Source organism: Topomyia yanbarensis, chromosome 2, assembly GCF_030247195.1.
Source record: "Topomyia yanbarensis strain Yona2022 chromosome 2, ASM3024719v1, whole genome shotgun sequence".
NCBI lineage: Eukaryota > Metazoa > Arthropoda > Insecta > Diptera > Culicidae > Topomyia > Topomyia yanbarensis.
The window spans coordinates 144575021-145711312 of NC_080671.1; the positions used below are offsets into that span (position 1 = coordinate 144575021).

The 1136292-nt window shown below is 37.8% G+C and overlaps 6 protein-coding genes and 1 long non-coding RNA gene across 15 annotated transcripts; 3 read left to right on the forward strand and 4 right to left on the reverse strand.

Moving 5' to 3' along the window:
• Positions 1-251: 251 nt before the first annotated feature.
• Positions 252-1522, forward strand: LOC131681633 (endonuclease G, mitochondrial). 2 transcript variants are annotated; one of them, XM_058962545.1, is made up of 3 exons: positions 252-922; positions 981-1107; positions 1177-1522. In XM_058962545.1, the coding sequence occupies exons 1-3, from the start codon at positions 338-340 to the stop codon at positions 1368-1370; spliced, it is 906 nt and encodes a 301-aa protein (XP_058818528.1). In that variant the 5' UTR covers positions 252-337; the 3' UTR covers positions 1371-1522. The 2 variants fall into 2 exon arrangements, with proteins under 2 accessions (XP_058818528.1, XP_058818527.1); XM_058962544.1 differs by having other exon boundaries at positions 981-1522.
• Positions 1523-1609: 87 nt separating this feature from the next.
• On the reverse strand, positions 1610-115477 carry LOC131681632 (uncharacterized). The gene is made up of 12 exons (XM_058962543.1): positions 115102-115477; positions 99625-100654; positions 78693-78825; positions 78461-78630; positions 77510-78400; positions 18111-18249; positions 16560-17863; positions 16180-16500; positions 15973-16120; positions 15686-15906; positions 14939-15122; positions 1610-2231 (listed from the first exon to the last, which is right to left on the reverse strand). Exons 2-12 carry the CDS (start codon positions 99737-99739, stop codon positions 1913-1915), a joined length of 3945 nt encoding a protein of 1314 aa, XP_058818526.1. The 5' UTR covers positions 99740-100654; positions 115102-115477; the 3' UTR covers positions 1610-1912.
• On the reverse strand, positions 51509-52149 carry LOC131681635 (uncharacterized). The gene is made up of 3 exons (XR_009303961.1): positions 51929-52149; positions 51775-51862; positions 51509-51719 (listed from the first exon to the last, which is right to left on the reverse strand). It is a non-coding gene; the product is annotated as an uncharacterized LOC131681635 (long non-coding RNA).
• A 30923-nt stretch (positions 115478-146400) lies between the features above and the next one.
• LOC131681636 (probable nuclear hormone receptor HR3) lies at positions 146401-257504 on the reverse strand. Of its 3 annotated transcripts, none has more exons than XM_058962547.1 (11): positions 256413-257504; positions 223584-223811; positions 163781-163946; positions 163548-163714; positions 163001-163432; positions 162704-162889; positions 162467-162570; positions 162255-162401; positions 161953-162196; positions 161734-161884; positions 146401-151218 (listed from the first exon to the last, which is right to left on the reverse strand). In XM_058962547.1, exons 1-11 carry the CDS (start codon positions 257365-257367, stop codon positions 151095-151097), a joined length of 2904 nt encoding a protein of 967 aa, XP_058818530.1. In that variant the 5' UTR covers positions 257368-257504; the 3' UTR covers positions 146401-151094. The 3 variants fall into 3 exon arrangements, with proteins under 3 accessions (XP_058818530.1, XP_058818529.1, XP_058818532.1); XM_058962546.1 differs by having other exon boundaries at positions 162704-162892; XM_058962549.1 differs by lacking the exons at positions 162704-162889; positions 163001-163432.
• A 346-nt stretch (positions 257505-257850) lies between these two features.
• LOC131679830 (probable serine/threonine-protein kinase roco5) lies at positions 257851-825259 on the reverse strand. Its single transcript, XM_058960578.1, has 9 exons — positions 825224-825259; positions 823832-824345; positions 687695-687751; positions 548737-548967; positions 499742-499923; positions 453642-453746; positions 385005-385175; positions 333841-333890; positions 257851-257902 (listed from the first exon to the last, which is right to left on the reverse strand). The coding sequence occupies exons 1-4, from the start codon at positions 825257-825259 to the stop codon at positions 548786-548788; spliced, it is 789 nt and encodes a 262-aa protein (XP_058816561.1). The 3' UTR covers positions 257851-257902; positions 333841-333890; positions 385005-385175; positions 453642-453746; positions 499742-499923; positions 548737-548785.
• A 116583-nt stretch (positions 825260-941842) lies between these two features.
• LOC131681640 (histidine decarboxylase) lies at positions 941843-1017361 on the forward strand. 6 transcript variants are annotated; one of them, XM_058962557.1, is made up of 11 exons: positions 941843-941904; positions 967548-967641; positions 982420-982706; positions 982811-983212; positions 999537-999766; positions 999823-999913; positions 999980-1000412; positions 1000512-1000657; positions 1000719-1000890; positions 1001120-1001149; positions 1015628-1017361. In XM_058962557.1, exons 2-11 carry the CDS (start codon positions 967614-967616, stop codon positions 1016542-1016544), a joined length of 2736 nt encoding a protein of 911 aa, XP_058818540.1. In that variant the 5' UTR covers positions 941843-941904; positions 967548-967613; the 3' UTR covers positions 1016545-1017361. The 6 variants fall into 6 exon arrangements, with proteins under 6 accessions (XP_058818540.1, XP_058818542.1, XP_058818543.1 ...); XM_058962560.1 differs by lacking the exon at positions 941843-941904 and adding an exon at positions 967047-967457 and having other exon boundaries at positions 1000719-1000903; positions 1015628-1015735; XM_058962558.1 differs by lacking the exon at positions 941843-941904 and adding an exon at positions 967049-967470 and having other exon boundaries at positions 967535-967641.
• An 11491-nt stretch (positions 1017362-1028852) lies between these two features.
• LOC131679831 (uncharacterized) lies at positions 1028853-1029725 on the forward strand. Its single transcript, XM_058960579.1, has one exon. It carries the CDS (start codon positions 1028853-1028855, stop codon positions 1029723-1029725), a length of 873 nt encoding a protein of 290 aa, XP_058816562.1.
• Positions 1029726-1136292: the final 106567 nt, after the last annotated feature.

Genomic DNA, 1136292 nt, shown 5'->3' on the forward strand with positions numbered 1-1136292 from the left:
TGAAGAGGCGTGAAGATATTTTTCGTAATGTCCAACAACGAATATATATTATTTTGTTTTGCTGTATTCCGATGAAAAAAAACGTTATGATCGTTTCAATGCGGATATAAATATAGAATAATATAGAATATTTTAATCAGAACAAATATACGACCGAAACAAAACAAATATTTTGGCAACATTGGTCGAGTGGGGGTATGTCGTTTTCAACAGGGATTAGTAAAATATAAGAAGAAGCCAGCTGGCGGATCCTATCCTAGGGCTGTGCTAAGTTTTGTTTCGTTTCGTGAGATTCGATTTTGTAATATTATTAGATAAAAGTAGTTTTTATTCTATCATGTCTTCCATTAAAATGTCACGGCTTCTGCTGTTGTCCTCTGTTGGATTAGGCGGTTATTTGGCTGGATCTTACGTGGAACGATGGAAAATATTGGACAATCACAGCCATAACAAGGAAGATTATGTAAACGATCGAATAGATAGTTTGGTAAAGAAAGTACAGTCAAAACCAGGTCTTCCTATTTTCGGAACCGTTTCAGCAGCATCTCCCATACCATTAGCAGAAAAGCCTTTAGTGGCAAGCAACGTTAACCGTGTTGGTCAAATAATGAAGTTTGGATTTCCCGGGCTGGATAATGTTAGATCGTATGACGACTATATTCTATCTTATGACCGAAGGACTCGGGTGGCTCATTGGGTGTTCGAACATCTTACTGCTGATAGGGTGAAACACAATGATGCCGTGGATCGCTCAAAGTGTGATTTCAAGCCAGACGAGAGTGTGCACCCGTTTTTTAGATCCTTAAATTCAGATTACAAAGGATCAGGATTTGATCGAGGACACCTTGCAGCAGCTGGTAATCATAAGGCTGAGCAGAAGCACTGTGAACAAACGTTCTTTCTGACCAACATGGCACCTCAGGTATGTTTTGATTATCGATTTTCGTTTTGCGTGCTTTTTAAAGCAATTTTGTTTGAAGGTCGGTGTTGGATTCAACAGAGACAAATGGAACCACCTGGAACGCCATGTGCGAAAACTTACCAAAGAATATCCAAACGTGTACTGCTGTACTGGGCCACTGTACTTACCACGAAAGGAATCGGATGGTAAGTTGTATGTAAAATATCAGGTCATTGGCTCCAACAACGTAGCCGTACCCACGCATTTTTATAAAGTGGTAGTAATGGAGGCCCCTGACAACCGTTTGGAGATGGAAGCTTACGTGCTGCCGAATCAGAAAATCGACGAGCAAACACCGCTGTCGATGTTCCAAGTCCCACCGGAAACGATTGAACGTGCGGCAGGTTTACTGTTTTTTGACAAAATTAGCCGAAGCCAACTTTTTAAGATTAACGGGAAAAAAGTATAGCTAAATAGAACAAATTGTTGGGCAAATTTACGGTAAGATTAGATCACTAATTGTTTTTTTTATAACATAATTTGAGGTGTTCAATTGATGTTGATATAGGATCAGTCATCTCGTGCTAATAATAGAGATATTTCATTGCTCGTTTAGTACGAAATATAATTATTGTCATATTTTATCGATATTTTAAAATAAAACTTAAATTATTATAGTTCTATGATTATCTTAAAAAATAAATAGATCTTTTATTGAATTTTGTCACCTACTTTCTTTATGGTCTTCGGTTAAAAAGACACAAACTGAGAAGAACCGTTTGTTTAATAAAGAAAGCGGCAAGAGCTCACGATATCCTTGTTGAAATTCGTTTATAAATAGTTCAGAAGGTATTAATTTTGGCAGTATTTTTATAGAATTACAGTTAGATGCCATGTAATGAGATGCTTGCTATAGTCTTACATCGTCTAAATGCTACCGCTACTAGAACGATTTAAAGCTAATCGGCTGTCCATCGTCCATCTGAAACTCAAATCATACTGTTTACTTCACTAGCACTTGTCTTTCTTACAATCGATCACGTTGCTGCTGAGGTCGGTCGCGTTGGAGGCCATCGGTTTCGAAGCCGTCCCAGGTGGTCCTTTGTCATACAGGAACGTTACAGGCCATAGTTCGGCCGGGGCCGTTACATCGTCCATGTGCCTTAGTCCGCCTGGTTTCGGTGGTGGTTGATAGATTTCACCCTTTTTATTCTTGTCTTGATAACGCGAACCATCGGTGAGACCATTGGGGTGCTGCTGGTGGTGTTTCGCTGGGAAGTATTTATCGCTGCATTTTCGCCACTGGTCGGGAGCATCGCCCACATAGCACCTGCGAAGGAAATGGAAATTGTTTTGTTTTTTTGCTTTCAGCAGATAGTACCTACGTATCATCTCCAATGGAAAAGCTGGGACTGGGAAAATTCATTCACTCAGATAACCTGATTCTATTTACAAAGCATATTGGTTACTCGTGTTAGTATTGAAATGTAGTTAGATCCTTGTCAGGATTTAAGAATTATCCAAAGCAAAAGTACGGTACATAAAGGGTGTTTGCTTCACGGTTCAGAATCTCTTGAGGGGTGATAGAAGATCATATTGGTGGAAAAAACATACACATACCATCGAAGCTTAACCCTTATAGAGTTATTGAATTTTGTCGGGACTAGCGACTTACCTTTCAATATAGCGACTCTTTTCAAAACTTCTAAAGAAAACTAGGGAGACCATATCAGGCGAGTGAAAACCCAGGACAATTTAAGGGGAAGCCCACCCCCCCCCCTCCCCCTTCTTCCGTTAGGTTTCGCTCGAACGTGTATGACGATATTTTCACCAGGGGTCTGTTAGAATGTCTTTCGTGAGATTTTGTAACCCGTGAACTTCTTCCAATTTATAAATATGCAGTTCCTGCTACACCATAACCAGGAAAGATTTCAAGCTATTGTTAGACAAATCTGCAATTCTCAATTAAGCGAGTGGATGTGATGAAATATTTTTAAATTGTCTACGAAGAAGCTCCGAGGAGTCTTTAGCACTAAATACAAGTCATTGAAGTAGAAACATCAATGGTCCCTAGTCGCCTTCCTGGTATGTTCATGACGTAAAAGTAAATGTCTGGCAATATGCCACCATTTTCAAATATCTCCATTTTAGTAATTGTTATATCGTGGTTCGCTCTATCAAAAGCGGCAGATAGGTGGATATAAGTAATATCAGTTTAAGTGTAACGTTCCATATTACCTGTTATGTAGGATATTTAACCCTAGAACGTTACACGAAACCCACGCGATTGATCGCAATTTTCCCAGGTAAAAATGCAAACAAAAGAAATGTATAATATACTATTTTCTTCGTTTTTCAATGGCAAAAACAGCTGTGTAGGTGATAGTACGGAATTTATTGAATTAATGATACATAACCTGGCTTGAACAAAACAAGTGAAAAAATCGCGGAAACTCAACGGAGGTGTTAGATATTTTTTTTACATAGAATGTGTATGCAAAGTTTGAAATAAATCGGTTAAGTAAAGACCGCAAATCATGTTTCCTCCATAGATGCTCTACAAAAAGCTTCGTCACCAAGTAGCTTGTCGATATTTTTGTATGAAAAAATTACAGAACGATTGAAATGATGCATTATAATATACAAAAGTTTTGATCAATTCGCTTCACCCCAATTTCTAAAAAATCGCTAAACAGTGTTTTTTTTTTAAGATGAAACCCTTAATATCCTCCTTACCCCGTTAACACCTAAACGCTCGGGTAGGGATTCATGATTTTTTTTGAAATTCATAACTCCTGATAGAGTTGACTAATTTGACTTTATATGTAAAAAGAACCGGATATTCTTCTAGTTCACACTAGTGGAGACTGGACGTCCATGGCTCAAAAACACCGGAGTTATTCCGGATTGCGTTGGGGTAGGTCGGTTTTGCCATTTTGTTTTTTTTTTATGAATAACATAGAAGTTTTCTGTGGAACTAATCAAACTGTTTTAAGACTTGTAAGATTTACTAAAGGACGTCATGATAAAATAATTTGAGATTCGGCCAAGTGTTCCCGAATGCCGGTTACAATCCATTAAAAACCTGTTTTAATCTACCTAGCGGTGCAATTGTGCCTTTCTCAATCATGAACACGAGCATTTTTGCGTTGTTTATATTCATTAAAAGCTTTCAAGTGTATATATTACATTTTTATTATTTTATCTAAAATTTTGTAAAGGAAAAAACAGCCACGGTAATATTGAATTGAAAAAAGTGCGAAATCGTCCCAAAAAGTCGATTTTAATAAAAAAAAATTTTCGAGATAACATAAAATCTCGACGTTTCATGCATTTTAAAGATGTTTGGCATCAAAAATATGAATTCGATTTCTGAAATTTCATGGGGTCCCCATGAAATATAGACTCCATCGTCCGGTCAAATGTGACCGGACGGTGGAGTCTATATTTCCGGACCCGTATAAGCGATCCGTACGAAATTTTATAGACATCTGTGGGATAGTTATCATGTGGGACTAAGTTTGTGAAAATCAGCCCAACCATTTCCGGGAACCTGAGGTGAGTTCTCGGGCGCTTCCGGTTGGCCGTCGGTGATCTAGAACTGCAAATTTAAGTTGTTTGAGAGACATTTTAGCGAAATTTTTACCTTTTTTGCTTTCATCGGAGTATCGGTTTGAATTTGCTATGTGATCGCACGCCACAATCCGTAACTCCGGAACCGGAAGTCGGATCGGGATGAAGTTTAATAGCCATTTACGGGGGCGCAAAACCTTTCATTTGAAACTAAGTTTGGTTGAATCGGTCTAGCCATCTCCGAGAAACCGATGTGACTGTTATTCTGAATTTAGATACTTTCGCCGGGGCTTCCGGAACCGATGATGGTGGCCAATGTGGCCAAAGAGATTTTGATTGGCTGTTAGTGACTTAATATTACAAATCGAAGTAGTTGTGGTTACATTTTGGAAAAATTTTCATTTTTATACATTCATTGCAGAATTTATTAAAATCGACATTTTCTGCGTGATCGTACTCAGCACCCTGTAATTCCGGAACCGGAAGTCGGATCCATTAGAAATTAAATAGCTGCCTATGGGAACGTTGTACCTTTCATTTCATACTAAGTTTGTCAAAATCGGCTCAGCCATCTCTGAGAAAAATGAGTGACATTTTTGGTCACATGCACACACAGACGCACATACATACACACACATACATACACACAGACATTTGCCGAACTCGACGAACTGAATCGAATGGTATATGGCACTCGGTCCTCCGGGCCTCCATTAAAAAGTCGGTTTTCAGAGCAATTGCAATACCTTTCTATTGAGAAAGGCAAAAAATGACTCCAAGAACAACTAATTTAGTGGTGGTAGTAGACTATGTGTATGAACCATTCTAACCATTTTCAAACTAGGTACGAGGATACTACCCAAGCAACCAAAAGTCCGTATAAGGGAGTTGCACAAACTTCACGTTTTAATAAATTTTGCGATACGTTTTATCTTCTAATAACGGCAGCGTTTAAGTTCCATCAAAGCTTAAGCAGCTTGAAAGCTCGCTAAGAACTTTATGTGAACTTTAAAGTGTGCTTGTTTAAATATTATCCGAACTTCTGGTTGCTTGGGTAGACCTGTTCACCGGTGAATTCGGAATATGATCCCAGGGGGTAATTTTCATCATATCGCAAACCTTTATCGTGCGACATATCAAAAAAACATCTACTGAGCTACACAAGATGGACAAAGGCATTCAAAACAAGTTTGGAGGCCATTTGGCTGCGATGGTCAGTTACGGTGAATCTGAAATACGGTCCCAGACGGTGCCCTTTACGAAATCGCAAACCTTCATAATGCGATGTAGCGAAAACATCTACTGAGCTTCAGAAGATGGTCGAATGCATTAAAAACATATTTGGAGGCCATTTGGCCGCCATGGTCACTATCGGTGCATCTGAAATATGGTCCCAGAGGGTGCTTTTCATCAAATCGGACATCTTCATCATGGGACATATCAAAAACATCTACAGGTCGGACTCTGTTATCCGGGAATTAAAAAAAAATCTTACCCCGGATAATTGAATCACCCGGATAATCGAGATAATCGAGTCAAACTTTTTTGTGTGTTATTTATGAATTTAAGCTTCATTCGTGATGAAATTGCAAATAAAATGGTAAGGGTAAATTTTCCAAATTGTCAGTTGATCACTACGCATGCAGTCTCCGCAAATTCTCCTACTCATGTTTGTCAGCAGCGAAGGACATGTAGATGATGGGTTTCCGGCCGCCTCAGCGAGAAGTACTGATGGTGACCCCTTTACATAGCCTAACATCAATTTTTTTTCGAGTTTCCCAAGAATTGGAAGCGTCTCCAGTGACTATCGGATCACTTATCAGAATCTTGTTAACGATTTCTTGATAATCGTTTTTCTACCGCATTTATGGTTCTAATAATATTTTTCCTTAGATCTGTTGGCGTCATGAAACACGAAAAATCTGGTTTAATAAAGACAGGTGCTTCTTTCGCAGCGCTAGAAGCTGCTCAATATTTACCTTCCAATCTAGTCCAATTGCATGAAAAAGGTAGTTAAAGGCAGTCCAAAGTAGAAAATTCTATCAGTTTTTAATAATATTGCTAGGCTATGAAAATATTCCAAAATTTCATTTTCACCATCAACAGAAACTAGCACTTCTTCAGCGGAACCCAATCAGATTAGTTGTAATAACTTCTGTTCTACTGATAATACAGAGTGCGCCAGCTGGATGTATCCTTTTTCAACATTTAACAACTCCGCCATTTTCAACCGATTTTCACAAGTAAACAATTTTTTTAAGATAGTTTATGCCATTTATTATAAACCAGGTTTAGAATACAACGTATCTCTCTCTTTGAAAAAATAAGGACGGATGATTGTTTTGGAGAACACTCCGGCCCAAACAGTCACTTTTTCGTCGTGCAGTGGTGTTTGATGTATAACGTGTGGGTTCTGTGTCCCCAAAATTCGACAATTTTGTTTATTTACGTCTTGTTTGTAGGCGCCGGCTGCCTGTCATATTTTTAATGCCCCCCCTGAAATATTTTGAAGAAATTTGAAAAATATTGAATATGTTCAACAAAAATATGTGTAACATTTTAAATGGAATTCTCAAAGTTTCATTTGCAAAAGTTATCTTGTGAGACCTTGACACCTACCGACTCTTTGTGGAGGCTAGGTCTACCGCCGAGGACAACAACGAGTAGATCGCGGCGAAGCTGGGAGCTAAATGGCTCCTGGTATCGTGACAAAACTGGGAGCTATTGGTTCACGAAACGGACATCGGTACCGAGAGAAATTCAGCCACATTCTGTAGTTCTTGGCTGACGGTGAACATGGACTGGAGAGTGTGCGAGAAGTATCCCCATAGCGACCACCAGGCGATTCGCTACCGCATTGGCCAATGGAGCCCTGCTGCAGCACGGAGAAGGACGACCGGCAAGCTAAAGTGGAAGACGAATGTCTTTAACAAAGACCTCTTCGTAGAGTCACTTTGACGAACAGCGGAATCAAGTACGTTGAAGCGGGTGTTCTAACAAGAAGGATTGTGACGGCTTGTAACGTTACAAAGCCACGAAAACTGGAGCGATGCAGTAGAGGGAGTGCGGCTTACTGATTCAATGAGTAGCTCAGTACGCTACACGCTGCTTGTCTTAGAGGCAGAAGCCGGGCTCAGAGAGCAAGATCGAAGAGTGAGAGAGGAGCGCAAGCGACATTTCGAAAAGGGACGCTTTAAAAACTTAGCAAGCCAGTTTGCTATAAGTAGCTGTGCTGAGAAGTAGACGCATTACGTCATTACGAACATGAGGGCCCGTTGACTCCAGCTGAAATATACCCCGGTAAACTAAACAGTAGAGTACTGCTGCACGAGACGAACGAAGGGCAGAAGTCAACGCGAGTCACAGCGGGCGTTCCTCACGGTTTCTTTCTCGGTCCAACTCTTTGGAACGGTATGTACGATGGTGTCTTAACACTGCGGCTACCCGGGAAAGTGAAAATCGTGCGTTTCGCTGACGACGTGTCACTAACGGTTATAAGTGAGACACTTGGAGAAGTGGAGGTGTCGGTGACGGAGACAATAGAGCTGGATGAACGGGGTTAAACTGCAAATGGCTTATCACAAGTCGAATGTTTTGTTGGTCAGCAACTGCAAAGCGGTTCATCGGACACAGATAACCGCCGAAGGGCACGTGATTGCATCGAAGCGTGCACTGAAGCAATTAGGAGCAGTGGTGCAAATTTTCATTTTCAAATGCCATCTTTCAGCTCAATCAATCCCAACCATGATTCAAATTCAAAGCCTCCCTTAATCATTCACTTTCAAGTTGGCGGGATTTTCATAACCGAAGCGTACGTCTTCATTTCAAATTGATGCTTTTTCATTCACCAACACAAGTTGTCATCTGCTCTGTAGAGGCCAGTTTAAGTTAAATGTTGACATATTTTGCGTTTTCAAGCTTACATGAACAGCAAGAAGTATGTTCAGAGTAGTTTTGCTTGTAAAACCTAGTCAATATCCCAGTACAGAGATATTCACAAGGTAAATGAAATCGAAAATGAATGGAAAATGATTGAACAGCTCGGTTGCTTGAATGAATGATGTAAACGAATAACTGCGAATTGAACATAGTAGGGCATGATTTGAGATTTGTTCTTCCTTCAAGTTCAAAACAACCTGGTGAAAATTTGCAGCTCTGATTAGGAGTGATAATTGATAACCGGTTGAGCTTTAACAACCATGTTGATTACACCTGCGAAAAGTCGGTCTGTTATCTAGTGTTTCGTCATCGATACTGCGATATGGGGTTCCAACCTAGAGTGCGGCGATGAAAACCAAACGGAACCCCGAAAAGCTGAGCGTTCCGGCTGGTGGTCGTACGATTGCGGACAGAATAATATCTGCGGAGGCAGTATGCGTTATCATCGAGATAATCCCCATCTGCATTACCCAAGCCGAGGATATCAAGTGCTACAATCAATGAAATGTCAGAATGATGAGAATGGACTCGATGGTGACGTGTTAGCAGGAATTAGACAATACGGAAAAAGGAAAGGGGACATATCGGCTCATCTCAAACCTGTCGACGTGGGACAATAGAAAGCACTGAGAAATGACCTTCCACCTGAAACAGCTCCTATCGAGCCAAGGCTGCTTCAGGAAGTATCTTCATAGGTACGGGTAGGCAACGTCACCATTGTGCCCGAAGTGTGGAAATGTCGAGGAGACACCGGAGCATGTGGTCTTCGAATGTCCGAGGTTTGAAGCGACGTGCAGGGAGCTACGTAAGACGGGAGGACCGGGCATCAACCCGGATAATGTTGCCTACAGAATGAACTCTTTTCGAAATTATGCTAAAACGCCAATACGTACTTTCAACGTTTATATTCTCTCTAATAGTATTCGAGAAAAATAAAATGAACTGAGTCCATTATTGAAAATGGAACTATGATATAAAATTGCTTCAAATATGTGTAACATTGCTGAATTTTGGATTTTGTCTCATTTTATCTTAAACAATCATTTTTTAAAGTACAAGTCACTGAATCGATCAAACGAGTCGATTCATTTTAGTGAGTGAATCGGATATGGTTCACTCACCAAACTGAATCGGTTTGCTCATGTCTAATCCAAACAGAATCCAGAGAAGGGGAGTGGGCGTAGCGTATTGGTAAATCGATTGCCTTGTACGCAGCGCACCTGGGTTCGGGTCCCGACCCCGCACATAGGGTTAGAAATTTTTCCTAAGAGATTTTTCTAACCCGAAGAGGCGAATGACCTTAAGGTTAAAACCTCTATAATTGAAATAAAAAAAAAAAAAAAAAAAAAAAAAAGAATCCAGAGAAGTATTGTCGCTGTTGTGCTATCTTATGACAAGCGTTATTTGGCACATTTCGAGAAAAGCGATTTTTAAAGTTTGAGATTGAATATTTTGAAACTTATCAATAGTAGAAACAATTCAGAGAAGATGCTTCTATCTATTCTGTGTTGATCTCTCAAATATTACGCAGATCGGTTGACTAAATTGCAAGTTTTTACTAAAACTGTAAACAAAAGTTGTACTCACACGTGTCATAGGCATGTATTGATGACAAAATTTGTATGGCGTGTCATAATCGTTCATGGAAAATTTTCCATGCAAATAAAGCATCAATTATATACTATTATGCATATCTTTGGCTTAATTTGGTCTACAAATAATCGGTGAGATGTATTTTGAAGGAAAAAAGTCAGGGAATCTAGAAAAAATAGTTATTATTGGTTACAGTTTTGCCAAGTATGCTATATCCTTTTAAAACTTAAACCGCATTTTTCTCTCAATTCGCGTATTTTTATTTTGAAAATGATTATTGTGTTTCCCAAATAGTTTTACCCAGAAAAACATCTAATACATCAAGATAACTTGAGCCGATCCCCAGACACAGTCATTTCTAATCTAGTCTAGTCTACACATTAGACTGGTTCAATTTTTGACTTTTAGCTCCACCAGGCTCCACTGATTCCTTTTATGGCCCTTAGTAATTGTGCAAATTTTGATACCGATCGGTTGTGTCTACAGACCCTCCAAAAATTTCAAAGTTTATATGAAAGTTTGTATGGAAAATCGGTTAACATTGAAAATAAATTCTTAAAAAATCACCTCATCAATCAATTAATCAGAACACTATATATTTCTAAAGGTAATCTTCTACTGAACACATTCGTGGAACATTAAAAGTTTATGAAAATTCGCTGAGAAAAGCTATTTACTAAAGAAGCAGTATGACTTCAAAGCAAGTGGATTTTATTATTAATCATAGCAACCCTGTTTGAATAGCTGTATCTGCCATACGCGAGCGGTGGGTGGCAAGTCTAGTTTACACTGGTATAACGATGTAGCTATTCACATAGGGTTGCTATGGTTATTAATAAAATCCACTTGTTTTGAAGTTATACTGCTTCTTTTGTTAATAACTTTTCTCAACCAATTTTCATAAACTTGCAATGGTTCCCGAATGTGTTCAGTAGAAGAATACCTTTAGAAATATATAGTGTTTGATTAATTGAATGATGAGGTAATGTTTTAAGAATTTATTTTCAATGTTAACCGATTTTCCATACAAACTTCCATATAAACTTTGAAATTTTTGGAGGGTCCGTAGACACAACCAATCGGTACCAAAATTTGCACAATTACTAAGGACCATAAAAGGAATCAGAAAAGCCTGGTGGAGCTAAACGTCAAAAATTGAACCAGTCTACTACATATACACAGCCAATACATGTAGGGATCCTGGAAAATTGCAGACGCCTACAATTTTTCTTATTAGTATTAATGTTTGTGGTACATATGATATATGACACAATCATTAAAGCGGCCAGGCCAACTGTACAGCGTACAAAGTGAAGATGCTTCAAAATTATACGGCAATTAAATTATTCATTTAATGAAGAATTTAATCAACGAACTATTTCAAACCTTAAATAAGGAAGAAATGTGGACAACCGTACCGACCGTTTCAATTTGATGGTGATTTGATAAATCGTTTGGAGTGACTTGGCTAAGAGGATTAATGTCACTTCTTTGGTCCTAGGTTCCTGGGATGGGATGGGGTGAGCCGATCCTAAAACACAGTCATTTGAAGCAAAAAACTCACAATTTCTCAGCACGTTTCTCGCTATATCTCAGAAACCAAGCAGAATGCCAAAATTCTGAATACAACACCTTGTAGAGATTTTTTAGACAAGTAATGTGGCATATCTCCCAAGTAACCATTAGCATTAAGCCATTGCACTATATTGGCTATACATTTGCACTAATGTTGCATTGAAACTCCATTACAGCATTAACAACGCAATAAAGCTCTATATTAGCATTAATAATGCATAACTGCACAGCCGACATATAGCATTATCGCTTGCTCTATATGCGTATATAAAGCTGATATAACGCGTACATGCTTCAAGGATCTTTAAAGCATGTAAGCTTTACAAGTGCATTTAATGCCATTATAGAGCAAATAAAAAGCTGATATAATGCTATTGTAATGCTGTGGGTTTATTTGTTATGCAACTCTTCTTGAAGATTATATTCGGCATATTTCATTTCAATCGAACATATGCAATATAGTCCAGGAAGCAAACGCAGCGCACTTACCGTGAAGGACAAGGCAAGGTATCTCAGTTCGAGGCCTACTAAAGGTAATTTTCGTAAAACATTGATATCATGTGAGAACGAAAACCCATTAAAGATATTCATTTACAATGCATTAGAAGAGAAGTTAATTACGGTTTTAAGCAGAACATTTTATTTCAAAATTTTTCCTTTTTGCCTGTCATACGGAAAGGAAACATAAGAAATAGTTTTAAAACCATCATGGCGGATAATGACAGCCAACTGAAGCTTTTTAATAGCATTAGTGGTGCTATATAATAGCATTATTAATGCAGAAACGAGCTGTCAATCTCTGCACAGTAATAGCACTATATTTCGCCTTTTCTGGCATAATACTAGCATTATATCAGTATTTAGGGCTTCACGGCTCTATAACACTGCTTTATATGTGGATTTAAAGCAAATGTTAGTCTACGTTATAATGCTTATTGGTTACTTGGGCAAACTCAGTTTACTCTAAAGTGGCGTTCGTCATAAGATAGCATAACAGCGATGTTATCATTATCCTAAGAGAGTGCAAGAAACCGATCGAGTAAGGTAGGTATGATGACATTTTTTGTGTCAAAAAGGCCCGCAGTAACCGATATGTGTATTAGGAGAAAAACGTATTTTTAGTTTAAAACGAAAATGTGAACATTTCGCAAAACTGCCGCTAAAAGCTGGTATTTTTTTCTAGAACAAATCCTTCAAAAATCATCTCACTGATTGATTCTAGTGCAAACAGTCCAGGGATATAAACCGAAGAAAAACTATTTTTATAAACAATTTGTTTACATTAAGAGTGTTCCCATGGACCGGGGTGGTTCAAACAACACAATAATTTAGGTTATTATACAGGGTGTTTGGTTCATGGTTAAGAACCTCTCGAGGGGTGATTGACTGTCTTATTGGAGAAAAAATCATTCTACACATACCATCAAATCTCAACCGTTACAAAGTTATTGAACTTTTTGTGTTAAAAACTTAGTTGCCTTCGTATTTCAAATTTTTTAGGTCGATTGAACAGATGATAAAATTTTCCGTTGATTGATGTCCTCACATATTTCAGCTAATGAAGTTAAGTAACCTTTTCAAAGTAATTTATTTAAAATTTAATAATTTTGATCGAAACATATGTCGGAAATTGGAATAGTTAACATCATCATTTTAATAACTCAAATTGTTAGTCTTGAAGAGCTGCATAATTTGTTCTATGACATGGTATACTTATCTTTTATTGTTTTCATGTGTCTGGGTGATTGAACTTTATCGTTTTTGATATTTTTATCTTATTTTCACTATTACTAGCTCTAATTGAAAAAATTTGGCGCTTACTGTACCTTTTTTCTTTTCATTCGAAAGCCAGGAAAATTTAACAGAGGCAAATGTATTGATACCTTTCAGTTAAGTGAATTTAGAATTCTTTTAGAAGTAAATTAGTTTAAAGTTAGTGGTATTTGCGTAAATTTTCTTAAAATAGAAAATAATAAACTTTACCATTATTATCTTAGAATTAATGCATCTAAGCAAGTTCTACAATTCTTTCTTTGACTCCATTCAATTATCTCTTTTTGTTTCGACGCAAAATAATTTTTATCACACCATTTGATATGCAAAAACAACGAATTCGAATCCACTACATTTGTGGTGACATCATGCTGTGTTAACTATTAAATTGCAGCCAAATAAAAAGCGATAGGGATAAAGTGTCCATTAACAAGTTATAGAGAATATTAAGGGGCATCAAATGAACAATAGAAACGATAAATTTTGTTGATTAATAATTAAAATAATTACAAAAAAATGTAAAAATGTAAAACGCAAATTTTAGGTTATTTTACTAATAAAACGTTATTCAGTACACTTAACTAAAAGATATTTGTACATACATCGATAGGAAATTTTCTCAGTTTTCCAATGAAACCTTAGAAATAACGGTATAAAGTATAATTTTTAGATAAGAGTCTTTTAAGCACTTGCAAGTCGATTACAGAAAAAGTTTAGTATTGAAATTACAAAGAAACGAGAAGAGATAGGATTATGATGTTTAAGAACAAATTATGAATCGTCTTAAAACCTAACTTTTGGATAATAGATATTGCTATAATCATAACTCATTATTTTGAGAAAATTAGCAAAAACCTCATCAAAAACACTAATTTTTAACTTCTTTACAACTTAAGGGCAATTAAAAATAATTAACTGATAGATACGAGACCACCAATCAATAGAAAATTTTCTCACCTTTCCAGTGGAACTAAAAGATTTAAAATACGACGTATACTTTTCGACTTAGAGGTATTTGAGGAAAAATAATTTTTTTACACAAGAAGTTCAATAACTCTGTCATGGTTGAGATTTGGTGGTATATGTAGAACGATTTTTTCTCCAAATATGACAGTCAATCACCCCTGTATATTGGTTCTTGATGGACAATTTGTTCAAAACTAGTTCCAATTCGTGAAGGTCGATTCCAAGTTTTGGTTTTTTGGCCACTTTTCTTGGATCAACCCATATATAAGCTATTTTTAGGTAGGCCACAATTTGAGAGGTGGTTAACCCTAGACCCCCCGAAAAAAGATCTATTGATGGCAATGATCGAATTAGCACTATATTCAGACTTTTTTTCACCCTCTATTCATACGATTGCAGTTTACAGGATAAGGTTATTTGACTGGGCTTCAGACGTATTATTTATTTATATTTCGGACAAACAGCGACTATCTGAGCGAATGAGTTTTACTATTTTCTACACATTGAACATATTGCTAATGACAAACACGATATTCTATAGAAGCAATGCTAAATGGACAGTAGAATGAAGACATTAAAACAAAGAAATTATCATACACTGAAACAGGGTCATCTTACCATGGGTACTCGAACCCTTGCGAGTATCCGCAAGGGTGATCGGTCTTACAGCAATAGTCCCACGCACCAACCTCACCACCATCTATTTCACACGAGTAAAACCCTGTGATCTTGTTGCGCTCGCACTTGGTACCGAGACGGCAGGGTTTCCCCGATACGGTATACTGGCGCCAACTTCCATCACCTGTCGTTTAGCGGATGTTGGTTTGGTTTTGCAGGTTTTTTTTTATTTGGTTTGGTTTGGCGGATGTTGGGTTGGATGGGTCGGGCAGGGGTTGGTTTGAATAACAGAGAACCATAACGCAGAACGTAGTTACGATCACACGAGGAACACATAGGTAATAAAAAGACACAAATATATGTAGACGATGGTTACTCAAAGGAAACGACTAAATAATGAAGCTAAGATGATTGTGATGTTCTAGGTTTTTTGGCAGAAGAGAATATCTAGCGTGTTCTTAAACGAGTTGGTTGCGCAGAGATGAGTGAAACCTTGATTATTATTTAATTATGAGTCTGTTTTCTTGGAAGTGGATTTTGGTTCTTGTGATTGTTCTGTTTGTTGCTGTTGTGGGTGATCGTGAGCTTGATCTTGCCGTTGAGCTTGAGCGTGCGTGTCAAAATTGCTATTACTGTGATTGGAATAAGCATTTGAATTATGGTGATTACTATTTCTATTGGCTTGATTCGGTAGCAAAATTATGAAGTTAGGAGGAGTGTCCAAATCAGAGGAGGTGTTGTTTTTACCCGGTTCTCGGAATATGTCCATCCGACGGTCGTGATTTTCTCTGTTCCCACTATTACTGCCACTGCTGATGGTGATGATTTTATCGCGGCAGGTGTAGTCAAAGGGATTCCATGCAAACAACCAGTAGTCCCGATTGTTTGTGTGAGCATAATGAACACCCATTTTTAATTCACTTTGATCCAAATCAGACATTTCGCAGTTGTAGGTTGACGCCTGTGAACTGTAAATGGAATGTGGCACATTGTAAAATTTTCAGTCAGATTGTATTAATCCGGACGGAACTTACCCGAAACTGAACGACAAACATTTGAACGGTGTGGTTTCTCTAAGCCTGATGCATTCATTCTTACAGTCAAGTTCAGTATTTACAGAAATTACCTTCTTGATAGCCGATGAAAGCAGTTTTGCAGGGGATCCATACCCTAGGTAACAGACTGAAATTTGGAAGACCATTAATTTATGGATCAAATTGCATTCCAACAACTGACGCTACATTTTTTCTGATGTTTATCATCGATAATTGGTTGAATTTCACAACCCTGACCATAGCTTGCTCGTTCAAATACGTCGAATCCTTCGTCAAGCACCAGGTGTCGATCGCGATCCATGTCCCGCACCGGCCAGTCCGATAGTAGACAATTGTCGATCACGGAATTGATCGTGTGTGGACCAAAACTATACGTGAACGCTCGACACGTGAATTTCAAGGCCTTAATACACTCCAATTCACACTCGCCGACCGATCGTACGGTAAGCGAATCGCGAATAATCGCTTTGTAGAAACGGGACGAGTCAATTGTTCGGATGAAGCATTCTGAAAAAATATATAATTAAAATAGTGCTTGGCTAAAATTTGATTCGGTGCAGTTTTACGAGCGGTAACATCTCGGATTGGAGGATGCGACTCCGGGTGACATGCCTTGGGGTCATCGGTCATAGAATAGATGTCGTAGTCACGATCCGGCTCCAAGTCGGCATAAAAATCTAGCAGATTGTATGGTCGATCGCACAGCAGACAGTTTTCGCGTGAGATCGTCGAGTAACGATAGCTGAAGGTATGACATCGGAATCGAGCTTCCGAGAAGCACATACGTTCACATTCGATTACAGTCGGAGTGTTCAAGGCGTACTTTACGACTCCTTTGTTTAGTCGGAATCCTTCGCTGGATTTTACCGAGCAGTCATCAAGACTAGGCCGTCTGCTCCACTGTTGTCCAAAGTTGCCACGATCTGGCCGATGATCTGGAATGCTTAACGCATGCGGATCATCGAGACCATATTTTCTACCGCCATAGTTCCAGATGGCATTATCATCAGGAGGGTGATCGTTTCGCAGTTCAAAATAGTTGAACGATGGTCCGTCGTATCGTTTGATCTCGTTTCTAATTCCCCAGTAATCGGATATTGATTTGTAAGAATCAGCTCCACTGTGGCCGTACGAGCCGCCGTATACACCCCAATTCTTCTGAGCATCCTGTCCGATTAGGTATGGAACAAAATTATTTGATTTGTCACCGTGGGATGGATATTGAGTTTGTTGCGATGGTGGTGGCTCACGATCTTCGTATGGATGACGTGGTCGATGCATTATCGGTCGATGATCTTCTTGATATGGTATCGATGGTCGGAAAAAATCATGGCGTTCATAGCTACCACTGCCATATGGCCCTTGAGGAAGAGGTTTGTAGCGATCGTGATCTATCGATCCGTAGCGATCAATTTCTCCCATGAAATGTGGTTTGTATGACAGTAATGGCCTATAGGAATCACTTGGTGGTGGAGGCTGGGGAATAGGGTAGAAATTGGAACCATACCGATCAAAATCTCTATCGAACAACGACGGCCGATATTTGTCGATTGCCGTCATTGGTTTGTAATGATCGTCCTCGTACGGTGATCGTTCTGGAGGAAAAGGTTTATAACTTTCGGCATGAGGACGGTAGGTCGTTGGTCGGATGTAGTCAAACGGTGGACGATACGGCTTCACTATGCAATCCTTGCAGCCGTAATTGGTACGACACGATGGAGATGCACCGCGATCACGCTCATAGTAGTCGTAGTCAGGATCTCGAATCAGGTTAGAATCTCTTTGATGTGGACTAGAATACAGATCGATCTGGGACAAGGGTTGATCGATAAGCTCGCAGTCTCCCTGGCCTCGGCCGGTCGGATCAAGCCTGCGAATAAATAATGCGATTTGTAAACACATGATTAGTTGACCGCCCGATTTCTTCACCCACGCCTAACTTTTAAACCAGATTTACCGGTGTATTAAACCTGGTTTAAAAATTAAGCCTGGGTGAAGAAACAGTCCTTTAGATATGTAATTTTCAAACTATATTTTATAATAACTATAACGGACTACAATATGAGCTTTCATTTCGATTTCAAGCTTTTCTAGAATGATCAGAACGTGCCACTTACCGATAGTTGAATCCTTCACAGGGGAACCGACGCTCATCGCCACATTCGCGTTGGCAATCTTCCACTCGTTCGCAAATCAGTGTCCTTCGTACCCATTGCGGGGCGACACGTTTCCCGGCCAGAACCCGGCGGTAGCATGCTGAATAAACGAGATATACAATGTTAGATATTTAAATAATTGCATTTATCATAATTATCTTCACGGTAAGCGAAATTGTGTGAACGAGAACTATAAGTTGTGAGGGCATGATGAGCATTTCATCAATTTTGCTTTGCACCCATCGGAGTTGCACATGCGCATCCAACAATTCACGGTTAAGATCGCGAGACAAATTATTTTATGTGTGTTGCCGGCTAACCACCACAATCGGCTAGATCATAGTATCTGATTAACCCTCCACAGACCAGGTGGGGTCGGATACGACCGTATGTTTATTGGTTGTAGGCTAGCGCATGCGTGTGGATCTCATCTGGTCTGCGAAGGGTTAAGTTTAAAGGAATAAACCACTCAACGCAGCTGATTGTTTTAACTTTATGTTTAGGTGTGTGACCTGGTAAGATTTTTCAAACATGATTGCACTCATAGTGCCAGTTGTTCAACCCACTATGAATTTGGGCGCTTGCTTCACATCGATCTGAATTAATTTGTCAGATGAATGCGGCTTGACGTTACGTGCATACTAACGGAAATGTCTGCGAATTTATAATCAGAGGTGACTTCTGGACTTCTAGGTACCAGGAAGGAAGATGACGAGGGCAACGTCGATTACGTTTTTTGCAGACATTGTTATTTTTTTTGTTGGAGACGAACCACTGCGACCAGTATTTAGATATATTGTGGTAATGACATTGTTATTGTGACTTTAATTGTCTATGTCGTGGTGGTTTTATTTAGTATTTATTTAGTTATCTAATACACCCAGGTTTTTTTACGCGGTTTTATCGCGCGGTTTTTTTACGAGGTTTTTTTACGCGGATTTTCCAATTGACGCGATTTTTTACCGGGAAAAAATATTAGTACTCGATTACCACCAATCAAACATTTTTGTGAAATAATGGTTAGGTTTAGCTCAATAGTATGTTTAGAAGAATTTTAGTTGTAGTTCTACCTGTGACCGCATAGAGGGCACCAATACCAACTTTTCATAGAAGAGGAATAGAATATTGTGATGCAGAATTACTGAAAAATGCCTGTTCTACAACTTTGTAGAAGACGCCTAATTTCTATCTCTCTCCGTTGAAAAGTTAGTTCTTGGCGCCCTCTATGCGGTAACAGGTGGAACTACAATTTTCTAACATGGCTCGTATTATTTACTATAATTTTTCTGAATATGCTATTGAGCTAAACCTATACAATATTTCACAAAAATGTTTAGTTCGTGGGAATCAAGTACTGATACACAACCATGTACTGATAGGCCCCATGCAACTGTCTCAGACATCACTTCGCTAAAACTTTAATCCCTTCTTTTAACAAAGCCGGATTGACTAGCAGTCACCAACAAAGCTGTAGACAATTATATTACCTTTCTTATTTTCACTTACAGTGAGAATACGATGCATACAGTGCCACCTAATTGTGAAAATGCGGGCTAGTGGGTTTTCTCCATGTGAATTGTCGAAAAATACCATACTAACTTCACAACCGTTGGTCCGGTAGCTAGACTTGTCCGATTTACTTCAAATTTGGAGCAAGGGATCAGGAATCGACTAAGGGTTGGGCCGATAGAGGTTATTTTTTTCTTGTCACTCTACTGTAGATGTTAATAACCCAATAAAACAATTAAAATTGTTCAAAAATGCTTATTTCTGTCAATTTATACTTGAAATGGGAAATACAAACAAATAGTAAATAATACTACAACACTATTGATTTAAAATGTCTTTATATAAATATATAGGTATAAATAAAGGAGTCTCACAAATCTTACTGTCATCTATTGTCAAAAACTTCTAAACGTACAGAATACTTTAAATCAACTTTGCACCTATACTTCCTTGAAGACCTGCCTAGATTATAAATCTCAATTAGATTATCAACACACTTGCTATAGGTTCGAAAACCCAACATATGTATTGGCAAAAAACACACTCCACAAATGCCGTTTTTGCTTGACCCCGAGACTGAGTCAGGTTCCATCCCTAGCTGCTGTCAGTTCATACATTTGGACACCAGTTGGGGTCAGTTTTGTATCAAACAAAACGACATAAGATGACTGGTTCCTTGTCCGCGGCTCACCTGTGTTCGATTACCCCAACAATAGAGGTTATAACCTTAAAAATCGAAACAACAAAAAAAGACTGGTTCGTGTATTCTGCACTAATTTATCGATGGAGCGAAAATCGTTTGTGAGTGATTTCATGAGATGCCCATCGCCGATTTGAACAAAACTTTGCAACTGTGTTTGGGTTATGAATCTCCATGATTTTCTCTGGCAATTGCAACATTTTGATACAAGAACAATTTTTCAGAAGGGCATAGACGTTTTCGCGTGCATTACATTCAAAAAAATTTTGTTCGATTACCATATTTTATACAGGAAAACTATCTGAGAACGAGTTACAGGGAATGAATACTTCTGCATGAAAAAATATGCACCGAAAAAAATGTTGTGTCATTTTTTGCAATAACAGAAGCTTATGACGAATTTAGCGCCAACTCGAACAAATGTTGGCAGCACCCTCTCAGATTTTAATGAAACTTTCTGTACATGAGAACTTTGTCGCAAAAAACCACTTTTCATACTTTACCTTATACTTTTTTCCAAAAATGATCTATACTGTCTTTTGAAAAGGGCCAAACTTTTTTTACCATTTTTTTTTTCAAATGGCTATAGTCTAAAAATGACAAATCCTACAAAAAATGTTGTAGGAGTGATTTTTACAAAATTAGTCAAATTTTTGAATAAAAATATTGAAAAAATTCTTCATTGACTCCTACACTGAAAAAAATCGATTTTGATAATTTAAAGTCGATTTACGAAAAAAAAAAACCATTTTTGATTTGGATGAAATTTTGTTGCAAGATAGGTAATTACCTATGTTCCTTACCTACCGTCAAAAATTCAAGTTGGGTACTTTCAAAGAAAAAAAGTTATTCGAAAAAAACTTTTCCTTGTCCAAAATGAATATTTTTTCAGTATATTTTTATCGAAAACTAAATCAATGAAAGTCATAATCATCTCAGAATCCATTTTCCCAGCTGCTAGTTGCCTGATACATGCAAAAATTATCAGTAACGAATTTGGTATATATTCATAACAAACTTGAATGAAGACTAAAAGACTGGAAGACAAGAAGAATGGAAGACTTGAAGACTGCAGTTCATTTGTTCCTCTCAAAACTGATAAATTTTATGAAACAATTGACAAACTTTTCTAAAATTGATTTTATTTCTGATGGAGCAGCAGCACAATACAAAAATAAGAAAAACTTTGCCAACTTGTGTAGATTCCAGTCGAAATATGAGTTAAGCGCAGAATGGCGTTTCGTTGCAGCATCCCATGGAAAGAACCCTGTGATGCTATTGGTGGCACTCTCAAGCGAATGGCAAAAAGAGCCAGTCTTGCTCGCGACTATGGAAATACCATAACAACTCCCGAGAGTTATATAACTGGGCAGTTGAACAAATTGATAAAAATATCACATAATTAATTTTCTGCTCAAATTCCTTTAACAGTACAACAAAATGTCAGAGGAACTCTAAGAGCTGTATAATAACGCCAAAACAATATCTGGAACTCAAAAATTCCACAGTTTTATGCCTATTCATGGGGGCAAGGTAGAGACGAAAAAATATTCTAATTCAGAAGATGAACCAAAAATATTTTCCTTGTATAGAAATAATACAAAATAGCATGCATGAAGATAGTTTTAAGACAAATGTGATATACATAAATAAATAAATAATTATGTACAATTCAATACATAATGTTGTGGTGATTATTTCTTTCTCTGAATCTTTCTCAGCACTAAACAAGAAAATATAAAAGTAATAATGGAATATTTGTTTAACGACATAAACTCTTTTCAATGGGATTCTTGATTAAGGAGTTACATACCTTTAGTGATAAAAATGTCAAGAAAGTTTGAATTTGCGTAAAGAAATAAAGCAATGATTTAAATTTAACAGTTATGTGTCCAACAAAAAAAACACCTTTAACAGGCCAACGAGGGTACCCGGGTACCCACAAATTGAAATGCTCATAACTATGGCCTCCCTCAACCGATTTGGACACTTTTAGATATTTTGGATTCAGAAACTCTATAATTCTATAATTTATAATTCTGTACAATAGAACCGGAATAATGGATCTGGTTTTTGGCAGTCCGGATTTTCCGGAGTAATGTTCCAGTACTAGGATATGATTTGTAAATTTTAATAATGTACTAGCAATATGAGTATCAAAACTCTTCAAATTGTCTCGGAACTCTGTTTTTTATTGTTACGGGACCCTATGGCAATTTGAAAAATGGAATTGGAATGGAATGGCCACTCACGGCCCCACGGGAACCTGCTCCGGAATGTCTGTTCCGGGGTCAAATGACCAAATGGTTCCAAAACCACGAGATACAGCCTACTGATGCAATTCCAAGAATTTTGATACCCATATTGCTAGTATTCCATTGAAGTTCACAAATAGTACCCCAGCACTGGTACCTGCTTCCGGAAACCCGGATTCCCGGGAACCGAATGAAGTAACCCGATTCATTTTTACCATGTCCAAAAGTGGATGAGTTCCTGAATCCAAAACGGCCAAAAGTATCGAAATCGGTTAGATATTCCCTTAGTTACGGGCATTTTAGTTTTTTGGGTACCCGGGTACCTACGTCGGCCTGTTACGTAGTAAAAAAATTCAGGAGCCCCTCCTCACTCCCACCCTTACTATATCAACAATATTATTAACCCAAAAGCTTGACTTAGTGAAGTTCTAAGATGTCACAAAGTTTCAATTTCCAGCGATGGATAAAACATAGGAATTTAATTAATTGAAACTTAAAAAGGTACCCAGGTACCGCGTCGGACACACAACGGTTAAAGAAATAAAGCAATATAATATTATATAACTATGCGCTGCTAGGCTCCATGCAAAACTACCTCAGACATCACTTCGCTAAAAGTTTAATAACTTGCGTTGCGTTGCGAAGCACGGTGCTATTCGTAGATTGCATAATAACGATCATCATGTTGCCTATAGGTAGCTCAACTCATCTTGCTTGTGAGATAAATGATCGGGAATGAACTTTATCTCTTATGAGTTCAGTAAACCAATAGCATGAGAATCGTTATTGTCGGCCACGACCATCTACACCGATAGGGTAGGAAATGTTGATGTAATACCAACTTAAGGAAGGCCCCCGACTCAGCGACGCTTCCGTAGGTATTACGGAGTTGGATTGAACGACAGGTACAGGTCTAGGATTCGCCACAAGCAGACAATGCGACCACAAGATGAATTTGTTTTATGCGGTGGGATGGTTAAGCTCCGAGTACACGTATACTCAGAGCAAAAAGATATTTAGTTATGATTTTTCTTGTATTTCAACTCTGGATAGCCGGCCATCAATAGTGATTTAGTTTTTCCGTAAACTACAGCAATTTGAACTCCAAACAGCCGGCCGTAGGAGTATTGCTAAAAGCGCGAGCTAGCCTGATATCAATATTCGTTTGTGAATTGGGTAGTAGGAACACATGTAAAGAGTATTTTTAATATGCACTTTCAAATAAAGCCATAACTTAGTCTATCCTCATATCGAGTCATAGCCACCGCGGGCTGCACCTACCTCCAACCTCTAAGGCAAAGTTTTGCCGGACCACCGATCGCGATCTACTTTCAAGTATCCAGTGTATGCACATATATACACACATGCACACTTGTATGCATGCCTGTATACATACATATGAAAAGACGCATGTATACATGCATGCATACACACTCATGCACACATGCACACACATATATATTCACACACACATATTTGCACATATACATATATACCCATACGCGTTAAACAGCGCCAGCTGAAAGGCACAGAATTAGGGTCCTTGATCTATGCCCGATCCTGAAGAGCTATTAATTGTATAACGGCACGTGAACTTTCACCTTGTTTCTATACACGACATTCAAAGAACTGTAGAATACAACGAAAAGCGACTACTTTTTCTGTCTCATGAGTTTTTTTATGGTAGGATCCATGTAGTTAAAGTCTTCGTAATATAGGTAATATAACAATAACGCACGCGTCGTTATGCTAACCGGAGTGTATCCTGCGAGGTATAAAATAAGTATAACCGATATGTCTGAACCGAGCGACCCTGTATGTCGGACACAGAACCGACGACACACGCGTGTTTTATTTCTCAGCCTACCACTAGAAATAGAAACAAAACTAGAGACAAGAAAAAGGACAAGGAACCAATTTGCCAATTAAAAGTGAGTATAAAGGGACCGCCCGTGCCGTGCCACTCCGCTACTCACCAGTGTTTGGTACTTCTAAAATGATGCGTCAAAAACTTGTATGCATGTATATAAAAAACTATAGAAATCCTCCGAACTATTTTCCAACAATAACTCCGAACTATCTTCCAACTCCGAACTAACAAAGCATGAATTGTTGAGAAATATTTAAGAGAAGCTTGCTGCGTGGAGAACATAGTAATATTGGCTGAAAAAGTTTAATAACTTCTAACAAAGTCGGATTGACTAGCAGTATTCGACAAAGTTGTAGATAGTTAAATTATCTTTCTTATTTTCACTTACAGTGATAATACGTTATTTTTATATTGTAACGACATATAATTAGCAAGGGACTGGAAGGTGAAGTATTTTTCAAATATTAAGAGCCATAGTACTCAAGGAAGAGCAGGAGCGGATCCAGAAAAATTTTTTCGGGAGGGGTCCGAAATTTTGATTTTGGAATGAACATTGTACAATAAATTATACGTCAAAAGCTAATTTAATGAAAATCAGTTTTGGTGGTAAAATTTCGTTTCAAATGATTTTATGTTTGAAACTAGTATAAAATTAAAACTAATTTAAAATTTCTCAAAAGGTTAAAAAAATTCGGAGGGGGTCCGGACCCCCAGGACCCTCCCCCTGGATCCGCCACTGAGGAAGAGCAAGGATTTGAAGCAAGAAAGTTTAGAAAAGCGTGTAGTAAGGTCAATGAACAAGCTTAGAGTTTCCCGGCTACTTAACTCTTTGTCTTCTGGAAAAATATTGACTCAATAAAATAAAAAAATAATAATAAATAATAAATAAAATAAAAAAAAGGAAAAAAAAGTGATAATACGATGCATACAGCGCCACCTAGTGGTGAAAATGCGAGCTATTGGGTTTTCTCCATATAAATTGTCGAAAAATCCCATACAAACTTCCGGACCGTTGGTCTGGTAGCTAGACTTGTCCGATTTACTTCAAATTTGGAGCAAGTACTCTTGGTGGGACTAGGTATCGACTCAGGGGTGGGCGATTGAGTAGGGTAAAAGGGTATATACGCCCCACCTGGGCTAAATGCCCCTATTCGATTCCCAGGATTAGTTTGTTATTTTAAATATGTTGCAAAACAACAATATACACAAAAGTTTCAAAAGAGCTACTTTTATGTAAGGCTCCACTTTTTCCCAAAGCATTACAACCAATTAGAAATAGTCGGATTCGATAGAACTATTTCAAGTAGCTTACTAGAATGTTATAGTTACTATCTTAGTTTATAGCTTGGCTTAAAACTATGTGTGTGTTGAATTATTCATGTATTCACAATAGCTCATCACCGGCCAAAACGCCCCACCCATTCGTTTTCGAGCTCTCCATCGAGACAGAGGTTGTTTTTTCTAGTCCGTAGTGCTGTGTGAGGCGATAAAGAATAGTTTTAATCCGCATTCAAGGTTATTTTGCCAGTTCGGTTCGGTCCTCAGTCTTTTGTTCGCGTGTGAGGATTAAACAATAGCCAGCTGTATAAGCTGGATCGGTTCGTCGTTGGACACCAGTTTAAAGCTAAGTGGTTTTTGTCTTTTGTAACACATTTATTGCTTTCTTCCGTCTGCGCGGGCGCTGACCCCGTGCGTTGACGTTTTCTATGGTTCCCTCTCCGGATGGTCAAATGGAAGTTGAATCGGGTTCAACTTCTAAGGCTCCCCCCCGGCCCAAATGCTATCCAGAACTCTCAACTGGTCCATTTGTGGTCTTCTTTCGGCCCAAGACTAAATCACTGAATCTTCTTCAGATTTCTAGAGACCTGACGGAACGGTTCTCGGCTGTGACCGAAATTTCAAAGGTCCGCTCGGACAAGATAAGAGTGTTGCTAGCCAACTCAAAGCAGGCAAACGATATTGCTTGCTGTGAGCACTTTACGCGGGATTATAACGTGTATATTCCGGCTGTAAGAGTACAATCCGAAGGCGTCGTAACCGATGAGAGTTTGACGTGCGAGGATCTGCTGAAGTACGGGGTTGGCCGATTCAGAGACCGCTTACTTCAGCCAGTTAAAATACTTGAGTGCAAACGTTTGCACTCAGTAGTAGTTGCGGGGGATGGTTCAAAAACGTACCCCCAATCAAACTCTTATCGGGTGACCTTCGCTGGTACCGCTTTGCCAAATTTCGTCCTCTTGCACAAGGTTCGTCTGCCTGTGCGTCTGTTTGTGCCGCGGGTCATGAATTGCACAAAGTGTAAACAACTGGGTCACACAGCCACCCATTGTAGCAATAAGGCCCGCTGTGGAAAATGCGGGGAGAATCATCTAGATGATTCGTGCAGTAGGCAAGCCGAAAAGTGTCCTTACTGTGGAGAGTCTGCATGATATCTCGGCATGTCCCGCGTACAAACTACGCGGGGATAAACTGAAACGTTCCCTTGCGGGACGATCCAAACATTCTTTCGCAGAAATGTTAAAGAATGCTACGCCACCATCCTCAGCAAACATCTATACTCACTTGCCTCCTGACGAGGGCGAGGCTGGTAACCCACAAGAGGGAACATCTACTAGGGTGCCTAGAATTTATAGGAAGAGGAGGAACACTTCCTCTCGTAAAGTTCCTTGTAAAGGCCAGAAGGTGTCCCTTGAGGGGGCTCCGAAAGTCACATCTATTGGAAGTGTTGCAACCAAACCGAAGCAATTAGCTCCTGGTCTCGGAGGATTAAGCTCAGAGAAGGAGTTCCCAGCACTTCCAGGAACATCAAAAATCCCAAGTGTTCCTTTGTTTCAGTTCGAGAGTAATCACAGCACTGGAATTATAAAACTCTCGGACATAGTGGACTGGATAATAAAAACTTTCAATATTACTGATCCTATTAAAAGTCTTATGTTAGCTTTTCTCCCTACAGTGAGAACATTTTTGAAGCAGTTGACTGCTAAATGGCCCCTCCTCTCAGCGATTGTATCCTTCGATGGCTAACTCATCGAACGAGGTCACGGATTTGATCACTGTTCTACAGTGGAATTGCAGAAGTATCATCCCGAAAATCGATTCCTTCAAAATTTTAATAAATAATTTGAGTTGCGATGCATTTGCATTATGTGAAACTTGGTTAACTTCCGACATAGAACTCAACTTCCACGACTTTAATATTATTCGCCTGGATCGAGACACCCCCTATGGAGGAGTGCTTTTGGGGATCAAAAAGTGCTATTCCTTCTACAGAATTAACCTTCCCTCGATAACAGGTATTGAAGTTGTCGCTTGTCAAGTAACAACCAAAGGCAAAAGCCTTTGCATAGCTTCCATATATATTCCCCCCAACACCGCGGTTGGGCACCGACGGCTACAAGACATCTTAGAATCCCTGCCAGCACCGCGACTAGTTTTAGGAGACTTTAACTCTCACGGTACAGCATGGGGTTGCCTCTATGATGATAACCGGTCTTCCTTAATTCAGGATCTTTGCGATAACTTCAATTTGACAATTTTAAACACGGGTGAAATGACACGGATTCCTGCTCCTCCAGCGCGCCCGAGCGCCTTAGACTTGTCCCTTTGCTCAACATCGCTGCGGTTAAATTGCACGTGGAAGGTAATTCCTGATCCCCACGGCAGCGACCATCTGCCGATTGTAGTCTCAATCAATAACGGTTCAAGGCCATTGAAATCAATCAATATTTCGTATGACCTCACACGAAATATCGATTGGAAGAGCTATGCTGCCGCGATATCCGACAACATCGAATCTACCCAAGAACTTCCTCCGGAGGAAGAGTACAGCTTTTTGGCTGGCTTGATTCTCGACAGCGCGAATCAAGCTCAGACTAGGCCAGTACCCGGCGCGAACATACAAAAACGTTCTCCCAATCCCTGGTGGGATAAAGAGTGCTCAGACGTGTACGCAGAGAAGGCCGCCGCGTTTAAGACCTTCCGGAACGACGGGTTACCCGCCAGTTTTCGACAGTACGCGACGTTAGACAAGCGAATGAAGAGTTTGATGAAAGCCAAAAAACGCGATTATTGGCGCCGGTTCGTCGACGGATTAACGAGAGAAACATCGATGAGCACTCTTTGGGGAACAGCCCGACGTATGCGAAATCGAAACAGTACTAATGAGAGCGTGGAATATTCAAACCGTTGGATATTCGATTTCGCCAAGAAGGTTTGTCCGGATTCCGCCCCGGCACAGAAGATCTACCGCGCCGCGTCTCCTCACGATAGCGCGAACGAAACACCTTTTTCGATGGTGGAGTTCTCACTTGCTCTCTTGTCGTGTAACAATAAAGCTCCGGGGCCAGACAGAATCAAATTCAACTTGTTGAAGAATCTGCCTGACTCTGCCAAGAGACGCTTGTTGAACTTATTTAATAAGTTTCTCGAGGCTAACATTGTCCCACTCGATTGGAGACAAGTGAAGGTCATCGCCATCCAAAAACCAGGAAAACCAGCCTCCGACCACAATTCGTACCGTCCGATCGCAATGCTATCCTGTATCCGGAAGTTGTTCGAGAAAATGATCCTATCCCGCCTCGACAATTGGGTCGAAGCAAATGGCTTACTGTCAGATACACAATTTGGCTTTCGCAAAGGCAAAGGGACGAACGATTGTCTTGCGTTGCTCTCAACTGAAATTCAAATGGCCTATGCTAGCAAAGAGCAGATGGCATCAGTGTTCCTAGATATTAAGGGGGCTTTTGATTCAGTTTCGATCAACATTCTTTCAGAGAAGCTGCACCAGCATGGTCTTTCAGCGACTTTAAACAACTTTTTACTAAACTTGTTGTCGGAAAAGCACATGCATTTTTCGCATGGTGACTTATCGACATCACGATTTAGCTACATGGGCCTTCCCCAGGGCTCATGTCTAAGCCCCCTTTTATACAATTTCTATGTCAACGACATTGATGAATGTCTTGACAATTCCTGCACGTTAAGGCAACTTGCAGACGATGGCGTGGTGTCTGTTACGGGACCCAAAGCTGTCGATCTACAAGGACCATTACAGAATACCCTGGACAATTTGTCTGCTTGGGCTATTAAGCTGGGTATCGAATTCTCCACGGAGAAAACTGAGCTAGTTGTATTTTCAAGGAAGCGTGAACCAGCACAACTACAGCTTCTATTAATGGGTCAAACTATCGCTCAGGTCTTCACAGTAAAATATCTAGGGGTCTGGTTCGACTCGAAAGGTACTTGGGGATGCCATGTTCGGTATCTGAAACAGAAATGCCAACAAAGGATCAACTTTCTTCGTACAATAACCGGAACATGGTGGGGTGCCCACCCAGGAGACCTAATTAGGTTGTATCAAACAACGATACTGTCGGTAATGGAATACGGATGCTTCTGCTTTCGCTCCGCCGCGAACATACATTTCATCAAACTCGAAAGAATTCAGTATCGTTGTTTGCGTATCGCCTTAGGGTGCATGCAGTCGACCCATACGATGAGTCTCGAAGTGCTGTCGGGCGTTCTCCCGTTGAAAAATCGATTTTGGGAACTCTCATATCGATTGCTCATTCGATGCGATATCTTGAACCCGGTCGTGATTGAAAATTTCGAAAGGCTTGTTGAGCTCAATTCTCAGACCCGTTTCATGTCCCTGTACTTTGACTACATGGCGCAGAATATTAACCCTTCTTCTTACAATCCCAACCGTGTGCATTTCATAAATACTTCTGAATCTACTGTTTTCTTCGACACATCCATGAAAGACGAGATTAGTGGAATTCCGGACCACATACGCCCACAAGTGGTTCCAAACATTTTTTATAATAAATTCCGAGAAGTCGACTGTTCTAAGATGTTTTATACTGACGGATCAAACCTCGAAGGATCCACTGGCTTCGGTATTTTCAATCAAAAGTTCACCGCCTCCTACAAACTCAGTGACCCTGCTTCAGTTTACGCCGCAGAACTAGCTGCCATTCAGTATACCCTTGGAGTCATTGAAACATTACCCGCAGACCATTACTTCATCGTTTCGGATAGCCTCAGTTCCATTGACGCTATTCGCTCGATGAAACAAGGCAAGCACTCCTCGTATTTTTTGGGGAAAATACGGGAGCTACTGAGTGCTTTATCTGACAACTCTTTCCAGATTACCTTGGTATGGGTCCCTTCTCATTGCTCCATTCCGGGCAATGAGAAGGCAGACTCCTTAGCTAAGGTGGGTGCCTTAGAAGGAGACGTTTACGAAAGACCAATTTGCTTCAGCGAATTTTTCAGTATTACTCATCAGAGAACCCTCGAAAGTTGGCAAACTTCGTGGAGCAGTGGAGAGCTGGGAAGGTGGCTACATTCGATAATCCCTAAGGTATCGACGAAACCTTGGTTCAAGGGGATGGATGTGGGTCGTGACTTCATTCGTGTGATGTCCCGACTCATGGCAAACCATTACACGCTGGATGCACATCTCCGGCGTATTGGGCTCGTGGATAGTGGTATCTGCGCTTGTGGCGACGGCTATCACGACATCGAGCACATTGTCTGGGCGTGCACCGAGTACAGTTCCGCTAGGTCTCGGCTAATGGATACCCTACGGGCCCGAGGAAGACCAACCAACGTCCCGGTTCGAGATGTGCTGGCAAGCCGCGACGTTCTCTATATGTCCCTTATATACACCTTTGTGAAAACCATCAATATACAAGTCTAACTGCCCCTTGTTATCTCCTTATCATTCTCAGAACGCTCTTCCACCTGTATCAAACCATCTGTATCGAATGAGCCAACAAACACGGGACCTACGGCACGAACATAACACGCTTAACTCGAAATGTAGCCGATCCACATCTGAGCCGTACTACGAAATCGTCTGGAAAAACCCCTGCCATCTTGAGGAGGACCACCCGGCGTCCCAGTACATGATTCCCCTGATGAAGGCCACCCGAGTTTGTAATCCATCCGTTGATCTCACGATGCCTGAAACTGAAATAATTTTCTCTCCCTGCCATCTTTGTCTACCCTCCCTCCCCTGACTCTTATACCCAGAAGTAACACCCCTACCCCCCCCCCCCCCAATATCATCACGAAGCATTTAGCTCTTCTTGTCTCTTCTAGTTTTAACTATTATATTATATAATCTCGTTGAAATTGCCCAACTCTACTACCCACAAAAATAACTATAATTACGAATCTTTACAAAATTCAATCATGCCCTCTAGTTATTCCTAGTTTTAAGTTAGTCGTAAAAAATTGTCCCCCTTAATTAAACATTATTTGCTCCAATAATCTCACTGATAAAAATGTCAAACCATATTGCCACAAAAACTAAATGACCCCCCTAATCTTACGAAAACAATATTATCCCCTTGTGTAGATATATAAGATAGCTATAAAATCGCATTAGTTTCATTTTAAAAAAAATCAATATGTAATCCCCTAGTTTTGAGCAAATTAAAATGTAAAACAAAACAAAATTGGCACCTTTAAGCTAACGCAACGTGCCTTATCAAATAAACGATTTGAATAAAAAAAAAACGCCCCACCCATTGTTGTGGGGCATACTCACCGATTGCTGTTGGGCATACCGTCCTCTTGTTGTGGGGCATATTACACTTTCACCGGGGGCATTTTGCCCTGGGTGAAAGAAAAAACTAGAATTTAGGCATCTTTGAAAAATGTTTAATTGTACTTGTATCAGGATGTTTTTAATAAAAAATGAAACGGGTACTAATTTCTAACTAATATAACAATAAATTAGAGTAGTTAGTGAGAAGATCATAGCGTCGAATGGTGAAATATAGCTATTTTTGCTTAAGGGGGGCGTATTAGACCTGTTTACCCTACAGTCGTGATTCGCTGGTTGGGCCACAGCCTTGTCCAACTAACGAATTTGATTCGCTGGTTGGACCGACTGACAAATGTCAAAAACTCTGCAAAGGAGATGTTGGCAGTGTAAATGCATCTGTTCACATCTCTAAATATTGTCAGATTGATTGTCAAAGTAAATTTGATACGAGACTTTGACGTTCAGATGCTTTTTAGTTGGGCAATTGTCCAATTGGAGGAGGTCCAACTAAAAAGCGGTCCAGTTGAAAAGTGTCCAACCAGCGAATCACGACTGTATTCAAAAATTCATTATTTTTCTGTGCAATCAAATCTACAGTCAATATATTGATCTTTAGAACCAGATTGGCAGATAGATGTTTTCTTTTCTATTTTTTGTTTATACTTTTTTTTGGTAAATATTAATCACATAATGTCTCATTCTAGGTCAGATATTGCTTACATGTTCTCTCATTCCGACTCACTGACTGGTTTAATCTGAATTACCAGCGTTGGATCAATTCGACACTGGCTTTTTCTATTCGTATGTACCGTCTCAGACGGAATTCAATTAATGCACCTGAGGACACCACCCCATCCACACTCACTGCTACATTTTAAGAAATTTGGAATATGGATTACCTTTGTAAATTTTCATTTGGGTTTCTCACAAATGATCGAAGACCCGATGGATTGCAGTAGTCACGCATCGATGGGTGCGCCGCAAATCTTTTTATCTTAATCTATTCTTCTCATCATGCATGTTAGTGCATCTCTTTTCCTCATTTTCTTGCACTATAATGCACTTCGAGGGCTTCATTCTCCTACTGCATTGGTTCATGATCAAGAATGATGCCGAAAAAAGATTTAGACACTTAGTTACTGGTTCAGTGGTATTGTGTCGGTAGTGCATGTAAGATTTCTTTTATTTTTACGACAGCTTCGCTTGTGTGTTCCTGCTGTATGCATGCCCTGGGGCATTAGGCATACAATGGAAGAATAGATCAACTTGAAGTTAGAATGATGGTTAGCGATGTTTTCTCAACGCGTTTTTTCGATTCGGTACGTTTTTGTTTATTGGTAGGTCAACTGGTTATTGCCTAGTAAACTGAGAATAGGAACTTTTATTTGTTTTCGCCAAAGAGATGTAGACTACATAGATTTTTTTTTTTTTTTTTTTCAATTCGTTTATTTGGCACGGCTCGCTGCGGTAGCTTTACGGAGCCGGAGTTTCTTAATTATAATACATTTTATTTATTATGGAGAAATAATCAGTCCTAACAAAGGTATTTTAAGAATAATTTGTTGCCAAAGTTGAGCAAGTAGTGGTTGTAACGCTACAATGATTACTTTCAAATTTGGATTAACGTTTAGTGCGTCGCATATTTTGGTTATTGCTTCACTGAGTGTAATTAAGGATGGTGAATTCCTTACAGCGCCAGATTGGTCCTGCGGAGGCTGTTGTGTTGAGCTGACTTGTTGACATTTTACATCCTTCCTATTATTTGGCGATGGTTTTCTATGTAGACTCCTTTTGAGGCGTGGTTCGATTTTGTGTTGATTGATGTTCAAATCTTTTGGGTATGGTTCCGCTTCAACCACGGAAGGTTTTTGAATAGATGTATAAGATTTTTTATATCTTTGTTTCAGTTTAGCTTTTAGTTGCTTGGTTTTTTTCTGGTATACTGGGCAGTCTTTATCGTTTGTGTGTGATTTTGCACACCAACGACAAATATTCTGATTAATTTCGGAATTAATTATTGGATGATCCTTGTTGTTACAGTGCTTTGCTGTATGGCCAAATCGTTTGCATCGTGTGCATACCATAGGTTTATGGTAGAAGATGCGTACGGGTAATAAGACTCTATGAACTCGTAGAAAATCTGGTAGCACGGTGCCACTAAAGGTTATTCTAATATTGGACGACGGTACAAACTGCTTCTTCTCGTTACAATATTGAGCCAGGCGACGGGCAGCCAATACGGCAACAGGGCATATCTTTGGGTTTTTGAACACTCCGACGCCGAAACGTATAACATCGGCTATACCGATGTATGGGTCGGCGATGACACCATCAGATTCGATTAGATCGGTTGGAATACTTAGATGGAACATTGAACGTAAATCACTTCTTTTAACCAGGTCATTCACTTCATTTCGATTGCTCAGTGTGATCTTGAGCTTTTCTGAGGTCATCTTTCTCACTTCGAGTACTGAATTGTATTTACTATGAAGGGCAGCTGAAATCTGCATTACGTTTATGGGGGATTCTCGTTGTCTTATAAAAACAACAAAAGGAGCTGTGGCACTTTTTGGATAAAGTCTTATCCGATTCACCATTTGAAGGTCGTTTTCGAAAGAGAAGTTCATTTGATGCTTATTTACATCCAGCACACACTTCGCCATCTTATTGTAAATGGAACAATCACTATTGTTTGTTCACAACACAGAGGGCACCGATTAAACGAACCAGCCGCTTCGGCTGTTGAGGATCGACTGGACTACATAGATTCATACTATTTAGTTCAGTTAGTTGTAGATTTTATGGACATGTTATCAAAATTAGTAACACTCAGTTCAGCTATATCGTTCAATTAAACCAACTTAAATAAGACCATTTCAAGTTAAATTATAATACTGATCGCAATAGTACAAAAAATTTTTTTTCGAATCCAGGTGGAACAGTTATAGGTAAGTCAGTCCTGGTACGGTCATGTGGATAGTTTGAGTAATTGCTGAGCTAGTCCATGTGGACGATATGCACTCCATTGGAAAAGAAGATGGACCGGCGGGGGAGGGTTTGAAAGGTTATTCGATCGTAGTGTCAAATCATCTAGTATCTATGAAGCATCCGTATGGTAACGTGTTTGTCGTGGGTCGAATGTAATTTCGCGTGTATAAGTTCGATTTTGTAACCGAGTGACCAATTACAAATTTATGTGTGTTCTAGAATTATCGCGCGGCCTGTGAATATCATACCCAATTTTCGGTAGGCGGTTTAGATGCTAGAAGATGTCATGTTGTCCAGTGGATACGAGTGTTACTTTTTATTGGTCCAACTGAAGGCATTAATATAGGCTGCTAATAAGCAGGGACTGCCGGTTGTGACCTATTCATGAACGCGCGAGCGGTTTATTAATGCTTGAAATCGCTTAAATTTTAAATTTAATATATTGTGCAATTGAATGATGTTTTCTTTAGATTTGGATTTAAATTGGTATGGTTCCAATGCTTTGGCTAATTCGCTTAAGCTTAAGTATATGTAATGAACCAACAACCGTACTGCGTCGGTCTTTGCTTCTATTTACCACGCGCCGTGTTGCTACTAGATTCTAGGGACCACCAGAATCCAAGGTCTCCGAGCTACAAATCTCTAAGCATAAGCTCTAAGCATAAAAAAAATTAAAGTCTGTAGTCCACCGCCAAATTCACGGACTTATCGCAATAGCACAGAACATCGCTAATTTTAACAATGGGCTTAAAAGGCCATGATAGCCCTAAAATGGATTAATTGGAGAACACCCTATTTATAATCCCTGTAGTTCTGTTACGGATTATTTTAATTGTAAGCTACCTGTAGTATAAATCAATTTCATGTGTAAGCTTACATTAAGGGGTTACATACCTTTTTGCGAAAAAAAAAATTGAAGGAATCCATTTTTGGTTCTGTAACTCCTTAAACGTACTCAATGTTGTAAAAAATATCAACGACGAATACTATTTTTTAACAGTTAATTTTTTTATTGATGAATTGGTTTTACATTTCTCTATGGTTTACATTACAAATGATTCAGCTTTGCTTTTCATCTATTGTTTTAGATTCTGTATTTTTAACGTTTCCTTTTGTTATGGTAGAGGGTCAACTTTTTACAGTTGTGTTATTACGACGAATAGTATGGTCGACCATACTATTACTGGTCACACTGTACTATGAAATTACAATATAACCTGCACGAATGGAGGATCGCGTCTTCCCACATATGTCGGAAAGTAGGTGCCGTGGACCATCAAATGCCTTCAAAACAATTTGTCGTAAATCAAAATGCTGCCAGTAGGACAACATAATTGTCCATTGAAATTAATTTCGTTGGTTTCCAATTTGGTTATAAGGCTAAATGGAAACTATGCTTTACATACCAAGCTGAATAAGCAATTTTGACATTTTCAAGTTATACGTAGTTGCCATCAATTTTCACGTGTGGTTTCGAATTACCTTTTGCGTCCTCTACGATGATTATAGTCGATTGCACTCCTATTAACAATAAAAACAACATATGCACAACAGTCGGTAACATTTTCCGTTTAGTATACATTATCACAGTTTCAGGATGACTTGACTCTCAGCAGCACAAGACACGCACTAACAAGACGATTTTCATTTAATCATATTTCATAACCTATTTCAACCTATCAGGGACAGTATTTTTTCCGATCGGTGACACCTCGTCGATCGTCGATGCGTTTCTCAACTGAATGGCTAGTACAAATATAAGCTGATTGGGTGATGCAATTTAGCAATCTTTACGAACATCATAGTTAATGCATATGAATGGACACTTAATTTCCTGGGCGCACTATATCACATTATCTGACAAAATTCTGCATTTACAATAACATGCCCGTGTATGTGAACACTGCTATATCATTGTTGGGAGGCTTCTAATCCGATTACACACATCTCGTTGAAAGCTTGCTTCGCACTCAATTACTACACGTGGTTCGCATATTGAAGCTATCGGAATTGTTCATAATCCTTCGATAGCCATCTTGTCTCACAGATGTATCTAACAAACTGCCTCACGACTCGACCGATCACTACTGGAAGTAGTAGTACGCAAAGAGATGACTTTTATATACGTCTTATACCTAGAGTATCCTATTCGGTTAGATGAACACCTATTACAGGTGTCTTTCGTTTAGCTGGACATTCGATTGGACACCGACCGTTAACTCCTGGAGTTGATCGTAAACTGTGACCGAACACAACACCCGGCCCGCGTTCGGCACACCGAACTCATTGCTGCATGCAAACGAAAAACTAGCACGAATCGAACACGAACTAAAACTTCAACATGTGGCACCGCTGAAATATCTGGGGGTTGGAGGAGCCGCTTGGTGGTTTAAGTGGTGATGTTTTCGCGGTAGTTGATTTTCCCACCAATCATCGTTCGGTGTGTAGGTATGTCAGCGTTAGAGCTTCAGAACGGGGATTAGTGATGCTTTTGTGCATGACGGGTTTCCGTTTGTGCGTTTTTTATATTGTTTGTTTAGTCCAGCAGATCAAGGTTTTCGATTTGAGACGTTTCTTAGGCGTGCGACCATTCAAACAATTGTTGGATGATCCATGATTATTTTATATATTATACTAATTTCTTCCTAGTCTGTTCACACTATAATATTTTCTTTCTTTCATCTGCTTAGCTTTTTATCTGGTTTTACTTTATTATTGTAAGAATGATCTAGGAAATTTTGAAACATTAAATTCAGAAATAAGATTGATGGATATTCAACGTTTTGTTTTTGTTTGAATTTTGTGCTTTATTTTCAATTCGATCTGCGGTAACAAGTGAAGGAATTATTGAAGTGGCACAAAAATTCAATATTAAGTAAGAAATAAGAAAGCAAATACTCAGCATTCAATTATACTTCAACAATATTTCAGTTAGGATAATTTTTAATAAATTAAGCACATCTGATCAGGTCAGTACCAACACATTGTTACCTTCATCACAAATAGCAGCGAAGTGTAGACGGTATAATTTTCGTGTTTCAACTCATATGGTCATGCCACGGCTGCACTGGTGTCAATTTGACCTGCTAATGAGCATGCAAAAGAATGAGTTCACTATCGGAACTGGTGGAGGTCGACGAATAGTCTGCTATGTTTTACCAGTAGGGTACGGTCAATGTCAACTACGGCGGTAGAATTTTCCGCCCGTTCAAGGTTTCAGCCATTCTGGATGTTTTCACATTTTGATGGTTTTGTTTATATTTATATGCGTCATGAAGTAACTCAAATAATTTCATTTATACGTGTACCTCGATCGTTCCGGGGATATGGGCAATTAGTATTTTTGTTGTTGCGAAAGATATGCATGTGGTTTGGCAGTACTCTGAAACATGCCACCAAAGATGAGAATAATTATTTCTTATCAGAAAAACACACTGAACGGCATCTTTTCTAGATAATTTGCGACATGTTTAATGAGCGTTAACGTCGGTGAAATCAACTCACGTGACGAAGAAGCTTTTGGCTTAGCAATTGCTCAGAAATAATAATGGCAAACGTTGAGTTATAACCGTGTACTTTGGAATTGACATAAGGAAGTTGTAGTTTCGTAGCGATTAGGTACAATGACAACATCTGCTTGCGAGTGTTGTTCACATGGAATAGGAATGCAAACAACGCCTATAAAGAGAATCTGTCTGTCATGTTTCTAATTCGGAAACATTGCTGTTTTTAATGGTTTTATACAATATGTATATAATAAATCGAATAAGGATCGATTAATTTAAAGTTTTGAGCGCAATATTTTTCTCCGCTGGTTTTAAACCACATTTGCGCGTTAAGGGCATGTAGCTAAATTGAGCTCGTCATTCGCGTTTCTAACATCACGTACTGTCGCTAGTTAGCGGTTAACCCGTCGTCTCGAAAGGATTTATACGCGGCGGCCTGCTCCTCGTATTCGTCTGAGCACTCTTTGTCCTACTAAAGGTTGGGAGAGCGCACTGGGTACTCGTGTCGATTAAAAAATAATTCAATTCTTTTTTACTTTTAGTCACATTCAATTAGCTAGAGAACATGAAAATTTGGAGCCAGAGTACTCAAGTTAGAGCAAGGATTTGAAATATACAGATCGGAAAACTAGAAGAGGTAAGATCATTAGAAACAGGGATCAAATCATACGGACTAATCTTTTGTCTTCTTCTGGCAATAGTGGAGTTTAGGCAGAGTTACTACGAATCGCTCAAATCTGCCACATGTCACACGGCAAAGGCAGACTTGTCCCTCTTTACCATGCGAACCGAATTTCAAATTAAATTAGATGGAATTGGCACTTCGACTTCATCTCATCAGAATCCGACACCAACGCACTAACTGCCAGGATTAAAGTGAGCTACGATCAAAAATTGGTCAAAAAAGAATGTGTGTGGATAAGTCAAACTTTTTATTAAAAAAATCAAATCATGTTTCTTTTGCAGGTAAATTCAATTCGATTTCCCCCTGATCCAGGCTTCCTGACTGTCGAGAAACGTTTTTAGAATACTTTTATTACATTGGTGACACTTAAATTGTCAACATCCGACAATTTCGACAACTTGGCGTGCGAATAGTTCGGATTTTCGCTATGCTCGAGCAACATCTGGCTCCGTTGGTTGCTCCTCTTACTTCAATACTATCTTCACAACTGAAGAGCTAATGTTAAGCCAACCTGATTAGCCATTAGCTTGTTGGCAACAAAATCTGGACACCTAAAAATACATCGATCTCTTGAAATATTCAACCAAGACATGATATATTTCTTGCGGATATGGAAATATTTCTGTTCTATCTAAAAGTACATAATTCAATGATATATCGAATACTTCTAAAAAAGCTTGGCTAATCTGCAAGTTCTGTTCACAGTGTTTCGGAGTCGTCTGATACTCAATTGGCAACAGTTACAAATAAAAAATATGCAAAAACAATCTTAAGAAACAACCAAAGACGAACATTTTTAACACCTATTGCGCTGTTGCTGGAAAAATAAAAATTTCAGAAGCGTTTGTGCATAATTCGAAGCGTCATTAAGGAATCAAGTCAATCAAAGTACTCACGGTTCCGTACCATATTGTGACAGACAGAATATGAGGGGTTAACACATGTTCGAAAAAAAATTTGTTGCACATTTGACCAAATTATCCTGCGTGGTAATGGATGACAAAACTTAGGACGTAGAAAACTTCAACCAGCTTCATGGCATATTTCACTGTATAGCAGTGAAATATATGCAATGAAAAAAGGTAACCAAGTGATTTTGAACGATAGAGAAGCCTAAGTTTCCCATAAGTTTTTTTTATGTTGTAGCTACTTTTAATTGGCAAGGGACCAGAAAGTATGAATTTGAAAAAGCGCAAGACAGTTCGTTGATAGCACTATCGAAGATAGAAAAAACAAGTTGAATTAAAAAATATATTTAAGGTTGTCGGAGTTATGACCCATCCCCCGAAGCGAATTCTTTTGGCAGAGGATTCCGGTGAACGCTCTTCAAGCCGAACCACTCAATTGAAATCCAAAAGCTAAAAATATTATTGAAAAAAATGTATTGTGGTGTACATGAACGGATCGGCTTCCAATAAAAAAAAATTTCTTACAAAAAACATTGAGTTTTGCGGTGTTCAAAATTTTAAACAAAAATTCATTGCAAAGAATTGAAAATATTTTGATGAAAAAGGTTCAAGTACACGAGAATGTAGATAGAAACAATTAAAACAAAAATTTTGCAAATCAGATGAGATTTTGAGATATCACGTTCACCGCAACGGTACATTCCAAAAAACTTCATTTCGAGATAATTGCGTTTAAAGTTTTGTGTCCACTTCATTCGAACCATCGCGTTGCAAACGGCTGTAATTTAAAATCTAGTGCTCCGATCTGGATGAAATTTCGCATAGATATTTTCAAAAGTATTTACTTTCGGAATGCTTAAAATTTGTTTTCGATTTTTTCAGTTCCAGTTTGTAAATAACTAAGAGCTATAGTACTCAAGGAACAGTAAAGATTTGAAGGAAGAAAGAAGGACCGCAGGAGTAAGGAAGTTTTGGCATTTAAAAGCGAATCACCTAAGTCTGCTACTTGCCCGGACAAATATTTGGGATGGTAGGTCATCTGTAACAGTGGAGGAATCAGTCAAAGCTTTGTACCAATAGGAAGGTACCCCAGGATATCTACCAGGAAGATTGTTTACAGAAACGATTTTAGCTACTTATGTTCAGTTATAATGTACTCTTTCTGTTCAGATAATGTTTGTATTGCAACGATAATAATGATAATGTCTATATTGCACTGAAAGAACTAAATTCACTGAACTGTCCGGAGCTATGTGGAGTTGGGCTCTCGTGATGAGAAAGCAGTCTAAATGCCAACAGCAGGTAGCAATCAAAGTAAAATATCAAAAATTGTGAAACTAAGCAGAAAAATTTGATATCACCGATTTTTGTTTCGACCGCACAAAATGATTGCTCTAACACGCACTTCTTTCGATGCTACTTTTGAAAGCGCTTTTTACATAGGAGCTGGGGACCATTCATAAATTACGTAACGCAAAAATTGCCCAAAATTGACCCCCCCCTCTCCCTATGTAACAAATTGTCACAAATTTTTCCATCCCCCCTCCCCTGTTACGTAACAAATTCCAAGAAATTTTTTTTTATTCGATGAAAACATGTTACGTAACGATCTAGTTAACACCCCCTCCCCCCTATGTCACAACTTGTCACAACTTGTCGTACCTCCCCCCCCCCCCTAGAAGCGTTACGTAATTTATGAATGGTCCCCTGTACACAAATGACTTTTTTCAACGAATTTCGACCCTTCCCTCCCCCTCGTAGCATTTTGTCACAAAATTCTAGCCTCCCCCTTGTAAATAACGTAGCAACTACCAATCCCCCTCCATAAAGCGGCCGAAATGTGAAAAAAAATTAAATATGTTTTACAATTCTTTCAAATACAAAATTTTGTACAAAATAAGCCCACTTCATGACGAATATAGTGTTGGTAGTTTTGTTTTGAATTTTATATGTCATGGAGTATGAAGAGAAGTTCTCTCAGTTCACAATCCTGCAGCTGCCAATGATTCCAGGAAGCATACGTTCAACTAAATTATTAAATTTTGTTTGGTTGAATCCAAAGAGAAAATTTAATTCTAATAAACTAAGTCTACTGGTTAGCAAGCTTACCTAACTAATGTAGCATGTTCAATTCACATACATTTTTCCCGTTTTTTGCTAGTCACACAGTCACCCAATGTAGCAATAGGGCCCGCTGTGGAAAATGCGGTGAGAATCATCTAGATCAGGTTTTTTCCGCAGAAATGCTAAAGAAAGCTACGCCACCGTCCTCAATAAACTTCTATATTCTCTTGCATTCTAGCGAGTGCGAGACTGATGACCCACAAGATGGAACATCTACTAGGGTGCCTAGAGGTTATAAGAATAGGAGGAACATTTCCTCTCCTGAACAGCCTTGTAAAGGCCAGAATGTGCCCCTTGACGGGGCTGTGACATCTCTTGGAAGTGTTGCAACCAAATCGAAGCAAGTAGCTCCTGGTCTCGGAGGATTAAGCTCAGAGAAGGAGTTCCCACAAGTGTTCCTTTGTTTCAGTTTTAAGTAATCGCAGTACTGGAGTTATAAAATATTCGGACATGGTGGACTGGATAATAAAAACTTTCAATATTACTGATCGGATTAAAAGTCTATTGTTAGCTTTTATGCCTACAATAAGAACATTTTTCAAGCAGTTAACTGCTAAATGGCCCCTCCTTTCAGCGATTGTATCCTTCGATGGCACACGGATTTGATCACTGTTCTACAGTGGAAGTTTCATCCCGAAAATCGATTCCTTCAAAATTTTCATAAATAGTTTGAGTTGCGATGCACTTGCATTACGTGAAACTTGGTTAACTTCCGATATAGATCTCATCTTCCACGATTTTAATATTACCCGCCAGGATCGAGATAGCCCCTATGGAAAAGTGTTTTTGGGGATCAAAAAGTGCTATTCCTTTTACAGAATTAACCTTCCCTCGATAACAGGTATTGAAGTTGTCGCTTGTCAAGTAAAAAGCAAAGGCAAAAACCTTTGCAGCGGTTGGGCACCGATGGCTTCACGGCATCGTATAATCCTTACCTGCCTCGTGTCTAGTTTTAGAATACTTTAATTCTCACGGTGCAGCATGGGGTTGCCTCTATGATGATAACCGGCCTTCCCTAACTCACGATCTTTGTGATAACTTCAGTTTGACAATTTTAAATACAGCTCAAATAATCCGGATTCCTCCTCCCTCTGCGCGCCCGAGCGCCTTAGGCTTGTCCATCTGCTCAACATCGCTGCGGTTAAATTACACGTTGGAGGTAATCCTTGATCCCCACGGTAGCGACCATCTGCCGATCGCAGTCTCAATCACCAATGGTTCAAGGCCATTGGAATCAATTAATATTTCGTATGACCTCACACGAAATATTTTTTTTTTTTTTATTCAAATCGTTTATTTGATAAGGCACGTTGCGTTAGCTTAAAGGTGCCAATTTTATTTTGTTTTACATTTTAAATTGCTTAAAACTAGGGGATTACATATTGATTTTTTTAAAAATGAAACTAATGCGATTTTATAGCTATCTTATATATCTACACAAGGGGATAATATTGTTTTCGTAAGATTAGGGGGGTCATTTAGTTTTTGTGGCAATATGGTTTGACATTTTTATCAGTGAGATTATTGGAGCAAATAATGTTTAATTAAGGGGGACAATTTTTTACGACTAACTTAAAACTAGGCATAACTAGAGGGCATGATTGAATTTTGTAAAGATTCGTAATTATAGTTATTTTTGTGGGTAGTAGAGTTGGGCAATTTCAACGAGATTATATAATATAATAGTTAAAACTAGAAGAGACAAGAAGAGCTAAATGCTTCGTGATGATATTAGGGGGGGGGGGGTTAGGGGTGTTACTTCTGGGTATAAGAGTCAGGGGAGGGAGGGTAGACAAAGATGGCAGGGAGAGAAAATTATTTCAGTTTCAGGCATCGTGAGATCAACGGATGGATTACAAACTCGGGTGGCCTCCATCAGGGGAATCATGTACTGGGACGCCGGGTGGTCCTCCTCAAGATGGCAGGGGTTTTTCCAGACGATTTCGTAGTACGGCTCAGATGTGGATCGGCTACATTTCGAGTTAAGCGTGTTATGTTCGTGCCGTAGGTCCCGTGTTTGTTGGCTCATTCGATACAGATGGTTTGATACAGGTGGAAGAGCGTTCTGAGAATGATAAGAAGATAACAAGGGGCAGTTAGACTTGTATATTGATGGTTTTCACAAAGGTGTATATAAGGGACATATAGAGAACATCGCGGCTTGCCAGCACATCTCGAACCGGGACGTTGGTTGGTCTTCCTCGGGCCCGCAGGGTATCCATTAGCCGAGACCTAGCGGAACTGTACTCGGTGCACGCCCAGACAATGTGCTCGATGTCGTGATAGCCGTCGCCACAAGCGCAGATACCACTATCCACGAGCCCAATACGCCGGAGATGTGCATCCAGCGTGTAATGGTTTGCCATGAGTCGGGACATCACACGAATGAAGTCACGACCCACATCCATCCCCTTGAACCAAGGTTTCGTCGATACCTTAGGGATTATCGAATGTAGCCACCTTCCCAGCTCTCCACTGCTCCACGAAGTTTGCCAACTTTCGAGGGTTCTCTAATGAGTAATACTGAAAAATTCGCTGAAGCAAATTGGTCTTTCGTAAACGTCTCCTTCTAAGGCACCCACCTTAGCTAAGGAGTCTGCCTTCTCATTGCCCGGAATGGAGCAATGAGAAGGGACCCATACCAAGGTAATCTGGAAAGAGTTGTCAGTTAAAGCACTCAGTAGCTCCCGTATTTTCCCCAAAAAATACGAGGAGTGCTTGCCTTGTTTCATCGAGCGAATAGCGTCAATGGAACTGAGGCTATCCGAAACGATGAAGTAATGGTCTGCGGGTAATGTTTCAATGACTCCAAGGGTATACTGAATGGCAGCTAGTTCTGCGGCGTAAACTGAAGCAGGGTCACTGAGTTTGTAGGAGGCGGTGAACTTTTGATTGAAAATACCGAAGCCAGTGGATCCATCGAGGTTTGATCCGTCAGTATAAAACATCTTAGAACAGCCGACTTCTCGGAATTTATTATAAAAAATGTTTGGAACCACTTGTGGGCGTATGTGGTCCGGAATTCCACTAATCTCGTCTTTCATGGATGTGTCGAAGAAAACAGTAGATTCAGAAGTATTTATGAAATGCACACGGTTGGGATTGTAAGAAGAAGGGTTAATATTCTGCGCCATGTAGTCAAAGTACAGGGACATGAAACGGGTCTGAGAATTGAGCTCAACAAGCCTTTCGAAATTTTCAATCACGACCGGGTTCAAGATATCGCATCGAATGAGCAATCGATATGAGAGTTCCCAAAATCGATTTTTCAACGGGAGAACGCCCGACAGCACTTCGAGACTCATCGTATGGGTCGACTGCATGCACCCTAAGGCGATACGCAAACAACGATACTGAATTCTTTCGAGTTTGATGAAATGTATGTTCGCGGCGGAGCGAAAGCAGAAGCATCCGTATTCCATTACCGACAGTATCGTTGTTTGATACAACCTAATTAGGTCTCCTGGGTGGGCACCCCACCATGTTCCGGTTATTGTACGAAGAAAGTTGATCCTTTGTTGGCATTTCTGTTTCAGATACCGAACATGGCATCCCCAAGTACCTTTCGAGTCGAACCAGACCCCTAGATATTTTACTGTGAAGACCTGAGCGATAGTTTGACCCATTAATAGAAGCTGTAGTTGTGCTGGTTCACGCTTCCTTGAAAATACAACTAGCTCAGTTTTCTCCGTGGAGAATTCGATACCCAGCTTAATAGCCCAAGCAGACAAATTGTCCAGGGTATTCTGTAATGGTCCTTGTAGATCGACAGCTTTGGGTCCCGTAACAGACACCACGCCATCGTCTGCAAGTTGCCTTAACGTGCAGGAATTGTCAAGACATTCATCAATGTCGTTGACATAGAAATTGTATAAAAGGGGGCTTAGACATGAGCCCTGGGGAAGGCCCATGTAGCTAAATCGTGATGTCGATAAGTCACCATGCGAAAAATGCATGTGCTTTTCCGACAACAAGTTTAGTAAAAAGTTGTTTAAAGTCGCTGAAAGACCATGCTGGTGCAGCTTCTCTGAAAGAATGTTGATCGAAACTGAATCAAAAGCCCCCTTAATATCTAGGAACACTGATGCCATCTGCTCTTTGCTAGCATAGGCCATTTGAATTTCAGTTGAGAGCAACGCAAGACAATCGTTCGTCCCTTTGCCTTTGCGAAAGCCAAATTGTGTATCTGACAGTAAGCCATTTGCTTCGACCCAATTGTCGAGGCGGGATAGGATCATTTTCTCGAACAACTTCCGGATACAGGATAGCATTGCGATCGGACGGTACGAATTGTGGTCGGAGGCTGGTTTTCCTGGTTTTTGGATGGCGATGACCTTCACTTGTCTCCAATCGAGTGGGACAATGTTAGCCTCGATAAACTTATTAAATAAGTTCAACAAGCGTCTCTTGGCAGAGTCAGGCAGATTCTTCAACAAGTTGAATTTGATTCTGTCTGGCCCCGGAGCTTTATTGTTACACGACAAGAGAGCAAGTGAGAACTCCACCATCGAAAAAGGTGTTTCGTTCGCGCTATCGTGAGGAGACGCGGCGCGGTAGATCTTCTGTGCCGGGGCGGAATCCGGACAAACCTTCTTGGCGAAATCGAATATCCAACGGTTTGAATATTCCACGCTCTCATTAGTACTGTTTCGATTTCGCATACGTCGGGCTGTTCCCCAAAGAGTGCTCATCGATGTTTCTCTCGTTAATCCGTCGACGAACCGGCGCCAATAATCGCGTTTTTTGGCTTTCATCAAACTCTTCATTCGCTTGTCTAACGTCGCGTACTGTCGAAAACTGGCGGGTAACCCGTCGTTCCGGAAGGTCTTAAACGCGGCGGCCTTCTCTGCGTACACGTCTGAGCACTCTTTATCCCACCAGGGATTGGGAGAACGTTTTTGTATGTTCGCGCCGGGTACTGGCCTAGTCTGAGCTTGATTCGCGCTGTCGAGAATCAAGCCAGCCAAAAAGCTGTACTCTTCCTCCGGAGGAAGTTCTTGGGTAGATTCGATGTTGTCGGATATCGCGGCAGCATAGCTCTTCCAATCGATATTTCGTGTGAGGTCATACGAAATATTGATTGATTTCAATGGCCTTGAACCGTTATTGATTGAGACTACAATCGGCAGATGGTCGCTGCCGTGGGGATCAGGCATCGGATCACTTAGGGAAGTATTTTTAAATAAAGTGTCGTTTGATTGTTTAGCTTATTAGAGCTTTTGTTCCGCCGGAAACGGCGGTTTTCGTTTATTTGCAGGTGCCAGGTGACGAATGAAAACAGTCCTCGCGATTGATGGGAGATTGCTTACGAAAGCAGATTAACGCAAAATTACAACAAAAGATATTGATTTGGATGAACTAAGAAGGCGACAAAATAACTGTGGATAACCAAAACTATGTATATTCTACGAAAGGGAAAAAAATTAGAAGCAAATGAAAATGGAAATTACTAAAATGAACTGAATGTTTTGGATAGAAAATAAGAAGGAAAAACAAAGGGTTAATCGTAAGTTTTTGAACAAACTAACAATAACAAAACATATACTAGCAATAGAAATAACGTAGGGCGTTAGGCGCGTACTAATCACTAATATGTACAATATTTACAAAGGGATGAAAGTCCTCTTCCCTGTTTATTGTTTATTCCTTCCCCGTTTGGGTTTTTTGATGGATTTTTTTTTAATTTCTTGGTTGCTTCTTATGAAGTTAACATAGCTCGAAATCCATCGTATATTTTCTCGTGAGGTCTGATCACGTTTTACTGTGATCGAAGAAGATCAGGTTTTCTAGACAATGACTCCAAGAATCGACGTATGAGAGCTTCAGAGTCGTGCTCATTCTCACTCTTATAGGAAACATTTACTTTTTTGTTTTTCGAAGTCATCGCCAGGCTCACTTTAAACATTCGTTTGTTAACTACTGTTGACAGGTCATCGCTTTGGCTCGTTCTTACTCTTCATGAATCCTACTACTTTCTTGAAATCAACGCACAGATTCCTCTTTGGCTATCTCAAAGCAAATGATTCAAGAAGTATTCGTGGGTTTACTTTCTTGAAGTGTTTTTTGAAGTTCTTGTCTCTCACGATACATAGCTTGGAAATTAATGGGTGGTGTTGTTCTGTAATGTTCAAAAATGACCCCGGAGGTGTTTTATTATGACATGCATGTAGTTACTCCGTAGAGCTTCATAGCTGGAAGAAGTGGGTCTTATTTTAAAACACGATTTCAATACTGACCCGAAGGTGTTTTCTTTGAAAGTGTAATGTGGTTACTCCGTAGAGCTACATAGCTGGAAATCGTTGGATGTTGTTATTGTACAACACAGTTTCAGTATTGACCCTGAGGTATTTTGTTATGAAACGGATTCATTTTGTCACTCCGAAGAGTTTCATAGCTGAGAATCGGGTGTTGTTACTTCATAACAATGTTTCAGTATTGACCCGAAGGTGTTTTATTATGAAACGAGTTCATTTTGTCACTCCGAAGAGTTTCATAGCTGAGAATCTTTTTTACTTGGGCAAATGCATCTTCTTCAGGTGGTTCCCGTAGAAGACGCCAAGTCGCTTCCCAGTAGAATCTTCAAGCTCGTAGCAGTGTTTTGTATATTTAATTTCCTGACTACGGCGAGATCTTAATTTACGGGAAAGGTTTATATTTATTGGTTTTCCTCTATCAAGCGGACGGTACAACAACCGTGTTAGATTTCGGAAATAATTGTCCCAATTGTAGTTAAGGTGCAACTTTTGCATTTCCTCATAATATTCACCATTTTTTCCAAAATCACTTTTGACCTTAAGGGAATCGTTCAGCTTTTTGACTTTGAGTAACTCTATTACATTATTAGACAATCCTCTGGACAAGTTTATTGACTCGCTGTTATTTTTCAAAAGCTTTTGATCGAAACTATTAATTCCATGTCCGATTTCATTCAGAATTAACATGCCTTCTGCAGTGTCGTGGTTAGGTTGCTCGCATCTGATAATATGCAGTTCTAGTTGGCTTTCAACTTGATTAGTATCTTCTAATGTTTCCATACCCGAATTTATAGTATCATAATTGTCGCAGAAACTTTGGGTTTGTTCATCTACTTTGTGTGCATTAGGAAGATTACATGGCGAGTTTCCCGTAATGACTGGGATGTCAGGCCGAACTTCTAGCTCGACCTCACGACTACCTTCTAGCTCGACACTACAATTAGCTTCTAGCTCGACCTCTATACTATTAATTTGTACTTGGTTTATCAAAGCTTTGAGTTCTATAATCCTCTGCAGCAAATCTTCATATGAAGGTTCCACTGCCTCTACTTTATCGACGTAGCCAGATAATCTAGTTAATTGAGCATTGTCTACCTCTTCGTCTGCTGAAGACTGGGATTCCTCCTCTGACGTAGTTTGCAGTTCATAGGAAGCTTTTCTAAGAATTTTGCAGATTCTCGTCAAAAGTTCCCTACGCGATTTCTCAGTTTCAAAATATCTTGGTTCTCCCCTAAGGGTTCTAAGATAATAATGCCTTAACCGCGATATCAATTCCGCGTTCGCTCCTGCCAGCAATTCTATCTCAATTAGATAAACTTGATCAAGGATATCATCTATTTCATATTCAAATCTGTAAGGAGGCATATACGTTTTGCTTTCCTTCTGATCTTGCAAAAATAGTCGGCGTAAAAGTCTTAATTTCGACTGTCTTGTCTTCTGTCTGTCTGTCGTACGATTTCGCAGAAGTAGCTCATAGTCCACTTCGACATTTAGTAAATGGTTTGGATTTGGAAATTTCATTGTTCTTTGTCAAATTCAAAAGTTAAATTCAACCAATTTGCAATTCAGATTAGGTTCACTCACTTAGTTCAATGCCTTGTTTATATTAAGTTTAAAAAATTAACTGTGTACCCATAAATCTAAGCTTAACATAGAATGGAGGAATATATGTACAGAAACTAGAGAAAATGAATTTTTATAGACCAACAATATTCAAGACGTATGTACAAATATAAAAAAAACAGAAGAATAAACGTTATAAAAATGCCCAATTTTGCTTTTGATTTCAACAAATCCGAAAAAAAATTACCCGAAATCGTTATGTATTTTTTTTTAGAAATGCAGTTCCCAAAAACACAACAAAAAAAAAAAATTCCAGCACTAGATCAGCTCAAGATGCAAATTGCATTACATGAGTTCGCAAAATTCGCAAAGCCTTTTTCAAAGTTGGATGCCAAAATGTGATGCGCGCAACAGGAAAAAAATCACCCCAAAATTTACGTTGGGCGCCAAAATGTAGCGGGCCAAATGGCCGTTTACGGTTTCCGTCTACCAAAACGCTCCTCAGGACGTTTTAAACGAGTAGCTTTAGCGCCACCCCCGAAGAGGACCACTCGTCAGGTTAGAATTGCCCAGCATGAAACCTAACCTCAGGGCAGGTTATAGAAATTGATCCCGAAATGGCGCAAAGGAACGGTAGGTAAACACAAAATGTGAAAAGATGCACTCCGTTTCGCGTATAGATGGAGCCACTACTATGTTTAGCAAAGACGCAAGAGAAATGATCGTTATACCAACTCGAAAGCTCATGCACTAAAAAAACGATCAGTTATCATCACAGGCAGAACTCAGTCGAACACTCTTTCCCTCTCGCTTTGTAAGTAGTAGTGGGGACTAATTCCCGATAGCCCATCGGAGTAAAACAAACACAAAGAAAATTCAAATCTACGGAAACGACGCGAAACGTGAGAAATCTTCTCGAACCAAATTCACTACACGGGAAAGCTAATTAACATAAAAAATACAAACATTTCAGGTAACACTAACAGGAAAACATTTTATTGGGCGGATTAAAATACGGCATTTTATTCTTAACTTAGGTTTTATATATTCATTAAGCTTTACATTTTTCGTGTTCCTTCCCTTTCTAGCTTTCCCCTTTCCTGTCTACCTATGTGCGGTCAAAATTTCCTGCTAGCGGATAAAGCTGCGCTGAGCAGTACAAATGCGCGCTCGGCTTTAGCTTTCGAGCGGCAAAGAAAGCTTTCGAAGGTTTGAGTGTTGTGTGTGTATAGATCTACGTGCACGGATCAATGATCTATTTTTACTCACATGTGTTATTTCTGGAACAGCGTCGATCTAGTAGAGCTGCATCTCAGCTGGGTGCCGACTGGTATTGCGGCTTCGGCACCGACTTCCTATCGCAAACCTATTCAGCGATGGTGACGAACGGCGTCTAAAATGGCGTTGCAATGATGACGCTATTTAGGCCTTTCCGACGATGAAGATGGCCGTCGCTCTAACGAAGCGCGTTGATGATTTTGCAGCTTCCTTCCGACCTTTTGCCAAAAGCGTCGGGAACTTTCGAAGCCGGAACGTGGGGTCAGCAGGGTGGTAAACGAGACGGGCGGCGTGCCGAGCGTATGCGTCGCTAGAACACGGATGGCGAAAAATCTCCAAACTTTCAATAAAAGAGAAGAAGCCGTCGATCGGCTATTCGACGCTTTGAAGCTTTTTATCACACAACTCAATAATTATTTAATCTTACCTTCTTTTCACACACAAGTTCGCACGAAATGTAGCGAATTCAAATTTGTATTTCTGACCGCACAATTCACTGACCGCACTAGCTATGCCTATCGGAAAGGAACTTTTTTAAATAAATTTAATCCTAAAATACTTCTCACATTTTTAACAACTACCTTTTAAAACACACCGCGATACTAAAAAAAGAACTTCACACTGCTGCCTCTTCCACGATCAGGATCGAAATGGACGAGTTGCAGTTCTGTAGATCCTCAGATAGGCGTCAAGTGATTCGAGTATTCGTAGTCGGAAGTACGTATTTTTACAAATACTACTCTTTCGACAACCATTTCTCTCGCTTGAATTTTAGGAATACTCTTTCCTCTTAACACATTCGTATCTATCCATTTCATTCTAATGCGCATTTCGGTTTCGGTGAGACGGAATATTTTGAAAGTTCATCCGAAATAGGCTAAAATTGCATGCAAGGGAATATTTGTACACAAGCGTCTGAATATTTCTTGATGTGATGCGTTTTGGCATAGTGAGCGTAGTGAACGAATAATGACAAAAACTACGAAAAAGGTGAACATGCTACAACCTTCCACGTGCAATTTAACCGCAGCGATGTTGAGCAAAGGGACAAGTCTAAGGCGCTCGGGCGTGCTGGAGGAGCAGGAATCCGTGTCATTTCACCCGTGTTTAAAATTGTCAAATTGAAGTTATCGCAAAGATCCTGAATTAAGGAAGACCGGTTATCATCATAAAGGCAACCCCATGCTGTACCGTGAGAGTTAAAGTCTCCTAAAACTAGTCGCGGTGCTGGCAGGGATTCTAAGATGTCTTGTAGCCGTCGGTGCCCAACCGCGGTGTTGGGGGGAATATATATGGAAGCTATGCAAAGGCTTTTGCCTTTGGTTGTTACTTGACAAGCGACAACTTCAATACCTGTTATCGAGGGAAGGTTAATTCTGTAGAAGGAATAGCACTTTTTGATCCCCAAAAGCACTCCTCCATAGGGGGTGTCTCGATCCAGGCGAATAATATTAAAGTCGTGGAAGTTGAGTTCTATGTCGGAAGTTAACCAAGTTTCACATAATGCAAATGCATCGCAACTCAAATTATTTATTAAAATTTTGAAGGAATCGATTTTCGGGATGATACTTCTGCAATTCCACTGTAGAACAGTGATCAAATCCGTGACCTCGTTCGATGAGTTAGCCATCGAAGGATACAATCGCTGAGAGGAGGGGCCATTTAGCAGTCAACTGCTTCAAAAATGTTCTCACTGTAGGGAGAAAAGCTAACATAAGACTTTTAATAGGATCAGTAATATTGAAAGTTTTTATTATCCAGTCCACTATGTCCGAGAGTTTTATAATTCCAGTGCTGCGATTACTCTCGAACTGAAACAAAGGAACACTTGGGATTTTTGATGTTCCTGGAAGTGCTGGGAACTCCTTCTCTGAGCTTAATCCTCCGAGACCAGGAGCTAATTGCTTCGGTTTGGTTGCAACACTTCCAATAGATGTGACTTTCGGAGCCCCCTCAAGGGACACCTTCTGGCCTTTACAAGGAACTTTACGAGAGGAAGTGTTCCTCCTCTTCCTATAAATTCTAGGCACCCTAGTAGATGTTCCCTCTTGTGGGTTACCAGCCTCGCCCTCGTCAGGAGGCAAGTGAGTATAGATGTTTGCTGAGGATGGTGGCGTAGCATTCTTTAACATTTCTGCGAAAGAATGTTTGGATCGTCCCGCAAGGGAACGTTTCAGTTTATCCCCGCGTAGTTTGTACGCGGGACATGCCGAGATATCATGCAGACTCTCCGCACAGTAAGGACACTTTTCGGCTTGCCTACTGCACGAATCATCTAGATGATTCTCCCCGCATTTTCCACAGCGGGCCTTGTTGCTACAATGGGTGGCTGTGTGACCCAGTTGTTTACACTTTGTGCAATTCATGACCCGCGGCACAAACAGACGCACAGGCAGACGAACCTTGTGCAAGAGGACGAAATTTGGCAAAGCGGTACCAGCGAAGGTCACCCGATAAGAGTTTGATTGGGGGTACGTTTTTGAACCATCCCCCGCAACTACTACTGAGTGCAAACGTTTGCACTCAAGTATTTTAACTGGCTGAAGTAAGCGGTCTCTGAATCGGCCGACCCCGTACTTCAGCAGATCCTCGCACGTCAAACTCTCATCGGTTACGACGCCTTCGGATTGTACTCTTACAGCCGGAATATACACGTTATAATCCCGCGTAAAGTGCTCACAGCAAGCAATATCGTTTGCCTGCTTTGAGTTGGCTAGCAACACCCTTATCTTGTCCGAGCGGACCTTTGAAATTTCGGTCACAGCCGAGAACCGTTCCGTCAGGTCTCTAGAAATCTGAAGAAGATTCAGTGATTTAGTCTTGGGCCGAAAGAAGACCACAAATGGACCAGTTGAGAGTTCTGGATAGCATTTGGGCCGGGGGGGAGCCTTAGAAGTTGAACCCGATTCAACTTCCATTTGACCATCCGGAGAGGGAACCATAGAAAACGTCAACGCACGGGGTCAGCGCCCGCGCAGACGGAAGAAAGCAATAAATGTGTTACAAAAGACAAAAACCACTTAGCTTTAAACTGGTGTCCAACGACGAACCGATCCAGCTTATACAGCTGGCTATTGTTTAATCCTCACACGCGAACAAAAGACTGAGGACCGAACCGAACTGGCAAAATAACCTTGAATGCGGATTAAAACTATTCTTTATCGCCTCACACAGCACTACGGACTAGAAAAAACAACCTCTGTCTCGATGGAGAGCTCGACACACGAAATATTTATTGGAAGACCTATGCTGCCCCGATATACGATTACATCGAATCCCGCGTATACGATCTTTCGGGACGACGGGTTACCCGCTAGCTATCGACAGTGCGCGATGTTGGAAACGCGAATTGAGAGTTTGATGAAAGCTAAGAAACGTAGTTATTGGCGCCGGTTCGTTAACGGACTAACGAGAGAATCATCGGTGAGCACTTTTTGGGGCACGGCCCGTCGTATGCGAAGCCGAAACAGTACTAACGAGTTTTCTCGGATATTATTTTTTAGGAAGCGTGACCAGCACAATTACAGCTTCTATTAATGGATCAAACTATAGCTCAGGTCTTCACAGTAAAATATCTAGGGGTCTGGTTCGACTAGAAAGCTACCTGAAGATGTCACATTAGGTTTCTGGAACAGACGCGCAAACAAAGGATCAATTTTCTCCGTACTATAACAGGAACATTGAGGGGTGCCCACCCAGGAGACCTTATTAGACCAACAACGATACTATAGGTAATGAAACTTGAATTCTTCTGCTTTCGCTCTACTGCGAACATACATTTTATCAAACGTGAAAGAATTCAATATCGTGGTTTGCATATAGCCTTATGGTGCATACAGTCGACCAATGCGATGAGTCTCGTAGTCTTGCCGGGCGTTTTCCTGCTAAAAAATCGGTTTTGGGAACTCTCATATTGATTGCTCATTCGATGCGATATTTTGAACCCTTTGGTGATTGAAAATTTGAAGAAGCTTGCCAAGCTAAATTCTCAAACCCGTTTCATGTTCCTGTACTTTGAGTACATGGCGCAGAACACTAACCCTTCTTCTTATCATCCCAACCGTGCTGATTTAGCTTCTTCTGAATAAGTTATTTTCCTCGACACATCCATGAATGATGAGATTTGTGGCATACCGGACTGTTCGATAGCTCGGTGGGGTCCCCGGATCTGGTCAACTGCCTTCCGATCGGATGATGGGAAAACCGAGATGATGGTGGTCCGATAGGTATGCGCAATATTCCAAGTGCGCTGGGATTAGGTGTAATTCGGCCAAAGTACGTATAACACCTCACTTGGACTCAAACGACACTTTAATAATAACTATTTATTTTACAAAACTAAACTAGTAAGTTACATTTAAACATAAATTCTTCCGCACTCGACGCTTGTTTAATCAATGCCAGATTCGTTCTGCCGCAGGTAAAGCTGTGTAGTGAAGCCAATTAATTTTCCCGCGCTGTTGAGCCGTTGGTAGCAGAAGCTCCGCTGGGTAGCAATCCAATTTGCATTACTCAGCACAAGGGGATGACAATGTTAATAGGGTTGGTTACCAACATCCTCGCCCCCCTGAAATGACCGGAGTTTCAGCCGATCACAAATCAGTCGTCTCGGTCGGTTTCTCCTTCTTCCGTCGAAGTTGCAACCGGTAGGATGCAGATTTTATCTACCGGTCTTTCCACCTTCCCGTTCGCCGTCCGTAGAGACACCACTCGTACCACACCATCCGGACCTGGGTGTGTTTCGATGATTCGGGCCATCCTCCAGCGTGTGGGTGGTAGGTTATCGTCTCGTATCACCACCAAACTGCCTTCCTTCACGCTAACAGGAGGTTTCCACCACTTGGTTCTTCCTTGTAGTTGGACCAGATATTCGGTCCTCCATCGTTTCCAAAAGTCTTGAAGTCTCCGTTGTACTGTCTCCCACAGATTTAGCCTTCCTATCGCTGTTTGAGTGTAGTCCGCCGATGGTACTGCTTGCATGGCCGTTCCGACCAGGAAGTGTCCTGGAGTCAGTGGTTGAAGATCGTTGGGATCATCCGAAAGTTAGGTTAGTGGCCGCGAATTCAAACAACACTCCACTTGGGTAAGTAGTGTTGCCATATCCTCGTAAGAAGCCGCAGAATCTCCTAACACCTTCAGCAGATGTGTTTTCGCCGATCGTACTGCAGCCTCCCAGAGGCCCCCAAAATGTGGAGCACCGGGTGGGATGAAGTTCCATTGCATTCCGACGTCTGCACACTCTTTCGCAACCGCATCATGATGCTCCTTGTTTTTCAGATTCTGTAGAAGCTCCTTCATCTGGTTCCTCGCTCCCACAAAGTTGGTGCCATTGTCAGACCACAGATTAGCACATTTGCCCCTTCGTGATATGAACCTCCGTAATGCCTGGATGAAACGTGCTGTCGACAAGTCCGTGACCAACTCCAGATGTGTCGCCTTTGTGGAGAAACAAACGAACACGGCCACATACGCCTTCACTGCTGTTCGTCGGTATCCTGGTCGCACATAAACGGGCCCGAAATAGTCGACGCCTGTCGTCGAAAAGGGTCTCGCTGCCGCTACTCTGGGTGCTGGTAATTCCGCCATAAATTGCTGTATCGCCTTTGGTTTCATGCGGTAGCACCGCATGCACTGATGACATACCGCTTTCGCTACGTTCCTTCCCCCAAGAGGCCAATACCGCAGCCGAATGGTACTCAACATTAATTGTGGCCCGGCATGCATCAATTTAGCATGGTAGTGACGCATGAGAAGTTTAGTTAGCATGTTTCTTGCAGGAAGCACGATAGGGTGTTTTGTATCCTCAGACTCTCTCGATTGCCCTAACCTCCCCCCTACCCGCAAGATACCGTTGGGTGCAATGAATGGATTATACCAACGTAACGGTGATGATCGTGGCATACTCTCTCCGTTGGTTAGCGCCTTGAGTTCGCTGCTGAATGATTCTGCCTGAACCTTCTGTAGAATTCTAAATTCTGCCTTTTGCAGTTCCGTTGTCGTTAGAGGACCGAACTGTCGCCTTTCCTTCTCCGTTATCCGTAGGTTGCTCAAAAAACGAAGCCAGTATGCCGTTCGTCGCACCATTGCTGTATAGTTAGAAAATCGTAATATGTACCAATCGATGAAGCTGGTATTCACGGTAGTTGTCACGAGTACGAAACGCTTCCTCTCTTCCTCAACACCTTCCGATGACCAAACTTGTTGTCTGGGCCAATTCTCAGAGCTCGTAGATAGCCAACTTGAGCCTTTCCACCAAAGATGATTGTCTAGGATATCTTCAGGGGAAATTCCTCTCGAAATTAGATCAGCAGGATTGTGCTCGCCGGGCACATGGTTCCACTGGCAGTTCTCCGTGAGTGATTGTATCTTGGACACCCGATTCGCCACAAAGGTTGTCCAAGTCGAGGGCGATGCAAGCAGCCAACGTAGAACCGTGGAAGAATCAGTCCAAAAGAAAACGTCAGCCGGGCATCTGATGGATTTCCTCACTTTCGAATATAACTCCGCAGCCAACAAAGCACCACATAGCTCTAATCTAGGAATAGATTGTGTTTTTAACGGTGAGACTCGGGATTTCGATGATAATAAGGCAACCTTAATCCTTCCTAACGAGTCTTCGGTCCTGACGTAAGCACAAGCTCCGTAGGCCTTTTCCGACGCATCCGAAAATATGTGTATTTGAGTTGATTTTGGTTTCTCCAACATCACGAGCCGCTCAATATAAAGGTTATTGAGTAATGGTATCTGTTGGTGGAATCGTATCCATTCATCGCTAACGTTTGTAGGCAGTGGTGAGTCCCAGGACAGTTGGGCCCCTTTCTCATCCTCCAATCGCCAGAGCAGTTGCATGAAAATTTTGGCACGAGTAATAACTGCTCCGATGAGCCCGAGAGGGTCAAATAGGGTGGCAATTATTGATAAAACCTTCCTTTTTGTCAGCTGGTCATCCGGCACAAGTGGTGTTGTCTGGAATTTGAACCGAAAAACATCCATATGGGGCATCCAAATTAATCCCAATGCCTTAACCATAGGGTCAGTATCCAAACTGATTCCATCTGCTGCTTGAATCGATAGTTCCTTTTCGGCAAGTCCTTCTAATACTGTTTTACAGTTGGATGCGAATTTTCGTAATCTAAAACCACCACAGTTTAGCATCTCTTGCAGCTGAATCCTCAACTCCCTTGCTGTGTCAGGATCGTCGGTACCGGTAATGGCATCATCCATATAAAAGTCCCCTTGAATAGCAACCGAAGCCAACGGGAACCGAACCGCCTCATCCTTAGCCAGTTGCACCAAAGTTCTCGTCGCAAGAAACGGTGCGGGTTTGGTACCATAAGTAATCGTCGAAAGCTCATACGTCGACAACAGAGCGTCGGGTGAGGTGCGCCATAGAATAGATTGAAGGTGTCTGTCTTGAGGGCAAATGACAACCTGCCGAAACATTTTCTCTATGTCGGCAACTAACATTACTTGGCGAGTACGACAGCGTAAAATAATCGAACGAAGATCCTCTTGAATGACCGGGCCAACACATAAACTATCGTTCAGAGAAATGCCGGAGGTAGTTTTGGCCGAGGCGTCAAATACCACCCTCACCTTGGTTGTGGTACTTTCGTCCTTCACAACTGGATGGTGTGGAAGAAAACAGCGAGCGACGTCCTTACCTTCTTCCTGGGAAACCAATTTCATATGACCCAACGTCTCGTACTCTTGCATAAACAATACATACTGCTCTCGCAGACCTATATCCCGAGTTAACCGCCTTTCTAACTGCAAGAATCTTCTTTCTGCAGTGACTCTAGACTCGCCCAACCTGGCTACCATTTCGTCATCTTTGGGGTAAGACACTATATACCGACCTGAGGATTCTCTCTGGGTTGTTTGTATGAAATAATCCTCGCATCTTGCCTCTTCCGGAGAGTAGTTACTTCCAAAGTCAACCTCCTCGCATTCCCAGAACTTCTCCAACATATCGTCTAATCGACTCGTAAGCGCAACATCACACAAGACAGATTTAATAGGGCCATCCACTGAATATCGTCCTGTCACCACCCATCCAAAGACTGAGTCGACCAATGATGGTAAGTTCTCCCCCAATCGTATACGTCGGTCGCTCGAAAAGAATTCAAAAAATGATTCTGCTCCTAGCACTAAATCGACGGTTTCATCCTGCAGAATATTTGGATCTGCTAACTCTATTGCGCTAGGTATATTCCATTTGCTTGCGTCTATCGATGCTGTACACATTTGGGCTGCTATTTTGGGTAGCACCAACATTTCCATAGGCTGTTTGAAATCCGTGACCCGGGAGTGTACAAGCACAGTAATCTTTCCATGCACTCTTGTAGTCAAACCTTGGATCCCAATAACGTCGACCATACTGCTCTCCTCCTTGACCGTCAAAAGCCTTCTGACCCGCTTGCTGATCAGATTGCATTCAGCTGCGCTATCCAATAGTGCCCTTGCACGAACCTTGTGACCTTGACCGTCTTCCAAAACAACGATCGCTGTGAGCAGTAAAACACCCGTCCATGAAGTAGTAGTAGTGTTGCAGGATACAGTAGTAGTGGTCGCTAGGTTCACAACTCTTGAATCGGTTGACTCTTCACTTGTAACTGTTGGCTTCGGGTCAGTGTTGTTATTTGGCTTGCTTTCGGTCAATTTCCCCTTAAAACAAACGAGTGTGTGGTGTTTCGCCTTGCATTGCCGACAAGTGAACTTGGAATTGCACTCTCTTGCGTGGTGCCCTCGGCGAAAACAATTTCGGCACAGTGAGTTACTTCGTAAAAGAGCATCCCTTTCCGAAACCGGCATTTTTTGGAACGATTGGCATTGGTAAAGCAGGTGGCTATCCGAGCAAGCCACACACTTTCCAGACGTCGATGGTTGCTGAACCGTAGCATTGAAGGCTTTCACTGTGAGTGCCTTCTTTGGGTATTTTGATGGGGTTGGATCAATCTTCTGTTCAGCAGGCTTGTTGGGCATGGATTCCAAGATTCTAATCCGCCGCTGTAGAAAATCTGTGAGATCCTTTACGGTGTCGCTTTCCTTGGTGGAAGAAAATTCCTCCCAACTCCTCCTAGTAGTGTTGTCCAATCGTGAGCACAGCAGGTGTAATAGTAGCATATCCTTGTAGTCGGCTTGTTGCGGAGTGACCTGGTCCAAGGTCTTCACGATCCTCTCGAAGGCATCCAACAATGAATGAAGATCAGCTGCACATTCTCTTTTGGCGACAGGTAGCTCAAACAATGCTTGCACCTGACGTTTGCGAAGAACCTTCGTGTTCGAGTATCGCTTTGTTAACAGTTCCCATGCTACAGCATAATTTGCTTTGGTAAGGGGTAGAGAGTCGATGATGGCTAATGCTTCTCCCTCTAATTGACTGCGTAGGTAGTGAAATTTTTCTACTTCGGGAAGGTCTGCCTGCCAGTGTATAAGTGATGTGTAAAGATCCCGAAACGTAAGCCATTCATCAATTTTACCACTAAATTTAGGCAGAGTTATTTGGGGCAATCGTACATGGTGAGTGGAACCGGGGGGGTTATTATCGAGAGAGCGAGTAGTCTGATTGAGTGCACTTGTGTCACACTCTTCCTTAATTTTATCGACTAGAAACGATTTCAATTCGTAGAACCGATTTTCAAAGTCGATCCGATCTTTAACGAAACCTTCCGTATCATCGGGTGCTTCATCGTGAGACTCTACATCGTCGATAGCCTCGTTCATCTTGTCCCACAATCGATCCAGTTGCTCTAGTCGAACGTTGACCTCCACTGCCTTAGTATCGACGCGGTATTGTTGCATAAACCGGTACATGTTGTTGAACGACGTTTGTAGTCCGCGAAGTTTAGTCTGCAGTGACTTCAGTGGTGGCAGCTTCTGTTTCGACGCAGCAGGCATATCGTGTTCCTCGAAAAATGAGACCAAAGTAGCAATGTTTGGTGAAGGTAAAGTGTTTGGAGAGCCAATTACCTGGTGGCTCATGAATCGAGCCTTGTATAATAAATAAAGATGCTCCTCGAACAAAATGTGTTGTGATCAGACCGTGCAAAGTGGTGAATTTGTCAGCAGCCTTATGCCACCGTCCGAGCACCAGTGAGTCCACTACAGGTGAGCGATGCTTTCAACTGCCCTGAAGCTGAGTGTGAGGGATTTTGAGTTGGGTTGATGTGGGTATCCCCGATGTTGGGTGACTCGCGTGATAGTAAATCCAAGCGTCGAGATACGGTAACCTGTTTGTCCGTAGAACAAAAGACCACGAGCAGTACTGGGATTTTACGGATAAACCTTTGGAATCGCACTCACCGATTTTTCCAGAGGAATGAAGCCTTGTATTGTTGGATATTCCGCTGAAATTCCTTCGGTGATGCTACTGACGCCTTCAAACAAAATGGCGTATCTGTGCTCTGGTATGATGAATAGGCCCGCGAGTATACGATACGAACGTTCCCCTTGGTGTTCTTCGGATTGGTTTCCTTGGCCAAATCCGGTTCGAAGGACCAGTTGTTCGATAGCTCGGTGGGGTCCCCGGATCTGGTCAACTGCCTTCTGATCGGATGATGGGAAAACCGAGATGATGGTGGTCCGATAGGTATGCGCAATATTCCAAGTGCGCTGGGATTAGGTGTAATTCGGCCAAAGTACGTATAACACCTCACTTGGACTCAAACGACACTTTAATAATAACTATTTATTTTACAAAACTAAACTAGTAAGTTACATTTAAACATAAATTCTTCCGCACTCGACGCTTGTTTAATCAATGCCAGATTCGTTCTGCCGCAGGTAAAGCTGTGTAGTGAAGCCAATTAATTTTCCCGCGCTGTTGAGCCGTTGGTAGCAGAAGCTCCGCTGGGTAGCAATCCAATTTGCATTACTCAGCACAAGGGGATGACAATGTTAATAGGGTTGGTTACCAACACCGGACCTTACACACCCGCAAGTGGTTCCTAACATGTTTACATTTCTTATATTTACAATAAATTGCGACTTCACTGCTTGACTGTTGTAAAATGTTTTCTACTGACGGATCGAACCTCGAAGGGTCCACTGGCTTCGGTATTTTCAATAAAAAGTTCACTCAGTGGGCCTGCTTCAGTTTAAGCCGCAGAAGTAGCTGCTACTCAGTATACCTTTGGAGTCATTGACACATTACCCGCAGATCATTACTTCATCGTTTCGGATAGCCTCAGTTCCATTGATGCTGTTGCCTCGATGAAACATGCAAAGCAATCCTCGTATTTTTTGGGGAAATTATGGGAGCTACTGAGTGCTTTAACTGACAAATCTTTCCAGATAACCTTGGTTTGGGTCCCTTAGCTAGGATGGGTATTTTAGAAGGTGACATTTATAAAAACCAATTTGCTTCAATGATTTTTTCATGATTATTCATCAGAGATTCCTCGAAAGTTGGAAACTTCGTGGAATAAACGTGGAGTAATGGTGGTATCGTCGAAACCTTAGTTCAAGGGGATGTATGTGGATGGTGACTTTATTCGTGTGATGTTCCGACTCATGACAATCCATTACACGCTGGATGCACATCTTCGGCGTATAGATAATGGTGTCTGCGCTATCATGACATCGAACGCATTGTCTGGGCATGCATCGAGTATAGTTCCACTAGGTCTCAGCTAACGGATACTCTTCAAGCCCGAGAAAGATCACCCAACGTCCCAGTTCGAGATGTTCTGGCAAGCCGCGATCTCCATTATATATCTCGCATCTATCTCTTCCCAAAACCAATCAATATACGAATTTAGCTCCTCTCTTTCTCTTGTTCTCATTCTCAGAAGTCTCCCCTCTACTGCTTTTGGGATGCCAACTCGCACCAGAGCGCTACTACGTGATCGTCTTCACTCACCAATTTGCTTACATAAATCAAAATTGGAGCCGAACACGGCTCGAAGTTCTGAGCCATGTTGAGGCTCTCTACGGGTCCTACGAGAGCCACCCAACGCCCACTGCCTGCTGATCTGATGTCATTATCGTTTTGGCACAAACTGCAAGCAGGATTCTCTTCTTTTCTCTGTCACCGTGGTCATCTCCCCCTGTATTTGATGTTGCTGTTATTCCGATGCTGAAATCAACCCTACCCCCCCCCCCCCTGCCATAAAAATGTCTTTCTGAAGCAGGTCTTTGTCATAAATAAACTGAATTTGAATCCTTTAAACTACAAGCGAATTTGAATCTGTTTCACTTTTCTCAAAGCAAAAGTTAAAGTGTATATATAGTATTTTTTATGCAATTACCCATTCCCTAGTCTTAACAATTGTTCCCCCATGTACTTTGAACTGTATTCCTAGTTTAAGGTAATCTAAAATTGTCACTCATCTGAACCCATTTTAACCCAGAGTTTTCTAAAAGGGAGCCAAATGAAGTGATACTTTAATTTCATTGAAAATTGTATCAAAGATTATAAGAAACAGTTTCACTTGAAATGGTATTGAAAATGAAAATATCTCATGTAAAAAATTTAGTACGCTCAAATATACACAACTAATTTTAAGTTGTTTCACATATTTCGTGAGATTGTCTGATAGACAACATTTCTTTTACAGCTGTTTATCACATTATGGGGTTATTAGGATTATGTCTAACAATTAAATTCAATTTAATATATTGATCACGTTTCAGCCGCCCTCTACCCCAATATACACGGTTCAAAAATGTAAATAAAATGACAAAAATTGACAACTGTCTTGTTTCACAAAGTAATACGAAGTGTAATGTATCCATTAGTGCAATAATAAAGCAGTTGTATGTCGAAATTCTACAGTAGATACGCGTTAAACGATGGTATGAAATTTCATACGTTAGTATATAATGGGTTAAGATAGTCTAAAAATTACACTTTAGTTTTTAAATGTAGTTTTAAAAATCCCTTATAGTAATCCCCAAGTTTCGAAAAATTTAAAATGTTAAAAGCAAAAATTGGCACCTTCAAGCTGTAATGGTACCGTGTTTTTTCAAATAAACAGACTAAATAAAAAAAATCAACAAAGCATGTATTTTTAGATAGAACAGACATACGTTCATATATGTGAGAAATATATCATTTTTGTTTAAATATGTTAAGAGATGTAGGTGTTTCTAAATGTCCAGATTTTGCGCGAACAAGCCTTATTATGACTTCTTCTTCTTCTTCGATGGTAAAAGTGTATTCACAACTGTTATGTTGCTTAATTGTCAATACTTGTGTTACATGATAACACAGCTGGTGATATTTCTATAAGCAATTTTCAGGTTGTCATTTTCGTACATTGTGTCGTTCATTGTGTACTAGGCCTATAGGCACACTCCCGTTTTGCTTCACGTACGGATGCACTTTTCTTTGTCGAAGACGCCGGGATGCATGTGTAAAGTTTCGCAACCTGTACGTTAGATGACCGGCACTATGCACCACAGCCGATGCGTTTCGTTTCAGAATGCGCCTTTGATGGTACAAAGAAGCTAAATTTATGTGCATCTAGATGCTATAAATTTATTTTTTTCGCTCAGCTTGTGTTCTCATCGGCTAGGCTACTGCATGTAAGCTCTGATCCATTTTCGGCTACCAACGGCACAACAGACAACACGTGAATGTTACCTGGATCAAATTAAAAATATGCCAAAATCATTAGTGTACATTTCGTTGAATGCTGTGACACTGTAACCCAGTGATTCGAGATATTTCAGTCATATCTGACTAGCTGTTGGCCTACAGCATATAGTGTTTAACTTCTGTGCAAAATAATAGAATATCTTGCATGATTCATGCCTAAGAAATTTTACGCCATTTTAACCATACATGGTCGGTGTTAAGTCAGACCGGACTAAGTGACAAAATATTGATTTCGAGAAAAACGGGTTTAAAGTTTGAATCGTAGCATCCTCTACGTTATAATTGAAAATTAATTTTGCAATAATTTTTGCAATAATTTGCATATTTCAAATCTGGCAAAACTCGAATGTACCTGAAGAAATTCTTTATCCGGTGTTATCGTTATCTCATTTTTTGATGTTTTGCGACTTAGTCCGGTCTGACTTAACACCGACCACATATTCATGTCATTTGATGCCGTTGTTTAGAGGAAACATCTTTGTTCAACATAGTAGCCACACATTTGATATTATTCATATTGTTTTTTTCGGAATAAAACATACAATGTTATTGTATAAATTGCACAGATTAAAGGCCGAGTAATTAACGATATATTACAGCATCCTTCACAATAAACGTAAAACAGGGTCATTATCCTGTATTGTTGAGGCCATTCAGGCTAGAAGAAGTTTGTGCTCAACACTGATTATAATGGATAACAGGTTAGATATTTATATGGTTAAAACACTGTTCTTGGATAAGCAATAATTATTTATGACGTGTAGATAGTAAAATCAGAATAATAAAAAACTTTTAGTATGAAAAGATGGTTCGTTCGACCACTGTGAAGTAATCACCGTGAATTCATACATCGAGCCTCACAGAACGCATGAATGTTTCATCCAAGGAATGGGACTAAAGCATAATCGTAGAGGAAGTGGAACTATTTCATTGTCATTACCCATTATAATTGGTACCTCTGATGCACCGTCATGGCTCAAATACTCACCACTGCAATGAATAGCGATGGAAGGTGTGAACTCACCTGTTGTCACTTTTCAATGCACATTTGGTTAGAGTTTTCATGCTGTCGTTTCTTTTCAATTGGATGGAACGAGTGAGTGTGCGTGGAAAAGATAGCTATCTTTAGTTTATCTGTCCCACAAAGTTCTTACGTAGTAAGTACAAACCGAAGATACTTTTGGTCGACATTTTTTAATTTGTGGGGTAATGTAGTGCACAATTTTCTGCAAATTTGGTTTTATTGGTGTCCATAATATAAACGAAGAAATGTATAATAAAGTCGGTTCTGGTTAAAGTTTGATTGCTTCATTTAAATTATTATAACGCATTTAGTTGTCTTCCGGGGAAAATATTGGAAGTATTTTGATCCGGAACGATTGTTTATTTAGTGGTGGAAACATTTTCAGTATTCATAAACATGTTCAGAAGGTGTCAAAGATGGAACGCGAAATGACAAAATTCTGCACGTGAATACGTTGTTTTCAAATTTCCAAAATAATTGTATTGGTTGTTTTGTCACATTTGCTCAGTTTACAATTAGCCTAATCTTCCAAAATTTTATGATGTTACCAAATCGTGGCAAATTTTGTGCTATGGTATTTTTTTTTCTCAACAAAATCGACTTAATTCTGCTTATACAATTCCATTACAACTAAGTGGTGACAGAACATTACGGAATCTTCGTGTGAATGAATTAATCACGCATTTATCTTAATTGGATTGCAAGCACAATTTATCTGTAAACAGAAATTCGAAATTACATGGAGCATTTTCAAAGTAATATGTTTGCGCCCGGATTTGTTCAGTCCATTTTACATGATTTTTTTATCGTCGATCAAAATATGTCCGTTATAACTACTTGATCAGAATATGCTCGCGCATCTTTCTTGTACGCTTTTTTGGCGTTCAGATTTGGTCATTGGCGTGCGCAAGGGGGGACCTATTGTTTTTAGATTTAAAAGAAAATTGATAAGTATGATTATAATGTTGAAGACATATGAGAAATATAAGAAACTTACTGCAAATCTCATTTTCTTTAAGCAAGCTTCGATAAAAGCAAAATTTGACGCAAGTTCGTAGGATCAGGAATCTTTATCGATAACAAGATAAGGTTGCTGAGAGAAAGCGGTAACTCCAGCAAAGATTCGGTTACTGACTTAAAAATACAAATGTGCTGGTGATCAATTTCATTTTTTGCTTTGACTAAAATTTATATACTTTTTATTGCAAATGATTAATGCTGTCAGTAAAGGCAAATATGGCGATTTCTGGAGGCATTACATGGAAAGCGATAACAAGTGAATCTTTCAACTTTCTTCTAAAACTTAAAAGTAATATTATCATAGGAACACTTTTGGAATTATATAGATGTTATTTGTTTGGATAACAACCTATTCTAGCTGTAACTTTTTTTATTTTAACTACATTAAATAAGGTAGAGATTACTAAGTAGGAAAAGTTATAAAAATTTTAGTCATGAAAGGATTTGGAATGTACAGATAGCAAAGCTGTCGGTTCTCATGGAACAGAGGGACGACTCTGCTGTTGCCGCGATACATGTTGGTAGATTTGAGCAATTCATAGTAACTCTGTCTAGCTCGACTCCTATCAGCAGAAGATAAATGATTAGTCCGGAAGATTTTAAGCCTATTCTTGATGTCCGTATCACTTCTAAATTTTCCGATCTGTATATTGTAAATCGTTGCTTTCACTTTAGTACTACACACTTAATTTGGCTCGGCAATTTTCCAACAGCCGTGTAATCAGCAAATTTAGAAACTAATACCTCAGTTAAGTGAAAATTGTTAGCTGACTTTCGGTGAAATATTTTCCGAGTATCAGCTTTGAAACGTCACTTTTACTGAGATCTCAGCCAAAAAATTGTTTACTGAGATTTCAGCTGTTGAGATTTCGGCAAAAGATGCGAAAAAAGCTGAGACTCGGCAGAAAAAATTAAGTGTGTATGGCTCTAAATTTTCATAATTTTCCCTACTAAGTAATCCTCTAATTGGGTCATTAAGCTATATATAGTTTTCCGTTCCATTCGATAAATTGTTGGTCCAATATACATAATATAACATTATTTTTTTTAAAAAAAGTCGTTGTAATACGTAAAAACGATTTTTTTTGTTTTTTTAAATAAATCTTATGTAAACTAGGCAACCATACATAGGAAAACTGCGGTTGTTTACATCTGGCCTTTCAAGACAACACCCAAAATGAAAAAAAACTATATGCTTTATTTTAAATTTTAATATTATTCTCACGTTTCCTGAGTTGGAAAAAGACATTATTGCAATCACGAAAATCAGCTTTATTGATTTATGTAATAAAAAAAGATTTTTTTCTCATTTAATTACACAATTTAATGTCGTTAAAAGGAAAACAGAAAATGTGCAAGAACTCTTCATTATACGATTAAGAAATATGAAAATAGGTTTTTGAGGCGGATCTTTGAAAAAGCGATTTTATTCAGGTCATAGTTTTTATGTTATTATTATGTTTTTATTGTTATATTTTTATTTGTATTTCATTTACAGAAAAAATATTGCTTCTGAAACTTCTGAAAAGATTCCGGTGAATACTTTAGGAAACTGATTTTTTTTAATGAACATGGTTTAATATTAAATACCAAAAAAATATATATTTAAATTTCTTATTTCATGGAAAGCATGAGATATATAATTCCGTCTTTAGGACAAAAAGTTTCGAGCAGCGACCAACAAGAGATTGCCTGATCACAACGTAACAGCATGTTCATAAGACGATCAGTGCAACAGTCGCATGACTATCGGATAACAGACGGATAACTGGTTCGATGTGGAGTGCCAACGTGCAATATATGAGAAAAATCAGATTAGGAACTTACTGCTCGCACTGGTTATGTGTTGGAACAATGTAGTGAGCTGAGAGCCGATGAAGAAGATAATCATGACAGGGGTGTATAAGGCTTGAGAATTATGAACTAGCATGTTAGAGTCAGTGAAAAATGATATTATGGAGTTTAAAAACGTCACGAATGGTTGGATGGCCTCATATGGTTTATCTACAGGCTCGACTGAGATAATTATTGTGACATAATGCGCCTCAATATAGCTCTTTTAAGCTACTCTTCCATGTTCTGTTTAGCAAACAACGCCCATTGACTGAATATTTTGTCAGTGATTACCACAGCGTGCTGCGAGAAGACAAACGACGGACCATTGCCTTATGACAATACAACTTGCGGGCTTTTCAGATTAAAAGATAAATTGAAGCATGGAGATGTACTCAAAAATACGATACGATACAGAGTACTAAGAAACGAAACCATAATCACATGCTTCTTGGCTTCATGAAAGACTTCGGAATTGGCATCGATCACAGATCAGTCGAAGATGACTAACTATAAATTCTTCAAAACTACTACTAAATATTTACTACTAAATACTAAGATGGAAAATGGCACTGAAGCATGAACAATAAGTTGTTTGTCTTCATTTTGCTTATAAATCTATTAGAGATTCTCCCAATACTATGTATAGAGATTCTTTTATAAATTGAAAAAAAAATTTTTTATTGGTGAAGGTCTAGGTCTTCAATGGAAAAAATATATATTACAAATAATAGAAATCCATCGACCGATAGCAAAGGCCATCCAGGTGTTTTAATGCACTATAAATTGCGTCATCAGTTGCCGTAAGCCATTACCAAATCTTGGCGAGATAGAAAGAGAAATAATGATTTCGTAAATATTTTGATCTGATTACGCAAATTCAGAAGAAAAACTAATTTTTGTTTTTACAATGAATTTTTATGGATTTTTCCACCTTTCGAGTTCATTTCATAGTATTTTTTATTGATTTTATTTATTTTCATTAAAACATTCTGGAAATTTGGAAAAACTTAATTGGTCTTATAACAACTGAAGCATGGTAACTTTATAGCAGGCGGCCGGTTAAAATTGAAATAGTTCGCATGTTGAGATCCAATCAGATTTTTTTACCAAATTTTCTCAACATAATTCTAAAATTTTACAAAAAAAAGTCCAAGTTAGAAACATTTGAAGCTCTGCGAATATGGACTCGTAATGCTTCCTCTTTTTGGTACAGTGCTCTTTGTGGTCTGGAATAAATTCTGCACAAAAGAAATGAAAATCCGAGAATTGTGATCACAATGGCCAAATCTCCATCTGTGCAGCTCAGATTTCATGTAATGTTTGTCTGCTGTCAAGAAGGTACCATAGTGTCGTCGAAGCGGTGCCAGAAACTAGGTCTGGACTTCATGAAGGCTTTGAAATCTAATCCAGGACTTTCGGGCATGGACGTGGAAAGTTTTCTTCAAGTATCAAGCAATCAAATTGGACCGTAAAAGAAAACATTGCGGCTAAAATCTGAACAAATTCAATGAATGCATCCAAAAAGGATGATGAAAAGTGTGTCAAATTTGAATTTAAACAGCTTCCGGAATAGAAGCTTTATGTTGCCAAAGATCACAGAGATGTTCCCAAGAAGTACAAAATTATTGTTGCAGACAAGTTTGCCGGAAAAAGTGTATGATCTGGCAGTAAATTTGCGGTTATGACCGTAAGACTCCGATTTTCATCACAACCAACAATATGAACCAAGTTATACATCAACAATTGCTTGAAAAGCGTCCAGTGGTTAATTAGGTCTCACTGGGACTCTCTCGAGTTTTGCCAGCTTTGGCGAAAAACCATTGTATTAAGAATGGGACCGTAGGTTGATAAAATCGGGGATGCATAACATCGGGAGTTTATAAAAACGGGTCAAAACTGCATTCGTAAAAAATACAAGTTCACGAGTTATCTGGGATTAAAAATTAATTTATTTTTCATAAATTAAAAAAAAATCATATTGCAAAAAACGTAAGGATTAAAAAATCACGAGAAATATTTTTCGAGGATGTTGAAAATGTTTAATGTTAATTTTAAGGTCTTATTAAAATGGGATGATAATAAGATACAGAAATACTTTGGTTGCTTTTTTACATTTCTTATAAAAGAAATGTATTGAATTCGCTCAAACTTTCAAGATTTTTTTCCGAGGGCCGAGTTTTATATACCAATCGACTTAGCTCGACGATTTAGAACAATGTCTGTGTGTGTATGTAACGGATAAACTCTCATTCGTTTTTCTCAGCAATGGCTAAACCGATCTTATCCAAACCAATTTTAAATGAAAGGCCTATCACCCAGACAGAACGCTATTAAATGGTTTTTGATTCTTATGTTTAGTTTCCAAGATATGAATGTTTGAAGGTGCAAAAATGGCGTTTCTCGCAGTTTCTTTAAGTTAACTGCCGAAATTGACGATGTAACTAAACAATTTATATATTTTAAGAAAGCTTATATGAATACATATATAACCCCTTTAGGAAAATTCAGTTTTCCATACACAATGCATTGATTGAAGGAATTTGATATTTTATTAACGGATCATTAGCAACAATTCGTTCGTATGTCTATTTTATGGGCCATTTTTTCCGTTTTTCTATTAAATTGGTTTAGCCTTTAAGATTTCTTGCACTGATATTATCCTATGCTAATTTGAGCGATTCTCTGAGTCCTACCACTATCCCATGTAGTGTGTGTTATCAAAAACATCGCGAAGCATCAAGTTCTAAATCGATATAATATAATTACCTTGAAACAACTTCAAAATTTCAATAACAAAATAAAATAACTGTTTTACAATCGAACCTCTACCATAAATCAAACTGATAATGAAAGCTTAACATAACTGAAAGTTTTCGAGCTGTTAGCCCCCCTCCCCCTAATGGAAAAGGCTGCGCACGCCTATGGATTTGGTTATCATCTCATGAAGTTTGGTAAGCAAAACAAGCTTCATAAAAACTTGTTTTAAATATATTAAAATGTGAAAAACGGATACAAACTTCAAGTATAAAAATTGGACTGGGATTCGTCGATGTACAAGTCGGTTAAAAAGACATAAAAACCGAACAAAAATAGCCGGTTCTTACAAAGTTTTAATCTTGAATGTTACAATATACGAAATTTCTTGCGCACGATTTTTTTGTTTTATCCGGTGCTGTCGGAACCGACGAATGAAGCATGAAGTACAAAGCTACTTAACGCTTATCCGGATATGCCGCAGACTCAGGTGATTCGCATTTCTAATGCCAAAAGATCCTGACTCCTGCGGTATCAGACAAAGGGTTAAGTTTCTGGGAAACTCTAAACTTGCTCATATAGCCCTTTCCACGCTTTTCTAAACTTTCTTCCTTCAACTCCTTGCTCTCCCTTAAGTACTATGGCTCTTAATATTGCAAAATATATTTCACCTTCCAGTCCCTTGCTAATTAGATGCCGTAACAACAGTTGACAAATTGACTCAATAGGTCGTTAACAAAAAAATGGGGAAAAAATAAAAGCAAAAAAGTTTGTTATTAAATTTTTCAAGCAATATTTATTCCCAATGGAAAAAATGGATTACACCAATTTGTACATTAAGAGCACGCGACTTAACTTAAATTAAGTTGGATTTTTGTATCTCGTCAGTAACTAGCACCAACTTGGGGACAAGTTCCCAAATAAGTTAGTACTAGTTAGGCACTATATACTAACAGTCACTCGCCATATAGGTCGCCTAAAGCAACTGGCAATTCCCGAGGTATGTCCCTGGAAACAAAGGCAGAAGCTCTGGCTTGCTCACGAGAAAGCGAAAACGAACGTTTGTTTTTTGGCTAGAGAACCGTAGATACATGGAGGCAATAATGTGAAAAAGAAATGTGTGAAATTTCAATCGATTGGTCCACCAGATTTTGAGTTAAGATGTACATCAAGTTTATTTTCAAGATCCCTCCGGAGATTCATTGTTATTCGCCCAATTTTAACCCTCCGGAAGTCGCGCTTACGGCCCACTGAACGAGCAGCCGCGGGTGCCCCAAGACGATTTCGTTATATTTTCAGAGCAGCGTGGACTCAGTGCACTAGCGCGACTGCCGGAAGGTTAAACATGTAGGAAAATATTATTCAAATGTTGAATTGTTATACGGAAATCGACTGAATGTACTAACGCTCTCTGTATTACTAAAATGATTTTCACATTTCTTATATTTTCAATATAGAGGCCGCTTTTCAAAATTTCGGTAGAAAAGTCATCTAAGCTTTGAAAAGTTTATCTTTTGTTGTACTGAATGGAATCAATCATTTTCTTCGGCATTTTGTCGAAAATATGTGTAGCTATGTTGTATTAAATTTTGGAATAAGTAGGACATGCATTAACAACGGAAAAATAGAGTTTTGCAAAATCTTCCGAAAACGACTCGGAAAAGTGAAAATTTCCAGCCCATTTCGCTCAGTGTCGTCAATACGGTGCACCAAATGAACAATAAACTGATGAACAAAAGTGTAATTTGTTTGCTGATTTTCAGCGAAATATTTCCCGAGTCTCAGTAAACAATTGTAACTTTTACTGAAATCTCGGCGAAATATGGACTTGCCGAGTGCTCGGCTGTTCACATCTCGGCCAAAGTTGCAAAAACTACTGAGATTCGACAGAAAAATAATAAGTGTGAAGGTTTGCGATCAGTGATAAAATGAACTATACAGTACCGGACATAAAAAATGCTCCAAACCATGAAATTAAACTTTTTCTAAATAAATTAACTATTAATAGCTTTTTTTGCTACTCGTCTGAATGTTGTCCTTCAATAATATAACCAATGATATGGGGTATTATCAACAAACATTTGGTTTATTGATTTTAACGTGTATCTAAACTGCTCCAAAGTATTTATTGTCTAATTTCAGGTAGCTTATTCTCTCAACACTATTTTCCCTCTGCTGACCAAATTTTTGTATTGCTTAAAAAAGCTATTGTAGATTGTTTTATAAGGAGAAAACCGAAAAATATATTGCCAGCTCACGAAAGCTACGAATTTTTAATTAAACCCTAAAAATGCACAACACTGTCATTTGACGAGTCGAGATTTTATTGCTAATAACTTTTATTTTTGCATCGTTCACAACGAAGTTTAACAGCTACAATTTAAAAATGTTTGTTTATTTTATCCAAAAAATTAAAAAAAAACATGAACATTTTTCAACTAAATTACACTGACTGTCATAGACAAAATAGCTTTCTTTTTCTCATTTTCTTCCAATTTTCAGCTTTCAACGTTGAATGCATTCAAAATAGTGATTTCAAAATGCAAACAACGTATTTGTATGACTGGTGGGAAAATTGTAAAAATGTTTTCATAGTGATGGCAACATACAGTCGTGTTTTGAAGATATTCCCGCAACCTGCCAAAAGGCGGGATTGGGCAGCAGAGGGTTAATATTCGAAACAACTAGTTATGCCATCCTTCAGGGTAAATATTCTTGAAAAACAAATCGTGTATTCGCTGAAAAGTTTGGTATCTGTCACACAATGGTAGGATGCTGCCAGCAACGAATATTGACGGAAGGCAATGCTTTGAATTGCTAAATATAGTCTCCAAAAATTGCAACTGATGCTACCCATTATGCTGCACAATGCTTGCAGCTCAATCTGAGTTCACGAACTATTCGACGTCGTCTCTGTGGAGCAAAAACGAATTCCAAACAATCAGCGAAGAAGTGACTAATATCAACAAAAAAACGGAAAGCAAGACGATACTAACATTGGTGGAAATTTGACTAGCTGAATGTTCTTTAGTTTGATGAAAGTAAACTCAATTTATTTTCGACATGTGGCACCAGATACCTGCGAAAACCACAGAGGCATCGATAGAACCTAGATATTCCGATGATTAAACTTGGCGGGGAATGTTTCATGGTTTGGGGTAAATCCATAAAATATTTTAATAGCATAACATAATAATATAATGATATAATAATATAATAATATAATAATATAATAATATAATAATATAATAATATAATAATATAATAATATAATAATATAATAATATAATAATATAATAATATAATAATATAATAATATAATAATATAATAATATAACAATATAATAATATAATAAATATGTTCTAATATGTAACAAGATACTTCAGTCTACACGCCGCGGCGTTGCGTTGTTGCGTGTCTACGCAACTAAATGCGAAGTTTCAATTATGGAATTCTTGAATATAAAGAACTTACGATTAAATTCTTAATTTTTTAATTCAATTTTGCAGTTTGGTGCATTTTTTGACTGTAACTTACACAGATATTACAATCAGATGGATTATTGCAATTATTGGGAAATTTCTGTTAAGAGTGCTGACCCGTAACTCAGGAATCTGAATTTAGGTCGACACAAAATTTAATAGCAGCCGATGGGACTAAGTTTGGGCAAATCGGTTCAGCCATCTCTGAGAAAAATGAGTGACATTTTTGACACAAATGCAAATACATACGCATACACACACATACAGACTTTTTCCGATTTCGATGAACTGAGTTGAATGGGATATGAAACTAGGATATGAGATGAGGTTGACGATTTTCAGAGTGATTGCATAACCTTTCTATATGAGAAAGGCAAAACAAAATAATTGTGTTGTTAAAACAAAATTAAAAAATATCTCGAGAACTACGAGCCTTTAGATTTGAAACGGCGTTTTATTACGAGCCTTTAGATTTGAAACGGCGTTTAGAATCATATTCAAAAAGAAATTTGTATTTGACTGCAAATAGTAAAATCATAAAATTATGTCAAAAGCTATTAGGATTTTTTTTATTGAAAGCTTCTGCATGATCCAAATTCGCTGAAAAACTTTTGTTTACGTCGATAAACGAGAAACATTAGATTGTTGACATTTTATAATGGGCAAAAGCGAAATTTTTTTTAAAAAGCATTATCACACAATTTAATTGTCTTTATTATCACAATTCCAAATATCTTAACAAATATCGCATTTTGGAAGATTTTTGTTAAATGCATTTGGATTGGAAAAGATACTTAACGTCATATTCTGTAATAAAACTACAGTTTTATATGTCAGTTGAAATGAAACTTAAAAACATGTATCGTTAGAAAAACTTTTCTACCTATTAGTTCTTCATCATGCACATTCTATATATTTCTCTTCTCTTAGGTTTTTTTTGACAAAATTTTAATTTTTAACAAAAATTTCTGTTTTTGTGAAAAATGACATAACATTTTTTTCAATGTATATATTTTTCGGGCAGAAGTATTCTTTCTCTGTAACTCGGATAGTTTTATTGTATCAAATACGGTAATCGAGCAATTGTTTTTCGAAAATGCTACGCGGAGAAATTTTCACGCGCTTTTAAAAAAATGCTCGTGAGTCAAAATAATCTTATTGGCTGCGAACATGTTTAGTCTTCTATTCCGGTGAAACGTGTTCATCGGAATCTATGGTCACGGCTTTAAAAAAAATTGGACGGATATTCGTGGAATCTATTCTATAGAGGTATTATTAAATTCATGAAAAATCTAATTTTTATTATAACGAAAGAAGGTCTCCGCTCGCAATAAAAAGTTGCGTGCATGAACTCCAATGTTTGTACAATAATATTTTTTGTATTTTTATTTTTACATATTGTAAACAAATAAGGTCCAAGGCTCCGTTAAGTCGTGTCAAATAAACGAATTAAAAAAAATATTTCTGAATTTAATCAAAGTGTTTGTTGCATTGTCTTTGTTTTTATAGACAAAAATTGTATGTGACGCGGAAAACCCGCCAACTTACTCCGGCCTCGGCCAATTTGTGCGATTATTTCATCGATTAATAGAATAGTGCGGCACTGGCCCCATTTTGACATTTACGAGTAATAGCAAGATTATGGCAAAAACCTACCGTGTTTTGTGGTGTTTTGCTTTCATTTTGCTAAGTTCCCCAATGTAACAATTTCTCAAAAACTCACGATAACTATCGTCCATTTGCATTCTGAAGTATTATTTGAGCAGATATTCAAATAGGGTAAACTGCTAAATACATCGTCAATAATGTTCAATTGTTTGCTAGGCGTAGCATCGTAAATGCATACTCCAAAATGTGCTGCATCATAAGTTTTCCAACACCTGTTTAGCACAGTTTAGCACTGCATTTTAAACCAAACTACAATGACGCATCGCCAATGACCTGGTCAAGTAGTCAACACCCAGAACGGTTCTTTAAAATTTGAATGAGTACGCGGCGTGGCAGTGGTAGCACTGTAGTCGGTACAACACCATCGAGACCAGCGTACATCTGACATTGAAATCGACAGCTATGTAATCAAAAACAAAAGCCTAACACCGGGGAGGCAGCTTTTTTTCTGTTCCAAATAGAACGTACTAGCAGTGTTGTGTTGAAATGTGTATATAAATGTCATTTAACAGCTTTGTAGGTAGGCGTGCATTTGAATCGCCATTAGTGATGCGTGCGGCGATCACACTTTTCACCAGTTGGTTACAGTAGAAAGAATTTAATTATCCACTGGAACGACCACAACGCGGGATTCGTTTCAATTGATGTTGTGTAATAAAACTACTGCGAGGTGTGTAAATTCGATTATAAATACCGTCATTAGCGGCACACCGATTGAATGGGATGTTGGAATGAATGGTCTACATGTAACTATGGACAACGAATGCTACTCACGTCTGAATATCGATGGCTGCAGATCAGGTTTATCTTCTGTTACTTTGTATCCACCTATACTGGTTGGTCCACTTTGTGGTACGGATGGTCGTGTGTTTCCGGATCCTGACGGGCCGGAAGCCGATCCCGAACCAGATGGCCGGAGAGGTCCGCCATAGTCGGTAGGTTTGTTGTCTATCGGGCGTTGAGGTCCACTGCCGCCATAGCCAGAAAGTGCATTATCTTCTGGTTTCATGATACCCGTTGGACCTGAAGGACCAGATGGTCGTCCAAAATAGCCTGAGTATTCTGGTCGTAGATAGTTGTTATCTACAGATGGGATGTTAGGTGCATAAACGCCTGGTAGTCGTTCGTTTTTATTTGGCAGAGGATAGTTTGTTTCGTAGAGCATTGGATACTGGTAAGGGTAGTTTCCAGGTCGCGATGGACCAGATTCTGCCGGGTATTGTGGTCTGAGATCTAGTGGATATTTCATGGACGGTTCTCTCGGTGGTGGTTGATTCGGAGGAATCCGGTCTGTTCCAGTACTGCTAGGCTGACCGGAGGCAGTACTGGTCGAAGGAGAATAATGACCGGATACAGTGGAGGAGGGCTGCTCCTTTGTGGTGTAATATTCTTCTCCTGGAGCAGTTGTTTCCGGAAATGTTTCACCTGTCGCCTGATTGTAGGTAGATCCTACACTTGATGAAAATGTGCCCGGATATTCACTGGTGGGTCTAGGGTCAGTAAAACCGTTGTTGGTATTTGATATTGGTTCCCCTGTGGCAGTGGTTCCAGTTGGTGAAAATACAGGTGGGTTAGGCCGGTCTGCTGTTCCCGGGGGAGGAAAGGCTGAAGTGGGACGTTGCGTTCCTCCGGGTGGTAATTCACTCGCTGGGAAACTAGTGAATCCTAAAAAGCATAAAAACGTTTATTGCGTTTGTTAATATATCCTATCTTCATGGTACTTACCCCCAGGCCGTGGAGGAGGGTTGGACGGTCCGCCTGAATCTAAAAAACAATTGTACTTCCTGGCATAGAGATCAAAATCTGGATCGAATACCGTGCCGACAGGACGTGAATTAGTGGCGTCGATTACATTAGCCGATAACTGGCAAGTACCATTACCCCGGCCGGAGATGCTGTAGTAAAAAAGGTCACTTAAAATTTGGTCAGATTAAATTTTCAGCGCAATAATATTTACCCGAATGCAAAGGTTTGACATTCTTTATCGTTTAAACAGAGTGTTTCGCAGATTTTCAATGAGTTTGTATCCGAGTTTCGAAACGTCTTCTCAAATGGTAGCATTGCGCCTAGTGCTATCCGCTCGAAACAGTCTGGAATGCAAAAAAAAATACTCAGAAGGTTTTTAAAAAGATTTTTTTCAATATATGATACACACCTAGAAAAAATAGTGTAAATTTACGTATCCTGACCCTGACATATACGAGCATCAAAAATGGCTTAGTTTTACGTTTGATTTTAATTTTATATGACGTTTAATTTCGTAAATCATGTAATTTTACTCCACATACAGCATTTGTTCTCAATGGTAGGAAGTGTAATTTTATGTCATTGCGCATGTAAAGTATATGTTTCATGTAAAATTATACAGAACACGGTAATGTTCCGTCATTTCGCAAATTACGGTTTGTTGAATTGTGTCACGTTTGCAATTACGTCAACGATAAAATTCAGATTTTTTGGTGTGTATACTTTTGGAAGCGATGGATGTGATGTTGTTTTCCCAGCTACTGTTGAATAGCTATAATGGTTTATATTTAAATTATAAGTGGTGTACGGTAAGATGCAAGAATCAAACAACTTTGTGATCTGAATGATCTGAAAAAACCGATTTAATCCACTTAACAGTAAAATGAGACATTTTTTACGAACATCAGAATAAATTATAGAAAATCAATAAAACAAATGAAATTAAATAAATGATAAAGCAAAAAAGAATGAAAACTTTATCAGATTCATGGAATGGGGGGATGTAGTAGAATATAAACCAAATTAATAAATAAATAAATGAAATTTGTAGACATTCCCAGAAAATTTTCTTTAATTTTTTATTTTCCTGAAGCAGAATATATTTTGTATATTTTATTCGTGTAATAACAATACAATTTATCAAGCTACTGGAACGACCCAAAATTTGGGGGGTTAAAAAACTTAAGTAGCCGTTTCTTCTATTTTATTCCTTTCACTTTCTAATGAACTTTAAAAATCCCGACAACCGATATTTAAATATATTTGCAAAGTTGATATGATTTTGAATTTAAATTATACTGGCATGTGAACTAAAAGGTATATAAACCATAGTTTTTGACTACACAAGATAGGTCTTACTGAGCTAGGAAGCTATGAGTACTACCAGCCTCTATCGAAGTTGGTAGTCGTGCAAATTTCGCCCTGTCCAGTCTAAACATTGTATCTACTAGAATGTATGGGACTCAGCACTAAAATTTTATGTACATAATGTTTGAAGATCGATCATCAAAGCCGTTTTGTTATCGTTCTAGATATTAACCTACAAAATTGCCTGAAATCTTCTTTGATGTTCGAAAAATATCTCGAAATTTTACAATTTTCCATAACGTTGGTAAGACTTCTCAGAAGCTTGTGGGACATGTGTTACCTAAAGTTTGAAGAGGTTTTTTGGAATTCGTCACTTTTCTAATTTTGTAAGTTCTTTCTCGAAATACTTCGTGAAATCAATTGCGAATTTCATGAAATGCACTCACTTGTCATTTTTTTAAGTTTGATAAAATTTTATAAAATTTGCACCTGATGTTTAAAAGATTTTCCATAAGTCCTTAGAAAATTCTTGAAACTTCGCGAAATTTCCAGAGATTCTTAAGATTTTACGTAATATTGTGGGATTTTCTTGAAGTTCAGTACAGCTAGGAAATTTTATTCTGGATCCTCCCAGCTTGGGACAAAAATATACCTTCCGGTAGTCGCGCTAGTGTACTGAGTGCACGCTGCTCTGAAAATCTAGCGAAGTCGTCTTAGAGCAGCTGCGGCTGCTCGTTCATTGAGCCATTTGCACGACTGCCGGAGGGTTAATCAGCATTAGCTCAATGTTTTTTCTCGAATAACTTATATTATCATGCACGGGTGTGTGTGTGAAGAGGATAAATAACCCATAATCGAACCACCTCCCAGCCTATCTTGGTATGCCTACTGGGTGAAGGTGTTTGTGATGAGGGGTGAGTCTGAAGAGGGTGGATGAGGTGGTCGTTTGAGGGGGATCTGTTGAAGAACTTTGAGGGAGGGACTTGAGGTTTAGGGCATACCCCTAGCTATGCTCCTTTTAAAATACAGAAAATCAACATAAGGTAAAAAAATGGCCGGGAGTAGGTTGTTGATGTTAAGAGTGATAGCGTAACCTTTCTATATGAGAAAGGCAAAAATGTGTCAAAGTCCAAAAAAGTTAATTCTCGTTAATTTTTTTTTCGAGATTACATCAAATCTCGACGTTCCATGCACTTGAAAGACATTGGACATCAAAAATACAAAATGGATTTTGAAATTTTCCGTTACTCCTCCCTTTGAGCACTTTTCAGTTCCTGCTTTTAGGGAATCAAGAATCGTCGTAGGTGACCAATGTGATCAAAACGACTTTGGTTAGTCATTATTGATCAAACCAAAGTAATTTTGCACCCATTTTAATAAGTTTTGCATCATTTTGTTATCATGGTGGTATTAGTTTATGTGGGATCGCACTCAACCCGTATTTCCGGTACCGGAAATCCGATCAATAAAAAAAATCAATAGCGACCGATGGGAAGGTTATACCTCCCATTTGAGGTTAAGTCGCAAATCGGTTCAGCCATCTCTGAGAAAAATGGGTGAGATTGTTTGACACATACACACAGACTCGCTCGGTGTAAAGAGTGAAAGACATACCGGGGGAGCAAGAGGACCCGAAAAAGCAGAAGAGCGAGTTGGAGGGCTCCAGTGACCAGAGCAACGTTAGGAAAGACCGTGGTTGGCGCATCGGGGGAAGCCAGTAGGTGAAGCGAAGAGAACGGAAACAACGGGACGAAAATAAGAAGGAACAAGAGAAGAAAGAGAAACGGAAGCCTTCTTGGGAGGTACAAGGGCGATGTACTGATCACTGCAGCGAACGATACGAGGTCCTACGCTGTTCTTCTCAAGAAAGTGAGAGAGGACCCAGAGTTGAAGAAGCTGGGAAAAAACGTCGTTAAAACGTGACGCATTCAGAACGGCGAGATGATCTTAGGATCCTTCCGTCAAGAGCTCGACCTACCGCGAGCTCGTTACTAAATCCTTGGCCAGCGAAGCGAACATGAGAGCTCTGTCTCAGGAAGTCGTAGTCGAATGCAAGGGTCTAGACGAGATAATCAATAACGGGTGGTGTGTTCGTTGAGAGTCGCTCCGCGAGCTACCAAGCACATGGAGTGATGCTTCAGGTCCTTGGACCTCGGATATCAGGCGAGGAACTGCAAGAACCCGGACAGGTCTGCACTATGTAGAAAATGCGGAGGAAAGGGACACGAATGGACGAAGCAACCAAGGTGTATGATCTGCAAACCGGTGGACGGAAATGACCACACGACGGGCGGCTTCAAATGCCCTGCGTACAAAAAGGCGACGGCAGGCCAACAATGATGGAGATAACCCAGCTTAATCTCAATCATTGCGACATTGCACAGCAACTGTTGTGACAGTCAACAACAGAAACGAAGTGCGACATTGCAATTATTACATATCGTGTTCCTCCTGATAACGATAAGTGAGTGGTGGATAGTGCAGGGATGGCTGCAATGCAAGAAATGGGGTGGATGCAAGAGGTGGTGGATGACACACACGAAGGCATCGTGATCGACAGGATCAACGGCATTTGTACTGTAACGCGGAGAGTGAGGACTGGCGAGCGAAAATGGAAAATAAAGGACTTCGACAAGGACCTTTTTGTGGAAGCACTTCGTGCTGATAGCGTCATTCCAATTCCGAGCGCCGATGAGCTGTCGGAAACAGTAGCGAAAGCATGTGTAACAATGCCGAAGAAAATGCAGCCAAGGAACTAGCGGCGTTCAGCGTATTGGTGGAACGAAAGGCTCAGCATACCCCACGCTGCCTGCCTAAAAGTTAGAAGACGCGTTCAGAAAGCAAGATCTGAGGTAGTCAGAGAAGAGTGTAAGGTAACATTCCGGGCGACCAGGGCCGCTTTTAAACGCGAGATAGTGCTAAGTAAGTCCAGCTGCTACAAGGAGCTGTGCAGAGGAGAAGTAAACGCTAACACCTGGGGCAATGCTTACCGTGTCGTTATGGCCAGGATCAAGGGCCCAATGACGCCAGTCGAAATGTGCGCTGAAAAACTGAAAATTATCGCGGAGGGTCTTTTTCCGAAGCACGACCCAACCTCCTGGCCGCCTAGCCCGTGCGTTGATGCAGACGGTGGAAATGCTGGTGACAATCAAGTCTCCAACGATTAGTTTCTTATAGTGGCAAAAGGGCTGAAAGCGAAGAAAGATTCCGGATCGGATGGTATCCCCAACGTGACACTCAAGACCGCGATCCTGGAGTTTCCGGACATGTTCAGAATAGTTCTACAGAAATGTCTGGACGATGGCTACTTCCCGGATACATGGAAGATCCAGAAGCTGGTGTTGCTGCTAAAAGCAGGGAAACCACCAGGAGATCCAGCATCATATCGGCATATATGCCTGCTGGATACTCTTGGTAAACTTCTGGAAGGGGTCATCCTCGACAGGCTGACGGCCTATGCTGAATGTGAGAACGGATTATCGCATAGGCAGTTCGGGGTCCGCAAAGGGATATCGACGGTGAAGCATCGAAGAAAAAGAGAAGGGGTAATCGCTACTGCGCCGTGGTAACGATAGACGTAAAGAACTCGTTCAACAGTGCCAACGTAGCGCTGCAATGAATGCGGGTTTCGCACTATCTGTGCAAAGTTCTGAAAAGTTACTTCCAGAACCGAGTACTGGTCTACGAAACGAACATGGGGCAGAGCTCGTCACGGCGAGAGTACATGAAGGCTCTATACTCGGCTCAACGCTCTGGAATATAATGTACAACGGAGTGTTAACACTGGAACTGCCCAGGGGAGTTGAGATCGTCGGCTTTGCAGAAGATGTTGTCCTGACGATAACCGACGAGACCATTGAGGAGATGGAGATGTTGGCGGCAAGGACAATAGGCATCGTGGAAACCCGGATGGTTGAAGTCAAGGTGTAGCTGGCTCATCAGAAGACCGAGGTAGTGCTGGTCAGCAACCGTAAATAAAATCCAGCGTGTCGAGATCAGCGTCGGGGGACAATCCATCCCATCTACTCGTGCGCTGAAGCACTTGGGTGTGATGGTCGACGATCGGTTAAATTACAACAGCCATGTCGGCTACGTATGTGGGAAGGCTGCGAGGACAACTAACGCGTTGGCAAGGATCATGCCAAATCACGGAGGAGCAAGAGGCAGCACGAGACGTCTCCTGGCGGGAGTCTCAACCTCAATATTGAGGTATGGCGTACCGGCCTGGGCTGCTGCGCTGAACTCAAAGCGGGACCGGACGAAGTTAACAAGCAAGTTTTGCCTAATGGCTGTTCGTATCGCGAGTGCGTACAGAATGATATCGTCGGAGTCGGTATCGTTATCACTCTGGCTGAGGACGTGGAATGCTACCAGCGGAGAAATGCACGTAATGCAAGAAGACTGGTCCGATAGGACTCGTTAGCTCAGTGGCAGCAAGAGTGGGACAACGCGGAGAAAGGAAGGTGGACCCACCTACTCATCCCAAATGTATCTACTTGGGTACATAGGAAACATGGAGAGGTGAGCTTCAATTTGACGTAGTTTTTGTCCGGGCACGGATGCTTCTGGAAGTACCTGCATCGGTTTGGACACGCTTCGTCACCCCTTCGCCCGGAGTGTGTGAACGTGCAAGAGACAACGGAAGTCCGTAGGGGTATGCCTGATGTGGCAGTGGCGCTATCAATAGAGTGGTTGCGAGTATATACTCCGAGCTACAGAGGAAGTGGCGAAGAGACCAACAAAGTAGCGCCATTGGCTAGAAAGCCGCCGTGAAACCACAAATCAGGTTTCGGGAGAAATTCCGCCGCCGGGGAGCTCTCCGACGGTGTAGACTAGGTCAACCGCCGGGGACCAGTTGAGTAGCACGCGACTAGAGCTTCCATTTCCCGAGGGTTTTCAGCTTCCCGGGATTCGGGAAATAAATAATAAATTTCCCGGGAAATCCCGGGATCCCGGGAATACAGAAGAAAAATAAAAAGGTGAATGATTTTCTTGAAAACAAAAGAATAAATTGAAAAGTTTTCAAACCCGTTTGATTGCATGTATATCGGTCCTAAAGCAATTGTCAGAAGATGGCGATTTGGTGGCCTACACATCATTCAATCATTTGATAACTCGTCAATAAGTTTACGCAACATCAATTTTTTCTTGGCTATATGTATAACTTAAATTTTGGTAATTACGATTACGATTGGGACGATATACTAAACGCAGCTACTGGAGTTACTGTCCAAAATTGGATTTCGTTGTTCTGATACGATGGAATGTGATCAATTTAATGCAAAACACCTTATTTGGTAATTTGGAATGAAAAGATTGAGCTGCTTCAGGGTAGTGTGCAGTTACTTCCGATCAAAATCATTTCCGTCACAGTAGGATCAGCATCATTTTGAATTAAGTGTGAATCAAAATCAAGCAGATAATGGACGAACTGTGCAGCGATGGATGAAGCCTACCAACGATTTCCTGTTACGGGCAAGTATTTGGATTGCTTGATCGTATCCCTTCAAAAATCCTGCCTGCATCCTTGAAAACGACATTCAAAGAGTTTGGATGCGCATGATATTGGACAGATACAACGTTATGTGTTTCCTTTCATACATCTAAAAATTTACAGATATTACAGTCATGGTATAACAAATAAGACGAAATATACATTCATTGAACCGACCAAATATTGCTGCAGATGTTCTAGAAACATTCCTTATTTTAAATAGCGTTTGCGTTAAGCATGATATCACTACAATCCACCCAAGTTTTGAAACAAACACACATCGATTTTTTAGGAAAGTAACGCAATTTTCATTACTAATTTGATTGCAAGACCTTTCATTCAAGATCTAACTATTAAAATAAATTATAAAAAGAACTGTTAAAAAATCTGATCAATCGGCTCATCGGTTGCAGAGATATCGTGCGCATCACTAACGCTTCTGTAAGGAAATGCTTCAGTACAACGGTCAGCAAATTAATCCATTTTTGAATGAAAAAATCAACATTCTTTAGCAGTGTTTTGAGTATGGACTATATACCTAAAAAAATCACGACAACATATCAGTGAGCCTAAAAAGCCATTGATCTGCACATCAGTTGAAAAAGCACAATCTGCATTCACTACTCACTCCAAATGTTTGCCGGAAAAGATATTTCCTACAGAATTTCATCCGCAGAACCTAAGTCTTTTGGAATAAATTAAAAATCTTTTTCCCGGGATTCCCGAATCCCGGGAATGAGAAAACACAATTTCCCGGGAATCGGGAATCCCGGGAAATCCAAAAATCCCGGGATTCTCGGGAAATAAATTCCCGGGATGGAAGCTCTACACGCGACATAGCATCGGGTTCGGGGCGCCAGCGAACCGGACGTCAGGCTTCACCGGAATCGCCGGACCGACCTAGACACCCTACCAAGCAGCTCGTGAGTAGGCTAGATCCACCACTGAGGATTATACCGAGTAGACCGCGTCGAATAGCTAGTAGTAGGTCGTTGGAGCGCCAATGAACCGGAAGCTACGCTCCACCTCGAATCGCTGGGTGGAGCTCAGCACCTATTGGTTAGCCTGTTGAGTAGGCTAGGTCCACCGCCGGGGACTAAAACGAGTAGATCGGGACGAAGCGGGTGGCTGAATGGCTCACGGAAACAAACAATCGGTAGTAATCTACCGATAAAGCTATCTGGATTTGATTTTGCAACGCCAAATGCTATCAAAAACATGGGATCTTCCATCGAAACTGTAATTTCACCTAATTTTGGTGACCCATTTGAGAAATTTTGACTTTATTCAAACTTCGCTTCCCATTCAAAAACATTTTGCCCGATTCATTCTGAACATCCCTTCAGAAAAGAGCACATTGATTTATTTGATATTGATATTATTTGACAATTATTGAATCTCGACTCAGACATCAGTTACAGGATCCCATCCCCACAATTTTACAAAAGTTTCCATGATGCTTAAGGTTGCACAGAGAATGCGCAAAATTCGCAAACGAAAAAAGCAGTTTTTTTCCACACCGTATGTCAGATCTTCATAAAAATCAATCAGCAGTTCTGTAACAACATTCTACACACGCTGATTGATTTTTATGAAGAACTGACATACGGTGTGGAAAAAAACTGCTTTTTTCGTTTGCGAATTTTGCGCATTCTCCGTGCAACCTTAAAACTATACGTTCTAAATTCAGTTATCAGAAAGCACAGTTTCAAAATTATTGGTGTACAATAATCGATCAATCTTCTATCTATCTATCTTTCTATCTATCTATCTATCTATCTATCTATCTATCTATCTATCTATCTATCTATCTATCTATCTATCTATCTATCTATCTATCTATCTATCTATCTATCTATCTATCTATCTATCTATCTATCTATCTATCTATCTATCTATCTATCTATCTATCTATCTATCTATCTATCTATCTATCTATCTATCTATCTATCTATCTATCTATCTATCTATCTATCTATCTATCTATCTATCTATCTATCTATCTATCTATCTATCTATCTATCTATCTATCTATCTATCTATCTATCTATCTATAAATATAAAAGTCAAAGTTTGTATGTATATGATTTATAGACTCCCAAACGGCTTAACCGATTTCCGTAAAAATTTGCACACAGTAGGTATTTGGTATGGGGCGTGTTTGTGTGCTATTAGTTGGAGATTATCTGCCCGCCAGATGGCGCTTTGGAATAAATTGTGTTTTCCTCCTATTTCGCAGAGTGTCGCAGCAACGCGCGATGGGTATTAGCTAGTATATATATAAAAGTCAATGTTTGTATGTATATGATTTATAGACTCCCAAACGGCTTAACCGATTGTCGTCAAAATTTATACATAGTGGGCATTTGTTATGGAGCGTGTTTGTGTGCCATTGGTTGGAGATGATCTGCCCGCTTGATGACGCTTCGGAACAAATTATGTTTTCCTCCTATTTCGTTGAAAGTCGCAGCAACGCGCGATGGGAATTAGCTAGTATATAAATAAAAGTCAATGTTTCTATGTATATGATTTATGGACTCCCAAACGCCTTAACCGATTGCCCTAAAAATTATACATGGTGAACATTTGTTATGGAGCGTGTTTGTGTACTATTGGTTGGGGATTATCTGCTCGCTAGATGACGCTTCGGAACAAATTGTGTTTTACTCCTATTGTGTTGAAAGTCGCAGCAACGCGCGACGGGGATTACCTAGTTAATTATATTAATCAGCATCGATAAATTATTTTTTCTGTTACATTATATTCGGTTTGAGGGGTGGGGGGAACTAAACCCAAAAACTACCTCCTGATTACGTCACAACTTGAACATTATATTTGAAGAATTTGTTTTTTCTCTTATCTAGAAAATCTAACGGATGCTAGATTCAGAACAGAAAATCGTTGAAATACGAATTAGAATTCCATCATAATGCTGAGATAGATTCCATCGGAATGCCAAAAAGGGTTCTATCAGAATCTTGAGATATATTCAAACAGAGTTCTGGTTTTGTTCGGGGAACAAATCATGATTAAAAAAGAGTCCAAAATAATTTTATTTTCAGAAATTGCATTGTTTAGCGAAACCGCGAATGAGCTGAGTCACAACTAAAACCATCACTCAAAAATAAGTGTTGGGTATACCGACAGATAGATGTTTATAGGCATTGATTGTGACACCTGAATAGCTACTTCTTGATGACTTCGCTTTCACACTGCCCTGCTAACACAGAAAAGCAGTAGACGGTATCATGCTTCGCGCTTTGGCTCGCGTGCAAGAATTTTACCAATTTTCCTAAAAGACGCTTCGTCTTCACTCATGTTGCACCTATATTTCACACCAGTATCCATAGCTCAGCATTTCCCGGCACGTAAATATTATGCAATTTTCGCCGCGATGGAATTGTTTGCCTATATAAACGCGGATCGAACGATTGTTCTGCCGCTGTTAAATCATCTACGGTAAAGAGTGGAAAAAACGGGCGGCTAGCTAGCAACGAGCGGATGTTCGCTATTATTTGCATATTGGAGATGCTTTTCTGCAGCCGGCAGCAACTGCAGGCTATCGATCGCTATTTTGCTATATGGATGTTGCAATCGTGCTGTTGGGCCCGGGTCTGCTCGGTAGTTGGTAGGTAGGTATATAGGTTGAATCGTCATGCGTATAAACACGGTGGATTAAGAACTATCATATTCAGGTTAATGAAACAGAACCGAGAGCGGATGGTGCCGAATGGTGCGAAAGTGAGAGTGGTTGGGCTGTCTGTATTCGGTCTGATGTTTTGGCGAATGAGTCGACAATTCCATCTCTCGATCCGCGTCTGCTGCTGTGGTAAATTATGATGATTAATTGAAAGATGCTTGGTTGGAAATGTGAACGTCTATCAGATGAAAGTTCAACTGATGGGGTGTTTTGCATGTCTGTTTTGTCTCGTAAAGTTACCTGTTTCCGACTTTATTTTCTTGTATGAAACTCAGCGTTGGATGGTTTTGGTGTTTTGCCAAAATTTCAGATCCGGATTTTACGGAAGTTTGCGGATTGGGTAGATGAATGAATATGAAAACACTTGTTACATTCGTTTTCGAGCTCTCCATCGAGACAGAGGTTGTTTTTTCTAGTCCGTAGTGCTGTGTGAGGCGATAAAGAATAGTTTTAATCCGCATTCAAGGTTATTTTGCCAGTTCGGTTCGGTCCTCAGTCTTTTGTTCGCGTGTGAGGATTAAACAATAGCCAGCTGTATAAGCTGGATCGGTTCGTCGTTGGACACCAGTTTAAAGCTAAGTGGTTTTTGTCTTTTGTAACACATTTATTGCTTTCTTCCGTCTGCGCGGGCGCTGACGTTTTCTATGGTTCCCTCTCCGGATGGTCAAATGGAAGTTGAATCGGGTTCAACTTCTAAGGCTCCCCCCCGGCCCAAATGCTATCCAGAACTCTCAACTGGTCCATTTGTGGTCTTCTTTCGGCCCAAGACTAAATCACTGAATCTTCTTCAGATTTCTAGAGACCTGACGGAACGGTTCTCGGCTGTGACCGAAATTTCAAAGGTCCGCTCGGACAAGATAAGGGTGTTGCTAGCCAACTCAAAGCAGGCAAACGATATTGCTTGCTGTGAGCACTTTACGCGGGATTATAACGTGTATATTCCGGCTGTAAGAGTACAATCCGAAGGCGTCGTAACCGATGAGAGTTTGACGTGCGAGGATCTGCTGAAGTACGGGGTCGGCCGATTCAGAGACCGCTTACTTCAGCCAGTTAAAATACTTGAGTGCAAACGTTTGCACTCAGTAGTAGTTGCGGGGGATGGTTCAAAAACGTACCCCCAATCAAACTCTTATCGGGTGACCTTCGCTGGTACCGCTTTGCCAAATTTCGTCCTCTTGCACAAGGTTCGTCTGCCTGTGCGTCTGTTTGTGCCGCGGGTCATGAATTGCACAAAGTGTAAACAACTGGGTCACACAGCCACCCATTGTAGCAATAAGGCCCGCTGTGGAAAATGCGGGGAGAATCATCTAGATGATTCGTGCAGTAGGCAAGCCGAAAAGTGTCCTTACTGTGCGGAGAGTCTGCATGATATCTCGGCATGTCCCGCGTACAAACTACGCGGGGATAAACTGAAACGTTCCCTTGCGGGACGATCCAAACATTCTTTCGCAGAAATGTTAAAGAATGCTACGCCACCATCCTCAGCAAACATCTATACTCACTTGCCTCCTGACGAGGGCGAGGCTGGTAACCCACAAGAGGGAACATCGTCTAGGGTGCCTAGAATTTATAGGAAGAGGAGGAACACTTCCTCTCGTAAAGTTCCTTGTAAAGGCCAGAAGGTGTCCCTTGAGGGGGCTCCGAAAGTCACATCTATTGGAAGTGTTGCAACCAAACCGAAGCAATTAGCTCCTGGTCTCGGAGGATTAAGTTCAGAGAAGGAGTTCCCAGCACTTCCAGGAACATCAAAAATCCCAAGTGTTCCTTTGTTTCAGTTCGAGAGTAATCACAGCACTGGAATTATAAAACTCTCGGACATAGTGGACTGGATAATAAAAACTTTCAATATTACTGATCCTATTAAAAGTCTTATGTTAGCTTTTCTCCCTACAGTGAGAACATTTTTGAAGCAGTTGACTGCTAAATGGCCCCTCCTCTCAGCGATTGTATCCTTCGATGGCTAACTCATCGAACGAGGTCACGGATTTGATCACTGTTCTACAGTGGAATTGCAGAAGTATCATCCCGAAAATCGATTCCTTCAAAATTTTAATAAATAATTTGAGTTGCGATGCATTTGCATTATGTGAAACTTGGTTAACTTCCGACATAGAACTCAACTTCCACGACTTTAATATTATTCGCCTGGATCGAGACACCCCCTATGGAGGAGTGCTTTTGGGGATCAAAAAGTGCTATTCCTTCTACAGAATTAACCTTCCCTCGATAACAGGTATTGAAGTTGTCGCTTGTCAAGTAACAACCAAAGGCAAAAGCCTTTGCATAGCTTCCATATATATTCCCCCCAACACCGCGGTTGGGCACCGACGGCTACAAGACATCTTAGAATCCCTGCCAGTACCGCGACTAGTTTTAGGAGACTTTAACTCTCACGGTACAGCATGGGGTTGCCTCTATGATGATAACCGGTCTTCCTTAATTCAGGATCTTTGCGATAACTTCAATTTGACAATTTTAAACACGGGTGAAATGACACGGATTCCTGCTCCTCCAGCGCGCCCGAGCGCCTTAGACTTGTCCCTTTGCTCAACATCGCTGCGGTTAAATTGCACGTGGAAGGTAATTCCTGATCCCCACGGCAGCGACCATCTGCCGATTGTAGTCTCAATCAATAACGGTTCAAGGCCATTGAAATCAATCAATATTTCGTATGACCTCACACGAAATATCGATTGGAAGAGCTATGCTGCCGCGATATCCGACAACATCGAATCTACCCAAGAACTTCCTCCGGAGGAAGAGTACAGCTTTTTGGCTGGCTTGATTCTCGACAGCGCGAAAAAAGCTCAGACTAGGCCAGTACCCGGCGCGAACATACAAAAACGTTCTCCCAATCCCTGGTGGGATAAAGAGTGCTCAGACGTGTACGCAGAGAAGGCCGCCGCGTTTAAGACCTTCCGGAACGACGGGTTACCCGCCAGTTTTCGACAGTACGCGACGTTAGACAAGCGAATGAAGAGTTTGATGAAAGCCAAAAAACGCGATTATTGGCGCCGGTTCGTCGACGGATTAACGAGAGAAACATCGATGAGCACTCTTTGGGGAACAGCCCGTCGTATGCGAAATCGAAACAGTACTAATGAGAGCGTGGAATATTCAAACCGTTGGATATTCGATTTCGCCAAGAAGGTTTGTCCGGATTCCGCCCTGGCACAGAAGATCTACCGCGCCGCGTCTCCTCACGATAGCGCGAACGAAACACCTTTTTCGATGGTGGAGTTCTCACTTGCTCTCTTGTCGTGTAACAATAAAGCTCCGGGGCCAGACAGAATCAAATTCAACTTGTTGAAGAATCTGCCTGACTGCCAAGAGACGCTTGTTGAACTTATTTAATAAGTTTCTCGAGGCTAACATTGTCGCCATCCAAAAACCAGGAAAACCAGCCTCCGACCACAATTCGTACCGTCCGATCGCAATGCTATCCTGTATCCGGAAGTTGTTCGAGAAAATGATCCTATCCCGCCTCGACAATTGGGTCGAAGCAAATGGCTTACTGTCAGATACACAATTTGGCTTTCGCAAAGGCAAAGGGACGAACGATTGTCTTGCGTTGCTCTCAACTGAAATTCAAATGGCCTATGCTAGCAAAGAGCAGATGGCATCAGTGTTCCTAGGTATTAAGGGGGCTTTTGATTCAGTTTCGATCAACATTCTTTCAGAGAAGCTGCACCAGCATGGTCTTTCAGCGACTTTAAACAACTTTTTACTAAACTTGTTGTCGGAAAAGCACATGCATTTTTCGCATGGTGACTTATCGACATCACGATTTAGCTACATGGGCCTTCCCCAGGGCTCATGTCTAAGCCCCCTTTTATACAATTTCTATGTCAACGACATTGATGAATGTCTTGACAATTCCTGCACGTTAAGGCAACTTGCAGACGATGGCGTGGTGTCTGTTACGGGACCCAAAGCTGTCGATCTACAAGGACCATTACAGAATACCCTGGACAATTTGTCTGCTTGGGCTATTAAGCTGGGTATCGAATTCTCCACGGAGAAAACTGAGCTAGTTGTATTTTCAAGGAAGCGTGAACCAGCACAACTACAGCTTCTATTAATGGGTCAAACTATCGCTCAGGTCTTCACAGTAAAATATCTAGGGGTCTGGTTCGACTCGAAAGGTACTTGGGGATGCCATATTCGGTATCTGAAACAGAAATGCCAACAAAGGATCAACTTTCTTCGTACAATAACCGGAACATGGTGGGGTGCCCACCCAGGAGACCTAATTAGGTTGTATCAAACAACGATACTGTCGGTAATGGAATACGGATGCTTCTGCTTTCGCTCCGCCGCGAACATACATTTCATCAAACTCGAAAGAATTCAGTATCGTTGTTTGCGTATCGCCTTAGGGTGCATGCAGTCGACCCATACGATGAGTCTCGAAGTGCTGTCGGGCGTTCTCCCGTTGAAAAATCGATTTTGGGAACTCTCATATCGATTGCTCATTCGATGCGATATCTTGAACCCGGTCGTGATTGAAAATTTCGAAAGGCTTGTTGAGCTCAATTCTCAGACCCGTTTCATGTCCCTGTACTTTGACTACATGGCGCAGAATATTAACCCTTCTTCTTACAATCCCAACCGTGTGCATTTCATAAATACTTCTGAATCTACTGTTTTCTTCGACACATCCATGAAAGACGAGATTAGTGGAATTCCGGATCACATACGCCCACAAGTGGTTCCAAACATTTTTTATAATAAATTCCGAGAAGTCGACTGTTCTAAGATGTTTTATACTGACGGATCAAACCTCGAAGGATCCACTGGCTTCGGTATTTTCAATCAAAACCTCACCGCCTCCTACAAACTCAGTGACCCTGCTTCAGTTTACGCCGCAGAACTAGCTGCCATTCAGTATACCCTTGGAGTCATTGAAACATTACCCGCAGACCATTACTTCATCGTTTCGGATAGCCTCAGTTCCATTGACGCTATTCGCTCGATGAAACAAGGCAAGCACTCCTCGTATTTTTTGGGGAAAATACGGGAGCTACTGAGTGCTTTATCTGACAACTCTTTCCAGATTACCTTGGTATGGGTCCCTTCTCATTGCTCCATTCCGGGCAATGAGAAGGCAGACTCCTTAGCTAAGGTGGGTGCCTTAGAAGGAGACGTTTACGAAAGACCAATTTGCTTCAGCGAATTTTTCAGTATTACTCATCAGAGAACCCTCGAAAGTTGGCAAACTTCGTGGAGCAGTGGAGAGCTGGGAAGGTGGCTACATTCGATAATCCCTAAGGTATCGACGAAACCTTGGTTCAAGGGGATGGATGTGGGTCGTGACTTCATTCGTGTGATGTCCCGACTCATGGCAAACCATTACACGCTGGATGCACATCTCCGGCGTATTGGGCTCGTGGATAGTGGTATCTGCGCTTGTGGCGACGGCTATCACGACATCGAGCACGTTGTCTGGGCGTGCTCCGAGTACAGTTCCGCTAGGTCTCGGCTAATGGATACCCTGCGGGCCCGAGGAAGACCAACCAACGTCCCGGTTCGAGATGTGCTGGCAAGCCGCGATGTTCTCTATATGTCCCTTATATACACCTTTGTGAAAACCATCAATATACAAGTCTAACTGCCCCTTGTTATCTTCTTATCATTCTCAGAACGCTCTTCCACCTGTATCAAACCATCTGTATCGAATGAGCCAACAAACACGGGACCTACGGCACGAACATAACACGCTTAACTCGAAATGTAGCCGATCCACATCTGAGCCGTACTACGAAATCGTCTGGAAAAACCCCTGCCATCTTGAGGAGGACCACCCGGCGTCCCAGTACATGATTCCCCTGATGAAGGCCACCCGAGTTTGTAATCCATCCGTTGATCTCACGATGCCTGAAACTGAAATAATTTTCTCTCCCTGCCATCTTTGTCTACCCTCCCTCCCCTGACTCTTATACCCAGAAGTAACACCCCTACCCCCCCCCCCCCCCAATATCATCACGAAGCATTTAGCTCTTCTTGTCTCTTCTAGTTTTAACTATTATATTATATAATCTCGTTGAAATTGCCCAACTCTACTACCCACAAAAATAACTATAATTACGAATCTTTACAAAATTCAATCATGCCCTCTAGTTATGCCTAGTTTTAAGTTAGTCGTAAAAAATTGTCCCCCTTAATTAAACATTATTTGCTCCAATAATCTCACTGATAAAAATGTCAAACCATATTGCCACAAAAACTAAATGACCCCCCTAATCTTACGAAAACAATATTATCCCCTTGTGTAGATATATAAGATAGCTATAAAATCGCATTAGTTTCATTTAAAAAAAATCAATATGTAATCCCCTAGTTTTAAGCAATTTAAAATGTAAAACAAAACAAAATTGGCACCTTTAAGCTAACGCAACGTGCCTTATCAAATAAACGATTTGAATAAAAAAAAAAAAAAACACTTGTTACAAATTTGAAAAGGCTGATGTTAGTATGTCAATCGTAAGTTTTTAGTCTACATATAATTAAAATACTACCGAAACTTTGTTCAAGAGCCATTCCACAGAGGTACGCAAATCAGTATTGGTCGATCTTTTCTAGTGCTTAAGTCAGCAATCAACGTTTTGACATCGTTTCATCAGTATTTAGCAACCGACTCGGTCAAACAGATAGACGTTAATTTCAAAAAGGATCACTACTATGTTCACAAGCAAACTATTGGTCACGAATGATGTTACGCTAGCGCACAAGTTAGATGTACACTTTCGTAGAAAGATGAGCTCCACATGCTTTGCTACCGAAACTCAGTTGTTCAGTATAACAGCTCGCTCCTAATAATTATATTTCCTATATAATTATATTTTGAAATAACTCAGCAAATCTTAAAAATTTAATCAATAATATACCGAACAATCAGTAATTTTTAAAACGTTGGCAAAAAGCACATTAAAATATCTTCCCAACCAAGTTTTAAACTATGTAAATTGTAAATTGTAACCATGTATGTAAATTGTAACCATGCTTTCGATACTTTGCTTGACTATCCCCGGCAGTTCGTCGTATTTCTCAGAAAATGTTCAAAAATGCCACAAACCAGAACGAAGAGTAAATCCAGAACGCTCTTGATATTACTGTATTTTTCCAGTAAATGGTATTTTACAGTCTTCCATGTTGTCAATATTTTAAACAATCGGCACTCTACAGAAAACTCTACGATACCAATGACAAAAACATACACCACAAGGAAAACAATTTTAGAAACTCCAGAACAAATTTTTGCCCACCTAGTAGCAATTTTCAAAATTTCAACACGATATCATTTTTTTCGTAAAGTGACCTCGTTCTAAGCAACTAATTTGAATATCATTGAACCAATCAATCTGAAATTTTATAGTATTATTATTTCTCACAGTAGCTAGTGATTTAATAAAGGAATTGTGATTTGAATCATTAAATAAAACCTCGAATAAACTTAATAAATTAAAGAGAATCAATAAAACAAATGGAATTAAAAAAATTAAAGCGAAAAGAAAAAAACATTAATTAATATAAATAATAATAATAAAATTAATAAATTAAACCGCTCATCGAATAGAAAATTGGAAAATTTCCAAAAAGTTTCAAATTTTATATAATAAATTGAATTGAGTCAAATTACCAAATTGGAAAAATGACTGAACATAATTGATGGTATTAATAAAAACTAAAATTGTATGAACTGGCATATAATGAATAAAACGAATAAAAATAATATAAATAAAACGAATAAAATAAATAAAATAAACAAAATAAATAAAATAAATGAAATAAATAAAATAAATAAAATAAATAAAATAAATAAAATAAATAAAATAAATAAAATAAATAAAATAAATAAAATGAATAAAATGAATGAAGTGAATGAAATAAATAAAATGAATAAATGAATAAAATGAATAAAATCAAAAAATGAAAAAAAAAATGAATAAAATGAATAAAATGAATAAAATAAATAAAATGAATAAAATGAATAAAACGAATAAAATGAATAAAACGAATAAAATAAATAAAATAAATAAAACAAATATGATGAATAAAATGAATAAAATGAATAGAGGGAATAAAATGAAAAAAAAATGAATAAAATGAATAATATAATTAAAATAAATAAAATGTATAAAATGAATACAACAAAATTAATAAAATTTAATAAAATGAATGAAATGAATAAAATGAACAAAATGAATAAAATTTAATAAATTGAATAAAATGAATGAAATAAATAAAATGAATGAAATGAATAAATTATTAAATTTAATAAATTAATTAAATGAATAAAATGAATTCAAGTAATTAAATAAATAAAACAAATAAAACGAATAAAATGAAATAGATAAATGAAAGTAATTTCGTATATTAATGAATAAAATAAATGAAATGAAAAATAAACTAGATGAATAAAATGTATAAAATAATTACCTCTTCCCCTACTGCCCAAATTTTTATTTTGCTTAAAAAAGCTATTGTAGATTGTTTTTGTAATTAGAAAGCAGAAAAGTATATTGCCAGCTCACGAAAGCTACGGATTTTTTACTTAACCCTCAAAAATGTCCATCATGGCCATTTTACGAATCAAGATTTTATTGCTAATAACTTTTATTTCCGCATCGTTCACAACATAGTTTTACAGCTACAGAGGAGTACTACAAACTAGCAACTTAAAAATATTTTTTTTCTTCAATAATTTAAAAGATCATAAACATTTTTTAACTAAATTAAACTGCCATGCACAAAATAGTTTTTTTCTCGTTTTTCTCAAATTTTCAACTTTTAACGTTTAATGTATTCAACATAGTGATTTCAAAATGCAAACAATGTATTTATATGATTAATGGGGATGTTGTGAACAGGTTTTCATAATGGCGACAACATAAAATCGTGTTTTGAATATTCTATAGCGATTTTCCGGTAACCCGCTAAAAGGGGGGGTTGAACAGCAGACGTTATTATAAATAAATAGCATAATTTGGATACATATATAAGATATATTAATAAAATGAATAAAATAAACAAAATGAATAGTTGGGTTATAGAGAGTTGATAAAATTAAAAAAATAATCAACAGAATAAAATGATTTAAGGGATTTAAATAAAAAAAACCTAACAATTTTTAAAAATCTATAAATATAATAGAATATTTCAAAAATTGTGTCAAATTAAAAATTTGTATGAATTGATTAAAATAAAGGAATGAAATAAAGTAGTATGAAAAAAGGAAGTATGAAAATGAAGAAACTGATCTGAAAAAATGCATAACACGGTAACACTGAATAAAATAAATTAATTGTTGGAAACGACGAAACTGATCAGATTGAATCCAAAGAATAAAACGAATAAAATTGATTAAATGAATAAAATGAACCCAAATGGACAAAATGAACAAAAAGAATTCTGAATGACATAAATGATTCAAATGAAATGATCATAAATTTAAAAATAGTCTATTGAATATTTGAATATAATTATTAGAATGAATAAAATAAACAAATCGAATAAAATTAATTAAATTTATAAACTGAGTTAAACTTATAAAAGAGTTCATGGAATGAAATTTCAAATAGGAATGAATTAAATAAAGTAAATGAATAAAACGAATTAGACGAATTTGAAATGTAAAAAAATGAATGCACTTTTAAAGTGGTCTTTTAAAGGTTAAAGATCTCATTAAATACAACACAAAACCATATTCGATCAATTTAATATGCTCTCAAAATCTCGATTTATAGCAAAAAAAACTATTTTTCAGGACTCTCTACATGAAAAAAAATTTCATTAAGGGGGTTGGGGGTAAGGGTTTCAGCGTGAACAAAAAACATTTCTTACGTAATTTTTTAGAACTTTGCGTAAAGCGAATTGATCAAAACTTTCGTGCATTATACAAACGACTCGGTGACAAAGCTTTTTGTAGAACGTCTCTGAAAAAAAAACATGATTTGCGGTGTTACCTGCCATTCAGAAACTACTTAACCGATTTCTTCAAACTTCGCATACACATTCTATGTAAAAAATACCTAACCTTTACGTTGAGTTTTTGAGATAATTTGTCAATAAAGGGTTTTTTTTACTTATTTTGAATAAAAAATATTTATCACGAAAAAATCTACCTTTTTGTGAGCAAAAACCTACACAATTGAAAAATTAAGACCCAAAAAGTAAACAAGGATTAGATATTTTTTACATTGAATGTGTATGCAAAGTTTGTAGAAATCGGTTAAGTAGTTTTGGAATGGCAACCGCAAATCATGTTTTTTTTCCAGAGACGTTCTACAAAAAGCTTTGTCATCGAGTCGTTTGTCGATATTTTTGCATTGAAAATTTACAGAATGTTATTGAAATGATACACTGTAATTCACGAAAATTTTAATCAATTCGCTTCACACATTCTGCCAACAGTTGAAACACTTTAGGAATCCTGGGCTGGACACAACTAATGAAAACATAACTGGTGCTGTTTGCAATCGGACATATGTCACAAGCAGCATTTTCAGGTAAACAATTAAATTATTACTCGCAAAAAACAACATCTAATATTAAACAACAAATACAGAACAACCTTCACAGATTTCATATAAACCGCATAATTTATTATATTGTCCCTGTTTTCATTTGCGCTTTACTTACCATGCTGGGGCTGTACGAGTCTGTTGTCAATTTGTATGGATCCAGCGACTGCGACATTTATCAACAGAACTAAGCTAACGGATGAGAGGTGGCTAATGCATCTGGCTGTCTTCATTTTGAGAGAATTACTTTCGCAATACGCACTAATAAAATAAACCACTAATACTTGGTTTTGGAATTTCGGTTCACGTTGAACTATTTTTTAATTTACTATTTTGTTATGTGTTTCGTGCGACGTTTTTATCGCTACACCTAAAATGTTAATTATTTCCGATGTTCCGTTTCTTTCACTGTCTCGTTCGGTAGAGTTTCGTTATCTTCTATCAATCATATATTTCAGGGGACGGGCTGGTAAGAAGAGCGCTTTGTGATCGTTTCACTGTTAACCAAAAAAACTTTCTTCTATCTCACTCGCGGGCACGGATGCTTCTGGCATAAAAGGTCAGAGCAACACGAAATCAGCGACAAGCGACGAGCCGCTGAATTTTGCATTGTTATTGGGCATGTAGAGAAAGCACGACTAGATTCGCCAAAAGTTGCGCTGGACACTGTTAAATCGTTTTTATCTGGCTTCGGCAACCCATACGGACGAGTTTTTTTTCTGTTAGGATCAACACGTTCGTTTGGCTCAATTATTTCAGTTGACAGGTTTATTGAACCTTCTTGATTATCTAGAAAGTACCACAGTTGCTAATTGAGACAATCTTCTCTATCACATATCCGTTGTCATTTCCTTTAGCAAAAAAAATCCCACCAGACATAATCACCCGCCTGCCCCATACATTTGCCGATCTTTTCTCAGACTGTAGAGATACTCTTGGATGGTGTCACGAGAATGTGAGATTTCAGTTTTGTATCTCCCACGAGACATCCGTTAACAGGTTGTAGAACATTTCTGAGCTGGTTGCACTGTTAGATCTGGAAGTTTTAGGTCATTGCGCCGAAGTTTCATTACAGCAGTAGAATGTCAATATATACACCTTATGACATTGATTGATGTTTGCAGCACCTCAGTGTACTTGTAGGATATCTGGAAAAAGTGCAAAAGAGTAGAGTTTCATTAGTTTTTGTTATCTCGAAACAGATTTTATTAAATATCTTAATTGCATTATAGTGTATTAATAGTGATGTTAAGTTACTGCAACTTTAAATTTCCGAATTCGGGTGTTCATGTTTCAATCTATTCCTAGTGAGTCATTGTTTTGGTTAATACATTTATTATGTGGATAGGGCCCCCTTCGGCTATCAGAACCGTTGGCTAGTAGCTATGCATGTCTTGATTTTTGAATGAGTTAGCACAAAAACCTGCAAACAGCAAAATCATTAAACTTTAGCGAAACACGAAACAAACAAGTTGATTTACATGTCAATATGAGCAATTTGACCTCTACTCATTTCCCCATGGCATCTGTGATCATTGTTCACTACAATGGCCAGCGCGATCATTGGACTGTGCTTAGTTCTCGTATATATTGGTGCGGTATCGTTGATGGTGATCGTTGTTCTAACTATACGTACCAACTGACTATTTTCGCATCATTCTCATCAGTACACCGTCAAAAAACGCAAGCAAAAATTGCGCGTTATGCGACCAATAAAATTCTCAACCCATAGACCGTTCAAATGAGATCAATATCATGTCGAAACCTCAGTTGTTCTGATTGTCTCATGGAAGTAGTAATGAATACTAGTTTGATAATGGTAGAATCAAAAACCTTGCCTTCAAAAGCGACAATAACTCGACCAGAAATAATGCTATCAGATTATGAATCAAGGGTGAAGTAGCTGGGTTGCTCCCAGTATGCGGCTTCAGGGCTCACGATGGGGTCGACAACATCAACACGTTTTGCATTTGAAGAATCCACGCAACTCTTCTGTAGCTCTATCCAAGCGAGTAATGAGTAATGATGGTCCTGGTCCCACGGTTCAGAGGTCTCATAAGCCACTCTTCATATCAGGCCCGTGCACAGAAAATTCTGTAAATGTTTCTTTTTAAAATAAAGGTATAGAAGTCTTCAAACTAGATTTTTTTTTGCGAGGGCCGAATCTTGTGTACCAATCGACTCAGCTGAACAAATTGGGTAAATGTCTGTAATCGAGAAGGAATCTTCAACAAACGCCGCTGTCTGGTGACTCTTGGTAGTGTCGGATTGGTTCGTACTAAACAAGCCTACCGACTAAACCTACACTTCTTGTTACTTGCAATCAACATCTATCCGGTGCAACCGTTAGGTACTATTTCAGTAAGGGTTGTGCTCTTACTATTTTTATTTTGAGTTAATCATTTATGTTTTTATCCTTTTGCTGATTTTGCTTGCTTGCTATCCAACTTTCGCAGCTTATAGTTATCTGACCTGCTCAGATCCGCTGCAAATGTCAACTGTTGAGACATGGACCGATCCGGAGGTACCGACCATAATGATTTACATCTCTTTACAACCACTTTTGCAGGGTTTCATATCCTTCTCGGCGCTACTGGTTCCTATTGATCTACTAGCTGGCGCTGAGAGCTCGTCGGCGGCGATATTTCTCTCGATACCAATGCCCATTTTCGTGAAACATGTAGCTGTCAGCTACTGAGATTTCTCCAGACAACTATATCCCTATTTTCTCAGACTCCGAGCTTTTCCTCCGTAGCTCCCGTTGTACTACGGTCCCAAAGCTGAATTTAGGAAGACAAAACTGTGCACCCAAACCGTTGGTTTTAGTTATATGTACACCTCCCTTCACGAACTCTTTTTGTACGTAATATTTGATATACGTAACTTTTTTACGAACTAAATTCAAAATAACCAAGTTCGTAAAAAAGTTTGAGTAAGAAGTTGTATATAATTTAACCTCAACAATATGGGTATTTTTGGAATGAGGTTGACGAGTGCATGACGGGAATCGATGTCTTGAGCCATTTTGTAATCTAAAATGGCGACTTCCGGTTTCGATAATATGGGTATTTTCGGAATGGAGTAGACGAGTGCATGACGAGAATTGATGGCTTGAACCATTTTGTAATCCAAGATGGCGACTTCCGGTTTTGAAAAATTCTCTATAACCTCAAAAAATGGGTATTTTTGGAATGAGGTTGACGAGTGCATGACGAAAAACGATGTCTTGAGCCATTTTGTAATTCAAGATGGTGAATTCCGGTTTAGAAAATTTTTCTTTAACCTTAAAAAAATGGGTATCTTTGTAATAGGATTTACGAGTGCATGACGAGAATCGATGTCTAGAGCCATTTTGTAATCCGAGATAGCGACTTTCGGTTTAGATAAATTCTCTAAAACTTCAACAATATGGGTATTTTCGGCACGGGGTTGACTACTACATGACGGAAATCGATATCTGGAGTTATTTTGAAATCCAAGATGGTGAATTCCGGTTTAAATTTATATATTGTTAGGGTTCTGGTGAATACAGTGAAGACTCGTTTTTATCAACCCTGAATTTTAGACTGATAAAACGGGGACATTGACAAAATTGGGACATAGATTTTTCTTGCTTTTTAAGAAACCGAAGCTCTTAAAATATTCTTCTTTAGTCCCTAGATATAGCCTCATAACCTTTACTGATTATTTAGCTTAAATTTTTTTAAGGGGGTTTGACAGCGTAAAATAAATAAAAAATTTCGCATGTCTAGGATCTCTAAGATAAGAAAAATATTCTTAAGCAAAGATTTACTCGAATTCAACTTCGTCTGCTAGAGCTCATCCAAGTACCAACTATCAATTTTCATATGAAGCTGATAAAATCGGCTCAAAAAGCTGATAAAATCGGGTCTTAACTGTATTGCTCAACCGGAAGTCGCCATTTTAAATTTCAAAATGGTTCCAATTGTCCATTATTATTATCTACACGTCAAGCCTGTTCTAAAATACTCATATTGTTAGGGTTATCGTGAATATTGCTCAACCGGAAGTCGCCATCTTGGATTTCAAAAAGGTTCCAATTGTCCATTGTTATCATCTACACGTCAAGCCCGTTCCAAAAATATCCATATAGTTAGGGTTATCGTGGATGTTGCTCAACCGGAAGTCGCCATCCTGGATTTCAAAAAGGTTCCGATTGTCCATTTTCATCAACTAATTATCAAGCCCGTCGCAAAAATACCCATATTGTTAGGGTTATCGAGAATATTGCTCAACTAACGAATTTTAATATGAATGTGAAGCAAACCTTTTTTACGAGCTAAATCCCAAATAACGAACACTTTTTTACGAACTAATTCAATTTACGAATCCCCGGTTTGGTTCGTAAATGGAGGTTACAGTGTTTAGTATCTTCGGCAAACTTTCCTAGCACTTTCTTGCCGATTTTTTATATTAGTTGAATTAGGGTGGTCCTTGTCGTTATGGTAGATGCTTTGAAATCTACTTTTTCGATATGTAAAATTCTGCTGCATAATGTTCTATAAAGTTATAAATCAATTAAATTGAAACAACTTTGCTGAAGAAAAGATTTGGCTATCTCTGATCAGTAATCGCTCATGTGTTGTGATTTTTAAAATATTTAAGGTAGGATGGCTCTTGAACAATTAATTTTCTATTAATATCTTTTTATGTGTTAATTTTTCGCAAATAATTTGGTCTAGAAGTTTTTAGAACATTTGTAAATGCACATTTTTGCCGAAGCAATAAAGTTTCTATCCCTTTTATTTGTATAGTTACAGGCGATTTTGAGAACAAAAATGGTTTTTTTCAAAGCTATTTATCTTCCAACATCGCAAATGGATTTTCAATCTGTTAATTTCATTTGAAAGATCGGAACTTTTCTAGTGCTTTCACTAAGACTGCGAGAGCGTTATTTCTGTAAAAAATTTCAAAATTTGTAATTTTTTTCAAAATGGTATATTTTTCAACAAAAATCATTCATAACTTTTCAAATCTAGACGAGATAATAACTTTGTTACTTCAGCAACAATATGTACCATACAAAGTTCTAAAAGTGCTGCAAATAAAGTATTTACGATCAATCAATGTATGAAATGACAAATGGAAAATAGTGATTTTTAGGGGTCAACTTTCCATTGTTCATTCTCTTATGCATAAATCAGCTGAGAAATAACCAATTTAAGTGACAATGCGAAAATGCATGTGTTTTTCAGAAAACAAGTTTAGCGAAAAGTTGTTTAAACTCAGTGAAAGACGATGCTGGTGCAGCTTCTCAGAAAGAATGTTCAAAGAAACTGAAATCAAAAGCTACCTTGATATCCATGAAAATGGATGCCATCTCTATGCTAGCATAGGCCATTTGAATTTCTGTTGTGAGCAACGTAAGACAATCTTTCGTCTCTTTGCCTTTGCGAAAGCCAAATTGTGTATCGATCCAATAGTCGAAATTCGAACAATTTCTGGATACACAACAGCATTGTAATCGGCCGGTACGAGTTGCGAAGGGAGGCTGGTTTTTGGGTGGCCTCCAGTTATGAAGGACAATGTCACCATCAAGAATCTTATTAAATAAATTTAACAAGCGTCTCTTGGCAGAGTCTGTCAGATTTTTCAACAAGTTGTATTGGATTTTGTATGACTTTGGGGTTTTATTGTTACATGATAAAAGAGCAAGTGGGAACTTCAGCTTCGAAAAAGGTATTTCATTCGCAGTATCTTGAGGAGACGCGGCGCGGTAGATCTTCTTTGCGAAATCGGTATACAACGGTTTGAATATTCCGCATATGCTAGGATGGATGAATTATCCATCGAAGGGTACAATCGTTGAAAGGAGGGGCCATTTTGCAGTCAACTGCATCAAGAATGCAGGGAGAAAATTTATTAGGATGCTTTTAAGAGGGTCAGAAATATTTAAGGCTGTGAAAATACGGTTCACCATATCAGAGAATTTTATTAAGTCAGCGTTGGTTTCTTTCTCTGGCTGAGACATTTTTTGTTAGGGGACTGAAGTCAAGACATGGTTTAATTTCAGTTTCTTTATTATACTCAGGTGACCATTAAAATCCCCATCATATAGTGGTATACCCTTTAGCATTCTAAGAGAGCCACTCCTTTTCTGAACTCAAATTTCTGAGACCAGGAGCTGTTTGCTTCGCTTTTGCACCAGTATTTATTAGAGTGACCATTTTGCAACATCACACGTTCTCGAAGAGCGCCGGGCTGAAAAAGTTTCATTTCAATCTATCCAAAAACACCTGTAAAATTTGAAGCCGATCCAAGAAGTATTAATGGACCCGAAAATGGTCTTAAGTTAACCAAATGCAATTGTTGAAAGTTTGCATTTTTTCACTTTTTTCCTTATATAAACTATTTAAAACCACTAAAATTGATATGAAATTGCATATAATATTTTTATTGATGCGAGAAATAAATTATAAAATTTAAATTTTGCGCGGGGTCGATTATTCGATAACCAGGAGGTTTGTACTGACGTTGACAGTAGTCAACATATGGTAGGCCAAGCCGCTTCTAGTCCCATGCCCCGGTTTTAATTTTAACAAATGTTTATTGAAGTTTATTGTTTATTTGTTATACCTTCACCAACAGACCCCTTGACTCCAATGGTGGTTGCTTAAGCTAATTACATTTCAGAATAGATAATATTTCAGCTTTAATCGAAATCCTCGTCCGGTTGAAGTCAAAGGCCGTCACTACACTGTTAAAAATACGCTGGAGTCCGCTAACAGTGCTCTGGCGATCATAGTTGGTTCGCCTAAATGCAACTCGCAGAAGAGAGTTATTGTGTAGAGCTCGAACGCGGGCGTGAAGAACCAGATGTCCGAAGATTGTAAGGCAATCCAGACAGTAAGTCCATGACGAACAGGGCTCGAGATCAGTCAATTCGGATGCCCAGAGTATCGACCTGTATTAACTGACAACGGTTTTTGTAACTCGGCAGCTCAAATCTGTTTTGCCAAGGAAGATGTCGGAGTGCAAAGCGTATGAACCGGCTTTTGGCGGCCTCGATTCTGTCAACGCCGTTCTGGTATTACGGATTCCAAACAGCAGGACAATACTCCAGTGTTGAGAAAATTATCGCGCAATAGAGTGATTTTAAACAGTATGCGTCCCTAAAGTCGGAAAATTAACCCAGTATGTGGTTTGAACGTAAGTGTTGAATCCACGATGACTCCAAGATCCTTAACGTGAGAGTGTTTTGGAATGCTCGATTCGAATTAATAGTAGTTAAAGTGAATCGGATAGCATTTCCTCGTGAACATAACGATTGACCAAGTAGGGTTTAAAACCAAGCTGTTTAGGTCACACCACGTACTAAAGCTCTCCAGTTCACTCTGAAGAAACTCGACATAGGTTTTATCTCGTATTTGTCGAAAAAATTGTATGTAGTCGGCCAAAGAAAGGCGGGGTCCTTGTAATTTGATATTGACGTCTTTAAAATAGAGGAGGAGTATTATTGGACTGAGATGGCTTCCTTGTGGGATGCCGGATGTAGCGAAGAATAGTGGAGATAGGCAGTCTTTCATGCTGATTATGAGTTGCTTTCCATCGAGGTAGGAACGAAACCAGCGCAGAGGTTGTGCATGAATACCAAGTTTGCTTAACTATTGCGTTATCATGGCTAATTTTGTTGAAGACTGCAGATAGATCCATGTATATATCATCGATTTGCAATCTGTCAACGAATCCATCGAGTATATAAGTTGTGAACGAGAGCAGGTTGGTCGTTGTCGATCGTTTAGGCGTAAAACTGTGTTGGTCGTCTGCAATGTAGTGTTTGCAGTGAAAGAAAACAGGATCTAAAACAGCCAGCTCGAATAGTTTTGATACGAGATTCCCCGATAATTGTCAATGTTCGATTTGTTTCCTTTTTATGAACTGAAAACATGTGCGCTGCTTTCCAACAGGAAGGGAATGTTCCAGTAGTGAGTGATAGCACGTAGACAACAAAAATCGAGGAAACGCCCTAAGGGTCTGGGAACTAGCAGCTTTCAGCTTGCTGTGTTGCAAGAATAGCAGCATTATGGACGTAATTTCGGTTGATGGTTCGTCCTAGAGAAGCTCGAGCTGGATTCAGGCTCATGGGAGGCATGACCATAGAAGCGGCTTGGTCTACTATATATGTTAACTACTGTCAACATCTGTACATCAACATAGGGATGCCACCCCCTGGCATGATCGACTCCGCGAAATTTGAATTTCGTAATTTGTTTCTCGCATCAATAAAACATTATATATGCAACTTCATATTAAATTTAATGGTTTTAACCCTCCAGCACTCGCGCGCATGGCTCCCCGATTGAGCAGCCGCTGGTGCTGAAAGAAGATTTTGCTAGAGTTTCGGAAGCTGTTGCACAAAATACAACGGCGCGAGTGCCGGAGGGTTAACATAATTCAAATAAGGAAAAAAAGCGAAAAATGCTAAATTTCAATGAAATTGCTATTGGCTCACTTCAGTTCATTTTCGGGTCCATTAATTTTTCTTGGTTCGGATTCAAATTTTACAGGTTTTTTTGTTAAGTTAAAAGGAAACTTTTTCAGCCCGGCGCTTGTTGATACGGCTATTTTGAAATTTTTCCTCGCAAATCGCGGCCAGGCTAGTATTTACTCGACTTCTTATTTTTGGAGGATCTTGGTGGGGCACCTTCTGGCCTTTACAATGAAGCTTACGAAAGGAAATGTCCTTTTTCTATTGCTTCTAGGAGCAGCAGAAGATGTACCCTCCTGGGGTTCATCATAGTCGCCTTCGTCGGTAGACAATTCTTAGCGACCGGTGGCGTAGCTATCTATAGCATTTCTGCAAGAGTTCGCTTAAAGCGTCCCTGGAATGCCTCAGTTTTCCCTCGAGCTGTTTGTACGCGGGACATGTCGGGAAATCATGTGGATTTCCTCCGAGACATTTTTCGACATCCCTTCCACAGGAGTTATCCACATGATTCCCACTGCTATTCCCACATCAAATCTTATTGCTGCAATGGGTGGCTATGTGATCCAGTTGTTTGCAGTTAGTAAGTCTCTGACCCACGGCACAATGAGCCGAACAGGTAGACGAACATTGTTAAAGTAAGGTAGTAAGCTAGAGCACTCCCGGCGAAGGTCACCCGATAAGAGTCTGAGTTGACATATGTTTTATGCAGTCTAGCACTGACTGAAGAATGGAATCTTAAAACAGCCAACTCCATGTGTCGGTAGATTCGCGTATTTCAAACACGAATCGGAGACGACGCCGTCAGTTTCAACCCGATTAGCTGGTACATATAAACTGTACTCCTTCGTAAAATGCCCCTAGTCAGCAATATGATTTGCCTGCTTCAAAGTATTTACCACCACCCGAAGCTTATCAGGGCGAATTTTTGATATTTCTGTTACTGCCGAATATCGTCCCCTCAGAACTCTTGAAATCTGCAATAAATTCAAACACTTTATCTTTGAATGGGTATAATTTTAGTCAGGTAAGATGGTCGGGATTCAATTTTTTCGAACCCGACCCGAGTCCGAGAGCTTGAAAATTGAAAAACCCGAATCCGACCCGAGCCCGAAATTTTAAAATTTAAAAACCCGAACCCGACCCGAGCCCGAGAATGATTTTTTTTGTAAAACCCGAGCCCGATCCGAACCCGATAATTTCAAAATTGAAAAATCCGAACCAGAAAATTTATAATTTGAGATAACCGATCTGAACCGGACTTGTTGATATGCAGAATCAACCGGAGATTTTTAATTTTATGCATCCGAGCTGGATCCAAGGCTCATCTGAGAATTATAGAATCACTCGAATCTGAAGTAGCAGCATACGCGTCCAGTTATACCTGCCTATGGCAAAACGATTTACTGGCGGCAGGAATTCGTATTTATATGTACTGTTATTGAACATCAAATTTGTATTCTTCTCAAAAACTTATAAATCGTCGATGTCTTAACCGGAAAGTAGGATAAAGTGGCGGCTAACGCATGGGGAAACAAAAGACGTAATGATGAAAGATTCAAACATTGCCCGTCGTACTTAACCAAAGTTTTTATTTTTTTATTGAGAACTATTCCTGCAGCAGTAGTTTTGTATAATTTATTACATGTATGTATTAAATTAAGTTATATCAATTGGCAATTCGTATTCGATAGTTTACACGACGTCACCCGCGTTATTGGTTGGTATGATCAAACTTGTGTCGAAGGGTGCCCATCAAGATTTTCTGATGCGTTCTTGGTGTCACATCATTAGCTAGTATGGTATCCGCGCTAGTAGAGATGCTTCGACATCTCCAATGGAGTTCTTGGAACGACTCCAATCTTCTACAAATCCGCTATTAGCTTGAACAGAACACACAATATTTTTACGATCAATTCCTTAAGATCGTGTAAATTCATGTATTTTCAAAAACGGAATCTGGATCATGCAACGGCTCAGCCCGGGGAAAATCTAACCGCTTGTTTCATATATGAACCACTGATTTGATAGTAGGGCTAGTATACCATTACCATAAGAGTGCATTGTTGTTCATAATCTTAAAAAAATTGTGTGTTCAGTTCAAGCCATTAGCAGATTTCGTATTGCCTTTTTCAAATGTTACTCAATTTGATGCCATCTAAGAAGCACCAACTTTGTGAGTTCAATATATGGGAATTGTCGATTGTCTCCGGGCTGCAACGGCGTTTGCAGTCAATGAATCGCAACTATGCTAAGAATATACAAATCATGTTGCATTTAAATTTAATTGTCATTTTAAATCATGTTTTCGTCAACAATATACATAGTTAAATTTTAATGTACGATTGTAATTCACTGTGTAGCAAAAAGCACTGCTATTCAGCGCACTCGTGACACTTTTGAAAACTTTTCGAATGCTTGCGACTGTCAAAATGACCAATCGAGACCGGATCAATGGATAGTTTTACAATGTCTCTATACTTCCCGTAGATTTATACTCGCTTGAACCAATATTTTCCGACAAATTTTCTTGTACTTGGTTTATTGATGATTAACATGAAAAACAAATCGCATAGAGATTTTAGATGCGAAACACTTATTGTTGAATGCTCTCTCATGAGTGCTCGTTCAAAAAATAAATTAATTCGGACCGTTTGCAAATCTGAAGAGAAGAAATTTTATATATGAATTAAAAATACAATATTTGACTATCAGAAATAATGACGGATTCTAGCGATTCAGATGTGGTAAAATTTAGTACGGTTATATGTGACATTCATTTCTATCACGAAGTAAAGTTAGCTACTACAAAAAGAGACTGGATGTTGTGTATAGACGTAAACAGCGTCAAGAGATGGTTGGATGTGATCTGTTCTAAACCCGAACCCGATAACACTTGATAAAATTGTTTGACACAGGAAATTCAATAAGATTTGTAAAGCTTAGACTTGTAGTTACTCGATGGACCAAAACAATGTAAAAAATGAGTTTCGAAAAAAGGCTTCATGAAAACCGAAAACCCTAATATTTTACTGTAAAATTCGCTCACTTTTTTCAAAAATGATAGGGGAAATTTTTTTCCGATATTTTGTGGTTCATTGGCAGGCTACACATATTGTGCATTCTCATAAAAATTAAGTCAATTCGTTGATTCGTTCTAGACCAACATGTGAAAAGGGCGTAAGTGCAAATGTTTACTTTCTCTTCCGTCAATTACTCGGCTGCTTTTACCTTTGATGCTTAACTCTTAGCATAATACGCTAGACGAAATCAGAGTCTTTCGTTATATACTGAGAAAAAGTTGGGAAATTTCATGATGAAGCCATAATAATCGAAAGAGAAACTAAACTCAGAGAGGCTCTCATTTGCACTTACGCCCTTTTCACGTTTCTTGTCCACTACACCGGACGCACCCCTTAACATAACATAACATAACATATGATATTATTAACTCTCAAAAATAACACATATCGCTTACGCTGACTGTCAAAATGCGGCAGTTCTATCAAGCAAGGTTCTGATAATTTTGTCGTTTGTTAAAAAACTAGGTAGCAAAGCAGTATTCTCACAAGATGGAGCAGGTGCCAGTATCGAGGAGTGACGGTTCTTCTTTTTAATTTTTTAATTTTTTATTATAGAGGTTTTATCTTTAGGGTCATTCACCTCTTTTTCCGGGTTAGAGAAATCTCTTTAGAAAAATCTCTAACCGTATTTATGGAGTTGGGAATCGAACCCAGGTGAGTACAAGGCAATCGCTACGCTATGCCCTACTCCCAGTGACGGATCTTCTGTTTTCAAATATCAGTGGAAAAACTATCTTGCTAAGAAAATACAAACAGGACACAGATTGAATTGACTCCATTGGAACGTTCTTCGTGTTGCTCGAAGACCTATTGCTTACCATGTTGTCATTCGGCCCACCCCTGAGTCGATTTCTAGTCTCACCAGGAGTACTTGCACCAAATTTGAAGCAAATCGGTCAAGTCTAGCTACCGGACCAACATGCCTGAAGTTTGTGTGGGATTTTTCCACAATTTACATGGAGAAAACCCACTAGCTCACATTTTTGTCGCTAGGTGTCACTGTATGCATCGTATTATCACTATAAGTGAAAATAAGAAAGATAATTTAATTTTCTACAACTTTGCCGAAGACTGCTAGTCAATCCGGTTTTGGTAAAAGAAGTTATTAAACTTTTAGCGAAGTGATGTCTGAGTCAGTTTTGCATAGGGCCTAGCAGTGCATGGTTGTGTATCAGTACTCGATTCGAATGAACTAAACATTTTTGTGAAATAATGGTTGAGTTTAGCTCAATGGTATGTTCAGAAGAATTATAGTACATATAGTACATGTTTTAGTTAGAAAATTTTAGTTCTTCCTATGGCCGCATAGAGGACGCCAACACTAACTTTTCATAGAAGAGAGATAGAATATCAAGATGTTCGGAAGAATTATTGAGAAATACTTGTTCTACAACTTTGTAGAAGATACCTAATTTCTATCTCTCTCCGTTGAAAAGTTAGTGTTGGCGCCCTCTATGCGGCCACTTGTGGAACTAAAATGTTCTAACCAAAACATAACTGGTTTTATGTACTACAATTTTTCTGAAGTACAATAGTGATACACAACCATGCACTGCTAGGCCCCATGCAAAACTGACTCAGACATCACTTCGCTAAAAATTTAATAACTTCTTTTACCAAAGCCGGATTGACTAGCAGTCTTCGGCAAAGTTGTAGAAAAGTAAATTATCTTTCTTTTTTTCACTTATAGTGATATTAAGATGCATACAGTGCCACCTAGCGACAAAAATGCGAGTTAGTGGGTTTTCTCCAAGTAAATTGTCGAAAAATCTCATACAAACTTCAGGCATGTTGGTCCGGTAGCTAGACTTGTCCGATTTGCTTCAAATTTGGTGCAAGTACTCCTGGTGGGACTAGGAATCGACTTACGGGTGGGCTGATAGGGGTCATTTTTTTCTTGTCACTCTAGTGAATAGCCTGCATTCTTCAATCCCGAATAAATAATGAAACATGTTGATTAAGCCTGTTGCTCTTTACCACCCTGTAAATAGGCTGGTGTAAATATTGTGGCGAATGTAGAGGGTGAATTAAATATATCTCGAATGTAGTGGTCAAGTAAACTTTTCACTGATTTGAGAAGAAATCCTTGTTGACGATCCCTCTTCCATTGAAAATGATTCGTTTCAAGCCACACATACATGTAGCCTGCCAAACTAGATATATTTTAGAAAACTTCGTCAGTGGTTTAATCTTGAAAAATCTGTCACCTTTCCCTATCTCATTGCCGTATGAAAATCCTGCCCAGGAAGCTGTTTGAAGTCCTTCTTGACGTAGGTGACGTCGTCCTTTACTACGCAATAGAATTTCGTCAGCGTCGTTGAGTACAGCTTCAGACCGCCTTGTTTTGTTTATCGCCGCGAGTCACTACCTTCTTGTAAGTCGACCGTTCGGCTCGATTTTTATCTTGATGTACGTAGATGGTACTCCCAGTTTGTTTGCCACATCCTTAATAGTGAGTTTGAGGTTTCCGTTGAAACCGCCGGCCGCTTTTTTGTCATCATTGCGGCTTTTATAACGATTTTATAACGATCCAGCCTTGTTAGCTGTCGACAAACGTTTCATTCTCCGGACAAAAACATTTCTTTCTCCGGACAAAATCAGCCTAGAGATCATGCGGCATCCGGCATATCGAAGTATCTCAGCCAAGAAATGATCCACTGGATCCACTGAATTCGGAAAATTCAATTTGATGTATTGCTACTATTGCCAAAATTAACAAATAAAAAGCTCTTAGAAATCTCTTTTTTTGGGAAATCGTAATTATTCCTGAACATTTTTTTGGTTTCAATTATTGAAGACTGCTATAAAATAACGGTTTTTGTAATCCCATTATTTTAAGTTGAGCGATTCGCGAGATATTATGTTCATCGCAAGCGATGAAAAACAGCGTTCTATATAGAGAAGTCCATATTTCCGTTAACTACGGTTATCTTTTTTTATTTTTTATATAAAAATATGATAATTATTTAATTGAAAATGATGCCTCCTCAACAATACGCAAGATGGAACTCCCAACGCGAGGTATCGCACCACAAGGTAAACTGTATCTTACAAGTACAACAACCTCAAAAAATGTAAATGGCTTTTCCGGTTAATTTAAAGTTCGACTGATTTATATTTGGCATTCCCAAAACAGCAATATTTTTGTGAACGTCATATATAATTTTTTATCACTGTCAAACATAATATTTAACAAATTGCTTCATTTGAAAATTATACCGATACCGGCTGAATTTATCTATTCACATTCGTCTGACATGGACACCAATAGCAATGTTCAAAAACAGTTTAAAACCCGAAATTTATATCAAAATCACCCAAAGCTAGTGTCACTGTCAAAATATTACGAAACCCAGCCATAAATTAAAAGTTAGTACTTTTTACACTCGAACACGATCGCATTGAAGTGACATGAAACAAAAATCGCCAAACATGTCATCGTTTTGGTCCAACACTAAAACACTGATGTTTTTTTGCTAATTACCATTTGAATAATCTACCACATTGGGATGACAATATCACACTCGAAGCAAGGGAAGCACTCGTTAGAACGACATGCGATGCACTCGTAGCATCAACGCAGGCAAGGTCAATAAAACTTTAGTCACCCACACACAGCACTCTGCGCGCTGTTGTTCTAATGTCCATACCGCGGACTCGAACCAGCTCGCAAAAGGCTTTGCTCGCAGTTTGTCGTGTCGAGCCGTTCGTTTTGTTTTCGGTTTCTGAACTGGGTTTTTCTTCTAATTTGAATTTTTTCCAACGAATAGTTTTGCATTTGAATTAAAATATGTTCAATTAGAATTCCTCGACTGCCGATGACTTGTTGATGATGCTTTGGTCTAGCGATCGCTCCCGAATCGGGTTCCGTCGCCCGGATGAAGAGTTCGTTGCTATCAATTTCTTGAGTTTACCGAGCATGGTTTTGATTGATAGCCGGGATATGCAGAAGGTGAGCGTTAAATTGTTTATTGGTGTAATTTTCAGAGTGCATCTGTTCGTTGATATTGTTATCCTTGATATTCAAATTATGACTTATCACTATTTTCTTTAAATTGACTCTCACCTAGCTAACTGAGCTAATTTCACCTACAGGTCACCATCTTCCGGTGCACTTTTGTTTGCGTTTTTTTCTACACATCATACATTTGTTTCTAATAACTGATTTGCATTTGTCGGAATCGCTAATCCAGATTGAGTGTAATTCCGAAAATTCTCACGGTCAGCTACACACGGTGGCTAGTTTTATATTTATCTACCGTTCAATGTTCACGAAAATGCCAAAAAAAACAAACTGATCTAATTTAAGCAGGGCCTCAGGCAATGAACGGGGTTTTGACAAACGCGGGTTCGTTTCCTACCGTGCGGTAACGTAAAACCAAATCACCAACTCTACTGGTATCGATAGTAGAGGTGCTGCGAAAAACGTGCGAACGCGAACAAACGCCGGAACCGACTGAATTATTTGGCTTTGACTAGAGTGAATTTATTTTTATTATATTATACCTATGGGTGCTCTCCGTGAGGGGACGCTGTCTGGTTTTATGTCTTTCTGCTCTGCTCTGCGCGGATCAGATAGTTGGTGGCATCGCATAGCTACTGTATCTATACTGTTTTTGATGTTTGTTTGTTTGTTCGGGTTCCTGGAGATGGACTACGAAATTGGATTCATACTTTTGCTCTGCTTCAGCAGTTGTAAAGTTTCCTCTAACAGCAGAGAAACTCTCACATACCCATTGCATTTTTTTAGATCCTCTATTGTAACAAATGTCAAAGTAAGCTCAGATGCCAAATTTCACCTGTAGCCTGCTTTACAAGATCGAGGCAATCGAGTTTCGCACGGACAAACTTGGGCGTGGGCAATTGCCATTACCGTCTTTACGCACGAGCACACTAGGCCTGGGCCAGGGCCAGGGATTTTTTCGGGGCCCGCACTGAGGATGGATATAAATTCGTACTAAAACCTGTAGAGGAACATGGGGATACTTAACCAGGCGCAGAATTCTATTATTGGCTATGACGTAAGCTATTAGGTTCTTAAAAAAAATTCAAACATTTTTTATGCTTGTTTCGGTACTTTAAGATAATTTTAAGAGTTTGGAATGAAAAATCCTTTCCTTATAGAATATATTCCGTAATTAAAAACTTACGTTAAATGATGTATTTTTTATCAATTGTATGGACATATCTACTCGACTAATAATTACTTTTAAAGTACTCATACATTGTTTTATTCTTTATGAACTAGTGAGAACATTTGACATAAATCGGAGCATTTAAATAATTATTACTAAAATTTTCACGATATTGAACACAATAACTAATGTTGGGGAGACTGGACCAAGTGGCAATAAGCTGAAGAAAGATAACATTTATCTGATATTTACTACGCTGTGGTGTCTACTATTAATGTTAATCACGTCACAAAAAAATCACGCATAAAATATTAGTCTGTATATTTTAGTACTCGTAAATTAAGTAGGCAGTAATATGGCTAATTTCGTGACGTGCGAACATGCAATGTAAGCAGTACTCGTCGCTGTTGTGCTATCTTTCGATAAGCGCCATTTCATCAATTATTATCTTTTGTTCATATTTTTGGTTTCATTTGTTCTGTCAACAATCCGTGATATACATTTTGAGGGAAATGAGTCAGGGAATTTAGAGAAAATAGTTATTTTTGGTTACAGTGTTGCCAAATTTGCTATATTTCCAGTTTAATACTTAAGCTGCATTTTTCTTACAATTCGTGTATTTTTTTGAAAATGATTATGCCATTGTGTTTCTCAGATAGTTTTACACATAAAAACATCTTATGCATCAAGATAAGTTGCGCCAATTCACAGACACAGCCATTTGAAGAAAAAAAAATTAAAAATTTCTCAGAACGTTTCTCGCTATATCTCAGTAACCAAGCAGAATGTAAAAATTCTGAAAACGCTACTTTGTAGAGATTTTTTGACAAGTGATGTGGCATATCTGACTCAGTTTACCCCAAAATGGCGTTTGTCATAAGATAGCACAATAGCGACGTACTGTTGATCCTTAAAAGGAAATGCATTAAAAACAGTCGAAATTTATGAAATGCAACCCCTTTATATTTTAACACTATGTTTTCTGTCATTATTTTTTGTTATAATTTTACGAAATTCTCTTGGTCAAGTTTCCCCATGCCTTGGTCAAGTCTCCCCATATACGGATAGTGGGGGAGACTTGAAAACAAAAAAGCGATAACAGAAATTTTTTTATACATTTTGAAAAAGTGAATTAAAAATTATGCGAAAAATCATGAACACATTTGCACATTATATCTCAATGGCTTTGGAAGGATTGAAAACTTTTTTAGAGATTTATGCAGGTTTAGCTGAAAACCTGGTCAAGTCTCCTCATGTTCCCCTATTTGAAAAAAGGTTATCTCGATTATTTATGCGCTGCTGAAATTTTAATTGAGAGTCGTTTATTGCTCAATGTTTATATTGCCATGAATATCTCAATGTCTCTTATCGATGAATCGGTAGCATAGTAGTTCGGAGTCACACATTGACTCGTATCCCATGTGATAAAAACGTTTAACCTTCCGGCAGTCGCGCTAGTGCATTGAGTGCACGCTGCTCTGAAAATCTAACGAATTCGCCTTAGAGCACCAGCGGCTGCTCGTTCAGTTGGACATAAGCGCGATTTCCGGAGGGTTAAAGAGTAGAAGAATGTGTTCGGTTGTCGGCACACTTTTGTTTTTGGCTCACAGCATTACTCCAATTAAACAATATGTGGGAATAAGCATACCAATGGAAAGTTAGAGGCCTTAGCTACTAACTTATGAAAGAATTTACTTTATTCTGTCAATATGAAAAAAATTATTAACAATTCAGTAAAATGATATTTGTTTTACCATTTTGAAAAATGTGCTCGGTTGTCGGCACCCCAAGTAACTTTAAATGGAAAATATGAATGATAATTACCAAGATTCAAAGGGAAAAAGAAATTTATTTATTTTAACAACCCTCAAAGGCATTATGAACTTCATCAGAAGCACAATATGTGTATGTGAAAAACTAGTGCGAATTTTACGCACTGCTATTGCACTGACGGATCGCATTCACTGCAATTGAGTAAGTTTCAGGCAGTCCATTTTTTACCAAAGCTGCAGACAGATTAGATAGAAGTCAGCCAAAGGGGGAGGGGGGCTACAGGGTAATACGCATATTGATTAGGTTATTGAGAGCATTTGCCACAAAAAATGGGGTGTCGACAATCGATTTTAGTAACCTTTTTGAAAACTGAACAAAAAAAATTAAAGGGTTGTGTACAGGACACGACCACGGTGACATTAAAAATATAGCTTTTTTATCTATCACACATATCGACACACGTTCTTGTTCACTCGCCTGTTTTCATATGTTACAATTTGCTATATACCCTCCCCATTAAAACATAATTTATTGAAGGTCTTTTAACGGTAATCTATTAATTAATCAAGTATCTCACTAGGTGATTGGCATTATTTGGCTGATCCATCTAGTAAAAATAGGCTGGTCTGTCCAGAAAATATATTCAAAAGAAAAGTTCCATATTGAGAGCTGTGATGAGGAAACCCACGCCCGCCAACGGAAATATACAGATTCTCCATAAAATATGAAATTTCATTTTCCATTTAAATTTTCAATAATGTACTAATGAACTTAAGTAAACAATCTTAAGTGTAAGTATTTCTTGATCGATTAGTGGTGGAAAAATGAAATTATTTGATAAATTACATTGTTATGCAACGTTCGCACTACCAGTTAAAACGGGTTTTTATGCTATCTTGGTGACATTTTTCTTGTTGCTAATTATTAAAACGTGTTATAACTCTGTAGTGTAAACATTGTATTATTAAACCAATTCTGCAGCGTTTTATGTTATATAGGTGTTTTATGTTGTAATAGGACTGACATAATTATATCTTCAGTACAGCGGTTTGTTTCATAATTTAAAACAGATTTATTTTAAAATTTAAATTAGTATACCCAACCGTATTTGTTGTATACCTTAAAACGCAATTAGAACTGTGTTTTAAATACATAGGGTAGGACAGATATTCTGACTGGTTAAACTGGGAAAACAATTTTAAGTCCAGTAACGCTTAAGACATGGCTTGAATTTGAATCGAAAAAGAACACGCGCTTCAACTGCTACTGGGAGGGTAAGTTCTGTTTTAAAATTTTCCGTTGTTTGCAGTACGAAACAAAAGTGTTTGAAATTAGAAAACAAAAAGTTCTGCTGGGAATGTGATTGTTTCCGATGCAATTACACTCAGATTTTTCACGCAGGGGATACAGGCCGTGTAAATGAAAACCGCGTAAATTTAAAAAAAAAACGCGTTAATGAAAACCGCGTAAATTTCAAAATCCGCGTAAAAAAACCTGAGTGTACTCTCCTATATAAAATACTACGCTGCTGAACAGTGCAATAACTACAGAAGCACGTTGTCAGATGCCTTACTGATAAAAAACATATAACCAAAATATGAAACATGAAAACCAATTGGCTCTTTACCCTACGCAGCTACAAAGCGCCGTAAACATGGATTAACAAGTTACAACGCACACGCATGCATAAAAATAAATCATTCTGTGACACCATGCTGGTACCCGACAAATACCGCACACGGCCACCGCTGCCGAAAATGCATAGCGTCTACCGCTTATTGTAGTGCCCAGACCAGCGTCCCAGCCATGATCTTACCCGTTCGACATAAGAACAAAAACTGATTCAAACGGGTACGCGTCACCTCTATTTATAAACTAACCGTATATGGTTTAGTCACTTAGGTGCGAGTGTGTGCAAATGCCAACGTTACCGAAAATCGATAGCGCTTATTGCATCGCCCGGAGACGACGTTGCTCGTGTGGGATAAGAGCAACAACTGATTTAAACGGACATGCGTTGCTTCTATTTATGACTTTTCGTGTTTCATTGAGCAACTAAGCTGCCCTCTTTTGACGGCTGTGTCTGAGAAATCTGCCTCACGAATGGTATTTTTCCCGTTTTTTGTGAACTTTTTAATTTTACCAATTTCCAAAAGTCTACTTTTATTGGGGAGATATTAAATGATTACCAATATTTAAGTTAGGTGTTTCTGAATCGGTTGGTGTATGAATGATTAAAATCCATCTAGTAATATCGGAGTTATAAGCGTGCAAACCTTACATAGTTTCGTTACATGGGAGATAGTTTAGATTTTAGAATGACACCTAGCCCCAGATAGTGGAGTAAGACATTTTTAATGTCAAAAAATGTGGCGAACATATTGGCACCATTCAATGTTGAATCGCAAAAAAGAATAAACTCACATCGTAAATATTCAATGCGCATATTTTTTCGTACGATTTACTTCTTTCTATAACACTAAGAAAATCATAAAAAAACTTTTAAGTAGAGTTTCACATGTTCAAAAAATATATTGGATGTAGAACAGAACATTCAAGTCTGTTTGCTTCAGCAATCGGCAAAAAAGATCGTGCTAATATAACACACAAATAATATTTATCAGAATGTCTATGTCTGATTTCTGTCAAAAGCTACATTGGGGTGCCGAGAACCGACTAGTGCCGGCAGACGACCACTTTCCCCTACCAAAAATGGGTCCGCATTCCTGGGATTTTTGGTACCGGTATCACACGTGCCCCAAAACGAGTAAAGTTTTATATACACGTATTTTTATACGCTTGATATGAACAACCATAAGTTTTTTCAAAGTAATCAAAGAAAATTAAACTTAGTCCAGTTCGAGCATAGTATGAAACGTTTAAACAAAATTATTCGAATAGAAAAAACATTTAGAGAAGAATCTGAAATCTTAGAAAACTTTCACCCATACTCAAACTCGTCCGATTCAAACTATCGACCAGCTAAGTGGCATCAATAACTCCCGTTGCGCTGAAAGTATTATTTTAAACTATTTGGTCATTTAACACGAGCAAAAAGCAGATAGCATAGAATGTTTGGAAACTGTATGTAATCAAAATAAACAATGTTCAGATTAGTTACCCTTAGGTACATCTGTGTTGCTTTTCAATTTTCATCTATAAAAGAACGAACACCCCCTTTCAAATCCAGAAGTTATAGGTACTAAACCTATAACCTTTGGATTTGAAAGGTGCATGAATCGTTTCAAATGGCGTAATTTGTGATTTGCTGGCGGGCGTAGGTAGTGGGGGACTTATGGGTAAAACCGACACCCCACAGCTTTCCCTAGAAATCAAATTTTTATTGATTTCATAATGACAGTTTATGATTAGTTTGTACTATGTTCGTTTATGTAGACCATTTGAAGACAAATTGGATTTACATTAGTACGTCGAGTATTATAAAAATAAACAAAATATACGACAGCACTCCTATGGATGTTAGATTTTGTTGGTAGGTAGATTTTAAAGTTTTAATCGAACAAAAGTTTTGCAACTCAGAACTTATTTCAGTACCCATTATCATCGGCCTTTCCTCTGATCAACTGGGTGCAATGAAGACGAATTTGAGGTATTCAATATTATTTTGTTTTTTTTTTGGAAAAAATGTTCGCTGTTGGGGTAAAACCGTCACCCTTTTGTTAGGGTAAGATCGACACGCTGTTAAGATGGTTGTGTTTATTTGTGGCCCATTACACAAGGCTGGGGACCTTTGTGACACTTCCTTTACACTATTATCACACTGTAGTAATAGCAGAAATACTCTGCGTGTTTCATTGTGTTTATTTCTTATAAGCCTCTTTCTATAGTATAAAATACTCTTGTTTATCATACTATGCTTTCGAGCTCTTTTTTGCTTACTACATGATAAAGCTACAAAAGCGCGTGTTTGCATCATACGTAGTTATATACACTAGAGTCTGTGGTATTATAGAGTTCCGTATAGGGGAATGCGCAACATGCCTGAAATGATGTCCTCTTCATTGTTCCTGCACTCACAGTTTTTGCTGTAACTTTGAGTGGCTTCAACCGAGTTACACAGTGGAGTGAATTGAAAACCTTCTATTTCGTGCCTTATAGCACTTTATTCATAATACTATTCCATGTAATTTATTTTACATTGTTACAAAAAAGTATAATAAACTGAATAAATGTCTTGTTTAGGCGATTGAAATATTTCGCCATGATATTATTTTTCTCGACACTAACACTTTTCCTGCATGTTCTCCGAAAGATGAATGTCTGTTTACTGTTTACACGATAGGTAGCCATCTGACTGTTCGATAGGTATATTTGGATTCACTTTGAGCGAGACTTTATAACATAAACAACGCCTTTGATATACACCTACTAGCACTTTATAACACACGCACATATGACATTTTTCATTAAAAAGTGGAGAAAAAAGAAATTAAAAGGGATGTCGATCTTACCCCTATAAGGTGTCGGTTTTACCCGTAGTGACTGGAAGAAGTCCCTTTGTTTTCCTAGTTTTGCAACTAATAATTTTTAATGAAATTAAATTTTTGAATCGTAGACAAAATTAGGCCTTGCTAAGGGGATCCTCTTATATAATTGTGGCAAAAAGTACCTAATGTTTATTAATTTTTTTTAAGCAGTAAAATGACAGACATGTGCGGGCATTCACGTTTTTGAACCATTCAGCCAATAAACGTCGGGTTTTGCCCGCCTAAAAGAAGACAACATTCTTGGGCGCTGTAACCTACAAAATCGCAATATTTTGATCATAACCCGATTTTTTACAGCCGGCCAAAGTGGAAAACCATGCGAAAAAACGATACTTTATTTTCAAGTGGCCGCCATTTTGTTTCTATAACGAATTTTTTCATGTTTTTTAGGTTAGGACACCTCTACGGAATGTAGTCTTCAAGATCATTTTGGTTTGCTGCTTGTAGAGGATGAATTGCGACCTGTATCGTGCCCACAGATAAGGTCGGTTTTCAAAACACCTTTTGCTGGAGCCGCCATTTTTGACACCTTGCATTCGAAAATTTTTATTTTATAGATGAAACCTTAATAAATAATTTACAGAATATTGCACATGTCTAAGTCATTTTACTTCTTAAAAAAAATATCAGACATTAGGTACTTTTTGCACAATTATATAAGAGGATCCCCTTAACAATGTTCTAAACAAGAATTCTGCGCAGAAATTATAATTTTATTGGTTTTGTGGTAACCCAGAAAAACGGTTAAGCTTAACTGGCAATAAGAGCAGGTGTACAAAAGAGGAAATAGCCGTGGTATTCAAAGGAGAGGAGCAGACATACCATACTGTTGCATTAGGACATTGTGCAATGAATTGTGCTCTAGAGTTTATAGAAGAATGAATCCTTGTTTCTCACATCTACCAGCTATCCAATCTAAAAAAACTGTGCTGCTGAAAATAATTGATTTCACAAGCAATCTCGGAATCAAAGGTAATCGCATTTGCAAAAAATCTATTGCTAAAATGTGAAATATTGTTCCAAGTAGCAAGCTTTGTTGGTGTGAATAATTTTTTTAATTTGGATTATAGAGGTTTTAACCTTATGGTCATTTGCCTCTTTTCAGGTTAGCAAAATTTCTAATCCTATGTGCGGGGTTGGGAATCGAACCCAGGTGTGCTGCGTACAAGGCAATCGATTTACAAACTACGCTATGCCCGTCCCCATGTGAATACTTGTTAAGATTGTTAACTTGATTTATGAAATCATGATTTGGAACGGCTAATTTTACTCTGGGATTCGATTTTTTTTAAAAAAAAAGTTTGAGTACCAGTATTTTACCGGTACTACTGGTACTAAGGGCATCAGCATCGCAGAACCGGTTCTCACCAGAATGCGTCGGTACTAGGAACCCTACACACAGACATACACACAAATTTTCCGATCTCAACGAACTGAATCGAATGGTATATAAGCCTCGGTCCTACGAACCTCGGCTAGAAAGTGGGTTTTTGGAGTAATTGCATAACCTTTCTATATGAGAAAGAAAAATTTAGGTAATTGATCTCTTAAAAATCACGAGGATTTGATATCTGAAACAATACGAGGATTAGGTATCTGTTTAGTACTCTGCTTCGTATACGGTACGAACATATACTTCAGTAAACTGGAATGAATTGAGTATCATTGTATTGTCTTGTATTGCATGCAGTAGATGCATACGATGAGGCTCGAAATTTTCCTTACGCTGAAAAACCAATTTTTGGGTCGTTCATATCGTGTTCTTTTCCGGTGGGTTTTGAATACTTTATGATAGAAAATTTTATTCTATGACCCAAATTATGCCCTTGAACTTCGACTACATCACGCAGAACATTAATACTTGCTAATCGCAAACATGTTCGTTTCTATGATCATTCTGATTCAACTGTAAATGTAGTAAATGCAGTTAGTAAACCTTATGGGCCAACGGACAACTTTAACGATAACGTCATGGTATTACATCAACTAAAAAATTAATTCTGTAAACTAGTATATTCAATGCATTCAGTGTAATAACACTGCAAGGTGGATGAAATATATTTTTCTAGCAACTTCACGATTCGAGAATTTTGGAGTTGCCCTAATCTATCTCAACACCTTCCAATGCAGCTAACGATCGGCGATGCCACCGTAGACATTGTGCACTCTGTTCCATCTGAACGATATTTTTCTGCTAACAGAAACGTTTGAGGAAACTGCACTTATTGTAGATTTTATGATTATGATCACGTTGGATTTTCAATGTGGGTGTCCGAAATTAATTTTCTTCTTTAGGCTTTCACGAAGCACCACTTGCTTGGAGCTGTGCGTATCGTGACTAAAATACACTTGAATATACACGCTTGACCCCGATGAAAGCGCCCAGTCATCTAGTAATTTGCAGAAACTGCTTATTTTTGTACTATTTCGAAAGTAGATAAACTTATTTCCTTGGTGGTAGAGCTGTTTTCGTAAAGTTGTTTGTTTTCAATGAATGTGATACTCTCCGGTTTCCGTCTTGCCAATATATACTTGTGCTAAAAGACACGCAAAATAAAAACGACTTAATTATGGCTTGTATAGATTTTCTTGCATTGTGCGTGTCTCCTTTGAATTGGTATGCTTAAACTGGCTGGTACATGTTCAGTAGAATGTTGAGTTTTAACTATGCATCGTTTAACTGTTTGGACAAGAAGCAATGAATAATATAACTAACAGGCAATCGGTTTCTTGATTGTTTTTGATAAAGGTGCTTTCAACATTGCTAATTAGACGTTCGAGAGTAATGACTTACTCCTTCGTCCTAAGTAAACTGGTTTTCAAAGTATTGCCGCATCATCTTCTTGCTCGTTAATGTGTTTTCGTATTATACTTTGAATAAAGGACCACAAAAACTTGACCGTTGACCGTCTACATTAAGTTGAATTTTTCTCGTTTTTTTGATCATCGGTGAGTCTCTAATTAGGATCTTGCGCTGCTTCGAAAAAATAGTGCAAAGAACACAATATGTAAAATACATATATCTTTAGTTTGCAGTCAAGAAACGACCTTCGAGATTTCTTTGCTCGAAAACAAACTTATTAGTGAAATAAATATCTTAATTGTTGTTGTTTACTTGTTTAAGGGGGGATTATTATATAAACCAGCGGTTCTCGACCTTTTTCATACTACGGACCACTCCTAAATTTCTCTGGGTTGTTGCGGACCCAATGGTCTGTTACGAAAAAATACTTGAAATTCCAGAATTCACCTGAAAAAAAAAATCTTCGCGAACCTGCAGCAACTACTTCGCGGCTCCAATAAACGGTCAAAATCATACTGAATCTTTGCGCGTGGTCCAAGGAAAAATTTCCATTTTAAAGAATTAAACTTTTTTTTTAATATTTTGAAGACATCATTATAAATATGTAACTTTTATTTGTTGAAAAATATTAGTTGGAAGATATTTAAAGGCAAAGTCTATATGTTTTTTCAGTTGGGGTCCCGGATCGCAAGAGGACGACTTGATCGATTTTCATAATATTGTTATATAATTGAAGGTCATTTCAGGTACTTTAATGTCAACCTAAAAAAAATAAATTTGCTTTGTTTACTAGTTTTTGCTGAAAAATAATAGAAAAATAATTTTTTATTGCTTTTTAGCCAAAGATAGTAAAAGAAATTATTTTAGATATTATTTAGGTTCCCATTTAATGTTTAACGTATCTACACACCAAAAAAATCTGAATTTTATCGTTGACGTAATTGCAAACATGACACAATTCAACAAACCGTAATTTACGAAATGACGGAACATTACCGTGTTCCGTTTAATTTAACATGAAACATATACTTTACATGCGCAATAACATAAAATTACACTTCCTACCATTCAGAACAAACTCTGTATGTGGAGTAAAATTATATGATTTACGAAATTAAACGTCATGCAAAATTACAATCAAACGTAAAACTAAGTCATTTTTGATGCTCGTATATGTCAGGGTCAGGAGACGTAAATTTACACTATTTTTTCTAGGTGTGTATAATAAAATTTGCTAAATAAAAAAATATTAAGTTTTAATATGAATTTTTTTTTGAACCGCGCGCAGTATGATTTTGACCATTTATATTATAATCCCCCCTTAATTGGCTTTATCACAGATTTTATTTGCTTGTACCTAAGTTATATACGTATTAGCCGTACAAACAGAGAAGTGATTGAAGTACCGTGTCTTCTTTCTTGTCGACTTTCGTCGCTCATTTCCATGATTCAACAATCCTTAGATTTTTTTGCGAGATTTCGCTAGTTAAATTTTTCAAACGAGTTCGTTGTTTGGCTAAGCAATCTTAGGAGTTACATTCTTAAAAGTTTAAGTGGTTTGTCGATCCTCTACTGCCTGACTTGAAAGCGTGTAAAAATACAAACAAAAATCTTTCATTAGAATTATAGATGAGCAGTGGTACGGTTCGTCGCGGTGCGGATGTGGGCGGTAAATGGATTGTTTGCAGCGCAACCGCAAAAAAATAGTAAAACCGCACCGCTTACCGCAACCGCGCTGCATTTACCGCACCGCGCGGTAATGCGGTAAAATTAATATATTTAAAAATTGTGTTTAAAAATATATTAATAAAATGGTAATCACATTGAAATGAAATTCAACTTTGACGGACTCCTCAGAATGTAACGTTTATAAAAAAAATCAACTTTTGCAATATTTAATAATGAAATGCTATACATTTTGAGACAAATACTCTCGAAACAAGGTAAAATATTACCATTCCTGTAAAAATTAGCATAGCCCTAAACTACGAAATGTAACTGTATTTTATCATACATACAAACACGTTCTTCCGCAACAATTAAAATTAAAACTTTTATTTAATCTATTCTTCAGTTAATTGGAAAAAATGTAATAACAATGTAATTTTTTTTGTATTATCAAAGATTTCGATAAATAAAAAAGAAGTGGATATTTCACGCATTTGCATAGTAAAATCACCTAGCATTAGCAATTAAAGTTGAAACACCGGTTCTCTATAATCCAGCTCATATATTCCAATACAGTGATATAAACATATTGAATTTCATCAATAAGAACGACGCCATATTTGACGGGAAAAAAATCGTTTTACATCTAACATCTAATCAGGAATCCATCCAATCTCAACCGGTACAGAGTTCTTGAACAACTGCAAAAATGCATGATTTTCAGACTAGATCAGAAAAATTATTGAAACAAAGGGATTTTTAAGAACAAAATATCCCTAAACCCTAGCGTATTTTTTAAGTAACGGATGTATTCTCATATTGAATTACTAAGATTCTTCCCTGTGAAAAATGTATGAACTTAAATTTTCTAAAGGCTAGTTCGAAAATTCTCGCGTAATGTAATTTTACAAGTTATTTTCCCATAGTGCCAAAACCTTCAATTGAAGGGGACTGGGGTCAAAAATTGTTAAAACTATGTGAAATTTGGCATCTGATCTGATTTTGACACTTGTAACGGTATGAAGAGGGCCTTTGAGAATAACAAAAAATGGCAATACCCTACACTATAAAAATATTATCTTCGAAAAGTTATGTAGTTATGCTTTTTGACAAAGAGTCTTATAAAATGGACTGCAGATAAATTCACAATGAATTTACACAGAAATCAAAAGAGATAGAAATACAATGTTGAAGAACGAATGATAGGCCTAATTTGGACCCCTCCATATTTTGGACACTTTTCAGACATTTATCTCCTTTACTGCCAATTAGATTACTTTCTTTGTGTTGCTTTTACATCTTAGCATCAATAGTTCAATTGCTTCAAATTTATCAAAATTTTACAGTTGAAAGAATGACACTTAAACGATTCATTATTCCACGATTGCCAAGTGGAATCAAAGTGATGCATTTTTAAATTGGATTTAAGATAAAATTTAATTGTTCCTCAATGATTTAATAATTTTGTATCTATTTGGGTTATGCATTTTACCTATTTGAAATTATTCGTTTGTAAAATTTTACTTAGAAGTAGAAGAAAAGTAGTGCACAAAACGTAAAAATAACAGTGTTAAATTATTTTGGACATAGCTATATTCTCATAATAGCAATCTGTAATATTAAGTTAAGTTAGAATAACCAAAATGTAAAAAAAATCATGTAGCAATAGGTCGAATGCGGATTATTTTAGGAATATTTTCAAATCATTAGCAATCTAATAGAAACTATGACAATTTTTATGTTTCTCTATTGTAAGGTTAAAAGTAAAACTCGAACATTCTGACAGATGGATTTTTCTAATAATGCCGTTGCTAAGCAGTCATCAAGAAAATAAATCTGTTTGCGTCCTTCTCAAATGGTAAAAGTTCTAGTTTTCATCTAATTTTTAATGCAGACGTGAGACTTTATTGATTATTGTTTAGAAAGTATGGTAATACCGCGCGGTAATTACCGCAACCGCGACGAAACCTAAGCAGCGGGAATGATTATTACATGCACATGCCTTTCATGCACATGTTTCTTATAACCTACAATGCACTATAAAGTCTATAGAAAAATTGACTTTCAAAGGAACACCATTGGATGGAATGGTAATTGGTTCCGTAAGCCTCCAGTAAAATATAAATTTTTTCTATTGCTTCTGGTTTACTCACAAGAATGTTTAGTTTTGCATGTCGAATATATGAAAAATCGATAATGAAAACAATATATTCAGTCAAAATTTCCATTGTCATCTTACACATCCCCAAATACTCAAATCTATAGTTTAAGGAAAAAGGATTAATACTACCGATGACTGTTGAGCTAAAAAATTTCAATAACTTTGTCCGACAGCCTTCAATCAATATGAAACCTTCTACAAAGCTATTCTGAAGTTAAACGGCTTCAAATTTTGAGGTATCCTGAGTTTTCATTGCAGATTTTCCATATACACATCCTTCAGTTAAAATTGTATTGTATATTGTATTAAGTAAGACTTTTCAATGGTATGTCAATAATAAAAATTGAATCATCCGATCAAAAGTTAGGGACAGAAAACAAAACCAGTTTCACAACCGTAGACACTGGTTTATATTTTAAAACTACTAGCCACAGCGATGTAACGGTATCTATGTTTTTGTATGCATGAAATTTAATGTTCCATTATATGCTCCCACAACTAACAATACTACTTCAGCAATCCCGGGTTTACCATCTTACGCGTCCTACTTTGTAATTAATCTCATTTCTTTAACGCAACATCATTGTTCCAGCAAAATTAACCCCAAATTTAGGAGGTCAACGTATCGCAAAAAGCGCGAAATAATTCCCGCCAAGAAGGGAGAAGGGAATCTTTTTTGTCCAACCATCAGACCATCACGTGTCTCTCCGGTCTACCGACCGATCGGCGCACAGTGGTCCCAAATTGAAAAAAGACGGTCATAACTATTTTCTGGCTCCCAGTTACGTTTTTGTGCTTCGGTGTCTTCAGAAAAGTTTCATAAAATTTGTTTGCGCATATTTTGAGATAGGCACCTTAATTCTCATTAAGGTGGTATAACAAGTTTTGAGTATCTTTTTTTTATTAAATAATCAAAAAAAAAAATTTTCTTCTTTTAACTTATACAGTAATTCATTTGGAGTAACTTTGCTGAAGAAATTGTTTATCGATATATTTTTCAATGCAAGATATAACTGTGTGATTAAAATTGTACTCTAAAATCAAGTTTTTTAAGTTTTCTTCACAGGATCAGATTTAATCACTTAGGTATGTTCTAGAAAGTTTTAGATATCATCAAAACACACAACTTTTGTGAACACACCAATGGTCTTTGGCGTAAAATTTAGGATTTAAAAACATATTTCAGTTAAAAAAGAGGGTTTTTCTGCATCATTTTGTGTTTGAACCGGCAACTTCCGGCAGCCAATTTTTGGATATGTTTTACAATATAGTACAATCTTACATTTGAAAAAAAAACTGGAGTCCTATCTTGAAAGATTTGTATCTGAGCTCAATCAACATTCACACGAAAAACGCATTGTCTTCTATCTCGCCATCTTAGATTAATCCCTGAAACAGAGAAAACGCGTACACTAAGTCGATAGCATGCAAATCAATGCATACCCCCAGCACCATGTCGACAATTAGCTTAAATTTAAATGGTTTTTTCTTTTGATTATGTATTCCTGTTAAAAAAAATACACGAATGTTTGAAAGTTTCATAAGGAACATTATATTATTAGTACCGCAAATTATTCTACACAGCAGAAATAATAAGTCAATTACTCTCATAATCGTCACTGCACTCCACTTCATCTATCGATAAATCTGGTTCGTTACTGATCTCCAACGCAGTTTCTTTCAATAACTCCTTTGCTTCAGCAGGTAACGCTTTTATTTTTTTTGAAGACGCTTTACGCATGCTAGAAATAAGGGGGTCGGACGAAACTAGCAATCTAAAAAAAACGTCTTCCATTGTTTTGGACCTGCTACATTTTCGGCTAAAATCTCGACGGAACTTCTTGATATATTTGTTGCAAGCCTCCTGGGCCTCTTCAGACATTTGTCCTATCGGCAACAAGGAAGACTCTATGATTTGGGCTCTATGTATCAAGATTTTGTGTACACTAGTGGGCATGTAGTACCATGGATAAAGTTCGACAAATCTTCGTGCAGTTTCCAGAGCATACGCCTCAAACTTCACAATGTGTATATCCAAACCACATGCAATTACCCGCAGAATCACATAAAACATGTCGATTAAATTCTGGTCTATTCCCGTGATGGATGCAGAAACTTGCGCGTTTTCGAAAAATCGGCGCGCTGTGTTACCGTCATTTGTGCTTCCATACCCCTGCTTTGGTATATCCACTAGAAGTCCCAATTGCTGCTTAAAATGAAATTGAATTTCCTTTTTGCGTTTCTCCATTCTAGCTTTTTCGTCCTTGCAGCGACATTGCCATTTCTTGACATCTAGCCTATAAGAAATATGCAATAAGCACTCAAAGAACCGAATCCAGGCATGTACCGACGAAATTCCAAATTCTAAGTTTTCGGAGACTACAGGCTTTTTCAACATTTGATCAATTCGATTAAACTGACTAGAAGTTGAACCACAGAGAAAACAACGTTGAGAAGAATTTGTGTTAGTCAATGAATTACAAACCTTGCCGTTTATCATTGTTAATGAAATTTTAAATGAAACGTTTATTCGTTTGCCATTTACAATCGTTTGAAAAGGCATCAATTTTTTCTCTTGATCTTTTATATCATTGACTTCTGTTCTTGTTGCTTCAGCTGTTTCATGCAAAAATTGTAATCTTATCGGCCTGCAGAATCGAGGAGATGAAGGGCTAGGATTTTTCCACAGTACTGTGTTCTTGCTAACAGATTTATCTGCGTAAATGAGCTGCAAAGGCACCAAGCTAGTGACAAACATGTTGGCATCAGTTTTAGATCCGTCATCGTCAGAAAATTTTTGTTTAAATGTACTTTGTCCAGAAGTACCATCACAACCCCATTTGCAGAGTAATTCAAGATTATTTACGCTATCTGATTGGAGACATTCGATAAAATTTACTCGCACTAACAACAAGCGTTCGACTGTATGATCCAGTAATGGTTGTAATTTAACTTCGGCGCTCGACTCATTGACAATAATTCCCGAAGGTGAAGGATAACATTTTTTTTTAGCTTCTAGGACTTGTTTATAAGGTGGATACAAAACACAATTTTTTCCAAGACTGACAGATCGTATGCTATTGTACTGGTTTTTGGAAAAATTATTGTCAATCATGAGGGCAACAGCTTCGTTACCAGAAAGAGTTGATTCAGGCTTCTGTTTGAGGTATTCTTTGTACTTAAGGACTTTTGATGGACTCCCGGTTGCAATATCTTTTATCAAATTGGCTGCATCCACCTTATTTTCGGCTCTTAGACTCATTTGCGCGGCATAACATAACTCTTCAGAATCGTAATGTTTCCGAAGACTTTCAGTCCGTCTCCGCTTAGTTCGATCACTCAATTCTTGGAAAGAAGATCCTGATAAGGGACGACCAGTACTTCCTGCCGAAGACCTTGCACAGGAGTCGTTAGTGCGCAAGTCGTCGTAGTTGGCGACACTGTCACTAGTAAAAACAACTTCTGATTTGAGCCATTCAGCATTTTGATTAAAGAAATTGCGTTCCGTTCTGTGACTATCATTCCACTTCTTTTTAAGATCAGAAATTAAAATTCGTAGATTTTTTTTACACTCTGCGGATAATGTGTATGGAATGCCGCCGAGCTGTTCGGAAAGCGAACGCTCGATAACCACAAAACAGCTATCAGTACCTTTACCGATACATTTTTTAATGAGCTGGAAAAATTCTTTCCGAGTGAAAAGATCTCGTTGTCTGGTACCATGCTTAGCATCTGAAAATAAAGTTACCGGTATCTATCTTGTCGAGAAAAAGTGATGTATGTTAAACAAAGCAAAAAATTCACAACATAATCCTTATAATAACAATCACTGTACCATGAGCATTTTTGAATGTGTTTACACATTACAAACAAAAATATCTCTCATTTTCCAATTGGCGGCAATTGGTGACTAGTTTTCAGATATGTTTTACATATTATAATTTTGTATGAGAAACCGAAAACCGGGCTAATGCATCAATTCATGTCAAACTTAATATGATTCGACAATTTAAAAAAACTGTTAATTGTCAATCAATATGATATACGTTTCGTATTTCATTCATACAATATATGAAAGTACTCACATTCGCTGGAATAATCCATATTCTTTCCGGTAGAAAAAAAGCAAAATCCTTTCGGTAAACTTTTTCTATTTTTTCGCAACGCGCTCACGTTTCGACCTGTTCGACGTTTGTGACTCTGGCAGGGTTGCGGGATGGCATGCACATATGTCATATTTATATTACACTGAGAAATAAATATATGCAGAGTTAGCGTTCCTTTTATTCCCGTCTCTTTTATTCTGCTGTGATTTTTATGCATCTTCTAGAATATACTTTTAGTAAGCATTCAATAAGAGGATAGACCGAATATGCACAATGCTTAAAATTTACAGCATAAGAAACGAAAAGCAGATATAAAAGTATGCTATCGTTGAATGAAAAAGTTCTGCATGTAAGTTAGCATGCTGGTGCCAGTATTCCACATGCTAGCAGCACCGTGTAAACCCTTTCCTAATACTAAAAAAATATGAAGTAGCCGAATTTTATATTGACAATAAGTGGTGGCTGATAAATCCAAGATGACGAGATAGAAGACAATGCGTTTTTCGTGTGAATGTTGATTGAGCTCAGATACAAATCTTTCAAGATAGGACTCCAGTTTTTTTTCAAATGCAAGGTTGTACTATATTGCAAAACATATCCAAAAATTGGCTGCCGGAAGTTGCCGGTTCAAACACAAAATGATGCAGAAAAACCCTCTTTTTTAACTGAAATATGTTTTTATATCCTAAATTTTACGCCAAAAACCATTGGTGGTTTCACAAAAGTTATGTGTTTTGATGATATCTAAAACTTTCTAGAACATACCTAAGTGATTAAATCTGATCCTGTGAAGAAAACTTAAAAAACTTGATTTTAGAGTACAATTTTAATCACACAGTTATATCTTGCATTGAAAAATATATCGATAAACAATTTCTTCAGCAAAGTTACTCCAAATGAATTACTGTATAAGTTAAAAGAAGAAAAAATTTTTTTGATTATTTAATAAAAAAAAAGATACTCAAAACTTGTTATACCACCTTAATGAGAATTAAGGTGCCTATCTCAAAATATGCGCAAACAAATTTTATGAAACTTTTCTGAAGACACCGAAGCACAAAAACGTAACTGGGAGCCAGAAAATAGTTATGACCGTATTTTTTCAATTTGGGACCACTGTGCGGCGAGGCCTGTAAGCAGGAAGGAGGATCCCATCTTTGTGTCAGTACTTTTTTCGGTGGCCGCAACTACATCGTTATTACTCATTATCATTAAATTAACACTTGGGTGAATAACTTTGCACAAATTTCCCAAACTGGCTTGAAGCTTGCCAAGCATTATTTTAACGCTTAAACTGGAATGCTTCGCGCTCGCCATTAAAAGGGTTCCAGCCACAGATGTCAAAATACACAGCACTGCAAAGTAGAACAAAGCGATGTTTGCGGAATTGATTCTTATTCTGAGGATGGTTCTGATTGTTCAAAACCTTGAACTTTGAATACATTTTCGCGCCGTTTGCTTCGCACGTTCTGGTGTGGAATAGAAATGCTGTCACGCTGCTACAGTAGCAGACCTGTGAAATCTACCATGCCTTTTCGGTACTGTTGATATGAAGCTTGATGATAAATGAAAATTCGCCGTCCAGAACCGTGGCTAATTCGTCAATGAAGAGTTATGGTTTTGCCCGGCGTTAAAACAATAGATGCTGAAGTCATAACTAATTCGTGCAGAACTATCGTGATTGCAACGACTGGTTGTGATGTTTGCGTTTGAGTTTTGGCTAGAGAAGCTACCCATTTTGAAATTCAAGTTTTGCAAAATTATAATTCTTACGTTCGGGTTCTTCCAATTTGAAATTACTGGGGTTTTCTATTTTTGTATTTTTATATTTTTGTTTTTCAGTTTTTGAAATTTTCTGGTTCAGGAATCTGTGTAAGGTTTGTATAATTTTATATTAGCAGATTCGACATGGATTGACGTTTTTCCATTTTAAAACACTCGTGTGACGAGAATGAAATTCTACTATTTTCAATGTTGATTAATAAATTGTTTTATTGATTTACCGCATCTAATGAATGTTCAAATAAGCAATCATTCCATTCAAACAAACAATTCGTAACGTCCTAATCGTTAGTTGGTAAAATTAATCTTATACAAATAAAGCAGACTTCGAGAGATATACGCATTCAGGAAGTTTAATTCAAACGATTTGTTTTTCAATTTCCTTGCAGAGAAATTAAAAAAACATCGTTTGTCTAAAAGTACTGGCCTAGAAATCCATAAAAATTAGTGAGACTTAGTAGTATTTAGTCGCTACAACACCTAAACAAAGTTTGTTTAGTCCAAAAATATACTAGTTCGGTTGGCTTCACTGGGCAGATACTTGTTCCCTTATAAGATGTTTACATTAGCGAGCATTTCTATTTGACATAAAATGTACAATTTTCATAAACAGTAAGATTACGATTGCAGCATATCACAAAAGAAAAATGTAATCACGTTACCTTCACAGATAATATTGCTGAAAAATAATTTATAATGGACCAGTGCGGAAAACGCACTGCCTTTAAATTCTGCAAAATTATGAATGAGCAAATAGTGGTATGAGAAAAGTCTCATCTCACTGCTGGGTGAATTTAGTGCAGAGTATTAGAATTGTAAATCTAATAAGCGTTAAAGCAGGGTCAAGGGTCAAGAGTCGCACCAAGCGTATATAATACTTTTGCAAAATGTCACTTTTCTGTGATAATACTAGCATATCTGCTACGGGTAGGAGTCTACGAATTATCTGCAGTCGACTGCAACGGAGCTTAAATATTTTCAATAAGTACCTTAAAAATTTATTTATACACAAATATTTAGACTATTTAGCCCCTCTCTTTTATTTCTCGTTTTTAGGAGAGCCTTGTGGAGCCGATCAGCATCAGAGTGACATTATGTGACCGCCGTCGCCCTTATCACGCAATTTAAAGCGAGAGCGACCCGATTTTCCGCAGGTCCGATGAATCCCTCCCATCAATCCGGGTCTTGTCATGTCGCTGATCTCCTGTTTGCCTGAAAGTGGCAAGTTTGGTCTTCATACCTGTCCCCATATCCGCCTACTCTCTTCTGTCGCTGATATAACTGCTACAACACCGATGATGGAAATAAACCATTTGCATTATGTATTCCTAGTTTTAAAATAACTGTGTTTTTGTCATAAATTCTTTCCCACTTTGTATATCGAATTTCATTCCTAGTTTTAAGATAGCTGTTAAATTTTTCATAAAAACTTATTCCCCATTCAAACTTTATTCTTAGTTTTAAGATAGCTGTAAAATTTTTCGTAAAAGAACTTATGTTCCCCCTTTTGTATATCACACTCGATTCCTAGTTTTAAGATAGTTGCAAAAAAATTCTAAAAAACTATTGTAAAGGGCGAACACGAAATTATTGCGACACATTCAACAGGGCATAACTTTTTTACCATTGGGTAAAAATCAACCAAATTTTGCACACTTTCTCATTGATGTGTATTGTTTACATGCTGTCAAACTCGAAGTCGTGTTTTTCGATTTAACAAATATGGAGGTGAACCAACGCGAGTCGAGAGAACAAATTCTTTCCAAACACCTGGAATTTCCTGACCTGTCGCACCGGCAGTTGGGAAAAATGTTGAACATTCACCATTCAACCGTCTCCAGAGTGTTGAAGCGGTTCCAAGAGCGGTTGACGTTGGACCACAGCAAAAGAGCTGGAAGAAAAGCGGGACCGGAGAACAAAAAGACGGAGGGAAAGGTGAAGCGGATGATTAAAGCAAATCCCAAAGTCTCAAGCCGTGATTTGGCTAAAAAGATCGGCATGTCGCAGAGCTACGCCCAGAATGCAAAGAAGAGAGCTGGACTACATACATACAAGATATAGAACTTCCCAAGCCGCGATGAGCGGCAACAATCGACGGCTAAAACTCGGGCACGGAAGCTCTACGAGAAGATGCTGAAAAAATATGGCTGCTGTGTAATGGACGACAAAACGTATATAAAAGCCGATTTTAAGCAAATTCCGGGGTTGGAGTCTTTAACCGACAAGAGCAAGTTCTATGTGGACGACAAATTTAAGAAGAAGAAAATGTCGAAGTTCGCCTCCAAATATCTCATTTGGCAGGCCTTCTGCTCTTGCGGACTGAGGAGTGAGCCTTTCGTGACAAAGGGCACAGTAAATGGCGAGATCTACAAATCTGGGTACCCCGAGAAGCGCCTTTTGCCGTTCTTGCAGCAGCACGACGAAGCTCCGCGATTTTGGCCAGATTTGGCATCATGCCACTATTCTAAAAGTGTCCTGGAGTGGTATGAGGCCAATTCTGTCCATTTTGTTCCAAAGGACATGAATCTGCCAAACTGTCCGGAGCTGCGCCCGGTGGAGCAGTACTGGGCAATGATGAAGCGGGAACTTCGGAAGAGCAAGAAGACAGTCAAAGACGAGAAGGACATGTTAAGAAAATGGAAAAAAACTGAGAAACTGGTACCGGATGACACTGTAAAGACTTTGATGGAGGGCATCAAGCGAAAATGCGTTCAATTTTACACTCAAGGCTCCATCGATTAACTTTTCTTTTGATTTTTGAAGTAAATATATGTATAAAACTACCCTAAAATTTTGGTTTGATTTTAAACATTATAAGAAAATTGGCATGACATTTTCGGTGTCGCAATAATTTCGTGTTCGCCCTTTATCCCACTGTTGTTTATAGCATAGCCTTTCTAGTGTTAAGATAGCTGTAAAAAACCCCCTTGTTGCAAAAAAATATTTCAAAATTGTAACTTGTAAGTTTTAAGATATCCAAAATGTAAAAAAATTAATTTGGCACCGCCAAGCTAACGCATTTATGCCTATCAAATAAACGAACTGAATAAAAAAATATTTGGACAGGCAATGCTAGGGCAAGTGAGCTAGTCGAGGAATTAGCACCAATTGTTCGCACTATTCGATCCAACTAGCCATTAGCGAAAATAGGAGTCAAACCAGAGTAGTTCCTAAACTAATATTAAAATATAAACTTGTTTCACATTGATTCCTAAAGTTCAACATTGAAACATTCATGTTGAACGATGCATAATTCATTTCAAATACACAAATTCACAAATCAGCAGTGTTCCTAACTGTGGAGCTAAAAACTATACATTTTGTTCACTTAATTTTAACGGAAATATGCATCCACTCAATGCATTAAATACAAATAGGTATATGAGGTATAATGCATAGATATTACGCTGAAATATTTTTTAAATGATTTTCATAGATTTTACTGTAGTTTTTCATAGGGCGATGAACTGGTGCACCAATTTATTGCGCACTTCGCACCAACCTGGACTCCGCACTTTCAAAGTGCGAGTGATCAAACTGCTACTGAAAATTTCGAGCTGTCACAACACATGTATTTCAGGTGATAGAGATGGTACTTTCATAGACAAACCAGTCGAATTAACCAGTCTGAGAAGAATTTAATAGAAGTGCGCAGTACGGTTAGAATCCAGTTTTAGTGTCACAAGCAATAGTATGTGCTTCATTTGGCCTTAGCTTGCGCGAATTGATTTTTCCGATGGCTTTCAATCTAGTGACCGTTGAAATTTTCGCTCTATAGTGCGGTGTCAAACTGATAAGCATTTACTTGTGTGTCAAAGTCGTAAAGTTATTTTCCCACATTTCTTTGTTGCGGAAACTGTTTAGCATCAAATTCCGTTGTAGATCGTCGAGGTAAGTACCTAAACCACTATGTATCATTCCGTGGATGGATCCTTATTTTACTTTTACAGCTAAATGGGGAAGATAAAAGCTGCGCGGTAGGTACCCAGAAGATGCGTTACAAATGTGCATAAAAGGAATACGCAATGGCATGACGAGGTATGCAGCATGCAAGAAATACGGCATTCCCGATTCTACAGACCGGTGCCGTCTCAGTGGCCGAAATGAATAGAAAAAAGTGGCAGAATTAAAAGGGCCAAGATCTGTGCTAACGATGGAGGAGGATTTATAAGATTTGCAAAGCTTAGACTTGTAGTTACTCGATGACCTAACAAAAAAGAAGTAGATTTTTTGCCCACTACACCAGACGCCACCTTTAAATGCACAATAGAACTTGGCAAAGATATTAAATCATTATAACGGAAAAATGTTTTATTATACATTAAATTCACTTCAAAGTCATCCAGACTAAGACATAATAATAGTGTCAACAAATGGAGCACTACTAGGGTCAACGAAGGAATACATGGTGCCATGACTGGAGCAAGAGACAAAGTTTTGACTTCACATTAAAAACTTCTTGGAGAAAAATCGATTGAATCCAAGACAGATTCTTGTTGAGAACTCTCAGATCTTTCGAAAATGATATAGATTGTGATTTTGCGTGGAATATTGACAAAAATGAAGGAACAAACTCTTTTGTTATGCTTAACTAGTGCATAACTGGTTCACCTATGTGCAGTGCCAATTTGGGTAAGTTATTGTGCTACTAGGAAGAAAAGGCTTCAAAGGATTAATTCCTCCCTGGTTTAGCACAAACGAATTGCACAGAGTCGCAAACATAGAAACATTAGAAATTATGGCGGACAGTACTCCTTACTCACATGACAAATTGGTTTAAAACTTCCTACTGCAAAAATCACATAACTGTGAAAGCATAATGTGTGTGTGTGTTAACCATCCTAACTCCCACTAGCTGGTAGTGATTTACAGAAAAAAGATGTTTGCATGTATTTTAACATATGCATGCAAATAACTTGGTTCAAGGATTTAGGTAGGTATTAGCTCAATTGACTTTCCGATGACCCATTTCGTGTACAGCGCCAGACATGTTCCGAGGTCATCGTTCCATCAACCAGCCCCGCCTTACTGTAAGGTTTGTATCAAATGGATTATAACATTACAATAAGACTTTCGATTCCTTACATGAGGTAAGAAATCGACGCGTATTTAGTGTATTTATTTGATTTTTGTATATATAAATTAGAATGTCTGTAGAAAAATATACCAGTTTTTCTATTTTCTTCCTCATCTCCTACTTACGCGAGTAACTGATACTTGCTTATCCATTTTTTGTCCCATTCCAAACCTCCAGATATCCTCAAAATCTCCAGCTTCTTTTTCACGCATCAAACAGCCCGAACAATCCTTTCTCTTTCTCACGTTTGCAAGCACAGCGCAATTTATCAACAACAGTATGCATGCAGCAGATACAGAAGACTCCACTGGCCACGCACGTGGTCCTGACCCGAAAAAGGTTTGGAAAATGTCGGAAGAAAAAGAAAAACTGACCTGCAGGTTTCCGAATGTGGAACTAAGAAATTGGTGCGACACCTATCGGGCGATAGCTACGGGTGACGCGCTGATAATTTGGAATCGCCACTTTTTTCACCAAGCGACGCCGAACATTTTTCACTTTTTGGGAAAGGTTTATCACTGGGGAAAAAATAACTGTGAAAGCATAATAATAACTAACTGAATCATGTAAACAATTGGGATTTAAAGTCACTTTGTCAACAGTTGTTACGGCATTTAATTAGCAAGGGACTGGAAGGTGAAGTATAGTTTTCAATATTAAGAGCCATAGTACTCAAGGGAGAGCAAGGAGTTGAAGGGAGAAAGTTTAGAAATGCGTGGAAGGATCATATATGCAAGCTTAGAGCTCACCGGCGACTTAACTTTTTGTCTGCTACCGTAGGAGTCAAGATCTTTTGGCATTAGAAATGCAAATCACCTGAGTCTACGGCATGTCCGGACAAGCGTAAAGTAACTTGTTACTTCATGCTGTCGGAACCGACTAAAAGTCACCACTTGTGACTGTACACCCAATATACTAAATTAGAAATGTAATGCAAACAAAATAATATAATCAAAGATAAACTAAAATATTTTAAAAAAAACTGTTTTAATCTACCTAGTGGTGCAATCGTGCCTTTCTCATTTATCATAGCCATGATTTAGTAGCTAGATACGTTCAATGTAACATTGTGGAAATGTCTATTACATTCTTTTTAAACTTTGTAAGTATATATAAGTGCACAACTACCACGAACATGACGAGCAACATGTCGACGCTGACACACTTGAAACAAACAAAAATATGATATTTATATAGCTAAATCAGTGTGAGTTCAATGTTGTCTTCATGTTAACATATTTTGAAATGTGGGTTGGTAAGTAAGTGAGGGATACATGGTGCGAGGGAGAGGATACGACGGGAACAACCTAATGTATTTTGTTATATAGGTGGATGAAGCGAATGCGGGTGTTAGGTTGGTCTGAGAGGGACGGGTGAGAGAGTTGGGGAGGGGTGTGAGCGGTAGGAGGGAGAGGGATGGATGGAGAGTGCAACAACTTCATATTATACCTTCCATTTGAGACTAGGTTAGTGATAATTGATTCATCACCAGAGTGGCTTTAGTACTGGAATATGCCCGGAACTCAGTAATTATTGATAGTGGACAATATATTCCAAGAATCTTTGATTCACCATCAGTGGTCTAGGTCAGTTTGCAAAAATCAGTTAAGAGTTCGGTGGAAAATAGGACAGTGGCTTAGGAACTTGTCGAGTTCCCCGGGGGCCAATGTGGTGAAAGCTGCTTTGATTGGTCATTAGTGATTTAGAACCGCTAATCCAAGTAATGTTGAATCCATTTATATATGTATTACATCATTCGGACACCATGGTGTTACCAGTTTATTTGGGGATTTGCTGTGTGACCGTCTTTTTCAACCCGTAACTCCGGAATCGGAAGTCGGAAAAGCTGCATGTGGGAGCGGTATACCGTAAAATATTTATTTTTGATCACCGGGGCAAGTTTGATCAAATCAAACTTTTTTCAGTAACGTACGATAGGATGATTCCCTCTAACAAAATCATCGAAACAAAAAACAAACCATATTCTAAACGTGTTCAGCATCTATCGGCAACGATTATTTCGTCATTTAATGTATCTTTTATGAACACAAATTCAAATTTAAAATGATGCACGCAACTCTCATGCATCGTTTCAATGTGTTCAAACAATCCCTTGCATATTAATGAAATTAATCAACTTCAATCGTACTGATCACTTTTTTAGAAAACGTAAATATTTTGGTCTAATAATTCATTTTAAAAATCCTATATTTTTTTTATTAACTATTTAATTTCGACTATTTTCCTGACAAAGTTCGATAAGTCAGCGGTTTCTTTCTGGGCAATTTTGTTCTCGTCCGAGACGTCACAATATCGGGCCTTGAAATTGCTTGCAGATATGCAATTTGCATAAGATTTCAAGCGTTATCTTTCATTTTGATACACATATTTTACTGATAAAAGTTACCCCGAAAACAAATAATTAAAATTTACAACAAAGTAATTTTTCTTTTTATAGTAAACCGAAATAAAATACGCAACAATTCGAATACTTTTAATTTATGGAAACCAGTACTTGTTTTAAAAATGCAAACAGTTACATCTACTTGAATTGAAGATAGTTATTCGAAAAACTGTTGAAAAAATCATCAATGTTCCCCCATTTTACTGTACCTTTCATTTGAAACTATGCAAATCGGTTCAGCCATATCTGAGAAAATTGAGTGACATTATTTGACACACGCATGCGCACACACATACATACATACATACACACACATTTTGCAATCTCGACGAAGTGAATCGAATGGTATAAGAGAATCGGCCTTGCGGGCCTCGGTTAATTCAAGTCGAAATTTCGACCGATTGCATAACCTTTCCAAAAAATCCCAAAAAGTCGATCTTTCTCAAATTATTTTTTTCGGGATAATAAAATCATAAATCTCGACGTTTCATGCATTTCAAAGAAATTTGTCATCAAAAATACGAATCCGATTTCTGCACATTCTCTTTTGGATATTTTAGTTCCGGATTATATGGGGATTTCTTATTCATTCTATATTTCCGGTACCATTTAACCTATGCGTACGAAATTTCATAGCAGTCTGTCGAGTTAATGTACATAATATAGATAACCTTTTGAGACTAAATTTGTGAAATCTGCCCAACCATCTCCGAGAATCTAATGCGAGTTTGTTAAGGGGGCGTCTGTACAGGGCTCAAACCGAAAGTAATTTTGTTTTAGGCAGGGCAAAGCTAAATACATTTGTCCCAGGAAAGGACTAAAGGAGTGACATTAACCCTCTTAGCCAAGTCACTTCCAACGATTTATCAAACGTCCATTAAATTGGAACGGTCGCTACGGTTGGCCACGTTTCTTCCTTATTCAAGGTTCAAAATAATTCGCTGATTGAATTCTTCATTAAATAAATAATTTGATTGCCGTATAATTTTGAATCATCTTCATTTTGTACGCTGCACAGTTGGCCGCTTTAACGATTGTATCACATAACACATGTGTCACAAACATTATTATTGACAAGAAAAATTGTAGGCGAACTTCTGCAATTTTCCAGTGTAGATTAGACTAGACTAGACAATGTAATTTTGTTTTACGTTTTCGAAAGTAAGGCAACAATGTACCTCTTGTGTAATGTCAGGATTTATTTCTACATTCAATATGTACGAAAAAATGTGTGTTTCAGTCACGCAGCGCGTGCCAAGAGTAGATGCCCGATCAGAATGAAATAACAAGATTATAACAGAACACAATTTTTGTAACATATTGTGTTATAAATTAGGTCTCGTTAGTAGTTAAAATAACAGAAATTTATAACAAGTAACAATGCAAGATATAGTTTTGAAATATTTCTGTTATGTGTTTCTGATCGGGTGTCCAACCATTTCCACGTCGAGGAGCGCCACGGCGAACATGATAACTCTTGATACAATTGTCTGAAATAAGAAATTCAGTAAGATTTTTAAAGCTTAGACTTGTAGTTGCTCGATGAACCAAAAAAAAAAAAAAATAGAAAAAAAGTCTGAATTTCGGAAAATGGCTTCATAAAAATCGAAAAATCTTATATGTTAGTGGCCACGCTCACTATAATGGGAAGAATTTTTTTTATTCAGTTTTCCGTGGTTTATCAGTTTTGCTAAAAAATCAATTCAATCCGTTGAATAATTTTTGAGTTATCGTATCCGACAAATTGAAAAATTCGGTTTCGAGAAAAACGCCAATAATGTTGCCGATAGATTGAAATCTGCATATGTTACAGTAAATACGCGCGAGGAATGCATGGTTGTTTGAAACAAAAGTTCAGCGTGGCAACAGAGATTGCGGAAGACTATTCTAGAGGTTCAATACTAACAATTAAGCGAATAAAAAAGAAATCATTTTTTTACGCACTACACCAGACGCCTCCCTTAATTTTGGTCACTTTTCCCGGACACGTCTATGGTGGTCAATGTTCGATGGGGCATCGGGGAATGGTTTTAGCAAAAAAATTCTTTTTGTATTTATCGCGGTATTGGTTTGTAAAAATCGGTAAATAATTCGCTGAGAAATAGGTATGACATTAACTAAAGGAGTTAGCAAGTTCCCCGGGGCATCAAGAACCGTCATAGGTGGCCAATGTGGTCAAGGTGACTTCGATGGATCATTAATGATCTAGACACGCAAAGCCAAGTAATGTTGTGCACATTTTAATATGTATTGCATCATTTGGACATCATGGTGATACCAGTTCATATGGGATTTTGCTGTGTGCTCGTACTCTTCAACCCGTAACTCCGGAACCAGAAGTCCGATCAAGAAAAAATTCAAATGCGACCTATGGGAAGGTTGTACCTTTCGTTTGATACATTTGTGCAAATCAGTGCAGCCATCTCTGAGAAAAATCGATGAGATTCGTTAACACATACATACATACACGCATACAGACTTTTTTCTGATCTCGACGAACTGAGTCGAATGGTATATGAGATTCGGCCCTGCGGGCCTCGGTTAACAATTTCTATATGAGAAAGGCAAAAACGTTTAAAAATATTAAAAGAAACTATAATAATATAGATCTCACCCAGTCTCGCAGCACATCACAGCATCAGCATCTTATAATACATTGTACTTCGACACGGTTCATTGTATTATTTTCTAGTCGCTTCATTTGTTTGAACCATAGATTCATCCATCCTCAATTGCAGCGTGAATATTTCGTTGCTCCCTTCTTCCAGAAGACTACAAGAATTCTACAAGGTAACTCTTTCCAGACATTCGACAATCTCAACAGAAATTGATGTCCTTTGTATCTCCTTCGATGCGTTTGCAGCTCGACGCATTTTTTTCTCGAAAAAATGAAGAAATATATACGTCTACACTCATCCATCGCCTACTCTTTATTATTTTAGAAAATATCGTGGTTATTAGAAAATCCGTGTAAATAGTAGCGTTAATTAGAAAATCCGCGGTAATAGGAAAATCTCCGGAAAATAGCCTGGTAAGAAAAATCGTATACAAATGCGTGGCTTACATAAGGACATGACAGGATGGCAGAGCGAGATCAAGTTGTACATAGAGCATTATTGTAGCACTTTGAACGGAGATAATGTTATCTGCAATTTTGATGTCAGGCTATGTATTTTGGATTGTTTCAGATTCAGCCAGTTCAGTACGGGACCCTTCATAAATTACGTAACGCTTTTAGGGAGGGCGGGGGAGGCGGTACGAAAAATTATGACATGTTGAGACATATGAGGGTGAGGAGTAAACTAGAACGTTACGTAACATGTATTTATTGAAGAAAAAAATTGTTTCGAGGGATTTGTTACGTAATAGGGTAGGGGGGATAGAGAAACTTGTGACAATTTGTTACATGGTGGAGGGGGAGTTAATTTTGGGCTTTTTTGCGTTACGTAATTTATGAAGGGCTAGTCTTCCCATGAACATCGACAAGTTTGCACCCGTGTACAAAATTGCGTGCACGCGTTCAACTTCAAACATGCTTTGCGTTTATGTACAGGTTCGCATCGAACACCGAACCCAAGCAAACGATGTGCAAACTTAAGTTTAAACACCGTGTACGTACACCGTGTGCGCACATAAGAAAGGACACACAAAACAGAATGAGTCAATGCTAGTGATGATGGATGAGAGAAAGAGAAAACTAGTATCAAGAACCTGTGTGTACGGACACACAGGTTCTTGATACTAGTTCGGTTGTGTCGACGAACATGTGCTCGTGTATTGGTACGCATTAACGTGTTCGAGTTTGCACACGAAATGGTGGTGTAGGATGAGCACAGAACTAGAGCAAACATGGTGTTCGATGTTCATTTGGGAAGACTGTGAAGGGCCCCTAAAGTAAAATCGGGATCAGCAGGGTGTGTCATCAGGGTAAAGATAAAACTACCCGAATTCATGAATTTCACTAATAAAGACATTTGCTCTATATTTCTCTGTCTTATTCATCTTCGAATGCGTATTTTGTGTTTTTTTGTCATTAGTTGTTAGTCGACGCCGGTTTTGTTTTGTTTGTTTCAAATCGAATGTTCCACCTTTGTCGATAAGTATAACACTCTTTCGATAAATTTTCTGTTTGTTAGTTAAACTTATGTCGATCTTCAGACAGTTGGATTAGCAAGAACATGTTTACTGTCTTTTCGTTAGAGAGTGTTTATTTGAACCTTAGTAGATTTGTTCAGCATTTGCTTTAGATTATTTTTCTTGTTTTAAGGTTTCGGTTAGTCTTTTTATTTGCAATCTTGACAGGAATGTTTCTTGTCGTCTTTCAAGTTTATTTTGTCAGCAACTCAATCCTCTCTATATCTTGGCTTGTTAAATTGGATTAGTTGATGCGCCAGGCTTGAATTTGTAGAACAGCCATACCTCGTGTTTTAGCTTATATAAATGCATCGTGTTCAGTTTTTTTTTGGATTAGTGTGCTGATTTGATTATCGAAATTAATTTGATGAATGCCGAAATTGAAATGAGTTTGCTAATTAATTTGACCAATTAAAAAAATTGAGTTCTTTCATGTGAAAGTTGTCAATACAACTGAATTGTAATCTAGGTATGAAAATCTAGTGGGTCCGAAAAACAATTTGTCAACAGAGACGGATGGAAAAGAAGATGTTAATAATATGTTTTCACGTGAATGCTCGATGCCGATCGGTATAAATTTGTGCGTATCGAGGATTGCTATATCAACGTTCGTCACAATCCAGTGTTGACAATGACTGTTTATTACGTTGGTGCGACAATGAGAGAATTGATTTTCATTTATGATTTTCAAGCTGGTAAACGAGTCGACCGATGCTGACAAATAACAAACAATTGAAATAAGGGACAATAATGAATGTTCTTCCGTTTAGTTGGTTAGTCTTTCAACATGCTTGGTTTTGGTTTGGTAGTAAATACATTTAAATTTGCACTAATTTCGATAGAACCGAAATCTACACAACTTACTGCTCCAATTATTATTGGATTAGTTTTGTAAATTTTACTAGAGTGAGTAAGAAACAAAACAAACAAAAGTTGGTTCACTTTTCAACTAATTTATTCAACAGTGTTATTCTTATTAATTTACCTACACAGTACCTCAATGAATCCAAAAAAGATTTATGTACTAGTATATGTATAATAGTGCTTCTGTATTCAGCTAGTGTATTCTTTGATAAAAAGATATACAACTACAATAAAGTTGATCTTGTAGAAAAAGAGCATAAAATAGAAAAAACAACAATAATAAGGATTAATCAGTTTATTAATCGACCAATATAATTATTATATATAATAGATTATAATATTCAGTGAAACTTAAAACCTACCCGAATTTCGCTATTTTTTCTATGTTGTTTTTTTTGTTTCTTTAAGATTTGCTTGTTTGCGTTCCATGAAATTCATACGAGGTGTGTGTTTTTCCTCGATCTAATTATTTATAACTTCTGCATAGAATCTGCAGATTAAATTAATTTAAATTATATTAGATTTTTTCTTGTATCCTCAGTTGTGTTCATTGGCCTAAAATTAAGGTGTTATATTTATGTATAGAATTTATATAACTATTCTTACTTTATCGTAATGACGAATTTACTCTTTTGAATTTATGATTAGAAAAAAGAATCAATTATTTCTACATGTTTCTTCCCTCTTGTTTCTGTTTACTTAATGTGTGTCTGTATGTGAGAGAGTTTTCATCCTACTTTCTCACCTTTTCATTAATTGTTGTTTTTGTTTTACGTTTGCATTTTAAATATAACTTGTATGTATTGTATATTATGTAATATATATCATTTAAGGCAATTAATTCTTACATTCATGAAAAGAAGACGGGGACAGACCAGCAGCTAGACTCGTGGCAGTCGAATTTTATGCGAAAATGTTACAGTCATTGTTTTGTTTTATTTGTTTGCTTATGTCCAGTGCGCCCAATTGCTGGCTCATCTCCCGTGCTAATATATATATTCGATTTACGTTTCAACATGTGTGTGTGTATTTTGTTTTTCATTTTTGTGGCTATCTCACCGTTTCAGAACTATGATTTTCTTTGTGTCTGTGTGTAATTTTGTGTATTTAAACGTTCTTCTGTAATTGGTTTAGTTTATACTTTTGTTTTAAATATATATAATTTTATCATTCTTTATATATAGAAGCACCCATACATTTATAAGTTCTCATTTTCTTAGCCGCAGTAGGATTACTGCAAACCGTGTAACTTTTTCGCGTCCCGCATCTTTCCCGCTGAATGGTTGCACTTGACACTCGACAAACAACTACCAAGGACTTGTTTCCTTGTTTCATCTTGTGTGTGTGTATGTGTAAATCTGTTTGGAAGTGTGCGATTTGCTTTCCTATTCAGCCTAACCTTCGCTTCGCTATAAAAGTCTTTGCCATTAACTTAAGAACAAAACATCTTACCGTTTCCTAGTAGTAAATCAGTGCGCGCGTCTCTCTGCCTGCTTCCTGCTCCGAAACGGCTTTTCCATGCTCTTATTTTCCAATAATTTATCGGGTTCGTCTTTTGAAATTTTGAAATGCCTTTGTGTTTCAAAATATTTAGAAAATCAACCTAACGCTAAATTCAGTACGGGTTTTTTTTGTTTCAGTTTCCTTACAATTTTCTATGGAGGGGTTATTTTTCTCTAATAATTATCAGTTTTCAGTTTTTGTTTTGTTTTCGATTTAGCTGATTTCTGGTTTTCCCTATATCTGGAGAGAAGGAGATAGTTAGAGAGAGTTTCATGGTTTCTATTTCATTTGTCTATTCAAAGAGTCGACATATTTTGTTTTGTTTTGTAGACGTTAGAGTTCTACACTAATACAGGGGAGATAGCAAATAAAAACCGTAAATGTTCGAAACTGCACAAAAACATTAAAATTCTACTCGAAAGGAACACATTCTCTGACAAACTGGAGTGTATGACTGGGCTGCTAAAAGTGGTTTGCTGTTCTGAATTTGAGTTTTTTTTACAAGCAATAAAGAATAAAACTAACCGGATCCTGTGAATCGCCTAACTGGAAAACTAATGATCTGAATCGTTTCAAAGTGTCGGTCTGCTGTTCTAGTCTTCGATTCTTTTTCCATTATATTTTGCCTTTTTGATAATACTGTATCGAACCCTTCCATGCATGTGCTGTGGTTTGGCTTATGCTTTTTCTATTATTTCGAAAAGTTAACGAAAAATAGTTATCATTTTTACAGTTTTCTAAAGATAAAATCAAAAAACTAACAGTGTCAAAAGTTGTGTTCATGTTAACGGAGAGAACAATGTAACTAGTACGGAAACTTTCAAAAATGTTTGCACTTTTTCCGCGTTAATTTTGTTTGTTTTTTACTTTTCCAACAAAAATGGAAAATTTAACCTACCTAAAAACAGAACGTTTCAGAGAGAGATTCTATTTTTGCATTTTATATCATTTTCTCTTCAAGTCATTACTCCTACCGTTGAAACCTAGGTCGAAACTGCCTTTTTGACCATGTTTTGGAAAGCAATTTAAAATTTTTGCCTGCTTCGGAACGCAATTTATAAGTTTGTCACAATTGAAGAAAAAATAAATAAAATCAAAACAGATAAAAACGATGCAACAAAACACAGACGTGAAAAGAAACGGAATTATCTTCTGCCACTTGCTTTTAAAAATATACAGAAAGATCCGCCATAAATAGGCCTTGCTGTGTATGTGTGTCCAATATTTGTTACGTACGGTAAAAGTAAACTTAACATGCTAGTATATATAAATTTTCCTACAAATTACATCATTCTGATCTTTTTTCATTCTTAAAAATAAAAAAATCTTTCAAGAAGACAATAAGAGAAAAAAAACAAAAAAGAGATAAATTAAAACTTTTAAAATAATATAACAATCATTAAATTCATTTACATCAACAATTACTATCGCTCTGTGTTTTCTTTCTGATTTTTATTATTCACTAATGTTTCGCTTACGGTAATTTTGCATATTTCCGCAAAACTGCCGGGCGGTAAAAAGGAAAATAGTGCTTTCAAAGGTTTCAGCAATCGACAGCTGCTTTTGTTTTAACAATGCTTGAATCGAACGCACGAAACATCAAACAAAACCGTTTCGATCGTTTTTTTTCTGCGAATCGCACTTTTCTCCATTCACAGAAAGTGGCCCACATTTGCCGTGGCTGGCTTGGATCATATTGCCTAAACATATGCAACCCGCTCAGCAGCGTCGAGCGCTTGTTAGTAGATACTCTGTTCAACTCAACCGATTCGATCTAGCGTTTGTGAAATAAGCGCCTGCCGTTATGTACTTGGGAAATTGTTGCCAGTCTACTTGGTTTGTGTGATGACTTCCCCGTCTTGCTGGATGATGATGATGAAGGTGTTGTTGTCGCTGACCGGAACGGATGTAGGAGCTGTAGAAGTGTTCATCTTTTGGTTGCCATCTTCCACCGCTTCGTTGGCTGTACGCTCTTCCAAATATTGCTCTTGTTGTTGCTGTTGCTGTGGATGTTGTTGATGGTGGTGATGGGATTGAAGCTGCTGAAGCTCCTGCTGAGGGCGATATTCTTCATTTGCTACAAGTAAGGGAACGTGATCCGAGTTCTGCTCCGGAAGTTGTGGCTGCTGCTGGTGATCCTGTTATGTCATCAGGTCTTGCTGCGAGTCGATCGAGAAGAGCTCCTTGTACAAAGCGGGGAACACATACTGCGGGTGATCTTGCTTGAACTTTTGCAGCGCTTCCATGTGCATGATGGAAAGCTCACTGGAAGGCAGAAAGGAAACGGATTAGTATCGTTGCAACCGAGTTTTATTTGCGGGGTTGGCGTATAGTCGCATATCAGTTCCTGGTGTATGTTACGCTTTTGATAGGCGATTTTATGCCGAACTCCAGAGCAATGTTCCTTAGAACTCATTTTTTGAACATTTTTTTTTATTTATGGACGTCTTATAAAGTATTCGATGCATTGGATATTCATTCATGAACACTTCCATTGAAAACGTATTGATTCTAAATTGAAAGGGTATTATTTTGGGAGATATTGTGCTTTTGCACTTCTTATTTTATGTTAACTGTTCAAAGTGGCGTAGTCAGAAATTTGGTTTGGGGATAGTTTTAATGAAAATCACTGATGTTTCGAAAATGCTTACATTTAAGGTAACATTGATAAAATATTATAAATTCAGAAACAAAAACGAGTGATGAAATCGATCATGAATCGACCAAAGCGCCGAAGTCGCAATGATATCGAATCGAGAAAGATAGCTTTGAAAATTCGGTTCAGAAAATTAAATCGTATTTTAACAGTGTTTGCATACTGCGCTTTCAAATGTATTGAAACACTTTGAAACAATACTAGTTTTCGGAAGCATAACTAAAATGTTTTATATAATAACGTTTTCGTTGATAAAATAAAAAAAAAAATATTTCGCCGAGTGTTGTTATGAAATGTTGATTAGGTCATTTTCGAGTCGCGCTCTTGTTTTGTAAAATGTGGCTTTCGCCGTGCTCGCTGGCGGGAAAAATTTGTTATTCCCCCGGGGCGTAACAAGCATATGGTTTTTATTTAGGGCGATTCTGTTTACGGATCTTGTAAACAATGATGCTGTCAATTTCGCCCGTATACACTACCTTAGAAATGCAGAGGCGTAACCCGCCTGGTATTTTGTTTACAGTTGAAAGTCGGATCCGCCGTTTTGTTTTTTATTGATTTTCATGAAGTGTGAAATATGTATAAATGAGTTTTTATATTTTTTATAAAGTATTTTTACTCCTCTTTCAGATATTAATCAAATCTCTGTTTGTGTATTTTTGTTAGTTAGGCCCATTTGTCGGTTCACGATCGAAATATCTCTAAACTACATTTCTTTACTATTCACACAAATTTGGAAACAATTTTTGTGAACCTATCAATTTTGCTACAATAATGTAAAAAACTGATTTAATCCACCTATCAGTGAGATGAGACATTTCTTACACACATCACTGTTGTATTATTCACTAATTTGCCGAACACACGCAAAGTTGGCAAGCAACTAGATATGAGATAAGCAAACTTAAAATAAATACGAAGCAAAAAAATAAAAAAAATGTTGTTCATAAAATAGATAGCATGATTAATATAAATCATTAAAAAAAATAAATCAAATTAGCTCAAATGAAAATTAGACAATATTAAAAAAGTTATGAAATTAAGAGCGTAAATTAAATTATTTCAAGCTAACAAACTGTCATCCAATAATAAAAAGAACTGACTAAACCGAATTACTAAAATGAAGAAACTGAATAAAATATATGAACTTGGAAAAATCAAGAATTTAATAAAATGATTAAAATAAATGAAATAAATAATATGAATAAAACCAAAATAAAATTATTGAATTAATAACATAAATAATATGAATAATATGGAAAAACTTATCCCTTCCATACCTAATATTTTTCTAGCACATAATAATTAGTAACAAAATTGTTATGAATATTCCCCAAAAGGAAGTGATACAACTAGTTATTTCATTAAGAGCAACAGATATTCCGACCACCAGACTTTGAAACGGGACCACTACATTGAAACGTGAGAAGTATTCTACTGCAAAAATATACGCAACAGATCAGGCTTTCATGAGAAAACATGTACTTGTATCGGTTGACACGTGACCAGTTCTGCATCTCATAATCCCTAACTAGGTCCAAATTGGTCCGGTTACCCATACATGATTTACATTTTACTTGTTTGTGTTTCTTAAATTAAAAGATAACAATTTCTGGAACTTAATTAAATGAGCTACATGTGAAATTGATCAACTTTTTAGTTCACTTAGGTCATGCGAATTTGGGCAGTGTTCCCTGGAACCGATGTAACTACGATGCTTCGAATTTCACACAAACATTAATGACATTTTAATTTCCCTAACGACAGAGCAAACAGAAAGGTGAATGTTTGTTTGACTTTCTCCTCCATGTGGTCCTTTCAGAAGTCTGTTTTCTTGCATTTCTTGTATTTGTAGTTGTTGGTATTCGAGTATTGGACGATTTTGAGATCTGTTAACAGATTAACCTAAATTCCTGATTTTCGTTTCAAACTAATATTAACGAATTTTGTATTTTTCGAAAGAACTTATAGACCTGTGAGAAATATTCAATTTTCGGTGAAATATTTCAACAGATGCACGAGTTTTTGAGGTATCCAGATTCTGCCGCGAGTAAGTTTTAGTTTTACTAGCATGTGCAATACGGTGACAATATAAACGACCATGTTTGAAATCACTATTCTACACCCCCTAGTTTATAGAAAAACCTTTCAAACGAGCTATAGATTGTTTAAGTTGGACTATTATCAAAAGAGATATTCACCATTAAATACAGACGATAGATTTTTAGCATTTCCCATAGCCATATATGAGACCAAAAACATGCAATCTATTACTAACGCCAAAACGGCTAGTTGTAGGTCAATAGAATCTTCGAAGAGTTAATGGATGAAATAATCCCTTTCTTGTGGTATTCTGCTTTTGCTGATTAATCCCCATACGAGTGAGATATTTTCATAAATTATCTCTGAAGATATTGTATTGAAATGATGCCTTCAGCAAATTTGTAGCTCTTTTTTGTGAATATCTTTACTGAAGACATCAAACATCTATTTTGAATATTTTAAAAGCTATTGCTTGTTGTTTGTGGATTACCCTTTAACGCCTATTTATTGCTCATTATAGTAATAATACATTTAAATAAGCCAAATAATTTTTCGATAAAACAAATCTCGTATTTCTTTTTTCTAGCTACAACAGCTAGAAATAACCACCGAACAATTCCAAGTTGTCTGATCACTTATCGATGCAAAAAAAATTCATTCCATCTGACTGCAAATTTTCTAACTTATAACTATCGGATCGAAAAGCGATATAGATAACTCTAAGCAACGGCGTAACCAAGAGGAGGCCCACAAACAAAAAAAAATCGGATGTAAGTTAAAAAATTTATATTTATAATACAGTGGAGATTTTAACAGCTTCATATGAAAATTGATAGTTTGTAGTTTGATGGGCTCTAGCAGACGAACTAAGTTGAATTTGAGTAAATCCTTTCTATTTCTTATCTTAGAAATCCGAAAAATGCAAAAATAAAAATTTGAATTTTGCACTGTCAGACCCCTTAAGGGGAACTTAAAGTAAATAATTAGAAAAGATTGCAAGGATACATGTAAGGAACAAAGAAGAATATTTTAAGAGCTTCGGTTTATTAAAAAGACAAAAAAATATATGTCACGATTTTATCAATGTCCATGTTTTATCAGCTTAAAATTCGCCAAGGGGCTGATAAAACGAGTCTTTACTGTAGTACAATTTCAACAATCTATAGCTCGTATGAAAGGATTTCGTGAAAGTTGTCTAGAGAAATATAAAGAGTTTATCTGGATACTTAATTTCAGCAACTAATTTAAAAACACTACAAAAACGCCATTTTCACACATTCAAACATTCATATCTTGGAAATTAAACATCAGAATGAAAAACCATTTAATAGCGTTCTGTCCGGGTGATAGGCCTTTCATTTAAAATTAGTTGGGATAAGATCGGTTCAGCCGTTGCTGAGAAACACGAGTGAGAGTTTGTCCGTTACATACACACACACACACACAGACATTGTCCCAAATCGTCGAGCTGAGTCGATTGGTATACAAGACTCGGCCCTCAAGGCGTCGGAAAACATCTTGAAAGTTTGAGCGATCTCAATACATTTCTTTTATAAGAAATATAAAAATATAACTTGACATTGAATACCACTGCTGTCATATGAAATGGCATGCTTTGTAGTATGGATCGCCAAAAAATGGCAAATGGGATATTTTTTTATATCTTGCAATATTTACTCAAATGGTTTATTTTTAGTAAAAAGTATATATAACGTTCTAACTAGATAAGCGTGAGGTTCGGTATGATAATCCTCCTGAAGTTGCGCAAATGGCTCGCTGAACGAGCAGCCACGGGTCCCCAAAACGATTTCACTAGATATTCAGAGCAGCGTGCACTTAGTGCACTAGCATGACTTCCGGAAGGTTCAGATAAATTGTCCTCCTTCAAAATATCTGAAAGTATTTCTAAAGTGATCTTAATGAAAAATTAAAACTGCAAAAGTTAACACAAAGAAAACCATTTTTTAAGAAACACGCTTTGTTTTGGTAAATTTCTTGTAAAATGAAAAGTACACGACATACAGTTTCAGTGTCTTCGACAAAGTTTTTTAAAATTCTTCAATTTTCCGGAAGACAGCGCAACTCTATCTCAAACCATTAAAATGTTAATTTCCTGATTTCAAAAAATTAAAGGGTTGTGTACAGGACACGACCACGGTGACATTAAAAATATAGCTTTTTTATCTATCACACATATCGACACACGTTCTTGTTCACTCGCCTGTTTTCATATGTTACAATTTGCTATATACCCCCCCCCCCATTAAAACATAATTTATTGAAGGTCTTTTAACGGTAATCTATTAATTAATCAAGTATCTCACTAGGTGATTGGCATTATTTGGCTGATCCATCTAGTAAAAATAGGCTGGTCTGTCCAGAAAATATATTCAAAAGAAAAGTTCCATATTGAGAGCTGTGAAGAAGAAACCCACGCCCGCCAACGGAAATATACAGATTCTCCATAAAATATGAAATTTCATTTTCCATTTAAATTTCCAATAATGTACTAATGAACTTAAGTAAACAATCTTAAGTGTAAGTATTTCTTGATCGATTAGTGGTGGAAAAATGAAATTATTTGATAAATTACATTGTTATGCAACGTTCGCACTACCAGTTAAAACGGGTTTTTATGCTATCTTGGTGACATTTTTCTTGTTGCTAATTATTAAAACGTGTTATAACTCTGTAGTGTAAACGTTGTATTATTAAACCAATTCTGCAGCGTTTTATGTTATATAGGTGTTTTATGTGGTAATAGGACTGACATAATTATATCTTCAGTACAGCGGTTTGTTTCATAATTTAAAACAGATTTATTTTAAAATTTAAATTAGTATACCCAACCGTATTTGTTGTATACCTTAAAACGCAATTAGAACTGTGTTTTAAATACATAGGGTAGGACAGATATTCTGACTGGTTAAACTGGGAAAACAATTTTAAGTCCAGTAACGCTTAAGACATGGCTTGAATTTGAATCGAAAAAGAACACGCGCTTCAACTGCTACTGGGAGGGTAAGTTCTGTTTTAAAATTTTCCGTTGTTTGCAGTACGAAACAAAAGTGTTTGAAATTAGAAAACAAAAAGTTCTGCTGGGAATGTGATTGTTTCCGATGCAATTACACTCAGATTTTTCACGCAGGGGATACAGGCCGTGTAAATGAAAACCGCGTAAATTTAAAAAAAAAACGCGTTAATGAAAACCGCGTAAATTTCAAAATCCGCGTAAAAAAACCTGAGTGTACTCTCCTATATAAAATACTACGCTGCTGAACAGTGCAATAACTACAGAAGCACGTTGTCAGATGCCTTACTGATAAAAAACATATAACCAAAATATGAAACATGAAAACCAATTGGCTCTTTACCCTACGCAGCTACAAAGCGCCGTAAACATGGATTAACAAGTTACAACGCACACGCATGCATAAAAATAAATATATTTTTTTCAAACGCAACACTCTTAAGCAGCACACGCCGTATTGAATTAAATCCAAACCACCCCGCCCACCCACTTTGCAAATCATTCTGTGACACCATGCTGGTACCCGACAAATACCGCACACGGCCACCGCTGCCGAAAATGCATAGCGTCTACCGCTTATTGTAGTGCCCAGACCAGCGTCCCAGCCATGATCTTACCCGTTCGACATAAGAACAAAAACTGATTCAAACGGGTACGCGTCACCTCTATTTATAAACTAACCGTATATGGTTTAGTCACTTAGGTGCGAGTGTGTGCAAATGCCAACGTTACCGAAAATCGATAGCGCTTATTGCATCGCCCGGAGACGACGTTGCTCGTGTGGGATAAGAGCAACAACTGATTTAAACGGACATGCGTTGCTTCTATTTATGACTTTTCGTGTTTCATTGAGCAACTAAGCTGCCCTCTTTTGACGGCTGTGTCTGAGAAATCTGCCTCACGAATGGTATTTTTCCCGTTTTTTGTGAACTTTTTAATTTTACCAATTTCCAAAAGTCTACTTTTATTGGGGAGATATTAAATGATTACCAATATTTAAGTTAGGTGTTTCTGAATCGGTTGGTGTATGAATGATTAAAATCCATCTAGTAATATCGGAGTTATAAGCGTGCAAACCTTACATAGTTTCGTTACATGGGAGATAGTTTAGATTTTAGAATGACACCTAGCCCCAGATAGTGGAGTAAGACATTTTTAATGTCAAAAATTAGAACCACCCTACCGACTATTTAAAATAATAATTGTTGTAAAGTGCAATATTTTATAATGAAAACGTAACTATATTTTTTATATTGCCCACCGTGAACGTAATTTAAACATATTACAAAGGGTCAATGCATGAAAAACGAAATTTTTAATATAACTTTTTCAGTTTTCATTTTTTCCAACCTATCCTTTAGATGTTTTTCGGAGTTTTGAAGACGAACATTTTCTTCTAATACACCAAAACTCTAGCTTCTATTATTTTGAAGATATGAGCACTTAACGTATCAAAAACAGATTTTTAAATCAATTTTATATATTTAAATATTGTTTTATAATTTTTTTTGCTCAATTATAAATCTTATCATGACTTTTTTATGGTCGAAAAAGAATTATCTTTTGTTTGCCTCAACGAGTGATATTGTTATAACAAAAAACCCATTTTTGGCGAACAAGTGCTCATAACTTTTCAACGAAAATAGTTAGACATGTGGTGCCATGAAACAAATTATTCGCCTTAAAACAATCTTAAAGTTGTCCGAATACTACCTCGGTTTTTAATCAATAAATGCAAAGATTATTTAAATAAACAGCTAGAATGAATTTTGGTACAATTAGAATCACCTAAACTGTTGTTTTAACAAAATGAAGGGGCTCACAAACTACGAAAACTTCTCCGAAGACTTAATAAGGCTAATTTGTTTAGATTTAGTAAAATCTCAAAATTGCTGCTTAATTTGCATTCTGGACCACTGTGCATTGTGCGGAAAAATAAGAAAACATTCAAAAGGTCTATCAAAATAGATTCTTTCTCAATAATATATGAATGTTATGCTGTTAGCACCACTATGCGATCTAAATTCTATTTTTACAACGAGACACGAAAGCCTTTGAAATACTGTATAACTTCGCAGAACATCAGATTGCACTATCTCTTACCATTGCATAGATAGGCGTATTACCTTCAATTAATTTTGCTTACTGGCGCCACCAGGTGGTAGAAGTTTGCATTTTTTAAATGAGAAAGTAAAGTATTTTTTGCTACTCTACAACTTTGTAGAACATCTAAATACTCCATCTCTTACCGTTGTACAGATAGGAGCACTCCCATTGAATTGCTTGGCTCACTACCGCCACCATGCGGAGAAATCCTGAAACTTTCCAGTGAAACCAAAAAGTCCTTTTATTCCTCGACAACGTTGTGGTACATCATAACTTTCTATCTCTCTTCGTTTCAGCGATATATGAGTTTTTCTTAACCTTACTACACTTTTACATGTGGTTCACATACATGAGATAAGCGGAGTACGCCCTTTGCGAATGTTAAGCAGCAGTATCCAACTTTAAACGTTAATAACCTTTTAACGGTTGGTTGGATTGTCTTGCAGTCTTCGACAAACTTGTTCGGCATATCTTAACTCCTTCTTAGGTCTGTGTTCGGAAGTTTACTGCGACCTCTAGTGACGATTTTGTGAACTGCGAGTGTTTCCCCATACATTTTGGCCAAAAATCCCATATAAACTTTAAGCTCTTTGGGGGAGGGGTTAGGGTTAACTGATTTCGATCAAATTTGGACAGTGTCATTTTTTCATGATTTGGAATGTAGGTTGTGAAATTTTTTTTTCATATGAATTATTGTCACCCTAATGTGCAACAAAACAAACAAATCGATGGCTTTAAACATGTACACTGAGCGGCCATTTTGGGAACTGGGATGGCACTCATTTTGGCCAAGAAAACCCGTTCAATTACCCTTAAAGCAGCATTACTTATAACGGGTGTCCAATAAAAAATGAGAATGAATTCAATACCTTTCTGTAATCAAAGTAAAGATCGTAATTTTTATTCTCTTCAAGAGAATTGTTCTCAGGACTCCTTAGAAATGGGTGGCATATTTCTTTTCACTCAGGTGCTGTTAGTTCAATCGAAGATGGCGTCGAAACAGCAAGTATTCCGTGAGCGTGTTGTAGGGGAGCCCTGGACTAGTTGGCGGTTGGGGAAAACTGGCGGAATCCCCTTTTCTCCGTTACCATTACACATATAGTGCTGTCTCTCGTAGTGTACCTCAAGTAATGTGAAACACATTATCCAAAGTGTTTTTGTTGCAAAACATTTTGTTTTGTAGAAGTTGTTGTTGAATTTTGAATTGAATTGAAAGTTGTTGTATTAATTTATTATATTTTCGACCATACTTTGTAATCCGTATAGATATTATACCTATCCACAATCAAAAGTTATTTCTTAACTCATTTTTTATAAAATATGCGGTTGGGGTAAGTTGGCGGTGACGCACGCGGGCAAGTTGGCGGTACTACTTGCAGTGCAAAAATAGTCATCAAATATTTTCATTTCTGGAATTCACTCCAAAGAACAATAATCATTTGTTATTGTCTCTCGTCAGTGCAGGGGACATTTTTTTCGGCCAATCGCCTGAAGAATTTCGAAAATTTGCTTTTGAATATGGAGTATGCGCCGAAGTCAAAATGCCGGGGTATTGAGACTGAAATATGTTGGCAAGTGTTGAATAATATATAGTTTTATTGAAAATACAATCAGCACATTTCACCACTGATGTAATCGAATTTTTATTCGATTGCTTATTTTCTGGCATTCCGCCAACCTACCCCGGGGCTAGGGTAAGTTGGTGGGTTTTCCGCGTCACATATTTTTGTCTCTAAAAATGGAGACAATGTATCAAACATTTCTACAAAATTCTGCCCCTTCATGCAAAGTGTACAATTTAAAAAAAATCTACATAAATCAAAGCGATAAAAATGAAAACTGAAAACACCGCCAATCATCCCCGGTTTCTTCTACGGTTTTACGAAACGCATGGTCATCGTGGAAAAAAGTTTACTGTAGACCAGTTTCGAGACGAAAACGTGCCCGTGAGTTCAGTTTTCTTGATTCACTGAACCCTCAAGACGGAGGACAACATCTGTCGGAAGAAGACTCGGTCCCCCGAGTACACGGACGAGTAGATAGCGTTCGTGAAATCGCAGTGCTGGTAGATGACGAAAAACTATCGCGGGACGTCGTTCGTGCTGGACGATGGAAGTTCTTTCCGCTCTCGAAGACCCACTTTCCAAGAAATGATAGCTACTATTCCAGTGACACATTCCAGGAAATGACAGCTACTATTCGGCCACACCCTCCGAAGTAAAATATGAGTTTAAGCATACATTTGAAAAAAATAGTTATGCTGTACATCGCCATATCGGACAGAGCGATTTCAAAGCCGCGGTTCAAGCCGAGCGGTCTGGCCATCAACCAACAAGTGTACCAGGAGGAGTATCTTGAGAAAATTCTTCTGCCGTTCTTAATGGAGCACATGCGGATGGAAAATACGTCTTCTGGTCGGACAAAGCGTCTTCTCTTTACGCCAAGAAGACGCTGGAGTATTTTGAGCAGAAAAAGATACCGTACGTGCCGAAAGAAAGGAGCCCGACCATTTTGCCCCAGTGCCGTCCCATTGAGGATTTTTTCGGCTCCAACAGTGCCCTAGTGTGTGTAGTCGGTGTTACACCGGCTAAATGTATCGTCGAAAGCGTTATAAAATAATATATTTATGAATTCTTTCTACTTCTGCTCTAATCAGAGATGCAAGTGAACAAAGTGAACGATAACTCGCCGCAGTGGCTGATCCAGGGGGAGGGTGGTGGGGGTCCGTGACCCCCTCCGAAATTATTTCACTTGTTGAGAAATTTTAAATGAGTTTCAATTTTATTTTAGTATATGGTTCTATGGTGGGTAACCTCTTAACTTCCGCTATATGTAGTGCCATATGAGTTATAGAAGCGATTGAAAAATTTAAGTCACCAATGTTTCGAAATAAATGAAATCTTTTACTCTAGTTACAGCTTCATAAACATTCTTGAATTCCACTCACCGGAAGGTTGGGATTTTGTTCAGCAGGATCTCAAGCACCGTCACGTCACCCTTGAGTGGTGCGTGGTTCGCTTCGATCTCCTGCCGTATGGCGGACATGCTCATCTCGAACAATCGCTGGATTTCCGTATTGCCTCGGACGCCATTACGTTCTGTTGAAAAAAAAAATGCATCGAAATTTAAAATGATCCGTCCATATCAGAGGAGATTTGCAACTAACCGGGCCACAGCAGGACAAGACTCTGGTAAAGCGCCAGCTCCGTTTCCGTCAGCTTCAACTCGGCGATACTTTTTGCAGTCTCAAATATGCACGCCACCAGCTTCATCTCGAACGAGTCAGACGTGTAGAACACCTCCTGCGGCAGCATGATGTCTCCGTACAGGACGGAGTTGGTTGAGAGATCCATCAGTCGAGACATGCGAACGATTGCCAGTTCGAACGAGCCGGTCTTTAGCAGGAGAATCTACGGCGGAAGTTAGTTAGTCTGTTTCTTGACATGGGTGACCAGTGTCAATACTTACCTGATCGTCTTGACTTAATCGCATGAAACCCGGTATCAGCTTGGCGAATTCGATGATCTGCTGAATCATTGCCGTCAGCTTCTCCGCACAATCCAGCCACAGCTCCTCCTGGCTCATGTTTTTGTAGTACAAAATGCGGGTAACGTCCTGTTGAACACGTGAAATATTCATAATTATAACAGGTTCAACTGATATTGCATGATTGCTTTTACCTGTGACTTTCGGAACATTTCATGCACTATCTCCAGCTTGTGGTTGGTATTCGCATGCGCTTCCGCCAAGGTCTTTATCAACACGTCATTGATGTCGCCTTCGGCTGAAAAAAATGCAATGAAGTGATCCGACGTTAGACTGGTTGCAAATGTTTGAAACAATCAAAGTAAGGTTAGTTTCCACCAGGTCAAACAAAAGACAACACAGAGAATACCCATCAACGAAAACCACATTACCCCATTTGGAATGCGAATCGCAGGAGCTATCATCCTCGCCAAACGAAACCGGTGTATTCTGGCTAGGGTGGAGTGAGGGAGGCATCCCAATACCATCCGCCCCGCCAGCACCGGTACCGTTTCCGACCGTAGATACTGGATTCTGTTGACAGCAATCGGTACGCCTTATGCTGTTACCTGTGACTTCTACTGTAGTGTTCATCCGTTCGGCAGCGGAAGGCATGTTCAATGGTTAGAAAGGGTATTCGTTAGTGTTAGAGTGGAGGGAGTGACGTTAGTTGAAGCAGTGCGATTCACCTGAGCCTGAAACTACGGTTTGTGCCATCCCCGGACCATTTGGAACGTTGGTTTGCACCATGTTCGGATTGACCATCTGCGGTTGACTATTCGGCGAGGGTAGGAAAGTCGTCGAATCCACGAAGCTTCCCACGATGTTGTCCACATTCGTTAGCTGCTCCTGCTTGATGGTGATAATTGTACTATGTGTGCTGTTGTTGTTGTTGTTATTGCCGGTGGTCGGACTAGGGAGTGTGCTTATTGCTGTTTGTTGGTTAGGATTCTGCTGCTGGGTCAATTGCTGTGTTTGCTGTTGGCTTGGTTGCTGCGATTGTTGTCCCCCACCTGCACCGGGTACTGTACTATTGGCAGGGGTCGTTGCAGTCTGTTGAACTCGTGCTAAACGAATATCGTTTAGCGTTATTGCTCGATGGTTTGGTGAGCTGTCTTTGTCTAGAAGGTGGGTTAGTAAGAGGAAACAAATGTACAATACAAGGATAGGAGTCCGCCACCGTGGATGGTTAGTAACATGCATAAAATTGAGTTAAAAAGCAAATGGCTAACTTACTGTGTCCACTTATGAAATCTGAGTCTATTATCGTACTTCGAGGTTCATAAGTTGTTGTACTATCCACGTAGTCTGCCGAGATGTCGTAGCCCATCGTCTGCTGCGGGGTAACCGATGTCGAGTAGCCGTAGGGACTGCCGTAACCAACCTCATTGTTGTACGCATACCTGAAAGATATCGTTGGAAAAATTCCACTACATAAAGGAGATCTTATCAGCCGATGTAATTCTTACCCGTTGTAGCCATGATGCAGCTGGTCACTACTCGAGGGCGTCTGGGTGTCAAACACTGAACTGTCGGGCGCTGCGTCGCTTTGGGCTCGCATCTGGGCTCGATGAAACCGTACCTCGTCCTCTACCTTTTCCCGCTGTTTCTTCGACATTCGACCGAATTTTACCGCTGGAAATGGGAAGTAAAGGGTACACAATTAAATGATGATGACAGTACAGTCGAATAGTGCAGTAGCTATCAGAGTAAAAATGCTTTCGATACATTTTTTCATGTTTAATGATTTCGATTTCTTCAACATATATTTTATCTTTATCAAGTGTTAACTCAATGAGAATATGTGTGCTTAAACGAATATAAAATCCCGATGAAACGATACAAATCAGGTTAATTGAAAATAGCCCTTCAGGGTAGCGGCGTAGGTGCAGTGCACCATTGCGTTTGGACGAATTGTGCGAATCATACAGCATTGATCTAGTATCATTCACTATAGCCCACCGACCGGAAGGAATTATGGGAGTCGAGATGATGGCTTATGTTAAGACTTGCTTGGGATAGGTTGGCAAATAGCCAAAGCGACCAGTGATTATTGATTAACGGATCGATTGAGATTGTATTTGGGGCCCGTTTTATGCAAATGTATTTAACAAAATCTTCTAAATATCGTTAATAGAGTTTTTAAAGACAGACGGCTCTATAGTTTTTATCATGCTATCTATAGTTTTTATCATTTATCCGGATACTAGGGTGGATGTACCAATAGTCGCATGCTTAAGGATTTTTTTTGATAAAAAATCGATTAATAGACCTATGGGCCATGTTAATACATTAAACGAAAGCTTTTAGTCCCTACTTCATAGGAAAAATATAAAGATGGCTTAATAAACAATTTATGTATTCAAAACCGCTTGTACCACTATAGGAACACATGTACTAATAGTGGTGCAATCGCTAATTTCGGTTCCTATTGTTGCAAATCCCATTGCTTTCTTATGGGACTTGCAACTATAGGTACACTACATCAACTATAGGTGCAAGGGAGCTCAAAATTCTACGAAAATCATTTTTTTCAATAGTTATTTGAGCAAATTTCAAGGATAACAGTTTTATTGTCGCATAATTTTAGTGCGATGAATCGATAAAAAAAATATTTGTTGATGGTTGGTACCTTAGGCGCATAACCCACTACTGCAACTATTGGTACACCTCAACTATAGGAGCACCCACCCTACCAACTGAAATATCCAAATATTTATTTGCAAACCTTAGAACAAGTAACTAATATTTTGCTTGCTGAACCACCACTTAATTAGTTGTTGAGTGCTATTCACCTCGAGTGATCAAATAACCGGGTAGTAGGCCAGAGAAAAATCATCATCCTGGTTACTAGCACATTTCTATTGTGCTCACAATTTTCGGTAAGTATTTCGATTTTTTCGAGATTCTCCAATTCTATTTATGCGTAGCAGTTTCTCGATGCGTTGAAATGATTGATAAATGGCTTAAATTTAACTGCAAATCATCTAAAGAAAATGTTGCACAAACTTAAGTGATCAGCAAACGAAGCATCAGTAAAACACTGTTCGCCAATGTATAACAACAGTATGCAATATTCTTCCCAAAGTATAAAAATCAGTTGAGAACCAAGTTGTGTGTAAAGGGCACAAAACCTAATTACATAAGTCCAGGGGCTTGCGTTTCGAATTCGTCTTTTCAGAACTGTGGTACTTGACTACAGTATCAGGCTGACGCTAGTCCAAAATTGAAAACACTACTTGTGATCACACTAAATAACTCTCAACTTACGTTATCGTCAGAGTCGAAACGTAAACCCCTGGATTTAAATAGATGAAATTTAGCGAAACCTTTATAAGTTTTTATTTAGAATTCCAACCGGAACCACTTGCACAAGTAATTTGAAAATATTTAGTGAATTTAAAAGATTTTATCAAATATATCGTAAACGGTGTACTTTCTGTTTATAGCGAGGAATATAATTTATTGCAACTTATCATGTTATCTAAGTTTGTAATAATTGGTACAGTGGTCAAAAAGAACCAAAAAATCATAATTTTTTGCTATTTTGAGCTTTTACTTTCAATTTTTTACTCTGAAATTTCAAAACACCCATCATGTTGTATAAAGATATGGATTTCGCATCGATAGCTACCTACATGAATCATTCTTCTCAATTTTTGAGTACACCTAAAAGATATCCATTTCCTAAGATTTTTTTTTACCCTAGGCGCTAAAGCTTGTAAACTCTTTTAAAGTTAGAGCAACTTGAAAGATCTCTAAGAACTTTATAATGTAGTTTTGAGGTATTATTGACCTTTAGGTTGCTTGGAAAATATTCGAAAACAGTTTTTACGGTCAAGATCACATAATTTCTAAAGAGTATTTTCGAAGACGTTTTAAAGCAGAAAATTGCGCATCCTCTGATACAATAATTTTGGTGGTCTTTTTAAACAAACTTTATTAGCTAATGGCTGTCTTCAGCAAAGATATTCTAAATACTAGTGCAAATAATTTTCTTGAAGACATCTACAAGCTTTTTTTATTTGTTTCGATTATAGGGGTTTAAGCTTGCCTTTTTTGGGCAACAAAAATTTCTTCAGAAAAATCTCTAACACTATAAGCGGGGTGGGAATCGAACCCAGGTAAGTTGTGTACAAGGCAATCGATTCACCAACTACGCAATGCCCGCCACGAAACATGTGAATTCTTTTTATTCAGCACGTGGAGATTAAGGTGGCAGTTAATTTTGCGATGTTGGATTTTTGTCCATCACTGGTCATAAAATCAATCAAGGCATTAAACGATTTTTTGTACGAAATTGGAGGGAAATTTAACCAAAACGATTGCAGTTTTAGATGAAAAATATATGTATTTTTTATCCGTTATAGAGTTCAAAAACATGATGCAAGGATTCAAACTTTTATTGTCGGATTTAAGAAAACTAACGAAAAATACCTGTTTCCTCACATAAAATTTCGCTTGGGATACCTGTTTATATGGTTTATATCGTTAAAATTTTACCCAAAATTTTTTGTCCATGCTTTGATTGATTTTATAACCGGCGATGGACGAAATGCCAGCATCTCAAAAATAACTGCTACTCTAATCGAGACATAATGCTCTATTTACGAAGAGCTATGAAATGGTATTGTACTTTTATGAAAGGTAAAAGCCTAATTTATGAGTCTTAAATGTTTTTTTTTAACTATTAATAAAGCTAATAACCTAAGCGTTCATAAACAATGTGTGGGTATGAAGGCGTTTATTATAAAAATAAGAATCTCTTGCAGTTTCTCGAGACAGTTTGGGGTTATGATTCTGATTCGTTTCTGGTTAACATCGCCATACCTATTTTCATGATAATATTGACCTGACCTGGATAGGTGAATAGCGTTGTCTGAGCATATCTATACAGGGTGTTTGGTCATGGTTAAGAATCTCTCGGGGGGTGATAGACTGCCATATTTGGAGAAAAAATTGTTCTACACATACCATCAAATCTCAACCGTTACAGAGTTATTGAACTTTTGTGTAAAAAACTTATTTGTCTTAAAATACCTCTAACTTTAAAAGTATACTTTGTATTTTAAATGTTTCAGTTCCATTCGAAAGATGAGAAAATTTCCTATTGAATGGTATTCTCATATTTTTTAAGTAATTAGTTTTAATTACCTTTTAGCTGTAAAGTAGTTAAAAGTTAGTGTTTTTGAGGAGGTTTTTGCTAATTTTCTCGAAATAATGAAGTATGATTATAGCAATATCCATTATCCAAAAGTTGTGTTTTAGGACGATTCATAATTTCTTCTTGGACGTCAGATTTCTATCTCTTCTCATTTCTTTGTAATTTCATTACTATACTTTTCCTGTAACCGACTTGCAAGTGCTTAAAAGACTCTAATCTAAAAAATATGATTTATATCGTTATTTACAAGATTTCATTGGAAAGCTGATAAAATATCCTATCAGTGTATGTACAAATATCTTTTAGTTAAGTGTACTAAATGATTTTTTACTAACGAAATAACTCAAAATTTGTGTTTTTTGGAGAGTTTTTTAATTATTCTAATTATTAATCAACAAAATTTATCGTTACTATTGTTCATTTGATGCCCCTTAATGTTCTCTATAACTTTTTATTAGACACTTTGACTATATCTCTTTTCATTTTGCTGCTATTTAATAGTTAACACAGCAAGAGCTCGCCACAAATGTAGTGGGTTCGAAATCGTTATTTTTGCATATGAAACGATGTGATAAAAACGATTTTGCGTCGAAACCAAAAGAGATAATTGAATGGAGTCAAAGAAAGAACTGTAGAACTTGCTGAGATGCATTATTTCCATGATAATAATGGTGATGTTTATTATTTACTATTTTAAGAAAATTAACGAAAATGCTAATAATAGCACTAATTTTAAACTAATTTACTTTTAAAAGAATACTAAATTCACTTAACTGACAGGTATTAATACATTTTTCACTGTAAAATTTTCCTGGCTTTCGAATACAAAGAAAAAAAGTACAATGAGTGCCATAATTTTTCAATTAGAGCTGGTACTAGTGAAAATGAGATAAAAATATCCAAGTTGAATAACCCAAAATCATGAAAATAATAAAAGGTAAGTGTATCATGTCAAAGAACAAATTAAGCAGCTCATCAAGACTAACAATCTGAATTATTAAAATGATAAGGTTAACTATTAGGATTTTCAAGAAATGAACGAAAAATCGTTTAAAATTGTTTAATTTTCAATAAATTACTTTGAAAATGCTACTTAAACTCATTAGCTGAAACATGTGAGGGCAGCACTCAATGCGAAATTAGAGGTATTTTAAGACAAATAAGTTTTTTACACAAAAAGTTCAATAACTCTGTAACGGTTGAGATTTGATGGTATGTGTAGAACTTTTTTTTTCTCCAAATATGGCAGTCTATCACTCCCCGAGAGATTCTTAACCATGAACCAAACACCCTGTATATAGCCATCATCTATTCATGGGATGGTCAGGTAGGCAGGAATAGGCACAAACTCCGCTGAAAACATCTTAAGGATTCCACGAGAAAGTGGCCGCCAATAAAATATGATAATCTCATATTTGAACAAAAGTTTGCACCCGTTAATTAAGTGAACGTTGTAGCACCTATAGACTTACAAACACTGTCTCAAGCATTAATCCACCGCTCGCGTGATCATGAATCGCTGACGTCCGGAAGCTTTTACCCCTCGGTCCTAGACTCCGCCTGCCTTTGGTTGAACCAATCAAAAATTGACGCTCATATTCACTAGACAACACGTTCCATGACGACATGACCGGGAACTCTAGTGATATGGGAAAACTGATTCTCTTCTAGCATCTGTACCATACACTAAAAATTAAGCATTAGATTTACAGTCCACGCGTGATCATTCGAGAATACATACGTACACGCTAGCGCAAGCGACAAACACGTTAATATACAACCGCTCGAGCCCTTTGCGATCATCCACGCACACCTATGCCCGCGGTCTCGCAAACATGAAAATACCTGGGTGACTAAGTGAACGGTTTGACGCAAGGGTGAACCTACAAACGCCCGTGTTCGCGCGATCATAAATCGGTTACGCCTGGAATACCCTATTCGGCTTTAGCAGTTCGCATGCAAATATGCGAATGGACACACGCTTATAAAATCGAATTTATACATGCGAAGTTCCATACAAGCTAGCCCATGTGACACACAAATGCCCACGCGATCGAACCGGTTAACGCACAAACGCTCAAGCCCATCGCGATGATACACGCGATCGTGAAGTTCTTGTGCCCGCACATACCTGACCCGTACAATAAATATAACATTCAGAATCACAACTCTCGAGAAAACAACCACACACTAAATTAGCGATCTCGCACGCCAGCTCGGATAGGTATGTACCCCTGGACTCGAACGCTAAAACTCACACCTTCCGCGCACACACCACTACAGTAGGGCTCACAATTAGACTTATGTATACGCACAAAGTCACACACAATAATTATAGGTATTTGTTTGGCAACCGACTAAGTACATCTCAAACGCAGAACTTATCATTTGAATGTTGGCCTTGGATCTGTGTTGCCTGTGTTCAAGACACCATAGCTTAAGCTTAGTTCGTCAGGTCAAGGATGTATGAAACCCGATAGCCACCACCATCGACCCTATCTTCCCATAAAGGGATAAACAAAAAATATGATTCAAGACGTCATTTCAATTCAAAATGCTTTTAACGAAAATCGTCCAAAACGCGATGATATTCGAGATATTCGAAATTTTGTTTCAACAAGAACAATTAAATCGTGACATTGTGCCATTTTTATAAGTTATTCGCATTTGTCCATCATGAACTATCAACAATCAAATGTTCATCGTTTTAAACAAGAAAAAAAAATCAGTGTATATGTATCATAGAGAACCTGTCGATATGAAATTTTTCATAATAAAAACTCTTAACATATTTTTGAAATTCATACTACACACAGTCAAAAATATTATTTGCCTATTGAATATAGTTCTAAGAACCATTTTGAATCGAAATGCTCATAGCAAAATATTTGGAAAATGCAGTAGTTAGATACTTGAAATTATTTTCCAATAAATAGAATTATTTTCATAAGTTATTCGCGTTTCTCCATCAAGAGCAAAACTGTCTCCATTATCGATTATTTTCTTTCAATCACTGAAAGCTGCTATAAACTAACGATTGTCCAAATGCCACAATTTTAAGTTAAGCGATTCGCGGGGTATTGTGGTCACTGGAAGCGTTGAAAAAACAACGTTTTGAGACGAAGTCCAAGTCCCAGTCCAAGTCCAAGTCCAAGTCCAAGTCCAAGTCCAAGTTCAAGTTCAAGTCCAAGTCCAAGTCCAAGTTCAAGTCCAAGTCCAAGTCCAAGTCCAAGTCCAAGTCCAAGTCCAAGTCCAAGTCCAAGTCCAAGTCCAAGTCCAAGTCCAAGTCCAAGTCCAAGTCCAAGTCCAAGTCCAAGTCCAAGTCCAAGTCCAAGTCCAAGTCCAAGTCCAAGTCCAAGTCCAAGTCCAAGTCCAAGTCCAAGTCCAAGTCCAAGTCCAAGTCCAAGTCCAAGTCCAAGTCCAAGTCCAAGTCCAAGTCCAAGTCCAAGTCCAAGTCCAAGTCCAAGTCCAAGTCCAAGTCCAAGTCCAAGTCCAAGTCCAAGTCCAAGTCCAAGTCCAAGTCCAAGTCCAAGTCCAAGTCCAAGTCCAAGTCCAAGTCCAAGTCCAAGTCCAAGTCCAAGTCCAAGTCCAAGTCCAAGTCCAAGTCCAAGTCCAAGTCCAAGTCCAAGTCCAAGTCCAAGTCCAAGTCCAAGTCCAAGTCCAAGTCCAAGTCCAAGTCCAAGTCCAAGTCCAAGTCCAAGTCCAAGTCCAAGTCCAAGTCCAAGTCCAAGTCCAAGTCCAAGTCCAAGTCCAAGTCCAAGTCCAAGTCCAAGTCCAAGTCCAAGTCCAAGTCCAAGTCCAAGTCCAAGTCCAAGTCCAAGTCCAAGTCCAAGTCCAAGTCCAAGTCCAAGTCCAAGTCCAAGTCCAAGTCCAAGTCCAAGTCCAAGTCCAAGTCCAAGTCCAAGTCCAAGTCCAAGTCCAAGTCCAAGTCCAAGTCCAAGTCCAAGTCCAAGTCCAAGTCCAAGTCCAAGTCCAAGTCCAAGTCCAAGTCCAAGTCCAAGTCCAAGTCCAAGTCCAAGTCCAAGTCCAAGTCCAAGTCCAAGTCCAAGTCCAAGTCCAAGTCCAAGTCCAAGTCCAAGTCCAAGTCCAAGTCCAAGTCCAAGTCCAAGTCCAAGTCCAAGTCCAAGTCCAAGTCCAAGTCCAAGTCCAAGTCCAAGTCCAAGTCCAAGTCCAAGTCCAAGTCCAAGTCCAAGTCCAAGTCCAAGTCCAAGTCCAAGTCCAAGTCCAAGTCCAAGTCCAAGTCCAAGTCCAAGTCCAAGTCCAAGTCCAAGTCCAAGTCCAAGTCCAAGTCCAAGTCCAAGTCCAAGTCCAAGTCCAAGTCCAAGTCCAAGTCCAAGTCCAAGTCCAAGTCCAAGTCCAAGTCCAAGTCCAAGTCCAAGTCCAAGTCCAAGTCCAAGTCCAAGTCCAAGTCCAAGTCCAAGTCCAAGTCCAAGTCCAAGTCCAAGTCCAAGTCCAAGTCCAAGTCCAAGTCCAAGTCCAAGTCCAAGTCCAAGTCCAAGTCCAAGTCCAAGTCCAAGTCCAAGTCCAAGTCCAAGTCCAAGTCCAAGTCCAAGTCCAAGTCCAAGTCCAAGTCCAAGTCCAAGTCCAAGTCCAAGTCCAAGTCCAAGTCCAAGTCCAAGTCCAAGTCCAAGTCCAAGTCCAAGTCCAAGTCCAAGTCCAAGTCCAAGTCCAAGTCCAAGTCCAAGTCCAAGTCCAAGTCCAAGTCCAAGTCCAAGTCCAAGTCCAAGTCCAAGTCCAAGTCCAAGTCCAAGTCCAAGTCCAAGTCCAAGTCCAAGTCCAAGTCCAAGTCCAAGTCCAAGTCCAAGTCCAAGTCCAAGTCCAAGTCCAAGTCCAAGTCCAAGTCCAAGTCCAAGTCCAAGTCCAAGTCCAAGTCCAAGTCCAAGTCCAAGTCCAAGTCCAAGTCCAAGTCCAAGTCCAAGTCCAAGTCCAAGTCCAAGTCCAAGTCCAAGTCCAAGTCCAAGTCCAAGTCCAAGTCCAAGTCCAAGTCCAAGTCCAAGTCCAAGTCCAAGTCCAAATCCAAATCCAAGTCCAAGTCCAAGTCCAAGTCCAAGTCCAAGTCCAAGTCCAAGTCCATGTCCAAGTCCAAGTCCAAGTCCAAGTCCAAGTCCAAGTCCAAGTGCAAGTCCAAGTCCAAATCCAAGTCCAAGTCCAAATCCAAGTCCAAATCCAAGTCCAAATCCAAATCCAAGTCCAAGTCCAAGTCCAAGTCCGAGTCCAAGTCCAAGTCCAAGTGCAAGTCCAAGTACAATTCCAAGCTCAAGCTCATATCGATCCATTCCTTCTATGCATTCACTGAGGCTAGTGTTTTTATACGAAACATCATATTTTCGTGAGGTAGACGAATTTCTCGCACATTCGATAAATAATTCGTAGATCATCAGATGCAGTATTTATTTTTAACAGGAAAAAACAGAAATTTTTTGTGGTTTTATAACTAATCTATTTAATCAAATACAATTATTCGTACGCGTATGTACGAAATTTGTCCAAAGAAATCCCACACTGTTTCAGTACAAAAATTGTACAAATGATGCAAAATCAGATGCAAGCAATCACCAAAGCAATTTATTGGTTATGATTTAAGATAATATGTAAAATAACCCATTTTTGTAATATGAAAGAAAAACCATATCCACACAACCATTGAATAAATTCAGCTAAACCAGGTGTTTTGAAGGTGTTTTGAACAGACGAAAAATAGCTTGTTGTTTTAGATAAATTCATATACTGTACAGATTTGTTTTTGTAAGTACGAAACATTCCGTTGTAGCGACGAAAATAAATTTTGTCTTAGACAATAATTTTCGTTCAACTTTCACTAAATAGTGCGAACTATTTTGTTCAATGAATGAAGAACAGATTTGTATAATGGCATAAGCCTAACTTTATAACATGCATGAAATTGCTTCATTGCATTGCATTTTCATTTTGCGTTCCATTACGAATTTATTTCTTCAGTGTACTAATCGACCAACCCTCTTATCTCCAGAACGACTAAAGCCTCACTGATAGAGTACCAGTAGACACAGGTGCGATCTCTATATAGCTAACGATAACATTCACCGTTCGTGGGCACGAGTCTACTTTAGCGGCAGGTAGGCAGCAGTCGAATGCAACCGAAAAGCACATGGACTGCACACAAGGTTTGCGTTAGGGTAGGTCGTAGTCGTATTCGCGTGCTAATACTTTGTCTGTGCTATGACAGGCTGTACATACTGTAAACGATGATAGGCGCGCAGCATTCGTTCACACAAACATAGTGCGTGCGAAAATGGGACGCTCTCCGAACATGGAGGCAAATTGCAACTGAATAAACAATGCCTTTGGAATTTATGCTTTCGTTGGTGTCAGTTGTTGGTTGAGTAAATGTGGAGGAGGAAGGGGTTTCTGCACCCGTTTGCAATTCTGTCGCATATACGGCACAATTCCGTACCGTCGGAATCCCGGTAAAGTTATGTAATGTATCTTCTGTTTGCTGTTGTGCGCGGTGCAATGCAAGTAGGTGCGATGTTCAAGCAAGCACGAATCACGCGTGTAAGGTGTGTGCGATGAGCAATGAATCATAATCAACGAGTGAGTGTGACATTCATACACATCCTGCTTGAGACTGCTAGATGATGAGTGGAGGTCGTGCCATACTACTAGTACAAGTGATGTAGTAATTTACCACTCAGAAGCTCAAACCAATTATGTTTCTTCTCTATTTCGTTCTTCATCCCAGACTTTTTCAGACTGTTTACCGCAAACGTGAGAAATTGTTTGGAACGGTTTTCTGGCTTGTTTCTCGGTTTTATTTATTAGAAAATGCAAGAGACGAGACTGGGATTTCACAAAGGAACACGTGTTCGACGAGATCGGAAAATGATTGATATAAGGGCGTTTCAAAATATGTCGTGGAATTTAGAAGCTTATCTTCTCAGTTTCAGTAAAAGATGTTACATGCCTAACGTCCATTATGCCTAACGTATTTATGCTTAATGGGGCACAGCCGTAATTTTCTGTGGAATGAAAAATTCTCAAATGCGTTATTTACAGTGTACTCAACAGCTAATCAACCTGTGCTAAAACCAGCTGGTCAAACAGAACCTATTATGTCGTTAATATTATTGTTTAGGGTACATCCTTCAATGATGTTGCATTATATGGGAGAAGAAGGATTTGGATATTTTGAGACAATACGTGAAACTGAAAATTCAACAGCTGTACGAAGGATCCATCATTGCGGAAGTCTGACCTCCAAAATCAACATTTATGATGTATATTGAAGAACGTTGATGTAAAGTTAATCTTTTTTAGCAAAATAACTGTTATTTTTATTTCTTTATGTTTTGAGAGAATACAAAACTAACATCTAAGCTAAAATTGATTATTTTGGGAGTCTGATCATTGTGTTAATTATTACAAACCAATGGTATCAGCATCAGTGTGGCCACTTTTGTGCGATATGCGATAGATCCTATATGCTTTCTGTGGCAATATGGAACTGAATACGAACTTTGGGGAGTTTTTCAGCAATTTGAGTTAATATCTATGAGTTTTACATCAGAAAATAGTTCATATTTTGTCTTCAGATGAGGAATCTGCTTTTCTGTTTTTGCTGAAATTGCCAATTAATGAAACAACACAATTATGACCAAGATCTTCTCCGATAAATTACCATTCTTATCATTATACATTATCATTATCGTTACCAGATCCGTTTCCAGATCCCACATTAGCATATTTATGATCATTAAAAATAATACATCAACGACATGTACCGTAGTTCCAGGCTGGCCAAGGTATCACGAATATGGACCTCAGACTGTTAAGGAATCTTTTGATCGGAACCTGGTACCTTGACATTCAGAATACGCCCAAATAACATGCTCGATGTCTTGGTAACCCTTGCCACACACGCATAGTCTACTATCAGTGTGTCCGATATGCAAAAAAGGGCATGAGGCTGGACATCACGCGATTTAATCCTCCAACCTTGCATTCGATTATACCTTAGGGATAATGGAATGAAACCGCTCGGGCTAGCTAATTCTGTGCCATAAACAGAACCAGGATCATTGAACCTATAGAAGACGGATAAAGGATACCGAGGCTAGTGGAATCTTCGATACGTGATTCGCGAAAAACATTTTCTCGTCGTCAATGTGTTTGTATTTATTTTCAAAAATGTTTCGGATCTCCCACGAACGCAAATGATGATCAAATCTCAATTTGCCTTTCCTTCGCGAAAGGCAAATTGAGATTTGATAACAGATCGTTTGCCTTAACCAAACTGTCTAGGAGTAGTAGAATAGTAAAATAATCGGCCAATACGAATTGTGGACGAAAGTTGGTTATTGAAGTTTATGAATAACAATCAGTGTAACTTGTGTCCAGTCCCGTTGACCAATGCCCTGCTGCTTGTATAATCTCAATTATTGACTCTATGCTGGATAAGGCAGATTCTTAAAAAAATGAGATAAATTCTGTCTGACTCAAGATCACTGTTTTTGTATGACACTAGTGCACCTGGGAACTTATCGATAAATGTGAGGGAATTGTTTAGTTCACCAGCAACAGGTAGTGCACAATTTTCTGCATGAAAACGGAGTTCGGATATATCTTTCTTTCAACATCGAAAATTCCTCGTTTGCTCGAAAAAAATCCATCATCGTTTCGGTTGCAGAACGATTTTTGTTTAAGGTTATGTTCCAATTTTACTCGAAGAAGATTCGCACGCGCCTATTTCTCGAGTGCGGGATCTTAGTTGTTCTTTCTTCCAGCATTCTAGTTACATGTCCAGTCAACTTTCGTGCTTTATAAGCATTGCAATGGTGGCATGTTTGTAGACACCAACAAGTCGATATTCTGTCTTCTTCTTTTTGTTAGGTTAAAGTTTTACGCGCGTCCTTAAGCTAAGGGATTGCAGTTGGATACGCAAACCGCAGAAGATCCCATATACAACCGCAAACTGCCTTTTATCTCACGGATATCTGATCACATGTCAATAATGTCACTTGTGTTTTACGATACATGAACTCGTCGACAACAATGTACCGCACCCATTTCTAAGGCGTTTGGCTGTGTTAGCCGACTGGTTTTTGTCGATTAGCTTACAGTCAGCCTGATTTTAGTAACCTCTCTTATAAAAGACACAAAAGCCTCTTCAACTGCTCTACCATCGACTCGAATAGTGTCTGTGCATGTGAGATCTCGTAATAATAGTGCCGTTCCTTTGCATACCAGCTTTTAGCATCGCACTTTTGAGTACTCTTCATCAACAAATCAGGAAGTGCAACGCTTTGCTTCAATATATCTAACGTCACAAACTAGTCGGATGTCTCTTTGACTATGCTGACGCTTGGTTTAAGCCATCCAGTGAATCAACCTATTCAGTTTGTTGGGAAGCCATGTTCAAGCATTGTTTGGTACTACTGTTTGTTACGTTTCTCAGAATTGTACACTTGAGAGCCGTGTAAATATAGTACAAAACCCAACACTGTTCAATTTTCAGTTAAGTACCTTTATTCGTACTAAGCATTCCAGAGTGTCAAACACCTGGTTTCGAAATGAAAATTCGACGTAATGGTCATAGTCAATTCAGTTATCAAAAAACGCAATTGAAAAACTACCTAAAACATTATTGAGTGGCCGTCAAATCTCTTGTACGCAACTTGCTATCGCGCGTGGAGATCTTCTTTCGCGGGTAACATTTGTTTGCCAGCGGCATCGTGAAGGTCAATCGAATATCTCATGTTGTCATTCACGTCAAAGTTATCATAGTTAAAACTGTCTTAGTACTGGCGATCAGTACGCTGTCACAGGCATTGGCTTTCTCGCGAATGGACTGGTTTTTGGTTTGGGGGTGCTGAATGCTGCTTTTGTAGTGATGCGTTCAACTTGGCATCTTCCGCGCAAGGTGTACACACAGGAAAAAAAATGTTGGTAAAAATAAGAGATTTTCACTCTTAGTAAAAAACAACCAACGCATACTCTTAGTTTAAAAATAAAACTTTTGTTTTGAGTACTATTCTTCATTTGCTTAAAAGAAAAATTACTATTCTTGATTAATTTAAAAGTTTTACTTTCAACCTAATAGTTGGCGTTGGTTGTTTTTTTGCTAAGAGCGGAACACTCTTACTTTTATCAATATTTTTTTTCTGTGTACCGTCTGATTATAGTGCTGACAGGTGTCCGTGATGGGTGCATAACGTGGTTTGTGCAACAATTATTGGGCGTACAATGTACATTATGGCAATTCTGTTGAAAAAATCGAATACGTTTTTTTACTAAACTTTCGTAGAATTCTTAATAAGTTACGAAAATTCCGCTGATTGCACGAGTCAATCCGTAGAAAGGACAAAAATCCGTAGATCGACGGAAAAATCCGTAAGGTTGGCCACCATGTGCTTCGTTCCAAAGAACTATTATAACAAAAATTGGCTGAAACGGGTAAAACAATTGTACTTGAGCACAACGAAAATTAGAATCGAATGACCCAATTATCGCACTACCGCTACTGCGTTGAACAAAGATGGCAGACGCTGCTCTAACCAACGGCTTCGAATGGGTAGGGTGATAACAGAAACAGGGTGAAATTGGCCTATTATCCTAACACTGTAGTTGTTCCATAGATGAGAATCGACTGGGGACTCTATCGAAATAGGTCAAGTATATGACTACTTTGCTACGCATTTCCTGGTTAAAGTTGCGAACTTTACCTAAACAATATAAAAAGATGATAACGAAAAACGTTAATATTTTCAAATCTATTCCAAAAATATAATTTTTGAACAAAATAAACCTACGCTAATTAGTAAGCGACAACAACGCATCACCTGAACCACTTCCGTAGATTCAAATAAAAAATAACATCCACCGTCTGATGACCTAATTTCGGCGATTCTTCGTTCCAGCCACTGCAACTGAATTTCGTCTACGCTTTTATCTCCAGACTTTGCACTAAGCTTATCAAATTTGCAATCCATGTACCGCCTGGGAGGGTGCAACTAAATTCGCTTTGTGTATGTGTTTTTTTTTGCGCGACCTGTTTGACATGGGCCAAAAATGATGTGCAATCTGCCGTATCGGTTCCCAAATAGCACCACAGTAAGTGCGACCAGGACCTAGGACACAAAGAACCTACCTCAACTCAAGCAATAATGCGATGTCGCGAAGGCTAGACTGATATCAATTTATCAGGCCCCAGCCGGGCGGTAATAAAATGGGGCCGTTCGGAGGGGTTATTTTGAAACTGCGATTTAACATGCTATTAAAATCCGAACGGATTGTGGGCATGTGATTAAAAAAATATGAATCGAAAGACTCGTTAATTGACGGTATCTAACTTATCAGACAAACATTTTCCTAATGGCTAATTGTACTACTGTTGACAGCTTTCAGCGCAGTAGCGACGCTATTTCGAATTGGTGATCCAAATAACAAAACGTCATCCGATAGACGGCGAGGCTGATGGTATCACTGTCGGCAGACTCGAATCTAGGTCACCACCACGACAGAATCAGTACTTTTCGTGCGCTGCCAATTGCAATGGTTCCCTCGGCTAACGCGACAATGTTTACGTAGGTGCTATAAATTAGCGAAAAATATTACCGTCTATCGAGGGTTATTGTTCGAATTGGTTGCATTTTTGGGCAGCGCGGTAATCAATATGTCAATATTAGCTAGGTGATGTAGGAAGGGGCATATTGCATTTGCTGAGACGCTTGGATTACGATAATTCGAAAAAAGAGACGAATAACCTTTAGATTGAAGCTTGTGTGTAACATGGGAATGTCACGCGGCTGGATGAAACTTTATTGTAGGGTAATAGTGATGCCGCGTTGGGTGGGATGCCGCACTCTCTATAAAATGATATAATCAAATATTGCATGGTTTACTTTGATGCAGGATTGATTTTTAGAAATGTGTTTTTATTATTGAACTATATTTGGCAATATATACAATGAGTTTTTTCATCTTGTTTGTTTGTTTCAGTATAGGTCAGATGAAACATAATAATAATCACGGTGTTCCTAAAACCGTTATTAACAAAAAAATGACCATAAATTTGTCATACGGCATTCGAAAGATACAGTATCCAAGCATCTTCTCAGTGAATTTCAAAATGATCCATCGAGGGATTCGAGAGAAATTGCAATTTGAATTTTTATGACACGTTTCATAAGGCTACCAGCAAACACCCACGGGTTTGGTCCTATCTACAAACAAAATTTTTTGTCTGCTTATTTAGTACATGGCATTCGAAAGATATAGTAATCAAGTATATCTCCTGCAAGTTTGAAAATATTTTATTGACGGAATCGAAATTTATAACGGTTTGGATGTGGTATGCGGTCATAGATGGGTTTTCTACCAGACTTCAAGCGTGAATCCATGTTTGTCCATTGACTATTTAGATCGTTTATACGTGTCGCGGTTTTTAAAGGAAAACCTTACCATTTAATTACATAAATATAATCTACAAAAGGTGCACTGAAAAAATATGAAAATAGGGTTGTCTACCAAACGTTAAATATAATGTGAAAACTAAAAAAATGAATAAAAGTTGGAATGTTTACTTCAAAAGGCCATATCTCAATGGTTTGTTGGCCGATTCTAATTATTCTAATGTTTCATTATTGAACAGGTAGACGTTTCATTGTTAATTTACATTACGAAGAATATAAAACAGACTCATCTACATCAATAAATAGGCCATATAGTTGATCTCAACTATATGTATTATCATTATTTAGTAAATATTTTTGTTTTAAAAATAGCTGCCTATCCATTTTTATATACTAGTTGATTGCAATTACTGTATAAACATCTGAATGTCAAATTCTCATGATAAGTTCAATTCGACAATAAAACTGACAATAGTTAGAGATATGAGCAGATGAACTTGTACTAATAACATACAATCGCTGGTTGGGTTGACCAGTTTTAACACTGTCAACCCAACCAGCGATTGTACAAAATTTCCAACAAAAACCGTATCATAACATAAATTGATCTGAATCAGCAATTTTTTGAATTTATAGTTTTATTTTTCCATCATTTGTAGTTTGCGTTCGTTGCATTCAACTAATGTATAGGTCATCGTTTTGAATACAAAAATATTCACTAAATAGTGATAATACATATAATTGAGGATAATTATGTTGTCTATTTTTTGAAGTAGGCAATTCTATTTTATATTCTTCTTAATGAAAATTAACAATGAAACGTCTACTTGTTCAATAATGAAAAAATAATTAAAATCGGTCAACAAACCATTGAAATATGGCCTTTAGAAGTAAACATTCCGACTTTTATCCATTTTTTTAATTTACACATTATATTCAACGTTTGGTAGTCAACCCTATTTTCATATTTTTTCAGTGTACCATATAAATAACACCTTTTGTACATTATATTTATGTAATTAAATTGTCAGGTTTTCCTTTAAAAACCGCGACACGTATAAACGATCTAAATAGTCAATGGACAAACATGGATTCACGCTTGAAGTCTGGTAGAAAACCCATCTATGACCGCATACCACATCCAAACCGTTATAAATTTCGATTCCGTCAATGCAATATTTTCAAACTTGCACGAGATATACTTGATTACTATATCTTTCAAATGCCATGTACTAAATAAGTAGACAAAAAACCTTTTGTTTGTAGAGATAGGACCAAACCCGTGGGTGTTTGCTGGTAGCCTTATGAAACGTGTCATAAAACTTCAAATTGCAATTTCTCTCGAATCCCTCGATGGATCATTTTGAAATTCACTGAGAAGATGCTTGGATACTGTATCTTTCGAATGCCGTATGACAAATTTATGGTCATTTCTTTTTGTTAATAACGGTTTTAGGAACACCGTGAGTAAGTTGTCATTTTGAATTATTACCAACGTTCCCGCTGCAATATTTTCCTTCCCCTTGCCCCATGGGGCCGTATCTGCATTTCTTGTAGATATTCTAGGAACCAGCGCTTCCAGGACTTCTCACGCAAACGATGAACATACTATCAGCTGGAAACAAGAAACACGAACATGAATTCTGCCGTACCTTTGCTTCGTAATAGCAATCGAAGGTCAGTCGATCATGGAATGGCCCGGAATTAATGGTTCAAGCGCGAAAGGATCAGCCGAGGCCGCATAGAATGGTCGAGAGTTGAGCTGATCCTCAATCTGGCAAAGCAATGTCAAAAATTCAGACATTGTAAGAAGGCTTGACTGTAAATGCCTCTTTAAGGTTGCCTTCGTGCTTTTCATTCGTTTTAACACCGTAGGGCTGATTTGAATGTCGAAGGAACCCACAGACGCGAATCATTCCATCGTCCAAAAAGGGTTAACGTACGAAATCTATTGCAGTACTCACGTGACTCAATGATGGCTAGCTCTTAAATAGTATTAGTACTGAAAAGCGGCAACTGAACGAGCCGAATGATCTTTATAGAATAGCGCGTTTCAAACATAATTGGGAACTGGTGTATGGTTCGCTTATTCCTTCGCATTCCAGCAAAAAACGTAAAACTTATCGTAATCGTTAACTGCTCCGATTTCATTGTCACATAAACGATAGTGGCTTGCCGTAACTCAGGAACGTTGTCATCGGACAGCGGTTCTGGAACCACTACCTGATATTCTTCATTGTACAGAATCGACAGGCCATCCCACCATCGGTCGTTCTTCTCAAGATCATCAACTGTTTGACTGTGTGATACTATGTTGTCCGGTTTATCCAACATGTGATCATATTTCCACTTGAATTGCAGTCCGGTGGTGGCAATTTCACTAATCCGTTTGTATACAAACACTTCTAAATGTTGCGGATTCTTGGCCATGCTAGCACCACTTCACTATCCGACCATAGTGTAATGCCACGAAAAGAGAATCCTGATACAGCCATCACTGCCTTCACCGAACCAAGCTGGAAGCATTTTTCTTAGAATGGTCGACACTGTCTTCGGAATAATCTTTGGTTTGGCACCCAGCAACCGTACAACCGTACCTTGACCAGGTATGATTGACCGCAAGTACCGTATGCCTCCATACTTGCCAGTGGCGTAGCAGCGGGAGGGGGGGGGGGGTTGGGGACACCCCCCCACCGAAGCATTTTGAAGAAATTTGAAAAATATCAATGTGTTCAACAAAAATTTGCTTAAAATTTTAAATGGAATTCTCAAAGCTTCATTTACAGAAGTTGTCTTGTGAGAATATTTCTTTATAGTGAAAAATGGCGACAGACCTCGACATCTACCGGTCGGCTCAATGTGGAGGCTAGGTCTACCGCCGAGGACTACAACGAGTAGATCGCGGCGATGCGGAGAGCTAAATGGCTCCTGGTATAGTGACAACACTGGGAGCTTATTGGTTCACGAAACGGATATCGGTACCGAGAGGAATTCCGCCACATTCTGTAGTCCTTGATTGACGGCGAACAAGGACTGGAGAGTGTGCGAGAAGTATCCCATAGCGAGCACCAGACGATTAGCTACCAATGGAACTCTGCTGCAGCACAGAGAAGGATGATCGACAAGCTAAAGTGGAAGACGAAAGTCTTTAAGAAAAACCTCTTTGTTGAGTCACTTCGGCCAACAGCGGAGTCAAGTACGGTGATGCGACTGATGTAATAAGAAGGATTGTGACTGCTTGTGATGTTACAATGCCACGAAAACTGGAGCCATGCAGTAGATGGCGTGCAGCTTACTGGTTAAATAAGTAGCTCAGTACGCTACACGCTGCTTGTCTTAGAGCCAGAAGGCGGGCTCAGAGAGCAGGAGCGGAGTATGAGAGAGGAGCGTAAGTGACCTTTCGAGAAGCTAGGGACGCTTTAAAATGGGAGATCAAGATTATCAAGCCAATTTACCATAAGTAGCTGTGCTGCGAAATAGTTGCCAATCCCTGGGGGACGCGTACAGAGTCGTCATGACGAAGGGCCCGTCGATACCAGCTGAAATATGCTCGGGTAAGAAAAAGATAATCGTTAAGGGTTTCTTCCCGAAGCACGATTCAAATACCTGGTCACCGAAGAAGAAGAAGGGGCGAACACAGCCGAGTGGCAAGCGACTAACGACGAGCTCAAAGAAGCGTCGATGCAACCAAAATCAAAGAAAGTCCCCGGTCCGGATGGAATACCAAACGTGGCGCTGAAAGCAGCGATCCTGGCATATCTGGAAATGTTCAGGATGCTACTGCAGAAGTGTTTAGATGACGGCAATTTCCCCGAAATGAGGATGGAACAGAAGCTGGTGTTGCTGCCAAAGGTAGGGAAGTCACTGGGCCATCCAGCCTCGTATATGTCGCAGCGCTGCACAGAAGAATGTGCTAGATCCTGAAGATCTTCCAGTGCTGCTATACGAGACGAACGAAGGGCAGAAATCAATGCTAGTCGCAGCGGGCGTTCCTCAGGGTTCCAGTCTCGGTCCAACTCTTTGGAACGGGATGTACTATGGGGTCCTAACACTGCGGCTGCCTGGGAAAGTGAAAATTGTGCGTTTCGCGGACGACGTGGCACCAACGGTTATGAGTGAGACACCTGGAGAAGTGGAGATGTCGGTGACGGAGACAATAGACGCGATCGAGAGCTGGATGAACGGGGTCAAGCTGCTGAGATATTTGACGGATGTGTTGTTGGCCAGCAACTGCAAAGCGGTTCAGCGGATACGATCACCGGGCACGTGATTGCATCGAAGCGTGCACTGAAGCAATTGGGAGTGATAATCGACGACCGGTTGAGCTTTAACAACCACCTGCGAAAAGTCGGTTTGTTATCTAGTGTTTCGTCAACGATACTGCGATATGGAATTCTTGCCTGAGGTGCCGCGCTGAACACCAAGCTGAACCGCGAAAAGCTGATCAGGACATTCCGGTTGGTGGTCGTACGAGTTGCGATTGCGTACAGAATGATATCTTTGGAGGCCGTGTTATCGCCGAAAGGATCCCCATCTGCAACGCTCTGGTGGAGGATATCAAGTGCTACAATCAATCAAACGCAAGAAACGTGAGGAAGATGATGAGAATCGATTCGATTGTGACGTGGCAGCAGGAATGGGACAATACAGCGACGTAAAGACGTGGAACGCAGTCAACAGAGTTATGATGTAGATCAATACCGTCTTACAGCGGAAACGGCGTGATGAACATCGAGCAGCATTTTCGGGAGAACAATCATTGCCAGGGAACTCCGCAGGAATAAGCTAGATTCACCGCCAAGGACTTGTCGAGTAGACTGCAACAGAGCATCGAGTATGGGTCGTCGAAACGCCAGCGAACCGAACGCCACCCTCCATCTGGAATTGCTAGGCCGACCACGGAACACCACCGGTTAGCCCGATAGAAATATAGCGAAAATCAAAGTAGAACCGGTATTGGGAGAACTTATTTCGCCAGGAAACTCTCCATCATCGCTAGTGACTAGACTGAGTAGACCGCGACGAGACACCACAAGTCGCGGGTATACGGGGCACCAGTGAACCAGACGCCCTACTCCACCGGAATCGTCGAACTGACCTCGGCACCTAGCTGATTGGCTCGGTTTCGGAAGAATTTCTCTTGCCGGGTAACTCTCTGTCGGAGTAGGTCAGGTCCATCGTTGGGGACTAGACTGAGAACTAAGTAGTTCGTGGGCAAATCGGGAAGCTAAATGGTTCATCAAGGAAGTAGTACTAAATGGCAAAAGAAGGCAACTAAAGGCCTAAAAGGAGTTTCGGTGCTAAATGGCAGCGGACACAGAGCCAAAGGACTCAAGAAGTTGTGGTAGTGAAACCAAAGATGAATTGGTATCGGGTGCTTCTTTCGCCGGGGAACTATCCGTCAGCGTACAGTTAGATTCACCGTCGGAAACTGGACTGAGAGGAAGCTCAACGAGGAAGGGGTACTAAATGACATAAGAAAACTGAAGGGCTCAGTAAATTAAACAGTCTGAAGTTTGCCGCCTAGTTTGTCCTGGTAGAACAAGAGCACTAATTCTCGAACCACAGCTAGCTTTCCTACTACCACACAGAAATTTCCACGTTGTGTGGATGATCGAAAACTTGTAGTGTGTCGAGGATGGGTGCTGTAACCCTACTGAAAGAACTAATTACTAAGTAGTTGGATAGCAGTGTGTGCTGTGCAGATAAAAAAACCTCTTCCCGAAGTAATGCCGTAAGATAATGCCGGGGAGGAATCAGATTCCGTGCACGAGTAGTTGTATTAGTGGGTCGAGTGGCTATCCAGACCCGTTCCTTGAGTTGTTGGTTTTTGTACATTTTTTTTCCTGCTCAGGTTGGTTTTGAACATTTTTCTACTCTCTAAAAACATATATTCATACATACATGTATTGTATATATACAAAAAAAAAATTATACCCCCCCCACAAATTTTCTTACTCCGCCACTGCTTACATCACCAAATCCATGAAGCTCGAACGCAGCAGCTCCAGTTACCATCACATGAGGGATGCGAAGGCATGTTGCGCTACGTACTGCACTCAGAAAATAATCAAATTTCTTCCTCAAATTACCTGTGAGCTCTTTATTGTTTTCCACTTCTTTTTCCAGATACTCTTCACTAGAATATTGCCGATAACGATAACTGGTGCCACAAGACCAAGTGGATCAAACATTTCTGATACAAGTGATAGCGCTTGAGGTTTGGTTACACCCTTTTCACTCACTACTGGAAGGGAGATGTACTAGAGAGCGTCTAAATCAGGGTTCACGCTCTAGCGTATTTATCACATCATTTGTTCCACTTTCTCCGAAGCTGACTGTTGATCGCTTTGGATGATAGCACCAATCTTCATACTTCGTTAAGCGATCTCTCAGAGACCTTACCAGATGCATCGAACACTGCACGACACTTAGTAGTGGTACGTACCACCTAATGATGTCTGTTTGATACTAGTTTACATCCACTTTTTCGCAGTGGCTAAAACTCTCGTACATTCATTCAATTTTCTTGTAATAATACCATAATTGAACAATATTTTGTCAAAACTTCATTGAAAAATACTTAAAATTGAACTAATGACAGTGAATCTCCAGAGGAGCCTAGTCGATATCATAAGTCAAAATGTGCTAGTCCAAACGTTTAGAAAGCTTACTCAGCTCTTCTTCAGATCATTCCCCAGGTAACTACAAGAGCTTTCTACACTCAGTTTTTGAATTTTTCGTAGCGCTTTGAATCCAAAATCGATTACAACATTATTGTAAAAATAATATTGCCAATTTTTTTTAAGTTTTTTATAATTGCCTGGGCAATGATGTGAAGAACTATATTAAAGTTCAGAACGATTGGTCCAAGAGATTATGAGTTATGTTGTAGATCGCATTTTTAGGTGTTTCCTGATGATTCACTGTCACTCACCCATTTTCCAATGTTGTTCAAATATTGAATAATTGTATGGGAATTGGCTGAACAGACTAACACATTCTGAATTGCCAAACATTTTTTTCAACCGAAAATAACTTACCCCTAACCCCCTTCAAACGGGTTTTACGAAGCCTGTCTTGTCCTACAGATTATTATTTTCGGTTGCTTCAATAACAAATTAAGATTTTGAGAATGTAGTAAACTTTTCAAATAATTGTAAGAATCGGCTTGGATTTTCTACTAAATATTGCCAAAATTCAATAATCACATTTAATAGGTCCTGCGACACGATCACAGCTCTGAATTAAATAGTTCAACATTTTGTAATGTCTTATCCAGAGTCATTTATGATATTTTTTTTTCCAGAATGCGACTCAAATTCAGGAACCAGATGGTATTATTTGCAGTATTTTCACGTAAAGTTTTCAATCTCTTACAAAAATGCTTAAACGTTTCATGTTTCCACGAAACGATGGCCATTATAAAATATTGAAATTTGAAGGTTGAGAACCAGCGCTGGTTGTTTTTGAGTAACTTAAAAGATAGTATGGTTTACTATAAGCTGACACACTATGTAGCTTATGGCCACAAGAATTAATGCCCATCAGCTTGCTTTCAACTTATAAACATAACAAGATCGTGTACACTCCAAGCAGACAGAACACCCAGCTATTACATCAAAGTAACCAAAATGTAAAATAAGTAGCACTATTTAATGTTTCCTAACAAACAACAAATTCTTGTACGAACAGAAGCTGCCAGTAAAAAATCTTCAGCACAAGTCGCTCGCCAAGATCGTCGCAGGGCCCTCTCTCTAGTTTGGATGCAATAAATCTCCTGGCCCGCTCGGGTGCAAAAGTTTCCCACTCCGTTCCAGCTTTGTTTGTTTGGATGGTTTCAAGCAGAATTCTAATAAATTCCAAAATAGATTTATCTCTCCCAGTGCAATGAATTACGATCGGGGCGATCGGTTGCAAAGAATACCTTCATCCCGCTAGCTTTAGTTCTAAACAAAATATAATTTAAACACTTTCCACTCAATTGCACCGAGTGCTTCTGTTATCGCTCTTCGCATTGAGGTAGGTTAGGAATCGGGTTGGCTTCTGCACAAATCTGCTCTTGGTCGCCGATGCCGCTCGTGTGCGCCACGCTTTGATGCATCTCTATAATTAAAACTATGAAAAGTGCATTTTATTTGCATAACAGTGCAATAAATTATTCGATCTGCTCACACAACCGAGTCGCTTTACTGCTGCTGCAACTACCACTGCCGCTGGTTTGGCGTATTTGTACTCCCGGCGAAAATCGCTAAACCAGCAGGAACGCCGTTGGTGAGTTGTGCCTCGTGGGACTTTCTTGCGACCGTCGGGCCGCGCCGGAGTGTGAAAAATGCAGCGCACACAGAGACAGGTCGTTAGCCTTTCGATTTTGCTTGCTGGCACACTGTTGATGGCGATGCCGTTGCTATCAACTTCTTTCTGGCAGTGGTTCTTTCTGGCGGGAGAATTCTACTTGCATTTTGTAGCATTTTTCGCGTGAAATTGAGAGTTAGAACGGGTGGTTTAAAGTAACCGCGTCAACGAGTTTCTGCGTTTATGCTAGAATGGTGTAAATACAATGTTGCTAGCGTGTTGTGTGTTCGACTCGTCTACAGTACTTACGTACACAAGATCTGATTGACCATCGAAATTATTAATCTGGAACAGTTTGCACTATGCGAGTTATTCCTGATTGATAATTGGGTCATTAAGCTATATTTAGTTTTCCGTTCCATTCGATAAATTTTAGGTCCAATATACATTATTTCAAATATAAATTTTAGGTCCAATATACATTATACATTATTTCAAAAAAAAAATTTCGTTGTAATACGTAAAAACGATTTTTTTGTTTTTTAAAATAAATCTTATTTAAACTTGGCAACCATACATAGGAAAACTGCGGTTGTTTACATCTGGCCTATCAGGACAACACCCAAAATGAAAAAAAACTATATGCAATGGATGGTGTTTATGTCAAATAAAAATAACCCTGCGGGAAAACCGAGAAAACATGCTTTAATTTTTTCTGACAGGGCATCATTTGTCGTGAAATTCGACATGTCAAATCCTTCCTATAGTGTCAAATCCAGACTGTCAACATATTTCTTTATTTTAAATTTTAATATTATTTTCACGTTTCCTGAGCTGGAAAAAAACATTGTTGCAATCACGAAAATCAGCTTTATCGATGTAAGTAATAAAAAACGACTTTTTTCTCTCATTCAATGACCCAATTTAGTAAAAACGATTTTTTTCCACTAAGGAGAAAATCTATTATTTAGTTATAGTTATGTGATTTGCGTTTCGGTTTCATCTCATCATTGATGGATTGACGCTAGCTTCAAAAACGAAAACACAACCCATAGCTGAGCAACCCATAGTGTTCCGAAAGAAAACGCAAGAAAATTCCATAACTAATTTAGTTATAAATTTGGTTCTCTTCTCGCGCAAATGAAGTTTTATCCAATTTACTCTTTAGTGTAGAAACATTGAATTCTATCTAAATTTTCCCCTAACTGAAATTTTTGCAATAGAAACCGAAAAACTTCCCATTGATAGATCGCTAAGAGGCCATATACCACGCCGACAATTTAGGGGAGGGTAGAGGTCACGAGAAAGTCCACGCTTCTCCACGTGGACTTTTCATTATATTTTTGTCTTTTATAAGAAAACGACATAAATTTGAATCGTCATTGGTGTGAGCGTTTACCTTCAAATTTTTTCAATATTTTGCAATCGTCAAAGTGCCGATAATAGCATAGTGTGTGAATGCAACTATCTTAAAAAAATCAGAGGAAATCGTGCGAAAGAAAATGCGAGAAAAAAATTCTGTCTGTTACAGCAAAACACAGTTTTTGTAAGGAACACCCTAAGTTCCCCCCCCCCCCCCTTTTGAGATACAACTATGGCGTTTTCGGCAAAGTTGATTGGCATAAATTCCTATACGATATTGCTGAAGACTGCAATATTCTATCTCCCCACATTCAGAAAATAATGTTTGAAACACTCTAACAATAAGAGCCACCCTAATACCTCTACATCTGGAGACGGCCTATTCGATACTAATTATTTGTCCTGATGAAATCGTAGCTCTAAAATATAAGGTTTAGCTACAAACATGTCATTGTGGATTCAGACCACTGTGCAATGCTGTTGCGATTTTGTGAACTAATTCACAACTACGAAAACTACTACGAAAACTAGATCATGATCAAGATGCAATAGATCGTGAATTAGTCCGCGCCGAACAGTAGAGCCGTTATGAATATTCCCAAATTAATGGATAAAATCTCGGTTTGGTTTATGGATAACTTTCGTAAAGTGTGAACTAGTTCATGGGTAGATATACGAGTTGGTAATGACATAGTGGAAACATGAATGAAGTTCACAAAAAATTCACAAATAAAAGCGATAAAAAAGCATGCGTTACTGAAGCAAAATTGAACACAATTTTAATGCCGTTCACGGTTCTGATTTCGTGGCATAAAAAGTGATTGATGCAGAATGTGGAATTTGGGAAGCAATTGCAATCGTTGGCAGATAATAGTGAATTGGTGGTACATTATTATTGAAACGCAGAAAACTTAAAGAAATCACAAATTTCATATTATAGATCAAATAAATGCTAAGTCCATCTAGTCTATCGTAAACATAACCAACAAAAGCTTACATACTTTTAATAGGTAATTGAAAATATTAGCTCAGTTTCAGCGCAATTTTTTTGCTTCAGAATAAGGGTCATGCGGCTCTTTTTTAGGGTTATATAAATTTAAAACCCTATGTGCAAAGTTGGGAATCGAATCCAGACGAGCTACGCATCAGACAATAGATTTACCAATAGAACTGGTTACAATTGAGCTTAGCAACTAAATACAACCTTCGAATCAGTTGACCGACTTCAAATGTCTACAGTTCGAGTTATTTCCTGCTGAATTCCTGTTGAAGATTTCTAAAGTATGAACAGGGAATGCCGAGAATAAGGCAATATAAATGCCCAGGATTAAGAAGTTTCTATAAATGTAAATGTGTAAATGTTTCTATAAATGTATTGGAAAATTACTTCCCGGTTTAGAAGCTCTAGTCTGATCCCACCATGGCCTAGAAAATTGTGTCAGAATTGTAACACCAACCAAGCAAGCGTTCTGTCCAGAATACGGATACGTTCTAGATTATAAGTTTGCAGAGGTGGCAATTCTTGGTGGTCATTACGAATACCTTTGCTTTTATGTGAATTGCATTGAATTATTCGTTTCAGTTCCGTGGTACAGGTTCTCTCGCCAATAAAGGGTTGGTGCTGGGATCCTTAGCTACAGCTCAATTTTCTAATCTCTGCTTACTCAAATAGTATAACAGAATGGTAATAGATTTTTCCCAGCGAATTTCATATTCCATGAAACGGATGCTCGCTCAAACTAACATTCCGGAAGTAGTGGTCAATTAAATATTCCACTGGTTTGAGAATAAAGAACTGCTTTCTAAAGCTTTTTGTCTCCCCTTAGGTAACAAAGTTTTCTTTGGGAATGAATTTTAGAATTTTCAGTAATACTAAAGGAATTCATCCTGTTTCTGGACTACAAGTGAGAATTTCTTTAAAAATACGCTTGAAGTATTGATGCTCGATAAAGTAGAACTGGAATATTTCCCGGATACTTATACGGAGCAAGACATTCAATCGCTATTGAATCGATTTGGTTGTCGGAGTTCAACGAGCAAATGCCAAAAAATAATAACTACCTGAAAAGAACTGAGGGCAGTCATTGGTGATGGCTCCGTACGGCCTGAAAAGTGAGTTTCAAAAAGACAATTGAGTACTACATCTTCTTCAGATGCCCCCCGTTACGAGCCCTTTTACCAACTAATGTGTAATACTGTCGGAACATAGAGTTACATCTAGCACTTCATACCATTATACACATGTTGGACGATTTCCTAGAATGAGTATATGCGGATTTGTGTTGCTTAAGCATTCCATCAATTCGGTGCCTCTCAAATTGATATCTGAGCTGTCGCTCTACTACGAATGTACAGAAAACTTTAAACGCGTTTTTCTCGAAACTTCATTTGCTACTCGTGAAAGTAACTCGTACAAATACTTTTCGATCTTTTTAAAATTTTCATGGTTTTCTCACTATTTTATTATCGCATATAATAGCATGTTGTACCCCATTCCATAAAAAATCTAAATATGGAAAAAATCTCACGTATGTCGCTTGATGTTGTTCAAAGGAATCTAAACAACTTTGGTTTAAGGCTCTACACACCAAAAAATATAAATTTGATCGTTGACGTAATTCCAAACATGACACTATTTAACAAAACGTAATTCACGAAATGACGAAATATAACCGTGTTCCGTTTAATTTTACGTGAAAGGTGCACTTTCCATGCGCATCCGGACGAAGTATCTTATCACCGTACCAGTGAGCACTTGGACAGCTATCAGAATCGACGAAGAAAAGAGTGGCTGCCACACATCACGGATGCCGATAGATTATGTTGGACCCTGTATTTTTCTGGTGAGCTCGTTCCGATTATGTTTTACTTTTCAGTTACTGTCATCGGGGCTACTTTGCGACAAAAATTAGGAAAAAAATTGTTAGACATTCCGCAGGTTTGTACACCAAAAGGACATTTTATTTCGTTTTATTTTGATATCATTTTTCTCGATTTAGTAGTTTAACGTTTGAAAAGTTGTGTAATACAACTCATGACATCTTAAAAATTTTTGAAAAATTTATAGGAAAATTCGTTGAATTTCGTGAAAAGAAGGTTTCTGAAGTATTGAGGGGCTGTGAAAAATGTTCGATCCCGTCAAGTAAATTTTCAATGAATTTCAAAAATACTTTTTTCCATAAATTGTGGCCTGCATTTAATGCATATTTTAATGTATGAATATGTTTTGTGGTATCACTTTGGATTTGGAGTTGTGGGTGAATAAGTGTTACCGCGCTGGCTTGCCACGCTTCCATTCATTATCGTTTGATGATGCGACGAAAACTAGTCCATTGGATGTAGCAGCAATACAGGTTGTTTATGCCTTCAATCCGTTGTTGGAGATCCCTAACTTTTTCTCGACGACATGTTGTTAGGTACTGAAAGTAATATATGTGTTTTTTCGGCCAAAAGGGAAGTCCAGAACGTCTTTTGTTTCATTTTGTTGCGGACGGTTGTGTCAAGGATATGCAAAATGGCAACTTTCTGGATAAGAAAGAATCCATTGCTGCTTAGTCCGTTAAAATCGATCTATGCAGTAATTTTTTAAAGGATGGCGCTAAAAGCTTTGGATGTCAATATTACGGCAAAGGGTTTTTTTTCGCAAAACCCATCTGGATGTTGTTTTGCAATACCGAATGCTACCGAAAAATTGAATACTCTACCGAAATTGTGATGCCTTCTAGTTTTCCGAACCGAGTTGGCTTAGATGTCATGTGGTATCGCTTGGGTTTTCAATAAATTATTGAATTCATTTTCTTTTTTCTTCGTTTTATTCATTTTACCAATTCTACTTGTTTTGTTTATTCAATTCATTTGTCAACAGTTGTTACGGCATTTAATTAACAAGGGACTGGAAGGTGAAGTATATTTTTCAATATTAAGAGCCGTAGTACTCAAGGGAGAGCAAGGAGTTGAAGGGATAAAGTTTAGAAAAGCGTGGAAGGATCATATATGCAAGCTTAGTCGGTTCCGACAGCATGAAGTAACAAGTTACTTTACGCTTTTTTCAGGCACACTAAAGGAATGGCAAAAAAATCAATCAATTTATTGATTTTATTCTTGATATATATATATATATATATATATATATATATATATATATATATATATATATATATATATATATATATATATATATATATATATATATATATACATATATATATATATATATATATATATATATATATATATATATATATATATATATATATATATATATATATATATATATATATATATATATATATATATATATATATATATATATATATATATATATATATATATATATATATATATATATATATATATGTATATATATATTTGATTTATTTTATTTATTCATGTTAGTCATTTAATCGAATTCGTTAGTTTGTAACAATTTAATTTATTCTAGTTATTTCCTTGGATTTCTTGGTCTCTAGCAGCGACATATATCGGACTAACATTTCTTTCTTTCCCAGAAGATATGCATTCGGACGTGGTCGGCGTCAGTATTGAGAGACATGCAGGAATCAATATAGATTGCACGATGTGGTTCATCGTGTTATTCCCAAACACGTTGTTCCAATGAACGTTTTACAATCTTAATTGGTTGTGGTCAGTAGAGAGAGCAAGGAAAGGCGCTTCAACCTAGGCTAATTAGCCAGGACAAGGTGGAAATACCTCTGTCCCATCCCAAACGACCAAAGGAATGACATTAACCTTCTTAGCCAAGTCACTTCCAACGATTTATTATATCCCCTTCAAACTGAAACGGTCGGTACGGTTGTCCTCGTTTCTTCTTCTTTTAAGATTCAAATCAATTCGTTAATACTTTAACAAAAGCACTGTTTTGAGCGACTTAGTGGAATGTTATATTAAACACTTTAACCGTTGTCTTCCGTTTCATCATAGTGGAATTAAAACGGAAGACAACGGTTAAAGTGTTTAAAATAACAATTCGTTAATATTCATAGAATGAATAGAATAGAATGGATAATTTAATTGCTGTCTAATTTTGAAACATCTTCAAACCCAACTCTGCATAGTAGGCCTGGCCGTTTTAATATTTGCTACATATGAAAATGTACTTCAAATATTAATATTGACAAGAAAAACTACAGAATAACTGCTGTATTTTCCAGGATGCTTTTCAATACTGGCTGTGTAAGGGTTAGAATGGAATAGTATAGAATGTAATAGAAACGGTACGTATCAATATACCCTATGTGGAGTAAAATTACCTGATTTACGAAATTTAACGTAATATAAAATTAAAATCAAACGTAAAGCTGTCATTTTTGATGCTCGTATATGTCAGAGTCAGGAGCCGTGAAGTTACACGAGTTTTTCTAGGTGTGTAGGTAAAAAAATCGTGGCCTTTCCAAAAATGCTCACTGGCGGGAAAATTCGTAGTCGCCGGCTTGTGTGTACTTAACAATCCAATATTAATTATTTAAAAGGGCTAAAGTGATTTTTGCAAACAAACTTGTTTTGCTCATTACTTCGCTGTTGCGTGGAATTTCCTTGAAAATACACATTAATCAATATATTTACCCTTTGTAGAGGCAATTCTACATGTTTTCTGCATTGAAATCATAGTCAACTTAGAAAAATCAGCAAAACAAAAGTTCATTTACAAATCTTATTAGCCCTTTTGAAAAGTTAATATGAAATTAGTATCATAAATCTCATTTTACAAGATCTCGATTCTTTATTGCCACTTAATTTTCTCTCTGATATGATGTAAACTAATTCAGAAGTGCATATTTCCTTGTCATCGAGTTTAAGTGTAGGAGAGACCGGGGCTAGTTGGTGGTGTTTTCAGTTTTCATGTTTTTAACGAACAACTAGTTAAAACCAAAATGAGGTAAGTTGAATTTCTGTTGTTTGTGTACTGGTTCAGGTAGTTGCGTCCAGGCTAAAACAAGCTTTCCATGCTGGGACAACTACCTACCTGCATAACCGCTTTCAGTGAATATCCCGGCATTTTGACTTTGGAGCGTACTCCATATTCAAAAGCAAATTTTTGAAATTCTTCAGGCTATTGGCCACAGTAAATATCGCCTGCATTGACGAGATATAGGGGAACATGGGGAGACTTGACCAGGTTTTCAGCTAAACCTGCATAGATCTCTAAAAAAGCCTTCAATGTCTCAAAAGTCATTGTGATATAATATGAATAGTTATTGTGCGTGTTCATGATTTTTTGCAGAATTTTTAATTTAATTTTTCAAAAGTTATAAAAGTTTTTCTGTAATGGTTTTTTGTCAAGTCTCCCCACTGGAGACTTGACCAAGGCCTGATGAGATTTGACCAAGAAAATTTTGAAAAATTAGAACAAAAAATAATTACACAAAACATACTGTAATTATTTATTCCTTATTGTTGAGATCCTTAGGTAGCAGTAAAAAATATAGAAGGGTTGCATTTAATAAATTTCGATTTTTAATGCATTTCTTTTTAAGGATTAACTGTACTACTTACATTGCATGTTCACACGCCAAGAAATCTGTCATATTACTGCTAGCTTTGTTGACTTATGCTATAATATATAGGCTGATGTTTGAGGTGGGATTTTTTGTGGCGTGATTAACATTAACAGTAGATACCAAAGCATAACAAAAATCAGGAATTTTGTATCTTTCTTCAGTTTATTACTACTTGGCCAAGTCTCCCCATAAAATTTTGGTCAAGTCTCCCCAACATTAGTTAGTGCGTTCAATGTCGTGCAAATTTTAGTAACAACTATTCCAAGATTCCGTTATATGTAAAATCATTTCACTGCTTCGTAAGGAATAAGATGATATAAGAGTACTTTAATAGTAATTAGTAGTCGAGTAGATATGTCCATACAAAGTTTGAAAAAAAAAAAATTACATCAAATTTATTAATTGCGGAATATTTTCTATAAGGAAAAGATTTTTCGTTCCAAGCTTTTAAAATTACCTTAAGGGATAGAAACAAGTATAAAAATATTTTTGAAATAATTTTAAGAACCGAATAGAAGACGTCAAAGCCAAAAATAGAATTTTGCGCTTGGTCAAGTCTCCCCATGTTCCCCTATAAGAAAAAGATTTTCTTAATTTGAAGTGAATTTATTTTATTTCGTGATTATTTTTGCACTGTAAATAGTACCGCTAACTTACCCTGTGTGCATCACCACCAACTTACCCTAACCGCATATCTAATAACAAACTATTTCAAAAATAACTTTTGTTCATGGATAGACGTAATATCAATACAGATACTGAAAGCTCTCTTCACACACTATCGAAAAATATAATCATTCGCGAAAAAGATTGAAAATCACCTTCAATAACACAAAATGTTTAAAATTAAGAAAATTTACTACGAAGCGAAAACACAGAATCACAATTTCCGCGTCCCATATTTTTACTATAAAAATAAAGACAATGTAACAAACTAACAAGCACTTTCATAAAATTCAAAGATGTTGTCCTTTTATGAAAAATATACTTTTTTATAAGATTCCTTAAATTAAAGTAGTAAAAATTTAAATTAAAAACAACGCAAACTAGCCCCGGTCTCCCCTATGCAACAATTAGGATAAACTGATGTTCTTTTACTTGCAGACCCCGATTTACAAATCCAAGAGGGAACAATGTGGATCAACTGATGAATTTACAGTTATCCAATCCAGGTTCTAAAATCAGAGAACATTAAAAACCAGCCAAAAGACAGCAGCTGTCACGTGAAACTACCCGACAATGGCAACTAATTTTGTCATCAAATGATAATTTTCGTTTCTTTTAATGGTAATGATAATTGCAAAATTATGCATAACCGACTGGCAGCAGCAGTGCCGCTTCTGTTCTGATATCCCCATACATTTACATATGCTGCGTGCACTCTTCATCAGACGCTTCAGCTCGACCCTCTGTTTCGTTTCGGTATCGGCAAAGCCCAACGGATTGCGGAATGGATTTGCGGCTTCTGGAGGGAGTTACAGAAGGGCATTAATTGAGTCTGATTTTGCATACGTGCGTTTTGGGAGCGGGTTTATCAGTGGCTCAGCATGTGCAATACAGTTGTTCAAAAGTGGTGTCAGAGGGAGATTGTCACCGTACTTTTTCTGTGATCTAAATTATTTGGAGATACAAACATTGAATTAAATGCTGCGAATTTAGTACCGCCACAGGTCGCATGTTTATTTCTTAAATTGATGTTTCGATTGAAAGATTCAATTACGATTATAACTTCCAAAAGTATGCAATTATCGATAATGGAAATATATTTTGGGAAGTGGAAAGCATGGATCACTGTCTGAGTACGTCAGCCATTCTATCGAATAGATTAATTAGAAAAAAATCTTAAATGTCGATCCAATTGGGCCATTTCGGTTGACATACTCCCATGTACCGTTCTAGCTTCAGTTCAACGCCTTTTTAAATACGGTAATAAATTACCAAAGGTTCACTTTTCTCCATAATAGCACTTGTAGTATAGGAAAATAGCCTAGGAAACACCGGTTTTATGATAAGCGCCACTCTTATACATGGTACAATAAAAGGAGAAAAAAAACGACAACTACAATCGCCTAGTGATTGAGATTGACGTGACCACAAACATTACCATAAATAACAAATTAACACACAATCTCTCCGGCCCGCGTCCGGTTACGCCGGTGACAGAGTTTTTCTCTCATTTATTGGCGTATGGGCAGCCCCCCGGCACTTGGCAGCCAGCTCATCGGCGACACTGTTATACAATACTGAGCTGTTGTCCACTTTCTTCGGTCGGTCGGTCGGTCGGTTGGTCGTTGCGGAGATGGAATGGAGCAACGACCTGCACGTGGTATCCTTTACCCGGTAGCACAAGTGACCGACTGAAGGGATGAAAATAACGGTGGTAATAGAAAATGGAAGTAAGACAGAAAGAAAGAAGTTTTAAGCAACCAGGGGGAGTGGAAACATTAAAATTCTAGTAATTGCATGTACAGCAGAATGCATAAGTGGTTCTTAGTGCAGTTTTTTTAATGGCAACAATCGTAATAACAATAGTGATGGTTGTGCTGTTTGCTAGTTATGTGAAAAAATCTACACGAGGAAAGGAAAATATTACCGAATAAAAATCATTTAGTGGTCACTCAAAGGTGAGTTGGATGGCAAATAAAATTTAAACCACAAAAATAGTAGTGTGGTATATAGAAAGCTATATAAAACCAATAAAAGGTATGGTTGTGCAATAGATCTTCCAATCGTTGAATAACACAAGAAATTGGTACTCCGTCCTAACATCGTTGGAAAGTTTTTTCAACAGTAATGTACATTGTCGAAGTCCATGTTCAATTTTCAAGGAAATTCTAACACAATAATGAAAAAATACTTGTACATCTGAAGGAAAGTTTATCAAACAAAGAGATCACAAATCGACATTTTTGAAATCTATTGTGCGTTCTTAAAGTCCACTGAGAATAAAGTTTCCGTTATTCATTCTACAGCAACGCAACCAGTGATCGGATTTAGAGTGTTTTGATAATGATGAGTTTTATTTTAAAAGACCATCTGTTTCTGTGGTGAAAGTTGTATCTCGGTACAGTATTAAAAAAGTTATGCTAGATGGAATACGACAAAAGAAAATTAATATTACACACCAACGGCGTCAATTCCAAATATCACTAGAAATTTTTGTAGGGGAAGGTGGAGTAAAACACACTTCACACAGTGCACAACGTGCGATAATGTCCTGAAAAGTATTCTTTTCTAAATATTTTTTTATTTTTCCTCCAAGTTTGAATACCATTTTATAAAAAATTTACCATAAATGGATAACAAAATAATTTTGAACGTGTCATTGAAATAACTGATGTCGAGGATTTCTGTTCAATGCAATTCACACAAATTTTAGTTACCTTCGAAATTCACATATCGAAATCTCAAAAACTGTAGTTTTGAGTTTTTGAGTTGAGTGGTTTTGGAAAGGAGAACAATTGTGTTAAACTATAGATTCAAGCGTTCTGGGCAGAAATCATTTTCGTTTGCAATGCGTCAAGATAAAGCTATTCAGAAATTGAATATAATATCAGTAATTTATATTTATTCACTTTTATAGTTTTTACAATGGCCTCCCGTGAACCTACTATAAATGGGACTCAAAATTTATTGTAGCTTCAAGGTATACAGGCCCAATCATGTTTTTGAAAATACCCTGTCCTCGAAGACATTTAAAAAATCGTTGACTTAATTTATTTTAGTTTCAAGCTTTGGTATATTTGAAATCTTTTAGATCAGGTTTATTCCAAGATAAGGAAACTTGCGCACAGTAAAAAGTAGTCATCGAAGGTATAATATTCCAGTCATCTTCGTGTATGCGCAGTTAACTCGAACGCCTGAACAAAAGCATCGAAACAAGAACGCGAACAAATTTTGTACAAAAGAGTGGAAAATTCTGGTATGTCGTACAATGACATTGCTAAATCGTTAAAAATTGCAACATCAATGTGCCTAGAAAATAGTAACAGCGCCAGGCGTCGAAAAGAATGTTTGTAATTCGTTTCGGAGCTTCGGAGTTTCGTTCAGGGAAATCTCAAATATCTTAGTCCGAGATGCAGCAAAAAAGTAAAAATGTCTCCATTGTTCGTGCAAACGGTGCAAAAAAGTAAGGGTCATTCACAGTAGGCATTACTCTAAATCATAACGATAAGCAAAACAAGAGGGCAGAAACGCGTGCGCGGAAGTTGTACGATACAACGTTGCCAAAATTCGAATGCTTGATAATAGACGATGAAACATACTGTAAAGCGCATTTAAAAAAATTAAAGAAATGCCGGGTTTCAAATTTTATTTTTAAGACCCAGTGTTACTAAATCATTCAGGAGAAAAAATTGTCAAAGCTTCCCAACAACTTTCTCGTTTGGCAGGCAATATGTGGTTGCGGTCTCTGAAGCGATAGTTTCATCACATAAGCACACAATTGTGCATTTCAGAGTGTTTGAATAAACGCTTTTTACCATTTATCCGCAATCATAAGAGTTCGGCTCTTTTTTAGCTTGACTTAGCGTCTTGCCATTTCCGAAAATTAGCTCAAGACTGGCACGCTGCGAATAACGTCAACATCGTCCCAAAAGAGTGCAACCCACTAAATTCACCAGAGGTTCGTTCGATTGAAACCTACTGGGCCGTCGTTAAAAGGTTAACTTCTGGGTTTTTCTTGTCGATCATACTTTTTCGATGACTACTTTATGCTGTGTTCATTCTTTAAACCTGAATCAACGTATACTTAATTTACACTCAACCTGTGCGGTTTCCTTACTGAAATTAAAAGCCACAACCTTCACAAAACTTCAGGATTGAGAATTCAATTCCAAAGCCCGAAACGATTCTTTTATTTTAAAAGAACTTTGAACTAAAAGTAATGTAGGTCCCGAATCGAATACTTCAATTCGCAAGCATTTTTTTTACTGAAAAGTCGATTTGATGAAATTTCTTAAATATTGTTCCATATATCGTTACCTTCAATACATAGATGATTTATGTCTTCAACAGAGTTGTTTTCAATATCATTCTTATTAGCTTTAATGAAGATATGAACTCTAAATATTGTTTTTCGAAGAGTTATATTTCCATAATTACTTCTAAGTGGATCGATCACCAAAATTATCTTTTTCAAAAAATACACTATGTTGTAAAACTTCTTCGAAGATACTAACTTTTCAAAGTGGGCTATTTGGAAATTATGTGATCTTGGCCGTAAGAAAACTGTTTAACATTTAATTCATTATACTTGAAACCATTCACCATTCGAAGTGCACGATAAATGGCCACTTACTTTCCGTTTTTAATTTAATTAATTTTCCATATCACTATTTTTATAGTTGCCAATACAAAAATAATCAAATAATTACAAAACCGATTCTGGCGTACTAGAGAGAAACGGAAAAACCCATTTTGCTGTATTTTCATTTCCGAAAAGTAATATGCGTTCTCAGCAGACCCAAGTTGTTACCAGTGTTACCAGCTTCGCTGGTTTGTATTCCATTTAACCAATGTGGTTATAACTGATTCCTCAGTTCATTATTATTGGAATGCTATTGAGCCATCTAAAATTTTTGGAAGCTGCCAGTTTGATTTTTAGTGATTCGGATTCTCCTCCTTAGTAACCAATACCAACTTAATACTAGTTAGACAAGTCCAAATTAGCAACAAATTCGTGGTAGTTAGGTACTAAAATCCAAAAAATCACACACAGTGATTTTTTGGACTATTTTTGAAAGACAACCTGGTTGTTCAACTAAATACTACAATGTGTAAAAAACCCGGACTGGTGAAGAAAAATCAAATTTTAGACAATATAACCACATTTCATATATAGACCAAGCTTTCTAGTTATATTTTGCCATTATTGTAACTTTCCTAAAGTACGCATACAAATGTAGCGAATGCAGTGGTCTTAATCATATATCGAAACTATAAATATACATTAATCGAAAACAATTTTATATATGGACTTAGATGCGTTTTTGCAACGGTTTTTCGAGTGGCAGTGTATTCATTAATTAATAGGCTTTGTAGTATGTACCTATTAGCAGAATCAAAATAGGATAAGCTGAGAGGAAATGAATCACGTAAGGTGGAAATGAGTCAATGAATTGATCGAACGTAAATAATAAACTTTCGTTGTATTTTCCATCGATCCGCGTAACTTTGTTGCTAAGAAAGTTTTCGTCTTTGCGCAACGAAAGCACAGATTGCTATCATGCAAGTTACGCATGCAACCACTAACAATTTGTAATTTAGTAACAAATTAGATATACCTACCTACACATTCGCCTCAAACATTGAACCCAAGCGCATGAGTCAACGCTGGTGATGATGGGTAGAGCGAAAGAGACAACTAGTACCACGACACTATGTTAATCGTGTTTGCAAATGGAGCTCGAATGTACAAGCGATTTTGTGTACGAATAATTGTATTCGAGATTGTACATAAAAGTGCGCTGGAAACGAGCACAGCACAAAGAAGCATAGTGTTTGAACGGACAAGCTCAGCCGAGTGTTGGACGGCACTGGGTAGCTTACCTCCACAGCCAGTGTAACGCACTTCTGAGCTTGTCCTGCCAAATCCATTCCTTGAATAGTCGATGATGACGTCATCCATAGAAGCGTAGCGCACTAAGTACACAAATCTGTCGTGCTGGACTTGGGAAGCGCTATCTTCTGTGTGTAAATGCGCGATATTTGGACTAGGTTGTACATTATTTAAATTTTTAATGCCATGATATCAAAAATCTTTGAGTTTAAATATTGGAATCTATTCTTAGAAGTATTTCGGGGCGATGTGAGCAAAAAAATTGAAAATTTATCGTGAGATGGCTGAATTAAAATTGGACCACTTTTCGTTACATGCCATTTTTGTAGAATTTGCAAAGTGCACCCCCATGTCGAAAACAAAGACGTAGTTTTACGTCAAAATATCTGGCAAAATCTGTCACTTAGCAGCGACTTCAAAGTCATCGAAAATTGGCATACATTTTGGTCTTCATAGATCCAGATTTCCAGAATTAGTTTAAAATTTAGAAAGCTGGTAGAATGAGAGATTTGTCTTTTGCTGGAAGCTTAAAAAACTCGGGTTGTGCCAGATAAATCCGGCAAAATTTCATCTCCGCTATGGTGTAAAGTAGAATTCTGAATATCCGGAAAAATCTGGCAAATATTTAATAATCTGACAAAGATAAATCTGGAACATTGGCAACGCTGGCCACACGTTTTGCGTGAACGCCAAACAACTGGCTTGTACCGAGTGATGTCTCGATATTAAGCCCAGAGGTTCTGTTTGCCGACTAGGAATGTGAACCGAAATTGTCTTTTGGTAAAAAAAACCAAACGCCTGGGACGCTATTTAGTGTCTAAGTAGCGCCAATTTGGACTTGTCAAACTAGCATTAACTTAATGCTGTTAGTGTTAGGTGTAAGTTACTGACGACGAGAATCCGAAGCACCAAAAACCATGCGATTTATTCACCTAGCAGAGAGTTGAGACATTTCTTATAGATACCAATGTTTGCTGATTCACTAATTAGCAGAACACCTAACTAGAGAGGGGGTGCGCATAGTTTCGAATCCTTCGCGATTAAAATCTCAAAAAATAAATATATTACACAAAATCATTAAAATAAATGAAATGAAATAATTGAAGAAAAATTTAAAAAAATGATTTAAAAAGGAAATTTTTGCATGCAATAAAAAAACAAATTCATAAAACGAGAAGAATTAATAATATAAATCAAATGATTAAAATAAATAAAAAAATACGATAAAAAATTAGAAAATAAATACAATGAATGAAACGGTAAAAATTAAAAAAAATAAAAATAAACAGAATAAGTCCAATAAAGTGAGAAAATGAACACAACAAACAAAATACATAAAGTACTTAAGCGTGTTATAAAAATTAAACGAATAAAAGGGATATAATGATTGAAATAAATAAATTGAACGTTGCGTAAAAATGTGTGTATGTAAAGTTAGGTAGATATGCACAAAATGAAAATAATGATTGAAACCACGGAAAGAATAATAATTTAATGAAAATGAATAAAACTAATGCGATTAATAAAAAGAAGTGAATGATTGAAATATAGAAAACAATAGAATACCAAACCTTAATCAAATATTTCAGTAATTAATAGAATAGAAATAATAAAATTAGCAAACAAATTAAATGAATGAAGGAAATGAAACGTATAAATTGAATACAGTGAAACCCCGTTTTTATCAGCCCCCAGCTTTTCGACTAGAATTCGTCAGCCAGCCAGGTTTACGAGGCTATGTCTACGGACTAATGTTGAATATTTTAACAGACTCGGTTCAGTAAATGTTTAATAATAAATATGTTTTGTTACTTCCTCCATTTTGTCAACCAAAAATACGCCCCTTTGGCTGATAAAAACGGGTCTTTGCTGTATAATAAACCAAGAGATTAAAGCGAGTAAGCTGAATAAAAAACTAATGTAGCGAGGAAGACCAGGAAAAATATTGAAATGCTTCAAATGAATAAAACGAAGAAAATGAATAAAATTAATGAAATAAATAATTTGGATAAAGAGAATAAAATAAATAAAATAATAAAATCAATAAAACTGATAAACTTGACGAATTTAATTAAATGAATGTATTTTATAGAGTCAATTTAGTTAATAATTGGGTCAAAATGAATAAAATTAATATATTCATTTATTAAAATTACAAAATACATAACATATAACATGAAAACAGTGAAAAAGATGAATTAAATCAATTAAATTAATAAAATACGTAGAATTCGTAAAATGAAATAAATCGTTTAAATGAATGATATGAACGAATATAACGGTTAAAATGCACAAAATGTATGAATTGGTATTATAAACCATTCTAGCAATTATCATGATCTGAAGAAGTGACTTGATAAGAGATGATACTTCTTGAAGTTTCAACTTCGTTGAAGGGCCTTAATTATCAGCATTTGTTTTAGAACGACAATATGCTATTTTATTCACAAAATCAGATCAAAAATATTTATATTGCGCAAATGACCAACGTTTCGAAGAAATATCCCTTCATCTTAAGGATTTGGACAGAAATTAGTAAGGGTTGTTGATTTGGAATGGCCAAGGCAATGGCGTGTAATATATGTCATGATTGGAATGAATAGAATTGTTTGAACATCTCCATTTGACAGCTCGGTGAAATCAAAACACAACATTGCCAGCAGCATAACTGCAGGAACAAATCAAAACAAAAACTTAAATTTTGTTACCAGATTGATTGGAAAATTCAAACATAAAATAAGCAGAGATGATTTTGAATATATTTTTTGTAATTTCTTCGAAAGTCATTAGGAATAACTAGATTTATTCGATCATTGCTTGATTGTCGTAAAATTACCGCAAAACATACGAATTCATGAAAACGAATATAACAATTATTCTGAAGTAACAGTCCCTTCGCATGTTGTACATTTTTTCATTAATTCTTCTGTACAGGAGAAATATTGAGTTTGCACAAAGAAATATTGAAGTTCTAGAAAGTTCTACACTAAAAAGCACAAAGTAATACAAAAAATAGTTTTGTCGCATCGGAAAATTAGATTGAACAATTAAATATTTGAGATTCGTAGCAAATAAAATAATACAACTAATAAATAAGATGAGATATTGCAAAATAGGAATGAGCCATGACAGTTCCCTCGAACACAAAGAGGAAAAGATAGACCAAAGTTTCGGTTGTATGCAGTGCATTCCTTTAATTGCCTGCGGTTCAAATTCAACTTTTTTGCAGTAGATTCTTATGCTTTCTCCGGGTGCGATTATTAAGCAAAATGCAGCAGACATACATCACTCAGTTGAATTATGCCGTGCTAGATTTATTCTAATGACTCACCTCTTTTTAACTATAAATGTGATATGAATAATTCTGGACAACCACGCTCGCTTCCTGTTTGCTACCTAATCACTAACACTAGTTCGACCCTCAACACTTCATTCACACCACAAACGTCCGATCTTGGCCCGAAAACCAACAAATCACATATCGAAACTAAACATTCATTCACGGTATACTATTGGAACGTTCGAGGATTCTGTACTAAAACAAACCAAATTTTCCGGCACTTTCAACTGCTAACTATGACGTTGTGGTGAAACATAGCTTAACGACAATGGACAAAACACAGAGCTGATCGATGAGTATGAAATATATCGTTGTTATCGAAATTCTTCCACATCAAAGCAATATTGTGGCTCTCGATGGGGTTGAGTGTCTAGAGCAGATCGCCACTTGTATCTATCGTTATTTGTATGATCTATCTACCACCAAATTCTGAGCTCACTTTATACGAACAACATGCCGCCTGGGTGAAAAAGCAGCTCAATCACATTACATCGCTTTTGTGCTATCTTATGACAAGCGTCCTTTTGCACATTTCGAGAAAAACGTATTATAAAGTTTGAGATTGAATATCATTAGAGGAATTCCACGAAGATCCGTCCGAAAATCTTTAAAATCGTGACCGACCATCTTAGATTCCAATGAAACTTTACACGTTTCACCGTCATGCAAGACTAAATATTTTCCACAGGTAATAAGATTATTTTGACTCAAGAGCAATTTTTCAAAAGGGCGAAAACGTTTCTACGTGTAAGAATTTAAAAATTTTTTTGTTCGATTACTGTATTTTATACAGCAAAACTATCCGAGAGCGAGTTACAGGGAATGAACACTTCTGTCTGAAAAAATATACACTGAAAAAAATGTGTCATTTTTCAAAAAAAAAAACAAAAATTTATGATAAAAATTTAAATTGCGAAAAAATCCGTTTTTTTTAATTTTTTATATTTTGTTACCAAAAACCTAAAGAGAAAAGAAACATTTTGAATGTGATTGCATGATGGTGAAAAAATCTGTAAAAAAGTTTTCCTAACAATAACTTCGTACATGTTTTTAAATTTCATACTAATAGACATACAAAATTGTAATTCTATTACAGAATATAATAAACCATTTAAAATCAAAATGCATTTAACAAAAATCTTCCAAAATGCGATAGTTTTCGAGATATTTGAACTTTTGCTCCTTCAAAAACAATTAATTCGTGTAATTATGCTCTTTTCAAAAGTTATTCGCGTTACCCCATCAAAAAATGTCAAAAATTTAATGTTTATCGTTTTAAAGACGTAAAAGAAACTTTTTTAGTGTATTTGGATCCTGGAGAAGCTTTCAATAAAAAAGTTTTCCTAACAACAACTATTGACATTTTTTTATAATTCTTACTATTTGCAGTCAAAAATACAATTTTCTTTTTGAATATGATTCTAAACGCCATTTTAAATCGAAATGCTCTTAACAAAAATTTTCTAAAATGTAGTAGTTCTCGAGATATTTTAACTTTTGTTTTAACAACACAATTATTTTGTTTTATTACGACCTTTTCATAAGTTAGTCGCGTTTCTTTATCAACAATAATAGGTTTTTCAAAAGGCCCGTAAACTTTCCTGCAAATTTCTCTTTGACATCAAGGTGATATTGTTAAACATTTTAAAGTTACATGAAAACAACCAACATATGATTCAGCTATATAGTTTAATCAACAGACCCTATGGTTGAAATATATTTTGGTTGCTTTGATGTAAAATATGTAAAAATGGGTTTTTTCGCAATTTAAATTTTTATCGTAAATTTTTGTTTTTTTTTGAAAAATGACAACATTTTTTTCAGTGTATATTTTTTCGGACAGAAATATTCATTCCCTGTAACTTGTTCTCAGATGCAGTATAAAATACAGTAATCGAACAAAAAAATTTTGAAATTCATACACGTAGAAACGTTTACGCCCTTTTGAAAAATTACTCTTGTATCAAAATATTCCAATTGCCAGAGAATATCATGGAGATTCATGCAGTGTACACACCTGCAAAGTTTCGTTCGAATCGACGATGGTCATATTTTGCGGTCGGCCGGTTTCTCATGGAATCCCTCATGAAACTTATAAATGGTAGATACAATTCAGAGAAGACAATTGATGCTTCTACCTATTCTATATTAATCTCTCAAATATTACGAAGATCGGTTGGCTATGTTGCGAGTTTTCACTAAAAATGTAACCAAAAGTCGCACTCACACGTGTTTTAGGTGTGTATTAATGAAAAATTTTGTATGAAGCGTCATAATCGTGCATGAAAAATTTTCCATAGAAAAAAATCACCAAATATGAACTTTTACTCATATCTTTGGTTTAATTTGGTCTATAAACAATCTGTTGGATGCATTTTGAAGAAAATGAGTCAAGAAATCTAGAAAAAATAGTTATTTTTGGTTACAGTGTTGCCAAATAGGCAATATTTTCAGTTTAAAGCTAAAACTCCGTTTTTCTCCAAATACATGTATTTTTCTTTTGAAAACTATTATGCCATTGTGTTCCTACGACATTTTTACACACAAAAACTTCATTATAAGTTGAGCCAATCCCAAGATATAATGATTTGAAGCAAAAAACTAACAATTTATAATCACTTTTCTCACTATATTTCAGTAACTAAGCAATATTTCAAAATTCTGGAAACGCCATCTTGTAGAGATTCGTTAGACGAGTAATGTGGCATATCTAACTCAGTTTACCCCAAAATGGCGTTTGTCATAAGATAGCACAACAGCGACGATTAATGATCGCACTAGAGTTGTTGTTTTGGATGATTATAATTTACCGTTGCTATACTGGAGTTGTGATCCGTTTGTATTGACCATTAAGACTCTGTAGGGTTTACCAGTGATTGGCGATGTGGATACGTGGTATGATTTTAATCAATGCGATTACGATGAGCTAAACGCGAGAAACTCACATATCAATTGAGTTAAAATATTATCCTGGACGAGACTGTAGACAGGTTTTTCGTGAATTAGACTTAACTTTTCAACAACACCTTTAAGATGGCGAATGCGCCGCCGTATAAATAAACGTCCTTGGTGGAATGATGTCTCGTAAATGATTTTTCCGGACAAGAGGTGGAAACGATAAATCGTTTGTGCGGGATTTAGAGCGACAATTTCAATTAATGAACGCATATTGCTTTCGATCATACTTTCTACGACTTGAGATCAATATGAAGGACGAGCTGAATCAATTTGGGGCTTATTTGAGGAACAAAACGTCCACCTGAGGAATTCCTGAAAAAGTGAACTACCATGATTGAATCTCATCGAACCCTAGGGAGTCAGTAAATCCATTCTCGTCATTCTTTCAAAGTGTGCTAAGTAATAATACACCACCTTTGCCTGAATCGTGACGTTCGGGTGTACACCAATCTACGTGATGTTGACGGTTCAAAGTGACTACACCCAAAACTCGGCCGTAATACCTTTACGGTAATAAGAAAAAAATGCTCTAATAGTAAGACGTTTCATGCTAAAACGGTCACAGCAAAAAATTCCTCAAACGGCAATACCAACACATTCAAATGTTCTCTTTTTATTCCACTATCTAACCCACCCAGTAAAAAATCCGTAATTCTGGATGGTTTCTGCCAATATTGGGGCAGATTCCAGCCTGAATTTGGTCAGAGATCCGCCAGGATTCCGGTTGGTTTGACTCGGTACTAATACTATCATAGCAATCGACCGAATTATCCTACATCCGAACAGAGCCGAGGTTGACACATACTGAAAAAGTGTTTGATTGTGTGATGCGCATACATGAACAGCAACCGAAATTCGTCATTCCACCGTTTACTACCTTTGCGGGAATATGAGTTTAATACCGCAATGCGCAATTGCGTGGTCTGTTACCGAAAACACAATAGAATCTTACCCAAAAGTAATAGAAACATACCCGTCGGATTTTGGGTGTAGGATCAGATTCAATCGTTCTCTCGGTGAAAGTTTTTTTCCTGTTAAATGGAAGGAAGCTTTAATAACACCAATCCCTAAAGCCAGTAACGTGCCTGATGTCATCAATTACAGGGGGATTTCAATCCTGAGTTGCCTACCAAAACAATAAGTCTAAGACTACGTATATTTGTTTATTTTAAATCATTCATATCCCGAGCAAACGTAAAGTCCATAATACCCCCATACTCATGGGGTTGGACATGGGTGTTTGAAATGGGTTCAATCCACAAAAACACCATCGTCATGGTCCGGTAGATCCTATAGAAAAACCATGCGTTGGTATTTTTATGGGTTATTGAGACCATTTAATGGTGTTTTAAAGGTCGTGAAAGTCGGCACGGACCATGTTCATGGTCTTTTCAAGGGGCTGTGTGGTGTTTGAACCCATGAGTATTTGCTCGGGATGACGTTCCGAAAAAACAAGAACCTAATAATCGCAGCAATATAACGGCCATCGAGCTCACTCATGGAAGCAGTTCAGAATTTTTAATATGAAACAACAATAAAAATTGAATGAAGAACAATATTTTGTGCAAACAATACTGTAAACTGTTTGTATCTCATGTAGTCGCGAAACGGGTTGGCCGTTCGTGCAAGGTATTATTCGTTCGTGAAAATTGCAACATTTTGAATGCTACCGTAGTCGGTCTTGCACACAATCCTCTAATGTGTTCTTTAATATGATTGAAAAATAACCTAGTTTTCATTTTCTACAACTTTAATAAAATTAAAATAAAAACCCAAAAATTCGGATGTGAAAGCTACTTTTAAACACAAAAGATCGCACGCGGCATACATAATTATTTCTGACGCACCATACCGCAAAGGTTATTGCCCTTCATTTCTACTGGAGGCATAGTTAATGTTGCGCCCAGCTAGGAATTCACCAGAACCCTGCTTAGCACGCAATTTGTGTTTTCCTGTTCTCACACGTGTTCGTTTTGTGTGTTAAGTCGAAAATCTACGCAATTCTTTTCGTAGCCATCTCTAATGATATGATAACTCAGCATGTCGTAATGGGTAAACCGAACTTGGGACAGCAGAAATAAAAACCACATTCCACTGGTTAAGGGATCATTACGCCACTGAAGCAGACTAATGCAAACATTACTCGAACCGATAGCTAAAAATTGGCTTTGTAGTTTGCTGGAAATCAAAGTGCTAATTTAAAATACTAATATGAATACCTAGAAGTTACAATAATAAAGTTGAAAGGTTTTCAAAGTGTGCTGACAAAAAAATGTCAACTTTGAAAAAAGTATAATTATCTTTTGGTATGGATACAATTTTGTCGGTTGCAATATTTTTAATCCCATATATCCAAAGATTTTCCATGATAATTCAAATCATCACAATTTTTAATTTTCGGCATTCCCGCAACAAACTTCGTTTGGCTTGGCATAGGACATTTCCTATGGATAGACCAGAGTATCCCCATTCCGGACTATGACACCGTGCCAGTGACGGAGTAATCCTTCCCTTTAGACATTAACGCGTTCGCACAAATCATCTGTCAGCGAAACAGCTTGTATTTTCCCAAGAAACACGATGGGTAAGCTGCGGGCGCGGGATGTCTATTTCAGGAAGTGCTGCGCTTCGTTATGATAGCACAAGATGGACGAAGAAAAACGATTGCGAATGGAAGACGACGGATCCAATTCCGCGCACAAAAAAGGGTACTAGCCAGAGGCTGAGGCGGGGCGTTGAAAGCTTTTCATTTGTTTAGCCGACAAACGACAAGTGACGAGATAGCAAGACGCTGCGTGAAGGCGGGTGGTTTTGTTTGTTTTTTGTCTTTGATTTTCGCGTTACAGCATCGGACTACGCCAGTGGCTGGGGAGCTGTGGGACGAAACTCCCCGTCGGGGCGAGAACCGTTTGTTATAATTTGATCGACATTTATCATTTTCCCACACTTATTGTGGGGCTGGGTGGTGACGGTAGGTGATGGAAAGCGGGGGAAATTACGCATCGCGTGGATAGAATGAAAGCAAAAGTCAATGGCCTTTGATGGAGGTTTTGTGGCCCGGGAAAAGTTTTTTGTCGGTATTATACTTGGTATAAGGACAATATTATACTGGGTGGATTTTTGTGGGTCGTGTAACGCGCAGAAAGATTTTGGGCGTATACAACAGTAATAGAAGAAATGTAGTTACATCGAATACAGCTTTTCAATACAGTTGCTGGTTCATCGTTCACTTCAAATAGAGTAAGCAGGTTGCTGATTTATTTTATGTGTACAGAGAAATATCAACATTTTTATCTCACCAAATATAAAATTAGATATATATTAAAATCAATAAGATTGGGGGGATATTTTAAACAGGAAATCGTTTTATGACTGTAATATATGGGTTAGTCATATGTACACTCTGTTATAGAAATTCAAGTTTCTGTGTACTAGAAATAGAGTACCACTATTATCGATTGAACAGTGAGAGTTGAATCCTTCAATATGACTTTCAGTGATACCGAGGAGATTTCTTTTCTTTCCGGAGTTGCATAATGTGAATTAAACTTCCCAATGTATTTATATTGCATAACATTTTGCTTTAGTAGAAGTTGTGGGCGATATTGTGTTTTTGAGCATACGAGGGACTATCGAACCCCCCAAACAATATTTATTGGATTGAAAAAAAAAAACTTGACGCTGAATATTTTTTTTAAAGATTGCATAGTAATAATTTTGGAAGTGTATTGTCTGATCACTACATTGAGAATCTACTGTTTTAAGCACTATAGGATACTTTTGGAAAATTGTGGGTAAGGGGTCTGATCTTTTAGCCGAGATCCCATCGTTATCAAATCATATCAACGTCAAATAAAATGCTCGAATGCTTCATTGTAAGCTCTTTTTCGAAAAGATGTTCCAAAATATGGATTAGGGAATTTTTTTTTTGCATTGGGAACGAAGTTTGAACAAGTTGATTGTCTATGAAACTTAGAATTGCTCACCAAAAAATCACACATATTTCAATATTTGCTGAAAATGTATTTTTTTTGAGAATGCGTAGAGTTGAAACAAAAACTCAGTATGATTTTTAATGAGAATAGTATTTCGGGAGGTAAGGAAAAATGATGAAATGAGTTTTGTTGTATTATTAATTATATGAATAGCCTCTAAGCAGATTGGAAACAATAAAAGTTTCAACTTATTTCAAGATATGGCAATTAATGGTGTAAATTTAATAAAGGGGACTCGTTCTCAAGTTGTGAACTTTAATAGTGAATAGAAGTAGAATGAATACTCAAAAACTTAAAGATCGCATCATATCGAAACTGTCAACTTTGGAAGTTTAGTATCTTTGGAGAATTCAATAACATGCATATCCGGTGTATTCAGGGTATCGGTATATATTAGACTCCCTTGCTGGTTATAATCAATAAAATTATATTCTAAATAAGGCACGAGTCTCTGTAACTTACAATAAAAAGTATATTGAAGAGAACTGGCCTTAATAATAATGTCCTAAATATTATTTATATTTCAATATGCGGCATGCATGTGGTAGGTGTTAAGTTAGATAGGACTAAATCGCAATATTTTAAAAACTTGTGAAAATGATAGCGCTGGATAAAGAGTTTCTTCAGCTACATTATCCATTTGCCAGATTTGAAATATGTTATAATAAACAAGAGTTATGGCATAAATTAATTTCGAATTAAAACGTAAAGGCTGCTGTGATTCAAACTTTAAACTCCTTTTTCACGAAATCAATACAATGTCACTTAGTCCGGTCTGAAAAAAAACAGACCATGTTGCAGTTGTTTAACAAAGTTTTTTTTTTTAAATGACGATATCGTCAACTTTGCTGCAGATACCAAGACTCTTGCTATTGTTTTGAAGAGTAAATGCTCCATAATTACTTCTAGAAGAAAACTAAAATTATTATACCAAAAGATGCACTATTTCATCTTGGAAAGCTTCTTTGAGGTTCATGGTTTTGACAATAATAAAAGTATTCGGAAATTTACTTCACTTTAAATGTGCACTTATACTTTATTAAAATATTATAAAAGAAAATAATCTATAGAGGTCTGAAAGATGTTTTATATTGATTATTCTTATTTGTGGACTGAAATGGCATCTGTTAGATTACTTTTATTTCTGAAATTTGAATAAGTTATCAAACTTACGTTAAATTTTGGCATTTTCCTAAAATTAACGATTAAATTCAAGCTTAGAACTTCGCAGTTTAATACAATTTAGGAATGTTACAATATGCAATCTAGAGAATTATATTATTTTAATCAATCATTTGTGGAATGAACGACTCCAGAACACATGTTGTTCATAGTAAAATATTCGCAATTCCAAAAAGATTTCAGGATTAAGAAATTACGCATAGGAAAAACAACTAACAAGGTGATTTAAAGTTTGAGACTGGCCAATGACTCGTACTTTTTCGTGCTCTGAGATCTTTAAAAGCATCCGATTCACCTTCAAATGGTACTTCTCGCCATAAAAAATAGTAAGCCTGTTACGTCATTTGATGATATTTTTGTCTGGATTAAATTTGAAACACTGTAATTTGTTAACATATTAAAAAATTGTAAAAATCTTTAACGAACATTTTATTGACATTGTGGCGAAAGGACAAATAATTTCTGTAAGATTCGTAGAATGAAAAGTGTAAATTTTGTCAGATATATACTGTCGCCTTTTCAGAGTTGAACCGAACTCCGGTTTGTTTTGGAGTTTTGGTAGATCAATCTTCTATCAACCAACTGAAGTTGAAGCTAAGCTAGATATCGCTTCTTCGAAAAAAACGATTAATCCTGTTTTCTTCGCAGAGGAATCGGTGCCCAGTTTCAAATCCTAAATTGATAGATCATCCAAGTTCCCTAGAAATGGTCTTTGCCAATTAATTGGTTTGGGTACCACATGGCGTTAAAAAATCCTTTCTGTTCGATTAACTTTATACACACCATCGGTCCTAATTCCAATTTTTATAACGAGACACGAAAGCCCTTTTAAATACTTTACAACTTCGTAGAACATAAGGAAAGTTGATTTTGATACTCTACAACTTCATAGAACATCAAACTATTCTATTTCTTACTGTTGTACGGGTTGGAGCCTTTCCTTTAAATTATTTGGCTTAGTGATTGATCCCACTTTTGGTTTTTTTCCCATAACTCTTCAATGAAATAAAAGTTTCAATTGAAAAATTCGCTATCTTGTAGTCAAATCGAATTGTAAGAACTATGAATAATGTGTAAATCCGAATACTATGTCCTGTCAGTAATATAAACAGTTTTGAAAATCATTCCAAAACGAGGATTTTGTAAAAACGTGTGGTAACTTGATCCCCCGTCTACTAGGGCTAAATAAACAAAGCACACTATGACCTATAGATATGAAAGTTAAGCTAATAACCTATCCTGACAAATTAATTCATAAAACGACCTTTTTAGATGCACGACAAACTTTAACCACAGTAGAAAGTCGAGACAAGTATTCGCGGTAAATCAATGCTGTTTAACTGGCTTTTTCAACCTTCAATAATTTATACCATCATTTGTTCACGGGAAAAACATTTTGGATCAACTAATAGTGTCAGGTACGTTATGAAAATGATGTTTTTCTATTTCTATACATTTTGAAAGTGCTTGAGAGAACTAATGATACGGATCAAGAATACCCAGTGTTACAGGGATCAAAGGTACCCGTTGTATGATGTGAAAAAAAAATTAGTTTTGTTTTGTATGTGTAGTGAACTTTTTTATTCGAAAAACGTGTTTTTATAAGCAAAAGCCCTTAGAAAGTAATCGTACTTGAAAATGTTCATAAATAATTAATTCGAAGATCTTATACAACCGTTCAAAAAATTTGTGGAAAGATCTTGAGATGGATGGATTTAAAGACATATTTTCTAAAATATTACACAACTTTTCCAAACCAAATATAATACATCATATTTGTTTTTAAAACATCATAAACGACCAAATACTTCATTTTCTTTTTATATTGTGATAACTTCATGCGTATAGATTAGAAGATAAGGCCAGGGAATCAAATAGCCCCAAGGATAAAGTGTCCTCACTCTCCCCTACTATTGCCACCATGCGGGGAGAACCAGAAACTTTCAAGTGAGCACTAAAAGCCAATTTATTCCGCTACAATTTTGTGGAACATCATTTTATCATTTTTTGTTTCAGAGATATATGAGTTTTTCCTAATTTTACCCGATCAGAATGAAATAACAAGATTATAACAGAACACAATTTTTGTAACATATTGTGTTATAAATTAGGTCTCGTTAGTAGTTAAAATAACAGAAATTTATAACAAGTAACAATGCGAGATATAGTTTTGAAATATTTCTGTTATGTGTTTCTGATCGGGTACTTTACCCTAACACGTGGTACACATACATGAGATAAGTACGAGTATGCCCTTTAGGAATATTTATCAGCAGTATCCATCTTTAACCGTTATAACTCTTTAACAATTGGTTGAATTGTCTTGCAGTCTTCGACAAACTTGTTCGCCATATCTTCAAAAGCTTAACCTCTTACTAGGTCCGTGTTTGGATGTTTACAGCGACTTCAAGCGGCAATTTCGTGAACTGCGAACATTTCCCCGTTCATCAATTCAGTTCAGTCTCGGATAGGAGATCAAAGACTTGCCTCATCTGCATGCTTTCAATGAATGGGTTTACGTGAAATAGCCCTGAGCGAAGGTCCGGGATTCTAGGAGGCATCTTAAAATTAAGTGATCTTTAAGGCGCTACGTACTGCATCTTTTTCTTTATGGGAATTTAATTGTCCTGGGTATAACATCGCTTTAGGTCAAACGTTGGGGTCGATTCCATTGTCCCACAAGCAACTCTTTGAATCGTTGATAGTTTCAAGCAAGATTTTTTGCATTTCATTTTGTTCACCGAACCATGAATAGTAGGCGGGGTCTGATTCGACACAGTTGTCTTTTCTCTCTCTCTGTGACATTTTGTTACAATTTTAGAAGTTTCCATGATACAAAGCAGTTTCATGATTCAAATTTTGAAAACGTTTAAGTGTTGATTCGCGAAAAAATTTGAAGAATTTCGAACCCCACATTTGTTGCCGGAACAATATTGTCTCAAGCGACGGATCATGAAGATTCGACAACGTTCATCCCTAAGAAGTGGCATCAAAACTCTTTAAGCAAGGACAAATTTCACATTTTGGATACCGGTGAGATCGTTTCCAATAGTTTCTTTGTGTTTTCTTTTTAAATAACACTACTAATTATACTAAATATATGCAGAATTATATAATCCCCAGCTCCCTTTTTTCGCCTTTTTATATCTCCGTCATCTATGACAACTGTTTCGGTTCCGAGCGTTTTTCATAAGTAGATGATAGGACTATGATGAAATAAAAACGCTTGTAAGGACGTAGCCAGGCGTGTGGAGTTGATCGGGTCTACGTCAGTGTAGATCGTTGCGAAGTATGATATGACAATGGATATGCTCAATTCTACGATTTGTGCAGGTGTTCGTGCTATGCTATGCTGTGCTATTTTGTGTCACCGAACCATTTAAAGCTTATGCAATCGACGCATTGGTCTGATAACTGTAGTGTTTTAGGCTTTGGCAATCCAAAGATTCTGCTGCTTAAAATTTGCTTTCGTGGCAAATTAGATAATGGCTCCTTCAATGATATATGCTTTCAGGCTGACTTTTATATTCATCGCAAATGAAATGGCTGTGATTGTTTGATGATTTAGGATAAGATTCCTTTACAGATCATCGTTGAGGAGCCCGTCCACCACCAAATACCTACAAAGGGGTGACAGCTATCCCGTTACCGTCTTTACGCATGGGCACACTGAGTCCGGACCAAGTGCCCCGGGATTTCAAAAGCCCTGGGGTTTTCAGGGACCCACAATGTGGATAGGCGCGTACAATAGTACTACCAGTCTGTACTGCTTGTACCAGAAAAAGCCCAATCGAAAAGAGCGGCCCAATCTTTATTTGTTTCGAAAAATATTTTGATGAGAATTTTTGGATTACTGTACCGATCAGAAATGGAACATTCTTTAGCTGCTGATTTCAGTTTTGGTTAAACCGTATTAATGTCAAACGCAAAGGTAAATTATGAGTCACTGCGACATGCACCGAATCAACGAATGAATCGTTATTCTTTATTCTGCAGCAAGGAACGCTAGGTTCAAAAATTAATCATCCTGATTCCAAATCATCTGAAAAGGCTTCGGAAACACAATATTGATTGTGGCTTTTCCGAAGTCACATTTATTCCAGTTTAATCATATCATGAACGTGATATTACTCACATTCGGTATGTTAAAAATAACACGTAAGCCCCGTAGTTCGAAAATAAAGATAATTTTTTGTGAAATATATTCGTTTAAAGGCATCTTCGTGTTGAAATTGTAGCCAGCGTATTTTTAAAAAGGATGAACGTGGCCAAAAATTGATTCACTATTCAAATTAAGAAAAGAAGAATGTCACTAATAAACTTTTACACAATAGCACCTGTAATTTCTCTCCAAGCTTCCTTCTACTTTCATTGCATTTTCATTTAATTTTCAGCAACATCCAATTTGTGTAGCTGCTGCTTCGTGATTGATTAGTATCATTCGCTTTACTGGAGCGTATTAAAGTCTTTGGGTACGAAATTTATATTTATGATTCTACAGAACTCTAGACCTAGTTTTGCATAACGACACGATGTAAATTTAGATCAAAACACCGGAAAAATCACAGTCAGTCAAAGTTTTTGAAAACACTCTTTGCGGTAAGTGCCCTGGCCTGGTTCATAATCGTGTTTGTCACATTAGTCTTACTTGGGTTGCCGCAACTGCGGATCGCATCCAAGCCCAAAAAACCTGGCCTATTTCGAATTTGTGTTTGTTTATATTTTTGGGCTACATGAAATTTATCTTTGGCACTAAATATGAGATATGTGCTTTCGAAACCGCCGCGTTCAATGCTCCTTGTCATTTCTTAGTTTGCGATGGGAGAATTTTGAGTTCTTCGGATGTGCGAGCTGAATTTTCTTACGTTTGCTTGGCTAAATTTTCTGGTTATATTAATTTATAGAAAGAAATTAAACTATACGAAGAAATTTCACCAAATTTACAGAACATGTAAACTACACGTTAAACTGTATTTCACAAAATTTGGTTATTCTGCGTTGTTCGGAGAAGGATAAATTTTTCGTGGGTAGGATTAAGAGTGAGAAATCCAAAAAAATGATAATAGTATGAGCCAACAAAAATTGAAATGGGCACTCATAAATTATTCTCTTATTTTGTCCGCATTTACTTCTAAACAAGTAATGCTCGCCTTTTTATCAATGAAGATTAGCATCTATTGATATATGATAGCATTCAAACTTTCCAAAATGGCTAATAAGATTTGTGAACAAACTTTTGTAATGCTGGAATCTCTTAATATACGATAATTTCAACGCAGAACACATTTGCAATTGCTTCTACACTTACGAAAACGCATCATGAAGTAGGGGAGACTGGGATTTTGATTACGGTATTAGATGGTCCATGCACCGACGTAATTTCAGGTGTTTTAGTGTTATCCTTTGTACAGGAACATGTTTTTTCGGCGCGGATGAGTAAATTTCTGTTTTTGTAAAGTAATGTATGTAAAGCGAAAGAAATTACATCCGAATTCCAAAACGTGGTACCGCTGAAAAGAGTATTCAAAACCCCGACACGGTGAACCGACACCGTCGGTTGTCACGGTAAAGATAGACACGTCTATCTCTGCCAAGACACATGCTAGTGAACTCGGGTGATTCGTAGTTATGCTGCCTAAGCTCGACTCTCATTAGCAGAAGACAAAGATTAAGCCCGTACGATATTAAGCCTGTTCTAATGACCCTGCCACTTCTAGTTTTCCGATCTGTTTATTTCACATCCTTGCTCTCATTTGAGTACTATGGCTTTAAGTTTCATAACTTTCCCTACCCTGTAATCTCTAGCTATTTGAATGTCGTTAAAATGTAAAAAAAGAAAATGTGACTAACATAGTCGAAATAAGAAAGGACAAAAACTATTGTTAATTCTGTCAGTATACTGCCAACTGTGCATTCAATTGTACGGATGCTATTAAGAGAAACGCAACGCATATTTCTAGCCTTCAATTGAATTCTTATCTTTAATTGCCATTAAAAATGTCTCATTTTGAAACCCTTGAAATAAACTACGATATACTGCTTTCATCCTTGTGATATCACGGCTCACCATATTCATCGAATGTTACACTCAATCTGTGTATGTTCAACTATAGGGGGACTCCTTTGTTAAATAGTGCCCAGGAACCCCGAGTGGTCTCAAGACGTCCCTGAGTAGTCTTTCATGAGGACAGCTTCTAGAGGTTCTCATAGTCAAACTTTCCCAACGATGCTGCCACAGTCCGACAACGCAACATTTTAGTAATCCATTCGACAGTGGACGGAATCTTCTATTCAGCCATTGGTCGAATCATTATTGATTTTGTAAGGCATTTTCTATCATTTAGCAAGATTATGCAATGCGGTATTATTTGTTATTACATGTTGCTAACCAAACTGTTCTATTCTATTCTATTCTAACCCTTACACAGCCAGTATTGAAAAGCATCCTGGAAAACACTGCCGTTATTCTTTAGTGTTTTTCTTGTCAACATTAATATTTGAAGCATATTATAATATGTCGCAAATATTAAAACGGCCAGGCCTACTGTGCAGAGTTGTGTTTGAAGATGTTTCAATATTATACGGCAATTGATTTATTCACTTAATGAACAATTCAACCAACGAATCGTTTTGAAACTTGAATGAGGAAGAAACGAGGACAACCGTACCGACCGTTTCAGATTATAGGGGGTTAGGCTAAAACGTTGGGAGTGACTTGGCTAAGAAGGTTAATGTCACTCCTTTGGTCCTTTGGGATGGGACAGAGGTATTTACACCTTGCCCTGGCTAAAGAGCCGAAGTTAAAGCGCCTTTACTCGCTCTGGGAATATTAGCAATAACTACATAATTTCTCAGAATTAGGAAGTCATTGTAAATATTATTATCTTCTGACTAGGGACACCAATCTACGTACCCTAATCTATGTGATATTTATTGCTTGCGACAATGCTACTGCTGCTGCTGAAAAACTGAATAGTGATCTAGGAAGTTTGAGTTCTTGGCTAAAATTTATTGATTGAGAAAAACCCAATGAACAGAGATTGGGTTAATTTTAAGTTGGATAATAATGTGTTAGAACGTGTCAGTGAAATTAAATAGGAGTAATGATAGATGAAAATCTAAATTTCAAAAAACACATCGACTACACTATCAAAAAGATCGCAAAAATATGGAGTTCTGTGTCGGTTAATTAAATTTACACGTTAATTCGAAAAACCTTTTGTTTTCCAACTTTGTCCCACTATGGCGGTGTAATGATCGAATGCGGTAATATAAACTCTTACAAAGGAATCAAGGGCAAATGAGGAAGGAGATATACGAAATACACCTGACTTCTAGGTGGACAAGTCTTTTGCTCTTTCCGGTGCCATAACGTACGCTATTTAAATATGGTATCAATATAAAAACTCATAAATAATAAAAACGGTACAGATACTTAGCAATATTAGTGGTCCATTTAGATACGAAAGTTTATTCGAAACAACTGTTTCCAGTCAAGCCGAGCGGACTGCGTTTCCCGTCCGCCATTAACGGGGTAATCGAAACACTGAAGTAATCCTACCGGATCTTTTGAAGTTCCTCTTCCAGCTTGAGTGAAATCTGTTACCTCTTCCAGAAAGATTAAACAAACAATCCTTCATCACGATGAAATATAGCACTCAACTTTTCGCAAATGAACCTTTTAAGAATTCTTTTTAAGCTACGGTTTAAAAATTCTTCTACAATTGTGACAGCCTCAAAATTTTCACACAAGTTGCTAACCAAACTGTTTATAATGAAGTAAACCTGTTGAGAAAAACAATTTTTATATACCTTTTCCATACCTTCCAGAAGGAAAGGTAGAAGACTGCTCGGACTGTACGCTTTAAGCGTACCGCCACTCCCTTTTCGTATACCGGTACGCGCAGCCTAAGGTATATAGGAAAAATTCCGTCCAAACCCGGGGATTTGCAGGGATTAAAGGTATGAAACATACATTACTTCTCAAAGGAAAAATGGATGAAACAATTTACGTATGAGCGCACAACACCCTCCTTAGAAAAGTTGAATTTGAATGTTTCGTGTTCCACTTGTCAGTGTAACTGGCATCAACTTGCTGTCAGTTAGACTATGTATTCAAACCAACACCAAATTGGCGCCAGTTAGACACTAAATCCCAACAGTTCACACAACACATGTGAACGCCTAAACCAACTGGCTGGTACCGAGTGATGTCTTGTTTAGACAAGCACAGAAGCTCTGAATCGCTGACGTGTATACGGAAACGAACTCTGTTGCCTGGTCTGAGAGCCAAACGCCTGTACGTATGCAACATATATTTTTCGCAAAGAAAAAATAATGATTTTGGCGTTAGTTGGATACATAGTCTAACTAGCAGCAAGTTGGTGTCAGTTTCTGACGAGTGAAACACGAAACATTCAAATCCAACTTTTCTATCGCGGATGAAAGGATTTCAGGCCGTAGCGTATTTGTTTGATAGAATTTCCCGATTCAGATTCATCGACACAATGAGACAAGTGGTAGTGAGCAGTCATAAGTTACTTGAGCATTTGCATTAGATCGTTATTTTAGGTGCCATTAATTCGATGACATCCTCATCGAAATGTCTTTTCTCTTTGCATAATTTTATTTTTCAGGTTACAAAGTAGGTAGTGCTCTTTCGCACATTAGTATTAGCCCCCTCTACTAGATGGAATTACATGAATTAGAAGTTGGTGGACTGATAACTTATTTTGTGGGACATTATCTCTATCACAGTTGTTTATCTTAATTTTATAATATTCGATATTTTGTAACACAATAATTTATTTTAGAAAAAGAAAACTTTTAGTCAGGTAAGTGTTTATGGGCGCTAAACATGGGTATCAAAGATATGCAACGTAAAAGTAATCAAGGATATACGTTGTCTGAAGCAAATATTCAAACATTTTGTTTAACAATACGTTGTTAGAGGAAAACCCATATTTTTAAACAAATATTTCCGAAAACCGTTGAAATTGGTTTTGTACGTTAAATGTTTTCAGCGCCCAAATATGCATTTTCCCTTATATATAGTGATAACGTGATATATTTAGTTTATAAACATTAGCCACTGAAACAAAAAATTTTGTTACTATTTATAATATATATGCTTTAGTATTGATTCATTTTAACATTGGAATTTTAGAACGATAAATCGTTTTTCGAGGGATTGCATCAGAAGACTTTTTCAAAGGATTTAAGTATTGCAAGTTTCCATGCTGATCAAAACAAATATCAGATGTATGTCTGGAAAACTCATAAGTTTTAATTTTAAATGTTGACAAGCTGTCTCTCATCGATAAACGAACTAAATAAATCAAATAAACGCTCCAAACACTGATATTTCTGAACACTATCAACGAATTGTGGTTAGAATCTCAGTTAAAACACAGTCTTTTTGTTGAAATCTTGGGGCTGGGCAGCATTTTACTCTTACAGTCGTACTAAAACAATAATAAAAATCTACTCTCCAAAAGTAGTTCTACTCACCGTCGCGGCTCATTCCAAGCTTTAGGCACTTTTGCAGTCGACAGTACTGGCAGCGATTCCGGTTGACCCGATCCACGACGCACTGCTTATTCCGGGGGCACTGATAGTTGACCACTGAGCTCTGGGAGCGACGAAAAAACCCTTTGCAGCCTTCGCACGTTATCACGCCGTAATGTACTCCGGACGATTTGTCGCCACATACTTTGCAGGGGATGATCTCGATTTGCGCTACGAGAGAGGGAGAGAGAGAAAAAATTAAAACGGAAATCATTAGCAATTCGTCCGATCAAACGCTAAAAGTAAATGAAGTGCCATAAAAAACATAAATCCACAGCGAGTGACAATTTCCAATTAGGATACCACCGTGAATCATTCTGGAATAACCGACCCCGAACATTATTCACAGTTAACAACTCATTAATTCGGGTGCGCGATGAAAGAACTGCCGGAGTTGCTCGGTTCACCGGTAGCCGGTAAAGCTTCTCTTCTACGTGAATCAAAACAAAATTCGCCAAAGTCAATGAACTCCGGTGAGTCGACAGTGCCGATCGCATGCGCATCCCTCCAACTAGTAACAAGTCGCGATACGGCAAGTCAAGAAAGAAAAATTTGGAAGCCAGTTTCGGCAGAACCGGTCACCATTTATCATCGACCGCCGCCGGGAGCAGTTTGTATTGTGTTTATGGAGAGCAATTCGAAACGATCGTCGGCTGTCAGACATCCCGTGAGAGCCGCCGGGCAAGTAATACTTGGAAGCGCGGAAAAAATGCGCCACGACACGTGATGACGCTTTCGGGTAGGGGTTGGGCAGCAAACGGAGGTGAGGAAAGGTGAAGAAGCGAAGCAAATTCGGCGAACAGCGGAAAAAGAGAACCTCCTAAAAATAAAATACAAGACAACGTTCTGAGTTGAACCCGCGTGACTGCCAGACGCGAAAAAATCGACGCGATCGGCTGCGCGAGTTCGTTGATCTCTGCTGGGCGATGGCCTGCTCGGTAAAGTTTTCGTAGGTCCGGGCCGTCGATGAACTTGGCTGGCTGACTTGGCGAAAATGATGATCGTTCGCGACAGTGATGATGATGGTGATGATGGACAAGGCGGCGGCGGTGGGGTAGTGAGGCGAAATGTTTCGGTTCTGCAATTTAAAGTATAATGTTGGCGATTCTTACGAACGCGACCGGACAGCTGTTGGAATTGTGATGAGTACTGCCTTTTTTTTCTTGGCACGATGATTATTGCTGAGTTGTCTGTTGCTTGGTGCTTGGTAGAATATTTCAAAAGGTTCAGCGGTGCAATTTGGTTGAGCGGTTTGTATGGAGCTGGAATTTTTTGACGTTCCTTTTGTGGTAGCGTTACTTGTTTTACGACAAATGAAATTGATACGATCGAACGGATTTTACTGATTGATACAAATAATGTATGAAGAATAATGATCATTTTCAAACAAGATTGGTTTACTGGAGTTTACAATGGCTATACGATGCTTTAGTGGAAGTATAGAGCTTCAATGACTTCACTTCAGAATGAATTGAGGAAGAAATAACATTTCATGAAAAGCGTTGGAATAGTCAGCATTAGGATTGGAGTTTTTGTATGAAAACATACTTGGGGGTTAACACAAAATATGAGTTATAATGAATGAAAGCTACTTTTTGAAAATGCATAACAACAGAAACAGCAAAATTGACAACAAATTCGCTAAGAAATGGGGCATTTAATAGCTGATCAACTCTGACGAAAAAATCCGTACACCATAATGCAACAAAGCATAAACGTTTACCACGCTCAGGCAAACAGTTCGCATAGTGTACGGATTTTTTCGTCAGAATTGGTCAGCTTATGCATATACCAGGATAAATTGAGTTATTTGGCACGGGATATCAAAGAAGATTCGTTCAGTAAAATATTTATATTGGCAGTTGACGTAGAACTTATTATCGAACAACATGGCGGACGGACAATTTCGAGAAAGGTGCACATTTCCCAAAAAAAACATTTTGGTTGTTGTGGCTTACGACTACCCTTACCTTTCGTTATAGGGACACCTATTTAAAGTTTCGGAAATACACGTGCGTAAAATTTTGAATGTTTTTAATTTTTGTTGCACTGAATGGAATTACATTTTGTTTTTGCATTTATAGATCGGAGAAACGTTTACCAATTTTGTTTCCAATTTCGTATGTATGACATCGCAAAAAACTGAAATCTTTCGAAAGCGACACGTCAAATCGAAATTCTCCAGTCTACTTCAGCCAGAGCTATCAATACGGAACATCAACCAAGCGCTAAATTTGTGTGAAATTTTTGGTTATAGGTTCCGTAATATCATTCGAAGCCAGGTGTTTGAGAGCGATGGATGGAACGTCTGCTCGGGAGACTCTACATAGAAGAAGGTTTACTGAAAAGGCAACTACTAGGAGTTGCATCCGACTGGAGAGCTGATGCTGCATTTAGTTTGTCTCGTTCTGTGCTAACAGCAGACGCCAGTTGAAAAACCATCTCCTGACGGAAAATTCGTTATTTACCTAACAACATGCACTTATCAGAGTTAGTATACAACAATCTGAAGAATTGATTTTAATATTTGTTCCTTTACCGGAGGTTATAAATATAATATCCAATGATGGAACAAATATTTATATACAATGAATGGTGGGAACCTTTAATAAATATCGAAGAAATTGATTTTGTAAACAGTCGACCGAAGCTTGATCGTGATTGAAGTCGCCCATTTCACGAAAAATCTATCCGCAAATCTCGAACTGAATATTTGTAAAATCATTCGAAGCTAGGTGTTTGAAGGCAACAGATGGAGCATATTTTCGGGAGAGTGTACATTAAGACTGGTTCGCTGAGATGGCTATTGTGTGTATTGTTTCGAGAACGAATGAAACATTGTATTTCCCTTTGGCCCGGTGCATTGGTCAAACGCCGTGGTTCTGAACAGTCGAAACGCAAACGCCTGGACTAAATATTTCTTTTTTGCCATCATGAGGAAAGTAGACGAAAATGCTCTGCTTCGGCCCAACGCTACGGTTGACTTTTAATTTCGAGTTTTCGTGAAGCAGAATACCTTCTGAAGTGCAAAATTAAGCTTAGGCTTGCAAAAGTCACGTACCTTCAATATCATTATCTCCGCAATGCAACACATATCATGTAACATGTTAGCGCAAGCTGAATGGTTCGTTTTGAAAAACAACTTAAAACATTTGGTTAGAAGTGACAACGTTTGAATTAAGATTCCATAGATATAGAGGGAATAGAGGTAAAGCTACATGACGTATCACGTATCCCTTCCTGAGCTAATGGCAAAATGTATGTCTTAATATGAAGAAATGGAATTCGTTACACTTTATACTTGAAGAAAAATTTTACCGAGTATTCCTAACGGTGTCTTGTGGTGAGGTCTTAACCGATTGCTAACTTATTGATGGAAAACCAGTTCAAAGCAGAATTTTCAATACCAATACATGAACCACAAACGGTGGCAAAATTTGTGGTTGTCAAGACCATAGTGACTACCGCAAAGGAAGCCTCCAGCACCCCAAAACCAACTGAAAGCAACATCGGCGAGGAAGTTAACAATGCCGATGGTTTACACTGCTCATTCATAAGTACAAGAATCAGGGTAGAACATCTAATGGCTGGTACCAGAACAGCTTCACACCTAGAAAAAAATAGTGTAAATTTACGTCTCCTGACCCTGACATATACGAGCATCAAAAATGACTTAGTTTTACGTTTGATTTTAATTTTACATGACGTTTAATTTCGTACATCATGTAATTTTACTTCACATACAGCGTTTGTTCTGAATGGTAGGAAGTATAATTTTATGTTATTGCGCATGTAAAGTATACGTTTCATGTAAAATTAAACGGAACACGGTAATGTTCCGTCATTTCGTAAATTACGGTTTGTTGAATTGTGTCATGTTTGCAATTACGTCAACGATAAAATTCAGATTTTTTTTGGTGTGTAGACATGAAAGACACAAGAGAATTGAATGACTCCCATGACACAGTACACACAATAAAATAATGAAATTTAAACGACATGTAAATCAATACGAATGTAAACATACAAAAATTGAATCAAAACTTTGATTCAAAATTACGTTAAAATCAATGCACTCAATTGGAGCATCAAAAAGCATACAATTTTACACTTTCATTCGTGTAATATTACATGTCGACAATGACTGGGCAGTGCGTAAGCCTCTTGTACCTGAAGGCATAAAATAGACCCCACTTGCGGTCCTTAGCTTCCTGCCCAGTAACTCCTAGCCCTGGCCTCCTCGTGGCGTCGACTGGGATACGAGTAACCTTAGTGAAGATCGGGTAACCAACCCCGGTGGGAACTTTGGTCGTATGCTGGCAGGGAAGGGGGGGTTACCCTTCTTTGGAAGGTGTAAACCTGTCCTGGTGCCCAGGTGGGACCTTAAGCAGTCCTGGCACGATGGCCCACCGGCGAGACAGGTGGTTGGCGTAGGCCCTATAAGCCGCCCCTTAAAAAACCCACATAACGAACAATACAGAAGAGAATACGACCCAGAACAATCGGCAACGACCCAGGCGACGAATAAAGGATCACGATTGGAAACTCGGGACATGGAACTGCAGATCGCTCGGCTTCGCAGGATGTGACAGGATAATCTACGACGAGCTACACCCCCGCAACTTCGATATCGGGGCGCTGCAGGAACTTTGCTGGACGGGACAGAAGGTGTGGAAAAGCGGGCATCGAGCGGCTACCTTCTACCAGAGCTGTGGTACAACCAACGAGCTGGGAACCGGCTTCATAGTGCTGGGCAAGATGCGCCAATGTGTGATCGGGTGGCAGCCGATCAACGCAAGGATGTGCAAGTTGAGGATCAAAGGCCGTTTCTTCAACTACAGCATCATCAACGTGCACTGCCCACACGAAGGGAGACCCGACGACGAGAAAGAAGCGTTCTACATGCAGCTGGAGCAGACATACGACGGTTGCCCTCTGCGAGACGTGAAAATTGTCATCGGCGACATGAACGCACAGGTAGGAAGGGAGGCAATGTACAGACCGGTGATCGGGCCTAACAGCCTGCATTCCGTATCAAATGACAACGGCCAACGATGTGTGAACTTTGCAGCCTCCCGTGGAATGGTAGTCCGAAGCACCTTCTTCCCTCGCAAGGATATCCACAAAGTCACCTGGAGATCACCGGACCAAGTAACAAAAAATCAAATCGACCACGTTCTAATCGACGGTAGATTCTTCTCGGACATCACAAACGTCCGCACTTATCGCAGTGCGAATATAGATTCGGACCATTACCTGGTTGCAGTATGCTTGCGCTCAAAACTTTCGACAGTGCATAGCTCTCGTCGAAGCCGAACGCCGCGGATAAACATCGAGCGGCTACAAGATGGCAGAGTGGCTCAAGAATACGCGCAGCAGTTGGAAGTGGCACTACCAACGGAAGAGCAGCTAGGCGCAGTTGCCCTTGAAGATGGCTGGAGAGATATCCGTTCCGCCATAGATAGCACCGCAGCCACTGCACTAGGTACGGTGGGCCCGGACCGAAGAAGCGACTGGTACGACGGCGAATGCGAGCAGTTAGTCGAAGAGAAGAATGCAGCATGGGCGAGAATGCTGCAACACCGCACGAGGGCGAACGAGGCGCGATATAAACAGGCACGGAACAGGCAGAACTCGGTTTTCCGGACCAAAAAGCGCCAGCAGGAAGACCGAGATCGCGAAGCGATGGAGCAGCTGTACCGCGCTAAAGACACACGGAAATTCTACGAGAAGTTGAACCGCTCGCGCAGGGGCCACGTACCACAGGCCGACATGTGCAGAGATACAAACGGGAATCTTCTCACGGACCAGTGTGAGGTGATCCAGAGGTGGCGGCAGCACTACGAAGAACACCTGAACGGCGATGCAGCAGACGACGAGGATGGCACGGTAACGCACCTGGGAGCACGCGCGGAAGACACTACACTACCGGCTCCGGATCTCCAAGAAATCCAGGAGGAGATTAGCCGGCTCAAAAATAATAAAGCCGCTGGGCTGACCAAATACCAAGCGAGCTACTAAAACACAGCGCTGCACTGGGTGATTACCAAGATTTGGGAGGAGGAGATTTTACCGGAGGAGTGGATGGAAGGTGTCGTGTGTCCTATCTACAAAAAGGGCGACAAGCTGGATTGCTGTAATTACCGAGCAATCACCCTGCTGAACGCCGCCTACAAGGTACTCTCCCAAATACTATGCCGTCGACTATCACCAATTGCAAGAGAGTTCGTGGGGCAGTACCAGGCGGGTTTCATGAGCGAACGATCTACCACGGACCAGGTGTTCGCTCTTCGTCAAGTACTGCAGAAATGCCGCGAGTACAATGTGCCCACACATCATTTGTTCATCGACTTCAAAGCCGCATACGACACTATCGATCGAGATCAGCTATGGCAGATTATGCACGAGTACGGATTCCCGGACAAACTGACGCGATTAGTGAAGGCGACGATGGATCGGGTGATGTGCGTAGTACGTGTCTCAGGGACGCTCTCGAGTCCCTTCGAATCACGCAGAGGGTTACGGCAAGGTGATGGTCTCTCGTGTCTGTTATTCAACATTGCGCTGGAAGGTGTAATAAGAAGAGCAGGGATCGACACGAGTGGTACGATTTTCACAAAGTCCGTTCAGCTACTTGGCTTCGCCGATGACGTTGATATTATTGCACGAAACTTTGAGAAGATGGAGGAAGCCTACATCAGACTGAAAAGAGAAGCCAAGCGCGTCGGACTTGCCATCAACACGTCGAAGACAAAGTACATGATAGGAAGAGGTTCACGAGAAGAGAATTAGAACCGCCCGCTTCGAGTTTGCATCGATGGCGACGAAATCGAGGTGGTTGAAGAGTTCGTGTACTTGGGCTCACTGGTGACCGCCGACAATGATACCAGCAGAGAGATTCGTAGACGCATCGTGGCAGGAAATCGTGCTTACTTTGGCCTCCGCAAGACACTTCGGTCGAACAGAGTTCGCCGTCGTACGAAGTTGACCATCTACAAGACGCTGATTAGACCGGTAGTTCTCTACGGGCACGAGACCTGGACCATGCTCGTGGAGGACCAACGCGCACTTGGTGTCTTCGAACGGAAAGTGCTGCGTACCATCTACGGTGGAGTGCAGATGGAAGACGGCACATGGAGACGGCGAATGAACCATGAGTTGCATCAGCTGTTGGGGGAGCCGCCCATCTGTCATACCGCGAAAATCGGACGACTACGGTGGGCCGGGCACGTAGCCAGAATGTCGGACAATAGCCCGGTGAAAACGGTTCTCAATTGCAATCCGACCGGTACAAGAAAACGTGGCGCGCAGCGAGCACGATGGATCGACCAGGTGGAAGACGATTTGCGGACCCTTCGCAGACTGCGTGGCTGGCGACGCGCGGCCATGGACCGAGTGGAATGGAGGAATCTTTTGTATACGGCACAGGCCACATCGGCCTTAATCTGTTAATAAATAAAAAAAATCATTTTATAGAAATAAACAAGTAAAAAATACATTGCAGTGAATTGGCTTTCCGTTTGAAGAAACTGTGATTTTCAATCCACGTGTAGAATTATAATAAAATCCGTTGAAGAAAGCACGACAAGTCGTGTGGATTTTTGGTGGAACTTAATTTTACATTTATATTCATGCTCCAAATATGTTCATGAAAATAAACTTAAAATTACAAAAAAAATTCTCTGTGTAGGTAAGCAGCGACGAACGTTTCTTCACCGCGAAACAAGGTCTCCTACACAATAGAACGTTGCATGCACGAGATCCAACGGATAATCAATAACATTTGTTTTATTTACCTATTTTACATATTGTTACATATCAAGGATCTACGGATCCTATGAGTCGTGTTAAATAAACGAATTAAAGAATGAAAAAGTAAATTTTTACATTGATGTATAGCCTTTTTTATATGAGCAAGGCAAAAAGGTTTGGTGTCAAGTATGCACGATTATGAATCCAGAGGTTATTAATTTTAACTGAAATTCAAAGCATGGACCAAAAATTGTAAGACCTGATAACTTATCGCGAGTACACAATTTGCTATTTAACGGCGAAAAAAATTTATTCCATGCCTGCTGCATCTTGGGATTCATATATTTCTCTCAAGTTGCCATACATACTGTGGTACTCGTGGTTGGATGTTCTTCCGTCTTCTTTGATATTTGCTGCCACGCTGATAGCGCTGACTGTTGCTTTGGAGATACTGGGCACAGTTTTTGCAGTTTGGCAGTTGTCGATATAACCTGAACAGTAACCGCACATTTAATTACAGCTTGCAGATCTGATGACGGTATTGAAGATTATGTGTCTTCAATATTATAGTGCCTACTGTTTTGTATTGTGGGACCGGGTAGGAAGCTATAAGTCGATCCAGCCACATTCTTACTGCATAATCATTCTTGAAATATTTGTAGCTAATCTCATTTTTATCGTTCTCTTTGATGGCTTGGAGAGAATTGGCAAATAGAGTTATATTGCATTCAGAACCGTCTTACAAAACCGAATAAACAAAAAAGCATTATTTATTAGAAATTGCATTGGAAATAACAACTTTAATACAAGTCTAACGCTACAGGAAACCACTAGACAGAATCTGCGTTACGCTTTCTAGTAGTACACCAACTCGAGATTAAAAAAAAAGATTTTTCTTTTGGCTTTTCTTGAATGCTCGTGTTTTGAATACTGTGTTAAACCGACTTCCTGATAGTTTACCAATTTTTGATTTTGCTCGTGTACCAATGCAGAAGACTTCTTTCAAATTCTTCTCTAAAACTATCGAGTTACATTGAATCTTTGGCGTTTTTCCTGCTTTCCGCCATGAGTCTTTAAAAGAGTGACAAAAAAAGAATTACCCCGACCAGGCCACCACTAAGTCGATTCCTAGTCCTACCAGTAGTGCCGGGACCAATTTTTAGACAAATCGGCCAAGTCTAGTTTGTATAAGATTTTTCGACAATTTACATGAAGAAAGCCCACTAAATTACATTTTCACCACTGGGTTACACTCTATGCATCAATTTATCACTGCATGTGAAAATAAGAAAGATAATTATACTGTCTAAAATTTCGTCGAAGACTGTAAATCAATCCAACTTCCTTGGGAGAAGTTATGAAACTTTTGATGAAGTGATGTCTGAGGCAGTTTTACACGTAGTTGATTCCCACGAACTACATTTTTGCGAAGTAATAGTTGGGTTTAGGCAAACAGCGTATTTGAAAGAATTTGAGAAAATGCTTTGTGTCATCTTTTAACGAGGAACATAGAGGGCGCCAACATTGTCTTCTCAACAATCAGAGAAGAGAAGAGATAGAAACTAGGTGTTTTTTACAGAGCTGTAGAACAAGCCTTTTCCAGTAATTTTTGTGAACATATCCATATTCTTTCTCTCTTCCTTTAAAAGCTAGTCTTAATGCAAAAAAAGTTAGTGGGATTCGACTACTGATTAACTATCATATGCTGTTAGGTTCCTCGCAAAATTGACTCAGACATAACCTCATTAATAATTTAATTACTTCTTCGCAAGAAGTTGGATTAATTGGTTGTCTTCGAGAAAGTTTTAGAAAATAAAATTTTAATTCTCAATTTCGTTTGCAGTGATACTCTGAGGTATATCGTGTCACCTAGGGGTGAAATGCAACGTAGTGCGCTTTATCCGTGTTAACTGTCGAAAAATACTATACAAACTTCGAATACATTAGTCCGATAGCTAAGCTTGCCCGATTTGGTTGAAATTTGGATCAGAGACTTCTGGTGGAACTAGGTATCGATTCAGTGGTGAGCGCATTTGAGTTTTCAAAAATTTGTATTTTTTCTGGGCAGTGTAATCTCCAATATTATACATTATCTTCCCAAATCAAGGCGTTTAGTCTACAGCCTAAACAGGCACAAAATACCAATGCACTTGGCTCACTTAACTGCACTTCTACTGAACTGTTATACTTAAATTGCATAGATGTTTGCAAACTGTCGCCAAGCTGGTTGGACGACTTAGTAAAAATAAATACTAGTAGTGTTCAGATAAATGAAATGCATTCTCTAAAAACGCTATTGTATCCAATATAGTACTAGAAACACCCACATTTATTTATTTTTGGGAACTGAAATAACAAATGAAATGACATAGGTGATTACTTAATTTCTATGTTAATGGCAAGTTATCCAAAAATGAATTTTGGCATGAAAAATACCAGCTCAGTTTGGTTTGGCTTAACGTAGGCCAACTGTCAACTGTATTTTTGTACTCAATTTGTCATAAACGTAAGCGAGCACCAAAATATATAGTGAAACAACTCGATAAAATACCAATTAGCTGCCAAGCACTTCACCGTGAACTTGTATTGTACATTTTCGCACCTAAAATTAATTGAAAAAAATGACTATTACACTAATAACATTGAAGCAAAATCAGACGATGTTGAATACGCCGGTAAATCTAAACTCGAGATGAAGTTGTGGAAAGGCATTTCTGAGAATTTTCTCCATCCTGACCATCTAAAGCCCGAGTGGTCGATGCAGATGTTTATATTAGCAAATGATTGTCGAAATTGAAGTAATTCATCAAAAAATATGACGCACGTGAAGAAATCGTTTTTTGGCCTGATCTTTGAAGCTTTCATCATGCGAAAAAACGCGGGCTGGTGAAATGCCATTTATGCTTAAAACGGACAATCCCCCAAACGTGCCACAAACATGCCACATCAAAAAATTTCGTATTATTACACTGAAACCTCCATTTACGAACTCTTGTTTTACGTAATATTCGATTTACGTAACTTTTTTACATTTCTTATAAAAGAAATGTATAGAATTCGCTCAAACTTTCAAGATTTTTTCCGAGGCCCGGAGGGCCGAGTCTTATATACCAATCGACTCAGCTCGACGATTTGGGACAATGTCTGTGTGTGTGTGTGTGTCTGTGTGTGTGTGTGTATGTAACGGACAAATTCTCATTCGTGTTTCTCAGCAATGGCTGAACCGATCTTATCCAAACCAATTTTAAATGAAAGAACTAAAAAACAGTATGAACGCTATTAATTTGTTTTTGATTCTGATGTTTAGTTTCCAAGATATGAATGTTTGAATGCGCAAAAATGGCGTTTCTTGCAGTTTTTTTAAATTATCTGCCGAAACTGACAATGTAGATTAACAAGTTATATGTTTTTAGACAGCTTTAACGAATACCTTTCGAACAAGCTATAGATTGTTGAAATCGGACTATTATCAAAAGAGATATTTAACATTAAATGCGGACGAAAGATTTTTATCATTTCCCATAGCCAGAAATATGACCAAAAACATGTAATCTATTATTAACGCAAAAACGGCTTATTTTAGGTCAATAGTATCTTCGGAGAATTTAATGGAGGCAATATGCCCTTTCTTTTGGTATTGTGCTTTTGCTGATTAATCCCCCTATGAGTGAGATATTTTCACAAATTTTTTTGGAAGTGATTTTATAGAAATGATGCCTTCAGCAAATTTGTAGCTCTTACTTTTGCGAATAACGTTACTGAAGACTTCAAATATCTATTTTGAATACTTTAAAAGTTATGGCTTGTTGTTTGTTGATTACTCTTTGTCGCCTATTTATTGTTCAATATAGTAATAATCCATTGAAATAAGCCAAACATTATTTCGATAAAACGAATTTTGTATTTCATTTTACTATCTACAACCGCTAGAAATAATCACCGAACACTTCCAAGTTATCTGGAAGGAACTTGATAACTTATCAGTACAAAAATGTTCATTTGTGCGAACATTCTGACTGCAATTTTGCTAACTTATAACCATCGGATCGATCTGAAACATATCGGAAAATGAAAAGCGAAATAAATAACTCCAAGCAACGGCGTAGCCAAGAGAAGGTTTTGGGGTTTAACACCATACAACCCCCCCCCCCCACAACACCAAAAAAAAATTGGATTGAAGTTGAAAATTTATTGATGCAGACTAATTTAATTCAATATTACAATAACAATTATCTGATCCGTAGATTGATAACCTGTTGTTGTAAACATCATGAGGACTTTTGATAAATTGTCGGAATGGGGTCCTGATATGTAACTGATCTCTTGGTCTTGATTTCACAGTTGTCTAATAGCATCAATATCAAATTCCTGCCTGAAAATATTCCAATAGAAAATTCCAGAGTTCTGTAATCAATCATAATCCTCAGATTTATTTTCAAATTGATCTCGTTTTTGTAGAGATGTACTGTAATAAGGGTCTTTATTTAATAGGAAGCGAAGTTAAAATTGATTTAATTCTATGAAACATAGAACTGCTCAACGAAAAATGCATAAATTTCAACAATTGCTTAAAATGTTTTTGCCTTTCTCATTCACTCTAAAATTCGTCGATCTAATCCCGACCGGGAGGACCGAGTGTCATATGCTAATCGACTCAGTTCGTCGAGATCGGAAAATGTCTGTGTGTGTATGTATGTCTGTATGTATGTGTGTGTGTATGTGTGTGTATGTGTGTATGTGGAAAAAATGTGACCTCTGTTAATCGGAGATGGCTGGATCGATTTGCACAAAGTTAGTCTCAAATGAAAGGTACAATCTTCCCATCGGCTGCTATTGAAATTTTTATTGATTGGACTTCCGGTTCCGAAGTTACGAGTTGAAGAGTGCAATCACACAACAAATTCCCATATAAACTGAAATGAAAAATTTTCAAAATCAAATTTGTATTTTTGATGCCAAATGACATTATAATGCATGAAACATTGAGATTTGATGTAAACTCGAAAAAATAACGTTTGACAAAAATTAATTTTTTTGGACTTTGGTACTTATTTGCTCTGTTACTATTTTCTGAAAAATTAATTCTGCATAATTTTAAAACTTCAAAAATTACGGTTTCGGAATTATGCCGTTTAGACATTAAGATCGATTTTCACCAAACCCCCACCAATTGTAAAATTGGTATTGTAAAAAAACGTAAGGGCGATACTTCAATGCTGATAGGTGGGAGCGAAAAAGTAAACAATCGCCAAAGGAACTATATACTATATATACAATCATTTTGTCAATTTCAATAGCAAACACAAATTTTAATTTAATAATTTCAAATACTTCATGAAGTTTTGGGTTTCGATCACTGAATCATGCAATCTAGGATGTAAAAAACACAATAGTTCTAAATTGGAAATAAAACCAAGTCTGGAAATATGCACTGTTGATTTTCTTTGAATGCACTATGAGTCACAAGGGCGATTTTTCGGTACAAAAATCAATAACTCCCAAACCGTTCTTTTTAGAGAAATTATGTCTGAGAGAATATTTTTGGGGATTAAATTCGCTTTCTTTTAAAGTAAAATGTAGCTAGGGTGGTCCCCTCAAACATTCTTTTCGAAAAATTATTTTTCGAACAAAATGGTATAGCAAGGTACTTACTTCAGCAAAGTTGTAGAAAAATGTTTTTCAGTTAACATTTTCAAATGAATTAAAGTTATAGCACTATCGGTTTTTATGTTATAATTATTTTTATTCTTTAACTTAGGGTGTTTCTGAAAAAGTCAGTTTTTTAACTATAACTTTTTAAATAGTTAGTCTATCTTCATACTCTCTATGAAGCAATTTTAGTACTTTTCATTGCGCATATTTCTGCTGAAGAATGTGAATCGATATCATTTTTCGTTATCGAATTACGATCATTTTTTTAAATAAAAATGATAGTTTTCAATGTCCTCTAACTCAGAAGGTTGCAAAAACTAGCAGCTAAATTTGTACTCTTTTGAAAGTGCATCAAAAATACTATAAAATATTTCAAAATCAAAGTCAGCATTTTTGCCCTTCGATGTCAAATATAAACAACAACACCACGAGTCGTGACAGTTTAATTGGTATCAATCTCATTCATGAATCGAATCGCAGTAGCCGACGACTGCTTTGATCAACGCGTGTAGTGCTTTGTATGATTAGTGCTGTTAAAATGCATAAAATAAAGTTGTTCGATCTCTGGAAAGTGGCCAAAAGTGAAAATAAAAATAAAATAAAAGTTATGTTTGAGGAAATAATGAGATAATTTGATGTGGGACAAAATGAAAAAAATAAGTTCACTCAGAATGCAAAAGCTGTAACAATTAAAACATGTAAAAGGTTTGATCAATTTTGGAAAGACAGTAATCGAATTGAGACGAAAGTGCTCGATAAAAATTCGAAATATTTTGAGAAGCCGTTAACAGTTCCTACAAAAGATTCAAACTGCACTTCCTCCCAAACCAGCATTCACAGAAATTCGTCGCTTACTTAGAACAGAATGAAGGGTAATCCTTAATTCATTTGCTTTTTAAGGCAAAATGCGCTACATTTTATATTATGTCAACACTTCCATTACCAACAAGTTTCATGAGCGAACAAGGAGCTGAGGCTCGGAACGATCGACTGAGTCACGGTAGAAATTGTTCAAGAGTCGCGAACATGGAAGATGTTTTCTTTAGAGCAATGGACTCGTCTAATCCGGTTCTTGCAGTTAGAAGATCCCGATACAGTAAACGCACTGAAATAAGTTCAATATTAAATGAGTTAGCACTTTGAGAAAAGAGACACGATTCAGATAACTATAACGACGACGATGCTGATGATGTTGATGATTGTGATTATAATAATTATGAGGATGACGATGATAATAAAGTAGTTACGTAGAATAGTAAAATAAATATCTGTCTGAGCCTAACGTTTTCAATATTTGTGTATATATATTTGACAAGCTCAAAAAATCATTTAACAACTCGACTTTTTGATCTAGTAAAGCAGGTTCTAAATGGCAATGACCAGACCCTTAAAAACAGCCGTATGCTGATGTCATTTAATCATAATGTTGATGTCAACATTTTTCGCTGAATGACAAAAAAGCAAAAGTTGATTTTGAGATATTTTACAGTATTTTTGATGCACTTTCGAAAGAGTACAAATTTAGCTGCTAGTTTTTGCAACCTTCTGAGTTAGAGGTCATTGAAAACTATCATTTTTATTTAAAAAAATGATCGTAATTCGATAACGAAAAATGATATCGATTCACATTCTTCAGCAGAAATATGCGCAATGAAAAGTACTAAAATTGCTTCATAGAGAGTATGAAGATAGACTAACTATTTAAAAAGTTATAGTTAAAAAACTGACTTTTTCAGAAACACTAAAATGACACCCTAAGATAAAGAAGAAAAATAATTATAACATGAAAACCGATAATGCTATAATGCTATAACTTTGATGCATTTGAAAATGTTACTTGAAAAACATTTTTCTACAACTTTGCTGAAGTAAGTACCTTGCTACACCATTTAGTTCTAAACATAATTTTTCGAAAATAATGTTTTAGAGGACCACCCTAGCTATATTTTGCTTTAAAAGTAAGAAAATTTAATTTCCAAAAATATTCTCTCAGACATAATTTCTCTAAAATGAACGGTTTGGAAGTTATTGATTTTTGTACCGAAAAACCGCCCTTGTGACCCATAGTGCAATGGTGGGTTTTTTCAAGAAAAAGCGTTGATTTCTTAATTCTCAGTCGCGTTGGAAATTTGAGTAAAGTATAAACTTCAAATCGATTAAAAAAAATCGATTTTTTTGGCTCAGTACAATATACATAACCCCTTTAGAAAAATCAGTTTTCCCACCACAATGCATTGATTGAGGAATTTAGATATTTTATTAACAGAGCATTAACAATAATTCGTTTGTATGTCTATTTTATGGGCCATTTTTTCGCCTTCTCATTGATTTGGTTTGAGATTTCTAGCACTGATGTTGTCCTATGCTGATTTGAGTGATTCTCTGAGTCCTGCCACTATCCCATGTAGTATGTGTTATCAAAAACATCGCGAAGCATCAAGTTCTAAATGTTCTCAAACGATATAATATCCGAAGAGAGTGATAAGAGTTATAAGAAATGTCTCATCACACTGTTAGGTGGATTAAAAGCGTTTTTACGAACTAAATTCGAAATAACGAACTCTTTTTTTGCGAACCAAGTTCGTAAAAAAAGGTTGAGTAAGAATTTGTTTTTACATATTCTTAGCTGACTGTAACCAATAAAGTCGGGTATTTTCGAAATGGGGTTAACGAGTTAATGGCGGAAATCGATGTCTGAAGTAATTTTAAAATCCATGATGGCGACTTCCGGTTTAAAAAAATTCTATATAACCTCAACAATATGGGTATTTTTGGAATGGGGTTCACGAGGGCATGACGGAAATCGATGTCTTAAACCATTTTGTAATAGCAAGATGCAAGATAGCGACTTCCGGTTTCGATTAATTCCCTATAAACTCAACAATATGGGAATTTTTGGAATGGGGTTGACGAGTGCTTTGCGGGAATCGATGTCTTGAGCCATTTTGTAATCCAAGATGGCGACTTCCGGTTTAGATAGATTTTCTAAAACCTCAACAATATGGGTATTTTCAGCACGGGGTTGAATAGTACACGACGAAAATCGATATCTGAAGCTATTTTTAAAATTAAGTTGGTGAATTCCCGTTTAAATTGTTAGGGCTGTCGTGAATATTGCTCAACCGGAAGTTGCCATCTTGGATTTCAAAACAGGTTCCAATTGTCCATTTTCATCATCTACTTGTCAAGCCCGTCTTATATTGTTAGGGCTAACGAGAATATTGCTCAATCGGAAGTCGCCATCTTGGATTTCAAAACAGGTTCCAATTATACATTTTCATTCATCATCTACTAAGCAAGCCCGTTCCAAAAATACCCATATTGTTAGGGTTATCGAGAATATTGCTCAACCAACGAATTTTAATAAGAATGTGGAGAAAACTTTTTTTACGAACTAAATCCCAAATAACGAACACTTTTTTTACGAACTAATTCAATTTACGAACCCCCGGTTTGGTTCGTAAATGGAGGTTGCAGTGTATCAACAGGGGCGAACTAAGAAAAAAAAATCGCGGCCGTCTGAAATTTCAATTCTGAAATGAACATTGTACAATTCGTAATACGTAATAACGTAATAATAACAATCAGGTTTGGTGATCAAGAACGGCTGGAAGTATCCAAACGATCAGCAATTTATTTTTCCAGCCAAGCGAAGATTAAAAAAAATCGACATCGTAATCGTCCAAAACTTTATCCGAGATGCTCATCGCACACTGCGTAAAATTGAAGGCAACGACCCATTAAGTGCGGTGTAAACTCATTTTTCGACAGTTTATACATAAAATGAAATACCATTTAATGGAATTTTTAATTCAATGTTTTACTTTCAAATGGCGTTTCTGACCCGAAGTTGACGACTTCTTCTAGGTTCTCTACTTAGCACAACTTTAGCTAGTCTCTTTGCCGTCATTCGAGCAGCATGTTTAGGTCACTGTAGTCTGTCGTATTTTAGCTGACTTGCGATGTTACAATTGGTACATCAGATTCATGTATCTGCGCCATTCTCCATTTTCTACTGTGCCGCCGAGTGTTGAACGTAGAATTCTTCTTCCAAACACACCGAGCATTCGAAAGTTTGCTGCCTTAAACGCCCCTGCTTCACAATCGTACCGAGCAACAGGGAGTATCGGCGACTTGTATAGAACAATTTTTGTGCGCGTCTGTAGATTACGGAACTTCAGCTGACTACTTAAACCATAGAAAGTAGAAATCACAGCCGTGCCACACATTTTTACCTCGCGGCTAATATCGTTATTACATGTTAGGGGAATTATGGTTAAAACCGACACCTTAAGCTCAATACTTTTTCTGGGTTGCCACAAAACCAATAAAATTATAATTTCTATGTAGAATTCTTCTTCAGAAAACTCTTAACAAGGCTTAATTTTGTCAGCGCTTCAAAAAATTAATTTCATTAAAAATTATTGGTTGTAAGACTTGCAAAACAAAGTGACTTTTTGTAGACACTGAGGGTAAAACCGACACCCTATATGGGTAAGATCGACACTCCCTTTAATTTATTTTCTTTCCACTTTATTAAAATCTTTATCTTTGTTTAAAATGAGATATATGCTTGATTAATAAGGTGTGACTGAGTATGTGTGATGCAAATATGTGCTTCTTACAGCATCATCATTACATCCATCATGTAGTGAGGGGAAGTAAGTTCGAAAGTGTAGTACTATAAATAAGAGTATTTTATGCTATAGGAGTATTTTTTGATATGGGTATTTCCAAATAATCCTTACGCACATCATTGCAAGTGTCATTTTATTCCGTAAAAGAAGGTTCTACGTTCTACTAATCGGATTCATTCACTTATAAGTAACACACAATTCTTTTTCAGATTTGATTTTTCGCACTCTGATCATCAACGATCTACCGGGGTATACATAAGATCATTGTCTCATTGTGATAAAATTCGTCTATGACAAACCAAGGGAACACTAGAAATTTGGTTTGATGAGCTTTTCGCAGAAATAGCCAAAAGCTTCGAAAGAATCAGATAAGCATAAATTCCATTTTTTGATTTTTAAAGAGACTTGCAAGAAATAAATTTCTGTGTATTCCTGCTATTACTATAGTGTACTAATAGTGTAATTGAAGTGTCACAAAGATCCACAGCATTTTGTAATGAATCGCAAGTAAACACAACCATCTTAACAGCGTGTCGGTTTTATCCTAACCATAGGGTGCCGGTTTTACCCCAACAGCGCACATTTTTAAAAAAATAGCAATTGAAAATATTGAATTCCTTAAACTCGTCTTAAATACACTTAGTTGATCATGGGAAAGGCCGATAATAGTAGGCACTGAAAAATGTGGTGATTTGAAAAGCTTTTGTTCGGTTAAAACCTTAAAATCTACCAACAAAATTTAACACCCAGACGAGTATGAACGCTACTGTCGTATGTTTTGTTTATTTTTATGACATTCGTCGTACTAACTTAAATCCAACTTTTCTTCAAATGCTCTACATAAACGTACTAATAATAACGTGTCATTATGAAATGAATAAAAATTTGATTTCTAGGAAAAGTTGTGGAGTGTCGGTTTTACCCACAGTGTCGGTTTTTCCCACAATTCCCCTACTAGTATTCTACGATATATGAATATCTTGTACCATGCTTCATCGATTCCCATCTCCGAACACCGTTTGGACTGCCTCGCTCTGTACTAGCTATTATAATGTACTCAGATCTTCCTATCACTTCTTTGAGTGATGTTGATCACTAGATTACAGAGTGCATCGCCCTGCGTCAATTGATCGAACGTCACAACCGAGTCGGATATCGCTATGGCTTTTTCAATGCTTGATTTTGACCCATCCAGTGCCATACCTGTCCGCTTAATTCGTTTTGACTGAAAGCCTTGTTCAAGTATTGGATGCCACAAGTTCGTTTCATTTCACTGAATCGTACGCCGCGTTGAAATCTTCAAATAGATGCGGACCATGTGGTATTTCCTAAATTTATGCAAAATTTGTTGCTGGGCAACCATTTTGTCCGTCATTGATTGTCCTTTTTCGAAACCCGTTTTGGTATTCTCTGACGAAGGATTCAGCCAACGGGAGCACTTTGCTAAACAGAACACGAGAGAGTATCTTGTAGGCGGCATTGAGTATCGTTGTGCCTCGAAAGTTATTACACTTGAATTTGTGATCCTACCCGAAGACAGAGCATCTGGCATCCGAAAGCATTTCTCCTTACACCCAGATCATCCCGATCACTTATTGGATTGCTTCGTATGGCTGATCAGTCTCGAATTTGAAGTTCGGGATTGTAAAAAATTGTACTGTATTTTGACCAAAATTATTATCAATTAACATAAAAAATCCGTTATGTATGTTAGCCATATTGAGGTTATGATTGGGTGTTTGTCGACTGATTACGGAATATTCACAGGTATTTAACGGCTTTCTCAGTCTTAATACTCTAGGCAAACGATTTGGTTTTCGATTGCCCGACGTTTCGGCCGTTTTTGGTGGCCTTTTTCAAGGGAAAACTGTATTTTAGACATAGAGAGGTGAAAGTTAGAATGGGATACAAAAACATGGACTTTTAACATTAATATACACATAAACGTTTAACTCGCTCTAGTCTTTTCATTTTTGTCGGAGTCGTTTATTACCAACGGTGGGAGGTTCGGTGGTTTTGCGTGGTTCCATGTACTGGATATTGTGGGGATTTTTCGCGATAAACATTCGTTAGCACTTTTGGTCACGGAGCTCGATGTTGTCATCAACCGGTTACTTAACAATTTTAGAAATTAGCATGATGCATTTTTTGTGAAATAACAAAATTTGTATCTCTTCTATTTTATAAGTTATGAATGACTTTTTTCCTTTTAGTTCATAGACTCGTGCAATTCGTAGTATTGCTGAATAGTTTTTGTGTGAAAATGCCTATGAGATATGATCAAAAGAAAGTCAATTTTTTTCAATCTTTCAAAACGAGGGTACGCCAATGGGCCGAGGGGAGGTTCAATCGAACAAAAAAATTGGTTTATTAAACCTCTGCTAACCAAATTTTTGCTTTGTCTGCAAACATTTTTATAGATTGTTTTTGTAATGAAATATTCTCATTATCTACACTTCACAAAAGCTACGATTTTTCGTTTATTGCCCAAAAATGCGCAACATTACCATTGGACGAGTCAACATTTTTATGATAAAAAATTTATTTCCACTTCGGTCATAACAAAATTTCACAGCTACAGAGGAGTACTACCAGTTAGAACTGAGAAATAAAATTCTTGGAAGTGATAAAAAGTTGTGATCATTTTTTTTAACTATATTGCACTACCCAGCATAAAATAGTTTTTTCTCTCGTTTTCCCTAATTTTTCAACTTTCAACCTTGCCTGTATTCATGAATTTTTCAACTTTCAACCTTACCTGGATTATGGTGATTTCAAAAAGCAACCTGATTTTTGCAGTAGTGCTAATATACAATCGTGTTTTGAATATTGTACTACGAACCCACCAAAAGGCAGGGTTGGGCAGCGAAGGATTATACATGCGTCCTAGATAAACAATTCTCCCAACAATGGTTCAAATTAATGAAAGTTGAATTCAAGTTTCCATTTGTTTCGGCCACTGCGTGAGGAATGGCCCGAATTAATTTATAATACTGGTATGAATGTTCCACCGGTTTTGTAACGCTGATGCAAATCACAATACAATATATCAAGTGTCTTTGAGACACATCACTTAGGTTTGAAGCCATTTTAATGGAAGCATCTGTTTTCGTCTTACTCTGAATTTATTAGATCCCGGGATGATCTATTTAAAAATCGATGAAAAATATCTGTGAGTCTCATAATCTACAAGAAATACCCTTATCAAAATCGAGCGGAAGCATCAGATCCCGAATCCCTATTGTATTGTATCTCATCGCAATAACAATAATTGAAACATAACCATTCCTTATGACACGATAATCTACCCGAAAAGACCTAAAACAATGGCTCTCCTAATCGCAAGTCACGAAGAACCAACTTCGATTGAGCTCCCACTCCCCTCCACCATTACACTGAGTAGAGTATGGATCGTTAATATCCCCTCCCCCGTCCCACGGTACTGGGCTCAATTTTCTACTTGTTATTCTCGTTCATACCAAATCCAATTTTATTACGTTGACACGTTACAAGTATTACCGCAATGCAAGGCATCAAGTCAAAGCGAATTGGCCGCTCTTTCCCCCAGCACGATGCAGCTCCTCGTACATATCGGGATGGATACGGGACACACGCCCAAGAGTGGCATCGGGCATAAAAAGAAATTACACTTTGTAGCTAAGCTGTTGCAGTTTGGCAGATTGGGTGATGTTCGTGCTTTTAAATTTATTGTACTATGTATGCAAATAATATGTTTATTGCAGCAAATAACACTCGGGTACAATGTTTACCTCCACCGGGGAGGGGGTCGATAACCTAAAGGCAGTGTGATGTGCAGGGCTTAAGTGTTCAAAATGGTGAAAAAGCTGATTGGTCAATTATCTTACATCCGAGAATGCAAAAACGGCCTAGATTGAAAAACTCCGACTGGAAAATCGGATTAGTCGACAAGCTTCTCCACCTCGGCATTTCATCCCTGAGCTCTTCTTTTCCAGTGGGAGTCTCTCTGTGCGGGCCTGATGTCATTCAATGCAACTAATAGCGTGCCTGCATAATGCACTTTGTGCATCGCGCAACAGCGAGTGGGAGCGGGTAGGGCAAGCGAATTCAACTAGCGATGCTTCAAAGTATAGTTCAGTCGCTACCGACTGCAAGCCCGTGTGAGCAATGAATGGTAGAGACGTGATTGAAACCGAAACTTTGTAGCTGACTGACGGGTAGCTGGTGCAGCAATCGTAGTGGTAGTAGTAGTAGTAATCGCAGCAGCAGTAGTACGAATTACTAGTTGAATGGATGAATCCGATCGACGGCGGGCATTCTTCGATTAGGAATCCATGTAGCTTTTATGTCTTCATTCGTCCAGCAGCTGTCATCGGAGAGATTATGCGTTCGGAATGCTGATTGTTCACTGACACGATTAGCAGACGAATGGGAAATGATTAGAATGTTATTCGAACTAAAGGGATTTGTTTAGGTTCTGACTGTAGTGAGGGGTGGGATGCAGCTGGATATGCAGGTCAATAAGTGGTTGCTTCAATTTGTTGCACAGATTATCTCAGGTCATGGAAAAGAAATATATTAGCAAGTTTTAGGTTAGGCTTGAGTTAAGCGAGGCTAAAGGCCGGTGAAAAATATACTCTTTTTGTAGACATGTGCTAAAATCTTTAGTCAAAATCAAATAACCGACTCTTCAATCAATAGTAGCCTATGGGAGCGTTATACTGTCCATTGGAAACTAAGTTTTTGTTAATCGGTTCAGCCATTTTTGTTTAAATTCACTGATTTTGGCACATACACTCATTAGGGTGGCACAAGGTTGTATGAAAAAATTGAATACCGCAGAACCAAATGAGAACAATTCGTATTTCTTCAACGAGCTCCTACGCCAAATCTGAATCATATCTGTTGGAGCATGTTTTAGCACAAATGATTCTAAGTTTGTATGGAGTTTACTGTGAGAAAATAATACATTTTCATTAAATTCATGAATATGCCGCCTGGTGCCCTGGAAAATATATTTTATGCTACATTCTATAGATTCAGTCATGTAGAACAACTTCTTCTAAAGATAGTTCATAGCTATGACAACTGGTTCACGAGTTAGTTATTGCAAAATAAAACTTTCGTTGTCCTAAAGGTTATGAAAATAGTGCTGTCTCTGGCTACCCGGCGAGCTGAACCTTCAATCAAGTGAACCTTGACGTATTTGTTGTGGTCACCAGTTATACCGTTGGTGTAAAGCGGAAATATAGTCCAGATGGTATCATCCGAAACATGTGATCTAAAGGACTTGGGATAAAAATGTAACAGAATTATTTTTATGTAATTTTTTTGATGTACAATAACATACGTTGAGCAAATTAAAATTGGAACGAGACTGAAGTGGGAAAGATTCCCATTATTTTGAAACTCAACTGATGTTCACCACATCCCTGTAGAGCTGGAACTGGAACTGTTATAGAGTGCCCCGTAAGGTAGGTTAATTGAGTAAGCCGGGCAATATCTGTCACTATACGCCAGCAAGAGTGTCTCCGGTCATGAAGCACGATTAGATTTTAACCAAAACTTTTCAACGAATCATCCAGGGATTAAGATTGGAGTAGCACCGTGAATATAATGTTAGAACATAAATTAGCTAAAATAAAATAACACGTCAAAAATAACGGTTATGATCTCCATTATTCTGCCGCTACACGCATAAATGTCCCATGTGCTATGGGTTTCCCTATACACATGGGACAATTATGCGTAGAGCGGCAGTATTACTTTATTTGAAACTAACAATTCTACATAATAACGTTCCCGCTTTACAGGCAGCAAAAAAATATTAAAAAATTAAGAACCGAACTCATGTCCTTCAGATTGTCTATTTATGACGCTCGCATCTGAACTATAAAATAACCTATGTTGATAGCTCCCAATTTCGGTTTATGGCTAGCATAGCACGGTTAACTTGTTTAAAGTATCAGCCAGATTATCCAGATAAATTCAATTTTCACCATATAAAAATAACTTTTGAACCAGAAGTCGCAAACTATTACACTTTTCAGGGAAGTTGTACATGGTACTCGTATCTACTGAAATTAGCATAGCATATATTTTTAGAATGCATAGGAACGTGTCTACGAAATATTAAATAATAAATATCCATGTTAAATCACATAAAACTTTAAACCATTTGTGCTAAAATATAGTGCAACCTATCAAATCAACATTTTGCATAGTTGAATGAGGTCGTATAGCGAATAGTTTTAGATCGGTTCTACTGAAATCTAAAATTTGAGCCACCCTAACGCTCATACGGACATTTTCCGATGCCAGCAAACCGAGCAAGTTCTTTGAAATTCCTAAAAAATATTCCAACAATATCATAGAAAGACGTAGAAATTAAGAATTTTTACTGTTGCAGCAAATATCTTTGAAATAAATTCAATGAATTTAAAAAAAAACTTTCCTCCATCAATTATTGCCTGTATTAATTGCAAATGATTAATGTATAGTTTTGTTTATGCCATCGCTTTAAATTTAATTTTAAATTTATAGGCTGGAGAAATATTTACCACGCTTGCTCGCCGCGCCTTCATTAATTATAATAATAATAATAATTATTATTATTATCGTTTGATAATGCGACAAAAATTGCCCATGGCCCATGCGGGTTCGCAGCAACGCAAGCTGTTTATGCCCTTAAGCAGTGGCTAAAAATCTTTTCGCAATGACATGTTATAAATGGCGGGCCAATGGCGGCATGTTGTTAAGGTAGTACATGAAAATGAGTTCCAGATCGTCTTCCATGTTATAACAATTCACTAAAAAAATAAAACGGGCTAAAAACTTTCAATGGTAATTTGAGTTTACAATGGAAAATACTACCTTTAAGTGGATCTTCCATTGAAATTTTAAGTTTACATATTTAGGGGCCGTACACAAATGACAATTTTTTTCGGCTATTTTCGACCCCTCCCCCTCGTAGCATTTTGCCACAAAATTCTAACTTCCACCTTGTAAATAATGTAGCATTTACCAAGCCCCTCCCCCCGCAACACGGCCGGGATGAAAAATCAAATATGTTACAATTATTTTAAATACATCTGATGATGATGATGGTATAGGAACCAACCATCAGTGAATGGAATACTCCGGTGGCTGCAGATGCTTTTAACAAAAAGGGTAAAATTATGTTCTCAAGTGACATTCACGTTATCGCTGTATGAAGGGCCAAAAAAGAATGGATCCATAAACAGAGTCATTTATGAGCAATCCGAAGGGGTAGAGAATCTCCTTCCAATGATAAGATCCAGCCGTTGGAATAACACGATTTACAGTACTTGTCAAGACACTGGCTGAAAACAATTCTTTTAAATACATATCTCTGCAAAATATTTGGCAGCTTTCAACAACATTTTTATTACAACAGCAAATTGCGTACAAAATAAGCCCATTTCATGACAAATATAGTGTTGATAGTTTTGTTATGAATTTTAAATGTCATACAGCGTGAAGAGAAGATCTCTCAGTTCACAATCCTGCAGCTGCCAATGATTCTTAGAAGCATACGTTCAACTGATTTACTAATTTTTGTTTGGTTGAATTCGAAGAGAAAATTTAATTCAGCTACCAAGTGCACCAGTTATTAAGAGTAGCTAACCAATGTAGAAATTTAAATCCACATTGTATCTTTTTGTAATCTTTTCGTTTTCTTGCTAGCTTGCAATTCCGCGATTCGTAAATCTTACCACATGAAAATTGCGTGAAAAGTAATTGATGTGGATTCAAATTTATTCCTCATAGGAATTAAGGAACATTAAATTGTTTTATCTAATCAATGGGTTTTGATGTCGGTTAAAAAACATTAAACTTAATGCTACGTCGCACAACTTCAGACTCTACCCTCCACCTCGTCTCACTTTGCCACTAGTTTGGTGTATTGATTCAGCTTTCCAACGGTATGTTTGATTTTTCAATTTTTTCATTCTGTAAAAGGTTACAGTTCAAAAACAAAACCCGGCTCACAACCCAGCCCTCTCATCTACATTTCACCAGTTGTTCATTATGGGTAACGTATTCTATACATAACGTAGATACGCCTAATGTATGAATGTCCAATTTAGTGCAAAAAGAACGTAACATACGACTTTTCTTCTTTTGACAGTTTGATTGTGGATTTCCGCCGGATTCTGGTTAGGCTCAGGTTCTCCAATTTGAAAAATTTTTCGGTCAAGTTCGGGCTATTACAAATTTAAAATTTACGAGATCAGGTCGGGTTCGAATTGTTCCACAATTCGAACCCGACCTGATCTCGTAAACCTAGGTCCAAACATGTGTTGCAGACTTTGTTCATTCGGTTTGTGTATAATTCACTTAGAAATATTGTCCTTACACAGTTTTATTAACAGTTGGCTTTGAGTTAAGAGAAAAAAGCGGTAAAATGGCAACGGATTTAATACAGCATTCAAATATAATTATTTGGAAAAATATGAAAAGACGAATAATGAAAGTGTATATTATATTGATGTTTTACGTACTATTTCCATATTTCACTTTATTTATAATTTCTAAATTCCGTGCAATATTCGAGTCAAAACAATTTCGCCATCAAATTGATCGGTAAAAGGAGGCCTATCGGTGGATGGGCTCTGCACGGTAGATGTTTTAGATCTTCTAAAAATAAATCAGATTCGTGCATCTGGTTCACGAGAATACGAATTTCCGTAGGTACTGTTATAGTGTTCAAGAATTTTAGTAGAATCTGAATTAATGGGTAACACAATTCTTAAATTTGCAACAGATCAAGCATACACACCTAGAAAAAATCGTGTAAATTTACGTCTCCTGACCATGACATATACGAGCATCAAAAATGACTTAGTTTTAAGTTTGATTTTAATTTTACATGTCGTTGAATTTTGCGAGTCACGTAATTTTACGCCACATATGGCGTTTGTTTAAAATGTCGAAAGGTGTAATTTTATGGCACTGCGGATGTAAAGTACATCTTCCATGTAAAATTAAACAGAACACGGTTATATTTCGTCATTTCGTCAATTACGGTTTGTCAAGTTTGGAATTACGTCAACGATAAAATTCAGATTTTTTTGGTGTGTAGGATAAATCGTAAACCGTTCCTCCGCCTTTCACAAGGAAGTTTTCTCCACCGATGAAGCATTCTTTCTGCCTAGAATATGAAGCAAAGCGACCAGGTGCCGCGAGATCATGCAACCCGATGCTGTAAGAACTAATGACGAAGCAAATCATTTGTTTTTGTGTTTTACGCCTTCCTAACGTGGATAGTTAGACTCGCGAAGCTCTGTTCGAGCGGCTCGCGATTTTCAGTGGAGTTTCATCAAACAATTCTTCTTTGATATTATTTTATAAAAAATATTAGCTGAGAAAATAACACATGAAAACATGAAACTACCATGTCTTCTGAGCTAGAAGAGATGGGAATTTAATATTTTCGACGATATTAATTCTTTTGAAACTTTGCCGAAGCAATCACGTTGTATGCTTCCAACTTCTTGTTCGCATGAAATTGTTCATAAATTTCAATGTTTAATAACACTTGTGAGTTTTAAGCACACAATAAAACCCTTACCAATAAATGCCTATTGGTCTGGGCGTTAGCGTGATTACCACAAAAACAATTTAACGGGGAGCCTTCAGAAAATGGCTGCCACAGCCGCCATTTAAAAAGATCTCAATCTAATATGACAGACCTTCTGGCAGTCGCGTCAGTGCACGCTGCTCTGAAAATCTAGCAAAATTGGCTTGAAGGCTTAAATTTTTATTTTGAAGACTTTTTATAAATATGCTTATTCTTTTTAAATTTTTTTGGCGGTGGTCAGCCATTTTCGTCCGCGTCCCTTATCACCTAATTTTATAAAGTGATTCATCAGCAGTGCTATCTTTGAAAATGAACCATCTCGGTTATGCAACTAATTTTTTCCGATCTTTTTAATGCAAATAATTAAGCAGTTTTCATTTCGTTATATTCTGAATTGCACATATTTTGTCGTATGTAATTTTAAATGTTTTTTGATTTTTTTATTAATAGCCCGCCTCTTACCCCCACACCAAAAAGCTCACAAATGGACCCCCCTGGTAGTGGACACATCAGTTCTCAGCGTACAAAAAAAGGTCAGCACAACAAAACAAAGTTACGAATCGCGGAAACGCTGAGAACAAAAAAAAACAATACGAGACCGACAAAACACACAATTTGACAAGAAGCTACGGCGAGTACCCAGCGGAAAAGAATCCTTTTAAGGGTCCCATCGTAGCTTTGCAGGTAGCTCATAATAATTTAAATTTATTTATTACTTATTGCTATAAAAATGCATTTATCAATTGTTTTTATTTAAAAAAATGTTAACCAATTATAGCTAAAGGAATAAGCTCGATTGGTGGTGAACGAAGTTTATATTAAAAATTCTCCTATTTTATTTTTTAAAATTAGTTTCAATGTTGCTTGGAAACGAGTGCGACATGTTATTTGCTTAAAATCAGTAGGAAGCTGGTTGAATAACTTAGGTCCGATGAAAGAAATGCGTCTTTGACCAAGGTTCGTGGATACTCTGGAGTATAATAAATGATTAGCTTGTCTGGTGCTGTGAGCTCGAATTCCTGTCGTAAATTCTAGATTATTATAAGCAATAGTATTATGCAAAGCATTGTGGATGTACATTATTGTTTGGTAGTTAGTCAACCCAAGCAAAGGTAAAATGTTATGGGCATTATTATTGTATAACAAAATAGTAGGGTACATAAATGGTTTTTCATAAATAATTTTAAGACATCTGTTTTGAAGCGTTTGTAGCTTTTTCAGATTCGAAATACTGGCACGGCCCCACACAGATACAAGGTAGTTCAGCAATGAGTGGATGTGCGCATAATAAAATTTTAGAAGTACATGCTGGGGAACAAAAGAGCATACTTTACGCATAGCCCCACATAACGATGCAACTTTTCTCTCTATAGATGTTATATGCTCAATCCAGGAGAGTGTGGGGTCTAAGTGAAGTCCTAAATATTTGAAGCAGTTAGTTTCCTGAATTACAGACTGTCCCATTCTTGGGTCTGGATGCACGCCTATAGCTCTTCTAGATGAACGAAACAGCATATATTTAGTTTTTGATAGGTTCAAGGAAAGAAGGTTTTCGTTGAAATACGTCGTTAGTGTTTTTAAATCCGATTCAATGTCGCGTACAATATCCAGGCAGTTGTTGTTCGGGTAGAACAACGCGGTGTCATCCGCGAAAAGACGAGGAGTCCCTTTTAACCCGAGTATACCTAGGTCATTGATATACAATAAAAATAACATTGGCCCAATATTACTGCCTTGGGGCACTCCTATTTCTATTGGTCTATAAGAGCTACACGAGTCTCCAATAGATACGAATTGGTTCCTATACGACAGATAGCTACGAATAATATGATTTGCTAATCCCCTGATACCATAGCATTCTAACTTCTTAAGCTGGATTGAGTGATGCAGAGTATCGAATGCTTTTTTTAGGTCCAGAAAAAGGGCACCAACAATTCTTTTGCTATCAATTTGCCTAATGATGGAGTCAATTAGTTCGGTCATTGCAATTAAAGTGCTGCAGCCCTGTCTGAACCCATACTGGTAGTTGTAAATTATGTTGTGTTTGTTCAAAAACTCGAGTAGTCGAGTGATGAGCAATTTCTCAAGTATTTTATTGAAAACGCACAATGTTGAAATTGGTCTATAGTTGGAAGGTTGGTTTGGCTCACCAGCTTTGAAAATTGGAATTACTCGGGCTATTTTTAAACAGTCTGGGTACCTGCCGGGGGGTCTTATCAGGACCACAACTGTTATTTTTTTCGAGGTCTTTAATCAAAAGGATCACTTCGTTTATGGTTGCAGGACGCAAAAGGGATTGTTTCTTGGACGTGTTGTATATTTGTAATAGGATTTGAGTTGGGACGCGTGGGAATATTGTCAGACAAATTTTTGCCAATACTAGAGAAATATTCGTTGAAAACATTACATACTTCTTTAGTCTCAGTGACTCTGATATCATTGGAAATTAGGCTGATGGGAACATCCGACTTTGAACGACCAAAAATGGTATTAATATTTTTCCAAAGTTTTGAATGAGTTGTGTTGGATAGAAGGTTTTCAAAGTAGGCCTTTTTGCACCGCTTTTTCATTACATTAACTTTTTTAGTTATGTGTTGCAGAAGAGCTTTGAGGTTTTTCATCATTGGGGTTATTTTTTACTCGTTTTGATGGCATTGTAAGGGAACACGTATCCTCCGGTTGATGCCAATCAGGCTGATATTTCTTTAGACTGAGCAAAATAATTAATTTGCTTGTTTAGTGTTTATTTGATCAACTAGGAAACGAATCCACTGAGTATTTAATGGGCATGGGGAATACGCATGGTCTTGTCTGAGTGAATGATGACTTTGGAATTGTGTGTGAGGGTTGAGAATTGACATTTCGCTAGAACAAATTAAAACCAATTACCAATTTGCGGCAATTATTTCAGCAAGAGGAACAAATCCTATTAAATAAACGAACTGAATAAAAAAAGAGTAACAAATGTTTTATTGTCATATTTAATGGTTTACTTTTAGTCCATTAAATGGTCAGTCAATTATACTGAGCTAAGAATAAGTACCTACTTTTGAAAGATGGGGTGTGTTTGATTTGTGTATGATATTAATATCGATTAAGAACGCAACATCGATATTTTTCTGTTTCGCGTCTTCACTGTAATATCGCAACGTTTACTTGAACGAGGTGGAAAATTTCAAGTTACGGGATCTCAATATGCCTGTGATAATACCTATAAAGGATCATTTAAAAATTCTGCCTCGCTATTAGGGGAACAGCTATGACAAATAGTGACATAAATGGGATGGGGAGCACGTCATGTGCTTTGGCGCAATCGGCTGTTTTACGCACGATTGTGCGATGTATATAGGAAATTTCATAGAGCATGTACACTTTTGCGTGCAGTGACAATATTGTGCTCCTTTAAAAAAAGGAAAACCCGAAATTATTTTGGAGGTTCTAATTTGGAAAGAAATTTTTATCTTTAGTATTATTCAATCGACTTTGACGATAATAAATCGTTAGACGCGTAATTAAATGCTCTTTCAAAATTCTCATTAAAATGAAAACAATCCTGTATAAAAATGTTGAGAAATTTGCGTATTTTTCATGCAAAACTCGCAAAATAATGATTATTTTCATATTGTCCTAAAACCGCATAATATTTTTTAACAAAAGGGCACAACATAGCATTCCGTTGCAAAAGTCTAGTCTTCTTATTTTCAATTATCATTAAAAAGTTGAAAATCGTTTGAAAAATAATAGCGTAGTTTATTTTTTTTAGAGTCGAAAGTCCCAAATAATTGAAAGCTTACTTCGGTTTTAAATCAATGCCATAAAAGTTGCATGAATAAAACCTTTTTTCCATGAAACACTTGGAAACACCCTATATTTTGATTTTTTTTTGTAAAATGAAAAGTATAACAGAGAAAAATTAGAGTCTTTTGCAAACTTTCTTAAAATTATTCGCTCTGCAATTTCACTGAAGGTAGTATGACTCTCTCTAGAATAATTAAAAAGTAAATTCTTTGATCTTGGTAAAATCAGAACCATCCTAACTGTTGTTTCAACGAAAAGAAAGGGCTAGCAAACTACGAAAACTTTCCCAAAGACATAATAGACATAATAAGACTAAGTTGTATAGTTTTAGCAAAACAGAACTTCTGCTCGAACGGGACATCACGTTTGATCAGTCGTTCGATTGAAACACAAAGTATGTTTTAGTTTTAAGGGATTTGCGTCAAACCGGCGCTAATCTATTCCGACAATAAGTTAGTGTCGGTTTCTGATGAGGCGAAGCCGAAACGCAACTAAGTATGAAAAGTTTCAAACTTCTGCTAAATTTGCATTCAGCACCACTGTGCAATGGTCTCAAATCCAAATAAGACGATTAAGATTATTTCCGTTGCTTTCGTGCTGCTGTCATTTCCGGTCCGGTTTAAGATCATACCATTATTCGAGCTGAATGGGATTTTATCGAATAAAGCTTGCAATCAAATATTTTGTGATTTCACGTTTATGTTGAAAGGAGAACATGATTTTTTTTATTAATTCTGATATAGCTGACATACCCTGTATATTCTGAAAACACATTCAGACTCCAGCGAATTACACTACTTTCCGGATCGTATTAATTTATTTTGATGTTCAGTTTTCAACCACACTCCAAGAAAATGATAAAGGATAAAGCTCCCACAAATTCCCCATCTTCATTACTCATCAACTTACGCAACCGCAAAAATGAGTTTAATTTCGTTTAATATCGTTTCACAAAAATAAACAATGTCTAAATAAAAGTATTGCTTTACTAAGAATTTCGTAAAAATGAACAAAATCGTATAATAAGTTTTTGATTCCGATCTGTTTTTCAGAGGGATTAAAATTTTCGGGCAAACGAAGATGGAATCAGTTACAGATTCAAAAATAGCCCCTAGCAGAGTAGTTTTTTTGTTTAGATGATCGGTTATCTTTATACATATGAATCATGTGATGGTCATTGTAAACAACATGCCATCCCGATAAAAGCACTCCAGGATAAAGCTAGCAGTCTGGAAAATGTTTATCATTTTTTCATAAATACCAGTCATCACACTTCACAACATTCAATTCCGTTAATTACACATAGTCATTTAGTTCGCTCTCATTCAACCCAATAAGATGCTAACTTACCTCGAATGGAGTTCGGCGGTTTCTTCTCATGCTGGTGCCCACCGAGTCCAAGCAGATCGCTCGTTCCCGTTCCCAGGTCGGCACCGGCCGCGGCAGCTGCAGCAGCAGCCGCCGCCAGCAGATTGCTAGTGTTGAGTGCCGATGATGAACCGGCGGAACCGGCCACTGACGGGGGCGGCGTTGTACTGTCGGCTAGATCACTGGTCGACGCGGCCGAAGCAGCCGCAGCTGCAGCCGCTGTCAGCGAGGAACAGAACGCATTGAAATCTTGCTGGTTCATCATTCCCGAGTGCCGACTACTGTTGCCGGTGCTGGCGGCGGACGATCCGCCGACACCGGAAGCGGACGCGTCGTTCAACGGCTGCATCAGTCTATGGCTGAGCTTGGGGAACTCTCTGGTATCACGAGTAAAGCTATGACTATTGTTGACACTATTACTACTGGTATTGTTGCTGTTACTGCTAGTGTTGGTACTACTACTGCTACTGGTATTTCTTAAAGGCCCTAAATTTGTATCACGTAATTCAGTCGTTGCGGCAGATGCAATGCCTGTTGTAAATAGGTTTCTACTGTTTTGATTATGTTGCTGTTGGAGCTGTTGTTGTTGTTGTTGTTGCTGACTTTTATGGCTATTGGCGATCTCGTTCAGAAAAAGGCGGGTGTCCGAGAGCAGGTTGTCATTCCGTATGGAACTGCTATTGGATAACGTTCCACCGGAAGAATTGCAGCCGCTCAATTGTTGCTGGTGGTGGTGCTGTTGCTGCTGCGATTGAGTCAGTCTCGAAGAAAGCTTCGGAGCAGCAGCCATAGCTGCTGCGGAAGCAGCCCCAAATAGCCCGAGGCCACTTCCGGAACTTCCGCCAACTCCATTTCCATCGTTCGTGAGCCCAGCTCGGTTGCCTTGAAATTTACTATTCCAGGTTTGGTTGAAAAACTCGGTGAATTCACTATCCATACTTCGGTCGCTTCCACGCAATTAATTACTCTCGCTCACGGTTACAGACACACAATGAGTTTAATCCTTAATTCTAGCAAATAATTGGGACTGAAACCACTTGCTCTTGTTTCCTTCCCTCCGTAAAACAACGGCAAAAAACGGATTCCTCCGTTCGGCAGGATTTAGGTAGGATACAAATCCTCAATACATTCAGCAGTCATCTTAACGAATCCTGTTCTGTTAGCCGGTGGATGAATGCTGCTGGAAGAACGCGAAACTCTCGAGCAGGGAGAACGGGTGGAAATGTACAGTAACACTTTTCTACTTTCTTCGTTTGCAGCCGGTTTGCTTGTCGCGCGGTGACGGTGGAGGTATGCTGCACTTACGATAATGGTGTTGATTTTTCGTCTTATCTGCGCCGAGGAAAGTGGCCACTTTTCAGTTTCCTTTCACTTATTACACCTCAGAGAATGTTTTAAATTACAATTATCTTTATTACGTGTAAAGTCTGTTCACTTATGAATCACAAACAAAGTCTCGGATCAGCAAGGGACTGGAAAAACAACAACAAAAAACGATGCAGTTCCATCCAAACAGTATCAGCAACGAGCACAGAAAGCCACTGAACTGGTTCCCGCTAAAGAAGATATATTGAAATAGGAACATTTTTGGGCTTTTTTTATAAGCGACAACAGGGAATTATATTTTGTCTCTTTCTCTCTCTCTCTCTCATTCTCGTGACCACCGTACAGGTGATAATGTAGCGTCAATTCTGCAATGATGACGGTTTCAGGGTGCGAAAAAAATAATAAACTGATAACAGTACATACATATTGCTGGTTTGCGTTACAAGCACCTTTCACCTGTTCGCAACAAACCACTGACGCTGCTTCTAGAGGATGTTGTATTTGTTTGTCGCGAAACCAAGCACAGCTTGCTACAGTAGCTTCTCGGCCGTTTGATATTTCATCGGTTTGAGTGTGGTGGTGGCAATTGAATCGAACTCTTATCAAAACAGAAAGTTCACGACAGGGATGCATTTGTTTTTGAGATAAGCCGTTTGCATTGTGTAGGGTTAGTCTGATGATTGTTATTGAATCATATTTTGTGTATGTATGTAAGTGTTTTCGTTCAGGTTGAGGCTAGTGCACAAAGTGAAAGTTGGTTTGTTGATTAAGTAAAATTTAACTATTGGATTCGCTTCATTCATTTTTTAGGTTTTGACGTTAGTGACATAAGATTTTCTGTAATCTCCTACAAAAAACAGATCGAAATGTGAATGACTTATACAGAAGAAATGCTGTGAAGTATTCGAGAGGGTATCGTGAGGGTTAGTCTCATAAAGCGTATGTTCGTGTCACAATTTGCAATGGATCTAGTTTCAAAGCTTGCATTTTTTTTGTTCCGTTTCCAAATATTTACATTCCAACCCCGTATTCTTCCACCGTGATTCTACAACTTGATTATACGTAGGCCAGGTCACGCTTTATACTATAACAAAAAGTTTTCTACGCACATTACAAAAAAATAGCGCTGAATTACACAGAAGAAAGCACCAACCGCAACTAAAACAAATACAGTAGGTACCGAGGTTTGCAGTTAAATTACAAGCTGTTGCAGTATGTTAGAAACTACAACCAGTACCACAAACGAAAAGGAGAATCACGACCGTAAAAACTAATAAAAGCAACTAGTAACTAGTAACAATTGAGATTTTACGGTACTCTTGAAGACCTTCTTAAAACTTAGAATGCACTTGTAGTGTGCTATAAAACTAGAATTGTTACTTGGGAATTGTTTATGTTTTATTACTTATAGGTTGTAAATAGTTAAAAGAGATGCGGGCAACTCCATCAAGATTGATCCAATTTTGTTAAAAATCGTCATGGATCATGTTCTACTAAGTATTTTCTGACAATTTTGATACAAGAACAATTTTGAAAATTGTTTATTTTATAGTTCTAGGCAGAGCCACCTTGCAGAACAATTTTTTTGAATAAATCATTGAAGATATACACTGCCCATAAAATCATAAGAGTCACAAATGGATTTTGGTCGAAAATGAGTTATCTGTTGGATTGTATTCTGTATCACCACTGAATCATAACGCACAAATAAGATTACCAGGTTTGTTTAGAAAATATAAAAAATACCAAAATATGGTTGTCCTATCCATTTGGTTCAATGGAAATGTAAATCTTTTCAATATAGGACTTTTATGGACAGGACGGCGCCGGTGGTTGAGTGGTAAGCATGACCGCCACTCATTCCAGTTGTCCTGGGTTCAATTCCAGCCGAGATCGTTGAGATTTTTCTGAGGTGAAAAAATCTGTGGTCACGTCTTCCTACGGAAGGGAAGTAAAGCTGTTGGTCCCCAGTCCATGAAATTGGTGGATCGATATTTAGTCCAGGTAGTGGAATCACCTCTCTGGCGTCGGTAAAGAAGAAGTATATCCAACTTCTATACTCTACTAACAAAAATATCCTTCTCCCGTGATACTTGTGGAGTGCGCAGTAGTATATACGGCCTCTAGCAAAAGCAAGTATCGGACTAACAATTCCTTCCCTTTCCTTCCGCGATCTACGTTCGGGCCTGGCCGGTGCCGGTATTGATCAGAAACACTTTAGGATTACCAGGAGTTGCACATTGAAAGATGTTTCGCTAATCCCAAGCATAATTATCTACTGATTCCCTATGCAACTTCAGCTGATCGATAACGGAGTAGCAGCCAGGGGTGGTCGCACAAGCTCAAGCTCAATATAGGACTTTTATGGACAGTACATAGTTAATTCTGTTCCGACCATTTTTAAACAGTAACTAAAATAATATGTTTAAATTACCTCTACGATGGGCAGTATGAATTATTGTAATCGTTTAAATTCGATTAAATGGTTGTTAGGGTGGTGCCAGTTTCAACGATTTTTGAAAAGGACATTTTAATGTTGGAGTATTACAGTATTGTAGAAAAACGTATTTTAAAAAACCTTCCCGAAGACACCGGAGCTCTATCACTCTTACTTTTTATTTTACAGCAAATTAAATGAATGTTTAAAAAAATGGTTTTATTATATAACTTTTAAAGTTTTTTATCATTTTTTAATTTGTCTCAAACACCTAGCCTATTTGATAAAGAAGTATGTTTACATTTTACACCTAATTGAATATTTTTTGAATAAATACAGTAAAATTTTAAAAAAAATAGCGTTACTAAAATGTATGATATTCTAATTTGCAAAAACGGTGTTTATTTTTATGCCCTAACTGAAGATAATGAGATTTGAAAAAATAAATTTCTGACTCATAACTCGACAGCGACTAGGAATAAGATATGATAGGATCTTGAAATAATATATGCATCTTCAATTTTGAAATTACCCAAGGGTTAATTTAAAGTAAAATGAATACTGCAAAAGTTATATGATTATTTAAACCATAAATTAATATGATCGTGTATCATGTATGAACGAAATTTTATGATTTTGTGAACTAGTTCACGAGCACGTATGGTCAGACGTCGTCTAGTATATCATTAACCAATTCATGCATACATGGATATTTTATGATTTCGTGAACCATTTCATGAGCACGAATGGCCAGTCGTGGTTATCATACCAGGAATCATGAATTAGTTAACGAATGTATGAATATTATTTTATGATTTCATGAGCTATTTCAGTAGCAGGAATATTCAGTCGTGGCTATTCGAATATACTAAAATTATGAAATCATGGATCATCATTTCACATGAATAATACATTACGATTTCGTGCACCATTTTTGAGCACGAATGATCAGTCGTGGCTATTAAACCAGGAGTCATGAATAAGTTACCGAATCTATGAACAATATTTTATGCTTACGTGAACTATTTTACAAGCACACATGGTCAATCGTAGCTATTAAACCAGAAATCGTAAGTCAATTCCCGAATACACGAATAAGATTTCATGATTTCGTGAACTACTTCACTAGTACGAATGGTTAGTCGTGGCTATTATACTAGGAATCATAAACTTGTTCACGAATACATGAATAATATTTAACGATTTTGTGAATTATTTCACGAGCACGAATGATTATGGTGACTAATACGCTAGGAATCATGGATCAGTTCATGTTTGCATTAATTTTGAAGTTGTGAACTATTCTACGAGCACTGATATTGCATTGTGACTAATATATCAGAAATCATAAATTAATTCACGAGGGCTGAAAGAGTTCATGCATAATATTCCGAGTTTCATGAAACAGCTCAGGAAAAATATCTAGTCTGCTTTCATTTTGTGAACTAATTCACAACAACGAAAACCCGATCATGATCAAGATGAAATAAATCATAAATCAGTTCACATTGTATAGTCGGATTCTGAATAATGTTCATAAATTTATGAATAAAATCACGGTTTATGAATAATTTTAATAAAGTCGTGAACTGCTTCCCGTACAGAAAATCGATTTGATAATGACACGGCGAAAACCGTAACTAATGTTCATAAAACCAAAACGTATATCTCCACTAATAAAAGCGGTAGGCAGGCGTTAGTGAAATGAAATTGAACATAATTATAAAACATGATTTTTGTTCATGGTTCCTGGTTTCGTGACGTATAGACGTGATTGTTTTAGAATTCTTGGCACTTTATCACCGAACAATTTTTCTCCACGTGGTTATTTTCCGTGATTTTGTCGATGACTGCGATTAGACTCAAGTAGATAACATGAATTTGCATACTGCCAGTGAATTAATCAAGTACAACATGAATTTGCAATCTGTCAGAGAACCCATTAAGTGCCATGTAGAGGAGAGCACATTGGTCTTATGCGATTATTTTGGCATGAAATAGTATTGTTTACGATAGGATAGTGCTTGCATCTATCAAAATGGGTCTAAAACGACCAGCTCAAGTAGTTTTGATGCGGCCCCCAGGAACGCAATTTCCCTGTCGCTGGCCCGTGCGCAAGGCGGGGGGGGGGGGTTGGGTGGTTCGAGGGTTCTGAATTTTTCTTTAAAAATTTATTAACTTCCTGTTCAGGAAAAAATATACTGCAAATTGTTTTGGTACATAAAATGTCATTTGAGTTCGGTCACTTTAGAAACAAGTCAATGAAGAAAGCAAGGACGAAACTTTGCGAGGGTGGCTGGAAAGGGATATATGTCAAGTTGGACGGCTTCTCTGAAGGATCGGTTCACGTTTCGACAAGCTTCGATATTAGCAACAGTAGTGAGTAGACAGCAGATGTCGGTCAGCGGGCTAGCAACGGCAGGTAAAAAGGAAAAACACGAATTTAGAAAAAATCGGGATATTGTGGTCTAGAAATTTTTTACCCCCGATGATCATTCCGTTGGAATGGCAGCGAAATGGATCGCGAAAATAGGCATTGGTATAGGGTGAAATACCGCAACCGAGAAGTTCTCAGCATCAGCTAGCAGATAAATAGGAACGACTAGTACCAAGAAGGATAAGAAGCCCGGCGAAGGTGGTTGTAAACAGATGTAAATCCTTATGGTCGACACCTCCGGATCGGTTCATGTCTCAATAGGTGACGATATTTACAGCAGACGTGAGCTGGTCAGATATATCGCGAAGGTTGGACAGTAAGCGAGTCAAAGTCCTAAAACTTTGTCGAAGACACCAACTTTCTACCTCGTCCGCATAAAAAGTTAATTTTTTAGTTCAATCGTAGTGAGCTATGCCTAATTTTAATTTTTATCGGGTTGTGGGGAATATTTTTACGAACGATTCGTCCAAAGATACCCTGTGAATATTTTTGATGGTTCGGCCTCTAGTGAATTAAGTTCACATTCTTGGGGTTTCTGACCACTATGCAGTGGTGTCTTTTGATGACTCTTTCTCGATAACAAACATTTACCCAATTTATTGAGCTAAGTCGTTTGGTTCACATAACTAGGTTCAGGCCTCTGAAAAAATCTTCAAAGTTTAAGGGTTCTGTACATTTCTTTTAAAATATACGTTAAAAATCAATGTAATGATTATGTAGGTCGGAGGAAGGAAATGTTTTAGTAGCGAGTCTTTTAGAAAGTCTGTTAATGCATATTTTAATAAATCATGAGGGTACATCACAGAAAAAAATATTCTGTTATTTTAAATTTATTTTTTTGCGCATATCTGGAGCATAAATATTAATGTAAAATTAAGTTCCACCATAAATACGCACAACTTGTCGTGCTTTCTTCAACGAATTTTATTATAATTTTACACGTTGATTGAAAATTATAGTTTCATTGAACCGGATACCATCGCACTTTAATGTATTTTTAAACCTACATTACTGTGAAATAAATGACATGTAATATCACACGAACAAAAGTGTAATATCATATGCTTTTTTATGATCCCAGTGAGTGCATCGAATTCAACTTAATCTTCAATCAAATGTTTGATTCAAGCTTTGTATGTTTACATTCGTATTGACGCACATGTCGTTTAAATTTATGTATTTTTGGTATGACCATCTGGACCGGCCTAGAATATATACAAAAACATTCAGATGTTGGTTTAAAAAAAATCAGTTCTTGTGTTTATCAGAACTACGTTATTTTTTACCTTTAAACCATGGAACTAGAGATCGAGGGAAAGGTAATGAAGACCCCATTTCGCAAACCGAGTATAATTGGAAAAGAGAAACAATTGAAAGCAAATGAGTGCGCGTCCCGCATCTAATAACGTGGACCCAAAAGCGGCAAACAAACTGATGGAAGATGTGAAATGTAAAGCCCTAACATTCGCACAATTATCTTTATCCAATTTTTAAACGTTCCACCCTTAAAGCTTTGAATACTAATAATTCAGCTACTTGCGATACATTTCGAATTTTTTGCATATGCCACTCAGAAATACTTCTATGAAATGATTCCATTGGATAAAACTACAGACATTCATATTATTCATTTGAGTTTCTTTTGTGGTTCCAAATGATTGCAAATTATGGAAGTGATTGATTACTCCGCGGATTTCCGCATTGCGTTCAAATTTTGTATGCGAATTAGTATGGGAAAATGCACTTTTTGCATCTCCACTTGAATTGAAAAAAAATGCAATAAAAGAATAATCCAACTTTACCAAAAACTGTAATTTATGTTATTTCGATTTTCAAATAGAATGGTTACATATTTAACAGAAATTTATTAAATCTGTCTGCGCTGCCAATATACCACCAACACCTACATTCTAATTTTAAATATCTTATAATATGTTCATCGCAGAGAATTATAATCTTCGAAAAAATTATTCAGAATATTTTTTGAAATACATAAAGGTAGTTGAGAAGTTTAAAAATCTGTTTTAATTCTCATTACAGTGTGATCGAACTATTCCGATACAATTCATCATATGGATCATTTGTATTTGCTCAATCAATTGGCAATATCTGGTAATACATGTCTTATAAATAAGCTGTTATTTTTACAAAATCTAATTCGAAAACATTTCTTGTATCAGCAGAAGCATTAACCTTGTAATAACCAAAAGATCGTTTGGAAACATACTGCGAAGTATAAATGCTATGCGATAAAAATATCCTTCAAACTATTTTTTTAAAGGAAACTGTGAAACAATTCACGGGCTAATAATTATAATGCAAACTTCATTTACTTATACTAACTTCTTTCTGAACGAGATTCAGCAATTGATTAGAAAAATGCAATAAAATGTTATAGATGATATCGGAATGGTTCTATTTCACTGTTAGGTGAATTAGATCGGTTTTCTGACTTCCCAACTAAATCCAAATGGTTCCGAGAATCACACAGAAATATTCTGCTGAAGCCACCAAGCCGTTACGATGAACATATTATGAGATATTTAGAATTTAATCGTAGGTGTTGATGGTATATTTCCAGTGTTGACAGAATTAATAAATTTCTGCGAATAATTTAACTCTTCTATCATAAAATCGTAATAACATTTATATAACAAAAATCTAGCTAGTTACAGTTTTTGGCAAAATTGTTAACCAGTGAGTTAATTGAGTTAAACAGCGGTGTGAACGTGCGGCGTTGCCAAAAAAGTGTTTCCCTTGCTGATTTTCGCAATACGCAAATCCGGGGAGTAACCAATCGCCCATAAAATTTTGGGACCTCAAAAAGAACTTCAAAGATGCTAAGGCATATGTCGAGCCACGCTAATGCGCATTTCAAACCCTGTATGATAGATCTAGGCCCTTTCGTACGATAAATGCTCGAGATGATTCCCTTACATGCTTCTAATTAGCTGAAATGTTTTTAAGAATCATAGTGTCCTCGGTAAAGAGTTGATGGACTGTTGAATCAGCCATGTCAGAAACTGTTCAGTTTGGACGTTGGAGACGGAAGCTTAAAACGGTGCTTGAAGGAACTGGGTGCGAAAAAAACCAGCGACGCAGTAAATCAGCCCGACAGAATATGACCAAACTATTGCCAAACGCTATAGATCTAAATATTGGTCGCACTGGTCCGTCTCCAACAAAAAAAATGCCAAACGCTGCCTACTACGTTCAAACTGCAAAAAATGTCACTCGAGCGGCAGCTCACTTGGCCAATCTCGATTTGATTTGCTGTGAAATTGGTTTTTCGAGTCTATCAACAAATGAAGCCGAAAGACGTCATCTCCACAAGAGGTAACTTTGAGGAGATGACGTAGCAGATACCATCGTAATATTAATTGATCAGCTGAATTATAAACTGAAAATGATATTTTAGCAACTTTAATTTGGCGTCAACAATTTTAAGCGTTATATGTGCGACAGGAGGTGGGGGGGGGGGTTTATGTGTCCCCCGTACCCTTTTACATTTCAATCCAATATATTCCAATGTTCTTTCTCATTCTCGATATTGACACTTAGTGGCATCTCAGAACATCACCAAGATTTTGAGAGTATACAATTGTTTATACAGCAAGAGCCTAGTAACAATTGTGGCTTTATGATAGTTTTATAGCCACTGATAAAACTTAGATTACACTTGTAGTGTGCTATAAAACTTCAATTGTTACTTGGGGAGGGGCCAGAGGAAGAGCTTCTGGAATTTTTATCCATTAAAACGCCGGGTACCCTTTCGGTATTCGCAAAACTGAATCATGAAATGTGTTAACCGATTCGGACACCTTTGGCTGTTGTGGATTTAGAAACTTATTTGGACTCTATAACATCACCTGATCTAATCTATCGAATTCTTGGAGATCTGGATTTCTAAAGGTACGTTCCAGTACTGGGATACTATTTGATAATTTCAGTATATTAAGGATGTCAAAATACTTCGAATTGCTTCAAAGACTGAATCTTATCGTTATGGGAGTATTGCAAGAGCTGATCCAGGGGGCCCTGTGGGTCGGACCCCCACCCCCTTCCAAAAATTTTGAACTTGTTGAGAAAATTTAAATTAGTTTTTAACTCAAAATTCGGAAGCAATCCCAAGAATTTGAATACCAGTATTCCTAGAATAGTATCAGCATCGTATCAACGGTTTTTCAGCATATGAACATACCTTCGCATATCCGAATACCCAGGGGTATCCGGGTATTTCAATCGGACACACAATGGTTAAGGAAAAATCGTCATAGAACCTCTGTATGACGACACAGACAAAAGTTGCTCAGGAAGGGTTAATGTCTAATCAAATTTCGAACAGTTCACCAACATCACAAATTCCAATTCTAGCAAGTGGTACTTAATTATCGAACTTCTTGCTTCGAATTGGTACTTCATACTTCAAAATGCCTGACAAGGGAACAAGTCTGCTCCAGTATCATATGCTAGCGAAATGTACGGGAGCCACTTTCCGTTTATATTACATTTTTCAAGCACTTGTCCGCATGGTGTTAATTTATTGCCACCGCACGGACGCACTCCGACCCGAATCGGGGCGACTAGAAGCGACGATGTGTAAGTGCAAAAAAAGTGCACTTGCTGCCACCAGCCGACGACTGCACACAAACCGTGCCAAAGTCGAGTGCCGGCTGCCAGTCCGCCGTCAATGCCGCCCCGCTGCTGCTGCTGCTCCTGCTTGGCACATACAAAAGTACAATCTCATTTTAAATAGATTTCCGTTTCTTGACCTACCACAATACGTTTCGATTTGCGAGCGACCACGGCTGCAGGCGACTGTTGTAGAACAGTAAACGGGCAGCCGCGGCGAACAGGAGAAGCGCACTCGTTCAATCCAACCCCAGCCTATCGACCGAGTAACGTGTGCGCCTGCTGCCAGCTAGATAGCAGCCATGAGTTTCCCTGTTCCATGATTGCCGAAATGGGAGGGAAAAGTTTTCGCATTTTACGAGCACTCTTTCTCGCTATAGGTACCTACTCTCTCGTATCAATTGCTCTCGATGGAAATGTATTATGCTCCTATGCAACTTTTTCGTCAGACTAGTGTCGCTGGATGCACACATTCTCGCAAATTTTCCCATTTCGCGTGAGAACCTCTCCGTATGTGTTTGTGTGTGAATGAGTGTGTTGTTTTGCGAAACGACGAAACAGTAGCACCGTCAAGCACTGATACGGTGCCATGTGATTACACTGAATAAACTACTGCAGAGTGGAATGTTTTGCGGTGGATTTTTTCATTATTAGCCCCTTGATGCAAACGATCCAGGCCGGTGTCAGTGGAGTGCAGGAATTTCGTTCACTTTGCAAGGCTAATGAAAAGCGTTTGGGAGTCGTCCTTTTTCAGATGGATGTGTTACTGGAAAGATTATGGTCGGACGTTTGGGAAAACCCAACTCAGCCCTACGGCCACGAAAGGATTTTTTTTGGATCTTGAGTTGAGTACTCTTTGGTTATATAAAAATTTGATAGAATCACAACTAGGAAGCTTCACATGGAATTGATATTCTTTTAACGCTCGATTAAAATTGAATGGGAACAGGCTGAATCAAAAATCGATAAGCACCATCGTAATAAAGCGCATAATGATAAAACATACATATTCCAGGCAGAGCCGTAGCGTGGTCTTCTGGCGCCCTTGGCGGAGTCTTAGTTCTGCGCCCCTTTGGTGTTTACTTTGGCTTTCTTTTTCAGTTCGACCTTCAAATAATAATTTGTGTACATGGAAATGGCCCACCTACTCCCTACTTAATTCCTATTTGACTGTCGTTCATTTCATGTAATTTCCAGTCACAAACCTTTTATCGTATATTTAGGAAATCAGTTGTTTGAAGGCGACGAAGGGAGCATCTATTCAGACGACTGTATATTAAAGTGCCAACGGCATGTATGGAAAACAGGTGATCATCGAATTCAATAACCGGACGCACCTCAACAAAAAAAAGCTTAGCTCAATCGGACGCGATTAAGGGTTTGCGCAAAACGGCCAAGGGCCAAAAATTTTCACCCGTGAAAAACACAAAAGGGCGCTTAGAATATTCAAAAATAGAATTAGAATTTTTATGCTATTGCTGTTTATTGCTTAGGATGTAATGAAACGTTGAGATCTACTGCTACCCTGAATTTTGTTTTAAGATAGCCTTTACGAAACTTGGAAAATTCTAGATTTAACTTGATACTGGAGTTTGAAAAGGTTGCTTTTAATTTATTTTCTATGCCAAATGTCTTAAAACTGCATTAAACAACGGATCTTGTATCTTTTTACAAAAAAACGATGAAAGTTGGCTCTCTGCTACTTTTAATTTTTAATCTGAAGTTTTCAAATAAAAATAAAAAAACTTGTTTTTTTTTTTCGAATTGACACCAGATTTCGACATTCCTTTGATTTCTAAAACATTTGACATACAAAAAAAAAAAATAAAAAACTGCATTTCCAAACTCAAGTCCCATCTCAATTCAAAAATATTTCTTGTACCACAAACACATTTTTTCAACATTACATCAGAGCCTTTTTCCGAGTTACCAATACTTTTGAGGTGTGTCCGGTTTGAAATTTCAAGAAGACCATAAATATTGGTACTCTACCGTATATTAAGTGTACTCCTGAATTGACCCAAATCATCCTAAAATGGATTTCTAACAAGATTCGTCGCCAAAGACCCGAGCTTCCATTTAAAATCAAACATATTGAACTGGGATCGACCTTATCTGTTCTTCTTTCGGATCAAAGTATTCTAATATTCCACAAGGCGCAGAAATATTCAGCTGTACCAGATATCTCAAACGTTCGCCTAGATAAACTCAGGAATGTGATATTTTGCCTAAAGCAAACAAATGACGTTACTGGTGACAAGACTAACGCGTGCCCGCTCACAAAGTTGAGATCGATGGTGTAGTTATCGATTCGAATTTGGCATGCTTGTATCTAGTGAAGGACGGGATTGTATGTTTCAATGATCCCAGTGAGCGAGGATTTTAGTGACCCTTAAACAAGTGTCGGGTGACCTTTTGGCGAGACTGATTTGCGTCTGCGTCGACAAGGATCGCCTGCATGATCGGTTGTTTGTGTCGCGCGTCATGCATGCAATATTGCACTAATTACAAGGAAGTGATTCTTCATGTCAATATTTTTTCTCTTTTGAAAGTCGGCTAAATATATCAGCAAGAAAAAGCTCTGCCACAAATCCGAAGTGAACAGCGCCTGGTCAATTCAGAAGAAACAAAGTGTTTCCAATGCTTCCAGGAACATCAAAAACCATTTGACATTTCAACCAGAGCTTCAACTTAGTGCAGGATTGGTTAGACCTAGGTTGGGAACCGGCAACTTTGAGATATTACGGAATTCCTACCGGTATCGCGGAGACTTCAATTTTCATGGTACGGCATGGAGTTATCCTCTCGATGATAATTGGTCTAGCTTACTCTACGATCATTGCTACAGCTTTAAAAACGCGACCTGCTTTACTGGCCATGACGACATTTCCGTTCCCCTTGTTCCTATGAAACTGAGAAAACGAGCGGAAAAAGTTATGAATATTTTTAGCTATTTTTGTTGAAATTTGAAGTCTTTGTCTTGTTTGTTGTTTATTCTGGACTAACAGGACCGTAGCGTACTCTTCTGTCGCCTTTGATAGAGTCTCAGTTATGCGTCTTTTTGCTGTCTGCTTTGGCTTACTTTGTCAGTTCGACTTTCAAACGATAATTTTCTGTGTACCTCCTATCCTGACTATTCAGACTAATTTCATGACTTAACCTCACTTAATTTAAAAAGCAGATCAAGATTCTCTCCTGACCTATTTCATGACTTAACCTCACTTATTTTAAAAAGCAGATCAAGATTTTAGCGCTCCGCAAAGGTTAGCGCCCTTGGAGGGGCTAACCTGGCCAACCGCAGGATACGGCTCTGATTCCAGGGTTTATGACTTTTCTTGCAAGGAACAGATATAACACGTCCTAAAAGCGATAAATGGTTAAATGTTGTAATTCCCTCTACCTTCTCATGTACTGACTCTCTGAAACTATTAAATTAGGTACCTTTAATAATATGATAGCCATATAGTAAATTTTTATTATTTTTATTCCAGCTGCGAGAGATATGCGGTGGGGGAGGAGGTGGTAAGACATGGCCGCACACCCCTAGCTAAGCCCATTCTAAAATCTGAACATTTTGGCCCCTAACCGACTAAGTTCAAAAAAGTCGATTTTCGTTAAAAAAAAGGTTTTCGTGGTTCTATCAAATCTCGACGTTTAATGCATTTTCAAGACATTTGGTATCAAAACTACAAATTTGATATTTAACTTTTCCTTGACTCCCACTTTCAACGTTTTCCTGTTCCAGCTGAGTCAAGAACTGTCATAGGTGGCCAATGTGGTCAAAGCGACTTTGGTTAATTACTTGATCTAGACTCGCAAATCCAAGTAATTTTGCACCAATTTTAATATGTTTTGCCTCCATTTGATATCATGGTGGTACCAATTAATATGAAAAATTGCTGGGTGGTCGCATTCTTCAACCCATAGCTCCGGAACCGGAACTCCGCCAGTCGACAAAAGATTTAATAGCAGCCGATGGGAAGGTTGTGCCGTTCATTTGAGGCTAAGTTTGCGCAAGTCGGTCCGGCCATCTCTGAGAAACAGAGGAGACATTTTTTGTCACATATACCTACACATACATAACACGGATGGCGTTACTGGAGTGAGCTGAAAATTCAGAAAAGACACTGAAGTCCACTGAGGTAGTGAAATCAGAAGCCTAGGAGACGTCGAAAGGTGACCGTTCCGTGGAAAGAGTAAGGGATACACAAGGAGAGGAGGAGGAACCGAAGAAGCCTAAGAATGTCGGCGAAGGACAGCGAAACAGCAGATAAATGGAGAGCAGATGGCGAACCGTAGAAACTGTGGAAGAGAGGAGGAAAAGGATGAAAAGAAGAAGAAAGAAGACTTTGGTCGCTTCAAGAGGGATATAGGGCAGACGCTCTAATCGTCAAAGCAAATGACGGCGTGAAGTATCGCAGAGGCAGTTCAGATTCTGGAAATAAATCTTGACGGTGCACACCATTCGCTGTTATCGTGAGCGCGGAGAAAGCATCTAAGTAAATGAAAAGAGGCTATCACTACTGCGCCGTGGTAACGATCGACGTGAAGAACGCGGTTAATAGCGCCAGCTGGGTGGCTATCACCGTAGCGCTGCACAGAATGCGGGTCCCGAGTTATTTGTGCAATGTTCTGAAAAGTTACTAAAGTTAATCGAGTACTGGTATACGAGACAAACATGGAGCAGAGGTCGATTAGGGTCACGGCGGGAGTACCTCAGGCCTCCATATTCCGTCCAACGTTCTGGAATAATAATGGTCAACGAAGTCTTAACACTGCAACTTCCCAGGGGAGTCGAGATTGTCGGTTTAACAGATAACGTTGTTTTAACGGCAACCGGCGAGGCTCTCGAGGAAGTGGAGATGCTGACAGCTAAGACAATAGGCATTGTGGTACCCTGGATGGCTGATGTCAAGTTGCAGCTGGCTCACCACAAGACGGAAGTAGTGCGGGTCAGCTATTGAAAAAAAAAAACAAACGTGTCGTGATCAGCGTCCGCGGACACTAAATTCCATCGATGCGTGCGCTGAAGCACGGGGTTGTGATGGTTGGTTAAATTACAATAGCCATGTCTATGTATGTGAGAAGGCTGCTAGGACAACTAACGTATTGGAAAAGATCATGCTGAACATCGAAGGGGCAAGATGCCGCACATAACGTATGGTGGTATGTGTCTCATCCTCAATACTGAAATATAGCGACCTGGCCTGGACTTCTGCGTTGAACTCAAAGCAAAACCGTACGAAGCACGTTTCGTCTAATGGTTCTTCGTGTTGCGAGCGTGTACAGAATGATATTGTCGGAGGCGGTTTGCGTCATTGCAGGGATGATTCACATCTGCATCACTCTGGCTGAGGACGTGGAATGCTACCAGCGAAGAAATGCACCAGAAACCTGTCAGAGCGGACTCGTTCGTTAAGCAGCAGCAATAGTGGGACAACGCGGAGGAAGGAAGGTGAACCCACCGACTCATCCCAATTGTGTATGTGTGGGTGCATAGGAAGCATGGCGAGAACTTCCATTCGATACAGATTTTGTCCGGGTACGGAAGCTTCCGGAAATACCTTCATCGGCATACTTTCTAACCCCTTTACCCGGAGTCGTCGAAGAGATGTGCCACGATGAGCTTATCTGGGACGTGGTCAATAGATTAGACGAGTATACTCTCCGAGCTGTAGAGGAAGTGGTGAAAACAAAGCAGCTCCCCGAATCATGAAACAACAAATCGGGCTCAGGGAAAACTTCGCCACATGGGAACTCGCCGCCGGAGTAGACTAGATGCACCGCCGGGGTTCAGTTGAGTAGTACGCGACGCAGCACCGGATTTTGGTCACCAGAGCGCCAGCGAACCGGATACCAGGCTAGATGAGTGTGCTAGATCCATCGCCGGAGACTAGTTCGAGTAGATCGCGTGGAACAGGCAGTGGGTCGTTAAAACGCCAGTGAGCCGGAAGCTACGTTTCGCCCGGAATCGCTGGGCAGACTTCGGCACCTGCTGGCTGGATCATTGAGTGGGCTATGTCCCCCGCGGGGACGAAGTGGGGCGCTAAATGGCTCACGAAAACAAGATTCAAATTGGCTGAGAGCTAATTGTCTCACGAAACAGACACCGTTGCCGAGAGAAATTCTGCCCTTGGGAAGCTCTCAGTCGGAGTAGGGTAGTTTCACAGCCGGATAGTAAATGGCTCAAGAAAGCGGGTAGCGGTGTAGGGAGAAACTCCACCACCGGGGAACTCTGAGTCGGAGTAGGATGAGTTCCCCGCCGAGGATTATCCGAGTAGATCAGGATAAGGCTGGAAGCTGAACACGAAAACAGGTGCTAAATGGCTCATGGAATCAGCATCTAAACGGCTTACTGAGATGAGAGCTGCAAATGTTAAATGCAAAACCACAAAAAATTGATTTTTACCGGGTTTAAGGGTAAAACGGATGAGATTTTTGGGTTAGTTTATTTTATGTATGAGCTAAGACGAACCGGAGAAAAACGTGAAATTGTAACGTTTCTTCAGATTAATCCTACTTAGCAACAAAAAAAAATATTGTATTCACATTTATTTACATTCAGTTATATGTAAAAATGTGAGTTGAAATAACTACAAAAATATTCAATTTTGAACTACAAGCGGCAATTCAACAAAACAACCTTTCTGCCAAAAGGCTATTCGGTAAAATTATTATACGGTTAGATGGGCTGGGCATACGACAAAAACACGCACTTGACCAAATGGCATTGAGCTAAACGATAACTTTGTCAAATAATCTTTCGGCTAAACGGCAGTGGCACAAACGGACTGGCACCATATTTTGACTATGATTGACTTACACAATATTTCTCAATTTGTTTTGGATAATACTGGGTTTCCACAGATAAACTGTGCTTAACATGTGATCCCACAGTGTCGTCAGTGGATAAAACTTTCATCTCTTGGATCTCTTTGGCACCAGTCGGAATAAGAGCAACCCCACCGAAGCGGGGGGGGGGGGCAAGCGACCCCTGCAAAATCACTATAGGGAAGAAAAAATTGAACTCATTTTCTTGCGGGACATCACGCTTGACTAGAGGTTTGCTCAGGAACACTATTAGTGTCTCCGTTTTTTGACCTAGCGTCAATCCGGCACTAGCTTAGTGCTGTCACTAAGTTAGTGTCAGAGTTAGTTTTAGAAAAAAATGTGGGGCGTTCCGTTTTCTATGGTAAGAGCGGCTAGAAACAGCATCTATTCTCTAGTGAGTAGATGCAAAAGAAAGGCAGTGTATTGCCAACTATTAACACATTGGCAATCCTATCGCGAGAAAAGTTATAGAAGCTCTGATAATACGGCAAGACCGACACTCCTGAAGATTGAATTGAAGATTTGACACACTTAAGACAGACATCTTCCGTTTAAATCTCCTATGTACATATATAATAAAGTATACACGGTGAAGAGGACTACAGATTTTTTTTTCACTAGAACGCATAATTCAGTGCGGCATCACTGCACAGTGGTTTTTTTCTGCCAAAATCGATAAATTTGGATCAATGACGTCTTCGGAGGAATTTGTCGACACTATAAGCCCTTTCCACTACATTCGTTATCGAGCACTCAGTCGAGATAGAAGTCTTTTGTCATCGGTCCGTACACTCTATAGCGACAAATAGTGTTAATCCGCGTTCAAGGTTATTTACACACTCTGCGCCTAGCTGAGGTTTCAGTATTTTTTCCCTTCTTTTGTGTTTCTGTTTCTGAGTACCGTTAGCCGGTCAGTGAAGTGAAACAGTGTTCTTCTAGTAAGCCGTCTGGATACCGTTACATACACAAGCTAAGTATTAGTTTTCGTTTCCCCTTCTTGGTTGTCTTAATAACGTGCACTGGGCAATAGGCCCGTGCAAAAATGACTTCCCCTGACGGCGGTTCATCTCAAGGTGAGATGGACGTCGAAATAAAATCGGCTCCCCGGCTCAAGGTATATCCGAGCTCGGCCACCGGGCCATTTGTGATCTTCTTTCGGACCAAAGAAAAAAAGTGTTTGAATCTGTTGCAGATTTCTCGAGTTCTGACGGATCGGTATTCGGCCGTGACAGAAATATCGAAAATTCGGCCTGATAAGCTTCGGGTGGTGGTTAACAGTTCAACTCAGGCAAACGATATTGCTGGATACGAGCCCTTTACGAGGGAGTACAGGGTGTATATTCCAGCTAGCAGGGTTGAAGTCAGTGGGGTCGTTTCCGATTCGAGTCTGAATTGCGAGGACCTGCTAAAATATGGGACTGGCTGTTTCAAAGACCCCATGCTTAAGCCAGTGAAGATACTGGAATGCAAACGTTTGCATTCAGCATCAGTCGCAGCTGACGGGAAGAAAACATACGTCAACTCAGACTCTTATCGGGTGACCTTCGCCGGCTCTGCCCTGCCTAATTACCTCCTTTTTGACAAGGTTCGTCTACCTGTTCGCCTCTTTGTGCCGCGGGTCATGAACTGTACTAATTGCAAACAATTGGGACACACAGCCTCCCATTGTAGCAATAAAGCCCGCTGTGGGAAATGCGGTGGGAATCATGCGGATGATTCCTGTGGTAGAGATGTCGAAAAGTGCCTCTACTGTGGGGGAAACCCACATGATCTCCCTTCATGTCCCGCGTACAAACAGCGCGAGGAAAATCTTAAGCGTTCCCTTCAGGGACGCTCTAAGCGATCTTTTGCAGAAATGCTTAAGATAGCTACGCCACCTGTCTCTACGAACATCTTTACCAACCTGTCTACTGACGAAGGCGACTGTGATGAACCCCAGGAGGGAACATCTTCTGCTGTGCCTAGAAGTAGTAGAAAAAGGAAGAACATTTCCTCTTCCAAGCTTCGTCGTAAAGGCCAGAAGGTGTCTCTTCATGGTCCCCCTAAAATAACTACTCAAGGAAGTACTGGTGCAAAACCGAAGCAAGTCGCTCCCGGTCTCAGTAACCTGAGCTCAGAAAAGGAGTTCCCAGCACTTCCAGGAACATCAAAAACCCCAAGTGTTCCCATATCACAGCCAGAGAAAGAAAACAGTGCTGGCTTAATAAATTTCTCTGACATTGTGGACCGTATTCTTACAGCGTTAAACATTTCTGACCCCCTTAAAAGTATCTTGATAAGCTTTCTCCCCGCAGTAAAAACATTCTTGATGCAGTTCACTGCGAAATGGCCCCTCCTTTCAGCGATTGTATCCTTCGATGGCTAATTCATCGAACGAGGTCAAGGATTTAATCACTGTTCTACAGTGGAATTGCAGAAGCATTATCCCGAAAATCGATTCGTTTAAAATCTTACTAAATAATTTGAAATGCGATGCATTTGCCCTATGCGAGACATGGCTCACTTCAGAAATAACCCTACACTTCCACGATTTTAATATTATTCGCTTGGATCGAGAAGACTCTTACGGAGGAGTACTTTTGGGGATCAAAAAGTGCTATTCTTTCAATCGGATCGACCTCCCCTCGACACCAGGCATTGAAGTTGTCGCTTGCCAAACCAGAATTAAAGGCAAAGAACTTTGCATTGCTTCCACCCACATCCCCCCTAGAGCCTCAGTTAGCCACCGACGGCTTTGCGATATTGCGGAACTCCTCCCCGCACCGAGGCTAGTTTTAGGTGACTTTAACTCCCACGGCACGGCATGGGGTTGCCTTCATGACGATAATCGATCTACCCTACTCCATGAGCTTTGCGACAACTTCAATATGACTATTTTGAATACGGGTGAAATGACACGGATTCCTGTCCCTCCAGCGCGACCGAGCGCCTTAGATCTGTCCCTCTGCTCGACATCGCTGCGGTTAGATTGCATGTGGAAGGTAGTCTCTGATCCCCACGGCAGCGACCATCTGCCAATCGTAATTAATATTGCTAACGGTTCAGGGCCACCGAATACAATCAATGTTTCGTATGACCTCACACGAAATATTGATTGGAAGAGCTACGCGTCCGCGATATCCGAAAAAGTAGAATCGACACAAGAGCTTCCTCCGGAGGAAGAGTACGGGTTCCTGGCTGGCTTGATTCTCGATACCGCGATTCAAGCTCAGACTAAACGCGTACCAGACGCGAATTCACGCGGGCGTCCTCCCAATCCATGGTGGGACAAAGAGTGCTCAGACGTGTACGCGGAGAAGGCCGCTGCGTATAAGACCTTCCGGGACGACGGGCTGCCAGCTAGCTACCGACAATACGCGATGGCGGAAACGCGCATGAAGAGTTTGATAAAAGCCAAAAAACGTAGCTACTGGCGCCGGTTCGTCGACGGACTAACGAGAGAAACAGCGATGAGCACTCTTTGGAGTACGGCCCGGCGCTTACGAAACCGAAACAGTACCAATGAGAGTGTGGAATATTCAAACCGTTGGATATTCGATTTTGCCAAGAAGGTTTGTCCGGATTCCGCCCCGGCACAGAAGATCTACCGCGCCGCGTCCCCTCACAATAACGCGAACGAAACACCGTTTTCGATGGTGGAGTTCTCACTTGCTCTCTTATCATGTAACAATAAAGCCCCAGGGCCAGACAGAATCAAATTTAACTTGTTAAAGAATCTGCCAGACTCTGCCAAGAGACGCTTGTTGAATTTATTTAATAAGTTTCTTGAGGGTAATATTGTCCCTCATGACTGGAGGCAAGTGAAGGTCATCGCCATTCAAAAACCAGGAAAACCAGCCTCCGACCACAACTCGTATCGACCGATTGCAATGCTGTCCTGTATCCGAAAGTTGTTCGAGAAAATGATCTTGTTTCGCCTCGATAATTGGGTTGAAGCAAATGGCTTACTGTCAGATACACAATTTGGTTTCCGCAAAGGCAAAGGGACGAACGATTGTCTTGCGTTGCTCTCAACAGAAATTCAAATGGCTTATGCTAGCAAAGAGCAGATGGCATCAGTTTTCCTAGATATAAAGGGGGCTTTTGACTCAGTTTCTATCAAAATTCTTTCTGAGAAGCTGCACCAGCATGGTCTTTCACCGACTCTAAACAACTTTTTGCTAAACTTGCTGTCTGAAAAACATATGCATTTTTCGCATGGTGATTTATCGACATCACGAATTAGCTACATGGGTCTTCCCCAGGGCTCATGTCTAAGCCCCCTTCTCTATAACTTTTACGTGAATGACATTGACGAATGTCTTGTCAATTCCTGCACGCTAAGGCAGCTTGCAGATGACGGTGTGGTCTCTATCACAGGTCCCAAAGCCGTCGATCTGCAAGGACCATTGCAAGATACCTTGGACAATTTGTCTGCTTGGGCCCTCCAGCTAGGTACCGAGTTCTCCACGGAGAAAACTGAGCTAGTCGTATTTTCAAGGAAGCGTGAACCAGCGCAACTACAGCTTCAATTAATGGGTCAAACTATTGCTCAGGTTTCAACTTTCAAATATCTCGGGGTCTGGTTCGACTCTAAAGGAACCTGGGGATGTCACATTAGGTATCTGAAACAGAAGTGCCAGCAAAGGATCAACTTTCTCCGTACAATAACCGGAACATGGTGGGGTGCCCACCCAGGAGACCTGATCAGGCTGTACCAAACAACAATATTGTCGGTGATGGAGTACGGGAGTTTCTGTTTCCGCTCCGCTGCGAACATACATTTCATCAAACTAGAGCGAATCCAATATTGTTGTTTGCGTATTGCTTTGGGTTGTATGCACTCGACACATACGATGAGTTTAGAAGTGCTGGCGGGCGTCCTTCCGCTGAAAAATCGATTTTGGGAACTCTCCTATCGATTGCTCATCCGATGCGATATCTTGAACCCGTTAGTAATTGCAAATTTCGAAAGGCTTATCGAGCTCAATTCTCAAACCCGATTTATGTCCTTGTACTTCGATTACATGGCACAAAATATCAATCCTTCTTCATACTATTCCAACCGTGTCAATCTCTTTCATGCTTCTGATTCAACTGTTTTCTTTGACACATCCATGAAAGACGAGATTCGTGGAATCCCGGATCACATACGCCCGCAAGTGATCCCAAGCATCTTTCATAGTAAATTTCGAGAAGTCGACTGCAACAAGATGTTTTACACCGACGGGTCAAGCCTCGACGGCTCCACTGGCTTCGGTATATTCAATCAAAACCTCACCGCCTCATTCAAACTCAATGATCCTGCTTCAGTTTACGTCGCAGAACTTGCTGCTATTCAGTATACCCTTGGGATCATTGATACTTTGCCCACCGATCATTACTTTATTGTCTCGGATAGCCTCAGCTCAATCGAGGCTCTCCGTTCAATGAAACCGAGAAAGCACATTCCATATTTTCTGGGGAAAATCTGGGAGCGCCTGCGTGCTTTGTCTGCAAGATCGTACAAGATTACCTTAGTTTGGGTTCCCTCGCATTGCTCCATTCCAGGTAATGAAGAAGCGGACTCTTTAGCTAAGGCGGGCGCTTTGCAAGGTGACATATATGAAAGACCAATTAGCTTCAGCGAATTTTTCAGTATTACTCATCAGAGAACCCTCGAAAGTTGGCAAACATCATGGAGCAATGGTGAACTGGGAAGGTGGCTACATTCGATAATCCCTAAGGTATCGACGAAACCTTGGTTCAGAGGGATGGATGTGGGTCGGGATTTCATTCGCGTGATGTCTCGGCTCATGTCCAATCACTACACGCTGGACGCACATCTCCGGCGTATTGGGCTCGTGGATAGCGGTGTCTGCGCTTGTGGCAACGGTTATCACGAAATCGAACATGTTGTCTGGGCATGTGCCGAGTACTGTTCTGCCAGGTCTCAACTATTCGATTCCCTTCGGGCCCGAGGAAGATCACCCAATGTCCCGGTTCGAGATGTACTAGCAAGCCGCGATATTCTCTACATGTCCCTTATATACACGTTCCTCAAAACCATCAATATCCAAATTTAAATGCCCCTATCTTTTCTCTTATCATTCCCAGAAGTGCCCTCTTCCGCCTACCGTACCCCAACGATGGTTTGATACGACTCCAAGACGAGACAAAACATCTGTCGAATGAACCAACAACACGAGATCTACAGTACAACATCACACGCGCAGCGCGGTGTGTTCCCGATCCGTATCTGAGCCGTACTACGAAATCGTCTGGAGGAACCCCTGCCGGCTCGAGGAAAACCGCCCGGCGTCCCAATACTTGATACATCCGTTCGAATCTGTAATCCTGGCCGTTGATTCCTGATGCCGGAAACTGAAGTTTATATCCCCCCCCCCCGTTCAGTCTTGTCCACCCTCTCTCCTATGTCTCTGATACACAGATGTATGTCTTCACCCCCTTCTCCCCTTGAATATCTTCCCAAAACTTATGTGCCCCCTATCTTCTAGTGTTAGTTGATCAATTCATTCGAATCTGTAATCCTGGCCGTTAATTCCTGATGCCGGAAACTGAAAGTTTATATCTCACCCCCCCCCCCCTTCAGCCTTGTCCACCCACCCTCCCATGTCTCTGATACACAGATGTATGACTTCACCCCCTTCTCCCCTTGAATATCTTCCCAAAATTTATGTGCCCCCCTATCTTCTAGTTTTAGTTGAACAATATTTAATCTCGTTAAGAAAATTAATTCCCCTTAATCTTGAACCACTCTTTCTAGTTATCTCTAGTTAATAAGCTTGTAAAATGTTCCGCTTAGTTAATAATTATTTTTTCTACAATCTCCCTTCTAAAAATCATAAAGTGAATTACTATACAAAGAACACACAAATGACCCGTCCCCCAAATCTTACGAATATTATATTATACCATCTTTTATATGTATAAGTTAGCTGTAGTTTTTTTTTTAGTTTTATTATATAAAACAAAATAATATTGAAATGTGTATCCCCCTAGTTTTAAGAAATTCAAAATGTAAAACAATGAAAAAATGGCACCTTTAAGCTAACGCATACGTGCCTTATCAAATAAACAAATTGAAAAAAAAAAAAAAAGCCCTTTCCAGTGGCGGCGCTAAGGGGAGGCGAAGGGGGCAACCGCCCCGAGCGGCAAAATCAAGGGGCGGCATTTCCTACTCAACAAACTTCTATTTCATTTTTAGTAATTGTTCAAGTTTCACTAATCACGGTAAAAATCAAGTGCGAAGGAAAAGCTTGAATTTATATTATTTTCGCATCTGTTGACAATTAAGGTAGGAAATCGGGACGACGGATGCGATCGAGCAAAACTATATACTTATTGATCAGTCTCAAAAGATTCAACGGAGATGAGTTTCCGAAGGCCCTTGTAGTAGTGTGAGTATTAGAACCGCAACAATTTTTTGTCTTTTTTCGAAACACTTAAATCAAGCGGTAATTGGCTTTACATACAATTTGTCAAATATGAGTTTTTTCGAAAACTCTAGCTCACTCACAAGAATTTTCATATTTGTATGTGAAAATATATGATGGGGCAACCGAAACAATAAATTCAGTACAAAATGCCAGCATCAACTTGTGCATCCCAAAATCTGCAGATATATAGCTTAAGGTGTAAAGATCAACATTACCGAAGACTGCAAATTTATACGAGTTTGCAGTAAAAAGATAAGTTATGTGTTGCCTCTCTTTCTCGCTCACGCTTAGAATAGGAAATTTCGAAAAAATTAGTTGGTCTTCAAAGTTAAAAAACTAACTTGAAGACCAACCATTTTTTTCGTGAACTTCTAAAAGTCTAAAAAGTGACCGGCTGTGAGAAGCAATCCACTCCGTGATCGGGATGATCTGCGTGGTAGAAAGAATACCTTTGGATTGGTTGACCTTGATTTAGAGCATAGAACTATTTCTCGGGTCTAAAAAATTAGTAGCGCGGTCATTTGTTATGTTCTTTTGTTAAAAGTATTATGCGCTATTTTTCGTAACAATCGGTTAATAAATGGCAGTATTATTATTAAATTTTCAAAAAATCGAATAAATGGTAGAAAATTGAACTCTTTTGAAAATTCATTATAAAAGGGGCGGTAAATTTAATTTTTGGCCTCTAGCGGCAAATCATCTCGCGCCGCAACTGGCCCTTTCGTATGGTGTTGTTATTTTAATAATTAATCCCTCTAACAGTGGGATATATTTACCAACTTCCTTGCAAGCGCGTTTATTAAAATTATGTCTTCGTCAAACCTTTGTCAAAAACTTTGCTGAAGACACAGAGTATTTTCGTTAACATCATCGACATTATTGCTGGTTGTTTGTGGATGATCCCTTTAAGTCAATTCAATAATATAACTGGCCTGTTCTGCATAAATTTTAAGACTGATGACACGTATATAACTGTTATATAACTGCCAAGTTTGAGATGTTCAGTGAAAAGCTTTGATTTATCAAAATGAAAAACTTTCTATATTGCAACATTGGCTTATCTCGCGTATTTTCGAAGTAATTTGGCATTTATTGAAAAAATAAAGTGTTTCAAATAGTGATTGGTTGTTAACGGGAAAACAGCTGAGTTTACGTCAATAGTGTTTTCGGACTACTCATCAAAAATAGCAAGGTTTAGCATTTTCCTGATTAATCCTCCTAAAAGTGATTTTCGTGATTAATCCTGCTATAAGTGAGATTTTTCAACTAATTTTTTTTTCTAATAGAAATGATCTAACGTGTTTAGAAAAGTTGTGTAGATTGCTTTTACGCATATCTTTGCTGAATACAAGAAGTATCTTTTTTAACTGCTTAAGAAGTTATTGCTCGTTATTTGGATGACCCCCAGACATATTTTTTTTAAAATATCTTTTCTAATATCAATCCTACGGGTTTCATATATTCTACGAAGTTATTTCTATCGTTAAAATACACAATTTTTATTAAAGCATAATTTTTCTTATCTCGAGTTTTTTCGAAGATATTTGGCATTTTTTAAAAAAACAATATTTTTTTCAAATCATCCATAACTCTGCTGGGGACACCGAGAGACAAGTGAACTCGATTGAATTTTATAGTGTTGATGTAGAATTTCTAATTGAAATTAGAGCTGGCTGCCAGTTTTGGCCCGTTCAAAATTTATTGCTTTTAAACTTTTGATAATTTTACCAAAAATTATCCTATAACTTCTAAGTCGCAATAGATTGGTCGATGATCTCTTCTGGAAAGATATGTATCTTGATAAGACGAACATGCTGAAGCTTTATCTACGGTACTTAAGAAGTTATGTTGAATAAATGCTTTTAAGAGGTCATTCATAAACAATGGTAAATAACTTCGAGTGTACTATAAATAGTAATTTTTGGTCTACAGTAAAGATGTTCGAAAAAATCAAGTTCTTTGACATTTCTGAATACTTTACCTTGTTTTACATACTTTAAAAAATGTGGCAAATATTTTACTTCAAGGGGGATTAATCACCATAACTTTATCGTCAAAATAAAGGCTTTGAATCATAAAACATCCCAGAAGACATCATTGCCGTACGCTTTACCGTTTTCGCGTGAATAATTTTTCGCACGTTTTTAGCGAAAAAACCGCTGTACACTGGTCAGAACACTCAACTGATAGAATTTAATCCCACCGTTGACTACCAGCGTGCATCGTTGTCTCCAGATCATAAACACCGTTCAACATCCCTGTACAAGCTTGATGCAAGATTGTGAAATATATATAGATTTCCTTCTCGAGAATCGGGTGGCGGTCAGCAGCAAAACACTCATAAAAAAATAACAGAAGCCGATTGCAAAACGACGCAATTTTTAGATTTATTTTTTTCGTTCATCGACTGCTTCTTTTTATTTGTTATTTTCCGATCGTCACCAGGTCCAAGTGCATTCACCTTTCAGGATGATGATGATTATGATGATGATAACGATGAGTCAAAGGCGAAAATTTTAAATTTCCTATTTTATTCTTACCATCACCAAACAAACTCAATCTGCAAACTGTGGGGTGGAAAGGCAAGGATGCAAACGGTTCGACAGTGCAATGGGCTTGATCTTGATGGTACCCCGTATGACGCTTCGTGACGACTACTGTTTCCGACGACGATTCAAAACAAACACGCGCACACCCGGCGGATCAAGTTATCAGCAAAATTGCCGAACAATCGTTGGAACGCTTAAACCGCCCAAGTGCAAATGAATAAGTAAACAGGTTTCGGAAGAATGTTTGTGTTATCGGGTGTGAAATTACCCGCTAGGGAACTTGGTGGGTGCTGTCATGTCATTGTAAAACGCAAAGCTCATCGATTCCGCCAAGTGTTTGTGTTGACTTGCACGGAGGTACGTCGAAATACATTGCTAGTGCTAACGATAAGGTACCGTTTTGGCGACAGGTCATTGAACTTGAAATCGAAATTATCCGATGACGTAGTTGTGGTTTGAGCGAAGAAAAGACGGAGTTTCCAGAAGGGTTTTCTGATATAATTTAGTACACTGTACGAAATTAAATGCCGAAATCATCGGACTGACAATATGCGAGAGAAAGAGAGTTTGAGTAAAATACAGCAAAATATGTACCGGATTCGGTTCTAGTAAATATTCGCTTTCGTTTTGAGACCAAGTTTTTTTTCGCTTTTATTAACGCTCATAACGAACAGTTTATAGCGATTTTGCTTTATTTTGAATTTATAAATGCCGACGCAGGCATTCGAAATTCAGAAATGTGAAAACTAAACTATTACACGAAGACTGAACGTGACTGTGACCGGAGAACAGTTTTATGACTTCCGAAATAGACGTTAAATTTCCGCTCATAAAAGTCGGCAAATCTCATAGAGGAAATAAATCTAATCGCGAAAATGGACGTTCCATCTAAGCCTACTTCGAAGCTGACTATTAATCAAAAGTCACACTCGCACTTCTTTTCCTGTTGGAAAATATGGGAAAATGCCGCGGTCAGTTTCTGAGCACTTATGGGATTTCAGAACTGCAAACATTGTCCAGCAGGGTGGAACTAATATTGCTTCTAGGAACACAGACACGTTCCGGATCTGTGCATTCAGCTTAACTGACTCAACTGTTTCGAGCGTCAGCACTCTCACGTATTTGCATTCGTCGATCCTAAAAAGCGCTTCCACTGAATTTAGGCGCGAAATCGTCAAATGATCTGGGTGGTCGAGGGGTGGGTTGACTGCAGGGTGGCAGCTGTCGCTAGCATCATCGGTAACTAAGGCAAAAACTGCGAAACGAGCGAAAAGACATGAAATCACGAACAATCGATAAACACCGGGCGGTGTGTGTGTGTTCTGTTGCAGTTTGCACTTTAGCGGTTCATCGGCTGGGCGCTGCTGGCTGGAAGGAGCGCGGGAGAGAGGACAGTGCAATGATCATTTTTCTAGGCTGGAGGGCTGACTGACCGGATGATGGAGAGTTCAAGGCTGAGATACTGGAACTATATGATTGTGAAGGTTTCCTACTCGGACACGTGTCAAACGCTAGATGGTAGGAATCATTTGGTTGCTTAGTGGTAAAATAACGCTCTGGTATTTTTTTGCAAAACTTTGTGTTACGAGGCTAGCGCTACTGAATTTTGAGATCTTCGTGGTTGGAGTTTAAACATTTAACGATAGACTTATAAGATTAGCACACCGCATCGCTTAGTTTAGGTGCATTGTCTAATTGCGTGGCAGTTCCGTGCTCAGGTTGGTCGAGGCACAATTCGGCATATACAGGGTGTTTGGTTCATGGTTAAGAACCTCTCGAGGGATGATTGACTGTCATATTTGGAGAAAAAAATTGTTCTGCACATACCATGAAATCTTAACCGTTACTAAGTTATTGAACTTTTTGTGTTAAAAACTTAGTTGTCTTAAAATAGCTCTAACTCAAAAAAATATACTTTGTTTTTCAAATCTTTTAGATCCATTGGATAGGTGAGAAAATTTTCCACTGAAAAATGTCCTCAAATGTTTCAGCTAATGAGGTTAAGTAATCTTTTCACAGTAATTTATGTAAAATTTAACAATTTTGATCGATTTTTCGTTCACTTCACGAAAATCTTAATAGTTAACATCACTATTTTAAAAATTCAAATTTTTAGTCTTGAAAAGTTGTATAATTTGTTCTTAGACATGATACACTTATTTTGTCTTGTTTTTATGTGTTTGGGTTATTGAACTTGGATATTTTTATTGCATATTCACTAATACTAGCTCTTATTGAAAAAGTATGGCACTTATTGTACCTTTTCTTATTTTTATTCAAAAGCCAGGAAAATTTTGCAGAGAAAAATGTATTAATACCTTTCAGTTAAGTGAATTTAGTATTCTTTTTGAAGTTAATTAGTTTAAAGTTAGTGTTATTATTAGCATTTTCGTTATTTTCTTAAATTAGTAAATAATAAACTTCACCATTATTATCATGGAATTAATGCATCTCAGCAAGTTGTACAATTCTTCCTTTGACTCCATTCAATTATCTCTTTTAGTTTCGAAGCGAATTCATTTTTATCTTCTCGTTTCATATGCAAAAACAACGATTTCGAACCCACTGCATTTGTGATAAGGCCATGCTGTGGTAACTATTAAATTGCAGCGAAATGAAAAGCGATAGGGATAAAGTGTCAAATAACAAGTTGTAGAAAATATAAGGGGCACCAGTTGATTAATAATTACAATAATTACAAAAATCACCAAAAAAACGCAACTTTTGAGTTATTTTACTAGTAAAAAGTCATATAGTACACTTAACTAAAAGATATCTGTACATACATCGAAAGGAATTTTTCTCAGCTTTCCAATGAAGCCCTGATAATAGCGATATAAAGCATATTTTTTAGATTAGATTCTTTTAAGAACTTGCAAGTCAATCACAGGAAAAGTTTAGAAGTCAAATTACAAGAAAACGAGAAGAGATATGAATATTATGTAGTAGAACCAATTATGAATCGTCCTCAAACCCAACTTTTGGATAATAGATATTGCTATAATCATAATTCATTATTTTGAGAAAATTAACAAAAACCTCATCAAAAACACTAACTTTTAACTACTTTACAACTAAAAGGTAATTAAAACCAATTATCTGAAAGATATGAGAACATTATTCAATAGAAAATTTTCTCACCTTTCCAATGGCATTAAAAGATTTAAAATACGAGGTATACTTTTTGAGTTAGAAGTGTTTTAAGATAAACAAGTTTTTTACACAAAAAGTTCAATAACTCTGTAACGATTGAGATTTGATGGTATGTGTAGAACGATTTTTTGCTCCAAATATGACAGTAAATCACCCCTCTAGAGATTCTAACTCATGATCCAAACACCCTGTATAATATAAGCAGTGCTTATATCACAAAATATAACTAACCACTGTTTCATATCCGTTGAACCATACTGAGTGGCCAAAATATAAAATATATTTATTTATTCTTAACACTCATATTGTTTCTCTCTGTATCATTTTAATTATTATTTTTTTTGCTTTGGAAAAGTGGACAAGTAATCGAAGTGGATTATCTAGAGTGAACAAAATATGATGATATTCAGTGTATCACTGATCGAATATCTACAACCATGCGCATACATAATACTGACACCTCAAGCAATATTCGATTCAACAAAGCTGAGAAAAAAGTTTCCAAATGTGTACTGTTGATGTCATACAATTCAGCGCATTCACCGGAAGGTTAAGTATGGAAGATCTTTTGAGTAAATGAATTTTATCATTTATGATAATTACATTACATATATGTATGTATTTATTTCAATACACTAAATACGCGTCGATTTCTTCCTTCAAGGAAGCAATTGAAAGTTTTACTGTACCGTAAACCGGGGTGACATTGATCACTTTTCGAAGTAATCATTACATATTTTTCAACGCAACACATTTTTTTTTAAGTTTTACATTTTTAAACCATGTACTGATGTATGGTGAAGAAGATTGGATGGTTTTACCTGAAATTGTTCGCTTATAACTATTTGTCCAAAAATGATATCTATTTCAAGTCCGATTTCGTATTCCGGGGTGACTTTGATAACCTGCATGTTCACCCACATTAAATTCTTTATGTCAATATTTTTCATTCAAATGTTTGTTTAGACTTATTCTGGAAAGATATTTAATTATTAAATATTAAAAATAGATGTTAATTGGTATTGTACAAAGTATTTTAATCTACTGTAAAATTCGAGTGACCAAAAATCGTATAATTCGAACCCAACTAGAATAAAAGAATCTGAAAACATTTTTAACTGCTATACTTGTTTTATTTCAGTAGTTTATGAATGTACAAAGAGTTTCATTTATTTTAGCACGTTGAAGTATTAAATATAAAAAAAATATTTCGAATTTTGGCTGAAAATAATCTGAAATTATTGCCAACTAGTTTTACAAAAAAATGTTTTTTAAATAAGCGAACTATTAAAAATAAATTTGGCGCACCCCACTCTAAAGAAAAATTAAAACTCACTTAGAATTTATTACTCTTGCTAAAATCTAAGATTTATTTGTTTTATAAAATATAGACACTATACGAAGCTTCGCAAAGTAAGGAAAAGATAAATTTCGGTTTTTGTGGTTTTTGTAACCAAAAACCGAACAATATACTAAAAAAATATAACAAATCAGTATTTAATAAGTTTGAGACCAAAACTCATTTCAAATTTTAAGGATTCGGTAGACTATTCTGGCCAAATAAGCAATCTACGAAAAAAGGTTGGAGTGATCAAAGTCACCCCGATGATCAAAGTCACCCCGGTTTACGGTACTGTTTGTAAGCAGCGGTAAGTCCACTACTCGGGGTTCTTATATAAATTTGCCCGGCGGACCCTTCTTTTCAGGGCGGCCTAAGTGCTTCTATCAGAAATTCGGATTTTCGTAACACAAACAAAAGGGTAAACAAACAAAATAAATTAATAAATTTATCGACTTTTATTTTCACCAACTCTCCCTTCATTGCGCACTGCTGTTGATGACTCACTGCTGCGGGCGAAAAAGGCGGGCAGTTTCCTCTGACCGGCCGGGACAACAACGCCCGAGTTCTCCCTATTTACGTTGGCTGCTCCTTAACAATTAGCTAGGGAGGTGAGCTTGGCTCTTTTGTTGGAACCTCCCTAGCGACGTTGGTGACGAATCACCGGATTCCCTTGCTCCCCACAAGGAATCCCGGAAGACACCGCAGTGTTCTTCCCAGGTGGAGCCGTCGTCCTACCTGCTTCCCTACTCCTTGACTATTAGCTGCAGAGGACAGCAAGGCTCGTTCGACTTATCCTCTGCAGCGAAAGGGCGGGTGCACCGGATCCTTAACGGTTAGCTGGGGAAGCGAAAGCTCCTTGGTAATTAGCTTCCCCCAATGGCGATCCAGCACCACTAAACAAACGAGCACCCGGACCACGGGCCGGCACTTTCGACGGAAATCGACCGTCGCACACGCGCATCGAACGTTGGTTTCGGTGGCGGGAAACTGTCTCGAAATAAAAACAACAATATTCTGGACGTCTTTTCGTGGCCGTGGTCCGTCACTTTCTGCCTTCCTCACAAACAAAACAAAATGTTCAACACCAAAAAAACTGCACCGCCGCATAGCTGTCATCGTTATCGTACAGCATAACCAGACCACTTTTTCAGCGAAAGGAGAGCGGTAACCTAACTAAACCCTATGTTACGTATACACAAATGTTTAACAAAATTTTCTACACTTATCTGGACGCACAAAAACCGTCCACAAACGCGAAACTATACAAAAATTTACAAACTAAATGTGAACGGTATCGAACAGCGGTGAGCATAACTTTACATAAACAATACACTCTACGGAATGTCATTTCACGACGTCAATTCGCTGCAAAGGTCAATAACGAAGAGCACGAAGAGGAGAGGTCCAAGGTGACTCCCTTGAGGTACAGGATGCAGTTCAAGTTCTAAAAGATGCACTGCGGTTTGTTTGTAACTTGATGGAGTTCTAGCACATGACCACATTAGTTCAAAGCTAAAATCATCATGCACATGAGAACGGAACGTTAGAACTCGTACGATGAGTACATCCGCAATACGATTGCAAGACGTATATGTTTTGGGCTGAGGGTCCACTAGGAGGTTGATAACAGTTTATTATCTTTCTTCGGACAAAACCAGCCTAAAGGCCGTGTGTCATCCGGCGGGTTGAAGTTTCTCAACTAAAAAAATAGTCACTAGGTTCTTGTTTCCATGTCATAAGATCCGATTTAAAACACGAGTCTTCATTTCTAGGTGTTTCTCTGTGCCGAGGACTGAATGGTTGGTAGGACTAAAATATGCTAGTCGCGTACGGAATGTCGTAGGTCTTACCCTTACTATGTTAAGCGAATCGCTGACACAGTGGACGTTAGTTTCTTCGCAAATCGTTGCATTCAAGTGGTGATCATGTCTCTAATACCCATTTCGGGGTTCGCTATTTGCGATTATAAGCCAACGTGTTTGGTATCTTCTGGCTGCTGTACAACAAGTGCTCATGATGAAATGTGTAGTGCTGTGATCGAGTATGGTTAGAGTAGCACAAAATAACTCCAGCATAAACATACAGCAACTATCTATCCCATCTTGTGCATTAAGGAAAAGCTTCTATAGCTTTGGTTCAAGAACCGTATTTCCGTAAAGGAAACCTCTATGTTGAGAAGCTACTTAACCCCGTTTTCAAAGTATTCAACAAAAATGGCATGACAAAACCACGTGAAATGCCTCGTGCATACTTGCAAATAGTGCTATTGACGCATATCTTATATTTGACCTCACAACCGGAGATATTTGTTCTATTATATTTATCAATATGACTGTTGATAACATAAACAAGAAATACGTCTATTGTTCGGCATATTTGCCACCTATAGAACCATCACCTTCTGATGATTTAAAAAGAGTAGTATCATACTGTGGCAGAAATTGGTTTCCCCTCATAATTGGTAGTGATACAAATGTCCACCACATAATTTGGGGCAGGTCAGATATTAATTTGAGATCGTAATCCCAAATCTATGAACTGGGACCTCTACGATGAGCGCTTGGCGATTAGGTTTCAGAGGTTTCAGGGGTTCCGATTGAATCTCCCATCGACTTGCATAAGGTAGTGGATAAAACAAACTCACTCATAGTAGCAGCATACCACGAGTCTTGTCCACTCCGAGTCATGCATGCTTCTAGAGGAACACCTTGGCGGAATACCGAACTTGTTCGACTCCAAAAATTATGAAGAAGAGCTTGGCATCGCAGACGCAGGAATGGGTCGGAGGCCTTTAATTTGGCTCACAAAGCTTACAGAAATGCTCTTCAGTCCTCTGAGCGAAGTGGTTGGAACAACCTCTGCATAAATGTCTCAAGTAGAGACTAGTTACATTAAATAAGTTACTTTCGAAATGGAAAGAATTTCATATCAGTTCGATTGGAACTGCTAATGTTGAATACTCGTTTGACGAAGATGTAGTACTCCACTGCCTTTTTGACACATACTTTCCAGGCTGTACGGCTGAGGACCAGAGTTACCATATTCACATATTTTTCTATAATGTCACAGATTTTTTTTCACTATTTTAGATCTTAGATTCTTTTGTACAGATGACAGATTTTTGGCATTTTGATTAAATTTTTTTCAGATTTTCACAGATTTTTGGCAATATGGCAATTTTTCACAGATTTTTTGGAAATTTAACACAGATTTTCACAGATTTTTTTCCGGTTCTAGTCATCACAGATGGAAAAAAAAATTATGACCGAAAAACAGATTTCAATGTGGCATCCCTGCTGACGACTGCCCCAGAGTTCTTCTCAGGTAGCTCTGATTCTTGGGCATTTGCTCGCAGAAGTGTGACAACCGAATCGATCAAATGAGCTACTTAGAGGATATGAACACATCAAGCATACTTTGAAAAAAGTTCTTACTTGTAATCTTGAAACAGGATATATTCCATTAGCATGGTGGGAAATAATTGTAAAGGAGGCAAAGAGCTTTAGACCGATAAGTTTGACCTCCTTCCTTCTCAAATCAGTGTAATCGACCACTACATTCGGTATGCTAGCTTGGGCGAGCACCCGCTGCATGCAATGCAACATGCATATCAGCAGGGAAAGTCCACTACCATCCAGTTATACAGTCTTATCTACAACATTTCACAAAAGCAATCAAGTTTAGGAGTTTTTCTTGATATTGAAGGTGCTTTTGACAATGTATCTTTCGAATCCATCTTGGAAGCAGCACGAGGTTATGAAGTACCTTCATATACCACGAACTGGATACACGCAATGCTTAGCAACCGACATCTGTATTCATCATTAAAACAAGTAGATAAGATAAGAGAACTGGATGTCTGCGGATGTCCTCAAGGTGGTATGCTATCACCACTTCTATGGAAACTTGTTGTCGATGGCTTGTTGAGGAAACTTAATGAGCTTATGTTTCCGACATTTGGTTTCGCCGACAGTTATTACCGGTATTTGCATTGACACACTTTTTGATATGCATTATGTACTGTTGAGCAATGATGTCTTCATGTCGGACGATCATTAAATCCAAATAAAATATCAATGGTGCTTTTCACGCAACGAAGGATTACAACGGGAGCTCGTCCACTGCAGTTCTGAAATTATTGTCGCAGATCAATTAAGCACGTTGGGGTAATGCTTGGCTCAAAACATAATTGTACAGCTCACATCGGTTTCAGAATGAAGAAAGCTTGCATGGCCTTCGGCCAATGTAGGCTTTCAGCAAATCTTGGGGACTCAAACCCAAGAACATTCAGTGGATCTACACAATAACTGTTGCACCAATACTGACCTACGGGTGCCTTGTTTTGTGGCAAAAGGGAGAAATTATAACATTCTAATGAAAGTTGAACCATCTTCAGAGGATGGTCTTGATAGCGATGACTGGTGCGTCATCTACTGCTGCTATAGAGGTACTATTGAACATTAAACCACTATATGTGTTTCTGAAACAAGAAGCACTGTCTTGTGCATTCCGTCTTAAAGTTACTCGGCTTTGGAACAGTAACCAATCGATCGGGCAACTAGCCACAAAATACTCTGACCCCAAATGGTTCCTTAGGATGAGTTTGCACTTGTTCCCAGTGACCTTACACTCACACGTAGTTTTCTTTTTAAAACATTCAATGTGAGAATTCTGGATGGCTAGCTAGACGGAGCGATAACTTCAAGATTATGTAGTTTGTTATACTGACGGTTCTTTGTTGGAGGGCCGAGTCTGTATCTACTGTCGTGAAATGAGATTAAACCAGTCTCATTTGCTTGGTAGATACTGTACCGTATTCCAAGCAGAAATCTTCGTTTTTCTATGTGGTGTACAATCGGCACTACAACAGGGAATTTGCGATGGAAGAATCTGAAAGCTGACAGATTCGATATCGAAATTAGTAATCGCATGTCGAACTCAAATCGAAGAACTTAGCATTCCAAATGCTATCTACCTTCTATGGGTACCCGGTCATTCTGGTATTACTGAAAATGAATGGGCGGACGAATAGGCTAAATCGGGCGCTGCTACTGAATTCGTCAGTCCAGAATCAGTTTTACCACTTTCGATAAGATGGATTAAGCATAAGATTCACTCTTGGGCTGCATCCGAACATGTCAACCAATGGCATAGCTTGCAAACTTGCGTTCAAACAAAAACATTTCCGACGGATGCAATTTCGAAAATGTTAATGAATTTGCTGCATTTTTTCAATCACAATTCTGGTCAGGGCACTGACTGGACATTGCAAATCCAATTATCACATGGCTACTGTTCAGTGTGTTGAGCATTGGACGTATGATCTTTGTGAATCCGATTACGGAACATCATACCATTTTATATGCAATTGTGCTGTAGTAACGCAATTACGTACCAGGATTTTTGGTTCTTCATATATAGAAGATTGCAAGAGATTTTTGTTGTGGGTGTACAAGTCCAGCGACATTGCAATTGTCTAAGAGTCTCAGAGAAGACATAGTTTTCTAAGAGCAGTTGGGATCTGGGTACAGATGATTAGCCAAATAGCGGGTCCATTTAATACCAGAAATATTACCCAAGAAAGTCACCCAAAATGATGATTTTGTACTTGTAATTAGTGTAAGTCATTAATGCGATCAGACAGAATATAAACACATAAATGTATAGCGCATAACTTTTGAGCGAGAGAGCGATCCAGAGTTGTTCGACGTTGTTATTCGAGAGAATAACCTAATGAAATCTGAATTTTGTACGGTAAGCTACCAGAACCCCACCGCCACTTTTTTGTAGCTATTCAGATCGTTACGACCGTGCCTATATACTAAGTAACAGATATCAAAAGGTTGTTTCGACAAAGTGTTGGAGTTTAACTGCCTGGTATCGGCATTTGCAGGCGTTTCATTGGGAAGCGAGCTTAGGGTTGACGGGACAAACGTGAAGCGATTGTAAATTAAGGTTTTTGTTTGTTTAGTGACCGAGGGTGATATGAAAATCACATGTCCGTCAGTGGAAATATGTGGCAAATGGCAAAACTTTGCCTTGAGAAGGTAATCATTCGCTCACTAAGTGTAGCAGGAAAGTTAGCATACATAAAATTAATCAGAGCGCACAAGCGATCTCAGCTCGCCGAGCAGTGGTTCATAATTTTACAGGTTAAAATATGGTGAATGTCTTCTTGACTGTCGAGCTTTTGCTGTAAGGAGTTATCCTATGAGGAGCCGTTTCAGTTGTTTCTTTTTCTTCTGAGAAATGTAAATTCAGTGCAACGCGCTATAAATGTGGAGTACGAATTATTTGTTAGCACTCTTTGCTGGATCGATGACTGAGAGAGTGAAAATCGCATAATTTATACACATTCTTGGGAATAGATTCAATGTATACCGCCGTTTAAAACTGAATTGTTCGTAGCCAAAATAGCGTCACTGCGTGTGGTACCAGACGTTCGTAAATACAACCACCAATGAAGTATGATTGGGAAAAGGCTCAACAAACAAATTAACTGATACTTTTACAAGTGTATTAACCGTAATGTAGTGTGCATGCTAATTCAATTTCTAAACCACAAAAGATAACCTGAATAGTGGTCGCAGTGGCAATGTTTCTTCTTACAGAAAAAAAATCAATTTGATTCATCGCATTCCATCTATTGTAGGCCGTGTAATTAAAGAAACAGTACGGCACGGTCTCTAAAAGGGCCAAAATAGGCTGTCTACTCTAGAAAATATTGAATGCATCTGTTACTGTGACGATCCACAACCTAACAAGATAATCATAATGACACAACCATTTAACGAACGATAAACCGATCCACTTTTTTAAAATTAATAAGTTTAACCACCGGTGTTACACCTTAACGATGATCGCCTGTTCGCCAAAATTAGAACTACTGGCAAAAAACAACCCAAACCCAAAAAAATGATAACAGTCCATCATGAAAGAAAAACCAAAAACCTTGTCGCTCATTCTCAGGCTCCCATCAGATCGATGATGTCGACGAGCCTCAGTTTAATATTTTATGCTGTCCGCTTTGATCTTCACCCGTCATCGCAATCCAACATTCTTCACGCGCCACCGCGACAAATTCTTCCGCGCACCGGCTCGATCGAACCCACCAACGTTCAACGGCGAATGTGTGCAAAGCAAGCGATTACGTCATATCAAAAACGCACACACAACTCTCCGGCCGACTCGACTCGGCTCAGGAACGACGTCGCAAGGATCATTAACCCCAAGGTGCACATCTGATTGCCTGACTGACTGACTGACTAACAGAATGAGGTAGAGAACACACACGCGCTCATACACACACGCGCTCATACACACACTCGAAGCAGGAATGACAACAATCTCCCGTCTCGAGAACAACAGCAGCAGCAGCTCACAGAGATGCTCGCGAGTTACCGGTTCAGTGTTTGTTGGGTGGATCATAAGAAAATCAACACACTTGTTTCGTGAGTACTCCCCGTATGGGATGCGAAACTGCGGGTGGAGAACTGGTGAGTGTCCGGTGGGATTCTCTATACGGGTGGGTGGGCGACTGTTTGGAAATGGGCACTGTTCATCACAACAAACATTGTTGGGGAACGGAACAGAGAGATGGAGGGAGAGAGAGAGAAAGATAGAATGCGTGGTTTTGGGCCACATTGCTCGTCACGGGAAGAAGTGGCGGAGAGTGAGTTCGAGCATGCTGCATGGGATGGCCGGTGTGAACGAACGACCGAGCGTGCGAGTGAAGGAGATGTTATTCCCGTTTTTGCCGACGGTCGAGAACGAGATGGAAAACGGCTGAACGAAGCGCAATAGGTTATTGAACTAAAGCAAAACAGAGATCAGAGAGTGGGAACGGTCGGTGTGTTGATTCTTGGGTAGCGTACTGTGAACGCTCAAGACGGTGCAAGACGTAACGTGGGAATTTTTGGCGATTCATGTTTTCGGTTAACGATTATTTTTTAGTTTGTGTATCATTAGAAGATTAGATATACTCGTCTATTTTTATTTATCATGAGAGGTCTTCTATGTCATATGTTTAGTTATGATCAGTCCAACGGTCTTTAACTAATGGCAGCCTATGGCTTTAGTCGGGACTTGTAGTCTATAAAAGTCAGTCGTGTTCGTCCTGATGTGTTTTCAAAGTGTTGCAACGTAACGTGGGAATTTTTGGCGGTGTTCACAAAATATCACACAGAATGAATAATTATATAGATAAATCATGTCTACAACAACGGTACTCAACATGAATCATTATATAAGGTCGCAAAAGGACTTCTTTAAATAGTTTTTTTGAAAACCTTCCAAAGTGGGAATTCAATCTTAAGAAAATTGAGGTACCTATCTCAAAAAGCGTAATATAGTTGGACAAAACTTTTCTGAACACATTCACTCATGAGAATGTAAGGTACAGTTCGAAAACATCTTTGCTCATTTTTTCCTATTTCATCGAAATTGTTCGAATGGTTACCGTAATGTTGTAACTCAGTTCGAAAATGTAAATGTCAGGATGGTGTTGAAGTAATACATGCGTTAACCACCCTTTCCGTTTGAGATATGGTAAAATTGTTCTGGCAAAACGATGGAATTCAGAAGAGTATGGTGACCAATAGTATACAGTGATAAAAACTCGCACAAAGAAACTGTACAGGAAGTGGTACACAAAATCGTTCAGCATTGCTATGATTATACATCAAGATCAATACAGTGAAAATCCGATTTTGTCAGCTCCCGATTTTATCGGACACCGATTTTGTCTACCCGTAATTTTGTAAGCCTCATATGAAAATTGATAACTGGTAGTTTGATGGGCTCTAGCAGACGAACCAAGTTAAATTCGTGTCAATGTTCCCGTTTTATCAGCCTAAAATTCACCAAAGGGCTAATAAAAACGGGTATTCACTGTACCACAATATAAATGTCGGGACAAAAATACTATGTCGCCATCGCTGAGTTGACCGCACACATCCTTGCCTGGCAAGCAATTAGCGCATGTGGCAAAATGAGTCAGTTAATCAAGGACGAATGCATACGATGATTAATCTCCCTAAAAGTAACAACTTTCTTGCAAATACATATGTTGAGACTATCAGTTCAGCAAAGTTGTAGAGCAAGCTTCGACCAATAACTTTGCTGAAGATATAAAGCCTTCATCTTTATTATCTTCTACATTATATCTTGTTGTTTTCGGTTGTCCCCTTGAAAGCCAATTTATTAACCCATTATTGCCCAAACTACTATATATAACTCCTATTTGTTGAAAAGTTCATCCGCGGCGATCACGATATCTCAGGAACCGATTAACCGATCAAACTTAAATTTTAAATTTTTGATTGTTCCTTATTATATCAGCTACTTTGAGTACAAAAATAATTTCACTGGAATGACCACATCATTTTTCTTCAATCGGAAAACACAATTTGTGTTGCGCGTGAAAAATAAGTTGGGCAATAATGGGTTAATATAACTTATTAAATATAATTCTGACCAGTTGTGTATGTTCCGTAAAAAGGTTTGAATTGTCAAAATGGACATCCTTCTTTATTACAACTTTGGCTGATCTCGTGTGTTTTCGAAGTAATTCGGCCATTTTGAAAAACATACTGTTTCAAATAGTGATTGGCTAAGCGACTGAGCTTATGTCAATAGTGTTTTCGTGATACTTATCAAAAATAGCATGGTCTGTCATTTGATGCTATTGCTTTATCGATTAACCCTCGTAATAGTGAGATTTTTTTTAAAATATTTTTTGTAAAACAAATGATCTGACGTCTTTGGAAAAGTTGTTGAGATTGCTTTTGCGAATATCTTTGCTGAATCAACAAAGTATACCTCGATAGTACGTACGAACGTTGCTTCGTTTATTGTACGTATTATCGAAACACAAAAATAAATTTAAAAATATTACTTTTTATGTTTGGTATTGAATGAAACCTTACAAAAATTATATTTATCTCTTAATTAATCCCCGTATTAGTGATAAACTGTTCTATAATTGGGTACCTAATTTTAGAAGAATGGTTTTCTACAACCAGAATAGTTGAAAATGGCATGTAAAAACATTTCCTCGGGTACGTACAATTTTTAATTTGTAATAAAACACCAAAAGCAATAAGACATTTCTGAATATTGTAGGATTTCCGAGAATTTCTGATAAATTCGTTGATTTTGGTAGCATTTCCTTGAGCGCGGTGTTATTATCAATTCTTCTCCCAACAGGATTACATTTTTTATTCCTTATATTTTTGGTCGAAAAACGGATAGTTGCATATATTTGCAAAGGCGATTTGATATTAATTGTATTAAATATGACAATATTTGAGCTAAAAGTTATATAAACCATAGATCCTTGTCATAGCTTAATCCTTGACCCACGACAATATGCTGAATACTTTTTTAATCACTTGCACAAAATTCACGTAAGAATATAGTAAGTATAGAAGAAAAACGTTCGTTTAGCTGCGTTTGTCCAGCTCTGTAAGTCATACGAGCCTCCATCGAAGCCGCTAGGCGTGCTTGATCTGAATCTTTCCCATTCCATTCAAAACATTGTATCTTCTAGAATGTAAGAAATTTAGCACTCACATTTTATGTACATAATATTTGAAAATCAAATCGTTTTATCATTGCTCTAGATAATTATATCTTCAAATTTGCTAAAATCTTGGTAGATATTCGGAAAAATTCTCTAAATTTTACAAGTAATTTTTCAAAACTTCTCTGATACTTGTGGGACATACCGCTTATAAAGCATGCAGAAGTTTTTGGTTGAACTTTTCTAAATTTTGAAAGTTTTTCTCGGAAGAATTTTGTAAAACTTGCTGGCACCGCTTGTTGTTTGAATTGTCCCGAGTGTGGTAAACAATGCGTGAACATCGTGAACGCTATTTACAGAAATTGTTTTAGTGCATGAAAATATTCTGAAGTTTGAAGTAATTTCCTAAATTTTATACAACTTTCCAAGTGTCATCACTAAAGTTCATTGAGATTCTCTGAAGTTTCTAGTCTAGTCTAGTCTACACATACACAACCAATACATGTAGGGATCCTGGATTGCAGACGTTCGTCCCCGATTTTTCTTATCATTATTAATGTTTGTGGCACATATTGAATATGATACAAGCATTAAAGAGGCCATATCATTGAGATTCTCTGAAGTTTGACAAAAAACTATGAATGATCAGAATTTCGTACAAATTGTCTGAAATTCTAAAGATCTCCTTGTAAGTTAGCAAGGTTTCGAAATTTATCAGACTATCAAGATACTTGTAGGACGTTCTTAAAACTAGAAGGATTTTTTTTCATACTTGATAGCTTTACTCGATGCATTTATGGCTTACTTTAATTTTGGCATACTTTGCTAGAATTCGTAGAACTATTCTGGGTAGCATAGAATCCCTGACATAACCTCTCTAAAGTATGTAGACGTTACTTAAAACCAGAAGAACTTCTATAAAATTTGTTGCATTTTGTTGAAGTTTACAAAATCAAATGAAAAAAAAAGTTGTTGGTAGCTGTACGTACTATCGAAGCAAATGTATGTACTATCGAGGGTACGTACTAGCGAGAGAGTGTACTATCGAGGTATACCTATTAGAGATGGTTTCAATTTTTTCGAACCCGAACCCGAGTGCTTGAAAATTGAAAAACCCGGACCCGACCCGAACCCGAAACATTAAAATGTGAAAAACCCGAACTCGACCCGAGCCCAAACATTTTAAAATTGCAAAACTCGAACCCGACCCAAACCCGAAAATGAAAATTTTGTAAAACCTCTGCCCGATCTGAACCGTTCTTGTTAGTTTTTAAATTTAGGCACCCGAGCTGGATCCAAGGCTTATATAAAAGAATCATCCAAAATTATTACAGAATCACTCGAACCTGAAGTCGCACCATACGTGTCCAATTACATCTGCCTATTAATTACTGGCGAGAGGAATTGGCATTTATATTTACTATTGTTAAACGTCGCATTTGTAATGTTCTGAAAAACTTATAAATCGTCGATATCTTAACCGGAAGGTAGGATAAATCGGCGGCTAACGTATGGTGAAACAAAAGACATAATGATTCAAACAACCTTGCCCGTCGTACTTAACCAAAATTTCTATTTTTTTTATCGAAATCCATTCCTGCAACAGTAGTTTTGTCTAATTTATTACATGTTTATTAAATTAAGCACTGTCTATTGGCAAGTGCTATTCGACAGTTCACACGACGTCACCCGCGTTGGTACGGTCAAACTTAAACTTGTTTCGGAGGGTGTCAATCAAGATTCTCTGACGCGTTCTTGGTGTCACATCATTGGCTAGTACGGTATGCGCGTCAGTAGAGATGCTTCGACATCTCCAATGGAGTTCTCGAAACGGCTACAAACTTATATATAGCTTGAACAAACCACACAATATTTTTAAGATTAATTCCTTAAAATAGGGGAAATTCATGTATTTTCATGAAGGAATCCGAATCATGTAATGACCTAACCTGGGTGGCAAAATATGACAGAAAGCACTTGTTTCATATATGTACCACTGATTTGATAGTGGCGCTAGTATACCATTACCATATGAGTGCCACCGTTAATTGTCGCTACTTCCCGTAGATTTCTACTTGCTTGAACCAATATATTTTCCGATAAATTTACTTTGACTTGGTTTATTGATGATTATAATGAAAAATAAATCGCACAGAGATTTTAGACGCAAAACACTTATTGTTAAATGCTCTCTCATGAGTACTCGTTTAAAAAATAAAATAATGCGGACAGTTTGCGAATCTGAAGAGAAGAAATGTTATACGTGAATAAAAAATACAATACTTCTTGAGCGTTTTTTTCAAAACGTCATGTCTGCAATGAGTTACTCTCTTTGTTTACTTTCTCTTTCGATTTTTACGGCGTCGCTATAACACTTTTCACTTATTTTACAGTACAGATCGAAAGACGGTGGTTTTAACTAGCATATTATGCAAAGAGTTGAGGGATAAATGTAAAAGTGACCGAATTATTAACAGAAGAGAAAGTAAACAAAGAGAGTAACTCATTGCAGATATGACGTTTTGAAAAAACGCTCAAGACTTGAGCATCAGAAAATAAAACAAATTATAGCGATTTAAAGGTGGTAAAATTTAGTATTTCATCCCTTCGTATCACGAAGTAAAGTAAAGTAAATCAAGTTAATACTACAAAAAGAGGCTGGTTGTTGTATGAAGACGCAAACACCGTCTAGAAATTGCTGGGTGTGATCTGTTCAAAACTCGAATCCGAAAATTCTAAATTCGAAAAACCCGAACAAAACCCGAAAGTTTAAAATTAAAAAAACCCGGATCCGACCCGATCCCGAGAAATTCAACTTTGAAAATCCGGATCCGAGCCCGGGAAATTTAAATTTACAAAACCCGAACCCGACCCGAAACCCGTCTAAAAACCCGAACCCGACCATCTCTAATACCTATATCTCCTTCAAACACTTTTTCAGCAGACATGTGTCTTCAGCAAAGTTGTTCTGGTAATCAAAATGTACGAAGTGGTATGCGAATTAGTTTGATATTCTGCCACTAAGTTGCGCTAGTGACCATGACATTTTTGGCCTACTGTATCTCGAATTTCGGATTTGTTAGCAGGACGGTGTCTTCGCTATAGTTGCACAAGAGATAAGAACCTACGAGTTGATAGACTGAATTGTTTAGGATTTCTGCCACTAGGAGCGCTAGTGAACATGCACATTCATGATTTCTGAATCTTAAGATTGTGACTATTTAGAAGTGCAGTGTCTTTGCCAGAGTTGAAAATCACCATACGACACCTGTGACAGGAGGTGCGATGCGGAAAAGGTAAGTGTAATCGCGAACCGAATTTTTCTTGACAATTTCTATTAACTACGTAGCCCTAGTATCCTAACTGCACTCAAAGCGTCTTAAGAAAATAATTGTTTATTCTATTCAATAGTTATAATCAATATTGTTCTACACAGTATGATAGTATAATTCATGTCATAAGTGAGCTATACGATTTTCGAATCAATTCAGTATGTTGAACAAATTGAAGAACTATTGTGTTCGTTTTTGTTCATTTTTCTGTATTTAGGAAGATTGTGTCATTATTTCTGTGCGTGTTGTAAGCAGTTCTTTTACCGAGCACCATCGTGAGTGGTTGAATGGTGTTACAGAAATGGTACACAGGGGTTTTACGACTTCCAAATATTTATTTCTTTGGGTACATATTCCAAAATCATGATTGAAAAAATTCGTTTAGTTGAGTAAGAGGAACGCCATCTGGCAATTTATTTTCGGACTATCATCGATTTATTCTTTCCCTTGGTGACATTTGCCATTTTCGGTTTTAGTTCGTAGAATGAAGAGAACAACAACCTTCCAAAGAGTCATGAAACTGAGTAAGTCGAAAAAGTTACATGTTCAAGTCCATTAGCGCCTCCTAGTGGAAAAATCCCAAACTATTCGATATATCATCTCGATGGTTTTAAACTCGTGAGCAACTTTGCTGAAAGCATTGACCTGCCAAAAAATCAGGAAATTGAGACACATTAAGTTGAACAACTGACATGCTCACTAGCGTCGCCTAATGGTAGTTTTTTGAAGCAGCCGTTATATCACCTCAAACGTTCTGATTTACTTAGCAACTTCGTCGAAGATACTGATTTACTAGAAAATCTAGATCTTGCGATACAGTAAGCTGAAAAAATAACATGTTCACTGGTTCCACATAGCGGCAGAATTTTATTTCAAACTATTTTATCTTCCATTGACTAGCTCTTGATCTTCTAAACAAGTTTGCCGAAGGAAGTAACCCTCCACATGATCGAGATCACGAGATATATTGAACAGAATATTGTTTGGTCGAACTTCTCACATCGCGCGTTCTATTGCTCTGGTTTTATCAAACAAATTCAGATTGTTTTGTTGCACTTGAGGTATATCAGTTCACAAAAATGATTGTATCCTTGGCTTGAAATTGATAAATGTCTTTGCAACAAAATGATAACGAACCCAAACCCAAAGTGTTATACAAAGTACAACAGCGCGAGTGCTCGAGGGTTAAATAAATAACTTTTCAATTATTGTTCCTACGAGTTTCATACATTCTATGAAGTTATTCCAATAGTCAAAATACACAATTTTCATCATGCATAAATTTTCTTACCTAGAGTAAGTTCGAAGATATTGGACATTTTTTGAAATATAATAGCATTTTTTTAAACAATCTATAACTTTACTAGAGACATTGAGACAAATGAAATCTATTGAGTTTTATAGTCACGATGTAGGACTTGCAATTGCAACTGGAGTTTTTTGCGCGTTCAAAAGTTATTACTTTTGAAACTGTTGCTAATTTTAGCAAAAAATACCAAAGAACTTCTAAGTCACAAGAGATAGACCAACGGTCTCTTCTGGAAAGATATGTATCTAGACAAGGTGAACAACTTTCTGGGACATGTTGAAGCTTTATCTACACACCAAAAAAATATGAATTTTATCATACATAATTTAAAAAAAAACGAGTTCAATTCACTTTGGTTTCCTTGATTCCAGTTTCAGTTTCTTGTACTATATGGCACAACACGCAAAAGTGCATCCATTATATCGGCTGTGGCTCTGCATTCAAACTAATGTAACATTTCCATCATCCGAAATCGCTGAGCCCGTGCTAAGATCACCATCCCAATTCAAAACCATTAATTTTCATCTGCAACCGCCTTAGCGCCAAACCATTCCAACGTCATACAGTCCTATCAAAATGAGTTCCAAAAAAGGCCAATGACAGATGATAGTGTGAGCTGCAGTACGTGGATCTGTAACGGCCGGTAGTGCCGATGCCGAGCAAAATGACATAATCGTAGGCTGATGATAGGCCGGTTGCCTTTTGACACCGCCAAGCGGACGACGACGGCGGGGCGTCAAATGTGCAAAATTGTAAAGCAAACAAAAAATTACGATTACGATGGGTCGAAGTGGTGCTGTTGTGGTGGTTGGTGGTGCTGGTGGTGGTGATGACTGACGAACTAAACGGCAAAAGTAAGTAACTGATACAGCGCGCGCCTCGCGGCTCTGCAGGTCAATGGCCTGCCGGTGTTGTTTGTTGTTGTTGGGATTTACTCAGCACAGAATAGTAAAGTAACAGGCAGAAATGAGCGAGTTGGTAAGTAAGGGTAATGGGATGTAAGACATGGGATGGGATTCTGTCAATAATAAAAATAATATATACTAGTAATCATTTGAGTCCTGGTTTTAGATGCGGTTCTCGCTGCAGAGAAAAACTTGGTAAAATTACATTTTTTTTCGGTAAAAATTTGCGCTCCTGAGGATAGTGAAATAGAATGCCTTGGTGGACACTGACAGAAGCGGTTTTGTTGGGAAGGTTGACAGTAAAGGAACGGTTTTGATGGTGTACACCATCACGACCAACGGGACCGTGGCTATAAATCATCGGTCGGATGATTTGGGATGAAATGAGGTGTGTTTATGCAGCATATGCTAATGACGGCAGCTGAAATTTTGGGTGTATTTACGAACCTACATGCTGCGGGGTGCTGCAGCTGTGGTGAGAATAGTTTAAGTCAACCATTGTGAGTTTGAAAGGACGGGGGTTGGCAAAGACGAATAAAGGACGTTCGTAATTAGTGAAGGCACGTGGTGGATTGTAGTAATGGTATATAGCGAGGCATTGACAATCGTTGAACTTTAATTGGGTACCGTAGAATTATAAATGATTCACAGTCGAAATCACACTTGCAAATCACAGCTTTTTATAAAATGTGAGTTTTTGACTAAACAAACTGAGCAATCGACAAAAAACTTTGTGTTTTTTTATTTGGCTTAAAAATTACAAATCAAATAAATTGCCCAAGTCTGCTGTTTATTGCATACTTGGCATATTTGGTCGGTGTTAAGTCAGACCGGACTAAGTCGCAAAACATCAAAAAATGAGTTATGATAGCACTGGATAAAGAATTTCTTCATCTACATTTCACTTTTACCGGATTTGAAATATGAAATAATAAACAAGAATTATGGCAAAAATTATTTTCCAATTATAATGTAAAGGATGATGCTGCGATTCAAACTTTAAACGCGTTTTTCTCGAAATCAATGCACTGTCACTTAGTCCGGTCTGACCTAACACCGACCATTTGGTACAAATGTAAGCGACCGAAGACAAATTGCTTAAGGCCCAATGATGCTCTGTAAATCCCGCTTCCAATATACTAAAATCGGACTGGGGCTCTCCTCTGCAGGAGTAGGATAAAAAAACCTTCATTATACAAACCGTAAAAAATATGTCCGATCCTTACAAAGTAGATGTGTACAGCTGACTTTTAATCTTCAACGTCACGATATATGGAAGCTCTTACGTACGATTTATTTATTTTTGGGCGGTTCTTATACTGGAGGTTTATCCTAGCCGGATTTTGCGGTAGTGAAGTTTTTAAGCGTTTTTTATGCTGAAGGATCTTAGTCCGATTAAAGTTTATATACAATATTTGCATTCTAATATATTTATAGCGGGTTTTACGAAGCCTATTCCGTCCTTACAACATTTATGTACACAGAAAAAAATATTTTGTAATTTTTAGTTTATTTTCATGCACATATTTGGAGCATGAATATAAATGGAAAATTAAGTTCCACCACATATACACACGACTTGTCGTGCTTTCTTCAACGAATTTAATTAGAATTTTACACGTTGATTGAAAATTACAGTTTCTTTAAACGGAAAACCAATGCCCTTCGATGTATTTTTACTCGAAAACTGCTGTAAAATGAGTGACATGTAACATTACACGAATGAAAGTGTAAAATTGTATGCTGTTTGGTGCTCCAATTGATTTTAACGTAATTTTCAATCAAATTTTTTATTCAATCGTTGTATGTTTTCATTCGTATTGATTTACATGTCGTTTAAATTTCATTATTTTTTTGTGTGTAGAACGTTAATTTATAACACTGTTTAGTCTATTGAAAACCGAATGGGATCCACGTCTTCACTGTTTTTAACATATTCGTGTACTTTTATCAGGTCTCCATTATGTTTTTTGAAATTCCCACGGACATCTTTGACTTAATCATATTTCATTCATTGTAAAATAAATAGTTAAATCACTTTTAAACCACTGATGTTCGAGGTTTAGTATGTTAAAAAACATTATTTTTCAATAAACTAAGTTTGGTGATCAATTTTTCCTAACCTCAGATGTCTTAGGTTGAAAGAAATGTTAAACAACGTTGTTACAAAGATCACAGAAGTGCATTGTATTGGAATATAAAGAATTATTGGCGAATTATCTGTTATTCAAGGACAAAAAATTTTGATGTTTTTGGGTCCTTCTACAAAGTTGTTTGAAACAATTTTAACCCATAAAGGCGCATATCATTTTTTTTAATTTTGTGAAATTTGTCTCTCAGCTTCAATGCGCTACTGAAATAATTTTAAAATGATTTCCAGAATGTTGTTTTAAAACAACGCTATACACATGCATATCTTCCACAAAGTTGTTCAACATACTGTTTTCTGCAGATTTACTGTACATTCAATGACTTTTTTTTTCACAGAATCCGTTTTTTTGCAATTCCGCGGAAGCCATCTGGATTCGATTTAGCAAAGACAAATACTACCGAGAATGGATCATCTACTGAAATTGTAATTTCATCTAATTTAGGTTGCTCATTTGAGTAATTTTAACTGCCCAGATAGTGACATGAAAAATAATCGTGACTTTTTGACTTAAGTTTTTATTTGTTTTGTGGAGAATTCAGTTACAAATTTATTATACCGAGTTGATTACTGAAAGGTAAAATTTTTCGATACCCTGTAGTCAAAACGTAGAGCGTAGGTTGGTTGGGTAATATTAATTTGGCTTGGTCCATATTTTATGTTTTTAAGTTAATTTGGCACGCTTAGTTGAACTAAAAAAAAAAATTAAAAATTTAAAATGAAGTATATTTTTTGTGGTGGTTTAAACAATTATTTTGCCGTTATGTTTGAAATTACTTCGTTGAAAGAAATGTTGAAACTCTTTTGTAATGTTCGACATAAAAGAAACTCAACTTACTAATATAACTGTGGTTTAATTTCGAGCTCGTCCTTAATGAGTTGCTTACTTTCGAACACACGTAGTGTTTCTTTTTCGGATTTAGAGTCTACATTGCTCTAAGTCAGTGCAAGCTACTGATGAGACGAAGTCGAAATGTAAAAACTAAAACTGTTGTAATCTTCTTTTGCAAACTGATCATAAAATAGTTGCTCCAACAATAATTGCTACTTGGGAGATTGTTACTCCAGGTAACAAGAGTCTAAGAGCGGTATTTCCGAAATTGTAGTAGGCGGCTTTATTTGTTCGTTCGAAGCATTAAAGAGAGGATTCACTCGTTTCACGCCAAACTTTAATTTCCTGATAATAAACATAATTATAAATTCATTTGCATTTTAGGTTAGAATTGTGATTGCTTACGTTTAGTGCCCTTTTTCGTTACGTGTACAGGCAAGATTTTGACCACTATAGCGTAGATCTAACCACTTTCGGTCTCTAAATGAGCAATTGCTAAATTAGCGTTGATATCAATATGCAATATAAATATAAATTTCACCTTTAATTTTAAGATAGCAAGAGTTGACTCTCTCCTCGTAGTTTTAGGTTAACAATAGTTGTTAGTAAGGACAATAAGTGTTGTGTCCTGTCTCGCGTCGCGTTTTTGTGAGTGGTAATAGTTGTTAGTTTATCTTTAAGTTAATTTTAGTTAATATTAAGTATAAATTGCATGTAATGATTGCAAACCTTAGATTTAAGCACAATAATAATATTAATGTATTTAATAAATCTAATATAAATTTTAAGGATCTTCATGGAGCAGAAAAGCGTGCATCCTCAACTAAAGGGTATATCTCACTACCCTATTGTTCTGATTTTACTTGTCTTCGCTGTGTATGTTCGTTTATCGTCGTTATTGACCTAACGGGTAGACTTTCCAGCTGAGCTGGCAGCGTTATCACTTATCAGTGACGAGGGGCTCGATGACAGAGATATTTTTCTCAATACCCATTCAAAAGGTTTTTACCCATTTTGATCTTTAGAAAGCATAATTGGTTTTTCCCAAACGTTTCTTTATAGAGAAATTTGCATACTGCATTAAACAAATAAAATGTAGTAATCTAAATAAGATTTTTATACAATTCTGGTACGTTTTATTACATTTAACCGGAAAAAATACGACCCATAGAGGGACCTGATGGAAATCAGACGCTCGGTGAATTCAAAAACGGAAATTTCACGTTTAACGGTCGTCATTTGAGAGTGTGATATTTGTCTGCTATTTAAAGTACAATGTGCAAAAACTGCGCTTCTCTGCGCCCTCTCTATATATCTTTGATTTTTTTAAATGTTATTTTGAAATAACGAAACGGGAAAATTGCCTAGTGGTCCGAAACACAGCTTGAAGAAGTTGAATGAAACTGGTTAGCTCATTGTAACATCAGACCAATGGGAATATGTACAACTTTAAATTTTAGTCTTGTAAGACTCCGATACAGAAAGGTATTCCGCACTTTTTTTGGTTCAGTGTATTCTTACCGCTCTGGTTATTTTTAATTTTTGACGAGATTTGTCTAGTTTAATCGTTGTTTATTGTATCTTTCGATTCGAAATTTTGTTGTTATCATAGTTATAGTGCAGTTTAAAAGTGTCTTCTGCCTGCTTAACTACTACATCATCTATATTTTGTTGTCTGCATTCCCAGATCGGCGTGCATTATGGCAAGTGCATGCGATCACTGCGCGACAACGGTTAAATCGGACGACGATTTTATCGAACGCATGGGCTTTTGCAAAAATGCTGTGCATATGAAATGCGGAAAACAACTCAACAAGTCGCTCTCGAGAATTCAGAAATCCCAAATTTATTTTGGATCTGCAACAAATGCGTTCGCGAAATTGTTTCTTCGCTTGGGTGTGTTATCACTGCTATCACTGGGCAAATGGATGACGTCTGTGTTAAGCTAAAGACCGAGTTATCCAAAAATAACCAGCAAAGTTGGAGCTCACTCTAAGTACTGTTATACAGCTCTTAACCCTGACACAAGGCATACTGTTCAGAGAGTTTGAGGATAGTCTTACCCAGAACATTTGGTGCCTGCCTTCGTTCGCCTTTAGAAGAAACATTTACCCCTCAAATCCATGCCGGCCCATCAACGACCTTGCCGGAACGCAACGCAGTTGGTACTATGGCAGCCCTCGGTTCCCTCGGAACAGTAGAGTCCCTACCACCAGCGTTCACCAGTCGTTCCAATCCTTAGAAGAGGTCTTCCAAACCGCCATTTTCGGCAACTATTATACAACTAGCGCATCGTCTGACTCTCACCGTAAACTACTACCGTTCCGTTCCATCGTTCCGCATCGCGTTATCGAGGTTCAACGCATATTGGAAAGCAACGCAGTTATTATGGAAACCCTCGATCCTCCCGCCAAATTCGAGCAATTGAAGCCAGCGGCCAAAATCGGTAAATATACCTCTGCTTCGAGCACTTCAAGCGCTGATGCATTCTTCGCTTCCAGTAATTTGCCTTTTGCTCCGACATCTTGTGGTCAGATGTTAATCATTTCTCTCGCCGTCAGCGGTTCCCATACTATTCGTGGGATTGACAAAAGAACCTTCCAACGCGCTCAACACGGTAATTTGGCTTCGTTTTCTGCTGAACCTGATCCGTCCTCCAATAATATCGAGGTTTACCATCAGAATTTCGATGGCTTGAATTCCTCAACGCACAGCTATTTGTTCCCGACCAGGGTCTAATGTTATGACGTTATTGCCTTGACCTGACGACATCAGGTGGTGGTGTGCTTACCGCCGTTCGTCATGGAATTAAACCCAAGTGTGGTTATCAGTGAAACTTGCCGATCTCAATCTGTATCAATTGTATATTTTCCACCTGGTAGAATTCGCGATTTAGGTCTGATCGATGTAAATATTTCCTTCGTTTCTTTTATCACCTTGATAGCCTCCCTGACTGACGATATTTTTATACTGAACGACTTTAACTTATCTGGCTTGACGTGCAGCCAGAAAAGTAAAGGAGTTCTACGGTTGGATATCGAAAAATTTGCTGCTTTTAAAAAATTCACGAAATATAAGTCATTTGCAATACGGAATCACTACTTTCAATTCAACCACAAATATAAACAGCAAAGCAGACGCGTCACCTTGAAGAGCCACTTTTTTGTGCCTCCCCGCACGTACAAGCAGGCGAATCAAACTACAATTCAGATAAAGTTTGATAGGAAGAACGTTTTACAAATGTTTTTTGGTTGCCTTCTCTGCTTCCGTGCGCGTGGGACCAAGATTCACACTAAAGAGGTGTGCATCCATGGAGTAGAATGCACGTATGGGAGCAACACACATCGGAGTGAAGAGGTATTATTGTGAAAGAGAAGAGGTGTGGTTCGCATGAAAGTGCAAATAGCGTTTTTATTCTTCTCTTAATTTGCTCTGAGTTGCATTACATCCCAGCCTCTAGTCAAGTGTAATGTCCCGCAAGAGCTAGCGTCAATCCGGCGCTAGTTTAGTCCTGTCACTAAGTTGGTGTCGGATTCTGATGAGATGAAGTCGTATCGCAAATCCTATAACTAATTTATCACAATTGTTCCGTTCGATTTTGGCTGAATTTGGCATCTTTCCATTACGGAAAAACGCCATGGTGTGGGTTGCCGCGAACAACGTTGAGGTGGAACCCAAGGCCATGAACCCTTTCAAGAACCCTAATGGGAACATATTGAACAATCGTCAAGCGGAACCTCAAGAAGACGAGAAACACAGCTGTCAGTGAGATGCAGTGCAAGGCAAAGTTGCTTTCTGTGGCGAGAGAAGTGACCAATGAGGCTGTGAAAAACATGATGAAAGGAGTCCAACGAAAGGCCCGACAAGTCGCATTCGCAGAAATGGAAGCGTGAGTGAATAGTTTTTCATTATTCTGTCTGAACAGATCTTTAAAAAATAAATTGATTTTTTAATAAAAAGTTTGACCGACTTACACACATTTTTGTTTGACAATTTTTTTTATCGTTACACCATTCATTAGAGTAGTGGTTTTCAACCTTCTTCTTTCCATGCACCCCTTTCTAAATATTGATCCCCATGATGTACCTTTTCGGAAAATTGCTTACCATCATTACCCTGCCATTTTCAATTGGATGAAAACCAAAATTTTATAATTAGAATCCCAAAATTTTCCTCACATGAAGCACTCTCAGCGAGCATTTCAATTCTTGACACACTGAAAAGATATATAAAAACAAATATTAGATAGGAATATTGGGATAACAATTTAAAATTTATCCCGCATTATTCATCCTCTACAGTCAAATTTACCTCTGGGAGTGTGCATTCCCCCGGTTGAAAACCACTGCATTAGAGCAATTCAAAAGTGCCTTGTTGTCTTAGCGTATTAAATGAAATGGTTTGTTGTAATTGTGGATCCTTGTTTGTTTTTTTTTCAAAATAGAAAGAATAGGATGATTCAAGATTTTTTTTCAAATGAATTTCGAGTAATATTGGATGCATATCTTGTGGTAGTTGTGGCTAATCCCAATTGAAAGATAATTTATCTTTCTCAACTTTTATGTCGAATACATAGTTTGTGTTATTTATTGTTTATATTCGAATGTAAAAACTGTTATTACTTTAATAGTAATATTATTTACTACAAAAAATCCAAAACTGAACCACTCCTGAACATGCATTTCGATCATTACTTGACTCGAAATTATTTTCCTTAGACGATTGAATATGAAGTGCAAAACACTGATCTAAATATCTTTCAAATGAAGCATCAAACAGAACGGCTGCATGTATCAGTTTCAAAGTTAAAAAAATTAAAATAATAAATCAAAACACTCTGCAGGGGATGTGATCGTTTCCGTTCCAATTCCACGTTGAAACTCATATATAAAAACGCACGCTGCTGAACATGCTCTACGGAATTTGAACAGTGTAAAAATTCATACTTGCAAACCTGTGATACAAATAAAAATATTTCTTTGTCCCTGCTCTAACAAAACTCAATCTCCTCACCCATCAAAATCTTTAACTAACCCCAGCCTTTAAGTAAGCTCAAACCCAGTTGAGTCCGCTCATGGTTTAAGAATACATACAGAAGCATGTTATCAGCCTTAGTGATAAAACTCATCACGTATATTCGAAATACGAAACGTTTCATTTCCTCGGAATAAACTTGCTCTGAAAAATTTTGAAAAAGGGCTAGGTTTCAGAATAAAATTAAAGACATTTGTGGTAAAATAAAGGACGATTCCAAACTCGTCAAAATTAAGGATATGTCTTTTACAATAAGGACGGTTTGCAGGGCCGGCGGAATACTTTTTTTTCCGAGTGATTCTGATTAATTTCTACTCGTATTGATGAAAGTTTAGATATGTGAAAATGTGTGTAAGTGAAAATGAAATCTCTTTGATAGTAGTTTGTATTCATTTGGAGACACACTTTGCTAACGGGCTGTATGACCGACGTCTTAGCGAAAATGTGTTTATTGATTACTGATACTACAGCTAAGTAGGGGAGAGAGGGTAACAATGAAACATATTTTTTATACAATTTAATTTTGATGATAATACAAGTTATTTGTGTAATCAAAAGTGATACATAGTGCCACTATGTTGTTAACTAATACATATATTTTTTCCAGCTGGTAAAATTCACGGGAAATAACATTTTTTGGATAATAAACAGTTGGTGGTAAAATGTATCAGTGTGCCCCATGGGTAGGAACTATGAAACACGATGTCGTCTATAGTGAAATATACTACTTATAAATTTTATTCTTTTGTTTTGACGAAGAATGATCCTAACGCTTTGAATTAAAGTTATATTGAGGCGAAAATCGTTTGTTTACGAAAGAATCCACTATATCATCGCGTAACATCGAACCACCATATATGCATATTAGCTGCAATCCTGAAATAAGATACAATTTCTACAAAATTTGGCCAAATTTACTAATTTTGCACTATATGAGTAGTATTTACTGTGGAAAATCGGAACCCATTGACATTTTGAGAAAGACCACAAAAACATACAAAAATCACTGTTCCCCATACGCCATCGTTTCACAGTTACCCAATGGGTCTATTCATGAAAATTGTGAAATCACACAGAACCATGAGTAGTTACCAAAAAACTTTGTTCGCGGCAAATGTTGAGCTTAAAATTTGCTATAAATAGCAATAGGCTAAACATTTATTCAATGAATGGTAATTCATAAAGATGGAATAATGTTTATCATTGCATATTTACTCTGGCTATCACAAAACAAACAAATATCCATTAAAAGAGATAGAGTTATCAGATCTCTTCCAAAATATAGCAACACGTGTAAGAATTAGAAATTGTGAAATATGAGGGAATTAGACGATTCCGATCATGCATTGTGATTTTATTGCGAATGTTTCATAGTTCCTGCTGATCCACTGCTACCCTCTCTCCCCTACCAATCACTCCATTCTTTTCAATTTCGTTACATTCCCTGCGATAGAACCTTCTTTGGTGGATATTAAAGCCCGCATGATAATATTGACTAATGAGGAGCTATCTCCGACAGAGAACGATTTGAATATTTCTCGGATTACAAAAATAATGCCGATAAATCTCCTTTTCAATACAAACCATATCCATCTAATACAACCGGCCCTTGGACGGTCTACCTCCGGACCATATCGCATGATCTAACTAAACAGCACTCGGGCGTGTACGAAAATATACGTACCCGCCCGGGGAGTAGAGATTGATGGTGTAGTCTCCGGGAGGGGTCTTAATTACAAAATATGGGATTGACTCCTTTCAGAACCCTTTGCTTCAGTCAGTGAAAATTCTGGTATGCTAGCAATTGCGTTAAGCAACAATCGAGGAATATAAAAAAACGACTTATTTTCTATTGGCCTCATTTCGAGCCTTTCGCCGGATCTGTTCTTCCAAACTTTGTTCTTTTGAACGGGGCTCGTCTAGTTGTTCGCTTTTTTGTGCATGAACTACCGGCGCACAGTGGCGGAATTACCTAAAAACCTGGCTTTGCATGCAAATGCACTAACTAAAAAATGAATATGAGAAAAATACGAAAACAAGTGAAATTCACAAAGATTCATAGTTTTATTTAAATTGTTAGACCGAGGATTTGTCGGAAGTTCATTATTACGATGAAGCGTCCATTCAAAAGCATGCGTTATACTTGGTCAGAACATGCTTGTACTGCTTTCTGGTATAGTTTTGAGCAACCACGTTTTGTTGTCATGCTTGCTGACATACTACGACTGACAACCTTCTCACAAACAAATTTACCAAGCTGGAGTGTACGCCAAAGTGAGATTTTTAGTCAAATCACGGCATGAGCACCCAGTATTCTTTTGCAGTGCTGTACTGATTTTCGCGCGTGAGATCCAGTCATATATTCCACCTCTAGATTTGTTTTGTTTTGCATGATCAAACGTCATATCTTCCCAGTAACGTTAAACCATGGTATTCGTAATCGATTTTTGAGATTTGGAACCTTTGGCGATCACTTCTGTTGACCTCGTTGGTTTTCAATATGAACGACCAAAATTATTCAAGTCTTTTGCGTTCCACTTTTGATAACTTTCGAAAATGTTTATAAATCTTAATGAAATTTTCACCACTAAATACGCAATTCTTCCTATTCAAAATGCAGTATTGTGCGACTCGCTATGACAACCGGAGGTGCAGCAGTAATTAAAAGTACGAGTTTAAATTTTAAACTCAAAATCTTATAATCCGTCTCCGTCTCCACTTAATCAAAGGTTACTCAAAACCGGGCGAATTCGGGCAAGATTTCTACAATTTTCCAAATGGAGAATCGTTCAAGGAACACAAATTGCCTTGAAACATAGTGGACATACGTGGACAAAAAGTATTTCAATAATTTAGCAAAAATGTGTGCTGAAACCGTCTGCTACAAAATCGTGAAAGTTATTGACATTTTCTATAAACAAACAAAATGGTATCTTTTGACATCAATACATATAAATAAAGTACGTACCTTCAGCATAACTTTCCATTATTCTATATTTGAAACTGGCAGCTTTATCAAAATCCAGCTACATTTGAATAATACTAATATTTCGAGCGCTCGATAAAAAAATATGAGCAAAACGCGTTGGTTTAAACTGTTTGGATATGTCAACACCTCAAATATGGAAATTTTGGAGCGTTTCACTTAAAATAGCATGCGGCAGCACCATCTGAAGGACAATATATGTACTAGAACCCAAAGTACTATCATGTAATTTACGACTTTTGGCCAGGTTTTTAAGCAAATCCGCCACTGTGCGGCGTTGCAAACAAAAGCGGACGGAAAATGAGGAGAGAATCGTGAAAAGTTTTCCTTCTGTGGAGAGACTCCGCATGAACTGTCGACTTATTCCACATATAAATTAGACGGGGAAACATTTAAGCATTCTTTTGAGGTCCACTCCGAGAAGAAATACTAAAGAGGGTTACGCCACCAGCCACGACTAATTTCTACGCTCACTAAAGAGCGAGATTCTGACAATTCCAGTCTTGTAATGTGTCACTCCCATTATTTTCTTAAGTTTTACATAATGTACCTACACATTACACTTGGTTAACTTTCTACATTCCAGAATTTTTACATTATTCGTCAGATCCGCAAAAACACTATGTAAGAGCATTTTTGAAGACCAAAATGTGCTATTATTTCAATCGGATTAGCCTTTGTTCGGTACCAGGTATTGAAGTTGTCGCTTGTCAAATCCGAATCAAAGGCAAAGACTTATTGATATTGGTTCCATACTAATCGCACCTCAGCTGGTTCTAGGTGACTTCTACTTCCACGGTATGTCATGGGCTTCACGATGATAACCGATCTATATTAATATATGTATATTCGCGGCAATTTCAATATGATCATCTTGACTACGATGCAAGTGACACGAACACCAACTCCACCAGCTCGGCCTAGCGCGTTAGATTTATTATTGTACTCGACCTCTCTACATTTAGTATGCACATTGATTCAGAGAGTTATGCGTCCACTATATCCGAAATAATCGAATCAAGACAAGAAATTTCTCCGGTGGAAGCGTACAACGTTTTGACTGGCTTAATTCAGACGAAAAGAAAAATCGTACCGGATTACCAGATACAAATATTAGTTTGAGTTCTTTCACATTGCTTCATTCCGGGTAATGAGAAGGCGGACACTTAGAAGGAGATATTTATGAAAGATCGCGTACACACCAAAACATAATGAAATTTAAACGACATGTAAATCAATACGAATGTAAACATACAAAGCTTGAATCAAAAATTTGATTGAAAATTACGTTAAAATCAATGCACTAAATTGGAGCATCAAAAAGCATACGAGTTTACACTTTTATTCGTGTAATATTACATGTCATTCGTTTTACAACAATATTGGAATAAAAATACATTGAACTGCATTGGTTTTCCGTTGAATGAAACTGCAATTAAAATTTTAGTAAAATTATAATATAATTCGAAGAAAGCACGTGTGTATTTGTGGTGGAACTTAATTTTACTTTTATATTCATGCTCCAAATATGTGCATGAAAATAAACCTAAGATTACAAAATTTTTTTTTCTGTGTAGCTTCAACGGATTTTTCAGTATATCTGGTCAGAGGATGCTTGAAAATTTATCAAATGTCGTGGGGCAATGAAAGTTTTGAAATCAGAAAGGTATCAACAAACCTTGGTTAAAGGGGATGAACGAAGGTCGTGAATTACTTTGGGTGATATATCGGGTCATGTCCAATCATAGAATGCGCATCTTCGGAGTATTGGGGTCACGATCTCTGCCTTTTGTGGTGACGGTTATCGCAACATTAAATTGTTGTCTGTTGTCTTGCGCATAGTGTTCTAGCGTCAGTTATCCGATCCTGTATGTCCCTCATACATATATTTTTAAACCCCCGATAAATATCCGAATTTAGTTATCTCTTCGCTTTTGGTTGACATGCTAACAGCTACCTGGAAATCTGATCCCAAGAGTTCTCGGCGGATCCCAGGAGGCCAGTCGGCGATTCGGTTCATGATGTCCGGACAGCGATCTTCTGTTTGTCAAAAAACTGAAAGTTTAATATGAATTTGTTGTTCATCGAGAATTTCAGACGCGTGCATTTTGTGCGTAATTAATTTCACGTTGTGGTTTGTTCCAAACTTTCGAGTGGGTAATTCCCCCCTAGATTATTTTTGAGTGGGTAGTACTGCCCATACTACCCACGTATTCCGCCGGCCCTGACGGTTTGTAACCCCATGTAATTGCTGTGGATAATTTGTTAGCTTTAATATTATGTCTTTATAGCCATGTAAATATAATCCATTGTTTTTGAAATCATACCAAAAAGACATTTGTGTGAAAACGTGTGGTAACTTAAGCCAGATACACGATAAACTCAAACTGCAATGTTAAGTCATATAGCAACTATCTATGTAAAACGATGCTGATTAGCTGGATATTCCGATGTTCAATTTTTATATCATAATTTGTTTCAGAAAAAAAAAACTTTTTGGATGCAATTTATCTGGACAAAATTAAAAAAAATAAATTTAACGTTTGCGTAAATATTGCAGATTGTTCGGTTTAATACTTTCCGACATATGGTGCACACTGATTTTGAAAACAAAGTTTTGAGTAAAACGAGTTCGAAGTGTGTTCCCATTACTTTAAGTTACAAGTAAAGCACACTCCAAGCGTATAGTGATTAGAGATCCTTGACATGAATCTTCAATAACTTGCTTTTTCAAGTGTTGTATTTGATAAAATTCTTCAACCTTTATAGCACCAACTAACGTTCAAGAGCAGTTTCGCAAGGGGTATACCTAAAAATAAAATAGGTTACTTAGAACTGAGACGATTCAATTTAGCCTTTATATGTAAGTAAATAGTTTTTGGAAGTTTCGCATGGAAAACATTCCAGTCCGCGAGTTAGCTAGTATATAGACAAACTCATACTTTACGAAAATATACTGCCTACTATCAGTAATTGGTGGTTTCATAAATTGCAAGATTTGACGGAATTTGGGAACGTGAAATGCGTTTTGCGAGTGATCGGTTTTTCTTTGTGTATACGAAACCCATTCAGGCAGCTCTTGATGTGTACATCGTTTCAAACTTGAACGAACACGTCTAAACATAAACAATCATTTTGAAGTTAAAAACCTCGATATAAAATGATTTTATGAAGTACCACCGTAATATAATTAAAGAATTTCAAATATAGCTGCAATCGATTCGGTTCAAATCAGCCTTTCAAAAAATACACTGGAAGCACAACGGGGAATTAAATTTCAATTCGACACTATTGTTTCATCCTGCATGCCTAACGGGCATGAGGCGGTGTTGCGTTCTGCTTGCGATGCATTTAAATTCGATTGCAAACGATTCACAACCATAATGCTCTAGCGTTTCGGGTGTTCCGAGATTCTGACCGACCGAACGGTTCAATTAAAAATTAAAACCTCTGATTGCTGGTGTGACACACAAACTGTATGTGTGAGTGAGAGAGAGAGAGAGAGAAAGAGAAAAACTGCTACCCTGCGGTTTATGAAATATTAAACCCTCATTAATACCTGTGAATTTATGTAAATTTCTTTTTTTTAATTAAACTTTGCCGGCGTTCATGAAATACACGTTGTTTTTTTGCTGACTTGTGCCTACCAAACTATTGGATTTTTTTTCCGATTGGGCAATTTGTTTTTTGAACTGGGTACCTTTTTGTCATTCGTTATAGCAGTTTTCGTTTTCTTGTTGTTTTAAACAGTTATTAAATATTTATCAAATTGACTGTTATTGGATGTATAAATATAAACTGGTCGTCACTGGTAAATTTGTTACTGTTGAATGGATGAAACCGTCGTTCCGAAAAAGGCTTCCGTTTAGGGCTGCTGGAAAAACTGTTAGTTTTACTAAGCCACAGCAGCTTTTACCGTTGTGCTCTGGGAGCTTCTAATCACTTGAATAAATATTCACTTTCACACTAAGACTAAAAGATTTTTGTTGATTTTGCCTACTAGCATGAGCTCACATTCTCCACTTTTCACATTACATCATATGCTCATGCGTGTACGGAATTACCTTTGTTTGATTTTTCGGTTTAAACTTTGATTTGATTCCAGTGCACTATTTTTCTTGATCTTTGTTTCTCACTTTCTCAGTACCAGAAGGTAAGGTAGATTACTCGTATCCTAAGAGTGCGTAAAATTCCTGTAAAAATTCAGCAGAGGCAAACACGCAGACACAGACTTCATACGAACACAGACTGACAGCCGCTGACGTTTCCTCGCTGTGCAGTTTTTGGCCAGCTCCACCAGGTGCCGCCACCATAACTCATTTGCGTGTGCTACTCGACTAAATGCAAACCGGTCGAGCCGAGCAAACCTTCCGAGGGCTATCACATTTACGCGTTATGGTGGCCCACAACTTCCGGTCAAGCTGGCCAGATGTCAGCACCGATCCAGTCAAAATTGTATCTACCAGTCACCAACGAAATATCGCACGCTCTAGAGCCATAAATTTTCACCACCGAATAGGAGATTTGATCCTAATTGATTAACACTTGTCAAAATAGTTATAAGAAACAATTTCGCGTCAGTTTGCGGCAACCTAGGCGTGTGTGCTATACGCTCGCGATGATTTACCGAGCTGACCCATCGGTGTTGTGTGGGTCGGCGGAGTACATGCGGTTGCTCCTCGCGCAAACGTGCGTCCGAATTGGGCCCCATCATCAGGTTCCCCAAATCGCTGCGAGCGTGTGTGTCTTTCCCTTCTTGGCCGCTCATGGTAGCACTAGAGTTGTTGTTGTTGTTGCTTTTGTTGCTGGTAGTAGCTCCCTTCACACTAGTACTCTACCAGTACTCCCCTCCCACCACGACGCATCCCACTAGCACTTTGTTCTCGATCACTCGCTCGCGCTCGCTCTCTGCTCGGTACTCCCGCTCTATCTTTAGGTCGGTGTAACCATTGAAGAATATGAGAGTGTATATCAACCAATATATTTATATTTGTATACTTTTTTTTTCTTTTCACTGCTTAGCTGGTGTGTTTGCTTCTCGCTCTCGTGTCATTGAACCTATCCATTTTTCATGAAATTTTCATTCTTCATTTGCTCTGTGCGGCCGATTTGAGCTATTTCACACCTTTTCTTTGCACCTATCTTCACAACAGTGGATCAAAGGGGCGAGCCGCTTTCAGGGAACGAAAAATCAATGCACTACAGAATGACCTCTGATGGGAAAGACACTTGCACACGTTTAAAACTTTAATATTTGCGAATTTTGCGTATTCACTTAATTAAAGTGCACACAGCTTAGCTCTTCGTAAATTTCTGTACACGTTCGATGGTGTTGGTGACTGATTCTTCGACACTATCAGATTAGCACTGATGGTGTTTTCTCGGTTTCGCTGATTCCTCGTAACAATTCGCGTTTTGTGCGTTGTTCGGTGAATCAAAATAAAATTGTAACAAGTCGAATACAAACTGAGAACGACACGTTTCTTTCCTCTAAGCAACCGATCGGTCAAACACTACAGGCAACAACTATTCCCGGAGATTCACAACCCCCACAAAATCTCAACCGATTTCTCACAAAGACACTCTCCTAGATAATGCACCCAGCAAAGAAATACCGCCGAGCCCGATTCCAATCAGCAGAAACCGTTCTGGCCGAGAAGTATTAAATCATCCGCGATTGTTCCCGTCGCGTTTGGAACGAAAATAACGCCGCAGACCGGTCTGGAACTAGGAAGCGTACAAACCGACAGAACCGCTATGTACTGACACATTGAACCAGCCGTATCGCAAGTCGATCCTTTGCCGGACCGTTTCTTTTTCGCTCTTTCTCCTACGTTGCACAGGCTGCTGCGACATACAGCGGAACTCCATTCACTCGCTTTGCCCCACACACTCGTGAGAGTCCCAGAGGATGCCATTGACCGACCTGAGCGACCACGACTCGTCATCCAGCCAGCAAAGTTCATAATCACCCAAACCCAAACCACCCCGTTTCGCGAAGGCACATACACAATGATACGTCGAGTACGAGTGCCACCACCCACTCCCGGTAACTCAACTCCCCGCCGGGAGAAGAACCGCACAAAGAAGAGTCGAGCAAACGAGAGAATGCAAAGCATATGATTATTGAATAATATTTATGTTAGAACGACGACGACGACGCTGCGCGTTCAATGAACGCTACTTCGGACTGGGATGGCAACGCGAGCTTTACCGATATTTCGCGTCATTCATACAAGCTGCTCTAGCGCGTCACTCACGGCGACAACGACGACGACGACTACAACGAGTCACGGGTCGTCGCTCTCTCCGTGTGCTTTGCTTGCGATTCTGGCGCGATAATGTGTCGTCACTGCTGGTTGCAAGGGAACTCGATCGGTGCTGAGAACAGCAGCGTCGGTCGCAATTCCCGAGCGAGTGCAATAACACCACTGTTCATTCGTTGTGATGATGACGGTCCCGGTAGTCACTAGAGATGGTTGTGGTAGCAGCGGGGGCGGCCTGGTGCGTGTTTTGATTGTTGTTCAGCTGATCGATCCCGGTGGAATGATGATGCGCACCTCTATCACCTGCCGGTCGCAGAGATTCGTAACCGCTCGGATATCAGTAGGTGGAAAATGGGAATTGTTTGTCTTGGTCTAGAGAAGCTTGAATTATTGTTCGTAACTGACATGATACCGAAATTTATACTTTTCTTGAGTAACAATCGCGTCAGTTGTGAGATTTCGTGGCGGATTCTAACAACCGGTTTAAGCCTTGGAGACATGTAGAAAATCTTCTGATGTAAAGTCGAAGAATTTCGCATGTAACGCCGAAAAGTATAGATTCTGATGTGCAGTCACAGAGGTCGACAAGAATCGGGCGAAGCAAATATTTCATTTCCTAATTTTATTTGAACACTTAAAAGGAGTCATAAATAAGTCAGTCGGTAATTATTGCGACAATTTCAAACTTGCGTAACTGTTTTCATACTTGACCGATATGAAGCGTTTTCCGTAAAATTTTGCGGTTGTCAGTGAAATTCCGTTCGAGTTGGAAGAAAATCAGCGGACTATTCGCGAAAGGATTTTTTCCAGCCACATGCAAAATCCTGTGTTGTTATATCGCGCCTTAGGAAAACTGATGGATAAACATCTTTAGACCGTCTCAAAGGTCCTCTAAAGGTTTCAGGAACGGATGACAATGTACCACAGGCACAGGTCAGGAGCTGGAAGCAAACCGCTTATTGCTCATTGTGACTGGAACCCGAATATTTCGACGTTTGGCCAAAAAAATTGATATTCCGCAAAGTTTCTTCCAGAAGGCCAAAAAATGATCCCGACTGAAAACGTATAAGGGTTATTGAAGGCGCCAGGGACGGGCAAATTCTCTAAGGAGTGGTTCTTGATTACTTGAATATTCCAGTACGGGTATTTTCTTGGTACTGCCGGTACTTAAGGCGATAGTACCGCACTACCAGCTCACACCAAAAAGGGTCGGTGTGAGGAACTCAAGTTTCTATATTCCGATTCAGAAACTAACCTTTCATTTTGATGGATAGGAGAATGGCATTCAAAACCGGCTTCTTGACTCGGTACCACTATTTGGCATAAATGATTGTTGAAAGAATATCTAGTACCCGTATTCATCAATATTTCCGTACTCGAGCTGTCTCTTTATTCTTAAAGTAATCTCTGAATAATAAACATCGCAATACTTATTATAATACGTAAATTCACCTTTCCCTGCAATTCCACTGCTCTCAGAAAGCAGCTTGAAAGTTTGATTAAAAGTATTCTTTGGGAAAGTATACTATTGCATCTAAAATATTTAACATAATCCATAAGAAATTGTAAAACGATCCATGAAAAAGTTGTCCATGTTCCATAAAACTAAAACAGTGTCAATGATCCATACAAAAGGGCGATTTGATCCATACATTGTGTAAAAAAAACAATAAAATGGTCGCAAAAGATTACTAAAATACTAATAAAAGAGCAATTAAAATCAACCAATTCCCCATAAAAAATATTGTTTTATTTAAAAAATATTGTTTTATTTAAAAAATATTGTTTTAAGGTTTCGCTTCAGATAGTTGGTATTTGCGACTCATACCAGCCTGTATCAGTGGTCTAATAACTCTCAGCGCGCTAATATCATAGATACCCTGCCATTTAAAGAGTTGCCACAATGATTTCAGGTTAGCTAAGGTCAGTTATCTGACTAGTGGGATACGGAAGCTTAAGTTTTCTAACTATAATGTATGCATTGTTTACATCCAAATGTAATACACGGTGTTCCTAAAACCGTTATTAACAAAAATGACCATAAATTTGTCATACGGCATTCGAAAGATACAGTATCCAAGCATCTTCTCAGTGAATTTCAAAATGATCCATCGAGAGATTCGAGGGAAATTGCGATTTGAAGTTTTATGACACGTTTCATAAGGCTACCAGCAAACACCCACGGGTTTGGTCCAATCTCTATAAGCAAAAAAATATTTGTGTACTTATTTAATACATGACATTCGAAAGATATAGTAATCAAGTATATCCCCTGCAAGTTTGAAAATATTTCATTGACGGAATCGAAATTTATAACGGTTTGGATGTGGTATGCTGTCATAGATGGGTTTTCTACCAGGCTTCAAGCGTGAATCCATGTTTGACTGTTTAGATCGTTTAGACGTGTCGCGTTTTTAAAGGAAAACCTTATCATTTAATTACATAAATATAATGTACAAAAGGTGTTATTTATATGGTGCACTGAAAAAAATATGAAAATAGGGTTGTCTACCAAACGTTAAATATAATGTGTAAATTAAAAAATGGATAAAAGTCGGAATGTTTACTCCAAAGGCCATATCTCAATGGTTTGTTGACCGATTCTAATTATTTTTTTCATTTTTTTTTTGAGATTCACTGAGAAGATGTTTGGATACTGTATCTTTCGAATGCCGTATGATAAATTTATGGTCTTTTTTTCCCTAACGGTGTTCGTGTGGTGAGAATGCGTGTGACCAAGCCAATTCCCTCATACATAACCGTCACAGCGTTAGGAAGTGACGATGTTCTCATTCATCAAACATCACTAGTCACGTATCCAGAGCAAATTCCTACGTGCCAGTTCTGCACGAAGAAGCTGCACCTCGGAAAACCTTGCGTAGAAACTGTTAAGGAAAACTTAACCAATCCATCTGAAATCAGCCCAGAACCATCTTACGCTAAACCACTAACAGCTGCAAAACCAACATTTTCGGATCAAGCACCAACAACCAGAAACAACAACAACGAAACGAATGCCGAAAAATACGAACATACAATGACGACCGATAAGAGTAAGACACAAACTGGAACATCTGACCGCGAGCAGCAGGAAAGTAGTACGGATGAGGACATGGACATGAACGACAACGCAAAAGAAGACAAACGGATCGAACCTCAAATGGCAGTGGACAACACTGGCAATATTTCGCCCCCTAGAAAAAGGGTCTCAACACGCAACAGAAAGCTGCGTCTAAACGAGAAAAAAAACTTAACATAGTTGTTTTTTTATTTATTGTAAAAAACGAACAATCGGCCTCGTTGAGCTACCGCATTTTGGCCTAAATAAATTTAATAATTATAAAAATATAGAATGCGGTTATATTTCGTCATTTCGTCAATCACGGTTTGTTAGATTGTGGCAAGTTTTGTATTATGTCAACGATAAAATTCAGATTTTTTTGGTGTGTAGCATTTCTAATGTCCATTTTTACATTTTCTATGGACCAAGAAAATTTATGGATATTTTTCTAACATTTTATTGCTCCGTTTTTATAATACTGTGGAACATTTTTATCGAATTTCTGTCGCAAGATGTAACATTTAATGGAACATTTCCAATATTTTTATGGGTTGGTTGGGTAGTTCTTTTGCGACCATTTTATTGTTCAATTTTATATAATCTGTGGCTCAAATCGCCCTTTTGTATGGATCATTGACAATGTTTTAGGGATTTTCAGTTTTGTTTTACGGAACATGGACAACTTTTTCATGGATTGTTTTACAATTTTTTATGGATCATTTTTGTTGTTTTAGCAGCGCTAACTTAGGGCTGTCGTATTCTTTTAATTATTAGTAAAATTATTTTTTATGTTGGCATGTCTCTAAGTGTTAGTTTACGTAACGTATAGGTCTTTTATCTAGTAAAAGCGTCTTTCGGCAATATGTCCAACATCTAAATGCAGAAAAAATTGATGTTCCTTTTTTCAATTTACATGTAAGTAGCAATGCCTTGCTAATGAGTTAAACGGGAGTTTAAAAAAATATATAAACGGGAGTGCAAAAATCGCCCAGTTTCAAACAATTTTTTACTTAAATTGTTCTCCACTGAGGAGAAACATAGCAAACTGCACTATTTGAGGTTGTGCTGTGCGGTAAACCTGTCTTCGGGAATCAAATATAAAGTCAGCAAATAACAAAAGAAAGCCAGTCTACCTTCTCATCTTGTACAGCACAAAAGCGGAAGCTATCAGTAAAGTAAGTAAACAATTCTATCTTCCACGGGGTGCGTATACACTGCACAAATAAAGTAGTATCGTTACCCCCAGCTGTAACTGTACCGGTACTACGTGAAAACAAAAATTTGATATACCTATATTCATGGATGCCAAAGGTACTGGTAAACTACATTTTTTCGGTATATTTACATTTGCACAAGCCGTACAGTCCGCTACAGCGACGCATCACTACAGCTCTTGCCAGAACGGTAGCCAAACCGAGTACATTTTCCCGTAGAGCAGTAGAATACATTTTTGTTTTGCTGCTGTACTCCGACTGCTCGGTGAGAGTGTGGCGTAGTAAAGTTTGTTGGCTGTACTGGGGGCAGTATTTCTTTGTCATTTGTCTTTGTTATTGCGTACAGCGCTGGGCGTCCTGCAATAGCGAACGACAGCAGCGTCAAACAAAAAATGAGAATGTAGGCAGAAAAAATACAGCCGCAAAAAGGGTAGGCATTTTGCATCCTTGCCTATATTAGACCTGCAATCCACAACGTGGAAAAGTTACTAAAAGTGAACATGGAGCACAATCTTAAGAACACAAACAGCTGAACCACGTCCGTAACAGTTTACTGGTAACGTTGAGAAGTTTAGCCCAGTTTGGAAACTATATTGTGAAGAATAATACAAGTCGGACATGACAACGTTAAAATACAGATCCCAGTCGATGACGATGAAATGGAAAGTACATTCACACGACCTAGCACCGCGCACCAAATCAGACCACATTTGAAGATTCATATCGGGGTATGAAGAAGTGGCACCAGTTACGAGCTATAGGGTAATTTGGGGAGAGATGCCGCAGTTTCTAAAATACTGTGCAATGGTTTTTGTCATGAAAAAAACATCAAATTTCCACGAACATTTCACAAAAAAGGTCATTGCGGGAGAGATACCACATGTGCGGGTGAGACGCTGCACCGTGTTCACAAACTGAAAAATGGTGAACAAAAGTAATTTTTAGCTCTCGTTGATGTTTTCGTGATTAAGTGTCTTCATTTAAGTCTCATGAAGCTTTATTACACCTATAAATCTGCTAGCTCCTTCACTTTTCTTAAGGGGGTACTACCATTTCTAGAAACATTTTTTATTCAAAATTTCAAAATTGTTTTACTTTTGCAACTTTGTGTAATGGTTAAGTTGGAGTAACTTAATGAAGAGTACTATTTATCTATATGTTTGTACGAGTGATATATATCTACGTGTTGGTAGCGGTTCCTTAAAAGCAGTATTTCTCTGTTTCTCTCAACAATGAATTTATGTAACTTAGGTTTGTTATTGAAAGATTCATTCTGAAAAAGCATCAATTCGTTGAAATTTTCGTTTTTATCGCAATACTGACATCACTACAAATTAACGCGTTTACGAAAATTAGTGCCTGAAACTTTAAAGAATAAACCGAAGTACAATATATACGCGAACGGAGGTCTTAGTGGAACGTACGTAATGTTTCAAAGATTTTCTTCCATTTAATTCCACTATGTTTTTATAGTTAGATGCACTTGCACTTCACTATTTAACAGATACCGGTATTTCGATTACTACTTGTAATCTTCTTCAGTGTTTGTATCAGTCTATAGGAAATTACGGGATTGTAAAGTCGTTTTATCTAGGGAAGCGGGTAGGCTGTGGTCGGTGGGTACCTAGGTGCATGAAGCTGACCGTTTTTTGCATGTAGGTAAAATTTCGAAGAGCCATGAATATCCGTTACCTTGGTCTCGATTTAATAAGAAAGGAGACGAATGTTTGAAAATTTCCAGGCTTTCAGCTACGTCTAATTTCCAAGGATTAGAGACTTGACGCTGAATTTTAATATCTTCTATAGTTAAGTTATGTTTTTCTGAAAAAGCGTGCTCCGCTACCTTGGATTTGAAGTGGAATGGTAAATCTTTAGCAGATTCTCTAGAAGCTTTTGCTATTTCCGCAATATGCTCTTTGAATCGAATTTCTAATGTTCTCCTGGTTTGTCCAATATAAACTTTATCACAATGTGAACATGATATTTTGTATATCCCCGATTTGCTCAGTGTTTCTATCGGATCCTTTGTGCCACAAAGGATCCGATAGAAACACTAAGCAAATCGGGGATATACAAAATATCATGTTCACATTGTGATAAAGTTTATATTGGACAAACCAGGACCACAAAGGATCCGATAGAAACACTGAGCAAATCGGGGATATACAAAATATCATGTTCACATTGTGATAAAGTTTATATTGGACAAACCAGGACCACAAAGGATCCAGTGTTATAATTCTTCGAAAGACAATATCATATTACCGTATAAAAGTGACCCCAAATACGAGATATAGAGAGAGCGGCATCTCCCCTGACACGGCATCTCTCCCGAAATTACCCTACTTTGAGAAACCTTACTGGTCTTCCCAATGGTATTCATGTAATGAGTATGTGGCTGACCAAACCTATTTCTTCTTATCTGACGTTTGCAACCAAACGAGAAAATACATTAACACTAAGCACCTACTCTGGTCAGATTCCTACGTAACAGTTCTGGAACCAGCCGGCGTATTACGATTTTTGTTCTTACTCAGAGAACAAAAAATGTAATTAAATTCGAAATGCACTTAACAACAATCTTCCAAAACGTGAGAGATTTGAAAATATTTTGAAAAACTTTAAATAATCTGTCAAATTCTTATCGTAAAATCGTACCAACCAAGTAACAAACAAGTCGAATGAGACGGCACATTTTTTTCCAATTTCCATAAAAGAAACATCGAACAATACACTACAAGACTGTGTACTGTGGAAAGCAGGACAACAACCTTTGACCGATGGAATTGTTTACGATACCTTCATGCTGGCTAGCAGGCCCCCTTCCACATCAGAACCGAGACCCACGCACGCACAGTTTGCGATAGCCGATGGCAATGATGGTAGGTAATTAATTCGTACCCAAATTATGCCAACGATACCCAGTGAGCCGTGCGTTGGTAGTCAGCGACGTACGAAACGTAAGGGAGCGTTGATTCTTTGCACAGTTGAGGTTTAGGTACCCGGTGTCGGTTGCGATGCAATGGGATGGGTGAACGGTCAGTGCTTCTGCTAAATATAGGCTACTGAAACAAAGTTGTAATGTGAAAGGTATCACAATATTGTTGCAGAGAGAGAGAGAGAGAGATGAAGTGTAGTTTTGGCTGTCGGGTTAAACGTGTTTGATTAAGGCAAAAAATGTGAATTTTTTCAAAACAACTTTTCTGGGCGATTTTTTACAAATTCAAAATATTCTAAGATTTTGTTCGGCATTAGAAAATACACAATTTTTGTTATGCAAGTTTATTTCTATCTCTTATATCTGTGGAGTTATCGAAAGTTTTAGTATCAAAAAAGCAAGATTTTGGCATGAAATAACACTTGCATCCGCAAATTTCCGCAGACAAAGCCATATTCATTCGGAACTATAAAGAAAACGCTATCAAATCCAGGGATAGCCATTTGTCGCACGCTTCCTCTTGCATGTAAAAACATATTCAAAAAACGACTATAAAACCCTTCATTCAAAAATTACATCACATATTTAAGGGTAAAAGGAAGAAGTGTGAAGCATGTTGTTACATGGGGAAGAGGAAGGAGGGGAGGGGTTAACATAGCTTGCCAAGTTTTTCTCGGTTGGAAAATATGTTAATATTAAGAATACAATTTATAATTTTCAAGATGTGAAATCGACCGTAAAAATTACGATGAATATTCGTTTAAAACCTCACAAATTATCGTTGATCTGTATGATTGCCAGCGTCGGTACATAAAATCGTAATTCATGGGGCCAAAGTGATTTCGTCTTTCATAATTCCATTGTCAGAAGAAAGCCCGCAATCCATGAACGAAGGCTCATGAAATTACAAAGACGGTCATACTCAAAAGTCCTGCAGAGTAGAAACCAAGACAGATCTAGCAAGTCGATTGTTGGAGAATCTGATCCACTAATTTCATAAATTTGAGGATTTCCGCCGAGGAACAATACTCCGGTATTGGAGGATGCGAAAAATCTTTGGGTCGGACCAGGTGACAGTACAGTCACTGAAAGCGACACAAGTGGATATGAAAACATTTTATTATAATTTTTATCCAAACTAAAAGATTTTAGAATCGAAAACATAGTATTGGTATTTTTGATTCCATTTTGTAGTTGGAAAGCTATGTTAATCCCTCCCCCTCCTTCTGCTCCTCCATGTAACAACATGCTTCATACTTCCTCCTTTTACCCTTAAATGTGTGATGTAATTTTTGAATGGCCTTATAAAAAGGTTTTATAGTCGTTTTTTTGAATATATGTTTTTACATGCAAGAGACAACATGGATTTGATAGCGTTTGCTTTATAGATTCAAATGAATATTACTCTATCTGCGGAAATTTGCGGATTCAACTGTTATTTCATACCAAAATGTTGCTTTTTTGATACTAATACTTTCGATAACTCCACAGATATAAGAGATAGAAAAAAACTTTTATAATTGTGTATTTTCTTATGCCAAACAAAATCTTAAAACATTTTGAAATTGTAAAAAATCTCCCAGAAAAGTTATTTTGAAAAAAGTTATTTTCAGGGATGTATCATAGAGAAATCCACAAATGTGTATTAAAATCAAAATATAGATACACAGTCTCTTCAGTAAAGTTGTTTCTTATTCTATTCCATACAACATTGCTGAATACAGTTTTTTATTATTTTGATAAATGACCAAACAAAAATTCGCTTCTCAGCTTTAGGGGGATTAATCATCAAACTAATACTTTAATAAGATGGGGAATATTTTATAGACGAACTTTGTTGAAGACACTAAAGCTCTAAAATCGTTTTTTGGTGGTGAAAACAATTTCGATCACGTTTTTGCCTATTAGGAAACACTGTGTATGGTATAAAACTATTATTATTTCCAAAATGTCCAAAAAAAGAGCAAATATGATTGGAAGATATTGCTAAAATTCTTCTTGAATTTTACACGTAATTATTTTTTCCATTCTACATTGTATATTAACCACTGCGACCAGCGTTTTCATCTATTATCGTACGTTCACTAGGGTGGGACCAAAATTAGATTCCAGCTCCGAGCAACTTTTTAGGTACCATTTGGGTTCTAGAACAACTGTACAAATTCTTAGCTTGATCCCTGAAACAATATTTTTGCGCCCACTGTTTAAAGTTTACATGGGATTTTCCATGGGAAAATTAACTTTCACAAAATAATTCCTCCAGGAGTCGCCCATTGCTTCCCAAAAATAAATCGTTATGTGGCTATACTGTTTGGTCACTTCGCAAGAGTTTTGGGGGATAAATTGAGGCTTCTTTTGTGCGTAATAAGAGAAAGTTATAATTTTTGTATATAATTCGACCGTGAGCAGCAGTGATGCTATGAAAAGTGAAATTTTCATCAATCTTCAGGGCATTAATCGGTTTTTGCTTCAAAAAAAGGCGAAAACAATTTCTTATTTGCCTCCTAAAGCAGGGAGCACCCTGAAAGGGAATGAGAAGGATATTTTGCCTTCTGGTTGCTATCAGTCTGGTGATACATCCGAGTCTAGCCGCATCGTCGAAAGGCGCGGGTAACTCATCTTTATACTTTGTCACTGATGACAAAGAAAAGTAAATTCCAGTTACAATGTCTGGAAGAACTGATAACTGAATTATTTGAAAACGGTTGCCTCAGTTTCCTAGAGCAAAAATGATGATTGCACACAAAAAATGGATTTTATCGTTGACGTAATTCCAAACATGACAACAATTTCCTCACAAAACGACGAAATATAACCGAATTCCGTATTTTACATGAGAGGTATACTTTCCATGCACATTGCCATAAAATGACATGTCGTCGCTGTTGTGCTATCTTATGACAAGCGCCATTTTGTACATTTCGAGAAAAACGATTTTTAAAGTTTGAGATTGAATACTATGAAACTTACAAATGGTAGATACAATTCAGGGAAGACAATTGATGCTTCTACCTATTCTGTACTAATTTCTCAAATATTACGAAGATCGGTTGACTATGTTGCGAGTTTTTACTAAAAATGTAAACAAAGGTCGCACTCACACGTGTCATAGGTGGGTATTGATGAAAAAAATTGTATGACGTGTCATAATCGTGCATGAAAAATTTTCCATAGAAAAAAATCACCAATTATAAACTTTTATTCATATCTTTGGCTTCATTTGGTCTATAAACAATTGGTTAGATGCATTTTGAAGGAAATGAGTCAGGGAATCTAGAAAAAATAGTTATTTTTAGTTACAGTGTTGCCAAATAAGCAATATTTCCATTTTAAAGCTAAAACTGCGTTTTTCTTCCAATACATGTATTCTTCTTTTGAAAATTATTACGCCATTGTGTTCCTATGACATTTTTACACATAACAGCAACTAAAATTTTATAGTAACTTGAGCCAATCCCGAGATATAATGATTAGAAGCAAAAAACTCACAATTTCTAATCACTTTTCTCGCTATATTTCAGTAACCAAGCAAAATTTCAAAATTCTGGAAACGCCATCTTGTAGAGATTCGTTAGACGAGTAATGTGGCATATCTAACTCAGTTTACCCCAAAATGGCGTTTGTCATAAGCTAGCACAACAGCGACGATGTATCATATAAACCATTTAAAACCAAACGCCATATGTTGAGTAAAATTACATGATTGACGAAATTCAACGTCATGTAAAATTAAAATCACTATCACACACTTTCTACATACCAAAAGTTATTTTCTGCGCACCAAAAAAATCTGAATTTTATCATTAAATTAAATCCAAAATTTGCCACAATCCAACAAACCGTAATTGACGAAATATAACCCTGTTCGGTTTAATTTTATATGAGAGATGTACTTTCCATGCACAGTGCCATAAAATTACATCCTTCAACATTTTAAACAAACGCCACATTTTGAGTAAAATTACATGACTCGCAAAATTCAACAACAAGTAAAACTAAAATCAAACGTAAAACTATGTCATTTTTGATGCTCGTATATGTCATGGTCAGGAGACGTAAATTTACACGATTTTTTCTAGGTGTGTGCTTACTGCCCGACGGTTCGGCCTTTTGGTTTTGGCCTTTTACATGAGAAAATATAAGACCAACACCAAAAGGCTGAAACGTATAACAGTAAACATCCATCTTTTTGTTCAAGAAGACTAAGACAGCCGTTTTCAAATACTTTAACGTCCCATCACCCCAGTTATTTGAACATAACCTCAACCAATCACTGTTACTGTTAAGTACACGGGGTGGTAAAATCACGATCACTTCGTCCTTATACAGATATATTGTGAATGTCCTACGAGCACATTAGACAATGCCTAATCGTCCGCGATGTTAAGGTTCCTAAGGAAGCTTTATATCTTGCGTGAAGAAGTCTTTCTGATCGGTTCAGCATAAAAAATGAAACGAATAGCTAAACCAGTTCGTCAGCCAAATAACTTCCTTCCATTCCCATGTGCCCTGACAGCTACATCAAAGTGAGCTTGCATTTTACTGCCAGTTCCCACAGAATTTGCCGACTGCCATGGGCGAATCTGAACTCGAAGTAACAGGAACTCATAGCTCTTAGTCCGACCAGGCCGTCGGCAAAAATGACAGCTTTGTTACCTGCCGCAAAACATGTCGGTTCCATAAATTACCTACAGAAATTATCATTCGCTTGTAATAGATGTTTACGAATTTACATACTTACAGCATCCGTTATATTTTTTCATTATTATATGTGATCAAGTGCATACCTGCAAATAAAAAGAAAAATTCGTTGGTGTAAACATTATTTTAGCGTTGCTGAAGTGACAACAGTTTTTTCGGCATTTAATTAGCAAGGGACTGGAAGGTGAAGTATATTTTTCAATATTTAGAGCCATAGTACTCAAGGGAGAGCAAGGTGTTGAAAGGAGAAAGTTTAGAAAAGCGTGGAAGGATCATATATGCAAGCTTAGAGCTCACCGGCGACTTAACCCTTTGTCTGCTACCGTAGGGGTCAGGGTCTTTTGGCATTAGAAATGCGAATCACCTGAGTCTACGGCATGTCCGAACAAGCGTAAAGTAACTTGTTACTTCATGCTGTCGGAACCGACCGTCGGTCGGCCGTAGACTCAGGTGATTCGCATTTCTAATGCCAAAAGACCCTGACCCCTACGGTAGCAGACAAAGGGTTAAGTCGCCGGTGAGCTCTAAGCTTGCATATATGATCCTTCCACGCTTTTCTAAACTTTCTCCTTTCAACACCTTGCTCTCCCTTGAGTACTATGGCTCTAAATATTGAAAAATATACTTCACCTTCCAGTCCCTTGCTAATTAAATGCCGAAAAAACTGTTGACAAATTAACTCAATAGGTCGTTAACAAAAATGGTTAACAAAAAAATGGTAAAAATAAATATTGCTGAAGTGAGATCGGCTATTAAGAAACCGAAAAAATATTTTTATGTATATATAGACCAAATTAGTATAGTTTAATGTTTATTCGAGCAACCAGTGGCGCTGTTAGATATTTGGTTTGGTGGGGGTTGGTTTGATACGCGGTATTTCCGTTGTTTTCGTTACGACAGTATAGATCGTATGGATCTAGATGACTTTCAATGACTGAGATGGTTTTTCATTATTGCGTATCTTAACAGCTATTGTTCATTTCCCCCGTTAGAGAAGGTGGAACGCTTATTGAAAGATAAAATGTGTATCGCCCAATAAAACCCAGGTGATTTGTTTTTGATAAAAATGCCAAAACATCCCGATTTCTGCGGTGGAAGACAAAGGGTTGACTCATCGAGAACCTTTAAGGGGTTACATACTTTTTTGTGAGTAAAATTGAAGACAGTTCAGGTCCGTGCACAAGGAGAGGGTTTTGGGGGTTCAAACCCCTTCAATGAGAGTTTTGAATTACGTTTGAAAAATTCTTTACTTCCTGATCAGGAATTAAAATATTGTACCGTGAGTTGTTTTGACACTCAATAGATTAATTACACCGTAAAGGTCGGTCAGTGAGCTAGCAACAGCAGCTAAGGATGAAACATATCGAACGAACTTACGAACCCTGAGAAAATTGGGATATCGTTGTCTAGAGAAATTACACCGTAGGTGATCCCTGCGCCAGATCGACTGAGAACTAAACAACTCACGTGAACGGGCATCTGTATCGGGAGAAATTCCGTAACCGGGAAACTCTCAGTAGATAATTGGGAACGAGTATCGTCAAGAAGGATAAGAAACCCTGCGAAGATGGTTGTAAAGAGATGTTCGGCATCTCTGGAACGATTCGCGTCACTGCAGATGACGATATTTGCAGCTGACCTGAGCAGGCCAGTTATACCACAAAGGTTGGTTGGAGCAAGAGCACAATTTCTCCTAAAGTAATACCCAACGGTGGCCCCGAAAAGACGAGGATTAGGAGAAACAAGAAGTTTAGGTTTAGCCCACAGGCTTACTAGAAATTACCACAGTAAGAATCCGACACTACCATGGGCCAGCAGGCGTTGGTGTCCGATCAAGATTCCTTCTTGATAATAGACATTGTCCCAATTTGTTGAGCCAAGTCGACACAAGACTCAATCCTTCAGGACTTGAAGAAATTTTCAAGGTTTGAGAATTTCTATATCTTCTTTATATAAGGAACTGAATTAAATATATGAACTGGGAAAAATTAACAGTTTAATAAAATGATTAGAAGAAATGAAATAAATAATATGAATAAAACAAAAAAATTATTGAATTAATAACACAAATAATATGAATAATATGGATGAAATTAACCCTTTCATACCTAATATTTGCCTAGCACATACAGGGTACCAAAACCGTTTTTCTTAAAAGTGTTGTGGTAAACTTTTCCACCAATAACTAAAAATGTATCTGGCAGCACTGCCCCAGTGAAATCCCATCAGAACAATTGCAACAACTTCAGTTCTACGGATATTTCACGTAAGCGCTCAAATAAACGGTAATAATCACAGTTGTTAGTTTTACTTGAGCAGGATAGATGTGAGTTGTGACAGTTGCCACGAACACGATGGTGGTGAGACAACGAGTGGACGAGTGAGGAATGGCAAATGATGGTTAGTGATGTGACATTATTTTATATTATACAGGGCGAAATTTTCATTCCTTATTATAAATAATGCAACTGGTAATTTTTACGACATAACTTGTATAACATAAATCTTGCGAAAGAATATAAATTTTCACTAGAATCTTGTTATTCAAAAATACAGTTTCTTACGGCGATGCTACTAGTACAATATGAATATGAATTATATTAGAAATTTATTTTCTCACTTCTAGATTGATTAGTTGGTGATCTGCGTATTAAAAATATATCTTCTCATCGTGTCCTGAGCAAAAGGAAAAGAGAAGGAGGAAATGAAATTGGAAGGGTGGGAAAAATAACAGCACCAAAACAACCAGCGGATAAGTTAAATTTACTAGTAGTTCAAGTCGTCTGCGAGCAAACCTAAAAGATTGTGTAAGAAACTTTATTTGTTTCTGAGTTTCAGTCGTTTAAACGCGGTGTCGTCCATGTAAGGACGGCCCACAACTCGAAATCGAAATTGAGCTATTGCTGGGCAGTTGCATATGAGGCTCCGTAGTCGGAACAAAGATCACATGAAAATGACTCAGCGCGCTGAATAGTTGCCGTGTGATAATTGAGTTAGCATTGGCCGGTTAAAGCTCTGGTCAGCATGCCGCAGAGGAGTTTCGAAAAATGCAGAAAATTTTTCGACATCACTAGGCATGGTTGTTCTAGAAACGCCATTGTTTGGTGACACGTTTCTCCAATAATTGTGGTGCTCGGACAGAGCCCTGGACTGCATTTTTTCTCTTATCCAACTTGTCGAAATTGGTTGGGCGGGTTCAGGATCAACGAAGTCAGTCGCTGCACCTACCCTGGTCAATTCGTCAGTCCATACATTTCCAGTAAAACCGGAATGTCCGGGCACCCAGACAAGGTAGATAGAGCTGACAATGATTAGTTTTTCGATTTGGGTTCGGCATGCGATCACTAGCTTGGACCGTGATTTTTCTGAGCTGAGGGCCTTGATTGCAGCCTGACTATCGAAGCAGAAGTTTATAACTCTGCCGGACAAACTCAGTTGAAAGGCCGATTGTTCCCCGCACATAATCGCAAAGATTTTTGCTTGGAATACAGTACAGTATCTACCTAGTGAGTGAGATTGTTCCAATCTCATTTTAAGACAGTAGACACCAGCACCTGCACGTCTCTCTATCAGAGAACCGCCAGTGTAACAGACAACTTGCGTTTGTTGTTGTCTTTCCATATAGCCACTCCTCTCGAGAGGGAATCTTCACATGGAATGTCTTGTAAAGAAAACTACATGTGAGTGTAATATCGCTCTGAGCAAGAATATCTTCACCCCATGTAACTATTTGTGACAACAGTCGTGTATGACTGGTAGTAAGATCAACATGGTTACTGTTTCAAAACCCAGGAACCTGCAGTCTGTTTGAACATAATAGTGCTTCTTGATAAAGGTATATGTGTAATGGTTGGATATTTGGAAGGGCCTCAAGAGCAGCAGCCGTAGTTGTGGTAAAAGCACCAGTCAACGCCATGAGCGCCTTTCTTTGTAGATGGTTTAGCTTTGGCTGTACCATCCTCACCTCTGCCACCACACATGACTATTGTCGTGTGAATTAAAAACATCTATTTGGGTTTTGGAACCCATGATCTTTCCAAAAATTCATCTGCATTGCCCGAGCGGCACGAACGCTTTCTTGACTCTGAACTCAATGTAAGTAAACCAGTTCAGTTTGGAGTCCAATCTAACTCCAACGTACTTGACTTGATCTGTCATCTTACTCAGAATCGATGAACTGCAAGGGACGTTATTCGCTCTGCAGATCTAAGACACTTCGTTGCTATTCGCTTCTTCGTGAAAAAACCATTGAAGTTTTGTTTGGGTTAACTGATAATTTAACTTGTCGACATCACTGTTCGACAGCTTTTAATGCTTGTTGCATTAAATCAAAGAATGCTCCGCTGCAAAGTCCTGTAATTGGTATTTGGAAATCGTTAACAAAACGGTAGGTTGGAAATAAAAGCTTATTGAGATTCCTCAACAAGTTGTCGACAACCGGGTTCCATAGCAAAGGTGACAGAACGCCACCCTGAGGACAGCCGCAAATACTGGACTTCCTTATCTCTGCTTGTCTCATTGACGAACAGAGAATGCGGTTACTAAGCATTGCGTTTATCTAACCCGAGGTACAAACAGATACCCCATGACCACGAGTCACTTTTAGAATAGACTGGAAGGACACATTGTCAAAAGCACTATCAATATCTAAGTATACACACAAGCTAGATTGCTTGAGCGAAAAGGCCTTTTAATATCGTGAAGCAGAGTGGTTGTGGATTTTCCACACTGATATGCATGTTGCATTTCATGCGGTGGATATTCAACTAAGCTAAAGTTCCTGATGTGATGATCGATTATCTGTTCCAATTTTTTAGTAGAAAATAAGCTGATATGCCTAAAACTCTTAGCTTATTGATAGCTTGAGCGTCCGCCTTTGGGAAAAAAATCTAACAGTTATTTTTCGCCATGCTTTCGTGATATACCTGGTAGCAAGACTGGAAAGCATTATCTTTTTCAAGACTTTTTTGAGAATATCAAATTCTTTTTGTACCTACAAAAAGGATTTGATATTCTCAAAAAAGTCTTGAAAAAGATATTGCTTTCCAATATTGCTACCGGGTATATCACGAAAGCATGGCGAGAAATAACTGTTAGAGGGAAAGATTCCATCTATTCCAAGCGATTTGTATGGAGCACAACTGTCGACTGCCCACTTGACCGATTCAATGGTAACCACTGTGCGTGCACTCTATGCACTCTCATATCATGCATAATTTCACATTTCTGTAAAAATAACATCTATCGATTGCTTCAAATAAAAAAAAACTCTTGAATAATTCCATTGTAAATGATTTCATAAAGTAACGTGGTGTTAGTGAACAATAAATAGTAATCAAGTTACATTTTTCAAAAAAAAAATTGTTCAGCAGAATCGATAATTACTTACCTATTTCGCGATTTATTATGGCATGTTTAAGGGAATTTATATATCTTTTTCGATTCTTCTTTTAAACTAATGACATCGAATTCGAAAATCAAATTATCAAATTATTCATCAAAAAATTAAAATTATTGGGGGCCCCCAATTTTTTTTCTGGATCCGCGTCTGACTACCTGAGATGTTATACGTGTTTGTGAGATATTAACTTTGGTCCGGCTTTTCGCAGTTCTCAGCCACTGTGCCCCACTGCGAGCCAATCATTTATTTGGATTTAGTCCAGTCCATTTGAAATATTGATAGCCGTAAGCACAAAAGCGTACCAACAATTTTTAACCCGGACTAGCTTTTAAACCGGCCTAAAATATTTGATTAGCTTTAATCAAACGATGCTGTCATTTATGTGGCTGCGTTCTCATCTGCGTTTCACGTCAATGTTAAAAAACAACAAATTCAAGTTAAAGAAAATGAGTAAATTAGACAACATGGTGAATTGTTTTTCATTCTGATATTTTCTTGCAGTAAAATAGCTTTTCTTCGTCAAATGTCTCGTTTCATAGCGTTTGAGAACAATCTTGTCAACTTGAAGCCGATTTGTTTCTGAACTTAGAACTTTAGCGAGTTGGATAGTTGAAAGTTGCCCGAAGATGTACAGCACTTTGTAGTGACATAATATTAAATGCAAGAAAATAAATTGGTATACAATTGGTATACAATTGGTAAACATTAAAAATTAAACGAAAATTTGTACTACAGCGGAAATGCAAATCGTTCAAGATATGCTAGAAAATTATATATTGCGAAACAATATAAGCAAGCTCCGATAACATTTAAATAACGATCAAAATGAGAATATTTGTAGCAGCTTGTTTGCCATGATATTTAAAAGTATTACTTAGGCTATAGGGCACGGCTTCATTTACAATTTTTTATTTAATCTTAGCTTTGAACTCTTTTGAAAGCAGTAAAAATATAAATAAACTTCCCCCTGCTTATTGTTTTCTTTGTGAGAAGATATAACTAGAAAAGGGTACAAATTGTGATTATATATTATTTTCCTTTTGATAAAATAACTAAAAAATTGTGAGCAAATTAAACTTCACTCATTTTGGTAGCCATAGATAAACTAACAAACGAAAACAATTTTCATCTTTGAATCCAATCAAAAAATTTCGTTCGACGGTTTGTTTCAAAATGATTCGACTTCTGCTAACCTGCAATATAACTCTTCGATGTGGCGTTTTGAAATGAGCGTGTAGCACCTTCTAGATATAGGACGATAAAGAATGTTAACCCTTGTGAAGGCAAGCTAAAATCCCAACGCTAAATGGCAAGCCGGGCTTCTAAGGCCCGGTAAGATTTTATACCCTCTCACAGTAATAGCATGAACAATCCAAAGCATATTGACCAATTTTATTCAGAAATACAAACTTTTCAAGTGCTTGAATGATTTCGCTATTTGAATTTCTTGGACAATGTAGAATACTCACCCTTGGGATTAACTAGAGTAAGCATTGGATGAAGCCAAAAGCTAAAATATGTAAATAAGTAATTAATACTTTTCGAATGTGTCGAGCAATATCTTGTTTCACCACAGACTAAAAATGGAGAAATTTCTGCTTAGAAAACGTTCGTTCACTCCATTTTCTAGCAAGAACAAAATGAATATTATGAAAATTTACAATTTTGACAGTTTTCGCTCAGGAGTAAAAGAATTGCCGAGCAATACTTTGTTCTTCTAAACGCATGTCTCAAACTTCTGTACTGCCGTATAGTTGTCCCGTTTTCTATAAGACTTCCTATAGTTATACGACTGATTTGCGATCATAGGCGGCGTAACTTTGTCAAATCAGAATACGCTGAGATGACAGCTTCGTGTGCTACTATATTGACATTATATTACCAAAGCTATGAATCCACAGCTTGCTTCGACGCTATGTAATAAAACGGCATAACAAAAGCTGTTATTCTGCCATACAGACCACAAAAATGGCAACTCTGTTCTTGAATAAGATTTTTCACAATAAATTCTTCAGATATTTATTGCATTAAAGAAAAATTGTGAGGTTCCATTTGAACCAAACTTTTGTAACTTCATGAGTATGCGTCAGATGGGCACAAAAACTAACTTTTTTTCAGAACACCAATGGTAATTGGTTCCAGACGCCCTATTTCAAATACAAACTTGTGCGGATGCTTCTGGTTTACCCACAAGAATTTTTAAATTTGTACGCAAAAATATATGGAATATCGTCAATGATCCGACTTTGTGGTAAAAGATATTGTAATATAATGTTAAATGCGAGAGGCCGCATTTCTCGCACATAGTTAGAATAGGACATTTTCAAAAAATCTTCTAGTCTTCGAACTTAAATAACTTTGTCCCGTATCCTCCAATCATTATATAACTTTCCAAAAAGTTGTTCGTTATTTACAAAAACTACACCACCTGAAGTTTTGAGGTATACAGAGTAACTGTGGGAATTTTTATTAAATTTTGATTTTTTGTTTTTGATTATCCATATATTTCACCTAAGAAACTGCAAAACTCCTGTGAGTGAGCTAGAGCTATAGGAAAAAGCTCATAAGTGGAATATGGTTTGTAGAGCTAGTTAACACTTGATTTAGCAGTGTTCCGAAAAAAGTTAAAAAAAAGTTGCCGGTCTAGTTTGCGCACACAGTTATGGGTGCATTGGATGACATTACATGACACAAATAAATGGTAAATGTGTTTGAAGTTAATTGAAGATAAGTTCGTCAAAGCTTTGGAAATATTTGCAAAAATTGAAAAAAAAAATCATCAAAATTGAATTTTGGATGCAAACATACAAGCCAGGAAAATTATTTGCATCACCAGTATGCACAGTTGATGTCGGAATACCTGTTCGGCCCTCTTGCCTTATTGTGCATGTAAAAAGTTTATACGAATCTATGAAGCACACCCTATGTAATATTAATAGGTGGCATTAAGCCATCGAAACGTTGGAAGTAAAAACAATATAGTTGTTTTCGCTGTCTAATTCACGACTGATAAGCCGAAAAATACCCTTTGTAATATTTCCGTAATATCTTACTTTTTCAATGAATTTTAGCGTCAGTTGATGGAATTTCCATGATCAAGCTCTTACTGCATGCATAACGCTTTGTAACTAAGAAATCGATAGCCGCCGGGCCTGGAAGACCCGCGTGCCTTTTTGAGGGTTAAAAAATTAGCATTTCAAATTCGATTACACCTGTTTTTCGTACGGGATAAAACTTGCTTACTTTCCCTCATATGGGCATAATATTTCACATGAAGGTCAAAAAGTTGATTTAAATTATTAAGATGTATGCAAGAGGCCTTTTGATTCAAATTATTGAGATGTATGCATGGCGGTCTTTCACACTGTTTTCGTTTGGCTTGAGGATGCAGCCATTTCTGCATTGACTGGTACTAACGTCTTAGGCCGGACTAAACTCTGGCCTAAAATCAAAGATAGTACTGTGTGGTGGTACCAACTAGATTCAAGCTTACCGCTCTGAATATCCTATTATTATTTGAAAATCGGCGTTCAACATTTGCAAAGATATTAAATATCAAATTTTGTCGAAGAAAGGTACAACTTTATACCAGCAAATTCTTGCCACATCTAGTTCAGAATGAGTGATTATATGTATAGATAGTGCTTATGACATTCCAGTTCCAGCTCTAGTTTCGTTCTATTGACTTGTCCCATTCTAGTCGGGTTTGGAAAAAAAACCTAAGCCAAGCCTGCAAGAATCTTAATTAATTTCCAAATATAAATCACAATCAGCACAGTAACCCCTAGCAACTAGCAGTAAAAAAGCACGCCCAAACTGCGAACAGAGCAGATGCTAGCGGTTTTGATGAACTCGGCGCTCAACAGCAGCGCAAAAGATGCGTGAGTTACCAGCAGCAAATCAGTCCCGCGTATACGCACTAAAGCGCGGGCCATTCTTCTATTTTTTTCGCGCCAGTTCTCTTTTGCTCTCACTATCTCAATTTTTCCTTTTTTATGACCAAAAAAACGGCTCGTCATCGTACAACCGAAATACAACACAGTGGTCGCGCATTCACACACCATTTTCGTTGTTTGATAATAATTGTAATGTTATCTTTGTCACGCAGCGGTCATTGAACCCGCGGGAACCCACGGCGCTGAACGGCGGAGGTGGTATTGGTTGTGGTGGCAGCTGCAAAGGCAGCGGAGAGCAAAGTGAGTGTTTTTCACGCGAACCGTGCCTTCAAGCCGGTCGATTGTGTGCGGGTAAACTTCAGCCGATGAGTATCTCTTTCTTGTGAGACGTTTCGCTATGATGATTTCATTTTCGGCTGAACGCAGGGTACTCGCTTAGTTAAAACGGTGTTCGATCATAGTTTGCCAGCATGTCCGTTTTCCGCTTACCTTCGAAGAGTCGAGTAGGATTTTCGGGTGAATGTCGAAAGATTGCCGAATTTGAGATAGTTGACGTTATGTTTTCGGCGGTCGTGCCTTACAGTCGATCGGCGGCATTCATGGCGTTTGCAGCAGATGGTGGGTGACTTTCTTTTCTATTTCAGATTGACGGCGACGCTTGTATTTTGATTGAAATGATAATGGTGATGGTGACAGACTATTTCATTTTTTACTCGACCCTCAATCAATGCCATTGTTACATAAATTGATACCAATATCCTTGCCTAGTTCCGAAGAACCAGCATATTAACAAAATTCACTCGAATACGTTGGAATACTCGTTTTTGCGTGCAACAACATCTCAACCCTACAATTTACAACGCATATCGTTGCATACAGATGTCAGACGTAGCTTTTACCGATGATTTCTCGTTAATTTGAATATTAAATGTTAATTAGAATAAATCTTTTTCTTATATTTTTTTCTCAAACGCATGTTATAAAATATACAGTGCATCCAATATAGCTCGTTGACAGGTTGTGATTGTTCAAAGAACATGTTGATATTGCTGTATTCAATTATTTAATAGAAACAGGTGACTAGACATTTTTTGACGCCGGCGGTGATGATTTATATTCTACCAACGACCACGCGGTAGTATTGGGTGCAACGCTCAACTCCTACCAGCAGAAGGCAAAGGATTCTTCACATTTCCTTTCGATCATGTCCATATAAGCCTGTCTAGTCCTAGTTTGTCGTTCTAAGTTTATAACTGATTCGCTCTAGAATACCTATCCGTCATTATATTTCATTGGTTTCGTTTCTCTTAGTGTTAAATTTAACGAAAATAGCCAACAAAATCGATACAGTACCTTGCGGTAATCAAAACATAGTAACACTGTATTGCTTTGTCCATGGCATATAACAACCATTTCTAAAATGTAGTTTTAGAAAAACGCATTTAAAAAATTTAAATGCGCGTGACCCGAAGAATTCCTCGACTCCTCACCAATCTAGTATTCAAATTTTATTGAAGATACCATTCCAATTTTATTGAAGATACTCTGCTTTGAACTCACGGAATGCTAATTTTTCTGGGCGTTTTTTAACCCACTGCTCCTGTCGTACGGCGGAGTTAAGGAGAATCATTGTAAATTATACAATACATGTTGTCAAGCTCACTGAATCCCCTTCCCAATATATTCAACTCTTATAAAATACATTGTTTGCTTATTGAAAATATTATATAAAATAATCTAAATGAACGAAAAATGCTGAAATAAAACTAAATAGTTTTTGTTTTCGGACCTAGCGTCAATTCGGCGCCAGCTTAGACCTGTCGGATTTTTATGAGACGGAAGCGAAACGCAAATTTCATAACTATTAAGATATGTTATGTTGAAAAAGTCCTTCGAAGACACCAGTTACACAATTTAATCAGTTTCACATTGGTAATTACGTGTCTTGAAACCAAAATGTTTCCCTATATTTAATTTTTCGAAACATATTTTTGCTCGGAGCTCCTATGTAGCTATTGTTACAATCAAAATTCTATTATTTTCCTATGGATCCTTTGAACAAATTTTACCTCAATTCGGTTTTCTTCTTGTCATTCATTTCGTTGAAAATTGCGAGCTATAACACGCTCGGAAGATTTTCCCTTCAGAAACACGGAGTGGACATCCACATTTTGGTAGGATATTAGCAAGTTCTCCCGGGACATCAGGAACTGCCATAGTTGTTCAATGCGGTCAACGAGTCTTTGATGAGTCATCAGTGATCTAGACCTGCAAATCATTTGAATCCATTCAAACGAGTTCTACATCATCTGGACATCATGGTGGTGGGAATCGCCGCACTTTTCAAACCGTAACTCCGAAATCGCAAGTCGGATCAGAAAATCTTTCAATAGCAGTCGATGGGAAAGGTTACCTTTATTTTGATACTAAGTTAGTCATCTGTGCAAAGTTAGTGACATTTCTGAGACTACGGACACAAAACCCAACATAAAGTATAGCTTTTTGGTGCTTAATGCTAATTAGCTCTTAGTGTTAGATGACACTAAAATCCAAAAAGTCACACGTCTTGTGTGCACGCTAAACAACTGGCTGGTACCGAGTGATGTTTCGATAGTAAGCACAGAAGTTCTGTTTGCCGACGAGGAATGTGAACCGAATCCGTTTTTTGGTATAAGAACCCGACGCAAAATTTCCAAACGGGAAAAAATTAGATAATTTTTTGTGAATAAGGACACTAGATCTGACAAAGTATGGTTTTAGTAGTGTTTCGGATTATCCTCGTCAGTAACTAAAACCATCTTAAGGGTTTTGACGTATATTCACATAAACACTATATATCTTATGGTATAGCAGATAAGGACCGAAAGGCCTCAGTTAAAGGGTCGAGCGATAACATGCATAACCTTTTTATATAATAAAGTCAAAGAGTTTCGGTGAAATTCATTTGTTATCACACTCTTTAACGCATAACCCCGGAACCAGACATCCTATCCAAATGAACTTCGACTGCAATGAAAAAGGACACTATACCTTCCATTTGAGAACCGATTCACAAATAAATATTTTTTCCTGAAAGGCTGATCAATTGCGCACATTTTTTCTAAGACGACTTTTTTCGATTTTTTACCGTATTGGTTCTGCGCAAAAGTTCATGAAAAATCCGAATTACCCCAAACCTGTTCCAAATCGGACCAACCATTTCTTATAGATTTTGTACAATAGAAATGAATACCTATTTTTGCCTAAGTTATTCCTATTTAATTTTCACTAAATTTTAAATTATGGAACGAAAAGTTCTCTTTGATATATAAAACTTTGGAGGAAATATACAATAAAAAGTAAGAGCTGGGCAAATTACCTAAAAATAGGTTATAAGCTATATCGTCGAAAGCTGTCAACCGATTTCCTGAAAGCTCGAAAGCACACTTTTCTCTCAAACGGTTTTTCGCGATCGCGTGTCAGATCGTATATAGGGCAAAAGGTCTGAATTGGACCAACCCGTATTCTATTATTCACAAACCGATTAAACGAAAACAGTTGATAGTCTCGCCCACAACAAGATATTAAATAAAAGACATTATCCGTCTGATCCAAAATCACGATAATCAGTTTGATTTAATTAATCGTTGTTGCCAATAAAAATCGTGTTTTTCTGCTTACACATTTTTCAAAAACAACGCTCCCTAACAACATTTGCCCCTAGAGCACGCACATGACTACTAAGAACCGCAAAATTTTGTGAGATAGAATAGCGCTACATACAGTAGTATTCCGTATTTGGCAACAATGTTATTTTTTCAGTTGCTAAAACCGGAATCGTGCCAAAAATGGAACCTTTTTTCTAAATTTGGATTTTCTATTTACGACTTCAAAAATGCTTCAAATGTTTGTGCAATGGAATGAGATGAAAGAAAAAATAAGCAAATTCAATTTTATTCATGTTTTATCAAATTCAGTCTTCGTCCAGTAGGATTGTCACAATCTTCGCGCACCTCTCGAGTGCAATGACCCTTATTACGGAGGTGTAAAGTATCGCTTTTCGTCGGCCCACTGGACGTCAAACTCAAACAATTCATTGCATGGTAGTGTTGATTTCGCTCCTGGCACTGTTATCTCTTCTTTCTGAAAATTAATGAACAATTTTGTTTAAAAACACAGTTCTTTAAAAAATATAAATAAATTTATTAATTCTCCATAACTAACCAATCGTTGATCTTTGAAATCTTCGAAAATCGAATTGTAATGCTTGAAGTTTGAAGAAAACCATTGTTGTTGAAAAACTCATTTGCGACTGTCCAAACAAAAGGGACATCAGTGCTATGCAGAGCTGCAAATTTTCAACAGCTTGTTTTGAACTTGAAGGAGGAAAAAATCTCAAATCATGCCCTACTATGTTCAACTCGCAGTTGTTCGTTTCCATTATTCATTCAAACAGCCGACCTGCTCAATCATTTGCCATTCATTTTCAATTTCATTGACCATGTGAATATCTCTTTACTGGGGTATTGACTAGGTTTTTCCAACATAACTACTCTGAACATAGTTCTTACTGTCCATGTAAGCTTGAAAACGCAAAACATGTTGACATTTAACCTAAACTGGCCTTTACAGAGCAGATGACAGCATTGGTTGGTGAATGAAAAAGCATCAATTTGAAATGAAGACGTACGATTCAGTTATGAAAATTCCGCCAACTTGAAAGTGAATGATTGAGGGAGGCTTTGAGTTTGAATCATGTTTGGGTTTGATTGAACTGAAAGTTGGCATTTGAAAATGAAAATTTGCACCGCTGGTGCTATGGTAAAAATGTGTTCCAATGAAAGTTCCAAAAATCGTTAGAACAATGCATTTGCGAGAAATTAACACATCAAAAGATACTATAAGCAACCTGATTTTTCAAAAGTCACCCTATCTCAAACCATAAAAAATCATAACAAATTAACCATTATAGATAGCCTTTTTTATACAACGAACTTCAATTTATTTGTGTTATTATACATATTGAAGAGCATTGCGCAGGTAAAATTCACACATCTAAACTGTCGATACTTTGATCACACTAATCACAAGGACCAGCCTAATTTCATTCATTTAAAGAAATCGCCAAAAAAACTAACAAATTTGCCAAAGACATAATGCTCGGAATGTTACTAAGGTTCTCTTGAAAATCTTCAAAAAATTAAAAAAAAAACAAAAAGTTTTGTGCCTTTGAGGGTTACTATGACTCCATGTTTGGAAAAAAGTCAAATGTAATATCAATTGATACAAAACAAATATCTATTACACATTTTTAAAAGACTTTTTATGTACAACAAGAATGTTGCCAAAAACGAAACCCATTTGTTGCCAGAATCTGAGTGTGCGAAAAGGGAAGCATGCCAAAATCGGAACCCATAGTTGAGAAATAGCTGGGGTTCGAATTGGCTCACTTCCCGCTATAGTTTGCGAAAAATCAGATCAACCATCCCGGAGATGTAAAGTATTTAATTCGTAGACTTTGTTTCTTCGTCGAAAGTTCCAGTGCTATCGAATGTGGTCAAAATGGTCAAAAAGGGTTTAATTGGGTTTCGCACAGTGGGTTTCGTTTCGCGGACGTGTAACAAAACCTTAAAAATCAAACTCTTGTAGTTATTTGTCGAATATTTATTTCATTTTTCTCTAAGTTTGAATAAAATGATTGTCGCGACTCTCATGCGCCGAACCTACATCTATCACCTTGGCTCGAGAAGCAGACCATGATTTGATTCAGTGCCAACATGATAACAATAAATTACCTAATTATAAGAAGCTTAACTTTACCATGCGAATGAATTGTTACAGAATAGAAGCGAGACACTAAAGGTGAGATTTGATCTGATATGCCTACAGTAATTATAATTACATGCTAAATTTCTTCCTTAAAATCGCTTAACCTAAATTGTACTAAAATCTACCAATCCAATACTATTTAAAGCTAATTGATTAAAACTAAAATAAAAGGTAAATGAATTACATGTCGTTGAAATATTGTAAACTAAATATAACCTAATTATAGAATTTCCACGTGCGGCAAAGAAAATTGCCCATGCTACTATAGTTGCTTATACTACAAGCTAAATCAGACACTAAACGTAAGTAACTTATATTAACTAAAACTACAATAAACTATTATGTAAACCTAATGAAAATTATTTACAAACGCAGGAAATTTTTAACCATCTGCGCCAGGAATAAAGTGAGGTTATAAATTCGGAAACCGTCGATTTAGTTGTAATTGCAACAATGATCTTGAAATTGTATGATAATCGGATGAAAAATGAATTTTTAGCATGTCGTTGAAACAAAAGATGTCGAGGATTTCTGTTCAAATCAATTGAAAAGGTTTTGACATATCTTCGAACTTCAAATTGCAATATCTCAAGAAATACATGGCAGATTGAAGTAGTTTGAGTTCTTTGGAAATAATAATGATTGTGTTATACTGTAGATTTTAGTTTTATGTGCAAAAATCATTTGTTTTTGAATAAAAAAAGCAATTGGGAAATTAAATGTAATATCAGTAATTTATCTTTGGACATCTTACAATTTTTGAAATGGTTTCAAAATTTAGTGTAGTTGCAAGATAAATAAGCGCCATCTTACGTATTTTCCCGGCCATAATTTATTATATTAATGTTTTTGAAAATACCCATGTGGAGATGCCCTGTGGCTCATAAATATCCTTCTACGAATAACTAGTCGACAATGAAATAAGTTTTTACAATGTCTAATTAATAATAATAAAGCATTTTCCCAACTTCCAATAACAAAATTTACTGTATGGAGGTGTGCAATAATACATGGAATACATTCACGAGCTATTCATCATAAAATCGCTTCATGCCAGAGAACATACTACAGTAAGGCATTGATTTGGTATTTATAATATCACTGGTTTGTGGATGTTTAACGACTGTGAAGATTTATTTTGCTAACGAGTTTCGGCTAAGCAGTCAATAAAAACAGCAAAAACAATATAATATATTTCACTTTTTCCAAAGAATGGAAGCTATGCCTTTGTTGGAACAGCTCTGAACTAGTAGGTAAAAGATAGAAGGGCTAAAACTTTATATTAGACTAGCGAGATAGCTTTATTACAGTGTAGTGCAAAAGTTTCGTGACACAGCTGCACCACTACTGGACGCCATTAGAAATCATACACACTAGACAACCAATGCACAGTGGTCGGAAATGCCACAAACGTGAACTAATTCGTTAGAGGCCAAACCATCGAATATATTCACAGGGTGTCATTGGAGGAATTGCTCGTATGAATATTCCCCACAAACTGATAACAATTGAAATTAGGCATGGCTTACTATGATCGAACTAAACAAATTAACTTTTTAAACTAACGAGGTAGACAGTTGGTGTCTTCGACAAAGTTTTAGATATGCTCATAGTGAAGAATTATGTTGAAGAACTTGAGCTTGTAGGACTAAAGGTTATCGATTTATAAGGTGTTTTCTATGACAACCCCCTTAAATCTAGTTGTTTAATATAGCTTTTTTCATTGTGACTTTTCGTGTAAACTATGTTTAAGACAAATATGTAGGCATCAAAACTACATAATATTGTAGAAGACTGTATGTAAAAATACTCATTCGTTTCAAAGTAATTGAAGATTTTTACATTTTTTACACCAACTTCAACTACGTATAAGAAAGAAAGGTGCAAACCAAAATGCACGAACAAGGCACTTTTTTCACTGTTTAAACTATGAACAATAAATCTAAGAAGGTTTGATGCGTGGCACTCTAGAACCTTATGAATGGGGTAAGCTTACTTTATCATGTTTTTTGGCCTTTTACATACAAAAATCAACAAAAATAATTTTTTTAAGTGTTTTACCCCAAGTTTTAAAATTCTTGGTTTACAAGTATTATTTTTACTTATACCTATATATTTCAGATTTTTTAAACGTGGGAGCAAAAATGTGAAGTTTTTAATATCATTGGAGATCCCAAACTAATATATACTCAAATAGACATGTCATAATAAATTTAATGCTTACAAAAGGATGTCATAGCATTAATTACCAAATGTTACGGAAAAAATAAAAAAATAGCATTTTTTGCTGATTTTTGTACTGAAGCAGTCAGAAACAGGATAGAGTAAGCTTTCCCTATTCATAGGGTTCTAGAGTGCCACGCACTAAACCTTCTTAGCTTTATTGTGCATAGTTTAGACAGTGATACCAACACATTTGTCTTGAACATAGTTTGCACGAAAAGTTAAATTAAAAAGCTAGATTTAAGAGGGTTGCCATAGAAAACGCCTTATAAATCTATAACCTTTACTCCTACAAGCTTAAGTTCTTCAACAAAATTCTTCACTATGAGCATTTCTAAAACTTTGTCGAAGACATCAGCATTCTATCTCGTCAGCATGAAAAGTTATTTTTTTATCATAGTAAGCCATGCCTAATTTCAATTGTTATCAGATTGTGGGGAATATTCATACGAATAATTCTTCCAAAGATACCTTGTGAATATATTCGATGGTTTGGCCTCTAGTGAATTAAGTTCACGTTTTTGGCGTTTCCGACCACTGTGCAATGTTAGACAAATAGACACACACTACAACAAAAAGCACAACTTCTATTCCTCGAAAAAGGTGAAATATGCCACCGAAACTGTCGGACATTGAGGCAAAACGTTGTTTTTGCTGTTTTTATTCACTGCTGACTCATTACCAAATAAAAAATCACTGGAATACATGGATAATATTAGAATAAAGTATTATAGAAACATAAGAATGGAAATAAACATTAATTATCAAGTTTTGGAATGATACAAAAATGGTATACTCGGATTATCGGTCAGTCATTCCCTCCTTTCGTGTTCTAGCGTACTACCCATATCCCATATGCCACAAGATGTTATATTTGTCATAACAACTTGCCCCTTCTAGAAACTTTATTTAGCCATGTTGGATGAAATGAGCTCACTTTGGTAGGAAATGATAGACATATACATCTTCTGTCCTAAACTAGGTGTCTCTCTTTCTCATCCCAATTTTGAAATGACGATTTACGCAATCATTTTAAACATTTTTTTGTTCAATGTGGTATAAAATACTACAGTTATACACACCAAAAAAATCTGAATTTTATCGTTGACGTAATTCCAAACTAGCCACAATCTAACAAACCGTAATTGACGAAATGGCGAAATATAACCGTGTTCTGTTTAATTTTACATGGAAGATGTACTTTCCATCCGCAGTACCATAAAATTACACCTTTCGACATTTTAAACAAACACCATATGTGGCGTAAAATTACGTGACTCGCAAAATTCAACAACATGTAAACGACATGGTGACCAGAGGTCACCAGAGCTTAAAATCGTACTAATTTGAGTTAATTTTCGTAATTTTCAAAATGGTTCAAAATCTGGGAAAATTTAAAAAATAATAGCAGACGTTCATTCGCGTCTATCTCTTCATGTTTCAGTACATTATTTACAAAAATTGTTTGATGCACAACGTTCACACTACGAGTTTAAACGTGTTTAACGCTATCTTGATGACGTTTTTCTTATTTCCAATTATTAAAACATATTATAACCAAAATAAGCGAGATTTTCGAAGGATGGTAGAACCATTCCATCTGAGAATTTTACAATTGATGGTAACATCGCTGAACGAACAAAATCCCTCCCGCACGCGAATAACACCCTTGTTGGCCTTCCCTAACCCTTCGTCGTAGTGGCCAGCGTGGTCATTGACGCCACAACACCAGGTAAATGCTAGCTATGATTGGACCGTGTTCGTCCCACTCAATTATTTTATTTATCGTTCGTCCGACACGTGGGACTAAAAGTTTTGCATTTACACAACATACAAAGCAAGCTGGGAATGAGACCGAATGATGAGGAGGTGACAGGAGCTGATCAACGGATAATAGGTACCAACGGGAAAGGATGGCTGATTAATCTAATCCTTTTAGTGGAGTCATTGTTGGTTCTGCTGATCTCAGGCCTGTGATACCTGGCGGATTTGAAATGCTAGCAGTGTAGATGTTTTATGGTTAAGAGATTTGAATCGAATGTATGGGGAAATAAACTTCAACAAACAGTGGGAGCTGAACTATTGTCTGATTAAAATCAGAGTCTGATTAAAAGAAGAGTCTGATTAAAAGCAGATAGTTCGCTGAAGTATTTAAATATTAACAATTTATTTAGCCTATATAAACCTCAGTATTCGCCCGTTTAAAATAGGTTTAACTATACTTCGAATCCCAATACACGAACATTATGTTTTAAACTTTTCTGGAGAAGGACTTTCTAAATTAGCCCATTTAGAATCCTTTTCCTATTATGTTTGTTATTGTGACATACATTTTTTTAAAACTTGATGTGTGTGTATAAAGATCCAGTTAATCTTAAAAAATCATGTGAAAAATTGCCCCAGAAGAAGGATGTGAATCTGTAATATCTTATGGTCGCCAGCCCAATGCATTAACCCTTATGCTAACTCTAGGCTATGCAATCATGATTATTACATTGGCTACAACTGTACTCGGCAACCTCTCAACAGAGAACACAACGTATTTCGCATGTCTTTCGGTATTTTCCAATCGAGATGTATTCCATATACAGGGTGTTTGGTTTATGATTAAGAATCTCTCGAAGGGTGATAGAGAATCATATTTGGGGGGAAAATCGTTCTACACTTACCATCAAATCTCAACTGTAACAGAGTTATTGATTATTTTTTTTGTAAATAACTAGTTCGTCTTTAAATACCTCTAATTAAAAAAGTGCTTTATATTTTAAATCGTTTTTTTGCCTTGGAAAGATGAGAAAATTTCCAATTAGTTTGTTTCAGTTAATGAGGCTAAGTAACCTTTTTTAAAAAATAATTTATTATAAAGTTAACTTTTTTTTTGATTTTTCGTTCATTTCTCGAAAAACTCAATAGTTAATATCATCACTTTAATGATTCAGATTGTTCCTCTGGAATAGCCGCATAATTTGCTCTTTGACATGATATACTTATCTTTTCTTGTTTCTATGTGTTTGGGTTATTGATTGTGGTTTACCAGGCAGCAGTGACCTTTTTCACTCTTCTGTGTATCTGAGGTGGTGGTGGTTCAACATAGTTTGCAGATAACAATGCAAATCTCTGGACTAAGAAAAAGCTGTCGCAAATGAGGGTCTCCACAAGATTCTCGTATGATGCTGTAACCGGCGTACACATCTATGTGAGGACGACTTTTGAAGTTTTTTTTTCTCACTTTTACTCACTTACGAGCCCATTTAGTCATCTGCGGAAACGAGGTCTATTGATAAACCTACTTATGTATGAATCCAAACCTATTTATGTATAAACCTACTTATGTATGAATCCAAGATATTTTTAATCTCCGGCAAAAAATTCGTTGCGTAGAGTAAACGTTCCGCGCCGTAATGCAGCATACTGGGGAGTGCGCCGGGTTCCTCTCACGCTCCGTTTGCTATTGAGAATATGTTAAGCCCCCTCAACCATTTTATTCATAGCACGGGTCACGTTACATAATGGAATTGGGGTTCCCTGTACGGAACAGATGGTCCGTAGTGTTATTTTTAACCGTTTGAAACAACCACTACCAACACTACACGGTTTATCTACGCTGTTCGGAGAAAGAAGCTGACATTGAAGGTCAGATTCCATATACGGCCGGACAACCGAATTTGTGACAATCGGTTCAGCCATCTCTGAGAGAAATGAGTGATGTTATAAAATACATACGCACACACATACACACCTACAGACATTTTATGGTCTCGACGAACTAAGTCGGTCCTCCGAACTTCGGTCCAAAGGTTTTCAAAGTGATTACGTATCCTTTCCGTATGAGGAAGGTAAAAATTTATTGAATTTTATATGTAATTACATTCTACAACTCATAACTCTTGAACCAGATTTCCGATCTAAATGAAATTCAATAGCAGTTAGTAAGGATACTATATCTTTCATTTTAAATAAAGTTTGTGAAAATCGATTCAGACGTTTCGGGGAAAGAGGTGTCTATTTATTTTTGGAACTTTGCCACTTCCTCGAAGCTTCTGGTTCCATCGTAATTGACCAAATAGGTCAAAAAGGGATTAATTGGGCATCAATGGGCCAGAATCACAAATTCCGGAATTTAAAAACTCATTAAACATTTTTCGCGTCATTTAGATAACAAAGTAATTCAGAGTTTATAAGGAAATTTAATGCGTAGCCACAATCTTAAGCACGCAGTTGCGGAAATTGAACTCTGATCCAAATAAAATTTAATGGTAACCTATGGCGATTCTCCAGCTATCATTAATTAGTAATAAGCTCCAGAAATCATATTTTTTCGGTAGCTTCTGCTCACTCAATAGCGTTTTTAAATTTCAATGTTGATATTTAGGGAATATTGGAAATAAAAACTCAAACTCACAGTTATTCTGCCTACCTGGTCAGGTAGCTTGTTTAATTACGAACAACTGTATTGAAGGTTGCGTGTTGATTGGAGGTTTCCGGACAAATTTATTGAATTTTGAAATTGAATAGTATTTTTGAAAATGTCGTCGTCAATATTCTGCACACTACGGTGGCTACTTTAAGCCAAATTTAAAGAATGATATTTGAGCTTCTGGTTCAAATTTAAGTAAAGCTGTAACGTGGTCTTCTGGCGCTCTTGACGGAGTCTCAGTTTTGCACCCCTTTTTCTGTTCGAGCTTCAAACAATAATACGTGTATATTAGGGTGACAATAAAACGACCATTTTTGAAATCACTAATCACTTCTTCTACACCCCCTAGCGTCGTTCCAAATCATGAAAAAATGACACTGTCCTAATTTGAGCGAAATCGGTTAACCCTAACCCCTCCCCCAAAGAGCTTAAAGTTTGTATGGGATTTTTGGCCAAAATGTATGGGGAAACACTCACAGTTCACAAAATCCCCGCTAGAGGTCGCTGTAAACTTCCGATCACTGACCTGGGAAGGAGTTAAGCTTTTGAAGATATGCTGAACAAGTTTGTCGAAGACTGTAAGACAATCCAACCAACCGTTAAAGAGTTATTAACGTTTAAAGTTGGATACTGCTGCTTAATATTCGCAAAGGGCGTACTCCGCCTATCTCATGTATGTGAACCACGAGTGAAGGTGGGACAAAGTTAGGAAAAACTCATATATCTCTGAAACGATAAGAGATAGAAAGTTATGATGTTCCACAAAGTTGTAGAGGATTAAATGTACTTTTTGTTTTCACTAGAAAGTTTCAGGATTTCTACGCAAGGTGGCGGTAGTGAGCCAAGCAATTTAAAGGGAATACTCCTATCTGTACAACGGTAAGAGATGGAGCATTTGGATGTTCTACAAAGTTGTAGAGCAGCAAAAAATATTTTCTTTTCTTATTTGAAAAAAAGCAGAATTCTACCACATGGTGGCGCCAGTGATCAAAATTAATTCAAGGTAATACTCCTATCCATACAATGGTAAGAGCTAGTGCAATCTGATGTTCTGCGAAGTTATACAGTATTTCAAAGGCTTTCGTGTCTCGTTATTAAAATTGGAATAAGGACGCATATATACTGTGTGTATGAAGCTTAAGGGGTTACATACCTTTTTTTATTTTTCAAAAATCGAATTTTTTATTACTTTATCTGAAAGTACAACTCCTTGAGAATATTTTTCCAAATTTTATAGAGATCCGAGAAATAGATCGAAAGTTACAGCGCTTCCAAGCGTGCTTCGTCTACCAAGCGCAGTGGTAATTTTAAACTCGATTATCTGGAAATACCGATTTAAAAGAAAATGGTTTTCCCGTGATCACGATTCCTGAAATACCACTCAACCGATTGTCTTTATTTTATTTTAAATTGATCGTAATTAATTTTTCTCATACCTTAACAATTCATATTTTATGTTTGTTTTGTAGATGAGAATTTTTTAATACAATTTTAAAAGCCTAAAACAGTGATTTATTAGGAAAAACGTTCACGAATGCAGGAAAAATGTTGAAATGTAGTCTCCGGTTATTCAACTAGGTCGACTAATAGAAACCGACTAAAATTACAAATATTTTGTTCAAAATGCGTGGTTTGGTGCACGAAATTAGCGGTAACCAATCACGAACTGGTTTTAGTTGGGTGTTGTAAAATCCGTTTTTTTCGGCTCAGTGCATGAAGTTAGCAGTAAAGAATCACGAACTGGTTACGGGCGGGTGTTTAAAATCCGGTTTTTCGTCGTGCATGCTACTCTCTATCAGAAATGAAAATAATTTCCTCTGCTAGTAGTAGGTAACGACACAAATTGATTCATCCACCAGCCGTGTACAGTTCACAAATATTTTTTTCCCGGTATTGTACAGCACTTGGAGAACCCTGTATGCTCTAAACAGCTCTACACAAAAAATTGAAATAAAACGGTAGCGGACCTACATTTAAAATTTCTCATCATTTCAGTGTCCGGTTGGTGCATCATATTGAAGGCTGACCGAGATGAGCTGAAACTTTTCCCCATTTCCAAGTAGTTTTTTTCGAAAGATTTTTCAAAACAGGTTTTCGTTATTAATGCATATCATACATGCCTCAAAATTTTATACAACATTGTTGAACTTATTTTCGAAAAATTCCGAAAATTGATTAATTCCATGTAGTATGATATGAAAAGATATGAGCGTTCCAAACCTTACACGACTTTCATCCCAAAATTTTGAAAAGGGCCCGTATATTGAATGATAAGTCGTTAGCCACGACAAAAACGGAATAGCACTTCATAGTATAATGGGTTCCGCCGCGGCACAATTTTCGAAAAAGTGCACTTTTATTGGCTTACTTTGGGGTCCTAAAAATAATGTCACTGTTGAGTTACTTAGCACTTTGGAATGGACTGGGCTCCAGAATGTAAATTTGGCAGGAATTTTATCTTTTTGCTAAAATTAAATGATTTAGCCTTACAATATGTTTGGCAAAGTTGTTGTACTTTAAAAGCTCTTTATTTTGCTTTAAACAGAAGCTAGGGTGGTTCTAACTTTAGCAATATTTAAAATGAAACTTTTGAACGGTTCGAGATAGAGCTTGACTATTATCGATGAAGTTGTAGAACAACACATTTTAGCCAAATTTGCTGAAGACACGCAAGCTCTAGCTTTTATACTTTCCATTGCCCGACAAATCCAAATGTAAGCTGTAAGGTGTTCCTTAAAAACGGTTTTATTTCTATAAAAAGTTTTCATTTTACACTAAAGTACCCTATGGACAGGGGTACAAGATTATTTTAAGGTGCATAATTTTCTTTAAAACTCCAACTACCAAAAATCTTTCGTTTGAAAGGTATGAGAACTTTTTTATAAAAAAATATAACTTTTTCATATAGCATTATCTTCGATTAGGACACTTAACATTAAATACCGTTGTTGTCATATGATATAGCATGCTTTGTAGTATAGATCGCAAAAAAATGGCAAATACAATATTTTTTACGTCTTGCAATATTTACTCATAAAAGAGTTTACTTTTAGTAAAAAGTATATATATATATATATATATATATATATATATATATATATATATATATATATATATATATATATATATATATATATATATATATATATATATATATATATATATATATATATATATATATATATATATATATATATATATATATATATATATATATATATATATATATATATATATATATATATATATATATATATATATATATATATATATATATATATAACTTTCTAACGAGAGATGCTAGAGGTTCGGTACATTGAGACAAAATGCTCTCCTTCAAAATATCTGAAAGTTTTTCTTACGTGATCCTTATGAAAAATTAAAACTGCAAAAGATATATAAAGAAAACCATTTGTTAAGAAACATCCTATTTTTTTGGTAAATTTCTTGTAAAATGGAAAATACACGACATAGAGTTCCAGTGTTTTCGACCAAGTTTTTTAAAATTTTATTTTCTACGAAGCTCTATCTCGAACCATTTAAAAGTTAATTTTAAGATTTTAAAAAATTAAAACCACCCACATTGAAACGCTAGGTTCTATTATTCAAAAGATATAAGAACTTATAATATCAAAAATAGAATTTTTGTAATCAACTTTATGAACTTTTAGAAAATAACGTATTCGTTATTTTTTGCTCAATTATAACTCTAGTAATGACCTTAATTAAACTTGAAAAAGAATTATTATTTGTATGCCCCAATGAGTGATATTGTTATTGTTGGCGAAAAAGTGCTCATAACTCATCAGCAAAAATAGTTAGATATAATAGTTATCATGAAATAGATAAAAATAGTTACCATGAAACAAGTTATTTTCCTTTAAACAATCTTAAAGTTGTCTGTAGACTACTTTACTTTTAAATCAATACCGCAAGAGTTATTTGACTAAAACAGTTTTTCTGATAAACACTAAGAAACACCCTAACCTTCAATTTTAAAATAAAAGTATAAGTTGTAAAATGAAAAGTATGATAGGTAGAGTTCACATGTCTTCAGCAAACTTTTCCAAGATTTGACGTTCTACAACTTCGTTGAAGGTTATTTGGCTCTAGCTGTAATAATTAAAAAGTTATTTTTTGATCTTGGTACAATTACCCTATCTGTTTTTTTTAACAAAAAGAAGAAACCCACAAACTACGAAAACTTCTCCAAAGACTTATTAAGGCCAAGTTGTTTAGATTTAGAAAAATCTCCTGCTAAATTTACATTCTGAACCACTGTGGAATGGTAATCCTTATTTCTATGACCTCACATGGACTACAATTCCAAAGTATTGATTTGAATTGTTCAGTTTGGAAGTTTTGTGTGGTATCAGATACGACGAAAAATTGACCATCGGGTCTTCAAATACTACCAAAATATCAGTCCTGTACTCGTATAACCAATATCATTTGAATTGGGTTCGCAGCACATGGCACGCCTTGAGGCGACCAACGAGCACCGACGACAACAACATACACTATATTCCTCCGGCGATAGCGAGCAACATGCGCGATGAACCGCATAAAATACCCAGCTGTCGAGACGATCCACCCACTCTAGAAGATCTGCAAAAGAAAAATTCAAATATCTGGTGATGTGGTGATCTGGTGGGCAGGTAGCGCAATTGGCATGCACGCTTTACTTATTTGCAAAAAAGGGGATGCTGAATATAATAGAAGCACAGCGCGAATTGGATTGTAGCCTTCTTAGGTATTTATCCCAGGCTGGCAATATTCTAGCACAATATAGTACTTAAGCCCTGTAGTCCGCGTAAGAAAACAGAATATATTTCGAGCAGCCTATTTCTAAGTATAAGTGAGGCTAGATTTGATGAAAAAGTCACTAATTGGCATTCGAATGACCCTAGTAGTTCTCATCTATCACCAAATTATCAGCCCTGTAATCGTGCAACCAATGCCAGTCTAACTGGATTCACAGCGCATTGTGTACGCTTCTTCTGCGAGAGGTAATAAACGAGCACTGACGCGCGGCACTATACACGACATGTCTGAGACAAGAGCGCTCTTAAAGTTAGTCAACAGTTAAAAAAAATTAAAAAAATTAAAAATGCTAGATAAATGAATACAACAGGAGAAATATAAATGGGGTTACGAAGAAATTTAAGAATATAGGTTTTATCATAGCATGATAGTCTTAAGAAAACTTTGTAACATGTTATGTATAATAAAAGAATCTCTGCACAAGAAATAGGAGTAAAAATTAGAAAAAATTAGAAAGCATTCAAAAGGTGTATTAAAATATATTCATACTCTTTGCTGTTTGCACCACTAAGTTCTATTTTTACAACGAGACACGAAAGCCTTTGAAATACTGTATAACTTCGCAGAACATCAGATTGCACTAGCTCTTACCATTGTATGGATAGGAGTATTACCTTGAATTAATTTTGATCACTGGCGCCACCATGTGGTAGAATTCTGCTTTTTTTCAAATAAGAAAAGAAAATATTTTTTGCTGCTCTACAACTTTGTAGAACATCCAAATGCTCCATCTCTTACCGTTGTACAGATAGGAGTATTCCCTTTAAATTGCTTGGCTCACTACCGCCACCTTGCGTAGAAATCCTGAAACTTTCTAGTGAAAACAAAAAGTACATTTAATCCTCTACAACTTTGTGGAGCATCATAACTTTCTATCTCTTATCGTTTCAGAGATATATGAGTTTTTCCTAACTTTGTCCCACCTTCACTCGTGGTTCACATACATGAGATAGGCGGAGTACGCCCTTTGCGAATATTAAGCAGCAGTATCCAACTTTAAACGTTAATAACTCTTTAACGGTTGGTTGGATTGTCTTACAGTCTTCGACAAACTTGTTTAGCATATCTTCAAAAGCTTAACTCCTTCCTAGGTCAGTGATCGGAAGTTTACAGCGACCTCTAGCGGCGATTTTGTGAACTGCGAGTGTTTCCCCATACATTTTGGCCAAAAATCCCATACAAACTTTAAGCTCTTTGGGGGAGGGGTTAGGGTTAACCGATTTCGCTCAAATTAGGACAGTGTCATTTTTTCATGATTTGGAACGACGCTAGGGGGTGTAGATTGCGAATTTTTTTTTCATATTAATCATTGTCACCCTAGTGTATATACATGTAAATCGCACACCTACCTTCTACTTCATTCATGTTTGATTGTCGTTCATTTCATGTAAATACTATATATCTTTCACTGTATATTGATGAAATCATGACGCTAGGTGTTTGAAGGCGATAGAGGGAGCACCTGTTCAGGAGACTGTATACTAGAATGCCATTCGACATGTTCTAGATTTCTAAAACATTTGGCATATAAAAAACAAATAGAAACTGTATTTCCAAACTCATTTTTTCATTTCATAAAGGCATTTTTTCAACATTATACCAGATTTTGACGCTTCATGACACTATTTTTCGATTGCGCTCAAATTTTGTATGGGGAATTTTTTCCGAGGTGCAATACTTTTGAGGTGTGTCCGGTTTGAATATTCAGGATGACCATAAATATTGGCACTCTACCGTATATCAAGTATACTGAGGAGACAATTTTAGGAACTTTGAACTGGTTGTTGGATTGTTGATAAGAGTTCATTACAGTTTCTAAGAAAATAAGTTGCATCCAGTCACATATCGAGTGAAGACAGATAACCACATTATTCCTTTATTCAAACTTGTTTTTCAAATTATATACCCGATGATTTTTGACTCTTACTTCATATTCTACAGTTTTCACTTTGCATCTGGCTCTAGGCCCGTGCATAAATCAACTCTCTTGGAATGACCCAAATGATCTTAAAATGAATAGCGATCAAGATTCGTCATCAAAGACTCCGAGTTTCCATTTAAAATCAAACACATTGAAGTGGGTTCTGTATCCGAGCTTCTTTCGGATCAAAGATAGTCCGCTAAGTTTTCTAATATTCCACAAGAAGCAGTAATATTCAGCTGTGCCAGATATCTCGCAAGTTTGCTTAAATAATCTCCGGCGTCGGCGGTAAAACATGATGATGAGTTATGTTCTACCATAGACCATGCGGTAGACTTGGGTGCAGCGCCCAACTCCTACTTAGCAGAAGACAAAGAATTCTTCACATTTCCTTTCGATCATGTCCATATGAGCATGCCTAGTCCTAGTTTTCCGTTCTAAGTTTATAACTGATTCGCTCTAGAATACCTATCCGTCTTTCAAATTAATTGCATTCATTTCTCTTAGTCTCAAATTTGCCGAAAATAGCCAACAAAATCGATACAGTTAAATAAGCTCAGATTTATGATATTTTGTCTGAGGCAACCAAATGACGTTACTGGTGAAAAGATTTATGAAGAACTAACGCGTTCACATGCCCGTTCACAAAGTTGAAATCGATAGTGTAGTTATCGATTCGAACCTGACATGCGTGGATCTACTGAAGAAGGGGATCTGCACGATTGGTTTTTGTGCCGCGCGTCATGCATGCAGTATTGCACTAATTATAAGCAATAACTTTTTTCTTTCATGAGTGGCCGACAATACATCAGCAAGCAAGCATGGGAAAAATCGCATTACGAACTGTTTGTTCGCCGTTCACAAGCAATTTTTTATCAGTTGTAATGCATTCTGTTTGCTTAGAAAATGTTCTATGGCAACCTGATGCTACGAAAACACGTGAGCCAATGCGATAACAATCAATGAAGAAGTACAGCAATTGCTATTTTGTTCACTTCACTCGCGAAGCTCTTAAAGATCGGCTCGCGATTTTTGCATAGGATTTTCGTTAAACAGTTTTATTTTGTTTTCATATTCACTATATAATAAATACTTGGAAAATCATCTACCGTTTATTGAATAGCTGATAATCAAAGATTTTGGAAATTTGTAACAATGCGTAGCTTGCAGCTTAGTCGGAAAGAACTCCAGTAGATCATATTCCACGAGGGGTTTCACAAAACTACCAGCAAGGCGTCAATTAAAATGCTGGGGATAGTTTGGTTTAATCATACATTAATTTTGTGAGCTTCGCGAAGCTATGCGACAAATATTCACGAGTGTACATTTGACGCTGCTCTTATAATTTCTAGCTTCTTCGTTCGTTCGCAGTTAACCAATCTAGTTACCTACTTAAAATTTTTCAAAATTTTCGCTTGGTGTGTTATTCTTGATTATTTAGTGAGCACTAAGTTTTGGCTACTGGAACACCGAAAATCTCATGTGATATTTCAGCCAGAGGGTGCAAGAATAGTTGATCGATGTTAAGTCAGACCGAACTAAGTCGCAAAATATAAATAAAATGAGAAATTGATAGCACTAGATAAAGAATTTCTTCAACTACATTCTAATTTTGACAGAGTTGCAATATGTTAGCAATATGTTATGTTGTTCAATTAGCATGAATTACGGTTAAAATAAATTTTGAATTATAATGTAAAGGATGCTGCTATTCAAACTTTAAGCTCGTTTTTCTCAAAATCATTACAATGTCACTTAGTCCGGTCTGACTTAACGCCGACCAGTTGGACCTAGGGTGGGAACCGGCAACTTTGTAATATTGTGGAACTCCTCCCGGCATCGAGGATACTTAAATTTTTACGTGCGGCATGGGATTATTTTGTCGATGATAATTAATCTAGCTTACTTTACGATCTTTGATACAAATTTAAAAAGGTGGCCTGCTTTACTGCCCATGACCACATTTCCGTTCACCTTGCTTCTATAAAACTGAGAAAACGAACCGAAAAATAATTGTCGCTATTTTGGTTGAAATTAGATGTCTTTATCGTGTTCGTTGTTTATTCTTGAACCGTAGGACTGAAGCGTAGTCTTCTGGCGCCTTTGGTAGAGTCTTAGTTATGCGTCTTTTTGCTGTCTACTTTGGCTTTCTTTATTAATTTGGCTTTCGAAGAATAACTTGTGATGTGATGATGCATGTGATGCAAATTTGTAAAAACAACTATTTTAAATACGATAATTTAATTTATGAGTGGTAAAAATTGCAAAGAACAAAATAAAATGAATAAATGAACGTCTGTAATCTGTGGTCTAATTTTTCAACTTATCCTCAAAATCCAGAGTTATTTACTGTTAATCAAGTAATAACAAGTAACCCACCTTTATTTCTTTCTGAAGCTCGATTTGTCATTATATTTGCATCAATATCGTTGGAAATACATCCAACATTACGAAGACTGACGTTTTCTAGCGGGCGGTAGTAGTAAATTTTTAAAACAGTTTTTATTACGAAATAAATGTAAATATATTCTAAACTAAGTGAAAGAAACGTGTTTCTATTAATATAACTTTCATTAATAGCACCAAACTCTGGGCCTTATAAACAATTAATAAAATGCTTGCAAGCAATCGTAGCAGGCAATGAAACTGAAACATAATTTTACGCGAAAATATTGAAAAACTTAAATTTTCTTTGAAAAGTGTGATATACTATTTCAAGATGATGTAGATTACGTAAAATTAACCTGGCAATGTAATGCAATTATTTGTGTTCCTACTTTTTGCCCGTATTGTTTGGTAATTGATAATTCTTGACTATAAGTCCATTTGATCTAAAAATGGGACTATTTTACACTAAGTTTTACACCATGTTTTACAGCTCTATATTACACAATCTGTACATTTGATTTTTAATTTACTCTTACTGTGGGATTTGATTCAAATTTAATTCAAAGCTGATTTTGACAGTTTTGGTAAAATAACTGTAATCGATAATTTGCAAGTTGAGTAGTATAGTTGCAATGGTGCAAAAATATAAAAACGCTATCGTTTCTAGAAGTATTGAATATCGAAGCAATTCGTTGTGGAATAACAGAAAGGGCAGTGGGGCAAAGTTTTGCAGTATGTATGAATGACCTTATGGTTGAAAGTTGAAACCTTAAGGGGTTACATACTTTTTTGTGCGAAAAAAATCAAGAAAGTTTAAATTTACGTGAAGGCATAAAGCAATGATATCATTAAATTAAACTTATAGTATTTTGGTAGCACATTTTTTAGTGAAATTAATAAGCATAACTTTATAAAAATGTATTGATAATTGGCAGAGTTATAGCATTTTCCCCGAAACCCTTTTTATTTAGAAATTTTGTGGTGATCACGATTGAAGACCAATACGTCAATAAAAATTCTAAAACTCAAAACAATCCATTAGTAGTACCATAACGATTAGTTGAATGAATAATAATTTTTTCCTGCATTCGGGACAGTTTTTCCTAAAAAATCGCTGTTGAAAGCTCTATAAAATGTATTAAAAAAATTCTCATCTACAAAACAAAAATTTATACTTAAAAAAGGAATTGTTAAGTTACGAGAAAAATTGATTACGATCAATTGAAAAAAAATTGATAAAAATCGGTTGTGTGGTTTTTCGGCAATCGTGTTCACGGAATAACCATTTTTGGGAAAACGACATTTCGAGATAATCGAGTTTAAAATTTCAAGTTTCCACTGCTCACGGTAGATGATAGGCGCTATTTTTTTAGGATCTTTAGGAAATTCAGGAAATAGTTCTTAAGGAGATTTGATAAAATTTGATTTTTTGAAAAATAAAAAGGTTCTTCAGCATATTGGAAAATAAAAAAGTTCTTCAGAATATTGGAAATGGATATCTCATCAAAGATGAATGAACTGACCTGGCCATCAAATTTATTAGTCATATTCGCATTTTTTTCAGAAATGCTTTAGCAATCCCGAACACAATTAAAACTACATAAAATACTAAAAATAAGGTTGTCTAATTCATAAGGCTCAATGAAAAAGTATATTTTGAACAGTGTATTTTCTTGGCTTGCTATTTTTCGTTGTATGACTTTTTGACTCTCGAGAACAAGGTTACTGGATGCGTGTTACGCAGCTTTTGAACATACTCTTTTATTTTTGCAAACACGACATTCATTTGCATTCACACACAAATAACGAGAAAAATCCTTAGCAATAAATAAAAAACTTAACATGATTTTGGAAAAAAAACTATTTGACGTAAAGTAGGGGGGCTACTTTACGTCAAATAGTTTTTTTTTCCAAGATCATGTTAAGTTTTTTATTTATTGCTAAGGATTTTGCTCGTTATTAATGTGGAATGCAAATGAATGTCGTGTTTGCAAAAATAAAAGAGTATGTTCAAAAGCTGCGTAACTTTAACTGCATTTGGGGTGACTTAAGGTCAATTTTTAGTTCTTTGTATTCCAGATTGAACATGTTTCAAAAGATCTTTTCACAGTCTTTGGAGATACTTCTGTCATATGTAAAACATCAAACAGTTTGAAATTTGAAGTTGCGTGATCGTAGTTCTTGAGTGTAATCTACAAAAGGTCCTGTTTTTGGCGTAAAGCAACGCCCGATTTTGTTTCTATTGGTGATTTTTGGTATATTTCACAAACAATCTTACAAATTCATGTGAGTAAATTAGAAGCAGCCGAACATGTTCATATTTGGCGCGATGATCTGGAGCCAATCAATGTTTGTTTGAGCAGTGTTCCAACAAAGGCCAATTGTTGTGACGGTCTAATGTACATACATACACGTTCACACAAATATTTTCACATTTCGATGAACTTAGTCGAATGGTATATGAGACTCGGACCTGCAGGCTTCGGCTAAAATGTCGAAATTCCGAGCGATTGCATAACTTTTCTATAGGGTCAGGAAATTTGGTGTGTGATCGCACTCTTCAACTCATAACTCTGGAACCATCACTCCGATACAGCCACCCAGCTATCTCTGAGGAAAAAGGGTGATATTATTTGACACATATATAAATGCGCACACGGGGCAGCAGGGACAAAAGTTCAGAGGCATAACTACTCCCCTCTCCTTTCCTGGACGTCTTGCGAGTTGGAGAGTCTTGCTAGGACACGGTGGGGTTTAGACAGTATTGAGTTCAGTTAAACTTCAATAAAAACTTTAACTTTGAAAGCAGCTCCTACGAAGTGAGTCTGTACCGCTTCTGCTAAGATTCTATTAAAGTACTTAGCATAAATGCATTCTAACCCAACCGGCACATCAGGAGATTGACGCCAGTTACATCCTGATTGTGGCATACGAATTGGACGAATATCTTGGGTTGACCTATGCAGCGAAATCACGTTTAAATGGGAAATTTTCAAATGATTCTTTATGATAATTATAGTTAAAAAATTAAAATTACTTCGCTAACTATTTTCCTTCTTTTCAACACTGCAACTTTTTTTGAAAATATTGTAGGTATGCTATTGATAAAAAGAAAATGCATGTGGCAACACTAGCCACTGGATGGATGGTGGGAGAAAGACGCATATTCGTTTTGGTTACGCTAGCACTAGTAGCAGAAAGGAATAAAAAGGCACATGGCAAGAAAACGAATGAGAGAGTGATAGTAGTGCGTATTCCCGCGAATCGGGTTTTCTCGCCATTTATTTGACTGCGGTATTAGCTGCCAGCATCAGTAGCAGCATCATAGAATTATTCGCGCCATGGCCCATAGTGACAACAATTTGATTCTTTATGCGGCGAATAGTCGCCCTGAATATGGCGGTTTTTTCGTTGTTTCGGGAAGAAAGTTTGCTTTTTATGTTGCACAAGCCTGCTTTTGATCTATTTGTTATCATGGGCAGTATTTTCCGACAGCTCCAATACGATGGCAAGATATTCACTGCTGCCAGGTAGACGAGTGCTCCGGCACCTAAACGCTCGGCATAGTGACCCTTTCTCAGCAAACGATGGACAGGAAACTGGAGACCGGGACGAACCGAGCGGGATTTTTGCTTTTCCTTTTCTCCTATTACGCGGCCGGTTTTATATTCGGTTCAATTTACGTTCGAAGCCAAAGGGGCTGGCCTTCGAAAGGAAAAAAAAACAACGCTCGCGTCCCTCGCACTCTACCCCTTACTTTCAGTTTGTTTGTGATCGGTTCAGTTTGCGCTCGAAGCCAAATGGGCAGGCCATCGAATAAAATCAGTTCACTTGCATCGAGAAAGACAAGGAGCTTCGAAAAAACTGAGCCAATATGGAACGGCTTCCGTCAGATTATTAAAAAAAACGTGTTTTTTCGCGTGTGCATGCTAATTTTGACCCGTCGGAAGTAAAAATAATAGTTGGTGAAAGAAATGATGTTAAAATTTAATTCTTGGCTTACTTTTTGATAGCGCTGATAGGGGCTAATTAGTTTTCCAAGGAAAAGGTTCTCTGGGTGGCAGATTTTTGATGCAATTGGCCCTCGTTACTAGCACAAACTAATTATTACAGTCAGTTAACGGAGTCGGTTGAATCTTAAAAATCATTTTCTCTACCGTTGTTTAGAACATATTCCCTGCTATTGTGTAGTACTATTTCTTCGACGGGAGCGATACTTCGGAAGGCAAATTATGACGCCTCACGAGGATGACACATGTGGACAAACAAACAACTCGCTTCCAACTACATTGGATTCGGGAAATTTGTTACATGTAGAGCCAACAGGGGCAGCCACAAAAGATAACCTGAATAGTGGTCGCAGTGTCAAAGTTACCCTCTAACAAAAAAATCTCTCCCGATGTTGAAATGTAGTCCCCCAAGTAACAACTGAAGTTTTATAGCACGCTACAAGTGCAATCTAAGTTTTATCAGTGGCTATAAAACTATCATAAAACCAGAATTGTTACTAGGGCCATCCAACTAAGTTAACTAATAGAAACTGACAATTCCAATCAATACTTCCTGAAGATTAGCGGTTCGGTACATTAAATTAGCAAAAACCAATCAGGAACAAGCTTCAGTCGGATGTTTTAAAATCAGTTTTTTTCCAAATACTTTCCACCCATTAGAAGTAAAAATAATAGTTCGTGAAGGAAAAGATTTTTAAATTTAATTCTTTTGAGTGGTTTGATAGCGCTAATAATGCCAAACAGTTTGCCAAAGAAAATATTCTCCCCGTGGGAAATTTTTGTTCCAATTATTCCTGGTTACTAGAAAGCTGCACAAATTAATCCACGAAGATGAGTCTTAATAATCACCTTCTCTCCTGGTGTTGACATACAGTCTTCGAACATCTGACAAGACTTGCTGAAACCGACTGGAATTACAATTCGGCCATCGAATGAAATCAGTTCACTTCCATCGGGAAAGAGGAGCTCAGAACAAAAACTGTTCAAGGTGTGCTCGGTGCATGAAATTAGCGGGAACCAATCACGAACGAGCATTGATCAGAAGATTTAATATCGGTTTTTTTTCGTATGTGTATATGCTATCTTACATCTATCGGAAAAGAGAATGATAGCCTTTACAATTAACACGTGACAACCCAAACTGATACATCCACCAGCCCTGTACAGCTCACAAATATTTCCTTCTCGGTATTGTACAGCCTTCCGTGTACGCCAAGCAGCCAAATACGAATCATAATAGAAACAAATCTGTAGTGGACCTATATTTAAAACTTTTCATCATTTAAGTGTTCGGTTGGTGCACCATATTGACAGCTCTGATCAAGATGCGCTGAAAATTTTCGCCACTGCCTAGTCGTTTTAGAAAGTCAAATCATTCTGTTAAGTATAATGGAAGTCATTAACGTTCAAAATCTGACGTGACATTTTGAAACGGGACCCCTATATAGAAAGGTTAAATGTATTCTACATTAAAAAAGATACTAATCCATATTACAGTACATCCCTTCAAAAGTGAGTTCAATATGATAAGAAATCTGAGGATTGTGGTTGATTTCATAATTCTGGTTTCTATTGAAATGTTTTCATGTAGGTATTTGATATTGATGTGGTTAGACAGCTGTGAGATCAAGAACAATGGATCAGTTACAGATCAGGATCCCATTACCAAAGTTTTTCAAAAGTCCTCATGATGTTTAAAATAACAAGTTATCAATGTACCGATCTTATGATTATCATTGTGATATTGAATTAAATCAGCCGGCACCAATAAATTTTTCTCTTCAATTCAATTTTTTTTTGGGTTGGGTTAAACTTCAAAGGCTCGTCTTGGATACGCCGTTGCTTGTAGTTATCTATATCGCTTTTCATTTTCCGAAATATGTTTCAGAACGATCCGATGGTTATGTGTTAGAAAATTTACAGTCAGAAGGTTCGCGGTAATGAAAATTTCTGCACCGATAAATGATCAAGTTCTATCCAGACAACTGGAAATTGTTCGGTGGTTATTTCTAGCGGTGGTAGATAGAAAAATAAAATACGAAATTCGCTTTATCGTAATAATATGTGGTTTATTTAAATGGATTATTAATATATCGAACAATGAATAGGTCATAAACAACAAGCCATAACTTTTAAAGTATTCAAAATAGATATTTGATGTCTTCTGTAAAGTTATTCGCAAAAATAAGAGCTACAATCACTTCCAAGAGAATGTATGAAAATATCTCACTCGTACGAAGATTATTAGCAAAAACACAATACCATAAGAAAGGGCATATTACATCCATTAAATTCTCCGAAGACACTATTGACCTAAAATTAGCCGTTTTGGCGTTAATAATAGATTTCATGTTTTTGGTCTTATTACTGGCTATGGTAAATGGTAAAAATCTTACTTTCGTATTCAATTTTATATATCTGTTTTGATAATAGTCTGATTTTAACAATCTATAGCTTGTTCGAAAGGTACACGGAAACAAATTCTTTACCGTTTTCATGAATTATAAATCATGAAACCAAAAGCTTTGTCATCTTTAGAAATCATGATAATAATTCATCATATCATGATGAAAAAGACGCCCATCATGAACTATAACAAGCACTCCCATGATTACTAATCATAGCTGCTACATGCGTAACACATACCGTCAATTTTTGCTACGAGAGAGCCTGGTTGTCGTTATTTAGGGGCAATCATTTACCTGTTTTCCTTCAGGACATCATATTGAATGAGTCAAATTGAACAAATGCAGACGGAATCTAACAACTACAATTGGTTTCTAAACAAAAATCTAAGTGAATGTAATTGAAATGAGTTGTCGTGCATTCCAGGCTACTAGGTTGATTTTGATGCACAGTTGTTATACTATTAGGTAGTCAAAAAAGTTTCAAAGATTTTCTCATACTAAGCGAACACAGATGTTCAATTTCTGGAAAGCTTCATTCAACTTTCAATCACCATTTTGTTCGATTAGATTTTTGCTTCTATTAGACAAAAAATATGCACTTTCTATAAAATTTAGTTTCTGGGAAAAATATGATTTAAGAGTTAATTTTGCAGTTATATATGGGCAATCATTTTTTCAATCACTACCCGAAACAAATGTAACAAATGTCTGTTGTATCCTACCTATAGCCCGGATGCAGTGCCATAAGACTTTCTTTTGTTTCGTTCATTACAACACACTCGACGAAGAAAATCTCCAGAAATAACTTCAAAACGCACTTAAGGCAATACTTTGATCAGGAATTTCATCATTTATAGTAGTCGAACATTTATTTTGAGACGTTAGTAAAGTAGTCGAACAAAACGGCAAATACTTGTTTGAAAAAGTTTAGGGCATTAGAAATCCCATGCTCATTTTATATTACAAAGACCCTTAAAACTTTTTTTGACTATCTAATATAACGACCATTATTATCCTGTTTTGAAGAAGCTCGCTAGTAAGCATGTTCAACATGGGCAAATCATCGTGAATTCGGAGCCGTAATTTACAGAAAAATGACGACATATTTAGTATAAAAATTGCGAGACTTCATGGTGTTTTGTATTATTTAGAAGTAAAAATGCCGCATACCTAATAGGAAATAAATAAACCATAAGTTTCTGAACCAGTCAACGGAGCAAAAATAGCAACAACATTCGGATTATTTCAATCTTATTCTGGTGGCGCAGGAGGTAAATTTCATTTCAAAAGCTGTTCGTTGGGGGAATATTGCCAGTAAGATTCGCACTCACCATAGTTGTCTTAATGATAGTAAAAGAGAGAGGTTTTTAGTTTTACCAATTTTAGTAATTTTAGTAGAATTATGATTGAAATGATTATTATTTAATTTATTTTAAATTTCATTAAAAAAGTTTGTTTTCAGAAATTTAGTTCATGATACCTGGAATCATAACCGTCAATAAAACGCCTGAAATTATACTCGTCGACGAAACAACCGTAACGCATATATTGCGTTACAAACAAATAGTTCATGATATGATGCACATAATTCATGGTGTATTTTCATAACATGAAAAAACACTATATTCCGAAAATCATGAGTCAGTTTTCTCATTTAGAGAAACGGATTTGTACCCGTGTATTCGTATAGGCTAACTAAAGATAAAGTGTTTATCTATGTCGACAATTTCGGCAGATAATAAAAAAAACTGTGAAAAACGCCATTGCTGAGAAACACGAATGAGAGTTTGTTCATTACAGAAAAAAGTAAAAATAATTCCTAAAAGTAAGACTTTGGTTTTCAATATGTTAGTTTCATATGAAAGGCCGTATTTTTGTTCAATTTGTATTGTTTGTTTTAGGTACATCCTAACTGCTTTTAGTAGAGCGCAATATTGGGATTATTTCACATATGAATTTCCCTTATTAGACGAAATATCATTATTTGTATTCTAAGATATACCTAAAACAAAAAGTTGAACTACTCGTCAAACTAACTCTACTCATATTTAGGCGAGGGAAATAAATTATATACAAGAGTAGAGTTCTAGAACAGTGATTGTTTTCGTAGAATGTGGTATTGGGCAATTTATTTGCGTTTCTCTACCTAAAAAGATAGTCACTAAAAATGCGTTTTCTAAAATCCCAAGACTCATTCTATAATTAGAAATAAAAGTATTTGAAAATAACAGTGTAATTAAAACGAAACTTCAACATCCCAAAAGTGATTTACCTTAAATTGACAGATGTCAACGACACTTGGGTAATAAAGATCTATGATGACGTTATTTAATGCTGTCAGAGCAACCTATCCCCAACGAATAAATCTAGTTTAGTTGACTAACAACATGAAATTTAATAGCCACCGGTAACGCAAACCCAGAAAGCCGGCTAACAATTCATCCATTCATTCATTCGGCTGTGCCACTCCTCCAATACTATTTACAAACCTCACTGTCCAAAAATAAGACTGGAACACGCGACTCCACTCAATATGTTGGTCGAGTGGGTAGTCAGTAGAGTTTTTGGGGGGAAAGGGTGAGTGAGAGACAAAAAAAAAGAACAAAAACACTTTGCCACCAAAGCAGACCAGAAGGAGTGACCAGCCACGAAACAACTGGTCAGTTCGAAAAGCGAAAGTGAAAGCTGGCGGTATTTGTGGGTACGGATTACCGAAAATACAAATGGCTTCGAACCAGGTTGCATTGGATCAGGGGAAGGGTTCACGAGTCCTTCTATTGATTTGTTTCTATTTAACTGTGTTGTGGTGAGACTGATCCAAATTACATGTTCGTGTTATGAATCAACATAATTATACTTCAAACATTCCACCCCTATGCCTTCCGGTGTTATAACTAGTCCGTTTGAGTATTCGTTACCATTAGGGGTGGGCTCATCTGATGAATACGTAGTTATATTTTTCTGCACTGATTACGATAATTGCGCAAAATTATGCAATAATAGACGTAATTGGAAGAACATATTAATAAATTATGCGAATCTTTAAACAAAACGATATGGAAACAAATAGTGAAACCTCCGCGCCTACATTAGACCATTTTCCTACACCCAGAACCGGTGAAATCCGTCCGCCATAGTCCATGGCACAAGGCTAAGGCTAATGTACCGCAAAGTACTCGTTGCTGATACTTGGCGCGCACCGCTACCGAATGGCCTTCGCGGTGCAGAAAACCTCGTTAGAGTTCAATGCGCTTGTTGCGAAAATTTGCGCCCTTGGACACTAACGCTGGGCACACGTGGGTGCCACGCTCAGCCCATTACCGGCGAAATAGTTATAGTTCATATAAGCCTAACCAGTTATAGCCAGTGGATTGGTTCGCTCTTGTCGAACAAATCAACCGCGTTCTAAAAATACCGCCAACCAAACGGATAGCATCACTGAAGCGAATCCGTTTAATTCACGCGAATTTGTGGTACTTTGCAATTATAGAAGCAAATAAATAGCCTCAGCAATTAGGTCAGCACCTTTGTACTGCTGGCACTATGCTGTCTTTTGGATTGTTGGGTGTGATGTTATTTGAATACATTCCGCTGCCCAATCGTTATTGGTTGTTTTTAGTTTTTTTGTTATTTTGTTGTAATTGCTAAATTACTGAGAAAATAGAAGCTAAGATTTTTTCATTAAGGTAGTGAATCAATTTTTGTGTTTTTGTTGTAAATGCTAGATATACTGCCCATGATCGCAAATTTGTCCCGTTTTATATGGGATTTTCTATCCTTGCGGGACTGATTTCCGATCATAGGCACTATAAGCCTTGAGAATATTTTTCCAAAGCTTCCCGGAATTGTAACTGCAGCAAGTTTATTTTTTCTAGAGTATGAGCATGATGACCGTACAATTCGTAGTTGCTACTCCGTGATTGACTAGAGCGAGCGAAATTGCACAAAGAATCAACGAATGGGGCCTGGGAGTAGCTATCCATCCTCAATGTGCATGTTTCGAGAGTTCTATAAAGGCGCCGGCTACGTCCTTACAGTCATCGGGGAAGGAATGGAATGCTGGTGTTCTTGTATACCTCTGCATCTCCACGTTTGTCACGGGCAGGAATTTTTGTTAGTGGGATGGGGTTAAAAGCTTCACAAATCTGGATTCAGCTTGATAAGTGATACGGTATATGTAACTCTCAGAAGTATTATCATGTGTGTTTTGCTCTGAGCAGCCGGCTGCCCAGAATTTATGATAGATTTAGCATTTTGTTATTTTTACGATCCAGGATGGCGACTTCCGGTTTAAATATAACCCAATCAATATAGGTAGTTTTAGAATGTGCTTGACGAGCAGGTGCCAAAAATTAATTTTTGACACCATTTTGAAATCTAGGATGGCTACTTCCGGCTTAAAACAATTCTCTACAACTCAAATAAATGTGGGTATTTTCGGAATAGTCTCCACGAGCAGGAGACAGGATGTTTGACGTCATTTTGAAATTGTAGATGGTAACTTCCGGTTTACCGAAAAAAATCGCATGAAAAGTCTGGGCGATCATCCGAAACTTGCTCGAATGTAAGATCTAATAATAAACCAGCGAAAGGCAAAATATTTTTATGTGTTCATCCAGAAGAGTTCGGTGAGATTGGAAGTAAGAGGTGAAAGAGAAGGACGTGGTGTGAGTCTGGGGTTTGAATTGATTTAAATTAAATATATTGCTGAAATTCTGTTTAATTAAACTATGTATATAGTGAAGATCCGATTTTATCAGCCCCCGATTTAGCCTACCCCCAATTTTATCAGCTTTTGACCCGATTTTGTCAGCCTCATATGAAAATTGATGGCAGTTTTACATTCCTTACACAAGAAATGTATAGAATTCGCTCAAACTTTGAAAACTTTTTCCGAGGCCAGGAGGGCCGAGTCTCATATACCAATCGACTCAGCTCGACAAATTGGGACAATGTCTGTATGTGTGTGTGGGTATGTATGTATGTGCACTAGGGTGACAATGATTTATATGAAAAAAAATTTCGCAACCTACACCCCCTAGCGTCGTTCCAAATAATGAAAAAATGACACTGTCAAAATTTGAGCGAAATCGGTTAACCCTAACCCCTCCCCCAAAGAGCTTAAAGTTTGTATGGGATTTTTAACCAAAATGTATGGGGAAACACTCGCAGTTCACAAAATCGCCGCTAGAGGTCGCTGTAAACTTCCGATCACTGACCTAGAAAGGAGTTAAGCTTTTGAAGATATGCTGAACAAGTTTGTCGAAGACTGCAAGACAATCCAACTAACTGTTAAAGAGTTATTAACGTTTAAAGTTGGATACTGCTGCTTAACATTCGCAAAGAGCGTACTCCGCTTATCTCATGTATGTGAACCACGAGTGAAGGTGGGACAAAGTTAGGAAAAACTCATATATCTCTGAAACGATAAGAGATAGAAAGTTATGATGTTCCACAAAGTTGTAGAGGAATAAAAGGACTTTTTGGTTTCACTAGAAAGTTTCAGGATTTCTCCGCAAGGTGGCGGTAGTGAGCCAAGCAATTTAAAGGGAATACTCCTATCTGTACAACGGTAAGAGCTGGAGCATTTGGATGTTCTACAAAGTTGTAGAGCAGCAAAAAATATTTTCTTTTCTCATTTGAAAAATGCAGAATTCTACCACATGGTGGCGCCAGTGATCAAAATTAATTCAAGGTAATACTCCTATCCATACAATGGTAAGAGCTAGTGCAATCTGATGTTCTGCGAAGTTATACAGTATTTCAAAGGCTTTCGTGTCTCGTTGTAAAAATAGAATTTAGGCCGCTTAGTGGTGCAAACAGCATAGAGTATGAATATATTTTAATACACCTTTTGAATGTTTTCTAATTTTTTCGAATTTTTACTCCTATTTCTTGTGCAGAGATTCTTTTATTATACATAACATGTTACAAAGTTTTCTTGAGACTATCATGCTATAATAAAACCTATATTCTTAAATTTCTTCGTAACCCCATTTATATTTCTCCTGTTGCATTCATTTATATAGCATTTTTAATTTTTTTATCTAACTGTTGACTAACTTTAAGAGCGCTCTTGTCTCAGAGATGTCGTGTATAGTGCCGCGCGTCAGTGCTCGTTTATTACCTCTTGCAGAAGAAGCGTACACAATGCGCTGTGAATCCAGTTAGACTGGCATTGGTTGCACGATTACAAGGCTGATAATTTGGTGATAGGTGAGAACTACTAGGGTCATTCGAATACCAATTAGTGACTTTTTCATCAAATCTGGCCTCACTTATAACTTAGAAATAGGCAGCTCGAAATATATGCTGTTTTCTTACGCGGACTACAGGGCTTGAGTACTATATTGTGCTAGAATATTGCCAGCCTGGGATAAATACCTAAGTAGGCTACAATCCAATTCGCGCTGTGCTTCTATTATATTCAGCATCCCCCTTTATTGCAAATAAGCAAAGCGTGCATGCCAATTGTGCTACCTGCCCACCAGATCACCACATCACAGATATTTGAATTTTGCTTTTGCAGGCCTTCTAGAATGGGTGGATCGTCTCGACAGCTGGCTATTTTATGCGGTTCATAGCGCATGTTGCTCGCTATCGCCGGAGGAATATAGTGTATGTTGTTGTCGTCGGTGCTTGTTGGTCGCCTCAAGACGTACCATGTGCTGCGAACCCAATTCAAATGATATTGGTTATACGAGTACAGGACTGATATTTTGGTAGTAGGCAAAGGATACTACGTCCATTTGAAGACCCGATGGTCAATTTTTCGTCGTATCTGATACCACACAAAACTTCCAAACTGAACAATTCAAATCAATACTTTGGAATTGTAGTCCATGTGAGGTCATAGAAATAAGGATTACCATTCCACAGTGGTCCAGAATGTAAATTTAGCAGGAATTTTGAGATTTTTCTAAATCTAAACAACTTAGCCTTAATAAGTCTTTGGAGAAGTTTTCGTAGTTTGTGGGTTTCTTCTTTTTGTTAAAAAAACAGATAGGGTTATTGTACCAAGATCAAAAAAATAACTTTTTAATTATTCCAGCTAGAGCCAAATAACCTTCAACGAAGTTGTATAACGACAAATCTTGGAAAAGTTTGCTGAAGACATGTGAGCTCCACCTATCATACTTTTCATTTTACAAGTTATACTTTTATTTTAAAATTGAAGGTTAGGGTGTTTCTTAGTGTTTATCAGAAAAACTGTTTTAGTCAAATAACTTTTGCGGTATTGATTTAAAAGTGAAGTAGTCTACAGACAACTTTAAGATTGTTTTAAGGAAAATAACTTGTTTCATGGCAACTATTTATATCTGTTTCATGGTAACTATTATATCTAAGTATTTTTGCTGATGAGTTACGAGCACTTTTTCGCCAACAATAACAATATCACTCATTGGGGCAAACAAATAATAATTCTTTTTCAAGTATAACTAATGTCATTACTAGAGTTATAATTGAGCAAAAAATAACGAATACGTTATTTTCTAAAAGTTCATAAAGTTGATTACAAAAATTCTATTTTTGATATTATAAGTTCTTATATCTTTTGAATAATAGAACCTAGCGTTTTAATGTGGGTGGTTCTAATTTTTTTAAATCTTAAAATTAACTTTTAAATGGTTCGAGATAGAGCTTCGTAGAAAATAAAATTTTAAAAAACTTGGTCGAAGACACTGGAACTCTATGTTGTGTATTTTCCATTTTACAAGAAATTTACCAAAAAAATAGGATGTTTCTTAACAAATGCTTTTCTTTATATAACTTTTGCAGTTTTAATTTTTCATAAGGATCACGTAAGAAAAACTTTCAGATATTTTGAAGGAGAGCATTTTGTCTCAATGTACCGAACCTCTAGCATCTCTCGTTAGAAAGTTATATTTACTTTTTACTAAAAATAAACTCTTTTATGAGTAAATATTGTAAGACGTAAAAAATATTGTATTTGCCATTTTTTGCGATCTATACTACAAAGCATGCTATATCATAGTTGGAGTTTTAAAGAAAATTATGCACCTTAAAATAATCTTGTACCCCTGTCCATAGGGTACTTTAGTGTAAAATGAAAACTTTTTATAGAAATAAAACCGTTTTTAAGGAACACCTTACAGCTTACATTTGGATTTGTCGGGCAATGGAAAGTATAAAAGCTAGAGCTTGCGTGTCTTCAGCAAATTTGGCTAAAATGTGTTGTTCCACAACTTCATCGATAATAGTCAAGCTCCATCTAAATATTGCTAAAGTTAGAACCACCCTAGCTTCTGTTTAAAGCAAAATAGAGGGCTTGTAAAGTACAACAACTTTGCCAAACATATTGTAAGGCTAAATCATTTAATTTAAGCAAAAAGATAAAATTCCTGCTAAATATACGTTCTAGAGCCCTGTCCATCCAAAAGTACTAAATAACTCAACAGTGACATTATTTCTAGGACCCCAAAGTAAGCCAATAAAAGTGTACTTTTTCGAAAATTGTACCGCGGCGGAACCCATTATACTATGAAGTGCTGTTCCGTTTTTGTCGAGGCTAACGACTTATCATTCAACATACGGGCCCTTTTCAAAATGTCAGGATGAAAGTCGTGTAAGATTTGGAACGCTCATATCTTTTCATATCATACTGCATGGAATTAATCAATTTTCGGAATTTGTCGAAAATAAGTTCAACAATGTTGTATAAAATTTTGAAGTATGTATGACATGCATTAATAACGAAAAAAACTACTTGGAAATGGGGAAAAGTTTCAGCTCATCTCGGTCAGAGCCTTCAATATGATGCACCAACCGGACACTGAAATGATGAGAAATTTTAAATGTAGGTCCGCTACAGTTTTATTTCAATTTTTTGTGTAGAGCTGTTTAGAGCGTACAGGGTTCTCCAAGGGCTGTACAATACCGGGAAAAAATATTTGTGTACTGTACACGGCTGGTGGATGAATCAATTTGTGTCGTTACCTACTACTAGCAGAGGAAATTATTTTCATTTCTGATAGTTAGAGAGCAGCATGCATTTTTTTTTAACAAGCTATAGATTTTAAAAATCCGTTCACGAGCGGCAAAGATATTAAACATTTGGTATTTTCATTCCTCGCTTACCAATTTCCACTAACTAAAAGTGAGATCGTTTCATACAGCGTATTGCTTTACTGGTTTTTAGGGTCAAAACTAAACCGATTTTGAATATCCGGGTAAACACATCTGTGTGATTGAAGGATTTTGAATGTGAAAACATTTTGTGAATTTACTTAATAATTAATTACCTATTTCTCAACAATTAATACGAAAGTTCATTTCAAAGACAAAACAATGTGTAAATTCACTTCAAAGTGCAAATTTGTCCAGAGTTAATGTATTTACCCGTTGGATTGAGCAATGCTTCACTCGTGAGATAAACGTTGGATGGTATATGAATACACCAAGTAATCCTCCTAGTAGTGAGAAAATAGATTTCTAATATAATTCATATTTATATTATACTCGTAGCATTACCGAGAGCAACTGTATTTTTGAATAACGAAATTATAGTGAAAATTTATTAGTTACATTATTGATAATAAAGATGTAGGGAATCCAAATTTCGCCCTTTAAACAAAAATAATGTCACAGCTCTAACCATCATTTACCATTCCTCACAACTGACACTGAGTTGTACTGAAAATCCCAATATACATTTTTCATGATCAATGTGACTAAAAGCATATTTATTTGCGAAAAAATACGACATGTAATTTCAAGAATGTTCGTGTCTCAAAGCAGTCCAGGGGCACATTCAATACTAACTAGCTTTTCGATGAATTTAAATATATATAGCATAAAGAATTTAAATACTTATTCTGGTAGTTTGAACCATTTCTTTGCAATGGTATTGCTTTGTATAGGACTCATTAACCCATATCTCCAGAACGAGAATTCCGAACGAAACAAATCGCAAGTAATAAGGATGGGTGGAAAAAGCCTGCATTGTAATCGACTGAATGTACGGGTTTTATGCAATCGACAATAATATAATTGCCAACATAGCCTGGACACATGACACTCTTTTCTAGGTATTTCAATGCAAATGAATACTATTTACAGGTGGCCTTATTTCAGTTTACTATTTCCAATTACGCGTTAAAATACTGGACCTGAAAATTCTATTCTGTGCAAAATCAGTTTTCAGATGTCCGTAACCAAAAAGATATCTTTTAATTCCAAAACAAATTCCTGATTTTTAGATTTTCTGATGACTAATTAAGGACCACCAATAAAGTAGAAACACCAGATAATCCTAAAAATTCCGTCAAGAAAAGAAGAACGAAAACGTGCTCTTTGCAATGGGATTTTCACAAACATTCCAGAATATTCTGAAACAATGGATTTGAAATTCGTGAAATTCGTTTTATTCATTTAATTTATTTAAATAACTTTCTTTAAATTTTGTGCTCATTTTCCAGTTCATTCATTTCATAAATTATATTCGTTTTGTTTATTTTTTGCATTTTAAATATTTGACTAATAATAAAAATATGATCATTTCATTTTAATTTTTTTTTCATTTAGCATTGTTTTTATTTATTTTGTTTATTTGATCTAATTTTATCTATTGTATTTATTTAATTCTTTGTATGCATTCCGATTAGGTTATTATCTCATGCATCTTATTCGAATTATTCATTTAACTTATTTTATTCACTTTTTTTGTAATATTTTTTTCTGATATTTTTCCGGTTCACACTCTTATTCATTTTAATAATCTGACTAATTTTGTTCAGTCATTCACTTTATTCATTTCATCTAGAACATTAATTAGACTCAATATAATTTCTTCTATTAATTCAAATATTTTTTAATATCGCTGATTTTTTTCGTTTTAATGAGTTAACTGCTTAAAACAAACAAAATGGAAAAATGATAAAAAGTATAGACAGAAAACATTTTTATTGTGATAAAAATTCTTCATTTTGTTTATTTTATTCATTTTATTCATTTTATTGCTTTTATTAACTCTCTGTTTTTAAGTCCCCCATCTTGTAAATAGAATTGTATCCCTAGTTTTAAAACATCTGTGAAATTTTTCATAAATATTTGTTCCCCCTTTTGTGTACCAAACTATATTGTTAGTTTTAAGATAACTGTAAATATTTCCTATAAAACTATTACTATTGAATTCCTTGTTTTAAAATTTTTCATAAAAAAAAAATCTTTTGCCCCCTCTCTTATATATAGAATTTTTTTTTCTAGTCTTAAGATAGCTGTAAATTTTTTCTCTTTTATAAAAAAAAAATATTTCAACATTGTAACCTCCTAGTTTTAAGATATTCAAAATGTAAAAACAAAAGAATTCGGCACCGCCAAGCTAACGCATTTGTGCCTATCAAATAAACGAAATGAATTAAAAAAAAAACTCTCTGTTTATCGTGTTATTTATGAACAACAACATTTTCAAATAGCTATACTGCCCATGCTCCTAAAGATAGGAAATCCCATATAAAACGGGACAAATATGCGTTCATGGGCAATATAACTTTGGGGTTGGATAATATTTCTTCACAAAAAAGTAAAACCGATAATTGTTACAATCACCGTTTATTTGAGCGCTAATAGTTACAAGAAAGATCTGTACAACAGAAGTGATTGCAATTGCTCTGATTGGAATTCACTGCAGCAGTGCTGCCAGAGACATTTTCAGTTATCGGTGAAAATTATATTTTGATATATTTTCGTTTTCTTCAAATATTTTGGAAAACTGATAAATCTTATTAATTTGGACTGCTTTCGGCTACCTTTTCTGCCCAAACGAACTATTGAAAACTTTGCAGGAGATGTGTATTAAGGATTGGTATGTAAAAATTCAGCAGCTTCTAACACTGCTAGAGAAGCATCAATCTTGATCAAAACAGGTTTTTCGTATTTATTTACTCTAACACTTTTAAGAAAAACGGTTTTGGAACCCTATATGTGCTAGAGAATAATTAAGTATGAAAGTGTTAATTTATTCCATATTATTCATATTATTTATTTTATTATTCCAATTTTTTATGGTGTTATTCATTTTATTTATTTTATTTATTTTAATCATTTTATTAAAACTATTTTCCCAGTTCACACATTTTATTCAGTTTCTTCATTTTATCAATTCGGTTTAGCCAGTCCTTTTTGTTATTGTATGATAGCTTGTTATCTCGAAACAATTTAATTTACTCTTTTAATTTCGTAACTTCTTTAAAATATTCTCTAATTTTAATTTGAGCTAATTTGATTTATTTATTTTATTAATTTTATTTATGTTAATCATTCTATACATTTTATGAATAACTTTTTTTTTATTTTAAATTTTATTTTGTTTTATTATTTTTCTTTAATTTATTCAGTTTATTCGAAGCGTTATTCGTGCACATCTAACATCTAGTGGCAAACTAATGGATAATACAACAGTGATATGTGTGAGAAATGTATCATCTCACTGATAGGTGGATTAAATCGGTTTTATAGGCTCTAACACGCGTACCAAGTGGATTTCTAGTAAATCCTTTTTTGAGGATGTTTTCTTATTTAAGAGATCAGAAATATGCAAAAATAATTTCCTTCTTGTTTTTTTTGGAATATTGCTGTGACAGACCCCCTTAAGGAAACGTTTAACTAAATAATCAGAAAAGGTTATGGGGATATGATCTAGGAACTAAAGTAGAATATTCTTATTGAAAAAATAAAAAAAAAATATATGTGACGATTTTGTCAATGTCACCGTATTATCAAACTAAAATTCACCAAGGGTCTGATAAAAACGGGCCTCCACTGTACTATTCAACTTAAAAAAATTCCCATGTTGATTGGGTTATAGCGAATTTCGCTAAACCGGAAGTACTCCGAAATTGTGGATTGCTGGACGATAAATTACGCCTATTCAGCTATAGATGATTGCATTCTGTTCTATTCAATTCCCTAGAAATGCAAATATGAGAAAACGTTTCTTTGGTTTATTTACTTAGTTCAGTGATAAAATAGGAAAAAAATCATGTTACATATTTTTGGGATCACATTTTTTTTGTAACCACCGAATTGAAGAATAGTAATAATAATTGTCAAACGATATGATAATTTAATGTTCAAATTATTCCAACCGACGGGCGGTTTCCTTGCAGCCAGCCAAAATACCACCGATGCATCCGCTGATGCTGTTGCGCTTTGTCAAACATTTTCAATTCGTCAATTTGTTGTTGAAGTTCACTATGTGGGACAATCGGCACAGACTGATCAACCCCCTTCTCGCACATGAGGGCATTGAAGGGTTGCGTGCGAAAAATATCGGCTAACCAACAAAACGAGCACCTCCTGCCAAGTTATTCAGTACAGTTAGGGGAGGGGAAGTAATGTCTAATATAATATGTACTAGCTACCACAACCAGCACTCTAATGGCCATACGTGCGTTGCTTCTCCGTAGTCGGTAGCAGAAGTCAAGGGTAGCCGGTGTGAAAACTTGGCAAGCACTCGTGTGCGCTAGAGTTCTATGAAACTTTTCTAGGATAAGGTCATCAAGAACGTACGCGGCGCTCGTGTGCTCGGGGGTGATTGTAATTACTGTTTTGTGTTGTGCTGTATCGCGATATAGACACCACCCGACACGGCCAGCTTGGGAAGTTCATCTTACGAATATTATTCAAATTGGCATCCGAAAACGATCACATTCGACTGCCACTAGAAGAGAAAACCGGTAAGGTGTCAACCAGTTTCGATTCCCTCGTTCTTGTGCAATCGGTGCGGCAACCGTTAATAACCACTAGCCTGCTGGCTTGGTAGGCCTGGGCACACGGTCCGAACACCTACCGAGTGTGATCGGGGGTTGTATGAAGTAGTCGCACTATCAATTACTCGTCGTTGTCGTTAAATGGCGACCGCATCAGGTTTAACTGGTACTTACAAGCATTCATTTGCTATATGACGCGTCAACGTCACACTCTGCGCTAACAAGCCAATGCGTGTTCGCGTGTGTGTGCGCACTAGGGGCGCATGTTATAAGAGATGATCGCATCGCATTGCCTTGAGGGTGAGCAGCGCTCAGTAATGGTTTAATCTGGCTTCTTTGGTTTACCTGTAAGAAAAGAAAAAGTAACAAAAAAACAACATGAGATGATTGATGCTCACTGACTCATCGTCGTAACGATTAGTGGTAATTGAACATTAATGCTGACACGATCAGTATAAACATGATCTTTTTTCTTGGTTAGCGGAAATGGGGGTAATTTTTGTTCATTTGATTTCTCTAATTTACGCATATCTTGTTATGGAATACGAATTATACTGTTGGCAGTTTGTGGTTTTTAGTGTTTTTATTCACTTACAATTTACAGCTTATCACTGATTACTGACAATACAGCTTTTTAATCACAAATAATGCCGTAACCGAATATATTAAACATAATTTGATTGGACAAACTTTATACGATTGACATATTGTAATGTGCACGGAAAAAAGGTTTGTTCATAAATTCACGAAAAAAATTACGATAACGTAAAATGAATTGTTTACAAAAATCGTGACGAAACTCCTGACATCATGAATGTAGTAAGAAGCCACCATCAGTTCAAGGCAGTACCAGTGGACTTACAGAAGAATGAATTTGTTTATCAGGTAACTTTCACATTATTGCTGTTAACAAAATGCCAGAATAGGGATGGGTGGAGCCGTAAACAGAGGCATCTACGCACATTCCGCGGAAACCGAGAGTCTCCTTCCAACAATAAAATCCGGCCATATAATAAACAATTTCGCAATACCATATGAAACCCGCCTGATGGTTTTTGTTTGTTTGTTAGAAAGGCGAGTTTCTCTAATTTCAGACTTTCAGGAGGAAACAAGAGGTTTACTCCCAGGTTGGACTCCACGATCCAGTCTTCAAATCGTAAGGTGCTTTGATACTTTCCCTCTCTTCCCACGTAATGTTACGGTTACTTTCGCTCGTATGTTTTTCAAATTGAGAGTAGCATGACGGACGACTGTAAGCAGTTTTGGTCTTACCTGTGGAGTAAAACGTCCTCTGGCGGAATTCCTGACAGTGTCAACTATCGAGACAGGACGTCAACGACACCTGAAGAGTCGGCTAATCTATTTTCTAAATTCTTTCAAAACGAACTAAGCAGTAACTCATCACCTTTGTCTTAATCATATGTGAGTAGTTTGTTGATGTTGTGTTGTTTATATTTGAGGTATACATAAATCTACGCAATATTGACAGTTCGATGGGATCGGGATCGGACGTGCTCTATCCATCGCGTATCAAGGAATGTTCTTTATCACTGGCTCTACCGGCATCTATACTTTTCAATCGTTCTCTTTCTGAGAATAATCTTTCCATGAAGTAGAAGAAGGCAACGTACAAAATATCGCAAATTATAGAGAAATTTCAATTCTAAGCTGGGGGTGAGCGTGACGTAGTTGGTAAATCGATTGCCTTGTACGCAGCGCACCTGGGTTCGAGCCTCGACCCCGCACATAGGTTTAGAATTTTTTCATAGAAAATTTTTCTAACCCGAAGAGGCGAATGACTTTAAGGTTAAAACCTCTACAATCGAAAACTCTCTCTCCCAAAAACCTTCGTGAGTATGTTGTTAGATGTTATTTATTCCGCAGTAAAACACATCATCAGTTCGAACCAGCTAAATCGAGACACTTCAGTTAGGGTCTATAATTATAACTTCACGAATCAATGCATAATATTTTATGATTTTGTGAATTATTTCACCAGCACGAATAGTGAGTTGTTACCAATATACTAGGAATCTTGAACGAGTTCATGAGGCATGATTGCATCCATGAATAATATTCCGAATTTCATGAAATAGATCCCGATAAAAACATCAAGACTGTTGGGAAGTAAACATGATCAAGATGAACTATATGATGACCCACTTTACGTCATATTGTCGGATAGTAAACAATGTTCCGACATTTATGATTAAAATCATGAGTCAACATTTGGTATAAGAATAATGTTCATAAAGTTGTGAATGTGTAACAATTTTTAGTAATGCCATAGTGGAGTTCCATGAGAAAGAGGCCGTCGATAAAACATGACCATTGCCGATTCGATCAAAACTGAACACTTGTGCTCTGTTTATTAATTTCCACGTTTTTCTCTAACAATTGGAATATTTTAACTCAAGAGAAATTTTTCAAAAGGGTGTAGAAGTTTTGTACGCATTAATTTAAAAAAAAGTTCGATTATCGTATTTTGAACAGCAAAACTATTCAATAATCTGTTAAAGGGATTAAAAGATTCTGAGCCAAAGCAATATACACTGAAAAACAGTTCTAATATTTTTTACAAAATTTCATTTTTTTGGTTCTATGTCTGGAGACGCCTTGAAACAAAGGAAACATTTTCTATTCTATACTATTCTAACCCTCACACAGACAGTATTAAAAATATCCTGGAAAACACTGCAGTTATTCTTTAGTGTTTTTCTTGTCAAAATTAATATTGGAAGCATACTAAAATATGTCGCAAATATTAAAACGGCTAGGCCTACTGTGCAGAGTTGGGTTTTATCAATCAATTTCAATTTATTATTTTATTCATTTAATGAATAATTTAACTAACGAATTGTTTTGAATCTTGAATGAGGAAGAAACGAGGACAACCGTACCGGCAGTTTCAGTTTATAGTGGGTTAGGGTATATCGTTCGGAGTGACTTGGCTAAGAAGGTTAAGGTCACTCGTTTGGTACTTGGGGACAAGTATTTACACCTTGCCCTGGCTAATGGGCCTAGGTTATAGCGCCTTTACTCGCTCTCTGAAAAAAGAAATAAGATTGAAGCAAAATTCACTTTTAGTATTAGTACTACGATGTTATTTTATTAATCCTCTTGCAATGGACAACTGTGATCAAGATAAATTTATTAACCGCCATCGAAATAGAGTTTTACAGGCAGATCGTTGGCCCAACAAGTGCTATCAAGAAAATGTTTGCGAGTCAAATTTAAACTGAGGATCGTCATATTCAGCTTTCCAGAGCAAGCTGAGGTACGAGAATATTAGGCACAGTAAGATTCCGTTTTTGGCACGTTCCGTTTTTGGCATGCTCCCATTTTGGCTCACTCCGATTTTGGCAACAAATGGGTTCCGTTTTTGGCAACATTCTTGTTGTACATAATAAGTCTCCTAAAACTGCGCAATAAATATTTTTTATATCAATTGACATCACATTTTACTTTATTTCCAATCATGGAAGTCATATTAACCCTTAAAGGGGCAAATCATTTTTTTTAAATTTTGTTAAAATTGTCTCATAGTTTCAATTTATTACTGTGATAATTTTGAGATGTTTTTCGCAATGTTGTTTTGAAACAGTGTTATGCATTTAAGGGTTAACTATATTGTACACTGTACGTGATGTGTTTAATGATCACAATAAGTATAGAAATGTATTATTTGTGTATAATATAACTGGTAACAGTGTAACTAGTGTCTGAAGGAATCAATTTTTATAGTAAGACCCAGAGCACTTTAAGAGTCAAGTACAGAGGAATGCGATACACTGCATAATAAGACTAGTTCTGGTGAAAATTTTCAATAGAACCTTAATAACATTGCGAGCCTCTTTCTCTTTGGATTATTACGACGTCAATACAAAACTTGGCACTAAATTTTCAGTACATATCGAAAGCTGACCATGGTGTGTCCCAAAGGCGTATTTGAGAATACAAAACTGATGGCCCCCAAATAGTTTGGTTTAGCTTTGGAACATTGTTAGTTTTTTTGGCTATTTTTTTCAAATGAATGGAATTTGGGTGGTCCTAGTGGTTGAGGTGTTCAAAGTATCGACTGTTTAGATGTGTGAATTTTACCTACGAAATACCCTACAATATAATAACACAAATTAATTGAAGCAAGTTTGCTAAATAAACAAGGCTATCTATAATGGTTAATCTGTTAGGATTTTTTTAAAGATTTAAGGTAAGGTGGCTCTTGAAAAATAGGGTTGCTTATATTATCTTTTGATGTGTTAATTTCCCGCAAATGCATTGTTCTAGAGATTTTTGGAAATTTTATTGGAGCACATTTTCGCAGTAGCACTGATGTTTCAATCCCATTTGTTTGGATAGTTGCAAGTGATTTATACAGGTTTTCTTTAAACCTAACTATCTTCAAACATTGCAATTTGATTTTCAATCTATCAATTCCGACAGGAATATCGACGATTGGTTAGTTATAGAGAACAAAATTTATGTATTTTTTAAAAGAGCTATGTTTTTTAACAAAATTGTTCATTAATCTTCACGAAAGAAAAGATAACAATCCCAGGAGCGAATGTCATGATAATATTTATCACACTTTGACGCTTTTTTATTATTGTATATTTTCGAAGATTTAGGAATAAAACATTTATTTCTAGATATATTTTTCATAAAAAAATGGTTAAATTCATTTTCTCAAGTATTTTTAACGTCATGTAGCGCCATCTACATAAGTTATAAAGTATAAATGTCTTCAGTACATGTGTTAAAAATATCAAACAAACAACTTTGCCGAAAAAAGTTTTTTGATAGAACACCTCTGTCAAAAGATAGAACTGATCTAGATCAGTTACTACTTATCTAGATCAAAACCAAAGTTGTCAAAATAATTATCATTTCCATCTAAGATACTTTTCTAAAGACACTAATCCTCCAGGATATATACCCAAGGCGCTAGAGGTTTTGAGCGTCGAAAGTAGCACGTGCCCCACCGTACGACGTCTGAATTTGATAAAAACATGAATAAAATTGAATTTGCTTATTTTTTATTTCATCTCATTCCATTTAACATATGACTAAAAATCCTTGAATAATTTTTGAAATCGTGAATTGAAAATCTAAAGTTTTAAAAAAGGATCCATTTTTGGCACGATTCCGGTTTTGGCAACTGAAAAAAAAAAATAAAATTGTTGCCAAAAACGGAATCCTACTGTATATAATGGGGTACATCAAAATCAACGGTACATATCTCAGTCTCTACGCATCGCTCGATCGAGATAGAAGTGTTTTGTATTCGGTCTGTTGAAAAAAGAACAGTGCAGTAATCCGCGTTCAAGGTTATTTTGCCATTCTTTGCCTCTTCGAGGTTTGGACTTTTATTTTCTTTTGTGCGTGTGTTAACCGTTAGGCCACATTCCTCAACCTTTTGTTCGTAAAGCGAGGATTGAACAATAACCAGCTATTTAAGCTGGACTGGTGCGTCGTGGGAAACGAGTATACAGATAAGTAAAATCTACCTTTTTGATACATTTACGGCTTTTTCCCGTCTGCGCGGGTGCTGACCCCGTGCGTTGACGGTGTCGATGGCTTCCTCCCCGGATGGCCAAATGGAGATCGAATCGACTCCTAAGGCTCTCCCCCGACCCAAACAATATCCAGAGCTCTCGACCGGTCCCTTTGTGGTCTTCTTTCGGCCCAAAACAAAATCGCTGAATCTATTACAGATTTCAAAAGACCTGACGGAACGGTTCTCGGCTGTGATCGAAATAAAAAAAGTCCGCTCAGACAGGCTGAGGGTCGTGCTGACTAACTCAAAGCAGGCAAACGATATTGCTTGCTGCGAGCACTTTACGAAGGACTATCACGTGTATATTCCAGCTGTGAAAGTACAGTCTGAAGGCGTTGTCACCGATGACAGTTTGACATGCGAGGATCTGCTGCAGTACGGGGTTGGCCGTTTTAGAGACCGCATACTTCAGCCAGTGAAAATACTCGAGTGCAAGCGTTTGCACTCAGTAGTAGTTGCGGGGGATGGTTCCGTACCCCCAATCAAACTCTTATCGGTTGACCTTCGCTGGTACCGCTTTGCCAAATTACGTCCTCTTGCACAAGGTTCGTCTGCCTGTGCGTCTGTTTGTGCCGCGGGTCATGAATTGCACAAAGTGTAAACAATTGGTTCACACAGCCACACATTGTAGCAATAAGGCCCGCTGTGGAAAATGCGGGGAGAATCATCTAGATGATTCGTGCAGTAAGAATGCTGAGAAGTGTCCTTACTGTGCAGAGAATCTGCATGATATCTCGGCATGTCCCGCGTACAAACTACGCGGGGATAAACTAAAACGTTCCCTTGCGGGACGATCCGAACGTTCTTTCGCAGAAATGCTAAAGAAAGCTACACCACCAACCTCAACAAACATCTATGTTCACTTGCCTCCTAACGAGGGCGAGGCTGATGACCCACAAGAGGGAACATCTACTAGGGCGCCTAGAAGTTATAGGAAGAGGAGGAACATTTCCTCTCCTAAAGTTCGTTGTAAAGGCCAGAAGGTATCCCTTGACGGGACTCCGAAAGTCACATCTATTGGAAGTGTTGCAACCAAACCGAAGCAATTAGCTCCTGGTCTCGGAGGATTAAACTCAGAGAAGGAGTTCCCAGCACTTCCCGGAACATCAAAAATCCCAAGTGTTCCTCTGTTTCAGTTCGAGAATAATCGCGGCACTGGAATTATCAAGCTCTCGGACATTGTGGACTGGATAATAAAAACTTTCAATATTACTGATCCTATTAAAAGTCTTATGTTAGCTTTTCTCCCTACAGTGAGAACATTTTTGAAGCAGTTGACTGCTAAATGGCCCCTCCTCTCAGCGATTGTATCCTTCGATGGCTAACTCATCGAACGAGGTCATGGATTTGATCACTGTTCTACAGTGGAATTGCAGAAGTATCATCCCGAAAATCGATTCCTTCAAAATTTTAATAAATAATTTGAGTTGCGATGCATTTGCATTATGTGAAACTTGGTTAACTTCCGATATAGATCTCAACTTCCACGACTTTAATATTATTCGCCTGGATCGAGACACCCCCTATGGAGGAGTGCTTTTGGGGATCAAAAAGCGCTATTCCTTCTACAGAATTAACCTTCCCTCGATAACAGGTATTGAAGTTGTCGCTTGTCAAGTAACAACCAAAGGTAAAGATCTTTGCATAGCTTCCATATATATTCCCCCCAACACCGCGATTGGGCATCGCCGGCTACATGACATCATAGAATCCCTGCCTGCACCGCGACTAGTTTTAGGCGACTTTAACTCTCACGGTACGGAATGGGGTTGCCTTTATGATGATAACCGTTCCTCTTTAATTCACAATATTTGCGACAACTTCAACATGACAATTCTAAACACGGGTGAAATGACACGGATTCCTCCCCCACCAGCGCGCCCAAGCGCATTAGATTTATCCCTTTGCTCGACCTCGCTAAAGTTAGAATGCGCGTGGAAGGTAATCCCTGATCCCCACGGTAGCGACCATCTGCCGATCGTAGTCTCAATCAATAACGGCTCAAGGCCATTGGAAACAATCAATATTTCGTATGACCTCACTCGAAATATCGATTGGAAGAGCTATGCTGCCGCGATATCCGACAACATCGAATCTACTCAAGAACTTCCTCCGGAGAGTACAGCTTTTTGGCTGGCTTGATTCTCGACAGCGCGAATCAAGCTCAGACTAAGCCAGTACCCGGCGCGAACATACAAAACGTTCTCCCAATCCCTGGTGGGATAAAGAGTGCTCAGACGTGTACGCAGAGAAGGCCGCCGCGTTTAAGACCTTCCGGAACGACGGGTTACCCGCTAGTTTTCGACAGTACGCGACGTTAGACAAGCGAATGAAGAGTTTGATGAAAGCCAAAAAACGCGGTTATTGGCGCCGGTTCGTCGACGGATTAACGAGAGAAACATCGATGAGCACTCTTTGGGGAACAGCCCGCCGTATGCGAAATCGAAACAGTACTAATGAGAGCGTGGAATATTCAAACCGTTGGATATTCGATTTCGCCAAGAAGGTTTGTCCGGATTCCGCCCCGGCACAGAAGATCTACCGTGCCGCGTCCCGTCACGATAACGCGAACGAAACACCTTTTTCGATGGTGGAGTTCTCACTTGCTCTCTTGTCGTGTAACAATAAAGCTCCAGGGCCAGACAGAATCAAATTCAACTTGTTGAAGAATCTGCCAGACTCTGCCAAGAGACGCTTGTTGAACTTATTTAATAAGTTTCTTGAGGCTAACATTGTCCCACACGATTGGAGGCAAGTGAAGGTCATCGCCATCCAAAAACCAGGAAAACCAGCCTCCGACCACAATTCGTATCGACCGATCGCAATGCTATCTTGTATCCGGAAGTTGTTCGAGAAAATGATCCTATCCCGCCTCGACAATTGGGTCGAAGCAAATGGCTTACTGTCAGATACACAATTTGGCTTTCGCAAAGGCAAAGGGACGAACGATTGTCTTGCGTTGCTCTCAACCGAAATTCAAATGGCCTATGCTAGTAAAGAGCAGATGGCATCAGTGTTCCTAGATATAAAGGGGGCTTTTGATTCAGTTTCTATCAACATTCTTTCAGAGAAGCTGCACCAGCATGGTCTTTCAGCGACTTTAAACAACTTTTTACTAAACTTGTTGTCGGAAAAGCACATGCATTTTTCGCATGGTGACTTATCGACATCACGATTTAGCTACATGGGCCTTCCCCAGGGCTCATGTCTAAGCCCCCTGTTATACAATTTCTACGTCAACGACATTGATGAATGTCTTGACAATTCCTGCACGTTAAGACAACTTGCAGACGATGGCGTGGTGTCTGTTACGGGACCCAAAGCTGTCGATCTACAAGGACCATTACAGAATACCTTGGACAATTTGTCTGCATGGGCTATTAAGCTGGGTATCGAATTCTCCACGGAGAAAACTGAGCTAGTTGTATTTTCTAGGAAGCGTGAACCAGCACAACTACAGCTTCTATTAATGGGTCAAACTATAGCTCAGGTCTTCACAGTAAAATATCTAGGGGTCTGGTTCGACTCGAAAGGTACTTGGGGATGCCATATTCGGTATCTGAAACAGAAATGCCAGCAAAGGATCAACTTTCTTCGTACAATAACCGGAACGTGGTGGGGTGCCCACCCAGGAGACCTAATTAGGTTGTATCAAACAACGATACTCTCGGTACTGGAACACGGATGCTTCTGCTTTCGATCCGCCGCGAACATACATTTCATCAAACTCGAAAGAATTCAGTATCGTTGTTTGCGTATCGCCTTAGGGTGCATGCAGTCGACCCATACGATGAGTCTCGAAGTCCTGTCGGGCGTTCTCCCGCTGAAAAATCGATTTTGGGAACTCTCATATCGATTGCTTATTCGATGCGATATCTTGAACCCGTTGGTGATTGAAAATTTCGAAAGGCTTGTTGAGCTCAATTCTCAGACCCGTTTTATGTCCCTGTACTTTGACTACATGGCGCAAAATATTAATCCTTCTTCTTACAATCCCAACCGTGTGCATTTCATAAATACTTCTGAATCTACTGTTTTCTTCGACACATCCATGAAAGATGAGATTATTGGAATTCCGGACCACATACGCCCACAAGTGGTTCCAAATATTTTTTATAATAAATTCCGAGAAGTCGACTGTTCTAAGATGTTTTATACTGACGGATCAAACCTCGAAGGGTCCACTGGCTTCGGTATTTTCAATCAAAAGTTCACCGCCTCCTACAAACTCAGTGACCCTGCTTCAGTTTACGCCGCAGAACTAGCTGCTATTCAGTATACCCTTGGAGTCATTGACACATTACCCGCAGACCATTACTTCATCGTCTCGGATAGTCTGAGTTCTATTGACGCTATTCGCTCGATGAAACATGGAAAGCATTCCTCGTATTTTTTGGGGAAAATACGGGAGCTACTGAGTGCTTTATCTGACAAATCTTTCCAGATTACCTTGGTGTGGGTCCCTTCTCATTGCTCCATTCCGGGCAATGAGAAGGCGGACTCCTTAGCTAAGGTGGGTGCCATTGAAGGTGACGTTTTTGAAAGGCCCATTTGCTTCCACGAATTTTTCAGTATTACTCATCAGAGAACCCTCGAAAGTTGGCAAACCTCGTGGAGCAATGGGGAGCTAGGAAGGTGGCTACATTCGATAGTCCCTAAGGTATCGACGAAACCTTGGTTCAAGGGGATGGATGTGGGTCGTGACTTCATTCGTGTTATGTCCCGACTCATGGCGAACCATTACACGCTGGATGCACATCTCCGACGTATTGGGCTCGTGGAGAGTGGTATCTGCGCTTGTGGCGACGGTTATCACGATATAGAGCACATAGTCTGGGCGTGCACCGAGTACAGTTCCGCCAGGTCTCGGCTTATGGACACCCTCCGGGCCCGAGGAAGACCACCCAACGTCCCGGTTCGAGATGTGTTGGCAAGCCGCGATGTCCTCTATATGTCCCTTATATACACCTTCATAAAAACCATCAATATCCAACTTTAACTGCCCCTTTTCCTTATCATTCTCAGAAACGCTCTCTTCCACCTGTACCATACACCCACGATGGTTTGATGCGACTCCAAGGCGACACAAAACGTCCCTGTCGAATGAGCCAACAAACACGGGACCTAAAGCACGAACATCACACGCACAACTCGAAATGTAGCCGATCAACATCTGAGCCGCACTACGAAATCGTCTGGAGAAACCCCTGCCATCTTGAGAACGACCACCCGGCGTCCCAGTACATGATTGTTCCTGATGAAGGCCACCCTGATTCTGTAATCCACCCGTTGATCTCCCGAAGTCTGAAACTGAAATAATGTTCTCCCCCAGCCATGTTTGTCCACCCTACTTCCCCTGACTCTTATACACAGAAGTAACACCCCTTCCCCCCCAAATATCTTCATGAAGCATTTATCTCTTCTTGCCTTTTCTAGTTTTAACTATTATATTATATGATCTCGTTGAAAATGCCCAACTCTACTACCACATAAAATAACTCTAATTAATGTCTCCGAATCTTTACAAAATTTAATCACGCCCTCTAATTATTTCTACTTTTAAGATAGTCGTAAAAAATTTCCCCCTTAGTTAAACATTATTTGCTCCAATAATCTCATTGCTAAAAATGTCAAACCATATTGCCATAAAAACTAAATGACCCCCTAATCTTACGAATTTCAAAAATCAATATGTAATCCCCTAGTTTTAAGTAATTTAAAATGTAAAACAAAACAAAATTGGCACCTTTAAGCTAACGCAAACCTGCCTTATCAAATAAACGAATTGAAAAAAAAAACGGTACATATCTCGATACCAGTACTATTTTTATATATTTTACAACATTCTCCGTAACAGTATTTCCCTAAATCTTAAACGGGGATGTCAGATTTTATATGCTATTATTCGTAGGCGCTTTTATAGTGCATCAGTAGTCACCAGCAGGCCATTTTAAGTGAAACAATAAAGAAGCCGTGCATATATCATATGGGCATTCTCTATTTTTTTTCGTCCGGCCATGAAAGAGTTTTAAATTCCTGGAAATTATAGGTTGTTTCAATGTATTGGATGTATTGAAGTAATTTGATGCTAAATGTTATCCGAAAAACATGTAAGTTGTTCATACTTTGCCTACAAAATGTTATTTATTTGGATTTTTGTAAGCATATCCCATTTTGAAACAAAATCAGTTTAAAAATAATTTTTTTTAAGGTCTGTGTCTAAAAGACCCATTTTTACATTCATCATAATAACGCAAAATGGAAGTAGCATATTAATTCTTGAATTTGGTCATGTAACAAGTTATCAAATCCAAAAAAGTAATGGGAATTGACGAAAATACAGAAGATTGGATTCTATGCTTCTAAGAGCTGCATTGTGTGATGTCAGTTACAGAACTGCATGGACGATTTAAGTGTTTGAAAAGGTTAAAAATATAAATCAAGCGCTTATGTCGATAATGGAGCAAATTTGTCATAATTTCTAAAAAAGGAAAAAAAATATCAAGAGTACGTGAATAATTCCAATACACCTCCCTCTCCATGGACAAGCGTAGCGTAACCTTCTCGTACCCCCTACCCTCCTGTAAACTGTCCTCGTGGTATATGGACGGCCCTGAAGTTGACATACACTGAAATGTTCTAACGGCGAAAGACGCATCGAAAAAAATATAAAGAGAGAGTGTAAATCTTGAATCACTTACGGATCACGGTCCAACAAATGAATTGTTGTGTGGTTACAATCAAGTAAAATCTGTTGTTTTGGTAGGTATCTGACCAACCTGATAGGCACGATGAGGGTTAAATAATCAAATTAATGTTGTAAAAAAGAAAGATCTCACTAAATTGCCTTCTTCATAGAATCCTTGATCCAATAATGGACGTCGTCTCTCTTTGATCGTCAATGATGCTTTATGGTACTATGGTTCGTCTTTCGTTTCAGACAACGGAGTTGGTGTTCAGGGATTTACATTTAATCGCTACACGTAGTGCCATTCACTATTCGTTCATTAGTGACAATTTTGAGCGGGGTGCAGTGATACTGATTCTTAGCATCTTGATTCTTAAACCTTCCGCAACTAGTCCGACTGATCTAGGAAACTGATATCCCTGAACAAACCGTCCCAGGATGGCTACAGGTAACTGTTCAAAGTGGTTACTGTCAGCACTGCAGGCTTCCGTCAACCATAGCTGCAAGCTCAATTCAAACAGTTCAGTTTTTTCACGCCATGAAATAAAGGAAACATCTTAAATATTGCATAATGGCAAAATTATCAGTCAAAATTTTTTTTTCATAGTTAATATCAACAGCCAGGTTGGTAATGGTTTTAATAAATCAAAGAATAGATAATATTCTGCAATGTTAAATGTGTATGTCAAACTCGGATGATACTCTCTTGAAAGTCCACTGCAAACCAATGACGACATCGTTATTTAATTTGGCGAAGGGGTAATATGACGAATACATTGGCGAGAACTTGAAAGTGAACGTTTACATATATCGCACTAAGGAGCTTGGGGCTGTCAATTCTATCATTGAAATCCTCCGATATCTTCGTCCCACGGGATAGATACCGCCGAAAAAGGTTGCTCGCATCAACTCTTAAGGGATTAGTTAGGTTATAGTTGTCTCGCACTATACGATTTTATAATTATATCTTCCGTTATTTTTTTCATTTTAGAGTTCAAAGTTCTCACACCTACTTTTGAAAGTATGCGTAATCTAGCAAAAAAATCTATTTTTTGAAACCGTCCTCTTAAAAGTTCATGTGAGCAAGTTTCTAATTTGGAAAAAAATAATAACTCTGCTATTTTTAACCGATTTTGATCATAAATAGGTCGATGGATGCGGAATTAAATGTTCTCTCTAAATTTTTTTTTATTAAAATGAAGACACTTTCTAACAAAAAAGTTGAGCAATTTTCAGATGTTTATTAAAAAATGGTTACTTTTATTTTGTTGTCCCAAAACCGGACAGTACTTTTAACAAAAGAACATAACATAGCCATTGGAAAGATCATTTCTTCTTCTTTCCACAACACCAAAAAAAAAAATTCATAACCGGTTGAAAAATGACCGCGTAGAAATTATTTTAGTGCCGAAAGTTCCAAAGAATCGTTTGTTTTGCTATATTTTTTTATTCTGTAACACCGTGTAATCGACAAAAGTCTATTTTGCCAAAAAAAAGTTCGGTGAAATTACTGTGTATTCCTCCGGGTATTTTTTTTCTTTTTTAAGACGTAACAATAATGGGCATGTTATAGACTAAATGTATGCAATTAGGTGAAACTGGGGCTATTGAGACCGTGGGGGTAATTTACACCCCCTCGATTTCTCAGGAAATCGTAAGACTTTCAGACTATCGTATATATTCGTGGAACCGTTATTCTAAGACAATCATTTTGACAGATGAATCTCATTCTGCAGTTTTTTTTAGAAAGGAGACTCAACGTGTTTCATTTTTTTGACCATCCTCAAAACAAAAATCAATATAATGGCTAAATCGTGATCAAAGTTACAAATAAGAGTCAGAAAAATTTCAGGTGAGTATTTTGGAAAGCTTGAGGCTTTCCAAAATGCTAATTTTCGTTTGGGTGAAAACATAGATATTTTCAAGACGGTCGCCACTATTGAGCGAAATGGACGTACGAGGTTATTCGAACAAAATTCGCCGCCGCACCAAGTTGATTATCTACAAGACGCTGACTAGACCGGTGGTCCTCTATGGCCACGAGATCTGGACTATGCTCGTGGAGGACCAACGCGCCCTTGAAATTTTCGAACGAAATGTGTTGCGTGCCATCTATGGTGGCGTGCAGATGGAAGACGGAACGTGGCGCAGGCGAATGAACCATGAGTTGCATCAGCTGCTGGAAGAACCATCCATCGCGCATACTGCAAAAATAGGACATTTACGGTGCGCTGGACACGTCGTAAGAATGTCGGACGACGACCCGGTGAAGATGGTTCTTGAGGGCGACCCTACAGGAACAAGAAGACAACAGCGAGCACGGTAGATCGACCAGATAGAGGACGACCTGCGGACCTTTCGAAGACTGCGAGTCTGGCGACAAGCAGTAATGGACCGAGTGGAGTGGAGATGGCTTCTGCATACAGCAAGAGACAACAAGGCTCTAGCCTGAACGGTAAGGTAAGTAAGAGCGTACGGGGCTATTCGGACCCCCAATTCCATCAATCACCACACAGCGCACAGTGGATTTTTTCGCCAAAAACGTGCGAAAAATTATTTATCCGAAAACGGTAAAGCGTATAGCAATGGTGTCTTCTAGGATGTTTTCTGAAGATCCAAGACCTTCATTTTAATGATATAGTTAGAGTGACAAAACCCCTCGAAGCGAGATTTTTGCCCTAATTTTTTTCAAAGTAGGAAAAATAGTATGACGTCTTTAGAAAGTCAGTTTTTCGAACATTTTTACTGAAGACCAAAAATCTCATTTGTTTCAGCAGGAAAAGAATTTAGTTGAAAAATCTCACTTATAGGAGGATTAATCGTGGAAATCATAACAGCAAATGCATTTAATTTAAAAGTAGCCCGAAAACACTATTGACGTAAATTCAGCCGTTTCCACGCTAACAACCAACAACCATTTAAAATACAATATTTTTCAAAAATTGCAATTTAGAAAATACACGAGATAAGCCTTTGCTGTAATATAGAAAGTTGTCCATTTTGATAATTAAAGCCTTTTTACGGAACATACCGAACTTGTCAGGATGGTATTTAAAAGTTATAGTAATAAATTGACTTTAAAGTGATCATCCACAAACAACCAGCAATAATATTGAAGATATTAAATATGAAGATTTTGTGTCTTCAGCAAAGTTGTTGGCAAAAGCTTGTTCTACAACTTTGCCGAAGACATAATTTAAATATATGTACTTGCAAGAAAGTTAGTACATTTATCTCACTTTTAGGGAGATTAGTCATCAAAATAATAACACCATATGAAAGTGCTTGTAATGTTCACAAATTCCTCCGAAGACATCATTGACCAAAATCTAACGATTTAGGCGTAATTAATAGATCGCATGATTTTGGCAAAAAAAAATCACTGTGCAGCGGGACGAAATCAGAAGAAGCCGGACATTGATATTTGCGACAAAACTATTGGTTATAGCACTTCGATGTCTTCGAAAAGATTTACTTATTTTTGAGCACTTTAATATAATGATAGCAAACTTTATATACTCAGATAAAAAAAAATAACTTTTTCACTTATTTTTAATGACGTCTATGAAAAGTTTGTAGAGGAACTTCTTTTGAGAAAATTTGTTGAAGATTCCAAATGTCTCTCTCTCTCAAGAGAAAAAAGTTATAAAATTGCACAGATATACATGTCGACATACCTTCTTAAAAAGAGTTTTTTGGCTATAACTACATAGTTTGTGTGAACTGTTTGAATTTAATGTCTAACTGACGCCAATTTGGTGTTAGTTTAAATATATCTTCTAATTGACAGCAAGTTGGTGTCAGATACTGATGAGTGGAACACGAAACATTCAAATCCACATTTATTTTATCAAAAAATTTAAAATAAGCAAAAATAAAAATAAAATTTTTAATCAATTTTACACTGGAAGAGTCCCTTTAGGTAAATGTATGCAAAATAATTGGAAAGGGTTATGATGCTATGTCTAGGGGCAGTAGAAGAGTATTTTACCAACTTCAATTTATTAAAATAGAGTTCAAAAAATATGTCCCGATCTTGTCAATGTCCCCATTTTATCATAAGTTATTCGCGTTTCTCCATGAAAAAAATAGTTTTTTTTTTATCATAAAGCACATGAAGTAAAAGCGTTACGGAAGGGAACACAATTTTAAGACACATGATTTTTGTTCACGGTCCTGTTTTCGTAACGTAAAATTGTATCATAATTCATAGCCTTCATCAATTTGGGAAAAAATCCGTATATCATTGAATAGAGAGGTTAAAGCTCGATAAATTTGGACAATAGACAATATTCTAAAAAGTCTATTTCGTGTCCTAAATTAAAAGAGTCTAAAGCGTTGATTTTTGCGGTACATTTCATTTTGAAAGGTGTCGCGCTTCTTTCGGTACATGCGTGAAACAAAATCAAAATTAGTTCAGATAGAGACTAAAAGTTAAATAAGCTTGAAAACATATCTTGTCTTACTATGATAAAAATTAATATATGGATATAATCTTGTATGCAATATGCATAAAAATCTTTTTTTTTTCATTATGACGTTTTACCATATTTCTTTATATTTTTTATAAAGTATTTGCTATGTAAAGGCACGCATTTTCACAAATAAAATATTTTCCTATTTCGTTGAACAAAAACTATTTAAATATCTTCGATGTTTAAACAAATATTGTGCGCATAGAAAAATGCTATTGCATTGCTATAAGCTCCAAGTACCATGTACATTTCTCTAAACAACATTAACATTACATTATAGAAAAATTAAAGCAAATAAAGAGAAATTTTTACTTTTTATTTTCTTTTTCTTTGCAAAATATCTTTATTTTATAATTTTTAAATTCCTCATAACTGGTGTCTTCAATGTGAGGCGGGGGTGGTATGGCACGTGCCTCCACATCTTTCAACCGAAAAGCGAGCCATTAGAAAAGAGTATGTATACAATGCTTCCGTAAATACTTGTTTTGTAAATCGTTATTAAGTGTAAAGGTGTTCATTTAGAACATTGTAGTTTATTGGATCAATCTGTGTTATGAAGAAAACAGCTGCTAGTAGTCCTTAGTGACCTCCTTGAGAAATATTTTAAATGAAATGAATACTACAATATATTTTACTGGTTAAAAGATGACTGAAAAGATAACTTTAAATGAAATCGCTTATATTTTCGGTTTTTCAACAAAAGGTTTTATAGTTTTTCTTTTGACACCATAATGATGAGGGTAAGCAGTTAATGAAACTCTATGACTCATTTTTAAAGCAAAACTTACTACTTCCTATCTCAAGACAGAAACTTCTTTCATCAAACGATCTATTATTTCTGCAAGAGACTATTACATTTTCTCGACTCACAGCGCCTTACATTTTGTAGATAGTTTTTATCTGCTGCTGACTAGCATCGCTCACACCACGTTGCCACGAGCCCTTTTTCTTTAAAAATAGGATTTTTTGGAATTTCAGTATAACTGATTAGGATAAATGAAAGTTAATTCTACAGCTTTCCATTTCCGCGTAAGCTACAAATTCCGATTCCCATTATTTTTGCATTATTCGCGTAATTACCTTTTAGCAAATTTCCTTAAAACCCATTGCACTCTCCCAGCAAGCATCCATTACTACACCATCAGCGTGAAATCCTTGTTTGAAGTTTTCCCTACCTCACCATCCCACCCACTAAGCCCCGGCCGGCAAGCAGATAGCCAGCATTACTGATATTGCATTGCTCTTCCTAGTAAGATATTCCTAAATAGCTCTCAGCAACATTGTTCGTTGGCTGTTCGTTATTTTTTTTTCATCGATTCACTCCGCCACTCGCGTAGCAGTGTTTACTTGAAACATTAATTTTAATACGAAGCATCATGTTCAACGAGCGTGTTCGACGGCACCATAACATGATGCTTAAGTTGGACGCCGCGATCAGCGTGCCCCGGGCTGACGGAACCGGCGATGGTCAGTTTAGAAGATCTACCGGCTTCGAGTGCCGGCATTTGTTTTTGTGTCTGTGTGTGTGTTTGTGTCTATATGAGACTGGTAAAAGAGGTTGTTCAAATATTTATATTCTATTTTGCTGTCTGGTTCTAAAGCTTGACAGCACCACTCAAGCCGCTATATGCTGGAGAAAGTTGCTAGAGATGGTAATTGCTTGATCATTTATTTGTTCTACAAATTATGCACGGACTGAGTGTTGCAGTCGAATAAACGAAGTGCAGATTTTAACGTTACACTTCGAAAAAAATCAGTTGTACAATTTACATAAATCTTACAATTCTAATTGAATTGTGTACATAAACACGTTAACACTTGCAACCACAAGATTTTAAATTAGTCGTAACGCAATTTTGAGATGCTATATCTCCATAAGAGATCACTTCATGTGAGCTTTATTTTTGAGAAACCTATGCTTTTGAGGGGATCCTCACATACCTTATTGTATTCAAAAGTCGAGTTTTAATTGCTTAGATAAGCTATCTAAAATATATCACTACAATTTCAGTACACATTTCGAAATAATTTCGAAGATATAAAACGTAACGCATAGGAGTTTTAAAACAAGCATGAGAGCGCATGGACAAGTGTGTGATCATGGGAACTGTAATTCACTCGTCCTCGAACGAGTGTGGTAATGGGGAATGTAATTCAATCTTTTGACGTTTTCTGTACATTTTACATTCAATATTTTTTTGAATTGGTTGGAAAGTTATTAAGGGGTTGCGTACATTTTTATTTTTCAAAATTTCGATTTTTTTATTACTTTATCTGAAAGTACAACTCCTTGAGAATGCTTTTCGAAATTTTTATATGTATCCGCTAAATAGGTCGAAAGTTACAGCGTTTCCAAGCGCTCTGTCTACCAAGAGCAGCGGTAACTTGAAATTTTAAACTCGATTTTCTCGAAATGTTGCTTTTCCAAAAATGGTTTTTCCGTGATCACGACTGCCGAAAAAGCACTCAACCGATTTTCTTCAATTTTTTTTTCAGTTCATCGTAATTGATTTTTCTCGCACCTTAATAATTCCTTTTTTTAAGCATACGTTTTTGTTTTGTGGATGACAATTTTTTGATACAATTTTTAGAGCTTTAAAACAGCGAATTTTTAGAACAAACGTTTCCGAATGCAGGAAAAAATTATTATTTATTCAACTAATCTTTAAAGTACGAGCAATACTTATAAACTAATAGAATTTTTTCTGTTTTGGGACTTCAGTTAATATATTGATCTTCAATCGTGATCACCGCAAACCTCTAAAATGAACATTACCAAAGTACTATAAGTTTGATGTTTCTTGTCATTTTTCGCACAAAAAGGTATGTAACCCCTTAACCACTTGGATCAAACCGCGGTTGTCTTTTAAGAATTTCATTTTTTCTACATAAACCAAAAATCGTAGTTTAGCACAGTTTTTATTATTTTTATAGTACGTTAAAGTCAAGATTTCTTCCTGAAAATACCAGTTTCTCAGATAAAGTAAATCAAATATATGATTTTATTAATTTATTCAGTGTTACTTCATTTAGGTAGTTCAACGACTAGCCCAGCTGACCCATAAGACCGTGATTGCGTGACATTTTTTATGAAAAAATCTGTATACAGTAATAAACTTAAAACAGCTGGGTCTTTTCTTTCTTTAAAAAAAATGCGAAAACGGTTCATATTTTTTATAGAAGACGAATAACTGCGACCAGTATTTAGATTTATTGTGGTATGTCGCTTCCTTAATCTAAGCGTACTATCTTTTGTGACATATCACTATTGATGAGTGATTGTCATTATTGAGATACACACCCGTTCCAGTTAGGCACACCACTTCGTAGAAAGTTTATTACCAGGGCACTCGATGAGACTCCACAGAATATGTAGTTCTGAGCAATTAAAATTAGTAGAAGACCGTCTTCTTGCTAGCTCATCGGCTTTTTCATTCCATGCAACTTCACAATGTCCTGGAATCCAGTATAAATTAACATGATTTTACTCCGCCAATCGCTAATTATCGGACTGCAAGAATAGACTCCCATACTAGTTTTGAGGACATGTAGGAACTCTTAAAGTATTAGGCGCAGCCTGAATATCTGAGAAAATGCTGATATTTGCATACCAGCATACGTAAGAGTATTCAAGTTTGGTATATATTTCTGCTTGAAATACCCTCTGGCCAGTAGCCCATAGGGATATTTGCCTGGTCCTGTCATACCAGATCCCCAAAAAATCTTATTTGCTCCTTTACGATATTTTTTTTGAGCCACCCTAAGGATCAGAAAATTAAATTTCATATATTTTGCGATGTAAATAATGTATTCAGCATACCAAAATTACTTAAAACCATCGTATTCGAACCGTTAAAGAAGTGTTTATTGTGGTTCACAATTTCTTCTATACCGGACCAAACTGTGGTATGCGGTTTGTAGATACGCTTCTAAATCCATATTAATTTCATTTCAAAATATCATTTGTCAAATAGGTGAAGGTGAATCTAGAAATACACGTGGTTTGTTATTTTTGCAAGCTAAAATACTTATGAAATATTATTACAGCTAAAATACGTATTTAGTGGTTTAGAGGTAATATACAATATTTTGGTTGAACTTTGACAAACACTTCAGTTGCGTAAGTGGACAAGGCTTCATGTGCTCCCGTTTGTGTTCGTTTTGGCGTTGTCCTCTAACGCACCGTTTGCACTGATCTTAAAATAAAATTCATAAAAATACAAAAACTAGTATACAGTATTGTTCTGCCAATATCGATGATCGAATTTCTGGAAAAAATGGATGTTCTGAAGTTTGAAATGAGACAGGTTTTTTTGATAAATACAAGTGTAGATAGAAATATTTGAATGGATGGCGTCTAAAGCAGGGTAACCACATTTTGCATTTTGCACAGAAAACGGAAAGAACTTCCGCATTTCCAAATTAACATTTTTTGTTGTAAATTCATGTTGTCAAGAAAAAATAGTTCATTGATTCATGTTGTCAAGAAAAAATAAGATCATTATATGAGCGACCGAAAATAAAAGTCGCAATGACATAACGTGCTTCGTTAAACCCGTTTCAAATATATTAGAATATAAAAACCGGATAAAAACTTCAAGCATAAAAATCGGACCGTCGAATAAAAAACATTCAGTGTAAAAACCGGAAAAAAATATATCCAATTCATACAAAGTAGTTTTTTTAGCCAATTTATAATTTTGAACATCACGATATACGGATGCTCCTGCGAACGATTTATTTATTTTTAACCGTATACTGGTAGTTAATCCTTTCCGAGTTTTACTGATGAACATTTTTTAAGCGATTCTTATTTTGAAGGATCTCTGTCCGATTTTTACACTTTTTGTATTCGATTACGATTTTTATATTCTAATTTTTTTGAAACGGATCATACGAAGCATGTTCTGTCCTTACGACTTTTTTTTAAGGACGCTCATATGAGCGACCGAAAATAAAAGTCGCCATGATAGAACATGCTTCGCAAAACCCGTTTCAAACATATTAGAATATAAAAATCGGACAGAAATTCGGGCAAACAATATATATTAGATAGAAAATAGCCAGCTATACACAGCAAGTAAAATTAGTATTAAATCGAATTCACCGATATGTGAGCTACAACATCTACAAATGGCGAATCGATAGATTACTTTTTCTTAAAACCTAGGAAAACGAGCGCAAATACTAAAATTTCTATAATAGACAGCGTGGGGCAACCCTCTTTTGGGCACCATCTAGTACTGGGGTTACCTCCATGGTCAACTTTGATTGGTAATTGCAAAAAATCAGCAAAATTTTCAAATTTCTCCAATGACAGTATACGTGGAATACATAGAGCTATTAACAAATGCTTAAATATCGATTTTAGAATAAATGTGGGTTAGCTCCTTTTGGAAGCCAGCCATCCATTTGTTCTTTATGTTGATATGACTGGCTATTGGTTTTCTATCCCTATCGGTAGCAGTAGATCCTCACATAAGATTTAAAAGCCATCATTCTACTCAGACAAAACAATGCGCACTCCCCATGCACATCAAACACCACATGGATCGATTCTCTAGTTATGTTGCACAACATAGTTGATTTTTTTAGCGGGTTAACAGGACTGCAGCTTATGGCTTAGTGGATCTCGGTCTGTCCCGTGAGATAAATTTTTCAAAATCTCATGAATTGGCAACGGTCTGTCAAGTAAACACCTGTCCTTGAGAGGTGGACATAATTTTACGAATGTTTGCCTAAAAAAATGTGATGTCGCGTACTCCGAATCTCCTGCCAGCTCGTTTGAGTTGTCGTTATCTATACTACACAAACTTGGAATTGGAACCGCTTCTGTCTTGTGCCTTAGGATATAGCCAAAACACACTCATTTTTGATTTCTCAAAGTTCCCACCCCTCTTTCATTCTGTGACAAAGTTCAGATGTCAAATTTTATATCATTTGGATAATTTTAAATCCTCGCCCATTACGCTTGAAGTTTTGTTACATTGGCACTATAGGAAAATACTAAGAAAAAATACAGTAAATTAAACAAATTACAGAAAAACAATTCTAGTGTCTGAATTATGATATTTCCGTTTTTCGGAAGATATGGAACATCGCGGATTTGGGGCATTTTGTCCCCAAAATCTCCTATTGTTGCAAATCAAACATGTTTTGCTGTTTTTCTATTGCGAAAACATGTCAGGAATCGAATTTGCAACCTTTATTCGAATATGAGAAGTTGGGGCTCTGTGGAATTTTGTTATCCATATCAAATTTTATCATTTTTCGTGCATATACAGGGTGTTTTGTTCATCGTTTAGAACCTCTCGAGAGCTAATAGACTGTCATATTTGGAGAAAAAAATTGGTCTACATATACCATCAAATCTCAAACGTTACAGAGTAATTGAACTTTTTGTGCAAAAAACATTTTCTCTTAAAATACCTCTAACTCAAAAAATATTCTTTGTATTTTAAATCGTTTACTTTCATTCCAAAGGTGAGAAAATTTTCTATTGAATGGTGCTCTCATGTCTTTCAGTTAATTAGTTTTAATAACCTTTTAGTTGTAAAGTAGTTAAAAGTTAGTGTTTTTGATGAGGTTTTTGTTGATTTTCTGAAAATAGTGAATTATGATTATAACAATATCTATTATTCAAAAGTTGTGTTTTAGGACGATACATAATTTGTTCTTCATATTCCTATCTCTTCTCATTTCTTTGTTATTTCATTACTCAATTTTTCCTGTGATCGACTTGCAAGTACTTAAAAGACTCTAATCTAAAAAATATGTTTGATATCGTTATTTTCAAGGTTTCATTGGAAAGCCAACTGAGAAAATTTTCCATCGATGTATGGACAAATTTCTTTTAGTTAAGGATACTAAATAACTTTTAATAATAACACTAACTTTAATCTAGTTTACTTCTAAAAGAATACTAAATTCACTTAACTGAGAGGTATTAATACATTTTTGTCTGTAAAATTTTCCTGTCTTTCGAATGAAAGAAAACGTACAAAATATGACCTCGAGAAGTTCTTAACCATGAACCAAACACCCTGTAATGCTCTAATTCTCCGACTTCCTGCATTTTTCCTGAAATGAAACTTTTTTCCTGTGATCTCCAAGCGTATTTTACACTAGAAACAGTAAATTAACGAAGAATTTATTGTTCAATGGAGTTGCCCATATTTTCTCGTGTATATATGCCCATTCATGCCCATATTTTCTCGTGTATATAGAGTTCCAAAATTATTTTTTGTTAAAAATGATGGGGTAATGAAACACGAAAAATCTTATTTCATAAAGATAGATGCTTCCCACGTAGTGTTAGAAGCTGCTCAAATTTTATCTTCCAATGCTCAATACAATTTTTCTAGAATTTTTACAATAGTCCAATTGAAATAACTTCAGTTGTAGAGTTAAAACTGGTAAGTTTAATTCTACAAGCCTTACTAGCTTTTGTAAGCAAATATTGTCTAAACCAAAAGCTATAGCTGTTTTAAAACGTGTTGCTGTTCAAGTGTTCACAAACAACATGGTTATGAAGGCGATAATATTAAAATGTGGAATCTGATGTTACTGAATTTTACAGATGACGAATATATTTTTATTTTGTTTCTGAGAGATTTTTTCGCATTATAAATACTGCGCAATATGTTTGATTTGCAGCATAGAGCAGAAATATTATCAAAAATAGCAGATTTTAGGGACAAAATGTCCCAAAGCCCCAGATTCCCGTATTTTTCGAGAAACGGAAATATCACCACTCAAATACTAAAATAGTGTCCTTCAAAAAAATGGTATAAGTTGTAAGTTTCCGAGTGCTATACATACTTTAATCGAAGTGGGCGGGGGTCTAAAATTGTCCAAATAATTTGGTATCTGAGCTTGCTTTGACTTTTGCCACAATATAAATTGGGGAGGGGAGGGACTTTGAGAATTCAAAAAAAGTTTTTTTTACAATGCCCTAATGGTTATGTGCAGTCTTCCCATGAACATCGACAAATTTGCATCCGTGTACAAAATTTCGTGCACGCGTTCAACCTCAAACATGCTTTGCCTTTGTGTACAGGTTCGCATCGAACATCGAACCCAAGCGAACGATGTGCAAACTTAGGTTTAAACACCATGTACGTACACCGTGTGCGTACATAAGAAAGGCACACACAAACCAGAATGAGTCAATGCTAGTGATGATGGGTGAGAGAAAGAGAAAACTAGTATCAAGAACCTGTGTGTACGAACACCGCGTACGTACATGGGGTTCGGTTCTGCAGAGGTACATGTGCTCGTGTTTTGGTACGCCTTAGTGCGTTCGGGTTTGCACACGAAATGATGGTGTATAATGATCCCAGAACTAGAGTGAACATGGTGTTCGATGTTCATTTGGGAAGACTGGTTATGTGTTTCGGCTTTGCAAAAACACTATGTTGTCTTCATCCGACGTTTCGGTCCGTTTGGAACCTTTTTCAAGGATTTTTTAATGTGTGTTGTCTTGTTTTGCATCATGTGACACCGGACAACAGAACACACATAATCGAATCCTTGAAAAAGGTCCCAAATTGACCTAAACGTCGGATGAAGACAAAATAATGTTTTTGTAAAGCGTAGACTGCATAGCCGAAACACATAACCTTAAAGTTACTACAGTCTACCATCCAAAAATTCCCTAAAGATCCTATTCCCCTTTTTTCGTCTCCTAGTTCTGAAGCGGATCAATCTACTATTAATATACTTTAAAAGATGCAAACAGTATTGGTCCTTACTCGTGAATTCTTTTTCATGGCAACAGAATTTGATTGTCACTGTTTAATTCGATATTGGCAATTCGTATAATGTGGACTAAGAAAAGAGTACGGACAGCATTTTTAAATTCCACATTTCTAATTTTTGTGAGTGTATTTCAGCAAAAGTGTTATTTATGAAAAAATTATGAAAAATTCATGAAAAAAATTATGAAAAATATTATCTTGGGAGTTGTGATGCCACTCATTTTTACCCAGACATTCCATCCAATTGTCCATCAACAAGCAGCTTCAGTTTATTTGGACTAGCTCCCATTTCTCGGTAGGGTCCGAAACATCATCCCACGTGAGATTTTAAAATCAAATTTTGATTAATTCGAATTTGTGTGTGGCGTTATTTAGCAAAAATAATTGCCATGCATTTTTTATATTGCTGATTTTAGTATTTTTTTTTTTTTCAAATTATGATATTCTGAATTTTTGAAGTTTATAAAACTGAAAAATTTTCAAACGCTGATTACTTGGAAACTATGCGATGTATGAAAAAATCCTCATACACGATGCAACAGCCATTAATACACTCAGACGAAACCATGCGCATTCCCCACGCACATCAAACACCACATGGATCTATTCTCTAATTATGTTGCACAGCATAGTTGATTTTTTTTACTAAACTATTCGATGAATGGAAAAAATCTTAAATAATAAAAGTTGCGCTTTCAAACTAGCTCATGGGTGAAATTTTTGCAATATTTTTTTTATTCAAGCATTCAGCTATTGTTGGAAACAAATAAAAAATAAGCTGTACACAAAATGTTCTTTTGTAAATATTTATAGTATTATTAAGAAGATTATATAAACACTTCAGAATGGATCTCGGAGTACTTTACGAAATATTTTAATTATGACAGGGCATTTTGGGTAATATTATCTTGCTTTATTTTTTATTGTTGTAATTTCTCACAAAGTATTTTGAGATTCACTTCAAAATTTTTACAAGATCTTCCCAACGTTATTTTTACAATAGAAAAACAATCAGGCCAACAAATTAAAAAAATACAATTTATTTATAATAAATGCAAATCGCAATACTTTGAGAAATATTTCCAGTTAGCTCACACGAAAGTTTTTTTTTATTTTACAAACCGGAATAGTTTTCGAGTTATCAGACATTGTAAACTGTTGAATTTTATAAACTTTTATATCATATCCAGTATAAAACCTGTTTTAATCAACCTAGTGGTGAAATTGTGCCTTTCTTATTTCTTCAAATTATGATTCCATGTCATGTTATGTTCAATTGAATTGTGGAAATATCTATTATATTCATAGTGCACTTTGCACTTATGTACAATGGCTCGCCAGCCTCAAACTTGATGTGCTACGTGTGGACGCTGAAACACTTGAAACAAAAAATAGCATACTCAATTAGCTTAATCAGCATTATTTCAATGTTGTCTTGGCATGTGAAGGTAGGTGCGTGAGAGGGATGAAAAACTCATAACCGAACCACCCTTCAGCTTATTTTGGAATTCCTGGTGGGAATGAGGGAGGGGTCGATCTGTTGGAAGTGGGATGGGCTTATGGCCTGAGAGTGGTATGATGAGGAGGGATCTGAGGGGGATTTAATAGGAAGGGATGAGGGGAGGGAACCCCTGCCGAATACCACTAGCTACGACCCTATTGAAATTCGAAAATCCTATTTTAGTCGAAAAAAATGCCCGGGATTAGGGTGACGATTTTCAGAGTAATGACATAACCTATATGAGAAAGATAAAATGTGTGAAAACAACTAAACATAAAAAGTCCATTTGAAATCTCGATGTTTTATGTATTTTTAAGACATTTGGCATCAAAATAGCAAATTCGTGTTTAAAATCTACCACCCTTGGAACAATTTTCAGTTATTCTTATATAGAATCAAGAACAGTCGTAGGTTGCCAATAAGGCCAAATCGACTTGGGTTAGTTATTATTGATCTAGACTGACAAATCCAATTAATTTTGTACCCATTTTCATAAGTTTTGCATCATTTTGATATCTTGGTGGTACCAGTTTATATGGAAAATTGATACGTAGCCACACTCTACATCCCGTAACTCCGGAACCGGCACTTCGATCGATAAAAATCGATCAATAGCAGCCGATGAAAGAGACGGACAAAGGTGGCATTTTGCCACATACACACTGACATTTTCCGATCTCGACGAACTGAGTCGAATGGTATATAACACTCGAAACTCCAGTTCGGGACTAGGTTGATGATTTTCAGTGGATGGTACCTTTCTGTATGAGAAAGGCAGAAAAATTCGTCAATTATTTTTTCCTAAATAACGCAATAATTTTTTTGAAATAAGCTGAAATCTTAAAATATGGCAAACGGATTCTCTTAATCTGTTCAGATGAATACTTTTACGGTGTGTATTGTCCTTTCCGGCATCTACTTGTGCCTTTTGTTGGCCGTGTGTGTAAACTAAAAACAACATCTTCGCAATCCATAACAAGTTGGCAAAATCATAATTGAGATATAATTGAGCTAGAGATAATCGATTCTGAACTTTACTACGTAGCCAAGATAAACGCCGTGCTCTGTTCGAAATATTGAACATCTTCCAAGAGTGCCAGCTAGTTGCAAGCGAGATGCACTGAAAACATAATTTAATATGAACATAATTTTATGTTCGCCTCGCATTACCAACCCAGCCCAGCCAGTAGTTTAATTTGTCATGTCTAATTAACTGCCATCAAATCAGACGGAATGGAACATATCAAGCAAAGTGGTGCCACTACAATAAGCTATAAAGCACCCGCCGCCGCAGTAAGCTAGCGGTTCCCGGCGCAACGACAGCGAAGGTGGCAAACCCTCACTCGCAGACACACACGCACACCACCACCACCACCACTCGCATCGATGGTATCACGCGCGTGCCAGCGCATCACCAGGGACGACTGTAGTAGTACAGTTATGTTTTAGGTATGTATAGTACCTTCGCCCTATACCGAACTGAATCCAACCTAGCACCAAACTGAACGAACGAAAGGCGTGCGGATGGGTTGGAAAATGCGGGACCAGGCGGAAAAGCATGCTGTGGATCGGCTCTACGAGAGTAGTATTTATGCCGAGAGAGGCTCTCGCGGCGTGCAGCTGAGCGCCGGAGAGTGAGAACGAGCAGGAGACCTTAGAACGATCAATGGCGCTGCATGGGTCGTACGTATCAGGCATCAAAGAAAAATCCACACAAAAACAGAGCGGGATTTATGTTGCGTGAGCACGCGACGAGAGAACACTCTCGCTTCCAACAGACTGTTCGGTGCGAGAGTGCCCACGAGGAGTGCAGGGAGGTACGGTAGGTACGAACAACTCGGGAGTAGTAGAATGAGCCAACAACTGGGGAGCTTCTGCTATTCCCGCAAGTGCATTGACCCAACGTTAACGGTGACCCACTTTTGCGATCGTCTTGTGTTTGTGTGGCTCGACTCGGTAGCGGTAATGTGGAAGAAGAATAACGCCGAACGAAGGAAAAGCGGTGCACGATGCATCGCGAGGATGTTGATGATGATGATGATGATGCTGATGCGATGGTATGCATCTCCGTTTAGTTCTCTGCTTTGGTTTTCGTTCGTTGCGCGCTGCACATTGAACAGTCGGGACGGAATTACGGGATGGCAGCTGCTGAAATTCTTATGTTTGAAACTTGATAGATTCACCAATAATAATCTGTATTTCAGAAAAAAAATATTACATTGTTACGAAGGCAATTAATATATTATGCAAATGAAAAAAAACATGTACTGGAATTACATCACGTTGATTTGCATGCAAACGAAACAGCAGGCTTGGAGAATGATGGCAAAGAAGAATCGATCGCGTGCAGCCCGTATCATAGTAACACACTCTATAGCTAGTACCTAGCGTAGGCACGCGTTTCTAGGCAGCGGTGCGGTGGTGATGGTGGGAGTTGACGATAGCTTACGGATAGTGTTTGACTTCTTGTGTTCTCTGTTTTGTAGTTGTTTTTGTTGTTGCCATAGCGTCGGACTGCTAGCTAGAGTAGCGGTTGGCGGCACAGGGAAAGGTAGTGTGGCTGTTGCTGTGTGCATTCGCCGCAGCACACAAACCGCGAAATGGTGCTCTCACAAGCTCTAAAAACTGTGATGTCATAAAACCAGCGGGGCATACCGTAAGTAGTTGTAAACGAGTGTATTGGTGAGCATTGCTGCTTGCTAATAAGTACAGTTTATTTAGCATTACATTGTAGAGGAGTTGATTGGGCCTTTTTCTTGACATACTGCAGTCATTTTCTTGTCGGGCTCTACCTCGAATGCCATAAGTGATCCCCGCGGGATCAATTGTTTGACTGAAAATTGATAAAATGGGTGTACCAGCTAAATAATTGAAGTTTGGTCTTTCTGAAAATAATTGGTTTACAATTCGATTGCGAAATTATTTCGACGAGAGAAAATAACAATTGGTCGGTGTTAAGCCAGACCGGACTAAGTGGCATTGTGTTGATTTCGAGCAAAACGGATTTAAAATTTAAATCGCAGCATCCTTCCTACCGACTTATTTTTCCCACGCCGACAATTCGCGAACTTGAAAATTGTTGACTTATAATTTTATTCACAAATCTAGGAACATTGTTTATGATTCGAATATACGACGTTAACTGATTCTTGATTTATCACATCTTTATCTTTATTTGGTATTAGTGGTTGTGAATTAAATCACAAAATTTAAATAGTCTTGAAAATTTTTCGAAAATAATTACACGACACTCAGAATATTATTCATGAATCCATACTAGCTGCGTCAACTGGTTATGATTCCGAGCATATAAGTTTCAATTCACCATTCGTGCGCGTGAAATAGTTCACAAATTAAAAAAAACACTTTCACTTTCAAGATATAGTTAATGAAATTTACGATTTTGTACCTGATCTTAATCTTTGCACGTAAAGAATTACACTGGAACTCAGTGTATTATTCATGGATTCTTTAACTGGTTCATGGTTCCTAGTATGTTAGTCACGATTCACCAGTGGAGCTCGTGAAACAGTTCGTGGTATAGTTCATGAAGTAATTAATTTTTCGCATAATCCTAATATACTTTCGTAAACAATTTCAAGAAACTCAGACTATTATTCATGGATTCGAGAACTGTTTCTTGTGAGCTTTTGAATGCACTCTGCTCTCTGGTTTTGAATTTTTTCCGTGAGCTATTGTGTACAACTGTTAGTGATAAGTCTCATAGGTGCGATCATTAGATACAAGGAAACTACTGGACATGCAACCTTGTTATTTTTTTGTTAAGATTTAGTGTAATATTTGGAATGAAATGAAACTGCGCTGAGCACCAAAAATACATTACATAGTCACAATTCATGTCCGTGAAAAATTTAAGACACATGACTCTGAATCAAAAATCCGAGGGTAAGCTCAAGACTAAAATGTCAGAATAGCATGAAGATAATTTACGAAAATCGTTCAATTCTTGACTTAAAGTTAATACAAATCAGCGTATTATTATGTTATGAACTATAATAATAAAAATATTAAACATATTCAGACACAACCAACTACTAATCATTCGAGTCTAACGCCATCTTCATTTTTTGCGTTTTGCACAAACACAAAAATTATTCTCAATTCGAAGTTTATTTATCATTTTTAATCGTGATTTATTCTCAATTTTTTTTCTCGAAGAATTGTTGGGTAGAATGATCTTGACTTTTCGCGACGCTGTTTCACTGATGTGGCGATGCAGAGGGTAAGATTTCTGGCCTGATAAATTATTCGTCCTGTGATAGAGCCCCACTCAAGAAAGATATTGAGTGTCAGTTCCATCAGCCCGGTATCACAGACAAATAGACGTAACACGAGATGAAGTCGTAGAAATACAGTCGTTACTCTGCATTGTTGAAATTTTCCCATTGCAATCATTATTCCATGGCAAGTCGTAGCATGCGAAATCGACTATTTTTTTTCATTTCGCTCTTCAAATTTGACAACTGTAAAAATAATTCCATCTTTCTTTTATCATCTTGCATTTAATATGCAGGGTGGGCACTATTGGAGCTTCAGGTGAAAAAAAAAATTTGATATGGTTGCGACAATTACATTTTGTGCAATGTGTTCAACAGATGTCGCTAGTAGATCGTGGGCGATAATTTTTTTTAGAATTTTCTTCAAGTTGTAACGTCTGTTTGTATGCGGCAGTGTGCTGCGAAGTCTGTTACAATTGAAACCGAAAATTTGGAAAAGGAATTGGACTGGGAAGAATTTTTTTAGTTACATAGGCGTCAATATTCGTCACGCCGACATACGCCAACGCGCCGCCGCTGATAGGGTCCAACGGCGTGACGTCGCACAGTGATGCCACTCAGAACAAAAGTTGGCCAAAATCTCTAAATATGTAGAAACCACTAAACTAGGTTATTTTAGTACTCTGGATTCCATTTCAGCATATACGATTTCATAAAAAAGGTTTTGGATTGATTCTGGTGGTCCCAAAAGACAGATAAGAAATTTCCTACCAACACAGAAAAGGTTAGTTTTGGCTTTATACTACGTTCACACTACGAGTTAAAACGTGTTTTAACGCTATCTTGATGGCGTTTTTCTTGTTGCCAATTATTATAACATGTTTTAACTCTGTAGTGTGAACATAGTATTAGTGTTAGAATCTGGTTGAACGGTATATTATTCAAAACCGATAAATTTCAGGCATTTTCCAGATCTTTGCAAATATCGTTTGTGCTTTCTATCCTTTTTTAAATATATTGTTCACCCACTTTCATTTTTTCGTCTATGTTAGATATGTTATATACGTCTTGTAAAACATCTCTTCTTTTTAAGAAAATTTCTATATAATCAAGTAAACAAATGATTATAATAAATAAAACCCATCAGGTCTTATCATTTCCTACCATTATTATTCGTAGTCATCCTTAAAAATAAAAACTCGCACCAATCAGAAAATTTAATCCACCTAGTGGTGTAATTGTGCCTTTCTTATTTCTCTAAACTATGAGTCTATGTCTGGTTATGTTCGTTTCAATTATGGAAATATCTAATACATTATTAGTACACTTTACACCTACACACAATGGTTCCCCAGCCACGAAGCTATGTGTCGACGGTGAAATAAAAAAGCAAACATACGATGTAACATTGTTTGCTCTCCACATTTTTCTCGACAGCATTGGATCTTATCTTTTCGCGGTATATTATGAGATGATATTTTCGCGCCTAATGTAAAACTGCCGAATAACTAATGGTTTTGCAAAAAATCACAAAAATGAGTAGATACAGATCCTTAGAATGAAAATACTGCAAGAATGTGGGGAAATAAATTCTATAATGTAATATATTAATGGTTTTTCTTGAACTTAATTTATCACGAGGTTCGAAGCTGCAAAATTATCACCCTTCCATACTGCATTGTCAGCAAATTCTCACAATTTCTTGAAAGGGGAAAAGTTGGGTCCGTGCCTACTAAGGATGAAAAAGCTGTGCGATAAATTGCTTGTCGTGAGAATGAGCGAATATTTTAACCTCTGGTTATTATTCAATTAGAAAACATTAGTTATTTCATCAAACCTTTGACGAAAAATAGTTACCTATCAAGCTTGGCGCAATACACCACTATGATATTTTGAAAGATGGTGAAATTTCCTATAATATGCAACTAATGACGTGCTCTTTCGATTTTTCCTTCTTTAGCAAAAGTTACGATGAATATTCAAGGTTGTATGTTAGGCCGGTTTTCTTTATCATAAAATGCATGCATGATTTTTAAAGATATTGGGAAATAACTTGCGAAGAATATGTTCCAAATTCAATTATGTTAGAAGTGTTAAATGAGCTCTAAACCTGAAAATACCTCTTTTCTTATCAGATCTCAACATCCAAAAAATACTTAGAGATCTTCAAACTCTACAATTTTTCGCAGGTTATTAAATCAATTGTTTTAGACCGTAAGAAAAATATGATGTTAAATGAATATTATATTTTGAATTTTGGCCAGCTTTGCATCACTGTGCGCCGCTAATGCCGCCCCCGTCAGTCAAAAATGTTCCTTACGTCGCCGCCGATCAAATATACATTGACGCACATATCTAATTGCACCTGTTTAGGCTGTATAACATTATTTTATCGTTATTTATGCGAGATTTCAAATACGAAAAATTTATATTTTTGTTCTGCAATAGGAAAATTATTCCAATACATTCTGTAGAATCTGAAATGCCAGCTCCAGAATGGGCTTTTGCTGTTGGGAAAATAATTGATTCTGCAAAAGAAAAAAAATGCATTCTTCTGACACTACGCATGAAGTCTGCTTTAGGCACGGAACAAATTTAACGCTATAACAACAAACAATTCAGCCTGCTCGGATCTCGCAATATTGTCTTCTCAGTATACTGGTCTTGATGTGCAGTCCTGAAATAGCAGTTAAATTCCAGTCACCCAGCTAGTTATGAATGCTGGTACTGGGAAACATTCAGCGGACCTGTATTAAAAATATAAGAGATTTTGGTTTTTGGTGGGTGATTGTTGTTGACGGCTCTGTAGTTTAGTACATTATTTAGCAAGAATTAGTTAAACATTTTTGTGACTAAGAGGGGTAAAAAATCAGCAATTTCATCAGCACAACAGCTACTTAATGTTTAAAATTGTAGAGTTTTGAAATTACTATTTCTATGGGAATTTTCGAATTATGGAGATTCCTCAATTAAAACATACCGAACATAAGCAGAACATGCTTTTCCTGCTGAACCAAGATAATTAAAATCAGTCTATCTTCTGACCTCGCACAAAGCAGAAGCAAAAAAATCGCTACGCTATAGCAGGCTATAGACACCAGTGAATCAAGCTAGCTATTGTTCTATATCAGTGCACATACAAATTGTATCGTTGCCTCCGGCTGCTGCGTGAAATGAGTTTGCCAAAAGAAACCAAAGTACCCGTACTACGGGATAACACGATTTCGATCGACTTTAATAAAACTCGTGTTAGACCCACAGTTCAGGAAGTGGAACAGTTAGTTAAGGTTAAAATTGAGCTTAATCTCGCTGAAGTTACGTACATTCAGCTGGACCACGTTAAAATCTGTGTTTTGATCACGTTTAGAAGTTTAGCACAGGCAGAGAACTTCATTGCAAAGAACAACATGCAACACGAGGTTGAATTTAATAACACCAGAATTAAGATCCCCGTGAATATGGAAAACGACATGGTGGACGTGCGTATCCATGATTTGGCCCCGCGCACTTCAACGACCACGACAACCGCTCCCAAACCAACAACTAGCATTGCCAATAAAGAAGCAAATACCGACGGATTTACAACAGTGTTCTGACCGGGAACAGCAAGAAAGCAGTACTGATGATGACATGGACGGGAACGATAACGCGGGAGAAGGCAGACTGATTTACAACAGTGTTCTGACCGGGAACAGCAAGAAAGCAGTACTGATGATGACATGGACGGGAACGATAACGCGGGAGAAGGCAGACTGAATGACTCCCAAGCGGCTTCACCGCCAAGGAAAAAAATCTCAACACGCAGCAGCAAACTGCGTCAATAGGATTTGGCAGACCGACATTCTTAGCATTTTTCTTTGATTTTTACTTATTGTAAAAAAAATTAAAAGACTCACGGCTCAGTTGTGCTAACGCATTGGGCCGTTTCAAATAAATATTTAGATTAAAAAAAAGCGTAATGCGAGCGTTACTAAAGGGAAATTGAACATGAAACAAATGATTTTTCTTCACGGTCCTGTTTTCATAACGTAAAAAAGTGATTGTTCCAGAATTCATGGCAATTTATTCACGATTTTGGGAACATTTTTTTTCGTGTAAAAGATCCTAACTATTCATCGTGATATACCAAAAAGAAAAAAAATGAACAATTTAAAAAAATTTAATGACTGGATGCACATAATCGTGAATAATATTTTTGCGAGGTGATAATAAGGATTATTTCACATCTTCAGTGTTGTAATTCTGCGAAAGACAAACTCCAGTGGCGTAGCCAAGGGGGGGGGGGGGGCTTGAGGGCTAAACCCCCCCAAACCAAAATTAATTGGATTGAAAAAAATTAATGGATACTGACGAATTTAATATAATATTCTACAAAATATTAATGGAAAAATATTCTCTGATCATTACATTAAAGCGTCATGAGAACTTTAGGAAAATTGTGGGAAGGGGATCTTGTAACTTATCTCTTAGCCGAAATCCCATAGTTGTCAAATTACTTCAATGTAAAATAAAATAACTGTCTGAATTATTATGAGCTCATTTTTGGAAATATGCTCCAAAATATGGATTAGAGACAATTTTTCGAATAGGAATCTAAATTTGAATAGGTTGATTGCATATAAAACATAAACTTGTTTACCGAAAACTTGCATACATTTCAACCTTTGCTTAAAATGTATTTTTTCGCATTGTGTAGAGCTTAGACAAAAATTCAATATGGTTAACAACAAGAATAAGGGGGTGGGCGTAGCGTGGTTGGTAAATCGATTGCCTTGTAAGCAGCGCACTTGGGTTCGGGTCCCGACCCCGCACATGGGGTTAGAAATTTTTCATAAGAGATTGTTCTAACCCGAAGAGGCGAATGGCCTTAAGGTTAAAACCTCTATAATCGAAATAAAAAAAAACATTTCAGAAACTAGTTGAAAGTTGATGATAAATGATGTTTACAGTTTGTCTCTAGCAGGTCAGGATCGGTTTTATGGGCATTTTATTTTTGTTGCATTATCAAGTATACAGGGTTTTTTGTTCATGGTTAAGAACCTCTCGAGGGATGATTGACTATTTGGAGAAAAAATCGTTCTATACATATCATCAAATTTCTACCGTTACTAAGTTATTGAACTTTTTGTGTTAAAGACTTAGTTGTCTTAAAATAGCTCTAACTCAAAAAATATTCTTTGTATTTCAAATCTATTAGATCCATTGGATAGGTGAGAAAATTTCCTATTGAAAAATGTCCTCAAATGTTTCAGCTAATGGGGTTAAGTAACCTTTTCACAGTTATTTATTTAAAATTTAACAATTTTAATCGATTTTCGTTCATTTCGCGAAAATCTTAATAGTTAACATTACCATTTTAATAATTCAAATGGTTTGCCTTGAAGAGTTGCATAATTGTTTCTTTGACATGATACACTTATCTTGTCTTGTTTTCATGTGCTTGGGTTATTGAACTTGGATATTTTTATCTCATATTCACTAATACTAGCTCTTATTGAAATAGTATGGCACTTATTGTACCTTTTCTTATTTTTATTCGAAAGCTAGGAAAATTTTGCAGATAAAAATGTATTAATACCTTTCAGTTAAGTCATTTTTTAAGAAGTTAATTAGTTTAAAGTTAGTGTTATTATTAGCATTTTCGTTATTTTCTTAAAATAGTAAATAATAAACATCACCATTAATGGAATTAATGCATCTCAGTAAGTTCTACAATATTTTCTTTGACTCCATTCAATTACCTCTTCTAGTTTCGAAGCAAAATCATTTTTATCTCCTCGTTTCAAATGCAAAACCAACGATTTCGAACCCATTACATTTGTGATGAGCTCATGCTGTGTTAACTATTAAATTGCAGTGAAATGAAAAGCGATAGGGATAAAGTGTCAAATAACAAGTTGTAGAGAATATTAAGGGGCACAAAGTGAACAATAGTGTCGATAAATTTAGTTGATTAATAATTAGAATAGTTAAAAAACTCTCCAAACACGCTAATTTTGGGTTATTTTACTAGTAAATAGTCATTTAGTACACTTAACTAAAAGATATCTTTTTTTTACGTTTTAACGACATTCAATTAGCTAGAGATTACTGGGTAGGGAAAGTTATGAAACTTAGAGCCATAGTACTCAAGTGAGAGCAAGGATGTGAAGTAAACAGATCGGAAAACTAGCCGGTTGTCACGGTAAAGATAGATACGTCTACCTTTATCAAGGACACATGATAGTGAACTCGGGTGATTCGTAGTTATTCTGCCTAAGCTCGACCCTCATTATCAGAAGGGAAAAATTAAGCCCGCACGATATTAAGCCTGTTCTAATGACCCTGCCACTTCTAGTTTTCCGATCTGTTTACTTCACATCCTTGCTCTCACTTGAGTACTATGGCTCTAAGTTTCATAACTTTCCCTACCCAGTAATCTCTAGCTAATTGAATGTCGTTAAAACGTAAAAAAGAAAATGTGACTAACATAGTCGAAATAAAAAAGGAAAAAACTAAAAGATATCTGTACATATATCGAAAGGAAATTTTCTCAGCTTTCCAATGAAGCCCTGATAATAGCGATATAAAGCATATTTTTTGCATTAGAGTCCTTTAAGAACTTGCAAGTCGATTACAGGAAATGTTTAGAAGTGAAATTACAAGGAAACGAGAAGAGATAGGAATATTATGTTGAAGAACAAATTATGAATCGTCCTCAAACCCAACTTTTGGATACTAGATATTGCTATAATCATAATTCATTATTTTGAGAAAATTAACAAAAACCTTATCACAAACACTAACTTTTTATTAATTTACAACTAAAAGGAAATTAAAACTAATTAACTGAAAGATATGAGCACACCATTCAATACAAAATTTTCTCACCTTTCCAGTGGCATTAAAAGATTTAAAATACGAGGTATACTTTTCGAGTTATTTTAAGACAAATAGATTTTTTACACAAAGATTTTTTACACAACTCTGTAACGGTTAAGATTTGATGGTATGTGTAGAACGATTTTTTTCTTCAAATATGACAGTAAATCACCCTTCGAGAGATTCTTGATCATGAACCAAACACCCTGTATGAATAGCCCCTAAGGAGGATTGGAAATAATAAATATATAGATATATTTCAAGTTAGTGGTTATTAATGGTGTATATTTGAGTGCTGCAATGAATGGCATACTAAAATTTTGTGTGCTAGATACTAGTACTCGTTTGCAAGTTATGAGGTTGACTAATGAAGAAAAGTCAAATTAATGCTCGATAAATTTTTAACATTCATTCGAAACTGCCAAATTTCGATGTTAAGTAACATTGAAGAATTTCAAAACGTAAAACTGTTCATCTGCTGATAAAATAATTTTGGCGGTTAATCCTCCTAGATGTAATTATAGAGAATTTACTCTTCAAGCAAATTTGGGTCGAGACTTAATGTCTCAAGCAAAGTTTTTGAACGTGTTATTTCAAACAGCTTTGTCAAAGACATAAATATCCCACCTATTCAGAGTATCGAAATATAGTAGTAGAAAACCTTTACAGCAAGCTATTCTGAAATTACTGTATTTGATAAATCTCTTCTGCGGTAATTAAACAATTAATTCACATTGCGTTCAAGGTGCCTCTGAAGCTCACAAAAAAAATATTTAAGGAAAATGGATTTAAAAAAAAATCCTAGATATTAAAAGGACTAGCGGTTTGCCCAAAAGCACAAAGAGTGATTCCATTTTTAGGAGCTAGCATCAACTCGGCGCTAGCTTAGTCCGCCCACCAAGTTAGTGTCGGATTCTGACGAGATGAAGTCGAAACGCAAGTTCCAGTTCCATCCATCCATAATTTAGTTATAGGTTTTGTGTTCGCAACTCGCAATGATTGTTTCAAACAATTTTCTCCGTAGCGCAGAAAACATAGTTTTCACCTAAATTTTTCTTCACTAAGGAGAAATATAGCATGCCCAGTAGAGTGGGACATGGTTATATGAAAAAAATTAAATTTCGCTCCGAGTAACTTTTTGGGTTCCATTTGGGTCCTAGAATTACTGTGCAAATTTTAAGCTCGATTGGTGAAACTATATTTTTGCGCCCATCGTTTAAAGTTTACATGGGATTTCGTATGGGGAAATCGACTTTTACGAAATAATTCATCCAATCCAATTCCTAAAAATAAATCAATGTAAAATTTTTATAGCAAATTTATCGAGGAAACAAAGTCTCGAAGACTGAAAAACGATTTGACGATTGTGGAAAAAGTTATTAAACAAAAATCAACTAACGTTCTGAAAATTGATGAAAATTTCAATTTTCATAGCACCACTGCTGCTGACGGTCGAATTATATACAGAATTTTTAATTTTCTCCAATTTTGTACAAAAGAAGCCTCAATTTACCCTCAAAACTCTTGGGAAGTGACCAAACAGTTCAGATCGTTGATTTAGAACAGTAAAAGAGATTCAAAACAAAATTATATATAATTGGACAGCCAAATGCAGTGGTGCTAGAAAAAATGAATATTTTTCCAATCGTTAGAGCATCAGTCGATTTTTGCTTAATAACTTTTTCCACAATCGTCAAATCGTTTTGTGGTCTTCGAGACTTTTTTTCCTTGATAATTTTGCAATAGAAATTTTACATCGATTTATTTTTAGGAAGCACTGGGCGACTGATGGATGAATTATTTTGTAAAAGTCGATTTTCCCATACGAATTCCCATATAAACTTTAAACCATGGGCGCAAAAATATAGTTTCACCGATCGAGCTTAGAATTTGCACAGTAGTTCTAGGACCCAAATGTAACCCAAAAAGTTGCTCGGAGCTGGAATCTAATTTTTGTCCCACCCTAATGCCCAGTCCATTTGACGGCGCCGGTGGTTGAGTGGTAATCGTGACCGCTACTCATTCCAGTTGGCCTGGGTTCAATTCCAGCCGAGGTCGTTGAGATTTTTCTGAGGTGAAAAAATCTGTGGTCACGTCTTCCTTCGGAAGGGAAGTAAAGCCGTTGGTCCCCGGTCCATGAAATTGGTGGATCGATATTCTAGTCGAGGTAGTGGAATCACCTCTCTGGCGTCGGTAAAGAAGAAGTATATCCAACTTTTATACTCTACTAACAAAAATATCCTCCTCCCGTGATACTTGTGGAGTGCGCAGTAGTATATACGGCCTCTAGCAAAAGCAAGTATCGGACTAACAATTCCTTCCCTTTCCTTCCACGATCTACGTTCGGGCCTGGCCGGCGCCGGTATTGATCAGAAACACTTTAGGATTACCAGGAGTTACCCATTGAAAGATGTTTCGCTAATCCCAAGCATAATTATCTACTGATTCACTGTGCAACTTCAGCTAGTCCCGATCGATAACGGAGTAGCAGCCAGGGGTGGTCGCACAAGCTCAAGCTCAAGCTCAAGGAGAAATATAGCATGCCCAGTCCATTTAAATCCGTATATGCTGCATTCATGTAGCCTTCATATTTTCAACAAAATTGTTTAAAATGACATTATCAAAAAATTTGCTGAAGGCGCCATGTCTCTTAATATTTTTGAAGAATTAATTCTCCATAATTACCTCTATGAGAATTTATCACTAAAATTTCTATATCAAAGCATGCGCTGTTTTATGTTGATAGCTTCCCGAAGTTGTCAAACCTTCAAAGTCAAGGATTATTAAATTAGGTGAGCTTGAACGTTGAAATTTTTTTCGATCATTTATCCTACTTTAAAAGATCGCATTTTTTTTGAGAAATTTTACATTACTTCATGTTTAAATCAGCTTGAAAATCAAAATCATTTGTAACCAAAATTTTCACTGATTTTTATTAAATGTTCATATATCGTATTTTACAATATTCATTTCAAAACTAAACTTTCAGACCCCTTCCTTTCCAATATTTTTTTCTGGATCCGCCCCTGATTTATGTTGAGTTCATTCGTCGCTAGTGGTTGTTAAATATTAGCCAATTTGGTGGAGTTATAAAATTATTTAAGAAAGGCAATACTTGTGAAAGCCAGTTCGTACCGCTTCCAAACCAAAAACAACAATATTCGCACCACGTTTAAAAACAACTTGCAAATAACTCGACGGAAAGATATTCATTACAGTTAGCTACCTGTCGACATGGTTCACGAAACGGTTGGCCATAAATCGCGCCATGAAATTATCTCACGGAAAATTTACCGACCATGCTTTTGCACCGCACAGAATCGCCGAAACAGTTAATCGTTGTTGTGACAAATAGTCGGATGTAACATACACACAAAATAATTAGTAAATCAGCGACTACTTTACTGAATGCATTTCTGAACTTTCCCAACGTGCACGGATGAGAAGACGGGCTTTGTTGTGTAATTTTTCGGTTCACATATTACGTAATTCCCCGTCCGTAAACATATCACATTTACAGAATAGAAAGGGTAACACGCTGGGGCGAGAGAGGCGAGTTAGTGAGGGCCAGAAGGTGATATGCTTAAACATGCACATGACACCGTCTCGGTGCACAATTACTATGCGCCCCCACCCCAGCAAAAAACCAAAACAAAAAATGACAATCCAAGCCAACCAAATCTCAATCATATGCTAATTACGTAGCGCCCCTTTTTGCATGCTGCTGCCCGGAATGTGAACCGGGCAAAACCATCGGAAGGCAAAACAATAAAAGTTAAGTGCCAGCAGCAAATCGTGGCACAATCGGAATTTGCATTTTTTTTCGGAGACAAATGTCATCCGGATTTCTGATGGGAACTTTTGTTTCGCCTGCGGTAATTAGCCAAAGCTGCTACATGTTACTTCTGAACGGGAAAATTAAAATTGGTTGGATTCAATCTTTCCTCGAAATCGAAGTATTTTGGATTGCATAAACGGAACACAAGATAACACAGTTGGCATCATCTTCGGGTTTTATAAGGCTACTACTACGGGTACGCGAAAAGATGATCCACAGAGTGGGAAAGTCCTTCGCTCGCATATTATGCAGTCCCATGCCGCAAAACCATCGCATCGGAGCACCGGATTGTGCATTACGACCGTACACTTTCTTTTAATTGGATTTTGTAACTTTGTGTGTTATATCATATATACCGTTCGTTGGTTGTTATCGATGCAAGGAAAAAAAATAACAGCCAGTGTTGGAATACAAAAACAAACAGCCGAGACAGGGGGGCTCAACGTCGGTGCACTCTTTTGTATTCATTTACGGTGTCGGATCGGTCGGTAGTGTACGTCTTGTTGTGAATGCACTTGCATTGCGCGACGAATGACGCCTGGGGGATTTGTGGGTAACTGTTATTGTTTCTCATATTATGAGCACAGAAAGGCAAACAAACAAAGCAACCGTGGTTCTCTTTGCAATGCTGAATGAATCTGGGCTTGCTGGAACGCGGTTGGTTGGGAGAATTTTTCAATAAACTTAAGAAATTGTCATTGCACAGCATTAACATCTCTAGAGCGTGTAGATAGCATAACACTAGTTTGCAAAACAACTTTCTTCTCAAATCTCACAATGATTTTCGTAAGTATTTTATTTAACCCACTGATACAGTAGAACGTAGTCTTTTTATCGAAGGATGTGTTTTTGAGACTTTTATTTACAAGTTTTTTGAACGATTTAACGGGTTAATTTTTAAATTCCTAACCTTTAAAAAGAAATTTAGCTATTATCTTTGGGTTGAATGGGCAAAAAGTCGTAGTATTGAACGAAAAGAAAAAAAACATTACTCTCATCCAAGCTTTTGAGTTTAGCCTTTCACTTATTACTGTTATTAAAAACAAAACGCGAGATTCTACTGTTTTGAGTCCTTCTGTTCATTAATTTTGAGTTGATTGAGGTTCAGTAGTTTGGAAATGATTGAGGTATACACAAAATGAAAGCTACTAAATTGAAATTTCAGTATAGAAAATCAGCAATAAGTTCTGATTTATGCCGTGATAAAATAGAAACTACCTTTAATGTGATGAACACAGCTTTCGGTTACTAAGTATGGCGTGTATCCAGTTCGTGATATATAATAGGATCATTGTATTGGGAGATTTCAATCTTCCTGGTATTAAATGGACCCGCTGTTCCTCCTATTGTCTTCATCTGATGCGACATATTCTACTAAATCACCAGCTACTTCGAAACTTATCGATGACATTCTACGATTCCAAAACTGGCAATTTTATCGCAATGAATAATTTTTTTTGCAACATTGAACTGGAGCTCTTTATTATTTAATAAAGATGTCAACTCGGTTACAATGTTATGGACGCACATTGTGTCATGTGCTATGGAACAATTTATTCTGAAGAAAACACATTGGGAACCAATTTACCCTCCATGGTCGAACTCCACTATAAAACACTATAAATGCACTAAGCGACAAGCATTAAAAAACCTATTTTAATCCACCTAGCGGTGCAATTGTGCCTTTCTCAATCATGAATCACGAGAATGTGTGCGTTGTTTATATTCATTAAAAACTTTTAAATGCCTATATTACATTTTATTATTATACATCACATGACAACTATATACAGGAAAATAAATCATTATTCGAGTTCTAAAATTTTGAAAAAGAAAAAAACAGCCACGGTAATATTGAACTGAAAAAAGGTGCTAAATCGGCAAAGTCCCAAAAAATCGATCTTTATAAAAAAAAATTTTTCGAGATAACATAAAATCTCGACGTTTCATGCATTTTAAAGATGTTTGGCATCAAAAATACGAATTCGAAAAAAAAAAAATTAGAGTTCCGACTTATATGGGAATTTCATATGTGACCGGACGATTTAGTCTATATTTCCGGACCCATATAAGCGATCCGTACGAAATTTTATAGACATCTGTGGGGATATTATAGCTATCATTTGGGACTAAGTTTGTGAAAATCAGCCCAACCATTTCTGGGAAACTGATGTGAGTTCGTAAATTTTGAAAGATGGCCGCTTTTCCCGGGCACTTCCGGAACCGTCTATGGTGGTCAATGTAGTCAACGAAAGTTTGGTTGGCCGTCGGTGACCTAGAACAGCAAATTTAAGTTGTTTGAGAAACATTTTAGCGAAATTTTTACCTTTTTTGCTTTCATCGGAGTATCGGTTTGAATCACAATTTGCTATGTGATCGCACGCCACAGCCTGTAACTCCGGAACCGGAAGTCGGATCGGGATGAAATTAAATAGCCATTTACGGGGACGCAATACCTTTCATTTGAGGCCAAGTTTAGTCGAATCGGTCTAGCCATCTCCGAGAAACCGATGTGACTGTTATTCTGAATTTAGATACTTCCGCCGGGGCTTCCGGAACCGATGATGGTGGCCAATGTGGCCACATAGACTTTGAATGGATGTTAGTGTCATATTTTGGAAAAATTTTCACCTTTACACATTCATTGCAGAATTTATTAAAATCGACATTTTCTGCGTGTCCGTACTCATCACCCAGTAATTCCGGAACCGGAAGTCGGATCCATTAGAAATTCAATAGCAGCCTATGAGTTGCACCTTTCATTTGAAACTAAGTTTGTCAAAATCGGTTCAGCCATCTCTGAGAAAAATGAGTGACATTTTTGGTCACATACACACACACATACGCACATACACACACATACATACATACACACATAGACATTTGCCGAACTCGACGAACTGAATCGAATGGTATATGTCACTCGGCCCTCCGGGCCTCCGTTGAAAACTCGGGTTTTAGAGCAATTGCAATACCTTTCTATTGAGAAAGGCAAAAACTCAACAAGCATTCTTTAGACCTCAGATCGCACTACTTATACCTAAACAATCGATACAAACGATTGAATAAATCACTTCACTCTGCCTTCCAGCGTTGCATCCAGTACAAGCTCATAACCAACCTGAAAAGTTTCTGGGATCACGTCATCGAACAGGAAAAGGAAACTGGACTTCCCACTCATATGTCACTTGATGACATTCAAGCACGTAACTCGTTCGACATTTGCAACCTATTTCGTGAGCACTGTAGTAGTGTTTTTCCGATGAAATTTTAACAAGCAAGCAAATCTCTGAGGCTGCCACCAACGTTCCTCTACGCCCTCCCATTGGTTGTTATCCTGTCATTACGACTACTACAATTAGTTCAGCATGTATTAAGCTGAAACCTTCATCTAATGCTGGACCAGATGGTATCCCTTCTGTTGTACTGAAAAACTGCGCTAATAGTTTCCTGGTTCCTTTATAGCTATTCAATATCTCTCTTTATTCAAGAGCTTTTCCGGATTTATGGAAAAATATATATCTTCCCGGTTTTCAAAAAAGGAGACAAAGGCATTGTCTCAAACTATCGCGGAATAGCTTCTTTATGTGCAGTATCTAAGCTATTTGAAAAGATTGTTCTGGATTTCATCACCCATAACTGCTCCGATTACATATCCGAGATTTAACACGGTTTCTTGCCTAAACGATCAACTTCTACTAATTTAATATCGTAAACACCCTTCATTATCCGTTCCTTGCAGGCAAGACTACAAGTAGACGCCATATACACCAACTTTTCGGCAGCCTTCGACAAGATCAACCACCAGATAACTGTTTCTAAACTAGAAAGACTTCGATTTAGCGGCTCTTTTTTGAATTGGCTTCACTCGTATCTATCTGGACGAGGAATGGTTGTAAACATTGCAAAATAATTTCCAATAACAACCTTTCCATTTGCTGTCAGCTCTGGGGTTCCTCAGGGTAGTCAACTTGGACCTTTTATATTCTTGACTTGACTTGAATCTCTCCTATCTTATTACCAAAACGATATTCAACGCATCGAAACTTTACAATGCAAATTTGTCCGATTCGCACTTCGGCGACTTCCTTTAGATCTCCCGTGCTCCCTGAGCGCTGCAAGTTTATCGATCTCGTAACCGTTCGTCGGGACGTTTCCAAAGCAACTTTTATCGCCGACCTTCTTCAATCACGAATCGACTGCTCTGATCTTCTACAGTAATTATTTCGTCTTCCTATTGCCAGAATCAATTATGGACTTAACGAGCCATTCGCCATTTATTCATGTTCGCACGTCTTTGATTTTCATCTTTCCCGTACCGTCACTAAGCGATTGTTTGTTGAATCCTTGTCAAGTTTATATTTTAGCTATACAGTAGCAAAATTATTGTGTTAGTTGTAGAAATTAGCTGTGTAATGTATCAGTTGGACGTTTGTAATCTGTTTGTACAAAAGATGAGGAGGTTTTATGGAGAAAGGGTTTGAATGAAACCTACCTCCAGGGGGCTTTTCCAATACCGTTTATCGATTCGTGATTGCGAAGATCAAAGGGGTCATTGACACCGGCTGAAATGTATTCGGATACACTGAAGATTATCACAGTGGGTCTTTTCCCGACGTACTACCCAACGATGTGGTCGCTGACACCAGACGACGAGACAGAAACAGAAATCACTGGAAACCGTCTTCCCAAATGAACATCGAACACCATGTTCGCTCTAATTCTGCGCTCATCCTACACCCTCATTTCGTGTGCAAACTCGAACGCGCTAATGCGTACCAAAACACGAGCACGTGTTCCTCTGCACAACCGAACCCCATGTACGTACGCGGTGTTCGTACACACAGGTTCTTGATACTAGTTTTCTCTTTCTCTCACTCATCATCACTAGCATTGACTCATTCTGTTTTGTGTGTGCCTTTCTTAAGTACGCACACGGTGTACGTACACGGTGTTCAAACCTAAGTTTGCACATCGTTCGCTTGTGTTCGGTGTTCGATGCGAACCTTTACACAAATGCAAAGCATGTTTGAGGTTGAACGTGTGCACGAAATTTTGTACGCGGGTGCAAACTTTTCGATGTTCATGGGAAGACTGACTATAAGTAAAGTAGGTTCCCGATCCCCATGGAATCCCCATCGATGCATTTAAGAATTCCCGAACATGTTCAGAACGATGATGACGAAATGCCTTTAAGAAGGCCATTTTCCAGACAGATGAAAAATTCAGAAGCTGATGCCCAAACCAGGGAATCCGCCAGGTGATCCAGCATCATACATGCTCATTACGGTGGGACAAAAACTAGATTCCAGTTCCGAGCATTTTTTTAGGTACCATTTAAGTCCTAAAACAACTGTGCAAATTCTTAGTTCGATCCCTGAAACTAGCTTTTGCGCCCACTGTTTAAAGTTTACATGGGATTTTGCATGAGAAAATCAACCTTCACAAAATAATTCCTCCAGGAGTCGTCCATTACTTCCTAAAAATAATTTGTTATGTGGCTTTTATAGGAAATTTACCAAAGAAACAAAGTCTCGAAAACCACGCTTGAGAAAAAGTTATTAAGCAGAAACCGATTGATGCTCTGACAATTGATAAAATATTCATTTTTTCTACCATCACTGCTGTTGGTTGTCCAATTATAGAAAATTTTGTTGTTTAATGTGTCTAAATCATTTATCTATACTATTTTGCCACTTCGCAAGAGTTTTGAGGGATAAATTGAGGCTTCTTTTGTACATAATTTTGTATATTATTCGACCGTCAGCAACAGTGATGCTATGAAAAGTGAAATTTTCATCAAACTTCAGGGCATCAATCGGTTTTTGCTTAATAACTTTTTCCACATGCATCACATCGTTTCGCAGTCTTCTAGACTTTATTTCATTGACGAATTTACTTCAAAAATCAGACATTTATTTTTAGGAGGTAACCGGCGACTCCTGGAAGAATTATTTTGCAAAAAACGATTCCCCATACGAAATCCCATGTAAACTTTAAACCGTGGGCGCAAAAATATAGTTTCACCGATCGAGCTAAAAATTTGCAGAGTTGCTCTGGAAGCTAAATGGGACTTAAAAAGTTACTCGGGGCAAAATTTTATTTTTTTCATATAACCATGTCCCACTCTAATGCTCATATACCCGAAATAAAAATTATCGGGAAGCTCTTATCCTAAACAGGGTGACAAAATGCCTGGAGTGCGAAAGTGGTCTGTCGAACAAACAACTCGAATTACGGAAAGGAAGCTGGACGGTGGAAACAAACCGAATAGTTCTAGAGAGAGAGTAGATAAGGCTTCCAAGCAGAGGAGGAGGGATAATCGGTACTGCCCATCGTTACGATAGACCTCAAGAATGCGTGCAACAGTCAGCTTAGAGGCTGTAGTAGCGCACAAAGTGCAAGTACTCTAATACTTGTGCAACATTATGAAAAGTTACTTTCAGCACCGAGTACCGATCTATAAAACAAATGCAGGACAAAAGTTGATGAGGATTACAGTGGGACAGACCATTTCGAAACTTAAAAAAGTTAAGCCGATAAGGTACTAAGCCTTATTAATGACCCTGCCACTTCTAGTTTTTCGATCTTTATACTTCACATTCTTGCTCTCACTTGAGTAAAATTGGTTTTAAATTTTCATAACTTTCCCTACTCAGTAATCTCCAGCTAATTGAATGTAGAGAAGTTCGCCGCGCCGCCGATTTCACCTGCAATCGTAGGCGCGACGCGGCGCACACCTCTAATTGAGTGTCGTTAAAATGTAAAAAATTAAAAGAACAATTTTTTTCATATAGTTGACAAAATCTTTATGAAAATCAATCAGCAGTATCCCAACAATAACCCGCATACATTCAATGACTTTTGAAAGGACTGTTTGGCTACTTTTTTAAACATTCTGACGTCGTATTAACTAACAGACAAAAAGGCTGGCAGAGGTGGAAATCTCGGCGCAGGAGACTACCAACACAATCGAAAACTGGATGAATGGAGCCAAATTATAGTTAGCTCACCACAAAACGCAGGTGGCGCTAGTCAACAACTGCAAGGCTTTTCAGCGGACTAAGATCACCGCAGTAGGAATAATACAACAGCGAAGGTGACGTACACGGTAAGTAGAATAATGCCGCATACTGGTAGTCCAGAAAGCAATAAGAGGCGTCTGGCTGGTGTGGTATCTTTTAGACTAAGTAACGGGGTTACGGTCTGGAGCTGTGCTGAAGACCATTCGAAATTGAGATAAACTAAACAGTGCGTTTGGTCTCATAAAGGGCGAGTCGCTAATTATTGCGACACTCTCAAACTTGACTGGATCATCTTCTAAATGGGTAGTTTTGATTTTAACAGCTGGATAGACAAATGATAATCGCTTGGTGCAAATCAAGAAACCCGACAACAGAACACACATTATCGGTAAAAAACAATCACTTTAAAAGCATAACAAACTTCTTTTTTGAGTCCTTGAAAACGGTCCCAAACGAACCGAAACGTCGGATGAAGAGAAAATAGTGTTTTTGTGAACCGAAGTCTGCATAGCCAAACACATAACTTCAAAGCTATTACAGTCGACCCCCATCCTTCATCAAAGCGGATTTTTTAAGCGGTTGCCGGGTCACGAAATATTTCACGGGTAAGGGCAAGTTTGCTGCAGATGACCGTTTCAAGCAGAAGAAGTTGTCGAAATTAGCATCGAAGTACCTGATATGGAAGACCATATGCACTTGTGGCAAACTTAGTGAACTATTAGTCACCAAAGGTAGCATCAACGGTGAGATTTAAGAAGTTCAGTGCGCCCAAAAATGGCTACCACTACCAAAACTTTCGAGTATGTTCTTAGTATTAATAATCACGATACGATAAGATGTTAGTTCGAGCATGCTGTTTAAGGCATTTAGGGTAGTGTTGTCATAGAAGAATTTGGCGTGTTTAGGAATCTTCCTGAGAAACAAAATTTGGAAACTTTTCTGAGTTCCGATAAAATCCAATAAACAAACATTTTGTTGCTATTATTTCCGGTTCGCTCCGAGGTAGGATCTACACCGCAAAGCTGATAAAAGAGCTTGTCATGCTTCACATGTAGTTATTTTACACGGACTGTCAAACAGGGACGTTCATCCGTGTGTACTAGAATGATTTTGTAAATCATACTTTCCAGCGATGATGGTACAACAGAAGCAAGATGGCGAATTGCTGTTTTATACCAAGTGCACGAGGCTTTGTGGCAAGGTTCGAATTGTTTCATAGGATTCTCGTCCTGAATCACAAGACGAACGAATATATAACGCAAAAAGAATTGAATTAGAAAATTCCTTTTATCAGCTTGTCTTAAATGTGTGCTTGTTAATGAACAATTCTGTATCTTTACCAGTGAACAATAACATTAAAAGTAACAATGGACCATTCATAAACCACGTAGACCGAAATTTGAGATTTCTTAACCTCCCCCTCACCCCTAGTTGACCCAAGTAGATTAAGGGGCGAAACTATCCAAATCTGTACTGAAACATCTATTTTTCTTATGTAGTTAATAGTCACATTACCTGAGAGTATTAGAAGCAAAGCTTAACTCCGAATAGTAGGTAGAATCGGTTTGCACGGAGTTACGCTTGGTAAACGCGCAAAATTTAACGGGCGTTTAAAGTTTTCGAAATCAGTGTAAATGATGGTAAGATAAATTTTAAACTGATTAACTTGCGTAAACACTTTGTTGTAGAAGTTTAACTACACTACTGCTCGATGCCTAACTATTACCATTTTAGAACTTTTAATGATTCATGCATTTAATGGCCTATGCCTGTTTGCTAACTAGTGGTGTCTCAGCTGATAATTCACGACTGCCGTATTTTAAGTTGAAATCTTTTGCGAAGAGGTATATTGGGAGAACGGCTTTAGAACTGTCATTTTATGTTAGATTTTTTCTTTAGATCAAAAATATATCTAAATATACACAAGAACCATCGTTTCGCATTGTTGTTATGTCCAAAACATTATGTTGTTATGTCAAAAACATTGAAACATTGAGCGGTTTCCTAAAGATCAGCTACCTCAAAAGTCTACTAGCTTTGAAGTGTCTGCATGAATACATCCAGCTGAATCGACTAGTATGTTGAACACAACTCTCTTTAAATCATATTTACAATTAGTAATATGAGAACAACAAAAAAATCTAAGTCTACGTAGACTTTTGCAAAAAGACCCCCCTTCCCCCTTGTAGACAAACGTAGACTTTTGCTAAATCCACTTGTCCTCCCAAAGAGTCTACGTGGCTTATGAATAGTCCCAACGTAATGCGTGTGTGCCCTTAAAAATTATACAATATTGATACGATGTAATAAATTCGCACATGGCGTTCGCTGGTCATGCTGAATTTTCAATGTAGCAATGGTCGTGTCTTGTACACAACCCTCTAATTTTTTACTATTATGGTGGCAATTTTAATCAAAGGGGGTACACTACCCATGATCGCACATTTTTCCCGTTTTCTATGGGATTTCCTATCTTTATGGGACTGATATACGATCATGGGCAGTACATACTCAGATAAAAAATAAGTCTTTTCATGCATTGTTTAAATGGTAAGGTGTCTATGGAGAGTTTGTAGAAGAACTTATTTTGTGAAACATTGTTGAAGATGCAAAATATGTATCTCTTAAGGGAGAAAAGTTGAAACAGATGTACATATCGATATACCCCCATAAAAATACTTTTTTTTGCTATGACTTTTTTATTTATTTTTGCAAAATGTTTTCAAAAGGTCAAGATGCCAAAAACCAGGGCTGGCGGAACACTCTTTTCCAGAGTGGGTAGTAAGATTCGGAATGATTTCTACCCGTACTGGAGAAAGGGTGAAAACACTCTTTATTAACGGTCTGTATGACCGACGGCTCAGCGAAAACGTGTTTGTTGATTACTTATACTACATGGAGCATTTGTCCAGCAAAGTCCCAATTGCTCCTTTCTTTTATATTTCCATTCCTTCTGATAGAACCTTCCTTGGTGGGTACTGAAGCCCGCATGATAGTGTGGACCAGGCATTATAATTCTCACTCACTCACGCGAGAAGAAGCTTATCCGATGTCCATCTTTTCCGAGATGAGTCGCAAAATTCTGCATTTCCACAAATAGCGTGAGAATAATTTTCCCGATAAAATTTATCTAATTTTTTGCTTCTCGTCGGAGAAGGTTTTAATATGTTATTTTCTTGGAAATCAATAAAAGTGTCAAAATGTACACTTCATTTCTAAGAAAAGCGACAAAGAATTACGATAGACTTGTTCTTTCGTGGTTTGAAATAACGGTAGCAAGACTGAGAGCGCAAAATATATACCGCGATAAACTCATTCGCGCATTCTCCCGCGGATTTTCGAGTGAAAATGTGAGTTTTTGTTGTCGCAGTGGCAAATTATTCGGACTCTTTTACACATATGAGTGATATATGTCATGCCTTGTGTGGAACGTAGCTCCGTCGACCAATATCCTTCCATGTTTAATAGGCTTTGATGGCAAAAAAAATCATTTTCAATACAAACCATACCCATTTAACCCATTATATCCTAGCGTATGAAATTTCATACGCAGAACTATCCATCGTTTAACGAGTATTTACTGTAGAATTTTGGCATCTAACTGCTTTATTATTGCACCAACGCACAGTGGGACGGAATCAAAAAAAGCTGGACATTGATATTTGCGACGAACCTATTGGTTATGGCACTTTGCTGTCTTCGGAAAGGTTTCTTCATTTTTTAAGTAGTTTAATATAATGATGGAAAAAATTTATTTAAGGGGGTATATACGCAGATAAAAAAAAATAACTTTGCAAGTTGTTGCCAAAATTGATAGTCATGTATGGAAAGTTTGTAGACGAAATGATTTTATGAAACTTTGTTGAAGTAATGAAATGGCTATCTGTTAAGGGAAAAAAGTTATTGGGTGAAATTGAAGTACATGTCGGAATACCCCCTTAAAAGGTGTTTTTTCATTGTAACTTTTTTATTTGATTTTTTATAGTTTCTCGATGTTCTAGAAAGTTGTAGATGCTTTCAAAACACACCTTTTTGCGGAATAGGCCAACTCGCTATCTCTTCGTTTTTAGGGTGTATGTCTGTTTTTTTGGTTTTTTTGGGCTAACTTTAAGGGGCTATGGTTTGTGGGGTAGCAGGTAGTAGCAGCTAAATTTATTTTTTTGATGTTCAGCAAGAAATACCCTATTGATACATATATAAATCATAGCGGGATCTAATAGGATCCTTGGAATAATGGGGGGTAAAATAGACTAGCGTTTCAATAAATTATTTGTATTATGAAGCATAAAAAATAAACTGTCCTGCCAATTATCTTCTTGGTTATTGAATGAACAAAGTATTTTGTTAATTAGAATACTCGGTTATATTATTACCTTGTCCATCCAATGACGAAGAAGATAATTGGCAGGACACCGATGACTTATGAGCATGTTAACAACAAAAAAATTAACTTTGAATGTCGGAATATATGGAATGAACCATAATATTTCAAATGTTTATTAATTTCGCATAATAGTTTATTTTTCATGCTTCATAATATAAATAATTTATCGAAACGCTAGTCTATTTTACGCCACATTATGCCAAGGATCCTATTAGATCCCGCTATGATTTATATATGAATCAATTGGGTATTTCTTGCTGAAAATCAAAAAAAATAATTTAGCTGCTACTTCCTGCTACTCTACAAACCATAGCCCCTTAAAGTTAGCCCAAAAAAACAAAAAAAAAAAAACAGACATACACCCTAAAAACGAAGAGATAGCGAGTTGGCCTATTCCGCAAAAAGGTGTGTTTTGAAAGCATCTACAACTTTCTAGAACATCGAGAAACTGTAAAAAATCAAATAAAAAAGTTGCAATGAAAAAACACTTTTTAAGGGGGTATTTCGACATGTACTTCAATTTAACCCAATAACTTTTTCCCTTTAACAGATAGCCATTTCATTACTTCAACAAAGTTTCATAAAATCATTTCGTCTACAAACTTTCCATACATGACTATCAATTTTGTCAACAACTTGCAAAGTTATTTTTTTTAACTGCGTATATACCCCCTTAAATAAAATTTTTCCAACATTATATTAAACTACTTAAAAAATGAAGAAGCCTTTCCGAAGACATTAAAGTGCCATAACCAATAGGTTCGTCGCAAATGTCAATGTCCAGCTTTTTTTGATTTCGTCCCACTGTGCAACGGGATCTTTACACCTCATATTTCATTGTTAAAAAAGACTGCTTCCATTTTATGTAATTTTATTTACATTTTTGAACCGTCCATAGTAGGGGCAAATGGCGGCTGAAAAGTAAGCAATACATTTAGTTAGATTTTATTGCTGGAATTCGTTCTAATAATTCCATTATGTGACAAAAACGTTCCTACAGGTATAAAAGAAGTGTTGTTGATCAGAAAATCCGAAGAAATGTGTGAAACAACTTAAAATTTGTTGTTTTTATTTAATCGTACGAAATTTTTTGCACGAGATATTTTCATTCTCAAAACCATTTTAAGCGGCGATTTGATTTTTCCTATAATCTTCGATACATTTTTTGATGGAATTGAAGATATCACTGCATTTGGCTCACTTTTTGAAACCCCTGGGATATAATGGGTTAATACAACCGGCCCCTGGATCATCATCGATATATCGCGTGATTTATCTGAAAAACATTCGGGGGTGTTCGAAGGAGTATTGTGTCTACGTGCCTGCCTGGAAGTATAGATTAATGGTGTAGTCTCCGAGAGGGGCTTCAATTACGAAATATAAAGTTCGCTCTTTTCAGTCTCTTTAGTCAGTCAGTATGCAAGCAATTGCGTTCAGCCTTTCGCCAGATCTGTTCTTCCAAACTTTGTTTTTTTTTTAACGGAGCTGGTTTACCTGTTCGCCTGTTTGTTCTGCGCGCCGTTGCAAACAATGGAGCCATAGAGTTACCCATTGTAGAAACAAGACACGGTGTGGAAAATGCGGAGAGAATTATGTAAAGTTTTGCTTCTGTGAAGAGACTCCTCATCAACTGTCGACATATGCCACATATAAATTATACGGTGAAAAATTGAAGCATTCGTTTGAGGAACGCTCTGAGAGGAAATGCTAAAAAGGGCTGCACCACCGGTCACGGCAAGATTCTGACAATCCCATTGTGGGATGGATGGATAATTTTATTTGGGGGTACTTTAACTCTGTAGTCATTCGTCCCTGTCCCCATTGTGGGAACATATTCAAATGTGCCTATAAATATTCTAAAAAGGAGCATCATTTCCTCTCTTAAGCTTCCTCGTAAATGCCTAAGAATATCCCTTGATGGGTGCAAAACCGACGTAAGTGCGTCAGTCCTATTATTTTCCTAGGTTTTACACAATGCATTTGCATTATGTAAAACCAAGTAAACTTCCGACGTAGATCTTCCACAATTTTAATATAATTCGCCAGGATCCAGAAAAAGTTAGTGTCGGTTTATGATGAGACGAAGTCGAGACTCACCCATGACTATTATTGATATTGTTTCCATATACATCGCACCTCAGCTGGTTCTAAAAGACTTCAACTCCCACGATATGCTACGCGTCCACTATATCCGAAACAATCGAATCAAAACAAGAAATTCCTCCAGTGGAACTGTACAACATTTTGACAGGCTTGTATATTCGGCGCGTAGCAGGTAACCCGAGCAAACGAAAAGCCCATAATACCTCTATGGTCTTGGGATTTGAAATGGGTTCAAACCATGAAAAAACCATCACCATGGTCTGGTAGATCCCATATAAAATACCATATGTTGGTGTATTTATGGGTTATCGAGACCATTTTATGGTGTCTTGATGGTTGTGAATTTTGTCACGGACTATATTTAAGGTCTTTTCAAGGGGCTATGTGGTGTTTGAATCCATGCGTATTTGCTTGGGAATATCAATTAAACTTACAATCTTTTTGTTCAGCAATCTATTCTCTATCGATACATATAAAACTCATAGCGGGATCTGAAGGGATACTTAGAAAAGCTTTGAATAAAGCATCTTAACTTTTTTGTATTAGGGGAGCCCGGGCCCAGTTGGTGGTTGGGGTAAGTTGGCTGAATCCCTTTTTCTCTGTTTCTATTAAACATATAGCGCTGCCTTTTTTGTGTACCTCAAGTTATGTGAAACCCATCATCCAATGTGTTTTTGTTGCTAAACGATTTGGTTGGTGGAAGTTATTGTGTTTTTGAGGATACCAAGTAAATTTTCTAAATTTTGAATATTTTGTGTTATTTAGGGTGATTTTCAATCTATTTCCTGAATGATTATATTTTTCGATAGCGCGTGAAAGGAGCTTTCAGTATCCGTATGGATCTTACATCTATCCACAAACAAAAGTTATTTTTTAAATAGTTTTTAATAAAATATGCGGTTGGGGTTAATTGGCGATGCTGTACATGGGGCAAGTAGGCGAGGCAAGTATAATAGCAAATATCGGTTAATATACAGTTTTCTTGAAAAGACATTCAGCACGTTCCAAAAGGACCCTTGAAGTAATTGAATCTCCATTTGATTGCTTAATTTTTGGCGCATCCACACATACCGCCAACTTACCCCGGGGCCGAGGTAAGTTGGCGGGTTTTCCGCGTCACATATTTTTGTCTCTAAAAATGGAGACAATGCATCAATCACTTAATAAAAAATCAAAGATGTTTCCAACAGTCTCCTCTTTCATGCCGCGTATTTTATTTTGCAAGATATACCCACATCAAAGCGGTAAAAATTGAAAACTGAAAACACCGCCAACTAGCCCCGGAACTCTTTTGGGACCAGATTAAAAGGTAGCTGTTAGTATATCAACCAAAAGAGACATATAAGCAAGACGGATATCTCGAACTGGAACGAGGCCGAAGGGATTCGTTTCACGGAGATCTGGCGCTAGAACACTAAGACAACATGTTTAATGTCACGATAACCGTCACCACACGCGCAGAAACCTCTCTCCACGACCTCGATGCGCCAGAAATGGGCATTCAACGTATAATGATTGTACATGACCCAAGATATCAACCAAATGAAGTCACGACCCTCATCCACCCCTTTGCACCAAGGTTTGTTGATGCCTTTGGGATTCCTAAACTTCCATTGCTCCAAGAAAGTCGTCCATATCCAGAATTCTCGAACAAACAGCTTATCGTATCACGAAATTTAGAAACTGAAATGAAAAAGAACTAAGTCGAATATTTTGGTTGTTTTAGTTCTTTACCATCAATCTGACAGTACTCCGGGTACTCACGCCCTAGTAACTCCGACCACACATGCTTGCAGTGAACCAAACTAATTACGTTTGATTTCTAATTAGATTCCGCAACTTTTGATAAATCGATTATGATAATAATCCAGCGGCGACTAGCTAATCGCCCCTGGTGGTCGCTTTTTGCCCACTGTGCACTGGTTTATGAGACATGGATCATATATTTTCCACAATACGCACCAATAATCCAATAATATAAAACCTGTTCTTGGAATCACGTGGATCAAAACTGATTAGCTTTTTTCATAACTCCAAAGCAAATATCGTCGACAATCATTATCAGTACGCGCCTGCAGTCATTCAATATCCATCATGTTCACGATGAGTTGGGCAAGGGAGCTAGAACACTTTGACAATCATGCACAAACACGTTCACAGTGCCCAACTCCTATTTTGGGCAACTCTGCAGGCGCCACCACACGGTTCTCGTACGTGCCACGACGATAGGCCAAGCCCCGTGGACAGAAAAGAACCGTTGCCCGTGTGCTCCATCACGACGTAGTTGGTTTTGATTCCCAAGCAATTGGATGGTTTGTTTGTTTATTTATGGCCAAAATTGGAAATTCATTTATGCATATTTATGAAGCACGCTGTTGTTTGAATTACAGTGGCTTTGTCTTCACTGAACGGTACCAACGCAAAACAACAAAGTGTCGATTGGCAAATCTATTACTTTTAGTTTGACACATCGGAATGGCAGTCATTGTGGGCAGCCGAGGGTTTTTGAGAGCCGACCGTCCGCTCTTATTTGGACCGCCATTACTCAAACCGTGTGATCCATCGATATTGTCTTGGGGTAAGATTTATTAGTCGTGCACTCGAAGCCGGGACTTGAATTGAATGTGTGACATAAATCTCGGTCTTTGCTGCAGCTAACGGATCGTCAGAACCCACAAGAAGTCGGCTCAAGAACCCGACCCGGACAGACGTGCAGTCGGGTGTCATAGCATTGAACCGTGCGAGTTAGCTCAACCGTAGAATAGAAAAAAAAATCCATAATTGCAAAGATGATAATAAACTACCGTGCGTCTCCATTAATCATGCGCGCCAGATGCAGTTGCAGATTTGTTTCTTCCATTCAATTGCAATTCAAATGCCTAGATTTTTTGCCATCAGGCACAAAAAGAAACAGCCAATCTAACCGTTTCAAGGTTTCCAAGCCTCGATCGACCACCATTCATGCTAACCAGCCTGCCTCCGGCACCATGGGGTAAACGGCAAAAACACATCATAAAGAAACTTTCAACACCATCAACTTCGAGTTGGCCTCTGTTCTCACAAATCAAGGCCAGCAGCCGCAGTGCAACTGCATCAGTGACTCGTTGATCACTCCTTTACCGGGGTTCGTTGCTTGTTCGTGCTTCTGCTGCTGCTGCTGCCGCTGCGGAGACGGTCCCTATAGCCACCCTCCTGGCTACACCGTGGTAGTACGACAAAATGCACACTTTTTGGTCGCTCGCCATGCAGAATAGTGCATTCTCGCTGCGACCGACTTGCAAAGTGTTCTTTTTATGACCGGTTTTGCTTTTTCCGAGTGTTGGTTTTGCTGATTCAATAAGCTGATCTAATGCTAATGTGGTTGGCAGTGGCATTAACATTAGAAGAAGGATGTTTATTGGTAGATATATTTTCCTCTCGAATTGGTTTCAGTTCTAACAAAGATCTGATTTGGTAGATTTCTAGAGAACTTTTTAAACCTATTGATGTTTGAAAGATAATAATCAATCCTGTCTAAGGTCCATAAAGTTTCACTATAATTCATTCAAATCTATCATTATGAAGTGCAACAAAACATTTTCTTCGTCTTCTTCTTTCCTCCTCCTACTTATTCGGTACCTTTCGAGCTCTACAATATGCAAATTTGCACACATGCATGCATATCATTGTATCACCGCTCTACTGATCGAATGAGCCACGATCCACCACCGCGAAACTAAGACGCGAGACGGCCGTGTCTTGACCAGCACCGCTCGTTCCTCGTGTCACGCAGGCAACTTGTCATGCGACCAACAACCGTTTACCGGCCACTTCCAAACGACGGATAAAGGTCTATGTGTCTATGAACGCCTCTTGGGCAACTTAACCTTGGTCACACATGAAAAGTTGACGGACCACTGTGGGACGGGGGGGGGGGGGAGCAAGTGGTGGGTTTTGCTGCATTTTTATTTACCATAACACCACCCGGCAGCCTGCATACAACTGCTGCGTTCGCGGGAGGTTCGACCGGTTCGAGTAGGTATACCTACTCGTTAGAAGCGTGTTAGAATAAGATACGACGACACTTACATGTCATTCTGTTCTTGTGGCCGATCTGGTGGTGGTGGCGGCTGTGGAACGAACGGTGTCACATTAATGCTTGGATGTTGTTTTGCAGAATTAGCTGCACCGTGGTGCATTAGGAATTCTCAAAGCCGTGTTCACAGAAGACAGCAAATTAATTGCATTAATTGCCTGCTTAAAAACAGATCAAGCAGGTTAACAAGAGCTAAGACGTCAACTGAAGCTGTGGTAGATCAAAACATTGATTTACCATTGGCCTACAAAATGTGTAACAGGGTACATTTACAAGTGCTACAATTAGAAACCAGCAGGGTCACGATTTGTCCGTGCTAGTAATGCTAGCTGATTTTATTAATGATCTTACCTGCCAGCAATTTGAGTTTGACACATGACATGAATAATTAAATCATAAAACTTGCTTCAAAGATTGCACCTCTAATTGAAATTCCGGCGATACCATTATTTCAAAGTTCAATTTTCTCTTGCTCGTGGTAAATTTAAAAAAAGATTAAATATTTAAATTTAAATAAGATCATGATCACGGCAGAGAAGTGCGCACCCTGAGCTATGTATCCTTTAAGATGAGCATGCCAGTTAGTTTTAAGGCAAAAGCTGTGTCAGCGAATACATGGTCGATAGGTATTCAATTGCGAATTTGAGGCTACAGGACGAGCCGGTCAGAACCCAATTTCACCCCTGATCGCTGCGGAGACGCCGCTAACATCCAAGTAAGCTCCGATTCTCATCGGATCCATTCATACCACACACTTGACCTCTGAAGATTTCCTGTCCGTCTACTATTTGAACGTCCGTGGAATGAGAACAAAAACTCAGACCTTCTTGCTTGCCCTTACCTCCTGCGATTACGATATTATTGTTCTCAACGAAATCTGGCTACGGGATGATATATTAAATTCCGAGCTTACGACGAACTACGCTATTAATCGTTGCGATCGCAATTCTTCTACCAGCCATCTACGCCGCGGAGGTGGTGTTCTTATTGCGATTAAGAAAAATCTTGCTGCAACTGAACTAAAAATGCCTGGATGTGAATGATTGGAAGAGGCGGTCGTACGCGTTTCCCTGCCAGGTCGGTCGTTATTTTTTTGCTGCATTTATCTGAGGCCGAACGGTGATCTCGATTTGCATAACGAGGTTCAGAGCATTCTTGACCAAGCAAGCAGGCGAGATAATGTACTTGTTGTTGGTGATCACAACCTTCCTCATCTCTACTTGGTCTTTCGATGACGATCTTAAGTCTACATTCCAGAAAATGCGACATCGGAGTAAGAGACGGCCATCACAGAAACTTTGGTCTCTGATGGTTTATATCAAATCTGCTCTCTCAACAATGTGAACGGACGGACACTCGATCAAGCCTTCGTCAACGACACGAACGTGTTCGAACTGAGCGAGCATCCGATATCTATACTTAAGGTAGACTCTCATCATAAGCTCTTTGTTTAAGATTTGACGCGTGTTCTAACGACGGCGACGATTCTGATGCAACTAATGATGACCTCAACTTTGATTTTACTCGATACAACATCGATGGAGTCTGATCGGCAATTGGTGCAGTCAATTGGCGTGATATACTGCATGGAAACGAGTTAGATCAGGCAGTTTCGGCGTTCTGCGAGGCCATATATGGAATTCTTCGCTGCAATGTTCATAAAAACGTACCACTAAAAAAGCAGATGACAAGTATCCGTGGTGGAACGCTGAGCCTGGCCGGCTGCGCAACGTACTCCGGAAGTTATTCTTCGACAAATTGAGCTGCAATATGAAACAGCTCGGAACAGCTATCAGTGAGTGTCTCAACCAAGTCAAATGCAACCTGCGGAATAATCCATCGACAATATGGAAGCTTATAAATAGCAGAAGACGTTTCGGGGGTAGACTTCCCATGAACATCGACAAGTTTGTACCTGTGTACAAAATTTCGTGTACGCGTTCAACCTCAAACATGCTTCGTCTCGATGTACAAGTTCACCTCGATCATCGAACCTAAGCGAACAATGTCGAAACATCCGTGTACATACACCGGGTGCGTACACGAGAACGATTCGCACAAGGCAAAAAGAGTCAACGCTAGTGATGATGAGAGTGAGAAGGAGAAAATTGGTCCACGAACCTATGTGTACGCACACCGTGTACATACATGGGGTTCGGTTGTGCAGGCTAACATGTGCACGTATTTTGGTACGAAATAGCATGTTTAAGTTCGTACACGAAGTGTGGGTTTGATATGAGCACAGAACCAGAGCGAACATTGTGTACGATATTCATTTGGGAAGACTGTCCGGGGTATTCTAGAAAATGTTTATTTTCGAGATAAATGTTCACAGTTCGCAGCCGAGTCGGTTGATCTTTTTGCAGATCATTTCCGAGATGTATTTACCAGCCCTCCTGTCTACTCATCGCAAGACTACCTTGAAACATTGCCAACCTATATCAGCCTCCCCCGCCCTAATGTAAATGATGCCGATGTTTTGAGAGCTTTGTACAACATTGACCCGTCGAAAAGGCCAGGTCTGAATTACCCTTTGTTCATAAAACATTGCACCCGAGGGCTTTCCGCACCAGTAAGCAATATTTTGAAGCACTCGATCACCGAAAATGTTTTCCCAAGTGTGTGGAAAGTAGCTGCTATAGTTCCTATGCATAAGGCAGGAAATACTCATAATATTGAAAACTATAGTGGGATCTCGCGTCTGAATTGTCTGGCCAAATTTCTGGAAAAGTTTGCTTACAATGCCTTGCACACTGCATCTTCGCACATTATTGATGAACGTCAGCTTTGTAAAGAAACGTTCGACCACTTCGAACTTGATAACGTGCACATGTTTTCTAGTTCCAGCCGTCGAGAAACGCCAGTAAGTTGATGTAATATATTTTGATTTCGCTAAAGCATTCGACAAGGGCCGCATAACATAACTAGATGGCTACAATCTTACCCTTCTGAATGATCCGCTTTTTTATTTCGATTATAGAGGTTTTAACCTCAAGGTCATTCGCCTCTTCGGGTTAGGAAAATCCCCTATGAAAAATTTCTAACTCTATGTGCGGGGTCAGGACTCGAACCCAGGTGCGCTGCGTACAAGGCAATCGATTTACCAATACGCTACGCCCACCCCCCGATCCGCTTTTGTTAGAATTGGCACCACATGCTCAAGCGTATATGAAACACCAACCAGTGTCCCTCAAGGATGTCACCTAGGGCCACTTATCTTTATATTATTCATCAACGATCTCTGCATCCGCATCGAGTCTGATGATTTGAAAATCTTTCGCTCAATTGCTTCGAGATTCGACTCAGCTGTGCTCCAAGAGGATATAGTCAATATTGAAGAGTGATGCTCGCTGAATGGAATGCAGATCAACGTCGATAAAAGTAAGGTGATAAGTTTCGGGTGCTCGACAACTCTTCTGTGCTGCGAATATACCCTTCAAGCGTGTGTCATCGAAAGCGTTGAATCAATCCGTGACCTGGGAGTGTTATTCGACAGAACACTTCGCATTGCCGACCACATCACAGCGATAACGGCTATAGCTTTTGCAATATTGGTTTTTTTTGAAACGAAACACTGCTGATTTCTACACTCTGAAATCTATATACTGCGTACTGGTCTAGAGCATTTTGGAGTACGTTGTACGAGTATGGGCACCGCAAAACGCCGTACAAAGCAATCAATTGGAGCGTGTTCAAAGAAGCTTGGTACGGTTTGCTTTAAGGAAACTGCCATGGAACGACCCTATCCGTCTGACACCGTATAAAAATAAATGTATGCTGCTAAATTTACCAACGCTAGAGTCACGTCGTCCTTTCTTGCAAAGAATGTTAATTTTCGATATGTTGTCGAGCAATATCGACTGTCCCGATACTCTTTCAAGGATTAATTTGTTTGTTCCTCCTCGTGTTATAAGAAAGCGACCGCATTAAAGTATTCCTAGGCACCGTACAGCATACGGCCAGAATATTCCGGTAGATAGATGTTGCCGCAAATTTAACGAAACTTCCGAACTCTTTGACTATCTGCCGAAGATTGAATAAATAAATAAGCATAAGAGATCGTCCGTGATTGTTACTACGGTATAGAATAGGATCGATTAAAATTTCAAAATGATCGTTTGAAACAATACACTTGGGAATAACATGATGTTTCACATTATGAAATCTGTATGGATCTTCACATACTTCGCAATATTGACGCCGGGAAGGAAGGAATGTTAGTCAGATATTTGTTTTAAATTTCTTCTAAAAAGAAATGTATAGAATTCCTTTAACTTTCGAAGGGCCGAGTCTTACACTGAGAGAATATATTCGTGAATCGCAAAGAACTAGTTTCGTACAGATAATTTTCATAAAATATACGAATTTTTCGTATATATGATGAATCATTCGTAGTTCTAGTGAAATACTGCCCATCAAAGTATAACAGTACCATATGCATTTTTGTCCAAAATGACTAATAGAATGTGTTCATAAATCGCTAAAAATTAGTTTCGTATAGACAATTTTCATAAAATATGTTAATTTTTCATACATGTGATTTTTCATTCGTAGTTCCATGGAAAAAAAACTTTTATTTTTATTACGAGTTTTTCGTAACGACCACTTTCGTTGGCTTGTTACGAATCGATTTCATTAGTCGAACGAATTGTTCGATGAAATAATCGAAAGTATTTCTAATATTTACGAGCACCTTTGGTAAAATTATCTGATGAAACTTCAAAAGAGCTTGGAGAGGTAGAACCTGGTGTCCTTGTTGTTTGTCCGTGTTCACCGGCTTCAAGAAAATCTCCTGGACCTCTATCACTTCCAAGTAATCTAGAATTTGGTGTAGTACGGACTCGATCGGGTCTACTTGAGCCATCACGAACTGTTCGTTGGCTTTGATATGAATAAGTTTGAGTTTTTCTCTCTTCCGGGCTAATTCACGAAGAAAGGCTCGATCGTTCCATATTCTGCTAAAGCAATGCGAGTATTTCAACTAGTGATAACGTTCGCCAGACGTTGGGTAAACCATCGTTTTTGTTATGACCTCCCAGTTCTTTCGATCTGAAGGCGCCATAGGCACTCCATTCCCGTGTTGTTTAAGCGTCCAATAGACAATTTACTGCTGGATAATCGACGAGTTGTTTTCATTCTTTTCAGATGCAATTTCCTTCATTTGTAGGAATTAGCATGACCAGTGTTGAAGTTCGTTTTGTATTTTATTCCTCTTCTCTCGACATGCCTTTCGTGGATCGATATCCGTGCCGTAATATACCTGCGAAGAATGGGCTTTGATTGGGGTGTGAGAGACGCAATATCCTTGTTTGCAGATGGGTGTCATTACAAAAAAATGAAAAAAATAGGATTGTATTATCCAATTAAGTGTCGTGAGTAAAGAAAATTTGTTGAAGTAAATGTTGTGTTCTGGAAATTGTACCTTCTCGTGCTACCACTGGACTGAACAAGAGTTGAACAGCAGAACTGGAATGATTCGGGAGTTTGTGCTCCGGATTTGGTTCTTCACATTTTTGCCAACAGTACTTGCTTTGGACAGTGGATTGAATGCTCACGGACGGGCAATGCTCGGCGAAAGCAGCTTAGGTTCTTGTTTTGTAAGGGATGAGGTAGCTGAAGTTTTTCGGAGCACATAGTGCGGCTGAGGAACAGCACTGTAATACGGAGGATGAGTACAGCGTGTGTTTTTTACCTGGCGTTGACATGTGAGCAAACGCTCATCACATCATTTGGGGCAGCTCAGACATCAATATGAGAGGCTCTGAAGTGATGGAGTATATAAGTAGAACAAATCTCCATAGACCCGGTCACCATCTACGCATTCTCTCCCCTGTCCTTGATACAACTGCCTCTACACCGATTTTGGAAATAATCCCCCCTCTAAATATCTTGACCAAGCATAAGTCTCCGATAAAAAATCAAATTTGTATTCCGTATTCCTAGTTTTAAGATATTTGTAATTTTACCTCTTTGTTAAAACTATTGTCCCCCATCTTGTAAATAGAATTGTATCCCTAGTTTTAAAACACCGGTGAAATTTTTCATAAATATTTGTTCCCCCTTTTGTGTACCAAACTATATTGTTAGTTTTAAGATAACTGTAAATATTTCCTAAAAACTATTACTATTGAATTCCTTGTTTTAAAATTTTTCATAAAATTTTTTTTTGTCCCCTCTCTTGTATATAGAATCTTATTTTTAGTCTTAAGATAGCTGTAAAATTTTTCTCTTTCATAAAAAATATTTCAACATTGTAACCTCCTAGTTTTAAAATATCCAAAATGCAAAAACAGAAGAATTTGGTGCCGCCAAGCTAACGCATTTGTGCCTATCAAATAAACGAAATGAAAAAAAAAAATCTCCATATTCTGAATGTGGGAAACCGACCAACTTTTGCGAGGTCTGAGAGAGAGGAGGTGTTAGACATAACGCTTTGCTCTATAAAAATTTCGCATGAGCTGGGAAATTGGCAGGTTCCAAATGAAACTGAACCATAAATATATATTTTTCGATCATTTTGATGTCAGTAATGTGTCGCTCCAGTCTATTGTGGAACACGCGGTCATGAGGGTTGGATAAACGCAATGCTTAGTAACCGCATTCTCTGCTTTGAAAACTTTTTACAAGACTCGGAGGGTTGAGTCCCATATGCAAATCGACTTGGCTCGACAAATTGATACAATGTATGTGTGTGTGCTTGTGTGCATGAGCATTAATGTCATGCAATTATCTCAGCAATCGCTGAATCGATCTTAATGAAACTAGTTACAAGCGAAAAGCCTAACGTCACAATTTGAAGCTAATATTTTTGTTTATGTTGTTTACTTTCTGGGATATGGGTGATTTAATCATATAACGACATGTTCTAGCAATAAAACTTTCAAACAAAGCAATTTTATTACGCTAATGAAAATGCCTTTCTAACAAGCTATAGATTGTTGAAATCCATTCACGAACGACGGAGAATTTGAACATTTTATATTTTTTTATTCTTCACTTAAGTGTTTTCAATAACTCAATCGTCCTGTAACTCTCAGACAGTTCCGGTGGTTTTTAATATCGTTTTCCTTTGTGTCTTTTCCAAGGTTACATTCTTCAGCTCTTTGTTCGCGCATTGAGAATTAAACAATAACCATCTAAATAAGCTAGATTGGTGGATCGTGGAAAACCAATTTAAGGATATGTGATATTTATCTTTCTTGACACATGCTTTTCCTGTCAGCACGGTTGCTGATTCCTCCCCGGACGGCCAAATGGAGGTGGAATCGACTCCCAAGGCTTCCCCATGACCAAAAAAACTTTAAGAACTCTTCTTCGTTGTCTTCTTTCGGCCAAAAACAAAATAGCTGAATCTCTGAATCAGATTTCGAAAGACCTGACCGAACGGTTCTTGGCTGTGACCGAAATATTAAAGGCCTAAGACAAGGTTATGGTCGTGTAATGATTCAAAGCACTTTGCTATAATTCTCCTTAGTGGAAAACAATTTAGGCAAAAATTATTTTTTCTCCATTAAGAAGAGAATTGTTTAATACCATCTTTGCGCGTGAAGACCACAAAACCTATAACTAAATCAGTTATGGAATTTGCGTCTCGACTTCGTCTCATCAGAATTCGACACTATCTTAGTGACAGCACTAAGCTAGCGCCGGATTGACGCTAGCTCCAAAAAACGGAAACACAATTTGCATACGCTTGACTAGAAATTAATTTCGTTTGCCCCAATTTTAGATATAAATGATATATAATATAAACATATATTTTTATTCAATATTGTTCATAACTTCGGGTCTAAAAGTGCTCCTTCTATTATGAAAAAAATGTCTCGTTGAGCTTTAAAAATTGTTCGTTTACGAGCGATAAAGAAAACAAGTTAGTGCAAAAAAACAATTTTTGTTAGGAACATCCTAAGTTGCTTTTTTTAAAAAAGCTATAAAATAATTTTTTTTGGCAACGTTGCTTGGTATAAGTTTCTCTACAATGTTGCTGAAGACTGCAATATTCTATCTCCCAACATTAAGAAAATAATTTTGGGAATACTCTAACAATAAAAACCACTCTAATGCCATCTACAATGGCATTGCAAAAAAAACTTTTTTTTTGAATTCTCAAAGGCCCCCCCTCTCATATTGTGACAAATGTCAAAGTAAGCTCAGATGCCAAATTTCACATCATTTGGACAATTCCAGACCCCTGCCCACTTCGCTTGAAATTTTTTGAAATTGGTACTATGGGAAAATATGGAGGAAAAATACATTAAATGCTATAACTTTTGAAGTAGCAATCAGAAAATTACAATTTATACCTCTTTTGAACGGAAATAATCTAAGTATTTGAATGAAGATATATTTGTTTCTTGAAAAATACGGGAAAGTGGGATACTGGGTCATTTTGGCACCAAAATCCCCTATTTTTAATGATTTTTCTGCTCCGTGATGCAAATCATACATATTTTGTAGTTTTTCTAATGTGAAAAAATCTCAGAAATCTAACGGAACCCTTTTGACCTTAGTTCGAATACAATAACAATAATATGGAATCTTTATCAGCGGAGCCTTCTAAATAGTATTAGTAGTAAATAGATTAATATACATTTCTACGAAATGTAGTAGAACAAAATGATATCACTATTTTTCAGGACTTTCGGGACTAAAAATTTTCTACGTGGTCAGTTTTCAACCGATTTTCGATTTTTTGGGTGTTCTGGAAAGAATGAGAAATTACTCTTTTGGTTAAAATGCTGCGCGGTTTTGGGACAACCATATAAAATTAACCATTATTTTGTGATTTTGTTATGAAAAAAATGAAAATTTTATTTTTATTTAGGGACTAACTAACTATTTACCATAAAAATCGATTGAAAATTGAAAAATGTTTCCAAATTAGAAACATTATATTAAAATGAAGACACTCCTTAAAAAAATGTTGACAAATTTTCATAAATTTCATTAAAAAATCGCAAAATAATGGTTATTTTCATATTGATGCTCCAAAGCCGCAGAGTATTTTTTACAAACGAACAGAACATAGCATACCGTTGGAAAGGTCATTTCATCTCCTTTCTAAAACACAAAATAGGCTCTAAAATTCCAGCACAGAAAATTTTTTAGTGCCGAAAGTTTCGATAAATAGTTTTTTTATAAATCAAGGTTTTGTGGGTATACGACAACTTTCATATATTATTTTGTGTTCGATTTGATGAGATCTCTAGGTCATTTGAAAAGCACAAATATCCGTGTAATAGGTTATGCAGACGAAACAAAGGAGCAATATTAAGGGGAAGGTTTAATAGTGATATGAATTAATCACCAGTTTGTGGAATACTTTGTCATAAATCCTGTCCTTCGACTGAAAATGAGCTTTCGTGTTACTCAGCTGTTTGTTCAAACTTTTTTACTGTTTACAGCAGCATACCTGGAAAGAATAGAAAAATAAAAAGGTTAGTAAAGTGTCAAAAAGTTAGAAACTGTAATAATAATATTTACATGTTTAGATTGGCAAAATTTATGTCGTTAGAATGCAATTTAACGGGTGTTCAATAAAAAATGAAAATGATTTCAATACCTTTCTGCAACTAAAATAAAGAGCGTATTTTTTCCCTCCAAGAGATTTGCTCTCTGGACTCGCTGGAAATGAGTGGCTTTTCGCTCTAGTGCTGTCAGTGCAATCGAAGATGGCATCGAAACAGCAAGCACTCCGCGAGCGTGTTGTACGGTTTTACGAAACGCATGGTCATCGTGGAAAAAAGTTTACGGTAGACCACTTTTAAGACGAACACGTGTCCGTAAGTACAGTTTACCGGATCCTGGTACCCCCGGGCGTGTAGCGGCCATCCGGCGAAGATAATGACGAAGAAGAAGAATGAAGCGTCGAAAAAGCTGGTCGACAACAAGGACGGAACAAGTTTGCATGACGCCAGCCGAAAATACCACTGCTCCCTTACCTTGATTCACCGAACCCTCAAGATGGAGGACATAATCTGTCGGAAAAAGACTCGGTCCCCCGAGTACACGGACGAGCAGATTGCGATCGTGAAATCGTAGTATCGGTGGATGACGAAGAACTACCGCGGGACGTCGTTCATGCTGAACGACGAAAGTTACTTTCCGCTCTCGAAGCCCCACAATATAGGAAATAACAGTTACTATTCCAGCCACAAGTCGGCCACATCCCATGAAGTAAAATATAAGTTTAGGCATAAATTTGAAAAAAAAGTTACCATATCGAACATAGGGACTTCAAAGCCGTGGTTCAAGCCGAGCGGTCTGGCCATCAATAAACAAGTGTACCAGGAGGAGCGTCTTGAGAAAATTCTTCAACAGTTTTTAAAGGAACATAATGCGGATTGGAAGTATGTCCTCTGACCGGACAAGGCGTCTTCCCATTACGCCAAGAAGACGCTGGAATATCTGGAGCAGCAAAAGATACCGTACGTGCCGAAAGAAAGGAACTTGCCCCAGTACCGTCTCAGTGAGCATTTTTTCGGCTCCCTCAGTGCCCTGGTGTACAAAAATAACTGGCAGGCCAAGGATACGAAGCAGTTGACCACCAGGATCCGGAATTGTATCTGGAACATGGACATCAGTGCCGTCCAGCGCTCTAGTCAGAGCATGGCGACTAAGTTGTATCGTACGGCGGACCAGGGCCCCTTTTCCAATATTCATTGGCGGTTTTTTGAAGAATAAACATTATGTTTGTAATAAAAAATACTGAATTCGCTTAAAATTTTGTTTTGTTTTTATGTAGTTATGTAGACTGAAACAATTTTCATTTTTTATTGAACACCCGTTACATGATATAGAACTGCTGTATCTACAGTGTTAACAGTATTAGCAATAGTCACTTCAAAAGCATGATATAGTTGAATCACCTCCTGTCTTACGTCACGTCATGTTTTCCGAAATCATTCGTACCTCGCTCGTGAACTGCACTCGTGCAAAATAACAAAACACCCAGAATCAAACGCTACAAAAGCAAATCGAAACGAACGGCGCTCCAAAGTTCACTCGATGTTATTGTTCTAGATATTCGCTTCCAGACTGCGCACAGACGAACGCATGGATGATCGGAGCACGCGGAAAATAAGCCAACCTAACAGTAAACCTCACCCCACCTACAACTCTCAGCTCATGATGTTCACAGCCTGATGAAGTAATTAAACGGATCTTCATGGAAAATTATGATTTTGCCGTGCTTTTTTTTTCTCCGCTTGCTTTCGCACATTACGGACTTTTCAGCTCTTCCCACAATTCTCACAACATTCTTTACTGATCCCTCTTTTGTATGCTTCGAGAGTCAAGCAAGCAGCATGAAGCAACGTTTTTCGCTGCTCCGTCAGTTTCCCTTTAATTCCCGCTATCAATCTCTGGATTGTGGTGTAATTAATTAAATACCGTAAAGTACACAACACGTTCGTTCGACTTCAGCAGCAAGATCCATTTTTTTTCTTTTGATTCGTTGTTGATGAAGAACAACCAGATTTTTTTTCTCTCCAGTTTTAAAGTCGCAACATTAGAGTGGTGGTGAACAAGGGGGAAGTAAAAACCACCCATCGTCCAGCGTTTCGTTCTTTCGACCGGTCAATATATTCGTTTAATCACCATCATCGACGAAATTCGTTTTACTAGTCTGGTGCTTGTGACGTGATCATCCTCCCGCCGATCAGTTGTAGAAATGGGGAGGGAGCGGGACTCAGTCGTGTAATCCTTTTGTTTGTTGGTACCGTGTAACGGTGCCTTATGTGTGCACGAGTGGGTCGATGTTGGAGGGGGTAGGAATGAATACAGCAGTATACTTTAAGTTTTTATGATGTTCATGGGGTTTCTTCGATGCATAATTAGAGTGGTTTTGATTAAATGGTTTTGCGTTCGCGAGTTGCCAACTGTGGCGGGATCCAATGAGCTCGAAGCGTGCAGGTAATTTACGAATTTCGCAGATTTTTTCGTTGTGGTTGTGGACGGGAAGTTTGTTTTTCCTGTCATTTTTCGGGCTGCTGTAAGAGGTCAACGGATGCTGCACGCTTTTGGTGAATGGGAGCCGAATATAGTTAATATAATAAAGATGGTAAAGCATAGCTTGAAACAAACCTTGGATCCGTTAAATTCGTAAGGTGCTTGCTATTGAATGGAATGTCACAGTTTTCAGTAATTGGGTTGTTTTCGGTATTTGTCTATACACATATGTCGGTAGCCAAAACGATCTCTATAGGAAGCTTGTTTCATCAAGCATATTATTTGGCCAGCTGTGTAGAAAGTAAGGTGCAAGTCTCTTAATCCAGTAGTAATCGTAAGTTCGAGCCTCAGTCAGGAAAGACTCTGTTCCAAAACCAAATCGGCCAACAGTTAACCAGCTCTGGGTAAAGGATGAACAATAAGTTATTGCAACATGGTAGATATGCCATCAAATCTCATTTATTTATCTATATAAAAACCAAATTTTCTGTGTAGTATTATACATGTAATTAGCACAGAATTTTTCACTGTTCTAAGCGGTTGTTCCATTTCACTTTATTCGAATATGGGCTTTATATTCACTTTTTAGATTTCACAATCACATCTGTAACAGATACGTGCATTACGCACCACTACTTGTGTGTATTTTGTATTTTTTTGATTTGAGATTAGTTACTACTGCTTTGAATAGCAGTGCCTTGATATTGCAGCTTTCCTGTGATATAATTAATCGAACTACACAATTCCCGTAATGGAAACAGGAATGGAATAACGGTTCTGAGTCTTAGTTCCTGATAATTTCATATCTGTTCGAAATTCAGACGCTAGGGTGGCGCTGTTTTCAACTTTTTCATGGAACGAGATAGAAGATGGTGTCTTTGATAAAGTTTTATACCATGTAATTATAAGTAATATCAACTGGAGATACTAACTTTTGAGGTCCTATAAGTTTTGAAACATGGGGCATTTTTAAAAATATGATCTGCAAGTTCTATTTTTAACAAAAACATACTCCATCTCGAAACACACAGAACCTACAAAGCTTGCATTTTCAGATGACATATTTAAAATGATAGAACTTACAACTTTTTCGAAAACATATTTTTATCTAGCTTTATAAAAAGTTGATAATAGCGCCGCCCTTGCGACTGAATTCTGAACTAGTATGATTCAACCAAATAAAGCGCTAAGTGCTATACAGCACCTTTTTCACAGACACCATAGCTCTATAGCGAAAGGTAATAATTCAATTTTCCGACCGTACTGTATCATTTTTCTCTTGAACCTTTACTACTCGGTCAACTTTCAATGTAGAGTACATGACACTTTCATTGCCATTTTTCAAAAAAATTGTCCAAAAATATTTTGCCCATAATATTTGTTCGCGCAAGAAATATATATTAGATAGAAAATAGCCATACACTACCAGTCAAAAGTTTAAAACCAATTGCTTTCTTTTTGAATTTTACATGATTGAGTGGGTTTCTCAGTAGACTTTGTTAAGCACGTGCGTCTTCACTATATCATGGTGCTTCACGCTACTGGTCAGAGTGTAGGAGGAGTTTTGACGCGTAGATCACAAACAATCTTGTTATGACAGGCTGTATTCGTTTGATGCGTCGAGTACATAATACGTGTAACATCTTAGTGCTACAAGAGCTCACTCTAAAAATTATATTCCGAATTGTTTTTTTAAATTTTTCATTATTAAAAGGGAAGTAGAACAAATTTTATATTGAAAATCGTAACTGTCGAAAAAATATCTATTTAAATTGACCTAATTCTAAGATTATCATCTCATGATTGAAATGTAAAAAAAACTACATATTTTATGTGTCTATCGTACAGAAATGGATCGAAAAATAATTAGGGTAAGGTGGGGCAAATCCGACCGTTGGGTAAACCCGACCCCCCTCTGTTACCGAAAATCAGAAGCACCACGCGAACTAATATCAATGTTGTCGTGTAGAGCATCGAAAATAATCATAATGGTGGTATGACAGCATTTCATCAGTCTACATTGAGATGCTCAAACGACAAAAGGTGTGTTTTTAGAACTTTTGATTTGACTTTTGTGCATCATTGACTACAGGATATTTCTGATTGTTAAAGTGATTGCATAATAAATGTAAGTAGATTTAAATTCTTTGATTAAAGTCCTACAAAGTGCATAGAAGGAATTAGTTCAACCTTTTTCATATTTTTTTTAATTGCATCGTAATGAAAAATGACGCGGTGGGGTAAATCCGACCACTAAATAGTGGGGTAAATCCGACCGCTTTTTTGCTAAGAAAATTTTTATTTTTCAGATTGGAATATATTTTTATTGCTATTATTTATTATTTTTATGCAAAATGGTTCATAATTACAAACGAAAGACACAAAAACATGATGATTATAGTATTCGTCGAGGAATTGCTCCGATGCAAATAGGAATATCATTACGTGCTACTGCTCGTGATTTTAGCATTTCAAGATTGACATTGAACTCCATTTTCTTCATGTTACAATTTAATAACACAACATTCATTGATTTATCATTGAAAAACCACAAAATTTGGATAATAGCTGCACTAAATCAACCAAAAACATAGGGGGTCGGGTTTACCCCACCATTTTTGAAAACAGCAAAAATGAACATTTTTGTAAAACGCTTGTATCACAAGATATTTCAAAGATCCTAATAAAAAGCTATATATAGAAAGTTGCCCAGGAGTTTAACCTTTAATTTGATATATAAAACGACTTGATCCGATGTTAAATGAGCATTTTGCAGCCAAAACCATTTACTAGGTCGGATTTGCCCCACCTTACCCTATAAATAATAATAATTAATAACAATAAGAAAACCATAGCTTTTTGAATATTACATTAATATTGCAGGGTGAACTTAAACTTTTGACTTGTAATGTACATAGCAAGTACGTGAGCGACACTCACCTTCAGGAACGACTGTTTGGACCGAAACGTCAACATACAACGCAATCCAACTAAAAGTAGCATTATATCGATTTACCGATATGTGAGCTACAACATAATTTTTTTTTCAAAACCTCGGAAAACGAACGAGAAAACTCGAATTTTAATAAGACACAACGTGGGGTTACACCCTTTTGGACGCCAGCTAGTACTGGGGTTATCTTCATGGTCACCTTTGACTGCTTTGATCTAAAAATTATTTTCAAATTTCTCAAATGGCAGTCCACAAGGATCACTTAACCCTTTCATGCCCAACTTTTTTCTAGTGCATGTAGAGTTTCAAAATTATTTTTCCTTGAAAATGGTGAGATCAAGATACACGAAAAGTCTTTTTTATAAAGATAGGTGCTTCCCTTGCAGTGCTAGAAGCTACTCAATTTTTACCTTCCTATGCTCAAGACAATTCTCTCAGAATATTTACAATAGTTCAATTGCAATGAAAACGTAGCCAAAGATAGTCTAAATTGATAAGTTTTATCAGTTTTCAAAAATATTGCACCATAACGAAGATATATGAAAAATTAATTTTCCGTTGTCAACGCAAACTGTTTCTGGCACTGCTCAATCGGAATCCAATCAGACTAATTGCAATAACTTCAGCTCTAAGGCTGATCCTTGTAACTGTTAAAGCTCAAATGAAATAGTCACAGTTATTAGCCTTACTTGTTTTTGCGAGCCAGTTATAGCTGTTTAAAAACGTTGCTGTCCACAAACAACATGGACATGAATGGGTTAAAAAAATGTGGGTTAGCTCCTTTTGGACGGCAGCCATTCATATATAAACCTTTAAGTGAGTGACCGAACATAAAAGTAACAAGAACAGAATATGCTTTGTACAACCCACTATAAGTATACAGTACTAGCTCGATTGTATCACACAGTGGCACCTCTCCATACAAAGTTGTGACAAAATTATAAAAACTGGTTTATGAGGCTAAAAACTGAGTTTTTAACTAATTTAGAGTGGTTGAATCCATTTCTGCTATCAGTTTTGAAATTCCGTAATTCTTGTTTTCGACTATTTTTATGTAAACTCATTTGAAGGCGTTTGTCGTTAAAGGGTTAATATACATGTTAACAATAGTAGCCACTCACATTGGATAGTAGAAATGGTTGACAAAACTAGTTAAAATCACTAATTTTTCTGTAATATAATGTTAACAACAGGCACCCAATTTGTAAGTAGATTTATGGCCTACAGGGCGTCTCCATTTTCAAAAATATAGATATTACGACTTCGGCGCAAAAATGCGCAAGATGAGGCCTATATATCTTGAAACTATACTAATTTTTGAGTCAGACTCATGATAAGTAGCCCATGGGAGACCATCTCAAAAATTGTGAGACGAAGAAAGATAAATTACTGATATCACATTGAATTTTTCAATTGCTTTTCTTGACGCAGAACAAATGTAAATTATATCAGCACAAAAAGCTCGCATCAATAGTTTAGCATATTCAGTTTTTCTTTCCAAAGAACTTAAAACTACTCCAATCGGCCATGTAGTTCTTGAGATATCGCCATTTGAAGTTCAGTGGTACGAGCAATTCTCATGAATTAAATTGATGAGAAAACTCGACATCAATTACTTCAACGATATGCTAAAAATTCATTTTTCATCCGATTTTTGTAAAATTTTTAGATGATATTATTCAAACTATGAGAAAAAAAATAAATGTTTTAAAAGAATTACAAGACATTGATTTTCGGGGTTTTGTCACTCGTCGTGCCACTGTGTATCATGGTGGCTGTGTTTTTAGCGTGATATATTCAAAACCAAAAATTATTCAGGAATAAAAAATAAATCAACGTGTTTCTATTAAAAACAAGTGAAAACATTCAAAATGGGTTCAAATAGATAAAAAGAACCGGTCAGCCGATTAGTTAAATCGTTGTTTGTAATAAAACCATTAGACCGGCAACAATTACGCCTTTTTACATTTCTTATAAAAGAAATGTATAGAATTCGCTCAAACTTTCAAGATTTTTTCCGAGGCCCGGAGGGCCGAGTCTTATATACCAATCGACTCAGCTCGACGATTTGGGACAATGTCTGTGTGTGTGTGTGTGTGTCTGTGTGTGTGTGTATGTAACGGACAAATTCTCATTCGTGTTTCTCAGCAATGGCTGAACCGATCTTATCCAAACCAATTTTAAATGAAAGAACTAAAAAACAGTATGAACGCTATTAATTTGTTTTTGATTCTGATGTTTAGTTTCCAAGATATGAATGTTTGAATGCGTAAAAATGGCGTTTTTGCAGTTTTTTTGAATTATCTGCCGCAATTGACAATATAGATTAACAATTTATATGTTTTTAGACAGCTTCAACAAATACCTTTCGAACAAGCTATAGATTGTTGAAATCGGACTATTATCAAAAGAGATATTTACCATTAAATGCGGACGAAAGATTTTTATCATTTCCCATTGCCAGAAATATGACCAAAACCATGTAATCTATTATTAACGCTAAAACGGCTTATTCTAGTTCAATAGTATCTTCGGTGAATTTAATAGAGGCAATATGCCTTTTCGTTTGGTATTGTGCTTTTGCTGATTAATCCCCCTATGAGTGAGATATTTTCACAAATTTTCTTGGACGTGATTATATCGAAATGATGCCTTCAGCAAATTTGTAGCTCTTACTTTTGCGAATAACTTTACTGAAGACTTCACATATCTATTTTGAATACTTTAAAAGTTATGGCTTGTTGTTTGTGGATTACTCTTTATCGCCTATTTATTGTTCAATATAGTAATAATCCATTGAAATAAGCCAAACATTATTTCGATAAAACGAATTTTGTATTTTTATTTCATTTTTCTATCTACAATCGCTAGAAATAGTCACCGAACACTTCCAAGTTGTCTGGAAGGAACTTGATAACTTATCAGCGCAAAAATGTTCATTTGTGCGAACCTTCTGACTGCAATTTTTCTAACTCATGACCATCGGATCGATCTGAAACATATCGGAAAATGAAAAGCGAAATAAATAACTCCAACCAACGGCGTTGCCAAGAGAAGCTTTTGGGGTTTAACACCATACAAACCCTCCCCCCCACCACACCCACAAAAAAAATGGATTGAAGTTGAAAATTTATTGATGCACACTGATTTAATTCAATATTACAATAACAATTATCTGATCCGTACATTGATATCCTGTTGTTGTAAACATCATGAGGACTTTTGATAAATTGTCGGAATGGGGTCCTGATATGTAACTGATCTATTGGTCTTGATTTCACAGTTGTCAAATTGCATCAATATTAAAATCCTGCCTGAAAACATTCCAATAGAAAATTCCAGAGTTCTGTAATCAATCATAATCCTCAGATTTCTTTTCAAATTGAGCTCGTTTTTGTAGAGATGTACTGTAATAAGGGTCTTTATTTAATAGGAAGCGAAGTTAAAATTGATTTAATGTCTATGAAACATAGAACTGCGCACCAAAAAAATGTATAACTTTCAACATTTGCTAAAAATGTTTTTGCCTTTCTCATTCACTCTAAAATTCGTCAATCTAATCCCGACCCGGAGGGCCGAGTGTCATATGCCAATCGACTCAGTTCGTCGAGATCGGAAAATGTCTGTGTTTTTTTTTTTACAATGGAGAAGACCTTTATGTCCTAGCCCAGTACACGTGCTATTGGTAGGGTCCAATCTACCACACGGGGTGCACTGGGGGCGTGTCGGACTCAAATGGTGACCAGCCATTAATACCGACTAAACTCCAATGGGCTCCGCCATCTATCCCCAGGAACTACCTTTCGGCATTACTTCTGGGGGATGGCCGTACTTAGCGTACGCTCTCACTCGTGCCTTACATTCTCGCACACTCGCTCCCATCTCGGCATGGGTAGACCATACCTCCGTCTATCATCCGCCAACTCACTCACTCTAACTCCTCGCCTGCTGCTCGGCGCTCCATGCTCTCTGCAGCCGGCAGGCAATCTGAGTGGTAGCAGTCGAAACTGCGTTCCACTTCTCTACCGCTTGGCACATCCGCTGTACAAGGGTATCAGGGGTTGTGTCCAAGCCGCAGACGCCTAGCATAGCGCCTCTTTCGACGTCGAAGCGGGGACATACGAATAGTACGTGCTCCGCAGTTTCGTCGACACCTGGGCAGTCTGGGCAGACTGGGGCCTCAGCGTGCCCAAACCTGTGGAGGTACTGTCGGAAACAGCCATGGCCTGACAGGAATTGTGTCAGATGGAAGTGAACTTCCCCATGGGGTCTTCCCACCCAGCTAGATATGTTAGGTATCAGCCGGTGGGTCCACCTACCTCTCGACGAGTTGTTCCATTCGCGTTGCCATCTGGCGACCGAGGTCACCCTGGCACGCTCACGGACTCCCCTATTGCCACGCAATTCGAAACAATCTTCGTCTTCCCGGATGACCAGCCCGACTGGCATCATACCCGCTATCACGCAGGATGCATCATGTGATACCGTGCGGTAGGCAGATATCACTCTGAGACACATCAAGCGATAGGTGCTCTCCAATTTGCGACGGTAACTGGTTACTCCCAGTGCCCTCGCCCAGGACGGTCCACCGTACCTAAGGATAGATACGGCGACACCGGCCAGTAGCCTGCGTCTACTGGCGCACACCTTGGAGCTGTTGGACATCATCCACGATAATGCCGCGACAGCCACCGAAGCCTTCTTGCACGCATAGTCGACATGGCTGCCGAAGGTCAGCTTGTCGTCTATGATGGCCCCAAGAATCTTCAGACTCCGCTTAGAAGTTATCTCGACTTCTCCTGCTTGAATAACTGCTTGTTGTACCGACTTGCGGTTATTGACAACAACCACCTCCGTCTTGTGATGGGCGAGCTCTAGGCCTCTCGCGCTCATCCATTCCGCCACTATGCTTATCGCCTGTGCCGCCGTTAGTTCTACCTCGGAGATTGACTCCCCGTAGACCGCCAGGGTGACATCATCGGCAAAACCGACGATTTTCACACCCGGAGGGAACTTTAGTCTCAGAACCCCGTCATACATAAGGTTCCATAGTACCGGGCCCAGGATTGAACCTTGCGGAACTCCTGCAGTAATAAGAACACTTTGCTGACCGGCATCGGTCTCGTATAATAGTACACGGTTCTGGAAGTAGCTTTCCAAGATCCGGTACAGGCCCACAGGTGTAACGAGAGCGCGATGGCATCCCAGCTTGCGCTGTTGAATGCGTTCTTCACGTCAAGTGTCACTAACGCGCAATATCGAATGCCCCGCCTCTTCCGTTGGATCGCTATCTCGGCAGTCCTTACCACTGAGTTGATAGCGTCCACCGTGGACTTCCCCTTTCGAAAGCCGAACTGATTACTTGACAGGCCCTCCGTACCTTCTGCGTATGGAGTTAGCCTGTTCAGGATAATCCGCTCAAGCAATTTGCCCGTCGTGTCAATCAGACAGATTGGTCTGTACGCCGATGGGTCACCAGGCGGCTTCCCGGCCTTCGGCAACAGTACCAGCTTCTGCCTTTTCCATCTATCCGGAAAACGGCACTCGTCAAGGCATCTCTGCATAGCCAACCTGAACATGTTCGGATTCGACATGATTACTGTCTTGAGAGCGCTGTTTGGAACTCCATCAGGCCCAAGAGCTTTATTCACCGCTAAAGAATTAGCAACTGCAAGTAGCTCTTCGTTCGTCACCGGGGCCACCATGTCGTCCGTACCCACCGTGCCTTGCGGCGCTGGGGGCCAGGGACTTATGGTTCGGGACGGGAAGAGTACTTCGATAATTCTCGCCAACCGTTCTGGCGACCGTTCAGGAGGTGAGGAGCCCCCTTTGGTCTTTGCCATCACGATCCTGTAGGCATCGCCCCACGGATTCACGTTGGCCTCCTCGCACAATTTGTCAAAACACGCTCTCTTGCTGCGCTTGATGGCCTTGTTAAGGGCCGATTTCGCAGCACGAAACACTTCACGTCGTTCCACTCTAACCTCCTCAGTGCAGGCTCGCTGCATCCTACGTCTAGCTTGTAGGCAAGCTGACCGTAGGGCTGCGATCTCTGCACTCCACCAATATACCGAGCGTCTGCCATTTCTTGGCACGGTCTTCCTCGGCATAGTGGCGTCGCACGCGCGTGATAGAACAGCTACCAGCGCATCCCCGCTTAGACTGTCGGTGTTGGCCTCCAGTCCCAGGACCGCGGTGAAAACTTCGCTGTCGAAGTGATTGGCCTTCCACCCGCGTACCTGACAGGGATTACCCACCCAGCCATGGAATCGTAGTCTGGACAAATGAGAAAAGCACAATTGCACCACTAGGTGAATTAAAACAGGTTTTTATTTTGGGAATGTGTCGAGTTGAGACGAAAACGTAATATGATTAATATCGAGGATAACACTTTCCGAATGTAGAGAGAAATTTATGAAAAATGACGATTTCCATTCGACTCTAGCAGGTCCTGATCGATTTTGATGAGAATTTGATTTTTGTTGTATGACCAATTATATGTATAGGTCAAATGTTCAAAAACAGTAATTTAAGGTCAAGATAACATCATTTTGAAACCGCCAATTTCGGAGGTTTAGTATCTTCGATACAAACGTTAAACAGCGCATCATTTGATATAATAATTTTGGCGGTATATCGTCCAAGAAGTATTTATGGTGAATTTTCTCAGGTTAATATTCATGACTACAATAAAGTCTCAACAAATTCGCTAAAAACACGAACTCTGTTACTATTTTCTGAAAAATTAATTCTGCATAATTTTAAAACTTTAAAAATTACGGTTTCGGAATTATGCCGTAAAATTGGTATTGTAAAAAAAACGTATGGGCGATACTTCAATGCTGATAGGTGGGACCGAAAAAGTAAACAATCGTCAAAGGGGCGATACTATCATTATTTCAATTTCAATAGCAAACACAAATTTTAATTTAATAATTTCAAAAACTTCATGAAGTTTTGGGTTTCGATCACTGAATCATGCGATCTAGGATGTAAAAAACACAATAGTTCTTAAATAGGAAATAAAACCAAGTCTGGAAATATTCACTGTTGATTTTCTTTGAATGGTGTCATTGCTAGTATCGTTTTTTTCCAGAAAAAGCGTTGATTTTTAGGTCTCAGTCGCGTTGGAAATTTGAGTAAAGTATAAACTTCATTTCGATTCAAAAAAATCGATTTTTTGGCTCAGTACAATATACTATATATGACCCCTTTAGGAAAATTCAGTTTTCCCACCACAATGCATTGATTGAGGAATTTAGATATTTTATTAACAGAGCATTAGCAATAATTCGTTTGTATGTCTATTTTATGGGCCATTTTTTCGCTTTCCCATTGATTTGGTTTGAGATTTCTAGCACTGATGTTGTCCTATGCTGACTTGAGCGATTCTCTGAGTCCTGCCACAATCCTATGTAGCATGCGTTATCACAAACATCGCGAAGCATCAAGTTCTAAATGTTCTCAAACGATATAATATCCGAAGAGAGTGATAAGAGTCATAAGAAATGTCTCATCACACTGTTAGGTGGATTAAAGGCGTTTTTCGGAACACTGCTAATTCGAACGATAATTGGTAATGGTAATCATATGCAAAATATGAGCTTTTTCTGATAGCTCTAGTTCACCCACAAGAGGTTTCAAGTTTCTATAGTAATATATATATATATATATATATATATATATATATATATATATATATATATATATATATATATATATATATATATATATATATATATATATATATATATATATATATATATATATATATATATATATATATATATATATATATATATATATATATATATATATATATATATATATATATATATATATATATATATATATATATATATATATATATATATATATATATATGGAATCTCCGAAATAAAAGCTTAATCTCCAATAAAAAATTTCACAGTAACTCTACATAACCTAAAACTTACGGCCGTGTACCCCTTTTATAACAAACAGCTTTGTTGAAGATTATCCGTAACCACACAGCATTGGCAGCGGCGATAACATGGACGAAAGTGAAACTTCTAGAGCAGACCTCAGATCATTTTTGAAAAATGCTTGCACAAGAAATCGTAGCACAATAACATTTTCTGGCTTTGATATTTTTGGTAAATTATACGTCAGATTTACAACCAAAATTTTAATTGTTTCTAAAATTTGTTATTTCATTAACTAAAAATAGTTGACACGTATTTTTGGTGTTGGCTGAAAATCATATTTTTCCAAGTTATGAGTTTTTGAATTTTGGAAGTTTATAAACACAGATATTTACGGCTTTCTCAGTCTCTTATATTTAAGCAAACGATATATTTATAGATTGCCCGACGTTTCGGCCGTCCACCTCGGTTCAGCTCTCAACTTCGCACATAGGGTTAGTGGTTTTGCTAACGCTAAAAAGAGGTGTGTCATCTTAATGTTAAAAGCTCTATAATCCTTTAACAAACAATAGGGGAACCCGGGGCCATTCGGACCTACTTAAGCAAATCGCCCCTTTAGGTGGATAGATGTGAAAAAGTTACCGGTCAAAAGTCCTAATTGTTAGTTTGAAACCTCAGCTGCATTTTGGTACCATAAAAAGTTCATTTGGACCACTCAATGGCAGCGCTAGGCGACGATTTGCAAACCTCTACGTTTTTCCATCCTTTTACAATGTAGGGGTAATTCGGACCTCCCTACGGGGCAATTCAGACCGTCATTTTTCTTTAATTTGTTTACAATGGAATTATGTTTACATATGAATTAGTTACAAGAGTCACTCCTTAAGAAGCAAAAAAAAATAAATTGCTTTACAAAAACTATCTGGTATGTAACAGCTGTAGATTGGCGACCCATGTATTTTCTTTGCTGTGGCGTGTACAATGGTGTGCGCAGCCGCAAGCCGCTGAACGGTGGTTTACGGAATAGGGGGTCTGAATAACCCCGTACGCTCATAATGCACAAAAGTGCTGAGCGTCTCGAAATTATCTCTGTTTTCACCCAAACAAAAATCATTCCATAAAATAGGAGCCTCAAGCTTTCCAAAATACTTACCTTTTATTTTTTCACTTTTATTTGTTGCTTTAATCACGATTTTTCCATTATAATGTTTTTTGTTTTGAGAATGGCAAAACAAAGAAAAACGTTGTATCTTCTTTCTACAAAGAACAAAGAATTAAATTCAGCTCTCAAAATTAATGTTTCAGAATAGCGGTCCCACGAATATGTACGATAGTCAGAAAGTCTGAATATGTACGATAGTCTGAAAGTATTTTCTGAGAAATCGAGGGGGTCCGAATTACCCCCACTGTCTTAATAGCCCCGGGTTCCCCTATATTACCATCCTTTTTGATCGCGGTTCGAGCATACACACATATATATGGTCGGTATTCAGTCAGACCGGACTAAGTAACAATTTTGTTGATTTCGAGAAAAACGAGATTAAAGTTTGAATCGCAGTATCCTTTATATTATAATCGGAAATTGCTTTTTTGCCTTAATTCTTGCTTATTGCTAGATATTTAAAATATGGCAAAAGTCGAATGTAGCTGAAAAAATTCTGTATCTAATGCTTACAATATCCCCTTTTTTGATATTTTGCGACTTAGTCCGGTCTGACTTAACACCGACCATATGGCCTATAAATTTACGTTTTTGGGAAAGGGAAGAATTACCAGACTTGTTGTTATGCCATTTTCAAATATGCTCTGCTCATAACTAAACTCGATTCCAGTTCCAGGTTCAGTTCATTCAGGGAGAAGAGAACTAACTATGTTAGTAGTTGCTTGAATCAAGCAAAAAATGTGTGGGAAAATTTACTCCAAACCCCACAATAACTACCGCCCTGACCGTCCGGTGTTGCCAGGTATGAGGCCACTACTAACCGCTTGTAGGATACGATATGGCGAGTTGTCTATCTTTCCACTACCTGCTAAACTAAGCGAAATTCACTAGTTGAGAGGCGTTCGGCCGCATACAATGTAAGGCAGTCGTTTAATCACTTAATCGTTTTATCCATTACGCTTTCCCCACACTTCCTACCGCACTACCTTAGTCGTATGTTGTTTCGTTCATTCATCATAATTGCTGGGCTGCTGGTGTGGAGTTGTACCTACTTTGTTTGCTATGCTATGTGGCTGTTTGTTTGACAATGTTTTAGTTTGTTGTCGGTAATTGAAGCGTTTAACTAATTATCATGATTACTGTGGCAAAACTCTTGCATTGGAATGCTTTCTGATTCGTTTTGCACCGAGTCACTGTACCAAGTTAAGAATAATCAATTTGTGAAATATGTACACTAGTCAAGAAGGGCTATCCTACTGTCCTCAATATAGCAGTTTAATGCTATTACCTGAACCCTCAATCATGGGGCATCCCGGAAGAATCCTTCTTCTCTCCATAAGGAATAATTCTCGGTTGACACGCCACTTTACGGTTAGGTCACATTATTCTTGATGCAAACCGTCACGGCTGTTATCCGACAGACTAATCAACAACCATCCATCACGATTGCACGGGTCGTGGGCCAACTTTTCCTATGGAGGCGTGATGGTACTTTTAATGCACAGATGCTCGGAGGGTCAAATTGTGTAATCGACTGTCTCATTTTTTTTCTTCTTCAGCCCTCTAAGCAAGTTGCAATCCGTCATCGCAATGTCTCAATCGCACCCTGTCTTCTTGTTTTGCTGGTCTCCAGTAGATTGTGCCCTTCAGCATCATCAGAAGAACCGTTGCCGCTTGCGAAAGATTCTTTCCATTGCTGTATCTAGAATGGTGGAATGGTCTTGTCTAAGATTTTGTGTTCTGTTACTCGCATCTAAACTTTTAGAAGGGAGTTCAGAAGGGTTCTACGAGGAGAATCTATTGTTTGTAAGGCTTCCTACGAGTTCTTGAGGCTGGTTGGTGATATTTATCAACAACATAATGATGCGATTGTGTTCTTTCGACTCCACGAAGAAGGAGGTTAGGCACATTGGGTTCTGTTGCAGCCAGTTCTGCTTGCAGATTTCAATTTATCACTATTGATTGTTGTGCAATCATAATGAGCTATACGCGAGCGAGTAGGTCGGTGGGATCAATGCTCGAGTGGATGTGAACATGATGGGGCCAATTTGTTGGAGGTAACAATGAGGCGTAAATAATCCGATGTGACCCGAGGGGATTCGTGGCACGACCAATTGCCGATCGAATCGAGGAAGACGCTTGTAGCGTGATGTAACGGCGTTTGGGCCGACGCTATTGCTGGATCTGATTGGACTATTAGAATGCATCTGCAGCGAGACAGTGGATGCTGGAGCTTGGTACGGCATTTGATGTTCGTTTATGCGGAATTTTACTTGTTGCAACTAAGACTGCGCTGTACATAAAATTATATTTAGATCTAAAGCTTAAATAAAGTTAGAATAAAGGATTTTAAAAGTTGGATCAAAAGAATTGCATTAACTTATGCTCAAATGAAAAGTTCAATACCCTCAATTACATCTTTGTATAGCTGATAGTCGAAATGAATATTTAGTTGCGTTGGTCCTTAGTGTCAATTCATTAGGGAATAATGAAATCCATGAAAACCCAATATAAAGCTAATATGGTTTCTTCGGCGATGGATTCAGCTAGAACTTAGATTCAAAGGAATGTTGCAATATCTCCCCATTCTAGTATCTACTTTTTAATAACTATATTGTAAGACATGAGTGCGACCGCATTTATTCCAAAAATAGAACCGGCATTAGGGGCGTGGAATCGGTAATATCGTTATCGAAATTGCCGGAATGCCAATCTATTGCTGTTACCTAAAAGCAGCATTGAACAAAAATTAATCCTAGATATGGGGCTTTAAAGATCCGGAACATTGCCGGTTTTCATCAAATCTGAGGCTTAATTAAGAAGCCGCAGTAAAAATACAAAGAGTTATATCCTCAAAGTTGCTGAAAACTCTAACGACCAAGATGCAATCAATTTTGTTCACCGCACGCAGCTGTGGCCGAAGTTATAGGAGGTTGAAGATCCGGGACATTATTGGTTTTTCATCAAATCAGGCTCCCAATCAGAAGCCCCAGCAAAAAGACCAAAATCTATTTATTGAAAGTTGCGAAAAACTCCAACAATCAAAACGCTGTCCAATTTGTTCACCGCACGCAGCTGTGGCCGAAGTTATAGGGGTTTGAATATCCTGAACATTACCGGTTTTCCATCAAATCAGGCGAACAATAAGAAGCCGCTACAAAAATACTAAAAACTATATATGGAAAGTTTTGAAAAACTCCAGCAATCAAAACGTTATAAGCATTTGAAGCTGGAATACATTTTACTGTAAGTGTTTGGAGCTGGAGTGCATTTTGCTCATAATTCACTTTGGAAATTTGGAAGCCGCAGAATAAGTACAAACTATTTAACGATCAAAACGTTTTTAACGCATGGTAAACTCTTATTTCATAGTTTTGAAAGAAAGTGCTACTGGTATCTAATAAAAATGCGTCTGTTAGACTGGTAATACTACGGCACGTTCGAGTAATTCTTGTATATGCACACTTAGAAAAAATCGTGTAAATTTACGTCTCCTGTCCATGACATATACGAGCATCAAAAATGACATAGTTTTACATTTGATTTAGATTTTACATGTCGTTGAATTTTGCGAGTCACGTAGTTTTACTTCACATATGGCGTTTGTTTAAAATGTGGAAGAGTGTAATTTTATGGCACTGCGCATGGAAAGTACACCTTACATGTAAAATTAAACAGAGCACTGTTATATTTCGTCACTTCGTCAATTACGGTTTGTTAGATTGTGGCAAGTTTGGAATTACGTCAACGATAAAATTCAGAATTTTTTGGTGTGTGGTAAAAAACAAACCTAATCAGTATCAAAAGGGAAAGATTCTGAAATGTGTGATTTTGGAAAATATGCGAGCATTCTTTCAAATCAGTTTACAATGTTTCATAGGAGTTAAAAATGAAGGAACTAATCGCAAAAATTAAAAAAAATATTGTATAACAATATTAATTCATATGAACTTATTTCTAATCAATTCGACATGAAAACAAAAGAATTGCAATATAATCGTAAAAATATTAAAAAAAAAATTACTCTCAATCAAACTCTGATTCAGCATCCAATTATTCGTCAGACATGTCTGACCACTCGTTAAGGCTACATTGAATTTTATTGACGGATTTCATGAAATCCTGAATGACCTCCTCGAACTCGGAATCTCGTTTTGCTTTTTTAGATTTTTGAACAATATTTGCCGCTATAAATTGATCGTTTCAAGAAAGTGTAGCCACCAACATATCCTGAATGTTTGCTTCAGGAGATACCTATCACGGTTAGATATTATTAGATCAATAAACAATTGTCTTGTCATTGTCGACTAACTTTTCGTGATCCATTGTGCCTGCACACTTAAAAAAAATTGAAAATTACATGCGACGTAAACAACATTGCGACGTATTTTGATGTCTAATAATGGATTTTTACATGTTTTGACATGTAAAATAAAATATTGTGTCTCTTTTGATGTAGAACACGGTTTAATGGAGATGGAGATTTGTGAACAAAGCGATATTTTACATGTTCTTGCATGTAAATTCAAGTGAATTATGACGCTCCTTTTATCTGCATTACATCCATAATGAGTTATATCTATTTTTTGTTTCGGAGGCATTTCGCGCAGATAAACATAAATATAATATTTGCGTTTTGATTGCTGGAGTTTTTCAAACTTTCGATGTACAGTTTTAAGTAATTTTCCTGCGGCTTCTAATATTAACTATTGAGCAAATCTAACTCGCTGCTAGTGATAAATTTTGTTCAAGAAAAACCATTAATATATTACATTATAGAATTTATTTCCCCACATTATGGCAGTATTTTCATTCTAAGGATCTGTATCTACTCATTTTTGTGAATTTTTGCGAAACCATTAGTTATTCGGCACTTTTACATTAGGCGCGGAAATATCATCTCATATTATACCGAGAAAAGATGAGATCCAATGCTGTCTTGTCAAGAAAAGTTAGAGAACAAACAATGTTACATCGTATGTTTGCTTTTTTATTGCTGGTCGGAGTAGGTGAAATATCACCTTATTCTGTTCACGAATGCGAAAATTGTAAACTCTGCCAAGTGACGATCAACACGGTTTCTAGTCCGAATGGTCTACGGCGTCTAACTTGCAGTGTTTAACATCCTACATAACAGATAGTATGGAACGTCGTGCTCAAACCGACGTTGTTTACACCGATTTATCTGCAAACAGCTTTCGAAAGGATAAATCACAATATCGCAATCGTAAAAAAGGAGAGATTTGGAATAAATGGTAGTATTTTGCAGTTGTTTCGATCATACCTCACAAACCGAGAGATAGAGGTCGTCATAGGAAATCGTCAGGCCCCACCTTCACCGTCAGGAATACCTCAAGGAATCCACTTGGGACCGTTGATGTTTCTGCTATACTTCAATGTTGTACATCTAGTTCTGAAGACTCCACGATTGCCCTTCGCAGATGATCTCATGTCTTTGCTGATTGGTGTAACACGAACCGCATGTGCGTGAACCCGAAGAAGTGTTCGGTAATATCATTTTCACGGAAAAAGGATTCGATTCATTTTAACTACCATCTACTAGAAACAGACATTGAACGTTAAAGATCTGGGAGTGATTCTGGATTCTCAACTTACGTTTAATCTACACGGCTCCTGTGTAGTTGGCAAAGCGTCTCGAGCACTGGGATGCATCTTCAGGATAGCCAAAAATTTTACGGATATCTATTGTCTCAAATCGCTCTACTGCTCTTTATCGCGATCAAGCCTAGAATATTGCTCTGAACTACAGTAACGGCGCACAGAGGAGTAACTAGAACAAATTCTTGGCCAATAACCAAAATATTTTTTTTTCGATTTTTAAATTAGTTATATTTTTTTTACATACTAAAAAGCATACTGCATAATGTGGCAAAATAAAGAGTATGTCAAAAATTGCTAAAGAGTTTTTGCATGGATGCAAAATAGTGATATTTTAAGGGGTTTTTAATCATTTTTGTTATGTATCCAGCAAAATCGGTTTCATATGATGATGACTGTGTTAAATAAGACAATATTATAACAAACGTAGTTGAACATAACTATTTGTATAACCTCAGCTTAAAAATAACTGAAAAAACAGTGTTGCTGTAGCTTTAAAAAAAACTTTTTTTAACATTTTATTCCAAATTTGAATGTGAAAAAAGTTACATGATACGGCACGATCCGGCAATGTTGCTGAAACAACATTACAAAACAAGATTCTGGCTATCTAAAAAACATTAAATCTCTTCCGATCTTGTCCGATCCACAAATTCCAAGCGATTTGAAAATATTGATATTTATACTAATTTGAGGTATGCCGAAATGCTTTAGGGCCAAATACTATGTTTGGCAAAATGTATCTCTATGAATATGTGCACAGGCATCCCTTTTCTTCTTGCTTTTTCACTGACCAACTGCTCATGCAACGGGAAAAACAAATGTATTTACAAGGATCACCTCATATCATACTAGTATTCGGAAGGATATAGAAAATTGACCCCTGCACTGGTAGGTGGATAGATGCCAAATTCTCCCAAAAACTAGTTATTGTCTATTTTTAGTTCATATTAAGGTAAAATAACAGCAATAGCCGCAATAAATAGTTTTGGCCAGGATTCGACCCCAGTTGCTCCTCTGTGCGGCGTGGAGAGAATAGAGTCCGTTCAGCGTCGCTTTTTACGTTTCGCGCTTCTTAGATTGCAGCGGAGAGATCCTGCCCAACTACTTCGTTATGAAAACCGGTGTCAGCTGATTTAACTAGAGCCCATACATGTTCGAAGGAAGACCTCAAAAGTAGGGTGTCCCAAAATGACATCATTTTAAAAAAAGTCATCAGGCTCACTTCTTAAATGAAAGGTTAGGGTATCAGGACCACTTTCTTCTTCGGAGTGAATTTGCTAAAACGCTGGCTACTGGTGGCGAATTTTGATTTTTTGAAAAATGGGCCCATTTTGGGTAAAGTTTCAAATTCATACTGGTGGAAGCGCTTCTGAACTGTCTTAGATTTTTTCAGCATTTTTTTATTTTTCTGGAGATCAAAATGGAGAAGTTTGGTTAGTTACTTTGTACAAATTTTGAAGTATAAGGGCGGCTGAGCCATTAAAACTTAGTAAAAAGTGTAATTTTTGGTGTTTTTCATTAGTTTTTCTTCAAAACTGGGTATCTAAATTTTTTTAAAAGTATAGAGAACACATAAAATAGTTGAGCCGAATAAAGGGGCGTAATTTTGTTGAAGAAAGTGTATAGCCACGGTAAAAGGGGTATGAGATATATAAGTTTTTGTTATATAACCTTCGACATTTTTAGCAATCCATCAAAAATAATAATATTCCAAAAAATAAAAGAATTCAAATGTGCTTAGACCACATATTGTTTTTTGGAAAATAGAAGGAAAATGATTTAAATCGGCGTTTTCTGTTTGTCTTTAGTGCGTCAGGATCGGGTTTAATGAGAGTTTGATGATTTTTTTGTAGCATCAATTATAAAAATAATAAGAACTTTACTAAGGATGCCAAGTCTCAAATTGTTTTTAGAAAAGTTAATTCACCATAATTACTTCTTGGAGAATTTTTTACCAAAATTATTGTACTAGAAGATACGCTGTATTCTGTTGTAAAACTTTTTCTAAAATACAAAGCCTTCAAAATTGACTATTTCAGAATTATGTGATTTAAAACGTAAAGATAAGTTTTTCAACATTCACCCCACCCTTCTGCATTTTTCTTCACTCTAATGTACCTAACATGGGAATGAGATTTCTTATATAAAATCTGAATACGTTAATCAATTCGGCATACAAATATACGCCATAACTTGCCACTAACTCGACATATTTGTTTAATTTTCATGATTTTCAACCTCACTAGGTAGTTATTAATATACTAAATAATTTAAAAAAAAATCAAATTCTCATAAAAACCCATTCTGATGTAGTAGAGACAAGAAGAAAACGCCGATTTAAATCATTTTCCTACTATTTTACGAAAAACAAAATGCGGACTAACCACACTGAAATTGTTTTATTTTGTAACAGTGTTATTTTTTATGAATAGCATAAAATGTTAAAAGGTTATCTAGCAAAAACTTGAATAACTCATACCCCACTAGCCGTAGCTATACACTTTCTTCAGCAAAAATACGCTCCTTGTAGATACCCAGTTTTGAAGAAAAACTAATGAAAAACACCAAAAATAACACTTTTTACTAAGTTTTCAAGTCTCTGTCGCTCTTATAATCCACAACTTGTACATACTAACTAACCAAACTTCTCCATTTGGATCTCCAGAAAAATAAAAAAATGCTTAAAAAATCTAAGACAATTCAGGAGCACTTCAACAAACATAAATTTAAAATTTTACCCAAAATCGGCCCATTTTTGAAAAATCAAAATTCGCCACCAGTAGGGAGCGTTTTAACAAATTCACTCCGAAGAAGAAAGTGGTTCTGATACCCTAACCTTTCATTTAAGAAGTGAGCCCGATGACTTTTTTTAACATGATATCATTTTGAGACACCCTACTCAAGAGCCTTGTTCATCGCTGACACTCTGCAAGGTCGTATAGACACATTCCACGTACTTGTATCGCTTACCTCATAAAAATAAATCTGCTAATATAAGTAAAAGTTGATCTGAAATATGTTGGTATAGGTTTAAATCTCCCAAATTATAGATATATAGAAATTTTTTAAAATAATTTTATGACGGTCGTCGATGAAAACCAGTAATACCTTTATGACTCGTTTTTAATAATTGAATTGATTTTTCCGTACCACACCGACAGGTTTGTAATAAAATTTATTTGGAATAATCTTAAATTCCATTTTATTGTTCACAAATTGTAGAAAGATTTCATCTTCGGACGCAGATTTATTGAGTGAATTGATCGTCGGATAAAAGGGGGCAAAAAGTGACCATTTTTGCGTTGTCCCCTAACGCAAATATCATGTTTTTTCAATTTTTCACGAAAACAAAGCACGCTATCTATGAAATCTTTTCAGAAGCTATTAGTACTCATCAATACCTTTCTAGAAATATGCTATTTGTATATAACAAGCTTTGGAATCGTTCTTTCAGAGGGGTGCACTGAAGTGTTGTCTCCTAACGCTTTCCGTAGCAAAACGATAAATACTCCTGCAGTTACTTTGAGAGCCTACAGAACAGTATATGGACATAAAAGATATATCCAACCTATTTCAGCAATACCGCAGCCATGCAGTGTAATGGGTGGTCTCAGGGGTGGGGAGAGGGGGTGGGTTCCACTAAGGGGGAGGCCTTATAATATCGAAAAATTATCAAGTTTTTTTTATTACATATATCAGTAAATAAACTATCTAAGGATATATCAACAATTTCAGAACAGAGTTCGAAGTTTCAAAGATATAGAATGGAACATAGGGAATAACACTCACTCGTCGTCACATTCTTTCAAATTAGCTGGATAATTATTGACCACTTGGAACTAACCCGGTGTGTCTTTTCGGGATAGATTTTCTTCAACATGAACCAAACATCGTAGTTTAATGCAGTTTTTGGATGTTTTTATAGCACTTTAAATTCAAATTGTTATCCTGAGGATACGCATTTCTTAGAATTCGCAAATAAAAAATACAATTTTACGAAATTCTCCAGTTTTCTATTATTTAGATAATTCAATGACAAGCCAGCCATCTGAGCCATAAGACCGCAATTGTGTGAAATTTCTTAACGATTTTTTTGTACTCTAATATATCAAAATTTTCAAAAAGCTGGATCTTACCCTTCTTTTCCAAAAATTGCGTAAAACGGCTACATTTTGATTAATTTCCGCAATCATCACTAATAAGTGTCGTCTTGCAGATCTATGAGTAGAAACAGTTGTGCAAACGCCAGAGGATGAACTGGAAGGGCGATATTCTCTTTTGAAATTTTTTTTTCAACCGTATTACTCGTATTTCGCGACAACATTATATACAATATGTAAATATAATAACTGCTCGACTGAGTATAATCGTTTGACAGTCTTTCCTTTGTTGAATTGTTTCAGAGTCACATTTGTGTATTTGTAACGTAACAAGAAAATAAATATTGAACAACCCTATGACGTATTTTATCTGCCCTAATCACTAGTCAATTTTATTTTCAAGATTTTATAAGGTCAAAAAACAAAGTCAGTGCACCAAACTTACATGAAAAAACGCTTTTAATCCACCTAACAGTGTGATGAGACATTTCTTATAATTCTTATCACTCTCTTCGGATATTATATCGTTTGAGAACATTTAGAACTTGATGTTTCGCGATGTTTTTGATAACACATACTACATGGGATAGTGGCAGGACTCAGAGAATCGCTCAAATCAGCATAGGACAACATTAGTGCTTGAAATCTCAAACCAAATCAATGGGAAAGCGAAAAAATGGCCCATAAAATAGACATACCATCGAATTATCGTTAATGCTCTGTTAATAAAATATCTAAAGTGTGGTTGGAAAACTGAATTTTCCTAAAGGGGTTATTTATTTATCATTCGCATCTATGAAAAAAGCCATATGTTTACATTTGTGAGTATCGCCCTTTTCACAAAAAAGCGTTGAAATGAAATCGCAGCTCCTGATATCACGCTATCTCTGAAGTGCATGCGAGCATAGTTCCAAGTTTTACTTCGACATCGACTTTTTCTAAAGGTGACTTCCCAGTAGTATCCTTGATTTGAATTATTATCGCTAATCCTAATGCCAAAGAACAAATAAAAACCTCTCGAAAACGAACCGTTTGGGGAAATCATCATCATTACTGGAATTTTCATTTTCACGAAACTTTTCGATAGCCTTCCGTCACTTGCGTTAATGCACTGGGTGCACAGTGCTCCGAAAATCTAGCGAAATCGTCTTAGGGCACCAGCGGGTCTAATTCAGAGCTATCTGCGCGGCGAGTTAAATCTGTAAAGAATACTAAAAAATAATTTCTATTCCATAATTTTTAGTTCAGCAATTCGAGAGATCGTGCCCACCGCAAGCCATGAAAAATAGACTACGTTGTGAAGCGATGGTCACTATTTATTAAAAAATCACGGTTAAATAAAAAATTAAACTATTAAAAAAATTCAAATAGTTTATAATTTTCACAAATTTATTAGGAAAAATTGTTTAATAAGCTTTCGTAATATTGTGTAGGAAAAAAAGCTGAAAATTTCAGTATTTTCTCTATCTGCAACATATAAACCCTTAAGTATACCAATTAATTGGTATACGAATTGAAATAGGTTCGCCAAATTTTGGAAGAAGTCTATAAAATAACCCCTTGAAAGCTACCTAAAAATTGTTGTAGTTCGATGCAATAAAAAATCATATTTGGCAATTCATATTTGGCTGATAAAATTGGGGTGTCAATGTATTATAATAGATATTCAGCATTCGAAGAAGTTTCTTGTGAACGAGTGTAGAACGACTTTGTTTCTACTTACTTGAAGTCAGCGGCGTAGCCAGAAATTCGGTTTGGTGGGGGTTTGGTGAAAATCGATCTTACTGTCCAAACGGCATAATTCCGAAACCATAATTTTTGAAGTTTTAAAATTATGCAGAATTATTTTCCAGAAAATAGTAACGAGGTTGTGTCTTTAGCGAATTTGTTGAGACTTTATTGTAGTCATGAATATTAACCTGAGAAAATTCACCATAAATACTTCTTGGACGATATACCGTCAAAATTATTTTATGTAATGATGCGCTGTTTTACGTTTGTTAAACTCATCGAAGATACTAAACCTCCGAAATTGGCGGTTTCAAAATAATGTTATCTTGACCTTAAATTACTGTTTTTAAATATTTGACCTATACATACAATTGGTCATACAACAAAAATCAAATGCTCATTAAATCGATCAGAACCTGCTAGAGTCGAATGAAAATCATCATTTTTCATAAATTTCTCTCTACATTCGGAAAGTGTTATCCTCGTTATTAATCATATTACGTTTTCGTCTCAACTCGACACATTCCCAAAATAAAAACCTGTTTTAATCCACCTAATGGTGCAATTGTGCTTGTCTCATTTGTCCAGACTACGATTCCATGGCTGGTTATGTTCAATACAATGGTGGAAATGAATATTACATGTTCAGTACGATTTGCACATACATACAACGGATCGACAGCCACGATCTTGAGATACTATGTGATACTGAAACATCGCTTGAAACCAGCGGCGGATCATGGAGAATGATCCGGGAGGTCCAGGTCCTGCCGAAATTTTCAACTTGTTAAGAAATTTTAAATTAGCTTCAATATTAAAGTAGCAACCCCTCACTGCATACTCCCTCCGGGCCGTATGATTGACGATTTTTAGAGTGATTGCATAACCTTTCTATATGAGAAAGGCAAAAATGTACCAAAGTCCAAAGAAGTCAATTTTTGTCAAACATCTCAATGTTTCATGCATTTTAAAGTCATTTGGCATCAAAAATGCAAATTTGATTTTGAAAATTTTTCATTCCAGTTTATATGGGAATTTGCTGTGTGATTGCACTCTTCAACTCGTAACTTCGGAACCGGAAGTCCAATCAGTAAAAAATTCAATAGCAGCCGATGGGAGATTTGAGACTAACTTTGTGCAAATCGGTCCAGCCATCTCTGAGAAACAGAGGTCACATTTTTTTCCACATACACACATACACACATACATACACACACAGACATTTTCCGATCTCGACGAACTCAGTCGATTGGCATATGACACTCGGCTCTTCAGGTCGGGATTAGATTGACGAATTTTAGGCAAAAACATTTTAGCAAATGTTGAAAGTTATGCATTTTTTTGGTGAGCAGTTCTATGTTTCATAGACATTAAATCAATTTTAACTTCGCTTCCTATTAAATAGAGACCCTTATTACAATACATTTCTACATAAACGAGATCAATTTGAAAATAAATCTGAGGATTATGATTGATTACAGAACTCTGGAATTTTGTATTGGAATGTTTTCAGGCAGGAATTTGATATTGATGCTATTAAACAACTGTGAAATCAAGACCAATAGATCAGTTACATATCAGGACCCCATTCCGACAATTTATCAAAAGTCCTAATGATGTTAACAACAACAGGTTATAAATCTACGGATCAGATAATTCTTATTGTAATATTGAATTAAATCAGTCTGCATCAATAAATTTTCAACTTCAATCCAAAATTTTTTGGGTGTTGTGGGGGGGGGGGGGTGTTGTATGGTGTTGAACCCCAAAACCTTCTCTTGGCTACGCCGTTGCTTGGAGTTATTTTTTCGCTTTTCATTTTCCGATATGTTTTAGATCGATCCGATGGTCATTAGTTAGAAAAATTGCAGTCAGAAGGTTCGCAGAAATGAACATTTTTGCACTGATAAGTTATCAAGTTCCTTCCAGACAACTTGGAAGTGTTCGGTGATTATTTCTAGCGGTTGTAGATAGTAAAATGAAATACAAAATTCGATTTATCGAAATAATGTTTACCTTATAATGGATTATTACTATATTGAACAATAAATGGGCGACAAAGAGTAATCAACAAACAACAAGCCATAACTTTTAAAGTATTCAAAATAGATATTTAAAGTCTTTAGTAAAGTTATTCGCAAAAGTAAGAGCTACAAATTTGCTGAAGACATCATTTCGATATAATCACTTCCAAGAAAATTTGTGAAAATATCTCACTCATAGGGGGATTAATCAACAAAAGCACAATACCAAAAGAAAGGACATATTACCTCCATTAAATTCTCCGAAGATACTATTGACCTAAAATAAGCCGTTTTGGCGTTAATAATAGATTACATGTTTTTGGTCATATTTCTGGCAATGGGAAATGATAAAAATCTTTCGTCCGCATTTAATGTTAAATATCTCTTTTGATAATAGTCCGATTTCTACAATCTATAGCTTGTTCGAAAGGTATTCGTTAAAGCTGTCTAAAAACATATAAATTGTTAAACTATATTGTCAATTTCGGCAGATAAGTTTAAAAAACTGCAAAAAACGCCATTTTTACGCATTCAAACATTCATATCTTGGTAACTAAACATCAGAATCAAAAACAAATTAATAGCGTTCATACTGTTTTTTATTTCTTTCATTTAAAATTGGTTTGGATAAGATCGGTTCAGCCATTGCTGAGAAACACGAATGAGAATTTGTGCGTTACATACACACACACACAGACACACACACAGACATTGTCCCAAATCGTCGAGCTGAGTCGATTGGTATATAAGACTCGGCCCTCCGGGCCTCGGAAAAAATCTTGAAAGTTTGAGCGAATTCTATACATTTCTTTTATAAGAAATGTAAAAAACTTAGTTGGTGAACAAAATAAAAAAAAACCTAAGAAACAGTTAATTTTATTTCATATATTTTCCTATGTCAATCAGGAGCGGATCCAGAAAAAAATTTCGGAGGGGGTCCAAAATTTCGACTTTAAAATGTTCATTGTACAATATGTAATATGTAATACCATCATTTAATTAAACTCAGTTTTGGTAATCGAATCTGGTTTGCAAAGATTTTGAACTTAGAATGAAATTTAAAAAAAAAAACTTTTTTAAAAATTCTCAAGATGTTAAAAATTTTCGGGGGGGGGGGGTCCAGACCCCCAAGACCCTCCCTCTGGATCTGCCACTGATGTCAATAATATATTAAACTTACCAAAACTACTTGAAACCACCTTTTTCGATCCATTAGAAAATGGCGATTGTGGTCTACAATCTCTTCTATACCGCGCCACACTGTGGTATGCGGTGTGTCCTGTTCTCATTTCATATTAATTTGATTTCTTAATAAAACACATGAAGGTGAAACTAGAAATACATCTGGTTTGGCGTTTCAAATCTTTATTTTGAGTTATTTACAGGTTCAGAGGTGATATACTTCGCTTTGTTTGAGCTTCAACAAATTCTTCAGTCGCGTTAGGGGACAACACTTCATATGCGACCGTTTGTGTTCATTTTGGTGTTGTCCCCTAACGCAGTGTTCGCAGCGGTCGTGAAAAAAATTTCCTAAGAACTCGAAAATCTAAGTATACAGTATTGTTCTGTGACTATCGATGATCAAATTTCTAGAACAAATAGATGCTCTAAAGCTTGAGACAGAGCAGGTTTTTTGATAAATACAAGTGTAGGTTATAAAATCAATTTTTTGCGCTGTTGTCCCCTAACGCGACATTTTCACCTCTCGTAATGAAAGGACAACCTGCAAAACACCAAACCCATGACATTAACGTTGTGTTAGGACTTTTAAAGTATTCAATTAAGTTTTTTGAGCGTGCATCGTAAGATTTTTCAAACGACGAGCTGTTAACAGTTGCATGATGCGTGCAAACGTTGTCCCCTAACGCTGGAATGTGTCTATATAGATGCCCAACTTATTTTTGAACAAATCAACATAGACGTCGCACCTCGAGCACTACGCAACAACATTATGTTCAGCTTACCATTCCGATGCACTATCTATAGTATGTATGGAGCCTTCAGCAATTGCCTTCGAATTTTTGACCAGGCAGCTAAAGCATTCGATTTCAACATTTTTCGACAGAATCTGCGTATACGTTGTTCCGTACTATTTAATCACTAAGCTATTGACCTTTTTATTTTTTGTTTTTAATTATGACTATTATTTTTGTGTACGAACTTATTGTTAGAAATAAGATTAGTATTAACATTAGGGCTTTGTTATGTCTGTTGATGTATTAAACAAATAAACAATAGGAGAATAGACCCAAAATATCATATACTTTAGTTTACGTACTTATAAAACCTCCCAGGAATATGATTGGGTTCTAAAAAATAGATTTTAAAATTTTGCACAATATTTTGAAAATAGTCTTGTTATCGAATTTGAAAACCAAAAACGGGTGATGTTAAATACTTTAAAGCAAGCATGACACAAATACATGCTGACACGTGTAGAATATATCATTGCAATCCAATTGCTAATCAGCATGTCCAGACCTGCTTTATCTGATATTAAAATTTCCAGTCGCCATGTCAAACGAATTGCTCTTTCATGTATTCCAACAACGTTATAATCCATGTAAAATAAAAATAACCCATTAACTGAAACTGAAAAACTGAACATGATTTTGATAATAATTACTATCAAACCTATATCTTCTTCTGATACTACCGAACCCTGATTTATAATACATTCTGTTACGAAAATTCTATTGTATTGCAGTTTTATAAAGCAAATCATCCGAAAATATGAATTTTCATCATTATTTTCAGTTTCTGTTAAACACTGTTCATTCAATTGGCAATTCATCAACAATTAGGTGTAAAGAAATTGATAGAAATTAAAAGAACATCCTTTTAAACAAAATAGAAAATTAGTGAAAGTTCTAAAATGCTCTGCAGATTTTATTTATTTATTTTTTTAAATTACCTACAGCTTTATCTACTTTAGATTTTTCCGCCCAAAACTCACTCTCTCTACTTTTTATGATTCGATTTGAGGTATAAATGTTCTCTTTTTATTTAATATTGCACATGATTAATAGTTTATTTTGTATCACAAATAACTTTCCACACATTTTTGGTAATTCTATTTTTATAACAAACATTTGAAAAAGAATCTGGAACCGCTGAATTCTTTTGGAAGAGTCCTACCCTTCCTTACCTTTCCTTTCTAAGTTGAATTCCAACTGAAATGAAATCAATGAGGTTGGTTGAAGTTAATATCCACGGCTTTAGGCCAGTGGTTTTCAACTTTGTTCGATCCGTGATACCCTTTTCGAATAATGATCTCCATAACTTCTTCCCTTTTGGGAATTTTTGCAAATCTCCATAATGTTACCTACCACCATTACCCTGTCAGAAAGGACGAAATGATTTTCAACAGGATAAACACCATACTTTGTCAGTAAGAAACCTGTTTCTGAACACTTTCAACGAAAAGGGCCGTCGTCATACTTTTAGCCCGAGTGGGTAGTACGCATGGTATTAGAGGTCTAGTACTCGGGATTCGTCCCATTTTCGCAATACACACGCTTGCATTCAATTCACATAAAATCATTTTCGATGCATTTGTGCAAATGGAATTGTGGTACATTGATGTTATCAAATGAGCGCAATGTGTGCCTGAGATTTAAAATTTTTGGATTGGTCCAAAGGGATAATTACCCACCCGGTTATTTTCGAGTGAGCAGTACTACCCACATTATCTGCCGGCCCTGTCAACGAGCATCTTAATGCTCGAATGAATTATACTGTTGAACAATGAATTATACTGTTGAAGGGGGTGACATAAGCCACCACCTTCAACAGTCTAATTCACCTCCTGTTATAAACCACTGCAGCGTTTTCGACTAGATGTAAGATAAGTATTCAGATTCTGATAATCCGCTTCTCAACTGTGCTGGGATTTTGATTCGTTTTATCCTATCCCACAAATATTGATGACTGTTTGCATGTGTGTCCATACCACTATTTTGGGTTGCCAAAAGATTGTGATTTCAACTGCTCTTCAAATATGAGCAATCTTCATGCTCCTATCAGTGGCGGATCCAGGAGGAGGGTCCTGGGGGTCCGGACCCCTCCCGAAATTTTTCAAGTTGTTGAGAAATTTTAAAATAGTTTCTATTTTAATTCACTCTGAACTCAAAATCATTCCAAACCAGATTCGATTACCAAAAATGTTTTCAATTAAATGATGGTTATTACATATTACTTATAGTACAATGATCGTTTCGAAGTTGAAATTTCGGACCCCCTCCGAAATTTTTGTCTGGATCCGCCCCTGGCTCCTACTCATGTAGAAAAAAGTTGTCCAGGCCACAAACTTACAATTCGAATACAATAATTAGAAGTGAAATCAATGGAGAATTTCATGTGCCTCCAGTGTATGTTTGTTTTATTTTGCTTGCTTTATATAATTTTGTTTACGAGTTTCAGTAATATGCCTATAATGGTTAAAAGTGTATACTTACCAGTATATACCGTACCTCTGATAAATAGCTTAATAGACATTTCAGTATGTTAATGGGCTCACATCGAAATCAAAAAAAAATATTGCTCAAGAAAGTTAGATTTTAATGGGTTACTTTCAGTGTTTTTATCAAGCAACGACTAGAACAGCAAACCATCCGCCTTGCACAACGAAGCACTGACGCATCAGCAGCGGCGTTGTAATGTTGCTGGCTGTATATCGAAGCACCTCTAGATAGGCATCAAGCACCATCGCCATCGCTGTCGCATCGTAGTCGCAGCGAGCAACCAACCAACAACAGCAGAATACAGCGAGCAACACAAACCATAATAGAGGCAAAATAAATAGGACAAAGTTGAATAGACCTAGCCAAGGACGGCTATACCGAGTAGGTAGGCATAACCCTAGCTGAAGAGCGGCACAAAAAAAAAAAATCGCGACACGATAGGCAGTGATGGCGGCGGCAGCTATTCGGCGTAAATGTGTTGGATTTGCGCTTTTTGTCTGCCGCTGCTGCTGCTGGCTGTTGGCTGGTTCGGAAATGTGTGCGAAGTTTATTGATGGAAGAGGCAAGGAAAATAGCACCCATCGCCAGATCTAGCTAACCAGCCAGAGCTAGTCAGTGTTGAGATCGTGCCGTTGCCGTCAAGTAAGGGGTACTTGGGGCCGCGAGAATTGGCAGAGCAAATCAACTGCCCAGGGCTCTAAGAAGCGACCGAGTCTCCCGCGGATTAGCGAAGCGACTGAACGATGCTGGCTTGTGATTGAAGAAACGAACGGTGGAAAAGGGAAAGGGGCCTGATGTAATAGCACTGAATTAACAATGATGCGTGTTTTCTTGTCTAGCGACTAAAGCCGGTAAAATGAAGCCACTAAACTGTAGACTAGCTGTGGAATGTAGGTAAGGCTACGAGAAACAGGCTACATCTAGGGAAGGTAGGGAAAAACATTCCACAGCGACGAGTACGACTAAGATAGAAACTTGGCTCTCTTGTTTCTCAAAGTTTGGAAAATTTAGACTTTTCGTTTCCTGCTGTAATTATGCCTTGGAACAGGCCATTTATCTATGATAACTGCTCATTACTCAAAATTTCCAACGACGTCATTTTCAAACTGTAATATTATTTCGCAATCACCGCAATTATGCACAATCGATCTTTTCCGCAGACCAATGCTCTAATATAGAGTGAGCCGTATTACGCAAAGAACCGTTTCATCGAACGGATGTGAGATTATAGTTGAGTATGTTTGACGTTCACTCGCAGCTCATCATCATCATCATCAACAAGAATACCATCACAGTCGAAAGCATCGCATAATAGTAAACACACAACCGACCGAGTGCGATCCGTCGCAAAACAAAAACTGCAGTGCGAAAATGCGGGCGAAGAGAGTGCGAATAAATAGAAATAAAATTGCTGTACATATCTACATACGGACATGTACTGCTCGGAAGTGGATTAGTTGGAAAGTAGGTTTCTGAGTGCAGTAACGGTTCGCAAAGTTGCGGTTGTTTTCCTCCTGTATTACACTCCAGCAGCCTTGCCAGCCTCGGGCCGAACCGGGTTGTTGCGGCCGTAACAGTGTAGCGGAGTGCATTCGGAGATGCTCTCGACTGACGCCATGGTCGGTGTTACCGGTGGGAATTGGAATTTTCTTTTGCTTTCGGTTTGCTGTTCTGATGTCGTCGCTGGAGGTTTCTGCACTTTGACAACTTGCGGCGCTTGATTACGGTATAACAGTGCTGACCCGATTTTATCAGGCCCCGGGCTGACAATATCGGGACGCTGCACAGTGGTACCTCTCTATAGTTATGTACCTATATGATTAAAAATTAGGTTTTTATCTGATTTTTGCTATCAGTTTCGAAATTCCATAATTTTTCTTTCGATCGTTTTTATATTAACCCATTTGAAAGCTGTAGTTGGTAAAGGTTAATATACTCGTCAATAATGGTGATCAATCAAATCTGGTAGCAAACTTAGTTTCCAAACCTAGTAAAAATTATTAATTATTTAAAATGGCTTTAAAAATTTAGGTAACCAATTTGTAAGAGAATTTGTGAGCTACTGGGCTGTTATTATCAGCTAAATACATATACAGTTTTTGACGCAAAAAAGTGCAAGATGAGGTTGGAACATCTTAAAATTGCACTAAGCGCTAGACTTTTTGCCGCTCGGGGCAAAAAGTCAAATTTGCCGCCCCCTTACATACTTTTGACTAACCAAACTATCTCATGAATGCAGTTTTCCGTATGTTGATGAAAATTGTTCCAGAATAGTTAACAACAAGCATTACTTTGAAATTTATTTAGTTTTTTTCTCCACTGTACATATTCTATTAATAAAAGCTAATTTAAAACGAGATTTGTTCGATACACTACTTGATGTTAAGATTCTTGCGTAGCGTGTTGATTTATTGGGTTCCTTATAAAACTTTCAATAAAGAAATGAATATATAGTACAAAAGCACGGACTAAATCAAAAGGATTGAATTTCTTTCATCATTTTATGAATTTGTAATCAACAGAATAAAACACATTCTAGCTTGATAAAGTAGCCTTGCAGTAGCGTTACGTATTAATCACGTTGCGCAAAGTGAGGCTACGGCTCTGTTCACGCGATCGAACTTAACCGTATGTGTCCAACAGGATACTCGTTTGCTAACTTTAATCTATGAAATTGCAGTACTCTTTCCCAAGCTGGAAATTACTACTTAGTGCCATCTTAGAATATCACCTAGCATAGCTTTTGGCGGAATAAAACTAATGATATAGTAATTGGGGGCTTGAGGAAGGGCTTTTAAACGAGCTGGGCTTTATAGTGATGGACAAGATTTGTCCGCACTGGATCAAGTAACAGGGAGAGAATGTGTGTAGTGAGAAGCAAAAGCCTGTTTCTTCAACTACCGTATCATCAACGTGCACTGCCGACACAAAGCGAGACCAGCGAACGAGAAAGATGCATTTTAGCCGGAGCTGGAGCGTTTCTATGACAGCTGCTCACGGTGGAATGTTAGGTTGATTTACGGTGACAAGAGCGCCCAAATAGGTCAGCAAGCAAGGTACAAACCTGTGATCAAATCAGACAGTCTGCACGACAACAGCCAACGATGGGTGATCTTCACAGTCTTCCGAGAAATGTTAGTACAACGCTCGTCGAGCATGGACGCCGAGGTTCAACATCGCAGAATACGGAAAAAATAGGTCGGCGTGGCTACGTTTGAGGATGGCTGGAGCAACTTATGAGGCACCAAGGTAGCACCACTGAATTGAAGAGAAGAATACGGCATATGCGTGTATGCTGCAGCACCGTACTAGGGTGAACGAGAAACGGTACAGACAAACGTGGATCAGAAAAACACTCGGTATTCGAACGAAAAAAGCGGTAGATCATGATAAAGAGGTGATTGAGCTATACGACGATAATAGGCGAATCGTTCTCGCGAAGGCTATGTGCCACAAGTCGATATGTTTGAAATGATCGATAAGTGGAAGCAGTACTATGACGAACATCTAAATGGCGAAACAGTAGACGATGATAATAGTGCGTGAATCAACCCGTGGACACGCCCAACCGACGACAGATTCCCAACACTGGAACTGGAAATTCTGAGATGTTTTCTGGTAGGTACTTTGGGCTAGGTTTTTCGGTCGAAAAAAGTACGCTACGGTACGAAGCAAACCAGCTACAAAATGTTCATTGGACCGATTGGCCGATGGGCTACGCAGGCGAAGTTGCAACGAGGTCTTTTCGAACGGATCCATGGTCAGAAGCAGTTGGAAGACGGCATGTGGAGATGGCATATGAACCACGAATTGCAACAGTTGTTTGGAAAGCTATCCATCGTTCACACTGCAAACCATACGCGGCTGCGTTGAACCGTCTTAATGGCGGACGATAAACCGGTAAAAATGGCTCCCAAAACTAATCCGACTGGCACTAGTCGGCACAGTTAGCAAAGTGGCTCGACCAAGATGAAGGGAACCTGAGGAGTCTTCGTGCTCGGCAAAGCTCGCGACAAATGGCAATGAATCGAGTGATCTACAGACGACTTAAAGATACAGCAGATACCCTTTGCGGCATTAGACATTAGATTAATAAGGTAGGTAACAAGAGAGTAAAAGGAGTTAAAGACATGATCTCGGCGTTGTCAAAACCCATTGCAACAAAATAAAGAAATTAAAATTGAAAGTCTGATTTTGTTTGATAAATAGTTGGTAACAACGAAATTACCCTGCAAAGATTGTTTTACAATAAAACTTGTTGAAGCAACGGTGGAGAATAAGCAGTGGTACCAAGGATTCCGCTGCTAATAATATTTACATTTTTATCGTGTAAGTTATGGATATTCCCGATAGTTTGGAAAAGTTATTGAAAATGAACAAAACGCCGTATAACGTGTGGGATTTAATTATAAATATAGCGAACGCTTATATGCATAAAAAAATAATAACCACTTTACTTTTCATTACAACAGTAAAAACCTGATTTTTCTGGATCCGTCTTTGTGGGACATATACTGCACTTTTACCTTTTTTCATTTATTTTAATTAAAATAATAATTAAAATCCTGACCGACCATCTTAGATTCCTATGAAACTTTACACGTTTCATCGGCATGGAAGAATAAACATTTTCCACAATCAGTAAGATTATTTTGACTCAAGAGCAACTTTTCAAAAGGACGTAAAAATTTCTACGTGCATTAATTTCAATTTTTTGTTCGATTACTGCATTTTATACAGCAAAACTTTCTGCGAACGAGTTTCAGAGAATGAATATTTATGTACAAAAAAATATACACTGAAATAAATGTTGACATTTTTTACAAAAACAAAAATTTGTGCTAAAAATTTAAATGGTAAAAAACCCATTTTTTCTAATTTTTTTTTTACGTTTTAACGACATTCAATTAGCTAGAGATTACTGGGTAGGGAAAGTTATGAAACTTAGAGCCATAGTACTCAAGTGAGAGCAAGAATGTGAAGTAAACAGATCGGAAAGCTAGAAGTGGCAGGGTCATTAGAACAGGCTTAATATCATGCGGGCTTTTTTATATTTTATCAACAAAAATCTCAAGAGAAAAGAAACATTTTGAATGTGATTGTATGATGGAGAACTTATCGGTAAAAAGTTTTTCTAACTATAATTTTATACGTTTTTAAATTTCATACTAATTAACACACAAAACATTGATCATCGAGAAGCTTTCAATAAAAAAGTTTTCCTAACAACAACTTTTGACATATTTTTTCATACTATTTGCACTTAAAAATAAAAATTTCTTTTTGTATATGATACTAAACGCTATTTTAAATCAAAATGCTAATAACAAAAAAATTTCTGAAATGTGGTAGTTCTCGAGATATTTGAAATTTTGTTTTAACAACATAATTCTTTTGTTTTATTACAACCTTTTCAGAAGTGATTCGCGTTTCTCCATCAACAGAAGGCCCATAATATTTCCTGTAGCTTTCTCTTTGACATCAAGGTGATATTGTAAACTATTTGGAAGCTATACAAAAACAATAAAAATACTATTCAACCATATTATAACACTAAATAGCTCGATCATATTTTGGTTGTTTTCATATAGCTTTCAAATGATTTACAATATCACCTTGATGTCAAAGAGAAAGTTACAGGAAATATTATAGGCCTTTTGAAAAACTTATTATTGTTGATGGAGAAACGCGAAATCCTTCTGAAAAGGTCTTAATAAAACAAAAGAATTGTGTTGTTAAAACGAAATTTGAAATATCTCGAGAATTATCACATTTCAGAAATTTTTTGTTATTAGCATTTTGATTTAAAATTGCGTTTAGAACCATATTCATATTAGGAAAACTTTTTTGTTGAAAGCTTCTCCAAGATCCAAATACACTGAAAAAGTTTCTTTTGCGTCTTTAAAATGATAAATATTAGATTTTTGATATTTTATGATGGGGTAACGCGAACAACTTTTAAAAAGGGCACAAACACACGAATTAACTGTTTTTGTTGGAACAAAATTCCAAATATTTCGAAAACTATTGCATTTTGGAAGATTTTTGTTAAATACATTTTGATTTAAAATGAGACTTAGAATTATATTCTGTAATAAAATTATAGTTTTGTGTGTCAATTAGTATGAAATTTAAAAACATGTATAAAGTTATAGTTAGAAAAACTTTTATACCGATAAGTTTTCCATCATATAATCACATTCAAAATGTTTCTTTTCTCTTGAGGCTTTTTTTTGGCAAAATATAAAAAATTAGAAAAAATGGGTTTTTTACAATTTAAATTTTTAACATAAATTTTTGTTTTTGTGAAAGATGACAACATTTTTTTCAGTGTATATTTTTTTCGTAAATAAATATTCATTCTCTGAAACTCGTTCTCAGAAAGTTTTGCTGTGTAAAATACAGTAATCGAACAAAAAATTTTTGAAATTAATGCACGTAGTAATCTTTACGCCTTTTTGAAAAGTTGCTCTTGTATAAAAAAATTGCAATTGTCAAAGAAAATAATGGAGATTCATATACCGAACACAACTTTAAAGTTTCGTTCGAATCGACGATGGTCATATTTTGTTGTCGGCCGGTTTCTCATGAAATCCCTCTTTTGTTAACTTCAGTAAAGAGGCCATTACAGAATTTAAACTGAAAAATAATTAAGTTATTATTAACCCTTTCATGCCCAACTTTTTTCTAGTGCATGTAGGGTTTCAAAACTATTTTTCCTTAAAAACGGTGGGGTCAAGAAACATTTTCATAAAGATAGGTGCTTCCATGGCAGTGTTAGAAGCTGGTCAATTTTTACCTTGTAATGCTCAATACAATTGTCCTAGAATAATGACAATAGTCTAATTACGTGGAAAATGTAGCCAACGACAGTCTAAATTGATAAGTTTTATCAGTTTTCAATAATATTGTACCATAACAAAGATATAGGAATAAATCTTTTTCCTTCGTCAACGTAAATTGTCCCTGGCAGCACTGCTCCATCGGAAACCAATCAGACTAATTGCAATAACTTCAGTTCTAGAGCTGATCCTTGCAACTGTTAATACTCAAATTAAAGGCAATAATCACATTAATTAACCTTACTTGTTTTTGTGAGTAATTCTCGCCGCAATCAAAAGTTATAGCTGTTTAAAAACGTTGTTGTCCACAAACAACATGGGCATGAATGGGTTAAACGAAGATACACTCCAGGATTTTTTCTGGTTCCATTTTCTAAGATCTTTACGTTTGAGGTTCAAGTTCAGATATATTGTTTTGCTCCGTCACATCTGTCGTTCTGATCGATAACACTCTTAATTTTCTACAGGCGCCAAAGCAATATGAATTCAAACGTTTCACAAGCGCTTAACGTTTATCGCGATTGATGAAACTTGATTATCACTAATAAATAATTAAAATATGTTGAGCAGTATATGCCGCCCCTAATTTTACCTCTCGGGGCGGGTCTTCGCCCCCTCTTAGCGCCGCCACTGTTGAGATCCTAGGGAGGTCAACGTAAATTTCTACGGAAATAGTTTGAATGTTTAGCTTAACACAATTATGCTTCAGCCTTGGTCGTTATGAAAATGTTGAGTCCGTGAAACATGCACAGTGATAATGATTTGCTCGGATCAAGAATTATTTTTTTTATACTTTTATGTTTTGAAGATGTTTTTAGCAGGATGATAGGACTTCAGCCTATGACTTAGTGGATCTCGGCCCGTCCCATAAGACAAATTCTGCGAAATCGGACAAAGCGGCGACTGTCTGCCAAGTAAACACAGTCGTCAGGAGGAGTGAAAAATATTGCGCATGTTGGTCTAAAAAAGTGTTGGTCGCGTCCTCTAGTTTGACTACTCCTATAAAATGATCTCCTTCCAACGCCTTTGAGTCGTCGTTATCTTTTCAAAGCAAATTTTAAATTGAAATAGCTTCCATATTGTACTGATTCTGATCATTTTGTCTCCTAAGTCTGCAGCAGATCAATCGAAAATTAATAACTTTTATAAAAGATGACAGCAGTATTGGCCGTTACTCGTGAATACTTCTGTCGTGACTACGACGTATATTGGGGTCCCTTTTTAAAAGTTCGGAAGTAACAGCAGGTAGAGTTTTTAAATGCTAGTAAATGTCACTCTACTGAAAGGAATTACAATATGTTTGCACTAGTCAGTTGGAAAAATGTGCCTCAATTTTGTATTAAATTTTGAGGTATGCATGATGTATATCAATGACAAAAGCCTGATTTTCAGAAAATCTTTCTGAAGCGACGCGGAAAAAACGAAATTCTCTTGCCTATTTCAGGCAGAGTGGTCAATATAGGGCGCCTAAGAGTGCCAATATCGAAAACTGAGAGGCTTTAAAATAGGTCTTGTTTGTTTGTTTTCTATCCACGGTGTCTCCGGTAGAACAACATTTATACAAAAAAATCAGTATGGCTGAAGTACTCTCTAATCGAAAGCTTAGATACTCCTCTTTCATCGGTGTCTTTCTCAAGTCTACCTACTTTTTCTACTCAATCAGTCTTTTTCAAGACTAAAACATTTTTCAAGAACAATTCAGCCTAAAGAAATATTTAATTCTTCCAACATACCTGGGTCCTCCCAGAAAGGCCGTGTGCCAAAAATTAAAACTAAACGGAAAAGGGTATCCTCTCCACCCGAAAGCAGCAACCCATTCGATGTTTTATCCGAATGTGAGGCTGATGAAATTTCTAAATTTCCTCGCATTGCGCATAATGCCAATGAGAAGAAAACGCAATCACCTCCGCCTATAACAGTGATGATCTCCGACTTCAAAGCCTTTCGAACTGAGCTTTCGACGTTCCTTCCGGACGTGAAAGTCTCTTTTCAGATTGGCCGAAGAGGAGAATGTCGAGTTACAGCGGAAGAATTGATTGGCCACAAACGACTACTCCAGTATCTTACGGAGAAGTTATATAAATTGTATTCATATGATTTCTAGACAGCTAGACCATTCAAGGCTGTCTTGAAAGGGCTACCACAAGGTCAAAATTTGGATGAAATATCCAACGAATTGAAAAATTTACTTGGCTTTTCTTCTTCACAAGTTATTCTTATGAAGAGAAAGGCTAGCGGCGATAACACGCCAGTACGCTCTGGAATTATCCAGTAGCTTTATTTAATTCATTTTAACCGTAATGAGGTTAATAATTTGAAAGTATTTGAAAAAGCACATTTTATGTTCCACGTGCGAGTAAAGTGGGAACATTATAGACGACATGGGGGCCGAATTCAAAATCTGACCCAGTGTCGTAGATGCCAAGGCTTTGGGAACGGCACAAAAAATTGTCATTTGGATTCCAAATGTATGATCTGTGGTGATAAATCGCACACGAAAGATACTTGTCCGGTGAAAAAAACCACAAAAAGTTTCAAATGCGCTAATTGTAGCGAAAATCATGAATCGAATTTCTGGGGTTGTCCTGTTCGAGAAAAAATTATACATTCTCGTTCTAGACAACAAAAACAACAAATAAAAATACTTCTTCAGGTACACTTCAAGAAAACACGACCAAACGTGTTAATCCGATTCAAAATAGATTAACAACTTCTTCTACCTCCGTCACACCATCCTACAATGGTATGTCATCTTATGCTTCAGTGGCAGGTAACAAGGCCAAAATAACGGCTACCGTTACCACGCCTACAAACTCGTTTGCACCCAATGCTTCCTTTAGCCCAATAGGTCTAGGTAGCGTGACAGAATAAAAATTAAAATACTTGCAGGACTCTATGTTACTTATGATGATTGCTATGTTAAATTCTACCTCCATGTTTGAAGCTTTTCAAGCGGGGTGGGAATTTGCTAACGAAATTGTAATGAAATTAAAGTTTAACAGTGACTTTAAATAATCATTTAAATTTGTTAAATTGGAATGCTCGTTCATAAAAAACGTCCGAAGACGAATTTTTCAACTTCTTGAGGATACATAATGTGCATATAGCCGTTGTGACCGAAACTTTTTTTAAACCAAATATTAAATTGAAGAGTAACTCTAATTTTGTTATTCATCGATTTGATCGAATTGTTGGATTTGGCGGAGGAATCGCAATAGCGGTTAATCGCAGGATCAAACATTCCGTTACGTCGTCTCTTGACACCAAGGTGATCGAGAGTTTGGGTATCGAAGTTGAAACTGATCTTGGTATCATTTTTGTTGCTGCAGCCTATTTGCCTTTTCAGTGCACTGGCGAGCAAATTAATTTCTTGAAAGGAGACTTACAAAAACTTACAAGAAATCGGTCAAAATTCTTCATAATCGGTGATTTTAACGCCAAACACCGATTTGATTACACATGCTGACTTTGATTCTGATCATCTTCCAGTAACTTTTTCACTTTCTCAAGAAGCTGTTTCCAATACCAGTGTTCAGTGTTCAATTATCACAAAGCGAATTTGGAAAGGTACAAAACTTATATTGAGAATAATTTTAATCATGACCTTGATTTACAAAATAAAGCTGACATTGATACGGCATCACAAAATTTAAGTAATGCTATAGTTGATGCTAGAAATTTATCAGTACCAACCACACAGAAAAAATTTAATACTCCTATTATTGACGACGATCTTAAACTTCTGATTCGCTTGAAGAATGTTCGAAGACGTCAATATCATCAACATTCTCGTGATCCTGCTATGAAATGTATCTATCAGGATCTACAAAAAGAAATTAAGCATAGATTCACACTCTTAAGAAATGAAAATTTCGCGAAAGAGGTTGAACAAATCAAGCCAAATTCTAAACCCTTATGGAAACTTTCTAAGGTTCTTATAAAACCTCAGAAACCAATTCCAGCTTTGAAGGAAGGTGACCACATACTTCTTACAAACGATGAAAAACCTCAAAAACTTGCTCAGCAGTTTGAAAGCGTCCATAATTTTAATCTCAACGTTGTGAGTCCTATTGAAACCGAAGTCTTACAAAAATATGAAAACGTTTCAAATCAAGTTTTGTCTAGACGATATTGTTGAAACAAACTATGATGAGATCAAATCCATCATGAAAAAGTTAAAAAATATGAAAGCTCCAGGTTATGATGGAATTTTCAACATTCTTCTTACAAACCTTCCCGAAATCACCATGAGATACTTAGTCAAAAAATTCAACAAATGTTTTGAATTAGCATACTTCCCTAAAAGATGGAAAAATACCAAGGACATTCCTATTTTGAAGCCAGTAAAAACCCAGTAGAAGCATCTAGCTATCGATCAATTAGTTTACTCTCTTCTATTAGTAAATTATTTGAAAAAATCATCCTAACTAGAATGTCACATATCAATGAGAATACTATTTTTCTTCCTGAGCAGTTTGGATTTCGTATTGGACATTCAACTACTCACCAACTTGTGAGAGTAACTAACATGATAAAGGCAAGTATCTCAGAGGGCTTCTAGACATCGAAAAAGCTTTCGACAGTGTTTGGCACAAAGGATTAATTGCCAAAATGTGGGATTTCGATTTTCCAATTTACACAATAAAGATAATTAAAAATTATCTTACTAACCGCACCCTACAGGTTTCTTATCAGAATTGTAAATCTAATAAGCTACCCGTTAAAGCAGGCGTCCCTCAAGGATCAAGCGTCGCACCAATACTATACAATATTTTTAACTCTGATCTTCCAAATCTACCTACAGGCTGTAAAAAGTCACTTTTTTGTGATGATACTAGCATCTCAGCCACTGGTAGGAGTCTTCGTATTATCTGCAGTGGACTGCAACGAAGCTTGAATATTTTCAATGATACCTGAAAAAATGGAAAAATTCCACTAATGCGGCAAAAACACAATTGATTGTGTTTCCGCATAAGCCAAGAGCTTCTTCTCTTAATCCAAATAATAATCATATTATTAAATTTAATGGTTTGAATCAAACGTGGTCAGATCAAGTTAAATACTTGGGTTTGATTTACGATAAAAAATTCACTTTTAAGGATCACATTGAAGGAATCCAAACAAAATGCAACAAATATATAAAATGTTTATACCCTCTTATAAATAGGAATTCTAGGCTCTGCCTAAAGAACAAACTATTGATTTATAAACGAATATTTAAACCGGTAATGCTATATGCAGTGCCAATTTGGGCAAGTTGTTGTACTACTAGGAAGAAAACGCGTCAAAGCATTCAGAATAAAATTCTGAAAATGATTTTGAAGCGTCCTCCCTGGTTTAGCACAAATGAGAAACATTAGAAATTATGACGAACAGTATTATAAGCAACTTCAGACAAAAATCGTTGCAATCTTTAATTGCAACGATTAGCTCTCTTTATAGTTCATAAGTTATTTTATAAGATTTGTTTAGCTCCTTATTCACAAGACAAGTGGTTTAAAACATCCTACGGAAAAAAATACTTAACTGCGAAAGCATATTATATATTAATAATAATTAACCGAATCATGAAAACAATAGGGATGAAAAGTCACCACTTGTGGCTGAACACCCAATATACTAAATTAGAAATGGAATGCAAGCAAAACAATATAATCAAATAGAAAATAATATATAAAAAAGCAGTCCCGTAAGAAAGTAATATGGATATATTACAGTTCACACTGTCTTACAAGCTGTTGCATTGTTACGTGGTGTTTGGTGTTTGGGTTTTCACTGGTAGTTTGAAGCTGTAACATCTGGATATATTCGATGACTGGGGCAATTACTGAATCGATTAACTAGAACGAAACAAAATCTTTCATCGCGCAGTATATGCAAAAAAGTCAGCTCCCTTTCTCTCCAAAAGAATCTAAGAAATAGATATTTTTTTGCAAAGACAGTGAGATTTGTCAATTTATTCGTTTCTAAAATACGGAATTTTCTAAATTGAGCCGTTTTGTCTCGCGCTACAGTGGCCTATACATAAAATAAGAAAGTTCGATCTCGTTATAGGCTTTCGTAAGTTAATACATCTGCGAACTACTCAGTACTCGTAGTGTAGCCTTAGAGCATTCTACCAGACATTTTCTTGAAATCGATATCGGCCCTTCTCATAAATCTTTCAGCATCGTCGCCCGCCACAATGTTTACCAAACGCAGTGACAACCTCATGCTGTGATTCAATTAATGTCGATGATTGCCGATTTTTTGTCCGTTGTCAGTGTGAATGTTGACAAATCTGCAGTTGCGTGGAAGCGAAGACTGCACGACGGGAAGACTGGTGTCTCTTTCCTTTCCCCATATAAATGAGAAACCGACCGAAGTTGCAGCGCCTCTACCGTTCGAATGCAAAAAGCTCAACGTATAAATTGATATGTATGCGTACATCATTATGGAAGGTACGTGAAAGAGATGTTGCTGTTACTGTCGCCAGATATTGGACAGAGTTGACAGTCTTTTTGATGTACTGTCTTTGGTGGAAGGGCTCGAACGTGGAGAAACAGAAAAATGCCCAATGTGCGGGATTGAGAGCCAGTATTTTATAGTAAAAATTTAGGAGTGTCCTGCTGGGCAATTGAAAGCCAATGGTCAGTTGAATTAATCGCTTGCACTTACCTACGTGCGTCGTGCAAAATATCTAGCATCGGTTTGGTTGTTCCATAGGTTGTTTTAGAACGAAACTTGAATTTTTGGTCGTTGACGTAGATGCTTCCATCAAATTGAATTCTTAATATTCGACACAATCATATTCTTCTAGGTTGTTTGTTACATACTGAAATGGTTGACAAAATATTTACCTGTAATGATAAAGAAAAATAAAACCTATTAGAAATTTGATATTAATAATATTAATATTGTGGAAATTTAATGGTTTGAGATAGATCCGTAAAGTTCAGAGTTTAGGTATAATGCGAATAAGGTAGGGTTACCAACCGTCCTTATTTTAAAGGACATGTCCAGAGCTTAAAAAAGTTGACATCGCTGCATGAACTTGAAAGAAAACGAAATTCAATTCCTGCCCGCTGCGATGAATGAAATTTTTGGTTCGTTTCCATCGTCATTCGTTCTCCCAACGCAGCGCTTTCAGGTACGGACATGTTCGGTTTCAGAAGCAAAGTGAATTTTATTTCTATGATGGCTTATGAGGGATTGTCGATCAAAAGTGCACCAGATATAGATTACGCAGTTCACTTATGCTCGAAAATGTAGAAGATGCTAACTTCTTCCTTCAAACTATCGATATAATAACAAATGAATGCTTTGGTTGGTGAATGAATTTATATTTCCTCTGCACTCAAGCATTCGATTCTGCATGAAATTTCAGTCAGTTGGAAAGTGAATGAATGAGAGAGGCGTTGAATCTGACTGTCGGTTTCGGTAAATGCAAGCAGAAATGGGTAACTGATTTTGAAATTTCGTAACACTGGACATGTCCTTATTTACGAGGTTTTTGGAAAGCGTCCTTATTTTACTTCAAATGTCCTTAATTTTAGTCTCGAACCTTGGCATATACAGGGTTGTGCAACATGAAGTTTTTTAACAGGGCATTTTCTAGTAGTTAACGGGTACTTACTGCAAACTGTCATGCTATTGTAGTATAGTATTGTTTGCCATTTCATAATAGAACGACTTACACTGGTTCACCATCTTCAAATTATTCATCTATATTTCGAAAATCAGCGATCTGTGGGAAATGTGTTTAGTGAACTCCGACCATAGCATGGTCGACATCATCGGCCAACTGACTCAACTATTCGCTATACAACCAAAAAGTAAGCGTTGTAGTTCTTGTTATTGGATGATTAGCGAACAAATCGACCACATCTAGCACGCAGCGAAGAAAACATAGCGGCGGTGACATCTCCAAGCATTGAAAACCAACATTACTCGAGTAATTAGCCAGATACTTGAAATACTCGAATCCGTCATCAAAAATTGGACCAGTCGAATGGACTATCTGAAGCGCCAACGTGGTCAACATTTAAAATAAATTGTTTTCAAACAATAAATGGCAAAAAATGTTCTTTCGATTAACAAATAAACAATTCGCGATTCACTCAATTTTCAATTTTTTTACTAGATTAACAAAACGTCATGACGAATCACCCAGTATTAAATTATTTAGATCTCGATTGAAATTCAACATCCCGCTGGAAAATTAGTCACTGGCATAACATTTGGCAGGGATGTCCTTAATTTGCTCTCAGTCTATTTGGTAACCCTAAATAAGGTCATTCCAGGTTACGATACTGTCAAATAGGTACACTGGAAAAAATAATCATTCAATGTATAACTTTGGTTTGGTCTATTTCGCGGATGCAATTATGGTGAAGTCCTTGCCATTTCCGTAAACGGATGTTTCGGACGGTACTATGCCTGGTACAATATAATATGCGACATCGCAATCCAGAATGTTCTCTGATTGATTGCAGTACCTTTAAACGTAGTTATTGATCACAGGTGTTGCTTCGCAATCTGCGTCATCTGATTAATAATTTTCTGTTCTTGGGAACGTTTTAAGACGATTTTCAAAATGAATAGATTCAACAATAGATTTCTTGTTTCGGCTTCGATACTGTAGAACACCTTACTCAAACTGCAAGTATCAATTTTTCAGCACAAACTACCAAGCTGCTGTCAAACGATGAAATGGCTACTAGATGCATTGCAAATAAATTGTTTCTGCGGATTCCCAAAAAATCAATTGCGCAGAAAAAAGCAAAATATAAACGTCGTTTTTTGTATTGGACCACAACCTACGCGGTTTACCATTGAAACTAATCATTGATTTTTTTTGCATTTTCACTCACTGAAATGTAGCTGCATACTATTGGCCATGATAGTACTGAAACAGTAACCGAACAGGTGTCAATAAACCGTGCGTGTGTGCGACAGGTTAAATAATCCCACCGTAGGCGGCAAACATGCATCGAACGAAGGAAAAAGTAGGTAAATATAAAATGAAAGAAAGCAAGAGCTTCAGCCGGACTCTCAGCCACACCATGGTTAGTGGGTCTTGGGGCTCTCGGTCTTAGTGGCACAGAATCGATAATGCGTGGCAAAACTTGAAACTGTTTCTTGGCTACATTTTGCATTTAATATTTTATGTTTCTACCGACCGGCTTGGGCTCAGCGTGGACTGCCTGCCAGGCAGGTGATTTAATATGGTTAATAAATTAAGTCCTCTGTCTTTTATTTTTCACCCAGCCCGGCCGATGGAGTGGAAAATTTGCATAACAGACTGTAATATGCGTGCCGGTGTACCTTGAGGTTGCTACTTATCATGAGAGCTGCTTCGAACTGCTCTACTGAAGCAAATTAAATCATAATCAACGTGTAGTCTTTAATTAGTTAAACTAGTAACGTTTTCGGTGGAAATCTAATCTGATAGTTTCTGATGACGTTTTTCTAATCTCAACAATATTCATATTCTCATTTACCATGTGTTAAACCACACTGAACCGAGCGCAAATTTTTTTTCTTGTAGCTTTAATGTTACAATTCATTTTATAAAAGTAATAATAAATATAGAAAGTTAAGATAGTGTATTTTTTTCGAATACTAGTTAAGCTCCCAAAAATAAATAAATGTGCGAAATCTTATATTGGATATATAGGATTTGGTCATGTATGCAAATTAGGGTGACAAGAAAAAAATGACCCGGGCAACCCCTGAATCGATTTCTAGTCCGATGTATGTTACAAATTTGAACCAAATCGGACAAACCTAGCTACCGGACCAACGTGTTCGTAGTTTGTATGGGATTTGTCCATAATTTACTTGAAGAAAGTCCCCTAACTTGGATTTTTACAGCTAGGTAGCATGTATCAGTTTAACACTGCAATTGGAGATGAGAAAGATAATTTTATTATCTAAAATTTTGTCAAAGACTGAAAATCAATCCAACTTCCTTAGTAAGAGTAATAAAACTATTGATGAAGGCCCCACGTAAAACTGACTCAGACATCACAGCATTAAAAGTGTAATAATTTCCCTTAAGGAAACCAGATTGATTTTCAGTCTTTGACAAAGTCGTAGACCATAAATTTAACTTTCTTATTTTTACTTGCAGTGGTAAATTAATGCATACAGTGCCACATAGCGGTGACAATGCAACTTGGTACACTTGCTCAAGGCCGCCTTAAGACTACTCGGTGCCTCTGGGCACTATTCAATTAAGGGTCTCCTATCATTGAACATATGTAAACAGATATACGGTAGTATCGTTCTTTATGCCACTGTAAGGCTCTTTCAAGTTTTCGCCAAGTAGGCCTACAATAAGGTTTTATGGAAAAAACATCAAAATAAGTGGAATAAAAACATGGTTATATATTCCGTCACCAGGTGACATTATACACGCAAGATGATCTGAATTGTATCAAAAAAATTATGGCAAGTGACTCTGCATACACAGGATTCCCAAAAAACGAAATCAAAATCCCTGGGTTATGGTAGAGTTTCTAGCGATTAAAATGGGAAAGATCTTATCACGGAGATGATTCGTTATCAATCCGAGAATTTTAAAAAGATGCATATTGTAATGACAGCTGGAAAGAAAACAGGACATTTGGTCGGTGTTATGTCAGACCGGACTTAGTGACAAAATATTGATTTCGAGAAAAACAATTTTAAAGTTTGAATCGCAGCATCCTTTACATTATGATCGAAAATTAATTTTTACCATAATTTTTGTTTATTATTACATATATCAAATCTGGCAAAAGTCGAATGTAGCTGACGAAATTCTTTATCCAGCGCTATCATTATCTTATTTTTTGATGTTTTGCGACTTAGTCCGGTCTGACTTAACAACGACCATTTGAAGGGTAGAAATAAAAGATTGACAGAATGATCGTGTGGTAGTCTGATCTTCACAGTTGCATGACGTTGTTTGAGAATAAAGAGTGTCTTGGCCAAGGAGGAATGATGAAGTAGGGCTGGTTTACCATCCACCATTTGAACGTCGCCTAGCTCGCATCCTTCTGATTTCGTGGTTGGTTTAAGGTGATTTTCGTAAACTAAGCGCGAATTTCTTTATGTCTTAAACATTTTAAAGAGTACGGTTCTCATATGTTCAATCTGAATTTGTTAACATCGACGCTATTCTATGCCAACAGTTACCAAACTTCGTTTACCATTGGGCAAACGTGGCTATTTTAGAAGACTTCCAGCAAAGTATCAGACATTTGAATTCCTACAAAGCGGAAAATATATAGAATCAATTATTTGTTGTTGATTTTGACCGTTGCTCGCTTGTATTGCCATTAAATTTTTCGCAGTTCTTTTTATAGTTCTAAAGCTAAAAAAGTTCCAATTTACCAGAAATCATGTGTTTTGCTTCGAGCTGAGCTAACTGAAACTGAAAAAGCATTTACCAAGGTTCGATTAAGCACATCGTTTAGCCGTGCATTATAAATTGGATTTACGATTCGAATTTATCTCATCAACATATGACAGCCATCTTGATTGCGATGTAGACGATAGGTTTTAAAATGCAAACAGTGTCAAATATGGTTCACTAGTTAATAAACTACCGGAGTTACAGTACTACGCAGTAACGTAGTCCTGGTTAGATTTGTTTGCAACATCTTGATTTTGAGTAGTACAACATTCATGATGTGATGAAACTGGACGGAGTCGACATCCAAGTTTGGAAAAAGCAATATTCTCATCCAATGCACATCACACTCCGTCGAATGTTACTATCCCTCAGGCCCGTGTGCAAGGGGAGGGTTTTGGGGGTTCAAACCCCTCCCATGAGGGTTTCGAATTACTTTCAAAATATTATAAACTTCCTGTTCAGGGATGAAATTATACAGCGAGCCGTGTCATTCGAGTTCGGTCACTCTAGAAACAAGTCGTTGAAAAAACCAAGAAAGAAACCTCGCGGAGGTGGCTGGTAAGGGGTGTAAGTTATGTTGGTCGGCATCTCTGGATCGGTTCATGTTTTAGCATGTTTCGATATTAGCACTAGTTGTGAGTAGATCAGCTTCACAGCAAAGGTCGATCAGCGGACTAGCAAAGTGATCTAAGGAAAAAGTATGATGTCAGAGAAAATCAAGATATCGTTATTATTATTTATTGCGGATGATCTCTCCATCGGAGTGACTGACCGCTAAATGGCCCGCGAAAATGGTCATCGGGATCGGGAGGAATACCGCCGCCGAAAAATTCTCAGCAGCAGCTAGCAAATAAATAGGAACGACTAACACCAAGCAGGATAAGAAACCCTGCGAAAGTGGTTGTAAAGAGATGTAAATCATTAGGGTCAACATCTCTGGATCGGTTAATGTCTCAAGAGATGATGACATTTGCAGCAGATCTAAGCAGGTCAGATATACCGAGAAGATTGGACAGCAAACAAGAAAAAGCATCAATGGAAAAAAAAACATGAACGATTAACACAAAATAAAAAGAGCATGAGTACAATCTCCACTGAAGTAGTGCCTACACGGAAAAAATCCGATCATAAATCCATGAAAACTGAATGATTTACGAAAACCGTGACCAAGTTCCTGAAATTGTGAGTAATAAACCTCGTATCCCTGAAACAATTTGTGTTTCCACAAAACTAAATCGTCCTGACTATATACATGGCGTTACATTCAAATGTTTGGTTGGGTTACTGTTGTTCGCTGGACATGTTCAGATTTTGTTATGAGTCTTGTTCATAATTTGGGAATACACATCCGACAGTCAAGCGATTTTGATGATTTCCGGAGCCAATCCCCGATTTTTGTGATTTCTTATGACGTTACCGTGCTATTTTATTCATGAGTTTACTATCCGATTTTTATGCCAGGGTAGCGGGATGTTCATGATTTCATGATATTTGTCGCAATTTTCGTAATTTCTATTCTCGTTATCGTGAGATTTCAGTCATGAGTAAAGTGATTCAAGCTCATAATTTCAGGATCCTGGTCACGATTTTGAATATTTTATTAACGAGTAATGTGATTTATGTCCATGACTGCAGGAACTTTGTCATGGTTTTCATAACTTCTATTCATGTTGTCGTAATATTTTAGTCACGAGTAGGGATTCATTTTTATTTATTTTCATGATTTCAGGATCTTAGTGACAATTTTTGATATTTTTGTCACGAGTTGTGTGATTTATGATTATAATTTCACGATTTTTGTAATATCTGTTTATCTTATCGTGATATTTTATTCTAGAGCTTACTTTCAAATTTGACACGTGGAGTAATGTGACATGATATCAGCAGTTTCATCGTGGTATTCGTAATTTCTTTTCGCCTTGTCGCGATCTCTTATTTTTTGGTTACTATCGGTTTTTTACTCGTTGTAACGTGATAAGGTGAACTGTATCATAAAAGTGTGACTGGTTCGCGGTATCTTGTTCTGTAAACTATATCACGAACACAATTTGTGGCGCTCAGCGCAGTTTTCGTTTCCTATCCAGACATCACACTGAACCGTATCAAATGAATAACGATGTTCGATGTTCTTATATTTTTTGTATCTACAGCTTGTATCTATTCTTGATCGCTAGCAGCTGGATATTTCATGAAAAGTGCACAGAACAAGAATGATTCTACGACTAATACTCCAAATTTTGTGAAATTAGTTCACGTAAAAATTTCATTATACTAGAAATCATGAACCACTTCACGAATACATGAGTAATATGTAATGAACTTGGGAACTATTTCACGAGCACGGATACTGGATCGTGAGCAATATATTAGGTTTTACACCAACCGACATAAGCCCACACAATGAGCCGGATGAACTTCGTTTGACAATTCTCGGTGGTTTGTTTACATGGAAGTTACGTGAGTTCGAATGTAACAGATGAGCACCCGTTGCACTCGCACTCATGCAACTGACAAAGTAAACAAACCACCGAGAATTGTCAAATATGAACTTCATTCATCATGAGTTCATTTGTGTAGTCATCTTGTAGAACTCAATTAGAAATCATGAACCTGTTTACGATTACATGAATAATATTTGATGGATTTGTGAACTTTTTCACAAGCACGAATGGTAACTTGTGACTATTATACTAGATAAAATGAACTAGTTCACGATATGAATAACATTTTATAATTTTGTGATTTATTTCACGGGTACACATGGTCAGTCGTGACAATTATACCAGGAATCATGAACGAGTTCTCGAATACATGAATAATATTTCATGATATTGTGAACTGTTTCCGGCGCACGAATGGTAAGTCTTGACTAATATATAAGGCATCACGAATTAGTTCACGACGATTGAATGGATTCATGAATAAAATTCTGAGTTTCGTTAAATAGATCACTAGAAAATATCCACAATGTTTTGATTTTGTGAACATATGCTTAAATCTATGAATGACATCATGAGTCAACTGAGTTTAATGATCATAAAGTTGTGGAACTAGTTCACGTACAGAAAAACGATTTGGTAATTTTTTTTTTATTCATTTCGTTTATTTGATAGGCACAAATGCGTTAGCTTGGCGGTGCCAAATGCTTTTGTTTTTACATTTTGGATATCTTAAAACTAGGAGGTTACAATGTTGAAATATTTTTTTTTACAAAGGAAAAGAAAGTTTACAGCTATCTTAAGACTAGAAATAAGATTCAATATACTAGAGAGGGCCAAAAGATTTTTTTATGAAAAAATTTAAAACAAGGGATTCACTTTGATACACAAGAGAGGGAGTAATAGTATTTTACGAAATATTTTACGGTTATCTTAAAACTAACAATATAGTTTAGTACACAAAAGGGGGAACAAATATTTATGAGAAATTTCACAGAAATCTTAAAACTAGGGATTCAATTCTATTTACAAAATGGAGGACAAGAGTTTCAATAAAGAGTAAAAATTATAGCTATCTTAAAACTAGGAATACAGAATACTAATTTGAATTTTTTAACTAAAACTTATGCTTGGTCAAGATATTCAGAGGGTGGCTTATTTCCGCATTAGTGTAGCAGCAGTTGTATCAAGGACAGGGGAGAGACAGGGAAAGAAGAGCAAAACTTGCAACTTTCGCTCGAACGGTGGGGGGGGGGGGGGGCAGGGGGATCAGCGAAATAAATTTGCGCCTCAGTCTAGTAAGTCGTCGAGTACCGGATTGGCGGATGGTATTCTTCGGACCCGCGGGGAATCCTTCAAAAGTCATCGGACCTCGAGTCGCTCTCGCTTCAGTTTCCTTCTATGCAGGCGTAGTGGTAAGGGCGACGGCGGTTACATAGTGGCACTCTGGAGCTGATCGGTTCCACAAGGCAGGAGGAAACTCTAAAAACGAGAAATAAAAGAGAGGGGCTAAAATCGATTTGGTAATGACAAGGAAACCGTGACTGAATTTCACAAAACAATATTTCCACTGTTTCCGCATTATGAGGGCGTCACTAAAGCGAAATTGAACATTATTATCAAATACATGATTATTGTTCATAGTCCTGTTTTCGTAGCATAAAAACGTGAGCATCACAGAATTCATGGTGCTTTATTCACGATTTTGGGAACAATGTTTATACGGTTCAACGGTGGCGCCGGATGGATGAGGATGGCAAGATACAGGAGGTTGTTTAGTGGATAGGATAAACTACTTCAAACCAATCAGACAATACCGCTAACCAACTCCATTCCTTCTCGATAATAGACATTTACTCAATTTGTTGAGCTGAATCGATTGGTACACAATACTCGGCCTTCCAGGTATCATAATTTTTTTTAAAAAACGTAGAAAAATCAAAACCCTCCCCATGAGCATTTTCTGCGCACGGGCCTGATCCCTGAAATCAGTCGATCAGGCATTGCATTTATCGCTCATATGAGTAAATGCGCCCGGATAGTTTGCTACTGCGACAATAAAAACTCACATTTTCACGCGAAAAGATATTGGCACTCACACAACTTCTCCGGATAAATACAACGTGTTATTTCTCCGGATAAATAAAACAGCCGGAGAATGAGTGAATGAGTTTATCATGGTATCCTTTTTTCGCTCATTGCTTTCCTGTCGTTATTCCAAAACACGAAAAAACAAGTCTATCATATTTCTTTGCCGCTTTTCTTTGTAATTAAGTGTATTTTTTGAAGTTTTTATTGATTTCCACGAAATTAAAATTTTATCACCTTCTCCGGTGAGAAGGAAAAAGTCAAATAAATTTTATCCGGAAAATCATTCTCACGCTATTTGTGGAGACGGAGAATTTTGCGACTTATTTTATCTCGGAAAAGTTGGACATCGGATAAGCTTCTTCTCGCGTGAGTGAGAGAGAATTACAATGCCTGCAGTCGATACTTTGTTGATTTTAGGCGCACATATTGCCTTGGTTTTCACTAATGTTCCATCCTCGCTGTAGGAATAGAAATAACGGCTCTTGCTAATATTTTCCATATTTGTACAAATTTTTTGTTGAGTTTGAGATATATCATTATCTACTACATGCTGAAAGCATCTACGCTAACTAGCGCCGCATAGTGAGAGTATTATAAACTAATCTGTTACTGTTGGGTAGTCCATGCCCTCTCCAGCAACTTTGTTGACAACACCACCCTTCTAAACTGACTTTATATTGAGATGCAGAAATTGAAAGGAAAAATTCGTGCTCACTAGCGTCACCGTCTCGAGATACATGCTTTGAAAAAAAAAATGCTCACTAGCGCCGCCTGGCGTGTCCATTCCAGTTTATCCATAATCGAGCAGCCTTTGACCTTCCCGAGAACTTTGCCGAAAACACCATTTTTCCAAGTTATTAAACTTTTGAGATATATCATAATCTACCATGTGCTGAAAGCTTCTACGCTCACTAGCGCCGCGTAGTGAGAGTATTTTAAACTAAATCGTTACCGTTGGGTAGTCCTCGACCTATCGAGTAACTTTGGTGAAGACAGTACTACTCTATCTAATCACGATGTTGAGATATAGAATTAGTTTAACATGTGTTGAATATTTGCATTAGCACTAGCGAGGCCTGGTGGGGCAATTGCGAGTTATACTTTCTACCATATAGAAACTCTGGACTTTTTTTACAAATTCTCTGAAGACACGACATTTCAAAATAATCAGGGTCTTGATATATTTGACATTGAATCCATTTGATGATAGTCGAATTTACGACTAGAAGGTCGATTTATTTGCTCTTTCTTCATTGCACCCCTGGTGGCATAGTTCTCAACTAATTGGATACTCTATAACTCTTAGTTGTAGGCCCAAGTAAGCACAACAACTTTGTCAAAGAAAGTATGGCGCTACATGTTGACGCGGATGAAATAATCGGCCACAGCCCCAATTAGTCGAAATCCCATAAGCTATGGGTATCCTACAACGCGGGTACCGCGCAGTAGGAATCCGCGCAGTAGGAAGCCGCGTAGTAGGAGACCTGACTGTACCTCTCAACCCCCAGCCCTTTCTCACTCCCCACCCTTTCAAACCTACCGCCCACATGCATTCCCTTCATCCACCCCGTATACTACAATAAGTTAGATGATACCCGACGCATCCTCCCTCTTCCACTAATTATATTCCTTCCCTTCTCCGCCATGAAGCTAACATGAAGACAACATTGTACTCACGCTGATTAAGCTATATAAATATTATATTTTTGTTTGTTTCAAGTGTGTCAGTACCGACATGTTGCTTATCAGGTTCGTGACATTAAATAATAGTTTGGATAAATGGTCGGTGTTAAGTCAGACTGGACCAAGCCGCAAAACATCAAAAAATGAGTTAATGATAGCACTGGATAAAGAATTTCTCCATCTACATTCCACTTTTACCAGATTTGAAATATGAAACAATAAACAAGAATTATGGTAAACATTATTTTCCAATTATAATGTAAAGGATGCTGCGATTCAAACTTTAAACGCGTTTTTCTCGAAATCCATGCACTGTCACTTAGTCCGGTTTGACCTAACACCGACCAAATGAGAAAGGCACAATTGCACCATTAGGTGGATTAAAACAGATTTTTCTATGTACGATTGTGGTTGTCATTTTTCTTTGATGAGGCCGATAAAACAGGAGAATATGAAGAAGAAAGTCATTAACAAATGACGCAGTGGGCTTTTCTGTTGCCATAAATCTTGTTTCGGATTGGTCAAAATTGAGTTTTATCGGTAGTTTCGAGATAAAAAGTGTCCCTAAGTGTTCCAAATGAGAGATCCACGGTGAAACTCGGCCCTTTCTCTCTTTTCATCGAGCGCGTAACATTACTTCAAGGGCATCGGACGCCATACTTAATTTTACAGGTATCAAACTAATACACTCAAAAGTGTCAAATGCTCCCACCTTTCTTTCTCTTCATCGTGGTTTAAACCTATGCTTGCACATCGTTCGGGTTCAGTGAGCGAGGCGAACGTGTATACAAAGACAAAGCATGCTTGTGGTCAAACGCGCGCTAGAAATTTTTTTCACAAGTGCAAACAGCTTGAAGAAGGGGAAGACTGAATGCCAGTGTAAACTTTGAACTATGGACTACTTTCAATTCAAATTTCTGTCGCTTTTAGCAATTAACTGAAGAGATACAAATAATCTAGATACATTTTTTCGAATACAATACATACTGGTCCGGTAGCTAGACTTGTGAAATTTGGACCTGGTGGGACTAGAAATCGGCTCAGAGGTGAGCCGTGAGTTTTCAAAAATTCGTTTATTTTCTGGGCAGTCGAATGTACATATCCGAAAAATGGCACTTGATCGTCTTTGTTTTATCTTAGATCATTTATAAGAAACGTTTTAACCTAGCTTTTAAAAGAAATGTATAGAAACCGTTAAAATTTGCAAAATCTTTTTATAACACATTTGATCTAGTTCTACAGTCGTTAACAATATGCTTATTTTCTTTTCAAGAAATTGCGTTCCTATATTTATCAAACTTCCGTTCTTAATAGATAAGCAGCATAATTTTAGCGAGTAAAAGTAAAAATTTTCATGGATTCGTCCTATCTTTGGCCTCAATTGCGTAGGTATTATTGTACCAGAGTAAGATAATGTTACCCAAAATACGACTTCTAAAAGTGTGAAAAACAAATAAACGATAAGAACGTCGTGAATTGGCAAACATCAACGACCTACATTATCGCTGTCAGTTCTCGGGAATTAGCCAACAACCCAGCTAACTCTTCAATATACGCGCAAAAATAAACAATCTAAATAATTGTACAACCACTTGAGCCAAGAAAGTCGCTGCTGTGCGTTGGACCTGGTTGGACGATTGGGTTGGGTGTGGGTGATGACTCGACCAAACGACAGAGGACACCCGATGGCTGACGACCATCGACCGACGACGGTGTGACCTACTTATTGGAATTCGCACACTTCTTTGATTCGACAACCCCCGACAGTACGCGATTCGCGAATCATCCACCCAAACTTAGAGCGCGTGACGGCTACCTACATGACATCAGTTACGAATACCATCAGAAGTCTTTTTTTTGTTTTCACACCTTACTCTGCTCAAGCACGAAAGCTTAGTTTTAGTTCAATCGATTGATTTTTAATTGTCACCGTTCTGCTGTCTTGATGGACTGAACGGGTGAAGGGAGGAAGAGGACTAGATAGAAAGCAAGAAAGACAAATGACTTTCCTTTGCTGCGAAATGGCCAACCGAGGAACCGGTTTTCAGTTCGTTTTTATTGTTGTTGTTGTTGTTGTGGGTTTAAGCCGGAGCTTATTAGTAGGTCTTCGTGGTAGTTGAACAACAGCAAAAATTGTTCGGGAAGGTAGACGCAAAAAATGGACACTATGAGATATTTTTATTAATTGAAATAAGGAAAGGACTGGATTGGCTTGTTGTGGCGCGTGATTTTCGGTGTCTGGGCATGAATGACCGAAGAGAAGTTTTTGAAAGTGAGACGTGGATTTGCGGTTTTTTGGCAGTGGTAATTTATGGTTGGGGAAGGAAAATTGCAGAACATATCTGTTGGGTGAAATATGAATAAGTAACATTTGAGAATATTAATTTACAATATCTAAACGAAATAAAACAATTCACTGCGTGACAAGAATAGAATAAAAATCGACTTTTTTGCCTTTCAATTTACTATTTACAATTTATTATTCCGCCTACCCTGAAACAGTAAATAACCCCGATGTGTGCTAATTTTCAAAGCGACTTGATCAAAGTCAAAGATCACCTCTGTTTAACGTCGAATCGTCATCGAGCTTGGCTTATTTATAACCAAACCTGAAACGGTACAAGTTGCCTTTTCCCCATGGGCGCTTGTTTTAATGATCACGGCGCGCATCAATCAATTCTAGAAGTCTGCACTTCGTGTTGTGAAACTGATTGTACACAACACTTCGCGTTATGATCGAACGATTCTCTGAAGGGATTGATTGTTTACCAACCGGAGACGGTTTCGCGAGCATGGTGTTTTTGTGGCCTGAGAACTTCCAATTAATTCAATGCCCCACTGCGCCGCTAGTGGCTTCGCTTGGAGTCGCGTTTGTCAAACTGCTTGGTATACTGGGCGCTCATGTGGTAGAGTAGTGAAATAATATTTGAATTAAGTATGTTGCTAGAAATTTTCGTATTTAAGGTACTTAAGAAGTCTTCTGGAAATTCCCAAAATTTGTAATTGTGCGCGAAATTCAGCATAATTTTTAATCGAATCCTTCAACTTACCAATCTTTCTCCTCCCAGAACACATTTGTGGAGTGTGCAGAACATGGAAAAAATTGTTCCTGAAATCATAAATAAAGTGCCATGAATTCTGGAACAATCACGTTTTTACGGTACGAAAACAGGACCATGAACAAAAATCATGTGTTTTATAGTTATGTTCAGTTTCCTTTCAGTAACGCCTACATAATGCTTTAATTAGTGGAAATATTTTTTTAGTTTTGTGAACTTCAGTCACGGTTTCCGCCCTCTCATTACTAAATGGATTTTCTATGCGTGAACTGGTTCACAACTTTTAGAACACTTCATAAAACCATAGGTGGACTCTTGATGTTATTCATAGATTTAGGAACACTAGTTCACAATATCAAAATATTCTGAATATTTTCTCGTGAATTATATCAGGAAACTCGGAATTTTATTCGTGAATTCATTTGATTCTCGTGAACTAATTCATGATTCCTAATATATTATTCACGATCCAATATCCATGCCCGTGAAATAGTTTCCAAAATCTTGAAAAAATATTCATGTATTTGTGAACTGGTTCATGATTCCTAGTGTAATAGTCACGACCACTCGTGAAATAATTCATTAAATTATAAAATTTTATTTATGTATTCGTGAACTGGTTCATAATTATTAGTACAATAGTCACGACTAATCTTGCGTGCCCCTGAAATAATTCAAAATTATAAAATATTATTCATGTGCACGTGAAATGGCTTATGAATCCTAGTACAATAGTCACGGCTTACCATTCGTGCTCGTGAAATAGTTCACAAAATCATCAAATTTTACTCATGGATTCGTGAACTTGTTCATGATTCCTGCTATATTATTCACGTTCCAATATCCGTACTCGTGAAACAGTTCACAAAATCATGAAGTATTTTTCATTTCTTCATGAACTGGTTCATGAAACCAACCATAATAATCACTTTTTTTTATTTAATAGCCCGCCTCTTACCCCCACACCAAAAAGCTCACAAACGCAGTTCTCAGCGTACAAAAAAAGGTCAGCACAACAAGACAGACAAAACACAAAATTTGACAAGAAGCTACGGCGAGTACCCAGCGGAAAAAATCCTTTTAAGGATCCCATCGTAGCTTTGCAGGAAGCTTATAATAATTTAAATTTATTTATTGCTTATTGCTAGAAAAAAATGCATTTATCAATTGTTTTTATTAAAAAAAATGTTAACCAATTATAACTAAAGGAATAAGCTCGATTGGTGGTGAACGAAGTTTAAATTTAAAATTCTCCTATTTTATTTTTTAAAATTAGCTTCAATTTTGCTTGGAAACGAGTGCGACATGTTCTTTGCTTTAAATCAATAGGAAGCTGGTTGAATAACTTAGGTCCGATGAAAGAAATGCGTCTTTGACCAGGGTTTGTGGATACTCTGGAGTATAATAAATAATTGGCTTGTCTAGTGCTGTGAGCTCGAATGCCTGTTGTAAATCCAGAATTATTATGAGCAATAGTATTATGCAAAGCATTGTGGATGTATATTATTGTTTGGTAGTTAGTCAACCCAAGCAAAGGTAAAATGTTATGGGCATTATTATTGTATAACAAAATAGTAGGGTACATAATTGGTTTTTTATAAATATTTTTAAGACATCTGTTTTGAAGCGTTTGTAGCTTTTTCAGATTCGAAATACTGGCACGGCCCCACACAGATACAAGGTTGTTCAGCAATGAGTGGATGTGCGCATAATAAAATTTTAGAAGTACATGCTGGGGAACAAAAGAGCATACTTTACGCATAGCCCCACATAACGATGCAACTTTTCTCTCTATAGATGTTATATGCTCAATCCAGGAGAGTGTGGGGTCTAAGTGAAGTCCTAAATATTTGAAGCAGTTAGATTCCTGAATTACAGATTGTCCCATTCTTGGGTCTGGATGCATGCCTATAGCTCTTCTAGATGAACGAAACAGCATATATTTAGTTTTTGATAGGTTCAAGGAAAGAAGGTTTTCGTTGAAATACGTCGTTAGTATTTTTAAATCCGATTCAATGTCGCGTACAATATCCAGGCAGATATTGTTCGGGTAGAACAACGCTGTGTCATCAGCGAAAAGACGAGGAGTCCCTTTTAACCCGAGTCTACCTAGGTCATTGATGTACAATAAAAATAACAGTGGCCCAATATTACTGCCTTGAGGCACTCCTATTTCTATTGGTCTATAAGAGCTACACGAGTCTCCAATAGATACGAATTGGTTCCTATACGACAGATAGCTACGAATAATATGACTTGCTAATCCCCTGATACCATAGCATTCTAAGTTCTTAAGCAGGATTGTGTGATCCAGAGTATCGAATGCTTTTTTAGGTCCAGAAAAAGGGCACCAACAATTCTTTTGCTATCAATTTGATCAATGATGGAGTCAATTAGTGCGGTCATTGCAATGAAAGTGCTGCAGCCCTGTCTGAACCCATACTGGTAGTTGTACATTATGTTATGTTTGTTCAAAAACTCGAGTAGTCGAGTGATGAGCAATTTCTCAAGAATTTTATTGAAAACGCACAATGTTGAAATTGGTCTATAGTTGCAGGGTTGGTTTGGATCACCAGCTTTGAAAATTGGAATTACTCGGGCTATTTTTAAACAGTCTGGGTACCTACCGGTTTGAATTATTAAATTAAAGGCTTTGGTTAGGATGTTCGCAAAAGTGGTACAGTTACTCTTAAGAACACTAGCGGGGATCTTATCTGGACCACAGCTGTTATTTTTTTCGAGGCCTTTAATCAAAAGGATCACTTCGTTTATGGTTGCAGGACGCAAGAAGATTGTTTCTTGGACGAGTTGTATATTTGTAATAGGAATTAAGTTGGGACTCGTGGGAATATTGCCAGCCAAATTTTTGTCAATACTAGAGAAATATTCGTTGAAAACATTACATACTTCTTTAGTCTCAGTGACTCTGATATCATTCTGATATCATTGCAAATTAGACTGATGGGAACATCCGACTTTGAACGACCAAAAATGGTATTACTATTTTTCCAAAGTTTTGAATGAGTTGTGTTGGATAGAAGGTTTTGAAAGTATGCCTTTTTGCACCGCTTTTTCAGTAGATTAACTTTTTTAGTTATGTGTTGCAGAAGAGCTTTGAGGTTTTCATCATTGGGGTTATTTTTTACTCGTTTCAGATAATCACTTTTGATTTTAATCAGTGTCCACAAATCGAAATTGATCTAGGGGAAAACGCCTTTACATTTAAAAGTTTTGGAGACCGTTCTAGTGTTTTCCGCAAGTAAAGAATTGTAGGTTGTGATGATATTTGTAAGACATACATCTACATCATCAATCAACTCGATGAACCATTCGTGATCGTGAAATAGTTCACGAAATCATAAAATGTATTCCTAAACTGGTTCATGATTCCTAGTACAATAGTCACGATTAGGATTAGGACCTCGAACATCGTAATTCATTTGATAAGCCTCATCAGAAACCGACACTAACTTATTGTCGGAATAGATTAGCGCCGGCTTGACGCAAATCCCTTAAAACTAAAACACACTTTGTGTTTCAATCGAACGACTGATCAAACGTGATGTCCCGTTCAAGCAGAAGTTCTGTTTATGCCGATGAGACACAGTGAAGCCGAAACTTGTCTTGGCTTAGCAGGCCTATGCGAAAGCACTATGCTATATTTTACCCTAAGGAGGAAAATTTGGTAAAAACCAAAATTTCTCACTAGGGTGAAAATTTGTTGGTAAAACCAGTCTTTGTACTTGAGTACTGTACTAAGCCGGCACTAATCTATTCCGACAATAAGGTAGTGTCGGTTTCTGATGAGGCGAAGCCGAAACGCAACTGAGTATGAAATAAGGATTTGTGCCCTCAAGTACAAAGACTCGTTTTACCAATAAATTTTCACCCTAGTGAGAAATTTTCGGTTTTTACCAAATTTTCCTCCTTAGGGTGAAATATAGCATAGTGCATTTGATAAGGTTAAGTGTGATGTCCGGACAGAAAACGAAAACTGCGTTGAGTACTGCAATTCGTGCTCATAGAATAAAACTGCTGTCGAATTTGAAAGTTGCTGTAGAAGATTAACCACACTCGTGAAAAAAAATGTCTAAAACCATGACGAAGATCCTGAAATCAAGAACATAAATAAACATAAATCTCTACTCGAGACCAAATTTTATCACGATAACATGAATCATGACAATGGTTACTTCATTAACTTAAATCGCATTTTTCGTGATTAAAATATCAAAAATCGCGACTAAGATCCTGAAATCATAAAAACGAAACACTACACTCATGACTAAAATATTTGAATTTGAATTTGTTAAATTTTTATTCATTTAACATATGTCTCAATGAAATTTCCCAAAACTAGTGTGATTAAATTCGTCTTCTAAATCCATATGCGGTGAGGTTAAAATCAAATAATTCGGAGAACTCGTTGAACCTCCGAACCATTGCGATGACAGAACTGTTGGCAGCATGGTCAGTTGGTCTCATTTCAGGAACAAGCATAACTCTTTGGCGAAGAGTACGATGTGGTGCATAGAAATGCAGTTGTGCTAGTAGGTCAGGTACATCGTATTCATCCAGCAGTATTTTGGCCACAAAGACTGCATGCGATGTCATTCTCCTTTCAGCAAGGGTGTGCAATAGACAGCCCAGAAAAATAATGAATTTTTGAAAACTCAATCGGCCCACACCTGATTCGATTCCTAGTCCCACCAGGAGTTCTAGCACCAAATTTGAAGCAAATCGGACAAGTCTAGCTACCGGACCAACATGCCTGAAGCTTGTATGACATTTTTTCGACAATTTACATGGAGAAAACCCACTAATTCGCATTTTGCCGCTAGGTGACACTGCTTGCATCTTGCATCGTATTATCACTGTAAGTGAAAATAAGAAAGATAATTTAATTGTCTACAACTTTGTCGAAGACTGCTAGTGAATCCGGCTTTGTTAAAGAAGTTATTAGAATTTTAACGAATTGATGTCTGTTTTTGGGTACAAAAACTACAAAAAACCGAAATTTGACTTTACCTTATTTTTACGAAGCTTCATGTCTATTTTTTATAAAACAAATAAATCTTAGATTTGAGCAAGAGAAATAAATTACAAGCGAGATTTTATTTTCCTTTAGAGTGGGATGTACCAAATTTACTTTTAAGAGTTTGTTTATTTTAAATACAATTTTTTGTGAAACTAGTTGGCAATTATTTCAAATTTTTTTAAGCTTAAACTCGCAACTTTTTTTTATTGTTCAATATTCCAACGTGTTAAAATGGATGAAACATTTTGTACATTGATAAAGCACTGAAATAAAACAATTTTAGCAGTTTTAAAGGTTTTCAGAATCTTTTATTCTAGTTGGACACAAATTATACAAATTTTGGTTACTCGAATTTTACAGTACATTGAATACTTTGTATAATACCAATTAACATCTATTTAACAATGAGTATCTTTCCAGAATTAGTTTAAACAAACATTTGAATGAAAAACATTGACATCAATAACTTAATGTGGGTTAACATGCAGGTTATCAAAGTCACCCCGGAATACCAAAACGGACATCAACTTGAAATCATTTTTGGAAAAATAGCTGTAAGCGGACAATTTTAGGTAAAACCATCCAATATTGTTCTCCTTACATCAGTACATGGTTTAAAAATATTAAACTTGAAAAAAAATGAGTCGCGTCTAAAAATATGCAATGATTACTTCGAAAAGTGATCAATGTCACCCCGGTTTACGGTACTCGATTCCCACGAACTATACATTTTTGTGAAATTTCCGTTAGGTTTAACTCAATAGTATGTTTAGAAGCATTATACCACATAATACGAGTTATGTTTTGGTTGGAACATTTTAGTTCCAACTGTGACCGCATAGAGGACGCCGACACTAACTTTTCATAGAAGAGAGATAGAATATCGAGATGTTCGGGAGAATTTTTGCAAAATGCCTGTTCTACAACTTTGTGGAAGACACCTAATTTCTATCTCTCTCCGTTGAAAAGTTAGTTTTGGCGCCCTCTAGGCGGTACATTGTGGAACTAAAATTTTCTAACCAAAGCATGACTCCTATTATTTACTACAATTCTTCTGATTATAGTATTGAGCTAAATCTAACGGTTATTTCACTAAAATGTTTAATAACTTCTTTTAGCTAAGTCGGATTCAAAGTCTTCGACAAAGTTGTAGATAATTAAATTATCATTTTTATTTTCACTTACAGTGATAATACGATGCGAACTGTGTCACCTAGCGTCAAAATGTGAGCTACTGGCTTTTCTCCCTATAAACTGTCGAAAAATCTCATACAAACTTCAGGCACGTTGGTCCGGTAGCTAGACTTGTCCGATTTGCTTCAAATTTGGAACAAGTACTCCTGGTGGGACAGGAAATCGACTCAGGTGTGGGCCGATAGGGGTCATTTTTTCATGTCACTCTAGTGTGCAAGCCTAACAAACGACAGCGGTCTTCATACGGCGGCAAGTTCACTCCATGTCAAGAAACGCAGAGCGTACCTGACATGCCGGCTCTGAACGCCTTCGATCCTATTAATCCAAACAGCATGGTAAGGATTCCAAACGACTTTTCCAAATTCTTGCATCGAACGCACCAATGAACAGTATAGAGCATTTAAACGCAAAGGATCACGAAATTATTTGGATATCTTAAACAAGAATCCCAGTTGCCGATTGGCCTTGTCGATTGTAGCAGTGAAGTGACGATGGTAAGTTAGCTTATAATCCGAGTAATACTCCAAGGCTTTTGATAAAGTCAACACGTTGTAGCTGATTTCCAGAAATATTATAATCAAAAGGGATGGTGTTCCTAGTGCGATGAAAGCTGATAACACTGCATCTGAGAATGCACAAAACCATCATATTCCGCACACACCAGTCGTTAAGAGTATCCAGAACGGCTTGCAGTCGAACTGATCACGAATTTCGTAATATAGTTTAACACTGTCAGCGAAAAATAGTTTGCTACCAGGATTTAAAATACCCGCAACGTCGTTAATAAACAGGGAAAATAGCAGCGGTCCGAGTGTACTACCTTGAGAAACTCCAGAGCTGTTCGAAAAGCAATCAGACTGAGCAGTGCCAATACAAACAGCAACTTGACGATGAACCAGATACGATCGAAGCCAGAAGCCACTTACAAAACCTAGTCGTGCAGCCAAGTTTTTTTCAGTTTGGCAATCAGGATATCGTGATTCACTTTGTCAAAGGCGGGTTTCAAATCTATATATATATATATATATATATATATATATATATATATATATATATATATATATATATATATATATATATATATATATATATATATATATATATATATATATATATATATATATATATATATATATATATATATATATATATATATATATATATATATATATATATATATATATATATATATATATATATATATATATATATATATATATATATATATATATATATATATATATATATATAGATAGCTCACTAGATTGGTTTCCACCGAACGGCCAGGATAGAAACCATGCTGACAGGTGCTAACATAGTGTCGGCAGGAAGCAAAAAGTGTTTCGTTAACCAGTGACTCAATCAGTTTTGATTCAACTCCAAGCGAAGTAACTCCACTAATACTCGGACCGGGATCGAAGGACTCTTTTGTCTTCTGGATTGCCGAACGAACTATTTCATCGTCGATGACGAAAACATCCATGCTGAAAATGCCAGAAGGTACGTCTTGAACAGCATTGTCAATCACCTCAGGCGATGCCGAATCTTGAGAGAAGACGCTTGAAAAGTGCCGTGCAAAACAGCTGCACTTATCTTCAGCAGAGAAAGCTGCATCGTTGTCGAGAAACATTTTAGATAGGAGACCAGTTTCCTTCCTCTTAGTGTTAACAAACGACCAGAATCCCTTGGGGTTCCGACGTAAGTTCTGTTGTATTCGATTTACGTAACGTATATAGAGAAATCTGTTATAATTTGTTATACTAGCGTAACGAAGAAATCGGCGGAACTTCAGCAAAACTTCCGAAGCAGGATGGTGATTGTCAAGGGGTACTAAAATTCCGGACGCCTCTACAACAGAACATTCACGTACTGCACTTTCACTGACAAAAACTAGATCTAAAAAGCGGGACTGATGATTGGAAATTAGACTAACCTGTTTAAGTCCATGAAACTGCACAATATTACAGTCATGTTGCTTTTCCGGAGGTATGTAGGCAGCTCCAATGAGACAGTTTCTAGATGCTCTGCTAAGTTTCACCCAGACACTCTCAGTGGAAGGGAATCATCGTTCCGTCATCCGACAAGAGACGAGAATGTTCGAAACAGCCACAAGAACCCCACCACCAAGCGAGCGGGTACTGTTAGTGGTATTGCGATCAACTCGGTACACAGTGAATGAAACGCCGCATAGCTGCACAGAGTTAATCTTATCATTCAACCAAGTTTCAGTTAGAACATAAACGTCATAATTTCCATCCATAACAGCCAAATATACATCGTCGACTTTTGTTCCTAATCCTCTCGTATTTTGATAATACACTCTTATCCTGTTGTTTTCATCAACCGCGCTTGGTGCACATTGTCTGGGGATGGTGGAAGTAACGAAGCAGGGAAGAGCTAACGACAACGTAAATAGAAATTACGAAATTCGCGACTAGGAGCCTGAAATCATAAACATAAATCCCGCCAGTCTGACAGAAAAACCCGCTAATATACTCATGAATAAAATAGCACGGTAACGTGATGAGCAATCACAAAAACCGCGAATAAGCTCCTGACGTCATGAACATCGTTTTACTGTCGACTGCGTATTACCAAATTTTGAACAAGAATCATAACAAAAAATAAACAAGTCCAGGGAACAACAACAGTAACCGAACTAAACATTCTAATTTAACACTGTGTAGGGGAAAGTGTTCGGTTGCCGGCACTGGTCAGTTGTCGGCACCCCTATGTAACTTTTAACAGAAACCAGACATGGACATTCTGATCAGTATTATTTGTGTGTTATATTAGCAGGATCTCTTTGAGCCGATTACTGAAACAAACAGACTCGAAGATTCTGTTCTACACCCAAAATATTTTTGGAACAGGTGAAACTCTAATTAAAAGTTTTTTTTTGATGATTTGCTTAGTGTTATAGAAAGAAGTAAATCGATAAAAAAAAGTATGCGCATTGAATATTTACGATGTGAATTTATTCTATTTTGTGATTCAACTTTTAATTGAACCGAAATGTTCGCCGTTTTTTTGATCAGTTTTCAAAAAGGTTATTAAATTCGGTTGTCGGCATCCAAACATGGTCGGTTGTCGGCACCCCATTTTTGTGGCAAATGCTTTCAATAACCTAATCAATATGGTTATTTTGGAACGGGCATTACAAATAGATACCAGAGATCGATCTTTGGCACCATTCTGAACACCAGGAAGGCGACTTCCGGTTTAGCGTTTTACATTTACATGAAGAAAGCTCACCTGGTCGTGTTTTCACCGCTAGGTGGTACTGTATATAGCAGATTGTCACGACCAGGGAACTTGGTGGGGGTGGGAGGTCGTTGCGTTACCCAGTAGCCCCTCTCTCCCTTTGGCTGACTTCTATCTGATCTATCTGAAGCTTTGGTAAAACAATGAACTGCCTGAAACTAACTCAATTGCAGTGAATTCGATCCGTCAGTGCATTAGTAGTACGTAATATTCGCACTAGTTTTTCACATACACATATTATGGTTCTGATGAAGAATGATGTTCATAATGCCTTTGATGGTTGTTGAAATGAATAAATTTCCTTTTCCCTTTGAATCTTGATGATTATTATTCATATTTTTCCATTTTTAGTCAATTTTCTTAGGGTGCCGACGACCGAGCACATTTTTAAAAATGGTAAAAAATTAGCATTTTACTAAATTGTTAATAATTTTTTCAAGTTGACAGAATAAATTAAATTCTTTCATAAGTTGTTAGCTAAGGCCTCTAGCTTTCCATTGGTATGCTTATTACCATATATTGTCCAATTGGAGTAATGTTGTGAGCCAAAAACAAAAGTGTGCCGACAACCGTACACATTCCCCTATATATTCGGGACGAACTAGTTTTTTTGGAAACACGAATAGTTGCATGAATACGAGGATTATTATTCACAATTTCAGGAACTTTGTCGCGATTTTCGTAAATAATTTTGTTTACGAAATCGTGATCTTTTGTTCATGAATTTTTTGAACGGATTTTTTCCCGTGTAGTATATACGGCCTCTAGCAGTAACAAGTGTAGCACCAACATTCCATTGCTTTCCTGCTGCGATCTACGCTCGGGCCTGGTCGGTGCCATTGTTGATCAATAAATGACATATAGTTACTAAAATGGTGCCTTGAAGGTAAATTTTGTTACTTCTAGGCATTATCGCATCCAATTAGTCCCGATTCATTACGGAGTGGCAACCTGGAACCCTCGTTTCACTTGGTGAACGTTTTTGTTTTTTTCTTTCCAAATAATTCTTTAAATCAAAAGTAGGGTAAAGGCTTTGCTGCTTTATAGATTTTTGTTGACTATTTTCGGCAAATGGATGACTACACGGAAAAATTCCGTTCATAAAATCATGAACAAAAGGTCACGATTTCGTGAACTGAACGATTTAAGAAAACCCTGACCAATTTCTTGAAATTATTAATAATAAAGCTCGTATTCATGAAACTATTTCTGTTTTCTAAAAACCAGTTCGCCTCGAATATATACATGGCGTTACAATAGAAGCCAAGCAGCACTTGCAACATGTAATGGACGCGGTTTGTTGCATAACCATAAACTTTTGGTGGTGCGGTTTTTTAATTGCTCAATCCGTTGAATAATGGTTTATGTACGCTTCTTTCCAACGAATTTAGTTGTAGAAACTGTTAGTCAACAAGCAGTGCTGCTTGGGAATGTTTGGTTGAGTTACACAGTTACTAATTTTTTCTACCGAATCTCAGCATTTTTTGCAACTTTTGTCGAGTTTTGAACAGCCGAACACACGGTAAACTAATTTTTGCTGAGATCTAAGTAAAACGTACAATAGTTTGCTGAGCAATATTTCGCTGAAAATCAGCTAACAAATGATACATTTCCGAGATATCAGTGCAAACATTTACTGATCCCTCGGCTGTACGGGAAATTGCCGAGCTCAACTAAGTGTGTACTGTTGTTGTTTATTTGACATGTTTAGTTTTTGTTGTGATCCTTGTTCATAATTTGGGAATTCACAGTTGACAGTCAAACGTTGTTCATGATTTTAAGAGCTTATTATGATTTTTCATGACGTTAGCGGGAAATAAGTTTATGATTTAAAGATCTTAGTCGCTATGCTCGTAATTTATATTCACGTTATCGTGATATTTTAGTCATGAGTAGAGTGAATTATGCTCACGATTTCAGGAACTGTGTCAAGATTTTAAATATTTTTGTCACGAGTTGTGTGATTTGTATTCATGATTTCAGGATCTTAGTCACGATTTTCGTAATTTTTGTTCATATTATCATGATATTATATTTTAGAGCCTACTTTCAAAGAATAATGTAACTAATGTTCATGATATCAGCAGTTTAATTATGATATTCGTAAATTCTCTTCGCCTTACCGTGATTTGGTTAGCAACGGGTGTTTTACTCGGAACAACGTGACAATATGAATTGGATTATTAAAATAAGACTCATTCGCGATATCTTGTTGTGTGAACTATATCACACACACTATTTGGAGTTCTCAGTGCAGTTTTCTTTTTCTGTCCGGACATCACAATGAAACTTATCAAATGAATAACAATGTTAGAGGTCCTAATAGTTTTTTTTATATCTACTGCTCGTACCTATTACTGGTCGCTAGCAGCTGATGGTTCCACGAATAATACTCCAAATTTTGTGAAAGAGTTCACGCGTAAAAATTTTATTACCATGTTGCATGAAACTGTAAATGATTGGGGATATCTTCTAAATATCACAAGCTCCCAAATAGACTAGATGGATCGTAAATCATGTACTAGGAATCATCAACTAGTTCACGATTACATGAATAATATTTTATGATTCCGTGAACTTTTTCACGAAAACGAATGATAAGTGTGACTATTATACTAGGTATTATGAACCAGTTCACGAATACATGAACAATATTTCATGATTTCGTGAACTATTTCACGAGCACAGATATTGGATCGTAACTAATGTATTAAAAAATCATGAACCAGTTCACTAATACATTTTTTTAATCTAATGATTTATTTGAAACGGCTCAATGCGTCAGCACAGTATTTCATGATTTCTTGAACTATTTCACGAGCATGGATATTGGATCGTGACTAATATGTTAGGAATCATGAACCAGTTCACGAATACATGAAAAATATTTTATGATTTCGTGAACTATTTCACAAAAACATGAACCAGTTCACGTGTACATGAACAATATTTTATGATTTTGTGAACCATTTCACGAGCACGAATATTGGATCGTGACTAACATATTAGGGATCATGAATTAATGCACGAGGGTTGAATGGATTCATGAATAAAATTCCGAATTTCGTGACATAGCTCCCGAAAAAGTAGCCAGAATATTTTGATTTTGTGAACTAACTGTCTATGAAAAAATCATGAGTCAACTTTTGGTTTTATGAATAATTCATAAATAATAAATAATTCATTGCTTTTGTGAAAGTGAATATGGTAACTTGTGTGAAAGAGTGCGTAAACATCAATCGGTTAAATCGTGTGAAATACTTTACTTTTCGTTGAAAACTTTGTGGGCGCCTATTGCTAATCGAAATATCATTGAGATAAGTATAGTGTGTAGTCATACAGACTATTATTGTTCTGTGATTTTCAGATTTCATTTCGCTGCGGCTGGCTTTATAAGCTTGCCCGCAGTGGAAGACGCAGTGTTATATTGTTCTTTGGTATTGTCCCGCTTCTCCAGCTGTAGTTTAATTTGCCTATAATGAGCGGCCTGTGTGCAAAGTGTACGAGCACGGTCAGTCTCGCCGAAGGCCTGGTTGTATGTCTTTTTTGCGGTGATAAATATCATCAAAAATGTTCCGGGCTAACAAAGGCCATGGTAAATTGGGTGGCAGATAATGCAAGTCTTTGCTACAAGTGTGCGAAGTGTTTATCAGATCAGTCTTCTGGTGTGCAGGATGTTAGTTCGATATCCATTGAGTTGAATAAGAAGATGGAACAATTCGCTTCCATTTCTGAGTCTCTCACTGATACCCGAAAAAACATCGATGCACAGATAAACATCGCAGTAGAAAACGGAATAGAAAAACTGATCAGGTCTTTCAACAACTCTCTCGAGAGTAAATTGGCTAGCTTGGAAAACAGTGTTGCCAAAAAGTTGGAAGATTTGAAAAGTTGTTTAAATGAAAATGTTAAGCGTGAAATTGAATTAGTTGGAATGAACAGAAAGAGGAATTTTAGTAATAGGAAGGTTCATTCTGAATCTGACGGGAATCCCAGTAGAAAACGAAAAATTTTGACGAATAAAGAAGATGAACCGATGTTAATTGAAATAGACGATGATGGAAATAATGACGAGGTTTTTGATAAAAATAGTAGAATTACTTACGCGAATGTTTTGTCGGGAGCTACTGGGACGAATAAAATTAGAACTAGAAGTCAAACGAAACGTAAGGCTCGCCCGGTCATTGTGATTAAACCAGTCGAGCCGTTGCAATCGAGTGACGACACGAGGAATGAATTAAAAAATAAATTAGATCCAAAGGTGCACAAAATTAGCAACTTTAAAAACGGTAAAGATGGCTCGATTATTGTGGAGTGTGCAACTCGGGATAATATTGAATCGGTGAAAGAAAACATTGTAAGCAATCTGGGTGAAAAGTATAATGCTGTTATACCGATACCCGGTAAACCGAAGTTGAAAATAATGGGGATGAGTGATCGATACTCTGAGGAAGTTTTCGTTGACTTATTAAAGAATCAGAATGAGGGCATTCCGGTCGATTATGTTAAAGTTGTTGCCAATTTTGAAAATCCACGCTTCAAGTATAACAAATACAATGTTATAATTGAAGTTGATAAGAACACTTATAGCGGCCTGATGTCAGCCCGTACGGTGAACATTGGTTGGGATAGGTGTTCTGTTTTAGAGGCCTTTAACGTGCTGCGCTGCTTCAACTGTGGAGAATTTGGTCATAAGAGTACGGGATGCGTTAATAAAGAAACATGCTCCAGATGTAATGGAGCACATAGAACATCTGAATGCTCGTCAACTGATTTTAAATGTGTAAATTGTATAAAAAAGAATAGTGAACGCAAAATGAATTTGGACGTAAACCATGCGGCATTTAGTAAGCAGTGTTCAGTATATCGGAGACTGCTAGAATCGAAAAAAAGCAACGTTTTGTTGAGTGAATAGCAACTAACAAACGGGAGGCTGTCTGAAATATTATGTTTAAATATAGCTGGGTTGTCTACAAACTTTGTTGCAATGCGACATCTTGTAGAAAACAAACGTCCATTGTTGGTTTTTCTATCAGAAACACATATTGTTAATGCTGATGCATTTGATCAGTATAGCATTCCGGGTTATAAAGTTGCTTTTTGCCCATCTCATTCCAGACATACCGGTGGAGTTGCTATTTACGCCAAAGAATCGATTAAATTCAACGTTCGGTTAAACGAAGCAGTTGATAATAATTGGTTCTTGGGTATATCAGTTGAAAGAGGCATGCAGATGGGAAACTTTGCAGTAGTATACCATTCTCCTAGTTCTAGCGATCGACGATTTTTAGAAATTTTAGAAAACTGGTGGGAGAATTTCGTTGATTTAAGCAAACTTAATGTAATTTCGGGCGATTTCAATATTGATTGGCTCAACGATCAAAATTCGAATCAGTTGAAGCAGTTGGCTGAGTTTTTCAATTTCAAGCAAACGGTTAGTGAGTTTACAAGAATTTCCAGACACAGTAGAACATTGATAGATCACGTGTATTCCAATTTTGATTGGGTTCATTCGTATGTAGAGGCCGATTGTAAAATTTCAGATCATGAGACAATTTCAATTTTGCTGGAGAGTGAACCAAACCGTGAGGAGGATAAAGTTAAAATTAAGTGCTGGAAAAGATATTCGAAACAAGCCATGTCTCAACTGGTTTCGAGAAGCCTGGATTTTACGGAATTGAATGGAAATTTGGATAACAAGGCAGCTGTTCTAACTAATGTGTTAAAAGAGTGTACAAATAGTTTAGTTTCTCAAAAGTATATTAATTTAAATAACTCGAACAGCTGGTACTCTTTAGATCTTTTGCGCCTGAAACGTAAAAGGGATAAAAAGTACAAGAAATTTTGCAGAACTAATAGTGAACGTCTTTGGAATGGGTACACACACGCGCGAAATATTTATTCACGAGCTTTGAAAAAGACCAAATGTGAGTACATTCAAAAGAAGATCGATCAACATCAAAACAACAGCAAAGAGTTATGGAAAATCCTAAAGAATTTAATTAAACCTAAACCTAGTTCCTCGCAGTCCATAACTTTTAACGGGGTAGAAGAACAATCTGAGCAAATAATAGCTGAAAAATTGAACAGTTATTTCGTTAACAGTGTGCAACTGATCAATCAAAGTATTGAGCTGGTCAGTGAACCTGCGGAAATAACACAGCCGATTAATATTAACTGTAGATTTGATGGATTTCACCCAATCACTTTTGAACAATTGAAAGATATTTGTTTTTCTTTGGGAAAATCGGCTGGTATCGATAATGTCAATGCAAAAGTGATACAGGATTGCTTTCATGTCATCGGACACGATCTGCTGGACCTTGTAAATGAATCGCTACAAACGGGGCACGTGCCGACAGTTTGGAAGGAATCACTTGTGATTCCTATTCCCAAAGTTACTGGGACGGATAAAGCCGAAGAGTACCGCCCCATTAACATGTTGCACACATTAGAGAAAATTTTAGAACTTGTTGTTAAGGGCCAGCTGATGAGTTATTTGAATAATAATAATTTGCTAATTCCGGAGCAATCGGGATACCGAGAGGGACACTCTTGCGAAACCGCTTTGAATCTAGTGTTAGCAAAATGGAAAGAGAAAATCGAGGTTAAAGAGACTATTTTTGCTGTATTTTTGGATCTGAAACGCGCTTTTGAGACAATTTCGAGACCATTACTTTTGAAAACTTTAGAGCGATTTGGTATCGGAGGGATAGCGCATAAGTGGTTTGAAAACTATTTATGTGATAGAACTCAGAAAACTAGTTTCAACGATTTTGTATCTAGTCCTCTCGGCAATCCTCTTGGAGTGCCGCAAGGTAGTGTCTTAGGTCCTATTTTATTTATTATGTATATAAATGACATGAGGCGAGTTTTACGATTTTGTGACTTAAATTTGTTTGCTGACGACACTGTTCTGTTCATTGCAGCTAAGGATATAGATGAAGCCGTGGCGCATTTGAACGAAGATTTACATTCCCTTGCTCGTTGGTTAAAATTTAAACAATTAAAGTTAAATGTTGCTAAAACTAAATATATGATCATCTCTTCGACTAATACTAGGCCTGACGTTAACGTTGAAATAAATGGTGAGACTATTGATCGCGTTAGTGAATTAAAATATCTTGGAATAATCATTGATGACAAGTTAACCTTTAAGTCTCACATCGACAATGTCATCAAAAAGATTGCTAAAAAGTATGGTATATTGTGTCGTCTGAAAAATGATTTAACAATTAGTAGTAAAATTTTATTATATAAATCTATTGTTTCACCACATATTGACTTCTGCCCATCCATTTTGTTTCTTGCCAATCAAACACAAATATTGAGGTTACAGCGATTGCAAAATAGAATCATGCGATTAATTTTAAAATGTAACAGATACACTTCCTCTAGTTTCATGCTAAGCGCATTACAATGGCTCTCTGTGAAGCAAAGAATTTATTACTTAACAATGGTGTTCATTTTTAAAATTATTAATGGAATGCTGCCTCGATATTTGTGTGATCGAATTGAAAGAGGAAGTGATGTGCATAGGTACAACACTAGAAACGCGTCGGATCCAAGAACACCAAACTTTTTATTTAGTAGATCACAGAACTCCTTGTTGTACAAAGGAATAAGTTTTTTCAATTCGATGCCTAGGCATATTAAACGTGCAGCAACATTAGCGGAGTTCAAAACACTATGTATTTCACACGTAAAATCTGCTTTGTAGACAGATTTTTGAATTTTTATATTTTGGAGTTATTTGAATAACTATGTAATACCACGAAGATTGTATTTTTTTTTCTCTTCTATTATTTGCATTTAGTCACACTAAGTTATTATATTCGCTATGATGATGATGGATTTTTGTTACTTGTTTATTAAAGCTATTAAAAAATAATGAGATGTCTACAAAAGTCTGAGCCACGCGCGCGCTAAGCAGATAGAGACTAACTTGAAATCGAACATGGTGACCAGCACTAAAAGCTCATCGGGTTGAATCGAAGCTTTTAGACTTTTGTTGTGATCAGGGTCTGATTTGATGATGGCGTTGTGTTGACTTTGCTCGACAATAGAGTTAAGTTCGGTTATTGCTGCGATAGTGGTAATAATGGAGTTAGCTCGTTGAGTATGGGGCTTGATGACTCCTTCTGATAACTACTAGATATCGGGTTCAATTCCTGATCAATCAAGGATGTTCTCGGATAGAAGTATCCCTTGATTGCCTTGGGTTAATGGTAGGAAACTTTCAATAAAGGGGTCTGATGTGGATGATATAACTCGACCGGACTCTGCACTGCCACTAGGCTCGTCACTGCTCACCTTAGCAGGTGGTAGTACCGATGTTTTGGTCAGGCGGGAGGAGTCTTACAGAGAATTATCGGAAATGGAAGCTATTGGGTTCAATTCCCGATTCTATCAAGTATCTTCCCGGAATGGAAATTTTCTTGATGGACCCTGGTTGTTGGCGGAATATTCGAAATGTATCTGGTTACGTTCTTTTGAAGGAAAGCTATGTCTGCAAATTGAACCAGTCCGTTTCTTTTTGTTAACTGGTTTTGTTATGGATCAAAATATTAATTATCTTTTAGATAAATCGTTCAGCTCACACCTTTGTGGGGGTATGAGGTGGGACCATCATCATCATAAAATTGTGAACTAGCTCGCGTACTGAGAATCGAATTAGAAAAAAACTTGGCGGAAACCTTGACTGAAGTTTAAAAAAAACAAATGTTTCCACTAATGAAAGCGTTTTGCTGGCGTTACTGAAGGGAAATTGAACATTATTATAAAAGTCATGATTTTTGTTCTTGATCCTGTTTACGTAACGTAAAAACGTGACTGTTCCAGAATTCAACAACGATTTTGGGAACAATTTTTTTTCGTGTAGGAGAAACGAAAGGTATGAAAATTGAAAAATTGATAGGTATTCTAGAGTGAATCAGTTATAAACGAATTGCAGGGAGTTAAGCGTTCCGCTCGATTCTAATGGCCAATAAGCGAGCTTAACTAATCATAATCCATTGCCACCGACACCAGCCAAAAAAAAAATCAATGCCCAAATTCTCTCCTAGAGACCGTCAAGTGTCCGTCTCCTAGTAGAGAGAAGGCCATAGATTTTTTACATTTCGTTTTGATTATGTTCATATGAGCTCTAGTTTGTCGTTTCGAACATAAACTTTTTTCTATACCTACTCTGAGGTGTCACAAGAGCTTCTTACCATGTATAAGAATCTATCAAACCTCCCTATCGTGTAACATCAATCGTTGTCCACTCTTAGCATGAACTTGGCAGGTTTGTTAGATAGCCAACTGACCAACATCCAGTTCCCGCTGGCCATTCTAACTGTACTCGTACACAAACGTTCCAGCATTCGGCACGACTTTACATACAAAACTCGTAGCTGAACCTTCGCTACCGATAATTGGCATTCCAATCACGAGCGGTAGCATCGACAATGTATTTTTAATGTTCACTGTAACAGGCTGCCTGATGCGTATCAACTAGCTTCATACTGCGCACAAGTTCCACCGAAACCAGCAGAGAGCAAGCACCGTTAGCTATTGAAACCGTGTTTTGTGTTCCCCTCTGCGGCAAACACCGTCCAGCAGTATTCCAATAAATCCAAAAAGTACAGACAACAGATTCGTTCTACCGATTTTTGCGCTTCCCAATCATCTCGGCGCATCTCGTCGCAAACCGTCTGCGGACGACCCGGATACGAGCGGAAGCAGAAAGTCGTCGACGAATTGCGTCACACGAAGAAATTAATCGACCGGGGGTTCCCCGTTTTCCAGCAGAGGACTCATACACATAGGGGCGAAACTCTTTCTTCGCCATCATCGCTGCAGCGCATCATGCTGAATATAATCGAATGGCCTTTCAAAGGTTAGCCTTAGCGCAGTCCTGCCTTGCTTCCTACGCTACGTGTGCGAAGCTTTTCGGTGTGATGAAACCGGTTGTCTTGCGGTTTGCGGCCATCATCAGCCGTACAAACCGCGAATGGAGGCCGCGAAGAAATGGTCGAAAAGGGAGAGAGCAAAAACACTACTAAACTACAGAAACGGCGGGCGATACACGATGGGCGAAGGAACTGGCTGCTGGTGTTGGGACAGACGGGTTAACATTCATACATGCTTCGTGGCTGCGACGGCGACGCCGCTGACGACGACGACGACGAGAAGGTGGAGATTTGTTGGGTGGAAAGGAAAACAGTTAGGTAACTGTACCTATCTTATGATACAGTCAGTCAGTCAGTCAGTCACTAACCTACACAAGCATAGAGATCGCGCGAATGGGTTTGCTTTGCGTTGGATTTTTCAAATATATTTTTGATTAGTATGCTAAGTGTTTATGCTGGTTGGCGCGTTTTAGCTCGGTTGTTTTATTGCCATTTGATTTCTTTTTGTGCGCTACGCCGCGCCGTCAGATATCAACGGTGATTTGATTGATTTGCTCTCGTCAATAAAGATGCGTCGTTGTTGTACAGATTCCTTTCAATATAACAATGACACCCTGAGGCATTTTGGTTTCGTAAGCGTCCGAAATGTTTTACTGACTGTGCAGTACTTCAGATGAAGGATTGCTTTTCATCTTCTCAGCTATGGACACACTGATATATCAATTACTAAAAGCATCGATTGGGTATGAAACGGGCAGCGGTCCTTTCTTGGACTATTCGGCCTTCACCAAATATACATCTGCATCCGTTAAATAACTACTGAAATGGCCATTGGAAAAGTCAAAACCTCGACCGAATAGTGGGTAAAAATCATTGACCGCTTACGTACGTTTGTCTGAATTCGGTTATTTGACACGGCTCGTAGCTATGGACTCAGCTGAGCGCAAATTTTATTTATGTTACAATCCTAAATGATAAAACTACTACGCTTTGGTATTTATAGCGTCGTCTACTAGAGGTCGATGTCATACATATCGTCTTCGTTCATGTTTTCGTCGGGATTTATGTCGATTGTGGTTGCTTTTGCATTTTCGTTTTCTTGTGAGTTACACTGTGAAATCATTTTTACGTTTATTTAGTAAAGGGTACTGTTCTATACAATATTTTATTTTCAATTGCTGTAAGGAGTGGGATGTTTGTTGACTGGTGCTTAGTAAATTGATTTTTATATAAGTAATGCGTTCCGTTAGTAGAATGAGATCTTGTATGATAACGAAGAAAGATGGAATTGATTTGGTTGAATGTAGCCGTAATAGTTGAACAGCGTTCAATAAACCATAAAAAGGGTGATGAGTAATGCCAAAGAAGTAACGAAGAAGTGAAATAAATCTCATCATGTTACTGATGGGAAGGGAAATGGAGGTGGATGAAAAAGCAGGAGATATGGTCACACTGATAGAATCTATTCGTAAATCGCTAAGAAATTTACGGACAATTTTCATGAAATACACGAATTTTTCGTACATATGATGAATCGTTCGTAGTTATATTAAATCACTTTCATTTTTGATTACGAGTTTTTCGTGAAAACCACGAAACTACTTTCCTTGGCTTATTACGAAACGGCTTCATTAGGCAAACGAATTGTTCGCTGCTATATACGAAAATCATTATAATATTTACAAGCAACATTCGTCAACGCCTCAACGTCAAAAGTGCTTCAATAGAACTAGAATATGGAGTCTTTGTTGCTATACGTCAGATAATTGTTGATCATCACGACGGTCTCGGTCTGACTATTTAGCAACCGTATCCGTGTTCTCCGGTTTCAGGACGATTACCTCATTCGCTTCCAGTTGACCCAGAATCCGGAGCAGAACGGGTTCAGTTGAGCCATCGCGCTCGTTGGTTTTGTATGAATAAGTTTGAGTTGTTCTCTGCCGGAGCAATGTCAAAATAATATGCTATTAAATACGAAAACTTCTCTTAGATGAACGAAATGAATTCGTGCGACCAACGAAATCGTTCGTAATATACACAAACATTTATTAAAATAAACGAATCATTTCGTTTCATTCACGAAAAATAATGTCGTTATCAACGATAAGATTCATGCAGTGTACACTAAATATGTAAAATTTACGAAAGCTTTTGTTCATCAAGCGGTCATTCTTGTTCATGAAATAAACGAAACTTACTATTTACACGGAAATTCTTCGTTGCAGAAAACGACGAATGAACTCGTGTAATTTCACTATATTCACGAATTTATATTATTAGTGCAGAGTCGTAGTGTGCGGTTGGCCAGATTTACCCCCGCCAAGGGCGCCAACCTTAGGGGGGGGGGGAATCTTTGTCGGCTTTAAAAAATAAGTGACGTTAAGTAATAAAATAAGTCAGGATAGGAGTATCATTCCCAGGTACCATCAAGTCGCCAGTCGCCGTGCGTGCTCCTTTCACCGTGCAGTTTCAAAACCACGAAATTTTTGGAACTACACAGACTAAAATATTTTGTAATTTTAAGTTTATTTTCATGCACATATTTGGAGCATGAATATAAATGTAAAATTAAGTTCCACCACAAATAAACACGATTTGTCGTGCTTTCTTCAACGAATTTTATTATTATTTTACACGTGGATTGAAAATTAGTTTCTTTAATCGGAAAACCAATGCACTTCAACGTATTTTTACTCTAATACTGCTGTAAAATGAATGACATGTAATATTACACGAATGGAAGTGTAAAATTGTATGCTGTTTGATGATCCAATTGCTTTTAACGTAATTTTCAATGAAATTTTCGATTTAATCTTTGAATGTTTACATTCGTATTGATTTACATGTCGTTTAAATTTCATTATTTTTTGGTGTGTAGTTCCCTAAAAACCACAAATCCTATCATTTCATCGTTTTATTGAAATATTCTAAATAAAGTTGAATATAAATTTTAAATACACGGTTGATGGATCCCTTCATGTACAGTTAATGGTGCATAGAACGGTGACTCAACTCCTTATTCTCATCTTGTTGCAAATAGTTTTATATTATTTCTGAATTGTGACGTATTATGAAAATATTTTCACCGTGACTATGAGATCGATTATCATTTTGATAAAAAATAGAGCTTGAAGTCACGCCAAATTTGTTTAACTGCACGGTGACTGGTGACTTGACGGTATACACAAAATTATTGTTCGAAAGTCGAACTGAAGAGCCAAAGAAGATATCAAAAAGGCGCATAACTGAGACTCTGCCAAAGGCGCCAGAAGACTACGCTACGGCCCTGTTTGTCCAGAATAAGTGACAAAGATTTCAAATTTCAACCAAAATAGCGAAAATTATTGCAAACTTTTTCCGCTCATTTTCTCAGTTTCATAGAAATAAGGGGAACGGAAATATGGTCATGGGCAGCAAAGCAGACCAGCTTTTAAAGCTGTTGCAAAGATCATAGAGTAAGCTGGATTAATTATCATCGACAAAATAACTCCATGCCGTACCGTAAAAATTGAAGTTTCTTCGACGCTGGGGAGAGTTCCGCAATATCATAAAGTTGCTTGTTCCCAACCTAGGTCCAACCAATCCTGGACTCTCTGGTTGAAATATTACATGAGATTTTCGGTGTTCCTGGAAGCGTTGGAACCTCCTTGTTTCTTCTCAAAGGTCTAAGACCAAATGCTGTTTGTTCCGGATTTGTGGCAGAGCTTTCTCTATTTTGACGGCCTCTCAAGAAAGAAAAAAAAACCTGTTTTAATCCACCTAGTGGTGCAATTGTGCCTTTCTTATTTGTCCAAACTACGAATCCATGGCTCATTATGTTTAATACAATGATGGAAATGTATATTACATATTCAGTACGGTTTGCACATAGTACATACAATAGATCGACAGTCAAGATTTTGTGATATTATGTGTCGACACTGAAACATCGCTTGAAACCAGCGACGAATCATGGAGGATTATCCGTTAAGAAATTTGAAACTAGTTGTATATTTTAAAGTAGCAACCCCTTACTGCATACTCCTAAGTCTATACAAGCCAAAAAAAATTAGGTTGACGATTTTTAGAGTCATTGCATAACCTTTCTATATGTGAAAGGCAGAAATGTGCCAAAGTCAAAAAGTCAATCCTCGTCAAAAAAATTTTTCGAGATTGCATCAAATCTCAACGTTTAATGCATTTTAAAGTCATTTGGCATCCAAAATACAAATTCGATTTTGAAATTTTCCCTTACTCCCCCCTTTAAGAATCTTTCATTTCAGTTTATATGGGAATTTGTTGTGTGGTCACACTCTTCAACCCGTAGCTCCGGAACCAGAAGTCCAATCAACAAAAAATCGAATGCTTGAATGCGGAGGAAATAAAAATTGTTTCACCAACCAAAGCATTCATTTGTTATTATGTGGAAAGTTTGAAGGCAGATGTTGGCATCTTCTACATTTTCGAGCATAAATGAACTGCGTAATCTATATCTGGTGCTCTTTTGCCAAATAATCCCTCTCAAAGCTAGCATAGAAATAAAATTCAGTACGCTTTTGAAACCCAAAATGTCCGAACCTGAATGCGCTGCCGGGAGAACGAATGACGAGGGAAAGGAACCAAACATTTCATGCACCGCTGCAGGTATGAGAAATGAATTTCGTTTCTCATTCAAGTTCACGCAGGGATGTCATTTTTTTAACCTCTGCTCTCCACTATACTTGATATACGGTAGAGTGCCAATATTTATGGTCATCCTGAATTTTCAAACTGGACAAACCTCAAAAGTATTGCATCTAAAAAACAAAATTCTCCAAGCAAAATTTGAGCGCAATCGAAAAACAATGTCATGAAGCGTAGAGATCTGGCGTAATGTTGAAAACAATGCCTTCATGATACAAGCAAAATTGTTGATTTGAGATGGGACCTGAGTTTGGAAAGTTTTTATTTGTTTTTTGTATGCCAAATGTTTTAGAAATCCATGAAATGTCGAATGGCACCCCAATATACAGTTTTCTGAACAGATGCTCCTTCTGTTGCCTTCAAACACCTAGCGCAGGCATTGTAATTCTCTTTCACTCACGCGAGAAGTAGCTTATCAGAAGGCCCAACTTTTCCGAGATAAGATGAGTCGCAAAATTCTCCGTCTCCACAAATAGCGTGAGAATGATTTTCCGGATAAAAATTAGTTGACTTTTTCCTTCTCACCGGAGAAGGTGATAAAATTTTAATTTCGTGGAAATCAATTAAAACTTCAAAAAATACACCTAATTGCAAGGAAAAGCGGCAAAGAAGTATGATAGACTTGTTTTTTCGTGTTTTGGAATAACGACAACGAAGCAGCGAACGCAAGAAGGATACCGTGATTAACTCATTCACTCATTCTCCGGCTGTTTTATTTATCCGGAGAAATAACACGTTGTATTTATCCGGAGAAGTTGTGTGAGTGCCAATAACTTTTCGTGTGAAAATGTGAGTTTTTATTGTCGCAGTAGCAAACTATCCGGGCGCATTTACTCATATGAGCGATAAATACAATGCCTGACCTAGCGTCATGATTTTATAAACAAACCGTAAAAGATTTGAAGTATTTACATGAAATGAACGACAGTCAAGCATGAATGAAGTAGGTTGGTAGGTGTGCCATTTACATGTACACAAATTATTGTTTGAAGCTCGAGCTGAAAAAGAAAGCCAATGATAGCACCAAAGGGGCGCAAAACTGAAACTCCGTCAAGGGCGCCTGACGACCACGCTACGGCTCTGAATATGGCAAATAACAACACATTACAAACAAAACACAAACCAGTAATCAGCCTGGATTCTTCACTACTGAATGAATACATATAAAGCATATAACAAATTGCTACACTATGTATACTAGGATTCGTCACGGTGCGGATGTGGGCGGTAAATGGATTGTCCGCACCGTAACCGCAATGAAATAATAAAACCGCACCGCTTACCGAAACCGCACTGCACTGATGCGGAAAATGCGTTAAAATTGATACCTTCTAAAAAAGAGGTAGAAAAATAATTCATTTATTTTCTATAACCATATATTATAAAATGATATTCACATTTACACGAAATTTAACTTTGACGGACTCCTCAGTGTAAAGTGTAAATCAACTTTAGCAAATTTTTATTAATAATATATCATCCATATTAATACAAATGCTGTCGAAACAAGTTAAATTTTGCCATTCCTCTGAATATTAGTAGCTTCTATTTTATCTATCCTTCAATTAATAAAAAAATGGAAAAAGTGTAATTTTTAATGAAGATGCATAATTGATTCTTTCAATTTTCATATTTTCAATGATTTTAACACATGAAAATAACATGTATGTTTTCCGCATTTGCGTAGTAATGATCACCTTTCATTCTTAAAGGGTTTCACAAAAAAAAATATTTTTAAGGCTGAAACACTGGTACTTTTACATACTAGCTCATATATTCTAATACAGTGACATACAACAACATAAAATCGCATCAATAAGCACGACGCCATATTTGACGAAAAAAATCGTTCATCACATTACATTTAATCAGGAATCCATCCAATCTCAACCGGTACAAAGTCGTTAAACATTAGAAATACTGCAAAAAATGAATGATTTGCACTACAGCAGAAATGTTATTAAAAATAAGGGAGTTCAAGGACAAAATATATCAAATCCCTAGCTTCTGTATTTTTCATCAAATGGATGAATTCTCATTCAGACGATCAGAAATCAGGAATCAGTAGCATCTGGCTCAAATGGCACGCTCCGCATGTTGATCGGAGATTTGTGCCTTTGCAAGAAAGTCTTTTCATCATTTCCTTGATGGGAAGGATTAGGGAAGTGGCAAGGTTAGGGGTAAGGAAAATAACGACACAGAACAATTAAAACAGAGCATTCTACACCCCCGGAGGGGAATGCTGAACGATCTGCAGGTACTGCAATAGCAGGAATTAAACTTCCAACCCCCGGAGGGATTTACAATTTTATTTAACCCTCCGGCACTCGCGCGAATGAGCAGCCGCTGGTGCTGAAAGAAAATTTCGATAGATTTTCTGAAGGTGTTGCACAAAATACAACAGCGCGAGTGCAGGAGGGTTAAACAGTGAGCGGTCATATCAACACCGCCGAGGGGATATTGAGATAGCAGAACGAGAACACCCCTGAAGAGATATTGTCATCAAATACAGCTAAAACTATAGCTCTTTACCACACTGGGATAGGAACAATAGCATATCCTTCAGTTTCAGCTCTCTGTACTGTGGTGTACTGTATGTATGGAGAACCAAAAATCGGGGTACGTAATTGCATTACCACAAGACAGTTGCATATCAAATGGTATGATGTTCCGTAATCGGATTCACATAGATCACACGAATAATACTCAACACGCTGAATAGTAGCCATGTGATAATTGGGTTTGCAATGTCCAGTCAGTGCCCTGAATAGAATAATGCAGTTGTGCTTGGAAATTCTTTGATATTTTCGGAATTGCATTCGGCAGAAAAGTTTTTGTTTTAACACAAGTTTGCAAGCTACACCAATGGTAGGTATGTTCGAATGCAGCCCAATAGCGAGTCTTGTGCTTTATCCAACTTATCGAAAGTGATAAAACTGGTTCTGGACCAACGAATTCAGTCGCAGCCTATCCATCCACCCATTCATTTTGAGTAATACCAGAATGACCAGGTACCCATAGAAGGTAGATAGCATTTGAAATGCTAAGTTTTTCGGTTTGAGTTCGACACGCGATTACTAATTTCGATTTCAAATCTCCCGAACTAAGTGCTTTCAGGGCAGCCTGGCTGTCAGAGCAAAAATAGATTCTTTTACCGCAAATTTCCTGTTGAAGTGCTGATTGTACGCTACACAGAATCGCAAAGATTTCTGCTTGGAATACGGTACAGTGTTTACCAAGCGAATGAGATTGGTTTGATCTCATTTCATAACAATAGACACAAGCACCGGTTCGGCCCTCCAACAAAGAACCATCAGTATAACAAACTACGTATTCTTCAAGTCATCGCTCCATCCAGCCATACAGCCATCCCTTGCGAAGAGGAATTCTCACATTAACAGTTCTAAAAGGAAAACTACATGTCAGTGTAAGGTCAATGGGCGCAAGTGTATACTCATCCCAAGTAACCATTTGGGACCACAGCCTTGTATGGCTAGTAGCACGATCTATTGGGTTACTGCTCCAGAGCCCAGTAACCTTAAGACGGTATACACAAGAAAGTGCTTCTTATTTCAGAAACACATGTACTGGTTTTATGTTCAAGAGTGCTTCTAAAGCAGCAATAGGTGTTGTCGAGAACGCACCAGTCATCGCCATCAAGACCATCTTCTGAAGATGGTTTAACTTTGATTGGATTGTCATGCACAGAAAAAAATATTTTGTAATTTTAAATTTATTTTCATGCACATATTTGGAGCATGAAAATGAATGTAGCATGAATATGAAGTTCCAGCACAAATACATACAACTTGCCGTGCTTTTTTCAGCGATATTTATTGTAATTTTACACATTGATTGGAAATTACAGTTTCATTAAACGGCAAACCAATGCTCTTGAATGTATTTTTAATCGCATATTGCTGTAAAATAAATGACATGTAATATTACACGAACGAAAGTGTAAAATCACATGCTTTGTGATGCTCTCATTGAGTCCATCGAATTCAACTTAATTTTCAATCAAATTTTTGATTCAAGCTTTGTATGTTTACATTCGTATTGATTTACATGTCGTTTAATTTTCATTATTTTTTGGTGTGTGACTTCTTCCTTCTGCCACCCAACAAGGCACCCGTATGCCAGTATTGGGCTAACAATTGTTGTGTAGATCCACCGTACTGTACTTGTACTGTACTTGAGTCCCCAAGATTTGCCGAAAGCCCAACTATATTGGCCGAAGGCCATGAAAGCTTTCTTGATTCTGAAATCATTGTGAGCTGTCCAATTAAGTTTTGAGTCAAGATTTATTCCAACGTACTTAACTTGATCTTCGATAATAATTTCAGAGTCAAAGAACTGCAATGGACGAGCTCCGGTAGTAATCCTTCGTTGCGTGAAAAGCACCATTGAAGTTTTATTTGGATTAGTTGATAATCCAACATGAAGACACCATTGCTCAACAACACATAAGGCTTGTTGCATCGAATCAAAAAATGTGTTAATGCAAATACCGGTGATCATTATATGATAATCATCTGAGAAACCAAGCTCATTAAGTTTCCTCAACAAGCCATCGGCGACAAGGTTCCATAGAAGTGGTGACAGCACACCACCTTAAGGACATCCGCAGACACTCAGTTTCCTTACTTATTTATTTCAATTACACAGATGTCGGTTGCTAAGCATTGCGTGTATCCGGTTCGTGTTATATGAAGGTACTCCACGACCTCGTGCTGATTCCAAGAAAGATTCGAAAGACACGTTGTCAAAAGCACCTTAAATGTCAAGAAAAACTTCTAAGCTTGATTGCAATAGCTTTTTCAATGTTGTAGACAACATTGTGTAACAGGGTGGTACTAGACTTCCCCCGCTGTTATGAATGTTATATTGCATGCAGCGGGTGCTCGCCCAAGCTAACATCCCCAATATAGCTGTCGATCAAACGTTCCACTGATTTGAAAAGGAAGGATGTCGGACTAATCAGTCCAAAGCTCTTTGCCTCTTCATAAGTGACGCGGCCACCTTTGGTAATGAATTTGAAAGTTATTTTCCGCCACGCTAATGGAATGTGTCCCGCTGCAAATTACAAGTAAGAACCTTTTTCAAAATATGCATGAAGTGTTCATATCCTTTTCGTAGTTAAACTGGAATGATTCCATCCTTTCCCGGAGACTTATATGGAGCAAAACTTTCAATCGCCTATTTGGTCGGTGTTTAGTCAGACCGGACTAAGAGACAAAATATTGATTTCGAGAAAAACGAGTTTAAAGTTTGAATCGCTGCATCCTTTACATTATAATAGGAAAATTATTTTTGCCATAAATCCTGTTTATTGTTACATATTTAAAATCTGGCAAAGGTTCAATGTAGCTGACGAAATTCTTTATCCAGTGCTATCATTTTCTCATTTTTCGATGATTTGCGACTTAGTCCGGTCTGACTTAACACCGACCATTTGATCGATTCGGTTGTCACAATTCTAGGAGTAAATGCCCAAGAATCAGAACTACCTGAAAAGAACTCAGGGGTAGTCGTAGGTGATGTCTCCGTACAGCCTGGAAAGTGTGTGTCAAAAAGACAGTTGAGTACTTCATCTTCGTCAGACGAGTATTCACCATTAGCAGTTCTAATTGAACTGACATGAAAGTCTTTCGATTTCGAAAGTAACTTATTTCATCTACTAGTCTCGTTGAGACTTGAGACATTTGTGCAGAGGCTTTCCAACCACTTCGCTCAGGGGATCGAAGGGCATTTCTGTATGCTTTGCGAGCCAATTTAAATGCCTCTGACCCGTCCCTGCGTCTGCGATTCCAAGCTCTTCTACATAATTTTTTGAGTCGAACAAGTTCGGTATTCCACCAAGGTGTTCCTCTAGAAGCACGCATAACTCGAAGCGGACAAGCCTCTTGGTATGCTGCTACTATGAGTGAGCTTGTTTTATCCCCGACCTCATCCAAGTCACTTGGAGATTCAATCGTCGGAAGATACTCATACAACCTAGTCGCCATGCATTCTTCGTAGAGGTCCCAGTTCGTAGATGTGGGATTACGATATGTGATGATATCTAGGGAGACGTATAAATGATCAAAGACGATGTACTTATGATCAGATAACGACGGTTCGAGCTCGTTTGGTACGAGCCAGTTTGCCAACTCATGTGTAATACCGTCAGAGCAGAGAGTTACTTGGGCGGTTTCCTGCATTAAGAATGTGCAGATTTGTACTACTTAAGTATTTCATCAATTTGGTGCCTCTCAAATTGATATCTGAGCTCCCACAAATTATGTGGTGAGCATTTGCATCACTGCCGATTATGAGGGAAAACCCATTTCTGTCACAGTATGATACAACCCTTTTGATATCATCAGAAGGTGATGTTTCATTATGCGGCAAATATGCCGAACAATAGACGTGTTTCTTGTTTGTGTTGTCAACAGTAATAGTTACCATGACAGCACAAATATCGCGAGTTGTGAGTTCGGATATAAGACATACGTCAATAGCACTATTCGCAAGTATACATGCACGAGGTATTTCGTGTGGATTTGTCTTGCCATTTTTGTTGAAAGCTACGAAGACGGGGTTCCAACATAGAAGTTTCCTTTATAGAAGTTTCCTTTATGGAAATACGATTCTTGAACCTATGGAAGCTGGCAAACCAGCAACCAACACTACCAATAACGAAACAAATGCCGATGGAGAAGGATTCACAGCAGCTACCCGCAAGCACAAGAAACAAATAAGAACATCCCACCGATGACACGGACGTTAGCGAAAACGCGAGTTGTGGCTGGAAACGCAGCTAATATTTCACCGCCAAGAAAGGGGATCTTTACACGCAGCGCTAAAAAGACCCGATAGACAGGCAGTTGGAAAGCTAATTTTTATTTTTACATATTGTAAACAGCATAACGGCTAGTTATGCTAACGCATTGAGCCGTATCAAACAAACAAAAAGGAAACAAATGTATCTGAGTGCCTAAGATGATTTCGCTTGAGATTCGGGTCGTTGTTTTTTTTCATTTACCAAAATCAAACGAAAATGAGGAGACAGCGACACTACTTTCTAAAGCACCAGAACTGTGCGAAAACGAAAATGAGGCAAGGGCCTAGGACAAAGCATAGTGTAATTTCAATTTCAATATTTACTTCGTTTTCGCTTTGAGATTGAGAGCGACATTAGTCCCTTCGATATTGAACATAGTGCTGAGTGAACGAAAATAAATTATAAACGTTATCACTAGTTTACAGCATTTCTGAACTAAATAAGCTGGTGGTCATTTTCAATGCAAAATCGTGCGCTGATTCTGAAAATGAAGGCCAAAAAATTCACAGTAGAACAGTTTTCGAATTTCAGTAAAAAAATGAATTTCGCCTTTAAAATTAAAAGTGCGATCAGAAAAATCCAAATACCTTCGGTTGTAGTGCATCGATATGAAATATTATAATGTTGAATTAAAGGTAATTGAATGCACTTTCGATCGTTAAACATTTTGTTTTAGTGTGAATACTGGTTCTGGCGTTATTTACGAATCTATTGAACTTTTTCTTGACTTTTCGTCATTTTTTGAAGAAAAATGAGCGATTGGTCAAGATAATGCAATCCAAAAAAATATATTTTTATGGGAAATTAAAGCCTACTAATAACCAATGAAAATAAGCACTTATTAGTTTAAATCGGATGCAAATTGTGAAAGTTATTCAATTTTTTGCAGAATAGAGATTTTTGAGTTTCTCTGGGTCAACTTATTGAACCGTCTCGATTCCAATTTTTTCTAGGCTTTGTTTCATAATATAATCTCTGTCAGAATTCTGTTAAACAAGTAATTGGAGGAATATTGAATGATTTTAATGTGGGGTAATATTCGAACTCGTTCATCCAAATGATTCAAGACTTCTTAAAACAATAAGTTCAGGCTCAGTGGAGTAATGTCATAAAAAATTGGCATTAAAAAATACGCATAATGTTCAGGTGTGTCATACAGAATCGCATATGTTCAAGAAACGTAAACTGCACGCTCCACATCGCCTGAATACATACATCGGAAGCTTATGACGGTGCAAAATGTTAAATTCGGACACTGGCTTCACGAATGATGACTTATCCACCTATTTCGTCATGTTTTGTTCTACTAACAATTTTCTTTACGTTATTAAAACGTCTTGAAGTTAATAATTTGAAACTATATGGGATTCACATTGGTTTCTATGATGTACCGATTTTACTGTACTGGTTCACAAAATTTCAGTATACTACAATATATTGCGTAAAACATCCAAGTGCAATTACAAAATATTCTACGTTCTTCAAATCATTCTGAAGTTCAGATTTTGAGATTTTAAATCTAAAATAAAAGTATTCGATGTCCTACATACTTTCAAAACGCGAACTGCTAGATGTTCTGCGAAGGATAATAAATTAAAAGTTTTACAAATTATTAATTTTATAATAATTGACGTATGTAGTATCACATATTTCTACGGATTCGTATAGTTTGTATTAACATTGTACAAAATCCAGTTGAGCTGCTAGCGTTTCAAAAAACGAATTTTATGACGTGTGAGGATTTAGTTTATAACGAGTTTTGTATCATAAGAGTGTTATTTTATGTAATACGTGTAAATATTACACGCAGTATTGCATACCAATCATTCAATGACATAATTTCATTGAGCATGAAATTATAGTTATCAGAAGTCTTGAATCATTTGGATAAACGAGTTCGAATATTACACCACATTAAAATCATTCAATATTCCTCCAATTACTTGTTTAGCAGAATTCTGACAGACAGTCTCTCATATATTATGAAACAAAGCTTAGAAAAAATTGGAATCGAGACGGTTCAATAAGTTGACCCAGAGAAACTCAAAAATCTCTATTCTACAAAAATTGAATAACTTTCACAATTTTCACCCGATTTAAAGTAATAAGTGCTTATTTTCATTGGTTATTAGTAGGCTTTAATTTCCCATAAAAATATATTTTTTAGGATTGCATTATCTTGCCCAAAATATTGACCAAACGCTCATTTTCCTTCAAAAAATGACGAAAAATCAAGAAAAAGTTCAATAGATTCGTAAATAACGCCAGAACCAGTAGTCGCACTAAAACAAAATGTTCTAATGATCGAAAGTGTATTCAATTACCTTTTATTCAACATATATTTCATATCGATGCACTACAACCGAAGGAATTTCGATTTTACTGATCGCAGTTTTTATTTTACAGTTGAAACTTATTTTATACTGTAACACGAAAACTGTTCTACTGTAAATTTTTTTGACCTCATTTTCGGATTCAGCACGAAATTTTACATCAGAAATGATGTTCGAATATTAAAGTTCAAATTTTTATTTTTATTTTGTAAACTAGTGTATTTACTTGTCGTTGTTCGATTTCGTGGAATTACGAGCTAGCGATGATATTGGACGACTGATGCACTATTGGTGTGCATATTTCCCGTGTTTGCTGCGTTCTATTTGAAGTTCTATGATGCACATTGCTATAATTTCATTTCATGAAAATTACAATGAGAATCAAAATTACTGGTTTAAAATTAACAATGGAATTTTCGTATTGCCATAGGAAAACTCATGACTCGAAAGAAGAAGCCGGATTTGTATATATTGTTTTTCTTTGTATGTATTTAGTAATGAAGAAGGCAGCAAAAAGACGAAGGTGAATCCAGTGGGTTTCATCGTTCGTTGAAAGGTTATGAGAATTTTAGGCCCTGGTTTCGACACATTCATATACAGTAACATAAAGTTAGAAAACCAACTATTTAATTTACTTGTAAGCTTACGTAGTCATGAAATAAGGTTTACTAGAATACCAGTTTGCAGTGTGCAGTGTCTCATTACAAAGTTATGAGTTGATTTACTTTGAATAAATGTGTATGAAAAGGATTGATAGATCCAAGAAAGCAGTTTAAGGACATGCGAATAGAATCACGAGGTAGCAGCTAAAATGGCTGCCGTCGTTTTTGCTTCTTCTTTTTATTTCATCGTCAAAATCAAAACATTGCATTGGCGCGTAAGACAAAATCGTTTGTAACTTAAATATCTTATCTCAGACTGCTTAGAAATTGTATCACTGTATGTAAGCATGTTAGCACTTGCAGATGAATAGATTCTATTTCCGGAATTTTAATTCGTTTGGGAAATTTGTACCTTTTCATTTTTCAAAACAAATGAAACACGTGGTACAAAATTTATTCGGCTGATTGCTGAACGATACGCTTGTATGAGTGCCGTCTCCTATCGGTATAGTACGTCTGAGCCGCATACAGATGTTGAACGTAAGCCGAACATGCCCGAACATAATCGAATCTTTGTTGTGATTTTGGCACCGCTTCTCCTTAAGAGTGTACGCTTTTCTTGGACTAAGGAGTGATATCTAGCCTGTACTCTGAAGTAAAGCAGTGATTGAGCAATTCTGGCCAAAATTAGTTAGGCTAAAACAGGTTCAAGCTATCTTCAAAGTGGAATAGAGCAATAAAGAACATTTTCTCACACGAAAATATTTTTAAAACTCGAAGGAGTGTTATATCATAGCAGATGACCTCGTTCAAATCCCGAAAGATAAATAATCTTGAATTTGAAACGTTTTTTCGGTTCATTGGGGCTAAAAAACCATCACGTTTAATTCGTACCAAAAATTCATATAAACGTTCTCTATTCGCACTCTAGTGTCCAGTCTCGATAATTCCAGAATGTACCGAAACCAGTCGCCATCAACCCCAAACTGTCAAGAAACGTTATTCAACGCCAAATGATACAACTCCTTGCGACACGCGAAAATCCTCACCCTACAAAAATGCCCAATCTTCTAGGCTTGATACAACAGAAACCTCATAATAACCCATTTTCATTCGAATACCCCACGGTGCGATGGCTGCTGGATGGCTTCCAGATCGCCGTAATTATTATTCAACACCGGCTTACGGAAGGTAGTTATTGTGATTGTTGGCTTATTGTTGTTACTGCTATTGATTCATCCAATATTTACGGCCCGATACATCGCCCGCCCCAAACCCAACTTCCTCGTAAGCATCGAAACGTCGGCTGTCCGGATCGTGATGCTGCCGTTCCACTTTTTCGAGAGCGCGCGATCGTTGCCACCATTTCTTGCGTCGAAAACGCGCAAATAGAGGAAGGTTGGCTTCGCCGTAATACCTGGAAGGAGAAAGAGAGAAGAGAAAAACGTTAATAAAGTAATTGTTTGAAAATATCATCTCTGGCTAATGTTCGCGGTAGGAAATTGATTTGATTACATAATAATGATTTGTGCAGCAATTTATAATTGATGTTGGATTATTATTGCATATTCATTGATTTTTGATTATCAGTAATGTTGGATCGATGGGCGAGTGGTCCGCTCAGGATAATTCATGCCACATGTTACGAACGGTAATTGCTCTGCGTTACCACCACCGCCAGATCTTTGAAAAGTCTGCAATCTTCTGATCATCAAACATTCCAAATGAACCCGTGTAATGACCGGAATTCAGAGCTTCGGGCAAACATTCTTCCACGTCTATCTCAGCTGTGTAGGCACAAGATAAATTCCCACTAACGAACCTCTAACAATCGATATCAATAACAGAAATTAGTCATCAACTGACAGAATCGAACCACCCTCGAAGTCGCCACGGAATGGATCACATCGACTCGAAACTTCGTTCCGAAACAAGGCTCCAAATTGGAAGCCAGAATTGAAATTGAAACTGCGGCTGCCGCAACTCATAACTGAAGCGAGCGACGACGAACTGGATTGATGACAGTCATCACGAATGCGGCTTCCAATAATCAATGTTGCAGCGCGGTTGGCTGGCTTAGTGCGGGATGCTTTTAGATTTATGTAACTCCTATTCACTAATGCCGAAAGGGGTCGTGATTCGGTCATAATTGCCAAGTTGGGTTCGATTATTCGCGGCTCTGATTGCACGGGTTTTTGATAATTGGAGAGCTTTCGTTGCGCTTAGCCGTGATGGGGAGAATAAATTGAAAATATGGAAAACCGGCTGTCATAATTTAAATCGGTTTTAACGCTGATGACACCAATAGTTTAGAAAGTGATAGAGTTTAGTAGAATATGGACAGGAAAAGATATTTCATCCAAGTTTAAACAGTGTGCAAGTATATTTATGTAAATTATGCTATATATCTCCTTAGGAAAACTCCAGGAAGACTGAGATATTTTTCGCAATGATTAGTGAGCTGACTCATATTACTGGTAGACATGTATACCGTGAGAATTGGATTAAATTGGCTCAATTTGCAGTTCCTAACGATTAGTAATAATGGTGCAGGCCAAATTGCTTTGTTCAATCACTAGCTATTGCGAGTCCAACGGTATTCGAAATATGTTGCTCACTGTGAGGTTATTTTCAGAAAAACTCGATGAAAAATCGCGTTGAACTAGCGTATTATCAAAAGCTGCACTTTCAGTTCTAGTTCTCAGATCGTCATTAAAATTTGATTATACTTTAATAATGATATGTACTTAAAAATACGCAATATTTTTTGTCCATTTTTTGGTCCAGCGCATATATAGTCCCCAAAAGACGAATTTCGCGCCAACTCGAACAAATGTTGGCAGCACCCTCTCAGATTTTAATGAAACTTTCTGTACATGAAGACTGTCACAAAAAGCCAGATTGGAGAAGTAGGCGTCGACTAAGTAGGACGTCAAAATTAATCGATCGTGATTTTTTCTCCAAAGAAAATTTTAATATTGTACAAAGTGTGGTAAAAATATTATATTGAGTTGGATTATGTCCTGTTTGGCTCCGGATCCGAAAGATGAAGCTTGTAGTCCCTGTGTGTTTCAAATTTCGTCGCTGTTGTGCTATCTTATAACAAACGCCATTTTGGGGTAAACTGAGTTAGATATGCCACATTACATTATCTAGGGATTGGCTCAAGTTATATTGAAGTTTTAGACGGTTTTATGTGTGAAAATGTCTGAGGAACACAATGGCATAAACATTTTTGAAAGAAAATTATACGAGTTGTGAAAAAACACAGTTTTAGTTTTGAACTGGAAATAAAATATATTTGGCAACACTGTAATCAAGAATAATCATTTTTTCTAGATTCCCTGACTCATTTCCTTTAAAATGCATTTCACCGAATGTTTATAGACCATATGAACCCAAAGATATGAATAAAAGTTAAAAAGTGATGATTTTTTTCTATGGAAAATTTTCCATGCACGATTATGACACGTCATACAACTTTTGTCATCAATACACGCCTATGACACGTGTGAGTGCGACTTTTATTTACATTCATAGTAAAAACTCGCAACCGATCTTCGTAATATTTGAGAGATTAATGCAGAACAGATAGAAGCATCAATTGTCTTCTTTGGATTGTTTATACCATTTATAAGTTTCAAGATATTCAATCTCAAACTTTAAAAATCGTTTTTCTCGAAATGTGCTAAATGGCGCTTGTCATAAGATAGCACAACAGCGACGATTTGCCAACGGTTGTAAGCCATGGATCTGTAGAAAAATTGAAGGGAGCAGCAAAATTAGTTTCCACATTGAATGGAGGGAATTCCGTTCAGAAGGTTTGACCGAGTCAAGTATCCATCACAGGCTTCGGTGAAAAGGTGGGAAAGATTTAGTTTATCGTTCATGATTTACATCAAGAAGATAATCGGAGACAAAGTAAGTTCAAAAATCCATTCCAAATATATTAAAAAATGTGTAAGAAAGTATAGACAGTTTGGTTATATCTCGCTGCGTATAGTCATCTATACACTTTACACACATGGACAATTGCTTTTAAACTGAACCGTTTTTTGTTTACGTGTTTAGACGAAAATTTCGGAAGAAACCTGATTTTTAACGGGGGTTTAGTTCCTTTATTCAGAAACCACAGCGGTGTGCGCTTTCACAGTAGGGCTTCTAGAGTAAGGGAATTATGGGTAAAACCGACACCCCGCAACTTCCCTAGAAATAAAGTATTTAATCATTTCATGATGACACTTTACTATTTGGACGATTTTGTAGAGTATTTGAAGACAAATTGGATTTACGTTAGTACACCGAATGTCATAAACAAAACATATGACAGCAGCGTTCTTACTCGTCTGCATGTTAGATTTTGTTGGTAGATGTTAAGGTTTAAACCGAACAAAAGCTTTTCAAATCACCAGTTTTTTCAGTACCTATTATTATCGGCCTTTCCAGTGATCAACTGGGTGCATTGAAGATGATTTTGAGAAATTCAATATTTTTTATAGCTTTAAAAAAAATCGTTGCTTTGTAAAATTTGTAGGCGAACGTCTACAATTTTTCAGGATCCCTATTGGCTGTGTATATGTGGACTAGACTAGACTAGACTAGACAAAAATTAAATACCGGTGGCGGGCCAACTTGTCCAACCGCACGCTAGGGCTCTGTATATGACCCAGTGAAATTGAAAGCCACTTTATTAGTAGGAAAATTGTGTGGATAACATCATGTATTTTGATGACGCTTCTCATAGTGTAGAGCATCAGGATGGAGATCTTGGAATGCAAAAGGATTGTTTTTTTCTTGTTTTATTAATAATATAAAAATAATAATTTAATAGCTCAATTCTTGACAAATATCTGATTGAGGCTCAAAGGCCGGATGTCGGAATTCACTTTCAGGAAAAGTTCTGAAGGAACCGTTATTACCCAAGCACGATGCATAACAGTCAACGAAAGAGCAAACTTTTCTCTTTTGTATGCTGTCAACGATTGTATTCGGGGATTAGCGGTTCGTCCGGAATTGTCCTCCAGGGTGAATTTTGACAGTTGAGCCCTAATCATAAACCTAATCATATGTTTGTCAAGAATTTTAAGATGAAAGTGTAATGAGCGAGTAAAGGCGCTTTATCCTAGGCATATTAGCCAGGGCAAGGTGTAAATACCTCTGTCCTATCCCAAAGGACGAAAGGAGTGACATTAACCTTCTTAGCAAAGTCACTCCCAACGATTTATCATATCCCCTTCAAACGGAAACGGTTGGTACGGTTGTCCTCGTTTCTTCCTCCGTTGAGATTCGAAATGATTCGTTAATTCATTAATTGAATAATTTAATTACCGTTTAATTTTGAAACATCTTTAAACCCAACTCTGCACAGTAGGCCTGGCCGTTTTAATATTTGCGACATATGGAAATATGCTTCAAATATTAATATTGACAAGAAAAACACTACAGAATAACTGCAGTATTTTCCAGGATGCTTTTCAATACTGGCTGTGTAAGGGTTAGAATAGAATAGAATAGAAATAGAATAGAATAGAATAGAATGAAGACTTTGTCACAAAAAGTCACTTTGCATACTTTGTTTTTCCAAAAATCTAGCCTGACTTTTGAAAAGGGCCAAACTTTTTTCCCAATATTTCTCAAAAGGCTCTAGTCTAAAAATGACAAGTCCTATAAAAAATGTTGTAGGAGTGATTTTCACAAAATTAGCCAAATTTTGGAATAAAAATATTGAAAAAAAATTTCATTGACTCCTACACTAAAAAAAAAACGATTTTAAAAATTTAAAGTAGATTTACAAAAAAAACCCATTTTTGATTTGGATGAAATTTTGTTTCAAGATAGATAATTATGTTCCCTACCTACCATCAAAATTAAAGTTATTTGAAAAAAACTTTTCCTTGTCCAAACTGAATTTTTTTCAGTGTATTTTTATCGAAAACTTAACCAATGAAAGTCATAATCATCTCAGGATCCATTTTCCCAGCTGCTAGTTGCCTGATACATGCAAAAAGTATCAGTAACGAATTTGGTATAGTTCTGCTCGCGACTATGGAAATACCATAACAACTCCCCGAGAGTTACATAACTGGGCAGTTGAACAAACTGATAAAAATATCACAAAATTAATTTTCTGCTACATATTCACTGAACAGTACAACAAAATGTCAGAAGAACTCGAGGAGCTGTATAAAAACGTCAAAACAATATCTGAAACTCAAAAATTCCACAGTTTTGTGCCTATTCCTGGTGGCAAAGTAGAGATGGAAAGGTATCCTAATTCAGAAGATGAACCAAAAATATTTTCCTTGTATATAAATAATAAAAATAAATAAATAATTATGTAAAATTCAAATGAAAGAAATGTCAAGAAAGTTTGAATTTACGTAAAGGAATAAAGCAATGATTTCATTACATCAAACTTATAATATTTTGGTAGCACATTTTGTCAGTGAAATAAACAAGCATAAGTTCATAAAAATAAATTGATAATTGGCGGAGTTATGGCTTTTTTCCCGAAACCCTTTTTTATTTAATAGGTTTGCGGTGATCACGATTGAAGACCAATAGATCATCTAAAATCCCAAAATTCAAAACATTTCATTAGTATATGAGTATTCCTGGTACCTCAGTGATTAGTTGAATAAATAATAATTTTTTCCTGCATTCGAGAAGGCTTTTAGTTTTAAGCTGTTTTAAGCTCTAAAAATTGTATTAAAAAATTCTTATCCATGAAGCAAAAATTTATTAATAAAAAAGGAATCGTTAAAGTACGAGAAAAACTAATTACGATCAATCGAAAAAAAAAATTAAGAAAATTGATTGAGTAGTTTTTCAGCAATCGTGATCACGGAAAAACCATTTTTAGTATGACGACATTTCGAGATAATCGAGTTTAAAATTTCAAATTACTACTGCTTTTGGTAGACGAAGTGCGCTTGGAAGCGCTGTTACTTTCCATCTATTTCTTGGATCTCTATAAAAATTTGGAAAAACATTCTCAAGGAGTTGTACTTTCAGATAAAGTAATAAAAAAAAATCGATTTTATGAAAAAAGAAAAAGTATTTACCCCTTAATAAAAATATGCTTAGTTGCTAAATTGGAAAATATCTTCTCACAAACTGAGTTTTATTGTATTCCGAGATGATTATGACTTTCATTGGTTTAGAAATACACTGAAGAAAAAAATTCAATTTGGACAAGGAAAAGTTTTTTTTTTCAAATAACTTTTTTCCTCAAAAGTTCCCAACTTGAATTTTTGACGGTAGGTAGGTAACATAATTATCTATCTTGGAACAAAATTTCATCCAAATCAAAAATGGTTTTTTTTTGTAAATCGACTTTAATTTTTGTAAATCGATTTATTTTAGTGTAGAAGTCAATGAAGAATTTTTGCAATATTTTCATTCGAAAATTTGACTAAATTTGTGAAAACCACTCCTACAACATTTTTTTGTAGGATTTGTCATTTTTAGACTATAGCTATTTGAAAATATTGGTAAAAAAAAGTTTGGCCCTTTTCAAAAGACATACTAGATCATTTTTGGAAAAACAAAGTATGCAAAGTGGCTTTTCGTGACAAAGTCTTCATGTACAGAAAGTTTCAATAAAATCTGAGAGGGTGCTGCCAACTCTGAATACGATTTAGCGCAAAATTCGTCAAAAGGAAATTAAGTTTTTCCATGTATAATGCATTGAACGAATAAATATTTTATTCACAAAGTATTAGTAATAAGTGGATTGTCTATCACTGTGTTTAAAGGTATTTTTTTTTTGCTTTACCTTTGATTTGATTTGACTTTCGAAAAATCTCGCGATGTTGTCCCATGTTAATTTGATCTATATATTTTCCGAAGAGGGAGTTCTAACAGTTATAAGAAATATATCATCACACTGCACAGTGGAAGAAATCCGACCAAAAAGTCAATTAATTGGAAGCCGCTGAAAAAGTATGACAATAAATACACCAAAAGTTGCGGAAATAAAATGCAATCTTTTTTTTCCTTTTTTATTTCGACTATGTTAGTCACATTTTCTTTTTTACATTTTAACGACATTCAATTAGCTAGAGATTAAAGGAAAGGGAAAGGTGATTCGTAGTTATACTGCTTAAGCTCGACCCTCATTAACAGAAGACAAAGATTAAGCCCGCACGTTATTAAGCCTGTTCCAATAACCCTGCCACTTCTAGTTTTCCGATCTGTTTACTTCACATCCTTGCTCTCACTTGTGTACTATGGCTCTAATTTTCATAACTTTCCCTACCCAGTAATCTCTAGCTAATTGAATGTCGTTAAAATGTAAAAAAATAAAATGCAATCAAATTTGTTCACCGCACGCACTTGTGACCGGAGATATGGGGCTTCTAAGATCTGGAACATAGACGGTTTTCATTAAATTCAGAAGCCGCAGTAAAAGTACAAAGAATTGTACTCTATTGTATTAGAGATGGGCGCGTACGAGTAATTTTACCCTATACCATATACCCATAGGAATTCAGGTTTTATTATCATCTGGTACGGGTCGGGTTGGGTACTTAAAAAAATATTTCTTCGAGCTGTGGTTCGGGACGTGTTTTTTTCGAAATATTTCGAATTTACCCGGCACAAGTGCGTGCGATGAACTAATTTGATTGCATCTTAATTGCTAGAGCTTTCCGCAACTTTGAAGGCATAATTCTTTGAACTTTTCCAGCGGCTTCTGAATTAGGCCTCAGATTTGATGACTACCGGTAATGTTCCGGATTTTCAAAGTCCAATATCTCCGGTCACAGTTGCGTGCGGTGTACAAATTTGATTGCACTTAATTTCTTAAAAAATTCCGCAACTTTTGGTGTATTAGGGACCATTCATAAATTACGTAACGCTTTCAGGAGGGGGGAGGGGGTACAACAAGTTGTGACATGTTGTGACATAGGAGGGAGGGGGAGTTAGCTAGATCGTTACGTATCAGGAATCAGGAATCAGAATATATTGGCTCAAATGGCACGTTCCCCGTACATAGCTAGATCGTTACGTAACATGTTCTCACCGAAGAAAAAAAAATTTCTAGGAATTTGTTACGTAACAGGGGAGGGGGGGATGAAGAAATTTGTGACAATTTGTCACATGGGAGGAGGGGGAGTCAATTTTGGGCAATTTTTGCGTTACGTAATTTATGAATGGTCCCTTATTGTCATACTTTTTCAGCGGCTTCCAATTAATTGCCTTTTTGGTCGGATTTCTTCCACTGTGCACTGTTAGGTGGATTAAATGTGTTTTTTAATTCAGAAGCTTCCTAATACACAGGACTCAAATGATCTATAGGCGGCTCCATTCGCTTTTTGAGATTATCACTCCGTTAGGAATAATTAATTTAAATTGCTAACAAACACTTCTTAATTGAAAATTCGACACCGGTTGTGATTTTTATGGGACAGAGCCGTAGAAAAATCAACCATTTCACACCCAATTTATCCTAACCAAATCGAGAAAAAAACGCATAAATTCAACTCACGATGTTCGCATGAATTCAACATCAGCACAAAAGACACCAATATTCGGCTCAGAATAATTGTCAGCGATTCATTAATTCAATTGCTTCATCCATTCAATTTGACCAACGTGAAATTCTTGTCCACGAGAACGGCGCTTTCCAGTGTAATTCATGCACGCCCAGCTTGTCGCTTCTGCCACGAATGCAAAAAAAAACACACACCGACTTCCCGCTAGCTTCAACCCGGCTCCATCGCACAATTGGAATTTTATTCAAATTTAATTCCATTATAAGCATTACTCTCTATGTAGCTAGTCAATTCTGCACCACGGGGCAGGCCTGCCACCCTTTTCGGAATGGACGTGATATTAGACTTTTTCAGTTTTAATTGGCATTTCTCCCACTCTGTACAAACACAATCAGCTTGTTACTGTGAGTGTGGCACTGAGTCAAGTGTCATCTTCTTTTACTTCACACACACTGAAACACACATACATATAAGGATGCTCAAAGCGTCGGAAGACACATTCGAACTGGGTGGAAAATGCAACTTGAATGAAAAAGTCATTCTTTTCCTGCATATTCTTGGTAACTGAGAGTTGGGGGCGACAGTTTAAGCTTCGCAGTAAAACTGACTGAGCTGGGCGAATAACATTGTGTAAGGTAAAATGCTTCACAAGAATGAGTATAGTGCGAACTCGGACAATGAATATGGAGGAAAAAACACCGCGAAGAATAGCTGCAGTTTTCATCTAATTAACGATCTGTTGCTATGTCTGCAGAATGTCTACTATGGTTCTGTTTTGTTTGTTTTGCCTACCGTATGGAGCAGCGGTTTTCAACGTTTTTCGTGCCACGGACCCCTTAGAAATCACTCTGGGTTGCTGCGGACCCCCACGGATGAACATCGAATTTGTATGCTATCAGTATTCAGTATGTTATTTTCAGTTTATTAGGAAACAAGAATTGAAATTTCAATCTGCGCTCAGCAAATATATGTTTCTACGCGGACCCCCAGCAACGACTTCCCCGGGTTGAGAATCACTGGTATGGAGGAAAGGCTAGATGAAATCGCTGCAAACCACGAATGCATAACCGAGAGAGGACCCGGAGGGCTGAGTTTCACATACCATTCGACTCAGTACGACTGTATCTGAACATGCATAATCTACCAGTAGGTTATCCGAAATATGTGCAACATTCTAATTTAATTACAAAATAATAAAATATTATGTTTATCTCATATCCTTCCAACAATTTTTCGGCAGCGGAATAAAGTACCTACTAGCTGGTAATGGAATTTAGACGATGGATATATTGAAGAAAATTGGCGATATTCCCCATAAACTTTTATTCTTAAAATATATCACCATTTTGTTATTCGGGAATGTAACAAAAATTGAAAAATGTTATAGAATCCTTTCAATTTAGTTGCACAATTCGCTTTATTCTCAGATGAACTGTAGCAAAATTTCACAGAACATCAGTGCATTCAATAAGTCATGAGTGGTGTTGGACAATACAATAGAAATTCAAAATTCTTCAATTATTTTTTTTCTCTGATAAATATTTTTCAGGTACACCAATTATTTTCTTAATATTTTTTTGTGAATAACTCGGAAATATAACATCTACATCACTTTTGCTTTATAATCAAACAAAAAGATATCTTAGCTGAAAAAATATGCCATCGTGAGTAGTTTTGTGACGATAGGATACAGCAGATCCGGTATCTTCATGCTGGAAGAAGGAAAGATCGTTAAATGAAAACTAAAGGAAACCGAAGCTCAAAATTGAGATAATTTTATGAAAGTCTTTTCGTACCTCAAGTTATAATCAAAGGCAAAGACTTTTGCATTGCTTCCATCTACATTCCTCCTAGAGCCTCGGTAGGGCACCGAACGCTTTGTAATATCATGGAATCTTTACCGGCACCGCGGCTAGTTCTGGGAGACTTTAACTAGCACGGTACGCTATGGGGCTGTCTTCATGATGATAATAGATCAACAGTAATCCAAGATCTTTGCGACAATTTCAACATGACCATCTTAAACACGGGAGAAATGACGCGGATTCCTACACCACCAGCAAGCGCGTTGGATTTATCGCTTTGCTCGACATCGCTACAGTTAGATTGCAGGTGGAAGGTGATCCCTGATTCCCACGGTAGCGAACATTTGCCTATCGTGATTTCAATTGCTAACGGTTCAAGATCATCGGAAACAATCAATGTCTCGTATGATCTCACACGGAACATTGATTGGAAGAGTTACGCGACCGCGATATCCGTTAACATCGAATCCACCCAAGAACTTCCTCCGGAGGAAGAGTACAGGTTTTTGGCTGGCTTGATTCTCGACAGTGCGAATAAAGCTCAGACTAAACCAGTACCCAGCGCGAATACCCATGGACGGTCACCCACCCTGTGGTGGAATAAAGAGTGCTCAGAGCTGTACGCGGAAAAGTCCACTGCATATAAGGCCTTCCGGGAAGACGGGTTACCTGCTAGCTATCAACAGTACGCGTCGTTAGAAAAGCGAATGAAGAGTCTAATGAAAGCCAAAAAACGCAGTTATTGGCGCCGGTTCGTCGACGGGTTAACGAGAGAAACAGCGATGAGCACTCTTTGGGGTACGGCTCGACGTATGCGTAACCGACACAGTACCAACGAGAACGTGGAATATTCAAACCGTTGGATATTCGCATTCGTAAAGAAGATCTGTCCGGACTCTGTCCCGGTACAGAAAACGTGCCGCGCCGCGTCTCCTCACGATACCGCGAACGAAACACCGTTTTCGATGGTGGAGTTGTCACTTGCTCTTTTATAATGCAACAATAACACCTTACGGTTAGACAGAATCAAATTTAACTTGCTGAAGAATCTGCCTGACCCTGCAAAAAGGCGCTTGTTGAATTTATTTAACAAGTTTCTTGAGGGTAATATTGTCCCTCATGACTGGAGGCAAGTAAAGGTCATCGCCATCCAAAAACCAGGAAAACCAGCCTCCGACCACAACTCATTTCGGCCGATTGCAATGCTGTCCTGTATTCGGAAGTTGTTCGAGAAAATGATCGCCTCGACAATTGGGTTGAAGTAAATGGCTTACTGTCAGATACACAATTTAGCTTCCGCAAAGGCAAAGGGACGAACGATTGCCTTGCGTTGCTTTCTACAGAAATCCAAATGGCCTATGCTAACAAAGAGCAGATGGCATCAGTCTTCTTGGATACTAAGGGGGCTTTTGACTCAGTTTCTATCAACATTCTGTCAGAGAAGCTGCACCAGCATGGTCTTTCACCTGTTTTAAATAACTTTTTGCTAAACCTGTTGTCTGAAAAGCACATGCACTTTTCGTATGACGATTTAACAACATCGCGATTTAGCTACATGGGTCTTCCCCAGGGCTCATGTCTAAGTCCCCTGCTCTACAATTTTTACGTGAATGACATTGACGATTGTCTTGCCAATTCATGCACGCTAAGGCAACTTGCAGAGGACGGGGTGGTCTCTGTTACAGGGCCCAAAGCTGCCGACTTGCAAGGACCATTACAAAATACCTTGGACAATTTGTCTGCTTGGGCTCTTCAGCTGGGTATTGAGTTCTCCACGGAGAAAACTGAGTTGGTTGTCTTTTCTAGGAAGCGTGAGCCGGCGCAACTCCAGCTTCTATTAATGGGTGCAACGATCAATCAGGTTTTCACATTTAAATATCTCGGGGTCGGGTTCGACTCTAAATGTACCTGGGGATGTCACATTAGGTATCTGAAACAGAAATGCCAACAAAGGATCAATTTTCTCTGGACAATAACTGGAACCTGGTGGGGTGCCCACCCAGGAGACTTGATCAGGTTATACCAAACAATTATATTGTCGGTGATGGAGCACGGGTGTTTCTGTTTCCGCTCCGCTGCGAACATACACTTCATCAAACTGGAGAGAATCCAGTATCGTTGCTTGCGCATTGCCTTGGGTTGCATGCACTCGACCTATACGATGAGTCTCGAATGGCTGGCGGGCGTTCTTCCGCTAAAAAATCGAATTTGGGAACTCTCATATCGATTGCTCATCCGATGCGACATTCTGAACCCGTTGGTGATTGAAAACTTCGAGAGGCTCGTCGAGCTTAATTCTCAAACCCGATTTATGGCCTTGTACTTCGACTACATGGCACAGAACATTAATCCTTCTTCGTATACTCCCAACCGTGTTCGTTTCCTAGATACTTCTGATTCTACTGTATTCTTCGACACATCCATGAAGGAAGAGATTCATGGAATCCCGGACCATATACGCCCGCAAGTGATCCCCAATATATTTTTAATAAATTCCGAGAAGTCGACTGTGACAAAATGTTTTACACTGATGGATCAAATCTCCATGGGTCCACTGGCTTCGGTATCTTCAACAATACTATCACCGCTTCATTCAAGCTCAATGATCCCGCTTCAGTTTACGTCGAGTTAGCTGCAATTCAGTACACCCTTGGGATCATCGACACTCTGCCCAAAGATCACTACTTCATCATTTCGGACAGTCTCAGCTCTATCGGGGCTCTTCGTGCGGTGAAGCCTAAAAAGCAATTCCCGTATTTTCTGGGGTAGATACGGGAGTCCTTGTGTACGTTATCTGAAAAATCTTATCAGATTACTTTTGTTTGGGTACCCCCTAATTGCTCTATCCCGGGCAATGAAAACAAAGATAAACTCAGGATTACTAGGTTCTATACCAACCACTAACAAATGATGGTACAGTAACCGTGAACCGGTGAACTGAATAATAGTATGCTTTTGCTGCCCCCTCGTTAATAGGCGTCGATAATATTTAGAATGCGTCGACAAAATGCTGTGGTTACGAATCAAATCAATGTAGTAAACAATCTTTTTATAAAAGAAACACGTTGTCTATATTGGCGTGTAAAATTATTATTATAGTCATACTGACTTCTAAAGGCCGGGACGCCCTCAAGAAAACCCTTAAAATGTATGGTTCTCAAATATTCAACCAAACTTGTACATGACCTGGCTCGTATTTAAAGTCGAAAAGGGGCGTGGGAATCAGAATAAATCGGCTCATTTTTTCACCAGATGAACCAGATTCATCGAGGGGTCGCATTTTGATGGTACATGGGAATCATCCGACCACTCTATCTTGAGTTTATCTTTGATGAAAAGGTCGACTCATTAGCAAAGGTGTGCGCATTAAATGGTAACATATACGAAAGACCAATCTGCTTCAACGATTTTTTTAGTATTTGTCGTCAGAGGACACTCAACAGTTGGAAAACCTCGTGGAGCAATGGTGAAGTTCGACGATGGCTACATTCCATTATCCCAAAGGTATCAACGAAGCCTTGGTTCAGGGGGATGGATGTGGGTCGGGATTTTATTCGTGTAATGTCCCGACTTATGTCCAACCACTACACCTTGGATGCGCATTTGCGGCGTATTGGGCTTGTGGAGAGTAGCCTGTACGCTTGTGACGAGGGCTATCACGACATCGAGCACGTTGTCTGGGTATGCGCCGGGTATTTGGACGCCAGGTCTCAGTTAAAGGATTCCCTTCGGGCCCGAGGTAGACCACCCAATGTCCCAGTTCGAGATATGCTGGCAAATCGCGATCTTCCGTATATGTCCCTTATTTATACTTTCATAAAAACGATGAATATCCCAATTTAGCCCTTCTCTTTTATTTCATGTTTTTAGAAATTTTTGTTTTGCCTTGTGGAACCGATCAGCTCCAGAGTGCCACTATGTAACCACCGTCGCCCTTACCACTACGCCTGCATAGAAGGAAACTGAAGCGAGAGTGACTCGAGGTCCAATGACTTTTGAGGATTCCCCGCGGGTCCGAAGAATACCATCCGCCAACCCGGTACTCGACGACTTACTAGACTGAGGCGCTAATTTGTTTCGCTGATCTCCCATTTGCCCGAAAGTTGCAAGTTTTACTCTTCTTTCCCTGTAACCATATACGCCTTCTCTTCCTGTCCTTGATACAACTGCTGCTACACTGGTGTGGAAATAAGCTCCCCTCTGAATATCATGATCAAGCATAAGTCTTCGTTAAAAAAATCAAATTTGTATTCTGTATCCCTAGTTTTAAGATAGCTGTAATTTTTACTCTTTATTGAAACTCTTGTCTCCCATCTTGTAAATAGAATTGTATCCCTAGTCTGTGAAATTTCTCATAAATATTTGTTCCCCCTTTTGTGTACTAAACTATATTGTTAGTTTTAAGATAACTGTAAAATATTTCGTAGAATACTATTACTCCCCCTCTTGTATATCAAACTTAATCCCTTGTTTTAAATTTTTTCATAAAAAAAATCTTTTGACCCTCTCTTGTATATAAAATCTTATTTCTAGTCTTAAAATAGTTGTAAACTTTTTTTTTCCTCTGTAAAAAAAAATTCAACATTGTAACCTCCTAGTTTTAAGATATCCAAAATGTAAAAACAAAAGAATTTGGCACCGCCAAGCTAACGCATTTGTGCCTATCAAATAATCGAAATGAATAAAAAAAATTACACATAACACCCGAGAGTAATGAAAGAAAATGTAAAACAATGTTGTGAATGCATTAGCATGGTTTTGAAAATAACCAGAGCATTTTTCACCTTCGATGACAGCCATGAAATAATTATCAATCCACAAAAAAAAAAAACAGATCAAACAGCACTTTGCAATTACAGCTCCCTGTCGCATCAGCTGCTCCAGTCATCTGCCTTACAGCAGTAAAAATCTGTTTCCCCTCGTTCTATATTCGCAGTAACCGGAGGGAGCCGCTATTCGTAACATTCACTGGCATTCAGTGCATTGTTTCCTACCGATGCTACCGATGCATTCCTCAGCACACCGCCTATTGCCAGTGTATGTAATTGTACACCTGACGAAGCTGCAGTATAGGTGTACCAACTAACCGACCAACCGAAGTATGTAGATACAGAATGTGATCCGAAAGAGGAAAGAACAACCCACATAATTTTCTTCACATGAACATTGTTTGATAGTCAACCTAAGTTCTGCTGGTTCCTTCCGTATGTTTTGAACTGTAGCTGATATTATTGCGGCAAGGGTCCGTGATAGTGATGAAAGAATAGCAACAGAGGATCCAGTTACTCTACGACGGTGGTGGCAAACGGGAAAAAAAGTGGTGCGGCATGAACCACTCTCGGCCTGAATCACCTGTTATAATAACTGTATATGTTTATATAAACGCCGGGTTGGACCAGTACCAGTACCACCACGGGTATTGCAATTCTATCGCCACCGTGGTAAGTAGCTAGACAGGCTCGAAGAAGGAGGCTGGTCCCGGTGAAAAAATACGCCGTTCGAGAGAACCGAGCAAAACATGGAAGATCCAGTGGGAAATGTGTAAAAAAGTAACCTCCTCGATATGCAACGTAAGAGGCGATTGGATGAGTGCTGCAGGCTGGCGATGATGGTACCGGTGCTTGTTTTTCTCGACTGACCTATATTTGCTGGCTGGAAGCTCGCGGTTTTTCCTCTCTCTCTATACATCTCCCCGTTACACTATTTATTCCGCTAATCGACTCGCGTCCGTTTGTTTTTTTCGCGTTTTCGCAGGATTCGCAGTTTTGTACAGCGGGAACTACGTCATTGGCACATCCGTTTTGAAGTGCATTAGAATGCACGAATGTGGTTAGAGAGATGCGATGAACACGATCGTTACATGAACTTAAAATATTTTGAGATGGAAAATTTTTAAAATCTTTGATTTTTATGTAATATGTAACCGCTTAAATTAGTTTTAGTCATTTAAGGTATTCTAAGTGAAAAAATATATCTTCTATCAACATTAATAAAAATCAATTTCTGTTGGTTAATTTTGAATCTAACTCTGTCAATCTCACATTGAAATTAAACTTCCAAAGTTTGATTCGTTGTTAGCTGTGAACTCATGTAATTTTCTTGCCGTTGTTTTTTATTTCGATACACCGGGGCTCAGGAATAAAACATAGTTATTAGACCAAACCGCATCTTATCCACTTCACATTCTATAGAAAAGATGAATTACTGTGTTTCATCTTATGGAAAAATTCCACAACGGACGGGGAGTAGCGCGGCTTGAAATAACGTTCTTGAAGTACCGAACATTATACAGCGGAATAAACTTCAACCGTCTCTAATCACGCCCATTCTCACCGCCTGCCGTTCAATCCGTCCGTAAGCCGGTCGTGATGCGCTTCCCGATCGAAAGGTAATGATTTCGACAATATATAATAAGATAATTGAAATCAAAAGTAGCTAACGGTGCTCTTGCAATCCGTTCCCAGCCAAGGTAAGGGGGAGCAGCAATAGCAACGGCGTCAAATCCCGAACCCACTCGGCATAGCGGCACTTTTATTCCACCGCAAACCAACACCAACACCCGCTCTAGGAACGCCCAGCGGAGTACGGGGCGCGAAATTAAGTGATGATGAATCAGATTTTTCGCTCATCCTGTGTTCTAAGCTCAGTCAGCAACACCCATTAGACCAGGGAACCCTAGACCAGAACCTACCCCAGAGTGCCGGAAGGTACCGTTGCTTTTCACGTTTCTGTTGTTCACCGACATTTTTTTACAGTTTTCCTGTGCCGCACACACATCTCTATTCGCAGGCTGCGGTTGATTACGGTTACGTCGATCGTGGTTTCTCGCTTATGACGCGGGGGAAGCATCCACTTCTTGCGATTCTTCGTGGGGTCTACTTTTTTTTTGCTACAGACCGTCGGCTTTTACCACGATTGCTCTGTGTGTAGCAGGAAGTAAGTAGCACACAACAGTAAAAGGCAGCAACGAAACCGTTTGTTGAGTTTCATTTATCGCATCGTATCGTATCCTAGCTCCGGAGTATGTATTTCGAAGAGTAGTACGCGGCATTGAAAAGGGTGGTTAGCAGAGAAGAGGTTCTTGGATGGATGTAGAGATGGTGTAGAACCATTTCGTTAATTGAACACTTACGCCATTAGAAGTTTTTAAGGGTGCCGAAGTAGTGTCAGTCTCAGCATTAACCGGTACAGACAATAATGGGATGTATGAAAGAGCTTGAAAATTATGATGCATGAATTTCGACGTAAATCACACTTTTTGTTGAGAAAATTTATTTCAGTAAATAGCTAGAAAACAGATTAGTTAAAATATTTGCATTTCGACTTCGTCTCGTCGGAATCCGACACTAACTTAGTGACAGTACTAAGCTAGCGTCGGATTTGACGCTAGCTCCAAAAAACGGAGACACAATTTGTGTTCCTGAGCAAACCCGTAGTCAAGCGTGATGTTCCGCAAGAAAAGGAGCTTATTTTAAGCTGATGAGAACTAATAAAATCGAAATATTTGGATTGACCTAGCTTAGTCCTGTCACTAAGTTAGTGTCGGATTCTGATAAAACAAAGTCGAAACGCAAATATTATAACTAGTTTGTTTTGCGCCCTTCGCGGCAAAGATGGTTTTAGACAATTTTCTCCTTAAAGCAGATAAAAATAGTTTTTACCAAAATTGTTCTCCATTAAGGTGAAAAATAGCATATAGAAATCAGTGTAAGAAAGTTTTATTTTACTCATTTTGAGAAACATGTTTGGTTCATTTTTTGCCAGGGTAGCGAACAACCCGTAACATAACGATGTAATCAACCATTGGGCCTTTTTTACTGTTTTAAGTGGCCAACGTGCTCAAATTGCATCGAAAATCTGATAAAATTAACGTCATTACCTGATATTCATAGACGGCAATATTTAATATGCACTAACACAAGACAAGTTAGGGAAATATTTACGGCTCTACAGTCAGAATTAAATTGAACATAACGATTTATAACGTCCAAACGTTTCGACCGTTGTTTTCGGTCTTCATCAGTGGAAATCTACAATATTTTATTATTCAAAGTACTTTTTACATATGCGTATTAAAGTGTTAACTCACTATTTGTATTGTTCTTGTCCGTCGCTTTTTCTATGCGGTTTATTGTCGGTGGTAATATCTTCTAATTTATTAGCTAAAGGAATATTCTGATTGTACTATATACTATATTCTTAAAAAGTATGGATTGTAGTTTACAGATGAAAAACTGTAGTGCTTTTGGTACATCTGTTTGAATAATTAGTTCACTTTAGTATCACAACTATCGGGCACAACGAGAAAATATAGATTGGGTTTTATTCAGTGGCTTACGATAGGGAAAAGAGTACACTGAAGTCTTTTTTATGCGGTTTTTTTATGCGAATTTTCAAAGTTATGCGGTTTTTTATGCGGATTTTCAAAATTATGCGGTTTTTTATGCGGATTTTCAAAGTTATGCGGTTTTTTATGCTATTCTTTTTATGTAACTTCCTTTTAATTTCTAGGTGATCCTCGTGAATGCACATGCTTAAACAAAAGACATAAAATGTTCATATTTTTATTTTAGGTTATAAATTACTGGTCTTTGGGTTAAGGATATGAGAAGCATTCTTGATGCAGTGAAAATATAAACAGAAAATGACTGAATACCTTTCTCATAATAAAACTTATGCAATCGGTCGGAATTTCGACTTTTTAACCGAGGCCCGCAGAGCCGAATCTCTTATACCATTCGACTCAGTTCGGCGAGATCGGAAAAAAAGTCACTGAGCGTGTATTTTTTTTACTTGGTGATAAAGGTTTTACGCCGACCCGGCACACGTTCAGTAGTTAGACCATACTACCGATTTTGTCCATCGTGTGCCAGAGTGAGGGACTCTGAACAGAGAAGATAACTCTGAACCCTATTCCTCTAACCTCCACCAAGAAGTCCGACATTTGCCTGATCCCCCAGATTCCATTTGAAATGACTACTTTGGGGGTAGGCGTGCTAATGCACTTCACTTGATTCCAGGTCTAGCTGGTCGTGCTAGATTTCGCTTGTCTCGTAACCGCCATATCAGTCCTGCACGGCATGATATTCTACATGTCTTCCTCTCTACGTTGACCAGTTGGATGCCGTGGTCGATCTGGCGATTCCGGTTGGAGGGTAGCTTCCGGTTCACTGGTGCCCCAACGACCAGGGCCTGTCGCGTTCGGTGCTACTCGACGTAGTTCCTGACGGTGGAGCTAGTCTACCTCGGTGGAAAGTTCCCCGACGAAAGAATGTCTCCTTCAACCGTTGGCGGACACGTTATTATTCCTAAGATGCAGTCCGGCAGAATGCCGAGGTTAGTCCAGCGATTCCCGGTGGAGGATTGCGTCCGGTTCACTGGCGTCCCGATGATTCAAGCCGGCGATTCGCTACGGACTACTCGGAATAGTCCCCGACGGTGGATCTTTCGTACTCCGACGAAGAGTTCCTCGGCAGTAGAAGATCTTCCGAAACCGATACTACCCGGGCATATGCCGAGGTCGGTCCTGCGATTCTGGGTGGAGGGTGACTTCCAGTTGACAGGCGCCCCGACGAGCATCAGCCGGAGCTACTTCCCGATCTAGTCCCCGGCGGTGGGCCTAGTCTACTCCGACGGAGAAATTTCCCGACGTTGAAATTTCTCTCGAAATCGTTATCTCGATGCTGGTCGGTTAGGTGCCGAGGTCAGTCTTGCGATTCCGGGGAGTCACTGTTCCGACAGCATAAGTCATTAAGTGACTTTACGCTTGTCTGGACATGCCGCAGACTCAGGTGATTCGCATTAAATGCCAAAAGATCCTGACTCCTGTGTTGCAGAAGAAAAAGAGTTAAGTAGCCGGGAAACTCTAAGCTTGCTCATATGACCCTACTCCACGCTTTTCTCTAAACTTTCTTACTTCAAATCCTTGCTCTACCTTGAGTACTATGACCAGTGTTGAGCTCCATCACGGTACTGATGGCAAACCTGCTAGACAAAAGAGAATGAAACGGTTAGCAGTTAAAACAGTAAGCGATGCTTATTGAGTTACGGTTCTCATTCCAATGAATTGACAACAGTCAGACGGTTCTCTTCTGAATCTCTCACTCATTGATATCATTATTGAGAGGAAGGGAAACTGACCGTCATTTTATACACAATATGAATACGGTTATAACGGTCATCTTATTACAAACAACAAGCTAGAGTTAACAAACAGGCGGTTTCACATAAATTGCTATGCATAAAAGGAACAGAAAGGTGGAGACAAAATGAACAAATCACCGCATGCTGCCTGAATACAATACACTGATAATATTTCGTTTGCCATACCAATACAAAATAAATGGTACTTAATCTGTCTATCATTTCAATGCGTTCTCTCTCGCATGGCTTCTGTGAAAGATAGTTAACTGAAACACTATCCGAGGAAAATGGAAATGAAATAACGGTCATTTTTGTGGTGATACGGTCACTTCACATTTACCGTCACAATTCAAAGACCATCGTGAGATTGCACAGCACTGACTATGACTCCTAATGTTGAAAAATATTTCACACCTTATGTGTTTTTTATGCGGATTTTCAAAACTATGCAGTTTTTTATGCGGATTTTCAAAGTTATGCGGTTTTATTTTATGCGGATTTTCAAAGTTATGCGGTTTTTTTATGCGGATTTTCAAAGTTATGCGGTTTTTTATGCGATACGTATCCCCCGCATAAAAAAATTCAGTGTATATTGCGTGTGGAGAGTGAGATCTGTGATCTCTCGAAGAGAGGGTTTGAGATGATCGATGCGCTGCCTGTTTTATGAGTGACCTGGGCTGAGTTGCGTTGGCAAAGAGCGGGGTGGTGGCACGTTTGATTAGGCTCGTTTTTCCCAAGGACTTGGTCAAGTCTACCCGCAGTCGGGAGACTTGACTAAAAAGAAACAATCACAGAGCTTTTTTATAAAAAACTCTGCAAAAAATCATGAAAACGTACAATACCTTTGCACATTATATCCCAATGACTTTTGAAGAGTGGATAACTTTTTTAGAGATTTCTGCAGGTTTGGCTGAAAATCTGGTCAAATCTTCCCATGTTTCCCTACTGAGTGGAACAACACGCTCATATTCTTCACATTTGCTGTAACGTGTTATGGCTTACTTCAGTTTGGGATTATCGTCCAGCTTATGCTATTAATTTAGTTTGTTTGGGTATTGCGATTAGAAGTTAAATAATTTTAATTGCATTTTATGAATAAATTTTAAGGTGTATTTATTAGACTGCCCAGAAAAAAATGAATTTTTGAAAATTCATTTTGTCCACCCCTCAGTGGATTCCTAGTCTCACCAGTAGTACTTGTACCAAGTTTGAAGCAAATCGGATAAGTCTACACGGAAAAAAATCCGTTGATAACTTCATGAACATAAGGTCACGATTTCGTGAACTGAACGATTTACGAAAACCGTGACCAAGTTCCTGAAATTATGAATAATAAACCTCGTATTCATGAAACTTTTTGTGTTTTCTAAAAACCAGTTCACCCCGAATAGACATTAGATATTACATTAGAATGTTTGGAATGTTTGGTGTTGTTCCCTGAACATGTTTAGTTTTGTTGTGATTCTTGTTCAAGATTTGGGAATACACAGACAGCCAAACGTTGTTCATGATTTCAAGAGCTTATTCGCGATTCTTGTGATTTCTCATGACGTTAGCAGGATTAAAGTTCATGATTTTAAGATCTTAGTCGCGATGTTCGTAATTTCCATTCACGTTATCGTGATATTTTAGTCATGAGTAGAGTGCTTCATGGTCATGATTTCAGGATCTTTGTCACGATTTTAAATATTTTTATCACGAGATGTGTGATTTAAGTTCATGATATCAGGATTTTAGTCGCCATTTTTGTAACGTCTGTTCATGTTATCATGATATTTCAGTCATGAATAGATCAATTCATGTTCATGACTTCAGGATTTTGGTCGCGATTTTAGATATTATTGTCACTAGTTGTGTGATTTGTGTTCATGATTTCAGGATCTTAGTCACGATTTTCGTAATTTCTGTTCATGTTATCATGATATTTTATTTTAGAGCTTACTTTCAAAGAGTAACTAATGTTCATGATATCAGCAGTTTTATCATGGTATTCGTAAATTCTCTTCGCCTTATCGTGATCTAGTACTTTTTGGTTACTAATGGGTTTTTTACTCGGAATAACGTGACAATATGAACTGGATCATTATGATAAGACTCATTCGAGATATCTGGTTCTGTGAACTATATTACGCACATTATTTTGGGTTCTCAGTGTACTTTTCGTTTTCTGTCCGGACACACACAATGAGCCTTATCAAATAAATAACGATGTTCGAGGTTCTAATAGCTTTTTTATATCTACTGCCCGTACCTATTACTGGTCGCTAGCATACCTATTATTGGGTATTTCATAAAAAAGTATATGGAACAAAAATGATTCCACGAACAATGCTCCAACCTTTGTGATAGAGTTCACGTAAACATGTCATTATCATGTTGCATGAAATTGTAAATGATTAGGGTTATCTTCTAAATATCACAAGCACGCAAATAGATACTAGATAGATCGTTAATCATGTACTAGGAATCATGAACCAGTTCACAAATACATGAATATTTTATGATTTCGTGAACTTTTTCACGAAAACGAATGATAAGTTGTGACTATTAAACTTGGTATCATGAACCAGTTCACAAATACATGAATAATATTTTATGATTTCTTGAACTATTTCCCGAGCACGGATATTGGATCGTAACTAATATAGTAAGAATCATGAACCAGTTCACGAATACATGAACAATATTGCATGATTTCGTGAACCATTTCACGAGTACAAATGGTAAGTTGTGACTAGGTATCAGGAACCGGTTCACGAATACATGAATAATATTTCATGATGTCGTGAACTATTTTACGAGCATGGATATTGGATCGTAACTAATATATTAGGAATCATGAACCAGTTCACGAGTGCATGAATAACATTTGATGATTTTGAGAACCATTTCACGAGCACGGATATTGGATCGTGACTAATATATTAGGGATCATGAATTAGTTCACGAGGATTGAATGGATTCACAAATAAAATTCTGATTTTCGTGAACTAGTTCACGAAAAAATAGCCATAATATTTTGATTTTGTGAACTATTGTTCCTATAACTATGAAAAAAATCTTGAGTCAGCCTTAAGTTTTATGACTAATGTTCATAAAGTTGTGAACTAGTTCTAGGCGGAAACTGTTACTGAAGTTCACAAAACAAAATCAAATATTTCCACTAATGAAAGCGTTATGCGGGTGTTACTGAAAATAAATTGTACATAATTATATAAACCATGATTTTTGGTCATGGTCCTGTTCTCGTAACGTAAAAACGTGATTGTTCCAGAATTCATGGTGCTTTATTCACGATTTTGGGAACAATTTTTTCCGTGTAGCTACCGGATCAACGTACCTGTAGTTTGTATGAGAATTTTCGACGATTTACAAAGAGAAAAGCCACTAGCTCGTATTTTCACCACTATGTGGCACTTTATGTATCAAATTATCACTGTAAGTAAAAATAAGAAAGATAATTTAATTTTGTACAACTTTGTCGAATGCCAGTTAGGACATTACAAAAAAAATTGAATTCTCAAAGGCCTGGACTTTGATATATTAAGTGGAGAATAATAGAGAAACATGCACGAGAAAATGATAAAATTTAATATGAATGACAAAAAGCCCTATAACCCCAAATTCTCGTATTCGGACATAAGTCAAAAAGGCTCCGTTCAATTTCTGAGATTTTTTCACATTAAAAATAAACTGCAAAATATGTACGATTTGCATCGCAAAGCACCAAAATTATTAAAAATTGGGGGATTTTGGGGACAAAATGACCCAGACTGACACTACCCACTTTCCCGTATTTTTCCAGAAACAGAAATATTTTCATTCAAATACTAAGGTTATTTTCTTTAAAAAGATGTGAATTGTAATTTTCTGAGTGCTACTTTAAAAGTTATAGCATTTAATTTATTTTTCCTCCATATTTTACCATAGTACCAACAAATACAAATATGTTAATACGGAATGCTCTGATGATTTTTCGTGGACACGTTTTAAGCTGCCCTGTACTTGAAAAGGTACAGTGTCTAAGTGACAGCGTACTTTGATACAAATATATGGAAAACTAGGACCACTGTAGACCGCATAAATAATCTATAACAGCGTTACCATGGATAAGATTTATTATTTAGAAAATATCGAATAGAGAGTTCCAATTGAAAATTAGTGTGATGGGAATTCAAAAATAAATACTTTGTGACGACCAACGTGCTATTTTTTCAAATTAGTGGTGAATTTATCAGTAGCACAAATTCTTCGAGGACGGCCGGGAAATCATCGAAGACCAACTCGCGGAAACTGTCGACATTGAAATGTCCTGCATAGCAATTTGTTGCACAATACGGTGCGGCAAATTTGGATCTAGCTCTGCCCACGTTTTATTTTGTTTCGACCTGAATGGTTTTCCCCTGGGCGACTTTCATCTTCGACTTGTTCCCGGCTGTTCTTGACGGCCTTGTGCCCCTGGTAGGTTTGCAACCAGAACGGAACTGCATCTCCGTAAGCCTTTAAAAGAAGGTCTTGAGTCCTTGTAATTTTTTTAATGAGATTCACATAAAATTTAATTACTTAGTGCTACTTTATCGAGCGTAACGTTTTTACAACTCAAATTAAGTAACAGCACAAGAACCACTTACATGTCAAGCGATGCTACCCCAACTGCTAACGTCAGCAACAGGCGTTGTGTTGCATTTGAAAAAGGAATATTTCATGAAACTTCGGATGCCTCGAAGCCTCGGCATGACACAAGTTAGGTTACTTTCTGTATGGTGGTAGCACTGAGAACTGACATACATTCAACTTGTGTAAGAAATAAAACTGTCGCTTTGAAATGACAACAACAAGTAGCAACTTGCCACTGGCCGGCGCTTCGATCGGCCAGCAATCGCTATACGGGACTTGTGTGCAAACTTGGCTACAATGGTGACTCATGCATGCGAGCCTGTACGCGATGGTGATTTTCAACGTATTTTCTTTTAAATGTTTACACAGGTTTTTCGGGAAAGTTTGTTCTAGCTTATATGTCTGTTCTCTGTGGTGGTAGTTCTATGCTTCGTCAACATGTTCTAGCAGATTACCTCAGGTTGTTAGTCTTAAGTAATACAGAAGTAAAATTTCTCGATTAGGCCACAAGACGAGGCAAATTATCAAACTTTTAAGAACTTACTGGCAATTTGAGCTAAATCATTTGGTTGATAATTTCAATGGAATTCTGGGAAGCTTCCCTTTATGAAGCTGGCTTACTTATCAAAAAACTTCTGAGATATAAATTGAGCATGAATACGTGAATTTATTTCCTTTCATTTTCAGTAATAATTGGTAGTACATATTGAACCATATAACGCGCACTGAAAAACGTTGAACAACGTGTACTTTTCCGTTGAAGCATTCATTTGCCTATTGCCTATCGTACTCAACTGCACTGAAAAGTCAACTTCAGCAGATTGTGGACAGAATCGTCAATCCATAATGCGCTGCTTTCGTTGTCTCTGCGATCCACTGATTGGCGCTTGAAGACTATAAGCTGCTGTACTCCAGGGCCGGGATTTTGCGCCGGATTTTGACAATCTCTCTAGACAGTCAAACCAAAAGTTCTGCTGCTTCTAAAAATACAAAATCTTTCTAAATGGCACAGAATTTTAAAACTAATAAATATGTACGTTTATCCCGTCGGAAACAATTCACGTTGGATTGACCGGCCGGATTATTTGTGTGTAGATTTGTTAAAATCCGTGACGGAAAAATGGTGTTTTTATCAGGTTTAAAATTCGGCGTTATTTTGAAATCGGTGGTATTTTTTAGAAATAGTAGAACTTTTGGTTTGACAGTTTCTAGAGATAACAGCGGAAAATTTTCCGCGCCAAAAATCCGGCACAACATCCCGGCCCAAATTCCGCGATCAAAGTGTACAGTAGCCTTAAAGGCTAGTTTATAGTTCTAGAAATGGGTCACGGGATTGGTGTCGAGATTTGATCAGCGAAAATTTTCCGCCGAGATTTTTCCAAACTGTCAAACCAAAAGCTCTACTGCTTCTAAAAATGCCAGCAGCATCAAATTTTAAACCAAATTAAAACACCCTTTTCCCTGAAGGAAAAAATTTCGGTTGAATTATTCCCGGACGGATTTTTGTGTGGAGTTTTAAAATCCCGTGACGTTTTCCACTGTTGGTTTTAAACTTCATTAAAACGGTCATTTTTGCGAATACTCATTTTCTGCTATGAGATTTGAAATCCCGTGCTCCATTTAAATACATAGGAGCCGAAATCTCGTGACACATTTCCCGAATAGTAAACTCGTCTTAAAGTTCGTGAAGTTTTCCGCGGTTGGGTTTACACAATTCCTGATGAGTACAGTAGCCTTATATCAGCGCTATCCGCCAACGAGTTATTCGGGGAAATCCTTTTTCCTGAAAGGAAATGGCCATTCATAGTTATGGAGCTGTGAATTGTGCTCATATTGTTCGAGTTGTCTTACCGAGGAGCAGCGAAAAGTACCTAGTATAGCCTCTCAACTCGCGCAACATTTCGAACTCGTGACCTGTATAGAAAATATGAGCAAAATTATTTATCAACATTTTGATATGAACATTTATTTCACCAGTTCCACACAACTCTGGTTGAATTTTGAATCCTGTATTGGCTACTTCCACTGAAGCAGAAGCTGTCGACGACGGTAGCAACAACATTTTGTTATGGCTTTATAAACAAATGAAAATAGCCAAATCGGTAGCCCACTTTGATCTGGTGAAGTTGCCAGAATTTTTTTTTCGGAAAACTCCAAACTGTCAAAGCGACACAGAGGAATAGGGTAGCGAAATTTGTTTGATCGGTGAACCAAAAAGTGATAACCCGTTTGTATGGGACCTTTACGTATTTAATTTGTATTTGGTACCAAGTTCAAAAATTTCGATCGAAGTGGTCGGGGTCTAGAATTGTCCAAATGATGTGAAATTTGGTATCTGAGCTTTCTTTGACACTTGTCACAATATGAGAAGGGGGGCCTTCGAGAATTCAATTTTTTTTGGCAATGCCATACTGCCAGTCAATCTGGCTTTGATAAAAGTAGTTCGTCGCTGTTGTGCTATCTTATGGCAAACGCCATTTTGGGGTAAACAGAGTTAGATATGCCACATCGCTTGGCTAAAAATCCCTATAAAGTGGCGTTTTCATAATTTCGACATTCTGCTTGGTTACTGAGATATAGCGATAAACGTGCTGAGAAATTTTTAATTTTTTGCTTCAAATTACTGTCTCTAGGGATTGGCTCAAGTTATTTTGATGTATAAGATGTTTTTATGTGTAAAACTATCCGAAAAACAATATGGCATAATCTTTTTCAACGCAAAAACGCAACGTTTTAAACTGGAAATATAGCATGTTTGGCAACACTGTAACCAAAAATAACTATTTTTTTTAGATTCCCTGACTCATTTTCTTCAAAATGCATCTCACCGGTTTATAGAGGAAATGAAGCCAAAAATATAAATAAAAGGTAATAATTTATGCTTTATTTGTATGGAAGATTTTCTGTGCACGATTATGACACGCCATGCAAATTTTATCATCAATACACACCTATGACACGTGTGAGTGCGACTTCTTTTTTTTTTTTTATTCAAATCGTTTATTTGATAAGGCACGTTGCGTTAGCTTAAAGGTGCCAATTTTGTTTTGTTTTACATTTTAAATTGCTTAAAACTAGGGGATTACATATTGATTTTTTTAAAAATGAAACTAATGCGATTTTATAGCTATCTTATATATCTACACAAGGGGATAATATTGTTTTCGTAAGATTAGGGGGGTCATTTAGTTTTTGTGGCAATATGGTTTGACATTTTTATCAGTGAGATTATTGGAGCAAATAATGTTTAATTAAGGGGGACAATTTTTTACCACTAACTTAAAACTAGGCATAACTAGAGGGCATGATTGAATTTTGTAAAGATTCGTAATTATAGTTATTTTTGTGGGTAGTAGAGTTGGGCAATTTCAACGAGATTATATAATATAATAGTTAAAACTAGAAGAGACAAGAAGAGCTAAATGCTTCGTGATGATATTGGGGGGGGGGGGGGGGGGGGTAGGGGTGTTACTTCTGGGTATAAGAGTCAGGGGAGGGAGGGTAGACAAAGATGGCAAGGAGAGAAAATTATTTCAGTTTCAGGCATCGTGAGATGAACGGATGGATTACAAACTCGGGTGGCCTTCATCAGGGGAATCATGTAGTGGGACGCCGCGTGGTCCTCCTCAAGATGGCAGGGGTTTTTCCAGACGATTTCGTAGTACGACTCAGATGTGGATCGGCTACATTTCGAGTTAAGCGTGTTATGTTCGTGCCGTAGGTCCCATGTTTGTTGGCTCATTCGATACAGATGGTTTGATACAGGTGGAAGAGCGTTCTGAGAATGATAAGGAGATAACAAGGGGCAGTTAGACTTGTATATTGATGGTTTTCACAAAGGTGTATATAAGGGACATATAGAGAACATCGCGGCTTGCCAGCACATCTCGAACCGGGACGTTGGTTGGTCTTCCTCGGGCCCGCAGGGTATCCATTAGCCGAGACCTAGCGGAACTGTACTCGGTGCACGCCCAGACAATGTGCTCGATGTCGTGATAGCCGTCGCCACAAGCGCAGATACCACTATCCACGAGCCCAATACGCCGGAGATGTGCATCCAGCGTGTAATGGTTTGCCATGAGTCGGGACAACACACGAATGAAGTCACGACCCACATCCATCCCCTTGAACCAAGGTTTCGTCGATACCTTAGGGATTATCGAATGTAGCCACCTTCCCAGCTCTCCACTGCTCCACGAAGTTTGCCAACTTTCGAGGGTTCTCTGATGAGTAATACTGAAAAATTCGCTGAAGCAAATTGGTCTTTCGTAAACGTCTCCTTCTAAGGCACCCACCTTAGCTAAGGAGTCTGCCTTCTCATTGCCCGGAATGGAGCAATGAGAAGGGACCCATACCAAGGTAATCTGGAAAGAGTTGTCAGATAAAGCACTCAGTAGCTCCCGTATTTTCCCCAAAAAATACGAGGAGTGCTTGCCTTGTTTCATCGAGCGAATAGCGTCAATGGAACTGAGGCTATCCGAAACGATGAAGTAATGGTCTGCGGGTAATGTTTCAATGACTCCAAGGGTATACTGAATGGCAGCTAGTTCTGCGGCGTAAACTGAAGCAGGGTCACTGAGTTTGTAGGAGGCGGTGAACTTTTGATTGAAAATACCGAAGCCAGTGGATCCTTCGAGGTTTGATCCGTCAGTATAAAACATCTTAGAACAGTCGACTTCTCGGAATTTATTATAAAAAATGTTTGGAACCACTTGTGGGCGTATGTGGTCCGGAATTCCACTAATCTCGTCTTTCATGGATGTGTCGAAGAAAACAGTAGATTCAGAAGTATTTATGAAATGTACACGGTTGGGATTGTAAGAAGAAGGGTTAATATTCTGCGCCATGTAGTCAAAGTACAGGGACATGAAACGGGTCTGAGAATTGAGCTCAACAAGCCTTTCGAAATTTTCAATCACGACCGGGTTCAAGATATCGCATCGAATGAGCAATCGATATGAGAGTTCCCAAAATCGATTTTTCAACGGGAGAACGCCCGACAGCACTTCGAGACTCATCGTATGGGTCGACTGCATGCACCCTAAGGCGATACGCAAACAACGATACTGAATTCTTTCGAGTTTGATGAAATGTATGTTCGCGGCGGAGCGAAAGCAGAAGCATCCGTATTCCATTACCGACAGTATCGTTGTTTGATACAACCTAATTAGGTCTCCTGGGTGGGCACCCCACCATGTTCCGGTTATTGTACGAAGAAAGTTGATCCTTTGTTGGCATTTCTGTTTCAGATACCGAATATGGCATCCCCAAGTACCTTTCGAGTCGAACCAGACCCCTAGATATTTTACTGTGAAGACCTGAGCGATAGTTTGACCCATTAATAGAAGCTGTAGTTGTGCTGGTTCACGCTTCCTTGAAAATACAACTAGCTCAGTTTTCTCCGTGGAGAATTCGATACCCAGCTTAATAGCCCAAACAGACAAATTGTCCAGGGTATTCTGTAATGGTCCTTGTAGATCGACAGCTTTGGGTCCCGTAACAGACACCACGCCGTCGTCTGCAAGTTGCCTTAACGTGCAGGAATCGTCAAGACATTCATCAATGTCGTTGACATAGAAATTGTATAAAAGGGGGCTTAGACATGAGCCCTGGGGAAGGCCCATGTAGCTAAATCGTGATGTCGATAAGTCACCATGCGAAAAATGCATGTGCTTTTCCGACAACAAGTTTAGTAAAAAGTTGTTTAAAGTCGCTGAAAGACCATGCTGGTGCAGCTTCTCTGAAAGAATGTTGATCGAAACTGAATCAAAAGCCCCCTTAATATCTAGGAACACTGATGACATCTGCTCTTTGCTAGCATAGGCCATTTGAATTTCAGTTGAGAGCAACGCAAGACAATCGTTCGTCCCTTTGCCTTTGCGAAAGCCAAATTGTGTATCTGACAGTAAGCCATTTGCTTCGACCCAATTGTCGAGGCGGGATAGGATCATTTTCTCGAACAACTTCCGGATACAGGATAGCATTGCGATCGGACGGTACGAATTGTGGTCGGAGGCTGGTTTTCCTGGTTTTTGGATGGCGATGACCTTCACTTGTCTCCAATCGAGTGGGACAATGTTAGCCTCGAGAAACTTATTAAATAAGTTCAACAAGCGTCTCTTGGCAGAGTCAGGCAGATTCTTCAACAAGTTGAATTTGATTCTGTCTGGCCCCGGAGCTTTATTGTTACACGACAAGAGAGCAAGTGAGAACTCCACCATCGAAAAAGGTGTTTCGTTCGCGCTATCGTGAGGAGACGCGGCGCGGTAAATCTTCTGTGCCGGGGCGGAATCCGGACAAACCTTCTTGGCGAAATCGAATATCCAACGGTTTGAATATTCCACGCTCTCATTAGTACTGTTTCGATTTCGCATACGTCGGGCTGTTCCCCAAAGAGTGCTCATCGATGTTTCTCTCGTTAATCCGTCGACGAACCGGCGCCAATAATCGCGTTTTTTGGCTTTCATCAAACTCTTCATTCGCTTGTCTAACGTCGCGTACTGTCGAAAACTGGCGGGTAACCCGTCGTTCCGGAAGGTCTTAAACGCGGCGGCCTTCTCTGCGTACACGTCTGAGCACTCTTTATCCCACCAGGGATTGGGAGAACGTTTTTGTATGTTCGCGCCGGGTACTGGCCTAGTCTGAGCTTGATTCGCGCTGTCGAGAATCAAGCCAGCCAAAAAGCTGTACTCTTCCTCCGGAGGAAGTTCTTGGGTAGATTCGATGTTGTCGGATATCGCGGCAGCATAGCTCTTCCAATCGATATTTCGTGTGAGGTCATACGAAATATTGATTGATTTCAATGGCCTTGAACCGTTATTGATTGAGACTACAATCGGCAGATGGTCGCTGCCGTGGGGATCAGGAATTACCTTCCACGTGCAATTTAACCGCAGCGATGTTGAGCAAAGGGACAAGTCTAAGGCGCTCTGGCGCGCTGGAGGAGCAGGAATCCGTGTCATTTCACCCGTGTTTAAAATTGTCAAATTGAAGTTATCGCAAAGATCCTGAATTAAGGAAGACCGGTTATCATCATAGAGGCAACCCCATGCTGTACCGTGAGAGTTAAAGTCTCCTAAAACTAGTCGCGGTGCTGGCAGGGATTCTAAGATGTCTTGTAGCCGTCGGTGCCCAACCGCGGTGTTGGGGGGAATATATATGGAAGCTATGCAAAGGCTTTTGCCTTTGGTTGTTACTTGACAAGCGACAACTTCAATACCTGTTATCGAGGGAAGGTTAATTCTGTAGAAGGAATAGCACTTTTTGATCCCCAAAAGCACTCCTCCATAGGGGGTGTCTCGATCCAGGCGAATAATATTAAAGTCGTGGAAGTTGAGTTCTATGTCGGAAGTTAACCAAGTTTCACATAATGCAAATGCATCGCAACTCAAATTATTTATTAAAATTTTGAAGGAATCGATTTTCGGGATGATACTTCTGCAATTCCACTGTAGAACAGTGATCAAATCCGTGACCTCGTTCGATGAGTTAGCCATCGAAGGATACAATCGCTGAGAGGAGGGGCCATTTAGCAGTCAACTGCTTCAAAAATGTTCTCACTGTAGGGAGAAAAGCTAACATAAGACTTTTAATAGGATCAGTAATATTGAAAGTTTTTATTATCCAGTCCACTATGTCCGAGAGTTTTATAATTCCAGTGCTGTGATTACTCTCGAACTGAAACAAAGGAACACTTGGGATTTTTGATGTTCCTGGAAGTGCTGGGAACTCCTTCTCTGAGCTTAATCCTCCGAGACCAGGAGCTAATTGCTTCGGTTTGGTTGCAACACTTCCAATAGATGTGACTTTCGGAGCCCCCTCAAGGGACACCTTCTGGCCTTTACAAGGAACTTTACGAGAGGAAGTGTTCCTCCTCTTCCTATAAATTCTAGGCACCCTAGTAGATGTTCCCTCTTGTGGGTTACCAGCCTCGCCCTCGTCAGGAGGCAAGTGAGTATAAATGTTTGCTGAGGATGGTGGCGTAGCATTCTTTAACATTTCTGCGAAAGAATGTTTGGATCGTCCCGCAAGGGAACGTTTCAGTTTATCCCCGCGTAGTTTGTACGCGGGACATGCCGAGATATCATGCAGACTCTCCGCACAGTAAGGACACTTTTCGGCTTGCCTACTGCACGAATCATCTAGATGATTCTCCCCGCATTTTCCACAGCGGGCCTTGTTGCTACAATGGGTGGCTGTGTGACCCAGTTGTTTACACTTTGTGCAATTCATGACCCGCGGCACAAACAGACGCACAGGCAGACGAACCTTGTGCAAGAGGACGAAATTTGGCAAAGCGGTACCAGCGAAGGTCACCCGATAAGAGTTTGATTGGGGGTACGTTTTTGAACCATCCCCCGCAACTACTACTGAGTGCAAACGTTTGCACTCAAGTATTTTAACTGGCTGAAGTAAGCGGTCTCTGAATCGGCCAACCCCGTACTTCAGCAGATCCTCGCACGTCAAACTCTCATCGGTTACGACGCCTTCGGATTGTACTCTTACAGCCGGAATATACACGTTATAATCCCGCGTAAAGTGCTCACAGCAAGCAATATCGTTTGCCTGCTTTGAGTTGGCTAGCAACACCCTTATCTTGTCCGAGCGGACCTTTGAAATTTCGGTCACAGCCGAGAACCGTTCCGTCAGGTCTCTAGAAATCTGAAGAAGATTCAGTGATTTAGTCTTGGGCCGAAAGAAGACCACAAATGGACCAGTTGAGAGTTCTGGATAGCATTTGGGCCGGGGGGGAGCCTTAGAAGTTGAACCCGATTCAACTTCCATTTGACCATCCGGAGAGGGAACCATAGAAAACGTCAACGCACGGGGTCAGCGCCCGCGCAGACGGAAGAAAGCAATAAATGTGTTACAAAAGACAAAAACCACTTAGCTTTAAACTGGTGTCCAACGACGAACCGATCCAGCTTATACAGCTGGCTATTGTTTAATCCTCACACGCGAACAAAAGACTGAGGACCGAACCGAACTGGCAAAATAACCTTGAATGCGGATTAAAACTATTCTTTATCGCCTCACACAGCACTACGGACTAGAAAAAACAACCTCTGTCTCGATGGAGAGCTCGAAAACGAATGAGTGCGACTTCTGTTCACATTTATAGTAAAAATTCGCAACATAGTCAAGCGATCTTCGTGGTATTTTAGAGATTAATACAGAATAGATAGAAGCATCAATTGTCTTCTTTGAATTGTTTATAGTATTTATAAGTTTCAAGATATTCAATCGTAAACGTTTTTCTCGAAATGTGCTAGATGGCGCTTGTCATAAGAAAGCACAATAATGACGGAGTGACGTTAAGGTTGCACAGAGAATGCGCAAAATTCGCAAACGAAAAAAGCAGTTTTTTTCCACACCGTATGTCAGATCTTCATAAAAATCAATCAGCAGTACTGTAACAACATTCTACATACGCTGATTGATTTTTATGAAGATCTGACATACGGTGTGGAAAAAAACTGCTTTTTTCGTTTGCGAATTTTGCGCATTCTCTGTGCAACCTTAAGAATCCCCATCGCTACCGACCAGCAACTGTCATCCTTCACGCAGGAGGATATCAGAAGTCGATAGAGCTACCAATCCGCAATGGCCCTCCAAGAAGTCAGCTAGACTTACCTGGTCGGTTTGATCGAGGATACGAATCTGACGCCCACAATAAAACACTTATCAACGGTTCTTTTTAGGACCAACCAATTGAATTTGGTAAGCATAATGTGCATTTCTCCGTTTTTCATTCCACCGGCCCCCTATCTCTTCTTCAGCCGGCATGGATCATTATCAATTTTAATGACAATGCTGTGCAGCGGCGGCACTGGCTTTCCAGTGAAATAATTTGTTAAAAAGCAAAACGAACCATTAGGCGATGGACTTTTTAGTATTTAGGGCGAAATTGCAAAAAACTTGTTAAATACTCAACATGTACACTGATTAGAGAAGTGTAGAAAAGTAAATAAATTCTTTATTTGAATAAAATAGTAGCCCTGAAAAAAGAGGATTATAGTGTTGTTTCGGCATGAATGTTGGCTTAGGTTGCGGAGGCCTTCTTGCGGTGCCATTATGGCTGAGCTCTGGAAGCATAAATCAATTTTGAAATTCTACGCAATCTCACGAACCAGACACTGGAAGGGCAACCTGAGTATTAGTTGCCCCATTCACGTTTAATTGCAACGAATTTCTGGTAGGGCGACAGATCGTTGTCAACTACTTGCGGAGAGAATTCCCTTCGCTGGACTTTCGGGCAGTCTGGTCCGGGTCATGACGCAAAAAACGGCGACGAAACGAATGATGAGAAAATCCGACCGACCGATATTTTTGCGTAGTCTCGCGAATACGCGCTACTATCGTTTTCTCTCTCGCTCGTTATCGTGACAAGTACCTTTTCATTTCGTTAGGTTACTAATACTAGCATATCTATAAGCAAAGCCTTTTTTCCATCACCTTCAATCTAGTTGCCAGTGTTGCCAAACTTGCATTTTCAGCTTTTCATTAATAATAACATTCCAGCGATACATATTGCAGATTTGAAAAGAAGAAAAATATTTGGCGAAGGAAAAGATTTTCAAATTTAAATTCTTTTGTCTTCTTTGTTAGCACTGATAAGGGCTATTTTGTTTGTTACTAGCACGGATCTCCACAAACAAAATAATTAATGCAGTTAGCCCACGGAGGCTGCCAAATAGCACGACTAGGAGCATGCGGCTAAAACGGACCTTACACGTTCAATATTTAGTCAAGTGTGGCAACACAGGCCACTGGATGGATGGCAAGGGGAAGATTTATTTTCGTTTTGGTTTAGTAACAGAAAAGAATGAAAAAGCACATTGTATGAAAACGAACGAGACAGTGATAGTAGGATGGATAATTTAATTCATTTTCTTTCGTATGTGAACTACTTTCCATCCATCAAATTTGTTATGTTGCTAGCTGGAAATTTATTTGCCACGTAATTAAAAGTGGAAATTTCAGTTAAAAACTATAACTAGAACACAATTTGTTGGTCTTGAAAAGAATTGTTGGTTGATGTATTATGCGAACATAATTGAGCCCCACTCACCGCGGATCAGGTGAGCCAGTTTGATGTCTTTCGGCGTGATGGTTACGGTCGTATTCCCGAACAAACTGACCGGGTAGGCCTTGCTGGCTTCTTGGGATGCCATTACGGCTGAACTCTGTAAGCGTAGATCAAAGTACTGCGTAATCTCACGAACTAAACATGGGAAGAGAAGCCTGCGGATTTGTTTCAGCGCATTTCTGGCAAGGCGACAGTTGCCGGTAGCGAAGGGGCTTCTTAACGTCACCAGTGATTGGGGCTCTTTTGCGGACGGCCGTCGCTGCCAACTGCTTGCCCTCCGATGGACTTGCGGGCGAACTGTTTACTACTGGTCATGATGCGAATAATGCCGCACCACTACTGTTAATGCTGGTAGTACAACGACGGTCAAACGAATGATGAGAAAATTGGACCAACCGATATTTTTGTATAGTCGCGCAAATGCGTACTACTCTCGGTCTTTCGCTCGTTTTCGTGCCATATGCCTTTCCATTCCGTTTGGCTACTAGTACTAGCATAACCAAAACGAATATATCATCTTTACCCCACTATTGAGTATTGTGCAGTAATTCGAGGAGATGCTACATAATATTTGGAAAACTTTCTTGGCAATAACAACCGAATACGAATGATACACCATACAGTGTTTTTCGGTGATTATATTAAAAACTCTTACTGTTGACGTTTCAGCTTACTGATTTTTAATTTCAGCCATCTTCAGAAATTTAACCCCATTCGCCTCTTGCCATCGCTAGGGGAAACAAATTTAAACTAAAAGTTTAGTTTAAATTTGTTTCCCCCAGCGATAGCAAGAGGCGAATGGGATTAAATTATACCGGCTTGAACCTTCGTTCGAACCGGTCACAAATATTGATAGCTCCTGGTTTACCTAGAGTTTTTCAACAGCAACAGTCTTTTTCAAGACTACCTACTTTTTTTACTCAATCAGTCTTTTTCAAGACTAAAACATTTTTCAAGAACAATTCAGCCTAAAGAAATATTTAATTCTTCCAACATGCCTGGGTCTTCCGAGAAAGGCAATGTGCCAAAATTTAAAGCTAAACGGAAATGGGTATTTTCTCCACCCGAAAATTCAATTGACTGCAGCAACTCATTCGATGTTTTATCCGAATGTGAAGCTGATGAAATTTCTAAATTTCCTCGCATTGCGCATAATGCTAAAGAGAAGAAAACGCAATCACCTCCGCCTATAACAGTGATGATCTCCGATTTCAAAGCCTTTCAAACTGAGCTTTCGACGTTCCTTTCGGACGTGAAAGTCTCTTTTCAGATTGGCCGAAGAGGAGAATGTCGAGTTACAGCGGAGGAATTGATTGACCACAAACGACTACTCCAGTATCTTACGGAGAAGTTATATAAATTTTATTCATATGATTTCTAGACAGCTAGACCATTCAAGGCTGTCTTGAAAGGACTACCACAAGGTAAAAGTTTGGATGAAATATTTAACGATTTAAAAAATATACTTGGCTTTTCTCCTTCACAAGTTATTCTTATGAAGAGAAAGGCTGGCGGCGAGAACACGCTAGTACGCTCTGAAATTGTCCAGGAGCTATATTTAATTCATTTTAACCGTAATGAGGTAATAATTTGAAAGTATTTGAAAAAGCACGTTTTATGTTCCACGTGCGAGTAAAGTGACATGGGGGCAGAATTCAAAATCTGACCTAGTGTCGTAGATGCCAAGGCTTTGGGCACGGCACAAAAAATTGTCATTTGGATTCCAAATGTAAATAATTTCTGTGGTGATAAATCACACACGAAAGATACTTGTCCGGTGAAAAAAACCACAAAAAGTTTCAAATGCGCTAATTGTAGCGAAAATCATAAATCGAATTTCTGGGGTTGTCCAGTTCGAGAAAAAAAATATAAATTCTCGTTCTTTACAACAAAAACAACAAATAAAAAATGCACCTACTTCTTCAGGTACACTTCAAGAAAACACGTCCAAACGTGTTAATCCGATTCAAAATAGATTAACAACTTCTACCTCCGTCACACCATCCTTCAATGGTGTGTCATCTTATGCTTCAGTGGCAGGTAACAAGGCCACAATAACGGCTACCACGCCTACAAACTCGTTTGCACCTAACGCTTCCTTTAGTCCAATGGATCTAGGTAGCGTAACGGAAGAAAAATTAAAATATCTGCAAGACACCATGTTACCTATGATGATTGCCATGTTAAATTCTACCTCCATGTTTGAAGCTTTTCAAGCGGGGTGGGAATTTGCTTACAAAATTGTAATGAAATTAAAGTTTAACAATGACTTTAAATAATCATTTAAATTTATTAAATTGGAATGCTCGTTCATTAAAAACGTGCGAAGACCTCTTGAGGATACATAATGTGCTTATAGCCGTTGTGACCGAAACTTTTTTAAAACCAAATATTAAATTGAAGAGTAACTCTAATTTTGTTATTCATCGATTTGATCGAATTGTTGGATTCGGCGGAGGAATCGCAATAGCGGTTAATCGGAGGATCAAACATTCCGTTACGCCGTCTCTTGACACCAAGGTGATTGAGAGTTTGGGTATCGAAGTTGAAACTGATCTTGGTATCATTTTTATTGCTGCAGCCTATTTGCCTTTTCAGTGCACTCTGGCGAGCAAATTAATCTCTTGAAGGGAGACTTACAAAAACTTACAAGAAATCGGTCGAAATTCTTCATAATCGGTGATTTTAACGCCACACACCGAGCCTGGAATAATGCTCAAAGCAATTCCAACGGTAAATTACTTCTTAATTATTGCTTTTGCTGGTTATTATTCAATTTTGTTCCCGAATGGTCCTACATGCTATTCGTCTGTAAGAAATCCATCAACAATTGATTTGGTTTTGACAGATGAAAGTCACGTTTGTAGCGAATTGATTACACATGCTGACTTTGATTCTGATCATCTTCCAGTAATTTTTTCACTTTCTCAAGAAGCTGTTTCCAATCCCATTAGCTCAGTGTTCAATTATCACAAAGCGAATTGGGAAAGGTACAAAACTTATATTGAGAATAATTTTAATCATGACCTTAATTTACAAACTAAAGCTGACATTGATACGGCATTACAAAATTTAAGTATATCTATAGTTGATGCTAGAAATTTATCAGTACCAACAACACAGAAAAAAATTTAATACTCCTATTATTGACGACGATCTTCAACTTCTGATTCGCTTGCAGAATATTCGAAGACGTCAATATCAACGTTCTCGTGATCCTGCTATGAAATGTATCTATCAGGATCTACAAAAAGAAATTAAGCATAGATTCACACTCTTAAGAAATGAAAATGTTGCGAAAGAGGTTGAACAAATCAAGCCAAATTCTAAATCCTTCTGGAAACTTTCTAAGGTTCTTAAGAAACCTCAGGAACCAATTCCAGCTTTGAAAGAAGGTGACCACATACTTCTTACAAACGAAGAAAAAGCTCAAAAACTTGCTCAGCAGTTTGAAAGCGTCCATAATTTTAATGTCAACGTTGTGAGTCTTATTGAAACCGAAGTCTTACAAAAATATGAAAACGTTTCAAATCAAGTATTGTCTCTAGACGATATTGTTGAAACAAACTATGATGAGATCAAATCCATCATGAAAATGTTAAAAAATATGAAAGCTCCAGGTTATGATGGAATTTTCAACATTCTTCTTAAAAACATTCCCGAAATCACCATGAGATACTTGGTCAAAATATTCAACAAATGTTTTGAATTAGCATACTTCCCTGAAAGATGGAAAAATGCCAAGGTTATTCCTATTTTGAAGTTAGATAAAAATCCAGCAGAAGCATCTAGCTATCGACCAATTAGCTTACTCTCTTCTATTAGTAAATTATTTGAAAAAATCATCCTAACTAGAATGATGTCACATATCAATGAGAATTCTATTTTTCTTCCTCAGCTGTTTGGACTTCGTATTGGACATTCAACTACTCATCACCTTGTGAGAGTAACTAACATGATAAAGCCAAATATCCCAGAGGGCTATTCCACTGGAGTTGCTCTTCTAGACATCTAAAAAGCTTTCGACAGTGTTTGGCACAAAGGAGTAATAAAGATAATTAAAAATTATCTTACTAACCGTACCCTACAGGTTTCTTATCAGAATTGTAAATCTTATAGGCTACCCGTTAAAGCAGGCGTCCCTCAAGGATCAAGCGTCGCACCAATACTATATAATATTTTTACCTCTGATCTTCCAAATCTACCCAAAGGCTGTAAAAAGTCACTTTTCTGTGATGATACTAGCATCTCAGCCACTGGTAGGAGTCTTCGTATTATCTGCAGTCGACTGCAACGAAGCTTAAATATTTTCAATGATTACCTGAAAAAATGGAAAATTTCCACTAATGCGGCAAAAACACAATTGATTGTGTTTCCGCATAAGCCTCTTGGCTTATGAAGAAGCTCTTGCTTCTTCTCTTAAACCAAATAATAACCATAATATTAAAATTAATGGTTTGAATTTAACGTGGTCAGATCAAGTTAAATACTTGGGTTTGATTTACGATAAATTCACTTTTAAGGATCACATTGAAGGAATCCAAACAAAATGCAACAAATATATAAAATGTTTATACCCTCTTATAAATATGAATTCTAGGCTCTGTCTAAAGAACAAACTATTAATTTATAAACAAATATTTAGACCGGCAAAGCTATATGCAGTGCCAATCTGGGCAAGTAGTTGTGCTACTAGGAAGAAAACGCTTCAAGGGATTCAGAATAAAATTCTGAAAATGATTTTGAAGCGTCCTGGCTTAGCACAAATGAGTTGCACAGATTCGCAAACATAGAAACATTAGAAATTATGACTAACAGTATTATAAGCAACTTCCGACAAAAATCGATGAAATCTTCAATTGCAACGATTAGCTCTCTTTATAGTTTATAAGTTAGTTTATAAGATTTGTTTAACTCCTTATTCACAAGACAAGTAGGTTTAAAACATCCTACTGAAAAAGTACTTAACCGCGAAAGCATATTATGTCTTAATAATAATTAACTGAATCATGTAAACAATAGGGATGAAAAGTCACCACTTGTGGCTGAAATGTAATGCAAACAAAACAATATAATCAGATATAAAATAATATATATAAAAAATGGGGTTAAATTTCTGAAGATGGCTGAAATTAAAAATCAGTAAGCTGAAACGTCAACAGTAAGAGATTTTAATATAATCACCGAAAAACATCAATCCAAAAACAATAGCATTTACCAACGGTGACCAAAAACAGAAAACACATACAGTTTTCCCGAGCTGTTCATCTTACATAACCCTGGCTTTTGATACATTCTATGCTCAGACTTCTCTGTGTATTTGTGATCATCAGATTGTAACGTGCCTGTTCTTTACAAGAACAGCCCTTAGTTGCAAAAGATGACATTTCTACATTAGGTGGCGATGACATATGCAACATCAAATACCTAGACTTATAATGTATTTTTTTAAATTTTTTTTTATTATTTCGTGTATTTGACACGGCTCATAGCGGTAGCTTAACGGAGTCGTGGATCTTTTATGTGTTTACAATATGTGCAAAATAAAAATAAAAGAGCAAATATTATTGATTACACGTTGGATCTTGTGCGCGCAACTTTTTATTGCGAGCGGAGACCTTTTTTCGCGGCTCGCCTACTGCGTCATGGGGATCATTTAATTCTCTTCTATCGTTAAAGGGGTCTTGGTGCTCGCGATCAGATGTTTTTTCCTGCTTATTACCCTTACGGGTGACCAATGTAAATCCGTCATCATTGTTTTTATCTTCTTCGCCGATATTGCTTACAGTGGTTTTTGAGGTGCTGGATGCTGCTTTTGCAGTTGTCAATATGGACTGAACAGCTGCAACAAGTTTTGCAACCGTTTGTGGTTCGGGTATTGGTATTGAAAACTCTTTTTTGGGTTTGGTTTTCTGTGGATTCGTTGGCAATCGATTGAGATGCATTCTCCTCTGTATCTTCCGCGCAAGGTTGTCCGTGGTGTGCTGTCTGATTACAATACTTGCACGTAGGAGTTTGCCCCTCATGGGTGCATAACGTAGTTTGATTAATAGTAGTTTCGCGTGTTTTGAGTTTTATTGTCAAGTGGGAGGGAATAGGCCTTTCAATCCGCATCCTCACCACAAGAACACCGTTAGGTGTACCGGGGAAGAAATTTCTCCACGTATCACGTGTAACGGATTCGACTTCTCCGTATTGCGACATGTATTCTGCAACTAGATCAGGAGGGGTACGTGGTGATAGGTCATGTAGCTTTACATTTACATAGTCTTTTTCTATATACACGGGAATCTTAATTCCAACTTTATCACTTTCAGCCACGTGCTTCAAGTTGTTCTGCGAAACGAAACGTTCAGCTTTGGCTAACGTGTTGAATGATATGAGTACTACATTGCGAAGATGATGATACTGGAGATACATAACCTCCTTGAGCTTAAGCTGCATCTTCACCTTCAGCAGGTATTCCACTTCACTAAAACTCAATCTTATTGAACAGAATTTAAAGTCAACGACCGCTGTGTTGGGTCGGAGCAGAGTTTTTTCGTCAACTTTACTTATGCCGGCAAGAATAAATTCCTTTGTTCTCGAGACAATGCACACTAGATCGAGAGGTTGCTAGTTGTTGTTCACTTGGTTCGATTGTACGTCTGACTTGGGCAGAAGTAGAAAGTAGACTGATTTTTTTTTTAAATTTGTAAATAGGGAACGTTGTGCAATGTACAGCGTGCATATCGACTCAAAGCTTCATGCTGTCGCCAACCTGTAAATAATAACGCGACTGACGCTGGATGTTCCGGATACAAGTCAATAGGGTTCGTTTGGAATGGGCGCAATGCTTTAAAGGTCATAAAAAGTAGATAAACTTCCAAATCATGAGGTAGCGTAATTGGTAAATCGATTGCCTTACACGCAGCACACCTGGGTCCGATTCACAACCTAAAGAAATTTTTCTAACTTGAATAGGGAGGGGAACGAAATAATAAAAAAAGATAAAGCGATAAACAAGGATATAGACCACGGTTTCAATTTTGAATTATTCTAACATTTTCTTCCGGCAAATTGATTTAAAACTGGCTAGACATATCATACACTCTTCATTTAAAATGACTGTGGATACCGTTTAGTTTTCCATGCCGATGAAACGTGTTAAATTTAATCCAAACCGAAGATGGTTGGTCATGATTTTTTGACGAATCTTGGTAGAATTCCACATAATCAGGATTCTTTTTGTCATCAACAAATTTGTTTCTAATATCATTCCCAATAACTGATGACACTAAGTCTAAAAAAAAAATTTTTTTTTTGGAAAGGCCTCCTCCATAATAACACAATGTCACAAAACTTCTTCTAAGACACTAAACCTCCAAGATTGACGAATTCGAAAGAAAATAAGAATATATATTTCATAACTCACTGTTAGAGGGATTTGTATTCAATCCAATGAAAAAGGGGAGTTTCGTTCCAAGAAACTTCCTCAAAGACATCACACTGATAAAATCGATAGTTCTGAAGCAATTAAAAGAGCCTACTTTTACTGTTTGCACATTTGATAATTGTACACCGGTTGATTAAATAAATAATATGGCATTTTCGTTTAAAACCCGGGCACTACCCCGGTGTAGTCGCTACGCTACACTCATTTTTAAATTTGGTTGTAATCAGTCTATCGCTATTTTTGCCCGACATCCGCGTTAGTATCAAGGAGAAACAAGACTATTAGATTGAATTAAGCATTGTGTGTGTATCGAAGCTATTTTAATGTTTTCCAAATTTGTTATTGGGTTGAAATTCTTTTCCTCACAAAGTACTACCTGTGCCCAATTGATTTAATTGGATTTTTACTCTTTGAAACAGTTTTGTGATATTTCAACATTTTTGTACCCCAACGGCAGCATCATATAAAAATTTCTACCAACAAGCATATGAAATGGTGAGAAAAATCGTCATCATTATCAAAAGTTTACCTTTAATCGATCCACTGGACGAATTTTGCACCGCAGTCTGCTGAACGTTGGTTTGCATAGGAATGTGTGCCTCCAGCTTCGAGGTGACATTGGTCCACATTTCAAACATCCGCGGGGTGAACATCGTTGACAGAGTGCTGCCGGTCAGCCGCCTTCAAACTAGCACTGTGTGATTTCGTCAAAATTCAACGAACAAACTGAGGTGTAACACTTAATCACTATTCAAAAATAAAATTCAACAACAAACAAAAATCACACCGACCACTTCACTTGCGTTTTGATTTATGCTCTCGCACTACCCTTCCTCTATTTTCTCTCTGAAGGGCACACGATTTTCCCGCCCTTGGTTAATCACAGTATATAGCACTGGTTGGTGGTAACCGTGACCGTTAGCATCATTTTCGTTTTTCACTGGTTTACGATCACTTTCGAATTCATGCTTCCTGTGAGCGATCCGGTAGTGAACGGGCAGGGTAAAATAATTAAATTAATTGAGTTTTCCCTTTTCGGCCGGAGGTTGCCGAATTGGATGGTTATCACAGCGATTAAAGTTGTTTGCACGTACACAAGGATTATTACTTTCCTACCTTTTGAACGGCCCTTTTACACAATGTATGAGATTTCACCTGCACCACCCATGGATGATCGTGTTTCTTCGCCCCGTCACAGCATCAGATTTTTCTTTTTTTCTTCGGTTTGTTCGTATAAATAAACATGATTATGGAAAGATTGTTGGATTATGCAAAATAAAATTATTCCGACGCCTTACGCGACCTCCCCGCACATATGTGTTCGTATACCCGGACGACTACGGATGCATATAGCTATGAAAAACAAACTTTCACGATTATTTTGGGAGCCTTCGGAACCTCGGCCGGTTCTTCGTTTGCTTATTCCGCGGAACTCGCTCTTTTCATTAGCAACTGAAAGGTTATTATTATGAGGAGTCTGTGCTATTTATTCCCCCGAATCCGAATTGGTGTATTGAACCCCGACCGGATCGCTGTCCAACGGATACACTCACTAGCAGGTAATTTTGATTATTGATTGCATAAGAAACGTCAAATTGGTTAATATGTTATTGGTTTAAGTGATTTTTTGCATGCTTTCGATCGCAGCCAGCGTAGATTTTGGCGCTTGAAGGAAGGTTTTTCCACTATCGTTTCAAACAGTCGGTAGAGCTGATTTATTGATTTTCGATATTTTTTGTATAATTTGAGTGTCGCTTTCGTGACTTGCGATTTTTAAAATTTCTACCAAACTTGAACGGGAAGTTTCCTGTACGTCACGATTAACTGTTATCTCGGTTGGTGGTTCCGTTGCTTGTTTCGAACGACACGTGCACTAATACTCTCACAGTGAACTCACGTATACTAATGCAACCGAACGCGCGACACGTGCTGGCTAGCTTTGATCGGTTTACTACGAAGAATGGGGTGGATGGGGGGAACACAATTTGCTGGTGGTTGGTTGTTTGTTTGTTTGACTGCTACTGCTGCTGGTCAAACAATTTTCGGACTTGATGTGGTAGTTATCAAAAAATTTCACTTTCGATTTCGGCTCGCCGCTGTCAAACTTTCTTCTCTATCTTCCTCCACAGCTGACCGGTGCTGGCAACAGACTCACTTAAAAACTTACATCACCCCTCGCAATCGAGGCGGTTGGACTCTCTCGGTTTTCATCTTTTATACTTTGATTTATGATAAAAGCACTTCATCTAAGTTTTCTAGTTTTTTATTGGTGTTGTTGAATGTTTAGGAATTTGCTGTTCCACCTACACACACAAACACAATTTATAATTTTGACCACTTTTGAAGGCTGCTGCTACCCAGGTTTACACTTAGTCCAGATTTTGCGATGCATTTTCTCTGGTTGCCGATACTATTGGGAAACTGTATAGGAAGAAATGTTTTTATTAGTTTAGTTAGGCCTCAGAGTTGCCTCTGGGAATGGTTTTGATTCGGATAGATTCGGAGATTTACCTGGCGTGGACAGTTTTGTGAATTACGTTGTGGATCTTGACTGTATTTTCTTTGATATTTGTTAGAATTTAGCCATTGCAGTAGTTGTTTTCCTAGTATAGTTTATCGATTTATCTTAAAACTGTCGCATTTTTAGTAAATTTTGAAAATCGTGAAGAGTTCGTATATAGGGTGTTTGGTTCATGGTTAAGATTCTCTCGAGGGGTGATAGAGGATCATATTTGGAGAAAAATTCGTTCTACACATACTATCAAATAACAACCAGAGTTATTGAACTTTTTCTCTGTTTCCCCTGGTTTGTTTTAAATGCCTTTAACTCTACACTTCTGACCTTGTCTTTTAAATTTTTTATATCTATTGAAAAGGTTAGAAAATTTCCTACTGACTAAAGCTATCATATCTTTCAGTTAATGGATTTAAGTAAACTTTAAAAGTGGTGAAGAAGCCAAAAGTTTGTGTTTTGATGAGGTTTGTGACGTTTTACCAATAAAGTAGTTTATAACCCTCAGATTCCACGAACCACTATCTTCAATAATTCGGACGGACGCATAGTGGGGCGAAACTGAAAAAAAACTGTTTTTATCCACCTAGTGGTGCAATTGTGCCTTTCTCATTACTCTAAACTATGAGTCTATGACTGGTTATGTTCGTTACAATTATGGAAATATCTAATACATTCTTAGTACACTTTACACCTACACACAATGGTTCGCCAGCCACGAACCACGGTGAAACACTTGAAATAAAAAATATCATACTTTATTAGCTTAATCAGCATTAGTTCAATGTTGTCTTCCTGCTAACTTAATTCTTCATGCGAGGGTGGGTGTGTGAGGAGGGTAAAAAACCTATGAACGAACCACTCCCCAACTTAATTCGGGATGCCTTGTGTTATAGCGGTGGTATAAAGATGATGGGGTTGAGAGAGGAGGGTATGAGTAATGGATGGGGTGGTGGTCTGAGGGGGGTGCAATGAGGGGTGATCTAAGGGGAATTTAAACTAGTGGTGACCAGTGAGGGCGAGGGGGGTGTAACCCTCCCCTGTTAAATTTTGGCCGGTATAAGGTTGCCGATTTTTAGAGTGATTGCATATCCTTTCCATATTTTTTTACAATGGAGAAGACGTTTACGTACTAACCCAGTACACGTGCTATTGGTAGGTGTCCAAGCTACCACACGGGGTGTACTGGGGGCGAGTCGGGCTCGAATGGTGACGCTGCCATTAATACCGACTAAACTCTATTAGGCTCCGCCAACGTTCCCCCCAGGGACTATCTCTCGGTATTACTTCTGGGGGGATGGCTGTACTTGATGTACTCTTTCCCTCTCGCTCACACATTCATACGTCCTGTATGAGGCTTACTTGGGTGCTCTCTCTATCGCACCTTGATTCACTCTCAAACACTCCCACATGAGGCTGACTTTTGTGCTCACCTTTTTCGTTCCTTGCGAGGCTGACTTGTGTGCTCACCTTTCTCATTCCTTGCTAAGCTTACTTTTGTGCTAGCCTCTACCATACCATGTGAGGCTGACTTTTGTGCTCACCCTTAACATACCGTGTGAGACTGACTTGGATGCTCACCCTTTCACTCCTCTGCCACGCCATGAGGCATCGATAGCTAAGTCCCAACATACTACGCTACGACCCTCCCATCTTGGCATGAGGCAGTCCACTTATACACCAATACACTCGCTCTTCTGCCTTGCTTCGGGGTGGCTGGGTTTATCCCTTGCGCGGTTGCCAGTCGCTGCGCCAAACCTGCCTCAGCATGAACAGACCATTCACTCCCTTTTTTGCGCTCGGCCTTTTTCGCTCCGACTAACCAATCACTAGTTAGCCGTGCCCGTCGTCTGTTGCTCGGTTCGCCAGATTACCCAAGCAACATATTTTGTAGTAAAAGAATATTAACAACTAATAATAAAACCAAATCCCGTGTAATAATCTAGCCGGGGTGAACATGATCTCAACTGTTTCATTACCAAAAAAGCCCAAGGCGGAGTCTAAATGTCATGAAAAAGTACGCTGTATTGCAAATTAATTTTGCCACCTAGTTTCAAATCGAATTCAATTATGTTTGGAAAATTTTCGGTGTTGGAATAAGGCGATGTTATTTTTGCAAGATAATTTGGAATATTTGAAAGCAAATATTTTGCTCTTCTATACTTAAATTTCTCCGGCGCATCTAGATTTACTGTGAATTTTTCAATTTTACGTTTATTTTTTCAATGCGCCCTCAAATAAAATCAGGAATGGATGAAAATATAACGATAAGATATAGCGCTCCAGGCAAATGACGCAGTTTTCGATTGCGCCTACCAATATGCAATTCGAATATGGTGCAAAAATTGATGAAAGCATCATGGCCGCCTGCTCGTTATGGCTGATTCGTTGACAGAAGAAAAACAACGAATACAGATACATCGATAACGCCATCTCATTGTTGCAAATTTGTTTTGTTAAAGTGTCGGCAAGTATTTGACGAGTTTCCAAGTGTTTTGTTCTTTGTATGATACTTATTGCAAACAAATACTAACAGCTGCTATCCACTATAGTATTCAGTTACTTTCACCTACCAGTTATCAAACATAATTGGCTCCACCTACTGAATATCGTTTAGAATCGGTGTGGTAAAATGGAAAATAATTCTTTTAGTCAACAAAACCACTTTTTACGGAATGATTAGTAGCAACAAACTTGTTTGTGGTCTATTAGTAACAAACCACTATCTGAAAAATGATTTTATTCAACCAAATAGGCTATTTTTTTTCGTAGACTTGTTACATATGTTGCTTGGGTACCTGTAGCCTACAGGCAATCTGGGTGGTAGCAGCCGAGACTGCGTTCCACTTCTCCACCAATTGACACATCCGCTGAATAAGGGTATCAGGGGTTGTGTCCCAGCCACAGACGTCAAGCATTGCTCTTCTTTCGACGTCGAACCGAGGACATCCGAACAGTATGTGTTCTGCAGTTTCGTCTTCACCTGGGCAGTCCAGGCAGGCTGGGACCCCCGCGTGCCCAAACCTGTGGAGGTACTGACGGAAACAGCCATGGCCTGACAGGAATTGTGTCAGATGGAAGTGAACTTCCCATGGGGTCTTCCCACCCAGCTCGATATGTTAGGTATTAGCCGTTGGGTCCACCTACCTTTCGAGGAGTTGTCCCACTCACGCTGCCATCTGGCAACTGAGGTCACCCTGGTGCGCTCGCGGGCTCCTCTATTTCCACGTAGCTCGAAGCACTTCTCATCTTCCCGAATGACCAGCCCGACTGGCATCATACTCGCTATCACGCAGGATGCATCGTGTGATACCGTGCGGTAGGCAGATATCACTCTGAGGCACATCACGTGGTAGGTGCTCTCCAGTTTCTGTAGGTAACTGGTTACCCTCAGTGCTCTTGACCATGACGGGCCGCCGTACCTGAGGATAGATACGGCAACGCCTGCCAGTAACCTACGTCTACTGGCGCACACCTTTGAGCTGTTGGACATCATCCTCGATAGAGCCGCAACAGTAGTCGACGCTCTCTTGCATGTATAGTCGACGTGGCTGCCGAAGGTCAGCTTGTCGTCTATAATGACTCCGAGAGACTTCAGACTCCGCTGTGAGGTGATCGCGACTTCTCCCACATGGATAACTGCATGTTGTGCCGACTTGCGGTTGTTGACGATAACTACCTTCGTCTTATGATGAGCGAGCTCCAGGCCTCTCGCGCTCATCCATTCCTCCACCATGTTGATCGCGTGTTCTGCGGTTAGTTCTACCTCAGGGATTGACTCCCCGTAGACCTCAAAGGTTACGTCGTCGGCGAAACCGACGATCTTGACCCCAGGAGGGAACTTCAGTCTCAGAACCCCGTCATACATGAGGTTCCATAGCACCGGGTTAGGATCGAGCCCTGCGGGACTTCGGCGGTAATCGGAACCCTTTTCTGACCGGCATCGGTCCCGTATAGCAGTACGCGGTTCTGGAAGTAGCTTTCCAGGATCCGGTACAGACCCACCGGTAGGCTAAGCCGGTGTAACGAGAGCGCGATGGCATCCCCGCTTGCGCTGTTGAATGCGTTTTTCACATTAAGTGTCACTAACGCACAGTATCGAATGCCTCGCCTTTTTCGTTGGATCGCTATCTCGGCAGTCTTTATTACTGAGTGGATAGCGTCCACTGTGGACTTACCCTTCCGAAAGCCAAACTGATTGCTTGACAGGCCGTCCGTACCTTCTGTGTACGGGGTTAGCCTGTTGAGGATAATCCTCTAAAGCAATTTGCCAGTCGTGTCGATCAGACAGATTGGTCTGTACACCGATGGGTCGCCTGGCGGCTTCCCGGGCTTCGGCAACAGCACCAATTTCTGCCTTTTCCATCTATCGGGGAATCGGCACTCGTCAAGGCATCTCTGCATAGCTAGCCTGAACATGTTCGGGTTCGCTATGAACGCTGCATTGAGAGCGCTGTTTGGAACTCCATCCGGCCCTGGAGCTTTGTTCACTGCTGGGGATTTAGCCATTGCGAGTAGTTCTTCATTCGTCACCGGAGCCACCATTTCGGCCGTGCCCGCACTGTCTCGTAGTGCAGGTGGCCAGGAGCTTGTGGCTCGAGACGGGAAGAGTACTTCGATAATCGTCGCCAACCGGTCCGGAGACCATTCTGGGGGTGAAGAGCCCCCTTTGGTCTTGGCCATCACGATCCTGTAGGCGTCACCCCACGGATTCGCGTTGGCACTCTCACACAGGTTGTCGAAACACGCTCTCTTGCTTCTTTTAATGGCCTTGTTAAGGGCCAATTTCGCAGCTCGAAACACTTCACGGCGGTTCTCTCTTGCATCCTCGGTGCGGGCTCTTTGCATCATACGTCTAGCTCTGAGGCAGGCTGATCGTAGAGCTGCAATCTCGGCACTCCACCAATATACCGGCCATCTGCCGTTTCTTGGCAGGGTTTTTCTCGGCATAGTGGCGTCGCACGCGCGTGATAGAACAGCTACCAGCGCATCCCCGCTTAGACTGTCGGTGTTGGCCTCCAGTCCCAGGGCCGCGGTGAAAGCTTCGCTGTCGAAGTGATTGGACTTCCACCCGCGTACCTGACAGGGATCTCCCGCCCTCGGATGCTGCACACCATAGTTGATCTTAAAGCGGATTGCTAAATGATCGCTATGGGTATAGCCTTCGTCTACCCTCCATTCCATGCCTGGAGCCAGACTCGGGCTGGCAAAGGTCACATCAATCCACGCCTCCACTCCGTTTCTACGGAATGTACTAGCGGAGCCATTATTAGCTAGCACAGCATCGAGTTTCGCAAGCGCTTCCATTAGCGCTTGACCCCTGCTATTTGTACAGCGGCTGCCCCACTCCACTGCCCAAGCGTTAAAGTCTCCCGCTATTACTACCGGTTTCCGGCCCACTAGGTCCGACGAGAGCCTGTCGATCATCTGGTGGAACTGTTCTATTGGCCACCTTGGTGGGGCGTAGCAGCTGCAATAGAACACACCATTGATCTTGGCAATCGCCACACCCTCGGCGGAGGGGTGTATTACCTCTTGAACCGGAAACCGTCCCGTTGTACAGATTGCCACCATTCCAGACCCGTCCGACACCCAATTGCCGTTGCCGGCAGGGATGCTGTACGGGTCTGATAAGAGGGCGACATCTGTCCTCGACTCCGAGACTGACTGCCACAGCAGCTGTTGGGCTGCTGCACAATGGTTAAGATTTAGCTGTGTGACTCTCACGGCTTCTTCTTATTTAACTCGCCGAAGGGACACGAAGGTCCGCCCATAGCATGTTTATGGGCTTGCTTCTTAGCGGTGCAGATAAGGCACTTGTATGCCTTAGTGCACCCCCGCTCTCTCCTCGCCGCAGCGACGACATAATTTGCTCCTATCTATGCCTTTACATTCGTATGCTTTATGGCCGGACTCAAGGCACCGATAGCACCTATCCACTGAAGGCGGCTGGGGTATACTAATAGGGCATACCGACCAGCCGATCTTCAGCTTCCCTTTCTCGGTTACCTTTTTGGCATCCGCATTCAGTAGCCTGAGGTAGGCTACTTGGGTGCCAGAGGGTCCACCTCTCAATCGCACAGAGGCCCGCTCGATTGTGACGTCGCAGTGCTCCTTAACGGCTGCGACGACGTCTTCTGCGGTCGTGAACTCGTCCAAGTGCTTGCACTGGAGAGTTGTTTCCGCACCTAGCGACCTGATTTGGGCGCCCTCACCAAGGACCTCTTGGGCCAAGGCCTTGTATACTGCACTTGATTGTGCGCCTCGCTTCAGCACCAGAAGCATCTCTCCCGTGTTAGTGCGTCTTACGCTACGCACATCCTGCCCAAGGGCTGAGAGGCTTTCGGCCGCCTTCATCGATTTTAGGACATCGGCGTATTTGTCCTTGTTGGTTTTTAACCACAAGGCTTCGCCTCTGTCCTTGGCCTTCTTCGCAGGCCGCGGTACCTCCGGTTTTGGTGCCGGCTTTTTCTTGGTGACCAGCGTCCAGGGGTTTGAGCCCCCCTGCCCCGGTCGTGCCGGGTTGCTGGTACCATCGCTCTCCGCCGCGAGGTCACTCTCGCCCTCGCTTACATCGCCCAAACGGCGTTTGACCTTGACGGTTGCACGCCGAGTGGTGTCGGTTTTGGCACCCTCGTCTGGCGACTTCCTAGGGCGCTTCGCGTTCGATGCCGTCTTGCGATTGCCCTTTCCTTTTCCCTTCGAGGGGAACTCGGTCGCCAATGTATGTGTGTGTGTATGTATGTGTGTGTGTATGTGCGTCTGTGTGTGTACGCGAACACAATCTCACTCACTTTTCTCAGAGATGGCTGAACCGATTTTTACAAACTTAGTCCCAAATGAAAGGTGCTACGTTCCCATAGGCTGCTATTGAATTTCTAATGGATCCGACTTCCGGTTCCGGAATTACAGGGTGATGAGTACGATCACGCAGAAAATGTCGATTTTAAGAAATTCTGCAATGAATGTATAATGGTGAAAATTTTTCCAAAATGTGACCACAACTGCTTCAATTTGTAGTACTAGGTCATTAACAGCCATTCAAAGTCTCTTTGGTCACATTGGCCACCATCATCGGTTCCGGAAGCCCCGGCGGAAGTATCCAAATTCAGACTAACAGTCACATCGGTTTCTCGGAGGTGGCTAGACCGAATCAACCAAACTTAGTCTCAAATGAAAGATGTTGCGTCCCCGTAAATGGCTATTAAATTTTATCCCCAACCGACTTCCGGATCCGGAGTTACGGGTTGTGGCGTGCGATCACATAGCAAATTGTGATTCAAACCGATACTCCGATGGAAGCAAAAAAGGTAAAAATTTCGCTAAAATGTCTCTCAAATAACTTAACTTTGCAGTTCTAGGTCACCGACGGCCAAACAAACTTTCGTTGACTACATTGACCACCATAGACGGTTCCGGAAGTGCCCGGGAAAAGCGGCCATCTTTCATAACTAGCAAACTCATATCAGTTTCTCGGAAATGGTTGGGCCGATTTTCACAAACTTAGTCCCAAATGATAGCTATATTATCCCCACAGATGTCTGTAAAATTTCGCACGGATCGCTTATATGGTTCCGGAAATATAGACTGAACGGTCCGGTCACACATGAAATTCTCATATAAGCCGGAACTCAAATTTTTTTTCAAAGGGGGACCCCATGAAATTTCAGAAATCGAATTCGTATTTTTGATGCCAAACATCTTTAAAATGCATGAAACGTCGAGATTTTATGTTATCTCGAAAATTTTTTTTTTATAGAAATCGACTTTTTGGGACTTTGTCGATTTCGCACCTTTTTTCAGTTCAATATTACCGTGGCTGTTTTTTCTTTTTCAAAATTTTAGAACTCGAATGATGATTTATTTTCCTGTATATAGTTGTCATGTGATGTATAATAATAAAATGTAATATATGCATTTAAAAGCTTTTAATGAATATAAACAACGCACACATTCTCGTGATTCATGATTGAGAAAGGCACAATTGCACCGCTAGGTGGATTAAAATAGGTTTTTCTTTTTCGCCTCACTGTGGGACGTGAAGGTCTCTGAATTTGCCGACTCTTCAAAAACATTTGCAAGCAGTATAAAAATATTGTGGTTTATGTTATTTAAATGTCTATTAGTAATAAGAAACCTGTCGTGTAATTTTACCTAAAATTATTCTTGTTACACGTGACCTTACGAAAAGGAAGTCAATCCAAACGGACTTTTTCCAGCCAAAATCACTTAGGCTATATAGTCCAATGGTAAATAAATAAAAAACAAAAAATAAATAAATAAATAAATAAATAAATAAATAAATAAATAAATAAATAAATAAATAAATAAATAAATAAATAAATAAATAAATAATTAAATAAATAAATAAATATATAAATAAATAAATACATAAATAAATAAATAAATATCTGATATTCCAAATTTTTCCATCCAGTTTATATGCATGCTTTTGGAAATACCTTGTAGCTCACGGATCTTCTTACAAACAATTTATCAAATCAAAATGAAAATTGGTGAATTTTATAGGTTTTAAGAAACCATTCCGGTTATTGAACAGGATTGGTCGCGATTATTGATGAATATATGAACCCTTGAGCGAGATTTACCAAAAACTAAATTAGTCGCACAAATTTTCACAATTTTGTCAAAACGTTGTAGCAGGAGGTGCCGCTGTGAAACAGGTGGAATGATGGGATAGGGCGGGTTCAAATCGAACTTTGTTATCCAGACAGAAAAAGAGTCATATATTTTCAGTGCAAATGTAAATTTTCGCTGCATCAGTTTCAGGTTATTTTTTCAAATCTGTTTTTCGTTGGATAAATATTTGTAGTTGATTTTAGCTTTAAAAATTAAAGAAAAACTGTTTTACTATGAACTTTTATTTGTACTCACAAGAATTCATGTTCGTATAAGATTCGGCGAGCTAAAGTGGTCGACCGTTGCACCGAACAACAACGTAGCACCAGAGGCGATGCCAAAAGCCAGAAAGCTATCGAACATGACTGCTTCGTTATGGAACATCTCAGCTTAATGCTCATTTTAAATTTCTCTTCAATATTTTACAACACATCAACCTGACAGCAATCAGGGAAAAAACCGCATCTCGACTAAAGCAAAATTAATGGTTTACAGCCAACTGCATCCAGAGCCGAGTAAACCACCCGAAAAGAAAAGATTGCTGCTACCCGGCGGACAGTTTTGACAGCTTGACACCATAAAAAATCACTCTCCTGCAGACACTAACGTGTGCCTGGTAGGTATGGCAAGCCCCGCACCGCCGGGGTCGATGGAATAATGGTGATGATGGTTGGATGGATGACATGGCAAGTAAAAAGATATGCGGTCTTATCTGGTTTCCCTCACTGCCACCACTCGACAGTTAACAACTTTTCACCACGTGTGCGTATGAATTAGGATTATAAAATTTTCGAATGCCGCCAAATCACAATAAATTAACAGAGGAATTGGCTAGATACTGATGCGCATTTCAATGTTTGGGATCAAATTCGTTTGGGGTTAACTTTCACTGACCAGTCAGCTGCCGACTGGGCAGGGTCGATGGGGGACGGGCGGCATGGAATTCGGTGGGATCCATTAATTTACACACACACACGCACGACGCCTCTGTCTGCTCAGGTCGAGTGGAGGGATTTAATGTCTCGCGTGAGCTCAAGTAACAAAAGCGTACGAAAGTCTGATTGATGGCGTGATGCGGTTCTGGCGAGATTGTCATTTGGTATGCCAAAATTGGCGAAACACGGGTCAGTTTCGGTTGTCACCTTGGGAGTAACATATGTGGATATAAAAACTCGTCAGGGAATTGGCCTGGATGGTGAAGAGAAAGCCAATCTGAACGATTCTTTAGCGAGACTCGGTTCATTAGTGTGTGATGCGGTAATTGTCACTGTCCTCCCCATGGCTATATATTTCGGTCTCCCAGCAGGAGAGGTGGGGGAATAACCTGAGTACTAAAATTAATCGATCAATCGAATCGTTGCGGGGAGCGTTTATAGCTGTAACCGAAAAGTTTTCTACTGTCTCATCCTTTATCGATTAAAACTGCTAGAGCCGTTATCGTTTATCAGCTGGCCAAAAGGGCTGAAGGCGCTGTGAAATGGCAGACGCTTTTTTATTATTATGTTCTAACTTTCCGAAAGAGTTGGCAAACGGTTGGCAATCAAGAGCGAGTGGACTGGTTCCAACATCCATTGTACTATAGATAAGCGGAGGATACCTTAGGCAGAACAAGCTGCGCCACGTGGGGTCAAACTGGGAGAACATCCCTGGGCGCTTGGGTGTCGTTACGAGAAGGATGAAATAGGCGTTTGTGGATGATATATAAAAACGGGATAGTACACCTATCTATGTCCTGTTGGACGGAGAGGCTGGAGTGTGATGGTTTAATCGATAAGCTGTTTCATCTATAAATAGCTTCTTGGCTGTGGTTCATCCGTGCGGCTCGGAAGGTGTCAGAGGCTTGTGACAAACCGTGGTGGTGATGCTTAACTACCCGAGCAGAAGAAAATAAGATCGGCATATTGAGTTCAGGCAATTTTTAGAAAATACTTGAATAACACAACTTGGCCAGCCTTGTATAACAGATTAAATAGCAAAATACACTAACAGTTAATGGTATGCCCAGTTTCGAGGGTAGAAGCATTAAATCTGATATGAATTTGCTGGAGAAATTTTTAATATAAATAAAAGTTAAAACAAGTTTTTCGGTAGTATTTGTCATGGCAGGTGTCAGATGAATTAGTTATGGAATTTGCGTTTTGATTTTGTTTCATCAGAATCGGGCGCTAACTTAGTGATGAAACTAAACTGGCCCTGGATTGACACTAGTTCGAAAAACGGAGACACGATTTGTGTTGTTGAGTAAACATCTAGTCAAGCGTGATATCCTGCAAGACAAGATGTTCCGTTTTAACCCTTTCATGCCCAACTTTAGTCTGACGCATACAGGACTCCAAAACTATTTTCGCTAAGATTGTTGGTGTCAAGAAACACGAAAAATCTGCTTTGATCTGTGGTTCTCTAGCAGTGCTCAATATAATTGCCCTAGAATATTTAGAATATGTAGTCCAATTGCACGGGCAATTTAGTCGATAGGATAGTGGAAAATAATATTTCAAAACATCAATGATACATGAAAATACCATTTTTCACCTGCAGCACATCTCAAGCGGAATTCAATCAGACTAATTATGATAACTTTAGAATTAAAGATAATGCTCACAACTGCTCGTGCTCACACGGTAATGGGCCCTTACTTATTTTTGTGATTCAATCTTGCTTAAACCAACAGTTATATTTGTAGTCTATTTATTGTTCGGCTTTGGTGATTTATGATTCATATTTGGCTTTTTAAGTCTTGTATATATAAATCAAACGACTTGGTTTTGAATAATCCGACGTTTCGGACGTTTTTGGTGTCCTGTTTCAAGAAAAATATCTGTTTGTCGCGGACAGACGGACAAAGGATTCGTCATACACTGAGAAAAATCGGTTTTAAAAATTTAAAGTCGATTTGCAAAAAAAAACTCCATCTTTGATTTGGATGTAATTTTGTTTCAAGATAGGTAATTATGTTCCGTACCTACCGTCGAAAATTCAAGTTTTGCACTTTCAAGGAAAAAAAGTTATTTGAAAAAAAAAAAACTTTTCCTTGTCCAAACTGATATTTTTTTTTCGTTGTATTTTTATCGAAAACCAAACCAATAAAAGTCATAACCATCTCAGTATCCAATTTTCCAACTGTTAGTTGCCTGATGCATGCAAAAAGTATCAGTAACGAATTTGGTATATATTCATAACAAACTTGAATGAGGGCAAAGATAAGCCATTTAGGGCCGATTTCTTCACCCTCGCTTAACTTTTAAACCAGGTTCATCAGTACGTTTAAACTTGGCTGAAGCGCTAAACGAGGGTGAAGAAATCGCCCCTTAACATATCGATATATATCTTGTCTATGTACCCGCCCGGGAAGTAGAGATTGATGGTGTAGTCTCCAATCGGGGCCCTAATTGCGAAGTAAAAGGTTCTCTCCTTCAAGAACCCTTTGGGTCGGCCAGTGAAAATTCTGGTTCGCAAGCAATTGCGTTCAGGAAAAATCAAGGAATATATGAAGACAACTTATTTTCCATCAGCCTCATTTCGAACCTTTCACCGAATCTGCTCTTCCAAACTTTGATCTTTTGGACAGAGCTAGTGTACCTGTTCGGCTTTTTGTGCCGCGAGGCTTGAACTGACGTCGTTGCAAACAATTGGGCCTACAGTTATATATTGTAGAAACAAGGCACGCTGCGGAAAATGCGGAGAGAATCATGAAAAAAAATTCTACTGTGGAGAGACTCCGCATGATCTCTCGACATATCCTTTTAAGGAACGCTCCAATAAGAAACCGACAACGATTTCTACGTTTCCTTGTACACTAAAGAGCGAGAGTCTGACCATCCCATTGTGGGAACATCTTCTAATGTTCCTATAAATTTCCGAAAGAGGAAAATCAGTTTTCTCTGCTAAGCTTCCTCGTAAAGGCCTGAGAGTGTCCCTTGAAGGGTGCTGTTACAAATCCGATGTAAGTGGTTCCTGGTCTCGGTAATCTTAGAAACTAGCAGGAATTTTCACATGGGACACCAAAAACCCTAGGTGTCCCTATATTTCAGTCCCTACATTTTCCCCCAGGTTTTACACAATGCATTTGCACTACTGTTAAAGGACGAGTACCCGACGCGAACAACCGTGAACAGTCTCCTACTTCTTGGTGGGCAGAGATTACTTAGAATTATACGCGAAAAGGACTTTTGAACGTCGGATCGCCCGAATTTTTCCCTATATATATATTTCCTACGCGACGTTACAAATTCAAACGTAAAACTTGATTAAAACTGAAAAACGCGATTATTGGCACCGGTTCGTCGACGGATTAATGGACGGATCAACAGAGAAACAATGTTTCGTCTGGTGGCTGGAGCTTACTTTGTGTATTCGATTCATCCTGTGTTTGCAATACACGGAACGTTCGTCATATGATGACAGCTATGGATCGCTTATATGCTAATTATTATGACAGTAGTGGTGAGTGCATTAATAAAAGAGGCTGTGCTGCCTACATTCTCCCCCCAAAAAATTGATGGTTTTATATTTACCATGCCTACATCGTTACAGTTACAGGGGCTCTCCGTTTGATGGAGCATGGAAAACACTCTTTGCCTTTCCTAGAGAAAACATGGAGTTTGAGTACTTTGTCTGAAAAATCATAGCAGATTACCTTAGTTTGAGTTCTTTCGCAGTGCCCGGGTTATGAGAAAGTGGACACTTGGATTTGAATGGTAATGAGAAGGTGCGTATTTAGGCATTAGAAGGTGACATTTATGAAAAATCGCGTAGTTTCAACGAGTTTTTAATTATTTCTTCTCAGAGGACGCTCGAAAATTGCAAATTTCGTAGAGATGGAAGTTCAGAAATCCCAAAGGTATCAACAAACCTTGGTCCAAGAGAATGGATGAGGGCCATAACTTCATTCGGGTGATGTCTCGGATCATGTACAATCATTATACGTAGAATGCCCATCTCCGGCGGAGAGCCGTCTCTGCGCTTGTGGTGGCGTTTATCGCGATATTAAACATGTTGTCTGGTCGTGCGTTTAGTGTTCTAGTACTAGATCTCCGTTGAACGAACCTCTTCGGCCTCATTCCAATCAAGTCCGAGATGCAATACCAAATTCGTTACTGATACTTTTTGCATGTATCAGGCAATTGACAGTTGGGAAATTGGATTCTGAGATGATTATGACTTGCAAGGCTTAGTTTTCGATAAAAATACACTGAAAAAATTCAGTTTGGACAAGGAAACGTTTTTTTTCAAATAACTTTTTTCCTTTTTTTGTTTTTGTTTTTGTTTTTGTTTTTTTGTAAATCCACTTTCAATTTTTAAAATCGATTTTTTTGCCTTTCTCATATAGAAAGGTTATGCAATCACTCTGAAAAACGTCAACCTAATTTTTTTTTGACTCGCTTAAGGTTTCTGGATTTTAACAGGGGCGTAGTTGATGGTTTAAGGAGAGGGGTTACACCCCCCCCCTCTACCGTTCACTCCCCTCTCTTAAAAATCTCCTTAAATCACCCCTCAGCCCTCATACCCCTCCCCATCAACCCCATCATCTTTAAACCATCACTATATCACAAAGCAAACCAATTTAAGCTGGGGAGTCGTTCGTTCATGGAACTTTCGCCCACCTCACATACCCACCCCCGCATGACAAAATGAGTTAGCAAGCAGATAACATTGATCTAATACTGATTAGGCTAATGAAGTACGATATTTTTTTGTTTCAAGTGTTTCACCGTCGACACGTAGCTCATCAAGTTCGTGGCTGGCAAGCTATTGTGTATAAATGCAAAGTGTACTAAGAATGTAATGGACATTTCCACAACTATGTTGAACATAAAAAGCCTCCGTGCTATAGTTTAGAGAAATGAGAAAGGCACAATTACACCGCTAGGTGGATTAAAACAGGTTTTTCAGTATAGGTGTCAATGAAGATTTTTTTCAGTATTTTTGTTCAAAAATTTGACTAGTTTTGTGAAAATTACTCCTACAATATTTTTTTACAGGATTTGTCATTTTTAGACTATAATCATTTGAAAAAAATTGGTAAAAAAAGTTTGACCCTTTAAAAAAGACAGTCTAAACCATTTTTGGGAAAACAAAGTATGCAATGTGACTTTGTGACAAAGTTCTCATATACAGAAAGTTTCATTAAAATCTCAGAGGGTGCTGCCAACATTTGTTCGATTTGGCGCGAAATTCATCGAATAATGGAAATTGAGCAAAACTTCGCTTATGAAACATTCTAAAAGTCATGCTTTCCGTTTACTTTCGGTTTCTTTTAAATACTTTAAAATTAAGTTAGCTACGATAACAATTATAACCAATAATTTCATAATGCCATCATGCAGGTCAATATTTTGAAATGGGTTCCTATATTAAAAAGTTTGATCAGGGGTGAAATAGGTTAAAGAGTGAAACTGTGCGGTAAAGTTATATGAAAGTGATCCACCTGGAGCTGTAGAGCGGGATTCTCGGAAGGGCTATCTGTCAGAATCACTCACTATAATTACAGAGGAGGCTGAAAATGTAGCCCACTAAAACACTGCTTAAGGTTAATTGCAGCGAGTGTTGATTCTGATTGTAATATTGAACGTGCGGTTCAGGTGTGGGGGCGTGGAGATTTCACGATCGCGTGGAAACGAGCGTCTATATGTTCGCGTTTGAGACTGCGTTTATAAATTTAGAAGTGCTAAAACGTTCACTTAATCACCGGGATATTTTTCATGTTTACGAGATCGCGGGCGTAACAGTGCGTGTATAACCGCCAAGGATCCGAGTGTTTGTATGTTAACGTATTTGATAGCGTAGGCGTTTGTTTGTTGCGTGTGCTAGTGAGTATGCAATTACGCGTGTAAATTCGATTGCATGACCGTCTGGTCATTTTGATATTCGCGTGAGCTCTTAAATATTTTCACAAACCGCAAGTCTGATGATTAATTTTGAATGTACGGTTTATATGCTAGAAGCGATTGAGTTCCCTCATATGACTAGAATGCTCTGTTATGTTGCCCTGAAACTTGTTGTCTAGTGTATAAACGTAATTTATTGTCTTGAGATTGGTCCAACTGAAGAACTTAGCCGTCCAAATGCTATCTACATTGTATGGGTACCTGGTCATTCCGGTATTACTGAAAATGAATTAGCGGAAGAATTGGCTAGAACTGGTGCTACGACTGACTTCGTTTGTCCAGAACCAGTCGATGAGTTGGATATATCACAAGATTCGCTCTTGGGCTGCATCCGAACATGCCTTCCATTGGTGTAGCTTGCAAACTTGCATTCAAACAAATATGTGAGTCCAAATATGTCAAAGAATTTGTTTGACTGGACATTGCAAACTCAATTATCACATGGCTACTATTCAGCGCGCTGAGTATTATTCGTGTGATCTTTGTGAATCCGATCACGGACCATCAATCATTTGATATGCAACTGCCCTGTAGTAATGCAATTACGTATCCGGATTTTTGGTTCTCCATACTTAGATGAACCTATGTACAGAGAGCTGCAACTGAAGGATATGCTATTTTTTCTAACCCAGTTGGGTAAAGAGCTATAGTTTTAGCCGTATTTGAATGACAATATCTCTTCGGGGGTGTTATCGTTCTGTTATCTAAATATCCCCCGGGGGTGTTGATATATCCGCTCACTGCTTAAATAAAAATTTTAAATCCCTTCGGGAGTTAGAAGTATTATTCCTGCCATTGTAGCACGTACAGATCGTTCAGGATCCCTCCGGGGGTGCAGAATGCTCTGTTTTAATTGTTAAGGAAAATGATGAAAAGACGATTCTTGGCAAGGCACAAATCTCCGATCAGTATGGGGAACGTGCTATTTGAGCCAGGCGCAGCTGATTACTGATTCCTGATAAACGTCATTTATTGTCTTGAGATTGGTCCAGTTTAATATATGGTTGCAGGCTGCTAGGACGAGACGTGACTGATTCAATTGAAAGTCGTAGTTGTTAAAATTATCACCTAATCACAGGGACGTTTTTATGTCAGCGAGATTGCGGGTGTATTATAATTAATGTTTATTGTAGCTTTAACCTCGCGAGCGTAGATTTGCATGGATGACCGCAATTGTATGTTTGCGTTTGTGACGGTTTTGAAGCGTGAGCGTCTGTGTGTCGCGTGTATAAATTCGTTTGTACAACCGTGTAATCGCTTGCATATTCGCGTAGGCTATTGAATATTTTTTGAGACCAAGATGGAAGGCATGAACCTAGGATGCTAGGAATAAAGGCAAGGTCTCTCGGATGATATTTATTCATGATCGAGTTGGAACGTGCGCCGGTATAATCGTACTTGAGATCGAGTATAAAAATTTGTAAGTGCTGACGTGTTGACTTCATCACCGGAGTGTTTTACGTATATGAGATGGCGGGCGTAGGTGTGCGCGAATGATCGCGGTTGCATGTTCACATGTATTACCAGATTTGTATTACCGTAAAGGGTACAAGCGTTTTTATGTTAACGTGTTTGATCGCGTGGGCATGTTTATGTCGAGCACGCAAGCGTGTGTATAGCTTCACGTATTTGAATTCGTTTATATAACCAAGTAGCCGTTTGCGTGCGGCTTTCGAATGTTTGCGTGGTCCGGTATACTGATGTTAAATTTGAGCGTACGGTTCAGATGAAAAAAGAAAGTGAGCACCCCCATCTCACTGAAGTCTTTAACTAAGGCGCCCTGAGACTTATTGTCGTGTGTATATAAGTTTTGTATTTTAAAGTGGGAACTCACGGAGGAGTACGATTTATAATCGCGCAAGAGCGAGCGTTTGTGTGTTTACGTTTGAGACATCGTTCATAAATTCGTACATTTTTATTATTGCGAGATCGTGGACATAAGAATGCTACAATTATGTTCAATACGACATGAATGTTCGTTTTTCTAATTGAAGTATGGGTATTTTTTTTTATAATTCGTTTATTTGACACGGCTCATAGCGGTAGCTCAACGGAGCCGTGGATCTTTTATATGTTTACAAATGTAAAAATAAAAATATAAACAAATATTATTATAATACTGGATCTCGTGCGCGCAACTTTTTATTGCGAGCGGAGACCTTCTTTCGCGGGGTTTGCTGGCAATCTGCATCTGGGGGGTCATTTAATCCTTTTTTGTTATTCACGTCCAGGTCGAAGCCGGCTTGGTGTCCGCGATCAGATGTTTTTCCCTGTTTCTTGCACTTATTGCTGACCAGCGTGAATCCGTCACTGTTATTGTTATCCTTGCCAATGTTGCTTACAGTTGATTTTGCAGTACTGGATGCTTCTTTTGCGGTTGTCATTATGGTCTGTGCAACTGCTGCCACAAATTTGGCCACCGTTTGTGGTTCAGGCATTGGTATTGAAAACTCTGTTTTGGGTTGGTTTGCCGTAGATGAGTTGGCAATCGGCTGAGATGCGTCTTCCTCTGTATCTTCCGCGCAAGGTTGTCCATGATGAGCTGTCTGATTGCAATACTTGCACGTAGGAGTTTGCCCCTCATGGGTGCATAGCGTAGTTTGCATAATTGTAGTTCCGTGAGTTTTGAGTTTTATTGTCAAGTAGGAGGGTATAGGCCTTTCAACCCGCATCCTCACTACAAAAACGCCGTTAGGAGTACCCGGGAAGAAGTTTCTCCAAGTATCAGGTGTAACGGATTCTACTTCTCCGTATTGCGACATGCATTTTGCAATTAGCTCAGGAGGGGTACGAGGCGATAGGTCATATAACCTTACATCTATATAATCATTCTCAATATATACGGGAATCTTAATTCCAACGTTGTCACTTTCAACCACGTGTTTTAAGTTGTTCCTCAAAACGAAACGCTCGGCTTGTGCTAACGTGTTAAATGATATTAACACTGCACTGCGAAGATGATGATACTGAAGGTACAACACTTCCGTAAGTCTAAGTTGTGTTTTTATCTTCAGAAGGTATTCCACTTCGCTAAAACTCGGTCGTTTTAAACAAAATTTAAAGTCAACTACCGCAGCGTTGGGTCGGAGTAGAGCTTTTTCGTCAACTTTACTCATGATGACAAGAATAGTCCGATGTTTCCTTTGTTCTCGAGACAATGCACACTAGATCGAGAGGCCTGTTGTTCACTTGGCTCAATTGTACGTCTGACTGCGGCAGAAGTAGAAAGTAGACTGTAGTATGGGTATTGATTGTTGATAATAGATGCAATAAGTTTTTTTTAGTAATTTCAAATAACGTAGTCATTGACTTTGAGTCTTTTTGCTTTGGACTTGGTACTCTCCAGGTGGAACATTTTCCAAAAGTTTTCATAGTGAAGCCTTACAAAAATCACCTCTTTCCAATCCCATCATATCAAGCATTCAATAAGTATAACGTTCAATCGATTGGCCCAAGCAAATAAATCTTTTTTTTAACCACCTACAACAGGTCGCCGATCGCAACAGCGTTATAATCAAATTCAAAAATTTCGTGATTATGGATAATGACAAAATCGAGATTCGACTACACGAACTGGCGCTTCACAGTTGCGATGCGGCCCTTAAAAAAATTAATAAAATTATGTCGCAATACAGAAAAGTAAAATCAGTTTCAAAGACTACATAGAAAAACATATTCCTAGGCATTGCAATCGTGATTACGTGGTAAGAATGCAGCCTTCCTACCTGAACCTACAATACACAACACAAGACACTATCATTCCGCAGACAACGCTTTCTACGTACCAATGACAGATTCCTACCTGACCTACGTTGAAACGGTTCACTATCATATACCGTGGACAGCAACACTCGTGGTCTGTAATTGCCACAAGTAAGAAAGAAGAGTCTACCGCGTTCATAAAGTATTGCACGATCACTGGAGAGCAATTATTGACCCCAAAGATGTAGCAGGACAGGAAGCAAATATTCTCTTGTTGCCAAAAAGGATCTGTGTTTCAACTGGTAAGATAAATTCGAGAAACACCTCTTTTTTATATTTTCCTTATATTATCTGTATAGCACTTATTTTATACGTACTGCTATTTTTGTGAAGTTGAAGAATGATAAACATCTTCTTTATTCGAGGATTCATACTTCAATATTTTGTAAAAACAAATATTTCAGGCATTCGGTCTCAGCATTCGGATCTTAGTTAAAACCCACAATTCCGATATTCCTTGTCTTATATCTTTGAAATCTTTTTGAATCCAGTCTCTCAAGTATTGGAATCCAAATGCCAAAGTCCAAAATTACCGACCCGAAAGCTAAGAATGTTGATATTTACTATAATTGAATTATAACAGTCTGCACTAATTGCTAAGAAACTTCCTGCACAGCAATTGATTACTTGATATGAAAAATAATAACTAGAATATTTCCTGGATATTTTAAAGGCATAATGTGATGAACGAAATGATGTCGCGTAATGATCGAGCTACGGCAAACTAATTTACATAGAAAAGCTCAGAACATTAACACACAAACTTTGACATTTACTTTTTGTGCTCCATCACTCTGAATCTAGAAAATATTTTGTAAAAATCCTATCACCGTAGGTAAAATATAGGGAACGTGAACAGCCTAATAAATCAACTTTTGTGTTCTCAATTTTGAGCTCAAAAGTGTACGGATTTTTCCAAGCCTACGGTTGGTCAGTTTAGGCATAAAGGGGTTAAGCTGATGGGAACGAGTGAAATCGATTGAGTGTATTGTCACCTTTTCGTTTCGTTCATAACGCAGGAATATGAAGTGAGGAGTGTTCCGATCTTATGAAATCTACTTGTTAGGAGTCTGCCAACTCTTCTGATTACTTTTTATTGAAATACAGTGAAAAGTGTCAGATTGGTGAAGAGTTTTTAGAAAAAAAAATACGGCGATTTCCATTTGGACAATAAAATTAACTCGATTTAGAAAAAAAATCTCTGGGCCCTATAAGTTGGTGATGCAAATTCGTAAAAACAGCTATTTTTAATCCGAAAATTAAATTTATGAGTGGTAAAAATTACTAAGAAAAAAAAAAAGAATAATTGAACGTCTGTAATCTGTGGTTTCATTTTGTAACTTATCCTCAGAATCCAGGGGTAATTTACTGTTTACCAGGTAATAACCAGTAATCCATTTTAATTTCTTTATGGATTTCTGATCCACCTCGATTTGTCTTTATATTTGCACCAATCTCGTTGGAAATACATCAATCATTACGAAGGCTGACGTTTTCTAACGGGCGGTAGCAAGTATATTTTCAAAACAGTTTTTATTAGGAAATAAATGTAAATATATTCTAAACTAAGTGAAAGAAGCGTTTTTATATTGATATATCATTCATTAATAGCCCCAAACTGTGGGCCTTATAAAGGGTTAAACCAATTTTGCGCATGAAGGGCATAAAATTTACAACTGAATTAGTTATGGAATTTGCCTAAGTCTTCAACTTCGTGTCATCAGAATCCGACACTAACTTAGTGACAGGACTGAGCTTATGCTGGAAAATCTCTTGACAATTTCATTTCTGAGTTAATGAATAAAATCGATCAATTGGGTCGCCGCAATAAATTTTTGTAATTAATCGGGTTAAATACTTCAAAATGAAATATTGGCATCAAAATTTTGATTTTGTAAATAATAATTTAATCTATTATGGGTGGCAAGTTTACCGCTTGAGTCAGCGAACAAGTATGTCTTTGACTTAATTAGTAATTTTTAGCAGTCAAGGTTCTATAAAAGTGGCGACAATTTATCGCTTTGAGGACATCCTCAGTTTCCTAATATATACTTTCCCTAACGATGAGTATGCAGATGTCGGTTGCTAAGTATTACGTGTATCCAGTTCGTGATAAATAAAGAAACTCCACGACAAAGTGCTGCTATTACAATGGGTTCGAAAGATACGTTTTCAAAAGCACCCGCACTATCTGGAAAAACTTCCAAGCTTGATTACTGGGAAGAGCCTTTTGATTGTTATAAGTAGCATTCTGCAACAGGGCAATTATTTATTCATTTATTTATTTAATTAATTAATAGATTAATTTAAAAAGTAAATATAACTGATAGACCTTTCGATTGAACAAAATATGCTTCCGCTCGAACCATCTACAAAACGCTTAATAATCCTACCACGAAACTTGGACTATACTGGCGGAATACTAACGTGCTTATCGAACAGAAGCTGTTGCGAATGATCTAAGGTGGATGCAGATGGAAGACGGAATATGGAGATGGGGTATGAACAAAGAATTACCACGGCTACTTGGAGAATCACCCATGGACTGCGAAATTCAGTGGCTGTGATGGGCTAAACATATCGAAAGAATGGTGTAAGACTGATGCTGTACTTTCTGAACTGCCACCTTAGGGGCCGTAAGAGTATGTAGACTAAATACAATTTCTATTGGACGAACAGATAAATCTAGCAAACACTGTTTCCATTTATGATGGCCACAACCATCGATAAGCTGGCTGTGATAACCAAATCTAACCATGTTACACATCATACAACATCCCATCAGCCTCTCGTTGCAACAATGTCACCACGAAAACCAAACCACACAATGGCGAAAAACCCTCACACAAAACTCATCAACTAAATGGTCGACTTGCAACGTCCCCAAAACTTGATGGCCCATTTTCCGATAGCAATTTGTCATCCATCGACGGAAGCCGTGCTCCATAAACCCGGTAACTTATTTGCTAATGCATCAAAACAAACCGCTCTCCGTGCTCACCCACCGCACTAGCTTGCTGTATCTAGTGCACTGTACTGCACCCGCAGTTGCGTTCGAAGCGTCCTATACTGGCATCAGAGCGTGCTGTTGGCATTTATCTAACAAAACAGAGACAGTGTAGGTATGTATGTACATTAGAGTGGGACATGGATATATGAAAAAAATAAAATTTCGCTCCGAGTAACTTTTTGGGCCCCATTTAGCTCCCAGAACAACTCTGTAAATTTTTGGTTCGATCGGTGAAACTATATTTTTGCGCCCATGGTTTAAAGTTTACATGGGATTTCGTATGGGGAAATCTACTTTTGCAAAATAATTCTTCCAAGAGTCGCCCGTTATCGCCTAAAAATAAATAGATGACTGATTTTTATAGGAAATTTGTCAAGGAAACAAAGTCTAGAAGACCACGAAACGATCTGATGCTTATGGAAAAAGTTATTAAGAAAAAACCGATTGATGCCCAGAAGATCGATGAAATTTTCACTTTTCATAGCATCACTGCTGCTGACGGTCGAATTATATACAAAATTTTTAACTTTCTCTTATTATGTACAAAAGATCCCCCAATTTATCCCCCAAAACCCTTGCGAAGTGGCCAAACAGCATAGATAAGTAATTTAAACACATTAAGAGAAGATCAAAACAAAATTGCATAGAATTGGAAAACCAACAGCAGTGGTGCTAGAAAAAATGAATATTTTATCAATCGTCAGAGCATCAATCGGTTTCTGCTTAATAACTTTTTTCTCAAGCGTCAGATCGTTTCGTGGTATTCGAGACTTCGTTTCTTTGTTAAATTTCCTATAAAAGCCACATAACGATTTATTTTTAGGAAGCAATGGGCGACTTCCGGAGGAATTATTTTGAGAAAGTTAGTTTTTCCATGCAAAATCCCATGTAAACTTTAAACAGTGGGCGCAAAAATATAGTTTCAGGGATCGAGCTAAGAATTTGCACAGTTGTTCTAGGACCCAAATGGTATCTGAAAAGTTGCTCGGAGCTGGATTCTATTTTTTGTCCCACCCTAATGTACATCTATTCAAGACGGGACCCGTCCTCGCGAGTCTCGCCCGTGCTGCCGTCAACATAGCTACATGCATGCATGCATGCAGACAGTCGATAGGCGAACCAAACAGTCGCGTAGGTCGGTAGGTAGGTAGGTGGGTATGCATAGCCAAACATTAGTACATCATCATGACAACTCTACCAACCGGTCCGCCTCCGCGTGTCGTTTGCCCGATCGTTCCCCCCGGGAAGGGAGGTGGGTGGGAAGCCTCACAACAGCAAGCCCATTATTATCATTGCTTGCTATGGTTTGCTTTCCTCAAGCTCGCCTAGTTCTTCCTGCCAACTGACTGGACTGACTGACTGACTGTTTGTCTTCAGCTAGCGGAAGGCTATGTGTTGGAGTCACATTTTCAGCATGCACAAAGACTTTCACACATTTTCCATTTATTATTTGCATACTGATGGTCTCTTGCTGTGCAGTTCATTTTCTTTTTCTTCTTCGATTGGAGACCCTTCCTGAGTGACTCTAATTGACGTTCGACTAGTTTATTGTTGACATTCATCAGTCCTCTCTCCATTCTGTTTAATAAATAGCGCAGTATGAGGACTTCATTCTTATTCGTTGTGCGCAATGGAATGCACGCACTTCTTAATGCAACGCATTTGATTCGAGTCCAACTACGCGGGACAATGATACCCAAAATCGATAAAGGGCACGCAGGATGTGGTCCTGTATGCCCAACACAAATTTTTCGAGTCGTGCTCGTTTCGGAGTAGTTGGTAATAAAGGGTGTTACGATCAAAAATTATTCATACAAGAATGTGTGTAAATAGGTCAAGCGTTTTATTTTAAATCTAATCATGTTTCTATTGCAAGCTCAATTCATGTGAAACAAAGTAAAAAAATCGATGCGAATTGTCGGGCTGTTTCGTTTAAATCCTTCCATTAAGTTTTGCACAGCCTCCTTTCCTCGTCGCAGAACGTCAGTTAGCCTCGAACTGCATCTCGCTCTTTTGCGTCTTCTTGAGGCTCTGCTTGATGATTGCCCAATACTTTTCTATTGTTGGGATAGCTCTTGTTCTTGGGCACCACCTGGACGTTGTTCACAGCGTACCACTGCATAGCCTTTTTTTCGTAATGCCAAGATTCCAAATCCGTCCAAAACAGAACGGAACAAATATGTTGCTTGAAGAAAGGCTACAGACGTTTTTCCTGCGCATAAATTTTCTGGCTGATGATCCCGGTTGCGATGTAAATGTCGCTCTACAAGCCGTTGGAACAGATTGTCTGCCACACGAAATAATTCCTTCCGAACTTCGACAGCTTAATGTGTTTGGAAGTCTCTGTCACATTTCCTCTTCCAATCGACGTATAATATTCTTGTCCAGGAAGTTGTTCAAAGTTTGTCTTGACGTAGGCTTTGTCATATAACTTCGTCAGCATCTTCATGTACAGCTCTCGCGATCGTTTTGCTGATCGACACGATTTGGAGTCACCATATTCTTTTGTAATCCGACAGTCCCGTTCTTTTTATAGCTTGATGTTCGTTTGCAGGCGACACTCCCAGCTGACTTGTGACATCTCGGACGGATAAGTTGGGGTTTCACTTGAAACAGCTGGCTACTCTTTTCATTGTCTTTACGGCCTCGCGCTTGCAATTTTCCCCCGATCAACTCTTCCTGGCTGTCGATAAACGTTTTCTGAACTCTTCTATTGCGTTAGTGAGAGTTGATTTGGCCATATTGAACAATTTTGTTAACTTGGCGTGTGAGTAGTTTGGATTTTTTGCGATGCGTGGGTAACATTTTGCTCCTCTTGCTTTGATGTCATTTTTATAACTAAAGAGCAAATGTCAAAATCAAACAGTAGGTATGATGCTACACACATAGATCTTCAAAATGAGGGGTGTGCAGGTTTTTAAATGAACGATGACTAAAAAATGCGATAAGTTGAAGTTGAGCAATTTTTAATCGTAACATGTACTTTAATGTGCTAAACGCAGAAAAATTTCGCATATGTCATTCAATTTGTTGTTAAATTTATTCATTTGAACAGCCTCCAGGCTAAATCAGTTACCGCACATTTCAGAAATTTTGTAGGGCTAAGAGAAACCGTAGTCATTCGCATATTAAACTTTTTTCTTTGATTTAAAAAATGTGGTATATCTCTTTAGTAAATTATATAATAGATGAAATCTACGAAAATCTGTTATCTGCAATGTACTTCCGCTTTTCGTATTTCATTGTCTTTTGAAATGGAATATCCATTACAGGGAACACGCGTTTTTATTAGTCTCTTAGTGTATTTTAAGCTGTCGAAATCGGGAGAAATTTCTTTCTTTCTTTTTAATAAACCGAAGCTGTTTTAATCTTCTCCTTTAGTCACTTAACCTTTATTTAGTATAAATTTCCCTTAACGGGCTCTTCCGGTTTAAAACAAATAAAAACTTTTATATTTTTATACTTTGGGTCATTAAAGTAAGAAAAAACTACTCAAGAAAAAAGTTATTCGAATTTAATTGCCCCTAGAAGCCATCAAACGGATTTTAATATGAGGCAGACAAAATTGAGTCAAACAGGAAATTATAATTATATTGCAAATAGAAACATGTTTTTATTTTTTTATGAAAGTAGTAGCTTTCTCTAGTACCAATTGTAATTTTTTAGTACGCTCTATATGCAATCGAAAGTTTACAAGTTTCTATAAACACGAATTTCGCGCCTACTCGAACAAATGTTGGCAGTCCCTCTCAGATTTCTGTACATGAGAACTTTGTCGTAAAAAACCACTTTGCATACTTTGTTTTTCCAAAAATGATCTATCTTTTGAAAAGGGTCAAACTTTTTTACCAATTTTTTTCATCTTTGATTTGGATGAGATTTTGTTCCAATATAGATAATTATGTTCCCTACCTACTGTCAAAATTTTAAGTTGGGCGCTTTCACCAAAAAAGTTATTTGAAAAAAAACTTCCTTTTTCAAACTGAATATTTGTAATTTTATCAAAAAATAAACCAAAGAAAGTCATAATAATCTCAGAATTTAATTTCCCACATATTATGCAAACAATACCAGAAACGAATTTGGTATATATTCATAACAAACATGAATGAAGATTGGAAGACTGGAAGACTGGAAGGCTGGAAGACTGGAAGACTGGAAGACTGGAAGACTGGCAGACTGGAAGACTGGCAGAGGAAGACTGCTGTTCAGTTCTTCATCTAAAAAATGATAAATTTTATGAAACAATTGACAAACTTTTCTAAAATTTATTTTATGTCTGATGGAGCAGCAGCACAATACAAAAATAAGAAAAACTTCACAAGCTTGTGTAGATTCTAGTCAAAGTATGGACTACGTCTTTGTTTTTGATATGGGGGTGCACTTTGCAAATTCTACAAAAATGGCATGCAACGAAAAGTGGTCCAATTTTAAACACATATAATTCAGCCATCTCACAATAAATTTTCAATTTTTTTGCATATATCGCCCCGAAATACTTCAAAGAATAGATTCCAATAAACCCAATGATTTTTGATATCATGGCATTAAAAATTTAAATAATGTACAACCTAGTCAAAATATCGTGCATTTACACACAGAAGATAGCGCTTCCCAAGTCCGGCACGACAGATTTGTGTACCTAGCGGACCACGCTTTTATGAATGACGTCATCATCGGCTATTTAAAGAACGAATTTGGCCGGACAAACTCAGTGTCCTGTTGAACGGCAGGCGGAGCAGATCACTACGCTGTGTGTTTTCACAGTCAGTGTAGCTGAGTTAGATACACTGGCTGAGGAGGTACGCTACCCACTGCCATCCAACACGCGACTGAGTTTCCGTTCAATGTGATTTTTCACAGATTTTTCGAAAATTTATCACAGATTTTTTTTCCTGTTTCAGTTATCACAGATGGTAAAAAGATATTTTTGACTGAAACACGGATTTCAAAGTGGCATCCCTGTTTGTTAGCGGTTGCATGCGTAACCTGCATGATAGCAATTTATGCTTTCGTTCTTAGCAACAAATTTACGCGGATCGATTGATTCTGCTAATAGGTACATACTACAAAACCTATTTATGAATGAATACACTGCCACTCGAAAAACTGTTGCAAAAACGCATCTAAGTCCATATATAAAATTGTTCTCGATTCTTGTATATTTATAGTTTCGATACATGATTAAGACCACTGCATTCGCTACATTTGTATGCGTAGTTTAGAAAAGTTACAATAATGGCAAAATATAACTAGAAAGCTTGATCTATACATGAAATGTGATTATATTGTCTAAAATTTGAGTTTTCTTCACCGGTCCGGGTTTTTAACATACACACAATCGAAAAGTTTTTACAATTTTTAAAAGCTAATCTTGTGCTATAAAGATTTAGTTACAGATATTAGTTCAGTCACGGTTTTCTGTCTTCTTTCTTCAAATCTTCTCAAATAAGTTTAATCGGATTCGATCACCTCCTCCAAATGAAATTTTCTGATAACCAACATGGTTTGGTTTGGTTCAACATGTAACATTCGATGTTGATTCGTCGTGCTTAAACTATACGTTAGCAATATATTTGAATTATTATTACTCTGAATGTACTAAGAAAATAAATATTTTACATGGGAAAATATACTTTTTCATATAAAATATTTAAAATAATCCAAAAAGAATTGTAAAACCATCCATAGATTACGTAAAATTGAACCATAAAATGGTCGCAAAAGAACACTAAAATAGTAATAAAAGAGCAATTAAAATCTACCAATGCCCCATAAAAATATTGCAAATGTCCCATAGAAAATCATTTTGCGCCATAAATTAACTCACATTGATCCATAAAATATTAACAATGTACATTAAAACACGTCGATATGTTCCACAATATCGACAAAAATGTTCCACGGTATTACAAAATGGAGCAATAAAATGTTAGAAAAAGTTCCATAAATTTGATGAAAATGTTTGCTAAATAATTTTTATTGGTCCATAGAAGATGTAAAAATGAACATTAGAAATGCTATGTATTGATTCATATATCTAACGTTAAATTAAGGTGCATGGATATTTACGAAACGATCCATTAGAAAAGAAAATGTAAAACGATTCATTAATATGTGATTATGCACTAGAAAAATTTGAAAAAAAAATTGGTAAAAAACTTTGACCCTTTTCAAAAGACAGTCTAGATCATTTTTGGAAAAACAAAGTATGCAAAAGGGCTTTTCATGACAAAATCTTCATGTACAGAAAGTTTCATTAAAATCTGAGTGGGTGCTGCCAACTCTGAATACGATTTAGCGCGAAATTCGTCAGTAGTAGTATTTTTTGCGATATTTTTAAGAAATGGAAAACTTATTCCGCACAGAATTTGTTGGTTTTTTTTTTCAGTAAAATATGGATGTTTTTCAATGCCGATAATCAGTGATGTAGCTGGAGAATTTTGCAAAAAAGTCTAGAATCCCCCTCATGAATTTTTTTTTTGAGAATTTAAAGAATGCTCCAATTGACAAAAAAATATATATTGGCACCTAATGAATAATACCTTTGGTGCACTATAAACCAAAAGTGTACCAGAATCATCACGCACTCTAGTGCATTTTTGTTTTAAACAGGGTTTACATCGCACCTTTTCCATAAAATTCAGTCCGTTTTATGACGATAGCAGATGACGTTCGCGCCTTGAAGCTTGCTTCAAGATGATTTTAGAGACAATTTGAGAATTAAAACAATGTTTAAAATTAATATTTCCAAATTATTTTTTTCCCTGGTTTTGTTTAATTGAAATTGTATCTGATTTGTTATTACTCGTTATAATCCGTTTAATCATTGGACTATTAGTACACCTCAAATCAATTCGATATGCAACACATATATTAAAGCAAGAATCCTTCCATATCCAAAATAGGGATAGAGGAACATGTAGAGTTAATCTCAGAGAAATGTTAATCGGAATGATGTGCCAATATTAAACTCGTGCTCGTGCAGATCATACGGCTGGGAACTAATACTATCTCGATCAGAATGGCCCAATAACTTTACTACAACTATAGTTATTGAATGCAATCGAATCTATCGCTTTTATACGTATAAAGAGTATGAAATAATTTTGAGTGGCCTAAAATAACCATTGACTGTACCGAAATATTTATTTTGCATGTCGGATACACTAGTAGTTTCATGCGTGCGCCTTTCCCCGACCAGAGCATACTATTTTTTGGTATTCATATCAAAACTTGGTATTAATTGATTATTATACCTCATTGAGGTATTAGGCAGGTATTGAAAAAACATTTTTCAATACCTGCTTAATACCTCAATGAGGTGTAATACTTTATTTTAGTATTATTTATGTGTTCCAGTGATTTTTACAAATACCAAATCAATACCTTCTTGAATACTTCCATGGAGTGAATTTTGTTACTGGAAGGTTGAAAAATGTTTTATTATTATTCAGGTATTATAATACCTCGTTTCATTATCAAATAGTTATTTGTAGAACATGTCTGTGTTATTTTTTTTCGTATTTTACCTCTTATGTAGAGCTCATTAATACCATAGTGTGGTAAACAGTCGTTGGTGTTGGTATATTTAGTATTCCGCAGTTATTTTCTTCTGCTCGGGTCCTGTCGGCATCCGACCACAGATTCCAGACGATCTTCACTAACCCGTACCAACCCGTTAACCTCTCAAAATGTATGAACTGATAGAGATTGAGGTAAAAGCGAACATGGCACGCCTTTATTCAATTCTATCGTATAGGGCACTCAGTGCACATAATGTTTAACAAATTGGTCCAAGGAAAAATCTTTTTACAAAACAACCTGCAACAGATCGGCAATGCTTAGATCTCCATTTATATAGACAGCGACAAAATAGAGGAATGATCGCGCGTATTTGTTGTCTATTTTAGAGCATCATTTCGGAAGCCACGATCTTGAGATGCTATGTGTCGACACTGAAACATCGCTTGAAACCAGCGACGGATCAAGGAAAAGGATCCGGAGGGTCCGGAACCTACCGAAAAATTTTCAACTTGTTAAGAAATTTTAAACTAGTTTCAATTTTAAAGTAGCAACCCCTCATTGCATACTCCTACCTACGCCTAAACAAGTCAAAAAAAAATCTCGGCCGGCTGGGATTAGGTTGACGATTTTTAGAGTGATTGCATAACCTTTCTATATGAGAAAGGCAAAAGTCCAAAAAAGTCAATTTTTTTCCCTATAGTTTCTGGGGAAAATACGGGAGCTCCTGCGTTGCTTTGTATGTAAACTCGTACAAGATTACCTTGGTTTGGGTTCCCTCGTGTTGCTCCATCCCATGTAATAAAGAAGTGGACTCTTTAGCTAAGGCGGGCGACCACGACAAACCAATCTGCTTCAAAGAATTTTTCAATGTCTCTCGTCACAGGACGCTACAAAGTTGGCAGATATCTTGGAGCAATGGTGAGCCAAGACGATGGCTACATTCTATTATCACGAAGGTATCGACGAAACCTTGGTTCAGAGGAATGGATGTGGGTCGGGATTAGATTCGTGTGATGGCTCGGCTTATGTCCAATCACTACACGTTAGATAGTCATCTCCGACGTATTGGGCTCGCCAATAGCGGTATTTGTGCTTGTGTCAACGGTTATCACGATATCGAACATATTGTCTGGGCATGCGCCGAGTACTGCTCTGCCAGGTCTCATCTCAACGAAGGACATATTGTCGGTGTTAAGTCATACCGGACTAAGTGACAAAATATTGATATCGAGAAAAACGAGTCTAAAGTTTGCATCGCAGCATTCTGTACATTATGGTTGGAAATTTATTTTGTCATAACTCTTGTTTATTGTTATATATTTCAAATCTTGCAAAAGTCGAATGTGGCTGACGAAATTCTTTATCCAGTACTGTCATTATCTCATTTTTTGATGTTTTGCGACTTAGTCTGGTCTGACTTAACATCGACCATATAGAGGAGGTCTCAAGCCGCGATCTACTCTTTATGTCCTTCGTAAACAGCTTCCTAAAAACCATCATTATACGGATTTAACTGCTACTATTATTTTTTTATCATTCTCACAAGTTCCTCCGCCTGTACCGTACACCAACGATGGTTTGATGCGACTTGAAACTGATACAAAGCATCTCGACTGAGCCAACAAACACGGGACCTACAGCACAAATATCATACGCGCAACTCGGTGTGTTGCCGATCCGCATCTGAGCCGTGCTAAGAAATCGTCTGGAGGATTCCTTGCCGGCTCGAGGAAGACCGCCCGGCATCTCAATACATGCTTTCCGTTGATTTCTCGTTGGCACAAACTGTCTCCTCCTATACCCCTTCCTTGAATAGCTCCACAAAACTTATTTGGCCACTGTCTTTACTAGTTTTAGTTATTCGACACCAACTGTTCTCACTGTGGACGATCCGTCGAACGAATCAAATTCTCCTCCACAGTTACCCGCCAAGGAGAACGAAGCAGGGCAGAAGATCACTGTGGTGACTGACGGGAAATTTTCGTTTACGAAAATACAAGATCAGGTGATTTATCAGCACCGTCGCTAGGGAGGTTCCAGCAAAGGAGCCAAGCTCACCTCCCTAGCTAAGAGCCAAGGACCGCTGCCGGAGCAGTGAACGAAACGACATAGGAGAAGGCGGCCGTTGCAACGCGTTGGCATCCCAGTCAGTCGGAAAGAACCATCCGCCCATCTTCCTGCAACTGCATCCAGCGATAGAAGTGGTGACAGCAGAGAAGAGTGACCGAGAATGAACGGTAAAAGTTTATTTGTTTGGTTTTTTTTGTTGGTTGTTGTGTTACGAAAATCCGAAATTCTTGTAGAGCCGCCCTGACAAAAGGGTCTGCCGGGCAAATAAAAACCTGAGTATTGGGCAAACCGCTACTTACAAATGCAAAACAAAAGATTGGCACATTTAAGCTAACGCAAACGTGCCTTATCAAATAAACGAATTCAATAGAAAAAGTACGAACCCACCAATTTTAACTTCTTTTTGTATTGCAGTTTATTCTCAAATATTGTGAGTTGAATTTCAAAATTCAGGATGGTCTGAAGTTTATTCAAAAGAACCATTAAGGTTGTAAAAGAAGGTTTGTAGAATCTTATTGTGTATTTCTAATTCAAATAAATAACCTTAATATTTACTGAGCATCATAGGAACATACCTATTAAATATGATGATGACAATTTTCAAGGTTAAAGTTTAAAAAGTTTATTTTCCGGTAGTTTCCGGTTGCATGAACTATATCTTATGAAAGACCAGTTGTTCTAGCGAAAAAAAAACTGCCGAATGTTTCCGAGTACGGATTTTAAAACGACTTTGAACATATTAAACTATTTTTATTAAATTAAAAAAAAACTCAGGATATCGTGGAACTGTTATTATGGTTACAAGAAGGCATCTTTGCAATTCGATGGATGAATGTTACGAAAAGTTCGGCCAGAAAAAATAAACAATATATTATAAACAGATGAAACGCGGAAGTTCATTTGGCATTGTCCTGTAGACCAGAAAACATTTTTGAAACATGAGCGTTGACAACCAGGCAACCAGTTAGATGAAGGAATAATTCCATAGCAATCAAACACGGTTGTTGAATAGTTGAATTCGATTACATACCTTCTTGGACTAAACCAGCACTCTAGAAAATTGGCCAATTTTCTCAATATTATTTTAGAGCATAGAGCAAAAGTGAAAATTCTCTCGATGAAGTAATTTTCGCTGTTAAAATGAATTAAAACCGTTGACGGGCATCTGGGAAAGCCGCTGTCTCGTGTTTGATCAAGAAAGTTACAAAAAGTCCATCTGAAGCTCTAAAAATCCGCAACGAAATTTTATTTACCCAAGAACATATGTCAAACCGAGAACTTAAAGGGCGAACACGAAATTATTGCGACACATTCAACAGGGCATAACTTTTTTACCATTGGCTAAAAATCAACCAAATTTTGCACACTTTCTGATTTTGATGTGTATTGTTTACATGCTGTCAAACTCGAAGTTGTGTTTTTCGATTCAACGAAAATGGAGGTGAACCAACGCGAGTCGAGAGAACAATTTTTTTCCAAACACCTGCAATTCCCTGACCTGTCGCACCGGCCGTTGGGAAAAATGTCGAACATTCACCATTCAACCGTCTCCAGAGTGTTGAAGCGGTTCCAGGAGCGGTTGACGTTGGACCACTGCAAAAGAGCTGGAAGAAAACCGGGACCGGAAAACAGAAAGACGGAGGGAAAGGTGAAGCGGATGATTAAAGCAAATCCCAACGTCTCAAGCCGTGACTTGGTTAAAAAGATCGGCATGTCGCAGAGCTACGTCCAGAATGCAAAGAAGAGAGCTGGACTACATACATACAAGGTACAGAACTTTCCAAACCGCGATGAGCGGCAACAATCGACGGCTAAAACTCGGGCACGGAAGCTCTACGAGAAGATGCTGACAAAATATGGCTGCTGTGTGATGGACGACGAAACGTATATAAAAGCCGATTTTAAGCAAATTCCGGGGTTGGAGTTTTTCACCGGCAAGAGCAAGTTCTATGTGGACGACAAATTTAAGAAGAAGAAAATGTCGAAGTTCGCCTCCAAATATCTCATTTGGCAGGCCATCTGCTCTTGCGGACTAAGGAGTGAGCCTTTCGTGACAAAGGGCACAGTAAATGGCGAGATCTACAAATCTGAGTGCCTCGAGAAGCGCCTTTTGCCGTTCTTGCAGCAGCACGACGAAGCTCCGCTATTTTGGCCAAATTTGGCGTCATGCCACTATTCTAAAAGTGTCCTGGAGTGGTATGAGGCCAATTCTGTCCATTTTGTTCCAAAGGACATGAATCCGCCAAACTGTCCGGAGCTGCGTCCGGTGGAGCAGTACTGGGTAATGATGAAGCGGGAACTTCGGAAGAGCAAGAAGACAGTCAAAGACGAAAAGGACATGCTAAGAAAATGGAAAAAACTGAGAAACTGGTACCGGATGACGAGACTGTCAAAGAGTTAATCTAACAGACCTGTATCAAATAGCAAATTAATAAAAAAATATAAAATTGTCTGGTAAAATGATTGTATCTAAATCAAAACAGTATTGATATTTTTCAGAGTGAATGATTCGAAAAATCCAACAAAAAAAATTACTAAAGTTTGTCGAGTAACAATCCGAGACACAAAATAATGTGTTTCGAAGGATTCAAATTTATCAAATTTTAATAATGTGCAAATTGTCATAAAAATTTAGATCAAAATGGGTATTGGTTATTTCGTTGAGCGAGTCGTTTTGCTGAATTTAATTTTCATTGATTGATTGACGAACAAATCATATTAAGGGTGATCCGGTTTTTAAACTGTGTAAATAGCTGTTGGAAGAGTTACTGGATCGAGGTTTTATGCCTACTGTAGAAGGAATGTCATATCTACTTCAGCGAGGTTTTCCTTGCCAATAAAAATAAAACACAAAAGAGTGTGTAGTGCTAAGTGGATTAAAAGCATTTTGTTTTTTGAGCAGAATCAATGAAACGATATTTGAATTTTAGAACAATAACATATTCAATAACTATGAGACTAACAGTCATAAATGAGGCATTCTACTACGCCAATCGGTACTAGTCGATCATCTCGATTTTTTTTGAATTTTTGCAAATTAATTTCAATTTATGTAATAAGATATTTTTCGATATCATAACTTCACGGCTTTCCGATTTTGTCTGTACCCACGAAAAATAAAAAAAATATTACAAAATCGGCTTATGGGCGAAATTCTTTGTTTTGAAAAGTTGTACCATAAGTATTGCCCCATTTTAAAAAAATACACATTTTGTGCACTACCATCTGTGAAAACTTGGGCAATGTGAAAATGGAAAAAATATTTTAAACATTTTCTATCAGCTAAGCTAAGCCAGCGCAACGGACTAGATCGAGAACCTTTTCACTAACATTTATACCAATATAAATATCATTTCACTGTCCCCCTCAAACCAGTGGCAAACGATGCGGAATAGTTTTTTTTTACAATTTCAAACCACAATCATAGATTAAGCACGGTTCGAATCACGTTTATGAAGCCGTTCGGCACCGCAATAACGGGTTCGAGCTATAATCGTTTTAACTAGTAATTTTGGTTCTGGTTGATTACCGGGACCGGAAACGGAAAAGAGAAGAGAAAAAGAAATAACTAACAATTGCGTGCTGCATGAGTTATGATCCCAGTATGATTTCCCCGAAAAAAAAATCAAAAGGAAAGAGAAAAAAACGACAGCGTAGATTTGGCCCCCACCCGCAAAACGTGGCATTCTAGCGGAAACGTTCGAGTTGACATTTCGAGCGCCACGAAATAGGAAACTGTAGTGCGTGAAGAAAGGGCAACCCTCTGTCTCAAGGGACCATAAATATCCCGTAGTTGGTACTGTCTATACATAGGCGAATATATGTTGAGAAAGAAGCTCTATAGCAGTTAACTCCGGGTAAGAAATTGCTATATTGCTAAATAAAACCGTTCGTTGTGGCATTTATGATAGGGAAGAGAAATTGGAACTGAGGATTTATACAGTATATGGTATTGCTTTTCTTTTATTATTTAAATGGAGCATTTTCCTTTTGTTTTATTGCAAAACTCGATGATTTCATATATATTTTACTCTAAAAATTATTATTATAGTTTCTCTTTAGAGTTATTTGACTCTGTATCATGAGTCATTTGGTAATAAATATATATTAGAGTTGAAATTAACATGATTCCGACCAATATCGTTAGGTCCACGTCAATTAAATCCGCCAAGAGTTATGAATCAATGAAGCAACCAGAAAAGGTTAACTTATGGCATTGTTATAGCATTTGTAGCCTAATTGCCATCAAACAAGTCAATTGTAGTAATGGATACCATAAATCTGAAAATGTTCTTTGTAACCCTAATGACTCCCAAAAAAATACACATCACACCCAGCTACAGGCTATAGCACATAGATAAAAAAAACCCTTCCAGCTTCGCACTGTTTCCGTCACACTATTTCCATTCTTTCAACATCCACATCCAACCCAGAGCTTGCTTCAACGCCGCCGGGCGCTAAGATAAAAAGCCATTCACTCCACCCCCGGCCCAACCCACGACAATGGACAGATTCAGGAACAGGCAGAAGATGCAATTCAATTCCCACTTCCGGAAGAGAGACAAATACTCCCCACAGTCTCATCGCTCTCTGAAGGCAGAGTCCGGAGGAGGCGTCCGGTAAATAGTGTTTGCAGAATATCGTGTTTCCGTGTTTTCTTCGTTCGTCTCCTTTGCGCGATTGCTTTCAATCCCCCACTACTGTCTGTACAATCCTTCCCCGCCACCCACTTTTATTGTGTGACCCACTGAAAACAACACAACACTGCAGCAATAGTGGTACCATGGAAAGGAGGATAACAGCGGCAGCAGCAGAAGCACCACCACTTCTACTACAACTACATAAGGAATCGATTATCGGTACAGTTTTCCCTTCGCTGTCGCGCTGCTGTGCCGCCATCCAGCACCGTACAGACTCGAGGAGCGCGTTCAGTGATTCCCAGCTATATTAAGCACAGACTGCATTGTTCACCCTTCTCGCCCGTTACGTGGTGTCCTTTTGGGCTCAGTTGGATGACTACGACTCTTAGCCCTAACGAGCGGCAGCAGCAGCACGATATATAGAGTATTAAAGGGGTAGTACTCATTCATTCATTCGAAAATATTGCTCTGAAGGAAAAATAGTAATCGACGGTCGTAGTGGAATTGTAGCTTTAAATAGCTTGTTTTGTTGGGTTTTTTTTCGGAAAAAGCAGTGAGGGAGCAAAAAGGACATTTGTTTCTTTATTTTTATTTGTTTGTGTTTATTGCCGCCGCGTGGCTTGTTGGGTGGGATAATTATGGGGGAATAGGAGAAATGTGCTACAATAAAGAAAGAGTCAAGACAATCGGGCTGTGAATTGAATTAATATTGTTATTGCTTTTGGGTAGTTTTGGCAATATATTGTCCGGGTCGGATTTCCTGAGATTTGCGTTCCGGAAAATTAAATAGTTTTAAATCATAATAGTTGAGATAATGAAATAAAAAATGAAATCACAATAGATTAACAGCTGCTTGCTATTTACCTTTCTTGTGAAAGAAGTGTATTTTTTGAAATATTTCAGATTCAAAATTAATGTTTAAATGCAATTCGATGAAAGAAATATGTTTAGAAGTTATTGGCGAAACATGTTCTATATCACTATACTAAGCTAGGATGTGTCATTTAAAATTTTCTAAAACAATACCCACTGCACTTCCTGCAGAAAATACTTTCCGAACAACAGCTGAACTCGAATTAGAAAATTTCAAAATTGAAGGACTCAAATTCGACCTTAAAATTTAGAATTTGAAAACCCCGACCCAAATCTAGAGCTTTAGGGTTGGAAAACTTGTCCTGAATAATTGAAATTAAAAAAGACCTCGACACGAATGCAAGCATTTTTATATTGATATAGCCGAATATGGCTTTTTTACATGACACTTAATCTACGTTCAATTTATTTCAAATTTGGAATCGTTCTATTGTTACGTATGGTAAAAGATGCGTTGCATTGTGACGATGACTTTGGCGGATTGCACACTGGCATCATCATGTTTCACCGCTGATTATCTATTAGGAATTGCTTAGGAAATGATAAGTAGACATTCTTATCAATCAACAGCATAATAGCCACCGTTTGATAGCTGCCTCCATCTCCATTGTTCACGGGGAAGGATAAAGGATAGAGTAGACAGGAAGTGTTGATGCTTCACCTACTTAATGGAAGGACGACGATTCATCAGACTCTTTCATATGTGTCGCGGAGTAGGAGATTTAGAGGGGTTGAGGTCTGGAATTCGCTCCAGGCAAGCGATTTAAAGCCTATTTTGTTATCTAATTATTTTGTTAGTAGTATTTGGTCACTCGAAACAAGAAATATATTGTTCAGTTTTCAAGTTTTTTCAACGCTGGGCAGCCGGCTGCCAAGAGTAATCTATGTTGATTTTTACGTATGGTAGAAGTACTTCTAAAGAAAAAGAACTGTTATTGTGTTATACTTGAGCATGGGATATGCAGAACTACAAGTAGAGTCATCCCCAATGAGGAGTTACTTTATACCAGATACACTCAGGTTTTTTCACGCGATTTTTATTTACGAGGTATCCGCGTAAAAAGAACCGCGTCAATTGGAAAATCCGTGTAAAAAATCTCAGCAAAAGGCTTAGAATATTTTTGGAAGTGTTTTGCATGGATTTCGCAAAAATAAAGCCCTTTGGAATGACTTTTTCCTGAAAAAAAATCTAAGCCCTTTTAAATGCAAAGAATTTTGGCAGTTTTTTTTACGCGGATTTCGCAATTAACACGGTTTTTGCAAAAAATATTCTAAGTCCCTTTGAATGCGAAAGACTTAGAAGATTTTCGGAAAGATGGAAGAAACTGGTCTGGAAGATCCCATAAGGCCCGCACCTCAACCATATGGGTATTTTCGGAATGGACTTGACGAATAGCTGCCAGAAATTGATTTTTGACGCCATTTTGAAACCCAAGATGGTGATTTCCGGTTTACCGAAATTCCCACATGAAAAATCTGGGCGATCATCCAAAATTTCCTCGAATGTAATCCATCCAGAAGAGTACGGTGAGATTGGAATTGAGAGGAAAAAGAAAAGAATGTGGTGTGGGTTGGGGATTTGAATTTATTCAAATTAAACACATTGCTAAAATTCAAGTAAAATCAACTGTTTGATTAAAGCTATTTGTACTAGAACTTCAACTTCCAAAAATACCCATATTGATTGGGTAATAGCAAATTTTGCTAAACCGGAAGTCGCCATCTTGGATCTCAAAATGGCGTCAAAATTCATTTTTTGAAACCACTCATCAAGACCATTCTGAAATACCCATATTGACTCGGTTATAGCGAATTTCGTTAATCCGGAAGTCGCCATCTTGGCTTTCAAAATGGCGCCAAAAATAAATTACTGGTACCAACTCGCCAAGACCATTCCAAAAATACTCATATTGTTGAGGTGCGGGTCTTACGGAGTGTTCCAGACCCGTCTCTTCCATCGTTTCGCAAATTTTCTAAGTCTTTTGCATTTAAAAGGACTTATATTTTTTTTGCAAAAACGCTTTTAATCCACCTAATAGTGTGATGATAAATTCTTATAACTTTAATCGCTTTCTTCGGGTATTATATCGGATGAGAACGTTCTAAATGGATGCTTCGCGATGTTTTTTGATAACACATACTACATGGGATAGTGGCAGAACTCAGAGAATCGCTCAAATTAGCATAGGACAATATCAGTGCAAAAAATCTCAAAGATTAAACCAATTTAATGGAAAGCGGAAAAATGGCCCATAAAATAGAAATACAAACGAATTTTTTCTAATGCTCCGTTAATAACACATATAAATTCTTCAACCAATGCATTGTGTAGGAAAAACTGAATTTTTTTAAAGGGGTTGTATATGTTGTGCTGAGTAAAAAAAAATCGAAAAACAAATCAACAGCGTTTACTCAAATTCCAAACGCGGCTGAGAACTCAGCACTGAAATTTCAGCTCTTGATATCTCGCTGCCTCTGAAGGGCATGCGTGCATAGTTCAAACTTTACTTCGATATCGACTTTTTCTAAAAATGACTTCCCAGTAGTATCTTTAAACTGAATTACTATCCCTAATCCTAATGCCAAAGGAAAAATAAAAAACTCTCGAAACCCGTTAGGGAAAATCATTATCATTACTGGAATTTTCTTTTTCACGAAACATTTCGATAATTTTTCCGTCACTTCTATTGAAAATTTTGAAATGCTTAATAATTTACATAATCTTATTAGGGACAGTGGTTTAAGAAGCTTTTGTAATATTGTGTAGGAAAAACTGAAAATTCATGAATTTTCCATATCTGCAACATATAAACCCTTAAGTGTACCAATTAATTTAGGATACCCTTTTAACATAAACTATCGCACGAATGGGAATAAGTTCGCCGAATTTTTGAAGAAGTCGATAAAATAACCCCTTGAAAACTACCAAAAAATTGGTGTAGTTCGATACAATTGAAAGAAAATATACTCAGAAAATGGGATGTTCCTATTACTGTGAATAATAAATACCCGTTTTTATCATCTCCATGGTGTATTTTAGGCTGACAAATGGAGACATTGACCAAATCGCGACATTTTTTTTCTTCATAATAAACTGAAGCTGTTAAAATATTCTTCCCTTCCCTTGATGTAGTCTAACAACTATTTCTGATTATAATACATTTTAAATAATTGATTTTTTTTATTTCGATTATAGAAGATTTGACCTTAAGGTCATTCGCCTTTTCGAGTTAGAGAAATCTCTTATGAAAAATTTCTAACCCTATGTGCGGGGTCGGGACCCTAACCCAGGTGCACTGCGTACAAGGCAATCGATTTACCGACTACGCTACGCTCACCCCCATAATAGATTTTTTTATTTTTGCATATTTGCATCTTTAAGATAAGGAAAACATGGTCAAGAAAGGATTTACTCAAATTCAACCTTATTTGTCTGCTAGAGCCCATCAAACATATTTTCATATGAGGCTTATAAAATCGGGGGCTGATCAAATCATGGGTCTTCAATGTATTATAATAGATAGGCAGTATTCGAAGAAGTTTCTTGTGGACGAGTGTAGAAAGACTTTGTTTCTACTTACTTGGAGTCAGCGGCGTAGTCAGAAATTCGGTTTGGTGGGGATTTGGTGAAAATCTAACTTGCTGTCCAAATGGCATAATTACGAAACCGCCATCTTTGAAGTTCTAAAATTATGGAGAATCAGTTTTTCAAAAAATTGTAACAGAGTTCCTGTCTTGAGCGAGTTTGAGTTATAAAATGATATTTACGAAGTGTTTTTTAATCTAGTTTTTCCTTAAATTACTTTTTATTGTCAGCTTCACAAACTCAGGGTTTGGATAGCCATTAAAGCAATTCCAGTTTCGCTTCTTATTAAAAAAAGACCCTAATCCATATTACAGTACAATTATGTTAGGCTAGTATTTGATATTGATGCTATTAGACAACTGTGAGATCAAGACCAATAGATCAGTTACAGATCAGGATCGCATTCCCACAATTTTCAAAGGTCCTCATGATGTTTCAAACAATAGGTTATCAATGTACTGATCAGATAATTATCGTTGTAATATTGAATTAAATCAGTCAGCATCAATAAATTTTTTTTTGGGTTAGGTGGGGGTGGTTAAACCCCAAAGCATCATCTTGTCTACATAACTGCTTAAAGTTATTCATTTCGCTTTTCCTTTTCCGAGATATGTTTCAGATCGATCCGAAGGTTATAAGTCAGAAGGTTCGCGCAAATGATTTTTGCGCCAATAAGTGATCAAGTTCCATCTAGACAACTTGGAACTGTACGGTGTTTATTTTAGCGGTTATATATAGAAAAATGAGATATGAAATTCGATTTATCGAAATAATATTTGGCTCATTTAAATGGATTTATTACTAAATTGAACAATAAGTAGGCGACAAAGGGTAATCCACAAACAATAAGCCATAACTTTTAAAGTATAACTTCAGTAAAGTTATTCGCAAAGGTAACACCTACAAATTTGCTGAAGGCATTATATCAATACAATCATTTCCAAGAAAATTTATGAAAATATCTCATTCTAAGGGGGATTAATCAGTAAAATCACAATAACCAAAGAAAGGCTAAGAAAGTCAATTTCGGCAGCAAATTAAAAAAATTACAAAAAGCGCGATTTTTGCACCTTAAAGCATTCATAATTTGGAAACTAATCATCAGAATCAAAAACCATTTAATGGCATTCTGTCTGGGTGATAGACCTTTCATTTAAAATTGGTTTGGACAAGATCGGTTCTGTCATTGCTGAGAAACACGAATGAGAGTTTGTCCGTTACATACACACACACTGTCCCAAATCGTCGAGCTGAGTCGATTGGTATATGAGACTCGGCCCTCCGGGCCTAGGAAAAAATCTTGAATCTTTGAGCGAATTCTATACATTTCTTTTTTAAGAAATTTAAAACCGTGATAATTTCGAAATCCGCGCATAAAAAAACTGTCAAATTTCTTCTAAGTTCTTTGCATTTAAAAGGATTTTTCTTGTCATTATTAATGTTTGTGGCACATATTGAATATGGCACAAGCATTAAAGCAGCCAGGCGTACAAAATAAAGATGATTCAAAATTATACGGCAATCAAATTATTCATTCAATGAATAATTTGATCAACGGATTATTTTGAACCTTGAATAAGGAAGAAACGTGGACAACCGTACACAACTGTTTCAATTTGATGGGGGTTTGATAAATCGTTGGGAGTGACTTTTCTAAGAGGGTTAATGTCACTCCTAAAAGGACTTAGATTCTTTTCTCAGGGAAAAGTCTAAGTCTTTTGCATTCAAATGGACTTAGAATATTTTTGCGAAATCCATGAAAAAAAAAATTCAAAAATATTCTAAATCTTTTGCTGAGGGTTTTTTACGCGGATTTTCGAATTAAAGTGTTTTTTTACGGAATTTGTATTCCGCCACCCGGTACACTCGAGCTACCGGAAGTGAATTATCCCGTCATTATTCCCATCCCCGCATCACCATTGCGAAAACTTCCCCGTTGGATTTCGACACGAGTGACCTATACAGATATTCATACCCAAAATCAGATACAAAACGGTGAGAAATGAAAATCCTTTTCTCTGCATTACGGGCCGTCGACTCCCGATGCGGGGCCTTTCTTTCAATCTCTTAAACAAAAACCGAAAGAATAGATCAACAAAAATACTTAGTTTGAAGAAAAAGTAAAGATTTTCCTCAAAAATTCTCGCCAAAGTGGAACGGAAATTTCACAAATCTGTTAAATTGATCCCAATCAGAGGATTACCACCTAGTGTCGCACCTTTAACAAATACAGACCAACTTTAACGCTTTAACTAATACAGACCAGCTTTAACGGTTTAATGATTGTGCCACATACCATATGTGCCATAAACATTAATATTGACAAGAAAAATTGTAGGCGAACGTCTACAATTTTCTAGGATCTCTACATGTATTGGCTGTGTATGTGTAGACTAGTCTAGACTAGACTAGACTAGAAATCATTTACGCTGCTTGCTTTACTAGTACTAGTGATTATGCTCATTATTAACTATGTGTACGCAAATGATTAAGGGTATGTCCAAAACAGCATCATAAAAATCCAGGAAAATTGTTTTTGGACACTGTCAATAAATGCACATTTTTTGGTACTTTGGTTTTAATTACATATTGTAAATTAAAGGCAAATCAAAATACGATCCTTTGGATAACCCAGTTTTTGGGAAAAATGCGAACAGGATGCAACTTAGTTTGTCTTAGTTTGAAACAATATACATTTTCACTCTACCGCAGATCTTCAACCAGTGGACAAACAACTAACTATTCCGTTCGTCAGCAAATCACAAATCTCGCTATTTGAAACGATTCATATCAAAATCAAAATGATTTGATACTAAACCGGTGTTCGTTTTTTACGGATAAAGATAAAATAGCAAAACGAACACATTTGTGAACTACGCCAGCGAATAAGGGTAAATAATCCAAATTTCGTTTATAAAATACTTGTTTCCGAAATGTTCCGCTCGTTGTAAATACTCTGTAATTTAATAACAGATCGTTGTATTAAATAGTTAAAATATTCATTCCAGCACAGCGGGAGCTACTAACTTATAACACAACCTAGCTGGTCAATATTTTGAAACGGGCCTCTATTTAAAAATGTTTGATCAAAGGGAAATTTTTTCATCTATGAATAAAACTGTACGGTAACCATAGTCCACAGTTCATAGCTTGTAGTCTTGTAACTACACGCTACAAAGAACTGTTTAGAAAGTAGGGACGGGTATAGCGTACTTGGTAAATTGGTTGCTTTGTACGCAGTTCACCTGGATTCGATTCCCAACCTCGTTCATAGGGTTCGCGTTTTTTCTAAAGAGATTTGTCTAACCCGAAAAAAGAAGCGAATGACCCTAGGATTAAAACTTCTAGAATTAAAATAAAAAAATGTTTATTGCTTCTAAGTGCCTTGTTCACATACAATTCTGAGTATACAGTGTAGGCAGGGGAACCGAAAAAATAACTTTAATTCGGCAAAAATTTCAAAAGCATAAAGCAAGCAAATGACATTACTGGCGACAAACCGTTTATTAAGGTCTACCACATCTGCATGCCCGCTCACAATGTTGAGTACGACGGTGTAATCATCGATTCGAGTTTGTCATGCGTGGATCTACCGCAACACGGAGTTGGCTGTTTTAAGAACCCCTTGCTCCAGTGAGCAAAGATTTTGAATGGCAATCGCTCTGGATGGGACAAAATGGTGTCTCTTTTCAAACTTGAGTCGGGTGACCTTTGGAAGGACTGTCTTGAGTTTAATTGCGTCTTCTTCGACAAGGATCGTCAGCCTGTTCAGTTCTTTGCGCAAATTACCCATTGTAGAAATAAGGATCGGAGAGACAATTGCGTTGAGATTCTTGAGGATAATTCTTGCATTAGGGGCGTTAAAAAGTATGCCTATTGTAGGGAGAGTCCACATGATCTATTACCGTACCCCGCAATACTTTTGTTGAAATACCAATAGGAGCTTGGCTTTTCACCACAATAAAGTGATGTGCTCTCTTGGCTCAGAAAAAGTGTGACTGTTATGGTCCAAATATGGATAAATTCCTACAGAAGTTGCCCCGGAAGGATAAGAATTGTGAGAAACAAGAGGTTTAGATTTAGTCGTAGGCTTAACAAATCAATCCGACTCTACCACGAACCTGCAGGCAGTTGTGTCTGTTGCTGATTCCTTCTCGATAACAGACAATTTGTTGAGCTGAGTCGATTGGTACACAAGAACCATTTTATATACTTTTCTTTTATAAGAAACGAAATATAATCAAAACGCACCCCTCAGGTGTGCGTAGATGATCGCGAAGGGCTCGAACGTTTGTATGTTAACGTGTTTGTCGCGTGTTCTAGTGTGTACGTAACTTTTTATGCATAAATCCGATTTTATAACCGTGTGGCCATTCGCATATTCGCGTGTATTCTTGATCGCCCGCGAACGGTGAATTTGATACTTAAATTTTAGTGTATAGTGTAAAGATGCTAGAAGAGAGTAAGTTTCTCCATATCATCCCCATAGTTGTCGGTCATGTCGCCATGGATAAAACAGATCGAAATAGTGAGCTAAACGAAAGCAATTATTTGAAAACAAAATCACCCCAGAGACAGGATTCGAAGCTGCAATCCTTGGGACTACGGCCCAATGCGCAAACCCTTATCCTATTCCTGGGATATGATGATGTCTCAGGAAGAACACATGATTATCGCATTGGCGACACTACCTCTAAAGTGACATCACACACAACAATCTCCGTTAGCTCTGTCACTCACAGAAGTCCGATGCGTCATGAAGTCATAGCAGATACCAGACGATAATAAAAACCGCCATCCAATTCTGTAAAATTCTAAAATTATATTACGATTTTGGCTAAGGGGAGTTGGAGTTCACCAAAATCTCCCGAAATCTTATTTGGAAGGGAGAGGATGGTCGAAAAGTTCTAAAAAGCCTAAGAAGGGGGAGGGGGGTCGTTAAGGTTTCAGCGTGAAAAAACACTCTTTTTGCAAATTTTTTTAGAACTTTGCGTAAAGCAAATTTATCAAATTTTTTGTACATTATAGTTTATCATTTCAATAATATGCAGTAATATTTATATGCAAAAATATCGACAAACGACTCGGTGATGGAGCTTTTTGTACAACGTCTCTGGAAAAAAGATGATTTGCGGTGTTACCTGCCATTCACAAAATACCTATCCGATTTTTTCAAACTTCGCACAAACACATTCTATGTTAAAAATATTTAACCCCTACGTTGAGTTTTTGAGATAATTTTTCGTTTAAGGGGTGTTTACTCATAAAAAGGCGGAATTTTTCGTGGAAAACAGTAATTTTTATTTAAAATGAGTAAAAATCCCCTTAATTGAACATTTATCTCAAAAACTCAACATAGGGGTTTGGTATTTTTAACATAGAATGTGTATGCAAAGTTTGAAAGAAATCGGTTAAGTAGTTTTATAATGGCAGGTAAGCCGTAAATCATATTTTTCCACGGACGTTCTACAAAAAGCTTCGTCACCGAGTAGTTTGTCGATATTTTTACATACAAAAATTACCGCATGTTATTGAAATGATATGCTATAATGTACAAAAGTTTTGATCAAATCACTTCACGCAAAAAATTCGCAGAAAAAGTGATTTTTTTCGCGAAAAAATTGAAACGCTTAACCACCCCCGCACCCCTTAAGTTATTTGTGTACGGCCTCTTAATTTAAAACTATACTGATCCATGTGAAGAATATGGAACGATGAATAATTTTTATGTTTTAATGTAAATTCATGTGAATTATTAATGTGCATCTTGTGAGACGTAAACATTTCTAAGAGTATTAAAATGTTGATTGTTTTATCCTCGACATCATTATATTTATAATGATTATCCAGCCTACTGAAGGTACGTTAATCATAAAAGTCAGCCTTCAATGAAATCTTAAGACCTATGGCAAAAGTTTCCCAAATTGTGCTTAAAAGCAAACAAAGGCATACATCGGAGGACACTAACCTCATCCCGGAACACATTCCGCTGTATGCCCGCTTCACCACATGCCGGTTTCCATCGTTCCTAGACAGTATCGATCACACACACTGTCTACTGGTAGTATTGTCGAATTCCAGAAATAGCACTAAACCATTTTTTTATTCAAGAATAAAGCTCAAGCTCTTAAAGGTTCGTCTTGCCAGCGGATACGGCACACTATCATAAACAACAAAATCGAACACCTCTCGCCACACTCCTGGAGTAGATTCTCGTTTCCTAATTTTACCAAATGCTTCTTTCCTATGTTCCAGTCCTTGGAAAACATCATCAGCTGGGAAAATGCAAGCGGCGCGTCGATCACACGAACCTTCCCCGCCCAACCCACTACCACCGGCAGTGGAAGGAAGGTGGCGGCGGCGACTGGTGCAGCATAAAATAAATGAAAAAGAGTCAAATCAAAACACACCACTGACACATAAAATGGAAATGCATGCATGCATTCCACCGCTATCAACCCCACCCGGCCAGCCTGTATGCATCGTACCGAAGGTGCTCTTTGCCTTTGCTACAGCCGCCGCCACGCTGCCGCTAGGTTCAACTTGATGTTCGTCGGCCGTGTGTATATGTAAAAGTATCGTCCCCTGCCCCCATCCACCTACCGAGTGTCTTCGTGAAGCTATTCCATTGCTGCGTTCGAAAAGTGCAATTGCACACACATCGACCGGTGGCGTCGACTAGGACTGTACGACGACGATGACCGAGTCCGGCTTTTTTTTTTCTTAGCCTCCCCCCGGCTCTCCTGCCGGGAATGAACGACGACACACGTCGGGTATGATATAATAGTCACAGTGCTTTGCTTCGCCCGGTTCGATGGTGCAAAATGCAGCCCGAGTAGCCGGGAGTGTGTGTGTGTGTGTGGGTGGATAGGTGGTTGGCACTTCTACGTGTCTCTTCCTTCTCGGAGCTCCTTTGGAATCGCATCACGCTTAGGCGAGTGGAAAAGGGACAACGGCTTTTCATCGGGCGTGCCTCGCCAGTTGCCTTCTCGTGGTACAACTGGCTTGCGGAATTGCGTTCAGTTTTTTGCACTCTTCTCTTTCTCTGTGTCAGTAGGTATGTAGTTGCTTGCTAGAGGCTGTGGCTGCGGCAAGTCGGTGCATTTCTGCGTGTATGGATGCATTGCGCTGCAGCGCGAGTGTTTGTTCCTTCAGCCCGGTATCGTGCCGTTCGAAGAGAGCGTTAAACACCGAACGACGTGACTAAAATTGCAGAAAATCAAAGAGATGATCCTACAAAAAAATAATTTCTGCCGGGACGCGGTTTTCTTAGGCGGTTCGGTGGGGAAGGGTGTGCACCGTTGAAGTGGGCTTCGCTGCCGTTGTCGTTTTGTACCGTCGTCAGTGGGAGGATTTCAATCAGCGAGAAATGGAAATGGTGATGAGTGGTTGGATTCCCGAGTAAACACGCGGTGGAGGCGTAGATTAATGAGGTACATTGTCACCCGCGTTGTTTGTTGTGTGCCAGGGGATAATTCGAGAAGCGAAGCTGTCAGCTGAGTGTTAAGATAGGAGGAAAGGAACATTTAAATTAAAGTTGCACGGGTCGTTTGCTAGGGGTGCTATGCAGGGTGCGTATCGGTGAAAGGGTGATACGATCGAATTGCATTGTGTTGTGAAATCTCTTAATTTGAACTACATATTAAATTTTATGCAATAGTAAGATGTCATGATTTAAGCAACGTATGTATGATGCACGATGCATAGGTACAGCTCATTTAATTTTCTTGGGGATTGATTGACGTAAAAAGTAGTAAATATCGTCCGTTAGCTGCTCTTATTTTTCAAATCTACATAAAATACAAAGAAGTCAAAGACAGAAGTGAGTGCAGGAGCACAATTCCTCTCAAAGTAATACCTGGCGGTGGTCCCGAAAGAACAAGGATATGTTAATCTAAGAGGTTCAGCTTTAGTCGGTAAGCTTAATGGAAAAAGAATAGTATGAATCTAACGATACAACGTGGCTTGTCGAGTGTGGCCTCTTTTGAAGATTCATTCTCGAAAAAAAACACACACACACACTGACATTTACCGTACTCCACGAGTTTAGTCGAGTGGCATATGAGATTCGCACCTCAGGACCTCAACACATTGAATAAGTTGAGATAATAAAGAACCTGCTAGTTTAAGGCATATGAACGTTAAGATACCTTATATTCTAGCTTCTTGTATCCCAGAGTGCATAGATAGAAAAATATTTTTCGGATGTGGAACGTAATTTAGTGTCATTATGTAAGATTATAGACGTCTACACTGCCCATGATCGCATATCAGTCCCATAAAGATAGGAAATCCCATAGAAAACGAGACAACTAGGCGATCATGGGTAGTGATCACGATTGCCGAAAAACCACTTAACCGATTTCCTTCAATTTTTTTCCAATTGATCCTAATTTTTCTCGTTCCTTAATGTTTCATTTTTTATGCATAAAGTTTTGTTTTGTAGATAAGAAACTTTTAATCAAGATGAAACATAGGCTTGGAGGCACAATATGTCAGCCAGTTGGAGGCAGTGCGGTAAAATATCAATTTCAAACGAAAATAATCGTTTCAAGTGAAACTTCGAGCCTTTCACTATAAACATACCACCACTATATCAGTTGAGTTCGGCTGCCGTCTTCGTTTGAGTCACTCAAAGTTCACTGTCAATTGAATAACAGGTTCTAGTCATTTGACGTTTTTGCCTGTTTAGTTTCTATTGAACACCAACCTCACATTAGCACGGTCTCAGCTAATGGAAGTGAACCATTCCAATGAACCACTCACAAATGAATATGAAGGAACACTCACTGACATAAAAATAACTCCGACCAAGATAATAAATAATATAGGGTAAAGGCTATGATAAGACGAGGCAACTCAAGACGGATACAGGTACGAGCATTTTTTCTCTGTATGAGTAAGGTTGTAAGTTTTTTCGATGAAGCTGATAAATCAGGAGGATATGAAAAAGAAAAGAATAACACAAATGACGTAGTGGGCTTTTCTGCTTAACAAACATAAAACAAATTCACTCAAAAATGACAAATGTTCCGAACCTTTCTTTCTCTTCTTCTTGGAGAGTTTTCTTTCCTTTCTTGTGCCCTGGTGAATAATTGTTGACAGATGACTGTATGCAACTAGCGAGGTTGGCAATGCAGCCAATTTCTTTGTCATATTTAGATATGTTGCTATAATACACATAATAATGACTGTTTTATTAACTCACATTTCGCCAAAATATATCTGGAACTAATCAATCCAAGATTTTTATCATATACTACATGTTTCTAGCAAATTTGGTCAGCATAACAGCCTATTCATCAGTATCAAATTTGCCACAAACTTTGAAATAGAGATGGACGTACTACCAAAATACAGAAATATACAGAAATCGTATTACTAGTTGCTTTATCTTGTCTTAGGTGTAAACGGGCGAACTCGTTAAAGGTCCAAGATGATAGATAACGGAAATCGATGATTAGTCATTTTAAATGAAGGCGTAGTTGGTTGAGTGGTAAGCGTGACAGCCACCCATCCCAGTTAGTCTGGGTGCAATCCCAGCCGAGATCGATGAGATTTTTCTGAGGTGTAAAATCTTCCTTCGGAAGGGAAGTAAAGCCGTTGCCTAGCAAAAGCAAGTATCGGACTAACGTTCCTTCTGCGATCTACGTTCGGGCCAGGCCGGCGCCGGTTTTGTTCAATAAACACTTTAGGATTACCAGGAGTTGCACATTGAAAGATGTTTCCCTAATCCCAAGCACTACTACTGATTCCCTGTGCAAATTCAGCTAGTCTAGATCGATAACGGAGTAGCAGCTACGGGTGGTCGTACAAGGTCAAGCTCAAGCTCAAGCTCGATGCTTAAAGTCATTTTTAGATCAGAGATGAGGGCAACATGGATACCATTTGAAAGGAGGTTAGGCCATTTTGAAATCCAAGATTGCGGCCTATAGTGACCAAGAAACTGTGAAAACAACTATCAATATGGGTATCATAATATAATCATAAAATACCGTAATTTATGAATTTAGGCCAAGATGGCGGTTTCGGGTAACCACCACAGTAAAAACCATGATCAATATATATCTATATCGCTTTTGCAATGATGGTCACTAGATGACGGAAACTGATGATTGAGGACATTTTGCAATCAATCAATCCAATATGGCGCCTTTTGGCTACCTCAAATCAATAAACCCACCTTCGATATGACCTATTTATAGCATTCATATCGAGCAGAACCTTTTCGAATTCTTTCTGAAAAAAAAAGATTCTCGTAGACTATAGACTGTGCTCGTAATGTGTTCCTATATAACCAGTGTGGAAATGTTTTACCTCTTCACCATGTCATCGGAATTGTACACAGGGAACTATTGGTAGAGGTGCAAATAAATAGCTGAATTACATATTTGATTTTAGCAATGAATTTGACAGCTTCGTACAATTATGATAGCATACTGCGGCTATCATATTTCTTTTTCAAATTTTCTTAAATTCGCAGAGTTCAGACGAAAATAATGAATCTACCAATAACAGCTTATTGAAACTGGTTGCAATGAAAAATGTTATTTGGTAGTACGTTCATCTCTATAATATTTTTGTTGCAAATTTGATTCTGATGAATAGGCTGTTATGCTGGCCAAATTTGCTAGAAACATGTAGTATGTGATAAAAATGTTGGATTGATTAGTACCAGATAAATGCGAAATGTGTGTCAATAAAACGGTCATTATTATGTGTATTATAGCAACATATCTAAATATGACAAAGAAATTGGCTGCACTGCCAACCTCGCTAGCTGCATACACTCATCTGTCATCTGGCACAAGAAAGGCATGATAACCAAAAATACGAAGCCAGTTGTCTCTTTTTGTCTTAGGTTTACCCGGATCTCATTTGATTGGTGCTCACTGGGGAAATTGAAAGCTGATCTATTCATTTGAGAGGATCAAACGAAGGAGGTTGAATATTAATTGCGACTCATTTGAAAGCAGCGGTGAGTGAAGTGCCATGAACCCAGCTTCAGATTAACAACAACTGATGCGTTAAATGAATGTGAATGCTACTGCAGACGACTGATTGACTGCGTTCATTCAGTTTCGATTGAATGAAATGAAATTTTACTGCACTGGTTGGAGGCACTATAGGACACTACTATGATGAAAATTTGAATTATTTCGCTAGAGAAATTGAGTGTAATTTCGTGCGAAAAACGCCAAAACGAAGTGAAGAGGACATAAAGAGCGCAATTGCCTCTGTACAAGATGGCGACAGTATTCGATCAGCCTCTAAAAATTCAAGGTTCCGTTCGAAACATTACGTACTCTTGTGCTCGTCATCAATGAAAGCGCATCAAATATTTCGCGTGAGTTAATAATATAATAATTTGACGTGTTGTTGAAGTAGATAATCCAAAAATCCATGATTGAAAAAGGGAAGGAAAAGGAATCCAAAAAAAGTTCCGAAGCGCAAACGTTATAGCCGCACAGATAAGTAACCACGTTAGCCGGAATACACAACTTCAATTCCACACTCTGGCGACGACGAGGACACCGAAAAATCTTTTGCAATTTCAGTACCAGACGAAGCTGCTGGAAAAAACACGTGTTTTCAACATTTCCTTCCGAGGTTTCATGATTTGTTACCTTATTTGTCTCTTCCACATTTTCATATCTGATTTCGATTGCAGTTATTATTTGTGTTATTAATTTTCAAATGATCTGCAGTATTCATACTCTTCAAATAAAAGTGAGCCACCGATTTTCTAGATGTGAGCATTGTTTTATTTTTCCGCGAATATACTGACCCCAGATTTTGAAAACACCGAAAAAAGTACCTTCGCTTTATTGGATTTAGCTTGAAAAATATTTAGCCATGCATAAAAATATTATTGCCAAAACGTTACCAGATTTATAACCTTTCCAATGAGTGCTTGTTTGTCAAAAGCAGTGCAAAACTACCATCGCGAGAACTCGCCAAAAAAACTGACTTACTTGACCCCTCTCTACTGTATTGCCACTCATAGTAATAGACTAGCACTTGTAAAAACCGCAAAGCTGGTAACTAGAAAAACAAGCATGTTGAACTGGCATCACTCAAAAATGTGCAAGCTCGAACGTGCTCGACTGTATTCGATCATCTTTTTTATCAAAATATCTTTTCAAGAGGGTCAATATATGAAACAAAGGAGAAGTTATACGCGTGGTACTAACCAACAGAAGAAATAAAGAAAAGCAATAAAATTTTCAAATTTCTTCAAAATCACAAAGTTCATGAAAATGATCATAAGTAAAATGCTTTTTATGCAGTTAGGTAGAACACAATAAATATCTTTCTAAATAACATTGTAATATACAAATATGTACATGAAAAGTGAGCCCTATTGTGAACAACAGAAGACATTTTTAAATAAAATCGCTATAGTTTGAGGTTATATTTCGGCTTCCAGTCCGGAGAAAAGGTCAAACAACGGTTTATATATATGTTGCTGAAATGTCGGATAAAAAGTATATAGACCGTTGTTTGACATTTTCTCCTGACTGAAACCCGAAATATAACCTCAAACTCTACCAACAGTCGAAAATCTGCTAAAATTGCTATACTTGTTCTGCTTGTTTGCATTGTATGACTCATTTGGCTATGGATTTTGGCAGCATATTTGGCTCGATAAATATGTCTTCGCTGGTCTATTACTATGAGTGTCTATAATCCGGAGGTGTTGACTGCAATGCCTTATACACTACCGGTCAAAAGTTTAAGTTCACTTGCTTTTTTTAAATTTTATATAATTGAATGGGTTTCTCAGTAGAGGACGTGCGTCTTGACTATATCATGTTGCTACACGCTACTGATCAGAGTGTAGGAGGGGGTTTGACGCCTCACAATCAAACTTGTTATGCCAGGTTATATTCTTTCGATGCGTCGAGTACATAATACGCGTAACATCAAGGTGCTGCTCTCGCAGCTCACTCCAAAAATTATAATCCAATTTGTTTTCTTATATTTTTGTTAATTAAAAGGTAAGTAGAAAGATTTTTATATTGAAAATCGTAATTGTCGAAGAAAAATATCTATTCAAATTGATCTAATTCGAAGATTATCATCTCATTATAGAAAAGGGAAAAAACTACATATTCTATGTGTCTATCGTAGAGAAATGGGTAGAAAAATAATTATAAATGATAATAATTAATAACAATAAATGAAGAAAACCATATTTTTTTGAATATTACATTAACATTGTAGGGTAAACTTAAATTTTGACCGTTTACAATAACCTTCGTGACCGAACTTAAATAACATATTATTTATAAACACGGTTCGCAGTACAATTTTTTCCTGATCAGGAAGTAAGAAATTTTTAAACGTAATTCAAAACCTTTATGGGTGTGGTTTAAACCCCTAATACCTTCTCTTGCGCACAGGCCAGCTTTGCTCACAGCCTGGAAACGGGTGCATGTGGTACTGGCATGGCATCCGAAAAATGTGAATTCGGTTGCTGTTGCTCGTTCAAACCCTAAGCAACGAATGATAAAAATCTAACATACGGAACATGTATATGTGTATTTCCATATTCGATTTGGTCTCTTAGGCGCCCCATATTAACGGTTCTGCCTGAAATAGGAAGGGAAATTCCGTTTTTCTCACTGTCATTTTCGAAAGATTGTCTGAATATCAGTTTTTGCACTATTTATAGATATCCTCCATACTTCAAAATCTAATACAAAATTGATGCACATTTTCAGACTTATTAGTGCAAACATGGTGTAATTCCGTTTAGTACAATGAAGGTTACTAGCATTTAAAAACTCACCGGCTGATTCTTCCCAAAATTAAATAAATGGACCCCATTTGAGTTTTGTCTGAAAATCGTTTTAATTACTATGACTTTCAAGTGATTTCTGGACTTTACTTACGCCCCTGCTAAAATCTAGAAAACGTTTGTAAGTCAGTGATTTAAACGATTTTCAGACAAAATATATAACATAAGTCCGAAAAAGTCAATTTTCTTCAAAAGTGTTTTTCGAAATTACATCAAGTCTCTTTCGTTTCATGTATTTTAAAGACATTTGGCATCAATATTACAAATTCGATTTTTAAATTTCCCTCATCTCCCCTTTTGAACATTTTTCAGTTCCTGCTTATATGGAAGCAAGAACCGTCGGTGGCCAACGTGGTCAAAACGACTTTGGTTAGTCATTATTGATCTAAACTGGCGCATCCAAGTAATTTTGCATCTATTTTTAAAAGTTTTGCATCATTTTGATATATTGGTGGTACCAGTTCATATATGAAAAATTGCTGCTTGACCACACATTTCAACCTGTAACTCAGCAGCAGCTGATGGGAAGGTTGTACCGTTCATTTACAACTAAGTTTATGGAAATCGAGTCAACCGTCCCGGAGAAAGCGATGTGTATTTAATTCAGGGATTTTGTCACATCCTCGAAGTTTCCGGTTCCATGGTAGGTTAATCGGGCGTCAGTGAGACAGAATCGAAAATCCCAGCAATTTTGATTTTTTGTGTCATTTAGGTAGTATACGGGTTTATATGGGAATTTCATGTGTGACCGTACTTTTCAACCCGTTACTCTGGAACCAGCACGCCGATCCAAATAAAAACTTAGTAGCAGCCTACGACGATGTAGCACTTTTCATTTGCATATAATATTGTTTAAATTGCCCCAGCTATCTAAGAGAAAAATGAGTGAGATTATTTGACACATATACACATACATGCATAATACGTACATACATACATACTTGCATACATACATACACACATACAGATTTTTTTTCGATTTGACTTAATGAGTCGAATGGTATTGAGAACCTGACTCTCCGGGCCTCGGTTAAAAAGCCGAAATTTCGAGTGATTGCAGTGGCGGATCCAGGGAGAGGGTCCTGGGGATCTAGACCCCCTCCGAAATTATTTACTTGTTGAGAAATTTTAAATGAGTCAGTTGTATATTAGTTTCAAACTCAAAATCATTCCAAACAAAATTTGACCAACAAAACTGATATTCATTAAATAAGATTATTACGTATTAAGAATTGTACAATGCTTATTTTAAAATCAAAATTTCGAACCCCTCTCAAAATTTTTTTCTGGGTCCGATTCTCTTTCTCATTTGGAAAATGAGTAAGGCAAAAACAAATGTTTACAAATTCGTGGATCGAGTGCTAAGAATTCTGGAGCACTCACGTTCTTACGTTACGACAATAAGAAAAACCATGTGATTCTTCAGTCACGGTTTTTGTATAGTCATTACTGAATCGTTCTTTTGTACGGGAACTAGTTCACAACTTTATGAATATTATTCTCAAACTAAAAATTGGCTTCTGATTTCATTGATGCATGCAAGAACAGTGTTTATGGTCTGACTATACTATATGAACTGATTCATGATTTATTACATCTTGATCATGACCTGATTTTAGTGGTTGTGAATTAGTTTACTAAATCAAAACAGTCTGAATATTTTCTTGTGAACCATTTCACGATACTCGAAACATTATTCATGAATCCATTCATGCCTCATGAACTAATGATTTCTATTATATTAGTCAGGATTCATTATTTGTGCTTGAATAATAGTTTTCAAAATCATCAGATACGTTTCCACTTTCATGATGTAGTTAATAAAATATGCAATCTTGTGCATGATCTTAGTACTATAACGTGAACAATTTCATAGAACAAAGAATATTATTCATGGTTTCGTAAACTGGTTCATAATTCCTAGTATATTATTCATGGATCATTATTCGTGCTCGTTAAGTAGTTGAAAAATCATAATTTATTATTCAAAGATTCGTGACCGGATTTTGATTTATAGTACATTTTTTTCGGTCTGTATTACATCAGTGTTTATTTAGAAGATAACTCTAATCATTCTCACTTTCATGCAACTCCGGCCTTGAGTTGGAAGATTATTCATAGAACTATTTTCATTCCATTAAATATAAAATACTTTTGTCCAGCATCTAGCAATCAGTCATATGTACAAGCTGTAGATATAAGTATAACTATTAGAACCTCGAACGTCGTTGTTCACGAAAACTGAGCAGAGCAGTTTTAAAAACACATTATAGAATCTCAAATCGTGTTCATAAAACAGTTCACAAAACAAGATACTGCGCATTGGTTGTACTTACACGATTCAGTTAATATTGTCACGCTATTTCCAGAAAAAAAAATTCGATAGCAAACTCAAAAATGACGTATTACTGGAACACTCCACGTATCAAATTCAATAGTAAACTCAAGCACAAAATATCACAATAAAGTGAATAGAAATAAAAAAAAATTTGAATATAAATCACCTTGCTCTGTTACAAAAATCCAATAATAAGCTCATGAATAAAATATCACGACAACGTAAGAGAAATTACACAAATCGCGACTATGTTCCTGAAATCATGAACATCGATGAACTGTTTAACCAAACTAAACATGCCCATGTAACAACCACAATAACCGAACCAAATATTCAAATATAAGTACATACTTTTATCATAAAACAGTTTTTTGGAAACACACATAGTTCATGCAATCGAGATTTATTATTCATGATGTCATGAACTTACAATTTGATTATACACTCGGTAGAGTGTATTCTTTTGCCACATAAAGTTGGCCGCTTGTTTTAAAATTTTTGAACGGTTTTGTCTGTCAGTATGGTTAATCTACAAAGAACCGAATACCGGTCGTCAGAACTGTAACGGATGAGTTGAACGAGCCTAGCTACCTAGCTATTTGTAGGTGACGGTGGGGAGTTGTGAACCATGGGGAATTGTGAACACTGTCAATTCCCGCCGAGTTATAAATGATAAGCATGTGGTAACTAATTTTAAATGTTTCTACTGTCATGACGTCACTTTCTCATTAGCAAATGTTTCATTAACTCATGTTCTTCGTGTTTAGGTATACCAAACAAACAGTTTTTTTTACTAAATTTTATTTGTGGTATGTGGAGTCCCGTTATGTAGCTGATTTCAAAGTAAATTAATGCAAAACATTCCTTGGGAAATTGGCTTTTATTGACGAAAAATTGGATGAAACTTTAATGTGTCGATGGAGATACGTATTTTTCGAAGATATGTAAAGTGGGGAGGTGTAAACCATACATTTCAGTGGATTATAGTTTTTTTTTCAAAAATGAACACTATCGTAATTCGAAAATCATGGATTACTCATACATATTAAAAACAAATAAAAAGGTTAAATTTTATGCTAAGAACAGTATTCTATCACAATTTTAATCTCCTCGTGCCGCAACCGCGAATTCAGGTGGCTTGACGCGAATCATGTTGTCACTTATCCATTACGAATCAGATCACTGTTCTATCTCATCTTTAGGTTAGAAATATCTTAAAATTTATCTTCTATAGCCCTAATAAAAATAAACCACAAACATATTCCATTTCTTCTACTTTTTGCGATGGTTCACAACTCCCCACCGAACTGAAAAATACCGATTCCACGCATTCCACGCAATCTGCCGTATCTCCAACAATATAATGATTATTTTAAATTGCTTCAGCCTGTGGGTGTATTAAGGTGTCCTTTACAATTACCAGTTCAAATATTGAAAATCGACCAATGTTTGTGGTATTTATGCCTCGAAAACGAAGCGATGTTCACAACTCCCCACCGTTCCCTACTATTTGTTAGTTTGTTTACGAGCATCCGAAATTCTGATAGAAGCATCTGTGCTGTCCTGAATTTTAGAGTCACTCGGGTAAATAAACTGAACCTAGTGGTGGGGAATAACCGACTTACAATAGTTCGTCCCTATTAATCACATTATTCGTTAATATAAACACTATTTATTGATAAGTAACGTTTGCTACTGCTCGGGTTCATGATTTATCTACCCGATAGACCCTTACTGACAGGGCGGATGCTTCTAGACATATCAGAGATCTGAGAAAAATCACAACCATGCTTGACTCATTCAATATATCCTCTACAGTGACAACGGTTGCTATCTCGGCTTTTTAAACCCTTAAGTGCACAATGTTGTTTTAATACGACATTGCGAAAACCATCTCAAAACTATCATAGTAACGTATGAAAGCTGTGAGACAATCTTCAGAAAATTTGATAAAAATGGCCTTTAAGGGTTGATAAATTAAACAAATAAGTAAGATATCTGGGCTCCGTGGGTTTTAAAAGGGAACTCAAGAATACTTTTTCGCAGTCAGTTAGCTCTGTTCCTCTTCGACGCCCCCATACTGCAATAAAGAATACTGATATCTCGGCTCGTTTCCATGTGAAAAATCATCCGCCGCACACAGTAAATATTCAAATCAATCGTTTACAATATTTTTCATAATCCATCACGTGATGATTGCCTTCACCACTGGACCAAATACTTTTCCTTTTTCGGTAGTAAAAGAATTGTGATGGTACACCTAATGTGATCAGATGCTCCGAATTTAAAGTACTTGCCCGCATGGCCAAGCGTCCCGAAAAGTGTCCCGCATTTTCAAAAATAATGAAATTTATTCCAAAATATCTATCTTTAACATATCTGTACAAAACATTCATGAACGGTTTTGTGTCGTGTTGCATAATCACCGAATAATGCGATGAACGTGCAAATCGAGTCGATTTAATTTGATTCTCACGTTACCTATGTCTACCACTAGTATTAGTCAGGTTATTAATCTTTGCGAAAAGTATCTCAAAAGTTTCAGAAGTCGCGCATGTATCTGGGAAACGTACACCTTTAATAGGTTTTTTGAGCGTGTCCCATATTCATCTCGAAAACAACTGGTCAGTTTATCTTAATCCTAACAAATGTATACAAACAAGCAATGAATTTTGTGTGCCCTTGCTGGACCTACAAATCATAAACAAAAATTTAAGCAAAATGTCAATGTTGACACGGAACAGTTATGTGAATATTGTTGTAAAATGTTTGCACGCTTCGACGATTATATATATGGGTATTGTTCCGCTAAATTTATTTCTTGACATTTAACATTTCATTATTTTTATTATAGATGAGAAATTCCGTTGAACTTTACAAAATGTTATTAATTTTCAGATTATAATGAAGAACTATCGGAGCATTATTGTACAATACAATGTCAATATCCATCGGCATCAAAGACCGATGTATCATCTAAATAAATGAATATGGTAAATACTTCAAAACTTTTAAATATCTTGAAATGTTACAGAACATTGCACAAATTCGTAAAAAAAAACTATTTCAAATTATTATCAACGGTACATAATTTGCCATATCGGTAAACTACTACAGCACAAAGCATCTGCCTTTGCGTTTGCTTTCTAGAAAATTATGCTCATAGGCTTACAAGCATAAGGAACACCAAGCCCACCGCGCAATTCCACCTGGTGAATGTTTGACAATACCCCATTCAACTATGCGCTGACAATACACGAGAATCTCCCAAAACCTGTAACTGTGGATTGAACAGAAGAAAAAAAACACCACCATCGTACACCTTCATTATTACTTACAACCCATCAAAATAATTAATCCGAGACAAAGACCGTTATTCAAGAGTCCGCTATGCCTGTGTATGCTTGAGCATATTCATAAAATGCAGGTTTTTCCCTTCAATGCTAGTTTTCTTTCTTCTCCTTCTTCTTCTTATTCTTCTCGGCTTCGCAGTCGCACAGAACGCTGACTAAGATCGTGAGGCACTATTCATGTTTAGATTCTTGGCAAAGAGAAGAAAAAATCGCTAAACAAAAGCACCAACAAGTCATTATTACAACTCAACCCGCGCGTAAAAAAACATTACATGCATTGGGAATCGGCTGGGGTTGTTGGTAGGGAGTGAGACACGGAGAAAGAGCATACCGGCAAATTACCAGGCGGAATGGGTTGGTGGGGGAGGTGGTACGGTTCTCCAGACGCCCTCTCCATCAACATCGCGATCGCTACGGGGTGAACCGCTGCTGCTGCTGATGCTTCTGCTGGTTGCATCTATTTACAGCTGGAGCCGTACGTACCTAGTTCGAAATGAGTGACTGAAGCTTTGAACCCCTGCCTGCTACACAGACCCAAATATACACATGTATGTATGCCGTTACCTACAACCAGTCAGCAGCAGCAGTTGGTGCACTACTGGTGTGGAGGCGGCGAGGGAGATTCGAGATGCATTGCTCGAAAATAAAACAGCTTGTTTCACGTCTGACCATATTTAATCATCGCCCCGTTCAGTTGCATTGCGGCGTACCTCGTTCTGTTACTGTAGCATACCAAACGCAGTTCAATTGGATGGAATTTGGCCAAAAATAACCGCTTCTGTTTGGGACTGACTGGATGGTGTTGGTTCTGTTATGATGGGGAGAGTCTTCCGAACGATCGTGCTTACGTCTTCAATAGTACGAAACAATATCTGGGAGAGTTTTCGGAGAGGATATTCCATCGGTAATGCGTGAACAGCGAGCTGAGATTAGTGCAGGCGGCACGAAAATGTCAGGAATCAGGAATAAATACCGGGTCTAATATGCTGCTAACTTAATTTAATATCAACCGATTGTTTTTATTCAAGCTCGAACTTCGTACTCCGATTAAGACAATATTTTTGGTGTATTTTCTAAATTTGTACAATTTGCTACACATACATTTTAACACAGGAATGCTGCTGATCGTAAAGGCAGCCCCAAACCACTGTCTCCGAATTCCAAAAATGTTTAACTTTCGTAATTTAACGGGGCAAACTTTGTTTGTCCCATTGGATATATCATTCTATTAAGTCTCAAAAAGAGCGTATTGTATTAAAATACCGTATATGTAGTTCTAATTATTTTATTCAATTCTTTTTTTTAATGGTTAACTCTACACCACAAGAACAAATTGCTTGTCATACAAGCACTTTTCGACTAAATTTCTCCACGTGAATCACCCTGCTCGCAACGCTTACGACGCACGGCAGTATAATATTGTAGGGGAATTATGGTTAAAACCGACACCTTAAGCCCAACACTTTTTCTAAGTTGCCACAAAACTAATAAAATTATAATTTTTATGCAGAATTCTTCTTCGGAAAAATCTTAACAAGACTTAATTTTTCAGCGCTTCGAAAAATTAATTTCATTATAAATTATTGGTTTTAAAGCTTGGAAAACAAAGTGACTTTTTGTAGGCACTGCGGGTAAAACCGACACCCCATAGGGGTAAGATCGACACCCCCTTTAATTTATTTTCTCTCCACTTTTTTAAAATCTTTATCTTTATAAAAATGAGATATATGCGTGATTAATAAAGTGTAAGTATGTATGATGCAAATATGTGCTTTTTATTGCTCCATCATGTAGCGAGGGGAAGAAAGTTCGAAAGCGTAGTACTATAAATAAGAGTATTTTATGCTATAGGATTATTTATTGATTCATAGTATTTCCAAATAATCCTTGCGCACATCATTGCAACCTCCAGTGTCATTTTATTTCGTAAGAGAAGATTTGCAAGCGTTCTACGTTCTGCTAATTGGATTCATTCACTTATAAGTGACACACAAACTTCTTAGTAAAACTATCTTTTTCAGAATTGATTTATCGGACTCTGATCATCAACGATCTATTGGGGTATACATAAGATCATTGTCTCATTGTGATAAAGTTCGTCTATGACAAACCAAAGGAACACTAGAAATTCGGTTTGATGAGCTTTTTGCAGAAATAGCAAAAGCTTCGATAGAATCAGATAAGCAAAAATTCCAATTTTTGATTTTTAAAGAGACTTACAAGAAATAAACATAATAAAAGTATTCCTGTGTCTTTCTGCTAATACTATAGTGTTCTAATAGGCTAATTGAAGTGTCACAAAAATCCCCAGTATTTTGAAATGAATCGCAACTATAACCAACCATCTTAACAGCGGTCGGTTTTACCCTAACCAAAGGGTGTCGGTTTTACCCCAACAGCGCACATTTTTTTATAAAAGCAATTAAAAATATTGAATTTCTCTAACTCGTCTTCAATGCACCTAGTTGATAATAGGAAAGGCCGATAATAATAGGTACTGAAAAATGTGGTGATTTGAAAAGCTTTTGTTCGGTTAAAACCTTAAAATCTACCAACGAAATTTAACATCCAGACGAGTATGAACGCTGCTGTCGTATGTTTTGTTTATTATTTATGACATTCGGCACACTAACGTAAATCCAATTTTTCTTCAAATGGTCTAAATAAACGTACTAATAATAATGTATCATTTTGAAATGAATAAAAATTTGATTTCTAGGAAAAGTTGTGGGGTGTCGATTTTACCCACAGTGTCGGTTTTTCCCACAATTCCCCTAGACGTGGAAGGGGTTCGAGTTCTCTTTCACATAGATCTCGTCCATTGAAACGCATGCATCCGGTCGCTGCAAAACTCGCGAATACAATATCCGATCGCATGATTTCGCAGTTTGGCGGTTTTCTGCTTTTTATAGGTCTTCAAATTGTTTTGTTACTTGATACTCCATCAGGCCTGTCCATAGCCAGGATTTTGTAGCGGAAGCGGCTTAAAAAATTATTGCATAAATGTATTAATACTGATAAGATAGTCACTAGAAACTGAATGAAATTTTGAGAAGCTCTAAGTGAAATCAATTCCAAAACTAAAACAATAGAACATAAAAAGCCTAAAAATGTATTGTCTCTGAAAAGCCATAGTACATCGCAGTATTTTTGATTTTTAATTTGATTTTAATTATTTATTTACCGCTGGTGGTGTTAAAAAAAGCAAAGAGTTCTAGACTACACGTTCACAAGGTGTAGATAACGCTAAATCGGAATGTGTAGAATCGTAGACAGAAAATGTTCGAACGAAGAAAATTTTAAAATTTTCTTAAAATCTTTTGATCTGGAAAGTAATTCGTAGATGCGGGGGTTATTGCCTTGTATTTGTATCCGTAAAACTGAAGCTATTGCAATTAGTTTGATTGGACTCTGCCGGAGCTGTGCTGCCAGGGACAATTTTAGTAAAAGATGAAAAATGAAATTTTGATATATCGTCTTTAACTTGAAATATTTTTGAAACTGAAAACCCATAAATTTTGACTGCTTTTGACTCCCTTTTTCAGGCAAATGGACTATTGTGAATATTCTAGGGGAATTGTACAGAGCATCGGAGGGTAAAAATTCGATAACTTTTAGCACTGCTAGATTTGCATCTATCTTGACCAAAACAGGTTTTTTTATGTTTCTTGATTTGCCCAGTTTTAAGGAAAAACTGTTTTGCAACCCTATTTGTGCTAGGAAAAAGTTTGGCATGAATTCATGTGTTTTATAGTTATGTTAAATTACCCTTCAGTAACGCCAGTATAACGCTTCTATTTGTGAAAATATTGGTTTTTTGTTTTGTGAACTTCAGTCACGGTTTCCGCCCTGTCACTACCAAAACGATTTTCCGTACGTGAACTAGTTCACAACTTTATGAACATTATTCATAAATCCAAAGGTTGACTCATGATGTTATTCATATATTTAGGAGCATTAGTTCACAAAATTTACGATATTTTCTCGTGAACTGTTTCATGAAACTCGGGATTTTATTCATGAATCCATTCAGTTCTCGTGAACTAATTCATGATTCCTAACATATTTGTCCCGATACGATATACGTACTCGTGAAACAGTCCACAAAATGATGAAATATTATTCATGAATTCGTGAACTGGTTCCTGATTTCTAGTACAATTGTCACATCGGACTACTTGTGCTCGTAAAATAGTTAATAGAATCTAGTTCATGATTCCTAACACATGATTTACGATGTATTTTGTTTGCTTTTAATATTTAGAATATATTTTTAATTGTTATCAATTTCATGCAACATGGTAATGAAATTTTCACGTGAGCTATTTCACAAAATTTGCAGTATTATTCGGGGAACCATTTTTGTTTTATGCACTTTTTCATGAAATGTCCAGCCGCTAATGACCGATAATAGGTACGAGCAGTAATTATGAGAAAACTATTAGGACTCCGAACATCGTTATTCAATTGATAAAAATCAGTGTGATGTCTGGACAGAAAACGAAAACTGCGTTGAGCACCACAAATCGTGTTCATGATATATTTCACAGAATAAAACTGCTGATATCAAGCAAGCCCTAGAATAAAATATCACGATAACGTGAACGACATTACGAAAATCATGACTAAGATCTTGAAATCATGAACATAAATCACACAACACGTGATAACAATGTCAAAAATCGTGACTAAGATCCTAAATCATGAACGTGAATCACTCTACCCGTGACTAAAATATGACGATAACGTGAATGTAAATTACGAAAATCATGACAAATAACATACATCACATTACGCGTGTTTAAATATTGTCAAAAATCGCGACTAGGAGCCTGAAATCATGGACATGAATCACTCTACTCATGTCTAAAATATGACGATAACGTGAATAGAAATTATGAAATCCGCGACTAAGATCCTGAAATCATAATCGTAACTACCGCCAGTTGCTAACTCATGAATAAAATAGCAGAAAAATCGCGAATAAGCTCCTGAAATCATGAACATCATGTGACAGATGGCTCAAATTATGAACAGGAGCCATACAAAAACTAAACATGTCCAGGGAACAACAACAGTAACCCAACCAAACATTGGAATATAACGGAAATGTTAGAATATTGGAAACACAAATAGTTTCATGAATACGAGGTTTATTATTCACAATTTCAGGAACTTGGTCACGATTTTCGTAAATCGTGCAGTTTACGAAATCGTGATCTTTTGCTCATGAATTTATGAACGGATTTTTCCGTGCACTGATCGTAATTTTTTATGCAATTAATACTTTTTATCGTCTATTCTCAACCACCAAAGGCATCAGTCACAATACCAGTGTGCTCTCTGCTGCTACCCAAGCCAGCGCAAGCAGTTGCTTTTTTCTTGTGTGCTTTGTCTGTAGAACAAAGGGAACCGTTACTATTATTCTATCAAGATGACTGAGTCTCGACAACAAAATGTTCTTCGGGCTAACACGGTGCCCATTGACTTCCGGTCTTTTCGCATAAGACCGAGTATTGGTGATGTGGAACATTTGCTGAAGGAGAAAATGCAGCTTCCGGTTTCATGCGTAAGTTTCATCCAGTTGGAGCACGTCAGACACGTGGTGCTGATAACGTTCAACAAATTCGCCCAGGCAAAAAGATTCATTTCGCAGAACAACTTGAAACACGTTCTGGATTGTAACACCGCAAAAATCAAGATCCCTGTGTATATGGATAACGGAAACGTGGGAGTTAAATTACATGATTTGGCACCATGTACTTGCAAAGTGGCCATTAAAAGATTCATGTCGTATTTCGGAGAAGTGGAATCCATTTCGGAGGATACGTGGAGGAACTATTTTCCAGGTAATTTAAATGGTGTTTTTGTGGTGAGAATGCGGTTAGACCAACCCATTCCCTCCTACCTTACCCTGCAGTACACAACAGAAGGGGATAACACCATTATACAGCAAACTCTATGTACATATCAAGGACAAACTAACACGTGCCAGTTCTGTGAACAAACGGCACATTACGGACAACCTTGCCAGAAACCACTAAGAAAAGCTCATCTACAAAAATAAATACCAACACTCAGTCTCCAATATCAATCCCTGAGCCACAAACGTTTGCCAAATTTGTGGCTGCTGTTCAAGCAATAATGACAACTGCGAAAGCCGCGTCAAGTACCACAAACTCAACAGCTAATTCCAGCAATGAGGGAACTACTAGCAATGACGGTGGGTTCACGCTCGTGACCCGAAAGGGAAAGAAGTTAGGAACAACACCTGATCGCGAACATCAAGGCAGTAACCCCGATGATGACCCGGACATGTGCGAAAACGACAGAGATACAAATGACCCTCATGATATAGTTCACGTGGATGCAAATATTTCCCCGACACGAAAACGGTTCTCCGCGCGCAATGGCAAGTCGCGCGTACGGGATCGATCTTAGCATTAATTATTTATTATTTTTATTGTTTACATCATGTAAATATATAAAAGACCCACGGCTCCGTGAAGCTAACGCCTTGAGCCGTGCCAAATAAACGAATTTAAAAAAAATACTTTTTATATCACTAAACTACCGAATTAAGATAACAGCAGACTGATTTTCCCTGTTCGAAAAATTTCGTAGATCCCTGAAACAATGGCAAAAAGCAGACCAGTAATGTTCAATATTCATATTCAATCAAATTTCCGGTGTATTCGAAAGTGTGTGCACAAACGCTACTGATTTCTCTAATAGCAAGAATAAGAAATCAAGATGTATTGAATTTTAACAATCTTGCCAAAAACATGACTGGGTAAGACTGAATAGCAAATCATAGATTTTAGTAAATGAAGCTTCTTGGGGTCTCTGCGTAGTTGACAACAAATATATTTATATCGGAACTCATAAACAGCGAAAAATATACACACACCTAGAAAAAATCGTGTAAATTTACGTCTCCTGACCCTGACATATACGAGTATAAAAAATGACTTAGTTTTACGTTTCATTTAAATTTTACATGTCATTGAATTTCGTCAATCGTGTAATTTTAATGTACATATGGCGTTTGTTCTGAATGGCAGTAAGTGTAATTTTATGTCATTGCGCATGTAAAGAATATGTTTCATGTAAAATTAAACGGAACACGGTAATGTTTCGTCATTTCGTGAATTACGGTTTGTTAAAGTGTGCCATGTTTGCAATTACGTCAACGATAATCGAAAGAAAATCACTTATCACTGATTACTGATATCTTCTTATTGACGCATCATTTTGTTAAATATATGACACCACTATATTAACTAGAAACTATAAGTATGGATGAGTTCAATAATTTCAGCATCACTTGCTTCCAACACACGGAGGAGAACAAATCGAACTTACTTTCTCAGTTCTTGGTTTATTTTTTGAGCAAATATAATCGGCTCTTACCATTTTTTAAAATCTACAAAAAGATTGGATGAAATGTTCAGCTACTTGAAGAAAGCTTTTAATGTCTGTTTGATTATAAGTTTATTTTCCCAAAATTTTAAAATCAGTTTCAATTATAGCTGTTGTACTTAAAGCATCGAAGTCGAAAGTTGATTTCAATTGATTGCATCTTTTTCTTCTCTATTCTCCCTGGCTTCTGATCATCTCTTTGATTTTATTCCATAACGAAAAAAACAAAAAATGTAGTTTGACACATACTACAAACATGAAATCGAAAAAATAATATATGATTATTTACATACAGATTCAACCAGTTACAACATTTTAGTCGCTTTCCGCGATTGTCTAATGATTTCTGTGCACAGTATCATCAGGCCGTTTTCAAAATTACACAGACAATAATTGGAAGCCACGATTAGCAACTAAAATGCTGCTGCTGGTTGTAACATTAAGTTAATTATGTTTGATCGACTAATATGTGAGTAAGCAGCATTTTGGCATCCGATAGATAGAGAGGACAAAATACTTCCTCTCGATGTACAGGTTCGCCTCGAACATCGAACACAAGCGAACGATGTACAAACTCTAGTTCAAACATCCGTGTACGTACACCGGTTGCATTCACCCGCACACCGTGTACGTACATGGGGTTCGGTTGTGCAGGCGAACATGTGCACGTGTTTTGGTACGATATGGCGTGTTTGAGTTCGTACACAAAATGTGGGTTTAATATGAGCACAGAACCAGAGCGAACATTGTGTAAGATGTTCATTTAGGAAGACTGCTACAGGCTATCGAATCTAATGAAAGTCGTGCAGTGCGAGACCTCGGAATCAAAAATTTACCGCATTACAAGAAAAAAATCTACTAAAAGGCGAGATACTATTCTAAAGCAAGTGAGAGTGCTTTTTGATTAGAATACTTGTTAATACCCATTGTTGATCAGAATAATAAGCACATACAAGTAGATCCATAAAATCAAGATTTTTAATGTTGAATTTCAAACTGGAGTATTTTATTTTACTGAGAGTGCCAGTACCGTGGTACCGGTTCTCACCAAAAAGGGTAGGTACTACGAACTCTAATTGCCTGGTCATGTTTACGAACATCTACCGTAACATTTTCCAAATACATGATCTTCGTTTTGATGTTATTATATCCTTGGGAAACGTTATCAAAACTTCCTCGAGATAAAAATTCTATTTTCACTTTAACCAGTTGTTTCAGCTCCTGGACTGTAGATCTAACGCGAACACATCTCCAAATTGACTTTAAAACTGTCAATTGTGATTTTACTTTTGTTTCTAAGGGATAACTTGTTTCACTGTGCAATCAGAGGCAAGGATATGATATTGTTTGTGTGGATACGAAACAATCTGTATCTGTTCTGCACGAGATGAGAAGATCGACCGGGTCTATATAATTCAATCGAACTTGATGGTCGTAAAGTATTGAAAAGTCTCATGCAACCTCGTTAAAAATTCTTTGTGCGCCAGTGGTAGCATCTTGCATACTATACTTAATGCGTCGAAATAGTAATCGGAACATAATGTTGTTACGTCATGCTCGAGGTGCGTCGTTTATGTTGATTTGTTCCAAAGTGGCTAGGGCTTCTATACGACCTTGGAGCGTATCAGGACTCAGGAATCATCTGACACTGATTTTTATAGTTAGGGAGTCGGACGGGTCTCTCCACTGCAATCTGCAGAGCGCAAAATGCATATAGCGAGCCTGTAATTCTGTCAACGCCGTCAAATAAATCAATTCCTTTTTCCGTGAAAATGGGATTACCGAGCTCTTCCTCGGATTGACACACATGCGTGTTGGAGAAATCTACAAACTTGAATTGAACGAATCTGACGAAATAATCCGCGGGATGATCTTGGCGACTTCAGCACTAGATGAACATCATTAAAGTATAGGAAAAGCATGGACGGTCCCGAGTGGCTTCCTTGGGGAATTTCTGAATTTCTGAATGCGGGAGCTGGCAATCTCCTCTGACACCTGCTATCGTTCGGTCTGTAAGGTATCTTTTCTTTTACAAACGCGTTTAAAGTTGTACAACTGATACAACTTGAAACTCAATATAAACTACCTCGTCACGGTACGTTTGATGATCTCTAGCTGACAAACCAAACCAAATTGGTATGAATCCTTTCTTGACCACATTTTTCAAATCGTATAGATGCAAAAGTAAAAATAAACTACCACTTTACCAACCGATATAAAGGTCTCGTTCTCAAGGTATGCACCTAGATCACATAATATCGAAACTGCCAATTTTGGCGGTTTATTATCGTTGGAGAAGCTATACAATATGATAGATAGAATCTTCTGAAATTTTGGTTATTAATCATTCTACAAAAAATGAACTTTTTAAAAAAAGTTGAGATTATCTTCATTTAAGATGTTGAGAATTCCTTTATCATTTTATTAACGGAGCTGCATGTATTCTGGTTGACGAAATATATTAAGTTTTTTTTGTAAAAGAAACCCTCAAAACAAGTTGTTCCAATATTACAGTTTATCATCACTATTATATTTTCCATCTCCACTACGAAATTGATGAAAACAATAGAATACGAATTTTTATCCAAGACATGTAAAGTCATGTTAGAGAAAATTGGACCTAGGAAAATTCCCTTAATATTATTCTATATTTTGATGTTCTACATGCTTGCATGTCTTTGATAAAGTTGTTTCAAGTATCATGTCCAACTACTTTACCGAAGACACCAAGTATTTAAATTACTAAATAACTGGCCAACCTGCTCAAAATCGATAAAATTTAACAGAAACTGAAAATTTAAACTCTGGCAAACAATTTGGGTACAAGTACACTGCCAATAAAAGCATAAGAGTCCCATATTGAAAAATCAGCAAGCCGAGAAAAACGCTGTTCAAGATTTACATTTCCAATAAGCCAAACGGATAAGAGAACCATGCTTTGGATTTTTTTTATATTTTATAATTAAACCTTGTAATCTTATTTGTGCATTGTGATTCAGTGGTGGTACATAATACAATCCAACAAATAAATCATTTTCGACAAAAATCCATATGGGACTCTTATGCTTTTATGGGCAGAAGAATCTGTTTGAAGGCAAAGACAGAGTTTAAAATTTTTAACTGTTATGTGTCCAACAAAAAAACACCATTAACAGGCCAACGTGGGTATCTGGGTACCCACAAACTGAAATGCTCATAACTATGGCTTCCTTTATCCGATTTGGACACTTTTAGATTTTTTAGATTCAGGAACTCGTCCACTTTTTGATTTGTAAAATTGAACCGGATAAATGGATCTGGTGCTTGGTAATCCGTATTTTCCGGGGTAATGTTCCTGTACTAGGATATGATTTATAAATTTTAATAATGTCCTAGCAATATTAGTATCAAAACTCTTCAAATTGTCTCGGAAGTCTGTTATTTATTGTTACGGAACCCTATGGCAATTTGAAAAATGGAATTGGAATGAAATGGCCACTCACGGCCTCACGGGAACCTGCTCCGGAATGTCCGTTCCGGGGTCAAATCACCAAATGGTTCCAAAACCACGAGATACAGCCTACTGATGCAATTCCAAGAATTTTGATACACATATTGCTATTATTCCATTGAAGTTCACAAATAGTATCCCAGTACTGGTACCTGCTTCCGGAAATCCGGATTCCCGGGAACCGAATGAAGTAACCCGATTCATTTTTACCAGGTCCAAAAGCGGATGAGTTCCTGAATCCAAAACATCCAAAAGCATCAAAATCAGTTGGAAATTACATTAGTTATTGGCATTTCAGTTTTGTGGGTACCCGGGTCCTGTGACGTAGTAAAAAAATTCACGAGCCCCTCCTTACCCCCCCCCCCCCCCTTACTGTATCAACAATATTATTAACCCAAAAGCTTGACTTAGTAAAGTTCTAAGATGTCACAAAGTTTCAATTTCTAGCTATGGATAAAACATAAGAATTTCATTAATTGAAACCTAAAAAGGTACCCGGGTACCGCGTCGGATACATAACGGTTAAATGCGCTCGGAAGATATGTAAATGCGTATTTGTTTTAAAATTAACTTCGAGTGAATTTCGTATGTGTCATATGATGTGGCAGTCTTTCTTCAAGTCCATTCATATGCAGACATCGAAGAAGTAAACAATTCAACCAATTCGGGTGGACATTTTATGTGCAAAAATATGACATAAAATGTCCACCCGAGTTAGTTTTTGGCAAACTAAAGAACGGACAGAGTCTGCATCCAGCTTCGCCAGAAGCAGTTTTCCAAGCTCGAAATCGAAGGCCCCCAAACAGGCTACGTCATCGCTGATAGCATCTCGACGCGAATGAGCATAGCTAGCGATAGCAGGAGAGCATCCGAGATAAACTACCACCCCTAAAGACTCACCCGGTGTAATTGGCCCAAATTCAAGAATTAATCAATTTCCCCTCGCGCTCTGGCCAGCAAGCGAGTTTTCAATTATAGCCCTTTGAGATCAGCTTCCGGAAACCGATTCCCAGCTGCTCCGGCTTCTCCCGGTATGTAGCTATCCCTCCCGTAGAGAGCCGAAATTGGGAACAGCACAGGCATACATAGCCCGAGCAAGATGAAACGATAGCTTAATCCACTTAAGCTGCAATTCCCGGGAATAAATTTTTCGCAAAACGCATTTTCCTCCCCGTAATAAGAATGTGACTATCTTGGAAACGCCAAGGCGTAGAAGGGGGACTTATTAGATTTCATGTTTGCCCGAAAAAGCCGCCGTCGACAGGCACGTCCACGGCAAGAGTCAAGCTTCATTAGAGTGAATGAAATGGATCTACGGGCGGGAATCCTGGAGATTCCATCACGGTTCCCAGTGCTTGCTGCCTTCGTGTCCGAATTTGGACAAGTGCGAAATAATGCAATTTCGGATTCCCCTTCCACCGAGTTCCGAGTGGCGAAGGTCCCCCATGGACGGGACGACACAAATCCATTTGCTCAGAGAAAGCCGACAGCCGCCCTCCCCTGCCATCCTTTTTTAGCACAAGTGAATGCGTATCACTCATATGTGTGGTTTTCTTCTGAACGATTCTTTTCCTACAAAAGGAAAATTCCATTGTTATTTCCTTCGGAATCCAAGTGATAATTCTGAATGAAGATGAGTGCGAGATTTACGATTCACGTGTGCCATATGTGAACAATGATTGATGAAACCAAATGGAATGTTAGTTCCGGGGTCCTCGATCATATTACATACCTATAATGGAACAACAATATTAGACAACTGATTACTGGAAGGATGTAGACAACGTGTAGGACAGTACATAATCAAATCGAAGTGAAACGCCGAAAAGAAAGAGAAAATTATACAGCTAGCCAAAAAGATCCGCCATCAACCGGTTGGTCGAGGTTATTTTTAGATCGTTCACTTGTGGGTGTAATGATGCTGGGATGCACCGATGCACAATCAAATTTATTTCTCTGCGATCGCAGTTCGAGTAAGGTGCGGAGATTGTGGTGAAAGAACGAAGCGAATGTAAATAGCTGTGTATATTGTATTTGGAGAAGATGTGTTTTAATGCAATAATTGTTTCATTGTAGATCATGATGTATGTTCAGTTCACCCTGAAGCAATGAATAACTGGGAAAAAATTGTTTACTGAACCTAATTCTTTCCACGCTAGTTGTTAAATTATATTTCCATTCACAAAACCTGCTCATTTATCAAATTGGTGGCGTTTTGTAACTTTTGTGTACGGTGGTGGTAACATATGTTGGAGTGGAGATAAACATATATTAATTAGAAATTTTGGATACTGTACAGTTCCTTGTTGTTCGTAGAAGGCGGAGGTTAGCTGCGTTTTTAACTTGGCTTCATTTGATAAGCATTTGTAACGGCATAGAACAGTGGTTTTCAACCGGGGGCGAATTCACCCCCAGGGGTAAATTGGACGATTGTTGGGGGTGAATTATGCGGGACAAATTTTAACTTGTTATCCAACCATTCCCGTCGGGTATTTGCCTTTATATATTGTTTCAGTATGTCAAGAATTGAGATGCTTACTAAGAGTGCCCTGGAATAGTTTTCTTATTGTAAAATTGTGGCATTGATCCAATTGAAAATCTTTTTTACAGGGTATTAGGGTTTGGTAAGGTTTTCACCCGGAAATTTTTACTGACCTGGGATAGGTTTTTATAGATTCACTTTGAACCTATTTGGCCTATCCGGTGAGTAGCGATCGTTTGCCAATCAATTGTAACAATAATTAACAGTACAAGCCTCGTGGACTCGATCAATATTTCGTATAATCTCACACGAAACATTTATTGGATAAAATACGAGAGTAATAGCATAGATACTACAGTCACGGTACAGGAGCTTCCTCCGAACAAAGAATACGACTTCCTTGCAGGTTAGATCTCCGATGCTACGGTTCAAGCCCAAACAAAACGCCTGCCTGGCGCAATGGTTAACATATGATTCCTTCAAACCGTGGTAGGATAGAGAGTGTTCTGATGCTCATGCGGAAAAGTACGAAGTATACAAAGAATTTCGGATACGTGGTGGTGGAACTTCGAAAAACTTAGAGCGTTAAACGGTTTAGAGCGTTAAATGGTTTAAAAACCTGCTTAAGGCGAAAAAAGCGACTACTGGCGTCGGTTTGTCGATGATTTATCAAGAGAGACATCGATGAGTTCTCTATAGAGCACAACTAAAAGAATGAGTAATTGAAATGTTACTAATGAAAGAGATGAATATTCGGCGCGATGAGTTTTTGATTTCTCCTTTTACGACGGTGGGATTCTTAGTTGCACTCTTGTATACAAGGATAATGCTCCTGAGCCATACAGAATAAAATTCAACTTATTGAAGCATATGCCTGACCCAGCCAAAAGACATTTGTTGAAATTGTTCAATAGGTTTCTTGAGCATAACATTGTTCTTCGTATTATTGCTATTTACAAACTTGTGAAAACTAACCTCCGACTACAATTCTTATCGGCCGATTGAAATGATTTCCTGTATTTGGAAATTAATGGAGAAAATAATCGTATTTCAATAATTGAGTTGGGGCTAGCGGCTTGCTATCAGATGCTCAATTTGGCTTTCGCAAAGGCAAAGAGACGTACGATTGTTTTGCGCTACCTTTATGAGAAATTTAACTCGAATGAGCTTATAAAGAGCAAATCGCATCAGTATTCTTAGACATTAGGGGGATTTCGATTCTGTATCAATTGAGGTTTTCTTGGATTAGCTTCATCAACGCAGCCTTTCGCCAATTCTGAGAAACTATTTATACAATTTGTTATCAGAACGATACAGGAACTTCTTTCAAGGCAATTTTTCTTCTAGACTAAACTACATGGGTCTTCCATAAGGATCATATTTAAGTCTCCTTTGTACAATTTCTACATCAATGACATTGACCAAAAACTTGCCTATTGATGCTCACTAAGCCAACGTGCACACGCACATCTGTCGCATGTATAGATTTGAAAAGACCTTTGCAAGATATCTTGGACAATTTGTCCATTTGGGCTGTAAGCTGGGTATCGAGCTTGGTCAGTTTACTAGGAAGCGTGATCCAGCTCAACTCCAGCTTTTGCTAATGAGTGGATTAATCGCCCAAGTTTTGACATTTAAGTACCTAGGGGTCTGGTTTGACTCTAAAGACACTTGAGGAGGACACACGAGGAATCTGACAGAATAATTTTTCTTAGCACAATAACTGGACCTTGGTGGGGTGCTCACCCAAGAAACCTAATAAGGTTGTATCAAACAACAATACTATCGGTGATGGAATAGGGGTGTTGTTGTTTCCGTTTCGCCGCGAACACTTGTATGATATAATTGGAACGAATACAGTATCGTTGCTTGAGTATTGCCATAGGCTGACCCACAAAATTAATCTCGACGTGCTAGCAGGTGTACCTCCGCTAAAAGACCGTTCGCCTAATGTCCAGGTTAATGTCCAATCGCTATACGTTCGAGACTAAGCCCTTTCGTATTGGAAGTATTATCTTTGCGTTTGTGGCGAGGGTTATCAAGACATAGAGCACGTTGTTTGGTCATGTGCGAAATATCGATTATCTTTAGCAGGCAACCTAACGCCTGAGTCATTAGCTAGACACTAAATCCAAAAATGACACATAATTTAAATGGTGTTTTTATCATTTTTTTCCAAATTGGAAAAATGTTCAGAAATCACTATGCAATATTTTTTCTTATTGGAGAAAAATTTTGGTTAAATTTTTTTCCCCACTAAGTTGTTTAAATCCACCTTTGCGCGTGAATGTGCGCAAAACCTATAACTAAATTAATTAAGGAATTTGCGTTTCGACTCCGTCTCATCAGAAGTCGAAACGTAAATTCCATAACTAATTTAGCACAACAAATCGTTGACAGTCTTGTTTATTTTAGTTGCATTTGGTCTACAATTTAGTGTTTAAAATAATTTAGTCATGTTTTCGACAACAAGTAGAGAAATTTTGTAAATTATGCATGCTTCTAGCTCATCAGTCACATAATTGAGGTGAAATGGAGCCTATAGAATCGTCGGCTACTTATCATACTGAATAGGGATTTTTTTACATTAAGTAACACCAATATTGAGCCACGTCTGAAACGATGATTTTTTTGGCAGCTAGTTGCATGAAATTTGCTTGACCAAACGTTTATAATTTAATGTTTATAATGAAAATTTTAAAATTTGAACACCTTACTCAAGCGTGTATCTTTCATAAAACTGTAAAGAAAACTTGACAAATTCAAATAAAACTCGAATATATGTTAAGTCAGTCGTCATAAAGCCCCAATTAAAAAAAATGCGAAAACACCCTTTATGTGTATGGTCAAAACGACTGGACGAGACTGACGTCCCGGTGGTTCATAAGCTATAATTTTTACTGATGAGGTCGAAATCGAATGCACTGAAATCAGTATATCCAAATGGGTCCAAATCGACTAAAAATTGTTATAATTATGAGGTTATCTTGTTTTCGGGTACCAGGGCACCTTGTCGATCTGTTAAAAGTGTTTTTGGACACATAACGGTTAATTGATTTATCGGTGATAACGATGGACATATTCCAAGCATAAAGCAGCTCAATTTTTCTTTGGTATAATTTTAGATATGCATTTTTCAATTATTTTTTAATCTAGCATCTTTTTGCCATCTTTTTGTCGAAAGAAAGTTGACTACTTTGAAAACAAACATTATCCCGATATAATTTACCTGCTGACGACTTGTGTAGCATAAATAGAATATCATGAAATTATAATAGAGATATAGAAATAATTTATCCACGCATTTGAGCGCTCAATTGTAATCCACAAAACTCCAAAATCCACAGTTTTTTTTGCTAATCCATAAATTAGAACGTATTATCTGCATTTGCTCAGGTTTCTCCTGCACCTTGTCAATATAGCACATCTTCCATATCTTGCTCAAACATCATATCCGAATCAAAACTTTTCCATTGCACAATCTGTCATTTGTCTTCGGCCCGAGCCTCCAGCTTCACTCCTAAGACCCCAACTTTTAATCCATCTCCAGCTTTGCCTATTTCCTTCTCAATTTTTTTTCCTTGCTGTTTCAGCCACCAAAAAGCTCGTCTCATTTCCACTTCCTTTTCATCATTTACTATCTCTTTCTTTATCTTTCGCTTCGTTTCGTTTTCATTTTGGCCACCACGTTCACGCAAAGCGCCTTATTTCTGGCTTTTGTGTTATTATTAATCCATTCAGGCACTCCTTGGAGTCCACCTTTTCCCCCTCCCCTTCGGTCCCACTGCTGCTGGCTCTCCAACGACAGCAGTCTGCATTCCCCACATCGACAGTTCGCTGCCCCGTTGGCCCCATCAGACGCGGATTCGGCTACGAATTCGATGTGTTAACTTAATGTGCGCCGCGTCGCGTCGCACCGTCGTGCGTTATGTAAGGGTGAAATTTTTTTTTAATGCTTCTTTCACTTCACTTTTCACCGCCGTCACCATCATCATCGTCAACATCCACCACACCACACCGACCGTGCCGCCAGTGGCAACATTCATCTCTCTGTCTCACACTTGAATCACCGCGCACCGAACCGCTGCCACCGCCACCGCCACCGCACGCACATTCAGACGGATGATCGTCCGAAATGGGCAACTTTCGGTGGTGGTGATTTTTTACGAATCGCCATAGAAGAAGGGGGCCGAATTTCTTTTTCTTCCGCCAGCCGAGTGGCAAGTTTTCGCTTTTTTTCTTACTTGGAAATCACTACTTTTGCATCATAAATGACGCTGATAAAACACTCGCGGAAGAGATGTTATGACAGCGAACCACTGTTATTTCACTGAAATTTGTCGGGCTTTGATGGCTCTTAGGTGGCTTCAACATTGTTAACTTCCCCACAAAATTACTAATAAAATGGAAAGGATTCAAGCTGGAGGCCGGTCACAGAAAGAACCCCAAATAACGAACACTTACACATTTTCACCCAGCTTCTGGCTAAGCCATGTAATCCAGCTGTTGTTGGTAAATCTCCGCTAAATTCACGACTTTTTTAAGCACAGTTGTTTACCGAATACGGGGGAGAAGCGGAGAATGTCCTCCACCTCGAAGGCACTGATCACTGGGGCTATGGGAAAAACCCTCTTCCGGGAGTGTTTCCACCGGATGTACAAGGCGCCCGGATCGCGGTCCCAAAAGGGTTAACAAAACGATTCCACCGGGCCCGAAAACGAACAAAAAGCGCAACAATATCGAAACCCCCGAGAGATGCGTTCAATACGAAGTACGGCGAAAGACTGGTCATAGAGAAACAGACAAAACATAATATTTCCACAGCAACTTCGAAGGCTGCGCAACATAGACCGACGGGGTGGGAGGGGAGGCTTCAGCGGGGTTCGCTTTTTCGGTTTCTCTTTACCGCGGCCGTTTTTCTTTTGCAGCCCTGCTATTCACGCTTTTCGGTTCGGGCTCTCCGTTTCTCCCCAGCATTGCTATAGAGTTGTGCATCTAGCTCTAATTTAGCTCATATTCACTCTCCAAGAAAACGTCACTCTCTCCATTTTTTTGGTCTCTTTGCTCTTTTTCTCTTATTTTCGGTACGGTAGTCTGAAAAAAATGACGAACCGCGCGCACACATACCACCCACCACCCACTTTTCCATCTAAAAATGGTGCACTGCTGCTGTTGCACCGGTATGCTGCTCACGCTCTCCTATGCTGTTATGCTTCAGGAGAGTAAACTGTAAGCTCCGAGAGCTATTGTTGTATAGTGTACGGTGCTACCACGAGGTACTCCAGGCGCGAGCACGCGGCTTATGTTGACGTTTTTTTGCTTTTCCAGCTTGCATGTGTTTATTAAAAGTTAACCGTTGCATGTAATATCATTGATTACTGTACGCGTTTGTGATGCATTGCCACGAGGGAGCTTGAGTGCTTTGACGGTGTGGGTATATTAATGAAATTGGTTCACTTGTTTCTCTGGTTATTATGTGACGGATAGTTAAGAATGCTGCCTTCGCTGGCATTAATCATAGATCGCCGGTTATTTTAATCGATAATTATCATTACGATTTTTATTTTCAAAGATAAAACTGCCACTTGAAATGACCACATAGTGAACTTATTGGAATACACATACCTAAGATAAATTTACAAAAAATCTTCGCAGCAATCTCATTTAAGAAGCATTCTGACGAATTAGTACTTATTACCCTTAACGACGTGTGTCTTTGCATTGATTGTTATCTAAAGGCTAACTAAAACTAAAAGATTTTTTTTAACTAATGGTAAATTCTTCTAACAATTCCAGTACACCACATCATCACGAAAAAATAACGACCTCCAAAGAATTTCATTGCTAGTAATGGGTAGTAACAAACTCATAACTAAACCAATTACTCTATTGGATGGATTCATTACAGTTTGTATTCGCGAGAAAATGATTTTTTGTTGGTATCTAACGGAGAAAACAGATCGAAATGGTGAGTTAAATGCAAATAATTTTGTGAAAAATTCACCCCAGAGACAGAGTTCGAACCTACAACCCTTGGGACTCTGGCCCAATGCACAAACCCTTATGCTATCCCTGGGCTATGATGACATCTCAGCAGAAACACATGATCGTCGCATTAGTGACAGTGATCTACCACAGCCTCGAAAGTGAAAAGTCCACGTGCTTTGACCAGGGTCGCCGAGAGGGAGGTGGGGACGGGGTGTTTCCCCCCGGGCCCGGAGTTTTGAAGGGGGCCCGGATTTTTAACGGAAACTAAAATTTTAGTCAATACTTTCAAAAAAAAATTCAATATCTTGTGTATGATTTTAAAACCACTGCATATTAGATATCAAATATATGTATTTGTACCCAATTAGAAGATCAGACCAGGGCAGGCATAGCGTAGCTGGTACATCGATTGCCATGTACGCAGCTCATCTGGGTTCGATTCCTAGGAATGGAGAATTTTTAAAGAAAAATTTTCTAACTTGAATGAAAAAGTGAATGGCCCAAAGATTAAATTTTTTTTAATCGAAAAAAATAGATCATACTTGCTAAGGGGAAAAAAATTAATGATTTGATTAGAAGCCATGAGGTTGTCTTTAAATTTCGTCAATATGAAATCGATTTTTTGATTTATTGTCGTGTCTTCGCAACTGCTGGGTAATTATCAAAAGTAATTAGAAAGAAAAAGAAAACTTCTCAACCTTCTATTTAGGGTTGCCACACCGGTTTTTTGAGGCAAACTTCCGGGTCTTTGTTCATGTAATTCGGATTTCGCCCGGATGAATCCAGTGGATTATTTTGCAATTTTGCAATTTTTTCCTCATCAGGAACTCTCAGCATCATTTTATAAATCGTCTAGCACAAAATCATCATGAACATCATTCTCGGGTTGCAGACCCTAATCGATAAGTAGGGCCCCTCTCGGTGTTGGCCAATATATATATATATATATATATATATATATATATATATATATATATATATATATATATATATATATATATATATATATATATATATATATATATATATATATATATATATATATATATATATATATATATATATATATATATATATATATATATATATATATATATATATATATATATATATATATATATATATATATATATATATATATATATATATATATATATATATATATATATATATATATATATATATATATATATATATATAAAGTGCTCACCACCATTTGGGTTCAGACTCACTTTACCCCACAGGACCTTCACTTCAATGGATCAACGGATTATATGCTCCTCACAAAGATTCTTGAAAGACACTGAAATGTCATTTTACGCCCCGCGTTTGTTTACTGTAGAGCAGAGCACAGTTCGCTTGGGTTATCTTTCACAGCGAGAGTGGCTGCTGCCTTTTGATTTTTTGCAGATATTCAAGGATGTGAAGTACTGCCCCCACTAAATCAACAAAACTCTTCACAAATGCGAAAAAATACACCTAAATGCTCTACCACAACAATACACTCTGCGGTGAATGTGAAGAATATTTGATATATTTTGAATAAGAAATAAAGCGGAGCCTATTTAGCTTTTATGAATGTTTTCGAAACCGGCATAGCGTAAAATCCAACCACAACCCTTATTTGTAATTTGATCCATGTTTCGCTATTTTCTCCATTTTTACATGGATTTTTTAAAATTTTGTTAAAATTTCGTTGATCAATTTTTTTCAGCTCTTAAAAAAGCACTGTTTTTGGGCGACTTAGTGGAATGTTATTTTAAACACTTTTATTTTTTGTTGTCTTTCTCATATTGATACAAACACTGATGAAGGCATATTGATACAGACGCTGATGAAGGCTGCAAGCCGCGGTATATCTGCAATTTCAACATTCTGCTTTTCTTTTATCTATTTTCATTGTTACCATATTTTCATTTTATCCTGCTTTTCACGCTGTTTATTTTTGCATTTTTATCTTAATTTATACTCATTGCTGAGTATTTTCATTTTATTTGCAATTTTTCCATTCTATTTTATTTTTTCTGTTGTTTCATATTTTAATACCCTGCTTTTTCATTTGATTCTTTTGTCATTCCATCAACATTTTAAAATTAGTCTATTAGTTTCATTCATTCTTATTATTCCCTTTTTTTATTTTCTTTTTTCTCTATATATTTTTGCATTATTCCTTTTTTAAATTCATTTCAAAATGTCTCATTGTCCCTTTATCTACATTTCTCGTATTTTGGTACATGTTTTCTAGTTTTTAGCTTTCCGTTTTCCGTAGGTTTATTTTTTCTCATTGCTAATTTATTATAATTTTTTTTACACATGTTCCTTAATCTTTCATTTTGTTCATTTTTGTCATTTTTCCATATAACCTATTTTGAAAGTGTTTTTTTCTGTTGGCCATTTTCTAATAGGTTTGTTTTTTCATTTTTTTATTTTTCTAGAAAACATTAGATTTATTTTTTTATGCCATTATGCGCATTTTTTCTTCGTTTTACATTTAGGCTGTTGTTTGAATTTCTGTCAAGTTTCATTTCTAATGTTGTTTTCCATTCTTTAAATAATCTAATCTATTTTTTCAATTTCTTCTTGTTATTTCTTTCAATTTTGTGTGTTTCAATGGTATACCATTTTAGTTTTATACAATGGTATACCATTTTGTCCGTTTTTGTTAAATTCATTTTTTTTAAATTTCTTTGTTTATTTTATTTTTGTTTTTTATATCTATTCTTCTACTTTTATGCATTCTTAACGCTTTATTCACTTTTTCTATCGCTTTAAATATTTCTTGTTTTTAATGTTGAATATATTTTATTATTTTCGAGCTTTTCAGTTTTATTCATTTTTATTTTATATCAGTGTTCGTATTTTTTTAGTTGTTTTTTTTCCATTTTATTTGATTCTCAAAATTTTTTAACATTTTCCGTTTTTTTATAATTTTCACCATTTGTTCAACAATGTTCGACTTTTTTAATCTTTGCAATTTGATTGTCTAGTTTCCTGTTTTCTTTTATCGATTCTTACAGGTTTTGTTTTGGTTTTTGTTTTCGATTATACATTTTTGCCTTTCTCATATAGAAAGGTTATGCAATCACTCTGAAAAACGTCAACTTAATCCCGGCCCGGAGGGCCGAGTGTCATATCCCATTCGACTCAGTTCGTCGAGATCGGAAAAAGTCTGTATGTGTGTGTGTATGTGTCAAATAATGTCACTCATTTTTCTCAGAGATGGCTGGACCGATTTGCCCAAACTTAGTCTCAAATGAAAGGTGCAACCTTCCCATCGACTGCTATTGAATTTTGGATCGATCGAAATTCTGGTTCCGGAATTACGGGTTTAAGAGTGCGGCCACACAGAAATTTCTCATATAAACTATAGGAAAAATTAAAAATAGAATTTTTATTTTTGATGTTAAATGTCTTCAAGGTGCATGAAACGTCGAGATTTGATGGAAACTCGAAAAAAAATTTGACGACTATTCACTTTTTTGGATTTTGGCACATTTTTGCCTTTCTCATATAGAAAGGTTATGCAATCACTCTGAAAAACGTCAACCTAATCCCGGCCAAATTTTTTTTTGACTCGCATAGGGTTTCTGGATTTTAACAGGGGCGTAGTTGATGCTTTAAGGAGAGGGGTTACACCCCCCCCCCCCTCTACCGCTCACTCCCCTCTCTTAAAAATCTCCTTAAATCATCCCTCAGCCCTCATACCCATCCACATCAACCCCATCATCTTTAAACCATCACTATATCACAAAGCAAACCAATTTAAGCTGGGGAGTCGTTCGTTCATGGAACTTTCGCCCACCTCACATACCCACCCCCGCATGACAAAATGAGTTAGCAAGCAGATAACATTGATTTAATACTGATTAGGCTAATGAAGTACGATATTTTTTTGTTTCAAGTGTTTCACCGTCGACACGTAGCTCATCAAGTTCATGGCTGGCAAGCTATTGTGTATAAATGCAAAGTGTGCTAAGAATGTAATGGACATTTCCACAACTATGTTGAACATAAAAAGCCTCCGTGCTATAGTCTAGAGAAATGAAAAAGGCACAATTGCACCGCTAGGTGGATTAAAATAGGTTTTGACAATTGACTTTAATTTGTTTATGTGGTTGATTTTGCGATTTTTAGTTTTTCTGTACACACTTTCAATATAAAGTTTTCCCTTTTATTTTGTTTTTTTGTACAATTGAACAAAGGATTGTTTTGAATTTTTTTTTGTTTAAATAATGTTTATAATTTTTGCAATTATGTACTATATTGTTAATCTTTCCATTTCTTTACTTTTACTAATACTATTGACGAAAAATTCCTCTTCAAAGTCACCAAAACGTACTAAGATGTATTCAAAATACTATAGAGTATTAACAGCCCTCCGTTTTTACCGTCATTGGCACTACAAACAACTAGAGCAAAAAACTGGTACATAACAATATAATTTCAGTGTAATATAGGTACATAATATCAGTAAATACAATGGATTTCAAACTTTAACTTTGTGATGCACGGGCAATATACAGTGGTAGGGGCCCGTACGTTGGACCCCCGGGCCCGTATTTTCTATCTACGGCCCTGGCTTTGACCTAGTCGGCTTTATATCTAGTTCCACCATCACGAACATCCTTTTTTGTAAAAGGCTATACTAAATAGTGGTAATAAATTGTTCAACGCCAAATAATAATAAAAGGAATTTTTAACAGTGTGGCGACGGCCTTTGACTTCAACCGGACGCGGAATGCTATAAAAGCGAAAATGTTGTCAATTTTAAAATGTAATTAGTTTAAGCAACCACCATTGGGGCCAAGGGGCTTGTTGGTGAAGGTAATAAACATAAACATAAAAGGTGTTTGACAAAATCGATCATTTTGACTTGCCTATTCGATATTTGTAGAATTTTTATTTTATTTTCATACACTAATTGGTGCTATTTTTCTCGGCTATATTTGCTGGAAAAGTGAAATTTTCTATTCTTTCAATTCCTTTATTTATCACAAAAATGAAGCTTTGACTATCGATAAGAATTTCTTTTTTTTATTTCGATTATAGAGGTTTTAACCTTATGGTCATTCGCCTCTTCGGGTTAGAAAAGTCTCTTATGAAAAATTTCTAACCCTATGTGCGGGGTCGGCACTCGAACCCAGGTGCGCTGCGTACAAGGCAATCGATTTACCAACTACGCTACGCTCACCCCTCGATAGATAAGAATTGAATTTTATATTTTCATTGGTGACGAATTTCGCGCCAACTTGAACAAATGTTGACAGCACCCTCTCTGATTTTAATGAAACTTTCTGTACATGAGAACTTTATTAGAAAAAGCCACATTGCATACTTTGTTTTTCCAAAAATGATCTAGACTGTCTCAAACATTTTTACCATTTTTTTTCAAATGGCTATAGTCTAAAAATGACAATTTCTACAAAAAAAATGTTGTCCAATTGTTGAATAAAAATATTGAATAAATTCTTCATCGACTCATACACTGAAAAAAAAAACGATTTTAAAAATTTAAAGTCGTTAAAAAAACCCATCTTTGATTTGGATGAAATTTTGTTCCAAGATAGGTTTTTATGTTCCCTAACTACCGTCCAAAATTTAAGTAGGGCAATTTCAAGAACAAAAAGTTATTCGAAAAAAAAAAACTTTTCCTTGTCCAAACTGATTTTTTTTCGATGTATTTTTATCGAAAACTAAACCAATAAAAGTCATAATCATTTCAGAATTCAATTTCGCAATTGCTAGTTGCCTGATACATGAAAAAAGTATCAGTAACGAATGTGGTATATAATCATAGCAAACTTGAATGTATACTTTCATATGAGCACAATAATTAATTATCACTAATAGACTTCTACTTTTTCATTTCTTAAATAATTAGCACGATGACGAAGTCGATCGATAAATCGACACACAATGACCTCCACTGCTAGCCGTGTCCAACAACCCCGCCATTAAGCTGTGGAATAATGGTTGCAAACATGGCCCATAGCAAAAATCAATTCACATCGACCCGTGAGTCGGCCACGCCAGCGCGCACCGACCACTCATAAAAAAGGCCTATGAGCTCCCTCGGTCTTCTCGATGCATTACTATCGAGGCGTAATGCAATAACCATCTTAAAACAATTGTCTGTCAGTGGTTCTTTAGCACTATGCGCGCAATATGCTTGCTGAAGTTTGCAATACCGTCAAACCCTTCAAACTAGGGGGGAATACAAGGTAGCCTCTCTTATATAGAAAGGTTATGCAATCACTCTAAAAACCGTCAACCTAATCCCAGCCCGGTAGGCCGAGTATCATATGCCATTTGACTCAGTTCGCCGAGATCGGAAAATGTCTGTGTGTGTATTAGACTGGTTCAATTTTTGACTTTTAGTTCCACCAGGCTCTACTGATTCCTTTAATGGCCCTTAGTAATTGTGCAAATTTTGGTACCGATCGGTTGTGTCTACGGACCCTCCAAAAATTTCAAAGTTTAAATGGGAGTTTGTATGGAAAATCGGTTAACATTAAAAATAAATTCTTAAAAAATAACCTCATCAATCAATTAATCAGAATACTAGTTATTTCTAAAGGTATTCTTCTACTGAACACATTCGGGGAACATTGTAAGTTTATGAAAATTCGTTGAGAAAAGTTATTAACTAAAGAAGCAGTATGACTTCAAAACAAGTGGATTTTATTAGTAACCATAGCAACCCTATTTGAATAGCTGTATCTGCCATACGCGAGCGGTGGGTGGCAAGTCCAGTTTACTCTTGTATAACGATGTAGCTATTCAAACAGGGTTGCTATGGTTACTAATAAAATCCACTTGTTTTGTAGTCACACTGCTTCTTTAGTTAACTCTTACGTCCTCTACCCCCATTTCATTAAAAATATTAAATTTCAAAATAATGGTGCTCAGCCGGGTTCCAACCAAACTTGATGCGGTTTTTTAGAAACGATCACAAAATTTGTCTAGTTTTTGGAACCAAGACCATCTTTCCGGAAATGACCGTAGTTCCGGATATATTGTTGGGAGTACTGGGGTTACCCCCCCTTTCCGAAAAACGAAAAACTTTCATACCGGTGTTCAAACCCGTCTTGTGACACATAAAACTTCATGATTTTGCAAAACAAATGCATTGGAAAACATTCTGAGGGTTTTGGTCGAATTGGCCACACCCCAGGGTATTCCGGGAACATGGTTCCTCCGTCAAAAAGAACACTTTTCGATCGGTTATAAAACCCACCTGGCGGCATTCTTCAATGATTTTGCAATACAAGTACCGTGGAGGACATTTTGAGGGTTTTTTGGTCGAATTGGCCACATCCTAGGGTATTCCGGGAACCTGGTTCATCCGTCAAACGTGTTTTTATCGTGAACGCAACCTGAATTTTTACCTGAATTTCATTCCTCCGAAAAAGAAAACTCTTTTTGAACGGTTTTAAAACCTGTTTGTCTCGCGTGTGAACATTCGACACTCATTGAAGTTCTTTAGATTTCACTGGGTAAATTATTTGATTTAGAGATTCACCAAAACCTAACTTACGTCATATCGAACTTGAAGATTTTACGCTATAACATGTCCTCCACTGTACTTGTATTGCAAAATCATGAAGTTTGACATGCCGCAAGGTGGGTTTTATAACCGGTCCAAAAGTGTCCTTTTTGACGGATGAACCAGGTTCCCGGAATACCCTGGGGTGTGGCCAATTCGACCAAAACCCTCAGAATGTTTTCCAATGCATTTGTTTTGCAAAATCATGAAGTTTTATGTGTCACAAGACGCACACCAAAAAAATATGAATTTTATCATTGACGTAATTGTAAACATGACACAATTCAACAAACCGTAATTCACGAAATGACAAAACATTACCGTGTTCCGCTTAATTTTACATGAAACGTATACTTTACATGCGCAATGACATAAAATTACACTTACTGCCATTCAGAACAAACGCCATATGTGGAGTAAAATTACATGATTTACGAAATTCAATGTCATGTAAAATTAAAATTAAACGTAAAACTAAGTCATTTTTGATGCTCGTATATGTCAGGGTCAGAAGACGTAAATTTACACGATTTTTTCTAGGTGTGCGGGTTTGAACACCCACACCAAAAAATAATGAAATTTAAACGACATGTAAATCAATACGAATGTAAACATACAACGATTGAATCAAAAATTTGATTGAAAATTAAGTTAAAATCAATTGGAGCATCAAACAGCATACAATTTTACACTTTCATTCGTGTAATATTACATGTCGATCATTTTACAGCAGTTTTCGAGTAAAAATACATTGAAGTGCATTGGTTTTCCATTTATAGAAACTGTAATTTTCAATCCACGTGCAAAATTCTAATAAAATTCGTTGAAGAAAGCACGACAAGTCGTGTGTATTTGTGGTGGAACTTAATTTTACATTTATTTTCATGCTCCTAATATGTGCATGAAAATAAACTTAAAATAACAAAATATTTTTTTCTGTGCCGGTATGAAAGTTTTTCGTTTTTCGGAAAGGGGGGTAACCTCAGTACTCCCAACAATATATCCGGAACAACGGTCATTTCCGGAAAGATGGTCTTGGTTCTTAAAACTAGACAAATTTTGTGATCGTTTCTAAAAAACCGCATCAAGTTTGGTTGGAACCCGGCTGAGTACCATTATTTTGAAATTTAATATTTTTAATGAAATGGGGGTTAAGAGTTAATGCAGTGACATTATTTTTATAGGTATATTATTATGATATATTGATTTGTTACATTCTTATCATAAATAATGTAAGCAGTATTTTTTGCGCCATAACCAGTATAACCTTAATCTTACAAAAGAGCTAAATTTTCACTAGATTTTTGGGCTTCAAACATACAGTTGCTTTCGGTGACGCCACGAGTATAATTATATGAGAAGTCTTTTATCTCACTACTAGGTGAATTACTTGTTGATCTGTGTATTTATATACCATCCAACATTTACCTCATGATTGAACGCAATGCCTAATCCAAGGGATAAATACTAGAACTCACTGTTTCTTTATCAACACATTATTTTGTCTGTGAAGTGAACTTGTATATTGATTTTTGAGAAATAGTTCATTTATTATAAAGGTAATTCACAAAATGTTCTCAACATCGAGTTCCTTGAATCACGTAGATGTGTTTTCATACCCCGATATTCAAAATCGGTTTAGTTTTGCCCCTAAAACACCAGTAAAGCAATACTCTGTATGAAACAATCTCATTTTTAGTTAGTGGAAATTGGTAAGCGAGGACTAAAAATACAAAATGACCAATATCTCCGCCGCTCGTGCACGGATTTGCGGGAGAATAATGTATTGTTCGAAAGTTATTTGCAAAAAACCTGCTGTATTTTGACAAAATCGCCCATATCTCAGAAAGTAAACAATATATCGAAAATCAAAAATAATAGTGTCAAATGGCAACGTCAGGCCTTTTATTTGAAACTAGTTTCATTAAGATTGGTTCAGCCATTGCTGAGATAATTACATGACATTTTGTACATACACACATACACACACACATATAGACATTGTCTCAATTTGTCGAGCTGAGTCGATTGCTATATGAGACTCGGCCCTCCGGGCCTCGGAAAAAGTTTTCAAAGTTTGAGCGAATCCTATACATTTCTTTTGTAAGAAATGTAAAACATCAAATGTAAATTCAGCATGTCAAAAATATCCAACGGTGAAGTTGTAATCAAATAATTTTTATATGGAAACTCGTAATTATAACATCGTTACTCTGTGTACCTCAAAATTTAATGCCGTGTACCTTTTTTGATTATGATCAACATTGATGAAAGTTGCATAATGGCTACAGGTTCCCGGATAAAGTTATTTATCGTCGAAGTTCAAAATAATTTTTGAATATGTCCTATTCTCAGCATGTGGAAAAGGGGAAGTAGGATATAATGTTATATTAGAATATCTGTTTACCACAAAGTTGGATCAATTTTGCAGTCTTCTGCAATGTTGATCTTTTCATCTTTAGCTTTACATGCATCTGAAGAATTTTAGGATACATAAGATTAGACTGGCATTTTTACTGAATTTATTGCTTCTATTGCCGATATTTCATATATGTTTACATACGAATTTAAAAACTCTTGTGAGTGAAAGTAAATTTTTGTGCCGATCTACTGTACGTAGCTAACCCACGCTTGGGATTGTTTCACCTTTCCTAAACAAAGAAATTTCTTCAAAGAATCATGAATAATTTTCGAACGCATTAACATTAATAATATTACTAGAAGGCTTTTCTGCAGATCAACCGTTGTAGGATTCGTTTCTTGCAGCCTTAGTTGGAATGTGTTTTGCCACCCCTCTCTCTAAGTGTTAGTAGGTGGAGGAATTAGAGCTGCACTTATCCTTTACGCAGTAATTGGCAGCAAAGTCTGTTGGAATAGAAGACCAAATTCCATCATAGAATGTGGTATCAAATCTTTGGAGTTGATTAGAATTAGAATCAAGCTTGCTCAGTACTGGATTCTCATTACGTACATCATAGACGAATAGATCGAAATTCAACTGTGATAAATCTAAATAAATTAGTTCAAAATCACGGCTCAAACTATATAGCACTAAGCTGTGTTCCACCGTGGGATATAATACCGCATCAGATCTATATTGCGCTCAGCAAAAAAAAAATGCTGCCTATAAAAAATCACAATTAACTTCTGTCCGGAATTGGGAGCAGCACGGCGCCCTCCGTTCTAGAGCCACACGCCGCGCAACGGTCGAGCGATTTAACTGAAGAAGTAAGACACGCCATTATAGGGCAGCAACCAAAGGGAGCTAAACTATCCTGCATTAGCCGCGAAACAGCAACGAAATAAAAAAAAATGAACAGAACCTATAACCATTCCATATGATTATGATCATCATTATGATTGTACTTTACTGTACTTTATGCTGTCTTCTTTTCTCACCCGGCACGGCGGCACAGTGTCAGAGATGGGAGGCCTTCTCAGTCACTCCCCCACCCTCCCCTTGACGACGGAACCGCCACTCCATCGCCATCGTGCCGCCGTTGCCCGGTTTACCGTGTTCCACAGCTAGTGGGTAGGTTCTTTCTTGGCATCCGCCTGATGTTCTTCGCGGGTTTCGTCCACGGCATTAGGTTGGTAGGTAGGTATGTACATAATAATAATAATACCGTATGCTTTATGATTGCCAGCCAAGCCAGCCTGAGAGGCCTTACCGGCGCGGCGGTCTATGTGGAGATGATGATACTTCCCGCGGCCCTCCCGTGGCACAGTTGTTCCATGCTAACTTGAATCGTGGAGTACCATGTAATCTAACCAACAACAGAAACGCCGAGCGGATTAGGCTGGAAGAAGATGTTCGTTTTTGGGACTGTAGTGCTCTTGTAGCAGTGTATTGTTCAGGCTACAGCTGGGGACGTAGAAGCAAGTGAGTTCGGGTGTGGGGAGCTGTCAACAACATATCTGTGCAATACCGTTTGTTTATGTTTTATTGTTGTTTGTGTCCCCCGTTGACCATTTGACCGTAGATTGTGTCACGTTATTTGTCATTTCTTTTTTGAGAGAACCAGTAATTCTCCGGGAATGAATGATATGAGCATATTATGAGAACTGTTATGAAGAGACCGCCGATTTGCAATTTCAAAATGGATATGGGTTTTGGAATTTGCTTAGTGAAGTTAAAAGCTATCGGTAATAAAACTTTTCAAGATACACAAACAAAGCTAAATGCGTTAACACAGAGACTTTCTGCATCTTTCTTCACCGAAAAAAAATCTAGCCATCATCTTTACAGCTATCGATATTACCTCTGACGTCAGCCTTCCACTCCAATGGAAATCGACTGCATTAACTGCAATCTGAATTGGCCGACCTCTTGTCTGCTTGTACGGTACAAATACATGGGATGGGAAGTACAGTTTGGCCTGAATTTATTGTTGTAACCGGGCTGGAAGAGCTTTTGCCAACAACCGGGCGGTCGACTCATAAACTCCGTCAGTTCCGCGAACAGCATGTCGCTTAACGGCATAATCCAGTTATTAAAAATTGTCATGCCGCTCGGGTCTGGTAATGAGTAATCGACGTCGGAAGCCGAGATGGCACATTCCCGCACTTCCACTGCTGTGGTGCGGAACAGCCAGGGCTATAAAGTCGAAATTAATTACGATTAATTTCGGATCTTTATTTCGCCATTGTAAGTACGTTTCTGCGACCGGGAACGGAAGGTAGTTAATAGCTTTCCAGAATTATACCACCCATTCTGCGGTGGAAGGTGAAGAATATTGTATGTGGTTGTACGCGATATTTTTGATGCTACTCTAAACTCCAGAATGGAACCAGGCATAGACAAAAGTACAGTATTTTATTTGTAAAAGTCAGTCCAGTTTTGTATTTATAGCTGGAAAAGGCTTGCGTAAAACATTTTGGTTGTTTAAATATATTCGATGTTGGTGATTTAAAAAATGTAGGTACAACGGTGAGAGAAGTTCTGGCGCTTTAGGAAAACTATCGACAATAAATTGAGTATGTAGTGTTGCGATACATTGTTCAATTCGGAATATAATCAGAGCACACGTAGTCTTCTAATACAATAATTTCGTCTTTTATTGTCGAAAACTTCTGTCCGATTATTGTCACATTTTAGTTTCCGTGTAAGCATCTTATTTATGCCCACATACATACAACATTGAAAAATAATAGTTTATATTCATATTACCGTTCAAATCGCTTTGAAAACGTTCTAACATTCAAATGAAGTCGAACCTTTCCTTAAAACCAAAACCATCTTTCACTGGTAAATATACCATAACCGTTTTCCTTGCGAAAGAAATATTTCTCCTGCCTGCTCTAATCTTTCGCAGCTAGAATTTGATTCCTAATTCTTTTCTTTTTTCCACTTTCAGCAGCTAGCAGTTGATTATCTTTCGGATCATTTAATGATGCGTAGTACCATGTGGAAGATTTGCGTGATTTTTCACGCTCAGGTGGATACAAACCGGAGTGGCCCTGGAAGCATCAGTAGCAGCTGCGGGTTGAAATTGTTAAGTGCTAGCTAGGTTTGATTTACATTTACAGTGAAGGAACAGGTCGGCTGTTACTGATATATTTATACACTTTCATCTAACTAATTGGTCGTTGGCTCCAAAAAAAATGTATCATAGAAATTTTGATTACCTACAATTTCCCTTATCGGTCCTTGGGAAAGTTTTGGTGTGATGTTCAAGATATTACCTGAAATGATAAGAAAAAAATTCATTTTAATGTACCTAGTGGTGTAATTTTAGCTTTCTCATTTATTAATACTAGTTTTCGATGATTCGCTAAATGCAGTATGACTATTTTATTGTTATTATACTGTTGCAAGAATTGGATTGTGACACTACCAGGTACATGTACAATATTACATATGGTTTCAGTACTGAGTATTGATCGTCTATAATAATTGAACCACTCAGTTCGCCGGTCCCAGTATTGCTATTTCAAGCCACCAAAGATAACGGACATGATACTCAGTGTACTTTCTGCTTCTGCTCAAGTAAACAGGAAGCGACTTACAAAGTCAGTTAAGAAGAAGAAACTATTACTTCAAGTGTTGGCGTGGTGATTTGTCGAGATGAGTGAAACGCAGAATCAAGGCGTGGGGCTCCGGGTAAATATGGTGGTTATTGACTTCCGGTATTGTCGCATAAGACCGAACATTTATTATGTGGAACGTTTGTAGGTTTGTAGTTGTTGAACGGCCTTTAAAAAACTCATGCTGTGCATTTGTTATTTTATGTTTGATTTGATTGAAAATGTTTTTATTTATGATGGATTCAAAAGGTTTAAGAAAGCAGGTGGAGAGGTCAGGTCTTGAGCCTTTAGTGGCATCTAGATCATTGAGACCAGAAAAGATATATTGAACATTAATGTAACCGACACCAAGATCTCTTGAATAATCAGGAAAATAAGAAAAAATATTCAAAGTCACGATCATTATCCCAATAGTTAGAAAAAGTTTCTTGAAAAATGTTGCGAAAAGATTACAAACATCTTTTCTCCATCCAAAGACATTGATGGAAAGTTGCAGGAATTCAACTTAGTTTTGATGTAATTAAAAAAGTTTTTTGGGCATGACTTAATCTCATTTTCGGTTTTTTACATTATACACAGAGTGTCGAAGAACCAGCCAAAGTTAGTTGGTCACGAATTTTGAGGTATTTTTCAAATTATCCTGTTTATTGTGATTCTTGTAAATTTTGTGAGATTTTTGCTTCCGATTTTTTTTTAAATTACTGGGTGTTCAATAAAAATGAGAATGATTTCAATACCTTTCAGTAATTAAAGTAAGGAGCGTACACTTTTTTCTCTCCAAGAGAATTGCTCTCTGGACTCCCTAGAAATGGGTGGCATGTTTTTTTTTTCACTCGGGTGCTGTCAGTTCAATCGAAGATGGCGTCGTAACAGCAAGCACTCCTTGAGCGTGTTGTACGGTTTTACGAAATGCATGGTCATTGTGGAAAAAAGTTTACGGAGAACCACTTTCGAGACGAAAACGTGCCCGTGAGTACAATTTACCGGATCCTGGCATCCCTGAGCGTGGAGCGGAAGGCCGGTAGCAGCCGTTTAACGAAGATATTGACAAAGAAGAAGAAGGAAGCGTTGAAAAAGCTTTTCGACAACAAGGACCGAACGAGTTCCCGTGACGTTGGCCGAAAATATCACTGCTCCCGTAACTTGATTCACCAAACCCTCAAGATGGAGGATATCATCTGTCCGAAGAAGACTCGATCTGCCGAGTATGTGGGCGAGCAGATAACGATCGTAAAATCGCAGTGCCGGTGCATGACGAAGAACTACCGCGAGATGTCGTTCGTGCTGGACGACAGAAATTTCTTTCCGCTCTCGAAGACCCACATTCCAAGACATGCCAGCTACTATTCCAGCGCAAATCGACCACCACCGAAGTAAAATATAAGTTTAGGCATAAAAAAAGTTATGCTGTACATCGACATATCGAGCAGATAGATTTCAAAGCCGTGGTTCAAGCCGAGTGGTCAGGCCATCAATCAACAAGTGTACCAGGAGGAGTGTCTTGAGAAAAATATTCAGCCGTTCTTAAAGAAGCATCGTGCGGATTGGAAGTACGTCTTCTGGCCGGACAAGGCGTCTTCGCATTACGCCACACGGTGTTCCTAAAACCGTTATTTTATATTCTTCTTAATGAAAATTAACGATGAAACATGTTCAATAATGAAAAAAATAATTAGAATCGGTCAACAAACCATTGAGATATGGCCTTTTGAAGTAAACATTCCAACTTTTATCCATTTTTTTAAATTTACACATTATATTTAACGTTTGGTAGACAACCCTATTTTCATAATTTTTCAGTGCACCATATAAATAACACCTTTTGAACATTATATTTATGTAATTAAATGGTAAGGTTTTCCTTTAAAAAGTCAATGGACAAACATGGATTCACGCTTGAAGTCTGGTAGAAAACCCATCTATGACCGCATACCACATCCAAACCGTTATAAATTTCTATTCCGTCGATAAAATATTTTCAAACTTGCAGGGGATATACTTGATTACTATATCCTTCGAATGCCATGTACTAAATAAGTAGACAAATATTTTTTGTTTATAGAGATAGGACCAAACCCGTGGGTGTTTGCAGGTAGCCTTATGAAACGTGTCATAAAACTTCAAATTGCAATTTCTCTCGAATCTCTCGATGGATCATTTTGAAATTCACTGAGAAGATGCTTGGATACTGTATCTTTCGAATGCCGTGTGACAAATTTATGGTCATTTTTTGTTAATAACGGTTTTAGGAACACCGTGGTACTGAAAGCTAAAAATTCAATAAAAAAATCCCACAGTATTTATGTATACCTCAAAATTAGCTCATACTAGAGCAAACATTTTTTGGAAGGTTGCGTATAAATTGGAGGTTAGCATATATTTTTACTACAAAATCTACACGATAATACTGAATTTATTGTTTTGTTGTCTTAAAAATAAACTGATAAAAAATGTTTGTTACATTTTTTATTGCCGCAAAGTTCTACTGTATCAATTTGGTTGGCTATTTTCGGCCAATTTACGACTAAGAGAAACGAAAGCTATGAAGTTGAAAGAAGGATAGGTTAAAAATATAGAAACTTGGAACGAAAATTTAGGCAGGCTCATATGGACATGATCGAAAGCAAATGTGAAGAATCCTTTGTCTTCTGCTGGTAGTTGACCTGATGTCACGACAATCTGACCCGTTTCATCTAACTAACATCGTTTTTTATTTTTTTAATTTTTTTACTGTGACAAGGGGAGGGGGATGGGTATCGTTAAGTTACGTAATTACCAGGGGGTATGTACAGGTTTTGTGACGAAATGCTACGATGAGGGAGGGTGGTGTTAAAAATCACTCAAAAAATGCTACGTCATTTATGGTTGTAGCCAAACGATAATATTGATGTTGATGTTGAAAGAAAATACAATTTCCTTAAAAATAAATTGAATGCCATTAACACATTATAGAATATATTACACATCACATACACATTGTATTAAACAATGATCATCGGTGCAAACTGTTCAATACAAACGAAATAAACAAGGTTGCTCACCCCTACCACCAACTGTCCTCAGTTTTCTTTATGTTTTCAAATGTTGCTGCAATTCCGTGGATGGTTTGGTTCCCTGTCATGGGAAAGATTGATCATTGGCTTATGAACAATAGGCGGCATTTGCAACATTTGTACAAACTCTTGAGGATTTTGTACCCATACAATATGTTCTTTGATTTCACAAGTGGGTTGAAGATTTACATCAACAGAGTGAAAAATATTGCACAGAAAAGAAATGTCGACTCTCCAACCATGCAGCTGGAAACTGGAGCTATAAGTAGAACGACGAAGAATTATGTTTCCCTTCCATCGAGTGCATCTCAGATCTCTTTACTCGTCACACGTTGAACCTTTCCCATCCCAAAAAAAACTCATCTATCTAAGAGCAGAATGCAAATGAAATGAACCGCAAACGAACGCATCACTCACACTGAAACTAAGCAACGCATTATTCGCTTAATTTAATTCCAACTGTAATATAAACGGTGCTGGTAAGGCGGTTGAAGTACTCCATCAAACGAAGTGTCACATCCCACATTTGCACTTGTGTAGAAAGGGTCCTGCTGGGTGGATGGAAGTAGATACATATGGATCAGAATGCATGATGGATAAAAAAATGCCAAAGTTTCATGGAAGCACTAATAAGTCCACGATGCCTACTTGTCTGACACTTGTTGCACATTTGTCGCTTGGTTTGAGCAAAGAGTGCATTCAGATGCGTCAAGCGAAAAGGAATTGTGATTGGAGACCGGGTGATAGGCACAAAAAAAACGTTATGTACTCACGCACTCAGAACCAGTCTCGTGTTGTTGGTGGTGCAGGTTATCAAAGGTGCTGACATGACACGATCACTTGTTGTGCCATGCATGCATGAAATAAGTAATTACGGGTTTCGACGGTTACGCATTCACAATGAGTTTAATGAGTTTTTCATGCTTTCCAATTGTTTCCGTAATCCCGTTGATTGTGAAGCCTTCTTCAACGTAGGCGATGATTGAGCATCACTGGTTATAATATTGTACTTAAAGTTCGATGTTTCTGATTATATTATTCCACCTTCAGTTCCAGAGATCTGTGGTGCTTATTATCACACGTGTACACCTGCTATCGCAGTTCAATTTGACTATAGATGCATTGGAAGCATAAATGTGTTACTTTTAACAGACACACCATGACAAAGAAGCCAAAAACTAATGTTGAATCTTCACCGAAAGAACCTCCAAGCAGCAGAAAAAGCGTCTTGATAAGCTTTCTTCCAGCAGTAAAAACATTTTTGATGCAGTTCACTGTGAAATGGCCCGTTCTTTCAGTGATTGTATCTTTCGAACAATGTCACGTATCTCGCAGGGCCGTCGAGAGCCGCGCCGGACCCCAGGGTTTGAAGTACTGACGGGCCCTACCATATATGACTTCTTATTTCAGTATCGATTAGAGAAATTACACGGATGCAACCGTTTCAATTAAACTATTTTTTATGAAAATTGTTTATTTGACACGATTCAATGCGTTAGCTTAACAGAGTCGTCAGTATTTTAAACATGTAATAGATGGAAAAAATAAAAATTAATAAAGGAATATTTGTGGCTGGCCATCAGAATGGCTTACGTCCGACTTGCCATTGCAATTGGAATCCTTTTTTGCGACGTTGTCATACAGTCCATATCGCCATCGTTCATGCTCCCTTGACGCACGTTAATGCTACCATCGTTAATGCTGCCCAGAATCAGAGCTTAGACAAATTTACATCCCTGCGTGAGCTTGAAAGAGAAATAAAATTCTATTTATTCCCGCCGCGATGAATCGAAGGTTTGTTTGTTCTCCTCGTCCGTCCGCTCTGAGATCATCAAGCAAAAGTGCACCAGATATAGATTATGCAGTTCAGTTATGCTCGAAAATGTAAAAGAACTTCTGCCTTCAAACTGTCCACATAATAACAAATGAATGCTTTGGTTTGTGAATGAATTTATATTTCTATATATATTTTTATAATTTATATTACCATTCGATTCTGCATAAAATTTCAGTCAGTTTGGAAGTGAATGAATGAGGGAAGCATTGAAACTGAATATTGAATTCAGCAAATTAATCAGAAATAGGCAACTGAATGTAAAATTTCGCACCACTGATGCTGCCTTGTTTCTTATTGTTGGTACATGTTGATGATTTTGAGGCACTGGATGCACGAATTTTCTTTATTGGTTTCTGAATCGGTTTTGGAATCAGTTGTTACATTTGCGCTAACATTCAGAGAGAAAACATTCCGAATGCGATGAATGGGATCCAACAGCGAAGTCTGCTGTTAGAAAGACTGAGACAGAGAGTTGTGAGAGAAAGAGTTTCAACTTTTGCTGAATACTAATAGGTAGAATAAGTATCTAGTTCAATTCCCACATTTTTGTGCATCAAATGTGTACACTGGAACCTCTATTTACGGACCAAGCCAAGGGTTCGTAAATTGAATTAGTTCGTTTTTTGGGATTTAGATCGTAAAAAATTCGCTTCACATTCTTATCAAAATTCATTGGTTGAGCAACATTATCGATAACCCTAACAATATGGGTATTTCCGGAACGGGCTTGAGAAGTACATGATGAAAATGGATATTTGGCACCTTTTTGAAATCCAGGATGGAGACTTCCGATTGAACAATAATCTCGATAACCTTAACAATTTGGGAATTTTTGAAACGGGCTTAATGAGTAGATGATAGAAATGGTACCTTGGAGCTATTTCAAACAATATCTGTATAAACTATGAGGGTATTTTTAAGCGGGTTTGTCGAGTAGATGAGCGATGCCCTTTTGAAGGCCAATATAGCGTCTTCTGGCTCAGAGAAGTTTTCTATAATCATATCATCCGCATCACAAATTAATATACCTATATCTATTCTATGATTATCTTTTTTCGAAAATGTCAATATTTTAGGTTATAGAGATGTCTTAACTGGAATTCGCCATTTTGGTTTTCAAAGTGGCTTCATTCATTGATTTTCGTCATCTACTCGTCAACCCCATTCCGAAAATATCCAACTTTTATTAGTAACATTAGCTAAGAATATGATAAATTGTAAACAACTTCATACTGTACACTTTGACAAACACTTGCGATAAATGAAACCAGAATGGTTCTATTGCACTGTTGAATGAATCTAATTGGGTTACGTTCACGTACTTCAGAAAACCATTGGAACGATTGGAACGTAGTTATTATTATTGAGAGGGAAAAAGCCGCGGGAGTGGATTTTCAAAAGCTCCTTCTCCCGTAGGCACAAAACCTCTATCTTTTAGGTATCAACATTTAACAAACAAACCAAATGATACAATGACTAACACTAAACACTGCTTAAAATAAACACTTCTTAAACTCTATCTTACATAGGTAAAGTATTAACATTAACATAAAAAATTGGCTAACACTATCAGGTTTGGGAAAGGGTGCGCGAAAACAATTTTTTTAAAGAAGTGCGAGACAAATTGAAGTCAAAGACATTGTAACATTGATTGAACACTCTACACATGCTACTGACGGGTTCATTTTTGCCATAATTAGTACGAGACACTGGAAGACGTACAAAAGAGTAGGAACGAAGGTTTCGGAGGCGAATATCAATGTTGAGAAGACGGAGTAAATCAGGGCAGTCAATGCGAGACAATAACAGATCAGAGACAAAAGACGCTTTGGTCACATTGCGGCGCAAAGACAGTGTTTCAAGACCAATGAGGTTGCAACGATCTTCGTATCTGGGCAGATTGTAGGGATCGCTCCAAGGCAGGTGGCGCAGCGCAAAACGCACAAATTTACGCTCAGTCTCTACGCATCGCTCGATCGAGATAGAAGTGTTTTGTTTTCGGTCTGTTGGAAAAAGAACAGTGCAGTAATCCGCGTTCAAGGTTATTTTGCCATTCTCTGCCTCTTCGAGGTTTGGACTTTTATTTTCTTTTGTGCGTGTGTTAACCGTTAGGCCACATTCCTCAACCTTTTGTTCGTAAAGCGAGGATTGAACAATAACCAGCTATTTAAGCTGGACTGGTGCGTCGTGGGAAACGAGTATACAGATAAGTGAAATCTACCTTTTTGATACATTTACGGCTTTTTCCCGTCTGCGCGGGTGCTGACCCCGTGCGTTGACGGTGTCGATGGCTTCCTCCCCGGATGGCCAAATGGAGATCGAGTCGACTCCTAAGGCTCTCCCCCGACCCAAACAATATCCAGAGCTCTCGACCGGTCCCTTTGTGGTCTTCTTTCGGCCCAAAACAAAATCGCTGAATCTATTACAGATTTCAAAAGACCTAACGGAACGGTTCTCGGCTGTGATCGAAATAAAAGAGGTCAGCTCAGACAGGCTGAGGGTCGTGCTGACTAACTCAAAGCAGGCAAACGATATTGCTTGCTGCGAGCACTTTACGAAGGACTATCACGTGTATATTCCAGCTGTGAAAGTACAGTCTGAAGGCGTTGTCACCGATGACAGTTTGACATGCGAGGATCTGCTGCAGTACGGGGTTGGCCGTTTCAGAGACCGCTTACTTCAGCCAGTGAAAATACTCGAGTGCAAGCGTTTGCACTCAGTAGTAGTTGCGGGGGATGGTTCAAAAACGTACCCCCAATCAAACTCTTATCGGTTGACCTTCGCTGGTACCGCTTTGCCAAATTACGTCCTCTTGCACAAGGTTCGTCTGCCTGTGCGTCTGTTTGTGCCGCGGGTCATGAATTGCACAAAGTGTAAACAATTGGGTCACACAGCCACCCATTGTAGCAATAAGGCCCGCTGTGGAAAATGCGGGGAGAATCATCTAGATGATTCGTGCAGTAAGAATGCTGAGAAGTGTCCTTACTGTGCAGAGAATCTGCATGATATCTCGGCATGTCCCGCGTACAAACTACGCGGGGATAAACTAAAACGTTCCCTTGCTGGACGATCCGAACGTTCTTTTGCAGAAATGCTAAAGAAAGCTACACCACCAACCTCAACAAACATCTATGCTCACTTGCCTCCTAACGAGGGCGAGGCTGATGACCCACAAGAGGGAACATCTACTAGGGCGCCTAGAAGTTATAGGAAGAGGAGGAACATTTCCTCTCCTAAAGTTCGTTGTAAAGGTCAGAAGGTATCCCTTGACGGGACTCAGAAAGTCACATCTATTGGAAGTGTTGCAACCAAACCGAAGCAATTAGCTCCTGGTCTCGGAGGATTAAACTCAGAGAAGGAGTTCCCAGCACTTCCCGGAACATCAAAAATCCCAAGTGTTCCTCTGTTTCAGTTCGAGAATAATCGCGGCACTGGAATTATCAAACTCTCGGACATTGTGGACTGGATAATAAAAACTTTCAATATAACTGATCCTATTAAAAGTCTGTTGTTAGCTTTTCTCCCTACAGTAAGAACATTTTTGAAGCAGTTGACTGCTAAATGGCCCCTCCTTTCAGCGATTGTATCCTTCGATGGCTAACTCATCGAACGAGGTCACGGATTTGATCACTGTTCTACAGTGGAATTGCAGAAGTATCATCCCGAAAATCGATTCCTTCAAAATTTTAATAAATAATTTGAGTTGCGATGCATTTGCATTATGTGAAACTTGGTTAACTTCCGACATAGATCTCAACTTCCACGACTTAATATTATTCGCCTGGATCGAGACACCCCCTATGGAGGAGTGCTTTTGGGGATCAAAAAGCGTTATTCCTTCTACAGAATTAACCTTCCCTTGATAACAGGTATTGAAGTTGTCGCTTGTCAAGTAACAATCAAAGGCAAAGATCTTTGCATAGCTTCCATATATATTCCCCCCAACACCGCGATTGGGCATCGCCGGCTACATGACATCATAGAATCCCTGCCTGCACCGCGACTAGTTTTAGGCGACTTTAACTCTCACGGTACGGAATGGGGTTGCCTTTATGATGATAACCGTTCCTCTTTAATTCACAATATTTGCGACAACTTCAACATGACAATTCTAAACACGGGTGAAATGACACGGATTCCTCCCCCACCAGCGCGCCCAAGCGCATTAGATTTATCCCTTTGCTCGACCTCGCTAAAGTTAGAATGCGCGTGGAAGGTAATCCCTGATCCCCACGGTAGCGACCATCTGCCGATCATAGTCTCAATCAATAACGGCTCAAGGCCATTGGAAACAATCAATATTTCGTATGACCTCACTCGAAATATCGATTGGAAGAGCTATGCTGCCGCGATATCCGACAACATCGAATCTACTCAAGAACTTCCTCCGGAGGAAGAGTACAGCTTTTTGGCTGGCTTGATTCTCGACAGCGCGAATCAAGCTCAGACTAAGCCAGTACCCGGCGCGAACATACAAAAACGTTCTCCCAATCCCTGGTGGGATAAAGAGTGCTCATACGTGTACGCGGAGAAGGCCGCCGCGTTTAAGACCTTCCGGAACGACGGGTTACCCGCTAGTTTTCGACAGTACGCGACGTTAGACAAGCGAATGAAGAGTTTGATGAAAGCCAAAAAAACGCGGTTATTGGCGCCGGTTCGTCGACGGATTAACGAGAGAAACATCGATGAGCACTCTTTGGGGAACAGCCCGACGTATGCGAAATCGAAACAGTACTAATGAGAGCGTGGAATATTCAAACCGTTGGATATTCGATTTCGCCAAGAAGGTTTGTCCGGATTCCGCCCCGGCACAGAAGATCTACCGCGCCGCGTCCCGTCACGATAACGCGAACGAAACACCTTTTTCGATGGTGGAGTTCTCACTTGCTCTCTTGTCGTGTAACAATAAAGCTCCAGGGCCAGACAGAATCAAATTCAACTTGTTGAAGAATCTGCCAGACTCTGCCAAGAGACGCTTGTTGAACTTATTTAATAAGTTTCTTGAGGCTAACATTGTCCCACACGATTGGAGGCAAGTGAAGGTCATCGCCATCCAAAAACCAGGAAAACCAGCCTCCGACCACAATTCGTATCGACCGATCGCAATGCTATCTTGTATCCGGAAGTTGTTCGAGAAAATGATCCTATCCCGCCTCGACAATTGGGTCGAAGCAAATGGCTTACTGTCAGATACACAATTTGGCTTTCGCAAAGGCAAAGGGACGAATGATTGTCTTGCGTTGCTCTCAACCGAAATTCAAATGGCCTATGCTAGTAAAGAGCAGATGGCATCAGTGTTCCTATATATAAAGGGGGCTTTTGATTCAGTTTCTATCAACATTCTTTCAGAGAAGCTGCACCAGCATGGTCTTTCAGCGACTTTAAACAACTTTTTACTAAACTGGTTGTCGGAAAAGCACATGCATTTTTCGCATGGTGACTTATCGACATCACGATTTAGCTACATGGGCCTTCCCCAGGGCTCATGTCTAAGCCCCCTGTTATACAATTTCTACGTCAACGACATTGATGAATGTCTTGACAATTCCTGCACGTTAAGACAACTTGCAGACGATGGCGTGGTGTCTGTTACGGGACCCAAAGCTGTCGATCTACAAGGACCATTACAGAATACCTTGGACAATTTGTCTGCATGGGCTATTAAGCTGGGTATCGAATTCTCCACGGAGAAAACTGAGCTAGTTGTATTTTCTAGGAAGCGTGAACCAGCACAACTACAGCTTCTATTAATGGGTCAAACTATAGCTCAGGTCTTCACAGTAAAATATCTAGGGGTCTGGTTCGACTCGAAAGGTACTTGGGGATGCCATATTCGGTATCTGAAACAGAAATGCCAGCAAAGGATCAACTTTCTTCGTACAATAACCGGAACGTGGTGGGGTGCCCACCCAGGAGACCTAATTAGGTTGTATCAAACAACGATACTGTCGGTACTGGAATACGGATGCTTCTGCTTTCGATCCGCCGCGAACATACATTTCATCAAACTCGAAAGAATTCAGTATCGTTGTTTGCGTATCGCCTTAGGGTGCATGCAGTCGACCCATACGATGAGTCTCGAAGTCCTGTCGGGCGTTCTCCCGCTGAAAAATCGATTTTGGGAACTCTCATATCGATTGCTCATTCGATGCGATATCTTGAACCCGTTGGTGATTGAAAATTTCGAAAGGCTTGTTGAGCTCAATTCTCAGACCCGTTTTATGTCCCTGTACTTTGACTACATGGCGCAAAATATTAATCCTTCTTCTTACAATCCCAACCGTGTGCATTTCATAAATACTTCTGAATCTACTGTTTTCTTCGACACATCCATGAAAGATGAGATTATTGGAATTCCGGACCATATACGCCCACAAGTGGTTCCAAATATTTTTTTATAATAAATTCCGAGAAGTCGACTGTTCTAAGATGTTTTATACTGACGGATCAAACCTCGAAGGGTCCACTGGCTTCGGTATTTTCAATCAAAAGTTCACCGCCTCCTACAAACTCAGTGACCCTGCTTCAGTTTACGCCGCAGAACTAGCTGCTATTCAGTATACCCTTGGAGTCATTGACACATTACCCGCAGACCATTACTTCATCGTCTCGGATAGTCTGAGTTCTATTGACGCTATTCGCTCGATGAAACATGGAAAGCATTCCTCGTATTTTTTGGGGAAAATACGGGAGCTACTGAGTGCTTTATCTGACAAATCTTTCCAGATTACCTTGGTGTGGGTCCCTTCTCATTGCTCCATTCCGGGCAATGAGAAGGCGGACTCCTTAGCTAAGGTGGGTGCCATTGAAGGTGACGTTTTTGAAAGACCAATTTGCTTCCACGAATTTTTCAGTATTACTCATCAGAGAACCCTCGAAAGTTGGCAAACCTCGTGGAGCAATGGGGACCTAGGAAGGTGGCTACATTCGATAGTCCCTAAGGTATCGACGAAACCTTGGTTCAAGGGGATGGATGTGGGTCGTGACTTCATTCGTGTGATGTGCCGACTCATGGCGAACCATTACACGCTGGATGCACATCTCCGACGTATTGGGCTCGTGGAGAGTGGTATCTGCGCTTGTGGCGACGGTTATCACGATATAGAGCACATAGTCTGGGCGTGCACCGAGTACAGTTCCGCCAGGTCTCGGCTTATGGACACCCTCCGGGCCCGAGGAAGACCACCCAACGTCCCGGTTCGAGATGTGTTGGCAAGCCGCGATGTCCTCTATATGTCCCTTATATACACCTTCATAAAAACCATCAATATCCAACTTTAACTGCCCCTTTTCCTTATCATTCTCAGAAACGCTCTCTTCCACCTGTACCATACACCCACGATGGTTTGATGCGACTCCAAGGCGACACAAAACGTCCCTGTCGAATGAGCCAACAAACACGGGACCTAAAGCACGAACATCACACGCACAACTCGAAATGTAGCCGATCAACATCTGAGCCGCACTACGAAATCGTCTGGAGAAACCCCTGCCATCTTGAGAACGACCACCCGGCGTCCCAGTACATGATTGTTCCTGATGAAGGCCACCCTGATTCTGTAATCCATCCGTTGATCTCCCGAAGTCTGAAACTGAAATAATGTTCTCCCCCTGCCATCTTTGTCCACCCTACTTCCCCTGACTCTTATACACAGAAGTAACACCCCTTCCCCCCCCCCCCCCCCAAATATCTTCATGAAGCATTTAGCTCTTCTTGCCTTTTCTAGTTTTAACTATTATATTATATGATCTCGTTGAAAATGCCCAACTCTACTACCACATAAAATAACTCTAATTAATGTCTCCGAATCTTTACAAAATTTAATCACGCCCTCTAATTATTTCTACTTTTAAGATAGTCGTAAAAATTTTCCCCCTTAGTTAAACATTATTTGCTCCAATAATCTCATTGCTAAAAATGTCAAACCATATTGCCATAAAAACTAAATGACCCCTCTAATCTTACGAAAATATACTACCCCCTTGTGTATATGTATAGCTATAAATTAGCCTTAGTTTAATTTCAAAATCAATATGTAAGCCCCTAGTTTTAAGTAATTTAAAAAGTAAAACAAAACAAAATTGGCACCTTTAAGCTAACGCAAACCTGCCTTATCAAATAAACGAATTGAAAAAAAAAAAAAAATTACGCTTAATACTCTCGATGCGTTGAATGCTGTTCTTGTAGAAAGGAGCCCAAACAACGGCGGCGTATTCCAGTGTGGAACGAACGAGCGAGCAGTACAACGTTTTTAAGCACTGTACGTTAGTGAAATGCTTAGTAACCCTAAAAATAACTCCTAGATTACGCGAAGCCTTAGACGAGATAAAAGCAATGTGATCCTTAAATGTAAGCTTTGAATCCACAAGAACCACTAAATCTTTCACTGTAGTTTCTCTTTTTAATTTGTTTTGCAAGATAGTGTAGTCGAATGTTACGATGGAGCGTTTTCGTGCAAACGTAATCACAGAACACTTCGAGGCATTCAAAACCATCCTGTTAGTCATGCAGCAATTAGCGAAAATGTCTAACTGAGATTGCAAAAACAAAGCATCAGAGTAACTTTTAACTATATGGAATAACTTATAATCATCGGCATAAGACACCTTGAAGCACTTAATCAATGAATCCAGATCGTTTATGTATAGAAGAAAAATATAAGGACCGATATGGCTGCCTTGAGGTACGCCGGACGTTACGTCGAAGGATGAGGATAAATGATTCCCGATTTTAACAGACATTTTACGGCCTGACAAGTAAGATCGAAGCCATTCAGTGGCGTAGCCAGAAATTTGGTTTGGAGGGGGTTTTGATGAAAATCGCAAATTTTTTGAAAAAATGCTAAAATTTAATATGAGTTTGATAAATTATTGAAAACTCAAAAACATAAGTAGTCTAACAGATGTCATTCCAGTCTACAAACAAGAAGGATCAACATGGAACAGTTTTCAAACCTCTATAGATTATTTTCTTGTATAATATGTCAATGAAGTCAAAAATTGCGATCTTTTAAAGTGGGATAAATGATCTAAAAAATTGTCAACGTTCAAGATCACCTAATATAATAATCCTTGACTTTGAAGGTTTGACAACTTCGGGAAGTTATCAACATAAAACAGCGCCTGCTTTGAAATAGAAATTTTAGTGATTAACTCTCATAGAGGTAATTATGGTGAATTAATTTTTCAAAAATATTAAGAGACATGGTGCCTTCAGCAAAGTTTTTGATAATGTCATTTCAAACAATTTTGTTGAAAATATGAAGGCTACATGAATTCAACATATAGGGATTTAAATGGACTGGGCCTGCAATATTTCTTCTTAGTGAAGAAAAATTTAGGTGAAAACTATTTTTTTCTGCGCTACGGATAAAATTGTTTGAAACAATCATTGCGAGTTGAGAACACAAAACCTATAACTAAATTATGGATGGATGGAACTGAAACTTGCGTTTCGACTTCATCTCATCAGAATCCGACACTAACTTGGTGGGCGGACTAAGCTTGCGCCGAATTGATGCTAGCTCCTGAAAATGGAATCACTCTTTGTGTTTTTGAGTCCTTTTAATATCTGGGAATTATTTGTTTTATATCCAGTTCCCTTATTTTTTTGTAAGCTTCAAAGGCACCTTGAACACAATGTGAATTTATTATTTAATTACCGCAGAAGAGATTTATCAAATACAGTAATTTCAGAATAGCTTGTTGTAAAGGTTTTCTACTACTATATTTCGATACTCTGAATATGTGGGATATTTATGTCTTTGACAAAGTTGTTTGAAATAGCACTTTCGAAAACTTTGCTGGAGACATTAAGTCTCGACCCAAATTTGGTTGAAGAGTAATTCTTGTCTATAATTACTTCTAGTAGGATTAACCGTCAAAATTATTCTATCAGCAGATGAACAGTTTTACGTTTTGAAATTCTTCAATGTTACTTAACATCGAAATTTGGCAGTTTCGAATGAATGTGATCGTGACCGTTAAAAATTTATCGAGCATTAATTTTACTTTTCTTTATTAGTCAACCTCACAACTTGCAGTACTAGTACGTAGCACACAAAATTTTAGTACGCCATTCATTGCATCCTGCTAAGAGGCTATTAATATAGTTGATAATACAACAAAAATCCAATGCTCATAAAACCGATCCTGACCTGCTAGAGACAAAATTACATCAGCTTTCAACTAGTTTCTGAAATGTTATTCTTGTTGTTAACCATATTGAATTGTTGTTTAAACTCTACACAATCTAAAAAAATACATTTTCAGCAAATGTTGAAATGTATGTAAGTTTTCGGTAAACAAGCTTATGTTTTATATGCAATCAACCTATTCAAATTTAGATTCCCATTCGAAAAATTGTCTCTAATCCATATTTTGAAGCATCTTTCCAAAAATGAGCTCATAATAATTCAGACAGTTATTTTATTTTACATTGAAGTAATTTGACAACTATGGGATTTTGGCTAAGAGATAAGTTACAAGATCCCCTTCCCATAACTTTCCAAAAGTTCTCATGACGCTTTAAACACAGTTCTCAATGTAGTGATCAGAGAATATTTTTCCAAAAATATTTTGTGGAATATTAAATTAAATTCGTCAGCATCAATTTTTTTCAATCCAATTAATTTTGGTTTGGGGGGGGTTTTAACCCCCAAACCCCCCCCCCCCCCCCTGGCTACGCCACTGAAGCCATTGGTTGATTTTATTGAAGGCGGCCGACAGATCGGTGTATATTGCATCAGCCTGCAATCGATCCTGTAGCGAGCGAGCGATAAATGAGGTGTAGGCTACTAAATTAGTGCAAGTAGATCGCCTGGGAATGAAACCGTGTTGAGTTTCTGATATGTATCTAGAACAACAATGTGTCAAAAACTCGAGAACGATGAGCTCCAATAATTTCGATAGTGCACATAAAGATGCGATTCCTCGGTGATTGGGAACTTCGCTTTTGGATCCTTTTTTATAAACCGGAAAAACGTAAGATGATTTCCAGATGGTAGGAAACACTCCGGAACTTAACGATATATTGAAAACGACGGACAGAGGTAGGCAAAGCGACGACGAGCATTTTTTAATGATAGATGATGGGATTCCGTCAGGTCCAGGAGTGTTAGAACACTTGAGTTTTGTGCAAGCTTTTTGTACAATATCGGAAGATATCGTGAAATGAGGTCCAATACTAGTCCTACGGGGAATGTTGTCGGCTGCTGCGGAGACTTGTTGATTATTAAGAGTATCATTGGTAAAAACACTGCTGAATTGTTGGCGAAATAACTCACAGATGTCCGGCAATGTCGCTTCTAAATCACCCAGCGACATAGAAGTGGGTAAACCTGACTCACGCCTCTGTTCATTAACGTAATTCCAAAACTTTTTTGGATTGTTACGAAGGTGGCTCTGAATACGATGAAGGTAGGAATAGAAGAGAGACTTATTGAGTCTCTTGTAACAATGATTTAAGAAGATTCTGATTCTTTAGCATATCGGTTCGGTATTTCGAAAACTTTTTTAGAGCTGACCTTTTGGCCGATTTAAACTTTCTTAGTGTACGATTCGACCATGGAGGATATTCACAGCCATGATTGAGTTTTTTAGGAGTAAACTGGTCGATAGCATAAATCAGTACGTTCGAAACAATTTCAGCTGCTGCGTTTGCATCAGATTGTGGCAAGATTTCATTCCAATTGATACGAGACAAGAAAAGGTGCATTCCTCGAAAATCTGTCTTGCGATAGGCATATGTCAGTTTCTCAGTGGTATCTTCGAATGTACAAGGTACACATTTTCGGAGAAAACAATGAAGAGCAGGGTGGTGTTGGCATAGTTTAACGAGAGCAGCTGGAGCACGACAAACGGCAAAGTGATCGGAGAGCTCCTGGCTTCCAAAGCAAAGATCCAAAATACAGTTGTTGTCATTAGTGACGTCACATAGTTGAACTAGCCCCGCGGTGCTGTAACCGTCGCACAGTGGGACCAATCTAAAAAACCTGTTTTAATCCACCTAGCGGTGCAATTGTGCCTTTCTCATTTCTCTAAACTATGGCACGGAGGCTTTTTATGTTCAACATAATCGTGAAAATGTCCATTACATTCTTAGTACACTTTGCACTTATACACAATGGCATGCCAGCCACGAACTTGATGAGCTACGTGTCGACGGTGAAACACTTGAAACAAAAAAATATCATACTCCATTAGCCTAATCAGCATTAGATCAATGTTATCTGCTTGCTAACTCATTTTGTCATGCGGGGGTGGGTATGTGAGGAGGGCGAAAGTCCCATGAACGAACGACTCCCGAGCTTAAATTGGTGTGCTTTGTGATATAGTGGTGGTTTAAAGATGATGGGGTTGAAAGGGAGGGGTATGAGGGCTGGATGGGGTGGTGGTCTGAGGGGTGAATAAGGAGATTTTTAAAGGAGGGAAGTGAACAGTAGAGGGGGGGGGGTGTAACCCCTCTCCGTAAACAATCAACTACGCCCCTGTTAAAATCCAGAAACCTTATGAGAGTCGAAAAAAAATTTTGGCCGGGCCGGGATTAGGTTGACGTTTTTCAGAGTGATTGCATAACCTTTCTATATGAGAAAGGCAAAAATGTGCCAAAATCCAAAAAAGTGAATCGTCGTCAAATTTTTTTTCGAGTTTGCATCAAATCTCGACGTTTCATGCACCTTGAACACATTTAACATCAAAAATAAAAATTCTATTTTTAATTTTTCCTATAGGTTATATGAGAAATTTCTGTATGGCCGCACCCTGAAACCCGTAATTCCGGAACCAGAATTCCGATCGATCCAAAATTCAATAGCAGCCGATGGGAAGGTTGCACCTTTCATTTGAGACTAAGTTTGGGCAAATCGGTCCAGCCATCTCTGAGAAAAATGAGTGACATTATTTGACACATACGCACATACATACACACACACATACACACACATACATACATACATACACACACACACACACATACAGACTTTTTCCGATCTCGACGAACTGAGTCGAATGGGATATGACACTCGGCCCTCCGGGCCGGGATTAGGTTGACGTTTTTCAGAGTGATTGCATAACCTTTCTATATGAGAAAGGCAAAAATGTGCCAAAATCCAAAAAAGTGAATCGTCGTCAAATTTTTTTTCGAGTTTGCATCAAATCTCGACGTTTCATGCACCTTGAACACATTTAACATCAAAAATAAAAATTCTATTTTTAATTTTTCCTATAGGTTATATGAGAAATTTCTGTGTGGCCGCACCCTGAAACCCGTAATTCCGGAACCAGAATTCCGATCGATCCAAAATTCAATAGCAGCCGATGGGAAGGTTGCACCTTTCATTTGAGACTAAGCTTGGGCAAATCGGTCCAGCCATCTCTGAGAAAAATGAGTGACATTATTTGACACATACGCACATACATACACACACACACACATACACACACATACATACATACACACACACATACAGACTTTTTCCGATCTCGACGAACTGAGTCGAATGGGATATGACACTCGGCCCTCCGGGCCGGGATTAGGTTGACGTTTTTCAGAGTGATTGCATAACCTTTCTATATGAGAAAGGCAAAAAGGTGGGACAAAACCTATTTGAGGCCTTAGATGTCATTTTCAAGCCAGCATTTCTTCGTAGGATATGTTCACAATATTATTCTGCAACTTTTTAAATAGAATATTTTGTTGTTGAACTAAAGTAGAGTACCCGAGCAAAAAAATGTTTTTCAAAAAATTGTTTTAGAGGGTTGATGTCTTCGACAAAGTTGTAGAATGTTATGTTTTGAATAACTTCTTCTAAGATACCGCAGACATCAGACCTCAAATTTGAGGCAAAATTGTTGTTTTTTTAAAATATGATAAAAAAATCAGTTTTTCGATATTTCCATGCTAAAAACCTTATTTGGTTAATTTAATATGTTCTACAAACTTGCAGGTAACACTAAAATACAACTTTTTGTTGTAGTAACTAATAACCTAAAATCAATATTTTGGCTTCTAAAACTATTTTTCATATAAATTTACTCTATTTTCATCAAAGATTTCTGTTTTTAGGTGCACTTTTGTGCAGCCAAACTTTGGCTATTGCGATTCTCTAGTATTCGTAGAATAAAACTAATACTACATAGAAACAGGATATAGTTGGACGCATTGTTTGGGTGACCATTCATGTACGACGGTTTATAACATAAAATGTGTTTATATTATTTTTAATTTATATACATTATTAGCTATTAACAAAATCTTACATTTTGTACGCACTTACAAGCATATAGAACATATTGAGTTGATCAATTGCGGTTACAATATGAAAAAGTGAAAAAATAATATAAATTTTGAATTTAAACTGCCAAAGAACAACAATTTCGGCTCAAAAAATAAATAAATTGTATTTTCAACAGAATTGTTCCAAATACAATATTTGACAACTTTTCTGAAGACCTCAACTATTTAAACAAAATTTGATTTATTTAGTTCGGGATTTCTACTTTAGTTTAACCAATAAGATTAGTTCTACAAATTCATAAAAGTAGAATAATATCTATTTGAGACCTTAGATATTATAGAACCAAAGTGTGTGGAGAAATATTCACAATATAGTTGAATCATTTCTATTTTTTTAGATGGTTGAGGACTTCAGCAAAGTTGTATAACATTCAATTTCGAACATTTTTATTAAAAATACCTTATACATACTGTAGATTTATTTTTTAATCCGAAATCGTTGTTCTTTGGCAAATTCAAAATTTATATTATTTTTTCACTTTTCCATATTGTAACCTTAATTGATCAACTCAATGTGTTCTACGTGCTTATAAGTGTGTGAAAAATATAAGATTTTGTTAATAGCTAATAATGTATAAAAAATTAAAAATAATATAAGCACATTTTATGTTATAAACCGTCGTACATGAATGGTCATCCAAACAATGCATCCAACTATATCCTGTTTCCATGTAGTATTAATTTTATTCTACGAATTATAGAGTATCGGAATAGCCAAAGTTTGGCTGCACAAAAGTGCACCTAAAAACAAAAATCTTTGATGAAAATAGAGTAAATTTATATGAAAAATAGTTTTAGAAGCCAAAATATTGATTTTAGGTCATTAGTTACTTCAACAAAAAGTTGTATTTTAGTGTTACCTGCAAGTTTGTAGAACATATTAAATTAATCAATTAAGGTTTTTAGCATGGAAATATAAAAAAAACCGATTTTTGATCGTATTTTCAAAAAACAACAATTTTGCCTCAAATTTGAGGTCTGATGTCTGTGGTATCTTAGAAGAAGTTATTCAAAATATAATATTCTACAACTTTGTCGAAGACATCGACTCTCTAAAACAATTTTTTGAAAAAAAATTTTTTGCTCGGGTACTCTACTTTAGTCCAACAACAAAATATTCTATTTAAAAAGTTGCAGAATAATATTGTGTACATATCATACAAAGAAATGGTGGTTCTAAAATGACATCTAAGGCCTCAAATAGGTTTTGTCCCATCTTTTTTAGATTGGTCCCACTGTGCGTCGAGTAGCTGAGTGATACACGTGTAAGTTGATGAGTGTGATGAGTCTGGGTACAGAAATGATGTATTATTGCGAACCCAATTAATGCCGCTAAAGTTGAAGTAGTTGATTGTAATATATTTGCAGTGTCGACAGAAACAATAAACTTCATCAATTAAATTAAAATAAATTTAATTCAGTTAAAAATGCGGGCCCCCAAAACAGACCCGGGCCCCAGGGTAGTTGCCCCCCCTGACCACCCCTCTCGTCGGGCCTGCGTATCTGATCACTGTTCTACAGTGTAATTGCAGAAACATTATCCCGAAAATCGATTCCTTAAACTTTTAACCAATAATTTGAAATGCGATGCATTTGCATTAAGCGAAACATGGCTTATCCCAGGAATAGATCTCAACTTCCACGATTTTAATATTATTCGCTTGGATCGAGAAGACTCTTACAGAAGAATACTTTTGGGGATCAAAAAGTGCTATTCTTTCAATCGAATCGACCTCCCCTCGACACCAGGCATTGAAGTTGTCGCTTTCCAAACCAGAGTTTATGGCAAAGACCTTTGCATTGCTGCCACCTACATCATCCTAGAGTCCAGTTAGCCACCGACAGCTTGGCGATATTGCGGAACTCCTCCCCGTACTGAGGCTAGGTGATTGGTTGCTTTCATAACCATAACCGATCAACCTCACTGAGCTTTGCGACGACTTCAATATGGCCATTTAGAACACGGGTGAAATGACACGGATTCCTGCCCCACCGGCGTCCGAGCGCCTTAGACTATGCCTGTCCATCTGATCGACATCGCTGCGGATAGATTGCATGTGGAAGCTAGTCTCTGATCCCTAAGGCAGCTATAATCTGTCAATCGTAATTACTATTGCAAACGGTTCAGGGTAACCGAATACAATCAAATATAATCAAATTCTCGTATAACCTTACTCGAAATATTGATTGGAAGAGCTACGCATCCGCGATATCCGGAAAATGGACTCGTAAGAGCTTCTTCCGAAGGAGGAGTACGGTTTGCTGGTTGGTTTCATTCTCGATATTTCGATTGAAGCTCTGACTGAACGCGTACCAGTCGCGAACTCACGCGGGGGTCCTCTCAATCCATGATGGGACAAAGAGTGCTCAGACGTGTACGCGGAGAAGGCCGCCGCTTATAAGGACTGCCGGGAGGACGGGCACATGCTAGCTATCGACAGTACACGATATCAGAAACGCGAATGAAAAGTTTGATGAAAGCCAAGAAACATAGCTACTGGCGCCGGTTCGTTGACGGGCTAACGAGAGAAACATCAATGAGCACTCTTTGGAGCACGGCCCGATGTATGCAAAACCGAAACATTACTAACAAGAGCGTGGAATATTCGAACCGTTGGATATTCGATTTCGCCAAGAAGATTTGTCCGGATTCCGCCCCGGTACAGAAGATCTACCACGCCGCGAACGAAACACCGTTTTGGATGGTGAAGTTCTCACTTGCTCTCTTATCATGTATCAACAAAGCTCCAGGGTCAGACAGAATCAAATTTAACTTGTTAAAGAATCTGCCACACTCTGCCAAGAGACGTTTGTTGAATTTATTTAATAAGTTTTTTGAGGGTAGCATAGTCCCTCGTGACTGGAGGCAAATGAAGGTCATTGCCGTTCAAAACCCAGGAAATCCAGCCTTCGACCACAACTCGTATCGACCGATTGCAATGCTGTTCTGTATCCGAAAGTTGTACGAGAAAATGATCTTGTTACGCCTCGACAATTGGGTCGAAGCAAATAGCTTACTGTCAGGGACACAATTTGGCTTTCACAAAGGCAAAGGAACGAACGATTGTCTCTCAACTGAAATTGAAATGACCTATGCTAGCAAAGAGCAGATGGCATCAGTTTTCTTGGATATGAAAGGGGCTTTCAATTCAGTTTCTTTCAAAATTCAAACAACTTTTTGTTAAACTTGTTGTCTGAAAAACACATGCATTTTTCGCATGGTGATCTATCAACATCACGAATTAGCTACAAGAGTGTTCTTAGAGCTCATGTCTTTGACCCCTTCTCTGCAACTTTTACGTGAATAACATTGACGAATATCTTGTCAATTCCTACACGCTAATGCAGCTTACAGATGGCGGTATAGTCTCTATTACAGGTCCCAAAGGCGTCGATTTGCAAGGACCATTGCAAGATACCTTGGACAATTTGTCTGCTGGGGCCCTCCAGGTAGGTATCGAGTTCTCCACGGAGAAAACAGAGCTAGTGGTACTTTCAAGGAAGCGTGAACCAGCGCAACTACAGCTTCAATTAATAGGTCAGACTATCGCGAAGGTCTTCACAGTATATTCAATATTTAATCAAAACCTTACTGCCTCATTCAACCTCGATGCTCCTGCTTCAGTTTACTTGCTACTATTCAGTATACCCTTGGGATTATTGATACTTTTCCCACCGATCATTACTTTGTTGTCTCGGATAGCCTCAGCTCAATAGAAGCTCTTCGTTCAATGAAACCTAGAAAGCACATTCCATTTTTTCTAAAGAAAATTCTGGAGCTCCTGCCTGCTTTGTCTGTAAGATCGTTCAAGACTACTTTAGTTAGGGTTCCCCTGCATTGCTCCATCCTAGGTAATAAAGAAGCGGACTTTTTAGCTAAGGCGACATCTACGGAAAACCAATCTGCTCCAATTAATTTTTTTAATATCTCTCGTCAGAGGATGCTAGGAATATGGCAGACATCGTGGAGCAATGGATAGTTAGGACGATGGCTACATTCTATCATCACGAAGGTTTCAACGAAACCTTGGTACAGAGGAATGGATGTGGGTCAGGATTGCATTCGTGTGATGTCTCGGTTCATGTCCAATGACGCTCATCTCCCATGTATTGGGCTCGCGAATAGCTCTATCTGTGCTCGTGACGACGGTTACCACGATATCAGTGATATTGTCTGGGCACGGTTACTGTTCTGCCAGAGCTCAACTTCGGGCCCGAGGAAGATCACACAAAGTCCCGGTTCGAGATGTACTGGCAAGCCACGGACTCCTCTATATGTCCCTCGTATACATCTTCGTAAAAACTGTCAATATACACATTTAGTTGCCCCTATTATTTTTGTTGACATTCTCAGAAATGCCCTGCACCGTACACCAACGATGGTTTGATGCGTCTTCCAGCTGACATGAACCATCTCTGTCGAATGAACCAACAAACACGGAAGCTACAGCACAAACACTACACGCGCAACACGGTGTGTTGCCGATCCGCATCTGAAATCGGCTTGAGGAACCCCTGCCGATTCGAGGAACACCTCCCGGCGTCCCAATTCATGATGCCTCCTGATGAAGACCGTCTATGTCTGTACTCCTTACCGTTAATTTCCGACGCTGAAATCTGAAAGTCAATATCTTTCTCCTTCTGTCATTTTTGTCTATCCTCTCCCCATGTCTCTGATAATAATAATTAAATGTGTAATCGCCTAGTTGCAAGAAATTCAAAATGTGAATCTATAAATAGGCAGCCAAGACATAATTGTCATAAAAATAGTAGTAACATTTATACACAATAAATAATGTGTGTATTATTGAAATCGTTAATTACATAGATATATCGACAAATGTCTCGAGACACTAATCGTAAAAAGTAATTGCTTTTCATTATATTGTATTATTTTTGGAATGCCGTGTTTCGCCGGAATAAGGCAAGGAATAATAAATAACCGATAAATCTATCATAAATTCTCGGCAGCCGACTGCCCAGAGAAATAAACACATGATAACACTGCTGAGAGTTGCATAGATCGTATCACTCATCAAGGTGAATCCAGATTTGTCTAAATCTTTACCCCATCCTATTAACAAAAACCCCGTCCCGGGGATTAAACGTGGAGATGTGGAGGTGCACAGGGTCTGCATAACAACGTTTGCTATACTAACATTCCTTTTCTTCCCAGATGGCTGTAAGGACGTGGAAGGCATTGGCATTTAAAAGCATAGAACTCTCGAAACGTGCACATTGAGGATGAATAGCTACTCCCAGGCCCCATTCGTTGATTTTTTGCTTGTTCTGATCAATCACGGAGTATCAACTACGAACTGTGCGATCATCATGCTCATGCTGATAGTGAGTTTAGAGCAATTTTAGTACATAATATGAGTCATCGTTTGGCTGAAAAGTTTAGGTTCCATATTTCATCGAATAGAGTGGGCCAACAATAGCTTTTTAACGAAGAAAGATAGAATAGTAACATGTTCAGATAAATTACTGAAAAATTTCTGTTGCAAAGTTAGCGTCCAACGTGGAACTGAAATTGTCTCGCCAATGGATGACTCACTGAAATTTTTACCAACTGCAGCTAAACCTAACCCTTATTTCGCAAAATAACAAAGACCTAGACATCGCTTCGTTAAAGGTTTAATAACTTCTCCTATCATAGTTGGATGGATTCGTCATCTTCGACAAAGTTGTAAACAATAAAAATATCTTTTTATTTTTACTTGTAGGGACAATCCGTTGCATACAATGTTTCTTAGTGGTGAAAATACGAGGTAGTGAGTAATCTCCACGTAAATTGTCAGAAAACCCATACAAATTTCAAGTCCGACGGCAGCTGGACTTGTCCGATTTGGTTCAAATTTGGAACAGACACCCCTGATGGAACTAGAAATCGACTCGGTGGTGGGCCGTTGGTGGTCTTTTTTTTCTTGTCACCCTCAATCTGGTAACATATCGTAATCCGTAATCTACAACCTTGGACCTCTTTTTGGAAAGTTTGGCAACTAAATTTCATGGATATTTTCCTTGGCACCGGTGTCAGCGTGGTGACTCCATGGTTTTCAGCTCATTGGGTAGTGTATATAAGAACCCGAGCAGTGTCTGATAACAAATTGAGAACTAAACTTGATGTTGTGATGAAGTAGGGAATGATTGCTCATTTTGGTCGTTTTAACGGTTAAAATATCAAAATCGAAAGCAGAAAAATTGCACTATGACATCAAACAGAAAACTATTCATGCTATCAGTGAAAGCAAATTGAAAACTCATTGAGATGGTGAAATATTTAATTGTTAACAAATTAAGTAATCAATTTGATGTTTGTCAAAGAAATAGAAACAAACTTTTTTTCTAAAAATGTAAGTACATCAAAATGAGATCAAAATATGATGTCGTATCTGAAAAAGTTTAAACTGATATCAAAATAAGATTTCAATTTGATGCTTGATAACAAAATATGTTGTCTATTTGCTGTAATTTTGATGTTGGACTTTGCTCGGGAAATGTGTTAGATCTGCTGAGCGGCCTGGCTGGCAAAACCTATGCACTCTGAACGAGGTAAGCAGGTTAAATAAAATTCTTTGTAATCGAAAAATTCCCAAATGTTCTCCGTAAAAATCAGAGATTGTGTTTATGTGCCGGAAGAAAAAAATGTTCTCAATTGTTTCTTCGACACAGGTAAGAAAGCTTTAAACACTCTTTCTTCGTATCACTAAACGCTGGAATTGTTTTCCCTATACTACCGATGAAACTGCAGAAGAACGTATTTGCATCTAGCATGAATATGCTACGCACATTTTTTGTTTTCAATTATGGAAATTAAATAAAAATCAATGTTTGCAGTCGACATGTAACCCAGGGAAGCTTCGTGCAAGGTAATTGCTTTTTTAATCGTGCCCGCTGCTGTTATGTGCAATGTTTGTCTGTTTTTTCTTTGATTAAAAAAACTGAAAAGCGTTTGAAAAATGCTAGATTTGCACATTTCATGACAACCATTGATTTAATTTATTGAAGCGCCGAAAGCCTTGTTAAGAGCCAACTAAACAAAAATACTGTTAAACACTTTCATCGTTGTCTTCCGTTTTAATTCGGGAAAAATACTGTGCTATGTGGTGCTTTGAAAAATATTGCACCCTAGGTGTCGGGCATACCCCCAGTTCTCTTAGCACAAAAAAAATTGATGCTGAGCTGTTATCAAAACGCATCAATTCATCTGCTTTAATTGAACCAGCCTCCAAGATATGTACAAGAGGAAAGTTACGCAGTGTCACTCTTCCGAGTGTACCTCTTTGGTGGTTTAATTAAACGGCGAAGACTGTCATCACATGATAACGACACCATGTTATTCGTGAGTCTCATATATTTTAATTCAATCTATCCCGAGAGATAATGAACATAATTAATTATTTTAATGGTATGCAGATTGAGACATCTTTGTTAACTCCAATAGCGGCCTGATTCTAATTAACGATTATTATAGATGTATAGTTAAACAAACACCGAATTAATTATAAGGAGATACATTAAATCATTAACTAGCTACAAAATTAAACAAATAATGTAACTATTCAAGTGTCCTAGTTTGTTTATTGTCCGTTGGCATCTGTCCGTCCTGAGTGTCGCCGATCACCGAGGTCAGAGAGGTGACATCACCATTTGGACGTAGCGACCCATCAACACATGGATTGGGACCAACGACTTTACCTTCCTTTCAAAGGAGGGCGTGACCACCGATTTTTCATTTCAGAAGATCTCAGTGACCTCGCCTGGGATTGAATCCAGCGCCCATGGAGCGAGCAGCGGTCAGGCTAACCACTAAATATTCCATTTTCTGCTACCTTTTGCGAAGGTTCACACTTGCCCACCAATATAAAAATGCTAATATCACGCATTAATATATACATGGCGTTACATTAGAATGCTTGGTTGGGTTACTGTTGTTGTTCCCTGGACATGTTTAGTTTTTGTTGTGATTCTTGTCCATGATTTGGGAATACACAGTCGACAGTCAAACGTTGTTCATGATTTCAAGAGCTTATTCGCGATTCTTGTGAATACTCATGACGTTAGCAGGATTAAAGTTCATGATTTCAAGATCTTAGTCGCGATGTTCGTAATTTCTATTCACGTTACCGTGATATTTTAGTCATGAGTAGAGTGCTTCATGTTCACGATTTCAGGATCTTTGTCACGATTTTAAATATTTTCGTCACGAGTTGTGTGATTTAAGTTCATGATTTCAGGATCTTAGTCGCGATTTTTTGTAATTTCTGTTTGTGATATTTTAGTGATGAATAGATCAATTCATGTTCATGATTTCAGGATCTTGGTTACGATTTTAGATATTTTTGTCACTAGTTGTGTGATTTGTGTTCAAAATTTCAAGATCTTAGACACGATTTTCGTAATTTCTGTTCATGTTATCATGATAATTTATTTTAGAGTTTACTTTCAAAGAGTAGTGTAAATAATGTTCATGATATCAATTTATCTATAGGTATTAGTAAATTCTCGTAGCCTTATCGTGATCTATTACTTTTTGGTTACTAAAGGTTTTTTTTTACCCGGAATAACGTGACAATATGAACTGGATCATTAAAATAAGACTCATTCGCGATATCTGGTTCTGTGAACTATATCACGCGTACTATTTTGGGTTCTCAGTGCAATTTTCGCTTTCTGTCCGGACGTCACAAAGAACCTTATCAAATAAATAACTATGTTCGAGGTTCTTAAAGTTTTTTTTATATCTACTGCTCGTACCTTTTACTGTTCGCTAGCAGCTGGATATTTCATTGAATAGTGCATGGAACAAAAATGATTCCACGAATAATACTCCAACTTTTGTGATTGAGTTCACGTAAAAATTTCATTACCATGTTGCATGAAACTGTAAATGATTAGGGATATCTTCTAAATATCACAAGCACGCCAATAGATACAAGATAGATCGTAAATCATGTACTAGGAACCATCAACCAGTTCACGAATACATGAATAATATTGTATGATTTCGTGAACTTTTTTCAAATTTTTTTTTTGGTTAAATTATCATATTATGACAAATACCAAAGTAAGTTCAGATGCCAAATTTCACATCATTTGGATAATTTTAGAGCCCCGCCCACTTCGCTTGAAGTGTTTGAAATTGGTTCTATGGGAAAATATGGAGGAAAATATATTAAATGCTATAACTTTTGAAGGGCACTCAGATAATTACAATTCATACCTCATTTTAAAGAAAATAACCTTGGTATTTGAATGGAGATATTTTTATTTCTCGAAAAGTGCAAGAAATTAGAAAACTGGCTAAGTTTGTTCCCAAAATCCCATATTTCAAATAATTTTTCTGCTCCGTGATGCAAATTATTCATATTTTGCAGTTTTCCTAATGTGAAAAAATCCCAGAGATCGAACGAAACCTTTTTGACCTTTGTCTGAATACTAGAAGTTGGGGTTATTGGGCCTTTTGTCATTCATATTAAATTTTATCATTTTATCGTGCATATATCTCTATTGTTCTTCAATCAATTTTCACAAAAAGTAACTTATTGAACGTGGAAAATCTATAGACTCGTTACCGGTAAAATTCAAAAACATCAAATTTTTTGACATTAACTTCACAAATCACATTTTTCTTTAAATATCCTTATAACTCAACTTCCCCTATTTTTCTGGGAATGAATTTTTTCTCGTGTGATCCCTAAGAGTATTTGACACTAAAATTAGTCAATTAAATATGAATTTATTGTAAAATGGAGTTATTATGTGCGAATTAATGAAAAAAAGTGAAATCGAGACTAAATGTCAGAAAATTTGATGTTTATGAATTTTTCCGGTAACTAATATATTTTAATCGTGTTCCTGAGCATTTTCCACGTTCAACAAAGGTACAGTCTATTAAAATTGAGTGAGGAATAAAGGGCGAACTCGAAATTATTGCGACACATTCAACAGGGCATAACTTTTTTACCATTGGGTAAAAATCAACCAAATTTTGCACACTTTCTCATTGATGTATATTGTTTACATGCTATCAAACTCGAAGTCGTGTTTTTCGATTCAGCGAAAATGGAGGTGAACCAACGCGAGTCGAAAGAACAAATTCTTTCCAAGCACCTGGAATTTCCTGACCTGTCGCACCGGCAGTTGGGAAAAATGTTGAACATTCACCATTCAACCGTCTCCAGAGTGTTGAAGCGGTTCCAGGAGCGGTTGACGTTGGACCACGGCAAAGGAGCTGGAAGAAAACCGGGACCGGAGAACAAAAAGACGGAGGGAAAGGTGAAGCGGATGATTAAAGCAAATCCCAACGTCTCAAGCCGTGATTTGAATAAAAATATCGGCATGTCGCAGAGCTACGTCCAGAATGCAAAGAAGAGAGCTGGACGACATACATACAAGGTACAGAACTTCCCAAACCGCGATGAGCGGCAACAATCGACGGCTAAAACTCGGGCGCGGAAGCTCTACGAGAAGATGCTGACAAAATATGGCTGCTATGTGATGGACGACGAAACGTATATAAAAGCCGATTTTAAGCAAATTCCGGGGTTGGAGTTTTTCACCGGCAAGAGCAAGTTTTATGTGGACGACAAATTTAAGAATTTTGCCAAATATTGCATTTGGCAGGCCATCTGCTCTTGCGGACTGAGGAGTGAGCCTTTCGTGACAAAGGGCAAGTAAATGGCGAGATCTACAAATCTGAGTGCCTCGAGAAGCGCCTTTTGCCGTTCTTGCAGCAGCACGACAATGCTCCGCTATTTTGGTCAGATTTGGCATCATGCCACTATTCTAAAAGTGACCTGGAGTGGTATGAGGCCAATTCTGTCCATTTTGTTCCAAAGGACATGAATCCGCCAAACTGTCCGGAGCTGCGCCCGGTGGAGCAGTACTGGGCAATGATGAAGCGGGAACTTTGGAAGAGCAAGAAGACAGTCAAAGACGAGAAGGACATTTTAAGAAAATGGAAAAAACTGAGAAACTGGTACCGGATGACACTGTAAAGACTTTGATGGAGGGCATCAAGCGAAAATGCGTTCAATTTTACACTCAAGGCTCCATCGATTAACTTTTCTTTTGATTTTTGAAGTAAATATATGTATAAAACTACCCTAAAATTTGGTTTGATTTTAAACATTATAAGAAAATTGGCATGACATTTTCGGTATCGCAATAATTTCGTGTTCGCCCTTTAATAGAGAAATATGCATGAGAAAATAATGAAATTTAATATGAATTACAAAAAGCCCTGTAACCCCAACTTCACGTATTCGGACAAAATTCAAAAAGGTCCCGTTCGATTTTTGAGGTTTTTCCCCATTAGAAAACTGCAAAATATGTATGATTTGCATCACGGATCAGAAAAATTATTTAAAATAGGGGATTTTGGGAACAAAATGACCCAGTACCCAACTTTCCCGTATTTTTCGAGAAACAGAAATATCTTCATTCAAATACTAAGGTTATTTTATTTAAAATGAGGTTATTTCCATTAAAAAGAAGTATGAATTGAAATTTTCTGAGTGCTACTTTAAAAGTTATAGCGCTTAATATATTTTTCCTCCGCATTTTTCCATAGCACCAAGTTCGAAAATTTCAACCGAAGTGGGTGGAGGTCTAGAATTGTCCAAATGATGTGAAATTTGGCATCTGAGCTTATTTTGACATTTATACAATATGAAAACGGGGGCTTAGAGAATTCAAAAAAAAATATTGCTCAAACTGAAAGTTATTTTGTTTGGCCATTTTGAAGGCAAGGTAACAATAGTTTTTTTGTGTAATGTTTAGATCTATTTATACATTCATTCTGCACCAAAAAAAATATTTTCAGTCACGCAGAGCCACACATACGAGCGTTTCAAGAGTAGACGTCCAACCATTTCCACGTCGAGGAGCGCCTAGATGAACACGATAACTCTTGATAAAATTGTCTGACACATGAAATCCAATAATATTTTCAAAGCTTCGACTTGTAGTTACTCGATGAACAAAAAAAAAATAAATGAAAGTTCGAGTTTTAGAAAATGGCTTTATGAAAACCGAAAACTCATATTTTACTGTAAAATTCGCTCACTTTTCTTCACAATAATAGGGAAGAATTTTTTTTATTCAGTTTTCCGTGGTTCATCGACATGCTATACATATTATGCTTTCTCACAAAAAAATAATCAAGTCAATTTGTTGATTGGTTTTTGCGTTATCGTGTTCGCCAATTTGAAAAACGCTATTAAAGGGTGTCCCACATCAAATTGCATCACGGAAAAAACGCTGTTGAAAATGACTCATTGAGTATTTTCTCTGGAAAACTTAGGTAGAACAAATTTAGAGTGTATTATTTGCACTGTATTTTTATCGCTCTCAGATTCTCGAAAATTGTTGTCAATAGATCGAAATGTGCGTGTGTTATAGCAAATACGCGCGAGTAATGCATGTTTAACCCTCCGGAAGACGCGCAAATGGCTAACCGAACGGGCAGCCGCAGCTGCTCTAAGACGATTTCGCTAGATTTTCAGAGCAGCGTGGACTAAGTGCAATACCGCGATTTCCGGAAGGTTTCAAAAGAAGTTCAGCCTGGCCACCGAGATTGCGGGAGACTATTCTAAAGGTTCAATACTAACAATTGAGCGGATAAAAAAGAAGTCGAATTTTTTGCCCACTACACCAGACGCCCCCCTCAATACATCCAGACGTAAGGTGGTAAATTAATCGTACCTTAACTTATCCAATCCGATCATGAATCGAATGAACAAGTTGAACACCGGTAAAAAGTGACCAACGAAACCTAGAAAAGATTACCCACTATTCTATCATATATGTCAGCTCTGCATCCTTTTCCTGATCCAGCAGTCATAAATACTCAGACGAACACATACCCAGATAGACATACGACTACTACATAACAATCGTAGGGGGAACTAGGTCAATTCGGACCTAGTAATGGTTTATGAGTTATAGAGCTGGAAGGTGTCAACGAATTCACAAATAAATATTTTTTCCTAAAAATCAATTGCGTACATTTTTTCCTAAGGCGACATTTTCCGAACTTTTACCGTATTGTGTATAAACGGTTTTGCGTAAAAGTACATGAAATGTCCAAATTAGCCCACTCCTGTTCGAAATCGGACCACTCATTTCTTATTGGTTTTTTGCAATAGAAGTTATTTTCTATTTTGATCCATTTATTCCAATTTAATTTTCACTAAATTTCGAATTGTGAAATGAAAAGTTCTCTTTGATATATAAAACTTTGCGGTAAATATACAATAAAAAGTAAGAGCTGGGCCAAATTACCTAAAAATAGGTTATGAGCTATAACGTCGAAATCTGTCAACCAATTTGCGAAAACTTATGTTTTCCTGAAAGCTCGACCGACTGCGCACATTATTCTTTCAAACGGTTTTTCGCGATCGCGTATCGGATCGTATATACGGCAAAAGCTCAGAATTGGATCAACCCATATTCTATTATTCATATACTGCTTGCCGTAGTCTATGACTTTCAATGGGAACACAGCTTCCACATCACGAGACATATGTGCACTTTTTTCGGAAAAAAAATCGCGAATGTGTTCACAGACGAGGCATTAACTATTGACCAAATTCGCTGCTAGCAGAGCTCCACTCGTGGGTCAAACGCTGGGTGCTATCGATATCAATGCGACGATGATTACCAGAGCTTCCTCTTGACTTAAGTCATCCTTCAATCCGGGACCCGACGGGTTCCCTCTCCGATTTTTCTGAAAAGGCACATCCACGTATATGGCATCCCTATACCATTTGTATTGAACTGACCTAAGTCAACATCTCAGCGGGCACACAAATTATGGGCTCCACTGACAGTTCAAATTGTTCTGCTCGTTTTGCTCGAATATCGATTTTCACTAGTCAGATATCGTACGGCATTACTCAATTTTAGACATTTATTAAAAAGCGACAATATTGGATAGCTAATTGATGAAATGTGTTGTTTTGAACATGTCGGTGAATAACAAAAACTTGACACCAAGGTGCACCAACAAATTATACGAAATCGACTGTCACAAAATTGTGTCGAACAAAATCGATTCTGTTTATTGTGGATCGACCCTAACGCGACGTTTTGGATGTTGGCTTTGAAATTATGGCGGCATAGCAGATATTTACCTGGGCACATCGAAGTTTCGGTTAATCCGCTTCTTCACATCTTTCGAACATCTACTGATAGGGGTATTTTTCAATCTTGCTGGAAACCAGCGAACATGTTCCCAGTCCATAAAAAAGGCCATATGCGAGACGTCAATAGCTACCGTGGAATAACTTCATTGAGTGCTGTCTCGAAGTTGTTCGATCTTGTGATTATGGAACCACTTCAGCCTCACTGTAAGCAGTACCTAAGTGAAGATCAACACGGCTTCACTTCTGGACGGTCAACTGCGTCTAACCTATTATGTTTAACATCCTTCATAACAGAGAGTATGGAACATCGTGCTCAAACCGACGTTGTTTACATCGACTTATCTGCCGCCCTTGACAAAATAAACCAAGATATCGCAATTGCAAAAATGGAGAGATTTGGAATAAATGGTAGCATTTTGCAGTGGTTTCGATCCTACTTCACTGACCGAGAGATAGCGGTTGTCATAGGAGAATGCCAGGCCCCTACATTCACTTCTACATCTGGAATACCTCAAGGAAGCCACTTGGGACCGTTGATGTTTCTAATATACTTCAATGATGTACATCTAATTCTGAAGACTCCACGATTATCCTTCGCTGATGACATCAAGATCATTCAATTGAAGATTGCAGAGTTCTCCAACAGCAGTTTCAAGTTTTTGCTGATTGGTGCAATACGAACCGCATGTACGTAAACCCGAAGAAGAACACGGTAATATCTTTTTCACGGAAGAAGGATTCGATTTATTTTAACTACCGTCTACTAGAAACAGAAATCGAACGCGTCAGTCACGTGAAGGATCTGGGAGTGATTCTGTAGTCTCAACCTACGTTTAAACAACACCGAACACGTCTCCTATGCAGTTGGTAAAGCGTCTCGAGCACTGGGATTCATCTTCAGGATAGCCAAAAACTTTACGGATGTTTATTGTCTCAAATCGCTATACTGCTCTTTATCCCGATCAATTCTAGAATATTGCTCTGAAGTGTGGAGCCCAATCTATAATAATGGCGTTGAGAAAATTGAAAGTGTGCAGCGTCGCTTTTTACGTTTCGCGATCCGTAGATTGCCGTGGAGAGTTCCTGTCCGACTACCTAGCTATGAAACCCGATGTCAGCTGATTCAACTAGATCCGCTACATGTTCGAAAGAATACCGCAAGAGCTTTGTTCATCGCTGACACTCTGCAAGGCCGTATACATGTCCCAGCTATTTTGGAACAAATCAACATAAACGTCACACCTCGAGAACTACGCAACAATATTATGTTCCGATTACCATTCCGACGCACAAATTATAGTATGTATGGAGCCATCACTGGTCTGCAACGAATTTTTAACCAGGTAGCTTCAGCAGTCGATTTCAACGTTTCTCGACAAACTCTGCGTATACGTTTTTCCAGATTTTTTAATCAATTCGTCAACAACACTTGACCTTTTTATTCTTTGTTTGTAATTATTGTATGATTATTGTTTTTATGTGCGATTTGATTATTAGAAATAAGATTAGTATTTAGGCCAGCATCACTGGGGCTTTGATATGCCTGTGGATGCTTTAAACAAATAAACAAATAAACGAAAACAGTTGATAATCTCACCCATTGAGCTGTTGAACAATGTTTGCAAACACAGCCCAAAGAAAAAGGCAATCCATGGTAACCTGCAAGTCGAGCACGCCAGGGTGCACATGCTGTTGGCTGACCGTTGGTATGGGCAGATACAAAGTAGAAAAATATACAAAACATAAAAAGGCCCATAAGCCCGCGCAGTCTCCTCCAGGGCCGGCGGAAAGCGTGGGTAGTATGGGTAGTACTACCCATACCGAAAATAACCGAGTGGGTAATTACCCACTCGAAATTTTGAACCATTTCAAAAAATTTAGATGCGCAACGCATGTATCTCGTACTACACACGTTTGAAAACATCGATGTACCACAATTCCATTTGCATAAACGAACGTGATTTAATGTGAATCTAATGTAAGCGTGTGCATTGCTAAAAGGGAAAAATCGTTACTAATGGACCCCTCAGCCTATGCTTTCTACCCACTCGGGCGTAAAGTTTTTCGCCGCCCCTGGTCTCCTCGATGCACCACTATCGAGGAGCAATGCAATAGCCATCTTTAATAAATTGTCTGACAGAGGTTCATTAAAACTGATGCACAAATATGCTTCATGATGTTTGCAAAACCGTCAGCCTAGGGGAGGAAAAATCGGTTGACACGTTGTTGCTAAAATAATAATAATAAATATTTTATTTACAACTCTTAAGGTGTACTCACACGAGGCAACAGGATACACGCTGCAAAAATACTTACTATGGACTTTGTTCTAACTATTCTATCGCGGAAACAGCAACAGTGTTGAAATATGTAAAACAAAATCCATAGTGAAAATTTTTTGTGTCGTGTGTCCTGTCACCGCGTGTGCGAACAGCTTTATAGTTACCTGAACAATGATGTTAATAAGAACTGTTCAAAATTTCAAAACGATTTACTACCGAAGATTCACTGTGACTCATCCAGTTTGCCATATTTTGCATTGAAAATTGAGGAAAAGGTTTTTTTTTAAATTTTGCAATATTGTATAAAAATTAATTGCGTGTTAGTTGGATTACCGAAATATTTTTTTTTGAAGATGATATATTTTTCACTGAAATAATATACATCAGCATTAATCTAAAAAATTTTGGGCTTCATTTTCGCATCAATAAATATTTTATACAGCGTTCAGATGGCTATCATGATTAGCACCTTCATCACATCTCTAGTTCTCCATAGGGTTCGTCGCGGTGCGGATGTGGGCGGTAAATGGATTGTCCGCACCGCAACCGCAAAAAAATAATAAAACCGCACCGCTTACCGCTACCGCACTTTATTTAACGCACCGCACCGCGCGGTAATGCGGTAAATGCGGTAAAATTTTTATATTTGTAAATTTTGTTTTGTAAATTTTTATTTTGTAAAAGTCATTCCGAAGACGTACAATGCCGGTTGGTCAAGTTCCATCATGAAAATAATCCGACTGAAAAGTTATTTTCGATTTGTTTTACTCCACCTATGACAGCTGGAGGAAAACAAATCGTCGAACACACTAAGACAGTTACAGATTGTCAAGTACTCTATTCTCATTCAACAACTAAGATTGCTCCCTTTGAAAATGTATGAAGTGTAATTTTCCTAAGGGTAGTTCGAAAGTTCTAGCATTTAATGTATTTTCCTCTAATATTTTGCCAATAAGCCAAAGGCAAAAACTTCAATTGCAGTGAACGGGAGTCAAACTATGTGGTATTTGACAAAAAAAGCTTCAAACAAGCTACAAAATAGTCTCAACTGAAAAATATTAGGACTTAATTTGGTAGAAAATTATAGTAAATTTGAATGGAAGTACGCGAAAAGAAGTTATGTAGCATACTTTTTGAGAAAGAGTCCATTAAAATTGACTGTAGAAAAATTCACATTGAATTTACACAGCAATCAAAGAAGATAGAAATACGATGCTGATGAACGAATGATAGAATAATCATCCAAATTTGAACCCCTCCTTATTTTGGACGCTTTCATACATTTGTATCCTTTACTGCCAATTATTGCAAATTCGTTTGGTTTGACGAAGATAATTATATTCTTTGGGTTGTGTTTAAGTCCCTGCATAATTAGTTCATCTCTAATTCCTTTAAATTAGTCAAAATTCGCAAGGGACCATTCATAAATTACGTAACGTAAAAATTGCCCAAAATTGACTCCCACCTCCCCCCATGTAACAAATTGTCACAAATTTAGTTATCCCCCCCTCCCCTATTACGTAACAAATTCCTTGAAAAAAATTTTTTCTTCGATGTTACGTAACGATCTAGCTTGCTCCCCCTCCCCCCTATGTCACAATATGTAACAACTTCTCGAACCCCCTCCCCCCCTAAAAGCGTTACGTAATTTATGAATGGTCCCCAATTGAAAAATTGATATCGAAAACGATTCACAATTCCACGATTACCAACAGAAATCGGGAGAAGTGATGCACTTTTAAATTGGATTTAAGAGTACAAATTTATTGTTTTTAAATGATCTAATAATTTTGTCTCTATTTGGATCTTGCATTTTATGTATTTGAAATGGTTAGTTTGTGAATTTTTACTTAGAAGTATCAAATAACTAGTTCAAAATATGTCGTAAAAATAATAGCGTCAAAATATTTCGGGCGCAGCTAGATTTTCTTTTGTAATAGCAGTCTGTTTATCAATTTAGAATAATCAAAATTATCATTTTATCAATTATGTTTTTTGCGGTGCGGTTGCGGTAAAACCGCGCAGTAAAAGCTCTTTCCCGCACCGCATCTGCGGGAAAAAGTGTCTCACCGCACCGCAGATTTTGCGGTGCGGGTGCGGTAAATACCGCGCGGTTGCGGTAATTACCGCAACCGCGACGAACCCTAGTTCTCCATACAAACTTTGGTTATAAACTGTGACGCATCGTTCTTCTGCTCCACATTTTTTTTTATTTTGTTTCGCAATGTAATTTTTGTTGTTCTTACTCTACATCACCAAGCTAAATATATAAAAAGAATAAGCATATTTCGAGCAAAACAAGCTTTTTTATTGTCATCTTCCATCGATCCAAACCGAAAATTTAGTACCTTACTACAGTTCTACGTGAAACACGAAAACAAACGGCCCTTCAATAGCGCCAGTAAACGTTTGTGTATATCAACCGGAGCTGCATCATTTATGCTCGTGTGCATCTAATCATCCAAAGCACCGGCTGTCGAGGGCCGAGACTCTGTTGACACACTAAGCACTGCACACAAATACCTATCCACGACAAAACCTACTCGTTGACTGGTAACCTAACAAAGACTACAAAAAAAAACCACTGCGGCCCACCCGTAGTACCAATTCCGCTCTCAGCTCCACTTTCAGTTAGATACTGGCGATACCATATTAGAAGACCTTATACCTTCTCTAGCTGGCGCGGACCAAACTGCCGTTCTTAGACAGACGGCGAGTTGTGGGATTGAGGTTCACCCGAGGCACGCTGCGCTGCCAGCAAGTCAGTCAGTCATAAGCGCACCAATGCACCGGCACTCGGTAATAACGACGACGGCGACGACGCTGGCTACAGAACACGGGTTCATCGATCTATCAAACGCTACAAGGACTCCGGGGGTATCGCATAAATATTAGCTAATCTTTTCTTTATTAGAATAATTACCTGAAATTAGCCGGTACTTTAGAACAACAGTCAGCACCGTCTGCAGTGGAGTGGAACTACAACGGGCTCAGGTTAGAGTGCATGTGGTATCAGATGGAATTATACGGTCACAATTGTTTATATTGCCTGATGGTTCATTATTGCGAAGGCAATATTTGAAAGCAGCTGGTAAACCACGTCGTTAAAACTTGGTTACCTTTCAAAACAACCAGATATCTATCAGATGTGTTGAATTTCCTCAAACTCGTCGATTAGACCGATCATCTACTTTTTGCGTCGATCGATGCCACACGTTTATCGGCGTGTAAAGTCGGTCGGTCAGTACCCTCTTTTTGGCCCAAGATTATCGCTAATAGGCTTCTTCAGTAGCGCTGGCAGCAGGTTCTATCTCTAACATGCTGCCGTACTTAAATCACACACATCGTAGAGTGCCTTTCGTACACTGTAAATCGACAACACTACTGACCAAATTATCATAATTATTTTGTATTTAATCGACTTAAAGAAGATCAATTACTTTATTCAGTCATGGCTATCAAAGTAATTAAATACATTTTAGCGTACAGTTAGTAGCAGAACATTGCCCATAGAGTAGCGAGTGCTGCTAAACTCGATTCTAGACAGAAGGTCAGCCAGTGAACTTATCTCTAGCTCTTCGCCACTGAAGCCACAGCGGCTGGTTCCGAACTGTGGCAATGTAACGGAAACAAGGTCGCAGCAGATTTCCATTGCAGTGAGTAATTAAAAAAAGCAAGCTTACATTTATGGCGTTAATTTTGTCAAACAACGGTGGCTTCGAATCGAGCCGAAGTGGAGTGCTGCGGTTGAGCTTTTTTCGGAAACATAATGTGATCGATTTGAAAGTGAGAAGATACTGGGTTCTTGAAATGAATTTCTACTACGTAAATGATGATAACTTTTGGATTTTGAACATGTGGCACACTTGTTAATAGAACATTGTAGATTCGTCTATGGATTAGTTATCGACAAATCGCAATCAATGCAAACTACGAGTAAACAGTTGTTAGAAACACTAGAAACTTAAAAGGTTATTTTGAGAATATATTCTCATATTTTCATAGAGATCCGAGTAATAGATCGAAGGTCACACCGCTTCGAAGAGCACCTCGTCTACCACTCTGATAAAATAAATTCTTTAATAGAACGAAAATGGTCATAAAACGCTCGAGATCATTTTCGTGTAACTTAAACAGTTAGTTTCGTTCCTTTCACGAACTGAAAATATGATGACTTGATGAACGAAAAGTTGAAAAATAAATGCGCGTTGGACGAAAGTTAGCGTCGATAATGAATCTATTTTTCAGTACTGAAACGAAATATTTCGTTCTTTTACTACGTGTTTTTATATAGTTTAGAGCCGCTGACAGATCTATTTTGTTAATAGTAATAATTGTTTGATACAATACACGAAAAAGTTCGTAATATTTATGTATATCTTTCGCAGTGATGAACTCTGGGGATACCTTGCGTCCAATTCGTACGTCCTTCCTATATCTTTCTTTTTAGAGTTATGGTGTCTGTTGGCAAAGTTGATGCATAGTATCCAGCGCATTATTTGATCATAGTTCGAAATTTTGTCACCAGGGCGGCGTTATTTTAAATTTTTTATTGAAACTAGATAGAAAGATAGTGTCTGTGATGAAATAGTAAGTCGAGTACTAATAAGTAAATCTTCTGAAAATGCGAACTTTATAGGTCCTACAGATTTTGAAATATGACGAATTTTTTGAGCGTAAATTAAATTTTTACCCAACACCTACTTATTTTGTAATGTGATCTTGTTTAATCGTTCAGCGTATTTCTTTACTCTGTAGTTCTAATCTGCTGTGAGAAGAAAACCAAAACAAGTCATCGTCAAAAATATAGTTTAACCTCTTGTACACACTGATAATATAAATTCGTAAATATTATGAAATTGAACCTGAAATACACAAATTCATTCGTCGTTTTCTGCAACGAAGTATTTTCGTGCATTGTAAATAGTAGGTATCGTTCATTTCATGAACAAGAATGGCCGCTTGGTGAACGAAAGCTTTCGTAAATTTTACATATTTGGTATAAACTGCACGAATGCTATTGTTGATAACGACATTATTTTTCGTGAATGAACGAAATTTTTTGTTTATTTTAATAAACCTTTGTGTATATTGCGACCGATTTCGTTGGTTTCACGAATTCATTTCGTTCATCATAGAAAAGTTTTTGTATTTATTAGCATATTTTTTTCATTCGATCTTTTGGGATCGATGTTTGACAACACCGATTTTTTTAATTAAAATTAAAATCGATCTGGCCGAATCGATTTTATTGTGGTATGAACTCCGCCGCTGAAACGTTCTGCCATATAATGAGCTACCTTATCAATCGTCATGTCCCAAAGTGTAATCAACGAAGTGATCAATTCCCCTGGCAGACAGCCGAGCTACGTCAGCTAAAAACTGCGAAAAGAGCAGCATTACGAAAGTTTATCAAACGCCGTACCTTGTCACTTAGAGCTTATTATGTAAGGCTCAATAACGATTTTAAAAAATTGAACAGTTTTTGTTTTTCAAACTACCAACGAAAAATGCAACGTAAGCTTAAGTCGGATCCTAAATCGTTTTGGAGATACGTCAATGAGCAGCGGAAAGAAACCGGCTTACCTTCTACAATGTTTTTGAATGGTGAAGTTGGGCATGATTCACAAGCCATATGCAAATTGTTCGCCTCTAAATTTGCGAGTGTGTTCGTCAGTGAGACTCTGTCCTCGCAGCAGATTGACGTTGCAGCTAGCGGCGTGGCCCAACTCGAACAGTCAGTGAGTGAGATTCGTGTGGAGCACTCGGATATTGTATCAGCAGCATCCAAGCTTAAAGCATCGTCATCTCCTGGGCCAGATGGTGTCCCTGCTGTGTTTTTGAAAAAGTGTATATCTGGTTTGGTGGAACATCTCTGTCAAGTATTCAAAATGTCACTGACAACCGCGATTTTTCCTCAATTGTGGAAAGCAGCTTTCATCTTTCCTGTCCACAAAAAAGGTGATAAGAGAAACATTGACAATTATCGAGGAATTTCTGCGCTCTGTGCCATTTTCAAGCTCTTTGAGTTAGTCGTGGTGGAGTCAGTGTTTTTTCACTGTAAGGAATATATTTCTAAAGACCAACACGGATTCATACCGAATCGATCTACGTCGACGAATCTACTATCTCTAACCTCTTTTGTGTCCGAAGGGTTCGATGCGAATCAACAAACTGATGTTATATATACTGACTTATCTGCAGCTTTCGACAAAATCAATCACGATATCGCAGTCGCTAAATTGGAAAAAACTTGGCTTCAGTGGATCACTACTGCGATGGTTTCAATCCTATCTCATTGGCCGTCAACTCAGTGTGAACATAGGTGATGCATACTCCAAACTATTCTCCGCAACGTCTGGTATTCCGCAAGGAAGTCATCTCGGACCATTTATATTCACTCACTATTTCAACGATGTAAACTATCAGCTGAAAGGACCACGGTTGTCGTATGCAGATGATCTAAAAATTTTCAACAGAATTAGGAGCCGAATGGACGCACAATATTTGCAGCAGCAATTCGATAATTTCAGCAGATGGTGTGAAAACAACCGAATGATTCTGAATCCGGCGAAATGTTCTGTGATATCGTTCTCCAGAAAAAAAGATCCCATTGAGTTTGAATATAACTTGTCTGGAGCTCTTGTTTCCCGGGTGAGCTGCGTTAAGGATCTTGGAGTGCTGTTAGATTCGAAACTTACATTTAAGAATCACATTTCGTATGTTGTTGGTAAAGCATCGCGAAGCCTGGGCTTCATTTACCGTACGGCTAAATCCTTTACAGACATTTACTGCCTCAAAAGCCTATACTGCTCTTTAGTGCGCTCTACGCTGGAGTATTGTTCGGCGGTCTGGAACCCGAATTACATGAACAGCAGCGATCGAATTGAAGGCGTTCAACGAAAATTTATACGGTATGCTCTTCGACGCCTGCCTTGGCGCGATCCTATTCGTCTACCAAGCTACGAGAGTCGGTGTTAACTCATCCAGCTCGATACTCTCCAGCGTCGTAGAGAAACTGCAAGAGCCTTATTCATCTCTGATCTTCTGTCAGGACGCATCGATTCTCCAGATTTACTAGAGCGAGTTAACATCCAAGCAAGGTCCAGAACGTTACGCGGAAACGTTCTTCTGAGAGTGCCGTTTCGACGAACTATTCAAACAGCTAATGCCGCTATCACGGGACTACAACGCTTCTTCAATCGTGTGTCGCACCTGTTCGACTTGCATTTGTCTCGAATATCATTAAGAAATCGATTCCTGCAGTTTTTTAGATGTAATTAGTTTAAGTTTCCATCATTGGGGCCGAGTACGGCCTGTTGATGTGCGTGATAAATAAATAAATAAATAAAAGAAATGGTCGTTTGATGAACGAAAGTTTTCGTAAATGATACTTATTTAGTGTACATTGAACGAATGTTATCGTTGATAGCGACATTATTTTTCGTGAATGAAGCGAATAGTTTCGTTTATGTATACAGTAATGTTTCGATTATATCACTATGCGTTTATATCAATACTCGTTTATGCACCCTCGATTATATCACGGTTTTATCTCGATTATATCACGCTTTTTGAAAAACAGACAAGGCACACTACGTTTTGATCCAATTAAGCCACAGGTTGTGTTCTGGCACTTTTAAAATATTTTTACAAATGATGTGCTGATTTACATGTAGGGTAAGGAGCCTATTATTGGGTTTCGGACTATTGCGTTAAGGGTTTATATATGATGAGTTCGGTCAAAAAGTCAAACTTTTTGCCTTTCTCATATAAAGAAAGGCTATGCAATCACTGTAAAAATCGACTTTTTAACCGAGACCCGGAGGGCCGAGTGTCATACACCATTCGATTCAGTTCGTCGAGATCGGCAAATGTCTGTGTGTGTATGTATGTGTGTGTGTATGTGTGTGTGTGTATGTGTGTGTGTCATTTAAACTCACACAATTTTCTCAGAGATGGCTGAACCGATTTTCGCAAACTTAGTTTCATCTGAAAGGTGTAACGCTCCCATAAGCTGCTATTGAATTTTTAGTTGATCCGACTTCCGGTTCCGGAGTTACGGGTTGAAGAGTGCGGTCACACAGCAAATTCCCATATAAACTGGTACCACCATGATGTTCAAATGATGTAAAACATATTAAAATTGATGTAACATTACTCTAGTTTGCGGGTCTGGATCACTAATGATCAATCAAAGTAGCTTTGACCACATTGGCCACCTATGACGGTTCATGACGCCCCCGGGGAACCCGCCAAGTTCCTAAGCTAATATCACACCCATTCCCCAACGAATTCTCTACCGATTTTTACAAACTTGATTTCAAATGAAAGATACAGTAATGCCATTGACTGCTGCTGAATTTCATTCGGTTCTGACTCTTGCTTCCGGAGTTACAGGGGTGTTAGTAAGGATACACTGGAATTTCCCATATAAATCGGTACAATCGTAATACCTCAGAGGCTAAAAACTATTGAAATGGTCACCAAATTACTTCTAATCGCAGATCTAGATCACTGATTGCCAATCAAACATTCTTTGAATATATTGTCCACTATCGACGATTCCGGAAGTCCGGAATTCCGGGCATATTCCACAATTAAAGTCAAATCGGTTTTTCGGTGATGACTGAACCGATTTTCTCAAACCAAGTCTCAAATGGAAGACAAAATATGCAGTTGAGTATTGCGTCGCCGCCCCCCCCCCGTCTTGCCCTTACACCTCCCTCCTTCATCACTCCCCTCCCCTTGGACCACCCTCACGCGCATTTCCTTCATCCATCCCGTATACCGAAATAAGATGAAGGATTTCTGACGCATCCTCCACGCCCACTCTACTAACCCCCCATTCCCTACACGTTCAAACCCATTCCACCAACCTTTCCAAATTATAATCACATGAAGATAACATTGAACTCATACTTATTAAGCTAATTAAATATTATTCTTTTGCCTTTCTCATATAGAAAGGTTATGCAATTGCTTCAAAAACCGATTTTCTAACCGAGGCCCGGAGGGCCGAGTCTCATATAACATTCGACTCAGTTCGCCGAGATCGCAAAATATCTGTGTGTATGTATGTGTGTATGTATATGTGTATGTATGTATGTATGTATGTATGTATGTATGTATGTATGTATGTATGTATGTATGTATGTATGTATGTATGTATGTATGTATGTATGTATGTATGTATGTATGTATGTATGTATGTATGTATGTATGTATGTATGTATGTATGTATGTATGTATGTATGTATGTATGTATGTATGTATGTATGTATGTATGTATGTATGTATGTATGTATGTATGTATGTATGTATGTATGTATGTATGTATGTATGTATGTATGTATGTATGTATGTATGTATGTATGTATGTATGTATGTATGTATGTATGTATGTATGTATGTATGTATGTATGTATGTATGTATGTATGTATGTATGTATGTATGTATGTATGTATGTATGTATGTATGTATGTATGTATGTATGTATGTATGTATTTATTTATGTGTGTATGTGCGGATTTGTTAACAAAATGTCCACATCGGTTTCTTGGAGATGGCTGAACCGATTTTTACAAACTAAGATTCAAATGAAAGGTATAATATTCCCATAGGTTGCTATTAAATTTCATTTTCAACCGACATCTTGTTCCGGATTACGAGTTGAAGAGTATGGTTACAAAACAAAATTTGTTGATTTGTCCACATCGGTTTCTCGGAATTTTCTGAACCGATTTTGACAAACTTGATTTTAAATGAAAGGTCCATCAGCTGCTGTTGAATTTTGTGTGGATGCGAGTTCTGGTTCCTGAATTGCAGGGTGATACGTACGATCACGCAGCAGATCCCGATTCTAACGAATTCTGTGATGAATGCAAAAAGGCGATTTTTTTTAAATGTAAACACAACTGTTGAATTTGTAGATCTAGGTCACCAACAGTCATTCAAAATCTCTTTGGCCACACTGGCGACCCTCGACGGATCCGGAAGCATCCAAATTCAGAATAACGGTTATATTGGTTTCTCGAAAATGACTAGACCGATTTGATCAACTTAGTCTCAAATGAAATTTGTTGCGTCCCCGAAAACTGATATTAAATTCCATCTCCATTCGACTTCCGGCGATCACATAGAAAACTCCGATTCAAACCGATACCGCGATGAATGCAAAAAGGTGCTCTTATATATACTTACCAATTGTAATAAGTATGAAAGACATTTCCATAATGTTATATTGTACGAACCAGCTATTAAACCATAGTTTGGAGAAATGAGAAAGGCACAATTGCACCTCTAGGTGGATTAAAACAGGTTTTTATTTTTTTATCTTAAAGTATAGATTCTTAAGAATATATCTGAAATTTTTATAGAGGTCTAAGCAGTAGAAGCAAAGTTATGGCGCTGTTCACCGTGGGCGGAGGGCGTGGCGCGAAGCTTTGAACTTGAATAATCTCAAAATCATGTTTTACCAAAAACGTTGTTGCAATGACTAGGATAGCCGAAACATCTGTCGGCTGATTCCAATTTTTGTTTTAAATTCTTCGTAACTTATTTGCCGTGTCCTTAAGGAGGCGTCTAGTGCACCGGGTTAAAAAACGACTTTTTTTCTTCGCTTAATTTTTAGATAACTAACGCAGGAAAATCTAACAAAATAATGAGAAAAACAAGATACGCAAGATATGGTAGGTATGCCGAGATATGCATTTTCTCTTGAATTGATGTGAATACTTTTCTTTTGGAAGGACAACTTCAACGATTGGATATGGGACTATTTCTATGGATGTTGCAACAACGAGAACTGAATCGTACGCCCTTCGAATGCACTGATTCTAATAGTCAAGATATTTGCCCAGCACCTTAACGTGCCAGATTCTTTCAAGTTTAGTTTTGGGTGGTTCAACAATTTTAATAAACAGTACGGGATACGTAAAGTGAAACTGTGTGGGGAAAAAATATCCATTTGACCCAATGCGTTGAACAAAGATGGCGGACGCTGATCTAACCAACGGCTTCAAATGGGTAGTGTGGTAATAGAAACATGGCAAAAATGGGCTCATTACCCTACTATGATTTATTCTTTTTGATTAACTTTAACTTTTTAATACTTTTTGTTAATATAAATATATGCATTCAAGCATTAATATATATAATATATTAATGCTTGAATGTATTTTTTTGTTTTGTTTTGAATAAATCACGCTTCAAATATATCACGCTAAAATACAGACCGACCGTGATATAATCGAAACATTACTGTATTACGAACGATTTCGTTGGTCACACGAATTCATTTCGTTCATCTTAGAAAAGTTTTCGTATTCATTGGAATAATTTTTTTTCAATCGATCTTTTAGGATCGATTTATCACAATAACGATTTTTTAAACTAAAAAGATCGATCTGGCAAAATCGATTTTATTTCAACCTGCTCGCCTCTATAGAGGACTAAAAAGTTTGTGGTGTGAAGTAATGGCCGCTTGATGAACGAAAGTTTTCGTAAATTTTACACTGCACGAATGTTATCGTTGTTAATGACAATATTTTTCGTGAATGAAACGAAATGTTTTGTTTATTTTAATAAACGGTTGTGTATATTACGAACGATTTTGTTGGTCGCACGAATTCATTTCGTTCATCTTAGAAAAGTTTTCGTGTTTAATAGCATATTATTTTTACATGGCTCCAGCAGAGAAAAACTCAAACTTCTTCATACAAAACCAACGAGCAGTTTGCGATGGCTCAAGACGATCCGTTCTGCTCCGGATTATGGATCAACTGGAAGCGAAAGGGGTTCAGGAAATCTTCCTGAAACCGGAGAACACGGATACGGTTACTAAATAGTCAAATCGTCGTGGTCAACAATTATTGACCCATATTCTACCTCTTTTTTGACGTTGACGGTTTGAGAAATGATGCTCGTAAATATTACGAAGACTTTCGTATATAGCAGTGAACAATTCGGTTGCTTAATTAAGCCGTTTCGTCAGAAGCCAACGAAAGTCGTTTCGTGATTTTCACGAAAAACTCACAATAAAAAATAAAAGTGTTTCAATTGAACTACGAATGATTCATCATATGTACGAACAAATTAGTATATTTCATGAAAATTGTCTGTACGAATCTAATTCGCAGCGATTTACGAATATATTCTATCAGTACATTGATAGTACCGTAAAAGAAACGGGCCAAGTTTCTGCAACCAAATATGCATTAGTTTTCGTATTCAGGAGTATGATCTGAATGGTATACATGGTATGAAATCAAATCCGAGCAATTATATTGATAATGGAATCATTATAGCCCATACGGTTATAAATCCAGGGTAACTCTGCCCTAATTTGTATTAGCACTTCTATTCATCCCACCGATTTGAACACATTAGTTAGAGAAGTGTCTGCTATCTCTATTCAATGAATCAGCTTAAATGATAGAACTAATAAGGGTGCGTTGTACTCGGCTTTACATTTTCAAGGCCAGATAGCTTCTTAGAAACGAAACAAAAATATTGAAACCTATTTAAGCACAATCCAGCGACAGTTAGCCGACTAATCCTAACTAATGATGAGAAAACGGCCCATCTACCCTATAATTGAAACCATCTCGGAGATTAGGGTGCGCTTGAGGTTTCTGTTAGCATTTCACATACAGAACTGTAATTTCATTTACAACTTCTATGGCGCATTTTTTGCAAATACATTCGTTATCTTTACTCAAAAATTTTCTGTTATTAATGTAATCAGCATACTTCAAGAAAAAATATTGTTAGAACTTCACAAGATTAACTAAGTATCGTAAATGAATTTCGCTAAGCTTCTGCAACCAAATATGCATTATATAGTCGCCAAGAAACCTCAACATGTCCAGATGAAATTTGGACTGAAGGAAGGCGGAGTAAATCTTTTTATGAATTTACGATTTAAAATTTTTTTTGCCTTTCTCATATAGAAAGGATATTCAATTACTGCGAAAACCAACTTTTTAACCGAGGCCCGCAGGGCCGAGGGACATCTGCCATTCGACTCAGTTCGTCGAAATCGGAAAATGTCTGTATGTGTGTGTGTTTTTTTATCATGGGGGAATCTTCAAAAGAGACCACTACCGACTTGGCCGTGGTACTGTCGGATTCTTGCTGCAGCTTTTTCTCCAGCAAGCCTACCGACTAAACCTTAACCTCCTGTATCTCCGTATCCTTTTCCTCCCGGGACCACCGTTGAGTATTACTTCGGGAGGGGATTGTGCTCTTGCACCTCTTCTTTCTTAGAGCCCCTTGGCTACTCGACAGCGCCTGTTCGTTGTGCGGGTGTTTTTTTATTTTACATTTTTTTATTCTTTTTTCTTTATTTTTTTATTTTCATTTTTTATATTTTTTTTCATTATTATTATTATTTTATTTTATTTATCTTAAAAAAAAAATTCACCCGCTTACAGCTTGCAACGTTACCGGTCCACCGGCGATTGTCGTCGCCGACAAAGGAACCTGTCAAGACGTGAACCGATCCACGGATACCGAAAACGTAACTCGCATCCCTTCACCCCCACCCTTGGAGGATTTTTTTCCTTTTCTAATCGACGTTAAACTGCTTGTTGGTATTGCTAACTTAAAGTTCGTATTTCCGCTGCGCTAGAGCTCCGACAGAACAGCTGTCCTTGAGCCCGTTGGCCCCTCTGCATTATGCGGAGCCCGTTGGCTCCCCTGCGTACGTTGAGTCAGCATGCTATCCAACCCTCGCTGCGTAACCGATCACCAACGTTGGAACCCGTCGAGACGTGAACCGATCCGGAGATGCCGAAACAGGACTCGCATCCCTGCAAAGCCACCCTCGCAGGATTTTTAACCAACGTGAAGCTGCTTGTTGGTGTCTCTAATTTAGTGCTCGTTTCTCCGCTGCGCTTGAGCTCCTGCAGAATTAGTGTTGCAGACTTTAGCTCCTAGCTGTCCTTTGGCCCGTTGGCCCATCTACGTACGCTGGGCCCTTTGGCTCCCATATGTACGTTGGGTCAGCAAATTATTCAACCATTGATGCGTAACCGGTCGATCCCAGGACCGTCGCCACCATCGGAACCCGTCGAGACGTGAACCGATCCGGAGATGCCGAAACTTGACTCGCATCCCTTCACAGCCACCCTCGCAGGATTTTTAACCGACGTGAAACTTCTTGTTGATGTTGCTAACTTAGTGCTCATTCCTCGCATACGACCATCATCGCGCTGGAACCCGTCGGGGCGTACACCGATCTGGAGGAACCATAAGACACGGCTCGCGTCCCTTTACGACCACGCTCATAGAGTTTGTAACAGACTTGTACCACTCGCCCATATCTTACTAGTTGGCGTTGCCAGCTTGCTGTTCTATTCGACTCTTTCTCTGAAGTTCCGACAGTATTAGTGTCACTACGCTGCTGACGGCATTCCATGTGCCCTCATCTCGATACATCTCTGCTACAATATTCTCTACATTAAGCGAAGGTATCTCCCTTCGCGCTGCTTCAAATCTAGGACAAACGAGGATCACATTCTCCGGTGTTTCCTCGACATTTATGCACTCCTGACAAAAGGGTGACATAACGTGTCCGAACCGATGTAGGTACTGTTTAAAACAACCATGACCAGACAGGAACTGCGTCAGATAGAAGGTCACTTCGCCATGCCTCCTATTTACCCAGGTCGAGAGAAACTCACAGAGTCCACCTTCCTTTTTCCGACGAGTCCCAATCATGCTGCCATTTGGCCATCGAGTCAGTTCTCAATGTTTTCCGTATTCCCCTGGTCCCCTTCCGCTTATAGCATTCGTTATCTTCCACGAGGATGACGCCGATAGGGATCATTCCAGCGATAACGCAGACCGCCTCTGAAAAGATAGTCCTGCACGCGCTCGCGACCCGCATGGCCATGAGCCTGAACTTACTACTCAGCTTTGCTCGATTCCGCTGTGTCTCCAGCGCAGTAGCCCAAACTGGGCCTCCGTACCTCAGTATCGACGATGATACGCTGGCTAGAAGACGCCTCTTGCTGCTGCATGGCCCGGCGTTGTTCGGCATGATTCTGGATAAAGCGTTTATAGCTTAGGTCGCCTTCTCGCAAACATAGTCAACGTGGTTGTTGAAGCTCAGTCGGTCATCTATCATTACGCCCAGCTGTTTCAACGCCCGCTTCGAGACTATGACATGCTCCCCGACAGTGATTTCTGCTCGCTGCAGTACTTTGCAGTTGCTGACCAATAGCACCTCCGTTTTATGATGGGCTATCTGCAACTTCACTCCTTGCATCCAGTTTTCAATCCTGTCGATCGCCTCCGTCGCCAACATTTCCACCTCTTCCGGCGTCTCTCCTAACTCCGTTAAGACAATGTCGTTCGCGAACCCGACGATCTCTACGCCCTTAGGCAGCTTAAGTGTCAGCACGCCGTTATAAATCCCGTTCCAGAGCGTGTGACCCAGGATAGAGCCTTGCGGGACTCCCGCCGTAATTCTTATCGTTTTTGGTCCCCTGTTTGTCTCATAGATCAGGACCCGGTTCTGGAAATAACTCCTTAGAATTCTACACAAGTAGCTAGGGACCCTCATGTTGCGCAGTGATTCCGCAATGGCTACCCAGCTTGCGCTATTGAACGCATTTTTTACGTCTATCGTTATCACGGCACAGTATCGATTTCCTCTTCTTTTCTGTTTCCGCGCCATATCGGCTCTCTCGATCACTGTCCGAATGGCGTCCACCGTAGACTTGCCCTTCCAAAATCCGAACTGGTTTTTCGACAGCCCGTTATCGCTTTCCGTAAACATTGTCAGCCTGTTAAGAACAATCCTCTCCAAGAGTTTCCCTAGCGTATCAAGCAGGCATATTGGTCTATATGACGATGGATCCTCGGGGGTTTAGACAGTAGCACTAACTTCTGTATCTTTCATTTGTCAGGGAAGTGGCCCTCGTCTAGAAGCTTCTGAAACATTTTTTTTAACATATCCGGGAGTATCTGGATTGCCGCTCTTAATGCGATATTGGGGATTCCATCTGGTCCGGGCGCTTTCTTCACTTTTAAACCCTTTGCCAAAGCGATGAGTTCCTCATTGGAGACTTGTATCTCTTCAGGATTACCTCGCCATATGGTAAAATCGGCCATATTATTGGATCGTGCTCCAGAAAGAGCCCTTCTACGATAACCTTCAGTTTATCAGGGCACATTTCCAGAGGTGTCGTGGGCTTTCGTCCTCGTTACACGGTATGCGTTGCCCCAGGGGTTGGCGTCAGCACCCTGGCACAACTCTTTAAAGCAAATCGATTTTCTTCACTTTATCTCACGTTTCAATGCTGCCCTTGCGGCGCGGAACACTATATTACGTTTGCTCTCTGTCCGCTTCGGTGCTTGCTCTGTGGGCGTATCTTCTGGATCTAAGGCAGCTTGCGCGGAGGGCTCCGAGCTCCGAGCTCCACCAATACGCTGGGCGCCGTCTGTTCCTTGGCTCTAGTTTTCTTGACATTGCGATGTCGCATGCTCTTGCTAGCGTTTCTGTTAACTCTTCCATGTTCATGTCAGACGAGTCGCTCGCTGCCTGAAGTGCTTCCACAAAGAGATCGTTGTCAAATGACTTCACTTTCCACTTCCGCTCGTGAGCTCTCGCCCTCTGCATTGACACTTGGTATCGTTGACCAAAACTGTACCGGATTGCCAGGTGGTCACTACGCGTGTAGTCTTCGCAAACTCTCCAGTTCATGTTTGCCACTAATGACGGGCTACAAAAGGTAACATCGATGACGGATTCCCGTCCATTTCTGCGGAAAGTTGTGCTGGTGCCCTCATTGCATAGCATAACATCCAGTTTGACTAGAGCTTCCAACAGGCTATACCCTCTTGTGGTGGTATGCCTGCTTCCCCACTCGACTGCCCAAGCGTTGAAATCTCCTCCGATGACTACTGGTCTTCGTCCGGCTAGCTCTCCAGTAAGTTCATCTAGCATACGATGGAACTGCTCTACCGGCCATCTAGGGGGTGCGTATGGGTATGGGGTATTTGCCCATCACATTCCTGTTCTATCAGCCGTCCAGTTACCGTTGTCGATAGGGATTCGATACGGCTCCGCAATAATTGCAACATCGCATTTCGTTTCTGTTGTAGACTGCCACAACAGTTGCTGTGCAGTGTCGCAATGATTGAGGTTTAACTGGGTCACTTCCATCACTTCTGGTACTCCCTCGCCTTTTTTTACGCTGGGCATATTAAGCCCACCCCCCCATCATGTGGTCTTTCCCACCCTCCTTTGTGCAGATCATGCACATCGGTTGCTTCGTGCAGTCTCTTGCAAAGTGTCCCTGTTCCCCACATTTTCTGCACAGATCAGATCTATCCAGGCCTTTGCAGTTTCTCGCCTGGTGCCGAAAGCCCATCGTTTGAGGAATCCCTCCATTTGTTTGGAAACTCTAGGAACAGCTTTCAGTGAACACACTGACCGTCAAATCTTGATTCGGCCTTTTTCCAACAATTTATTAGCTACAGTTGTGGAGAGCCGTATCGACGCCGTCTGCGTACCGCCGTACGCCTTCCTCAACCGAATTACCATTGGTGTATCTCCCAGATCACATTGTTCCTTCAGTGCACAGTTCATCTCCTGTTGTTGTCTCATCCAGGTTCCTACACTCAATCACTGTCTCGTGGGCTAGGGCCCTTACGGTTGCCTCTTCGCCTAGTGACTTTTCAACGAGTGTCTTGAAGGCCACGCTCTTGACCGTCGGGTCTTTCTTCAGCTCGAAGAGCATCTTTCCTTTCTGAGTACGACGGGTTTTCACCACATTCTCCCCCAACTGCTTCAACTCCGGATCATTTCTCACTTTTCGAATGAGCTCAGCGTACGTCGTTCCTTCCTTCATCTCGACGATTAATGCTTCGCCCCTGTTTTTCCCGACGAGGCTTAGGCACACCTTTCTTAACCTTCTGCGGTTTTGACTTCGCCTTTTGTTTTACGACCGTTCGCCAGCCGCTTGCTTGCTTCCGATCGACTTCTTGCTCATTCTTCGACTTTTTCTTCTCTTCTTCCTCTCCAGGTGTCTCCCTTTTCCGTTTCTCGGAACGTGGATTCCGCGAACTCTTCGGCGTCTCTTCTGCTAACTCTGATACTGCTTTCGCCTTGGCCTCGTCAAGCGTTTTTTCGGCATGCTCGGCACGCGTCCTCAGCGCGATCTGCTCTCGTTCGACGACATTCATGGCGGACTTAATGGACGTCACTAGATGCTTAATCTTAGTGTGGACGTTGTTCTTGTCCTTTATGAACTCGTAGAGCTCCTCTATTTTGTTCTCGAGCTCTGTCGTGTTGGTCCTCCCAAGCTGCAGTCCTGCATGGGGTGTGCTATTACCAGTTCGGGGTATAAACGACCGGTTCGGCACAAGGCCCACGGCTCCTTGGAGCGCCTACTGCACTTCATGCTGCTTGTCATTAGTTGAACTCGAGGTGGCCACCTGGTCCAATACTGGCGATCTCGCAAGTTTTCCGCTTCTTGCGAACACGATCGCCTCTCCGCGTGCTGCTGGGATGCAGTCGTCGTCGTTATTTTGTTTCGTTTTTTTCTGTATTTGTTTTTGTGTATGTGTGTGTATGTATTTTACAATCTCACTCATTTTTCTCAGAGATGACTGAACCGATTTGCACAAACTTAGTTTCATCTGAAAGGTTCAACACTCCCATAAGCTGCTATTGAATTTTAGTTTCCGATTTCCGGTTCCGGAGTTACGGGTTTAAGAGTGCGGTAACACAGCAAATTCCCATATAAACTGGTACAACCATGATGTCCAAATGACGTGAAACATATTAAAATGGGTTCAACATTACTCTAGTTTGCGGGTCTGGATCACTAATGATAAATCAAAGCACCTATGACGGTTCATGATGCCTCCGGGGAACTCGCCAAGTTCCCAAGCAAATATCACACCTATTACCCAGCGAATCTCTACCGATTTTTACAAACATGATTTCAAATGAAAGATACAGTAATGCCATTGACTGCTGCTGAATTTCATTCGGTCCCGACTCTTGGTTCCGGAGTTACAGGTTGGTTAGTAAGGTTACACTGGAATTTCCCATATAAATCGGTACAATCGTAACACCGCAGAGGCTAAAAAATATTGAAATGGCCACCAAATTACTTTGCTTCGCACGTCTACATCACTGATTGCCAATCAAACATTCTTTGGATATATTGTCTACTATTGACGATTCCGGAAGTCCCGGATTCCGGGCATATTCCACAATTTAAGTCACTTCGGTTCTTCGGTGATGACTGAACCGATGTTTTCAAACCAAGTCTCAAATGAAAGGCAACATATGCGGTTGAGTATTGTGTCGCCATTCACACCTCGCTCCTTCATCACTTCTCTCCCTTTGAACCACCCTCATATCCGCATTTTCTTCATCCACCCCTTATACCGAAATAAGACGAAGGATTTTTGACGCATCCTCCACTCCCACTCTACTAAACCCCCACCCGCTCCACTTCCAAACCCATTCCACCAACATTTAAAAATATAATCACATGAAGATAACATTGAACTCATGTTGATTAAGTTAATTAAATTAAGCCCGGGCCTCCCCTAATATTGGTGGTTGTGGTTGGTGTAAGTTGGTGGAATCCCTCTGTCTTCGTTTCAATTAGACATATAGCGCTGCTTCTCATTGTGTAGCTCAAGTTATGTGAAACCCATTAGAGACCATTCATAAATTACGTAACGCAAAAATTGCCCAAAATTGACTCCCCTCTCCCCCCATGTAACAAATTGTCACAAATTTCTCCATCCCCCCTCTCCTATTACGTAACAAATTCCCAGAAATTTTTTTTTCTTCGGTGAAAACATGTTACGTAACGATCTAGCTAACTCTCCCTCCCCCCTATGTCACAACATGTCACAACTTGTTGGACCCCCCCTCCCCCCCCCCCCCTAAAAGCGTTACGTAATTTATGAATGGTCCCTTAACAAAGTTTTTTTTAAACATTTTGTTTTGTAAAAGTTGTGGGCGATATTGTGTTTTCGAGCATACCAAATCAACTTTTTAAATTTTGAACACTTTGTGTTAGTTAGAGTGATTAATTGATTTTATTTTTTGATGCTGCGTAAAAAGAGCTTTCAGAATCCGAATAGATATTAAATCTATGCATGAATTAAAGTTATTTTTTAAATAGTTTTTTTGTAAAATATGCGGTTGGAGTAAGTTGGTGGTGACGCAAGCGGGCAAGGTGGCGCTACTATTTACAGTGAAAATATAGTCATCAAATATTTTTATTTTTAGAATTCACTCCAAAGTAAAGTTTTGTGTATCTCGTCAATGCAGGGGATATTTACTTAGGCCAATCGCCTGAAGAATTTTGAAAATATGCTTTTGAATATGGAATACGCGTCGAAATAAAATGCCGAGGCATTGAGACTGAAATATATTGGCAATTGTCGGTTAATATACAATTTTATTGAAAAAATATCCAATCCAAACATCCAAAATGTACAAAATCAAGGGGCGATAGGTCGAATGCAGATAATAGTCGGATTTCTTCTGAAATCATTAGCAAGTCAATGGAAATGGCGTTTATAGGCATTCGCCAAGGAAATAAATCTGTTTGCGTCCTTCTCAGATGGTAATTACCGCAAACGCGACGAACTCATTTTCTGCTTCAAATTAGTGAAATTTGTTATCCTATCGTAAGCAATGCTAGCCGAGCAGTTAGGTTGTACTCAAACAGCCGTTTCTGTAAGTGTATGAGTATGAATTAGCTGACGATGTAAGCTGATGAATGTTGACAGATGGCGGCAGCTGATGAAAAAGGACGACGTGTCTGTAGCTTAAAACGCTCACTAACGCTATCTATGAGTAAACCATCGATTTAAGGTTGTACCCTTGGTATTGATAGCATTTCAAGAATATTCCAGGGATTGTAGGTCGAGTAAACGAAGAAGTGGTATGCTATCCTGACTAAATATTGAGATGAACATATGCCTTAAATGAGAACGATATTGTCGAAGAAAACAGTTACTTTTAAATAATAACATCATTTATTATGCCAATGCAGCGTGTAAAACGATCCAAAGTGAGACGTTAAGCGGATTAGGAGCGATCCTTCCGAGGATGGTCCCCGTTGAAAATGAGATACGCAGGTAGCGTAGCACTTTCCCACAACGTTAGTGACGAAACGATGCAGAATGAAACATCTGATCAACAGCCACTCAAATTACACACATAGCACCTTTTATGCGAAGGATATGCGTATAATGCATGGTTGAGAGTAGCTAAGGTTCAATGATTTCATTCAAGTATTGTGACTATGTATTTTCAATGGCATCATTCAACCTAATCGTGCGTAGATTTATTGTGGCGGTGGAACACGTTGATATAAGGTTCTTTTGTTGTTTGTATTCTCTTGATCTGACAATTGGTGTGCTGCATTAGAGAAGAATTAAATTGTTGTTACATTTAGACATATAGTCATCATTGGTTGGAATGATCCTTCAAGAGCTATGTCAAAATGTGCGGTTTAAAAGTTAATCCAATTGATTGTGTGCTTTGAAGCTTATCGTAATTCTTTGCCTCAAGATTGGTCACACCACTAATTAAACGCCTTTTTGAATGTATAACCGCAATTGAAAATCGGCTTAATTTTGTTAAAATTTAGCCTAGAACAGAGATTTCATTTATTATACTACAGAAGCTTCCTTTTGTAATATTATTTTCAATAATAGTACAGAATTTTTAACGCAAATTGAGCACATGTTATAATTAGGTTGCTAGCTCGTCGCGCAAAAATTATCAGTGATTACACTTGCTTTAATTTTGTTTGTTGCAGTTGGTAAAACCTAGTCAACTTCTAGTCACGAAATAGTGCTTGTGTTAAATAAACGAATTGAATAAATATCACGATAAAGAAAAATTCAAACTATGATCGTGAGCTTTAACGTTGGGATTAAGAAGGGGAAAGCTATCGAACTCAGTAGTCAAATGATCTAGGTTGTGACTTGCAGTGGCTGTGTTTGCTTCAACTGCCTCAGGATATTTATCATCCCCGCATGACCTTTGCGGGTAAATGCTATCAAAGATTTACACCTCCAGGACAACACAAACACCCAATGTGATGCACGAAGTTCTTCTACCAGAGGACTTTGCCATATGATGTATAACCAGATAGCTAATCTCCCAACGCAGAGTCACCAAAGACCAACGGGGTCCAGTCACGTAACTAACCCACATGAACCACTGTATGAGCATAACATCCTGCGTTGGCAAGTGGCCATTCTATCAAAGCCACCTGAGCCGGCGATGGTGGCCAAGTCGTCCGTCGTACCATTATCACACATTTGCAGCGATTATCCGCACACGGGGCTCAGTTCAGCTTGCATTCGCATCGAAAACCAGCTCGGTTATATCAACTACGCTGCAACCAGCCGACGATGATGATGGCGATGGCAGCGATATGTAAGCGAGCGTTTGGGCGGGACTAGACTGACATTTTCATAAATGAATTTCGATCAATTCGCAAATGCAAAAAACCACCGCGACTGCATCGAATCGGCAGGCACCGCCTGGGGTATGGAAACCGATTGCTATGCAGATTAATGCAAAACCTGTCTAATGCTTAGTATACCGCGAACTGATATCATATCGAGCTGTGGCTGTTGTCGCAAAAATGGGACAGTATTTATTAAAACTTAAAGTGACACAATATTAATCAAATCGAGGTGGAAAGCGTAACTAATACTGTTGAAAGTTTTAAATTAATTAATTAATTAACTAATAAATGGCCAAACTTCGAAGCTAATAAAAATTTGTTGTCGATTCCACAAAGTGTAATTTGCCAATGATACGGTGATTTAGATACGGGAGCTTAGACGAATAAGATAAAAATATGTCTTGTTTAAACGATGAATTTCTAATGATAGGAAATGACCACGCGCGACGGTCTCAGCAAATATTTGCACTGATTAGTTGTTCCCTTCAACTCCGGCAAAGTTCGCAGCCCGTTTTCCATAAGCTCACTTTCCTAACAACAACAAACGAGCGATACTCCGAGTATCGTCAGCCAGTCGTCAAACGGTTTCTCTTAACACAGATACATTGTACGTGTCGGGTACGTCACTATAGACCGACAGTCCGATCGACCGACCAAAAAGTTTCTATGTTCTAAATGAGACTTACTTACGTTACTCGAACCGAAGGTTGCACCATCGGTGACTTAGAGCTCAATATGATAAAACAACAACAACAACAACAACATCTCTAAACAAGCTAAACACGCACCAACCCGTTATGGAAGAAAATAAGAACACACCGCACATGCTAGAACCAAACCAACCATGTACGGAACTGCCCTCTGCCACCTACCAAGCCTCATCCGTTCATTGAGCCTAAGTTGAGCCTAAGAAAATCCGCTTTAGAACTTGAAAATTGAAGGTTCTAGCCGTCGCTGCTGCCCCATACGAGACCACCTCCGGTTCATCGGTGCGTTCACGATCCACGCTCGGTTGCTGTTAGATGAACATAAAAATTAAATTGTTAATGCTAAAAAAGGAAAACCTGACGGAAGGAGGGCGAAAAGGAGGATAGTAACGGCTACGGCTACTCCGAAGAGCTGTGCGATACAACTTAGGTATCAGCGGCTTAGTTTTCCCAAACACTAGCACGCCGATCTGCCGGTCAGCTTGGTACTGGTTGACCATTAGAAAGCTGGGTAGAAACACTGGAGAAGTTTAATTCCAAGATGCCGGTTCCGCGATTCGGTTGGCGTATGCGTGTTAGAGCGGAATTATTTGGATCGTTGGTTGGAGTGGGTTATGGTCAGATCGCATCTCGTTTTAATGGATAGATTCTTCCGGGGTTCAACATTTTTCGCTCCATTTCGTACGTAATATTCAAAGGTAAATACAGGAGTGGATAATAACTCGGTATGAGAATATAATGTGCCCTTCAAGTGCAAAGACTAGCTTGATCAAAAAAAATTATTTCGCCCTAGTGAGAAAAATTTTTGGTGTTTACTCAATTTTCCTCCTTGGGGTGAAATATAGCATAATGAGAATATTATTAGTGCAATACTATAGGAAATTAATGTGAATAATCGACTTCGACTTAGAAGAAAACCTGTTTCATTGATATATTTAAAAATGCGTTATTTTTGCGATATATCAGGAAATTTTAAATGCGAGATGCTCTTTCATCCTAGGGCCACATTATGCAACGAAAACGAAACAACTTTTTCATACAAGCTTTTCTATATAAAAAACCTTCCGTATCGAGATGCGCAATGTCACCCCTGATCTGATTGTTTAGAGAGTAAGGAGGTCTCGCAAGTTAAACGGCGTATATTCGAGCCCCCGTCAGGAACAATTTTTAATGGATAGGAGCATAGTACTAGCAATGAAATTGTTCTGTGCAATAAGATTCGTCTGTTAAAACAAAAAGTACCCTAAAACACAGTAGACCAGTATGTGAACTTAGTAATAATTTTAACTGTTTTACTAAATCTAAGTAACTTGCTTTTCGCAGCGCTGAGGAATTTCATGAGGGCTGTGCTATTTTACATCACTGATTCAAACGGATAATACTGATCGAGCAGTATTTGGGAACAGATTTAGAACAACTTAACTATTATGTTTTCAATTTTTTACACATTGAAACATGAATGCTGATTTATTTATTTTTTCGCTAGCATGGGTCACAAATGATAGCAGAAAAAATAAAAGTACCATAGAAATGATAGTGAAAGGAATATTTGGAACGGATGGTTAAATCAACTATTTGACAGATCCAAATTATACGACTGCATGTCATTTTGAAACAGATTTACATCACATCATTACGAACAGCCTCAGTCTTATAACATGTTTAGGGAAGCTATTATCCTTCGATAAGCCCTTCTTTTCGTGTAAATAGCAACTGGACCGTTCCAATTTAAACAAGATAAAAAATTGAACTTTTCGGCGGTTCGAGATTGAGCTTGACTGCTTTCAATAAAAATTTCAAAGAAGCGCCTTAATTTGTTTCGGTAAATTCTTGCAAAATGAAAATTATAAGGTATAGAGCTTTAGTGTCTTCGACAGTTTTTTTTACGATTTTCTTCATTTTTCTGAAAGATTGCCGAGCTTTATCTGGACCCTTAAAAAATAAATTTTAGAATTTTGGTAAAATCGGAAATGAATAAAGGTATTTTGTATTGCCCATCGTAAGAGTTATTTAAACGTATTACTTAGGGACAATTCGAGAAAAACTACATATTTAATATAACTTTCTCGACGGCTTTCGAACGTGTTCCCCATCAGATTGATACGGATAAGCTAAGACAGACTGAATTGCTGGCTTGGTTAATAAATTTGATCTCGTTGTACCTTATGAACCGCAGTGCTTTCTTTTGTTTATTTTTTGTCGGCCTCTGTTCGCACTGAGCACCAATAATTAACACATGAACCGTGACCAACGGAATTAGTTCCCTCCGAAGGAAGACTTGATCACAGATTTTTCACCTCAGAAAATCTCAACACCCTCGGCTGGGATTGAACCCCAACTCACTGGGGTCAGTGGTAGTCACGCTTACCACTCAACCACTGGTGCCGTCGACCGTAGCGCTTCTGTGCGACATGAAACTACACTTTCCGATTCATTCCACATAATATCGGGCGTTCCTCAAGGGAGCCATCTTAGACCTTTTGTTTTTGTGCTCTTTGTGAAAACATTTATTTATTTTTTCCGATCTTCAACACATCACACGTAGTATAATCCATTGAATGTTTGCTGTTAGCTCTTCAATAGTGTCTATCATTTTCTAGATATTTTATTAGCAGAGAATCGTTTGAATTAAAAATAAGTATAAGTAAAAGGGCGAACACGAAATTATTGCGACACCGAAAATGTCATGCCAATTTTCTTATAATGTTTAAAATCAAACCAAAATTTTAGGGTAGTTTTATACATATATTTACTTCAAAAATCAAAAGAAAAGTTAATCGATGGAGCCTTGAGTGTAAAATTTAACGCATTTTCGCTTGATGCCCTCCATCAAAGTAAAGACTGAGTGTCATCCGGTACCAGTTTCTTAGTTTTTTTTCCATTTTCTTAACATTTCCTTCTCGTCTTTGACTGTCTTCTTGCTCTTCCGAAGTTCCCGCTTCATCATTGTCCAGTACTGCTCCACCGGGCGCAGCTCCGGACAGTTTGGCGGATTCATGTCCTTTGGAACAAAATGGACAGAATTGGCCTCATACGAGGCACTCAGATTTGTAGATCTCGCAATTTACTGTGGCCTTTGTCATGAAAGGCTCACTCCTCAGTCCGCAAGAGCAGATAACCTGCCAAATGAGATATTTGGAGGCGAACTTCGATATTTTCTTCTTATTAAATTTGTCGTCCACATAGAACTTGCTCTTGCCGGTGAAAAACTCCAACCCCGGAATTTGCTTAAAATCGGCTTTTATATACGTTTCGTCGTCCATCACACAGCAGCCATATTTTGTCAGCATCTTCTCGTAGAGTTTCCGTGCCCGAGTTTTAGCCGTCGATTGTTGCCGCTCATCGCGGTTTGGGAAGTTCTTTACCTTGTATGTATGTAGTCCAGCTCTCTTCTTTGCATTCTGGACGTAGCTCTGCGACATGCCGATCTTTTCAGCCAAATCACGGCTTGAGACGTTGGGATTTGCTTTAATCATCCGCTTCACCTTTCCCTCCGTCTTTTTGTTCTCCGGTCCCGGTTTTCTTCCAGCTCCTTTGCCGTGGTCACACGTCAACCGCTCCTGGAACCGCTTCAACACTCTGGAGACGGTTGAATGGTGAATGTTCAACATTTTTCCCAACTGCCGGTGCGACAGGTCAGGAAATTCCAGGTGTTTGGAAAGAATTTGTTTTCTCGACTCGCGTTGGTTCACCTCCATTTTCGTTGAATCGAAAAACATGACTTCGAGCTGACAGCATGTAAACAATACACATCAATGAGAAAGTGTGCAAAATTTGGTTGATTTTTACCCAATGGTAAAAAAGTTATGCCCTGTTGAATGTGTCGCAATAATTTCGTGTTCGCCCTTTAGATTATAGTCTGTTCGATGTAATATTTTAATCAAAGAAAATGTAATACAATACGTAACTTGTGCAGTTTTCATTATTCGCTAACATGCCCCTCAGATGATTTTCAAAGTTTTTAAAGACGAACATTTTCTCCCAAAACATCAAAACTCTAGATTTCTATAGTTGAAAAGATATGAGAACTAGCCTGGCCTGGCGAAAAAAATTCAAGAGCGCCGGGCTGAAAAAGCTTCCTTTTAACCTAACAAAAACAACTGTAAAATTTGAAACCGATCCAAGAAAAATTAATGGACCCGAAGGTCATTTTATTAAAATTTGCATTTTTTCGATTTTTACATTTCTTACAAAAGAAATGTATAGGATTCGCTCAAACTTTGACAACTTTTTCCGAGGCCTGGAGGGCCGAGTCTCATATACCAATCGACTCAGCTCGACAAATTGAGACAATGTCTGTATGTGTGTGTGTGTGTATGTGTGTATGTATGTATGTACAAAATGTCATGTAATTATCTCAGCAATGGCTGAACCGATCTTAATGAAATTAGTTTCAAATGAAAGGCCTAACGTTGCCATTCAACACTATTATTTTTGATTTTCGATATGTTGTTTACTTTCTGAGATATGGGCGATTTTGTCAAAACACAGCAGGTTTTTTGCAAATAACTTTCGAAAAATACAATATTGTCCCACAAAAATAGAAAGCCTGTAAAAATACCTTTCTAACCAGCTATAGATTGTCTAAATCCGTGCACGAGCGGTGGAGATATTAGACATTTTGTATTTTTAGTCCTCGCTTACCAATTTCCACTAATTAAAAATAAGATTGTTTCATACAGAGCATTGCTTTACTGGTGTTTTAGGGGCAAAACTAAACCGATTTTGAATATCGGGGTATGAAAACACATCTACGTGATTCAAGGAATTCGATGTTGAGAAGATTTTGTGAATTACCTTTATAATAAATGAACTATTTCTCAAAAATCAATATATAAGTTCACTTCAAAGACAAAATAATGTGTTGATAAAGAAACAGTGAGTTCTAGTATTTATTCCTTGGATTAGGCATTGCGTTCAATCATGAGGTAAATGTTGGATGGTATATCAATACACAAATTAACAAGTAATTCACCTAGTAGTGAGATAAAAGATTTCTAATATAATTATACTTGTGGCGTCACCGAAAGCAACTGTATGTTTGAAGCCCAAAAATCTAGCGAAAATTTAGCTCTTTTGCAAGATTTAGGTTATACTGGTTATGGCGCAAAAATTACTACTTACATTATTTATGATAAGAATGTAATAATCAATATATCGTAATAATATACCTATAAAAATAATGTCACTGCATTAACCATCATTTGCCATTCCTCACACCCCCCCCCCCATCTCTCTCTCACTCTCTCTCTCTCACTCTCTCTCTCTCATTATCTCTCTCTCTCTCTCTCTCTCTTTCTCTCTGTCTCTCTTCTATCGCATCTATCTAGCTATTTCTGTATGTATTTCTAAGTTGTGTGATAAGATCTTCTGCCAATCTGAAATATTTATTAATTGTAATTGCGAAGGTTTGAGAAAACAAAACTATTTTTTGTCTGCTGCTACATCAACTCAACTTTAATTCAATTGTATTCAAAGCCTGTATCTACACTATAATTAAGGAAATTCATGGCTATATCAGAAAAATATTTGGCTTAACTGGGTAATATGAAAGTTTGACGATGGAAATTTTCAAAAGAGACATTCCACGTGCGATATTTAAACTATTCGTATCTCTATTGAATTTTGAATGAAATATATGCTCAAAGACTGAAAGCCAGGATTTCGAAGACAAAATACATGAGAGGAAGAGGTTCTAGAGACGACAATGTGAACCTCCCACCCGAGTTCGGATTGACGGTGACGAAATCGAGATGGTCGACGAATTCATGTATTTGGGCTCACTGGTAACCGACGACAATGATAACAGCAGAGAAATTCAGAGACGGATCATAGCGGGAAATCGTGCCTACTTTGGACTCTAGAGGACACTCCGGTCGAACAAAATTCGCCACCGCACGAAGTTGATTATCTTCAAGACGCTGATTAGATCGGTGGTCTTCTACGGCCACGAGACCTGGACTATGCTCGTGGAGGACCAACGCGCCCTTGGAGTTTTCGAACGAAAGGTGTTGCGTACCATCTATGGTGGCGTGCAGATGGAAGACGGAACGTTGCGCAGGCGAATGAACCATGAGTTGTATCAGCTGCACATTCGTTGTATTGGTACGAACTTTCATGAAAAATAACGGATCAAAGACCAAACATATCCACAAATTAGATCCAGGAAAAAAAGTCTCCCAAAGTACCCACTCTCGATGGGGGATGCAACTACAATGTGTCTTCTAACTTATCGTCGTCCATATTTGGATATACTGAGTAGTTTGAACCATTTCTTTTTCACAATATTGGTCTGTATAGGACTCATTTATCCATATTTCCTGCACGAGAATTCCGAACGAAACAATACAAACACGGCTTTTATGCAATCGACATAGCCTAGACATTTCACACTATTTACTTCAAATAAAAACTTTGAAATATATACCTGTCTCATTCACGAATGACATTCTACCTCTGTCGTTCTCTGTTCAAGGGGCTTGAAAGCACATGTGACCTTGTCTCACTTTACTATATTCAACTGCGCGTTAAAATACTGGACCAGTGAATTATGTTCTGCACATAAATCTTTTTTCGGGAATATGTGACCAAAAAGTAAACTTCGAATTCGTCAAGTAAAGAAGCATGAAAACAAAAAGAATAAAACCAAAAAAAGATGGAAGCCCTAGAAAGTCCATTGCATATTTATTAGCCTTTTCTCAGAAGATGGGATTTTCAAAAACATTTCAAAACTTTCTGATGCAATGGTTTTCAAATTCGTACAATCCGGTTTATTCATTTTCTTTATTCAAAAATGTTTTTGGCTTCAAATATATGACCATTTCATTTTAATTAATTATTTCATTCCGCATTTATTCGTTTTGTTCATCTGCGTTCATTTTACTTATTTTATTCGTTTCATTCTTTGGAATCACTCTGATCAGTTTATTCTTTTTGTGCATTTTACTAATATCATTCATTGTTTTCATTGTATGCATTTTATTATTTTTTTTCCAGTTTATTCACTTTAATAATTTGACTACTTTTTCAGTTTTAATCATTTCATCCAAATAATTTATTTGATTCAATTTATATCTTTATATTAATTTATAACACTATTGTTCAATTTTTCATTTTAATCAATGCATTTAATTCTGCTCATTTTCTCCTTTTTATTCATTTTATCACTTCAGCTCATTTTGTTTATTTGATTCGTTTGTTTTATTTATGCATTTCATTTATTTTTTACTTTATTCATTTTGTTCATCCATTCTTTTTATTCATTTGATCAATTTCATTAATTTGATTCATTGTATTCACTGGATGAATTAAATCAATTTGATTCATTTAATTCATTTGATTCATTTAATTAATTTGATTCATGTGATTCATGTGATCCATGTGATTCATGTGATTCATTTGATTCATATGATTCATTTGATTTATTTGATTGATTTGATTGATTTGATTGATTTGATTGATTTGATTCATTTGATTCATTTGATTGATTTGATTCATTTGATTCATTTGATTTATTTGATTCATTTGATTTATTTGATTCATTTGATTCATTTGATTCATTTGATTCATTTGATTCATTTGATTCATTTGATTCATTTGATTCATTTGATTCATTTGATTTATCTGATTCATTTTATTCATATCTTTAATTTTATGCATTTCATGTTCAGTCATTCGTTTTATTTCATTCAATTTGTTAGTATGAGTCAATTTATTCTATTAATCTTATAGCTATTTCTAAATATAATCTTAATTTTTATGTAATAACCTAATCTAATTTGATTCGTGTATATTATAATTTTGATTTCCATTAATTTTTCTACTCATTTTATGAATTTAAAAACCTATTGTTTCATTTTTTGCTTTACTTTTTTATTTCGGTCGTTTTGTTGATTTCTATAATTTATTCAGTTTATTCGAGATTTTATTCGTGCAAGACTAGAAACTGTTTTCATCCCACCTCTAGTTGGGTGCCTACTTCTCGTGAGTTCTGCAAACTAATCCAATAGTGAAATGTGTAAGAAATGTCTCATCTTACTGCTAGGTGGATTAAATCGGTTTTTCCTTATATAAATTATTTTAAATCCTTCAAAAATAATATGAAATTGCATATATAACGTTTTTATTGATGCGAGAAATAAATTGCAAAATTTAAATTCGCGCGGATTCGATTATTCCTAACCAGGGGTTGGCTTCTCTATGTCAATCTAGAGACGTTGACAGTAGTCAACATATGGTGGGCCCAGCCGCTTCTAGGCTCATGCCCTCCCATGCTCTTGCATTGGGTTGTTTTAATTTTAGCAATGGGAGATGTTGGCTTGGAAAATGGCCGCATAGTAGGGGGTTTTCCCAAGCGAATCGCGTGAAGGTGGTTGGAATGGTGTACAGAAATCTAAATGTCACATTCGAAATGTAAATGAAATAAAATCTTGTGCATAATTCTGTATCATTGGAGTATTGGTCGTCGAGTGTAACAAAGAAGTTATACGTTTATTGTGTAACAAAGAAGTTATTTGTTTATTTTTAAAATGGCGAAAGCAATGGTTTTTATTGTTTTATCGGTGAAAACACATAAAGCCGATGAAAAACAAAGACAAATTAGTCTGGTTGGTTATGTATCAGACTAAACTGTGGAAGCCAAATTACCATCAAACAGATAAGATTTGGAATTATTTTTCTATAATATGGGTTGTGTGAAACTATCCGCAAAAGAAAGTGCAAGAAATCCTTTAACCGTTATGTGTTCGACGCGATTCCCGGGTACCTTTTTAGGTTTTAATTAATGAAATTCCTATGTTTTAACCATAGCTCGAAATTGAACCTTTGTGACATCTTAGAACTTTACTAAGTCAAGCTTTTTGGTTAATAATATTGTTGATATAGTAAGGGGGGAGTGAGGAGGGCCTCCTGAATTTTTTTACTACGTAACAGGCCGACGCACAGTGGCGGGTTTTCAAACAAAAGTCGGACTAAACCTCAAATGTTACCTAATTTGGCTGAAAATCACAATTTAAGCTAATTTTGAGGTGCTGAGCTCATTTTTTGATCTCTACATACAGTGTCATTGAACCTATCTTATAACTGTAGATTGTCTAACTATTTTACACAAAACACCATGCGTCTCCATATCAGCAACAAAGCCTCAAAATCTCCTTAAACCTTTTTGCGTACCTAGGCGCAGATCGAGACCAAAATCGTGTTTTTATCCAATGATCATAAAATTTTGAATATACATCATTCAATGCATGAGAAATTTAGGAAAATTATAAAATATCAATATTTTAAAAATAAATTTTTGAGGTTTTGGCCAGCCTCCAGCCACTGTGCGACGTGAGTACCCACAAAACTAAAAAGTCAATAACTAATATAATTTCCATCCGATTTTGATACTTTTGGGTGATTTGGATTCTAGAACTCATCCATTTTTGGACTTGGTAAAAATGAATCGCGTTACTTCATTCGGTTCCCGGGAATCCGGATTTCCGGAAGCAGGTTCCAGTGCTGGGATACTATTTGTAAAGTTCAATGAAATACTAGCAATATGGGTATCAAAATTCGTGGAATTACATCAGTAGGCTGTATCTCGTGGTTTTGGAACCATTTGGCGATTTGACCCCGGAACGGACATTCCGGAGCAGGTTCCTGTGGGGCCGTGAGTGACCATTCCATTCCAATTCCATTTTTCAAATCGCCATAGGGTCACGTAAATAACAGATTTCCGAGACAATTTGAAGAGTTTTGATACTGATACTGGCGGGACATTATTAAAATTTCATCCGGTTCAATATTATTGAATCAAAAAGTGGATAAGTTTCTGAATCCAAAACATCTAGAAGTATCCAAATCGCTTGAAGAAAGCCATAGTTATGAGCATTTCAATTTGTGGGTACCCGGGTACCCTCGTTGGTCTGTTAAGTGTTTTTTTTGTTGGACACTTAACGGTTAAACTCTTTCTCAAGGAGGAACCATCAACCAAATTTAACAACATTTCAAGCTGAATGTATCTAATTCCTTGGGCGCTAATGGTGTTCCCTCTATTTTTGTTAAAAAGTACATCAGAGGCCTTCTTGAACCACTTCGGCGAGTCTTCGTGCTATCACTCACTACTAGAACATTCCCTTCCTGCTGGAAAAAGCGCACATGTTCCCAGTTCGCCAAAAAGTAAACAAATCGAACAAATGATAATGATCGTGGAATCTCTTGTTTAAGTGCCGCATCGAAACTATTCGAGCTGGTTGTTAGACCCTATTTTCTTTCACTGCAAACACTACATTGCTGACAAACACCACGGTTTTATGCCTAAACAATCAACAACGACCAACTTGCTCTCCGATGCTATTTACATCGATCTATTTGCGGCCTTCGACAAAATCGCCCATGATATCACAATAGCAAAGCTGGGCAAACTCGGCATTCATGGATAACTTCTGCGCTGGTTTTGTTCCTGCTTCGATGGAATGCAACTCCGAATTAGCATTAGGGACTGTCTTTCTGCACCATTCTTCGCTACATCCGGTATCCCACAAGGAAGCTGTCTCGGCCCAGTAATACGTGGTGTAACCTAAATAGAATGGTCTTAAACTAGAGAAAATGCTGAATCGTTACGAATCACAGTCACGATTTTTGAAATTTTAACCGTTATGTGTCCGACGCGGTACCCGGGTACCTTTTTAGGTTTCAATTAATGAAATTCCTATGTTTTATCCATAGTGGAAGTTGAAACTTTGCGACATCTTAGAACTTCACTAAGTCAAGCTTTTTGGTTAATAATATTGTTGATATAGTGAGGGCGGGAGTTAGGAGGGGCTCCTAATTTTTTTATTACGTAACAGGCCGTCGTCGGTACCCGGATACCCTCAAAACTGAAATGCCAATAACTAAGGTAATTTCAAACCGATTTTGATGCTTTTGGGTGTTTTGGATTCAGGAACTCATCCGCTTTTGGACTTGGTAAAAAGGAATCGGGTTACTTCATTCGGTTCCCGGGTATCCGGATTTCCGGAAGCGGGTTCCAGAACTGGGATACTATTTATGAACTTCAATTGATATCAAAATTCTTAAAATAGCATCAGTAGGCTGTATCTCGTGGTTTTGAAACCATTTGGTGATTTGACCCCGGAACGACCATTCCGTAGCAGGTTCCCGTGGGGCCCTGAATGGCCATTCCATTTCATTTCAATTCCATTTTTTTCCTATGGCATGCCGTAATAAAAAATAACAGACTTCCGAGAGATTTTTAAGGGTTTTGATACTCATTGCTAGGACATTATTAAAATTTACAAATCATAACCTAGTACTGTAAGTACTGTAGTACTGTACTGGAAAATCCGGATTACCAAACTCCAGATCCATTCATCCGGTTCAATGCTACAAATCAAAAAGTGGAATCCTGAATTCAAAACATCTAAAAGTGTCCAAATCGGGTAAAGGAAGCCATAGTTATGAGCTTTTCAAATTGTGGGTACCCGGGTACCCACGGTAGCCTGTTAAAGGTGTTTTTTTGTTGTACACATCCCGAGCAGAATCTGATATCAAATTGAGAACTAAACTTGATGTTGTGATGTAGTAGGGAATGATTGCTCAGGTTGATATCATTTTGGTCGTTTTAACGGTTAAAAGATCAAAATCGAAAGCAGCAAAATTGCACTATGACATCAAACAGAAAACTATTTATGCTATCAATAAAAGCAAATTGAAAACTAATTGAGATGGTGAAATATTTCATTGATAACAAAATAAGTAATCAATTTGATGTTTGTCAAAGAAATAGAAAGAAACATTTTTTCTAAAAATGTAAGCACATCAAAATGAGATCAAAATCATATCTGAAAAAGTTTAAACTGATATCAACATAAGATTTCAATTTGATGCTTGATATCAAAATATGTTGTCTATTTGCTGTAATTTTGAAGTTGGACTTTGCTCGGGATAGCAGTTAATCACGAGTAATGTGCTTTATGTTCATGATTTCAGGATCTTTGTCACGATTTTCGTAACTTCTGTTCACATTATCGTGATAAATTAGTTGCGAGTGGAATGATTTATGTTCACGATTTCTGGATCTTAGCCACAATTGTTAATATTTTCGTCTCGATTAGTATGATTTATGTTCATTATTAGAGGATCACGATTCACGGAGTCACAATTTTCGTAATTCATGTGCACGTTATCGTGATATTTAATTCTTAAGGCTACTTTCAAATTTGACACATGAAGTGATGTGCCTTATACTCATGATATTGGGAGTTGCTAATGCTATTCGCTTCACGTTATCTCGGTATGTTATTTTTTGGCTACAACCGGATCATAAAACTGTGAATAATTCGCCGAATCTTGTTCTGTGAATTATATCACGCTCACGATAGCTACTATTCAGTGCATTGAGTCATTTTCAAGTGATCTTTGTGAATCTGACTACGGAATCTCATACTCAACTGATATGCAACTGCCTATCAGTAACGCAAATGCGATTTCACATATACGAAACTGCGTGTGGGTGACTGAAACTTAGTAATATACTAAAGCTTTAATTCAATGAGGTTTTAGGGTTTTCGCAGACAATTTGAACTAGCTCTGAGTATAGTTTACCTCCTGTTTGATTTGTGCTGTCATTTTTCCCATCTTCCCCATTATACATCTTTCCTCCCACTAGTCCTTTCATTCTGACCAGGAAAATAATGAGAAGAAACGGCAAAACTAGAGACAGAGGATGGGTCATTTGAGTCAATATACTCGGATTCCTGATAGTTTTTAACGATAAAAATAACAGCGCAAAAGTGACGTTGGGTTGGATACAGCGCACAGGAAAAAAAATTGTACCCAAAATCGTGAATAAAGTGCCATGAATTCAAGAACAACAGCGTTTTTACGATACGAAAACAGGACCATGAACAAAAATCATGGCTTTTATAATTATGTTCAATTTCTCTTCAGTAATGCCCGCGCACAGTGGCATTACGAGTGACAAAACCACAAAAACCAATGTCTTGAAATACGTTTGTAAATATTTATTTAATTTTTTCTCAGTTTGAATAAAAGTTTCTCAAAATTTTGTGATTCTCGGATAAAAAATGATTTTTTAACATATCGTAGAAGCAAGTGATGTCGAGGATTTCTGCTCAATTCAATTCATTAGAATTGTTGGTACCTTCGAACTGCAAATGCCGATATCGCAAGAACTACACGGTCGATTATACTAGTTTTAAGTTCATTGGAAAAAAGAATGAATATGTTAAACTATAGATGTGAGCTTTCTGTGCTCAAATGATTTACTTTTGTTCTGCATCGAGACAAAGCAATTGAGAAATTCAATGTCATAACAATAATTTGTCTATATACGTCTTACAATTTTTGACATGATCACCCATGGGTTACTTATCACGAAACTGACTCAAAATATAATGTAGTTTCAAGATTTACAGGCCTCATCTTTCGAAGTTTTCATATCTATCTTTTTGAAAATACCCTGATGGAGACGCCCTGTAGCTCATAAATCTTCTTACAAATTAATTGCCTTAACATTATATTACAGAAAAATTAGTGATTTTTACTAGTTTTGTCAACCATTTCTGCTACTCGATGTGGTTGACTACTATTACTAACGTGTATATTAACACTTTGAAGATCAACGCCTTCAAATGGGTTTATATAAAAAGAATTATGAAACTTCAAAACTGGTATCAGAAATAAATTCAGTGACCCAAAATTTGGTAAAAACCCAATTTTTAGCCTTATAAGCCAATCTAATATATTTTTATAATTTTGTCACAACTCTTTATGAACAGGTGCCACTGTGCCGCGTAACGCTTTTATTAGTGGAAATATTTGTTTTTGTTTTATGAAATTGGGCCATGTTTTCTGCCATGTCATTTTCTGTACGTGAACTAGTACACGACTTTAAGGACATTATTCATAAAATCTGACTTATGATGTTATTCATAGATTTAGGAACATTAGGTCACTAAAGCAAAACAATCTGGATACTTTCTCGTGAACTATATCACGACACTCGGAATTTTTTTTTGAATCCATACAATCCTCGTGAACTAATTCATGATTCTTAATATATTAGTCACGATCCAATATCCGTGCTCGAGAAATAGTTCACAAAAACATCAAATATTCATGTGCTCGTGAATTGGTTCATGACTCCTTGTATAACAGTCCCGACTTACCATTCATGGTAGTGCAATAATTCACGAAATCATACAATATTGTTCATGTATTTGTGAACTGGTTCATGATTCCTGGTATAATATCCATGATTTACCATTCGTGATCGTGAAATAGTTCACGAAATCATAGAATAATATTCATGTATTCATAAACTTAGTCACGATTTACCATTCGTGATCGTGAAACAGTTCGAGAAATCATAAAATATTTTTCATGTAATCGTGAACTGGTTCATGATTCCTAGTACAATTGTCATGACTGATCATTCGTGCACGTTAAATATTTCACAAAATCATGAAAAATTATTCATGGTTTCGTGAACTAGTTCATGATTCCTAATTCTTGGCCTAGGATCTATACTGCGTACTTGTGATATTTAGAAGATATACTTCATCATTTTCAATTTCATGCAACATGGTCATGAAATTTTCATGGAAACTATTTCACAAAATCTAGAATATTATTCATAGAATCGTATTTGTTCCATGCACTATTCCATAAAATGTAATATATGTCCAGCTGCTAGTGACCAGCAAAAGACAGTAGATATAAAAAACTATTAGGACCTAGAATATCTTTATTCATTTGATAAGGTTCGGTGGGATGTCTCGACAGAAAAAGGCAACTGCGCTGAGAACCAAAAATACAAATCAGATACAGATCAGAGAGACAAATCGTGTTCGTGATATAGTTCATGGAACTAGATACCGCTTATTTGTCACACGTTTTTGTTCCTGTTTATAGTGTCGCGATGCTCCGAGTACAAATTTCGATAATAACCAAAAAATAACATATTGCGATAAGGCGAAGAGAAATTAAGAAAATCATAATAAAACTGCTGATGCCATGAACATCAGTCGTATCACTCCACGTGTCAAATCCGAAAGTAAGCTCTAGAATAAAATATTATGATAACGTGCAAATAAATTACGAAAATCGTGACTAAGATCTTAAAATTAAGAACAAAAGTCATGCTATTCGTGACAAAAATATTCAAAATCCTGACTAAGATCCTGAAATCATGAACATAATTTAACTGATTCGTTTTTTAACTGTCTACTCGTGAAAATACTGAGATAACGGAATGAAAACTGCGAAAATCGTGACCAAGATCCTGAAGTCATGAATATAAAACACATTACTCGCGATTAAAATATCAAAAATTGTGGATAAGATCCTGAGTTCATGAACATAAGTTACTCTACTCGTGACCAAAATATCACGATAACGTGAATAGAAATTATGAAAGTCGTGACAAAGATCCTGAAATCGAGAATATAAATCACATTACTCCCACAAAAATCATGACTAGTATCCTGAAATCATGGGCATGATCACTCTACTCATGACTAAAATACCACGAAATAGAGATTAAGAAAAAACGTGACTAAGAACCTGCAATTATGAACATAAATCATGCTACTCTGACAAAAAAATCCGATACCATGAAAAAATATGACGGTGATGAGAAATCACAAAAATCGCGAATAAGCTCCTGCAATCATGAACATCGTTTAACTGTCGTCTGTGTGTTCCCAAATTGTGAACAAGGATCACAACAAAAACTAAACATGTGCAGGGAACAACCACAGTAACCCTACCAAACATTCGAATGTAACGCCATGTGTATATTCGACGCGAGCTATTTTTTTGGAAACACATATAATTTCATGAATACGAGGTTTATTATTCATAATTTCAGAAAGTTGGTCACGGTTTTCAATAATCCTTCAGTTCACGAAATCGTGATATTGTCTTCATGAATTTATGAACGATTTTTTTTTCGTGCATACAAAAATGATTATTTGGTGAAATAAGAAAAGATACATGCAAAAAAATTTATTTTGTTTTGATATTGTACGTACTACTTACGTCGTTGGAAATAATTTCTAAATTTTATTAAATATTCAAGTTAAAACGGGTCTATCTTCAAAATCATCGGTGAATGGGGGTCGATCGCTGGATAGACTCTGCACGGCATACGCATTTAATGTTGTACAACTAATACAGCGGCCAACCACGCGAAATCGATTTTTTATCTTTTGGAACAGGTAAAAGTAAAATAAATATAATAATAAGAAATATCGAAATACTAAGGTCCTGATTTTGTCGGTGTCCTGATATACGCAATGGGGTTGAAGAAAGTGGGTTATCACCGTTTGAGTTTCGTCATTGATGAAAAAATCCACGAAATTGTGTAAATGATTCCGAACACTGATTAAATTAAATATTATTTTCTTTCTATTTTAATGAATTGCAGAATTTGTTCGTCAGTTTTATATCTATAAATATTGAGACAATTTATCAAATTCTTCGATTCTCACACGATTCCTTCAAACATTCCAAACAACGCCAACTAACCCCGTTCATTCCTTCTTTTTTATCACTGAAAAGATTCTTATGAGAATATTGTATGTTATCCATACATGATTCCAGATCTCTTCCCTAAAATCTTTGATTGACTTTCAATTTGAGTACCTTAGAATATCATCATTTAATATTATTCTAATAATAAAGTTTCAGATACGGAGCATAAGACATACTAGCATAGTTGAATTTCAATCAATGAATTATTTATCAATATTGAAAAATGCCATTCCATGTTCCGAAATGAAAAAGATTGATATGAGGTCACTACGAATGATTACTGTCCCACAATTAACGACAAGTAGAAATTCTACGGCATAATCTGTGCGTATTGTTTCAATGTATGCTCAGACGTGAAGAGCATGGATGACCGAACTAGGTAATAGTAAACCCACCTGACACGTGGTGTAGATTGTAGGAAAGCTATTAACATTCATAAAGCGTTCCAAACCGATGTTGTTCGAAATGCTAACCAATCGAATGATTTTTATACATGTTTACAACTGATTCAATGCTTCAATATATTGCCACAGCCATTGTACGGATGTCACAAATTTGAGTCAAACAGTTCAAGTGTTATTTTAAAACGGATCCAATAATTATTAATGCTTAAATTTAATTGCATGACAAACGTGTTTTCCAAACATTGCGTGGTTCCCTGTTGTATGTAAAAATCTATAGTCAAATTAAGAAATTAGGAAATTATGTACATCATTTACGTATAATCGAAATATACTCTATATTACAAAACTTGTTTTGATAATCGAAAGCTTATCACATGAAACCATTATCACGCCGTTCCTCACCAACAAAACGAACGCAAGCAATTCCGCACCTTAGACTTCCCCAACGCGGAAATATCGAATCGATTTTGTATGCCAATTTAATTGCCGAAAAAATGGCTTTCGTAATGCAGTATCGGATGAGCATACATTACACTATTACTTTGATAGGTAGGTAGGTGTCTCTCGACTGCAACGGCAGCATCGTGCCCAAGGAAAAGATGCTGTAACTACAACCACAAGCTGATTATACCCTTATTTGAGCTCTGACGTAGAGGATAGCCCAAAAACAAACAAAAAAACCGCACTATGTGACGCTGACCACCACTCGGAAAATCTGTACAAGCGTATCGTGCTATGCAAACATCAGTGTTCGATGCTACGTGAGGTTATTGGCCTATGCTGCAACCTAGTTGCGTTGTACCAGTACCGTACATGTTGGATACCTGGAACGGATCAAGTGGCAGCAGTGGAATGAAGCAACAATAATTCACCTCAAACTACATACCTACTTCCCGAGTGGAAAATTGCACCCACTATCGCGCACGATTGCCTATCTGCAGCTTGGCAGCGTGATGAACTTTGACGAATCTTCGCGTGATGATGAACATGCTGTAAGTAAGCCTGATTATCACAGACTTGCTGGCTGGTTGGCTAGAATTCATATCGTTTCATATTTTTTAGTTTATGACCAATAAGCTAGTTGCATGATCACAGATCATTTCAAATCAAATCAATTGTTGAAGACGGACAGATCCAGTTATTTTATTTACGAAAGCTAAGACAGTCGAAAACAAGTCATTTGATTTGGGTTTTTGCGTGAAAAAAACACTTTTTGCGATTTTTATGTACATTATAATGTAGCATTTTAATAACATTCAGTAATTTTTCTATGCAAAAATATCAATAAGCGACTCGGTGACGCAGATTTTTGTAGAACATCTCTGGGAAAAAATTGCTGTGTTAACTGCCATTCAAAAATTAAATTGACACGTAGAAGTTAGGAATTTTATACATAGAGTCTGTCTATGTATAAAATACCTAACATCTACGTTGAGTTTTCGTGATAATTTTTTAATTAAAGGGATGTGTTATTAAAACAAAATGGCCTAATTTTTCGTGAAAAATGACAATCTCGGGATAAATTGTAATGTTTACAAGCCCGATTTATTGCATATATTTCTGTCCTAAAAGAAATTTTCAGAAGATGTCGATTTGTTGGACTACACGTCAAGGAATGATTTGATAACTAGTCACTCAGTTTATATAATATAATAACTTCTTTTGGGTGATTTTTATTGGATATATGTATAATAGACTGCCCAGATAAAACAAGTTTTTGAAACCTCAATCGGCCCCTGCTAAGTCGACTCCTAGTCCTACCAGCAGTATCTGCTCCAAATTTGAGCCAAATCTGAGAATTCTATCTACCGGATCAACGTGTAGGAAAAAATTGTGTGGAGAAAGCCCACTAATTTGCATTTTCGCCGCTAGGTGGCACTGCGATCATCACTTTATTACTGCAAGTGATAATAATAAAGGTATTTTTATTGTCTCCAACTTTGTCGAAGACTGTTCAATCCAACTTTCTTGAGAGAGTTATTAAATTTTTTATGAAGTGATTTTTGATTCAGTTTGCATGGGGCGCACATGGTGGTGACTCAGTAATCTACTCCAACTAACTCTATTGAATTGAATGCCCCCTGTTATGGAAATATAATTTCACTCATCAAACAAAGTATTCATATGTCGACTAATTGGAGACATAAGTTTGCACCAATTATATTTTCGAACGTAAGTAAACATGGGAATCTATGTTTGTTGCATTTTTACTCGATAATCCGATTGAGATCCAGTAGGGAAGAGAAATTCACTTCACAAATCAGGATGACTTTGAGCCAAAAAGTTGAATGATTCTGCTGCCTCACACGAATGATTGATGAAGGAAACTATGGAAATGATAATATGTATATTATTTATTACTTACAACTTGTTTGATGTCTACATTGATTCTAAAATAGTTACACACCTGTGAAAGATACAGAAGAAGAAAATTTAATTATTATTTTGTTGCAATTGTGGTTAGAAAGATCGACAAAGGTTGAACCATTTACTTTTATTTTACAAAATAAGTTTACGATAGGTAATCACCTCTACACTTACTATTACTATTGCCAATATCTGGAGTAACAGAGGCGTTTTGGACCGCTTAAAGAAGTTTTAAGAAATTTGAAAACAATACGGTTTGATTGTAGAATATAGTTAACATATGCAAGACTCCATATTTTATTTTTATCGAAATCTAGTGTTCTAAATCGTCAAATAATCATAAATACTCTCGAACTATCACAAATTTTGAAGATGCATTTTTCACCTAAACGAAGCACATTTTAACCATCGTTTTTTCTTTGAGCCACTGCTGAACACAACTTTAAAACCGATTCTTAAAGCATATTTTGGACCACCTAAATGATCACATATTGAACTTTTTTTGTTGATTTCGGACAAGATTTACTTAGAAGTGCTGAACAAAGAGCTTTTTATAGATAGATATATACAACAAGGTGCCAGAGTTAATGGACATCGTTGGACATGCCAAAAATATCAATTTTAATACATCTGGTGATCGGGATTAGACTGACGATGTTTGGAATGATGCAATAACCTTTCTATATGAAAAAGGCGAAAATTTGTCAAATCAACAAAAGATTAAAAAATCGTCAAAAATAACGTTTTCGAGATTACAGCAAATCTTGATGCTTCGTGCATTCAAAAGCATTTGGCATCGAAATTACAAATTCGATTTTTAAATTTTTCCTTTGAACATTTACAGCTCCTGCTTATAAGGAATCGAAAATTGTCGTAGGGAGCCAATGTTGCCGAAGTGGCTTGGTTAAACATTATCGATCTAAACTGATCAATTCATAATTTGTTTATCGTGGTGTAGAGCTTCCATTTCCCGACGGTTTTCAGCTTCATGGGATTCGGAAAATAAATAAGAAATTTCCCGGGAATGCAGAATAAAAATTAACAAAAAAAATCCTTGAAAACAAAAGAGAAAATTGAGAGATTTTTAACCCTGGAACGTTGCACTTGTGTGTTTCACCCTAGAACTTTCGCAGGTAAGAATTCAAACAAAAGAAATGTATAATACGTCATTTTTTCATTTTTTAATTGCGGAAACAGTTGTGTAAGTGAAAGTACGGAATTTATTGAATTTGGTTTGAAAAAAAAGTGAAAAAATCGCGATTTTAACTTTTTACACAAAAAATACTATAACTATGCAAATTTTCAACCGATTTGAAAAGAAATTCAAATGATTCTAAAAGTTGAAAGAATGGTTCAGAAACGATATGAAATGGAATTTCGGTATTTTTGAAAAAGTGCAATTATTTGGAAGAGTGAAAGTTTAAAAATCGGATTTTGGAAAATATTACGAAATGGGGAGAAAATTGTAATGAAAAAAAAATATTTCTGACCAGTAATGCAATGGTAAGACGCAACGTCACTGTTACAGCAGTGTGGAAATTACATTTGCGAGCGTTTGTTTTGATAAACTCTAAAAAATAAACAATAAAACAATAAAAATCTGCAAAAATGAGAATGATGCACTATGTGTTAACTTGGCCGAAAAGCTGGACAAAATTATTTTCTGCTGTTTTCTATATTATTTTGCAATTATAATTCAAATATTTGATGCTGAGTACATTTTGCATAAAAAATCCACAGTTTGAAATTTGTTTTCTTTTAATATTTCTTCACAAACTTAACCTAAATGGAACCGTTGTGATTGGTGGCTGTAGTAACATTGTTAGGACAATTTCCTAACGAATTTAATTATATTTGTTTTGACATTGGGGACATTCCAAACCTTGGTTTGCAAAGGCGAGGAGGGAGAGAGGTGATCGTGATTGTTATCGAAAATTTATGACTACTATAAACGGTAAACCATTAACGAAACTAATAAGAAATCTTTGCAGGCGATCCAGTTAAATAAGACTTATAGTTGCTTATAATGTTTGATAAAAGCGCCAAAATTATGTAAAAACTACAATTTACAAATTGCTCTCAAACCAACGGTCGGACGAGTATCCACCTGGGATCGACTGACAATAGCCGATAGTTTCGTATGCTTTCAAACTTTTATCTTAATTTGACTTAATTTGATAACTTTTTCAATTACGAAATAGTACTAAAATCATAAAACAAACAAATACCTTTATTTAAAAAAATAGTCTGCCTTTATTTATTTCAATATTTCTAGCACTAGAGTAGTTAGAATAGGTTATTAGCAACGTTTCCTAGTATAATAATACTCCATTCATTGTATTGCTCAATTTCAGTAGAAACTGATTCATATTGCCTGATTGAGCAGAAAAAACGTGTTTGTTTTTAATAATGTTTGACCGTGTGTCACAATTTTGAGATCAAAGTTTTAGTTATTTTTAAAATGGTATATGATGTAGAATATATTGAAGAATGTTTAAAAAATATAGTTTGATTAAAAAGTTAGAATTTTTTTCCCTATTTTGTCCAACTTTTTGTTCTAGTTACTCCATAGTGCGATATTTAAATTACTTCAAAATTAGTTTAACCCATTCATGCCCAAGTTGGTTGTGGGCAACAACGTTTTTAAACAGCTATAACTTTTGATTGAGGCGAGATTTGCTCACAAAAACAAGTAAGGCTCATTAATGTTATTATTGCCTTTAATTTGAGTATTAACAGTTACAAGGATCAGTTCTAGAACTGAAGTTATTGTAATTAGTCTGATTCGCTTCCAATGGAGCAGTGCTGCCAGGGACAGTTTACGTTGACGACGGAAAATGATTTTTTCATATATCTTCGTTATGATGCAATATTATTGAAAACTGATAAAACTTTCCAATTTAGACTGTAGTTGGCTACGTTTTCCACGTAATTGGATTATTGTAATTATTCTAGGATAATTGTATTGAGCATTAGAAGGTAAAATTGACCAGCTTCTAGCACTGCCATGGAAGCACTTATCTTTATGAAAATAGGCTTTTCGTGTTACTTGACCCCACCGTTTTCAAGGAAAAATAGTTTTGAAACCCTACATGCACTAGAAAAAAGTTGGGTATGAAAAGGTTAAATGAATTGAATAAATGATTAAAAACGATTATAGAATTCTAAATGTTACTTACGTAGTAAAACAATCACTATATAAACTGGTATTGTCACGAGTCACATCTACACTGACAGAACGAATCACTAACGGCAAGCGTACACTGGGGTACAAATGTACCTCACACCAACTTTGACACCTGCTTCCACGAGGACTATAAGAAAACTAGTTATACCACCTTTTCCTACACTTACTAGCAACTCTAAATTGAATTATGGTTAGGGTCCCAGGTAGGTAAATGCCGACTTGGGGTACATTTGTACCCCAGTGCAACGTTCTAAGGTTAAACTCGATTGATTGCCTGTCTATCTGTAAGAGATGGTCGGGTTCAGATTTTTGAACCCGAAACCCTAACCCGACACGAACCCGACGGATTTCGGGTCAGGTTCGGGTCTGTTTTATTTAAATTTGATGGGTTTGGGTTTTTAGAATTTAAAAGTTTCGAACTCGGGTCGGGTTCGGGTATTCCGATTTTCAAACTAACAGGTTCGGGCGGGTTCGAGTCCGACAAAATAAAAATTCTCGGGTTCAAAATGAATTGTTGCCAAATTGTCGAAAAGTTTAGTATTGGACGCTTTTTGAACGATTCGGCCCAATGCTCAACAAACTGGACCAATGTATGTTGTTAGTATCACTTTTTCATAGGGCATGTAGAAAAATCCAATTAAAGTTTAAAAGTATTAAAAATTCTGACAGCTCATTTACAACTACAGATGCAAGATCAAACCATAGGAGTTTGATTTGTTTTCATCACAAAATACTTAACTTAACTCGGTTTTTGCAGTGCAAAAGATTTTTCTATCGCGAAATAATTCGGCGCCTTTTCTTTATAACGGGAATAGAAACGCTCATAATCATTTCTACTACCAAAATAAAAAGGAAAACTGATCAAAATCTGATCAATCGGTTCATCGGTTGCGGAGATATCATGCGCACTACTAACGCTACTGTAAGGAAATACTTCGGAATAACGTGCCAATCCATTTTGGCATGCGAAAAATGAACATTGTTTAGCAGCGGCTTGCGTAAGGCTTGGGCTTTATACCTGAAGAAATCTCGAAAAAATATCTTCATTTTTCCGAGTTTAATAATGTATAGCCCATTGATCTGCAAAACAGTTGACAAAGCATAATTTGCAATTACTACTCACTTTAAATGTTTGCTGTCGAGACATTTTTTTCTTTGGGAATAAATTAAAAATCATTTTCCCTATATTTAGGAATCCCGGTGATTTCGAGAATCCCACGAAATTCAAAAATCCCGGGATTCCCGGAAATAAATTCTCGAGATGGATGATCTGTCACGGTGGTACCAGTTTCAATGTCAAATAACAGTATGGCCGCATTCTTCAACCCGTAGCTCCGGAACCGAAACTTCGATCTGTAGAAAAATCAATAGTAGTCGATAGGAAGGTTGCGCCTTTTTTTTTGAAACTAATGCAAATCGGTCCAGCATTCTCTGAGAAACAGAGGTGACGTTTTTGCCATACCTACACAAATGTAGAGTTCATGGTGATCTAAAGTAGAAGAGAGGATGAAAAAATAGAAAGAAAAATATACAAAGAATAAGAAAATAGATTTTCGGCCGACCCAACCGCCTTTCCGCCTACACCGTACGTTGAGGCAGATGGTGACAATCATGTCTCCAATAACGGGCTCCTGATTGTGGCGGATGGGCTGAAAGCGAAGAGAGCTCTCGGTTGAGATGGTATCCCCACCGTGGCACTGAAGACCGTAATCCTGGAGCTTCCGGACATGTTCAGGATAGTTCATCAGAAATGCCTGGACGAAGGCTATTTTCTGGGTAGCTGGAAGATTCAGCGGCTGGTGGTGCTACCAAAACCAGGGGAGCCAGGGGGTTAACTTCTGAAAAGGGTCATCCTCAACAGGCTGACAAACTACGCTGAAAGTGAGAAAGTGAGAGCGGAGACAGTTCGAATTCCGGAGAAGGATCTAGATGGAGGACGACATTCGCACAGTCATCGTGAGTACGGAGAAAGCATTGAAGCAAAAGAGACAGGGTATTCGCTACTGCGCAACCCAAGTATCATTTACAGGTTTTATAGCACACTACAAGTGTATTCTAAGTTTTAAGAGCGACTTCAAGAGTATCATAAAACCTGCATTGTTACTTGGGAATGGTTATGATCCCCATAGTAGTGCGGGTCCCATACTGCTTGTGCAAGGTTCTACGAGACAAACCTGGGGCAGAGGTCAATTATGGCTACGGCGACAGTACCTCAGGGCTGCACACTTGGCCCAACGCTCTGGAGTATAATGTACAACGGAGTGTTAGAACTGCAACTGCCCAGAGGACTGGAGATCGTCGGCCTTGCAAATGATGTTGTCCACCTAATTCCATCGATGCATGCGCTGAGGTACCTGGGTGTGATAGTCATCGATCGGTCGACTATGTATGCGAGGATAACTAACGTATTGGCAAGGATCATGCCGGACATCGGAAGAAGTTTGAATGAGTATGCCTGGTGTGACAATCGGCAATATCGGTCAAGCGATGTGCCATGATGAGTCTATCTGGGATACGGTCCACAGAGTAGTGACGAGTGTACTTTCCGAGCTGCAGAGGAAGCAGCGAAGTATCCAACGAACTAACGCCGCCGACTAGAAAGCCGCCGACTAGACTAGCTGAAGAAACAACAAAGCGGGTTCGGAAAAAAAATCCACCGCCTGGGAACACACTGTCGGAGTAGCCTAGATCCAGTGCCTGGGACCAATTGAGTAATACACGACACGAAAAAGTGTTCGAGCCATCGAGAAGCCAGCAAACCGGATGCCAGGCTCCACTGGCATGGCCAAACCGACCACGACACTCTATCTGGTAACTCATAAGTAGGTTAGATCCACTTCCGGGGACTGGAGTGATTAGATGACGACAACCAGCTAGCAGCGGATCGTTGAGGAGAAAGTGAACCAGAAACTACGCTCCACCCAGAACCGCTGAATAGACCTCGGGGCCTACTGGCTGGTCTGTTGAGTAGATTAGGTCCACCGTCAGGGACTAGATTGAGTAGATCAGAACAAAGCGGGGAGCGAAATGGCTCACGAATGCAAGTATCGGTATCGGGATAAATTCACAGTAGTGTAGATTCTAATTGGCTGGAAGCTAATTGGTTTACGAAACAGACATCAGTACCGAGTGAAATTATGTCGCCAGTGAACCCTGCAGGTTGTATCTCCGCTGGATAATACCCAAGTAAACATGGGAGCTAAATGGCTCAAGAAAGTGGGTATAGGTGTAGGGAGAAATTCTTCCATCGGAAACTCTCAGTCGGAGTAGGGTAAGTTCACCGCCGGGGACTATACTAGTAGATTTTGATAAGACTCACGGAAACATGAGCTAGATGGGTCAAAGCAGCTAAACGGCTCACTGAGACGAGAGCTAAGTTGTGGTGTAAGAGATGGAGACGAACAGTGAGAGAAGAATTGAGAGCCAAATGGTTCAAAGGTATGAATGAATCAAGTGAGGCTCCATAATACCATGATGTAGTGCCTTTGGAAAGAAGGGCGAAAAAGTGTTTTTAGTGGTTAGGCACGAAAGTCGTGAATCACACACAGTGCCAATACACTACAGACCAGGCTTTTGAAGCTTTTTAAACCTTACTATAAACACACATTGTACTGAATCGAATGTTATGGGATTAGGTTGACAATAACCTTTATATAATATTTATATATAAGCTTTATATACAGGGTGTTTGGTTCACGACTAAGAATCTCTCGAGGAGTGATTAACTGTCATATTTGGAGAGGAGTTATTGAACTTTTTGTGTAAAAAAATTATTTACATTAAAATACCTCTAACTCGAAAAGTATACCTCGATTTTTTTTAGTTCTATTGGAAAGGTAAGAAAATTTTCTATTGAATGGGGTTTCAGTTAATTAGTTTTAATTTCCTTTTAGTTGTAAAGTAATTAAAAGTTAGTGTTTTTAATGAGGTTTTTGTTAATTTTCTCAAAATAATGAATTATGATTATAGCAATATATATTATCCAAAAGTTGCGCTTGAGGACGATTCATAATTTGTTCTTCAACATAATATTCCTATCACTTCTCGTTTCCTTGTAATTTCACTTCTAAACTTTTTCTGTAATCGACTTGCAAGGTCTTAAAAGACTCTAATCTAAAAAATATGCTTTATGTCGCTATTACTAGGGTTTCATTGGAAAGCTTTTAGTTAAGTGTACTAAATGACTTTTTACTAGTAAAATAACTCAAAATTAGCGCTTTTTTGGAGAGTTTTGTAATTATTCTAATTATTAATCAACCAAATTTATCGTCACTATTATTCATTTGGTGCCTCTTAATATTCTCTACAACTTGTTATTTGACACATTATCCATATCGCTTTTCATTTCACTGCAATTTAATAGTTAACACAGCATGACCTCATCACAAATGTAGTGGGTTCGTAATCGTTGTTTTTGCATGTGAAACGAGGAGATAAATTTGATTTTGCTTCGAAACTAAAAGAGATAGTTGAATGGAGTCAAATAAAGAATTGTAGAACTTGCTGAGGTGCATTAACTCGATGATAATAATGGCGATTTTTATTATTTACTATTTTAAGAAAATAACGAAAATGCTAATAATAACTTTAAATTAATTAACTTCTTAAAGAATGCTGAAATCACTTAACTGAAAAATATTAATAAATTTTCTCTGCAAAATTTTCCTGGCTTTTGAATAAAAATAAGAAAAGGTACAAGAGGTGCCATACTTTTTCCATGAGAGCTAGTATTAGTAAATATGAGATAAAAATATCCAAGTTCAATATCCCAAGCACATGAAAACAAGACAAGTGTATCATGTCAAAGAACAAATTATGCAACTCTTCAAGACTAACAATTTTAATTATAAAAATGGTGATGTTAACTATTAAGATTTTCGCGAAATGGACGAAAAATCGATCAAAATTGTAAAATTTTAAATAAATTACTGTGAAAAGGTTACTTAACATCATTTGATGAAACATTTGAGGACATTTTTCAATAGGAAATTTTCTCACCTATCCAATGGATCTATAAGATTTGAAATACAAGTGTATTTTCTGAGTTAGAGCTATTTAAAAACAACTAAGTTTTTAACACAAAAAGTCAAATAACTTAGTAACGGTTGAGATTTGATGGTATGTGTACAACGATTTTTTTCTCCAAATATGAAAGTCAATCATCGAGAGTTTCTTAACCATGAATCAAACACTGTATAAGAAACGTAAAAAGATTATTGACCGGATGGAACAAATCTAGCTTTGTTTTTTTCGGAATTGGTTTCTGTTCTGTTTGAAGCTACTTGTTTCCAAAAACCGATTTTTATATTTGTATATTTCGTTTAAGTAAAAATGTCATCCCGAAAATTCGCATTTTCCAAAAATCTCCAGTGAGATGTTGCAACTTCAGGAATATTTCCGGGTATTGTAGGATCAAATAGAAGATATTCTTATGTACATTAAAAATCTTTGAGATTTCTTTGTTTTCAACAAGAATTGCGAGCTGCACTTTTCCCGCCATACTATAATACTGAGTAGCTTCACTGAATAACCCTTAACTCCGTTATTTTGTGAAATTTTTAACTGTAGCAACCTAATGGACTTTAACACGTACAATTGTCCCTATCTCCCATCTCTAATACAGTCACACCCTTTCTCACATACCTTTATACACACATAATCCCAGTTTGCCGACTGAGTCGATTGGTATATAAGACTGGGTTCTCCGCACCTCAGAAACAATATTGAGTGATTGAGCCGTTTCTATATTATTTTTTATTGTCAATTCCCCCTCACCAAAAAGCAGCATCATGACTGAAAATAACCTACCACTGTCTCTATCTGGTGTCGAATAGAATAATTGAGGACCGACAGATGCTAGAGAACTTATTTGCGTCGCAGTTATCCATCGCTCAGTCGTCCATTTCATTGCCATAGAACGCGCCATAGAGTGAGATAGAACTGATAGAACGTGTACCACAATAGCATAGCCGGGTTGCGACGACAGCGCAGCGACGACTACGGATTCATGTTGGGCTTGATGGAAGCAGGGAAAATCGAAACGAGAAAAACTAACGCTTTTCAGCCTATCGCACACAGATAAACGAGGCACAACCGTTCAGCGCGGAGGAGAGAGAGAGAGATAGAGATAGATAGCAAAGCATAACTTTAGCCAGCATTATGGCTGATTCTGATGGTACTCCATGGAGAAGACTGTGGACTACATAAAGCTGCTGCTGGCACACTATTATCGTGGATCGCTAGTTTTTCCTTCTAGTTGTAGCTATGCCCATGGCTAGTTTGTTCTACGGCCATAAAATCATACAGAAAATTGTGTATGTATTATTTTCCGCTTCCCTCACTTGCATATAGTTTGCCGAGTTTCCCCACAGTTGAGCGAACTTTTAGTGTGGCATGGACGAACCTAAAGTCGCTTTCAAGTGCTCCATTACGTAACGTTGGTCGTTCAGTTAGATTGAATGGTACGCAGAATAAAAGATTCATAAATAGGGGAAACTTGTTAAGCGAAACGATCTTTTCTTTCGATCTAACTTCTCGACAGCAAATCGTATGTGGGGGGGGGAGTGAAGGTGCGGCAGTACTATCTATGGGAAATTCTTTGCCGGTAGTTGGTGATTCAGCTGCATCAATCATCTTCCATCTTTCGAGATAAATGTTGTCTTTTTAGCATCAACCGGGGTGATAAACGAGATACTGCATGGACCGGACATGTGAAATGCAGGTTTTTGCGGCCTGTCTGGTTATTGTGAAAGATGTGTTTTTGCTTGATTGTTTTGTGGTCTGTGCTACGTTTATTGAAACTAATGACATCGTAAAATGCTGAGAAATTGTGTTAGAGCAGCCTTTGTCTTGTAGAACGATTAAATTATGGAGTGCTTTGGATACAAATATTTCACGAAATGGTAAAATATTGATTTTTTCAGCTAATGTCATTCAGTAAATCCAGAGCTTGCCTTGGACAAAGCAGACGGAACTATCGCACATCAATTAAACAAAATTTCACACCAAGAAGACCACAGTACCGCACACAAAGTAAACGCAACGCAATTATGCGCTTGACCGAATCAACAATCAAACGATGATTTACGCCACTATTCTGCACGCCAAGAAGATGAAATGCCATCATGCCCATCATAGACCGGCAGGTACGTCAGAATGGCTGCCAATTAGGTATGTACACTTGGAACTTGAACCAATCTTCCATCTCCCTTGTTGCAAAAACATAAATTAACCGCTATACCGCATCGTGGCCGGACCAGCAAACATAATCACCTGAGCGGCACAAGGCACGGCCGTTCCAATCGTATCCTATTTGGCTACATACTGCTGTTCTAAGCATACTATGCATTGGCGGTGCATTTACGCGATGTTGTTTTTATTGTTGATGCCAGATAGAGCAGCCATAAATTATCGCTAACCATTATTTATGCGTGTTGGCCCAGCAACAAACGGAACACGGATATTGATACTGGATGTGCTTTCAAGTAGTGGATCAAACTTGGATCTAATGGTATGAATCATTTTCCGAGTGAGATAGATGTGAAGTGCAATTGCGGGTGGATATGTTCCGCAATGTGGTTAAGTTTTCTAGATAGCATAAGCTTGACTTAGATCTTGCTTTATTGAACATAACTGTAGTTGAAGTGGTTCAATGGATACAGCAACATACCTTCCAAACATATTCATCATAAATTGGTAGTTATTCAAAACAAACTTCTGTTGATTTAACGATTCTTACACAGAGAATCTTTAATTGTCTATTGATTTCAATGGTTTAATTAGGAGAGCGTGCATTGAAACGAGCTGTTTGATCTTGCTGAAATCAGATGTTTGGTTTAATCTGCTCATAAATACGACAATGAAACCAGCAGAGAAACTGAGCGACGTATTCGTATTGTTCTTTCTGATGACTTCGATAATAACTCCAGTCAAGCACATTACATAAGGCAATACAAACATATATTTGATTAAATTTCCAAATCCATTATCAATTTTCAAATATTGTTCGACCTCGATTTCCGTCATCTATTCTATATTCAGATCTTCGATCAAAATTGCTTTTGGATGACCTCCAGCTTCCATTGAACTCAATATTATATTGAATTTGGTATCATAGACTACAATGAGTATAGACAAAATAAAGATGTTCAACATCAACATGTAATTTATTACGCATTTAGATCGTCCTGTATTCCAGGGAGTTATTGAATGGCTTACATAAACATTCCAATCTCAATTAATACAGTACAGTAGGTCTTCATGGGTGTGTACCGCCTCTATTAACGATCAAGAGATCACAGGTTACACTCATAGGCCTTTACTTAGATTCTCTGTATTATATTATAAATTTGTTAAGTTCCTTTATTGGTTGTTCGGTGATCTATGGAAGCTGTCCTTCAATGCCAGCTTCTTTCTGCGAACAGCATAGATAAGCCGTGTAGTGTCGGTAGTGGTTATTTCAATCGACTAAAAATTACATTACGGATTACCTGATCCGGTGGTAAAAACTCACCAAATAGGGTACCCCAATTCTATAGTGTCATGCGATCCGCGCTATGGTTCAAATTGTTGAGGAGGTTTAAAATATTCTCAATGGTGAACGGAGCCTGGGAAGAGCCAAGCGAACTCCCCAGTATACTACATTACGCAACGGAACGTTCGCTTTACGCACCGAAATTTTTTCGCCGATGATCGGCATTATTTTGATGGATTATTGTTAGCTGGGGATTTGCTGAGATTTTCGGCTGATTTTAGTTCGGTGAAGTTTTGCTGAGTTTCGATTATCAAATTTCGATGTATACAGACGAATCTGTCCTGAGGATGTGTGGTATCCGGCCAAGTATAGAGCCACTGGGTTCCTGTTCCCATGTCGTAGGAGGCGACTGAAAGCAGGAATCTCTAAATCAAGGTGTAGTTCCTTGCCGAGGAATTGCCCTTACTGTGTTAAACGAATCTTTGACACAGTGGACCATTATTTTCTTCGCAAATCGTGGGAATCCCATTTACTTCTAATATGGCTCACTATATGCTTTTACATCCCAACTTATCTAGTGTACTCAAGATTTCGTGCAATATATGTGTGAAATGAAATGTACTGTTTTGTAATCAACAATGGTTAGAATAGCACAAATCAATCTCCAGCATAAACGTGCAGCAACCATGAATCTATTTCGGTTTATGCAAGAAGGTATAGCTTCAATGGCATTGGTTCAAGAACCGTACTTCCACAAAGGAAATTTCTATATTAGAAAGTTATTTAACACTGCCGAAATTGTTTACAACAAGACAAGCATGACTAACCCACGTGAAATGCCTAGTGCTTGCATTCTTGCAAATAATGCTACTGACGCGTGTCTCATATCGGAGCTCACAACTCGCGATATCTGTGTAGTCACAGTTACACTGACTGTCGGTAACGTAAATAAAAAGTATATATATTGTTCAGCATATCTACCGCATAACGAATCATCTCCTTCTGATGATTTCAATAGCGTTGTATCTTATTTTAGGAGAAATGGGCTTCCGCTCACTATGGGCATTGATACAAATGCTTATCACATCATTTGAGGCAGCTCAGACATCAATCTGAGAGGCTCTGAATTGATGGAGTACATAAGTAGTACAAATCTCCAAGTGTACTGAGACAAAAGTTTAGCGAAAAATCAAAAAATGTAAACAAATATCATGCATTTTATTGACGTTTTTCAGCATGGGATTTAAAACACTCTCTCTCTCTCTCTTTGAAAAGCTTAGTTTTTTTTGTACCATTGTTGTCAAATAATTGGACTGGAACCATATTTTGCAGTCTATTCGTCAGTCTAACATGAAAAACCGCACAATAATGAAAACTTACTATAACCTTCACAAGAGTCACTCAATATTTACATTTTTCAATATGCTATTTATGAATGGCAATGAACTGTAAGAGATGGTAATTCGAATTGAGTAACATTTTTGATGTATCTATTATCTGTTTCTTATAGCAGAAATTAGGTAAATTCAAAGAAAAGGTGAAATTGACGCATATTTCGGAATGTGTTTTCGCCGATTTTTGAACTGTAAAGGCCCGAACAGAATGACAGCGGCAAAACGGCAGAGCGGCAAACGCGCATTGTACTAAAATTGCCGCTACCGCCATGCCGCTTTCCTACTGATAATGTATGCGCGTCTCTTATCTTCCGCTGCCTCGTAGCATAAACAATCAAAGCAGGTCCTGTTTTTATTTTATTGTGTTGTGCAACGTACCGTAAACCGGGGTGACATTGATCACTTTTTGAAGTAATCATTACATATTTTTAGACGCAACACATTTTATTCAAGTTTAATATTTTTAAACCATGTATTGATGTATGGAGAACAAGATTGGATTGTTTTACCTACAATTGTCGCTTACAGTCTTTTCTTCAAAAATGATTTCAAGTTGAAGTCCGTTTTCGTGTTCCTGGGTGACTTTGATAAGGCAGCCCTAAGTTTGCGCCGCTAAAACAACAAAAATGATCCATAAAAAAATGAAAAACGATCCATAAAAAAGTTGTCAATGTTCCATAAAACAATACTGAAAATCCATAAAACTGTGTGAATGATCCATAAAAAAGGGTGATTTGATCCATAGATTATGTAAAATTGAACCATAAAATAATCGCAAAAGAGCACTAAAATAGTAATAAAAGAGCAATTAAAATGAACCAATGCCCCATAAAAATATTGGAAATGTTCCATAAAATGATACATTTTGCGCCATAAATTAACTGACATTGATCCATAGAATATTAACAATGTACATTAAAACACGTCGATATGTTCCATAATATCGACAAAAGTGCTCCACGGTATTACAAAATGGAGCAATAAAATGTCAGAAAAAGTTCCATAAATTTGATGAAAATGTTTGCTAAATAATTTTTCTTGGTCCATAGAAGATGTAAAAATGAACATTAGAAATGATTCATATATCGAACGTTAAATTATGGTTCATGGATATTTACAAAACGATCCATAAGAAAATAAAATGTTAAACGATCCATTAATATGTGCTTATGCACCAGAAAATTAAATTTAATGAATTCATGCGAAATTTTTGCTATTCGAACTAATAATAAAGTTTATTACATTTGGTTGTAATGTCAAACTACAACAAACAATGCATACATTATAGTTAAACTTCGGCTTCCGTACCCAACTAGTCAGCTAACTGACCTTAGCTAACCTGAAATCATTATGGCAATTCTTTAAACGTCAGGGTATTTATGATATTAGAGCGCTGAGTGTTATTAGACCACCTATACAGGCTGGCATGAGTCGCAAATACTATCTAAATAACTATCTGAAGCGAAAACGGACACTTTATACACGAACACTGACTAATGTGGCTACGCCACATCGCTTTCTTGTGCACTGTCCGACTTCGCTGCCGCTCAGTCGGCTTTTAACTAGCTATAGCCCCTATGTTTAAGTAAACCGGGCAAACGAGAGGACCACAGGTTTGCCTGCAATTCCAGCTACGGGTTAATCAATGCCTCGTCCAACGGATCCTCAGCGGCTTTGCGCCGCTTCGGATCCTTGGCCTCGGATATGCGGCCAAGCCGCATCACACTAACTCCCAGTATAAGCTCACTTGTTAAAACACTGTCACTGTTATGAGAATTATTAAGCACAACTTATTTTTTAAGTTTACCATAAAATTTCGCATGAATTCATTAAATTTATTTTTTCTAATGCATAAGCACATATTAATGGGTCGTTTTACATTTTCTTTTCTTATGGATCGTTTTGTAAATATCCATGAACCATAATTTCGTTCGATATATGAATCATTTCTAATGTTCATTTTTACATCTTCTATGGACCAAGAAAAATTATTTAGCAAACATTTTCATCAAATTTATGGAACTTTTTCTGACATTTTATTGCTCCATTTTGTAATACCGTGGAACATTTTTGTCGATATTATGGAACATATCGACGTGTTTTAATGTACATTGTTAATATTCTATGGATCAATGTCAGTTAATTTATGGCGCAAAATGTATCATTTTATGGAACATTTCCAATATTTTTATGGGGCATTGGTTCATTTTAATTGCTCTTTTATTACTATTTTAGTGCTCTTTTGAGACCATTTTATGGTTCAATTTTACATAATCTATGGATCAAATCACCCTTTTTTATGGATCATTCACACAGTTTTATGGATTTTCAGTTTTGTTTTATGGAACATTGACAACTTTTTTATGGATCGTTTTACAATTCTTTATGGATTATTTTAAATATTTTATATGCAAAAGTACATTTTCCCCTTTGATAACCTGCATGTTCACCCACATTAAGTTATTGATGTCAATGTTTTTCATTCAAATGTTTATTTAAACTAATTCTGGAAAGATACTCATTGTTAAATAGATGTTAATTGGTATTATACAAATTATTCCAATGTACTGTAAATTTCGAGTAACCAAAATTCGTATATTTTGTGTTCAACTAAAATAAAAGATTCTGAAAACCTTTAAAACTGCTAAAATTGTTTTGTTTCAGTGTTTTATCAATGTACAAAAAGTTTCATCCATTTTAACACGTTAGAATATTGAACAATAAAAAAATGTTGCGAATTTTAGCTTAAAATAATTTGAAATAATTGCCAACTAGTTTCACAAAAAATGTATTAAAAATAAACAAACTCTTAAAATTAAATTTAACATATCCCAATCTAAAGGAAAATAAAAACTCGCTTGTAATTTATTACTCTTACTCAAATCTGAGATTTATTTGTTTTATAAAAAATAGACACTTTACGAAGCTTCGTAAAAATCAGGTTAAGTCAAATTTCGGTTTTTTGTAGTTTTTGTACCCAAAAACCGAACAATATACTCAAAAAGTATATAAATTTCAAATTAAAGTGATTCGGTAGACTATTCTGGTTAAATAAGCGATCTCCGAAAAAAGTTTCGAGTGATCAAAGTCACCCCGATGATCAAAGTCACTCCGGTTTACGGTACTAAAACAAAAACCAAGATATTTTATAGAATATTCCTGCCGTGCGATTCATCAAATTACATCAATTTGTTAAATTATGAACAAACGAATCCCGTTTGAAATGATGTGATACTTGTAGACAATTTACTACCAGTTCCGGTGAGAGTGAAAATTGGTGCTAGGCATAAACAATTTTAACCTACTATGTATTATGTTGCCCATAAAATTCTTTGCAAAATCCGGACAAAGGCGTACACTGACCGGCTGGTTCCAATGATTCAGGAATATTCCGGACGTAAAGAATCCACATTAGCGTAGTGCAAACACAGCTTTTAATACAGTGTCTGGATCTTACACAGTCAAACAAACAAAATTGATCTCAAAATCTAAATGGAGAACGTCGTTCAATTATTTGGATGCGTTTTAATTTACATAGGTTCATTTCAATAAAACATTGAGAAAAACGATGTAATTCTTGTTTATTTTGTGGAATCTTCCGTATTTCACTATATTCCTTATTAGGTAATCAAAATCATATAAACTATAGAAATGATTATTTATAAACCATGTTTGCATTTCACCTTTGCAACCTTGTAAAACACTCCAATTGATACACATATAACAAGATCTACCGAAATGTATTATAAGATTAATGTTAGAGTAAATTTTATCAAACTTCATTTATCATTCATCCAATTATAAAAATAATTCGGAAAAAACGTAAATTTACTTCGGACTAATGTCAGAGGTATAGTTAGCATGAGGCACATAATTCAGCGATTTATTTTAGAAAAACGTTTTTAATCCACCTAACAGTGTGATGACACATTTGTTATAACTCTTATCACTCTCTTCGGATATTATATCGTTTGAGAACATTTAGAACTTGATGCTTCGCGATGTTTTTGATAACACATACTACAATGGATAGTGGCTGGAATCAGAGAATCTCTCCAATCAGCATAGGACTACATCAGTGCTAGAAACCTCAAACCAAATCAATGGCAAAATGAGAAAATGGCCCATAAAATAGTTAATAAAATATCTAAATTCCTCAATCAATTGTGGTGGGAAAACTGAATTTTCCTAAAATGGTTATATAATGTACTGAGCCAAAAAAATCGATTTTTTTAATCGATTGGAACTTTATACTTTACTCAAATTTCTAATGCGACTGAGAACTAAGAAATTAAATAGCAGCTCCTGATATCACACTACCTCTGAAGTGCATGCGTGCATAGTTCAATCTTTACTTCGACATCGGATTTTTCTAAAAGTGACTTCCCAGTAGTATCCTTGATTTGAATTATTTTCGCTTATCCTTATGCCAAAGAACAAATAAAAACCTCTCCAAACCGAACCATTGGGAAAATCATCATCATTACTGGAATTTTCATTTTCACGAAGCTTTCGATAACCTTCCGTCACTTGTTTTAATGCACTAGGTGCACAATGCTCTGAAAATCTAGCGAAATTGTCTTAAAGTACCAGCGGGTCTCATTTAGAGCAATTTTCCCGGAAAGTTAAATCTGTAAAGAATTAACTTCTATTCCATAATTTTCAGCTCATCAATTCGAGAGATCGTACTCACCGCAAGCCATGAAAAATAAACTGCGTTGTGAAGCGACGGTCACTATTTATTAAAAAATCACGGTTTAATAAAAAATAAAACTATTAAAAAATTTAAAATAGTTTATAATTTTCACAAATTTATTGGGGTAAAATGTTTAATAAGCTTTTGTAATATTGTGTAGGAAAAACGTGTTTTAATCCACCTAGTGGTGCAAATGTGCCTTTCTCATTTGTTCAGACTACGATTCCATGGCTGGTTATGCTCAATACAATGCAATGGTGGAAATGAATATTACATGTTCAGTACGATTTGCACATACATACAACGGATCGACAGCCACGATCTTGAGATACTATGTGATACTGAAACATCGCTTGAAACTTTCAGTTTGTTAAGAAATTTTAAACTAGTTTTAATTTTAAAGTAGCAACCCCTCACTGCATACTCTTCCCGGGCCGGGATAATTGACGATTTTTTAGAGTGATTGCATAACCTGTCTTTATAAGAGAAAGGCAAAAATGTGCCAAAATCCAAAAAAGTCAATTTCCGTCAAAAAATTTTTTTTAGGGGTTACATCAAATCTCAACGCTTCATGCATTTTAAAGTTATTTGGCATCAAAAATACAAATTTGATTTTTAAATTTTCCTTCAAACACCCCCCCCCCCCCCTTTGATAATTTTTCATTTCAGTTTATAAGGGAATTTGCTGTGTGGTCGCACTCTTCAACTCGTAACTTCGGAACTCCAATCAATAAAAAAAATCAATAGCAGCCGATGGAAAAGTAGTTCCTTTCATTTGAGACTAAGTTTGTGCAAATCGGTCCATCCATCTCTGAGAAACAGAGGTGACATTTTTTCCCTCCGGGCCGGGATTAGATTGACGATTTTTAGAGTGAATGAGAAAAACATTTTTAGCAAATGTTGAAAGTAATTCAATTTTTTGGTGACCAATTCTATGTTTCATAGACATTAAATCAATTTTAACTTCGCTTCCTATTAAATGAAGCCTTTGTTACAGTACATTTCTTCAAAAGCGAGCTCAATATGAAAGGAAATCTGAGGATTATGATTGATTTCAGAAGTCTCAAATTTTCTATTGGAATGTTTTCAGGCAGGTATTTGTTATGGATGCTATTAGACAACTGTGAAATCAAGACCAATAGATCAGTTACATAGCAGGACCCCATTCCAACAATTTATCAAAAGTCCTCATGATGTTTACAACAACAGGTTATCACTGTACGAATCAGATAATTCTAAGATTGAATTAAATCAGTCAGCATCAATAAATTTGTAACTTCAATCCAATATTTTTTTTGTTTTGGGTGTGGTGGGGGGGGGGGGGGGTTATGGTGTTAAACCCCAAAAACTTCTCTTGGCTACGCCGTTGCTTGGAGTTATTTATTTCGCTTTTCATTTTCCGATATGTATCATATCGATCCGATGGTTATAAGTTAGAAAAATTGCAGTCAGAAGGTTCTCACAAATGAATATTTTTGCACTGATTAGTAACAAAGTTCCATCCAGACAACTTGGAATTGTTTGGTGTTTATTTCTAGCGGTTGCAGATAGAAAAATGAAATACAAAATTCGTTTTAAGGAAATAATGTTTGGCTTATTTAAATGGATTATAACTATATTGCACAATAAATAGGCGATAAAAGGTAATCCACAAACAAGCCATAACTTTTAAGGCAGTCAAAATAGATATTTGATGTCTTCAGTAAAGTTATTCGCAAAAGTAAGAGCTACAAATTTGCTGAAGGCACTTCAATACAATCACTTCCAAGAAAATTTATGAAAATATCTCACTCATAGGGGGATTAATCAGCAAAAGCACAATACCAAAAGAAAGGGCATATTGCCTCCATTAAATTCTCCGAAGATACTATTGACCTAAAATTAGCCGTTTTGGCGTTAATAATAGATTACATGTTTTTGGTCATATTTCTGGCAATGGAAAATGATAAAAATCTTTCGTCCGCATTTAATGTTAAATATCTATTTTGATAATAGTCCGATTTCAACAATCTATAGTTTGTTCGAAATGTATTCGTATACGCTATCTAAAAATATATAAAGTGTTAATCTATGTTTTGAATTTCGGCAGATAATTTAAAAAAAACTGCAAAAAAACGCCATTTTTACACATTCAAACATTCATATCTTGGAAACTAAACACAAGAATCAAAAACAAATTAATAGCGTTCTGTCTGGCTGATATGGCCTTTCATTTAATATTGGTTTGGATAAGATCGGTTCAGCCATTGCTGTTTTTGAGGTTCTTAAACTCATGTGGCTGATATTTTGAAGCTGGGCTTATAAAATGAAATTAAACAATTTTTTAAAACGATTCAATACATATTTCAAAACTCCAAACCTGTGTGAACTGTAAGCTGCCGGCGGACTGCGTTTTGTTCAAGTTGTCATGGCCACATCCAATATTGAAAGGTTTCGAATTTTGAAAACCAAAGCCTTCTCAATTTTTAGCATTTAAAAGTTAATTCAAGGATACACTGAGAACTTCAAAATAGTTATGAAGGTAATATTTCCTTTTCGAACTTTATTTTCACTATCGCCATTAAGAATGCCAATCACCTTCGTTCGAAATATCGATCCTTCGTAATACAGTATAGGAATAGCACTTCGAAATTCAAGGATGATCTGCGCATTTCGAGGAAGATCTATGAACTTCAACTTGAAGTCTTCAAGCATATTAAAGGAACTGGTGGTATCCAACGGGGAAAAACGATCGGAAATGGTGAGTGAAGCTAAGCAATCATGTGAAAAAAATTCCCCCCAGAGGCGAGACTCGAACTCGCAACCTTTGAGACTCCGGCCCAATACACTAACCCTTATAATGAACTAAAAATTAGACATCACACGATAATAAAAACCTGGGCCTTGGTATCTAGCGGGGAAATTAAATATATCAAATGTGTTGTGATGATCAGCTGCCGTTGTGTGTGATTCTCGCTTTGCAGACAGGGTACGATCACTGTCGCCAGTGGGATAACCATATGTTATTTCTGGGATGTCACCATACCCAGGGATAGCATAAGGGTTAGTGCATTGGGCCGGAGTCTCAAAGGTTGCGAGTTCGAGTCTCGCCTTTGGGGGGAATTTTTTTCACATGATTGCTTAGCTTCACTCACCATTTCCGATCGTTTTTTCCCGTTGGATACCACCAGTCCTAAATAAGGTATTGGCACTTAAGTCAAAAGACCAAAAAATTGAATTATTATATTAAAGGAAGCTTGATATGTCAACAGTTTTTTCGGCATTTAATTAGCAAGGGACTGGAAGGTGAAGTATATTTTTCAATATTTAGAGCCATAGTACTCAAGGGAGAGCAAGGTGTTGAAGGGAGAAAGTTTAGAAAAGCGTGGAAGGATCATATGAAGTAACAAGTTACTTTACGCTTGTCCGGACATGCCGTAGACTCAGGTGATTCGCATTTCTAATGCCAAAAGACCCTGACTCCTACGGTAGCAGACAAAAGGTTAAGTCGCCGGTGAGCTCTAAGCTTGCATATATGATCCTTCCACGCTTTTCTAAACTTTCTCCCTTCAACACCTTGCTCTCCCTTGAGTACTATGGCTCTAAATATTGAAAAATATACTTCACCTTCCAGTCCCTTGCTAATTAAATGCCGAAAAAACTGTTGACAAATTGACTCAATAGGTCGTTAACAAAAATTGTTAACAAAAAAATGGTAAAAATATAAGCTTGATATGTTTTTGGAAGTATAATTATAAGCAGAAAAAACCGCCCGTGGTTGCTATATCGCTATAAACCGGCAATAATTGAAATTGCAATTGGTGTTTTAGAGGACAAATCAAACCAATTTTGAATATCGGGTTATAAAAATACATCAAGGTGATTCAAAGAATTCGATTCTGGAAACAGTTTTTGAATTAACTCAACAATGAATGAACTATTTCTCAAACGTGAATGCGTAAGTTCAATTCAAACTCAAATTTTTTCCAGAGTTGATGAGCTCGGATTATGCGATTGGATTGTTCGCACCGCAACCGAAAAAAAAGAATAAAACCGCACTGCTTACCGCAGCCGCACTGCATTTACCGCACCGCACAGGCACGTAGCTAGAGGGGGGCTAGGGGGCTACAGCCTCCCCCGAAATGTTTTGAAAATAAATTTCAAAAACATTATTATCAGCGACTTTAGCTTGTACCTCGTTTGGTTTGAAATAGAGTTAGAAGATTGCTGTTTCCAACAACCAAAATTAATGGTCACGAAATTCAGTGTGGTTTATGCTTCTGTCCCAGCCGGTGTGTAGCGAACGACAAATAAAGTTACTTTTATATTGTGTTCCTTGTCTGAAGGAAATTTCTACTTTACTATGCTCTAGTAATCTGTCGAGATGAGTGAGTCGCAGAAGCAAGAAGTGGTGCACCGGCCAAATACTGTGATTAGTGGTGATTCGCATAAGACCGAGTATTTGTGATGAGGAACATTTTCTGAAGGTGAAAATGGAAGCTATTCTTACGATAGCCACCTTTATTGAGTTCTACCACCTCAGGTATTCTGCGCTCATAGCGTTCAACAAATTGGATCAGGCGAAATCATTGATTTTGAATGATTTAAAGCCATTAAATTTTAATGGTTGTGTGTGACAATGCTGTAATTAAGATCTTCATATAACGGTGAGATAATCAATGTTAGGCTACAAGATCGGATACCGCTTACTTGCAGATACATATCACATGTGGGAGAAATGCAGTACAAAACATAATGCGATAGTACAATTACACATAGTATTCCTTGCACTTATCAAAGGCAAACTAGTACGTTCCAGTTCTGTGAAAAAACGTCACATTACGATTTATTTACCGCTGAACACAAACAATTACCAAATATGTGGCACATGTTCTGGTAATATTGACAACGGCAAAAGCTGCGTCAAAATCTCAAAATCAAAAGCCAGCACAATCATTGAGGAAATTCATAATCATAAAGACAACAAGCAAGCATGTTTGCGAACATAAAGGCCCCCTATACGCAGTTGGTGAGGAAAAAATATTTCCCTGCTTCGTAAACAGGTATCTACTTGCAATGGTTAAGAGCTTGCATTAGATTTGTTGGACAACCAGTAAAACTCATTTTATTATTTTTATTGTTGAAAATAGATATAACTAAATAACAGAACCACTGTTTCGATTGGCTAAAGCATTGAACCGAGTTCACTTATAAATTATTTAAAAAATAGTAGAAGAAGTTTAATGGACGACTGACTACTAAAACTCTCCAAAAGTGAACGCATCATCGCAAGTGATTGTCCCGTTTAGCAAAACTCAGATATAATACTCGATATTGGCAACTCTATTTTAAATTTAAATGACAGGTTTTTGAATTGTACCCAATTTGAATTACTGTATTGGGTCTGTGCACTCTGTACTCTTAGTATAAATACTAGACATCACATTCAAGCGTACTAGGCCAAAAATGTTTCAATTTACTGAGAACGATATAACTGAGGCGACAGTTTTTGCTTTTGCGAACATTTTAACGCATCATCATTTTCATTGGCACTTAATTTCACTTTCATGCGAGGAATTCGTTCCGTTCATTCGAGTTCGCAACACTGTTGCGACTAAAATGTTGTGACTGGTTGAATCTATTGGTCCAATAATTTCAATTTTACGTCTTCAGTATATAGCAGTCTCACGATCTGTTTTTTATTCGTTTTGGACTAAAATGAGAGATGATCAGAAATCATGGAGGAGGAAAAAATAATCAGCTAATCTAAGAAGCCTCGAGAGCACCTCTTCTATCTTTTCTATGCACTCAGAACGAGTGCTTTCGGAATTTCGCTCTGATCCTCTCAATTCGGTTTGAATAAAACGGCATTTTCGAAAACACATTACGTCTTCGTTATTCGCACAACATTCAACGTTAGGTGGAACAACGTTGATTGAAATTGTTTCCTAAATTTTAGTACAACAAACCTGTACTCAAAAAGCATTACAGCTTTCTTCAAGAAGTCATACATCTCTTCCAATCTTGATGATGATTGTAAAAAAACTTGAGCTAATTAAAAACGAACCAATTACTGAGCAGATTGTACACTACTCCGGTGTAGTCGGTGCTTCACTCATTCAAACTTGGGTGTAATCAGTCTGTCTCTTTTTTTGCACCACACCGGTGTAGCACCAGGAAAAAAACGAAAACACCATTAGAAAGTGTAACTGCAAGCATTTTCGCATGATGCAACTGCCGCTGACAAAATTTTTCGCAAAACTTTCACAGAAATCGGATAAATTACAATAATTTAAAAACATAGAGATCTGAAAGAAAGTTTCTTCGGCACATGAGAAGCAAGTGCGATGTGCTTTCTTTGATTTGTCGGAAGCAAGTATGATGATAAAATTATTTGGCTCACCCATATTGATAGTTTCGAGTAATTCTAGTGGTGTCCTCAATGTTACATTCAGTGCTTCGAAATTTCAAAATCAGTTAACTATTTCTGCTTATCGAAACTGACATTCAGATTCAACGCCTCGGTCATTCAACTTTCCAACCGACTGAAATTTCATGCAGAATCAAAGGTTTGAGTGCAGAGGAAATATAAATTCCTTCAGCTACCAAAGCATTCATTTGTTATTATGTGGACAGTTCGAGCATTAGTGAGCTGCGTAATCTATGTTTAGTGTATTTTCATTCAATAATCCCTCTCAGAGCTAGCATAGAAACAAAATTCAGTTTGCTTCTGAAACCGAACATATGCGAACCCGAATGCGCTATGTCAGGAGAACGAATGACGAGGGAAATGAATCAAACATTTCATTCATCGCGGCGGGCAGGAATTGAATTTCGGTACTCTTTCAAGTTCACGCAAGATGTCAATTTTTTTAGCTTCTGGTTACATTTAACAAAATTTACGTAAATTGCAAGATAACAGTAATCAGGGGATTTCCTTTCGATTAGTGAACCGTTCTATAGTAGATAAAATTCCGGCTAGTTTAGTGAATTAATTCATTGAAACATCTTTTTTGTATTGTACAAAAATCCATGAATTCCGAAATGAAACCTGTAAGCTTTGTGTGCTCAAATATAATATTTGCTTAATCTAGCTAAATACAGCTATAGTTCTTATTTATGCTTTGTAGAGAAATCAGTAGTATTTTTGTACACCCTTTACATGTCAACAAACAAAATTACTGGTCTGTCGTTTGCCATAGTTTCAAGGATCTAGTAGAAGAATTGCCTAGAAAAATAAGCCTGTCTAATGATATATATAAAGTATTAATTTCATTAAAGAATAGGATCTGAGAAAAATCTGAATACTTAAATAGATAAATAATTAGTCGTTCTCACTTGTCTAAAAAAGAGTCTTCAATGTATCATCATTTGAATTGAAAATTATTAAAAATTTGAGTTGGATAGGAGTTGAACCGTTTCTACGCATCTACAAATCGCCTGCCTAATCAGAAGATTTGAAAAATTTGAAAAATACCGCCATTTTAAACGTCTATTATTAAGAGATGTGGAAATATGTGGAAGATATTTCGTTTCTATGAGAAAGATAGTAAAAAGTACTATAAGAAAAAATACTGTTAAGTTATAAAATATTTCAGCAAATCAAAAATCAAATAACTAGCAAACAGCATGGATTTTATAAGGGCCGCTCGGCAACATCAAACCTTTTAGAATTTGTAACATCGAACGCAGCGAATCAGTCCAAAAACATTTTTTTTTTGTACGCACTTCGTAAACTAAACTGAATGATATTTCCTCTTCCATCATATAAAGCACGTTTCATGCTCATTATTATACAAACACTCAAAGAACGCCGCGAAGTTTCCATGCTTTGCTTTATCAACGACATTATTTCTCAATGTGCACAATACGCATTTATTTTCGCAAATAAAATTTTAAGTACCTAGCCGTCGACAAAAACTCGTAATTTATTTGAAGAACGATCTTTCAAGATGCTAAAAATAATCCCGTCAATAGAACGATGCGTCATTATAATGAAAATTGTGCAATAATTGACCTTTCCATGCCTAGTGTTACGCCCTTTGGCGAGCTTCTCCTAGGCGAACGCGTACCACACCCTGCATCAACGACGGGATTGACACCGCCAGTCAGCTGTCCATCAAATGGCCTCTCCCAAGATTGATAAGAGAGAATAGGAGAATTGGAAATCATCGTTAAATACCAATAGTAATTGGTGTGCCTAATGGTAATTATTATGAAAACTACTAGTTCTTAACGATGTGTTAATTACTTATCCTAAGATCATTGATTGAAGATTTCACACTAAAATTACAATTAAAGCCGCTGGATTATAATCATCTTTATAAAGGATATATTATAAAGGTTATAAACGGGAAAATGTACTTTTGCATATAAAATATTTAAAATAATCCATAAAGAATTGTAAAACGATCCATAAAAAAGTTGTCCATGTTCCATAAAACAATACTGAAAATCCATAAAACAGTGCGAATGATCCATAAAAAGTTTTACATTTTCTTTTCCTATGGATCGTTTTGTAAATATCCATGAACCACAATTTAACGTTCGATATTTGGATCATTTCTAATGTTCATTTTTACATCTTCTATGGACAACGAAAAATTATTAAGCAAACATTTTCATCAAATTTATGGAACTTTTTCTGACATTTTATTGCTCCATTTTGTAATACCGTGGAACATTTTTGTCGATATTATGGAACATATCGACGTGTTTTAATGTACATTGTTAATATTCTATGGATCAATGTCAGTTAATTTATGGCGCAAACTGTATCATTTTATGGAACATTTCTAATATTTTTATGGGTCATTGGTTGATTTTAATTGCTCTTTTATTACTATTTTAGTGCTCTTTTGCGACCATTTTATGGTTCAATTTTACATAATCTATGGATCAAATCGCCCTTTTTTATGGATCATTTACACTGTTTTATGGATTTTCAGTTTTGTTTTATGGAACATGGACAACTTTTTTATGGATCGTTTTTCAATTTTTTATGGATCATTTTTGTTGTTTTAGCGGCGCAAACTTAGGGCTGCCGTTATAAACCTTGTTGCCCTAGCATTAAAGTTCGCATACATTTGATATTGAAGGAGTTGATACCCGGAAAGTATTAGCGTACACTTAACGCACTAAACGTAAGTTAAAACAAGAATTATTGATGATAAAAAACTATTGTAAATTTAGTGAATTACAGGAAAAATTTAACATTGATCATCAAAAATCGTGTTTAAATTTTCGGAACAATTATCTTCGTTGCATGCATTAGCAACACCTAGAAAACAAATTATATTTGAATTTACCCGTAGAAATAATTTATAGTATTTAAGTATATATTGTAATACTATCCTATGTAGTCTACATATGCTGCACGAAAATAAATAAAAAAAAGAAATTTCACTGACAAAGACATGAAGAATTCCACCAAGCTCCGACCGAAAATCTTGAAAATCGTGATCGACTATCTTAGATTCCTATGAAACTTTATACGTTTTACCGGCATAAAAGACTAATTTGATTATTATTAACACAGTGTGTTATCAAAACCCCCATCACAACATCAAGTGTAGTTTTCAATTTGATCTTGGACTTTGCTCTGTTAAAAGTCTGGAAGTGGAACTAGTAGTTTGAGAGGTGAATAAGAGACATCGAATCACAATCTTGTAGAATACATGTACTTCGATTTCGCCAAACAATGGCAGAGGTGGTTCTTTGCAAAAAAATGCTCTGAACACACCCGAAAGAATATATTGCCGAGTCTAGAATGCCGACAAATTTCCGCCCCCTTCAGACAGCGCCAGAGGCTAAATCGTTGCGAAGTCCCTGGCCACATGAATCAGCTACATTATGTTCATGAAAAAAGGTACAAAGTTGCATTTGAATTAACAATCTGACCGTGCAGCAGCGACAGCTGGTTTGTTCGCGATTATAACCCGCTTATCATCTCGTCCCTTTTCCCCCAAGGAAAGCCGGAATGAACGAGTGAACGTAAGCGACAAACGATGACAACGTCCGTATAAGAGCAAAAACTCCGAGAACTGAGAGTAGGGAAAAATGTGCACACACGAACGGGACACAACTACGCTGGCAGAATCAGCCGCACTGGATGGCGACGGACGGTGGTGACGACGGCAGACCCCGTAACCGATCATGTAGGCGAGCAACGGAGAAACAAGACACCACATAAACATCCGAAACATAACGGATCTTTCCAGATACAAATAATACTGTTAGGTTGGAGTTAGCTTTTGTTTTGTTTTTTTCTTCTTATTCTTTGCTACCCCGGTTCGCTTCCTGACCAACGCCGTTTCATGACGGTGCGGGGGGGGGGGGGGGGGGGGGGGGGTGGGGAAGAGAATGTCTCTGGTCTCTGCATCGTGGTGGATGGGATGGTGCTATGGGGACGCTATTTTGCGTTCTTTGCTGAGTTGTTTTGGTCCGGACAACTGAGCAAGTTTTCAGCAGAACATTGCAGTCTTCCTGTCGTCCGTCGTGAATTGCAGGGATGTTTGCCATTGAAACAGATTAACATGGGCTTCTTCTGGTGGGAGGAAATTAAACTGCAAACGAAAGGCGATGGACATGGTCACGTTTATTGGATTATGGTTGTTCCGGAGATGGTTAGATTTTCTTGTAGCTAGAAACGGGTGCCGGATTTTTCAAACTAACCAAGGACTGCGAGTTCGTCGCTAGCTGTTGACGTCTCCTGCAAATGTTACTGAGTTTCTGTCAAATCGTAAATGCGGAAATTTCTGGAAGACTGTGTTTTCCATGAAAAACAGCTTGCATTTTTTTTTCTTGATGTGGATTCGACGATGATAATAATAATAATGGTTAAGACAATCATAGTGATTATGGGTTGTATTTCTTAATGTGGACGAAACGCGTGTGCTCCTACGGGGCACAGTGGGGCAGAATGCTACTTTCGACGCTCAAAACCTCTAGCGTCCTGGGTATGTATCCTGGACGATTAGTGTCTTCAGAAAAGTATGTTGGATAGAAATGAGCATTATTTTGACAACTTTAGTTTTGATCTAGATAAGTAGAAACTGATCTAGATCAGTTCTACCTTTTGACAGACGCGTTCTATCAAAAAACTTTCTTCGGCAAACTTATTTGTTTTAATATGTTTAGCATATATACCAAAGATACTTATACTCTATAACCTATGTAGATGGCGCTACATGACATTTAAAAAAAGTGCTCGAGAAAATGAATTATTCCAATGTTTTATCATTGGATTATCATTTATCATTAGATTAAAATGTTTTATTCCTAAATCTTCGAAATACAATAATAAAACAAGTTACAAGGAGTGATATATGTTATTATAATATTTAAAGGGTGTTTTCATCATAAATAATAAAAAAATAAGTTTTACAAAATTTGTAATAACCCACAAAGTGGCAGATAGCGGCAGCTGGAATTTTGTTTGTGACTAGTAGAGACCTTTAACTTAATAATCACGAAGAGAAAAAAGTGGGGCAAGCTGGGGCTTTTTTTCGGCAGACACATAAAATGAGGAGAAAAAATATATCATTCACGTGAAATAATCCCTAGTTCTCTTGAAAATTTCTGAGCTATCAAAAAAAATTTGAAATCATTTTTTTTTAATTCAAATATGATATTTCGGACTGAGAAGAAATATATAAAGTAATTTATAATTTTTTTTTATTCAAATGCCTTTAGTTTTCCAAATTGTAGTTCAGTCATAAGGCAGTGATTATTCTCTGCAAGAAATGTTTCGTAAGAACGATTTGAATTAATCCACTTCTGCTGAATTTTTTAATACTTACAACAGCTTTGCTTACTTTTTTCTTTCAGCATCACTTTCAAGATTCCACTTTTTTCTCAATCTGCTTTGTAAATACCTTTTACACCAACATTCGATGTTATGCTCGTTAAACATTTCAAAGATAGTTTTCATGTTTTTGCGGAACATTTCGTACATTTAACAATTTAACCACGACACCAAATCATGACAAACTGACAGAATTAGCACCTTACATGCTCGTTAGAAAGTTTGAGTTTTACTTATGCAAATTCACACGTTTCTTCTACTGCTAATAAATCAGCAACTCGTTTTAGAATATATGAACTTGTTCTTATTATTTTTTTTTTTTTTATTCATTTCGTTTATTTGATAGGCACTAATGCGTTAGCTTGGCGGTGCCAAATTCTTTTGTTTTTACATTTTGTATATTTTAAAACTAGGAGGTTACAATGTTGAAATATTTTTTTAAAAAAGAAAAATTTTACAGCTATCTTAAGACTAGAAATAAGATTCTATATACAAGAGAGAGGCGAAAGATTTTTTTTTGAAAAAATTTTAAAACAAGGAATTCAATAGTAATAATTTTTAGGAAATATTTACAGTTATCTTAAAACTAACAATATAGTTTGGTACACAAAAGGGGGAACAAATATTTATGAGAAAATTCGCAGGTGTTTTAAGACTAGGGATACAATTCTATTTACAAGATGGGGGACAATAGTTTTAACAAAGAGGTAAAATTACAACTATCTTAAAACTAGGAATACAGAATACAAATTTGAACTTTTTTAGCGGATACTTATGCTTGGTCAAGATATTCAGAGGGGGGCTGTAGAAGCAGTTGTATCAAGGACAGGGGAGAGAAAGCGTAGATGGTGACCGGGAGAGAAGAGCAAAACTTGCAACTTTCGCTCAAACGGGAGATCAGCGAAAGATTACCGCCTCAGTCTAGTAGGTCGGATTGGCGGATGGTATTCTTCGGACCCGCGGGGAATCCTTCAAAAGTCATCGGACCTTGAGTCGCTCTCGCTTCAGTTTCCGTAGTGGTAAGTGCGACGGCGGTTACATAGTTGCAGTCTGGAGCTGATCGGTCCCACAAGGCAAGAGAAAGCTTCTAAAACGAGAAATAAAAAGAGAGGGGCTAAATTGGGATATTTGTCGTTTTTATGAAAGTATAAATAAGGGACATATAGGGGAAATCACGATTTGCCAGTATATCTCGGACTGGGACATTGGGTGGTCTACCTCGGGCCCGAAGGGAATCCTTTAACTGAGACCTGGCGTCCAAGTACCCGGCGCATACCCAGACAACGTGCTCGACGTCGTGATAGCCCTCGTCACAAGCGCACAGACTACTCTCCGCAAGCCCAATACGCCGCAGATGCGCATCCAAGGTGTAGTGGTTGGACATAAGTCGGGACATTACTCGAATAAAATCCCGACCCACATCCATCCCCCTGAACCAAGGCTTCGTTGATACCTTTGGGATAATGGAATGTAGCCATCGTCCAAGTTCACCATTGCTCCACGAGGTTTGCCAACTATTGAGCGTCCTCTGACGACAAATACTAAAAAATTCGTTGAAGCAGATTGGTCTTTCGTATATGTCACCATTTAATGCGCCCACCTTTGCTAATGAGTCGGCTTTTTCATTGCCCGGGATAGAACAATGAGAGGGGACCCAAACAAAGGTAATCTGATAAGATTTTTCAGATAACGTACACAAGGACTCCTGTATCATCCCCAGAAAATACGGGAGTTGCTTTTTAGGCTTCACCGCACGAAGAGCCTCGATAGAGCTGAGGCTGTCCGAAACGATGAAGTAGTGATCTGTGGGCAGAGTGTCGATGATCCCAAGGGTGTACTGAATTGCAGCTAACTCTGCGACGTAAACTGAAGCGGGATCATTGAGCTTGAATGAAGCGGTGATAGTATTGTTGAAGATACCGAAGCCAGTGGACCCATCGAGATTTGATCCGTCAGTGTAGAACATTTTGTCGCAGTCGACTTCTCGGAATTTATTATAAAATATATTGGGGATCACTTGTGGGCGTATATGGTCCGAGATTCCACGAATCTCTTCCTTCATGGATGTGTCGAAGAATACAGTAGAATCAGAAGTATCTAGGAAACGAACACGGCTGGGAGTATATGAAGAAGGATTAATGCTCTGTGCCATGTAGTCGAAGTACAAGGCCATAAATCGGGTTTGAGAATTAAGCTCGACGAGCCTCTCGAAGTTTTCAATCACCAACGGGTTCAGAATGTCGCATCGGATGAGCAATCGATATGAGAGTTCCCAAAATCGATTTTTTAGCGGAAGAACGCCCGCCAGCACTTCGAGACTCATCGTATGGGTCGAATGCATGCAACCCAAGGCAATGCGCAAGCAACGATACTGGATTCTCTCCAGTTTGATGAAGTGTATGTTCGCAGCGGAGCGGAAACAGAAACACCCGTACTCCATCACCGACAATATCGTTGTTTGGTATAACCTGATCAGGTCTCCTGGGTGAGCACCCCACCATGTTCCAGTTATTGTTCGGAGAAAATTGATCCTTTGTTGGCATTTCTGTTTCAGATACCTAATGTGACATCCCCAGGTACCTTTAGAGTCGAACCAGACCCCGAGATATTTAAATGTGAAAACCTGGTTGATCGTTGCACCCATTAATAGAAGCTGGAGTTGCGCCGGCTCACGCTTCCTAGAAAAAACAACCAACTCAGTTTTCTCCGTGGAGAACTCAATACCCAGCTGAAGAGCCCAAGCAGACAAATTGTCCAAGGTATTTTGTAATGGTCCTTGCAAGTCGGCAGCTTTGGGCCCTGTAACAGAGACCACCCCGTCGTCTGCAAGTTGCCTTAGCGTGCATGAATTGGCAAGACAATCGTCAATGTCATTCACGTAGAAATTGTAGAGCAGGGGACTTAGACATGAGCCCTGGGGAAGCCCCATGTAGCTAAATCGCGATGTTGTTAAATCGCCATGCGAAAAGTGCATGTGCTTTTCAGACAACAGGTTTAGCAAAAAGTTATTTAAAATTGGCGAAAGACCATGCTGGTGCAGCTTCTCTGACAGAATGTTGATAGAAACTGAGTCAAAAGCCCCCTTAATATCCAAGAAGACTGATGCCATCTGCTCTTTGTTAGCATAGGCCATTTGGATTTCTGTAGAAAGCAACGCAAGGCAATCGTTCGTCCCTTTGCCTTTGCGGAAGCCGAATTGTGTATCTGACAGTAAGCCATTTGCTTCAACCCAATTGTCGAGGCGAAACAAGATCATTTTCTCGAACAACTTCCGAATACAGGACAGCATTGCAATCGGCCGATATGAGTTGTGGTCGGAGGCTGGTTTTCCTGGTTTTTGGATGGCGATGACCTTCACTTGCCTCCAGTCATGAGGGACAATGTTACCCTCAAGAAACTTGTTAAATAAATTCAACAAGCGCTTTTTTGCAGTGTCAGGTAGATTCTTCAGCAAGTTGAATTTGATTCTGTCTAACCCTGGGGCGTTATTGTTGCATGATAAGAGAGCAAGTGAGAACTCCACCATCGAAAACGGTGTTTCGTTCGCGGTATCGTGAGGAGACGCGGCGCGGTACGTTTTCTGTACCGGGACAGAGTCCGGACAGATCTTCTTGGCGAAAGCAAATATCCAACGGTTTGAATATTCCACGTTCTCGTTGGTACTATTACGGTTACGCATACGTCGAGCCGTACCCCAAAGAGTGCTCATCGCTGTTTCTCTCGTTAACCCGTCGACGAACCGGCGCCAATAACTACGTTTTTTGGCTTTCATTAGACTCTTCATTCGCCTTTCTAACGACGCGTACTGTAGATAGCTAGCGGGTAACCCGTCTTCCCGGAAGGCCTTATATGCAGTGGACTTTTCCGCGTACAGCTCTGAGCACTCTTTATCCCACCACAGGGTGGGAGACCGTCCATGGGTATTCGTGCTGGGTACTGGTTTAGTCTGAGCTTGATTCGCACTGTCGAGAATCAAGCCAGCCAAAAACCTGTACTCTTCCTCCGGAGGAAGTTCTTGAGTGGATTCGATTTTAACGGATATCGCGGTCGCGTAACTCTTCCAATCAATGTTCCGTGTGAGGTCATACGATACATTGATTGTTTCCGATGGTCTTGAACCGTTAGCAATTGAAATCACGATAGGCAAATGGTCGCTACCGTGGGGATCAGGGATCACCTTCCACATGCAATCTAACTGTAGCGATGTCGAGCATAGCGATAAATCCAATGCGCTTGCGCGTGCTGGTGGTGTAGGAATCCGCGTCATTTATCCCGTGTTTAAGATGGTCATGTTGAAATTGTCGCAAAGATCTTGGATTAATGTTGATCTATTATCATCATGAAGACAGCCCCATACCGTACCGTGCGAGTTAAAGTCTCCCAGAACTAGCCGCGGTGCCGGTAAGGATTCCGTGATATTACAAAGCGTTCGGTGCCCTACCGAGGCTCTAGGAGGAATGTAGATGGAAGCAATGCAAAGGTCTTTACCTTTGATTAAAACTTGACAAGCGACAATTTCAATGCCTGGTGTCGAAGGGAGGTTAATTCGGTTGAAAGAATAGCACTTTTTGATCCCCAAAAGTACTCCTCCATAGGGGTTTTCTCGATCCAGACGAATTATATTAAAGTCGTGGAAGTTGAGATTTATATCGGAAGTTAACCAAGTTTCACATAATGCGAAAGCATCACATTTTAAACTATTTAGTAAAAATTTAAAGGAATCGATTTTCGGGAGGATACTTCTGCTGTTCCACTGTAGAACAGTGATCGAATCGGTGACCTCGTTCGATGACTTAGCCATCGAAGGATACGATCGCTGCAAGGAGGGGCCATTTAGTAGTCAACTGCTTCAAAAATGTTTGCACTATAGGGAGAAAACGTATCAGAAGGCTTTTAAGAGGATCAGTAACATTGAAAGCTGTGAAAATTAAGTCCACTATGTCAGAAAATTTCATTAGTCCGCTACTGGACTGAGTATCTGTTTGAAAAAAGGGGACACTTGGGGTTTTTGGTGTCCCTGGAAGTGGTGGGTACTCCTTGTTAGAATTAATATTTCCAAGTCCTGGAGCAAATTGCTTCGGCTTTTGTGCATCACTTCCGTTGGATTTATTGATTGCGGTTGGCGCACTCTGAGTGGACGACACCTTGGCACCCTTACGAGGCAATGTAGGGGAGGCTAGATTTCTCCTCTTCCTGGATTCCCCTGGGTTAACCAATGATGTTCCCTCTTGTGGGTCGTCAGATTCTTGCTCAACGCCAGCCAAAAGAGCAAAGGAATTTTCGGAAGGGACAGATGGCGAAGCATTCTTTAGCATTTCTGCATAAGAGTGCCTCGAGCGATCCTTAAGGGAGCGCTTAATTTTATCCCCGCGCTGCTTGTACGCCGGGCATGACTTAAGAGCATGCGGAGGGCCCCCGCAGTAAATACACTTCTCAGTTTCTCCACCGCAAGCGTCATCCTCATGCTCTCCCTCGCATTTGCCGCACCGTTTTTTATTGCCACAATAAGTGGCTGTGTGGCCCAGTTGCTTGCAATTGCTGCAGTTCATTACCCGCGGTACAAATAGGCGAACAGGTAGGCGAACCCTATCCAGGAGGACATAGTTGGGAAGAGCAGATCCGGAGAAAGTCACCCGAATCGAGTCTGACGGAGAATAAGTTGTCTTATCATCTTCAGTTTTTGCGGAATACAATTGCTTGCATTCCAGAATTTTCACCTTTTGAAGTGAAGGGTCCTTAAAGCAGCCAACCCCGTACTTCAACAGGTCTTCGCACTTTAGACCCGGTTCGGCGACGACCCCATCGATCTCCACAACTCTACAAGGCACATACACCTTGAATTGCTTCGTAAAACGCTCGCTGCGAGCAATCTGGTTTGCCTGGTCGAGGTCATTTACTATAACGCGTATCTTATTAGCTCGAACACGTGTTATCTGAGCCACGGACGGGTAGTTGGCAGTCAGCTCCCGTGAGATTTCTAGAATATTGGGCGATTTCGTGTTGGGCCGGAAATACACCACCCAGGGTCCAGTCGAACTGGCTGGGTATGTTTTAATACGGGGAGGACTGGGGGAATCAGGGGAGGGAGTAATTTCGGGTTTATCCGGTATATCCATGGGAATATTATTCCCATCCAATGTTACTTCGCCCTCGGCCATTTAGGCACGAGGATAACACGTGGTGTAAACGAGAGATGAAACTTATATTCAGGGGAAAGGGCAGAAGTAGAGACCGATCGGGGAAAGGGAAATGAAAGAAAAAAAAATACTTAGCTTATATAGCGGCGATTCCGGCTATTCTGGTATTCACTTCACCAGCCTGGGCACCGGCGAACAAAGACTGCCTCGAACAATGGTTGACCTTCACTGACAATTTATTCTTGTTCACTTTATGCACAGCACCAGAAAACGAACTGCTTCGATCGAGAGCTCGGAGAGTTATGATGTTCTTATTATTGTTTTTTGTCTTATATTTTTTTTTATTTTGCATGGCCTTAAACTAGCTCTTAACGTCTACCAAGATTAGAGTTTCAACAAAATTTCAGCTGCAGGAGCCCATTGAGTATTGATTGAGGAATTCGAAAACTGGCTATTTATCGTAGAAATACATCGTTTTCACGTAACCTCAAGTTCTGTAGATAAAAAGCCCCAGCTTGCCCCACTTTTTTCTCTTCGTGATTATAAAGTTAAAGGTCTCTACTAGTCACAAACGAAATTCCAGCTGCCGCTATCTGCCGCTTCGTGGGTTATTACAAATTTTGTGGAACATATTTTTGTAATATCTATGATGAAAACACCCTTTAAATATCATAATAACATTTATTACTCCTTGAAACTTGTTTTATTATTGTATATTCTCGAAGATTTAGGAATAAAACATTTTAATCCAATGATTTTTTGATAAAAAAAATGTAAAAATTCATTTTCTCGAGCACTTTTTTTTTTAAATGCCACGTAGCGCCATCTACATAGGTTATAGAGAAAAAGTGTCTTTGGTATATATGCTAAACATATTAAAACAAACAAGTTTGCCGAAGAAAGTTTTTTGATAGAACGCGTCTGTGAAAAGATAGAACTGATCTAGATCAGTTTCTACTTATCTAGATCCAAACCAAAGTTGTCAAAATAATGCTCATTTCTATCCAACATACTTTTCTGAAGACACTAACCCTTCAGGATACATACCCAGGGCGCTAGAGGTTTTGAGCGTCGAAAGTAGCATTCTGCCCCACTGTGCGGGGTCCCTTTGCGTTTGCTTTGCGCAAGGAAGTTGATCTTGCAGCTGCGCTCTAGAAGTTTTTGATTGGGTGATGATTAGGGGGGCCAGTTTGCATCGAAGATCCAGAAAGAGTATCAATTTTCATTAAGGATGTAAATTGGCAATGGAAAGGAATCAACGTATATTTTTATCCGGTCTTACGGCTGCGTGATGTGTTCGTTCAGATTCATAGTGGAGCTTGGGGTTTAGCATAATGTGGAAAACTGAACTTTGAAGAAGTGTTTTGCTAATTAAGCTGCTTCTAATGCAAATGAGCGCTACAAACTGTTCTGCTAATTTATGACGGAATTGACAAACAGGCGCCTGAAAATCACATGTTTAGCTTTTTTAATGACAAAAGATAAATTTTCCCATACAGTGTTTGTGAACCTTTCTTATTAGCATAATACCATTTTAATGATAAATATTTTTTACTGATTAGCTAAATCGATAATAACATAATAATTCGAAAAAACTACTTCCAATCTCTACAAAAAGTGAGGGATTCCATGAGAAACCGGCCGACCGCAAAATATGACCATCGTCGATTCGAACGAAACTTTGCAAGTGTGTTCACTGTATGAATCTCCATGATATTCTCTGGCAATTGGAATATTTTGATACAAGAGCAATTTTTCAAAGCGCGTAAACGTTTCTACGTGTATGAATTTCAAATTTTTTTTGTTCGATTACTGTATTTTATACAGCAAAACTCTCTGAGAACAAGTTACAGGGAATCAATACTTCTGTCTGTCAAAAATATACACTGAAAAAAATGTTGTGTTATTTTTCAAAAAAACAAAAATTTATGATAAAAATTTAAATTGCGAAAAAACCCATTTTTTTAATTTTTTTATATTTTGTTACCAAAAACCTAAAGAGAAAAGAAACATTTTGAATGTGATTGCATGATGGAGAGAGAAAAAATCGGTAAAAAAGTTTTTCTAACAATAACTTCGTACATGTTTTTAAATGTCATACTAATTGACATACAAAATTGTAATTTTATTACAGAATATAATTCTAAGCACCATTTAAAATCAAAATGCATTTAACAAAAATCTTCCAAAATGCGATGGTTTTCGAGATATTTGAAATTTTGTTCCTTCAAAACAATTAATTCGTGTAATTATGCTCTTTTTAAAAGTTATTCGCGTTACCCCATCATAAAATGTGAAAATTTAATGTTAATCGTTTTAAAGACGCAAAAGCAACTTTTTTAGTGTATTTGGATCATGGAGAATCATTTGAAAGTTACATGAAAGCAACCAAAATATATTTCAACCATACTGTTGATTAAACTATATAGCTGAATCATATGTTGGTTGCTTTCATGTAACTTTCAAATGTTTCACAATATCGCCTAGATGTCAAAGAGAAAGTTGCAGGAAAGTTTACGGACCTTTTGAAAAACCTATTATTGTAGATGGAGAAACGCGACTAATTTATGAAAAGGTCGTAATAAAACAAAATAATTGTGTCGTTAAAATAAAAGTTAAAATATCTCGAGAACTACTACATTTTAGAATTTTTTTGTTAAGAGCATTTCGATTTAAAATAGCGTTTAGAATCATATTCAAAAATAAAATTGTATTTTTGACTGCAAATAGTAAGAATTATATAAATATGTCAAAAGTTGTTGTTAGGAAAACTTTATTATTGAAAGCTTCTCCATGATCCAAATACACTAAAAAAGTTCCTTTTTCGTCTTTAAAACGAGACGGGGTAACGCGAATAACTTTTAAAAAGAGCATAATTACACGAATTAATTGTTTTGAAGGAGCAAAATTTCAAATATCTCGAAAACTATCGCATTTTGGAAGATTTTTGTTAAATGCATTTTGATTTTAAATGGTGCTTAGAATTATATTCTGTAATAAAATTACAATTTTATATGTCAATTAGTATGAAATTTAAAAACATGTACGAAGTTATTGTTAGAAAAAATTTTTTACCGATTATTTCTCCATCATGCAATCACATTAAAAATGTTTCTTTTCTCTTTAGGTTTTTGGTAACCAAATATAAAAAATTTAAAAAAATGGGTTTTTTCGCAATTTAAATTTTTATCATAATTTTTTGTTTTTTTAAAAAAAGACAACATTTTTTTCAGTGTATATGTTTTTCAGACAGAAGTATTCATTCCCTGTAACTCGTTCTTAGATAGTTTTGCTGTATAAAATATAGTAATCGAACAAAAAAATTTTGAAGTTCATACACGTAGAAACGTTTTCGCCCTTTTGAAAAGTTGCTCTTGAGTCAAAATAATCTTATTACCTGTGGAAAATATTTAGTCTTCCATGACGGTGAAACGTGCAAAGTTTCATCGGAATCTAAGATGGTCGGTCACGATTTTAATGATTTTCGTACGGATCTTCGTGGAATTCCTCAAGTGTTTGTTTACGTTTTATTCAGTTGTTATTTTGCACGAAGCACCATACTCCTCCATATCAGTAAACATTTAAAAATGTCGATTTTAATCCCCTCCGGGCAAAAAAGGAGCAAAACGAAACCTTGAAATTTAAAAAGTAGAGATGATTTCCCATAGAATTTATAATAAGTGACCGTTCCGAACTGTTTCACCTGATTGTACAGAATATATTTGTGAAAAAAGAATTTTTTTATCAACCCACTTAAGATATATTTGTAATAATGAAACATAGTCAGAATCCAATTTGGCGAACATGTTGAAATGATTAACAAATTTTTTTAAATGTCCTTTAAAATTAAATAAGTTGTGCTCAAATTGGATCAAAATTGAAAGAGCAACATGTTTTTGATGTGTAGATCGATACTGTGATTTCGAAGATGAATTTCATTAGAATTACCTGACACTGCGATGTTTAAATTGCAATTAAAAATCTAATTTAGAGAATATCTCATTCAATACATAAGAAAACCAGAAAAAATAAAAATATCAATATTTGAAACATAGGCTTTGTCTGGCCTCCGGCCACTGTGTGGCAGTCCAAGTAAGGTGGTGGATCCCCCTTTTCTTCGTTTCTAATTGACATAGGGCGCTGTATCTCGCAATGTACATCAAGTGAAATACATTTTCCAATGAGTTTATGATGAATTACCAGTGGCAGATCCAAGGGGAGCGTCTTGGGGGTCCGGACCCCCTCCGAAATTTTTTAACTTGCTGAGAAATTTTAAAATAGTTTCCATTTTAATTCATTCTAAACTCAAAATCATTCCTACCCAGATTCGACAATCAAAACTGATTTTTATTAAATAATGTCATTACGTATTACGAATTGTATACTGAACATTTCAAAATCGAAATTTAGGCCCATTTTGTTTTGTAAAAGTTATGGGTAATATGGTGTTTTCGAGGATAATAGATAAATTTTCCTAATTTTAAACATTCTCTTTATTTATGGTTTGTTCTGAGCCGTATCGATTCTGTTTTGCATGAAGGGGCTCATTTTTACATATTTTACACATTTTTGTAGAATTTGCACAAACTTTCAAGATTGTTTCGGAGGCCCCGTGGGATAAGTCTCATAGATACTTAGCTTGGCGATTTAAGACAATGTCTGTGTGTGTATGTAATGAACAAACTCTCATTCGTGTTTCTCAGCAACGACTGAACCGATCTTATCCAAAACAATTTCAAATGAAAGGCCTAACACCCAGACAGAACGCTATTAATTTGTTTTTGATTCTGATGTTTAGTTTCCAAGATATGGATGTTTGAATATGTACAAAAGAGGTCTTTTGTAGTTTTTTGAAAATTATTGTGAAATTATAATATAAAATATACGAATGCTTTTCGAACGAGCTATAGATTGCTGAAATCGGACTATTATCGAAAGAGATATTTAACATTAAATACGGGTGACGGATTGTTACCAGTTTCCAGTATCCAGAAATAAAGCCAAAAACAAGCAATCTACGGTTATCGCCGAAACGGCTAAGTTTAGGTAAATACCATCGTCAGAGGATTTATTGGATGTTATATGCTCTTTCTTTTGATACTGTATTTTCACAGATTAATCACCCTATAAGTGTGGTATTTCATTAATTTTCTTGTAAGTGATTATATTGAGATGATGTCTTCAGCAAATTTATAGCTCATTGTTTTGCGAACAATTTTGCTGAAGACACCAATTGCATAACTTGTATATTTTAAAAGTTATGTGGAAAACGATGATATAAGGACATATTTTGTATGTTTACCTACCGCCAGAAATAACCTCCGAACAGTTTCAAATTGTCTATATTTACCTTGATCGCGTTTTAGTGTGCAAACTTGCATGTTCCAGAACATTCCGACCAGGGGCGGATCCAGAAAGAAGTTTCGGGAGTGGTTTGAAATGGCGATTGTAAAATGAACTACAATACGGATATTGGCGGTCAAATTTGGTTTGAAAAGGTTTTGAGTTCGAAACTAATATAAAATTCAAACCGATTAAAAAATTTTCAGCAGGTTGAAAATTTTCGGGAGTGGTCCGACCCTTATGACCCTCCCTGTGGATCCGCCGCTGCTTGTAGGTCACCCCCTCAAGGGTTTATATATGAAACAGATCTACAAAAATTAGAAATTTTCATTATTTTCCCTAACCTAGATTGCAAAATTCTATTAAGAGGTTACACCACTGTAGAGCACGAAAAATAAGTATGCTTTGGAAATCTTTACTTGACGCAATGTAAATATGAATCGAGATTCCGTAGAATAGGGTTTATAATACAAGTTCTGCTGCACAAATAATATCATTATCAAGTATTTTCAACACCAGATGGCGTTTGAACAGAATTTTTCCGCATGCAAGTTCTTTTGAAAAGGGTCCATGACCGGAAATCTATGTTCCGCAATATTTGATCTAGAGCCAAAAACATTTTTTTTCGCTTCCTTGGATTTCTTAGATAGAAAGTAATATACGTAGGTTTTTTAGATATTATGATTTTCCGCGAAATGACACACTTTTTATTAGAAAAACGCAGAAAATGTCATAAAATCGACACAAAATTGCTCATTTAAAAAAATCCTGCATACGTTACTATAAAGAAAGCTATTTTGAATACACTGTGAAATTTTTATAACGATAGAAAATCATTAGATCGAGTTACCGGCTACCGCAAAAATGTGGTTTCGAGAAAAAAGTAAAAGTAAAAAAACAGGTATTGTGAGCTTTCTAATTCGCTGTTTGCCGCTTTTGGATTAGTAATAATAACGCAAAAAAAATCATTTTGTTCAAGCACTAGCTATTGTGGTATCCGACATAAGCAGGGCGGGCGAAACACTTTTTTCCCGAGCGGGTAGTAAGATTCGGAGTGATTTATACTCGTAGTGACGAAAGTTCAGACATTGTGTATGTAAATGAAAAAGAAAATTTCCGGATAATACCTGGTGGCTATTTGGAAATACCCTTTGTTAACGGGCTGTGTGACCGACGGCTCAGCGGAAATGTGTTTGTTGATTACTGATACTACAAACGTTCCACAACTAAGTATATGGTAAACATGGTACGTAACAATCTAGCTTACTTCTCATCCCCCATATATCACAACATGTCACAACTTGTCGCACCCCCTCCCCCCATAAACGCGTTACGTAATACATGAATGGTCCCTTAACTTCCGACGTAGATCTTTCACAACGTTACCATTATTCGCCAGGGCCGAATTAATCCTCGGTCCCAGATATTGAAGCTGTCAGTTGTCAAGTCCGAATCAAAGGCAGACATTGTAACCCGATACATCGTTCCTCAACTGGTTCAAAAAGACTTCAACTCCCACGGTATGCCATAGGGTTGTCTTCACGTTGTAACCGATCTACCTTACTGAATGATATTCGCGACAATTTTAATATGATCATGACTACTGCACCACCGCGGCCAAGTGCGTTGGATTTATCATTGTACACGACCTCAATTAGCGTATCTATTGATTGAAACAGCTGCGCGTCCATTCGAAACAATCGAATCAAAACAAGAAATTCCTCCGGTGATAGCTACAAGGTTTTAACTGACTTGATTATCGACATAAAAGAGCAGACGAAACAAAATCCGGCGCAAACCTCAGTGGACGGTCTTCTACTTCGTGGTGAGTAGAGAGCACTTAGGATTGCACACAAAAAGGTCCTACCCTAGTTACAATTAAGGTTTTATGGCACACTTGAAGCCCTCCTTAAAACTTAGATTGCACTTGTAGTGTGCTATAAAACTAGAAATGCTACTTGGGTATGTCGGATCGCCCGATATTTTCCGAATATATGCAATGTTAGAAACGCAAATGAAAAACTTAATGAATGCTGAAAACGTGGTTATTGGCACCGGTTTATCGACGGATAAACGAGAGAAATAATGTTTCATCTGGTGGCTTGGTCCTACGTTGTGTATTCTATTCAACCGTGGATCGGAATAAACGGAACCATGAATCCTTTTTCGGCGTCAACAGCATTCAATATAGATCTACGCTAAAAGAATTGATGTTTCGCGATGAATTGATAATACTAGATTTAAACGTAATATATAATAACTCTTTGAACACACACACATTTATCTGACTGCAAAGATGGTCGCGCTAAGATTTGTAGTGCGCATATCACTGTAGCGTTCGTTAGATGATGAAAACTATGCATCGCTTCTACGCTAATTATTATGACAGTAGAGGTGAGGGTGACCATAAAAGAGGCTGTACTGTATACATTCTCCCCACAAAACTGACTGTTTTATATTTACCCATCAACGACCATATCCACATCGTTACAGTTCCAAGGATGCTCTACATTCGATGAAGTATGGAAAGCAGTCCTTGCCTTTTCTGGGGGATAATATGGAAGTTCCTTAGTTCTTTATCTGAAAAATCATATCAGATTACCTTAGTTTGAATTCTTTTGCATTGCTCCATTCCGGGTAATGAGAAGGCGGACATTTAAATTAGAATGTTAATGAGAATAGGCGTACAGTTAGGTATTAGAAGGTGATATTTTTGAAAGATCGCGTTGCTTCAACGAATTTTTTAGTACTTCTTGTCAGAGGACGCTCGAAAATTGGCAAATTTCGTAGAACAATGGAAGTTTAAGAATCCCCAGGGCACAAACAAGCTTTGATTCAAGGGGATGGATAAGGTTCGTGACTTCATTCAGATTATATCTCGGGTCAAGTCCAGTCATTATACGTTGGCTGAGCATCTCCGGTGAAGTGGGGTCGTGGAGAGCGGTCTCTGCGCTTATGGTGACGATTATCGCAACATTAAACATGTTGTCTGGTCGTGCGCCTAGTGCCCTAGCGCCAGTTCTTCGTTAAACGAATCCCTTCGGCCTCGTTCCAGTTCGAGATGTGATAGCTATCCTCGATCTTCCTATATGTCTCTGATATACAGATTTTTAAACACAATGGATAGTCAAATTTAGTAACCTCTTCTCATTTGGTTGATATGCTAACAGCTACCTGGATATATGGTCACAAAAGAGTTCCCAGCGGATCCAAGGAGGGCAATCGGCGATACGGTTCATGATGTCCTGTAGTATTCTTCCGTTTGCTAAAAAGCTTCAAGTTTAATTTCTTAATTCCTCAACATTGTTGTCCGCCCTCTCTTCACTTTCCCTGATACTGTCTCTACTACTCTGATGTTGAAATCAATTCCTCTTGTGTACATCTTTTGCCCTCCATATAATAAACCTAATAGTGTTTCTCCTTGTTTTAATTGTTAATCAAATAAGAGTTTGTGCTAAAAAAATAACAAATTGTATATCTAATCTTTGAAAGTATTTCTAACTACATTGCTTAGACCGAATAAAAATGCACCAATATTTTTTCTGAATATCGATCTGAATTCCTGTTTTAAGATGTGAATGTGTCAAAACATATTCTTCTTAGTTTTACTAAAAAAATAAGATTAAATTTTTAACAAATCCTAATTATTATACCATATTTTCAAGAAATTTAAATTATAAACGGAAGGAAATTTGTATCTCAATAAAAATAGAAATTATTGTGCATCGAGAATGTCAGACGCATGCATTTTGTGCGCAAGACAAATATGCGGTAAATTTCAGGTTTTAGTTTGATCCAAACTTTCGAGTAAGTATTTCCCCTCTTGGATATTTGCGAGCGGCTTGTACTACCCATACTATCCACGGTATCCGCCGGCCCTGGAAATAAGTTATTCATTGTGAGGTCACTTTTAGAAAAAGTCGAAATCGAAATAATCGCGTTGAGGTAGCACTAGTAATAAGTCGAATGTCCGCTTATGTTGAAGAGCATTTTTTCGCTTTACCTTTGATTTGATTTGACTTTCAAAATTTCCCTCAATGATGTTGTCCCATGCTAATTTGATCGATGTAGTATTCGAAGAGGCAGTTCTAAGAGTGCTAAGACATATCTCATCACACTGTTAGGTGGATTAAAAGCGTTTTTGTTTCACGTATTTCAGCGTCGACACAAGTTAGTGGATGGCGAGTCATTGTATATAGGTGTTATAAGAATGTAATAGACTTTGTATCCGTATTTTTTGTCATTTACTTTATTGTTGGGGGTGCTGGCAGTTGATTGGTAAGTAGCATCACAATGATCGGACACGCTGTGCGTAGATTCTGTTGTTCCAGCATTCGTTGGTGGCTGAGTTGAAACTCCGGTTGTTGATGATTTAGTTAATGTTGTTGGGTTTGCTCGCAGTTGATGTTGTTTCATTAGAGGCTTTCGCACATGGCTTGGCACGTAGGGATCTGTCCTTCATATGTGCACAGCGTGGTTTGAGATTTGCTTACACCTTCTATTTCGTATTGAATGTTCAGATATGAAGGAATAGGTTACTCAAATCGCATTCTCACGATACGAACACCATTGGATGTACCTGGAAAAAAGTTTCTCCGGGTTTCAAACTTTCACCGTTACGTACTTCGACATCAATAGTGAATTTTTTGGTTGTACGCGGGGATAGATCGTGCAGACGCACACCAGTCTTATCATCGTCAATCTAAATGGGTATCTTGATTCCAACATTATCATGTGCGACGTGTTGCATATTGTTTCCCATTGCCAAACTTTTCGCCATGGCCAAAGTTTTAAATGCTATCAGTACCGCATTACGAGTATGCGCCTTTATAAATTGTTCCACTTCGCGAACACAAGGGCGGATTGGAATTTTGCTGCTGAGTTTCAATCATTTTTAAATAAACGATCTATACCGCATCAATGAAAGTAACGATGCATTATTTTCCACACTGGCTTGGGACAACTGTTATTTTTAGTTATTTTTCGATTGCTTCGCTGGCGCTGTACATATAGACAGCAGACTGTATGTAGAAACGTTTGATTCACTGCACTGTTAACAAGCAGCGCGATTATAGCTTCCGATCCGTTTGAGATGGAAAAGTAGACTGATTAGGAACTGGTATTGATCCTAAAAGGGTTCCATAATTACCAGCTCGAGAGAGCGCTCAATAAGGTTATTCCACGACAGCTATTGTTGTTTTGCCATTTTCCTTTTTATGAAATTCCAGTAAAACGAAAAACTGCTACTTGCAAGAGAAGCAGAATCGCCAAAACTTCGATCTGTCTTCTTAGAGGTAGGTACTAAAAGAAATTTTTCGGATCCCGAAATCACTAACTAGCTCCAATGCAGTTGTTGCAAACAGACTACAGCTCATTCATATCGTACGTACATACGAACGCCTCTTTCTCTTTTCAATTTCCATGTAAAAAGTAGGTACAATTGAGAGATTAGAGTGTATTAAGTTTTGTTTGTAGTACTCTGGAGCAGAGTGAATAAAGCGAAAACTCAATAATTAGAAATCGGGTGTTCAATAAAAAATTATTTCAATACCTTTCTGTAATTAAAGAAAAGAGCGTAAATTCTTTTCTCTCTAAGAGAATTGGTCTCTGATGGACTCCCTATAAATGGGAGACATGTTTCTTTTCGCTCGGGTGCTGTGATCTGAAGATGGCGTCGAAACAGCAAGTACTCCGCGAGCGTGTTGTGCGGTTTTACGAAACACTTGGCCATCGTGGAAAAAAGTTTACGGTAGACCACTTTCGAAACGAAAACGTGCCCGTGAGTACAGTTTACCAGATCCTGGCATCCCTGAGCGTGGAGCGGAAAGCCGGTAGCCGGAAGCGTTGAAAAAGCTGTTCGACAACAAGGACGAAATGAGTTTGCGTGATGCCGGCCTTGATTCACCGAGCCCTCAAGATGGAGGACATCATCTGTCGAAAGAAGACTCGGTCCCCCGATGACACGGACGAGCAGATAGCGATCGTGAAATCGCAGTACCGGTGGATGACGAACAACTACCGCGAGACGTCGTTCGTGCTGCTCTCGAACACCCACATTCCAGGAAATGACAGCTACTATTCCAGCGACAAGTCGGCCACACACCCCTAAGTAAAATACAAGTTTAAGCATAAATTTAAAAGAAATGTTATGCTGTACATCGCCATATCGGACAGAGGGATTTCAAAACCGTGGTTCAAGCCGAGCGGTCTGGCCAACATCAATCGACAATCAATCAACAAGTGTACCAAGAGGAGTGTCTTGAGAAAATTCTGCCGTTGTTAAAAGAGCATCATACGGTTGGGAAGTACGTCTTCTGGCCGGACAAGACGTCTTCCCATTACGCCACGAAGACGCTGTGCAGAAAAAGATACCGTACGTGCCGAAAGAAAGAAACCCGACTAACTTGCCCCAGTGCCGTCCCATTGGGGTTTTTTTCGGCTCCCTCAGTGCTTTAAACATTCTGAATTCGCTGAAGATTTTTTTTGTTTTTCAACTACATGACTGAAAAAACTTTCATTTTTTTGAACACCTGCTATTAAGCTTACAGGAGAAAAATCAGGACAATTCAATCTTTTGCCTCGACTACCCAGGACACCAGGACAGTCAGTGAAAAACCAGGACATGTCCTGGGAAACCAGGACGTATGGTCACCCTATACTTTCCAAACTGTAACAGTATTAGTAAGGGCACAAGGCTTAATAACCTTAAAAGTTAAAGCCCCAAATAAACAAATAGCGACTTTATTCCACTCAGTACAAGAATCGCTAACAGCACGCAGGACTAAGGGTTTGGGTTACACAAACCGTGTTTTCGTTTTTGGAGCTAGCGCGTCAATCCGGCGCTAGCTTAGTCCTATCACTAAGTTAATGTACGATTCTGATGAGAAAAAGTCAAATAATTTAGGTTTATTAAATCTTGCGGCTAAAGACGCGAAGTGAAGTAGTAAAAAGATAAGGAGTCGAAGGAAAGTTCCTTGCAGATCGAAATCGAACAAATATTAGTCTTTGTCCGATTACACCCTGTATGTAACTTATAAACAGCTATCATACAGTCACATGGAACATAACCATCCATGGAATCGTACTTTGGAGAAATAAGAAAGACACAATTGCTCCACTACACAGTGGTCCCAAAGAGCAAAAAAGGGGTTTTTTAGATTGCCTCAAAACGGTTGACTTTAGCAATATGGTGTCTTTGAGAAAGTTTCTTGGAGTAGAACTCCCCTTCTTTCTGTCTTATCAGATTAATGATTAATCCCCCTAATAGTAAGTTACGAAATTTATTTTCTTCAACAATTCAGATAGACAAATACTTACTTCAGCAAAGTTATAGAAAAACTCGTTACAAACATTTTACCCGAAGACTTCAACTCTCTATCTTTTAAGGTTTTTGAGATTTGGGACATTATTTGCGAAAGGCCCCTTAAAAACAATTTTTTCATCATAAGTTTTCTTCTAGATTTTTTCCATGATATAAATGTTCTAGAACATTGTTTGGACTATTAAACTGCATTACTTTGCCGAAGACGGAAACTTGCTATCGCTGGTATGTGTGGAGATATTCACATTTTTTTATTGAAAATAGCTCTTTTTCCAATGCCGATAACTTTTAAACGGGCAAAAACGGGCAAACCACTTTGTAAACAAATTAAAGTGCAAGAAAAGCACAACAAATGCTGGAAAAATCAGATCTCCCCAAGGCGGCCCTCTATGGAAATACTAGAGCCTAAGTTTGTCCATACTAGAGCTGTTTTGGCATTAAATACATAACCATATATTACTGTTAGTTTTTTTATTTCGATTATAGAGGTTTTAACCTTAAGGTCAATCGCCTCTTCGGGTTAGAAAAATCCCTTATAAATTTTTTTTAACCCTATGTGCGGGGTCGGGACTCGAACCCAGGTGCGCTGCGTACAAGGCAATCCATTTACCAACTGCACTACACCCAACCCCTACTGTTAGTTCTGAAATAAAGGGTTAAAGTCGTAATAATTATCCTTTCTTACTTTTGTAAGCACGTCTTGAGTAAATACCCAAGCAACCAAAAGTTGATATAAAGGAACTACATAAGCTTCTCGTTTTAAGTAATTTTGCAATACGTTTTATGTTCTAATAGCGGGTTAAGCAGTTCTATTAAAGCTTAAGCAGCTTGAAAGTTCGCTAAGAACTTTATGTGAATTTTAAAGTGTGCTTTTTAAGTATTATCCGAACATCAGTTTGCTTGGGTCAAAAGTTACAGTTGTTCAAAAACTCAATGCATACGCCTGACACCGGAAACTGACAATTCCCTTGCGTCTACTTCATAACAATGGCGCAAGTGCAACCAAACGGCGAGTAATCAATTGCATTTGATGACGGGATGAGACAAACTTCAGCTCAAGTATTTCCATAGAGGGCCGCCTTGGGGAGATCTGATTTTTCCAGTATTTGTTGTGCTTTTCTTGCACTTTAATTTGTTTACAAAGTGGTTTGCCCGTTTTTGCCCGTTTAAAAGTTATCGGCATTGGAAAAAGAGCTATTTTTAATCAAAAAACATGAATATCTCCACACATACTAGCGATAGCAAGTTTTTGTCTTCGGCAAAGTAGTGCAGTTTAATAGTCCAAACAATGTTCTAGAACATTTATATAATGGAAAAAATCTAGAAGAAAACTTATGATGAAAAAACTGTTTTTAGAGGCCTTTTACAAATAATGTCCCATATCTCAAAAACCTTAAAAGATAGAGAGTTGAAGTCTACAGGTAAAATGTTTGTAACGAGTTTCTCTACAACTTTGCTGAAGTAAGTACTTGTCTATCCGAATTATTGGAGAAAATAAATTTCGTAACTCACTATTAGGGGGATTAATCATTAATCTGATAAGACAGAAAGAAGAAACTTTTTCAAAGACACCATATTGCTAAAGTCAACCGTTTTGACGCAATCTAAAAAAACCCCTTTTTTGCTCTTTGGGACCACTGTGCACTAGGTGGATTAAAACAGGTTTTACCCAGTTTTTTCCGCTTCCTCATCAATTCATTTTTGTTCTTCGCCCTTTTTTTTCTTTCGAAGTTCACGCTTAAGCATGACCAATAGGTTTCGCAAGGATGGAGTTCAGGACAGTTTGGTGGATTCACTGCACAAAATCCACCAAATTGTCCGCTTACCACTTCGGCACGTTTTAGGAATAGTGGCATGATGCCAAATTGGAGCAAAACATCAGTTTTTGATCGTGCTGTCTTTATAACGACAAAGCCGTTTTGGAGACACCCAGTTTTATACTTCTCATGTTTAATAGGGCTTTCAATCATGAATGGTTCTCCACAAGTGCATATCGCCTGCCAAATCAAGTACATCGAAACGAGTTTCGATAGCTTTTTCCTTTGGAAACGGCCATCCACAGCATTCCTTTCGAAAAAAAAGTCTAAATAATGAGCAAAAAATGCTGTGTACGTTGCTAGCTATCATACTGGGTAAGAATAGGTCAAAAAACGAAGAAAGCTATTGTTTTTAAGACCTTTAAAGGGCGAACACGAAATTATTGAGACACATTCAACAGGGCATAACTTTTTTACCATTGGGTAAAAATCAACCAAATTTTGCACACTTTCTCATTGATGTGAATTGTTTACATGCTGTCAAACTCGAAGCCGTGCTTTTCGATTCAACGAGAATGTAGGTGAACCAACGCGAGTCGAGAGAATAAATTCTTTCCAAACACCTGGAATTTCCTGACCTGTCGCACCGGCAGTTGGGAAAAATGTTGAACATTCACCATTCAACCGTCTCCAGAGTGTTGAAGCGGTTCCAGGAGCGGTTGACGTTGGACCACGGCAAAGGAGCTAGAAGAAAACTGGGACCGAAGAACAAAAAGATGGAGGGAAAGGTGAAGCGGATGATTAAAGCAAATCCCAACGTCTCAAGCCGTGATTTGGCTAAAAAGATCGGCATGTCGCAGAGCTACGTCCAGAATGCAAAGAAGAGAGCTGGACTACATACATACAAGGTACAGAACTTCCCAAACCGAGATGAGCGGCAACAATCGACGGCTAAAACTCGGGCACGGAAGCTCTACGAGAAGATGCTGACAAAATATGGCTGCTGTGTGATGGACGATGAAACGTATATAAAAGCCGATTTTAAGCAAATTCCGGGGTTGGAGTTTTTCACCGGCAAGAGCAAGTTCTATATGGACGACAAATTTAAGAAGAAGAAAATGTCGAAGTTCGCCTCCAAATATCTCATTTGGCAGGCCATCTGCTCTTGCGGACTGAGGAGTGAGCCTTTCGTGACAAAGGGCACAGTGAATGGCTAGATCTACAAATCTGAGTGTCTCGAGAAGCGCCTTTTGCCGTTCTTGCAGCAGCACGTTGAAGCTCCGCTATTTTGGCCAGATTTGGCATCATGCCACTATTCTAAAAGAGTTCTGGAGTGGTATGAGGCCAATTCTGTCCATTTCGTTCCAAAGGACATGAATCCGCCAAACTGTCCGGAGCTGCGCCCGGTGGAGCAGTACTGGGAAATGATGAAGCGGGAACTTCGGAAGAGCAAGAAGACAGTCAAAGACGAGAAGGACATGTTAAGAAAATGGAAAAAAACTGAGAAACTGGTACCGGATGACACTGTAAAGACTTTGATGGAGGGCATCAAGAGAAAATGCGTTAAATTTTACACTCAAGGCTCCATCGATTAACTTTTCTTTTGATTTTTGAAGTAAATATATGCATAAAACTACCCTAAAACTTTGGTTTGATTTTAAACATTATAAGAAAATTGGCATGACATTTTCGGTGTCGCAATAATTTCGTGTTCGCCCTTTATAATGAGTTATGATGAAAAATATGTATGGTTTTCTATGGAACATATTTTTACACCACTCAAAGTAAAAAGTAGGAAGAGCAAGTCTAGTTCGGACTTAGTAAGGACTTATAAATTATAGAAATGAAATATACTGTATTGATTTTGTTGGCTGTTTTCGGAAAATTTAGGACTGAGAGAAACGAAAGCAATGACATTGGTAAACGTATAGGTATTCTGATTCGAATCAGTTATAAACTTATAACGGAAAATTAGTACTCATATGGACATGAGCGAAAGGAGCCTTCTGCTGGTAGGAGTTGGGCTTTCCAACCAAGTCTACCGCATGGTCGTTGATAGAACTTAACTCATCATCATGTTTTACCGCCGGCGTCCTAAATTTGCCGAAAATAGCCAACAAAATCGATACAGAAGAACCATGTGGCAATTAAAACTGAAATGAAATGTGTAAATCGATTTCTAGGCACTTTTTTCCTGAAAGCCTGATCAATTGCGCATATTTTTCTGAAACAACTTATGTAGCTCTTTTACCATATTGTGTATAAATGCTTCCGCGTAAAAGTACATGAAAGTTCCGAATTATCTCAACCCTGCACAGTTTTTTGTTGCCAAAAAATGGGGCGATTCATTATTCACACAAAAACAGTAAAGTATACGCAATAGGGTGGGACAAAAATTAGATTCCAGCTCCGAGCAATTTTTTGGGTTACATTTGGGTCCTAGAACTACTGTGCAAATTCTAAGCTCGATCGGTGAAACTATATTTTTGCGCCCATAGTTTAAAGTTTATATGGGAATTCGTATGGAAAAATCGACTTTTGCAAAATAATTCATCCATCAGTCGCCCAGTGCTTCCTAAAAATAAATCGATGTAAAATTTCTATTGGAAATTTATCAAGGAAAAAATGTCTCGAAGACCGCAAAACGATTGGAAGATTGTGGAAAAAGTTATTAAGCAAAAATCGACTGATGCTCTGACGATTGGAAAAATATTCATTTTTTCTAGCACCACTGCATTTGGCTGTCAATTATATATAATTTTGTTTTGACTCTCTTTTACTGTTCTAAATCAACGATCTGAACTGATTGGTCACTTCCCAAGAGTTTTGAGGTTAAATTGAGGCTTCTTTTGTACAAAATTGGAGAAAATTAAAAATTCTGTATATAATTCGACCGTCAGCAGCAGTGGTGCTATGAAAATTGAAATTTTCATCAATTTTCAGAACATTAGTTGATTTTTGTTTAATAACTTTTTCCACAATTGTCAAATCGTTTTTCAGTCTTCTAGACTTTGTTTCCTTGATAAATTTGCTATAAAATTTTTACATTGATTTATTTTTAGGAAGCACTGGGCGACTGTTGGATGAATTATTTCGTAAAAGTCGATTTCCCCATACGAAATCCCATGTACACTTTAAACGATGGGCGCAAAAATATAGTTTCACCACTTTGCACAGTAATTCTAGTAATTCTAGGACCCAAATGGAACCCAAAAAGTTACTCGGAGCGAAATTTAATTTTTTTCATATAACCACGTCCCATTCTAATACGCAATGATGTCTTCCAGGATCATCTAGGTGATATAGTTACAGCGATAAATTCCCCTTGAAATGAGATATTCGTTACAACTTTTTTCAAAGTTTGAAACACAAGATGAGCATTCAAAAATGTTGAAAATTTTGATTTTATGCAAATTTTTTTGTGAAGACCAAAAATATTTATTTATACTTTAAAACCTTTTTACATAACTTTTTAAATATCGTAGATAAAGCTTCATCATGTTCCAGAAGGTTGTTCGTCTTGTCAAGATACATCAGGAATCAGTAGCAACTATCTGAAATGGCACGTTCCCCATGCTCATCGGAGATTTGTACCTTTCCATGATCTACTTTTTCATCGTTTCCCTGATGAGAAGGATTGGGGAAGTGGTAAGGTTAGGGATAAGGAAAATAATGACACTGAAGAATGAAAATAAAGCATTCTGCACTCCCGGAAGGATGCTGAACGAACTGCAGGTGCCACAATAGCAGGAATAAAACTTTCGAAGCCCTGGAGGGATTTAGAACCCCCGAGGGGATATTGAGACAACAGAACGACAACAGCCTCAAAGAGATATTGTCATTCAAATACGGCTTAAGCTCTGGCTCTTTACCACACAGAGATAGTAACAATAGCATGTTCGTCAGTTTCAGCTCTCTGTACATAGTTTCACCTATGTATAGAGAACCAAAAATCCGGATTCGTAATTGCATTACTACAGGGCAGTTGCATATCAAATGATATGATGTTCCGTAATCGGATTCGCAAAGATCACATGAATAATACTCAGCGCGTTGAATAGTAGCCATATGATAATTGAGTTTGCAATGTCCAGTCTGGGCCCTGACTGGAATACTGCACTTGTGGTTGGAAAAATGCAGCAAATTCTTTGACATTTTCTTTGAATGCAAGTTTGCAAGCTTTGCTAAAGGTTGGCATGTTCGGATGCAGCCCAAAAACGAATCTTGTACTTTATCCAACTTATCGAAAATAGTAAAACTGGTTCTGGATCAACGAAGTCAGTGGCAGCGCCCGCTCTAGCTAGTTCGTCTGCCCATTCATTTCCAGTACTACGGGAAAGAAAAGAAAAACTACGTGTGAGTGTAAGGTTACTGGAAGCAAGTGTATACTCATCCCAAGCAACATTTGGGGCCATAGTATTGTGTGGTTAGTTGCATGATCTATTGGGTTACTGTTTCAGATTTCAGTAACTTTTAGACGGTAGGAAGAGCTTCTTGTTTCAAAAACACATATAGTGGTTTTATGTTCAAGAGTGCCTCTAGAGCAGCAGTGGGTGTTGTCGAAAACTCACCAGTCATCGCCATAAAGAGCATCGTCTGAAGATGGTTTAACTTTGATTGGATTGTCACAACTTCTCCCTTCTGCCACCAAACAAGGCGCCCGTATGCCAGTATTGGTCTAACAAATGTTGTGTAGATCCTTCGAATGTACTTGGGTTTATGTCCCCAAGATTTGCCGAAAGTTTGTCTACATTGGCCGAAGACAATGCAAGTTTTCTTGATTCTGAAATCGATGAGCTGTCCAATTAAAATTTGATTTAAGAATTGTCTCAACGTACTTAACTTGATCCGCTACAATAATTTCAGAGTCAAGGAACTGTAATGGACGAGCTCCAGTTTTTCTCCTTCGTTGCATGAAAAGCACCATTGATGTTTTATTTGTATTAACTGATAGTCCAACATGAAAACACCATTGCTCAACAACACATAAGGCTTGTTGCATCAAATCAAAAGTGTGTTAATCAAAATAGCGGTGATCATTATATGATAATCATCGGCAGAAACCATACGTCGGAAACCCAAGGTCATTAAGTTTCCTCAACAAGCTATCGGCGACAAGGTTCCATAGAAGTGGTGACAGCACACCACCTTGAGGACATCCGCAGACACTCAGTTTCCGTATCTCTAATTGTCTTAACGATGAGCACAGATGTCGGTTGCTAAGCATTGCGTGTATCCAGTTCGTGATATATGAAGGTACTTCATGACCTCGTACTGTTTCCAAAATGGAATCGGAAGACAAGTTGTCAAAAGCACCTTCAATATCGAGAGAAACTCATAAATTTGATTGCTGTTGTGAAAAAGCTTTTTCAATGTTGTAGACAACATTGTGTACCACCCTGTTACACAATGTTGTCTACAACATTGAAAAAGCTTTTTCACAACAGCAATCAAATTTAGTAGACTCCCCCCGGTGATATGTATGTTGTATTGCCTGCAGCGGATGTTTGCCCAAGCTAACATATCGTATGTAGTGGTCGATTAAACGTTCCACAGATTTGGGAAGGAAGGAGGTCAGACTGATCGGCTTAAAGCTCTTTGCCTCCTTTTAAGTGAGATGGCCACCTTTAGGAATGAATTTTGCAGTTATTTCCTGCCACGCAAATGGAATGTATCCTGTTGCCAGATTACAAGTAAGAACCTTTTTTTCAAAATATGCTTAAGATGTTAATATCCTCCTCGTAGTAGAAGTGGAATGATTCCATCTTTTCCTGGAGACTTATAGGGAGTAACACATTCAGTTGCCCATTTAATCGATTTGGTTGTCACAATTCTACGAGCAAATACCCAAGAATCAGAACTAGCTGAAAGAACTCAGAAGCAGTCGTTAGTGATGGCTCCACACAACCTGGAAAGTGTGTTAAAAAGACAGTTGAGTACTACATCTTCGAGTATTCACCATTAGCAGTTCTAATTAAACTGACATGAAAGTCTTTCGATTTCGTAAGTAACTTATTTAACCTGCTAGTCTCGTTGAGACTTTGTGCAGAGGCTTTTCCAATAACTTCGCTCAGAGGTCGGGAATTTCTATATGCTTTGCGAGCCAACTTAAATGCCTCTGACCTGTCCCTACGACTGCGATTCCAAGATCTTCTACATAACTTTTCGAATCGAAAAAGTTCGGTATTCCACCAAGTTGTTCCTCTAGAAGCACGCATAACTCAAAACGGGCAAGCATCTTGGTATGTTGCTACTATGAGTGAGTTTGTTTTATCCACGACCTCATCCGAGTCACACGGAGATTCAATCGTCGGAAGATACCCCTGAAACCTAGTCGCCAAGCTCTCTTCGTAGAGGTTCCAGTTCGTAAATTTTGGATTACGTTATTTGACGATATCTCGCTAGATACGTTCAAGTGATCAAAGACGATGTAGTTATGATCAGATAACGACGGTTCGAGTTCGTTTGGAACGAGCCAGTTTTCTAACTCATGTGTAATACTGTCAGAGCGGAGAGTTACATCTAACATCTCTTCTCTGCCAGCTCGTGCAAATGTTGGACGATTTTCTGCATTAAGTATGTGAATAAGAAGAAAGAGGGATACACAATCGTAATCCGCGAAAGAATGCACTTTTCCTTTTAAGTTGAGACCAACAGTAAAATAATCGACGGGGGGCCTAGTTACACATTATACATTCGAACATTAATAAAAGTAAGAATTTGCTGAAAAATTTTATTGTCCGCAAAATTGATTAAAACTACGAAACGACCCGCGGGTAAGCTTATAGTTGTTGCTGTTTTGGTTCGGTTCAGTTAAATAATCTGTTCAGAAAAAAATTGAATGTCTCATTGCATTATTGAACAGAAAAAAATCTCATATTGCATGTGTACACACTCGATTGTACTATATGTCATAGCAATATATGACGGATTTCATTGCAAGTTTGAATTGAGAATCCTGCTTGTGCTTTTCGATATTAAAAGAACAATGACAGACAGCGAAAACAAACCTCTAAATTTTCGGTTTAAGTTTGTTATCTTTTGAGTTAAATTCAATGACTTCCTTTTATATCTGCAAGGTTTGTTTTGTACTCAAAATCATATCTTGTTTTCAAAACAAACAAAGTTCACGTAATATAAGATATAATCGTCAAAGCCAAAATATTGGTTTATTAACCGATAAATAAAGAAAACATTGTTCGAGCAAAATACTTTTCTGCTGGCACCCCTTTTGCCTGAATAAGGGGTCCATATTCCCTATTACAGCCGCTCATAATTACTTTAATTAGAAATTAGTCCAAATGTAGTGCGGACCTTTGCCTAATAGGGTTACCATAGGTTTATCAGATTAGGTCTTTATGTGGTAGATTCGTGTCACATAACTTTACATTTACGACTCCCTTACTAAAACGCATAAAGAAGACTGGAGATGAGAGCAAAAACATGAAAACTGCAGTATTTTCATTAATCCACGCGCTAAAATTTACCAAAAAAAATATTTGTTTATAGTAGGACCTGCAGGACTTACCTGTCATGACTCCCGACGAGCTGATATCCCTCGGTGTTTGTAGTAGCGAATGATTCGAAGTTGACTGCTGAGTGGCAATATTTTGTGCCGTTTGGCCCGTTTGTTGTTGCGGCTGTGGCTGCTGCGGTGACTGGCGAAGCGATTGAAGATGGTGATGATGATGATGGTGGGCCGTAATGATGAGCACTTGCTGCGTCGAATCACTGCCGGTGGTCGAAGATGACGTTCCAGGCGCGTTGCGTGATACTGTCGTCACCAGTGACGTAGCAACTGCTGCAGTCGACGTTGTCGTAGCCGTCACTGCCACTGCCACCGTCGTTGCTGTCGGCCTGGTCGATGTCAATGGACTACTAACGTCCAAAGACACCAGCGTTGCGGATGAAGACGAGGAGCTGCTTCCGCGTGGGGGCTCGCTTGGTGACGCCACTTTGGAGTGCTGTTGGGGCGATTGATGCTTCCGCGGAAAGTTAATTAGCTCCGTGTGGCGATTTTCTTCTACACTATTATCCTTGTGCTAGTAAATCCTTAACCTTTAGGTGCGCTGCAGTAAACTGTACACTTTTTATCTCCGACTAGATAGGATCGAAGCTCGAAGTGTTTACTCGAGCCTATTAAATTAAATATAGATAGTTTAAATGACGAACTAATTTGTACTAATTTTGATTGTTAATTATTTTCAAACCTCTAACACTATGAACACAGTTATTATTGATAACGATTAAGAAGATTTCTACACTAGATCATAGATTAGCTCAACAAATTTCACTAGTGTTATGCACCAACATAAAAACTTGAACGTAAACGGCACATAGGACCACTCTGGTAACTATTCGGTAACACTTTACAACACTAAAAAGTCCTACAAGATGCTGCTAAAAATCTGGCCAACTACTAAAATCAGTCTTTTGAGATCGTAATTTCTTAAAACAGTGACAGAAATTGGTTTTCCCTGTTTCGGAAAATAGTTTATCCTCACTTTTGCGAATCGAATCGAAGAAATCCAGAATGGTTTGCACTACAAACTGCACTCTCATCGGAAAATGGTATCTCTGCTGCAGGAAGGAGGTGTGTGCATTACAATGTAGTTGTAGACTTTCCTAGCGAATCCTAGTAGAATGCGACTTCAACACTTCGGTGGCCTACTGAGTGAGAGTGCAGGTCCTTCTCTTTCGTCGAAGAATAACCGAGAAATATGGAACGAATGACCGAATAATGCAATGAAGAGAAAATGCTGCCGCGGTCTGTTCCCACCGGTTTTCCACACGCACCCCCCGGCTCTTGAGTCAGTCGGTCGGCCAGAAGGAAAAATCGATACCCTTCCTTGCTCCTATACTGCAGAACGCGTAGCAGCTGTTTGGTGTATCACACTGTCATACACCAACACTAGCAGACCCTTGCCAGGATGCACTGCGAACACGTCACACCCATACCGTGCTAGGCGCGAGAAGCTGCTTTCGTAATCAGTCTGGCAGCATGAATGACATTTGACTCATACACACACTTTTACACACAGGGATGCACTGATTGCGTCGACTCTTTCAAGATGGCTTCCGTAGTGGGGGGGTTGTTTATCTTCACTTTAGCTGTTCAGTTTTTCATAGACACGAACCTTTTAGCTGTTGTTGGTGCGGATACCGGATTAATGGCGTATTGTACAATGTTTACGTTTCTTTTTTTCTAACAGAACACCAATATTATTTTTTGTTTGTTTTCAATATTAGTCCAAAATTATTCTCCATTCAAACATGATTGACCGATAGAACACCAAAACTTGCTTACTGTGATCAAAAATCAGACTTTTATGGTCACCAGTCGGTTTTGGTTATTGCTAAATTTTATTCATTGGTGCTATTTGCATCTTTATATCAAACTATCGACGTATTCACTTGACAATTTTCAATGCAACGATATCCACATAAAATACATTTCCCCAAAATCGATCGCAAATTTTTATGTTTATTTCACACTAAGCCCAACCAACCAACCAAAAATGCACTTTTCAATGGGAAAATCCCCCACATCTACCCACTGCCACAAATCCAAACCAATGTGCATATCTTCACCGTTTCCGGATGAACCTTTATACGCAAAATTCCTCCACTTTACACTGATTTGACCACAACTTTTAGAACGTCACTATCGCTGGAATACGGTCGAAACGATTTCGTAACGTTTTCCTCACCATTGCCCGGGATGTTCCGGCTTTTCTTTTCCTAAAAAGGGGGAGATTTTTTTTGCACCCTACTCGGACTCGGCGTTTCGACGGCTCCTTGCTGGTTCACACAGCCGACGGAGATAGGATTTTTTCTTTTGCGCTTTCTGTCCACTGGTCTGTGTCGGTGCTATTTGAATGCAGGATCCACGGCTGAGATGAAGACGCAAAAGGAAGGGAGCGCACATCTGACAGTGTGTGCGTGTGGTGCGAGGGTGGATTTTCCGGCATGATGACCGCGGTGCGAAGAGGATTGTCCATTGTTGATGTGTTGGTGCGGTTCTATCTATCGAGCGATGCATTTTCCGTAGCAAGGTGGGAAGCGAATCAACTTCTCGATCTGTGGGGTGGGTTTCCAGTTGTCAGAATGTTTGGTAGTTGGAAAGCTTCGAATGTCAGGAAGCTCAGGAAGTCAGGAAAGCTTTGTGCTGAAATTAATTCTATGCTAGGGGTGTGTTGAACACACTACAATTAACGAATTATAGATTTGAGAAGATAAAAGGCTGAGGGAGACTTATATGCAGGGTGTCTTCAGACCACTTTGGGCACCTTGGCAGTGCCGTCTTTATGCATGAGACCACTGGAATTCGACAATCGCATATTCGTTAGCGAATATACATCACCACTCATGATGTGTGCAATTGTTCCTTAATTACCCGATCAGAAACAAATAACAAAATATTTTAAAACTATATCTCGTTCTGTTACTTGTTATAATTTTCTGTCATTTTAACTACTAAAATAAACTGACTAGATGATTTCAGGATGAATGTGGGACAACCTCAGGAAACCTATTGAACGTGTACGTTTCCCAGATACTTGCGCAACTTTTGGAACACTAGGACACCACAAAGATTCTTGAGCTGACTCATTCTAGTAAAAACAGATACTGCGAGACTTAGATTAAATTCGTTCAATTTGCACGTTCTCCAAGTTGTTCAAAGATGAGGTAGCACTACTCAAGACCGTTTATAAGTATTTTTTCAATATTAATGAAAAAGACTAATATTTTGGAATAAAAATCAGCCTATTTTAAAATGCGGGACCCTTTCCGAAACGCTTAGCCATGCGGAAATAGTATTTGAAATCCGGGATTATTACGAAAATTGCATTCTTTATATTCTTGTTATTGCATTCTGATGGGGTACTTGCTTGGACATATTCGAATTGGTTATTGTACATTATAAACAAAACATAGATTTAGGTGTTTTTGGTCCATAAAACACCGAAATTCGTTCAACCATCAATTACAAAAATGCTGAGAAAAAAATGCGTTTCCGTTTTTCACTTGCGGTGAAAGGGTTAGAAAGTAGAACTAGTGATCTGAATAAATAGCAGTGAAAGAAACTATTTCAGTTTGACCCCCTACAGCAGATACAGTGAAGACCCGATTTTAACTGCTTCCGATTTTATCAGTCTCTGATTTTATCAGCACCTGATTTTATCTACCCCTGATTTTATCAGCTTCGCATGAAAATTGATAATTGGTAGTTTGATGGTCTCTAGCAGACGAACCTACTTGAATTAGAGTAAATCCTTTTTCGAGCATATTTTTCTTATCTTAGAGATCCGAAATATGCAAAAATAAAAGTTTTAGTTTTTTATGTATTTTGCACTGTTAGACTCCTTAAAGGAAATTTAAGCAAAATAATCAAAAAGGGTTATGATGCTATATCTAGGGACTAAAGAAGAACACTTTAAGAGCTTCGGTTTTTTAAAAAGAAAGAAAAATATATGTCCCGATTTTATCAAAGTCCCTGTTTTATCAATCTAGAATTCACCAAGGGGCCGATAAAAACGGGCTTCAATCTGGGGTCCGCGGACCCATACGGGCCGTAAAGTAGTTGCAGAGGGTCTGCGAAGAAAGATATCTTTTCCGGAATGATATTTAAATATCAAGAATTCTTTCTTAACTGGTTGAAAATAGTGACCTTCTGTACAAGTAGTTCTAAGTTTCATTCGAAGGAGGTGCGCAAATCGGTGCATCAATCAATTATATTTGTGCCGTATTCACACAGTTATCGCGAAAACATCTAGTTTGATCGTTCTACAAAGATATAGGGTTGACGAGCTCTTATTCATCTCATCAGTCACTATTTCGTTGATGACTCGGCTAACTGTCGCTGGATTTCGCTCAAATAGGTTTCAATATCTTTGCTTCCTTCCTAAGAAGTAATGCAATGAAAAATTTAATCTGGCAAATGCGGGAGTATTTTCCGCTTGAGCAACGTGAAAAGTTGAGTACAGCACACCCTTATTCATTCTACCATTGAAGCTGATGCGTTGAATAGAAATAGCAGCCACTGCTCTAAGTAATGTGTTCTGATGGGTGGGATGAATAGAGGATGTTAAGATGAAGTAGGACACTGTTACCATAGATAAATGAAAAAAAAAAAACAATTCGGAAAACATATACATTTAATTATTTGGCACGGTATTTGCGTAAGCTTAATGCGCCGAAGTTTCTTTTTTACATGATGTGTTACAAAAATTCTGAAGACTTATTTTAACTGTTATCGTAATAGTAATTTGTCTTAACCTAACATCATCATAACTTGAATGTTTACTTTTTTTTAGATTCCTGTATTCCATTGTATTGTCTGAACTTAGAACAAAACTGAATACTCTAGGACTCTTTAATTGGTGAATGATTAGCCTAGGATGAAAGTATGAGGAGATTATTCTTATTAAATTTTGACAAACATTGTTTTTAAAAACTTAGATAAGTCCCATGTATAGAGAATCGCGGTAAGTAAGGATGCCTGTAACCGGAACATAGATTGGTCTACCTCGGACTTGTAAAGAATCTACTAATTGGGATCTGGCTTCACGATATTCAGTGCACGACCAAACAACATGTTCAATGTCGTGGTAACCATCGTTCGCCCGAATTCCATTAGGCCGACTGCCATTAGGCCGAAGGGCTCATATGGTCGAATGACTTTTGGCCGAATGTGCCATTAGGCCGGATGGGCCATCAGGCCGAATGTGCCATTAGGCCGAATGGATCTAAGAGAATGATAAATGAAGTGTTTAGAACTGAAAGCTTGCAATGAAGAGATATTTTCTACTATTTTTTTACATTTCTTACAAAAGAAATGTATAGGATTCGCTCAAACTTTGAAAACTTTTTCCGAGGCCCGGAGGGCCGAGTCTCATATACCAATCGACTCAGCTCGACAAATTGAGACAATGTCTGTATGTGTGTGTGTATGTGTGTGTATGTATGTATGTACAAAATGTCATGTAATTATCTCAGCAATGGCTGAACCGATCTTAATGAAATTAGTTTCAAATGAAAGGCCTAACGTTCCCATTTGACACTATTATTTTTGATTTTCGATATATTGTTTACTTTCTGAGATATGGGCGATTTTGTCAAAACGCGGCAGGTTTTTTGCAAATAACTTTCGAACAATACAATATTGTCCCATTAGCTGCATATAAATAGAAATCTGGTAAAAATACCTTTCTAACAAGCTATAGATTGCCAAAATCCGTGCACGAGCGGCGGAGATATTAAACATTTTGTATTTTTAGTCCTCGCTTATCAATTTCCACTAATTAAAAATGAGATTGTTTCATATAGAGTATTGCTCTACTAGGGGCAAAACTAAACCGATTTTGAATATCGGGGTATGAAAACACATCTACGTGATTCAAGGAATTCGTCGTTGAGAATATTTTGAGAATTACCTTTATAATAAATGAACTATTTCTCAAAAATCAATATATAAGTTCACTTCAAAGGCAAAATAATGTGTTGATAAAGAAGCAGTGAGTTCTAGTATTTATTCCTTGGATTAGGCATTGCGTTCAATCATGAGGTATATGTTGGGCGGTATATCAATACACAGATCAACAAGTAATTCACCTAGTAGTGAGATAAAAGATTTCTAATATAATTATACTTGTGGCGTCACCGAAAGCAACTGCAACAAGCCCAAAAATCTAGCGAAAATTTAGCTCTTTTGCAAGATTTAGGTTATACTGTATATGGCGCAAAAATTACTACTTACATTATTTATGATAAGAATGTAAGAAATCAATATATCATAATAATATACCTATAAAAATAATGTCACTGCATTAACCATCATTTGCCATTCCTCCCACCCAGCCCCCCTCCCCATCTCTCTCCCCATCTCTCTCTCTCTATCCCTCTCTCTCTCTCTCTCTCTCTCTCTCTCTCTCTCTTTCTCTCTCTCTGTCTCTCTTCTATCGCATCTATCTAGCTATTTCTGTACCCATTTCTAAGTTGCATGATAAGATCTTCTGCCAATCTGAAATATTTATTAATTGTAATTGCGAAGGTTTGAGAAAACAAAACTATTTTTGTTCTGTTGTTACATCAATTCAACTTTAATTCAATTGTATTCAAAGCCTGTATCTACACTATAATTAAGGAATATGAAAGTTTGACGATGAAAATTTTCAAAAGAGACATTCCACGTGCGATATTTAAACTATTCGTATCTCTATTGAATTTTGAATGAAATATATGCTCAAAGACTGAAAGCTGAAGCCAGCAGGATTGGACTTGCCATCAACGTTTCGAAGACAAAATACATGAGAGGAAGAGGTTCTAGAGACGACAATGTGAACCTACCACCCGAGTTCGGATTGACGGTGACGAAATCGAGATGGTCGACGAATTCATGTATTTGGCCTCACTGGTAACCGACGACAATGATAACAGCAGAGAAATTCAGAGACGGATCTTAGTGGGAAACCGCGCCTACTTTGGACTCCAGAGGACGCTCTGGTCGAACAAAATCCGACGAAGTTGATTATCTTCAAGACGCTGATTAGATCGGTGGTCCTCTACGGCCACGAGACCTGGACTATGTTCGTGGAGAACCAACGCGCCCTTGGAGTTTTCGAACGAAAGGTGTTGCGTACCATCTATGGTGGCGTGCAGATGGAAGACAGAACGTGGCGCAGGCGAATGAACCATGAGTTGTATCAGCTGCACATTCGTTGTATTGGTACGAACTTTCATGAAAAATAACGGATCAAAGACCAAAAATATCCACAAATTAGATCTAGGAAAAGAAGTCTCTCAAAGTACCCACTCTCGATGGGGGATGCAACTACAATGTGTCTTCTAACTTATCGTCGTCCATATTTGGAAATACTGAGTAGTTTGAACCATTTCTTTTTCACAGTATTGGTCTGTATAGGACTTATTTATCCATATTTCCTGCACGAGAATTCCGAACGAAACAATATGAAAGCTATAAGGGTGCATTTCATTTCATTTCATTCAAAGCTATAAGGATGCATTTCATTTATTTTTTACTTCATTCATTTTGTTAATCCATTCTTTTTATTCATTTGATTCATTTCATTAATGTGATTCATTGTATTCACCGGATGAATTAAATCAATTCGATTCATTTAATTCATTTGATTCATTTAATTAATTTGATAAATTTGATTCATGTGATTCGTGTGATTCGTTTATTCATTGATTCATTGATTCATGTGATTCATTTGATTCATTTGATTCATATGATTCATTTGAATCATTTGATTTATTTGATTCGTGTGGTTCATTTGATTCATTTGATTCATTTGATTCATTTGATTCATTTGATTCATTTGATTCATTTGATTCATTTGATTCATTTGATTCATTTGATTCATTTGATTCATTTGATTCATTTGATTCATTTGATTCATTTGGTTCATTTCATTCATTTGATTCATTTCATTCATTTGATTCATATGATTCATATGATTCATATGATTCATATGATTCATTTGATTCATTTGATTTATTTGATGCATTTGATTCATTTGATTCGTGTGATTCATTTGATTCATTTGATTCATTTGATTCATTTGATTCATTTGATTCATTTGATTCATTTGATTCATTTGATTCATTTGATTCATTTGATTCATTTGATTCGCTTGATTCATTTGATTCATTTGATTCATTTAATTCGCTTGATTCATTTAATTTATTTGATTCATTTGATTCATTTCATTCATATCTTCAATTTTATGCATTTCATGTTCAGTCATTCGTTTTATTTCATTCAATTTGTTAGTATGAGTCAATTTATTCTATTATTCTTATAACTATTTCTAAATATAATCTTAATTTTTATGTAATAACCTAATCTGATTTGATTCGTGTATATTATAATTTTGATTTCCATTAATTTTTGTACTCATTTTATGAATTTAAAACCTATTGTTTCATTTTTTGCTTTACTTTTTTATTTCGGTCTGTTTACGCACATTCAAGCGTCTGTTGAGGTGTCGGATTTGTCTTTGTAGGGAAAACTGTTTCGGTAGCGGTGGAGTAAAACTCGCGGGTACTACGATAAACTACTATTGGTATATATTATCACTTTCACGGACAAAATGGCGGACTGCCGATAAAGAACAAATACTTTACTTAACGTATATTAACGAATGATGAACACACAGTATTGACTAACTAACGTATAAAGTACAAACGTAAGAACGTGCCTGAACTGCTGCGAGCTAGGCTTTTATAGTCCTGCTGTACCCAATGATGACTGTAGATTGGTTCAACCGGAAACCCTTCTACTAAACGGAAATTAATTTGAGTTGGCAATGCTGCCGACAGATGTGCAAATTATCCTGACTACAACTACGCTGAATCAATCTGATCTAATGGGCATGCCGATTGAACTTATGTTGTGTGTACAGTGAAACCCTGTTACTGTGTTGATATTGAATTGGACATAGGCGCAAACATACCGCCCGCCTTGAAAGACGTTACTTTCAACACTACATATTGCTAACCTGACTTGTATGCTTAACCTCACATGCTATATAGTTACTGCTAATATATTTCTATGTGAATGCTGTACTTATTTTCTATATGCTGATTCTGTGATCAATTGACCGAAGTCGAACTAAAGTTGCCTGCCTTGCAATCTGGTCCTCGATGTTCAGGGGTGTACCATGGGCGTCGAGGACGGGAGACTTGAATTCGACTCCGTCAACTGCTATGCAGCCGGCGTCGATAAGACAAGACCCGAGCGACTCCGCAGGTCCCACCACTCGTGTCTGCTTGAGATGATGTTGATAATTCTGATGGTTATATGTTGGACTACGATGCTGTTGTCATACGACCATGTTGCCGCAATAAGCTGTGCCGACCGCCGTACCTTTGCGACAAACCTTCTGACGCTTCTGCATGCTACACGCTGGGTTTCATACTATGTGGATTTGTTCTCCTGCTCTGTTGTCAGGATGATGTGCTGATTCCTTTCGTTGACCTCCTCCACCGCCGTGCTGTCAATTCCAGTATTGCTTCGGTAATGATGACGTAATAATGATGCTTCCTCTTGTAAGTTGATATGTCGTAGTCTGCATCTGTGCCTCTCGGGATTATGTTGGGATGGCAGTCCTAGCCACTTCAACTAGAACCGCACCATCCCTAATTGCCTTGTTGCTGGTACCTCGAAACCACCTTTAGCGTGTGGTTATAAACTGACAAACGTTGTATTGTGCTTAGTACTGGGCGTTGTTTGGTTCATGCCATCAAGTAGATGCAGTGGAGGGGTGGAGTGGTAGCAATACTCCGATGCATCTGATTTGCATGCATGACTGTTGACTGGTTACTGCTGCTGCTAGCTGCTGGTCTGGTTGTGTACACGCAGGATTATTCGGCTGAAACGGTTTCGTCATCGGTGATGCTTGTACTGAATGTTGTTATGCTGGATACAATTGGTCGCTCAACTTTCAGGTGTGATGGTAGGACTTGTTGACTTCATGAAACGAACTTCTTGTTGTTCAGTGGGTCTGTCTCGCTGATAGGATGACGTTTGTGTCCATGCTTCAGCGGGCCAATGCCGACTAACTCCGTATTTGATTTTCTGGTAATCCTGTCCAGCTGACTGGCTGATGACATTATATTCGCTGGAATATAAGAAAAGGTGCTTTTTAAAAAGTAAAAATTTATAATAGAAGGACTTCCCTGGAACGGAGGCCTCGTGGCCTCCGCGGTCACCCTCGGCGACGTTGACCGCTGCGACAACGTTGACGAAACCTTAATCTTTAATGCGAGAGTGTTTCTCCTTTCTCCGCAATCGCGTCAGTTGTTTACAGATCTGCGATGTTTCAAAAAAGGCTTCCACTGATGGTGATTTCTGGAGTGTATACTGTCTGCAGAAACAGTGTGACGTGGTGGTTCGGCTCGTTTCTCGTTGTTTAGACGTGAAGTTTCAAACGTATCGATATGTGAAGAGGTTTAAATTAGAGTGTGTAGAGTCTGAGTGGTCCAGGCTTGGCTGAACATATACTCCAGTGTCACTCACCTGGACAAAATTAAACGAAGACTGCCTCTTCTGAAGACCCGATGGCGATAGATCTCGTTGATTTCCTTTCTGCTGATTTTCCTGCGCGCGATGGTATATTGTTGTGCTACGACGATTTCATGAAGGTTCCAATGGTATTGACCACGAAGAGCTCCGAAGAGGTTCAACTCCAGACTTGTTGTTGTATACCATGGTGCTTAGATTGGTTGCTGTACTACGATGACTTTCGCGAAGGCTCCAGTGAAAGTGTTCACTGGACTGTTGCTGTGTTACCTTCCGAACGAGCTCCGGCGGGTCTCGACCCCCGGACTCAATCCCAACGTTTCCTCTGTGTTGGAATCATCAACAGTAATTTGTTGATGCGATGTATACGTTGGCGGTATTGGGGGTGCATTTCCAATTTACTGGAACTCAGTCCAGCTCCGGTACACATCATGTGCAACGGACTGCAGGGGCATTCACAGCCGAAATGGTTCGACACCGAACCTGGTTGAATTGCGCTTAATTCAACCCGTGAAAATGCACCCGAGATGGGTGAGGACAAATACCACCAACGCTGTAGTACCTTCTGCATTATTCTAAACCATGCGGATGGTTTGCTCTGCTGCTATGCAATTGTTGTTCCGATGTTGGGTCTCAACCCCTCGGACTCAATTCCAACGTTTCCTCCACGTTGAAATCATCAACAAGCTGACTTGCTGATCCGATGGAACGATGGTGGTATGGGGTTGCATTTCGTGTATACTGGACCTCAATCCAGCTCCATTGCTCTCCATGCGCAATGGACTGTAGTGGCTCTGTTAGCCGTACTGGTTCGACGCCGAACCTGGTTGAACTGTGTTTAATCCAACCCGACGAAATGCATCCGAAGTGGGCGAGGACGAATACCACCAACGTGTGGTACTGCAACATTGCAGCTAACTGTAGACTGTCATAGTGGTTCATCCTTGAACCACTTGCGAGTTTGGTACTCGGTCAAGTAGATAAATGTTGACATCAAACACGATGAACAAACCATGTGAATCGAAGAGGAAAATATAAGTGGGTAGCATCTACAGTGCCCAGCATAGCTGAACACATACTGTAATTTTACCTGGACGAAACAGGCGTTGCACGACCTCTTCACGACATCTGACTGAGCTGGGAGACTAGTTGGGTTGATGACACAATTCATTTCTCTAGCTTAACAATAAAGCTGACAATTTCCTCTTCCTTGACGAAGTAATTGGCTGATGTAGAACGGAGTACTTGTTCCACCTGTACAGGGCTCAGTAGATTGCAGACAAATTTTATGCAGTGAAAAAACATGAAACCAAATTAATTTATTTGTTTTGAATTTCGTTGTGCCAAAAACAAACGATCTGGCAACAAAATGATAATTGTATGCTGCCGACGAATCATGTACTGTGAACTGTTATTGTCGCCGCAAAATTCCAATGTGTAACTGGGTATGGTGTGCACCAATGCACTCCTGCCACCGGGCTGCCTTAGTGCACTCACTCGTTGTGTGTCGTCCACAAAAACAATTGAAGCACAGGTGTTTCTCTTCGACGTACTCCAACCGCTTCGATGATGGCCATGTCACAAACGTCTTGCAGTGATAGAGAAAGTGCCGTTCACCGCATAGGTAACATCTCGGAGGAAGAATATCATACTTTTTCTCCCGATTCATTTTCACTGACGGCTGCGCTGGTAGATTTGTTGCAAGTAACTGATCTGGCCGAGCCTTCAGTGCTTGATGACGTCGAAAATGCAACAGCACTCGTAGCGATGCTTCTTCAATGGGTGCCAAAATGTGACCTTGGTCCCATTTATTTACCTTCTGAATTGTTAACCTCTCGGTGAGCTGCTGATGGCGGTCTCGTAGATGCTCGAAAGTTGCCCGAACGAATTTCCCGTCGGCTTCACGAAACCCGTTTTGATCGCCGAGGGACAAACAGCACTGCAGCAAGCACTCGATGTGCTTTTTTTCATCAACAAACAGCGACATTTTCACTTCCAATACTTTATTTCTACCGAGATTACCGAGAGAAAACGAACCGCGCAGAACAGGTCGTAAGAAGTAAAAAAACTGCACACTCATCCGTGACCGTAGGTAGAAAATGACGTTTTCATTCGCCCGCATCGCTCTGACAGCTCGATGCGGGGCGGAGATGGATTCAAATTTTGGTGGCCAAGACGTTGGAATGGAATGAAAAGGTGGGCACTTTTTCAACGGTATATTTTGCATCACATTTTCATAGACTTTTTCATGGTTTGACTATCACGACTGTTAGAGAATGTTTCACAGGCATGTTTGCAAACAAAATGGCGATGTTGCCATCACAATTCAATCTGAGCTGAGGTTTATACACTGTACCAGGCATAACTTTTCGACTTTCATTGTTGGATTTTAACTTTCAATTGTGCAGGTTTTATTAACAGTTTTCGCTTCGACAACTGATTTCGCCGAAACCTTGACGGTAGTGTATTGATGTCGAAATGCACACAAGAAAACATCACTAGTGACGCGCATCGTCACAACTATGGCTTCTTTTCGCCAGTCGAACTGAATTATATTTTCACTGAACCGTATGTCCGTAAAATACCGCGAAACATCCGACACCTATTGAAATCCGGCTCGAAGGACCAAAAATGTTTACGCACATTCAAGCGTCTGTTGAGGTGTCGGATTTGTCTTTGTAGGGAAAACTGTTTCGGTAGCGGTGGAGTAAAACTCGCGGGTACTACGATAAACTACTATTGGTATATATTATCACTTTCACGGACAAAATGGCGGACTGCCGATAAAGAACAAATACTTTACTTAACGTATATTAACGAATGATGAACACACAGTATTGACTAACTAACGTATAAAGTACAAACGTAAGAACGTGCCTGAACTGCTGCGAGCTAGGCTTTTATAGTCCTGCTGTACCCAATGATGACTGTAGATTGGTTCAACCGGAAACCCTTCTACTAAACGGAAATTAATTTGAGTTGGCAATGCTGCCGACAGATGTGCAAATTATCCTGACTACAACTACGCTGAATCAATCTGATCTAATGGGCATGCCGATTGAACTTATGTTGTGTGTACAGTGAAACCCTGTTACTGTGTTGATATTGAATTGGACATAGGCGCAAACACGGTCGTTTTGTTGATTTCTATAATTTATTCAGTTTATTCGAGATTTTATTCGTGCAAGACTAGAAACTGTTTTCATCCCACCTCTAGTTGGGTGCCTACTTCTCGTGAGTAGGGTTCGTCGCGGTGCGGATGTGGGCGGTAAATGGATAGTCCGCACCGCAACCGCAAAAAAGTAATAAAACCGCACCGCTTACCGCAACCGCATTGCATTTACCGCACCGCACCGCGCGGTAATGCGGTAAATGCGGTAAAAATCATGTATTTTAAAAATTGTGCTGAAAAATTATTCTTTTGTTTTGTATAGCCATATATAGTAAAATGTTATTCTTATTTACACGAAAATTATCTTTGACGGACTCCTCAGAATGTAACATTTATGAAAATATTCAACTTTGCAAGTTTTATTAAGATGGGTAAGGGTTTTGGCGTGAAAAAAAATACTTTTTCACGATTTTTTTAAAACATTGCGTGAAGCGAACTGATCAAAACTTTTGTACATTATAATGTATCATTTCAATAACATGCTGTAATTTTTCCATGCAAAAATATCGACAAACGACTCAGTGACGAAGCTTTTTGCAGAACGTCTCTGGGAAAAAATGATTTGCGGTGTTACCTGCCTTTCAAAAACTACTTAACCGATTTCTTTTAAACTTTGTATACAGATCAGCGGGGCGAATTTTCATTTTCAAATGCCAACTTTCAGCTCAATCAAACCCAACCATGATTCAAATTCAAAGCCTCCCTTAATCATTCACTTTCAAGTTGGCGGGATTTTCATAACCAAACCGTACGTCTTCATTTCAAATTGATGCTTTTTCATTCACAAACCAAAGTTGTCATCTGCTCTGTAGGGGGCAGCTTAGGATAAATGTTGACATATTTTGCATTTTCAAGCTTACACGAACAGTAAGAAGTATGTTCAGAGTAGTTTTGCTTGTAAAACCAAGTCAATATGCCAGTACAGAGATATTCACAGGGTCTATGAAATCGAAAATGAATGGAAAATGATTGAGCAGTTCGGCTGTTTGAATGAATGATGCAAACGAAAAACTGCAGATTGAACATAGTAGCGTATGATTTGAGATTTGTTCTTCCTTCAAGTTCAAAAAAACCTGGTGAAAATTTCCAGCTCTGATACAGATTCTATGTGAAATTACCTAACCCCTACGTTGAAGTTTCGAGATAAATTTTCAATTAAGGCAAAAACTGTCCAAACTATGCAAAATTTGGCATCTGGGCTTACTTTGACACTTGTCGCAATATGAAGGAAGACCTTAAGGGAGAATTTGAGAAACACAAAAAAACGCAATGCCCTACACTAACTTCGAAAGCTTTACTTTCAAAAATTTACAAAATTCTCCTAACTGAAAAATATTATTTGTTAATTTGATAGAAAATTCCCAGTTGGACGAACAATGGACGCACGCGAAAAGAAATTCATTTGGTTTGATGATGATAATTACATTCTTTGGATTGTTTTTAAGTCGTACCATTAGTGCATCTCTAAGTTCTCCAAATTAATCAAAATTCACAGTTGAGAATGTCATCTAAAACGATTCATAATTCCTCGATTGCCAAGAGGAATCAGGGGAAATGAAGCATTTTGTAATTGGATGGGACAATAAAATTCAATTGTTTTTCAATGATTCAAATTAATTTTTTTCTTTGAAGTATAAAATGAAAAGTTTTCAAAATATGTCGTAAAAATAATGGTGCTAAATTATATTGGACACAGCTTATAGATTTTATTTCTTAGTAACAGTATGTTTTATCATATTTGAATGACCAAAATGTAAAAAATCAAGTAGCGATAGGTCGAATACAGATTATATTCGGATTTCTTTTCAAATCATTGTCAAATCTATGGAAATTAGAGCAATTAAATGTTTATCAAGTTTCTCTATTGTAGGGTAATAAATAAAACTCGAACGTTCTGACAGAGAGGTTTTCCTAATAATGACATTGCTAAGCATTTGTTCAGAAAATAAATCCAGTTGCGTCCTTCTCAAATGGTAAAAGTCATAGTTTTAATTCACTTTTTAATGCAGACTGCAGACTTTATCAATTATTTTTTTAAATGCGGTTGCGGTAATACCGCGCGGTAAAAGCTCATTTCCCGCACCGCATCCGCGGGAAAAAGTGTCTCACCGCACCGCAGTTTTTGCGGTGCGGGTGCGGTAAATACCGCGCGGTTGCGGTAATTACCGCAACCTCGACGAACCCTACTCGTGAGTTCTGCAAACTAATCCAATAGTGAAATGTGTAAGAAATGTCTCATCTCACTGCTAGGTGGATTAAATCGGTTTTTAACTTAGAAATATGTTTGGAATGTTTACGACACCTTTATCGCTAAATGTTTGCTGCTGTAATGACATAAAAATAACAGTGACGCCTAATGTGGCTACGCCACATCGCTTCCAGACAAGTGCTATCGGACATCGCCCCATTCCGTTGAACTTAAACTAATTTAAGTCCCTATGTTTGAGTAATCCGAGCAAACGAGTAGATCACAGGTTTGCTTGCAAGAGGCCACCGCCTCCGACAGCGGGTCGGCGGCCAACTCTTCCGGCGGATCCTTGATCTCGGTTATGCGGCTGAGCCGCATCACACTGGCTTCGCTGCATGCGCTAGACCAGCGGTTTTCAAACTTTTCATCCCACGGACCCCTTAGAAATCACCCTGGGACCCCCACGGTCAAACATCGATTTTGTATGCTATCAATATGTTATTTTCAGGTTTTTGGGAAACAAGACTTGAAATTTCAATATGCACTCGGAAAATAGTAGGTTGAGTTTCACTGCGCTAGGGCATTGTAACAACCAAAAATTGTTCCGTTCTATTAAGCCAAACTGACTTATTTTTATTTAATTTTCTTTTACTCTATGCTTTTTATAAATATGATTTTATTAAAAAAACATCAATCATGGTCAACATATTTCGGGGTTGATTTTTTGATATATTCTGAGGAATTATTTCCGGATATTGATATTATGAGCAGAATGGTTTTGTGTGGTAATTGTATTTTATAGGGAAAGCTCTTCGACATTATATTTTCTAGGGAATGTTTTAGCTAAAAGTCATACGACCACGTTGAACTCCATCTTATTGCAGTAAGCATCGGAAATGGTGCTAGTGGGTATTTATATCTTATTTCGGGTATGATTAATCAGTTGAATAAATTTGCTGCAATAGCAGGAATATAATCTTAAATTGCATTGACATTAAAATTGTTAACGTTTTTGCGGAGTCTTTTTATTCTTCTAAGTGTATTCATTCCTCTGTGCGGTTCTTCCTCCAATAAGGGACACTTTCGCCCGCGCACTACCAGCTATTTGTTCCAAACGAAATTCGTCAATTATCCTCCATGTTCCCACATGTTGTGCTCCAACAAGTTTCGACAACCGGCTATGTCACGATTCGATATGTTTTGTTCTTCTTGGCAGGTCATTTATTAGATTGGAATATACAGACCAAAAAGATGGAGCGTACATACAGCGCTGCCGAGACTATCAAGCTAACGAAGCTTTTAATCTAATGACATTCAGCCCCATTCGACATATTGATCTATTCGGCCTACTGACCCATTCAACCTAATGACCCGTTCGGCGTATTGACCCATTCAGCTTAATGGCACATTCGGCCAAATGGAGTGCGGCCAAATGACCCATTCGGCCCAATTGCGTTCTGCCTAGCAGCATTCGGCCTAGCAGCATTCGGCCTAATGGCCCGACACCGAATATTTAAGGGATCTTCAGAGATTTGGAACCGGCGTTTCAGTCTGTTTTTTTTTAATAAAGAACTCCTTTATGTTCTCTTCTTTCGACGTTTCGGTCCGTATTGGATCTTTCTCGAGAAATCTGTGAATTTTATTGTGCCCATTAAGTTATTTTAAATGCAGCCATCATGAGCCTACGAGAGAAAACAGTACTAGTCGATCACGCCGCTGTTTTTAATCACACTTTCCAGTTAGACAGAGCAAAAATAATAGACAGAACCCATCAATCGTCTTGCCTACCCATACTGGAAAGCTGCCACATCAACAACACGCAACACACAGTAAACAAACGAACAGATACGGACAATTTGCATGCAGTATACTAAATTGCTAAATTCGTTAAGAGGAAGAGAAGAGGAAAACAAACAGGGAGAGAAAAACTAGCCAACAGATGAGCGAGATCACACACCAACTACACCGAATAACGACACGACATACCATACACACAATTCAAGTATACGGACATCTTGATAAAGTTGTGCAGTGACGGCAATCGTGGTCCAAAACAAATCGTTTGATTTAAACAGTGCGACGAGGGGTTTCATGGACCGAAACCAGAAACGTAAGTGCACGACAAAATTAGGATCGTAAGACTAGCCAGCTTTATGTTATTGTTCAAATTCACTCTACAGTTAGACAGACAGCTATGACAACTTAATGGACACAAAAAAAATTACAGATTCTTTGAGAAAGGTCCAATAAGAACTGAAACGTCGGAAGAAGAGAACATAAAGAAATTCTTTATTTAAAAACAGACTGAAACGCCGGTTCCAAAGCTAGAGAAATACAACAGAAACAGTCGAAAATACAGCAAGATCTCCAGAGAGCGTGCGTGATCCGGGATTCCACGAGTCTTCGCTTGCATGGATGTGTCGAAGAATAAAGTGGATTCGGGAGTGTCTAGTATATTGGTGTATTTGGGAACATACCTAGCAGACGTTATTTCTTATGACATGTGATTGAAATACACTACTGCCTTGAATATGGTTTGGGATTCAAGGTCGACAAGTCTTTCAAAATTTTTAATTACTAGTGGATTCATAACCTTACATCGAATAAGTAAGCGAGAGGAGAGGTTTAAGTCAATATTCTGATTCCCGTTAGTGCTTCAAGACTCATCGATTGGGTCGACTGCATGCAACCTTATGCGATTCGAAAACAGCGGTACTGTATTCGTTCTAGTTGTAGAATGTGAGTGTTCGCAGCTGAACGGAAACAGAAGCACCCATACTCCATTACTGAAAGTATCGTTGTTTAATACAATCTGATCAGGTCACTTGGATGAGAACCCTATGTCCCAGTAACTGTTCGCAGAAAATTTATCCTTTGTTGGCACTTCGTTTTTAGATACCTAATGTAGGCTCCTCATGTGCCTTTAGGATAGAATCAAATTCCGAAGTATTTTCAGCTTCATCGAGATCTACACGGATATTATCCGGCGGTAAAACTATTCTACTCAGACTGAGTTACCCGGTGGCGGAATTTCTCTCGGAGTCGATGTCGGCTTCGTGATCCAATCAGCTCCCAGACAATTAGAATCTACGCTACTGTGAATTCTTCGGCGGGGATTTGTTCCGATACCGATACTTGTTTTCGTGTGCCATTTAGCTCCCCGCTTCCTCCCGATCTACACGATCTAGTCCCCGGCAATGGACCTAGCTTACTCACGAGCTACTCGGTGTATGGCATCGAGGTCGGCCCGGCGATTCCGGTGGAGCCTGGCGTCCGACTCGCTGGCGTTCCGGAGAGTATACTCGTCACTACTCTGTTCATCGCATCCCAGGTATGCTCAGCATACCACATCACATCGACGATATTGTTGACTCTCATGCTGCGTATACCCTTTCGAACTACTTTGAACCTAGGACATTCGAAGACCACGTGTTTCGGCGATTCTTTCGCGTTCGTAAACTCTGGGCAAAGGGGTGACGAAGCATATTCTAACGGATGCAGGTACTTCTGGTAACTTCCCGGGCAAAAACTGCATCACATGGAAGTTTCCCTCTTCATGCTTCCTATGCACCCACCCCGCCACATTTAGGCTGAGTCGGTGGGTCCACCTTCCTTTCTTCATGTTGTCCCACTCTTGCTGCCACTTAGCCAACGAGTCTGTTCTGGCCAGTCCCCTTGAGTTTCGTGCCAGAGTTATGCAGATGGGAATCATCCAATTACGTATATCGCCACCGACGATATCGTTCTCTACGTGTTCGCCACACGAACAGCCATTAGGCGAAACGTGCTTGACAACTTCGTCCGATTACGCTTTGAGTTCTGCGCAGCTCTATCTCTATCGCCAGCTGCAACTTTACTTTAATTATCCAAGGTTCCACGATTTATATTGTCTCTGCCGTCAACATCTCCGCTTCCTCGAGGGTCTTGCCGGTTACCGTCATGCAAATCTATCGGTAGTCCTCTCTCACTTTCAGCGTAGTTCGTCAGCCTGTTAAGATTACCCTTTCCAGATACGATGTTGGATCTCCTGGTGGTTTCCCTGGTTTTGACTGCAACACCAGCCTTTGTCCAGGCAGTTCTATATTACTATCCTTAACAAGTCCGGAAACGCCATGATCGCGGTCTTCAGTGCCACGTTGGAGATACCATCCAGACCCGGGGCTTCCTTCACTTTCTGGCCCTTCTTACTATAAGAAGCTCGTCGTTGGAGACTCGATTGTCACCAGCATTTCGACCCTCTGCATCAACTTACGGTGTTGGAGGCGTGCTTTGGGAAAAGACTCCTCACGATAATTGTCAGTTTGTCAGCGAACATTTCAGCTGGCGTCGTTGGATCGTTGATCTTGGCCATCACGACCCGGTAAGTGTTGCTCCAGGGGTTAGCGTTTACTTCTCTGCACAGCTACATGTAGCAGGTGGATTTGTAAAACTCTATCTCGTATTTAAAAGCGGCCCTAGCCGTCCGAAATGTCAGGTTACATTCTTCTCTGACTGTCTCAGATCTGCCTTCTGTATTTAAGGTAGGCTACGGCATTCGGAATTGGAGCGTGGTTGTCAACACGAAGTGCTTCCACAAAAGGTCTTTGTCAACGTTCTTTATTTTCCACTTCAGCAGCCTCTGTGCCGGTCAACTGCTTTGGAAGTATGCACTGACAAACACTATCGATCTGGACTAGCTGAATTTGCATAGGGAATCAGTAGATAATTATGCTTGGGAATAGCGCAACATCTTACAATGTGTAACTCCTGGTAATCCTATAGCGTTTTATTGATCAAATCGACGCCAGCCAGGCCCGAACGTAGAACGCGGAGGGAAAGGGAAGGAATGTTAGTCCGATACTTTACTTTGCTAGAGGCCGTATATACTACTGCGCACTACACTACACAGTGCGACTAAAGTCCACACTTTGCCGTATCGGTTCATAGAGGACGGTTTTGTGTAATTTAGGTACGCTAAATTCGTTTTTGATATTAAAACATTTAAAAAAAATGGGCTGTGGTCAGCTATTTTCGTCCGCGGTCCTTTATCTCCTATTTTATAAGGTGATTGATTCATCAACAGTGTTATCTTTGAAAATGAACTATCTTGGTTATGCAACTAATTTCCCTGGTCTTATTTTATTACAAACAATTAAGTAGATTTTATTTTATTTTATTCAGAATTGCTTATATTTTGTCGAATGCAATTTTAAATGTTCTTTGATTTGATGGTATTGTAAGGGAACACGTATCTGCCGGTTGATGCTAATCGAGCTGACGTTTCTTTGGACTGATCAAACTAATTTCTTTGTCTGTTTAGTGTTTATTTGACCAACAAGGAAAGTAATCCACGGGGCATTTAATGTGCGTGGGGAATACGCATGGTGTTGTCTGAGTGAAATGATGACTGTTGATTCATATATTAGAGGTTGAGAATTGGCATTTCGTGAGAAGAATCAGAAGCTATTTACCAATTTCCAGCAGTTATATCAGCAACAAGGATTATTGGTCGGTGATGGGTCAGACCGGACTAAGTCGAAAAACCTTAGAAATGAGATAATCCCAGCAAACCAGTAATCGTATATAAAAGTTTACAAAAAATTGCAAATAATGACAGACTAAATCAAAATTACAAATAGTGCAAGCAAAAATTATGTTTTGTTGTAAAAAGTTCACATAAAATGCAAATCTGTGATCGAAATACAATTTTGACTTGAAGTTATTTATTAGTCCATTACAACTTAAAACAAAATTGAACATGCGAAAATTTTGAAACATTGTATAGAAATTAATTTGCAATTGGATTAAATTGCAAAATCGTTAAAAAAAAATCACTTTCTTATAGCACTTCGCAAATTCTCTGCCAGACTAGTTCAATATTTGAGCAATAAAGAATGGCTTGAGTAAAGAATGTAGGTTTTGATTTGACAGGTATAGAAGGTATCATTGGAGGGCCATATTTAGGTTGGATTATGGTATTTTTAGATCGTAATCACAAAGCGATAAAAATGATCAAATATAATCGTTGCTTGACAGTGTATAAATAGGTGAGTACATAGCGGCTATGCTGGGAATACGAAGATCTCAGGTTCGAAACTGTGGAAGTAAATCATAGCAGGTAATTTAATAATTGATGTTCCAGTAACTCCAAACTCACCCATGAAAAATAACATACCTACCAGTTACGCCCACACTTTGTCTTATAACAGAATTATAGAAATTTCATCCCGATTTTTTATTTTCATGTTATTTTTAAAAAAATACTCCTTGTTAGCACATTGGGGACCTTAAGCTGCATAAACTTTCATGTGTGATTGTAAAGTTGATCACATATAAACAGATAAGCTAGATGATTGTATAATGCTTCTGATGAGATCAAAATTCGTCGTAAATCACATAGTTCTACTATACCGATTTGTTGTACGTATATGGCCTCCACTTTTGTTCACATAGAAGGGATCTGTGCATTTTATACAATCAATTTATATCGTTTAAGAGTACAGTTAATCAAATTGCAACTTATTAAAGTGAATCAAAATGTTAGCTGGGATCATAGCACTGGATAAAGAATTTCTTCAGCTACATTCGACTTTTAGCTGATTTAAAATATGTTACAATAAGCAAGAATTATAGCAAAAATTTAATTTCAAATTATAACGTAAAGGATGCTGCGACTCAAGCTTTAAACTCGTTTTTCTCGAATTCAATACAATGTCACTTAGTCCAGTCTGACTTGAAACCGACCGTATGTTTAATTGTCATATTCATTGACTTACTTTTAGTCTCAATAATTAATTTAATGAAATCAAATTAATTAGTTATTCTCATTGTATCGAATACTTTCAACTTGTCAGATAACTTTCTTTTCGTTCTTATTGTCTCCAATCTTGTTCTAGTAATTAGTTTAAAAATAGGCGTCATCGGTTGCATATTCAATATACAAAGCTAATAGTTTCAGGTATTTCGGTAGTGCTTATTTTATACCGTTTAAAATGCGCTTCAGTTAGCTTAACAACGCGCTCGAATAATGATAACATAAAAATCGGCACCTTGTTCAATTGTTCGCGGAGAAAGAAATCAATATATAATTGTCATTTTATTTGCTATATAAATATCAAAGTTTATACACGATGATTAATACTTGTATTATGAAATCTTCAATTACATAGGTATTGCAATATCTTTATCTACCAATGTCTCGAAACACTAAAGGTAATCGCTTGTCATGGTATTGCATTGTTTTTAGAATGTCGTGATTCGCTGGAAAAACGAAACAAGGAATAATGAATCGTGAACATACCGTTTGATTCAATTAAACATAAGCAACACTCCGGACCAGCGATGCCAAAGGTACCGGTAAACTACATTTTTTTCGGTATATTTACATTTGCACAAGCCGTACAGCCCGCTACAGCGACGCATCACTACAGCTCTTGCCAGAACGGTAGCCACACCGAGTACATTTTCCCGTACAGCAGTAGAATACATTTTTGTTTTGCTGCTGTACTCCGACTGCTCGGTGAGAGTGTAGCGTGGTAAAGTTTGTTCTCTCGCTTTGTACACTTTTCTCTGCATAGTCAAAGGGAGAGGCCCGCACACGAAAGCGGTAATGCCGGTCGTGGCATAAACGAACCGCATTCATTGTTGTCGTTTGTGATTGAAATAGATTAAAAATATTAAAAAGTGTAAAATAAGAAAAGAGAAGCTGTACCGCTCGCGTCTGGTGGCTGTACTGGGGGCAGTATTTTTTGTCATGCTACTACTTTGCTTACAGACTGCCGTACTGCGCTGGGCGTCCTGCAATAGCGAACGACAGTAGCGTTGAAAGAGAAATGAGAATGTAGGCAGAAAAATTACAGCCGCAGAAAAGGTAGGCATTTTGCATCCTTGCTACGCACTGTCAACAGTGCGTAGCTAAAGTTGCATTTTTTTACAAACCGATCTTTTCCAAATTAATTAAACAAACGATAATTCTATCATAAATAAACACATGATAACACTTCTGAGAGTTGCATAGATTGTATCATTTATCAAGGTGAATCTGAATTTGTGTGACTCTTTACCCCATCCTACTAACAAAAAGTCCTTCCCGTGGCAAAGTGGAGATGCAGAGGTATACACGGTCTCCATGACAACGATTGCTACACTAACATTCCATTCCTTCCCCGATGACCAGAGTTTACAATTTTCGCATTCGTGAACAGAATAAGGCGATATTTCACCTACTTCGACCAGCAATAAAAAAGCAAACATACGATGTAACATTGTTTGCTCTCCAACTTTTCTCGACAAGACAGCATTGGATCTTATCTTTTCGCGGTATAATATGAGATGATATTTTCGCGCCTAATGTAAAACTGCCGAATAACTAATGGTTTCGCAAAAATTCACAAAAATGAGTGGATACAGATCCTTAGAATGAAAATACTGCAATGATGTGGAGAAATAAATTCTATAATGTAATATATTAATGGTTTTTCTTGAACTTAATTTATCACGAGGTCCGAAGCTGCGAAATTATCACGCTTCCATACTGCATTGTCAGCAAATACTCGCTATTTCTTGAAAGGTGAAAAGTTGGGTCCGTGCCTACTAAGGAAGAAAAAGCTGTGCGATAAACTGCTTGTCGTGAGAATGAGCGAATATTTTAACCTCTGCCGATGACTGTAAGGATGTGGCCGGCGCCGTTATTGACATTGCAAAGTATAGAACTCTCGAAACGTGAACATTGAGAATGGATAGCTACTCCCAGGCCCCATTCGCTGAATCTTTGTGCAATTCCGCTTGTTCTGGTCAATCATGGAGTAGCAACTACGAATTGTACGGTCACCATGCTCATGCTCATGCTCAAAACATATTTAAAAAAAAACGTTTACTATTCATTAGGGTGTCTCAAAAATATATTTTTTTCCTAATCGTTCTTGAAATTTGTGTAAATTAATTTTCGTGTGTTAAATCGTTTTTGATATTAACATTTGTAAAATAAATTTGCATTATTCATTAGGGTGGCTCAAAAATATTTATTTCGTTGCGAAAGTTCAACATTTTTTTAAAGAAATTTTTGTACGCTAAATTCCTATTTTGGTTATAAAAATAGAAATTAACTTTACTACTTATCAGAGTGGCTCAAATGTAAGTATTTAGTCCTTTTCAATGATTTTTTTTCAATAGAAATTTTGGACTTATTTTCCATATTGAAACGAATTGATTGTTATCTCATTATGGCGCTTCATAAATGAGTATTTTGTTTTTACGGATCAAATAAGATGTGTTCAACTAATTTTGGAACGTTTAATTTATTAGTGGGTTACTTGATATGAAAACTACATTTTTTTCATTTTCAAAACAAACATTTTGAGCGTCTTAGTGGAATGTTTTAGTTAGATTCACTAATCAACAAGACGGTTAACGATTTTTTTTACAGGTATGTTTTAAGTTACTGAGATTGCTTATTTCATATCTTAAATAGTTTTTTTTCGCGTATTTAAAAATAGTCTTATTTTATTTGGATAATATCGCATTAAGCTATATCAGTGCTATGCGAATTCGGATCAAAAAAGTCTAAACAAATGACTAAAACTCAACTGTGTTTACTCCATTTGACAGTAATTGCGTAAGTTAGCAATAAATAGTCCCCAAAACATATTATGACAGATTTCAGCTGGTTGATACTTCCCACTCGGCTCCTTATTCTTGATCACTACTCAAACATTTGTAGATCATGCTCTCAACGCTATTTGAAAGTTGTGCATGTATTCGCGTCATTATTCTAGATACAAAGTGATTATTCAAATTCAATATCAGTAATAACCATGCGTCTCTATTCACAGTTTTTTTTTAATTTTGACTGCTTATCGCAAGTTTTCGCAAAACTAGCATAGACTCATTTTAAAGAGAAAATTTCAAATGAGTATAGCGTGATCGCGGGTCTTCACGGGCGTCGTTGTTGTTATCGCATTATATGTTCGAATTCAATAAAAAATTATGACAAACAGTTATCTAAACACTAACTAAACCAACTAGTGACTTATTTTTGGCGATTTTACGTTGTAACTTAAACATATGGATAATTTTGATGAAGTAATGCAATCCATAAAATCAACCGTTTTTTCGAAAAACGAAAATAACCGGATGTACCTCCTATGATCAAATGACGCATAAACAGTTGAGTTATGCCCTTCAAAAATCTGTCAAAAATTCATTTTTCGTTTAAATCACCTAAAATCTCACAAAAATGTCTCTGACAGCTCAGCTGATATGAGAAAAATACTAGCGAGAATATCGCGTAACCTTTATATATGGACTTAAGTCCGGGCTCGTCCTACTGTGCACTAGTATCACGGGAGGAGGAGATATTTGTTGGTAAGTATAGAAGTTGGAATTTACATCTTCTTTACCGACGCCAGAAAGGTGACTCCACTATCTGAACTAGTTATCGAACCATCAACTCATGGACCGGGGACCAACGGCTTTGCTTCCCTTCTGAAGGAAGACGTGATTTTTTCACCTCAGAAAAATCTCAACAACCTCGGGTTGGGATTGAACCCAGACACAATAAATTCGTTTCATTTGCGTTAATTTACTCTATTGATTTTTAGAGAGTCCGAGCATAAACGTCACGAGAGTAAACTCACAATATTTGGATTTTTATTATACATCCAAATGAACAGGTTAATTACAGACAAATTTTAAAATGTGCTATTTTCCAAAATATATAATATGATAGATCAATCGGTCGCTTGAAACCTTAATAAACTTACAGATCAATTACACTATACGCATAAATATCCTTTGGGCTATGAGATTACCTATACGCATGAGATGGCAAAACACATATAGTACATTTTTGGAAAGAGCAGATCATCAACATGTTATCTGTTACGTCGAATTGATATTTTACGAGATATTGACAAACAATTGCAAAGAGTACCTGAACATATTTTACAAAAAAAATCCCAAGAAAAGAAAAACCTTTTTTGGTGCTTCGCGACCCCAAAATTGATTTGTAGAACAACTTTTTTCTTAGCTTTAATCTGTAAACTAGTGTAATCATACCTTCTGCTGTTTGTAATTAGTACAAATAAAAAAATCGTGTAAATTTACGTCTCCTGACTCGGACATACACGGGCATCAAAAATTGCGTAGTTTTTCGTTTGATTTTAATTTTACATGACGTTGAATTTCGTAAATCACGTAATTTTTCTCCACATGTAATGTTTGTTCTGCATAACACAAAGTGTAATTTTATGTCATTGCACATATAAAGAATATGTTTCATGTAAAATTAAATGGAACACGGTTACTTTCCGTCATTTCGTGAACTATGGTTTGTTAAATCGTGTCATGTTTGCAAGTACGTCAACGATAAAATTTGATAAATTATTTTTATGGTGTGTAGACACACGATATCAGCACAACCCTGTAGCTTTCATCCCTTCAGAAATTAACCCTTCGAACGAAAGCTCAACATTTAAGCATTGTAAACGACACTCTGTACCGCCCCATTGCGCATGATCACATTTTCGCCAGGCATGCACAATACAAACACACACACATCCACTAGTTCCATCACCAATCTCAGCTGCATCGGAACCTAAGCCGCATGTAGATGGAATGCACACGAAGCATCATTAATGTTTGCCACCCCCGTCGCCGACCCGGTCCAGCTTACGCAATCATGTTTTCGGTGTGCGATGTAAACAATTCGCCCACGGTACATTGGTTATCGTTCTACGTAGCTGCACAACGCTTCTTAATATCTGCTTTTCACGGTATGAAGCACGGCAGTCGGACTTGACCTTCGCATTGATGCATGACTTTTTATTCCCGTTGATCCCTGATTATTCAATAGCTTAAGCTGTTCTAAGTTTCAGAATTTACAACCGAAGAAAATGTGCCGCTATTCCGCTGTTTTGTAGGTTTGGGTTGCGGAGCTGGTTCTGTCTATGTATATGGAAAGGTTGTTTCCCAACCCTCCGCCGACTGATTGCAGCATGTGTTTACGGTCTACCGTGATGCACTTATGATACTGCTGGATGGTGTAGCTAGGTTGGAGGTGAGTAATGAAAATAGAAAAGCGAAAAAAATAGATGAGATTTCGGTTGTATGAATTCTGTAAGTCCATGTGAAATATACTTAGAACTTGGCTAAATTTTACTTATCTAGTGGGATCTAGTAGGAAAGAATAAAGCTTGCTTAACAGATTATTTGGGCGAAGAGTTAAATGCACCTGAGCGTCTTTGGTTCTTGAAACAATTTTTACATTTCGTTATTCATGTTTTAAAAGTAATTGGTGAAAATTTTGTCATTTTTGAAACGCGTGCTTAGAAGTTAGCAACTACAGTTTTACCTGGTACATGACCTTATAGATATTCCTGGGGGAAGCAAAATTAATTTTACTAATAAATTTGTAAAAAAAACTAATTATAATTTAAGGAATCTGAAGATGTTAAACTAGGGCTTTCATGGAATCTTGAACTATGGTTCGAAAATTTATATGCAAGTAGGTTTGTTAAAACGGATTTCATCGACACTACAAGAGCATAAGGCTAAGATGGTGTTTTCGCATGATTCAGCTGCTTACCAATATTTTAAACTAGTACAAGACGAACGAGTTTGTAGGATTTTCAGCATCATTTTTCTTCAAACCTGAATCTAAAACAAGAACTATATGTATACGAGGCAATGATTTAAATAACTCTCATTAGCAGACATTTATCACAATTATTCTCACAATCTACCGACTGTGGCTGACATCACGATTCTTTCCGTACTCTGGATGGATATAAGTTTCATTGCTTGCCAACCGTTCGTATCGCATTGCAATAGTTCACCTGCTTCCGCTAATTCCACACTGCACTAGCTTCAGCGAATTTTTCAGTATTACTCATCACAGAACCCTCGAAAGTTGGCAAACTTCATGGAGCAATGGTGAACTGGGAAGGTGGCTACATTCGATAATCCCTAAGGTATCGACGAAACCTTGGTTCAGGGGGATGGATGTGGGTCGGGATTTCATTCGCGTGATGTCTCGGCTCATGTCCAATCACTACACGCTGGACGCACATCTCCGGCGTATTGGGCTCGTGGATAGCGGTATCTGCGCTTGTGGCAACGGTTATCACGAAATCGAACATGTTGTCTGGGCATGCGCCGAGTACTGTTCTGCCAAATCTCAACTATTCGATTCCTTTCGGGCCCGACGAAGATCACCCAATGTCCCGGTTCGAGATGTACTGGCAAGCCGCGATATTCTCTACATGTCCCTTATATACACGTTCCTCAAAACCATCAATATCCAAATTTAAATGCCCCTATCTTTTCTCTTATCATTCCCAGAAGTGCCCTCTTCCGCCTACCGTACCCCAACAATGGTTTGATACGACTCCAAGACGAGACAAAACATCTGTCGAATGAACCAACAACACGAGATCTACAGAACAACATCACACGCGCAGCGCGGTGTGTTTCCGATCCGTATCTGAGCCGTACTACGAAATCGTCTGGAGGAACCCCTGCCGGCTCGAGGAAAACCGCCCGGCGTCCCAATACTTGATACATCCGTTCGAATCTGTAATCCTGGCCGTTGATTCCTGATGCCGGAAACTGAAAGTTTATAGCCTCCCCCCCCCGTTCAGCCTTGTCCACCCTCTCTCCCATGTCTCTGATACACAGATGTATGACTTCACCACCTTCTCCCCTTGAATATCTTCCCAAAACTTATGCGCCCCCCTATCTTCTAGTTTTAGTTGATCAATATTTAATCTCGTTAAGAAATGCACAACAGTACCACTACTTTAAAATAGCCCTAATTAATTCCCCCTAATCTTGAACAACTCTCTCTAGTTATTTCTAGTTACTAAGCTTGTAAAATGTTCCGCTTAGTTAATAATTAATTTCTCCTACAATCTCCCTTCTAAAAATCATAAAGTGAATTATTGTAAAAAGAACACACAAAATGATCCGTCCCCCAAATCTTACGAATATTATATTATACCCTCTTTTATATGTATAAGTTAGCTGTAAAGTTTTTTTTACTTTCATTATATAAAACAAAATAATATTGAAATGTGTAACCCCCTAGTTTTAAGAAATTCAAAATGTAAAACAATGAAAAAATGGCACCTTTAAGCTAACGCATACGTGCCTTATCAAATAAACAAATTGAAAAAAAAAATCCACACTGCACTTACCCTTATACGCAGCTCCGATGACAGGATAGGATCTAATTCGGTGTATTTTGTATGTATGTACGGAAGAAAGCTCAACAGCGTCGTTTTAGCAAATATAACTGATTTTTAGACCTTGAAAATGTCACTGCACTATCTGGGTCTGCGTGTCATTTTAAAATCTAAAATCAAACGATGTCACGATATTGCGCCATTATTTTAAACTCTAGTATCTCTGTTATTTATGGATGAATTTCCATCTCTTTACTTTCAAATAATTTGGAATCAACTCAAATTTTGTTCTATTACTATATAATTTATGATGTTCAATAGCACACTATTGAAAAATACGTAAAACTGTATAGCTATCGTAAAACTCCCATACATGAGTCAGTCTATTCCGAACAGAGTCGTCAATAGGGATCACCTAGTGGCTCAATCAAATACCACGAGGTTATAAATACAGGTGCCGCTTATCTGTTTGAGTCAGTCAATGTTTGCATTCCAAACAAGCAACATCATGACTATGAGCGGTAGACGCTATGGAATTTCACACACACATACACACACAGTTAAATCGTGTACAACTTTCACCAGTATCCTTTCCGTGTGCAAAGTTTATCGTACGCTGCGTAAGTTGAAACTTTGCATATATGAAAATGAAATATTTTCGAGTCGTGTACACCCAACGTGGTCGGAAAGAATAAGAAGGGTATGAATAGAGTTCAACACTGCAGAATGCGCTGTGAGTGAGATTGCCTATTGGAATAATTACATTTATTTTGTGCTTGTGTATGCATTGGGTTGACGATGTGTTTTCGCCGTTTTGTAGGTACCTATGGTAATGGCCCTATTGAAACTCACATTTCAAATTTCGAATATAAGTCTCGACAAACATATGATTAGGGCGTCTGAGCCAACTGTCAAAACTCGTTTTGAGGGAAAATTTCGGTCAAACCGTTACTGACCGCTATCGGTAGTAAACAGAAGAGAAATGCTTTTTCTTTTCTAACTGCTGTGAATTGATTTCGGCCAATAACGGTTTGTCTGGAATTTCTTCTCAAAGTGAATTTAGACAGTTGGCTTATAAGCTCTAATCATATGTTCGTCGAGAAGTGATGAAGGTTCAACTTGGTTTGCGCCTACTTAGAAGCGTTTGTTTGTTAGAGATTTATCTGGACGAAGAGATTGAGTTATATTAGAGCTATTATTTCAGTTTTGATTTGATTTCAAAATGTTGCGATTCTTGGTACAGGTATACCTCGATTTAACATACATTTTCCGATTAAATCATGTACGTTAAATCGAATTTTATGTAAAATCGAAACACAAAAGAAATATTTGTTTTCGAATAGAATTCTTTTTTTATTCATCACACGAAATATTTACGAGGATATTTACTGATTGTATCCACCTAACAGTGACATAGAAACAACATCTTCACAATTAAACAATTAGATTGTTCTTCTGAACATAAACAACATATTTATCTTAACCTTGCCAAGTATTCGCCAATTCTAACAGATATTCATTTCATAAATTTCGTCGCAAAATTTTCTCAGAATTCAGGATAACTTATAAGAATAGTCAACAAATTTGGATTAACCATTGTGTACATGAAGAGCACAATGCCTAGTTTTAGTAAGTAAGAAAATTTGTGTTTCTATTTTGTCTCATCTTTATCTTGGTAGACCAACCTGTCCGTCAGATAATCACAGAATTCAAAAAGAGAACACTACTTGAATTCACGAGCAAACGACTAGTCACGAAGTTTTGTTAGCACAGGAGTTCTACTTGCAGAAAAAACAACCAAATCGAGCCATTGTAGCGCTATAGTTCTCCTTAAGGAAAAGTTGGATTAAATCATTTTGTGCACGACAGATACAATACCTCAGTTTAAAAGTCGAGCTCATCAGAATGAATATGACATTTTAATTACAATACAAAAATATTTTTAAAAAAATTGTTTAATCCTTATGTACGACGAGGAGGTGGAATTCACTGGAATGTTGATGTCACTATTATCAATCTCCAAAATATCCGCGTAGCATGTGATGTCTAAAGGCAAGAATTGATCCACTGGTTTCCTGCTCCCACTTTGTAACAGGCGACAAAGACGGAAGTCTTTTCATTTTTTTGGATCTATCTCTTTTTTACATTTTTTATTAGCTTATTATTTATTGGATCTATATCCTAGATTTCTATTTAAACGTGAACATTTATTATGGTACTCCTGGGGGCCAAGTATCCAAAGTCCACGATCATCTTAAATCGTACGCAAATGCCAGTACAGCTTATTTGAATCCCAATCTCTACTAACGACCATTCTCTACCCGTTGCAGTTGTTAAGAATAATATATCCAGATATACAGAATACGCAGTAATATATGAATAATATATTCACAATCAGTGTCGGACTAACATTGCTTTTGTGTGCCTCATCTGTTTGGATTAAGTAATGACTGGCACCGGTATTGATAAATAAACACCGTGAGCTTACCAGGAGTCGTACATTGAAGGAAGACTTGTATCTTCCATCATTATCGTCTATTGCATTTTTTTGCAAGAGGAATCGATCCATAATGAAGTTTTTTTTGAAAAATGTCCACATGCACTGAGAAATTCACCTGTTCAATACAGCCTGAGAAAAGATATTATCTTTAGCAAGAATCGAGCTTGCGTTCTTTCAAGCTCTAGTTGGGTGCGTTAACATCGAGGAACTGTCATGACTTCATTACAAATTTCCAACAGTTTCGTAATAACTGCTACAGCCCCAATGCCTATTAGTGGAACTCACCGTCCGCCAATATCTCGTCACCGCCCTATACCTTCCATCAACCATATCTTTCCTGTTATCTATTTTTAACTTACACATAAAAACCCATAAAACTATTATCAGAAAATAACTCGAACCACAAATTCGTGTATTCATTTTGCTGTGCGGTATCAAAATAAGAATGTTTTTGTATCTCAGAATCTTAAACATAATCTAGCGAAAAAACGAAAATAAATTATGTTTCTTTAAGCATTGAAAGTGAATCATAGAATAAAATTGATATTGATTTTTAACGTTTTAGTAACATTGACATTAAATTTTTTTTGCATGTATGTTAAATCGAGGTAAAAATTACGTTAAATCGAAATATGTTAAATCGTGAGTATGTTAAATCGAGGTATACCTGTATGTAGTTAACCCAAAAGTAATACCATCTGACCAAAGGAAAGCACTGATTGGATTTTAGTGTTATCACAGGCACAGCCGTAACGTGACCTTCTGGCGCCCTTGGCGAGGTCTCAGTCTTGCGTCCTTTGCGGCATTTGTCTAACCAATCTAATCGAAAAGTGATGCTATCAATCTGAAGCACCAACAACACTGTAGTTCTGTGAAATTTCAAATATAAATTCGATGCAAATTTATTTCTAATATCATTCAAAGTCAGATGTTTAAAAGTTACGGATGGAGCATTTTTTCGGAACTTGGGAAATAAGTTGACGCTAGGTACTTGAAGGCGACGGACAGAGGATCGTTCCGCGACTGGATGTGTAGGTCAGTTTATTAAACTCACAATTTAATAGGGAATTCAACCCGCTTCTATCACAAAAGAATTCGAAGACTTTATTTGAATATTTGTTTCTTCGCCAACCGTTCGTTATATGTATTTACTTCCGATGCTTGGAAACTGGGAAAAATGCAGAAAAACCCGATTTTCAAAAGATTATACCAATGTTCGTTTGTGTTTGGCTGTCGCTTATTTCATGTAAATTCCAAATCTATATATTCATGGAATCAGTTGAAGCTAGGTATTTGGAGGCAATGGAGGGCGAATCTATTCAAGAGACTGTATATTAGGATGCCACTAGTTTGTCCTTCCATACAAACCATCGAATTTTATAACTAGACACACATTGAAATCAAAATTGAAATTTAGAATGTATTTAGCGTTGCGTTTGAGGTCTTACACGCTCTGCAAGAAACTAGCTCTACATCCAACAAAACATCGAACGAAGTGGAAGTGGCGTAAGGGGTCTGTTGAACAAACTTGTCTGCGAAGGAGTGTAAAGTTGATGCAAAAATGGACATACAATGCATTTTTGTTTTCAAATTCAATGCAAATTTGATGGACAGATTTCCCGTTTAAATCACACAAATTGAACTCTTCTCTTCCTTTGAATCATAGAGAATCCGCTAAATATTCTAGAGATTTTGAAAGAACTGATGCAGGAATACTCATCGTGACAGTTTTTTTTCGAAATTTCGCCCAGATAAGCTCAGAATTGTGGTATTCTGACTAAAGCAAGCAATTTACGATACTGGTGAGAAGCCTGTTATGAAGGAGTACCGTATCTACATTTCCGCCTACAACGTTGAGATCAACGGTGCAGTCACCGATTCGAGTTTGTCATGCGTGGAGCTACTTGTTCGAAGAATCTGAATCATTCCCTTAAAAAGCGCTCTGTGTACTCTTTGGCAGAAATATTAAAAAGCTACGCCACTCACCACGACAAATCACTATGCTCTCTGGGCTGAGAAGTGTGATTCTGACGATCCCCGTATAGTGACATGCTCCCAAGAATTATAGACAGATAAGATTCCTTGCAAAAGCTTTAATTTTTCTCTTGAAAGGCCATCAAATATACCACCTCTAGCAAGCTCTGACACAAAGCTGAAGTAAACAGTTATTGATCTTAGAAATTTAAGATAAGTCAATAAGTTTTCGGCGCTTCCAGAAACACCAAAAATCTCATGTGACATTTCAACCAGAGATCCAACTTGCGGAACTATTCCTGGCATGGAGAAGGCCTCAATTCTCACGGTATGCCGTAGTGTTGTGTTCTCGATTACAAGTGATCTAGCTTTCTCCACGATCTTTGCTACAGCTTTAAGGGGAGGGGCTGCTTTATTAAATCGATGAAACTAAGTAGATAAGCGATAAAGTTCGCAATATTTTCTCTATTTTTTAATTTGAAGTCTTTGCAGTTGAGATTTGTGCTACTTTTGCAGTTCGTGTTGTGCAACTCGAATACTGGGTGGGTACCTGGGTACTCTCGTTGGCCTTTTAAAGGACACATAACGGTTAATAAGTATTCTAAGGGCTTTTGTGGGATTGAGATTGTGTTGTAGTCCCTTAAATTATCGAATATATTAAATGATAAGACGCAAAAACCAATCTCGGAATCTGAATGTAGACAGATTTCACATTTTCAATCGTTTTGAGCTAACTTTTAAAAGATTACCTTATGTAGTTTAAACGAGGATAATATTTTAAAATAGATAGTGAAAATAAGTTATTCTTCTGTAATTTGGAATAGTTGACTATCGATTCGACAAGTCGGCTCAGAAGCTCATGGATAAATATTATTAATTGGATAAAATGTTCACATAATCATAAAAATTAAGGTCGGATGTTGGAATTCAAACCCACATAATTTGCTTGTAATGCAGTCAACTTCTCATCTATACTGAAGGGTGTACGGAATGAAATTGCATCGCATTCAAATTGTAGTGACTTTTTCCATTAGGTATTTTTTATTTAAATTTGGAGTGAAATTATTTCAATACATATTCTTTACATTGTGTAGGATTGATTACCAATTCTTCAACCTCAGCGAAAATGGAGTTGGAAGAAATTCAGTAGTGTGAACAAATTTTGCACACATACCTATAAAATCCGGACTTTTTTCACCGTGCCATTGACAAGAGGCTGAGATGAATCTAATCTACGTTAAGTACACCGTTTCAAAACGCTAGGGAGCAAAAAGGTGGCCAAATCCGTATGAAGGAAGGAATGAACGGATCACAGTCGAAACTTTCAAGTCGAATTGGACAAATAGTTCAGAAAGAGACGCGGTAAAAACATACATTTAAGCAAAACTGTTGTGCAGGATGCGAAAAACGTGCGCGAAAACTATACACTCATCTGTTGAAGAAACCGCATTGGTTCTTCAAAGCTTACGTAAAAGCAGATTTCCGGCAGCTTCTTTCCTTCATTGTTCGTTATAAATTTGATGTCACTAACAAAGTTAGAAAGCAGAAAAAAGTGCAAAAAAACATGATTTGGTAGGAAATTTACTCTTGCGGAGAACGGAGTACAAGTACGTGTGGAAAACGAACTATAAACTGGTAACCACTTGTCGGTTCATTCGTAAAATTTCTAACTCACGTCACGTAGAGTTAGCACAATAAAATGGTCATTCAAAGCTTTCCGTTAGTGTTCAAAGAACATCGTAAAGATGCACTACTCTTACGGCGTTTTCGTTTTTTCTTGGTGCTACACCGGTGTAGTGCAAAGAAAGAGATAGACTGATTACACCCAAGTTTGAATGAGTGTAGCACCGACTACACCGGTGTAGTGCACTGTCAAAAACGAATATGCCATTAGATCCTCGTGTATGTCGTACTCTAATGATATCTAAAGGAGATTTAGTTTTGTTATGCCGTTCTTATCGACATACTAACACCAATGGTTACGCTACAGTAAAAAGGTTTTTTAAGTCCAGACCAATTTCTGTTCATAATTATTTAAAAAAATAATTATGAAAAACCATAATTGAACATGGCGTGTTGCAGGCATACCAAAAGCCACATGCACGATCCAATCAATTGGTCATTATCCACAATTCTTGCTAGCCGAAGCTGAATCACCGTTCATCAGTTAGACAGCGCCTGGCCAAAAATCTCTATACATACAAATACAACACTCATAACAAATATATATTGTATACAGAACAGCAAACGCACCAAGTGCTATGCGTCTACGCACCCTGCTAATTCTCACCGAAAGTTCTACACATTTTCATGTGGTCATATTTGGTATAACCGCTCATCGCGCGCACCTTTTTCGGAGCGTTTTTTTTTATTTGGCAGTTCCATCCTGTTGCTAGCTGGCTACCTACCTCACCGACCAGTAGCTAACCACACAGCGCACTGACCAGACAGACCCCTTTACGCATACGCACGCACTTTCATTGCTACCAGGGCAACAGAACTCGAAACAGCAAAAGCTCGTGCTTCTTCTAGCCTCTGTATGCGGGCTGGAGGTAAAAAAAAGTGCGTACGGACTATTTGGCAGCTTCGAATTTTTAATGATTCCTCCATTGCCTCTATTTCCTATGCGTGAGACGGCCGGCTTTATGGCTCTGCCGGCCGCCGCCCACCACCCCTCGCAACATAGGTGAGGAAACAACTCTGTTTCTTCGACCACTAATTTAATAGCCTTTCCGTCTAGCTTTGCGTACCTACCAATATGAAAATTTACGCATCTTCTAGCCCGAAAAGAAAACGGTAAAGAAAACAGTTTCGTCTGCCTCGTCTCGTCTCGTCAGACTCTTTCTTCGCTCTTTGCTATCCAGCTAATGCAGTGCGTAAAGTGCGTACATTGGTCTTTCGCGACTTTCGAGCAAGAAGCCAATGAACTCTGCTGGTGGCTGGCGGTTTTTCGGCTATTCCTGTCTCGCTTGCCGTCTCGCGCACGTGGCTTGGGTTGAGCGACGGCGAATAGAACTCACGCACTTTTTCTTTCTCTGCGTCCGCTGTCTCACTGAGTGTCTTGTTACGTTTGGACCCGGGGTGAATGAAGACATCGAAAAAAAACGTCACTCACTAATAATGCGGATCAGTGACAGGTGGAGTTAAAGGGAATTATGCTTGGCGGAGTGTTGCTCGCGCTGGGCAGCCAGGTGAAGGTGTATTTTGATGAATTGTTTACAGCGCACAGTGGATCATAATGTGAATTTAGAGCGAATTGTAACTTTTTTACTAAAACTAAATAAATTATTATTACAATATTTTAGGGAAGCTGTTTAAATTTGCGGGACGCTTCTATTTGTTTAAATGGAATCTTATTCTAGCAAGGTCTAGAACTAAAACTATTAACGGTTCAATGGAGAGCTTGTATTGTAGAACAATACATTTTAGAATAATTTGCTTTAGACATTCACGCTATATTTTTCATACTCTCTATTCAAATACAATATTCATTCAAAAACAAGTCAATTTTTTAAAATGGGCTTATAGCTCTCTAACGAAAGAAGCTAGAGGTTCTTCTTCAAAATATCTGAAAGTATATCATCGAAATATCACAATCTGCAATGTTATGTAAATGATTTTTTTAAAGAAACTTCTTTTTTTTTGGCAAATATTTTCCGCAAAAATGGAAATATGTACCTTTAATTTGAGACTAAATTTGTACAAATCGGTCCAGCCATCTCTGAGAAAAATCGATGAGATTATTTGACACATGCACACATGCATGCATACATACATTTAGATACACACAGTCGAATGATATAAGAGATTCGGCGTTGCGAGCCTTGGTTAGAAAGTCGAAAATCCGACCGATTGCATAACCTTTCTATATGAGAAAAACAATACTCTGAAAAATTGACTTTTTGTATGTTTTACAAAAATACTCATAACTTCTATATTTTTATTTCGATTCCAATGAACAACCGCTCATTACTTTCGTAATTGATCACATTTCAATTCCCATGAATAAAAAATATTTAAAAAGTCGTACTTCTTTGAGTAATTTATAGTCAAATAAAAAGAAAATCATACCGGCTTGAACCTTCGTTCGAAAGGGTCACAAATCATGATAGCTCCTGGTTTACCTAGAGTTTTTCAACAGCAACAGTTTTTCACAAGGCTACCTATATTTTCACTCGATCAGTCTTTCTCAAGACTACCTATATTTTTTCGACAATTAGTCTTTCTCAAGACTACCTACTTTTTCTACTCAATCAGTCTTTTTCAAGACTAAAACATTTTTCAAGAACAATTCAGCCTAAAGAAAGATTTAATTCTTCCAACATGCCTGGGTTCTCCCAGAAAGGCCGTGTGCCAAAATTAAAGCTAAACGGAAAAGGGTATCTTCTCCACCCGAAAATTCAATTGACTGCAACAACTCATTCGATGTTTTATCCGAATGTGAAGCTGATGAAATTTCTAAATTTCCTCGCATTGCGCATAATGCCAATGGGAAGAAAACGCAATCACCTCCGCCTATAACAGTGATGATCTCCGACTTCAAAGCCTTTCGAACTGAGCTTTCGACGTTCCTTCCGGACGTGAAAGTCTCTTTTCAGATTGGCCGAAGAGGAGAATGTCGAATTACAGCGGAGGAATTGATTGGCCACAAACGACTACTCCAGTATCTCACGGAGAAGTTATATAAATTTTATTAATTTTATTTCAAGAAAGCTAGACCATTCAAGGCTGTCTTGAAAGGGCTACCACAAGGTCAAAGTTTGGATGAAATATCCAACGAATTGAAAAAATTACTCGGCTTTTCTCTTTCACAAGTTATTCTTATGAAGTGAAAGGCTAGCGGCGATAACACGCCAGTACGCTCTGGAATTATCCAGGAGCTTTATTTAATTCATTTTAACCGTAATGAGGTTAATAATTTGAAAGTATTTGGAAAAGCACGTTTTATGTTCCACGTGCGAGTGAAGTGGGAACATTATAGATGACATGGGGGCAGAATTCAAAATCTGACCCAGTGTCGTAGATGCCATTGCTTTGGGCATGGCCTAAAAAATTGTCATTTGGATTCCACATGTATGATCTGTGGTGATAAATCGCACACGAAAGATACTTGTCCGGTGAAAAAAACCACAAAAAGTTTCAAATTGTAGCGAAAATCATAAATCGAATTTCTGGGGTTGTCTTGTTCGACAAAAAATTATAAATTCTCGTTCTAGACAACAAAAACAACAAATTACCTACTTTTTTTTTATTCATTTCGTTTATTTGATAGGCACAAATGCGTTAGCTTGGCGGTGCCGAATTCTTTTGTTTTTACATTTTGAATATCTTAAAACTAGGAGGTTACAATGTTGAAATATTTTTTTTAAAGAGAAAAATTTTACAGCTATCTTAAGACTAGAAATAAGATTCTATATACAAGAGAGGGGGCAAAATATTTTTTTTCATGAAAAATTTTAAAACAAGGAATTCAATAGTAATAGTTTTTTAGGAAATATTTACAGTTATCTTAAAACTAACAATATAGTTAGGTACACAAAAGGGGGAAAATATTTATGAAAAATTTCACAGGTGTTTTAAAACTAGGGATACAATTCTATTTACAAGATGGGGGACAATAATTTTAACAAAGAGGTAAAATTACAACTATCTTAAAACTAGGAATACGGAATACAAATTTAAACTTTTTTACCGGAGACTTATGCTTGGTCAAGATATTCAGAGGGGGGCTTATTTCCAAAATCGGTGTAGAAGCAGTTGTATCAAGGACAGGGAAGAGAAGGCGTAGATGGTGACCGGGAGAGAAGAGCAAAACTTGCAACTTTCGGGCAAACGGGAGATCAGCGAAATAATTTGGCGCCTCAGTCTAGTAGGTCGGATTGGCGGATGGTATTCTTCGGACCCGCGGGGAATCCTTCAAAGGGAATCCTTCGGACCTCGAGTCGCTCTCGCTTCAGATTCCGTAGTGATAAGGGCGACGGCGGTTACATAGTGGCAGTCTGAAGCTTATCGGTTCCACACGGCAAGAGGAAACTTCTAAAAACGAGAAATAAAAAGAGAGGGGCTAAATTGGGATATTTATCGTTTTTATGAAAGTATAAATAGGGGACATATAGGGGAAATCACGAGTTGCCAGCATATCTCGAACTGGTACATTGGGTGGTCTACCTCGGGCCCGAAGGGAATCCTTTAACTGAGACCTGGCGTCACGGTACCCGGCGCATACCCAGACAACGTGCTCGATGTCGTGATAGCCCTCGTCACAAGCGCACAGACTACTTTCCGCAAGCCCAGTACGCCGCAAATGCGCATCCATGGTGTAGTGATTGGACATAAGTCGGGACATTACACAAATAAAATCCCGATCCACATCCAGCCCCCTGAACCAAGGCTTCGTTGATACCTTTGGGATAATCGAATGTAGCCATCGTCCAAGTTCCCCATTGCTCCACGAGGTTTGCCAACTGTTGAGCGTCCTCTGACGACAAATACTAAAAAATTCGTTGAAGCAGATTGGTCTTTTGTATATGTCACCATTTAATGCGCCCACCTTTGCTAATGAGTCGGTCTTTTCATTGCCCGGGATAGAACAATGAGAGGGGACCCAAACAAAGGTAATCTGATAAGATTTTTCAGGTAACGTACACAAGGACTCCAGTATCTTCCCCAGGAAATATGGGAATTGCCTTTTGGGCTTTATCGAACGAAGAGCCTCGATAGAGCTGAGGCTGTCCGAAACGATGAAGTAGTGATCTGTGGGCAGAGTGTTGATGATCCCAAGGGTATACTGAATTGCAGCTAACTCTTCGATGTAAACTGAAGAAGGATCATTGAGCTTGAATGAAGCGGTGATAGTATTACTGAAGATACCGAAGCCAGTGGACCCATCGAGATTTGATCCGTCAGTGTAAAACATGTTGTCGCAGGCGACTTCTCGGAATTTATTATAAAATATATTGGGGATCACTTGCGGGCGTATATGGTCCGGGATTCCATGAATCTCTTCCTTCATGGATGTGTCGAAGAATACAGTAGAATCAGAAGTATCTAGGAAACTGACACGATAGGGATTGTACGAAGAAGGATTGATGATCTGTACCATGTAGTCGAAGTACAAGGACATAAAACGGGTTTGACAATTAAGCTCGACGAGCCTCTCGAAATTTTGAATCACCAACGGGTTCAGAATGTCGCATCGGTTGAGCAATCGATATGAGAGTTCCCAAAATCGATTTTTTAGCGAAAGAACGCCCGCCAGCACTTCGAGACTCATCGTATCGGTTGAGTGCATGCAACCCAAGGCAATGCGCAAGCAACGATACTGGATTCTCTCCAGTTTGATGAAGTGTATGTTCGTAGCGGAGCGGAAACAGAAACACCCGTACTCCATCACCGACAATATCGTTGTTTGGTACAGCCTGATCAGGTCTCCTGGGTTGGCACCCCACCATGTTTCAGTTATTGTCCGGAGAAAATTGATCCTTTGTAGGCATTTCTGTTTCAGATACCTAATGTGACATCCCCAGGTACCTTTAGAGTCGAACCAGACCCCGAGATATTTAAATGTGAAGACCTGATTGATCGTTTCACTCATTAATAGAAGCTGGAGTAGCGCCGGCTCGCGCTTCCTAGAAAAAACATTCTTGGAGAACTCGATACCCAGTTGAAGAGCCCAAGCAGACAAATTGTCCAAGGTATCTTGTAATGGTCTTTGCAAGTCGGCAGCTTTAGGCCCTGTAACAGAGACAACCTCCTCGTCTGCAAGTTGCCTTAGCGTGCATGAATTGGCAAGACAATCGTCAATGTCATTCACGTAAAAATTGTAGAGTAGGGGACTTAGACATGGGCCCTGGGGAAGACCCATGTAGCTAAATCACAATGTTGTTAAATCGCCATGCGAAAAGTGCATGTGCTTTTCAGACAACAGGTTTAGCAAATAGTTATTTAAAATTGGTGAATGACCATGCTGGTGCAGCTTCTCTGACAGAATGTTGATAGAAACTGAATCAAAAACCCCCTTAATATCCAAGAAGACTGATGCCATCTGCTCTTTGTTAGCATAGGCCATTTGGATTTCTGTAGAAAGCAACGCAAGGGAATCGTTCGTCCCTTTGCCTTTGCGAAAGCCAAATTGTGTATCTGACAGTAAGCCATTTGCTTCAACCCAATTGTCGAGGCGAAACAAGATCATTCTCGAATAACTTCCGAATACAGGACAGCATTGCAATGGGTCTATACGAGTTGTGGTTGGAGGCTGGTTTTCCTGGTTTTTGAATGGCGATGATCTTCACTTGCCTCCAGTCATGAGGGACAATGTTACCTTCAAGAAACTTGTTAAATAAGTTCAGCAAGCGCTTTTTGCAGTGTCAGGCAGATTCTTCAGCAAGTTGAATTTGATTCTGTCTAACCCTGGGGCGTTATTGTTGCATGACAAGAGAGCAAGTGAGAACTCCACCATCGAAAAGACGCGGCGCGGTACGTTTTCTGTAACGGGACAGAGTCCGGACAGATCTTCTTTACGAAAGCGAATATCCAACGGTTTGAATATTCCACGTTCTCGTTGGTACTGTTTCGGTTACGCATACGTCGAGCCGTACCCCAAAGAGTGCCCTGCGCTGTTTCTCTCGTTAACCCGTCGACGAACCGGCGCCAATAATTGCTTTTTTTGGCTTTCATTAGACTCTTCATTCGCCTTTCTAGCGACCCGTACTGCTGATAGCTAGCGGGTAACCCGTCTTCCCGGAAGGCCTTATATGCAGTGGACTTCTCCGCGTACAGCTCTGAGCACTCTTTGGGGTGGGAGACCGTCCATGGGTATTCGCGCTGGGTACTGGTTTAGTCTGAGCTTGATTCGCACTGTCGAGAATCAAGCCAGCCAAAAACCTGTACTCTTCCTCCGGAGGAAGCTCTTGGATGGATTCGATTTTAACGGATATCGCTGTCGCGTAACTCTTCCAATCAATGTTTCGTGTGAGGTCATACGAGACATTGATTGTTTCCGATGGTCTTGAACCGTTAACAATTGAAATTACGATAGGCAAATGATCGCTACCGTGGGGATCAGGGATCACCTTCCACATGCAATCTAACTGTAGCGATATCGAGCATAGTGATAAATCAAACGCGCTCGCGCGTACTGGTGGTGTAGGAATCCGCGTCATTTCTCTCGTGCTTAAGATGGTCATGTTGAAATTGTCGCAAAGATCTTGGATTAATGTTGATCTATTATCATCGTGAAGACAACCCCATACCGTACCGTGCGAGTTAAAGTCTCCTAGAACTAGCCGCGGTGCCGGTAAGGATTCCGTGATATTACAAAGCGTTCGGTGCCCTACCGAGGCTCTAGGAGGAATGTAGATGGAAGCAATGCAAAGGTCTTTGCCTTTGATTAGAACTTTACAAGCGACAATTTCAATGCCTGGTGTCGAAGGGAGGTTAATTCGGTTGAAAGAATAGCACTTTTTAATCCCCAAAAGTACTCCACCATAGGGGTTTTCTCGATCCAGACGAATTATATTAAAGTCGTGGAAGTTGAGATTTATATCGGAAGTTAACCAAGTTTCACACAATGCGAAAACATCACATTTTAAACTGTTTAGTAAAAATTTGAAGGAATCGATTTTCGGGAGGATACTTCTCCAATTACACTGTAAGACAGTGAACGAATCAGTGACCTCGTTTGATGACTTAGCCATCGAAGGATACGATCGCTGCAAGGAGGGGCCATTTAGCAGTCAACTGCTTCAAAAATGTTTGCACTATAGGGAGAAAATGTATCAGAATGCTTTTAAGAGGATCAGTAACATTGAAAGCTGTTAAAATTAAGCCCACTATGTCAGAAAATGTCATTAGTCCGTTACTGGACTGAGTATCTGTTGGAAAAAAGTGGACACAAGGGGTTTTTGGTGTCCCTGGAAGTGGTGGATACTCCTTGTTAGAATTAATATTTCCAAGTCCTGGAGCAAATTGCTTCGGTTTTAGTGCATCCTCGAGCATTCCTTAAGGGAGCGCTTAATTTTATGCCCGCGCTGCTTGTACGCAGGGCATGATTTAAGAGCATGTGAAGGGCCCCCGCAGCAAATACACTTTTCAGTTTCTTTGTCGCAAGAGTCATCCTCATGCTCTCCTTCGCATTTGCCGTATCGTTTCTTATTTCCACAATATGTGGCTGTGTGGCCCAACTGCTTGCAATTGCTGCAGCTCATGACCCGCGGTACAAACAGGCGAACTGGTAGGCGAACCTTGTGAAGGAGGATGTAGTTGGGAAGAGAGGACCCGGCGAATATCACCCGAAGCGAGCCTTATAGAGAGTAGGTAGTCTTACCTCCCTCGGTGTTTGCGGTATACAATTGTTTGCATTCCAAGATCTTAATCTGTTCAAGTGAGGGGTCCTTAAAGCAGCCAACCCCGTGCTCCAACAGTTCTTTGCATTTCAGGCCCGGTTCGGACACTACCCCATCGATTTCTACGGCCACACAAGGCACGTACGCTTTAAATTCCTGCGTAAAGCGCTCACAGCAAGCAATCGCGTTTGCCTGGACGAGATCATTCACTAGAACACGTATCTTGTTTGCCCGAACACGTGTTATCTGAGTTACGGCCGGGTAATTAGCAGTCAGATCTCGAGAAAGTTTTAATATATTAACCGGTTTCTCTCCGGTCCGAAAATATACCACCCATGGCCCAGAGGAACCTTCTGGGTACTGCTTTATACGGGGAGCAATGCGAGTATTAGGGGGATCAGGGACTTCCATGATTACATTAGATGGTATTTCGCCCTCGGCCATTTAAGCACGAGGGCAGAGCGTTATATAAACGGGAATGTGTCTTATTATTTGATTACAAGGTAGAGTAAAAGTAGGGAAAAGGAAAGAAAGCAAACAAGGGAAAAAATCAAGCAAAACTTATCTGCAAACAACGTCGATTGTTCCGCACCAGCGAAAACAATGTACTGGATTTACTGCCGGCACCAGCAGAACGGCAGCTAACGAACGAACAATGGATGACCTTCACTCACTGAAATTTACACACCGAACACCACTGCGAAATTTAACGATCCGTTTCGTTCAAAGGTTGGGAGACGTATGTACCGACAGTGTTGAGAATTGTCAAAGATCATTCCCAAGAAATTGGATAGAATTGAATGTTTTGCCTTTCTCATATAAGGAAAGGCTAGAAAATCACTCTAAAAATTGACTTTTAAACCGAGGCTTGGAGGATCGAGTAACATATACTATTCGAATCAGTTTGTCGAGATCGGAAAATGTCCGTATGTATGTATGTGTCTGCATGTGCGCATGTGTGTGTATGTGTATGTGTCATTTAAACTCGCACTAGTTTCTCAGAGAGCCATCTCCGAACCGATTTACACAAATTTAGTTTCAAAATGAAAGGTATAATGCTCCCATAAGCTGTTGTTGAATTTTAAGTTGATCCGATATCCAGTTCCGGAGTTACGGGTTGATGAGTGTTGAGTACAAAGGTGTTAACTAATAAAACCACCACCTTGAATGTTTCAGAATGACTTCGTTTTATTCCTCTTTTCGGAAAAAAAAATTCGAGTAGATTTTTTACCGGCACTATTGGTACTGATAGCTTCAGCATCGTAGTGCCGGACCCCACGCGCTTGTGTTTAGTGCAGGGGAGAGTCAAGTCAAATTGAATCATCAACACAAGACTCAATTATTTCTTGTTATCATAATGCTCAAGGCTCATTTCAGGTTAATCCAAGGTAATCATGAGTATTTGGATCTGGAAACGTGATGGATCGGGAATGAAAACTGACCATGTCTTCAAAGCAAACCAATCGAAAAAAGTTCATTCTGAAATTACGCATAGTATCGAGAAAAGCAAAAATAATTCTCTCATCGTCTCTTATCACAACAAATGTCGAAAAGCTTCAATATCCAGACTCTGTCTGTTTTGCGCACACGTAGCTCATTACTTTTAATAAATTCGAATAACATTCATCAAAGATCTATCATCATAATGAAAAATAATATATCACCCTTTAATTTCATCATAATGATGATGGAATTAAAAAAATCTAGATTTTACGTAATTATCGAAATAACTGTACAATATAAAATCTATAAATCTTTCCACAAACTTGATCATGATGCTATGGTAATGATGATCTCATTTCGTTCCCACCGATCGGCCACTCTGGAGTACATCGAGAAATATGTGCGAACAGGTGAATCACCTCATTCATACGCAAAGAAACCAAATTTCCAGCCACTGTAATATCTCCCTGTTGTGAACACATTTGAATCACACGAAAGCCCGTTGGTTTTTCACTTTCAATTTACCGTTTCACCAAAAAAAAAAAAGAATAACGACTCAAAGAGAGATAAAAGCGCCAGACAAAACTATACCCACCGACGATTATATCAATTATAGAACATTGAAACGGTAACCCCGCGCGGTTTTTTGGCTGCCAATGCAGCCCTCATGAGTTGCGGCTCTTCGCTTGATAACGGTACGATCGCGGTTTCGGTACGTGGTTGTTACATTCGGTAAACCACAGTCGGACGAAAAGTTTAATCGAAACGGAAAAGAACACAAACGGTCAGCAGTGGCAGCGCAGAATATGTATACAACGTACATACTGCTGCAGCCACACAAAGGAAAAGGGAAAAACAAAACCGACATGCAAGTGTGGGAAGAGATAGAACGGTATCGATAAATTTCCCCCTTTTTTGGGCGGTTTGCTGGGAACGTTTGATTTCCGCGGTACGTCATTTCACTTTTACGAAAGCGGGAAAGTGCGGCGAATCAAAGTGCGGGCTGTCGGAGTATCAATCAATCTTTGAGTAGTGAAGCACATGTTAAGAAAGTGGGGAATTTTTTTTATTGGCATTTTGTGCTGGATGCAAATTTATACCGTTTAGGGACCACTAGAGGTATTTAGGTAATTGCAGCATCTTCCAGCGAAATGTAGTAAATACGTCATGTGTTTTAAGGGTCTAGTTGTTAGCTATTGCAAAAAGGGTGTTCAAATTTGATCGAAATAGAATAATAATATTTTATTCCCTCGGGAGTTAAGAATTCTTCAGTATTCTCTATGTTCTGTTACTGCTTCCGCAATCATTCCAACCAGTAAAATGATGAAAAGACAAATCATGACAAGGAACAAATCTCCCATCAACATGGGGATTGCGCCATTTGAGCCAGACGCTATTGTTTCCTGATTCTACCTTTACAATTTTAATATCACGAAATATGTTTTACATTTCTTATAAAAGAAATGTATAGAATTCGCTCAAACTTTCAAGATTTTTTCCGAGGCCCGGAGGGCCGAGTCTTATATACCAATCGACTCAGCTCGACGATTTGGGACAATGTCTGTGTGTGTGTGTGTGTGTGTGTGTGTGTGTGTGTGTGTGTGTGTGTGTGTGTCTGTGTGTGTGTGTGTATGTAACGGACAAATTCTCATTCGTGTTTCTCAGCAATGGCTGAACCGATCTTATCCAAACCAAATTTAAATGAAAGAACTAAAAAACAGTATGAACGCTATTAATTTGTTTTTGATTCTGATGTTTAGTTTCCAAGATATGAATGTTTGAATGCGTAAAAATGGCGTTTTCGCAGTTTTTTTTTAATTATCTGCCGAAATTGACAATAGAGATTAACAATTTATATGTTTTTAGATAGCTCTAACGAATACCTTTCGAACAAGCTATAGATTGTTGAAATCGGACTATTATCAAAAGAGATATTAAACATTAAATGCGGACGAAAGATTTTTATCATTTCTCATTGCCAGAAATATGACCAAAAACATGTAATCTATTATTAACGCCAAAACGGCTTATTTTAGGTCAATAGTATCTTCGGAGAATATAATGTAGGCAATATGCCCTTTCTTCTGGTATTGTGCTTTTGCTGATTAATCACCCTATGAGTGAGATATTTTCACAAATTTTCTTGGAAGTGATTGTATCGAAATGATGTCTTCGGCAAATTTGTAGCTCTTACTTTTGCAAATAACTTTACTGAAGACTTCAAATATCTATTTTGAATACTTTAAAAGTTATGGCTTGTTATTTGTGGATTACTCTTTGTCGCCTATTTATTGTTCAATATAGTAATAATCCATTGAAATAAGCCAAACAGTATTTCGATAAAACGAATTTTGTATTTCATTTTTGTATCTACAACCGCTAGAAATAATCACCGAACACTTCCAAGTTGTCTGGAAGGAACATGATAACTTATCAGTGCAAAAATGTTCATTTGTGCGAACCTTCTGACTGCAATTTTTCTAACTTATAACCATCGGATCGATCTGAAACATATCGGAAAATGCGAAACGAAATAAATTACTCCAAGCAACGGCGTAGCCAAGAGAAGGTTTTGGGGTTTACCACCATACAAGCACCGCCCCCCCCCCCCCCACCGCACCCAAAAAAAAAATTGAATTGAAGTTGAAAATTTATTGATGCAGACTGATTTAATTCAATATTACAATAACAATTATCTGATCCGTACATTGATAACCTGTTGTTGCAAACATCATGAGGACTTTGGATAAATTGTCGGAATGGGGTCCTCCTGATATGTAACTGATCTATTGGTCTTGATTTCACAGTTGTCTAATAGCATCAATGTCAAATTCCTGCCTGAAAACATTCCAATAGAAAATTCCAGAGTTCTGTAATCAATCATAATCCTCAGATTTCTTTTCAAATTGCGCACGCTTTTGTAGAGATGTACTGTAATAAGGGTCTTTATTTAATAGGAAGCGAAGTTAAAATTGATTTAATGCATGTGAAACATAAAACTGCTCACCAAAAAAATGCATAACTTTCAACATTTGCTAAAAATGTTTTTGCCTTTCTCATTCACTCTAAAATTCGTCAATCTAATCCCGACCCGGAGGGCCGTGTTATGTGCCAATCGACTGAGTTCGTCGATATCGGAAAATGTCTGTGTGTGTATGTGTGTATGTGGAAAAAAATGTGACCTCTGTTTCTCAGAGATGGCTGGACCGATTTGCATAAAGTTAGGCTCAAATGAAAGGTACAACCTTCCCATCGGCTGCTATTGAATTTTTTATTGATTGGACTTCCGGTTCCGGGGTTACGAGTTGAAGAGTGCAATCACGCAGCAAATTCCCATATAAACTGAAATGAAAAAATTTCAAAATCAAATTTGTATTTTTGATGCCAAATGACTTTAAAATGCATGAAACATTGAGATATTTGACAAAAATTGACTTTTTTAGACTTTGGTACATTTTTGCCTTTCTCATATAGAAAGGTTATGCAATCTGCCGCTGGTTTCAAGCGATGTTTCAGTATCACATAGTATCTCAAGATCGTGGCTGTCGATCCATTGTATGTATGTGCAAATCGTACTGAACATGTAATTTTCATTTCCACCATTGTATTGAATATAACCAGCCATGGAATCGTAGTCTGGACAAATGAGACAAGCACAATTGCACTACTTGGTGGATTAAAACAGGTTTTTATTTTGGGAATGCGTCGAGTTGAGACGAAAACGTAAGATGATTAATAACGAGGATAACACTTTCCGAATGTAGAGAGAAATTTATGAAAAATGACGATTTCCATTCGACTCTAGCAGTTCCTGATCGATTTTGATGAGCATTTAATTTTTGTTATATGACCAATTATATGTATAGGTCAAATGATTAAAAACAGTAATTTAAGGTCAAGATAGCATCATTTTGAAACCACCAATTTCGGAGGTTTAGTATCTTAGTAGTATCTTAGTCTTTAGTAAATAATTTTGACGGTATATCGTCCAAGAAGTATTTATGGTGAATTTTCTCAGGTTAATATTCATGACTCAAAAATTTCGCTAAAGACACGAACTCTGTCACTATTTTCTGAAAAAATAATTCTGCATAATTTTAAAACTTCAAAAATTACACTTTCGGAATTATGCCGTTTGGACAGTATGATCGATTTTCACCAAACCCCCACCAAACCGAGTTTCTGGCTACGCCGCTGACTTCAAGTTAGTAGAAACAAAGTCGTTCTACACTCGTTCACAAGAAACTTCTTCGAATGCTGAATATCTATTATAATACATTGAAACCCCGATTTTATCAGCCAAATATGAACATATGTTTGATGGGCTCTAGCAGACGAACAAGACTGAATTCGAGTAAATCCTTTCTTGAGCATGTTTTCCTTATCATGAAGATGGAAATATGCAAAAATAAAAAGTTCATCATAATCAGAAATAGTTATCAGACTACATCAAGGGACGGGAAGAATATTTTAACAGCTTCAGTTTATTATAAAGAAAAAAAATTGCCCGATTTAGTCAATGTCCCCATTTTGTCAGCCTAAAATATACCATGAGATTGATAAAAATGGGTCTTTATTGTATGTATTATTCACTGTGTTTCACATTAATAGATACATTTCATTTTTGGGGATTTTTTTATTGCATCGAACTACAACAATTTTTAGGTAGCTTTCAAGGGGTTATTTTCTAGACTTCTTCCAAAATTTGGCGAACCTATTCCAATTCGTATATCAGCTTTTTTCCTACACAATATTACGAAAGCTTATTAATACATTTTTCCTAATAAGTTTGTGAAAATTATAAACTATTTGAATTTTTTTAATAGTTTTATTTTTTATTTAACCGTGATTTTTTAATAAATAGTGACCATCGCTTCACAACGTAGTCTATTTTTCATGGCTTGCGGTGAGCACGATCTCTCGAATTGCTGAACTGAAAATTATGGAATAGAAATTAATTTTTAGTATTCTTTACAGATTAAACTCGCCGCGCAGATAGCTCTGATTTAGACCCGCTGGTGCCCTAAGACGATTTCGCTAGATTTTCAGAGCACTGCGCACCCAGTGCATTTACGCAAGTGACGGAAGGTTATCGAAAAGTTTCGTGAAAATGAAAATTCCAGTAATGATGATGATTTTCCCAAACGGTTCGTTTTCGAGAGGTTTTTATTTGTTCTTTGACATTAGGATTAGCGATAATATTTCAAATCAAGGATACTACTGGGAATTCACCTTTAGAAAAAGTAGATGACAAAGTAAAATTTGGAACTATGCACGCATGCACTTCAGAGATAGCGTGATATCAAAAGCTGCGATTTCATTTCAACTCTTTTTTGTGAAAAGGGCGATACTTACAAATGTAAACATAAGGCTTTTTTTCATACATGCGCATGAGAGCTTTGAAACGCAACAAATTAACCTAAAAAATTGGATTCTACGATATTGCTTTCTTAAACTACAGCAAAAAATACAACGGGCGAAACTGTATTTTTGTTTATTTATTTAAAGTTTCGCCCTCCACGCTCCATGCAAACAAACAGGGCGATACTTTTTTTGCTAGCAGTTTAGAGGCGAAACTGTTATTTTCTGATACCAGCTGTAAATAGTAACAATGATCGCTATTGAAAAAACACGGACGAAATCGGTGGTGTTATACGGTAGTTATTGTAAAAAAACGTAAGGGCGATACTTCAATGCTGATAGGTGGGACCGAAAAAGTAAACAATCGCCAAAGGGGCGATACTATCATTTTGTCAATTTCAATAGCAAAAACAAATTTTAATTTAATAATTTCAAATACTTTATGAAGTTTTGGGTTTCGATCACTGAATCATGTAATCTAGGATGTAAAAACACAATAGTTCTTATATAATAAAACCAAGTCTGGAAATATTCACTGTTGATTTTCTTTGAATGGTATCACTGCTAGTATCACCCTTTTCTAGAAAAAGCGTTGATTTCTTAGTTCTCAGTCGCGTTGGAAATTTGAGTAAAGTATAAACTTCAAATCGATTAAAAAAAATCGATTTTTTGGCTCAGTACAATATATAACCCCTTTAGGAAAATTCAGTTTTCCCACCACAATTTAGATATTTTATTAACAGAGCATTAACAATAATTCGTTGGTATGTCTATTTTATGGGCCATTTTTTCGCTTTCCCATTGAATTGGTTTGAGATTTCTAGCACTGATGTTGTCCTATGCTGATTTGAGCGATTCTCTGAGTCCTGCCACTATCCCATGTAGTATGTGTTATCAAAAACATCGCGAAGCATCAAGTTCTAAATGTTCTCAAACGATATAATATCCGAAGAGAGTGATAAGAGTTATAAGAAATGTCTCATCACACTGTTAGGTGGATTAAAAGCGTTTTTAAAACTGCAATTAGATATATAACATGAATTATTTTGAAGTTAGATCTATGCAAAAATTGCGAAGATTAAATAAAATAAAAAAATATTAGATATCTTAATAAATTTGTTTATTAATTTACAATTATTCTTGTTTGTCCACATTTAGATCGCAGCCCTGGACTGACAAGAAACATAAACTGTAGAGTGTGCGAGGAGTATACCCTCAGCGACCATCAAGCGATCCGGTACCGCGTTGGGAGGAGGACACAGTCTAAATCACAGTCTGAAAAGGACGTATTGGATTTGAAGGAATCCTTTTGAACCTGAGTTTGGACGAGGTGACGGCATGCCGAGGATCGGGAAGCCAAGAAACGGTCGCCACATAGAATACTGGTGGAATAGGATGATCTCCGATCTACGTGTATATTGCCTCCGAGTCAGGAGAAAAAGTCAGAGGGCCGAAAGAGAGGAACACAAAATGGTGTAGAGAGCTGCAAGAACCGCTCTCAACAAAGCAATCAAGAAACCCTGCTTTGATGAGCTTTGCCATAAAGTCAAAGCGAGTCTGTGGGGAGACGTCTAAGGACTTGCCCCAAATTATGTTGTGGGTATTTGCATCACTGCCGATTATGAGTGGAAACCCACTTCTGCCACAGTATGATACAACGCTTTTAAAATCGTCAGAAGGTGATGATTCATGTTGCGGCATTTGTGCCGAACAATGGACTATTTTCGGTTTATGTTATCAACTGCCACATTGACTGTGACAATGATCGGATAGAAGATATGCGTCAAAAGCACTATTTATAAGTTTACATGCACGAGGCATTTCACGTGGATTTGTCATGCCATTTTGTTGTAAGCTACGAAGACGGGGTTAAGTAGCTTTCCAACATAGAAGTTTTATTGCATGGAAATACGGTTCTTGAACCTAAGGAAGCTTCTCCTTCCTGCAAAAGGCGGGATAGATGCATTGTTGCTGTACGTTTATGCTGAAGATTAATTTGTGCTACTCAAATCATGGTCGATCAGAGCATTGCACATTTCATCATCCGCTGCGGTGAGGAGGGGAATAAGGAGCGGGGCTGCACTAAGGCGTACAAGTGTCTTATCTGCACCGCTAAGAAGCAAGCCCGTAATCATGCTATGGGCGGACCTTCATGTCTCTTCGGTGAGGCAAATAAGAAGAAGCCGTGAACGTTACACAGCTAAATCTTAACCATTGCGCAGCAACCCAACAGCTGCTGTGGCAGTCGGTCTCAGAGTCGAGGACAGATGTCGCGCTCCTATCAGACCCGTACAACATCCCTGCCGGCAACGGCAATTAGGTGTCGGACGGGCCTGGGATGGTGGCAATTTGTACAACGAGACGGTTCTCGGTTCAAGAGGTAATACACTCCTCCGCCGAGGGTGTTGCGATTGCCAAGATCAATGGTGTGCTCTATTGTAGCTGCTACGCTCCACCAAGGTGGCCCATAGAACAGTTCAACCAGATGATCGACAGGCTCTCGTCAGACCTAGTGGGCCGGAAACCGGTAGTCATAGCAGGAGACTTTAACGCTTGGGCAGTAGAGTGGGGCAGCCGCTGTACAAATAGCAAGGGCCAAGCGCTAATGGAGGCGCTTGCGAAACTCGATACTGTGCTAGCTAACAATGGCTCCGCTAGCACATTCCGTAGAAACGGGATGGAGGCATGGATTGACGTAACATTTGCCAGCCCGAGTCTGGTTCCAGGCATGGAATGGAGGGTAGACGAAGGCTACACCCATAGCGATCATTTAGCAATCCGCTTTAGGATCAACTATGGTGCGCAGCATCTGAGTGCGGGAGATCCCTGTCAGGTACGCGGGTGGAAGTCCAATCACTTCGACAGCGAAGCTTTCACCGCGGCCCTGGGACTGGAGGCCAACACCGACAGTCTAAGCGGGGATGCGCTGGTAGCTGTTCTATCACGCGCGTGCGACGCCACTATGCCGAGAAAAACCCTGCCAAGAAACGGCAGATGCCCGGTATACTGGTGGAGTGCCGAGATTGCAGCTCTACGGTCAGCCTGCCTCAGAGCTAGACGTAGGATGCAAAGAGCTCGCACCGAGGATGCAAGAGAGAACCGCCGTGAAGTGTTCCGAGCTGCGAAACTGGCCCTTAACAAGGCCAATAAAAGCAGCAAGAGAGCGTGTTTCGACAACCTGTGTGAGAGTGCCAACGCGAATCCGTGGGGTGACGCCTACAGTATCGTGATGGCCAAGACCAAAGGGGGCCCTTCACCCCCAGAATGGTCTCCGGACCGGTTGGAGACGATTATCGAAGTACTCTTCCCATCTCGAGCCACAAGCCCCTGGCCACCTGCACTACGAGACAGTGCGGGCACGGCCGAAATGGTGGCTCCGGTGACGAATGAAGAACTACTCGCAGTGGCTAATTCTCTAGCAATGAACAAAGCTCCAGGGCCGGATGGAGTTCGAAGCAGCGCTCTCAAGGCAGCGATCATAGCGAACCCGAACATGTTCAGGCTAGCTATGCAGAGATGCCTTGACGAGTGCCGTTTCCCCGACAGAAGGCAGAAGGCAGAAATTGGTGCTGTTGCCGAAGTCCGGGAAGCCGCCAGGCGACCCATCGGCGTACAGACCAATCTGTCTGATCGACACGACTGGCAAACTGCTTGAGAGAATCATCCTCAACAGGCTAACCCCGTACGCGGTAGGTACGGACGGCCTGTCAAGCAACCAGTTTGGCTTTCGGAAGGGTAAGTCCACAGTGGATGCTCTCAACTCGGTGATAAATACTGCCGAGATAGCGATCCAACGGAAAAGGCGAGGCATTCGATACTGTGCGTTAGTGACACTTGACGTGAAGAACGCATTCAACAGCGCAAGTTGGGATGCCATCGCGCTCTCGTTACACCGGCTTAGCCTACCTTTGGGTCTGTACCGGATCCTGGAAAGTTACTTACTTCCAGAACCGCGTACTGCTATACGAGACCGATGCCGGTCAGAAAAGGGTTCCGATTACCGCCGGAGTCCCACAGGGCTCGATCCTAGGCCCGGTGCTATGGAACCTCATGTATGACGGGGTTCTGAGACTGAAGTTCCCTCCTGGGGTCAAGATCGTCGGCTTTGCTGACGACGTAACCTTGGAGGTCTACGGGGAGTCAATCCCTGAGGTAGAACTAACCGCAGAACACGCGATCAGCACGGTGGAGGAACGAATGAGCGCGAGAGGCCTGGAGCTCGCTCATCATAAGACGGAGGTAGTTATCGTCAACAACCGCAAGTCGGCACAACATGCAGTTATCCATGTGGGAGAAGTCGTGATCACCTCACAGCGGAGTCTGAAGTCTCTCGGAGTCATTATAGACGACAAGCTGACCTTCGGCAGCCATGTCGACTATACATGCAAGAGAGCGTCGACTGCTGTTGCGGCACTTTCGAGGATGATGTCCAACAGCTCAAAGGTGTGCGCCAGTAGACGTAGGTTACTGGCAGGCGTTGCCGTATCTATCCTCAGGTACAGCGGCCCGTCATGGTCAAGCGCACTGAGGGTAACCAGTTACCTACAGAAACTGGAGAGCACCTACCGCGTGATGTGCCTCAGAGTTATATCTGCCTACCGCACGGTATCACACGATGCATCCTGCGTGATAGCGAGCATGATGCCAGTTGGGCTGGTCATTCGGGAAGATGAGGAGTGCTTCGAGCTACGTGGAAATAGAGGAACCCGCGAGCGCACCAGGGTGACCTCGGTCGCCAGATGGCAGCGTAAGTGGGATAACTCCTCGAAAGGTAGGTGGACCCACCGGCTGATACCTAGCATATCGAGCTGGGTGGGAAGACCCCATGGGGAAGTTCACTTCCACCTGACACAATTCCTGTCAGGCCATGGCTGTTTCCGACAGTACCTCCACAGGTTCGGGCACGCGGAGGTCCCAGCCTGCCCGGACTGCCCAGGTTTGGACGAAACTGCCGAACACATACTGTTCGTATGTCCTCGTTTCGACGTCGAAAGAAGAGCAATGCTTGACGTCTGTGGCTGGGACACAACCCCTGATACCCTTATTCAGCGGATGTGTTAACCGGTGGAGAAGTGGAACGCACCCAGATTGCCTCTAGGCTACAGGTAATTTAGCGCACCGAGCAACAAACGATGGGCACGACTAATTAGTGATTGGTTAGTTGGAGCGAAAAAGGCCGAGCGCAAAAAAGTGAGTGAATGGTCTGTCCATGCTGAGGCAGGTTTGGTGCATCGGCTGGCAACCGCGTAAGGGGTAAACCCAGCCACCCCGAAGCAAGGCAGATCAGCGAGTGTATAGGCGTATATGTGAACTGCCTCATGCCAAGATGGAAGGGTCGTAGCGTAGTATGTTGGGACTTAGCTATCGAAGCCTCGTGGCGTGGCAGAGGAGTGAAAGGGTGAGCATCCAAGTCAGTCTCACACGGCATGTTAAGGGTGAGCACAAAAGTCAGCCTCATGTGGAGTGTTAGAGAGTGAATCAAGGTGCGATAGAGAGAGCACCCAAGTAAGCCTCATACAGGACGTATGAACGCGTGAGCGAGAGTGAATGAGTACATCAAGTATAGCTATCCCCCCACAAGTAATACCGAGAGGTAGTCCCTGGGGGGAACGATGGCGGAGCCCAATGGAGTTTAGTCGGTATTAATGGCAGCGTCACCATTCGAGCCCGACTCGCCCCCAGTACACCCCGTGTGGTAGCTTGGCACCTACTAATAGCACGTGTACTGGGCTAGTACGTAAACGTCTTCTCCATTGTAAAAAAAATCATCAGAGGAACTTATTGTACAGCAACTAGAAGATACCAAACACGTTGGCTTATAATCGCCTATAGCAAACCCTGAAAGGGGTATTAGTGACATAACCATCATTTGAATCCCAAGATTTGTGAAGAATCAAACGTCCACTGTGTAAGAGATTCGCTTAACACGGCGAGGGTAATACCCACCCAGTCCTCTGCACGTAGAAACACTTCGACGCTCTAACTCCTGCTTTCAGTCGCCTCTTCCAACATGGGATCTGGAATACAGTGGATCAATTCTTGGCAGAGATACTTCGACCCACCGGATGCCACACATCCTCTAGGCTGGATTTGTTAGGAGAAAGATAATAGACTGTTATTAATCTTCAAGTGGAACACAACCATCATTCTCCGATACGGTAGTCCCACTTGGTTCTCAACAATAAAGACGAGAAGAAACAAATCAAAGTTTGAATAACACGTTCAGGTTGCTCAACATGAAGGTGGCTAGCGTCTACTGGACCATATCGTTGGAAGCGGTCTACGTCATTGCAAGTATTGGTACTGGATGATGATCAGGACAGCAACAGGAAAAGAGACACAAGAGAGCTCGACGAAGACGCGGTTTATCACCATGAAAAAGCAACTATAGGAATAGAGCAACGCGGCGAATAGAAGATCGACACACCGATTGATCCCAAACCGTGTCGACGTGGATGAACAGGAAGCACAAGTCAACTTTATTCTGACGCAATTTCTGTCTGGACATGGCTGCTATAGAAACAATCTGCACATATTCGGGCAGGCGGGCTCCCTTCACTTGCACTGTCCGGAGTGCACAGATGTCGAAGAGATACCAGACAATGTGTTTTTTGACTTTGGCTCAATGTGAAGCGCAACGTGGGTTGCCAGCGAAGCAGACACAGGCGCATCATTCTTCGGTAACAGGATATATCGCGATGAGAATACCTGGAACACCGTTAATGAAACCATTGTTCAAACTATGTCGGTTCTGCTGCGAAAGTGAAGTGATGATCAAACGGATGAATGAATGGAATCAGGCGGGTAATCGTCTAGGCCTAGCTCAGTAGATCGAGCAGGTCACGACGAAGCGCCAGCGCCGGTTTTTTGGATGGGCCAGTAAGCCAGAAACAAAGCACTGACCGGCCCGTTGAATACGATAGGTCAACCGTCGAGGACTATTCGAGTAGATCATGGCAAAACCGGAAGTTGAATGGCTAATGAGACGGGCATCGGGATCGGGAGAAATTCCGCTGTCGGAAAACTCTTCGAGTGGTAAGATCTACCACAAGAGACTATTCGAGTGGATCGCGACAAAGTTATAAGCAAAATGTATCACGGAAACAGGTAATAAATTACTCATTAAGACGGGAGCTAAATGACTCATGGAATGCAACGTTGGGGATGAAACGATTAGACAAGGTCTAATGTGTTCAGAGACCGACGGAGTACAACACGCAAGCAGGGATGCATGAAGCACAGTACGAGAGCCTAACACGAGCTGAGCGGCCGCTTTGAACGAACCAAAAGCAATAAGCACTGACACCGCTCGTGCTAGGTAACCTTCGTGCTCGAGCTGTAGGATTCGAAGAGCTAGCACAACGAGTTAGCGCGATAAGCTAGCACCATGAGCTAGCTCGGTAAGCTGGCACGAGCAAGCTCGGTGAGCTAGTTTAGTGAGCTAGCACGAGTTAACTCAATGAGCTGGCACGGTAAGCTTGTCCGATGAGCTAGAACGGTGCAGTAGTGTAAGCTATGGAACGAAAGAATAGGAAAAAGCAAGAAATTTGCGTTGGTGAATGTGCGACAGGTTGCTGAAAAACGATGCAGGCATCATTACTCACACTAACGTTCTGTTTTTTATTCTGCTTTGCAGCTGAGCTATAGCTCCGTGCACCGTGCTAGCGAGAGCTCTCGCTCATCGGTGCTCGTGCTACTTGCTAACTCTAGCCCATAGTAAACCAGCGCAAGCACTAGCTCAATGAATTTAGCTCTGGCACATTATAGTTAGTGCACAGCAATAGGAAACGGAGCAACACCGTTCTTGTGCATGCCTGCACGCAAGTCGGGAGCTAAATCGCTCAAAAGATGAGAAATGTTGTATCAAATAAGACTCCGAGTTAACTGCCAAAAATTCGTGAGCAACAGGAAGACGTGTGGAGGAGCACAATCAACCTTCCCATGAAGTGATGCTTTGATATAGTCCGGCGGGGAAAAGGTAAGAAGAACTCTGTTTTAGTGGTTAAGCACGAAAGTGAGTCCAACACCTTACAATACCTTACAGACCATGCTTTTGAAGCTTTATAAACCATACTACAGCAAACACACACACACACACACATACGTGGATAGGGAGAGTATGCGAAACGTATACGCATAGTGACCACCAGGCGATTCGTTACCGTATTGGTCAACGGAACCCTGCTGCAGCACGGAGAAGGAAGACCGGTGAGCGAAAGTGGAAAACGAAAGCCTTCAACAAAGACCTCTTCGTTGAGGCACTTCGGCTGAATGGCGGGACCAAGAACGTGGATGCGGCTGACCTAACAAGAAGGATTGTGGCGGCTTGTGACGGTACTATGCCGCGAAAGTTGGAACCACGCAATAAACGGCGTCCAGCTTTCTTGTGAAACGAGACACTTAGTACGCTACGCGCTGTTTGCCTCAGAGCTATAAGGCGGGCTCAGAGAGCAATATCGGAGCCAGATGGAGAAGAGTGCAAGGCAGAATTTTGGGAAGTTAGGGCCGCTTTAAAACGGGAGATCAGACTTAGCAAGTCAGATTCCCACAAGGAGCTGTGCCGAGAAGTTGACGCCAATCCCTGGGGTGATTCGTACCGAGTCGTAATGGCGAAAATGAAGGGCTCGACGACGCCTGCCGAAATGTGTCAGATAATCGTCGAGGGTCTTTTCCCGAACCACGATCTAACTATCTAGCCACCAACACCGTACGGTGAAGAAGAAGGAGCAAACACGGACGATCGGTAAGTGACTAATGTCTAACTCGCAGAAGCATCGAAGCGCCTGAAATCAAAGAAAGCTCCCCGTCCGGATAGAGTACACGTGGTGCTGAAAGCTGCGATCCTGGCATAGTCGGACATGTTCAGGATGGTGCTGCAAAAGTGTCTAAATGAAAGGGAAATGTGGAAGGTCCAGAAGCTGGTGTCGCTGCCGAAGCCAAGAAAGCCACCAGGCGATCCGGCCTCGTACAGGCCCATATGACTGCTGGATATACTCGGAAAACTCCTAGAAAGGATCATCCTTAACAGGTTCGTCAACGCCGTATTCACGGAAGCAGAACACATACTGTCCAAGATGCAGTTCGGATTCCGCAAAGGAGCATCGTCAGTGGAATGTGCTCGAGAGTGCAGAGAAGGCATCTAAACAGCGCCAGCTACGAAGCCATCGCTATAGCGCTGCACAGAATGAAGGTTCCCAACTATCTATGCCAGATCCTGAAGAGCTACTTCCAGAGCAGAGTGCTGCTGTACGAGACGAGCGAAGGACAGAAGTCAATGCGAGTCACAGCGGGCGTTCCTCAGGGCTCCATACGCGATCCAACTGATTGGAACGGGATGTACGATGGGGTCCTAGCACTGCGGCTGCCCAGGAAAGTGAAAATCATGGATTTCGCGGACGACGTGTCACCAGCGGTGACGGGTGAGACACTTGAAGAAGTAGAGGTGTCGGTGAGGGAGACAATAGACGCGATCGAGAGGTGGATAAACGGGATCAAGCTGCTAAGACGGAGGTGTTGTTGGTCAGCAACTGGAAAGCGGTCCAGCAGATGCAGATCGACGTCGGAGGGTACGTGATTGCATCGAAGCGTGCACTGAAGCAATTGGGAGTGATAATCGACGACAGTTTGAGCTTCAACAACCACGTCGACTACGCCTGCAAAAAGTCGGCGAAGGCAACGAGCGCGATATCGAGAATCATGCCAAATGTCGGTGGCCCGAGACGAAGCACGAGACGTCTGCTATCTACTCGACAACGCGATAGGAAGGTGAACCCACCGACTCATCCCAAATGTGTCGGCTTTGGTGCATATGAAACATGGAGAGGTGAACTTTCATTTGGGTAGTTTTTGTCCGGGCACGGATGCTTCCGGAAGTACCTGCATCGGTTTTGGACATGCTTCGTCACCCCTTTGCCCGGAATGTGCAAACGTGCAGGAGAGACCGGAACACGTGGTCTTCGAATGCCCTAGGTTCGAAGAAGCTCGTAGGGGTATACCTGCTAAGACAGTTGACAATATCGTTGAAGAGATGTACCACGACGAGCATACCTGGGACGCTGCCAACAGAGTGGTTACGAACATACTATTCGAGCAGCAGAGCAAGTGGCGAAGGGACCAACAAGAAGCCACAAATCGGATTACGAGACAAATTCCGCCGCAGGGGAACTCTCCGACGGTGTAGGCAAGAAAGGAGAAATCTAACGCTCGGTTTCGGGAGAACCTCCCTCGCCAGGAAATTCTTCGTCGGAGTAGGCTAGATCCATTGGGAACTAGACCGAGTCCATCCATTGGGAACTAGACCGAGTAGTTCGCGAACAAGTAAGGGCGGGAGCTGAATGGCTCACCGGGGAAGTAAAGCGAAATGAAACGAGAGGGGAACCAAATGGCTTAAAGGAGTTGCAGTGCTAAATGGCACCGGATTCTTGAGCCTTTTGGCTCCCTGTCTCTGTTGTGGTGCTATAACCAAAGAAGAATCAGTATCGGTAGAACTTTCTTCACCGGGGAACTCTCCTTACGCCGATGGAGAGTTCCCCGGCGAAGAAAGTTCTAAATTCCCTGTCGGGAACTATACTGAATAGATCGCGACGAGATACCACCAGTCACAGGTCGTCGGGGCACCAGCGAACCGGACGCCCTGCTCCACCGGAATCGCCGAACTGTTTTCAACACCTGGTTGGCTGACTCGGTTTCGGGAGAACTTATCTCGCCGGGAATTTCTCCGTCGGAGTAGGCTATGTCCATCGTCGGGGACTAGACCGAGTAGTTCGCGAACAAATCGGGAGCTCAACGAGTAAGTGGTGCTGAATAGTACCAGAAGGGAGTTGCGGTGCTGAATGGCACAAGCGAGCCGAGTCGTAGTGCTGAATGGCACAAGGTATCGGTAAATTATCGGTAAATTAGACAATCTGAAGTTGACGCCCAGATTGTCATCGTTGGGAAAGAGCACTAAGTCTCAACCCACAGCTAGCACTCCGACTGCCATGGTCTGAGTGCCGGTGAGGAATCTGGTTCTGGGCAAGAGCAGTGGTTTTTAGCGGGTTGGGTGATGGCAAGCCCAAACCCGTTCGCTGAGTAGGGTTTTGTACATTCTCAGTACTTTTTTGAAAGTTTTTTCTGCTCTCTAAAAAAACACACACACACAAACACATACAGATTTTGCCCGAATCTGCTGAGTTGAGTCCATTCGATTGGTATGTGAGACTCGGTTCGGAGAGAATACAATACATTTGTTTTGCAACAACTGTTGTTGTAGTTGTTGTTGTTGTTTAAAACCCGCTTTAATCCACACAGGAGACATCCTTTATATCATTACTTGCTCATGCATTATTTCACAAAACTTATGCGAAGTACGCACTCAACTAGAAACGGGGAGGTTGCTGATTTGAATCTTGCTTGAAAAAACCTTAACATAAACTTAGAAAATGAATGAATATGAATATTACAAATAAAATGAATAAACGTATAAAATGAACAAAATGAATAAAATAAATTAAATGAATAATGCCATTTTAAATTGGGGTAAACCCCTTTATTTATGCATAGGTGCATATAACCTAACTCAAATTAAGTCATTTTTTTGTGTTTCGGATTCTCCTAGTCAGTAGGTAACAGCTGACTAGGCCGCTAGCTAGACACTAGATCCAAAAAATGACAGATAACTTATTCGTACAGTAAATGACTGATCGAGACTGATGTCCCAGTTTGTACAGTTCTTTTTTTCACTAACGAGGACTAAATTGAGCCGAAACTGTTTGTAGCTTACACGCCAATGTGGCAAAATAATGCGGTCAGCTGATAGCTACTGATGAGGAGAATCCGAACCACAAAAAATATGACTTAAATTAAATGAAGAAAATGGATACAATGGATAAAGTGAATAAAATGAATAAAATGAATTAAATTAATTAAATGAATTAAATGAATTAAATGAATTAAATGAATTAAATGAATTAAATGAATTAAATGAATTAAATGAATTAAATGAACTAAATGAATTAAATGAATTAAATGAATTAAATGAATTGAATGAGTTAAATGAATTAAATGAATTAAGGGCCGATTTCTTCGCCCTCGCTTAACTTTTAAACCAGGTTCACCCGTACGTTTAAACCTGGCTTAAGCGCTAAGCGAGGGTGAAGAAATCGGCCCTAAATGAATTAAAAGAATTAAAGGAATTAAAAGAATTAAAGGATTTAAAGGATTTAAAGGAATTAAGGGAATTAAAGCAAAAAAGGAATTAAAGGAATTAAAGAAATTAAATGAATTGAAAGAATTAAAGGAATTAAAGGAATCAAAGGAAACGAAGGAATTAAAGGAATTAAAGGAATTAAAGGATTTAAAGGAATTAAGGTAATTAAAGAAAAAAATAAATTAAAGGAATTAAAGGAATTAAAGAAATTAAAGGAATTAAAGGAATTAAAGGAGTTAAAGGAATTAAAGGAGTTAAAGGAATCGAAGGAATTAAAGGAATTAAAGTAATTAAATGAATTAAAGGAATTAAAGGAATTAAAGGAATTAAAGGAATTAAAGGAATTAAAGGAATTAAAGGAATTAAAGGAATTAAAGGAATTAAAGGAATTAAAGGAATTAAAGGAATTAAAGGAATTAAAGGAATTAAAGGAATTAAAGGAATTAAAGGAATTAAAGGAATTAAAGGAATTAAAGAAATTAAAGGAATTAAAGGATTTAAAGGAATTAAATTAATTAAAGGAATCAAAGGAATTAAAGGAATTAAAGGAATTAAAGGAATTAAAGGAATTAAAGGAATTAAAGGAATTAAAGGAATTAAAGGAATTAAAGGAATTAAAGGAATTAAAGGAATTAAAGGAATTAAAGGAATTAAAGGAATTAAAGGAATTAAAGGAATTAAAGGAATTAAAGGAATTAAAGGAATTAAAGGATTTAAAGGATTTAATGGAATTAAGGGAATTAAAGCAAAAAAGGAATTAAAGGAATTAAAGAAATTAAAGGAATTAAAGGTATTAAAGGAATCGAAGGAATTAAAGGAATTAAAGGAATTAAAGGAATTAAAGGAATTAGAGGAATTAAAGTAATTAAAGAAAAAAGGCATTAAAGGAATTAAAGGAATTAAAGGAATTAAAGGAATTAAAGGAATTAAAGGAATTAAAGGAATTAAAGGAATTAAAGGAATTAAAGGAATTAAAGGAATTAAAGGAATTAAAGGAATTAAAGGAATTAAAAGAATTAAAGGAATTAAAGGATTTAAAGGATTTAATGGAATTAAGGGAATTAAAGCAAAAAAGGAATTAAAGGAATTAAAGAAATTAAAGGAATTAAAGGTATTAAAGGAATCGAAGGAATTAAAGGAATTAAAGGAATTAAAGGAATTAAAGGAATTAGAGGAATTAAAGTAATTAAAGAAAAAAGGCATTAAAGGAATTAAAGGAATTAAAGGAATTAAAGGAATTAAAGGAATTAAAGGAATTAAAGGAATTAAAGGAATTAAAGGAATTAAAGGAATTAAAGGAATTAAAGGAATTAAAGGAATTAAAGGAATTAAAGGAATTAAAGGAATTAAAGGAATTAAAGGAATTAAAGGAATTAAAGGAATTAAAGGAATTAAAGGAATTAAAGGAATTAAAGGAATTAAAGGAATTAAAGGAATTAAAGGAATTAAAGGAATTAAAGGAATTAAAGGAATTAAAGGAATTAAAGGAATTAAAGGAATTTAAGGAATTAAAGGAATTTAAGGAATTAAAGGAATTTAAGGAATTAAAGGAATTTAAGGAATTAAAGGAATTAAAGGAAGTAAAGGAATTAAAGGAATTAAAGGAATTAATGGAATTAAAGGAATTAAAGGAATTAAAGGAATTAAAGGAATTAAAGGAATTAAAGGAATTAAAGGAATTAAAGGAATTAAAGGAATTAAAGGAATTAAAGGAATTAAAGGAATTAAAGGAATTAAAGGAATTAAAGGAATTAAAGGAATTAAATTAATTAAAGGAATTAAAGGAATTAGAGGAATTAAAGGAATTAAAGGAATTAAAGGAATTAAAGGAATTAAAGGAGTTAAAGGAATCGAAGGAATTAAAGGAATTGAAGGAATTAAACGAATTAAGTGAATTAAATGATTTAAATGATTTAAATTAATTAAATGAATTAAATAAATGGAAAAAAGAAACAAATGAAGGAATTTATAAAACGAATTTATGAAATTTTTAAAATGAATTTTTTAAATAAGATGAACATAATGAATACAATAAATATAATGAATAAAATGAACAAAATGATTAAAATCAATAATTTGTGGAAAAGGAGTAAAATGAATAAAAATAAAAAAATAAAGTTAATATTATGAATAAAATAAACATAGCTAATAAAATGAATGATGTAAATAAAATAAATTAAATAAATTAAAAAAGTAAATTAACAAAGTTTATACATTAAATTGCATCAACGGAAGGAATAAATTGATTCAAAGAAATTAAACTAGGAAAATGAAATCGCTAACAAAAGAAAATCTGTAAAATAAAGGATATGAATAAAATTAATCAATTGATAAAGTGAATAAAATTAATAATACGAGGCCATAATCCGATTCGAACCGCCGCCACCGCGGCTGTTTATTAACTTTAGTAACATTACACTGCCGGCAAAAAACCCGGACCTGTGCTAAAAAACTCAATTTTCATTTATTTTAATTTTACTTATTACTTTGGTGTATGATTAACCCATTATATCCTAGCGTATGAAATTTCATACGCAGAACTATCAATCGTTTAACGCGTATTTACTGCAGAATTTTGGCATCTAAAGTCTTCTGCTTTATTATTGCCTTAATGGGATCATTGCACCTCATATTTCATTGTGAAACAAGACAACCGCCATTTTTTATAATTTTGTTTCCATTTTTGAACCGTGTATAGTTTGGGGCAAATGGCGGCTGAAAAGTAAGCAACACATTTAATTTAATTTTATTGTTTTCATTTTTTCATTTCATACGGTTCAGTATAATATTCGGAAAGAAAACAAAATGTATACTTTGCGCCAAAAATACATTACAGTGTCACAAATTGTGTTCCACACGACTATGTACGGGGAACGTGCCATTTGAGCCAATATATTCTGATTCCTGATACGCTTGCATGATCCTGTTCATATAGTCATGTTACTACGTATAAAAATCCGACAGTAAACTTATGAATAAAATATCACAATATCGTACATATAAACTACGGAATTCGTGACTAAGCTACTGAAATGATGATCAAAACGTCACGCGAAAAATCCAAGAGTAAATTCGTGAATATCACGACAACGTGAAGAGAAATTACAAAAAGCGTCACTAAGACCCTGAAATCATGAACATAAATCATAATACTCTACCAGAACACACAAATAGTTTCATGAGTACGAGTTCATTTTTTATGACTTTGGGAGAAAGGTCAGGATTATCGTAAACAGTTCATAAATATTTTTTCATGGATTAATGAAAGTTTTAATAAGACTCGACTTTCCGAGCTTTGGAAGAAGTTTTTCAGTTAATCACAAGGGGCGGAGGGAGGAGGAAACATTCAGAAATTAAGTACCACTTTTAGGGGGAGGGGGGGATGTGAAATATGGGGTAGGGGTGTAAGCTATTATATTACGTAACATGTGATAATTTGTTACATGGGGGCATTATTATTTATCCCTTGGTGGCGTTCCGAAAAAAATTGTGTATACCTACTATTTGTTTAAGCGGTCAGCTGTCCTAACTATATATCAAATTTATACAATGCTGCCAGTTTTTCGTGCTCACCTGTTTGAAAAATCTGAATGCAATTTTTTGATCTCTTATATTTTTGTCATTTTTCGGCAATCTTACGTAGTATAAAGCGAGTGTCAGAAACTATTGCAATAACTAAACTTATTGTTTTAACCTTACCTCTTATTGTGCTGGGCATTTTGTATATCCTAGTGGGAGCCTTGGATGGAATTGAAGATTTCGTCAAATGTTATCGGTGACTGGTTAGTATTAATCTCTCATCTATTATCCTTCACATAAAAAATCACTATTTGTCAGTCGACAACACGGTATCACTTATACACCTTAATTTTTCGCACTAACATTAATATTAACTTATTTTTCATTGAGCTCGAATTTTAAATCACTTACAGGTGTCACCACAGGGTTTGTTTTCAGAACACTTATCTGCTAGGATCTCAACGTTGTACATTTTTCTATGTTTAGAGAAATCAATATACACTATTTACACAACTTTCTTCTTTTTTTTTATTATTTTGCTTCACATATGATTCATGATTCCACTATTTTATAAAGCCGTATTTCGTCATATAAACCACTTACATTAGTATTTAAAGACAACATATTCCATGGATGAATTCTTCAACAAATTTCGCTAATTCTACGCCGACAAAGATTGGTACCTAAAATAAAACACGAAATAACCCACAAAGTCAACCGCACCAATATGTTTTGTTATTGCACTAGCTCGCCACCGTGCTAATCATTTCCACAAGGAAAGCTGAACAAAACGATCGTAACACAAAGAGCAAACAGCCAACAATCCCGAAAATTATAGTACAAGCAGCAAACGAGCAAGCAAAACGACATTCGATTCCCCCTTCCGGTAGCCGGAGTTCTTCAGGCAGCAGCGATCCAATGCAACACACCGGAACGGGAAGGACGGAACAAGATCACGCGCGCTGTGCCACGCAACGTCACGGTCACCACAAAGCTAGCCGGCCAACCGGGCGAAAGTCAACAAGCACCACCAGGCAGGAGTCACAACCGCTCGTCGGCCCTAACTGTATGGTAATCCCGCACAGGGTCCCGAGGAATGTGACCTCGACAATGAGCGCTCGAATGATTACTAAAGGTGCCACCGTCAACCGTGGAGAAGAGGCTCACCAGCAACAAGAAATCGTCCCCAACAGAGCGCGCGCGGGCCGGTTTTTAGTCCCTCCGAGTGGTTGGAAAGCACCGGTCGCGCCACAGCAGCAGAAGGTCTCTCAGAACGAATCATCGTCATCGTCATCACCATCATCATCATCATTGTCATGGCATAATGGAAAACAAACGAGTCACCATCGAGAATCGCAAGTAAGCCTTCGATAACGGGCAGGAGCACCAGCGAGGGAGGCAAGGTTGTGCAAAAGAATCATCAAATAACCCCGAACAGGACACTCCAGGAGTACTGACTGTTGAGTTCCGTTCGTTCTGTTGCTTTGTGGAGCCAATGGTGACTTCAGCGAAGACAGCGAAACTGCTCGGCCGATGTGTGAGAAATGATCAAGAACTTTTATGTTCTCAGCTTTAGAACGGGATGCTATCTGTGAGGGTGGACTTTAACTAGAACACTCAGCAGGTGAGCGAATGGTCACTCACAGTCACAGATGAGCGGATGAGAGCAAAATAAAAGACAAACTGACCGCGGTGGTGGCGTGAAACATAATGCGTGCAACATTGCAGCTAGGGCGTAGTGAAATCTTTTGTTTTGGAACAGGACGGTGTCATGACAAAGAAAGTTGATTCGGCATTTAATTAGGGGTATGCATGTAGAGGAATAGCCGTTCTACATTTCATTAACTCTACTGTTCAGGCCAAATAATTTAATCCTCCTAACAGTTAGATACGACATACGATTAGTTTTGTAGTGCTGTGTTGTGCATAGCATATTTACACATGCTTGTGGAAAGATTTCCATAATTAATTTGCAAAAGGGCGAATAAGATTTGTAAACAAACTTTTATTTTGATGGTTTCTCTTAATTTACAATAATTTCGAAGAAGAAAACAATTGAAATTACTTCTACGAAGGGTAAAAATTGACATTAACGCATATTTTTCATGAAGTTCCACTCTGCAGCAGACTAAACAAGTTTGTTTACAAAAAACAATTTCGCCCTTTTGACGAATTAATATTGATTTGACAGATTAGTATTTATTACAGTATGATTCCGTTTTTGGCATGCTCCAATTTAGGCAACAAACAAGTTCCGTTTTTGGCAACATTGTTGTTGTACATAGTAAATCTTTTAAAAAATGCTCATGCACATTTTGCTGTAATAATGGATATCACTTTTGACCTTATTTCCAAACATGGGAGTCACATTTATTATATTTTATGGGGGTGGGCATAGCAAATAAAATTGAATTTGCTGAGTTTCTTCTATTATTTCATTCCATATCACATATTCTTATATAATTAATGTTTTTATAACATTTATGATGTAACAAATTGAAAATAAAAGCTTTTAAAGTAACGCTCCATTTTTGGCACGGTTCCAGTTTTTGACAACAGAAAAAAAAATATTTTGTTGCCAAACTGTCTTCACAATTATTCACAAGTTTAGAGGGTTGGAATTTTTTGTTTCTTGAAAAAATCGATTTTTTGGCATGTTTTGAAATGTAGACGTTTTAATAATATATTGGGGAATCCGGGGCTATTAAGATAGTGGGGGTGATTTCGGATCCCCTCGAGTTCTCATAAAATCGTAAGAATTTGTGACTGTCGTACATATTCGTAAAACCGCTATTCTAAAACATTAATTTTGACAGACAAATTTCATTCTTTATTTTTTAGAAGGGAGATAAAACGTGTTTCATATTTTTGCCATCCTCTAAACAAAAATTATTATAATGGTAAAACTGTGAATAAAGCAGCAAATTAAAGTGAAAAAAATAAAAGGCGCGTGTTTTGGAAAGCTTTGAAGCTATTTTATGGAATGATTTTTGTTTGGGTGAAAACACAGATATTTTCAAGACGCTTATCACTTTTGTACGAAATGAACGTACTGGGCTATTTGACCCCCTATTCCATCAACAACCGTTTAGCGGCTTGCGACTACGCACACGATTGCACACGTCATTGCAAAGAAAAGAAAAGATGCGACAATCGAGAGCTGTGACTTACCAGATTAAGTTTTTTAACGCAATTTTTTTATTTTTTGCTTCTTTAGGAGTTTCTCCAATAAATATTTCATAGGAGAACACAATTCCATCGCATTATTTTAAAAATCTGGTCTGAATTGCCCGGAGGAAATCCCCAGGAAAGTGAAATGGTGGAAGAACGAAGTTTTGCAATCGGCACCAAAATGTAGCTGAGGTTTCAAACTAACAATTAGGACCCTTGACCGATAATTTTTTTCACATCTATCCAACTAAAAGGACAATTTGCTTTGGTAGGTCCGTATAGCCCCTATTTAAATCCATTCGAAAAAAAATCGAAAAACTGTTAAAGTTGCAGCTGTTTGTACCGCAAAGCGCAAATGGCTGTGCGCGCAAATAAAATAAAATAAAACGTTGAATTGTTATGGAGAAACAAAACAAATTTAATGGATTTTTTAACCGAAACCCGGAGGGCTGAGTCTCTTATACAATTGGACTCAGTTCGTATGTGTGCATGTATGTATGTGACTAACAAATGCCGGTTATTCGGAGATAGCCGAACGTTCCCATGGGCTGCTGTTGAATTTCATTTAATTCCGTCTGTCGGTTCCACGCATGAAACACCCATATAGATTGGAATCAGTATGTTATCTAAAAGATACAAAACTTCATAAAATGTCTTCTAAATTGCTTGAATTTATAGCTTCAGCTCACTGATGCCCAATTAAACCCACATTTGGATACCTTCGGCGGAACCGGAAGATTCGGGAAAGTGGCTATGTTTCTGAATTGAATGCACAGCTGCTTCTCAGAAATGTCTTACTCGATTTTCTCAAATTTAGTCTCAAATAAAAGCCACAACATCCCTATTGACTGCTACTAAATTCAATTGGAATCGAAGTTCAGGTTTCTGTGTTACGGGTTGAAGTACGCGGTCCCATGCGAAGTTCCCATATAAACCGGTATAAGTATGATATCTAAATGATGTAAAACTAATTGAAATGAGTTCTTAATTTGTTTGAAATTGTTGATCCACTAATTGCAAACTCTTTGACCACATTGAGAACCGTTGATGATTTCGGAAGATCCGAGGAAATGGTCATGTTCCGAAATTAGATTCACAGCCGTTTTTCGTATATTGCGGACTCGATTCTCACAATCTCAGTCTTAAATGAAGGGTGTATTGTCTTAAATGGACGTGGGTTATAGTAGTCATTGTCTTAAATGAATGGTATAGTATTTTTCATCCCCGCATACACCCACACCGCATGCCTACATAAGTTAGCACGAAGAAAACATTGAAATACCGTCAAATAGGGTAGTATGTAACATTTTTCAACTTCAAAGCGGCATAACTAAAAATAGGTCAGCAGCACGTGGTCTTCGACTGCCCCAGATTCGAGAAAGCGCGAAGCGTTATATCCACTCCAAGCGTAGAGATTTGTTGCAGAAGAGAAAGAAGCAAAGACGGAAAAGAAGAAGCAAAGAAAGGAAAGGATGTGGAACACCATCAGTACAGTAGTCACGCAGATACCAGTGTAGCTGCAGAGGAAATGAGGGAGTGACCAACGGATTAGTGACCAGAGCTGACAGTTTGAATAAGCACACCCTACCAGTTAGTGGAGTAGGCTAGATTCACCGCCGAAGACTAGCTTGAGCATTTCGCGTCGATTCAATACCAGGGATTATCCGAGTAGATCGCAAAATGGCAAAACGGCTAACAGAAACGGAAAGCGGTACCCAGAAAATGTCTGAAGAGTTTACTGATTGATTATAATAGATATATACAGTTCTATGAAAAATATTTAGGCTCTGGATAATCGATTATCGAGAGTTAATAGTTTTAAGAATAACTGCAAATAGCGAGAAAGTGTCTATAAATACACTTAGTTGAAATATTACTTTCACAGAGGACAATCTATCACAAGGATAAGCACCAAAACATTTCGAAATGAAAAAGAGTGGAAAGCGAACTGGGGCTTCAACTTAAAAAATGCCGATTGTTTTCGCGACGAGAATTTGATATAATGTTGAGCGGTCCAAAATAAGCATTAACTGAACTGAATGCCATGACGGACATACCAGCAATTTCACGCAAGCGTGCTTTATTATTAAGCTAACTGCTAAAAAGAAAATCAAGCAGGTTTATCACGAATAGAGAAGAAGCATGATCAGAATTAATTTACTAATTCAGTACAACAAATTATAAAGTCTAAAAGATGCATTAAATGAAGTGTAGAGAATCCTGTTTCTGTTGCTTTTTTAAGTTATGGGAGCAGGGTACCATGCTATGGGTATGCTAACCACCACAACAAGATTAGCGACAATCAGAGCTGCAAATTTTCAACAGTTTGATTTGAACTTGAAAGAGGAACAATTTTCAAATCATGTCCTACTATGATCAATTCGCAGTACAGTAGGATTCCGTTTTTGGCAACAATTTTATTTTTTTTCAGTTGCCAAAACCGGAACCGTGCCAAAAATGGAACCTTATTTTTAAAGTTTGGATTTTCAATTTACGACTTCAAAAATGTTTTAAGGATTTTTAATCATATGTGAAATGAAATGAGATGAAAGAAAAAATAAGCAAATTCAATTTTATTCATGATTTTATCAAATTCAGACGTCGTACAGTGGGGCAAGCTTTTGACGCTCAAAACCTCTACCGCCCTGGGTATATATCCTGGAGGATTAGTGTCTTTGGCAAAGTATCTTAGATGGAAATGATCATTATTTTTACAAATTGGGTTTTGATCTAGATAAGTAGAAACTGATCTAGATCAGTTCTAGCTTTTGATAGAGGTGTTCTATCAAAAAACTTTCTTCGGCAAAGTTTTTTGTTTTGATATTTCTAACACATGTACTGAAGATATTTATACTTTATAACCTATGTAGATGGCGCTACATGACATTTAAAAAATACTCGGGAAAATGAATTTTAACATTCGTTTATGAAAAATATATCTAGAAATAAATGTTTTATTCCTAAATCTTCGAAAATATACAATAATAAAAATGCTTCAAGGAGTGATAAATGTTATCATGACATTTTAAGGTTGTTTTCATCAAAAATATTTAAAAAATATGTTCTACAAAATTTGTAATAAGCCACGAAGCGGCAGATGGCGGCAGCTGGAATTTTGTTTGTGACTAGTAAAAACCTTTAACTTTATAACCACGAAGAGAAAAAAATGGGGCAAGGTGGACCTTTTGCAGACAAATGAAATGAGGAAAAATAATATAATTCAAGTGAAATAGTTCCTACTTCGCTAGAGAATTTTTGAGTAAACTAAAATTTATGCAAATATTTTCTTGTTTTTGAATTCAAATATAATATTTCGAACTGAGAAGAAATTTATCAAGTAATTTATAAAGTAATCTTATTCAAATCACTGCTGTGTCTAGTCCTTTCTGCAGTTTTTCAAATTGTGGTTCAGTCATTTCTTTGCAAGAAATGTTTATCAGTCAGTTGACAAAATAATGCTCATTTTCATCCAAGATACTTTTCCGAAGACACAAATCCTTCAGGATACATACCCAGGGCGCTAGAGGATTTGAGCGTCGAAAGTAGCATTCTGCTCACTGTGCCGTCCTGTAGAATTCTCACAATCTTCGCGCACTTCTCGAGTGCAATGCCCCTCATTACGAATATGTAAAATAGCATTTTATTCGAATAGCTTTTCTTCGGCCCACTGAACGCCAAAAATTGAACAATTCACTGTATGGTAGTGTTGATTTCGCTCCTGGGGCTGTTATGTTTTCTTTCTGAAAATTATTGTACAATTTACAAATTTATTGCTTCTCCATAACTAACCAATCGTTGATCTTTCAAATGGAATTGATAGATTGAAAATCGAACTGCAATGCTTGAAGATATTTAGGTTTGAAGCAAACCATTTTTGTTGTAAAAATCACTTGCAACTTGTACATATTATACATAAATAATGCATCTTTACACTTATTGTAATGATTAAATACAACACGTATAGTGTAAAATATAGGTAACCCTTGAATACATAACACTGTTTTAAAACAACATTGCGAAAAACATCTCAAAACTATCACAGTAATGTATTGAAGCTATGAGACAATTTTCACAATATTAAAAAAAATTGATTTGCACCTTTGAAGGTTAGTATGACTCCCATGTTTGGAAATGAAGCCAAATGTGATGTGTGTATCAATTGATACAAAAAAATATCTATTGCACATTTCTAAACGATATATTATGACCAACAAAAATGTTGCCAAAAACGGAACCCATTTGTTGCCAAAATCGGAGTGTGCCAAAAAGGGAGCATGCCAAAAACTGAACGTGCCAAAAACGGAATCCTTCTGTACTTCCGAGCTGCTCAATTATTTTTCATTAATTTTCAACTTCATTGACCCTGTGAATATCTCTCTACTGGGGTATTGACTAGGGTTTTCACACAAAATCACTCTGAACATAATTTTTACTTGTTCATGTAAGCTTGAAAACGCAAAACATGTCCACATGTAACCTAAACTGGCCTTTGCAGAGCAGATAACAACTTTGGTTGGTGAATGAAAAAGCATCAATTTGAAATGAAGACGTGCGGTTTAGCCATGAAAATCCCGCCAACTTGAAATTTAAGAGAGGCTTTGAATTTGAATCATGATTGAGGTGGATTGAACTGAAAGATGGCATTTAAAAATGAAAATTTGCATCACTGGTGACAATAAGAATAAAAGAAACTAATTTCCTAATTCGTAACAAACAATGTGCCAAACCAAAAAAAAGCAAAGATGCAAGAAATAAAGAAGCACTCCAGCACTTTTATCGCCATTTAACATAAAAATCAAGCTACAGGCCAGATTCGATTGTCCGTAGGGTGCAAACAAATTTCGCCTCGGATAATCGAATTATCCGGATAATCGAATCAAAACAAATGTTTTTTTTTCTTCATGACATATATTTGTGATATGTTGAAAAACAGTATCCAAGGTACATGCATCAATATTTACTCATGGAACTTTTTTTCACATTGTTTTAGTAAGTGAAATACATATCGATCACTTTATACATCTATCTATCTATCTATATATGGCCTGTGTTAAGCCAAAGGGGACCAAGCCCCATTTTGAGATACCTGCTATCGCATCCAATGTTATGCTAGAAACACCCACATAAAATTTTTTTTGAGAGCTCAAACACCGCTTTGAACAGATTAAAAGTTACACTCAATGGATGCATTCGTTGGATACTCAATATAACTAGATTTTCAAGCATTTCTCATCTCCATGACCAATTGCTGATTATCTATCAGCTAAACTAAATTCGGTTGGTAGTGCACGAACCAGGAACTTCGTCTTACCACGATTAAATTCAACACACTAGGTATAGAGACTCGTTATTTGTGCGAGCAATCAATTTGTGGAATCAGCTTCCAATTGACATTGAAAGTATTGAATCTCGTAAGCGGTTCCATTGGGAAAAAACTTGGTTCTTGGAAATTTTTAGCTTTCTATGTTTGTTCAAGCGCATTGAGTGTTTCAGTTTGTTTTACATCGTCGCACAGTAAACTTTTTTCTCTTGTTTGCTTGGTGGAAACATCATCCAGGATCTTCATTTGGCCATTGTTCAGCGTCCTACGTAGCCGAGTCGCTTAAAGGCTATTCTGTGCATCTACTTCGTAAAGAATTATTAGCGCTGTACTTTTCAGAGCGATGCAAAGTACAGACTACAGTGAAGATCATATTTTTAGGCCCAATGTTTGTCCGCCTCCGAATTTTTCTACAACAGATTTTGTCAGCTTTTGGCCCGATTTTGCCAGCCACATTTAAGATAAAGTCTTTTGATTTAATTCTCCTATGTTACATGATGGAATTAAAGCGAAAGCCTTTTGCTTAAGTGTGTTAGGAACTCAAAATGTCGATGTTCTTAAAGTAATCAATAAGTTTCGTTTCTTTTTAAACTGATGCGATAATAGACTGATTCCGAAGAATTGTTTGGGGATTTATATCATACTTTAGATAGTCCCAATCAATATGAAACAAAAAGGTTCAGATTTTGTTAGTCTTCAATACATAATGGGGCTGACAAAATCGGTCCTTGTATTCAATCTAAAATTACAGAGAAAATTACAGAAGTTAAAATGTTTTTCTTCTAGTAATTAAAGCTACAGGAAATGAAAGTTTGTAGCCAATCGCTTAAATGTATAAAATTTTATAGCACACTGGATTAAATTGAAATACACTAGGATTCCGTTTTTGGCAACATTTTTTTTCAGTTGCCAAAACTGGAACCGTTCCAAAAATGGAACCTTACCTTAAAAGCTTTTATTTTCAATTTGTGACATCACAAATGTCACAAGAATATTAATTACATAAGAATATATGAAATGGAATGAAATAATAGAAAAAGTCAACAAATTTAACTTTATTCGCTATGCCCGCCTCCATAAAATATAGTGAGTATGACTCCTATGTTTGGAAATAAAGTCAAAAGCGATATTCATTATTACAACAAAATGATTATTGAGCATTTTTCAAAAGATTTATTATTAAAAAAAAATAATGTTGCCAAAAACGGAACCCATTTCTTGCCAAAAACGGAACTTTTTTGTTGCCAAAAATGGAGCATGCCAAAAACGGAATCTTACTGTATTTGTTGATTAAATGAAATTTCTTTATTTTCCCAAATTATTGTAAATTTTATGAGAGTTTAAAACTTTGTGCTTCCAGGAATTGTAGTTGATATCAGTTTCTATCAATTTTTGTTTTTAAATATTTGGATGGAAAAATAGCTTTTTTTGTAAGAAATTTAAAATTTCTGTCTTTCTACGTTCTTTTGTGAATAATTTTTGGGAACATATAACTCTGGTCTACCTAGTAGCTAGTATCAATTGTAATTGATTGGTGTAGGAAAATATGTAAAACATCGCATCGAATTCAAAATTATATGCTAAATAAGTGAAATTTCTGTATTTCTACGAAGTTTTAATTATTTTAAGAAAATATTTATTCTTTCAGAAACTATAGTTGGTATAAAATAATAAATTATAGATGTGTAATGTAATTTGAGAAAAAATAATGCGCAGATAATCGAAACAATTTCTTCGGATGGTCGGACTACGGATAATCGAGTCTACGGATAATCGAGACTACGGATAGTCGAATATGGCCTGTATAATATTTTTATGCTAATGACTATTCAAAAGTGTAGAAAAGTATTCAGTGATAATATAATTTAAATAATTTCATGAACTAAAGCAAACCAATGCATATGACAATAAAAAATTTGCTCTTTAAACTGATGAGACTGACGCAAATTGGTAATTGGATTTAGATCCTTCTCGTGTATTGTCAATTCTCAACCATCATGCATGATTCAACAGCCGCAGATGTGCGTGATCTCGCTTTGCAGGCAGGGTACGATAACTGTCGCCAATGCGATAATCATATGTTCTTTCTGGGACGTCATCATATTCCAGGGATAGCATTAGAGTTTGTGCATTGGCCCGGAGTTTCAAAGGTTGCTGGTTCGAATCCTGCCTCTGGGGGATGTTTTTTTCAGACAATTGCCTTCGCTACACTCACCATCTCGATCTGTTTTCCCCGTTGAATACCACCATCAAGTATTAAATATGGTATTTGAACTAGCGTCAAAAAACAAATAAATGAATTATTCGTTTATGATTCAACAGTCGTTATTCCACTCAGAAAAGACCATACGTGTTCCTCAAGCACATTTAATGCATTGTGAACTAGTTCACTAGTTGGTCAAATAACTGCTAAACAAAGGTTAAGACTAGTTTGTTCAATCCAAAGAAATGTCAGCTCGATAGGCATCACCCGGCGTAGACGTACTACCTTACAATGCCATCGAATTACAAAAAGGACAAAATGAAGATTACTGGTTATTGCCTTAAAATAAGACCGGAAAAAAGTAATTGAATAACCAAGGCCTTGCAAAGAAAACACCGTTGATAACCTATTAAAACAGGTTATAATGGACCTCAAAACGTACCTACAATTAGGTTGTTGCAAAGGGTTATAATGTTTCCAAAATTGTCATATTTTCACGATAAATAAAAACATTTTTCAATTCAAAGATTGCTTTTAACAATTTTTCACATATTTTTTCGGTTATGTAGAAGTGAGAAATAACTGGATAAATAATAATTACAGATTTGGTTAAATAATTTTGAAATATTGAGTTTTAGTAACAATCGTGTTGTGTCTGAATTTATTGGCATAAAAATTACTGAACAATATGTAGTCCTTCTCGTTTTCGAGGCATCTTTGAGATGACAGTGTTTGGTTGTTTCAGAAAGGCTGGCTGGCTCAGATCAGAATTTAGTAGGATTTGGGAACGTATAGGGATCCACTATGTTTTAAACTAAGTAATCGAGTTTTCCCACAGTAATATGGATTTATTTGTAATTAAAGTAATCAAGTGATGCTCCTTGTTGCCAACCAGCAAGTGACATCTTCAAAGGTAAACCCAAAATATGCAAGCTCATCCGGCGGAGATGAATAATTATTATCAAACAACTCAGAAATAGATCTCGCGAGCTTCACCATTTCGCAACCCTATGACTCATGGACATGAGTCTACAGACCTCACCGCAGATGAGTAGACCGTGTAGAAATAAAGTGCCCCAGAAAACGCAAAGTCAATAACCACGCTAGCACGCCGTCCCACCAAAACAATCCCATGTGCTATCGGAGGAGCAAAACAAAACGCCAAAGTCACCCACCTCGTAAGCTTCGCTACCTCCCGGCAGCGGTAGGTACTCATCGCAGCACCCCCGATTATGACGGATTGCCAATGACGGTAACTTCACGCACACCCCATGCCAGCAGAGGATCGGTTCTCGCATACACCACTACCACAGGAGGTAGAAGTTTCTTCAGCTTGCATCACTTATTTTTTACTCTACGAAGACGACGTTTGCTTCTCTTCTCTCTTCGCGTCTGGTAACAATTCTTTGCTCCGGGCCCGGTTGAACCCGGCCGGCAGAGTTCATTCCTCCAGATTTTAAGCGATTCGTAGATGGATCGACGGTTAGTATGGAACGGGGTTTGTGATGGGGAGGACGGGACACGTTTGGATCTGGTCGAGGCCGTACAGGTGGAGCAATGGCCGCACGAGAATGGAGGAAAAAAGCTGGTTCTTGCGCCTGATGACCGTTGGCTTGTGGCTTGGCTTTGCTTTGCTTTGCTGTGCTTCGTTTTGCTTTGGGAATTCGGTTTTGGATTTTTTTTGCTGTTGTTGTTGTTGTTATTGTTGGGAGCGAGAATTGTACGGTTATGGTAGGAGAGTTAACGAAGATGGAATCAAAAGTAGCAATAAAAGTTTTAGGAGAATCTTGCCATGTTTGGAATAGGACTGAGGTAAGGTTATAAAGTATCTTTAAGTTGCAAATTGGGTAGAAGAGTGCGGTTATTTAAGTGATTTTAATGGAATGAGGAAAAATTCCTGCTGATTGGCGCTTTTTGATGGATCGTGAAGGATGAGTCGCATTAAATGAACATTGTTACAAAAGATGTATGATCATTTGCAATTCAAACAAGCAGTAGTTCTGAAAACATACCTTCTAATTGTTGCATGGTTTGTTAGGATCTCTCGATTTTGTTGGAGCCATTAATTTTACATTTCCTAGTGCAATGGTTGTATTAGAAAAAAAAAACTGCGATGTAAGTAGTTTCCAACATTTAGTACCAATTTCAAACCAATTTTCTAATACATTCTCATTATATGTGACCGTAAAATTACCGATGTGAGGTTAGATCCGACATTTAATTGATTTCGAGAAAAACGAGTTAATGTTAATGCATTTTATGTGATCATTGGTAATTAGTTTATTTATTAATTCTTGCTTATGGCAATTATCAATCCCGGAAAAGTGAAATGAGACTGAATAAATCCTCACTTTTTCAGATTTAGCTACTTAGTCCACTCGGACTTAAAACCAACCTAATTGAAACGACAGAATGTTTCCCATATAAAATAGCATATACAAAACGAACAAACTTTTAATTTGCAACAGATGGAACATATTTTACGAGGTAATCCAAACCCTATTATTAAATGTGGTCCAATAACTAAGCCGTACCTGCTGCAATATATTTCACCATATGCGATTGTGCGGTTACAAAATTGCTTCCTTTCTTTAGGAACGAACCATTTGAAATAAAATTCGAAATAAAGAAAAGCGCTTTCCTTACCGATCAATAAAAATCCCGTTTCCTTTATAACTTTGCCGATGGAAATCAACCGTGCAAAATCTGCACGGAATCCACACCTCCCGTATCTTCTGAACCGACAGAAAACGAACCCAAACCAGTGGAGCTTAAAAAATTAAAAGCGCAAAGAATAAATGAAATGGCTACTTACTATACAAAAGACCACGAAAAACAACAAACGCAACATAACCGCCCAACATGGGATTCCTATTTTTCCCCTGCGAACGGTCAGTTCTACCGCTACCACTTCAACAGCGCAGCATCACCACCGGGCTGAGCTGGACCTGGGTTCCCCGACGGAAGAGCGAGCAAGCGAGCGAGCTTCAAAGTTCAACGACCTCCGCTGGACCGATCGACGACGACGCTGGTGGTAGTGGAATAGGGTTCGCTTTCATTCTCTACCTGAATCTCAGATGTTCTTTCCTCGATCATCATCGACAACCGCACCAGACTCTCGCTGCCGCTGCTGTTCGATGCCGCCACCGAGATGGGAAAAGTATTTCCGCAGAGAGACGCTGGCATCATGGCCAGAGAGTTCTTTTACTGGTTTCGGTTGATTTCATACCGTGTGTATCTTTCTTTTGGGATTCCTTTGCTTACGTGTTTGGACTGAGCGGGTTTGGGGTGGTTCTTACGAGCTGCGGCGAGTAGAGGTTGAGCTTACCTTAGTACTGGATGACTGGATGAGGATAAAATAACAAATTTAATCATTTCTCGAGTACTTTTTCAAATGGACGTAAGTAACATTGAGAGCCTCTCTTTGTTTACTTTCTCTTTCGTTTATTACGACGTGATTACATCACTTTTTCCAATGTTTCCAGTACATATCGAAATCCGACGGTTTTTACTACAATATTATGCAAAGAGTAGAGTAGTAAATGTTGAAATGGCCGAGTAATGAACAGAAGAGAAAGACCTCAAAGAGAATCTTTCATTGTTACTTACGTCCATTTGAAAAAGTACTCGAGATTTGAATAAAACGATCATAACAACCTCAACTGTCAACTTTTAGTGACGAGGACAATTTATTTTTGGAATTTTTGCCTTTCTCTTTGCCCTTGCCTTGTGCAGGAGATAAATTGCATACACAAGGACGGGGATACAATAAACGCGTGTAAAGCGCATCGAAACTGGTGTCACGGTATGATCCCACCCGAACGCTACTCGTAAATGATTGAGCCGAGAGGGATGATGGCTTTTTGATGGAAGATAATTTTTCAATTTAAAATTATTTTATGCCTGGTTTGAGTTTCACTCGAAGCCTGCTAAAGTCATTTGACCAACTAATAAAAGACATTGAATTTACCGTTCCCAATGACATATTTCATAAATTGGGTTGAGTTATTAAAAAAAAAACTTGAGCTTTTGAGAATATTTGTTCGCTACTATTAGATTTATATTCGAATACTGGAAATCAAGTGGTAACTATTGTTGGTAAATAACGGGTGTTCAATAAAAAATTAGATTTTTTTTAGTCGTGTAGTTAAAAACAAAAAAAAAAAATTCAACGGATTTAATATTTTTTATTAAAACATAATGTTTATTCTTCAAAAAAAACTCAATGAATATTCGAGAAGGGGCCCTGGTCAGCCATACGAGTCGCGATGCTCTCACAAGAGCGCTGGACGGCACGTCCATCTTCCGGATACAATTCGGGATCCTTGTGATCAACTGCTTCGTATCCTTGGCCCGCCAGTTCTTTTTGGACACTAGGGCACTGAGGAAGCCGAAAAACCCCTCAATAGAACGGCACTAGGGTATGTTGGTCGAATTCCTTTCTTTCGGCACGTACGGTATCTTTTTCTGCTCAAGATACTCCAGCATCTTCTTGGCGTAATGGGAAGACGCCTTGTCCGGTCAGAAGACATACTTCCCATCCGCATGATGCTCCTTTAAGAACGACCGAAGAATTTTCTCAAAACACTCTTGGTACAGTTGATTGATGGCCAGACCGCTCGATTTGAACCACGACTTTGAAATCCCTCTTTCCGATATGGCGATGTACAGCATAACTTTTTTTCAAATTTATGCTTAAACTTATATTTTACTTCGGGAGATGTGACCGACTTTTCGCTGGAATAGTAGCCGTTATTTCCTGGAATATAAGTCTTCGAGAACGGAAATTAACTTTTGTCGTCCAGCACGAACGACGTTCCGCGGTAGTTCTTCGTCATCCACCGGCACTGCGATTTCACGATCGCTATCTGCTCGTACGTGTACTTGAGGGACCGAGTCTTCTTCTGACAGATGATGTCTTCCATCTTGAGGGTTCAGTGAATCAAGGTATGGGAGCAGTGATATTTTCGGCTGGCGTCACGCAAACTTTTTACGTCCTTGTTGTCGAACAGCTTTTTCAACGCTTGCTTCAGCTTTCCGCTTTACGCTCAGGCATGCCAGGATCCGGTTGTACAGTAGCCGTAAAATATGAAGTCTAATTCCACACTAAATAACATCATATATTAATATACCGGCTCTTCCACGCCAAAGTATAACTTTCAAAGCTTTGGTTTAAAAACGGTATTTAAACAAACAAACTTTCATGTAGGAAATCTATTGAATTAGCCTAAGATGAAGTTGTCGAATTGCACAAAAAGTTTTTTGTGTGGCAAGTGAACTGTAATGTCTCAAAATAAGCCAGTTTTTTATTAAAGCTGGAACCGTTTACCGACAAATCTACCCTTACGAATACCTCCAAAAGTGACTTCTTGAGGTCTCATGAAGGTCTGACACTTGCTTCGTACTACTTTTGCTTTCCTAAACAGTGGTAAACATTTCAACACTCCAGAACTTCAGTCTGTCAAAAAATGTATGGCAATCAGAAGCTAAAACTTCGTAAAATCGAATTCTTGTCTCTTTTTTCAAAGTTATCCAATGCAGTACTTAGCGCCACACTTTCGAGTTTGACCCGCTCCACAGAGGAGTATTTGGCGGCTAATCGTAAACTATCTACTAAATCCATTGGTATGTATATTCGAAAATCGAAATTAACCACATATTTCAATGAATATGACAGTTATATTCGAGCTGAATATATTGTACAACATTTCCCAAATATTTTGGTATTATAAAGTGATATTTATTTATGTTCTCACCATTTCTCGCCTCAAATTTCAATATCAATTGATAAATCAGTGTCCCAGTAAGTGAATCAAGAGTAAAATTGCTGCCACTTTCTGCTATTTTGTGTTTAATGGGCATTTTACAAAACGATGTCTTATGCAGTGTCATACCATTTATTTGCACGATTTTAGAATTGACAGTTTTTTCAATTTATTTAATCGGTTAGTCTACTTTCAGAGAATATCTGTATAAAATTTAAGCGATTTATTCCAAGTATTGTAAGAGATACAGTGTTTTTAACGAAACAGACGGTACACGAATCACGCGCAGCAAAACGGTCTCCATTGCTCGGAACGACGATTAGGAATCATTCGGACACTGCTACAGAAAGTTACAATCGCACTTTAAGATGCATACAAACATAATTACATAATATAATTCCATTTGTAAACTACTTAGCACATCTTATTACACTGATTTCTATTCATTTCCGAATCTTTTTTCGTGTAACAAATTATATTAATGCTTTTGGCTAGCTTTTTGATACGAATATTCTTCTGTGCGCTCAGTCGGTCTTTGTCAGTTTTGCTCTTATCCCGTCCATTTTTCTTCGGTGTAGCCGATGGATCAAATTGTAGTGTTTATTATATTTATTACGCATAATAAACATGTCGTTTGCAATTTGGCATTTAACCCAATTATGGAAACGTGTCTGATATAGAGGTGTGCGCCGATGCATTTTTAATCGGCGGCGGCGTAAGTGACATTTTTGGCCGGCGGCGGCGGCGTTGGCGGCGTCACGCCGTTGGACCCTATCGGTGGCGGCGCGCCGGCGTGTGTCGGCGTGACGAATATTGACGCCCAGGTAACTAAAAAAATTCTTAACAGTACAATTCCTTTCCCAAATTTTCGGTTTCTATTGTAACAGACTTCACAGCACATACAAACAAACGTTACAGCTTAAAGACAATCTAAAAAAATCATCGCCCACGATGTACTAGCGACATCTGTTGAACACATTGCACAAAATTTAATTCTCGCAACCATATCAATTTTTGTTTCCAGCTGAAGCTCCAATAGTGCCCACCTTGCTTGCCAAATGCAAGATAATAAATGAAAGGTGGAACTATTTTTACAGTTGTAAAATTTGAAGAACGAAATAGAAAAATTGTCGATGTCGCATACTACGACTTCGCATGAAACAATGATTGCAATTGACAGATTTGAAGAATGCAAAGTAACGACTGTATTTCAATGACCCAAAATAATTATTTATTGTTCTATATTTGGGAAAATAAGCAACGGTAAAACAGTTTTTGTTTTGTTTGAGAAAATTAATTGTTGTTGTCGTTTCATTGTTTTTTATTTCTATTTGGTCATCTTTACCGTAAGCCCGGGGACAATTGACAGCTCCCATATATTGAATTCATAAGAAAATTTTGGGGTGATTTGGTGATGTCATGGCGGCTCGAATGGAGCAAAATTTGAGAAAGGCGCATCCTATTTTTTATTTTCCATATCTGTGGAAAATAATCAATTTAAGCATTTCTACCATTTCTTTTTGCTGAAAGAATTCTGATAAAAACACAAATTCTATTCAAAACGAATTGTTAAGCTTGGTGGTGATGTACTTTCATTGGCCAAAATGTTTTTCATTTACATTTCTCGAGATAAAAAAGCAATAATGATTTAACGATTTCAAACTTCACACAACAAGAAAACCAAAACATGTTTAGGAAGGAAGAGAGCCGGTTGTTAAAAACAACGACTTCCAGCTAAATATATAATAAGATTTATGTAACTTTGCTGTCGGTTATCAGTTAGGGATAAATTTATTCTTTAATAATAGTTTTCTTTATTCACATTTTGGAATAAGCTTTTTCTAAATGTTGTTCTAGCCGCATTGACGGCGTTCATAACACACGTAACGAAACACGCTTTTCTCTTGAAACTTTTTCGTTTCGTTGTTCGTGGTACTCATACAGAGAAGGCTACTAGCGCCACCATCAAATCGGTGGTGCATATATGAAACAAGCACTATCTGTCAAGTTGTCCCTGGGTTGTTTACCGTCGCTCTTTTAGAATCCCGCAGATATCAGGAACCCTAACACAAGGCGTTATTATTGGCATTACTGCACAGAAATGTCACTTTTAATGATCGTGTAAGGACACCTTTCATGGTAGACACATTACTTCATTTTCCAAGCTGGTGTTTACTTTTACTTCTTGTAAGTACAAAATCGCCACGATGATAAGGAATACGATTCCCTGGTATTACATTTTCTTGCAACGTACGGTCGACTTAACGTGTTAGCTCCTGTTAGGTTGAAACTGATCACTAAAAAAGTCTGATTGGAAATGGTCTGAGCGTATCTCTAGTTTTCGTAGCACCTGCACCCCGCCAATTTCTCCAGCAGTTCAGGGAACCAACAAATTCTAATCCATTCGATACACCGAATCAATTAAATTACTAACATCCTGTTATGTGCTTACTCACCGATCGGCATCGTGTTGTAACTTAAGAAATGGTTGTGAACAACTCCCACCTTGGGCACTTCGACAAGAATGAATTTCACATTTCCGGCCCATATTGTTTGTTTTGGTTTGCATGAGATTAAAAAGACCGTAACGTTTTCGGGTGGGTGCGGAAACTAAGTAACGCATGTAGCTCTGTGTCAAAATATCTTCACTAACGCCACCGATTTGTAATTGAAATCGACCGTTTTTTCTACGAGTGATGAAAATTCATCTCGTGTTACGTCTTATTTGTCTGTGATACCGGGCTGGTGCAACTGACACTGAAAATCTTTCTTGAGTGGGGCTAGATCACACGATGAATAATTTATGAGACTAGAAATCTTACTCTTTGCATCGCCACATCTGTGCACCAGCGTCGCGAAAAGTCAAGATCACTTTGCTCAACTATTCTTCGAGAAAATTTTTTTAAAATAGGTCACGATAAATAAACCTCGTATTGAAAATGAAACATTGATTTGTATTAACTTTATTGACTAAAACAGTCAAGAATTGAACAACGTGCAACGATTTTAGTAAATTCTCGTCGTGTTATCGTGATATTTTAGTCTTGAGCTTACCGTTGGATTTTTTACACAGAGTCACGTATCTTATAGTTTTCTAAATTATTTCACGGACATGAATTGTGGCTAGGTAATGTATTTTGCTCAGCGCAGTTTCATTTAATTCCGAACATTTCTCTGAATTTTAACAAAGGAATAACAGGGTTACATGTCCCAGTAATGTCTTTGTATCTAATGCTCGTGCCTATGAGACTGGTTGCTAGCAGTTGTACACAATAGCTCACATAGAAATTTCGAAACCAAAAAGCTATTCGGTCTGTCCATGAATAATAGTCTGAGTTCCTTGTAATTGTTTACGTAAGTATAATAAGATTATGTGGAAAATTAATTACTTCATGGATTACATCATGAACAGTTTCGCGAACTTGACTGGGTAATCGTGTGTAGCATATTAGGAATTAAGAATCGGTTAAAAAATCAATGAATAATACACTTCGTTCCAGTGAAACTGATTACGTACAAAGATTAGGATCAGGCACATAATCGTAAATTTCAGGCACATATATCTTGAAAGTGGAAGTTTTGACGAAGTTGACGAAGCAAGAATGGATCTTTGAATTATATAACGAGTGTCGTGTAATGGTTTTCGAGAAAATATCAAGATTATTTTAATTTAGTAATCCAAGTGACGACCACTAATACCAAATAATGATCAAGATGTGATAAATCATCAATCAGTTAACGTCGTATATTCGGTTCATAGACAATGTTCCTAGATTTGTGGATAAAATTATGAGTCAACAATTTTAGAGTTCGCGACTTATCGGCGCGGGAAAAATGCATCGGCGGCGCGCCGCCGATCTACCGTTTGGCGTCGGCGTACGTTAAAAATTACCGGCGGCGGCGCACAGGTCTAGTCTGATAGGGAGAGTGGAGATGTCAACTTGTCATTAACATTTCGCAGTGAATTTCTTCACATTCATTTGGGATATCTTTTATACTTTTTGTACGCTTACTTTGTACTGCAAACTTTGTAAATGATCATTGAAGTGTTAATAAGAAGCGATACTCCCGGTGGTCGGCTGTTTGGAGTTCAAATTGCTCGTTTCGAATTCTCGGAAATTGATCGCGACTTTCATACATATTACTAAGATCATATTATCTATAGATGAATAGATACCTCTATTACATTCCACGTGGCTTTGTCCTTTTATGTAACGCCCCGCGGAAGAATAATTATTAAAATGCCTATTCGAACGATATTTATATTTCTACTGGAGGTCGCATACCTGAAAACTTTGATTTAAAATGAAAAGACAAAGCGCGTGAGTGCTTAGCCAAATCACAATATCTACCAAGATATATCCTGATTAATTTCCCTATCTACTAACACCAATCCTATCCTACGACACTTGTGGATGATGCAGAGAAGTCCTCGGTCATAATAGTCACAAGTGTTAAACTAACATTCCTTCCCATCCCAGAATTGACCTGCAGGTTGTAGCTTGCACATTGAGTATGATGTACTACTCCCAAGTATCATACAATTGGTTCAATATGCAACTTCAACAGGCTTTGATCAATCCCGGGAAACTCACGGGCGGTCAACTAAGCTAAGCTAAGCTTCTTTACTTTATGAATTTTATTTGTTTCGTTTATTATATTCATTTTGAATACTTTACTAATTTTAAGTACATATCATAATAATAATTAATTTCATTCAGTATTCTTTTTATTCATTTTCTTTATTTGGGATCATTTAATCTATTTTGTTCGTTTCATTCTTTGGATTCATCCTGATGATGCACCTTACTTATTTTATTCATTGTTTTAATTTGATGCATTTTGTTGATTTTTTATAGTTCATAAATCTTATTCAGTTTCTTAATTTTAATCACCTTACCTTTTTATTTTTAGTCATTCATTTTATTCATTTAATCCGTATTATTCACTCAACCTTACTTACCTTACCGTTCAGGCTACATCCTTGTTGTCTCTTGCTGTATGCAGAAGTCGTCTCCACTCCACTCGGTTTATTGCTGCTTGGCGCCAGCCTCGCACTCTTCGAAGGGCCTGCAGGTCGTCCTCTATCTGGTCAATCCACTGTGCTCGCCGTGCGCCCCGTTTTCTTGTCCCTGTAGGGTCGCCCTCAAGAACCATATTCACCGGGTCGTCGTCCGACATTCTCACGACGTGTCCAGCGCACAAGAAACGTCCTATCGACTCAACCTAATTTATTCTAATAATTTCATAACTTTTTGAATATCGTTTGATTGTCATTCCAACCATTTAATTCGATTTTTTCAGTTTATTTGTTCCTAATATTTAATCATTATACCAATTCTATTTATTTTATTCGTTTTATTCATTCTACTTATTTTATTGATTTTGTTAATTGTTTCATTTTATTGCTTTATAGTTTTGCCTTTCTCAATAGAAAGGTATTGCAATTGCTCTGAAAACCGACTTTTTAACGGAGGCTCGGAGGGCCGAGTGACATATACCATTCGATTCAGTTCGTCGAGTTCGGCAAATGTCTGTGTGTGTATGTATGTGTGTATGTATGTATGTATGTGTGTGTATGTGTGTGTGTGTATGTGACCAAAAATGTCACTCATTTTTCTCAGAGATGGCTGCACCGATTTTGACAAACTTAGTCTCAAATGAAAGGTGCAACGTTCCCATAGGCTGCTATTGAATTTCTTATGGATCCGACTTCCGGTTCCGGAATTACAGGGTGATAAGTACGAATACGCAGAAAATGTCGATTTTAATAAATTCTGCAATGAATGCATAAAGGTGAAAAATTTTCCAAAATATGACCACAACTGCTTCGATTTGTAGTATTAGGTCACTAACATCCATTCAAAGTCTATTTGGCCACATTGGCCACCATCCTCGGTTCCGGAAGCCCCGGCGGAAGTATCTAAATTCAGAATAACAGTCACATCGGTTTCTCGGAGATGGCTAGACCGATTCGACTAAACTTGGCCTCAAATGAAAGGTATTGCGTCCCCGTAAATGGCTATTTAATTTCATCCCGATCCGACTTCCGGTTCCGGAGTTGCAGGTTGTGGCGTGCGATCACATAGCAAATTGTGATTCAAACCGATACTCCGATGAAAGCAAAAAAGGTAAAAATTTCGCTAAAATGTCTCTCAAACAACTTAAATTTGCTGTTCTAGATCACCGACGGCCAACCAAACTTTCGTTGACTACATTAACCACCATAGACGGTTCCGGAAGTGCCCGGGAAAAGCGGCCATCTTTCAAAATTTACGAACTCACATCAGTTTCCCGGAAATGGTTGGGCCAATTTTCACAAACTTAGTCCCAAATGATAGCTATAATATCCCCATAGATGTCTATAAAATTTCGTACGGATCGCTTATATGGTTCCGGAAATATAGACTAAACCGTCCGATCACATATGAAATTCCCATATAAGCCGGAACTCAAATTTTTTTTCAAAGGGGGGACCTCATGAAATTTCAGAAATCGAATTCGTATTTTTGATGCCAAACATCTTTAAAATGCATGAAACGTCGAGACTTTATGTTATCTCGAAACAATTTTTTTTTTATAAAAATCGACTTTTTGGGACTGCCGATTTCGCACCTTTTTGCCTTTCTCAATAGAAAGGTATTGCAATTGCTCTGAAAACCGACTTTTTAACGGAGGCCCGGAGGGCCGAGTGACATATACCATTCGATTCAGTTCGTCGAGTTCGGCAAATGTCTGTGTGTGTATGTATGTGTGTATGTATGTATGTGTGTGTGTATGTGTGTGTGTATGTGACCAAAAATGTCACTCATTTTTCTCAGAGATGGCTGAACCGATTTTGACAAACTTAGTCTCAAATGAAAGGTGCAACGTTCCCATAGGCTGCTATTGAATTTCTTATGGATCCGACTTCCGGTTCCGGAATTACAGGGTGATAAGTACGAACACGCAGAAAATGTCGATTTTGATAAATTCTGCAATGAATGTATAAAGATGAAAAATTTTCCAAAATATGACCACAACTGCTTCGATTTGTAGTATTAGGTCACTAACATCCATTCAAAGTCTATTTGGCCACATCCTCGGTTCCGGAAGCCCTGGCGGAAGTATCTAAATTCAGAATAACATTCACATCGGTTTCTCGGAGATGGCTAGACCGATTCGACTAAACTTGACCTCAAATGAAAGGTATTGCGTCCCCGTAAATGGCTATTTAATTTCATCCCGATCCGACTTCCGGTTCCGGAGTTACAGGTTGTGGCGTGCGATCACATAGCAAATTGTGATTCAAACCGATACTCCGATGAAAGCAAAAAAGGTAAAAATTTCGCTAAAATGTCTCTCAAACAACTTAAATTTGCTGTTCTAGGTCACCGACGGCCAACCAAACTTTCGTTCACTACATTGACCACCATAGACGGTTCCGGAAGTGCCCGGGAAAAGCGGCCATCTTTCAAAATTTACGAACTCACATCAGTTTCCCGGAAATGGTTGGGCCGATTTTCACAAACTTAGTCCCAAATGATAGCTATGATATCCCCACAGATGTTTATAAAATTTCGTACGGATCGCTTATATGGGGCCGGAAATATAGACTAAATCGTCCGGTCACATATGAAATTCCCATATAAGCCGGAACTCAAATTTTTTTTTTCAAAGGGGGAACCCCATGAAATTTCAGAAATCGAATTCGTATTTTTGATGCCAAACATCTTTAAAATGCATGAAACGTCGAGATTTTATGTTATCTCGAAAAAATTTTTTTTTGTAAAAATCGACTTTTTGGGACTGCCGATTTCGCACCTTTTGCCTTTCTCAATAGAAAGGTATTGCAATTGCTCTGAAAACCGACTTTTTAACGGAGGCCCGGAGGGCCGAGTGACATATACCATTCGATTCAGTTCGTCGAGTTCGGCAAATGTCTCTGTGTGTGTATGTATGTGTGTATGTATGTATGTGTGTGTGTATGTGTGTGTGTATGTGACCAAAAATGTCACTCATTTTTCTCAGAGATGGCTGAACCGATTTTGACAAACTTAGTCTCAAATGAAAGGTGCAACGTTCCCATAGTCTGCTATTGAATTTCTAATGGATCCGACTTCCGGTTCCGGAATTACAGGGTGATAAGTACGAACACGCAGAAAATGTCGATTTTAATAAATTCTGCAATGAATGTATAAAGGTGAAAAATTTTCCAAAATATGACCACAACTGCTTCGATTTGTAGTATTAGGTCACTAACATCCATTCAAAGTCTATTTGGCCACATTGGCCATCATCCTCGGTTCCGGAAGCCCCGGCGGAAGTATCTAAATTCAGAATAACAGTCACATCGGTTTCTCGGAGATGGCTAGACCGATTCGACTAAACTTGGCCTCAAATGAAAGGTATTGCGTTCCCGTAAATGGCTATTTAATTTCATCCCGATCCGACTTCCGGTTCCGGAGTTACAGGTTGTGGCGTGCGATCACATAGCAAATTGTGATTCAAACCGATACTCCGATGAAAGCAAAAAAGGTAAAAATTTCGCTAAAATGTCTCTCAAACAACTTAAATTTGCTGTTCTAGGTCACCGACGGCCAACCAAACTTTCGTTCACTACATTGACCACCATAGACGGTTCCGGAAGTGCCCGGGAAAAGCGGCCATCTTTCAAAATTTACGAACTCACATCAGTTTCCCGGAAATGGTTGGGCCGATTTTCACAAACTTAGTCCCAAATGATAGCTATGATATCCCCACAGATGTTTATAAAATTTCGTACGGATCGCTTATATGGGGCCGGAAATATAGACTAAATCGTCCGGTCACATATGAAATTCCCATATAAGCCGGAACTCAAATTTTTTTTTCAAAGGGGGAACCCCATGAAATTTCAGAAATCGAATTCGTATTTTTGATGCCAAACATCTTTAAAATGCATGAAACGTCGAGATTTTATGTTATCTCGAAAATTTTTTTTTTTGTAAAAATCGACTTTTTGGGACTGCCGATTTCGCACCTTTTTTCAGTTCAATATTACCGTGGCTGTTTTTTCTTCTTCAAAATTTTAGAACTCGAATAATGATTTATTTTCCTGTATATAGTTGTCTTGTGATGTACAATAATAAAATGTAATATATGCATTTAAAAGCTTTTAATGAATATAAACAACGCACACATTCTCGTGATTCATGATTGAGAAAGGCACAATTGCACCGCTAGGTGGATTAAAATAGGTTTTTTTTGTTTCATTTGTTTTATCGATGTTTGAATCTATTCAGTTAATTAGAGGCTTTATTCGTGCACAACTTGAAACTGTGTTCATCTCACCTCTCGTTAGATGTCAACTTCGCATGAGTTCTGCAAACTAATGAATGATCCAGCAGTCATACGTATAAGAAATATCTTATCTCACTGCTAGGTGGATTAAATCGGTTTTTCAATCGCGCTTAAGGAGTTGATTTCAGTGATTTGATGTGTTAGGAACACTTTAGGAAGCCCCACTCTTTTGATGTATGCTGAATTGTAACTGAGATAGAAATTTTTTTTGTCGGCTCCAACAGTATAAGGGTGCTTACAGAGTGGCGGCGAGAAGCTGAGCTGGCGCTGATGCTGACATTGGAATGCGAGATGCGAGAAACCTGCTTGCTGCAAACCAAAGGGATGATGTCAGAGTGAAAGCTGAGCGGATCGGCGCCGACTGCCTGCTTTTACTCTGACAGGTTCCATTTGATATGCTGCAAGCAGGTTTCTCGCATCTCGCATTTTGATGTCAGTGCCAGCCCCTGCTCAGCTTCTCGCGGCCACTCTGTAAGCACCCAAGTAAGTAAGCAAGTCATTAAGTTGATTTTACGCTTGTCCGGACATGCCGCAGACTCAGGTGATTCGCATTTAATACGAAAAGATCCTGACTCCTGCGCTACTTTGAGGTTTATTTTATTCTTATCTACACACCTAGAAAAAATCGTGTAAATTTACGTCTCCTGACCCTGACATATACGAGCATCAAAAATGACTTAGTTTTACGTCTGGTTTTAATTTTACATGACGTTGATTTTCGTAAATCGTGTAATTTTACTCCACATATTGCGTTTGTTTTCAGTGGCAGTAAGTGTAATTTTATGTCATTGCGCATGTAAAGTATATGTTTCATGTAAAATTAAATGGAACACGGTAATGTTTCGTCATTTCGAGAATTACGGGTTGCTAAATTGTGTCATGTTTTCAATTACGTCAATGATAAAATTCATAATTTTTTGGTGTGTACATAATGTAAATAAGCCATTAAAATATATTATATGGATTGGAAATACATTTTAATGGTCGGATTGTATTGAGAAGGTAAGCATAAAATTTATATAATTTTCGGTAGGATATTGTAGAAATAGGGTTCGTCGCGGTTGCGGTAATTACCGCAACCGCGCGGTATTTACCGCACCCGCACCGCAAAATCTGCGGTGCGGTGAGACACTTTTTCCCGCAGATGCGGTACGGGAAAGAGCTTTTACCGCGCGGTTTTACCGCAACCGCACCGCAAAAAAATAATTGATAAAGTGATAATTTTGATTATTCTAAATTCATAAACAGACTGCTATTACAAAAGAAAATCTAGCTGTGCCCGAAATATTTTGACGCTATTATTTTTACGACATATTTTGGACTAGTTATTTGATACTTCTAAGTAATAATTCACAAACTAACCATTTCAAATACATAAAATGCAAGATCCAAATAGAGACAAAATTATTAGATCATTTAAAAACAATAAATTTGTACTCTTAAATCCAATTTAAAAGTGCATCACTTCTCCCGATTTCTGTTGGTAATCGTGGAATTGTGAATCGTTATCGATATCAATTTTTCAATTGCGAATTTTGACTAATTTAAAGGAATTAGAGATGAACTAATTATGCTGGGACTTAAACACAAACCCCAAGAATATAATTATCTTCGTCAAACCAAACGAATTTGCAATAATTGGCAGTAAAGGATACAAATGTATAAAAGCGTCCAAAATAAGGAGGGATCCAAATTTGGATGATCATTCTATCATTCGTTCATCAGCATCGTATTTCTATCTTCTTTGATTGCTGTGCACATTCAATGTGAATTTTTCTACAGTAAATTTTAATGGACTCTTTCTCAAAAAGTATGCTACATAACTTTTTTTCGCGTTCTTCCATTCAAATTTACTATATTTTTCTACCAAATTAAGTCCTAATATTTTTCAGTTAAGACTATTTTGTAGCTTTTTTGAAGCTTTTTTTTGCCAAATGCCACATAGTTTGACTCCCGTCCACTGCAATTTAAGTTTTTGCCTTTGGCTTATTGGCAAAATATTAGAGGAAAATACATTAAATGCTAGATCTTTCGAACTAGCCTTAGGAAAATTACACTTCATACATTTTCAAAGGGAGCAATCTTAGTTGTTGAATGAGAATACATCTGTTTCTTGAAGAATGCGGAAGTTAGAGTTTTGAGATATATTGTCCGTAAAACCCCCTATTTTTAAAAATCATTTCTGCTGTATGCTACAAATAATACATTTTTTGCAGTTTTTCTAATGTTCAATAATTCTGTACCGATTGAGACCGAACACCTGATTAGATGTAATGTATACAGCAATTTTTTCGTCAAATATGGCGCCGTTCTTAGTGATGAAATACAATATGTTTTTATTTCACTGTATTGGAATATATGCGCTACAATATAGAAGTACTAGTATTTCGACTTTAAATTTTTGTTGGTGAAATTCCTTTAAGAATGAAAGGTGGTTTTACTACGTAAATGCGAAAATCATTCATTTTATTTTCATATGTCAAAAGCATTGAAAATATGAAAATTTAAAGAAAAAAATATGCAACTTCATTTCTTATTACATTTTTGTTCCCCTTTTTTCAATTAACTGAAGGGTTGCTAAAATAAAAGTTTTCCTATTACAGCAGTAGAACGTTTTTGAATGTATAATGTTTGCCTTAAAATGAATGGAATTTGATTAATAGAAAATGAAAAAGTTGATTTTTTCATAAACAATACATTCTGAGGAGTCTCTTAAAGTTAAATTTCGTGTGAATAAAAATAACATTTTATTATATACTGTTACACAAATGAACAATTTTCCAACACTAATTTTTAAAAAAACGCTTTTAATCCACCTAACAGTGTGATGAGACATTTCTTATAACTCTTATCACTCTCTTCGGATATTATATCGTTTGAGAACATTTAGAACTTGATGCTTCGCGATGTTTTTGATAACACATACTACATGGGATAGTGGCAGGACTGAAATCAGCATAGGACAACATCAGTGCTAGAAATCTCAAACAAAATCAATGGGAAAGCGAAAAAATGGCCCATAAAATAGACATACCAACGAATTATTGTTAATGCTCTGTTAATAAAATATCTAAATTGTGGTGGGAAAACTGAATTTTCCTAAAGGGGTTATATATTGTACTGAGCCAAAAAAAAATTTTTTTAATCAATTTGAAGTTTATACTTTACTCAAATTTCCAACGCGACTGAGAACTAAGAAATCAACGCTTTTTCTTGAAAAGGGCGATACTAGCAGTGAAACCATCCAAAGAAAATCAACAGTGAATATTTCCAGATTTGGTTTTATTTCCTATTTAAGAACTTTTGTATTTTTTTACATCCTAGATTGCACGATTCAGTGATCGAAACCCAAAACTTCATAAAGTATTTGAAATTATTAAATTAAATGTTTTTGCTATTGAAATTGACAAAATGATAGTATCGCCCGTTTGGCGATTGTTTACTTTTTCGGTAACACCTATCAGCATTGAAGTATCGCCCTTACGTTTTTTACAATAACTACCGTTTTACACCACCGATTTCGTCCGGGTTTTTTCAATAGCGATCATTGTTACTATTTACAGCTGGTATCAGCTTGATAATCCTAAAAAATACGAAAATAACAGTTTCGCCTCTAAACTGCTAGCAAAAAAAGTATCGCCCTGTTTGTTTGCATGGAGCGTGGAGGGCGAAACTTTAAATAATCAAACAAAAATACAGTTTCGCCCGTTGTATTTTTTGCTGTAGTTTAAGAAAGCAATATCGTAGAATCCCAATTTTTAGGTTAATTTGTTGCGTTTCAAAGCCCTCATTCGCATGTATGAAAAAAGCCTTATGTTTATATTTGGAAGTATCGCCCTTTTCACAAAAAAGCGTTGAAATGAAATCGCAGCTCCTGATATCACGCTATCTCTGAAGTGCATGCGTGCATAGTTCCAAATTTTACTTCGACATCGACTTTATCTAAAGGTGACTTCCCAGTAGTATCCTTGATTTAAATTATTATCGCTAATCCTAATGCCAAAGAACAAATAAAAACCTCTCGAAAACGAACCGTTTGGAAAAATCATCATCATTACTGGAATTTTCATTTTCACGAATCTTTTCGATAACCTTCCGTCACTTGCGTTAATGCACTGGGTGCACAGTGCTCTGAAAATCTAGCGAAATCGTCTTAGGGCACCAGCGGGTCTAATTCAGAGCTATTTGCACGGCGAGTTAAATCTGTAAAGAATACTAAAAATTAATTTCTATTCCATAATTTTCAGTTCAGCAATTCGAGAGATCGTGCTCACCGCATGCCATGAAAAATAGACTACGTTGTGAAGCGATGGTCACTATTTATTAAAAAATCACGGTTAAATAAAAAATTAAACTATTAAAAAAATTTCAAATAGTTTATAATTTTCACAAACTTATTAGGAAAAATTGTTTAATAAGCTTTCGTAATATTGTGTAGGAAAAAAGCTGAAAATTTCAGTATTTTCTCTATCTGCAACATATAAACCCTTAAGTATACCAATTAATTGGTATACAAATTGGAATAGGTTCGCCAAATTTTGGAAGAAATCTATAAAATAACCCCTTGAAAGCTACCTAAACATTGTTGTAGTTCGATGCAATAAAAAAATCCCCAAAAATGAAATGTACCTATTTATGTGAAACACAGTGAATAATACATGCAGTAAAGACCAATTTTTATCAATCTCATGGTGTATTTTAGGCTGACAAAATCGGGACACTGACTAAATCGGGCAATTTTTTTTCTTTATAATAAACTGAAGCTGTTAAAATATTCTTCCCGTCCCTTGATGTAGTCTGATAACTATTACTGATTATGATGAACTTTTTATTTTTGCATATTTCCATCTTCGTGATACGGAAAACATGCTCAAGAAAGAATTTACTCGAATTCAGTCTTGTTCGTCTGCTAGAGCCCATCAAACCTATGTTCATATTTGGCTCATAAAATTGGGGTGTCAATGTATTATAATAGATATTCAGCATTCGAAGAAGTTTCTTGTGAACGACTGTAGAACGACTTTGTTTCGACTTACTTGAAGTCAGCGGCGTAGCCAGAAATTCGGTTTGGGGGGGGGGGGTGGTTGGTGAAAATCGATCTTACTGTCCAAACGACATAATTCCGAAACCATAATTTTTGAAGTTTTAAAATTATGCAGAATTATTTTCCAGAAAATAGTAACAAGGTTCGTGTCTTTAGCGAATTTGTTGAGACTTTATTGTAGTCATGAATATTAACCTGAGAAAATTCACCACAAATACTTCTTGGACGATATACCGTCAAAATAATTTTATCAAATGATGCGCTGTTTAACGTTTGTAAAACTCATTGAAGATACTAAACCTCCGAAATTGGTGGTTTCAAAATGATGCTACCTTGACTGTTTTTGAACATTTGACCTATACATATAATTGGTCATACAACAAAAATCAAATGCTCATCAAAATCGATCAGAACCTGCTAGCGTCGAATGGAAATCGTCATTTTTCATAAATTTCTCTCTACATTCGGAAAGTGTTATACTCGTTATTAATCATATTACGTTTTCGTCTCAACTCGACGCATTCCCAAAATAAAAACCTGTTTTAATCCACCTAGTGGTGCAATTGTGCTTTTCTCATTTGTCCAGACTACGATTCCATGACTGGTTATGTTCAATACAATGGTGGAAATGAATATTTCATGTTCAGTACGATTTGCACATACATACAATGGATCGACAGCCACGATCTTGAGATACTATGTGTTGATACTGAAACATCGCTTGAAACCAGCTGTGGATCACGGAGAAAGATCCGGGAGGTCCGGGTCCTGCCGAATTTCCAACTTGTTAAGAAATTTTAAACTAGTTTTAATTTTAAAGTAGCAACCCCTCACTGCATACTCCCTCCGGGCCGGTATGATTGACGATTTTTAGAGTTTAACTTCGCTTCATATTAAATAAAGACCCTTATTACAGTACATCTCTACAAAAGCGAGCTCAATTTAAAAAGAAATCTGAGGATTATGATTGATAACAGACCTCTGGAATTTTCTATTGGGATGTTTTCAGGCAGGAATTTGATATTGATGCAATTAGACAACTGTGAAATCAAGACCAATAGATCAGTTACATATCAGGACCCCATTCCGACAATTTATCAAAAGTCCTCATGATGTTTACAACAACAGGTTATCAATTTACGGATCAGATAATTGTTATTGTAATATTGAATTAAATCAGTCTGCATCCATAAATTTTCAACTTCAATCCAATATTTTTTTTGGCTGTGGTGGGGGGGGGGGGAGTTGTATGGTGTTAAACCCCAAAACCTTCTCTTGGCTACGCCGTTGCTTGCAGTTATTTATTTCGCTTTTCATGTTCCGATATGTTTCAGATCGATCCGATGGTCATAAGTTAGTAAAATTGCAGTCAGAAGGTCAGAAGGTCAAATGAACATTTTTGCACTGATAAGTTATCAAGTTCCTTCCAAACAACATGGAAGTGTTCGGTGATTATTTCTAGCGGTTGTAGATAGAAAAATGAAATACAAAATTCGATTTATCGAAATAATGTTTGGCTTATTTCAATGGATTATTACTATATTGAACAATAAATAGGCGACAAAGAGTAAACCACAAACAACAAGCCATAACTTTTAAAGTATTCAAAATAGATATTTGAAGTCTTCAGTAAAGTTATTCGCAAAAGTAAGAGCTGCAAAATTGCTGAAGGCATCATTTCGATATAATCACTTCCAAGAAAATTTGTGAAAATATTTCACTCATAGGGAGATTAATCAGCAAAAGCACAATACCAAAAGAAAGAGAATATTGTCTCCATTATATTGTCCGAAGCTACTATTGACCTAAAATAAGCCGTTTTAGCGTTAATAATAGATTACATGTTTTGGTCATATTTCTGACAATGGAAAATGATAAAAATCTTTCGTCCGAATTAAATGTTAAATATCTCTTTTGATAATAGTCCGATTTCAACAATCTATAGCTTGTTCGAAAGGTATTCGTTAAAGCTGTCTAAAAACATATAAATTGTTAATTTATTTTGTCAATTTCGGCAGATAATTCAAAAAAACTGCAAAAAACGCCCTTTTTACGCATTCAAACATTTATATCTTGGAAACTAAACATCAGAATCAAAAACAAATTAATAGCGTTCATACTGTTTTTTAGTTCTTTCATTTAAAATTGGTTTGGATTAAATCGGTTCAGCCATTGCTGAGAAACACGAATGAGAATTTGTTCGTTACATACACACACACACACAGACACACACACACAGACATCGTCCCAAATCGTCGAGCTGAGTCGATTGGTATATAAGACTCGGCCCTCCGGGCCTCGGAAAAAATCTTGAAAGTTTGAGCGAATTCTATACATTTCTTTTATAAGAAATGTAATATAAAAATTTTACCGCATTTACCGCATTACCGCGCGGTGCGGTGCGGTAAATAATGTGCGGTTGCGGTAAGCGGTGCGGTTTTATTATTTTTTTGCGGTTGCGGTGCGGACAATCCATTTACCGCCCACATCCGCACCGCGACGAACCCTATGTAGAAGTGGTTTGAATATCACTTATCACTCGGATCTATTTGAAATCGACCAGAAAAGCACGTTGAAGGATCATTTTCAAATTATCTTTGGTCAGAGATCATCATTCACAGTTACATTATGAGCAATACGTTAAATTTTGGCATATTTTTTCGGTGTCATTTTCGGAATAGAACATAATTTTTTTGTTATATTTGCACCTTCGGGTAAGAAGTTACACATATTTCCTGATCTTTCTTGAAGAACTCAGACTAGTTAAAAATAATCAAATATGTTTGTATGATTCTTAGGTTGATTTGAATTCAAATATTTACACTGTTGGACTGATGGTTGAGATGTTAGCGTGACCCGCTGGACTGTCGGTTCAATCCCAGCCGAGGTTATTGGGATTTTCTTTAGTGAAAAATTTCTGATTCCATCGTTCTTAGAATGGGGTAAGTATAATCATATCCAAGGTCTTTGGTTGCGGAGTTGCTTCTCTTGAAATTGGCATGGCACTCAGTGCGAACATAGGCCGAGGGAAAATAAACCATTAAAAACTATCATTCAAAGTTTTAGGTAGGTTAGGTTACTAAGGGGTAGGAACTTCAACTGTAACGAATTTCATTGATTATATAGTGATCATAGGATAAACATAATTTTAACACGAAGTGCAATACTTCGTAGCATATACTTTGAAAATTCATCCGGTTTTAAATTATTGTTTCTAAAAGTCTCTAACGGAACTATCAAGCGGACACAAGCTAATTGCATCCAGTTCGTCTTCCGCTAAACCTGTCCTCAATCAATTGCACAATTCCTGAGCTGACCGCATCGATCGATTCCCGCTTTTTCATTACCTCCGTACTACTTTGGCAATTTCCACAACACGCGAGAAATCTCCGGCTGCTAAAGCGCAGAAAACAAATCCCGTCATCGCCGTTCGTCAGGAAATCGCACATACTAACTGGTATCCTCCGCACAGCCATCAGCTAGGAAATAAGCTCGCAACCGACAACGAAAGCAGCTCAGAAGCAGGAAAGCACACAAGAAACGAATCTCCCATCGGTCCTGGTTGTCTTATCCCGGGTTGGCGGAACGTGGGTCGCCTACCGCAAGGGGAACCGAGAAAGGGAAAAGCAAGAAAAAATAACTCGAATGTACCGCTATAAAATGCGATCCAGCAGCAGCTTTCCGGAGGTTTGCGCTTCCCTGGCACCCTCTCCCGTCGTCGCTGGTTGATCGGTTCCACCGATTCAGGGTTCAACGAACGTACTCACAACAAAAACAAGAACAACTTCGCCGACAGTCAGCACTACCACTACACGCGCGACTGATCAAGGAAGAATCCCATGCGGTCGAGGTTGTTTGGATTGGTTTTGGCCTGGCTGCGAAGACGCGAGACGATCAATGATCCCGCGAGTTCTCGGCCGGAGTGGGTGATGCGGAATAGCGTAGAACCGGCTGAAGGAGTGTTATCATGCATGTGTGTGTGCGTGTGCGTACGTCTTCCAATCGATGGTGGTTTGTTGTTCTGCTGGTTGCTGCTGGCGAAGATGGTCATCATTGGGAGAATGCAAAATACGGGAGAACGGAGGTGAATACAAAACAGAACTCAGCGATCGGACGATAATGATACTGATGATGATGATGATGATTGTGATGACAGCGCGTGGTAACTCTCGATACGACTCACCTGGTGAGAATGGTGTGGTTTTAGGCTGAGTTGGTTCTCTTTCTCAGCTCAGGTACGTGATCGTCCTGCTGGTCAATGTTGCGCAACGTCGCGCAAATGTTCTATGCCAATAATAGTTATATGCGGTATAGATAGGGGATACTCATGTTAGAGCTGATTACTAAAAATATTGTGGGTTTTTTCTTTATCTTGCTGATATATTTTATTTGCATGATTTACTCATCAAATTCCCGTTGGAATTGAAAATAGTTGCTCCTCGGATTAGTCTCCTGCACGGTTATCGGTTATAGTCATTTCTTGAGAGTTTTTTTCAAAACGTAATATCTGCAATGAGTTACTCTCTTTGTTTACTTTCTCTTTCGATTTTTACGGCGTCACTAAAACACTTTTCGCTTATTTTACAGTACAGATCGAAAGACGGTGGTTTTAACTAGCATATTATGCAAAGAGTTGAGGGATAAATGTTAAAGTGACCGAATTACTAACAGAAGAGAAAGTAAACAAAGAGAGTAACTCATTGCAGATATGACGTTTTGAAAAAACGCTCAAGATTTATCGAAATCAAAGTTAAATTTTCGTTTAATTCGTGAGAGTGTTCACTTCACCGGACTTGCGTGTAATTCCCCTCGCTCACGTCGCCATCTGCACGCGGGTAGCGGAAAGTATTTCCCACTTTGCAACTTGACAATCCAGTCAAATTTAAAATAGGTAATAGGTTTGTATACTGCAAACATCGAACGAATGGCCAGTGTATTACTGATTTGGAATAGTTGGAAACCTTCGCTGATTGATGCAGCTCGAACCGCGTGTGTGTAAATCCGATGAAGTGCTCGGTATTCTCATTCTTACGAAAAAAGATCCGGTTTGTTTAACTACTGTCTACTGGATATAGAAATTGAACGCGTTAGTCACGTGAAGGATCTAGGAGTGATATTAGATTCCCATTTTAAGTTTAAACAGCACGTTTCCCACACAGTCCAAACCGCTGGGATGCATCTTCAGGATTGCCAAAAATGCTACGGCTATTTATTGTCTCAAACTCTCAAATCACTGTAGTGCTCTTTATCGCGGACAATCCTGGAATATTGCTGTGAAGTTTGGAGCCTTCACTATAATAACGGTGTTGAGAGAATTGAGTCCGTGCAACGACGTTCTTTACGTTTTGCGCTTCATAGACTGCCGTGGAGAGATTCTGTTCGTCTGCCCGGTTACGAAACCTGGTGCCAGCCGATTCATTTGGAACCCCTGATTGTTTGAAGGAATACAGCAAGGGCTTTGTTCGTTGCTGATACTTTGCCAGATCATATCGAATGCCCAGCTATCTTGGAACAGATTAACATGAATGTTACACCTCGAACTACGCCATTACTGGCCTACAAACAGCGGCGAATCCAGGGGGAGGGTCCTGGGGGTCCGGACCCCTCCGAATTTTTTTAACTTGTTAAGAAATTTAAAAAAAATAGAAATTCTAGACCCCTCCGGAATTTTTTTCTGGAACCGCCCCTGCCTACAAAGGATCTTCAACCGGGTCGCATACAGTTTTCGACTTTAACCCTCTGCTGCCCAACCCCCCTTTTGACTGGTTATGGGAAAATAGTCATAAAACATGTATGTGTCACCACTATAAAAACCTCTTCACGACATTCCCATTAATCATACAAATACATAGTTTGCATCAGTGTTGCCAAAATTAAATTTGTATTGTTGTCTGAAAAGATCTTTTCATCTGTATTTACTCTTCGAAAAATCTGTGTCAATAGCTGTATCGAATCAGTTGAGTCGTTTAACCTTTTGCTGGATTAAGATGGTTATTGCATTACGCCTCGAAAGTGGTGCATCGAGGAGACCGAGGGGGCTTATGTGCCTTTTTATGTTCTATATTCTTTCATACTGTGCACCTGCGCATACCAACGCTCAACCACTAGTCTGTGCGAGGTGACGTGGCCGGCTGGTCACTGGATTGACTTTTGCTGTGTGCTGTGTTTGCAAACATTATTCCACAATTTGGAAGCGGTATCCGTGAACGGGGCTCACAGTGGGAGTCATTGTATGTCCATTTATCGGTCGACTTCGTCATCGTGCATAGATTAATTAAATTAATTTGATAATAAATTAATTTAATAAATACATAAGTAGAAACCTATTAGCTGTCGTTTTGTAATAATCGTAGTTTTTCGTGCACACCAAAAAATGATGAAATTTAGATGACATGTAAATCAATACGAATGTAAAGATACAAAGCTTGAATCTAAAATTTGATTGAAAATTGAGTTAAAATCAATGCATTCAGTTGGAGCATCAAAAAGCATATGATTTTACTCTTTCATTCGTGTGATATTACATGTCATTTATTTCACAGCAATATTTGATTAAAAATACACTAAAGTGCATTGGTTTTCCGTTTAATGAAACTGTAATTTTCAATCAACGTATAGAATTACAATAAAATTCGATGAAGAAAGCACGACAAGCCGTGTGTATTAGTCGTGGGACTTAATTTTTCATTTATTTTCATGCTCCAAATATGTGCATGAAAATAAATTTAAAATTACAGAATATTTTAATCTGTGTACTGGAGTACAATTGTTATGTACTAGTCGTATGGGATGATCCATAAATGACGTAGCATTTTTTGAGTGATTTTTAACACCCCCTCCCCCATCGTAGCATTTCGTCACAAACCTCTTAATACCCCCTTGGTAATTACGTAGCTTGACGGTAACTCTACCCCCCTTGTCCCCGTAATTTTTTTTAAAAATTCTATTCTATTCCCCTTTAAAAAAGCTACGTAGCATGACATGACCCCCTACCCCCCTGTCGTCACACATCATCACAAAATACAAAACTCCCCCCTCCCCCATATAATGCTACGTCATTTATGGATGATCCCTATGTCTATTTGTGTATGTGTTCGTCTGAGTATTAATGACATCTGGGCCAGGGAATGGATGCAGAACTAGCGTATAATTTTTTCGTAATACAATTTGCGCATTTGATTCTAATCATTCGGGAAGGAGGGATTGGATAAATTAGGGTATAATGAATTCACCAACGCACGTAAATCATCCGTTCCCGGCCAGCACAGCATGATGAAAGTCTTTTTTTACAATTGAGAATGACATTTACGCACTGACCCAGTACACGTCCTTAGTAGATGCCAAGCCACCACACAGAGTGTTCTGGAGTGTCGGGTTCCACCATGAACAAGGTAATACCTACTAAACTCTATTGATGAAAGTCTAACATAATACAATTGTCGTTAATGGTAAATATACAACATTTGCTGCGTTTAGATGAGTTTGATCGCATGGTACATGTGTTTTTCTATTCTACTTCATTAGTCTGTTTCTTTTGTACATCTATTAGTTCACTTTTCCATGCACTTCTAATCAAGCTCATTGTATCTTTTTTCTTTATTCGGCATGTTGTAATTCCTTTTATTAGTATATACCTACCATACGCTATCTATACTCGTATAGATACAAACGCTCGTGGCGTTCGCGATAACACAAACCTGGTCACAAATGCGACCATGCAATTGCAATTATCCACTCTATTTACGCCCGCGATTTCGCCTACATGAAAACACCTCGGTAGTGAAGTAAACGTAGCACCTTTAAACTTCCAAATGCAATCTCAAACATTAACCCACACACTTGCGCGATCATGAAACGGTCACGCCCGGAAGTCTTTCCTCGGCCCTAGCGGTCTGGACTAATGCCTTTAGTTGAACCAATAAAAACTTGACGCTCATATTCATTAAATAACACGTTCCATGGTTATATGACCTGGACCTCTAGTTATATGGGAAAACGGACTCTCTCTCTACCATCTGTACCATACACTTAAAATTAAGCATTAGATTCAAGCTCTGCGTGCGATCATCCAAGAATACACGCTACATCATTATAAAATCGTAATTATACACGCGAAGTCACATACACGTGACAGATACTTTATTATACAAATGCTTGAGCCCTTCGCGACCATCCACGGCACCTACACCCGCGGTCTCGTAAACATGATAACATCGCCATCTCAAGCGTGAACCTAAAAACTCCCGCACTCGCACGATCATGCATCGGTCACTTCCGGATGTTTATATCCTTGATATCAGCAGACTAGGTCCATGCCTTCAATTGATCAAATTAAAAAAGAAAGCTTTCATATCCACTATACACCACGGTACATGGCGACATGACCGGGGACTCTAGTGATATGGGGTAACTTACTTCCTGTCAGAATGTGATTTGTTCACCGAAAACTATATATAATACCTATCAGAACGAAAGTCCGCGTGACTTTCCAAAAACGCACACTTATATAGGAATGGCCAAACGGTTACAAAATCCAGTTTTGTACACGCGAACATACGAACGCTTAAGCCTTTCGCGATTAACAACGCACACCTACGCCTGCGATCGCGCAAACTTGCTAACACCCCGGTAATAAGGTGAACGTTTTAGCACTTACGAAGATTCAAGCGCTGTCTCAAACGTGAACCTACAAATGTCCGTGTTCGCGTGATCATGAATCGGTCACATCCGGAAACCATTACCCTCTATCCTAGCATTTTAGGTCCATACATTCAGTAGGACCAATAAAAAAATACCGGGAACTGATATGATAGATCTCACATTCTTCTAACATCGGAGCCGCACATCAAAAATTTAGTATCAGATTCACGGTCCGCGCGCGATCATCTAAGAACATAGGCGAATATGCGAAAGGCACACGGTTTTTAAATAGAACTTATACACGCCAGTTACATACACGTTAGCACACGTTACATACAAATGCACAAGCGATCGAACACGTTAACGCACAAATGCTCGAGTGCTTCGCGATGATACACGCGATCATGAATTTCCTACTCCCGCACATAGCTGAACCGTACAATGAATATCACATTCAGAATCACGGCCCGCTACCGTTTGGCCTAAAGTAGTGTTTTAGTGGGCGCCATTCGCCTGTCTCGTCTGCCCTTCCGAGAACCTAGCTCTATAGCTCCAGTAGGACAACTCAAAACAAAAGAAACTTGAAATTTATCGATGTGCTCAATGGAAAAATAATTTTCTTCTTCATTTAATGACTTTTGTTGATATATAATGTTGTATACATTAAGTCGATCAATGCAGCTGTCGAATTCTCGGACAAAAAATTGAGAATTAACAAAGTCACAGAGCATTACAATTAACGTTTCTGGAAGTACACTTCAGCCAGGCGTTTGCTGGATGCTAACCTGAGTGTATTACAAACCTTTCCCTTTCAGAGTGAGTGACCAATCTCAAAAGTGAAGATATAATTTAATATAGAGGGCTAAGCTGAGAGAGACAGAGAGGAAGTATTACTGAAACTGAGAAAAATATTTCTAAAAATAGTTTTTGTTTGTTTGTTTGTTTGTTTGTTTATTGACCAGTAGCGTAAGATAAATATCTATTAAAAATTACTACCTCCGGTTTTACAATGCGTAGATGTCTGCTTAATTGAATTAATTTTAAATTTTAACCTAATCTAACTTAATTTACAAATTACGGTTCCAAAAGTTGATGCAGCCACTCTTGAAAATTGCGTCCGACGAAGAACGTTTCACTGCGGACGGTAACGAATTCCAATTTACCACACCTCGAACGAACAGTGAATTGGCGTAACACGCCGTGTTGTTTGCTGGAATCACCAGGTTCTCCAGACAGCGACCTCGAGTTTGGATGAGCCTTTCATGTAGTATAGCTGGGGACCGTGTTGCCAGGAGGTTTCGCTGGAATATACACGATCGATGTGCGTACAAATTTTGCAACGGACATCCAAAGAGTTTCTGTTGCAGGTGACTCCCATGTTCATAACGGTTTAGTCCATAAACATAACGCACACAGCAGTTTAGTGCGACACGAAGCCGATCGAAGGATCCTGCACTGGGACGGACATGCAGAATATCACCGAACAAGAAGTGAGGGAGGATCAAGGATTTGAAGAGCTACAGTTTGGTGGAAGTTGGTGCGGCTGAGGTACAGCTTAGGGTTCGTCGCGGTGCGGATGTGGGCGGTAAATGGATAGTCCGCACCGCAACCGCAAAAAAATAATAAAACCGCACCGCTTACCGCAACCGCACTGCATTTACCGCACCGCACCGCGCGGTAATGCGGTAAAATTATGTATTTTTGAAAAATGTGTTGAAAAATTATTATTTTTTTTTTGAATAACCAAATATAATAAAATATTACTCTTATTTACACGTACATTAACTTTGACGGACTCCTCAGAATGTAACATTTATTAAAAAATTAAAAAAGTTGACACTTTGCAAGTTTTATTAATAAAATTCCGTACATTTTGAGATAAATACTTTCAAAACAAGGTAAATCTTAGCATAGCACTGAAGTCATATGAAATGTAGCTTTACTTAGGGTTGTGGTACCGGTAATACCAGCACCGAAAATCCCGGGAATACCGACCCATTTTTGGTACCGTAATACCGGTACTGAAGAAAAGCCAGTACCGGTATTTTCGGTACCATACAATTTTTTTATGAAAAATATGTGGATTCTCTAGGGGGACATGTTTCAAAATATCGGTCTGCAAGATAACTTTTAATTATATTAATTACCTTCTATAAGTTAAACATTACTAGCTCCCGTTGTACTGAACGGAATGTTTAAATTCTTTATATTGTTATTATTAAATTTTAACGATCTTGTACTAAATTCCATAATATTCACATCTAGCGTAAGAGACGTAAAAATTTGCTATGCTTTTTTTTATTAGCGACATTCTGATTGGTTTCCATTTTTTACTGGGTGGCATGTAATAAGACTATGGTCTAAATCATGCCTTTGGTTTTCTCTTAAACCTTTATTTATAAAATAAAGAACAGCGATTTAGCAGCTAACAATTTTAGACTTGGTGAGCTACTCCAAAAGGGGCGATTTGTGATTATTAGTGATAGGAAAATTCAGCAAAACTCCATAGTTTACAGGAAAGCAAAGAGCCTTGGTATGCAGGTCGAAACCAATTTACAGCAAATCAAGAGAGGAAAAGCGAGCAACCTGCTCGGATTTACTGCCATTCTCGCTTTGATTTACTGTTATTAATAGTGTTTCTTACTTTTACCATCTGTTAAAGTCGATAAAAGTCGCACCGCTTAGCAGTTATTGATTTCATAGTGGCCTAGATTTCGAAATAAAAGAAGGTGCCGCATACGAAAAATATTTTCTGCTGAAATGAGTCATGCCATTCCGAATCAATTAAAAACAATAAACATGTTTTTTGATCAACACAAATCAATTATCTGAGAATAAGGTCATCAGTTTCAGCATTCAGTTTCATTTTGAAGCTCTTTTCGAATTTAAAAAAGGGCTTCAGTACCGTTGTACCGGTTCTCCACAAAAAGAGTCGGTACTGCGAACCCTACATGTAGGGGAAGATGGGGTAAAACGCACCCCCGAGGCAAAAGGCACCCCTTGCTTATATCGAAAACTACTGAAAATTTATAGAAAAGGGTAACACCAGTCAGAAGTCCGCCAAAGTAAACATACTTTGTCAAAATTTCATAACCGTACATCAATAGCAGCTCGAGAAATAAACAAAAGACAATATCGTGCTCTTCTCATGTCATTATCGTGACTCGTGCAACAAGGATTTTCAGCTCTTATAAATGCAATTTGTATTATTATATCAGTGCATTCCAGTTCTATTTATACCTTTGTTCATTATTCTGTCGCATTATATATGAAAAATCTACTAAATAATTCACTTTTTGCTAAATTTATATCTCTGCTCCATCGGGGGCAAAATGCCCTCTTCTTTGATTTGGCTGATTTTTTAATCGAAAACAAAAAAAAAAATTCTGGAAACCTATTAATTGCATAACCTACGGCTATTTAATGGCACACTTTTATGAAATCTCGTTAGAAAACAAAACTACACTCAAGTTTTTTTTACGCGGTTTTTTTTTTGCGCGGTATTTTTTTACGCGGTTTTTTTTACGCGGATTTTGAAATTTACGCGGTTTTCATTTACGCGGCTCGTATCCCCCGCGTAAAAAAAAACCTGAGTGTACTTGCTTGTTCACCGAGCATTCTGCCCCGTTGTTGCGGTGCATTCTTCCCCGTTGTTATAGTGCATTATGCCCCATTGTTGGGGTGCATTTTACCCCCGAACAGATGCGTTTTGCCCTGCTTATTTTTCAAAAGGCAATTTTTAATGATTTTGAAGAATCGAATATTTTTCATGTTCTTGATTATTTTGTAAAGCATTATGACTGTGATTACAGAGGAAGATGTTGGCAAAACGATATCATTAATTAAATTCTCCCGATTGATGTTCTGTAGCTGAGTTATGATCATATTTCCTTAGGGGGTGCGTTTTACCCCATCTTCCCCTACTTCATCATTATACATACAAAAACGTTCTTCCGCAGCAATCAATAGGAAAACTTTTAAGTTCTCCAAATTAATCAAAAGTTCTCCAATTTAATCAAAATTCACAGTTGAGAAAATGTCATCGTAAACGATTCATAATTCCACGATTGTCAAGAGGAATCGGGAGAAATGATGCATTTTTAAATTGGATTTGATAGTGCAATTCAATTGTTTTTCAATGATTGTATTGTGCATTTTATATATTTGAAAAGGTTCGCTTGTAAATTTTTAAAAGTGTTCAAAATATGACGTAAAAATACTGATGCCAATTTATATTGGACACAGCTTATAGATTTTAATTCTTATACCATGTTCACACTACAGAGTTAAAACATGTTATAATAATTAGCAACAAGAAAAATGTCATCAAGATAGCGTTAAAACACGTTTTAACTCGTAGTGTGAACGTAGTATTAGTAACAGATTGTTTTATCATATTAGAATAAACAAAATGTAAAAAATCAAGTAGCGATAGGTCGAATACAGATTATATTCGGATTTATTTTCCAATCATTGTCAAGTCCATGGAAATTAGAGCAATCAAATGTTTATTATGTTTCCCTATTGTAAGGTAATAAGTTTCGTCGTTCTTAAATGGTAAAAGTCAAAGTTTTAATTCACTTTTTAATGCAGACTGCAGACTTATCAATTATTTTTTAAAGTGCGGTTGCGGTAATACCGCGCGGTAAATGCTCATTTCCCGCACCGCATCCGCAAGAAAAAGTGTCTTACCGCACCGCAGATTTTGCGGTGCGGGTGCGGTAAATACCGCGCGGTTGCGGTAAATACCGCAACCGCGACGAACCCTAGTACAGCTGCATAAGATGCGAATGCCAGCATATATTTTTCCGCACTGTTGTGCTATCAGACCATCCCACTGCAAATTATTTTGATAAATCCTAGATTTTTTGCGTTGTCGAACTTTTAGCAGGGTTCACGTGAAGGTTATGTCGCCGCGACCAATCAGCAACTTGTTTGAGATCCGCATTCACCATCCTAACAAGCTCGTGTGCACAAGGTCCAATATAGAGTTGTACATCATCGGCGTAAATCTGAATGGAGCAGTACTTCATAACCGTCGGTAAATCGTTTATATAACAGCTAAAAAGCAGAGGACCAAGCAATGAGCCTTGAGGCACACCGGACGGTGCATTAGCACTGTTTGAGCAGTGATTTCCACAGAAAACGGTCTGCTTTCTATTACACAGGTACGACTGCATTAGGCACACGGCAGTTGTAACATCATTTCTCAAAAATTTGTATATCTGAAAATGGCTGAAAAATCTGTATAAATACAGATTATTCTGTATTTTTGGTAACCCTGCAACCAGCGGTATGACCGCACACAATCTAAAGGAAACACAAACACGTGTGGAGATTTGGTTGGCACCGGTACTCAACCGGTATTTTCCCACCTCTGGCTTGAACTACACAGAAAATAATATTTTTTAATTTTAAAATCGATTTTTATGCATATATTTGGAGCATGAATATAAATGTAAAATTAAGTTTCACCACACACACGCACACACAATTCGTCGTGCTTTCTTCAACGAATTTTATTATAATTTTTCACGTTGATTGAAGATTACAGTTTCTGTTAACGGGACACCAATACACTTTAATGTATTTTTAATGAAATATTCCTGTAAAATAAATGACATGTAATACTACATGAACGATTTTGATGCTCCCATAGATTGCATCGAATTCAACTTAATTTTCAATCAAATTTTTGATTCAAGCTTTGTATGTCTACATTTGTATTGAATTACATGTCGTTTAAACTTCATTTTTTTTTGGTGTGTTGTAGCGATGAAGAAATTTCAAGGTAATCATCGAAATCAGAAAAAATAAGGAGAACTTTATTTTCAAATCATTATAAGTTTACTGGGCCAATTTTTTTGCTTTGAAATGGTTGATTGATTAAAGTTGAGTAGTCAGGAAATCAGATGAATAGAGGGGCTAAGGTGAATTAGGGAGCGTCTACCCTACAGGAATATTGTGTTCGGCATATTCCCATTGTGAATTACTCCTTACCCCACGGGGTGAGTCGCTTAGAACACCTATATTAGCAACGAAAACACAATATAAGAATAGAGGAATTCCACGAAGATCCGTCCTAAAATAATTAAAATCCTCATCGACCATCTTGGATTCCTATGAAATTTTACACATTTCATCGCCATGGGAGACTAAACATTTTCCACAATCAGTAAGATTGTTTTGACCCAAGAGCAATTTTTTAAAAGGACGTAAACATTTCTACGTGCATTAATTTCAAATTTTTTTGTTCGCTTACTGTATTCTGTACAGCAAAACTCTCTGAGGACGAGTTTGAGAGAATGAATATTTATGTGCGAAAAAAATGCACTGAAAAAAATGGTGTGTCATTTTTCACAGAAACAAAAATTTGTGTTAAAAATTTAAAACCCATTTTTTCTATTTTTTTATATTTTGTCAATAAAAACCTCAAGAGAAAAGAAACATTTTGAATGTGATTGTATGATGGAGAACTTATCCGTAAAAAAGTTTTTCTAACAAAAACTTTATACATGTTTTTAAATTTCATGAATGAAAAGGTTTTTGTTTCTAAAATAGGTTTTTGTTTCTAAAATATAAATAATTAGAAAAAAAGGGTTTTTTGCAATTTAAATTTTTAACACAAATTTATATTTTTGTGAAAAATGACACATTTTTTTCAGTGTATATTTTTTGGCACATAAATATTCATTCAGTTAAACTGGTCCTCAGCAAGATTTGCTGTTTAAGATACAGTAATCGAACAAAACAAATTTGAAATTAATGCACGTTGAAATGTTTACGCCCTTTTGAAAAATTGCTCTTGCATCAAAATATTGCAATTGTCAGAGAAAATAATGGAAATTCATAAACCGAACACAACTTCAAAGTTTCGTTCGAAACGACGATGGTCATATTTTGTGGTCGGCCGGTTTCTCAAAGAATCCCTCAATACGATCATTTCACTCGTTATCACATGTATGTTACATTGAGGCACACTTCTGTAAACTAGAAAACAGAACAAACAGCTAAAATGTTCTTATTTCAATTATTAGTGTGAGCTCCTAAAATCCGGAGCTGCCCAATACACTGATAGTTCCTTTTTCACTTGGTTATTACGACAATTAAAGCTGCGAAATTACCACTTTTCCATACTACATGTTTAAACCTTGATCAACAATCATCACAATGATAGCATCAAAAAATACTGAACGATCAACAAAGAAAATTTCCAAATGCACTGATGATTTGCGATCGAAATATTAAATAATCGAAAAAATCTTTTTATCAAATATTGTGTTATTAAGTTTCTCCTGCTGTAAAGTTTTACTTCATCGATTTCGTGCGAGCGATAGAAATCCTCTAGGAAATCAATAAAGGAACTATATGAGTCATTCCACGCGAAGCGATAAAAAAAGATGCAAACTTGAAATCGACCTTCACCGATTTGAACCAAATTTGGAGGAATTGTTCATCTAGGGTCAATATATAAAAACCCAAATTTTTGTGTCAATTGAAACACCCCCCGGGTCATGGGAGCACCCCCCGTTTTGGTAAATTGCCAAAACCCTTGATTTTCTTTTGATCATATAACCGGTTCTATTTACTCTAAAATCAAACCGCAAGATGGCTTTTGATGAAAATTATTCAAAGAGTCTAAAAAATATATTAATTTTTGGCGGCAGTGCTGCCAACTATGCGATTTTTTCAGTTAAACATTAAAAGTTAATTTTCCTCTCAATACATATATTTCAATTTTGAAAATTCTAAAGCCATCGTGCTTCTCAGACATTTTTACATAAAAAACACTTATCATCTCAATATAATATGAGCGCATTCTGAGATATACCGTTTTAAAGGGAAAACTCGCAGTTTCTCATATAAAAATCCATTTTTATTGTCCAAAATTGAGATAATCTTCAAACGGTCATAAAAATCGACCCTGATCTGCTAGAGGCAAACCAAAAACGTAGTTTTTCATCATTTTCGTCAACTTCACCAAAAATTATGTTTAAACTCAGAATACTCAAGTTGGTTTTTTTAGTGCTGTACGCTTACGTGCTGATTTTATATGGGAAATTGCTGTTTTTTCTCTTCAAAACGGTGTATCTCAGGATCCGCTCAAATTATAGTGAGATTATAAGCGTTTTTTATTTAAAAATATCTGAGGAACACGATGGTATTAGAATTTTCAAAATTAAAATATATCTATTGAAAGAAAAATTAACTTTTAATATTTAAATGAAAAAATCGCATAATGGCAGCACTGCCGCCAAAAATTAATATTTTTTCTAGGCTCATTGAACAATTTTCTTCAAAAGCCATCTTGCGGTTTGATTCTAGAGTAAATAGAACCGAAAATGATCAAAAGAAAATCAAGGTTTTTGAGAATTTGCCAAAACGGGGGGTGCTCCCATGACCCGAGGGGTGGTTCAATTGATACAAAAATTTGGGTTTTATATACTGGCCCTAGATGAATAATTCCTCCAAATTTGGTTCAAATCCGTGAAGGTCGTTTACACGTGCCTTGCTCACTTCGCGTGGAATGACCCATATATTTTTAAGAAAGGTTTACTAACCTAATATTTTTTGTGAATATAAATATACCATAGACTTTCGCCCAGCACCATAATTTTATATTACTCTTGCATTACCCAGATATTGATACCGCTACATAGACTTCATACTTTCTTTTCGAAGAACATTCCTTCGCTGTCAGTTTCTTCACTTTTTAATAAATTTATAAATTATAGGTACCTGAAATAATAACTCAACAATATGAATCATTGCGTTTCCCTGTTGTGGTTTTGTTATTATTTCACTACTACTATCATTGGACGACTCACCCTCTACGCTACTACGATTTCAGGGCATAAATCGTTCATGTAACCAGATTCCAATCTTGGCATGCCGGCCACACCGATTCAAGGAACTGAGCTAGCAAAAATAACATAGAATAGAAAGCGAAAGTGCGAGAAGCGTTCCCCTCCATCGCCAAGCTGGAGTGTTGATATTTTGATGACCGAGTTGCGTGTCCAAATATGCTAATCGAAGTGACCACCGTCCGCTGACCCGGAGGATATCGCCCCCGAAAAATGAAGCACGTGGGTCACGAACCTGTACGTACATAAACGTACAGCCGGTCGGCCAATGGAGACGGTAGAGAACGGAAATCTGAGAACTGTTGTGTGGACTCTTTCATGATTTCGCCGGTCTTTGCTCTTATGCCCGAATGGGGGTTGGTAGAGAAATAAAAATAAGAATCTTATCGCATACAATTTCAGCACGTTCTTATTTTCGACTCCTGCCGACACCGGCCGGGCACGCGGTTTTCGTTTTCAGTTTGAACAAGCGGATTGCAGGTATTTGTTTCATCAAAAGTAGGTCTTTGAACGCGAATTCGGGGTGAACTTTCCATTCTTCTAATTAAATCGATACGACAGGGGTGACTATGAGTGGGTGGACGTAAGAATAGCTCATATGGAATGGAGGTTCGGACATTCATCGCTAGAATTGAGTGGTCCGTAGTAGAATCAGCTGTGAAACCGTTAAACAAAACGCATGAATTAGGGAAATTAAACCTAGCTGAACAGTTGGTACTTGAATTTTGTGTTTTTTATGCAATACGCTCATTTAATACGGTGCACACTGGGCTAAGAAAGGAAATTAGCAAAACAACACCACTAGTGCATTGGGTATGCTATTTATTTAGCTGCAGTGTTCATCAGAATGTTTTGGTTTTATCTGCGCCTTATTTGGGTGATGGAAATTAGTTTGAATTTTCACTGCATAGTCGCAGCTGCGACGCAAACTTTGCTACTCGTTTGGCGTATTCTTATGAAATTCCACTGAACTGCACGATTGTTGGAATATTTTCTTTTGATGGGAGGTAAAGGGTTGGCGGTGCGATATGTGGTGGAGTAAGTCCCGCGACACACCTCTATTAAAGTCCGGAATACCTATTAACTGATCATTTTCAGAGTAATGGAAAACCTTTCTATATTAGAGGAAAAAATGTGCCTTACCGATCAAGCCCAATTATATAGATTATACTAAAGTTTGACGTGTCATGCATTTTAAAGACATTGGGGCTTAAATTTTAAATTTTTAATTTTTCAGTTCCTGTTTATATAGCATCAAGAAGTGTCGCAGGTGGCCAATGTGATCAAAGCGACTTTAATTGCTATTGCTTGTAATAAATTTCGCATAATAATAATTCGCACTTTTCTTGAGGGACTGGATATACCAAATAAAGAGCCTATACCTGACACATAGGATCATTTAGTGACATTCTTAAGTCAAAAATTATCGCATCGCATACCCGTCGAGCCATCGAGTGCGGCATATCACCCGCAGTTGTGATGCGGCATCTATCCCAATTACCGAGGAAAGATGCCGCACGAAGACATTTTCTGTGTTTATCAGAAAAAAAATATAAGAAGTGCGAAAATAGCGCAATTTAAAAAAAACGGAATTTTTACGTTGAACTTAACATTTTCGGTACTCCGCGATACAACTGGACGCACATCATCATTAGTAATATTTTTGTAGGTGAATCAAAAGGATTAGTTTACATCTCCAGTGTTGTAATTCTTCGATGGACAAACTCACAGTATCATATTATAGTAGTAACGTGATTCTTTACACGAGATGTGCAGACAAATGAAAATATGTAAATTTTGCAAAGCAATCTGCTAAACAGGAAAATATTGTTAATTTTGAATAGTTTTGAACTTTGCCCGTAGAGCTTCCCGCTCCAGCGAACCAGTTCACCAAGCTTCAAACAGCAATACATAATTAAATCGACATAATCCTGTTAGGAAAGATTTCGATGATCGCTGACAGCACGAACCTTCCGCACAGCGGCCAGCATCCGGGACGAGTCACAGTACGGTCGGATGTACGCATGTCCTTCCGAGTAATGCTGTCTCACTGAACATAGGTACCGAGTTGCTGCCCGGCGGTTAAACTTCATTGATAGAGGAGCACACAATGAAGGACAACTGTTGCACGATTCCGGTTTCTAAGTAGATACTGCGCCGGGATGCGACAGCTGTCGGATTTGCACGTGGGCGAGTGAGTATCTTGTGGGTGGTGATGATGGTGATGGGTTGCACCAGAAATTGTCTTTCCTGACCGTTCCCCACAGATGGTATAAAAGGCGTCCTACTGATAGCGGGTCTTATCAGTTCTGTGCGTGATTTACTCGGTTGTGGTGACTTGTGGTGGTCTAAATTTGAGTACTGATTAAAAGACCATTGTAAGTTTAAAATAAAAGAGCACACCTGAATAGCGACGATTGGATTCGATGGCGGTTTTATTTCTATGATATAGGATCACGAGTTGTATATAAAAAAGGAAAGCAAATTATTCAAAGTTTGAACTCTAAACATAATCACTGGAAATTAGATTTTACCATTTGTTATCCAGAGAAACCATACATTGTGAATTGGGGCGCTGCTTTTATGTGCATCTGACTCGGCGTAGCATTTTCGAAGAGTAAAGGATAGTGTTATGATTCGCCAGTATACGAAGACAGAGTTAAACATTTCAGAAATAGAAACAAAAATTAACTGTATGTGACTAACAACGGAAGATACTATAATTGGCAAAGAGTCGTAGATTAAATTATAATTTCTTGGAACCAATGACTTCGTAATGAAAACTTTATCGTTAAAAATCTATAGTTTTAACAATACGTGTTGGGTGTTAGCTTGTTCGAGTACTGTTTGCTCATTAAACCCATTCATGCCCATGTTGTTTGTCAACAAAAACGTTTTCAAACAGCAATAACTTTTGGGTTAACCATGATTGACTCACAAAAGCAAGTAAGGCAAATAAATGTGATTGTTAGATTGATTGTGTTCCTTTGTGCACTAACAGTTACAAGTGTTCGCTGAAGAACTGAAGTTATTGCAATTAATCTGATTGGATGCCGACGGAGCAGTGCTGCCAGAAAGAGTTTACGTGATGACAAAAATAAAATTTTAAGATATCTTGGTTATTTTGCAATATTATTGAAAGCTGTTGAGCATCTTCAAACACTGCGAGGGAGGCACTTATCTATATTTATGAAAAAGTGGTTTTTCGGGTTTCTGACTCCACCATTTTCAATGGAAAATAGTTTTGGAACCCTGTACACGTTAGAAAAATGTTGGGCATGAAAGGGTTAATACATTTCGAAGCACTATAGCATAACTAACTCTGCTATGCAGTATCAAGAAAAATTGATTTGAAAAAATACTCCAGTCAATCTACGTTGTGGAAGATTCAAAAGTTCGGCAAGAGAGTACTGGGTATGTGTCGAAATCTTATCATTTCTACAGAATAATTGAAATGGAAGAATTCTATGAGAAAAAGAAAATATAATTTGGAAGGATCACGAGTTATTCTGAAGTATCCCGCAGCAAAGGACGTAACGTTCTGCTCTGAACTTACACCGCCGAATTACGTGACAGGGTCTATGAAAACAAACGAGCGTACCTCTACCTGCGATACCTTAGGACTCAAACCCTTTCAATAATCTCCAACTGCATAGCATTGATTATTTTGAGAGTGAATTTTAAACGAAAATGCTGTTTGAGCAACGAGTAACAAAAATGGCCTGGAAGTTGTAAAATACCCTTTGACCTTAATATTTGAGGCAATAATGCAGACGTTGCAGTAACCCATTAGTAAAACATTACAAGATGTAGAAAAAATCGTGTGAATTTAGATCTCCGGACCCTGACATCTACGAGCATAAAAATGACATAGTTTCAAGTTTTATTTTAATTTTACATGATGTTGAAATTCATAAATCATGCAATTTTAGTTTGTTTAAAATGTTATTAAGTATATTTTTATGGTACTCTGCATGGAAAGTAAATGTTTTAAGTACAATTAAACAAAACACAATAATATTTCCTTAATTCGTGAATTACGGTTTGTTAAATTATGTAAAGTTTGCATAACGTCAAAAATAAAATTCGTATTTTTTTGGCTTGCATAATTCAAAGGCTCTCGTACAAGCGCCAAAGCCTATTGAGAAAAGCAGTACTATCTACCAGGAATCACCGATGGTGGACGAGCACTGAGTTCTTCGTATCGATAGTCGAGATATGTTATCCGGAAGTTAGCATGGAGACAATATTGAACTATTGCTGGTGCTGATTAAGCTAATTAGTAGATACTGCATGTACTGATCTTAAAGCGTTACTCGCTTAAGCCATACCTTGTTGGCCGCACCCTATTTGTCAAACTGATAAATAACGAATCACATAGCTTCATGAATTTATTACCTCTCCCCCGAGGTAGCAATATCGAACCTTTGTTTTTCTCCTTATTCGTAAATGACGTTTATAATGTGTACTCCAAATCTAAATCGATTAGTGTGTCCAAGTGTTCAGTAACCTCACAGAAAAAATTCAATTTCTGGAGCTATACTAACTCGGGAAAGTCACTTGAAAGAGTATTGTCAGGGACGTTGGTATACTGCTGAATACTAAATGTTCGTTCATAAATCACTACTCGCACACTATTTCGCAAGCCAAGAGATGTTGGATTATTCATTAGAGTGGCTAAAGGGTTCACTGCCTGAATACATTGAATTTCTCCTTTGTTTGCTCCGTCCTGGAAGCTACAGCTATATTCTTGTGTCTTTATGCGAACTAACAGGATGGAATTTATACAAACAAAGTTTCTCGGTTACGCGTTTGAATCCCTACCATGATGCAATCCGATAGAGCTTTGGAAACCTTTGCAAAAAGGCGATATATATCCTGAGTCGTTTTCGTAGGAATATTTCTAACTTGCGAAGTAACTACTCCACATATACTCTCGCAGATTAATGTAAATATTACCCCTAGACAATTCATATCGTGGGCCTTCTGAAGACTTGACTAACAAAGCACTGATTATGGACAGAGCGAATCCATACCGACGATGTGTAGTGTTTTTGATAGAGTGTATAAATATTTTGACTTCTCCTTATCATATGATGTTTCAAGGAATATGGTCAAACGATTAACCATGTGCATTTAGTAACTTAGATTATAATTTTTATTTATTATACCTGTAATTAAATCCAATGAAATGGAATGTAATATAGAGGGATTTCATGAGAAACCGGTCGACCGCAAAATATGACCATCGTAGATTCAAACGAAACTTTGCAGTTCTGTTCGGTTTATGAATCTTCATTGTTTTTCTCTAATAATTGCAATATTTTGAAACAAGAGCAATTTTCCAACAGGACGTAGACATTTATACGTACATTAATTTTTTGTTCGATTAGTGTATTTTAAACAGCAAAACTATCTGAGAACGAGTTACAGGGAATAAATACTTCTGTACGAAAAAACATGCGCTGAAAAATATGTGTCATTTTTAACAAAAACAAAAAATTGTGTGAAAAATTTAAATTGCAAAAAAACATTTTTTAAATTTTTTGTACTTTGTCAATAAAAACCTAAAGAGAAAAGAAATATTTTGAATGTGATTGCATAATGAAGAACTTATCTGTAAAAAGTTTTTAAATGTCGTACTATTTGGCATACAAAACTTTAATTTTTTTACAAAATATAATTCTAAATATCATTTTAAATCAAAATGTACTTAACAAAAATCTTCCAAAATGCAATAGTTTTCGAAATTATTGGAAATTTGCTCCAACAGAACAATTAATTCGTGTAATTATGCCATTTTTATGAGTTATTCGCGTTACCCCATCATAAAACGTCAACAAACTAATGTTTATCGTTTTAAAAACGTGAAAGAAACTTTTTCAGTGCATTACATTTTTATAATTCATACTATTTACATTTACAGTACTAAACTCTATTTTAAATCAAAATGCTCATAGCAAAAATTTTCTAAAATGTAGTAGTTTTCGAGATATTTTAAATTTTGTTTTAACAACAAAATTATTTTATTTTATTACGACCTTTTCATAAGATACTCACGTCTCTCCATTAACAACAATCGATTTTCCGAAAGGGCCATAAAAATATCAAGGTGATATTGTGAACGATTGGAAAGCTACATGAAAACAATCAAAATATGATTCAACTATACATTTAACCCTTTATGCGGCCCAGAGTTTGGGGCTATTTATGAATGTTATATCAATAGAAACACGGTTTTTCAATTAGTTTATAATATATTTACATTTATTTCGTAACAAAATAATGTTTTGAAATATACTTGGTACCGCCCGTACCGCCGTTAGAAAACGTCAGTCTTCATAATGTTTGATGAATTTCCAACGAGATTAGTGGAAACATAAAGACAAATCGAGCTGGATCGGAAATTCAAAAAGAAATTAAGGTGAGTTACTGGTTATTACCTGATTAACCCCGGGATTCTGAGGATAAGTTGAAAAAATGAGACCACTGGTTACAGACGTTCATTTATTCATTTAATTTTTTTCTTTTTAATTTTTACCACTCATAAACCAATTTTTGGATTAAAAATAGTTGTTTTTACAAATTTGAATCACCAACTTATAGAGTCAGTAGTATTTTTTCAAAATTGAGCTAATTGTATTATCCAAAGGGAAATCGACGCATTTTTTTCAAAAAACTCTTCACCAATCTGACACTGTTCACCGTATCTCAATAAAAAGTAATAAGAAGAGTTGCCAGACTCATAACGAGTAGATTTCATAAGATTGGAACACTTCTCACTTCATATTTCTGCGTTATGAACGAAACGAAAAAGTGGCAATATAGTTGCCACTGCCTTATAAAGGGTTAAATCATTGTTGAATAATAATTTGATAGTTTTCGCATAGCTTTCAAACGGTTTATAATTTGGCCTTGATGTCAAAGGGAAAGTTACAGGAAATTTTATGGGCCTTTTGAAAAACCTATTGTTGTAGATGTAGAAACGCGAATAACTTATGAAAAGGTCGCAATAAAACAAAATAATTGGGTTGTTAAACAAAAATTGAAATATCTTGAGAAAATTTTTGTTGAGATCATTTCGATTTTAAATGTTTAGAATAATATTTAAAAAAAAGTATTTTTGGCTGCAAATAGTATGAATTATAACAATATGTCAAAAGTTGTTGTTAGCAACACTTTTTATTAAAAGCTTCTCCATGATCCAAACAAACTAAAAATGTTTCTTTCGCATCTTTAAAACGACAAATATTAGATTGTTTACATTTTATGATGGGGTAACGTGAATAACTCAAAATGGGTATAATTACACGAATTAATTATTATTGCTGGAGCAAAATTTCAAATATTTCCAAAACTATGGCATTTTGGAAAATTTTTGTTAAATGCATTTCGATTTAAAATGATACTTAGAATTATATTCTGTAATAAAATAACAGTTTTGTATGTCAAAAAGTATGAAATTTAAAAACATGTATATTGTTATTGTTAGAAAAACTTTTTTACCGATAAGTTCTCCATCATTCAATCACATTCAAAATATTTCTTTTCGCTTTGGTTTGTTATTGACAAAATATGAAAAACTTGTAAAAGGGGTTTTCTGCTATTTTAATTTTCAACATATTGTTTTATTTTTGTGAAGAATAACTCTTTTTTCAGTGCATATTTCTTTCGTATGGAAGTATTCATTCACTGTAACTCGTTGCATAAAATAAGGTTATCAAACTTTTTATTTCGAAAATGCTGTTTGTAAAAACTGTTAAGTCCTTTTAAAAATTACTCTTTAATATAAATTATCTTATTGACTGTTGAATATGTTTAGCAGTGGCGGCGCGAGGTGTTTTGCCGCTCGGGGCCAAAAATTGAATTTGCCGCCCGTTTATAATGAATTTTCAAAAGAGTTCGATTTTTTCCCACCTATATGAAACAAATATGATAAAAGTATTACAAAATGTCTTCATGAAAGCTGCGCATACATTTGCTCGCGAAAGGTGGCGCTATGACTCCGCTAACATGTTAGCGCCACGCTACTGGTAGATCCTTTATAAAATATAAGATATTAGTTATAATTACCCTAAATATAAAATCAAAGTATGAAATTTAAGTGCAAGATTAATTAATTTTAGAGGGATTCCATGAGAAACCGGCCGACCGCAAAATATCACCATCGTCGATTCGAACGAAACTTTGCAGGTGTGTTCGCTGTATGAATCTCCATGATATTCTCTGGCAATTGGAATATTTTGATACAAGAGTAATTTTTCAAAAGGGGGTAAACGTTTCTACGTGTATGAATTTCAAAATTTTTTTGTTCGATTACTGTATTTTATACAGCAAAACTATCTGAGAACAAGTTACAGGGAATGAATACTTCTGTCCGAAAAAAATATACACTGAAAAAAATGTTGTGTCATTTTTCAAAAAAACAAAAATTTATGATAAAAATTTAAATTTCGAAAAAACCCATTTTTTAAATTTTTTATATTTTGTTACCGAAAACTTAAAGAGAAAAGAAACATTTTGATTGTGATTGCATGATGGAGAAAAAATCGGTAAAAAAGTTTTTCTAACAATAACTTCGTAAATGTTTTTAAATTTCATACTAATTGACATACAAAATTGTAATTTTATTACAGAATATAATTCTAAGCACCATTTAAAATCAAAATGCATTTAACAAAAATCTTCCAAAATGCGATAGTTTTCGAGATATTTGAAATTTTGCTACTTCAAAAACAATTAATTCGTGTAATTATGCTCCTTTTAAAAGTTATTCGCGTTACCCCATCAAAAAATGTCAAAAATTTAATGTTTATCGTTTTAAAGACGTAAAAGGAACCTTTTAAGTGTATTTGGATCATGGAGAAGCTTTCAATAAAAAAGTTTTCCTAACAACAACTTTTGACATTTTTTATAATTCTTACTATTTGCAGTCAAAAATACAATTTTCTTTTTGAATATGATTCTAAACGCCATTTTAAATCGAAATGCTCTTAACAAAAATTTTCTTAAATGTAGTAGTTCTCGAGATATTTTAACTTTTGTTTTAACAATTTAATTTTGTTTTATTGCGACCTGTTCATAAGTTAGTCGCGTTTCTCCATCATCAATAATAGGTTTTTCAAAAGGCCCGTAGACTTTCGTGCAACTTTCTCTTTGATATCAAGGCGATATTGTAAACCATTTGAAAGTTACATGAAAGCAACCAAAATATATTTCAACCATAGGGTCTGTTGATTAAACTATATAGCTGAATCGTATGTTGGTTGTTTTCATGTAACTTTAAAATGTTTCACAATATCGCCTTGATGTCAAAGAGAAAGTTGCAGGAAAGTTTACGGGCCTTTTGAAAAACCTATTATTGTTGATAGAGAAACGCGACTAACTTATGAAAAGGTCGTGATAAAACAAAATAATTGTGTTGTTAAAACAAAAGTTAAAATATCTCGAGAACTACTGCATTTTAGAAAATTTTTGTTAAGAACATTTCGATTTAAAATGGCGTTTAGAATCATATTCAAAAAGAAAATTGTATTTTTGACTGCAAATAGTAAGAATTATAAAAAATGTCAAAAGTTGTTGTTAGGAAAACTTTTTTATTGAAAGCTTCTCCAGGATCCAAATTCACTAAAAAAGTTGCTTTTACGTCTTTAAAACGATAAACATTAAATTTTTGACATTTTTTGATGGGGTAACGCGAATAACTTTTAAAAAGAGCATAATTACACGAATTAATTGTTTTTGAAGTAGCAAAATTTCAAATATCTCGAAAACTATCGCATTTTGGAAGATTTTTGTTAAATGCATTTTGATTTTACATGGTGTTTAGAATTATATTCTGTAATAGAATTACAATTTTGTATGTCTATTAGTATGAAATTTAAAAACATGTACGAAGTTTTTGTTAGGAAAACTTTTTTACCGATTTTTTCTCCATCATGCAATCACATTCAAAATGTTTCTTTTCTCTTTAGGTTTTTGGTAACAAAATATAAAATTTTTTAAAAAATGGGTTTTTTCGCAATTTAAATTTTTATCATAAATTTTTGTTTTTTTGAAAAATGACACAACATTTTTTTCAGTGCATATTTTTTTCAGACAGAAGTATTCATTCCCTGTAACTCGTTCTTAGATAGTTTTGCTATATAAAATACGGTAATCGAACAAAAAAAAATTGAAATTCATACACGTAGAAACGTTTACGCCCTTTTGAAAAGTTGCTCTTGAGTCAAAATAATCTTATTACCTGTGGAAAATATTTAGTCTTGCATGACGGTGAAACGTGTAAAGTTTCATTGGAATCTAAGATGGTCGGACACAATTTTAAAGATTTTCGGACGGATCTTCGTGGAATTCCTCTTTAATATTATATAAAGACAAAAAAATCGCTAAGTTACTAAAAAGTTCCTATTGAATACATCACAATTATTTAAAAAAAAAATAACGTGTTTTCAAAACTTACATATTTAAAAACACTGATCAAAGAATGGGACAAAACATTTTAAAGTATAATTCTTGTGAATTACTTGCGATCAACCATGTCTTTTTTTTAAATTCTCAAGCTAAACGATTAGAGAATCTTTATATACCTTTAACCACATTAAACGTATTTCTATCAATAACTATAAGTTTTGGCTGAGGCAAGACTAGCTTATAAAATTAATTGTTGAGATTACTAAATTTCATTTGAGCACTAGCATATATACGTATTATTCGTAGAATTGCAATTTGTCTGGCCAGATCCCGCTGGATCAGTGCTGCCAAGGACAGTTTCTGTTAAGGGCGTAACATAAATTTTTGATATATTTGGAATGACTCGAATTATTATTGAAAACTGATAAACCCTATCAATTTAGGTTGTCTTCGACTACCTTTTCCATACAATTTGATTATTGTAAATATTTTAGGGGAATTGTATTGAGCATTGGATGATAAATTTTGAGTAGCTTGCAGCACTGCGAAAGAAGAAATTAAAATAGGTTTTTCATGCTCCTTGATCCCTACAGTTTTGATGATTTTTTCATGAAAATTAGGAAAATTACTCAACATTCTTATTTTATTAAAAAATTAGAGAGATTTAGTTCTGCATTTAACGATCTGTTTATCTCCAAAATTGGTTAAGAATGGTGAAGTTAATTTTTGTTTCTCCAAATTAGATACTTGCTCGCATGAACTCTTCAGGGATTAGTTAGGCACATTGTACGCACTATGGCATTCTATAATCATAACTTCCGTTGTTTTTCCTAATTTTAACTTCAAAGCTTACACATATACTTTTAAATGTATACGTAATCGAGCAAAAAAAAATCGATTTTTTGAAAATTTTATATGAAACCGTCCCCTTAAAAGTTCATGTGAACAAGTTCTGATTTGGAGAAAAAACTGAATAACATAATGATTGTCATGAAAAGTACCGCATAATACTTTTAACAAAAGAACATAACAAATGACGGCGTAACTAATTTTTGAGACCCGAGAAATAGTTTTTTGCTATATAAATCAATATTTTAAGGGTATATTAATTTGATCAAGCGTAGGTTTGTATTGTATTTGACCAGACCTGCAACCTTTTCGGGATCACTTGAAAAGGTATATTCTTTTTTTATTTTGCGGCACCGTGTAATTATTCATTATGGTGCAAGAGTCGACAAATTTTTTAATAGTATTTTTATTCTAATAACAAGGTCGCCGAATGGTGAATACTTCCCAGTATTCGCCAGCTTCTAGCTCGTGCCTCAGCTTTGTAAGTAATTGCTTGCCACAAATTGAGTCCTACATGCTCCCAAACGTCCATAGGTAAAACGGCGTCATCATTATCTTAGTGACCTAGTGACCGAACAATCCGGATAATACGAATCATAATTGATATTTTAGATTTCCAGGTTTTTCGATCTTGAACCGCCATGGACGCCCACCGCACGCGCATCTTCCGCAATTGTGCACAGCCAGCGAGAGCGGGGTTTGCCCCGAAGTCGACAACCTCTTCTATGTCATAACATTCACTGGTTTCTCTTTCGTCATTTCGCGCTACAAGCCCAGTTTACTGTAGTCTGCCAAGTATACAACCACGCTAATAGCCTTCCAATGTCAGCATGGTTGTATACTTGATACCGTTAGGGATTTTTCTCCCAAACAAACCGAGCACTCGATATCCTGCTTCCTACAACATCTATGCCTCAAGGCCGTACAGAGCAACAAGGCGTATCAGCGATTTGAATAGAGCAAATTTTGCGCGCATCCTTAGGCTGTGGGACTTTAACTGACTACGTAAACCATATTCGCAGCAGCAACATAAATTTTTCTTTCGCGGCTAACATCGTTATCATATGTCACTAGGGTTCTAAGATATATAAATTTGTTGTTTTGTTCATTTCGTTTTATTGAATCATATGCCGCCGTGCAATCCACAGAGTGAGTCCGCAAGTTGAATTCCCGGGATATGTCCAGAATTTGTCGCATTTGATCCGTCGTTGATCGTCCTTCTCGAAACCCGCTTTGATATTCGCCGGCAAAGCATTCAGCCAACAGGCGCAGTTATCTGAACATAACACGAGTAATGTACTGGATTCTAAGGTGTGGCAATGCTATATTGCTCTCTCGCTCAATTTCTGTAAATTTATTACGTAATAAATTTCGACTCTATATATTTTCCATATATCCACATGCTTTACAGACACTGATCGAGAGAGCAATAGCCTAATATAACCTATGTAGATGGCGCTACATGACATTAAAAAATACTCGAGAAAACGAATTTTAACATTTTTTATCAAAAAATATCTGGATTAAAATATTTTATTCCTAAATCTTCGAAAATATACAATAATAAAAAAAGTTTCTAAGAGTGATAGATGTTATCATGACATTTAAAGGGTGTTTTCATCATGAATATAAAAAAAATATGTTCCACAATTTCTAATAACCCACGAAGCCGCAGATGGCGGCAGCTAGAGTTTTGTTTGTGACGAGAAGAGATCTTTAACTTTATAACCACGAAAGGAAATAAATGGGACAATGTGGGGCTTTTTTCTACAGACACATAAAATAAGGAAAAAATAAATAATTCATGTGAAATAATTCTAGTTCGCTTGAAATTTTTTGGGTAATCTAAAAATATACAATATTTCATTGTTTTTTAATTAAAATATGATATTTCGGACTGAGAATAAATTTAAAAAGTAATTTAAAAAAAAAATATTCAAACGCTGGGTGCGTCTTGTCTTCCCAACGGCCTTATCGTTTTTAAGCTCTCAGATAATCTTCCGTCTAGAAATCAGTGAACAAAAAATGTTGGTTTGTTTACCCCTTGCAAATCGCCGGTTTCAAATAAAACCATTCGGTCGAAAAACGTACGCTACCGCACGAAACTAACCTTCTATAGAACACTTATTAGACCGGTTGTCTTATCGACTATGTTGAAACAACGTACCCGTTACACGTAACAGGAAAGGAAACACCTTTCCAATGGAATTAAAATATTGAAAACACAAGGTATACTTTTTGAGTTAGAGGCAAGCAGTTTACGGAAAAAGTTGAATAACTTTGTAACAGTTGAGATTTGATAGTTTGTGTAGAATGATTTTTGACGCCAATTATCTATCACCCCTCGAGATATTCTTAACGATGAACCAAAGTATATGATAGAGCTTCCTGGTTTAATTCCAGCAAATTAGTCTGTGTATAGTTTTGTTCTATCGCATCCGTCAGTCCCGATCCCCTACCATTTGAATCGTCAACAGACACGAAAATAATGTACATTCAAGCGTTTGATTTTTATTGAGATTAATAAAATTATTAAAATATTAAAATTTGTTGAGCAGGAAATGCCGCCCCCTAGTTTTGCCGCTCGGGGCGCTTGCCCCCTTCGCCCCCCCTTAGCGCCGCCACTGATGTGTAGTCTTCCGTGCCGGTGAAACGTGAAAAGTTTCATCGGAATCAAAGATGGTCGGTCACAGTTTTAACGATTTTCGGACGGATGTTCGTGGAATTTTTCTATAATGTGCAATATTCTATGATGTGTGGATGTCAGAAGATAATTGGGGTTTCGCACGCATTGGTAAAATGTAATATCTTAAAATGGGTTCCTCTTCATTCTCTGTTTCTAGTAGAGAATATAGGTTAGATGAAAAAAGAAGTAATTAATTAAATAAATAAACGTTTGTTTGTTTATTTCTAAAGGTTTTAATCACAAGAGCTATTCGCCCTTTTTGAAAATAAAGTAAAAGTCAAATAAATACTATATTACGGTTAAAGAAAAATAATAGAAAAAAGCAAATAATATTGCTGCCGTCGCACTGCTTTTCGCTACATGTATTAATTATCTTCCTTAGTGGTAAGCAATAATCCGTCTGCATTCTCCCTCACTCGTGTTTGCGTCCATCCATGTCGTCGTCGCTGGTGCTTTGATATCCGCTGTTATATGTTTTCGAGTGATTTTGCTATAGCCGTCTTCTTTCTTGTTCATTTCTTTCCTTGGTATGTTAACTATTAGTTTGGGAATACAGTGAAAAAAATTTTGTCCGACTTTTATTTTTCGGTCGGCTGCCTCTGCTGTATCAGTAGATGTCGAAGGCTGTTTGGTGGTGTTGGTTGTAGATGAATTTTCTTTAGTTTTTTGGAACATAGCTTACCGTAGTGTGCCGTCTGGTCGCAGAACTGTCACGTAGGCGTCTACTTAGAGTATGTACTATGTACATAGGGTTCTTTGCATGTATTTAAAACCTTGGAATATTCTGCTCTCGAAAGTCAAGTAAGACGGTATAGGTTGGTTCGGCCACATTCGTACTTAACCCTTTCATGTCCAACTTTTTTCTAGTGCTTGTTGGGTTTCAAAACTATTTTTCCTTGAAACGGTGGGATCAAGAAACACGAAAAGCAATTTTTCATAAAATTAGGTGCTTCCCTTGCAGTGCTAGAAGCAGCTCAATTTTTACCTTCTAATGCTCAATGCAATTCTTCTAGAATATTTACAATAGTCCAATTGTGTAGAAAACGTAGCCAAAGGCAGTCCAAATTGATAAGTTTTTGCAACATAACGAAGATATATGAAAAATTCATTTTCCGTCATCAACATAAACTGTTCCTGGCAGCCCTGCTACATCGGAATCCAATCAGACTAATTGCAATAACTTCAGTTCTAGAGCTGATCCTTGCAATTGTTAATACTCAAATGAAAGGCAGTAGTCACATTTATTAGCCTTACTTGTTTTTGTGAGAAAATCTTGCCTCAAACAAAAGTTATAGCTGTTTAAAAACGTTATTGTCCACAAACAACATGGGCATGAATGGGTTAAACGCTGTTGAGAATACCTGGAAAAAAGTTTCTCCATGTGTCGATTGTGACGAATTTCAGCTCTCAGCACATCGACATGAATCTTTTAATATGATACGTGCTAGTATGAGCTGCCAAATCGTGAAGGCGAAGGTCCGTCAGATCAAGATCCATATACACAGAGATCTTGTTGTTCTTCCCTATGATGCTTTCTGCCTCGGCTAAGGAGTTAGACGGTATTAGTACTACTTGTCGCGTATGATGTAGTTGTGTGTGTGCAACTTCTGTAAGCACAAGTTTCATTTTCACCTTGATCAATCACGCACACTGTAGTCCTAAGACGGGTCTGCGAAAAGTCATTCGCGATTATTTTGTCCCGTAATGGGCCAAATTTATTTTGTAGTTCACTCATTTCACTTGCAGTTGGGGACTTTACTGTATCTATATGTTAAACGTACACGTTAGAGCGGCGCGAGGCGGTTAGTAGTTTTTCTGTTTATATGCTGTCCGCCAGCGGCGCGCTTTTGGACTTCTGATCTGTACGATATGAGGAAGCGAACTAAAATAAATAAATAAGCAAGTAAATAAATAAATAAATAAATAAATAAATAAATAAATAAATAAATAAATAAATAAATAAATAAATAAATAAATAAATAAATAAATAAATAAATAAATAAATAAATAAATAAATAAATAAATAAATAAATAAATAAATAAATAAATAAATAAATAAATAAATAAATAAATAAATAATTACAGGGTGCGCCAGATGGATGCATCCTTATTTTCACAAGTAAAAGTTTTTTTACGATATTTTGTGCCATTTATTATAACCCAGGTTTAGAATACAACGTCGATTAAATGACCACTCCCATTTGATACACAAAAAGCAGCTCTTTTACGGGCATTGTGCATGACATTGGACAGCATTTCGGGCTTTATCGAAGCAATTTTAGCTCGTATATTAGCTTTGATTTCGTCAAGGTTCTTAGGTTTGCTAGAATAAATTTTAATTTTCATGTAACCCCACAGGAAAAAAGTCTGGTACCGTTAAACCCGGAGAAATCACCATTTTTTGAGACAACGCGTCCTGGGAATTTGTTCTGCAAGAACTTGATTGTAGCGGCTGCGGTGTGGCAGGGTGACCCGTCTTGTTGAAAATAGGAATCTGGGGAATTACTACAGACCCGTACTCAAAGAAATTCTTCACCAAATTACGGATTGTCTAGTTTGTAGGCGCCGAATGCCTTCCATATTTTTGCGATAAGCCCGCACAATTTTCTATTTAACGATCTTTTACAATGTAAAATGCTACGATTTTAACGCGTTCTTTTGGTGTAAATCGACTAATAGCTAAAATGGCACTAAATGGCGTTTCAGAATTGTGTTTATCTGTCAAAATCGGCTGGAAAATGGCGAAGTTGTTCAATGTTGAAGTAGGAAACATCCAGATGGCGCACCATGTAAATAAGTAAATAAATAAATAAATAAACAAAATAAATAAATAAATAAATAAATAAATAAATAAATAAATAAATAAATAAATAAATAAATAAATAAATGAATAAATAAATAAATAAATAAATAAATAAATAAATAAATAAATAAATAAATAAAAATTAAAAGAATAATTAAATAAATAAATAAATAATAAACAAATAGGTGAATAAATTAGACAATGCAACATAATTTATTTTTATAGGGGAGACAGGGGCTATTCGGGCCTACCCATGCAAATCGCACTTTCAGGGGGGTAGATGTGAAAAAAATATCGGAAGAAAGTCCCTACTGTCAGTTTGAAACCTCGAATTTTGGAGCCATAAAAATCATTTGCACCTCACCATGCCAGCGCTGGGCGACGATTTGCATAACTCTACGTTTTTCAATCTTTTTACAATGTAGGAATAATTCGAACCTCCCTGTGGGGTAACTCAGATCGTATTTTGTTATTTTTTTACAATGAAATTTTGTTTAGGCACCTTTGCAATGTTTATTTGGAGAAACTCATTAAGAAGAAAAAAAATTGCGTTAAAAAAATTAATCTGGGTAGTAACAGCTGTCGATCATTGTTCTCTTTGCTATGGCGTGGCAATTGTTACTTGGGAATCGTATGCGCCGACACAAGCAGCTGAACGGTGGTTGATGGAATGGGCGGTACGATTGGCCCCGTATGCTCATTTCGCACAAAAGTGGTGAGCGTCCTGAAAATATCTGTGTTTTCACCCAACCAAAAATCATTCCAAAAAATAGGAGCCTCTAGCTTTACAAAATTCTTATCTGTTATTTTTTCACTTTTATTTGTTACTTTAATAATTAATAATTAAGTTTTTTTGAGGATGGCAAAAAATTAGACACGTTTTATCCCTTTCTAAAAAAACGCATAATGAGATTTAACTGACAAAATTATTGTTTCAGAATGACGCTTTCTCGTATATATGCGGCAGTCAGAAAGTCTTACGATTTTCTGGGAAATCGCCCGGATTCGCTTACATATTCGATTGAAAAATATTTGGCGCAGGATATTATCCTTTATAATCACATGCTTTTTGATGCTCTCTCTCTTTGCAATAACATTATCGATTATAGTTATGTACATTAACAACCTATTTATTTGACATGTCGTTTCATTGGCTTTTTCTGTGAATCCTCCACTAAGACCTCTTTGGCGTCTATGATCCTCATCCATTTGCCACTAGTATAACAGCTTCAATTACGTTAGCATAACAACTTTTAAATCGTATTAGTCTAGCTCATTTTCTATCTATATATCTATGTCTGTATAGAAGCTGAAACCTCCAGCAGTTGGACGGTAGGTCACTGTAAAGTTTCTCTAGTCATTCCAAAACCCGCACTAGGTTCTAATTGTATGTGAATTAAACCGAGTTCAAATGCATGCATCTAATCTTATGGCTGATAATACACGTTTTAAAATAATTCTAATATAAGGGAAAAAGGCAAACTGTTCAGTGGTGGAGAAAGTTAATGAAGTTGATTCAAAACCTTTGATGAACGGTTCACGTGGTGATTGGTTGGTCACGAATTCGCTGCAAGGTAACATCTAAAATCAAAAGCAGATACATGCGTTTGTGTAAATATACTGACCTGGGAAACCGTTAGTATTTAGTTATCATCGTTTGACTGCTAGCTATCACAATTTTCGTGTAGATTATCGCCATCTAAACAAACACGAGATGACTATGCACAGTTCGTTTACGATGACGCACCCTCGCATCTATCGAGCGTCAGATAAGCAGGGATACGCACGCCAAAAACAGATATACTAAGATTTGCATATAATAAAGCGAGTTATTGCGAGACAACGGATCGAAAACTTATGCTCCCAACTTTAAAACCGAGAGTTGGCTGCTGATGGCAGCAGGAGTGGATTATTTAAATGGCAAACGATCAGCTGGAGAAATAAATTTGAATTTTTATATTAGCTGTATGTATTTTACAGAAAAAGGTTTGGCCGATTTCAGTGGAAAGGTTAATAATGTATCTGCTTTAGGAGACAAACCGATGTAGAAGCCGCGTGGCTGCGTCTATTTAATGTTTTCATACTGATTTTGTAATGAAAAGAAAGTTTCAGTTGGTGCAGATTTGAAAAGAAATGGAAAATTTGGCACTCTAACCTTTGCCTATTTGGGTTTGTCGAAACGAGTGAATGTCACCAGTATTCCAGACATATTTATACCTAATTCCAATGCACAGTTGTCCCTTCGATAGGACAAATTCTATGTTAAAATGCAAGGACTGTAGTGGCCATGAACAGAGTTGTTACACGTACGGATTATGCTGTAGTTTGCAGACTGTTAGATGAATTGGGTACTCAGGTTCTGTGTGTACAGATTGCAGATTTTCCCACAACACATCTTCGGAGTTCTTCAAATAGTATTCTTTTAAGCTCTATAAGAACTTTCTAGAATGAAAGTTCCTTGCGCAAGGAACTTTCATTCTAGAAAGTTCTTATAGAGCTTAAAAGAATACTATTTGAAGAACTCGTGATGTTTGTAGTTCATGAGGTAAGAAAACAACAAAAATTAGTAGCGCATTTATAGGATGTTTTTTTTGCTTTGGTGAGCTCAACTATTTAAAAATGCCTCGCACAACGGTTTGCAAGTAGAAAGTTTCATAAAATTACTAATGCTTCAAAACAAATTACTTTCTCTAAATGTCTGGCATAAAAATGTGTTTTGCTTAGTTTTATTAGTTAGTTTTAAACTACTCTATTTACATCAACAGGCAAACTACCCAAGACTATGTCATTTTAATTTCAGAATTCAACTCAAAGTGTTTTCGAAGTTATAACGAAACACACAGGACGGTCAAACATACATTCGAACGTGTTTGTGAGGAATGCGACTCACTAATTCACTCGACGTTTTCGTATTTTCTTAACATTTCACTTTTAAGAGTCAGTCGAATTGACGGGAATGATAGAAAGTTATTAAACGCTTTGAACAATACTATTTGTAATAAAAATTCGAATCATTCGTAATATTTACGAACATCATTCGCAATATGCTTATTACGCGAAAAACTGCTTGAAAAGGCTTCGAAAACTAAGTAGATACCGTAAACCGGGGTGACTTTGATCATCGGGGTGACTTTGATCACTCGAAACTATTTTCGCAGATCGCTTATTAAACCTGGTATAGTTTACCGAATCATTTTAATTTGAAATGATTTTACTCTAAACTTATAAAATACTGATTTGTTATACTTTGTAAGTATATTGTTCGGTTTTTGGGTACAAAAACTACAAAAGACCGAAATTTCACTTTACCTTATTTTTACGAAGCTTCGTAAAGTGTCTATTATTTATAAAAGAAATAAATCTCAGATTTGAGCGAAAGAAATAAATTCCAAGCGAGTTCTTATTTTCCTTTAGAGTGGGATGTGCCAAATTTACTTTTAAGAGTTTGTTTATTTTAAATACAATTTTTTGTGAAACTAGTTTATTATTTTAAGGCAATTATTTCAAATTATTTTAAATTAAAATTCCCGAAAAAAAATTATTTTACAGTATTCCAACGTGTTAAAATACATGAAACTTTTTGTACATTGATAAAGCACTGAAATAAAACCATTTTATAAGTTTTAAAGGTTTTCAGAATCTTTTATTCTAGTTGGACACAAATTTTACGAATTTCGGTTACTCGAATTTTACAGTGCATTGAAATACTTTGTGTAATACCAATTAACATCCATTTAACGATGAGTATCTTTCCAGAATTAGTTTAAACGAATATTTGAATGTAAAACATTGACATCAATAACTCAAAGTGGATGAACATGCAGGTTATCAAAGTCACCCCGGAATACGAAAACGGACTTCAACTTGAAATCATTTTTGGAAAAATAGCTGTAAGCGGACAATATTACGTAAAACCATCCAATCTTGTTCGCCATACATCAGTACATGGTTTAAAAATAATAAACTTGGAAAATATGTATTGCGTGTAAAAATATGTAATGAATAATGCGAAAAGTGATCAATGTCACCCCGGTTTACGGTACACAAATTTCGTAGGTTGATTACGAATCAATGTCTCATATTGTACAAATTATTTTATGAAGTAAACGAAAAAATATGTTACTTTTATAAAACTTATTCGTGTGTGTTACGCACTATATTCGTTCATATGCGGCCGAAAATAAAAGTCGCAAGGATAGAACATGCTTCGTAAAACTTGTTTGAAACATATTTGAATAAAAATCGGAAATAAACTTCATGGGTAAAAATCGGACAGAGATCCTTGAGCATAAGAATCGCTTAGAAAATTCTCAACCATAAAACTCGGCAAGGTTAGTATAAAATCCGGTTATTAATAAATCAATCGTACGCAAGAGCATCAGTATATCGCGATATTCAAGATTGAAAGTCAACTAAACATACCTTGTAAGAATCGGATATGTTTTGTTTTTCCGATTTTTATTCTGAAGGTTTTTTATCTTTTACAAAAGGTAGGCCCAGTCCGATTTTTATACTTTAAATTGATATTCGATTTTTATATTCTAATATATATTTGAAGCGGGTTTTACAAAGAACTTTCCTTGCACTGAAAATATAAATTCGTAAACATAATCAAATTGATCGTGCAATGTGTTGTCATTTTCTGTAACGAAGCATTTTCGTACATTGTAAATAGTTGGTTTTATTCATTTCATGAACTGAAAGGAATGGCCGCTTGATGAACGAAAGTGTTTGTAAATTTTACATATTTGGTGTACATTGCACGAATGTTATCGTTGAAAACGAAATTTTTCTCGAGATTGAAACGAAATGTTTTGTTTGTTTTAATACATGTTTGTGTACATTACGAACGATTTAGTTGGTCGCACGAATTCATTTTCGTTCATCTTTAAAAAGTTTTCGTATTTATTAGCATATTATTTTGGCATTGCTCCGGCAATTTTATGAAAATTGTCTGTACGAAAATAATTTCCAGCGATTTACGAATATACTCTTTCAGTGTGCAACTTTTATTTCTGGTCGCTCAAATGTAAAGCACTTTTTCGTGTAATAAATCAAACGAATCGTACGTTTTATGAAACAGATTTGGAACAATTTCATGTGCAACTAATTTAAATAAAAAAAATATGTCGCTTCAGATACACTAACTGAATCAAAGCAATATGATGCGGACATATTGTTCAGATTGAGTTATCACCCAGGAAAGAATCAGTAGTGTCGCAAAAATAAAAGATGAACTAGAAAACGAATTGCATTCCAATTTAGGGTATAAGTAATCAATTATTTTAATTTACTCAACTAATGGCCGATTGTAGAGATTTTATTTTCATCAGCTGAAAAATTCAGCTTGTAAGAATGCAAATTTTGATGGAAAACTAGTCATTACTAGTTGTTAGCCTTCGCTTGGTAATTGCTGTTATCATTTAATGTGTGTGATCACTGCTAGCTGTTCTTCTACCGATTCAACTTCATTGTATTGTGTTTATCACCGCTAATAATAGGCGGTGGTCTGCTATTTTCTTCCGTGTCCCTTATCACCTATTTTTATTGGGTGATTTATCAACAGTACTATCTTTGAAAATGAACCAAAATGTTCTTTGATTTCATAACACTGTAAGGGAATGTATAATTTTCAACAAATCATTGTTCGAAGGAATTTTCCCGAGTGTCTGGAAGACAGCAGCTATTACACCGATCCATAAGACAGGTAGCGTGAGTGATGTTGAGAATTATCGTGCCATCTCAATTTTGAGTTGCTTACCAAAAGTTTTCGAAAGCCTCGTTCATGATATGCTGTATCCGAAGGTGCACCATGTTATTTCCGAGTGGCAGCATGGATTTGTGAAAAAACGATCGACAAGTACAAATCTTATGGCATACGTTTCGTCACTAAATAGCGCGCTTGGTGAACGTCAACAAATTGATGCCGTTTATGTGGATTTTGCTAAAGCGTTCGATAGAGTGCCTCATTTGCTAATGGTGGCCAAACTCGAACGAATGGGACTTCCTGAATGGTTGACACGGTGGATATTGTCGTACCTCACCGAACGCTGTGCGTACGTTCGTATCGATGAAATGAGATCATCTCCGTTTGTGATAGAGTCGGGTGTTCCCCAGGGAAGTCATCTAGGCCCGCTACTGTTTATTTTATTCGTAAACGATTTGTGCTCCACTATACAGTCCCCTAAGTACATGTTCGCGGATGATCTGAAATTCTTTCGTGTAATTGCTTCGGCAGTCGATTGCTGTGCCATCCAAGCCGATATCGATTCGCTGCTAAATTGGTGTACACAAAACGGGATGGAAGTAAACGTACAAAAGTGTAATGTGATCTCGTTCTGTCGTAACAGGCACTTAACAACGTTTGATTATAGAATGTCAACAAGCATTATCAACCGTGTAAACACAGTTAAGGATCTAGGCATTCTTCTCGATAGCAAATTGAGTTTCGCGCAGCACATTGCAATGTCTACAGCCAAAGCATATGCCGTATTGGGGTTCATCAAAAGAAACACGCAACAATTCAATGATGTATACTGCCTAAAATCGCTCTTCTGCGCCCTTGTACGTAGCATTCTCGAGTACGGTGTACTTGTACTTGTACACCCTATCATGCTGTACAAATCAACCGCGTCGAACGAATTCAGCGTCACTTTGTTCGTTACGCTCTGCGGTTACTACCTTGGACTGATCCTATTCGTCTACCGCCCTATGAACATCGATGCAATCTTTTACGTTTGCCGACTCTTGCAAGTCGGAGGATAATGCTGCAACGGCTCTTCGTGTTTGATCTTCTGGGAAACAATATAGATAGCCCGGAGTTGCTGAACCAGCTCCGATTCAACGTACCGCCTAGACCCACCAGACGAACTGATTTCTTTCGGTTACCAATGTATCGTACTCTTTTTTCTCAAAACAATCCGTTCAATGTATGCTGTCGTAATTTTAATAATGTAGCTGACAAATATGATTTTAGCATTACTAAGACTACCTTTAAACATAGAATTAATATTAATTAAGAAACTGTCTGTACGAGTAACTCGAAGACCAGTAAATAAATAATGTAGAATGCGTATCCGCCGGTTGATGCCAATTAAGCTGACATTTCTTTAGACTGACCTAACTACCGTAAACCGGGGTGACTTTGATCATCGGGGTGACATTGATCACTCCAAACTTTTTTCGTAGATTGCTTATTTGGGCCGAATAGTCTACCGAATCCTTTAAACTTGAAATGAGTTTTACTCTACAACTTATAAAATACTGATTTGTTATATGTTTGGAGTATATTGTTCTGTATTTGGGTAAAAAAAACACAAAAAACCGAAATTTTACTTTACCTTATTTTATGAAGCTTCGTATAGTGTCTATTTTTTATAAAACAAATAAATCTTAGATTTTAACTATAGTAATAAATTTTAAGTGAGTTTTAATTTTTCTTTAAGGTGGTATGCGCAAAATTTATTTTAAATAGTTCGCTTATTTTAAAAACAATTTTTAATAATTTCAGATTATTTCCAGCTAAAATTCGCAATATTTTTTTTATATTCAATACTCCAAAGCGTTAAAATGAATGAAAGTCTTTGTACATTGATGAACTACTGAAATAAAACAAGTGTAGCAGTTAAAAATGCTTTCAGATTCTTTATATGAATTCTGGTCGCTCGAATTTTACAGTAGATTGAAATACTTTTTACAATACCAATTAACATCTATTTTTAATATTTAATAATTGAATATCTTTTCAGAATTAGTCTCAACAAACATTTGAATGAAAAATATTGACATCAAGAATTTAATGTGGGTGAACATGCAGGTTATCAAAGTCACCCCGGAATACGAGAGCGGACTTGAAATTGAAATCACTTTTGGACAAATAGTTATAAGCGAACAATTTCAGGTAAAACCATCCAATCTTCTTCACTACATATCAGTACATGGTTTAAAAATGTTAAACTTGAAAAAAATGTGCTGCGTCGAAAAATATGTAATGATTACTTCCAAAAGTGATCAATGTCACACCGGCTTACGGTAATTTATTTGTTTTTTGAGTGTTTATTTGATCAATTAGGAAACTAATCCACTTCGTATTTAATGTGCGTGGGAAATACGCATGGTCATGTCTGAGTGGAATGATGACTGTTTTCATGTAGGAGAATTCGTGAGAAGAATCAAAAACGAACGAGGTACCATCAGTCATATAAGGACGAGGAACAAATGTATTATTGTCATATTCATTGCGGTTTATTCTAGTCCAATAAATTATCAATCAAATATACTAATTGTTCTCATTGTATTGAGTACTTAAATATGCTTTAGAGTAGTACATGCACTATGTTAATGATGGTGACATTGTGTTATTTTCGGAATGGTCTTGAAGAGTAGGTGCCAGAAATTGATCTTTGACGCCAATTTGAAATCAAAGATGGCGACTTCCGGTTTAGTGAAATTCGCTGTACCCCAATCAATATGGGTATTTTCGGAATGGTCTTGACGCGTAGGTGCCAGAAATAAATAAATCTGCACCATCCTCGCAAGGTTTTCCATGAAAAAATGATTTTTGAATCCATCTTCAAATCCATCTTCCGGCTTAGCGAGATTTGCTTAAACTCAATCAATATGATTATTTCGGAAAGGTTTTGACTAGTAGGAGACAAACGTCGATGTTTGGCGTCATTTTAAAATTCCAGATGGCGAATTCCGTGCTTTTGGTTAGTTTTCTTCTAGCAAGCGGTATTGCGGGTGAAATTGCCGATTTGATTAGTGCTGGTTGTACCGTTGTGTGAGAGATTATGTTGGTTTATAGGATAGATATAAAAGTTTCTGATGATGGTTTGATACTCGTGGTGAAATGGGAAAACGTTTTACACATCGTGGTCTATGTTGCTATAAACACAATATTAAAACGATCCGTAGAACCAGCTTAATGTTATAGAATTAGGCTGGTTCTACGGATTGTTTTAAAATTGTGCATGTACGACGAGATTTGTACATCCACTCTAAGACCGGTTTATTTTTTGTTTGTCCATATGACTCAATGTTCCTTTTACTTATTTTGGTTGCGAATTTCGCTGCTCAATAAGTGAAGTGCTCCATTTAAAGTAATGTCCTGGTATTACATTCGTTGTCAGTTATTATCATACTTGACAATTGCAGGGTTATTGCGAAAATACCACACTAAAAAACCTGGTTGGTAAAGGTTTGAACATAATGTATGCGGAATGAAATTTGGACAACGCTTCCAGTATTTAAACAAAAATGCAATCCCGCGCATGGCACCATACTAAACGTCATACTCTGGGCACATTTATTGTAAACATCCAGTGTTAATTTCGACCCGTGAGGAGATACCATGTGAATAAAATGGAAGCGAACGCCCAATCTGGCACCTAGCTGTAATGCCAAAAAAAGTTTTGGCGCATTGGAGGATTATGGCATACATTTTGTACAAAAAGCTGATAACCGTCCAAATGCACCACAACTGCGTCCAAATGAGGATTTCTGGGATAATTTTAAGCAGAGAGTATATGCCAAGAATTTTCGACCAAAAACTAACCAACATGGTAATCAAAACTAAGAAAGAAATTAAGAATATGCCAACATATTTTTTTTTCGACTCCTTTGCAAAAAGTTTCTGCAAACTGACGTAAAGCTTCTTAATTTTTTTTCTACATTAAATTAACAAGCTGATAAAAGTTTTCATAGAGAGAACATTTAATAAAGGGTTTTCTACAAAAAAATGCCTCTTGAATTTTGTCCAAATTTTATTCCGCATGCGTTATTACTAGTTACATGGCATTCGCCTTAACTCTCTAATGCGGACATTCCATGCGCAAATGCGGGCTTTTAACTTGAATTTTGCCGTGCATGTGTCTGGGTACGCAATACGCACGTTTGAAATTTTCAAGGTCCACGATTCCATTCGCACAAACGCATCGCAAGTGATTTATGTGAATGTAATGCTAGAGTATGTATTTGGAAAAGGCGATATATTCCCAGTAATAACCCCCCACGCTGTGCTTATCTTACTACCCACTCGGGCTGAAGGTGTGACGCCGGCCCTGTCAATAATCGTTAGCAAAACACATGACTGGAACTTTCATTCAGATAATCTTGAAGTAAGTGTATATCAGGATTTCAACTAGAAATACCCGATAGCTGTTTTTAATGCAACCATGCAGACGTTAGTAAAAATTGCAGCATTCGAATCACCTGCCTAATTGTATTCTACTTCACTTCGGTTATGTCCATGGCATTACCTACCCATCTTTTTCATTATGGGACTCTTATGCTTTAGTGGACAGTATAAGGATCTAAAAAGTTTATGTTTGGAATGAGGCACATTACATTTCTATTGAACATTGATTTCAGGTGGCTTGTCCTACCCGTAGGTCCCCTTGTATGCCGACAATCTGTACATAAGTTTAGCAGTACACCACTAAAAGCAGGACATCTTCCTTCCGATTCGGTATGCACGAAGATACACAAAGTAGACGAAGCCACAAAAGATCATACACTTGTCAAGCTGCGGTCGCTGAGTTTGTTCCCACTTTGGTTCTGTATCTGTCGATGAATTATTTTACTTCCGTTCCACATACTGTCTCATAAACACAATAAGCCGAGCAAAACTCAGTGTAAAACAATGTTTCAGTAAGTTCAATCTAATCTACCGGACTACTCGTTTTTATTAACATATATGTGATTATTGTGCTAGAACAGACTATCGTAACCAACACATTTTTTGGCGAAACCATATTTGTGGTGTGTAAAGGAAACAAATTCTAAAACCTGAGTTGCAGAATTCATACGGGAACGGATTCAGTGTGGTACAATAATACAACCATTTAAAAACGCAACTTCGCATGGTAGACAGTACGAAGGGGCAGTGGTACTATTGTGGCTCGGTTTACGGAATACCACGGAAGACATAGACGGCGAAGATCGATAGTGATCCAATTACCTTAGTGCTAATGAAAGGAAATAATGTGACAGTGTTTTCAACTGCTTCAAATTCAGTCGTATTCCGCGAATCGTCGAACCAACAGACGCTTCGACCGCTCCCGTGAACAAACTGCTACGGATGTTCCCAGTGCTTGACATAAGTTAATTAGGAGTAGTCGAATAAACGCAGGAAAAAAGTATCATTCAAAATTGCGAAACCTTTTGTTTGTGCTGTTCAGGTGTGTTTTTCAGGTGGTTTAAAGTGTTGACGATTAATCGTTGCAGACATTAAAGGAAGAGACATTTTAATTCACAGTTCCTTTTGAAAGCATTTTGATTAACAGGGCCATCTGTCACCCGGCGCAGATCCCGACGCGAACGTGTCCCCCTACAAAATGGATTTCGACGAATACCGCAAAAGAGGTAAGTTTACTTTTTGCAATCCTTTTTTGAGATTACGAGACAAAATCATACCGAAAGGAAGTGTACTACTAGGTATCACTGCAACCAGAATTTGTCAAAAATGGTTTCATCACATAAAAAATGGCTACTTGAGCAACAAATAATTCCCCTGGGAGTAGATTTCCGCTCGATTGCGTCATTGTGATTTCTTGCGGCCGCCGAGACTGCTTTCGGTGATTACGTATATCCGGCAACTCGGTGGCACGGCTGTCATCTGCATACATTTGTCTTGAAGCCGAAAATTTTGGTTCTTTGGTTCCGATTGCCTGTCAGAAAATGCGTTCAAGCTACGTTTATATCAATAGTTTCGTACGACATTGTCTCAGTGCGTGATAAATGTTTACTAAACAAATCAATATTTTATCCGTTAATAAGCTAACTCTACATTGCTTTACTTGCTACAAACTTATGGAACGATTACCAGAGTTAATAAAATCGCAGAGCAACGATATTTTAAGAGATTATTCACAAGTTTCGTTTTTTAAAATTGATTGATTTTCCATGCAGCTTACCAAAACTTATTGACAACAATAACTGCAAGCGAATTTCTTTTTACCAACGATACTATTTTCGATTATCTTTTTTATTCATTTCGTTTATTTTATAGGCACAAATGAGTTAGCTTGGCGGTTTCCAAATTCTTTTGTTTTTACATTTTGGATATCTTAAAACTAGAAGATTACAATGTTGAAATATTTTTTTTACAAAAGCAACAAAAAAGTTTACAGCTATCTTAAGACTAGAAATAAGATTCTATATACAAGAGGGGGACAAAAGATCGATTATCTTTACTTACTTCTTGCAAAAAATATAAATATTGGTTGCCCCTCGACACAACTAACACCATAAATTATTTTTATTGGGTTTGTCTGGCTATTTATAGTTTTTTTTAAATACTGTCCGACCTGTATGATGCAAGTATCAGATACTTTTACAGGGATTGAAATCCATTCGTTCATTGCCATTTAGATATTCTGTACCAACAATTCAAAATGTGACTGAGTATTGCAAGGGTTTGTGGACAACATTTTAAGTCTAAAGAGCTATGTGCAGCCGGAACCAAGTTACTATTGGTGAAAGGATTGGTATCAAAAGTTTTTGAAAAATTCAGCCTAGTTAATTGTATGTTCATCTGCATAAGATGACTGATTTACTGAGTCCAAATTAGCATGGAAGGGTCAAAAATGAGGAAATTATAAGTGGTAAAGAAATGTCAATATGATAATTAATAAAACACCCATTCACTGTTTTGCACCGAGAGTAGTAGTTTTCGAATAGATCTATGTATATATTGCGTAAAAGGCAGTCAAGTGCAAATTCTTCAACGTAAACAAAAAGCCAATTCCTCTAGAGGTCGAAAATTGATTGGTCACCATATTCACAGAGTAATTTACAGAAAGAAAGTCGAATATATACTAGCTGACGGTAACACTGAATCATCTTCATTCACTTCATCATGTGATTATTACAATGTTTAAAATATGTATCAAAGCTTTTAGAGAGTTTAAACTAGTCAGAAGAGGACACACCTGCTACTATGCTCCCGATTGAATTTGTAGTTTAAGTAATACTTCCGTACAAATTGATCGGCTTTTTATAGTAGGGGAGAGAGGGTAACAGTGGATCAGCAGGAACTATGAAACATTCGCAATAAAATCACAATGCATGATCGCAATCGTCTAATTCCCTCATATTTCACAATTTCTAATTATTTACACGTGTTGCTATATTTTGGAAGAGATCTGCTAACTCTATCTCTTTTAATGGATATTTGTTTGTTTTGTGATAGCCAGAGTAAATTTGTAATGATAAACATTATTCCATCTTTATGAATTACCATTCATTGAATAAATGTTTAGTCTATTGCTATTTATAGCAAATTTTATGCTCAACATTTGCCGCGAACAAAGTTTTATGGTAACTACTCATGGTTCTGTGTGATTTCACAATTTTCATGAATAGACCCATTGGGTAACTGTGAAACGATGGCGTATGGGGAACAGTGATTTTTGTTTGTTTTTGTGGTCTGTCTCAAAATGTCAATGGGTTTCGATTTTCCACACTAAATACTACTCATATAGTGCAGAATTAGTAAATTTGGCCAAATTTTGTAGAAATTGTCTCTTATTTCAGGATTGCAGTTAATATGCATATATGGTGGTCCGATGTTACGCGATGATATAGTGGATTCTTTCGTAAACAAACGATTTTCGCCTCAATATAACTTTAATTCAAAGCGTTAGGATCATTCTTCGTCAAAACAAAAGAATAAAATTTATAAGTAGAATATTTCACTATAGATGACATCGTGTTTCATAGTTCCTACCCATGGGGCACACTGATACATTTTACCACCAACTGTTTATTATCCAAAAAATGTTATTTCCCGTGAATTTTACCAGCTGGAAAAAATATATGTATTAGTTAACAACATAGTGGCACTATGTATCACTTTTGATTACACAAATAACATGTATTATCATCAAAATTAAATTGTAGAAAAAATGTGTTTCATTGTTACCCTCTCTCCCCTACCTAGCAAATAGGTAATTTTATTATAATAGGAAACTGTGGCTAGTGGTGAAAAACGTTAATATCCGTCATGTTGTTAATAGTAACCATGTTAACTACAGTCCAATGACAAAAGCTTGCATTTCCTCATTGTATCAAGTTATATCAATAGCGTTCTTATTATTGTTTCATTTGTATTTTTGGTATTTGCAACTATTTTCGGGCCATTATAATTTAGCTAGGCGCACGATCATTACATGTCCCCTACTTGCTATCCGCAACAATATTTCTTAGTTATGATGATGACACCTTGAGGACGTCCGCAGATACTTAATACTGTAATCTGTGCTCGTCTTTACGATGCTAGGCTAGGTAGCTTATGCGAAAAAGTTTTTACAATGTTTGATGATAATTTAGTGGACTTTATCCCTACTTGCATAGCACGAAGTTCACCCAAGCACTCGACCGTAACATAATCATCGATTAGGATATCAAGTCATATCATTAATTTAAAATCAGATGATTCCATATCCTGTATAGTTCCTATACCAGCGCAGAGCTAGGGTAGGTTTATCACACATTGCTTCTCAAATCGAAATGCCCAATGTTAAAATAAAAAACTACCCAAATTTTTAGCTGTCTTTGTTTCGAAATTAATGCAATGTTTATAAATTCTGAACAATGATTACTATTGTTCGTATATTAATGAAAACCTGTTAATAATTTTTATCGCAATATGCCTGTGCGACATACGTATAAACAGTATGAATATAGCTTAACAATTTGTTGACAACAACGCCACCACCACAACAAACGAAGGTTTCAGGAAACTAGCACCGTGCCAGGAGGGTGATATCCGGGGAGCTAAGCTGTGGGTTGATTTGTCCAGTCAGAAAGAAAAATTGGGGAAAATAAGTAGGAAGCATTAGTCATTGTGTCGGCGGCGATTTTGGTGAGTTGGAATTATAATTGTTCTGATTACCTCATAGGAAATGCGGGGTTTTATGTCGTTGTACCTACACTTATCCGCCTTGTGACCAACTGATTATGGCGGTATTTTAACTTTTGGTTGTCGCTTCTGTTCTGAACAATTGGTGGTTTGACAATGGGTGAAAATTCCTTCAGCTTTCACCAAAGCCGGTGTTAAGGACGAGACTGAAGTCTATCACTATTATTCTTGTTAATGACGAATACAAACCACTTTCGAACGAATCTTGCGTTCGTCGTAAACACGAATAAGGGTGTATAGCAATGTTTTGAAAAATTACGTGCTTTCATTAATTAAAACTAACTTCGATCTAGATTGAAATGTCCTTTTTGAACAAGATCATGCTTTGTGTCGCACATCCAATAGAATCTTAATTTCATAGAAGCGATGTAGCCACAGCAGGTATACTTACACTTAAAAAATAAGAAACTATTGTGACAAGTTGAACTATACTATGCTATTGAACAAAATCTCAATATCTTTTTATATACAGTGAAAAGATTAACGTGAATTGAGTATTAAAACCATATTTAATCATTTTGGATCAATCAAAACATTATTTTGAAAGGATTTTTTACAACCATCATATTTCTTTTAAATTATCCAATACTTTCAAATTTAAAAATGAAAATCCTTAATCTAACATTGACGCGAAATTAAATGAATTTATTAAGTGGCAATCGAATCCCGTTCAAAATGCAGCGATGACCCGAAATAATCCAGGTATCCACAACAATTATCGCATCGGCAGTGTTCGAAGCAATGATGCGAATTTTCATTTTCAAATGCCAACTTTCAGTTCAAGTCAACCCAAACCACGATTCAAATTAAAAGCCTCCCTTAATCATTCACTTTCAAGTTGGTGGGATATTCGTCGCTAAACCGTACGTTTTCATTTCAAATTGATGCTTTTTCATTCACCAACCAAAACTGTCATCTGCTCTGTAGAGGCCAGTTTAGGTTAAATGTTGACATGTTTGCCGTTTTCAAGCTTACATGAACAGTAAGAATTAGAAATCCTGAATAGTTTTGCTTGAAAACCCTAATCAATACCCCAGTAGGGAGATATTCACAGGGTCAAAGAAATTGAAAATGAATGGAAAATGATTGAGCAGGTCGGCTGTTTGAATGAATGGTGCAAACAGCCAATTACGAATTGAACATAGTAGGACATGATTTGAGATATGTTCCTCCTTCAAGTTCAAAACAACCTGTTGACAATTTGCAGCTCTAGTTCGAGGTATTTCCAGTGGCGTGACAGAGAGTGGTCAGTTGTCAACAGTAGTCGTCTTGCGTCCGATTTAAGTGAGGTTGGAGACATCAATTCAGGATTTGAATTAGAACTGAAGTAAAGCACCAAAATGCTGTTTGCTGGAGTGTAAGAGAAAAAAAACTCATAGCAAGAAACGACAGAATGAAGTCATAGTGGAAAACCGGAATGTCGGAAGACTAGTGGGCTCAAGTGTTCGCCGGAAGATATGAAGGTACTACGAAGTTCCCGGGGAGGTTTTTTTTCTCATACATTGTTGGCAAGTTATCGCACAGACTGTTGTACAATTGGCAATCACGATTTTTTTGGTTTAGCTTTCAGAATAGTGGTTTTCATCCGTGAATATATGGTAGATTGAATAAGTTGAAGTCCAATATACCAATATACTCAATAATCGTATCAAAGGCATTACAAACAAACAATACAGCAGCCGTTGCCAATATTAAATCAAGATATGTATAAGGTAAAAAGCTGAGATACCTTGCAAATTTTTGCATAAATCTTAAGTAAATAAAATAATATAATGCGCTATATCCGTGTCTATTTCGAAAGTAAGCAAAAATTTTATTATAGCGTTGGTATAATTGTGGTACACGTATTATAAATGAGCGGGGCTTGCTGACGGAAATATGACCTCATAATATACCACTAGATCTTTGAAATTTTGAAATAGGCTATTGGCAAATCAGTAGAGCTAACACATACTACATCCCGAGACTAAGTTATTTGCATGGGGTGATTAGACCATATGCAGAAAACTTTTTTTTCATATTACCACTGCCGGCCAGTGGGATTTAGGTTTTTTTTAATTCCGGGGTTTTGACATTGCGTTAGCTTGACTGAGCCGTGGGTCTTTTATATATTTATAATAGTAGTTAAATATTCAAAAACCCGTTTTAATCCACCTTATGGTGTAATTGTTCCTTTCTCATTCATCCAATATCAAGTTATAATCAATATATATATATATATATATATATATATATATATATATATATATATATATATATATATATATATATATATATATATATATATATATATATATATATATATATATATATATATATATATATATATATATATATATATATATATATATATATATATATATATATATATATATACACAGGGTGTTTGGTTCATGAGTAAGAATCTCTTTAGGGGTGATTTACTGTCATATTTGGAGCAAAAAATCGTTCCACACATACCATCAAATCTCAACCGTTACTAAGTTATTGAACTTTTTGTGTAAAAAACTTAGTTGTCTTCAAATAGCTCTAACTCAAAAAATATACTTTGTATTTCAAATATTTTAGATCCATTGGATAGGTGAGAAAATTTTCCACTGAAAAGTGTCTTCAAATGTGTCAGCTAATTAGGTTAAGTAATCTTTTCACAGTAATTTATTTAAAATTTAACAATTTTGATCGATTTTTCGTCACTTCGCGAAAATCTTAATAGTTAACATCACTATTTTAATAATTCAAATTGTTAGTCTTGAAAAGTTGTATAATTTGTTCTTTGACATGATACACTTATCTTGTCTTGTTTTCATGTGTTTGGGTTATTGAACTTGGATATTTTTATCTCATATTCACTAATACTAGCTCTTATTGAAAAAGTATGGCACTTATTGTCCTTTTCTTATTTTTATTCGAAAGCCAGGAAAATTTTGAGAGAAAAATGTATTAATACCTTTCAGTTAAGTGAATTTAGTATTCTTTTAGAAGTTAATTAGTTTAAAGTTAGTGTTATTATTGGCATTTTCGTTATTTTCTTAAAATAGTAAATAATAAACTTCACCATTATTATCATGGAATTAATGCATCTCAGGAAGTTCTACAATTCTTCCTTTGACTCCATTCAATTATCTCTTTTAGTTTCGAAGCAAAATCAATTTTATCTTCTCGTTTCATATGCAAAAACTATGATTTCGAACCCACAGCATTTGTGATAAGGCCATGCTGTGTTAACTATTAAATTGCAGCGAAATGAAAAGCAATAGGGATTAAGTGTCAAATAACAAGTTATAGCGAATATTAAGGGGCACCAAATGAACAATAGTGACGATAATTACAAAAATCACCAAAATACGCAAATTTTGAGTTATTTTACTAGTAAAAAGTCATTAACTAAAAGATATCTATAGGGTAAGGTGGGGTAAATCCGACCTAGTAAATGGTTTTGGCTGTAAAATGCTTATTTTACATCGGATAAAGTCGTTTTGTATACCAAATTAAAGGTTAGACTCCTGGGCAACTTTCTATATACAGCGTTTTATTCGTATCTTGGGAATATTTTGAGAAACAAGCTTTTAACGAAAATGTTCATTTTTGCTGTTTTCAAAAATGGTGGGGTAAACCCGACCCCCTATGTTTTTGGTTGATTTAGCGCAGATATTACCCAAATTTTATGGTTTTTCAATGATAAATCAATTAATGTTGTGTTATTGAATTGTAACATGAAGAAAATGGAGTTCAATGTCAATCTTGGAATGCTAAAATCACGAGCAGTAGCACGTAATGATATTCCCATTTGCATCGGAGCAATTGCTTGACGAATACTATAATCATCTCGTTTTTGTGTCTTTCATTTGTAATTATGAACCATTTTTCAAAAGAGTAATTTAAAATAACAATAAAAATATATTTCAATTTGATAAATAAATATTTTCTTAGCAAAAAAAGCGGTCGGATTTACCCCACTATTTAGAGGTCGGATTTGCCCCACCGCGTCATTTTTCATTACGGTGCAATTAAAAACAGTTATGAAAAAAGTTGAACCAAATTCATCTACACACTTTGTAGGACTTTATTCAAAGAATTTAAATCCACTTACATTTTTTATGCAATCACTTTAACAATCAGAAATATCCTGTACGCAATAATGCACAAAAGTCAAATAAAAAGTTGTAAAAACACACTTTTTGTCGCTTGAGCATCTCAATGTAGATTAATAAAATGCTGTCATGCCACCATTATAATTATTTTCGATGCTCTACACGACACCATTGATATTAGTTCGCGTAGTGCTTCTGATTTTCGGTAACAGAGGGGGGTCGGGTATACCCAACGGTCGGATTTGCCCCACCTTACCCTACATACATCGAATGGAAATTTTCTCAGCTTTCCAATGAAACCCTGATAATAGCGATATAAAGCATATTTTTTAAATTAGAGTCTTTTAAGAACTTTCAAGTCAATTACAGGAAAAATTTAGAAGTCAAATTACAAGGAAACGAGAAGAGATAGGAATATTATGTTGAAGAACAAATTATGAATCATCCTCAAACCCAACTTTTGGATAATAGATATTGCTATAGTCATAATTCATTATTTTGAGAAAATTAAAAAAAACCTCTTCAAAAACGCTAACTTTTAACTACTTTACAACTAAAAGGCAAGTTAAACTAATTACCTGGAAGGTATGAGAACATTATTCAATAGAAAATTTTCTCACCTTTCCAATGGCACTAAAAGATTTAGAATACGAGGTATACTTTTTGAGTTAGAGGTGTTTTAAGATAAACAAGTTCTTTACACAAAAAGTTCAATAACTCTGTAACGGTTGAGATTTGATGGTATGTGTAGAACGATTATTTGCTCCAAATATGACAGTAAATCACCCCGTGAGAGATTCTTACTCATGAACCAAACACCCTGTATATATATATATATATATATATATATATATATATATATATATATATATATATATATATATATATATATATATATATATATATATATATATATATATATATATATATATATATATATATATATATATATATATATATATATATATATATATATATATATATATATATATATATATATATATATATATATATATATATATATATATATATATGGGAAATTCCTATGTGGTCGCAATAACAAACCTTTAACTCCGGAACCCAATGTCAGACACGAATGAAATTCAATAACAGTCCATGGGAGTATTGTATCTTTCATTTGAAACCAACTTTATAAAAATCGGTCAAGAATTCCTCAAGAAAAAGGTGTGAGATTAACTTACGAACTTGGAAAGTACCTGGTGGCATCAAGAACCGTCTTAGGTGGCCAATGTGGTCAAAGCTGCTTAGAATGATCTTTAGTGATCTAGACCCGAAAATCCGAGTTATTTTGCACCCTTTTTGATATGTATTACACCATTTGGACATCATGGTGTTACCATTTTATATGGGAATTTGCTGGGTGACCGCACTCTTCAACCCGTAACTCCGGAACCGGAAGTCCGATCGAGAAAAAATTCTATAGCGATTCGGTTCAGCCATCTCTGAGAAAAGTGAGTGAGATTTGAAAACTCACACACACATACACACATCCAGACATTTGTCAATTTCGACTAACTGAGTCGAATGGTACATGAAACTCGGGCCTCCGGGTAAAAACACTAATCTAATGATGGTCCTTTAAACCTCGCGCGCGCAATTTACCATTGCGCATGGAGTATTTTTTCCTCGGCGAGGAATCTTTAGCAGATGTCTTCTTCCATTTTGTTATCGCTGTCATTAGTTTTTACAAGGTAGCTGTGTGTTCCGTTTGAAGTAAGTTTTATTCCTTCTTTGGTTGTTGTAGTCTTGTAATCACTGGATGTTGGTTTTACAGTACTGGATGTGTCTGTTGTTGGTTGGCTTTTTGTTGGTTGTTGAGTAGGTTGTTCAGGTTGAGTGCAAATTTGAGGTTCTACTGATGGTGTTGAAGGCATGGATGCTGAATGTTGATTACTTTCAGATGCAATTTTATTTTCCGTTGCTGTCTCTGCACATTGTCGCTGTTGTGCTATCTTATGACAAACACCATTTTGGGGTAAACTGAGTTAGATATGCGACATTACTTGTCTGAAAAATCTATACAAAGTGGCGTTTTCAAAATTTTGAAATTCTACATGGTTACGTAGATATAGCGAGAAACACGATGAGAAATCATGAGTTTTTTGTTTCAAATCACTGTATCTAGGGATTTGCTCAAGTTATATTGGATGTTTTAGATGTTTTTATGTGTAAAAATGTCAGAGGAACACAATGGCATAAAAATTTTGAGAAAAAAAAAACATGAGTTGTGAGAAAAATACAGTTTATGTTTTAAACTGGAAATATAGCATATTTGGCAACACTGTAACCAAAAATAACTATTTTTTCTAGATTTCCTGACTCATTTCCTTTAAAATGCATTTCCCCAATTGTTTATAGACCAAATGAAACCAAATATATGAATCAAAATTAAAAATTGATGATTTTTTTCTATGTAAAATTTTCCATGCACGATTATGACACGTCATACAAATTTTGTCATCAATACACGTCTATGACACGTGTGAGTGCGACTTTTGTTTACATTCATAGTAAAAACTCGCAACATAGTCAACCGATCTTCGTAATATTTGAGAGGTTAACAGAGAATAGATAGAAGCATCAATTGTCTTCTTTGGATTGTTTATACCATTCATAAGTTTCAAGATATTCAATCTCAAACTTTAAAAATCGTTTTTCTCGAAATGTGCAAAATGGCGCTTGTCATAAGATAGCACAACAACGACGACTTGACTTTCCGTAATGCACAGTTTGGTGGCAGTATTTGCACGTAACAATTTGTAGCTTGTGCTAGCTTGACGTATGCTGGTATAGGCTTTTTAAACGCATTCGCACCAAACAAACTCTATTGTCGATGCCACGAAAGAAATTCTTCCAGTATACCTGTTTCCCCTAAATCACATCTCCATACTGTGCCGTATGCGTTTTAATGTATTGGAACGTAGTGTCCTTCGATAGATCGTGTATGCGTACATTGGTTGCTTTGTCATCGAGGTATACTGCCCATAAAAGCATTAAGAGTCCAATATGGATTTTTGTCGAAATCGAGTTATCTGTTGGATTGTATTCTGTATCACCACTGAATCTCAATGCACATATAAGTTTACCAGGTTTGTTTTAGAAAATATCGAAAAAATATCAAAACATGGTTGTCCTATTCATAAGGCTCAATGAAAATGTAAATCTTGAACAGAATTTTTCTCGGCTTGCTGTTTTTCCATATGGGACTCTTATGCTTTTATGGGTAGTATGCGGGGAACGTGTATTTGACGTTCTCGTGTTCGATCACATGTCTAAAATTATTGTTTTCGATGAAGCGTGTTGCGTCGGCAATGCTTGAAACGACACAAGAACAACGTCTTTCACGTGTTGGAATTGAATCGTCGTGACCATTCCAAGGTCGCTATTCATTTGTTTTCATAACAATTGTTCCACTTCCCGAACAGATGACCGGATTGAGATACCGCTAAAGTCCATCACCACTATGACCGAAGTAGAATCTTTCCTTTGTTCACTCATTTCGATTACCATTCGAAAGCTGACATAATTTTTCAAATAAATGTTTTTTTTTTACTCATACAGAGACGGGATTTAGCAATTTTTATTTCAAATGAGTAAAAAATCCTTTAATTGAAAAATACTTTCGAATACTCAACGTTGGGGTTAGGTATTTTTTACATAGTTTGAAATAAATCGGTTAGTAGTTTTTGAATGGCAGTTAACACCGCAAATCGTTATTTTTCCAGAAACGTTCTACAAAAAGCTTCGTCACCTAGTCGTTTGTCGATATTTTTGCACAGAAAAGTTACAGAATGTTATTGAAATTATGCACTATAATGTACAAAAAAATTGATTATTTCGCCTAAAGCAAATTTTCAACAAAAATTAGCAAAAATATTACCCTTCCTTAACTTAAATATTTTCCTGAGATAGCTATGAATTTCCTTAATTATAGTGTATATAAAAGCTCTGAATAGAACTGAATTAAATTGGAGTTAATGTAGTTTTCGATGTTTGGTCACCTGCTTACCCATAGTGCAACGTTTCGAGTGAAGTTCCCTACATCTTGAGGGTGACAAAATTTTAGAAACATTTTGCAATTATTCCTAGAACTACAAATATTGTCTTTGTCAAGTAGGGTGTAATATTAAAATTTCAAAAAAACTAATTATAGGGTAACAGCAGACAAAAAATAGTGTTGTCTGCTCCAAGCTACACAATTAGCTCGCAAATATAAAATTAGTTTGGACATAAAAAGTTATTTCAGATTAGCAGAAGATTTTACTACAAAATTTATAAAAAAATTAGGAATTGCTAGATGAATGTGAGTCGTGACAGTTGCCACGAGCACGAATATAGAGAGAGTGAGAGGGGAGGGGGCTTGTTAGGAATGGGAAATGATGGTTATCCTTATTATCAATAATGCAATTGATAATGTTTGCGCCATGACCAGTATATACTGAATCTTGCAAAAGAAGCTGAATTTTCACTAGTATTTTGGAGGGTATATTAATTCGTAGATCTCCGAGTAATTCACCTAGTAGTGAGATAAAAGATTTCTCATATAATTATATTCGTATCATCACCGAGAGCAACTGTATTTTTGAATCCCGAAATTCTAGCGAAAATTTGGCTTCTTTCGCAAGATTTAAGTTATACAGGTCATGGTGCAAAACTTACTTGTTACGTTATTTACAATAAGGGTGTAAAGAAATACATATATCGCATAATATACCTATAAGTACAAGGTCGCGGCACTAAACATCATTTGCCATTTCTCACACGCCGCCTCTTTCTCATTCTCACTTACTCTTACTCAGGCATGGGAAAAATCATTTCACGAAACGATCAATTTGAAATCATTCACCACCATGCTCTTCCTGTGAAACCCAATCTCGGCATCAAAATTTTCAAAATCAAAATATATGTATTGGGAGAAAAATTAACTTTCAATATTTAACTGAAAAAATCGTAAAGTTGGCAGCACTGTCGGCAAAAAATAATATTTTTTCTAGACTCCTTGAACAATTTTCTTCAAAAGCCATCTTGTGGTTTGATTCTGGAGTAAATAGAACCGGGGATATGATCAAAAGAAAATCAAGGGTTTTGGTAATTTGCCAAAACGGGGGGGTGCTTCCATGACCCGAAGGGTGGTTCAATTGTCACAAAAATCTGGGTTTTTATATATTGGCCCTAGATGAACAATTCCTCAAAATTTGGTTCAAATCCGTGAAGGTCGATTACACGTGTCTTGATCACTTCGCGTGGAATGATCCTTATTTCATTCAGCATTCTTTTTATTCATTTTGTTCATTTGGGTTCAATTAATCTATTTTTTCGTTTTATTATTTGGATTCACTCTGATCAGTTTATTTTTTTCATTCATTTTATTCGTATCATTTATTTAACTTATTTTATTCATTGTTTTCATTCTATGCATTCTATTCGGTTTTTTTCCAATTTATGTGCTGTGTTTTCAGTTTCTTCATTTTAATAATTTTTCAGATTTATTCATTTCGTCCAAATTATTTATTTGACACAATTTTTTTCACTTCAATCAATTCATTTTCTTCTACTGTTTATTCACTTTATCAATTCTATCCGTTTTGTTTATTTGATTCGTTTGTTCTATTTATTCATTTTATCCATTTCATTCATTGTATTCATTAAATTCATTCTATCCATTTGATTCATTTGTTGCAATTGGTTCATTTGATTCATTTGATTCATTCGGAGCCTTTGATTCATTTAATTCATTTGATTCAAATGATTAATTTGATTCATTTTGTTCATTTATTCAATTTTATTCATTTCCTAATCAGTCATTTCAATTATTTATTTCATTCAATTTGTTAGTTTGAGGTAATTTAATTTGTTCAATTAATTTTATAACTATTTTTAAATGTTGCCAAATTTGTCATTTAATGAGCTAATGTAATTTGATTTATGTATTTTATTAATATAATTTATATTATTCATTGTACTCATTTAATGAATTTAAAAAGTAAAAAGAAAGTTTTTATGTTGTCTGGTTCAAAGGTTATACATGATTTTCTCGGAAAAATACGCCCTTTTCAAATATTAATAACGCAAAAGGAAGCAAACGAAAATGGATATTTTTGATAGCATTGGAAAGGTGGTAATTTTGTCCTTAATATGTTAGAAAATTGTAGAACGCTTTTTGAACTGCTTCTGACGGTTGAATTGTGCACAGAAATGTAAAGTTTCTTTTATAGTGTATAAAAGAAGCCTTATTCTATCCCCAGAACAAACAGCTCAGATCATTAATCTACTCACAAAAAGAGAAAGGCAAACAAAATTACTCATTATTAAAAAGGTGTCAATTTGGATTTTCATAAAGTATTTAGATGTAGGGTAGACGAACCCTTATTCAGCCCATTAGTACCAGGTTGTCACAAAATTTTGTTGAACACTCGGCTAACTGTCACTGGATTGCGCTTAAATAGTTGTCAGCATCTTTGCTTCGTTCCTAAAAAGTAATTTAATAAAAAATCTGGCCTGGAAAATGTAAAATACTCGCGTTTGAGTAAAGTGAAAAGTCGTGTACGACGCACCCTTATTAATCCTACTATTTAGTTTAATGCGTTAAATACATATAGCACACACTGCTCTAACTAATGTTCTCAAATGGATGGGACGAATAGCGGCGCTATGATGAATAAGACCACAGTTACACACATACTGAAAAAATCGAATGACCAAAATTCGTATAATTCATGTGCAATGTAAATTAAAGAATCTTCAACTGCTAAATTAGTTTTATTACAGTGGTTTATCAATTAACGAAGAGTTTGTATCATATAAACACATAGAAGCATTGATTATAAAAAAATTAAAATTGAGGCTTGAAATAGTTCGAAATAATTACGAATCATTATTTTATCAATTCAGAGTCAGACTTCATTTGACATATAAATAATTCGATGGACCATTCAGGCTAATTAAGACAGCTACCCTAAAAGTTTCTAGTGATCAGAATATTAACATCCGATAATCATAGGTTTACGGTACTTTTTCCTCGTCTTCATTTTATTAATTGCCTACATACAAAGTAATATTAATAGAGCTAATTGGTTTAATTTCATTTTCCGCTTATCTTTGTATCAGGCAAAGAAATGGTTGACTACATCGCCGACTACCTGCAGAACATCCGCGAGAGGCGAGTCCTGCCAGACGTAAAGCCAGGCTACATGCGCGACCTGCTTCCCGATTCGGCCCCCCTCGATGGTGAACCCTGGCAAACGATCATCGATGACGTCGAGCGGGTAATAATGCCGGGCGTAACGCACTGGCAAAGTCCCCATATGCATGCCTACTTTCCGGCGCTTAACTCTTTCCCCTCGCTGCTGGGTGATATGCTCGCGGATGCTATAAATTGCCTCGGATTTACTTGGGTAAGCAATAACCATGCTGACAATTGATTCACACCCAGATTATGGGTAGGATTTTGCATGTGCTAATAAAATGAATTCAATTTTGTTTCCTTATCGTTTCATAGGCCTCGTCCCCGGCGTGTACCGAGCTGGAGTCAATCGTGATGAACTGGTTGGGCAAAATGATTGGCCTGCCGGATGCGTTTCTGCACATTCCGAGCATCAGTAGGGGTGGCGGTGTGATTCAAACGACTGCCAGTGAGGCAACTCTGGTCTGTCTGCTAGCAGGACGTACGGTGGCTATAAAAAGATTTCACGAGCATACGCCCGGTCAGCAAGATGCAGAAATCAACGCCCGCCTTGTCGCGTACTGCTCGGATCAGGCTCACTCAAGCGTCGAGAAGGCAGCCATAATCGGATTGGTGCGAATGCGATATATCGAAGCAGACGAGAATCTCAGTCTGGGTGGTCGCGCCTTGGAGGAAGCCATCAAGGAAGACATCAAGCAGGGACTCATTCCGTTCTGGGTGAGTAATAATACCGCACCGGTTAAGCGGAAGAACGCGCGCGAAAGGTGAATGAATGAAAGTTGGCTGGTTTATCATACTAGCCTGCTATCTAGCTACTTTAGCTAGCAACAAGTAAATAAACGGAATGATTGACAAATCAGCTTAGCAAAGTTTGTCTTTTCCCTGGGGGTCCAATTAGACTGGCCGGGCTAAGGGAAGCAACAAGTGGCCAGCGGCTTGGAGACATTTGCTTGCAGCTACAAAAGTATCATTGATAGTGTTGTCCAGCTATGCGTAATTTCAATTTCAAAGCCAATTTTCACTTAACTATCACAATCTACATAGAATTTCGAATCTTTCTTAAAGAATGCACTGTGGTGTTCAATTTCACTATATAATCAGTGACATAGTCAGATAGGTTCAAAATAATTGTGTTACAAGTATATTTGATGATCAATACTTTGAAATCCTAATATTAAGTTGTCAACATCGTTTTGGCAAACAAAATTGTGACACTTTTCAGTATTTTTAAATATTTTTGTGAAGAAAAATCCCGGTCATGTTATTTGCATGTGTAAAATTCAAATATTGGAAGGTATTCCTCGAAATTGATGGAAACCGGTCCGTCTATCGTTTTATTTATATCGGTAGTTCACCCTTTATTTATATTGAACGATATTTCACCGTTAAGCAGGGACGGGTCGGAAGCATGGTACTCTACCAAGTTTTAAACATTTTCGATTACTTTGAAAAAAATTATAAAACGTACCTATTCTAAAAACTTTTGTAAAGGTGACCAATGTTCCCTCATTTTACGGTATGGTCTATAGTCATCGATATACAGTCGGGTCTCCTACTACGCGATTAACTGGGGGCGTGAAAAAGGAATCCGCGTTGTAGGATACCCATACAGTGATGCCATGAAAAGTGAGATTTTCATCAATCTTCAGGACATCAATCGGTTTTTACTTAATAACTTTTTCCATAAGCATCAGATCGTTTCGCGGTCTTATAGACTTTGTTTCCTTGACAAATTTCCTATAAAAGTCAGACATCTATTTATTTTTAGGAGGTAACGGGCGACTCTTGGAAGAATTAATTTGTAAAAGACGTTTTCCTCATACGAAATCCCATGTAAACTTTAAACCGTGGGCGCTAAAATATAGTTTCACCGATCGAACTAAAAATTTGGCAGAGTTGTTCTGGGAGCTAAATGGAACCCAAAAAGTTACTCGGAGCGAAATTTTTTTTTTATGTATAACCATGTCCCACTTTAACACCCATAGCTTATCGGATTTCGACTATTTGAGGCGGTGGCCGATTATTTCGTCTGCGTCATACTTTCTTTGGCAAAATTGTTGTAATCACTTGGGTCTACAACTTAGAGTTATACGGTGTCCAAATAATTGAGAACTATGCCGCCAGGGACGCTATGAAGAAAGAGTAAATAAATCGAACCTCTCGTCGTAAATTCGACTATCATTAACCCTTTCATGCCCAACCTTTTTCTAATGCATGTAGGGTTTCAAAACTATTTTTCCTTGAAAACGCTGGGGTCAAGAAACACGAAAAGCCTATTTTCATAAAGATAGGTGCTTCCATGGCAGTGCTAGAAGCTGGTCGATTTTACCTTCTGATGCTCAATATAATTCCCCTAGAATAATTACAATAGTCCAATTACGTGGAAAACGTAGCCAACGACAGTCTAAATTGGTAAATTTTATCAGTTTTCAATAATATTGCATCATAACAAAGATATATGAAAAAATCATTTCCCGTCGTCAACGTAAACTGTCCCTGGCAGCACTGCTCCATCGGAATCCAATCAGACCAGGCATTGCATTTATCGCTCATATGAGTAAATGCGCCCGGATAGCTTGCTACTGCGACAATAAAAACTCACATCTTCACACGAAAAGTTATTGGCACTCACACAACTTCTCCGGATATATACAACGTGTTATTTCTCCGGATAAATAAAACAGCCGGAGAATGAGAGAATGAGTTTGTCACGGTATTCTTCATTCGTTCGCTGCTTTCCTGTCGTTATTCCAAAACACGAAAAAACAAGTCTATCATATTTCTTCGCCGCTTTTCTTTGTAATTAAGTGTATTTTTTGAAGTTTTAATTGATTTCCACAAAATTAAAATTTTATCACCTTCTCCGGTGAGAAGGAAAAAGTCAAATAAATTTTATCCGGAAGATCATTCTCACGCTATTTGTGGAGACGGAGAATTTTGCGACTCATCTTATCTCGGAAAAGTTGGACCTCGGATAAGCTTCTTCTCGCGTGAGTGAGAGAGAATTACAATGCCTGAATCAGACTAATTGCAATAACATCAGTTCTAGAGCTGATCCTTGTAACTTTAATACTCAAATTAAGGGGAATAATCACATTAATGAGCCTTACTTGTTTTTGTGAGTAAATCTCGCCACAATCAAAAGTTATAGTTGTTTAAAAACGTTGTTGTCTACAAACAAGATGGGCATGAATGGGTTAATTGGGTTTATTGTCAAATATATCAAGACCCTGATTATTTTGAAAGGTGGTGTCTTCGGGGAATGTGTAAAAGAAGTCCAGAGCTTCTGGGTGGTAGAAAGTATAACTCGCGATTGCCCCACCAGGCGGTGGTAGTTCTAATGCAAATAATCGACACATGTTAAAATAATTCTATATCTCAACATCGTGAGTAGATAGAGTAGTAATGTCTTCAGCAAAATTGCTCAAGAGGTCGAGGACTACCCAACGGTAGCAGATTAGTTTGGAATACTCTCACTATGCAGCGCTAGTGATCGTAGAAGCTTTCAGCATATGGTAGAATATCTCATATCGCATATCTCAAAAGTCTAATAACTTGGAAAGATGGTGTTTTCGGCAAAGTTCTCGAGGAGGTCAAAGGTTACTCGATTATGGATTGATTAAACTGGAATGAACCCGCTAGGCGGCGCTAGTGAGCATAACTTTTTTTTCAAATCAAATTTCAAATCTCGAGATCATGATTATTTTGAAGGTTGGTGTCTTTGGCAATATTCATAGGCAGGTCGAGCTCTGTCCTACTAGAATGAAACTTTCTTAACATTATAGATCTATTTCTAAAGTCTGATAATTTAGGAAAACGCTGTTTTCGGTAAAGCTCTCCAGGAGGACAAGTGCTGTTTAACAATGTAAATAATATTTTGGATTTACCCGCCAGGTGACACTAGTGATCACGCATTTTTCCTTTCAATATCTGCATCTTAACATTGAAGCAGTTTCGAAGGGTGGTGTCTTCAACAAAGTTACTCGAGTGGTCAAGTATTACCCAACGGTAACATTTTAGTTTAGAATACTCTCACTATGCGGCGCTAGTCAGCGTAGATTCTTTCAGCATGTGGTGGATTGTGATATATCTCAAATGTCTTACGATTGCGCTTTTGGCAAAGTTCAAGGGCTACTCGATTATGGATAGATTAAATTTGAATAGATCCGTCAGATGACGATAGTGAGCAAGCATATATTTTAAATACTGCATCTTGATATCATGGTAATTTGCAACAATTATGTCTTTGGTAATATTCGCCGGCAGGTCGAGTTCCAGGGCCGGCGTCACAATTTTAGCCTGAGTGGGTAATAGGAGAGGGTAATGGAATAGGGATTTGTGTCATTTTCGCAATACACGCGCTTGCATTACATTTACATTAAATCACTTACGGTGTGTTTGTGCAAATGGAATTGTCTTACATTGATATTTTCAAATGTGTGCCCAAGATATATACGTGGCAGATTTCAAATTTATGAAAAGGTCCAAAATTTCGAGTGTGTAAAATTACCCACTTGGTTATTTTCGAGCGGGTAGTACTACCCATACTATCCACGCTATACGCCACCCCTGTCGAGCTCTGCCTTACGGTGAACAGATTAGTTTAGAACTTACCCATTAGGCGGCGCTAAGGACGATAAAAACATCATTGTGCGTATAGTCGTAAGTTGGCGAGATTTCCGCGTCACATATTTAAAATTTTGTGATGCAGCCATAAGTCTGCTCTTTTATGCAACGCATTCTCTTTTACACGATCTTCTTAAATTCAAAAGATAAAACATGTGTGAGTGAAACATGTGGTAAGTGAAACCATCGCCAGCAGACCCTGGACTCCCCAACTAAAAATTAGAAGTCAATAATTAAACAACCAAAGCACTAGAGAAATACTACTTATAGTTTATGTAATTTGCGTTCTGACAGAGTCCAAAGTATATGCAACCATCTATATTTGCTTATGTTGAAGAAAATAGAAGAAAAAAAGTTTTTGCTTTTTATTCGCCCAGGTGCCCAACACCGCCTCTAGGCGGCCTACTTATTTTAAGGCTTTAATGAAAAATCCATTACTTACAAGAATTATCAACATTATTTTCGTTTTTCTTATCGCGAAGCCCACCTACAAAAGTTTTTTCAAGTCAAAAAAAAAATTGGGCGCTAGAGGGTTAATTTGAGACACTTTTTTAACTACCCAAACAAATGAACGAATCGAAGAAGGTTCGTCAAATTTTGAAAGAAAGCGTGAAATTATTCTTTTAACAAACTACCAAAAATGGTGTAGTTGGTGTAATTCGAAGAAAAAGAAAAAATATATCCTCAAAAATTATCCTTAAGTAGACAGTATTCGAAGAAGTTTCGTGTGGTCGAGTTTATAATGACTTTGTTTCCACTTACTTGAAGTCATTTATTTCGGTTCGCGGTTTCTGAGATATATTTAGGTCGATCAAAGGGTCATAAGTTGGAAAATTAGCTGTCAGAAGGTACTGGCAAATGAAAGATTGCACATTGATAAGTGATCAAGACACAATAGGATAACTTGAAATTGTTTGGTGCTTAATCCAAGCGGTGTTAGGTAGAAAATGGAATAGAAAACATGCCATGATATTATCCTTTTCCGATTTATCGAAATAAATTTTGGCTGGTATATTAAAACGGATCATTACTATGTTGAGCGATAAATAACCCGCTATAACTTTTAAAGCATACAATACAGACACTTAGTGTCTTCGGCAAAGTTGTTCGCAAAAGAAAGAGCTATAAATTTGCAGAAGACATTATCTAAATATAATCACTTAAAAAAATTACTGAAAATATCTCACTTAAAGGGGGGTTAATCGGTGAAAACATAATGTCAAAAGAAAAAGCTTCTTAAATACAGTAACTTCTCCGAAGATGCTATTGACCCCAACTTAGCCGTTTTGGCGGTAATAGACAATATCATGTTTTTGGTATTATTTCTAGACATTGGGAAACGGCAAGAATCCGTCATCCGTATTTAATGTTTAATATCCCATTCGCTAATAGTCCGATTTCAACAAACTATATGTTGTAAATTTCGACAGTAATTTCAAAAAAACGCAAAAAGTTCCTTTTTTGGATATTCAAGCATCCATATCTTAGGAACTAAACATCAGAATTAAAAACAAATTAATACCGTTCTGTCTGGGTGCTAGGGGTTTCATTTGCAATTGGTTTGGATAAGATCGGTTCAGCCATTGCTGAGAAACACGAATGAGAGTTTGTCCGTTACATACACACACAGACATTGTCCCAAATCGTCGAGCTGAGTCGATTGGTATATAAGACTCAGCCCTTCGGGCCTCGGAAAAAATCTTGAAAGTTTGAGCAAATTCTATACATTTTTTTTCTAAGAAATGTAAAAACATGCTATATTTATACTTAGTGGAGAACAATTTTGGCAAAAACGATTTTCCCTGAACTTAGAAGAAAATTGTTTAAAACTATCATTGCGGGTTGAGAACTACATTAGTTATGGAATTTGTGTTTCAACAGACTTCTCATCAAAATCCGATACTAACTTAGTGGCAGGACTAAGCTAGCGCCAAAAAAACGGAAACACTCTTTGTGTCTCTGGGCAAACTCCTAATCCTTTTAAAATTTGGGAATTCATTCGTTATCGAGCACTCAGTCGAGATGGAAGTCTTTTGTCATCGGTCCGTACACTCTATAGCGACAAATAGTGTTAATCCGCGTTCAAGGTTATTCGCACACTCTACGCCTAGTTGAGGTTTAAGTATTTTTCCCTTCTTTTGTGTTTCTGTTTCTGAGTACCGTTAGCCGGTCAGTGAAGTGAAGCAGTGTTCTTCTAGTAAGCCGTCTGGATACCGTTACCTACACAAGCTAAGTATTAGTTTTCGTTTCCCCTTCTTGGTTGTCTTAATAACGTGCACTGGGCAATAGGCCCGTGCAAAAATGACTTCCCCTGACGGCGGTTCATCTCAAGGTGAGATAGACGTCGAAATAAAATCGGCTCCCCGGCTCAAGGTATATCCGAGCTCGGCCACCGGGCCATTTGTGATCTTCTTTCGGACCAAAGAAAAAAAAATGTTTGAATCTGTTGCAGATTTCTCGAGTTCTGACGGATCGGTATTCGGCCGTGACAGAAATATCGAAAATTCGCCCTGATAAGCTTCGGGTGGTGGTTAACAGTTCAACTCAGGCAAACGATATTGCTGGCTACGAGCCCTTTACGAGGGAGTACAGAGTGTATATTCCAGCTAGCAGGGTTGAAGTCAGTGGGGTCGTTTCCGATTCGAGTCTGAATTGCGAGGACCTGCTAAAATATGGGACTGGCTGTTTCAAAGACCCCATGCTTAAGCCAGTGAAGATACTGGAATGCAAACGTTTGCATTCAGCATCAGTCGCAGCTGACGGCAAAAAATATACGTCAACTCAGACTCTTATCGGGTGACCTTCGCCGGCTCTGCCCTGCCCAATTACCTCCTCTTTGACAAGGTTCGTCTACCTGTTCGCCTCTTTGTGCCGTGGGTCATGAACTGTACTAATTGCAAACAATTGGGACACACAGCCTCCCATTGCAGCAACTCGTTGTGGGAAATGCGGTGGAAATCATGCGGATGATTCCTGTGGTAGAGATGTCGAAAAGTGTCTCTACTGTGGGGGAAACCCACATGATCTCCCTTCATGTCCCGCGTACAAACAGCGCGAGGAAAATCTAAGGCGTTCCCTTCAGGGGCGCTCTAAGCGATCTTTTGCAGAAATGCTTAAGATAGCTACGCCACCTGTCTCTACGAACATCTTTACCAACTTGTCTACTGACGAAGGCGACTGTGATGAACCCCAGGAGGGAACATCTTCTGCTGTGCCTAGAAGTAGTAGAAAAAGGAAGAACATTTCCTCTTCCAAGCTTCGTCGTAAAGGCCAGAGTTCCCAGCACTTCCAGGAACATCAAAAACCCCAAGTGTTCCCATATCTCAGCCAGAGTAAGAATACAGCGTTGGCTTAATAAATTTCTCTGACATTGTGGACCGTACTCTTACAGCGTTAAACATTTCTGACTCCCTTAAAAGTATCTTGATAAGCTTTCTCCCCGCAGTAAAAACATTTTTGATGCAGTTCACTGCGAAAAGGCCCCTCCTTTCAGCGATTGTATCCTTCGATGGCTAATTCATCAAACGATGTCACGGATTTAATCACTGTTCTACAGTGGAATTGCAGAAGCATTATCCCGAAAATCGATTCGTTTAAAATCTTACTAAATAATTTGAAATGCGATGCATTTGCCCTATGCGAGACATGGCTCACTTAAGAAATAACCCTATACTTCCACGATTTTAATATTATTCGCTTGGATCGAGAAGACTCTTACGGAGGAGTATTTTTGGGGATCGAAAAGTGCTATTCTTTCAATCGGATCGACCTCCCCTCGACACCAGGCATTGAAGTTGTCGCTTGCCAAACCAGAATTAAAGGCAAAGACCTTTGCATCGCTTCCACCTACATCCCCCCTAGAGCCTCAGTTAGCCACCGACGGCTTTGCGATATTGCGGAACTCCACCCCGCACCGAGGCTAGTTTTAGGTGACTTCAATTCCCACGGCACGGCATGGGGTTACCTTCATGACGATAATCGAAATACCCTACTCCATGAGCTTTGCGACAACTTCAATATGACCATTTTGAATACGGGTGAAAGGACACGTCCGAGTGTCTTAGACCTGTCCCTCTGCTCGACATTGCTGCGGTTAGATTGCATGTGGAAGGTAGTCTCTGATCCCCACGGCAGCGACCATCTGCCAATCGTAATTAATATTGCTAACGGTTCAGGGCCATCGAATACAATCAATGTTTCGTATGACCTCACACGAAATATTGATTGGAAGAGCTACGCGTCCGCGATATCCGACAAAATCGAGTGCACTCAAGAGCTTCCTCCGGAGGAAGAGTACGGGTTCCTGGCTGGCTTGATTCTCGCTACTGCGATTCAAGCTCAGACTAAACGCGTACCAGACGCGAATTCACGCGGGCGTCCTCCCAATCCATGGTGGGACAAAGAGTGCTCAGACGTGTACGCGGAGAAGGCCGCTGCGTATAAGACCTTCCGGGACGACGGGCTGCCAGCTAGCTACCGACAGTACGCGATGGCGAAAACGCGCATGAAGAGTTTGATAAAAGCCAAAAAACGTAGCTACTGGCGCCGGTTCGTCGACGGACTAACGAAAGAAACATCGATGAGCACTCTTTGGAGTACGGCCCGGCGCTTACGAAACCGAAACAGTACTAATGAGAGCGTGGAATACTCAAACCGTTGGATATTCGATTTTGCCAAGAAGGTTTGTCCGGATTCCGCCCCGGCACAGAAGATCTACCGCGCCGCGTCCCCTCGCAATAACGCGAACGAAACACCGTTTTCGATGGTGGAGATCTCACTTGCTCTCTTATCATGTAACAATAAAGCCCCAGGGCCAGATAGAATCAAATTTAACTTGTTGAAGAATCTGCCAGACTCTGCCAAGAGACGCTTGTTGAATTTATTTAATAAGTTTCTTGAGGGTAATATTGTCCCTCATGACTGGAGGCAAGTGAAGGTCATCGCCATTCAAAAACCAGGAAAACCAGCCTCCGACCACAACTCGTATCGACCGATTGCGATGCTGTCCTGTATCCGAAAGTTGTTCGAGAAAATGATCTTGTTTCGCCTCGACAATTGGGTTGAAGCAAATGGCTTACTGTCAGATACACAATTTGGCTTCCGCAAAGGCAAAGGGACGAACGATTGTCTTGCGTTGCTCTCAACAGAAATTCAAATGGCTTATGCTAGCAAAGAGCAGATGGCATCAGTTTACCTAGATATAAAGGGGGCATTTGATTCAGTTTCTATCAAAATTCTTTCTGAGAAGCTGCACCAGCATGGTCTTTCACCGACTCTAAACAATTTTTTGCTAAACTTGCTGTCTGAAAAACATGCATTTTTCGCATGGTGATTTATCGACATCACGAATTAGCTACATGGGTCTTCCCCAGGGCTCATGTCTAAGCCCCCTTCTCTATAACTTTTACGTGAATGACATTGACGAATGTCTTGTCAATTCCTGCACGCTAAGGCAGCTTGCAGATGACGGTGTGGTCTCTATTACAGGTCCCAAAGCCGTTGATCTGCAAGGACCATTGCAAGATACCTTGGACAATCTGTCTGCTTGGGCCCTCCAGCTAGGTATCGAGTTCTCCACAGAGAAAACTGAGCTAGTCGTATTTTCAAGGAAGCATGAACCAGCGCAACTACAGCTTCAATTAATGGGTCAAACTATTGCTCAGGTTTCAACTTTCAAATATCTCGGGGTCTGGTTCGACTTGCTTTGGGTTGCATGCACTCGACACATACGATGAATTTAGAAGTGCTGGCGGGCGTTCTTCCGCTGAAAACTCGATTTTGGGACCTCTCATATCGATTGCTCTTCCGATGCGATATCTTGAACCCGTTAGTAATTGCAAATTTCGAAAAGCTTGTCGATCTCAATTCTCAAACCCGATTTATGTCCTTGTACTTCGATTACATGGCACAAAATATCAATTTTTCTTCATACTATCCCAACCGTGTCAATCTCCTTCATGCTTCTGATTCAACTGTATTCTTCGACACATCCATGAAAGACGAGATTCGTGGAATCCCGGATCACACACGTCCGCAAGTGATCCCAAGCATCTTTCATAGTAAATTTCAAGAAGTCGACTGCAACAAGATGTTTTACACCGACGGGTCAAGCTTCGACGGCTCCACTGGCTTCGGTATATTCAATCAAAACCTCACCGCCCCATTCAAACTCAATGATCCTGCTTCAGTTTCCGTCGCAGAACTTGCTGCTATTCAGTATACCCTTGGGATCATTGATACTGTGCCCACCGATCATTACGTATTGTCTGGGATAGCCTCAGCTCAATCGAGGCTCTCCGTTCAATGAAACCTAGAAAGCACATTCCATATTTTCTGGGGAAAATCTGGGAGCGCCTGCGTGCTTTGTCTGTAAGATCATACAAGATACCTTAGTTTGGGTTCACTCGCATTGCTCCATTCCAGGTAATGAAGAAGCGGACTCTTTAGCTAAGGCGGGCGCTTTACAAGGTGACATATATGAAAGACCAATTAGCTTCAGCGAATTTTTCAGTATTACTCATCACAGAACCCTCGAAAGTTGGCAAACTTCATGGAGCAATGGTGAATTGGGAAGGTGGCTACATTCGATAATCCCTAAGGTATCGACGAAACCTTGGTTCAGGGGGATGGATGTGGGTCGGGATTTCATTCGCGTGATGTCTCGGCTCATGTACAATCACTACACGCTGGACGCACATCTCCGGCGTATTGGGCTCGTGGATAGCGGTATCTGCGCTTGTGGCAACGGTTATCATGAAATCGAACATGTTGTCTGGGCATGCGCTGAGTACTGTTCTGCCAGATCTCAACTATTCGATTCCCTTCGGGCCCGAGGAAGATCACCCAATGTCCCGGTTCGAGATGTACTAGCAAGCCGCGATATTCTCTACATGTCCCTTATATACACGTTCCTCAAAACCATCAATATCCAAATTTAAATGCCCCTATCTTTTCTCTTATCATTCCCAGAAGTGCCCTCTTCCGCCTACCGTACCCCAACGATGGTTTGATACGACTCCAAGACGAGACAAAACATCTGTCAAATGAACCAACAACACAAGATCTACAGTACAACATCACACGCGTAACGCGGTGTGTTTCCGATCCGTATCTGAGCCGTACTACGAAATCGTCTGGAGGAACCCCTGCCGACACGAGGAAAACCGCCCGGTGTCCCAATTAGAGCTTCCATTTCCCGACGGTTTTCAGCTTCCCGGGATTCGGGAAATAAATAATAAATTTCCCGGGATCCCGGGAATACAGAAGAAAAATAGAAAGGTGAATGTTTCTCATGAAAACAAAAGAATAAATTGAAAAGTTTTCAAACCCGTTTGATTGCATGTATATCTGCTCTAAAGCAGTTGTCAGAAGATTGAGATTTGGTGGCCTACACATCATTCAATCATTTGATAACTCGTCAATAACTTTACGCAACATCAACTTTTACTTGGCTATATGTATAGCCTAAATTTTGGTAATTACGATTACGATTGGGACGATATACTAAACGCAGCTGCTGGAGTTTCTGTCCAAAATTGGAATTCGTTGTTCTGATACGATGGAATGTGATCAATTTAATGCAAAGCACATTCTTTGGTAATTTTGAATGAAAAGATTGAGCTGCTTCAGGGTAGTGTGCAGTTACTTCCAATTAAAAGAGGAAAGTATACATGGAATCCATTTCCGTCACAGTAGTATCAGCATTATGTCGAATTGAGTGTGAATCAAAATCAAGCAGATAATGGACGAACTGTGCAGCGATGGATGAAGACTAGTATCAATTTTCTATTACGGGCAAGTATGTGGATTGGTTGATCGCATCCCTTCAAAAATCCTGCCTGCATCCTAGAAAGCATTCAAAGAGTTTGAATGCGCATGATATTGGACAGATACAACGTTATGTATTTCTTTTCATACATCCAAAAATTTACAGATATTACAGTTACGGTGTAACAAATAAGACGAAATATGCATTCGATGAACCGACCAAATATTTCTGCAGACGTTCTAGAAACATTCCTTATTTTAAATATCGTTTGCGTTAAGCATGATATCACTACAAACCATCCCAAGCTTTGAAACAAACACACTTTTTTAAGAAAGTGACGCAATTTCCATTACTAATTTGATTGCAAGCCCTTTCATTCAAGATCTAACTATTAAAATAAACTATTAAAAGAACTGTTGAAAATCTGATCAATCGGTTCATCGGTGGCAGAGATATCGTGCGCATCACTAACGCTACTGTGAGGAAATGGTTCGGTATAACGACCGGCAAATTAATCCATTTTTGAATGAAAATTTGAATGAATGCAACATTCTTTACCATTGTTTTGAGTGTGGCGTGAACTATATACCTAAAAAATCACGAAAACATATCGGTGGGCCTAAAGATATATAGTCCATTGATCTGCAAATCAGTTGGAAAAGCACAATCTGCATTCACTACTCACTCCAAATGTTTGCCGATAAAGATATTTCCTAAAGAATTTCATTTGGAGAATTCAAGTCTTATGGAATAAATTAAAAATCTTTTTTCCCGGGATTTCCGAATCCCGGGAATGAGAAAACACAAATTCCCGGGAATCGGGAATCCCGGGAAATCCAAAAATCCCGGGATTCCCGGGAAATAAATTCCCGGGATGGAAGCTCTAGTCCCAATACTTGATACATCCGTTCGAATCTGTAATCCTGGCCATTGATTCCTGATGCCGGAAACTGAAAGTTTATGTGTCCCCCCCCCCCGTTCAGCCTTGTCCACCCTCCCTCCCATGTCTCTGATACACAGATGTATGACTTCACCCCCTTCTCCCCTTGAATATCTTCCCAAAACTGATGTGCCCCCCTATCTTCTAGTTTTAGTTGATCAATATTTAATCTCGTTAAGAAATGCACAACAGTACCACTACTTTAAAATAGCCCTAATTAATTCCCCTTAATCTTGAACCACTCTCTCTAGTTATTTCTAGTTAATAAGCTGTAAAATGTTCCGCTTAGTTAATAATTAATTTCTCCTACAATCTCCCTTCTAAAAATCATAAAGTGAATTACTATACAAAGAACACACAAAATGACCCGTCCCCCAAATCTTACGAATATTATATTATACCCTCTTTTATATGTATAAGTTAGCTGTAAAGTTTTTTTTTTGGTTTCATTATATAAAACAAAATAATATTGAAATGTGTAACCCCCTAGTTTTAAGAAATTCAAAATGTAAAACAATGAAAAAATGGCACCTTTAAGCTAATGCATACGTGCCTTATCAAATAAACAAATTGAAAAAAAAAATTGGGATTTTTTTTTGGAGCTAGATAGCTTAAATATAGGTTAAGGTGGGGTAAATCCGACCCATTTTTGTTATCGATAATATCAATTTTGTCGTGTAGAGCATCGAAAATAATCATAATGATGGTATGACAGCATTTTATTAATCTACATTGAAATGTTCAAACGACAATAAACGTGTTTTTACAACTTTTGATTTGATTTTTGTGCATCATTGACTGCAGGATATTTCTGATTGTTAAATAGATTGCATGAAAAATGTAAGTAGATTTAAATTCTTTGATTAAACTTTTTTCATAATTCTTTTTATTGCATCGTAACGAAAAATGACGCAGTGGGGCAAATCCAACCTCTAAATACTGGGGTTAATCCGACCGCTTTTTTGCTAAGAAAATGTTTATTTATCAAATTGAAATAAATTTTTATTGTCATTATTTATTTGTTTGTTTGCACAATAGTTCATAATTACAAACGAAAGACACAAAAACGTTATGAATATAGTATTCGTCGAGCAATTGCTCCGATGCAATTGGGAATATCTTTACGTGCTATGGCTCGTGATCTTGACATTCCAAGATTGACATTGAATTCCATTTTTTTCATGTTACAATTCAATAACATGACATTTATTGATTTATCATTGAAAACCCATAAAATTTGGGTAATATCTGTGCTAAATCAAACAAGAACATAAGCGGTCGGGTTTACCCCACCATTTTTGAAAATAGCAAAAATGAACGTTTTCGTAAAACGCTTGTATCTCAAAATTTTCCCAAGATACGAATAAGAAGCTATAAATAGAAAGTTACCTAATCTTTAATTTGGTATATAAATGATCCGATGTAAAATGAGCATATTACAGCCACAACCATTTAATAAGTCGGATTTGCCCCACCTTACCCTATCATTTTTGTAAGCTTCAGAGACTCTTACCTTCAATGTAATGTGAATTTTATTGTTTATAAAACACAGAAGAGATTTTTCAAATACAGTAATATCAGAATAACTTGATGTAAAGGTTTTCTACCAATATATTTCGATACTCTGAAAGTAGGGGATATTCAAGTCTTCAACAAAGTTGTTTGAAATAGCATTTTGAAAACTTTACTTAACATTCAAACTCGACCTAAATTTGCTTGAAGAGTACATTCTCTTTAATTACTTCTAGTAGGATAACCCGTCAAAATTATTTTGTTAGCGAATGGGCAGTTTTACGTTTTGAAGTTCTTCAATGTAACTTAACATCGAAATTTGACAGTTTCGAATGAATGTGATCGTGACCATTAAAATTTATCGAGCATTTATTTTACTTTTCTTCATTATTCAAGCTCACAACTTGACAACGAGTCTTAGTACCTAATACACGAAATTTTAGTAGAGGATATTTATATAATTGATAATACAACAAAAAACAAATGCTCATAAAAACCGACCCTAACCTGGTGAAGACAAACTGTAAACGTCATTTATTAGCATCTTCCAACTAGTTTTTGAAATATTATTCTATTATTAACCATATTAAATTTTTGTCTGAACTCTACGCAATTTAAAAAAACACATTTTAAGCACTGTACTGCACTGAACTGTATACAAATTTTCGTTGAGCAAGTTTATATGTTCCATAGACAATCAACCTATTCAAACTTAGCTTCCCATTCGAAAAATTTTCTCTGATCCATATTTTGCAGCATCTTTCCAAAATTCAGGCAGTTATTTAATTTTGCATTGAAGTAAATTGACAACTAGGATTTCGGCTAAGAGATAACTTACATGATCCCCTACCCATAATTTTACAATATGCCTCATGATACTTAAAACACGATTCTCATTGTAGTGATCAAAGAATATTCTTCCAAAGCACTCGATTCGAGTTTTCACTGCACTCAAACACGAGTATGTCACCGTTCTCAGGGCATTTATGTTTTTATCTTGGTACGAAGCAACGCCGTTGATGCCAATTTGTAAGCATTCCATCGATTGTAGACCGAGTGTGTTTTGTCTCTTTCATCCACAAAATCAAAAATTACAATAACGATCCAAGCGCATTTTCTAGTTACTTTGTTACAGTAGCTTTATTATATCAAATAACAGATTCTATAGTTCAGCAATGTTGAAGTTTTTACAATTTTACACAAGTTTCTCGCTTACATGTATGGATATTTTGCTCATAAAAAGATATGATGAATTTTCCGAATTATGTGTACACGACAACACACAAACGTAAACGGTTTTGTGGGGTAGATTTGCACCCCAGAAAAACTTTAAGCGGGCACTGATAAGTTGGTCAAGTGAAACAAATAGGTTGCACCTGTTTTAATGGAAATTTAATAATCAAATTGATTTATGGTAAAGATCGCTTGTAGTTAAAATAAACCGTAATGGAATCTCTGGCGATCTCTGGCAAATAGCTCTGGGGTACAAATGAACCCCACAAAACCATTCTAAGGTTAAGGCAGTTTAGAAAGGTGGGGTCTTCAACAAAATCGCTTGATAGGTTAAGGACTCCCCAATGGTGACCGATTAGTTTAGTATACTCACACTATTGCGGTGTTAGTGGGTGTGGAAGCTTTCAGCATATGGTAGATTATGAGTTATCTTAGAAGGCTAATAAATTAGAAAGATGGTGTTTTCGGAAAAAGTTTTTGCGGAAGAATAAGATCTACTCGATTATAAATAGATTATTTACTGCTCTGATTTTTGTTAATTTTATCTAGATTTCTGTTTTTCTGCATAACGTTAATCTGTAATCACAATACACGGCTTGTTTACGTTGCTTTTCCATTTAGGCGCGATATGAGTAACGATTTCAACGTTATTGCGTGACTCTGCTCTTTATCCGGATCACATGATTTCGTGTTTCGTTCTTTAGATTTACACATTTCTATCGAGGTATGCACCATTTAATGACGTAATAGGAAGGGACTATTGCTATAGCTATACTAATCGATGCTCTAATCCAACGTTGTTTGATTTACGCAATATAGTTACCCTAAACCAGATGAAAACAAGTATTAATCTAGAAGGTCCCGACAGTACTATAAGCCCTGGGGCCTGGTGCGACTTTTGGAGGCCTTTTATATATAAAACAAAAACCTAATTAGACATTTTCTGTTGTATTCCCGCACAGGTTTGCGCCACCTTGGGCACCACCGGAGCTTGCGCTTTCGACAACCTGCAGGAAGTTGGAGAAGTATGTGCTAGATACAACATGTGGGTACATGTTGACGCTGCGTACGCCGGAAGCGCTTTTATCTGTCCCGAGTTCCGTGTGTGGTTGAAGGGCATCGATAAGGCCGATTCGATTGCGTTCAACCCGTCCAAGTGGTTGATGGTGCACTTTGACTGCACCGCGATGTGGTAAGTTGAACAGTTTGCGCATGAAAAATAACGCTTACATTTGGATCATACCGTAGGATCAAAAACAGTGGAGCCCTCCATCGAACGTTCAATGTTGAACCTCTCTATCTACAGCACGAAAATTCTGGATTGGCTATCGATTACATGGTATGTCAAATAAAACACTATCCTTTAGAATCAATAATACGATCTGTTTCGTAACTTTTATAACAGCACTGGCAAATTCCGCTGAGCAAACGTTTTCGTGCGCTGAAATTGTGGTTCGTTCTGCGCAGTTACGGCATCAAAGGCCTCCAGAAGCATATCCGAGAGGGTGTCCGGCTGGCCCAGAAATTCGAAGCCTTGGTGCTGGCAGATCATCGGTTTGAAATTCCTGCTGCGCGTTATCTCGGGATGGTGGTGTTCAGAATTCGCGGCGAAAACAATCTTACTGAGAAACTGTTGAAGAAACTGAACCATCGTGGCAATATGCATGCCGTTCCGGCGTCTCTGAAGGGTAGATACGTTATCCGGTTCACCGTCACTTCAACTCGTACAACCAGTGAGGACATTCTGAAAGATTGGAATGAAATAAGAACCGTCACTAGTCAGCTGTTGGAAGAGATGAATGTAAAGATTGCGGATAGGTCAAGAGTTCCTTTGAAAGGTGAGTGAACCAATCATTTTGAGTCATTAAGTTAGGCTAGAAATTTTCGTTGGTATTAAAAAAACTAATAGTTTTGGATATAATTTACAAATTTTCTAGATACTCGCGAGAAGAACGAAGCTTTCGGATCTAGCCTTCTGCTGGCTAATTCTCCCATGTCACCAAAGATTGTAAATGGATCATTCGCTGCGATTTACGATGCGGACGAGTTTCTAGCTAAAGTGTACGCTGGTATAAGGATTTCGGTATGTACATATCCAATCGTTGAAGTTTGTAAAATTGACTTCTCTTTCAATTAATTCGTAGAATCAAGATTCACCTGCCATGAAACGGCGTGTCCGGGGAATTCTGATGTCTGGCAAACAGTTTTCGCTGGATTCCCATATGGATCTGGTAGTACACGGTATCAGTCCGAACGAAGTCAAAAATGGCATCGAATCCAAAGCCATTACCGAAGATTGCGAGGAGGTTTGGGAAGGTACGAAGGGAAGGTATTGTAGGCTTTCATTTCTAGTGTGTTGTGAAAGTGTTTCGGTTTTGTGTTCTAATTTAATTTACAATCTATTCCACCCTATCGCAACGTAGTTCAAATGTGTACCTCGAAGCTTTAAATGTTTGTTCGTTTCAATATTCGTAACTTGTATGCAACGTTACATGCGATTGGAATGATGCATCGATAACTTGTGCTTTTTATTCCATGCAACTAGCTTGTGAACAGATGGAGATAGTCGAACAAGGTAAGCTTTTTCAATCGATGTATGGGAACTTGCATACAACTCAGCATACAATTAATTCGGTTTGTCTTGATCGATTTGCAAAATCGATGGAATGTTTAGGTCAGTGGTTTTCAACCTTTTTTCCATTTCACATTCCCTTTTTCATCAATCCTGACCATCGTGCCCCATTTAGAACCAAATCCAAAGATAGATTGAATCTTAAATTTTAGAGAATTGGGAAGTGTTAGTTTGTTCAGTAATTTTCCCTATGAAAAGGCCACATTTGAACAATATTTTCCTAAATTTTCATTGTAAAATATCGAAATAGTGTGATTCCTCTACAATACGGTGTACATCACAGCTCAAAATCCACTGGACCTTTTGATGGTTTTGCACAGAATTTGAATTATGATGTATACTGGCGATAACATCTCAAAATTAAAGTTCTACCGTCGTCAAACAGCTTAAAATAAGATGTACGCCGAAACTTACACAGAATTTGAATTATGATGTATACTGGCGATAACATCTCAAAATTAAAGTTCTACCGTCGTCAAATAGCTTAAAATAAGATGTACGCCGAAACTTATATTCATTTAAATTATTAAAAATCGTATTTTTGCTCACAGTTGATCGTATTTTAGTTCGATCAATGTCGGATTTACACCTTAATAAAGTCATTGTGGTCATTTCTATGTGTGGGAACAGTCAATAAGCAACATAAACATATCTTCAACAATGACTTCAAAAAGTTTAATACGACTTAATATACCACAACATATAAGAAAACCGATTTCACGAATTTACTAACGACTTATCTCATATCCTTGAAATGAGATTGCTGTATATATGGCAAATGTTCATCGGAATGGGGTATCTGACGAATTTCGCGCTAAATCGTATTCAGAGTTGGTAGCACCTTCTCAGATTTCAATGAAATTTTCTGTATATGATAACTTTGTCACAAAAACCACGGCAGTGGTCAGCTATTTTCGTCCGCGTCCTTTATCACCAATTTTTATATAGTGATTCATCAGCAGTGCTATCTTTGAAAATGAAACAACCTTAGTTATGCAACTAATTTTTCCGATCTTTTTTTAAATGCAAATAATTAAGCAATCTTCATTTTGTTGTATTCTAAATTGCACATATTTTGTCGTATGTAATTTTAAATGTACTTTCATTTGATGGCATTGTAAGGGAACACGTATCCGCCGGTTGATTCCAATCGAGCTGACATTTCTTTAGACTGAGCAAACTAATTTATTTGTTTGTTTAGTGTTTATTTGACCAACTAGTAAACGAATCCACTGGGTCTTTAATGCGTGCGGGAAATACGTATAGTCTTGTCTGAGTGAATGACTTTTGAATTATGTATGAAGGTGGAGAATTGATAATTCGCAAGATCAATTCAAATCCAATTACCAATTTGCGGCAATCATTTCAGCACGAGGAACAAATTATTTATGGTCATATTTAATGCTTTACTATTAGTCCATTAACTCATTAGTCAATTATACTGAGCTAAGAATAAGTACTTACTATTTGGAAACAAGGGGTGTTTGATTCGTGCATGATGTTAATATCGTTTAGGAACGCAGCATTTATATTTTTCTGTTTGTAATTTTGGAACGTTTACTCGAACGAGGTGGAAAATTTCAAGTTACGGGATCTCAATATGCTTATGATTATACCAATAAGGACCATTTATAAATTCTGCCACGCTGTTAGGAGGGAGAGATATGACTAATTGTGACATAAATGGTAGGGGAGCATGTCATGTGCTTTGAGGCAATCTGCCGTTTTACGCACGATTGCGCCATGTATATAGGAAATTCCATAGAACATGAACACTTTTGCGAGTAGCGGCATAAAAGTACTACTACAAAATGAAAGAAAAACTAAAAGAATTTGATTCGTATTAGACCAAGGGGAAAAATTACGTGGTAATATGACAGACAGTTAGTTAGTATTGGGTAATCTTTGCGTGACATAATTTACAACTTTTAAACTCATTGTTTACGGTCCATTTTACATTGTCGACAACACTCCCGACAGCCGGCTGTCCGGAGTTCAAGTTGTTTTCGATGAAACAATCTCGATAAATGATTAGCCAGAGTTTAAACGCCTAGAAGATTTACGTATCCTACAGTCAATAAACTATTCAAACATGCACGAAAATATATTCTCAGTCGCATCGTTTGCTTGAAGCGAATCCTGACTAACAACCCACCCACTACCCAATCCGTGGTACTTATGGGAGTGTCACTGAGTCGGGGCCTTCCGTTAAGTAAGCACCACCTCAACACTTGCTTTCTCATCCCAAGTTACGGTAAAGATGGCCGTGGCCCGCAATCGTGGCTCTCATGCGAAACTCTCGCTTGGACTGGATCAATTGTTATTCCCAAACAATGCTCCTCAAGTAGTCTGGGTGGAAATGAGAGTCATCAATCTGCAATCTACTAAGTATACCGTGCTTACGCAACGCACGCAACGCAACGCAACGCATGGGAACTTTGTCACAAAAACCACTTTGCATACTTTGTTTTTTTCCAAAAATGATCTAGAAGTCTGAGGAATGAATACTTCTGCATGACAAAAATATACACTGAAAAAAATTTTGTGTCATTTTTCACAAAAACAAAAATTCATGATAAAATTTCAAATTACAAAAAAAACCCATTTTTTCCAATTTCTTATATTTTGTCAACAAAAACCTAAGGAAAAAAGAAACATTTTGAATGTGATTTCATGATGGAGAAATTATCACCAAAAAAGTTTTTCTAACAATAACTTTATACATGCTTTTAAATTTCATGCTAATTGACATACAAATTATTACAGAATTATTTATTTTATTACAGAATATAATTCTAAATACCATTTTAAATCGAAATACATTTAACAAATATCTTGCAAAATGCGATAGTTTTCGAGATATTTAGAATTTTGCCCCAACAAGAACAATTAATGTATGTAATTAAACCCTTTTTAAAAGTTATTCGCGTTACCCCATCATAAATTGTCATAAGTCTCATGTTTATCGTTTTACAGGCATAAAAGAAGCTTTTTCAGTGTATTTGGATCATGTAAAAGCTTTAAATAAAAAAGTTTTCCTAACAACAACTTTTGACAAATTTTCATAATTCATACTATTTTCGGTCAAAAGTAGAATTTTATTTTTGAATATGATTCTGAACATTATTTTAAATCAAAATTCTTCTAACAAAAATTTTCTGAAATGTAGTAGTTCTATTATAAATTTTAGATAAGTAGATATTATAAATTTTATTTTAACAACCCAATTATTTTGTTTTATTACGACCTTTGCAGAAGTTATTCGCATTTCTCCATCAACAGCAATTAGTTTTCCGTAAGGCCCATAACATTTCCTGTAACTTTCCAATTAACATCAAGGCGATATTGTAAACCATTTGAAAGCTACATAAAAACAATCAAAGTGTTATTCAACCATAGGATCTGATGATTAAACTATATGGGAACATGGGGAGACTTGACCAGGTTTTCAGCTAAAACTGCATAAATCTCTAAAAAAGCCTTCAATCCCCCAAAAATCATCCAGATATAATGCGCAAAGTTATTGCGCGTCTTCAAGATTTTTTGCAGAATTTTTCATTTAATTTTTGAAAAGTTACAAAAGTTTTTCTGTGATCGTTTTTTCCCATTGCGGGGAGACTTGACCAAGAGAATTTTGAAAAATCATAACAAAAAATAATGACATAAAACATAGTGTAATTATTTTTTCCCTATTGTCGAGATCCTTAGGTAGCAGTAAAAAATATAAAAGAGTTAAATTTGATAAATTTTGATTTTTTTAAATGCATTTCTTTTTAAGGATTAACTGTACTGCTTGCATTGCATGTTCACACGTCACGAAATCAGTCCTACTATTGCTAACTTTGCTTACAAATTTTAAAATATAAAGACTTATGTTTGGGGTGGGATTTTTTTTATGGCGTGATTAACATTAACAGTAGGTACCAAAGCATAATAAATATTAGGAATTTTGTATCTTTCTTCAGCTGATCGCCACTTGGTCAAGTCTCCCCATAAAATCTTGGTCAAGTCTCCCCAACATTAGTTATTGCGTTCAATTTCATGTGAATTCTAGTAATAACTATTCCAATGTTCCAGTTTATGTAAAATCATTTCACTGCTTCACAAGGATTAAGATGGTATATTAGTCCTTTAATAGTAATTAGTAGTCGAGTAGATATGTCCATACAAAGTTTGATTAAAAATTACATCATTTATTGCAAATTTATTAATCACGTAATATTTTCTGCAAGGAAAGGATTTTTTACTCCAAACTTTCAAAATTACCTTAAGGGATCGAAACAAGTATAAAAATATTTTTGAAAAAAAAAATAAGAATCGAATAGAAGACGCCATAGCCGAAAATAGAATTTTGCGCTTGGTCAAGTCTCCCCATGTTCCCCTACAGTTGAATTATGTTTTGATTGTTTTCATGTAGCTTTCAAATGGTTTACAATATCTCCTTGATGTCAATGGGAAAGTTACAGGAAATGTTATGGGCCTTACGGAAAACTAATTGTTGTTGATTGAGAAACGCGAATAACTTCTGAAAAGGTCGTAATCAAACAAAACAATTGGTCTGTTCAAACAAAATTTAAAACATCTCGAGAACTACTACTTTTCAGAAAATTTTTGTTATAAGAATTTTGATTTAACATGGCGTTCAGAATCATATTCAAAAATAAAATTCTACTTTTGACTGCAAATAGTATGAATTATGAAAATTTGTCAAAAGTTGTTGTTAGGAAAACTTTTTTATTTAAAGCTTCTCCATCATCGAAATTCACCAAGAAAGCTTCTTTTATATCTGTAAAACAAAAAACATGAGACTTTTGACAATTTATGATGGGATAACGCGAAAAACTTTAAAAAAGGAAATAATTATATGAATTAATCGTTCTTGTTGGAGCAAAATTCCAAATATCTCGAAAACTATCGCATTTTGGAAGATATTTGTTAAATGCATTGTGATTTAAAATGGCACTTAAAATTATATTCTGTAATAAAATTATAGTTTTGTATGTCAATTAGTATGAAATTCAAAAACATGTATAAAGTTATTGTTAGAAAAACTTTTCTGGTGATAATTTCTCCATCATGAAATCACATTCAAAATATTTCATTTCTCCTTAGGTTTATGTTGACAAAATAGAAAAAATCAGGAAAAAATGTTTTTTTTTGAAATTTGAGTTTTATCAAATGACAAAAATGACACAACAATTTTTTCAGTGTATGTTTTTTTTCGTGCAGAAGTATTCATTCCTTGTAACTCGTTCTCAGAGAGTTTTACTGTATAAAATAGTGTAATCGAACAAAAAATTTAAATTATTGCACGTAGAAACTTCTAAGCCCTTTTGAAAAATTGCTCTTGTATCAGAATATTGAAATTGCCAGAAAAAATCATGGAGATTCATAAACCGAACACAAATGTAAAGTTTCGTTCGAATCGACGATGGTCATATTTTGCCGGTTTCTCATGGAATCCCTCAGTCTGTCTTTTGAAAAGGGTCAAACTTTTTTTACCAATTTTTTTTCAAATGGCTATAGTCTCAAAATGACAAATTCTACAAAGAATGTTGTAGGAGTGACTTTCACAAAATTAGTCCAATTTTTGAGTAACGACATTGAAAAAATTCTTCATCGACTCCTACAATGAAAAAAATCGATTTTAAAAATTTAAAGTCAATTTACAAAAAAACATATCTTTCATTTGGATTAAATTTTATTCGAAGATGTATGGTCCTATGTTCCCTACCTACTGTCAAAAATTCAAGTTGGGCACTTTTAAGGAAAAAAGTTCTTTGAAAAAAACTATTCCTTGCCCAAACTGGATTTTTTTTTCTGTGTGTTATTATGGAAAACTAAACAAATGAAAGTTATAATCATCTCAGAATCCAATTTCCCAACTGCTAGTTGCCTGAAACATGTAAAAAGTATCAGTAACGAATTTAGTATATATTCATAAAAAACTTGAATGAGGCCAAATACGAGTTATTTAACATCATCGATATATGGGCCATTTAACTAAATACCATGAATAAATATGAAGAAGTATCTTGTCTATGTACCCGCCCGGGAAGTAGAGATTGATGGTGTAGTCTACAACAGGGACCTTAATTGCGAAGTATGAGGTTCACTCCTTCAAGAATCTGCTCTTTCAAACTTTCATCTTTTGGACCGGGCTAGTCTACCTGTTCGCTTTTTTGTACGCTGTGTAAATTGCGGAGATAATCATGAAAAGTTTTCTACTATGGAGAGGCTCCGCATGATCTCTCAACATATCCCGCATATAAATTATGTGGGGATAAAATGAAACATTCTTTTATAGAACGCTCCGTTAAGAAATGCAAAAGAGTGCTTCGCCACCGATAACGACAAATATTAAAATTCGTTCCATTATTTATCACACATCACATCATTTTTACCCGACGCGGACAACCGTGAACAGTCTCCTACGCGAAAGGGACTTTTGAACATCGGATCGCAACGCTACGAATGCAAATGCAAATGAAAAGCTTGATGAAAGTTGAAAAACGCGATTATTGGCACCAGTCCGTCGACGGATTAACGGACGGATCATCAGAGAAACAATGTTTCGTCTGGTGGCTAGGGCCTACGTTGTGTATTTGATTCATCCTGTGATTGGACTACACGGAACGTTCGTCATTTGATGACAGCGATGTATCGCTTTTATGCTAATTATTATGACAGTAGTGGTGAGTGCAATCATAAAAGAGGCTGTGCTGCCAACATTCTCCCCACAAAACTGATGGTTTTATGTTTACCTATCAACGACCATGACCACATCGTTACAGTTACGAGAGGCTCTCCGTTTGATGGAGCATGGAAAGCACTCTTTGTATTTCCTGGAGAAAACATTTTTGAATACGTTATCTGAAAAATTATAGCAAATTAATTTAGTTTGAGTTCTTTCTCAGTACTCCATTTCGGGTAATGAGAAGGCGGACACCTGGATTAGAATGATAATGAGAAGGTGGAAATTTAGGCATTAGAAGATGATATTTATGAAAGATTGCGTAGCTTCAGCAAGTTTCTCAGAGGACGCTCGAAAATTGGCAAATTTCGTGGAACGATTGAAGTTCAAAAATTGGTAAATTTCGTGGAGCGATGGAAGTTTAGGAATCCCAAAAGTATAAACAAGCCTTGGTTCAAGAGAATGGCAGAGGGTCATGGCTTCATTTGGGTGATATCCCGGGTCACGTACATTCATTACACGTAGAATGCCAATCTCCGGCGTATTGTGTTCGTGGTAAGCGGTCTCTGCACTTGTGGCGGTGATTATCGTGATATTAAACATGTTGTTTGGTCGTGCGCTAAGTGTTCTAGTACCAGATCTCCGTTAACCCTAGAACGTTGCACTTGCGTTTTCCACTCTAGAACGTTACACTGGGGTACAAATTCATAGCTTCGATCGCAATTTTCGTAGGTAAAAATGAAATCAAAAAAATGTATAGTACGTCATATTCTTCGACGCGAAATTCGTCTTGTATTATGTCTGACTTCGTCGTGCTAAACTAAAAAACCTAGCTTTCCTTGGCGTCCCATTGGTTTTTTGCCGCTCGTGCTCGTTGTGGCTTCCCTGGGCTGCTTTAGATGCTGCGGTTGCATTTGATGTTGACACATTCCACGCACTTGTATCGCTTACCTCATGAAAATAAATCTTCTAATATAAGTAAAAGTTGTTCTGAAATATGTTGGTATAGGTTTAAGGCTCCCAAATCATAGTCAATAAAAACCAGTAATACATTTAAGACTCGTTTTTAATAATTGAATATATTTTCCCGTACCACACCGGTATGTTCGTAATAAAATTAATTTGGAGTAATCTTAAATGCCATTTTATTGTATACATATTGTACAAAGATTTCATCTTTGGACGCAGATTTTTTGAGTGAATGGATTGCCGGATAAAAGGGGGACAAAAATTGACCATTTTTGCGTTGTCCCCTAACGCAAAAATTATGTTTTTTTTTCAATTTTTCACGAAAACAATGCACGATATCTATGAAATATTTTCAGAAGCTATTAGTACTCATCAATACCTTTCTAAAAATATGCTATTTGTATATAACAAACTTTGAAATCGTTCTTTCATAGGGGTGCACTGAAGTGTTGTCCCCTAACGCATTCCGTTACAGTACGGTAAATCCTTCTGCTAGAACAGGATATAGACATAAAAGATATAAGCAACCTATTTCAGAAATAGCGCAGCCATGCAGTGGTATGAGTGGCCTAAGGGGTGGAAAGAGGGGGGGGGGGGTTATTCCATTAAGGGGAAGGCCTACCTAATAATATCGCAAAATAATCGAATTTTTATTACATCTATCAATGCATAAACTATCTAAGGATAAATCAACAATTTCAGAACAGGGTTCAAATATATGGAATGGAACGCAGTATGCCAAACAAGTATGAGAGCGCACGGAAGAATTTGGTCATAGGGAATAACACTACGTCCTGCGTTCCCAGGACATGTCCTGGTTTTGCATCGACTGTCCTGGTGTCCTGGGAAGTCGAGGAAAATGCTTGATTTGTCCTGGTTTTTTCTCCTGAAAGCCTAATATATTTCTATTTATTCAGTCTTCGCTTTTCACTATGCTCCAGATTGCAGTTACGACCGACCGCAATCATAACTGCAACGTATACTCATCCTCAATCGGAATGTGACAAACAAAACTTAATACAGTCGAATCTCCCCATTGTACCTTCCGATGGTATTTTTAATCTCTCAAAAGTGCCTTGTTAATATCGATGAAACAATGGTTATCAGCGCTTCTTCTCGGCTCAAATCGCCTTTCAATCCGGGACCCGAAGAATTCCCTTTGGTACCTCTGAAAAGACACATCGGCGTTTTGGTGCTTCTGCTTCTATTTGTGTTCACTTGTGTTCGTCTTACTGTAAATCCATTCCATGGAAAGAAAAATATCAACCATCGTGGAAAAATTTCATTGAGTGCTCTCTCGAGCTGGGGATCATGGAATTACTACAGGGTCGATACCAGTACCAGTCGTTCTGCTTGTTAACAGTACAGTGAATCAAACGAACGTTTCTACCTAAAGTCTGCTGTCGACATGTACCGTGCCAGTATTATAAACAAGCAAAGCAATCGAATAATAAAATTCGTCCCAAGCCAGTATGAACAATAAAGCACCGTTACTTTTATCGGTGCGATATCGATCATTCATTTTAAGATGTTTGAAACTCAACAGCAAATTTGCAAATTCAGTTCAGAGTAACGGAAGTCGTCGTTATACAAGCCCACCACACTCTCGTTACTGATAGCGATTAAAACTTTGGCCATAACGGAAAGCTACGCTATGGAAGACAATATGCAATACGTCGTTGAGCATGATAATTTTAGGACCAAGATACCCGTATTTATTGACAATGATAAGATTGATATGCGTCTGCACGATCTACACCTGGGTACTATTAATAAATTTATTACAACCATCATGTCGGAATACGTAATATTTAAGTTTGAAACCAGGAGAAAAATTTTCTAGGTATTTCAAACGGTGTTTCTTTCGTGAAAATGCGAGTGATGGAACCTATTCCGCCATATTTAAACTTTCAATTCAAAGCAAAACGCGTGACCAAACCTCAAATCACGCTGTGCACGTATGAAGGACAGACCCCTGCGTGCCCTACGTCGTTACACAAGAAGAGAAACCATGTACACAAACTTCTAACGAAGCAGTATCAACTGCAAGCATACCCATCACACAGGCCTTCATCAACATCAACTAAATCACAAACCACTGGAGTTGCAGCTCAGGCACCAACGAATACTGCAACAACAGAACCTACGCACAACGTGTCCGATCATTGTGATGCGCCTACTACTTCCTAATCAACTGCTAGCACCACCGATAATCAAGTAATTAACAAAGAACATGGATACACAATCGTGACCCGAGGATAGCAAGAACGAAAACGATAAACCGAGAGAAAGCGGACGAAGTTATCGACAAGCAACAAAAGGCAATGAAATAAATCGATCTTCAATAAGAAATAAGATCTTTACGCAAAGTAACAAAGCGCGTACACAAGATCCGATGGATACACAATAAAATTCGTTTTTTGTATTTCGATTATAGAGGTTTTAACCTTAAGGTCATTCGCCTCTTCGGGTTAGAAAAATCTCTTATGAAAATTTCTAATCCTATGTGTGAGGTCGGGGCTCGAAGCCAGGTGCGCTGCGAACATGGCATTCGATATACCAACTGCGCTACGCCTACCCCCAATACGATTTATTTATTTTTATTTACACATTGATAATATTAAAGGATCTACGGCTCAGGTAATGCATTGAGGCGTGGCAATGTCGATTGAGAGGTAGCAGGGGGAAGCAGTACTCTTTCGACTGTCCTGTTTTTTTACTCGTCTGATATGGTCACCCTAAATAACACTCACTTGTTTCCTTAAATATTCTTTCAAATTGACGGAATAACACTGTTAAACACACGATCGGGAAGTAGAACGAAAAAACGGCGAATGTTTTGCGTCCCAGGAAACACCTGGTAAAGAAATTTTTGAAAAAAATTGGAACCGGGCTTCAAAGTTTAAAACCAAAGTTTGTATGGAGAACTAAGCGTGTTCAAGAGGCAAGATATCAATGAAAATGGTCATCTTAAATTTTCGCATAAGGTCTTACATAAAATGCTTATTACATCGAAAAAGTAATCTATGCAAGTTTTTAGCTCAATCGGACATCATTAAGGGCGGTGCGGGTGCGGCGTTTGAATATTGTTTTCATAATATAAGAAAAAATCCAAAGGGGGGGGGGGGGGGGGAAGTACATGAAATGTTGAAAACAAAAAAAAAAAATTGTCGAAATATGTCTAAAAATAGCATGAAACATCGGCATCTAGTCTGAAAACAAACGAAAACCGCTGAAAACAAATTATAACATTTTTTTTAGATCCAAGGACTGGACAAGTAATGCTCTACGATTGAAAAAAATTTCCCATTGAACTGGGCTTGAGAGCAGAACAAATAAAAAGATGGCGGAGATTTACGGTTCCAACTAAATCACCGTGGAGAAATTTTTGAAAAAAAATAGAACGGAACTACACAGTTTATAATTATTGACCACTTGGAACAAACAACGGTTTGTCTTTTCGGAATTAATTTTTTTCTACATGAACCAAACATCGTAGTTTAACACAGCTTTTTAATGTTTTTATAGCACGTTAAAGTCAAAATTTTATCGAGGATACGCATTTCTCAGAATTCGCAAATAAAAGATACAATTTCACGAAATTCTCCAGTTTTCTATCATTTAGATAATTCAGTGACAAATCGGCCAGCTGACCCATAAGACCGCAATTGTGTGCAGATTTTTAACAATTTTTTATACTGTAATATATCTAAATTTTCAAAAAGCTGCGTCTTTCCATTCTTTTCCAAAAATCGCGTAAAACGGCTGCATTTTGATTAATTTCCGAAATCATAACTATTAAGTGTCTTCTTGCAGATCAATGAGTAGAAACGGTTGAACAAACGACAGAGGTTGAACTGGAAGAGCGATATTCTATTTCGAAATCTTTACTTCAACCGTATTACTGGTTTTTCGCGACATTATATACAATATGTAAATTTCATAACTGCTTGACTGAGTATAATCGTTTGAAAGTCTTACCTTTGCTGAGTTGCTTTAGTGTCACATTTGTTTATTTTTAACGCAACAAGAAAATAAATATTGAACCACCCTAATGACGTTTTTTGATCTGCCCTAATCAACAGTCAATTTTATTTTCAAGACTTTATAATGTTAAAAAACAAAGTCCCGTCATGTACGCATTAAAGTTGCTCGAAAAAACTTATTTGGTCAACAAAATAAAAATTTGTTGAGTCACCCTAATAAACAGTTAATTTTATTTAATATATTTTCCGATGTCAATAATGTATTCAACTTACCAAAACTACTTGAAACCACCTTTACGAACCATTAGAAAGTGGCGATTGTGGTCTACAATCTCTTCTATACCGGGCCACACTGTGGTATGCGGTGTAGCCTGTTCTCAATCCATATTAATTTGATTTCTAAATATCATTTGTCGAATACACATGAAGGTGAAACTAGAAATACATCTAGTTTGGTATTTCAAATCTTTGTTTTGAGTTATTTACATGTCTAGAGGTAATATACTTCGCTTTGTTTGAGCTTCAACAACTACTTCGGTCGCGTTAGGGGACAACACTTCATATGCGACCGTTTGTGTTCATCTTGGTGTTGTCCCCTAACGCAGCGTTTGCAACGGTCGTGAAAAAAAAAATCATGAAAGCATGAAAATCTAAGTATACAGTATTGTTCTGTGACTATCGATGGTCAAATTCCTAGAACAAATGGATGATCTGAAGTTTGAGATAGAGCAGGTTTTTTGATAATGACAAGTGTAGGTTGGAAAATCAATATTTTGCTCTGTTGTCCCCTAACGCGACATTTTCACCTCTCAGAATGATATGACAACCTGAAAAACATCGAACCCATAACATTAACGTTGTGTTAAGACTTTTAAAGTATTCAATTAAGTGTTTTGAGTATACATCGTAGGATTTTTCAAACGACAAGCTGTTAACAGTTGCATAATGCGTGCAAACGTTGTCCCCTAACGCTGGAATGTGTCTTGAAGTTTCGGATGTCATATGTGGACTTTCCAAGACAAGGAGTCTTGATCCTCTCCGCATTTTCCATACCGTGCCTTATTTCTACGATGGGTTCTTCAGTTCATGCCCTGGGTTACAAAAAGGCGAACAAGTAGACGAGCCCCGTCCAAAAGAATACATTTTGGAAATGAGGCTGATGGAAAATAAGTTTTCTAATACTCCTCGATTTTTACTGAACACAATTGCTTGCATACCAGAATTTACACTTACTGAAGCACAGGGATCTGGAAGGAGCCACCCCCTATTTCGCAATCAAGGCCCTTCTCGGAGACTACACCATCAATCTCTACTTCCCGGGCGGGTACGCAGACAAAATACTTTTTCGTACACGGTCGAGTGTTGTTTAGTTAGATCACGTTAAATGGCTTGTCTTTGGTCCGGAAGTAGACCATCCGAGGGCCGGTTGTTTTAGATATAATTTGTATCAAAATCAGACTTATTGGTATTATTTTTGCTATCGGAGAAATATCCAAATCGACCTCCACTAAGCCTGAATGGATGTCGGTCGCCGGATATACCCATCGGCTCACACTCAGCTAGCTTCAACGCACAGTCAGAAAAAAGCCAACTCGAAATAGTGATGGGGTATTTCGGTCGTAGTTATATTGATTTTTTTTCCTATCACGAACGTCAACAGCAAGGTAGCGACTGCACAAAACATTAACAGTCCTTCCCGTCATGTACGGAAAGCAAGACATATAGTTTGGATCCATGTATCCGATCCGAGAATCCGGATCCAGACTCTTGTCTAGATCTAAGCACCAAATCTAGGCCTGCTTCGAGTCCTGACCTGGTAAGGGGAAAAGGGGATGGGCTAGATCCAGGGACTGGTCCATTACCGGCTGGTCCAGATTCGGAAACTTGTCCGGATCCGGAAACTGGTCCGGATCGAGAACTAGTCCAGATCCGGAAACGGATCCAGATCCGGGAGGACCAAATTTGGGAACGGGTCCAGATCGGGAGCTGTGTCGGATCCGGAAACTAGGCCGATCCGAAAACTGCCTAAAATTTTTCTTTCGCTATCCAAGTTACCCTATAGAAAGTTCATTATTCAGCCTATTTCTGCCAAAATTGGTGCAGATGCCGGCCTGAATTTGAGTAGAAATCCGCCAGAACTCCGGCTGGTTTGACTCGATACTAATACTATCATAGAACTTGACCGAATTATCCTACATCGTCATTCCACCATTTACTACCTTTGCCTTTAATACCGCAATGCGCAATGAACTTTCGTCAGTACGAGGAGAAATCTTTTCGAATCTTACTACCCACTCGGGAAAAAGGTGTTCCGCCGGCCCTGCTCCTGTCTTTGCTGCCCCACTACTAAGTAGTTGGATGAGTGTGTGTTCTATAAAAAAAAATCCTCCCCGAAGTAATGCTATAAGATTGTGCCGGGGAGCAATCAGGTTCCGTGTAAGAGTAGTTGTTTTAGCGGGTCGGGTGGCTGCTCAAACTCGTTGCCTGAGTTTTTGGTTTTTGTACATTTTTCTCCTGCCTAGGGTATTTTGAAACATTTTTTTCTCTTCTCAAAAAAAAAAACATACACAGATATTTTTCCAAATCGATGAGATGAGTCGATTGGTGTATAAGACTCGGCCTTTGGTGCCTCGAAACAATCTTGAAAGTTTGAGCGAATTCGATACATTTGTTAAAACTGTGCCATAAGAGTTATTCATGAAAAAATCACGGTATCATAGATTTATTGCAAAAGAAAAATTTCAGAAACTAATTTTTTACTCTTTTCCGCAGATTCCGTGGAGAGCTTGGACAGTCGCTTCCTGCTTCCAATCCCGATCCCCTGCGCATCGCCGCCACCATCACCACGTCGTCGGTTCCGATCGCAAAGCATAGATGTCGGCATGCTTCACGCCCCAACTGAGATCCAAAACATGCAGAGATTACTAAACGTATCGATCGGCCACAAATCTGAACCCTACTATTCCGATTACTCGCTGAATCAGATTTTTCTGTCTCCATCCGCTTACGCCTCCAATGCTTCATCGGCCAAAGTATCATTCGAGTCCAATCTGGACTCCATCGACGAGAACAGTTCCGTCAAAATTCCAGCGTCGAAGCGTCGCTGCTCAGACAGTCGTCAACTGTTGTCACTTGCCGGACCGAACTTGTTCCCGGAAAAACGTCTTTCTGAACCCTCCATTCGGTGCGCGTTCTACAATAAAAGCTTCGACGTAATGTCTCCCAAAGTGGGAGAGTCCTCCAAGCGTGTCCTATCACAGAATGACCTCACGAGGCGACCTTTTCGAAGACAGATTTCCACCATCGACGAACGGATTGTGGATGAAGTGGGTGCCGATGGTGGAACGCAGGATCGGAACAAGATGAATCTTATAGCGCCCAAGTTCCAGTGCTGTATCTCGGATGAGGATGGACGCTGCATCAATTTTGATCCAATCTACCATAATCATGATCCGGAATTGAATGCAAAGGATCTGCTGCGAGAACGGTTGAAATTCGAGGAGGATTTTGTGGAAAAGTTCGAACAGGTATGTCCCCAGATTACCGACGAGGATCGAGTACGGGATGAGTTCACGAGTTGTGGTTCGGATGAAACGGTTGGTATTCGAAGCCGTCATTGTGATGATGAAGTTATATATGAGAATGTGAAAATTTGTCGAAAGTGTGGACATTGTACTGTTAGGTTATAATATAAGGTGTGTTGCTTTCATAATATCTACTATCATACAATTAAGCCTATGAACTCAACGTATAGTAGTTTAGGAATAGTTTTAAAATATTCACTGTGGTTGTTATGTTCCGTAGGTACATACATGTTAGAACAGCGGTGGTCTTGCTCTACGGCTAATAATCTGAGAATGATTTTCTTCTTAAGAAGAAATTCACCATGCTGACATTGACACCCGTTGGTCATGATCGCGGATTTTTCGTCGTGAATAGAATGAAGATTTTGCTAAGACCACCGCTGCTCATTAATTTAGGACTATAGCCTTAGTTGTACAAGACCAAAATCCAAGTATCTAATACACATCGTCAAACCTATCTGCTGTGCGTGTCAATAAGTTGCCAAATCCGTTGCGATTAGCTCGATTCAATCGAATCCATGGTTGTTCAACGCATCCACTTAATAGCATCTAGTAGGAAAAGACAACCAGTAAACATGTGTTAGCATTTAGTATTAAGAAATGTATAAAGCAAGTAAATATTGATACACTAATAAAAATAGACGCGAACCACTCAATCGAGCCGCAAAATAGCTGCAAATCAACAGCAAATATTTCTGCGTTACTAACTAAATATGCGTCATTGGTGAATGCGGCATTGCAAAAACCAACCAACAAACAAACTTCCTAATTAAATAGTTAAGTGTACGTACATCGGTGTATTCGCTCGCATCAGCCCGTCAGTTAACCAGTGCAACCGAAGGTACCCAAAAAAGGGGGAACTAGCAAACAAATCGTAACCAATTATAAGTCCAAGCCATTGAACTGCAATCACGCGAATCTAGTTTGGTGTTTTTTTTCTTCTTCATTCCGAAACATCCACCGGCCAACATTACCGCGGGCTATTTTCCTACAGCAGTAAGAGAAAAAATTGCCTTCGCTAGGGAAAGGGTTATGAATACTGTACACACCTGTTTGCCTTTGCTTGAATGGCCGGTTCCGGATTGTATACCGAAAAAGGTCTAACCTTGAAGTCGTTGCACTAATTAAGGCTGGAACAAGCAGTCTGACAACGAGACTTGATGTATGCGGGAAGTGCATTTGTGGAATTGATTTAGTTGAGGTGCAATTAGAAATTGCTAACTTCAATACAATTACATATTTATTTATATGTTTAATCATTATGTATGCATTTCCTTTTGCATATATTTGCTATTTGATAATATAATGAAGAATGATAGCACGATGTTTATAAGTTACATACAGGGTGTAATCGGACAAAGATTAATATTTGTTCGATTTCGATCTGGAAGGAACTTTCCTTCGGCTCCTTATCTTTTTACTACTTCACTTCGCGTCTTTAGCCGCAAGATTTAATAAACCTACATTAGTTGACTTTGTCTCATCAGAATCCTACATTAACTTAGTGATAGGACTAAGCTAGCGCCGGATTGACGCGCTAGCTCCAAAAACGAAAACACGGTTTGTGTAACCCAAACCCCTAGTCCTGCGTGCTGTCAGCGATTCTTGTACTGAGTGGAATAATGTTGCTATTTGTTTATTTGGGGCTTTAACTTTTAAGGTTATTAAGCCTTGTGCCCTTACTAATACTGTTACAGTTTGGAAAGTACTCTATTGAACACAATTTACACCTATCCGGTCCGTTTCGGTGCCGTGCGCGCGCCGGTATTCTTTCTTGCATTTACAGAGGCGTTTACAGATCTCCGGTACGGAACTGCGCCGGACAAGTGTGAGTGCTCGCATTTGGGGTATGCGGGTAGGGCCGGGCTCTACTCTAGACAACTTCTTATATCAACATCGATTAAGATAAGTGTGCCGTTCAACTTTTCAAATCAAACCATTTTTATAGTTTTACTTTTAAAACTTTCAACGTGAGATTTTTCTCTATCTCGATTATTTCGTAGGTCCCTTCAGATCGCACGTACAAAAACTCCTCTATGTCGATATTTTCTCTATCTCGATATCTCCCTATCTCGATGTATCTAGCTGTCGATGTGTGTTTTTTTCTCTCAAGACATCACAAAGCATATACATAATGAAATGGAAACTTGCGATCAGGGCGCTAAGTCCTATATCAATATTCTGCATGTAGGGGCGGTAAAGACATGATTTGGGGTAAAGTGGATATTCAATGTTTTCCTACGAGACTTTGTAAAACGAATACATCTTAATCTGCATATATCGAGGTTTTATTGAAATTATACATTTTTGGGGTCAAAATTTTGACTTTAACGTGCTATAAAAATATTTAAAATGCAGCCTTCTGTAGCACGGAAATCATCGTGGTCAAAACAATTTCAACATGGGGAGACGACCAAGCGCAGAATTCTTTTATGGGCAATGACGGTTCTTAAAAATTTTTCAAAAATATTTTTATACTTGTTTCGGTCCGTTAAGTTAATTTTAAAAGTTTGGAATGAAAAATTCTTTCCTTATAGAAAAGATTCCGTATTTAATGAATTTGCGTTAAATGATGTAATTTTTATCAAACTTTGTATGGATATATCTACTCGCCTAATAATTGCTTCTAAAGTACTCATACATTATTTTATACTTTATGAACTAGTGATATGATTTTACATAAATCGGATCATTAAAATAATTATTACTAAAACTTGTACGAGATTGAACGCAATAACTAATGTTGGGGAGACTTGACCAAGATTTTATGGGGAGACATGACCAAGTGGCAATAAGCCGAGGAAAGATAAAATTTTTCTGATATTTACTATGCTGTCGTATCTACTGTTAATCATGCCACAAAAAAAATCCCACATCAAACATCAGTCAAGATGTTTACTAGATGTACTAGTAAACAAAATTAGTAGTAATAAGGCTGATTTCGTGACGTGTGAATATGCATTGTAAGCAGTACAGTTAATCCTTAAAAGGAAATGCATTAAATAAACACAGTCGAAATTTATGAAATGCAACCATTTTATATTTTTTACTGCTACCTAAGGACCTCGACAATATGGAAAAAAAAGGATTACAGTATTATTTATGTCACTATTTTTTATTCTGATTTTTCAAAATTTTCTTGATCAAGTCTCCCCAGGCCTTGGCAAAGTCTCGATCGATCCCGAAACTTTTTTTGAAAAAGTAAATTAAAAATTCCGCAAAAAATCATGAACACGAACAATACCTTTTCACACTATATCCCAATGACTTTGGAAGGATTGAAAACTTTTTTAGAGATTTATGCAGGTTTAGCTGAAAACCTGGTCAAGTCACCCCATGTTCCCCTACATGTGGGGCAGAATGATAAACCGCAAATATAGGCTACCTTCTCAAACAGCAAACCTGATGTTTAGCACTGTGCGTGCACTTTACCTCGTTGTCTACTACCCTACTTACCCCAATACGCGCATCTATCTTCATTTCCCGGTATGCATTATGATGTCCTGAAGGAAAAGTTGTCTCTAAGAAAATCATTGTGTTCTATATGTCGATCTCTCCCTATGTCGATGGTCCCTTCAATATCGACATAGAGAGAGTTAACTGTACAAGAAGTGATTAGCAAGAATGGTTGCGGGAAACGATTCAGCAACAATAATGGCTTAATCTAAAATTTGCTTTTTGCTTTAGGTGCATTGGGCTTCCAATGGCGAATGTTATAAAAATGGTTAAATTTATTCATAGAATGTTGAAAGTTCAAAGGTCAGCAATCATTATCTTAGTTGAAAAAAAAACCGCAAGCATTTATATAGAACAGCTTCTTAGTTCGCAACAAAGAATTTTAAATGCGGTAATATTTATAGTAAAACAGTATGCATCTGTACAAACAGTACAAAGAAAAAAAAAATAGTCATACACTATAGTTCTTCGGATTTTAGAATCTTTGTATTCTTGATTCTTTGGATTTTTTTCAATTTTTTCTATCGAATTCTGAGAGCTCGATATTTTAGGATGTTTGTTTCATGAGTTCCAGATATTTTTAACTCCTCGGGCATTTAGATCTTCATGTTTGCACTAATTTGATTTGTATCTTTAGCTTTGGGAATCTGTATATTTTAGCCATTTCGGAGCTGCGGATTAATTGTTGTAACAATAAGTTCTTTTAGTTTTGGTCGCTAGAAATAACCACCGAACAATTACAAGTTGTCTGGATGTACCTTGATCACTTATCAGTGCACAAATTTGCATTTGCCAGAACCTTCCGACAGATAATTTTCTAGCTCATAGCCACCTAACCCAGGCCCGTACGCGGGGGGGGGGGGGATGGGGGGGTTCAACCCCCCCCCATGAGGGTTTTGAATTACTATTAAAAATTTATTAACTTCCTGTTCAGGAAAAAAATACTGCAATCCGTTTTGACACATAAAATGTCATTTGAGATCGGTCGCTCTAGAACAGGGCAGGAAATATTCGAACCGAACCTATGTTCGAATACTTTCAAAGCGCGAAGCTTTGCGTTACTGGTTCGTATTCACAAGCTTCGCATCAGAATCGCTTACCATCGTAATTGCGGACATTTGGGCGATACTTTTGCATGCTCTTCAGCGAGGACAAATGAAGCTTCTTGTTCATTTCATTGATGTTCGGAAAGATATGTAAAAGCTTTTGCGTAGTTTTCGACGAACACGAGCTAAGCTCTTGGTTCGTGTGATCGATATTTTTGAAACAGTTACACGGAGCTTCGAAGCGATGTTCGCGAACACAGAAAAAAGATTACCTCGAAGTATTTCAGAATCGCGAACACCGAAGGATTATTTTAATTTAGCATCGCGAGGGCCATCGCTAACGTGTTCGCCGGACGATATTAGTTTTCTTTATTCAAATACCTACCTACTAGTTATGCAAAAAAGTATATTCTAGACAGAGGCCTTGTATTAAGGGTGGAATAGGTGAAAAATAATTGTGACAATGTGTAGCTTATGGATGCTGGGGTTAACTGAAAAGTGACGTAACAAGTTTATTTAAGATACCCTACTGATATATTACCAGTAGGGATAAAATCAAGATTTCGTGACAGGGCGGGGATAAATTTTCAAATGAAATAAATTAGGGCTAGAAAATGAAGCTAAACACAATGTACACAACGTATTGAGTGGCTCGCTTATCTTAGTCATGTTCCTATGTCAGTTTCTTGAGGATCCAGTTATGTCAGTTTCTTGAGGATAAAGATATCGATATCCATTCAAAGGAAAAAATCGATTATCAGTTAAATAAATAACCTTCATGATGTGTATGATGAATCCTAGAAATAAATAGGGAATGTCAATAAACTCGACCATTCCCGATTCATATTTGGCAGTTCTGGTCGTTTTGTAAATCTTGTTTTCGACTAACAGTAAAACCATTTTGATTCAGAAGTATGTTTTAGAAGGGCGCATGTTTTTCGTGCACTTATTTAAAAAAAAACGCTTTGAATCCATCTACCAGTGTGATGAGACATTTTTATAACTGTTTTCGAATATTAGATCGGTTGAGAACTTTTAGAACATGATATTTCGAGAAATTTTGAAAGTGAAATTAAATCAGTTGTAAAGTTATAGAAAATAGCCTTTTAAAATGAACGAACAATCGAATTATTACTAATACTTTATGAATTCATTATCTAAGTTCTTCATTCAATGCAATATGTATGCAAAAAGTTAAAAACTGGATTTCCCTTGAGAACTGGGCCAAAAAATCGAAAAAAATGTGTTGGCGATCCGAGAACTAGAACAGAAATTGTAACCCTTGGACCTCTGAAGTGCATGCGTACAAAATGCTATAGTCTAATGTTTGTTTTCATTCATTTCATTTAATAATTTTCAGTTGAGCAATTCTGTCGCAAACTGCATTGTGGAGCGAGGATCATAACTTCCTAAATTTAAGTGTTCTTATTAATTTAGTACACTCTCTTTAACAAAAAACTACTCTAACGAATGAACGAATGGGAGTAGGTTCGATAAATTTTGAAAGAAGCCGTTAAATCAACCACTTAAGGGATTACACCACCGCAAAATTAAAAAAAATCGAAATTGATCTTGATTGATTTTATTATTCCATATCAACATTTTAATAGGGCTAATAAGATTTGTGAACAAACTTTTGTTTTGCTGATTTCTCTTAATTTGTTATCATTTCAACACAGAAAACATTTGAAATCGATTCTACCAAGGGCAAAGATATTGATTCATGTGTATTTTTCATAAAATTCAACTCTGTAGCGGAAAAATGAGCGAAATAAGTTTGTTTACAAAAGTCTCATTAGCCCTTTTGAAGAATTAATATTGTATTGATCTTAAATATGGGTCTTCAAAATAATATATCAAAATTTGGAATGCGACAAAAAGCGAATAATAATAGAAAGACAGTATTCGAAAAAGTTCGAGTTTAGAACGACTTTCATTCTACTTGGAGTTATTTATTTCGCTTCTCATTTTCCGAGATTTCCCTTACATAAAGCATTTCGGCTATAACTGATTCAAAAAAAAATACAGGGGGCCCTAAAGATTTCTTTCTTTTATTTTTTATTAGTAAAAGTCAAATAAGGGAAGATTACATCATGGAGAAGATAAACCAAATTTTGTCCTTTTCAGAATTGTTTTTGGATTTCCAACAAAAAAAATCACTAGAACATTGTTTGTAAGTTCTTTGCGTTTCTCCATCAGTAATTAGTTAACAAATACAATACAAACAAGTTGGAATATCCTTCTCATTATTTATCACAAAACACATGTACAGGAGTCAGGAAATAAATTTCATAAAAGTGGAACATGTAATAAGTTTGACACTTCATTTATTAAGTGAACAGATTCTGTCGAAAATGTTTGAAAATAAATATTTTGTCTCTTGTGATTAGGTAATCAACCAATAAACTTATAAAACAATATTATAAAAATCATTTGGAAGCTTTCCTCTTGGTTTGGTACAGATGCCAAGAAATTATAATTCAATTAATGACAATAATAATGGATTCAAGTATGTAGGTATTTGTTAATAAATTCATTTGGTAAAATTAAAAATAACGTTTAACACACAAATCATCGCATATTATTGAGTGAATATGACTAGCCGATTTAGGAATGTTGCGCAAGAACGTTAGAAACCGCAACAAGTTGAAAACAAAGGCCAACGGACTACGCCTAGCTACCCCTCAGTGGATGCAAATAACTGAAGTTCGCCGTCTAACTGAACTCAGACGTCAGCAGTGAGATTCCATCCGAAAATTGTTCTTTTTAGGAAGAATTTGTTTTAGATAGGGAGATTATTAAGAGAGGGGTAATGGTTTTAGCGTTAAAAAACACTATTTGCGATTTTTTTAGAAATTTGGGCGAAGCGAATTGATCAAAACTTTTGTACATTATAATGTATCATTTCATCCAAAAGAGTCATTTCACCAAAAAACATTTTTTCACGCTGAAACCCTTACCCCCTTAAACATACTTTATACATCTTCACCTAAACTCCTTGGCAGGGAAAATATATTCCGATTGAAGAAGAAAAGACGAGTTTGCAATCAAAGTAGCTAGTAAACATAATTGTATTCCGAAAAAAGAATTTGAATTTCACTACCACTACGCTCATTCAAACTCGTGGCTCATAAATTGGTAAGGTATGCGACGCACCTAATCCCTAAATCCTAAATTATAATCTTAAAATAATCCATTTTATTTATACTCAAAATAAGATTTACAGTTTATGATTTTAAGACAGATAGTCACGTAGCGAACATGTTCGCGGTGGCCTCATGATGCTGATGCTTGAAGCGATATAAAACTTCGATGTTCGCGATTCTCAAATAAACGAGGCATTCGCTTTATATGTGTTCACCGAATATCGCTTCGAAACTCTGTGGAAATGTTCCAAAAACGCAAAAACCACGAGCCAAGAGCTTACCTCGTGTTCGACGATGTGTGCTTCTAAGGTTAATGTGAACTTTTTCGAACATTGTAAAGAGCGAACTAGATGCGAAGCTCGCTTCGTCCGAGCAGAGATAAGTTTTACCCCTAAATGTTCGCAGCGATTGTGTCAAACTCATCGATTGCATGTGGTATGCTTGAGAAGGTGCTTCGTGAAGCTTCGAACAGCAATCAATTCATTTTTCGAAATTTTCCTGCCCTGCTCTAGAATCAAGTCAATGAAGAAACCAAGGACGAAACTTTGCGAGAGTTGCTGGAAAGGGATGTATGTCGAGTTGGATGGCTTCTCTGAAGGATCGGTTCACGTTTCGACAAGCTTCGATATTAGCAACAGTAGGGAGTAGACAGCAGATGTCGGTCAGCGGACTAGCAACGGCAGCTAAGAAGGAAAAACACGAAGTTGGAGACAATCGAGATAGCGTTGTCACAATCTGATAAAAATTAAATTAAGGCATGACTTACTATGATTGCACTAGAAAAATTAACTTTTTATACTGACGAGGTAGAAAGTTGGTGTCTTCGATAAAGTTTTAGAAATGCTCATAATGAAGAATTTTGTTGAGCAACTTGAACTTGTACGACTTAAAGTTATCGATTTATAAAGCGTTTTCTAAGGCAATCCCCTTGAATATAGTTTTTTAATATAACTTTTTCTCACTGTGACTTTTCGTGCAAACCATGTTCCAGACAAACGTTGAGGTATTAAACCAAATAATATTGTTGAAGACAGCAAGTAAAAATATCGTTGAAGACTGCATGTAAAATTTTACCTGAAATCGGCGGTGCGGCGCACAATTCTTGTAAAAATACTCATTCCTTTTAGAGTCATTGAAGAATTTTAAATTTTTTTACACCAACTTCGACTGCGTATAAGAGAGAAAGGTGCAAACCAAAATGGACGAGCAGGCACTAGGATGCAAAATACCTACCTTTTCTGCGGCTGTAATTTTTCTGCCTACATTCACATTTCTCTTTCGGTGCTGTTGTCCGTCGCTATTGCAGGACGCTCAGCGCTGTAAGGCAGTCTGTAAGCAAAGCAGTAACATGACAAAAAAATACTGCCCCCAGAACAGCCACTAGACGCGAGCGGTACAGCTTCTCTTTCCTTATTTTACACTTTTTAATATTTTTAATCTATTCAATATTTTCAATCACAAACGAGGACAATGAATGCGGTTCGTTTACGCCACGACCGGAATCAACGCTTTCGTGTGCGGGCATCTCCCTTTGACTACGCAGAGAAAAGTGTACAAAGCGAGAGAACAAACTTTGCTACGCCACACTCTCACCGAGCAGTCGGAGTATAGCAGCAAAACGATCTCAGACAAACTTTTATAACTTTTGAAAAAGTAAGTTAAAAATTCCGCAAAAAATTATGAACACGAATAATACCTTTATACATTATATCTCAATGACTTTGGAAGGATTGAAAACTTTTTTAGAGATTTATGCAGGTTTATCTGAAAATCTGGTCAAGTCTCCCCAAGAATGATAAACAGCAAATAAGGGATTCCTTCTCAAACAGCAAACTTGATATTTTACAGTGCGAGTGCACCTTACCTCGTCGTCTACTACCCTACTCCCCCCAATACGAGCATCTATGTTCATTTCCCGATATGTATTATGATGTCCTAAAGGAAAAGTTGTCTCAAAGAAAATCATTGTGTTCTATATGTCGATCTCTCCCTATGTCGATGGTCCCTTCAATATCGACATAGAAAGAGTTAACTGTAGTATAGGAAATCGAGTGTCGTTAGGCCATTTATATCCCACACAATACTCGTCCCAGTACACAGGAGTATACAATCGCTATCTGCAAATAAATGCTCCCGTCTCTCAAACTTCCTTCCCCTTCACGAGTAGCGGTTATGCGTATCCCCCACCGCAATTAGCACAACCTGCGATCGTGAATGCTAGTGAAGTGGGGGGGGGGGGGGGGGTCCTACAGCTCGTCAGTTGGCAGCGAGACACGTGATGCCGAACGATTTGCCTACGTTTAGCGGGCAACCTGAGGAATGGCCTTTGTTTTTAAGTGCGTATACAACATCAACAGAAGCATGTGGTTACAGTGAAGTGGAGAATCTTGGCCGCCTTCAGCGGTGCCTTAAAGGTAATGCATTAGAAGCAGTGCGAAGTCGTTTCTTACTACCGTCGTCAGTTCCCTATGTGATGCAGACTTTGAATGCATTGTATGGTCGCCCTGAACCAATTATATATGCACAGTTAGCCAAGGTGCGTGATGTACCTTCACCGAAGCAAGACAATTTGAGGACGCTGGTCCATTTTGGGTTGGCTGTACAGAGCTTTTGTGATCACTTGGAAGCGGCAGGACAGATTGCTCATCTGTCAAATCCGGTACTACTTCATGAATTGGTCGACAAGTTGCCCGCACACTTGCAATTGGATTGGGCGGTTTTTAAGCGGCAGTACCTGGCAGTAGACTTGCGGTCGGGAGCTACATGAGTAACCTAGTTTCAGCAGCAGCAGACGTGACACTTTCCTTGGAGCCACAGGCATCACGTCGCAGCAAGTCGGAAAGATCAAAAGGGTTTCTCAACGCACATTCCACGATGCCACCGGGTAACAGAGAAGCAGTACCAACTGAACCAGAGCAACCAAAAGCTCCGGAGCGAATGACATCATGTTTGGTCTGCAACAAGTTGGACCATAAAGTGAAGGAATGCGAGACTTTTAAGCGAATGAGTTGCGATGATCGATGGAAAGTAGTGCATGCTCTCCACTTGTGCCGAGTTTGTCTTGGAAGGCACGACAGAAGACCATGTAGGTCACAAGCTCGGTGTGAGGTGGCAGGGTGCCAGGTACGACATCATCCACTACTTCACGGGACACCAACTAGGGCAATCCCGGTTCACCAAGAGCCCGGTCCTTCGGGAAAAGACAACAAGCATCGGAAGGGGTAATATCACACCACCACATGAAAGGTACAATGCTTTTCCGTATTCTCCCGGTAAATCTTCATTACCAAGGAAGATCAATACACACTCACGCCTTTATCGACGAGGGGTCGTCGATTACGCTCGTGGAGAAGAGAATTGCAGATGAACTGAAATCTGAGGGCGTCAAACGGTTGTTATGTCTCTCTTGGACTGGGAACGTCACCCAAGTGGAAGCAGATTCCCAACAAATCACACTTGAGATATCCGGCGACGAAGACAGATCGCGGTACAAGATCGACGACATCAGGACAGTCCGTTCTTTGGCGCTTCCGAAGCAAACGCTACGATACGACGAACTGGCTCGTCGGTACGAACACCTACGCAATCTACCGGTCAAGAATTTCGAAAGGGTGACTCCAGGTATACTCATAGGAGTAAAGCACGCACACCTGACTGCAACGACGTTAATCCGAGAAGGTAGACAAGGAGAACCCGCGAAGACCCGTTAAGGTTGGGCTGTCTACGGTCCCACGGTAGGCAGAGGAAAGCCTTCAAGCTTCAACTTGCATATCTGCGAGTGTTCAGCGGACAACGAACTGCACGAGTTGGTCAAACAGTATTTCACTGTAGAAAGTGTTTGCGTGTCAGTCGACCGTGGCCCGGACTCGGAAGAAGAAAACGGGCAAAAAAGTATTCTGGAGCAGACAACAAAGCGAGTGAAAATAGGTTTCGAAATCGGATTATTGTTGCGTTATGACTACGTTGAATTTCCAGATAGTTACGGCATGGCAGTTCGTAGATTGCAGTGCTTCGAGAGGTGCTTGAAGACGAATTCGAGTATTGGTGAAAACGTACGACGTCAACTGGTGGAATACCAAAAAAGGGCATGCACGAAGCGACGGAAGAAGAACTACGAACAGCTGATTTGCGGAAGGTGTGGTACCTGCCGCTTGGAGTAGTACATAACCCGAAGAAACCCACAAAAGTGCGCCTGGTCTGGGATGCTGCTGCCAAAGTGAATGGTGTTTCCCTGAATACGATGCTGCTGAAGGGGCCGGATTTAACAGCTTCACTTCCAACTGTTCTCGGCGGATTCCGCGAACGGAAGGTCACACTGGGAGGCGATATACGCGAAATGTTCCATCAAATCGAAATAAGGAACGAAGATAGAGACTCCCAACGGTTCCTATGGCGAAACAATCCGGAACAGCAGCCGCGGGTGTTTATTATGGACGTCGCCACGTTCGGGTCATCATGTTCTCCGTGCTCCGCCCAGTTCATCAAAAACCTCAACGCCGATGAATACCCCCAGCAGTTTCCACGTGCGGCCGACGCTATCCAACGTCGGCATTATGTGGACGACTATCTCGATAGCTTTGACACCGAGGACGAGGCGATTAAGGTCGCCAAGGAAGTCGCCTTTTTACATCAAAGGGGCGGCTTCACAATAAGCAGCTGGTTGTCCAATTCAACGGAAGTCCTTCGACGGGTCGGGGAACAGGATACCCCGTTACAGAAGCTCATCAACTGGGATAAAGGCAGCTGAGTTGAACGAGTCCTGGGAATGTCCTGGCTTGCTAAAGATGATGTATTTGTGTATTCCAGCAGCGTGGACGTTGGGGCAGCTGTCACGACGAAGCGAGGCATCCTACGATGTGTGATGAGCCAGTTTGATCCTCTTGGATTGCTGTCTCATTTTTTGATTCACGGACGGATCATTATCCAAGATATCTGGCGAACGCAGGCCAGCTGGGACGATGAAATTGGCGGCGATATTTTAAAGCGGTGGGGAGTGTGGACTAGCCTGTTCGGTGATCTACAGCTAATACGAATTGATCACTTCCCAGGAATTACGTCATCAGAAATAGAAGACCTACAACTGTACGTGTTTGTGGATGCCAGCGAGAGCGCATACGCATGTGTTTCGTATTTTCGCGCGGTGATTGCCGGAGAAATTCATATCGCGTTGGTTGCTGCGAAGGCGAAAGTGGCCCCACTAAAATCTCTCTTCGTACCAAAGTTGGAACTCCAGGCTGCGTTGATAGGAGCAAGGGTGATGAAAACGATCGGAGAGACTCATTCATTAACAATTTCTCGCAGATTCATTTGGTCAGATTCTAAAACGGTGCTAGCGTGGATCCTTTCCGACCACCGTTGTTACCGGCAGTTCGTGGCTTGCAAAGTAGGCGAAATTCTCTCCATAACAAACCCCGATGAGTGGCGCTGGATTCCAACTAAGTTCAACGTAGCGGATTTAGCGACGAAATGGGGAAAAGGGCCAGAGCTTTCCGCGAGAAGTTGCTGGTTTGCTGGTCCGAAAGTCCTGAAACGCACAATCACGCAATGGCCACAAATGGATCCTGCGATGCTCACCACAGTTGAGGAGCTGCGACCATGCTTCGTACACCGGACACAGCTGTCTGATGGTTTCATATAATGGAAACACTTCTCGAAATGGGAGCGTCTCCATCGATCAATAGCGTATGTATGCCGTTTCGATGTCAGCTGCCGAAAGACAAACAGGCAGTTGAGAGAAGTCGGTCGTCTCACAAACGAGGAGTTAGCAGCTGCTGAAAACGTGCTCTGGCGTGCTGTCCAATCGACTATCTATTTAGATGAAATTGTGCTACTGAAAAAACACCAGGAAAACAAGTTTCAGGGTAACGTCAAGAAAACACTGAACAGTTCTAGTCCACTTTACAATATGTCTCCGTTTCTGGATGAACACGGGGTGATCAGGATGGAGGGCCGAATTGGAGAAGCTGTTTTCGTCTCGTATGATGCCAAGAATCCAATCATCCTGCCAAGAGACCACCGTGTTACTTTTCTTATAGCGGATTGGTATCATCGAATCTACCTACATGCGAACAACAACACAGTAGTGAATGAGATGAATCAGCGATTCAGAAACCCACACCTACGGGCTCTCGTTCATAAAGCGGGCAAACTGTGCATGCTATGCAGAGTGAAAAGGCGAAGCCGCTGCAACCCAAAATGGCACCTCTGCCAAAGGCTAGACTAAATCCGTTCACCCGTCATTTTTCCTACGTTGGTCTGGACTATTTCGGTCCAATGGCCGTCAAAGTAGGCCGATCTTTAGCGAAACGGTGGGTGGCACTGTTTACGTGCTTGTCAGTCCGCGCCATTCACCTGGAAGTAGTGCATTCGTTGTCAGCGGAGTCCTGCAAGATGGCTATTCGACGCTTCATCGTACGCCGTGGATCACCGCTTGAAATATATAGCGACAATGGTACAAATTTCCAAGGCGCTAACCGAGAGCTCCAAGAGCAGATGAAGTCCGTCAACCAGTCGCTAGCTGAAATATTCACCAATGTCAACACTAAATGGGTGTTCAACCCGCCATCTGCCCCGCACATGGGGGGCTCGTGGGAGCGACTTGTCCGTTCAGTGAAGACAGCATTTGCAACCATTAGCACCTGTAAGAACCCGAGCGAAGAAACCTTTGCTACCATAATAACGGAGGCAGAAGGAGTAGTCAATTCACGTCCGTTGACTTTCATCTCCTTAGAAGCAGACGATCAAGAAGCACTAACTCCAAACCATTTTCTGCTGCTGAATTCAAATGGAGTGGTTCAAAGGCAGCAAGATCTTATAGAACCGAAAGAAGCATCGAGGACTAATTGGAAGCTTGCTAGATACATGGTTGACCAATTTTGGCGGCGTTGGGTGAAGGAATACCTTCCCACGATCGCTAGGCATACAAAGTGGTTCGAGAACATCAAGGCACCAGAACCAGGTGACTTAGTGGTTATCGTCGACGAGGCCGTTCGAAACGGTTGGATTCGCGGACGAATTCTATCGATCATTCGAGACAGGAACGGTCATGTGTGCCAAGCCATGGTGAAGACTGCTGCAGGAGTACTACGACGGACAGTTACTAAGTTTGCTATTTTCGAGGTTCGCAAAGACGATAACACCGGTCCATCAGCTTGGAAGGACCAGTATTACGGGTAGGGGTATGTTGGGGCAAACTACGCCACTGCGCAATAGATAACTACGATCGTCTCGAGCCTGCACATTTTACCCATCATGTCACTGTCAGATCAGTTGCTACTTCCTGTTCCTAACAGGACTTATAACTAGAACACTTGTCAGTGAGGAAACACTTTATCAGTAAAAAGCCATTGTTCGGGAGAATTAATTAAATAAACTAATTGGATTATTATAATTTGAGGGAAACTAATGTAAGTAATTCGGATGCATTTATAAGAAAATTATATTAAAATATAAAAATTTACAGCTTTGAAGCTACAGTCAACAAATTTGACTTCGCTTTCAAGATTCCGAAAAAGATCCCAACAGCCCCTGTTGTTTGGTGTCCACATCAAACGTCTTGTTGTCTGAGGGTTGAACGCATACAGAAACGATTTATTCGTTTAGCGTTGAAAAACTTGCCATGGCGTGATCCTTTGAATCTATCTCCGTATACTGATCGATGTCGATCATTAGGACTTGACACGCTGCAACGACGTAAAAAGACCCAACAAGCATTGTTCGTTGGAAAGCTGCTGAATGGAGAAATTGGCGCCCTGCATCTATTACCATTATTGGACTTTCGAACACCATCCAGATCGTCTCGTAGTACAACGCTGTTGCATCCCAGATTCCACAGAACATCATTCGGATACAATGAACCGCTTATATCGTGTATCCGCATATTCGCTTTAGTAGAGGATTTGTTCGATTTTGGAGAAGATTCTAGTCGATTTGCCAATAAAAGTGGTAGCTCTAGGTTAATCTAAGTTTAAGTTTTGATATTGAAATATATTCATTAAGACTACGTGTCAAATGATGAATTGAAATACCAATTCAAATTCTCACCGCCAGGGCCGCAGAGAGAAAATGCGGGCCCGGGGGTCCAACGTACGGGCCCCCACCACTGTGTATTGCCTGAGTACAAAAAAGTTAATGTTTGAAATTCATTTGAGTTCACTGATATTATATATAGTACACTGAAATTTTATATTTATGTCCAGTTAGTGCCAATGAAGGAAAAACGTAGAGCTTTTCATATTTTGGTAGTTTTTTAATACCTCTTCGACAGTTTTGGTGACTTTGAAATGCGCCATTTTTGTCAATAGTATTTTTAAAAGTAAGGAGAAAGTTTAAAAATGTAGTGATTACAAAAATTAAAAATATTATCTAAACGGCGATCAACGGCAAAACAAATAAATAAACAATAGTAAAACTAAATATTAAAAGAATGTACAAAAAAGCTAAAAACAACAAAATCAACCAAATAAACAAATTAATGTCAATTGTCAAAAAAGGTTTAAGCGAGAAAAACCAAAACAGAACCAATAAAAAGAAAACAGGAAACTAGGAAAACATAATGCAAAGATCAAAGAAGTCGAACATTATTGAACAAGTGGTGAACGTGATTAAAATACGGAAGGAAAGTAGGAAAAATTTTAAGAATCAATGAAAATAAAAAAACTACTAAATTGAATACAGACCATAATTTGAAAAATGCATAAAGCTGAAAAACTCGATAAATCAAGAATAATTAAACTTATTTAACATTAAAAACAAGACATATTTAAAGCAATAGAAAAAGTAAATAACACGTTTATAATGCATAAAATTAGAGGAGTATATATAAAAAACAAGAATAAAATAAACATAGAAAAATTTAGAAAAATTGACCAAACGGAAAATTTTGAAAAACTGGAAAATTGGAATGATGAAAAGATGAAAAAGTAAAGAAAATTGAAAGTATTGAACAAAAACGGAGCAAACGGACCAAATGAAAAACAAAAAATAGTAGGAAAAAGCCAACTCATATTCTATAGAAATACACAAACTGTAGAAATTAACACGAAGAAAATGAATAAAGTGGATTAAATTGTTTAAAGAATAGAAAAAATGAAAGGGTTGTGTACAGGACACGACCACGGTGACATTAAAAATGTAGCTTTTTTCATGAGCGTGCAAATGAATTTTAGCTATCACACATATCGACTCACGCTCTTGTTCACTCGCCTGTTTTCATATGTTACAATTTGCTATATACCCTCCCCGTCAAAACATAATTTATTGAAGGTCTTTTAACGGTAATCTATTAATTAATCAAGTATCTCACTAGGTGATTGGCATTATTTGGCTGATCCATCTAGTAAAAATAGGCTGGTCTGTCCAGAAAATATATTCAAAAGAAAAGTTCCATATTGAGAGCTGTGATGAGGAAGCCCACGCCCGCCAACGGAAATATACAGATTCTCCATGAAATATGAAATTTCATTTTCCATTTAAATTTTCAATAATGTACTAATGAGCTTAAGTAAACAATCTTAATATTAAGTAGTTCTTGATCGATTAGTGATTGAACAAATGAAATTATTTGATAGATTACATTGTTATACAACGTTCGCACTACCAGTTAAAACGGGTTTTTATGCTATCTTGGTGACATTTTTCTTGTTGCTAATTATTAAAACGTGTTATAACTCTGTAGTGTAAACATTGTATAATTAAACCAATTCTGCAGCGTTTTATGTTATATAGGCGTTTTGTGTGGTAATAGGACTGACATAATTTATCTTCAGTACAGCGGTTTGTTTCATAATTTAAAACAGATTTATTTTAAAATTTAAATTAGTATACCCAACCGTTCTATTTGTTGTATACTTTAAAACGCAATTAGAACTGTGTTTTAAATACATAGGGTAGGACAGATATTCTGACTGGATAAACTGGGAAAACAATTTTAAGTCCAGTAACGCTTAAGACATGGCTTGAATTTGAATCGAAAAAGAACACCCGCTTAAACTGCTGCTGGGACGGTAAGTTCTGTTTTAAAATTTTCCGTTGTGTGCAGTACGAAACAAAAGTATTTGAAATTAGAAAACAAAAAGTTCTGCTGGGAATGTGATTGTTTCCGTTGCAATTACACTCAGATTTTTCACGCAGGGGATACAGGCCGTGTAAATGAAAACCGCGTAAAATTTAAAAAAACGCGTTAATGAAAACCGCGTAAATTTCAAAATCCGCGTAAAAAAACCTGAGTGTACTCTCCTATATAAAATACTACGCTGCTGAACAGTGCAATAACTACAGAAGCACGTTGTCAGATGCCTTACTCATAAAAAACATATAACCGAAATATGAAACATGAAAACCAATAGGCTCTTTACCCTACGCAGCTACAAAGCGCCGTAAACATGGATTAACAAGTTACAACGCACACGCATGCATAAAAATAAATATATTTTTTTCAAACGCAACACTCTGAAGCAGTACACACCGTATTGAATTAAATCCAAACCACCCCACCCACCCACTTTGCAAATCATTCTGTGACACCGTGCTGGTACCCGAAAAATCCGCACACGGCCACCGCTGCCGAAAATGCATAGCGTCTACCGCTTTTTGTAGTGCCCAGACGCTGCAGCCATGATCTTACCCGTTCGATATAAGAACAAAAACTGATTCAAACGGGTACGCGTCACCTCTATTTATAAACTAACCGTATATGGTTTAGTCACTTAGGTGCGAGTGTGTGCGAATGCCAACGTTGCCGAAAATCGATAGCGCTTATTGCATCGCCCAGAGACGATGTTGCTCATATGGGATAAGAGCAACAACTGATTTAAACGGACATGCGTTGCTTCTATTTATGACTTTTCGTTTGTGATTGAGCCACTAACCTACCCTCTAATGACGGCTGTGTCTGAGAAATCTGCATCACGAATGGTAATTTTCCCGTTTTTCGTGAACTTTTTAATTTTACCAATTTTTAAAAATCTACTTTTATTGGGGAGATATTAAATTATTACCAATATTTAAGTTAGGTGTTTCTGAATCGGTTGGTGTATGAATGATTAAAATCCATCATGTAATATCGGAGTTATAAGCGTGCAAACCTTACATAGTTTCGTTACATGGGAGATAGTTTAGATTTTAGAATGACACCTAGCCCCAGATAGTGGAGTAAGACATTTTTAATGTCAAAACACTAGAAATGCAATTTGAAAAAAATGAAAAAAATTCAAAGTAAACGTATAGGAAAAAGGTCAACAGAATAAGTACTTTCAAAATAGGTTAAATGGAAACAATGAAGAAATAACAATAACGAATTAAAGCTTAAGGAAAATGTGTATAAAATAAATAAAACTGTTAAATGAACAATGGAAAAAAATAAAACTACGAAAAACGGAATGCTAAAAGCTAGAAAATAAGGAAGAAAATACGAGAAACGTAAAAAATTAAACAATAAGACAAAATTAGAATGAATTTAAATAAGTAAAATTGCTTTTGGAAATGCAAAAAATATGAGAAAAAGGAAATAGAAAAAGGCTATAAGAATAAATGTAGTAAATAGATAAATTTTAAAAATTAGATGGAATGACAAAAAAACAAGTAAAAAGCAGGGTATTAAAATATGAAACAATAAGAAAAAATAAATAAATGAAGCAGAATTTCGTTGAAAAATTGCGAATAAAATGAAATAACAGAGAAAAAACTATAAATAAAAGTAAGTGATAGTGATAGCAATAGAAAAAAAGCAAAAGTAAGGCACGAACGATGAATAAAATTAAAGTATGGAAAGAGATAAAAAAGGCAGAATTTTAAAATTGTAGAAATACAAATGCAATCCACATCTTGAAAAAATAGATCAATGAAATAAAAAAAATAAAAAAAATCATGTGAAAATGAAAAACCTGTTTTAATCCACCTAGCGGTGCAATTGTGCCTTTCTCAAACATGAACACGAGAATTTTTGCGTTGTTTATATTCATTATAAGCTTCCAAATGTATATATTACATTTTTATTATACACGACATGACAACTATATACAAGAATAGAAATCATTATTCGAGTTCTAAAACTTTGTAAAAGAAAAAACAGCCACATTAATATTAAATTGAAAAAAAAGGTGCGAAATCGGCAAAGTCCCAAAAAGTCGATTTTTATAAAAAAAAATTTTTTGTGGTAACATAAAATCTCGACGTTTCATGCATTTTAAAGATGTTTGGCATCAAAAATACGAATTCGATTTCTAAAATTTCATGGGGTCCCCCCCTCGAAAAAAAAATTTGAGTTCCGGCTTATATGGGAATTTCATATGTGACCGGACGATTTAGCCAATATTTCCGGACCCATATAAGCGATCCGCACAAAATTTTATAGACATCTGTGGGGATGTTATAGCTATCATTTGGGACTAAGTTTGTGAAAATCGGCCCAACCATTTCCGGGAAATTGATGTGAGTTCGTAAATTTTGAAAGATGGCTGCTTTTCCCGGGCACTTCCGGAACCGTCTATGGTGGTCAATGTAAGCAACGAAAGTTTGGTTGGCCGTCGGTGACCTAGAACAGCAAATTGAAGTTGTTTGAGAGACATTTTAGAGAAATTTTTACCTTTTTTGCTTTCATCGGAGTATCGGTTTGAATCACAATTTGCTATGTGATCGCACGCCACAACCTGTTACTCCGGAACCGGAAGTCGGATCGGGATGAAATTAAATAGCCATTTACGGGGACGCAATACCTTTCATTTGAGGCCAAGTTTAGTCGAATCGGTCTAGCCATCTTCAAGAAACCGATGTGACTGTTATTCTGAATTTAGATACTTCCGCCGGGGCTTCCGGAACCGATGATGGTGGCCAATGTGGCCAAATAGACTTTGAATGGATGTTAGTGATCTAATACTACAAATCGAAGCAGTTGTGGTCATATTTTGGAAAAAATTTCACCTTTATACATTCATTGCAGAATTTATTAAAATCGACATTTTCTGCGTGTTCGTACTCATCACCCTGTAATTCCGGAACCGGAAGTCGGATCCATTAGAAATTCAATAGCAGCCTATGGGAACGTTGCTCCTTTTATTTGAACTAAGTTTGTCAAAATCGGTTCAGCCATCTCTGAGAAAAATGAGTGACATTTTTGGTCACATACACACACATGCGCACATACACACATACATACATACATACATACACACATACATACACACAGACATTTGCCGAACTCGACGAACTGAATCGAATGGTATATGTCACTCGGCCCTCCGGGCCTCCGTTAAAAAGTCGGTTTTCAGAGCAATTGCAATACCTTTCTATTGAGAAAGGCAAAAATGGAAAAAAATTGAGAAACATGCATCAAATTTCAAATAATAACCCTATGGTTGGATTTTACGCTACGCTGGTTTTGAAAATATTCATAATCCTACAAAAACATGAATTATTCTGTTATTTGTGTTGGTGTGTTAGTACACCTTAAAAAATGTTGTAACGGATTTCTAGTAAATAGTTCAAAAATAAAAATAAAATCGTCACGTTCAGGAAGCGTCGGTCAAAATCTTACGCTCACTTCTCCAAAACGAAAAGATTTTGTATCCAAATTTAACTTGCTATATTAGTTAGCTAATCTTGCTAACTATTTGATTTAGTTTGGTAGCAGATTTCTCTCGAAATCAATCAAACAAAATTTAGTAATATAGGTGAACGTATGCTTCTTACAATCATTGTCAGCTGGAGGATTGTGAACTGAGAGATCTTCTCTTCATGCTCCATGATATATAAAAGTCCAAACAAAAGTATTAACACTATATTCGTCATGAAAGGGGCTTGTTGTGTACGCAATTTGGATAGAGTTCAAGAGACACATGGGTAATACCCATTGGGTATGCGTTGAATTCAATTAGAATTTCGAATTAAATTGATCACTCGACAGAATTTTGGAGCGCTTCCATGGCTTTTTAATTGTATAAAACGCTTAAAAACAAATAAATATGCACTCTTATTTCTTATGTAGCATTTTCTTCACATTCACCGTAGAGTGTAATGTTTTGGTAAAGCACTCCACTTTTCTGTGCCGTTGCATGTTTTTGCATTTGTGAACAGTTTTGTTGATTTAGTTAGGTGTAGTTCTTTGCTTCCTCGGATATTCACAAAGATTCTACAAGCACCAGCCACTCTCGCTGTGAAGGATAACCCGAGCGAGCTTTGCTCTGCTCCACAGTAAACAAACACGGGTAGTGAAATCACAATTCAGTTTCTTTCGAGAATCTTTGTGAGAAACATTGAAACATTGAAGCGAAGGTTCAATGGGGTAAAGTAAACCCAAATGGCACTTTTAAAATAATATTTGCCAACCTCCTTAACGATTTGGGCCTGCAACCCGAGGATGATGTTTACGAGGACTGGGTGCTGGACAATGCCTGACAAAGAAAAGGGTAACGCAAAATTATCCAATGGATTCTTCCGGGCGAATTCGGATTTACCTGAACGAAGACACGCAATTCGCCTCCAACAACCGATGTGGCAACCCTAAGCAGGGTTTTTTCTTTCAATAATTACTTTCGATACTAATCCAGCACTTTCGAAGATAGGAAATTCTATTGAATTTTAAATCAAAAAATCGATTTCATGTTGGAGAAATTAGAAGACAACTTCATGATTTCTAATCAGACCATTTAATTATTTAACCCTTACAAGTCTGATCATATTTTTGGTTAATTAAATTTTAATTTTTAGATTAATCTCGAATTATTTTAGTATATCAAGAGTTTTTGATGACTCATTTGACCAATTGAGCCTTCCAATATTTTTGTTTCGATTATAGGCATTTTAATCTTAAGGTCATTCGCTTCTTCATTCAGGCTAGGAATTTTCTTATAAAAAATCTCTATTCCTGTGTGCGAGGTTGGGATTCGAACCCAGGTGAGCTGCGTACATGGCATTCGATGTACAAATTCCGCTATGCCCGCTCGAGTCTGGTCTTCTTTCGACGTGAGAATTAGGTTTTTATAAACATAGTTGGTATCAAATATGCAGTAGTTTAGAATTTTCGCTATTCTAGTTACCTCATACACAAGATATTGAATTTTTAGTTGCATGCTCAAATAAATTTTTGTCGAAAAAGTATTTGTCAAAATTTTAGTCTCTGTTAAAAATCCGGGCCCCCTTCAGAACTCCGGGCCCGGGGGAAAAAGCCCCGGTCCCCCCCCCCTCTCGGCGGCCCTGCTCACCGCTGTTCTTGAATAGGGTGACCATTCATCCTGGTTTCCCAGGAAATGTCCTGGTTTTGCATTGACTGTCCTGGTGTCCTGGGATGTCGAGGAAAATGCTTGATTTGTACTGGTTTTTCTCCTGTAAGCCTAATATATTTCTATTTATTCAGTTTTCGCTTTTCACTATGCTCCAGATCGCAGTTAAGACTGACCGCAACCATAACTGCAACGTATACTCATCCTCAATCGGAATGCGACAAACAAAACTTAATACAGTCGAATCTCCCAATTGTACATTGTTGTTTTTTTTATTCTCTCAAGAGTCCCTCGTCAATATCTATGAATCAATGGTTACCAGCCCACCACACTCGTTACTGATAACGTTTAAAACTTTGGACATTACGGAAAGCTACGCTATGGAAGACAACATGCAATACGTCATTGAGCATGATAATGTTAGAACCAAGATACCCGTTTATATTGACAATGATAATATTGATATGCGTCTGCACGATCTACACCTGGATACTATTAATAAATTTATTACAACCATCATGTCGGTATACGTAACGGTGGAATCCTTTAAGTTTGAAACCTGCAGAAAATTTTTCTAGGTATTTCCAACGGTGTTTGTTTCGTGAGAATGCGAGTGACGGAACCGATTTCTCCATATCTGAACTTCCAATTCAAAGAAAAACGCGTGACCAAATCTCAAATCACGCTGTGCACGTATGAACGACAAACCCCTGCGTGCCTTTCGTTGTTACACAAGAAGACACACTACGAGAAACTATGTACACAAACCTCTAACGAAGCAATATCAACTGCAAGCATACCCATCACACAGCCCTTCATCAACATCAACTAAATCACAAACCACCGGAGTTACAGCTCAGGCACCAACGAATACTGGAACAACAGAACCTACGCACAGCGTGAACGATCATTGTGATACACCTACTACTTCCCAATCAACTACCAGCACCACCGATAATAAAGTAAATAACAAAGAACACGGATACGCGATCGTGACTCGTAGGCCCCATAAACAACTCAAACCAGGAAATCATGAATGCCCATACTACATTAACAGCATTAATAGCATGAACTAAAACGATAAACCGAGAGAAAGCGGACTAAATGATGCACAAGCAACAAGAGGCAATGGAGTAAATAGATCTTCAACAAAAATAAGATCTTTACGCAAAGAAACAAATCGCGTACACAAGATCCGATGGATATACAATAAAATTCGATTTATTTATTTTTATCAACACATTGATAATATTAAAAGATCCACGGCTCAGGTAATGCATTGAGGCGTGTCAAATACATGAAATAGCTAATGGACGATTAACATGCCTGAACGCTGAACAGTGACTAACCGCCGAGTCTAGCATCCAACATATTAGGGAGTATGGAATGTCGCGCTCAAACCAGTGCTGCGAAATTTCAAAATCAGTTACTTATTTCTGCTTGTATTTACCGAAACCAAAATTCCCAACTGACTGAAACTTCATGCAGAATGGAATGCTGGAGTGCAGAGGAAATATAAATTCCTTCGCCAACCAAAGCATTTATTTGTTTTTATGTGGACAGTTTGAAGGCAAAAGCTGGCATCTTCTACATTTTCGAGCATAAGTGAACTGCATGATCTATATCTGGTGCACTTTTGTTCAATAATCCCTCCTATAGGTAGAATGGAAACAACATTCAGTTTCCTTCTGAAACCGAACATGTCCGAACCTGAATGCGCTGTGTCGGGAGAACGAATGACGAGGGAAACTAACTAAATATTTCATCCATCGCGACGGGCATGAATTGAATTTTGTTTTCTGTCAAGTTCACGCAGGGATGTCAATTTCTTCAAGCTCGGGCTCAAACTGATATTATTTACACCAAGCTATCCGCCAGTTTTCATATAACAATCGATTAAACGCTAGATTTTGCACGAGAGGTAATGGTTGTCATTGGAAATTGCCAGGCATAGCGCAGGGAAGCTACTTGGGATCGCTGATGTTTCTGATTTACGTCAATGTCGTGTTTTTAGTACTGAAAACTCCTCCACCATCTCAGCATGAAACGTTTGCTGATGGTGGTGTAGCAATTACTGCCTTTGTGTAAATCCGAAAAAGTTCTTGGTGATCGAATTCCGATGACTCCCAGAACTTTTTTACTGTCAAAGCTCTGCCTACCAGACCCCATAACTTTTTAACTGCCTAAAACATGCGGAAAAGGCAATGTCGATTAAGAGGTGACGGGGAGAAGCAGTACCCTTTCGACTGTCCTGGTTTTTACTCGTCTGATATGGTCACCATATTCTTGAATAAACCAACATCGGAGTTGATACGTCCTGAAGTTTTGACCCACATTGCAAGATTCCCTATGGATCCGAAGAGGACCCCACCTCTCACACAAATAGCCTGAATTTCAATGTTTCCCTTTCTTACCTTGCGTTGGATTACAATCTCTCAAAAATAAAAGCTAAACTGCATTTATTCAAATTATAATCAAATACCCCCCACCCCTCTCTAGTCATCTCCCAGCTACATTCAACCTAGTTTTAGATAGTTTTAAATTGTCCCTTATTTTGAGATAGTATAAAAATTGCTCCTTAGTTTTTAAATGTAGTTTTGATAACCTCACTTTGTAATCCCCTAATTTAAAAAAGTTAAAATATAAAATTCAAAAATTGGCGCCTTCAAGCTGTAATGGTACCTTAAATAAATGATTTCCCGTGAAGCAAGAAGAAAGAAATTTTTTTTTGCGAGCTGAAGTTGTTTTACTTTTATTACCAAACTGACTGCTGATACAACAAGGGTGCCCCGTTCCAGGAAATGTTTTAACTCGTGCCTCTTCAAGTAAAAACGTTCTACCTAGACCCACCAGACGAATTGATTTCTTTTGGTCACCGATGTGTCGCACTCTATTTTCTCAAACAATCCGTTCAGTGTATGCTGCCATAGTTTTAAAGTTGTAGCTGACCAGTATGATTATAAAACATAGATAAGAAAAATTTTAAACCCAGCATTAATATTAAGAAAGTAACGAGTAACTCGAAGATCCGTATAAATAAATGCAAAAATTCAGTTTTGAAATGTTTCGCCTTAAATACAGATGAAATCTTTCAACAAATGCATTCTTTAGAAATCCGAGATTTTTGTTGCCAACTATTAATTTTGTACTATTTACTTGGAAAAGTTCGATAAAAATCAGCAGTATATCCTTCTGGGCAAATTTGTTCTCTTTCGAGACGTCACAATATCGGGCTATGCAATTGCCTGCAGATATACAATTTACACAACATTTCGAGCGTTATCTCTCATTTTGATACACATTTTGCTGATCAAAGATACCCCGAAAACAGCGAATGAGAATTCACAGCAAAGTAATTTTAATTTTATAGTAAAATGAAATACAATACACAAAAATATGAACATTGTCCATCAATGGGCGCCAGTACTTGTTTTAAATGTGCAAACAGTTACATGTACTTGAACTGAAGATAGTTATTCGAAAAACTTTTGCAAAAGTGATCAATGTTCCCCCATTTTACGGTATATGATTTTTTGAAAGGTTCATTACAAAAAGGACTAACTGATTACAGAAAACCTAACTAAACTAAAACGAATGAATGAGTGAATAAAAAATCATTAACAACAATAGTAAAAATTACTAACCTGTATGCTCGTTATTCTTGCAAATTGATATTTATTCTAGTCAGAAATTTTAAATGAAACGTCCCTAAAAGTGTGGTAATAATTCAACCCATAAAATTTTTCCTCAACATTTATTATCCAACTGCATAACTATTGTACAATTAAGTTAAACTGTTCACCACACCACTGTGTTATTCAATTACTGTTGAGCTCAACTTTGCAGCTAAAATCGAAAGTTCAACGATCCAGTCAGCTAAACAACCAACTAAGCACGTAGGGCAGGTAGCCCATCCGACGACGATGATCGATGATAAGATAGTTTGAATGAAATACACCGTACATAAAGTTAGGTGGAAAACACCAAGCGGTAAAACTAAACTATCCGTTTTGCAGGAAAGCCCACTCCCAGCAGTTGCATTGCTGCACTTGCACTCGAACGAACGTTGAGAAAAACGTTCGAAAACAATAGACCGTTGAAGTTAAAAAACGATCCTCCGGTCGAAGCATTGCATTTGTCTAGCATCTGCTCCTCAATGGAACGCATTTTAACGGCCACATATGAAGTAGTAATGAACGCAATGTTTTCGCGAGCAATCGAGACTAAGTATAGCAATTAGTGTCTGACGTGATTGAGGTATTCGAAAAATAAAATTATCTGGCCATGCTTTTCAGTCTGACCATATAATAATGCAATTGATACACATATATGTACGCTCCGCGATACAGGGGAACAGTGCTCATTGTTTGTGGTTTTTGGAATAACTTTCTTGAAATCGTGTAAATATTACATCGTCCGCATTAGAAAAGGACAATCACCAGAATATTCAAAAAGTTCAAATTGTTGATATTGATTATATTGTATTACATTTTATAATATTATATTATATTATTGTATTAAAATCAACGGACTATTCAAAGCTAATTGACTAATCTGCATCAAGTGCACTAGTTTACTGTATAATGATCAGCTAATATTTATTTATTTATTTATTTATTTATTTATTTATTTATTTATTTATTTATTTATTTATTTATTTATTTCCACTCGTCAATCAGATGTAGACCGGTTTCTTACAATAATTATTAAGCTAACTTTTTTTATTCAGTTCGTTTATTTTATAGGCACAAATGCCTTAGCTTGGCGGTGCCAAATTCTTTTTTTTACATTTTGAATATCTTAAAACTAAAAGGCTACAATGCACAAAAAAATCTATATTGAGAGTAACATTTTTACAACTATCTTAAACTAAAACGTAAACTAACTTAACACTAGTTAAAATTTTGAATTACTTTAAACTGCTGCTTAGGTTTTTTGTTTTCAACATAATAAAGTCAATGGTTTCGCAATGTTTGTTTTAAACATTCATCATTTGGTTTAAAGGGCCAAACTTAAACGATGTGATACAATGTCGTTTACAAATGATACCATAGAACATTCACGATGATCTTTCAAGGTTTGAATGTCAATTAGCATGCACCGTGCTTCATAAGATGGAAAATGTAGTCCAGTCCAACCTAGTTTACGAAGAGTGAACATCAAAAACTGCTTTTGTACTGATTCTATCCGGTTTGCTTGCGTTGCTGAAAAAGGCGACCAAACTATACTACAATATTCTAGCGTTGAATGCACATAGGCTACATATAATGTTTTTATTGTGTAGGGATCTTGGAAATTATAGCTCAAGCGTTTAATAAAACCTAGTGTGCTGTTTGCTTTCTTAATTATTGTGATCTCTTATTCTGTCACACTTTTCTACTTGTTGATTTCCCAATAAGATTCTATTGTTCTGTGTATATTATTCTTTCTACTCAATGTTACGGAATTACATTTTTTTACATTCAGTTTCAGAAGGCTTTTATTACACCATGTATAAAATATATTTACTTCATTTTAAAATGTCTGAAAGTCTTAACCATTTCTTATTTCTAGAAAAAGTTTCATATCATCAGCATATATAAGAACGTTTACATTTTTTAGAATGAAAGAAAACAATAAAATAAAGAATAGCGGGCCCAAATGAGACCCTTGAGGGACTCCTGATGTAACTTGAATTGGGATAGATTTCTAACAGCCTGTTCACGATTTGTAAGATATGATTGTACCCATGTAAGAACTCCTGGTTCAAACCCTATTTTTTGCGATGCGATCAAATGCTTTGCTAAAATATACTACTTGTTCAATAATGAAAAAAAATAATTAGAATCGGTCAACAAACCATTGAAATATGGCCTTTTGAAGTAAACATTCCGACTTTTATCAATTTTTTTAATTTACACATTATATTTAACGTTTGGTAGGCAACCCTATTTTCATATTTTTCCAGTGTACCATATTAATAACACCTTTTGTACATTTAAATGTAATTAAATGGTCAGGTTTTCCTTTAAAAACCGCGACACGTATAAACGATCTAAATAGTCAATGGACAAACATGGATTCACGCTTGAAATCTGGTAGAAAACCCATCTTTGACCGCATACCACATCCAAACCGTTATAAATTTCGATTCCGTCAATGAAATATTTTCAAACTTGCAGGGGATATACTTGATTACTATATCTTTCGAATGCCATGTACTAAATAAGTAGACAAATATTTTTTTGTTTATAGAAATAGGACCAAACCCGTGGGTGTTTGCTGGTAGCCTTATGAAACGTGTCCTAAAACTTCAAATCGCAATTTCTCTCGAATCCCTCGATGGATCATTTTGAAATTCACTGAGAAGATGCTTGGATACTATATCTTTTGAATGCCGTATGACAAATTAATGGTAATTTTTTTGTTAATAACGGTTTTAGGAACACCGTGATGTGCTTTTATCTGTTTAATGTTAATATCTCCTGAAAGTTCTGGGAGAAATGAAAAGTATTCACGCTCTCGATCCTTCTCTGAAAATGTAGTGTAAACTTCTTGGAAGAATGTTGCAAAAAGATTGCAGATTTCCTCTGAGTTATAGTTATATTTCCATCAAGATGCATTTCTGTTGGGAAATAATCCGATTTTATTTTAGTTTTTACGTAATTAAAGAAGTTTTTTGGGTAATTTTTTATATTGCGTTCTGTTCATGCATTATACTCTTCAAACGCGATATCAATGGCAAGGTTCAAGTGATCGCATAGGATTTAAATAGTTTGTTAAGTTATCTTCACTGTTATATTTCCTTTCTCCTATAGAAAGGCTTTGCAATCACCCTGAAAACCGACTTTTTAACCAAGGCGCGGAGGACAGAGTCTCTTATACCATTCGACTCAGTTCGTCGAGTTAGGCGTGTGTGTGCGTGTGTATGTATGTATGTGACCAAAAATAAGTACATCGGTTACTCAGGAATGGCTGAACCGATTTTTTCAAACTTAGTCTCAAATGAAAGGTACAACGTTTCCATAGGCTGCTATTGTATTTCATTTAATTCCGACTTCCGGTTCCGGAGTTACAGGTTGAAGAGTGGGGTCACACATGAAATTTCCATATAAATTGGAATCAGCATGATATCTAAAAGATGCAAAACTTCATAAAATGTGTTCGAAAATGTTTGGATGTATAGTTTCAGTTTTTTTTACCACATTGAACAACTTCGGCGGAACAGGAATCTTCGAAAGAGTGGTTATGTTCCTGAGTTGAATTCACATCTGCTTCTCAGAAATGTCTGACTCGATTTTCACAAAATCAGTCTCAAATGAAAGCTAGAATATTTCCATTGAATGCTATTAAATTTCCTTTGAATCGGAGTTTTGGTTCCTGTGTTACGGGTTGAAGTATGCGGCCGCATGCGAAATTTCCGTATAAACCGGTAATCAATATATGTATAAATAATGTAAAAATAATTAAAATGAGTTACCAATTGCAAAATAAGTCTGAAATGGAAGGTATAATATGCAGTTTGGTGTAGTATCGCCCCCCACTTACCCTAACACCTCCACCATTCATCACCCCCCCCCCCCCTGCTGGGTCACCATCGCACCCGCATTAGGGCATTGCAAAAAACATTCATTTTTGAAATCTCAAAGGCCTCCTATTGTGACAAATAGCAAAGTAAACTCAGATGCCACATTTCATATCATTTGGACAATTTTAGATCTCCGCCCACTATGCTTGAAGTTTTGACATTGGTTTCATGGGAAAATACATTGTGGCCCACATTTATACGTTCACCATAATTTCTCAGAATTTTTTTTCTATTCAAACAAACTGCACCAATTTTTTGGCGCTTGTTTTAAAGTTTAATCAACGATGTTTTTCGAAATTTAGAATCCCTGGTGCGTTTTGTTCGTTTGTCATGGTAGTTGAAGTGAAAAAAGTGATGTCCCATATCTATAAGTTCACCTTACTTTTTGCCTTTCTCATATAGAAAGGTTATGCAATCAATCTGAACATCGTCAACTTGTTTTTCCCTGGACATTTTTAGTTTTTGTTGTGATTCTAGTTCATGATTTGGGAATGTACAGCCGACAGTCAAATGATGTTCACGATTTCAAGAGCCCATTCGCGATTCTTGTGATTTCTCATCACGTTATTGTGCTATCATGAGTTTACTATCGTATTTTTCTGCCAGGCTAGCGGGATTAAAATTCATGATTTCAGGATCTTAGTCGCATTTTTTGTAGATTCTATTCACGTTATCGTGATATTTTAGTTATGAGTAGAGTGATTCATGTTCATGATTTCAGGATCTAAGTCATGATTTTTGTAACTGCTGATCATGTTATCGTATTGTTTTATTATAGAACTTACTTCCAAATTTGACACGAAGAGTAATATGACTAAAGTTCATGATATCAGCAGTTTACCATGGTATTCGTAAATTCTCTTCGCTTAATTGTAATCTATTACTTTTTGGTTACTATCGGTTTTTTATTCGGAATAATGTGACAATATGAGTTGGATTACAAAAATATGACTGATTCGCGATATCTTGTTCTGTGAATTATATCACGCACACTATTTGATATTCTCAACGAAGTTTTCGTTTTATATCCAGTCACCACTATTAACCTTATCAATCGAATCACGATGTTCGAGCTCCTATTAGTTTTTTTTATATCTAATGCTCGTACATATTACTATGTTCGCTAGCAGCTGGACATTTCATAAAACAGTGCATGGAATAAAAATTAATCCACTAATAATAATTATCATGTTGCATGAAATATTGAAATATTGAATAATAAGTATAATGTTGCATGAAATTGTGAATGGTTAGCGAAATCACCAGCACGCAAAATAGATTGTAAATCATGTACTAGGCATCATGAACCAGTTCATGAATTATATTTCATGATTTCGTAAACTATTTCACGAGCACGGATAATGGATCGTGACATATATTAGGAATCATGAACCAGTTCACGAATACATGAAAAATATATGATGATTATGTGAACTAATTCACGAGCACGGATATTGGATCGTACCTAATATATTAGAGATCATGAATTAGTTCACGAGAATTAAATGGATTTTTGAACACAATTTTGAATTTCGCGAAATAGTTCACAAGAACATATCCAGAATATTTTAATTTTCTGAACTAAGGCTCCTATATCTATGAAAATCATCATGAGTCAACCTTTGGTTTTATGAATATTGTTCATAAAGTTGCAAACTAGTTCGTGTACTGAAAATCGCATTAGAAATGACTTTGCAAAAACAGTGACTGAAGTTCACAAAACAAATAGTTCCACTGAAATAAGCGTTACTGAAGGGAAATTGAACATAATTATAAAACACATTATTTTTGTTCATGGTCCTGTGATTGTTCTAGGATTCATGGCATTTTATTCACGATTTAGGGAACAATTTTTTTCCGTGTAGTATGGAATAATGAGAAAGGCACGATTGCACCGCTAGGTGGATTAAAACCGGGTTTTTGTAGATTTTGTGTGCTTTCTGCTTGCGATTTTTTAAATTTTTGATTTCTCTATTAAACCAGATGGGACTTTTTGATTTATAGTGACGCTTTCTTCTTTTCAATGGTATATCTTCGTGAATGACTTCAAATAGTATTTTGTAGATATTTTAACAAGCAAGAAAAAAAATTCTTCATAGTGGAAAAGCATCACAGTGTACATCTGGCTACATCCTTACAATCGTCGAGGAAGGGAAGGAACGTTAGTTCAACATCTACTTGCAAAAGTGCAGGAAACCCATGCTACTTGCATAGATATTTCAGGAATAGGAGTTTGGGTTAGTAGGACAGGTTATTTATGAGGAGCTTATTCAACAACATTTCAGTCCAAAATGAATGTAACTTTCCTTGTTTAGCCCGTATTAACAGTAAGAAAAATATTTGAAGAAAAAATTTAAACATTGAAAAAATAACATAAAACAATTTCACCTGTTTCTAATTAATTGAGGGGCAAGAATTCTCTTCCATTTTCAGTAAAATCGTTGTATCAACTAGTCATTTATAGATGGCGCTACGCGGAACGAGCGGGTGTATTTTGGCGGTTAGATTCACGCGAGTGCATTGCAAAGTTATCAGAATGTGATGAAAAAATCACTACGTATTCTATATGAGAAAGGCAAAGTCCAAAAATCCAATTAAAGTCAATCTTCGTTAACATTTTTTTTTTAGAGATTGCATCAAATCTCAAAGTTTCATGCATTTTTAAGATATTTGGCATCAAAAATACAAATTCGATTTTAAAATTTTCACTTACTCCCCCTTTGAGCATTCCCAAAATTGACATCAATACAAATTAATGCGTCCAAGAAAGTTAGTGACTGAAACTTTAAAGAATAATCCGAAATAACCAATACATATCACCCGTTCAAATATGTAGATAAATAGATTCATAATACTACACACCAAAAAATATGAATTTTATTGTTGACGTTATTGCAAGCATGACAGAGTTTAACAAACTGTAATTCACGAAATGACGAAATATAACAGTGCTCCGTTTAATTTTACATGAAACATATACATTACATGCGCAATGACATAAAATTACACTTCCTGCCATTCAAAACAAACGCTATATGTTGAGTAAAATTACGTGATGTACGAAACTCAACGTCGTGTAAAATTAAAATCAAACTTTAAAGTAAGTCATTTTTGATGCTCGTATATGTCAGGGTCAGGAGACGTAAATTTACGCGATTTTTTCTATGTGTGTACAGTAGAGTGGGACATGGTTATATGAAAAAAATAAAATTTGGCTCCGAGTAACTCTTTGGGTTCCATTTAGCTCCCAGAACAACTCTGCAAATTTTTAGCTCGATCGGTGAAACTATATTTTTGCGCACACGGTTTAAAGTTTACATGGGATTTAGTATGGGAAAATTGTCTTTTACAAATTCATTCTTCCAAGAGTAGCCCGTTATCTCCTAAAAATAAACAGATGTTTGATTTTTATAGGAAATTTGTCAAGGAAACAAAGTCTAGAAGACTTCAAAACGATTTGATGCTTGTGGAAAAAGTTATTAAGCAAAAACCGATTGATGCCCTGAAGATTGATGAAAATTTCACTTTTCATAGCATCACTGCTTCTGACGGTCTAATTATAAACAAAAATTTTAACTTCCTCTTATTATGTACAAAAGAAGCCTCAATTTATCCCTCAAAATCTCGCGAAGTGGCCAAATAGTGTAGATAATCGATTTAGACACATTAAGAAAGGATTAAAACAAAATTGCGTATAATTGGACAACCAACAGCAGTGGTGCTAGAAAAAATAAATATTTTATCAATCATCAGAACATCAATTGGTTTCTGCTTAATAACTTTTTTCTCAAGCGTCAGATCGTTTTGTGGTTTTCGAAACTTCGTTTCTTTGTTAAATTTCCTATAAAAGCCACATAACCATTTATTTTTAGGAAGTAATGGGTGACTCCTGGAGGAATTATTTTGTAAAAGTTAACTTTCCCATACAAAATCCCATGTAAACTTTAAACAGTGGGCGCAAAAATATAGTTTCACCGATCGAGCTAAGAATTTGCACAGTTGTTCTAGGACCCAAATGGTACCTAAAAAGTTGGTCGGAGCTGGAATCTATTTTTTGTCCCACCCTAGTGTACATGTTACGATATTTAGTTCGTTAGTTTGTGGATATACCTAAATTTACCTTATTCAAACGTTACCCCAAAATTGAGTAAAAATTCAATTTCAGATAGTTTTTCGTATTCTTGAACGATACGTTCATAAAAAATCCAATAGATGTAGATGAGTTTCCACATTTTTAGGATTTTTGCTAAACAATGCGTGGAATTTGATACAACACATCTTTCATTTTTGCAATTTTTGTATAATTCTGTTTAAACTCTCCTGTTTTTATAATTTTCTATAGATCATTAAATTTTGATTAATTTTTATAACTAGTTTAAGTTCACTTATACCTTAGATGCGCGGAATTATGTGCCTGCAGGGTACCTTTTTAAGAACGTATACCTCACTCAAATATTCATTTAATGGCATTCCGGTGTGAAAAAAACCTGTTTTAATCCACCTAGCGGTACAATTGTGCCTTTCTCATTTCTCTAAACTATGGCACGGAGGCTTTTTATGTTCAACATAATCGTGGAAATGTCCATTACATTCTTAGTACACTTTGCACTTATACACAATGGCATGCCAGCCACGAACTTGATGAGCTACGTGTCGACGGTGAAACACTTGAAACAAAAAAATATCATACTCCATTAGCCTAATCAGCATTAGATCAATGTTATCTGCTTGCTAACTTATTTTGTCATGCGGGGGTGGGTATGTGAAGAGGGTGAAAGTCCCATGAACGAACGACTCCCCAGCTTAAATTGGTATGCTTTGTGATATAGTGGTGGTTTAAAGATGATGGGGTTGAAAGGGAGGGGTATGAGGGCTGGATGGGGTGGTGGTCTGAGGGGTGATTTAAGGAGATTTTTAAAGGAGGGGAGTGAACAGTAGAGGGGGGTGTAACCCCTCTCCGTAAACCATCAACTACGCCCCTGTTAAAATCCAGAAACCCTATGCGAGTCGAAAAAAAATTTGGCCGGGATTAGGTTGACGTTTTTCAGAATGATTGCATAACCTTTCTATATGAGAAAGACAAAAATGTGCCAAAATCCAAAAAAGTGAATCGTCGTCAAATTTTTTTCGAGTTTGCATCAAATCTCGACGTTTCATGCACCTTGAACACATTTAGCATCAAAAATAAAAATTCTATTTTTAATTTTTCCTATAGTTTATATGAGAAATTTCTGTGTGGCCGCACTCTGAAACCCGTAATTCCGGAACCAGAATTCTGATCGATCCAAAATTCAATAGCAGCCGATGGGAAGGTTGCACCTTTCATTTGAGACTAAGTTTGGGAAAATCGGTCCAGCCATCTCTGAGAAAAATGAGTGACATTATTTGACACATACGCACATACATACGCACACACATACACACACATACACACACATACACACATATACATACACACATACACACACACATACAGACTTTTTCCGATCTCGACGAACTGAGTCGAATGGTATATGACACTCGGCCCTCCGGGCCGGGATTAGGTTGACGTTTTTCAGAGTGATTGCATAACCTTTCTATATGAGAAAGGCAAAAATGTGTTTAATCTCCGATCGCTTACCATGAGTTACAAAAAATATTTTAGCCACGCATCCTCCGACATCGCTGTGTTCATGATCAGAATGTCTTCTAAGAGGTCCCAACTATTCAACTAATACATGATTTACCTGAATCGCATAATTTAAAAAAACTAAATTTTAATGCGGGTCTGAAAATTTTCGGTACTCCGCAATGCAATTGGGCGCACTTAATCATTAATATTTTGTGGGTGAATAATAAGGATTATTTTATAACTCCACTGTTGTAATTCTTAGAAAGAAAATACTCGCAATATCACCGTACTAAAGTGACTCTATATACGAGATACAGAGAGTGCGGCATCCCACCCGACGCGGTATCTCTCCCTAAATTACCTGGGTGTACCCCATTAGGCATGAATACGTTAGGCATACGGAGGTTTGGCATACTTACGTTAAGCATAATGGACGTTAGGCATAAAGGACGTTAGGTATAATGGACGTTAGGCATAATATACGTTAGGCATAGTGGATGTTGGGCATAATGGACGATTGGCATAAAGGACGTTAGGCATATATTATGATATTGAAATATAATTGTAAATAAATCACTTTTGGCGTTGACGGCCTCGGGTCGTAATAGCACAAATGTTTGAAATTTTTGATGTTGTAGAATTACTCTGGAGGCTGATCAAATACGATCAACATTGTATTCTATTGTATATACTTGAAGAAATCTTCACTAATATAAAAGATGCATAACGAATGCTTGGCATGCGGAAACTCAGCTGGCGCTAATGTCTTGGTGAACAACCGATAAATTGCACATGACTAAAATAAGCTACACACTCTTATTCAAAATCAGTTTCATTCGTATTAGGGTATAAATTACGCACATTAACCCTTCCATGCCCATGTTGTTTATAAACAACAACGTTTGTTATGTTTGTTTATTTATTAAGGCTTTAACCTCGAGGGTCATTCGCCTTTTTGAAAATAATGTACATTTCAAAAATTACAAATTCAAAATTTCATTCAAAATAGATATCAAAATATATATAAACCATCGAACATTATTTTTGTCGACTATCCTGGGTGCACTGCTTTCCGTTTCTTGTGTTGACTTTCTTTCTCGGTGGTGAGCGATGGTCGGGTGTACCTTCTGCTGCTTGCTGATCAGTCTGTCTGCCTTCCCCCTCGCTTGTGTTTGTGTCCATATCGTCATCACTAGAATGGTTGTCGCTGTTAGATTTTTGGTGCTTTTTGTGTTTTCGAGTGACTTTGATATAGCCGTCTTCTTTCTTGTTTATTTCATCCCTGCGTACGGTGAGTATTGGCTTTGGGATGCCGTGGAATATTGTTGGTCCGGCATTCATTTGTTGGCCGGCTGTTTGTTGTGTATCAGCAAATGTTGAAGGCTGTTTGGTAGTGGTGGTTGAAGATGAGTTTTCTTTAGTTGTTTTGGCGCATGGCTTACCGTAGTGTGCAGTCTGATTACAGAACTGACACGTGGGCGCCTGCCCAGGGTATGTGCATAGGGTTCTTTGTATGTAGTTAACACCTTGAGATGATCTGCCCTCGAAAGTCAAGTAAGATGGTATAGGTTGGTACAGCCGCATTCGCACAACCCGAACACCGTTGAGAATGCCAGGGAAAAAGTTTCTCCAAGTGTCGTTAGAGACGGATTCCACTTCTCCATACTTCGACATGAATCTTTTAATATAATCCGTGCTAGTACGAGGTGCCAGATCATGGAGGCGAATTTCCGTTAGATCAAGGTCCATATACACGGGGATCTTGGTTTTGACGTTTTCATATTCGACGTCATGTTGCATGTTGTTCTTTGCTACGAAGCTTTCTGCCTCGGCTAAGGAGTTGAACGTTATTAGTACTACATTCCTGGTGTGGTGAAGCTGGACGTGTGATATCTCTGTAAGATCAAGTTCCATTTTCACCTTGACCAATTGTTCCACCTCGCGCACTGAAGGTCTAAGACGGGTTTGCGAAAAATCAATCGCGATTGTGTTCTCCCGTAATGGGCGAAATTTATTTTGTTGTTCACTCATTTCACTCGCAGTTAGCTGCAACGGAACTTTCCTGTGTCTATATGCTACACGTACACGTTAGAGCGGCGCGGCGCGGGTAGTATTTTTTGTTTGTGTGCTGTTCGCAAGCAGGTCGCTTTTTGGCTTCTGATCTGTACGAGATGAGGAAGCAGACTGAAAACAACAACGTTTTTAAACAGCTATAACTGTTTCTTTAGGCAGAATTTACTCACAAAAACAAGTAAGACTAGTAACTGGGACGATTACTTTTCATTTCAGCGCTAAAAGTCCCTAGAACTGAAGCTATTGCTATTAGCTCGATAGAATTCCACTAGAGCAGTGCTACCAGAGATATTTTCAGTTAGCGTTGATAAATGGAAGTTTGATATATCTTTGTTATTTCTCATTGTTATTGAAAACTGCTAAAACGCACCAATTTGGTCTTTTCGTAGCATATTTCGTTTCGGTAACTCGTCACAGTACAAAAAAAACTCTCCTTATTGAAAATTTTCTAGGAGAATTGTATTGAACATCGGAATCGGGTTGTAACATAAAAGTGCAATTTTGCATTTTGTTCATCATAATGGAATTAAAACGGAAGACAACGGTTAAAGTGTTTAATCGGAAGGTAAATATTGAGCAGCTTCCAGCACGGGTTTTCAAAACGGGGTTTTCCTTTTTTTTTTTCTTAAATCCCATGAACGCTAGAAACAATTTGGGAATGGTAGGGTTAACTTAGATTTGATCCTACATGCATGCATGGAGTAATTGTCCAAGAAGAAAATATATAACCTTGAAGAACAACTCATGAATGAAAGAATGTTGCATTTTATTATTTATTCAACGAATATACGCTTCTATAATGATTATCTCTCATATTATTAAGGTCAATGATTATATTATCGATGCCATCAAAAATAGAACTACGGAAACTGTCTGCTATGAGGGAGAGTTTTTTCGTGTACTGTGACGAGTTGCCGAAACGAAAAAGGTATCGTCATTCGCCACAAACATAAAATCCGTACCTTAATGCTGATGCTGTACATAACGCTACAAGTTTCCATTGGTGCCAAAACCTAATGTTTGTTCATTATTTTGATTTTTTAAATATTTGGATGCAACTGTGTTGGTAATACATCTGTGCTTGTACCAAATCTGTTCATTTAAATGAATGAATACTTTCTTCATTTCGTCTACGGAAAAATAGAGAAAAACTCTACACTTGCAAGGAATAAATATCTCGCTTGCTATTTTTCATTTTTGGAGACACTTTTTTCTAACCCGAAAAAACAAGCGTAAGGTTGAAATCTCTATAATAGCAAAAGCCTTGCGATTATTTTTTTACTTTTGTAAATTATACCAATCGTCCATTATGCCTAACGTATATTATGCCAATCGTCCATTATGCCTAATGTCCATTATGCCTAATGTACTTATGTCTAACATATGTATGCCAGACGTCGCGCACCCAAATTACCCTATATGTTAAGAACACCTTAAATTTATCAAAAACACCCGTTAAAATAAGTAGATTGTGTTTTTTGTGGAGTATGGATTCTTCAAATTCGTCGAGTTCGTAAATTATTACGTCTATTATAAAGTTGAAAAATATTGAAAAAGGCAGCGATCGAATCTAATTCATTGTCAGCGAACGGAAACATCCCTGACAGTGACCGCTGCTGGAGCAAAAAAAAACGCAACCCGACAATTTTGTAAACGTAGTAAACAATCCACCAGAAGCTTACCGCCGCACTGCCGCATTGGGCCCGTTTCTTTCGTTTTCCTTCGTGTAACATATGTAAGAAAAATTCACTTTCGCTTTCAAGTTCAACATTACAGCACTTTCCTGGTACAAGTCAGTTGATAGCAGCGTCGTTTGGTTGACGGGTCGGAACGGAGCAGCGGAGCAGGGTACCGCATGCAACATGCAACATTTAGTATCACAGTAGGCGAAGGTAGAGTGCATGCATGCGTCGCGTCCGCATGGTGGTAGGTACCCGAGCATAGACGAACATCAAAATAATAGCAAATATAAATCATAGTTTGATGTCAGTATCAAATTTAAATTTTATTTTGATTCCTGTTTATTTTTTTCTGCTCTCGATTTTTCGACCAAAACGATAACAACCTGAGTAATTCTTACCTTCAACGTCATATGTACAAGTGTTGTTTTCAATTTGATATCAAGCTTTACTCGGGTAGGTACTTGTGTAGAACTGCTCTGCACTTGCAATTGGACTTCGTGTTACTTACCTTCATTGTATTGCATTCACCTGAGCTTCGTTAACTGGATGTCGAGTCTTGTGAGTCGTTTATGTAGGCAGAAATCGCGGCCCGGAGGTTAGGAAGTTCGTTCGTTCACTTTTGCATGCAAAAAAGAGCAGTGGCAGTCGTTGGTGGCGCAGACTTGGGTCGAGTCGGTAATGGCGTTTGCGCGTATATTTCCAGTCCCAAATATAACAGCACTAACTTATTGACTGGATTGGGTTTGTCTGAGGATATGCATTTCTAGAGTTGACCGTCTGCAGATAAATGGTTCCCAGCAGGGTAGCACGATAGGTATATAGTGTGCAGATCCGTTCGGTGCAGTAGGAAACCATTGCATGTCGGTTTCTGAATCACACTTCACGTTTTGTCGTTTGAACCTGTCTTTCCGGTAGGTAAAAGTATCGTCTAGTAGAGATGATGATGTAACATGTATAGTGATGGGAAAACAAGCTGAAAAAAATCTGCGGTAGGAATTCGTATTTCATTACTCAAACGCAAAATCGTTGTCATTAGTCAAAGTTGTTTGAAAAACAGACCAGGGTTTTTATTAATTAAAATGCTAAAGATTGATTAGAGAGAGTGAGGACAATTGATCCGTGAGGATTTTTGATTCCCAGTACATATCGCATAATCTAAGCACAAAAGTCATCACAATATAATAGGAAAATGACATATGTATTTGGACCTTTATGATATCTAAAAAACCAAATCGAATTAACATTTATTTTCGGAAAGCTGTTTTCGATGGTGAAGTTCATACTTGCTCTCTTGTCATGCAACAATAACGCCCCAGAGTTAGACAGAATCAAATTCAACTTGCTGAAGAATCTGCCTGACACTGCAAAAAGGCGCTTGTTGAACTTATTTAACAAGTTTTTTGAGGGTAACATTGTCCCTCATGACTGGAGGCAAGTGAAGATCATCGTCATCCAAAAACCAGGAAAACCAGCCTCCGACCACAACTCGGAAGTTGTTCGAGAAATATTCTTGTCTCGCCTCGACAATTGGGTCGAAGTAAATGGCTTACTGTCAGATACACAATTTGGCTTCCGCAAAGCAAAAGGACGAATGATTGCCTAGCACTGCTTTCTACAGAAATCCAAATAGCCTATGCTATCAAAGAGCAGATGGCATCAGTCTTCTTGGATATTACGGGGGCTTTTGACTCAGTTTCTATCAAAATTCGTTCAGAGAAACTGCACCAGCATGGTCTTTCATCGATTTTAAATAACTTTTGGCTAAACCTGTTGTCTGAAAAGCACATGAACTTTTCGCATGGCGATTTAACAACATCGCGATTTAGCTACATGTGTCTTCCCCAGGGCTCATGTCTAAGTCTCCTGCTCTACAATTTTTACGTGAATGACATTGACGATTGTCTTGTCACTTCAGGCATGCTAAGGCAAGTTGCAGACGACGGGGTGGTTTCTGTTACAGGTCCCAAAGCCGCCGATTTGCAAGGACCATTGCAAGATACTTTGGACAATTTGTCTGCTTGGGCTATCCAACTGGGTATCGAGTTTTCCACGGAGAAAACAGAATTGGTTGTCTTTTATTGGAAGCGTGAACCGGCGCAACTCCAGCTTCTATTAATGGGTGTAACGATCAATCAGGTCATTTAAATATCTCGATTTCTGGTTCGACTCTAAAGGAACCTGGCATCCTTCCTTCCTTTAGAGTCGAATCACATCAGATATCTGAAACAGAAATGCCAACAAAGGATTAATGTTCTCCAGATAATAACTGAAACATGGTGGGAGACCCACCCAGGAGACCTGATTGAAAACTTCGAGAGGCTTGTCGAGCTTAATTCTCAAACCCGATTTATGTCCTTGTACTTCGACTACATGGAACAGAGCATTAATCCTTCTTCGTATATTCCTAACCGTGTCCGTTTCCTAGATACTTCTGATTCTACTGTATTCTTCGACACATCCATGAAGGAAGAGATTCATTGAATCCCGGACCATGCAAGTGATCCCTAATATATTTTATAATAAATTCCGAAAAGTCGACTGTAACAAAATGTGCTACACTGACGGATCAAATCTCGATGGGTCTACTGGCTTTGGTATCTTCAACCATACTATCACCGCTTCATTCAAGCTCAATGATCCTGCTTTAGTTTACGTCGCAGAGTTAGTTGCAATTCAGTACACCATTGGGATCATCGACACTCTGCCCACAGATCACTACTTCATCATTTCGGACAGCCTCAGCTCTATCCAGGCTCTTTGTGCGATGAAGCCCAAAGATCTTATCTAATTACTTTTGTTTGGGTCCCCTCTCATTGCTCTATCCCGGGCAACGAAAAGGCCGATTCTTTAGCAAAGGTAGGCGCATTAGATGGTGACATATGCGAAAGACCAATCTGCTTCAACGAATTTTTTAGTATTTGTCGTCAGAGGACACTCAACAGTTGGCTAACCTCGTGGAGCAATGGGGAACTTGGACGATGGCTACATTCCATTATCCCGAAGGCATCAACGAAGCCATGGTTCAGGGGGATGGATGTGAGGCGGGACTTCATTCGTGTAATGTCCCGGCTCATGTCTAACCACTACACGCTTGATTCGCATTTGCGGCGTATTGGGCTTGCGGAGAGTAGTGCGCTTGTGGCGAGGGCTATCACGACATCGAGCGCGTTGTCTGGGTATGCGCCGGGTATTTGGACGCCAGGTCTCAGTTAAAGGATTCTCTTCGGGCCCGAAGTAGACCACCCAATGTCCCAGTTCGGGATATGCTGGCAAATCGCGATCTTTCCTATATGTCCCTTATTTATATTTTCATCAAAATGATAAATATCTCAATTTAGCCCTTCTCTTTTATTTCTCGTTTTTAGAAGTTTCCTCCTGCCTTGTGAACTCGATCAGCTCATGAGTGTCACTATGTATCCGCCGTCGCCCTTACCACTACGCCTGCATGGAAGGAAACTGAGGCAAGAGCGGCTCGAGGTCCGATGACTTTTGAAGGATTCCCCGCGGGTCCGATGAATACCATCCGCCAACGCGGTACTCGACGACCTACTAGACTGAGACGCTAATTTGTGTCGCTGATCTCTCGTTTGCCGGAAAGTTGCAAGTTTTGCTCTTCTTTACCTGTCACCATATACGCCTTCTCTTCCTGTCCTTGATACAATTGCTGCTACACCAATGCTGGAAATAAGCCCCCCTCTGAATATTTTGACCAAGCATAAGTCTCCTCTAAAAATCAAATTTGTATGCTGTGTTCCTAGTTTTAAGATAGCTGTAATTTTCTTTCTTTATTAAAACTATTGTACTCCATCTTGTAAATAGAATTGTATCCCTAGTTTTAAGATAGTTGTGAAATTTATCATCTCCCCATATTCAGATCAGAATGAAATAACAAAATTATAGCAGAAGACAATTTTTGTAACATATTGTGTTATAAATTAGGTCTCGTTAGTAGTTAAAATAATAGAAATTTATAACAAGTAATAATGCGAGATATAGTTTTGAAATATTTCTGTTTTGTGTTTCCGATCGGGTTTGTGTACCAAACTATATTATTAGTTTTAAGATAACTGTAAAATATTTCTTGAAAAACTATTACCCCCCTTCCCTACTCTTGTATATCAAACTGAATTCCTAGTTTTAATTTTTTTCGCAAAAAAAATTGCCGCCTTTCTTGTATATCGAATCTTATTTCTAGTAATATAGCTGTAAAAAGTTTTCTGTTTTAAAAAATATTTCAACATTGTAACCTCCTAGTTTTAAAATATCCAAAATGTAAAAACAAAAGAATTTGGCATCGCCAAGCTAACGCATTTGTGCCTATCAAATAAACGAAATGGATAAAAAAAATGTATCTTGTTGAACATGGAAAATCCATAGGAACAAAATGAAAATTGATTCGTTATTGGTAAAATTCAGAAAGATCAGACATTTGACATTTAGTATCGATTCCACACTTTTATCATTAATTTGCAAATATCAACTCTATTTGGTCGGTGTTAAGTCAGACCGGACTAAGTGACAATATATTGATTTCGAGAAAAACGAGTTTAAAGTTTCGATCTCAGCATCCTCTACGTTATAATTCGAAATTAATTTTTGTCATAATTCTTGTTTATTGTTACATATTTTAAATCTGGCAAGAGTCTAATGTAGCTGAGGAAATTCTTTATCCAGTGCTACCATTATCTCACTTTTTGATGTTTTGCGACTTAGTCTGGTCTGACTTAACACCTACCATTTAACAATTAATTATTATTTAATTTACTACTTCTAGTATAAATATCGCTTAGGGCTCACATCAGAAAAGTTTCGTTTCTGGAAAAATACGGGAAGTTGGGGTATTAGGACATTTAATGAAAAAAATGTGATTTGTAGATTTAATGTCACAAATTTTGATGTTTCTGAATTTTACAGGTAACGAACCCATTTTCGTTTTGTTTCTAAGAATTTTTCACATTCAACAAGGTACACTTTATGAAAATTGATTAAAGAATAATAGAGATACTGTGAAGACCCGTTTTTATCAGCCCAAACCCGAATTGATAAAATCGGGACTTATATTTTTTGTCTTTTTAATAAACCGAAGCTCTTAAAATATTCTTCTTTAGTCCTTAGATATAGCCTCGCAACCTTTTCTGATTATTTGCTTTTCTCCCTTAAGGGGGTCTGACAGCGCAAATTTTTTTTTTGTTTTTGCGTTTTTCGGATTTTCAAGATAAGAAATATATACCCAAGACAGTATTTACTTGAATTCAACTTGGTTCGTCTGCTAGAGCCCATCAAACTACCAACTATCAATTTTCATATGAAGCTGATAAAATCGGGGGATGATAAAATCGGGTGCTGTTAAAATCAGGTTTCCACTGTATAAAGAAAGAATTAATGAAATTTAATGTGAATGAAAAAAGACCCTAAAACATTCCGAGAAATATTCGGATAAGATGACGAAGGTTTCGTTTGATTTCTAAGTTTTTTTTTCATTGTTATTGTTATTATTTTTTCCTTTTTTATTTAGACTATGTTAGTCACATTTTCTTTTTTACATTTTAACGACATTCAATTAGCTAGGAATTACTGGGTAGGAAAAGTTATGAAAATTAGAGCCATACTACTCAAGTGAGAGCAAGGATGTGAAGTAAACAGATCGGAAACTAGAAGCGGCAGGGTCATAAGAACAGGTTTAATATCGTACGGGCTTAACTTTTGTCTTCTGCTGATGAGGGTCGAGGCAGCATAGCTACGAATCACTCGAGTTCACCAGCATGTGTCTTGGCATAGACAGACTTGTCCATCTTTACCGTGACAATCGACGACCGACGTCCAAATGATGTGAAATTTAACATCTGAGCTTACTTTGACGTTTGTCATAATATGAAAGGGAATTCAAAAATGAGTGATTTTCAGTATCAAGTTGGTAACACCAACAAGTAGTTTCACGTCGGGTAAAAATCCGGTAAGGGTGCCTGTGAAGGGATGCAAGCTAGGTTTTCGGTATTTCTGGATCGGTTCAGGTCTCGACGGGTACCAAGGTTGGCGACGGCAGTGGCCGGTGTATCGGTCACGCAACAAGCTGTAGGTGAAAAATAAAAGAAAAAAATACAAAAGAAAAATATTTAAAAAAATAAATAAAAATAAATCTATAAATAAACAAAGAAACAAAAAAAATAATAACAATAAAAAAGAAAAGAAGGAAAACACCCGTACATCGGACAGGCGCGGACGAGGAGCAAAGGGCTCTATCAAAGAAGAGGTGCAAGAACACAATCCCGTTCCGAAGTAATGCCCAACGGTGGTCCCAGGAAGAAGAAGATACGGAGATACAAGTTGTTTAGGTTTAGTCGGTAGGAGAAATAGCTGTAAGAATCCGACAGTACCACGGCCAAGTCAGTAGTGGTCTCTTTTGTAGATTCCTTCTCGATTAAAAACAACACACGCACAGACTCCGAGCCTCAAAAAATCTTGAAAGTTTGAGCGAATAATTTACATTTTTTGACGTAGGACTACGTCTTTGTTTTCGATATGGGGGTGCACTCTGCAAATTCTACAAAAATGGTATGTAACGAAAAGTGGTCCAATTTTAAACGCATATAATTCAGCCATCTCACGATAAAATTTCAAATTTTTTGCCCAAATTGCCCCGAAATACTTCTAAGAATAGATTCCAACAGATAAACCGAAAGATTTTTGATATCATAGCATTATAAAATTAAATAATATACAACCTTGTCAAAATATCGCGCATTAACACACAAAAGATAGCGCTTCCCAAGCCCTGTACGACAGATTGGTGTACCTAGCGCGCTACGCTTCTATGAATGACGTCATCGTCGACTATTTAAAGAACGGACTTCGCCAGACACGCTCAGTTCCCTGTTGAACGGCTGGCGAAGCAGATCACTGCGCTGTGTTTTTTACAGCCAGTGTAGCTGAGTTAGAAGTCCGTTACACTGGCTGTGGAGGGACGCTACACTGTGTCGTCCAACAGGCGACCGCTCCAACTGCTTCCTAAATGCCGCTGTAATGTTGCCAGTAAATTTTTGGTTTAACTAGCACATGTATTTGCTATTTGCGCTTGAAATAAGGTAATGTAGTGGTAGTAATAAGCTTCCCATTTTGGTTTAAACGCAAGGACAGTTTTTAAAACAGGATTTGATTAATTAGTTTAGCTCATCCCAGCAATTTTATCAATTTTGTAATTTAAAAGGAATTTTTCTAAACTTGGTGAATTTGGCCCCACTTGCAACTGGTATAATCAAACTGCACAAAGTGTTGCATAACGCAGGGCTGTTTTTGGAACAAAATGTGTTATCATTCAGCCTTTCGCTATGCAAAATCACGATATTATGACAGATGGGCTAAGCGCGGCCGTTCCTTTGAATCGGGAATGGCCGCGTTGAATTTTGGTGAAATGCGCTAATAGTGTCGTGGTGGTACTAGTTGTCTCTTTCGCTCTACCCATAATCATCAGCGTTGACTCATTTTGCATTGTGCGCTTGGGTTCAATGTTTGGGGCGAATGTGTTGGTAGGTAGGGGAACTGGCGGTAAAATGAACACGTTAAGCAAAGTCATTATTTTCTAACTAATAAGTGAATGAGATATTACAATCACCTTATATGTTTCTTGTTAGACATGTTTTGTACATATCTGGTAAAAATACTTCGTCATAAACACATTTTTTCAAACATGATTCTTGATTTCTAACCATGTCCAAAAATGAGACATGTTTATAGCGAGTGAGTAAATTGAACATGTGGCGGTGGTAAAATGAACAGCTTCTGGTGACTTGCAAAATGTCCTGTATGTATGCAATGCGCAGCGTTGGAAAGCATTTTTCCGATCAATGCTAATATCCCAACAACTCATGAGCTTTGCATACACACAGGGCATTTTGCAGGCAAAAAAAATGTCACGGAAGAATTGAATTTACACGACGTAATATTAACCATTTTACAATCCTGTGGCATCGAAACACATCTACAAACTTAGGGTTATCCAAGGGTGTTTGAAATTTAAGGATCTGTTTGAGAGTAACTAGAAAGCTTGGTCTATACATGAGATGTGATTATATTGTCTAAAATTTGATTTTTCTTCACCGGTCCGGGTGTTTTTCCCACGCACTAAGTACTAAGAAAATAAATATTTTATATTAAGTAGTATAGTCCTACTTCTACAGTTCGTGCAACCCCATAGGGCTGCCCTTTGTAGGTTTTAATAAGAAATATAAAACAGTATATTGCACTTATCTTCTAACGCGACATTTTTAACTCAGAGTGAATAGCCAGCCTGACAAACAACGAGCACCTAACAGAAATGTTGTGTTAGGACTTTTAAAATATTCCGTGACATTTTTTGAGGCGTGCAAACATTGGAATGTGTAAAAAACCACTACCTTTGTTATAAAGCAAATAAGTTGTCAAATGTGGGGCGTCGCAAGGACCGAAATCCTGATTGCCTCAGCGAATTCCAAATATCCAGCAATCCAGCGCTATGGACATACATCATAGCAACCCTGCGCGAGATAACAAGTTTATAGTAGTAAATTGTTATTTAATTTGTTCTTTTTTTATTAAGTTAACTTACATTACTTACCTTTTAACCATATTTTATCTATTCACAAATGAAAACAAAAAAAACCTTAGTACATTTGCATGAGCGTAATTGAGGAACTAATCGCACACAATTTCCATTATTAGGAGTTTCGCACCATTCATACGATAGCATTTAAAAACATGAACATTTCCCGTTCCAAGCGAGGGTGGCGGGCTAATGGTTGCCATAGCTTCTGCCTTCCATGGTACCCGACGCCGCCGCGACTGCTACTATTAATAATTGAATGCTGTTAATTAGAGTTCGATGGACAGCTGATAATGCGGCAATCTTTTTCCCTTTTACGTCGTCGCCCTGATGACGACGGGCTGAAAGGAAAGAAAAACCTGTAAAGTGATGGAAATACTACAAACCGAGCTGGCAGGTTTAGCAAATATTATTGTGTGTGGTTAAGCTCCGTTGCGTGCTTGTGCTTCCGCGGCCTTTCCCCTAGTTCGGTGGCTGGTGGCAGAAGAGCTACGAGGCGACTGGATCGGAACAGCAAATAATAAATAAACGAACAACAACAATAAAAAAAACTATATCACGGATTGTGCAATTGCTGCAAAAACACTTGCTATCTTTTGCTAATCGCACCGAGCATGAAACATTTCCTGATGCATGTAATGACTGATCCACGCGTACGGACGATCATTTTTATTGGTGATCATGCGGTGTTTTTCACTGCAACGCCATGCGCAAAAGGATACCGCATGATAAGCGAGCAATGACATGCCAGCACCTAACGATGTGTGGAGTTGTTGTATGTGCCGTTTGAACAATGTTACACTTATGGGTGAGCTAAATTGTTGATTACGATGATGATATGTAACAGTTAAAAAAGAAAGTTAACATACGTTGTGTACATTGTTCCTGTTCTTTCTTTTCGAGCAATAAATTTCTTATGATGTTTTGGCTATAATTTATGGCGGAAGTTACGAGTTGACTTTAATTTTCTTTTCTAGCTATTATTGATAGTCATCAGAGCGTTTCTGAACTGGACAATTTGCTGCCTGAGCAGTACATATTTTTAAAAATGGTTCATCTAATATCACAGAAGATATAAAACTTATTGCAATGTAATATAAACAGAATCAAACTTCTTGTTTTCTTTTCAGCTGTGCAAAAACCCCGAAATGCGCGCAAGATTACCAGCTTGCGTAATTTCCCTTTGTCTGCATAACAAAATGGGTCCCCGAAAATATGAATGAAAGCCTCGAATTTCCCACTGTAGGCAAATACCTTTGATTATAACAAAGGCGAACGATTTTGCATTGTTCCCTCGGTCGTCATCCGATGTACACCGACACCGTTTGCAGTTTCTGCTATTGTCCAGTCAAGTTGTCCAGGTAACAGTCTATCACTATCCGTTTCCACGCACTTTCACTTAACATAATCAGAAAATAAAAACCTCATGAATGACATTTTCTCATTCTTCAGCAATATTTAGGGACGTTGGGTCTCTGTCTGGTTTACGTTGGTTATATTGAATCATTTTAAACCAGTAATTCTTATCTTGGAGTTTTCGAAAAATATGTGTTCTTTGGCTGACGAAACTTATAGTATTTATTAATCGCGTCACTATGTTATTATCTACGAATAATAAGTTATGACAAGTTATTTTTTTTTCATTTCGTTGATAAGACACCCTGGTATGGCGGTTGAGAGAGTAAGGTCGTGGTTTCATAGAAAACTCGTCGTATGTTAGAGCCCCATTCACGAAGGACTCGTAGTGATCAGTAGGATCGTAGGTGCTAGTCCTGCAATTGTTTGTAAACTACAAATTGACTGTGAAGTCTGTTGAATCAAAAGGTTGAGTTCCGCAATATAATATAGTACTAAGGCACTACGTTTTTGCCTTTCTCATATTAAAAGGTTATGCAATTGGTCGAAATTTCGACTTTTTAACCGAGACTCGCAGGTCCCAGTCTCTTATACCATTCAACTCAGTTTGTCGAGATCGGAAAATTTCTGTATGTGTGTGCGTGTTTTTATAGAGCATTAAAACCCTGAGACTGTAGGAAAAAATATACAAAAACTCTAGTGTCTCAGGGAACGGGTTTGGGCTTGCCATCACCCGACCCGCTAGAAACTTCTGCTCTTGGCCAGAACCTGATTATTCCCCGGCACTTCCAGACGGCATTACTTTGGGAAGAGGTATCTATGTGCATAGCACCCACTCTATTTCAACTACTTACTAGTTCGTTTACTTCCGCACCACTCCTCGACACACCACCAGTTCTTCACCATCGACTCAGACCATGGCAGTCGGAGAGCTAGCTGTGGGCCGAGATTTAGTGCTCTTCCCCTACGAAGACAATCTTGGAGGCAACTTCAGATTGTCTAATTTACCGAGACCTTCGGCTCCCTTGTGCCATTCAGCACCGCAACTCCCTTCTCGCACTATTCAGCACCACTTACTCGTTGAGCTCCCGACCTGTTCGTGAACTGCTCGATCTAGTCACCGACGATGGACCTAGCCTACTCCGACGTAGAATTCCCCGGCAAGAGAAGTTCTTCCGAAACCGAGCCAACAGCCAGGTGTCGAGGTCAGCTCGGCGATTCCGGTGGAACAAAGCGTCCGGTTTGCTGGTGCCCCGACGACTCACGACTGGTGGTGTCTAGTCGTGGTCTTCTCAGTCTAGTCCTCGGCAGTGAATCTAGCTTACGCCGGCGGAGAGTTCCTCGGCGAAGGATGTTCTCCCGATACCGCTTCTTCTTTCGTTTTAGTACCACAACTTCTTGAGCCCTTTAGCTCCCTGCTTGGTGCCATTTAGCACCGATACTTCTTTAAGTTTCCCTGGTTCCCCTCTCGTTACATTTTGCTCCACTTCCCCAATGATCCATTCCTTACTTGTTTATATTTTATTTATTTATTCGATCTTCGGCAGATACCGTACAGATTAAGTGTTAATGTGTTAAAAGTTTATAATCGCTAACTTATAACTAGATTTAGTAATATGATAGTCAAAGAGTTCGGAAGTTTCATTAAATTTGCGGCAACATCTATCTACCGGATTATTCTGACCGTATGTTGTACGGTGCCTAGGGATCCATAAAACCGGCCGGTTTCTTATAACACGAGGAGGAACAAACAAATTAATCCTTGAAAGAATATCGGGAGAGTCAATATTGCTCGACAACATATCAAAAATGAACATTCTTTGCAAGAAGGTACGACGTGACTCCAGCGTTGGCAAATCTAGTAGCATACATCTATTATTATACGGTGGTAAACGGATAGGGTCGTTCCAAGGCAGTTTTCTTAAAGCAAACCGTACAAAGCTTCTTTGAACACGCTCTAATCGATTGCTTTGCACGGCGTTCGCGAACTACTCGGTCTAGTTCCCGACAATGGATCTAGCCTACTCCGACGGAGAATTCCCCGGCTAGAGAGGTTCTCCCGAAACCGAGCGGTAAATTTCTCCGGATGTTCGTTTCCGTGAGCCATTTAGCTACCCGCTTTGTCCTGATCTGCTCGATCTAGTCCCCAGCTGTGAGTCTAACCCACTCAACGGGCCAGCCAATAGGTGCTGAGGTCCATCCAGCGGTTCCGGGTGGAGCATAGCTTACGGTTCACTGGCGCTCCAACGACCCACTGCTAGCTGTTCGACGCGGTTTACTCGGTCTTATCCCCGGCAGTGGATCTAGCCTACTCACGAGCTACCCGGTAGGGTATCGAGGTCGGTCCGGCGATTCCGGTGTAGTCTGACTCCGATTCACTGGAACCTCGACCACCCAACCCGGTGCTTTGTTGGTCCCTTCGCCACTTTCTCTGTAGCTCGTAGAGCATACTCGAAACCGCTCTGTTGACAGCGTCCCGGGTATGCTCGTCGTGGCACATCTCTTCGACGATATTGTCAACTGTCACACCAGGTGTACCCTTGCGAACTTCTTCGAACTTAGGGCATTCGGTGTCTCTTGCCCATTCGCGGGAAAAGGGATGACGAAGTATATCCAAACCAAAGCAAGTACTTCCGGAAGCATCCGCACCCGGACAAAAACTGCGTCAAATGGAAGTTCACCTTTCCCTGCTTCCTATGCACCCAAGCCGACACATTTAGGATGAGTCGGTGGGTCCACCTTCCTTTCTTCGCGTTGTTCCACTCCTGTTGTCATTTAGCCAACGAGTCCGCTCGGGCCAGTCTTCTTGCATTACGTGCATTTCTCCGCTGGTAGCATTCCACGTCCTCAGCCAGAGGATGCAGAAAGGGATCATCCGAATGATAACGCATCCGCATCCGATGATATTCTTCTGTAAGCACTCCCGACTCGTACGGCCATCAGCCGGAGTGTCCTGTTCAGCTTTACACAGTTCCACTTGGTTTTCAATGCCGCACCCCAGGCAGGAATCCCATATCAGAGTATCGATGACGAAACCATAGATAGCAGACGTCTCGTGCTGCTTCTTGGGCCGCCGATGTTTGGCATGATTCTCGCTATTGCATTCGTTGCCTTCGCCGACTTTTCGCAGGCGTAGTCGACGTGGTTGTTGAAGCTCAACCGGTGATCGATTATCGCTCCCAATTGCTTCAGTGCACGCTTCGATGCAATCACGTACCCTCCGACGTCGATCTGCATCCGCTGACTCGCTTTGAAGTTGCTTACCAATATCACTTCCGTCTTGTGGAGAGCTATTTGCAGCTTGACCCCGTTTATCCAGCTCTCGACTGTGTCTATTGTTTCCATCACCAACACCTATACTTCTGCAAGTACCTCACTCCTCAGCGTTAGTGACATGTCGTCCGCAAAACTCACGATTTACACTTTCCTGTGCAACCGCAGTGCAGTGACCCCATCGTACATCCCGTGCCAAAGAGTTGTACCGAGAATGGAGACCTGAGGAACGCCCGCTGTGACTCGCATTGACTTCTGTCCTTCACTCGTCTCGTACAGCAGCACTCTGCTCTGGAAGTAGCTCCTCAGGATCTGGCATAGATAGTCGGGAATCCTCATTCTGTGCAACGCTGCTGTGATGGCTTACCAGATCGCGCTGTTAAATGCATTCATCACAACTAACGTGACCACCGCGCAGTATCGATCTCCTCTTCGCTTCTGTTTCAGTGCCTTCTCAGCACTCTCGAGCACTGTTCGAATTGCATCCACTGTCGAAGCTCCTTTGCGGAATTCGAACTGCATCTTGGACATTCCGCGTTCACCTTCCGTTAATATAGTCAATCTGTTAAGCATGATCCTTCCAGGAGTTTTCCGAGTGTACACCCCCCCCCCTGTCGAGGCTGGATTGCCCGGTGACTTCCCTGGCTTAATCAGCAACACCAGCTTCTGAACCTTCCAAATTTCGGACGAGTTGCCATCATTTAGGCACTTCTGTAACACCATTCTGAACATATCCGGATATGCCAGGATCCCAGCTTTCAGCACAACGTTTGGTATTTCATCCGGATCGGAGGCTCTTCGTTAGTCACTTGCCGATCGTCCGTCTTTGCTCCTTCTTCTTCGCCGTATGGTGTTGGTGGCCAGATAGTTGGATCGTGCTTCGAGAAAACCATCGATGATTGTCTTCAGCTTACTCGGGCACATTTCCGCTGGGGTCCTCGGGCCCTTCATTTTCGCCATCACGACTCGGTTCGTGTCGCCCCAGGGATTGGCGTCTACTTCTCGGCATAGCTCTTTGTGGCAATCGAACTTGCTAATTCTGATCTACTGTTTTAAAGCAGCCCTAGCTTCTCGAAGCACTGCCTAGCGCTACTCTCTATCTAGCTCCGATATTGCTCTGTGAGCCCGCCATCAGGCTCTGGGACAAGCTGCGTGCCACCAGTAAGCTGGGCGCTGTTTCCAGTTTTCGCGGCATTGCCGCCACAATCTTTCTCGTTTGATCAGCCGCATCCACGTTTTCAGTCCCGCCGTTTGGCCGATGTGCCTCAACGAAGAGGTCTTTGTTGAAGGCTTTCGTCTTCCATTTCCGCTCACTGGTCATCCTTCTCCGCGAATCGCCTGGTGGTCACTATGCGTATACGTTTCGCATACTCTCCAATCCATGTTCGCCATCAATGAAGGAAGAGAGTATGTGACGTTGATGATAGACTCCCTTCCGTCTCACCGAAATGTCTTAACAGAACCTTCATTGTACAAGCGTACGTCTAACTTCACTAGAGCTTCCTGCAGGATACATCCTCTTGTGTTGGTTACTCTACTGCCCCACTCCACAGTCCAGGCGTTGAAGTCACCACCAATGACTACCGGCTTCCGGCCGATCAACTGCTCGGTTAACTGCTCCAGCATTTGGCTGAACTGCTCTACTGTCCACTTTGGAGGAGCATAACAGCTACACACGAAGGCACCGTGGATTTTGGTGATCTCGAAGCCATCGTATGAGCGTTCTATCACTTCTCGAATGGAGAATCTACCCATAACTTGTATCACGTCCGTTCCCGATCTATCCACCTCCAAGTTATCAGGGGGACTTGATACGGCTCTGCGATCAAAGCGCCTTCGCACATAGTTTCTGTCGTAGACTGCCACAACAGTTTCTATGCGGTGTCACAGTGATTCAGATTTATCTGGGTAATCGCCATTACCGTTGCCTGCAGTCGCCTTCTTGTAGGCTGGGAAGCCAGCCGTCTGATGATCGTTTCCGTCCGCTGGAGTGCAAAACAAGCACTTCGGTCTCTGCGTGCAGTCTCTCGTCTCGCAGTATTTCCAGCACATCCCGGATCTATCCGGGCTTTTGCAAGCCCCTGCTAAATGTCCGAAGCCCAAACACTTGAAGCATTTGTCTGTTTGTTTATTTACTCGTGGGGCGGCTCTCAATAGGCATCTCAACCATCCAACCAAAGCTTTGCCTACCTTCAGTGCTTTGTCTGCAGAGGTTACCGGTAAACGAATAATCGCTTCGCGTTGCACTGTACATGTGTCTCGATAACTTATTTATGTTATACGGACCTGGCATCACAGACTAATAGTGAGTTATCAAACAGTCGTAGAAAACGGAGAAAATCGAAAAAAAAAATGGTCTGTTGAAGTCGCATTTTAGTCCGCCATATTGAAATCGCTATTGTAATTTTTTTGATTTTATTTATTTTTAGTGGGTGTTCGCCATATTGGATTGGTCATCTTGAATTTAAAAAAACTGATTTCTGATTTGTAATCAGCGATATCCAAAACTCATAATTCCATGTAATTATTACAAAATATTGATATTTACCACGAATAATTCATCGAAAGTGTACTCAAAACTTTAAACGCGTTTATCTCAAAACATGATTTCTCAAAACTGCGTAAAGTTTCATTAGAAATCGGTTTAATTTCAATATTTAATCTTTTGAAATCTCGAAAGAAATTTTTTTTTATTGGAGAAATGGTCTATAAAACTTTCGAATTCGTTGTATTAACCCTAGAACGTTGTACTGGGGTACAAATGTACCCCACGCTTTCTTTGAAGTCGTGTGAAGACGAGAATTCGGCATTTACTGACCTGGGACTCTAACCATAATTCAATTTAGAGTTCCTAGTAAGAGTAGGAAATGGTGGTATAACCAGTTTGCTTATAGGCTTCGTGTAAGCAGGTGTCAAAGTTGGCGTGGGGTACATTTGTACCCCAGTGTACGGTTGCTGTTAGTGTTTCGTCAGGTTTCGTGCTGTCAGTGGGAATGTTATTCGCGACAATACCAGTTTAAATACTGGTTGTTTTACTACGTAAGTAACAATTAGTATTATATAATCGTTTTTAATCATTTATTCAATTAATTTAATTTAATTTTGAAGTAGAAAAAAATCGTTCTCATTTTTGCTGATTTTTATTGTTTATTTTTAATTGTTTTTCAAAATAATGACTTGCAAGTATAATTTGCGCACAGTAACTGCTGTAACAGAAAAGTTGTTACCAATGTATTACTGATCAGATATATTTTTAATTTCAATTTCCACTCCATTTCGTGGTATTTTCCAAAACCCGATTTTTAAACTTTTACTCTTCCAAATAATTGCACTTTCTCAAAAATTCCAAAATCCTATTTTATGCCGTTTCAAGACCATTCTTTAAGCTTTTAGAATCATTTGATTTTTTTCAAATCGGTTGAAAATTCGAAAAGTTATAGTAATTTTTCTGAAAAAAGTCAAAACAACGTTTTTTTCAATTTTTTTGTTTAAACCAATTTATGTACCATTGAATCAATAAATTCCATTCTTTCATTCACACAGCTGTTTGCGCAATTGAAAACGAAGAAAATGATGTACTATACATTTCTTTTGTTTGCATTTTTACCTGCAAAAATTGCAATCAAACGCGTGGGGAATATTTGTACCCCAGTGCAAGGTTCTACGGTGGAAAACGCAAATGTAACGTTCTAGAGTTAATTTTTTTAGTGAAGCCTTAAACTGGAAAAAATGGCTAAAAATCGATCTCAAAGTTTTGGATCGCACCATTACGTCAAATTTGAATTTTTTACCCGTTCGTAGTTTAGTTAATATTAGTTTTGTGTTTCCGATCGATCAGGAGGCAGTAGGCTGCACGCAGTTTTTGAATTCCACGCACACTTTACCTTAGACAGAACGTCACCAAAGGCACCATTTTGTTTTCTTTTCGTCTTGAAAAGTTAGTAATTTAAGTAATTTAGGACGATGTATATTTTATTATTTTAATATTTTAATATTTTAATATGTTAATATTTTAATATTTTAATATTTTAATATTTTAATATTTTAATATTTTAATATTTTAATATTTTAATATTTTAATATTTTAATATTTTAATATTTTAATATTTTAATATTTTAATATTTTAATATTTTAATATTTTAATATTTTAATATTTTAATATTTTAATATTTTAATATTTTAATATTTTAATATTTTAATATTTTAATATTTTAATATTTTAATATTTTAATACTTTAATATATTAATATTTTAATATTCTAATTTTTTTAATATTTTAATATTTTAATATTTTATTATTTTAATATTTTAATCTTTTTGAACCCTAAAACTGTTTTCATTGGCATTTTTTATTTATTGACAAAAAATTCTAAATTTTGCTTGCTTTTTGGTCGTTTGAATGGTAACGCCACATTTTTTTAAGTACACTACCACAATCAAAACAAAAATTTTGCATCCAGCACACTGCCACTGGAAAGAATCAGCAGTGCGGCCAAACTGAAATACCAACTTGAAAATATATTGTAATGCAATTTCAGGTATAAATAATTCAACTGACAAATTATTCAACAAATGAACAATCATTGCAGACATTTTATTTTCATCTGGACATAAAAATTGGCTCGAGACACGTCCAGATATTGCCTTCTGGATTCTGGATTCGATTGTTTAGGTGAGAATAGAACTTATTTCTGCTCAATAAGCATTATATAGATATTTATGAAACAGCACACTGATACTTTATTCTGAAGAAGGTTATAGATATTTTTTTATTTGAAAGTTGTTCGAAAAATAGTGCGGCTTTCTCCCAAATAGTTCCAAAATAGGCTCATAACCCTACATAAGAGCACTTAAATTGATCTATTGTTACCATTCCTTCAACTTAAAAGCCGCTGCTCTGATTGCAAGCGGATATACCCACACCACGCCGTGTCAGTCACATTTGGAACGATGGAATTTCTGTTAAGCCGAACTTTTACCTTGCCGTGGGCAACATCGCATTGTGTCGTCGCTGTCAGAAACAACATGAAAAGTGGAATTTTTAACTATGCGCCCGCGAAACAATGGTCGTTTTGCATGACAGTACAGACGAGTCACACCAACCCGATGCGATGCCGATTGGGCTTGAAGAATGTTTTCTTTTGGTGCGGACGAGGAAGTTCGAGGATGGCTGTTCCCGATGGCTCTTTGCCGACTCGGGCGAATGGAAAGAGAAATCAGATGCTTATTTAAAACAAAAATGTTTCTTTACTGATGCAGTGTCAGGACCGGCTTGGGCAGATTCAAATTTCGAATTGAGAAGATTCATATTCGCGCAGAAGTACACCAAATATAATTTCTGGAGTATTTGCTTATGCATGTATGTATAATCAATTACTTTTCTTTACTTTACTTAGTACGGAAATTGAAACTTATAACAGCTGTTTAGAAAGTGCAAGAATCATGCGTCGATCATTATTGTGCGTTTGGCTTCATCATTGTGACCAGCGCTTAGCTCATAATTTGATGTTACGAACACATAATTGCATGTTTGGCAATCGTTTCCAGCATCTCTCCACACCATGGACTTGCACGGAATAATCGGAACTGAGCGCATGGCAAATTGGTATTCAACCGATAGATGAGTCTCTGTTGCATCCGATTCGCAAAGGATTGCGGTAAGTGTGTCATAATTGTCGTCGAAAGTCAACCAGAGAGCACACGAGTGAGCCACAACCTAACGGCAATTCTGCAAACACCACACGTCCGTCACTCGATGATGGCCCAATCCGAGGAAGTAGGAAGTGAAGAAATTGATCGAGTGCCTACAAAGTGCACACGGCAGCTCGCCGCAGACGGCACGTTGTGGAAATTTCAATTTGACGTTACGAATTGAAGTCACGTTACAAGCGTGCCTAGCTACGAGCTACGATTCGCCAATGGGTCTGTTCCGCACCACAGCTGATAGTATTACGAAATCACGAAATTCGGCACAATAATTCGTAGCCTGGTTCACGTAAGTGGGTGGACGAATTGGCGGAATTGGGTTGACTAATGTGGGGTTGCCAGTTTGGAAATGTCACGAGTTTATTTTAGATTCTTAACTTCTTTGCACCAATCGATCGATGGAATTATCATGAGCATAATTATGGAACTATTACTACCGTATGTATTTTAAAATTTTAGTAGAACTGATTAGGTACCTTCAATTTTTCTATTGATAAAACTCAAATCTATCCATCGAGAAGACGCTTTAGATTGTATAAATACTTAGCGTTAATTAAGCTGAACAGAAGAACTCCAACCACACTAGCAACACTTGAACAAAGTGCTTCCGATTTCTTATTCGGCTCAGCATGTTGTTTTTGTTTGTTTCAGTCAGTGGTGTATTCGGAAGCGTTATGCAACAGTTGCTTGTGTTATTGTGATGCGGATTGAATGCACCAGCGAACGAATCGTGTCTCCACGCATTCAATTAAACACGTAACAAGGCAAACGTTCAACGCAATCGGCTGACTCCGATGCCCCTAATGCTGGTGGCACTTAACCTAGAAATGCATGATTTTACGGGAAAATTTCTTGTATGTTGCCTTTGTAGTTTTGGTGAGCTTGAAAACTCCTGAACTCCTTTCCAAGATGAAACATACACACAAGATACCGCCGAAAACGAGAGCGACAAATTTGCGTGTTCTGCCCCTTTCATGCTAAGTCACGACTCCCATCTGAGACGGTCAAATTTGTCTGCTTCACGAATCATAAAAAATGTAATATTCTTCATTGTAGCTGTCACATTCATGAACTTGGCTCTAGTTTTAGCGCTGATGCCGTTGTCTTTGTCTGACAGGTCACTGAGATACGGTGTACGGTTTTGAATTGCAACTTTCTCTTTGCGCTCAAACGTGCCGCGTGTTTAACACCATCCATTTGTAAACGGTATGGTGGTAAAACGGTGTCGTCGAATGGTATCTACTAAATTCGTATGTTACCTCTGTGTTTTTTCTCACATATTCTAACCATTGCAAAGGTAAGTAGACCATACTTTTGTGCGGACGGTGGAAATGTAACGAAAGTAAGGGCATTGAATATCTAAAGACATGGACATCTTAAAATCATTTCGGTTTCTGGTCACTTGTCAGCCAAGACCCATGATTTGTGAACAACCAACATCTTGAAAAAAATGACGAGCAATAAAATAAAATAAAATATTATAACAAGATTATTGTATCATAAGCAATTTGACAGCCTTTTGTTTTGATCATCATATTGCCTTACGAATAATTGCGGCACATACCAAACTTATGTCTTAGTGATGTCATAATTGTTTAAATTTATTTAATAAAAATAATACCGGCACGAATAGACTCACAGAAAAACTAATCCCGAAATCCGAAATAATCGTTAGATTACAGATTGTTTTGAGCTCACATTTGAAAGCTGTCTTATGATATACTTATACGATTGTACACTATTCCCCCGAAAAGCATTCCCTAGGAAGCCATTCCCCAGAATTCAGCCCCCAGAATACCATCCCCCAGAAAATACTATTCCCCAGAAAGTCATTTCCCAGAATGTATCATTCCCCAGAACTCCATCCCCCAGAATGCACCATTTACCAGAAAGTCATTCCCCAGAAAAGCTTTATTTTCTATTCATTTGATCTTTTTAACTTACTACAGTCGTGATTCGCTGGTTAGTCCCTTTTGAACTGGACCGCTTTTTAGTTAGACCTCTGCTAGTTGGACCAACTAAAAAGTCAAAATCATCTTGACAATCAAACTGAAAATAATCAGAGATGTGAACATAATCATTACTAGAATTTTCATTTTCACGATACTTTTCGATAACCTTCCGTTACTTGCGTTTATATTTTTTATATATTATTTTCTATTTGATTATATTGTTTTGTTTGCATTACATTTCTAATTTAGTATATTGGTTGTTCAGCCACAACTGGTGACTTTTCATCTCTATTGTTTACATGATTCAGTTAATTATTATTAAATTATAATATGCTTTCGCAGTTAAGTATTATTTTTTTCAGTGGGATGTTTTAAACCTACTTGTCTTCTGAATAAGGAGCTAAACAAATCTTATAAACTAACTTATAAACTATAAAGAGAGCTAATCGTTGCAATTGAAGATTGCAACGATTTTTGTCGGAAGTTGCTTTTCGTCATAATTTCTAATGTTTCTATGTTTGCAAGTCTGTGCAACTCATTTGTGCTAAACCAGGGAGGACGCTTCAAAATCATTTTCAGAATTTTATTCTGAATCCTTTGAAGCGTTTTCTTCCTAGTAGCACAACAACTTGCTCAGATTGGCACTGCATATAGCATTGCCGGTCTAAATATTTGTTTATAAATTAATAGCTTGTTCTTTAGGCGGAGCCTAGAATTCCTATTTATAAGAAGGTATAAACATTTTATATATTTGTTGCATTTTGTTTGGATTCCTTCAATATGATCCTTAAAAGTGAGTTTTTTATCGTAAATCAAACCCAAGTATTTAACTTGATCTGACCACGTTAAATTCAAACCATTAAATTTAATAATATGGTTATTATTTGGTTTAAGAGAAGAAGCTCTTGGCTTATGTGGAAACATAATCAATTGTATTTTTGCCGCATTGGTGGAAATTTTCCATTTTTTCAGGTAATCATTGAAAATATTCAAGCTTCGTTGCAGTCGACTACAGATAATACCAGTGGCTGAGATGCTAGTATCACCACAGAAAAGTGACTTTTTACAGCCTGTAGGTAGATTCGGAAGATCAGAGGTAAAAATATTGTATAGGATTGGTGCGACGCTCGATCCTTGAGGGACGCCTGCTTTAACGAGTAGCTTATTAGATTTACAATTCTGATAAGAAACCTGTAGGGTACGGTTAAAAAGATAATTTTAAATTATCTTTATTATGTAAATTGGAAAATTGAAATCCCACATTTTGGCAATTAAACCTTTGTGCCAAACACTGTCGAAAGCTTTTTCGATGTCTAGAAGAGCGACTCCAGTGGAATAGCCCTCTGAGATATTTGTCTTTATCATGTTAGTTACTCTCACAAGTTGATGAGTAGTTGAATATCCAATACGAAATCCAAACTGCTCAGGAAGAAAAATAGAATACTCATTGATATGTGACATCATTCTAGTTAGGATGATTTTTTCAAATAATTTACTAATAGAAGAGAGTAAGCTAATTGGTCGATAGCTAGATGCTTCTGCTGGGTTTTTATCTGGCTTCAAAATAGGAAGTACCATTGCATTTTTCCATCTTTCACGGAAGTATGCTAATTGAAAACATTTGTTGAATATTTTGACCAAGCATCTCATGGTGATTTCGGAAAGGTTTTTAAGAAGAATGTTGAAAATTCCATCATAACCTGGAGCTTTCATGTTTTTTAACTTTTTCATGATGGATTTGATCTCGTCATAGTTTGTTTCGACAATATCGTCTAGAGACAATACTTGATTTGAAACGTTTTCATATTTTTGTAAGACTTCGGTTTCAATAGGACTCACAACGTTGAGATTAAAATTATGGACGCTTTCAAACTGCTGAGCAAGTTTTTGAGCTTTTTCTTCGTTTGTAAAAAGTATGTGGTCACCTTCCTTCAAAGCTGGAATTGGTTTCTGAGGTTTCTTAAGAACCTTAGAAAGTTTCCAGAAAGGTTTAGAATTTGGTTTGATTTGTTCAACCTCGCGAATCAGAAGACAAGTAATTTTTTTAATTCGCTGGATATTTCATCCAAACTTTGACCTTGTGGTAGCCCTTTCAAGACAGCCTTGAATGGTCTATTTGTCTTGAAATCATATGAATAAAATTTATATAACTTCTCCGTAAGATACTGGAGTAGTCGTTTGTGGCCAATCAATTCCTCCGCTGTAACTCGACATTCTCCTCTTCGGCCAATCTGAAAAGAGACTTTCACGTCCGGAAGGAACTTCGAAAGCTCAGTTCGAAAGGCTTTGAAGTCGGAGATCATCACTGTTATAGGCGGAGGTGATTGCGTTTTCTTCTCATTGGCATTATGCGCAATGCGAGGAAATTTAGAAATTTCATCAGCTTCACATTCGGATAAAACATCGAATGAGTTGCTGCAGTCAATTGAATTTTCGGGTGGAGAAGATACCCTTTTCCGTTTAGCTTTAATTTTTGGCACACGGCCTTTCTGGGAGGACCCAGGCATGTTGGAAAAATTTAATATTTCTTTAGGCTGAATTGTTCTTGAAAAATGTTTTAGTCTTGAAAAAGACTGATTGAGTATAAAAAGTAGGTAGTCTTGAAAAAGACTAATTGTCGAAAAAATATAGGTAGTCTTGAGAAAGACTTATCGAGCGAAAATATAGGTAGCCTTGAGAAAGACTGTTGCTGTTGAAAAACTCTAGGTAAACCAGGAGCTATCAAGATTTGTGACCGGTTCGAACGAAGGTTCAAGCCGGTATGAGATGTGAACAGAAGCATTTACACTATCAACGTCTCCTTTGGATAGTTTTGGACGTCTGTCAGTCGGTCCAACTAACGAATTAAATTCGTTAGTTGGACATAGGCTGTGGCCCAACCAACGAATCACGACTGTACTCGTTCCCACTTCCATCAAACGATATTCTTCGCATTCGATTCGTGCACATTCCACACAAAATAAAATACTGAAGTGTTTTCCCCAGAAAGAACTATTGTCCAGGAAACATGTAAAAAAAATTGATGAATCTAATACAGGTGTGTTTTGAGAGAGGCGGTAGCGCCCCATCCTAAGATTCAAAAGAATGAAACAGTGTTATGTAAGTAAGATTATATGATCAAACCAAAACTTTGTGCATTATCGAAGTAATTGAAGTGATGTGGTGTTAAGTTGCTGAGGATGAGCTGCCGAAAGCGATGGCTCCTCGCAAGTAAGCCAGTTATCCATTCGCTTACCCGATTTACTCAAACATAGAAATTGATTCCTTCTTTCAAACATGAGCAGTTCATTGAATCTTCATGAAAATGACTCTTTATGTCTGACCAGTTTACACTTGAAGAATTGTTCCAACTTTTGAGCAAGTCTATCCTGTTCGGCATAAAATCTTTTGGCACAACATCGTCTGACATGAGACATTATATGGTAGTTGGCCATTTGACCTAACAGTCGTGTAGCATAAGCACAGACAAACAGACATAACACTATGATTAATTCCTTAAAAAATATCGATCGCCAAACACTATACACGCTTCTAACCACTCATTTACAAATTAGTTAACCCTCACACTCAAGAACTTTTTTTAATAGTGGTCTATCCCGTATACTTGCGCATATATCAGTGGCGCCATATATGAATTATAATCGTAAATAATTTAATTTCGTCAGACGAAAATATGACAAATTTGCGTGCAAGAGTCATTTGGCATACAACATCAGAAAACTGCTCATGATTGAAAGAAGGAACCAATTCCTATGATCGAGTAAACCGGTTATACGAGTGGGTAACAGGTTTGCTTGTGAGAGGCAGCCACATTCGGCGGCAGCATCAGTATAGTAGAAGGTGCAGCTATGAGCAAAGGTAACAATTCACTGGACCCAGTAAATATTGAAGCATTTAGATGTAAATATGCAGAGTCACTAGATACTAATCAAATCGACGTGAATGCTGGAAGTACAACGGAGGTGTGGGGATCGTTCATCGAGAAGATTAAGATGATAGCTAGTAAAACGATATCAACAAATAGCAAGATACCAAACACACCCCGAAGACGAAGAGTTTTGGCAAAAATCAAGAAGTGGTCATTCAGATCAAAAAGAGATCCATTCAATATGTAGGCGATGAACAATCTTAAAGATGCAAAAAATAACAATACTCGTCTCAATACAGAACACGAGAAAGAACAAGTGAATTTTTTTGAAAATCTGCAGCATTTGAAATTGGGGAAAGAATAAATAAGACGCATGCATACACGAAAAATTATCGAAAAATCAACCGAACGAAACATAAACCTTATATACCAATGCAAAATTGGAATATCCTGATGTTCACATTATCGAATCAATTATTAAAGAATCAAGCAACGGAAAAGGCACTGAATTGGACAACGTAAACATGGAATTGTTGAAATATGTCTCAGAAAGCACGATGGAAGAACTTAATCAGATCTTCAAGAGAATATGGAAGAAGAACGAAATTCCACTCCAGTGGAAAAAAACGCTGCTGGTTCCAATCCCAAAAGTATTGCAACCAAAAACCGCCGGAGATTATCGTAGAATTTGTCTAAGTAGTGTAGGCTATAAAATATGTGCTTCGTGGATCCTTAGCGAATTAACAACAAATACGACTCCAATAAGATCACATCAAGCTGCAGGGAAGGTCTACAATATATCACGCATTCGTTACAAATCGAGTTTTGCAGGAAAGATGGAATGCCGGTGACGATACAATCATCATGGCTCTTGATATCAGCGAAGCATTTGATACGGTATCTCTTTAAAAGATCCCCGAGATACTTAGAAAAAATCCGCGCCTCCTCATTTGATTGCAAGGGTGGTGGAGTGTATAAAAGGAGAAATCTTCCAGACCTTGTGGGATGGACAAAGATCTCGAAAAGAAAGTCGCCGTATGGGAATCAAACAGGGATGCCCGCTATCTCCATATCTGTTTGATCTAGTTATGGAAAAAGCATTGCAAGCAACACAAGAAGAAATTGGCGATTCCTTTGTCGTCGATCAGCAAAAGTCTCTAAAATTCCCAATCATTCTTGTGTAGGCGGACGATATACTCATCATTGCACAAACTAGAGAACAATTAGACTAGATAATCCCAACATTAACAAAGCATCTGGCACAAATCAATCTTAATCTCGATAAAGAAAAAAACAATATTCTGGTTCGAACACCTTTAGGAACACCACCGACTTAAATTTGTGTAGGAAACATTACATACGATGTATCTACTGAAATCATATACTTGGGAATTACCATTATCTCGACTTTGTGTAGATCAAAGATTATGCGAGCGCTCTGTAAAAAAGCGGTGAAGGCATCAAACGTGGCGATAAATTTCGCTAGGAGAAACAAATCGTCAATTGAAGTAGGGAAGATACTTTATGACTCAGTAGATGCCCCCTCTATGGTTTAAGGTTTGCAGGTATCAATTTTGACCAATAGGAACCTAGTTTCAATGAGAAACTATGAATTGGCGTCCTACTGCGTGAACCGTGATGGCAGAGTAACACTTAATCAAATAATTAACTAGAAAACTATAACTAAACGAATACGTGCCCTTCAAATGAGATTCTGGAGTCACATAATAAGAACGGATGACTCCAGGGCCGCCGAGAGGGGGGTGGGGACGGGGTGTTTCCCCCTGGGCCCGGAGTTTTGAAAAGGGCCCGGATTTTTAACGAAAACTAAAATTTTGGTCAATACTTTCAAAAAATTCAATATCTCATTGCATAGTGGATATCAAATATATGTATTTGTACCCAATTAGAAGATCAGACCAGGGCGGGCATAGCGTAGTTGGTACATCGACTGCCACGTACGCAGCTCATATGGGTTCGATTCCTAACTTCGCACATAGGAATGGAGAATTTTTTAAAGAAAATTTTCTAACTTGAATGAAGAAGTGAAGCCCTAAGATTGAAATTTCTATAACCGAAAAAAAATTTGATCAAACTTGCTAGGGGTAAAAAATTAATGATTTAATTAGAAGTCATGAGGTTGTCCTTAAATTTCGTGAATAGAAAATCGATTTTTTTATTTATTGTCATGTCTTCTCAACTGCTGGGTAATTATCAAAAGTAATTAGAAAGAAAAAGAAAACTTCTCAACCTTCTATTTAGGGTTACCACACCGGTTTTTTGAGACAAATAATCTTTGTTCGTGTAATTCGGATTTCGCCCGGATGAATCCAGTGGATTATTTTACAATTTTTTCTTCATCAGGAACTCTCACCATCATTTTGTAAATCGTCTAGCACACAGTCATCATAAACATCATCCTCGGGTTGCAGACCCTAATCGATAAGTAGGGCCCCTCTCGGAGTTGGCTAATATATTTAAAAAGTGCTCACCACCATTTGGGTTCAGATTCACTGTACCCCACAGGACCTTGACTTCAATGGATCAACGGATTATATGCTCCTCACAAAGATTCTTGAAAAACATTGAAGTGTGATTTTACACCCCGCGTTTGTTTACTGTAGAGCAGAGCACAGTTCGCTTGGGTTATCCTTCACAGCGAGAGTGGCTGGTGCTTTTTGATTTTTTGCAGATATTCAAGGATGTGAAGTACTGCCCCCACTAAATCAACAAAACTCTTCACAAATGCGAAAAAATACACCTAAATGCTCTACCACAACATTACACTCTGCGGCGAATGTGATGAATATATGATATATTTTGTGCTACGAACTACATAAGAAATAAAGTAGAGCCTATTGAGCTTTTATGAATGTTTTCGAAACCAGCATAGCGTAAAATCCAACCACAACCCTTATTTGTAATTTGATCCATGTTTTGCTATTTTTCCCATTTTTACATGTATTTTTTAAAATTTTGTTAAAATTTCGTTGATCAATTTTTTTCAGCGTTTTAAAAAGCACTGTTTTCGGGCGACTTATTGGAATGTTATATTAAACACTTTTGTTTTTTTGATGTCTTTCGCATATTGATACACACACTGATGAAGGCTGCAAGTCGTGGTATATCTGCAATTTCAACATTCTGCTTTTTTATCTATTTCCATTATTACCATATTTTTATTTTATCCTGCTTTTCATGCTGTTTATTTTTGCATTTTTATTCATACCACTTACCTTGATTTATTGCTTGCTGATTGCTGAGTTTTTCCATTTTATTTTTAATTTTTCCATTCTATTTTATTTCTTCTGTTGTTTCATGTTTCAATACCCTGCTTTTTCATTTGTTTCTTTTGTCATTCCATCAAACTTTTAACATTAGTCTATTAGTTCCATTCATTCTTATCATTCCCTTTTTCTATTTTCTTTTTTCTCTATATATTTTTGCATTTTTCCTTTTTTAAATTCATTCCAAAATGTCTCATTGTCCCTTTATCTACATTTCTCGTATTTTGGTACATGTTTTCTAGTTTTTAGCTTTCCGTTTTCCGTAGTTTTATTTTTTCTCATTCTAATTTTTTTATTTTTTGCACAATATTCCTTAATCTTTCATTTTGTTCATTTTTGTTATTCTTCATTTTTTCATATAACCTATTTTGAAAGTGCTTTTTTCTGTTGGCCATTTTCCAATAGGTTTGCCTTTTTCATTTTTTTTAAATTTCCTGAAAACATTAGATTTATTATGCGCATTTTTGCTTCTTTTTACATTTAGGCTGTTGTTTGAATTTCTGTCAAGTTTGATTTCTAATGTTGTTTTACGTTCTTTAGATAATCTAATCTATTTTTTCAATTTCTTCTTGTTATTTTTTCAATTTTGTGTATTTCTATGGTATACCATTTTAGTTTTATACTATTTTTTGTTTTCGATTTTGTCCGTTTTTGTTCAATTCATTTTTTTATTTTCTTCATGTTTATTTTATTTTTGTCTTTTATATCTATTCCTCTACTTTTTTGCATTCTTAACGCTTTATTCACTTTTTCTATTGCTTTAAATATTTCTTGTTTTTAATGTTGAATATATTTTATTATTTTCGAGATTTTCAGTTTTATGCAATTTTATTTTATATCAATGTTCGTATTTTTTTAGTTGCATTTTCATTGATTCTCAAAAATTTTCGACATCTGCTGATTTTTTTTATAATTTTCACCATTTGTTCAACAATGTTCGACTCCTTTAATCTTTGCAATTTGATTGTCTAGTTTCCTGTTTTCTTTTATCGATTCTTACAGGTTTTGTTTTGGTCTTTGTTTTCGATTATACAATTTTTGACGATTGACTTTAATTTGTTTATGTGGTTGATTTTGCGATTTTTAGTTTTTCTGTAAACACTTTCAATATAAAGTTTCCCTTTATTTTGTTTTTGTACAATTGAACAAAGGGAATTTTTGAATTTTTTTGTTTAGATAATGTTTATAATTTTTGCAATTATGTACTACAGTTTTAATCTTTCCATTTCTTTACTTTTACTAATACTATTGACGAAAAATTACTCTGCAAAGTCACCAAAACGTACGAAGGCGTATTCAAAATACTATAGAGTATTAACAGCCCTCCGTTTTTATCGTCATTGGCACTACAAAGAACTGGAGCAAAAAACTGATACATAACAATATAATTTCAGTGTAATACAGGTAATACCTGGTACATAATATCAGTAAGTACAATGGATTTCAAACTTTAACCTTGTGATGCACGGGCAATATACAGTGGTGGGAGCCCGTACGTTGGACCCCCCGGGCCCGTATTTTTTATCTACGGCCCTGGATGACTCTCATATCCTGAAATTAGCTGCTAAATATAAAAGACCATACAAGAAACGAGGTAGACCTGCATATACGTGGCTAGATATTATCAGCCAGAACATGGATCGGTATGTTGATCTGAACCGCGTGGAACGGGAACAGTTAGCCTTAGAAAAAGATAGAGTGACTCGAAAAATAGAAGAAATCTACACTGCTTGGGAGCCTACTGATTCGGACAACTCCGCAAACTAATGAAATGCATAGAACATTGGCACTTTATATAGTAGTTGTTAATTGTTTGGTTGTCCGAAAGAAGAAAAAATAAGAAATTGTTGAATGAAGAATGCATGCGACATGCTGTAACACCCAAACCAGCATGATAATTTTATGTATTGGTAGTATATGAAATATGTTTAGGTTCCGAGCGTTTTCCTTAAGTAAATGATAGGACTATTATAAAATAAAAAACGCTTGTAAGCACGTGACCAGGTGTGTGGAGTTGAGCGGGTCTACGTCATTGTAGATTGTGGCGAAGTCTGATGTGACAATCGATATGCTCAACTCTGCAACTCCATCTACGATTTGTGCAGGTGTTCGTGCTATGCTATGCTATGCTACAAACCTGTTTTAATCCACCTAGCGGTGCAATTGTGCCTTTCTCATTTCTCTAAACTATGGCACGGAGGCTTTTTATGTTCAACATAATTGTGGAAATGTCCATTACATTCTTAGTACACTTTGCACTTATACACAATAGCATGCCAGCCACGAACTTGATGAGCTACGTGTCGACGGTGAAACACTTGAAACAAAAAAATATCATACTCCATTAGCCTAATCAGCATTAGATCAATGTTATCTGCTTGCTAACTCATTTTGTCATGCGGGGTGGGTATGTGAGGAGGACGAAAGTCCCATGAACGAACGACTCCCCAGCTTAAATTGGTATGCTTTGTGATATAGTGGTGGTTTAAAGATGATGGGGTTGAAAGGGAGGGGTATGAGGGCTGGACGGGGTGGTAGTCTGAGGGGTGATTTAAGGAGATTTTTAAAGGAGGGGAGTGAACAGTAGAGGGGGGGTGTAACCCCTCACCGTAAACCATCAACTATGCCCCTGCTAAAATCCAGAAACCTTATGCGAGTCGAAAAAAAATTAGGATTAGGTTGACGTTTTTCAGAGTGATTGCATAACCTTTCTATATGAGAAAGGCAAAAATGTGCAAAAATCCAAAAAAAAGGAATCGTCGTCAAATTTTTTTTCGAGTTTGCATCAAATCTCGACGTTTCATGCACCTTGAACACATTTAGTATCAAAAATAAAAATTCTATTTTTAATTTTTCCTATAGTTTATATGAGAAATTTCTGTGTGGCCGCACTCTGAAACCCGTAATTCTGGAACCAGAATTCCGATCGATCCAAAATTCAATAGCAGCCGATGGGAAGGTTGCACCTTTCATTTGAGACTAAGTTTGGGCAAATCGGTCCAGCCATCTCTGAGAAAAATGAGTGACATTATTTGACACATACGCACATACATACACACACAGACACACACACATACACACATACACACATACATACATACATACACACATACACACACATACAGACTTTTTCCGATCTCGACTAACTGAGTCGAATGGAATATGACACTCGGCCCTCCGGGCCGGGATTAGGTTGACGTTTTTCAGAGTGATTGCATAACCTTTCTATATGCGAAAGGCAAAAAGAAGTCTTATGATACTTTAAAGCCCAATGAATGATGCTCCTAACAACGCGTGCTAAGTCGTCAGTGATGCAATTGACACGTCGCATTGATTCCGCTTCTATGTTGATTATTTTGATGTTTTTTGCGTCAGACTGAATTATCATGTTGTAAGACCACTTTGCTTGTTTAATATAGTGGAAATTGTTAGATGTGATCCATCACAACTGACGTCCTCTCTTCCTCTTCGCTATTTATCCCAACCTTGATAAATGCATCTCTACTCGGTTTTACTACCAGCTTATTCAATTAAAATTTTGAATATGTTACAACTAAATCACAGAGAACAAACCATTTAAAATTTAAAGTTTAGTTTAAAATACTTGTTTTGCCATTTGAACTGAACCGCTAGAACACTGTGGCCACCAGTCTACTTTCTACTTCTGCCCAAGTCAAACGTACAATCGAACCAAGTGAACAACAACTAGCAACCTCTCTATCTAGTGTGCATTGTCTCGAGAACAAAGGAAACATTTAATTTCTTCTTGCCGTCATGAGTAAAGTTGACAAAAAACTCTACTCCTACCCAACACAGCGGTCGTCGACTTTAAATTTTGTTCAATACGATTGAGTTTTAGTGAAGTGGAATACCTGCTGAAGGTGAAGATGCAACTTAGGCTCAAGGAGGTTTTGTATCTCCAGTACCATCATCTTCGCAATGTAGTACTCATATCATTCAACAGGTTAGCCAAAGCTGAACGTTTCGTTTTGCAGAACAACTTGAAGCACGTGGCTGAAAGTGATAATGTTGGAATTAAGATTCCCGTGTATATAGAAAAACACTATGTAGATGTAAAGTTACATAACCTATCACCACGTACCCCTCCTGATCTAGTTGCAGAATACATGTGGCAATACGGAATCCGTTACACCTGATACGTGAAGAAATTTCTTCCCGGGTACACCTAACGGTGTTCTTGTGGTGAGGATGCGGATCGAAAGACCTATCCCCTCCCACTTGAATATAAAACTTAAAACCCGCGAAGCCACTATTAATCAAACTACGTTATGCACCCATGAGGGACAAACTCCTACGTGCAAGTATTGTAGTCAGACAGCACACCACGGACAACCTTGCGCGGAAGATACAGAGGAGAATGCATCTCAACCGATTGCCAACGAATCCACGGAAAACCAACCCAAAAAAGAGTTTTCAATACCAATACCCTAACCACAAACGGTTACAAACTTTGTGGCAGCTGTTCAGTCCATATTGACAACTGCAAAAGCTGTATCCAGCACCCCAAAAACCACTGTAAGCAATATCGGCGAAGAAGATAAAAACAATGTTGACGGATTTACACTGGTCACCCGTAAGGGTAATAAGCAGGAAAGAACATCTGATCGCGAGCTCCAAGATATCTTTAACGATAAAAGAGAATTAAATGATCCCCATGACGCAGTAGGCGAGCCGCGAAAGAAGGTCTCCGCTCGCAATAAAAAGTTGCGCGCGCGAGAATGGTAATCAATAATATTTGCTCTTTTATTTTTATTTTCCACATATTGTAAACACATGAAAGATCCACGGCTCCGTTAAGCTACCGCTATGAGCCGTGTCAAATAAACGAAATAAAAAAAAACACTGTGGCCACCATACCGGAATATCCAAATGTAATTATGACGGTCACTTGGACATTAATTGTGTGGTCCACTATCAATTTAGTAAAACTCACGCACTAAACGGATAAACGACAGAACCACCTCTGGTGGTAACATAACAGTTACCTTTGGATGTGCCGTAAATTTAATGGACGTCTGTTATTTGTGCCCAAAATGTTGTTGTTGCTCAATTTTGCACGACCCAAACGGAACTCGGCCATAATCCCACTGTTCTATCCTCGATGTTACGTGGTTTTCGTTATGGAATATGGTTTGTTTGGGGGCCATTAATAAACCGTGTCTCGTAGAAAAGAAAAACATAGTCTAAAATACAGTTCCTCTAAACATATTTGTCAAGAGATCCCAATTTAAGCCCATTTTTTCAAAAATATGATACAGCTTTTCAAAAACAAAGATATCACATTTGATTTGCTTTTTAAAAATTGCAAACGACAAAACATGTCATTTTTATATTGTGATAGCTTTTTGTGTTTAAATTACGCGATGTGGCCGGGGAATCAAATATCCCCAGGTATAAGTGTCCTATCTCGCCCTTACCCGGACAAAAGATAACCGTCGTCAAGACTTTGGGAGGGCATTACAACTACAAGTTTAAACAGATATCAATTGAATCATTATTATCTAATTAAGCAAACAATACAAGCAATTGAAATGCACTAACGACCACTCCGCGGTATATTCATGTCCTCAAATCTAACCAACAATTGTAACATTTACCTCAATCGATTCAATCGCCCCCGAAATTCGTTTCGTTGCGCATTCATTACGAGAGTCTCGAGCTTAACCTTTAACAACGATCAAACTCCTCCGTTTGGTGGGAGCAATCATTTACGTAACACACGTTTCATCTTGCGGTTGAAGAGAAAACCATCAACAGCTCGGCCCACTACGCGTGATCTATTCCTATTCCCACCTGTCCGTCTGAGTTGGAAAAGTGCTTTCTTCACTCACCGCTCTGACATCGACGCAAGCCATCAATCATCATCGATTGTGGCATTTGAATCAGTTGATCGGGCTCATCGTAAAGTATGTATATAGTAAAAAAAAATAACAGTGCGTGTTACATGATCAGTAGTCGTTGTACACCTGAAACTCGCTGCCAACGCCGCCGCCGCAACTTGGTGGCGTCGGGTCAGATGAACCGGAAATGATCAACTTGACCGGTTAATTGTGATCTTTCCGATGCTGACGAATGGTCTGGTCGGACATCGATTTTGTTTGTGCTTCATTGGTAGACAATGAGCGTTATGCCCACAAGTGCTAGTGTGTTGTTTGCTCGAGAGGTCACTTGAAGTGTAGTGTTCAATTTCACCATTTATTTATGTTTTTCAAGTCGGCTCCATAATAGGTGACGGAATTAATCACATTGTATCCCCGTTATTCATCCGAAGAGACGCGAACGGACAGATAAGATAAATAATGTAATCGGAGGAAAAAACGGGAAATAATTGGACGATTTCAGAAATAAACAGAAGGGATGCTGCACTTCTGACGAAATGAAAGTTTTTCTAATTTCAATTTTAGGTTATGCAGTCAGGATTTGGGTAATTCTATTTGCGGAACAGACAAACAAAACGAAATACAAAAATCCAGCAGCACACATGTATGGCGTAATACTTGTTCCCCGTTCCGATTCCATGGTCCGGCGGCGAGGGGTCTTTAGGTTACACAATCCTTGTTATGGCAGTTTTTTTCTTCGACCGACATCATAATTGTTCGGAAGAAGAGAGAAGTGCCAAAACTTGAAGCCTCCGAACAGTTGTAACAGCTGATTTGTGGAGACGGTAAGGATATGAAAAATATAGGGTTATTTGAAATGTTTGATAATCGTACGTGTTCGCAAAGCGTCGAATTTGTTTATATTGGTGGAGCTGGATAAATTAAACCAACAAATAGGTTATTGTATCCAGGAAGGTCATTCCGGGGTTTCGATGAATTCAGTTCCGAAAATAAATACTTATGTGCTTATAATTCCCATGTTACCTAAACGAATGCGCTGTTAAAATTATACTGGCAATATGTCCATGGCAGTTACAAAACACTTCAGAATACAAAACCGTAATTATACGCCGCCATAAATATCTTGGACAATCGTCACCACTGGGCTGTCAGCAGCCATTGCCAGTCACGACCATAGAGACCTTCGAAAATTTTCACTTTCGCACGATCATCATCGCGAACATTATCTTTTTTCCACGCCCGCCACAACAGCACAGCATCACCGACCTCGACTGGTGCCACCGTGAGTAAGGCCAAGTCGATTTTATGCGTGTACTGTGCGCAGAGCTCATCATGGTGGTGGTTTTGAACATAATACAATTCTGCTTCAGAGTGAGTTGCTATTAGCCAGGAAAGAGGCTTGGTTTTTTACCCGACAGTGATCACCTTCTTCTGGCATGGTGTAAATATCGAAGCCGAAAAAAATTTACAGTGCATTATCTAAACTGAACAAAATTATGTGTAATAGTGATTAATTCCTTTTTTACTGCTGAGATAAAAATTCCCAAACGGGCCACTCAAAATAGGTACAATTGCAATTTTAATGAAAGATACATTTTTCGGTTGTATTAACCATTGCAAAATAAAATCCAGAAGGTTTTTGGTAGGGTTCGTCGCGGTGCGGATGTGGGCGGTAAATGGATAGTCCGCACCGCAACCGCAAAAAAATAATAAAACCGCACCGCTTACCGCAACCGCATTGCATTTACCGCACCGCACCGCACCGCGCGGTAATGCGGTAAATGCGGTAAAAATCATGTATTTTAAAAATTGTGCTGAAAAATTAGTCATTTGTGTTGTATAGCCATATATAGTAAAATGTTATTCTTATTTACACGAAAATTATCTTTGACGGACTCCTCAGAATGTAACATTTATGAAAATATTCAACTTTGCAAGTTTAATTAAGATGGGTAAGGGGTTTGGCGCGAAAAAAACGCTTTTTCACGATTTTTTTTAAAACCTTGCGTGAAGCGAACTGATCAAAACTTTTGTACATTATAATGTATCATTTCAATAACATGCTGTAATTTTCCAATCAAAAATATCCACAAACGACTTGGTAACGAAACTTTTTGCAGAACAGAACGTCTCTGGAAAAATATGATTTGCTGTGTTACCTGCCATTCAAAAACTACTTAACCAATTTCTTTCAAACTTTGTATACAGATTCTATGTAAAAATACCTAACGCCTAGGTTGAAGTTTCGAGATAAATTTTCAATTAAGGCAAAAACTGTCCAAACTATGCAAAATTTGGCATCTGGGCTAACTTTGACATTTGTCACAATATGAAGGAAGACTTTAAGGGAGACTTTAAGAAACACAAAAAAACGCAATGCCCTACACTAACTTCGAAAGCTTTACTTTCAAAAAGTTACAAAATTCTCCTAACTGAAAAATATTATTTGTTAATTTGATAGAAAATTCCCAGTTGGACGAACAATAGACGCACGCGAAAAGAAATTCTTCCAAATTCGTTTGGTTTGATTGATTAATTACATTCTTTGGATTGTTTTTAAGTCGTATCATTAGGTCATCTCTAAGTTCTCCAAATTAATCAAAATTCACAGTTGAGAATGTCATCGAAAACGATTCATAATTCCTCGATTGCCAAGACGAATCAGGAGAAATAAAACATTTTGTAATTGGATTTGACAGTAAAATTCAATTGTTTTTCAATGATTCAAATTAAATTTTGTCCTTTGAAGTGTAAAATGAATAGTTTTTAAAATATGTCGTAAAAATAATGGTGCTAAATTATATTGGGCACAGCTTATAGATTTTATTTCTTAGTAACAGTATGTTTTATCATATTTGAATGACCAAAATGTAAAAAATCAAGTAGCGATAGGTCGAATACAGATTATATTCGGATTTCTTTTCAAATCATTGTCAAGTCTATGGAAATTAGAGCAATTAAATGTTTATCATGTTTCTCTATTGTAGGGTAATAAATAAAACTCGAACGTTCTGACAGAGAGATGTTCCTAATAATGACATTGCTAAGCATTCGTTCAGAAAATAAATCTAGTTGCGTCCTTCTCAAATGGTAAAAGTCATAGTTTTAATTCACTTTTTAATGCAGACTGCAGACTTTATCAATTATTTTTTGAAGTGCGGTTGCGGTAATACCGCGCGGTAAAAGCTCATTTCCCGCACCGCATCCGCGGGAAAAAGTGCCTCACCGCACCGCAGTTTTCGCGGTGCCGGTGCGGTAAATACCACGCGGTTGCGGTAATTACCGCAACCGCGACGAACCCTAGTTTTTGGTAGGGATGTACGATTTTTTAAATTAATCGATTAATCAATAATCGATTACTTTTTCCGCGGTGATCGATTAGTTCGATTAATCGTTCCAAATTAATCGATTACTCGATTAATCTCGATTATCTACATGATTTAATTAATAAATATTGCATACAAAGCGCGTGTTTTAGAGAACTGTATTTGAATCCCATGTATAAAGAAATTCGAAAATATTCGTTTTAATATAAAATAATCAGTTGATTTCTCATTTCAGAACTTTTACGAATTTCATTATTCATTTAGCGTAGCGCAGCTAGCATACAATCGAATTATTGTACATAACGTCATATTGGTTTAGGTAAACCACATAATATCATCAACTAAATTTAAGAAAAGAAATTTGTCCAAATTTGGTCCTGACAATGGATTTCTCGTTTTGGTCAATACTTGAAGAAGAATTTGCTAAAACGCTGCCTACTGGTGGCGAATTTTGATTTTTTGAAAAATGGGCCGATTTTGGATAAAATTTCAAATTTATGCCTGTTGAAGTGGTCCTGAACTGTCTTAGATTTTTTCAGCATTTTACATTTTTCTGGAGATTAAAACTAAAAGGGAGATTTTTGGTGTTTTTCCGTATTTTTTCTTCAAAACTGGGTATCTATAAAATTTTAAAAGTATAGAAAACTTTTTATATAGTTGAGCCGAATACAGGGGCTGCCCCTGTATTGCCCCTGAGGGGCGTAATATTGCAGAAGAAAGTGTATAGCTACGACTAATGTGGTATGAGTTTTTTAAGTTTTTGTTAGATAACCTTTGACATTTTTAGCAATTCATCAAAACTAATGCTGTTCCAAAAAGTAAATCAGTTCAAATGTGCTTTGACCACACATTGTTTTTCGGAAAATAGAAGGAAAATGATGAAAAAAGACGTTTTCTGTACGTCTTTAGTATGTCAACTTAATGTATGTAACTTAAATTATAAAAAATAATGATAACTTTGCTAATGACGCCAAGTCTCTAATTATTTTTTGAAGAATTAATTCTCCATAATTACTTCTAGGAGGCATCTTCAACAAAATAATTGTAGCAGAAGATGCGCTGTATTCTGTTGTAAAACTTTTTCGAGTATATTTGCCCCAAATGTGATCTAAACAGTAAATATTAGTTTTTCAACACTCACCTCAATCTTCTGCATTTTTCTCCACTTAAAAGTTCCTAACATGGAAATAAGACCTTATATACAAAATGTGAATATGCCAATCAATTCAGCTTTCAAATATATGCCATAACTTGCCATTAACTCGACATATTCGTTTAATTTTCAAACCCGCTAGGTGGCTATTAGTATACAAATAATTAAAAAAAATCGTCAAATGCTCATAAAAACCGATTCTGAAGTAATAGAGACAAGCGAAAAACGCAATTTTTCATCATTTTTCTTCCATTTTCCGAAAAATAATATGCGGACTAAGCACACTTAAGTTGTTTTATTTTTTTTACGTTCTAACGACATTCAATTAGCAAGAGATTACTGGGTAGGGAAAGTTATGAAACTTAGAGCCATAGTACTCAAGTGAGAGCAAGGATGTGAAGTAAACAGATCGGAAAACCAGAAGTGGCAGGGTCATTAGAACAGGCTTAATATCGTACGGGCTTAATTTTTGCCTTCTGTTAATGAGGGTCGAGGAAATTAAGTTGTTTTATTTTGTAGAACAGTGTTATTTTTGATGAATATCATAAAATGTCTAAATGTTATTTAACAAAAACTTAAATAACTCATACATCATTGGCCGTAGCTATACACTTTCTTCTGCAAAATTAGGCCCCTGTATTCGGCTCAACTGCAAAAAGTATTTTCTATACTTTTAAAATTTTGTAGATACCCAGTTTTGAAAAAAAACTGCTGAAAAACATAAAAAATTTCACTTTTTACTAATTTTTAATGGCTCTGCCGCTCTTACCATTCAAAATTTGTACAAACCAATTATCCAAACTTCTCCATTAGGACCTTCAGAAAATTAAAAAAAATGCTGAAAAAAATCTAAGGTCGTTCAGGAGCACTTCAAGAGGCATGCATTTGAAATTTTACCCAAAATCGGCCCATTTTTCCTAAAATCAAAATTCGCCACCAGTAGGGAGCATTTTAGCAAATTCACTCCGAAGAGGAAAGTGCTCCAAATACCCTAACCTTTCATTTAAAAAGTGAGCCATTGATGACTTTAACATGATGTCATTTTGTGACACTCTACTATGTATGCACCGGTTTTCGATTGATCGCACTTGATAACTCTCAACAAACAAGACATAAGCTGGAAGTCTGAATGAAACATTAAAGTGTAATACTGATGTGTTTTTCAACATTGCATTGATTGTCTTCATAGAGAAAAGATTTTAAAATTTTAAGTTTTATTTGAAAGGGTTAAATTATATATTCGCGCTTTCGTTCAATGTAAGTTTTCATTTATCTTTGATTTTTACACGAAAGAATCTTAAAATGTAAAATAATAATAATAATTTTCGGTGTTCATCGAACATGTTAAAACATTTTCAAGATATTTTGTGAAATAAATACAAATCAATTGAATAAGGGACCATTCATAAATAACGTAAAAATTGCCCAAAATTCCCCCTCCCCCCATGTAACAGATTGTCACAAAGTTCTCTATCTAGTTCTCCCACCCCTATTACATAAAAGAATCTTAACTCTCCGGAGGCCGCGCAAATGGCTCACTAAACGAGCAGTTGCTGGTGCTCTAAGATGATTTCGCTGGATTTTCAGAGCAGCGTGCACTCAGCGAGAAAAGAATTTTTCTTCAGTAAAAACATGTTACATAACGATCTAGCTTACTCCCTCTCCCCCATGTGCCACAACATAACACAATTTGTCGCACCAACTTCCCCCTCCCTCTAAAAACTTACGTAATTTATGAATGAATGACTAAGTCGCATTACATGCCTACTCGATCCTGTCAGCTAACTAAGCATTTCACTTTTCTTACATGGAACAATAATGGAAGACTAATTACCGTGTATGAAATGTCCTGTTATTCGCAAGTAGCTTTTAACGTTCATCATCTCGGTCCATATATCTGTAGTTAGACAAATGCTACCAGTTGAACGGAGGCGGTTTCTGATGGTTTCTTTCAAAGTTTCGTTTTTATTATGTATCAGCTTGGTAAACTGGGTCTCATGGGGGCAGTTGTACAAAGGACGCACAGTTTTTATAATACGTCGAAATCCAGGTTTGTCCACTGCATTCAGTGATAGACTTAAATTTTTGTAAGAAAAAATTGTGATAAAAAAAATATGAGCATATTGGGTCAATACAGCAATTGCCTACCTCTTATTTTATTTATCGTGAATCGGCGATCTCGATTTGGATCAGCCAGCAATGAATAATCTGCACGCACAATTAAAAACAGCCTCGAAGAAAAACGCATCCAACGAAAGCGGCGATTGTAGCCAAAATATTCACTGGTACACACCTTATTATAAGCAACACCTTCGAAACAGACCCAATGCCAAGGATCGTATTGAATCCGGATTGTTTTAATAAATTACTAGCCGCAGAAAAAATTATAGACGATTGCATCATTTCGGCGAACATATGAAGCGATGTGTTTTTGTTTTTAACGAAGCTTTGAGCGAAACAACAGTGAAGTAACTTATATTAAAGTCCGGACCAGAGATGATGCTTATATAGAGATGCGCGAAGACTGAACCCAAAAATTTCAATCGAACCCAAAACAACGGTTCCAATCGAACAATGTAAACAAATATGGCGGCGTTTGAAAGTAAAGCGGAGGAGTATTGAGATTGTAATAAAAAACATCCATTTAATTATGTTTACATACAAATAACAAGCCTTTATGCACATGCATATTATATGACTTCTATAGTGCAAATAAAATACGAGTAATCTTAAATAGATTAAAAATCACAAAGCCATTGATCGACTGTCTAGTCCAACAGGCAGATCACTCTGGGAAGTAGTTATAATCTCTTTTTAGCTCTTTTACCGATGTCTTTCGTTTTAATTCCACTATGGTAATCATATCATAGTAGAATTAAAACGGAAGACATCGGTAAAAGTTTTTAATGTAACATTCCACTAAGTCGCTCAAAAACAGTGCTTTTGTTAAAGTGTCTCTTAGCAGACAAAATAATTTAGTAAACCGTGCAGCCAAAGGTACTTTTTCTGTCCGCGTGTCTTTATATTAGAACATTGTCTTCGGTCAGGACAAGCTAAATGTGACACATACAAATGATTATGAACAGAAACTTGGAAAGTATTGTCTGATTTTTGGTGCCATGAAATTAGTCATGTTTTATTTTCAAACTTTGAAAAAAAATTGTAAGTTTTTACTGGGGTTATAGCGGAAATGTTTTAAATTAAGTATTACATCAGACTTTTTGTGTATCTCATCTGGCGTATCTCGATGGGTTGGTCGCAACTTGACGTTTGATAAAATCATCGATACAGCCCTAGGGGCAGATCACTCTTTGAATGTATATCAAATTTGCATCAATTTAGAAAAAAATACATTTCATTTCCATTTTTGCATCAGTTTTTTGCTCCCTCGCACAAAAGTCTGTTCAACAAACGTCCTGCGCTGATCCACTTTGTTCGACGTTTTTTCAGTAGGGCTAGTTTTTTGTAGGTTTTTGATGTCTTACACGCAATTCAAAATACATTGCACGCAACGCAAAATACATAATAGATTTTTATTTTAATGGAAAGAAATGCATTTAATTTCGCTGATTTTTGAACATGCATCACAAGTGATCTGCCACTAGGTACAGCCTAACATGAAACTTACAGTCAACGGGAAGAATGACCTGAAAAAACGGGCGGTGAAAACAAATAACTCGTTGATTCTAGAAAAACTGTAGAAAGAGAACTGCGGAGACTCCATTTTGTATCAATTGGATTCGGGTTTAGCTGTCAAAAAACCAATTCAATGGAACATTGCCTATCCTTATAACATTGGACGTGTTGCCATACAATGCCGAGGCATACGTTGCCAAAAATGCTGTTTGCCTCTCCGCAGTTCTCTTTCTAGATTTTTTCTAGAATTATAAACAAATAAACGTTGCACGAAATATCTAATTACCTGGTACGGTCCTTCCTCATGAAAGTTTTATTTTGGTGCTTAAAATCTCTAGTATTAATTATTCGTAGAAATGAGTTTACGGGATGATAAATTACTTCCTTTTTGCTAGACTAATTATTAAACCATAACCAGCGATAGGCCTAAACGCAATGGCGACGGAAGCGGAACGGCAACGGAAAGCGGCTGTCAATTATAATTTTGAATACATGCAAGTCAATGCGGTTGTCCGCAATGATTGCGGAACGGTAAACGCGGCGTTGCGTTGTACTAAAAGAACAAATCCGCGTTTTTTTTGAAAAAATTCAAAAGAGCGGCAGTCGAAAACGCGGTAAACAGACTGTTTTAATTTAAATTAACCGGATTCCATATTCAGTGGAATCTAACGTATTGTATTGCGGATATTTAGGTTGGGCAGATAGTGAACTTAATAGCAGCTTTTTTGTTTCGTTCGATTTTAGAGGTATTAACCTTCGGGTCATTCTTTTTTTTTGGGTAGACAATGATTTTTTCTAAAAATCTCCAATCATCTCGACAAACATATGATTACGGTCTAAAAGCCAACTGTCAAAATCCACTTTGAATGGAAATTCCAGACAAACTATTATGCGCCAGTCACAGATGTTTATAGTAACCGAAAGAGAAAAGTTTTCTCTTTCATAAACTGTTGTGAACTGTGTTCGGCTAGTAACGGTTTGTCCGGAATTTCCATTCAAAGTGGATTGTGACAGTTGGCTTTTAGGCCGTAATCATATGTTTGTCGAGATATGTGCGTTTGCCGTACTATGAAATTCAAAGATGGCGGCATGAAAAACATGAACGAAATTCACTGTTGAAACTGTACGCATTAGAGAAGATCTCTGTTACTTTTTGTTCTTTTAACGAACAGTTTTGTGAATTAGTGCATACAAAAGATAATAAAAAGCTGGGAATGATAAGTAACGATTATTTAACAAGAATAAAAGATAGTTTGTTCGTTCTAGCATATCTGGTACAACGTCAATACACTTTGGATTTTGCATACTGTTGATTTATCGACATCTACTACATGAACCATTATACAGATGCCACTAGTGTAACAACGTATTTTAATTTAAACAATTAGGAGCACTGTCGTATTTTTTGTTCTCTTTGGCACGTCGGTTCGTCGGTGGGCATACTACGGACCTGTGGTTATTTTATCTACTAGACAGCTACGTTTCGTGTTACTCTAGTTTTGTTCACAGTTTACGTTCTAAAGAACGCGAAAAATCATTTGGATGCATAGACCAACTTCGTGAGCCACTTTGCAAGCAAGTGTACAAAGCAAGCGTTAGCCAGGATAAACCAATTGACATTGATTGAAAAGGAGAAACCCGCTACCGGATACGATACGTAAATTATTTATCTGCAGTATATCAAAGACACCGGTTCATGGTTGGGTCTTTGGTAGAAAGTTTTGAATACAATCAAACCAGCGATTCTAATGTTCTCAAGATTCGGTTACAGGGTTGGTCAAAAGATCTAAAGTCGGTGCGTTTGATGCTTTCGAATCGATGGCGTTCTTCATTGTTCGTTTGTTTATTGGCGTTCTTCATTATTTAAATCAGTTTAGGTTCGGATTCCCTAAACGCAGCAAAGAAGTTGTATGACCAGCTATTTTGAAAAATGCGATGTGAATGTCTATGTCCTTCGATAGCACCCGCTTGGTAGAATTGACAACCGTTTTGCTTTAAAAACATAGATGTCATGCAAATTGTTCTACCGAATTCCGACATGGATATACTAATTTCTTGCCATGACCTGAATATTTGGCGTTACACTATCCATAATTTATAGTTTTATCCTAATCTACATTGCGACCCCGCAGCAGATGAAGCGATTGCAATCAATCACCAGATATATAATCTATTCCCCCTTCAGTGAAAGCATCAAGGACAGTCTAACAAAAATATTTCACATGATTAAACCAGGTTTATATTATTCCAGCATGCAATGATTAAACCAGGTTTATATTAGAATCCGTGAACAAGATTGTCGCATTGTAGTTCGGTTGGATGGTATCGGTAGTCCTCTGCCATTATTTACTACATCTTTGCTGTATTAATCAAGGAATCGAGTGGACCGACCACGATTGGTAAAGCAGACATTCACTGCGATGGGCTTTGGAAAAGGAAAGTCGCTTTGGTTTGGTCAAAATTTGTCAACAAAGAAATGTTAGTAAAAACCGCGACAATTCCGCGTACCGTTGCCGTTCCGCTTCCGTCGCCATTGCGTTTGGGCCTTATCTGTGTCCTCCTTATAAACTTATTGTAGTTATAGGAGATGAAAAAATAAATAGATGCGGCTAGATTAGGATTAAGAAATTAAGATCAATTGGTGTATGTAATTTTATTATTTGTGTAGTAACAAGATTCGAAAAAGCTTTTTGAAGGCGCAAAGCACTTCTTTTTTTTCAAGCAATAAATGTATTATTAATAAACTTTTCATATATGTGTGAATATCCAAAGTAGTGCTGGCAACTAAATAGAACATCTGTAGGTTAAATTAATCTCGTTTTCTTATTCATCTGTTTTTCGAATGATCATAATTCGATTAGAGTGACATTGAACGTAAAGCTGAATCTCTGAATAAAGAATCGCTATCTCAATCGATTATTTACTATTTATCTGCCAGTGTCAATCCAGCACGGGACCTGTCATAAGCGCTCCAGCCGAGGAAAATCTCTTCAAATCCGTCTTGAACGAGGACCATTGACAGGCTTCGCGCTCGATACGAATGACACTGTTATCTGTCAGTGTCATTCGTATCGAGCACGAAACCTGTCAATGGTCGTCGTTCAAGACGGATTTGAAGAGATTTTCTCGGCTGGAGTGCTTGTGACAGGTCCCGTGCTAGATTGGAGTGACACTGGCAGATAAATAGTAAACAATCGATTGAGAGGGCGACAAATGATAGAAATGGTGAGTCTTTGTACCAGAGGGACTCAGCGTCTTCAATTGAACGAAAAACGATAGTGCAGACGTCATCTGTCAAAGTATTGAACGAACAAAAAATATTGTTTAAGCTCTCGTATAAAAACCCAGTGGGTAGATTACACGCTCAAGTGAAATTACACAAATGATATTTTTTTGATAATCGCGATAATAATCGAAGCATATTAATCGATTAGTTCGATTATCTAACAGAAGCTAATCGATTAAAAATTATTCGATTACTTGAACTGATATTCGATTAATCGAATGACAATCGGACATCCCTAGAAGCGCAGTCAATTCGTGTACGCATATAGAAGCCACACGGTCACTCATATCAAAACAAATTTACGCTGTCCACGCAGACGCTGGTGACTCAATGCATAGCAGGATCTAATTAAAATTACGGGACGCGGGTCAGTGCCGCGCCATAAATATATAAACATATCGTTCATCGCATCGATCGGTCCGTCAATTATGCTAGAATCAGCGTTTGAATTCGGGTTCGATATTAACCCATTTAGAGCATAAGTCATATTCCATTCAAACCGTTAGTGAAACTTGTAAATTACCGACATTGAAAGGGATAGTGTAGCAGCGCACCCTCTAACCTCCTTTGTATTAGTAAATTGGATAAGAATAATAATAATCAAAATTAGCTCTAGAAGATAAAGGGTGTGCAAAATGATGAATTATCAATTTCAGACTATTTAAGGAAATCAATTTGTAAAATATAGCTGTTCAAGTCCTCATTAAGGTAGTTAGTGGTAGTTGAAAGTCGTATATCAATCATTAGCGTCACAAAGTGAAAGTCAGAAAGACAAGCCTCGCGAAATTTTTTATTCATTTTTGGCAATTCTATAATCAAGATGTAACAATTTTTATTTTTTGTTTATTATTCTTATTGATTGTTAATAAAACATTATCTATTAAATTTGTTTTATACTCTTACTCTTGATTTTCTCAGGAAGTACTGGACGTAAAACATTGTTACGTGAACCAAAATATTTGTGAATTAATCCCGATTATCTTGAAATAACAAGTAGAGCTTCCATCCCGGGAAATTGTTTCCCGGGAATCCCGGGATTTTTGGATTTCCCGGGATTCCCGATTCCCGGGAAATTGTGTTTTCCCATTCCCGGGATTCGGGAATCCCGGGAAAAAAGATTTTTAATTTATTCCAACAGGCATAGGTTCTGCGAAAGAAATTCTGTAGGAAATATTTTTACCGTAAACATTTGGAGTGAGTAGTGAATGCAGATTGTAGCGTTAGTGACGCGCGGTACTTTCTTAAAAAATCGATGAGTGTATGTTACAAAACTTGGGATGGTTTTAAGTGATATCATGCTTAACGCAAACGCTTTTTAAAATAAGGAATGTTTCTAGAACGTCTGCAGAAATATTTGGTCAGTTCATCGAATGCATATTTCGTCTAATTTGTTATACCGTAGGTGTAATATCTGTAAATTTTTGAATGTATGAAAAGCAATACATACCCGATCAGAAGGAAATAACACAATTATAACTCATGCTGATATTTTGTTACGAAAAAATTCCTATCAAATTTTGTTATAAAGTAGAAACCGTTAGGTGTTAAAATAACAAAAATTCTAACAAAAAATTCTCTACGAATATCACATTTATAACAAACGTTGATAGCAATATAACACGATCATAACAACTTGAGATAGCATAATTAAACCCAACATAGGGTATTACTTATTGTATAATATCAACGATTTTAGCGTGCACGTCTAAAAATAGAATACGAGAAAAATAAAGCGTACATTAGGGCGCTTTTTGCTTGGGAGCAAAAAGCTTCATGCAGCAAAAGCTTTTATATCATTGCCAAATGATTGCATACTTGCTGGCTGATTTTTATAGTGAATATATGACACGCAGATTATAATTTGTCGATATTGCCGCTTTGAACCTGGGTATTCCGAGTTTGATGGGAAAGTTCCCTGTATGAACCAACGACGTTGTTTTCGACTGATGTTTAATGTTAGCATTATATTCCACGCATCCGTCAAGGGCAAAACGATTATAGATGTATAAGACGTTTCCAGAACGCACACATTGAACTTTGCCCAAGCCTAAGTGCTGCTTGTTTTCCTGGTGTCATACGCTTTGTTTTTATTCAGTTTTACTCACTAATACAGCTGCCTATATGATGATAGACTGAACAGCTTTATAATATCTTTTCAGATTAGGAAAGAGGGGCTATTTCTAGATTCTAAATAGTGCGCTTTGGCGCTTCTCTTGTACGTTAACGTGTTTTACATGGTTTTTAGAAATAATGTCGATGCGACATGGTAACATTGAGCGGATATTTTACGTACATTACTTTACGGAGAATACGACAAATCTTATTTAGGATTCCGCATAGATTCAAAGCAACAAATGTGTTTTGAGGTTTCAAAATAAGTCTCTTTTGGGGATTTGTTATTGGCATTTTTGATATGGGGAAGACTAAACAAACCAGTATAATTATCTCGCGCCTAATAAATTGCTAGAAATGCAAATCATTCACGGAAGTTATATTTATCAACTGCAAATATAACAGATATATGAGGAAATTCGAGAAATTGTTGATGCTTCTTCGATGGGAGGAATTCTTGAATATTTTATGTTTTTTTCTGTTACACATTTTCTTCCAAATTTGATTAAATTTTAAGGAGGAAATTAACAAAAATTTTGCGTTGAAGTTTTTAGATATTTCAAGGATTATCTAAAACGCATTCAAATCACTTGTTAGTGCAACCATTAAATATCAAACTCATCTTACGGGGAATGAAAAGATATAATACTCAAGTAAACTCAAACACTTTTTATGCGGAGGATTAAATGAAAAAGTCACGATAGTTTAGAAATTTAAAAAAAAAACGCGCTAACTAGAAACCCACAAACTGGATAAGTTTGGAGTGTTCAAAAAAACCCGTCATCTTTTAATCCAACTGCAACCAAGTAAGTCAATCAAACACATTACTGACACGTTCTCCGACCACTTGCATCTAAAACTATCTATACTCAATACGCGGAATTTTAAAAATCCATGTGGAAAACGCAAATCAAAAATCAAAACCTTCGAAAATTCGCTTTAAAAAGTTGAATTACGACGCAGAAAAAGAGACTTCAGTGTATAAGCAAATAGACTGTCATTTGTGTAACCATTAGTGTTCAAAGATAATTGTGAAAGAATATATAACTTACTGTAACATCATCGTTGTATGCGTACATAAATATCACATTATTAATTCAATGATAGCACCAGAAGATATAATCTTGATATAAGTTTTCTTGCATTCCTGTTCGGTATATCATAAAGATAACACAGAGAGTAATAAATATCAACATGAGATATAAATTTGATAGCTTTCTGTTATGATGTTCTGATCGGGTAACGCTGTATCTGTCCAACATCATGCGCATCCACACTCTTTGAATGTCGCTTTCAAGGATGCAGAAAGGATTTTTGAAGGGATAAGATCAAACAATCCAGATACTCACCCGTAACAAGAAATCGATAGTGGGATTCGTCCATCGCTGTACAGTTCGTCCATTATCTACTTGATTTTGATTCACAATTAATTCGAAATGATGCTGATCTTACTGTGATGGAAATGGATTCCATATATCACATTTTCTCATTTAATCGGAAATGACTGCCCACTGCCCTGAAGCAGCTCGATCTTTTCATTCAAGATTATTAAAGAAGGTGCTTTGCATTAAATTGATTACATTCCATCGTATCAGAACAACGAATTCCAATTTTGGACAGTAACTCCAGCAGCTGCGTTTAGTCCCAATTGTAATCGTAATTACCAAAATTTAGGTTATGCCTATAGCCAAGAAAAATCATCAAAAGGAGTTGATGTTGCGTAAACTTATTGACGAGTTATCGAATGGTTGAATGATGTGTAGGCCACCAAATCGCCATTTTCTGACAACTGCCTTTAGGACAGATATACATGCAATCAAACGGATTTGAAAAATTTTCGATTTATTCTTTTGTTTTCAAGAAAATCATTCACCTTTTTATTTTTCTTCTGTATTCCCGGGATCCCGGGATTTCCCGGGAAATCTATTATTTATTTCCCGAATCCCGGGAAGCTGAAAACCGTCGGGAAATGGAAGCTCTAATAACAAGATTATAACAGAATGCATTTTTTGTAGTAAGCTGTGCCATAAACTTGGTTTCGTTAGTAGTTAAAATAACAGAAAATCATAACAAGTAACTGTGCGAGATATAGTTTTGAAATGTTTCTGTTATGTGTTTCTGATCGGGATGCTACAATATAATGAAATTATAATAATTTAGCGATTTTAAACATTCTATTATTTTATCATACGTCAAAAATAAGACGAAGTATTTAATTTGACAGGAATGCGGGCACACAGGTGGTTGACAAGAATTTTGAAAAATTGGCGGTTATACGACTTTTAATATCCACTCTTCAAATATATTCATGGTTTTATACAAAGTTGAAACTCAAAAAATCGGAAAAAAAATTATTGAATATTCTGAAAGTACATGCTTTTGAAAGTATCTGTGCAAAATTTCATACAGATCGGAGCAATAAATTTCAAATTACAGCGAGCTGGTTCTTCCACGAATGATGTTCACACAAAACTTTAAGCGCAATTATCTCGGAATGAAATTTTTTGAAAAGTCCCGTGATATCTCAAAATATTTTTAATATTTTTTTTTATTTAACTTGGTTTTTCTATCTTTGATAGTACTACCAACGAACGTTCTTTCGATTTTTCAAATAAAATTTGCATATAACACTTATAAAATAATCACGAATTTAGTTCACTTTTTCGCCACAACTTTGTATATAATTCCTTATGCTAAAAATGGAAAAAAATCCTTCAATCAAATATTACATAGATGTGTAAGAAACAGTATACTAATACTTTATGCTGGTTATAGATTATATAACTTAACTTAAAAGTTGTTCGAAATATAGGGCGGCCCTATTCCTAATAGGGCCAAAATAGGCTCATGTACAACGAAGAAAACCGAAATAAATATTTGAAAACTTTGCCGATTCATAGTACACAGTAAGCAATATTGTGGTCTATAATTAATTGATTTCCGAATAATTAACATAATTAAAAAAAAAACTTCATTCTGATGAAGATTATAGAGTTGTGAGCCTATTTTCGCCCTGTTTATATTATTGCTCTACCCAATTTTGAAGTTGTTGGTTAGAGCAGTGCCTGTGGTCAAATGGCAGTGCTATAAATGGGGTATTTAATTGGAGTTTTGGTTGCGCTCAAATAGAAGTATTTACTAGCTACGAAGCAAAGTTGCCACTTGACACGCATTCCATCGATGGAAGACTGCGTCATCAATGGTATAATACGTCAGCCCTAATAGAACCGAAATAAGTTAATATATCATCAGTTATTTAAACATATTGCGGCTTAATAGAGCCAAAATATGCTAAATACTCTTTGTCTGAATGTCCTGGCATTATGAAGATTTGTCAATAGCTGTACCTCTCAGTCATGCACAACAATAAGTAACTGCAAAATCTGCCAGGTTACCTTATACAACGGAATATTGAAGCAATACATACTTCAATATTTGTTTTCCAAATTTTTATGTCTTTTTAAAACGGCCACATTGACAGCCTATCAGCTGCTGTATACTTGCAGGAGATTAGTTACAAAATCAACCTGAGTAAAGCTTATCAATTTGCTCCCGGTCGGAAGAAGAGTACCACCGAAGCTCATCTCGTAATGCCACCGTGACTCATCACATTTGTAATTGTACTACGATTACGACCAGATCGGTATAAATTACAAAAACACAATCCAAAACCAACGGCATCCATCATCGTCACTATCGACGCCGGCGTCGTTGTTGTCGTCGTCATCGGAACCGAAATATGAGCGATACACAATGATGGCGCAACATGGATGCAACCCAATCATCACATAAGAAAATACTCTCACTTTCTTCCGTCGACATTGCCATCATCATCGTCTAGTGAGCAGCGACGAAGCGGTTGCATAATCTTACGTGATGATAAAACCACCGTAAATAAACGTTAACAGTTTGTCAATACTTAAACAGCCGGCGGCTTGCTAGTCCGTTGCTAACACTTGGAGATGGCTGTATTTTCTGTGGGGCTATGATTTTTTCTTATTGTATTCCTCCTTGGTCTGCTATATGCTATCAACTTACGGGTCTTCAATTTTTCATTTTCTTTTCATCGACTCGATCGACTGCTGATCCGAAATGCTAAGATGATCATGGGTGACCACTGGCAGGGTTGTATGGTGAAGTGTTGTACAAAATTGTGTCTGGGGTAAAGCAAATTGCACAACAATATTTCTGTCTTAGAGAGTTGTTGTCCAAAGTAAAATCTACCAAACCGAAGTTTGAGTTGAATTCATTCCAAAAATTTACGAACGAGAAACCTTCAGCATAACGACTCTCACATGACCCAGGATACAACCCAGAACCATTTTCTTGAACCGATCAGCTCTACCGCTTGGTGATTGCTTCCTTTCCCAACCCAACGTGGTATTGAATGATGAAAAATCGAAAGGCTTAATATCTGTTGAAGGAAAAGGTCGGTTTAAAGTGCTCTCGAAAGTGAAATGCGTTATTATCACACAAACACTGGCCCGCCAACGTAGGGTTCCTAACGGTTACCAACACCAGAAAACGGAATGCTGAATGCACTGCACCCATCGATACCGAATGCAATGGGCGATCAGGCGAACGTTAGCCAAGGTTTAGTTCAAGTTTGAACGATCCCCGCTGCTTCTTCTTGCCGTGTGGCGCAAGTACCCTGAGGAGGGTGGTTCGGCTGGAGGTGTTACTTGCGTGTTGTTTTCATTGTAGTTTAGCGTGGTGTGGGTAATATTTACAAATACTTTCTCAGGTTACACAATTGTTCGGTCCGCTTAGCAGCTCCGAAGAAATTCGTTTTAGCCCCGGTACCAAACCGGGCAGGCTGGGAAGTGGTTTTGGAACTGGTTGCGTGGTAGAGCAGCGCAAAGAAAGAAAGATACGAAACGTAACGAAAACATCATGGTAATGACATCAGCGTCTGTGCTGCTCTGTTGCGGTCGACTTGTTGTTGGCTTGCAGTCAGCTCCGAAAACAGACTGTTGGCGTGTAGGAAAGTGAAAACGACGAGATATTTTACTTTCAAGCGGACAAAACTGAAACCAAAATAAACAAGAGCGATCAGCGGTGAAAAGAACTGGAAATGTAACGGTACTTTCGGGTGACGACGACGATGGGGAACAGTTTCTGAGTTCAAAGTTCTTGGAAGATTCCAACGGAACGAGCGACGAACCCGGTATGTGAAAGGTAACAGCAGAGCTTAAAATTTCTCGGAAACAGATTAATGCACCGTAAATCCTGCGAGCCATGTCTCATGTTTGGATAAATTCTTTTCATTTCGGCATATCTTGTTTGGTCTATGTAAAGAGATGCATCTCACAAATTAATAACAGGATCTGACAGTAAATATGGCTTTAAAAATTCAAAATGATTGTTGTTGTAATACTATGACTGCGTCAAAAACTCAAAAAATTATGTGATTTGGCCAGTCGTATTAAAGTTTTCTCGATCGATTTCCATAATATAAATCGTAATCTGTAAAATTATTGAAATGTGTTGAGACTCTGGGAATCGATCGCTAGAACTAAACCATAACTGGCTAAATGCATGTAATATTTTTGAGTTTTTGACGTATTCATTATTTTACAGCAACGTTCATTGGACATGCTTCAAAAAATTGTGACCAAAGATAAGATTGATGTTAGAATTATAGGACTTACTATTCAAACTAATGTACTGTCTCTTTTACCCCGTTCAGTGGCGTAGCCAGAAATTAGGTTTGGTGTGAAGGTTTATGAAAATCATTAATTTTTCGAAAATGATTAAATTTCATGTAAGTTTGACAAAGTACTGAAAATTCTGAAACAGATTTAGTCTAGCAGCAGCCTTTCATAATTTCCTTTATAAAATGTCAATTATTTGAAAATACAAAGTGCACTTTAAAAAAGAAATAAATGTTGGATTTTTTTCTAATGGTCACATAAGCTTCAATTTTGGAGTTTTAACAACCTCGAAGAAGCTTTCCAATATAAGAAAGCGCAGCTCTTTTCTATAATTTTTGTTGTTGTAATCTTCAGAGGCTACCGTCAACAGAATGTGAATTATATTGTTTGTAAACCACAGACGAAATTTATTAATTACAGAAATAATAGAATTACTTGTTTCAAAGGCTTTTTTTCACGTGTAGTCTAAAATATATTTCGATATTCAGAATACACGGACTATTCATGTCTTCAACAAAATTAGTTATGGAATGTCTTCAACAAAGTTTTTTTTTATTTTGATTATAGAGGCTTTAACCTTAGGGTCTTTCGGCTTTTTTCAGGTTAGAAAAATTTCTAACCTACGGGGATTGAGAATTGAATCCAGATGAGCTGCATACAAAATAATTTACTGACCAACTATACTATGCCTGCGGTATTCAACAACATTGTTTGAAATAACATTTTTGAAAACTTGGTTGAAGGCATTAAATCTTGTACTAAAGTTGATTGAATTGTTAATTTTTTATAATTACTTCTTAGAGGATTTACCGCCAAAATCGTTTGATTAGATGAGGTGCTGCTTTACGTTGTAATATGTTTCAAAGGTACTAAACATCCAAAGCTGACAGTTTCGAAATAATGTGATAATGACCGTAAACAAATGTTCTCGCTTACAACTCCAGAACGAGTTCTCGTATACGAACATTTATTACACCATTCAATTCAACACTCAAATATACACTATTCATAGCCACTAACTTGAAATATTTAGCTTTTTTATTATTTCCATTCCTGCCCATAAAAACCGAGCTTGACCAACTACAGATAATCGGAAAACAACATTTTCCATCATTTTCCTTCTACTTTCCAATATATTATTGCCGTTGTTAGTCACACTGAGTTTTTGTCTCAAATCTTCGCATTCCCAATACTTACTTTGTTAGCAAATATTGAATTGTGTGCATTTTTTCGGTGAGCAAGTTTATGTTTATAAACATCAAACTGCGCTTCTCATTCAAAGCATTGTCCCTAGTACATATTTCGAAATATCTCTTCCAAAAAGAGCTCATACTAATTTGACAACTATGGGACCTTGGCTAAGAGATCAGTTACAAGGTCCAAATTCCACAATTTTCCAAAAGGCCCCAGGATACTTAAAACAATAGGTTTTCAATGTAGTGATCTGACAATAGACTTCCAAGTTATTTTTGTGCAATCTTTAAATAAATTAGTCAGCATCAATTAACTTTTTTAAACCCCCTTAGAATTTTGGTTTGGTTTGTTCTAACTCCAATTCTGTTTTTGTTGCGTTAGTGAAAATTTTCCTCCATTTCTTCAGGTAATCATTGAAAATAATCAAGGTTTCATTGCAGTCCTGTAGCCGAGATGGTGGTATCAGCAAGATCAGAGGTACAGAATTATATTTGGGTTCGATCAACCTCTAAACAATTCAATGTTCGTTCCAAAGGAAGGAAGGTGCTCGTCGTCAATGAAAGCGCGTCAGATATTCCGCGTGTGTTGGAAATATACTAATTTAACGCGTTTTTGAAGTAAATAGTCGAAAAAAAGCTCCAAAGTGCAAACGTGATCGTTGCTCTGCTAAGCAACTACGTTATCCGGAATGCACAACTTCAATTTCACATTCTGACAACGACGAGGAGGACACCAAAAAAGTTGTTTGCAAGTACAAAACCAGACGCAGCTGCTGAAAATACATGTTTTTTTTTAACATTTACTTCCGCGGTTTCATGATTTTTCATTTCATTTGCCACTTCCTCGTTTTGTTACCTGAATGACGTTAATGAATTTTATTTATTATTTGTGTTATTAATTTTAAAATAATCTCCAGCATTCATACTCTTCAAATAAAAGTTTAACCGCTGATTTTCTAGTTGTGTACATTGTATCTCCAGATTTAAAAGCATAAAAAGGTACAGCAATTGATTCGCTTCTTTATATGCTTTTGCAGCGTCGGTTGGTTTGCTTCATTTTTTATGCAAGTAGAATGCTTTATAGGCGAAGACAGCTTTCATGTGAATTGAGAACGAACGGTTGGAGATGTGATTTTTCCCATACTTGCAAAAAATGTCCATGAGCGAATAAAAATCCAACCAAAATCCTAAACAAGAAAAACAGCGCTCAAAATCTGAGCCCATAAGCTGTATGAGCAAGTGCTGATGAAGCTCAATGGATGTGTTTTGGTCGACGACAGAAATTTTAAATTAGTTTCAGTTTTATATTTATTTCAAACCAAAAATCATTTCAAACCAAATTTGACCAGTAAACGTAACAGTATAACGTATAACTTATAACGTATTGTATGTTCATTTCATAATCGAAATTTCAGACCCCTCCTGAAATTTTTTTTCTGGATCCGCTTCTGGTCGACGATGAATCATTTGCGAAAGCCAATTTTAAACAAATGCTGAAGTCCAAATTCTACTGGGTTCAGGTGTCATAACAAACAAATTTTACCCTTAAGGGGGGCATCTGGCGTAGTGGGAAAAAATCGACTTTTTTATCCGCTCATTTGTTAATAATAAACCTCTAGAATAGTCACCCGCAATCTCGGTGGCCACGCTGAACTTATTTTGTCTTAAACAGCCATGCATTCCACGTGCGTATTTGCTGTAACACATGCAGATTCAAATCTATCGGCAATAATTTTCGTAAACCATGCACTCTAAACTACCGAAATTTTCAAGAGAAAATACAGCGTTTTTGCGTGATGTAATTTGATGTGGGGCACCCTTTAACAGCGTTTTTCCCGAAACGGCGTTTTTTCAAATTGGCGAACACGATAAGTCAAAAACCAATCAACAAATTGACCTGTTTTTTTTAAGAGAATGCACAATATGTGTAGTAGAGTGATAAAAAATGAACCCTATCGACTTACCCCTCAGTCGATTCCTAGTTGCACCAGGAGTACTTGATCCAAAATTGAAGCAAATCGGCCAAGTCTAGCTCCGGATCAACGCGTCTGAAGTTTGTATGGGATTTTTCGAGAATTTACTTGGAGAAAACCTATTAGCTTGCATTTCGCCGCCAAGTGGCACTGTATGCATCGTATTATCACTTTAAATAAAAATAAGATAGATAATTTAATTGTCCATAACTTTGTCGAAGACTGCTAGTCAATCCGGCTTTGTTAAAAGAAGTTATTAAACTTTTAACGAAGTGATATGTGTGTCAGTTTGGCATGGGGCCCAGCAGTGCATGGTTGTGTATTAGTACTCGATTCCCACGAACTATACATTTTTGTGAAATAATGGTTAGGTTTAGCTCAATAGCATATTCAGAAGAATTATAGTAAATTTAATTTCCACATGTTGCCGCATAGAGGACACCAACACTAACTTTTCAACACAGAGAGATAGAAATAAGGTGTTTTCTACAAAGTTGTAGAACAAGCATTATGCAATAATTCTTCTGTGCAGCTTGATATTCTATCTCTCTTCTACGAAAAGTTTGTTTTGGCACAGGTGGAACTAAAATATTTTAAACAAAGGATAACTCGTGTTATGTACTACAATTCTTCTAAACATACTATTATATCTAACCATTATTTCACAAAAATGGATAGTTCGTGGGAATCGAGTACCGTCATCAGGGGCTACTTTACGCCAAAATTAAAGAATAATACTTAAGATTCTAGTTTAAATTTAACGTTATATTTTGACAAAAGCAAAACATAGTATTATTCGCTGGTTCAACACAAATATAAATATTGGATATAGGATTAAGAAAATGCTTGCAAGTAAAACGAAAATCATTGTAACTTAAATTATCTTGAGTTGAGAAAGTGTGATATACTAATCAAATTATTAGATAAGAGGATACAGATTACGTGAAATTAACCTGGCAATATAATGCAATTATTTGTATTCGAAATTTTTGTCCGTATTTTTTATTGTTTAGTAATTGGTGACCATATGTCCATTTTATCCAAAATTGGGGCTACTTTACGCCAAGCTTTACTTCTATAGTACACAATCTGTATATTTCATCTAAAATTTACTCTTATTTTGGGAATTGATTCTAATTCAAAGCAGATTTTTATTAGCGTACTAGTTTGACTGTTTTGGAAAATAACAGTAATCGGTAATTTGCAAGTTGAGTAGTGTACAGGTCAGACTCGATTATCCGAGGATTTCAAAAAAATCTCACTCCGGATAATCGAATCATACTTTTTTGTGTTATTTTACTAATTTGATCTATATTCGCGAATAAATCGGAAATAAAAATGGTCTAGTTAAGTTTTCTAATTATGGTAAATATAAATGTACCTGTTTTGACCCTAGAGGATTTTTCTGAATTTCAAGGTGTGATTTGTATTTTCAGTTGTTTTTCATTTATTATGTATATTCGTAACGAGTTAACAGTATATATTAGTTGTTTACAGCTATTTGTGCAAGAATTTTAAGACAAACTTTTTAATCAAGTGTGTCTTCTGCAATACAGGTCAAACTCGATTACCCGAAGCTTCGATTTTCCGGGGTAAATGATTCGATTACGCGTATACTAGAAAAAACCGATTTAATCCACCTAGCAGTGAGATGAAACATTTCTTACACATTTCACTATTGGATTAGTTTGCAGAACTCACGAGAAGTATGCACCCAACTAGAGGTGGGGTGAAAACAGTTCTAGTTTTCTAGTAGGGTTGGGAGTACCGGTTTTACCGTTACCGAAAACCGGTAAAACCGTCCATATATTAAATACCGAAATACCGGTTTTGCAAGAATGAAAAACCGGTATTTTCGATATTTTTTTAGCGAAAACTATTTAAATAATTTTTCATTGTTTTTTTTATAACAGAGCTTTCGAAATACTTTAAAAATATTTTCACCTACTAATGTTAGAAGTAAGATCGCCTGTTTTGGGACACTTCAATGTTTTTGTATAAGCAGTGGAATGCAGCTCGATTGATCTTCAGCACATGGCTGTATTAAATTAGTGAATCAGTTTCCTTCCTTCGATCATTCTTGCTAATAGTAATAATGTTATTACGCGCGCGAATGTTAATTTCATAACAATCTGCATCATATTCAATCGTTTGTAGAGAGAGAAATCAACTCATATTTGTCGTTTCATTGGTTATAATAATACGATGAATATTATTTATATTTCGAAATCTTCACTTACACAGCTAGTAGCATATTCAGCAGTCACATATCGCTTGAATCAACTAAACAACACTCACGACAATCAGTTGTCCGGAGTTGAAGTTGCATTTTTAACAATCTAAGAATCTGTTATAAATTCTCGGTGGCTAGCTGCCCAGAGCAATGAATACATGATAACACTTCTCCAAGTTGCATTGACTTGTGCAATTATTTACCTCACCCCACTGACAAAATTCCTGCCCGTGGCAAACGTGGAGATGCAGAGGTACACGGTCTCCATAACAAAATTTGTTACGCTAACATTTCGTTCCTTCCCAGATTGCTGTAAGGACGCGGCAGACATCGCCATTGTCATTATACCGTACAGAACTCTCGATTGATGATGGATAGCTACTCCCAGGTTCCATTCGCAAATTTTCTGTGCAATTCCGCTTGTTCTGTTCAATCAAGGACTAGCAATTACGAGTTGTACGGTCATCCTGCTCATGCTCAATTGGAAAAGGAAGCACATAAACGCTGGTTTTCAAGACGAGGTGGAATTGAAACTTAAGCGGTTTCATATACGAAGTAGGACTGTTAAAATGGGTATTTTGAATACTGGTGACAAAATAGACAGATTAACCTGACCTATTACAAATCTAAAACGTTTTTGATGCGCTGGAGCTCAAACATTTTTTGAACGTTATTTTCAGTATATGTTAAGGCATTTGTATAAGGAGAAAACAGCAATTTTAGGTCTGTTTTCGAAGTAATGGTTTGTCGAATCTCTTTTGTCTCTTTTTGTCTACTGTATTTAGCTAACCTGCTGTGCTTTTTGGTACAATAAGCAAGTTAGACAACATGATGACATGCACACTTTTCATGCTGCGATCATCAGTGGTTCTCAAGTAACGTCTGTTGAGCGATTACTTTGTTAATAAAGTATGAATTGGCATCAAAGCAAGTTAAATGCTTTGTAAATTCAATTTAATTTCGGTTTTTTCTTTGTGATTACCGGTTTTTAGCGGTTTTACCGGTTTTTTCATTCTCAATGCCGAAAATACCGGTTTCTCAAAATGCCTCGGTTTTCCCAACCCTAGTTTCTAGTCTTGTACGAATAAAATCTCGAATAAATTATAGAAATCAACAAAACGACCGAAATAAAAAAGTAAAGCAAAAAATGAAATACTAGGTTTTTAAATTCATAAAATGAGTAGAAAAATTAACGTAAATCAAAATTATAAAATACACGAATGAAATTAGATTAGGTAATCAAATAAAAATTAAGATTATATTTAGAAATAGTTATAAGAATAATAGAATAAATTTACTCATACTAACAAATTGAATGAAATAAAACAAATGACTGAACAAATGAATCAAATCATTCAAATGAATCAAATGAATCAAATGAATCAAATTAATCAAATTAATGAAATCGATAAAATGAATAAAAAGAATGGATGAACAAAATGAATAAAGTAAAAAATAAATGAAATGCATAAACAAAAAACTATAAGGGGCAGCCCTATGGGGTTGCACGAGCTGTAGACGTAGGACTACACTACTTAATGTAAAATATTTATTTTCTTAGTACATTTATAGTAATAATAAATCAAACATATTTCTTACGAATGGTTTAATCACAACTAATCAACATCGAATATTACATATTGAACCAAACCTTCTTGTTTATTAGGTCATTTCATTTGTAGTAGGTGATCGAATCCGATTAAACTTATTTAAGAACATCTGAAGAAAGAAGACATAAAACTGTGACCGAACTAATATCTGGAACTAAATCTTTATAGCATAAGATTAGCTTGTAAAAACTTTTCAATTTTGCTTGGTAAAAACCCGGACCAGCGAAGAAAAATCAAATTTTAGACAATATAATCACATTTCATGTATACACCAAGCATTCTAGCTATATTTTGCCATTATTGTAACTTTCCTAAAGTACTGCATTCGCTATCATATATCGAAATTACAAATATACAAGAATCGAAAACAATTTTATATATGGACAAGATACGTTTTTGTACCTATTAGTAGAATCAAAATACTATAGGCTGAGTGAAAATGAATCACGTGAAGGGGAAATGAATCAATGAATTGATTGAACGTAAATAATAAACTTTCGTTGTGCAATTTAGTAACAAATTAGATCTACCTACCTACACATTTACCTCAAACATTAAACCCAAGCGCACAAAGCAAAATGAATCAACGCTGATGATGATGAGTAGAGCGAAAGAGACAACTAATACCACGACACTATGTTAACCGTGTTTGCAAATGGAGTTCGCATGTACAAACTATTTTGTGTACGAATAATTATACATAAAAGTGTGCTGGAAACGAGCACAACACAAAAGATAGCATAGTGTTTGAACGGCAAGCACAGTCGCATTCACTGGGTAGCGTACCTCCACAGGCAGTGTAACGGACTTCTAACTCAGCTACACTGGCTGCGAAAACACACAACGCAGTGACCTGCTTCGTCTGCCGCTCAACAGGCAACTGAGCTGCTCTGGCGAAATCCGTCCTTTTAAATAGTCGATGATGACGTCATTCATAGAAGCGTAGCGCGCTAGGTACACAAATCTGTCGTGCTGGACTAGGGAAGCGCTATCTTCTGTGTGTAAATGCGCGATATTTTGACTAGGTTGCTCATTATTTAAATTTTTAATGCCATGATATCAAAAATCTTTGGGTTTATCTATCGGAATCTATTCTCAGAAGTATTTCGGGGCGACATGCTCAAAAAATTTGAAAATTTATCGTTAGATGGCTGAATTATATGCGTTTAAAATTGGACCACTTTTCGTTACATGCCATTTTTGTAGAATTTGCAACGTGCACCCCTATATCGAAAACAAAGACGTAGTCCTACGCCAACAAACGAATCAAAAAAACAAAATGAGCTGAAGTGATAAAATGAATAAAAAGAATAAAATGAGCAGAATAAAATGCATTGATAAAAATGAAAAATTAAACAATGGTAAAAGGTTATAAATTAATATAAAGAAATAAATTGATCAAATAAATTATTTGGATGAAATGAATAAAACTGAAAATGTAGTCAGATTATTAAAATGAAGAAACTGAACAAAATTAATAAACTGGAAAAAATGAATAAAATGCATACAATGAAAACAATGAATAAAATAAGTTAAATGAATAATATGAGTAAAATGCACAAAAAGAATAAACTGATTAGCGCGAATCCAAAAAATGAAACGAATAAAATAAGTAAAATGAACGCAGATGAACAAAACGAATAAAAATATTTGGAATGAAATAATTAATTAAAATGAAATGGTCATATATATGAAGCTAAAAACATTTTTGAATAAAGAAAATGAATAAACCGGATTGTACGAATTTGAGAACCATTGCATCAGAAAGTTTTGAAATGTTTTTGAAAATCCCATCTTCTGAGAAAAGGCTAATAAATATGCAATGGACTTTCTAGGGCTTCCATCTTTTTTTGGTTTTATTCTTTTTGTTTTCATGCTTCTTTACTTGACGGCGTCGTTTTAAGATTATCTGGTGTTTCTACTTTATTGTTGGACCTTAATTAGTTATCAGGAACCTGGAACGTTCAATTTGCTTTGGAATTCGAAATTTATTTTTTGATCACATATTCCCGAAAAAAAGATTTATGTACAGAATAGAATTTACTGGTCCAGTATTTTAACGCGCAATTGAATATAGTAAAGCGAGACAAGGTCACATGTGCTTGAAAGCCCCTTGCACAGAGAACGACAGGGAGAACGCGATTCGTGAATGAGACAGGAAGATATTTCAAAGTTTTTATTTGAATTGAAGTAAATAGTGTGAAATGTCTAGGCTATGTCGATAGCATAAAAGCCGTGCAATCAGTTGATTGCAATGCAGTCTCTTTCCATTCATCCTCATAGCTTTCATATTGTTTCGTTCCGAATTCTCGTGCAGGTAATATGGATAAATAAGTCATATACAGACCAATACTGTGAAAAAGAAATGGTTCAAACTACTCAGTATATCCAGATATGGACGACGATAAGTTAGAAGACACATTGTAATTGCATCCCCCATCGAGAGTGGGTACTTTGGGAGACTTCTTTTCCTGGATCTAATTTGTGGATATTTTTGGTCTTTGATCCGTTATCTTTGATGAAAGTTCGTACCAATACAACGAATGTGCAGCCGATACAACTCATGGTTCATTCGCCTGCGCCACGTTCCGTCTTCCATCTGCACGCCACCATATATGGTACGCAACACCTAACTCTCCACTCATGTTTGTCACCAGGGAAGAACTACAGAAGGTTACGTAGATGATGGGCTCCCGGCAGCCTTAGCGAAAAGTATTGCTGGCGCCCTCTTTACATAGCCTAACATCCATTTTTGAACTACCCAAGAATAGAAATCGCCTCCAGTGACTGCCGGGTCTCTCTCAGAATCTATTACTCGACCAACTTTTTTCTATCGCATATAGGGTTCCAAAACTATTTTTTCTTAGGACTGTTGGCGTCATGAAACACCAAAAAACTAGTTTAATAAAGATAGGTGCTTCCTTCGCAGTGCAGTTTCAGCGGAACTCAATCAGATTAATTGTAATAACTTCTGTTCTAGTTCTAGTCCTAGTTCTTGGCCTTACTTATCGTTGTAAACATACGTTGTATAAACCATAAGTTATAGTCGTTTAAAACGGGGTTATTTATCAACAACATTGGCATGAATGGGTTAAAGATGCCATTGGAATTCTGAGCAAGATATTCATCAGAATTTTACACCGTATTTAAATGAAAATAGGAACATGATTTTATGAGCATCTTAAATAAATCACAATCTTCACCAGAATGCTATTTTGAGCAGGATTCCACCAAACCTTTGAGAAGCCTTTCTCTAGAATCCTGTATCAAAATTTAGAGAAAAAACACTAGAAATACGGACAAGGATTCTATCAAATTTTTCAAATTGAATAATAATAGCATTGGAATGCTAAGAAAACTTTGATCAGGTTCTTGGAAAGTATCCAAACCAGGGGCGGATCTAGAATTTTTTTTCGGGAGGGGTCTGAAATTTCTATTTTGAAATGAATATTGTACATTACGTAATACCTTATTTAATGAATTTTGGTAGTCAAATTTGTTTTGATATGATTGTGAGTTTTAAAACTAATATAAAATTGAAACTAATTTAAAATTTCTCAGCAATTAAAAAATTTAGCTTAAAACTAACAAGTAGCATATTCGGCAACACTGCCGTAAAAACTAGCATTTTTCCAGATTCATTGAACAAATCCTTCAAAAATCATCTCTCTGATTGATTCTAGTGCAAACAGTACCAGAGATATAATCCGAAAAACAACTGTTTTTTGAAACAATTTGTTAAAATTTGGAGTGTTCCCATGGACCGGGGGTGGTCAAAAATGACACAATAATTTAGGATATTATATAGTGGTTCTAGAAGAACAATTTCTTCAAAACTGGTTTAAATCCATGAAGGTCTATTCCAAGTTTTGGTTTTTGCAACTTTGCGCGGAATTACCCATATATAAGCTATATTTCAGGTAGGCCAAAGAGTAAGAATAGGTTAACCCTAGACCCCCCGAAAAAAGTTTTGTTGACTGAAATAATCGAATTAGCACTATAACCAGACATTCTAGTTGAAATTTGAATTTTTTTCGAAACACCCGGATAATCGAATCATTTTCCCCGGATAATCGAATCCCCGGATAATCGAGTCCGACCTGTAGTTGCAATGGCGCAAACATATATAAACGCTATCGTTTCTAGAAGTATTTAAACTATGTGTATTGAAGCAATTTTTTATGGAATGGCAGAAAAAGCAGCGGGAAATAGTTCTACAGTGTAGACGAATGACCTTATGGTTAAAACCTTAGTAAACAAAAAGGTCCTCACTATATTGGAAACGGATATCCCATAAAAGATGAATGAACTGACCTGACAATCAAATATAACAGTACCATTCGCGTTTCTGTTGGAAAAAACCTTTGCACTCCGGAACACAATTAACTGCTTTTAGAAAAATACTAAAACAAGGTTGTCTAATTCATAAGCCTCAATGAAAAAGTATATCATGAAGAGCGTTTTTTCTCGGTTTGCTGTTTTTCATTGTGGGACTTATTGGTTCTCCAAAACAAGGTTATTGGATGCGTGGTACGCAGTTTTTGAAAATACCCTTTTATTTTTACGAGTTCGACATTCATTAGCATTCACACATAAATATCAAGCATAATCCGATCAGAACGACATATCAGAAAGCTATCAAATTTATATCTCATGTTGATATTTATTACTCACTGTGTTATTTTTGTGATATCCCAATCAGCAAGGCAAGCAAACTTATATCAAGTTTATATCTTCTGGTGATATCATTGAACTGCTAATATGATTTTAATGTGCGCATATAACGATGATGTTATAATATGTTACATATTCTTTCACAATTATCAATGAACACTAACTGTAAACTGTAAATCGGGCACGCTAAATTTGTTGATACTATACAATAGGTAATAAAAGCTACATTGGCCGTGAGGGAACCTAACAAAATTTGTTATAATTCTGATAGAAGCCTATCACAGGTTGTCATATTTTTGATATATACTAGAAGAATTTCTGTTATGTTTTCTGTTATACCAACTAACGAGACCAAGGTTATAACACAACTTGTTATCATAACAAAGTAACTCAGTCTGTAATAATTTTGTTATTTCTTTCTGATCGGGAATCCATATCAATAAATCATGAACTTAACATGATTTTGGAAAAAAAAACTTTTTGGCGTAAAGTAGCCCCCCTATGAGTGCGACTTTATATCAATTTTTAGTTCTTTATATCTCATGTTCAATCTTGATTTTCCATAAGTTCTTTTTACTGACTTTGGAGGTACTTCTGCCATATGAAAAACATCAAACAGCTTCAAGTTTGAAGTTGTGTGATCGTAGCTCTTGAGTGTAATGTACAAAACGTTCTATTTTTGGCGTAAAGTAACCCCCGATGACGGTACGAATTGACTAAATAAGACTAGAGTTATCCATTGGGGGTTTGGAATGCCTATTGATATACACGTAAAACACAAATATATGCAAAATCACACCTTATCCGGCTTTAAAGAGCGATCTCCATTACATCAGCAGATCCTCCCCATACATCTATGGAAAGGAAGTTGATAGAGTCTTATTATTTCTGATGGTAGCTCTTTCCCAAACTTGAGACAACATCGCTTAAATAGCTACAATGCTATTGTCTGCATTGTAAGCAGCAATCATGTGATGCTCCAATCCTCTCAGCGACTATAAACATACACCAAATGATACCGGTAGGCCAGTAAATAACAGTTTCAAAATGTACCCACTTTCATGTTTGCCATTAATCACCTAATATTTGTTCGGAATCGAGTTGAATTGGGTAACGATTATGTTTGCAAATGCGCCAAAAATGCACACATTTAAAAAACTAAACGCAGGCATCCAACGCGCGCAATCTTTCTCCCTCATACTCGTGCTGGCCGCCACTTATCTAATCGGGCTCAATTCGCATTTTCTGTCCATCAGCGAGTCACGGTCCGGTTGTAGTTGGATTTGTTTTGATCATGCTCTGCCGTGTTGTTCGCTGGTCTATGATGAGTTTTCTTGGCGGAGGTTCGGTTTGATGTTCAGTGTGTCGACATAGGGTTTCCCATATGCTCGAAGTCCTTCACAGCCGGAACATGAATACAGGGGCCTACCAATCGTTTCTGCTACTGGACGTCCTTCACTTTCTCGAACGAATGAGTTTATACCCGCTACAAGACAGCAAATTCAAAATTCCCATCTCCGGTTCCTGTCGTTGCTAGGGAGGTCGCGTTGAAATCACTCGAAAATTGGCAAGCTTGGAAAAGGTAACACGATGAGTCACTCTTTGGTTGAGATTTAGTCAATCGGTTGACTGATCCGGAATCGACTTAAGTTTGGACTTTTTCACAATACCAGTCAGTCAATGGTAAGCGAATGGTTCCGGGACAATTATCGATCAGTGTGGGTAAATGTTCACTGAAACATTGAAGTGCAATTCACGTGAAATTTCTTTTGGATGGCACTTTGCTTACAGGAAGACGAGCCGTAAATCTATGGAACGTGGACAATGGATCGAACACTTCCGTCATCCGTCCTCCGATCATCCACCCACGACCAGCAGATAGGTGCTTGAGATCACTTCGCGTGGGCGCTTTGTCGAATAAACATTTCCCATCGGCTTATAAATATGTAGGTATAGGTTGGTATCAACATCCAGTACGTCAAACACTCTCACAGATAATTTCCTCGAACCGCTGAGGTACCGATGTGCGGGTGTAAATACTCACTTATATGTTTCGAGTCAGGCATTAATAACAGTCTTTCTTTTCGTTTTTGTGGTAAAAAGCAAAAAAAAAATACTTCCTTCGCTTTCGTGCACAGTTTATTGCACCATCTCCATGCGGCGTACATAGTTGAAGCATGTTGGTCTCCCGATGGAGCTCGGAGCAGTATTTCGCCAAAAGCAAAAGCAACCGCGTAGCGATCGCGTGCCTTCGCTAGTGATCACTTACAGTCAGTTATAGTAGAGCGCAGTTGAAACCACTGTACTGTGGTTTAAGCTAAGACGGAAAAGAGGGGTAAAAGAAATGGGTGCATCCGCGAGAAGGTCGAATGTTTAGGGAATGACGAATGAACAAAGAAGGGCACAGTGGGAAAAAGTTTTTGGTCATATTTGTTCAGGAAAATCGTTTAGGACATCATTCTGTTTAGGCATGAAGTGTACACCGCCTGAGTCTGTAGGGGGGACTGAGGAGACTTGATCCACTTTTTTATTTTTCAGTCCAACTCCGTGGAATGATGAAATACTATGTATTTTTTTGTAGTTTTATATTGTTTCTAGGGATGACTAATAATCATAAAAAAATTACATGGAAATATTATACTGGACATGAGCTATGAGCATTTCTGGAAAACAACAAAAAAATGGAAAATTCTTAGATTAGTGGAGACTCGATCCCTAATTTGGGGACACTTGATTCCTTTATGAAAACGTGTTTAAAAGAGCATGCAGGGTAATAAGCCTATTTTTGCCCTGTTTCTACTATCATCCTACCCATCTGAAGCCTTTGGTTAGAGCAGCGTCTGCCATCTTTGCTCAACGCATTGACTCAAATGGTATTGCGATAATGGGGGTACTCGATTCGAGATTTTGCTGCGCTCAAACAGAAGATGCTCACCATTCTCAAGAAAATTTTGTTATTATATTGGCTCTTCATAAGAGGCGAATGACCTTAACGTTAAAACCTCTATAATCGAAATAAAAAAATGGATCTTGTTATTAAGATCAAAGCTGCTGAAATAATAAAATTATTGTAGTAATAATGTGGTATCCTTCTTAATAGGGCAAAAACGGGTACATTACCCCATTCAATTTTATAAATGGATTGTAGTATTGATTAAATTTTTATGATTAGATATTGTTATTTTTGTTACTACATATTACGCATCTCTCACCTGATTTTTTTACGAATTCCCCAAATCTCCGTGCAATTATTTGAAAGCTGTCTTTATTATGGTTGAGGAACGTCAAATGTGGGATGAATGGTTGCTACGTATACTGTGGTAAACAATTACAGTTATGTTTCTTTACGATGAAGCGTTCATTTTTGACATTTTTTTTATGACAACAATGACTTCAATTGTTCTGGTGTGAATTTGGTTATTTTCAGTGGTGTGTATGAAGTATGGCGAAGGGGATTAAATCTCCACGAATTTGAAGGGATTAAGTGAACCCATAGCATCTATTTCAGCAAACTTTAGTAAAAATATAGTTGAACAAAAGAATCAGCTCAATCATAACGTATTAATATAATTGACATTCTCCTGTAATTCTGTATGCAAAAGTAGAGTATGTAGTGGGTCATTTTATCAATTTTATAAAAGTTTAAAAATTTGAAAAATAAATCTTCTTCAGTTCTTCTGAGACTTTTTTTTAAATCGGTAAAAATTCGGTTACACAAAAGTCCAATTTCTTTTTTCTGTGTTAATGAAATTTATGTTTAGATAAAACTACGCAACTTTATAGTATATTCGATTAATGTATTCTGATCCGCCTTTGAGTTACAATGATGGGATCAAGTCTCCCCGGGGATCAAGTCTCCTCAGTCTCCCCTAACCTTTTCCGTTGATTCCCAATGCCGGAAACTGAAAGTTAATATCTTTCTCCCCCCTGTCAGTTTTGTCAACCCTCTCCCCCTGTTTTTGATATCCAGACTAATGAATTCAGCCTTCCCCTGAATATTTTTCCACAACTTTTTTGCCCCTCTGTTTTTTGTAGTTTTAGTTGTTACAGTAATGTTTCGATTATATCACTATGCGTTTATATCAATACTCGTTTATATCACCCTCGATTATATCACGGTTTTATCTCGATTATATCACGCTTTTTGAAAAACAAACAAGGCACAGTACGTTTTGATCCAATTAAGCCTCACGTTGTGTCCTGGCACTTTTAAGATATTTTTACAATTGATTTGCTTATTTAGATGTAGGGTAATGAGCCTATTATTGGGTTTCGGACTATTGCGTTAAGCGTTTATATATGATGAGTTCGGTCAAAAAGTCGAACTTTTTTATTCTTTTATCTTAAAATATAGAATATATCTGAAATTTTTATAGAGGTCTAAGCAGTAGAAGCAAAGTTATGACGCTGTTCACCGTGGGCGGAGGGCGTGGCGCGAAGCATTAAACGTGAATAATCTCAAAATCATGTTTTACCAAAAACAATGCCTAGGATTGCAGAAATATCTTTCGGCTGACTCCAATTTTTGTTTTAAATTCTTCGTAACTTATTTGCCGTGTCCTTAAACACACTAAAGGGCGAACACGAAATTATTGCGACACATTCAACAGGGCATTTTTTAGCATTGGGTAACGATCAACCAAATTTTGCACACTTTCTCATTGATGTGTATTGTTTACATGCTGTCAAACTCGAAGTCGTGTTTTTCGATTCAACGAAAATGGAGGTGAACCAACGCGAGTCGAGAGAACAAATTCTCTCCAAACACCTGGAGTTTCCTGACCTGTCGCACCGGCATTTGGGAAAAATGTTGAACATTCACCATTCAACCGTCTCCAGAGTGTTGAAGCAGTTCCAGGAGCGGTTGACGTTGGACCACGGCAAAGGAGCTGGAAGAAAACCGGGACCGGAGAACAAAAAGACGGAGGGAAATGTGAAGCGGATGATTAAAGCAAATCCCGGCTACAAATCGGGCACGGAATCTCTACGAGAAGATGCTGACAAAATATGGCTGCTGTGTGATGGACGACGCAACGTTTTATATAAGCGATTTTAAGCGGGTTGGAGTTTTTCACCGGCAAGAGCAAGATCTATATGGACGACAAATTTATGAAGAAGAAAATGTCGAAGTTTGCCTCCAAATATCTCATTTGGCAGGTCATTTGCTCTTGCGGACTGAGGAGTGAGCCTTTCGAGACAAAGGGCACAGTAAATGGCGAGATCTTCAAATCTGAGTGCCTCGAGAAGCGTCTTTTGCCGTTCTTGCAGCAGCACGACGAAGCTCCGCTATTTTGGCCAGATTTGGCATCATGTCACTATTCTAAAAGTGTCCTGGAGTGGTATGAGGCCAATTCTGTCAATTTTGTTCCAAAGGACATGAATCCGTCAAACTGTCCGGAGCTGCGCCCGGTGGAGCAGTACTGGGCAATGATGAAGCGGGAACTTCGGAAGAGTAAGAAGACAGTCAAAGACGAGAAGGACATGCTAAGAAAATGGAAAAAAAACTGAGAAACTGGTACCGGATGACACTGTAAAGACTTTGATGGAGGGTATCAAGCGAAAATGCGTTCAATTTTACACTCAAGGCTCCATCGATTAACATTTCTTTTGATTTTTGAAGTAAATATATGTATGAAACTACCCTAAAATTTTGGTTTGATTTTAAACATTATAAGAAAATTGGCATGACATTTTCGGTGTCGCAATAATTTCGTGTTCGTCCTTTAAATGACCTCCCATAATCTTACGAATATTATATTATACCCTATGCATATGTATAAGTTAGCTGTAAAATTTCTTTAGTTTCATAATGAAAACCTGATTTAATCCTGCTTTTCTCATTTATCCAAACTATGATTTAATATCTGGTTACGTTCAATATAACATTATGGAAATGTCTATTCAATTCTTATTACACTTGATAAGCTTATATAAGTGCACGACTGTCACGAAACTGGTAAGCAACATATCGACGCTGTCACACTTGAAACAAACAAAAATATAATATTTAAAAAGCTTCATCAGCGTGAATTCAACGTTTTCTTCATGTTAACATATTTTGAAATTCGTGGAAATGGTGGGGAAGGGAAGGGGTATAAATAGTAGGAGGGGAAGATGCGTCGGGAACCACCTAGCAGTATCGAACTGCATATTATTCCTTTCATTTGAGACTAAGTTAGTGAAAATTGGTTTAGTCATCACCGAAGTGGCTTTAGTTCTGAAATATGCCAGGAACCCGGAATTTCCGGAACTATCGATAGTGGACAATATATTTCAAGAATCTTTGATTCATCACCAGTGATCTTGGCCGACGAATCGAAGTAATTTGATGCCAATTTCAATAGATTTTTAACAAATGAGGTACCACGATTGTACCGGGATATAAGAAAAATATATATGTGGCCGCAATAACCCATCTGTAACTCCAGAACCAAAAGTCAGAATTGAATGAAATTCAATGGCAGTCGATGGGAGTATTTATTTAAAATTAAGTTTGTAAAAATCGGATAAGAGTTTGCTGGCAAATAGGTGATACATTAGCTCGGGAACTTGGCGAGTTTTCCGGGGGTATCACGATACGTTATAGGTGGCCAATGTGGTCAAAGCTACTCTGACTGGTCATTAGCGATCTAGACATACAAATCGAAGTAATTTTGCACCCATTTTAATATGCATTGCATCATTCGGGCATCATAGGGTTACCAGGTTATATGTGAATTTGCACTCTTCAACCTGTAACTCCGGACCTGTAAGTTCGATCAACTAAAAATTCAATAGCGTTACACCGTTCATTTGAAACTAAGTTTGTGCAAATCGGTCCAGCCATCTCTGAGAAAATTGAGTGGCATTATTTGACACACACATACATCCACACATACTTACGCATACAAACAGCGAATCACTTGGTGGAGGAGCTCCACAAGTTTGTGTATGCGAGAAACAATGTTCATAAGAACATTAAAGAAATGGTCATCAGAATCCGAAAGGCGCTGCTGTCTGCCGTGAATGAGTAGGATACGGCAACGCGGAGGGCTGATGTAACTGAGCGAGCATTGGCGTCGGCTAAGCTTACTATCGTCCTAGCCCCTCAGAAGCAGGGTAAGGAGAAGCAGATCGGTGTGAAGAACACGCCAGTTTCCGTGACTCCAAAGGTGCCAGATCCTCGCCAGGAGACGGAAGACCAGGCAGGTCCAAAAAGCAGACGCTCGAGGATGCTGTGGCTGTTGCCGAAGGAAAAGACGACACCCAACAGGGAGAAAGCTGGAGTACCGTTGTAGGTCGGAAGGAGAATCACGGGAAACAGCAAAAGAAGAAGGAAGAGCAAAAAAGGGAGCAGAAGAAAGAAAGAAAACCTTCGGCTCGTCAGAAGGCGCCAAAAGAAGATCGAAGCGAATGATACGATGTCCTACGCCGCTCTTCTCAAGAAAGTGAGAGAGGATTCATAGCAAAAGGAGTTGGGAGAGAACGTTGTTAGAACGAGGCGTACTAAGAAGGGCGAGATGATCTTCGAACTAAAGAAGGATCCTTCCATCAAGAGCTCTACCTACCGCGAGCTGTCGCAGGAAGCCGTAGTCGAGTGAAAGGGTCTAGATGAGATAACGACCGTTAAAGAACGGAAGAGTGAACTGATCGAGCAGTCCAAACTGGATGTATCGGCGGCTATCCGGATTTGGAAATCGTATAAATGAACTCAAGCGGCAGCGATTCGACTACCGATGGCCGCTGCCAACAAGCTGGCGGAGACCGGTAAGATAAAAGTCGGATCGTCGGTGTGCTCGCTGAGTGTCACTCCACGTGTTTCCAAGCAGATAAAGCGATGCTTCAGATTCTTTGACCTCGGCCACCTGGCGAGGAACTGCAAGCGCCCGGACAGGTTTGCACTGTGTAGAAAATGTGGAGAAAAGGGGCATGTTGCTAGACTGCAAGAAGCAACCAAGGTGCATGATCTGCAAACCGGAGGACGGAAACGGACACATGACGGGAGGCTTCAAATGACCTGTGTACATAAAGGCGAAGGCAGGCCAATGATGATGGAGATAACCCAGCTTAATCTCAATCACTGCGACATTGCACAGCAACTGTTGTGGCAGACAACAAAAGAAACGAAGTGCCACGCTACAATTATTGCTGAGCTGTATCGTGTTCCTCCCGATAACGGTAACTGGGTGGTAATAGTCAGGGCCAGCGAAACACCTTTGGGTAGTAAGTGGGTAGTAAGATTCGAAGTGATTTTTCCTCGTGCTGACGAAATTTCAGATATGGCATGTGTAAGTGAAAATGAAAATTTACTGATAATATCTGGTGGCTAGTTGGAAACACTCCTTGTTAACAGGGCGGTATGTCCGACGGCTTAGGAAAATGTGTTTTTTAATACTACACCCAAAATCCGACGGACATGTTTCTATTACTTTTGGGTAACATTCTATTGCCTTTTTGGTGACAGACCGCGCAATTGCGTATTACGGTATTAAACTCATATAACCGCAACGGTGGAATGACGAATTTCGGTAGCTGTTCGTGTACGGGCATCACACATCACACAAGCAAACACTTTTTCAGTATGTGTCAACTTCGGCTCTGTTCTTATGTAGGGCAATTTGGTCGTTTTCTATAATAGTATTAGCATCGAGTCAAACCAGCCGAAATTCCGACGGATTTCTGTTCGAATTCAGGCTGGAATCTGCACCAATATTGGCAGAAATAGGTGGAATTACGGTTTTTTTTACAGGATAAGTTGGACAGTGGAACAAAAATTTTAGGCAGCTTCCCGATCCGGACTAGTTCCCAAATTTTGACCTCCCAGATCTGAATCAGTTTCCGGATCCCGACCAGCTCCCGAATCTGGACCAGTACCCGGAAATGGACCAGGCCCTGGATCTAGCCCATCCCACTGTCTGGATTCGGACCCTCGGTTCTTACAAACTCTTATCTGGGGGGAGGGGGAGGTTGAAAAGCTCTAAAAAGGCCTTACGTAATTAGTGTGCGGCCCCTAACGTCATCAATATATTGCGTGATCTAACTAAACAACACTCGATCGTGTACGAAAAAGTATTTTGTCTACGTATAGTAGAGATTGGTAAGAAATGTTAAAGAAAGCACCGGCCACGACTAATTTCTACGCTTCCTTGTTTACTAAAGAACGAGATTCTGACAATCCTGTTGGGGAAACATTTTCTAATGTGCCTAATACTTTTCGAAAGAGGAGAATAATTTCCTCCGCAAGATTTAATCGTAAAGGCACCCATGACAGTGTACCTTGATGGGTGCTGTTACAAAACCGAAGCAAGTCTCGAAAAATTTACATGGGACATCCAAAACTTCAAGTGTCTCTATATTTTTGTCATATTATTTTTCTAGGTTTTACAGAATACCTGGTTTACTTCCCACGTAGATATTCCTCAATTTTAGCATTATTCGCCATGGCCGAGAAAACAATATTGAGGAGCGTTTTGGAAATCAAAACGTCCTATTATTTCAATCGCATTAGCCTTAGCTCGGTATCAGGTATTGAAGTTGTCGCTTGTTAAATCCGAATCATACGCAAAGGTTTATTGATATTCTTTCCATATACATCGCACCTCAACTTGTTCGAGAACATTTCAACTCCCACGGCATGTCATGGGGTTGTCTTCATTCTGATAACCGACCTATCTTACTGCATAATATTCACGACCATTGCAGTATGACCATCTTGAATACAGTGGAAATGCCTACCAGCGCGGTCAATCGCGTTAGATTTATCGTTGTACTCTACCTCATTAGTGTGCCGACTGATTGAAAGAGCTACGCGTCCACTATATACGAAACAATCGAATCAAAATAAGAAATTCCTCCGGTGGCAGTGTACAACGTTTTGATTGGCTTGTTTTTCTTCACTGATATTAAAGGTCAGACGAAACGAATACCCGACGCGAACAATCGGGGACGGTTTCCCACTCCGTTGTGGGCAGAGAGTACTCAGAATTGTATGCGATAAGGTCCTCAGAGGACTGCTTGAACGTCAGATCGCCCAAATTTTTCCGAATATACGGGACGTTAGAAACGCAAATAAAAAATTTGATGGAAACTGAAAAAAGCGGTTACTGGCACCGGTTCGTCAACGGATTATCGAGAGAAATAATATTTCGTCTAGTAGCTGGGCCCTGCGTTGTGTACTCGATTCGACCTCTGATCAGAATACACGGAACTAAGAATCCATTGTCGGCGACAACAGCATTCCACATAGATTCACATTTCAATGATAGACGTTTCGCGATGAAACACACAAATTTATCTGACAGCAAAGATACTCGCGCTAAGCATTTTCCCCACATAACTTATAGTTTTATATTTATCTACGACCATGTCCACATCGTTACAGTTCCAAGTAAACGCTTCGATCGATGGAGCGTGGAAATTTTCCTGGAGAAAATATGGGCGTTCCTAGATTCTTTATATTAAAATCGTTCCTGATTGCCTGATACAAATATTAGTTTGAGTTTTTTAACATTGTTCTATTTCGGGTATGACGGCGCCGGTGGCTGAGTGGTAAGCGTGACCGCCACTCATTCCAGTTGGCCTGGGTTCAATTCCAGCCGAGGTCGTTGAGATTTTTCTGATGGGAAAAAATCTGTGGTCACGTCTTCCTTCGGAAGGAAAGTAAAGCCGTTGGTCCCCGGTCCATGAAATTGGTGGATCGATATCTAGTCCAGGTAGTGGAATCACCTCTCTGGCGTCGATAAAGAAGAAGTATATCCAACTTCTATCCTCTACTAACAAAACTCTCCTCCTCCCGTGATACTTGTGGAGTGCGCAGTAGTATATACGGCCTCTAGCAAAAGCAAGTATCGGACTAACAATTCCTTCCCTTTCCTTCCGCGATCTACATTCGGGCCTGGACGGCGCCGGTATTGATCAGAAACGCTTTAGGATTACCAAGAGTTGCAGATTGAAAGATGTTTCGCTAATCCCAATTATAATTAATTACTGATTCCCTGTGTAACTTCAGCTAGTCCCGATCGATAACGGAGTAGCAGCCAGGGGTGGTCGCACAAGCTCAAGCTCAAGCTTTAGCATTGTTCTATTCCGGGTAATAAGTAAAGTGAAACTTAGATTAGAATGGTAATAAGAAGGCGAACACTTTGGCATTTGAAGGCAATATTTGTGAAAGATCGTGTAGCTTTAACGAATTTTCCAGTATTTCTTGTCAGAGAAATTGGCAAATTTTGTGGGAGAATGGAAGCTTATCACAATCAATCAATCACAAAGGCATGAACCAACCTTGGTTAAAAAGGAAGGATAAACGTCGTGACTTCCTTCTGGTGGAATCTCGGGTCAATGCGCATCTCCGGCGGTATTGGGATCGTGGAGAGCGTTCTCTACGCTTGCGGTGACGGCTATCGCAACATTAACCATGTTGTCTGGTCGTGCACCTAATGTTCTACACACCAAAAATAACTGAATTTTATCGTAGAGATTTTTCGAAACCTGCCACAATCTAACAAACCGTAATTGATGAAATATAACCGTGTTCTGTTTAATTTTACATGAAGGATGTACTTTCCAAGCGTGTCATAAAATTACACATTTTAACCCTAGAACGCTGCGCTTGCGTTTCCCACCCTAGAGCGTTGCACTGGGGTACAAATGTACCCCACTAGGGTGGCACAAATTTTAGAATTCAATAGAACCGATTTAAAACTACTCGCTATACGACCTCATTCAACCATGCAAAATGTTGATTTGATAGGTTGCACTATATTTTAGCACAAGTGGTTTAAAGTTTGTATGTGATTTAACATGGATAAACGATCCACATTATTTAATATTTCGTAGACACGTTCCTATGTATTCTAAAAATATATGCTATGCTAATTTCGGTAGATACGAATACCGTGTACAACTTCCCCGAAGAGTGTAATAGGCTGTGACTTCTGGTTCAAAAGTTATTCTTTATACGGTGCTTAATTGTCTACATCGTTGGTGAAAATTGAATTTATCTGGATACTCTGGCTGATACTTTAATCAAGTTAACCGTGATATGCTAGTCATAAACCGAATTAGGCAGCTATCAACATAGGCGGTTTTATAGTTCAGATGCAAGCGTCATAAATAGACATTCTGAAGGACATGAGTTCGGTTCTTAATTTTTAAATTTAATTTTTTTTATTATGTAGAATTGTTAGTTATTATGTAGAATTGCTAGTTTCAAATAAAGTAATAAGAGAGATCGTAACCGTTATTTCTGAGTGTTGTTTTATTTTAGTAAATTCATGTTCTAACGTCATATTAACGAAGCTACTTCAATCTTAATCCCTGGATGATTCGTTGAGTTTTGGTTAAAATCAAATCGTGCTTAATGGCCGGAGACACTCTTGCTGGCGTATAGCGGCAGATATTGCCCGGCTTACTCAATTAACCTTAAGTTTACGGGGCACTCCATAGCAGTTCCAGTTCCAGCTCCACAGGGATGTGGTGAACATCGGTTGAGCTTCAAAATAACGGGAATCTTGCCCGCTTCTGGCTCGTTTCAATTTTAATTTGCTCAATGTATATTATTGTACAAAAAATACATAAAAATAATTCTATTACACAATTCGATCCCAAGTCCTTTAGATCACATGTTTCGGACGATACCATCTGGACTATATTTCCGCTTTACACCATCGCTAAATCTGGTGATCACAACAAATACGTCAAGGTTCACTTGATTGAAGGTTCAGATCGCCGGGTAGCCAGAGACAGTACAATTTTCATAACCTTCAGGGCAACGAAAGTTTAATTTTGCAATAACTCATGAACCAGTTGTCATAGCTATGAACTGCCTTTAGAAGAAGATGTTCTACTTGACTGAATCTAAAGAATGTAGCATACAATATATTTTTCAGATGCACCTGGCGGCATATTTATGAATTTAATGAAAATGCATTATTTTCTCATAGTAAACTCCATACAAACTTAGAATCAATTGTGCTAAAACATGCTCCAACAGATTTTATTCAGATTTGGCGTAGGAGTTCGTTGAAGAATTGCGAATTTTTCTAACTTGGTTCTGCGGTATTCAATTTTTTCATACATCCTCGTGCCACTCTAGTACCCCACGCGGTTGATCGCAATTTTCGCAGTAAAAATGCAAACAAAAGAAATGCATAATACATAATTTTCTACGTTTTTTAATGGCGAAAGCAGTTGTGTAAGAAAAATATAGAATTTATTAAATCAATGATACATAAATAGGCTTGAACAAAAAAAAATTGAAAAAATCGTGGTTTTGACTTTTTTTTACAAAAATTACTATAACGAATTTTCAACCGATTGGAAAAAAATCAAATGATTCTAAAAGTTGAAAGAATGGTCTAGAAACGCTATAAAATGGAATTTCGAATTTTTTGAAAAAGTGCAATTATTTGGAAGAGTGAAAGTTTAACAATCCGGTTTTGGAAAATGCCACTAAATGGGGAGGAAATTGAAATTAAAAAATATTTCTGATCAGTAATACAATTGTAACACGCAACGTTACTGTTACAGCAGATACTGTGCGCAAATTATACTTGCGAGTCATTATTTTGAAAAACTATTGAAGATAAACTATTGAAAAAATCAGAAAAATGAGAACGATTTTTTTTCTACTTAAAACTTAAATTAAATTGATTGAATAAATTATTAAAAACGAATATATAATACTAATTGTTACATACGTAGTAAAACAACCAGTGTTTAAACTGGTATTGTCACGAATCACATTTCCACTGACAGCACGAAACCTGACGAAACACTAACGGCAACCGCACACTGGGGTACAAATGTACCCCACGCCAACTTTGACAACTGCTTCCACGAAAGCTGTAGGCAAACTGGCTATACCACCTTTTCCTACTCTTACCAGCAACTCTAAATTGAATTATGGTTAGGGTTCCAGGTCAGTAAATGCCGAATTTTCGTCTTCACACGGCTCCAAAGATGGCGTGGGGTATATTTTACCCCAGTGCAACGTTCTAGGGTTAAACAAACGCCATATGTGGAGTAAAATAATGTGACTAGCAAACGAAATGTAAAATTAAAATCAAACGTAGATGTCATGGTCAGTCTGGTTTTAGTCCGAGATATGCTGGCTATCCTCCAAATGTATTTATATCTACTCTTTTGATTGACTTACTAACAGCTACCTCCAAATGTGATCCCAAGATTTTCCACCGAATCCAAGGAGGCCAGTTGGATACTTTTGCTTTTCTAAACAGTAATAAAAATCTCAACATTCAAGAACTTCACTTTGTCAGAAAATGTAGGGCCATCGGAAGCTAAAACTTCGTAAAATCGCACTCCTGGTCCTTTTTTCAGTGCAGTACTCTACGTCACTCGTTCAAATTTGCACCGCTCTTATGGTAGTCGGTATTTGCTAGTATTACTGTTCTCCCATCCATTCTGGTAGTCAAACGGTGGGATTGCAAAATTCTTACAAGTTTCCTATCTCATGCCTCCACGCGAGTCTAAGTCTATTGATGACATTTGGTCCTTAGACCGCAGAATGAGAGGGTGCGAACAGAATGAGAGGGTGCGAACAGATCTAGTCGAGAAAACATTGCCGTAAAAATGAATAGTTGATCGGAAATTAGCCCCAATACGACTAATCTGACTAGTATCTATGAACACGGGTCAATACGTATTGAAAATTCGCCGCGTCTGTTTTTATGAACCTAATTTAAAGCTCCGTTATTGCTAACAAGCCCGTGCATCAGGTTAACAATCCTTTATATTTCCCTTCAGTGTTCGGTATTATCGCTCGTATACTTGTATTCCACAAACAATCCGATATGGAAAATAAGAAATACTTTCCTTGATTTATAACATCTCTCGCTATTTTTGCCTGTATAATGTGTTATCACTCGGTAGTTTTCAAGCCAATAAATATATCGTAGAGAAGAAGTAGCGAATTCTGTCCAAATACTGTTGCAATAAATAGTTCCGGCCCATTACGCGGATAAGATTAGCTTTTCTAGGCAATACTCCCACGGTCGGCCGTGTGGAGTTCAAATTGCTTTTGTTTAGGGAACATAGTATACTCTCGGTAGCCGGCTGCCCAGAGTTTAAAAATAACCAAAAACTAAACAAGATCATCTCTTTTTCGAGTGATCGTGCACTCGAAGACTAACTAAACAACTACCTAATAAAATATGCTTTACAGGTCGCATCGTTTGCTTGAAGCGAATCCTAGACCTGATACCCTTCCAAACCACCAACTCCGCGACACCTATGGAAGAGTCTGATGAATCGTCGTCCTTCCGTTAAGTAGGTGGAGCATCAACACTTCCTGTCTACCTTATCCTTTATCCTTCCCCGTGAACGATGGAGA

Coding starts and splice junctions, on each gene's coding strand:
- LOC131681633 (XM_058962544.1), top strand. CDS start 338: ATGTCTTCCATTAAAATGTCACGGCTTCTGCTGTTGTCCTCTGTTGGA. Junction 923..980: donor TGACCAACATGGCACCTCAG/GTATGTTTTGAT, acceptor TTTTGTTTGAAG/GTCGGTGTTGGATTCAACAG.
- LOC131681632 (XM_058962543.1), bottom strand. CDS start 99,739: ATGAAGACAGCCAGATGCATTAGCCACCTCTCATCCGTTAGCTTAGTT. Junction 17,864..18,110: donor TGTGAAGGATTCAACTATCG/GTAAGTGGCACG, acceptor ATTTATTCGCAG/GCTTGATCCGACCGGCCGAG. Junction 15,907..15,972: donor TGTTTGTCGTTCAGTTTCGG/GTAAGTTCCGTC, acceptor TTCCATTTACAG/TTCACAGGCGTCAACCTACA.
- LOC131681636 (XM_058962546.1), bottom strand. CDS start 257,367: ATGGATAGTGAATTCACCGAGTTTTTCAACCAAACCTGGAATAGTAAA. Junction 223,812..256,412: donor ACCGCCGAACTCCATTCGAG/GTAAGTTAGCAT, acceptor CCTCTCTCGTAG/CGCAAATCGAGATCATCCCC. Junction 162,402..162,466: donor AAATGTTCCGAAAGTCACAG/GTAAAAGCAATC, acceptor CGTGTTCAACAG/GACGTTACCCGCATTTTGTA.
- LOC131679830 (XM_058960578.1), bottom strand. CDS start 825,259: ATGGGTGTGACGTGTTCGCAGTGCATCCTGGCAAGG. Junction 824,346..825,223: donor CGCAGTGCATCCTGGCAAGG/GTCTGCTAGTGT, acceptor AGGATTTACTAG/CACAAGGATAATAGTGTAGA. Junction 687,752..823,831: donor CTCGTCGGGAGTCATGACAG/GTAAGTCCTGCA, acceptor TTATCATTTCAG/GTAATATCTTGAACATCACA.
- LOC131681640 (XM_058962557.1), top strand. CDS start 967,614: ATGGATTTCGACGAATACCGCAAAAGAG. Junction 983,213..999,536: donor AGGGACTCATTCCGTTCTGG/GTGAGTAATAAT, acceptor ATTCCCGCACAG/GTTTGCGCCACCTTGGGCAC. Junction 1,000,891..1,001,119: donor TTGCGAGGAGGTTTGGGAAG/GTACGAAGGGAA, acceptor CCATGCAACTAG/CTTGTGAACAGATGGAGATA.
- LOC131679831 (XM_058960579.1), top strand. CDS start 1,028,853: ATGTCCTGGCTTGCTAAAGATGATGTATTTGTGTATTCCAGCAGCGTG.